The sequence below is a fragment of the Schistocerca gregaria genome, chromosome 2 (assembly GCF_023897955.1).
Source record: "Schistocerca gregaria isolate iqSchGreg1 chromosome 2, iqSchGreg1.2, whole genome shotgun sequence".
In the NCBI taxonomy this organism is placed as follows: domain Eukaryota; kingdom Metazoa; phylum Arthropoda; class Insecta; order Orthoptera; family Acrididae; genus Schistocerca; species Schistocerca gregaria.
The window spans coordinates 1,017,877,377-1,018,987,788 of NC_064921.1; the positions used below are offsets into that span (position 1 = coordinate 1,017,877,377).

General features: G+C 45.6%; 1 protein-coding gene and 509 non-coding genes across 510 annotated transcripts; 252 read left to right on the forward strand and 258 right to left on the reverse strand.

The window, feature by feature from the left end:
• Positions 1-625: 625 nt before the first annotated feature.
• Positions 626-317,733, reverse strand: LOC126335511 (serine protease snake-like). Its single transcript, XM_049998866.1, has 10 exons — positions 317,586-317,733; positions 252,034-252,226; positions 229,096-229,238; positions 181,314-181,506; positions 166,521-166,663; positions 81,601-81,713; positions 52,594-52,700; positions 48,575-48,834; positions 29,959-30,125; positions 626-1,057 (listed from the first exon to the last, which is right to left on the reverse strand). The coding sequence occupies exons 1-10, from the start codon at positions 317,686-317,688 to the stop codon at positions 881-883; spliced, it is 1,599 nt and encodes a 532-aa protein (XP_049854823.1). The 5' UTR covers positions 317,689-317,733; the 3' UTR covers positions 626-880.
• Positions 317,734-410,101: 92,368 nt separating this feature from the next.
• On the reverse strand, positions 410,102-410,173 carry Trnag-ccc (transfer RNA glycine (anticodon CCC)). The gene has a single exon. It is a non-coding gene; the product is annotated as a tRNA-Gly (tRNA).
• Positions 410,174-410,834: 661 nt separating this feature from the next.
• Positions 410,835-410,918, forward strand: Trnal-uaa (transfer RNA leucine (anticodon UAA)). Its single transcript has one exon. It is a non-coding gene; the product is annotated as a tRNA-Leu (tRNA).
• Positions 410,919-412,041: 1,123 nt separating this feature from the next.
• Trnag-ccc (transfer RNA glycine (anticodon CCC)) lies at positions 412,042-412,113 on the reverse strand. The gene has a single exon. It is a non-coding gene; the product is annotated as a tRNA-Gly (tRNA).
• A 670-nt stretch (positions 412,114-412,783) lies between these two features.
• On the forward strand, positions 412,784-412,867 carry Trnal-uaa (transfer RNA leucine (anticodon UAA)). The gene has a single exon. It is a non-coding gene; the product is annotated as a tRNA-Leu (tRNA).
• A 1,118-nt stretch (positions 412,868-413,985) lies between these two features.
• Trnag-ccc (transfer RNA glycine (anticodon CCC)) lies at positions 413,986-414,057 on the reverse strand. The gene has a single exon. It is a non-coding gene; the product is annotated as a tRNA-Gly (tRNA).
• Positions 414,058-415,929: 1,872 nt separating this feature from the next.
• Positions 415,930-416,001, reverse strand: Trnag-ccc (transfer RNA glycine (anticodon CCC)). Its single transcript has one exon. It is a non-coding gene; the product is annotated as a tRNA-Gly (tRNA).
• A 1,878-nt stretch (positions 416,002-417,879) lies between these two features.
• Trnag-ccc (transfer RNA glycine (anticodon CCC)) lies at positions 417,880-417,951 on the reverse strand. The gene has a single exon. It is a non-coding gene; the product is annotated as a tRNA-Gly (tRNA).
• A 670-nt stretch (positions 417,952-418,621) lies between these two features.
• Trnal-uaa (transfer RNA leucine (anticodon UAA)) lies at positions 418,622-418,705 on the forward strand. Its single transcript has one exon. It is a non-coding gene; the product is annotated as a tRNA-Leu (tRNA).
• A 1,118-nt stretch (positions 418,706-419,823) lies between these two features.
• Positions 419,824-419,895, reverse strand: Trnag-ccc (transfer RNA glycine (anticodon CCC)). Its single transcript has one exon. It is a non-coding gene; the product is annotated as a tRNA-Gly (tRNA).
• Positions 419,896-420,565: 670 nt separating this feature from the next.
• On the forward strand, positions 420,566-420,649 carry Trnal-uaa (transfer RNA leucine (anticodon UAA)). The gene has a single exon. It is a non-coding gene; the product is annotated as a tRNA-Leu (tRNA).
• A 1,118-nt stretch (positions 420,650-421,767) lies between these two features.
• Positions 421,768-421,839, reverse strand: Trnag-ccc (transfer RNA glycine (anticodon CCC)). The gene has a single exon. It is a non-coding gene; the product is annotated as a tRNA-Gly (tRNA).
• A 670-nt stretch (positions 421,840-422,509) lies between these two features.
• Trnal-uaa (transfer RNA leucine (anticodon UAA)) lies at positions 422,510-422,593 on the forward strand. Its single transcript has one exon. It is a non-coding gene; the product is annotated as a tRNA-Leu (tRNA).
• A 1,124-nt stretch (positions 422,594-423,717) lies between these two features.
• Positions 423,718-423,789, reverse strand: Trnag-ccc (transfer RNA glycine (anticodon CCC)). Its single transcript has one exon. It is a non-coding gene; the product is annotated as a tRNA-Gly (tRNA).
• Positions 423,790-425,661: 1,872 nt separating this feature from the next.
• Positions 425,662-425,733, reverse strand: Trnag-ccc (transfer RNA glycine (anticodon CCC)). Its single transcript has one exon. It is a non-coding gene; the product is annotated as a tRNA-Gly (tRNA).
• Positions 425,734-426,404: 671 nt separating this feature from the next.
• On the forward strand, positions 426,405-426,488 carry Trnal-uaa (transfer RNA leucine (anticodon UAA)). Its single transcript has one exon. It is a non-coding gene; the product is annotated as a tRNA-Leu (tRNA).
• Positions 426,489-427,612: 1,124 nt separating this feature from the next.
• On the reverse strand, positions 427,613-427,684 carry Trnag-ccc (transfer RNA glycine (anticodon CCC)). The gene has a single exon. It is a non-coding gene; the product is annotated as a tRNA-Gly (tRNA).
• Positions 427,685-428,355: 671 nt separating this feature from the next.
• Trnal-uaa (transfer RNA leucine (anticodon UAA)) lies at positions 428,356-428,439 on the forward strand. Its single transcript has one exon. It is a non-coding gene; the product is annotated as a tRNA-Leu (tRNA).
• Positions 428,440-429,563: 1,124 nt separating this feature from the next.
• On the reverse strand, positions 429,564-429,635 carry Trnag-ccc (transfer RNA glycine (anticodon CCC)). The gene has a single exon. It is a non-coding gene; the product is annotated as a tRNA-Gly (tRNA).
• Positions 429,636-430,309: 674 nt separating this feature from the next.
• On the forward strand, positions 430,310-430,393 carry Trnal-uaa (transfer RNA leucine (anticodon UAA)). Its single transcript has one exon. It is a non-coding gene; the product is annotated as a tRNA-Leu (tRNA).
• A 1,118-nt stretch (positions 430,394-431,511) lies between these two features.
• On the reverse strand, positions 431,512-431,583 carry Trnag-ccc (transfer RNA glycine (anticodon CCC)). The gene has a single exon. It is a non-coding gene; the product is annotated as a tRNA-Gly (tRNA).
• Positions 431,584-432,254: 671 nt separating this feature from the next.
• On the forward strand, positions 432,255-432,338 carry Trnal-uaa (transfer RNA leucine (anticodon UAA)). Its single transcript has one exon. It is a non-coding gene; the product is annotated as a tRNA-Leu (tRNA).
• Positions 432,339-433,462: 1,124 nt separating this feature from the next.
• Trnag-ccc (transfer RNA glycine (anticodon CCC)) lies at positions 433,463-433,534 on the reverse strand. The gene has a single exon. It is a non-coding gene; the product is annotated as a tRNA-Gly (tRNA).
• Positions 433,535-434,204: 670 nt separating this feature from the next.
• Positions 434,205-434,288, forward strand: Trnal-uaa (transfer RNA leucine (anticodon UAA)). The gene has a single exon. It is a non-coding gene; the product is annotated as a tRNA-Leu (tRNA).
• A 1,124-nt stretch (positions 434,289-435,412) lies between these two features.
• On the reverse strand, positions 435,413-435,484 carry Trnag-ccc (transfer RNA glycine (anticodon CCC)). Its single transcript has one exon. It is a non-coding gene; the product is annotated as a tRNA-Gly (tRNA).
• Positions 435,485-436,154: 670 nt separating this feature from the next.
• On the forward strand, positions 436,155-436,238 carry Trnal-uaa (transfer RNA leucine (anticodon UAA)). Its single transcript has one exon. It is a non-coding gene; the product is annotated as a tRNA-Leu (tRNA).
• A 1,124-nt stretch (positions 436,239-437,362) lies between these two features.
• On the reverse strand, positions 437,363-437,434 carry Trnag-ccc (transfer RNA glycine (anticodon CCC)). The gene has a single exon. It is a non-coding gene; the product is annotated as a tRNA-Gly (tRNA).
• Positions 437,435-438,102: 668 nt separating this feature from the next.
• Positions 438,103-438,186, forward strand: Trnal-uaa (transfer RNA leucine (anticodon UAA)). The gene has a single exon. It is a non-coding gene; the product is annotated as a tRNA-Leu (tRNA).
• A 1,124-nt stretch (positions 438,187-439,310) lies between these two features.
• Positions 439,311-439,382, reverse strand: Trnag-ccc (transfer RNA glycine (anticodon CCC)). Its single transcript has one exon. It is a non-coding gene; the product is annotated as a tRNA-Gly (tRNA).
• A 670-nt stretch (positions 439,383-440,052) lies between these two features.
• Trnal-uaa (transfer RNA leucine (anticodon UAA)) lies at positions 440,053-440,136 on the forward strand. The gene has a single exon. It is a non-coding gene; the product is annotated as a tRNA-Leu (tRNA).
• Positions 440,137-441,260: 1,124 nt separating this feature from the next.
• Trnag-ccc (transfer RNA glycine (anticodon CCC)) lies at positions 441,261-441,332 on the reverse strand. Its single transcript has one exon. It is a non-coding gene; the product is annotated as a tRNA-Gly (tRNA).
• Positions 441,333-442,002: 670 nt separating this feature from the next.
• Trnal-uaa (transfer RNA leucine (anticodon UAA)) lies at positions 442,003-442,086 on the forward strand. The gene has a single exon. It is a non-coding gene; the product is annotated as a tRNA-Leu (tRNA).
• A 1,124-nt stretch (positions 442,087-443,210) lies between these two features.
• Trnag-ccc (transfer RNA glycine (anticodon CCC)) lies at positions 443,211-443,282 on the reverse strand. Its single transcript has one exon. It is a non-coding gene; the product is annotated as a tRNA-Gly (tRNA).
• A 671-nt stretch (positions 443,283-443,953) lies between these two features.
• On the forward strand, positions 443,954-444,037 carry Trnal-uaa (transfer RNA leucine (anticodon UAA)). Its single transcript has one exon. It is a non-coding gene; the product is annotated as a tRNA-Leu (tRNA).
• Positions 444,038-445,161: 1,124 nt separating this feature from the next.
• Positions 445,162-445,233, reverse strand: Trnag-ccc (transfer RNA glycine (anticodon CCC)). The gene has a single exon. It is a non-coding gene; the product is annotated as a tRNA-Gly (tRNA).
• Positions 445,234-445,903: 670 nt separating this feature from the next.
• On the forward strand, positions 445,904-445,987 carry Trnal-uaa (transfer RNA leucine (anticodon UAA)). Its single transcript has one exon. It is a non-coding gene; the product is annotated as a tRNA-Leu (tRNA).
• Positions 445,988-447,853: 1,866 nt separating this feature from the next.
• Trnal-uaa (transfer RNA leucine (anticodon UAA)) lies at positions 447,854-447,937 on the forward strand. The gene has a single exon. It is a non-coding gene; the product is annotated as a tRNA-Leu (tRNA).
• Positions 447,938-449,055: 1,118 nt separating this feature from the next.
• On the reverse strand, positions 449,056-449,127 carry Trnag-ccc (transfer RNA glycine (anticodon CCC)). The gene has a single exon. It is a non-coding gene; the product is annotated as a tRNA-Gly (tRNA).
• Positions 449,128-449,797: 670 nt separating this feature from the next.
• On the forward strand, positions 449,798-449,881 carry Trnal-uaa (transfer RNA leucine (anticodon UAA)). The gene has a single exon. It is a non-coding gene; the product is annotated as a tRNA-Leu (tRNA).
• A 1,862-nt stretch (positions 449,882-451,743) lies between these two features.
• Trnal-uaa (transfer RNA leucine (anticodon UAA)) lies at positions 451,744-451,827 on the forward strand. The gene has a single exon. It is a non-coding gene; the product is annotated as a tRNA-Leu (tRNA).
• Positions 451,828-452,951: 1,124 nt separating this feature from the next.
• Trnag-ccc (transfer RNA glycine (anticodon CCC)) lies at positions 452,952-453,023 on the reverse strand. Its single transcript has one exon. It is a non-coding gene; the product is annotated as a tRNA-Gly (tRNA).
• Positions 453,024-453,693: 670 nt separating this feature from the next.
• Positions 453,694-453,777, forward strand: Trnal-uaa (transfer RNA leucine (anticodon UAA)). Its single transcript has one exon. It is a non-coding gene; the product is annotated as a tRNA-Leu (tRNA).
• A 1,118-nt stretch (positions 453,778-454,895) lies between these two features.
• On the reverse strand, positions 454,896-454,967 carry Trnag-ccc (transfer RNA glycine (anticodon CCC)). Its single transcript has one exon. It is a non-coding gene; the product is annotated as a tRNA-Gly (tRNA).
• A 670-nt stretch (positions 454,968-455,637) lies between these two features.
• Positions 455,638-455,721, forward strand: Trnal-uaa (transfer RNA leucine (anticodon UAA)). The gene has a single exon. It is a non-coding gene; the product is annotated as a tRNA-Leu (tRNA).
• Positions 455,722-456,839: 1,118 nt separating this feature from the next.
• On the reverse strand, positions 456,840-456,911 carry Trnag-ccc (transfer RNA glycine (anticodon CCC)). The gene has a single exon. It is a non-coding gene; the product is annotated as a tRNA-Gly (tRNA).
• A 1,870-nt stretch (positions 456,912-458,781) lies between these two features.
• On the reverse strand, positions 458,782-458,853 carry Trnag-ccc (transfer RNA glycine (anticodon CCC)). Its single transcript has one exon. It is a non-coding gene; the product is annotated as a tRNA-Gly (tRNA).
• A 673-nt stretch (positions 458,854-459,526) lies between these two features.
• Positions 459,527-459,610, forward strand: Trnal-uaa (transfer RNA leucine (anticodon UAA)). The gene has a single exon. It is a non-coding gene; the product is annotated as a tRNA-Leu (tRNA).
• A 1,118-nt stretch (positions 459,611-460,728) lies between these two features.
• On the reverse strand, positions 460,729-460,800 carry Trnag-ccc (transfer RNA glycine (anticodon CCC)). Its single transcript has one exon. It is a non-coding gene; the product is annotated as a tRNA-Gly (tRNA).
• A 1,878-nt stretch (positions 460,801-462,678) lies between these two features.
• Positions 462,679-462,750, reverse strand: Trnag-ccc (transfer RNA glycine (anticodon CCC)). The gene has a single exon. It is a non-coding gene; the product is annotated as a tRNA-Gly (tRNA).
• Positions 462,751-464,629: 1,879 nt separating this feature from the next.
• Positions 464,630-464,701, reverse strand: Trnag-ccc (transfer RNA glycine (anticodon CCC)). The gene has a single exon. It is a non-coding gene; the product is annotated as a tRNA-Gly (tRNA).
• Positions 464,702-466,581: 1,880 nt separating this feature from the next.
• Trnag-ccc (transfer RNA glycine (anticodon CCC)) lies at positions 466,582-466,653 on the reverse strand. The gene has a single exon. It is a non-coding gene; the product is annotated as a tRNA-Gly (tRNA).
• Positions 466,654-467,326: 673 nt separating this feature from the next.
• On the forward strand, positions 467,327-467,410 carry Trnal-uaa (transfer RNA leucine (anticodon UAA)). Its single transcript has one exon. It is a non-coding gene; the product is annotated as a tRNA-Leu (tRNA).
• A 1,118-nt stretch (positions 467,411-468,528) lies between these two features.
• Positions 468,529-468,600, reverse strand: Trnag-ccc (transfer RNA glycine (anticodon CCC)). The gene has a single exon. It is a non-coding gene; the product is annotated as a tRNA-Gly (tRNA).
• A 1,878-nt stretch (positions 468,601-470,478) lies between these two features.
• On the reverse strand, positions 470,479-470,550 carry Trnag-ccc (transfer RNA glycine (anticodon CCC)). The gene has a single exon. It is a non-coding gene; the product is annotated as a tRNA-Gly (tRNA).
• A 1,880-nt stretch (positions 470,551-472,430) lies between these two features.
• Positions 472,431-472,502, reverse strand: Trnag-ccc (transfer RNA glycine (anticodon CCC)). Its single transcript has one exon. It is a non-coding gene; the product is annotated as a tRNA-Gly (tRNA).
• A 1,880-nt stretch (positions 472,503-474,382) lies between these two features.
• Positions 474,383-474,454, reverse strand: Trnar-ccu (transfer RNA arginine (anticodon CCU)). Its single transcript has one exon. It is a non-coding gene; the product is annotated as a tRNA-Arg (tRNA).
• A 673-nt stretch (positions 474,455-475,127) lies between these two features.
• Positions 475,128-475,211, forward strand: Trnal-uaa (transfer RNA leucine (anticodon UAA)). Its single transcript has one exon. It is a non-coding gene; the product is annotated as a tRNA-Leu (tRNA).
• Positions 475,212-476,329: 1,118 nt separating this feature from the next.
• On the reverse strand, positions 476,330-476,401 carry Trnag-ccc (transfer RNA glycine (anticodon CCC)). Its single transcript has one exon. It is a non-coding gene; the product is annotated as a tRNA-Gly (tRNA).
• Positions 476,402-477,074: 673 nt separating this feature from the next.
• Positions 477,075-477,158, forward strand: Trnal-uaa (transfer RNA leucine (anticodon UAA)). Its single transcript has one exon. It is a non-coding gene; the product is annotated as a tRNA-Leu (tRNA).
• Positions 477,159-478,276: 1,118 nt separating this feature from the next.
• Trnag-ccc (transfer RNA glycine (anticodon CCC)) lies at positions 478,277-478,348 on the reverse strand. The gene has a single exon. It is a non-coding gene; the product is annotated as a tRNA-Gly (tRNA).
• Positions 478,349-480,228: 1,880 nt separating this feature from the next.
• On the reverse strand, positions 480,229-480,300 carry Trnar-ccu (transfer RNA arginine (anticodon CCU)). The gene has a single exon. It is a non-coding gene; the product is annotated as a tRNA-Arg (tRNA).
• Positions 480,301-482,180: 1,880 nt separating this feature from the next.
• On the reverse strand, positions 482,181-482,252 carry Trnag-ccc (transfer RNA glycine (anticodon CCC)). The gene has a single exon. It is a non-coding gene; the product is annotated as a tRNA-Gly (tRNA).
• Positions 482,253-484,877: 2,625 nt separating this feature from the next.
• Positions 484,878-484,961, forward strand: Trnal-uaa (transfer RNA leucine (anticodon UAA)). The gene has a single exon. It is a non-coding gene; the product is annotated as a tRNA-Leu (tRNA).
• A 1,124-nt stretch (positions 484,962-486,085) lies between these two features.
• Trnag-ccc (transfer RNA glycine (anticodon CCC)) lies at positions 486,086-486,157 on the reverse strand. Its single transcript has one exon. It is a non-coding gene; the product is annotated as a tRNA-Gly (tRNA).
• Positions 486,158-486,829: 672 nt separating this feature from the next.
• On the forward strand, positions 486,830-486,913 carry Trnal-uaa (transfer RNA leucine (anticodon UAA)). Its single transcript has one exon. It is a non-coding gene; the product is annotated as a tRNA-Leu (tRNA).
• Positions 486,914-488,037: 1,124 nt separating this feature from the next.
• Positions 488,038-488,109, reverse strand: Trnag-ccc (transfer RNA glycine (anticodon CCC)). The gene has a single exon. It is a non-coding gene; the product is annotated as a tRNA-Gly (tRNA).
• A 671-nt stretch (positions 488,110-488,780) lies between these two features.
• On the forward strand, positions 488,781-488,864 carry Trnal-uaa (transfer RNA leucine (anticodon UAA)). Its single transcript has one exon. It is a non-coding gene; the product is annotated as a tRNA-Leu (tRNA).
• Positions 488,865-489,988: 1,124 nt separating this feature from the next.
• Positions 489,989-490,060, reverse strand: Trnag-ccc (transfer RNA glycine (anticodon CCC)). The gene has a single exon. It is a non-coding gene; the product is annotated as a tRNA-Gly (tRNA).
• Positions 490,061-490,731: 671 nt separating this feature from the next.
• On the forward strand, positions 490,732-490,815 carry Trnal-uaa (transfer RNA leucine (anticodon UAA)). The gene has a single exon. It is a non-coding gene; the product is annotated as a tRNA-Leu (tRNA).
• A 1,124-nt stretch (positions 490,816-491,939) lies between these two features.
• Trnag-ccc (transfer RNA glycine (anticodon CCC)) lies at positions 491,940-492,011 on the reverse strand. Its single transcript has one exon. It is a non-coding gene; the product is annotated as a tRNA-Gly (tRNA).
• Positions 492,012-492,682: 671 nt separating this feature from the next.
• Positions 492,683-492,766, forward strand: Trnal-uaa (transfer RNA leucine (anticodon UAA)). The gene has a single exon. It is a non-coding gene; the product is annotated as a tRNA-Leu (tRNA).
• Positions 492,767-493,890: 1,124 nt separating this feature from the next.
• Positions 493,891-493,962, reverse strand: Trnag-ccc (transfer RNA glycine (anticodon CCC)). Its single transcript has one exon. It is a non-coding gene; the product is annotated as a tRNA-Gly (tRNA).
• Positions 493,963-494,633: 671 nt separating this feature from the next.
• Positions 494,634-494,717, forward strand: Trnal-uaa (transfer RNA leucine (anticodon UAA)). Its single transcript has one exon. It is a non-coding gene; the product is annotated as a tRNA-Leu (tRNA).
• A 1,124-nt stretch (positions 494,718-495,841) lies between these two features.
• Trnag-ccc (transfer RNA glycine (anticodon CCC)) lies at positions 495,842-495,913 on the reverse strand. Its single transcript has one exon. It is a non-coding gene; the product is annotated as a tRNA-Gly (tRNA).
• Positions 495,914-496,584: 671 nt separating this feature from the next.
• On the forward strand, positions 496,585-496,668 carry Trnal-uaa (transfer RNA leucine (anticodon UAA)). The gene has a single exon. It is a non-coding gene; the product is annotated as a tRNA-Leu (tRNA).
• A 1,124-nt stretch (positions 496,669-497,792) lies between these two features.
• Positions 497,793-497,864, reverse strand: Trnag-ccc (transfer RNA glycine (anticodon CCC)). The gene has a single exon. It is a non-coding gene; the product is annotated as a tRNA-Gly (tRNA).
• A 671-nt stretch (positions 497,865-498,535) lies between these two features.
• On the forward strand, positions 498,536-498,619 carry Trnal-uaa (transfer RNA leucine (anticodon UAA)). The gene has a single exon. It is a non-coding gene; the product is annotated as a tRNA-Leu (tRNA).
• Positions 498,620-499,743: 1,124 nt separating this feature from the next.
• On the reverse strand, positions 499,744-499,815 carry Trnag-ccc (transfer RNA glycine (anticodon CCC)). The gene has a single exon. It is a non-coding gene; the product is annotated as a tRNA-Gly (tRNA).
• A 671-nt stretch (positions 499,816-500,486) lies between these two features.
• Positions 500,487-500,570, forward strand: Trnal-uaa (transfer RNA leucine (anticodon UAA)). Its single transcript has one exon. It is a non-coding gene; the product is annotated as a tRNA-Leu (tRNA).
• A 1,124-nt stretch (positions 500,571-501,694) lies between these two features.
• Trnag-ccc (transfer RNA glycine (anticodon CCC)) lies at positions 501,695-501,766 on the reverse strand. Its single transcript has one exon. It is a non-coding gene; the product is annotated as a tRNA-Gly (tRNA).
• Positions 501,767-502,436: 670 nt separating this feature from the next.
• Positions 502,437-502,520, forward strand: Trnal-uaa (transfer RNA leucine (anticodon UAA)). The gene has a single exon. It is a non-coding gene; the product is annotated as a tRNA-Leu (tRNA).
• Positions 502,521-503,644: 1,124 nt separating this feature from the next.
• On the reverse strand, positions 503,645-503,716 carry Trnag-ccc (transfer RNA glycine (anticodon CCC)). The gene has a single exon. It is a non-coding gene; the product is annotated as a tRNA-Gly (tRNA).
• Positions 503,717-504,387: 671 nt separating this feature from the next.
• Trnal-uaa (transfer RNA leucine (anticodon UAA)) lies at positions 504,388-504,471 on the forward strand. The gene has a single exon. It is a non-coding gene; the product is annotated as a tRNA-Leu (tRNA).
• A 1,124-nt stretch (positions 504,472-505,595) lies between these two features.
• Positions 505,596-505,667, reverse strand: Trnag-ccc (transfer RNA glycine (anticodon CCC)). Its single transcript has one exon. It is a non-coding gene; the product is annotated as a tRNA-Gly (tRNA).
• Positions 505,668-506,337: 670 nt separating this feature from the next.
• Positions 506,338-506,421, forward strand: Trnal-uaa (transfer RNA leucine (anticodon UAA)). Its single transcript has one exon. It is a non-coding gene; the product is annotated as a tRNA-Leu (tRNA).
• A 1,124-nt stretch (positions 506,422-507,545) lies between these two features.
• Positions 507,546-507,617, reverse strand: Trnag-ccc (transfer RNA glycine (anticodon CCC)). The gene has a single exon. It is a non-coding gene; the product is annotated as a tRNA-Gly (tRNA).
• Positions 507,618-508,288: 671 nt separating this feature from the next.
• Trnal-uaa (transfer RNA leucine (anticodon UAA)) lies at positions 508,289-508,372 on the forward strand. Its single transcript has one exon. It is a non-coding gene; the product is annotated as a tRNA-Leu (tRNA).
• Positions 508,373-509,496: 1,124 nt separating this feature from the next.
• Positions 509,497-509,568, reverse strand: Trnag-ccc (transfer RNA glycine (anticodon CCC)). The gene has a single exon. It is a non-coding gene; the product is annotated as a tRNA-Gly (tRNA).
• A 671-nt stretch (positions 509,569-510,239) lies between these two features.
• On the forward strand, positions 510,240-510,323 carry Trnal-uaa (transfer RNA leucine (anticodon UAA)). The gene has a single exon. It is a non-coding gene; the product is annotated as a tRNA-Leu (tRNA).
• A 1,124-nt stretch (positions 510,324-511,447) lies between these two features.
• Trnag-ccc (transfer RNA glycine (anticodon CCC)) lies at positions 511,448-511,519 on the reverse strand. Its single transcript has one exon. It is a non-coding gene; the product is annotated as a tRNA-Gly (tRNA).
• Positions 511,520-512,190: 671 nt separating this feature from the next.
• Trnal-uaa (transfer RNA leucine (anticodon UAA)) lies at positions 512,191-512,274 on the forward strand. The gene has a single exon. It is a non-coding gene; the product is annotated as a tRNA-Leu (tRNA).
• Positions 512,275-513,398: 1,124 nt separating this feature from the next.
• On the reverse strand, positions 513,399-513,470 carry Trnag-ccc (transfer RNA glycine (anticodon CCC)). Its single transcript has one exon. It is a non-coding gene; the product is annotated as a tRNA-Gly (tRNA).
• Positions 513,471-514,141: 671 nt separating this feature from the next.
• Positions 514,142-514,225, forward strand: Trnal-uaa (transfer RNA leucine (anticodon UAA)). Its single transcript has one exon. It is a non-coding gene; the product is annotated as a tRNA-Leu (tRNA).
• Positions 514,226-515,349: 1,124 nt separating this feature from the next.
• Trnag-ccc (transfer RNA glycine (anticodon CCC)) lies at positions 515,350-515,421 on the reverse strand. Its single transcript has one exon. It is a non-coding gene; the product is annotated as a tRNA-Gly (tRNA).
• A 671-nt stretch (positions 515,422-516,092) lies between these two features.
• On the forward strand, positions 516,093-516,176 carry Trnal-uaa (transfer RNA leucine (anticodon UAA)). The gene has a single exon. It is a non-coding gene; the product is annotated as a tRNA-Leu (tRNA).
• Positions 516,177-517,300: 1,124 nt separating this feature from the next.
• On the reverse strand, positions 517,301-517,372 carry Trnag-ccc (transfer RNA glycine (anticodon CCC)). Its single transcript has one exon. It is a non-coding gene; the product is annotated as a tRNA-Gly (tRNA).
• Positions 517,373-518,043: 671 nt separating this feature from the next.
• Trnal-uaa (transfer RNA leucine (anticodon UAA)) lies at positions 518,044-518,127 on the forward strand. Its single transcript has one exon. It is a non-coding gene; the product is annotated as a tRNA-Leu (tRNA).
• A 1,124-nt stretch (positions 518,128-519,251) lies between these two features.
• Trnag-ccc (transfer RNA glycine (anticodon CCC)) lies at positions 519,252-519,323 on the reverse strand. Its single transcript has one exon. It is a non-coding gene; the product is annotated as a tRNA-Gly (tRNA).
• Positions 519,324-519,994: 671 nt separating this feature from the next.
• On the forward strand, positions 519,995-520,078 carry Trnal-uaa (transfer RNA leucine (anticodon UAA)). Its single transcript has one exon. It is a non-coding gene; the product is annotated as a tRNA-Leu (tRNA).
• Positions 520,079-521,202: 1,124 nt separating this feature from the next.
• On the reverse strand, positions 521,203-521,274 carry Trnag-ccc (transfer RNA glycine (anticodon CCC)). The gene has a single exon. It is a non-coding gene; the product is annotated as a tRNA-Gly (tRNA).
• A 671-nt stretch (positions 521,275-521,945) lies between these two features.
• On the forward strand, positions 521,946-522,029 carry Trnal-uaa (transfer RNA leucine (anticodon UAA)). Its single transcript has one exon. It is a non-coding gene; the product is annotated as a tRNA-Leu (tRNA).
• A 1,124-nt stretch (positions 522,030-523,153) lies between these two features.
• On the reverse strand, positions 523,154-523,225 carry Trnag-ccc (transfer RNA glycine (anticodon CCC)). Its single transcript has one exon. It is a non-coding gene; the product is annotated as a tRNA-Gly (tRNA).
• A 671-nt stretch (positions 523,226-523,896) lies between these two features.
• On the forward strand, positions 523,897-523,980 carry Trnal-uaa (transfer RNA leucine (anticodon UAA)). The gene has a single exon. It is a non-coding gene; the product is annotated as a tRNA-Leu (tRNA).
• A 1,124-nt stretch (positions 523,981-525,104) lies between these two features.
• Positions 525,105-525,176, reverse strand: Trnag-ccc (transfer RNA glycine (anticodon CCC)). The gene has a single exon. It is a non-coding gene; the product is annotated as a tRNA-Gly (tRNA).
• A 671-nt stretch (positions 525,177-525,847) lies between these two features.
• Positions 525,848-525,931, forward strand: Trnal-uaa (transfer RNA leucine (anticodon UAA)). Its single transcript has one exon. It is a non-coding gene; the product is annotated as a tRNA-Leu (tRNA).
• Positions 525,932-527,055: 1,124 nt separating this feature from the next.
• On the reverse strand, positions 527,056-527,127 carry Trnag-ccc (transfer RNA glycine (anticodon CCC)). The gene has a single exon. It is a non-coding gene; the product is annotated as a tRNA-Gly (tRNA).
• Positions 527,128-527,797: 670 nt separating this feature from the next.
• Trnal-uaa (transfer RNA leucine (anticodon UAA)) lies at positions 527,798-527,881 on the forward strand. Its single transcript has one exon. It is a non-coding gene; the product is annotated as a tRNA-Leu (tRNA).
• A 1,124-nt stretch (positions 527,882-529,005) lies between these two features.
• On the reverse strand, positions 529,006-529,077 carry Trnag-ccc (transfer RNA glycine (anticodon CCC)). The gene has a single exon. It is a non-coding gene; the product is annotated as a tRNA-Gly (tRNA).
• Positions 529,078-529,747: 670 nt separating this feature from the next.
• On the forward strand, positions 529,748-529,831 carry Trnal-uaa (transfer RNA leucine (anticodon UAA)). Its single transcript has one exon. It is a non-coding gene; the product is annotated as a tRNA-Leu (tRNA).
• A 1,124-nt stretch (positions 529,832-530,955) lies between these two features.
• On the reverse strand, positions 530,956-531,027 carry Trnag-ccc (transfer RNA glycine (anticodon CCC)). Its single transcript has one exon. It is a non-coding gene; the product is annotated as a tRNA-Gly (tRNA).
• A 671-nt stretch (positions 531,028-531,698) lies between these two features.
• On the forward strand, positions 531,699-531,782 carry Trnal-uaa (transfer RNA leucine (anticodon UAA)). The gene has a single exon. It is a non-coding gene; the product is annotated as a tRNA-Leu (tRNA).
• Positions 531,783-532,906: 1,124 nt separating this feature from the next.
• Positions 532,907-532,978, reverse strand: Trnag-ccc (transfer RNA glycine (anticodon CCC)). The gene has a single exon. It is a non-coding gene; the product is annotated as a tRNA-Gly (tRNA).
• A 671-nt stretch (positions 532,979-533,649) lies between these two features.
• On the forward strand, positions 533,650-533,733 carry Trnal-uaa (transfer RNA leucine (anticodon UAA)). Its single transcript has one exon. It is a non-coding gene; the product is annotated as a tRNA-Leu (tRNA).
• A 1,124-nt stretch (positions 533,734-534,857) lies between these two features.
• Trnag-ccc (transfer RNA glycine (anticodon CCC)) lies at positions 534,858-534,929 on the reverse strand. Its single transcript has one exon. It is a non-coding gene; the product is annotated as a tRNA-Gly (tRNA).
• Positions 534,930-535,600: 671 nt separating this feature from the next.
• On the forward strand, positions 535,601-535,684 carry Trnal-uaa (transfer RNA leucine (anticodon UAA)). Its single transcript has one exon. It is a non-coding gene; the product is annotated as a tRNA-Leu (tRNA).
• A 1,124-nt stretch (positions 535,685-536,808) lies between these two features.
• Positions 536,809-536,880, reverse strand: Trnag-ccc (transfer RNA glycine (anticodon CCC)). The gene has a single exon. It is a non-coding gene; the product is annotated as a tRNA-Gly (tRNA).
• Positions 536,881-537,550: 670 nt separating this feature from the next.
• On the forward strand, positions 537,551-537,634 carry Trnal-uaa (transfer RNA leucine (anticodon UAA)). The gene has a single exon. It is a non-coding gene; the product is annotated as a tRNA-Leu (tRNA).
• Positions 537,635-538,757: 1,123 nt separating this feature from the next.
• On the reverse strand, positions 538,758-538,829 carry Trnag-ccc (transfer RNA glycine (anticodon CCC)). The gene has a single exon. It is a non-coding gene; the product is annotated as a tRNA-Gly (tRNA).
• A 673-nt stretch (positions 538,830-539,502) lies between these two features.
• On the forward strand, positions 539,503-539,586 carry Trnal-uaa (transfer RNA leucine (anticodon UAA)). The gene has a single exon. It is a non-coding gene; the product is annotated as a tRNA-Leu (tRNA).
• Positions 539,587-541,454: 1,868 nt separating this feature from the next.
• Trnal-uaa (transfer RNA leucine (anticodon UAA)) lies at positions 541,455-541,538 on the forward strand. Its single transcript has one exon. It is a non-coding gene; the product is annotated as a tRNA-Leu (tRNA).
• A 1,868-nt stretch (positions 541,539-543,406) lies between these two features.
• On the forward strand, positions 543,407-543,490 carry Trnal-uaa (transfer RNA leucine (anticodon UAA)). The gene has a single exon. It is a non-coding gene; the product is annotated as a tRNA-Leu (tRNA).
• A 1,868-nt stretch (positions 543,491-545,358) lies between these two features.
• Positions 545,359-545,442, forward strand: Trnal-uaa (transfer RNA leucine (anticodon UAA)). The gene has a single exon. It is a non-coding gene; the product is annotated as a tRNA-Leu (tRNA).
• Positions 545,443-547,309: 1,867 nt separating this feature from the next.
• Positions 547,310-547,393, forward strand: Trnal-uaa (transfer RNA leucine (anticodon UAA)). Its single transcript has one exon. It is a non-coding gene; the product is annotated as a tRNA-Leu (tRNA).
• Positions 547,394-549,262: 1,869 nt separating this feature from the next.
• Trnal-uaa (transfer RNA leucine (anticodon UAA)) lies at positions 549,263-549,346 on the forward strand. The gene has a single exon. It is a non-coding gene; the product is annotated as a tRNA-Leu (tRNA).
• Positions 549,347-551,214: 1,868 nt separating this feature from the next.
• Trnal-uaa (transfer RNA leucine (anticodon UAA)) lies at positions 551,215-551,298 on the forward strand. Its single transcript has one exon. It is a non-coding gene; the product is annotated as a tRNA-Leu (tRNA).
• Positions 551,299-553,166: 1,868 nt separating this feature from the next.
• On the forward strand, positions 553,167-553,250 carry Trnal-uaa (transfer RNA leucine (anticodon UAA)). Its single transcript has one exon. It is a non-coding gene; the product is annotated as a tRNA-Leu (tRNA).
• Positions 553,251-555,117: 1,867 nt separating this feature from the next.
• On the forward strand, positions 555,118-555,201 carry Trnal-uaa (transfer RNA leucine (anticodon UAA)). The gene has a single exon. It is a non-coding gene; the product is annotated as a tRNA-Leu (tRNA).
• A 1,124-nt stretch (positions 555,202-556,325) lies between these two features.
• Positions 556,326-556,397, reverse strand: Trnag-ccc (transfer RNA glycine (anticodon CCC)). Its single transcript has one exon. It is a non-coding gene; the product is annotated as a tRNA-Gly (tRNA).
• A 671-nt stretch (positions 556,398-557,068) lies between these two features.
• Positions 557,069-557,152, forward strand: Trnal-uaa (transfer RNA leucine (anticodon UAA)). Its single transcript has one exon. It is a non-coding gene; the product is annotated as a tRNA-Leu (tRNA).
• Positions 557,153-559,019: 1,867 nt separating this feature from the next.
• Trnal-uaa (transfer RNA leucine (anticodon UAA)) lies at positions 559,020-559,103 on the forward strand. Its single transcript has one exon. It is a non-coding gene; the product is annotated as a tRNA-Leu (tRNA).
• A 1,123-nt stretch (positions 559,104-560,226) lies between these two features.
• On the reverse strand, positions 560,227-560,298 carry Trnag-ccc (transfer RNA glycine (anticodon CCC)). The gene has a single exon. It is a non-coding gene; the product is annotated as a tRNA-Gly (tRNA).
• Positions 560,299-560,970: 672 nt separating this feature from the next.
• Trnal-uaa (transfer RNA leucine (anticodon UAA)) lies at positions 560,971-561,054 on the forward strand. Its single transcript has one exon. It is a non-coding gene; the product is annotated as a tRNA-Leu (tRNA).
• A 1,124-nt stretch (positions 561,055-562,178) lies between these two features.
• Trnag-ccc (transfer RNA glycine (anticodon CCC)) lies at positions 562,179-562,250 on the reverse strand. Its single transcript has one exon. It is a non-coding gene; the product is annotated as a tRNA-Gly (tRNA).
• A 671-nt stretch (positions 562,251-562,921) lies between these two features.
• Positions 562,922-563,005, forward strand: Trnal-uaa (transfer RNA leucine (anticodon UAA)). Its single transcript has one exon. It is a non-coding gene; the product is annotated as a tRNA-Leu (tRNA).
• A 1,124-nt stretch (positions 563,006-564,129) lies between these two features.
• On the reverse strand, positions 564,130-564,201 carry Trnag-ccc (transfer RNA glycine (anticodon CCC)). Its single transcript has one exon. It is a non-coding gene; the product is annotated as a tRNA-Gly (tRNA).
• Positions 564,202-564,873: 672 nt separating this feature from the next.
• Trnal-uaa (transfer RNA leucine (anticodon UAA)) lies at positions 564,874-564,957 on the forward strand. Its single transcript has one exon. It is a non-coding gene; the product is annotated as a tRNA-Leu (tRNA).
• A 1,124-nt stretch (positions 564,958-566,081) lies between these two features.
• Positions 566,082-566,153, reverse strand: Trnag-ccc (transfer RNA glycine (anticodon CCC)). The gene has a single exon. It is a non-coding gene; the product is annotated as a tRNA-Gly (tRNA).
• A 671-nt stretch (positions 566,154-566,824) lies between these two features.
• On the forward strand, positions 566,825-566,908 carry Trnal-uaa (transfer RNA leucine (anticodon UAA)). Its single transcript has one exon. It is a non-coding gene; the product is annotated as a tRNA-Leu (tRNA).
• Positions 566,909-568,032: 1,124 nt separating this feature from the next.
• Positions 568,033-568,104, reverse strand: Trnag-ccc (transfer RNA glycine (anticodon CCC)). The gene has a single exon. It is a non-coding gene; the product is annotated as a tRNA-Gly (tRNA).
• Positions 568,105-568,776: 672 nt separating this feature from the next.
• On the forward strand, positions 568,777-568,860 carry Trnal-uaa (transfer RNA leucine (anticodon UAA)). Its single transcript has one exon. It is a non-coding gene; the product is annotated as a tRNA-Leu (tRNA).
• Positions 568,861-569,984: 1,124 nt separating this feature from the next.
• On the reverse strand, positions 569,985-570,056 carry Trnag-ccc (transfer RNA glycine (anticodon CCC)). The gene has a single exon. It is a non-coding gene; the product is annotated as a tRNA-Gly (tRNA).
• Positions 570,057-570,727: 671 nt separating this feature from the next.
• Trnal-uaa (transfer RNA leucine (anticodon UAA)) lies at positions 570,728-570,811 on the forward strand. Its single transcript has one exon. It is a non-coding gene; the product is annotated as a tRNA-Leu (tRNA).
• A 1,124-nt stretch (positions 570,812-571,935) lies between these two features.
• Trnag-ccc (transfer RNA glycine (anticodon CCC)) lies at positions 571,936-572,007 on the reverse strand. The gene has a single exon. It is a non-coding gene; the product is annotated as a tRNA-Gly (tRNA).
• Positions 572,008-572,679: 672 nt separating this feature from the next.
• Trnal-uaa (transfer RNA leucine (anticodon UAA)) lies at positions 572,680-572,763 on the forward strand. Its single transcript has one exon. It is a non-coding gene; the product is annotated as a tRNA-Leu (tRNA).
• A 10,420-nt stretch (positions 572,764-583,183) lies between these two features.
• Positions 583,184-583,267, forward strand: Trnal-uaa (transfer RNA leucine (anticodon UAA)). Its single transcript has one exon. It is a non-coding gene; the product is annotated as a tRNA-Leu (tRNA).
• A 1,124-nt stretch (positions 583,268-584,391) lies between these two features.
• Trnag-ccc (transfer RNA glycine (anticodon CCC)) lies at positions 584,392-584,463 on the reverse strand. Its single transcript has one exon. It is a non-coding gene; the product is annotated as a tRNA-Gly (tRNA).
• Positions 584,464-586,343: 1,880 nt separating this feature from the next.
• Trnag-ccc (transfer RNA glycine (anticodon CCC)) lies at positions 586,344-586,415 on the reverse strand. Its single transcript has one exon. It is a non-coding gene; the product is annotated as a tRNA-Gly (tRNA).
• Positions 586,416-587,086: 671 nt separating this feature from the next.
• Positions 587,087-587,170, forward strand: Trnal-uaa (transfer RNA leucine (anticodon UAA)). Its single transcript has one exon. It is a non-coding gene; the product is annotated as a tRNA-Leu (tRNA).
• A 1,124-nt stretch (positions 587,171-588,294) lies between these two features.
• Trnag-ccc (transfer RNA glycine (anticodon CCC)) lies at positions 588,295-588,366 on the reverse strand. The gene has a single exon. It is a non-coding gene; the product is annotated as a tRNA-Gly (tRNA).
• Positions 588,367-590,244: 1,878 nt separating this feature from the next.
• On the reverse strand, positions 590,245-590,316 carry Trnag-ccc (transfer RNA glycine (anticodon CCC)). Its single transcript has one exon. It is a non-coding gene; the product is annotated as a tRNA-Gly (tRNA).
• Positions 590,317-590,987: 671 nt separating this feature from the next.
• Positions 590,988-591,071, forward strand: Trnal-uaa (transfer RNA leucine (anticodon UAA)). Its single transcript has one exon. It is a non-coding gene; the product is annotated as a tRNA-Leu (tRNA).
• Positions 591,072-592,195: 1,124 nt separating this feature from the next.
• Trnag-ccc (transfer RNA glycine (anticodon CCC)) lies at positions 592,196-592,267 on the reverse strand. The gene has a single exon. It is a non-coding gene; the product is annotated as a tRNA-Gly (tRNA).
• Positions 592,268-592,938: 671 nt separating this feature from the next.
• On the forward strand, positions 592,939-593,022 carry Trnal-uaa (transfer RNA leucine (anticodon UAA)). Its single transcript has one exon. It is a non-coding gene; the product is annotated as a tRNA-Leu (tRNA).
• A 1,124-nt stretch (positions 593,023-594,146) lies between these two features.
• Positions 594,147-594,218, reverse strand: Trnag-ccc (transfer RNA glycine (anticodon CCC)). Its single transcript has one exon. It is a non-coding gene; the product is annotated as a tRNA-Gly (tRNA).
• Positions 594,219-596,096: 1,878 nt separating this feature from the next.
• Positions 596,097-596,168, reverse strand: Trnag-ccc (transfer RNA glycine (anticodon CCC)). The gene has a single exon. It is a non-coding gene; the product is annotated as a tRNA-Gly (tRNA).
• A 671-nt stretch (positions 596,169-596,839) lies between these two features.
• Positions 596,840-596,923, forward strand: Trnal-uaa (transfer RNA leucine (anticodon UAA)). Its single transcript has one exon. It is a non-coding gene; the product is annotated as a tRNA-Leu (tRNA).
• Positions 596,924-598,047: 1,124 nt separating this feature from the next.
• On the reverse strand, positions 598,048-598,119 carry Trnag-ccc (transfer RNA glycine (anticodon CCC)). Its single transcript has one exon. It is a non-coding gene; the product is annotated as a tRNA-Gly (tRNA).
• A 671-nt stretch (positions 598,120-598,790) lies between these two features.
• Positions 598,791-598,874, forward strand: Trnal-uaa (transfer RNA leucine (anticodon UAA)). Its single transcript has one exon. It is a non-coding gene; the product is annotated as a tRNA-Leu (tRNA).
• A 1,124-nt stretch (positions 598,875-599,998) lies between these two features.
• Positions 599,999-600,070, reverse strand: Trnag-ccc (transfer RNA glycine (anticodon CCC)). Its single transcript has one exon. It is a non-coding gene; the product is annotated as a tRNA-Gly (tRNA).
• Positions 600,071-604,641: 4,571 nt separating this feature from the next.
• Positions 604,642-604,725, forward strand: Trnal-uaa (transfer RNA leucine (anticodon UAA)). The gene has a single exon. It is a non-coding gene; the product is annotated as a tRNA-Leu (tRNA).
• A 1,124-nt stretch (positions 604,726-605,849) lies between these two features.
• Trnag-ccc (transfer RNA glycine (anticodon CCC)) lies at positions 605,850-605,921 on the reverse strand. The gene has a single exon. It is a non-coding gene; the product is annotated as a tRNA-Gly (tRNA).
• Positions 605,922-606,592: 671 nt separating this feature from the next.
• Positions 606,593-606,676, forward strand: Trnal-uaa (transfer RNA leucine (anticodon UAA)). Its single transcript has one exon. It is a non-coding gene; the product is annotated as a tRNA-Leu (tRNA).
• A 1,124-nt stretch (positions 606,677-607,800) lies between these two features.
• Positions 607,801-607,872, reverse strand: Trnag-ccc (transfer RNA glycine (anticodon CCC)). Its single transcript has one exon. It is a non-coding gene; the product is annotated as a tRNA-Gly (tRNA).
• A 671-nt stretch (positions 607,873-608,543) lies between these two features.
• Trnal-uaa (transfer RNA leucine (anticodon UAA)) lies at positions 608,544-608,627 on the forward strand. Its single transcript has one exon. It is a non-coding gene; the product is annotated as a tRNA-Leu (tRNA).
• Positions 608,628-610,493: 1,866 nt separating this feature from the next.
• On the forward strand, positions 610,494-610,577 carry Trnal-uaa (transfer RNA leucine (anticodon UAA)). Its single transcript has one exon. It is a non-coding gene; the product is annotated as a tRNA-Leu (tRNA).
• Positions 610,578-611,701: 1,124 nt separating this feature from the next.
• On the reverse strand, positions 611,702-611,773 carry Trnag-ccc (transfer RNA glycine (anticodon CCC)). The gene has a single exon. It is a non-coding gene; the product is annotated as a tRNA-Gly (tRNA).
• A 671-nt stretch (positions 611,774-612,444) lies between these two features.
• Trnal-uaa (transfer RNA leucine (anticodon UAA)) lies at positions 612,445-612,528 on the forward strand. Its single transcript has one exon. It is a non-coding gene; the product is annotated as a tRNA-Leu (tRNA).
• Positions 612,529-613,652: 1,124 nt separating this feature from the next.
• Trnag-ccc (transfer RNA glycine (anticodon CCC)) lies at positions 613,653-613,724 on the reverse strand. The gene has a single exon. It is a non-coding gene; the product is annotated as a tRNA-Gly (tRNA).
• A 671-nt stretch (positions 613,725-614,395) lies between these two features.
• Positions 614,396-614,479, forward strand: Trnal-uaa (transfer RNA leucine (anticodon UAA)). The gene has a single exon. It is a non-coding gene; the product is annotated as a tRNA-Leu (tRNA).
• A 1,124-nt stretch (positions 614,480-615,603) lies between these two features.
• Trnag-ccc (transfer RNA glycine (anticodon CCC)) lies at positions 615,604-615,675 on the reverse strand. The gene has a single exon. It is a non-coding gene; the product is annotated as a tRNA-Gly (tRNA).
• Positions 615,676-616,346: 671 nt separating this feature from the next.
• On the forward strand, positions 616,347-616,430 carry Trnal-uaa (transfer RNA leucine (anticodon UAA)). The gene has a single exon. It is a non-coding gene; the product is annotated as a tRNA-Leu (tRNA).
• A 1,124-nt stretch (positions 616,431-617,554) lies between these two features.
• Trnag-ccc (transfer RNA glycine (anticodon CCC)) lies at positions 617,555-617,626 on the reverse strand. The gene has a single exon. It is a non-coding gene; the product is annotated as a tRNA-Gly (tRNA).
• Positions 617,627-618,297: 671 nt separating this feature from the next.
• On the forward strand, positions 618,298-618,381 carry Trnal-uaa (transfer RNA leucine (anticodon UAA)). Its single transcript has one exon. It is a non-coding gene; the product is annotated as a tRNA-Leu (tRNA).
• Positions 618,382-619,505: 1,124 nt separating this feature from the next.
• Trnag-ccc (transfer RNA glycine (anticodon CCC)) lies at positions 619,506-619,577 on the reverse strand. Its single transcript has one exon. It is a non-coding gene; the product is annotated as a tRNA-Gly (tRNA).
• A 674-nt stretch (positions 619,578-620,251) lies between these two features.
• Trnal-uaa (transfer RNA leucine (anticodon UAA)) lies at positions 620,252-620,335 on the forward strand. The gene has a single exon. It is a non-coding gene; the product is annotated as a tRNA-Leu (tRNA).
• A 1,124-nt stretch (positions 620,336-621,459) lies between these two features.
• Positions 621,460-621,531, reverse strand: Trnag-ccc (transfer RNA glycine (anticodon CCC)). Its single transcript has one exon. It is a non-coding gene; the product is annotated as a tRNA-Gly (tRNA).
• Positions 621,532-622,203: 672 nt separating this feature from the next.
• Trnal-uaa (transfer RNA leucine (anticodon UAA)) lies at positions 622,204-622,287 on the forward strand. The gene has a single exon. It is a non-coding gene; the product is annotated as a tRNA-Leu (tRNA).
• A 1,124-nt stretch (positions 622,288-623,411) lies between these two features.
• Trnag-ccc (transfer RNA glycine (anticodon CCC)) lies at positions 623,412-623,483 on the reverse strand. The gene has a single exon. It is a non-coding gene; the product is annotated as a tRNA-Gly (tRNA).
• Positions 623,484-624,155: 672 nt separating this feature from the next.
• On the forward strand, positions 624,156-624,239 carry Trnal-uaa (transfer RNA leucine (anticodon UAA)). Its single transcript has one exon. It is a non-coding gene; the product is annotated as a tRNA-Leu (tRNA).
• Positions 624,240-625,363: 1,124 nt separating this feature from the next.
• Positions 625,364-625,435, reverse strand: Trnag-ccc (transfer RNA glycine (anticodon CCC)). The gene has a single exon. It is a non-coding gene; the product is annotated as a tRNA-Gly (tRNA).
• A 672-nt stretch (positions 625,436-626,107) lies between these two features.
• Trnal-uaa (transfer RNA leucine (anticodon UAA)) lies at positions 626,108-626,191 on the forward strand. The gene has a single exon. It is a non-coding gene; the product is annotated as a tRNA-Leu (tRNA).
• Positions 626,192-627,315: 1,124 nt separating this feature from the next.
• On the reverse strand, positions 627,316-627,387 carry Trnaw-cca (transfer RNA tryptophan (anticodon CCA)). Its single transcript has one exon. It is a non-coding gene; the product is annotated as a tRNA-Trp (tRNA).
• A 673-nt stretch (positions 627,388-628,060) lies between these two features.
• Positions 628,061-628,144, forward strand: Trnal-uaa (transfer RNA leucine (anticodon UAA)). The gene has a single exon. It is a non-coding gene; the product is annotated as a tRNA-Leu (tRNA).
• Positions 628,145-629,268: 1,124 nt separating this feature from the next.
• Trnag-ccc (transfer RNA glycine (anticodon CCC)) lies at positions 629,269-629,340 on the reverse strand. The gene has a single exon. It is a non-coding gene; the product is annotated as a tRNA-Gly (tRNA).
• A 672-nt stretch (positions 629,341-630,012) lies between these two features.
• On the forward strand, positions 630,013-630,096 carry Trnal-uaa (transfer RNA leucine (anticodon UAA)). The gene has a single exon. It is a non-coding gene; the product is annotated as a tRNA-Leu (tRNA).
• A 1,124-nt stretch (positions 630,097-631,220) lies between these two features.
• On the reverse strand, positions 631,221-631,292 carry Trnag-ccc (transfer RNA glycine (anticodon CCC)). Its single transcript has one exon. It is a non-coding gene; the product is annotated as a tRNA-Gly (tRNA).
• A 672-nt stretch (positions 631,293-631,964) lies between these two features.
• On the forward strand, positions 631,965-632,048 carry Trnal-uaa (transfer RNA leucine (anticodon UAA)). Its single transcript has one exon. It is a non-coding gene; the product is annotated as a tRNA-Leu (tRNA).
• A 1,124-nt stretch (positions 632,049-633,172) lies between these two features.
• On the reverse strand, positions 633,173-633,244 carry Trnag-ccc (transfer RNA glycine (anticodon CCC)). Its single transcript has one exon. It is a non-coding gene; the product is annotated as a tRNA-Gly (tRNA).
• Positions 633,245-633,916: 672 nt separating this feature from the next.
• On the forward strand, positions 633,917-634,000 carry Trnal-uaa (transfer RNA leucine (anticodon UAA)). Its single transcript has one exon. It is a non-coding gene; the product is annotated as a tRNA-Leu (tRNA).
• A 1,124-nt stretch (positions 634,001-635,124) lies between these two features.
• Positions 635,125-635,196, reverse strand: Trnag-ccc (transfer RNA glycine (anticodon CCC)). The gene has a single exon. It is a non-coding gene; the product is annotated as a tRNA-Gly (tRNA).
• Positions 635,197-635,868: 672 nt separating this feature from the next.
• Positions 635,869-635,952, forward strand: Trnal-uaa (transfer RNA leucine (anticodon UAA)). The gene has a single exon. It is a non-coding gene; the product is annotated as a tRNA-Leu (tRNA).
• Positions 635,953-637,076: 1,124 nt separating this feature from the next.
• On the reverse strand, positions 637,077-637,148 carry Trnag-ccc (transfer RNA glycine (anticodon CCC)). Its single transcript has one exon. It is a non-coding gene; the product is annotated as a tRNA-Gly (tRNA).
• A 672-nt stretch (positions 637,149-637,820) lies between these two features.
• Positions 637,821-637,904, forward strand: Trnal-uaa (transfer RNA leucine (anticodon UAA)). The gene has a single exon. It is a non-coding gene; the product is annotated as a tRNA-Leu (tRNA).
• A 1,124-nt stretch (positions 637,905-639,028) lies between these two features.
• On the reverse strand, positions 639,029-639,100 carry Trnag-ccc (transfer RNA glycine (anticodon CCC)). Its single transcript has one exon. It is a non-coding gene; the product is annotated as a tRNA-Gly (tRNA).
• Positions 639,101-639,772: 672 nt separating this feature from the next.
• On the forward strand, positions 639,773-639,856 carry Trnal-uaa (transfer RNA leucine (anticodon UAA)). The gene has a single exon. It is a non-coding gene; the product is annotated as a tRNA-Leu (tRNA).
• A 1,124-nt stretch (positions 639,857-640,980) lies between these two features.
• Trnag-ccc (transfer RNA glycine (anticodon CCC)) lies at positions 640,981-641,052 on the reverse strand. The gene has a single exon. It is a non-coding gene; the product is annotated as a tRNA-Gly (tRNA).
• A 672-nt stretch (positions 641,053-641,724) lies between these two features.
• Trnal-uaa (transfer RNA leucine (anticodon UAA)) lies at positions 641,725-641,808 on the forward strand. The gene has a single exon. It is a non-coding gene; the product is annotated as a tRNA-Leu (tRNA).
• Positions 641,809-642,932: 1,124 nt separating this feature from the next.
• On the reverse strand, positions 642,933-643,004 carry Trnag-ccc (transfer RNA glycine (anticodon CCC)). The gene has a single exon. It is a non-coding gene; the product is annotated as a tRNA-Gly (tRNA).
• A 672-nt stretch (positions 643,005-643,676) lies between these two features.
• Trnal-uaa (transfer RNA leucine (anticodon UAA)) lies at positions 643,677-643,760 on the forward strand. The gene has a single exon. It is a non-coding gene; the product is annotated as a tRNA-Leu (tRNA).
• A 1,124-nt stretch (positions 643,761-644,884) lies between these two features.
• Positions 644,885-644,956, reverse strand: Trnag-ccc (transfer RNA glycine (anticodon CCC)). The gene has a single exon. It is a non-coding gene; the product is annotated as a tRNA-Gly (tRNA).
• A 672-nt stretch (positions 644,957-645,628) lies between these two features.
• Positions 645,629-645,712, forward strand: Trnal-uaa (transfer RNA leucine (anticodon UAA)). The gene has a single exon. It is a non-coding gene; the product is annotated as a tRNA-Leu (tRNA).
• A 1,124-nt stretch (positions 645,713-646,836) lies between these two features.
• On the reverse strand, positions 646,837-646,908 carry Trnag-ccc (transfer RNA glycine (anticodon CCC)). The gene has a single exon. It is a non-coding gene; the product is annotated as a tRNA-Gly (tRNA).
• Positions 646,909-647,580: 672 nt separating this feature from the next.
• Positions 647,581-647,664, forward strand: Trnal-uaa (transfer RNA leucine (anticodon UAA)). Its single transcript has one exon. It is a non-coding gene; the product is annotated as a tRNA-Leu (tRNA).
• A 1,124-nt stretch (positions 647,665-648,788) lies between these two features.
• Positions 648,789-648,860, reverse strand: Trnag-ccc (transfer RNA glycine (anticodon CCC)). The gene has a single exon. It is a non-coding gene; the product is annotated as a tRNA-Gly (tRNA).
• A 671-nt stretch (positions 648,861-649,531) lies between these two features.
• Positions 649,532-649,615, forward strand: Trnal-uaa (transfer RNA leucine (anticodon UAA)). Its single transcript has one exon. It is a non-coding gene; the product is annotated as a tRNA-Leu (tRNA).
• A 1,124-nt stretch (positions 649,616-650,739) lies between these two features.
• Trnag-ccc (transfer RNA glycine (anticodon CCC)) lies at positions 650,740-650,811 on the reverse strand. Its single transcript has one exon. It is a non-coding gene; the product is annotated as a tRNA-Gly (tRNA).
• Positions 650,812-651,483: 672 nt separating this feature from the next.
• Positions 651,484-651,567, forward strand: Trnal-uaa (transfer RNA leucine (anticodon UAA)). Its single transcript has one exon. It is a non-coding gene; the product is annotated as a tRNA-Leu (tRNA).
• A 1,124-nt stretch (positions 651,568-652,691) lies between these two features.
• Trnag-ccc (transfer RNA glycine (anticodon CCC)) lies at positions 652,692-652,763 on the reverse strand. Its single transcript has one exon. It is a non-coding gene; the product is annotated as a tRNA-Gly (tRNA).
• A 672-nt stretch (positions 652,764-653,435) lies between these two features.
• On the forward strand, positions 653,436-653,519 carry Trnal-uaa (transfer RNA leucine (anticodon UAA)). The gene has a single exon. It is a non-coding gene; the product is annotated as a tRNA-Leu (tRNA).
• Positions 653,520-654,643: 1,124 nt separating this feature from the next.
• Trnag-ccc (transfer RNA glycine (anticodon CCC)) lies at positions 654,644-654,715 on the reverse strand. Its single transcript has one exon. It is a non-coding gene; the product is annotated as a tRNA-Gly (tRNA).
• Positions 654,716-655,387: 672 nt separating this feature from the next.
• Trnal-uaa (transfer RNA leucine (anticodon UAA)) lies at positions 655,388-655,471 on the forward strand. The gene has a single exon. It is a non-coding gene; the product is annotated as a tRNA-Leu (tRNA).
• Positions 655,472-656,595: 1,124 nt separating this feature from the next.
• Trnag-ccc (transfer RNA glycine (anticodon CCC)) lies at positions 656,596-656,667 on the reverse strand. The gene has a single exon. It is a non-coding gene; the product is annotated as a tRNA-Gly (tRNA).
• Positions 656,668-657,339: 672 nt separating this feature from the next.
• Trnal-uaa (transfer RNA leucine (anticodon UAA)) lies at positions 657,340-657,423 on the forward strand. The gene has a single exon. It is a non-coding gene; the product is annotated as a tRNA-Leu (tRNA).
• A 1,124-nt stretch (positions 657,424-658,547) lies between these two features.
• Trnag-ccc (transfer RNA glycine (anticodon CCC)) lies at positions 658,548-658,619 on the reverse strand. The gene has a single exon. It is a non-coding gene; the product is annotated as a tRNA-Gly (tRNA).
• A 672-nt stretch (positions 658,620-659,291) lies between these two features.
• On the forward strand, positions 659,292-659,375 carry Trnal-uaa (transfer RNA leucine (anticodon UAA)). The gene has a single exon. It is a non-coding gene; the product is annotated as a tRNA-Leu (tRNA).
• A 1,124-nt stretch (positions 659,376-660,499) lies between these two features.
• Trnag-ccc (transfer RNA glycine (anticodon CCC)) lies at positions 660,500-660,571 on the reverse strand. The gene has a single exon. It is a non-coding gene; the product is annotated as a tRNA-Gly (tRNA).
• A 672-nt stretch (positions 660,572-661,243) lies between these two features.
• Positions 661,244-661,327, forward strand: Trnal-uaa (transfer RNA leucine (anticodon UAA)). The gene has a single exon. It is a non-coding gene; the product is annotated as a tRNA-Leu (tRNA).
• Positions 661,328-662,451: 1,124 nt separating this feature from the next.
• Trnag-ccc (transfer RNA glycine (anticodon CCC)) lies at positions 662,452-662,523 on the reverse strand. The gene has a single exon. It is a non-coding gene; the product is annotated as a tRNA-Gly (tRNA).
• Positions 662,524-663,196: 673 nt separating this feature from the next.
• On the forward strand, positions 663,197-663,280 carry Trnal-uaa (transfer RNA leucine (anticodon UAA)). The gene has a single exon. It is a non-coding gene; the product is annotated as a tRNA-Leu (tRNA).
• Positions 663,281-664,404: 1,124 nt separating this feature from the next.
• On the reverse strand, positions 664,405-664,476 carry Trnag-ccc (transfer RNA glycine (anticodon CCC)). Its single transcript has one exon. It is a non-coding gene; the product is annotated as a tRNA-Gly (tRNA).
• Positions 664,477-665,148: 672 nt separating this feature from the next.
• Trnal-uaa (transfer RNA leucine (anticodon UAA)) lies at positions 665,149-665,232 on the forward strand. Its single transcript has one exon. It is a non-coding gene; the product is annotated as a tRNA-Leu (tRNA).
• A 1,124-nt stretch (positions 665,233-666,356) lies between these two features.
• Trnag-ccc (transfer RNA glycine (anticodon CCC)) lies at positions 666,357-666,428 on the reverse strand. Its single transcript has one exon. It is a non-coding gene; the product is annotated as a tRNA-Gly (tRNA).
• A 671-nt stretch (positions 666,429-667,099) lies between these two features.
• On the forward strand, positions 667,100-667,183 carry Trnal-uaa (transfer RNA leucine (anticodon UAA)). Its single transcript has one exon. It is a non-coding gene; the product is annotated as a tRNA-Leu (tRNA).
• Positions 667,184-668,307: 1,124 nt separating this feature from the next.
• On the reverse strand, positions 668,308-668,379 carry Trnag-ccc (transfer RNA glycine (anticodon CCC)). Its single transcript has one exon. It is a non-coding gene; the product is annotated as a tRNA-Gly (tRNA).
• A 671-nt stretch (positions 668,380-669,050) lies between these two features.
• Positions 669,051-669,134, forward strand: Trnal-uaa (transfer RNA leucine (anticodon UAA)). The gene has a single exon. It is a non-coding gene; the product is annotated as a tRNA-Leu (tRNA).
• A 1,124-nt stretch (positions 669,135-670,258) lies between these two features.
• On the reverse strand, positions 670,259-670,330 carry Trnag-ccc (transfer RNA glycine (anticodon CCC)). Its single transcript has one exon. It is a non-coding gene; the product is annotated as a tRNA-Gly (tRNA).
• A 671-nt stretch (positions 670,331-671,001) lies between these two features.
• Trnal-uaa (transfer RNA leucine (anticodon UAA)) lies at positions 671,002-671,085 on the forward strand. Its single transcript has one exon. It is a non-coding gene; the product is annotated as a tRNA-Leu (tRNA).
• A 1,124-nt stretch (positions 671,086-672,209) lies between these two features.
• Positions 672,210-672,281, reverse strand: Trnag-ccc (transfer RNA glycine (anticodon CCC)). The gene has a single exon. It is a non-coding gene; the product is annotated as a tRNA-Gly (tRNA).
• Positions 672,282-674,162: 1,881 nt separating this feature from the next.
• On the reverse strand, positions 674,163-674,234 carry Trnag-ccc (transfer RNA glycine (anticodon CCC)). The gene has a single exon. It is a non-coding gene; the product is annotated as a tRNA-Gly (tRNA).
• A 672-nt stretch (positions 674,235-674,906) lies between these two features.
• On the forward strand, positions 674,907-674,990 carry Trnal-uaa (transfer RNA leucine (anticodon UAA)). The gene has a single exon. It is a non-coding gene; the product is annotated as a tRNA-Leu (tRNA).
• A 1,125-nt stretch (positions 674,991-676,115) lies between these two features.
• Trnag-ccc (transfer RNA glycine (anticodon CCC)) lies at positions 676,116-676,187 on the reverse strand. The gene has a single exon. It is a non-coding gene; the product is annotated as a tRNA-Gly (tRNA).
• Positions 676,188-676,859: 672 nt separating this feature from the next.
• Trnal-uaa (transfer RNA leucine (anticodon UAA)) lies at positions 676,860-676,943 on the forward strand. The gene has a single exon. It is a non-coding gene; the product is annotated as a tRNA-Leu (tRNA).
• Positions 676,944-678,067: 1,124 nt separating this feature from the next.
• Trnag-ccc (transfer RNA glycine (anticodon CCC)) lies at positions 678,068-678,139 on the reverse strand. The gene has a single exon. It is a non-coding gene; the product is annotated as a tRNA-Gly (tRNA).
• A 671-nt stretch (positions 678,140-678,810) lies between these two features.
• Positions 678,811-678,894, forward strand: Trnal-uaa (transfer RNA leucine (anticodon UAA)). The gene has a single exon. It is a non-coding gene; the product is annotated as a tRNA-Leu (tRNA).
• Positions 678,895-680,018: 1,124 nt separating this feature from the next.
• On the reverse strand, positions 680,019-680,090 carry Trnag-ccc (transfer RNA glycine (anticodon CCC)). Its single transcript has one exon. It is a non-coding gene; the product is annotated as a tRNA-Gly (tRNA).
• A 672-nt stretch (positions 680,091-680,762) lies between these two features.
• Positions 680,763-680,846, forward strand: Trnal-uaa (transfer RNA leucine (anticodon UAA)). Its single transcript has one exon. It is a non-coding gene; the product is annotated as a tRNA-Leu (tRNA).
• A 1,124-nt stretch (positions 680,847-681,970) lies between these two features.
• On the reverse strand, positions 681,971-682,042 carry Trnag-ccc (transfer RNA glycine (anticodon CCC)). The gene has a single exon. It is a non-coding gene; the product is annotated as a tRNA-Gly (tRNA).
• Positions 682,043-682,714: 672 nt separating this feature from the next.
• Trnal-uaa (transfer RNA leucine (anticodon UAA)) lies at positions 682,715-682,798 on the forward strand. The gene has a single exon. It is a non-coding gene; the product is annotated as a tRNA-Leu (tRNA).
• A 1,124-nt stretch (positions 682,799-683,922) lies between these two features.
• Positions 683,923-683,994, reverse strand: Trnag-ccc (transfer RNA glycine (anticodon CCC)). Its single transcript has one exon. It is a non-coding gene; the product is annotated as a tRNA-Gly (tRNA).
• A 673-nt stretch (positions 683,995-684,667) lies between these two features.
• Positions 684,668-684,751, forward strand: Trnal-uaa (transfer RNA leucine (anticodon UAA)). Its single transcript has one exon. It is a non-coding gene; the product is annotated as a tRNA-Leu (tRNA).
• Positions 684,752-685,871: 1,120 nt separating this feature from the next.
• Trnag-ccc (transfer RNA glycine (anticodon CCC)) lies at positions 685,872-685,943 on the reverse strand. Its single transcript has one exon. It is a non-coding gene; the product is annotated as a tRNA-Gly (tRNA).
• A 671-nt stretch (positions 685,944-686,614) lies between these two features.
• Trnal-uaa (transfer RNA leucine (anticodon UAA)) lies at positions 686,615-686,698 on the forward strand. Its single transcript has one exon. It is a non-coding gene; the product is annotated as a tRNA-Leu (tRNA).
• Positions 686,699-687,822: 1,124 nt separating this feature from the next.
• Positions 687,823-687,894, reverse strand: Trnag-ccc (transfer RNA glycine (anticodon CCC)). The gene has a single exon. It is a non-coding gene; the product is annotated as a tRNA-Gly (tRNA).
• Positions 687,895-688,566: 672 nt separating this feature from the next.
• On the forward strand, positions 688,567-688,650 carry Trnal-uaa (transfer RNA leucine (anticodon UAA)). The gene has a single exon. It is a non-coding gene; the product is annotated as a tRNA-Leu (tRNA).
• A 1,124-nt stretch (positions 688,651-689,774) lies between these two features.
• Positions 689,775-689,846, reverse strand: Trnag-ccc (transfer RNA glycine (anticodon CCC)). The gene has a single exon. It is a non-coding gene; the product is annotated as a tRNA-Gly (tRNA).
• Positions 689,847-690,520: 674 nt separating this feature from the next.
• Positions 690,521-690,604, forward strand: Trnal-uaa (transfer RNA leucine (anticodon UAA)). The gene has a single exon. It is a non-coding gene; the product is annotated as a tRNA-Leu (tRNA).
• A 1,124-nt stretch (positions 690,605-691,728) lies between these two features.
• Positions 691,729-691,800, reverse strand: Trnag-ccc (transfer RNA glycine (anticodon CCC)). Its single transcript has one exon. It is a non-coding gene; the product is annotated as a tRNA-Gly (tRNA).
• A 672-nt stretch (positions 691,801-692,472) lies between these two features.
• Positions 692,473-692,556, forward strand: Trnal-uaa (transfer RNA leucine (anticodon UAA)). Its single transcript has one exon. It is a non-coding gene; the product is annotated as a tRNA-Leu (tRNA).
• Positions 692,557-693,680: 1,124 nt separating this feature from the next.
• On the reverse strand, positions 693,681-693,752 carry Trnag-ccc (transfer RNA glycine (anticodon CCC)). Its single transcript has one exon. It is a non-coding gene; the product is annotated as a tRNA-Gly (tRNA).
• A 672-nt stretch (positions 693,753-694,424) lies between these two features.
• On the forward strand, positions 694,425-694,508 carry Trnal-uaa (transfer RNA leucine (anticodon UAA)). Its single transcript has one exon. It is a non-coding gene; the product is annotated as a tRNA-Leu (tRNA).
• A 1,124-nt stretch (positions 694,509-695,632) lies between these two features.
• On the reverse strand, positions 695,633-695,704 carry Trnag-ccc (transfer RNA glycine (anticodon CCC)). The gene has a single exon. It is a non-coding gene; the product is annotated as a tRNA-Gly (tRNA).
• Positions 695,705-696,376: 672 nt separating this feature from the next.
• Trnal-uaa (transfer RNA leucine (anticodon UAA)) lies at positions 696,377-696,460 on the forward strand. Its single transcript has one exon. It is a non-coding gene; the product is annotated as a tRNA-Leu (tRNA).
• Positions 696,461-697,584: 1,124 nt separating this feature from the next.
• Trnag-ccc (transfer RNA glycine (anticodon CCC)) lies at positions 697,585-697,656 on the reverse strand. The gene has a single exon. It is a non-coding gene; the product is annotated as a tRNA-Gly (tRNA).
• A 672-nt stretch (positions 697,657-698,328) lies between these two features.
• Positions 698,329-698,412, forward strand: Trnal-uaa (transfer RNA leucine (anticodon UAA)). The gene has a single exon. It is a non-coding gene; the product is annotated as a tRNA-Leu (tRNA).
• A 1,124-nt stretch (positions 698,413-699,536) lies between these two features.
• Trnag-ccc (transfer RNA glycine (anticodon CCC)) lies at positions 699,537-699,608 on the reverse strand. Its single transcript has one exon. It is a non-coding gene; the product is annotated as a tRNA-Gly (tRNA).
• Positions 699,609-700,279: 671 nt separating this feature from the next.
• On the forward strand, positions 700,280-700,363 carry Trnal-uaa (transfer RNA leucine (anticodon UAA)). Its single transcript has one exon. It is a non-coding gene; the product is annotated as a tRNA-Leu (tRNA).
• A 1,124-nt stretch (positions 700,364-701,487) lies between these two features.
• Positions 701,488-701,559, reverse strand: Trnag-ccc (transfer RNA glycine (anticodon CCC)). Its single transcript has one exon. It is a non-coding gene; the product is annotated as a tRNA-Gly (tRNA).
• A 672-nt stretch (positions 701,560-702,231) lies between these two features.
• Positions 702,232-702,315, forward strand: Trnal-uaa (transfer RNA leucine (anticodon UAA)). Its single transcript has one exon. It is a non-coding gene; the product is annotated as a tRNA-Leu (tRNA).
• Positions 702,316-703,439: 1,124 nt separating this feature from the next.
• On the reverse strand, positions 703,440-703,511 carry Trnag-ccc (transfer RNA glycine (anticodon CCC)). Its single transcript has one exon. It is a non-coding gene; the product is annotated as a tRNA-Gly (tRNA).
• Positions 703,512-704,182: 671 nt separating this feature from the next.
• Positions 704,183-704,266, forward strand: Trnal-uaa (transfer RNA leucine (anticodon UAA)). Its single transcript has one exon. It is a non-coding gene; the product is annotated as a tRNA-Leu (tRNA).
• A 1,124-nt stretch (positions 704,267-705,390) lies between these two features.
• Positions 705,391-705,462, reverse strand: Trnag-ccc (transfer RNA glycine (anticodon CCC)). Its single transcript has one exon. It is a non-coding gene; the product is annotated as a tRNA-Gly (tRNA).
• A 672-nt stretch (positions 705,463-706,134) lies between these two features.
• Positions 706,135-706,218, forward strand: Trnal-uaa (transfer RNA leucine (anticodon UAA)). Its single transcript has one exon. It is a non-coding gene; the product is annotated as a tRNA-Leu (tRNA).
• Positions 706,219-707,342: 1,124 nt separating this feature from the next.
• On the reverse strand, positions 707,343-707,414 carry Trnag-ccc (transfer RNA glycine (anticodon CCC)). The gene has a single exon. It is a non-coding gene; the product is annotated as a tRNA-Gly (tRNA).
• Positions 707,415-708,086: 672 nt separating this feature from the next.
• On the forward strand, positions 708,087-708,170 carry Trnal-uaa (transfer RNA leucine (anticodon UAA)). The gene has a single exon. It is a non-coding gene; the product is annotated as a tRNA-Leu (tRNA).
• Positions 708,171-709,294: 1,124 nt separating this feature from the next.
• On the reverse strand, positions 709,295-709,366 carry Trnag-ccc (transfer RNA glycine (anticodon CCC)). Its single transcript has one exon. It is a non-coding gene; the product is annotated as a tRNA-Gly (tRNA).
• Positions 709,367-710,038: 672 nt separating this feature from the next.
• Positions 710,039-710,122, forward strand: Trnal-uaa (transfer RNA leucine (anticodon UAA)). Its single transcript has one exon. It is a non-coding gene; the product is annotated as a tRNA-Leu (tRNA).
• A 1,124-nt stretch (positions 710,123-711,246) lies between these two features.
• Positions 711,247-711,318, reverse strand: Trnag-ccc (transfer RNA glycine (anticodon CCC)). Its single transcript has one exon. It is a non-coding gene; the product is annotated as a tRNA-Gly (tRNA).
• Positions 711,319-711,989: 671 nt separating this feature from the next.
• Positions 711,990-712,073, forward strand: Trnal-uaa (transfer RNA leucine (anticodon UAA)). The gene has a single exon. It is a non-coding gene; the product is annotated as a tRNA-Leu (tRNA).
• Positions 712,074-713,197: 1,124 nt separating this feature from the next.
• Positions 713,198-713,269, reverse strand: Trnag-ccc (transfer RNA glycine (anticodon CCC)). Its single transcript has one exon. It is a non-coding gene; the product is annotated as a tRNA-Gly (tRNA).
• A 672-nt stretch (positions 713,270-713,941) lies between these two features.
• Trnal-uaa (transfer RNA leucine (anticodon UAA)) lies at positions 713,942-714,025 on the forward strand. Its single transcript has one exon. It is a non-coding gene; the product is annotated as a tRNA-Leu (tRNA).
• A 1,124-nt stretch (positions 714,026-715,149) lies between these two features.
• Trnag-ccc (transfer RNA glycine (anticodon CCC)) lies at positions 715,150-715,221 on the reverse strand. The gene has a single exon. It is a non-coding gene; the product is annotated as a tRNA-Gly (tRNA).
• Positions 715,222-715,892: 671 nt separating this feature from the next.
• Positions 715,893-715,976, forward strand: Trnal-uaa (transfer RNA leucine (anticodon UAA)). Its single transcript has one exon. It is a non-coding gene; the product is annotated as a tRNA-Leu (tRNA).
• Positions 715,977-717,100: 1,124 nt separating this feature from the next.
• Trnag-ccc (transfer RNA glycine (anticodon CCC)) lies at positions 717,101-717,172 on the reverse strand. The gene has a single exon. It is a non-coding gene; the product is annotated as a tRNA-Gly (tRNA).
• Positions 717,173-717,845: 673 nt separating this feature from the next.
• On the forward strand, positions 717,846-717,929 carry Trnal-uaa (transfer RNA leucine (anticodon UAA)). The gene has a single exon. It is a non-coding gene; the product is annotated as a tRNA-Leu (tRNA).
• Positions 717,930-719,053: 1,124 nt separating this feature from the next.
• Trnag-ccc (transfer RNA glycine (anticodon CCC)) lies at positions 719,054-719,125 on the reverse strand. Its single transcript has one exon. It is a non-coding gene; the product is annotated as a tRNA-Gly (tRNA).
• A 673-nt stretch (positions 719,126-719,798) lies between these two features.
• Positions 719,799-719,882, forward strand: Trnal-uaa (transfer RNA leucine (anticodon UAA)). The gene has a single exon. It is a non-coding gene; the product is annotated as a tRNA-Leu (tRNA).
• A 1,124-nt stretch (positions 719,883-721,006) lies between these two features.
• Trnag-ccc (transfer RNA glycine (anticodon CCC)) lies at positions 721,007-721,078 on the reverse strand. Its single transcript has one exon. It is a non-coding gene; the product is annotated as a tRNA-Gly (tRNA).
• A 672-nt stretch (positions 721,079-721,750) lies between these two features.
• Trnal-uaa (transfer RNA leucine (anticodon UAA)) lies at positions 721,751-721,834 on the forward strand. Its single transcript has one exon. It is a non-coding gene; the product is annotated as a tRNA-Leu (tRNA).
• Positions 721,835-722,958: 1,124 nt separating this feature from the next.
• Positions 722,959-723,030, reverse strand: Trnag-ccc (transfer RNA glycine (anticodon CCC)). Its single transcript has one exon. It is a non-coding gene; the product is annotated as a tRNA-Gly (tRNA).
• Positions 723,031-723,701: 671 nt separating this feature from the next.
• Trnal-uaa (transfer RNA leucine (anticodon UAA)) lies at positions 723,702-723,785 on the forward strand. Its single transcript has one exon. It is a non-coding gene; the product is annotated as a tRNA-Leu (tRNA).
• A 1,124-nt stretch (positions 723,786-724,909) lies between these two features.
• Trnag-ucc (transfer RNA glycine (anticodon UCC)) lies at positions 724,910-724,981 on the reverse strand. Its single transcript has one exon. It is a non-coding gene; the product is annotated as a tRNA-Gly (tRNA).
• Positions 724,982-725,653: 672 nt separating this feature from the next.
• On the forward strand, positions 725,654-725,737 carry Trnal-uaa (transfer RNA leucine (anticodon UAA)). The gene has a single exon. It is a non-coding gene; the product is annotated as a tRNA-Leu (tRNA).
• Positions 725,738-726,861: 1,124 nt separating this feature from the next.
• Trnag-ucc (transfer RNA glycine (anticodon UCC)) lies at positions 726,862-726,933 on the reverse strand. The gene has a single exon. It is a non-coding gene; the product is annotated as a tRNA-Gly (tRNA).
• Positions 726,934-727,605: 672 nt separating this feature from the next.
• Trnal-uaa (transfer RNA leucine (anticodon UAA)) lies at positions 727,606-727,689 on the forward strand. The gene has a single exon. It is a non-coding gene; the product is annotated as a tRNA-Leu (tRNA).
• A 1,124-nt stretch (positions 727,690-728,813) lies between these two features.
• On the reverse strand, positions 728,814-728,885 carry Trnag-ccc (transfer RNA glycine (anticodon CCC)). Its single transcript has one exon. It is a non-coding gene; the product is annotated as a tRNA-Gly (tRNA).
• Positions 728,886-729,557: 672 nt separating this feature from the next.
• On the forward strand, positions 729,558-729,641 carry Trnal-uaa (transfer RNA leucine (anticodon UAA)). The gene has a single exon. It is a non-coding gene; the product is annotated as a tRNA-Leu (tRNA).
• Positions 729,642-730,765: 1,124 nt separating this feature from the next.
• On the reverse strand, positions 730,766-730,837 carry Trnag-ccc (transfer RNA glycine (anticodon CCC)). Its single transcript has one exon. It is a non-coding gene; the product is annotated as a tRNA-Gly (tRNA).
• A 671-nt stretch (positions 730,838-731,508) lies between these two features.
• Trnal-uaa (transfer RNA leucine (anticodon UAA)) lies at positions 731,509-731,592 on the forward strand. Its single transcript has one exon. It is a non-coding gene; the product is annotated as a tRNA-Leu (tRNA).
• A 1,124-nt stretch (positions 731,593-732,716) lies between these two features.
• Positions 732,717-732,788, reverse strand: Trnag-ucc (transfer RNA glycine (anticodon UCC)). Its single transcript has one exon. It is a non-coding gene; the product is annotated as a tRNA-Gly (tRNA).
• Positions 732,789-733,460: 672 nt separating this feature from the next.
• On the forward strand, positions 733,461-733,544 carry Trnal-uaa (transfer RNA leucine (anticodon UAA)). Its single transcript has one exon. It is a non-coding gene; the product is annotated as a tRNA-Leu (tRNA).
• A 1,124-nt stretch (positions 733,545-734,668) lies between these two features.
• Positions 734,669-734,740, reverse strand: Trnag-ccc (transfer RNA glycine (anticodon CCC)). The gene has a single exon. It is a non-coding gene; the product is annotated as a tRNA-Gly (tRNA).
• Positions 734,741-735,411: 671 nt separating this feature from the next.
• Positions 735,412-735,495, forward strand: Trnal-uaa (transfer RNA leucine (anticodon UAA)). The gene has a single exon. It is a non-coding gene; the product is annotated as a tRNA-Leu (tRNA).
• Positions 735,496-736,619: 1,124 nt separating this feature from the next.
• Positions 736,620-736,691, reverse strand: Trnag-ccc (transfer RNA glycine (anticodon CCC)). Its single transcript has one exon. It is a non-coding gene; the product is annotated as a tRNA-Gly (tRNA).
• Positions 736,692-737,362: 671 nt separating this feature from the next.
• On the forward strand, positions 737,363-737,446 carry Trnal-uaa (transfer RNA leucine (anticodon UAA)). Its single transcript has one exon. It is a non-coding gene; the product is annotated as a tRNA-Leu (tRNA).
• A 1,124-nt stretch (positions 737,447-738,570) lies between these two features.
• Trnag-ccc (transfer RNA glycine (anticodon CCC)) lies at positions 738,571-738,642 on the reverse strand. Its single transcript has one exon. It is a non-coding gene; the product is annotated as a tRNA-Gly (tRNA).
• Positions 738,643-739,312: 670 nt separating this feature from the next.
• On the forward strand, positions 739,313-739,396 carry Trnal-uaa (transfer RNA leucine (anticodon UAA)). Its single transcript has one exon. It is a non-coding gene; the product is annotated as a tRNA-Leu (tRNA).
• A 1,124-nt stretch (positions 739,397-740,520) lies between these two features.
• Positions 740,521-740,592, reverse strand: Trnag-ccc (transfer RNA glycine (anticodon CCC)). The gene has a single exon. It is a non-coding gene; the product is annotated as a tRNA-Gly (tRNA).
• Positions 740,593-741,263: 671 nt separating this feature from the next.
• On the forward strand, positions 741,264-741,347 carry Trnal-uaa (transfer RNA leucine (anticodon UAA)). Its single transcript has one exon. It is a non-coding gene; the product is annotated as a tRNA-Leu (tRNA).
• Positions 741,348-742,471: 1,124 nt separating this feature from the next.
• On the reverse strand, positions 742,472-742,543 carry Trnag-ccc (transfer RNA glycine (anticodon CCC)). The gene has a single exon. It is a non-coding gene; the product is annotated as a tRNA-Gly (tRNA).
• A 671-nt stretch (positions 742,544-743,214) lies between these two features.
• Positions 743,215-743,298, forward strand: Trnal-uaa (transfer RNA leucine (anticodon UAA)). The gene has a single exon. It is a non-coding gene; the product is annotated as a tRNA-Leu (tRNA).
• A 1,124-nt stretch (positions 743,299-744,422) lies between these two features.
• Positions 744,423-744,494, reverse strand: Trnag-ccc (transfer RNA glycine (anticodon CCC)). The gene has a single exon. It is a non-coding gene; the product is annotated as a tRNA-Gly (tRNA).
• A 671-nt stretch (positions 744,495-745,165) lies between these two features.
• Trnal-uaa (transfer RNA leucine (anticodon UAA)) lies at positions 745,166-745,249 on the forward strand. The gene has a single exon. It is a non-coding gene; the product is annotated as a tRNA-Leu (tRNA).
• A 1,124-nt stretch (positions 745,250-746,373) lies between these two features.
• On the reverse strand, positions 746,374-746,445 carry Trnag-ccc (transfer RNA glycine (anticodon CCC)). The gene has a single exon. It is a non-coding gene; the product is annotated as a tRNA-Gly (tRNA).
• Positions 746,446-747,118: 673 nt separating this feature from the next.
• Trnal-uaa (transfer RNA leucine (anticodon UAA)) lies at positions 747,119-747,202 on the forward strand. The gene has a single exon. It is a non-coding gene; the product is annotated as a tRNA-Leu (tRNA).
• A 1,124-nt stretch (positions 747,203-748,326) lies between these two features.
• Trnag-ccc (transfer RNA glycine (anticodon CCC)) lies at positions 748,327-748,398 on the reverse strand. The gene has a single exon. It is a non-coding gene; the product is annotated as a tRNA-Gly (tRNA).
• A 673-nt stretch (positions 748,399-749,071) lies between these two features.
• On the forward strand, positions 749,072-749,155 carry Trnal-uaa (transfer RNA leucine (anticodon UAA)). The gene has a single exon. It is a non-coding gene; the product is annotated as a tRNA-Leu (tRNA).
• A 1,124-nt stretch (positions 749,156-750,279) lies between these two features.
• On the reverse strand, positions 750,280-750,351 carry Trnag-ccc (transfer RNA glycine (anticodon CCC)). Its single transcript has one exon. It is a non-coding gene; the product is annotated as a tRNA-Gly (tRNA).
• Positions 750,352-751,023: 672 nt separating this feature from the next.
• Positions 751,024-751,107, forward strand: Trnal-uaa (transfer RNA leucine (anticodon UAA)). Its single transcript has one exon. It is a non-coding gene; the product is annotated as a tRNA-Leu (tRNA).
• Positions 751,108-752,231: 1,124 nt separating this feature from the next.
• Trnag-ccc (transfer RNA glycine (anticodon CCC)) lies at positions 752,232-752,303 on the reverse strand. The gene has a single exon. It is a non-coding gene; the product is annotated as a tRNA-Gly (tRNA).
• Positions 752,304-752,976: 673 nt separating this feature from the next.
• Positions 752,977-753,060, forward strand: Trnal-uaa (transfer RNA leucine (anticodon UAA)). Its single transcript has one exon. It is a non-coding gene; the product is annotated as a tRNA-Leu (tRNA).
• A 1,124-nt stretch (positions 753,061-754,184) lies between these two features.
• On the reverse strand, positions 754,185-754,256 carry Trnag-ccc (transfer RNA glycine (anticodon CCC)). Its single transcript has one exon. It is a non-coding gene; the product is annotated as a tRNA-Gly (tRNA).
• Positions 754,257-754,881: 625 nt separating this feature from the next.
• Trnal-uaa (transfer RNA leucine (anticodon UAA)) lies at positions 754,882-754,965 on the forward strand. The gene has a single exon. It is a non-coding gene; the product is annotated as a tRNA-Leu (tRNA).
• A 1,124-nt stretch (positions 754,966-756,089) lies between these two features.
• On the reverse strand, positions 756,090-756,161 carry Trnag-ccc (transfer RNA glycine (anticodon CCC)). Its single transcript has one exon. It is a non-coding gene; the product is annotated as a tRNA-Gly (tRNA).
• Positions 756,162-756,786: 625 nt separating this feature from the next.
• Positions 756,787-756,870, forward strand: Trnal-uaa (transfer RNA leucine (anticodon UAA)). Its single transcript has one exon. It is a non-coding gene; the product is annotated as a tRNA-Leu (tRNA).
• Positions 756,871-757,994: 1,124 nt separating this feature from the next.
• Trnag-ccc (transfer RNA glycine (anticodon CCC)) lies at positions 757,995-758,066 on the reverse strand. The gene has a single exon. It is a non-coding gene; the product is annotated as a tRNA-Gly (tRNA).
• Positions 758,067-758,738: 672 nt separating this feature from the next.
• Positions 758,739-758,822, forward strand: Trnal-uaa (transfer RNA leucine (anticodon UAA)). The gene has a single exon. It is a non-coding gene; the product is annotated as a tRNA-Leu (tRNA).
• A 1,124-nt stretch (positions 758,823-759,946) lies between these two features.
• Positions 759,947-760,018, reverse strand: Trnag-ccc (transfer RNA glycine (anticodon CCC)). The gene has a single exon. It is a non-coding gene; the product is annotated as a tRNA-Gly (tRNA).
• A 671-nt stretch (positions 760,019-760,689) lies between these two features.
• Trnal-uaa (transfer RNA leucine (anticodon UAA)) lies at positions 760,690-760,773 on the forward strand. The gene has a single exon. It is a non-coding gene; the product is annotated as a tRNA-Leu (tRNA).
• Positions 760,774-761,897: 1,124 nt separating this feature from the next.
• Positions 761,898-761,969, reverse strand: Trnag-ccc (transfer RNA glycine (anticodon CCC)). The gene has a single exon. It is a non-coding gene; the product is annotated as a tRNA-Gly (tRNA).
• A 671-nt stretch (positions 761,970-762,640) lies between these two features.
• Positions 762,641-762,724, forward strand: Trnal-uaa (transfer RNA leucine (anticodon UAA)). Its single transcript has one exon. It is a non-coding gene; the product is annotated as a tRNA-Leu (tRNA).
• A 1,124-nt stretch (positions 762,725-763,848) lies between these two features.
• Trnag-ccc (transfer RNA glycine (anticodon CCC)) lies at positions 763,849-763,920 on the reverse strand. Its single transcript has one exon. It is a non-coding gene; the product is annotated as a tRNA-Gly (tRNA).
• A 671-nt stretch (positions 763,921-764,591) lies between these two features.
• On the forward strand, positions 764,592-764,675 carry Trnal-uaa (transfer RNA leucine (anticodon UAA)). Its single transcript has one exon. It is a non-coding gene; the product is annotated as a tRNA-Leu (tRNA).
• A 1,124-nt stretch (positions 764,676-765,799) lies between these two features.
• On the reverse strand, positions 765,800-765,871 carry Trnag-ccc (transfer RNA glycine (anticodon CCC)). Its single transcript has one exon. It is a non-coding gene; the product is annotated as a tRNA-Gly (tRNA).
• Positions 765,872-766,542: 671 nt separating this feature from the next.
• Positions 766,543-766,626, forward strand: Trnal-uaa (transfer RNA leucine (anticodon UAA)). Its single transcript has one exon. It is a non-coding gene; the product is annotated as a tRNA-Leu (tRNA).
• Positions 766,627-767,750: 1,124 nt separating this feature from the next.
• On the reverse strand, positions 767,751-767,822 carry Trnag-ccc (transfer RNA glycine (anticodon CCC)). Its single transcript has one exon. It is a non-coding gene; the product is annotated as a tRNA-Gly (tRNA).
• A 671-nt stretch (positions 767,823-768,493) lies between these two features.
• Trnal-uaa (transfer RNA leucine (anticodon UAA)) lies at positions 768,494-768,577 on the forward strand. Its single transcript has one exon. It is a non-coding gene; the product is annotated as a tRNA-Leu (tRNA).
• A 1,124-nt stretch (positions 768,578-769,701) lies between these two features.
• Positions 769,702-769,773, reverse strand: Trnag-ccc (transfer RNA glycine (anticodon CCC)). Its single transcript has one exon. It is a non-coding gene; the product is annotated as a tRNA-Gly (tRNA).
• Positions 769,774-770,444: 671 nt separating this feature from the next.
• Positions 770,445-770,528, forward strand: Trnal-uaa (transfer RNA leucine (anticodon UAA)). Its single transcript has one exon. It is a non-coding gene; the product is annotated as a tRNA-Leu (tRNA).
• A 1,124-nt stretch (positions 770,529-771,652) lies between these two features.
• On the reverse strand, positions 771,653-771,724 carry Trnag-ccc (transfer RNA glycine (anticodon CCC)). The gene has a single exon. It is a non-coding gene; the product is annotated as a tRNA-Gly (tRNA).
• Positions 771,725-772,395: 671 nt separating this feature from the next.
• Positions 772,396-772,479, forward strand: Trnal-uaa (transfer RNA leucine (anticodon UAA)). Its single transcript has one exon. It is a non-coding gene; the product is annotated as a tRNA-Leu (tRNA).
• A 1,124-nt stretch (positions 772,480-773,603) lies between these two features.
• On the reverse strand, positions 773,604-773,675 carry Trnag-ccc (transfer RNA glycine (anticodon CCC)). Its single transcript has one exon. It is a non-coding gene; the product is annotated as a tRNA-Gly (tRNA).
• Positions 773,676-774,346: 671 nt separating this feature from the next.
• Trnal-uaa (transfer RNA leucine (anticodon UAA)) lies at positions 774,347-774,430 on the forward strand. Its single transcript has one exon. It is a non-coding gene; the product is annotated as a tRNA-Leu (tRNA).
• Positions 774,431-777,506: 3,076 nt separating this feature from the next.
• On the reverse strand, positions 777,507-777,578 carry Trnag-ccc (transfer RNA glycine (anticodon CCC)). The gene has a single exon. It is a non-coding gene; the product is annotated as a tRNA-Gly (tRNA).
• A 671-nt stretch (positions 777,579-778,249) lies between these two features.
• Positions 778,250-778,333, forward strand: Trnal-uaa (transfer RNA leucine (anticodon UAA)). Its single transcript has one exon. It is a non-coding gene; the product is annotated as a tRNA-Leu (tRNA).
• Positions 778,334-780,202: 1,869 nt separating this feature from the next.
• Positions 780,203-780,286, forward strand: Trnal-uaa (transfer RNA leucine (anticodon UAA)). Its single transcript has one exon. It is a non-coding gene; the product is annotated as a tRNA-Leu (tRNA).
• A 1,866-nt stretch (positions 780,287-782,152) lies between these two features.
• Positions 782,153-782,236, forward strand: Trnal-uaa (transfer RNA leucine (anticodon UAA)). Its single transcript has one exon. It is a non-coding gene; the product is annotated as a tRNA-Leu (tRNA).
• A 1,123-nt stretch (positions 782,237-783,359) lies between these two features.
• Trnag-ccc (transfer RNA glycine (anticodon CCC)) lies at positions 783,360-783,431 on the reverse strand. Its single transcript has one exon. It is a non-coding gene; the product is annotated as a tRNA-Gly (tRNA).
• Positions 783,432-784,103: 672 nt separating this feature from the next.
• On the forward strand, positions 784,104-784,187 carry Trnal-uaa (transfer RNA leucine (anticodon UAA)). Its single transcript has one exon. It is a non-coding gene; the product is annotated as a tRNA-Leu (tRNA).
• Positions 784,188-785,282: 1,095 nt separating this feature from the next.
• Trnag-ccc (transfer RNA glycine (anticodon CCC)) lies at positions 785,283-785,354 on the reverse strand. The gene has a single exon. It is a non-coding gene; the product is annotated as a tRNA-Gly (tRNA).
• A 670-nt stretch (positions 785,355-786,024) lies between these two features.
• Trnal-uaa (transfer RNA leucine (anticodon UAA)) lies at positions 786,025-786,108 on the forward strand. Its single transcript has one exon. It is a non-coding gene; the product is annotated as a tRNA-Leu (tRNA).
• Positions 786,109-787,232: 1,124 nt separating this feature from the next.
• On the reverse strand, positions 787,233-787,304 carry Trnag-ccc (transfer RNA glycine (anticodon CCC)). The gene has a single exon. It is a non-coding gene; the product is annotated as a tRNA-Gly (tRNA).
• A 670-nt stretch (positions 787,305-787,974) lies between these two features.
• Trnal-uaa (transfer RNA leucine (anticodon UAA)) lies at positions 787,975-788,058 on the forward strand. Its single transcript has one exon. It is a non-coding gene; the product is annotated as a tRNA-Leu (tRNA).
• A 1,124-nt stretch (positions 788,059-789,182) lies between these two features.
• Positions 789,183-789,254, reverse strand: Trnag-ccc (transfer RNA glycine (anticodon CCC)). The gene has a single exon. It is a non-coding gene; the product is annotated as a tRNA-Gly (tRNA).
• Positions 789,255-789,925: 671 nt separating this feature from the next.
• Trnal-uaa (transfer RNA leucine (anticodon UAA)) lies at positions 789,926-790,009 on the forward strand. The gene has a single exon. It is a non-coding gene; the product is annotated as a tRNA-Leu (tRNA).
• A 1,124-nt stretch (positions 790,010-791,133) lies between these two features.
• Trnag-ccc (transfer RNA glycine (anticodon CCC)) lies at positions 791,134-791,205 on the reverse strand. The gene has a single exon. It is a non-coding gene; the product is annotated as a tRNA-Gly (tRNA).
• Positions 791,206-791,876: 671 nt separating this feature from the next.
• On the forward strand, positions 791,877-791,960 carry Trnal-uaa (transfer RNA leucine (anticodon UAA)). The gene has a single exon. It is a non-coding gene; the product is annotated as a tRNA-Leu (tRNA).
• A 1,124-nt stretch (positions 791,961-793,084) lies between these two features.
• On the reverse strand, positions 793,085-793,156 carry Trnag-ccc (transfer RNA glycine (anticodon CCC)). The gene has a single exon. It is a non-coding gene; the product is annotated as a tRNA-Gly (tRNA).
• A 671-nt stretch (positions 793,157-793,827) lies between these two features.
• Positions 793,828-793,911, forward strand: Trnal-uaa (transfer RNA leucine (anticodon UAA)). Its single transcript has one exon. It is a non-coding gene; the product is annotated as a tRNA-Leu (tRNA).
• A 1,124-nt stretch (positions 793,912-795,035) lies between these two features.
• On the reverse strand, positions 795,036-795,107 carry Trnag-ccc (transfer RNA glycine (anticodon CCC)). Its single transcript has one exon. It is a non-coding gene; the product is annotated as a tRNA-Gly (tRNA).
• A 671-nt stretch (positions 795,108-795,778) lies between these two features.
• Trnal-uaa (transfer RNA leucine (anticodon UAA)) lies at positions 795,779-795,862 on the forward strand. The gene has a single exon. It is a non-coding gene; the product is annotated as a tRNA-Leu (tRNA).
• Positions 795,863-796,986: 1,124 nt separating this feature from the next.
• On the reverse strand, positions 796,987-797,058 carry Trnag-ccc (transfer RNA glycine (anticodon CCC)). Its single transcript has one exon. It is a non-coding gene; the product is annotated as a tRNA-Gly (tRNA).
• Positions 797,059-797,730: 672 nt separating this feature from the next.
• Positions 797,731-797,814, forward strand: Trnal-uaa (transfer RNA leucine (anticodon UAA)). The gene has a single exon. It is a non-coding gene; the product is annotated as a tRNA-Leu (tRNA).
• Positions 797,815-798,938: 1,124 nt separating this feature from the next.
• Positions 798,939-799,010, reverse strand: Trnag-ccc (transfer RNA glycine (anticodon CCC)). The gene has a single exon. It is a non-coding gene; the product is annotated as a tRNA-Gly (tRNA).
• Positions 799,011-799,682: 672 nt separating this feature from the next.
• Trnal-uaa (transfer RNA leucine (anticodon UAA)) lies at positions 799,683-799,766 on the forward strand. Its single transcript has one exon. It is a non-coding gene; the product is annotated as a tRNA-Leu (tRNA).
• Positions 799,767-800,890: 1,124 nt separating this feature from the next.
• Positions 800,891-800,962, reverse strand: Trnag-ccc (transfer RNA glycine (anticodon CCC)). Its single transcript has one exon. It is a non-coding gene; the product is annotated as a tRNA-Gly (tRNA).
• A 671-nt stretch (positions 800,963-801,633) lies between these two features.
• Positions 801,634-801,717, forward strand: Trnal-uaa (transfer RNA leucine (anticodon UAA)). Its single transcript has one exon. It is a non-coding gene; the product is annotated as a tRNA-Leu (tRNA).
• A 1,124-nt stretch (positions 801,718-802,841) lies between these two features.
• On the reverse strand, positions 802,842-802,913 carry Trnag-ccc (transfer RNA glycine (anticodon CCC)). Its single transcript has one exon. It is a non-coding gene; the product is annotated as a tRNA-Gly (tRNA).
• Positions 802,914-803,585: 672 nt separating this feature from the next.
• Positions 803,586-803,669, forward strand: Trnal-uaa (transfer RNA leucine (anticodon UAA)). Its single transcript has one exon. It is a non-coding gene; the product is annotated as a tRNA-Leu (tRNA).
• A 1,124-nt stretch (positions 803,670-804,793) lies between these two features.
• Positions 804,794-804,865, reverse strand: Trnag-ccc (transfer RNA glycine (anticodon CCC)). Its single transcript has one exon. It is a non-coding gene; the product is annotated as a tRNA-Gly (tRNA).
• A 673-nt stretch (positions 804,866-805,538) lies between these two features.
• On the forward strand, positions 805,539-805,622 carry Trnal-uaa (transfer RNA leucine (anticodon UAA)). Its single transcript has one exon. It is a non-coding gene; the product is annotated as a tRNA-Leu (tRNA).
• Positions 805,623-806,746: 1,124 nt separating this feature from the next.
• Positions 806,747-806,818, reverse strand: Trnag-ccc (transfer RNA glycine (anticodon CCC)). Its single transcript has one exon. It is a non-coding gene; the product is annotated as a tRNA-Gly (tRNA).
• Positions 806,819-807,490: 672 nt separating this feature from the next.
• On the forward strand, positions 807,491-807,574 carry Trnal-uaa (transfer RNA leucine (anticodon UAA)). The gene has a single exon. It is a non-coding gene; the product is annotated as a tRNA-Leu (tRNA).
• Positions 807,575-808,698: 1,124 nt separating this feature from the next.
• On the reverse strand, positions 808,699-808,770 carry Trnag-ccc (transfer RNA glycine (anticodon CCC)). The gene has a single exon. It is a non-coding gene; the product is annotated as a tRNA-Gly (tRNA).
• A 672-nt stretch (positions 808,771-809,442) lies between these two features.
• Positions 809,443-809,526, forward strand: Trnal-uaa (transfer RNA leucine (anticodon UAA)). Its single transcript has one exon. It is a non-coding gene; the product is annotated as a tRNA-Leu (tRNA).
• A 1,124-nt stretch (positions 809,527-810,650) lies between these two features.
• On the reverse strand, positions 810,651-810,722 carry Trnag-ccc (transfer RNA glycine (anticodon CCC)). The gene has a single exon. It is a non-coding gene; the product is annotated as a tRNA-Gly (tRNA).
• A 673-nt stretch (positions 810,723-811,395) lies between these two features.
• On the forward strand, positions 811,396-811,479 carry Trnal-uaa (transfer RNA leucine (anticodon UAA)). Its single transcript has one exon. It is a non-coding gene; the product is annotated as a tRNA-Leu (tRNA).
• Positions 811,480-812,603: 1,124 nt separating this feature from the next.
• Positions 812,604-812,675, reverse strand: Trnag-ccc (transfer RNA glycine (anticodon CCC)). The gene has a single exon. It is a non-coding gene; the product is annotated as a tRNA-Gly (tRNA).
• Positions 812,676-813,348: 673 nt separating this feature from the next.
• Trnal-uaa (transfer RNA leucine (anticodon UAA)) lies at positions 813,349-813,432 on the forward strand. Its single transcript has one exon. It is a non-coding gene; the product is annotated as a tRNA-Leu (tRNA).
• A 1,124-nt stretch (positions 813,433-814,556) lies between these two features.
• Trnag-ccc (transfer RNA glycine (anticodon CCC)) lies at positions 814,557-814,628 on the reverse strand. The gene has a single exon. It is a non-coding gene; the product is annotated as a tRNA-Gly (tRNA).
• A 671-nt stretch (positions 814,629-815,299) lies between these two features.
• On the forward strand, positions 815,300-815,383 carry Trnal-uaa (transfer RNA leucine (anticodon UAA)). The gene has a single exon. It is a non-coding gene; the product is annotated as a tRNA-Leu (tRNA).
• A 1,394-nt stretch (positions 815,384-816,777) lies between these two features.
• Positions 816,778-816,849, reverse strand: Trnag-ccc (transfer RNA glycine (anticodon CCC)). The gene has a single exon. It is a non-coding gene; the product is annotated as a tRNA-Gly (tRNA).
• Positions 816,850-817,521: 672 nt separating this feature from the next.
• On the forward strand, positions 817,522-817,605 carry Trnal-uaa (transfer RNA leucine (anticodon UAA)). Its single transcript has one exon. It is a non-coding gene; the product is annotated as a tRNA-Leu (tRNA).
• Positions 817,606-818,729: 1,124 nt separating this feature from the next.
• Positions 818,730-818,801, reverse strand: Trnag-ccc (transfer RNA glycine (anticodon CCC)). Its single transcript has one exon. It is a non-coding gene; the product is annotated as a tRNA-Gly (tRNA).
• A 672-nt stretch (positions 818,802-819,473) lies between these two features.
• Trnal-uaa (transfer RNA leucine (anticodon UAA)) lies at positions 819,474-819,557 on the forward strand. The gene has a single exon. It is a non-coding gene; the product is annotated as a tRNA-Leu (tRNA).
• Positions 819,558-820,681: 1,124 nt separating this feature from the next.
• Trnag-ccc (transfer RNA glycine (anticodon CCC)) lies at positions 820,682-820,753 on the reverse strand. The gene has a single exon. It is a non-coding gene; the product is annotated as a tRNA-Gly (tRNA).
• A 672-nt stretch (positions 820,754-821,425) lies between these two features.
• Positions 821,426-821,509, forward strand: Trnal-uaa (transfer RNA leucine (anticodon UAA)). The gene has a single exon. It is a non-coding gene; the product is annotated as a tRNA-Leu (tRNA).
• A 1,124-nt stretch (positions 821,510-822,633) lies between these two features.
• On the reverse strand, positions 822,634-822,705 carry Trnag-ccc (transfer RNA glycine (anticodon CCC)). Its single transcript has one exon. It is a non-coding gene; the product is annotated as a tRNA-Gly (tRNA).
• A 673-nt stretch (positions 822,706-823,378) lies between these two features.
• On the forward strand, positions 823,379-823,462 carry Trnal-uaa (transfer RNA leucine (anticodon UAA)). The gene has a single exon. It is a non-coding gene; the product is annotated as a tRNA-Leu (tRNA).
• A 1,124-nt stretch (positions 823,463-824,586) lies between these two features.
• Trnag-ccc (transfer RNA glycine (anticodon CCC)) lies at positions 824,587-824,658 on the reverse strand. The gene has a single exon. It is a non-coding gene; the product is annotated as a tRNA-Gly (tRNA).
• A 672-nt stretch (positions 824,659-825,330) lies between these two features.
• Positions 825,331-825,414, forward strand: Trnal-uaa (transfer RNA leucine (anticodon UAA)). Its single transcript has one exon. It is a non-coding gene; the product is annotated as a tRNA-Leu (tRNA).
• A 1,124-nt stretch (positions 825,415-826,538) lies between these two features.
• Trnag-ccc (transfer RNA glycine (anticodon CCC)) lies at positions 826,539-826,610 on the reverse strand. The gene has a single exon. It is a non-coding gene; the product is annotated as a tRNA-Gly (tRNA).
• A 672-nt stretch (positions 826,611-827,282) lies between these two features.
• Positions 827,283-827,366, forward strand: Trnal-uaa (transfer RNA leucine (anticodon UAA)). Its single transcript has one exon. It is a non-coding gene; the product is annotated as a tRNA-Leu (tRNA).
• Positions 827,367-828,490: 1,124 nt separating this feature from the next.
• Trnag-ccc (transfer RNA glycine (anticodon CCC)) lies at positions 828,491-828,562 on the reverse strand. Its single transcript has one exon. It is a non-coding gene; the product is annotated as a tRNA-Gly (tRNA).
• A 672-nt stretch (positions 828,563-829,234) lies between these two features.
• Trnal-uaa (transfer RNA leucine (anticodon UAA)) lies at positions 829,235-829,318 on the forward strand. Its single transcript has one exon. It is a non-coding gene; the product is annotated as a tRNA-Leu (tRNA).
• Positions 829,319-830,442: 1,124 nt separating this feature from the next.
• Positions 830,443-830,514, reverse strand: Trnag-ccc (transfer RNA glycine (anticodon CCC)). Its single transcript has one exon. It is a non-coding gene; the product is annotated as a tRNA-Gly (tRNA).
• A 673-nt stretch (positions 830,515-831,187) lies between these two features.
• Trnal-uaa (transfer RNA leucine (anticodon UAA)) lies at positions 831,188-831,271 on the forward strand. Its single transcript has one exon. It is a non-coding gene; the product is annotated as a tRNA-Leu (tRNA).
• Positions 831,272-832,395: 1,124 nt separating this feature from the next.
• Positions 832,396-832,467, reverse strand: Trnag-ccc (transfer RNA glycine (anticodon CCC)). Its single transcript has one exon. It is a non-coding gene; the product is annotated as a tRNA-Gly (tRNA).
• A 672-nt stretch (positions 832,468-833,139) lies between these two features.
• Trnal-uaa (transfer RNA leucine (anticodon UAA)) lies at positions 833,140-833,223 on the forward strand. The gene has a single exon. It is a non-coding gene; the product is annotated as a tRNA-Leu (tRNA).
• A 1,124-nt stretch (positions 833,224-834,347) lies between these two features.
• Positions 834,348-834,419, reverse strand: Trnag-ccc (transfer RNA glycine (anticodon CCC)). Its single transcript has one exon. It is a non-coding gene; the product is annotated as a tRNA-Gly (tRNA).
• A 673-nt stretch (positions 834,420-835,092) lies between these two features.
• On the forward strand, positions 835,093-835,176 carry Trnal-uaa (transfer RNA leucine (anticodon UAA)). The gene has a single exon. It is a non-coding gene; the product is annotated as a tRNA-Leu (tRNA).
• A 1,124-nt stretch (positions 835,177-836,300) lies between these two features.
• Trnag-ccc (transfer RNA glycine (anticodon CCC)) lies at positions 836,301-836,372 on the reverse strand. The gene has a single exon. It is a non-coding gene; the product is annotated as a tRNA-Gly (tRNA).
• A 672-nt stretch (positions 836,373-837,044) lies between these two features.
• On the forward strand, positions 837,045-837,128 carry Trnal-uaa (transfer RNA leucine (anticodon UAA)). The gene has a single exon. It is a non-coding gene; the product is annotated as a tRNA-Leu (tRNA).
• A 1,124-nt stretch (positions 837,129-838,252) lies between these two features.
• On the reverse strand, positions 838,253-838,324 carry Trnag-ccc (transfer RNA glycine (anticodon CCC)). Its single transcript has one exon. It is a non-coding gene; the product is annotated as a tRNA-Gly (tRNA).
• Positions 838,325-838,997: 673 nt separating this feature from the next.
• On the forward strand, positions 838,998-839,081 carry Trnal-uaa (transfer RNA leucine (anticodon UAA)). Its single transcript has one exon. It is a non-coding gene; the product is annotated as a tRNA-Leu (tRNA).
• A 1,124-nt stretch (positions 839,082-840,205) lies between these two features.
• Positions 840,206-840,277, reverse strand: Trnag-ccc (transfer RNA glycine (anticodon CCC)). Its single transcript has one exon. It is a non-coding gene; the product is annotated as a tRNA-Gly (tRNA).
• A 672-nt stretch (positions 840,278-840,949) lies between these two features.
• Positions 840,950-841,033, forward strand: Trnal-uaa (transfer RNA leucine (anticodon UAA)). Its single transcript has one exon. It is a non-coding gene; the product is annotated as a tRNA-Leu (tRNA).
• A 1,124-nt stretch (positions 841,034-842,157) lies between these two features.
• Positions 842,158-842,229, reverse strand: Trnag-ccc (transfer RNA glycine (anticodon CCC)). Its single transcript has one exon. It is a non-coding gene; the product is annotated as a tRNA-Gly (tRNA).
• Positions 842,230-842,901: 672 nt separating this feature from the next.
• Positions 842,902-842,985, forward strand: Trnal-uaa (transfer RNA leucine (anticodon UAA)). Its single transcript has one exon. It is a non-coding gene; the product is annotated as a tRNA-Leu (tRNA).
• Positions 842,986-844,109: 1,124 nt separating this feature from the next.
• Positions 844,110-844,181, reverse strand: Trnag-ccc (transfer RNA glycine (anticodon CCC)). Its single transcript has one exon. It is a non-coding gene; the product is annotated as a tRNA-Gly (tRNA).
• Positions 844,182-844,853: 672 nt separating this feature from the next.
• Positions 844,854-844,937, forward strand: Trnal-uaa (transfer RNA leucine (anticodon UAA)). Its single transcript has one exon. It is a non-coding gene; the product is annotated as a tRNA-Leu (tRNA).
• Positions 844,938-846,061: 1,124 nt separating this feature from the next.
• Trnag-ccc (transfer RNA glycine (anticodon CCC)) lies at positions 846,062-846,133 on the reverse strand. The gene has a single exon. It is a non-coding gene; the product is annotated as a tRNA-Gly (tRNA).
• A 672-nt stretch (positions 846,134-846,805) lies between these two features.
• Positions 846,806-846,889, forward strand: Trnal-uaa (transfer RNA leucine (anticodon UAA)). The gene has a single exon. It is a non-coding gene; the product is annotated as a tRNA-Leu (tRNA).
• A 1,124-nt stretch (positions 846,890-848,013) lies between these two features.
• Positions 848,014-848,085, reverse strand: Trnag-ccc (transfer RNA glycine (anticodon CCC)). Its single transcript has one exon. It is a non-coding gene; the product is annotated as a tRNA-Gly (tRNA).
• A 672-nt stretch (positions 848,086-848,757) lies between these two features.
• On the forward strand, positions 848,758-848,841 carry Trnal-uaa (transfer RNA leucine (anticodon UAA)). The gene has a single exon. It is a non-coding gene; the product is annotated as a tRNA-Leu (tRNA).
• A 1,124-nt stretch (positions 848,842-849,965) lies between these two features.
• Trnag-ccc (transfer RNA glycine (anticodon CCC)) lies at positions 849,966-850,037 on the reverse strand. Its single transcript has one exon. It is a non-coding gene; the product is annotated as a tRNA-Gly (tRNA).
• Positions 850,038-850,709: 672 nt separating this feature from the next.
• Trnal-uaa (transfer RNA leucine (anticodon UAA)) lies at positions 850,710-850,793 on the forward strand. Its single transcript has one exon. It is a non-coding gene; the product is annotated as a tRNA-Leu (tRNA).
• A 1,124-nt stretch (positions 850,794-851,917) lies between these two features.
• Trnag-ccc (transfer RNA glycine (anticodon CCC)) lies at positions 851,918-851,989 on the reverse strand. The gene has a single exon. It is a non-coding gene; the product is annotated as a tRNA-Gly (tRNA).
• Positions 851,990-852,661: 672 nt separating this feature from the next.
• Positions 852,662-852,745, forward strand: Trnal-uaa (transfer RNA leucine (anticodon UAA)). The gene has a single exon. It is a non-coding gene; the product is annotated as a tRNA-Leu (tRNA).
• A 1,124-nt stretch (positions 852,746-853,869) lies between these two features.
• Positions 853,870-853,941, reverse strand: Trnag-ccc (transfer RNA glycine (anticodon CCC)). The gene has a single exon. It is a non-coding gene; the product is annotated as a tRNA-Gly (tRNA).
• Positions 853,942-854,612: 671 nt separating this feature from the next.
• On the forward strand, positions 854,613-854,696 carry Trnal-uaa (transfer RNA leucine (anticodon UAA)). The gene has a single exon. It is a non-coding gene; the product is annotated as a tRNA-Leu (tRNA).
• A 1,124-nt stretch (positions 854,697-855,820) lies between these two features.
• Trnag-ccc (transfer RNA glycine (anticodon CCC)) lies at positions 855,821-855,892 on the reverse strand. The gene has a single exon. It is a non-coding gene; the product is annotated as a tRNA-Gly (tRNA).
• Positions 855,893-856,563: 671 nt separating this feature from the next.
• On the forward strand, positions 856,564-856,647 carry Trnal-uaa (transfer RNA leucine (anticodon UAA)). The gene has a single exon. It is a non-coding gene; the product is annotated as a tRNA-Leu (tRNA).
• Positions 856,648-857,771: 1,124 nt separating this feature from the next.
• On the reverse strand, positions 857,772-857,843 carry Trnag-ccc (transfer RNA glycine (anticodon CCC)). The gene has a single exon. It is a non-coding gene; the product is annotated as a tRNA-Gly (tRNA).
• A 672-nt stretch (positions 857,844-858,515) lies between these two features.
• Trnal-uaa (transfer RNA leucine (anticodon UAA)) lies at positions 858,516-858,599 on the forward strand. The gene has a single exon. It is a non-coding gene; the product is annotated as a tRNA-Leu (tRNA).
• A 1,124-nt stretch (positions 858,600-859,723) lies between these two features.
• Positions 859,724-859,795, reverse strand: Trnag-ccc (transfer RNA glycine (anticodon CCC)). The gene has a single exon. It is a non-coding gene; the product is annotated as a tRNA-Gly (tRNA).
• A 671-nt stretch (positions 859,796-860,466) lies between these two features.
• On the forward strand, positions 860,467-860,550 carry Trnal-uaa (transfer RNA leucine (anticodon UAA)). Its single transcript has one exon. It is a non-coding gene; the product is annotated as a tRNA-Leu (tRNA).
• A 1,124-nt stretch (positions 860,551-861,674) lies between these two features.
• Positions 861,675-861,746, reverse strand: Trnag-ccc (transfer RNA glycine (anticodon CCC)). The gene has a single exon. It is a non-coding gene; the product is annotated as a tRNA-Gly (tRNA).
• A 671-nt stretch (positions 861,747-862,417) lies between these two features.
• Positions 862,418-862,501, forward strand: Trnal-uaa (transfer RNA leucine (anticodon UAA)). Its single transcript has one exon. It is a non-coding gene; the product is annotated as a tRNA-Leu (tRNA).
• A 1,124-nt stretch (positions 862,502-863,625) lies between these two features.
• Positions 863,626-863,697, reverse strand: Trnag-ccc (transfer RNA glycine (anticodon CCC)). Its single transcript has one exon. It is a non-coding gene; the product is annotated as a tRNA-Gly (tRNA).
• A 671-nt stretch (positions 863,698-864,368) lies between these two features.
• On the forward strand, positions 864,369-864,452 carry Trnal-uaa (transfer RNA leucine (anticodon UAA)). The gene has a single exon. It is a non-coding gene; the product is annotated as a tRNA-Leu (tRNA).
• Positions 864,453-865,576: 1,124 nt separating this feature from the next.
• Trnag-ccc (transfer RNA glycine (anticodon CCC)) lies at positions 865,577-865,648 on the reverse strand. The gene has a single exon. It is a non-coding gene; the product is annotated as a tRNA-Gly (tRNA).
• A 671-nt stretch (positions 865,649-866,319) lies between these two features.
• On the forward strand, positions 866,320-866,403 carry Trnal-uaa (transfer RNA leucine (anticodon UAA)). The gene has a single exon. It is a non-coding gene; the product is annotated as a tRNA-Leu (tRNA).
• A 1,124-nt stretch (positions 866,404-867,527) lies between these two features.
• Positions 867,528-867,599, reverse strand: Trnag-ccc (transfer RNA glycine (anticodon CCC)). The gene has a single exon. It is a non-coding gene; the product is annotated as a tRNA-Gly (tRNA).
• Positions 867,600-868,270: 671 nt separating this feature from the next.
• On the forward strand, positions 868,271-868,354 carry Trnal-uaa (transfer RNA leucine (anticodon UAA)). Its single transcript has one exon. It is a non-coding gene; the product is annotated as a tRNA-Leu (tRNA).
• A 1,124-nt stretch (positions 868,355-869,478) lies between these two features.
• Trnag-ccc (transfer RNA glycine (anticodon CCC)) lies at positions 869,479-869,550 on the reverse strand. The gene has a single exon. It is a non-coding gene; the product is annotated as a tRNA-Gly (tRNA).
• Positions 869,551-870,221: 671 nt separating this feature from the next.
• Positions 870,222-870,305, forward strand: Trnal-uaa (transfer RNA leucine (anticodon UAA)). Its single transcript has one exon. It is a non-coding gene; the product is annotated as a tRNA-Leu (tRNA).
• Positions 870,306-871,429: 1,124 nt separating this feature from the next.
• On the reverse strand, positions 871,430-871,501 carry Trnag-ccc (transfer RNA glycine (anticodon CCC)). Its single transcript has one exon. It is a non-coding gene; the product is annotated as a tRNA-Gly (tRNA).
• Positions 871,502-872,172: 671 nt separating this feature from the next.
• On the forward strand, positions 872,173-872,256 carry Trnal-uaa (transfer RNA leucine (anticodon UAA)). The gene has a single exon. It is a non-coding gene; the product is annotated as a tRNA-Leu (tRNA).
• A 1,124-nt stretch (positions 872,257-873,380) lies between these two features.
• Trnag-ccc (transfer RNA glycine (anticodon CCC)) lies at positions 873,381-873,452 on the reverse strand. Its single transcript has one exon. It is a non-coding gene; the product is annotated as a tRNA-Gly (tRNA).
• A 673-nt stretch (positions 873,453-874,125) lies between these two features.
• On the forward strand, positions 874,126-874,209 carry Trnal-uaa (transfer RNA leucine (anticodon UAA)). Its single transcript has one exon. It is a non-coding gene; the product is annotated as a tRNA-Leu (tRNA).
• A 1,124-nt stretch (positions 874,210-875,333) lies between these two features.
• Trnag-ccc (transfer RNA glycine (anticodon CCC)) lies at positions 875,334-875,405 on the reverse strand. Its single transcript has one exon. It is a non-coding gene; the product is annotated as a tRNA-Gly (tRNA).
• Positions 875,406-876,076: 671 nt separating this feature from the next.
• Trnal-uaa (transfer RNA leucine (anticodon UAA)) lies at positions 876,077-876,160 on the forward strand. The gene has a single exon. It is a non-coding gene; the product is annotated as a tRNA-Leu (tRNA).
• A 1,124-nt stretch (positions 876,161-877,284) lies between these two features.
• On the reverse strand, positions 877,285-877,356 carry Trnag-ccc (transfer RNA glycine (anticodon CCC)). Its single transcript has one exon. It is a non-coding gene; the product is annotated as a tRNA-Gly (tRNA).
• Positions 877,357-878,028: 672 nt separating this feature from the next.
• On the forward strand, positions 878,029-878,112 carry Trnal-uaa (transfer RNA leucine (anticodon UAA)). The gene has a single exon. It is a non-coding gene; the product is annotated as a tRNA-Leu (tRNA).
• A 1,124-nt stretch (positions 878,113-879,236) lies between these two features.
• Positions 879,237-879,308, reverse strand: Trnag-ccc (transfer RNA glycine (anticodon CCC)). Its single transcript has one exon. It is a non-coding gene; the product is annotated as a tRNA-Gly (tRNA).
• Positions 879,309-879,979: 671 nt separating this feature from the next.
• On the forward strand, positions 879,980-880,063 carry Trnal-uaa (transfer RNA leucine (anticodon UAA)). The gene has a single exon. It is a non-coding gene; the product is annotated as a tRNA-Leu (tRNA).
• Positions 880,064-881,930: 1,867 nt separating this feature from the next.
• Positions 881,931-882,014, forward strand: Trnal-uaa (transfer RNA leucine (anticodon UAA)). Its single transcript has one exon. It is a non-coding gene; the product is annotated as a tRNA-Leu (tRNA).
• A 1,124-nt stretch (positions 882,015-883,138) lies between these two features.
• Trnag-ccc (transfer RNA glycine (anticodon CCC)) lies at positions 883,139-883,210 on the reverse strand. The gene has a single exon. It is a non-coding gene; the product is annotated as a tRNA-Gly (tRNA).
• A 671-nt stretch (positions 883,211-883,881) lies between these two features.
• Trnal-uaa (transfer RNA leucine (anticodon UAA)) lies at positions 883,882-883,965 on the forward strand. Its single transcript has one exon. It is a non-coding gene; the product is annotated as a tRNA-Leu (tRNA).
• Positions 883,966-885,089: 1,124 nt separating this feature from the next.
• On the reverse strand, positions 885,090-885,161 carry Trnag-ccc (transfer RNA glycine (anticodon CCC)). Its single transcript has one exon. It is a non-coding gene; the product is annotated as a tRNA-Gly (tRNA).
• Positions 885,162-885,832: 671 nt separating this feature from the next.
• Positions 885,833-885,916, forward strand: Trnal-uaa (transfer RNA leucine (anticodon UAA)). Its single transcript has one exon. It is a non-coding gene; the product is annotated as a tRNA-Leu (tRNA).
• Positions 885,917-887,040: 1,124 nt separating this feature from the next.
• Trnag-ccc (transfer RNA glycine (anticodon CCC)) lies at positions 887,041-887,112 on the reverse strand. Its single transcript has one exon. It is a non-coding gene; the product is annotated as a tRNA-Gly (tRNA).
• Positions 887,113-887,783: 671 nt separating this feature from the next.
• Positions 887,784-887,867, forward strand: Trnal-uaa (transfer RNA leucine (anticodon UAA)). The gene has a single exon. It is a non-coding gene; the product is annotated as a tRNA-Leu (tRNA).
• Positions 887,868-888,991: 1,124 nt separating this feature from the next.
• Positions 888,992-889,063, reverse strand: Trnag-ccc (transfer RNA glycine (anticodon CCC)). Its single transcript has one exon. It is a non-coding gene; the product is annotated as a tRNA-Gly (tRNA).
• A 672-nt stretch (positions 889,064-889,735) lies between these two features.
• On the forward strand, positions 889,736-889,819 carry Trnal-uaa (transfer RNA leucine (anticodon UAA)). The gene has a single exon. It is a non-coding gene; the product is annotated as a tRNA-Leu (tRNA).
• A 1,124-nt stretch (positions 889,820-890,943) lies between these two features.
• On the reverse strand, positions 890,944-891,015 carry Trnag-ccc (transfer RNA glycine (anticodon CCC)). The gene has a single exon. It is a non-coding gene; the product is annotated as a tRNA-Gly (tRNA).
• A 672-nt stretch (positions 891,016-891,687) lies between these two features.
• On the forward strand, positions 891,688-891,771 carry Trnal-uaa (transfer RNA leucine (anticodon UAA)). The gene has a single exon. It is a non-coding gene; the product is annotated as a tRNA-Leu (tRNA).
• Positions 891,772-892,895: 1,124 nt separating this feature from the next.
• On the reverse strand, positions 892,896-892,967 carry Trnag-ccc (transfer RNA glycine (anticodon CCC)). Its single transcript has one exon. It is a non-coding gene; the product is annotated as a tRNA-Gly (tRNA).
• A 671-nt stretch (positions 892,968-893,638) lies between these two features.
• Positions 893,639-893,722, forward strand: Trnal-uaa (transfer RNA leucine (anticodon UAA)). Its single transcript has one exon. It is a non-coding gene; the product is annotated as a tRNA-Leu (tRNA).
• A 1,124-nt stretch (positions 893,723-894,846) lies between these two features.
• On the reverse strand, positions 894,847-894,918 carry Trnag-ccc (transfer RNA glycine (anticodon CCC)). Its single transcript has one exon. It is a non-coding gene; the product is annotated as a tRNA-Gly (tRNA).
• A 672-nt stretch (positions 894,919-895,590) lies between these two features.
• Positions 895,591-895,674, forward strand: Trnal-uaa (transfer RNA leucine (anticodon UAA)). The gene has a single exon. It is a non-coding gene; the product is annotated as a tRNA-Leu (tRNA).
• Positions 895,675-896,798: 1,124 nt separating this feature from the next.
• Trnag-ccc (transfer RNA glycine (anticodon CCC)) lies at positions 896,799-896,870 on the reverse strand. Its single transcript has one exon. It is a non-coding gene; the product is annotated as a tRNA-Gly (tRNA).
• Positions 896,871-897,541: 671 nt separating this feature from the next.
• Trnal-uaa (transfer RNA leucine (anticodon UAA)) lies at positions 897,542-897,625 on the forward strand. The gene has a single exon. It is a non-coding gene; the product is annotated as a tRNA-Leu (tRNA).
• Positions 897,626-898,749: 1,124 nt separating this feature from the next.
• On the reverse strand, positions 898,750-898,821 carry Trnag-ccc (transfer RNA glycine (anticodon CCC)). Its single transcript has one exon. It is a non-coding gene; the product is annotated as a tRNA-Gly (tRNA).
• Positions 898,822-899,493: 672 nt separating this feature from the next.
• Positions 899,494-899,577, forward strand: Trnal-uaa (transfer RNA leucine (anticodon UAA)). The gene has a single exon. It is a non-coding gene; the product is annotated as a tRNA-Leu (tRNA).
• A 1,124-nt stretch (positions 899,578-900,701) lies between these two features.
• Positions 900,702-900,773, reverse strand: Trnag-ccc (transfer RNA glycine (anticodon CCC)). The gene has a single exon. It is a non-coding gene; the product is annotated as a tRNA-Gly (tRNA).
• Positions 900,774-902,652: 1,879 nt separating this feature from the next.
• Trnag-ccc (transfer RNA glycine (anticodon CCC)) lies at positions 902,653-902,724 on the reverse strand. The gene has a single exon. It is a non-coding gene; the product is annotated as a tRNA-Gly (tRNA).
• A 671-nt stretch (positions 902,725-903,395) lies between these two features.
• Positions 903,396-903,479, forward strand: Trnal-uaa (transfer RNA leucine (anticodon UAA)). Its single transcript has one exon. It is a non-coding gene; the product is annotated as a tRNA-Leu (tRNA).
• A 1,124-nt stretch (positions 903,480-904,603) lies between these two features.
• Trnag-ccc (transfer RNA glycine (anticodon CCC)) lies at positions 904,604-904,675 on the reverse strand. Its single transcript has one exon. It is a non-coding gene; the product is annotated as a tRNA-Gly (tRNA).
• Positions 904,676-906,554: 1,879 nt separating this feature from the next.
• Trnag-ccc (transfer RNA glycine (anticodon CCC)) lies at positions 906,555-906,626 on the reverse strand. Its single transcript has one exon. It is a non-coding gene; the product is annotated as a tRNA-Gly (tRNA).
• Positions 906,627-907,297: 671 nt separating this feature from the next.
• On the forward strand, positions 907,298-907,381 carry Trnal-uaa (transfer RNA leucine (anticodon UAA)). Its single transcript has one exon. It is a non-coding gene; the product is annotated as a tRNA-Leu (tRNA).
• A 1,124-nt stretch (positions 907,382-908,505) lies between these two features.
• Positions 908,506-908,577, reverse strand: Trnag-ccc (transfer RNA glycine (anticodon CCC)). The gene has a single exon. It is a non-coding gene; the product is annotated as a tRNA-Gly (tRNA).
• A 672-nt stretch (positions 908,578-909,249) lies between these two features.
• Positions 909,250-909,333, forward strand: Trnal-uaa (transfer RNA leucine (anticodon UAA)). The gene has a single exon. It is a non-coding gene; the product is annotated as a tRNA-Leu (tRNA).
• A 1,124-nt stretch (positions 909,334-910,457) lies between these two features.
• On the reverse strand, positions 910,458-910,529 carry Trnag-ccc (transfer RNA glycine (anticodon CCC)). Its single transcript has one exon. It is a non-coding gene; the product is annotated as a tRNA-Gly (tRNA).
• Positions 910,530-911,200: 671 nt separating this feature from the next.
• Positions 911,201-911,284, forward strand: Trnal-uaa (transfer RNA leucine (anticodon UAA)). The gene has a single exon. It is a non-coding gene; the product is annotated as a tRNA-Leu (tRNA).
• A 1,124-nt stretch (positions 911,285-912,408) lies between these two features.
• On the reverse strand, positions 912,409-912,480 carry Trnag-ccc (transfer RNA glycine (anticodon CCC)). Its single transcript has one exon. It is a non-coding gene; the product is annotated as a tRNA-Gly (tRNA).
• Positions 912,481-913,151: 671 nt separating this feature from the next.
• Trnal-uaa (transfer RNA leucine (anticodon UAA)) lies at positions 913,152-913,235 on the forward strand. The gene has a single exon. It is a non-coding gene; the product is annotated as a tRNA-Leu (tRNA).
• A 1,124-nt stretch (positions 913,236-914,359) lies between these two features.
• On the reverse strand, positions 914,360-914,431 carry Trnag-ccc (transfer RNA glycine (anticodon CCC)). The gene has a single exon. It is a non-coding gene; the product is annotated as a tRNA-Gly (tRNA).
• Positions 914,432-915,102: 671 nt separating this feature from the next.
• Trnal-uaa (transfer RNA leucine (anticodon UAA)) lies at positions 915,103-915,186 on the forward strand. Its single transcript has one exon. It is a non-coding gene; the product is annotated as a tRNA-Leu (tRNA).
• Positions 915,187-916,309: 1,123 nt separating this feature from the next.
• On the reverse strand, positions 916,310-916,381 carry Trnag-ccc (transfer RNA glycine (anticodon CCC)). The gene has a single exon. It is a non-coding gene; the product is annotated as a tRNA-Gly (tRNA).
• A 670-nt stretch (positions 916,382-917,051) lies between these two features.
• Positions 917,052-917,135, forward strand: Trnal-uaa (transfer RNA leucine (anticodon UAA)). Its single transcript has one exon. It is a non-coding gene; the product is annotated as a tRNA-Leu (tRNA).
• Positions 917,136-918,259: 1,124 nt separating this feature from the next.
• On the reverse strand, positions 918,260-918,331 carry Trnag-ccc (transfer RNA glycine (anticodon CCC)). Its single transcript has one exon. It is a non-coding gene; the product is annotated as a tRNA-Gly (tRNA).
• Positions 918,332-920,209: 1,878 nt separating this feature from the next.
• On the reverse strand, positions 920,210-920,281 carry Trnag-ccc (transfer RNA glycine (anticodon CCC)). Its single transcript has one exon. It is a non-coding gene; the product is annotated as a tRNA-Gly (tRNA).
• Positions 920,282-922,159: 1,878 nt separating this feature from the next.
• Trnag-ccc (transfer RNA glycine (anticodon CCC)) lies at positions 922,160-922,231 on the reverse strand. The gene has a single exon. It is a non-coding gene; the product is annotated as a tRNA-Gly (tRNA).
• Positions 922,232-922,902: 671 nt separating this feature from the next.
• Positions 922,903-922,986, forward strand: Trnal-uaa (transfer RNA leucine (anticodon UAA)). Its single transcript has one exon. It is a non-coding gene; the product is annotated as a tRNA-Leu (tRNA).
• A 1,124-nt stretch (positions 922,987-924,110) lies between these two features.
• Trnag-ccc (transfer RNA glycine (anticodon CCC)) lies at positions 924,111-924,182 on the reverse strand. Its single transcript has one exon. It is a non-coding gene; the product is annotated as a tRNA-Gly (tRNA).
• Positions 924,183-924,854: 672 nt separating this feature from the next.
• Trnal-uaa (transfer RNA leucine (anticodon UAA)) lies at positions 924,855-924,938 on the forward strand. The gene has a single exon. It is a non-coding gene; the product is annotated as a tRNA-Leu (tRNA).
• Positions 924,939-926,062: 1,124 nt separating this feature from the next.
• Trnag-ccc (transfer RNA glycine (anticodon CCC)) lies at positions 926,063-926,134 on the reverse strand. The gene has a single exon. It is a non-coding gene; the product is annotated as a tRNA-Gly (tRNA).
• A 672-nt stretch (positions 926,135-926,806) lies between these two features.
• Trnal-uaa (transfer RNA leucine (anticodon UAA)) lies at positions 926,807-926,890 on the forward strand. The gene has a single exon. It is a non-coding gene; the product is annotated as a tRNA-Leu (tRNA).
• Positions 926,891-928,014: 1,124 nt separating this feature from the next.
• Trnag-ccc (transfer RNA glycine (anticodon CCC)) lies at positions 928,015-928,086 on the reverse strand. The gene has a single exon. It is a non-coding gene; the product is annotated as a tRNA-Gly (tRNA).
• A 672-nt stretch (positions 928,087-928,758) lies between these two features.
• Positions 928,759-928,842, forward strand: Trnal-uaa (transfer RNA leucine (anticodon UAA)). The gene has a single exon. It is a non-coding gene; the product is annotated as a tRNA-Leu (tRNA).
• A 1,124-nt stretch (positions 928,843-929,966) lies between these two features.
• On the reverse strand, positions 929,967-930,038 carry Trnag-ccc (transfer RNA glycine (anticodon CCC)). Its single transcript has one exon. It is a non-coding gene; the product is annotated as a tRNA-Gly (tRNA).
• Positions 930,039-930,709: 671 nt separating this feature from the next.
• On the forward strand, positions 930,710-930,793 carry Trnal-uaa (transfer RNA leucine (anticodon UAA)). The gene has a single exon. It is a non-coding gene; the product is annotated as a tRNA-Leu (tRNA).
• Positions 930,794-931,973: 1,180 nt separating this feature from the next.
• Trnag-ccc (transfer RNA glycine (anticodon CCC)) lies at positions 931,974-932,045 on the reverse strand. The gene has a single exon. It is a non-coding gene; the product is annotated as a tRNA-Gly (tRNA).
• A 672-nt stretch (positions 932,046-932,717) lies between these two features.
• On the forward strand, positions 932,718-932,801 carry Trnal-uaa (transfer RNA leucine (anticodon UAA)). The gene has a single exon. It is a non-coding gene; the product is annotated as a tRNA-Leu (tRNA).
• A 1,123-nt stretch (positions 932,802-933,924) lies between these two features.
• Positions 933,925-933,996, reverse strand: Trnag-ccc (transfer RNA glycine (anticodon CCC)). Its single transcript has one exon. It is a non-coding gene; the product is annotated as a tRNA-Gly (tRNA).
• A 671-nt stretch (positions 933,997-934,667) lies between these two features.
• Trnal-uaa (transfer RNA leucine (anticodon UAA)) lies at positions 934,668-934,751 on the forward strand. The gene has a single exon. It is a non-coding gene; the product is annotated as a tRNA-Leu (tRNA).
• Positions 934,752-935,875: 1,124 nt separating this feature from the next.
• Trnag-ccc (transfer RNA glycine (anticodon CCC)) lies at positions 935,876-935,947 on the reverse strand. Its single transcript has one exon. It is a non-coding gene; the product is annotated as a tRNA-Gly (tRNA).
• A 672-nt stretch (positions 935,948-936,619) lies between these two features.
• On the forward strand, positions 936,620-936,703 carry Trnal-uaa (transfer RNA leucine (anticodon UAA)). Its single transcript has one exon. It is a non-coding gene; the product is annotated as a tRNA-Leu (tRNA).
• Positions 936,704-937,831: 1,128 nt separating this feature from the next.
• Trnag-ccc (transfer RNA glycine (anticodon CCC)) lies at positions 937,832-937,903 on the reverse strand. Its single transcript has one exon. It is a non-coding gene; the product is annotated as a tRNA-Gly (tRNA).
• A 672-nt stretch (positions 937,904-938,575) lies between these two features.
• On the forward strand, positions 938,576-938,659 carry Trnal-uaa (transfer RNA leucine (anticodon UAA)). Its single transcript has one exon. It is a non-coding gene; the product is annotated as a tRNA-Leu (tRNA).
• Positions 938,660-939,787: 1,128 nt separating this feature from the next.
• Trnag-ccc (transfer RNA glycine (anticodon CCC)) lies at positions 939,788-939,859 on the reverse strand. The gene has a single exon. It is a non-coding gene; the product is annotated as a tRNA-Gly (tRNA).
• A 671-nt stretch (positions 939,860-940,530) lies between these two features.
• On the forward strand, positions 940,531-940,614 carry Trnal-uaa (transfer RNA leucine (anticodon UAA)). The gene has a single exon. It is a non-coding gene; the product is annotated as a tRNA-Leu (tRNA).
• A 1,124-nt stretch (positions 940,615-941,738) lies between these two features.
• Positions 941,739-941,810, reverse strand: Trnag-ccc (transfer RNA glycine (anticodon CCC)). The gene has a single exon. It is a non-coding gene; the product is annotated as a tRNA-Gly (tRNA).
• Positions 941,811-942,482: 672 nt separating this feature from the next.
• Positions 942,483-942,566, forward strand: Trnal-uaa (transfer RNA leucine (anticodon UAA)). The gene has a single exon. It is a non-coding gene; the product is annotated as a tRNA-Leu (tRNA).
• A 1,124-nt stretch (positions 942,567-943,690) lies between these two features.
• Trnag-ccc (transfer RNA glycine (anticodon CCC)) lies at positions 943,691-943,762 on the reverse strand. The gene has a single exon. It is a non-coding gene; the product is annotated as a tRNA-Gly (tRNA).
• Positions 943,763-944,434: 672 nt separating this feature from the next.
• Positions 944,435-944,518, forward strand: Trnal-uaa (transfer RNA leucine (anticodon UAA)). The gene has a single exon. It is a non-coding gene; the product is annotated as a tRNA-Leu (tRNA).
• Positions 944,519-945,642: 1,124 nt separating this feature from the next.
• Positions 945,643-945,714, reverse strand: Trnag-ccc (transfer RNA glycine (anticodon CCC)). The gene has a single exon. It is a non-coding gene; the product is annotated as a tRNA-Gly (tRNA).
• Positions 945,715-946,386: 672 nt separating this feature from the next.
• Positions 946,387-946,470, forward strand: Trnal-uaa (transfer RNA leucine (anticodon UAA)). Its single transcript has one exon. It is a non-coding gene; the product is annotated as a tRNA-Leu (tRNA).
• A 1,124-nt stretch (positions 946,471-947,594) lies between these two features.
• Trnag-ccc (transfer RNA glycine (anticodon CCC)) lies at positions 947,595-947,666 on the reverse strand. Its single transcript has one exon. It is a non-coding gene; the product is annotated as a tRNA-Gly (tRNA).
• A 673-nt stretch (positions 947,667-948,339) lies between these two features.
• Positions 948,340-948,422, forward strand: Trnal-uaa (transfer RNA leucine (anticodon UAA)). The gene has a single exon. It is a non-coding gene; the product is annotated as a tRNA-Leu (tRNA).
• Positions 948,423-949,546: 1,124 nt separating this feature from the next.
• Trnag-ccc (transfer RNA glycine (anticodon CCC)) lies at positions 949,547-949,618 on the reverse strand. The gene has a single exon. It is a non-coding gene; the product is annotated as a tRNA-Gly (tRNA).
• A 671-nt stretch (positions 949,619-950,289) lies between these two features.
• Trnal-uaa (transfer RNA leucine (anticodon UAA)) lies at positions 950,290-950,373 on the forward strand. The gene has a single exon. It is a non-coding gene; the product is annotated as a tRNA-Leu (tRNA).
• A 1,114-nt stretch (positions 950,374-951,487) lies between these two features.
• Positions 951,488-951,559, reverse strand: Trnag-ccc (transfer RNA glycine (anticodon CCC)). Its single transcript has one exon. It is a non-coding gene; the product is annotated as a tRNA-Gly (tRNA).
• A 475-nt stretch (positions 951,560-952,034) lies between these two features.
• Trnai-uau (transfer RNA isoleucine (anticodon UAU)) lies at positions 952,035-952,118 on the forward strand. The gene has a single exon. It is a non-coding gene; the product is annotated as a tRNA-Ile (tRNA).
• A 3,133-nt stretch (positions 952,119-955,251) lies between these two features.
• On the reverse strand, positions 955,252-955,323 carry Trnag-ccc (transfer RNA glycine (anticodon CCC)). The gene has a single exon. It is a non-coding gene; the product is annotated as a tRNA-Gly (tRNA).
• Positions 955,324-955,995: 672 nt separating this feature from the next.
• Positions 955,996-956,079, forward strand: Trnal-uaa (transfer RNA leucine (anticodon UAA)). The gene has a single exon. It is a non-coding gene; the product is annotated as a tRNA-Leu (tRNA).
• Positions 956,080-957,192: 1,113 nt separating this feature from the next.
• On the reverse strand, positions 957,193-957,264 carry Trnag-ccc (transfer RNA glycine (anticodon CCC)). The gene has a single exon. It is a non-coding gene; the product is annotated as a tRNA-Gly (tRNA).
• A 475-nt stretch (positions 957,265-957,739) lies between these two features.
• Positions 957,740-957,823, forward strand: Trnai-uau (transfer RNA isoleucine (anticodon UAU)). Its single transcript has one exon. It is a non-coding gene; the product is annotated as a tRNA-Ile (tRNA).
• A 3,133-nt stretch (positions 957,824-960,956) lies between these two features.
• Positions 960,957-961,028, reverse strand: Trnag-ccc (transfer RNA glycine (anticodon CCC)). Its single transcript has one exon. It is a non-coding gene; the product is annotated as a tRNA-Gly (tRNA).
• Between the last annotated feature and the right edge of the window lie 149,384 nt (positions 961,029-1,110,412).

Below are 1,110,412 nucleotides of genomic sequence, written 5' to 3' on the forward strand. Positions count from 1 at the left end.
CCAAATAGCACAACTCTTTTACTACTTTAAGTGTGTTATTTCCTAAGCTAATTCCCTCAGCATCATCTGATTTAATTTGACTACATTCCATTATCCTCATTTTGCTTTTGTTGATGTTCATCTTATATCCTCCTTTCAAGACACTGTCCATTCCCTTCAGCTGCTCTTCCAAGTCCTTAGCTGTCTCTGACAGAATTACAATGTCATCGGCGAACCTCAAAATTTTTATTTCTTCTACATGGATTTTAATTCAAACTCTGAATTTTTCTTTTGTTTCCTTTACTGCTTGCTCAATGTGCAGATTGAATAACTTTGGGGATAGGCTACAACCCTGTCTCACTCCCTTCCCAACTACTGCTTCCCTTTCATGCCCTTCAGCTCTTATAACTGCCATCTGGTGTCTGTACAAATTGTAAATAGCCTTTCACTCCCTATATTTTATCCCTACCACCTTCAGAATTTGAAAGAGAATATTCCAGTCAACATTTTCAAAAGCTTTCTCTATGTCTACAAATGCTAGAAATATAGGTTTGCCTTTCCTTAATCTATTTTCTAAGATAAGTCGCAGGGTCAGTATTGCCTCGCGCGTTCTTATGAAGAGAGGAAAACTACAATGTCATTAATCTTCAAGTCATGAGATTTGTAATTTAAGTTCTTGATTAATAATGTATATTTACATCAAAATTAAAATGTTGGTTTTGTGTAAAGTAAGGTCATTTGATATTTATCAGAAAAAAATGTGATAGCATATGTAATGAATTGATTTTAACAACTTTTTGGCTGAATATCTGAGTGTTAGATCTGCAGTCGCAACATACACCAATGAAACCATCAGCTAGCCACATGAAACTTTTTACAAGTTGGTAATCCGTTCATTAAGCTAACCATCTGGCCACACAATGCTCTCAATCCATGTAATAAAAGAAGAGACACGTGTATAGACTCCTGGTGAATCTTTTCCAGCACAGTAATTCCCAAATGATGTCACTCCAATAACATGATACAAATGTTGTCTTCCTATTTTGATGGACATCTGAAGTGGTCCACCAGAATCACCCTGTAAAATTAAAATTGATAAAAAATTTATCATAGTAATGGAATAATGATTCAAGAGAAAAATTTTGGGATGCATTTAGTGTTAAGAAATTGAATTGGGTTTGGTGTTATTGAAAAAAGGCTTGTAACTTACTTGGAAATGTTAAGATGCATGACAAAGGATCTAATATAGTGAAACCATCTTTTCCATTTCAGGTAAAATACAGCTGAACTTTATGAACAAAGAGGGCAGTGAATTCTGTATATAGCAATTTTCACTCTAAACAATAAAGACAGCTAACTTTTAGTTGAATACTTTGAACAGCTACTGAACAACTTTGAACCATAAAACAATTTTGCAGCATAATGCATACAGCAGGAATTTGATATCAATATCACACAAAGTCAAAATCAACATACTGATGGAAAGGCACATTGATAGAGACTGCTAAAATATTGAAGCTAGTACCCCGAGACAATGGCCACGTATGTCCAAGTTGTGTTTGTGTGTGTTTGCATTGCAGAAGGAGGGCTTTTCTGAACGATTTTTGGTTTAATGGTCTGTTTTGATGTGCCTGTTTGCAACTAAACACCTCCTATGTTTGGTGAGTAGCAATCTAATCTTTCCATTTTATTGTTATTTCACTCTGGACTTTCCACTGTTGGGCTGGTCCTCCGCCGGTAGCTGAGTGGTCAATGTGACAGAATGTCAATCCTAAGGGCCTGGTTTCGATTCCAGGATGGGCCGGAGATTTTCTCCACTCAGGGACTGGCTGTTGTGTTGTCCTACTCATCATCATTTCATCCTACTTGATGTGCAAGTCACCAAAGTGGTGTCAAGTCAAAAGACTTGCAGCTGCCGAACCTGATGGGAGGCCCTAGTCACACGGTATGTAAAAAAAAGGGGGGGGGGGGGGTAACTGTACTGTTTTAATTAATTATTAAGGTACATCACTTCTACCAGATATGCACAAGCTCCTTCCCTTGGCAGTAGTGTTATTAAATGGACAAGAAGAACCCAAAATTAATGACTGTCAGACTGTTTTTAAAAATGGATGAGGGTATGTGGAACAAATCAGGAATCTGAAAGCATTACTGAAGGACAGAAATAAATACATGTTCAAATGTGTGTGAAATCTTATAGGACTTAACTGCTAAGGTCAACAGTGCCTAAGCTTACACACTACTTAACCTAAATTATCCTAAGGACAAACACACACAACCATGTCCGAGGGAGGACTCGAACCTCCGCCGGGACCAGCTGCACAGTGCATGACTGCAGTGCCTTAGACCGCTCGGCTAATCCCACGGCAATAAATACATAGCAGTATTTTTTTACATTATGAAAGCTTATGGTACTTGTAATAGGTGTGTTCTTTATGAAATCCATACAGGTATATAAAAGAGTACTATGGTACTGATACTAATAAAATGCATTGTGTCACAAGCATCATTGCAAGAGTTTTATTCATGAGTGAGATTTTGGGATCACTTGAAATGAAAATAAGACTGAAATGATAGTGTGGTCTACCTCCATTGCCTTAGAATAGTTTCCTCATTAAAGCCATCAAAGACTGGAGAAAAAACACATGAATAGTAAGGAATTATGGGCAACATTACAGGTTGCAAGTAGCAGAACATTCCTGCCAGTTGATTATTATTTATTGGTAATGAGGTATAATTGTCAAAATGTCCTGGAAAGTTCATTGTAAGTTCATTCAATGGCATCAAATTGTTAATTGATTCTTTGAATGTCGATTTTAATCCTTGAGTGAAAAATGTACAAAGTGAAACCTACAACACTCTTAAAGAAACTGTTAATGAAACTCAAAGTGCTCCAATATCTGCTATAGTTGCGTGAAACTCATTTGAAGCCATTGCACAAGAGAAACGCCGACAAATGAAATTATTGAGAGAAGATGAAACAAAACCAAAAGTTTGTATCTTTGCAGACAGCCATGGATGAGATTTAGCCACTATTCTTATGAATATGCAATCTAAATATTCCTTTACTGACACAGTAAAACCCAGAGCCCCTTTCCAGCAAATAATTAAAGATTTAAACCCTCAACCAAACAATGTTTGTGTAATTATTGCTGGAGCTAATGATGTTTATAAAAATGAGTCAAAAATGCAATCACAGCATTGCAAAATGTACTGGAAAGAATCTCGCCAAGAAAAACAATTGTCGTTAGCATCACACACAGACATGACCTAATAAACAGCTCATGTCTAAATAATGAAATCAAATTCACAAACAGAATGTTTCAAAAGGTATAAAAGCATTCAAGGATGTGGAGTTTTTGGACAGTAATTCCAAAGAGAGAAACCAGTTTACTCGACATGGAATGCACAGGAACCGGCTAGGAAAACATGTACTCACTAAAGCACTATTAGCAGAAACATTCAAACTATTTGAAAACACCACTCCTCCAATCACACTAAAAGCACCTGTGCCCACTGAAACTGTACCATTGGAAGAAATACAGACAATGTCATCAAAATACTCGTGCAAAATTAATGAAACAGTTTTGGGGGAGACTTCATATGCAGCGGCACCTGTATGTGAATCAACACAAACAGGTCTTCTATATAAAAGCAAGACAGCACCAGCAGTTACAACTCAAGTGGGAAGAGTTAGTCCACTACCAACTTGTGATGCAGCAGCAGCATTTAAGGAGGAAGAATGGTCATCAATAGCAGAAACAGGAACACCAACCCCCACAGGACCAAGTGTACCAGCTGACAGGTTAGAAACCTCACCAACAGAAGATCCATCCTCTATGGCAAAAAGGAACACAATAGTGACTGCAACTGCTCCACATAGGATGTGCCTGAGATCAAGAAAGTCCTCAGCTGCAAATGGGGATTTTTTATGGTACTGCGGCAGAAGGGGGAAGGTTCCAATCAGAATGTAAGTAATGCAATTAATTACAACAAATGTGGGGGTTACCAGCACAACAGCTCCCCATTCCCTGCAGAAAACTATTCCTGTAATACTGGTATGTGAAAAAAAAATAAAGTTAGACTGATAGTTTGCAAATATTGATGAACCAACAGGTGCAAATTGTGCTCATATTTCCTGTCTGACAGAACACCATGTCACTGTTGGCATCAAAATGCTGAATATTCCAAACTATGTATTAGCTGCCTCATTTTATAGAAAGCATATGAGCAAAGGAGGGACAGCTATTTATGTGAAAAACAGCCTGTCCTTTGATACAATAGACGTAGAGAAATACTGTGTAGAGAAACACTTTGAGGCATGTGTCACAGGAATAGTAGAAGCAAACAAGAAATTGGCAATCATAGCAGTATACAGGGCTCCATCTGGTAATTTTAAAGTATTCATGAAACAATTAGATTCTGTGCTATTGTATCTCAAAAAGCAAGATACACTCCTGGAAATGGAAAAAAGAACACATTGACACCGGTGTGTCAGACCCACCATACTTGCTCTGGACACTGCGAGAGGGCTGTACAAGCAATGATCACACACACGGCACAGCGGACACACCAGGAACCGGGTGTTGGCCGTCGAATGGCGCTAGCTGCACAGCATTTGTGCACCGCCGCCGTCAGTGTCAGCCAATTTGCTGTGGCATACGGAGCTCCATCGCAGTCTTTAACACTGGTTGCATGCCGCGACAGCGTGGACGTGAACCGTATGTGCAGTTGACGGACTTTGAGCGAGGGCGTATAGTGGGCATGCGGGAGGCTGGGTGGACGTACTGCCGAATTGCTCAACACGTGGGGCATGAGGTCTCCACAGTACATCGATGTTGTCGCCAGTGGTCGGCGGAAGGTGCACATGCCCGTCGACCTGGGACCGGACTGCAGCAACGCACGGATGCACGCCAAGACCGTAGGATCCTACGCAGTGCCGTAGGGGACCGCACCGCCACTTCCCAGCAAATTAGGGACACTGTTGCTCCATGAAGCTAGGCTACAGTCCCGCACACCGTTAGGCCGTCTTCCGCTCACGCCCCAACATCGTGCAGCCCGCCTCCAGTGGTGTCGCGACAGGCGTGAATGGAGGGACGAATGGAGACGTGTCGTCTTCAGCGATGAGAGTCACTTCTGCCTTGGTGCCAATGATGGTCGTATGCATGTTTGGCGCCGTGCAGGTGAGCGCCACAATCAGGACTGCATACGACCGAGGAACACAGGGCCAACACCCGGCATTATGGTGTGGGGAGCGATCTCCTACACTGGCCGTACACCTCTGGTGATCGTCGAGGGGACACTGAATAGTGCACAGTACATCCAAACCGTCATCGAACCCATCGTTCTACCATTCTTAGACCGGCAAGGGAACTTGCTGTTCCAACAGGACAATGCACGTCCGCATGTATCCCGTGCCACCCAACGTGCTCTAGAAGGTGTAAGTCAACCACCCTGGCCAGCAAGATCTCCGGATCTGTCCCCCATTGAGCATGTTTGGGACTGGATGAAGCGTCGTCTCACGCGGTCTGCACGTCCAGCACGAACGCTGGTCCAACTGAGGTGCCAGGTGGAAATGGCATGGCTAGCCGTTCCACAGGACTACATCCAGCATCTCTATGATCGTCTCCATGGGAGAATAGCAGCCTGCATTGCTGCGAAAGGTGAATATACACTGTACTAGTGCCGACATTGTGCATGCTCTGTTGCCTGTGTCTATGTGCCTGTGGTTCTGTCAGTGTGATCATGTGATGTATCTGACCCCAGGAATGTGTCAATAAAGTTTCCCCTTCCTGGGACAATGAATTCACGGTGTTCTTATTTCAATTTCCAGGAGTGTAGGAACATTATAGTGACTGGAGATTTTAATATAGACTTCCTTGGAAGCTCATCTTCTAAGACAGAGTTTGCAAATTTAATGCATACCTACAATTTTGTCTCTGCTGTTAGTTTTCCCACAAGAACTACTGCCACTTCCAGCACTCTGATAGACAATATCTTTGTAGATATGAGTAGAACTCATTACATCAAAGTTGAAAAAGTCATAAATGGTCTCTCTGATCATGACAGGAAAGTACTCACAATTAACAACTTTAATATACAGCAAAGCTGGTGCACAGAGCAAAGCTGGTGCACAGTGGAAAAACTGTTAGAAACATGGATGAGGAAAATATCCAAAACTTCAAATTATGCATTTGGGAGACTGACTGTAGGTATGTTTATCTTGCAAATGATGCTAATACAAAACTAACCAAGGTTACAGCAAAGTCTACAAAGAAGCCATGGATTACTCAACGAATAGAGATATCTTATAAAACAAAAAGGAAACTGTATCTGTCAATCTGAAACAGTTCTGACGTTGATGCTATAGCACATTACTAGAAATACTGCAAAATAATAAAGACTGTAATATGGACACCGTAGCAATTATATTACAAGGAAAAGATAGTCATATCAGATAACAAAATGAAGACAATATGGGATATACTAAAGGAGAAGACCAGTAGAACCAGACATGAAGAGGGACAAGTAGCATACATTGGTGACAGATGTGTATAGTGTTGCAGAACTTTTTAACAGACATTTTATAGCTGTTACTGAAAAGATGGGGTTCTCATGTTCTGTAGATGCAGGCTGGTACAAAATACCTCAGAGCAGACATTTCAAGTAACTTCCATAATATGAATTTGACCCCCACTATCCCAGCAGAAGTAATGTCCATCATAAAATCTTTAAAACCAAAAACATCTAGTGGGTATGATGAAATATCAACAAAGTTATTTAAAGAATGTGGTTCTGAGTTAAGTAACATATTAAGCTACCTGTGTAACCAGTCGTTTATCAGTGGAATATTTCCTGAATGGTAGAAACATGCTTAAGTTAAGCCACTGTTTAAGAAGGGAGTTAAAGAAATAGCATCAAATTTGCATCTAATTTTACTTTTGCCAGCATTCTCAAAAAGTTTGGAAAAGTTAATGTACAATAAGGCACTTCGGCTTTTTAAAGGGTTCTGATATTGATAAGGCTATCTACACTTACAATGAAAATGTAGTTAATTCATTAGACAAAAAACTGGTATATTTTGTAATCTGTGAATCTCAATATCCTTTTAAGTAATTTAGAATATTATGGTGTAAGAGGAAATGCTGTAAAATGGTTCAAATCTTATATCCCTGGCAGGAAACAAAGGGTATTATTAGGTAAGAGATATGTATTAAACTATCAGGCATCATCCAACTGGGAACTATTACATGTGTGGTCCCCACAAGGTTCCATCTTAGGCCCCTTAATTTTTCTTGTGTATATCAATCACCTTTCATCAGTAACATCAGTAGATGCCAAGTTTGTTTTGTTTACTGATGATACAACCATTGCAATAAATAGCAAATCAAGAGTAGTCTTAGAAAGAGCATCTAATAAAATATTTATGGACATTAATCACCCATTCCTAGCCAATTCTTTGTCACTAAACTTTGAAAAAACACACTACATGCACTTCAGAACTTGTAAGGGGTGTCCCACTAGTATATGCCTAACATAAAATGACAAGCAGATAGAAGAAATGGGCAGTGTTAAATTCTTGAGATTACAGCCTGATAATAAATTCAACTGGAAGGAGCACACCATAGAACTGCTGAAGTATCTTAACAAATCTCCATTTGCAATGCGAATTTGTCAGACATGAGGGGTATAAAAATGAAAAAGCTGACATAATATGCTTACTTTCATTCCATAATGTTATATGGGATTATTTTTTGGGTAATTCATGAAACCAAGCTAAAGTTTTCTGGGCACAAAAACCTGAAATAAGAGTTATATGTGGTGTGAACTCAAGAACATCCTGCAGAAGCCTGTTTAGGGATACTAGCTACTGCTTCCCAATATATTTATTCCTTAATGAAATTTGTCATTAAAAATATATCACTTTTTCAAACCAACAGCTCAATTCATGGAATCAATATTAGAAATAAGAATAATCTTCACAAGGATTTAAAGTCACTTACTCTTGTATAAAAAGGTGTGCATTATTCAGGAACACACATTTTCAATAACTTGCCAGCATTCAGAAAAAGCTTAACAACCAATGAAATTCAGTTTAAGAGAAGCTTAAAGGTTTAATTGGTGGCCAACTCCTATTCCATTGATGAATTTCTCAGTAGAACCAACTGATTTAACTTCTGCACCATTTCAGTGCAGTAATGTGTTCATTGTAAATAAGTATTGTAGTAGTTCTATTGCATGTTCATTACTTTATAAATAATAAAAAAATTATTTTAAATTCAGTGCATTAATGCGATCTTAGTAAATGAGTGTTTGTAAAATAATTCTTTCATATTATGTTCATTAAAAAGGTGACGATCATTCCACTTGGGACCTGTGGACGGTACATTAGCTTATTTGTTTCAGTTGTAAATATTTGTCATGTAATATTGTTTTTCTGACATGTTCCACATCCTGGAGGACCTCCTCACTATGGATCAATTGGAATGAAAGAAAATCTAATCTAATCTCTAACGAGGTGGCGCAGTGGTTAGCACACTGGACTCGCATTCGGAAGGACGACGGTTCAATCCCGCGTCCGGCCATCCTGATTTAGGTTTTCCGTGATTTCCCTAGATCACTTCAGGCAAATGCCGGGATGGTTCCTTCGAAAGGGCACGGCCGATTTCCTTCCCCATCCTTCCCTAATCCGAGCTTGTGCTCCGTCTCTAATGACCTCGTTGTCGACGGGACGTTAAACACAAATCTCCTCTCTCTAATCTCTAATCTACAAAATATAATGTATTTACCTGCTAATTACCAGGTATATTTGAAAGTGTCTTTCCAAAAAAGGTCTGCAGACTACAGAACAGGCAATCAAACAAATAGCCATGCCTCACCAAGGGCATAAAAATATCATGCCAGAGAAAAAGAGAACTGTATATAATATCCAGACAATCCAATAATCCCCTCCATATGAACTGTTATAGGACAGACTGTAGAATTTCAACTAAAGTCATTAAAAAAAATCTAAAAGTATGTACATAGAATCTTAAAATAATTTTTCAAATAATAAAATCAGAACGATTTGGAATGTAATAAAGAGGGAAACAGGTACAATGTAAAACTGCTGTCCTAAAAATTAACAATTTGGGAATAACTGATAGTAAACAGATAGGAGAAACATTTAACAACCACTTTCTAACTGTCACTTCTAAAGTAAGTTGCAATGGTGATCTAAGGGAAGCTGCAGATATTCTGAAACTTAACCTCCCACAAAGTTTTAATGATATAAACATACCACGCATAACTGTTAATGAAATAACAAAAATAATTCATTCATTTAAAAGTAAAGGATCTTCAGATATAGACAACATGTCTAGTAAAGTGTTGAAAGCTTGCAGTAATGATGTAAGTGTAGTACTTGCTCACATTTACAACATATCTCTTTATGAGGAAGTTGCTCCAGAGAGAATGAAATATGCCATTGTGAGACCTTGTTTCAAGTCAGGCAATGCTACACATGTCAAAAATTATCATCCTGTCTCTCTCTTAACAACGTTTTCAAAGGTTCTTGAAAAGGGAGTGTATAACAGGATTGTTGCACATCTTGATAAACTTAATGTTATTAACCATAGACAGTTTGGTTTTGAAAAAAGGGTCTCCACAGAGCGTGCCATATACTCACTCACAAATGATGTCTTGAAGTCTATTTAATAGTAAGAAGTTATCAGTTAGTGTCTTCTGTGATCTTTCGGAGGCCTTTCATTGTGTAAACCACAACATACCCTTGGGGAAGGCCTATCATTATGGAGTCAAAGGGCCCATAGGTAACTGGCTAAAATCACATCTCGAAAACAGGAAACAAAAGGTGGTTCTAAATGGCTGCAACAGAGGACCTTCTGATCTAGTGGGTTCTGAATGGGGCAAAATACAGCATGGAGTTCCCCAGCGATCTGTCCTGCTGCTTTTAATATATGTTAATGATTTACCCCTATCCTCTGTCCCTAACAAATACAAACGATGCATATAATACATTTTCTTCCATTTTCATGGGATATTTTGAAATGTGTTTTCCAAAAAAGCTGTCAAACATCAGGTCACATGCCAATACAAAGCCAGGTTCTTGGATCACAGCTGGCATCAAAACTTCCTGTGGAACTCTAAGGAGACTAATTTCTAAAATGAAAACATCCACAGACTCACAATTCATAGAATATGTCAGGAATTACAAGAGGGTATATAGAAAAGTAATTGCTAAAGCAAAATTCATGAGTAATGATAGTTTTATAAGACAGTCTGAATACAAATCAAAAGACATATGGGGTATTGTGAAGACTGAAACGGGGAAGAGTTGTGAAAACCAGGACATTAGCCTCAAAAATTTAAAAAATGCCAGTATTAATGAAAAAGATTTGCTAAATTATATTAACAATTATTTCATAAATGCAACAACTTCATTAAGCTTAAAATTTACAAATGAAGAAAAAACCTGAATATCCAAAAACAGCTTGTAGGATGAGGGTAGAGCCAACAAATGAAGGTGAAGTGTTGAAAGTGATACAAAGCTTGAAACCCAAAATGTTGGCTGGCATAGATGACGTGCCTGTGTCAATCATAACAAGGACAGCACCACCAATCGAAAAGCCCTTTGCACGCATAGCTAATTTATCATTCAGTGAAGGAGCTTTTCCAGAAAGGCTGAAAATTTCAAAAGTGAAGCCATTATTTAAAAAAGGCAACAAGTATAAGGTAGAAAATTACTGCCCAATATATCTCCTCCCAGCATTTTCAAAAATATTATAAAAACTGATGAAGCACCAAATCAACAAATATCTAAAAGACCATAATTTACTAAACAGAAATCAGCATGGCTTCCAAGCGCATAAAAATACTGAAACAGCAGTAATGTGCTACACTGAACAAATAATCAAAAATCTAGAAAAAGATTATAGTGTAGTGGGAGTAAATTTAGACCTCTCCAAAGCTTTTAACACTGTGAACCAGGACATTCTTTTAGAAAAATTGGAAGTGTTGGGTATACATGGGATAGGAAAAAAAGGTTTGAATCATACCTAAAAAACAGAACACAGGTTGCAGGACTGACATCAACTTACTCCAAACACAAAATAAATTCAGTATCAGAGGCAAAACTGTAGAAATTGGAGTATCACAAGGCAGCATTTTAGGGCCTATATTGTGTTTGTCTATATAAATGATTTTCACACCTCAGATGATGCAGCCAAAGCAATAATATTTGCCGATGATACTAGCATGATAATAAGTACACCAAAGCAATTGCTACCAACAATTACAAAAAAGTACTAAATTACATCCACTGTTGGCTCAATGCAAACAGGTTGACATTGAATGTAAATAAAACAAATTATATGCAGTTTGGGAAAAGATGTCAAAATGTAAATCTCGATCTGGTGTGGGGTGACAAAGCCTTAGACAGAGTGACATCCACAAAATTGCTGGGGATTCATGTGGATGAAAAGTTAAATTTTAATGACCACATAAAAAAAACTCGCACAGAAACTTAATTCAGCCTGTTTTGCCCTCAGAATTATTGCAAATGTTTGTACCTCAGAGGGTGCCAGAATGGCATATTTCGGCTATTTTCAATCTCTTGCCACATATGGAATAATATTTTGGGGTTCCACAACAGGGCGCCTAAAACAAACTTTTTTGTTGCAGAAGAGGGCCATCCGAATAATAACTCACAGTAATCCACAGACACACTGCAAATCCATATTCAAAAAGCTTAGAATACTTACTATACCATCATTATACATATACAAATGTGTATTGTACGACAGGACCAACACTGCAGATTTTCAGACAAATGCCGACTTTCATAACTACAATACCCGTAATAGCACAGCACTCCATACTTGGTGAACAAAAAGAGCAAATACACAAAGGCATGTGAGCCATATCGGTACAAAACTGTACAATGCACTGCCAGTCAACATCAGGCAGTTAGAAGATGATAACAAATTTAAAACAGAATTTAAAAAATTTCTAGTAGAACAATGTTTTTATTCTGTAAATGACTATGTAGGTCAATAAATTTTTTCTGATGATATTTATAAAGGCAAAATGGAAAATACTCAATCTGCATGTAATCATTCATTACCTAATCATTCATTACATTTACATACTTAAAGGACAGCTGTTGTGTGATGTAAATATATACGTAAGTGGTGTTGTGTATATAAGGACTTGCCGTTTAGGGAGGACAAAACTAAAGCCTTATGAAAAATAGACTATGCATTTAAAATAACAAGCAGGGATGTATATAGGCTATATTAATTTCATTGCATTATTATTAACTTAATTGTATTATTTTGTTTTATACTTTTTGTGTATATATTGTTTGTGTCCGATTTCTTTGAAATGGCTTACATGTACCCCTGACAACATCCATACAATATTTATTGTCAATGGATGGATAAGTAAAATAAATAAATCAGTAAAAATTGTGAATTCCCTATGTTTGCTGATGATAAAAAGCATTGTAGTGGATGGTAAGTCTACTGCTGATCTGGAGACTGATGTTAATGATATACTCAGAGAAGTTACAGCTCAGTTTTCAATTAATTCTCTTTCAGTAAATATTAAAAAAAACTAATTTTATACAGTACCACTCAAAAAATAAAACTCCAGAAAATATAGTAATTACTAATGACAACCAGGAACTAGAACAGGTGCACTCCACTAAATTCCTAGGGGTTCACATTGACAATAGGCTCAACTGGGAACAGCATGTGTCCCTTACTCTAAAAAGGATTTCATCAGCAACTTTTGCTTTAAGAATCATTACTCATTTTGGGGACATCAACATTTTAACTCATTAATGAGTTATGGAATAAACTTCTGGGATAATTCACCAACCTCAAAAAAAAAATCTTAACTGCTCAGAAGAGAACAGTCAGAATCATCTGTGGGGATCCTCCATGAACCTCATGTAAAAAACTTTTCACATAGTTAGAAATACTGACTACAACTTGTCAGTACATATACTCTCTGATGAATGTTGTTAATAAAGACTATGCTCAGTACGAAACAAATTGTTCATACCATAACTACAATACTAGAGGGACAGATGATCTACATGTCAAACGAAAAAATACATCCCTTGTACAGAAGGGAGTAAAGTATGCTGCTATAAAGACTTTTAATGCATTGCCTAATTATATTAAATTTACAAGAGAAAATGAAATGCAGTTCAAAGGTACATTAAAAAAATACCTGCTCGACCACCCACTGTACTCCTTGGATGAATTATTTTCCAGAAATAATGCACTCCCTTAATAATAGATGTATTTAGTCTCTTCATTATTAGATGGATGATATGATATTATGTTAATATTATAGTGTTAATGTTATAGTTATAATTTTATAGTGGGAATTGCTATACTAGTTAAATGACAGTTTGTAAATGAGAAAAAGTGATACGTATTAATATCTATATGATTGTATTATATAACTATTGTGTAGCATTAATTGTATTTGTACAATTGTATTGACACGTTTCACATCCAGGTGAATGACTCGCATGTATGGATCCATGAAATACGTGTACCAAATTAAAAGAATAAAAATAAAATAAAATAAAATAAAAAGTAGAAAGACACGTGTATATGGCAGAATACTAAGCAGTAGACAAGAGTAAAGCATCAACTCTGTTGGAGACATCTCAAGAATTAGCAATAGTAAACAATCATCATTTAGCAACATTCTGAACAGAAAAGGCAACTCATTTGAAGCATGGTTTATTATTGTTAAAAAAATACTGCACTGTATTACAATTACAGAACTTTAAGGAAAAAATGTACACTGTTGGCCATTAAAATTACAACATCAGGAAGAGCAGGAAATATTGATATTTTACTTACTATGCATGTACAGTATAGTAGTGTGAATATATGATTGAATTTGTAGGTGATTTGAGGGTACAGAGTGTATAAAATTTAATATACAGAGCTGCCACATCTGGTAGGAACAGTGGCTGTAACCAGAATAGAAAATGAGTCAAATTCAACTTAGATGACAGATACAGCTATGTCATTCCACACTGTTTCAACTTTATGTCAGACATTATCAATCTTAGTGGCTGACAAATAGTGGCATGCCCATCTCTTGGTACCTTGTGACCAAACTTTTCAGTGGATACATCTACTTGTATACCTATATCTACTTGATTATTCTGCAATTCACAGTTACAGGCCTAGCAGAGGGTTTGTCAAACCACTTTCAAGCTATTTCACTATCATTCCACTCTCAAACAGCATATGGGAAAATTAACATTTACATCATTGCACATTAGCTCTGATTTGTCTTATTTAATTATGATGACCATTTCTTGCTCTACAGGAGGGTGCCAACAAAGGAATTTCACACACTGAGGAGAAAGTTGGTGACTGAAATTTCATGAGGAGATCCTGCTGCAACAACAGATGACTTTGTTTTAATGATCTTCACCCCAATTTGCATAACATTTCCATGACATTCTCTCCATTTTTTGTGATAATACAAAATGAGTTGCTCTTCTTTGGACTTTTTCAATATCCTTCATCAGTCCAAACTGATGTGGATCCACAATGTACAGCAGTACTCCAGAAGGTGGTGGAAAAGTGTAGAGTAATTAAAGTCTGGGGTAGACCTGTTGCATTTTCTAAGTGGTCTGCCAAAGAATCACAGTTTTTGGTTTCCTTTCTTCACAACGTTATTTGTGTGATCATTTCAATTTAAGTTATTCAGAATTATAATCGTGGAGTATTTAGATTTGTGTGACTGAAATGTAATGGAATCCTTTTGGTACTCATGTGAATGACATTTCATTATTTAGAGTCAATTACAACTTTTTGCACTGTATGCACATCTCAGATATCATTCTGCAGATTAGATTAGATTAGATTAGATTAATACTTGTTCCATAGATCATGAATACGACACTTCGTAATGATGTGGAACGTGTCAGGTTAATAAAAGATGCCTGTACAAGAAATTACATTACACAAAATATTGCATGACACTAATGATTAAGTTTTTTTTTTTTTTTTTTTTTTTTTTTTAACTTACTTTATATCTAAAAATTCAGCCAATGAGTAGAAGGAGTTGTCATCTAGAAATTCTTTTAATTTATTTTTAAATGTTAGTTGGCTATCTGTCAGGCTTTTGATGCTGTTTGGTAGGTGCCCAAAGACTTTTGTGGCAGCATAATTTACCCCTTTCTGTGCCAAAGTCAGATTTAACCCTGCATAGTGAAGATCATCCTTTCTCCTGGTGTTATAGGTATGCACACTGCTATTACTTTTGAATTGGGTTGGATTATTATCAACAAATTTCATAAGGGAATATATATACTGTGAGGTTACTGTGAGGATCCCTAGATCCTTAAATAGATGTCTGCAGGATGACCGTGGGTGGGCTCCAGCAATTATTCTGATTACACGTTTTTGTGCAATGAATACTTTTCTACTCAACGATGAATTACCCCAGAATATGATGCCATACGAAAGCAGTGAATGAAAGTAGGCATAGTAAGCTAATTTACTGAGATTCTTATCACCAAAATTTGCAATAACCCTAATAGCATACGTAGCTGAACTCAGACGTTTCAGCAGACCATCAATGTGTTGCTTCCAGTTTAACCTCTCATCAATGGACACACCTAAAAATTTTGAAAATTCTACCTTAGCTACAGACTTCTGTTCAAATTCTATATTTATTACTGGAGTTTTGCCATTTACTGTACGGAACTGTATATACTGTGTTTTATCAAAATTTAAAGAGAGTCCGTTTGCTGAGAACCACTTAATAATTTTGTGAAAAACATCATTTACAATTACATCACTTAGTTCTTGGTTTTCGGATGTTATTACTATACTTGTATCATCAGCAAAAAGAACTAACTTTGCATCTTCATCAATGTGGAATGGTAAGTCATTAATGTATATCAAGAACAGTAAAGGACCTAAGACCGAACCCTGTGGGACCCCGTGCTTGATAGCACCCCAGTTTGAGGAATCAGCTGTTTTAACATTACACGAACCACTTATTTCAACTTTCTGCATTCTTCCAGTTAAGTATGAATTAAACCATTTGTGCACTGCCCCACTCAAACCATAATGATTTAGCTTATCTAAAAGAATTCCATGATTTACACAATCAAAGGCCTTTGAGAGATCACAAAAAATACCAATGGGTGATGTCCGGTTATTCAGAGCATTTAATATTTGATCAGTGAAAGCATATATAGCATTTTCTGTTGAAAAGCCTTTCTGAAAACCAAACTGACATTTTGTTAGTACTTTATTTTTACAAATATGGGAGGCTACTCTTGAATACATTACTTTCTCAAAAATTTTTGATAGAGCTGTCAGAAGAGAGATTGGGCGGTAGTTGTTGACATCCGACATATCCCCCTTTTTATGCAATGGTTTTACAATGGCATATTTCAGTCTATCAGGGAAAACACCCTGCTCCAAAGAGCTATTACATACGTGGCTGAGAATTCTACTTATCTGTGGGGAACAAGCTTTAAGTACTTTGCTGGAAATGCCATCAATTCCGTAAGAGCTTTTACTTTTCAGTGAGTTTATTATTTTACTGATTTCAGAGGGAGAGGTTGGTGGAATTACAGCTGTTTCAAACTGTGCAGGTATGGCCTCTTCTATTAATAGCCTTGCCTCTTCTAGTGAAGATCTAGATCCTATTTTCTTCACAACATTTAAAAAATGATTATTCAAAATATTTTCAATTTCTGATTGTTTGTTAGTGCACTTGTCATTCAATTTTATTGCACTAAAGTCTTCCTGTGCTCTTGGTTGCCCTGTTTCCCTTTCAATAATATTCCAAATTGCTTTAATTTTATTATCAGAGTTACTGATCTCAGACATGATACACATGCTTCTGGACTTTTTAATAACTTTTCTTAGTACCGCACAATAGTTTTTATAATATTGAACAATTTCGGGGTCAGTACTCCATCTTGCTGTTAGATACAGTTCTCTTTTGCGGTTGCAAGATATTCTTATTCCTTTAGTTAGCCAAGGTTTTTTATATGTTTTCTTGGAATTATGTTTAACTATTTTCTTGGGAAAACAATTTTCAAATACCCTTAAAAATGTATTGTGAAATAAGTTATATTTCAAGTTTGCATCGGGTTCCTTATACACTTCATCCCAGTCTAGCTGCTGTAGGCTTTCCCTAAAGTTTGCAATATTTATATTGTTAATTGAACGCACTGCTTTGAAAGTCTGATTTATTATACTGCATGGAGCTATGTCATGTACTGTAACAAGCTGTGCACTATGATCTGAAAGACCATTCTCAACAGGATAAGCATTAATGTCCTTAAACTTATCTTGGTCTATAAAAAAGTTATCTATCAATGTACTGCTGTTCTTTGTTATCCGAGTAGGAAAATCAATGACGGAGCTCAAATTGAAAGAACTGAGTAATACTAAAAGGTCATTCTTCCTATTACACTCTTTCAGGGAATCAACATTGAAATCCCCACAAATGATAATTTGCTTCCCCCTGTCTGACAGATAGCACAACAAAGCATCCAAGTTTTCCAGAAATAGCTGGAAATTCCCTGAGGGGGACCTATACACTGTTACAATTATGAAAGTGCCATCCTTTAGTTTAAGTTCAGTGGCACATGCTTCCATATGTTGCTCTACACAAAATTTTTTAGTTTCTAAATTTTTTGCACTGTGGAAGCTTTTGACATATATGGCAACTCCTCCTCTCATCATATTATCTCTACTTACATGTGCAGCTAATTTGTACCCATTGATGCTAACCTTTTGCATATCAGTGACAATGTGATGCTCAGACAGGCATAGTACATCTATTACATTCTCAGTTTCTATATCTTCTAAACAAAGCAGAAGCTCATCAATTTTATTGTTCAATCCCCCAATATTTTGATGAAATATACTAACATTTTTCATTTTACTTTTGCAACTATCTTGAACTTTTTTGACATCTTTAGTACTTGCATGGCTGAGTTTCCCACTGGACACTGATCTTACACCAAAAAAGAGTTTCCACCATGAGATGTAGTTCCTCCCCCCTTTAAATTTCCTGCTATCAGCCCAGCCAGTTTACCCTTCCCTTTCCTGTTGAGGTGTAGGCCATGTCTAGTATAGTCCCACCTACAGAGTGAATCAACACGAACCACACCAATGTGTGACCCCGCACCAGATCCAAGTAGCCGTTCCAACTCCAAATTAACTCTCCTGACAGAAGAGGTCAAATGAGGTCGGTCGTGGCGCTCCAGAACCGACACAAACCCAACACTGGTATGATTCGATGCCGATGCAATCTTTGCCAGGTCACACTCTATGCTGTACCCCGGATCTCTGTCAATACTGTTGCCCGGCCCACCCACAATAACCACGGTGTCTTCCTTAGTAAAACCTTTACATAGTGAACCTAAATCCTCTGTAACCTGCCCAAGTTCAGCACTAGGTTTGAAAAAACTTGTGACCTTGGTTCTGATCACCTGATGACCATTATAGATGTTAATGACACCATTATATGCAAACAGTCTAAGAAATCAGCTCAGATTGTCTCCTAAATCCTAGATCAGAAGGAGCAGATGGCCTATAACACTTCTGTAGGGAACAACACACATTACTTCGGTTTTTCTTTTTTTCTATTGAGCACTGTATATTGTGGCCTTTCTGACAGTCTCACAACTGAGATGATACTAAACAGACAAGCAGTTTGATTAGAAATCACTTGTGTCAAAAGCCTTTTGGAAATCTAAAAATATGAAATCCAATAGGCATCCCCTGGTGATTTTACTATAAATCATAAAGGGCGTATCATGAAATGTCAATGTCAGTTTGCAAATGTTTTTAATGAGTACTTTTCTTCAGTTGGAAAATCTGTCAATGACCATTTTAAGAATCTTCAGCATAGATATAAGGGCATTCCAAACAAACAAAGCATATACTTGCCCCCAACCAATAGCAAGAAGTCAAAAACATAGTAATGTCATTAAAAATACAAAATCAGCAGGCTATGATGGATTGTCTATCAGTACACTGAAAAGATGCATAGACAACATATCTGATGCCATGGCCACAGAAGTAAATTATGTAATTGCATCAGGTTGTTTCCCAGATAGTCTAAAGATAGCACAAGTAACCCTGATTTACAAGAAAGGTGATAAATCTAAAAATGAAAACTACTGCCCCATCTCAATCTTACCTGTATTTTCTAAGCTAGTTAAGAAAGTTATGTATACTAGGCTAATGACATTCCTGAGTCAACACAATTTAATATTTGAAAATCAGAATGGCTTTATGAAATACAAGTCAACTTCAGTAGCAGCAGCACAATTAATAGACAAAATAATAATGGCCATAGAAAACAAGGATTATGTAACTGGAGTGTTCCTTGATCTAGAAAACGCTTTCGATTGTGTCAACATCACCATATTACTTGACAGGCTGTGGAACCTGGGTATCAGAGGAACTGGCTATGAGCTAATAAAATCGTCTATGAGCAATAGAAAACAATTTGTCTTGCTTAAAACAAACAGTGGGTCCTTAAAAATCTAAAATTACTGACATAAAATATGGAGTGCCTCAACATTCTGTCTTGGGACCCCTTCTCTTCTTCATTTATGTTAATGATATACAGAATTGTTCTCCTAACTATACAAAAATATTGTATGCAGATGATACATCAATAGTGTGTAAACACAAAGACTATGAGAGTCTGGAGGTACTGTGCAACAGTGTAACTAACGAAATAGTCAAGTATTTTAATGAAAGCCATCTCAATGTAAGTGCATCAAAGACTGCAATGATGGAATTTAACACAAGGAAACAAATAGAATTTGACCTGAAAGTATCCTTAGGAAATGACATTGTAAAAAAGGAAAAATGGACAAAGTTCTTGGGAATTACAATGCAGGACAGCCTCAAAAGGGACATGCATATCGATTCTTTAGCATGTAAGCTGTTGAAGAATGTGTTTACTATAAATATGATTAGCAAATATTGTAAGGACATGTGTGTACTAAAAACTGCTTATCATGCCCTATTCTCATCAAATTTAAACTATGCTGTAGAAATATGGGGTGCAACAACTCAAGCCAACCTACGCACATTATTAATACCACAGAAAAAAGTTATCAGTATTATTTGTGGTGCCAAACCTCAAGAATCATGTCGGAATCTGTTCCCAAAATTAGGTGTGCTTACCATTATAGATGTATGCACATTGAAAGTTACATTGCTTGTGAAAATTATAACTCCAAATTTCAACTGTGACCTAGACCAGTATGATACAAGGCAAAAGTTCAGATACCATGTAAATAGCCACAGAACAGCTTTATATGAAAAAAAAAATGCACTTCATGCTGGTCTGAAGCTAGCCAATGGCCTGCCAAAAAGTCTCACAACCCTTCCTACTAACAAATTAAAAGATCAGCTAAAGAGAATTCTAATTGAAAACCCTTTTTATTCACTAGACGAGCATTATATCTGTAAGAAAAGCGCTTCATAATATGTCAAACTCATAGTTTTAAGTAACCTCCAACTAATATAATGTTGATAACAACAATATTTGTAATATTGTGATTGTATACTGCCAAATGTAAAATGCATCAAAATGTAAAATTTATTAATACAAACAAATCTTTAGTTTGTAATTTATAAACTAACATATTCAGAAGAAGAATCTGAATGATGTCCTGAAACTGTATTATTTCTAGGGACTGTATTTGATTATTTGATGTTGAATAAATATTATTATTATTATTCATTACTTTGTGGGAACAAAAGGCTAGTATTTTCTGAATCCATGTTGGCTATTTGTTAATAAATCATTTTCTTCAAGGCAATTCATAGTGCTTGAACACAGTATATGTTTCAAAATCCTACTGCACATCAGCATTAGTGGTATCGGTCTGTAATCTAGCGGGTCACTCTTATTTCCTTTCATGGGCATTGGTGTGACTTGTGCACCTTTCCAGTCTTTAGGACCAGATCTTTCAACTGGTGAGCTGCTGCACATCATTGCTAAGTATGGAGCTGATGTATCAGCATACTCTAAAAGAACCTGACTGGTATACAATCAGGATCAGAGAGCTTGCCTTTATTAAGTGATTTAAGCTGCTTCACTACACGAAGGGTATCAACTTCTAAGTTACTCATGCTGGAAGTTGTTTTTGATTCAAATTCTGGAGTACTTACTTCATCTTCTTTGGTGAAGAGATTTCTGAAAATTATTTAGTAACTCTCCTTTAGTGGCACAGTCATAAGATCACTGTAGCTCTTGTGTAGTGAGGGTATTGATTGTGTCTTGCTGCTGGTGTAATTTACATATGACCAGAATCTCTTTGGGTTTCCTGTCAGATTTTGAGATGGAGTTTCACTATGGAAATTATTAAAAGAATCTTGCATTGAAGTTCAAGTTAAATTTTGAGCTTTTGTAAAGCTTAACAGATCTTAGCACTTTTGCATTCTTATAAATTTGGCATGCCTTTTTTCCATAGCTTTTGCGTCATTGTGAGCTGTTTTGTGTACCATGGGGAATCAGTGCCATCTTTTACTAATTTATTTTGTTTGTATCTCTCAATTGCTACTGATACTATTTCTCTGAATTTAAGCCACATTTGGTCTATGCTCATGTAGTCGGATTGGAAGGAATTTCAGTTGTGTCTTAGCAAGGCATCAAGTGAATTTTTATCTACTTTTTTTAAAAAAAGATAGATGTACTTTTTGCATTTATTTTTTGGTGGGTTTGAGTGTTATAGTACTCAGTCTCACTAGAACGACCTTTTGATTGCTAATCCCTATATCCATCACGATGCTCCCTATTTGCTCAGGATTATTTATTCAAACAGGGCAAGTATTTCATCATAACAATTTAAAGCCTAGATGAGCACCTGAAGTAAATATTCAACATAATTTGCTGAAAAAGCATTTAGTATGATTTTGGATAATTTTTTACACCTACCACCAATCATAAACATGTATTTTCGCCATTGAGGACAGATTGAAGTCACTACCAGCCATAATTGTGTGAGTGGGGTACATATTTGATTTAACACTCTTGCTTCCTTTGAAGTGTTCAGCAACAGTACCATCTGAGTCAGCAAGTTGGTAAAAGGAACCAATTATTAATTTATTCCAGTTGTGATGTTACAGGAAATGTTAATGAAAAGACTCAGTATTACAGTAGAACTAACAATGGAGTAGTGATTGATGGAACAAATGACAGCTACAATGAAGAGGAACCATACCTGGTTTGAAAAGTTGTTAATAAAGTAATAAAAAACAGAGTTCAGACAAAATTAATATTGTGTAGAATTCCATACATATATGACTTCCAAGCAAAACCCTCTGTATTTATAAATTAAACAAACAAATAACAAAACCAGCAGCTAAGCATGCGCGTGTGACAGTAAGTGACAAACATCTTTCTCAGCAGAAATGATTAAACAAGGCATAACTGCATATGGTATCAAAAGGAAAAAAAAGCTTTGTGTAACAGAATGAGTGCATAAAGTGATTTTCCACTGCGAAACAGTTTTGGAAAAGGATGTTTAGTATTTTAGCCTTTCCTACGTCATTTTCTGTTTCAGCACCATTATGGTCAGAGAGTATCTGAGATAATGACTTCAATCTGTTTCCTGTTTTAATGTTAAGACCATAAATTTTCAGGTTTTTCTATCAAACTGGTAGATAGAGTTTTACTCTTTTATTCATTGAACAGTTCATGCATGGCCCTCCTCATACTAATTTTGACTTGATTAAGTTTTTATTTGTGTGTGAGGTTTCGGTTATGCATAAAATTTGCAATGAAGCTCTCTCTGCTGTTGTAGCAGCTTCCTAACATGGCTGTCAAACCATCCCTCACAATTCTGCTCAGTATATTTTCTAAAGTGTGTTATACAATGATCTCAAACTTTGTCTATTGATGTTCAGCATTGTCAGTGCTCGACATGAAATTTTCATGGTGAACTGTCTGGTAATCTGAAATCTGTATCTTGTCACACTTGCTGAACAGATAGATCTTCCTGTCTTTCTCTGTATTACTATTTACAGCCATATTGGATCATACAGTGATCACCATATGATTTTTAATTACCTGTTCTACATTAATTGCGTCAAAGAGTTCAGGCCTGTTTGTCACCAGCAGGTCTAAGATGCTATCTTCACAAGTTAGTTCTCTGATTGACTGCTCAAGGTGATCTTCAGATAGGGCTCTTATAAGCTTTCCCTACCAAATGTCTGAGTCAGATTAGTCTCCCAATCTTTAGCTGCTAACATCACCAGGAAATTTTCGGGAAATATTCTCCGAGTTTCCCCTCAACTGTCTTGCCATTACTATTGCTGAGGCAGGGTCTATACAAGCATCTGATGACCATGTTTAATGCACTTTTAAAACTTATTTTCATCCAAATTATTGTGTTTTGTGTACCCAATGACACTCCATACACTCAAACCTGGTGCCATGTCTACAGTGATCAGCCAGAACATTATGACCACTGACCTACTATCAATATAAACCCATCCAGGTGATAACCTGCTGAAGAATGTTGCTAGTCAGACACACACACCTGGTGCATGTAGCATCAGTCTGACTGAGGGCAGATTGTGATGGCTTAGAGGCTTGCCAAGAGCATTTCAGAAACTGCATGGCTTGTGCATTTTTCAAGGACTGCTGTGGTGAGTGTATTCATTACATGGTGAAACAAAGGTGAAACCGTGTCTAGGTGTCACAGGGTTGGGCAGCCACCCCTCACTACAGATTTTGGATGTCATAGGCTGGGCAGACTGGTAAAATAGGACAGGTGGCAAACAGTAAAGTATCTAACATCAGACTATAATGCTCAGCAGAGTACAGTTGTGGCTGAACACCCAGTGTACCTAACATTTCTAACAATGGGCCTCTGCAACCGATCACCCGTGAATACACCAATGTTAACGCCATGACATCGGCAACTGTGACTGAAATAGGCACGTGACCATTGGCAGTGAATGTTGGCACAGTGGCAAAGCATTTCATGGCCTCCTGAATACCAATACCTTCTTCATGATCGTGATTGGAGAGGACAAATCTGTCATCTTTCAGGGGAACAGCTCCTTGGCAACTGTACTGTGGAATGGAGACAAGCTGGTGGTGGCTCCATTATGCTCTGAGCAACAATCATGTGGGCATCCACGGGTCCAGTGGAGCTCATGTAAGGCACCATGTTGACCAAGGAGTATGATACACTGGTTGCAGACCACAAACAGCACTATGATGATCATGTTTCCCATGGCTTCCATATTAGGGTTAATCACCACTGTTGTCTGTGCCAAAGGTGGGCGTACCAACTACTAGGTAGGTGGTCATAATCTTCTAGCTGATCAGTGTGTATGACAATGACACATGCTATCTGGTAACATTCATTCTTATTAGAGCCTCCATGCATGGATGCATCCTTGTGCCACGCCTTTATCTGGTATTGTCATAGGCAACATCACTGACTATCAGTCTGCCCCTCTGCTGTTGTGTTAAGAAATGCTGCAACAGTGGTCACCATGCTGACAGTCTATGATGCACCAGCCATCATTGCTGCTCTGTCTGTGTGGATATGTATTGGTTGCTGTGAACAAGCCCATTTCCTGATTCAAGGTAGGTGACATCACTGTGGGCTCCTTCATCCCTTAGGGAACAATATGTCTGCCCTCTCAGGTGCTAGTTGTACAGGGTGTGGAGTTTGGTCTACCTGAAACCATGATTTCATATTTGCATAACAGTTGCAGGAACCTTACCAGTGCAATATAGTGAATCAATAAACTACATCTACATCTACATGGTACGCCGCAAATCACACTGAAGTGCCTGGCAGAGGGTTCATCGAACCACCTTCACAATTCTCTATTATTCCAATCTCGTATAGTGCGTGGAAATAATGATCACCTACATCTTTCCATATGAGCTCTGATTTCCCTTATTTTATCGTGGTGATTGTTCTGCCCTACATAGGCAGTGTCAACAAAATATTTTCGCATTCGGAGGAAAAAGTTGGTGATTGGAATTTTGTGAGAAGATTCCATCGCAACGAAAAATGCCTTTCTTCTAATGATTTCTAGCCCAAATCCTGTATCATTTCTGTGACACTATCTCCCACATTTTGCGATAATACAAAACATGCTGCCTTTCTTTGAACTTTTTTGATGTACTCCATCAGTCCTACTTGGTAAGGATCCCACACCGTGCAGCAGTCTCCTAAAAGAGGACAGACAAGTGTAGTGTAGACAGTCTCCTTAATAGGTCTGTTACATTTTCTAAGTGTCCTGCCAATAAAACGTAAAACGCAGCCTTTGGTTAGCCTTCCCCACAACATTTTCTGTGTGTTCTTTCCAATTTAAGTTGTCTGTAATTGTAATACCTAGGTATTTAGTTGAATTTACAGCTTTTGATTAGACTGACTTATCGTGTAACCGAAGTTCAATGAGTTCCTTTTAGTACTCATGTGGATGACCTCACACTTTTCGTTATTTAGGGTCAACTGCCAGTTTTGCACAATTCAGATATTTTTTCTAAATCGTTTTGCAGTTTGTTTTGATCTCCTGATGACTTTATTAGTTGAAAAACAACAGCGTCATCTGCAAACAACCAAATATGGCTGCTCAGATTGTATTCCAAATTGTTTATATAGATAAGGAACAGCAAAGGGCCTATAACACTACCTTGCGGAACACCTGAAATCACTTCTGTTTTACTCAATGACTTTCCGTCAGTTACTATGAACTGTAACCTCTCTGACAGGAAATCGCAAATCCAGTCACATAACTGAGATGATATTCCATAAGCACGCAATTTTACTATGAGCCACTTGTGTGGTACTGTGTCAAAAGCCTTCCGGAAATCCAATAATACGGAATCAATCTGAAATCCCTTGTCAATAGCACTCAGCACTTCATGTGAATAAAGAGCTAGTTGTGTTTCACAGGAACCACATTTTCTAAGCCCATGTTGACTGTGTGTCAATAGACGGTGTCCTTCGAAGTAATTCATAATGTTCGAACACAATATATGTTCTAAAATCCTGCTGCATATCGACGTTAATGATATGGGCCTGTAATTTAGTGGATTACTCCTACTACTTTTCTTGAATATTGGTGTGACCTGTGCAACTTTGCAGTCTTTGGGTATGGATCTTTCGTCGAGCGAACAGTTTTATATGATTGTTAAGTATGGAGCTAATGCATCAGCATACTCTGAAAGGAACCTAATTGGTATACAGCCTGGACCAGAAGACTTGATTTTATTAACAGATTTGAGTTGCTTCACTACTCCGAGGATATTTACTTCCACATTACTCATGTTGGAAGCTGTTCCTGATTTGAATTCTGGACTATTTACTTCATCTTATTTTGTGTAGGCATTTCGGAAGGCTGCGTTTAGTAAATCTGCTTTGGCAGCACTTTCTTCGATGGTATCTCCATTGTTATCACGAAGAGAAGGCATTGATTGTTTCTTGCTGCTAACATACTTCACATACGACCAGAACCTCTTTGGATTTTCTGAGAGGTTTCGAGACAAAGTTTCATTGTGAAAACTGTTATAGGCATCTTGTATTGAACTCTACGCTAGGTTTCGAACTTCTGTAAGGGACTGCCATTCTTGGGGATTTTGCGTCTGTTTAAATTTGGCATGTTTGTTTCGTTGTTTCTGCAACGGTGTTCTAACCCGTTTTGTGTGCCAAGGAGGATCAGTTCCGTCATTTGTTAGCTTATTTGGAATAAACCTCTCAATTGCTGCTGATACTATTTCTTTGAATTTAAGACACATCTGGTCTACACGTATATTATTAATTTGGAATGAGTGGAGATTGTCTCTCAGGAGGGCGTCAAGTGTATTTTTATCTGCTTTTTTGAATAGGTATATGTTTCGCTTATTTTTCGAGGATTTGGGGATTACAACATTCAATTTTGCTATGACAACCCTGTGTTCAGCAATCACTATATCGGTTTTGATGCTGGTTATTAACTCAGGATTATTTGTTGCTAAGAGGTCAAGTGTGTTTTCACAACCGTTTACTATTTGCGTGGGCTCATGAACTAACTGCTCGAAATAATTTTCAGAGAATGCATTTAGCACAATTTGGGATGGCATTTTATGCATACCTCCAGAATTAAACACGTATTTTTGCCAACATATCAAGGGTAAATTAAAGTCACCACCAACTATTATTGTATGAGTCAGGTACGTATATGAAATCAAACTCAAGTTTTTCTTTAAACCTTTCAGCAACTGTATCATTTGAATTGGGAGGTCGGTAAAAGGATCGAATTATTGTTTTATTCCGGTTGCCAACAATGACCTCTGCACATACTAACTCACAGGAAGTATCTACTTCAATTTCACGACAAGTTAAACTACTTATAACAGTAACAAACATGTCACTGCCAACCGTATTTAGCCTATCTTTTCGGAACACCGTTAGGTTCTTCACAAAAATTTTGGCTGAGCTTATGTACAGCTTTAGCCAGCTAGCAGTGCCTATAACGATTTGAGCATCAGTGCTTACTATTAGTGCTTGGAGTTTTGATACTTTCCCAACACAGCTATGACAATTTGCAACTGTTATACCAATGGTTGATGTATCTATGTTCTTCCTGTGTGCAGCCTGCAGCCTTTGTGACTGTAGCCCATATTGTGTTTTCCCAAGACCCTCTAACCTAAAAATCGTCCAGTCCACACCACACAGCCCCTGCTACCCGTGTAGTTACCTCCTGCATATAGTGGACACCTGACCTATTCAGCGGAACCCGAAACCCAGCCACTGTTTGGCACAAGTCGAGGAATCTGCAGCCTGCATGGTTGCAGAACTGTCTGAGCCTCTGATTCAGACCCTCCACTCAGCTCTGTACCAGAGGTCTGCAATTGGTGCTGTTGAGTATGCTGCAAATGGTCAGCTTTGCTTTCATCTTGGAAGCAAGACTGGCAGTCTTTACCACTTCTGTTAGCTGCTCGAAACCAGAGAGAATCTCTTCTAATCCAAAGTGACACACATCATCGGTACCAACATAAGTAACCACCTGCAGTTGGCTGCACACTGTTCTCTTCATGGCATCCGGGAGGACCCTTTCCACATCCGGAATGACTCCATCCAGTAAGCACACGGAGTGCACATTGGTTTTCTTACCCTCCCTGTAAGCCAAGTCCCTAAGGGACTCCATAATGCACCTAACGTTGGAGCTCCCAACTACCAATAGTCCCATCCTCTACAATTGCCTGGATCTTGCAGGCTGAGTGGTTTACTCCGAAACAGGACAGGTGACAGCATTTGGCCCAGTGACAGTGTCAGCCACAGACGGCACCTGGAACCTGTTTGTCAGACAAACCGGGGACGCCTTATGTGCCACTGCCTGGGAAGTCTTTCGCCCCCTGCTTTGGCCTGGGGTGCCCTACCACTCAACCAACGTGAGGGGTCAGCCTCAGTTTGAGCAGTAACTGGGTTGGCCACCAGTGAGGACCAGACAGAAGACTCTAATGCGCTGGACGTCCGTTCGATCCCCACGGGCAGCCCACAACAGTGGTGCCCATCCACTGCAGCCTCAAGCTGTGTAACTGAAGCCATCACAGTCTGAAGCTGAGAGCATAGTGTCACAAACTCGGCTCACATCCACATACAACTATTGCAGTCCCTGTGGAAAACTAAACTATGCAGATAAACTGACTATCGGCACGTGCTGCACAACTCTACTGTAGACCCCGACGAAAACACACAAACTGTGTCTAGTAATACGCAGATATTCAAGAACCTAGCTACTGAAGCACTCAGGTGAAACTAAATAATTTTACCCTGATAAGGGACTTGTAATATATCACAAAATTGGTTTACTTACTGACGCTAACAAAATGCGAGAACTGTGGCTATTAGATTTTAAATTTACACGCAGAAACTCAAGAAACGAAACTATTAAAGCACACAGATGATATAATAAAATTCGCTCCTGGTTAGGAACACATAAATGTCAGAAAAGCGATTTACTTATCAGTTGCTGCATCTGTCGCGGTCGGCTACTGCTGCCTGATTGACTGACTAATGCCAACAAGCGGTCACACTGTGCAGTCTTGACAGACAACAATCGGTACTGTTGAATTTGAATTCCATCACATGATATATTTTTCTCTTTCTTGCACAAGGCATAACACAATGTTTTGGGAAACAATCAACATTTAAATGCAATTTGAAAATGAGAAACCTTCTGTGAGATTTTTCCTAATACGCAAAATGTGGATGGCATTACTCCTACCAATTTTTATGGTGCACTGAAATGCTAATAATCTTTATATCCAAGTATGTAGTACACTTTATATGTTTTTGATGTGGTTTTCATTGTGATAAAATTTTAATGGTCAATAATGAATTTAATGTATTCCAGGAAACTTCTCTCCTCATATCTGAGCATTTTTATTCCCCCCAATTAGTCACTATCTCATTGGCTAGAGGAACATCTGGCACTAGAAGTTGGTATTTGCATTAAATTTTGTTTGTACTTCTGTTTTCTGATGCGTGGTAAGGGTTCTTATTTTCCTCTAATTAATAATTTTCTTGATGTGGTGTACCACAATCATGACATCATGCATAATTAAATAAATACAGGTAAACAACAGCTGAAGTGCAACCTTGTACAATGTCTGTTTAGATAGATAGTTACCGTTTCCTTTAGTCTTTTCAAGATATTTTCATGTATAATCTGTGACAGTTATTCAGCCGTTGAACCAAATACTAAAGGTGTGTGTGTGTGTGTGTGTGTGTGTGTGTGTGTGTGTGTGAGAGAGAGAGAGAGAGAGAGAGAGAGAGAGAGAGAGAGAGAGAGAGAGAGAGAGAACTCTACGAAGAAAACTGTCACTTGGAATTCAATTTTTATTCATTGAAGTCCTAACTACATTAACAGATCTATTACACATTGCAAACATGCAGAAGTAAAGCATATTACAGTAGCATACCTGACAAGTGTCTTTGTCTCCTGCACTGACCCCGGCACATAACATTGATGGTGCAATTCCATGAGGCAGAGATGTGATCTTGCCAAGACTTTTCCATAAGTTATTGCACATTTCATTATCTACTATGTCAAGATCAACTTTCTGCAAAATGTCACTTGATTTTCCAGCTGCAAGACAGAACACCATAAAAATGACAACAATATCTGACAGTAAGACTTTTATTTTAGGTGTGGCTTTTAACATATTACTCACAATAGTCAAGGGGAGAGATCAAGATGTTTGTTTCATCATTAAATATCATTTAAGTGTGAAGGCAGTAGTAGTGTCAGTACCCAGAGAATATAGTTATAGCTAGGTATGTATGTGCATTAACAGTGAATATAGACTAAAAAAATCAACAAAAATAATCAGTTTTTTAAAATATAATATAAAATGATGGACAAAAAAATCTACTTACCAAGTGGTGGCAGGAGAACAAACACAGTAGTCGATAAAATATACAAGCTTTTGGAGACAGTGCCTCCTCCTACTGGCTGAAGAGATGAAGGGGAAGAAGGAAGGATAAAGGGAAAGGACTGTTCATCCAGAACTGCAGATCAAGGGATGAGAAGCAAGTCTGGTAAGTATCCCCTGACCTGGGGTTCTGGGTGACTTTTTTGTAACTCTCCCCAGTTTCTAAAAGTTTCCAGTTCTTTTCCTTCATCCCTCTCCCTTCCCCCTTCAGCCCTTCTACTAGAAGAAGGAGCCACTGCTTCTGAAAGTATGCACATTTAATTAACTTGTGTGTGTGTCTCCTGCCGCCATTTAGTGAATAGATTTTTTTTGTAATATCCAGTTAAAAACTAGATAAATAGTATTTAACTTCCAAGGGCTTGATACAATAATTGAAATGCAGAACTGTGCTTACTGTTGGATGCTTATGACTGTTATGTATTGCTGCTAAACAGATGTCTGAAATCAGATATCCTAGAAATGCTGAATAGTATCAGGGTGAAGGTTCAACTTTGGGTTTTGATCCAGTATGCATATCTGAGCTGCCTTGGATATTCTGCCAAGTAAATACTTTACTTTTTTGTTCCAAATAAATGCTAATTTTTACTGTAGTGCTCGTTAAAGAAATTTAGAATTATGTAATGGCAAAGCAGTCACCAACCTGAAAGTTGGTTGGTTGGTGAGTTTCATGTTACATGGATCATTTTGTATGATACATCATAATAACATGAAATGAGTCATTTTACATTCCACTGCAAATTAATTTTTTATTATGGCTACATCCTGAACATTTGTAAGTTTTATCAAGAGTTGTCAAGGAGGATAACAAAAACTGCTGGTATACTGACTGTATCGCTGTGTAAAATATGATTTGTTTCAGTATGAACCACGAGAAGAGAAAATGAAGTCAAAAGCCTACTTTTAACAACTTGTCAATAAAAGTAACATGTCAATGCAATCTATACATGAAAGGTGATATTGTACATTTTTAAAATATGAAAACAACATGTAATCCCATAATGTTTTCATCACATTATTCTTCAACAGGTTTGAAAACTGTTGTATGAAATTAGGTATTTTAATTTTTGTTTCAATATGTAAAAAAGGAAAGGTAATGACTCACATACTGCAGTCTGATGTGTGGTGCATAGGCTCACATAACATAACATTGTGTTCAGTAGCTTTCAATATCTCTGACACTAGTTCTAGTAGCAAGTACACTCATCAACATACAGAACTACACTGAGATCCAAAGGTACACAATCACAGCTATGGTGGCACTGACTATTGATTGTTGAGAGCACAGTTCCCTGGGTTGAGGGCCTGGAGAAGGGGAATGGAATAATGCATGATGCAAGGATGAGTTGTTAGTATAGTGCGAATGAGTATCGACCAGGATTGATGACTCAGTGTCTGCTCGAGAGGGAAAGTGTTCTGCTACCTTCTACTACTGCAGTTAAGACAGAGGCATTTCCATCACTGTAAAGGACAGGTGACATGTGAAAGCTGGCATGTGACATACCAGCTATGTTGCAGTTACTGTGCAACATTCTCTGTGGGTATAATAACAAAATAGACAACCAACTGTCTACTTGCATGAATGGCCCTTGCCAAATGGTGGTGAGCCTGCAAATCTGCAAATATGACTAACAACTACTTTTTGTGTGCCATTTGGATATCCCTTCCAACAGAAATTTCTCTTAACTATATAGGTGGAAATTGTATGTCTAGCATATCCTTCATTCTTGCAGTCCCCCTCTCCTAAATCTCCACTAATCTGTTTCCCACTATCTCACCTTAGCTCTTTCCTTCTCTCACCTGTCTACTCCTCTCCTTCCTTTTTCATCACTACCTCACTTTCCATTCCTTGCCTTCCTGCCCCTTCTCTCTCTCTCTCTCTCTCTCTCTCTCTCTCTCTCTCTCTCTCTCTCTCTCTCCCTTTTTTCCTCTTTACTCCTTATATGCTCTAACCTCTGATCTCCGTTCATCTTATTGTGCAGCCACTGAGTCATTTTCTGAAAGACCTGCCTCTCACAACCCTGCTACGACCTCTTTGTCTCATGTGTCCTACCCTGACCATCCCCACCTCCATCTACCCAGAAAACTGCTTTTAGTAACTGATATTCAATTATCAGTCTCGTCACAACTGTGTGTGTGTTAAAGCAAGTGCAACGGTTTTCTATTACATGTTTCTGTGCACCTCAAACCAGTTCATTCCCTATATTACATGTAGACAGTTGCATATTTCTAGGTCCTGAAACTTACATAGTGCCTTTCATGGGATAGTTTGTGTCCATCTTCAAGCATTTGCTAGCTCAGTTCGTTCAGCATCTACATGCCAATTTTCCATGGCTAAAAAGAAAAATGGGAATGAAGAAAACAACAGTGACCATTCATGCTCCCCTTATTTCCAAATGTTCAATATTTCATGTTAGTTCTATTTAGTGTGGATCACACATAGTTGAGAATTACTGTAAAATAAGGCAAATGTATCTGTGTTAGCAATCACCTTTGTAGGCTCATTGTATTTCCTTAGTATTCTGCCAGTGAACCAAAGTGTGCCATGTGGTTTACCTATGACAGTCTATGCAGCCGATCCATTTTATATCCCTACCGGCTGTTATAAGAAATTATTTGCACGACTTTACTGGTTTTAACTCACTGACTTGTTCATCATAGGATACTTATTGTTTTTACTTTTTGAGGTGTACTATTTTACAGTTCTAACATTTAAAGCTAACTGAAAATTTTTACAGTACTTTGAACTCTTTATAAATATCTGGGAGCTGTCTTGCTTGCTTTCAGCAAATTCTTTTGTAATGGTTTTGCTGCATCTGCTAACTTCTTAGATAATTAGATTGTTCTCTCAAAATTTTTCCATCAGAGGATTTATTGTGCAGCAAGCATGAGTGTAGCTAGGGCCATGTGGGTTTCTGTGGGATTCTCATCGAGAGTAGCACTGTGTGTTGTGTGGGTCCCTTCTAAAAAACTGGTTATAGTGAGATAAATGTACTACCCAATATTGGATCAAATGAACTGAACGATACCGTGATGAAAAGGTAAAAAAACAAACATCCACTACTACAAAACTATGCAAAAATGTTTACATGTCAATGTTTACAAATACTTAATATAATTACAATGATGATTATGGACTTCTCAAAAAGATAAACAATTAATTGTATTTTATTGATGAAACGTATGCCCCAAATATTATTTTGCATAAATAGATCGATGTATGATAGTAACATCTTTGCTACAGGTTGTTAGAGGAAAATCTTAGTTGGTTGCAACTTGCGTGAGTCGGATGTGTGAGGATGAACGAGTTGTGTGTGTTTTATTGATTTGTATTGCGAAGTGAAATGACTGAAAATAGATGTGAAATTCTGCAGAAAGTCCATCAGATTTCACATTGTAATTGAAGTAGTAACCCAATTACCCTCGACACAATTATAGAAAGATGAATCACAGAAAGGAGGAGTACACAGAGCCATCAATGTACAACAAAGAAGAGCAACTAAAAATATGAGTATTGTTTTATTAGCAGAACTGGTAATTAAAATTCAACTGTCCCTGTCACTCACTGCAATGTGTCACTATCTCATGGTGGCAAGTGCTGTGAAAATGTGACCAACTGCCAAAATTACTAACTTACTCCAAACGTATCTAAGTTCAACACTGGACAACAAGATACTGGGGATGGTCAGAATATGGTGGCGTTGCCCATGATTTTCTGGAAGTGAAATGTGAATACTGTGTTGGACTATTTTTATCTTGCAGATTGAAAGATATTGTGAAAATTTTATGTGAACAATCAGCCAGATATGAACTGCAGCTATCAAACAGCAACATAACAGCAAAAGAAGGATTTTGCAAACAAGAAGCAAAAAAAATTGAAAAAATAAAAAAGTGAGGTGAACAATTAACAATGTTGACATCCAACAACAAAGTTAAGTACTGGGAATATCTTATTTATTTATTTATTTATTGGTGAAGTGTTTCATTGTGTAAATATTAACACTGACAGTAATGAAGAATCTGCACCAATAGGAAATAACACAGAAATGAGAGACTTAAATAGTGTAGTGAAACAAGAACAGGAAAATATTAGTTATGAAGTTGTGTAACAGCAAAAACTAAGGGATGAATTAAAACGAGATGATGATAATGACATAAGTATCATGCTCTGACCATTAATCAAAATTAGCAGTGATAATAAGGATCAGTTAATAAAAATGATCAGTGATAGTAAGCATCAGTTAATAAAAATGAGTAATGACCAGTTCACAAAATTCAGGCAGTCAACAGGAATGTTATGTGGTTGTGTTGGTAAAAATACAGCAAAATTAAATGATTTGCTGTTGGCAAACGCTTGTATGAGCACTGTGTTTTGTTGTATAAGGCACTTTTCCTTTGCACTTAACGTTTTACTTTCCTTTTCTTTTTTCCTCATTCACATTTTATTGTTGCAGTATTATTCTGCAATAGCGCGATACAGTAATATCCTTTGTTAGAGTATCGATTATTACCAGTCAAAATTTGACTGAAAACTAACACAATGAAAAATTCCCGGAATTCTAAGAAAATTCCCAGGTTTTTCCTGGTTTTCTCCTGGATGAAAAAATTCCCGGGTTTTTCCCAGATCTCCCGGGTTGTGTACACCCTGACCATATTTCACATCCTGAATAGTAGTAGCTGATTTTGTTATGGTCAGTATATTGCACTTCCATCCCCTGTCAAGATGGCGGCTAGTGACAAGGTAAATTGTGTCTTAAGTGCAATAAATTAATAAAAACCATGGAAATATTCGTGATCTGTGGATTATGGTATAGAAAACAGTTTCACAGTGATTGTGTTGGTCTAAGCAACAGTGTAATACGTCTCGTGAGAAATTCGAAAGAGCGAATTAAGTTTTGTTCTGAAGCATGCGAGTCTGCCTTACATGTTCAGCTGACGAAAGAGGTAGGAACTACAACGGATTGGGAAGCTGTACAATATTTAAGGGAAAGGAAGTGAGGAAGTGAGTAATATAAACGAGACAAAAAGCGACAGCCACATTGTAAAAAATAGTGTTTGTAATAACGGTAAAGGAGAAATCGAAAAGTTAAATGAATGATTTAAAAGTCTTCAGCTAGTTGCTGATATACTGAGATATCACTAGAACCAAAACCATGAGTTAAAAACATTTATTGCGGGCAGTAAACGCCAAAAGAGCATAAACAACTTAAACACGCATTCCAGTGAAAGTAATGGTCAAAATTGCGTAAATAAGCCGAACTCAAATGCCAGTGAAAGTAACGGTCAAAACTGCATAAATAGGCCTAACTCAAATGCCCTTCAAAGTGAAAACAGTGGCCTAAAGTGTGTAAACAATTCAAAAATGCCAAACAAAGTGACTAAAAAAGTGCATTGCTCACAACGAAATACATGGAATAAACCTAATCTCATGTGCACAAACAAGTTCAGTGTGTTATCAGAAAGCAGCAGCAACCCCATAAACATTGAAAGTGAACAAGCCACCCAATGTGAAGATAAAAACATTGTAAGGAGCTGCAAAAACATCGCCAACAGCCAGAAACAGTGAACAAAGAAACACAATGTGCTTTTTCTAGCGGACAGCCATGGAAGAAAGCTAGCAAATATTCTACAGGATGTGAATACGGATTTTCGTGCAACTGGCATCGTAAAACCTGGTGTGAGGACAGAAAATATGGTTGAAGGCATCTCAGAACACAAGAATACAACAAGGGACAGTGACTTTGTTGTTTGTGTGGCTGGTGCAAATGATGTAGCACATAATGAAGCCAAAAAGTGTATAAAAGGTTTAAAAAAATTTTTAACATGTAAGTAAGGTGGAAAACACTATTGTTGTGACAATACCTCATAGATATGACTTGATCTATAATTCATATGTTAACAAAGAGATTCGTAAAACAAATATTAAAATCAAACAATTATGTTCCATTTATGCTAAATGTAATGCAGTGGATATTAGCAGACTTGAAGAAATTTGCACACTGACCATGGTGAGCATCTAAATTACCGTGGGAAAACATTTTTGTGTCAGGAAATAAACAAAGTTGTAAATGAAATATGAGCCCGCAACAGCCTTGTCTTAAAAGACAGTCCCACAGAGCATAACTGTACACCTCCTTTTTTAGAGAAACGACATTACAGATGAAGGAAAGTTAGAAACCACATTAAGTGGGAACTGCAGCAGTCTATTCATTCAGATAATTGTGAAACCCTAGATCATGTAGCGAAAATAAATAAATACAAAAGGTTCTGTGAAAGTAGAATACCATTATGTAGGAGTGACAATTTCTTCCTCCTTCATATAAATGTACAATCTCTTAGGTGTAAAATCGATGAATTAGAATACTGGCTCGATAATATCAACTGCAGTGTTCTATGCATCAATGAACACTGGATGAAAGACACTGAAATAGACTTGTGTGTTCCTCTTGGATATTCGTTGGTTACAAGCTACTGCAGAAAAAGTATTACACATGGAGGGGTCTCAATATATGTCAAAAGTGACCTTGAATTGCATTACTCAGTTATAGACCTTAGTAGAATATGCCTTGAAGCTACAATAGAAGTAGCCGGTGTGGTAATGCACGAACAGAAAGCTGTAATTGTCTCAATCTATCGAATCCCAGGGTCTGATGAGATAGTATTTATAGAAAAAATTAATACTTTAATATTGTTGTCAAAATATAAACAGCATAGAATTGTAATTGTAGGCGATATTAACATAGATATACAGGCAAAGAGAAAAAATGTAATTCATATGATTAGCACTCTGAAGTCATTAAACTATTACTGTCTCAATGAAAAACCAACTAGACTGAACACATGCCTTGATAATATAATTAGCAATGTACAAAGAGACTCCATACAATGTGATATAATAGAATTAGGACTATCAGTTCATGCAGGGCTATGGCTTCAACTAGAAAAGTTAGCCTTCAGTTCTATAGAGACAGAAGTGACATAGAATTCTAGGTGAATCCAATGTAAACATAATCGTAAACCAGTTAAAAGAAATGGATTGGACTCATGTAACAGATAACAAGAAAACTATTAATAAATGTTTTTCCATTTTCCTGAGAGAGATCAAGCATATAGTAGAAATGACATGCCCCTTGGTAACCAAAAGGTACCAGAGTAATATTACTCATAACCAACAAAATACCAACAAGTGGTACACCCCACAACTTAACAAACTCAGAATACTACTGATGATTATGAAAGACAAATCTCATAACAGTGATAGGGACAAGGAAAATTACACTAAAATGAGAAATCTTTACAGATTAGAAATAAAAAATGCTAAGTGCTGTGCAAATGATGAATATATTTTAAATTCTAAAAATAAATGTAAAGCTGCCTGGACTGTCATTAAAAGGTAAATAAATAATACTAATAAAGAAAGGAGTATCCCTATTGACTGCAATATTCTCAATGAATATTTTGTAAATAGCGTCACCACCCCACCCATCAATTCTGCCTCTGATGCAGAAGCATTGCTCACTTGTGCAAAACAGACAAGAAGTGAGAAGTTCACATGGACCCGAATCGCATTAAATGATATTCATGTCAATAAACAAATTACATAATTCCAAAACAGAAGATTATTATGGAATCAATAATCTCATCATTAAATGTATAGCAAAAGAAATTGAAATGCCACATCTCTCACTATCAAACAGAGTACTTGATGAAGGAATATTCCCCGACTATCTTAAGCTCACAGTTACATTGCCTGTGTATAAAAAAGGCGAAAGAAACCTCTCAAATAACTACAGACCCATTTCAATAGTACCAATCATATCCAAGTTAGGAGAAAATTGTGTGCATAAGCAGATATACAGGTATTTTGAAACCAACAAAATTTTAAATGAACAACAGTTTGGCTTCAGGTCACACCTATCAACTGTAAAAGCAATAGAAGCTTTGGTAAGCAATGTTTATGAAGGGCTTGAAAAAAGGGTATCAATGTCTGGAACACTTATTGACCTAAGTAAAGCTTTTGACTCGGTGTCACATGACATACTCATCAAAAAGTTAAAATACTATGGCATTGAAGATGACACACTCCGACTATTCAGACCTTATCTAAGCAATAGGTTACAACTTGTATATGCAAATAGGCAGAGATAAAATACTCCCTATAGAAAGAGGAATACCCCAAGGCTCTGTTCTTGGACCTTTTCTGTTCATTGTCTATGTTAATGACTTCTCGAATTACATACCGTGCAAGAATATACTATATGCTGACGATATGACATTAATAAGTACAGGAGAGAACTTACAGAGTGTACTGGACAAAAATAGAGAAATTATGCAACTGGCTAATTACTGGTGTCAGTCTAACCAGCTGTGCATAAATCAAACAAAAACAGAAGAAATAATATTTAATCTCAAAGTAACTAAAAATGAAAACAAAACAGTGAAATTACTTGGGCTAATCATAGACCAAAAGCTCTCGTGGGAAGGACACACCAATTATCTATGTAGTAAACTAGCATGAGTACTTTTCTTATTGTATAAATTAAGAAACAGTGTGAGAAAGCAATTGCTACTCCACTCATACTATGGTTTTTTTCATTCCCAACTGCAATATGGAATATTGCTTTGGGGTAACTCCCCAGGGGCTGAATGTATTTTCAGATGGCAGAAGAAAGCAATCAGGTGCATGGAGGGGTTAGCAACCAGAGAGTCCTGCAGAAATTATTTTAAATCTCTTGGCGTAATGACAGTGCCAAGCATGTACATATATAACTGTCTAATATCTGCCAGAGAAAATCTGAAAAAATTGAACATGAGATGTAATGTGCATGTGCACAGTACAAGAAACTGTCACCTGCTGGACTTGCCTTTCACAAGATTTGCTGTAGTCCATTTAAGCATAAAATTTTTCAATAAGTTACCAAGCTCAGCTCGTACAGTACCACTAAATAAATATAAGGATACATTGCAAACCTGGCTAAAAAACAACAAATTCTATACAACTGAAGAATTCTTAGAAACTAATCATCAAAATATACGTTTTACCTAAGTTATGAAGAAAATGTTCTGATATTACATAAGCTAGTTATTTACTGTGATTCTTTTCTTATGTGCGTATTTAATTCCTGTATAAAACATAGTTTTACATCATGCTGAAGAAAAGGTCTTTAGTTCCTTTTCTCTCCTTTCTGTAACTATCTGAATATCGTACTGAAATTAAAACCCTCTGTAAACTTTGACAAAGCCAATTGTATGAAAAATACTGAAAGGCTAATAAAAATATTCTATTCTATAATGAGAAGCAGTTAACAGAAATTGGTCATTTAAAAGTCTTATTGAATATCGATACAATCAAACAACTCTCCTGAGCATTGTTTGATTGTATTGGTAAAAATACGGCTCAAATAAACAATATTAATCAAAAAATTGGTAGATTAGATGTATGAATAGAATCTGTTGAGTTATAAATGAAAGAAATTGAACGTAACTTTAACAATGAAGTTAAAAATGTCAAAGATGAGATCACTGAAGATAGGAAGAAAAACAAAATTGCTTTCAAAAATGTGCATGAGGAAGTGAAAACTGTTGACAAAACTGTAAATAGTCAAATTTGGAGTTTGAAAATAAATGTTGATAGCAAACTGGTACTTGTTGAATGCAGTTTTAGGTGAAAACAGTAGACAGCAAACTCACAGAAAATGCAAAATTAAGTAAAAGCAAAACTAGCACCCTAGAAAGTAGTGTTTCTGTTTGTGTAAAAAATTTGAACGATTGTCTGGTGATGTAGTTAACCAAATTGTGTTTTGCAACATTCCAGTGAAAACTTTTCAAGTGAAGGTAATTTACATCCTGCAGATTTTCTGCAGCATTGCAGAGATAATTTTGTGTCTAATATGACAGATACAAAGAAAATCAAGTTTGTTGAAAAGCTTCTGGAAGGTGAAGCATTAAGTTGGACAAATAAGTGTACTAACGATGATGGTGTGGTAACCCCTTGTCACCAGTTTGCCAACCCCTTGTCACCAGTTCTGTAAACCCTCATTGCCAGTTTTGTGAAGGTCTCATTGCTACTGCTGTGGAGGCCAAGTTGCCACTGTTGTTACAGTAGGCTGAGTTTGTGAGTTCGTGAAATGGCTTCTGGTGCAGTACACCACTAAGACAAATACTCCCTGGCACTATTACACAAGCTATGCCTGAGGTCACGTAACAGGACAGGAGAATGAAAGTTCTACAACACTCGAAAAATTTAGTAATAAAGTCAGACAAATGAGTTAAAAAGGTTTATTTATCTTTGCAACTTGTTGAATAATGAAGTCTGCAACACATCGGGAATAGGCTACAACTCTAACTCACTCTGTTCCCAACCACTGCTTCCCTTTCATGCCCCTTGACTCTTATAACTGCCATCTGGTTTTGAAAGAGAGTATTTCAGTCAAAAGCTTTCTCTAAGTCTACAAATGCTAGAGACATAGGTTTTACTTTCCTTAATCTATCTGTAAGTCGTGGGGTCAGTATTGCCTCACATATTTCAACATTTCTATGGAATTCAAACTGATCTTCCCTGAGCTCAGCCTCTACCAGTTTTTCCATTCGTCTGCAAACAATTTATGTTAGTATTTTGCAGCTGTGACTTATTAAACTGATAGTTTGGTAATTTTCACATCCGTCAACACCTGCTTTCTTTGGGATTGTGATTACTATATTCTTCTTGAAGTCTGATGGTATTTTGTCTGTCTCATACATCTTCCTCACCAGATGATAGAGTTTTGTCAGGGCAGGCTCTCCCAAGGCTATCAGTAGTTCAGTAGTTACATGTATAGAAATTGAAAACCAGGATAAGTGCTGAACAAACAGAGTGAGTTTAATCTGAATTCTTATTTATGATCTACTGAGAGCAGCAGCCTGGCATTCAGCATGATCAAAAGCCACCAGCAGCAAAGAGATTGGGCCTCCTTCTGCAAGCTCTGCCATAGGGAAACAACAACTTCTAAGAGAGAGGCCATTGTGCATGTTAGTTAGATTCCATTCCAAATGCATTATGGATTATTGAGATTTTAATTAAATAATCATTGTTTTGTTGACTATATTCCCCTATGGCTATGTTGAATTGATTTGTCATGCTAGAATGTTTCTATTAACACATTTGAGGTTACTGTTCCATCTTTTATTATGCCTTTTACACAGTGATATGGTATTTACTCTGGCAGAGTAATGGCTTTCTAGTGTTACTCTTTACCCACTGTAAGTCGTTTTTAAGCATGGATTTTATTTCCACACATTGGATTTCAATGTATGTTTTATTGTCAGATGCTCATTTTGCCATAGGAAAGAAATTTAATTTACATTTACGTGTATTGCATTTTTTTACCTCTGAATTTACCCTACTGTTCACTTATGTACACTAGCTCGGTGGTCTGTACTGTTCTATATAATGTCCCCAAGGCATCACCAGCATTTACTTTGTACCTATGTCTATAGATATTGTTGATATTTATACCTATATATTTTGCATTGTGGGGTGGTGGGTAATTATCCTAATTGATCATTACTGTGTTATGTCATTATAATAGACACTTAAATTGTCTGTGCATGCTTTACACCTACCTTTGCCATTTACAAGAGCCTAAAAACTGTTTTTTTGCTGTCAGCCAGTAAGTGATAGAGAACATACCGACTGTAATATCTAACCTACAAATCTACATTACTCTTTGTGCTCACTGAAAGAAAGTGTTCCTACTTTCTATTTACTTACTGAGATCAGGAACTATGACTATAATTTTTTTTTAATTTTAACTGTTTGATATATTCCATAAAAGACCACATGCACAAAATACTATAATATTCCTAATGATAATAATAATACTCCTAAGGGGAAAACACTATTAACAGTTCAGGGCAACCTCTATGGGAAGTTCCAAGTAAAATGGTCTGTTGCCCTGACTTCTAATCTCCAAAAGATAATCCCTTGCCTTAAAAGTGGAAAATAATTTCACCACTTACTATGCAGTTTTGTCAACATTATGGGTGGCTGAATTTTGTGAAATCTGAGTCATCCAGGATGGTGTACAATCCTTGTGAGTTCACTTCCTACTGTTACTGAAAATGCATTCAACTCTGCCCAACTCTGATGTCATCCGAGGCCCAAAACATGCAGACATTTGACTAACATGAACAAATTGCCATTTCAGAGTGAAGTGTCTTCTACCAGTACCTGTCTAGCTGTATTTATACATGTAAATAAAATAGAAAGAAACTTCCACATGGGAAAAATATATTAAAAACAAAGATTCCAAGACTTACCAAGCGGGAAAGTGCCGGCAGACAGGCACATGAACAAAACACACAAACACACACACAGAATTACGAGCTTTCGCAACTGGCAGTTGCTTCGTCAGGAAAGAGGGAAGGAGAGGGAAAAATGAAAGGATGTGGGTTTTAAGGGAGAGGGTAAGGAGTCATTCCAATCCCGGGAGCGGAAAGACTTCCCTTAGGGGAAAAAAAGGACAGGTGTACACTCGGACACACACACACATATCCATCCGCACATACACAGACACAAGCAGACATATTTACATGTCTGCTTGTGTCTGTGTATGTGCGGATGGATATGTGTGTGTGTGTGCGAGTGTACACCTGTCCTTTTTTTCCCCTAAGGGAAGTCTTTCCGCTCCCGGGATTGGAATGACTCCTTACCCTCTCCCTTAAAACCCACATCCTTTCATTTCTCCCTCTCCTTCCCTCTTTCCTGACGAAGCAACTGCCAGTTGCGAAAGCTCGTAATTCTGTGTGTGTGTTTGTGTGTTTTGTTCATGTATTTATACATGGCCACACTGGACCAACAAATGAAACATTTGCTATCAGTGCCCTAGACAGAGGTAGCAGCACCTGATAGGACCCTTTCCCAGACCCATATTATTTAATAGGTCTGTCATTTAACAAATAACTGTCTTCATAATTATCACATAAATAGAATTATGTTTGTTTTAGTTACTGAAAAAGTTTTAGCTTGACTGCATTTAAACTTTGCCAGACATAATTTTTAGAATGTAACCAACAGTATAAAATGATCTCTGATCTGCCTCATTGAGATTCCTTGCATTTATAGTTATTTATGATACATTTTTGAAATATGGTGCAGTTGCATCATTTTATTACTGTAATTGAGAGCTATAAATGGAACTTTCTATTACAAAAAAAATTGATTTATAATGAATAAGGACATATGCATTCCAAATTTGGTTTTTAGTAAATAACTTGAAAACTAATGGAGGTAGCTTATTGATGTGGCTTAGTTACTGTTTTTATATGAATCTGAGGCTAAAGTATAAATTTTCACCTTTCTGAGTCTAATATTTAGCACCTTCAATTTTTGTTAAAAACAATGGCTTTGGTCAAAATATGCTGCGATTTGTAAATTTTAATTGTGATGTACCTTTCCATATTCTGACCAATTTTAGCTGCCTAGTTTTATTAGTTAGTGACACTTTTTTTCTTGCATTTGATATTTTGCATAACATATTCATTTGATCATTCTGAGACCTTCTGTGTTAACATTAAAATACTGAAGCATACACTGACAAATGACAAATTCTGAAGGTGGCAGGGATAAAATACAGGGAGTGAAAGGCTATTTACAGTTTGTACAGAAACCAGATGGCAGTTATAAGAGTCAAGGGGCATGAAAGGGAAGCAGTGGTTGGGAAGGGAGTGAGACAGGGTTATAGCCTCTCCCCAATGTTATTCGATCTGTATATTGAGCAAGCAGTGAAGGAAACAAAAGGCAAATTCAGAGTAGGTATTAAAATCCATGGAGAAGAAATAAAAACTTTGAGGTTAGCCGATGACATTGTAATTCTGTCAGAGACAGCAAAGGACCTGGAAGAGCAGCTGAACGGAATGGATAGTGTCTTGAAAGGAGGATATATGATGAACATCAACAAAAGCAAAACGAGGATAATGGAATGTAGTTGAATTAAGTTGAGTGATGCTGAGGGAATTAGATTAAAAATGAGACACTTAAAGTAATAAAGGAGTTTTGCTATTTGGGGAGCACAATAACTGATGATGGTCAAAGTACATCTACATCTACATCATCCATACTCCGCAATCCACCTGACGGTGTGTGGTGGAGGGTACCCTGAGTACCTCTATCGGTTCTCCCTTCTATTCCAGTCTCGTATTGTTCCTGGATAGAAGGATTGTCGGTATGCTTCTGTGTGGGCTCTAATCTCTCTGATTTTATCCTCATGGTCGCTTCGTGAGATATACATAGGAGGGAGCAATATACTGCTTGACTCTTCGGTGAAGGTATGTTCTCGAAACTTTAACAATATCCCATACCGAGCTACTGAGCGTCTCTCCTGCAGAGTCTTCCACTGGAGTTTATCTATCATCTTCGTAACGCTTTTGCGATTACTAAATGATCCTGTAACGAAGCACGCTCCTCTCTGTTGGATCTTGTCTATCTCTTCTATCAACCCTATCTGGTACGGATCCCACACTGTTGAGCAGTATTCAAGCAGTGGGTTAACAAGCATACTGTAACCTACTTCCTTTGTTTTCGAATTGCATTTCCTTAGTATTCTTCCAATGAATCTCAGTCTGGCATCTGCTTTACCGACGATCAACTTTATATGATCATTCCATTTTAAATCACTCCTAATGTGTACTCCCACATAATTTATAGAATTAACTGCTTTCAGTTGCTGACCTGCTATTTTGTAGCTAAATAATAAGGGATCTATCTTTCTATGTATTTGCAGCACATTACACTTGTCTACATTGCGATTCAATTGCCATTCCCTGCACCATGCGTCAATTCGCTTCAGATCCTCCTGCATTTCAGTACAATTTTTCATTGTTGCAACCTCTCGATACACCACAGTATCATCTGCAAAAAGCCTCAGTGAACTTCCGATGTCATCCACCAGGTCATTTATGTATATTGTGAATAGCAATGGTCCTATGGTAGTCCCCTGCGGCACACCTGAAATCACTCTTACTTCGGAAGACTTCTCTCCATTGAGAATGACATGCTGAGTTCTGTTATCTAGGAACTCCTCAATCCAATCACACAATTGGTCTGATACTCCGTATGCTCTTACTTTTTTCATTAAACGACTGTGGGGAACTGTGTCAAACGCCTTGCGGAAGTCATGAAACATGGCATCTACCTGTGAACCCATGTCTATGGCCCTCTGAGTCTCGTGGACGAATAGTGCGAGCTGGGTTTCACACGACCGTCTTTTTCGAAACCCATGCTGATTACTACAGAGTAGATTTCTAGTCTCGAGAAAAGTCATTATACTTGAACATAATACATGTTCCAAAATTCTACAACTGATCGACGTTAGAGATATAGGTCTAGAGTACTGCACATCTGTTTGACGTCCTTTCTTGAAAACAGGGATGCCCTTTTCCAATCCTTTGGAATGCTTCGCTCTTCTAGAGACCTACGGTACACCGCTGCAAGAAGGGGGACAAGTACCTTTGCATACTCTGTGTAAAATCGAACTGGTATCCCATCAGGTCCAGCGGCCTTTCCTCTTTTGAGCGATTTTAATTGTTTCTCTATCCCTCTGTCGTCTAATTGGATATCTACCATTTTGTCGTCTGTGCGACAATCTAGAGAAGGAACTACAGTGCAGTCTTCCTCTGTGAAACAGCTTTGGAAGAAGACATTTAGTATTTCGGCCTTTAGTCTGTCATCCTGTGTTTCAGTACCATTTTGGTCACAGAGTGTCTGGACATTTTGTTTTGATCAACCTACCGCTTTGACATAGGACCAAAATTTCTTAGGATTTTCTGCCAAGTCAGTACATAGAACTTTACTTTGGAATTCATTGAACGCCTCTCACATAGCTCTCCTCACACTACATTTCGCTTTACATAATTTTTGTTTGTCTGCAAGGCTTTGGCTATGTTTATGTTTGCTGTGAAGTTCCCTTTGCTTCCGCAGCAGTTTTCTAACTTGGTTGTTGTACCATGGTGGCTCTTTCCCATCTCTTACGATCTTGCTTGGCCCATACTCATCTACGGCATATTGTATGATGGTTTTGAACTTTATCCACTGATCCTCAACACTATCTGTACTTGAGAGAAAACTTTTGTGTTGAGCCATCAAGTACACTGAAATCTGCTTTTTGTCACTTTTGCTAAACAGAAAAATCTTCCTACCTTTTTTAATATTTCTATTTATGGCTGAAATCATTGGTGCAGTAACCGCTTTATGATCGCTGATTCCCTGTTCTGCATTAACTGATTCAAATAGTTCGGGTCTGTTTGTCACCAGAAGGTCTAATATGTTAACGCCACAAGTCGGTTCTCTGTTTAACTGCTCAAGGTAGTTTTCAGATAAAGCACTTAAAAAATTTCACTGGATTCTTTTTCCCTGCCAACCGTTATGAACGTTTGAGTCTCCCAGTCTATATCCGGCAAATTAAAATCTCCACCCAGAACTACAACATGGTGGGAAAATCTACTCGAAATATTTTCCAAATTATCCTTCAGGTGCTCAGCCACAACAGCTGCTAAGCCCGGGGGCCTATAGAGACATCTAATTACCACGTCTGAGACTGCTGTAACTGTGAATCATTTCACAATTCAGATCTCCGTGAATTTCCTTCGATACTATTGCACTTCTTATCACTATAAACACGCCTCCCCCTTCACTGTCCAGCCTGTCTCTGCAGTATACATTCCAATCTGAGTTTAGGATTTCATTACTGTTTACGTCTGGTTTCAGCCAACTTTCTGTCCCTAGTACTATATGGGCGTTGTGACCGAGGAAGCAGAGAGGATATAAAATGTAGACTGGCAATGGAAAGGAAAGCGTTTCTGAAGAAGAGAAATTTGTTAACATCGAGTATAGATTTAAGTGTCATTTCTGAAAGTATTTATATGGAGTGTAGCATGTATGGAAGTGAAACATGGACGATAAATAATTTGGACAAGAAGAGAATAGAAGCTTTCGAAATGTGGTGCTACAGAAGAATGCTGAAGATTATATGGGTAGATCACATAACTAATGAGGAAGTATTGAATAGGAGTGGGGAGAAGAGGAGTTTGTGGCACAACGTGACTAGAAGAAGGGATCGATTGGTAGGACATATTCTGAGGCATCAAGGGATCACCAATTTAGTATTGAAGGCAGTGTGGAGGGTAAAAATCATAGAGGGAGACCAAAAGTTGCATATACTAAGCAAATTCAGAAGGATGTAGGTTGCATAAGGTACAGGGAGGTGAAGAAGCTTGCACAGGATAGAGTAGCATGGAGAGCTGCAGCAAACCAGTCTCAGGACTGAAGGCACACTGACAAAGTTTGTTAAAGTATTTTTAACTTTAATTTTACTCTTAGATTATTTTGCAATCCTTAGTATGTTAAGCACAGACACATTACGCTGATGTGACTCTGGTAGTAGTGAACTCAGCACTCTCTCTTGCCTCTGTACCTCAGATAATGTCACAGAAGTTGTTTCGTGTCAGTATTTATTATTGGTATGCATTTTTTTAGCCAAGTTATTGTTTTTTTTATTTGCCACTCAAGTATTTCTAGGGATTTTATAGATTATCTTCATTTAATTGGACCAGTTTGGCATCCCACTGTTGTTGTGCTCATAACAGATCTGAAGACTGCAACAGCTGAAACTGCAAATTGTACAACTTATGTGATCAAGACAGATCTTTACAAATAAAATATATGTATGTCGCCACCTAAATTATTATCTGACTACATTAAGCTGTCATAAATGACACTCACTGAATACCTACAGAGGAGGCAGTTCAATGGGTTTATAAATTTGCAGATACACATTGGTGCCTTTATTTGTGATGCTCTGTAGCAACATTAGATGAGCTTTCTGGACACTATTATATCCTCACTTCATTCTTACAGGTATCTTCTACAATATATTTTGTATGTGGGTTTGAAACATTTTGTACTTTCGAATTAGGTAACAATTGATTACTTTTGAAGTATTATGCAAGGCAGTTCATTACGACTTCATGTTGCATTACTCATACAAATTATCAAGTAAATAATTTTTTGCTCTTACATTTTTGTAATAGGGTGTATTTTTTTAATTTATTGCATTTCACTTTTTATACTCACCATACTCAGTTTTACCCCAACCAGTAGCAACTGCCCTGCTATCTGAGAATTTATCATGTGTGTAGAGACAAGCAGGTCGTATAGGCCATGTGAAATTCACACGCTCACTAAGACGTAACAGAGCAATGTCATTGTATTTGCTTGGTCCTTTGTATTCAGGATGGCGCACTAAATCTGCAATGTGATAATCAACAGGAAGTGCTCCATCATCATCACTTTTCAGATTATGCTCACCAAGACGAACTATTACAGCAGGATACCTGTAATTTGTTAAAGCACCTTTTTGTTAAGAAATAAGTAAAAATAATGTGTTTAAAGACAAGTTAGTAACATTTTCTATAACTGACATCAGTATGGTTCACTGTTTGTATATGAAACACTGCAAATAAACTGTTTCATTTTAGCAGCTCAGATGTAATGACTGTTAACAAAAATTAATGTGCCTTAAATAAAATTGTATCCTATTGATGGAAGATAACTTCCCTGCCTATGAAGATGTTGCTGTTACATACACTGTCTTTAGTGTTTGAAGATGTCTTACAAATTCTTGAGTGTTGTTAGTAATAGAATTTCCAGTAAACAAAAATAACAGAAGTTATTGAATCAATAATTTTGTGGAACTGGAGCACTATGACAATGACATGAGGGAGTGGATTGGGAGGGGTTGATATAACAGAGGGAACTATTTAAAGGTGTGTGTGGGTGCTGGTGGTTAGTGGAGACTGAAGCCAAGGGGATTATTGGTATGGCAGATATATTGGAAGGATAACTAGTATCTATGCAGTTCAGAAAAGATGGGAGTTGAGAAGAAGGATCTACATGGCAGGGGCTGTGAAGCAGCTACTGAAATCAGGCATGCTGTGTTAAACAACAAGCTCCATCACTGAGTGCCAGCAACAAGCTCCACCAGTGGGTGGCACAGTTTGGCAGTGAGAATTTATTTGAGTGGACAGTTGCCTGGTGATCATATTCATATAAAATATTGTGCAGAAACTGCAGCAGAGCTGGTATATAACATGACTGCTTTCACAGGCAGGCTCACCTCCGATAGGGAGACACAGGCCTGTAACTGGAGAGGAGTACAATGCATCGGGTGAGTGAATCTTGCAGGTGTTGCACCTGGGTGCTCCATAGGGATATGGTTCATATGGTAAGAGGTTAGGCATGGAAGTGGCACAGTGATAAGGGCAGACTAGGTTACTGTTTACATTGGGTGGGATGCAGACAACCAATTTAGGAGCATGGGAATGATTGTGAGAAGGATGTTCCTGGTTTCTTGTCATAGTTCAAACCCTGATGAAGAGCAAAGTTCAATTGTTCCAGCCTGCAGTGGTACTGAGTTGCGAGGGGCCCACTCCTTTACAGCTGTCTCTTTAGAGTTGTGAGAGGGGGTGGCATGGGAAAATTGTTTGTGAACTATGTTCGGGGGACAGTGCTGGTGAGAAGACCTTAGTAGCATCTTCAGCATACTGGGCAAGGAAATTCTGGCCACTGAAGATACAACGTCCACAGGCGATCAGAATATAGGGAAGTGGTCTTTTGGTGTGGAATGGATAACAGCTTTCAAAATGCAGGTATTGTTGTTGGTTAGTGGGCTTAATATGGACAGAATTATGCATGGAGCCATCACGATTGCGGAAGTCAGTGTCCAGGAAGGTGGTGCATTGAGCTGAGAAGGACCAGGTGAAGTGTGTGGGAGAGAAGGTGTCAGGGCTGTGGAAGACTGAGGATAGGGGTGTGGAGTTGGAAGGTTGTTGGAGAGATAATGTTTGATAGTAGAAGGCTGTGGACATGAGGGATGTTAGTGTCTATGGAGAAGGCATCAACAGTAATGAGTGTGCACCCAGATGATGGAGTGGGAATACACTCCTGGAAATGGAAAAAAGAACACATTGACACCGGTGTGTCAGACCCACCATACTTGCTCCAGACACTGCGAGAGGGCTGTACAAGCAATGATCACACGCACGGCACAGCGGACACACCAGGAACTGTGGTGTTGGTGGTCGAATGGCGCTAGCTGCGCAGCATTTGTGCACCGCCGCCGTCAGTGTCAGCCAGTTTGCCGTGGCATACGGAACTCCATCGCAATCTTTAACACTGGTAGCATGCCGCGACAGTGTGGACGTGAACCATATGTGCAGTTGACGGACTTTGAGCGAGGGCGTATAGTGGGCATGCGGGAGGCCGGGTGGACGTACCGCTGAATTGCTCAACACGTGGGGCGTGAGGTGTCCACAGTACATCGATGTTGTCGCCAGTGGTCGGCGGAAGGTGCACGTGCCCGTCGACCTGGGACCGGACTGCAGCGATGCACGGATGCACGCCAAGACCGTAGGATCCTACGCAGTGTCGTAGGGGACTGCACCGCCACTTCCCAGCAAATTAGGGACACTGTTGCTCCTGGGGTATCGGCGAGGACCATTCGCAACCGTCTCCAAGAAGCTGGGCTATGGTCCTGCACACTGTTAGGCCGTCTTCCGCTCACGCCCCAACATCGTGCAGCCCGCCTCCAGTGGTGTCACGACAGGCGTGAATGGAGGGACGAATGGAGACGTGTCGTCTTCAGCGATGAGAGTCGCTTCTGCCTTAGTGCCAATGATGGTCGTATGCATGTTTGGCGCCGTGCAGGTGAGCGCCACAATCAGGACTGCATACGACCGAGGCACACAGGGCCAACACCCGGCATCATGGTATGGGGAGCAATCTCCTACACTGGCCGTACACCTCTGGTGATCGTCGAGGGGACACTGAATAGTGCATGGTACATCCAAACCGTCATCGAACCCATCGTTCTACCATTCCTAGACCGGCAAGGGAACTTGCTGTTCCAACAGGACAATGCACGTCCGCATGTATCCCGTGCCACCCAACGTGCTCTAGAAGGTGTAAGTCAACTACCCTGGCCAGCAAGATCTCCAGATCTGTCCCCCATTGAGCACGTTTGGGACTGGATGAAGTGTCGTCTCACGCGGTCTGCACGTCCAGCACGAACGCTGGTCCAACTGAGGCGCCAGGTGGAAATGGCATGGCAAGCCGTTCCACAGGACTACATCCAGCATCTCTACGATCGTCTCCATGGGAGAATAGCAGACTGCATTGCTGCGAAAGGTGGATATACACTGTACTAGTGCCGACATTGTGCATGCTCTGTTGCCTGTGTCTATGTGCCTGTGGTTCTGTCAGTGTGATCATGTGATGTATCTGACCCCAGGAATGTGTCAATAAAGTTTCCCCTTCCTGGGACAATGAATTCACCCCTTCCTGGGACAATGAATTCACGGTGTTCTTCTTTCAATTTCCAGGAGTGTAGTTGAGTGTCAGTGAAGGATGTGGTTCACATCTTTAACATGAGCAACAGGTTAGTGGTGTTCATTGACAGAAACACAATATATTTTAGTGGGAGCACAGTAACCAGCTGCAGTGGGGCATCATGGATTGTTGGATTCTACTGTTTGGTGAGCTGTTACCTTCAGTCTCAAAAAATTTACATTCTGCCAGGACTTTCCACACCACATTAATGAAATAAATGTTAAATTCTCCAAAGTATCTTGAGATCTACTGTAATTGTTTTGTGCATGTATTTTCAAAATGCGATCTCAATGAACATCATGTGTTTAGTGCATGTATGGAAGAGGCACAAGGGGATGTGGATGGTGATGGTGATCGTAAGTTGAATTCCACTGAAGTGTTAATGCAGGCACATTCAGCAACAAATGCACAGTAATATAGCTGATGGTGACTAATTTTGAACTTAATTCACAATTTAGTGCAATCTGTGTGCTACTCATCATTTATACACAGGTAAGTCATTACCTTTCTAATTTGTTGTTTTGTGTCAATGGGATCAGTAACTATATTAGGTGACATTTTGTTTAATTTTATTAAATTTACAGGTAACACTAATAGACAATATTCATAACACTTTTATTTCATTCCATTGTGTCTTTGACTAATATCTAAAACAGCAATAATGGTTAGCAGAATGCAATTCTAGTTGTGCTGAGGTCTATACTTACTTTCCAATATGTGTGCAGTGTGCAGCAGTAAGGACATAATATTCACTGATTAATGATCCCCCACAGCTCCATTCCAGATTACCATCAACTTGATAACCAATAGCAGCCTGTTAACATATATTGTTTATCACACATATGTAGCTAAGTAGTAGTAGAAGAGAAGTTTTAAAATGGTAGGGAAGATAGAAAATCTTGTCAGGTGAGTATAGGATAACATCAGCAACAGCACAAGATAATGTAATAGGATTCGTGAATAGGAAGGTAGGCAGGGAGTGAGTTACTATCAACAGTTCAGTTATACGGTTGTCATCAGAACTGACACAAATGAACACCAACAACTATAGTTCTGGTGTACATACTGATGCTGCAAGCAGGAAATGAAGAAAGAAAAAATCTGTATATGGATACTGAACAGGTAATTCAGTATGTAAATGGAGATGAAAATCTAGTAGTCTTGGGGGATTGGAATACAGTTGTAGAGGAAGGAGAAAAAAAAGGATCATGGGAGAATATGGGATTGGCAGTATAAATAAAAGGACGAAGACTCAATGCTACTATATAAGTCAGCTTTTAATAGCAAATACTATCTTAAAAATTACAAGAGGAGAAGATACATTTTGAAAAGGCCAAATGGTATGGGAAGATTTCAGAAAGGTTACGTCATAGTAAGGCAGAGATTTCAAAATGAGATATTGGATTGCAAGGCATACCCAAGAGCAAATATAAACTCAGATCACAATGCAGTAATGATGAAGAGGTACTCTTGAAAATCTCTGTGGCTGTAGATACTGTCATGGTGAATAGCTCATTATGTGCTTCAGTTGAAGAGGAATGGATACCTATAAAAAGAGCGGTCGCTGAAGGTAAAAATAAAAACCTTGCTACGGGGAAAGTAATTGTGAAGAAACCAAGGGTAATGGAAGAAATACTGCAGTTGATCAACAAAAGAACAAAGTACAAAAATTTTCAGGGACATTCATGAATACAGAAATAAAAGTTACTGTGGAATGAAATAAATAGGACGTATGTGGTCATAAGGCCAAATGGTTGAACAAAAAAATGTGAAGAAATTGAACAAGAAATAATTGTTGGAAGGACTAACTCCATCTACAGGAAGCCAAAACAACCATTGGTGAAATTAAAAGTTAGCAAGGTGACATTAAGAATGCAATGAAAATTCAAGATGGGCGGAAAGGGTATATTGAAGGCCTCTACAGGGGGAAGACTTGTCTGCTGATGTGGTGGAAGAAGAAACAGGCATAGACAGGGAAGAGCTAGGGGACCCAGCATTCGAATCAGAACTGAAAAGAGCTTTGGAAGACTTAAGATCAGATAACGCAGAAGGGATAGTTCAAATTCCACTGGAATTCCCAAAATCACAAAACCACTATGCATGTTAGAGTGTAGAATATGTGAGGTTGGTGGTATATTTTTGGAGAAACATTATCCACACAATTTTGAAGAAAGCAAGAGGTGAAAAGCGTGAGAATTATCACACAATCAGCTTAACAGGTGATGTATCTGAGTTTCTGACAAAAATAAAACTGAAAATCTGTTAGATGATTATTAGATTGAATTTATGAAAGGTAAGACTAGAAGTGAAAGTATATCAATGTTAATATTCAGTAATGACATTGAACCTATGTGGAACTGAAGAATATTTACAGAAACTGTTGAATGGAACGAGCAGTCTAATTAGTAAAGAATATGGGCTGAAACAAATTGGGGAAGACCAACATAATGATAAGTAGCAAAAATGAGAATAAAAACTGATGATCGTGAAGCAGATGAAGTTAAGCAATTCTGGTGCATTATAAGCAAAATAACTCATGACAGATGAAACAAGGGAGATATAAAAAGCAGACTAGCAGAATGAAAAGAACCAGGCATAGAGATGTTAGGTAGTGAATCATGGACACAGGGAAAAATGAAACAGAAGAGAACTGAAGAATTTGAAATGTGGTGCTACAGAAGAATGTTAGCAAATAAGTAGACTAATAATGTAAAGAATGAGGTGGATTCCACAGAACTGAGTAAATGAATCTTTGGAATATATCAGGGAATAACTTCCATGTTACTAGAGGGAACCGTTGATGATAAAAAACTGTAGAAGTAGTCAGAGACCAGAATACATTCAGCAAACAGTTGAGAAAGCACATTGCAAGTGCTATTCTAAAGGAATAAGTAAATGTTAGTATGGTGCCCATGTCCACAATGGTATTGATGCTAGTGCAAAGTTACACTTAACAGGTCATTGAGATTTTCTGATGTGCACCCACATCATTGAACTGTAGGTGAGTGGTTTCCTATCCTATGTTCTGCCTGTGGTTTTCATCCTGGAATTCACATTACTATAGTAACAACAAAAATGCACTTCACATCAAGTCGGAAAACTTTATAAGAACTAAAAACAACACTTAGAATATAAACAAAATAATAAGTAGAAAAAATGAACATTTAAATCTCTCTGTGTGAGCTCAGATCTCTCTTATTTCATTACAACAGTCATTTCTCCTTATGTATGCGAAAGCCAACAAAATATTTCCACATTTGAAGGAGAAAGTTGGTGACTGAAATTTCATGAGAAGATCCCAGTGCAATAAGAAACACTGTTTTAATTATTGTCAGCCCAACTTGAGTACTATTCTCTTCCTTTATTGCAATAATGCTTTTCTTCAAACTTCCTCAGTGCCCACCTTTAATGTTATCTCTGTAAGCATTCCACATTATGCAGCAAAACTCCAGGAGAGGATGGTGAGCATAATGCAGACAGACTCTTTAGTAGATATTTTGCATCCTCTAAGTATTCTGCCAACATAATACACTCTTTGGTTCTGTACTACATTTTCTATGTGAGCATTCCACCAGATTAGCCTGTTCCTGATTGTAACTCCAGCTATTTAAGCGAATTGACAGATTTCAAATTTGTGTGATTTACCATGTAACCAAAATTTAATGAATTTGCTTTTTTTACTCGTGTGGATGACCTCACAGTTTTTATTGCCACTTCTTGCACCTCACTTGTATCTTCTATGCATCATTTTGCAATTGGTTTTGATCTTAAGATGACTTTATTTGACCATAAGTGTCAGCATCATCAACAAATAATCTAAGGAAGTAGCTCAGGATTGGAATGACTCCTTACCCTCTCCCTTAAAACCCACATCCTTTCGTCTTTCCCTCTCCTTCCCTCTTTCCTGAAGAAGCAACCGTCGGTTGCAAAAGCTAGAAATTCTTTGTGTGTGTTTTATTTATTGTGCCTATCTACCGGCTCTTTCCCGCTTGGTAAGTCTTGGAATCTTTGTTTTTAATATATTTTTCCCATGTGGAAGTTTCTTTCTATATATATATATATATATATATATATATATATATATATATATATATATATATATATATATATATATCCCATGAGGAAGTTGCTTTCTATTTTACATGGGAAAAATATATTAAAAACAAAGATTCCAAGACTTACCAAGCGGGAAAGCGCCGGCAGACAGGCACAATGAACAAAACACACACACAGAATTACTAGCTTTCGCAACCGATGGTTGCTTCTTCAGGAAGGAGAGGGAAAGAAGAAAGGATGTGGGTTTTAAGGGAGAGGGTAAGGAGTCATTCCAATCCCGGGAGCGGAAAGACTTCCCTTAGGGGAAAAAAAAGAAAAGGACAGATGTACACTCGCACACACACACACACACACACACACACACACACACACACACACACACACATCCATCCGCACATACACAGACACAAGCAGACTGTGCTTGTGTCTGTGTATGTGCAGATGGATATGTGTGTGTGTGTGTGTTTGCGAGTGTACACCTGTCCCTTTTTTTTTTTTCCCCCCTAAGGGAAGTCTTTCCACTCCCGGGATTGGAATGACTCCTTACCCTCTCCCTTAAAACCCACATCCTTTCGTCTTTCCCTCTCCTTCCTGAAGAAGCAACCATCGGTTGCGAAAGCTAGTAATTCTGTGTGTGTGATTGTGTGTTTTGTTCATTATGCCTGTCTGCCGGCGCTTTCCCGCTTGGTAAGTCTTGGAATCTTTGTTTTTAATATATTTTTCCCATGTGGAAGTTTCTTTCTATTTTATATATTAAAAACAAAGATTCCAAGACTTACCAAGTGGGAAAGCGCCGGCAGACAGGCACATGAACAAAACACACAAACACACACACAGAATTACGAGCTTTCGCCACTGGCAGTTGCTTCATCAGGAAAGAGGGAAGGAGAGGGAAAAATGAAAGGATGTGGGTTTTAAGGGAGAGGGTAAGGAGTCATTCCAATCCTGGGAGCGGAAAGACTTCCCTTAGGGGAAAAAAAGGACAGGTGTACAATCGCGCGCGCGCACACACACACACACACACACACACACACACACACACACACACACATATCCATCCGCACATACACAGACACAAGCAGACATATTTAAAGGCAAAGAGTAAGGGCAGAGATGTCAGTCGAGGCGGAAGTACAGAGGCAAAGAAGTTGTTGAAAGACAGGTGAGGTATGAGCGGCGGCAACTTGAAATTAGCAGAGGTTGAGGCCTGGCGGATATCGAGAAGAGAGGATATACTGAAGGGCGAGTTCCCATCTCCGGAGTTCGGATAGGTTGGTGTTGGTGGGAAGTATCCAGATAACTCGGACGGTGTAACACTGTGCCAAGATGTGCTGGCCATGCATCAAGGCATGTTTAGCCACAGGGTGATCCTCATTACCAACAAACACTGTCTGCCTGTGTCCATTCATGCGAATGGACAGTTTGTTGCTGGTCATTCCCGCATAGAAGGCATCACAGTGCAGGCAGGTCAGTTGGTAAATCACGTGGGTGCTTTCACACGTGGCTCTCCCTTTGATCGTGTACACCTTCCGGGTTACAGGACTGGAGTAGGTGGTGGTGGGAGGGTGCATAGGACAGGTTTTATACCGGGGGCGGTTGCAAGGGTAGGAGCCAGAGGGTAGGGAAGGTGGTTTGGAGATTTCATAGGGATGAACCAAGAGGTTACGAAGGTTAGGTGGATGGCGGAAAGACACTCTTGGTGGAGTGGGGAGGATTTCATGAAGGATGGATCTCATTTCGGGGCAGGATTTTAGGAAGTCGTATCCCTGCTGGAGAGCCACATTCAAGGTCTGATCCAGTCCCGGGAAGTATTCTGTCACAAGTGGGGCACTTTTGGGGTTCTTCTGTGAGAGGTTCTGGGTTTGAGGGGATGAGGAAGTGGCTCTGGTTATCTGCTTCTGTACCAGGTTGGGAGGGTAGTTGCGGGATGCGAAAGCTGTTTTCAGGTTGCCACTTTCCTAGACGTTGACCTCCATCTGTCCAATGGCCAGCTGCACACATCCGTCCACATCAAACCCACCAACAAGCAACAGTACCTCCATTATGACAGCTGCCACCCATTCCATATCAAACGGTCCCTTCCCTACAGCCTAGGCCTTTGTGGCAAACGAATCTGCTCCAGTCCTGAATCCCTCAACCATTACACCAACAACCTGAAAACAGCTCAACATAGCTCATCTCAAACCAACACTTTTTCGACTTTTTTCACACCTTTATCTCTCCCTATATAAATCTCTCTTTACTTTCACTTTAACCTCATATTACCCTTTCCACCTACTAATACCATGTCAACCTCACAACATCCCTACAACGACCCCATTAAATTTTATTTACATTCCCTCCGCAAACATGCCTTCACCCTAGCCAGATTACGCTCCCATATTTTATTTACTCAGGCTTGTCTGACATTTGGCATTACTCCCAAAGGCCTCACACTTAAAGTTCCCATCTCTGGCTGCAATCCTTCTTTCCATCAGTCCTTATACCAGTTCCAAACAGCACAATCCATAGCCCTCACCCGCCTAATCCTTCACCTATACGTCGACTCGGCCAATGAACACACCCGTCAACTCCCATCCCAAATCAAAGTCCTCAATCTTTCCTCTCCCACATCCACACCGGCTGTACATAGCATCCTCCTACAGGCCAACCGCAAATTAGAACAACATGCCACCCTCCACCTCAAAAAACTATCCAATCTCCTGGTTTCCCACCTCCGGAAAGGCAACTCACTCACCCTCCACAACCTTTCCAACAAACCTCAACCTCCTCTCATTGCACACAGACCCAGTCTCTCCCATCTACTCAATCTCCCACTTCCAGCTCCACTCCCCCCAACACCTCAAAATTCTAGTCAACACAATCTGGAACCACAACACCCCAATTCAGTAGTTAACCTTTCCTCCAAACCCCTCTCCCAATCCGAGACCTCTGTCCTATCCAAAGGCCTCACCTTCAACCCCACTCCCAGGTTCAACCAAACTGCCCTTGTCAAGGATTTACTGTCCTACACTCGTAGTCTCTGCTGGAAATATCACTTTGCCACGAAGAAAAACAATCCTGATCCCACTCCTAATGATCCAACTCCCCAAGACACTATCCAAATTGAACCCTGTCTGCAACAGTTCCGTCCTCCATCAAAGCGGGACCCACCTCCTCTTCCTCAAAATCACCTTCTCCAAACCTTCCAGGAATTTCTCACTTCCAGCCTTGCCTCTCAATCTTTCTTGAAAAACCTTAATATCCCAGGCTATCTGTGATCTGAAAGCTGACCGATCCATCATCATTCTTCCGGCTGACAAGGGTTCCACGACCGTGGTACTTGATCGTCGGGAGTATGTGGCTGAGGGACTGCGTCAGCTTTCAGACAACTCTACATACAAAGTTTGCCGAGGTAATCCCATTCCTGATGTCCAGGCGGAGCTTCAAGGAATCCTCAGAACCTTAGGCCCCCTACAAAACCTTTCACCTGACTCCATCAAACTCCTCACCCCACCGACACCTCGCACTCCTACCTTCTACCTACTTCCTAAAATTCACGAACCCAAACATCCTGGCCGCCCCATTGTAGCTGGTTACCAAGCCCCCACAGAACGTATCTCTGCCTACGTAGATCAACACCTTCAACCCATTACATGCAGTCTCCCATCCTTCATCAAAGACACCAACCACTTTCTCGAACGCCTGGAATCCGTACCCAGTCTGTTACCCCTGGAAACCATCCTTGTAACCATTGATGCCACTTCCCTATACACGAATATCCCGCACGTCCAGGGCCTCGCTGCAGAGGAGCACTTCCTTTCACGCCGATCACCGACCACCCTACCTAAAACCTCTTTCCTCATCACCTTAGCCAGCTTCATCCTGACCCACAACTTCTTCACTTTTGAAGGCCAGACATACCAACAATTAAAGGGAACAGCCATGGGTACCAGGATGGCCCCCTCGTACGCCAACCTATTTATGGGTCGCTTAGAGGAAGCTTTCTTGGTTACCCAAGCCTGCCAACCCAAAGTTTGGTACAGATTTATTGATGACATCTTCATGATCTGGACTCACAGTGAAGAACAACTCCAGAATTTCCTCTCCAGCCTCAACTCCTTTGGTTCCATCAGATTCACCTGGTCCTACTCCAAATCCCATGCCACTTTCCTAGATGTTGACCTCCATCTGTCCAATGGCCAGCTGCACACATCCGTCCACATCAAACCCACCAACAAGCAACAGTACCTCCATTATGACAGCTGCCACCCATTCCATATCAAACGGTCCCTTCCCTACAGCCTAGGCCTTTGTGGCAAACGAATCTGCTCCAGTCCTGAATCCCTCGACCATTACACCAACAACCTGAAAAAAGCTTTCGCATCCCGCAACTACCCTCCCAACCTGGTACAGAAGCAGATAACCAGAGCCACTTCCTCATCCCCTCAAACCCAGAACCTCTCACAGAAGAACCCCAAACGTGCCCCACTTGTGACAGAATACTTCCCGGGACTGGATCAGACCTTGAATGTGGCTCTCCAGCAGGGATACGACTTCCTAAAATCCTGCCCCGAAATGAGATCCATCCTTCATGAAATCCTCCCCACTCCACCAAGGGTGTCTTTCCGCCGTCCACCTAACCTTCGTAACCTCTTGGTTCATCCCTATGAAATCTCCAAACCACCTTCCCTACCCTCTGGCTCCTACCCTTGCAACCGCCCCCGGCGTAAAACCTGTCCTATGCACCCTCCCACCACCACCTACTCCAGTCCTGTAACCCGGAAGGTGTACACGATCAAAGGGAGAGCCACATGTGAAAGCACCCACGTGATTTACCAACTGACCTGCCTGCACTGTGATGCTTTCTATGTGGGAATGACCAGCAACAAACTGCCCATTCGCATGAATGGACACAGGCAGACAGTGTTTGTTGGTAATGAGGATCACCCTGTGGCTAAACATGCCTTGATGCATGGCCAGCACATCTTGGCACAGTGTTACACCGTCCGAGTTATCTGGATACTTCCCACCAACAACAACCTATCCGAACTCGGGAGATGGGAACTCGCCCTTCAGAGTATCCTCTCTTCTCGATATCCGCCAGGCCTCAACCTCTGCTAATTTCAAGTTGCCGCCGCTGATACCTCACCTGTCTTTCAACAACTTCTTTGCCTCTGTACTTCCGCCTCGACTGACATCTCTGCCCTTACTCTTTGCCTTTAAATATGTCTGCTTGTGTCTGTGTATGTGCGGATGGATATGTGTGTGTGTGTGTGTGTGTGTGTGTGTGTGTGTGTGTGTGTGTGTGTGTGTGCGAGTGTACACCTGTCCTTTTTTTCCCCTAAGGGAAGTCTTTCCGCTCCCGGGATTGGAATGACTCCTTACCCTCTCCCTTAAAACCCACATCCTTTCATCTTTCCCTCTCCTTCCCTCTTTTCTGACGAAGCAACCGCCGGTTGAGGAAGCTCGAATTTTATGTGTATGTTTGTGTGTCTATCGACCTGCCAGCGCTTTTGTTTTATATATTGTTTATTGCGTGAACTGCCAATTTCTGAGCCAAAAATATCCTTTTAGAATGGATGGGAAGAGTTACCCCAGAATATAATACCATAGGACATAAGTGAATAAAAATAAGCAAAGTAGACTAATTTTTGTGTTGAATGATCACTCACTTCAGATACCGTTCCGATAGTAAAAATGGCAGCATTACTTCTTTGAACCAGATCCTGCACATGGGCTTTCTATGACAGTTTACTATCTATCTGAACACCTAGAAGTATGAACTGTTCAGTTTCACTAATAATACACCCATTCTGTGAAATTAAAATGTCGGGTGTTGTTGAAATGTGTGTTAGAAACTGTGAAAACTGAGTCTTACTGTGATTTAGCATTAGTTTATTTTCTATACTCGATGAACTTAGGTCATGTCTGCACTATTGGAAACTGAGCCAATGTTGTGCACAACATCCTTTACTACCAAGCTAGTGTCATCAGCAAACAGCTATATTTTAAGTTACCCGTAATAGTAGAGGACATATCATTTATATGAATAAGGGAAAGAAGTGGCCCCAACCCTGATCCCTGGGGCACCCCCCTTCGTGTCCCCCCTCCCCCCCCCCTCCCCCCCCCTACCCTCAAGTTGATTGTACCCCACTCAGACCCCATATCACAGCCATTCTCAACACTGTGAACAATGACCTTTTTCTGTGTGTTGCTAAAGTAAGAGGTGAACCAATTGTCAGCTATGCCCATATTCCGTAATGGCCCAACTTTTGGTGCAATATTTTGTGATCAAAACAATTAAACACCTTAGTTAAATAAAAAAGTATGCCTAGCATTCGAAACCTTTTGTTTAACCAATTCAGTACCTCACAGAGAAAAGAAAATATAGCATTTTCAGTTATTAAGCAACTTCTAAAGCCAAATTGGACATTTGATGGCAAATTGTGTGATATAAAATGATCAGTATCCGTACATACACAGCCTTTTCAGTAACTTTAGCAAACACTAGTGGAAATAGTTCTAAAATTGTCTACATCATTCCTTTCTCCCTTTTTATAAAGAGGCTTTACTACTGACTACTTTAATTGTTCAGAAAACTGACCATTGCTAAGAGAGAAATTACTAATATGGCTAAGTACATGGCTAACATGTGCACCACAGTACTTTAATGTTCTGCTAGGTACTCCATCATGTTGTTGTTTTTGTCTTCAGTCCTGAGACTGGTTTGATGCAGCTCTCCATGCTACTCTATCCTGTGCAAGCTTCTTCATCTCCCAGTACCTACTGCAGCCTACATCCTTCTGAATCTGCTTAGTGTATTCATCTCTTCGTCTCCTTCTACGATTTTTACCCTCCACGCTGCCCTCCAATACTAAATTGGTGATCCCTTGATGCCTCAGAACATGTCCTACCAACCGATCCCTTTCTTCTGGTCAAGTTGTGCCACAAACTACTCTTCTCCCCAATCCTATTCAATACTTCCTCATTAGTTATGTGATCTACCCATCTAATCTTCAGCATTCTTCTGTAGCACCACATTTCGAAAGCTTCTATTCTCTTCTTGTCCAAACTAGTTATCGTCCATGTTTCACTTCCATACATGGCTACACTCCATACAAATACTTTCAGAAATGAATTCCTGACACTTAAACCTATACTCGATGTTAACAAATTTCTCTTCTTAAGAAATGCTTTCCTTGCCATTGCTAGTCTATATTTTATATCCTCTCTACTTCGACCATCATCAGTTATTTTGCTCCCCAAATAGCAAAACTCCTTCACTACTTTAAGTGTTTCATTTTCTAATCTAATTCTCTCAGCATCACCCGACTTAATTCGACTACATTCCATTATCCTTGTTTTGCTTTTGTTGATGTTCATCTTATATCTTCCTTTCAAGACACTGTCCATTCCATTCAACTGCTCTTCCAAGTCCTTTGCTGTCTCCGACAGAATTACAATGTCATCGGTGAACCTCAAAGTTTTTATTTCTTCTCCATGGATTTTAATACCTACTACGAATTTTTCTTTTGTTTCCTTTACTGCTTGTTCAATATACAGATTGAATAACATCGGGGAGAGGCTACAACCCTGTCTTACTCCCTTCCCAACCACTGCTTCCCTTTCATGTCCCTCGAGTCTTATAACTGCCATCTGGCTTCTGTACAAATTGCAAACAGCCCTTTGCTCCCTGTATTTTACCCCTGCCACCTTTAGAATTTGAAAGAGAGTATTCCAGTCAACATTGCCAAAAGCTTTCTCTAAGTCTACAAATGCTAGAAACACAGGTTTGCCCTTCCTTAATCTTTCTTCTAAGATAAGTCGTAAAGTCAGTATTGCTTCATGAGTTCCAGTATTTCTCTGGAATCCAAACTGATGTTCCCCAAGCTCAGCTTCTACTAGTTTTTCCATTCGTCTGTAAAGAATTCGTGTTAGTATTTTGCAGTTGTGACTTATTAAACTGATTGTTCGGTAATTTTCACATCTGTCAACACCTGCTTTCTTTGGGATTGGAATTATTATATTCTTCTTGAAGTCTGAGGGTATTTCGCTGTTTCATACATCTTGCTCACCAGATGGTAGAGTTTTGTAAGGACTGGCTCTCCCAAGGCTGTCAGTAGTTCCAGTGGAATGTTGTCTACTCCAGGGGCCTTGTTTCGACTCAGGACTTTCAGTGCTCTGTCAAACTCTTCACGCAGTATCGTATCTCCCATTTCATCTCCATCTACATCCTCTTCCATTTCCATAATATTGTCCTCAAGGACATTGCCCTTGTATAGATCCTCTGTATACTCCTTCCACCTTTCTGCTTTCCCTTCTTTGCTTAGAACTGGGTTTCCATCTGAGCTCTTGATATTCATACAAGTGGTTCTCTTTTCTCCAAAAGTCTCTTTAATTTTCCTGTAGGCAGTATCTATCTTACCCCTAGTGAGATGAGCCTCTACATCCTTAAATTTGTCCTCTAGCCACCCCTGCTTAGCCATTTTGCAGTTCCTGTCGATCTCATTTTTGAGATGTTTGTATTCCTTTTCGCCTGCTTCATTTACTGCATTTTTATATTTTCTCCTTTCATCAATTAAATTCAGTATTTTTTCTGTTACCCAAGGCTTTCTACTAGCCCTCATCTTTTTACCTACTTGTCCCTTTGCTGCCTTCACTACTTCATCCCTCAAAGCTACCCATTCTTCTTCTACTGCATTTCATTCCCCCATTCCTGTCGATTGTTCCCTTATGCTCTCCCTGAAACTCTGTACAACCTCTGGTTCTTTCAGTTTATCCAGGTCCCATCTCCTTAAATTCCCACCTTTTTGCAGTTTCTTCATATCCATGAGATATCCATGAGATGTCTGTCTTCAGTGATTTAATTATTGACTCAATCTCCCCCTTGTCTGTATCACAGAGGAGTATTTCAGACATCAATCTTGGAAAGGCATTTGCCAAGAAAGTTAAATGATTCCCTGTAGGAACTAAATTTTTATTCAATTCACCAGCAATGCTCAGAACATGATTGTTAAATACTGTACATATATCTGATTTATCAATAACAGAAATATTTTTACTGCAAACTGACTTTATATGGTTGATCTTGTGCTGCTGACTAGACACTTCGTTCACACCCAAATGGTTTTAATTTTATCCTGTGATTAGCTATTCTATTTGCATACCACATACTCTTTGGCCTCCTAATAATATTTTTACCTTACAATACTGTTTGTAATGGGCTACTGTAGCTTCATTGTGACTACTTCTCACATTTTGATGTACTTCCCACTTTGTTCTACATGATATCCTTATCCACCCGGGCTGCCTATTACTGTTAGTACACCATTCAGAATGTTCTAATGGAAAGCAACTCTCAAAGACCATGAGAAATGTGTTAAGGAAAGCATTATATTTGTCATCTATGTTATTGGCACTATAAACATGCCGCCACTCTTTTTCCTTGACATGGTTTAAAAAAAACTCTCCATTGCTGTTGGATTAGCTTTCCAACATAGTTTCTAATTATATATAACATTTGTTTGATTACAACAGCCTTTTACTGTTAAATTTTGTGCATCATGGTCTGAAGGGCCATTCACTGTTTTACTAACAGAATGCCGATCTAGTAATGAAGAATGAATAAAAATATTGTCTATGGTTGTGCTACTGTTCCCCTGCACCCTAATTGAAAAAAAAAAATACACAATCTGCATCAGATCAAATGAATTTAGGAAATCTGCCAACATCCTTTTTCTTGCACCATCATACACAAAATTTATATTTAATTCACCACATATAACTGATATTGGGTACTTCCTATAAAGTGAATCAGGAGCCCTCTCTAGCTTGAGCAGAAATGCTCTGAAGTTGGAGTCAGGGGGCATGTAAACAACAACAATTAGAAATTTAGATTCACTAAATTCAATTGCCCCTGCACAACATTTAAATATCTGTTCAGTGCAGTGCTGTGATAGATCTATGGACTCAAATGAAATACTGTTTTTTACGTACATAACCACTCCCCCACCCCGCAAGAAACTCCATGAAAAACAGCCAGCTAATTAGTACCCATGTCAAGGAAGCTTCTGAATTATCAAATTATTTAAGTGGCGTTCTGACATACCAATAATTTCAGAGTCAACATCTATATACAGTTCACTAACTTTATCTCTAATACCTCTTATATTTTGATGAACTATGCTAAATCCTTCTCTACTTGGGAACATGACATCCTCTGAAGGTGAGTCCTTAGTTAGAGGGACTTCCTTTAAGCAAGTATACCTATCAGCTGGCTTCAATTTAAAAATGTTGTACCCCTAATGCCAATACTACAGGAATTTTTCCATGAGTGATCCCACCACCACACATTACAGTCACCTAAAAGCTTTGCCACCCTCCCCTTCCCATACCTCTTGAGGTGCAGGCCATGCCTAGTAAAACCTGATCTACTGATAGACTCAAGTGGCACTATTGAAATGTGACCCATACCCTCTGCCATCAGTGACCCCTCCAGCCCCATGTTAATGTGCCTAACAGCCGCATTAAGAGGATTCCAATCATGATGTTGAAACAGTTGCATAAAATGCACATTAGTGCCACCAGTTTTAGTAGCTATCTTTACAGGTGGCCACCTGCATTATATTCTCCGTTCCTATCAAGACTGTTCCCTGCTCCACCCACTATCACTACCTGATCCACTTTTGTAAAATTCCTACATAACTCCCCTGTGCTGTCAGTCACCGGAACCAACCCTGCACTAGGCTTCAAAATGCTGGTGACCTGGTACTCACTCCCCAACACCTCCTGCAACTGCTGGCCCACACCACTATTGTGCAAACTACCTAGCAGCAGAACTTTTTTCTTTCTGTTTCACTTTGCAACTAACCTAGGCCTCCTAACTTCTGAGGACTGCTGCATGTTTTCTACATCTACAGCTACATGGGGCTCCTCTCCACCCAACTCTGACAGTTGGTCAACTCTATTATATATACGCAAAGTATAACTCCTCCTCCTCCTAGCTGTCTTCTTCCCAACTGCCAGTTCCCATTCCCCACTATCCTTCACCCTCCTCAGTCTATCTAGTTCCTCCTTTGCGCATTGTAATTGCACCTGAATGGCACAGATCATATGCTCCTGCTCCTCTATCAACTTATTTCTCTTGCAGATTCTGCATTTCCTGGAGAGGATCTCACTAGAATGCCAACTGCCTTCCCCACCGCATTCCCCTCAATGAAAATATTTTGAACAAATGCCACAGCATAATCCACTAATCACAAATCTATGATAGAGCCCACGTTTTTCACTCATGGTAAAATTTTGCAGTTACTGAAAAAAACCATATGTTTATGTTACCTAAGTTTAGTTAAACCAATGGAACTGTTTATAGAACCAACAATAGGAATCTCAAAATTCTCTGTCTACTAAGAAAGCAATTACTTGTATTAATACTACTACACCACAGCTAATGCGAATACTAACAAAACTTCACAAAGTTATCAGCTAAAACCAAAAATTCAAATGGCACTGGAACTCTCAACAAAGTTAAAAATTTTACTGAAATATTTCACTAGAAAAAATAAGAAATGCACTAGGCTTCAAAATACTGGTGACCTATTACTCACTCCCCAACACCTCCTACAACTGCTGGCTCACACCTTCCCTGCGCGAACTACCTAGCATCAGAACTTTCTTCTTTCTGTTTGACTTTGCAACTAACCAAGGCCTCCTAATTGCTGCATGTTCCCTACTTCTAAAGCAAGAAACTTACTAAACAATTTTAATGCACAGAAAACTCTAAAAAACACAGCAAGTGAACATTTCCATAAGTTTATTGAAGTTATTTTGCCACAAACAGCACAAAACACCACTGAAAACCATTGAATTTAATAACTGCATAACAGTGCGCAAATAACTTTGTCAGTGCTTAGATTTATACCGGCTACAGCTACAACTGCACGCCAAAAAATGTAATGAACACAGTACTGAGACATGAGATTTGGATAAATAACTTAAGCACACTCACAAATAACAGACCACTCTAGTCAATAACACAGGAAGAAAGACTGAGATAAATGAAACTTCACTAACAACTTATGTTTACAGCAAATGTTAACACTATTAACTTTAAATAAGTAACTGAAGACAAAAACTTTATAAAATATTGATGAGCAACTTCAACAGCAGTCCAGTGTACATGACGTCACACTTACTTATGTATGACGTAGTATAGATGGTGTAAATAAAATAGAAAGAAACTTCCACATGGGAAAAATATATTAAAAACAAAGATTCCAAGACTTACCAAGCGGGAAAGCGCCGGCAGACAGGCACATGAACAAAACACACACACAGAATTACTAGCTTTCGCAACAGATGGTTACTTCTTCAGGAAGGAGAGGGAAAGACGAAAGGATGTGGGTTTTAAGGGAGAGGGTAAGGAGTCATTCCAATCCCGGGAGCGGAAAGACTTCCCTTAGGGGAAAAAAAGGACAGGTGTACACTTGCACACACACACATATCCATCCGCACATACACAGACACAAGCAGACATATTTGGTCATGTACAAGTAATCATTTCATTCAGTATGTATTGAAACTCTTACCTTCAAGTTACTGTGTACTGCAATACAAATTTGTAAAATATAAGAAAAAAGTATTTCATTTCATCAGTTTTTTTGAAACAGAAGAGGTACTTAGAAATACATAGGAAAACCTACCTACATATTTAATACTGTAGTTTTCTATCATACTATCTATTAAATATGAAATAAATAATATCCAAAATTAATTAAAAAAACAGAATGTTTTGGTTTGAAGGTTATTATTCAGTATTTAGTCATTAGTATGCTGAAACTAATAGTATAGTTAGGTTTCTTAAAAATATTGGATTTAAAGAAGAGAAATCACAAAATTATTATGTAAACAAAGTAGGAAAGACCATCCTTCTCATACCATCTGTTAAGTCTTCCCTGTCCTGGAGATCTGGGTGACTTCTCTGAACTCTCTCCATCTCCTAAATCTCACCTGTCCTTTCCCTTAAGCACTCTACCTTCCCCTACAACCCTTCTGCCAGAAGAAGGAGCTACTGCCTCTGAAAGTTTCTAAATTTAAATGCCTTTATATGCGTTTTACCCTCCTTACTTACTAGAGGCCAACTCCTTCTACTCAAAAAAAAAAAAAAAAAAAAAAAAAAAAAAAAAAAAAAAAAAAAAAAATTAGTTCCACATCCATGAGGATCTCAGCACAGATCTATGGAATGAAAACTAATTTACTCTCATCTCCAAACTGCTGCTTATCAAGTAGATATTTTATTCATCTAGTTAAGTTGTATACTAATAATCAATTATAAGTATCTACCACAAACCATACCCAAGGAAATCATTACCTGTGCTATGCATTAATCACATTGACAAATTATGATTTTCTTTCTCACTTTAATTTAAGCCCTAGAATTTCAATAGAAAATCAGACATTTGTTCACATGTGGCAGAAAAAAAGAAAAAAAGGCGTCTTAGGAGACACAAAAACACACGTTTAGAGAAAATTGTCCAACTTTTAGAAGTAGAACATATCTTAATACAAATTTAAATACACATAAATAGCATTGTTTGTCATTCCAGCTTCACTACAGGATGCATATTGCGTGCATCATCTCGTGATGAGTTTGTTAAGGTAAGGAACAATGCCCGTCTTTTTTTTTATTGCCTTAAATTATTTAATGGAGTGCAAAAAACTCATCTTCCTTTGTCCTGATGCCAACACTAGAGAATAAGAACCAAATCTTGTATTCAGTACATGACACAACCTCCTCCAAAATTTTCAGAACGCTTCTGGGAATATGACATATGACTACAGGAGTGGTTGCAGCTCTGTTGTTGGAAATACATTATTTATTACTGCTAATAGCTGCAGAAAACTTCAGATGTAAGGGCAGGTTATTGTAGAATAGTGAATTATTAACAGTATCTTCAGATCATATGAACTCCCTTTAAAAGTTGTTGTAGCTTTAGCTGTACAATAAAAGACTTTTTAAACTCAAACTGAGTGTAATTTCACAAATTCATAGCTCTATTACATATGACAACAAATGCTCAAGCGCAGCCTTCCACATAGGTCATTAAAGATACTCTTCTTGCAGTATCTGAACACCACGATTGTTACAAATCAATTTAAATACTTTTCTGAACATTGTATAAATGTCCTTAATACTATAGTGACACAGTCACTACCTCAGTGGTTCCTTGGATGCAATACAGGAGAGTCCATCTTTTATACATATGGTAATTATAGAAAAACTGCAGGCATAAATGTCAGAGTTTAACACTGTGTTGACTTTAGAAACAAAGCACAATCTCAGATTAGGGTAGACTGTGGAAAGGAATGAAACATAGCATTTTTCAAGGAGCCAACCTGTCATTTGACTCAAGAGGCTTAGGACACCACAGGAAAGTCTGACAGGATGGGTGAATGGGACTTTTAAATGCAACAGATCTATTAAAAAGATTGCCTACACTATGGTTATCTATTCTCTCTGGAGTACTGCCATTCAGTTAGGATCCTTACCAGGAAGGGTTAATGGGGTACCTCAAGAAAGGAATACCTTGAGAAGGTCCAGAGAAGGGCAGCACATTTTGTGTTATTGAGTAATAAGGGAGAGAGTGTCATAGACACGATACAGGATTTGGGGTGGACATAATTAAAACAAAAGGATTTTCCCATTCTGGTGGAATCTTCTCACTAAATTTCAGTCCCAACTTTCTCCTCTGAATGCAAAATATTTTGTTGATGCCAGCTTACATAGGGAGAAATGATCATCTGCATAAACAGCTATGATCATCATAAACAGTTATTGGTTTAGAATTTTCAACAGTCAGCAGATATTTCAACTAACCAATTTTAACTCAGTCAATGTGAAATATCAGCTATCTTCATTGCATCAAAATATTCGAGGACTGAGAATTAAATTTATGAATTAATTATCTGCATAGATGAATTAGAGTATTCAAACCCAGCTGATGTAATCTGCCCCTCTAAACATCATGTGACCACTGGTATAGAACTTTTTAAGTGTTACAGGGTTTAGGTTAGCATCTCACTTTTGTAGAGCAGAAATGGAGAAAGGAGGAGTTGCCACATTCATCAGGAATTGTCATAAATTTAAGAACATAGATATTCATAAATTTTGCCTAGAACAGCATATGGAAGCATGTGCAACAGAAGTACTATTTATTTATTTTATTTATTTATGTCCTGGATCTTTGCGGTACATATACCATACCTTAAATGTTGGACAAAATGACATTACATTAATATACTGTTACATTGATTGTATACATTACATTTATAAATTGTTACATTGTTATATTGCTATATTGTTACGTTATATTTTTATATTGTTAAAACCAAAATTAACTTATTTTTCAAGATACTGTGTTACTGAGTAAAAACAGTTTTCCAAGAGATATGAAGTTACAGATTTTTTAAAGCTCTGGATTTTGTTTATGGCCTTTAGGTTACTTGGCAGCTTATTAAACAAATGTGAACCTGAGTGATATACACCTTTCTTGCACAGTGTGGTATAACAATGATGTCTGTTTATGTCACTATTTGCCCTTGTATGGTGTTCATGTACAGATCTATTTTGAATAAATACATTTCCATTTTTTAGCATTCTTTTTTTAGGAACATTACAACTTCTAGTATATAGTATACATGGTAGGGGTAGAATCCCCAGTTCTTTAAAGAATGGTTTGCATGATTTTTGGCTGTTAGCATTTTTCTCTTTTTTTGGTTCCGGAATGTGCTTATGCTATGAGGAGAATTTCCCCAGAATATGATGCCATACCCCAATAGGGAGTGTAAGCAAGTGTAATACACCGCTCTAACTGCTTCAGGACTTGTGTTGTTCCATATAATCCTGATCGCATAAGTCATTTTCGATAGTTTAGAATTTAATAATGTGATTTGGGAATTGCATTTAAGATTGTCTTGCAAGTAGATGCCAAGAAATTTTGTTTCAGTAACACAGTTAATTCTTTGGTTTTCCATAGACGTTTGGTTTTGATGGGTTTTTATTTTGTTGTGTATGGAAGTGTAAGACAACTGTTTTTTGAGGATTTATCAGTAATATTTTCCTCATAAACCACCCTGTGACATTTTCACTTGTGACTTTATCATTTAAACTTAGAGCCGTTTCATTTTCACCTTTAATTAATATGTTTGTGTCATCTGCAAATAGCACTGGTTCGGAGTGCTGAATATGTAGGGGGAAGTCATTTATGAAAATTAAGAAGAGAAAGGGACCTAAAATTGAGACTTGTGGTACACCATAGGTTAATGTGGAAGGTTTCAATTGATAAGCTTGGAGTTAGTTTTTTCCCATGTGTTTTACCTTTGTTATCTGAGAGCGATTTTATAGGTAGGATTTCAGCCACTCTTGTGGCAGGCCTCTTACACCATACCACTTTAACTTTCTTAGGAGAATTTCATGGTATATTAGATCAAATGCTTTTGTTAGATCCAGGAAAATCCCCGAAACATTTTTGTGACTATCCACTGAATTTAAAATAGGATTTATGAGACTAAAAGTGGATGTTTCAGTACTGCTCTGAGGCCTGACGCCATGCTGACATCCTGAAATCATATTTTTTTTGTTAAAGAAATCAGTTAGTTGTAGCAGAACTAGTTTTTCAATGATTTTTGAAAAACCTAATAGGAGTGACACAGGCCTATAGTTGACCATCTGCTGCCGATCACCCTTTTTGTAAAGGGGTACAACATTTGCAATTTTTAACTGTTGTGGGAAAATACCACATGATAGTGAAGAATTGCATATATCTAGCAGTGGTACAAGTATCTGTTCAGCTGATAATTTTATAATATAGTCTAGCACATCGTTGACTCCAGCTGAATATTTATTTTTTAATGACTTTATGCTGTTTAACAGTTCTTCCCTACTTATTGGTTGAAGGAACATGGATGTATTTGTTACACTATTTCTAGAAATTTCCAGTAATATTTTGTTTGATGTTTTTCCCATTTGTTCCTTCAGTAACTCACGAGCAATATTGGTGTAGTAAGTATTGAAGTGGTTAGCAATTAATTTTGGATCAGTGATCTTGCTGCCCGCCTGTGACAATACAATATTTTTGTGTGTTTCTACCTTTCCAGTAAGTCTCTGTACCGTATTCCACATTGTCTTAGCTTTGGTTGATGATTCCATAATAAGTTTGTCATTTTCCATTAATTTTGCTTCCCTTATTACACGACTCAGAGTTAACTTGTATTTTTTGAAGTAGTGAGCAAATTCAGGGCTGCTATCTGTTTTTGATAGTGCAAAAAGTTCTCATTTTCTTCTACATTATACTTTGATCCTTGATGTAATCCAAGTTTTGGGTTTGCTGGGCCCTTTACAAATTATTTTCTTTTTTGGAAATGCAATTTTCGAAACAATGTCTGTAAATTTCCATGAAATTATCCAGCTTTTCATCTGTGTTGTAACTGTTGTAGATTTTATTCTGTGAGTGGATACTTAGCATATATTTGAAGTGCTCAATATTTTGCATGCTGAATTTTCTCCTGTAGATAACACTTCTATTCCTAGACAAATCTACACTTCCACATATGGCAAGTGGCTGTGCATTGTGGTCACTGTAGCCAGTATTAAAGTTTTCTGAAGTGTGCATGTCAGTGTTTACAAAGATCTGATCAATAAGCGTAGCACTAGTTTTTGTTATGTGTGTAGGGGAGTTTATTTTTGTGCACAGGATATATTCTTGAATAATATTAAGGAATTTTTCTCTTTGGTGGCTGTGTGTTAAGACGTCAATATTAAAATTGCCACACAGAACTATAGTTTTGCAAGTATTTTTAAGTTTCCCTAGTGCAAGGTCAAGTTTTTTAAAGAAAATGTTTACATTGCTGTTGGGTGATCTGTAAACACACATTATTATAGTTATTCCTGGTGTTATTTCAATAGCTGAGGCTTCAAAGTGTTTTTTGCTTCCTAAGTGATTTACTCAGTCTATTATCTTATAGTCTATGTTTTCTTTTACCTAAATGCAGCTTCCTCCAAGCTTTGATATTGATCTGCAAAAGTAGTTTGCCAGAGTGAAACCGATTATGTTTGAATACTGTAAATGGTCCTTCTCTAGCCAGTGCTCACAAAAACATAAAACTGATACCTCCTTCCACTCATTCCTAAAAAGCACATTTATTTCATCAACTTTGTTTGGTAGGGACTGTACATTTTGGTGAATGACTTTTAAAGTATATGTATAAGTTTGTTCTGTAACACATTCCCCTGTGGCACCCTCAGATACTCTAAAAAACGTCCACTTGTCCCTATGTGTGTGTTTCTTCTCAGCCATTTATCTAATGTGCTTTGGACCATTTTTGTGTTATTCGTTATTCCCTTGGGTTTCATCCTTCCTTGTGAGTCAATTTGGACCCCTTTAACATGTTCTGCTTTGTTTTTTGAGCTTTCATTGCCTGTTATGAGGCAATTATCCAACACACTGGTAAGTTTTCTAGTGTATTGCTTTACAAAATTATATATTTTGTCTGTTATGTATTGTTTACCAGCATAGTTCAGATGAAGTCTGTGTCTGGTGTGCATGGATTTTTCAAGAGTGTTTACATCTATTACATTTGCATGCTCAAATTTTCCACGAACATCCTTTATGTCAGAGTTTATCTTAATCACTAATTGATTCACACATAACAAGGAAGGTAGGTCATGCCTCTGTATTTGGTTAAAACTAACACATTCATGTGGACTGTCTGCTGCAGTACACATTTAAGAGCTATTTTTATTTCGTTGGCTTGATCCCTTGCAACATCGTTCGCACCTCCAAAAATTACCATGTAGTCTGATGGTCCAAAGTTTTTACAAGAGTTTTCAATTGGTTTTGTTACTTCCGAAAGAGAGCTCCTGGTTTCACGAAACCCATGACATTGTAGCTTGGTAAAAGGCTTGACACTCTTTCTGCAATTTGACGACTGTGACTGTCGGCGAGTATAAGAGCCTGTCGATCTTTTTTGCACAGTCTCAGCTGGTCTATATTGTTTTGTTCTGCAATGTTTATCATAGCGGTACCCAAAATGCATGTTTCTGTATATTTTTTATTGTTTGAAACAGATGGGCATTTTTGGGTGATGCTATTTATTGACATAACGTTATCTGGACAGTTTTTACTACACAATACTGACTGTTCTTTACTGCTTGAATAAAGTGAACCTTTTATGTTATAATATTTGTGGTCTTAGCTTCGGAAATGACGTTTTGTGCAAGACTTATTCTCAGGTTAGATTTTGAACTCTTTTTCCCTATGTGGACTCTGTTCTTCTGATCATTGGTTACATTGCAGTTGGCAGGTTGCTTAAGGTTATGGTCTTCACATGTCCCATGGATTACTTGTTTCTCTCGCAATTCTTGCAATTGACTTCTTAAGGCGGTGACTAACTTTTGTAGTTTGTTGATTTCACTGCTTTTTACCTTTAACATGCGGTGATAATTGACACATTGGTCACAAGGATGAATAACTCGCGTGTTTGCATCTGTGACTGTTTTGCTTCTCGATTTTAACCTAGTTACGATTTTGTTGGCATTTTTAACTTTCAAGTAACAACGGTGGCACATTCCAGGATTTTCTAAACTAACTTTTACACATTCATCACATGGAACATTTTTGTTATCAGCATAATTTACAGAGTGAAAATTTCGCGAACCTTTTATTTCCACCATTGCACTAAAGTAGAATTTCACAAAAAATTTTTCATAATATTAAGTGTATATCGAGCACCTGCAGGTAACTTTAATCTGTTCATAAACCACCTTGAAGCTGTATTGGCCCATTTAACAACCAAAAACAAAGAAATAGTGGTTCCTGGTTATTTCACTGTGGATTTCCTTAAAGACTCTCCCAACAAGAAATTATTGAGTTAGTAACACTATCATTCAACTTAATTCCCACTGTAAAGTTCCCCACTAGGGTAGCCAATTGCTGACAAGCAGCCACTGATAATATCTTTATAGAAAAGACCAAAGAACAGAATCATACTACAAAATCAATAGTCAGTGGCCTCTCAGACCATGACATGCAGTTCTGTTGTTGATGCTATAGCACATTGCAAGAAATACTGCAAAATATTAAAGATTGTGATATGGACATCAAAGCAAATACATTACAAGGAAAAGATAGTCATATCCGAAACAAAATAAAGACAATGTGGGATATAGTGAAGGAGGAGACTGGTAGAACCAGACATGAAGAGGGACAAATAGCATTAAGAGTAAGTGATACGTCAGTGACAGATGTGTGTAGTGTTGCAGAACTTTTTAACAAACATTTTATAACTGTTACTGAAAAGATGGGGTTGTCAGGTTCTGTAGATGCTGCTATGGAATACCTCAGACCAGACATTTCATGTAACTTCCATAATATGAATTTGACCCTCACTACCCCAGCAGAAATAATGTCCATCATAAAATCTTTAAAATCAGAAACATCCAATGGGCATGATGAAATATCAACAAAGTTAATTAAAGAATGTGATTCAGAGTTATGTAACATATTAAGCTATCTGTGTAATCAGTCGTTTATCAGTGGAATATTTCCTGAATGGTTGAAACATGCTGAAGTTAAACCACTGTTTAAGAAGGGAGATAAATAATATCAAATTTCCGTCCAATTTCACTTTTGCCAGCATTCTCAAAAATTTTAGAAAAAGTAATGTACAACCGGCTATATAACCATCTTATCTCAAATAACATACTGTCAAAGTCACAGTTCGGATTTCTAAAGGGTTCTAATATTGAGTGGGCTATCTATACTTACAGTGAAAATGTGCTTAATTCATTAGAGAAAAAACTGCAGGCAACTTGTAGGTAGCAGTCGTGTGGGTGCTTCTGCAATTTCCTTGGTCTTAGGGGTTTTCTTTTTTGATTTCTCTCACTGCTCTTTGGATTTTCCTGATTGGATGGACTTTACTTGCTCAGTCTCTGGGGCCGAGGATGAGCATGAAGCCCTATGACCAGCTGCTTTTGGGTTCTTCAGCCTCTGGCAGGTGTCATCTTTCCCACTACCAGAAACCTAGGAAGGGAGTGACCCAAGGGACCCATTTCTAGTGAGAGAGGTTGAAGAAGATTTACGCTTCCTCAGCTTAGAAGTGGGGCAGATGTCCCCGATGGTTGGGGGTGGGGGTGGGGTGGGGGGGGGGGGGTGTTGCTCCCAAAGTAGGTGGTGCAGAAGCAACAGGGAGGGAAATGCCCCCCACCAGGTGTAGTCTTCTAGCTCTGAGAGGTGACGGGTTGGTGGAACTGATGGTGCCAGAACTGTTGTAGTGGTGGTGTAAGATGACATCATATGCAGGCTTTCAAATTTTCTCTTAGGCCTACTGTAGGTCAGTTGGTCCAGGATCCTGAAGGATCCTGTAGTCTGGTGTGCAAGGCCAATGGCGCTCTCCACAGTAGACACTGATGGAAGGCGGGGCACGTGGAAGATTGGGATCTGTTATGCATCCACAACCTCGGCATGTGACACTGGAAGTACAGCGAGAAGACATATGGCAGAACTTCCAGCACTTAAAGTACTGCACTGGAGGAGGGATATAGGGCTTTACAGTGCAGTGGTACACCATCACTTTGACCTTCTCATGCAATGTATCATCCTCAAAGGCCGAGAAGAAGGCACTGGTGGCAACCTGATTATAACCTCAGTCATGCCAGACAAAATGTACACCTCACCACTCTAAAGTGGCATGCAGCTCATCGTCAACTGCAAAAGAATGTCCTTGTGTGAAATATGATACCCTGGACCATATTTAAGCTCTTATGGGGTGTGATGGTTACAGAAACATCCCCCAGCTTGTCAGACGTGACTGGGCAGAGGATGCTGTTTTGATCAAGACTGACCCAGATCTCATTTTGGACAAGCCCTCCACCTACCAAAACTTGTCCTCTAATTGTTCAACAATAAACGGAGGCTTCATCATCATGAATCACGAAAGACTGCCCATCAGCTCTCGAACATACAAGGTATCAGGCCGAATAAGACCTGCTGCCATCCTTAGCCTGACGTTCCTCCCATGGTGTTGCCAGGATGGGAACGATTTGGGGTAGTACTTCTGTGCATTGGATTGAGCTCGTGATCGCTTAGAGACTGCTGGCATTTCACCACCAGCAAGAGATGATGGATTACGCTTCATCACATGTCATCTGTCCTGATGCCATCCACTCTGACCAGGGGCCCTCCCCACGGGTGCCACCCAGCAGTAGCTAAAGCCACCTGGGAGAATGGCCATTGCCAGGTGTTCCGATGCCCCAGGGGGATGCCCCTTGGCATACATGGGGAGCTAACGGTGCAGGCGTCAGCAGAGTGATCTCTTTGTGGTCAGGGGGCTACAACCAACAGGGTACATGGCTTCCCCACCACAACAGACTGGCTACCGTACTGCATATCAGGTGCAAAGAAGCCCATGGTCATCGTCGATGCAGAAAGTGACACTGAATATGCCTGCACCCAGGAAGGTGTTCTCAACCAAGAGATGGAGAATGGGTGGGACTGCAATGCAAAGATGAGAAAGTGGGCTAAAGATCTCAATGCACAATGGACACAATGCACCATGTAAGGTGCCCTTCCCCAATTGGCTCACACTTCAGGAAAAGTTTGAAGAATGGAGGTCAAACCATACAGGGGACCATCACATGAAGGCCGAAATGAGTGAAACTCCTTTTAGTCACCTCTTACAACAGGCAGAAATACCGTGGGACTATTCTAAACCCCAGACCCGCAGGGGGACTGTAGGTATTCCTTTCACCTTCAGGATCACCTGGCCCTCCAGAGTCATCTGCACTTCCAGGATCACTGATGTTGCATGTTTATCATCTAAGATCATACTAAGCAGTGAGGCAGCAGATTAGGACTTCACTCAAATGTCTTTCAGTGCTAAAGCATTTTACATGACAAATGTGACCATCTTGTGTCTTAAAATATTTCAGGAGTTCATTCTTTCATCTCAGAGTTAGATACCAGATGATTAGTTTCTTTTGCAGTCATTACTTAGTTTTGAACTGGGATGACACTTCTGTATGAGACTCAAACACTGGCGATAACACAGTGCCCACTGTGACTGTAAAAATGTGCATCTCCATGTGTATGCTGTCTGTTCCACATTATTCTGAATAAATGTGTATTGACAAAATCTGTTCTTGTTCCTTGATGTAGTGCACATTGTTTTATTCCATATTACACCTTAAGGACACAAGAATCTTGCCAAAATATAAAATTCCTATTAATTAAATTTTCTGTACAATGCATGTCTTAAGAAAAATATTCACATCATCCAGTATACAAGGGAACACCAGGGAAATACAAATTTGATAATGTGACAGTGCACAGCTAACACATAGAGTAAATCATAAGTTGCAATTGGTCATAGTGTGCAAAAAATGTAAAAGTAACACTGCTTTAGCCTACATTAAGTCAGAGAGCATCAAAATTTTAAATTTAGTTTATGAAATAACAGAATGTAATGAGAAACTTACTCTGCTCTCCTTAAATTTGCCATACTAAGCAATAATTTCATTATTTCATAAATAATAAATTATATACAAAATGAATTCATGTGAAAACTTGTGCAGAACTGTGAAAACTTATGCATAACTGTGAACATTTAATCTCAGCATGAGAACAATTTGAGTAAGTTTGGCAGTGGTTATACTAATATAGTGCTAATCTGCTGCTAATCTAATCACTAATGTCATGGTCAGAAGACTTTGTGAAGATAGTATGTACATGAGGCAGTTAGCCATTTGTGTACCAGTGACACTTCATTACAAGAGGAAGCATTTTCGTTGAGTATGCTGAAATGAACACACATCAATGAAGCCAGTTCATTATGTAGATGTGTTGTCAGTGAACATGGGAAGCTATGTCGGATATGTTTTTATTTATCAAAAAACCAAAAGCAATTATCATCTATCTAAACACTACAATGCCTATGAGTCAAATGACATCTTGGGGTAAGTCAAAATCTACTGCAATTGCTTGAGCCTATAGCAATGACATTTGTGCTGTGTAATTAATTATGTCAACCTGCTAGTGTTAAGGTGTTGACTTTGTCCTACAAGGGAAGAATGTTCTTCCACACAAGGCCAACCACACACTATTGTCCTAACCTGGTGGTAGTACACCATCTGGCATAGCCATGGTCTACCTAACTGGGAAGTGCAGCCACAGTGGTATGGCTCCATGCAACTGCTCAACTGTAAAAAGTCACATGACTATTATGTGTTACTTCTACAGCCAACTTTAACACTGTAGCTGAAACCCTAGTGTCAGATATGTATGTCGCTGTGATTAATCCCTTGTTTACCTTATTCAGCTGCTGCTGCTACTACATTTATATATTGTTTTACATTGACTCAAGGTACACTTTTGATTGTGATTGTGCAAGTCACTGCAAATACTGATTTCATTTTCTCTTCCTCCTGAACAGTGCCCACTTCTTTGGCATCTAAGCTGTCCTATGACAACTTACAGTAAATAGATTCAATTGTCTTCTTATCAGCAACTCTACTCAGTGCCGGGACATCCCAACTACATTATGACATCCTATCCATTACTACAGGCTTCATCCTCTCCATATCCACAAGTTGCTTGTACTGCAGTAGCAGTGCTACATTTTTGTACTGGTTTCAGAAGTGGTGCTGTCCTACAATTAAATGTGTTGTTCACCCCTAGAACTACATGCTCATCTTTTACACCAAGCAATTCAGTGGTCATGTCAGATGCCTTAGATCATGTATGAACAAATGAAAAATATTAGTAGCATGCTCTATTACTAATAGTGTGTTTAGCTTATTCTTTCCAAACTGAATGTGTTACTGAGAGTTTCAAAATCATTTTCATTTCATTTTCACTTTGTAGTTGGGAGAAGAATGATTGCATTTGAGGTAAGATGTGCTTATGTTGTTGATATTTTAATAAAATCATTCACTTCAAAATTCTGGTGATGGCTCTGTGTAGTAATAATTTATGATTTTCACTTATTACAGTGTTGAATACTAGAGTTGAGTGCAGATATGGAACATATTCTGTGTCATAGTTATTCATAGTGAATGTTTTCCTATTTCCTGCATAAACATAACAATAATGCAAATTTCAAATGGTTAAATGGATCCAAGCACTGTGGGACTTAACATCTGAGGTCATCAGTCCCCTAGACTTAGAACTACTTAAACCTAACTAAACTAAGGACACCACGCACACCCATGCCCGAGGCAGGATTCCAACATGCAACCATAGCAGCCACATGGTTCCAAACTAAAGCACCTAGAACTGCTCGGCCACTGTGGCTGGCAAAGTAAATTTAATCAAAAGTAAAGTTTGCTTGAGAAAGTTATAAAATTACAGAGAAGATACAATGACTAGCTGATACTTGTACAGAGCAGCACAATTTCATTACTGCCAATTGGCACATAATCCTAGCTTGCTCCCCAGCCTATCCTGTTTTTTCATCTGTGGAAAGAACTCATTGTTCTGGAAGTCATGATTAGTGTTTACACTTTTAAATACACAGGAATTCTGCCTCCTGAAATTAAGTACTGATCAGACAATCTGTGCCTTCTCAATTTTGCAAGAAAAGTTAATTTAAAATACAAAGCAACAATTATCTACTGACATATTTACCATGTGAGGAAACTCTCCAACAGTAGCTTTCTTACCTCCAACAATGAACTGATAAATTAATGGAAAACGAATTTTAGCTGCCTCGTCCAAAGGCCTTTTATACTCATCACATTCTGAAAAGGAGGATGTAGAAATGTGTTATGCATACACAATATCAATGAAAATGTGATAATAAATTTAAACAATGGAAAATTCAGGATGGAATGTAAAATATTATGAAAAGAATAGTTGCTAATGACTATATAGCAGAGATACTGTCAGAGATAGGCACAACAAAACGACTGTCAGAAAGTGAACTTTTAGCCAGCTAGGCCTTTGACAATACGCACACATGGACCTACTCATACAAATGCAACTCATGTGTGAATGTGTTGTGTTTGCATTTGTGTGTGTGTGTGTGTGTGTGTGTGTGTGTGTGTGTGTTCTATTTTTGACAAAGGCCTTGTTGGGCATCTCCACTGTGTGGTGAGAAGCAAATACCCTTTTCATAATATTGATAATAAATTTGGATGATACACAAGTTGACTAAAATCCAAGTAAGGCAGTAAAGTTAGGTTTTGGTTTATCTTGGATTATAATGAAGTGCACCAAAATAGAATGCTGACATCTTAAGTGTGCAAGATAACAGTGCAGACAGAGTGGCAGAGTATCAGGTGGCTAGTCTTGTTATTTAATGGAGAAGTGTGGGGCTCTCCTACCTGTTCTTACAGCACTTCATACATCAACATTTTTTATTTTATTTTGTCTTCTTTTGTTAAGAACAAATGTACAATTGTCACATAAAATAGCCAATTTTTTATTCAAGCTTTATTTAATTGAAATTTATTATTCACTGGAGAGATTTCAGACTACTGATGATAGTGACACATTCACTTATTATGAACATATTTTCTTTGGATCATTTACTATACATGTAAATGACGTGGAGAACAAATTTTCAAAACTTCTGCAGTTCCAATCTTAAATAATGATCATTTTCAAAATTCAGTACCACAGTTTCTTAGGCCTGATTTTTCTGACTCCAAAAATTTCCATTTCTAAACTTGTTAGTTTTTTATTACTCAATATGGAAAATTGGAATTTCTAGGCATTTTTGTTGCCTCTGGGAATCCTCACATATACAGAAGTCAGAAATCATTCTTGTTAAGTAGTACATATTAGAAACAAATAAACACACACACACACACACACACACACACACACACACACACACACACACACACACACACACACACACACAAATAAAATTATTCAAATGGGATGGGAATTGGTAGATGTGTGTAAATGTACAAACAAATGATTACAATTCAGAAGTATTGGATGATTTATCAAAGTAAAAGAGCTTCACAATTTGAGCAACTCAATAGTGCATTGGTCCACCTCTGGCCCTTATGCAAGCAGTAATTCAGCTTGTCATTGGTTGACAGATTATTGGATGTCCTCCTGAAGGATATTGCGCCTAATTCCGTTCAAATGGTGCATTAGATCATCAAAATCTTGAGACGGTTGGAGGGCCCTATCCATAATGCTCCAACATTCTCAGCTGGATAGAGAGATCTGGCAACCTTGTTGACCAAGGTGGGGTTTGGCAAGCAATAAGGAAAGCAGTAGAAACTGTCACCATGTGTAGGCAGGCATGACCTCACTGGAATGTGAGCCTAAGATGGCTTGCCATGAAGGTCGACAAAACAGGTCATGGAATGTTATTGCAGTACCACTGTGCTGTAGGTGACGAAGTAGTTCTGCTATTAAAGAAAGATGCTTCCAAAAGATGGCAGCTCGTACAGAAGTTTTAGTAAGTGGTTCTGTGCAAAACACCTATATTGCAAATATAAAGTGCATTGTTTGTAGTGAAAGACTTTAAAATGGTATTAGACTATGTTCAATGTGCCAAAAATGGATTCATTCAAAGTGTATCTCACATTTCGACAAAGGAAACACGAAATGCGCCTGTGGTCTAACTAACTGCTGTTTGCGAATGGTGTATTTACAAAAATATGGTAGTGTACACAAAGGAAACATAGTTTCTACATTATAACAAGACTTATTGTGTGCAAAACAATATATAAGTAATCTGGGGACAGAAATAAATGAACTCAAACATGAACAAAAAGTGGAAAGTGAGCCCTTTATTAGACCTACAAAAAGATGGCATGTGAAACAAAATGAAGATACAGTCAACCAGGGAAATAAGAAAAAAGATTTCACATCTCCAAGAAGTACCTGGAAGAAGCAAGAAAATATTAAACATTTGCGAAATCTTGCACCAATGGAGAAAAATAAGAAAGTTGATGTTAACATATTTTTAACTAGCGATGGAGAAGGCTTAGCAGGTATTATGGCCACTATGCAAAATAAACTAAAAGTAACTGGTTTTACCTGTCCGGGTGCCCCTCTAAATGAAGTTCTAAAAGACTGTGAATCAACAGTGATATATGGTTCCAAATGTGTTATTATTGGAGGAGCAAATGATGTTTATAAGAACAAAAGTGTAAATGTGACCAGGGCTCCAAGAAAATCGTTAGAAAGCGTATACATTCTGATGTATACATCATAAGCATTCCACATGGACATGATGTGATAGAAGCTTCATGTGTAAACAGAGAAATTGTCAACACAAACAGAAAATTCAGGAAGGTATGTAGCTTTTTCTCTAATGTTACATTTACTGAAGCAACAAGATCAGTGAGAGAACATTTCACAAAGCATGGCCTGCACAGAAACAACTATGGTAAACAAGTACTGTGCAAAGAAATATTATAAAAAATTAGCAGGACACAAGAACAGGTACACTGAACCATACGACTGTCAATGAGTGAAGTAATAGAAGATACAATACAGTATCCAGTACCAGACTCAAAACAACCACAAGATGAAAGAACAGAAGAGGAAACTACACTCTACCCTGAAAAGGAGGGAAAAGCAGTGTCACCATCAGAAGAAAAAGAAGCTGTGACAGACATCCCACAAGCGAGATACGGGAGAGGAGAGAGAACAAAGAAGCAAAAGCATCTCAAGGACCATGGTTTTTTGTACCAGCAGGTAAAAAGAAAGGTGCCATAGAAAATCAAAAGATCAACGTAAATATTAATGATATAAGAATCTTGCAGCAGAATGTACAGTATGCATCCAGTAAATTAGAACAGATAGAAGTACTAGTAGCTGTGGAGTTACCACATACATTTATTATGTCAGAACATGGGCTGAAAGGAAATGAAATAAATGTTTACAACATACAGGAATATAATAGAGTTGCAAATTTCTGTAGATCTGAACACAAGGGTGGAGGGGTTGCAGTCTATGTACACAGTAAAATAGAGGGTACTATTCCATGGTCAGTAGACAACTGTACAGAAATGCTGTCTGAAGCTGCAGCAATACAGACAACTTATTATGGGGAGAAATGTGTGATCATAGGTATCTACAGATCACCAAACAGACAGATAAATGGATTTCTAAAAGAGTTAGAAGTACTGTTGGATAAGGCTAGCAGGAAATTCTCCTATGTAATTGTAGCTGGTGACCTAAATATTAACACACTCAAAGACACCTGTTATACAAGGAGTTTTCAAGATCTGATTGAAACTTATGGACTTTATTTAGCAGTAGACAGTCCCACAATACGCTGCAAAAATACCAAAACATTAATAGATCACATGATCACTAATGTGCAACAGAGCACGCAGACAGTACAGGTCATAAACACAACTATTGGAGACCACTATGGGGCAGTTGTTGAATTAGTAGGCAACATAGGGAAGCCAGAAAAAAATATTTAAAGAGTTTAGACAGACAAAGCAAACAAACATAGATAGGCTACAATGGCTCTTGGAAAGCGAAGACTTTAGTGAAGTATACTTAACAGAAAATGTAGATAAAGGATGGGAATCATTCTGCAAAACATTAGGCCATTACATAGATGTGGCATATTCATGGTACATAGAGAAATAAATAAGAAGAAAAATAAAAAATGGGTCACAGTAGAGGTAAAAAGGGAGAGGGAAGAGGTGAAAAGCATGTATGAAAAGTGTCAGTTAAGGCCAACCCAAGAATACAGGGATGCATATAGGGAAAAGAAGAAAATATACACCAAACTTATAAAACACTAAATCAACATATTATGAAAACAAGATAGCAACGTCAACAAATATCACAAAGACCATATGGTCTCTCATAAATGAAAAGAGGATAGGTGCAGGTGTGGAAAACACGGATAACATAACACTTGAGGTAAATGGTGGAGGGGGGGGGGGGGGGGACTGAAGGATGCACAAAATGTCAGCAATACATTTGTAAAGGTCTATGTCTGCTTCTGTCTGTGTATGTGCAGATGGCTAAGTGTGTGTGTGCGAGTGTATACCTGTCCTTTTCCCCCCCTAAGGTAAGTCTTTCCACTCCCGGGATTGGAATGACTCCTTACCCTCTCCCTTAAAACCCACATCCTTTCGTCTTCCCCTCTCCTTCCCTCTTTCCTAAAGAAGAAACCGTTGGTTGCGAAAGATTGAATTTTGTGTGTATGTTTGTGTTTGTTTGTGTGTTTATCAACCTGCCAGCACTTTTGTTTGGTAAGTCACATCATCTTTGTTTTTATATATATATATATATATATATATATATATATATATATATATATATATATATATATATATATATGAACAAAGATACCATGACTTACCAAGCGGGAAAGCGCTGGTAGATAGGCACAATAAAAAAAAACACACAAACACACACACAAAATTTCGAGCTTTTGCAACTGGCGGTTGCTTCGTCAGGAAAGAGAGAAGGAAAGATGGAAGGTAGTGAGTTTTAAGGGAGAGGGTAAGGAGTCATTCCAATCCCGGGAGTGGAAAGACTTACCTTAGGGGGAGGAAAGGATAGGTATATACTCGCACGCACACACACACATATCCATCCATACATATACAGAAACATCCAATATATATATATATATATATATATATATATAAAATAGAAAGAAACTTCCACATGGGAAAAATATATTAAAAACAAAGATTCCAAGACTTACCAAGCGGGAAAGTGCCGGCAGACAGGCACATGAACAAAACACACAAACACACACACACAGAATTACTAGCTTTCGCAACCGATGGTTGCTTCTTCAGGAAGGAGAGGGAAAGACGAAACGATGTGGGTTTTAAGGGAGAGAGTAAGGAGTCATTCCAATCCCGGGAGTGGAAAGACTTACCTTAGGGGGAAAAAAGGACAGGTGTACCCTCGCACACACACACATATCCATCCGCACATACACAGACACAAGCAGACATTTGTAAAGGCAAAAAAAAAAAAAAAAGAAGGAAAAAAAAAGTCTGCTTGTGTCTGTGTATGTGCGGATGGATATGTGCGTGTGTGTGTGTGTGCGAGTGTACACCTGTTCAACCATTGCACCAACAACCTGAAAACAGCTTTTACATCCCGCAACTACCCTCCCAACCTGGTACAGAAGCAAACAACCAGAGTCACTTCCTCATCCCCTCAAACCCAGAACCTCTCACAGAAGAACCCCAAAAGTGTCCCACTTGTGACAGGATACTTCCCGGGACTGCATCAGACTCTGAATGTGGCTCTCCAGCAGGGATACAACTTCCTAAAATCCTGCCCCGAAATGAGATCCATCCTTCATGAATTCCTCACCACTCCACCAAGAGTGTCTTTCCGCCATCCACCTAACCTTCGTAACCTATTGGTTCATCCCTACGAAATCTCAAACCACCTTCCCTACCCTCTGGCTCCTACCCTTGTAACTGCCCCTGGTGTAAAATCTGTCCTATGCACCCTACCACCACCACCTATTCCAGTCCTGTAACCCAGAGGGTGTACACGATCAAAGGCAGAGCCACGTGTGAAAGCACCCACGTGATTTACCAACTGACCTGCCTACACTGTGACGCTTTCTATGTGGGAATGACCAGCAACAAACTGTCCATTCGCATGAATGGACACAGGCACACAGTGTTTGTTGGTAAAGAGGATCACCGTGTGGCTAAACATGCCTTGGTGCATGGCCAGCACATCTTGGCACAGTGTTACACCGTCCGGGTTATCTGGATACTTCCCACCAACACCAATCTATCCGAACTCCGGAGATGGGAACTTGCCCTTCAGTATATCCTCTCTTCTCAATATCCGCCAGGCCTCAACCTCCGCTAATTTCAAGTTGCCGCCGCTCATACCTCACCTGTCTTTCAACAACTTCTTTGCCTCTGTACTTTCATCTCGACTGACATCTCTGCCCGAACTCTTTGCCTTTACAAATGTCTGCTTGTGTCTGTGTATGTGCAGATGGATGGATCAGTCAGCTTTCAGATCATGGATAGCCTGGGCTTCAGCTGTGGTGATGTTGGGAGTAGGATTAAGGTTTTTCAAGAAAGATTGAGAGGCAAGGCTGGAAGTGAGAAATTTCTAGAAGGTTTGGAGAGGGTGATTTTGAGGAAGAGGAGGTGGGTCCCGCTGTGATGGAGGACGGAACTGTTCCAGGCAGGGTTCAATTTGGATAGTGTCTTGGGTAGTTGGATCATTAGGAGTGGGATCAGGATTATTTTTCTTCGTGGCAGTAAATCTTTGACAAGGGCAGTTTGGTTGAACCTGGGAGTGGGGCTGAAGGTGAGGCCTTTGGATAGGACAGGGGTTTCGGATTGGGAGAGAGGTTTGGAGGAAAGGTTAACTACTGAATTGGGGTGTTGTGGTTCCAGATTGCATAGACTACAATTTTAGGGGTGTGGGGGGTGTGGAGCTGGATGTGGGAGATTGAGTTGATGGGAGAGACTGGGTCTGTGTGCAATGAGAGGAGGTTGAGGTTTGTTGGAAAGGTTGTGGAGGGTGAGTGAGTTGCCTTTCCGGAGGTGGGAAACCAGGAGATTGGATAGTTTTTTTAGGTGGAGGGTGGCAGCTGTTCTAATTTGCGATTGGCCTGTAGGAGGATGCTATGAACAGCCGGTGTGGATGTGGGAGAGGAAAGATTGAGGACTTTGATTTGGGATAGGAGTTGACAGGTGTGTTCATTGGCCGAGTCGATGTATAGGTGAAGGATTAGGCGGGTGAGGGCTATGGATTGTGCAAATTGGAACTGGTATAAGGGCTGATGGAAAGAAGGATTGCAGCCAGAGATGGGAACTTTAAGTGTGAGGCCTTTGGGGGTAATGCCAATGTCAGACAAGCCTGAGTAAATAAAATATGGGAGCGTAATCTGCCTAGGGTGAAGGCATGTTTGTGGAGGGAATGTAAATAAAATTTAATGGGGTCGTTGTAGGGATGTTGTGAGGTTGACATGGTATTAGAAGGTGGAAAGGGTAATATGAGGTTAAAGTGAAAATAAATAGAAATATATATAGGGAGAGATAAAGGTGTGAAAAAAGTCGAAAAAGTGTTGGTTTGAGATTTGAAATCTAATAATAAAATATGATTTTTTATCTTACACATAGCTATTAACAGGCCTGATATACAAAGACACAGTTCACACTCACTGTGAGAGCAATATGCACCTAATATGTTATGTGGTTGGGACTGACAATGAGCTGGTACTCAATCTATGTCTAGTGAACTTCCAAATCCATTCATTAAGTCACTGCTGTTGTTGCTTTCAGTTTGAAGACTGGTTTGATGCAGTTCTGCTCATTGTGCAAGCCTCTTCATCCCAGAATAACTACTGCAGCTTACATTCTTCTGCATCTGCTTTCTGTATTCATCTCTTAGTCTCTCTTTCTGATTATCTGGTTGTGCCACAACTTTCATTTCATGCCAGTTCTAGTCAGTACCTCTTCATTGGTTACATGACCTACCCATATATTCATCATGATTTTTCTCTAGCACCTCTATTTGCTTCTTGTCCAAAATGTTTATTGTCCACATTTCACTTCCATTCAAGGCTCATTCCAGACAAATATGATCATAACAGACTTCTGAAAACTTCGATCTATATTCAGTATTAAATATTTCTTCTTCAGAAACACTTTTCTTTTGCCATTACTGGATTAAAATTTAGATCCTCTCTACTTTGGCCAACAATGGTTATTTTGCTGCCAAAATAAAATAAAAAAACTATTTTCAATGTTTTGTTTCATAATCTAATTCCTTCAGTATTACCTAATTTCATTTGACAAAATTCAATTTGCCTTGCTTTGGTTTTGTTAATGTTCACCTTATAATATCTTTTCAAAACATCACCTATTCTGTTAGACTACTGTTCCCAGCTTTTCTGATTCTGATTTTGTACAAAATCAGAATGTAATCTGTAAAACTTCAAGTGATTATTTCCTCTTCTGAACTTCAGTTCCTGCTCCAAAATTTCCTTTGATTTGATTTACTGCTTGGTCAATGTACAGACTGAATAACGCTGGGGATAGGCTGAGACTCAGGCTCCCTCTCTTCCAACCAGAGCATCCCTTTCATGCTCCCTTGACTCTTATAGCTGCCATCACATGTCTGTACAAGTTATAAATAGGCTTTTACTTCCTGCATTTCACTGCTGACACCTCCAGACTTTCAAATGTATACTCCAGTCAACACTGTCAAAAGCTTTCTTCCACTTTAAAAAATCTTCTAACATAAGGTGTAGTGCCAGTGTTGCCTCAAATGTCCATACATTTCTCCCAAATCTGAACTGATCTCCCCCAAGATGGGCTTCTTCAAGTTTCTCTATTCTTATGTAAGTAATTGATGTTAGTATTTTGCAACCATTACTCAATAAAATGATAGTTCTGTTAGATTCACAAGTGTCAGCACCTGGTTTTTTTGTAATTTGACTTATTACCTTAGAAGAAAGATTAAGGAAAGGCAAACCTACGTTTCTAGCATTTGTAGACTTAGAGAAAGCTTTTGACAATGTTGACTGGAATACTCTCTTTCAAATTCTAAAGGTGGCAGGGGTAAAATACAGGGAGCGAAAGGCTATTTACAATTTGTACAGAAACCAGATGGCAGTTATAATGGTCGAGGGGCACGAAAGGGAAGCAGTGGTTGGGAAGGGAGTGAGACAGGGTTGTAGCCTCTCCCCAATGTTATTCAATCTGTATATTGAGCAAGCAGTAAAGGAAACAAAAGAAAAAATCAGAGTAGGTATTAAAATCCATGGAGAAGAAATAAAAACTTTGCAGTTCGCCGATGACATTGTATTTCTGTCAGAGACAGCAAAGGACTTGGAAGAGCAGCTGAACGGAATGGACAGTGTCTTGAAAGGAGGATATAAGATGAACATCAACAAAAGCAAAATGAGGATAATGGAATGTAGTCGAATTAAGTCGGGTGATGCTGAGGGAATTAGATTAGGAAATGAGAAACTTACAGTAGTAAAGGACTTTTGGTATTTGGGGAGCAAAATAACTGATGATGGTCGAAGTAGAGAGGATATAAAATGTAGACTGGCAATGGCAAAGAAAGCGTTTCTGAAGAAGAGAAATTTGTTAACATCGAGTATAGATTTAAGTGTCAGGAAGTCTTTTCTCAAAGTATTTGTATGGAGTGTAGCCATGTATGGAAGTGAAAGATTGATGATAAATAGTTTGGACAAGAAGAGAATAGATACTTTCGAAATGTGGTGCTACAGAAGAATGGTGAAGATCAGATTAGTAGATCACATAACTAATGAGGAAGTATTGAATAGGATTGGGGAGAAGAGAAGTTTGTGGTACAACTTGACCAGAAGAAGGGATCGGTTGGCAGGACATGTTCTGAGGCATCAAGGTATCACCAATTTAGTATTGGAGGGCAGCGTGGAGGGTAAAAATCGTAGAGGGAGACCAAGAGATGACTACAATAAGCAGATTCAGAAGGACGTAGGTTGCAGTAGGTACTGGGAGATGAAGAAGCTTGCACAGGATAGAGTAGCATGGAGAGCTGCATCAAACCAGTCTCAGGACTGAAGACCACAACAACAACAACCTTCTTCTTGAAACCCCAGGGTATTTTGCCTGCCTCATTCATCTTGCACTCCTAGTGGAATAGTTTTACCCTGGCTGGTTTCGACAAGGATATCAGTAGCATCATATCTCCTATCTGATCATCTACAGCCTCTTCTCTTCCTTTTCCCTTGCCTTCAAGTTCACTGCTGTTATCCAATTCCTCCACATACTCCTTCCAACATTCAGCTCTCCCTTCATTGCTTAGTGCTAGTTGTCAATCTGAGCTCTTTATGTTCATATAGTTGCTCTTTTTTTCCTCCAAATGTTTAATTTCCTATAAGCACTATCTATCTTTTCCCTAATTACCTATGCTTCTATATCAACAACATTATGAAAAGGAGACAATTCTGGCACATGTCTTTGCAACAAGTCACTTCAGCGTATCACCATCAGAGTACAAAGTGCCTGCCACAGCTTCTCAGCACAGTGCACCAGCTTCACATGTGCAGTTGATGGCAGCAGCCCAAGTCCACCATTCTAAGCTTGAGGTGAGCTGTGATTTTGTCAGTCTGACACTTTTTTGTTGTTGTATTGTTGTGTGTATAAGTACTTGCAGAATTAGTTACCAACAACTGCAAGTTAAGAAACTTGGTGAACACCTAGTTTAACTAATTAGAAGGTACTTTAATTATTAATGTAGCCCTATGTGTACTAGAAAAATGTTAAGAAACTCACAGGAAACCCTTAAAGCTGAATTGAACTCTAATGTATATACAGCTGTTAAAGTACATGAGAATGATTAAAGCATAATTGAATTTAGGTACTGGAAAAAAAAGAACTAGATGAAACTACTGAAGCACAAGGCATAAGTAGTAAGAAATTCAAAGATAACCTTGAAGAAAATTAGAAGAGCTCTATCCAAAATTGAAAACTACCATTATTACTCAAAGTAATGCTACTTTTAAGAAGTTATAAGAAAGTAACAATCAGTTAGAGGCTACCACTACTGAGTTTGCAGTCATTAAATCACAGGTAGAATCAGTTAAAGAGGGGTTAATGTACAGGACAATGAAATTACTACTGTGGGGAAGAAATTAAATGCTTTGCCTAGTGAAGTACAAATGGACATTAATGCACAGTGTGATTTAGTAAGAAATGAAGTACATTATCATTTGAAAGAAGTAAATAATGAAGTACAAATCTTAGACAACCAAATTTCAGGTACACAGGAGTGGTTTGAAATGTTAGAGTAGGGGAAACTATTGAAAGATATTTTGAGTCCTCAACAAACCTTGATTAGTCTGGAATAGAGACGACAAGAGTTTCTTTGACAAGTACATGATTTAGCTGTATCTATTAGTACTATAATCATTTCTTTGGGAGATATGGTAGACCACAGACAAGAAATGCAGAAATTGTGAGATTCTTTAGGAAGTGTAAAAATAGGATTTAGAACTAATGAGACTGATAATAATGTTGGTGCATCACTTGAGATTTTTTACGATATCCAAATGAGAAATGGAATACATTTTTCTGAACTTTTTCCAAAGGTTAAACTGGATGGGGAGGTGCATCCTATCCATTTTAAAGATGTTCTCTAGATCATTACTGATATGAAACTTCCTGGCAGATCAGCGCACACTTCACTGCAGAGTGAAAATCTCATTCTGGAAACATCCCCCAGGCTGTGGCTAAACCAAGTCTCCGCAGTATCCTTTCTTTCAGGAGTGTTAGTTCTGCAAGGTTCGCAGGAGAGCTTAAGTTTGGAAGGAAGGAGACGAGATAATGGCAGAAGTAAAGTTGTGAGTACCAGGCGTGAGCCGTGTTTCGGTAGCTCAGATGGTAGAGCACTTGCCCGCGAAGGGCAAAGGTCCCGAGTTCGAGTCTCGGTCAGGCACACAGTTTTAATCTGCCAGGAAGTTTCATATTAGCGCACACTCTGCTGCAGAGTGAAAATCTCATTCTGGTAACCTGAAACTCTTTGACTTATTTCAAATGTTTTGTTCCACATTCAACTGTACCTTATACACACTGATAATTACTGACTTGCATCTATAGCAGTGTTACAATTTGGAGATCCCAGTATTTCTTCGCTCATTCAGTTCTTTTTATCAAAAGATCACATAAAAATAAACTGGATTTTGAGAAACTACATACAGGAAGATGTGATTGGTGTATAGCTGTTTGTTTACAGAACAACAATGCTCAGAATTTAAGTATATCGGTAACAGACATTGGGCAAGAGTACATATCTGGGCTAGAGTACTATATTGGATTTGGGCCCCTCCCACCTTTTCCATAGAAACCTTGGCCGAAGTAACACGTTTGTTTGTAACAGTCTGAGGTCTACATTAGGTTGAAAAGCGATAATTTTGTTGATGGTTGTGGAACACAGCGAATAAGAAATAACGGTTGTGGTAACAGACAGATGTGTGACTGCCTAATATTTTGTTTGCGTCATATTTAAATGCACTTCTACATATTTAATGCATTTTTCATAATACATAACTACTAGGTCATCCCCAAAAACATTTGTTAGAAAATGAACAAGCATCTGACGTGTTTCGATGCATATTACGTACAGATATCGTACACAAACTGGAAAAATGCAATGGGGGTTTCCATTACATATCCTTTACCATACTTGACCCGTTTTTCCACATTTGCTACTGCTCGTATAACCTCAAAGACAAATTTGTGCTGCAAATGTCTGAATGGTAGTTACATTAGTAAGCTGCAGTTAATGCGTTAAAAACCATTTAGACACATTGTCCTGAATGCGTAATATGTGTTATGCTATAAATCACTCTGCGGTTCAACTAATAATTTGTAATCAGTTGGCTTCAATCAATCACGTAAGACTCTAGTCTGTAACTCTGACTGCGCTGCGGATGATTGTCACCTTAACCGAGATTATTCGCATTCGAACGTTGTTTCTACATTTAATTCTCTTAACAGAAGCTTCATTCAAACAATTTGGATTGACGACATTCCACAGCAACAGCTGAAGGCAACTCTGTATTATAGCTGTGCCCAACATGTGACGTCACATGGGTCAACAGAGCTGCTTACAGGTCTAGTCACCAGGCAGCGCTGTGACGCTTTCGGCCTTTCTGATGACGTCATGCAGGGATTCCTCGGAGCCCGCGAGACCCACATCTGTGCATGGAAATTAGAATAAGGGGAGATGGCGCTACATACTTACACTGTAGGTTGTTTTAAAGCCAGTTGGTGGGGCCTGCCGCCATCTTGGATCTCCCAAAACATTAGCAGTCGATTGTTTACAATTTCTTCATGTTCATTATTTCTGTCATGTGCACACGATATTTATTTTATGTAGTAAATGTTGCACTGTTTTAGTGAACAACATAGCATAAGAAACACAACTTCAAACATTTTCCTGGTCTTAAATGTGTATTTGATACAGTAATATGACACAAAAATATGACGCTTCTGGCTTCAGTACTGTAAGTCCTTTTTGTTTATACACTTCGAATAACCGAGAAGAGAAGTACGTGCTATGAAAAGTGTGCTTTTGCAGTCCGTTTCTATTCACTTTCATTGTGTTTGTGTCGATAATTGATAAAGCCAGAACTCCAAAAGCAATGATTGATAGTTTAGAGGCACCGATTTGTATTTGTTGCATTTTCAAGTCAAATGCAAATTTTAAATGTTCAAGTTTGCAAGAAACTTGCCTTATTTCCTTTGGTGTCACGTAGATGTATGCAGATATGATATAAACACTCCAGCTGTCATGTCAACAAAGTGAAAGATTGGTAAAATTACGAAGGAAAAGTATGGAATTTAAGATTGTCAGGGCCACTATAGTTTACATATCTGCTTTGTTTTTAAATTAAACCTACCAAATGACATTCAGTGTGGCAAATAACAGTGATTAATGTAATGATCTAATAACATGGACATAGATAGTGAACTATGCTTTAACAAATATGTAACCCTTCAAGTGCTTATAATTTGACCACTATAACAGGTCTTCCACACATTTTACTTAAGATTTAATTAACTACATGAAGTTATAGGACTTTTATATTAAATTATCGCATTTTAAAACATTAGTCCCCATTTCCAGGGTATTTCTTGCCAGGATGTTTCAGTTACTTGGGAATAACCAAACAATGAAAACCAAGTGTATTGCTCACCTCCTGAGAGCTCTTTTGTTGGATTGATACAAAATCTAAAGTCAAATCACAGAAATAAAACAGTACTGTAAAACTTTACGGTGCATCAGGATTTCAAATATATATAAGAAAATAGTGATTAAATAAGTCCACTTACGAATTAAATGTGATTTGTTTAAACATTACACTACAATCAGAACGATTAGTACACCAGTAAGCGATGCAAGCCAGCATTTTTTTTTTATCAAAACACTTCACGACTACACAGAATCAAACTACCAGAAGCGAATGTTTTGGGATAGCTAACATGGCGGACCTGCACTTGGGTCCGCTTCAAGTTTGTGACGTCATGACAACTCCTCATATTATTACCTCCATGGTACCAAAGAGGAGGCATACAGAAGTAAAGAGGTATATAGCATAAAGATAAACACAAGTATGTAGGATGAAAAGATGCTTGAATAGCTGAAGAGGAAAGGAACAGAGGAGAAGACTGAAGACTAAATGGGAGTGAGGTAGGTTAATGTAGGTTCAGTCCAGGGGGATGGTGGGACGAAAGGATGTGTCGGAGTGCAAGTTCTCATCCCCGGCAGTTCCGAGGGACTGATGTTGGGTGGGAGAAACCCAATGGCACACACGGTGTAGCAGGTTCCTAAGTCCCTAGAATTATGCTGGAGGGCATGCTCTGCTACTGGGTATTGGGCATCTCCTAGGAGAACAAAAAAGTCATTGTTTTGTGCACTTGGTACATCAGATTCAACCAGAATGCGTGGATTATTGATTCTGGAGCATTGTCACATAAAATTGTGAAGTGTGCTGATAATGTTGAACTAGTGAGCGAAGGGAAAGGTGATGTTATTATCAATTCACCATATATATCCTCAATAAAGAATGTTTGTTGTCACTGGCTTTGCAACTAATTTGTTGTCAGTTTCTTCTTTAGTTGAGAATGACATAAATGTTGTTTTTGACAAAGATGGATGTAAGATGCTCAAAAGTGGTGAGATACTTTGTTCTGGATCAGAGTCAAATGGCATTTATAAATTTAAAAAATGTTGAACCTGCATTGTTAGATGAACATGATCTAGCTGTTAACAATTTTAGTAATCTGGAAAACTTATGGCACCGTAGACGTAGTCATGTTAGAGTTGACACTGGACTTAAGCTATGTTTACAGAGTGGTGTCGTGAAGTTGAAATGTTGTGACTTTGAAAAACTCTTGACAAATGCATATCATGTGTACTAGGTAAGATGTCAAAATTCCCGTTTCCTAAGACTGGACAGCAATGACCAAGTGAGGTGGCGCAGTGGTTAACACACTGGACTCGCATTTGGGAGGATGATGGTTCAAACCCATGTCTTGCCATCCTGATTTAGGTTTCCTGTGATTTCCCTAAATTACTCCAGGCAACTGCTGGGGTGGTTCCTTTGAAAGGGCACAGCGGACTTCCTTCCCTGTCCTTCCCTAATCTAAGCTTGTGCTCCATCTCTAATGATCTTGATGTTGACAGGATGTTATACACTAATCCTCCTGGACAGCAATGTGCATCTTAGTTGCTTGGCCTTGTGCATATGGATTTATGTGGCCACATGGAGCAAATGTCACATGGTACTAGTGTATATACTAGTGGATGATTATTGCAGAAGGGCATTCTGTTACTTTCTCAAGAGTAAAGATCAAACATTTGAATTTTTCTATGAGTTTAAAATGGTTCAAATGGATCTGATCACTATGGGACTCAACATCTTAGGTCATAAGTCCCATAGAACTTAGAACTACTTAAACCTAACTAACCTAAGGACATCACACACACCCATGTCCAAGGCAGGATTCGAACCTGCGACCGTAGCAGTCCCGCGGTTCCGGGCTGCAGCGCCAGAACCGCACGGCCACCACGGCCGGCTATGAGTTTAAAACTTGGGTAAAAAATAGAATTGGTGCAAAGATAAAATCAATTATGTCTGACAATGGCAGTGAATATTTGAACTCAAATTTTAATTTATTGCTTAGAGAAAATGGAACATAGCATCAGATTAGTGTGCACTTTATCCCAGAACAGAATGGGCTTATGGAGAGGATCAACAGATCAATTTGTGAAATGGTATGGTGCATGCTATTTGAATCTGGTCTGCCTAAGCAACATTGGGCAGAGGCATGCAGTATAGCTGTTTACATAAAGAACCATGTTCCACACAGAGAACACCACAGGAATTATGGAATGGAAAAAGTATCTTGTTTGAACCATTTAAAGTTGTCAAGTTCTTCTCCATATATCAGTTGAAAACAGAAGAAAGTGAGATGCCAAAGCTAATGCACCTGTTTTTGTAGGTTATGATGAAACGACCAAAGGTTATAGACTGATGAGAGACAGAGGAAGAAAAGGAAGTCAGCAGTGCTGGAAGTGACAGGGATCAACAAGACGCACACTACATCACAGATGCTCAGTCTGTGGCAGACACAGAAGAGACTGGATAGACCCTGATGCTTCAGAAGATCAATCACTCAGCAAGGTCAGCCTGCATACCCAAACCCAAGGAGTACCCAGATCAAGTCACCTATTTTATTAGTGATTTTTCTAGTTTGGGAGAGGATCCTGTGATCTTGAAGGATGCCATGTTGAGTAATGACAAAGAACACTGGATAAAGGCCATGAAAGAGGAAATTAAATGTTTCAAGAACAAGTATTCTAGGAAACAAGTGGGTTGTTGTGACAGTGCCATGACATTTAACAGTGCCGCCATGACAGTATGTGCAAACAGCGATAGAGGTGCTCCGCAACTCTGCTGAGCGCGGGAGCACTACCTAGCTATGAAAGGTGCCGGCTGCATATCACGGCACGGCAGTCGAATATGAGATACTGAGTTGTTATCACATAACCAGCTATTGTTCTAAGAGAGAGTGTTTGAATACCCACACAATTATTGGTGATTAAAGGTTATAACACTTTTTGGTGACGAGGATGGGATATTTTCACTGCGTTGTGGATTTGCGTGTTCGTGACGGGGCAGACATGGAACAGCTTATGCAAGCGCTCATTGAACGACAAACACAGCTGACGGCTGCTATTCAGGCTCAACAAACACAGCTGACGGCTGCGATTCAGGTGTTGTCGACGTCGCTTACTCATCATGTGTTTTCCTCTTCTCCGCCTCCATTCCGTCCTTACGACGAGGCCGCTGAAGACTGGGAGGATTATGAGAAGCGTTTGCAGCAACAATTCTTGGCTTTCGGCATTGTCGACGCTCCTATGTGTAAATCGTTATTTCTATCTTGGATTTCCCCACGGATCTATCAGCTGCCATCTCAGTTAGCCCCTCTGCGGGAACCTGCCTTTCTGTCCTTCCAAGAAATGTGTGACTTATTGTCTAACTATTACCGAAAAAAGACCCATGTCGTTGCCACCAGCGTGGCATTCTACCGGTGTCGTAAACAGCCCCATCAATCTTACCGGGCTTGGGCGGCGGAACTACACGGTCTGAGTAGGAAATGTCAGTTTCTCATGGACACTCCCCCCCAGGGGGCTCGCGGTCTTTTCGTGAGTACGTGCGTGGCGAGCACGGGGCCCCGAGCTATTGCAGCCTTCCTTCTTTTTCCGGGCTGCATTTCCTTTCTCTTCCCCTCCTTTCCTGTCCTTCATCCTTCCCTCCGACCTCTCCTCTCCCTCTCTTGGTGTCCCTACTTATGGTGTCCTTCCTTATGTTGGCCCTGCTATTCTCCTGGTTCTGTTGACCTTGCAATTCGGCCTTGTTCTGTAATTCCTTCATCCTTTTGGTATTCTCTGGGGTTTGTCCTCCATCACTAAATTTTCTTCCGTAGTGTGAGCCATTTGGGGAAGAGCACCTTACCTAGTGTCTCCGGCGTGTGCCATCATCATTGATTCCATCGTTTCCTTTACGTCGTTGTTTGACGCTAGGGTCCATAGCCAGCACGGTAGCCAGCCCGTGTGGTGGGGTCGCTATGTACCCTTTTGGTTGAGCCCCCTGAAAACACAGGGATCACACGTCTGATACCTGAGCTGTGACCTCCTCATGTAAGCCTAGGAGTGATTGCTTGTCGTCCTGGAGCATCGGAACTCCCAGCAATGGCTGCCGTGCCAGACGGCCCTTGCTGTGGCTGGGTGGCGCCCATGAGGAGAGCCCCTGATCGGAGTGGGTGGTATCAGGGCGGACACTATGCTCATGAAACGCATAAGAGTCCACAACTCTGGCCGTTCTCCGGCCGTCTCTTTGACTGGAAAAGATTCTTCACGTGCTGCTTCCTCTGCCCCTTCCGCCTTCCCTTCCGTGGCTACCCCCTGGGAGGAGGGCCAGGCTCGTCGGCTGGGGGCGAAACCTTTCCCTCGCTATCTGGTTTGCGCCAGAACTGATGGGGATACTTTTACTCATACGAAACCTATGTTTTTTGTTGAACACATCGAAGACAAGTTTGGCGAGGTGGACTCTATCAGCAAGATGCGGTCTGGGTCGCTGTTGATTAAAACCGCTTCAGCTACCCAGTCTGCAGCTCTCCGTGCCTGTACCCATCTTGGTACGATTCCTGTGTCAATTACCCCACACCAGTCCTTGAACATGGTGCAAGGTGTAATTTTCCATAGAGACCTCCTCCTTCAATCTGATGAGGAACTTCGGGACAATCTAAGCCGGCGGGGGGTTCACTTTGTTCGGCGGGTTCAGAGGGGTCCGAAGGACAACCGCGTTGACACTGGTGCCTTTATCTTGGCCTTTGAAGGGGACACCCTCCCTGAGAAGGTCAAGATTATGGTCTATCGGTGTGACGTGAAGCCATACATCCCACCACCTATGCGATGTTTCAAGTGTTTGCGTTTTGGCCACATGTCTTCGCGCTGTTCGCAGGCCCCCCTCTGTGGTGACTGTGGACATCCGTTCCATGAGGGAAGTTCCTGTGTTCCCCCTCCTGTGTGCGTAAATTGTCGTGGAAATCATTCTTCACGGTCACTGGATTGCCCAGTGTATCAGAAAGAGAAAAAGATACAGGAGTATAAGACTCTTGATCGTCTCACCTATACCGAGGCCCGTAAAAAGTATACACGCCTTCATCCAGTGACCCGGACAACTAGTTATGCTTCAGCAGTATCTTCACCCCCTCCTCCTCATTCCTTACCCCAGTCCCGAACCCCTATCCTCCCCCCTCCCCCTGCGGTTCCCACACCATCCCCCCCGGGCACCGCTTCCTCTCCCCGGCTGGAGAAGTGTCCTGCTTCTTCGGCGTCTGCCGGTCATGGGCGCCCCTCGCGGGATCCCCCTTCCCGGCACCTTCCAGGCCAAAGGTCTGCTGCCACGCGGCCACCACGAGAACCACGGTCTGCGGGCCCCCAGATCGCCCGCTCTCTTTCTGTTCCCGATCTTGCTGTGGCTGGCTCCATTTTGTTGCACAGCCCTCCACGATCCCAAACAGAAAGAAAGAAGAAGCACAAGTCCCGGGACAAGGAGTCTCTGGTATCGCCAGAGGTCTCGTCCCCATCTTCACAACCTAACTCTGACCTGCTATTCATGGATGTCGCCCCCTCCTTGTTGGTGACGGGTGGTGACCCACCGGCATGACTGACATTAGCCTGTTCACCCCCCAATTGACTCATCGTTCTTTGGCTATCCAATGGAACTGTAATGGCTATTACCGTCACCTACCGGAGTTGCAATCCCTTCTTTCGTTTTACTCTGCGGCTTGTGTGGTTCTACAAGAAACTCATTTTACTGGTGGTCACTCACCAACCCTCCGTGGCTTCCGTGCTTTCTGTCGAAATCGGGTCGGCCCCCTACGGGCGTCTGGCGGAGTTTGCACGTTGGTCCGAACGGACATTGCCAGCACGTGGATTCCTCTCCAAACTACATTGGAAGCAGTTGCTGTTAGGATCCACCTGGACTCTGGAGTCACAGTTTGCAAATCTGTATCTCCCTCCTGACAGAACTCCTACACCTGCCTCCTTAAGTGCCCTCCTTCAGCAACTTCCTCCTCCCTTCCTTATACTTGGCGATTTTAATGCACATCATCCCTTGTGGGGCAGTGCATTTCCATCTAGTCGGGGTCATCTCATTGACCAGTTGATTACCGACCACGACTTGTGCCTTCTTAACGATGGCTCCCCTACCCATTTCAGTGCCGGTCATGGTAGCTTTTCTGCCATTGATCTTTCTCTCTCTTCTCCCTCCCTCCTCCCTTCCCTACAATGGTCACCGCACGACGACCTTTGCGATAGTGACCACTTCCCGTTGATTCTCTCGCTCCCTTCCCGCTCCCCCATGGACAGATCACCTCGTTGGTCCTTCCAACGTGCCAATTGGCCTCTGTATACTGCACAGGTCGTTTTTTCTCCCTCATTGTCGGATGGTATTGATGATGTCATACGTGACATGTCTGACGCGATTGTTCACGCTGCTAGCCTTGCTATCCCGCGCTCATCTGGACCATTTCGCCGCCGGCAGGTCCCTTGGTGGAGTTCGGACATTGCCGTTGCCATCCGTGATCGCCGTCGAGCTTTGCAACACCTTAAGAGGCATCCATCCGTTGCCAATCTTATTACCTTTAAACGCCTTCGCGCAAGGGCCCGTTACTTAATCAAACGGAGCAAACGGATGTGTTGGGAACGCTTTGTTTCTTCCCTCGGTTCTGCTGTCCCTCTGTCGTGGGTATGGGCTACACTTCGCTCTCTCCAAGGTTGCCATCGGCAGTCTACCCTCCCGGGTCTTCACCTCCCGGATGGCCTTTGCACGGACCCGTTGATTCTCGCGGAACACCTTGCGACCCATTTTGCAACAGCGTCGGCATCAGCCTCCTATCCGGCTGCTTTCCTTCCCCAGAAACAGCGGGCCGAAGCTTCCGCCTTATGTTTTACCCCCAGCCAGTCAGAATCATACAACGACGCTTTTACTGAATGGGAACTTCTTTCCGCACTCTCCTCTTCTCATGATACGGCCCCTGGCCCAGACTTCATTCATAACCAACTGCTTCAACATCTCAGTGCTCCACAACAGCGACATCTTCTCCGGGTATTTAACCGTATTTGGCTCCAGGGTGACTTCCCTTCTCAATGGAGGGATAGCATCGTGGTTCCCGTCATTAAGCCCGGTAAGAACCCCCTGTTCGTCGACAGCTATCGGCCAATTAGTCTGACGAACGTTGTTTGTAAGTTACTTGAACGGATGGTAGCCCGTCGGCTCACTTGGGTCCTCGAATCTCGGCGTCTGTTGTCCCCTTACCAGTGTGGCTTCCGAGAGGGACGGTCTCCGATCGATCATTTACTTCGCTTGGAATCCGCAGTTCGGCAGGCCTTTTCCCAGCGCCGCCATTTGGTTGCTGTATTTTTCGACCTTCGCAAGGCCTATGATACGGCTTGGCGCCATCATATCTTACTTACACTTCATGAGTGGGGTCTTCGGGGCCCACTCCCGATTTTTATCCGCCAGTTCTTGTTTCATCGTTCGTTTAGGGTTAGGGTTGGTACAGTTTTAAGTTCTCCGCGAACCCAGGAGAATGGCATCCCTCAGGGTTCCGTATTGAGTGTACTTCTGTTCCTCATTGCTATAGATGGACTTGTGGCTTCCGTCGGTCCTTTGGTCACTCCTGCTCTGTATGTGGATGATTTCTGCATTTGGGTTAGTTCCTCTTCGATGGCCGCTGCAGAGCGTCAGCTCCAGGGTGCTATACGGCGTGCCTCTGCATGGACCATCTCACACGGATTTCAGTTTTCTCCTTTAAAATCGCGAGTGGTCCACTTTTGTCGCCGTGTGACAGTCCACCCCAATCCAGAGCTCTATCTCAATGCACAACGATTACCTGTGGTCCCACAGTTTCGTTTCCTTGGCCTTCTTTTCGACAACAAGCTCACTTGGCTGCCTCATATCAGACGCCTGAAGATAGGATGTTTCCGTAAACTAAAGGTCCTTCGCTTCCTTGCCCACACCTCTTTGGGTGCTGACTGTTCCACTCTCCTCCACCTTTATCGGGCCTTAGTGTTGTCTCGCTTGGACTATGGTTGTCAAGTTTACGGTTCAGCTGCCCCTTCTACATTGCACCTCTTGGATCCGGTCCACCATCGTGGTATCCGTTTGGCCATCGGTGCCTTCCCGACTAGCCCTGTAGATAGTCTCCTGGTTGAGGCTGGGATCCCCCCCCTTTCCGTTCGGCGCTCCCAGCTTCTGGTTTCGTATGCAATCGCTGTCCGTTCCTCTCCCACTCATCCTTCCTATTCTATCCTGTTCCCTGCCCAAGGAAGTCGCCCACCTGACTCCCGCCCTCGGGCGGGTTTACCGGTTGGGCTCCGCCTAGCGTCTCTTCGCCGTGATTTTCAGCTTCCTTCCTTTTCCTGTATCCCACGTTCCCTCCCCAGCACACCTCCTTGGTTAGTTCCTCGGCCCCGAGTTCGGATGGATCTCTGCCGAGGTCCGAAAGATTCCATTCCCCCGATGGTGTTCCGTTGTTTTTTCCGCCGCATTTTATCTGAGTTTCGGGATGCTGTTGTTTTTTACACTGATGGCTCTAAATCTGCTGATCGTGTGGGCTATGCCTTCACCTCCTCTGTAGGCATGGAAAATCATCTCCTGCCAAATGCATGTGGGGTGTTCACTGCGGAATTGATGGCGGTCTCCCGGGCCCTGGCCTTTATTAAACAGTCCAAGCTCAATCGCGTTTTGTTATGTACAGACTCAATGAGTGGCCTTCAGGCACTTGACCAGTGTTTCTCCCGTCATCCCTTGGTCTCCTCCATCCATGACCATCTCGCTGATCTCCACCATGCTGCTTGTTCTGTTAGCTTCCTTTGGGTCCCTGGCCATGTGGGCATCCAAGGAAATGAGCTTGCTGATCGTTTGGCTGGGGGAGCAGTCTCTTACCCCCCATTCCCTGTCACCCCTCCTGTGGCGGATTTACGGCTTCATCTCAAATCCCACTTTGCGCAATCATGGGCCACATCCTGGGAGGCTACCTCCTTGTCTAATAAACTTCGTACGATTAAGGTGACACCTGTCCCATAGCGTTCTTCCTTACGCCTCTCGCGAAAGGACACAACCACCCTCTGTCGTCTTCGCATCGGCCATACCAGGCTGACCCATGGTTTTCTTTTGCGTGGTGAGCCACCCCCACTTTGTGGTTGTGGAGCTTTCCAGTCAGTGGCCCACATTTTGGTGGAATGCCCCCTTCTTTTAGCTCTGCGTACTAAGTACAGACTTCCCTGCACTTTACCCTTAATATTAGCAGACGATTCCCGGATGGTTGAACTGGTTCTCAGTTTCCTCCGTGAAAGTGGTTTTTATTCTCAGTTTTAAGGATTTTCATCTCCCTCTGGAGTAGGGGCAGGGTGGTGAGGGTTGGGATGTCTCCCACTGTAGGCTGTGCTTGGAGATTCCTGACTCCCCTCCCTGGCCATGTTCCTTCTTTTTTCCCTTTTACTGTTTTTATCGCCTTTTAGGTTTGTTTAATCCCTTTTACAATCCGCCCTTTTACACTCTGGCGGTTGAACGCTTTTAAATAGCATGTGGTCTTGCTTGTACTGCTTCACAGGTGGGATATTTCCTCTCTTGAGTTTGCCCATTTACTGACTTCCCTCCTTGTGTTTTTATCATTGACGACACAACTGCACTTTTTTAGCCTTTTACCTTTTACCTTTTACCTTTATCGTTTTTGACTCTTCTGAGCTGTCCCTCTGTCGGAACTGACCGTCTTTGTAACAAGGGACTGATGACCTTGCTGTTTGGTCCCTTCAACCCCAATCAACCAACCAACCAACCATCATGGACACTCATCATGAGTCTTGTGATGATTCAATGGTTAGGGATGCTATTCTACAGCTTGCTCCTGATAAAGAAGTTCAGCAACGTGCCCTACAACTGCCAAACCCGTCGTTGTCGGAAGTTCTAAGCATCGCTCAATCCTTTGAAGTGTCTCATGCTGCTGACACGCAAATAGACACGTGATGTGATGTAGGGTCTGTACAGTCAACTCTCGACACGGACAATTTGCCTGTTTCACAGGGGAACGAAGATGTGGCGGTGGTTCACTCACGTAAACAACGTCGCGTTGGGCCGCAATGCTCGCAGCGAAACCAGCAACCACAGAAGCAGGTTTGTTCTGCACTTCCTTCTTGCCCCCTTTGTTTTGTACAGCATGACAGGGCTGTGTGTCCAAAACGTTGGGCCACGTGTAATTCATGTAGGAAAAAAGGCCACATTGCTTCCGTGTGTCAGTCCCCTAAAGTTTCTGTCGACGAGGACGAGGCATCGGACATGGATGTTCACTGTGTGCTTTCTCAAACAAATAAGTTGTTTGTTACTGTTCGTGTTCTGGATAAAGACATCCGCATGCAAGTGGACACTGGCTCTGCAGTAACTCTCATTAATTCTCGCATGTATTTGGAGTTGGGCTCTCCTCCTTTGTCTCCAGTTATGTGAAATCTGAGAACTTATAATAAACAGAAAATTCCTATCATTGGTCAGTTTGATGCTTCCACTGCCTACAAGTCTGTTGTTAGGCCCCTCACGTTTTATGTGGTGGATCATGCGGGCACTGAAAACCTGTTTGGTTATGATGCTGTTCAGTTGTTCGGGTTCTCCATTGATGATGATGTGCACCTCATATTTGAGGATATTCTGTATCAACAGCTGGATGGATTGTGTTCTGAATTTTCGTCCGTGTTCTCTGCTGGTCTGGGTTGTGTCAAGGATTTTGAAGCGCACATTACTCTTAAATCTACAGCTTGCCCTAAGTTTTTCCGGGCATGCCCTATTCCGGTGGCGTTACTTGCACCTGTCAAGGCTGAGATAGACAGGTTAACAGCTTCAGGGATTCTCCTTCCTGTTACCTCCAGCGAATGGGCAACACCGATCATGGTGGCTTCTAAACCAAATGGGAGTCTGCGATTGTATGGTGATTTTAAAGCCACTGTCAATGCTCAGAGCCTCATTGACACTTATCCTCTTCCGAGTCCTGAGGAGTTATTTACCAAGGTCGCTGGAGGCCAGTTCTTTTCCAAACTTGACTTATCGGAGGCGTACCATCAGTTGCTGTTGGATGCTACTTCCAAGGAATTTCTCGTCCACAACACTCCTTGTGGGTTGTATCAGTACCAGCTGTTACCGTTTGGCGTCACTAGTGCACCAGCCATTTTTCAGCGGTTTTTGGAACAGCTCACGGCTTCCGTTCCCGGCTGCATAAACTATCTGGATGACATTGTCACGGGGGCCTCCACTGAGGAGCACCTTCGCAATTTGCGTTCACTGTTTCGGGTTTTGAATTCGGCTGGATTGAGGTGCAATCTGGACAAGTCACAGTTCTTCCAACCTTCAATTGTGTATCTCGGTTTCCACTTGTCCCGTGAGGGTATACGTCCTCTCCGTCAGCACATTGCGGCCATTAACGCTCTACACCGGCCGTTTACAGTCAAAGAAAATCAGGTGTTTCTAGGCAAGATTGCTTATTATCACAAATTCATTCCATCCGCGGTGGCAGTTGCTCGTCCTCTGCATCAGCTGTTACGCAAAAACGTCCCTTTCTGTTGGTCCGACGAGTGTGGGCAGGCTTTTGTCCACCTGAAGGCTCATTTGCAGTCGGCGGCTTGTCTTGCCACATTCCGTCCGGGTCAGCACTTGGTTCTGGCAACGACAGCCTAGGGGCTGTTCTCGCCCATTGGTATGAGGATGGGTCGGAACGACCCATCGCCTATGCTTCCAAGACCCTCAACGATGCACAACGGCGTTACTCTCAAATCGAAAAGGAGGTGCTCGCTATCATTTATGCTCTAAAAAAGTTCAGCATTTTTTTTGTATGGTTCTAAGTTTCACCTCATCATCGACCACAAACCACTGGTCTCTCTGTTCAGCCCATCGGCGTCGCTTCCGGATAAGGCAGCTCACCGCCTGCAACGTTAGGCCTTATACTTGTCTCATTTTCACTATGAGATTCACTATTGCCCCACGGCCCAGCACACCAATGCTGACGCATTGTCGCAATTGCCAATGGGCCCCGACACGGTTTTCGATCGTGATGATCTACTCTGTTTCCACATTGATGAGGAAGAATGTTGTGCGGTCGAGGGTTTTTCACTTACAGGTTCACAGGTCGAGTCGGCTACTGTGCGTGACCCGGTCCTGCGTCGGGTGATCGGTTTTGTTCAACAGGGTTGGCCGGACAGCACCAAGGGCCTGGCATCGGATCCCCTTCGCAACTGCCATGTCTTGCGCCTTCGTCTGTCTGTTCATGATGGTGTTGTTCTTCTGGCCACGGATGGCGCACCTCCACGGGTTGTGGTGCCAGCCTCTCTTTGCAAAGATGTTCTCAAACTGTTGCATGAAGGTCATTGGGGTATTTCTCGGACTAAGACCCTGGCCCGCAGGCACGTTTATAGTCCCGGTATTGATTCGGACATCGCCCACATGGTTGCTGTGTGTGGTCAGTGTGCTCAACAACTGGCTGCACCTCGTACAATGCCCTCTCCGTGGCCTAATCCAGCACAGCCATGGGAACGGGTGCACGTTGACTTTGCTGGCCCCTTCCTCGGTACTTAATGGCTACTATTGATTGATGTCTTCTCGAAGTTTCCATTTGTTGTTCGATGTCCATCGCCCACCACTGTGAGAATGACGCTGGCTTTGTCCGAAATCTTTGCGTTAGAAGGTCTTCCATCCACAATCGTCACGGACAATGGCCCTTAGTTCTCTTTGCAGGCCTTCCGTGACTTTTGTACTGGACAAGGGATTCATCATGTTACAGCACTGCCCTTCCATCCGCAATCAAATGGGGAGGTCGAGCACCTTGTCCGCATGTTCAAAAGCCAAATGAAAAAATTCCTTAGTGATTTTTCCACAGATGACGCTCTGTTGCAATTTCTGAGTTCTTATCGCTTCACACCTCTGGGTGATTGCAGCCCTGCTGAACTCTTGCATGGCCGCCAACCGCACACTCTACTGCACCTGCTTCACCCTGTCAGGCCTTGTGCTGTGTCCCCTACTGCGGGAAAATACTCAGTGGGCGCCAACGTGTGGACACGAGGGTATGGATGTCGCCCTAAATGGATTCCAGGGCTGGTCAAGGCTCTTCGCAGCCGCCGGCTTTGTGAAATACGTACGGGCGATGGCACGGTTGTTCGCCATTACGACCAGATGGGCCCACAAGTGGTGGCCACGCCGGTGCCACCGCCCCTTCCTTCACCTCCACCAGCCCGAGAAGCCAGTCGTGTCGCCGCTGCCGATCTACCGTACATATTGATGCAGCCGACATCGCTACCGCTTCCGAGTACGCCAGACCGGCCCCAGTTGCAACGCCGGCTTCTCCGGGACCCATCTCACTGGAGCACTCCCCAAGGTCCACGACACCTATGGATGCTGCTCTGGAGTTTTCACCCATCATCTCATCCAGGAGGCATGTCCCACGCACGAGCTTCCATCCTGGACATTTTCGACCATACTCTCGTGTCTCTCCGCGGGGTCTTCAAGGGGTCTCACAAGAGGCCATGGATGTCTCTGCACTGTCCATGTCTTCAAGGAAGTGAGAGGTTTTTTTTCAAGGGGGAAAAAGTGTTGTAACAGTGCCATGACATTTAACAGTGCCGCCACGACAGTACGCGCAAACGGCGATAGAGGCGCTCCGCAACTCGGCTGAGCGCGAGAGCACCACCTATCTATGAACGGCGCCGGCCACATGTCACGGCACGGCAGTCGAATACAAGATACTGAGTTGTTATTACATAACCAGCTATTGTTCTAAGAGAGAGTGTTTGAATACCCACGCAATTATTGGTGATTAAAGGTTATAACATGGGTATTTAAGCTGATAAGGAATATGGATGGTACAGCACTCCACCATGCTAGACTTGTTGCTAATGAGCTTACACAAAAATTTGGTATTGATTATTGTGAGACTTTCTCACCTGTTGAGAGGTGTATTTCTCTTAGAGCTCTCCTTAGCTTATCTGTAAATCTTGATCTTAAGATTTATAATTTTGATATTAAAACTGCTTTTCTGTATGTTGTCTTGGAGGAAACTATTCCCATGAAGGAAACAGATGGTTTTGTTTTAAATGGGATGGAAGGTAAAGTCTATAAACTAACTAAGGCCATTTACAGTTTGAAGCTGACGGCCAAACAGTGGAATGAAAAGGCAAAATGTATGCTTTTAGACTTAGGTTATGTTGCAAATACCGATGAAGATTGTGTGTTCATGGAACGGTCAAGTAAAAATGTTGCAATTATTGCTTTGTATGTAGATGATTTTTTTTGTCTTGTGTAACAGCAGTCTGATGAAAGACAAGTTGTATCAGGGATTATCTGAGAAATTTGAAGTTAAAGACCTAGAAGAAGCAAAGTCCTGTCTGAGTATGTGTATAACCAGAAACTGGGAGGAAGGTAGATTAAAACTTAACCAGAAAGGTTGTACTGCAGATGTACTGAAATGGTTTGACATGGTCGATTGTGCTCCTGTTAAAACACCAATGGAAGCTGGATTAAAGCTTTGGGATATGTGGGATGATAAAGTTCAAGTGCCATATCAAGAACTTATAGGGTGTTTTCTGAGTATCAGCACTAACACAAGACCTGACATATCTTATGCAGCAAGTGTTTTAAGCCAGTATAATTGTACATTTACTAGTGCTTACTGGAAGGCAGCAGAAAGGGTGCCTCATTATCTCAATTATCTCAAGAGTACTATTGATTATGGCATTGTGTTTGACAAAGGAGATTTCAAGGATCTAAATATGACTGGTTTTGTTGATTCAAATTTTGTAGATGATTAAACTACAGGGTTGTCACAATATAGAATTGTTTTTCTTTTGGGAAAAAAACATAATTTCATGGGAGAGCAAGAAACTGAAGTACGTAGCAACCTCAACTACTGGAGCTGAATATGGAGCTTTGAATTCTGCAGCCAAAGAGGCACTTTACTTCTACATCTACATCTACATCCATTCTCCACAAGCCACCTGATGGTGTGTGGCAGAGGGTACCCTGAGTACCTCTATCGGTTCTCCCTTCTACTCCGGTCTCGTATTGTTCGTGTAAAGAAGGACTGTCGGTATGCTTCTGTGTGGGCTCTAATCTCTCTGATTTTATCTTCATGGTCTCTTCGCGAGATATACGTAGGAGGGAGCAATATACCGCTTGACTCTTCGGTGAAGGTATGTTGTCGAATCTTTAACAAAAGCCCGTACCGAGCTACTGAGCATCTCTCCTGCAGAGTCTTCCACTGGAGTTTATCTATCATCTCCATAACGCTTTTGCAATTACTAAATGATCCTGTAACAAAGCCCGCTGCTCTTCATTGGATCTTCTCTATCTCTTCTATCAACCCTATCTGGTGCGAATCCCACACTGCTGAGGAGTATTCAAGCAGTGGACGAACAAGCGTACTGTAACCCACTTCCTTTGTTTTCGGATTGCATTTCCTTACGATTCTTCAATGAATCTCAGTCTGGCATCTGCTTCACCGATGATCAACTTTATATGATCATTCTATTTTAAATCACTCCTAATGTGTACTCCCAGATAATTTATGGAATTAACTGCTTCCAGTTGCTGACCAGCTATTTTGTAGCCAAATGATAAGGGATCTATCTTTCTATGTATTCGCAGCACATTACACTTGTCTACATTGAGATTCAATTGCCATTCCCTGCACCATGCGTCAATTCGCTGCAGATCCTCCTGCATTTCAGTACAATTTTTCATTGTTGCAACCTCTCGATACACCACAGCATCACCTGCAAAAAGCCTCAGTGAACTTCCGATGTCATCCACCAGGTCATTTATGTATATTGTGAATAGCAACGGTCCTATGACACTCCCCTGTGGCCCACCTGAAATCACTCTTACTTCGGAAGACTTCTCTCCATTGAGAATGACATGCTGCGTTCTGTTATCTAGGAACTCCTCAATCCAATCACACAATTGGTCTGATAGTCCGTATGCTCTTACTTTTTTCGTTAAACGACTGTGGGGAACTGTGTCAAACGCCTTGCGGAAGTCAAGAAACACGGCATCTACCTGTGAACCCGTGTTTATGGCCCTCTGAGTCTCGTGGACGAATAATGCAAACTGGGTTTCACACGACCATCTTTTTCAAAACCCATGCTGATTCCTACAGAGTAGATTTCTAACCTCCAGAAAAGTCATTATACTCGAACATAATACATGTTCCAAAATTCTACAACTGATCGACGTTAGAGATATAGGTCTAGAGTACTGCACATCTGTTTGACGTCCTTTCTTGAAAACAGGGATGACCTGTGGCCTTTTCCAATCCTTTGGAACACTACGCCCTTCTAGAGACCTACGGTACGTACTCTGTGTAAAATCGAACTGGTATCCCATCAGGTCCAGCGGCCTTTGCTCTTTTGAGCAATTTTAATTGTTTCTCTATCCCTCTGTGGTCTATTTCGATATCTACCATTTTGTCATCTGTGCGACAATCTAGAGAAGGAACTACAGTGCAGTCTTCCTCTGTGAAACAGCTTTGGAAGAAGACATTTAGTATTTCGGCCTTTAGTCTGTTTCTGTTTCAGTACCATTTTGGTCACAGAGTGTCTGGACATTCTGTTTTGATCCACCTACCACTTTGACATAAGACTAAAATTTCTTAGGATTTTCAGCCAAGTCAGTACATAGAACTTTACTTTCAAATTCATTGAATGCCTCTCGCATAGCCCTCCTCACACTACATTTCGCTTAATTTTTGTTTGTCTGCAGGGCTTTGGCTATATTTATGTTTGCTGTGAAGTTCCCTTTGCTTCCGCAGCAGTTTTCTAACTCGGTTGTTGTACCACGGTGGCTCTTTTCCATCTCTTACGATCTTGCTTGGCACATACTCATGTAACGCATATTGTACGATGGTTTTGAACTTTGTCCACTGATCCTCAACACTATCTGTCCTTGAGACAAATCTTTTGTGTTGAGCCATCAGGTAGTCTGTAATCTGCTTATTGTCACTTTTGCTAAACAGAAAAATCTTCCTACCTCTTTTAATATTTCTATTTATGGTTGAAATCATCGATGCAGTAACTGCTTTATGATCACTGATTCCCTGTTGTGCATTAACTGTTTCAAATAGTTTGGGTCTGTTTGTCACCAGAAGGTCTAATATATTGTCACCACGAGTTGGTTCTCTGTTTAACTGCTCAAGGTAGTTTTCAGATAAAGCACTTAAAAAAATTTCCCTGGATTCTTTGTCCCTGCCACCTGTCATGAACGTTTGAGTCTCCCAGTCTATATCCGGCAAATTAAAATCTCCACCCAGAACTATATCTACATGACTACATGACTACACTGCAATTCACATTTAAGTGCTTGGCAGAGGGTTCATCGAACCACAATCATACTATCTCTCTACTATTCCACTCCCGAACAGCGAGCGGGAAAAACGAACACCTAAACCTTTCTGTTCGAGCTCTGATTTCTCTTATTTTATTTTGATGATCATTCCTACCTATGTAGGTTGGGCTCAACAAAATATTTTCGCATTCGGAAGAGAATGTTGGTGACTGAAATTTCGTAAAAAGGTCTCGCCGCGACGAAAAACGTCTATGCTGTAATGACTTCCATCCCAACTCTTGTATCATATCTGCCACACTCTCTCCCCTATAACGTGATAATACAAAATGAGCTGCCCTTTTTTGGTCCCTTTCGATGTCCTCCGTCAGTCCCACCTGGTAAGGATCCCACACCACGCAGCAATATTCTAACAGAGGACGAACAAGTGTAGTGTAAGCTGTCTCTTTAGTGGACTTGTTGCATCTTCTAAGTGTCCTGCCAATGAAACGCAACCTTTGGCTCGCCTTCCCGACAATATTATCTATGTGGTCCTTCCAACTGAAGTTGTTCGTAATTTTAACACCCAGATACTTAGTTGAATTGACAGCCTTGAGAATTGCACTATTTATCGAGTAATCGAATTCCAACGGATTTCTTTTGGAACTCATGTGGATCATCTCACACTTTTCGTTATTTAGCGTCAACTGCCACCTGACACACCATACAGCAATCTTTTCTAAATCGCTTTGCAACTGATACTGGTCTTCGGATGACCTTACTAGACGGTAAATTACAGCATCATCTGCGAACAATCTAAGAGAACTGCTCAGATTGTCACCCAGGTCATTTATATAGATCAGGAACAGCAGAGGTCCCAGGACACTTCCCTGGGGAACACCTGATATCACTTCAGTTTTACTCGATGATTTGCCGTCTATTACTACGAACTGCTACCTTCCTGACAGGAAATCACGAATCCAGTCGCACAACTGAGATGATACCCCATAGCTCCGCAGCTTGATTACAAGTCGCTTATGAGGAACGGTGTCAAAAGCTTTCTGGAAATCTAGAAATACGGAATCAACTTGAGATCCCCTGTCGATAGCGGCCATTACTTCGTGCGAGTAAAGAGCTAGCTGCGTTGCACATGAGCGATGTTTTCTGAAGCCATGCTGATTACGTGTCAATAGATCGTTCCCTTCGAGGTGATTCATAATGTTTGAATACAGTATATGCTCCAAAACCCTACTGCAAACCGACGTCAATGATATAGGTCTGTAGTTAAATGGATTACTCCTACTACCCTTCTTGAACACTGGTGCGACCTGCGCACTTTTCCAATCTGTAGGTACAGATCTATCGGTGAGTGAGCGGTTGTATATGAGTGCTAAGTAGGGAGCTATAGTATCAGCGTAATCTGAAAGGAACCTAATCGGTATACAATCTGGACCTGAAGACTTGCCCGTATCAAGCGATTTGAGTTGCTTCGCAACTCCTAAGGTATCTACTTCTAAGAAACTCATGCTAGCAGATGTTCGTGTTTCAAATTCTGGAATATTCCATTCGTCTTCCCTGGTGAAGGAATTTCGGAAAACTGCGTTCAATAACTTCGCTTTAGCGGCACAGTCGTCGATAACAGTACCATCGGCACTGCGCAGCGAAGGTATTGACTGCGTCTTGCCGCTTGTGTACTTTACATACGACCAGAATTTCTTCGTATTTTCTACCAAATTTCGAGACAATGTTCCGTTGTTGAACCTATTAAAGGCATCTCGCATCGAAGTACGTGCCAAATTTCGCGCGTCTGTAAATTTTAGCCCATCTTCGGGATTTCGCGTTCTTCTGAACTTCGCATGCTTTTTCTGTTGCCTCTGCAACAGCGTTCGGACCTTTTTTGTGTACCACGGGGGGGGGGGGGGGGGGGGGAATCTACTCGAAATATTTTCCAAATTATTCTTCAGGTGCTGAGCCACAACCACTGCTGAGCCTGGGGGCCTATAGAGACATCCAATTACCATGTCTGAGCCTGCTTTAACCGTGACCTTCACACAAATCATTTCACATTTTGTATCTCCGTCAATTTTCTTCAATGCTATTGCATTTCTTATCACTATAAACATGCCTACCCCTTCACTGTCCAGCCTGTCTCTGCGGTATACATTCCAATCTGAGTTTAGGATTTCATTACTGTTTACGTCTGGTTTCAGCCAACTTTCTGTCCCTAGTACTATATGGGCGTTGTGACCGTTTATTAATGAGAGCAGTTCTGGGACCTTTCTATAGACACTCCTGCAGTTTACTATTAGCACATTAATATTGTTATTCCCTGTTGGGTTTTGCCTACTGCTACCTTGCCGCGTCTCAGGATGCGCCTTGTCAGGCCTAGGGAGGGAATTCTCTAACCTATAAAACCCCCATGTGCACTTCACACCTACTCCGCTACCCTTGTGGCCGCTTCTGGCGTATAGTGCACGCCTGACCTATTCAGGGGGACCCTACATTTCTCCACCCGATAGCGGAGGTCAAGAAATTTGCACCCCAGCTCTCCGCAGAATCGTCTGAGCCTCTGGTTTAAGCCTTCCACTCGGCTCCAAACCAGAGGAACGCGATCGGTTCTGGAAACGATACTACAAATACTTAGCTCTGATTCCACCCCGTGAGCGAGGCTTTCCGCCTTCACCAATTCCGCCAACCGCCTGTACGAACTGAGGATGACCTCTGAACCCAGACAGCAGGAGTCATTGGTGCCAACATGAGCAACAATTTGCAATCGGATGCACCCAGTGCTCTCTATTGCCGCCGGTAGGGCCTCCTCCACATCTCGGGTGAGACCCCCCAGCAAGCAGACAGAGTGAACACTGGTCTTCTTCCCCAACCTTTCCGCTATTTCCCTAAGGGGCTCCATCACCCGCCAAACGTTGGAGCTCCCAATAACTAATAAACCCCTCCCCCTGTGTGCCTGCTCGGACCTTGCTGAAGGAGCAGCCACGCAGCCACAAGTCCACTCACATGCAGAGCGGGCAATGTCACATGGCCAGCCTCCACATTTACCCTCTGCCTCGTGCGTTGCGAACGCTGCTGAACCTGCCACTCTGCTTGGGAAGATGGTGGCGCAGACGCGCCCGGTACCCGCGAAGATGTCTCAACAGCAGGGACAGTGGGTGAAGCATGTAACACCTGGGGTGTTCCTTGCGATGCACCAGACTACCCACTGCCGCTATACTCCGAGGCAGCAGCCTGAAGATGGCTGCCTGCGGCCATCAACACACTCAGCTGTTCGCGAAGAGTGGCCAGCTCCTCCTGTGTCCGTACACAGCAGTCACACATCCTATCCATCCTAAGGAATCAATTTACTGAAGAGACTTACCAACTTTTAACTAGACTGCTAATTCACTAAAGGTGGCTGATTATTGACTGAACTGTGATTGCTAACCGCTTCTTGTAGAAAACAATGAAAATAGCACTACCTGTCTCTGGACTGTATTGAAAACAAACACTAGCACTATTGGCACTATGGCTGACTGTATTCAAAACAAAGACGAAATCTATGGAACACTAGACAATTAAAGGTTCCTAAAAGCAAAAACACACGGAAGAAGAAGTGCCAAGTAAGAAAAATACAGTTAATACTTAAATTAAGGTAGCTTGCTGCACAGCAGATGTGAAGCAGGTGGCAGTTAGGACAACACTGACTTGTTGATGACGTGATTGCACAATTGTGTGCGGAGTCTCGTCAGCCCACACATGTTGATTGTGAAAATTAACAATTTGATCACTTTGGAATGAAGCCTCATCCGTAAAGAGAACATTTGCACTGAAATGAGGATTGACACATTGTTGGATGAACAATTCGCAGAAGTGTACCCGTGGAGGCCAATCAGCTGCTGATAGTGCCTGCACATGCTGTACATGGTATGGAAACGACTGGTTCTCCCGTAGCACTCTCCATACAGTGACGTGGTCAACGTTACCTTGTACAGCAGCAACTTCTCTGACGCTGACATTAGGGTTATCGTCAACTGCACGAAGAATTGCCTCGTCCATTGCAGGTGTCCTCATCATGCTAGGTCTTCCCTTGTCGTGAGTCATAGGCTGGAATGTTCCGTGCTCCCAAAGACTCCGATCAAATGCTTTGAACGTCTTCCTGTCGGGATACCTTCGTTCTGGAAATCCATCTCGATACAAACGCACACCACCACAGCTATTGCCCCGTGCTAATCCATACATCAAATGGGAATCTGCCAACTCCGCATTTGTATACATTAAACTGACTGCAAAACCACGTTCGTGATGAACACTAACCTGTTGATGCTACGTACTGATGTGCTTGATGCTAGTACTGTAGAGCAATGTCAACACAAGCACCAAAGTCAACATTACCTTCCTTCAATTGGGCCAACGAAGGTGAATCGAGGAAGTACAGTACATACTGACGAAACTAAAATGACAAAACTAAAAACATGGAAATTAAGCGTTTCTGGACACATGTCCACATAACATCTTTTCTTTATTTGTGTGTGAGGAATGTTTCCTGAAAGTTTGGCCGTACCTTTTTGTAACACCCTGTGTATTACTGACTTTCCGCTCTATATTCATGCAGTTGCAAAGCTAGTTCTTTTTGCTGATGATACAAGTATAGTAATCACACCCATCAAGCAAGAATCAGCTGAGGAAATTACAAATAATGTGTTTCAGAAATTATTAAGTGGTTCTCTGCAAATGGACTCTCACTAAATTTTGAAAAAAACACAATTTATACAATTCTGTACAGTAAATGGCATAAAACCATTGATAAATATAGACTATGAACAGAAGTCTGCTGCTAAGGCAGAGTACTCAAAAGTTCTGGGTGTGTGCACTGATGAGAAGTTGAATAGGAAGAAACATGTTGATGATCTGCTTAAACAGTTAGGTTCAGCTACTTATGCTATTAGGGGTAATTCCAAATTTTGGTCATAAACATACCAGTAAATTAGCCTACTATGCCTATTTTCCTTCACTGCTTTCATATGGCATCATACGAGGATCATTCACAAAGTCAGTTCTGTTTCTATTTCTATCCATGGCAGCACTACGATCACAGTTCCAAGCATGTGTGGCAGTTACTCTGACTCAAGGAGAAGACATGTACACCATTTTCATATCACTGCTGCCAACATATGCTTTGTAGAGTTTCTTTATAATGTCAGTTGTAATCGAAAATGTCACCATGTTTGAAGCCAGATTTGTGATACATTTTCTACATGCAAAGGAAGTTAAACCAAAGGAAATTAATCAGAAAATCTGTGAGGTTTATGGACAAAATGCTATGATTGATTCAATGGTTAGAAGATGGGTCATACTGTTCAATGAAAGATGTGATCAAGTGTACAATGAAGAATGAAGTGGACACCTGTCGCTGATGAAATGGTTCACACAACTGAAGAGAAGATAAAGCACAATCTCAAGTCTACACTTAGTACCCTTGCTATGGAAGTTCCACAGATCTCACGATCACTAATTCATGAAATTTCTAAAACTTCTCTCATGTTGGATTCCCAAAACTCTTACTGAACAACGCAAAAAACAAAGGGTGGGCAGTGAACTTCAGTTTCTGACATGCTACAATGAATAAGGTGATGGTATTCTTTCTCATATAGTAATGGGAAATGAAACTTGTGGAATGGAGGCACACTTCATCCCCAATAAAGGTTAAACCTAAGCAAATCTTGACAACTTGAAAAGTCATGTACACCATTTTTTGGGACAGAAAAGGCATTTGGCTTATTGATTTCTTACCACAAGGACAAACAATCAATCCACATGGTTACTCCAAGACGATTAAGTAATTGCACCGCACAATACAGAACAAGTGCCAAGGATTACTGTCAAAAGGTGTTGTTTTTTACATGATAATGCCCAACAGCACACAGCGAATGTTACCAAAAAACTCCTACAGGAATTTCACTGGGACACATTTGGTCATCCTTCATACAGACTGGACCTTGTTCCTTGCAACTTTCATCTCTTCTTACACCTAAAATCTGTCTTTTCCAATGATGATGACGAGCTGAAAGAACATGTTATCACATGGTTGAATACACAGCTGTCAACCTTCTATAAAGAAGGCATACAAAAACTTGTGCCATGCTATGACAAGTGCCTACAAAAATTCAGAAGCTATGTAAAAAATGTAGATTAACAGTAGTAGATTTTTGTACAGTAAATATTTTTTCTGTGTGTGTACGCCTTTGTTTTATATAACCAAACAGAACTTACTTTGTGGATGTACCTAGTATTTTGGGGCAATTTGTCATTAAGAGAGAAAGTATTCCATTGCACAAAAGTGTGTAATCAGAATAATAGCTGGAGCCCACCCAAGATCACCTTGCAAACAATTATTTAAGCAACTTGGGATATTGGCAGTTCCTTCACAATACATATACCCATGTATGAAATTTGTCATTAATAACCCATACCAATTCAAAAATAACAGTGAAGTGCATAGCTACAACACTAGAAGAAAGGATGATCTTCACTATTCTGTATTGAATTTCACTTTGGCACGTAAAGGTGTGAATTATGCTACCACAAAAATCTTTGGTCATTTGCCAAATAGTATTAAAAGTCTGACAGATAACCAACCAACATTTAAAAGCAAATCAAAAGAATTTCTGAATGGCAACACCTTCCTCTCAATACGTGAATTCTTAGATATGAACAAGTAACTGTAAAAAAAACTGCCTCATTAAAATTCATTTTTTCATAGCTGACTAATAGCCATTAACATATGTGAGTATAATCTGTATTTTCATAAAAGAGAAAAGTTGGCCATCAGTTTTAAAGAATATAACACAAGATATAATTTGGTGCTTAGTTTTATGTATGTAATTGATTTTCTAATTTATTTTGACTACACGTGCTTAGTATCTTTCGTTTTAGGGTAAAAATCAGCAACTGTTTTGCAGCTTAAATTCTGTTGTTGACTTATAAACAAATATAAATTCTATAATAATTATAAACTTTTGGAGGAGTAACTGACGGTATTCTTAAAGAATCTATTTGGCTCTATTCAAAAACGTGTTAGCAAAGTCAGGTCTTAATTAATTCCAAAGTAATTGCCAGTTTTCTCAAAAGTATTGTTTGTGTAACTGTATTTGCTAATTTCAACATCTAAGCAAATAATTTTGGCAAACTCTTGCAGTAGAAGAAACTGTTACCAAGATGAATTGTTTTGAAGTATTCAGTTAATTTAATGGGCTAAGTTTTAATTGTAATTTCTTAAATGAAACATCAAATAAATGCATAGTTTCAGTGCCTATTGTTGTGAGGATATATAAGAGCCTGATTTTTCATCCCAAGACAGTCAGTCGATGGCTGAGTTTCAGACAAGAAATCTGTGTTGGTTAGATCAACAACTATGCATCAACTTAGCTGTGAAATAAGTGTTACAATTATTTCTTTAGTTGTAAGACTGTGAAATGTGTGGTTAGGTTTTTACTGCTTGTAGACTTTCAACAGTAAACTGTTGTAGCAGTATGTTGATGTTTGCCTCCAAAGTATTATTGAGCATTATCAAAAGTTAAACAGTAGTGTAGTGGCCATATAACTGTGTATTATTGGGAGGGGGGAATTGGGGGAGTTGTGAAAAGTGAAAGTAAGGAACTGTGAAACACATCTGTGCAACTGTTGGCTACATCATTGATGTAGTCAGTGTTGAACTTCCACAGCCATATTTTTCAGCCACTATAACTATGCAGCATGTTGACACCAAGTACAATCAATGAAGGAATAAAGTGGGCAAATGTCACATACGGTGCTCTTGTGGGTGAGGAATATTGCATGTTGTTGTTGTTGTGGTCTTCAGTCCTGAGGCTGCTTTGATGCAGCTCTCTATGTCACTCTATCCTATGCTAGCCTCTTCATCTCCCAGTACCTACTGCAACCTACATCCTTCTGAATCTGCTTAGTGTATTCATCTCTTGGTCTCCCTCTACGATTTTTACCCTCCACACTGCCCTCCAATACTAAATTAGTGATCCCTTGATGCCTCAGAACATGTCCTACCAACCGATCCCTTCTTCTCGTCAAGTTGTGCCACAAACTTCTCTTCTCCCCAATTCTATTCAATACCTCCTCATTAGTTATGTGATCTACCCATCTAATCTTCAGCATTCTTCTGTAGCACCACATTTTGAAAGCTTCTATTCTCTTCTTGTCCAAACTATTTATAGTCTATGTTTCACTTCCATACATGGCTACACTCCATACAAATACTTTCAGAAATGACTTCCTGACACTTAAATCTATACTCGATGTTAACAAATTTCTCTTCTTCAGAAACGCTTTCCTTGCCATTGCCAGTCTACATTTTATATTCTCTCTACTTCGACCATCATCAGTTATTTTGCTCCCCAAATAGGAAAACTCATTTACTACTTTAAGTGTCTCATTTCCTAATCTAATTCCCTCAGCATCACCCGACTTAATTCAACTACATTCCATTATCCTTGTTTTGCTTTTGTTGATGTTCATCTTACATCCTCCTTTCAAGACACTGTCCATTCCGTTCAGCTGCTCTTCCAAGTCCTTTGCTGTCTCTGACAGAATTACGATGTCATTGGCGAACCTCAAAGTTATTATTTCTTCTCCATGGATTTTAATACCTACTCCGAATTTTTCTTTTGTTTCCTTCACTGCCTGTTCAGTATACAGATTGAATAAAATCGAGGACAGTCTACAACCCTGTCTCACTCCCTTCCCAACCGCTGCTTCCCTTTCATGCCCATCGACTCTTATAACTGCCATCTGGTTTCTGTACAAATTGTAAATAGCCTTTTGCTCCCTGTATTTTACTGCTGCCACCTTTAGAATTTGAAATAGAGTATTCCAGTCAACATTGTCAAAAGCTTTCTCTATGTCTACAAATGCTAGAAACGTAGGTTTGCCTTTCCTTAATCTTTCTTCTAAGATAAGTCATAAGATCAGTATTGCCTCACGTGTTCCAGTATTTCTACTGAATCCAAACTGGTCTTCCCCGAGGTCAGCTTCTACTAGTTTTTCCATTCGTCTGTAAAGAATTCGTGTTAGTATTTTGCAGCTGTGGCTTATTAAACTGATTGTTTGGTAATTTTCACATCTGTCAACACCTGCTTTCTTTGGGATTGGAATTATTATGTTCTTCTTGAAGTCTGAGGGTATTTCGCCTGTCTCATACATCTTGCTCACCAGATGGTAGAGTTTTGTCAGGACTGGCTCTTCCAAGGCCGTCAGTAGTTCCAATGGAATGTTGTCTACTCCGGGGGCTTTGTGTCGACTCAGGCCTTTCAATGCTATGTCAAACTCTTCACACAGTATCTCATCTCCCATCTTGTCCTCATCCACATCCTCCTCCATTTCCATTATATTGTCCTCAAGTACATCGCCCTTGTACAAACCCTCTATATACTCCTTCAGCCTTTCTGCTTTCCCTTCTTTGCTTAGAACTGGGTTTCCATCTGAGCTCTTGATGTTCATATAAGTGGTTCTCTGTTCATATAAGTGGTTCTCTTATCTCCACAGCTCTCTTTAATTTTCCTTACATTTGTCCTCTAGCCATCCCTGCTTAGCCATTTTGCACTTCCTGTCGATCTCATTTTTGAGACGTTTGTATTCCTTTTTGCCTGCTTCATTTACTGCATTTTTATATTTTCTCCTCATCAGTTAAATTTAATATTTCTTCTGTTACCCAAGGATTTCTACTAGCACTCGTCTTTTTACCTACTTGATCCTCTGCTGCCGTCACTACTTCATCCCTCAAAGCTACCCATTCTTCTTCTACGGTGTATTTCTTTCCCCCATTACTGTCAATTGTTCCCTTATGCTCTCCCTGAAACTCTGTACAACCTCTTGTTCTTTCAGTTTATCCAGGTCCCATCTCCTTAAATTCCAACCTTTTTGCAGTTTCTTCAGTTTTAATCTACAGGTCATAACCAATAGGTTATGGTCCACATCTTCCCCTGGAAATGTCTTACAGTTTAAAACGTGATTCCTAAATCTCTGTTTTACCATTATATAATCTATCTGATACCTTTTAGTATCACCAGGGTTCTTCCATGTATACAACCTTCTTTCATGATTCTTAAACCAAGTGTTAGCTATGATTAAGTTGCGCTCTGTGCAAAATTCTACCAGGCGGTTTCCTCTTTCATTTCTTAGCCCCAATCCATATTCACCTACTACGTTTCCTTCTCTCACTTTTCCTACACTCGAATTCCAGTCGCCCATGACTATTAAATTTTCATCACCCTTCACTATCTGAATAATTTCTTTTATTTCATCATACATTTCTTCAATTTCTTCATCATCTGCAGAGCTAGTTGGCATATAAACTTGTACTACTGTAGTAGGTGTGGGCTTCGTATCTATCTTGGCCACAATAATGCATTCACTATGTTGTTTGTAGCAGCTTACCCGCATTCCTATTTTCCTATTCATTATTAAACCTACTCCTGCATTACCCCTATTTGATTTTGTGTTTACAACCCTGTAGTCACCTGACCAGAAGTCTTGTTCCTCCTGCCACCGAACTTCACTAATTCCCACTATTTCTAACTTTAACCTATCCATTTCCCTTTTTAAATTTTCTAACCTACCTAACCGATTAAGTGAACTGACATTCCACGCTCCGATCCGTAGAATGCCAGTTTTCTTTCTCCTGATAACGACATCCTCTTGAGTAGTCCCCGCCCGGAGATCCGAATGGGGGACTATTTTAGCTCCGGAATATTTTACCCAAGAGGACACCACATCATTTAATCATACAGTATAGCTGCATGCCCTCGGGAAAAATTACGGCTGTAGTTTCCCCTTGCTTTCAGCCTTTCGTAGTGCCAGCACAACAAGGCCGTTTTGGTTATTGTTACAAGGCCAGGTCAGTCAATCATCCAGGCTGTTGCCCTTGCAACTACTGAAATGCCTTCTGCCCCTCTTCAGGAACCACACGTTTGTCTGGCCTCTCAACATATACCCCTCCTTTGTGGTTGCACCTACGGTACGGCTATCTGTATCGCTAAGGCACACAAGCCCCCCACCAACGGCAAGGTCCATGGTTCATGGGGGGAAGGAATATTGCATGTAACCACAATAAACTAGGACTCACAAACTTTGAACAGTGAACTCAAGAGCAGTTTAGAGTAGGGTGTTGCAAGAGCCAATCAGTGCTTGGGTTTCATGGGTACAGTATGACAGCAGCCATTGAGTACAGGACCAGCCAATCAGCACATAGGTGGATACAGCTGACCGGAATAAACAAGAAGCCTTGTCGAGAGAATAACAAATTGCACCAGCCGTGTAGGTGACAAATCAAGGTAAAAAACACAGCAGCAGGAGGTTAGTGAATAAGACTAAGGCAATTTCATAGCAAAAACTGTTTTATATTAAGTGATACATGATGAGTGGTCTTAATGAAGAAGATAGTGTGATGGGTGATAATGGACAACTGGGGAGTGATGTGCTTGGAAGCAAAGCTATAGAGGGTAATTTTGTAATTGAACAGAAAGACTTAATTTGGACTGGTTCTGCAAATGATAGTGGCTATAAATCAGACATTAATGTAACTCTGAATGATGGGGATGAATGTCCTATTGTAAATGGAATGTATTTTCCCTGTATCATGAAATGTCTGATAAGCAGTGAAGCAAGATTTAAATCTAATTTAAAATCATTTCTTCAGGACAACACTTTCCATCCTATTGAATATCTACTTAAAAACTGGTAACCAGGAAAGAAGAAGTGTAGTTACATGAGTAGGATTAAAAATAATGAATTGTTCTTTAATGGTAATACTAAGCATGTACACATATCCTGTAAATAGACTCATTCCATATCATTTAAATAAAAGAATCATTCATATTATTTATGGAACATATAACTAACTAACAATACTTTATGTGCTAAACACTGTAAAGGTACTTTTCTGTCTTACAAAAAGAAAAAAAAAACCATACAGTTCATCATGTAAGCAGTGCAGTAAATACACTCCTGGAAATGGAAAAAAGAACACATTGACACCGGTGTGTCAGGCCCACCATACTTGCTCCGGACACTGCGAGAGGGCTGTACAATCAATGATCACACGCACGTCACAGCTGACACACCAGGAACCGCGGTGTTGGCCGTTGAATGGCGCTAGCTGCGCAGCATTTGTGCACCGCCGCCGTCAGTGTCAGCCAGTTTGCCGTGGCATACGGAGCTCCATCGCAGTCTTTAACACTGGTAGACGGCTGCGACAGCGTGGACGTGAACCGTATGTGCAGTTGACAGACTTTGAGCGAGGGCGTATAGTGGGCATGCGGGAGGCCGGGTGGACGTACTGCCGAATTGCTCAACACGTGGGGCGTGAGGTCTCCACAGTACATCGATGTTGTCGCCAGTGGTCGGCGGAAGGTGCACGTGCCCGTCGACCTGGGACCCGACCACAGCGACGCACGGATGCACGCCAAGACCGTAGGATCCTACGCAGTGCCGTAGGGGACCACACCGCCACTTCCCAGCAAATTAGGGACACTGTTGCTCCTGGGGTATCGGCAAGGACCATTCGCAACCGTCTCCATGAAGCTGGGCTACGGTCCCGCACACTGTTAGGCCGTCTTCCGCTCACGCCCCAACATCGTGCAGCCCGCCTCCAGTGGTGTCGCGACAGGCGTGAATGGAGGGACGACTGGAGACGTGTCGTCTTCAGCGATGAGAGTCGCTTCTGCTTTGGTGCCAATGATGGTCGTATGCGTGTTTGGGGCCGTGCAGGTGAGCGCCACAATCAGGACTGCATATGACCGAGGCACACAGGGCCAACACCCGGCATCATGGTGTGGGGAGCGATCTCCTACACTGGCCGTACACCTCTGGTGATCGTCGAGGGGACACTGAATAGTGCACGGTACATCCAAACCATCATTGATCCCATCGTTCTACCATTCCTAGACCGGCAAGGTAACTTGCTGTTCCAACATGACAATGCTCGTCCGCATGTATCCCGTGCCACCCAACGTGCTCTAGAAGGTGTAAGTCAACTACCCTGGCCAGAAAGATCTCCGGATCTGTCCCCCATTGAGCATGTTTGGGACTGGATGAAGCGTCGTCTCGCGCGGTCTGCACGTACAGCACGAACGCTGGTCCAACTGAGGCGCCAGGTGGAAATGGCATGGCAAGCCATTCCACAGGACTACATCCAGCATGTCTACGATCGTCTCCATGGGAGAATAGCAGACTGCATTGCTGCAAAAGGTGGATATACACTGTACTAGTGCCGACATTGTGCATGCTCTGTTGCCTGTGTCTACGTGCCTGTGGTTCTGTCAGTGTGATCATGTGATGTATCTGACCCCAGGAATGTGTCAATAAAGTTTCCCCTTCCTGGGACAATGAATTCACGGTGTTCTTATTTCAATTTCCAGGAGTGTATATTACAAAAGGCATAAACTTTGCAAAGTGCGACATTTGGCTTCATGAAAAGTGAACAAAAATGAATTTCCACAATGTAGGCAAAGACAGATGGCTGCTTACCATAAAGAAGACACATTAAATTGCAATTACAAGACACTTTCATAAAGTTTTTGGTCACAGCCTTCATCAGTAACACACACACACACACACACACACACACACACACACACCACTCATGCACACATGATGACCAGTTCCACCATCTTGGGTCGGAATGCAACTATCATGTGGGATGCAAGCAGCAGTTTGGAGGGAGCAGGGAATGGGAAGGGATAGTACTGTATGGGTGGAAAGAGATGGATAGATAGATAGATAGATAGACAGAGAGAGAGAGAGAGAGAGAGAGAGAGAGAGAGAGAGAGAGAGAGAGAGAGAGAGAGAGGAGAGAGAGAGAGAGAGAGATGAATGGTGTCTGGTGGATTGTGCATGAATTAGAATGTCAACAGATACAGTGTCAGGATATTGTGGGGCAGTGAGGTAGGGAAAAATGGAGCAATAGAGGAAAGGAGCAGGAAAAGACAGGTGGATACGTTAGCAGTGGTTGGCAAATAAACAGGGTTGCTGATGAGAATCGAGATGAGATGATAGGGTAGAGAGGGGGTGGAAATTGTTTGGTGGAGAGTATGAGGACTGCTTGTAGGTTGAGGCCGAGATAATCACAGGAGTGGAGAATGTGTAGTAAGGATAACTCTCATCTGCGCAGTCCAGAATGGCTGGTGCCAGAGGGCAGGATACAGATGGCTCAAATAGTGAAGCAGACATTGAAATCAAGTGTGTTGTGTAGAGCTGCATGTTATACTTTAAGATGGAATACTTGGCTCTTGGCCACAGTTTGGATGTGGCCATTCATCCTTGAGGACAGCTGGTTGGTAGTCATTCCAATGTAAAAAAGTGTTCAGTGACTGCAGCAGTGCTGGAAAATGACATGGCTGCTTTCCAGGTGACCCAGCCATTGATGGGGTAGGATAATTCTCAGACAGGACTGGAATAAGAAATGATGGGTGGGTGGATTGGGTATATTTTGCACATGGGGTCATCCACAGGAATGTAATCCTTGTGGCAAGGGGTTGTGATTGAGAGTGGTGTAAGATGGACTAGGATGTCCCTCATTTTATGGCTTGATGATAGGTAATCAAAACTCTGACAAAGGATGTAGTTCTGCTGTTCCAGTCCAGCTAGGTGCTTGGTGATGAAGGGGAAACTCCTTCGTGGGTGGGTACTTGGGGGGTGGGGGGAGGGGGGGTGGGGGGGTAGAATTGGGGGGTGTGAGGGGAAATTGGCATGGGAAATCTGTTAGCAGACTAGGCTGGGAGATAGTGTCCATCTGTGGAGGTATTCTCAGCAAAGGAATTTTTATCACTGCATACACTCTGTCCCCAGCTGGCCAGGCTGTATGATGGGGAATTTCTGCTGTGAAAGGGATGATATCTGTCAAAATGGACGTACCTCTGGCGGTTGATGAGTTTAATGTGGGCAGAGGTGCAAAGGGGCCATCACAGAGGAGAAGGCCAATACCTGGGAAATTGGCACGCTGGGTTCAGGAGGACCACTTGAAGTAGTTGGGAGAGACAGTGTTGGGGTTATGAAGGAATGAAGATAGGATGTCTTGGGCATGAGTCCAGATCATGAAGATGCCATCAATGAAGCTGAATCAGACTAGGGGTTTGGTGTTTTGGGAGGCTTGTAAGGACTCTACTAGGTCACCCATAAAACAGTTGGCATAGGAGGGTGCCAAGCATGTGCCCATGGTTGTGCCATGGTGTTGTTTATATATCTTCCCTTTAAAGGAGTAGTAGTTGTGGGTTAGGGTATAGTTAGTAAGGTGAATGAGGAATGAGATAGTGGGTCTGGTGTCTGAAGGACCTTGGGAAAGTTATTGTTCAGTAGCTGTAAGACCATGGGCATGAGGGATGTTGGTGTATAGCGAAGTGGCAGCAACAGTGATGAGTAGGGATCAACGAGATGAAGAGGTGAGAATTGTGGAGAGATGGAGAATGAAGTGTTTGGTGTTTCAGCCTTTTTTAACTTATTTTTTGCATATTTTTACATATTTGTGTGTATTTCTACATACCTAAGCATACTGTTGCATATCTGTGTGTATTTTTTCTTATATGTGCATGTTTGTGCTTGTCTCTACATATTTCACATGTCTCACCATGTGGTAGAGAGACAGGAACTGTGGAGAGTCAGTCAAGGAAATGGTTGGTATCTTTTCTGTAGGAGGATAGGTTGCATAGACCAACTCCGTCAAACTATTACCCAGAACCTATCCTCCTATATAAAAGATAGCAACCATTTCCTTGACCAAATCTCCACAGTTACTGTCCCTTTACCACACGGTGACCTGCTCATCACTATCAGTGCCAGGCCCCTGTACACTAACATTCCTAATGCCTATGGCCTCACTGCTATCGAACACTACCTTTCCAGACATCCTATGGATTCCAAACCAACAACCTCCTTCCTAGTCTGCATGACCAACTATATTCTCACCCACAATTACATCTCCTTTTAAGGCATTACCTACAAACAAATCCACAGTACGGCTATGGGCACCCACATGGCATCATCCTACGCCAACCTATTCATGTGCCATCTAGTGGAAGCCTTCCTAAAATCTCAGAATCCTAAACCCCTCACCTGATTCTGCAGTGACGAGCAGTCCCTCTCAAAATATACCAAGGGTCTCACTGAAGCCTTCACTGACTGTAATTATCCTCCCTTCCCAGTCTCCCACCACCTCCAAAAGTCGCACAGTCTGGCCACAAAGGAACATTCCCCTCATAACTTAGTACCATCTGAGATTGGAGCAAATGAATTACATTCTCCGCCAGAGTTTCAATTACCTCTCATCCTGCCCTGAAATGAGAAATGACTTGCCCACTATCCTTCCCGCCCCTCCTGCCCTGGTATTCTGCTATCCACCTAACCTATACAATATACTCGTCCATCCTTACACAACCGCAGCTCCCAATCCCTTACCTCATGGCTCATACCCCTGTAATAGACCTAGATGCAAGACCTGTTCCATACATCCTCCTGCCACCACCTACTCCAGTCCAATCACTAACATTACCTATCCCATCAAAGGCAGGGCTACCAGAGAAACCAGTCATGAGATTTACAAGCTAAGATGCAACCTCTGTGCTGCATTCTACGTAGGCATGTCAAGCAACAAACTGTTGGTCCACATGAATGGCCACCGACAAACTATGGTCAAAAAACAAGTGGACCACCCTGTTGCTGAACATGCTGCCAAAAATGATATCCCTCATCTCAATGACTGCTTCACAGCCTGTGCCATATGGACCCTTCACACCAACACCAGCTTTTCTGAATAGCGCAAGTGGAAACTTTCCCTGCAATATATCCTATGTTCCCATAACCCTCCTTGCCTCAACCTTTGTTAGCCTCTGTCCTCACCCATCCAGCCTCCTCCCTGTTCCCACTCCAGCACTACACAGCCATCATTTCACCGCTACACCCAGTCTTTTAATTTCTTTTTATTTCTCTCCTTTCTGCTACTTACCCCCTCTACACCCTCTCTCCTGCCCTCTGCCTAAACTGCAACACTTCACTGGCTGCCACTCCCAACATACTATCCCTCTCCCTCCCCACCACAGCCTCCTCCTTACCCCCACCCAGTCACTACTCCCATCATGCACTGGTATTGCTGCTTGCATTGTAGTTTTAACTCTCTGAGACTGCAGACGTGTGTGCAAGTTGCACTTGCATGAGTGTGTGTGTGTGCGTGTGTGTATGTGTGTCTACTGCTGACAAAGGCCTTAATGGCCAAAAGCTGTAATTGTGTGAATCTTTTTGTTGTGCCTATTGCAACTCAGCATCTGTGCTACATGGTGAGTAGCAACTTTCCTTCTCTGATATCTGTTAGTTTCATAATTTAGCAAGTAATTCTGCCTAACTGTTGCAGTAGAAGAAACTGTTAAAAAGATGCAATTTTTCAATGTATTCAGTTAATATTATGAGTTACGTTTTAATTGTAATTTCTTAAATTAAACATCAAACAATGTGTGGTTGCAGTCCCTATTATTGTTAGGATATATAAGGGCCTGATTTTTGTTCCCAAGGACAGTCAGTCCATGGTCGAGTTTCAGACAAGAAACCTTGTGTTTGGTTAGATTGACCACATTGGATCAACTTAACTGTGAAATAAGTGTTACACCAATAGGCTGTGTGTTAAAACAATGACAGTGAATCTTCAATTTAGTTGAAAGACTATGAAATGTTTGGTTAGGTTTTTACTGCATGTAGATTTTCAACAGTAAACTATTTAGGAGTAATATTGATGTTTGCCTGCAAAGTTATTAGTGAGGGTTATCAGAAGTTAACCAGTAGTGCACTGGCCATATATCTGGGTATTGTTGAGGGTGGGGTGGGGGGAGGGTTGTTGTGAAGAGTGAAAGTGAAGAATTGTGAAACGCATATGTACAACTGTCAGCTGCATAACTGATGCAGTCAGTTTCGAACTTCTGTCCCCCTATTTTTCAGCCAATACAGCAATGCAGTACATCAGCACTGAGGACAATCAATGAAGAAATAAATCAGGCATATGTCACTAACTCTCATCCCTTTCACAGTAAAGAATCCCCTCCCATACAGCCTGGAAACTGAGGACTGGCCTATCAGCAGTGACAAAAACTTCCTTGCTCAGTGTGCTGAGCATTTCACCAAGGCCTTCACAGACAGGCAGTATCCTCCTCACCAAGTCCTCAGACAGATCTCCCATGCCATTTCACCTTAAATCCTCCCCCCCCCCCCCACCCCCCCCCCCCCCCAGTCCTCCCAGAACCCCAGATTCCAGCTACAAATGAGTGTCCTCTTCAACAACCAGTTCCATACTGGACTGGAAAAACTAAACCACATCCTTTGCCAGGGCTTTTATTACCTACCACCTTGCCGTGAAATGAGTTTGTATCCTACCTGAGATACTTCTCATCCCTCATTATGTGGCATTTTGTCACTCACCCAACTTCCACAACACTCTAGTCCATCCTACGCCACTCTAAATCACAACCCCTTGCCACAAGAATTACATCCCTGCAGAACACTCATGTGCAAATCCTGCCCGATCCACTGACCCAGCATTTCTTATTCCAGTCCTGTCTGAGGTTTGTCCTACTCTATTAGGGCCTAGGCCACCTGTGAAAGCAGCCTTGCTATTTACCATCTCTCCTGTGATCTTTGCACACTTTTTTACATTGGTATGACTACCAACCAACTGTACACCAGGATGAACGGCCACATCCAAACTGTGGCCCAGAACAAACTAGTCCATCTTGTGGCACAACAAGCAGCTCTACATAAAATACTTGATTTCAATGGCTGCTTCACTACCCAAGCCATCTATATCCTCCCCTCCACCACCAGCTATTCTCAACTGCTCAGATGAGAGTTATCCTTACTACACATTCTCTACTCCTGTGATTATCCCGGCCTCAACCTACAGTAACAGACAGTCCCCACACTCTCCACCCAATAGTATCCACCCCCTCTGTCCTATCATTTACTCTTGATTCTCATCTTCCATCATTTTTATCTGCCACCAACTGCCAATGCACCTCTGCTGGTCTTTTCCTGCTCCTCTCCTTTTTCTGCCCACCTCACTGCCCCACAATGTCCTGGCACTGTATCTGTTGGCATTCTAATTCATGTGCAGTTCACCAGATAGCATTCATCTTTTTCTCTCTCCCCCCTCACCCATACAGTACTACTGCTTCCCATTCCCTGACCCCCCCCCCCCCCCCCCCCCCCCAGATTGCTGCTTGCATCCCACATGATATTTGTATTCCAGCTTGAGATGCTGGAGTTGATGGTCATGTGTGCATGAGGTGTGCTTGCCTGTGTGTGTGAATAATGTGTGTCTCTCTTTTTTGTTGAAGGCTGTGGCTGGAAGCTTCATGTAATTGTGTTTTAATTGTGCATATCTGCAAACTTAAAGTGTCTTCTTTGTGGTAAGTAACCAACTGTCTATTCGTTTATTGTTGATGTTTCTCCCTGGGATTTCCTGTGTTTCATTTTGACAGAAATGTATTTAATATTGATAAGTGACAATTCTCCTTGGTCTGGATCTGTCTGTTTACAGTGTGCAACAACTGAACTAGTAAGTACAATGGAGTCTTAAGGTGAAATAATAAAACTGCTACAAAACTGGATCTCTCAGGAGGAGATTAAACTGCTGAACAAAGCAAATGCTAAGTTAGCAAGTGACTCCACATACTGTGCATGTGTAAAACCATTGCCAAGTGCAACACAAAATTGTGAAAATTCTGAGGCACAAGTTGCAGCAAAAAAGATGCAGAAGACTTGTAACTTGGAAAATCCATAAGTAAATATTGCAGGAGAATAGTGACATACAAGCAAAATGAAAAACGTGGACGTGATTTGTCTGGACATGGTAACAGAAATAAATTTCTTGTCATTGGCAACTTCTTATTCAATATGTGGTGGTTCCAAACAGTGGTATTTATGATCACCCTGGGATCTGACCATAGCCAATATGCAACATTTTCAAAATATCATTAATGGAAAGCACCCCAACTACAAAAATAGAAATGATTCTGAGACAAAGTTCAAAGGTGTTATACTTTATGTTGGGACAAACTCAATTCAAAGCAGCATCCAGGAAGAAATTGAAAACAAAATACAAAATTTAATTTGCTCAACTAAAGGAGTGTATACAAGTTCAAAGCTCGTAATTAGTGCAATTTTATAGAGAAAATCAGCAAGTAATACTTACATAACCATAATAAACAATGATATTGGACAACAGAGTTACAAGCTTGGAGCAGTATAACTTGGTCCAAACAGATTTTGAGTGACATATGTTGGGGGAGGGATGGCACACACTTAAACAGACTAGGCTCAGTGATTTTTAGTAAAATGCTTGTGGATTTTTGTAAGAGGAAAATTAAAAATAAGGAAACTGATAGAGTCTGATGCAGCTGATAAACCAGAATGTCCTGTGAAAATGAAATACATGAATATGTTTGAAATGACAGAGGAAGAATGACCTTGTAGTATTACGCAGTTCTTTCAATTTGCGCTCCGTCATTGATTTTCCTACTCGGATAACAAAGAACAGCTGGACATTGATAGATAACTTTTTTATAGACCAAGATACGTTTAAGGACATAAATGCTTATCCTGTTGAGAATGGCTTTTAAATCATGGTGCACAGCTAGTTACAGTACATGACATAGCTCCATGCAGTATATCAAATCAGACCATCAAAGCAGTGCGTTCAATTAACAATATAATTATTGCAAACTTTAGAGAAAGCCTACAGCAGTTAGACTGGGTTGAAGTGTATAAGGAACCTGATGCAAACTTGAAATATAACGTATTTCATGATATATTTTTAAGGGTATTTGAAAATTGTTTTCCCAAGAGAATAGTTAAACATAATTCCAAGAAAACATATAAAAAACCTTGGCTAACTAAAGGAATAAGAATATCTTGCAACCATAAAACAGAACTGTATCTAACAGCAAGAGGGAGTACCGACCCTGAAATTGTTCAATATTATAAAAACTATTGTGCGGTACTAAGAAAAGTTATTAAAAGGTCCAGAAGCAAATGTATCATGTCTGAGATCAGTAACTCTGATAATAAAATAAAGCAATTTGGAATATTATTGAAAGGAAAACAGGGCAACAAAGAGCACAGGAAGACTTTAGTGCCATAAAACTGAATGACAATGTACTAACAAACAATCAGAAATTGAAAATATTTTCAATAATCATTGTTTAAATGTTGTGGAGAAAATAGGATCTAGATCTTCACTAGAAGAGGCAAGGCTACTAACAGAAGAGGCCATAACTGTGCAGTTTGAAACAACTGTAATTCCACCAACCTCTCCCTCTGAAATCAGTAAAATAATAAACTCACTGAAAAGTAAAAGCCCTTACAGAATTGATGGCATTTCCAGCAAGGTACTTAAAGCTTGTTTCTCACAGATAAGTAGGATTCTCAGCCACGTATGTAATAGCTCTTTGGAGCAGTGTGTTTTCGCCGATAGACTGAAATATGCCATTGTAAAACCATCACATAAAAAGGGGGATCCGTTGCATGTCAAAAACTACTGCCCAGTCTCTCTTCTGACAGCTCTAACAAAAATTTTTGAGAAAGTATTGTATTCAAGAGTAGCCTCCCATATTTGAAAAAATAAAGTACTAACAAAATGTCAGTTTGGTTTTCAGAAAGGCTTTTCAACAGAAAATGCTATATACGCTTTCACTGATCAAATATTAAATGCTCTGAATAACCGGACATCACCCATTGGTATTTTTGTGATCTCTCAAAGGCCTTTGATTGTGTAAATCATGGAATTCTTTTAGATAAACTAAATCATTATTGTTTGAGTGGGGCAGTCCACAAATGGTTTCATTCATACTTAATTGGAAGAATGCAGAAAGTTGAAATAAGGGGTTCATGTAATGTTAAAACAACAGCTGATTCCTCAAACTACGGGAGGGGGGGCTATCAAGTATGAGGTCCCACAGGGTTTGGTCTTAGGTCATTTACTGTTCTTGGTATACATTAATGACTTACCATTCCACATTGATGAAGATGCAAAGTTAGCTCTTTTTCCTGATGATACAAGTATAGTAATAACATCCAAAAACCAAGAACTCAGTGTTGTAATTGTAAATGATGTTTTTCACAAAATTATTAAGTGGTTCTCAGCAAACGGACTCTCATTAAATTTTGATAAAACACAGTATATACAGTTACGCACAGTAAATGGCACAACTCCAGTAATAAATATAGACTTTGAACAGAAGTCAGTAGCTAAGGTAGAATTTTCAAAAATTTTAGGTGTGTCCATTGATGAGAGGTTGAACTGGAAGCAACATATTGATGGTCTGCTGAAACGTCTTGAGTTCAGCTACGTATGCTATTAGGGTTATTGCAAATTTTGGTGATAAGAATCTCAGTAAATTAGCTTACTATGCCTACTTTCATTCACTGCTTTCGTATGGCATCATATTCTGGGGTAATTCATCGTTGAGTAGAAAAGTATTCATTGCACAAAAACGTGTAATCAGAATAATTGCTGGAGCCCACCCACGGTCATCCTGCAGACATCTATTTAAGGATCTAGGGATCCTCACAGTAACCTCACAGTATATATATTCCCTTATGAAATTTGTTGATAATAATCCAACCCAATTCAAAAGTAATAGCAGTGTGCATACCTATAACACCAGGAGAAAGGATGATCTTCACTATGCAGGGTTAAATCTGACTTTGGCACAGAAAGGGGTAAATTATGCTGCCACAAAAGTCTTTGGTCACCTACCAAACAGCATCAAAAGCCTGACAGATAGCCAACTAAGATTAAAAAATAAATTAAAAGAATTTCTAGATGACAACTCCTTCTACTGATTGGCTGAATTTTTAGATATAAATTAAGGGGGGGAACTTAAACATTTGTGTCATGCAATATTTTGTGTAATGTAATATCTTGTACAGACATCTTTTATTAACCTGACACATTGCACATCATTACGAAGTGTCGTATTCATGATCTATGGAACAAGTATTAATCTAATCTAATCTAGAGTCAATGAACTGATTCAAAAGGACAACTGAACAAGGAGGGGAGAAAGTGCTGAATGTAATGAAGATAAACTAACAATCGTACAATAAAGTATTCAGTGTCTAAAAATATAAACTGCAACAACTAAAGGTTGGACTGGAGGTCATAGAAGGCTCTGTTTGTATCACTGAACATTGGTGCAAGGAATCAGAAATTAATCGTGTAATCTTAGTGCATGTAGTAGAACATGTATGAGGTGTGGAGGTTGTTGTATCTATGTGAAATAAAACTTTCTATATAATGTTAGAAGTTATCTATGTGGAATCAGTGAAGAGAACCATTTTGAGTTAACTACAAAAGAGTTAAGGGACCAATACAAGGGTAAAAGAGTTAACCATTTTAGTTTTGTACAGATGTCCTAGTGGAAATATGAATATTTTTTTGTGTAAACTAAATAGGGTTCTTGATATGATATCCATTCTAAAGGGCAACATCCTCATAAGTGGAGACTTAAATATAAATACAAATACACTGAATTCTGATGCAACTTTTAACATTTTCTTAGGCCTCACTCAAAGACTCTATTTAGTGTCAATATTTGGTAGTGCAACAAGAATAAAAGACCAGTCAGCAACAACTATTGATCATGTGTTAACAAATGTACATAAAGAAAACTGTAGTGTGGATGTAGTAGATCTAGGATTATTTGACCACTTCAGTCAAATTGTAAATATTAAAGTGGCTGGAGTAAGAACAAAGAAAATGCATTTACATTGATGAATATTCAGTGAAGTAAAAAGTCACGAGTTTGTAGTGACTGCTACACACTGACACCACAGTTGTCACACATGATAGTCACTCTCGTTGAATTTCAGGAGCAAGTGCAAAATGTAGACAGAAGAATGCTGTCCTTATGCTGAGCATTTCTGCTGCTAGGGGTGTGGTCATTTGCCTGCAGTGATGCACCACATTTGCACTTATAAAAGCAGAGGAACTACCAATTTTTTACTCTTTGTTGTTTGTAGAGATTCTGTTACTCTTGTTGCTGATAGTAATGCTTGCACACAACTGCAAATGTGGAGATTTAAGAAGTCTGCTTGATGTTACATCTCGTCTTTGATCATATGGAAGATCAAGTGTGGGGTTTTCTCATGTAGTTATACCTCACATCAGTGGTGTCCCTGATGTGATTTTGCAGTACAGAATTAGGAAACATTGATGGAACCATCTACAATATCATGCCTGGCAGTGTGCGTTCCACCCTTTTGGTTTCACAATCCCATATTATGGTTTTTTCAAATGTAGGCAAGCTTTTCGTACACCAGAATAACTGCTGATAACACAACATTTTCTTAGGTCATAATCCAGCTTGACCAGCGATGTGCTATGGAAATCCAAGACATAATAACAGTTCCTCTGACAGAAAACACATGTGACAGATTAAAAGTAGAGCCCATACATCATATAGCAGCTACACAGGAAGATTGCATTCACCAGGTATTGACTGAATAAGAAATGAGAAATATGAAACCCTAGTAAGACCTTCTCCATCCTTACAATGATGTGGACATTGGCACCATTCCTGACAACCCCCTGCACATGACTTAGAGCAACCGTCTGCCAGCCCAGGTAAAAGCCATCATTGTTACACAGTCTAACATGTCACTGGATGTGGTTGCAGAACCTGCAGACCGTATTGAAGATGCCATCACGCCATGCTGGCAGGTCAGTACAGTAACTGTTCCTTCCAATGTTATGTCCATAGCCCCTATGGTGTCACATGCCAATTATAATGCCCTGGCCACTAAAGTGGATCTCTTAAGCACACAGGTGGTAGCTTTACTTTCATGTGGCAATCATCCAGTCCATGGGCATCAGCATTACATATAGAACCTAAAAAAGTGGAGCATGGTGACCATAAGGTGATTATCAAGCACTGAATGCTAGGGCTATTGCCAACCGCTACCTGGTACCATTATTACATGACTATGATCATGCTCTTTATGGCTCAGCAGTATTTAGCATAATTGATTGTGTGAAGGCCTACATGCAGATCCTGATCACACCTGAGAACATTCCCAAGATGGCTATAATTATACCCTTCAGATTGTTCGAGGTGAAGTTTATGACATTTGGGTTGTGGAATGCAGCACAGAATTGGCAGTGGTTTATAGATTCTATCTTGTGTTGGCTACCTTTCTACTATGCATACCTGGATAATGTGATGGTCAATTTGGTAACCAGAAAACAACACCACAGTCACTTACATGAGGTTTTTAAATGAATGGATAAGTACTGCATAGTTTTAAACACTGCAAAATGCATTTTTAGCTAGTCTGAAGTTGAATTTCTGGGCCACGACATATTGTCCTCTGGTTCTGCACCACTACAAGAAAAAGTAGAGGGAATCTTATAACTGTAAAAACCTACCATCATAAAAGAACTATGCAGATACCACGGGATGCTGAATTTTTACCAGCATCATTTACCATGTACCACCGAGCAACAAGTGCCATTGAATGCAGCACTATCAGGCACAAAGGTACAAGGTAATGCTCCCATGCAATGCAATGAGAGTAAAGGCATGGCATTCAAAGCAACAAAAGACAGCCTTGCCCAGGTTGCCATACTCACTCACCTGAGACTTGATGCTCCACTCACCTTAGTGGTTGACACCAGCCAGTTTGCAATTGGTGCAGCTTTACAACAATGCATGGATGGTGCTGGCAGTTGCTGGTATATTTTTCACATACATTGACATCTTCACAGCAACACTGGAGTATATACAGTAGGGAGCTGTTAGCCATCTACCAATTGATCAAATACTTCAGACCACAGGTCGAGGCATGGGATTTTGCAGTTTGTACCACTCACAAACTGTGCTTATATACATTCAGTAAGATCGATGACAAATGCTCACATCAGTACTCTCAGCTCTAGTTTATATGCCAATTCACTACAGACTTGCATCACATTTCCATATTGACAACATTTCACAACGATTGAACACGACAGAGCCAGCAGTTATGCAGCAAGAAGACCCTGAAATTCAAGCAATAATATGCAATGATAAAACTGTGCTAAAATTCAAGTTCCAGGTGAAACTGGCAAGGTCTACTGCAACGTAATGCATGGAAGATCATGAACATATGTTCCGACCGCATTAAACTGGAGTGTTCGATAACCTCCATAACCTCTGCCTGCCTCAGATGACCATCGCTATTTAATGTTGATGATCAACAGGTACACATGTTGGCCAGAAGCAGTACCTATTGACAATATTTCAGCAGAAATGCTAGCAGCAGATTTCACATCAACATACCTTGCCAGATTGGGTTGCCCTCTCCATATAACAACTGACAGCAGGAGGCAGTTTGAGTCTGAATTGTCCACACAGCTAACCCAGTTCTGTGGATACTCGCACCATAAGACCACTGCATATCACTTGGCTAGTAATGGCATGCTGGAAAGACAGCACTGCACTTTGAAGGCAGCACTGATGTGCCATGGGACCACAGGGGCTTCAGCACTGCCCATTTTCCTACTAGATCTGAGGACTGCATTCAAACTAGACATTGAGGGTTCACCAGCAGAGCTTCCAAACAGAGAGTCACTGTGTCTACTAGCTAAATTCATCGATGCCACAAAGACGTGAGATATTAACAATCCACCACAATTCCTACATACTTTAAGTGAGACTGTGGGTGGCATGAAATTAGTGAAAGCCACTAGGCACAGACAGCACATGATGTTCATGCATAAGGATGTGGACACATGCATATATGTTATGCTTTGCATGGATGCCATCAAATTGCCACTGTGACCACCCTATACTGGACTAAACTGTGTGCTGTGCAGAAGTTTACATACCGTGGACAGTCTCATTAATGGCAAACAAGCTACAGTTTCAGTGAATAGAGTAAGCTGGTCTACATGTTCAAAGAGGTGCTGCCTAAACTACCAAAGGTTTTCAGAGAGGAGAAGCAAGGGACTACAATCCAGCCTCTCATTCTACCACCATGTCAACCACATGGAAATGAAGGAAAACACACATCCTGCTCAGGAAGACATGTTCATTTTCCTGTCAGGTACAGAGACAAATTACCACACTCTGCTCTCTCCAAGGGGGTTCCTGTAGTGATTGTAACACACTGACCCCACAGTCGGCACTTGCAATAGTCACTCGTGTTGTAATTCATATGTGACTGCAAAATGAAGACAGAAGAATGCTGCCCTTACACTGTATGTTTGTGCCACTAGGGACAGGGTGACTTGCCTGCAGCCACTTACCACATTTCCTCTTAGAATAGCAGAGCAACCACCGATTTAGTAATGCTTGTACACAACTGCAAGTGTGGAGAGGTAATAAATCTGTTTGAAGTTCCATCTTGTCTTTGATTGTACATAAGCTCAAGGGCAGGATTTTCTCACATAGTTATACCTCACATCAAGTTTATCAAACAAATAGCACATCAGACATGGAAAGCAGTATACACAGAAGCAGTTAAAAATCAAAATTCAAAAATTTCGTGACTCTGTTCAAACTAAAATATGGAGAGATTTTTCTTAAAGTATGATCTCCATTATCTACAGTGGAGCAAAACAAATTAGTGACAGTAAACATCAAAGAAATCATCCCAAACACTAAAGTGCCTCAGTTGTATTAAAAACAGCCAATCCAACCCAGACTTCTCACACTTTTATAAACAAGATATGTAAACATACTGGAAAGAGCTGCTTGCAGCAAAGAAAGCTCATAATTCCAAACGGATACTCGCTGCTGAAAACAAAAACAGAGCAGTATCGAAGACTGTATAGCAGGCACCACAAAGAGGGACACTAATTGGACTCTAATAAAAGATTCAAAACATTTGGCAAACTATATAAATAAGCACTATTTCACAACAAAAATAATCAATGTTTGACAATAAATGTAACTATGGTAAATAACTACTTCAGGAACAAAATTGCAGGAAAAAATTGAAACAGCCACTTATGTCACAAAGCTAAACAAATGTGTACTGCATTCAATGCTATTACTGCCCACAACAAAGGAGGAAGTCTACGAAGCAGTTCACAAACTGAAAAACAAAATTTTAGTGGGTCTGGATAAAGTACCAACTTGTCTGATTAAAAACTGTATTAAGAGCCTAAGTCACATTGACATTTTAAATCAATCATTCAAATAGGGTTGCTTTCCTTATTACTTATAATATACCTAAGTTAATGCCTCTCCTTAAAATAAGATAACACTCGAAATATAAAAAATTATATGCCACTTTCATTATTTTCTTGCTCTTAAAAAATAATTGAAACTGTGGTAAAAGATAGACTTATGAACTATTTAAATAAATACAACCTCCTTTCCACTGAGCAGTTTGTTTTCTGATCAGGGAAAGGTACTAAATCAACAACAGCATATATAGCAAAACATGTCCTAGATGCACTAGATAAAGGGAAATATACAACAGGTAAATTCTTCTAACTAGCTTAAGCTTTTGACACAGTTGACCACAAAACACTGTTAAATAATCTAGACGATCTGGGAATAAGGGGGGTGAGGAAAATCCCTTTCAGTCATACCTATAAAACAGAGTGCAGTGAACTGAAATTTTGCATCTATCAAGTAGCATCACATAAATTGATAAACCTAAATATATAAAGCAAAGATTCCAAGACTTACCAAGCGGGAAAGCGCCGGCAGACAGGCACAATGAACAAAACACACAAAAGGACAGGTGTACACTCGTGCGCACACACACACATGCTGTGTGTGCGCGAGTGTACACCTGTCCTTTTTTCCCCCTAAGGGAAGTCTTTCCGCTCCCGGGTTTGGAATGACTCCTTACCCTCTCCCTTAAAACCCACATCCTTTCGTCTTTCCGTCTCCTTCCTGAAGAAGCAACCATCGGTTGCCAAAGCTAGTAATTCTGTGTGTGTGTTTGTGTGTTTTGTTCATTGTGCCTGTCTGCCGGTGCTTTCCCGCTTGGTAAGTCTTGGAATCTTTGTTTTTAATATTTTTCCCATGTGGAAGTTTCTTTCTATTTTATAAATATATAAAGCCTAATATATGAAAATGAGCATACTACAGGGTATCATGCTAGGGCCAGTACTGTTTCGAATTTACATAAATGATTTCCCACAAAGTATCAAGCATGGACACACAATTTTGATTGCAGATGACTAATGAACTGATCACCAGCGTATCAATAGAAGCACTAAGAGAGAAAACTGAAGCCACATTTAGCAACATACATGAATGTGCAATAAACAATAAAGTCACCCTTAATATCCAGGAAAAACACTACGAATAGACCACAACTGCCTAAAATTAAATAATGAAGTTATACACTGTGTGGAAAGCACAAAACTTCTGAGAATGCATGTTGACCGTCAGTTAAGGTGGGAAGAACATGGGAAAATACTGAGTATTAGAATGCCTCAAGCATGCTATGCCATCTGAATTCTTACATCAGTATATAGTATTTCATGTATCAGATCAGTGTATTTTGCTTTTATTCATTCTGTTATTAGCTGTGGCATAATTTTTGGGAAGCAAATAAGAAAAATATTTAAGCTGTATTCAGCCTGCAAAAAGAGCAGTGTGTGTGATGATGCAGAGTAGGAACATGGCTCACTGCCTCAAACATTCTAAAATGCTTGAAATATTGCGTGCACTTTGTGAATATATTTTTCACAGTGTTATGTATGTCATAAAATATTGACCACTATATTAAAACGGCTTAGTACATGATTGTAAAAACCAGAAACTGCTACAATTTGTATCTAGACATAAAAAATAAAGTTTATTGTATTTCAGATTACGCTGATACTATAGCTCCCTACTTAGCACTCATATACAACCGCTCGCTCACCGATAGATCTGTACCTACAGATTGGAAAATTGCGCAGGTCGCACCAGTCTTCAAGAAGGGTAGTAGGAGTAATCCATTTAACTACAGACCTATATCATTGACGTCGGTTTGCAGTATGGTTTTGGAGCATATACTGTATTCAAACATTATGAATCACCTCGAAGGGAACGATCTATTGACACGTAATCAGCATGGCTTCAGAAAACATCGCTCTTGTGCAACGCAGCTAGCTCTTTATTCGCACGAAGTAATGGCCGCTATCGACAGGGGATCTCAAGTTGATTCCGTATTTCTAGATTTCCGGAAAGCTTTTGACACCGTTCCTCACAAGCGACTTCTAATCAAGCTGCGGAGCTATGGGGTATCGTCTCAGTTGTGCGACTGGATTCGTGATTTCCTGTCAGGAAGGTCGCAGTTCGTAGTAATAGACGGCAAATCATCGAGTAAAACTGAAGTGATATCAGGTGTTCCCCAGGGAAGCGTCCTGGGACCTCTACTGTGCCTGATCTATATAAATGACCTGGGTGACAATCTGAGCAGTTCTCTTAGGTTGTTCGCAGATGATGCTGTAATTTACCGTCTAGTAAGGTCATCCGAAGACCAGTATCAGCTGCAAAGCGATTTAGAAAAGATTGCTGTATGGTGTGTCAGGTGGCAGTTGACGCTAAATAACGAAAAGTGTGAGATGATCCACATGAGTTCCAAAAGAAATCCGTTGGAATTCGATTACTCGATAAATAGTACAATTCTCAAGGCTGTCAATTCAACTAAGTACCTGGGTGTTAAAATTACAAACAACTTCAGTTGGAAGGACCACATAGATAATATTGTCGGGAAGGCGAGCCAAAGGTTGCGTTTCATTGGCAGGACACTTAGAAGATGCAACAAGTCCACTAAAGAGACAGCTTACACTACACTCGTTCGTCCTCTGTTAGAATATTGCTGCGCGGTGTGGGATCCTTACCAGGTGGGATTGACGGAGGACATCGAGAGGGTGCAAAGAAGGGCAGCTCGTTTTGTATTTTCGCGTTATAGGGGAGAGAGTGTGGCAGATATGATACACGAGTTGGGATGGAAGTCATTACAGCATAGACGTTTTTCGTCGCGGCGAGACCTTTTTACGAAATTTCAGTCACCAACTTTCTCTTCCGAATGCGAAAATATTTTGTTGAGCCCAACCTACATAGGTAGGAATGATCATCAAAATAAAATAAGAGAAATCAGAGCTCGAACAGAAAGGTTTAGGTGTTCGTTTTTCCCGCTCGCTGTTCGGGAGTGGAATAGTAGAGAGATAGTATGATTGTGGTTCGATGAACCCTCTGCCAAGCACTTAAATGTGAATTGCAGAGTAGTCATGTAGATGTAGATGTAGATGTCATAATAAAGTTTATTGTACAATGCCATAATATTATATAATAAATTACCACAGCATATAAAAGACATAGATACTATCTACTCTTTCAAAGCATATAAAAGACATAGATACTATCTACCCTTTCAAAACAAAACAAAGAATATTTACAAAATAAAAGTTTTTACTTGGTAACAGAGTACCTATTCTAATATAGGTTAATTGTTATAAGAAGTACTGTTCATAATGTGTACTTGCTCACTGAACAGTGCATCAGTGTCCATTGGTGACACATTAGGAGGGTAGCAAGTTGCATATCTACAATTCAGTCTGCTTTTATAGTTTACTTCTTCAGTTAATCTTGCTAGGGTGTTTAGAATATGTGCATGTTGTGTGTGGATGCAGGAGGAGATAGCCACAATTTTCATACAGCTGAACGTGCTTTTGGCTATGGTCAGTAGTTTTCAGGCTGCTGCCTCGAATTGTAGCACAAAGAATCTGACTCATTGCATGAGACACCTCAGGTGTCACTTATTTTGCCCACAGGTTTTGCTTATAAGGCACATCCTAGCACACTCAATGTGGTGGGTCTGCCCTCACAGCAGGTTGAATGGCAGGAGGTAATGCATCCACGTTGCTCAAGATGGAGTGCCAATGTGGAGACTGGCTGCCTGGCCTTGCCCTTTCACCCTGTGAGGGGACAGGTGGTCACTACTTCAGTCCTTCAGAAGGATGCAAGCAGGCACATGGGGGAGGGGTTACTAGTTATTGGGCTCCAATGTTAGGCACACTATGGAACCCCTTAGGCAGATAGTGTTCAGTGCTGTAAAGAAAACCAGTGTGCACTCAGCATGTCTGCTATCTCATCTGAGATGTGGAGGGGGCCCTTCCCTGCGACTATTGAGTGTGCAGGGCACAGCTGTCTGCACACTGTGACTTACATCAAAACCAGTGATGACTGTTGTGTGGGTTCTGAGGTCATCCTCAGTTCATACAGGCAGCTGGTGGAGGTGGTGAAGACTGCTGGCCTTGCATGCAGAGTGCGGGCAGAGTTTACAACTTGCACATTGTTCCCACAGTTGTTGGGGATCCTTTGATTAGGAGCCACATGGAGGATCTCAGCCAAAGGCTTCATTAACTCTGTGATGATTATGGCTGCAGATTTCTAGACATGCATTGTTGTTTGAGGAGATGTGGAACTTCCCTTGATACGCCAGGGGTGCACTACACAAAAGGAGCAGCTACTCAGGTAGCAGAGTATTTGTGGACTGCATATGAGATTTCTTTAGGCTAGATGATAGTTTGAGATGCTCTGATTTACATTCACCAGTCAATGCACAGCAAGAGAAGTCAGACATCATTCACAATAAAGACACTTTGACTGTCAAAATTTTATCATAAACTGTCAAGGTATTCATAATAAATTTCCTGAATTTACTGCTCACCAGGAAAGTTCTCATGCTCAAATTATTCTTGGGACTGAGAGCTGGCTCAAAACATTAAGTAGAAATCTCTGAGATATTCAAAGACTCATGGAAAGTATATTGCAAAAGTAGGGCAAAGGCCATAAGAGGGGGAGTATTTAGTGCAGTTGACAAAAATATTGTCTGTATTGAGATCAAAATTAAGTGTAACAATAAAGCTATTTGGTATCATGTAAGAGGTGTAGGTGAAACCAAGTTAATTACTCGGTGTTTTTACTAGCCACCTGATTCTCCTGTGACAGTTTTAAAGTCATCCAAAGAAATTCTATGGCCAGTAGTGTGTAAATACTCAAATCATGCACTACTAGTTGGAGGTAATTTTAAGTTATTGAGTATATACTGCGATGTCTATGGATTCATTGCAGGGGGTATAGACAGACAGTCATGCAAAATACTTTAGAACAAGTCTTCTGAAAACTGTCTTAAGCAGCTAGCTCAGGAGATGACACACAATGGAAATACCTTAGACCTTGTAGATACAAACAGGCAGAACTTTATAAAAATGTTAGTATAAAAATGAGGATTAACAATAATAATGTCATTATAGCAACAATGGTTACAGAAATTTATAAATCAGTCAAGAGGGTTAGGAGAGTGTTTCTGCCAGATAGATCAGACAAATAGTTGTTAGCATCTCATGTAGACAGTGAACTGACATCACTTAGTTTCAGTAATATGGATATAGAGGAATTATGGGCAAAGTTTAAGCAGACTGGAATTCATAGTCTGGAGAGTTATGTGACTAGGAAGTGGATAAAGGATGCAAAAGACCCACCATGGTTTAATAATAGAATTTGGAAGATGCTGGGGAAGCAGAAGAGAATGCACAACTGACAAGCAATGGTTAGTACACATTCATGTGTCTGTCAAAAGAACTATGTGCAAAGCATATGACTACCAGCATCACACCTTAGCAGAAGATGTGGCAGAGGACCTAAGAAAATTCTGGTCCTATGTAAGAATGTTTAGTTGGTCTAAAATTTCCATTCAGACCCTTGTTGATAAGTCTGGCATAGCAGTTGCAGATAGCAAAAGCTATTTTGGGGTTCTTCTGGGTTTGGAGGGGATGAGGAAGTGGCTCTGGTTATTTGCTTCTGTACCAGGTCGGGAGGGTAGTTGCGGGATGCGAAAGCTGTTTTCAGGTTGTTGGTGTAATTGTCCAGGGATTCAGGACTGGAGCAGATTCGTTTGCCACGAAGGTCTAGGCTGTAGGGAAGGGACCGTTTGATATGGAATGGGTGGCAGCTGTCATAATGGAGGTACTGTTGCTTGTTGGTGGGTTTGATGTGGATGGATGTGTGAAGCTGGCCATTGGACAGATGGAGGTCAACGTCAAGGAAAGTGGCATGGGATTTGGAGTAGGTCCAGGTGAATCTGATGAAACCAAAGGAGTTGTTCTTCACTGTGAGTCCAGATCATGAAGATGTCATCAATAAATCTGTACCAAACTTTGGGTTGGCAGGCTTGGGTAACCAAGAAGGCTTCCTCTAAGCGACCCATAAATAGGTTGGCATATGAGGGGGCCATCCTGGTACCCATGGCTGTTCCCTTTAATTGTTGGTATGTCTGACCTTCAAAAGTGAAGAAGTTGTGGGTCAGGATGAAGCTGGCTAAGGTGATGAGGAAAGAGGTCTTAGGTAGGGTGGCAGGTGATCGGCGTGAAAGGAAGTGCTCCATTGCAGCGAGGCCCTGGACGTGCGGGATATTTGTGTATAGGGAAATGGCATCAATGGTTACAAGGATGGTTTCCGGGGGTAACAGACTGGGTAAGAATTCCAGGCATTCGAGAAAGTGGTTGGTGTCTTTGATGAAGGATGGGAGACTGCATGTAATGGGTTGAAGGTGTTGATCGACTTAGGAAGAGATACGTTCTGTGGGGGACTGGTAACCAGCTACTATGGGGCGGCCGGGATGTTTGAGTTTGTGAATTTTAGGAAGTAGGTAGAAGGTAGGAGTGCGAGGTGTCAGTGGGGTCAGGAGTTTGATGGAGTCAGGTGAAAGGTTTTGTAGGGGGCCTAAGGTTCTGAGGATTCCTTGAACCTCTACCTGGACATCGGGAATGAGATTACCTTGGCAAACTTTGTATGTAGAGTTGTCTGAAAGCGTACAAATCCCTCAGCCACATACTCCCAACGATCAAGTACCACGGTCATGGAACCCTTGTCAGCCTGAAGAATGATGATGGATCGGTCAGCTTTCAGATCACGGATAGCCTGGGCTTCGGCTGTGGTGATGTTGGGAGTAGGATTAAGGTTTTTCAAGAAAGATTGAGAGGCAAGGCTGGAAGTAAGAAAATCCTGGAAGGTTTGGAGAGGGTGATTTTGAGGAAGAGGAGGTGGGTCCCGCTGTTATGGAGGACGGAACTGTTCCAGGCAGGGTTCAATTTGGATAGTGTCTTGGGGAGTTGGATCATTAGGAGTGGGATCAGGATTATTTTTCTTCATGGCAAAGTGATATTTCCAGCACTTTGTCACAAAGAAAAATAATCCTGATCCCACTCCTAATGATCCAACTCCCCAAGACACTATCCAAATTGAACCCTGCCTGGAACAGAACTCTCACTTTTGTCACACGAGTTACCGACCACCCCCCCCCCCCCCCTTCACCCCCATACCCTCCCCACACACACAGGGGGGGGGCCCAACTCCGACCACTCAGCCACTCTCCCCCATGTGTCTGCTGTGCCAGCCTTCCACTTCCACATTATTTCTGAGGTGGGCAAATTCAAATCAGTACCTATAACCTATGGTCCAGTTTATGCGACCCCTTCACGTATCGCACAACCACTCATTCCCACGGTACCGATTGTGCCAGCTGAGTTATGTTTTCGTGACACGCCAAGGACAATGCCACCCGCCATTGCTACAGTCATTCTTACCAGTAACACATCCTCACCTACTGTACCAGCCTGCTGTACTGTCTCTGCTGCCATGGACCAGCTGGATTTTCAAGGGACACCAAAGCTGCCTTCGTCCCCTCCCCCAGGTCATCTGCCAAAGCTGCCACCTTTATATGAAGACAACCCTGTATCGTGGTTTGAGCTTGTCGAGCATCTTTTCTAGTTGCTTCATGTGTCTGACTACAACTCTAAATTCCTGTGTCTCTTCATACACCTCCATGATCACTCAGACTTTATCTGCGATCTACTCCTCTCTCCACCACCTCCACTGAAGTATGAGTTCATGGAGAGAATAATAATGGAATGATTCATCTGCTCACCACAAGAATTAATCATCAAGACCTTGTACGAGGAACACCTGGGAGACCAAACCTCATCACAACTCTGGCACCGCCTTCAGTTACTTGTGAGTGAGCATACCATGCTGGACATCACTCTGTGGGCGATGTGGTGTGCCAAATTGCCTACTGACCTACAGATCCACCTGCTTCCACACTCCTTTAAGTCAATCGGCCTTCTACATCACCTGGCAGTATCTGCTTGCTCTCTCTGCTGTCTGAGCACTCCAGGGTTGCCCACGCATCATACGTGGTGGTATACGCGCCGGAAGAAATCAACGAGGACAAGACTCCTCTACTGCCACAGTCACCACCTCCACCACATCCACCTCATCCATACTGCTGGTACCACAAGATTTTTGGCAATAATGCCAAGAAGTGCCGATTACCTTGGCAGCATCCAAACACCAACCACAGGACCTAAAAGACGCTGAGTCCTATGGGGAATGTCATAGGTGTCCTAATATATTGTCCTCCATCCACTCATCTGCTCAGCCAAGAGGTCATTTGTATGTGAGTGATATTTCGTGATGGCTCATTTTCCTAGTCGACGCAGATGCTGATGTGTCTATTATACATATATCGATGGCTCGCCCCATGTTTTCATTGGCGAAGTCACTTCTACAAGCTGTCAATGGATCAAAGTTACACACCTCAGGCTCTGTCAAAGTTAAGGTGCAGCTATCTCCTTCTCTGTGTTTTCCATGGACTTTCTACATTGCTGACATTGATGAATCAATTCTCGGTATGGATTTTTTGTCACATTACAAACACTCTTTGAACCTAGTTCAGGACTCAGTGCTACACTGTCCCACTACCATTCAGATACTGTGCTCCCGCACTTATGTTCCATGTTCTGTTTCTCTTGCGACATGTGAGTTGATACACGAGTGATCTGCCCTTGTGGGCAACATTGTGAGCTGTCACTAACCTACTGTCAGAATACAACTCGGCAGCACAACTCCGCTGGGAAAATGATGAGCTGAAACAATGAATAACACACACTTACAATGAGCTCGTCACAGCTGTACGTCACTGCTGAAACTGATGTCCACAGCCCTGCCACCTAATCCAGCAGACACCAGCTTGGACACTCATCCAGTTAGTCCATAAACTTTAATTGCATGTGACGATTCACATCCGGTAGACTCCGCATCCTCAATGAGCTCGCCACATTCACTGCCGTATGTGTCAGACAGTGCTTCTAATAACAGTCGCGTGCATTATACAACCATGCCCACTGCGTATTGATAAACATTCCCCCTCTCTCATGCACCAGCCATTGCTGTTCCACGCACAACACCAACACTGCTCTCGCCCGCGCCAGGCAGAAAGTTCAAGGTTGACAGCAGACAGTCGCTGCACATTCTGATCTGCTTCATACTGCATGCACAGCTGCCCTCTCTACACAAGCGCATGTCACACTCAAGAACTAGACATGTGACTTTCGTGCTGCCTTTTCTCACTCCACTAATGTCTATGCCTCGTCGCACTCTACCTGTCCAAAAACAGGACATTGATCAGTCTCATGTGCAGTTCTCAGTTTCTTCCGTCACTGACGGAATGACAGACCAAATAGTTACTACTGCCGGCCCTAGTATTAGGCACAAGGTTAGATGCCTCAACCCTATTAAGTTGCGCACAGCAAGGCAGCAAATTAACAGCTTTTGGAGGCAGGTATCCTGCAACTGTCAGACAGCAACTGGTCTTCATCAACCCACCTAGTCCTCAAACAGGATGGTTCTTTCCAAATGTGCAGCAACTACAGACATTTAAATGCTTGTACTGTCAAGGACAATGACCCTGTGCCTAACATAAATGATTTCACTCATATTTTATCAGGCGCTACAATCTTCAGTGTTATTGACTGTAAACGTGCCTACCACCAGTTCCTGTAGCTCCCGATGACTTCTCTAAAACAGCTATTATGACACCATTTGGTTTGTTCCAATACACCTTCATGCCATTCGGTCTAAGAACTTATGACAGTTCGAGTTTTGTATTGCATATCTGGACGATATACTCATTTTCAGCAAGTCAGCTGAGGAACATGAAAATCATTTATCCATTGCAGACATTGATCTCCAACAGCATCAAGGTCCACAAAGAAAAAATCCATTGTGCCAGCTTTCCGTCACTTTCTTAGGTTACACAGTATCCACCAATGAAATACAGCCTTCCAAATCTTGTGTGCATGCTATCACTTCACTGCCACCCCCGGCTAATTACAAATAACTCCGACCTTTCCTGGGCACAATAAATTACTACCGTCATCACCTGCCTTCTGCCACTGCCGTGCAGGTCCCGCTGACAGACTCACTGTCAGGTAAACAGACTTCAGGACTCAAACCCGTTCGATGGACTGTACCTATGCTGGAGGCTTTCAATGACCCCCTCCCCCCTCACACACACACACACACACACACACACACACACACACACATGCGCCGGCATGCCTTTGATGGTCTGCATAAGCTCGCTCACCCTGGTGGCATCTACTCCACTACACTCCTCATCTCAGAGATTTTTGTTTGGAAAAATATAAAATGGGACTGTCAGAACTGGGAATGCAGCTGCATCCCCTGCCAACGCAACAAAATCGGCAGCCACACCACCCCATTACATGGCAAGTTCAACATCTCTCCGGAACGATTTCGTCTGTACATATCAATCCTATCAGTCCTCTTCCACTGTCGGTGGGTCACAGATGCATTCTATCCACAACTGACTGCTCGTCCTGCTGGGTAGAGGCAGTCCCCTTACCTGACATCACTGCCGAGACCGTGGCCAAGGGTTTTATCTCCTCATGAATTGCTAGGTTTGGTTGTCTGACCACCATGACCACTAACCAGTTTGAGTCTTCCCTGTTGATTACTTTATGTCACGTCTGCAACATAAAGAAAATTCACACCACAGCCTACCACCCACAAAGCAATGGGTTAGTGGAACGGTTGCTTCGCACTCTAAAAACGGCGCCCAGGTGCTGTGATACCCTGGTCCGAAGCACTTCCATGGGTACTGCTTGGCCTCCATTCAACTTTCAAGCCTGACTTACAGGGAACTATCTCAGAATTCGATTTCACGGTATAACATTTCAGCTCCTCAATACCAAATTAAAACGTTGCATTAGGAGGTGTCTGCTTTGTGCAAAAGGTCTTGAGTTCATATTGACGACAACAAGTAATTCTTCATTACAGACGTTTATTTACAAACAGAACTGACAGACTTCACAGACTCAACAACTGACTCTCCGAGCTAACTGCACTGCATATCCGAACTGGCAACTGACAACTCCTAAGTGTATTAATATCTTTCCAAACAATGAGAGTCTTTAACAATGTTTTGTTTACAATACGATAGCAATTCATGACCCAAAACTAAATTAGACATTACAGAATTTTAGTACAGATTAAAGTAAGTAAAAGGATCAGTACATATAAATTCTTACAAGCATAATTTCCAAAAAGATTTTATAACATTTTTCAACCAGCTTCTGGATAACCTTCACCAGATTTGTACCGATGTTTCCAGAAATATGTTGACATTTGATTCTGGATATTTCTTGAGTGATTTAGAATAACTATTTATATGTAAAATGATTTAAATTGTGTTTCAAAACGTAAATAAATCTTTTTAGCAATATTTCTTGATACAAATCGTCTTTCGAAATTAGGTTATGAAACAGTTTTCACAAGTTTTCGTATTTTTCGATCATAATATAGAATTTCTCCATAGAAAGTTCCAGAAGTGTGCATTAAATTTTCATTTACAGACTTTCTCTTTAGCTGGTGAGTTTTTAAAAGTATCTTGTCCATATTATACGAAATAATTTAGCTCAAAACTGATAATTTATACAATTAATCAGAGCTACAGCAAACAGTGAGTCTTTCTTTTACAAAATGAAATATAATTACAAAATTTAATGAAAATAGGTTACTAACACTAATATATATTTACATTAATTCTATTTTTGTTCTTTCTGTGCAAAATGTCCTAATATTGACACAGTACAATATTTAAACATTACCAAAGTTTCCCTTTACATTTTGCATATCTGTATCGACATCCCCTAAAAGTCCACAGTATCGAATACTTCAATATGTCCCAATATGTCCTGTAATGTTACACAACCCCCCCCCCATCAGCACTTCCACGTGAAACACGGAAGGACTGATGTCCTTACATTACAAAACAGAAAAGTTTTACACATATCTTTGGTGTCTTCTTTCTTGAAGACCGGTAATCTTCTTTCCATATACACTGCAGGCTATCACAGACTGCAATAGCACAGTCCGCTATGAATATACAGCATACAGTGGTCAAACCCAGTTAAACATTAGCAAAAGCATTTAATAGTCGGTGGACAGGTTTTTAAGGACACAGAAATTTGAATTCTCTAAAGTCTAATTACTCAAGAAAATTTACTCTAAATAATTTCTTAAAGCTAAGAGAGGATAGACTGACAGATGGAGAAAATTGATTATACAGGATCACAGAATAAGTGTAAGATGCAATGCCAGAATACGAAAATGAAATATGACAATTGCATAGCTAGGGGACCTAGTGCTCGCCAAACACTTGGCACACAAAGAATGTATGCTCCCCTGAGGAATCAGATAAATACAACATAACAAAGTATACAAAAATATCCTGGTAAGATTACATATAAAAGTCTATAAACATCTATTATCTAAAATACTTTTTTACATTTTTTTATACAATTTCAGTTCGGTCACGTTTCATAGGCCAAACAGTCTGCCAGAATTTGGGTAGACTAGACGGTAAGCATTCGGATGAGGATTGTCCTGAATCTTGAAAGGTCCAATGTATATGTCAAAAAACTTTTTTAATTCACCACTGATGGCTTTAGACTTCTCTTGTGTTTTAACAAGGACCAAGTCTTCAATTTTAAATTGAGTAGGCTTCAATCTTTTGTCATGTCTACATTTCCTCTTATCACCTTGAGATTTCATGGTCTTTCTCACTATTTCCTCTCTCTCTTGAGTACTTAATGGTTTGCAGACTGGAAAATCAATGAAATCACTAATTGGATGTGGTGGTTTGCTATTATACTGTATTTCATAAGGCGAAAACCCTGTTGAGGAATGCTGTAGGCTGTTCACAACATCTTCGAATTTCTCAACATAGTCAATCCAACTAGCATGATCAGTATTGCAGTAGGTTCTAAAGAATTGCCCAATTTCCCTCATGTATCTCTCCGAAGGGTTTCCTGACGGATGATAAGCTGAAATAAGAATGTGACTTATATTTTCATCTTCAACAAAAGCTTTCCATACTCCAGAAGTAAATTGAGTCCCATTGTCTGATAAGATTTTCTGAGGTTTTCCAACCCTGCCAAAATAGTCTCCTCTGATTTTTGAAATAATGCTCTTACTGTTTGCTTTGCGAAGAGGGTATAACTTAATGAATTTTGAAAAAACATCAACCATAACAAAAATGTAGCAATAGCCTCCTCTGGTCTTCGGTAATGGTCCATATAACTCGACAGCGACTAACTCGTGTTGTTCTTTTGGTAAGATGTTTTGCATCAATCCTCGACAAGTTTAGTTGGATACTTTTATTCTTTGGCACCTGTCACAACCCGTCATAATTTTTCTAACCCTCCTGGCTATGTTGTTAAAGTACACATTTTCTTGGATTTTCTGGATACACTTTTGAATCCCACAATGACCAAAACTTTCATGAATGTACTTGATGAGTACATTGATGTACTGTTCAGGCCAACATAATTTCCATACATCGCTATCTACACTGTTTCTCTTGAATAGAATCCCCTTGTAGATTTTGTAATAATCTCCCACTTTTTCATGTCCCTTTTTCCCTGAATAACTTTTGACCAGTTTACAGTTCTCATCGTAGTTCTGACTCCGTCGGATGTCATTACAAATGTCTCTGATTTCTTGTTCATTGTCCACCCCTCTTAAATACATAATTTTGAATTCTTTTTCACATTCCCCACTGTCATCTTCAAAGTCACCCCCCCCCCCACAGGTAGTCTAGATAAAGCATCAGCAACTACATTATCGGGTCCTCTAAGATATTTTATTGAGTAATTAAATTGTTGTAACAAGAGTGCCCACCTGGTAATCCTTCCATGATGCAACCTACATTCTTGAATATAAATTAATGCCTTATGGTCTGTGTAGACAACTACCTGGTTTCCCAATAAATAATTTATGAATTTAGAAAATGCCCAGTAAATGGCCAAAAGCTCTTTCTCGGTAACAGTATATTGCCTCTCATGTTTTTTCAAGGTTCGACTAGCAAAAGCAATAGACCTGTGTTCTATTTTCCCATTTATATTTACTTCTTGGAAAAGGTGAGCACCTAGGCCATAATCACTACTATCTGCCATAATGCAAAAAGGTAAACTTAAATCAGGACGGTACAAAATTTGACTGTTACATAACTGTGTTTTTATTTCTTCAAAAGCAGCTTCACATTCCTGATCCCAAACCCACATTGTGTTTTTCTTCAGCAATCTGTTAAGACTTGGAGCATTTAGAGCTTGGGTACTAATGAACTTTCTGTAGTAACCGCACATCCCGAAAAATGACTTAAGTTGTTTCTTGGTTTTTTTTGGAATTGGGAATTTTGCAATTGCCTCCAGTTTTTCAGGATCTGGCAAAATACCTTCCTCAGAAATACTGTGCCCCAGAAACTTCAATTTTTTCATACCAAACTTACATTTAGATAATTTAAGTGACATTCCCCCTTTCCTTAATCTATTGCAAACCTCCCTCAAAGTATTAACATGTTCTTCCCAAGTTTCTCCAGTGATCAAAATGTCATCTACATACACAGTTAATTTTGATAAAAGATCTTTTCCCAAAACAAAGTCAAGTGCTCTAATGAATTCGGGTACTGAGACATTCAGCCCAAATGGTACCAAACAATACTGGTAACATCTTCCCCCATACAAAAAGGCAGTATACTTTCTGGAATCATTTTCTAATTCTACTTGGTGAAATCCTGATGTGAGATCTAAACTGGTCAAGTATTTCATTCTTTCAAATTTATGAAGTAATTCGTCTATATTCTCGGGATGATTGGTCTCTCTTTCCAGATACTTATTTAGGTGTCTTGAATCAAGTACAAGCCTGACACTGCCATCACGTTTTGCAACCACTACCAAAGGATTATTGTATTGGCTCTTACTTCTCTCAATGATGCCCCACTCTTCCATTTTTTGAAGTTCCTTTTCTACATATTTTCTCTTTGCAATGGGTACACTATAAGGTTTTATAAAGAATGGCTCATGTGGTTTTAATCTGAGTTTACATTGATAATTCTTTACTCTGCCAGGTCTATCATCAAAAACATCACAGATTAGATTAGATTAGATTAGATTAATACTTGTTCCATAGATCATGAATACAAAACTTCGTAATGATGTGGAACGTGTCAGGTTAATAAAAGATGTCTGTACAAGAAATTACATTACACAAAATATTGCATGACACTAATGTTTAAGTTCCCCCCCTTAATTTATATCTAAAAATTCAGCCAATCAGTAGAAGGAGTTGTCATCTAGAAATTCTTTTAATTTATTTTTAAATGTTAGTTGGCTATCTGTCAGGCTTTTGATGCTGTTTGGTAGGTGCCCAAAGACTTTTGTGGCAGCATAATTTACCCCTTTCTGTGCCAAAGTCAGATTTAACCCTGCATAGTGAAGATCATCCTTTCTCCTGGTGTTATAGGTATGCACACTGCTATTACTTTTGAATTGGGTTGGATTATTATCAACAAATTTCATAAGGGAATATATATACTGTGAGGTTACTGTGAGGATCCCTAGATCCTTAAATAGATGTCTGCAGGATGACCGTGGGTGGGCTCCAGCAATTATTCTGATTACACGTTTTTGTGCAATGAATACTTTTCTACTCAACGATGAATTACCCCAGAATATGATGCCATACGAAAGCAGTGAATGAAAGTAGGCATAGTAAGCTAATTTACTGAGATTCTTATCACCAAAATTTGCAATAACCCTAATAGCATACGTAGCTGAACTCAGACGTTTCAGCAGACCATCAATGTGTTGCTTCCAGTTTAACCTCTCATCAATGGACACACCTAAAAATTTTGAAAATTCTACCTTAGCTACAGACTTCTGTTCAAATTCTATATTTATTACTGGAGTTGTGCCATTAACTGTATGGAACTGTATATACTGTGTTTTATCAAAATTTAAAGAGAGTCCGTTTGCTGAGAACCACTTAATAATTTTGTGAAAAACATCATTTACAATTACATCACTTAGTGCTTGGTTTTTGGATGTTATTATTATACTTGTATCATCAGCAAAAAGAACTAACTTTGCATCTTCATCAATGTGGAATGGTAAGTCATTAATGTATATCAAGAACAGTAAAGGACCTAAGACCGAACCCTGTGGGACCCCGTGCTTGATAGCACCCCAGTTTGAGGAATCAGCTGTTGTTTTAACATTACACAAACCACTTATTTCAACTTTCTGCATTCTTCCAGTTAAGTATGAATTAAACCATTTGTGCACTGCCCCACTCAAACCATAATGATTTAGCTTATCTAAAAGAATTCCATGATTTACACAATCAAAGGCCTTTGAGAGATCACAAAAAATACCAATGGGTGATGTCCGGTTATTCAGAGCATTTAATATTTGATCAGTGAAAGCATATATAGCATTTTCTGTTGAAAAGCCTTTCTGAAAACCAAACTGACATTTTGTTAGTACTTTATTTTTTCAAATATGTGAGGCTACTCTTGAATACAATACTTTCTCAAAAATTTTTGTTAGAGCTGTCAGAAGAGAGACTGGGCAGTAGTTTTTGACATGCAACGGATCCCCCTTTTTATGTGATGGTTTTACAATGGCATATTTCAGTCTATCGGCGAAAACACACTGCTCCAAAGAGCTATTACATATGTGGCTGAGAATCCTACTTATCTGTGAGAAACAAGCTTTAAGTACCTTGCTGGAAATGCCATCAATTCTGTAAGGGCTTTTACTTTTCAGTGAGTTTATTATTTTACTGATTTCAGAGGGAGAGGTTGGTGGAATTAAAGTTATTTCAAACTGTGCAGGTATGGCCTCTTCTATTAATAGCCTCGCCTCTTCTAGTGAAGATCTAGATCCTATTTTCTCCACAACATTTAAAAAATGATTATTCAAAATATTTTCAATTTCTGATTGTTTGTTAGTGTACTTGTCATTCAGTTTTATTGCACTAAAGTCTTCCTGTGCTCTTGGTTGCCCTGTTTCTCTTTCAATAATATTCCAAATTGCTTTAATTTTATTATCAGAGTTACTGATCTCAGACATGATACACATGCTTCTGGACTTTTTAATAACTTTTCTTAGTACCGCACAATAGTTTTTATAATATTGAACAATTTCGGGGTCAGTACTCCCTCTTGCTGTTAGATACAGTTCTCTTTTATGGTTGCAAGATATTCTTATTCCTTTAGTTAGCCAAGGTATTTTATATGTTTTCTTGGAATTATGTTTAACTATTTTCTTGGGAAAACAATTTTCAAATACCCTTAAAAATGTATTGTGAAATAAGTTATATTTCAAGTTTGCATCGGGTTCCTTATACACTTCATCCCAGTCTAGCTGCTGTAGGCTTTCCCTAAAATTTGCAATATTTATATTGTTAATTGAACGCACTGCTTTGAAAGTCTGATTTATTATACTGCATGGAGCTATGTCATGTACTGTAACAAGCTGTGCACTATGATCTGAAAGACCATTCTCAACAGGATAAGCATTTATGTCCTTAAACTTATCTTGGTCTATAAAAAAGTTATCTATCAATGTACTGCTGTTCTTTGTTATCCGAGTAGGAAAAATCACTGACGGAGCTCAAATTGAAAGAACTGGGTAATACTAAAAGGTCATTCTTCCTATTACACTCTTTCAGGGAATCAACATTGAAATCCCCACAAATGATAATTTGCTTCCCCCTGTCTGACAGATAGCACAACAAAGCATCCAAGTTTTCTAGAAATAGCTGGAAATTCCCTGAGGGGGACCTATACACTGTTACAATTATGAAAGTGCCATCATTTAGTTTAAGTTCAGTGGCACATGCTTCCATATGTTGCTCTACACAAAATTTTTTAGTTTCTAAATTTTTTGCACTGTGGAAGCTTTTGACATATATGGCAACTCCTCCTCTCATCATATTATCTCTACTTACATGTGCAGCTAATTTGTACCCATTGATGCTAACCTTTTGCATATAAGTGACAATGTGATGCTCAGACAGGCATAGTATATCTATTACATTCTTGGTTTCTATATCTTCTAAACAAAGCAGAAGCTCATCAATTTTATTCTTCAATCCCCCAATATTTTGATGAAATATACTAACAGTATTTTTCACTTTACTTTTGTGAGTATCTTGAACTTTTTTAACATCTTTAGTACTTTTATTCTTCAATCCCCCAATATTTTGATGAAATATACTAACATTATTTTTCACTTTACTTTTGTGAGTATCTTGAACTTTTTTAACATCTTTAGTACTTGCCTGGCTGAGTTTCCCACTGGACACTGATCTTACACTAAAAAAGAGTTTCCACCATGAGATGTAGTTCCTCCCCCCTTTAAATTTCCTGCTATCAGCCCAGCCAGTTTACCCTTCCCTTTCCTGTTGAGGTGTAGGCCATCTCTAGTATAGTCCCACCTACAGAGTGATTCAACAGGAACCACACCAATGTGTGACCCTGCACCAGATCCAAGTAGCCGTTCCAACTCCAAATTAACTCTCCTGACAGAAGAGGTCAAATGAGGTCGGTCGTGGCGCTCCAGAACCGACACAAACCCAACACTCGTATGATTCGATGCCGATGCAATCTTTGCCAGGTCACACTTTATGCTGTACCCCGGATCTCTGTCAATACTGTCTTCCTTAGTAAAACCTTTACATAGTGAACCTAAATCCTCTGTAACCTGCCCAAGTTCAGCAGTAGGTTTGAAAAAACTTGTGACCTGATAATCCAACCCTAATTCATCCTGCAGAAGTTGGCCCACACCCCTAGCATGCGAACTACAGTAATTCCACAATAATCTTTCTAACTCTACCTTCTGTTCTTGGTTCAAATTATCTGATTCCCGTAATTTTTCTTGAACTATATCCCCATATTCTCCATCATCATAATCCTCAGTAATTTCCTCTACACAATAACCACTGTCTTTAGAAAATGTAATGTCCCTAATTTCAATTCCCTTATCAGCACAGTTTTGAACCGACATGTCAGTACTGGAACATACTCTCGTCTTAGGATCAATAAAGGTAAACAAACTCTTTTCCCAATCAAATGCTGCATTAGCTTTTAATATCCAGTCCATACCCAACAGTACATTCTCATTTAGGTCACTTATTACAAGACATCCTTGAGTAAACTGTACATCATTTATACTGAAGGACGACAACACCTGTCTATTAACAATTTTGCTCAGTTTGCCGGTAATGCCTCTAATTTTTATTCCAACAACTGGTAATTCAACAAAGTCAGGATCATGCTTAATTATATCTCTTAATTTGCTTGAAATGGCACTAATTGAACTCCCTGTGTCAATCAAACAATACCCTTCCCAACCTGCAGCTTTAATTTTTATGTATGGACTACCAATAGTGGTGTTTTCCCTTTCTTCCTGTTCTTCATACAAAAGATCTTCTGCTATCTCATCATACCTCTGTTCCATATTTAGGTTTTCTTTATTAGGCAATACTTTCTTCAAACTTCTAGGTCTACTGGAATTTACTGGAATGTCTGGATTACTATTTACCTCACACACATCCTGACTAGTACCCCGTTTGATGATTTCATTAGGCTTAAAAGCAGAAACTGGTTCACAAATTTCCCTTAATTTGATCTTAACATCATTGTCCATTGTCATCACTGTAATCTTTAAATTTGTCCCAAACAGGTTTCAAAATAATCTCAGATGCATCAGCACAATCAACCCCCCTGTCTCCTGATGTGAACTGGCACAATCTGATTCTCATGTGGAATGTAGTTAGAGTTCCTGGCACAACTATTCTAAACACTATTGTTTATAACATCCTCCTTAACTTCAACATAAACTATTCCATCCAATTCACCATCAAAATCTTCTAGTACATAATCACCATTAGCCTTAACATCAACATTATCATCATCATTGCCTGAGCTTACACTACAAACACTACTAGTATCACCAACATTACTCACAACACCATCTTCACCAACCACATCCACATGAATATCAGACTTTCCAGAAACTTCAGTACGAACATCATTATGACAACTTACATCTAAAACGTCACCACACATAAGTTTGTACAATCCAAAATTATCAAAGTTATCCTTACCTTTCATTTCAGCATTAGGTGCTTCTTCTTGATTATATAAATTTGCAATTATATCATCCTCTAAGCCTACTTCATCAAAGGTAGCCTGGTTCCTATTACAGTTGTTTCTAGTATTTTCTCTGATGACATTCCAAAATTTCCTGTCAAATTTAATTTTTTCATTACCTCTATCTACAGATCGATCATAAGCATACTGTCTATACTTGTTAGGTCTCTGATTATAGTGCTGTCTGTTCCGGGTGAAATTAGCCTGATTTTGAAAATTCCTTGCCCAAAACTGACAGACTCCCAGTGGAGCATTTAGTTGTTTAAAGGCCTATGTCTGTCGTTTCCCTGCCTCGGGTTACCTTCTCTCATGTCATTACCCCAGGACCTGTTTCGATTTTCCCATTCTCTGTTTGAATTAAAGTGCTGATCATTCCTACCAACATTTCTTCTGTCATTGCTATTATAATTATCCCTGTTGTTGTTGAAGTTTCTTCGTTCACTATTATTGTTATTATTTCCACGGTTCGGTTCCCACCCTCTGTGTGATGAACCTACAAAGTCGTTAAATCTGTTGTTTTGTTCAAAGGCTCTATCAAGTTTGTCCACATATTTCAAGAATTGTTCTATGGACTCATCTGGACCATATACTAAACCCCATTGTACTCTTTTCGGAAGTCTCCGTTTTAGTGCATCAATTTGAGTTAGGTCATCAAATGGCTTATCCAGATGCACTAATTTTTGCAACTGTTTCTCACAATAGGCTTTCATTGACCCATCAGATTCTCTGTAACAAGGACCATTCAAGATTTCACTGTTGATTCGAGCTTGCTCAGTTTCAGACCAAAATTTGGTTAGAAAACATTTTTTGAAATCTTCAAAGGACATTTCCGCGGAACAATTCTGATTGGCCCATGAAAGCGCCTCACCATCAAGTAATTTCTTTACAAATTTTACCTTAACACTATCTGTCATTATGGACGTGAACTGCTCCTTGCAGAATTGCATGAGTCTTTTGGGTGTATATTCTTGTCACCGGGATAAGTTTTAATGGGAAAATTTCCCCATACCCCATTACAACTATTACTAAAACCTTTTTGCAACATAGTTTCTTGTATTTCTACAAATTTTCTGTCTACAGTTTTTTCGACATTACCTACTCTACTACAAATTTCTGTGGTTTTGTCAGAATCAGATTTGAAAGATTCAATTTCGCTTTCAAAAAATCGTTTTGTCTGGTCAAATTCATTTCTCAATTGAGAATTTTCCTCATTTACAAAATCAACAACTTTTTTTAAGTTTTGACTGGTTATTTGAAATTTCGTTACTTAAATCAGTTTCAAGGACAGAAATTTTGCTCTCAACCGTGTCCACACGACAACTAAGTTCTTTTTGGTTTGACTCAAAAGTAATTCGCCATTCTTCGAGAACCTGATTAGTGTGAGCAATCTGTTCTGTATTTGAATTTATTTCTGATTTTAAATCACACACAGCCTTCAAAATCGACCTGTCCATCTGTTGTTGTGTCTGTTCAATTTGTTGACGTAATTCGGCACGAGAATCGTCCATCTTCGAGTTTGTGTTATCCAACTTCGAGTTTAACTCTGCAAACATTTGTTGTAACATTTCCAACATTCCTACACTGTCAGAATCACTTTCCCTAATAGGTGTACTCGCTACACCGCTGCCAATACTGAAATCTGCGTCTTTTTCCATTATTTTAGGAAGCAGGTACTTATCTTAGTGTCCGTCGGCGGCCGTTGGTGACCGTGTTTTGCGAAATTTCTTCAATTCCAGGATGGTTTCGCTCGGTTGATTCACTACTCTTCTTGTGACCCCAGAATCGACGTATTTACTTCTGAAGAATGACTGGTCCATCGTATATCCTCTTCTTGTGGTCCCAAAACAGACGTATTTTCTTCTTTCCAGAAGAGACGTATTTTATTTTGAAGAATCACTGGGTGGTCGTCATATCCTCTGCTTCCTCCACCAAATTATAACATTTCAGCTCCTCAATACCAAATTATAACATTTCAGCTCCTCAACACCAAATTAAAACGTTGCATTAGGAGGTGTCTGCTTCGTGCAAAAGGTCTTGAGTTCATATTGACGACAACAAGTAATTCTTCATTACAGACGTTTATTTACAAACAGAACTGACAGGACTTCACAGACTCAACAACTGACTCTCCGAGCTAACCGCACTGTATATCCGAACTGGCAACTGACAACTCCTAGGTGTATTAATATCTTTCCAAACATTTTTCTACCAGCTTCTGGATAACCTTCACCAGATTTGTACCGATGTTTCCAGAAATATCTTGACATTTGATTCTGGATATTTCTTGAGTGATTTAGAATAACTATTTATATGTAAAATGATTTAAATTGTGTTTCAAAACGTAAATAAATCTTTTTAGCAATATTCCTTGATACAAATCGTCTTTCGAAATTAGGTTATGAAACAGTTTTCACAAGTTTTCGTATTTTTCGATCATAATATAGAATTTCTCCATAGAAAGTTCCAGAAGTGTGCATTAAATGTTCATTTACAGACTTTCTCTTTAGCTGGTGAGTTTTTAAAAGTATCTTGACCATATTATACGAAATAATTTAGCTCAAAACTGATAATTTATACAATTAATCAGAGCTACAGCAAACAGTGAGTCTTTCTTTTACAAAATGAAATATAATTACAAAATTGAATGAAAATAGGTTACTAACACTAATATATATTTACATTAATTCTATTTTTGTTCTTTCTGTGCAAAATGTCCTAATATTGACACAGTACAATATTTAAACATTACCAAAGTTTTCCTTTACATTTTGCATATCTGTATCGACATCCCCTAAAAGTCTACAGTATCGAATACTTCAATGTGTCCTATAATGTTACAACAGAGAACCACTTCCTACCAGGGGAACTCATTCGGCCTCAAGTACCTGAAGATTTCCCTCATTCCCGGATTTTATGTCACATGCGCACCCACTTCAAACAAGCACACTCACACCCACCTATCAGCCACTCCCCACCGGACAGTTACATGCCCAACCACTCTCAACACTTGCTCCCATGTAATGCTGAGAGACGATTCGATCTGACAACCTCTGCAACCACCTTATCTTGGCCCCTTTAATGTCTTTCGGCAGGTGAAACAACTTTCGACATCATCGTCAAAGGCAGTCTGTAAACTGTTTTGTTACACTGACTCAAACCAGCATTCATGGACCCCAACATCACTCTGCTGGCTCAGTGTGATTCTCGTAACGACTCCCCTGCCAGTCTCCCTCCCACCGTGGAGTCCGAATATGTTTCTCCTCAGGCCACCATGCCATTTTGTTCACCCGATGCCTCCTTGTCACCTTTCGCAGGTTTCTCGACACGTCCCCCCTCCACCCTGTGTGCGGCTTTTGTTGCTACCTCATCAACTACAGATACACCCTCTCCCATAGTCACCCTGACTTGCAACAAACCCACACGCCAGGACGACAACATTTCAACTGTCACTCTCAATGACTGAGTTCTCATTTTACTCATAGACACCACGGCCCCACAACCCAATGACCAGTTAAATATCAGTGTTGTGGATAGCCTCACCATCCCTCAATAGTGCAAGCTGATGACAATTCATGCCTTCATCTTGCCGGATGCCTCAATTAGCATCCGGGTTTGCCACACCTACACCCTGCCATCTGACATTCAACCTGCCTGTTCTCAGGCTGGTTACCGCATCATCCATTCTTGGTGGCTCAACGACTTTGAGGTGGAGCTGCCTCCCATCGTTCCGCATTCGCACACTGCCCCGGTCATGCATCTACCAGCTTGTATGACCACCAACAGTGTTAATGCCCACATATTCTTCCCTCAAGACTCACATGCAGCACTTCATACTGCGGGTGGGGGGGGGGGGGGGGGGGGTATGGCGTGGATAGATCATATCAATATTAGACAACATTAATCTTTGGGACCCAGGTCGCTCATCCGAGCCACCATGTTAATTCAGTCTGTTCTTATACCTTGTACTGTGTGGACGTGTATGATAATTGTCAAAATATATGTATATACACATATTAGTGGGGACAGTTTATTCCATATATCGCTATTCATATCCTGTTCTCATAGAATGATCATACTGGTCAAGTTCGCAGATATGTGAGTGTGTCGGAGACTTCTTAAACAATCGAACCTCAATGGCGAGTGCTCATCAGAAGCAATGTTATTTTTAGTAGTGCCTCGGACAAGTGTGACAGGAGCACTGTTGTTCTCTATATACATAAATGATAAATGATATGCTGGACAGGGTGGGCAGCAATCTGCGGTTCTTTGTTGATGATGCTTTGGTGTACAGTAAGGTATCAAAGTAGAGTGAATGTAGGAGGATACAAGACGATTTAGACAAAATTTTTAGTTGTTGTGGTGAATGGCAGTTGGCTCAATGTGGAAAAATGTAAGTTAATGAAGGTGAGTATGAAGAATAAACCAGTAATGTTCAAATACAGTATTACTAGTGTCCTGCTTGACACAGTCGAATCATTTAAATATCCAGGAATAACATTGCAGAGCAATATGAAATGGAACAAACATGTGAGAACTGTGGTAGGGAAGGTGAATTTTTGACTTTTGTTTATTAGGAGAATTTTAGGAAAGAGTGGTTCACCTGTTAAGAAGATTAGATATAGGATGTACTGCTTGAGTGTTTGGTAGCTGTACCAGGTCAGATTGAAGGAAGACATTGAAGAATTTCAGAAGTGGGCTGCTAGATTTGTTACTGGTAGGTTCCATTAAAGCAAATGTTATAGAGATGCTTTGTAAACTCAAACAGGAATTCCTGGATGGAAGGCAACATTATTTTCAGGAATCAATTTGAGAAAGTTTAGAGAGCCAGCATTTGATACTAACTGCAAAATTATTCTACTGCCATCATCTCACATTGCACGTAAGTGCCATGAAATAAGATACAAGGAGTTAGGATCCATACGGAGGCATATAGATAGTGAGTGGAGCAGAGAAGGAAATGCCTTGTAGTGGTACAGAGTGCCCTCCGTCATGCACCATACTGTGGCTTGTAGAGTATCTGTGTACATGTAGATAGAAATAATAATTAACCAAGACTAAAAGAAAGATATGTAATTAGATTTAAAAGAATTGATTGTCATTTACTGCATAAGCAATAATTTTTAAGCCATAATGATTTCAAATGCATACAATGCAAATTCTTTCACAGACTGATAGATAGACAGACAGATGGATAGAGAGATAGATAGATAAAGGTAGATCAGTCAGCCAGTATGTCCATCAGTCAATTGCAACATCTGATAATTCAAAAACCTTCAGAAAAACTGGGACTTACTCTCTTCACTAACACGCTTCCTAATTTGTTGACTTGAAGTGTTACCAGATTGTGTAGTGGTAGACTGGAACTTTGAAACAAGGCTGCTGTTTGGTGAAGTGGTTGTTGAGTCAGGTATTACATTTGGTTGTGTGTCAGGCATCCTGTAGGAATAAATAATCCAAATTAGGCTATGAAATTAGGACACAGGAGTAACATCTGTTGGAAAAGTCTATATCTTATGATAATATTGAGAAACATGTAAATTTCATAATTTTATGACTTATCAGCATTGACACTTAATATCAATTGTATGTGCCTTATATTTAGATGCTAGCCTAAGATGAACAGTCCTTTAGAAAAATTAGTATGATGTTTCCATTTAACACCACATTTGAAAACAGACAAATAATTTTGTATGGATTGTTGCTGAGGGATGCTTCAATAACAAATAAAACTAATTGAGACCTATTTAGAGCAAAGTATATAATCTGTAACTCAATGTCTGGGCTACAGGTTTTTTTTGTCACATCAATTATCTTCCCTGAAGTATTCCAGAGTGCATACCATGTCAGTATTGTGTGTGTACTATTCTAGAGATTCCATTCAAATGTTCACTATGTTGTACTGTAACTATATTGCTCATCAGTTACATATTGTATTCTTCAATTTTAATGGCAGTAGGAGAGAAGACATCCACCCACGGCACAGCATATTACTAATCTTGCCTGAAATGATTTAGGTAAACACAGAAAATGCAAATCATGTGAGTGATTGTCTTTCATCATTCCATTGTTTGTATTATATCACTGATTTCCAAGTACTGTATTACTTTCCATGATTTCAAATATTTCTGTGCATTATATGAATTATTGTTATGGGAACTGTACTATTCATTCTCTCATTCATTCCTTCATTATGATCTGACAATCAAATAATCAAAGAGATTGTACCAGGATTTGGCACAAACAAAGGTATGAACAAATGTAGTGAAGCAGCCATTAGGAACTGAATTACTGACAGCTATAAACTATTTATGGTTACCTGAGCTAAATTTAACACAGTAAAACTAACAAGAAACATTGACTCTGAAAAGGGTTGCAGCTTGCACTACATAAATGCTGCACTACATAAATGCTATTTCTAGCTTGCTACAAAGAAGACCACATTGCTGTTCCTCACAGAACAACAGTTCTGTTTGTAGAGTTATTATTATTCTCACTAGCAGTTGCAAGGCCAACAGTCCGGATGGTTGACTGATATGGCCTTGTAACAATAACCAAAACGGCCTTGCTGTGGTGGTACTGCGAACGGCTGAAAGCAAGAGGAAACTACGGCCGTAATTTTTCCCGAGGGCATGCAGCTTTACTGTGTGATTAAATGATGATGGCGTCCTCTTGGGTAAAATATTCCGGAGGTAAAATAGTCCCCCATTCAGATCTCCAGGCGGGGACTACTCCGGAGGATGTCATTATCAGGAGAAAGAAAACTGGCATTATACGGATCGGAGCATGGAATGTCAGATCCCTTAATTGGGCAGGTAGGTTAGAAAATATAAAAAGGGAAATGGGCAGGTTAAAGTTAGATATAGTGGGAATTAGTGAAGTTCAGTGGCAGGAGGAACAACACCTCTGGTCAGGTGACTACAGGGTTATAAACACAAAATCAAATAGGGATAATGCAGAAGTAGGTTTAATAATGAATAGGAAAATAGGAATGCGGGTAAGCTACTACAAACAGCATAGTGAACGCATTATTGTGGCCAAGATAGATACGAAGCCCACACCTACTACACTAGTACAAGTTTATATGCCAACTAGCTCTGCATATGACGAAGAAATTGAAGAAATGTATGATGAAATAAAAGAAATTATTCAGATAATGAAGGGAGATTAAAATTTAATAGTCATGGGTGACTGGAATTCGAGTGTAGGAAAAGCGAGAGAAGAAAACGTAGTAGGTGAATATGGATTGGGGCTAAGAAATGAAAGAGGAAACCGCCTGGTAGAATTTTGCACAGAGCGCAACTTAATCATAGCTAACACTTGGTTTAAGAATCATGAAAGAAGGTTGTATACATGGAAGAACCCTGGTGATACTAAAAGGTATCAGATAGATTATATAATGGTAAAACAGAGATTTAGGAATCAAGTTTTAAACTGTAAGACATTTCCAGGGGAAGATGTGGACCATAATCTATTGGTTATGACCTGTAGATTAAAACTGAAGAAACTGCAAAAAGGTGGGAATTTAAGGAGATGGGACCAGAGGTTGTACAGAGTTTCAGGGAGAGCATAAGGGAACAATTGTGAGGAATGGGGAAAGAAATACAGTAGAAGAAGAATGGGTAGCTTTGAGGGATGAAGTAGTGAAGGCTGCAGAGGATCAAGTAGGTAAAAAGACGAGGGCTAGTAGAAATCCTTGGGTAACAGAAGAAATATTGGATTTAATTGATGAAAGGAGTAAATATAAAAATGCAATAAATGAAGCAGACAAAAAGAAATACAAACGTCTCAAAAATGAGATCGACAGGAAGTGCAAAATGGCTAAGCAGGGATGGCTAGAGAACAAATGTAAGTATGTAGAGGCTTATCTCACTAGGGTTAAGATAGATACTGCCTACAGGAAAATGAAAGAGACCTTTGGAGATAAGAGAACCACTTGTATGAACATCAAGAGCTCAGATGGAAACCCAGTTCTAAGCAAAGAAATGAAAGCAGAAAGGTGGAAGGAGTATATAAAGGGTCTATACAAGGGCGATGTACTTGAGGACAATATTATGGAAATGGAAGAGGATGTAGATGAAGATGAAATGGGAGACACGATACTGCGTGAAGAGTTTGACAGAGCACTGAAAGACCTATGTCAAAACAAGGCCCCCGGAGTGGACAACCTTCCATTGGAACTACTGACGGCCTTGGGAGAGCCAGTCCTGATAAAACTCTACCATCTGGTGAGCAAGATGTATGAAACAGGCGAAATACCCTCAGACTTCAAGAAGAATATAATAATTCCAATTCGATTTGTATATTGAGCAAGCAGTAAAGGAAACAAAAGAAAAATTCGGAGTAGGTATTAAAATCCATGGAGAAGAAATAAAAACTTTGAGGTTCGCCGATGACATTGTATTTCTGTCAGAGACAGCAAAGGACTTGGAAGAGCAGTCGAATGGAATGGACAGTGTCTTGAAAGGAGGATATAATATGAACATCAACAAAAGCAAAACAAGGATAATGGAATGTAGTCGAATTAAATCAGGTGATGATGCGGGAATTAGTTTAGTAAGTAGTAAGGGAGTTTTGCTATTTGAGGAGCAAAATAACTGATGATAACAGAAGTAGAGAGAACATAAAATTTAGAGTGGCAATGGCAAGGAAAGCATTTCTGAAAAAGAAAAATTTGTTAACAGCAAGTATAGATTTAAGTGTCAGGAAGTTGTTTCTGAAAGTAATTGTATGGAGTGTAGCCATGTATGGAAGTGAAACATGGACGATAAATAGTTTGGACAAGAAGAGAATAGAAGCTTTTGAAATGTGGTGTAACAGAAGAATGCTGAAGATTAGATGGGTAGATCACATAACTAATGAGGAAGTATTGAATAGGATTGGGGAGAAGAGAAGTTTGTGGCACAACTTGACCAGAAGAAGGGATTGGTTGGTAGGACATGTTCTGAGGCATCAAGGAATCACCAATTTAGTATTGGAGGGCAGTGAGGAGGGTAAAAATTGTAGAGGGAGACGAAGAGATGAATAAACTAAGCAGATCCAGAAGGATGCAGGTTGCAGTAGGTACTGGGAGATGAAGAAGCTTGCACAGGATAGAGTAGCATGGAGAGCTGCATCAAACCAGTCTCGGGACTGAAGACTACAACAAAAACAACATGTTTTGGAGAAATGTATCTTGGCCATCAGATCTTGTGGCACTACGACACCATATTTTATGTTAATTGTGATTTTTGTTTTATTCCTGTAGCATATTTTGTCAATATTCCCCTTTATTTCCTCCAATGAAGCTTAAGCATAGCAATATTTACATATGCAAATGTTCTCTTGGTACCAGCACCTCCATCACATGTGGCTGAAAATTTGGTATGTGGAGCCAATATACTACAAATAATGTGGCCCACAAAGGATTTGCAGTTCAAACACTTTGCTTGCACTTCAGTTGCTGAATGAACTACTGTTTATGGTCAGATCAAGTGTCGCCTACTATAATTTATGCACAGGTGAACAGCTAGCCACGTACTACACTCAGTTGAATGTGACTGAGTACAATAACCTAGCACTTAAGTGATTAAACAGAATTATTAACATGTAGCAAGTAAATTAATAACACAGTCACCAAGTACAGATCACAAATCACTGTCCTCGATATCTAACAGTCAACTTGACTGGTCAGTTTAAGGTTTAAAGGGACAAAACAATGAGGCCATCAGTCCCTCCTACCTGAAACAGACAATTCAACAACACTATACACCATAGAAAGGGATTCATGAAACCCAGGAAAAGAAAACCCCTAGGTTTATGAGAGTTCAAGAAAGCCTAGAGAGAAAACAAGGAGAAGAAAAGAGGGAAAGGATGTAAGTCTGGTGAGGTGCTCAGTCCAGGGAGCAGCTGAAGGCCCTCAAAGGCACAAACTGTGAGAACATGTGAGAAAGGGAAGAAGAGTGAATAATAGATAGGGCAAGGTCTGAAACAGACCATCAGGCACAGAAAGCCATTGCCCAATCAGGACAGAGGTGGCATGAGGGTGTCCTGTCAACCTTTCAATGGGCTGACAAGGCTGACATCATCCCTTATAGAACGTGATAAAAGCCTCTGTTATCAATAAACTATAAAACCAGTTCAGCCACTGAGGCACCATCTGCTAACACCAGGGGTAGTGAGTGAGGAGGATTAAGAGTCCACAGCAGGGTGACTAGGTTAGGACAGTCCAAAAGGATTACAAATCCTTAGAATTTGATGGCCTAGTAGTGATTAAAGGTTTGGTGTCAGAATAACAATCTCAAAAGGCGGCCTGTCAATGAGTTCATTCCCTGGGATCTTGATGTGACTTCAGGGTCCAGACAAAGCTCATCAAGCACCCACATTGTCTGTTGGCGAAAAGGGAATCCTGGATCATCATGACCAAGAAATGAGAAGGAAAACACTAGTAAATACCTTATAGACTGCTCAAGGAGTCGCTACAGATGGGGAAGGATTCACCAGTGTAGAAATGAATAAGCTCTAGAGCATGGGAGATGGCTACCAACTAAGCAGTGGAAACACTGCAGCCATCTGGTAAGGAGCAGAATTCATTACATTCCACATGATTGTAAGTAAACCAGTATGTATGGCAACCATCAAGCCACCAGTACAGACTACTTCTGAACCCTAAAACATGCCTAGAATGATGAAGAATTGCAGCTGAGGACCTCAGGCAGAGCCAAGTCTTTCAGACCTTACGATAGGTCAAGACAGAGCTGTGGATGGGGGATGCACCATGGAGATGTATGTGAGCAGGTTCAGAGAAGAAATGATAAATGGAAAGCAGGAGTTCTGGAAAAAAGGGATGGGATGCAGATGGTGATCATAACCTCAGACCTGGGTCCTCATTGTGAGAGGCATATCTCTGTATCTTGGAAGAGTGGATGGCAGTTTGGGTGCGCCAGAGAGCAGCAAATGCATAACACATAAGCAATCAACTGTTGCTGGCAGAGAACTCACAAAAGGGGAATCCCTGCCTCCACTAGGAGGCTCATCATGGGCCTAGTCTGAAAGACAATAGTTGCCAGTCAGTCATATAAGGCAACCCAGGCCACATTAGTACAGGCTCACCTGGGACGCTGTCCAGGCAAGTGCTGCTGAAAGAAAGAGAAGATGGTCAGAAAGTGATCACTGTTGTACAAATCGTGAACTTCACATTGAATAGAATGGAGGAAACCAGGGCTACAGATTGAAAGATCAATTGCTGAGAAAAAGCTATGTGCCACACTGAAGAGTAGGCACTCTAGTGTTGAGGAGACAGAGATCAAACCTTGCTAGTAGGTCTTAACAGTCCTGCCCCATCAGTGGTCACAGTATCACTCCATATACAATTATGGGCATCAAAACCAACAATGAGAAGGATGGTAGATGGGAGCTGTTGAATGAGGGTAAGAAGAGCAGTAAGTGTATGAGGCCAGTTGGGGGGAGGGGAGGGGGGTTATAAAGATTGCATATCGTTACTGCACAGTGTAAATGAATCTGAATGGCTACAATTTTTAGTGCGGTACGAAGAGGAACCATGGAACTTACCACGTCCATCGTGGACCAGCGTACAGACACCACTGGAGGCTTGCAAAGGGCTGGCCTACTTCTGGCAGAAGGCTTGGAAACCATGAAGAGTCAGTGGATGAGTATGCATGAAATGAGATTCCTGCAATACAACAAAAGCTCCAGAGTAGAGAGAAAGAAGAGACTGCAATTATGGAAAGTGATGGTAGTAACCATTACAGTCCATAGGAGGACAGTAGTTGTGCCGGCTACTGTGGCTGAGTGGTTCTAGGTGCTTCAGTATGAAACCGCACTGTGGCTATGGTCATAGGTTTGACTCCTGCCTCGGGTGTGGATGTGTATGATGTCCTTAGGTTAGTTAGGTTTAAGTAGTTGTAAGTGTAGGGGACTGATGACCTCAGATGTTGAGTGCCACAGTGCTTAGAGCCATTTGAACAGTAGTCATAGAGTCCAAATAAATTAGAGGGATGAGCCAATACCCCCTGGGATGATGGGAAGTCTCATCCCAAAACTTCTCCTTTGGAGCGTGAGAGGAGGTGTGGCTGGGAAGAGAGAAAGTTGTAGCATTATCAGGAACTGCAAGACAATGAGCAGCCTTGAGGTCCACAGAGTATGGGTTACACATCTGACACAAACTAACAGGCTGCAGACAGTGGAGAGGGGGCTCCTAGAGAGAGCCCCGTCCCCAGTGGGGCCAAGAGAAATGGATTTTAAAATTTTAGGAAGCATTTTGCAATTGGAGCAAAACAGCAATTGTATAAAATGCTAAAAATCAAATAAAAACAGGCTCAGTGGCATGTTTAGATTTTTATTCATTATCAACCAGTTTCAGCCCTTTCCTCAGACAATCTTCATGTTTTCCCTGGTGACATTCAGTAACAATATATATTATTATAGAGGGATGAAAATACAGCTAAGCAATATCTAACTTATAAGCTACAATGATACAAATGTTTGATGTTACATGTGTTATGGTTGCTGTTGTCAGCAGATGGAACAAGATTAATATTAGTAATGAGGTCACTGCTGAATAAGGCAGCTATAGTCAAGATTATGTCCTGTAAGCTCCACCCATTGCCTACAGTATTACATTGCTGACAACCAGTCATGCGTGAGGTATTATATATTGATTTGGTTAGTTGAATTTGTAATAAAAATAGATACAGGAATGAATACAAAAATTACATACACAAAATTTTACTTTTCTAATTGTATAGTAATTAATTTAAGTAAAAGAAATAAAATGACAAGCATGCTGTAACTTTTATTGTGTGCAGGCTGCCCCTGTGCGCATTTGTATGTACTTGCTGCAGCAGAGACAGCTATATTTGACTGCTATATCAAAGGCTTGCCAGTATCGATAGTTGAATTGTGTCAAGGCCCAACACAGATACTGTGGCAGAGGGTGGAATGCTGATGGGTAGCAGAAATATGGTAGCTTGGAAGTTGACCTTTGTGCTTCACTTTTGCTGGACAGTAGTAGCAAAGACTGACTGCTACAATATGGCCTCCAGTGGTCAGAATAAACAACTTGTGTGATCACTTGCATGGACTGTAAGTTACTGTTTAAGATCCTAGTTATAAACTTGGACAATGCTGTCTTCAAAATCTCTACGTATTACTTAGTATTAATGAAATATTCCTATAATCACGTAATGCAATGCTGTATTGATGTAATGTTGTAGCAGTGGGTGGACTCTTATAACCAAACAAACTAATCTGCCTTTGAAAGTACTGTGTGTTATACTGGTATTCATGATATGGTCTACGTATGAGACATGGTCATGACAGATGTGATGATGTGGCTTACACTGTTTCAGTCCTAATTTGTGAAGATGATCTGTGACTGAAACTGGTTGATATTTGGGTTTTAAAATAAAAGGCAGCTGATAGCCAAACAAGCATTTTATACATTACCTGATGGCTGTTAATAGTCAACTTCCAAAAATGACCAAAAGTATAGTTCCATCAATAGACACATGTGAAAGCAAAAGGGACAAACTATTTAGCTTTGAGAACTAACAGTTTCTTCATTGGCAGGAGGGGGGTATACATTGGGTAAGGCGCCTCACTCAGAACCTGTGAATGAAAGAATGTAATGGACCTGGTTTTCTAACATAATCTTCTCTTCACAGAAATAGGTGATGCCATAGAAATATTTCTCAATCTTGTGTAAATTAAAATTATCTGAGCTGTTTCAATAGAAGAACTTCATATGAATTTGTATACATGTGTTATGTTACAGGCATAATATGTAAAAAGAAATTAATTTGTTAGTACTCTGTATCATCATCATCATCATCATCATCATCATTTAAGACTGATTATGCCTTTCAGCATTCAGTCTGGAGCATAGCCCCCTTACAAAATTCCTCCACGATCCTCTATTCAGTGCTAACATTGGTGCTTCTCCTGATGTTAAACCTATTACTTCAAAATCATTCTTAACCGAATCCAGGTACATTCTCCTTGGTCTGCCCAGACTCCTCCTACCCTCTACTGCTGAACCCATGAGTCTCTTGGGTAACCTTGCTTCTCCCACTCCGTATGTACAGTTAAAATTACTCTTCTTTTAGAAATATTTGAAACTAAGAAATATCAGGTACATTTCAAACTCATATTATTAATTGCACAATCTAACACTAATTATTAAATTTATTTCTGGATTCATTTATAAAATAATGTTATATCTTGGTGATGATTCTTCTTTTGTCAAGAATGTTTGGAAACTCTTTCACTTTATAAACTCTTTGGAATATTGTGAGTACTGCAGAATATAGGTAGGATTAGTGGGCATGCCTCTGATGGAAACAGACATGTTTTTATGATAAATACTAACAATGAGATCTGCGGTGTGATAGCAGTGTTAATTGTAAAGACGGTGTGATATTAAAAAATGTGACAAAGAATGAAATTCGATATAATACAGACATATCTTCATCAGTTATTTAGTCATCTGGAACCCACTAAGTCAAAATTTCAGCCATAGTGTGATATTAAAAAATGTGACAAAGAATAAAATTCGATATAATACAGGCATATCTTCATCAGTTATTTAGTCATCTGGCACCCACTAAGTCAAAATTTCAGCCACAGTAATGTACCCCTAGATGTGAGAACAGCAGCTAACAACAACAACAAGAGAAAACGAAAATAGTTACAAAAGTTTTTCTTTTGTATATCTTATGCCTCCAAAGCTTTCAAAACTTATGCAGAGAGATAGAGAGAATTTTAATAGAGGTGTGTGGACGGGTAAGATTACAAGACCCACATGTAGTGAGAAAGAGAGTTGTTTGACTCATTACTTACCTGTTATATGTTGTATGATTGTTTTAGGAAAGAACACCAGAATGCTATACAAAACTACAGGTCTAGTGAAGCAGAGGATACAACTCATCGGCTTTAACCAATGATGTCAGAATTGGCCAGAGAGCATTTATTACACAGATGAAAGAGCTGACAAGACTGTTCAGAAACAAAGGAATACAAAAGATGAAAAATATGATTGACATATATCAAGACAAGTAGTATTTTCACGTTAAGGATATCACATGTTTGTATTGTATTATTTAAGTGGAAAATGCAGGAGAAAAAATGGATGGAAATACTGGTAGCACAGAATACCTCACGTTACATATATATATGGGTTGTATCTCGAACCTCATTCGAACTGTATTGGTTAACTGCTCTAGGGGATACATGTTTACCATATGTCAATTTCTTCATTTTCATTAGTAGTAATATCCTGTTGTTCAGTTGAACTATATAAACAAACTGAAGCTCGGGATTCAAGTTTTACATGTGTTGTTTCTTTTGCCTCTGCTGTCACTAATAGTCTGTTCTTACGTAGATAGTAATACTACCAATGGCAGAAAGAGCTATATATATATAAAATAGAAAGAAACTTCCACATGGGAAAAATATATTAAAAACAAAGATTCCAAGACTTACCAAGCGGGAAAGCGCCGGCAGACAGGCACATGAACAAAACACACATACAGAATTACTAGCTTTCGCAACCGATGGTTGCTTCTTCAGGAAGGAGAGGGAAAGACGAAAGGATGTGAGTTTTAAGGGAGAGGGTAAGGAGTCATTCCAATCCCGGGAGCAGAAAGACTTCCCTTAGGGGAAAAAAAGGACAGGTGTACACTCGCACACACACACACACACACACACACACACACACACACACACACACATATCCATCCGCACATACACAGACACAAGCAGACATGTCTTGACATGACACAAGCAGAGATGCTTGGTAAGTCTTGGAATCTTTGTTTTTAATATATATATAGTCTTGGAATCTTTGTTTTTAATATATTTAATATTATTTAATTTAATATATTTAATATATTTTAATTTAATATATTTTTCCCATGTGGAAGTTTCTTTCTATATATAAGACTTACCAAGTGGGAAAGCGCCGGTAGATAGGCACAATGAATAAAACACACAAACACACACACAGAATTTGAGCTTTCGCAACCGGTGGCTGATTCGTCAGGAAAGAGGGAAGGAAAAGGAAAGATGAAAGGATGTGGGTTTTACGGGAGAGGGTAAGGAGTTATTCCAATCCCGGGAGCGGAAAGACTTACCCTAGGGGGGAAAAAGGATAGGTATATGCTCGCGCACACACACACACACACACACACACACACACACACACACACACACGCATATCCATCCATACATACACAGACGCAAGCAGACACGCTAAAAATCAAATAAAAACAGGCTCAGTTGCATCTTCAGATTTTTATTCATTATCAACCAGTTTCAGCCCTTTCCTCAGACAATCTTCATGTTTTCCCTGGTGACATTCACTAACAATATATATTATTATAGAGGGATGAAAATATAGCTAAGCAATATCTAACATATATGTCTGCTTGTGTCTGTGTATGTATGGATGGATATGCGTGTGTATGTGTGTGTGTGTGTGTGTGTGCGCGTGAGCATATACCTATCCTTTTTTCCCCCTAGGGTAAGTCTTTCCGCTCCCGGGATTGGAATGACTCCTTACCCTCTCCCTTAAAACCCACATCCTTTCATCTTTCCTTTTCCTTCCCTCTTTCCTGATGAAGCAGCCGCCGGTTGCGAAAGCTCAAATTCTGTGTGTGTGTTTTATTCATTGTGCCTATCTACTGGTGCTTTCCCGCTTGATAATCCTTGAATCTTGTTTTTAATATATTTTTCCCATGTGGAAGTTTCTTTCTATTTTATATATATTAAAAACAAAGATTCCAAGACTTACAAAGTGGGAAAGTGCCCGTAGATAGGCATCATAAATAAAACACACAAACACACACACAGAATTTCTAGCTTTCGCAACTGACAGTTGCTTCTTCAGGAAAGAGGGAAGGAGAGGGAAAGACGAAAGGATGTGGGTTTTAAGGGAGGGGGTAAGGAGTCATTCCAATCCCGGGAGCGGAAAGACTTCCCTTAGGGGGAAAAAAGGACAGGTGTACACTCGCACACACACACACATATCCATCCGCACATACACAGACACAAGCAGACATTTGTAAAGGCAAAGAGTTTGGGCAATATATATATAAATGAAAAACTGAACTTACCACATTGGAACTTCTTAAAAGAACTGAAGCTCAAATTATCTAACATTTTTTGGACAGTACATTTGCCCAACACATTTAACAAAACATTTACGTGAGCAATATGTTTAGGGAATACTATGCCTCCATGAATATTCGTCTAAGTGACTTTGAAGTGTGGAAATCCGGCATTTCCCCTTCCCTACAAGCTATTTCACAGCTGACCAATAACCCTCTATGCTCTTTGTGCAAGTCCCTGTGGATAATGATCTGAACTCAATATTGTGATTAACTATAACATGCTGATAACCCCTTTCCCCTAAACCCCTATATGAAGAAAAACCATCTGCACTTACAATGGAATCCTCTGCAACGTGATCTTCAATTAAGCTGACCAAAACTTCCTTCCTTTGACTGGGTACTACTTTAAACACTACCTCATCACACTCTTGACCTAAAGCTGCAGCCCCCCAAACCCATAATCCCACTGGAGGTTGCTCCCCCTGTTGTACTTCCTTTTGCCAAAATGCGACTCGTCAGTTTCGACCACAACAGATTCTTTGAACCACATCTCTCATCTAATGGACCACCACAACCAATCTTTGCTGCAGCGCCATACAAATAAGTCGTGAGTACAGCGATGAGATAAACTTGTGAGGCACATAAGTGCGCTGCACTCACGACATCAAACACACCCAGCAATGGGGCCACACATTTGTAAAAAAACAAATCATGGCCAGCATGTCTACACCTATAGCCTCTCTCAAATGATCCAGGTTCATTGGAACAGATAAATCCCTATATAAAAACAAAAATAAGATACTAAAATTGTCCTAAAATAAGAAACTAATAGTCCAAGTTACTACAATATCACTAAGAATGAAATTAAGTACCAAATGAATAACAAACAATTATTCAAATAAATGCACATGAAGAATATTTTGAGCATTATGTAGTTATCTCCTTTAAAATCACATTCAGTTATTTTAATGTACAATGATAGAGCTTATCTGGAACAAAGAACTGTTTTATTATCTATGGCTGAAAGTGACGACATTATTACCTATGACTAATGTATGACATCATTAGTCAAAGCTGATGAGTTGTATTGCCTGCTTCACTAAACACAAAACTACTCCAGACCATGGCACATCATCTTAAATAAATGTTAATTGTGACCATTCAGCCATTTGTAACAGTACAACAGAAGTGTATGCATGCAAATCTTTTATCTATCACTGGCAACAGATATACAATGGAGTCTGTTTTACAATTATTCTAGTTAAAGTAACTTATTTTTGTGAGATTGAAAATAATGAAACTGATCTGTTAATGGTGATTTGATTATTTCCATTTTTATAGCTTGATTTTAAGTCTTCATGATTCTGTCTACTGGAAAAATGCCTTGAATCATAAAATTATAATAAAGATGTCTGAAGGGCAGTGCTGTATTGTTAGCACAAGATTTTAATACTCTACTAGAGAACATGACTAGATCTTGGAGACTTATGACTAATTAGTGTAAGGTTTTGGAGTTTTTTGGGCTATCTCTTTTGAAAAAATATTTCTCGGTTGTGTAATCTGTGCCTGTTTGACTAAATCTAATACATCTATATTTCGCTGATTATAGATAGATAAAAAGTTTGCTGTCAATGTAAAGAAGTCACCACTGAGTCTAGTGATCAATTGTTTCAGTGTGTCATTGTTTCTGCCACAGTATCAATAAAGGACTCTTCGTTTCACCGTTCATGAGAAAAGTCTTTTTTAATAATACTGCATAACAATACCAGTGACATACTTTTTTCTTGTGGGTTATTGACTGGCAACCAGGTATGGTGCAGTCATCCTTTAACTACAAACTGTTTAGAAAAACTGTTAATGAAAACATTCTCTGAAAGTGACAAGGTGTAAGGTAAGTATTAAAATGGAATTACTGTGAATTAAGACTATGGCACTATGTATTTCAGTATTGAAGAATGACCACTGGGTACAGAAAATTTCTTACATGTGATGCAGAGTAATGAATGATAAATACTTGAATAAAACTATATATTATTTATAACTGCTTTCAGGTGATCAGAATGATTCACTAAAATGAATCAAATATGATATACCATACAATGTGCTCCTTCAGCAATTCTCTCTATCATGTTCCCTCCTCCAGGAATGAACTACAGATGTCCAAGGGCTTAAGTAATGGAACAGAATGGTATACACGATACCAGGTGGCAGCAAGCTCCTTGGAGGATGGCCATTATAATCTGCAGCCCAACAGCAGCTGAATGCCACAGAAAGTGCACCTCACAGGCGCATACTGGGTTCAGAAGGCCAGGAGAATGGCTCAGCCATGATAGAACCTCGCCGTGGTCGTGGACGACATAAGGAACTTCAACAGAGCCATGATAGTGCCAGGATCGTGCCTATCGGGTGCGGACCCAATAGGGAATACCTTGTGTTGTTCACTACCTCAGAAGAGTGACAGAATGGGCATGGACCAAAGAAGGAGCGTCTAGTAACTGATACCACTGCCAGAAATGGCCACAGTGGGTGCTGACGGCATAGGGAGCGCCACACACCACCCAGGCATAAATATGGGATAAGGTCAGCTTGTCAACCAGTCTCAGGGAACACCTGATGAAGACGCCGAATTACGACATCGAAATATTATGTTAGGAAGTCGCAGACCACCAGCAGTATACCTGATTCTATGAGATGCCTTTTTGATGTATGGCACTTGTGTGTCAATCACACTTACAATACTCCTTACAACATTCCCTTAGTCAACACAGCTGAGGCACATTCAGTACAATTGCACCTACATGCAGCCATGACATAATTTTAATGCAAGATATTCTTTGACATCGCATCCAGCAAGAATGTAGCATATGATGTACTAAAAGCTGTCAGCTGTCACTCAGTTATACTAGTATTTACTAGTATCTACAGTTTTGACAACAGTGGAGTGCAACATTTAAAAAGAGTTGTAAGGTAAGATTTTTTACCTAGGTGGTTGATCTCCTGCGATTAGTTGTTTGGAGGCAGCAGGATCTTCACAACACACGATAGCTACGCTGCCTTGGAAGCCACATATGTCCAGCTCGATACCTTTGTACACCTTGTGGATAGCTGATGGACATAAACTGATATGCAGGCACTTCCCAGAGCCTCCATTCTTTAGCTGGCACAGTTCACCATCTGTAACAATAAAAATAGGTGTAACTGACGTAACAATGCTCCTTTAAATGATCTAAAGCCACTTGCAGTTGTCCTTTTTCTCTTGTTGTTGTACAATTCACCTTTACTAATGATGCTAGGGATATGAATTTGATTGTGACTATGTGCCATCAACAAATTTTTGGTGAAGACATTTGATTAAGGGCTAAGACCAAAATTGTGTAATTGCATTGCAAATATTGAAGATTGTGACAGCTTCATGCAACATTAAAACAATTAAATGATTCAATACAGCTGTGAACCCAGTATCAATGGAGATCATCAAACGATATTCCCTTGCAGTAGCTACATGAACATAGGGTAGAAACAACTAATCTAATGGCTATAAGCTATCACTGGTAACTACAGCATGCCACAAGTTTCATAATAATTTCTGAAGCCCTTAAACATAGTTTCAACTGCCTACCCCCATGAACCATGGACCTTGCCATTGGTGGGGAGGCTTGCGTGCCTCAGCGATACAAATGGCCGTACCGTAGGTGCAACCACAAAGGGGGAGGGTATCTGTTGAGAGGCCAGACAAACGTGTGGTTCCTGAAGAGAGGCAGCAGCCTTTTCAGTAGTTGCAGGGACAACACTCTGGATGATTGACTGATCTGGCCTTGTAACACTAAAGAAAAAGGCCTTGCTGTTCTGGTACTGCGAACGGCTGAAAGCAAAAGGAAACTACAGCCATAATTTTTCCCGAAGGTATGCAGCTTTACTGTATGGTTAATTGATGATGGTGTCCTCTTGGGTAAAATACGAGTATTCCGGAGGTAAAATAGTCACCCATTCGGATCTCTGGACAGGGACTGCTCAAGAGGACGTCGCTATCAGGAGAAAGAAAACTGGCGTTCTATGGATCAGAGCGTGTAATGTCATATCCCTTAATCGGGCAGGTAGGTTAGAAAATTTAAAAAGGGAAATGGATAGGTTGAAGTTTGGTGGCAGGAGGAACAACACTTTTGGTCAGGTGAATACAGGGTTATAAATACAAAATCAAATAGGGGTAATGCAGGAGTAGGTATAATAATGAATAAAAAAAGAAAATAGGAGAGCAGGTAAGCTACTACCAACAGCATAGTGAACGCATTATTTTGGCCAAGATAGACACAAAGCCCATGCCTACTACAGTAGTACAAGTTTATATGCCAACTAGCTCTGCAGATGATGAAGAAATTGATGAAATGTATGATGAGATAAAAGAAATTATTCAGGTAGTGAATGGAGACGAAAATTTAATAGTCATGGGTGATTGTAATTCGAGAGTAGGAACATGCAGAGAAGGAAACATAGTGGGTGAATATGGATTGGGGCAGAGAAATGAAACAAGAAGCCATCTGGTAGAATTTTGCATAGAGCATAACCTAATCATAGCTAACACTTGGTTGAAGAATCATAAAAGAAGGTTGTATACATGGAAGAATGCTGGAGATACTAGAAGGTATCAGATAGATTATATAATGCTAAGACAGAGATTTAGGAACCAGGTTTTAAATTGTAAGACATTTCCAGGGGCAGATGTGGACTCTGACCACAATCTATTGGTTATGACCTGTAGGTTAAAACTGAAGAAACTGCAAAAAGGTGAGAATTTAAGGAGATGGGTCCTGGATAAACTGAAAGAACTAGAGGTTGTACAGAGTTTCAGGGAGAGCATAAGAGAACAATTGACAGGAATGGGGGTAAGAAATACAGTAGAAGAAGAATGGGTAGCTCTGAGGAATGAAGTAGTGAAGGCAGCAGAGTATCAAGTAGGTAAAAAGACGAGGGCTAGCAGAAATCCTTGGGTAACAGAAGAAATATTGAATTTAATTGATGAAAGGAGAAAATATAAAAATGCAATAAATGAAGCAGGCAAAAAGGAATACAGACGTCTCAAAAATGAGATCGACAGGAAGTGCAAAATGGCTAAGCAGGGATGGCTAGAGGACAAATGTAAGTATGTAGAGGCTTATCTCACTAGGGGTAAGATAGATACTGCCTACAGGAAAATGAAAGAGACCTTTGGAGAAAAGAGAAGCACTTGTATGAATATCAAGAGCTCAGATGGAAACCCAGTTCTAAGCAAAGAGGGGAAAGCAAAAAGGTGGAAGGAGTATATAGAGCATCTATATAAGGGCGATGTACTTGAGGACAACATTATGGAAATGGAAGAGGATGTAGATGAAAATGAAATGGGAGACATGATACTGCGTGAAGAGTTTGACATAGCACTGAAAGACCTGAATTGAAACAAGGCCCTGGTAGTAGACAACATTCTATTGGAACTACTGACGGCCTTGGGAGAGCCAGTCCTGACAAAACCCTACCATTTGCTGAGCAAGATGTATGAGACAGGTGAAATACCCTCAGGCTTCAAGAAGAATATAAGAATTCCAATCCCAAAGAAAGCAGGTGTTGACAGATGAGAAAATTACCGAACTATCAGTTTAATAAGCCACAGCTGCAAAATACTAACACGAATTCTTTACAGACGAATGGAAAAACTGATAGAAGCTGACCTCGGGGAAGATCAGTTTGGATTCCACAGAAATGTTGGAACACGTGACGCAATACTGACCGTACGACTTATCTTAGAAAATAGATCAAGGAAAGGGAAATCTACGTTTCTAGCATTTGTAGCCTTAGAGAAAGCTTTTGACAATGTTGACTGGAATACTCTCTTTCAAATTTTAAAGATGGCCGGGGTAAAATACAGGGAGCGAAAGGCTATTAACAATTTGTACAGAAACCAGATGGCAGTTATAAGAGTCGATGGGCATGAAAGGGAAGCAGCGGTTGGGAAGGGAGTGAGACAGGGTTGTAGACTGTCCTCGATTTTATTCAATCTGTATACTGAGCAGGCAGTGAAGGAAACAAAAGAAAAATTTGGCATAGGTATTAAAGGCCATGGAGAAGAAATAAAAACGTTGAGGTTCGCTGATGACATTGGAATTCCGTCAGAGACAGCAAAGGACTTGGAAGAGCAGTTGAATGGAATGGACAGTGTCTTGAAAGGAGGATATAAGATGAACACAAACAAAAGCAAAACGAGGATAATGGAATGTAGTTGAATTAAGTTGGGTGATGCTGAGGGAATTAGATTAGGAAATGAGACACTTAAAGTAGAAAAGAAGTTTTGCTATTTGGAGAGCAAAATAACTGATGATGGTCGAAGTAGAGAGGATATAAAATGTAGACTGGCAATGGCAAGGAAAGTGATCAAATCATGAGGAGGCAGAAAGGAATGGAAACCACTGCATTAAAGATACACAATGTGTGTCCATAAGACATGATGCCTGAAAAAAAAAATTGTTTTTATGCTCTCTCAAGCGGAGGAAGATTCTGGATTAGTTCTCCATTTGGATCTCTGAGAGGGAAATGCCATGAGGGATACAATCTGAGAGTTGGAGCTTGGAATGTCAGGATGTCAGAAGTTTTCTTATGGTAGGGAAGCTAAAAACTCTGGAAGGGGAAATGCTATGGCTCAGTCTAGATATAGGAAATGTCTGCTTGTGTCTGTGTATGTGCGGGTGGATATGTGTGTGTGTGCGCGAGTGTACACCTGTCCTTTTTTCCCCCTAGGGTAAGTCTTTCCGCTCCCGGGATTGTAATGATTCCTTACCCTCTCCCTTAAAACCCACATCCTTTCGTCTTTCCCTCTCCTTCCCTCTTTGCTGAAGAAGCAACCGTTCGTTGCGAAAGCTAGAAATTTTGTGTGTGTGTTTGTGTGTTATTTTATTGTGCCTGTCTACCAGCGCTTTCCCGCTTGGTAAGTCTTGGAATCTTTGTTTTAATATAATAATGTAATTAGGTTGGCTTGAGTTGTTGCACCCCACTTATTCTACAGCATAGTTTAAGTTTGATGTGAACAGGGCATGATAAGCAGTTTTTAGTACACACATGTCCTTACAATATTTGCTAATCATATTTATAGCAAACACATTCTTTGACAGCTTACATGCTAAGGAATCAATATGCATGTCCCATTTGAAGCTGTCCTGGATTGTAATTCCTAAGAACTTTGTTCGTTTTTCCTTTTTTACAATGTCATTTCCTATGGATAATTTCATGTCAAATTCTATTTGTTTCCTTGTGTTAAATTCCATCATTGCAGTCTTTGAAGCACTTACATTTAGACGGCTTTCATTAAAATACTTGACTATTTCATTAGTTACAGTGTTGCACAGTACCTCCAGACTCTCATAGTCTTTGTGTTTACACACTATTGATGTGTCATCTGCATACAATATTTTTGTACAGTTGGGAGAACAATACTGTATATCATTAACATAAATCAAGAAAATAAAAGGGCCCAAGACAGAACCTTGAGGCACTCCATATTTGATATCAGTAATTTCAGATTTGTAAGACCCACTGTTTGTTTCAAGCAAGACAAATTCTTTTCTATTGCTCACATACAATTTTATTAGCTCATAGCCAGTTCCTCTGATACCCAGGTTCCACAGCTTGTCAAGTAATATGGTGATGTTGACATCATCAAAAGCTTTTTCTAGATCAAGGAACACTCCAGTTACATACTCCTTGTTCTCTATGGCCATTATTATTTTGTCTATTAATTGTGCTGCTTCTACTGATGTTGACTTGTTTTTCATAAAGCCATTCTGATTTTCAAATATTAAATTGTGTTGACTCAGGAATGTCACTAGTCTAGTATAAATAACTTTCTCAACTACCTTAGAAAATGCAGGTAAGATTGAGATGGGGCAGTAGTTTTCAGTTTTAGATTTATCACCTTTCTTGTAAATCGGGGTTACCTGTGCTATCTTTAGACTATCTGGGAAACAACCTGACGCAATTACATCATTTACTCCTGTGGCCATGGCATCAGATATGTTGTCTATGCATCTTTTCAGTGTACTGATAGACAATCCATTATAGCCTGCTGATTTTGTATTTTTTAATGACATTACTATGTTTTTGACTTCCTTGTTATTGGTTGGGGCAAAGTATATGCTTTGTTTGATTGGAATGCTGAAGATTCTTAAAATGGTCATTGACAGATTTTCCAACAGAAGAAAAGTACTCATTAAGAACATTTGCTATCTGACATTGACATTTCACGATATGCCCTTTATTGGTTTATAGTAAAATCACTTCTTGATCTGTCCTTACAATCCTTAGAGCTATTTATTACTCTCCAAACAGCTAAACCTGTGTCTGTAGAGTTTCTTAACATTGTGGCTACATATTTACTTTTAGTTTCTAGCAGAAGATCTTTATAGTAATCCTGATAGTTCTTAAATTCTACCTTTATTCTATTATTATTGTTATTATTTATCATTGCACATTGGAAAAGTCTAAGTTTCTCTCTTGCTGTTTTACTTCATGATTTATCCTGTTATTTTTTGTATCTTTTTGCAGTAATTTACTGTAAAGGTCATTTCTGGACATGAGACATTGAAGCAATAATAAAAATCTGATGAAAAATCACTGAAAGTAATGCTGTTTTTTCACCCCATTGTAAGCTTTCCAGCAAAACTGTTGAAATCTTTAACATTGTCATCATTGGCAATTCTTTTTGTCACATATTATTTCTCTTTTCTATTGACATGAAGATTTTCAGCTTCTATCAATACCTGTACTGTGTGGTGGTCAGAAATGACAAGCTTCAAAACTGATGCACTGCATGTAAAGTGGGACATGTTAGTTATAATGTTATCAATGCAAGATTTTACACTATTGACCTCTCTAGTGGGCTCGTTTATCAGAAATGTTAAGTTAAATTGAGCTAGTATTAGCATTAGTTTTTTAGATACAGGGTCATTGGATAGCAAGTCAATGTTTATATCTCCAGTTAGTATTATGTTAAGCCAGGCATATTTATTGCAGTGTTTACTGTCAATGTCAACAAGCAGGTCATTAAGAACATCAGAGAAACTATCTAGGCTACCAGATGGAGGTCGATGAGAATCTAACAGTCATGGGAGATTTGAATGCAGTTGTAGGGGAAGATGTAGATGAAAGGATTATAGGAGAACATGAGTTTGGTGGTAGAGATGAGAGAGGATAAAGACTAATCGAGTTCTGCCATAAATTTCAGCTTGTGACATTGAATACTTAGGAAACAGCTGGGAGAGACAGGAAGATTCCAGATAGAATGTGTTATGGTCAGGCAGAGATACCAAAATATAATGCTGGACTGTGAGGTGCACCCAGGACAGATATAAACACTGATCAATATTTAGTAATAAAATGAGTAGGCTGAAGTCAGTAAGAATCAATGCGCAAAGAAGTGGGATATGGAAGTGTTAAGGAATGAAGACAAATGCTTTAATAACTCTGTGCCTATAGATACTGTGACAATGAATAGCTCAATAGGCAGTTCATTTGAAGAGGAATGAACATCTATGAAAATGGAATTCATAGAAGTCAGAAAGAAGAACATAGGTACAAAGAAGGTAATTGCAAAGAAAGCATGAGTAACAGAATAAATACTTCAGCTGACTGCATGCGTGCCAACTACTTGGCACGTCTGGGCTTGTGGACCAGCATACATAATCTTGTGGGTGCACCGCATCCACGAAATATTTAATTTGATAAAACAAAATAAAATAAATACTTCTCACTTGCCTTTATCAAAACATAATGAGCTATTAAAATGCTGAGATGAAAGTTAAAACTTCTGCCCTCTGATTGTCTGAGATGTCACTGTGCAAATGCAACCAACACACTCCACACACACCCCTTCCTTGCCTTTCTCTGTCCAAGTTGAAGGCGCTCCCAAGAATAACAACTGCACTATACAATGAATGGGATCCTATCTTTTTGACTTGCTTTCATGTTTTGTTAGAAGTGGCATGATACAATATGCTGACTCTATTCATCAACAATTGTTATAAAATAACTGATTGTCACTACTGGGCAATAATAAAGAATGATCTGAGATACAAGGAAGCTGACTGTTACAGACTATCTAAATAGTAATTTTCTTTTTAACATGACAGCAGTGTCATTTATGGTTTCAGTGAAATTGTTTTCATGTAATCTGGATTGTTATCATTTTGTTTGTTGAGACAATCGCTTGAAGCACATGGTAGCTTATACTGTAGACTTAAGGGGTATTAGTGCATTGATAGCTAGTACAAAGTAGAGGTCTACTGATGGAATGCGGCAGTCAAAAGCTCTTCATCAGTCAAAAATTACCTCAGTTTTCAAACGTTGTGTGATTACTGGATGTGTGTGGAAAGCTGAAACGCAATGTTGAAAATTGCTTCTCTACATATTTCTTTGTTTATATTGCATGGGAATTACAACACACTCCTTTAAATTTCTATTTCTGTCTGCTGTAATGAAAGTTACATTAGTTTATGGTACATTACACATTTTATATTAGGAGGTAAGGATTTTTATTTTTGAAGACGGGCACACATCAAATATGATATGCCTCTGGATCTGTTGATTTGTCCAAATACATTTTAACCAGAGTTTGCTCTCTTTTCTATTGCTTTTAAGTCAGGTGTAGTACTGACTGTGTTAGGGCAGTCTCAACATATGCTTGTAGTACCAGTATATTTTACTTCATCACAGGACAGATCTTTATGACACAGGTAGTATTCATAAAAGATCATAAATGAAGGATAATTATTTTTAAAAATGTCGAGATTCCTCAGAAAACATATACTACATTCCATCAATGGTATGTACCCACAGAAAGTTTGGAAAGTTGGTGCCCTTGCTTGACTGACAAAAGAAGGAAGTATAAAAATGTTCAGGCAACTTCAGGAAGTCAGTTAGGAATGAAATAAATAGTAAGTGCTGGGAACCTAAGGTGACACAACTGAATGAAAAAATATGAAGATATCGGAAAAAAAAAGATTTTCAATACAGACTCAGCATATGGGTAATTCATAACCTTTGGTGAAACTAAAAGCAGCAGTGATAACATTAAAAGTGCATTGGGGATTCCTCTGTTAAATGCAAAGGAGATAGTGAATATTTTGAAGGAGTACACTGAAGGTCTCTATGAGGTGGAGGATTCATGTGATGATATGATAGAAGAAAAAGCAGTGAGAGCTGGTAGGGGATCCAGTATTATAATCAGAATTTAGAACAGCTTTGAACACTTAAGACCAAATAGGGCAGAAGAGATAGTTAACATTCCACTGGAATTTCTAAAACCATTGGGAAACCAGCAACAAAACGACATACGAGGGCTATCCACAAAGTACATTACGTTTTGGAATTAAAAATAAATAAAGTATTGGAATTTTTTTTATTTTATACAGATGAAAGCCACACTTAAATACTACTTGTCTACATAGTTGCCATTTAAATTAAGACACTTATCGTAGCATTGGATGAGCTTGGAAATTCCTTCGTCATAAAATTCGGCCGCCTGCACCTTCAACCACGTAATGACTGTCATTTGGGACAGAAAACGTGTGATTTTTGTAGATTTCCTGGAAAGAGGCACTACAATAAACTCTCAAAGGTGTTGCCGAACTCTCCATGACCTCAGAAGAGCAATACAAAACAAGCACAGGGAAAAGTTGGGCTCAAAGATCTTGCTGATTCACGACAACGCCTGGGCCCACACAGCAAACGCCACTCGTGAAGTTGTCGAATCTTTTAAGTGGGAGTTGTTTCCTCGTCCGCCGTACAGTCACAACCTGGCTCCGAACTACTTCCAATTATTCCCAGAAATGAAGAAGTGCTTGGCTATGCAGCATTTTGATGACGACACACAACTTCAAGAAGAGGTAAACACATGGTTGAAGGCGCAGGCTGCCGAATTTTATGGCGAAGGAATTTCCAAGCTCGTCCATCGCTACGATAAGTGCCTTAATTTAAATGGCAACTATGTAGAAAAGTAGTATTGAAGTGTGGCTTTCATCTGTATATAATTTTAAAAAATCCAATACTTTATTTATTTTTAATTCCAAAACGTAATGTACTTTATGGATAGCCCTCGTACAAACTGCTTATGTCCCATCCATCCAAGTAAGTGGTAAGAATAACATACAGCAAAAAGGAAAAGAAAACTGAGCAGCTGACAGATGGGGATCAGTTTGGATCTGGATAAGGGAATGGCACCAGAGAGGCAGTTCTGATGATGCAATTGCCAATGGAAGCAACACACATCCATAGGAGTTAACAACCTGGAAAAGGTGTTCAACAATGAAAATGGTTCAAAATGTTCAAAATTCTGAGAAAAATAGAGGTAAGCCATGGAGAATTACAGCTAACACACAGTATGAACAAGAGTGAAAAAGGAACAATGAGACAAGAACAAAGTTCCCAGATAAAAAAAGTGTAAGACAGAGATGTAGTCTTTAGCCCCTCCGTTCAATCTACACATTGGAGAAAAAATGACAGAAATTAAAGGAAAGTTGAAGAGTGCAATTAAAATTCAAGATGAAAGGACATCAGTGTCAAGGTTTGCTTATGGCAAGGCTATCCTCAATGGAAGTGAAGAATTACGGGAACTGTTGCACGAAATTAATAATCTAACACTTTAATCACTAAAGGTGGTGGCATATTTATTTCAGTAAGGTATTCAATAATATCCAGCAACGTTAGGATTGATTGATTTTATTTCATGTTACATAGGTCCAACTGTGTTGGATTCACAAGGACGTGGAAAGTGTTAGTTTTTTACAAATACAATTTGATAATCTTATAGCATATACATAATTATATAAAAATTTATACAGTAAATTCTTTGAGCAGCAAAACAGAAAAATGACTGTACATATTTTCTTTGTATCATTAAAGCACTACATAAAAAAACAGATACAGTGCACAAATGGATACAAAGTTCAAGTTAAATAAAATTCTTACTGGCATGATTAAAATTTTAAAATTTATTTACTTAAAATTAATCTAGACCATAAAAACCTTTTTCTAGCAGAAATATTTTAGCACTTTCTTAAACTTACTCTTTTTATGAATCTCTGTCTTTATTTCAGGAGGAAGAGCACTGAAGAGTTTTGTTCCAGTGTAGTGGACATTCTTTTGCACCAAGCTCAAAAATCTATGCTCGCTGTGTATGTTGTCCTTCCTCCATGTGTTATGCTCATAATAATTACTGTTTGGGTGAAATATCTCTATATTTTTACAGACAAAACATATAAGAAAAAATATATATTGGTATTTAGTTGTGTATGTTTTAAGTTCTACGTGAGTCTCTTCAGTGCAATCCACATATAACTCTTAAAGCTTGCTTATGAGCAAAGAACACTTTCCTTGCTAGCGGCTGGTTGACCCAAAAAACAATGCTATATTCAATGAGTGAGTGAAAATAGCCATAGTATGCTACTTTTGCAGTGTTAGGTTCAACACATGTAGTGACAGCCCCTAAAGCATACATAGCAGAACTAAGCCTCTTACAGAGATCTTTCATATGCAAAGACCAGTTCATTTTCCTGTCACTGTGCACTCCAAGGAATTTTGTTGTTTCCATTCTTCCTATTGGCTGATTACCACATGTCACACTTATTTCTCTCTCTTTTTCTGTTTTTGTACAGAACTGAATAAAGCTGGTCTTACTGGAATTTAATGAGAGACCATTCACCTTGAACCAATTAACCACATCTGAGAGTATGTGATTAATGGATTCCTCAAGAATACTATCTGGTCTAATGCCCATAAAAATTGTGATATCATCAGCGAATAATGTGAATTTACATGTCAGGCTTTTACATGATGGTAGATCATTTATAAAAACCAGGAATAATAGTGACCTAAGAATTGAGCACTGAAGCACTCCAAATGTAATGGAACTCCATTCATAAAGTGAGGAAACATCACATACACCGCCTGAGCTATTCAAGACAACTTTTTGTTTTCTGTCTTGGAGATATGACTATAGCCAATTGCCTGAAACACCACTTATTCCTACTAATTCTGCTTTTTGCAAGAGAATCTGGTGATCAACACAGTCAAACACTTTAGACAAATCACAGAAGACACAAAGTGCTAGCATTTTCTCATTAACGGTTTCTAAAACTTCATTTGCAAGTGCGTAGATGGTGTCTTCTTTTGAATGGCCCCTTTGAAAGCCAAAATGGCTCCTGCTGAGAACTGCATTCTTCATGAGATGATCAGTAATTCTTATGTGTATTAGACTTTCTAGAATTTTAGAGAAAGCTGTCAACAAAGAGATAGGTTGATAGTTGATTCAGTTTTATCACCATTTTTGTACAGGAGCTTCACTACGGCATACTTAAGTCTACTGGGAATAACACCTTTCTGAAGACAAGCATTGGAAATATGACAGAGAATGTCCCTTATCAACACAAAATAATATTTCAATAAATTACTAGAAATATTATCAACTTCTGCAGAGTTCCTGCTTTTTAGAGATGTGATGATTTTTCAAATCTCATCTAGAGTGACAGGATTAAGGCATATTTCTGGAATTGTGTTTGAATATACAGCTTGACAAAGAGTTACAGCTTTAGAAACATTGGGCTTGCAACCCATCTGTTGATTTACTTTTAGGAAATGTTTATTAAAAATTTCAGCTATACTTTTGGGGATATCTACTAGGGTACCTTATATCTGATTTTAAGTAGATCTTCTTTATTTGTTGTATCTCTTCCTGTTTCTTTTTTTTACAATGCTCCAAATTTTCTTTAATTATTAGAATTATCTATTTTCTTCTCATAATAAACGGCTTTTGATTTGTGTATTCGTTTCTTTAAAATTTTGCAGTATAATCTACAGTGTTCATACTGTTCTACATCTTTAGGTAATATTATTGCAGCATAAGTTTCCAATTTGGTTTTACATTACTGTTTTATACCTTTTGTCATCCAAGGCTTATTTACAGTATTGGAAGCACTGTTTCTGACCCATTACTTTAGAAATATTTCTTCAAAAAGAGCACAGAATTCGTTAATAAAACAGTTAAAATTGGCATCAATATTATCAAGGCTACATACTGAAGACCAATCCATTTGCTGCAACCTGTGGTTGAAAGTTTTCTTTGCCGCTTCATTCATTAAGGACAGTACTGTAAGTGCAGAATGGTAGAACACAGAGTTTCAGACTAGCAACTTGCAAGCAACTGGGTAAGGCACTTTTTTCCTCCATCCCCATTTCCAGTATGGCCCACTCATCCATATACATGGGACAATCTCGAGAGGAGGCGGAATGGTCACCATTACAATTGGTACAACAGGGAGAAGGAGGCGGACAATCACTCTCACGAGCATCGCTACCACAGGTTACACATTTTGCCAGGTGTCGACATGACATTCAAGTGTGGTTGTAGTGGAGACACTGATACTAGCACATCAGGTTCAGAATGTATGGTCGTTTTATGATAACTTTGTAGCCTGCTTTGATCTTTGACAGAAGCACCACTCTATCAAAAGTGAAGAAAAGTGTGTGTGTGGTTACTAAGGACGTATCTATCTTTTTTGTCACCTGACGGACTCCAATGACGCCCTAACCAGAGATATGGGTTTGGATTTTTGCCTCGGTCAGGCCATCGAGCAGCCTAGTGTAAATAGCACCATGGGAAGAATTCAGTGTTCAATGGGCCTTGACACAAATGGGATAGCTGTGGAAGAAAAAAGTTGCAAGTAGTTGTTGTGCTTGACAATCAGAAATTGTCTCCAAATGTGGAGTGCCATTGCATTAACGAGAGCAGGATGTCACAGGGCCAGAAATATTTCATTCTCTAACCATTTCCAAAACGGAATGTCCCATGCGTCCACCTCCAACTACTATTCCACATTTGGTGTCCCGTCGTGCGGTCATAATCACATCAGAAACCTTTTCACATGAATCACCTGCGTCTAAATGTCAGATCCACCAATGTTATTTGTGTAACCAATCTCTTATCAGCAGAACATTTCCAGACTGGCTAAAATATGCTGACATTAAGCCTCTTTACAAGAAGGGGGGAAAAGAGATACCTTCAAACTATCAACCATTTTTACTTTTGCCGACTTTCCCAAAAATATTTGAAAAGATTGTGTTCAAGCATCTCATTAAGCATGTGACTGTGAATGATATATTGTCCAGTTCACAGTAAAGCCAAGAAAAACAACAATAACAGTAACAGCAACAGTATAGGGTTTACATTTTGTTTTTCCCGATTTCTTTTTTTCCTTTTTTGCTGAATTTTGGTGTGACAGCAGTTTTACTTAAAGGCATTATTTTCCTGAACTTGAAGCAGTTTTTTAATAACTGGACTGATTATAGAGAAGCTAACATTTTGTTAGAAAGAAGCCTTGACTATTTCATTGGCATGCTTTGTATTTTTAGATTTCATAGATACAATATTCGCATACAGATGATAAACAATGCTAATGATTCTGTGAGGGAAATTTTTTTTTCTGGGATATAATAGTACATTTTGTGGGAAATATACCACACACTTGTGCAAAAAAATGTGACTACTAAAAGTAGGTAGGTGCTATCCAATTACATTACAGCAGGGACTAAGGGAATCAGCCACATACCGGTACTCACAGCATGCATATTACCCTTAAGATTTATATCAGGGACAGCATTAGAGGAAACATATATGGATGTATGCACCACACTTGAATGGAATGCTTTATGAACCACATGAAGAATAATAACTGCCAATGCTGTCCAGAGAACTTTGGTGAAGGAATTTTGGAAAACTAATAACTGCTTTAGTGACACTATTATCATTAATATTACCATTGAGTGAGGGTATGCAGTGAGCGTATTGATTGGTGTGCTTCACATAAGACCAGAACCTCTTTGGATATTCTGGCAGATTTAGTAACAGTTTTTCATTTCAGAAGCTATTAAAAGCTTCTCACATCAAGTCCACACTAAGATTTGAACTTTGTTAAAACATTGTCAATTTTGCAGAGAGTGCTCTTTTCAGATTGTCCTTTTTTTTCTTTCGTTCCATAACAGTTCTCAACTGTGGGTGATGAGTACCACCTTTAATTTGTTTTGTATACATGCCTCACTTGCCACCAATACTATTTCTTCCAATTCCAGGCACATTCAGTAGTTGGGAAATAGTGGAGACTATTTCATACTAAGTCATCAAGCTAATTTTTATCTGTTTGTGTAAATAGATATATCCTTGCTACCTTCCCTGTTTTCCTTTCCCTGTTGCAAACGTATCTGCTCCAGTGACGAATCCCTCAACAATTACACCAATAACCTGACCAGTGCTTTCCTCTCCCGCAACTATCCTGCAGACCTTGTCCACAAACAGATCTCCCGAGCAATACATTCCTCCCCGTCCAACAACAATATTCCTAGCCTCAGACCACACAGAAGCATCCCCCTTGTCACCCAATATTATCCTGGCCTCGAATACATCAATAAATTACTCCGCCAGGGATATGACTTTCTCAAGTCAACCCCTGAAATGAGATCATCCCTTGACAAAATTCTCCCCACACCACCCAGAGTTGCCTTTCGTCGTCCCCCTAACCTCCGTAACATCCTTGTTAAACCCTGCAATATTCCCAGACTACCTTCTCTACCCAGCGGTTCCTACCCCTGTAACCGACCCTGCTGCAAAACCTGCCCCATGCATCCCCCCACAACCACCTACTCCAGCCCCGCTACTAGGAAAACATACACAATTCAAGGAAGGGCCACGTGTGAGACTACACATGTCATTTATCAGCTGACATGCCTGCACTGCACAGCCTTTTACATCGGTATGACAACAACTAAACTGGCTGAGCGCATGAACGGACACAGACGAACTGTCCGCCTAGGAGATGTCCAATACCCAGTAGCGGAGCATGCCCTCCAGCATAATTCTAGGGACCTAGGAACCTGCTACACTGTACGTGCCATTTGGCTTCTCCCACCCAACACCAGTCCCTCTGAACTGCGGAGATGGGAACTTGCACTCCAGCACATCCTTTCATCCCGCCATCCCCCTGGACTAAACCTACGTTAAACAACCTCACTCCCATTTACTTTTCAGTCTTCTCCTCTTTCCCTTTCCTCTTTAGCCATTCATGCATCTTTCCATCCTACATCTTTATACTATACACCTCTTTACTTCTGTATGCATCCTCTTTGGCTTGAAGCTGGCACAGTACCTGCAGTAGAATATCTTTGGCTTCCCTCTGACAACCATGCCTCCATCCTTGCTACCTTCCCTGTTTTCCTTTCCCTGTTGCTTCATAACCTGGGTTGTGAGTAACTAAATCCACTTTCCCTTCTTCCCTTTCTTTCCCCTCTCTCCTCCCTGATGAAGGAACATTTATTCCGAAAGCTAGGAGCTTAAATTTTCGGTTGTTTTTTGTGTCTCTATCGGCTGTACTGAGATGAGGTAAGTACTGGCCAGCCCCTCTATCTCTTTGTTAGTAATTGTTTCACATCTTTATATGAGATTTTCCATTAATTATTTAAATAGATATATTTTACTTTTAATTTTGGTGAAGTTGAATGTGGAAGTTGCCAGTTTCACTCCAGCAATATTGTGGTAACTAATTCCTGTATCTGTCATGCTGTTTCCTATCTGCTCTTTGCTATTTGATTCTTTCACCTCTGACAATGATTTGTTATTACGAAACTTTTGAAATTGTACCATGCTTTAGAGTTCATGCTAAACTATAGGTCTTCCTATATATCGTTACCAGAGGTGAAGGTTACTGTTCAGCTGGTACCAGCTAAAACTGGATACATTTTTTATCACTCTCAGTACTGTGTTGCATAAAAGCATTCCAATCCCTCCTTTATTAATTTATATGTATGGTGGGACAAATATTTCCTGATAAATAGTTCCAGCTTCATACATATGAAATACACCTATTTGCCAATGTTAGAATATTGATGTCAGAATAACGTTGGAAAAAAAGTAATTATTTGCATAGTAATTTGTAGCACCTGTTTCTAATTTGAGAAGTATTGTCTCTGTGTGCTTAAAATATTTATATATTAGTAATTTGAGATATGCTCCAGTCTCCAATTTGGAGCCTCTAAGTAGTCTGAACTGCATGCTTTGTGTTGCTAAACAACTTACCCTGTGTGCAGCAACTGAGTATACTGATTAAGGTTCTTTTTTTTTCAATTTAATCATGGGAGTAGATAGGTGGATTAGTTTATTAATAACGATAATACATTTTACATCTGAAATTAATCTAAACCCTTCTATTGTCCACATCCTTTCATCCAAATAAACACTCCTTCTGCTGGCCCCACTGTTCCCCTATTGCATGTAGACAATGTTAAAGACATATCACTAGTATAAAATGATTTACTGAAGCCCTTATTAGCAATTTCAGGCAAACAAAATGATTTATACACTGTACATCCCTCTCATTAGTACTCTCAAGTCCAGCTAAGGCAACAGATACACATCTAACCACAGCCACAGTAATTTATCATTGCTGTAGGGTGTCTTGGCCATGAGATCAAATCATGAAGATATCATCAATGAATCAGAATCAGACTAGGAGTTTGGTGTTTTGGAGGCTTGTAAGGTCTCCTCTAGATGGCCCATAAAAAGGATGGCCTAGGAGGGTGCCATGTCTATAAATTGTCTATAAATCTTCCCTTCGTCTATAAATCTTGTCTATAAATCTTCCCTTCAAAGGAACAGTAGTTGTATATTAGGATAAGAATAGTAAGGTGTGTGAGGAATGAGGTAGTGGATTTAGAGTCTGAAAGACTTTGGGAAAGGTAGTGCTCAGTAGCTATGGCCATGAGGGGCGTTGGTGTACAGGGAGGTGGCCTCAACAGTGACAGGTAGGGATCCATGAGGTGAAAGAGTGGGAGTTGTGGAGAGCTGAGGAAGGAAGTGTTTGGTGTCTTAGATGTTTTTAATGTATTTGTGCATATTTTTAAGTATTTGTGTATATTTATAAGTATATGTCCATATGTCTGTGTATCTATGCATACTGTTGTGTATCTGTGTGTATTTTTGCTTATCTGTGCATGTTTCTGCTTGTCTTTATGTATTTTATGCATCTATTCAGAGCTGCATCAAACCAGTCTCAGGACTGAAGATAACAACAACAACAACAACAACATGTACCTATTCACTTATCCAACGCCTCTTACAATCACCAACAACTATTTTGCAAATTTACACATCATTTCCATTTCCTTTACATTATTTCTGCTACAATGGAACCTTGCTCCATCTCTCTGCAACAGCTGAGAAAAGTAACAATTTCCCTGGCTAAAACCTAGTCCACATCCTGTTTCTCAAATGCTGCCTAAGCCATGGAGTTCCTCCAAATGGCATAATCATATAGGTTCCTTTCTCTCAATCCCACACCTCCTTTCACAATGACCTAAACCTTTTCAAATTCTACCAATTCCAGACCCTCAGAAATCTGGTACTGCAAAAAACACATCTCCATGGTATAGGCATCCCAGAACCACTTCTGTTGCCTCTAGAAGATACTAATACTCTGCAATCACTACTCCATACATCGCAGTTTTGAAATTGAATCATTCGCTCTCCGTCACCTGGAGGAGCATTCCAGACATCACCTACATTATTTATACAACCTGGTAACATACTGCTGCTGCCTTCAGATATTACTTTCCAACCCCTATTGTACCCACAGTATTCCTCTTCCAACTTGCCACACCTTCGAAACTTCCTACAAACTCCAGGGCATAAACATACCTGTAACACTGTTGTTAACCTTTCCACCAAAATCCCTCAGCTCCACTGAACTTTCAGTCCTATCTAAAGGCCTCACCTTTAGTCCTATGGCCAAATTTAAGTATGCTGGATTTGTCAAAGATCTGCTCTCCTCCTTCCAGTTACAGCAATGTAGGCCCTTCTTTGCCACCAATCCCTCCAACCAAAACCACCATAATTCTGACATTGACTCCTGCCTCTTACAACTCATACTGCCAACCAACTATCAACAGATGGGGTTTCACTAGGCATGGCCTACACCTAAACAGGACTGGGAAGGGAAGATTGGTATGGCTGATTCATAAAAGTATAGGGGATGGATCTCGGGCCACACATCGTCAAATACCTGTTGTCATGGGTAGGAAAAGTAGGTCTTTTTTTTTGGATAAATCAAGACAACATGTTTCCCTGCCTAAAGAGTATCTCCAGCAATTTAAAATATACTGAAACAATCACTCAAAAGACAGATTTTAACACCTCAAAAATCACATATACCAGATGTCACAAAGAAAAACAAACCATTGGAAAGAGTAACATGGGGCATTTTACAGACTTAACAATCCTCCACCAAAACATGCAATCCATAAAAAATAAAATACAACTATTAGAAGTTGAGCTCCACTCTTTGAACTGCACAGTAGTTTGTATTACTGAGCACCAGTGTAGAGACACAGAAAGGAACCATGTAGTATTATCATTGTATGAAAAGGGAAACTCTTACTGCAGAACTACTTCAAGGGGTGGAGGATCATGTATTTATATCAGAAAAGGAACACAGTTCAAATCAAGACATGACCTTAGTACCGTAAGTGAAGAGAAACACTTTGAAATATCAGCTATTGAATTAACAGGGCTTGATATCACCAAGAAACAAATCACTTTATGTGTGTATAGATCTCCCAGTGGTAGTGCGGACACTTTTTTCAATAAGTTAAAAGAAGTTCTAGATAAAGTCTCAAGTACAAAGGTCAACATAATTCTGTGTGGGGACATTAACATCAACACTAAATAAATGAAACCAGCAGCACCTTTATAAACATCTTTCAAAGTTTTGGCAAGTCCCTGTTGGTCAATAGTGCAACAATAGTTATCACAACAACTTCATCAGTAATTGACCATGTGGCCACAAATATGGACAGGGAAAAATGTGATGTAGCTGTAAAAGATCTCGGACTATCAGACCATCTCTGTCAAATAGCAACAGTAAAGTCAGGCAGTAAACATTCCCTAAAATACGAGCCTACAAATGACATCTATCAGAAATCAAAATAAAAGAGTTTTCAAAAGAACTAGAAAAACAAAGCTGGGATGAAATGTATAAGGAAACCAATGTAAATATGAAATTCTCTAAATTCTGCACATTGTTTAAATTATACTTTGAAACATCATTTCCAAAAGTATGCATGTCTGCATCAACATCTCACAAAAACAGGTGGATAACAGCAGGTACTAAGAAGTCCTCCCAAACATTTAAACACCTCAGTTCCATGAAAAAGATTTGCAATGATCCAGAATTCTTAAATTTCTATCATAGATACAAAAAGATCTGTAGGAAGGTGCTGATTGCTGTAAAGAGGTCTTTTAATGACAAAATAATATATAATGTAGAGAATAAAAGCAAATCAGTCTGGGATGTTATAAAAAAGGAAACAGAGAGAGGCAAACAAATGGAGAACAACATACTGCTAAGGGAGGGGGATAAAGTAATAAATGATCCACAGCACTTAACAAACTATGTAAACGAGCATTTTTCAAGTATTGCAGAGAAGCTACAGCAAAAATTCCCCACAAACAAATATAACACCTGTAAATAATGTTGCACGAAATACAATGATGTTACTTCCAACCACAGAGAATGAAGTCAGCAAAACAATTCAAAAACTAAAAAATAAAAAGTCAGTAGGCTTAGATGAAGTACCAATGTGTGTACTGAAACAATGCATAGGGATTATACAAGGTCCCTTAACAAATATAATAAATGAATCCTTCACATCGGGGACATTTCCAGAGCACTTAAAACAGGCAAGAGTTGTACCTTTGCTTAAGAAAGGTAATGCAGAAGACATAGAAAATTACCTGTCCATTTTCCTGCTGCCAGCATTCTCAAAATTATAGAAGACATTATGAAAGACAGCTTAATGAATTAGCTGAATAAATACAATATTTTAAGTGAATCACAGTTTGGTTTCCAAAGTGGCAAAAATACAGAGTCAGCCATAGCAGAATTCACAAAAGTTGTACTTTATGCTCTTGACAAAGATCAGTGTGTCACAGGCATATTTTTGGCTCTTTCAAAGGTATTTGATACAGTCAACCACAAGATACTATTAAATAAAGTAGAAGCATCAGGAATAAGAGGGGTAGCTAAAGACTGGTTTTGATCATACCTAACAGATAAGGTACAAAGAGTAGAGATAATATACTTCAAATAGAGCTAAACATTTAGGAAAACACTTATCACAACAAAAAATACATTAATATAGGGGTTCTGCAAGGCAGCGTATTAGGACCAATACTGTTCCTGATATACATCAAGTAGTGTTACTCATGGTGAAAAAATCCTCTTCGCTGATTATAGTCACTGAGAAAAGAAGAGAACTTGTTGCTGAGAAAGCAAATCAAACTCTCAAGGAAATTTATGATCGGTCAATAAGTAATAAAGTGACAATGAACATAAAGAAAACTAATGCCATAAATTTCGGTTTGAAGAGGAAAAATGACAATGTTAAATTAAATGTAGATGGCACCTCTATAGACTGTGTAACAAATGCAAAATTTCTATGAATGAATATTGATTCTCAGTTGAAGTAATGTGAAAACACAGAGGTACTTGCAAACAGAATGTCATCAGCATGTTATGCCCTTAGAATCCTATCATCAGTGTGTAACATGCAGTGTCTTTTAGTTATATATTATTCATATGTGCATTCAATTCTTAGCTATGGAATTCTTTTTTGGGGAACAAATGCACAAAATATGGACACAATTTTCAAACTCCAGAAAAGAGCCATAAGAATAATAACCAAAAATACTAGTCGAGCTCATGGTAAAGATCTGTTCAAAAAACTGGGGATTTTAACTGTTCCATGTGAATATATTTACCAGTCAGTTGTACACATCAAAAATAACATTGGTAATTACTGCACAAACAGCTCCGTCCATGACCATGCAACAAGAGATAGACTCAACTTACATTTACCAAGAGAAAATAAACATAAAACTCAAAACAGAATTTTCTAGCAAGGAATAAAACTGTACAATAAGTTATGCAAAGAGATGAAAGAAATTGCCAAAATACACTTATTTAAAAAGACAGCTAGAAAGTACCTGTTATGCAATACATTTTATACATTGAAGGATTCCTTAGTTAAAACAGAGAAGGGGTTTGATAAAGAATGTTATACAAATAAATAAATAATAATAATAATAATAATCCCGCGGGAGTTACTAGTCTCCTACCGGGCGCCTCCCCAGGTGGCGGATAGGGGGATGCTCACTAGATATGGTGGGTACCGGGGAAATAAAATACCCGGGGTGGACCAAAACTAGTACCAAAGGGCACGACTGTTCCACATGTTAGTGGCGGTGACCAACAGCGTCTGTTCCACATGTTAGTGGCGGCTGACTCATGTTTCAAGGCTCCACAAGGCACATGCCAGACCAACTATGAATTACAAGTAAAATCATGGTTCGTGTATGTAATAACAAAATTACCCCAGGTGGTAAAATCCACCCACCTAGTAAAAAGGTGGCAACCGGTCATTCGGATTCTGGGGAGACTGGGCCTACACGATTTATGAGTGAGTCGGAGCACTCTGGAAAACTTCCCAAAAACAAAAACAAGAAGAAATATTACATTGGAACAATAAACATACAGACACTGATACAACCAGGAAAATTACATATTGTAACAGAAGAATTAAAGAAACTGAAAATCCAAATCCTAGCAGTACAAGAGACAAGGTTCCCTGATGATCAAACCACTGATTACAATGGCTTCAGAATCTTCAAAAGTGGAACTAATAGGAAAATTGGTAGAGGGGCGAACATGCTTGGTATGGCCTTTATTGTTGAAAAATCCGCCGTTAAATCTATAAAGTCTGTAAGAACCATTAACAACAGACTAATGCTTCTTAGGTTTAAAAGTAAGAATAAAAACTACACCCTAATTAATGTCCATGCACCGTGCAACATTGAAAATAAGAAGAACCGAGAAGCTGTAGACAAATTCTGGGAACGATTACAACTTGAAATCTCTAAAATACCAAGAAACGACGTCAAAGTACTTCTTGGAGATTTCAATGCACAGATTGGCAAAGAAAAAAAATTTAGGAAGACAGTTGGCTTATATCCAGCACACAGATTGACCAACAAAAACGGTATGAGACTAATCCAACTCTGCCAACAGTTCAACATGAAAATCAGCTCAACCTCCTTCAACAAGAAACCTAGCAAACAAAAAACCTGGAGATCCCCTATAAACCAACTTGGAGAATTTCAGATCGACCATGTAGCCATCTCTTATGACTTCCAAAAAGAGATCAGAGATATCCAAGTTAAGAAAGGCACAAATATCGACTCTGATCACTACCTCACCAGGGTTCGAGTACAATTCACTCCAAGACGAAAAACACCGCAAACACCACCGGTAGTACCAAAATTTAATCTACAGAAACTAACAGAATCAGAAACAATAGAAACATGGGAAAATTCTCCTGCAAACAACTGGGAAAAATTCAAGACAAAAATTACAGAAATAGCCAAAGAAAAAATACCGTTACAGAAGAAACCCAAACATCCGTGGTGGAATATAAAATGTGAAAATGCCGTTGAATTACGCAAAAAAGCCTTCGAGAAATATAGCTCAAATAAGAATGAGGGGAATCACCAGAACTTTCTAGAAACACGAAAGCTTTCGAATAAAATTATCAGACAAGAGAAGAGAAAATATGTAATCCAACAATTAGAATCAATAGACACAGATTTTAAAAACTATAATACACATGAATTCTACAAAAGTTTCGCAAACCAAATTAAAGGTTATAACCCTCAAAATATTTGCTTCCGAAAACCAGATGGGAATTTAGCACTAAGCGATGAAGAAAACTGTGAAGTATTAGCCGAATATTTTGAAAAACTGCTAAACTGTCCAGAACCAACAGAAACCCTCCCAATATCCAACACCAAAGCCCCGCAGCAAAAAGATTCCTCACTGCCAACAGAAGAAGAAATTATCAAACACATAAAGAAACTAAAAAATAACAAAGCCTCCGGGGAGGATGGAATTGTAGCTGAATTTCTCAAAAATCTAGGGCCTAATTCAAGAAAGGAGCTAGTAGGAATTATTCAAAATATATGGGTCACCGAAGAAATCCCAGAAGATTGAAAGTGTGCCTTAAAACATCCATTACACAAAAAAGGGGATAAACATGATGTAAATAATTACAGAGGAATTTCCCTACTTCCTGTCACATATAAGATTTTATCGGCTTGTATTGTTGAAAGAGCACAAGAAATGCTAGAACCCAAAATCTCAGATTTCCAAGCTGGGTTCAGGCCAAACAGATCATGCCCAGAGCAAATTTTAAACCTAAAATTAATCACAAGGATAAGGAAGATGCGAGGCAAGCCTACAGTGTATGTCTTTGTCGACTTCAAGAAGGCATATGACTCAATCCACAGACCCACACTATTTAGGATTCTTGAGGAAAAAGGATTGGATCGGAAAATACAGAAAATCATTCAACAGACGTTAACAAATACAAAATCCAAAGTGAAATTTATGGGAAAACTTTCAAGACCATTTGAAATAAAAACTGGGGTTAGACAGGGTGATGGGTTGTCGCCTTTGTTGTTCAATGTAGTTCTGGATAGAGTCATGGAAGAATGGGAGAAGAAACTTGAAGAAGAAAAGTGCTGGAAACCAATTTCATTACGAACCAAGAAACATAACCTAAGAATCCCCTACTTAGCCTTTGCAGACGATCTCGCAATAATGGCAGATTCTAGTGAGATGGCTATAAAACAGGTAGAAATTCTAAAAGAAGATGTAGAAAAAGTTGGCCTACAGATATCATTTGAAAAGACAGTGTTTACAACAACAAATTTAGAAATTTCCAAATTACAAACAAAATACGGAGAAATCAACAGAGTACCATACTTCAAATATCTTGGAGAAATTATCTCGGAAAAATTTACACAACAAGAAAGAATACAAAAAGCTCGTAAAGGTTTAGGATTAGTGCAAAACCTCTATAATAAAAAATGTTTATCTTTAAATGAAAAAATTAGGCATTACAATACAGTCATTAAACCATCAATGTTATATGCCAGCGAAACCTTGGCACTAAACAGGAAAACTGATCTAGAAAATCTAAAGAAAGAAGAAAGAAAAATAATTAGAAAAATTTTGGGACCAAGATGGACCGAGAATGGATATAGATTACAGAAAACATCAAAAATTGAAGAATATTCTAACATAGAGATAGACATGAGGAAAAGACGCCTTAAATTCTATGGCCACATAATGAGACTTCCTGAACATAGATTAACAAAAAGAATTGTAAAATACGTAGATTCTCTCGTTAATGGAGGAGAATGGATCCAAAAAGTTAAAAAAGATTGGAATTAGCAAAAATTACTAAAGAAGAAATAGCTGCAAGGAACAATTTTAGAATAAAAGTTGAAAAGTGGGAGGTTAAACCAGAGACAAAAGCACCGAGAACCGGAACAAAATGGAGCGAAGAAAGAAGAACTAAATTTTCGCAAACAATGAAAAACTGGTGGGCATATAAAAAGAACCAGAAGACCAAGAAGAACGGAAAGTGAACCAGCTTTACTTAGCGTCTTCCACATGGGAGCTTTACGACTAATAATAATAATAATAATAATAATAATAATAATAATAATAATAATAATAAACCCCGTGGAGGCCCGGGAAAAGAATAGTCCTCCGGTATGTTCTGCCAGTCGTAAAAGGTGACGAAAAGAACAAACCACTAAAAGGGCTAACCCCCCCTTTTAGTGTGATTAGTTGGTTCAGGAAGCCTCGGACAAGCGCCATCATGGTCGGGGATGACGTTTGAACCCTATGTCCGTCCACAATGGTAACGACACTGCTAGACAACTGGAAAATGATTTAAATCCAAATAGAGGTGTTTTGCAGGATATGCTTCCTGCAACCACCCTAGAAGGAAAACAAAGACAAGATGAGATGGTCAGATGCAGTTAATCGACACCTCATGTTCTGTTGTTACCAAGCAACAAACGTAGGAACCAACACAACTGGATACAGATCACAAGTATACACAACATTTATTATCAGATAGCCAGAATTAAAATTTTTAACAGAACAACGAGTAGCTGATCAGATCTGTATAATAATAAAAAATAACAAGATACCCAAGTCAGAATAAGAAAACATCAAATAACAAGTACAACAAATACTGGAACAAAATAATGTGCAATCAGAAGAAGAAGAAAATACAGTAATGGATTCAAACATCCCAGAGCAAACAAACAAAGAACAACAGGCATCAATTAAACAATCAGAGGAAAATGAAATCTTAAGACAGCCACCAAAACAACCACAAATAGAACTCGAAGTAACACACATGTTAGATATAGAAGAAAAATTTTAGCTTACATATATAGAATACAAAGACACAAATACAGACATTAGACCATTCTTGCATAAACTGCCAAATAACCCACAGGTTGAAACAACAATAAAAACTATCAACACAATCATACACAAAAAAATAAATGAAAACGTAACTATGGAAGAGTTACAACTACTGGTTTATATAGGAGCACTCACTACACTAAATATACACACTAGGCAGAGATCAGAACCAACCAACACACAGAAGAAACCCACAAAACTAGCATGGCAACACAGGCTATAGATCAGAACAGAAAAACTGAGAAAAGACATCGGACAGCTAACACAATTTATAGGAAATGAAACGTCAGAAAAAAAATAAAACGAAAAAGGTTAGGTAAAATCTCACAACAAGAAGCGATAGAGCAATTAGATGAAAAGAAACAGAAATTACAAGCAACAACTTAGAAGATACAAAAAAGTGAAAATAGAAGGAAACAAAACCAAACATTCAACACAAACCAAAAGAAATTTTACCAGACAATAGATCACACACACACACACACACACACACACACACACACACACACACACACACATTAAAATAGACAATCCACCAAACATAACAGACATGGAACACTTCTGGAGCAACATATGGTCAAACCCAGTACAACATAACAGGCATGCATGGTGGATACAAGCAGAAACAGACACATACAAGATGATACCACAAATGCCTGAAGTGATAATTTTGCAACATGAAGTCATGCAAGCAATTAATTCTACTCACAATTGGAAAGCCCCTGGAAAAGATAAAATAGCAAATTTCTGGCTAAAGAAGTTCACCTCAACACTTTCACATCTAAGTAAATTATTTAACAGTTACATTGCAGACCCATACACATTCCCTGATACACTTACACATGGAATAATTTATCTGAAACCTTAAGATCAAGCAAACACAGCAAACCCAGCTAGATATCACCCCATAACATGCCTACCAACAATATACAAAATATTAACATCAGTCATTACATAGAAATTAATGACACATATAACACAGAACAAAATTATAAATGAAGAACAAAAAGGCTGTTGCAAAGGAGCACGAGGATGTAAAGAGCAACTGATAATAGATGCAGAGGTGACATATCAAGCTAAAACTAAACAAAGGACACTACACTACAGATACATTGATTACCAAAAAGCTTTTGATAGTGTACCCCACTCATGGTTACTACAAATATTGGAAATATACAAAGTACATCCTATATTGATACAGTTTCTAAACATAGTAATGAAAAATTGGTAAACCACACTTAACATCCAAACAAATTCAAATAATATCACATCACAGCCAATACAGATTAATTGTGGAATATACCAAGGAGACTCATTAAGTCCTTTCTGATTCTGCCTTGCTCTGAACACATTATCCAACATGCTAAATAATACAAATTATGGATACAATATTACTGGAACATACCCACACAAAATCACACATTTGCTATTCATGGATGATCTAAAACTACTTGCAGCAACAAATCAACAACTCAACCAATTACTAAAGATAACAGAAGTATTCAGCAATGATATAAATATGGCTTTTGGAACAAACAAATGTAAGAAAAATAGCATAGTCAAGGGAAAACTCACTAAAAAGGAAGGTTACATATTGGATAACCACAGCGACTGCATAGAAGCGATGGATAAAACAGATGCCTATAAATATCTAGGATACAGACAAAAAATAGGAATAGATAATACAAATATTAAAGAAGAACTAAAATAAAAATATAGACAAAGACTAACAAAAATACTGAAAACAGAATTGACAGCAAAAAACAAGACAAAAGCTATAAATACTTATGCTATACCAATATTGACCTACTCATTTGGAGTAGTGAAATGGAGTAACACAGACCTAGAAGCACTCAATACACTTACACGATAACAATGCCACAAATATAGAATACATCACATACATTCAGCAACTAAAGATTCACATTAAGCAGAAAGGAAGGAAGAAGGGGATTTATCGACATAAAAAACCTACATTATGGACAGGTAGACAATTTAAGAAAATTCTTTCTAGAACGAGCAGAAACTAGCAAAATACACAAAGCAATCACTCATATAAATACAACAGCTGCACCACTGCAATTTCATACCCACTTCTACAACCCTTTAGATCACATAACATGAAGTAAAAAATAAGAAAGTAAATTGAAAAAAGAAAACGCTACATGGCAAGCACCCGTATCATCTAACACAGCCACACATCGATCAAGATGCATCCAACACATGGCTAAGAAAAGGCAATATATACAGTGAGATGGAAGGATTCATGATTGCAATACAGGATCAAACAATAAACACCAGATATTACAGCAAGCATATTATTAAAGATCCCAATACCACAACAGATAAATGCAGACTTTGCAAACAACAAATAGAAACAGTAGATCACATCACAAGCGGGTGTACAATACTATCAAATACAGAATACCCCAGAAGACATGACAATGTAGCAAAAATAATACATCAACAGCTTGCCTTACAACATAAACTTATAAAACAACATTTTCCCACATACAAGTATGCACCACAAAATGTACTGGAGAATGATGAATACAAATTATACTGGAACAGAACCATTATAACAGATAAAACAACACCACATAACAAACTTGACATCATACTCACCAATAAAAAGAAGAAATTACCACAACTAATCGAAATATCCATACCCAATACAACAAATATACAACAGAAAACAGGAGAAAAAATAAATAATACATCCAACTGGCTGAGGAAGTCAAGGACATGTGGCATCAGGATAAAGTTGACATTATACCAATTATACTATCAACTACAGGAGTCATACCACACAATTTCCACCAGTACATCAATGCAATACAGCTACATCCAAACTTATATATACAACTACAGAAATCCATAATTATTGATACATGTTCAATTACCCAAAAGTTTCTAAATGCAGTATAACAGATACCGTAAAGTTAAAAGGAAGTCACGCTTCATCAAGGTCCATGTCACTTTCCATTTTTGACCAGACATAACGTCTGAGTAAAGAAAGAAAGAATAATAATAATAATAATAATAATAATAATAATAATAATGATTATAAAATATCCAACATTCCACATAACACCTTCACTTTATGTCTTTTTCCTTCTTTTTTCCCTTTCTAGAAATAGTTGCTCCCAAGCTATGCATAGCACAAAGCTAACACCTGTTCCTCTCTCTTCCTGAGCTCAACATCTCACTCATTATGAAGGGATGCTGACTCAGTTTTTCAGGATAGCAAATGGTAAGTTGCAGTACAGAAAATGGCCCAGAGTACACCAATATGTATGTGTGTGTGTGTGTTGTGTTGTGTTGTGTTGTGTTGTGTGTGTGTGTGTGTGTGTGTGTGTGTGTGTGTGTAGAGAGAGTGAAGTATTATAAAACAATGTGTGTATAGTGTGTGCAGAGGCTGATAGTAAGATATGAGTGAACAACATGGCATTACATTATTTAATAAGTTATTTGTAAAAAAAAAAGTATTGTATACCAGGAATAAATGTAATGATTGTCTCTAACTAGAAGTCTGTAAATATATGTGTATACCAATTAGCTTGTTTTAAATTGATCTAAATTTGTAAATACTTTGATTTGTCCTATATCATTGTAAAAAGATATCTATGGATGAATAAAGTTACTACTACTACTACTACTACTACTACTGTGATCCTCCCCCTCTCCTACCTAATCACCTGCTGCTCACTCTCCAGGAATTCCTTAACACCAAATTAGCCACACCTTCCTTCCCCAGGTCCCTTCTTCACAACACAAACCTTTCAGCAGTAGAAAGACCGAAGACACACAACCTCAAAACAAATCCTGACCTAATTGTCCTACCTGCTGAAAAAAGGTTCAACCACAGTTATAATGAATCACAGTGACAATTTGGCAGTAAGGCTCCACCAATTATCTGACTCCTCCACATACACACACCATAACAGTGATCCCATCCCATAAGTCCAATACATCTTGCAATGCCTGCTTAAAGACTTAGGCCCTTCCCAGCCCATCTTCCCTAAATCCATTTCCCTCTTGATCACTATGACAACCTGCACACCCACCTTCTACATGCTCCCCAAAATCCACAAATCCAACAATTCTGGATGCCCCATTGTGGCTGGTTATTGTGTCCCCACTGAACGAATTTTGGCCCTAATTGATGAATACCTCCTACCTATTGCCTGTAATCTAGCCTCCCACATCAAAGATACCAACCACTTCTTTCACGGACTCTCCAACATCCCCACCCATTTACCTCCTGTATCCCTACTTGTCACTGCTGATGCCAACTCCCTGTACACCAAAATCTCTCATGCTCATGATCTTACTGCTATTTAACACCACCATTCTCAACGTACTTCAGACTCCAAACCCACTACCTCTTTTTGCATACACCTTACTAACTTTACCCTAATCCACAACTACTTCTCATTTGAAGGGAAGGTATATAAATAAATCTGCAGCACGGCCATGGGCACCTGCATGCCACCCTCTATGAAACCTTTTTTAAGGGCCATCTACAGGAGCCTGCCAAAGCACCAAATCCCTCATGTGGTTCAGATTCATTAATGATATCTTCATGATCTAGACTCAGGGCCAAGACACCATATCTCCATTCCTAGACAATAACCAACAGTACCTGTATTTTGACAGCTGTCATTCCTTTCACATTAAAAGATCTCTCCCATACAGCATGGAACCCCAAGGGTATCCTATCAGTGGTGACAAATACTCCCTTGCTCAGTATGCTGAGAGTCCTACTATAATGTTACAGCCTCCTCCAAAATCATTATGAACTGTCTGATACCACCTGTTTTTACATGCATCCATGTATTTATCATTCGATTCTGTGCTTCCTAGGGCCTTTTGTGTGTATTTTTATTAATATTGTTCAGTTCAATTTGCCCAAAAAACCTATTTTTCTTTGTAAATACATATAGAATATTCTAGAATGACGTAAATTCTTCTGATTGTTAATAGATGGTTGTCATTAACAAAAAATATATACATATTCCAAATTCAATACCAAATCATGAAACTGAAGTAACAAATATTTGGCAACAGATATTAAGAGGCTCTAGAAATGTTGGCATAAACAACTGATGCCTCTGATTACCATAATTTGCAACTGGTAAATTAGCTAACCAAAAAAACCTCAGTCCTATTCAAAAGAAAATAAAAATTATCATCCAGTTATGTACCGAATGAAAAATAGCCCACAGTCAATTTGAGACAATTTCATAATGGTTGCTGGTGTTGCTCCATGATGAAAATAACCCAGTGACGTAATTTGATACATTATTTATTTTTATGTAATACATTTTAATTAATGGTGCTTTTAAATTATGCTCTTGTTAGTTACACTACCCTAGTTTACAAAATTCTGGTATCTAAGAAAACGTATGTATTTAATTTATGTAATCTCGTGAAGCACAGTGTGTATATTTCAAACAAATTTTAGCAATAAATTCCAAATGAGTGTATTTAATTTATACAATATGATAAAGCACAATATGTATACTTCAAACAAATGTTAGCATTAAAATCTATATAGTCACTAATTATGAAATTAAGGTAAAATCCCTATCTCCATGAACCATGGACCTTGCCGTTGGTGGGGAGGCTTGCATGCCTCAGCTATACAGATGGCTGTACCGTAGGTGCAACCACAACAAAGGGGTATCTGTTGAGAGGCCAGACAAATGTTTGGTTCCTGAAGTGGGACAGCAACCTTTCCAGTAGTTGCAGGGCAACAGTCTGGATGATTGACTGATCTGGTCCTGTAACACTAACCAAAACGGCTTTGCTGTGCTGGTACTGTGTAGGCTGAAAGCAAGGGGAAACTACAGCCATAATTTTTCCTGAGGGCATGCAGCTTCACTGTATGGTTGAATAATGATGACGTCCTCTTGGGTAAAATATTCCAGAGGTAAAATAGTCCCCCATTCGGATCTCCAGGAGGGGCCTCCTCAAGAGGACATCATTATCAGGAGAAAAAAACTGGCATTCTACGGATTGGAGTGTGGAATGTCAGATCCCTTAATCGGGCAGGTAGGTTAGAAAATTTAAAAAGGGAAATGGATAGGTTAAAGTTAGATATCGTGGGAATTAGTGAAGTTCAGTGGCAGGAGGAAAAAGACTTTTGGTCAGGCGAATACAGGGTTATAGATACAAAAACAAACATGGGTAATGCAGGAGTAGGTTTAATAATGAATAAAAAAAATAAAAATTGTAAACAAAGCACAAAATTTCATTTTCTCAGCTAAAGTATGTACACAGGCTCAAAACTGATAATTAGTACACTTTTATACAGAAAATAAGAGAGAAATGCTTACACAAACTAAATAAACAGTAACATTGGGCAACAGAGTGACAAGCTTGGGGCATTGTTACTTTAATAAAACAAACTTCTGAGCAAAAAATGTCTCGGGAGGGATGGCATGCACCTAAATAGATAGGTACAATGGCTTTTAGTAAAATGCTTGTGGATATTTGTAAAAGAAAAGCTTTTAGTAAAATGCTTGTGGATATTTGTAAAAGAAAACTGATAGGGTCTGAAGAGACTGATATGCATAAAATGTCCTCTGAAAATGAAATACATGAATATGTATATATGAAATACATGAATATGTTTGAAATGATAGTGACATCAAACTCATTCAAAAGGACAACTAAACAAGGAGGAGAGAAAGTGCTGAATGTAGTAAAAATAAACTAACAATCATACAATAAAGTATTCAGTGTCTAAAAACAAATAATTAGAGGTTGAACTGGAGGTCATAGAAGGCTGTGTTGATTGTATCACTGAACATTAGTGCAAAGAATCAGAAATTAACCATGCAATCTGAATGTCTTACAAATTGTGCATCTATTAGAACATGTATTAAGTGTGGAGACTGTATCTATGTGAAAAAAACTATCCGTGTAATGTTAGAAGAGATCTATGTGCAGTTTGTGAAGAAAAGCATTTTGAGTTAACTACAATGGAATTAAGGGACCAATACAAATGCAAATAGAGTAATTATTTATGTTTATGCTGATAATCTAGTGGAGACACTAATATAATGGCGTTGATAGGTCACATCGGCCATACAAATTACAATCTTTGGAATATTAACTGCTCTGATGAGCCGCCATGTTTAATTCAGTCTGCCTTTGTACTTCAAGTGTATCGGTCTTTTGGCCTTTAAATATGTCTGCTTGTGTGTGTGTGTGTGTGTGTGTGTGTGTGTGTGTGTGTGTGTGTGTGTGTGTGTGTGCGCGCGCGCGTGAGTATATACCTATCCTTTTTTCCCCCTAAGGTAAGTCTTTCCGCTCCCGGGATTGGAATGACTCCTTACCCTCTCCCTTAAAACCCACATCCTTTCATCTTTCCTTTTCCTTCCCTTTTTCCTGATGAAGCAGCCGCCAGTTGCGAAAGCTCAAAATTCTGTGTGTGTGTTTGTGTGTTTTATTCATTGTGCCTATCTACCGGCACTTTCCCGCTTGATAAGTCTTGCAATCTTTGTTTTTAATATATTTTTCCCAGGTGGAAGTTTCTTTCTATTTTATTTACATAGTCTTTATGGTAAAATATATGTGTATACAGAAAACTTGAGAACTGTTTATTATGTATATTATGATTCGTATTCAGAATCCCATATTGGTGCCCCGGACAAAACAGTTCTACTACTTCCGCGACTTCCACGCCGGTCATATAGATTCAACAGGTTTCATGCCTGACGCCATGGGTACACCACCGAACATTCTTTCTGAAGATTTGGAGGCCCAGCTCTTATGACCAGGCCAACGCAACCTTCTGCCGTCAGTTATTTCTCAGCTAAAGGGCAATGGTCTATGATCTTCGACGAAGAAAACCTCTACGTTAGCAACTCCATAATGACTGAGTGTTACGCAGTTACCTCAAACAATGGACTCAGGCTTTATTTTGCTGGATTATGCACAACAACAAGTGAAAAATGAAGTGGATGATCTGCTAAATAGTGTGATGATTGATCACTCGTATGAAGTTCAAAGGGACTGAAATTTGCACACATGCTTTGATCCTCTACACGCCACAATGTCGGTTACAGTAGTAAGTGTGCAAAATGCACATGCAGTCAACTATTACCAAGTTATGCCAGCGTCACCTTCCTCACAAATCAGTAACAGACATTTTTATGCATCCAGTTCGCCACAACAAACAACCGGATCAGTGGCCCAGTTTCGCAACCATGTGGGTACAATAGCAGCCAACATAGCCTCTTCACCCAGCAACGTTGTACTACAACAGTGTGACTGCCAACAGGTTTTAACAGTGTTTTATTGTCCTACCACGAAGCGTGCATGGCCAGTGTGTGCGAAAAACTATCGTTGTTGCCTTTTTAAGCTCCAGGCCATCTTCCCCCACCCAGGGGGGGCCTCCATTCTGATCATACTACCACTCACTCCTTCTGCAGTACTGTCTGCATCTGCCACGCTAACCTTCCACATCATTTCTGAGTTGGACAATGTCAGTGCTATTTCTGCAATTTCCAGTCCAGTTTATGGGGCCTCATTACGCACCGCTCACCAGTTCACTCCCATGGTACTGACAGTGCCTGCCGCATCTTGTTTTCGGGCATCTTCAGAGACTTCCAAGACATGTCGAAGCCACCTTTGTCTCCAACTCCAGGCCGCATACCCAAGCTAGCTCCCCTATACGAGAACGATCCAGTTTCATGGCTTGCACTAGTGGAGCACCTCTTTGAGCTGCATCAGGTGACTGATGACAACTCCAAGTTCCTACGATTGGTCACACACCCTCATGACCACTTGGATTTAATTTGTGATCTACTTGTGCAACCACTGCCACTGAAGTACAAATTCACCAAGAAAATGATATTGGACCGACTTGCCTGCTCACCACAGGAGTTGATAATCAAGATTCTGTACGAGGAGCACCTGGAGGACCGCACTCCGTAACATCTTTGGCGCCGCCTCAGGTTACTCGTGAGTGAACACACAATGCCAGACATCACTCAGTGGGCAGTATGGTTTGCCAAATTACCTACAGATACACCTACTGCCGTACTCTTTCGAGTCTAACGGTTCTCGCCTATGCATCGCTGATCAGCTGTATGCGCTCCTGCGCCAGAAACATCCAGCTCATCCTCCATCGCTGTGTGACACTACACCTCCTATTTACTGGCCGTCTGCAGGAAGGGGCAGGGCCTGTTCTGCTTCCACGCCTTCTTTGCCATCAGGCAGTACTCATTTGTTCTCTCCTCTTTCTGAGCACGCAAGACTTGCTCACGCTCCATACGTCCTGGTCTACATCCCAGAACAGATCAATGAGGACAACCCTCCCCTGCTATCACAGTCACCACCACCGCCACATCCGACTCATCTATGTGAGTGATGGTGCATCTATCCCCTTCTCTGCATTTCCTGTGGACCTCATACCCCGCCGACATTTACAAACCTATTCTAGGTATGGACTTTTTGTTCCATTACAAGCTCTCCTCGAATGTAGTCCAGTGTTCAGTGTTACAACACCTGTCTAACACTCAGATACCATGCTTCAGCACCCATACTCCTTTTACCATTTCTGCCACAACATGGGATTTAGTTCATGAGTGTTCTGCCCTTGCGGCAAGATTGTGATCTGCATCACTAACCTACTTTCAGAATACGACTCAGCAGTGCATCTCCACTGGGAGAATGATGAGGTGAAACAACACATTGCTCACACTTCAAATGAGCTCGCTGCAGCCTGCACCTTGCTGTTGAAACTGCAATCTGCAGTTCCTTCACCAGATTGAACTTCATCACCAAGCATCAGTTCAAACACTCATCAGGTTAGTTCAAAAACATTCAAAGTATGTGACAATTCGCATTCAGTGACTTCCGCGCTGCCCAAGCACCCACTACGCACAGTGCCTCGAGTTTCAAACAGTGTCTCTAATAACAGTCGCTGCCCCACTTATTGATAAACATTCCCCCTCGGCCACCCACCAGCCGAGCAACTCAATGGCCATCACTGTCCCTCGCATGACGCCAGCGCCTCTCTCACCCTCGACGGTTACCCAAGGAAAAGTTAACAACAGACAGTCATTACTCGCCCCATTCCGCTCCATGCTGGGCGTGCAGCTGACCTCTACAAACAAGCGCATGCCATGCTCGCATAATAGGCATGTGACTTTCATGCTGCCTTTTCCCACTCATACTAACGGCTAAGCCTCATCGCGCCCCACTCATCCCAAAACTCCACGTCAGAATGTTACTCAAACTCATGTGCAGTTCGCAGTCTCTCCCATCACTGATGGAATGACACACAAAATAATTACCAATGCCAGTCCTCCTGTTAGACACAAGGTTAGACTCCTCAACCCCATTAAGTTGCATATAGCCTGGCATCAAATTAAAGAACTTCTGGAGGCAGGCATTCTACAGCCATCGGATAGTGATTGGTGTGCTCACCTTGTTACCAAACACAATAGTTCCTTTTCGAATATGTGGTGAGTACAGATGTTTAAATGCTTGCACTGTCATGGACAATTACCCCATACCAAACATAAATGATTTCACTCATATGTTATTGGGCACCATAATATGCAGTGTAACTGACCGAGAATGTGCCTATTACCAGATTCCCATAGCACTGGAAGGCATTCCAAAGACTGCGACCATCACACCACTCAGTTTGTTTCAGTACAACTTCATGCCATTCGGTTTAAAGAATGTGGCACAAATGTGGCAATGTTTCATTGACTCAATCTTACAACAATTAGAGTTCTGCTTCACATACCTGGATGACATACTCATTTTCAGCTAATCGACTGAAGGCCACGAAGATCATTTATCTCAGATCCTCCAAACTTTGGCATCCAACAATGTCAAGCTCAACAAAGGAAAATTCCAACTGTGACTGTTCTGGATTACACTGTCTCCGAAGATGGAATATAGCCTCACAAATCCTGAGTGCAAGCTATCATGACATGCGTACCCCCAGCCACCTACAAAGAACTCAGACTTTACTGCCACCGTCATCTACCTTCTGCCGCCGAGGTGCAGGCCTTGCTGACAGACTCACTCTCTTGCAAGCAAACTTTGTGCTTAAACCAGTCCATTGGACTTAACCCATGCTAGAGGCTTTCAGTGCTCTTAAAACAGCTTTAGCATGCAGTCATACTCGTTCACCCTGATCCATCTGCCGATTTGTTCATCACTACGGACGCCAGTGGCATTGTGGTCGAGGCAGTATTACAACAGAGCAAAGGTGACACTGTTTCACCACTTCATTTGTTCTCCAAAAAACTGTCTACAGCACAGAAGAAATATACTGCTTTTGACAGAGAGCTTCTGGTGGTGCACGAGGCCGTCAAACATTTCCACGCTGACATCGAGGGCCTTCCTTTCTTCATTCTTACTAATCACAAACCACTGGCAGAGGCCTTCTGCAACCTGCCAGAGGATCCTCCACAAACCCCCAGACCCCCCCCCCCCCCTCCCCTGACGTTTCCGGCACTTTGACTTGGTCTCTCAGTTTACTATGGAAGTACACTACATCAAAGGCATGGAGAACATCCCCACTGATTTCCTTTTGCGGGTCAATGTCATTTCAAGTATCACCCGCAGTCTTCGCTCGTGTTTACCAAGGCTAAGTTCCCTGGCATTTCAGATGAATTGTGGTGCAACTCTTCTATGGGCATTCTGCGGCCTTTGCTCCTGCCCAAGCTGCGCCGAGAGGTTTTCGATGCCTTGCATAATCTCACCCACCCCAGCATCTGAGTCACCACTCACCTCAACACCGAGCATTTTGTGTGGGAAGATGTGAAACGGGACTGTCAAACATGGACACGCAGCTGCATTTTCTGTCAACGAAACAAAGTAGGATGTCACACCTCTCCACCACTCGAAAAGTTTGACATCCCTAAGTGACATTTCCGTCATGTATGTATCGACCTTATGGGTCCCCTGCCTTTGTAGGAAAGGCCACAGGTATATCCTGTTCACAATAGACTGAATGTTTCATTGGGTGGAAGCCATCCCCTTACCCATCATCACAGCAGAAACTGCGACTAAAGGATTCATTTCTTCTTGGATCACTAGGTTCGGCTGTCTGTCCACCATCACAACCGACCAGGGTCGACAGTTTGCACCTGCACTTTTTACAACTGTCTGTAATATTTGTGGTATTAAAAAGATCCATATGACAGCCTACCACCCACAAAGCAATGGGTTGGTGCAATTATGGCACCGCACCCTTAAAACTGCACTCAGGTGCCACAACCATCTCTGGTCCTAGGCACTTCATTGAGTGTTGCTGGGCCTACGTTCTACATTTAAACCAGATTTACATGGGACGATTTCCGAATTCATTTTTGGCGAAATACCAGTTTTACCTGGGGAACTAATTCTCCCCCAAGATCCTGGGGATTCCTCCTCCTTCCCAGACTTTATCAGAATGATGCATGCACACTTTAGAAACAGACAGCTACACCCACCTGTCAGTCATTCCCCACCTGAAATTTACGTGACAACCGCACTCAGCTCTTGCTCACATGTCATGCTCAGGCATGACTGTCAGACAACCCTTACAACCCCCTTACCTAAGCCCCTTGTCCTAGGGGTGGGAAATTGCCCCTAAAGGCGGAAGAATCAGCAATGATCAACGACATGAGGATGCAGAAGGCAATAGAAACCACTGCATTAAAGACATGTAATGTGTATCCACAGGACATGTGGCCTGTAGTTGAAGAAGTGTCATGATGATCTCTCCATTGGCAAAAGATTCCGGAATAGTCCCCCATTCGGATCTCTGGGAGGGGACTGCCAAGTGGGAGGTTACCATGAGAAAAAGATTGAATAATCAACGAAAGGATAACGTTCTACGAGTTGGTGCGTGGAATGTCCATAGCTTGAACATGGTAGGGAAACTAGAAAATATGAAAAGGGAAATGCAAAGGCTCAATCTAGATATAGTAGGGGTGAGTGAAGTGAAGTGGAAGGAAGATAAGGATTTCTGGTCAGATGAGTATCGGGTAATATCAACAGCAGCAGAAAATGGTATAACAGGTGTAGGATTCGTTATGAATAGGAAGGTAGGACAGAGAGTGTGTTACTGTGAACAGTTCAGTGACCGGGTTGTTCTAATCAGAATCGACAGCAGACCAACACCGACAACGATAGTTCAGGTATACATGCCGACGTCGCAAGCTGAAGATAAACAGATAGAGAAAGTGTATGAGGATATTGAAAGGGTAATGCTGAATGTAAAGGGGGACGAAAATCTAATAGTCATGGGTGACTGGAATGCAGCTGTAGGGGAAGGAGTAGAAGAAAAGTTTACAGGAGAATATGGGCTTGGGGCAAGGAATGAAAGAGGAGAAAGACTAATTGAGTTCTGTAACAAGTTTCAGCTAGTAATAGCGAATACTCTGTTTAAGAATCACAAGAGGAGGAGGTATACTTGGAAAATGCTGGGAGATACAGGAAGATTTCAATTAGATTACATCATGGTCAGACAGAGATTCCGAAATCAGATACTGAATTGTAAGGTGTACCCAGGAGCAGATATAGACTCAGATCACAATATAGTAGTGATGAAGAGTAGGCTGAAGTTCAAGACATTAGACAGGAAGAATCAATATGCTAAGAAGTGGGATATGGAAGTTCTAAGGAATGACGAGATACGTTTGAAGTTCTCTAACGCTATAGATACAGCAATAAGGAATAGTGCAGTCAGCAACACAGTTGAAGAGGAATGGACGTCTCTAAAAAGGGCCATCACAGAAGTTGGGAAGAAAAACATAGGTACAAAGAAGGTAGCTGCGAAGAAACCATGGGTAGCAGAAGAAATACTTCAGTCGATTGATGAAAGGAGGAAGTACAAACATGTTCTGGGCAAATCAGGAATACAGAAATACAAGTCACTGAGGAATGAAATAAATAGGAAGTGCAGGGAAGCTAAGACAAAATGGCTGCAGGAAAAATGTGAAGACCTCGAAAAAGATATGATTGTCTGAAGGACAGACTCAGCATACATGAAAGTCAAAACAACCTTTGGTGACATTAAAAGGAACGGTGGTAACATTAAGAGTGCAACAGGAATTCCACTGTTCAATGCAGAGGAGAGAGCAGATAAGTGGAAAGAATACATTGAAAGCCTCTATGAGGGTGAAGATTTGTCTGATGTGATAGAAGAAGAAACAGGAGTTGATTTAGAAGAGATAGGGGATCTAGTATTAGAATTGGAATTTAAAAGAGCTTTGGAGGACTTACGGTCAAATAAGGCAGAAGGGATAGATAACATTCCATCAGAATTTCTAAAATCATTAGGGGAAGTGGCAACAAAACGACTATTCACATTGGTGTGTAGAATATATGAGTCTGGCGACACACCATCTGACTTTCGGAAAAGCATCATCCACACAATTCCAAAGACAGCAAGAGCTGACAAGTGTGAGAATTATCGCACAATCAGCTTAACAGCTCATGCATCCAAGCTGCTTACAAGAATAATATACCGAAGAATGGAAAAGGAAATTGAGAATGCACTAGGTGATGATCAGTTTGGCTTTAGGAAAAGTAAAGGCACGAGAGAGGCAATTCTGATGTTACGGCTCATGATGGAAGCAAGGCTAAAGAAAAATCAAGACACATTCATAGGATTTGTCGATCTGGAAAAAGCGTACGACAATATAAAATGGTGCAAGCTGTTCAAGATTCTGAAAAAAGTTGGGGTAAGCTATAGGGAGAGACGGGTCATATACAATATGTACAACAACCAAGAGGGAATAATAAGAGTGGACGAGCAAGAACAAAGTGCTCAGATTAAGAAGGGAGTAAGACAAGGCTGTAGCCTTTCGCCCCTACTCTTCAATCTGTACATCGAGGAAGCAATGATGGAAATAAAAGAAAGGTTCAGGAGTGGAATTAAAATACAAGGTGAAAGGATATCAATGATTCAATTCGCTGATGACATTGCTATCCTGAGTGAAAGTGAAGAAGAATTAAATGATGTGCTGAACAGAATGAACAGTCTAATGAGTACACAGTATGGGAGTAAATCGGAGAAAGACGAAGGTAATGAGAAGTAGTAGAAATGAGAAGGGCGAGAAACTTAACATCAGGATTGATGGTCACGAAGTCAATGAAGTTAAGGAATTCTGCTAGCTAGGCAGTAAAATAACCAATGACGGACGAAGCAAGGAGGATATCAAAAGGAGACTCGCTATGGCGAAAAAGGCATTTCTGGCCAAGAGAAGTCTACTAATATCAAATACCGGTCTTAATTTGAGGAAGAAATTTCTGTGGATGTACGTCTGGAGTACAGCATTCTATAGTAGTGAAACATGGACTGTGGGAAAACCGGAACAGAAGAGAATCGAAGTATTTGAGATGTGGTGCTACAGACAAATGTTGAAAATTAGGTGGACTGATAAGGTAAGGAATGAGGAGGTTCTACGCAGAATCGGAGAGGAAAGGAATATGTGGAAAACACTGATAAGGAGAAGGGACAGGATGATAGGAGATCTGCTAAGACATGAGGGAATGACTTCCATGGTACTAGAGGGAGCTGTAGAGGGCAAAAACTGTAGAGGAAGACAGAGATTAGAATACGTCAAGCAAATAATTGAGGACGTAGGTTGCAAGTGCTACTCTGAGATGAAGAGGTTAGCACAGGAAAGGAATTGGTGGCGGGCCGCATCAGACCACTCAGTAGACTGATGACCAAAAATAATAAAGCCCCTTTGAAGTACTCTGGTAGGGTGAGATGATGTTCGACATTATGACAGAAGATTGCCTGCAAACCATTTTTCTACACAGGCTTAAGACTGCCTTTGTAGACTCCAACATCCCTCTGCCATCCCAGTCGAACTGCCTGAGCACATGTTCTTTTGATGAACTTGCTAACAAGTCCATTCAACCTACAGTTGGGTTTGCTCCATAGAATGATTCACCACTGCAGTTCACAGGTTCCTCAGACATGTCATCATTATCCCCATTCACAAGTTTTGAAGACATTTCTGGTAACAGAGATGTGAATGCCCTGCCCTTTGTTTTGCACTGCAATGTACCACCTGACCGTGTCAACAACATGTCGATTATGGTGTTATATAATTGTGTGCTTGTACTGCTCATCAACAGGACAGACTCAACCCTCACTGAGGAATTCAATGTCAAGATAGTGCACAATTTGTCCCTTGCACAAGAGTGCAACCCCTCATGTGTTTGAGCTTTCATTTCCTTCGACGGCTCAGTCTGCATTCAGAGAAGGCACACTCACACGCTGCCTCCTCTCCCAAACCACTACTCCCGAGTTGGCCGACACACCATCCTCCCCCCTCCCCCCCCCCGCCCCACCCCTCCGCTGGTTATTGGATTATGAGTTGGACCAGCAGCTGCCCTCTGCACGCCTACTCAATGGAGTCGGAACTTCCAATCATAAGCCTGCCGCCTCGCACCACTCACGCCGACACTGACACCAACATGACCACCCCTCAGGTCTCATAGGCCGTACTCCATACTGTGATGGTGGGGCTGTGTGGCTTCGATAGGTCACATCCACCACACAAATTGGAATCTTTGGAATATTAACTGCTCTGACTAGCCGCCATGTATAATTCAGTCCACCTTTGTACTTTGTGCAGTGTTTGTGGTAAAAAATATGTGCATATAGAAACCATGGGAACTGTTTATTACATATATTATGATACATATCCAGAATCCCATAATATCTTTTTGTATAAACTAAATCAGGTTCTTGATATAATATCTACTGTAAAGGGCAACTTCCTGATATGTGGAGACTTAAATATAAATACACTGAAAACTGATGCAACCTGTAACATTTTCTTAATCATCACTCAAAGTTTCAATTTACTGTAACAAGATTACCAGACCAGTCAGAAACAGCTATTGATGATGTGTTAACAAATTCAGGTAAAGTAAACTGTAGTGTGGATGTAGTAGATCTAGGATAATCTGACCATTCCAGTCACATTGTAAGCACTCAAGTGGCTGCAGTAAAAACAAAGAAAATGCATATATGTAGATGGATATTCTATAAACCAAAAAGTCATGAGTTTATCAAACAAATAGAAGAGCAAACACGGGAAGCAGTATGCACAGAAGCAGATGGAAGTCAAAATTTAAAAGAATTGTGACTCCGTTCGAATTCGAAGAGATTTTTCTTAAAATATTATGTCCATTGTCTACAGTGGAATGAACAAATGGATGACAATAAGCATCAAAGAAATTGTCTCAAACACTTAAGTACCTCATTCTATTAAAAACAGCCCATCTAATCCAGTCTTCTATACTTTTATTAATGACAAGGAAATGCTGCTAACAGCAAAGATAGCTCATAATTCCAAAAGGATACTTGTGCCGGAACCAAAAACAAAGCAGTATGGAAGTCTGTGAAGCAGGAAGCAGATACCAGAAATTTGAATAAATCAAATGTAAGAATCAAGGACAAATGCACTCTATTAAAAGATTCAAACAATTTGGCAAACGATGTAAATAAACACTATATGACAACAAAAATAATACATTTTTGACAATATAATGCAACTGTGGTAAACAACCACTTTAGCAGTATAGGAAGAAAATTGCAGGAAGAAATTCAAACAGCCACTTATGTCACAAAGCTAAACAAATATGTACCGAATTCGATGGTATTACTGCCCACAATGAAGGAGGAAGTCTACAAAGCAATTCACAAATGGAGAAACAAAATTTCTGTGGGTTAAGATAAAGTACCAACTTGTCTAATTAAGAACTGTATAGAGAACCTAACATCACTATTATTTGACATTATAAATTGATCATTTAAAAACAGTATTGGTTTTCTTACTACTTATAATATGCTAAATTACTGTCTCTCCTCAAAAGGGATGACACTGAAAATACAGAAAATTATATGCCACTCATTACTTTCTGGCTTTGAAAAAATAATAGAAACTAAGATAAAAGATAGCCTTATGAACTATTTAATAAATATGACCTCCTTTCCACTGAGCAGTTTGGTTTCCGACCAGGAAAAGGTCCTGAATCAAAACCAGCTTATGAAGCAAAAAATATACAAAAGGTATATACTTCTAACTAACATAAGCATTAAAACAGTTGGGCACAAAAAATTGTTAAATAATCTAGATGAACTGTGAATAAGGAGGTGTGGGGTGGGGGGGGGGGGGGGGGGGGGGTGAAAAAAGTGATTCCAGTCATTCCTATAAAACAAAGTGCAGTCAAGTGAAATTAGATATGTTTAAAATTGCTCCAAATATATTGAAAAAAACTACTTATGACCCTAAATACATAAAAACACAGGTACTGAACGGTATCGTGCTAGGTCCATTTCTGTTTCTTATTACATAAATGATTTCTCGCAAAATATCAAACATGGTCAAACAAGTTTGTTTGTAGATGACTAATGTACTGATCACTAGTAGATTACTAGGAGCACTAAGAGAGAAAACTGAAGACACACTTAGCAACATATATGAATGTGTAATAAACAATAAAGTCACCTTTAATATACAGGAAAAAAGCACAACAAACTTTTAACAAATAGCCAGACTACAATCACCTAAAATTAAATAATGATGTTACACAATGTGTGGAAAGTACATAACTTCCGAGAATATATGTTGATTGACAGTTAAGGTGGGCAGAACACGTGGAAATACTGAGTAATAGAATCTCTACAGCATGCTGTGCCATTTGAATTATTTCATCAGTATGTAATATTTCATGTACCAGATCAGAGTATTTTGCTTGTATTCATTCTGTTATTAGCTATGGCATCATTTTTGGGAAGCAAATAAGAAAAATATTTAAGCTGTATTCCCTGCAAAAAAGAGCACTAATGACAAAGAGTAGAAACATGGCTCACTGCCTCATACTTTTAAATGCTTGAAATATTGAGGGTACTTTGTGAACATATTTTTGACGGTGTTATGTATGTCAAAACATATTGAACACTATGTTAAAAATTTCTTAGTACATGATCATAAAATCAGAAACTTCTACAATTTATTTTTGGACATATAAAACTAAAATTAAAACTCTGCAGAGGTAATTGTGCAATGCCATTATATTATATAATAAATTACCACAACATATAAAAGACATAAATACTGTCTGCTCCTTCAAAACAAAACAAAACAAAGTTTATTCACAAAATAAAAGTTTTTACTGGGTAATGGAGTGCCTGAATTAAAACATAAAACAGGTTACTTGTTATAAGAAGTACTGTGGCTATTGATCATGCAGAGTACAATTGTCTGCACGTTGTGTCTCACATCAAAACCAATGATGCCTGTTGTGTGGGTTCTGAGATCATCCTCAGTTCATACAGGCAGCTGGTGAAAGTGGTGTAGACCTTTGGCCCAATGTGTGCAGTGCAGGCAGAGCTTACCATTTGCACATTGTTCCTAGAGTCGATCGCGGATGTTTGATTTGGACCACAAGAAGGGTCTCAGCCAAAGGCTTCATTAACTCTGTGATGTCTTGGCTGCAGATTCCTAGACCTGCATTATCATGTGGTTATTTGTACGACTTCCCTTGATAGGTCAGGAGTGTGCTACACAAAAGAAGCAGCTACTCGGGTAGCACGGGTAGCAGAGTAAATGTGAAGTGCACGTGAGGTTTCTGTTTAGGCTAGACGGCAGTTTGAAATGCTGTGATGGACACTCCCCAATCACTAAAGAGCAAGGTAAGCCTGACAGCATTCACAATAAAAGCCCTTTGACTGTCAAAATTATGTCATAAACTGTTGAAGTATTTGTAATAAAGTTCCTGAATTTACTGGTCTCCATGAAAGCTCTGAGGCTCATATTATTCTTGGGACCAAGAGCTGGTTCAAAACCTGAAGTGGAGAGTTGAGATATTCAGAGAGTCATGGAAAGTATGTAGCAAAGACAGACCAGAGGCCATAGCCTCCTATGGCCTCTAATCTATCTTTGTGATATTGCAGTTGACAAAATTATTGTTTGGTATCATTTAAGAGGTATAGGTGTAGGCAACTTAATTGTTGAATGTTTTTACCAGCCACCTGATTCTCCTGTGACAGTTCTAAAGTCATTCAAAGGAAGTCCATGGTCAGTAGTGCGTAAATACCCAAATCATGAAATGCTAGTTGGAGGCAGTTTTAACTTACTGAGTATATACTGGGATGTCTATGGATTCATTGCAGGGGGTATAGACAGACAGTCATTCAAAATACTTTTGAACTAGTTTTATGAAAACTACTATTGATCAGTTAGCTCAGGAGTCACAAACAAAGGAACTATCTTAGACCTTATAGATACAATCTTGCTGGATGTAATCAACAGTGTCTTACAGAAATTAGGATTAGCAATCGTAATGTCAAAGCCAATATCATTGTAAAATGATCTACGGTGAATAAAATTCTTGATATTCATTATAAGGAGAGTTTTTCTGCCAGATAGAGCACACAAACAGTTGTTAGCATCTCATGTAGACTGTGAACTGACATCACTTAGTTCCAGTAAGGTGGATGTAGAGGAATTATGAGCAAAGTTTAAGTAGACTGGAATTCATAGTCTGGGAAGTTATGTGACTAGTAAGTGGATAAAGGATGTGATTTGGAAGATGCTGAGGAAGCAGAAGAGAATGCACAACTGACAAGCAATGGTTAGTACAGATTCATATGTCTGTCAAAAGAACTATGTGCTAAGCATATGACTACCAGCATCACACTTTAGCAGAAGATGTGGCATGGAAACTGAGAAAATTCTGGTCCTAAGATTGATAAGCGGGTCCAATGCTTCCATTCAGATCCTTGTTTATAAGTCTGTCATTTCAGTTGCAGATAGCGAAACAAAAGCCAAAGTTTTAAATTTCAGATTCAAGAAACTGTTCACACAGCAGAATCATACAAACATACTGACACTAACCATCAGACAGACTCCCATATGGATAACACAGTAATGAGCATCCCTGGCTCAGAGAAACAAACGAAATATTTGAAAGCAAATAGGTCACTAGATCTGGATGGAATCCATGTTCCATTTTACAAAGAGTACTCTATAGCACTGGCCCCTTGCAGTCCTACATTTATCACGAATCTCTCATGCAGCACAAAGTCCAAAGTGACTGGAGGAGAGCACAGATGACTCCAGTACGTAAGAAAGGTAAAAGAATGGACTCACAAAACTACAGACCAATATCCCCAACATTGGTCTGCTGCACAATCCTTCAAGATATTCTCAGTTCAGATATAATAAACTTTCTTGGGACTCATAACCTTATGTCCATGAACCAACATGGTTTCAGAAAGCATCACTCGTACAAATCTCAGCTTTCCCTTTTCTCACACGATACACAGCGAACAATAACTAAGGAGCAACAGGCAGATTCCATGTTTCTAGATTTCTGAAAAGCATTTGACATGGTGTCTCATTACAGGCTGCTAATGAAGGTATGATCATATTGGTTAAGTTCACAGATATGCGAGTGGCTCAAAGATTTCTTAACAATAGAAACCAGTATATGGCCCTCAATGAAGAGTGCTCATCAGATGCAAGGATATTGTTAGTAGTACCTCAGGAAAGTGTGACAGGAGCACTTTTGTTCCCCATACACATAAATTATTAATGATATGCTTGACAGGATGGGTAGCTATCTTGGTTCTTTGTTGATGATGTTGTAGTTTACAGTAAGGTGTCAAAATTGAGTTGCTGTAGGAATATACAAGGTGATTTAGACAATATTTCTAGTCAGTGCAATGAATGACAGCTTGATTAATGTGGAAAAATGTAGGTTAATGCAGATGGATAGGAAGAATAAACCTGTAATGTTCAGATGTGGTATTACTAGTGTCTTGCTTGACACACTCAAATCATTGAAATATCTGGTGTAACATTGCAGGTCAAATGAAAGGGAACAAGCATCTAAGGACTGTGGTGGGAAAGGTGAATGGCTGACCAGTTTGTTAGGGGAATTTTAGGAAATAGTGTATAGATAGTTGTTTTTTCTCTTGCTCTATTTGTGAGTGGAGCAAGAAAGGAAATGACTTGTAGTGGTACAAGGTACCCACTACCATGAGCTGTACTGTGGTTTGCAGAGTATCTATGTAACTGTAGATAGAAGTAATAATTAACTATGAAAAAGAAATATAATTACATTTTAAAAAAATGATTGCCATTTACTGCATCAGAAATAAATTTTGAGCCACATTGATTTCAAATGCCTACAATGTAAGTTGTTTCTTAGATAGATAGATAGATAGATAGATAGATAGAACCATCAGTTAGTCAGTCCATAAGTCAACTGCAACTGATAATTCAAAAACCTTAATAAAAATTGAACTCACTCTTTTCACTAATATGCCTCCTAATTTGCTGACTTGAAGTGTTACCACATTGTGTAGAGGGAGACTGGAACTGTGAGCCAAGGCTGCTGTTTGGTGGTTTGGTTGTTGATTCAGGTATTCCATTTGGTTTTATTTCAGTCTTTCTGTAGGAATAAAACATCCAACTTAAGATATGAAAATGGGACACAGATATAAATTTGTTGAAAAGCATATTTCTTACGATAATATTGCTAAATAGATAGATTTTGCAATTTTTTGATTTTTCAACATTGACAATTGCAACAGACTACACTTAATATAAATTGTGTGTGCCTTATAGTTAAATGCTAGCCTAAGATCAACAGTAATTTAGAAAAATTAGTACAATGTTTCCCTTTAACACCACATTTGAAAACAAACAAATAATTTTGTATGGACTGTTGCCCAGGGAAACTTGAATAACAAATAAAACTATTTGAGACCTGTTTAGAGCAAAGCATTTCATTTGAAAATCAACTTCTGCACTACAAGGCTATTGTCTGTCACACCAATTATCTTTCCTGAAGTATTGTAGAATGCATACCATGCCGGTATTGTGTGTGCCCTATTTTAAAGATTCTGTTCAAATGTTCCCTGTGTTGAACTACAACTAGATTGCTCATCAGTAACATAGTGTATTCTCCAGTTTTAATGACAATATGAGAGAAGACATCCACTCACTCCACAGTAGATTATTTATCTTTCCTGAAATGATTTAGGGAAGAGACAGAAAACCTAAATCAGGTAAGTAATTGTCTTCCCTCATTCCATTGTTTGTATTCCATCACTGATTTTCAAATATCATATTGTTTTCATTGATTTCAAATATTGCTATACATTATATATATTATTGTTATGGCAACTGTACTACTCAGACACTCATTCATTTCTTCATTATGCTCTCAAAATCACATAATCAAAGAGACTACAGGGTTCTTGGCACTAACCAAGGTATAAACAAACGTAGTGAAGCAGCCATTATGAAATGAATTATTAACTGCTATCAACTATTTATGTTTATGTGAGCTAAATTTAACACAGTGAAACTAACAAGAAAGTTTTACTCTGAAAAGGGTTGCAGCTCCTTACTTACACTATATACAGTTGATGATCTATTTCTAGCTTGTTGCAAAGAAGTTCACATTGTTCTTCCTTGCAGAAGAACAGTTCTATTTGTACACTTATTATTATTCTCAGTACATGTTTTAGAGAACTGTATCTTTGTCATCAGATCTTGTTGTGCTGGGTTTCCATATTTTATGTTTGTCAATTGTGAGATTGGTTTTATTCCTGTAACGCATTTTGTCAACATTCTCCTTTGGTTTCTGCAATGAATCTGAATCATAACCACATTTACCTATGCAAATATGCCATTGGTAGCAGCACCTACACCAAATTTGGCTGAGAATTTGGTGTTGGGGGCAGTATACTATAAGTAATGTGACCCACAAAGGATTTTCAGTTGAAACACTTTGCTTGCACTTCAGTTGCTGAATGAACTACTGTTTATGGCCAGATCAAGTGTAGTCTATTATAATTTATGCACTGATAAACAGCTAGTCATGTACTACACTCAGTTGATGTCCTATAATGTGACTGAGTGCAATAACCTAGCACTTAACTGATTAAACACAATTATTAACATGGAGCAAGTAAATTATTGACACAGTTATCAAGTAAAGTTCACAAATCACTGACCGTGAAATCTAACAGTCAACTCAATTGGTTAATGTTTAAAGGGGCAAAACTATGAAGTCATCAGTCTCTCTTGCCGAGAACAGAAAAGACAACACTACAAATCATTGAAAGCCCTAGTGCATGAAACAAAAGGAAAGAAAATCACTAGGTTTATTAGAGGTTAACAAAGGCTAAAGAAAGAACAAAGAAGAAGAAAAGAGGGAAAGGAGGGAAGGCTGGTGAGATGCCCAATCCAGAGAGCAGCCAAAGGCCCTGAAAGGCAGAAACTGCAAGAACATGTGAGAAAGAGGAGAAAAGTGAAGAACAGATAGGGCAAAGTCTGGAGGAGTCCACCAAGCACAGACAGCTATTGTCCAGTCAGGGCAGTGAAGGCAACAGGGTGTCCTGTCAACCTTTCAATGGGCTGACAAGGCTGACACCATCGCTTAGAGAACACGATAAAAATCTTTATCATGAAGAAACTGTAAAATCAGGTCAGCCACTGAGTCATCATCTGCCAACACCACTGTAGTGACTGTGGAGGATTAAGAGTCCACTGCAGGCTGAATAAGTTAGCATAGTCCAAAGAATTCCAAATCCTAAGAATTTGGTGGCATAATACTGATTAAAGGTTTGGTGCCAGAATACAAATCTCAAGAGGTGGCCTGTCAGTGAATTCATTCCCTGGGATCTCAACATGACTTGAGGGTCCAGAGAAAGCCCACCATGCATCTGCACTGTCTGATGGTGAAAAGGGAATCCTGGATCATCAGGACCAAGAGATGATAAGGAAAACACTGATAAACAGCTTGTAAACTGCTCAAGGTGTCGCTACAGATGGGGAAGGATTCACCAGTGCAAGGATTAATAGGCTCAAAAGCATGAGAGATGGCTACCAACTCTGCAGTGGAAACACTGCAGCCATCCAGCATCGAGCAGTATTCATTACATCCCACATGATTGTAAGCAAAGCAGCGACTGGTATAAAATGCTAAAAACCAAATAAAAACAGTCTTGATGTCATCTTCAGATTTTTTAATTGTTAGCAACCATATTCAGCCCTTTCCTCAGACAATCTTCACGCTTTTCCCCACTGCCATTCAGTAATAATACATATACAGTATACAGAGTTGAAAATAGAGCTAAACAATGTTTACTTGTAAGCTACAATGATTAAGAAGTACAATGTTACACCCATTATGGCTACTGTTGGTGGCAGATGGAACAAGATCAATATTAGTAAGGAGGTCACTGCCGAATAAGACTGTTTTTGTCGAAATTATATACTGTAAGCTCTGCCCATTATCTGTAGTGTTACATCATTGTCAACCCATCATGCATTAGGTATGCTATATTGATTGGTATAGTTGAATTTGTAAGAAAAATAGATATAGAAATAAATACAAAAATTATATACATTTAATTTCACAATTCCAATTGTGTCATAATTAATTTAATTAAAAGAAACAGAATGACTGGCATGCTGTGAGTTTTATTGCATGCAGGCAGCCCCCTGTGGGCATTTACATGTACTCACTAGACCAGAGGCAGCTATATCTGGCTGCTACACCAATGGATTGCCAATACTGATAATTGCACTGTGGCAAGGCTCACCACAGATACCATGGTAATGGATGGGGTGGCTTGGAAGTTGATCTTTGCACTGCAGTTTTGCTTGATGGTAGTAATGGAGACTGACTGCCACAATATGGCCTCCAGTGGTCAGAATTAACCACTTACATGATCGCTTGCATGGATTGAACATTAGTATCAAAGATCCTAGTCATAAAATTGGACAATACTGTCTTCAAAATCTCTATGTATTATTTCGTATTAATGAAATATTCCTATGATGATGTAATGCTGTAGGCAATGGGTGGCCTTTTAAAGGCAAACACACTGTTCTGCCTTTAGAAGTCCTGTGTGTTATATTGAAATTCATGATATGCTTTACATATGAGATGTGGCCATGACAGATATGATGATGTGGCATGAACTCTTTTAACCCTGATCTGTGAAGATAATTTGTGACTGAAACGGTTGATATTAGGCCTTTATACATTACTTGACATGTTTTAATAGCCATCTTCCAAAATGTTTAAAAGATCAAAAGTATAGTTCCTCCAGAAGACGTGTGTGAAAGCAAAAGGGACAGACTACATAGCTTTGAGAGCTACCACATTCTTCATTGAGCAGGAGGGAGGTATACACTGGGTAAGGTGGCTCACTCAGAACCTGTAAGTGAAAGTTTGTAATAGAACACCCTTTTCTAACATAACAACTTGTATTGAGGAAGAGGGTTGTGTCTGACTCATTATTCACCTGTATGTGTTGTATGGTTGTATTAGAAAACAATGCCAGAGTGGTGTACAAAAACTACTGCAGACCATGCTTTGGTTCCATCTGACCTCCATCTGTCCAATGGCCAGCTTCACTCGTCCGTCCACATCAAACCCACCAACAAGCAACAGTACCTCCATTATGAGAGCTGCCACCCATTCCACATCAAACGGTCCCTTCCCTACAGCCTAGGTCTTCATCGCAAATGAATCTGCTCCAGTCCGGAATCCCTGAACCATTACACCAACAACCTGAAAACAGCTTTCGCATCCCGCAACTACCCTCCCGACCTGGTACAGAAGCAAATAACCAGAGTCACTTTCTCATCCCCTCAAACCTAGAACCTCTCACAGAAGAACCACAAAAGTGCCCCACTTGTGACAGGATACTTTCCGGGACTTGATCAGACTCTGAATGTGACTCTCCAGCAGGGATACGACTTCCTCAAATCCTGCCCTGAAATGAGATCCATCCTTCATGAAATCCTCCCCACTCCACCAAGAGTGTCTTTCCGCTGTCCACCTAACCTTCGTAACCTCTTAGTTCATCCCTATAAAATCCCCAAACAACCTTCTTTACCCTCTGGCTCCTACCCTTGTAACCGCCCCTGGTGTAAAACCTGTCCCATGCACCCTCCCACCACCACCTACTCCAGTCCTGTAACCCGGAAGGTGTACACGATCAAAGGCAGAGCCACATGTGAAAGCACCCAGGTGATTTACCAACTGACCTGCCTACACTGTGAAGCTTTCTATGTGGGAATCACCAGCAACAAAGTGTCCATTCGCATGAATGGACACAGGCAGACAGTGTTTGTTGGTAATGAGGATCACCCTGTGGCTAAACATGCCTTGGTGCACGGCCAGCACATCTTGGCACAGTGTTACACCATCCAGGTTATCTGGATACTTCCCACTAACACCAACCTGTCAGAACTCCGGAGATGGGAACTTGCCCTTCAGTATATCCTCTCTTCTCGTTATCTGCCAGGGCTCAACCTCTGCTAATTTCAAGTTGCCACCGTTCATACCTCACCTGTCTTTCGACAACATCTTTGCCTCTGTACTTCCGCCTCAACTGACATCTCTGCCCAAACTCTTTGCCTTTACAAATGTCTGCTTGTGTTTGTGTATGTGCGGATGGATATGTGTGTGTGCGAGTGTATACCTGCCCTTTTCTCCCCTTAAGGTAAGTCTTTCCGCTCCCGGGATTGGAATGACTCCTTACCCTCTCCCTTAAAACTCACATCCTTTCGTCTTTCCCTCTCCTTCCCTCTTTCCTGAAGAAGCAACAGTTGGTTGCGAAAGCTTGAATTTTGTGTGTTTGTTTGTTTGTTTGTGTGTCTATCGACCTGCCAGCGCTTCTGTTCGACAAGTCACATCATCTTTGTTTTTAGATACATTTTTCCCACGTGGAATGTTTCCCTCTATTAGATTAAATAAATATTAATTGTGACCATTCAGCCATTTGTAACAGTGCAGCAGAAAAGTATGCAAGCAAACCTTTTATCTGGCACTGGCAATAAATATATAAAGGAATCTGTTTTACAAGTATTCTAGTTCAAGTAACTTATTTTTGTAAGATTGATAATAATGAAATTGATCTGTTATTAGAGGTGATTTGGTTATTTCCATTTTCATATTTAACATCAAATTCTTCATGGTTATGTTTACCGGTACTGGAAAAAGGCCTAGTCTCATGAAATTATAATAAAGATGTCTGAAGAACAGGGTTGTATAATGAGCATAAGATTATCATTCTCTTCTAGGAAACATGAGTAGAACTAGGTGACTTATGACTCATCAGTGTAAGTTTAAGGATTTTTTTCAGAGAGGGGGGGGGGGGGGGGGGGGCGCTATTTCTTTTGAAAAAAAGGAAGTTCTCGGTTGTGTAATCTGTGCCCATTTGACAAAATCTAATACATCTGTACTTGACTAATTATAAGTAGATGAAAAGTTTGCTGTCACTGTGAAGAAGTCAATTGTTTCTGTCTGTCATTGTTTCTGTTACAGTATCACCAAAAGACACTTCATTTCACCTTTCATGAGAAAAGTATTTTCAGTAATCTTATATAGCAATACAAGTGACTTACTTTTTGTTCGTGGGTTGAGGGGTGGCAACAAACTATGATGCATTCATCTTTTAACTACAAACTCTGGCTAAAAAACTGTTAATGAAACCATTCTCTGAAAGTGAGACAGTGTAGAGCAAGTATTAAGATGGAATTTCTGTAAATGAAACGTCCTGGCAGACTAAAACTGTGTGCCAGACCAAGACTCGAACTCGGGACCTTTGCCTTTCACAGGCAAGTGCTTTACCAACTGATCTACCCAAGCATGACTCATGGCCCGTCCTCACAGCTTTAATTCTGCCAATACCTCATCTCCTTCTTTTCAAATTTAACAGAAGCTCTCCTGCGAACCTTGCAGATCTAGCACTCCTGAAAGATAGGATACTGTGGAGACATGGGTTAGCCACAGCCTGGGGGATGTTTCCAGAATGAGATTTTCACTCTGCAGCGGAGTGTGCACTGATATGAAACTTCCTGGCAGATGTGACGAGTATGGTTTAGTGAGAATGTTGAGTGACTGTGAAATGAGTGAAAATTCTGATACTGGTGCTGTATGTGTGGAAGCTGATGTTTATGTTCTAGGCAATGAAAGTGAGAAAGACAGAGTAATTCCAGATGAAATTGCAGTAGATAATAGACAGGGAAATGAGGATGTGGTAGAACAGAGTAGTCACAGTGTTGAGGCTGTTGAAGAAGTGTGTGAAGAGAGAAATGAGTTTGCTATTGAAAATCATATTAATTGTGATGGTGATGTTTCTAATGAGAGTGTATCAGATGATGATGATACGTTACTTACAGAACTAGATGGGATGCTACATGTAGAAGTTAAAGTTGATGATTTGATGCTGAATGATTGTGGAATTTCTGGTGTGTGTTCAAGTAATGAGTTAGAAACAAGTAGAGCAGTGCCTGATAGATTAATGTTACCAGTTGATGTTTGTAAAAATGGAAAAGAAGATCTAATTAGTGATTGAGTACTAAGTGTAGTCAATGACTATAGTAGCAAATGTCAGTATGGTGATCAAAAGTGTAAGGTTTAAAGTGAAATTTGTCAAAGTGTGTATTCAGATGATAAAATTGCCATGAAAAATATGGAACAGTTTCCTGGTGGTAATATAGTTAGTAAATGTGTAGAATCTGTAATAAAAGGTAGTGATGTTGATAAAGGGGTGAATTTTTGGGATATAGAAGAGGATTTGTTATTTGAAATTGATGTCAATGCAATGGGTAAAGAATTTGGAAGATCATATATTGTAGTACAGATCAATGATTGAATAGGAAACTGTCTTCTAGATACAGGCAGCCCAATTACAGGAATATCGAGAAAGCTAAGATGTTGCTGTTGTTGTCTTCAGTCCTGAGACTGGTTTGATGCAGCTCTCCATGCTACTCTATCCTGTGCAAGCTTCTTCATCTCCCAGTATCTACTGCAACCTACATCCTTCTGAATCTGCTTAGTGTATTCATCTCTTGATCTCCCTCTATGATTTTTACCCTCCATGCTGCCTTCCAATACTAAATTGGTGATCCCTACATGTCTCAGAACATGTCCTACAAACCGACCCCTTCTTCTGGTCAAGTTGTGCCACAAACTTCTCTTCTCACCAATCCTATTCAATACTTCCACATAAGTTATGTGATCTACCCATCTAATCTTCAGCATTCTTCTGTAGCACCACATTTCGAAACTTCTATACTCTTCTCATCCAAACTATTTATCGTCCATGTTTCACTTTCATACATGGCTACACTCCATACAAATACTTTGAGAAAAGACTTCCTGACAGTTAAATCTATACTCGATGTTAACAAATTTCTCTTCTTCAGAAACACTTTCCATGCCATTGACAGTCTACATTTTATATCCTCTCTACTTCGACCATCATCAGTTATTTTGCTCTCCAAATAGCAAAACTTCTTTTCTACTTTAAGTGTCTCATTTCCTAATCTAATTCCCTCAGCATCACCCGAATTAATTCGACTACATTCCATTATCCTCGTTTTGCTTTTGTTGATGTTCATCTTATATACTCCTCTCAAGACACTGTCCATTACATTCCACTGCTCTTCCAAGTCCTTTGGTGTCTGACAGAATTACAATGTCATCGGCAAACCTCAAAGTTTTTATTTCTTCTCCATGGATTATAATACCTACTCTGATTTTTTCTTTTGTTTCCTTTACTGCTTGCTCAATATACAGATTGAATAACATTGGGGAGAGGCTACAACCTTGTCTCACTCCCTTCCCAACCACTGCTTCCCTTTCGTGCCCCTCGACTCTTTTAACTGCCATCTGGTTTCTGTACAAATTGTAAATAGCCTTTCGCTCCCTGTATTTTACCCCTGCCACCTTTAGAATTTGAAAGAGAGTATTCCAGTCAACATTGTCAAAAGCTTTCTCTAAGTCTACAAATGCTAGAAACGTAGGTTTGCCTTTCCTTAATCTTTCTTCTAAGATAAGTTGTAAGGTCAGTAGTGCCTCACGTGTTCCAGTATTTCTACGGAATCCAAACTGATCTTCCCCGAGGTCGGCTTCTACTAGTTTTTCCATTCGTCTGTAAAGAATTCGTGTTTGTATTTTGCAGCTATGGCTTATTAAACTGATTGTTCGGTAATTATCACATATGTCGACACCTGCTTTCTTTGGGATTGGAATTATTATATTCTTCTTGAAGTCTGAGGGAATTTCGCCTGTTTCATACATCTTGCTCACCAGATGGTAGAGTTTTGTCAGGACTGGCTCTCCCAAGGCCGTAAGTAGTTCTAATGGAATGTTGTCTACTCCGGGGGCCTTGTTTCGACTTTCATCTTCATCTACATCCTCTTCCATTTCCATAATGTTGTCCTCAAGTACATCGCCCTTATATAGATGCTCTATATACTCCTTCCACCTTTTTGCTTTCCCCTCTTTGCTTAGAACTGGGTTTCCATCTGAGCTCTTGATATTCATACAAGTGCTTCTCTTTTCTCCAAAGGTCTCTTTCATTTTCCTGTAGGCAGTATCTATCTTACCCCTAGTGAGATAAGCCTCTACATACTTACATTTGTCCTCTAGCCATCCCTGCTTAGCCATTTTGCACTTCCTGTCGATCTCATTTTTGAGACGTCTGTATTCCTTTTTGCCTGCTTCATTTATTGCATTTTTATATTTTCTCCTTTCATCAATTAAATTCAGTATTTCTTCTGTTACCCAAGGATTTCTACTAGCCCTCGTCTTTTTACCTACGTGATCCTCGGCTGCCTTCACTACTTCATCCCTCAAAGCTACCCATTGTTCTTCTACCGTATTTCTTACCCCCATTCCTGTCAATTGTTCTCTTATGCTCTCCCTAAAACTCTGTACAACCTCTGGTTCTTTCAGTTTATCCAGGACCCATCTCCTTAAATTCCCACCTTTTTGCAGTTTCTTCAGTTTTAATCTACACTTCATAACCAATAGATTGTGGTCAGAGTCCACATCTGCCCCTGGAAATGTTTTACAATTTAAAACCTGGTTCCTAAATCTCTGTCTTACCGTTGTATAATCTATCTGATACCTTCTAGTATCTCCAGGGTTCTTCCATGTATACAACCTTCTTTTATGATTCTTAAACCAAGTGTTAGCTATGATTAAGTTGTGCTCTGTGCAAAATTCTACCAGGCAGCTTCCTCTTTCATTTCTTATCCCCAATCCATATCCACCTACTACGTTTCCTTCTCTCCATTTTCCTACTACCGAATTCCAGTCACCCATGACTATTAAATTTTCATCTCCCTTCACTATCTGAATAATTTCTATTATTTCATCAAAGATCTCTTCAATTTCTTTGTCCTCTGCAGAGCTAGTTGGCATATAAACTTGTACTACTGTAGTAGGTGTGGGCTTTGTATCTATCTTGGCCACAATAATGCGTTCACTATGCTGTTTGTAGTAGCTTACCCGCATTCCTATTTTCCTATTCATTATTAAACATACTCCTGCATTACCCCTATTTGATTTTGTGTTTACAACCCTGTATTCACCTGACCAAAAGTCTTGTTCCTCCTGCCATCGAACTTCACTCATTCCCACTATATTTAACTTTAACCTATCCATTTCCCTTTTTAAAGTTTCTAACCTACCTGCCCGATTAAGGGATCTGACATTCCACGCTCCGATCCGTAGAACGCCAGCTTTCTTTCTCCTGATAATGACATCCTCCGGAGTAGTCCCTGCCTGGAGATCTGAATGGGGGACTATTTTACCTCCGGAATATTTTACCCAAGAGGACGCCATCATCATTTAATCATACAGTAAAGCTGCATGCCCTCGGGAAAAATTACGGCCATAGTTTCCCCTTGCTTTCAGCTGTTCGCAGTACCAGCACAGAAAGGCCGTTTTGGTTATTCTTACAAGGCCAGATCAGTCAATCATCCAGACTGTTGCCCTTGCAACTACTGAAAAGGCTGCTGCCCCTCTTCAGGAACCACACATTTGTCTGGCCTCTCAACAGATACCCCTCCGATGTGGTTGTACCTACGGTATGGCTATCTGTATCGCTAAGGCACACAAGCCCCCCACCAACGGCAAGGTCCATGGTTCATGGGGGGAAGGAATATTGCATGTAACCACAATAAACAAGGGGATGCAGGTAAGATACAGGATCAAATATAATAAAAATTTCACAGAATTTCCAGTAACAGGTGTAAGGATAAAATGGGCAACAGGAAAAAGCTGTAAGTTGATTACCAGACAAGTATTACTTGAATTTAAGATTAATGATGTACAATTTATACAAGAATGCTTAGTATTTAATGATTTGAATGAAAACTTGATACTAGGTATGAAGTGGATTGTTATGGCCAATGTAAATTTTATCTGGGGTGACATGAAAATAACATTTGTTGAACCAAACAGTGGATTTCATGGGGAAACGAGTATTGTAATGGAAGATCATGGTCTAAGGAGTCAGATTAGATAGCTGCAAGAGACTATTGTGAGGAAGGGGAAGAATTTGGTATTGATGATGGTAGTGCTAATTATTAAAGTAAACTATTAGCTAAAAAGGTATCTGAAACTGAAAGCCTTAATGCAGAGAACAGGAGAGAACTTGAAAATTTTTTGTGTGATTATATTGTCATATTTGACATATAACCAGGGAGAGTAAAAGGGTATCAACATAGACTAAAATTGAAAATTCATGACCCATTTTTCATAAAACTGTATGCTATCCCTATCTGTAAGAGAAAGGAGGTAGAAAGAGAACTTCAGAAAATGGAAAGGTGGAAAATAATAGAAGGAAGTTATAGTTCTTACAATAACACATTAGCGGTAGTTTTGAAACAAGATGAGGGTATTCGTTTAGTGTTCAACTCTAGAAACCTGAATAAATATTTGGAGAGAGAAACTGTCCACCCTGAAACTATAGATGAACTATTAAATAAGTTTGAAAATGTAAAATATATGACTAGCCTTGACTTGACTTCTGGATTTCATCACATCGAATTAGAAAGACATTCTAGGGCTTTCACACACTCTTCACGCTAGTTCATAGGCGAAGTACTGATGCTAAGCTGTGTTCGCATCGACCCTCTGTCCATAATTATGTTGCATAAATGGAGATGGTGTTTTAACTTCTGACGATGCCTTTGGCACAATTGTTTTATGAATCTCCATTGCATGATGTGATTTTAGTAAGTGACTAAAAGTTTTTGTGCCTGTAATACTCCGGGAATTCTACAGTTACTTAAGCTACAATGTTTTTTCTTTCTCAGTTCCAATGCTAAGTTTTTTCTAATGAAGGTGTCTTCCTGTTCAGGTGTATTTTACTCCTGATGAAGGTATATTTAGATATACCGAAACCATGGTCGAGAATTTGAATAAATCTTTATCCTGCAACTGTTTTGGCTGTCATCATTTACCGTGAACAATGATGTACTATTACATGCAACATGTGATATGTGATTTATTCATCTCATTAATGTACAATTTTCAAATCATTTGATTTGATGTATGGGAGGCATGTCAAGGTTTACAAAAGAAACTTTTTTTCATTTTTTAACATAAATACAAACGTTTACATTATATTTTACATTTATAAATTACAGCTACACATGTACATAAAATAATACATGTAACACAATCCCTGTGTTCAGACCGTGAAGCTGTCCTCAATAGCAATCTTTTCAGTGAATGAAGCATCCACTCCCGGTAGCTGAGTGGTCAGTGCGACAGACTGTCAATCCAAAGGGCCCGGGTTCGATTCCCAGCTGGGTCAGAGATTTTCTCCGCTGAGGGACTGGGTGTTGTGTTGTCCTAATCATCATCATTTCATCCCCATCGACGTGCAAGTTGCCAAAGTGGCGTCAAATCGAAAGACTTGCACCAGGCGAACGGTCTACCTGATGGGAGGCCCTCGTCGCACGACATTTAATTTCATTTCAGTGAATGAAGCTCAATCTTAAATATATTACTGCCTTTTACTATATTGAAAATTTTTAACCCCATATACTTATGGCGTTTGGGCACCCTTTAAACAATGTGTTGGAAGTTTGAAGTTATCTCTGTGGTCGAAACAGAAAGTGTCTAGTGTATGTTTATTTTTATATAGGAACACCACCACCTCATATTTGTAAAGTAGGGGGATAGAAAGAAGTTTTAAATTTTTTAACAGTGGTTGACAGGTTTCCCGTTTCTAATTACTTTCTTTTGTAATACTAGAAGCCTAGTGACATTTGCTGAATTTCCCCACAAGATTATGCCATAACAAATAACTGACTCAAACTAGTAGTGATAAACTATCTTTCTGGTGTCCATGTTTCTGGTCCCTGACAAAATAATGATTGCAAATGCTAATTTATTCAGTTTATTTACTAAGTACTCTATGTGTACCTTCCAATTTAAATTTTTGTCAAGATTTAGACCTACAAACTTCACATGGTTTGCTTCTGTGATATGCTGATCATTGCAAGTTATCTTTATTTCAGTCCTTTATACTGATTTAGCTTCAAATTGAATCATTTTTGTTTTAGTTACATTTAGTTTTAGTCCATTTTGATAGAACCAAGATTCGAGTTTTTCTAAAGTATTTTTGGCTTGTTCTGGAATACTTTCAGATACCTCATTTTCAATCAGAACTGGTGTATCATCAGGTTCTCAATAATCACTTATTATCAGTGCTCTATTCCTTTCAAAAGAAATACACTTACTATAATCAATTTACAAGTTACAGGCACAAAATTAGAACTACAAATGTTTGACATATACTATGATGGGCTGTCACATGCAACCTAATTCTCTGTAATTATTCATTGTATTTGTGGTAACCCCAGTCATTATTAACAGCAATATCATAACTATAATTGATCCTGTCACTTTGCTAAGGGCTGCTTATTTATAAGTACTGTCACAGTAATATATATAAGAAACAAAGTTGCTGTGACTTACCATCGGAGAAATTGCTGGTAGATAGACACAATAAAAAACACACAAACACACACACAAATTTAAAGCTTTTGCAACCCAAGGTTGCTTCATCAGGAAAGAGGGAAGGAGAGGGAAAGACGAAAGGATGTGGGTTTTAAGGCAAGGCTAAGGAGTCATTGAGGGGCTCCAGGCTGGATGTGGCCTACAGCTGCAAAGCTGTCTTACATATTTGCGATGTTCTGTGCTATTTCACATCCATGGCTGCCTCCATACAATATAATCCGGCCGTGCTTATATTTCTGATTGTCATCGTTTCTTCTGGTTTTCTCTAGGGACGATTTCTTGCATGTACTTTCATTTCCTTGGGCGGTTTGTTTACGTTCAGTTTCACGTTTTGCACATGAGTTTGGGATTTGGTGTTTTGTGAACTTAACACTGACTCCTTTTTATTATTATTATTATTATTATTAGTGTTATTTCTGCTTGAAGGATTACTTTTAGTTTGCACGGACTGCACTCGTTCTTGTTCCACTATTACATCAAGAATTTGAAACCTGTTTTGAGTAATGACGGCAGGAAAGCTCTCCTTGGTTTTTAGTTTAGGCCTCCATTCGTTCATCAGGCGCCATTGTTCAAATTCACACGCGTTCTTATTTAAGAGAGTAACGTCAGCCTTTAGGCTCGGGATTTCACTTACCATATCGCCGACTAGTTCGGATAATTCACACCTGCAGTCACAAATTTTTGCTTTATGATAGTTAGTGAGTTCTTAACGCTGCACTGACTACATTTCCAGCACGTTATAAATTTGTGGCGGTTATTGACTGCAAGAGCTGGTACAAGATCAGCTACATATGCTGCAGCCGACACCGACCGAGCACGACTTGCAACGAGATGCTCGTGTTATTGTTCTGCCTGCAACTGCTGACGATCCTTCGCCGTTACTACCAGCTACAACTAATACCCTGATGATCACATTACATGGATCTATGTCCCAGATGTCACAACTGTCATCATCACGCCGCCTCAAGTGGAAATTCTACGTTACTGATGTGAATAAAGCAACTTATTTACGCCGCTGTCACCTTTCCTCGGTAGTTCCAGACACTTCGTTTGTGTACCACGCCATAACCAGCCGCATTCCACTGCCGCTTGCTTCGCCGCCCTCTTCACTACCTCCGCAATGTACGACCTACACATCTGCAGTTTCTGCTTCGACGAGTGAGCATCTTTCTGCTCTGGCACACGACCGCGCAGCACCTTTCAGCCTTACGATTCGACTGCAGCGCCGACAGCGACAGCACACACGCAGCTCCAGTTCCATCGAACTGTGTCGCATATCCGCCACGCCCCTCATCCTTCGACCACGGCTGTTTCGCACATCAAAACACCGTCACTGTCAACTCCGCTCGGAACATCCCGCCATCTACCGCTGATCCCGCCATCTACCGCTGTAACACACTCACCGTCCACATACTTTGAGGTGACGCTTCCGTCTACACCAGCCTCATCCAAGAATTGCAAGGCAGTGTGGTTCAGCGACCCGTCCGTGACCGTGTGTCGCTAGTGTCGCCATAGGAGCTCGAGAGAGAGAGAGAGAGAGAGAGAGAGAGAGAGAGAGAGAGAGAGAGAGAGAGAGCGCTAGCTGCAGAGCGAGTGAGACCGCACAGCACTGCTGGACTGTCCCACGATCTATTCTATTTTAGAATTAATTTTATGCAAGGGATATACTCATTCCTACTGTTAGTAGTTACAATTAAGTATTTTTTGTTATACTTCGTGCTACAATTTTTTGTATCCCTTTTCAGAGTTTAGAAATCGGATCCTTAGTTTGCTGTTTTGTACGTAATAATTATAACTGACCAAGTTTGAAAACTTATTAAAATAGAATTAAGGTTATAAAGCTCTTTAATTCTTACAGTCAACATTGTCAAAGAAGACAATTAATATTTTACACGTTTTTCTTTTTTTGAGGAAACGATTTTGTCTAGGCTTGGTACAATATTCCGTGAGACTGCTAACCTCAAAGAATTGGTCAAATTTTTATCGCCAAGGAATGAACGGTTCTTAGTTTTAGCAAGCTTTAAAAGAGAGAGAAAGCGCTCACAAATATACGTGGAAACAAACATTGAGAGAACTTTGGCCACGTGCTTGCGCAGAAGAGGATATTTCTCTCGTGGAAGGCAGCTGTAAAAGTCATCCAGTTTTACACATAAGAAAGAGGTCCTTCAGACGGATATGGCACAGTAGGTCAATCAGCTCTAGTTGAAGCCCTTGTGAGACGTCCTCTGCCTGAACGGGAAACGGGCGAACAAATATATCTATCGGCTGGCGTTCAGGCGGTCCACGCGGCCAGCTAAGCGGCACAGCTCGGCCACTGCAGCAGCATTCGAATTCGCCCTGGGCGCTGGCCGCGGTCGATCGCGGGCGCTAGCGCCCCAGGGGCGCAGTTTGGACGAGCCTGGTCTACACCGAAGTCATCGCCGCCAAGATCAGTCATGTGCAGGTTGCTATTTTCCCCCCTGCTGTAGAGAGCCTGTAAAGGGAGAGAGTAGCCAACTGGACGATACGGCGGCCATTTTTCTGCCAAACTGCGGGCGGGACTTTCGAATGGCCACTAAGTGGAATACACACTCACCGAATCAAAAGCACAAGACAATGTGGCGAAATCATTCGTTAAATGCCTTCGTTTATAAGAATAATGTGTTATAATAATTTTCACACAGCCAATTTACAGGTCTGTTTTCAAATTTAACTATGTATATTGCAAGCTGCTTTATATGTAGTAAAAAGCAAAAACGACTTACTTCGTATAGATAACAGTACCCGGCTGATTTCCACAAGGCTCCTGTTTGATTTATGTCAGCCCTGTTGACTGCGACTGCCCGCTGCTTTCGTCTTTCTCCATTGCGTGGAAATGCTAACATGCGAAATCCACCTTCGCCTCTATTGGAACAACCAAATGCAGCACAACCTGGCATCGTTTACGAACGTCTGAAGAACGAATTACAGATGTCAAAAACAATACTGCACAATTGCTAATGTGTTTACTTCAAACATGTAGGCCTACCGACTTCATCACAAAACGCTTCATTATTTCAACTCGTATTTAAGATCGCGAACGCTAATTATGTACTAAAAACGATATACAACTAAATCGAATATTCATGCTCAACGCATAAAAAGTCTCTTAATAATTCAAATACATGTTAATCGTTTCCTAAAGTCCTCTGAACTTCAACTCAAAAGCACGGCGAACATAGGAAGGGCAAGAGATGTTTGGCGCCATATTTCTGCCAAAGCTAATCAACCAATCACGGGCAACTTCACCTACGGCCACTCTCTCTGTATACAGGCTCTCTACCCTGCTGCGACATCCAGCGCCCCTGTAACTCCGTCATTACCGCGAGTGTTGCTCATCCGGAATCTCTTTACACAACCTGTTAAGCCACAGCATGCTCGCTCCTTTATGTCATACGGCCAACAACAAACTGTTACCAGACACGTTGCACTTACCGCGGCGTTCGCCGGCAAGTACTTTGGCAGTACATCGCATCGCATCTTCGACGCACTCCGCGCCTTCGATCGGATCAAAGCCGCACGGCCTCGGCACGACGATGCTCTCCCCACCGACACGCCGCCGACTTCTGCTTCCACCGTGCCATCAGCAGCGTGGCACGGTCAACCTGTGGACGCCTCCCGCACCTGCTGCCCTCCGTAGGCGCGAGCCTACCGAGACATCGAGAAACGGTCCGATCACGCCTCGCGCTCCACACTACCGGTGGGGGCTCTGTGGCGGTTATCGACTGCAAGAGTCGACCGCCTCATCTTTGAGAACGAACTTCTTTCAAAACTGTTGATTTCAGTGTGTTCCGAACATGGAGGTAGAATAAGGGGAGATGGCGCTGCAGACTTACGCTGTACGTTGTTTTGAAGCCAGTAGGCGGGGCATGCCGCCATCTTGGATCCCCCAAAACATTAGCAGACGAGTGTCTACAATTGCTTCCTGTTCGTCATTTCTGTCGTGTGCACGCGATATTTTTTTTATATACCTAATGTTACACTGTTTTAGTTAACAACATTGCATAAGGAACGCAACTTGAAACGTTTTTCTGGTCTTAAATGTGTATTCGATACAGTAATACGACACGAAAATATGACTCTTCTGGCCTGAGTACTGGCGTTCAGGCGGTCCGCACGGCCAGCTAAGCGGCACGGCTCAGTCACTGCAGCAGCATACGAATTCGCCATGGACGCTGGCCGCGGGCGCTAGCGCCCCAGGGACACTCTTCGAATAACCGAGAAGAGAAGTATGTGCTATGAAAACGTGCTTTGGTAATCCATTTCTATTCACTTTCATTGTCTTTGTGTCGATAATTGATAAAGGCAGAACTCCAAAAGCAATGATTGATAGCTTCGAGGCACCAAATTGTATTCATTCCATTTTAAAGTCAAATGCAAATTTTAAATGTTCACGTTTGCAAGAAACTTACCTTATTTCCATTGGTGTTGCATAGATGTATGCAGGAATGATATGAACAAGCCAGTTGTCAAGTCAACAAAGTGAAAGATTCGTTAAATTACGAAGGAAAAGAACTGAATTTAAGATTGTCAGACCCATTGTAGTTTACACACCTGCTTTGTTTTTAAATTGTACGTACCATGTGACGTTCAGTGCGGCAAATACCAGCAATTTACAGGGTAACACGACAACACAGTGATTAATGCGATGATTTAAACAGCCTGGACTTAGATAGAGAACTTTTCTTTAACAAATATGTAACCCTTTAAGTACTTATAATCTAACCACTGTAACAGGTGTTTCACACATTTTACTTAAAATTTAATTCACTACATCTAGTTACATTACTTTTATATTAAGTCATTGCATTTTGAAACATTAGTCACCATTTACAGGCTATTTCTTGCCAGGACTTTTCAGTTGCTTGGGAATAACCAAACAATGAAAACCAAGTGTATTGCTCATCTCCAGAGAGCTCTTTGCGTTGGGCTGATAGGAAATCCAACGTCAAATCACAAAAATAAAACCATACTGTAAAACTTTTCAGTGCATCAGAATTTCAAGTATATATAAGAAAATATCGCTTAAGTAAGTCCACTTACGAATGAAATGTGATTTGTTTAAACTTTAGACTACAATCAGAACGATTAGTACACCCGTAAGCAACGCAAGCCGGCATATTTTATCAAAACACTTCATGACTACACGGAATCAAACCACCAGAAGCGAATGTTTTGGCGGGTCTTCACTTGGGTCGGCTTCAAGTTTGTAACGTCATGCCAACTCCTCTTATTTTTACCTCCATGGTTCCGACCCACAGTCTAACATAGCAATCGTGACACTCACTACTGTAAAATTTGTTGCCGTTCGACATATGGAGCGACACTAGCGCTCCAAGCGGCAGGTAAGGTGAACCTCAGGCGCGTCGTAAGTATAATGTTTGTTTGCATCCATTTCCTACATAATTTCCGAATTATTCGAGTTATTTTCTTGCCGCCAAGAGTTTGTTTCTAAAAATGACTCTAAAATAAGCGCAAGTATGGACAAAAACCATGAATAGAGTGGCAAGCTACAACACATTCATGAAGAAACACTTGTGCCATTGGACAGAATTGCAGCTTACCACGTTGATATCAAAAGAATATAAACACACAGATTCACATGTAAAAAGCACAGACATGTATCTATACATGCAAAAGCGATCGACAGCTCCATTATCGTTCTGTAGGCGTACTGTGTTTGTCATTGTCGCCTGTTGCCACAGGTACAACCTTCATATTCATATTATACTATGTGGGACAAGCAACTGCCAAATAGTGGGAGAAATATGCTGAAAACATTATAATGAGCTGATTACATTTCACGAAAAACAAAATATATGAATAATTTTCAAACAATCTGTCTGTAGGCACTTTCCTTGTCCTGTAATAGTTTCGCTCGAAGTCTAGCGATCCGCACATTCTCACACTTCACACGCTTTTGTAAGACACAAACAGCTGCACTTAACCTAACCACTTCATCGTCAAAGCAGTATGATTCACACGAATCTGGCACTGATACATGGAGAGTTGAACTGGCTGCTTCTATGTCAAAGGACTGTTCTACACTCCTGGAAATTGAAATAAGAACACCGTGAATTCATTGTCCCAGGAAGGGGAAACTTTATTGACACATTCCTGGGGTCAGATACATCACATGATCACACTGACAGAACTACAGGCACATAGACACAGGCAACAGAGCATGCACAATGTCGGCACTAGTACAGCGTATATTCACCGTTCGCAGCAATGCAGGCTGCTATTCTTCCATGGAGACGATCGTAGAGATGCTGGATGTAGTCCTGTGGAACGGCTTGCCATGCCATTTCCACCTGGCGCCTCAGTTGGACCAGCGTTCGTGCGCGACGTGCAGACCGCGTGAGACGACGCTTCATCCAGTCCCAAACATGCTCAATGGGGGACAGATCCGGAGATCTTGCTGGTCAGGGTAGTTGACTTACACCTTCTAGAGCATGTGGGGTGGCACAGGATACATGCGGACGTGCATTGTCCTGTTGGAACAGCAAGTTCCCTTGCCGGTCTAGGAATGGTAGAACGATGGGTTCGATGACGGTTTGGATGTACTGTGCACTATTCAGTGTCTCCTCGACGATCACCAGAGGTGTACGGCCACTGTAGGAGATTGCTCCCCACACCATGATGCCGGGTGTTGGCCCTGTGTGCCTCGGTCGTATGCAGTCCTGATTGTGGCGCTCACCTGCACAGCGCCAAACACGCATACGACCATCATTGGCACCAAGGCAGAAGCGACTCTCATCGCTGAAGACGACACGTCTCCATTCGTCCCTCCATTCACGCCTGCCGCGACACCACTGGAGGCGGGCTGCACGATGTTGGGGCGTGAGCAGAAGACGGGCTAACGGTGTGCGGGACCGTAGCCCAGCTTCATGGAGACGGTTGCGAATGGTCCTCGCCGATACCCCAGGAGCAACAGTGTCCCTAATTTCCTTGGAAGTGGCGGTGCGGTCCCCTACGGCACTGCGTAGGATCCTACGGTCTTGGCGTGCATCCGTACGTCGCTGCGGTCCGGTCCCAGGTCGACGGGCACGTGCACCTTCCGCCGACCACTGGCGACAACATCGATGTACTATGGAGACCTCACGCCCCACGTGTTGAGCAATTCGGCGGTACGTCCACCCGGCCTCCCGCATGCCCACTATACGCCCTCTCTCAAAGTCCGTCAACTGCACATACGGTTCGCGTCCACGCTGTCGCGGCATGTTACCAGTGTTAAAGACTGCGATGGAGCTCCGTATGCCACGGCAAACTGGCTGACACTGACGGCGGCGGTGCACAAATGCTGCGCAGCTAGCGCCATTCGACGGCCAACACCGCGGTTCCTGGTGTGTCCGCTGTGCCGTGCGTGTGATCATTGCTTGTACAGCCCTCTCGCAGTGTCCGGAGCAAGTATGGTGGGTATGACACACTGGTGTCAATGTGTTCTTTTTTCCATTTCCAGGAGTGTATATAGCTTTAGATTGATGGTCGATTCTTTGTGGCAGTTTCCTCTTCATCGTCAGTTGTGGCTTATTTGGAATGTCAAACAGTGTGGGTATTGCATTCCACACGAGTTTGTTATTGTCTGCGTTCATGAAATGGTTTTGTTCGAAATGTAGTGAACAAAGCCTAATATTATTATACAGGTAAACTGGTTCTTTCTTCATAAGGTCTTCTCGTCTGCTATTAACTAGCCATTTCCTACTTCTAAAACGAAACATTTATCTTTTACACACATATAGTTTGCAAGTGAAGCCTGACGATACAGTTTACTAACATAACCTCTCAGGATCCTTAGGAAACCTAAAAAAAAAGAAGGCCGTGGTGTCTTCTTCCTGTTGTTACTGCGCTGCAAACGCTCCTGATGGTAAAAACCATTGTATGAATAAAAATATACAATCAGTATTCGCTTTCACGGCCGCGCCGAACTCAACAGTTCAACCTAACGGCCGCTTGGGGCGCTGCTGGTGCTGTAGGCATTCGAGCGGATGTGTTTGTACCGACATGATCAAAATGAAGTTAATTCATTCTAAACGAGCGAATACTTAATGTTGGTTTCGATATTACCGTACGTAATATCCTGATCCCCACAAATTCATTATTTTCTTTCACAGATGATTCCACTTTTGCACATCGAAAATGATACGAGTTATTACATTCCTTGCACATGATTCCGGTTTTCAGTACTTTTTTACATTTTTTACACTTTTCCCCGTCAAAACATGAGTTTTTACGGAAGTTAAGAATTTTACCATTACTATTTGCCACCATTAATGTCTTGGTGATATTAAGTCCTTTTAATTCTACAGCTAATATTTTAAATCTCCACTTACAGTACTAATTTCATACCTTGATTTGAACTGTTTTTCTGACATAAACGCATGGTCTTCCATCCTTTTAAATAGCCCTTCAATAAGTCTGTGTTTTCTTAGTATGATAACACTATATGTTGTATTTCTGTGTCACTATGCCAGTGCTCAGTGCCACTAACTACTGTGCAGTTCAAAGATTGGAGTTCAATTTCCAATTGTTGTATTTTACTTTTTATTGATTTTTTTGTTTTGATGATAGATTGTTTAGTCTGCAAAATGTTTCATGTTACTTTCCGAATGGTTGCTTTTCCGTTACGACACAGTATGTGTATTATCTGTTTTTCCAGCACACTCACTATTAATATATGGTCTTCTTTCAAAAATATCCTTATGTAAAAACCCTAAGTCCTCTATCACTTGGCTTACTGCTGAATATCATTTGAAAATGCTGGTGCCCTTGTATACTGCTCTTAAGCTGTCCTGCATCTGACGACCTGAACCTCAGTAATGCCTACTGTCTAACAGGAGCACTTTCTTTTTCCCAACACTCTGAATATCCCTAAACTTTCTAATATCAGCTTAAGTATGCTACACATTTCTAGCTCCTACTCCTACCTAAGGGTCTTCTCAATGAATGAAGATTTAATGAGAAATAATGTAGACTTGGTGATTTTGTACTGTGAGAAAGCATTTATGTTCACAATAGACAATAAGTATGTTGCAGCGGAACATTATGGTACATGAGATACCTAACCATCATGTTGTATCAAGTAAACAGCAATATTTAGTCAGAGCTGCCTTTTTGATATATGGCACTTGTGTGTCAATCATGCTTACACTACTCATTACAACTTGTCAGCACTGTTGAGAATCAGTTAGTACAATTGTATCTTCCTGCAGCCAGGATATAATTTTAATGCAAGATATTCACATCCACCAAGAGTGTTGCACATGATGTACTTAATTGTGTCAGCTGTCACTCAGTTATACTAATATTTACTAGAATCCACTGTTTTAACAACATGTAAAAAGAGTTACAAGTTAAGGTTTTCTACCTGAGTGGTTGATATCGTGCGATTAGTTGATTGGAGGCAGTAGAATTTTCACAACACGCTATGGCTACCCTGCCTTGGAAGCCACATAAGTCTGGCATGATACCTTGGTACACCTTATGGATAGCTGATGGACATAAACTGATATGCATGCACTTCCCAGAGCCTCCATCCTTTGGCTGGCAAAGTTCATTTTCTGTAACAATAAAAATAGGTGTAACAGAAGTAACAATGCTCCTTTAAATGATCTAAAGCCACCTGCAGTTGTCCTTTTTCTCTGTTCATTGTACAATTCACCGTTACTAATGATGCTAAGGATATGAATTTGATTATGACTATGTGCCATCAACAAATGTTTTGTTAATACATTTGTTTAAGGGCTAGGATGAAAGTTGTGCAGTTGCATCAAAAGTAATGAAGAATGTGACAGCTTCATGCAATAGTAAATCATAAATAATTCAACACAGCTGTGGACCAAATTTCAATGCAAATCATCAGACAACGTTCCCTTGCAATAGCTACATCATACATAGGGTAGAAACCAGTAATGTAAGTGACATAAGCTATCACTGGTAACTGCAACATCCCATAATTTCTTAACAGTTTTGGAAGTGCTTGGACATATTTTCAACTACATTAATATGAAACTTTGATAGCAACCACACAGTTCTCTGCCATAATCTGAAAATCAGTAACAGGTTAGAGTACCCAGTGCACTGTCAATTTATGTTGTATATATTTTAAAACTCAATGTATCAGTTACAATACTCACAAACCATATGACTACCACATCTGCTGGCATGAGGAGATAGTTTAGTAATTTTATTAATGTAAACTAAATATGTTTGTTGTACAATGAAGTGGACTCTTGCGTGTTCTATTGTGACTGTTGCCTGAACTGCAAGATGCCTTCAGCTGATGTAATACAGCCTTATTTGATATTATTAGTAACACATACACACCAGTTTTATCTACTAAGAAACTCGTCAATGAATCAGAGGCAGTTGGCCACCAACAAATCCTTTAGACACCTCTTAAACTGCACTTTATTAGTAGTTAAGCTTCTTATGGATACCTGCAAGTTACTGAAACTGGACACCTTTTTGAACTAATGTAAATGACTTCACTGATTCCATAAAATAAACTGTTGGTTTGAAGAGAGACCTGTAGTCTAGGGGTAATGTCTTTGACTAGCTATCAAAACATCCTTGGTCCCAGTTTCAAACCCCACAATTGCTTAAATGTTGAATAAAATCATCAGCAATGGTAGCCAAAGGCTTCCAGAATAATAAGTCAACCCCAATCTGCGAAAAGCCATGTCAAAGAGGATGGATATGGAGACAGGTTCAGTGACTCTTTAAACCTTGGGATAGGATACTGCACTTAAAAGGCAGAAGAAACAGCTTTGATCAAATGCATGAAGATGCAGAAGGCAACGGAAACTGCTGCATTAAAGATACACAATGTGCGCTCATAGGACATGAGGCTAGCAAATAAATAATTAAATGTATTTATTCTCTCTCCATTGGAAAAAGATTCGGAATTAGTCCTCCATTTGGATCTCTGGGGGGGGGGGGGGGGGGGGAACGCTATGAGGGAGTTGACCTTGAGAAAAACAGCGAATAAGCAACAATTTGATAACAATCTAAGAGCTGGAGCTTGGAACATCAGCATGTCAGAAGTTTTAAATGGTAGGAAGCTAAGAAATCTGGGTTGGGTTGTTTGGGGGTGGCGACCAAACAGCAAGGTCATCGATCTAATTGGATTACGGAAGGATGGGGAAGGAAGTCGGCTATGCCCTTTCGAAGGAAACACCAGGCATTTACCTGGAGTGATTTAGGGAAATCACGAAAAGACCAAATCAGGATGACTGGACACAGGATTGAACCTTCTTCCCGAATGTGAGTCCAGTGTCTAACCACTGCGCCACCTCGCTCAGTAAAAAAAGAAAAGAAAAAGTCTGGCTCAGTCTAGATATAGTGGGATTCGTGGAGTGAAATGGAAAGAAGACAAGGATTTTACATCAGATGAGTCTAGGACAATATTAACAGCATCAGAAAATTGTATAACGGAAGTGGAATTCATTATGAATAGGAAGGCAGGCCAGGGGGTGAGTTATCGTTCACTGTTCAGTGACAGGGTGGTTGTTATCAGAATCGACGTAAACTTACACCAACAACAATAGTTCATGTATATATACTGATGTTGAAAGCAGACGATGAAGGGAAAGAAAATGAGTATGAAGATAAAGAATGGGTAATTCAGCATGTAAATGGGAGATCGGAAAGCAGTTGTAGGGGAAGGAGTAGAAGGAAGGATTATAGGATAATATAGGCTTGGCAGTAGAAACAAGAGAGGATAAAAGCTAATTGAATTCTGCCATACATTTTTAGCTTGTGACGGTGAATACCTGGGAAAAAGCCTGGAGAGACAGAAAGATTCCACATAGAATGTGTCTTGGTCAGACAAAGATATCAAAAGAAGCTACTGGATTGTGAGGCATACCCAGGACAGATACAAATCCTGATCACTATTTATTAATGATGATAAGAGGCTGAAGTTCAAGAGACTAGTTATGGAGAATCAATGTGCAAAGAAATGAGATATGAAAGTGTTAAGGAATGAAGACACATGCTTTCATACCTCTGTGTCTATAGACACCAAGATAACGGAGAGCCCAATAGACAGTTCAGTTGAGGAGGAATAGACATCTACAAAAATGTGGTCACAGAAGTTGGAAAGAAGAGCATAGGTACAAGGTAACTGCAAAGAAACCATGAGTGACAGAATAACCACTTCAGTTGATTGCACGCGTGCTGACCACATGGGTGCGCCTGGGCTTGGGCATCTGCACACATAATCTTGTGGGTGCGCCACATTCACAAAATTTTTAGTTTGATAAAAACAAAATAACATAAATATTTCTCAATTGCCTCTCTCAAAACGTAATCAACTATTAAAATGCTGATATGGAAGTGAAAATTCCTGCCCTCTGAAACATGTCTGTTTGCCTAAGATGTCATTGAGCACATGCAACCAAGCCTTTCTCTGGCCAAGATGGAGGCACTCCCAAGAATAACAGTTGCACTGTACCATGATTGGGATTCCATCTTTTCAGCTTGCTTTCATGTTTCCTTGCAAGTGGCATCTTACAAATACTGACTCTATTCATCAAAAATTGTTTTAAAATATCTGCTTGCCATAAAAGGGCAATAATAAGGAATGATCTGAAATATATTGAAGCCGATTGTTACAGGCTACCTAAATAGTAACTTTTTGTAACGTAACAACGGCGACATTTTTGATCACAGTGAAGTCGTTTTCACGTAATCTGGAAGCTTGTTTTTTTGTTTGTTGAGACAATGACTTTGAAGGACACAGTAGCTTATATTGTAGACTGAAGGGCTGTTAACACATTAATAGCTATAGTGCATTCAGAATTACTTCAGGATTGACAGTTCAGAAGTAGCACAGGTGAGCCCGGGACAGAGTTGCTAAGTCCCGCACGGAACTTGTGCGTAATCTCACACACGCTAAGTATTAGATCTTTAAATGTGGAGCCAATGGTAGCTCGTTGCGTAATAGATTCACTATGTGATGGTTTCATTTTTAGTTTTTTAAAAATTTTATGTAGACAATAAAGCGGCGGTTTTCAAGAAATAACTTTTCGATGACGTTATCAAATTTTCGACATGTGAATGAAATGTCAAGAAAACATCAAATTTTCAGCTTTTTCAAACCTTAACTGTGTCGAAGATCTCTAACGCGAGATACACGATTGTAAACAATATGAAGAGCAATCATCTGCTCGCGAACAGTAGCGATAGGCAACAGATATCTATATCTGTAAACACCTGATAAACTTCTTATATGCATCCTTATTTCCAGCACAACAAAAGATAAAATAATGTTTGTTTGGTATCTTAAATTGGACAACATCTATTCTGAGAAACAAAAACAATACACAAACGACCAATGTATTGCAAATATTATTTTGTATACTGTAATATGTATGCACAGATTGAATTCTAGAAATGTACTTTCTTTGGAATTAATATTTGATAACGCCGTCATATTCAAATTTCAAAACTTAGTGTGAATTAATTTTGTTATGCCAGTGCTTACAGTGCAAACTGCGCACTCTAAACGTGTAGCTGAATCCGTTTGTGCTGCATCTCTATGTGGATAATGGTAAAACTCCATTGACATAATTCTCGTCGCTTTTACAGACACTTGAAGTTTCGCTGTAACTATTGTCATTTAGAGAGATGATCATCTCTTGCACTGAAGTCTCCAAAGCACCTTCATTCCGACATGCTCTTTCCATAATGTTGCGTGTGTGTTTGAAGGCTGTCTTCCAGTCTCCAGAGGTAACGTAAGTAATAGCTTCTTTCGTATGTGCTTCTACTGCGGAGAGCGTAAATTTTTGGTTGTTACTGGTAACAACGCAACCTCTAATTTGGGCCCATATCAACTCTATAGGGTTTAAGTGACAGAAGTATGGTGGCAGCCTGACGATTGTATGTCCATAATTTTTTGCCAGTTGGTCGATTTCATGCTTTGGAAATTGCGGTGTATGGAAATTTATTTTTGCGGGTGGGCCTGTGTCGAATTCGTCCAAATACATTTGAACCAGAGTTTGATCTCATTTTTGTTGCTTGAAAGTCAGTTGTGCTACTGACTGAGCAAGAGCAGCTCAGTGTATGCTTGTAGTACTGGTATATTTTACTTTATCAAAGCACAATTCTTCATGACACAGACAGTGTTTATAAAAGATTATAAATTCAAGGTAATCATTTAAAACAATAATGAGGCTCTTGGTATGCACCCTTGGTATGCACCCACAGATATTTTGGAAAGTCGGCGCCCTTGACAGAACAACGAAAGAAGGAAGTACAAAAACGTTCAGGTAACTTAAGGGAAGTCACTAAGCAATGAAATAAATAGGAAGTGCTGGGCAGCTAAGGCGAAATGACTGCATGAAAATAATGTGAAGATATCGAAAAGAAATAATTTTCAGGATAGGCTCAGCGTACAATAAAACTCATAACTTTTGGTGAAACTAAAAGCAAGGGCTATAACATTACAAGTGCATTGGAGTTTCCTCTGTTAAAAGCAAAGGAGAGAGTGAATAGGTGGAAGGAGTACGCTGAAGGCCTCTATGAGGTGGAAGATTTATATGATGACATCATAGAAGAAAAAGCAATGAGAGTTGATAAGAAAGAGATAGGGGATCCAGTATCAGAATCAGAATTTAACAGAGATTTGAACACTTAAGACCACATAGGGCAGAAGAGATAGTTAACATTGCATCGAAATTTCTAAAATCAGTGGGAAACTGGCAATAAACCTACTATTTATGTTGGTGTGTAGAATGTATGAGACTGTCGATATACGAGGGTAATTTGAAAAGTTTTCGGAATGGAACAGAAAAAAGTACTTACATCACTGAAACTTTTTTAGTTTTCAATGTAGTCTCCTTGTTGATTAATGCACTTGGTCCAACAATGTTCCAATGCCTTGATCCCATCTCGAAAAGGAGTTACATCCAGGCCTGCAAAATAATTGTCAACTACAGCTATCAATTCTTGTCTGAAGTCAATCTTCATCCACCAAGAAAAATTTTCAGTTTTGGGAAGATACGGAATTCTGACAGAGATAAATCAGGCGATTAATATGGGTGAGGCAACAATTCACACCTTAGTTCGTGTTACTTTGCCGTGGCGATGCCACATGTGTGGACGCACATTGTCTTAATGAAGATGACTTTCTTCCTTGACAAACCTGGCCTTTTTTGGCGTATCTTTTGCTGCAGTTTATCCAGGGGGTTAGCATAGTATTCTCCAGCAATTATTTGACCAGCGGGGAGATAATCTACCAACAGAATCCCCTTCACATCCCAGAACACTGGTGCCATGACCTTTCCCACTGAAGTAATTGTCTTTGATTTCTTTGATGGCGGAGAATCAGCATGTTTCCACTACCTTCGATTGTGTTTTGTCTCTGGGGTATAGCAGTGCACACAAGTTTCATCTGTGGTCACAAACTGGAGCAAAAAATTTTGTTCATTTCTGCTAAAATGGGCCAAACATTGTTCGAATATGTCGATTCTTATGCGTTTTTGATCCAGCATCAAGAGTCATGGCACCCATCTTGCACACGATTTTTTTCATTTCTAATTCTTCAGTTAAGTACATTGTGGAAATGGATATGAATGTCCTTTGGTTTCATACCTTTCTTTATGAAGTCCTTGATTGTTTTCCATCTTTGCAAATCTCTATACGGGAACTAGAACAAAGCAATGTCACCACCACAGCTCTCTTCCAAGAGCAGTGATGTGGCACATGTTTACAGGCAACACTCTAATGAATATCATGTGAACAACTATGTTATTTATTTATTTTATCCATCTTTCAGTAGTAACATGCAATTGATGTTGGAAGAATGACAGCTGTTTGTGCATTGTTTTACATAACAAAATATTACATGGTAAAAATATAGCATTGTTTTATCCTGCCTCTACATCCATATCTATACATAACAATAAGCCTTAATTTGTCAGCATTAACATGCAATCGATGTCGTTAGAGGAATTATAGCTATTTGTATATTATGTTTCATATAACAAAGTATTGTATGATAAAAGTATAGCAGTGTTGCATCCTATTAGTTTACAGCTGCCTCTACACCCATATCTATACACAACAGTAAGTCTTAATTTATCAATAAATTAGGTCATCTTTACAACTATTCTGAAATTCTTCTGTACTATAGGAAGTATTTTCTTTCATCCACACTTTGTTCATAGTTTTGCAAATATCCAGTGAAACCAACTGAGCCTGTGCATGTAAAGTTTGATTAATTTTATGTCTGCAGTCATAGCTGGATTGGGTTTTCTTAAGCCTGGTTGTGGGTATATCAATCATATTTGTTTGTCCAGTATTGTGTTGACGAAAATATTCCCTTATAGTGTAGTGGTTTAAGTTTTCTTTTCTATTTAATAGGCAACAGTATATGTAAAGAGATGGGACTGTGAGAATTTTTTAAGTCTTTAAAGTAAGGTGTACATGAGGCCTTGTTGTCATTGATTGCATAAAGACGTCTAATTGCTTTTTTCTGTCAACTGAAATTTTTGTGGCTCCTCGGGAGTTACCCCATAAAAGAATGCCACAATGTAGATGACAGTGAAAGAAGGTGTAATGTGGATGAAGAAATAAATGTTGTGCAACACATGTGTGTAGTTTGGTTAGCAGTTAGATAATTTGTGATAACTTTTGACACACATAATCTGTATGTGTGTCCCAAGTTAACTGCAACTCAGTGTTACTGTTTGATAGACTGAAGATTATCTTGACAGTCTTTTTATGGTCCATAGTTAACTCATTATATTTAAACCAGATATTAGATATTTTGAAACATCTTCACTTTCCTCCTTCAATTTGTTTATATCCTTTCTGGAATTAGCTAATGTCGTGTCATCAGCATAGAGGATAGATTTACAGGGTAAGTTACTTGGAAAGTTATTTACAAATAATATAAATAGTAGAGGGCCAAGCACAGAGCCCTGAGTAACACCTCATTTTATACTTACAGTCTGTGACTTTTGGCCATTATGTTTTACAATTTGTTTTGTGTTGCTGATGTATGATTCAATTAGTGAGAGTTCAAAGTGTCTATGTCCATAGCAACACAGTTTGTCTAATAATAATGTGTGGTTAACTGAGTCAATTAGAATGGCTTCAGCAGATAATTCTGACTTGAATGAGCTTAGTACAAAAGAGATAAGTATTTCAACTGCTTTGACTATTGGTGAGTTAGACCTAAATCAATACTAAGAATCATTTAATATATTATTGTCTGACAGGTGTATGCATATTTGCTGCAGTAAGCAATATTCTATTATTTTTGAGAGAATATGTACAAGAGAAACTGAACAATAATTATTGATACAGAACTTGTCACCCTTTTTGTAAATTGGTGTGACAATTGACTTTGAGACATTATGGAAAGTTTCCACTAGAGAGCATCCAGTTCATCACTATGCAAAGAGGATATGATATAAGATCTACAAATTTTTTAATTACAAAGTTTGACTGACCACAAACATCTTCAGATTTGGAGTATCCTAATTTAGAGGTTGCTTTAATTATATCAATTACTTGTACTTCTCTCCATTTACAAGCTGAAACTATATTTGTAATGTTTTGTTGAAAACTTCTGTCAGATGTTGATTGAGAGATAGGCGTATGTGTAGAATTGGAATTTCGGTTGTCCTGAGTTAAGAGGCTAAGTTTTGCAGAGTTGACAAAAAACGATTGAAATCATCAACAGTGATGTTAGCAACATCTGTGTTATCTTTATAGTTTATATCAATACCTAGCCCTGATTTTATTACTTTCCATGGAACTTCACATTTATTGTGTGATTTTTAATGATATCACCATTTGTTTTACACTTGGGTATTTTAATTTCAGATCTGTATTTTCTTTTCAGATTTTTGTAAGTTTCTTTATCTACTGCTCCCTTTTTGACCTTATAGTGATAAGTAATTACCAATAGCCATAGTTTTGTAACTGAGGTGAAAACCACTTCTGTAAAGTTGAGTGGCTAGGTTTCCTGACTTTTTTTTTTTTTTTTTTTTTTTTTTTTTTAACAGTGGACAACATGTATGGAAAATTTCAGAAATTATTTTGAGGAATGTGCTGAGGACTTCAACCACATTTCTGGAGGAATGTATAACAGTATTCCAATCTATAGACTTCAGTTCTTTCTGTACTTGCTAATATTTCTATCTGTAAATAGTCTCACACACTGAGTTTGTTTCTGGTCTTCTTTTCGTTTTACAGTAGTTATTGTCACCCATATACCACTATGGTACGACAGGTAATCGACATTAAATAAGCCTAGCTCGAAATCACATTTGTAAACATTTGTTATTAGATTGTCAGGACAGGAGAAATGGCTTGTATGACTTCATTAGCGAAGAAGAGTTTATAGGATCTTAACATATTTAGTAAATTAACATTACTGGCTATTATTTTCCTAATTAAATTAATATTTTGTATTTAGTATTCTTTTGTATACTAATCGCAAGTTTTTCTAAACATTCTATAAATTGTTCTACATAACTTTCAGGAGTGTGATATAAAGAAACAGTTATGACCTGCATGCTAGGTACAATCAAAGCACCTGCTTCAAAAACATCTTTAATGCATTAGTCACTAACTTCAAGAACTGAAAACGTTAAGTCTAGATCATTGCTAACATATATGGATGAACCACGATAAGATTCACTGGGTCTGCAGTAGTAAGTAGCTAATTTGAAACCTGATGGTACATGCAGTTTTATATCTTCTTCCTTTAACCAATGTCCGTTTACACGTAAAATCATTCTTTTGTTACTTTTAATAGTATAGCAAGCTCATTCCCCCCCCCCCCCCCCCCCCAATTGAACCATGGGCCTTGCCGTTGGTGGGGAGGCTTGCATGCCTCAGCGATACAGGTAGCAGTACTGTAGGTTCAACCGCAACGGAGGGGTATCTGTTGAGAGGCCAGACAAACGTGTGTTCCTGGAGAGGGGCAGCAGCCTTTTCAGTAGTTGCAGGGGCAACAGTCTGAATGATTGACTCATCTGGACTTGTAACACTAACCAAAATGGCCTTGCTGTGCTGGAACTGCGAACGGCTGAAAGCAAGAGGAAACTACAACTGTAATTTATCCCGAGGGCATGCAGCTTTACTGTATGGTTAAATGATGATGGCGTCCTCTTGGGTAAAATATTCCGGAGGTAAAATAGTCACTCATTCGGATCTCTGGACAGGGACTGCTCAAGAGGACGTCGCTATCAGGAGAAAGAAAACTGGCGTTCTATGGATCAAAGCATGGAATGTCAGGTCCCTTAATCAGGCAGGTAGGTTATAAAATTTAAAAAGGGAAATGGATAGATTAAAGTTAGATATAGTGGGAATTAGCGAAGTTCGGTGGCAGGAGTAAAAAGACTTTTGGTCAGGCGAATACAGGGTTAAAAATACAAAATCAAATACCGATAATGCAGGTGTAGGTTTAATAATGAATTAAAAAAAATAGAATTGCGGGTAAGCTACTACCAACAGCATAGTGAATGCATTATTGTGGCAAAGACAGACACAAAGCCCATGCCTACTATAGTAGCACAAGTTTATATGCCAACTAGCTCTGCAGATGACGAAGAAATTGAAGAAATGTATGATGGAATAAAATAAATTATTCAGATAGTGAAGGGAGACGAAAATTTAATAGTCATGGGTGACTCGAATTCCAGAGTAGGAAAAGGGAGAGAAGGAAACTTAGTAGGTGAATATGGGTTGGGGGTAAGAACGGCAGGAGGAAGCCATCTGGTAGAATTCTGCACAGAGCACAACTTAATCATAGCTAACACTTGGTTCAAGAATCGCAAAAGAAGGTTGTATACAGGGAAGAAGTCTAGAGATACTAGAAGGTATCAGATAGATTATATAATGGTAAGAGAGAGATATAGGAGCCAGGTTTTAAATTGTAAGAGATTTCCAGGGGCAGATGTGGACTCCAGAAGTTGTACAGAGATTCAGGTAGAGTATAAGGGAACAATTGACAGGAATGGGGGAAAGAAATACAGCAGAAGAAGAATGGGTAGCTCTGAGAGATGAAGTAGTGAAGGAAGCAGCGGATCATGTAGGTAAAAAGACGAGGGCTGGAAGAAATCCTTGGGTAACAGAAGAAATATTGAATTTGACTGCTGAAAGCAGAAAATATAAAAATGCAGTAAATGAAGCAGGTAAAAGGGAATACAAGCGTCTGAAAAAAGAGATCGACAGGAAGTGCAAAATGGCTAAGCAGGGATGGCTAGAGGACAAATGTAAGGATGTAGAGGCTTATCTCACTAGGAGAAACATAGATACTCCCTACAGGAAAATTAAAGAGACCTTTGGAGAAAGAGAGCCACTTGTATGAATATCAAGAGCTCAGATGGAAACCCAGTTCTAAGCAAAGAACGGAAAGCAGAAAGTGGAAAGAGTATATAGAGGGTCTATACAAGGGCGATGTACTTGAGGACAATATTATGGAAATGGAAGAGGATGTAGATGAAGATGAAATGGGAGATGTAATACTGTGTGAAGAGTTTGACAGAACAGTGAAAGACCTGAGTCGAAACAAGGCCCCAGGAGTAGACAACATTCCATTAGAACTACTGACAGCCTTGGGAGAGCCAGTCATGACAAAACTCTACCATCTGGTGAGCAAGATGTATGAGACAGATGAAATACCCTCAGACTTCAAGAAGAATGTAATAATCCCAATCCCAAAGAAACAGGTGTTGACAGATGTGAAAATTGCCGAACTATCAGTTTAATAAGTCACGGCTGCAAAATACTAACGCGAATTCTTTACAGACGAATGGAAAAACTAGTAGAAGCCGACCTCGGGGAAGATCAGTTTGGATTCCATAGAAATATTGGAACATGTGAGGTACTACTGGCCCTACGACTTTTCTTAGAAGCTAGATTAAGGAAAGGCAAACCTACGTTTCTAGCACTTGTAAACTTAGAGAAAGCTTTTGACAATGTTGACTGGAATACTCTCTTTCGAATTCTGAAGGTGTCAGGGGTAAAATACAGGGAGCGAAAGGCTATTTACAATTTGTACAGAAAGCAGATGGCAGTTAAAAGAGTCGAGGGGCACGAAAGGGAAGCAGTGGTTGGGAAGGGAGTGAGACAGGGTTGTAGCCTCTCCCCAATGTTATTCAATCTGTATATTGAGCAAGCAGTAAAGGAAACAAAAGAAAAAATCAGAGTAGGTATTAAAATCCATGGAGAAGAAATAAAAACTTCGCAGTTCGCCGATGACATTGTATTTCTGTCAGAGACAGCAAAGGACTTGGAAGAGCAGTTGAATGTAATGGACAGTGTCTTGAGAGGAGTATATAAGATGAACATCAACAAAAGCAAAACGACGATAATGGAATGTAGTCGAATTAAGTCGGGTGATGCTGAGGGAATTAGATTAGGAAATGAGACACTTAAAGTAGTAAAGGAGGTTTGCTATTTGGGAAGCAAAAAAACTGTTGATGGTTGAAGTAGAGAGGATATAAAATGTAGACTGGCAATGGCAAGGAAAACGTTTCTGAAGAATAGAAATTTGTTAACATCGAGTATAGATTTAAGTGTCAGTATTAATATGGAGTGTAGCCATGTATGGAAGTGAAACATTGACGATAAATAGTTTGGACAAGAAGAGATTAGAAGCTTTCGAAATGTGGTGCTACAGAAGATTGCTGAAGAGTAGATGGGTATATCACATAACTAATGAGGAGTAATTGAATAGGATTGGGGAGAAGAGAAGTTTGTGGCACAACGTGACTAGAAGAAGTGATCGGTTGGTAGGACATGTTCTGAGGCATGATGGGATCACCAATTTAGTATTGGAGGTCAGTGTGGAGGGTAAAAATCGTAGAGGGAGACCAAGAGATGAATACGCTAAACAGATTTATAAGGATGTAGGTTGCAGTAGGTACTGGGAGATGAAGAAGCTTGCACAGGATAGAGTAGCATGGAGAGCTGCATCAAATAACTCTCAGGACTGAAGACCACAACAACAACACCAAGCTCATCAGCTTTATTTTTCAGAGACGTGACTTTTAAGTGCAGAAATAAGATAGAGTTTCTGTCACAGGAGGGGAGGAGTACAGTATTATGGGGCAATGAAGAACGTTTAATTGTTTTTCCAGCCCTGGAATCTATGTTAGGTGGCAGTTGGACTTCCTTGGAATAAACCATAAAAAATCTTCATTCCTCTTTGGTGATTTTTTGAGTCTGCATGAAACATAGTTGGAAGTTTGTTTCACTTCACTGCCAACAGGTTTTATACGAACTTGTTTTCCCAAATCATTTGGCTCTACTTTATCTTGAGACAAAGATGATACTTTACCGCGCTTACTGTGACTGGTCTATTGTTTTCTGCTACCCCTGAAGATGATGAAGGAGGAGCTGGTTCTGTTTTTGCTGGTGGAGAAGTTGGTTTAGTTGCTGCTTGTGAAGGAGCTAGTTCTGCTGTTGCTGATGGTGTTTCTTCTGCTACTGCTGGTGAAGGAGTTTGTTCTGCTACTGCTGGTGAAGGACATGGTGTTGCTGCCGTAGGAGCTGGTTCTAGTGCTGGATGAGTTACTTCTGCTTTCACTGATGGTGGTTCTCCTGGCGCTGCTGTTGATTCTTCTGCTGTTAGTATTGCTGCTTTAGGTACTTCTGCTGCATTTTCTGTTACTGTATCTGATTCTGCCTTAGTCATTCCTGGAGATACTTTCTGTTGTGATGGTACTCCTACCCCTGATGATGTTGTTCTTAAGTGTTGCTGTCTCTTAATATTTACATTAGCTTTAATGTAACAAGTTGCTCGTTCTTCTTAAGGTCATCATATACATTTACGTTACGACGCTCAAGCCAATTAATCATTTCCACTTTTCGCTTTGCCATGGTAGGTGCTTTATCAACAACAGCTGAATGATATGGAGCATTGTTTAAAACAATTGTTGACACTTTATCTAGACTGGGTATTAGAGCTTCTACGAACCACTTTGTAAATGAAATGTGGTTCATATCTTCATGACAATCTCCCATCTTCTTCGATTTAAAGATAAGGATACAGTTTGGTACGAAACCTTGCGAGGTGTCTGGATGCAGTAGAATCAATCTGCCCCCCTTACCAGACAGCATTTGCATTGTTCCTTTAATCGTGTTGTCTGTCCACCCCTAATTAACTATGTGACCAGAATTAACCCACGTTTCATCGAACCGAACCACTTCATTAACATTTATCCTAAATATTTGTCTTGAAAATCAGCAATGCAATGCAATGCAGCACTATCCTCCCTTTGCATCAATAGCGAAAAGTCCTCATTCTTTAAGTGTCACCAATAACTTTGGGAGTGTGGGATGTTCCTTTCTGCGATAATAATTGTAAACATGTCGATGAACTGCATCCTCTGCAAATGAATCTAAATTTCGTAACACGCTTATCCACAGAACGTTTCTTCCCGGGAGTACCGAGTTTGGATGGTTCTCCAGCTTTCTTTTTGTCTCAAACACTTCCTTCCAAGTTTTTACGACAGCGTTTTTGTTGATATTCAGGTCTGCTGCCGTTCCATCTACTACCTTGCTAACGGGGAGTAGTGAACCACCATTAAGTTTGTCACTCTCAAAGTAAGCTCTTGACGAACAAACCATTTCTCTACACTATCCTCGTAAAGCAATCCCCTGTCCACGAGAACGACATCGAGCTTTTCCACTTCTAACTTTCGATGTACTTTTTTCTGACATGTTAAATAAGACAACGAATAACTGTCACAGAAACAATATGGTACTCCTAACCTGCAACAAAACAAACACAGCGTGCAGCTATCGCACAGACTCACTCACTGCAGCGAAATCGTGCCACAAGTGGACGTGTTGTGGACTGAGATTTGGCACCTCAGAGTGCACATGCCTGCTGGGCTACGGCTTCAGCCACCACGGGATTGGCTGAATCCGAGCCGTGCCTCCGCCGCGGCCTTCTCCCTATCACTCCTGTCGTAGCTGTCAATACTAAAGCAATTTTGAGTAGACTATAGTACAAAGTAGAGGTCTACTGAAGGGATGTATGGGTAAGAAGCTCCTTGTCGGGCAAAAATTTTCACAATTATCAAACGTTGCATGATTACTGGATGCATGTGGAAAGCTGAACCACAATATTGATAATTGGTCTATGCATATCTCTTTGTTTATATTACATGGGAATTACAACATTAAATTTCTGTCTCCTATAATGAAAGCTATGTTAGTTAATGTCAGATTATACATTTTATGTTAGGGGGGTCAGGTTGGTGTTGCAGTCTCTTAATAATTTCCATTTACTTTAATTTAACAAGTTGCTTTCCAAGGCGATTTAAGTGAAGTCCATGAGTAGTGTGGAATCCGCATCCAATGGTATTAATATTAACAATGAAAACATTTGTATATTGCTTGTATATACTGGAAAAAAGTTAATTGGCAGCACTAATTTCCTTGTTTACACACGACAAGGGAATCAATTCGTACCTTTGTAGAATATTTACGAGGATAACATTTGTATGACTTAGTTCAGATAAACATTTCTTTAATTCGCAGCAGGCTTTAGATGTATCATTTTGGTAAATGTCATTAGACCCCACCAAAGAGAAGTGCAAAATCTTTCGAAGACAGCTTTTTAATTTGTTCAGAAAAAACTAGTTTTCTTACTTCTGAGAGGGGCGCCCTAGGTTTTACGAAACTCGTCGATTTCACATCTCAAGTTTTATTTATGCGTGAGACAATACCGCAGCTGTGGCTATCGCCTAAAATTTAAAGTTTTGGAACATGGTTGCGAGTTTTAGACTGGTCATTCCGAGAACTTTTCAAACCATCCTAGTGCCATCAGATTTTGAGAGAGACATTATCCACACATTTCCTAAGACTACAAGAGCTAACACGTGGGAGAATTCACACAGGCTGCTTAAAAGCTCATGCATCCAAGTTAGTGACAAGAATAATATACAGCAGAATGAAAAAGAAAACTGAGCATCTGATAGACGAGGATCAGTTTGACTATGGGAAGGATAACGGCACCAGAGAGGCAGTTCTAGTGTTGCGACTGCTAATGGAAGCAAGACCAAAGAAAAACCGAGACCTGTTCACACGATTTGTCGACCCAGAAAAAGCTTTTGACAGTCAAAAATGGAGCAAGATGTTCGAATTTCTGAGAAAAATAGGGGTAAGCTGTGTGGAAAGATGGGTAATACAAAAATAGGTTCAAATGGCTCTGAACACTATGCGACTTAACTTCTGAGGTCATCAGTCGCCTAGAACTTAGAACTAATTAAACCTAACTAACCTAAGGACATCACACACATCCATGCCGGAGACAGGATTCGAACCTGCGACCGTAGCGGTCGCTCGGCTCCAGACTGTACCGCCTAGAACCTCACGGCCACTCCGGCCGACAATACAAGAACGGGAACCAAAAAGGAACAATAAAACTGAAATGCCAGGAACGAAGTGCGTCGATTACAAAAAAGTGTAAGACGGAAATGTAGTCTTCAGCCCGTGCTGTTCAGTCTATGCACTGAGGAAACAATGACGGAAATCAAAGAAAAGCTGAAGAGTGCGATTGAAATTGAAGATGAAAGGACATCAGTGACAAGATTTACTGATGGCAAGGCTATCCTCAGTGGAAGTGAAAAAGAATTACAGGAACTGTTGCATGAAGTCAATAATCTAACTTCCGGCTCCATAGAGTAGCGGTAGCGTTTCCACCTTCCACGCAAGGGGTCCGGGTTCGATTTCCGGTAGCGGACTGGGTGTTGTGTGTCCATCATCATCATTTTCATCGTCATTGACCCGCAAGTCGCCGAAGTGGCATCAACTAAAAAGGACTTGCGATACGGCGGCCAAGCTCCCCTGCATGGGGCCTCGCTGCCAACAATGCCATACGATCATTTCATTTCGATAATCTAACATTTTAATCACTAGAGGTGGTGGCGTATTTATTTCAATGAGGTACTCGATAATATCGAGCAAGATTATCACGGATTCCGAATGTGAATAAATCTGGGTAAAGTTTATCACTAAAGGTCGACCAAAACTGGTAATGGGACGCTTTTATAGACAGCCTAGGTCAGGAGCTGTACCGATACAGCGCTTCAAAGGTAACTTACAGAATATCAATAGTAATTTTCCTGATCCTTCTTTTGTGATTGGTGGTGACGTCAATTTACCACGTATATAGACTGTGAGGGTCCTGCTATCAGAACTGGTACCAGCGAGAGCGATTCGTGTGATATTATTTTGAACATGTTGTCCGAAAATTACTTGGAGCAGATAGTTCGAGAACCAATTAAAATGATTCAAATGGCTCTGAGCACTATGCGACTTAACATTTGTGGTCATCAGACCCCTAGAACTTAGAACTACTTAAACCTAAATAACCTAAGGACATCACACACATCCAAGCCCGAGGCAGAATTCGAATCTGCGACCGTAACGGTCATGCGGTTCCAGACTGAAGCGCCTAGAACCGCACGGTCACACCGACCGGCCGAGAAGCAACTCATTTCTGCTTAGAAAGTTTGACAGGATGCAGGGTATCTGAGTAGTTAGCATCATATATTCAGTGATGAGGACGAAAACGTGGAGCCGAATGGAAAAAAATTAAAAGGATTGTTCAATATGCCTTAGACAATTATGTTCCGAGCAATGATTTAAGTTTGTTTTAGGGCGCAAAAACAACTGGGGTCTTATGCACCCATGTCAAAACCGCATAACACGAAGACGAAAAAGAAGTTAAAAATGACTACATGTTAAGCCCAGTCGATGGAAGGAAAGCCAGATAAAAACAGGGACTTGGAGAGAGGACTATAAAATACTCCTTAGAGAAACGGTGGTCCTGAACTAAAAATTAAATTTCCTTCGCTATATTGCTACGACAGGTAAAACTAAAACACGATTGACAGCCCATGCGTTTTTCGCTAAAATGGCCAATTACTTAGACAACAAACGTAAATGAGAAAAAAAATGGCTCTGAGCACTAGGGGACTCAACTGCTGAGGTCATAAGTCCCCTAGAACGTAGAACTACTTAAACATCACACATGCCCGAAACAGGATTCGAATCTGCGACCGTAGTGGTCTCGCGGTCCCAGACTGTAGCGCCTAGAACCGCTCGGCCACTCCGGCCGGCTGTAAATGAGAATATAAATGGTTAAAAAAAAGGGCATTTCGTTAGGAAACCGCGATCTGTCAAATGCTGAGGGCAAGGAGCACAAAGAGGTGAGGGAGCACCACTTAACAGACGGCGATGACTATAAAGACAGTGCCCAGTACGCAACACAGCTAAAATGATCTCCTCATGATGAGAGGGTCAAGAGGAGGTAGTCCAAGCCGATGGGAGGGGCTTATTTCTCTGGAGCTTGCTCCCATGAAGGGAGGACCAGTGGTGATGGCAAACTGACACCACCTGCTGACAGACGGCAACACAGAAATCACTCAAGGGAATGGAAGAACTAGGGAGCTGAGGTACGTGTGTGTGTGTGTGTGTGTGTGTGTGTGTGTGTGTTAGGGCTTAAAGGTGCTTGACGACGAAGTTATCAACTCCCTGACACACTTTAAAAGAAAGGAATGTTGACAAAATTTGTAAAACGGGAGCATACACGTAAAGAAAGCGGGAAAAGACAAAAAATGCTGTACAAGAGAATAACACGTAAGTGAAAGGAGAAGAGAGCGTCAAGGACGCCACAGGAAATTGTTACTGGCTGGCCACTTACATAAAATATGGGCGAGCCAGTCAGCCTGAGAACAAATTAAAACCCTCTCCGTAAAATCTCGGTAAAAACATTGTCAAGTCGTGGAACTTGAAAACTTAAACCACATTCGTCTGAACATTTCCTGAAAGAGATAACAGATCCGCCAGAAAGCCAGCCGCAGCCCGCTGGACAGAAAATAAAACGCAATTAAAGAAGGGAGACAGTTCTAGTGTTGCGACTGCTAATGGAAGGAAGACCGAAGAAAAACCGAGACCCGTTCACAAGATTTGTCGACCAATGACCTGGACGCCACAAGCACCACACATTGGGGGGTCCTCCCGCCGGAACAAGAAGTCGTGCGTCAGAAGACTGAGGCCTATCCGAAGACGAGTGAGAAGAACTTCGAACCGTCTATGTGGCTGGAAGGAAGTACACCACACACGCGTTGTGGGCTTGACTAAACGTAGCTTATTGTCTGTCACTTCCAGCCACTCACCCTTCCACTGACGCAAGACTCTTGAGCTCAACAGCGAGGTGAGAGCGTGCATGGGGATGGGACTTTGAAATACTTGCGGATCGAGACACGCCTCCTTGGCTGCGAGATCTGCCCTTTCGTTTCCAGCAATGCCAATGTCCCTGGAACCCAGCAGAAAGCAACCTCCTTCCCCTGTCGTTGTAGTTGGAGGAGGGCATCGTGGATGGTCTGGACCATTTAAACTGCTGGATACAGCATCGAGTGAAGGGCACCGAGGTAATCGGAACAAGCAAGAAATTTAAGAGGGGAAGAGTATTTCGTCTGCTTTAGTGCTTGCAAGATCTCAGATAATTCTGCATCAAAGACAGTAACTGCTTGAGGCAGTTGGGCCTTGGTGACACGATCTGGAAAAACAACAGAGCAACCAACAGAATCCCCCATCCATAAAAACTGCTACATAGTCGCGGGCTCAGACAAAATGCCAGAAAATGTTGCATTAAAAACGGAAGCAGGAGTACAATCTCTCTTGTACCGCACCAGATCTAAAATCACTCTGGGCCTCTCCAGTAACCAGGATGGCAGGTGGTTAAAACCCTGGATTTGGGGCCGTATGGGTTCCACACTGAGGGACTACCACATAGTGCACGCAGATCCCAAACAGCATCGTAACCTGGGGATGGTGCGAAAAAAGAGGTCCAGAGGTGGATGAGCAACAATATGGTGAGCAGGTGAAGTTGGAGCTGCGAGAAACGTACACGCATGGCGCACCAGTAGTAGATGCCGCCGGTTGGTAAGTGGCGGTTCCCCTGACTCTGCACAGAGGCTGTGCATGGGACTTGTCCGATAAGAGCCCTTGGCCAGCCAAAGACCCTCATGGTGGACAGTGGCAATGATCTTCAAATAGGAAGACCTCGCTGATCTGTACACTGTGCACCCAAAGTCCAGCTGTGAACGCACGAAAGGCCTATAAAATTGGAGGAGACTCTCCCTGTCTGCTCCCCAAGACCGGTGACTAAGGCACCTGATCACATTCAGCAGGGTTCTGGCTTTCAGGGCTCACAGGTGTGGCAACTACGACAATGTGGAGTTTAAAATAAGGCCCAGAAACCACACTGAATCTCTAAAATTGAGGAAGGTATTGCTCATCTGCAAGGCAGATAAATGAAAAATACTACGAGAACGATTAAAATGAACACAGACACTCTTATCTCCAGAAAACTGGAAACCTGTCTTTGTAGCACACTCCTCTAACAGCCATACAGTAAGTTGCAACTGACGGCTTGCAGATGCAACACTGGAGCAGGAACATTAAAAAGAAAAATCGTCCATAAATAAGGAGCACTGTACTGGACTCTGTACTGTAGACGTGATACTATTGATGGCTATGGCAATACTTAAAACACTGCCCTGAGAGACACCATTCTCCTGCTCAAACTGGTCAGACAGCGTATCACAAACACAGGTCCTAAGAAATTACTGAGACAGGAAAGACCGAATGAAGATGGGGAAACGGCCATCAAAGCCCCAGTGATGCAGTTGAGCGAGAATACAGTGTCGCTAAATAGTATCCTACACCTTACTGATATCGAAGAATATTCCAATGCAGTGATGTCGACGAAGGAAAGACTGCTGAATAGCCGCCTGGAGCAGAGTCAGGTTGCCAACAGTAGACCGAAATCTTCGGAATCCACACTGAGAGAGGTTAAGGAGTTGCCTGGTCTCCAACAGCCAGACCAGATGCCAGATAACCATTTGCTCCCGGGTTTTCCTACACGGCTCGTTAAGGCGATATTCTGCTAACGGTCCTTTCCTGGTTTGATGAAAAGTATCAAAATTGCCTCTCTCCACCAGTTGGGGGAGTTACCTGTCTGCCATATAAGATTAAAACATTCAAGGAGGATTGTTGTAGACGCTTCTCAGACAGAGCTGATTCCAGCTCCCACATGGAGAAAGAAGAGATGTAACTTTCGGAATCATTGAAACCAAAGTCCAAATTACTCCTCTCTGGAGTCCTATGGTAGCGACGGTACGCCAGATTCTAACTGGAATTTGCAGTTGTTTGTGCAACGGTCTTCGCCAGCGTCTGAGCGGTGTCTGCCAGTGCTGTTTGGAGACACTCTTGTATCAGCACTGCAGCTATTGGTGAGTGACTGTACTTACCAGAAATCCTCCTGATGGATTCCTACACTTTCGTAGAACAAGTGGAACGGTTGATGGAGTCCAGGAACGCTTGCCATGATTTTTTCTTGCTCTCCTTAATCCACGTCGCGACTCGAAAGGCTATAAGGTTGTCTGCAGTAGGGCGGCTTTTAAACCGTCAAAGGGCTGCACCCCTGTTCCGAATGGCAGAACAGCACTCATCCGTCCAGCGAGGCACAGGTCGCCTCTGAAGACTGCCTGACAAATTAGGAATGGATAAGTCAGCGGCATGACTGATAATTCTAGTGATACGGCCCACCCATTTCTGGACGCTGTTGCAAGGTTCAAACACAGCCAACTGGCTGAACAGCGCCCAGTTAGCCCTGCTGACAATCCATGTCGGTTGCTTCTCTTCACAGATGGCTCTGTCAAATAGGTGAATGCAGAGCAGGAAGTGGTCACTGGAATGGAGGTCGTCAATGACTGCCCACTGAACTGAGTCTGCGAGGGCTGGAGAACAGAAGAGAGGTCGATGGTGGAGACGGACCCAGTAGCAGTAAAAAAGTGAGTGTGAGTACCTGCGTTTAGGATGCACAACTCGTGAGACGTTATGAGGTTCTCCAAAACTCCACCCCGAAGGTAAGTAGAAGTCGAGCCCCACAAAACATGATGAACATTGAAATTTACCAGGAGAAGAGAAAGTGAGGAAGTTGTTCCACAAGAGCTATGAGAGCCTCAGAGACGGCCACATCTTGTGCAGGGTGACACATTGAGCAAACAGTGATCCTCCAACATCCATGAATTTCGACAGCAACTGCTTGAAGGTCGGTAGGCAGGGGGAGAGCTGAGGAGTGATGCACATTATTGACAAACACAACAAGATCCCCCTTGGCCTTGAATTCAGTCAGGTCATGCTTCCGATAAAGGGTATAGCCACTTAGCAAAGGGGAGACAGTGGCTTTAAAATGTGATTCTTGTAAACACAGACTCAAAGGGCGTTCCTCTCCTAGGATTTTCAGTTCCTCCACATGTGTCCTGAATCCATTAATGTTCCACTGTGATATGGAATCCATCTATAATGGTGGTTGTACTTTCACCCTGTGGGGAGCACGTAATAGGTGGGGGTTAGTCTTTGGGTGAGATGATTGTCCTTGTCCAACATCAAGCTCCATTAGGTCTATTGAGGAGTCAGAGAGAAGAGCATCCTCATCGTCAGACTTTTTATGTCCAGACTCCGGAGGTGGTGGACGCTTGGCCTTCGATTTTTTGCCCTGGGTAGGCCTTGGGGCCAAAATCGCGGCGGGGGTAGTTTCAGTGCTGGACGATGAACCAGACTCAACTTTTGAGAGAGCAGAGAGCACCGCAATGTCAGCAACAATAGACTTGTCTGATGTTTTGGGAGTGGACTTTGAAGGAATTGCAGCAGCACAAGTGCACTGGCATACGCAGGTGCTAGTGCTGACACTAGCAACTTCCATTTGGGTAGCAGATTTGGCCTTCGGAACTGGTTTGCTAAGATCAGACACAAAGGAGATAGCAATGCTGGGGGATGCATGGCCTTATAGATCTTTTTGGTCTCTCTATACGAAATACATCTAGTTGTTTTGATTTCCTGTATCTTCCTTTCTTCAAGAAAGACACGCCAGTCCCTACTCCAGCAGGTTTATCGAGAGATCAGTTGACACATGTTGGAGGAGGTGCACAACCAACACCATCATGGGTGGTCTTAAAACATTTGCCACACGTGGCAGCCCCCTTACAACCCGAAGGTTGAGTGCCAAAGTACTGGAAGCTAAAACAGCACATCAGGTTAGGAAAATAAAGCTGCATACTGAGATGGAGGAAACCAGCCTTAACGTGCACAGGAAGTTTGTGCTGCCCAAAGTTAGTATAAATGTGTCAGACTGCACAAGGTCACCATCCACCAGTTTCATAATGTTCTGGACATCAACTATTCCTTCCTGGGACCAATCAGCTTTCAATTCTTCTCAGGGAATGTCAACCAGATCCCTACAAGTCACAACACCTTTGCTATAGTTTAAGGTCCGGTGTAGTTCACTTTCGATTGCTTACTGCATGACGCACTGAGCTTTCTGGATGTTCTTCACCTGTTGGAAATTGGACGTTTCGATCAACAGAGTCCCATTCCGCAAGCGATTCACTGTTTTCAAAGTTCCAGTGGTTCCTTTTAACCCATTTTGAATGTAAAAAGGTGAAACTTTCTCAAAGTTCCAGTTTAATGATAAGAAACACATTGTGGCCACCAGCATGCGTTCTATTACTCTTACCTGGGAGAGTTTGTGTAAATCCCAAGTCTGGAAGACTGGCTACACGAGCTCTCTTGTTTTTCTGGATGATGGTACCTACCAGCGGCCCACCCTTTCTGCTGGGAGGAGGAAGAGGAGATTTAGAGGGATCCATCCGGTCCCATAAGCAGCTGGAGAACTGTTGGGGCAGCTGGAGCCATGTAGACAGAGCCCCACGTGCCTAGGTAAGCCTTATACAGCTGAGGTGCAGTAGATTCCCCAGAGGTTGCCCACTAACGACTGTTCCACCTTAACAGCACACATACCATCAGCGCGTAGCACACCTTGAGATTGAGGTGGTGGTGGTGGTGGTGGTGGTGGTGGTTAGTGTTTAACGTCCCGTCGACAACGAGGTCGTTAGAGACGGAGCGCATGCTCGGGTTAGGGAAGGATTGGGAAGGAAATCGGCTGTGCCCTTTCAAAGGAACTATCCCGGCATATGCCTGAAACGATTTAGGGAAATCACGGAAAACCTTAATCAGGATGGCCGGAGACGGGTTTGAACCATCGTCCTCCCGAATGCGAGTCCATTGTGCTAACCACTGCGCCACCCCGCTCGTCTGAGATTAAGGGTTCTTTTTATAGAGGTTTATTCCATCCTCGCGATCTGGGCAGTCAAGCCAAGATCCCCATTCTCTGAGACACACAATGTTCCACTGCTGCGCCTCACGGTGATCTCTGAAGCATGCCTGGAGCTTACGGTGACAGGGGACTGCTGGTGATCAGCAGTCCCCAGCTCAGGAACCCTGGGGTCGCCAAGCCTGTACCTAGCAAATGAAAGCCAAGCCCCTGGGGGCCTGAGGTATGGGGACTGTAGTCTTAGCAGCAGCGTCAGTGGTCTCTCTCCCGTCAGGCCTCGTGATCAGAAATCCACATAAACATCATCGTGGCTCCATCAAGAATGAGCAAGTGACAGCAGATGATGCAACTGAAAAGCCTGTGTCTCCGGATATACTGTTCGGACTGATACAGAACAAAGAGCTCTGCTGTAAATACTGAGCAGTGTTCTGGAAGCTGATAGCGGAAAATGTTGGCGCCAATGATAAAGGCACACCTGACACCATGGTCCATAAAAACCATCAATGTATGAAGTTCCGTGTAAAGGTCGTGAAACTTAAGGAGACAGAACAAGGCTGGAGTAGGGTCCTTAGGGAACGAATGAAGGCCAAGGTGAAGCTGGGCCGCCACACAAAACCAAGGTGGTGAAGGGTTCACGCCCACTGGAAAAGTGGCAGGTAGCGAGAAGATAAGCTGCCAGAGCAAGACGCAAAAGTGAACTCCAGGAGGTAACAGAAGAGGGATGCGCCCCATACTGGCGATGAAAGGAGTCACTGAAGAAGGAGGCAAAGAATGGGTGGCGAGGCTTGGTAGACAAACGGCATGTGTATCTGCTGAGGAGAAAGTCATGACAGTATGACACCAGTAGTTCAGCAGCTTCTGCATACAGACTCTCAACCAGGGTACCGTAGAAGACGCCACTGGCCAAACGGATGCCAAGGTGGTAGATAGAGTTGAGGTGGCGTAAGAGGGATGGACATGCAGATGCATAAACAACATGCACATAGTCTAGTTTCGAACAAGGAAGGAACCAGTAGAAACGGAGGACCGTGGTCTGATCCACCCCCGGGAAGTACTGCTGAGGACATGTAGCACACTGACAGACCGTGTTCAGTGGGCGTCCATGTAAGATTCATGGGGGGCCCAATAAAGTTTCCTATCGTGCATGAGCCCAAGGACTTTCGTAGTTTTAACGAATAGAAGAGCAAGAGGCCATGATGAAAAGAGCTGGAAGAAACATATTGCGCCTCCAGAAATCCACAAAATCGTTTTGGCAATAGAAAAGCGAAAGCCACTGTCAATGCTCCATGGGTAAAGACGATCGAGGCATTGCTGAAGACGCAGCTTAGGAGACAAGTCCTTGGAGAACTGCAATAGATCGCAATATTGTCAGTAAAAAGGGCGCCGGAAATGCCTGTCGGGAGACGGGCCATTCTAGGGTTAATGGCAGTAACAAAGAGCACGACGCTCGGGACAGAACCCTGAGGCACACTGTTTTCTTGGATGATGGTGTCTGAGAAAGCAACATCCACGCATGCCTTTTCTGTAGGAAAAGGGGCATGTGGCCATAAAAGCCCCATGTGTAGGGAGTACAGAAGACACCAGGCCTCCGGCAGGTGTCGCAGCCTTTCTCCAAATCGAAAAACACGGCCACAGTCTGGTGTTTCCGCAGAAATCCGTTCATGGCATGATTGGACAAAGCAACTAGATGGTGGTCTGCAGAATAGTGCGCTCGGAATCCACACTGGGCAGTGGTTAGCAAATTGCAAGTCTCCAGCTACTATATCAGCTGGGTGTGAATTATATGTTGCATCACCTTGCAAACACTGCTGGTGAGAGAAGTGGGGCGATGACTAGAAGTGAGGTGTTTGTCCTTACTGGGCTTTGTTATAGGCATAACAGTGGGTTCTCGTCAGCATCTGGGAAATACGCTGTCTGCCCAGATGTGATTGTGCAACTGAAAGAGGAAGTGCTTGCCCACAAGAGAAAGGCAGAGCTCGAAGTCTCCGCAAAACAGCGACTCAAGGTGTTAGAGACAGCAGTAGAAAGGGATGAGGGAGTTACCCAAAATGCTGGAGGAAGTTTGCACTTGTGACACCGAATGTGGAAGCGAGACAAATGGGACAAATGTAAAAGGTCAAGTGAAGAAGCAAAATGCGAACTACAACAAGTTGACGCCAGGTAGTCAAGGAGATTGGTTGACTATGAACGTTATCCCAGATGAGTGGCATGACTCTCCCTTGAGATGGGCCATCCTCAGGGTAAAGACCAAAGTGGACCAGGAAGAAATAGATGAGCTCAAAGCAATTGTGAGACGGCAATTTTGTTTCCTGGAGGCACAAAACAAGTGAACACTGCAATTCCAAGTGCTGCCACAAGTCTGTTTTGTTGGATCAAAGGCCGTGAATGTTCTATTGAAGGAGAGACATGATGAGGAAAGGCGAGTAGAGAAAAAATAAAGGGGTGTTACCTCAGCGCCTGCTGAGTGCCAGCTTTGGAAGACTTACTGCAACTGGATGCAGAGGCTGGAGGATCCTGTTCTGTGAGATCTACACAGGCATCAGTGGAGATGCAGACCAATGACGTAGTGGTCGGCAGGAGAGGGTATCTCGTGGTGACACGATCGAAGAGGATCGCTGAGTTGGTGAAGGAGAAATCGTTTTTGTTTCATTTCTTGGAGCCTTTCTGTTGGCAGAAGAAGACTCAGATCTTTGTTGGCTGGAGGGATGTAAGAAGTCTTTGTCTGTGTGGGGGGGGGGGGGGGAGGGGATATTCCTTCTGTCTTTTCTGACCTGCCAGATGTGTAGCAGATGACTTCGTCACATGACACAAACTTTGATGGGGCAGCTGCAGGAGGACATGGGGACGCTACCAACATATTGGGCGAGTTTACAACCGTGTTGCTGAATTTTAGGTCATATGTCTGGGTGGCCATGTCCTTCATTGAGGGAGATGTAAAAAGAACAGCACTGTAAGTGCCAAATGGTAGAACGCAGGGTTTCCGACTAACCAACAAAGTGCAGGCGACTGGTTAAGGCACTTTTTCCTTCACCAACATTTCCTGAATGGTCTGTTCATTGAGATTCATGGGACAGTCTTAAGAGGAGGCGGAATGGTCGCCATTGCAGTTGGTACAATGGGAAGAGGGAGGAAGACAATTGCCCTCGTGAGCATCCCCACCAGAGGTAACTCATTTGGCCAGGTGTCGACAGGACACTCAAGTGTGGTTGTAACGTCGATACTGATAGTTGCGCATCAGGTTCGGAATGTACAGTCGGTTTGTGATAACGTCATAGCCCACTTATACTAAGGTTACTAAGGATGCATCTTTTTTGTCGCCTGATGGACTGCAATCCGAGAGGTATGTTTGGAATTCTGCCTCAGTCAGACCATCGAGCAGCCTGGTGTAAATAACACCATATGGAAGAATTCAGTGTTCGATGGTCCTCGACACAAATGAGATAGCTGTGGAGGAGCGAAGCTGCAAGCAGTTGTTGAGCTTGAGAATCGGAAGTAGTCTCCAAAAGCAAAGTTCCATTCCATAATTGAGAGCAGGATTTCACAGGGCGAGCAGTTGCATCAATATCTTTCTGAATAATAAACGGACTTACCATAGCAAAGACTGACCATCTTCAGTATGTGAAATCCAGAGGAGCTGTGGTGCAGCTGGGACGGTCTTTGAATCGTTAGCCTCATTCCTTTTACATTTAGTAGATGTTGACTGTGAAGAAGGTCATTGGCTCATTGTGAGAAAATACCCTATGACTGCTAGCATCTGCAATAGTGCACTCCCTCCTTAAGTGATTGTTCACACCTAAGGTCACACCTTATGAACACCTAACAGAGGGACCAATCGGCAATTTAGTAAGGTAACAGCTCAGGCAATCACCCCTCCCTGGGCCTGGCCTTTACCAGGAGATGTGTGTGAATCTTACCTATTGACCCAGAGCTGGAAATTACGTGTTACCCAGTGACCTGTTACACATCAGACATGTTGGCTGCCCTTGAGGAGCACACAGGGAGAAGAAGAAAAAGTGCAACCTCAAACATCAAAGTGGAGGACGGATAGTGGAAGGTGAACAAAGGAAATAAAATGAACAGAAAAATGGAGAGACTGTTCTGATATCAGCTACTGCAAATGCAGAACGTATTTCCCAAAAACATCCCTAACATGTTCCCCATGGAAGTAGAAATAGAATAGCAAGAGGATAGACATGCATCACGGAAGGGAAAAGATACTGCAAAGGCCGGCGCACCCTTGGTAGCCAAGCATGAACCCACTGGAGAGTGGCGAGCCATTTGAGGTTCAAGATCTTGAAGGATGCGAAAGACCCACCATGGTTTAATAGCCATAAACAAAGAGAACTTCATCTTAAATTCAAGGGAAGTCAAAATCTACCTGACTGCCAAAAGCTGAAAGAAGTGAAAATGAGCGCAAGGAGAGGCAAGAGAGAAATGTCCAGTGGCTGTGAAAGTAAAATTTTGTTAACTGATACGAGTAAAAGCCCTAAGAGGTTTCGCTCTTATACAACATCATTAAGTGGCTCGAAATGAATTTTTCATTCATTCATAGACCATACTGGCACTGAAACCGAAAATAATAGAAATTCTTGCATTGTTTCACCGCATTAGATTATAACTCAGTTCCTCCTATCAATCATCGTAGGAATGAAGAAATGGCAGATATTGAGATAACCCATCGCTGAATATTAAAGCAACTACAATTGTTATAGGCTTATGGATTATATTTATGGCAGAGAATAATGAGGTTTTTGAGAAAAATTATAGCGTTATGGAGAACAAAGCACCAGGTGATGTCATGTTTCTGTACTTCAGTAAGGCATCTGAGACCATCCTGTACTGCTGTTTAATACAAAAAAGGGATGCGAGGTTGTCGAGTATCGAACCACGTTTGCAACTCGATTCAAGGCTGCATTGGAGACAGAATTCAACCGTTGCTCTTAACGGAACAAAATCAACAATGTAAAGGAAACTTCTGGAGCAACCCAAGAAAGTATAATACATCCGTCATTGTTTACAAGTTATGTTAATGATCTATTAGAAAGCATTAGATACTCGATACGACTGATGAAATGCGATTATATATAAACAAATAGAAATGCCAGAAGACAGTGAACGACATGCAGAGGATTGATGAATGGTAGAGAGGACGTGTGAGAGAAGGGATGACAGAAGGGCACCAGAAGGGGCGACAGGAGGGCCCAGGAGGGGGGGGGGGGGCTGGAGGGGGGAGGCGAGAGGTATGAACGAGAGAGGTGGAGGTGAGAGAGAGGGGGGTGAGATAGATTAGGGGCGAGGAAAATGGGGGGTGGGGTGAAAGATAGTGGGGGTGATAGAGGTGGGGGTGAGAGAGAAGGGGGTGAGAGAGAAGGGGGTGACAGAGATGGGGGGGTGCGAGAGATGGGGGACGTGAGATGGGGCCTGGGATGGGGGGAGATATAGGGAGAGAGATTGAGGGTGAGGGGGAGTGATGGGGAATAGAGGGCAGAGGGTGGGGGAGAGAGGGATTGGGGGATAGAGGGAGAGATGGAAGGGCAGTTAGGAGGAGGAGATAGAGGGAGGGAGGGAGGGAGAGGGAGAGAGAGAGAGAGAGAGAGAGAGAGAGAGAGAGAGAGAGAGAGAGAGAGAAAGAGAGAGATAACAAAGTGTCGTCTGTGTCGACATCGGATCGTTTAGTCAGCGTGAAAGTGTTAGTAATTCCTCAACAAAGTCCTTTAACAGACGTTACAAGAGGCATTCTGCATCATGGAGGGATTTTACTGAAATTTCTTTGCAGGATGAGTCTGGAAGATTAGGGTGACACACGATGACTTAGACAAACTTGTTAGTTGGGTAATGAATGGCTGCTGGATCTAAATGTAGGAAAATGTAAATTCATGCGGATGAGTAGGAAGAAAAACTTGAAATGTTCGGATACAGCGTTAGTACTGTTGTGTTTGACAGTCAAGTCATTTAAACATCTGGAAATTGGGTTGCAAAGTGATGCGGAGTGGAACAAACGTGTGAATGGACGGATGACTTTGGTGTATTGGCAGAATTTACGCAAGTCTGGCTGATGTCTGAAGGAAACCACATACACTAAGGTAAAGAAAGTAATGGGGTAACTCCTAATATTGTGTCAGACCTCCTATTGCTCAGTATACTGCAGCAACGTGACATGAACTCAACAAGTAGTTGGAAGTCACCTGCGAAGTGCTGACTAATAGTGCCCCTACAGCCATCATTAACTGCCAAATTGTTGCAAGAGCAGTATATTGTCACTGAACTGACCTGGGACTCATCTGACATGGCCACAGTTTTCCAATCGTCTGGGGTCCAACCGATATGGTCACGAGCTCAGGAGAGGCACTGCAGCTGATTTTGTGCTGTTTGCAAAGACACTCATGTGAGTTGTCTGCTGCCATAGCTCATTAACAAATGTTCGATGGGATTGAAATTGGGTGATCTGGATGGCCATATCATTCACTCGAACTGTCCATGAAGTTCTCCAAACTGGTTGTGAACAAATGTGGCCCACTGACATGGTGCACTGCCATCCTTAAAAATACACAGGCAAGTTTTAATAGACTGATAGTTGGGGTGAGGAGAACGAGCCGGCCGCAGTGGCCGAGCGGTTCTAAGCGCTACAGTCTGGAACCGCGCGACCGCTATGGTCGCAGGTTCGAATCCTGCTTCGGGCATGGTTAGTTAGGTTTAAGTAGTTCTCAGTTATAGGGGACTGATGACCTCAGCAGTTAAGTTCCATAGTGCTCAGAGCCATTTGAACCATTTTTGAGGAGGACGAGGTTGTTTCTGGTTGGTGTAAAGAGCAAGGGGTTGGGGATGAGAGTGTTGACGTAATTTATGTGCAAAAGGTTAGGCTAGTAAGACAGTTTCCAGTGGTGAGATATTCCCTCCTTGAATTATTGTCTTCTGTGCCGCAGAGATGATTACACATACGTATTGTTCCAATAACACAAATTTCTCTGCCATGCTTGGGGAGAAGATCTGGCCAGTATTGGGTCAGCATGTGGAGGTCTCTCATTCGTAGTCATGGATTCAGTGGCGGTCCATGGCTGCTCTACGATTTCCATACCTTGCAATCATCTGACGTGGCTCATTCAATCTGCGAATGATCGGGAGAGTTCGTAGAAATCTAGGCATGTATTTGTAGCAGTCTTTGATATTTCCACCGACGTCTTGGGATCCGTCTGCTATTGTTGCAGCAGGTGGGAGATCCTTCGGCCAGATACAGCAGCACTGGCAGGCACCAGTCCGTAGAGGAAAACATCACAACGTTCTCAGCCACTGATGTATCTTTTTTGACTGGGAGGAGGGGGGGGAGGGGGCAGGTGGCGGGTAGCAGAGATCACGGCTGTATCCTACACATTGAAATCTGAGGGGTGGGCCATTCTGTAGGCGACATGTTATTCGTTGTGGTAGTTGCAGTACTACTAGCTACTCCAGAGGCATATTTTCTAGCGCAGTGCTATACATAAAGAATGTTTCAATCGAAGTGTCAGAATTTTAATCCACCATCACAGAGTGTAGTAATATAGCGGTGTATTATCTAGTGTAGTGTGGTATTTCTTTTATACATACAATAATTACTGTTAGAAATTGGTAGTGATTAGGGAAACTGACAAAACACACACACACACACACACACACACACACACACACACACACACACACACAAGTAGTGGAGTGGTGGTTTAGTAATGATGAATAAATCGATACCCATACTGCATTGTGACTAGCTGACAACATCATGGTGCTGACATTCATACAACCTTGTGGTTCTACGTGACGTTCACACACAACTCTCTGAACAGGGCAAAATGCATAAAATTGTGAAAAATGTGAATGAATGAACATACTTACATAACTGCCTGATTGTGGTGTCTGCTGGTGTCTCAGATGAGGAAATATTAAATTGTTATTAGCAGATATACACAGCCTGATCTTCACCCTATGGTGCTCCGCTCCTGGGTTAACTACAAAAAGTAAAGTGTTCATGCTATAAAAGAAGATGATGGAGAGAGATGGGACGTCCAGGGGGAGAGTAGGCATATCCCTCCATTTCATTGTTCTCTCACTGGCTGAGAGAGGTTTCTCAACATTTTATGCCATATGATGATTACAGATTTACGTCATAAACTTGAATATAAGTCGCACAAATTCTCCTGAGTGACCTTGATGAGATCCCAGTGGTTATGTTGGGGAGAGGGACTGGGGACCTCAAAGAGCCCCAGTGTGTAACCTGATACTAGTTGCATAACGTGACACGAGCTGTGATAAGATCGTTATCTGCATCCAAATACCTACTACTGTCCAACTCGTGGACTGTCAGAGAAGCGGAACAGAAGACAGTCGAAGCGTTTGAGATGTGCTATGGAAGGATGTTGAAAATTAGTTGGAGTGATAAGGTTAGGAATGAGTAGGTTCCCTAAAAATTAGCAAGAAAGGGCTACATGGAAAACACTAACAAGAAGGAGGGGTGGTATTAACGGACATCTGTTAAGACATCAGGGAATAACTTTGAAGGTACTAGAGAGAGCTATAAGGGTAAAGACTGTACAGGAAGACAGAGATTGGGATAATCCAGAAAACAACTGAGGATGTAGGTTCCATGTGCTACTTTGAGATGAGAAGATTGCCACAGATGACGAATTCGTGGCGAGCCACATCAAACGACTCAAGAACGATGACTAAAAAAATTTAAAGACAGATTTCATTAAGGTACAAATATATTAGGAAGCAGTTGTCACTAGAGCCATGGAAGCACATTGCGACTCAGATACTTCACCTTTTCCTTACAATTGAGAACGATTAAAATCAAAACAAACTGTTCTCGCTAATGGGAATTTAAAATTGGTGGTGCAAGTACATTCCTCCAATCGCCTGATCGTCAGCTGCAATTGTCGAGTAACCGTGGCGAGGCTGGAGGATGAACAGAAGATGGAGAAGTCGTCCACAAACAAGGAACATAGTACTGGACGTAATACTGTTGATTGCAATGGCGAAACCGTGACATTTGAAACACTCCCTTGAGCGACACCATCCTGCTTAAAACGATCAGACAGGACATTCCCAACCTTACGTCTAAAATATCAGTCCGAGAGAAAAGACCGTGTGAAGGTCGGTAGACGACAACGGAATCCCCACTGACGGAGCTGCAACAAAATAGTATGCCTCCAGGTAGTATCATAGGCCTTTACCAAATCAAAGAAAACATCGATAAGGTGTTGTCTACGAAGGAAAGCATGTTGAATCGCAGCTTCGAGCAAGGTCAGGTTATTGAGTTTGGAGTGATACCCCCTGACCTACTCTGGGAGTGACAGAGTAGGGACCTAGTTTCAAGAACCCACACTAGGCGCCGATTGACCATACATTCCAGTGTCTTTCTTACAGAACTTGTCAGGCTAATGCTATGATAACTACTTGGGTCTGTTTGATACCTGGTTTTAAAATTGGGATTGAAATAGATTCTTTCCATGAGTTGTGAAAGTCACCCGTTATCCAAATTTTATTGAAAACCTGAAGGAGGACCTCCTTCGACCGTCGGTCCAACTGCTGCAACATGCTGTAGGTTATCAGGTCGTTTCCAGAGGTCGTATCACAAGCAACTGACAGTGCAGAATCCAGCTCCCACAGAGAGAAAGGCTGGTTGTATTCTTCCATGTTGGTGGAACGGAAATCAACATCAGCCTTCTCCTGTGTCTTCTGATAGGGACGGAAGGTGGGATCCTAGATAGAATTGGCCGTAATGGATTTACATGATTCAGCCATTGTCTGAGCTGTATCCCTTGTCGATGTTAGAAGAGACCCCTGTATTTGTACAGTTGCTATTGGTGGTCGAGAGTTGTGCCTTGAGATCCTCCTGATGGCTTCCCATACTTTACCAGCGGGTGTGGACTTATTAATGGAGCTTACGAACTCTTGCCAAGACCTCTGCTTGCTCTCCCGAATTATTCTACTCACCTTTATTGGCAATTTTGCAAGATTTCCATCTGTAGGGCATCGATTGACTCTGTGCATAGCTGTCCTCCTGTGCCAGATTGCAAAACGACACTCATCGTTCCACCAAGCGACTGGCGTTTCCATGGACTTTGGGATGCATACATCAGCAGCACGGTGAATCACAGCTGTAATGTCATCCACCCAGTCCTGTACATCGTCACACTCCTCGAAAACAGCCAACCGCCTCTAAAACATCCCGTTATCCTTTTTGAACAACCATCTCGGTGGCTTTCATTTGGGATCTGCTCCATGAGGCAACCACTTGTAGCGTTGTTATTAAGGGAATTGATGAGAAGTGAAAATGGTCCTTTACAAATACTGCAACTTCACCTTTAGCCCAGTCACCAGTAAGGTCGTCTTTTCTATAAGGGTGATAGCCTCCAAGTACAGGCATGTCTGTCTCTTTAAAATGAGTTTCTTGAAGGCAGAGGCAAAAGGATCTGTCCTGTACAAGGAGTCTCAATTCCTTCAGATGAGTCCTGTATCCATTCACATTCCATTGGAGTATGGGAGCCAATTCGTCAATGTGGTCTTTATTTATCCCTGCCTTTGCGCTAGGGTGATGAGGCACTTGTAAAGTGAGGTGGGGTGGTGGGGCTGACTGGATCTGGTGATGAAGCATCAAAATCCATGATGACCTCATCATCTGTCAGATGCACCAAAATGACATCTGATGGTGCCTGGGTCAGCTTTCGAACCGAATGTTGGAGTCTTTTCCCCGCTCCCTTTCCTAGCAAGGCCAGGGGGGGGGGGGGGGGGGGGGACGTTGAGAGCCACTTGTCTTTGAAGAAAGTTAATGTTGAGGGGCACTCTGATTTTGGGGTGCCTTTGGGCTGCAAACTGTAGAAGCATTACTGGTCTATTCCGTCGTAGGTGCCTGGAAAGCTATGTCTTTCACTTTGCTTTGGCACATACAGGTGCAAGTACAGGTGCTAGAGGAGGATAATGGTACACTGGGCGTAGTCTGAGTCGAAGCGTCGACCTTAGTAACAGGTTTCTGCATCATCGAAGCAAAAAAAGTGGCAAAGACAGGAGTTTCATCGCCTGACAGTCCTTTTTGGCTTCTGCATAGGAGATCCGCTTAGTCACTTTGATTTCCTGAATTTTGCATTCCTCTGCAAAAACAGGGCTAGCATGGTTCCAGACTGTGTGGCTCCCAGAGCAGTTAATGCAGAATGATGGAGATGGACAGTCAGTCCCAGCTTTATGGACTAGCTTTCCACAATTCCCACCAGTCACTTTTGCCTTTGAAATTCAGCGTTCTGTGGTCAAAATGCTGGCATTTGAAGTAGCACACAGGGTTAGGTACATAGGGCCTAACCATAAGTCGGAGGAAACCTGCCATGATGTGTTCAGGGAGCGTCAGAGAATTGAAGGTCACAATAAAGGTGGCAGCCTTCTCAACCTCTCCATTGTTCTTATGTGTCCTTTGTTCCACCTTTAATATCCACTGTGGTGCCCATTCTTTTTATAGTTCAGCAATGTCTATGTCCATAATATCAGGGAAGGTTACCACAACTTTGGTAGAGTTAAGGGTGTTACATAACTCAACAATGATGTCATACTCAACCAATTTCTTTGACTTCTTAAGTAATTCCACCTGCTTAGCCCAGTTAGTTTCGACAAGCAAGGAACTATTTCACAACCGCTTAATAGACTTTACGGTACCAGCAAGCCCTTCTAAAACTTTATCAATGCAGAAGGTGGACACTTTCTCAAACTTCCCATCCTTACTCTTGATCACTAAAAAGACATTGTGATTCAAGGCTCCTTGAGCCCCATTACTGACAACAAGTTGATCATCAGGAGCACTAGCCTCCCTCATTCTTTTTTATGACTGGGTGTGAGTACTGCCAGGCAGTACACCCTTCCCGCTGGGAGGAGAAGATTTCTAGGGTTCCATCTCTGTGCCACAAGCAGCTATGTATATTAGGGTCCACTCAGACAGAGGCCCGCATGCCTGGGTAAGCCTTACACAACTGAGGTGCGGCAGGTTTCCCAGAGGTGGCCCTTGACAACTGCTCCACCTCAACATCCCTATATCTCATCAGTGTGAAGCACATCTTAAGATTGAGGTTTTTTATATATATAGAGAGGTTTATTCCATCCTCATGACCCGGGTGGTCAAGCCAACATCCCCATCCCCATTGAAACACAACGTTCCACTGCCACGCGGCATCGTTCTCGCTGTAACATGCTCAGAGCTTATGGTGGCAAAGGACTGGCAGCGCTTATCAGTCCCCAGCTCAGGAACTCTGAGGTCACCAAGCCCGTACTCAGCAAACAAATGCTGAGCCCCTGAGGGCCCGAAAGGAAGAAGTGAACTCGTTTTCCGCCGCAGAAATGATTGTTCTGGTTACTTGCTCAACCACCACAGCTATGTTACCACATGGAGGAGACTAAGTGGTGATGGCAGAGGTGAAAGCTTCCCATTCTGCCTTGTTTAAATCCCATTTGGGTAGGTATCTCGGGGAGTGATGCTGGGGCAGTGATGGGAAGATGGGGAAGTGGGCACCACCACAACTACCACACAAGTCATTGTGGGCTCTCCAGTGGACAGGTGGGAGATATCCTGGGCTGCAAAGCGATAAATCTGTGGCCAAATAAGTACCATGAGCCACACTGAAATGTGTGTGGGCCCCAGTATTTAAGAGGCAGAGGTCGAGTTAAGACAACAAATTTTCGACATCTCTATCTCAGCCAGTAAGCATGGTGTCACCCAACAAGGGGTTATGAAGGTTAAAATTTCCCAGAAGTAGAAAAGGTTTAGGGAGTTAATTAATCAACGTGTCAAATATCTTCAGAGGTGTTGAACCATCCAGAGGAAGACATGCATTGCGCATGGTTATTTCCTGCATTGTCCTTGTCCTTAGAGCCATAGTTTCGAGATTAGTTTGAAGGGGCACTGGTACGCTACATACTGAGTTCAGAACATAGATGCATACTCCACCCAGCCCTCTATTATATTCCCCTCGACTTTTGTAATACCCTCTGTAGCAGCAAAGAGCAGGGGTCCGCATTGCTGGCAACCAGGTTTCCCAGAGGGCAATGAATAAAGCAGGTGTAAAGCTTAACAGTCGTCATAGCCCAGCCAGGTAGTGGAAAAAACGCAGCAATTCCAACGGAGGATGATATTATCGCGAGGGTGGGAAGGCACAAAGCGCTCAAGGAGGCAGTTTACCCCTGAGGGTTACCTGCTGCAACCGACTTAGTACCTGTGCGATCAATATCCATTGTGTCCGAGGGTCCAGCGAGATCTAGATCATCAGGGGACACCAGAATTTCCACCCCATCCTCAGATTCAGAGCTTTTAGGGAGCAGTGGTGTGGGTGCAACCACAATGTCTTGGCTCTTGGGAGTCTCTTTCTTTATAGGTTTCTCTCACTCTTCGTTAGGTTTCTCTGGCTGGGAGGGATTCAGTGTTTCAGTCTCAGAGACTAAGGAGGATCGTGAAGCCCTATGGCCAGTTGCCTGTGGGTGCCTCAGCCACTGGTGGGTGTACTCTTTCCCACTGGTAGAAACCTGGGAAGGAAGAGACCCAAGGGACTCCTTCCCAGCAAGAAGAGTCGAAGAAGACTTACACTTCTCTGGTTGAGAAGTAAGGACTGATACCCCTGATGGTTGTAGAGGGCATTGCTTATTGCTTCTGAAGTAGGTGGGCTGGAGCAACAGTGATAAAAGTGCCCCCCCCCCCCCCCCCACGATCATGGGGGCAGGTGTAGTTGTACAGATCTGAGAGCCAACTATAAATGGCGGAACTGATGGGGCTGTAACCATTGTTGTAGCAATGGCAGAAGATGATGTCGTACACACAAGATGGAGCTGCTAAAATTTTGCTCTTGGCCTCAGTGTAGGGCAGTCGGTCCAGGGTCTTGTATTCCATGATTTTCGTTTCTTTCTGGAGAATCCTGGAGTCCACCAAGCAAGGGGAAAGGTGTTCTCTGCAGTTGACAGAGATGGGAGGCTGGGCACATGGAGTATTGGGATGTGAAGGACGTTCACAATCGCTAAATGTGACGCTGGAGATACAGCAGGAAGAGTTATACCTGAACTTCCAGCACTTAAAGCACCACATCAGGGGAGGGATATATGACTTTACATCATAGCGGTATATAATAAACTTGACCTTCTCGGGTACTGTGTCACCCTCAAAAGCCAATACGATGGCACTAGTGACATCCTGATTATCCTCTGGACCCCTACAGACGTGCTGGATGAAATGAATACTTCGTCACTCTCAGTTGGCGCGGAGCTCATCATCAGACTGCAAAAGAAGATCCCTGTGGAATATAATATCCTGGGACTGTTCATACAATGTAAGTTTTCATGGCCGGTATTGTCTTCACTTAAAACTTCCGGGCTGACAGGCCGTGGTCGAAGTATAAAACTCTCTCCTGACGTTTCGTCTCCGACTGCGGGAGACATCCTCGGAGGTAAAGCGGCGAACTGCGAAGAGAACTCGAGGAATCGCTGATTATATAGGCAGTACAAAGGGCGCCACTGTTGATCACGTGGCGTCGGCTATGAGATTGTCTCTGGTAACGCCAACATTCTCGATTGAAAGTAATCGATCGTCACTCTTGCGGTGCAACGCTGACATCCAAATTTTATCCAGTTTAACACCTTCGTCTTTCCTGTTAAAATTATTACGATGTTTATCAATCTCGATCGCCTCTCTATACATGCGTGCATAATAATGCGAGGTTTTTGATATGACGCTCGTCTCGCTGAATTTTATTTCATGATCACCTTCCTGGTAAACATGTTCCGCTACGACCGATTTATCCGTGTGACCCAGGCGGCAATTCCTCTTATGTTCAACAATACGGGTGTTCACACTTCTCTTTGTGGTACCGATGTAAACCTGTCCACAACTACAAGGAATTTTATATACCCCCGGTGTAGCCAAAGGGTGTCGTGCATCTTTTGCTGACCTTAAAAAATCTTTTATTTTCCTCGTGGGTCTGAAAATAGTTTCCATCCCATACTTGCCTAACACTTTCCCAATGCGGTCTGTGACCTTACTAATGAACGGAATAATTTTAACAGGAAAGACGAAGGTGTTAAACTGGATAACATTTGGATGTCAGCGTTGCACCGCAAGAGTGACGATCGATTACTTTCAATCGAGAATGTTGGCGTTACCAGAGACAATCTCATAGCCGACGCCACGTGATCAACAGTGGCGCCCTCTGTACTGCCTATATAATCAGCGCTTCCTCGAGTTCTCTTCGCAGTTCGCCGCTTTACCGCCGAGGATGTCTCCCGCAGTCGGAGACGAAACGTCAGGAGAGAGTTTTATACTTCGACCACGGCCTATCAGCCCGGAAGTTTTAAGTGAATCCTGGACTGTATTTAAGCTCTTATGAGCCACGATGGAAACAGAAATATCCCCGCGCTTGTAAAGGCGAGTAGTGCCCGTGACTGGGCAGAGGATGCTGTTTTTATTAGAACTTACCCAGATCGCATTTTGGACAATCCCCCAACCTCCCCATACTTATCCTCTAAATGCTCCACAAAAAAATGGAGGCTACATAGACACAAAGGATTCCCCATTACCTCTCGTACATACTAGATACTGGGGCCAATAAGCTTCCCTGCCATCCATAGCCTGACGTTCCTCCCATGGCGTGGCAAGGGAGGAGAATGATTTGGAGTCATACTTCAGAGGATTAAAGTGAGACCTCGAACGCTTAGAGACTGCTGGTGTTTGAGCTCCAGCAAGAGGTGATGTCGTCCGCTTCATCTCATGTCATCCACCCTGATGCCACCCACTCTGACCAGGGGCCCTCCCTACAGGCGCCACCCAATCTCAGCATAGGCCACCTGGCAGGATGACCATTGCCGGGAGTCCCCGATGCCCCAGGGAGACAGTGTAATACAACAACCCTTTTGGGATCCTGCATCCTTTTCAAGTATCATCCCTACTCTCCCAAAGAGGGCATATGTGTAATATCAGTAATTTACAAAATTTTAGCTGCTTCTTTGATTTTGTCTTTTCTGGTTATCTGGATTCGAATACATTAAAGGTTTTCTTTAGCAGCAAATTGTAATTTGCACTAATTTCAGCTATTTTTTTGACATTGTTTACGATGTGCCTCACCAGTGTGCAGAATGAAGGAAACATGTCGAATTAAAAGTTGATGTACCATCAGAATTTGTACGTTATACAAACTTCAGGCACATGGTAGGAGTAATTTTGCTATTGTAATTATGGAGTAATTAAAGAGTACAGTTCCAATGTTTTTAGTCATCGAAAGGCAGCTGTTTTTATGTATTCAAGCTAAAAACAAATTTTATCACTAATAGAAATAAGACGTAATAATTTTCCAGTCAGAATTAAGCATACTGATGATTTAATTGGCGTTAGGTAATGGAATTGTAATTACGACTGTGTAGAAATGTAAAATTTTACTCATAGAAAATTTAATTAACTGAACCTAGGCCTTTCATTCAATGAAACTAGCACCTCTGTTCACCTGAAAATAATAGGGTGATTATCCTTTGAGTAAGTCAAATGTTACATGCAAGTTAACGAAATATATTGGATGTAAGATGAACATCAACAAAAGCAAAACGAGGATAATGGAATGTAGTCGAATTAAGTCGAGTGATGCTGAGGGAATTAGATTAGGAAATGAGACACTTAGAGTAGTAAAGGAGTTTTGCTATTTGGGGAGCAAAATAACTGACGATGGTCGAAGTAGAGAGGATATAAAATGTAGACTGGCAATGGCAAGGAAAGCGTTTCTGAAGAAGAGAAATTTATTAACATCGAGTATAGATTTAAGTGTCAGGAAGTCGCTTCTGAAAATATTTGTATGGAGTGTAGCCATGTATGGAAGTGAAACGTGGATGATAAATATTTTGGACAAGAAGAGAATAGAAGCTTTCGAAATGTGGTGCTACAAAAGAATGCTGAAGATTAGATGGGTAGATTACATAACTAATGAGGAGGTATTGAATAGGATTGGGGAGAAGAGAAGTTTGTGGTACAACTTGACCAGAAGAAGGGATCGGTTGGTAGGACATGTTCTGAGGCATCAAGGTATCACGAATTTAGTATTAGAGGGCAGCGTGGAGGGTTAAAATCGTAGAGGGAGACCAAGAGATGAATACACTAAGCAGATTCAGAAGGATGTAGGTTGCAGTAGGTACCGGGAGATGAAGAAGCTTCCACAGGATAGAGTAGCTTGGAGAGCTGCAATCAAACCAGTCTCTGGACTGAAGAACACAACAACAACATTGTTGTAATGAAAAAAACTTGTAATTTATAGTCTTTATAGAAACAGAATCTTTTCTGTATTTATAGGAAATTATTCACTTTCATTTCATGTAAATGTCTGTGTAATTTGAGAATGTGTGTAAAAGTTTCAATTTTTAAATATGTAAATTTAATATATAACAACGCCAGTAATTATTTAAAATCATATAAATAGAGGCTGTTTGTACGCCGCCTTAGTTCAGTTCAGTTCAGTTTGAAGTCAATCTTACGTTAGTCATCAGACAGTATTAAGTCAATTTTACGCATTTAATTCACCGCCGAACATCTAGCGCGTGCAAATAAAACTGTTTGTGAACAATAAATACTGGAATTTTTTTAAAAATTATTGCATGATTACCGAGTGGCGATGCAGTAACATCAGAATGAACCTACGGCGGTTTTAAGAATCAGCATCCAATTGGCTCGCTCCTCGGAAAAATTTTGAGGAATGGAGGTCAAACCCGACAGGGAAGCATCACAGAAAGGCCAAAACGTGTGAAACTTCTTTTAGCCGCCTCTTACGACAGGCAAGAATATCTCGGTCCCATTCTAACCCCCGAACCCACAGTGGGGTTGACTTTCTTACAGAACAGTGTTGGTAGTAATTATTTAATTAACTTGTTTTTTTGAGAAATAAAATTAACTTTGTATCGGATGCGACGCCCTCTACTGCAATTACAAGCAAATCAGACCGAATGTGGCTCTGTATCACGTTATTGTAAACGGAATGTCCTGTACTTAATGAACTTTTCGTACATTTGTGTTGATTGAGCTTTCATTATTTTATATTACTATTTCTACTGTACACATCATCAGGAGTGCTGCACTCTAGCGGTACCAGTTTCCGTTACGGCTCCGTTAGCAGTTCCCTGCATTGTAACTGTATTCAATTGCTGAACGTCCTTGCCAATGCATGTAATGATCTCAGATGATATGTATGTATGTTCTTCAAAATTGTGCAGAATTAATTTCATTTCGATTTATATAACCCTATTTCTTTGGTAAAGCTGTGTTGAATGATATCATTATGTACATTTCTCTTTTTTCGTTTTTGTTAACAGGTCATCTGATGATGAGCTTTGCCCGAAACGCGTCATGAGCATAATAAAGGATTCGATGCCATCTGGATCTGTAATATTTATGCGACATACTGATATTTTTAAACTCATTTTCAAAGTTACTTTAGAGGAAGACAGAGATTGGAACACATTCAGCAAACAACTGAGGATATAAACTGCAGTCGTTACACTGAGATAAAAACGTTGGCACAGAATGGGGATTGGTGGCTGGCAGCGTCAGACCAGTCGCAGACAGATGACTAAAGAAAAAAAAAATTACAAGCTGTACACTCGCTTGTGTAACGCTTCTGTATCGAGTACGTACGTAAGCACGGTAGACAGCTTGCACACCCCATTTCGTAGACCTAGCGCGTCACTAGCACATTGCACAAGCACAAATTAGAAAGACTCAAAAGTTTCAGTTTCCTTGACCCTAATCTGAGGAAAGAAAGGAAGAAAGATTAGCGGCTAAACTCCTGTCGACACCGAGATCGTTAGAAGCGGAGCCAAACTGGGATTGTCGTAAGGATGGGGAACGAATTTGGCCACGCCATTTCAAAGGGAGACAATCACGGAAAAATCTAAATCTGGATGGTCTGACGCGTATATGAAACACAATCTGTGGAATAAATTTCATTGTAATCACTTGTATCCTTCTTGGTGTTGAAATTTTCGCGAACAGTAGTGTAGATCGTAATGTGAGTGGTGATGATCAGATAAATCCATTTCACAATTCCCTGCTGAAATTGCTTCACGAGTCTTTAACGCTGTAGGTACCTGCAAAGAGCGTTTCACATTGCTCCTGTACTGTCCAGAATGAAGTGAGGCGGTTTCCGTGGCTGGAAAGTGATTTCAGTTTCCACCCAGTCACATTTTTATCCAACTTCCAGAGTCGGAGAAAATCTTAACGGTACCTCTCATATCTGTTTGCCGAATGTGATCGACCTCAGTCAAAGTGTAAAACACGTCGGCTGTCAAACATAATATTGTAATATTTGTAAGCACCTTCAGCAGGTTGATAAAACTCTACAGTTTCTACCAACAATATCCCATATCGATGCCTCAGAATTTCTTATTTATATAGGACACAAATATTCCAATGCTGTAATAAATAATTTAAAGGTTAATTTTTCATATACACAAAAACTGAGGACCGATTCTTTCATTGCGGAGCGGAAAGTATGATCTTTGCAATTGTGAGAGCGGCTTTCGATTCACGAATGAAGAGCTTTACGAAAAACATTTTGGCGCATAAGTAAAGGGCCTGGGTTAAAGTCCTAGTACTGTAGAATATTGCTTAGGACGTTTCTTGTCAAAAACAATTTTATTTCCACACTTCTATAGGAGATAAAGTATTGCTCACTGAAGTTTGCAAGTTAGGTGCTAACGCAATACAGTGTAAGACCGGAAACTCCCTGCAGATTAAAATTAGAACCCCATGTAAGAAAAGATGTTGTGAAGAAGTATCTCAGCCACCGCTAAGAAGTGTTTTCCAGGATGAACCTTTCTCACTGTGCTTTTCTAAACCCTACCGGCAAGTTACACCTGAATGCAGGCTGAACTGGAACTCTAAATCTTGCTTTCGCAGTCAGTATTCTTACTGATCGAGGTATACAGGCGTCATACACAACCTCCAGGCAACGGTTCTGTGTTTTGTCCATGACATTCCGTCCTGCAGATGTGCTAATTCAGCATAGTACAGTGGAGATCTTGGAGAGGAGGACATAGATACGGCAGTAATGAAGATCTGAGTGGCTAGCGTCGGTAGCTCAAATGGCAACAGCATTTCCTACGAACGGTAATGTTCCAGGGTTTATGGACGGTCTGGCGCTAGGTTTCAGTCTGCCAGGAATTTTTCAAATAGCGGACACTCCGCTGCAGAGTAAAAGATTCGTCTTGGAATGAATTCTCTGTTCTGCTGCTATGCAGGTTCTCTGCAACATCCTTTCTTCAAGGAGTGCATCTGCGAAGTATCGAAAGATATTTTCAGAAATAAAGCTGTGAGAGCTGACTGTGAGTTGTTCTTAGATAGTTCCCTTGGTAAGAGCAATGCCCGTGAATGGCGATGTACCGGGTTTGAATCCCAGTTTGGCGCACAGTAATATTTGCCACGAAACTGCTCTCTGTAGAGTCAGCAGGCTTCCACGGTATTAACTAGTGGCCACTGATCTTACTTCGCAGTTATAAACGGAGTAACAAAGGTATGGGCAAATGTTCAGAAGACATTCCTCGCCCCTAGAGGAATAAAGTGTGTTATACAGAAAAATGATCCAGAAGTGCTTAATTTCCATGTTAGAGCTAATTTTCTACTTCTCTTCATAATTACATTAATCATGGGAAATACACAGAAACAGAATGTATCACTATTATATGAAACGTTTCGTCACATCAAATTTTTCATAGTACTCTCGGGAGGTTACGGTTGGTTAGAATGTGTAGAAAATTGTAATTCTTATGTTCACCGTCAGTGTTCATCATGGACTTGGTTTCCGGTACACTGCAATGGAAGTGTACTCAAATTCGCAGTTGGCACATGCTCTTTCGCTGTAAGGCTTAGCATATCGCAATGGCCATGGTGCTCAACACTTGTGTCCAGAAGGACAGTGTCCCTACAGGAGGACCTTTGACGCAGTTGATGATCGTCTTAGGGATCAAGGGATGTTTAAGCCAGCTACTCACAACTGGGGGACGTCTAGAATGACAAGGACACCTCAAATGGAGGAGGAAATTCTTCGTGAAATTGTGGACAATCCTAATATCAGCGTAAGAGTGTTACCTGCAACAAATGATACTGACCACATGTTTGTCTGGAGAGTGCTACATGAGAGCCTGCTGTTGCCTCACCGGTTACAGCTCGTGCAGGCACTACCAGCACATAATTTTTCCGCCTGGGCACCCTCCTGCGAATGGTTCATTCAATAATGTGTCAACGTTCACTTTAGAGCAGATGTGCTGTTTACCTATTAGGCTTCGATTCAAAGTAGATAACGTGTTGAAAGGTTGTAGTAACTAAGCTCTAAAAGGGTAATAAAGCGTTACCGGATGTATGTCCATATAGTACCTATTTCTTTCCTAGACGTCTGAGGAAAGTTTCTTCAAAGTACTGCCATACCTTTTGTTACACCTTGTCTAAATATGACTCGTGTGATGGCGTGCAGTATCATTAGTTCTGTGTTGTATATTGTCTACCTATGGCGTCTTTGCCGTGTCGCATAGAGATCAGGAATGAGCACCATATACTTACTTCAAAATTGCTATCGTCTCCAAATTGCCTTTTCTGTATGCTCGAAGACTTGAATCTCAAGTCCTGCCGTTGCATGTTTAAACGAAAACTCGTCACTCTGATATCGAGTGTAAGTGTAAGTTTATAAAGGGGACGAATACACAAATTCGAAGTTATAACCGCGGATCGCTACTTTGCCACTACGTACGCAACCGTTGGGTGTAACGATTATGTTTTATCAACTAGCTAGGTACCTGGCGTTCCCTTAGTACTTATTTTTTCCAACCCTCTGTTAGTCCATCTCATCCTCGTCCCCTCTCTTCCTCTCTGTCCATCTCCTCCTCCTCCTCCTACTACTACCACTACCACCACGCCACTATCACCAACACTGCTACTACTCCCCTCTCTCTATGTCCATTTCCTCGTCTCCAAACACTCTCTGTCCATTTCCTCCTTCCCCCTCTGTCTGCCCACATTATTATCCGCACCTGGTTCTTACCCACACAGTATTTCTTTCCAGATAGTGAGTAGTATATGTACCAAGTTAGGTTGAAATCGACCCAGGAGTTTAGGAGGAGCTTTTTGCCCGTGGCTTTTCCCCTGCTCCATCTTGTCACATGTATTTCATAAATGACATATTTGTTCAAATACTTTAGTGTATCTTGTAACGGAACCTATTAAAGGGTTTACTTTACTGAAGTATGCGATAGCCTCCAAATTCAACCAGTTTAACGAGTATTTATTATTATAGAAAAGTTATTGTGTATGTTAACAATGATTGCATAACACGTCTCCAAAAACAGTCAACCCATTAAATTATACTGAATAACTGACCTACACAAAAGTTAATATCACTTGATCACTGATACAGCAAATGTCATCATGTGAAAACACTAAGTTCATCTTAAATAATTAACATGAAGTACGAAAAATAGTGGCCAACGTACGTATTTTGGATCTCCTTGAATAAAAATCATCCAGTGAAACCTATTTGTTCACTAGGACCGTTTTCACTCAGTATTCACGTAAACACTCCTATTTTAGACGAAAACCAATGTAATTCTTAATAATTCATGTTATTTACTTATTTATGCAAATTAGAGAAGTCAATTGACAAACTTCTAAAAAACGGCCTTTTTGTAACAAAGAATTATTCTGTCAAGTCAACAAATCTGTCTGTCATTTTAATAACCTGCTAAATTATGTCACTCGATATAAGTTAATAACTTTTCTGCACAAATTACGATAGCAGATGTACATGTGGCTTATAAACTATATCTCTTTTTAGTAGTTCTTTGACATAGTTATAAATACAAGCCGCGGCAGCGGAGTCTGAATGTCACTTTGGTAAAGTGTATGTGTGTTATTGTTCGAGGTGTGTAAACATTGCAAAGAACATGTGAAAGAAGTGCTACTTTGTGTTGTGTCATTGTCTTTGGTGGACAGTGGAATTAGGGTGGCCACCAGAGTAATAAATATTTGAAGTAAATATTTGTTGGTTTCGCTCATTATTTATTATCAAAAGCACGTCAAAAACACGGGGCCTTGTCTTTGTACCCCTAGACAACCAGATTTAGAGCCAACATTAGCATCGAGACACAGCAGCAATCCAGCAAGCAGCAGCGATTACCACAATGCATTTTAATGGCGTCAACCTAACATTAAGTGCTAACAAGCTCTGTAAATGGCAGTGAAATAGTGCGACTATAGCAATATCTACGACTAGGAGACCATTATAATCTATAGCGAATTTGGCACTGCAGTTTCATTTTCACTCAGCTCAACTTTTGTGGCGTCGTATCCTGAACTATATGTCGTGTGTTGATATAAATTTGGAGGCACATATGTGAACACGGTCTGCAAAATTTGTCGCGTATACAATTAGTAGTAAATAAATAATAAATTAAAACGTCTTGCCTCATGCGTCAGTTTCTCTACATGAACAACGAAAACATAGTAAGCGATAAACGTTTTTCTTCCTTAATTATGTGGGAGTTGTTACCAGAAATAGTCTCGTTAAGGTTTGAAATTATGTGTAAACTTCGTTTCAAGGCACTAAATGCTTTCGTTCCCAAATACCGGTTGAATAAAATCTGGTTATTTTCGAGTCGTGGCCTACAAATTCTCATCCCGACCCTTATCCTTTTGATATGCTGGTGGTCTAACCCCCCACAGGGATTCTTTGGACAGTAAACGATATGTTTTCCAACTTTAGTTGAATCCAGTCAAGTGGTTTCGGAAGAGATGTGGAGCATATATACACACATTTTTGTAACATTTATGAATATCTTTTCTCAGCGATCCGAGTTTGGTCAAATATACGGTGCACCTTCCTACGCTTAACAGTGGAAACCTCATAAAAATCCGTCTAGGACGTGGTTTCGGATATTAGCGTGCTCAAAGATAGACGGACCCGGCGGTTTTACCAACTTATTATTAAAGTAGATTTAATCTTATATCAGCTTCGTTAGAGGCTCTTAGTAAGTAACGATTAACCGTTCACTACTGCAGACTCCAGTAAGAGAGAAGTAATCGCCGAGTAGGAAGCAACCCCTGCGACAGTTACCGGACTTGTCATACTAGCGGAACTACGGGGGAGAGAGGGAAGGAAGCCGTTATAGCGCTAACGTCAGAGCTCAGCCTTGATTTCTAATGTATGCAACCCGCAACATCAGACTACTACTTTATCCGTTTCTTATCTCTAGTGTAGCACTGGTCGCCAAGCTTCTGCCAGGCGGTAGGGAGAATGTTTATATGAACGTCATATTCCGATTTTACCACTAACGTTGCATAAGACAACTACACCTCTTAAATTATGATATTGGCACAAACCGCCAACCGGTCGTGACGGAATGAATATCAACACAGAAGTGGTGGTTCTCATAAATCATTATTAATAGTCAACTGTGGAGCTCAAAATTTATCAAGATTATTTCGTCCAAGCCCACAGCGAGAGTTCTCGGTATGAGTACTAGATCAAGCTGGTGAACTATGAACTATGATATCCTTTGGCGTTCGTTTTCAGCGTTGCAGGACGCATTGCTTTTTTCCGCGGTTAGACGGCTGATCTTTAACTAACTAAGTAATAACATGTTCCTACGCGCTGCTACAGTTATCTCTTCGGTATGTTAAGTAATATTCACGCATCTTCGGGAGGCAGGTGGACTGGTCGTTGGATTGGCAGTACAAAATTTTTTCGAAGAGAGCATCAAAGTATCCTTTCTCTATAAACAGCTGCTGTCGTCCAGAGAGGAACGATGACTACATGTCGAAACTGAAGTCAGTAAGCGGGTCGAAATCATCTATTCATTCACTCAGTTACTACACTGCCGCCAGAACTGAACATAACAGAGAGGAGGCCGTAAAATACGAAATTCTTTCACCGTTGAAGATCGTAACACAGTCCCTTCTGTCAATCATAGTTCGTGCAACGAAATGGCGGATACTGAGATAACCTATCGCAGAATAAAAAAGCAACTACAATCACTTAGTAGTGGGACCAGATGAAATACCTATAAGGTTGTACGAAAATTATGCGAAAGGTCTTTTTCCTCTTCTACCAGCAGTTCATCGTAGGCCACTGGAGCAACGAAGGGTACCTAGAGACTGGAAGAAAGCACAGGTCATTCCCGTTTTCAAGAAGACACTATTAAAGACCTGTATCGTTCACGTCAATCTGTTGTAGAGTTATGAAACATGTTATACGTCAAAAAATCATCACGTTTCTTGAGAACGCAAATCTCCACAGTAAAAATCAGCATTAATTTCGCAAAGAGAGATCTTGAGAAACTCAGCTTGCACTTTTGCTCCGTGAGTCCCTAAGCGATGTAGACAATAGCGCTCAGGTTGATTTCGTTTTGACTGTAGGAAAGCATTTTACACCGTCCTGCACTGGCGTTTAGTGAATAAAATACGGTCTTACGGAGTATCGGACTAGATCTGAGACCGAATTCAAGACTTCCTTGCAAATAAAACTCAAAATGTCGCTCTCAAAGAAACAAAACCGACAGATATAAAGGTAGTTTCTAGAGCACCCCTAGGAAGAGTAATAAGACCGTTAGAATTGAAAACTTGTGTAAACGATCTAGCAGAAAGTGTCGAATCCTCTAAGACTGTTCGCGGACGGTGTTGTTTACGACAAAGTAGCAACGCCAGAAGACAGTATCAATTTGCATCACCTCCAGAGGATTTCTGAATGCTGCAGGCTCTGGTAGTTGACTATGAACGCAAATGAATGTAATATACTGCGACACCCAGGAAAAGGAAGCCACTAGTGTACTATTACACTATTGACGAGAACGTACTAGAAACAATATATGCCGTAAAATATCTAGGAGTAGCTATCCAGAGCGAACTTGTGAAGAATGACCACACAAAATATATGCTAGGAGAAAAAGATACCAGACGGATTCAAAGGAAGAATCATAAGGAAGTCCAAGAAGGATGTGGTTTATAAGGCACTTGTTAGACCTATTCTTGAGCATTGATCATCAATATGGGATCCTTACAAGATAGGATTGATGGGAGAGAGGGAGGGAGGGAGGGAGAGAGTGTAATGTCTCTTGCAGCGGTCTCTCCGCGATATTTTCAGAAATTTTATAAATAATATAACTCAGCACATTATCTCAAAATATCTCTTTTTATCTCACCGATTCCTAAACTTTAATATACGATGATTATCAATGCAAAGTAGTTTCAAGCCCTATTATTGCTTGTAGCGTCCATTTACTCCATGAAATAGCTTCTCTGCTATCTATATTTTCTCTTATGAAAAGAAGGATTCGGATCTTGCGATTAGCCGTAAAGAACGTAGATGTATATGTATGTATTGTTGAGCTAGTCGCCATCTTGATGAGATTCTGTATGAGAAGGAATTTAATACATGGACTAAACTAAAGTAAGTATGTTCGCGTATTATTTTACTGAATATTATTGACAGTGTCTCCTTACTACGCTGTGTTGCACGGGATCAGTGGGGAACGTCTGATTTACACTGGACGAACCTGCCGTTTTGAACGCTCGAGATAGCCAATTTATTACTTTCAATAAATGAGCTAACACGGTCTTACCAGCAGATCTCCGGTCTTCCCCATGTGATCACCGAAAGTTAATAATTATTACAAATGTTTTCAGGAGCTCGACTGACAATTTTCGTCGCACCGAGACTTCGAAATTGCTTCACTGCCTCATGGAATTTAATTTAAGCTCAATTTAATCAGGATAGAACAGTATTGAACTGTGTGGATGTGATAAGCCTGCTTTGTGAATGAAAATTCCCTTAATATACGCATGTTTTTTGCTATCCTGATCAGTGAACATAAATCAGGCCAGTGTGAGAGAGGTCGCCTGTTACAGTCGCCAAATTTAATATTTTTTGCGGCATCTAAAATTTAAAAACCTCTCTCACACCGGCCTGATTTAGCTTCACTGATCATGATAGTAAAAAACATGCTTATATTAAGGAAATTTTCATTCACATGGCCGAGCGGTTCGAGGCGCTACAGTCTGGAGCCGCGCGACCGCTACGGTCGCACGTTCGAATTCTGCCTCGGACATGGATGTGTGTGATGTCCTTAGGTTAGTTTGCTTTAACTAGTTCTAAGTTCTAGGCGACTGATGACCTCAGACGTTAAGTCGCATAGTGCTCAGAGCCATTTGAACCATTTTTTTGTCTACCATGCTTACGTACGTACTCGATACAGAAGCGTTATACAAGCGAGTGTACAGGTTGTAATTTTTTTGTTTTTCTTTAGTCATCTGTCTACTGACTGGTATGACGCTGCCAGCCACCAATCCCCATTCTGCGCCAACGTTTTTATCTCAGTGTAGCGCCTGCAGTTTATGTCCTCAGTTATTTGCTGAATGTGTTCCAATCGCTGTCGTCCTCTAAAGTAACTTTGAAAATTTATAATATAATATATATAATAATATAATACACTCCTGGAAATGGAAAAAAGAACACATTGACACCGGTGTGTCAGACCCACCATACTTGCTCCAGACACTGCGAGAGGGCTGTACAAGCAATGATCACACGCACGGCACAGCGGACACACCAGGAACCGCGGTATTGGCCGTCGAATGGCGCTAGCTGCGCAGCATTTGTGCACCGCCGCCGTCAGTGTCAGCCAGTTTGCCGTGGCATACGGAGCTCCATCGCAGTCTTTAACACTGGTAGCATGCCGCGACAGCGTGGACGTGAACCGTATGTGCAGTTGACGGACTTTGAGCGAGGGCGTATAGTGGGCATGCGGGAGGCCGGGTGGACGTACCGCCGAATTGCTCAACACGTGGGAAGTGAGGTCTCCACAGTACATAGATGTTGTCGCCAGTGGTCGGCGGAAGGTGCACGTGCCCGTCGACCTGGGACCGGACCGCAGCGACGCACGGATGCACGCCAAGACCGTAGGATCCTACGCAGTGCCGTAGGGGACCGCACCTCCACTTCCCAGCAAATTAGGGACACTGTTGCTCCTGGGGTATCGGCGAGGACCATTCGCAACCGTCTCCATGAAGCTGGGCTACGGTCCCGCACACCGTTAGGCCGTCTTCCGCTCACGCCCCAACATCGTCCAGCCCGCCTCCAGTGGTGTCGCGAGAGGCGTGAATGGAGGGACGAATGGAGACGTGTCGTCTTCAGCGATGAGAGTCGCTTTTGCCTTGGTGCCAATGATGGTCGTATGCGTGTTTGGCGCCGTGCAGGTGAGCGCCACAATCAGGACTGCATACGACCGAGGCACACAGGGCCAACACCCAGCATCATGGTGTGGGGAGCGATCTCCTACACTGGCTGTACACCTCTGGTGATCATCGAGGGGACACTGAATAGTGCACAGTACATCCAAACCGTCATCGAACCCATCGTTCTACCATTCCTAGACCGGCAAGGAACTTGCTGTTCCAACAGGATAATGCACGTCCGCATGTATCCCGTGCCACTCAACGTGCTCTAGAAGGTGTAAGTCAACTACCCTGGCGAGCAAGATCTCCGGATCTGTCCCCCATTGAGCATGTTTGGGACTGGATGAAGCGTCGTCTCACGCGGCCTGCACGTCCAGCACGAACGCTGGTCCAACTGAGGCGCCAGGTGGAAATGGCATGGCAAGCCGTTCCACAGGACTACATCCAGCATCTCTACGATCGTCTCCATGGGAGAATAGCAGCCTGCATTGCTGCGAAAGGTGGATATACACTGTACTAGTGCCGACATTGTGCATGCTTTGTTGCCTGTGTCTATGTGCCTGTGGTTCTGTCAGTGTGATCATGTGATGTATCTGACCCCAGGAATGTGTCAATAAAGTTTCCCCTTCCTGGGACAATAAATTCACGGTGTTCTTATTTCAATTTCCAGGAGTGTATAATGATATCATAGTCACCCAGTTTCTGCGATTTCTTAAGAATGATCGAAACAGAAGAAATGAATTAAAATTTGTGCTGCGACCAAGACTCGAACCCAGATCTTGTAGATCTACAAACGGAAGAGCAACGGGCCCAAGATGTAAAGAAGGTGGGAGAGACCAATTGTACTGCCCGAAATCCATACAGACGGTTTCTTCAGTGGAAAAACGAAGGCCGTTGTCGATGATCCAGGAGTAAAGACGATCAAGACACCGCTGAAGACGCCACTCAGCGAGATAGGTCTGTGGAGGACTGCTATAGATGGCAAAAGCGTCATCAAAAAGGGAGTTGGGGATGTCCGGTTGGAGACAGGCCATTATAGGGTTAATTGCGACAGCAAAGAGGATGACACTCAGGGTGGAACCCTGAGGTACACCGACTTCCTGGATAAAGGTGTCTGACAGGGTAGAATCCACACACACCTTGAAAACTCGGACTTTTAAAAATTCCTAAAGGAAACAGGGCAGGCAGCCACGGAAGCCCCACATATGAAGAGTGTGGAGGATACCAGTTCTCCAACTGGTGTCGTAGACCTTCTCCACATCGAAAAACACGGCCACATTCTGGGATTTCCGCAGAAAGCGATTCATGACATGGATAGATAAAGTGACGAGATGGTCAAGTGAAGAACGTGGCATTCGACATCCACATTGTGCAGTCGTCAGTAAATTGCAAGGCTCGATCCACCATACCAGCCAGGCATGAATCATATGTTCCTTCATCTTGCACACACGGATGCTGAGAGAGATGGGCTAGAAAGAAGGTTTGTGTCCTTACTGGGCTTAGCTGTGGGTATGACAGTGGCCTCACGCTATCGTCCAGGAAATGTTCACTCTGCCCAGATGCAATTGTACATATTAAGCAGATAGTGCTTGCCTGCAAGGGAAAGGTACTGCAACATCTGAATGTGGAAAGCGTCTGGCCCTTGGGCGTAGAATCTCGATGAACTGAGAGTATGATCTAGCTCCCTCATAGTAAAGGCGGCATTGTAGCACTCATGATTCTGAGAAGAGAAGGATATAGACTGAGCCTCCTCCACTCGTTTACGATGGAGGGAGGCAGGGTAATACTGAGAAATTTCCGCAAAATGGCGACTCAAGGTGTTGGAGACAGCAATAGGCTTACGGTGACATATTCCGCGAATGGATATTGGTCCCAGAGCGCCATTGGAGGTTGGTCCACACAACAGAGTAAGGGGTGGAATTTATAAAGAACTAATGAATGAAATCCAGCTAGCTTTTTTGCTATCCATTAAACGTGACGACACTTTGCACACGTCTCAGTTTGCCGTCATAGTATGATGGTTAAAAATTGCATCACGACATGTGTCAGTCCACCAAGGGCAACACGGTGTGGCAAAGAGGAAGTGGGAGGAATGGAACGCAGTAAGGATAACGTTTGTGAGATATTCCACTTGGTCATCACAAGTGGGGAAATCTTGTTCTTTGAAGGTCGTCGAGGAGGAGTAAAGCCACCAGTGACCCTTAGTAAGCTGCCATATGGGTGTGCACACAGATGGGGTAGGAGTCAGCAAATGGGTAGCACATGCAAAATGGTCGCTCGAGTAGATGTCAGAAAGAACAGATCACTCAAGATGGTGGGCAAGCTGGGCAGTGCAGAAGGATAGGTCCTAATGATAATAGGTGCTCCAATGTTAAGGCAGAAGGGGTGAGTTGATTAAAAAGATCAGCCAAGAGGGCACCTCTCCGACAGGTTCTCGGAGAACCCCAAAGGTGATGATGGTCATTAAAGTATCTAAGTAGCAGAAATGGTGAGGTAGCTGCCCAATAAGCTGAAGGAAGTCTGCCCTGGTGACATCGAATGATTGAGGTATATAAATTGTAAAAAGGGATAATGTCAAGTTAGGGAGAAAAAGGCGAACTGCAAGATGTTGAAGATGGGTAGTCAGGGAGATAGGTTGGCTATGAATGTTATCCCACATGAGAAGCATGACAGCTTCATACCAACCTAAGTTGGAAGGTCAAAAACGAATTGAGAAGAAATGTGAAAGCTCAAAGTGGTCATGAGGATATAGTTTTGTTTCCTGGAGGAAGAGTACAAGGGGACGCTGCAATGCTAAAAGCAGCTGTAAATCCTCTTTGTGGGACCAAAGGCCGCGAAGGTTTCATTGGAGAAGAGTCATGAAGAGGAAGAAGTGAAGAGGTGTCGTCTCGGCGGCTGCCGAGTGACAGTCTGGGAAGACTCGCTGCTGCAGGGAACTGAAGCACGAGGCTCCTGCTCAAAGAAGCCCGCAGCTTGCCTATGCTGTCGGTCTGTGGAGTCCAACGCAGAAAAACGGAGGCCGGCCAGGCTAAGGTATCATGTGACAACACCGTTGAAGAGGATATTGAAGTCAGTGAAGGAGAAGACCATTTTCCTTTGTTGGACTTCTTCGAGTCTTTCCGGTCAGCAGAGGAAGACTCAGGTGTCGTCTGACTGGAGGGAAAGACTTCACAGGCGTAATCCTTCTGTCCTTTGTGGCCTGCCAGTTGTGTAACTGGTGGCTTCACCTCTTGAGGCGAGAGTTTGATGGCTTGTTGCACAGCTGGATGGGGGGATGGCGATGCTACCTTGACACTTGGGGTTTGTCAACCTCAGAGCTGAATTTGAGGTCGCATGTTTGCGTGGTTATGTCCTTCATGGAGCAAGAGGTATCAAGAACAGAGCTATAAATGCCAGACGGGGGGATGCAGGTTTAGCAACTAGAAAATAACTTGCGGGGGACTGGGTAGGGCACTCTTTACTTTACCTGCATCTCCTGGACAGCCTACTCATCGAGATACACGAGATAAACCCGGGAAGAGGCGGCATGGCCACCATTGCAGTTGATACAGCAGGGAGAAGGAGGTGGACAGTCACCCTCACACACATCCTTACCATAGGTGACACATTTGGCTGAGTTTCAACAAGATGTTATACCGTGGTTGAAACGATGGGACTGGTAGCAGCGCATCAAGTTTGGAATATACAGTTGGACTGCGATAATTTCATAGTCTTCTTTGATCTTGGATGGAAGCACCACTCTATCAAAGGCGCGAAAAAGAGTGTGGGTGAGAACTAAGGAGGAATATACATTTTTCATCACCCACTGAAAGACAATAGCACCCTGATCAGAGAGGTTTTGGCCTCGGTCAGACCATCATGCAGCTTAGTGTAAATAATAACTAGGGAAGAATTCAGAGTTCTGTTGGCCTCAACATGAACAGAATAGCCATGGAGAAGCGAGGCAGCAAGCAGTTGACACGCTTGAGATTCAGAAGTAGTCTCCAAATGCAAAGTACCATTCCATGAACGACAGCAGGATTTCACAGAGCCGGCAATGGCATCTACACCTTTCTGAATAATAAATGGATTTACCGTTGCAAAGGACTGACAGTCTTCAGTGCGTGAAACCACAAGGAACCGTGATGCAGCTAGATGGGTCTTGGAATCGTTAGCCTCATTCCGTTTACGTTTCGTAGACGCTGATTGTGAAAATGATTAATTCATTGTGAGAAAATCTGCCATGATTGCCAGCATCTCCAATGGCACGCTCTTTCCAACTGGGGGCTCCTTCACAAGGGGATGCTACTGCCTTATGTGATTGTTTCACACCTCAGGTCACATCTTCGGAACACCTGACAGAGGAACCAAGTGGCAGTTTGGGAAGATAGCAGCTCAGGCAATCACACCTCCATAGGCCTGGCCTGAACCGGGGGTACGTACGAACCCTACCTGCCGACCCAGGGCTGGGAATTCCGTATTACGCAATCTCCTGTTATGCATTGGACACGTGGGCTGGCCATCAGGAGTGCACAAGGAGGAAGAAGAAAAAGAGGAACTTCAAACGCTTAAGCGGAGGAACGAGAGGAGAAAGGAGACAAAGAAAGGAAAAGGGAATGAAAGACAGTGGTGAGGTTGTTCTTATATCAGTGACAGGCAATATGGAACATTCCATTAACACCACAGACATGTTCCTCAAGGGAGTGGAAAAAGAATAGCAAGTAGACAGACATGCAACATCGGAGGGAAAAGATGCTGCAAAGGCTGGGGCCCTGTGCTAGCGCCGGCCAGGGTGGCCGAGCGGTTCTAGGCGCTTCAGTCTGGAACCACGCGAACGCTACGGTCGCACGTTCGAATCCCGCCTCAGGCATGAATGTGTGTGATGTCCTTAGGTTAGTTAGGTTTAAGTAGGGGGACTGATGACCTCAGAAGTTAAGTCCCATAGTGCTCAGAGCCATTTGAACCATTTTGAACCTGTGCTAGCCAAGCACAACCCTGCCAAACAGTGGTGAGCCCCATAGGGCGAAGAGGCGAACATTGAGTTAGTAGGTCCTCACATCTTCACCATAGCCAATAATCTTGGTTCCACCCCACAAAGGCGTATGAGCATTAAAATCATATAGAAATAGAAAACGTGGGAATAGATGGGAAATTAGTGCAGGGAATACATGGTGCGGCGATACACCATCTGGAGGGAGGTAGATGTTACATATCGTAATTCCTTGTGTTGTCTTCACTCTGACAGCCACAGCTTCTTAAAGTGTTTAAAAGGGCTGAAGTTCGCTACAGACAGAGGTAAGGTCAGAGATACAAACTCCACCTGACAGTCTGTCACAGTCAGTACAGTTTTTGTAGTACCCCCGATAGCCACAAAGGGTGGGGGTGTGCATCATGGAAAACCAGGTTTCCTGAAGGGCAAGGAAATGAGCAGGTGTGATGTTTTAAAGTTATCATAACTCAGCCTGGTGGGAGAATAAACAGCCCCAATTCCGCTGGAGAACGACGCTTTCTGCCATCTGGGAAGGCATGAAGGCAGATTACGCCTCAGGGGCACCCATCATCATTGGTTGAGTTTTCATAACCAGTACCATTGCGTCTGAGGCGTCAGCAGGATCTTGGTCCTCAGGAGATGCAAGAATCTCCACCTAGTCCATGGACACAGAACTGTTAGCGAGTGGTGGTGCTGCGGCCACTGGAGTCTCCCATTCCCTAACAGACTTCTTCTTTGTTTGTTTGACATCTAGCTGCTCTTTAGGCCATGCACAGAGAGCTTCTCAGAAGGAGCTTCAGAGAAAGAGGAAGGCCATGAAGTTCTTCGACCAGCAGCTAATGGCTCCTTCAGCCAATGGCTGGTGTCAACTTGACCATGGGAGGAGACTGCAGAAGGTAGAGTTCCAAGGGACCACTTCCACGGAGGAGCCAGAGGAGGCTGTTGCTTATGTGGCTGGGGGAAGGGGACTGCTGTCCCTGGCGTTTGGGGGGGGGGGGGGGAGATGTCTCACAGTAGAAGGTCTGGGAGCAACAGAAGAAGATGTGCCCCCAGCCACCAGGAGGGGGAATGAAGATGGGTGGCTCTGAGAGCCCACAGGATAAAGTTTAGACAAGGGACTTAATGGCATCAATCTGGGCGGCGCAGTTATAATGGAAATATAAGACGATAGCATTCGAACAGTGTTCAGCCTTTCATATTTCATGGTAAGACAGCCTGTCTAAGGTCTTGTACTCCATAATTTTAGGTCCTTTGGGAATACTGTGGAGTCTGGTGAGCAGAGGGTGTGGTGCTCACTACAGTTGACACAGGAGGGAGGAGGTGCAAAAGGGGTATTTGGATGTAGCGAATGTCTGCAGTCTCTACATGTGGCGCTAGAATTGTACTGGGAGGACATGTGCTCGAATTTTTAGCACATAAAGCACCGCATACAGGGAGGGACATAGGTATACCATCAACGTGACATTTTCAGGTAACGAATCACCCTCAAAGTCCAAATGAAGGCACTGGTGACAACGCTATTGTCTCTAGGCTCCCTATAAATATGCTGGACGAATTGAACTCCCTGTTGTTCTAAATTGGCATGTTGCTAGACGTCGGACTGCAACACGAGGTCACGATGAAAAGTAATGCCCTGGACCATGTTGAAGCTTTTATGGGGAGTGTCAGAAACAGAGGAATATCACCCAGATTGTCACAGGTGAATAACGCCTGGACTGGGCTGGGGATGCCATCTGAATCAGGACTGATTCATTGCGCAATTTGGACAGGACTGTCACTTCCCCAAACTTATCCTCCAGCTGCTCAATAATAATAATAATAATAATAATAATAATAATAATAGATTCTTTGTATCCAGGAAGGAGTTCCCAACAGTTCTGCTGCACACTACATATCGAGGCGTACAGGGTTTCTTCATTCTGTGGCCCCTATTTTCTTCCGTGATGTAGCGAGGGAGGGGAACGACTTGGAGTCATTGGCGCAGCATTGTATTCTCGCTTCCCTTTCTTCCAGACTGCTGGGCCCATTCGGTCCTCAGCGAAAGATGACTTTGTTTGCTTCATTGCGGGTCATCCTCTCTGATATCACCCACTCCGCTCAGGGGTTCTCCCCACAGACGCCACCCAGCCACAGTAAAGCCCACCTGGTGAGATGGACATTGCCCCACTAAAATGGAAATCTATTCCTTGGCGTATGTGGGAAGGAGCAGCTCAGGCATCAGTATTGTGATCCCTGTGCAGGTATGGTACTGCTACCAAGAGGGTACATAACGACCCAACCACGATGGGCTGGCTACCGAGATACTGACTGTGTAGAAATCGAGTATTTCCAGGCACCAAAAGAGGACAATAGCCTATGGATGGAAATTGTGCACCACATAAGGTGTCCCCATCCAGATAATTGGAATGTTGGTGGAGTGTCAGTGCCATGACAATAATGTGTTTAGAGACCTTAATGCATGAGGGAAATAAGATGCACCATGTAAGGTGGCCTCCCCAAAAGGCCTTCTCTTCAGAAAAATTTGGTGTGATGAAGGTCTTAGCAAGCCGAAAGGTTCGAGACTCCTTTTAGTTGCCTCTTTCGAAAACCGCAATATGTAATATCCATTCTAAGCCCCTGACCGGAAAGAGGGGGGGGGGGATGAGATGGGAGACCTCATGAACTAACTGCTTGAAATAATGTTCACAGGATGCGTTTAGAAACTGTTATTGAGAAATTGTAGTCTTACGCAGTAATTTCGGCCAGGTACAAGTTTATCGTCACTGCTGTACACTAAAAATAAAAGTTCCCGTCACTCGCTTAATACGACCGGGCAACAGGTCGATGGAACAAATAAACGACTTGTAAACGTGTGGTGGGTTATAGGAAGAACGCGAAACATGGGGTTTCAGCACAGGAGGACTAAATGGCATCTATGAACTTTTTTTGTGGTTAATCATTTTTCTACAGAAAATATTTCTACAGAAACACGCCACCCCAATTTCAAGGCAAATCTGCAGCAAGTAAGCGCTGTAGAAGCGAATGTAAAACCTCGGTTTTCAAAGACAATGTTCTACAATGGCGCATCTGCTCGGCTGTTGTAAGCGTGTGTGCCGCTTATGCTCCGTCACCGGTCCTCCACAGTCTTGAATATAAAACATGCCACAACTGTAAGGAATAGGTAGACATTTGCCTAACGCAAACAAAGATCATCGTGCATGAAACTTAAAAGTACTCTGATCTTAGCCGGTGGTCGAAAAACGCACTTCACATCATATTTCCGCTAAGTGCGACCAATCTTGTTCGAAATACTCCCTGCGTAAGACAAAAACACTAGACTTTGGTGCCACCTGGGCATTATTATCACACATCCGGTGCACAGTTGGTCGACAATGCAACCCACGTCTAATCTGTCTTTCACTGTAACTATTCTTAAGAAAGCTGACAAACTTCCAGGGTTCGAGTTGACATGGGGCCTGTGAACCAAGGTACGAAGTACTCATACACGTTGAGCCGGATGGTGACAAATGTCAGCCTGCGGATACAAGTCAGTGTGAGTAGCCTTCCTACAGACAGCATGTCCCACCGTTCTCTCTACCTTCCTCTTGACCATCACGTCACGGCAGGGAAGATAGTCATCCTTTTCCTCGTGAAAGGAATAACCGAGTGAATCGAATTCAGGTGTTCTAAAAAGTCGTTCAAATTCTCGATGCAATTAGGTCAAACAATAAAAGTATCGTCTACATACCTAAAAGAAAGAACCATGAAGGCTTCAAAACGCCGACTCCAAGGTACGCTTCTCGAAATCTTCCGTACACACATTTTCAATACAGGTGACAACGGGCTTCCCATCGCAAATGCATCTGTCTGTGCGTAGTACTCATCATTGATTAAAAAAGTAAGTGAAAGTCAAGCCACAGGTCCGTTAATTCAGTTCCTCAGTCAACCGTGACGGGTCAAACAGGAGAACACGAGTGAAGAGAGATACCACATCAAAACTTACTAGAATATCAGAGTAATTCCAAAGCATTCCCTCTGATCGACGTAAGAAATTCGCAGAGCTCCTAATGTGGTGTTCACACAGCCTACTATAGGGTAACAAGGTGTTTCACTTTACGGTAAGTTGGAGCACAAGTGTGTGTGTGCGCGCGCGTGTTTTTGTGTGTGCGTGGCTGTGTGATGTTTACGAAGTTTCTGTGAAAACCAAGGTACTAAATTCGCTTGCACAGTGCTTACACGCTGCAGTTTCGCCTTTAAAATGACAGTGTGTGCTCCAGTCGAAATATCGGTGGTTGTCGACGTCACCTGGCAGCAATGACAACTGTGTACTTCGGGAGAAACTACGGTACCCAATTTTTTTCTTTATGCTGGAATCTCCGTTTTAAGCGTTGCGAAGTCGCTTTGCAGTAGTTTAACGATTTCGTCAGCTGAGTTTGCAGTAGTGCGTATATTAGTAAACAGTCACAGCATGACCGAGGTGAGTCGTCATTTATGAGTTTCAGACCTACTTTACACCAAAAATATGCCGCAAAGCAGTTAACTGCACTTCACACAAAATGTTGTTTTTATACCTTACTTTTCTCATTTTTTACACAAGCAGCTGTTGAACTTTCGACTTTTTGTTGAGAGCTGTGTGTTAATGCTGTCTTACAATTTAGTTGGAAAACGAAGGCTGGAATTTAAAGTCTTTTGGTTATAGATGTCTTTAGAGACGGTGCCCTGAATCCAGACCATTTCAGAATACAGCGATGGCCAACTGCAGAGACCAAATACAAAACATTTAGCGAACGCAGATAACTGTAGCCTTTACATAATTGAACACAAGCTTTGAAGAGCAACAGAAGAGATTGTTAATCATGATTTCCAAACAATTATTGATTGGTTCTCAGAAAATCGATACTCCCTAAATTTTGAACAGAAGCACTGTATTCACTTACCTGCAACGAAGAGAGGGCTACCGACAACTGATGAAGCGCATTATTGGAGTCAATAAATAGGACAGAATGCTCCAAATTTTTAGGTGAACATACTGATGAAACTTTGAAGTGGAAGAAGCATATTACTTAGCCCCTCAAGCTATTAAATAAGACTGTTCATATAACGAAAGCCGCAGAGTTACGAGGCATGTGTTTGTCACTAACCGTTGTTTTTGACGCTACGAGCAGGTAAGTGGGCTGCGTAAGTGCTGTAAAACATCTTCCCTGGATTGAGGCGACTACAGACGTTTTAGATGATGCTTACATCAAATAATAAATGTAAACTGATGGAAATATCCATAAAACTCGCCAAAGCGAAGCATAAAATTACCAGTAAATTTGGTTGAAGTGTGAACTGATAAGAGTCCGAAAATACACACGTTTCGTTTATGAGAAAATATTCATCCGGATGCTAGAAGCCAGTTCGTTGATCACGTAGGAAACATGTAAGGCTTAAAATGAAGCGTTGAGTGACTAGCTGGAAGAGTTTGTGTACCTTCAATATTAAACTTTTAAAACATTCAATGAAATCCATTTTGGTCCTCAGAATATCGGTAATTGCAAAAAGCTCATAGATAAAACGCGGTAGAAGTTAAAATATTTAAGACAGCCTAAGAAAGTTTCAGTCCACTTCCAATGCGAAGAAAAATATACAGGGTGTCCCTCCTAAGAATCGTCATGCGCATTTTCTCTGATGTTTTGACAGTTATTTGTAACCATTTAGCTGTATAAATCATTGAAAATTTGCAATTTCGTTTTTGTAACATGATGCTGGCGTCGCTACGTCTTTAATGCGACGTCGATGACGACAGAAAACATGGGTATGTTATCGATTACAAACAAATTTGTTTTTACAGATAGTTTTTAAAGCGAAGCTTTACCGCCCGTTCAGTGGTCTACTGCTGTATTTGTTTTTATCAGTATGGGCTAACAGGGCAGCAACACCGTAAAAATGACCAGTAATCCAGCAGTGACTGAAGAGCGCTCCTCCACGGCGGTAGAAGTAGCCGCTCGTCAGTTCATGTTTTACTGCCCTGTTAATACAGAGATAAAACAAATGCCCGACTAGACTGAATGGGCACTTAAAGAACCTCTTTAAAAATCACTTTGTTTATAATGGGAAACAAACCAACACTTTCCGTCGCCAATGGGCGACGCATGAAGGGAGTGATGAAATTAATTTGTTTGGGCTGTCTCCAGGCCTACATACTGCGAAATTTAAAGCGTGAAAATCTGCCGAACGTACCCCCGACACTTCGATTATTCAGCCATTGCCACTCTCTCTCACCCCCCCCCCCCCCCAAACTCCGCAGCACACCACCACCCTCATCCCCACACACAAAAGGCGAGGTCGATTCTACTATATGTAAGCCCTTATTTTTAAACTGCATTAGAGTACGGTACACTGAAGCACTATCAACTAGAAACAGAAAAGAAAACAAATACAGAGGGCTGCAATGACATCCAAAGCCGCTGGGAAAAAATAAAAACTGGGATTTTCGAAGCAGCAGAAGAAGTAATAGGAAAAGAAAGGACAGAGAAAAGGGAGGAATGGATCACTAATGACCCACTAAATACGATGGAAGAAAGAAGGAAATTAAAAAATTCTGTGAAGAGGGAAGACCAAGAAATACAAGAGTCTGAAAAACAAAATCAACAGAGAGGTAAAACAAGCAAGAGAAAAATACCTTGATGATATCTGTATTTCAGTTGAAGACAACATGAGAAAGGGAAATATTGAGAAGGCCTGTGAATGTGTGAGACATTTCTTTGGAGACAGAAGAAACAAGCATGGGGCTGTGTTGGATGCAAATGGCAATATGTTGTATGATGATGATGAAGTTGCAAGAAGATGGAAACAATATATAGGAAAACTGTCTGAAAACATCATGGAAGAAGAAACAAAAGTAGATGCACACAACATAGGTGAACCTATATTAAAGGAAGAGTTTGAACTAGCTCTGAAAAAATTGAAAAACAACAAATCGCCTGGTATAGACAATATCCCAGCTGAACTTCTGAAATCCGGAGGAGCAAAACTGAATCACGAGTTGTATAATCTTGTTTTCAACATCTACGAGCAGGGTAAAATTCCTTCAGACTTTGAGAAAACATTACGATCCCCATTCCAAAGAAGACAAATGCTACAAGATGTGAAAATTATAGAACGCTCAGCCTAGTTACTCACGCCTCTAAAATAGTAACCTCAATTATCCTAAAACGCATAGAACAAAAAGTCGAAGCTACACTCTCCGAAGACCATTTTGGATTCCGGAAAGATATAGGAACCAGAGAAGCAATATTTGCTCTAAAACTGATAATAGGGAAACGACTAGGTAAGAACCTGACAACATACATATCTTTCGTAGATGTAGAGAAAGCCTTTGATAATGTTAAATGGGATAAGATGTTTGAGGTACTCAAAAAAGTAGGAATAGAGTATAAAGATAGAAAAATGATATGGAACCTGTACAAAAACGAGACAGCAGTTATCCGTGGACGAACAAAACAAGAAGAGGTGCAGATATGAAAGGTTATCTTTAACATGTACATTGAAGAGGCGCTGAAAAAAGTAAGGGAAAATTCAGAGACAGGTGTAGTAATTCATGGCCAACGAATAGATATGCCGGTGATATAGCTGTCCTAGCTGAAAGTGAAGAATATCTTGTAGTTCTACTGAATGGAATGGATAAAGTTATGGTGGAAGAATGTAATATGAGAATTAATAAAGCAACAACAAAAGTAATTGCATGCGACAAAAAACATCAAGTGAAAGTCCAAGTTCATCTAGGCAATGAAGTGCTTGAACAAGCTGATAAATTTACTTATCTAGGCAGTAATGTTACCAGGGATGGAAGAAGCATGGCACAAGTGAGAAGTAGAGTTGCTCAAGCAAAGGCTGCTTTTAACAAGAAGAAAAACATCTGAACATCTAAGAGCATCAGCTTTGAAATCAGGAAAAGATTTTTGAAATCATATGTGTGGAGTGTGGCATGCTATGGGTGTGAAACATGGACTCCCGGGACAGAGGAAGACCAGAAGCTAAATTCTTTTGAAATGTGGTGCTATAGACTCATGCTCAAAATAAAATGTATAGACAAGGTCACAAACGAAGTGGTTCTGGGAAGAGCAGGTTAGAAGAGAAGGGTCTGGAGTTTCATTGTTAAAAGAAGACTGCAATTTACAGGCCATCTATTAAGACATAAAGGACTCCTGAACACAATCATAGAGGGATATGTCGAGGGAAAAACACCAAGAGGAAGACCACGGATGAGGTACATGGATCAAATCGTGAAAGATGTGGGATGTCACACCTATAAAGAAATGAAGAGAAAAGCTGAAAGACGCACAGAATGGAGACAAGCTGCCATTGTAACAGTTGCTAACCTATGCTTGGATTGACCACAACAGAAAAAGAGAAGAAGAGTACGGTGCCACAGTTGTTTGCAGTGCAAAGTCATATGAGCGACTACTGACATACATTACCATAGCGCAGTGATAATGTTCACATATCGCGGTAGTGACAGGCGTCATATTTTATCCCTGTTTAGCCACATGCACACACAAGAACATTAATTATTCGTGGATTCAGATATAGACTCACCACTGCTTCCGGCGGTGGTTGCCGCTACGAGGAGCAAAAGCACGATTGTAGCAGACGGCCACATCAAGGGCCCCGCACGGGAGAGAAAACGTCGCGTTGTCATATCGCTAGCAACCGAACGTGTACATCACACGTCGTACTCCGCAGATGTCATCAGCCGACTGAAGCGCCGCACAAACGGTACCCGGTTGGTGGTTGCGCTCTCGACTGACGTCACAGTTTGGAAGCCCGCGAACGCGTGTAGAAAGCTGTCCCGTTACAATCCGGATGTACCAGCCTTGTTGTTGGGGTGCAGCTCCTCAGAAACCGTTCTGCCTCACCGCCGGCGACACTGCCTTCCTATCACCGTGATCTTTGCGATTCCGCTACAGGGTTAGTTGTTATTTTCACAGGTTGTCTCTTCATCTAGATTTAAATCTACATCTACAGCTATACTCAGCAAGCCACCTTGCGGTGTGTGACCGAGGGTACTTTGTGTATCACCGTGATTTTCCTCTTTATCCAGTTGCAGTCGCGAGTTCAAAATGGTTCAAATGGCTCTGAGCACTATGGGACTTCACATCTGTGGTCATCAGTCCCCTAGAACTTAGAACTACTTAAATCTAACTAACCTAAGGACATCACACACATCCATGGCCGAGGCAGGATTCGAACCTGCGAGCGTAGCGGTCACGCGGTTCCAGACTGAAGCGCCTAGAACCGCACGGCCACACCGGCCGGCGCAGTCGCGAGTACTTCCCGGGAAGAACAATGGCCGGTAAGCCTTAGTGTGGGTTCGAATCTCTCAAATTTCATCTTCATGGTCCTTACGCGAGATATACGTAGGGGCATTTTCTGACTCCTCTGGGAACGTATGATCTCGGAACTTTGACAGTAAGCCGTACCTCGATGCAAAACGCGTCTCTTAGAGGGTTTGTCACTGGAATTGGTTGATCTACTGCGAGACACTATAGTGCTTAGTAAATGAAGCTGTAACGAAACGCGCTACTTTTCAAAAGATAGCACTGAGCACTATGGGACTTAACGTCTGTGGTCATCAGTCCCCTAGAACTTAGAACTACTTAAACCTAAATAACCTAAGGACATCACACACACCCATGCCCGAGGCAGGATTCGAACCTGCGACCGTAGCGGTCGCGCGGTTCCGTACTGAAGCGCATAGAACCGCTCGGTCACACCGGCCGGCGCGCGCTACTTTTCTTTGGACCTGCTGTATTTCCTCTATCAGTGCTGGTGTTACGGATCCTAGAATGACAATCAGTACTCAAGTACTGGTCGAACGAGTGTTGTATGATACCTCCTTTGTGGATGCACTATAGTTTTTGAGGATTCTTCCAATGAACCTCAGCCTGGTATCAGCGTTTCCTGCTATTAGTTTTATGTGGTAATTCCGTTTAAAATTGCGCCATGCGCATACTCTATTATTTCATGGATGCAACACCTTCCACTGATTGTTTTGCAATCGTTTAATCATACAATGAAAGGTCATTCTGTCTATGTAGTCGCAATACCTGTGCGTTACATTTGTTTATGCTGAGGGCAACTGCCACACGTTCCACCAAACGTTGACCCTCTGCATGTCTTCCTGGATTTCGCTACAATTTTCTGGGTTAGCGACTTCTCTGTAAGCAGCAGTATAATCCATAAAAAGCCTCATTTAATTTACATACGGGGCAGACCATTTTAATACATAGTGATGAGCAACTCGTGGCAGAGATGAGATACAGCGAAATGTTTGTTGTAGGTGGCAAAGAGGGGCACGCACTGATCATAAGTGCCGTGCCAAGGTGATTCGTAGGTTAAAGTCATTTTTAAAACTGGAACCCTCGAATTGATTAAGATTTGTAAGAGTGTCAAATTTTACGTATAAAACTGTACATTTTTCAAAGTCATACCAAGTTTGAATGAAGGTCAAATGAGCAAATATGGTTTTAGTTCTAGTGAGGATTAACTCGAAATACAAGAGGGATACAGCAAAATACAGTGTTAGATACAAATTGAAAGAGACATAAGGAGTCATATACCTTACCAATAACCATGATGTTAAAGATGACTAGTGAAGGTTATTCGAAGGTTGAGTTTTGTTTCATAGTGACCCCTATATGTGACATCGGGTTTAGAAAGAGTGAAGAGAGATTTGAACTTTAAGTTTTAATCAACTAATTTACTGGCAACCGTGGTCGTGCGGTAGCGTTCTCGCTTCCCACGCCCGGGTTCCCGGGTTCGATTCCCGGCGGGGTCAGGGATTTTCTCTGTCTCGTGATGGCTGGGTGTTGTGTGATGTCCTTAGGTTAGTTAGGTTTAAGTAGTTCTAAGTTCTAGGGGACTGATGACCATAGATGTTAAGTCCCATAGTGCTCAGAGCCATTTGAACCAAAATGTCCTTTAGATCCGGTGAGTAATGTGTCAGTGCACCATCGAAGTGCCCCAAATTCTTTGTCTGAGCTCTAAGTCAACATTTTCAAGTAAGCGCGGTAAATGGTCTGCCAAGATTTCTAAGAAATTAAAATTTTTTATCTGGATCGAACCGCAAGAACTGCCGACACCCGATAAAAGCGGCGTTTGTAGCTACAACTTGTTGCATACTACCATTACCAGAAGTTAGTGAAGCTACTTTACTCTCTATGTTAGCAATGTTAGTACTAATATTTTCTACTCTCATTTCAACATTATCTACTCTTTGCACAATATGAGTAGTATCAGTTTTGATTGCATCTACTTCTGCTTGACATATGTTTACTTTTATATTAACCTATCTGAGCACAGTTCAGATTCTGCCTCGATCTTTTCTGTTAACTTGTGCTCCAGCCTCGCATCTTCCATTTGGAAGTCTTTGCGAACCTCAGGAACTTCGGATTTTACTGTTTGATACATTTCAGAAAATTGTTGAGCAACCTTTTTCTTAATATCATCATGGTTCTAATCAATTTTATAATTTAAACTGTCCAGATCCTCTTTAAACTTATTGCAACCAGCCTTAAAGGTATTGTCCATTGCCTCAAACCGTTTATTAAAATTGGTTTGGCTGGGCACAATCCTGTTATTTACCTCAATTATAACAGATTTTAACTCAGCTGTCATTTTAGCATTACTGGCTGATATTTTTGCATTACTGGCAGCTATTACATTTAAATCAATAGCCCCAGTATCTTTGGGTTGCTCCCTAGCTGGTTTTTTATCACTCTCAGGTAACGAAAACCTAGCTCCAACACCAGAATCATCAAAACTAAATGAAACTTCTGATTGATCAGTCATATCTAACTTCTCCTTTTTAAACTCTACCACCTCTGATGAATGTTTCGTTTTTAACTCCTCAGATAAACTATCATCCAATAAATTAACAATTTCTGATTTCTGCATTACTACAGGGGTCTCTATTATTGAATCATTACCCCTTTTCACACTACTGTCAGGAGACAATACTTCATATTTCACTTTAACATTACTATTTTTATGCATATTTACACTTGAACCGTTGTCTGGATTTACAGTTCCCCCAACAGACATAGGTCCTGATTTAGTTTTAACCTCTGCTTCTCTTTGCGGTTCCATCGCCGACAGTCTTTTAGTGCAGGTTAGTAAAATTTTTAACAGCTTTTCACTTAACTTAGTTCCTTCTGCACGACGTATGGCGTTGCCGTCGCGGCAGACAAGGATTACTGACGCGACGCGGCGCCTTGAACTGCAGACGGCACTTCGACGGCATCTGTGTGTTTGCGTGGCCCGCAACTGCAGGCGCGGCCGCGGTTGCTCCGGCGGACACCTTTGGCGAGGCGAAACTGGCTTCTCGCGATGCCGGCAGCGCCGCTAGACTCAGTGTCAGCTCCGTCAATCCAGATGCGTTGTTAATCCAGTTGCATCGTCCACTTATACACGTAACACTATCACTGTTCTATTTCTCAGTTGCGTGTCGTATTTCACTCCTGAATCCGAATATTTAATAATCACTTTCACTTTTACTCATTTCCTTCCTTTTCTTTCCCGGCCGATGCACCATATGTGGGGCGGCGGGTGGATGGTTGGTTGGTTGGTTTTGGGGAAGGAGACCAGACAGCGTGGTCATCGGTCTCATCGGATTAGGGAAGGATGGGGAAGGAAGTCGACCATGCCCTTTCAGAGGAACCACCCCGGCATTTGCCTGGAGTGATTTAGGGAAATCACGGAAAACCTAAATCAGGACGGCCGGACTCGGGATTGAACCGTCGTCCTCCCGAATGCGAGTCCAGTGTCTAGCCACTGCGCCACCTCGCTCGGTGCCGGCAGGTGGAAATATTTGTTAATGATAAAAATTCTAAACATTCATGGTGGTGTCTGTTTGTACTATATCGTGTCTCCCTACCACTTTCGCGCAACGACGCTCTGAGCGTGTTTTTTAGGGAATTAACTAGTTTGAACCTGGGACCTGCTGCTGGTACGGAGACGCCAGACCACACATGACATGTAGAATTCAGAAGAGTTCAGTGAGACTAGCGGTGATATAACCAAATACTAAATGATCTAAGCGTCAGCTCCACTGCACTCCCTGTAAAAGAATCTTAATACTAACTAAATATAGTGGAAAGGGTTCAAGGCTTTCCTATTTTTAGTTAGCTGGTAAAATAACGAAGAAAAAGCAGTTAAGTTTACCATTGATAATTTTATTCTACTCACAAAACATCGTTTGTAAATTGCAATATTGATAGAAGGAAATGTTTCAACACAAGATGGTAAAAACCAACTGCGTTCAACAAAAATGTGAACGAATATTCCCTGAGTGGTTTTCCAAGTTCTACAATGGATCGAAGGGTGACCTATGCCATATCACATCTATAATCTAGGTTTAAATTAAGTTTCACAAAAGAGAAAACTATCAAAATGGTCTACAGTGACCCTCAGTTATCTTTAATTACTTATCTAACCTGTCGTAAATTACAGTGGCTGATGTGGCTTCTCAATAACTACAAAATAGAAAAATCATCGCGTTTCAGATCTTTACTTCAAGTGACAAATGTGAACACCATGAGTTTCAATTAACGATCGACACTAGTATTACGCAAAAATAGAAAAGAGGAGTAACAGATGAGACTTCTGCAGTTCTGAGTGAAGCCTTATGCGCTCAAAAATGCGGCATCGCGTGCGTTCATTACCTTGTCGGTGTTTAGGCAGCGTCAGGGCGATAGCGGCCGGCGCACCAGCCATCCAGCTCGCCGTCTCGGAACTAACTCTACTCTAACTTCTCCTTACTACAATTCACCGAAGTTGGTTTAAAAAAAAAACTATCTGGCTGTGTTTTACTCTGACCAATCAGGGTCTCAATGTTAACCTTAAGCTCCGCCTACAAAAATGCTGTCTACCCAATGAGAAACGTTATACTTTTCGTGGTGGGGCAATGTTTTTAAAGTTTGCAAAGTAACAGAGACGTTAGAAAGTCTCACGCTAAAACCTGCAGCTGGTGTGGTCCTTTTAGCGTTATCGTAAGATCTATACTGTTCTTCTGGAAGGCTCTATCTTTTAACATGGGCTGGGGGGTGGTCCGTGACGTACCTGAGACGCCAAGAAGTCTCACGCTAAAACTTGCTGGTGGTAGTGGCCCTTTTTGTGTTATCGTAAGATCTATACTGTTTTTCTGGAGGGCTCTAGCTTTTAACATGGGCTGGGGGGTGGTCCTTGACGTACCTGAGACGCGAAAAAGTCTCACGCTAAAATGTGCGGGTGGTAGTCGTACAGGTAGGCTGACGGCGTGGGTGTCCAGACCGTCCCTTATCGTAGGGCCTTCTAGCTTAACACGGTTCTGCTCTCGGCTTCTGTTCTCGTTTCTCCCCTCGGAACTGCGTCGGTCTCTCGTTGGGAAGGTACGACATGCATTTAGGTATTCTTGTGTTAGTCTGTGGTATTCCATTTGCTCACTCGTTACTTGTATTACTTTGGTTAATTTAATGTCATGATTTATTCGGAGCTATGTGACATACTACTAGATTTGCTTATTATGTCAGGGTTTTCATGGATGGTGTTGGATTTGCCTGACACCTTACACATCACCACCCTTTGAACTTAATTTATGCACTGAATTTAGGCAATGATTGAATCGTTGTCTAAGTCAGTCAAAAATTTTCTAATTTATCTAAATTTTGTTGCATATTGTTCAGCCACATTATTCTGTTCTATGATAGTTTGTATCACTAATTTATATTTTTACATTCTTTCACATTATAATTAAAATTACAAGAGACCTTTTTATACTATTATTAATTTTTAATTATCTTCTTTCTTTATTTAAGTGTGAAGTTTGTTTTTTAAGAAGTTTGTTATTGAAAGTGAGGAGTCTTTCACATAGATTTTCTTACAAATATTGTTTTTATAAATGTAGTAATTAAGTAAAATCTATTCCTAACACATTTTCTAAATATCATGTACCAGTAAAATGTTTTTGTTTCTAGACACGCATTTCAACATTGTTACACTAACAAATTAGAATTATTTCCAAGAATTTTTTTGACACAGAAATATACATACACTAGTATTGAGATATTATCCTACTAAATGTTACAAATGTTAAAAAAAGGGAAAACATCCAACAAGAACTTTTGTTCTTTATATACTGTCCATTTCAGAACTAATGACTTATTTTTGTCGACAGTCTATTTTTTACTTAAGTCCGTAGTCAATGACTGTTATTTTATAGTTTATTAGCTGTCTGGTGTGCTTACTTTTTTAGTTTTTCACACGTTTCTTTTAGACAATTCCTACATCACATAATTTGATTTCACACATTCACACAATCCTATTAATGTTCAAGCATGAGGTTGGCGAATGTTTTTGCACGAACGTGATGGACTTGAGCGAGATTGATGTGGGCAAGTATTTGATGTGCAGCTTCGTTCATCGTTCTTTGTTGGCTTTTCAAGTGTGTTGCTGTTGTGGAGGTCCCATAATGGAATGGAGCTGTGAGTGCAGAATCTCATGGTTTACTGGCTTTGTATGCATGTAAGTCATCGTTATGTGTAGCTGAAAGCGGTCGTTTTTCGTTGTAATACTTCGCAGACGACTAGTTTTCAATAGGATAGGGATTTGGGAAGGTATGTCGTCTATTCTTCATCCATCTTCTTTCTTGGTCTCAATCTTGTGAATCTTCAACTTCCGTTCTTCCCGCTTTTTCTCTGCTTCTTACTTGCTTCTTGGTTCTTCTCTGGGCAGGATATGGAAATAATTATTGATAACTAGTCGCTTTGAAGTTCTCCTCCTAGTAACAGTTTGATAAATTGTTTGGGCATGTCATTTTTAATTTGTGGAAATTCTACTTCAGTTTTGTGCATCAGCGTGCTGTTTAATAGCAATAGTGTGACTTTTACACATATTTTTTGCCAGCAGTGGCTTGCCCAAGTGGTCTTCTCGTCGGGCCGTTTTTTGCTCGCTCTGCTGTGTCAGGGATGCCCCGGGGTTCACGAGCGGTGAAAATCCGGTGTCCCTCCACGGGTCTCTTCTGGCGTCCTGTGGCGCCTCTGCACGGCTGTCACTGTGAGGTTCCCTGCTCCATCCCAGCAAGGTTCCACCTAGAGGGCAAATTTATTGCCCACTTTCGCTACAAGGGCCTTCTTTTAGTTTTGCTGTCCTTTGCCTTCTCTCGACGCTCCTGCTATGTAGGAATCGTGTCTTGCTGATTACGTCCTTTTCTTTCTTGATACATCTCGCGTTGCAACTTGTGGGTCGTTGCATTTCTTCCTTGCTGGAGTTTTTACAATGGCTCTTACAAAAGTTTTACTTATAATCATCTAACATATGTCTAGTATCTACTTGCTTTACGCCTTCTTAAAAAGCTTTTCAAATTTCGGCGTCCTTTCCATGTTACAATTCTAAGATATTTGGAGTCTTAAAGTCTACTCAAGAATCCTCAAATTCGTTTTTTATTTTTGTGTAGTGTCGTGGTGTATAGCATATTAGTATTTCATGCTGTTAGACTATCTACGCTTTATCCCTTCACCTTAATCTATGGTACTCTTGTGTTATTATTGAAACTACTGTCTTTTTCCCACCTTCCTCTCTCTTCATTCTTCTTTCTCCTGACGATCTTATCTGCAACATAATCTTGAAATATTGTGCTGATTATTTACCAGTAATAAAATTAATCTTCAAACTTTTTTATATGGCTCACATGGTGAAGTCCTAAGGTTTTGCCTGTTTTTGGGTTCATTAGTTCCACAGCATTATCATGAGCAATTCGGCTAATTATGACAGGTCCTTTGTATGCAGCGTAAAACTTATGTATTTTGTGTTTCTGTTTGCTGGAGAGATGGTGACTTTTTACAAATACTTTCTGGCCTACTGAGAATGTTCTTTTAATTGCTGCTCTATCTCCTCTTTCTTTTCTTTTAATGGCTGCCTTTCTGATGTTGGAGAGTGCTGTTGCTATGATTTGTTTGTGCTGTCTACGTGGTACAATAGGAAATCTAACATTTTATCTGGTTATGTTTGGGGGTTCAATATTTTTAAGTACAGTAACTGGAGGTAGTAGTGTAGTGCTATGTGGCATTTCATTTATTACTTCTTGAAAATCTTTACGTTATGTATCCCAAGTGTTGTGTCTTTTGCCTGCATATAATCGGCATAAAGTGCCTATGTCCTTCATAGATCGTTCTGCTGGATTTGCGCTAGGTTTGTACTTAGATATGTAGACGGGTTTTATTTTGTGTTGTTTTAAATTGTTCTGCCATTGCACTGATTTGTATTGTGGGCCATTATCAGAAATTATTCATTCCACTCAACCTACTTGTCTGAGAAAATCTTGTCTAAATGCTTTACTTATAGCAAGTCCTGTTCCTCGTTTTAATGGTGTCAAGGTAACATATTTAGAAGTAAGTTCCAAAACGACAAATATGAAAATATATCCATTTTTTGTGTGTGGGAGGGGCCCCATCAAATCTGTTGCAGCTATTTGTTTTAATCTTTTAGGGATTGTTGGAAACATAGGTGGTTTGGTTTGGAAAGTGACGTGTTTAGCCCTCATACTTTTTTTGCGTTTCGGTAATACTGTTGTAATTCGTCTTTCCATATTAGGAAAATGGCTTGTTTGTTTTATTTTTAAAAAGCATTTCTTTGGTCCAAAGTGGCCATTACTTAAATGTGTATACTATATGTACTTATTAATTAGTTCATCTGGATATAAATTAACCATTCATTCGTTTCAACATTTCGTCTAAAAAATAAAACATTGTTTTTTTCGAGATAGTGCTGTTTAATGTCTGGAAAATCCTTACTTATCCACTTGTGTTTGATTCCTAGTATTTCGGGATCCTTGTCCTGTTCTTTGCCTATATTTTTCAATGCTGTCGTAATGTAGTTTTCGAAAGGTACTTGTTTCATATAGTATATTGTAAACTGGTCTTCTGCTGCTTCCAAACCTATGTTTTTGGATGAACCCTGTGTACATCGTGATAAAGCATCTGCCAATACATTCGCTGGTCCTGGTATGTGTGTAATAGTGAAGCCAAATTTTTGTAGTATTAACATCCATCTGGCTAACCTCCCATGAGTTAGTTTGGCGGATAACAGAAATTCTAATGCTTTGTGGTCAGTATATACTTCGTTTTTCTTCCGAATAGGAAATATCGAAAACGTTGGAAGCCCCATACAATGGCCAATGCTTCCAGCTCAGTGACTGAATAGTTTTTCTCGCTTTTTGTGAGTACCCGACTGGCAAAGGCAATTGTTCTATATGATCTTAGCCCTGCCTCTTCATATTCTTGGAATAACACAACTCCTAAACCTGTTTTCGCGCTATCAGTGGCCATACAAAAATTTTGTGTTAGATCAGAATGTGCTAAAATTGGTGCTGTTGGTAGTGCGTTTTTCACTTTTAAAAATTCTTCATTGGCTTGTTGATCCCATACCCATGGTGTGTTTTTTCCAGTCGATGCACATAGGCATGGTGTTGCGAGAGAGTCGATCCAAATAAATTTTTTATAGAATCCGGTGAGACCTAGAAATCCTCTGAGAGTTTTCTTATTATATGGAGTACAGAATTCTTTGATTGCCGTTAGTTTTTCTGGGTCGGGCATTACCCCTTTCTCGGAAACTATGTGTCCTATAAATCTGACCTCTCGCCTTCCAAATTTGGATTTTGTTATATTTACTGTGACGCCATGCTCTTTCATGATCTGTAAAAACTGATTTAATGTGTCGTTGTGATGTTCCCAAGAGGGTTCTGCTATAATCACATCATCAAGATAACAAGTAATTTTTTGTAAAATTTCAGGACTGAGTATAGTATTAAATCCCCTAATAAACGCTGCTGATGATATGTTTAAACCAAATGGCAATCGTTTAAACTGGTAACATCTACCGAATACGATAAATGCTGTAAATTTTCTACATTCTGGGGCCAATTCTATTTGCCAGAAACTACTCCGTAAATCAATTGAAAATATCTTAGCACCATGGAAGTTTTGTATCAATTCCTCTAATTTTTCTGGGCGATCTGTGTCAGTGATTATGATTGTGTTGATCTGTCTGGAATCAAGCACTAACCTGATGCTCCCATCTCGTTTTTGTACAATATGGAGCGGGCTGTTATATGTGGATATAGCTGGTTCAATAATATCGTCATCTAACATTTTAGATATCTCCTGGAATACTTTATTCCTGTAGCTTAATGGGATTGTATAGCATGGCACTCTAAATGGTTTGTGCTGTTTTACTTCAAACTGATATTGAAAGTGTTTAATTCTGCCAGTCTTAGGTAAAAATACCTCTGCTTTATCTCGTAAAATACCCTCTAATTCTCTTTTACTGTGTTTCTAAATAACTTGAACTTCTTGCACTTTTTCGTCGATTTCTTTATGGACTTCTAACATGAGTTAGGGCGATTCCCCCTTTTGTGCATACCATTCTAATTCTTCATCCTCTTTATCTCTCGTCATTCTTCATTGTTTGTTTATAACTGGTATTTCTTCTAATTTTAGCTTTTGCTCAAAGAGAAGTGTGACATTCCCGAATGTTACGCTACCTTTCCCATATCTGTTATCGTTCGTGTCTCATTTAAAAAATCTGCACCTATAATCAAATCTACAGTTAGTTTAGGTATAATCACGAAGTTGGCTCCGATCTTTTGACCTTGGCACGAAAGAGTTAACCTTGTTTGTCTCGTAACTTCCGCAGCATTGTTTCTAATAGGACCTCCTACTTTAATCTTACGTGTTTTCAGAACTGGTAATTCCTCATTGGCATTACACTGCATGAATACATTTTCTGAGATCGCAGTCAGTTCACTTCCGCTATCAATTACAATATTGACTGGGATATGCTTTACCATCGCCTTCACAATTGGTTGAATTTGAAAGGGTTGGTTCTGTTCTTCTTCTTCTTGCATCAACGAATCCTCCACTGAATCATACATGAGTCTTTTTAGGGATTTACCTTGTGAATTGGAACTTTCTACTGGATACGCTTCGACTGCTACTTCTCTCTCTTTTATTTCCTCTTCTCTATTTCTTCCTTCATTTACGCTTTCTTCTACATCCTCTACTTTTTTCACATCCTCGTCTATCTTCTTCTTCGTCGCTACTTCCACATAATCGTATCTAAATGCACTAATTATCGCTTCATAACTTCCTTCATTATATACGTTGGGTTGTGTGCCCACTTGTAACTTATTTTCAACTTCTGTCGAATGAACATTATCCTCATTGAATTCGCTTTCCCTGGTTTCCATCTCAAATAGCTCTGCAATACTCATTACTTCGTCCTTTCCTCCTACATTCGTTGTGCATGCCTCTGGTAATTCATCTTCCTCGTCAGTATTCTCCCAATTAATTTCGTCCCAACACGATATTGTTATTTTCTTGTCTTCGTTTTCATCTGGTCCCTGCGGATTTGTTTCTTCCTTCTTCTCTTCTCGTGATAAGATTTTTACTTCTCTGTTCAAGGTGCTGCAACTGTCCTGGGTCGGTGCGTCACTCTCTTTGGCATGGGCACTTAGCTGTCAATTCGAACGTTTATTGGGGTTTGGTGGTCTTACCTCCACGTCTTTTATCTGTATTCGCTTTTCTTGTTCAATTTGTTGATAGTGGTTTCTGTGTTGATAATTTGTCGTTCTATTGGTTCTCCAGTACCCGTTCCAGTTGTCGTTATTCCCTCTGTAATAGTTGTTGCCGTTCCTGGGTGAATTATAGTTATTGCCATATTCTCTTCTAAATCCATAACCCGTTCTTTGTTGAAATCTATTGTCGTTTCTTGGTGCGAAGTTATCACATGGTTCGTAATTATTGTTTCTTCATACTGTGTCTTGTGATTCCACTGATTTTTGCTTTCGTTTTCACGTACGCTTCGCCTTTTTCTTGCGTCATCTTCGGAAAATATGAACTCTAGTTCCCTTAGAATACCTTTAAATGCTTCGACGTCATTGCCTCCGCGACCTACTAATGATTGCTGGTATTTCAATGGTAGCTTCATCGCGCATAATTTAATCAACTCTCCGTCACTGTATGGTACATCTAAGCATTGATTTTTGTTTGCCATTGCTTCGAAAAATTTGACGGGACTCTTCTCTCCTGAATTTTCAAAATATGGGTTCTGTAATAATTCGTACTTCACTCTGTTCTGTGCTTCGATGGACCAATATCGTCAGAGAAACTTCTCTCTGAAATCTTCGTACGATCGGCATGTCGCTGCAACATTCTGCATGGTTTCTGCGACTGTTCCTGACATGTGTGCACATAAAAGTCTAATTTGTGTGCTAGCGTCCAGTGTTCTTGTAATCCTACTCGGAATTGATCAATAAAAGTTCGTAGATGTAATGAGTTTCCTTCTCGAAAGTGTTGAAATTTTCTGACTGTGAGGAAATGATCGTTGTCGTACTTCGTCATAGTTCCATATGAACTTCGCGATTCTTCGCCACTTTTGTTTCTGATCATTTCTCCCGTCTTTCCTTCCGGTTGTGGTAGATCCATTGGATATTGTCCACGGTAACTTACGCCTGCCCTTGCGTAGTATCGTTGGAGTGGTACGCAATAATTTTCTTCCATCGGTTGTGAACGTGTAGCTGAGTGCATTGCACTGTACTCTTCGCGACCTGGCTTTCCATTGTCACGTATGTTACTTTCCGCCTGTGATTGGAATCGCAAATGCGTAATATCTTTGTTAATTGCTTGTTTTTCCGGTGCTGTTACGGATACGGATGTGGTTGCAGACTCAGTGCTTGTCCGATCCTGTTCACTACGCTCTGCAATGGTTTGCAACAACTCTCTTCGCAATTTCTGAAATTGTCGCTTCGTTTGCGCTTCTATTTTGACTACGCGGTTATCATATCTTTTCAGCGCTGGTTTTGTGATACGTTTGTGTAACACACTGTTTTCAACAATTTCACGCGCTGTACCGGCTGCTTGTCTAGTAATTTCGTTTATCTGTTTCTCTACTTTCTTGACTTCTCCGTGGGTGTAGTTACGTAATGTTTTGATCTCGTCCTCAGTGTCATTACGCAATGATTGTATTCCGCTTGTACCTTGTCAATGTCTGTTCTCAATTGATTGTAACCCGTTATTAAGTTTCCTATCACTTCTCGAGATTCTTTTGCCTCGTCTTCAATATGACTTAGGTGTAACTGAATTTTTTTGTTTTGTTCTTTAATCTCACTCATTTGTCTCGTGGTTTTCGCATTCTGAATTTGAATTTGGTTCGCTATGTCTTTATTTTGCATTGTCATGGTTTCCGTAATTAATTGTAATAATTCTGTCAGATTGGTGGGTCCTATTGCCTTTTCTTCCGACGTCCTACGCTCTGTGTTTTCGCCCAAGTGTTGGTTCGCAACCGATTGCATTGAACTGTGCTGTGACACGTTTCTGCTCGCATTACTTGTACTCTGTGGTGAGGGAGCTCTAATTACGTGTACCCTGGGTTCTACGTATTCAAGACGCAAGTTAGAATCCTCATCGCCTGTCTCTCTACTTTCCTGCTCCTCTGTCGTATGCTGACCTAGGTTTTCTGTGCTTTGGCGTACATGGTGCGTTATATGTCCTATTTCTCGCGATACTGCATAGTTTGTTGTACTGTCCTCTATTCTCAGTCCATTTTCATGCTGTGTCTCTACCTCAATGCGGTCAAGGTCTCGATCTGCCATTGCTAATCTTTCCGAATCCCTTATTTTCTGTTTTAAAAGCAATTCACGCGCCCTACTTCGCGTCAATATGCGCTCATACGAACTCACGCGTTTCATAAATTTTTTGTTCACACGACTTGACAAACCATTCACTTACTTGTGGGGTCTGAACCAACTTGTCAACGATGAATCCGCCACCTGTGTGCTTGCATTGGAGAGAAAACTTAATTCTAACAATATTAAAATTCATAACTTAATTATGCTGACCAACGCATGGCGTCACCTGCTAAATGGCTTCTAATAAATGAGATTTTCTCTCGTTCAGACCAAGTTGGTGGAATCACATCTTCAAAATCGTTCCAGAAATCTAGCGACTAGATATTTTTATCTGGATCGAACCGCAAGAACTGCCGACACCCGATAAAAGCGGCGTTTGTAGCTACAACTTGTTGCATACTACCATTACCAGAAGTTACTGAAGCTACTTTACTCTCTATGTTAGCAATTTTAGTATTAATATTTTCTACTCTCATTTCAACATTATCTATTCTTTGCACAATATGAGTAGTATCAGTTTTGATTGCATCTACTTTTGCTTGAGATATGTTTACTTTTATATTAACATCTTTAAACCTATCTGGGCACAGTTCAGATTCTGCCTCAATCTTTTCTGTTAACTTGTGCTCCAGCTTCGCATCTTTCATTTGGAAGTCTTTGCGAACCTCAGCAACTTCGGATTTTACTGTTTCATACACTTCAGAAAATTGTTGAGCAACCTTTTTCTTAATATCCTTATGGTTGTAGTCAATTTATAATTTAAACTGTCCATATCCTCTTTAAACTTATTGCAACCAGCCTTAAAGGTAGTGTCCATTGCCTCTCATCAGATTAGGGAAGGATGGGGAAGTAAGTCGGCCGTGCTCTTTCAGAGGAACCACCCCGGCATTTGCCTGGAGTAATTTAGGGAAATCACGGAAAACCTAAATCAGGACGGCTGGACTCGGGATTGAACCATCGTCCTCCCGAATGCGAGTCCAGTGTCTAGCCACTGCGCCACCTCGCTCGGTGCCGGCAGGTGGAAATATTTGTTAATGATAAAAATGATTAATGTGGATAGTCTTTCCCAGCACATGCACCATATGTGGGGCGGCAGGTGGAATTATTGTTATTAAAATGTTCCTATGATTTAGTTAATGCTGTTGTTTGCCGTTCTCAACACTGGCGCTGTAACTACAATATTGACAACCAGAAAGTGATTAGGATAACATGAAGCCTGTAATTAGAATCCCTAGTGCCCACTTCATCTGAGAAATACACTTATAGCTACAGCTTATAGCTCTGAGGAATTAGGAGATTGTCTGAGATTCATGATCAAAAAATGATTCACTCTAAAATGTTCACTATATTCTGAAAGTCACAAACCAAAAAGAATCCACACAATCCAACTACCAGAGCAGTTCAGAGTCTAATGCACTAATGCTACTATAACTGTTCAAATTAAATGTTTAAGTGAATTCTCGCCATAATTTGATGATAATGTTTATCAAACGCCACGCTAAATAATGGTAGAATGTCTGTCGCGCGGCAGCACATGAAAATACGACATACGCAAACTAAAGATAGATCATTAAAGTCATCCCAGAATTAACAGTTCACTCTAAAACGATTTCATGGTTACACGTGTCCTGAGTAACTTATTACGGCATCCGAGGCTGTTTATAGCAACGATACCGACGCGACACGACTCCCGGCACAGATGGAGAGAACTGGGGCCTTTCTTTCTCACGCTGCATTCTTATATATAAAGCCGCGGTGCAGACGGCTAGGGGAACGCCTGATTAAATCCGCTCTCCCGACTAGCTGCTGGGCTAATAATGCACCACTTTAAGTTATCAAATAAATCATTGCTTCCTTTGCTGATGGCCAATGAAGCTCTCGATTTAAATGTGCAATCAGCACACAGGTAAGTAATCGTAATAAAAGTCTGACGTGGCTAAGTCAAATATTTTGGGAGAGAGAATTAATTTAATTACACTATACGCAGTAGACGAGCTCTGAACTTGCCCTTTGGAGATACGCTATCGCTATAGTTTTATAGTTGTTCTGTTGAAACTTCTCACATCTTTATGATTATAGCGGATTTCCTTTCTACTTAAATTTAAACATCCTAGCTTTATTTATTCACCTACTTAATCTACCTTGCTTTCTTAATTTCTAAGACAAAAACCAGAAAATCATGAATTTCAACTAAAATTTTAATTTATGAGATCCGGAATACTGTTTCTACTAAATTGTTACGCAAAAGGAATCTAAATTTTTAAGTTTCTAGCACTAGCCAATGATTTTTACAGAAAAACGTCCAAATTTCGAAAATGGTTAAAGTTATTGAACTGATATTCAACACATATTGATTTAGTATTACTCCTGACATGCTAGAAACGTTTCAGGTTATTTACTTGATTTTTTAAAGTATTGAGCAACATTTATGACGTCAGAGCTAGTTACAGCGAACTGACTGGCACACAATGGAAAGATTGATGTGAATTTTATACGGCGTGAGTAGGCTGCTTCCCTACAACGAGACACGTAAAACAACTAATAAGAGAAGTCCGTGATATTGAACGTTCAGAACTACTCGAAAATATGCTTGTAAAACAAATAGCTCAATTCAGAAACAATGGTATGAGACATTCTTATGCAAAACTTACGTCGTACCCCGACAGACATTTAAATGATCACCCATTCAAGATGTAAAACTGCAAATTCTGTAAAGTGAAGAAAGAAAATATCTGTAGAGAGTGTGGTTATATTTCCACCTTCTCTATTTGTGTCAGTGGAGACGGAAAACTATTCACCAGAGGGATACCTAATTTTACAAGTATGATATTCAGATTGCACGTCGCAGGATGTGCATTGTTAGTATCACCACTTGCTGTTAGGTGGCGGTACTGGTACGGCGATGCGGGGTTCAAACACAAGCACGGTATGTATTAAAGGTGCAGATATCAGCATGAGTCTAGACAACGTTAGCGGGGCCTTACTCTGAACGTTGTTTTGTGAATACAATAGCAATAGAGCTGATGCTATTTGAGAGTATCGACGCACTGTAGGCATATGGAGAGGTTCTCTTTCTGTGCAGCGGCTGATGATTCGGAAGTTCGAATTAACTGGCGATTCGGGAATTGCACCTAAGAGAGGCCGACGGCCTATTCCGCCACAGATTGCTGAAGATGTTACTGTTGACATCGATGAGAATGCTGTCCGTAATGTGTGATCTTCAAGCAGGGAACGTGCTGTGTCGCGACAGCTGAACATTCTGTGGTCCACTGTTCGAACAGTGCTACTAACAATTGTGAAACTGTAGCTCTAGTGCGGTTCCGGGCTGTTGTCGATGTACAGTATATGGTCGCCACCTAGCAACGTTTGTAGCCTAGAACGTAAACACGAGCACTTTTAAAGACACACACGAGAAATAACTGTGTATCGAGGCTTCAGCTCTCTGCTGATACATATCTACAAAGTGGCAAGTTAAGTGTTTATATTTTCCAGTGTTTTCTCGTAGTATATTTATTAAATTCCGTGCGCGTTTTTCTGCTTAAGAGCTGTGAGCTCACAATTTGTAAGTGGAAATTCTAGCAGGCTATGGTGCAGTTTTCTTTTCTTCTGAACAGCCAGTTACAAAGTGTACTGAGGCATCAGCGCTTATTGGTGACGCCTCAGGAGGATAGCGTGTTGTATATCTAGCAATTGTCTGCTTATATAGTTTACTTCCTCAGCTGGTCTCGCCAGGAAGGGTAGGAGGTGTGAATGCTGTGTGTGGACGCAGAAGGAGCCGGCCGCAGTTCGCGAAGAGCTGAATGCGCTTTGGGCTAAAGTCAGCCACCTTCAGGCTGCTGCGTCGGGGTGTAGCGATGGCGGAGAATCTGGGGCGTCACACGGAACACCTCAGGTGTCGCTTGTTTCGCCACGGCTCTGATACCGAGGCACCTCCTAGTGTACCAGACGCGGTGGATCCGCCCTCACAAAAGATTCAGTTGCGGGAGGTAGCCCGTTCGCGTCGCTCGAGGCGAAGGCCCATTGTGGAGACTGATCGTCTGGCTTAGGCCATTCTCTCTTTAAGTGGATAGGTGGCCGCTGCTTCAACATGTCCAAAGGACCTTTCTATCGTAATCAGAATAACATAGGCTCTGCAATATCGTATTTATCTGCAGATACCGAGCAAGCGACTTTCGTGTACAGTGTCTGACCGTTGTGGGAATTTACGTAATGGCTGTACAAGTACAGGTCGCAGTCGCGTGGTTCACGACATATGGGAGTTTGCGTCTGGTCGTCAGCCGTGCACGGATAGCCAAATGGCGAGTCGAGCACTCGCGATAAGCACGAAATCCGGGTTCGAGTCCCGGTCCCGCACAAATTTTCATTGTCGTCATTGCGTTCTACAGCTTATCCGCAATTGCGATTATATTTAATGAATTACAAACGGCTGTAGTCGCCGTAGTAGTGCATGTTCCTTCGTACGTGCATGCATGGAACTTCCCCGCATCGTAACCACAATAACAGAGGCACAGAAATATCGAAAACTTCTAGTTGGTTTGATGAACGGCAGTTAGCTCTAAATGCAGAAAAGCGTAAGATTATGTAGTTGAATCAGAAAAACAAGCCTTTAATGTTCAGATACAGCATTAGTAGTGGCCTGCTTGACACAATCAAGTCATTTAAATATCTGGGCGTAACGTTGCAAAACGATATGAAATGGAACGAGCATGTGAGAATTGTGGTGCGAAAGACGAATGGTCGACTTCGGTTACTGGTAGAATTTTGAGAATGTGTACTTCATCTGTAAAGGAGAACGCACATAGGACGCCAGACCTACTCTTGAGAACTGCTCCAGCGTTGGGTATCCGTACCACGTCGGATTAAAGGAAGATACTGAAAAAATTCAGGGGTAGGCTCCTACATTTGTTACTGGCAGGTTCAAGAAACACACAAGAATTACGTAAATGCTTCAAGAACTGAATCGGGAATCCCAGGAGGAAGGCGACATTCTTTTCGGGGAGCATTATTGAGAAAATTTAGAGAAACGGCATTTGACGCTTACTGCAGAACGATTCTGTTGCCTCCAACATACAGTACAGACCATTAAAATTGCTACACCACGAACATGACGTGCTACAGACCCGAAATCTAACCGACAGGAAGAAGATGCTGTGACGTGCAAATGATTAGCTCTTCGGAGAATTCACACAAGGTTGGCGCCGGTGGTGACACCTACAACGTGTTGACATAACGAAATTTTCCAACCGATTTCTCATACACAAACAGCAGTTGACTGGTGTTGCCTGGTGAAACGTTGTTGTGATGCCTCGTGTAAGGAGGAGAAATGCGTACCATCACGTTTCCGACTTTGATAAAGGTCGGATTGTAGCCTATCGCGATTGCGGTTTATCGTATCGCGACGTTGCTGCTCGCGTTGGTCGAGACCCAATGACTGTTAGCAGAATATGGAATCTGTGGGTTCAGGAGGGTAATACGGGACGCCGTGCTGCATCCCAACGGCTTCGTATCACTAGCATCTTGTCAACATGGCTGTAACATATCGTGCAGCCACGTCTCGGTCCCTGAGTCAACAGATGGGGACGTTTGCAAGACAACAACCTTCTTCACGAACAGTTCGACGACGTTTGTAGCAGCATGGGCTATCAGCTCGGAGATCATGGCTGCGGCTATCCTTGGTGTTGCATCACAGACAGGAGCGCCTGCGATCGTGTGCTCAACGACGAACCTGGGTGCACGAATGGCAAAACGTTATTTTTTCGGATGAATCCAGGTTCTGTTTACAGCATCATGATGGTCGCATCTGTGCTTGGCGACATCGCGGTGAACGCGCATTGGAAGCGTGTTTTCGTCATCGCCATATTGGCGAATCACCCGGCGTGATGGTATGGGATGCCATTGGCTACACGTCTCGGTCACCTCTTGTTGGCATTGACGGCACTTTGAACAGTGGACGTTACGTTTCAGATGTGTTACGACCCGTGGTAGAATATGAGCAAACTGTGGAAGGTAAACTAGTAGCTTTGCGTGCTGAAGGGAGCAAAAGAAAAATGTAGAGATAGTTAAAGCTGCTGTCTCTGAGATGAATCACGTAATTAGTGTGGAACGTGATAGTAGGCAATCGTTTCCAGTCCACCCAAACTGCTCATAACAAAGTAGTTGAGAAACAAATATTTAATGTTACAGAGCAAACCCGTAAATTATTACTTAAAGCTGTGCATTATCAGACCTCTGGATCTGCAGATGCAGCTTTAATTAAGCGCAGGAAGTGTTATTAATTTGTTCCAAACCGTAAAGTGCATCCAAAAGTATTTATTCAAAGTTTTGACAAGGTTTTGCCCACCATAGGATATTTAAAGGAAGATGATGTAATATGGACAAATGGTGTCGCAGTTTCTTGTAAAACTAAAGAAATTTCAGGATAGGTTTTTGGAGAAATACTGGTCTAAAGAAATGGTTTTGCTTTAGTCAAAAAATGGTTCAAATGGCTCTGAGCACTATGGGACTTAACTTCTGAGGTCGTCAGTCCCCTAGAACTTAGAACTACTTAAACCTATCTAACCTAATGACATCACACACATCCATGCCCGAGGCAGGATTCGAACCTGCGAGCGTAGCGGGCGCGCGGTTCCAGACTGTAGCGCATAGAACCGCTCGGCCACCCCGTATTATATCTCTTAAAAAATAAATAATAATGTGTAACTAATATATTTTAGAGGAAACACTCTTCTAGTAAATTTGTTTGTCCGTTGATTTATTGTGATCTGTTACTGATTTTTAGTGAAGCTAGTTGTTACGTTTAGCTTTCAAAAAAATACAAAAGAGATGTAATAATCAAATTAATGATTTTCGTAGGTTGTCAATTACGTATTATATCTCGTTTTACCGAGCGCCAGGCTCCCTACAAATTACTGTAAATGCAATAGCGTAGTATTACTCAGCTCCAGTTCACTGAAGTGAAATTATTACTATCACAGAAAATAGAAAAGTTTTAATAAAATTATTTCACTGGATGCCTTCAATTGATCTCACTGAATATTCTTACATAATTTCTTCCGCTCCGGCTATCAGACATTGTGCTGTTTAAAAATATTTTTAAATGTACCGCGCAATGGCAGCTAATTGTTATCAGTCAGAGATCACTGTTACGCCCTCCGCAGCAGCTGGAAACATGCTAAATGGATCAAATGGCTCTGAGCACTATGGGACTTAACTACTATGGTCATCAGTCCCCTAGAACTTAGAACTACTTAAACCTAACTAACCTAAGGACATCACACATTACCCAGTAATCACGAGGCAGAGAAAATCCCTGACCCCGCCGAGAATCGAACCCGGGAGCCCGGGCTTAGGAAGCGAGAACGCTACCGCACGACCACGAGCTGCGGACGAAACATGCTAAATAATTTTCATTAAATATTCTTTTCATGAGATAATTGTGGCGTAGGTTCTTGAAATAATATACGGAGATCACTTTATACTAATATATTCGTACTAGGACACAGTTTACACCATTAAATATTTGCAATTACGTTACGACAGAAACAAAGGCTAGCGCAGCACAATAGCTTGCGTACCTTATTCCAGCTAACATCAGAACGAACAGAACAAAGCAGACTAATGCAGAAGATTGAGCATTGCATTGTGTTTTATACTCTTACAAAGATAATAATACTTCTGTAATTACTTACACATTACAATCTCATACAATAAAAACAATGTCCTTTCTGCATCTATCGATCTATATTGTATATTTTTACAGTTAGTGCTATTACCTTTCGCAGATAAATCGATGTTTGCAGTTCATTTTGAGTCACATACAGTCATTTTTATTTATATTTCACCCCGATAATGGTGAATATTGCAAAAGGGGCACTACACCCGGCCAGCTTGCTTTAGTCAGTGGAACGTGTTTGCTTTTTGGTTTTCCTGCACTGGCTGTTGCAACGACTCCTACGAACTACATAGTAGTAGGTTTGGTCTCTGTATGCCATTTATTGTTTTCAGCTTTCAGTCCTGATATTTCGGCCTGCAGACGCTGTATGAAATCTAGTGCGGCAGGGTCTTTTGCAGTGGCTAGTTCTATCTGTAACCTGTCATTTTCTGCTCGCAGTTCTTCATTCTGTCAACTGAGTTTCGCCTGTTCTATAGCCAAGAGCCATATTTTGTTCTTAATTGGTGCAGACGCAACCGATGACACTCTCTTGTCTTTAAGTGTTGTTTGTAACTCTGTCAGTTTCTCGTCTGCAACCTCTGTCATTCGCGTCTCCATGTTCTTCCTTGAGGTGTTAGGTCCCCCCAAGAATGTCTATGTGGTGTACCTTGTGTTAATATGTCCGTCGCAGTATCATCCACATTGTTCCTGCAGCCTCCAGTGGGGTTACTATTCGCATCGGCAACGTTTACGGCTGCAAACGGTTTTCATCGCTCCTAGTGTTCGCGTTGTTTACGCGAACAACAGGCTGTTGGTTATTTGGGAAAGTATTGCACACGTCCTAAATATTTCACAACATGAGATTTTAGGAGTTCGCTCGCGGTCTCCATTATTAAAGGTTTGTTACTACACTTTGGTAACAGCTATAATACTTAAAACGGTCACCATACAGATATAAATTGCTGCGCCCATGTCAAGCTTCTGTGTCTGTAGCGTAAACAGATTGCACACGACAAAACAAGTCACACGCCTGCGGCGCGGCACGTTACCTTCTTTTACCGCCCTGCCAGTGTCCAGCAATGTTCATTTGTTTAGCTGAAAGCTGTACTAGAAAAAAGTAGACCACTAGTGCAGGTCGCAACATACATAGAATTGTCCGGTAAACGGGATGTGGCTAGCTTCTCAAATAAAAGTTTTAACTTGGCAATGTAAATTTTTAGGTGTATTTTTACGATAAAGATCACAGTTAATACTGCGAAGTCCGTAATAAGTGGCAACACAATGTAAAGTTCACAGGCACACCACAATCACACACATAGCCAATTTATGGTATTTACACCCGTTATCGAAATGAATAGAGTTCACCGGATCGTTTAGTTATGAAAATGCTCGCTCAAATGTTGTGAACTCTGCTCTACACGTAGTACCTGTTCCAGTCTTAGATCGCACAACACGCCACGCAGTTTTAACTAACAGTCAAAAGGAATAATTTTGATATTCCGTACGAAATTCCACACGACTTCCTCTATACCGTTCACTTAAATACACTTTGTAGTACTTCGCAAACTCGTAATTAGCATTTTTCTGCGATTTTACAGTACCTTCGTCGGAGCTGCTTTCAATCAGATGTTACTAGTTCGAATCCTCAGCCCTGACCCTTTCAGATCACACCAAAGGCTTTGTTCCCAGCATACATTGGCGCGATCCTGCATTTTTATGATTGGCTGATATCACAAACAGCAAATCAGGTTGCAGTATTATCCTGCGCTAACCCGCGCTTTACTTCAATAACCAATCATAGTAAAATATTTCTTTATATGGCAATTGCTAAATAAATACGTTTAGAAAAGTATCAAATATAAAATTACTCCTTCCGAAATTACCGATTAATTTGTACTCTACTCACGATTTATTAGTACCATAAACTGACTGCACATTTAATTATAGTAAATCCCCTGTATAGTTTAACTGGTACTTCGTGAATAAACAAAACAATTTTCATTTACTTCTGTTCTTCTTCAGTCATACAACACTCACACTGCTAATTACTACACATATAAAACAATTACAATTATGCAAATACATTAAATATTAATCAAACATAACTTTACAACATTGTTTTGACTACGACTGCTAGCACTGTCCGTCAACTGCTGACCTCTGCCGCCTACTAGTACAACTACGTGCAGCTGTGTGACTCAGGTCCATGTCAGCTGGTGACATCTGTCGATGACTCATGCCTATAACGATATCATCCTCACAAGTGACAGGAGCGATGCGAAGGCGCTACGCCTTACGCCGGTTGACATTTTGCGGCCTACTCGCTTGCACGTGCTGACGCGTCAACTGTTTCCGCAGTCGCCGACGTCATACGCCGCGCTGCTAGTGTCGCAGGTTCGAATCCTGCCTCGGGCATGGATGTGTGTGATGTCCATAGGTTAGTAAGGTTTAAGTAGTTCTAAGTTCTAGGGGACTGATGACCACAGATGTTACGTCCCATGCCTTGGGCATGGATGTGTGTGATGTCCTTAGGTTAGTTAGTTTTAAGTATTTCTAAGTTCTAGGGGACTGATGACCTCAGAAGTTGAGTCCCATAGTGCTCACAGCCACTTGAACCATTTGAACTAAATTGGTGATCCCTTGATACCTCAGAACTTGTCATACCAACTGATCCCTTTTCTAGTCAAGTTGTGCCGCGAACTCCTCCCCAAGTCTGCGATCGTAGCGGTCGCCCGGTTACAGACAGTAGCGTCTAGAATCGTTCGGTCACTCCGGGCGGCTACCAATTTAGTATTGGAGGGCAGCGTGGATGGTAAAATCGTAGAGAGAGACCAAGAGATGAATACACTAAGCAGATTCAGAAGGATGTAGGTTGCAATAGGTACTAGGAGATGAAGAAGCTTGCACAGGACATGGTACCATGGAGAGCTGCATCAAACCAGTCTCAGGACTGACGACCACAACAACAACAACAACAACAACAACAACAAGACAAATATAGCATTTTTACAATAACTGAACACTACTCAAGGTGACTGCATACCAGGTTTTAGGACGATTTTAAATCTTGACCCACAGTGAGGAACCGCAGATTTAGTGCATCAGCTGGAAATTTTTCAAAATGTCTCGAGGTTGCCGAATGGACGTGGCACCGCCTGTACAGTAGTAGATGTGCTGTTCGTCAACGTATACTATCCGTCAGGGTCAGACAACAGACGAAAATGTGATCGATTTTTTACTACTGATATATGCCCCGAAGTCATGACTGCGTCACCTGCCGCCGTTGGATAAGCAGCTGCAGCAGCAAGTCGTATACTCTTAGGTCACTTATTTGTTACATAGTTTAATTCTTAATTTCTTTGCGTCTTTTTGGTATTTGCATTGTTTAATTCATAAATTTCCGGCGTATTCTAGTATTTGAGAGTTGTAGCACCGCGTTTTAGTACCTGAATAGTGTAAAATCGCGTAGTCTCCTTCCGCCACCGAGCAGTGAGTCAGCAGTGCGCAAGCAGCAGCATTACTGCATTTACTAGGGAATCTTGTATTTTAATAACCGTTTAAATTTTGTGTCGAATGGTTTGTCCTCTCTGTAGATAAGTTCAGACGTTCTTTGCACAACAGTTTTTAGCATGGGCAGGGAGGCTGAGTTAGCATCCCTTCGCTCCCAGCTTCAGGCAGTGTTGGCTTCGGTCACACAGCTAGAGGCTGTTGCCAATGGGCATCACTGTGGGGGTCCAGATGGAGGTTTCTCGGGGACGGCCAGCTCGTCCCAAGCATCCCCCTATCGGACTACGACTGTGGCTGCCCGGCATACTGCCCGCATTGAGGCTGATCTCTCACCTGTAGTAGAGTGGGAGGTCGTCTCGAGGTGGGAGCGAAAGACATTCCGGAGGGCTGAACGGAAGGCCTCCAGTTTCTCCGACGAACCGGTTTCACGCTCTGTCTCAGGCTGATACTGATCTTCGTCTGGACATGGCTGCTTGTCCTGTTCCAGAGGTTGCTCCTCAGTCTGCAAGATCTGGGCGGTCGCACAGGGTGGGCTTACTGGTAGTTGGGAGCTCCAACGTCAGGCGCGTAATGGGGCCCCTTAGGGATATGGCAGCAAGAGAGGGGAAGAAAACCAATGTGCACTCCGTGTGCATACTGGGGGGAGTCATTCCAGATGTGGAAAGGGTCCTTCCGGATGCCATGAAGGGTACAGGGTATACCCATCTGCAGGTGGTCGCTCATGTCGGCGCAAATGATGTGTGTCGCTATGGATCAGAGGAAATCCTCTCTGGCTTCCGGCGGCTATTTGATTTGGTGAAGACTGCCAGTCTCGCTAGCGGGATGAAAGCAGAGCTCACCATCTGCAGCATCGTCGACAGGACTGACTGCGGACCTTTGGTACAGAGCCGAGCGGAGGGTCTGAATCAGAGGCTGAGACGGTTCTGCGAGCGTGTGGGCTGCAGTTTCCTCGACTTGCGGCATAGGATGGTGGGGTTTCGGGTCCTGGTGGATAGGTCAGGAGTCCACTACACGCAGCAAGCGGCAACACGGGTAGCAGGTGTTGTGTGGCGTGGACTGGGAGTTTTTTTTTTTTTTTTTTTTTTTTAGGTTAGATGGTCTCGGGCAGCAGCCTCAAAGGGTGTGGGGCAAAGTCAGGACATGCGGGTGCCAAGCAGCAATGGGTATTGTTATTGTAAGCTGTCGTAGCTGCATTGGTAAAGTACCGGTACTTCAAGCGCTGATAGAAAGTACCGAAGCTGAAATCGTTATAGGTACAGAAAGCTGGCTAAAGCCAGAGATAAATTCTGCCGAAATTTTTACAAAGGCACAGACGGTGTTTAGAAAGGATAGATTGGATGAAACCGGTGGTGGCGTGTTTGTCGCTGTTAGTAGTAGTTTATCCTGTAGTGAAGTAGAAGTGGATAGTTCCTGTTAATTATTATGGGTGGAGGTTACAATCAACAACCGAGCTAGGTTAATAGTTGGCTCCTTTTACCGACCTCCGGTCTCAGCAGCATTAGTGGCAGAACGACTGAGAGAAAATTTGGAATACATTTCACATAAATTTTCTCAGCATGTTATAGTCTTAGGTGGAGATTTCAATTTACCAAATATAGACTGGGACACTCAGATGTTTGGGATGGGTGGTAGGGACAGAGCATCGAGTTACATTATACTGAGTGCACTATCCGAAAATTACCTTGAGCAATTTAACAGAGAACCAACTCGTGGAGATAACATCTTGGACCTACTGATAACAAACAGACCGGAACTTTTCGTCGCTGTAAGTGCAGAACAGGGATCAGTGATCATAAGGCCGTTGCAGCATCCCTGAATATGGAAGTTAATAGGAATATAAAAAAGGGAGGATGGTTTATCAGTTTAGCAAGAGTAATAGAAGGCAGATATCAGACTACGACATTGACAATGTTGAGTGTTTATGGAAAAAGTTCAAGGCCATCATAAAATGCTTTTTAGACAGGTACGTGCCGAGTAAAACTGTGAGGGACAGGAAAAACCCACCGTGGTTTAACAACAAAGTTAGGAAACTACTCAAAAAGCAAAGAGAGCTTCACTCCAAGTGTAAACGCAGCCACAACCTCTCAGACAAACAGAAGCTAAACAATGTCAAAGTTAGTGTAAGGAGGGCTATGCGTGAAGTGTTTAGTGAATTCGAAAGTAAAATTTTATGTACCGACTTGACAGAAAATCCTAGGAAGTTCTGGTCTTAGTTAAGTCAGTAAGTGGCTCGAAACAGCATATCCAGACACTCTGGGATGATGATGGCATTGAAAGAGAGGATGACACGTGTAAAGCTGAAATACTTAACACCTTTTTCCAAAGTTATTTCACAGAGGAAGACCGCACTGCAGTTCCTTCTCTAAATCCTCGCACAAATGAAAAAATGGCTGACATCGAAATAAGTGTCCAAGGAATAGAAAAGCAACTGGGATCATTCTACAGAGGAAAGTCCACTGGACCTGACGGGATACCAATTCGATTCTACACAGAGTACGCGAAAGAACTTGCCCCCCTTCTAACAGCCATGTACCGCACGTCTCTAGAGGAACGGAAGGTTCCAAATGATTGGAAAAGAGCACGGGTAGTCCCAGTCTTCAAGAAGGGTCGTCGAGCAGATGCGCAAAACTATAGACCTATATCTCTGACGTCGATCTGTTGTCGAATTTTAGAACATGTTTTTTTCCCGCGTATCATGTCGTTTTTGGAAACCCAGAATCTACTCTGTAGGAATCAACATGGATTCCGGAAACAGCGATCGTGTGAGACCCAATTCGCTTTATTTGTTCATGAGACCCGGAAAATATTAGATATAGGCTCCCAGGTAGATGCTATTTTCCTTGACTTCCGGAAGGCATTCGATACTGTTCCGCGCTGTCGCCTGATAAACAAAGAGCCTACGGAATATCAGACCAGCTGAGTGGCTGGATTGATGAGTTTTTAGCAAACAGAACACAGCATGTTGTTATCAATGGAGAGACGTCTACAGACGTTAAAGTAACCTCTGGCGTGCCACAGGGGAGTGTTATGGCACCATTGCTTTTCACAATATATATAAATGACCCAGTAGATAGTGCCAGAAGTTCCATGCGGCTTTTCGCACGTAGTATACGGAGAAGTTGCAGCATTAGAAAATTGTAGCGAAATGCAGGAAGATCTGCAGCGGATAGGCACTTGGTGCAGGGAGTGGCAACTGACCCTTAACATAGACAAATGTAATGTATTGCGAATACATAGAGAGAAGGACCCTTTATTGTATGATTATATGATAGCGGAACAAACACTGGTAGCAGTTACTTCTGTAAAATATCTGGGAGTATGCGTGCACAACGATTGGAAGCGGAATGATCATATAAAATTAATTGTTGGTGAGGCGGGTACCAGGTTGAGATTCATTGGGAGAGTGCTTAGAAAATGTAGTCCATCAACAAAGGAGGTGGCTTACTAAACACTCATTCGACCTATACTTGAGTATTTCTTAGCAGTGTGGGATCCGTACCAGATCGGGTTGACGGAGGAGATAGAGAAGATCCAAAAAAGACCGGCGCGTTTCGTCACAAGGTTATTTGGTAACTGTGATGGCGTTACGGAGATGTTTAGCAAACTCAAGTGGCAGACCCTGCAAGAGAGGCGCTCTGTATCGCGGTGTAGCTTGCTCGCCACGTTTCGAGAGGGTGCGTTTCTGAATGAGGTATCAAATATATTGCTTCCCCCTACTTATACCTCCCGAGGAGATCACGAATGTAAAATTAGAGAGATTCGAGAGCGCACGGATGCTTTCAGACAGTCGTTCTTTCCGCGAACCATACGAGACTGGAACAGAAAAGGCACGTAAAGTACCCTCTGCCACACACCGTTGGGTGGCTTGCGGAGTATAAATGTAGATGTAGATGTAGATGTACTAGGGGGCGATTTCAATTGTGTCATTGACGATGCAGACCAACACCCGCGCCTGAACAAGTGCCAAGCACTAAACGTACTTACGGAAGATCTTATTTTCACTGACACTTGGAGGCAGTGCAGTCTCTCTCGCACGCTACACACAGCTGATTTTCTCCCTCTATTGAAACGCATCAAAGCAGATCTTCTTACATTACATAGGGCTCAAGGAAGCAGCACTCCTGTTAGATGTCGATCTTTAGGCAGTATCTGTAGGGAACGCCCGGCCGTTTACCTCACTACGAGGGAAGACAAGAGACACCGCCAACGCTAGGGGGGAAACGGCGATTGCCTTACATCTCAATTCGAGATGTTATCGGAAACTCACAGAAATTTCGCTAATCTACTTCAAGAAATGGATGTAGATGTCGACGTTGTGAATGTCTTCACTCGCGATTTGGAGCACCTTCTTTACGATAGTTCTACAGGAAATGAAGATAACTTTTTTGAAAATCAGAGCTAGATGAAAGGTACCAGGGGCGGTCGTCATATCCTTTGAATTTTATGTTCGGTTTTGGGATTTTCTGGGCGCAACGTTGTTGGACGTCATCAAAGATATTCTGATTCCCACAGCCAACAACACTATTGATCACCGATTACAAACTCGTTGCTCACTGCTTTGCCGCCCGCCTGAAAACAGCGATGGCAAGGTTCTCAGCGGGTGTATCGCGGCGGGTTTCACTTTGAAACGTCCCCTTAGAAAACTTATACAAGACTGTGCTTAAACTGACAGACAATATTTTTTAGCGCAACGCAGTCTGACTTTCAATAATCCCTACAAAAGAATGGCCCTGACTAACATTAACCTATACCTTTCACAAATCACTTACCTCACAAAATTCTTCGTCACTCGAACAACTGCAATACGGCGAGCGCCACTACTGCCAGCTAAATAAAAGATTCAAACTACGGAAGGCACTAACTACTGATAGGCATAGTTAGCAAATGAAAGATTTTACTAGAGAACAAACAATGTATTTACCTTAATAGTCATAATATATATAGCAGTTCATGACATCCAGTATTACAAATTTCAAAACTCCGCCATCTCTCTCCCCACATACAGCACTGCTGGCGGCTCACCTCCAACTGCGCAACGCTACACGCTGTTAACATCCAGCCGCCCAACACTACAATGGCGAGTATTACAACAATGCCAACCAGCCACTGACTGCACACAACACAGCCAGTGATTTTTCATACAGAGCGCTATGTGGCGTTACCAATAAAAAAACCTAAACAGCCTACTTACAACTTAGTTCGTTCGTTGCACTGTTCACTGCAAAAGTTCCACCTACCTCAGTACGGCGGCAGGTCATCAGCCCGTTTCTCTGCGTACATATGTACTGCGCTGACGACGTAAAAGCGGCGTTGAAGAAAACGCTGTCACTACTTACATTGCAAAGTCCGCATAAACTCTGGTAACAAGCTATCTTGTAAATTCTTATAATACTTTTAGGGCGGAAAGTGGTTGCTTCGTTCTCTCAGTAAAATGTCCAAATTCGGAAACGAGTCTTTTATTCCACTCCAGTTAAAAAAAATTACCTGCCATCAACCACATTTAATTAGCGAACAGCATCACTGTCCTCAGTTTACAGATCATGCAACCTAGTACACACGCAAGGAAGCCAGAAATATACTTAAGTCCAGTCCAAATAATTACGCCATTTCACAGTAAATACTCCGCTACTGTATATGAGTTTCACACTCAGTCCTTTTCAGTGGATTTCTATTAAAGAATTTGCTCGCCAAATATTCCATATACGGATGCGAAACAGGCCACGGTCAATTTTATAAAGGCCCAAAGTTCACACGCGTTTATCTTTCCAACAAAAGAATTCTAGAACATCCAAGCTTCACAAAACTGTCCGTATATGCAACTGCTTCTACGGCAAAACAATCTGCACGTGAAATAACAATAACTTCTTCATTTTACACATTATGCAGACAGACACGTTCAACATGACCTGCACGTTCAATAGCTACCCAGCAACTTCTCAATGCTTTTCCTTTCACAGCCTATAACTACCTGGCAGTCCACGGGAACGGCTAAACTCTAATTAGTTGATCAAAGTGACCAGCCAGTCAGAATAATCCTTCGAGATCATTCTCGCGCCAAAACTGTCCTACGCCAATCACTATTCCTAGTTGCATTTACGTCGTTTCAATATGCAAATATTGATATAATGTTTAACAAAACCAAACGAAAGGGAAACTAATGGCTCTCAGCACTATGGGACTTAACATCTATGGTCATCAGTCCCCTAGAACTTAGAACTACTTAAACCTAACTAACCTAAGGACATCACACAACATCCAGTCATCACGAGGCAGAGAAAATCCCTGACCCCGCTGGGAATCGAACCCGGGAACCCGGGCGTGGGGAAAAACTAATCTGGGAATTTATTTAGAAAACTATTATTCTGCAAACTGCTGTTGTGTCTGCCTTCTTACAAAAGCAAGAACTCTTAAACTTACATCATCAGCAGTGAGGGGAAAACAACTTTCCCACTACTCAGTTATGTAATGTGGTACAGTATACAATATTGAATTTCTACGTATGTCCTACTTACACACTCTCACTCATTCTCATTCATACCACAACAACAAAACAAATAGATATTAATTAAATGATAATCTTTTCTGGATTTTAAATTACGAAAATGAAAAGTAGTTAACGTTTTTAATGTGAAAATCGAAAGAAATTGACCTGACAATTTGTGAACTCCAGTAATGATTTCAATTGTTTCTAAAAGACGAACTGTTATTATTCCTAACTGAGTTTTTTAGGCTAAGTGTCGGTATGGGGTGTTTTAGGTAATTTCCTCTAACTGTGAAACTATGACAGATAAAAGGCTGAAATGTTTATACCAAATTCTCTTGAATAACAATAAGGTAGTGTATCGACTTGAAACAATATTAAATAATATTTAATATAGTTTATTTAGATTCATGTTGTTGTTGTTGTTGTCTTCAGTCCTGAGACTGGTTTGATGCAGCTCTCCATGCTACTCTATCCTGTGCAAGCTGCTTCATCTCCCAGTACCTACTGCAACCTACATCCTTCTGAATCTGCTTAGTGTACTCATCTATCGGTCTCCCTCTACGATTTTTACCCTCCACGCTGCCCTCCAATGCTAAATTTGTGATCCCTTGATGCCTCAAAACATGTCCTACCAACCGATCCCTTCTTCTAGTCAAGTTGTGCCACAAACTTCTCTTCTCCCCAATCCTATTCAATACCTCCTCATTAGTTACGTGATCTATCCACCTTATCTTCAGTATTCTTCTGTAGCACCACATTTCGAAAGCTTCTATTCTCTTCTTGTCCAAACTAGTTATCGTCCATGTTTCACTTCCATACATGGCTACACTCCAAACAAATACTTTCAGAAACGACTTCCTGATACATAAATCTATATTCGAAGTTAACAAATTTCTCTTCTTCAGAAACGCTTTCCTTGCCATTGCCAGTCTACATTTTATATCCTCTCTACTTCGACCATCATCAGTTATTTTACTTCCTAAATAGCAAAACTCCTTTACTACTTTAAGTGTCTCATTTCCTAATCTAATTCCCTCAGCATCACCCGATTTAATTATCCTCGTTTTGCTTTTGTTAATGTTCATCTTATATCCTGCTTTCAAGACACTGTCCAGTCCGTTCAACTGCTCTTCCAAGTCCTTTGCCGTCTCTGACAGAATTACAATGTCATCGGCGAACCTCAAAGTTTTTACTTCGTCTCCATGAATTTTAATACCTACTCCAAATTTTTCTTTTGTTTCCTTTACTGCTTGCTCAATATACAGATTGAATAACATCGGGGAGAGGCTACAACCCTGTCTCACTCCTTTCCCAACCACTGCTTCTCTTTCATGCCCCTCGACTCTTATTACTGCCATCTGGTTTCTGTACAAATTATAAATAGCCTTTCGTTCCCTGTATTTTACCCCTGCCACCTTTAGAATTTGAAAAAGAGTATTCCAGTCAACATTGTCAAAAGCTTTCTCTAAGTCTACAAATGCTAGAAACGTAGGTTTGCCTTTTCTTAATCTTTCTTCTAAGATAAGTCGTAAGGTCAGTATTGCCTCACGTGTTCCAACATTTCGACGGAATCCAAACTGATCCTCCCCGAGGTCTGCATCTACCAGTTTTTCCATTCGTCTGTAAAGAATTCGCGTTAGTATTTTGCAGCCGTGGCTTATTAAACTGATAGTTCGGTAATTTTCACATCTGTCAGCACCTGCTTTCTTTGGGATTGGAATTATTATATTCTTCTTGAAGTCTGAGGGTATTTCGCCTGTCTCATACATCTTGCTCACCAGCTGGTAGAGTTTTGTCATGACTGGCTCTCCCAAGGCCGTCAGTAGTTCTAATGGAATGTTGTCTACTCCGGGGGCCTTGTTTCGACTCAGGTCTTTCAGTGCTCTGTCAAACTCTTCACGCAGTATCGTATCTCCCATTTCGTCTTCATCTACATCCTCTTCCATTTCCATAATATTGTCCTCGAGTACATCGCCCTTGTATAAACCTTCTATATACTCCTTCCACCTTTCTGCCTTCCCTTCTTTGCTTAGAACTGGGCTGCCATCTGAGCTCTTGATATTCATACACGTGGTTCTCTTCTCTCCAAAGGTCTCTTTAATTTTCCTGTAGGCAGTATCTATCTTACCCCTAGTGAGATAAGCTTCTACATCCTTACATTTGTCCTCTAGCCATCCCTGTTTAGCCATTTTGCACTTCCTGTCGATCTCATTTTTGAGACGTTTGTATTCCTTTTTGCCTGCTTCATTTACTGCATTTTTATATTTTCTCCTTTCATCAATTAAATTCAATATTTCTTCTGTTACCCAAGGATTTCTAGCAGCCCTCGTCTTTGTACCTACTTTATCCTCTGCTGCCTTCACTACTACATCCCTCAGAGCTACCCATTCTTCTTCTACTGTATTTCCTTCCCCTATTCCTGTCAATTGTTCCCTTATGCTCTCTCTGAAACTCTGTACAACCTCTGGTTCTTTCAGTTTATCCAGGTCCCATCTCCTTAATTTCCCACATTTTTGCAGTTTCTTCAGTTTAGGGGTTTGAATATTCAGTCGCTCGAAGTGACACAGATACCGCTTCCCAAGGCTAGCATAGCGACAGGTGCGAATGAGTCATTGCCAAGACACAACTGGCTGTCTCCTTCACAGCCAACGGTTCCAATGCTATTGGCTGTTCTGCAAAGTAGCTTACTGCAATAAAGTTATCACGTATTGACTCGCGACGATACACGAGGATCAGTGCAGCGCGATTCCTGGCAATACAATCTTTGACGGCCTGCTCACATATACAGTGTGTTACAAAAAGGTACGGCCAAATTTTCAGGAAAGATTCCTCACACACAAAGAAAGAAAATATGTTATGTGGAGATGTGTCCGGAAACGCTTACTTTCCATCTTAGAGCTCATTTTATTACTTCTCTTCAAATCACATTAATCATGGAATGGAAACATACACCAACAGAACGTACCAGCGTGACTTCAAACACTTTGTTACAGGAAATGTTCGAAAATGTCCTCAGTTAGCGAGGATACATGCATCCACCCTCCGTCACATGGAATCCCTGATGTGCTGATGCAGCCCTGGAGAATGGCGTATTGTATCACAGACGTCCACAATACGAGCACGAAGAGTCTCTACATTTGGTACCGGGCTTGCGTAGACAAGAGTTTTCAAATGCCCCCATAAATGAAAGTCCAGAGGGTTGAGGTCAGGATAGCGTGGAGGCCATGGAATTGGTCCGCCTCTACCAATCCATCGGTCACCGAATCTGTTGTTGAGCAGCGTACGAACACTTCGACTGAAGCGTGCATGAGCTCCATCGTGCACGAACCACATGTTGTGTCGTACTTATAAAGGCACATGTTCTAGTAGCACAGGTAGAGTATCCCGTATGAAATCATGATAACGTGCTCCATTGAGCGTAGGTGGAAGAAGATGGGGCCCAATCAAGACGTCACCAACAATGCCTGCCCAAACGTTCAGAGAAAATCTGTGTTGATGACGTGATTGCACAATTGCGTGCGGATTCTCGTCAGCCCACACATGTTGATTGTGAAAATTTACAATTCGATCACGTTGGAATGAAGCCTCATCCGTAAAGAGAACATTTGCACTGAAATGACATTGACACATTGTTGGAGGAACGATTCGCAGAAGTATACCCTTTGAGGCCAATCAGTTGCTGATAGTGCCTGCACACGCTGTACATGGTACGGAAACAACTGGTTCTCCCGTACCACTCTCCATACAGTGACGTGGTCAACGTTACCTTGTACAGCAGCAACTTCTCTGACACTGACATTAGGGTTATCGGAAACTGCACGAAGAATTGCCTCGTCCATTGCAGGTGTCCTCGTCGTTCTAGGTCTTCTCCAGTCGCGAGTTATAGGCTAGAATGTTCCGTGCTCCCTAAGACGTCGATCAATTGCTTCTACATCTGCATCCATACTCCGCAAGCCACCTGACGGTGTGTGGCGGAGGGTACCCTGAGTACCTCTATCGGTTCTCCCTTCTATTCCAGTCTCGTATTGTACGTGGAAAGAAGAATTGTCGGTAAGCTTCTGTGTGGGCTCTAATCTCTCTGATTTTATCTTCATGGTCTCTTCGCGATATATACGTAGGAGGGAGCAATATACTGCTTGACTCTTCGGTGAAGGTATGTTCTCGGAGCTTTAACAAAAGCCCGTACCGAGCTACTGAGCGTCTCTCCTGCAGAGTCTTCCAGTGGAGTTTATCTATCATCTCTGTAACGCTTTCGCGATTACTAAATGATCCTGTAACGAAGCGCGCTGCTCTCCGTTGGATCTTCTCTATCTCTTCTATCAACCCTATCTGGTGCGGATCCCACACTGCTGAGCAGTATTCAAGCAGTGGGCGAACAAGCGTACTGTAACCTACTTCCTTTGTTGTCGGATTGCATTTCCTTAGGATTCTTCCAATGAACCTCAGTCTGGCATCTGCTTTACCGACGATCAACTTTATATGATCATTCCATTTTAAATCACTCCTAATGCGTACTCCCAGATAATTTATGGAATTAATTGCTTCGAACGTCTTCCTGTCGGGACACCATCGTTCTGGAAATCTGTCTTGATACAAACGTACCGCGCCACGGCTATTGCCCCGTGCTAATCCATACATCAAATGGGCATCTGCCAACTGTGCATTTGTAAACATTGCACTGACTGCAAAACCACGTTCGTGATGAACACTAACATGTTGATGCTACGTACTGATGTGCTTGATGCCAGTACTGTAGAGCAATGAGTCGCATGTCAACACAAGCACCGAAGTCAACATTACCTTCCTTCAATTGGGCCAACTGGCGGTGAATCGAGGAAGTACAGTACATACTGACGAAACTAAAAAGAGCTCTAACATGGAAATTAAGCTTTTCGGGACACATGTCTACATAACATATTTTCTTTATTTGTGTGTGAGGAATGTTTCCTGAAAGTTTGGCCGTACCTTTTTGTAACACCCTGTAGATACCTCATCGCCACTGTTACAATCGCAATAACACATTTCCCGATTCTTTCGGTGAACTTTGGCAAGGCCTCTGAAAAAGTCAACTTGAAGCCGGTTATGTTGCGATCAGGTTTTGGTGCAAAATTCGCCACTGCAATGGTCAACATGTTATCTAACTCCAAGTCACGAGTTATGTTAAACGGATAGCTGTCAAACTCTATTAACGTCACGGTTCAGTAAAACAGGGCCACACCCTTTGCATGGCGCTTTTTGCAATCTCGCTGGATACCCTGTTGCGTAAACTTCATTCTATGTGTCAGGGCATATCGATTGGCGACACACGTGTCTTCTGTCGTGCCTTTGCAGACGACCTCGACCTGCTTGTTAGCAGCAGGGGTGACGTCGATGCTGCATTCTCCATCCTTCACTCTTACCGGCGTGTTTCGGGATCCGACATCAATCAGTGCAATACGGTTTTGATCCCCATTCACATCAATCCACGATAAATTGAACGCCCGTGGTTCCAGACCAAGGACCGCCATAAAATCCTTGGGATGCCTTTTCAGGTGAAACATCCCCTTAGAAAAATTTATGAATGACTGTGCTGATAAACCGCTTACGTTATTTGGTTTTCAAACAGCTGAGCAAAACTGAACGTACTCAGACATCTCTCTATTTACTTATTCTGATCACCACTAAACTGACACAATATTTTTAGCTCAACGCAATCTAACTTTCAATAATCACTACAAAAGAATGGCCCTGACCAACAATAACCTTACCTCACAAAAATCTTCGTTACTCAAACTACTGCAATACAGGGAGCGCCGATACTGCCAGCTAAATAAAAGATTCTAACTGCTTAAGTCACTAACCACTGATAGGCATAGTTAGCAAATGAAAGATTTTGGTAAAGAACACACAATGCATTTACCTTAATAGTGTTCAGTTCATGACATCCAGTCTTACAAATTTACTATCTCGGATGGACACACGTCCAGATTATCCGCTCTCAAAACTCCGCCATCTCTCTCCCCGCATCCACCACTGCTGGCGGCTCACCTCCAACTGCGTAACGCTACGCGCTGTTAATCGCCAACTGCCCAACACTACAATAGCATATACTCCAACAATGCAAACCAACCACTGCTTTCACACAGCACAGTCAGTGATTTTTATATAGAGCGCTGCGTGGCGTTACAAACATAAAAACCTAAACAGCCTACTTACACAGGCAAATCTACAGACTACGACAACTTACAGCTAGCGAATACTTTTGCACTCCATTAGAGCTTCAGCACAAATGCTTTCCCGCGACACCTGGTATTGGCACAAAAAGTACATCAACAGCTTCCTACTGTTCTAAGCTCGGTTGTGCCACAAATCTTCCATGTGCCAAAGGAAGTCGGAAGGGCCATTATGCAAGCTATGCACTGGATATTGTGCCAGGGAAGATATTCAAAGTATCCCACGCGAATTGCACGTTACCAGCTGCAGGGGGAGGGCTGGGACCCCAGAGATGTGTTACTTCGAAGATACCACACCAACCTCCCAGGTGGTTCCAATAGTTGCGAGGGTGGTCCCCTTCCGTTTAGCATATTTACGGCACTCCTACATGCAGAAGAGTTACATTCCGCCAGATTATGTGGAGCCCGCACTAGAATGGCGAAGCGACTCTACGAAGCAATCAGAGGCCGGCTGTCAAGAAACAAATACCAAGTCCGGAAACCATAGCGCCACTGGAAGGAAATGTGGCGCTATATCTTCGCCAATTACTTGGCATCTCACGTCCGGACCACGTGGTATAAGGTGGTTAACAACACCATCCCGACTAGTGACAAGCCCCACAGGATCAACGTTACTACGTCCGGACTATGTGACGCGTGTGGTGCGACCGCGTCAAATGCCCCAAATTGAAACCGAGGTGGGACGCCGCGAGATAAATGTTGCGGATTATCAGTCGCACCTCGGTCGACACATTTGACGTCTCCACACTGAGCGTCGAACATCAATTCACGAATACAGACAGCACTCAGAACAGCTGAGCCTTGGTTGGAGCGATGGCGTATTAAAGTAAACGTCGACAAGTGCGAAGCAGTTCTGTTCACACGTAGAGCGAAACTGCTCTGCAAAACATCAACATTGTAGACCGATAACACTACATACAAGCCCAATAAGTTTCCGAGAGAAAGTCACATACCTAGGTGTCTGGCTAGACCTGAAACTTACATGGGGGGACCACATTGAATACGTTGCCAACCGAGCGCACGCGAGGCTCAAACAGCTCTACCCAATGCTCAACAGGGAAAGCAAACTCAATAGGAGGGTGTCGAGGTCCATATACGTGACACTGATTAGACCTCTGATGCACGCAGCTCCCGTCTGGGGGATATGCAGCTCCTACACGGCTGCGCCGCCTGCAGATCATACAGAACAAGGTGCTACGAATCATTAGCAACTCTCCACGCTACACACGCACCGTGGATCTTCACCATGAAAACCGCCTTGATACTCTCAAGGAAGTATTCAAAAAACACGCCACACTACTATTCAGGAACTCGAGACACTCGAACAGTCCTTTCAACCTCACTCTGGGAAACTACGATCTCAACCATAGGTGGAAGCACAAGCGGCCAAAGACACTGCTTGCTAGGGTATAGCCACCTATGGTAAACTAACATACGCAAACAAGCGACAAACGTCGGCAAGCCCTTGCATATCAGCAACACTGACTGGTAATTACCAGCTGCTATTAGAGCCGACCAACAGGCCACAGCAGGGACACCGACGAGCTCGCCCACAGTCGCACGAACAATCCGTCAACATTCCCTCGCACTGTGCCTCCGGTATATGACCTATCGGACACAAGAACGATAATAAACCTAACTGTTGCAGGTTGCTGACGCTGAGCGAAGACTCTACTCCAGCACCCAGCGCCAGCCTTTGAGCAGCACAACCGCACAACGTCAAAGGTATCGTCATGCATAATACCCACTACTAACAAAGCCTATCCTTGCACGACCTATCGCAGGCAGCAAGACAACCGCTACTACTCTTACCACCCGACCTAACTATCGCAGAGGTTTTTTTCTCTTGGCTCTTGCCGTGGCACTTTTTTTCCTCTGCCCTTCTAACCGCTACCCTTCGTTCGATTTCGACCCAATCTATCTCCAGATGAGCGCGTATTAATGGTTAGCCTAAACCAGACGTACGCAAACATCGCAGTACCCACATCCTGCGAACCTCACTTTAGTGAATACTAACACTTATGCAGAGATGGCAATAGACCTATTATGTTGGCCATCATGCCGGTGTGGGCGTGGAGTCTCCACCTTTTTTTAAAAAACTGATGGCACCGGCTACATCCCATTTCCAAACAACAAACGAGCGCCTGCTAATTGGATCATAGCTAATGCAGGACACGCAATTTTTAGTCTCGAACTTACAGGTGCGGTCCAGTTCCTCATCTAGGTATGAGAGCATTAAGGGATCACACAGGGTCATGTGAAGTATCGAGAAATGTTTCAATACTTTTTAAATGTAGCAATTCACTCCGCATTCAAAAAACTTGTACATGTGACGTGTAGCACCTCCTATGTACTTGAAGAAGTTTACTGGTACCTCTTAGCAATTATTGTCTTCACTGGTTCACCTCGCAGAATTCCCTATCCCAAAATGGTTTAGTTACTCCAGAACAGGAATTTGTATTTCAAACGCACTTTGTTTCATGCCACAACTTTTACGTTTTACGTCTAAGGCCACAAATGAAGAGGACCTTCTTCTTTCGTTTCCCTAGTTGGTGTGTGCTGTTGCCTTTTCCTTACGAAGAAGTGTTACTGTACAGCGTCGTCAAAGCGCCGTTAGGGCACAACACGTGATGCGACGCACATTTTCTTCAACTGTGTGTTTCTCCTCACGTAACTGTATCATGCAGCCTTCGTTTATCATTCCACGGCACTGTGAAGAACGTTTTTTTATCTCTGCGACATTTTTTACTTTTATGTTTCGTTTAATCGTGGCAAGAAGTTTTTCATCACAACTGGAGTAAACGCAACAGAAGATAATTTTTCTTTTAAAACATTTTCATCGAAGTTTTTTTTACAATGTTGGTATTACCTAAACCTGCAAGAAAACAGCATCGTCCCGATGTCATTCCTCTCTTTCCCTTCGATTCTCTTCTACTTTATTTCAGCTATGTCTACGTCAAGGAAGAAACCTAGTCACACCCCTGGTTTCATCGACTATGTTTCTGTTTTCTTTCCACACTGTCGTTCCGAATGGAGCCAACAATACCGATCAAAGCTACAGAATATCACCGATGAAGGCATTAAAAAAAAAAAAAAAAGGTGCTGTTAGCTCCAAATGGCTCTGAGCACTATGGGACTTAACATCTGTGGTCATCAGTCCCCTAGAACTTAGAACTACTTAAACCTAACTAACCTAAGGACATCACACACATCCATGCCCGAGGCAGGATTCGAACCTGCGACCGTAGCAGTCACGCGGTTCCGGGCTGAGCGCCTTAACCGCGAGACCACCGCGGCCGGCAAAATGTACGTTTCGTGCGGTGGGCGGGAATCGAACCCGGATCAACTGCTTGGGAAGCAACCATGCTGACCGTTACACCAACGCCGCCTTGCTGTTAGACCCCTTGATTTTTTCTCGTCCTCTTCCCCCCTCGCCGTCGTTTCATGCTACCGTCACATGCTGTCATTAGCATTAAATTACTGTGATTAAAAATAAAAAAATGCTTTTTTTCATTTTGCCTTTACCCTTCGTTTTGGGAGCTAGTGTGCAATAATGATGTGGTCCAGTACGCTGACCCCATTCTTGCATCTCGGTACACTAATGCTCGAATCTGCAGCTACAGTGAAATGAAAGGGTCCGTTGTGAGTTTATCGATTTGCTCCCTTCCAGTCATGCTTCGCGCTTGTCCTCTACATACAGGATGGAAGGCATTTAAACCGACAAACGCTGGGAGGTTGGCCGGCCGCGGTGGTCTAGCGGTTCTAAGCGCTCAATCCGGAGCCGCGCGACTGCTACGGTCACAGGTTCGAATCCTGCCTCGGGTATGGATGTGTGTGATGTCCTTAGGTTAGTTAGGTTTAAGTAGATCTAAGTTCTAGGGGACTGATGACTATAGATGTTAAGTCCCATAGTGCTCAGAGCCATTTGAACCATCTGGGAGGTTGTAGGGGACATCAAAACAAATATTTTTCCCTAATGTCATTTTTTCCTATGACGATTATTTAAGCCGATGGAGGCGTTATTTCGCTCAGTTGTCAGAGGCCGTATTACGATCTTCAGTTGTAGGCAACTGCTCTCTACCAGTGTAGTAGAGCATTGTCTCCGTTTACTAATGGAGAGATACACCTATAGTGAGTACCTTGATATGGTTGGTGCGTACTGGTTGCACACCACAACGGACGAATTGTACAGCGAGTTTGTCAACAACAATATCTTAATCGCCGTATTCCGCATCCTGCATCATACGACCTTTGCTGCTGTGTACCAACGTCTGCGTGAGACCGGGTCATTTAGCAGGTTACCTGGACGGGGACGCCGTCGCACGGTAAGAACGCTGCAATTTCAGGAAGGTCTTGCAGTATGTGGAGCAAGATCCTTCAATCAGTACTCGTGCAATTGCACGTAACATGGCGACGAATCAGACGAATGTAAATGGCTTCAAATGGCTCTGAGCACTATGGGACCTAACTTCTGAGGTCATCAGTCCCCTAGAACTTAGAACTACTTAAACCTAACTAACCTAAGGACACCACACACATCCATGCTCGAGGCAGGATTCGAACCTGCGACCGTAGCGGTCGCGCGGTTTCAGACTGTAGCGCCTAGAACCACTCGGTCAAACCGTCCGGCTGCTACCTAGGCCATTAAATGACAGGCACTATTACAGTTTTCTCACCAGAGCATTGCCAGAATTGCTGGAAGACGTCCCGCTCCCTACAAGACGACGCATGTAGTTCCAATATGACGGGGCGCCGGCACATTTCAGCCGTCGTGTGCGTCGATTCCTGGACCGACGGTTCCCAGAAACGTGGACTGGCAGAGGTGGTCCTCTACCATGGCCTGCTCGATCCCCAGATACGTCCCCTCTGGACTTTTTGTGTGGGGAGAGATGCGCAAAATTGTTTACGGAACCCCTGTTGCATCAAAAGAGGATCTGGTTCCCCGGATAGTAGCAGCAGCAGGAACAATTCAGGATACTCCTGAGGTTTTTGCCCGTGTCAGACAGAGCATGGTCCGACAGTATAACCTTTGTTTACGTGTCAATGGAGGCAATTTTGAAAATCTACTGTAATTGAAATTGGGTTGTGTTAATATGTTGTCTCTTGGTCATAAAAAATTGGAAAAGTGTTTGTTGGTTTAGTTAATTTGCCGCCATGGAAATCTTTCTCAAGCGCTTTAAATACTCCCCACAGGAAAAAAACGACATTAGGGAAACATATTTGTTTTGATGTCCCCTAACCCTCCTAGAGTTTGTCGGTTTAAATACTTTTCACTCTGTGTATGCCCATTCCCAAGCGTCTGCCGAGCCAAGTCCAGACAAGTCGACATACAGGAACACTCACTGCTGTGAATCGCAGTGTGACGATAAGCGCACTAGCCTACATGGAGTGAGACGAGGGGCGAAGAACAACTATTCGTGCTGCAACAGTTCGGAAATTCGAGGATCGCGTGTCGTGGAACGTGCAATGCTACATAAAAAGAAATAATCTTTCTGCAGTGGCCAAATTCGAGCTTGGGACCGTGACACCACCACCGCCTTCTGACCCGTGACCCTTGCCCAGCTCCCCCGCTGTCGTCAGACGCCGAAGGCGGTGACGCTGAAAGAGCTCAGTGCCACGGCAGAGGCGAGCACATCTGAACGCAGTGTCCAGGTACTGCTAGAGCGACGTACCGTAACTAGATGCAGGACTGACTTCCGTTGAAAAAACTGCCCTTTGATTCACAGCAGCGTAATAAAAGAAATATCTAATGTAACGTACTTATTGACACTCCACAGCCAATCATCACGTGTGCGTCGGTACCGTTGAAGGAAACGCTTACATATCATAATGTTCAGCTCATTAGTGCTAACCTCAGCCGGAGAATGTCATTAGCTTCCCATTACGGCGAAGTAACCAGCGGAGCCGTTGCTAAGGAAAGGCCTTATCTGCCGTTTGTTAGCATGTTTTTCTCTTTGCGTCAATGTGATATTAACTATAATGTTGCACGTTCCAGTTATGACTGAAAGAGCCGGAAAAGTGTGGTCTAAGGTGCCATATTTAAGCTCTGGTTCAGGAAAGGAAGGGTGGGTTCCAACCCCACATCTACCAATGCATTTTAAATTTTCCAAAAGTAACAAACATTCTTCGTATCAAAAAACAGTTATATGAAGATTCTTCTCTAAATTCTTCTCGAAAGAACAGATGCCATTGATGACCGTGCAGCTTCTCTAGAATATATGACGATTAATTGAAGCCGGCCGTTGCGGCCGGGCGGTTCTAGGCGCTTCCGTCCGGAACCGCTATGCTGCGACGGTCGCAGTTTCGAATCCTGCCTCGGACATGGATGTGTGTGGTGACTTCAGGTTAGTTAGGTTCAAGTAGTTCAAAATCTAGGGGACTAATGACCTCAGACGTTAAGTCCCATAGTGCTTAGAGCCATTTTTTGATTAACTGAAACCCTCAGCTGCTGACTGGTGTTGTTGATATACCCCCATGGGGACAGCTGAAAATGTGTGGCCCAACCGGGACTCGAACCCGGGATCTCCTGCTTACATGGCAGACGCTCTATCCATCGGAGCCACCGAGGATACGGACGAATAGCGCGACTGCAGGTACGTATCCCTTGCACGCTTCCCGTGAGACCCACATTCCCAACTGTCCTCAATCTACAAACGTAATGTTCCTAATAGATATTTGCCCATCCATTCATTACTCGCGCCAACTAAGGAATTGTCACCTTAGTCACCTTAATGGGCGCGAGTAATGAGTGGATGGGCAAATATCTGTTAGGAACATTACCTATAGTGGATTGTGGACAGTTGGGAATGCTGGTCTCACGGGAAGCGTGCAAGGGATAAGTCCCTGCAGTCGCGCTGTTCATCTGTGTCCTCAGTGGCTCCGGTGGATACAGCGTCTGCCATGTAAGCAGGAGATCCCGGGTTCGAGTCTCGGTCGGGGCACAGACTTTCAGCTGTTCCCATCGAGGTATATCAACAACAACAGTCGGCAGCTGAGGGTTTCAATTAATTATCAAAAAACAATTATATCACGGAAAAACAGGCTTCGGAGATGTTACTAGGGAAGACAGTGGCTACGGAGCTTTTCATGCACGTCCAATTTCGGAGGTCAAAAAGAAAAGAAAGTTGCCACAATATGTTGCTTTCAGCCAGGAGGTCCGAGTTTGATTCCCGATTCCGGAACATAGCTTTTCTGTGATGATTTTTGTCTCCTGTTACGCCAGTTTTCGTTTTCGTTGTGTTGTAGCTTCTGGGGTCCAAGCATCAGGCAAAAAAGTCAACAAAAAGAGATATGTGTTTAAATGAGTGGCATGGTCGTAATAAAGGTAGTGAGATGCTGGCTCGGGCATTGGTTTGTTGACGCGGCCGCATTGCGTAGCCCGCTAGCTCAGTAGGCTAGAGCGTCGTGCTATGAACGTGAAGGCTGTCGGTTCTATTCCAGTTTCTCTCCTCTGAAAGGCAGTGTTTCCAATAGCGAGAGACTGCCAGACAAATTCTAAGTGATCTGCACAAGAACTAAGTCGTCTGGACGTGTTGTTACGTTCTCCCCAACGGCCACACTACGCTGAGTACACCGGTTCTCTTTCGATCACCGAACTTAAGCTTCGTTGGACGTGTTTAGTACTGGGCTGGCGGCCACCCTGTTCACATCGAGCTCTCCGGCCTAATGCGGAGGCTGGTGTTAACAAGTGCTTTACGGTCGGCGGTTTGTTGTTCGCGGCGCCGGGTATTCTGCACTTTCCATCACATTTGTGAGTAGTATGGATTGCAACAAATCTGAAATATGTCAGGAAAATATTCAGTGCCATTATGAAAGATCCGTGCGTTGGGCGACTGCTTTCGAAATTCATGAATGCGTGAGAAATGACTTCCAATTACCGAAAAGTTACTTTCATGGTGTACAACTAGACGCGTTCTTGTATTCGATATTCTTGAAATCGCCCTCTTCCGAAATGTGTGAATCCTTAGTTAACGTAAATGGGGGTGTCCGAAAATTGAAGCACCTTTTTGACGCGGGTTTTGGTCTTCTTCGTGTGTGTGTGTGTGTGTGTGTGTGTGTGTGTGTGTGTGTAGTCGTATAACTAGGGCCTCCCGTCGGGTGGACTGTTCGCCGGGTGCAAGTCTTTCGATTTGACGCCACTTCGGCGACTTGAGCGTCGATGGGGATGAAATGATGATAATTAGGAGAATGCAACACCCAGTGCCTGAACGGAGAAAATCTCCGACCCAGCCATAAATCTAACGCGGGCCCTTAGGATTGACATTCTGTCGCGCTGACCACGCAGCTACCAGGGGCGGAGATTCTTCGAGTATTTAGGTTACATTTTGAGGAGCGGAACGAAACCATTTCTCGCAGTTTAATTCCATACGAAACTGTGCTTACGTCACAAAAAGAGAAATGGCCGTCTGCCTATAATTATCAGGCTGAAAACGGAATTCGAAGTAAGCGAATGGTTGTCAGACAAGATATACCGTCTTTTGTATTTGTGGCTGGACATCGGAGTGGCGAACCGGTGCCATGTTCTTTCTGCAATGGCGCTGGACATTTTCGATAAAACCGCCCCATGCGTAGCCGTCCCGTGCAGTTACCGTGAGAAGACGGCCAGGGTGAGGTGACGTGCGTGGCGGAAGCGCTGTTTTTTTTTTTTAATTTAGAATAAAAAGAAAACACTTTATTTATTACACATTCAATTAGGCTTGGGCACTCAATGGGTCCTTTAACCTACTGTCTGTGGTGATGTCTATCTGCTGTGGAGGGTTAAATGTGTCTAGACTGTTATGCGTGACTGCTTCCTCGTGTTATGACAGATTGCCTATGAGGGGTAAAACGTTATTGACTTCGGTACTCGATACTTGTGCCATCTTGCAGGGTTTACCGTTCCTACCGATTCTAATTGTTGAACTTCGTCCCTAAGGGCATCGATTTTGTCAAAAACTCGTAGAGCCATGTTAGGGACCGTCTCTTGTATTGTGGTCTCGTGGAGTGTGGTGCGGATGTCGACGTTTCTTGTCCACCATGGAGCTCCTGTGATCCATCGACAGCAAATGTTTTGCAGCGCTTGGAGTTTGTTGTTGTTGGAGACGCGCATAGTTCCCTACGAGGTGGAGCCATATAACATTGTGGGTTCCACTGTTGCCTTATACAATTGGAGTTTAGTCTTAGGGTTGAGATTCTTACTCTACAGGTACGGAATCAATGACCTGGCCATCTTCTGGGCTGCCGCCGTCTTGTCGTCAATGTGCTGTGTAAAGAGTAATTTTTTGTCAAGGTAGACACCGAGGTACTTCACTCCCGGCGACCATGGGATAAATTGATCAGCTATTTGGAGTCTGTCGTTAAGAACTGGTTTCCTCCCTGTGAACAGAACGGTTGCCGTCTTCGTCGGGTTGATCGTTATCTTATTTTGCAGCACCCAGCGTTCCATTACAGCAAGTTGCCGTTGCATCCTAGCGATTAGCGATTAGCTGGTCCAAGTGTCGTCCAGTTGTCAGAAAGGCCGTATCACCCGTATAAAAACTCACCGTAACAAGGGGGACTGTTGGGATGTCATTTATATATAAGTTGAAAAGCAGGGGCGAAATGACAGTGCCCTGCGGAATTCCTGCGGAGATCAGTTTCATTTCGGAGTTTTTATCGTCGACTCGGAAATACAGTTTCATGTCCTGTAGAAAGCTGTCTCTGAGTCTAATCTAACAATCCGCAATAGGGGTAGTGCGATGCATTCTGACGATAAGGTTGGGCCGCCACACCTTATCGTAAGCTTTTTCGATGTCAAGGAATACACCAATCGTGAAGTGCTGCTTGTTGTATCCTTCTTGTATCCGTTCGATGATCCGTAGAAGCTGAAGTTCGGCAGATAACTTGTCCTTGAAACCGAATTGTTCGGATCGTATAACATCATGCTCTGTAAGCGAGACATGAAGCCTCTTCAACAGCACTCTCTCGAGCACCTTGCCAAGGGTCGGCAAGAGGCTAATTGGCCGGTAACTGTTGGGTTCTGTTAGGTCTTTACCTGGCTTGGGTATTGGAACTACTCGAGCCGTCTTCCATGCCGTAGGAAAATATCCCTGCAGAAGACAGCTGTTAAGAATTAGGATAGGGAGCACAGTTGGCTTCCTGGGCAACTGTTTCAAATCGGTGTCGCTTATGGAGTCGTTGCCTGGAGCGTTATTCCGAGTCTTCCAGACAATTTTACGCATCTCTGCCGGTGTGGTGAGTTGTGGACGGCTCTGCACAGGCGCAGTACGAAAAGCAGTCCCTTCTGCAGTAACGACGGCTTCCTGTTCTTGCAGGCGGACGTCGTTCACGGGGACCGCTGCTGTAGACATCTGTTCTTGGTAAGTCGTAGCATACGGCTCCGCCTGGGCGAGTTCGTCATAGAGGAGGCCATCTGGTCCTCTGATGGCTCGTTTATGTGGCCGCTGGTGTCGTATGTTCTTGACTACCTGCCATTCGTTTTTGGATCGAAGTAAGAAGTCATCCATCTTATCTTCCTAGACCTGCTGTCGCTACTCGGCCACTCTCCTGTGCAATTCTCGTGTTAAGACGTGTGTTTCTCGTCGATCGATCTGGTTTCTATAGCGGAGCCATCGTCGTCTGCTCCTGTTCCTCTGTCTTCAGTTCTTGGAGTAGAGGGGTGAACTCGTCGAAAGCTACTACAGGGTAGGCCGTGTGAGTAGTTGCCCTCCGTTTGGCTACCTTTATCTTCTCCGTCATGAAAGTAGCGTGGCTGACCGTGAGATGGCGGCCGAAGCCTTTGCCATGGACACCACGTACTCTTGCGACTGATCCCTCACCAGCACTGCGATGATTTCTCTGCCTGAAACCGTGGGAAGACCATTGGCTGACGTGCAGGCTGTTGAAAGAATTGCGCCAGCAGTACTATGTGAAACCGCACCGGTGGCCGCGACACAGTCCGAATCAGAATCCATTCTAGAGGCTGCTCCCTCTGTTGCGCCAAAGAGTTCGTCCACTGGTGCCCCCGTTCTTCTTCACCGTCAGGAAAGCAATGGCGCCTCCGAGGACCCCAAACCGCGTCGAGGAACAACTGCTGAGAGGCGTGACAACGCAGCACCTTTAGTTCGAGTATTTTTGAGGTGCTATCTTTCACTCGCAATGAGGGCACTTCGTCTCCGGCAGTGATGTAGGTCCCGACCTACAAGTTTGCGTCGAAGCCAAAGAAATCGCAATGGAACACACAACATGGGGATGTAGATCCCCGACATGTGTCGACTTCCGATCACCGTCAGCAGCGGTCAAGCCCTCGTAGCCAGGCCGAGGCCTCGGTGTGAGTTCCGCGTAGACTATCTGGGACGAAGCTGTTCGTCAGTTTAAGGCCATCCTCATTAAACAGGACACTGTCACGGACGGCGATACGGCAGTGGACGTTATTTCGGACGTGCCAAGTGTACAGTTAGCAGGTAAACGTACATGTAAGGACTCCCATCGCTGACGCACCCGGCGACAATCACCGGATTCCGGATCGGAATACCACGCCGACGTTGCACCTACCACGGCGACTCCTTCGGGTGCCGCTCTTCGTATGGACACGGAGGGGACCCATCCACCACTGTTCTGTACTGAAATGTATGATTGGGTGGCGGACGTGGAACTAGGTGGTGGGACTCAAACCGGTACGCGAAGTGCGACTATCGTTCTCTGCTTGGCGGCGCAAATCCATGCATCGTTGTGCAACATTATTTCTTGTGAACATTGACGGTATATGGTGTCTGACACCTGTCGGAGAAACAGTTTTACCGTTACTATCAACAAAATGCGTAGACTTAGCAACGCAAATGCAATCCTTGGTTGGCTGGTTGGTATGTTTGTGGGGACCAGATAGCGAGGTCATCGGGCACATCGGATTATGGAAGGATAGAGAAGAACATGATCGTGCCCTTTCAAAGGCGTTTGCCTCAAGTAGTTTAGTGAAATCACGGAAAACCTAAATCAGCGTGACCAGACGCTGGTTTGAATCGTCGTCCTCCCGAATTTATCTATTTATTTATTGCCAAATTATAGACCTGTTACCTGATGTTTAGAACAGGTCGTACATCTTACAATTCCTCCCGAATGCCAGTCAAGTGTGAAAACTGCTGCGCCGCCCCGCCCGATACGACCTTTGCTGTGCACATTTATTCCTGATGCCAAACAAGATGACCGCTCGGTCAACATCACTGGCGAAGTGCTCCACATATTTCGCCATTTTTTAGTGGTTACTCTTGAGTTTTCTTTGTGAAAGTGCTGTGACTGATTAACTGCAAGATGTACTCTACTGCGCACGAAAAATTTTGATTATAATTGCTCAGATTCGGACCCACAAGCATATTCTAAATCCCATAAGCACGGTGTGTTAAGTAAGCTGTTGGAACAGTTTTAAAAACAGTGTTACTCGTTAATGCCGGCCGGTGTGGCCGAGCGGTTCTAGGCGCTTCAGTCTGGAACCGCGCGACCGCTAAGGTCGCAGGTTCGAATCCTGCCTCGGGCATGGATGTGTGTGATATCCTTAGATTAGTTAGGATTAAGTAGTTCTAAGTTCTAGGGGGCTGATGACCACAGATGTTAAGTCCCATAGTGATCACAGCCATTTGAACCATTATTTGACCTCAGATGTTAAGTCCCATAGTGCTCAGAGCCATTTGAATTTACTCGTTAATTTCTGTTTGATACTTTATTTAACGTACATTTAAGTACTTAGTCACTATAATTTTGATTTCATTCTTTCTGGAAGGGATTCCAAAGTTTAAATATGCCAATGAAGATTTATTTGGCGGGAAGAGACTCTCTGTGATTAGCTAATTTTGAGGTGACGTCATTTTGGCGGGAAGGAAACTAATAGGTCGGTCGATTCCAGCCCTGTGACTGGCTGTATCCACTGCTACGTCATCAAGGAGGGCCACATTGGCTGTCAGGCTGTAGTGAGATGATTTGCTGGGTCTTCTGTGCCTGCATGTTTGGCAGTAAAATTTTATTGGACAACGCTCTGCGACCAGTTGATTTGTCAGTGGAAGCAGCCAGGCACAAACGCTGAAGCTCTTTGCCTAAGCTGCAAACGCAAGATGAGAGGAAATCACCTTGACTAGTTAACAAGGGCAACAGTGGAACTTACCACCAAATGGCGAATAACTATGTGTTAAAAAATACATCGAATCCCGAAGAAATATTAAGCGAATTTTCGGCGGAATTAAAAGGCAAAAATGTCTCTGCAACCGTCGCCCAGCCTGTAAGGATTCGAGTGTGAGCACTGGTACTGACGCAATCAAGAGTAGCGGGTGAAACAGAAGTACTGAACTCAGAAAACGTCAGACTCAGGCAACAACTAGAAATACTACGTCGGTCAAGACTAGAAGGTCAGAGGGATGTTCTGAAAGATGAAAACGAGACTTTAAGGCAACAGGTGGTGTAACTGCTATGAGAAAATGTGCCGGACGCGAAAGATAAAACAAAATATCAGAAGGCTGAACTGCAAAAACTATTAGATGAACACAGTCAACTTAGAAACAAAAGATACCTTACACAGACCTTTTCATCTGTAGTACCAACTGGGAAATTCAAAATAGTGAAACAGCTACGAAAGTAGAAAAAGCAGAAAAGAAACAGGCCAAAACACGTTTTATCAGAGTGACGAGAGAGTACCAGTGAGGTCAGAGACACGCTGAGAAAAGATATTGACTCAGAAAAACAGAAACTGAAAATTACAGCGGTAAGGACAAACAGAAACAGAAAAGGGCTGCGAAATTTTACAGCAATAAGGAGAACACCGACTGTAGGAATAGTAGAAACATCAACCAACAAGACTGCAAAAAACTCTTCGCAAAAGCAGGCGCTGTAGAAAACATCAAATGTGAGGAGACTAAAAAGAGAAGACCGCTACCCGCAACACATGGCGTCCCATCAACAGTCACTGATGATTAACTCCTGTGACCGTTACATAAACTGAACTTGGAAGAAAACCGTACTGAAGAGCAGCTTTCGGAAGAAGTGAAAATAAATTTTAAAACAGGGCAAAGAGAACGCAGTACAACACGTATCGTCCTGGAGGTTACACCAAACGTACGAGCAATTCTCTTTGCACCAAAGTAGAGTATACATAATCTTCGAAGCACTGACCACAGAGGACTACTATGACGCAACAAAACGTTTTAGATGCTATGGGCTGGGTCATTCGAGGAAATACTGTAGAGAGCAACAATTAACCTGTGCAAAATGCGGCGAGACTGGTCACAATCGAGCAGAATGTGCGTCCATGGATACCCAGTTGGCTGTATTCCATGCAAACAAAGAAAACGTGCTTGTAATAATGGTGGAGGACCAGACTGTCTGACACATAAGATGTTACATAGAAGGTTAATGGCTAGAATTCAATATGAGTAGCCCCGGAAACAGGAAAGGAATGCGAATTTTACAGCTAAACATGTTGAACGGCGAACCAGTAAGCAACGAACTACTTAAGATTATAATTGAAGAAAGCATAGACGTTGCATGCATACAGGAACCACACTCGCGCAAAAATAAGTTAACTCGCGCGCCAGAAGACCGTAGAATCCTGACTGGTTGTGCTCCACCGAAGGCAGTCATGGTCGTCGAACCTACTCACACAACGATTTCTAAGGCATCACAGCTCTGCAACAGTCATGCAGTAGCTGCTGAACTCACAAGAGGGAACGACACCTGGATAGTAGCCTCACTCTACTCACAATACTCCCACCATATCGAACTACACTCCTGGAAATTGAAACAAGAACACCGTGAATTCATTGTCCCAGGAAGGGGAAACTTTATTGACACATTCCTGGGGCCAGATACATCACATGATCACACTGACAGAACCACAGGCACATAGACACAGGCAACAGAGCATGCACAATGTCGGCACTAGTACAGTGTTATCCACCTTTCGCAGCAATGCAGGCTGCTATTCTCCCATGGAGACGATCGTAGAGATGCTGGATGTAGTCCTGTGGAACGGCTTGCCATGCCATTTCCACCTGGCGCCTCAGTTGGACCAGCGTTCGTGCTGGACGTGCAGACCGCGTGAGACGACGCTTCATCCAGTCCCAAACATGCTCAATGGGGGACAGATCCGGAGATCTTGCTGGCCAGGGTAGTTGACTTACACCTTCTAGAGGACGTTGGGTGGCACGGGATACATGCGGTCGTGCATTGTCCTGTTGGAACAGCAAGTTCCCTTGCCGGTCTAGGAATGGTAGAACGATGGGTTCGATGACGGTTTGGATGTACCGTGCACTATTCAGTGTCCCCTCGACGATCACCAGAGGTGTACGGCCAGTGTAGGAGATCGCTCCCCACACCATGATGCCGGGTGTTGGCCCTGTGTGCCTCGGTCGTATTCAGTCCTGATTGTGGCGCTCACCTGCACGGCGCCAAACACGCATACGACCATCATTGGCACCAAGGCAGAAGCGACTCTCATCGCTGAAGACGACACGTCTCCATTCGTCCCTCCATTCACGCCTGTCGCGACACCACTGGAGGCGGGCTGCACGATGTTGGGGCGTGAGTGGAAGACGGCCTAACGGTGTGCGGGACCGTAGCCCAGCTTCATGGAGACGGTTGCGAGTGGTCCTCGCCGATACCCCAGGAGCAACAGTGTCCCTAATTTGCTGGGGAGTGGCGGTGCGGTCCCCTACGGCACTGCGTAGGATCCTACGGTCTTGGCGTGCATCCGTGCGTCGCTGCGGTCCGGTCCCAGGTCGACGGGCACGTGCACCTTCCGCCGACCACTGGCGACAACATCGACGCACTGTGGAGACCTCACGCCCCACGTGTTGAGCAATTCGGCGGTACGTCCACCCGGCCTCCCGCATGCTCACTATACGCCCTCGCTCAAAGTCCGTCAACTGCACATACGGTTCACGTCCACGCTGTCGCGGCATGCTACCAGTGTTAAAGACTGCGATGGAGCTCCGTATGCCATGGCAAACTGGCTGACACTGACGGCGGCGGTGCACAAATGCTGCGCAGCTAGCGCCATTCGACGGCCAACATCGCGGTTCCTGGTGTGTCCGCTGTGCCGTGCGTGTGATCATTGCTTGTACAGCCCTCTCGCAGTGTCCGGAGCAAGTATGGTGGGTCTGACACAGCGGTGTCAATGTGTTCTTTTTTCCATTTCCAGGAGTGTACATAGGCTTATAGGACCTAGGGCCAGAGGGATCTTTATCTGAAAACTACTTTATAACTACGCTCTCCGCAGTTTTCCAGGCTGCTGGAACTTTTCCCAGTATTAGCACTTCATTTAGTATGTTAGAAACAGCGTTATCTACGTGTCTTCTAGGTGCAAAGTTTCTGTATATATTCCGTCTGGAGCTGGAGCTTTTTTTTCTTCATCTTGTATACTGTGCATAGTACGTCTTCGTTAGCAAAAGGAGAAGTTACTGCCTCAGTGACGTAATGAGCGATAAAATTACGTCGCTTTTCTTCGTGTTTCAAGTTGTCCAATGTCCAGTCGTCATCCAGCAAAAGTTTAAACAGCAAGTATTCCGCAGTTTTTCACCATCCATTCGTAATGTTTCCGTTTTCTTGCTTTAGTGTTGATAAAGTTAGAGGGGATTTAATCTTCTCGGTTAATAGTTTGTAAGGTGTGTGCTAAACATCATCAGCCAGTTGTATCTTGACGTAATTGATCCAATTCAGTTTCAATGAGAAGCTTGTCCTTGAGCGTTACTTTTGCGCTTCGATATTCTGTTACTCTTATTTGCTTTTGTTGCGCAATCACTTCCCTGCAGTTGTATTATTGCAGCACTATGATCAGTATGCGCTAAGTGTGGTTTCACCACCCATGTGCAACAGTCAGGCTGGCCGGTGCGGCCGTGCGCTTTTAGGCGCTTCATTCTGGAACCGCGCGACCCCTACGGTCGCAGGTTCGAATCCTGCCTCTAGCATGGATGAGTGTGATGTCCTTAGGTTAGTTAGCTTTAGGTAGTTCTAAGTTCTAGGGTACTGATGATCTCAGATGTTAAGTCCCATAGCGTTCAGAGCCATTTGAACCATTTTTTTGCAACAATTGGGGAGTGCTTTCTCGTTGACTGTTGTTATGTCTGTTTCGCTCTGCGCTCTGTTGTTATCATACGTTGGTGGCTGCCATTTTTTGTTTAACACATATAGAGTATGCTCGAAATAGTTTCTTTTATGGCGTCTCCTCTACCGTCTGTGGTGTTCGGATGCCATAATGAGGATCTTGTGTTTATGTCGGCTGCAACCAGAAGTCTCTTTCCTCTTGCGTTTATATCGGCTGCAACCAGAAGTCTTTTTCCTCTTGCGTAGTCAGCTGCCATTTGTAGTATCCTGCCCACTCGTCTAATATAGGATGCCTAGGAAGTGGTTTTTCTCGGATCGCTAGACAACAATTCAAGTAAATCGTATTAACGGAGTTTGTCACAGTAAGTTAAATTGACAATACTTAAGTTTGCGTATTCTGAAAGGGGCGTCGCAAGCAAATGGCGACACACAAAAAAAGCAATGTGCTTCGGTATATATAGTTTAAATACAAGTAAAACAAAACGTTGATAAGTCGCTGCTGTCGCATTTGTATGACGACTCGTGTTCCACTGCGTCCGCGGCTTGGCGGTGCGGCGCTTATACTCTCTTCTTACAGATGCCGCTCCTATCTTGGCGTCGTGCTAGAGAGAGTGCTACTCGCTGACGTCAGGTCACAGCCCTCTCTGCTCTTTCGTTCTTTATCGTCGTACCGGAGCTTGTCGTTACGCCGAAACACAGTTTTACTCGACTGTGCATGTACACTCCTGGAAATGGAAAAAAGAACACATTGACACCGCTGTGTCAGACCCACCATACTTGCTCCGGACACTGCGAGAGGGCTGTACAAGCAATGATCACACGCACGGCACAGCGGACACACCAGGAACCGCGTTGTTGGCCGTCGAATGGCGCTAGCTGCGCAGCATTTGTGCACCGCCGCCGTCAGTGTCAGCCAGTTTGCCATGGCATACGGAGCTCCATCGCAGACTTTAACACTGGTAGCATGCCGCGACAGCGTGGACGTGAACCGTATGTGCAGTTTACGGACTTTGAGCGAGGGCGTATAGTGGGCATGCGGGAGGCCGGGTGGACGTACCGCCGAATTGCTCAACACGTGGGGCGTGAGGTCTCCACAGTACATCGATGTTGTCGCCAGTGGTCGGCGGAAGGTGCACGTGCCCGTCGACCTGGGACCGGACCGCAGCGACGCACGGATGCACGCCAAGACCGTAGGATCCTACGCAGTGCCGTAGGGGACCGCACCGCCACTTCCCAACAAATTAGGGACACTGTTGCTCCTGGGGTATCGGCGAGGACCACTCGCAGCCGTCTCCATGAAGCTGGGCTACGGTCCCGCACACCGTTAGGCCGTCTTCCGCTCACGCCCCAACATCGTGCAGCCCTCCTCCAGTGGTGTCGCGACAGGCGTGAATGGAGGGACGAATGGAGACGTGTCGTCTTCAGCGATGAGAGTCGCTTCTGCCTTGATGCCAATGATGGTCGTATGCGTGTTTGGCGCCGTGCAGGTGAGCGCCACAATCAGGACTGCATACGACCGAGGCACACAGGGCCAACACCCGGCATCATGGTGTGGGGAGCGATCTCCTACACTGGCCGTACACCTCTGGTGATCGTCGAGGGGACACTGAATAGTGCACGGTACATCCAAACCGTCATCGAACCCATCGTTCTACCATTCCTAGACCGGCAAGGGAACTTGCTGTTCCAACAGGACAATGCACGTCCGCATGTATCCCGTGCCACCCAACGTCCTCTAGAAGGTGTAAGTCAACTACCCTGGCCAGCAAGATCTCCGGATCTGTCCCCCATTGAGCATGTTTGCGGTCTGCACGTCCAGCACGAACGCTGGTCTAACTGAGGCGCCAGGTGGAAATGGCATGGCAAGCCGTTCCACAGGACTACATCCAGCATCTCTACGATCGTCTCCATGGGAGAATAGCAGCCTGCATTGCTGCGAAAGGTGGATATACACTGTACTAGTGCCGACATTGTGCATACTCTGTTGACTGCGTCTATGTGCCTGTGGTTCTGTCAGTGTGATTATGTGATGTATCTGGCCCCAGGAATTTGTCAATAAAGTTTCCCCTTCCTGGGACAATGAATTCACGGTGTTCTTATTTCAATTTCCAGGAGTGTATTTGCTAAATTCACTAGCCAAGGTTCAAGAGAGATTGCTATGCGAACAATTACAAGCACGCAAGGAATTACGAGGCTTGAACGCAAATCAATTTGGGTTTCGAAAAAATAAATCTATCGACGATGTCACTAACCATATGCTCCAGTTCATTCATAAAACTGACAAGTTGTACGTCATTATGATATTTATCGGCATCCAAGGAGCAATGGACAGCATGTGGTGGCCGGCACTTTTCACCCAGCTAAGAGAACAATTATCGGCTTCCTTGTATTGCACCCTGAGAGACTATTGTCCCGATAGGGTGCCGAATTGGAGAGCAGGAAATCGGAAAGCCGTGAGGAAATTAAAAAAAGCATGTCCCTAGGGATCGATCCTCGGGCCCATTCCTTGGGACATGACAATTGACCTACTTTTACAACTAATGGAGGAGGATGCAAATATAATCGGATTTGTGGGATATGCTGACTACTTGTAGGAAGTAGTTTCGGCTTACTCAAGAACTGTAGAACAAAAGGCCAGTAGCACAGCGAATACAATGTACCAATGGCGCAAAAGAAACAAGCTCACAATAGCTTCGAGTAAAACCTTATACATGCTGGTGAAAGGTACCTTACAAAGAAACCATATGATACACCTTGGAAACAAAAACATCGAAAGGAAAAAAGTCGCCAGATACCTAGGAGTGCATCTGGGTGAGAATTTAAGCTGTAGCAACCATATAAGGCTAGTCTCAGGTAAGACAACCACAACATTCCACAAGCTAGAAAGGATGGACGCTGCCGAATATAGAACGCCCCGATCGATGATAAAGACTTATTGTTATGCGGTATACGAGTCGATAGTATGCTCCGTTGCAAGCACATGGGCACACCGATTGAGTCTATCCACGTATGCAACAGCTGTCATAAGAGGACAAAGGAATGTAGTCCTACAGCTGTCAGGGGCATTTAGCACCACATCCACCGAAGCCCTATGTGTGGTACTCGGTACCTATCCAGTCGATCTGACAATTAAATAAAGAGCAGCATCGTACTGGCTGTGACTTGGTCACCACGAAAAAGTCACGGAGAAAACGGACGGAGGACTTCTCACAACAACGAATCTAAAAAGGTGGAGGGTGAATGCATGGCAACAGCAGTGGTATACTACTCGTTCCTTCCAGATACAAAAGAACGTTTGAGACTGAAAGGTGCAGACCCAGAATGATTCACTTCCTTACGGGCCAAGGACCATACCCCACATATTTTAACCGTATTAAACCAGGCGGAGGAGAAAAGTGCACATGTGGACACATTGGTTCGCCAGAAGATGTCGTTCTAATATCAATACGCACGAAAGACGACAATTTGAGCTATCGTAAGATGACCTAAGAGAATTATTACAAAATCTAGCGAGGTGGCAAGAACTAAACGAAACAGTAGACAGAGTTTCAAAAGCCCTCAGAGATGAGTATAACAGGAAACGGTAACGGAGAGCTGCACTAGCAAGCCTGCAACACCAATACACTACAGATGACGGCAGCAGCATATATGAGCAAGATGAAAGTCAAACGAGAGCACACAAGAAACACTGGAAATGGCAACACAAAACGCACAAACATAAAAGCTGATCATATGCTGTTTATGTTTAACTGATTGGAAAATCCCAATAGAACCTCTTAACGGATCGGTATGTTTACAAATGCTGGCAACGTTTTTTTAGAATGTTTTAATCATTTATTTAACCTAAAATAGAAATGTTTTCATGTTTCAAATGAAAATGTTATATAATATGCCTTTTTTTCCAAAATGCATCTTATTGTATCTTAGACCCTAGAGTAGAGTATCATATCAGAAGAATTTTAATCGCAATGATTTATTGCATTTTGAAATAGTTTAAATGATTGTATCAATTTTATTCAGAATGTTTGATTGTACTTATTAGACAACTACAGCTTCAAAATCTTTTTATTGTACTTCAACCCTTTTAAACGATTGTACCATGTTAGATGACCACTAACTCAATGCTTTTTACCATAATAACTGTCTTTAAGTATGTAGCAGAGAAATACCAAATGCCGTAGGAGCTATACGTTACATGTATTAAAATGTTAACAAACATAGCTTAATGTTCGCAAACATACATTCCGTCTGGGTCCTCAAAAACAATCGGATACACAGATACTTGCAAACATATATCATTAAACGCCTTATTCAATACAAAAGACTTGGTTAACAGCGTTGTGTTTAGTTTAAATTTATTAAACGCCTTAATCGAGACAAAATAATTATTAAACAGTGTTGTGTTTAGTTGAAGTTTACTCTTCTAGAGAATTAAAACCAGGTTATAGTCTCGGTGCATTCACATTAATCGTAGCCCAATGAAGATCATACGTAAAATGTCTTACAAATAATTAAATAATCATGGCGAACATTCAAATATTTATTATTTTAATTCAGTTTAATAACCTGTAACGTTTAAATTGTGCTATTGTCTGTTTATCACTAATTTTTAAATAAGTGAATAAATTGCAAACAAATACAATAATAGAGGGCAAAGTGGTCCACCTTCATGTCGGTGGGACACGAGCAATGACACCCAGAGTATGATCATATCGCTCTGGGTGTCGAATAAGTGATCAGCCCAAAAGTTGAAAGAAGAACCGTCGGATGTATGAAGATGGCGGACTATAACAGGTGTAGAAGCAGTGAAAAAAAGTGTGCAAATGTATTTTTTGGTATCTTAACTGTGTGTCTGACAACCATCGTAAGAATATTTTAACTATTAATGCCAACAAACTGAGTAGTTTTGGCAGCGCAAATTCATCCATCATTGTGCATCTTTATTTATTGTGTATTTTGACAGTGTGTGGTGTCTGACACCTATTGGTGGAACATGTTAACCACCAACTTCAAAAAAATGCGTAGCCCGCATGAGGTGTTAGCTTTAAAGACCTTTTTATGTGAAACTCATTGCCATATTGCCTTTCTGCAAGAAGTGACACGTGAGGCTTTGATGTTCCTTCACGAACTTACTGATTTCATTAGTGTTGATGATGTGGTGTCAGACCGTCATAAACACTGAGTGTCTACCTGACGGTCGCGCAATAGCATACACTATTGGAGGTGTTGCTTTTGTGAATGTTTATGCTCCTTCCGGCAACAACAACCCGGCAAAAAGACTCTTTATGGTCATGAGATTTGACAGATTTTGCATGAGAACTGTGGTGATTTGATTATTGATGGTGTTTTTAATGCGGTCTTTGACGATCGCGACCAAGTGCCTCGCGCCAACAGGTGTCCGGAACATCGTACGTTCATTACTAGTTTTCGATTTCAAGATGCGTGGCGACTGCTCTGCCCTGTCGAAAGTCAGTTTACATATTTCATGCCACGGGACACAGAAGTCTCGATGGACTTTATGTGTCATCGTCATTAGCAGTCCCGGTTACTGAGTTGGAAGTCAAACCAGTCACTTTTTCCAATCACTGTGATTATTATTGCCAAATCCTTCTTCCATATGCTCGGCATTCTGGCCGCAAGAATATTTAGAAGTTCAACTGCAGCCTGCTCGACAATGACCGTTTTACACAATCTTTTACTCACATGTGGCACAAGCTGTTGCAGATAAAGAACTATGGCAGAAACGGCCTAGAATGGTGGGTTGGCACTGCCAACTTTTTAAATCAATTTTAGCCGCCCAGCAGCGCACTGGCGTCTGTCGATGTCGCTGTTTTATCCGGCAAGTCACGACCCAGCCACATTTTATTCCGATTTTTAAGAAGTGAAAGGGCAAACTTTTAAATGACCCGCGGCGGAAGAGTAGAGGGTCGGTTACACGGAGCCGCCTGTGGTTGCCGAAGACGGGGAGCCGCTCTCTACTTATCGTCTCATCAGAGATAGGAAAATGTGCGAGCGTTTGTGCATCGACGCGTGGATCACTCAGGATGGTACGAAGACTTCCGACAGGGTGACAATTGAGATGGCAATTCGCGCGATTTTAGAGGCTCTTTCTCAAGATGTGGATGTAGATCCCAACGCGCTGCGCAGTCTTTTACAGAGGATTCCACGTTTTTTAAGTTGCACAGACCGAGCTATCATCAACGAAGGTTTTACGTAGACGTCTTCGATGCAGCTGCGAAGCTGAGTCCTAAGGGGGAAATGTCCCGGAATGGACAGTATCCCCGCTGAGTTTTATTTGCAGTTTTTTTCACATTTTAAGTGACGCATTAATTTATATCGCCAATGAAATTCGTAATGGCACTCTCATACCAGCGGAATTTGGAGTGGAATGTATTACGTCCATTCCGAAAACGAATGCGTCGCCGAACATCAATACTGTTCGACCAATAAGGTTGTTGAACGTCGATTATTGGAAGATGTGCGCGCACAGAAAGGGGAAACTCACGTAGCGAGTTGTAAGTTAACATAAAACGTGTGCTGTGCGTGACACAAACATATTCGATGGCCATAAATTTACGCATATGATTCAAACCTTTTTGCGGCATGCCACGTCGAGTCTTACCATTAACGTCTTTCTATGTCCATCGATACAGATTAGTCGATCGGCAAGACAAGGTTTCCCCTTGTCTATGACGATTTACGCCTTAGCGCTCTACCCGCTGCTACGATATACAAGGTGAATGTTACCTTTACTACTATTTAGAGTGAAAGCGTGATAGCTGGCTGAAGTTCTCCCAGTATTGAAGCAGCTTGACCGTGCTATTAAACAGGCCGTTTGCTGGCTGCTGTGGAAAGGTGAAATTTTCAAATTTTCTGCGGCCACCTGCACCCCATGGCCGACAGATAGGTTGCTGGGTTTGGTGGACTTCTCCGCCAAATGCTCAGCGCTTCTCTTGAAATGGACTACAGAGGTGTTAGAGAAACGAATCAGCAGTGCAATGGTTATTGTGTTCAATAAATATCGCCCATACTCAGTGGTTGCTCCGGCCGCCGTCAGTCATCTTCCTTCGACGCTGAACTACGTGCGCCATCTTTACCTACATAACAGCTATCTTCCGCATAGTGACGACAGCTGCGTTTGTGTCGGCGAAATGACATGCGTTCTGAGGGGATCACAGACCAGAAACAGGTAGGAGTACCGCACGCTACGCACCGACTGGAAACTGGTTTGGAAAACCATCGCCACACCTATCTTTCCTGCACCTGTTCGAGTGACGTGGTACAAAGTTATCAGGCTGCAGCAGCCGGCCGAGACACAAGCAGCAACAGACAAGTTGTCTGGTTTAAAAGGGCGGAGGGGAGGGTGGGGGGGTAGGGAAGGGACCAAAAGTGTTTGGTCATCGGTTCCTTGTTCCTATTAAAACAATTCCACAAGGGAAAGAACAAAACAAACGAGACTTACAGCAGAAAAACGGGAGAAAGGTAAAACTACAAAATCACAGAACGGCAACAAACACCACAGTGGTCAAACCAGGACAAGAAAACCACAGAGAGATTCAAGAAACAAGTGGGAGGGGTTAGAACAGGAGGGCAGATGACTGTGGTTGGCTGTCACGAGAATAAAAAAACATAAGCCAGCATCTCTGCCACCCATTCAAACCTCCAACCTAGGAGCACTAGGCTAGAGAACACACAGGGACGAGGGACATGAGCTAAAACTTAAATAAAATAATAAAACCCACTCTCACGTATAAAACGTAAAACTAATTCAGCCAATTAGGCGTTGTCAGCTAAAATTAACGGTAACCGAAGATTTTGTAACAGGGCAGCCAAAGCAGGGAGTAGCACAACAGAATATGGGCACCTGTCAAACATGCGCCGCACCGACAATGAGGTTTTTTTTTACGGTGCAGCAGATACCCATGGGTCACTGGCTGCTCTCTTACAAAAGCAAGCACACATCGACATACGTCATCAGCATCGTCGTTGCAACACAATTTTCCCACGGTTCAATTTTATAAGATTTTACATAAAATGACATTAAGTTTTAACGTATGTCCGGTATACACTCTCTCATTCGTTCCCATGTATTCACACCAAAAAATAATAAGAAAATAATAATTTTGAATGATTTTTGTTCTACATATGTTGTTGTTGTTGTGGTCTTCAGTCCTGAGACGTATTTGATGCAGCTCTCCATGCTACTCTATCCTGTGCAAGCTTCTTCATCTCCCAGTACTTACTGCAACCTACGTTCTTCTGAATCTGCTTAGTGTATTCATCTCTTGGTCTCCCTCTATGATTTTTACCCTGCACACTGCCCTCCAATGCTAAATTTGTGAACCCTTGATGTCTCAGAACATGTGCTATCAACCGGTCCCTTCTTCTTTTCAAGTTGTGCCACAAACTCCCCAATTCTATTCAATACCTCCTCATTAGTTATGTAATCTACCCATCTGATCTTCAGCATTCTTCTGTAGCACCACATTTCGAAAGCTTCTATTCTCTTCTTGTCCAAACTATTTATCGTCCATGTTTCACTTCCATGCATGGCTACACTCCATACAGATACTTTTAGAAAGGACTTCCTGACACTTAAATCTATACTCGATGTTAACAAATTTCTCTTATTTAGAAACGCTTTTCTTGCCATTGCCAGTCTACATTTTATATCCTCTCTACTTCGACCGTCATCAGTTATTTTGCTCCCCAAATAGCAAAACGTTTTTATTTCTTCTCCATGGATTTTAATACCTACTCCGAATTTTCCTTTTGTTTCCTTTACTGCTTGCTCAATATACAGATTGAATAACATCGGGGTTCAATGGCTCTGAGCACTATGGGACTTAACATCAGTGGTCATCAGTCCCCTAGAACTTAGAACTACTTAAATCTAACTAACCTAAGGACATCACACACATCCATGCCCGAGGCAGGATTCGAACCTGCGACCGAAACAGTCCCGCGGTTCCGGACTGAGCGCCTAGAACCGCTGGACCACCGCGGCCGGCTAACATCGGGGTTTAGGCTACAACCCTGTCTCACTCCCTTCCCAACCACTGCTTCCCTTTCATGTCCCTCGACTCTTATAACTGCCATCTGGTTTCTGTACAAATTGTAAATAGCCTTTCGCTCCCTATATTTTACCCCTGCCACCTTCAGAATTTGAAAGAGAGTATTCCAGTCAACATTGTCAAAAGCTTCCTCTAAGTCTATAAATGCTAGAAACGTAGGTTTGCCTTTCCTTAATCTTTCTTCTAAGATAAGTCCTAAGGTCAGTATTGCCTCACGTGTTCCAATATTTCTACGGAATCCAAATTGATCTTCCCCAAGTTTGGCTTCTACTAGTTTTTCCACTCGTCTTTAAAGAGTTCGCGTTAGTGTTTTGCAGCTGTGGCTTATTAAACTGATTGTTCGGTAATTTTCACATCTGTGTGCTACATAATGTAGAGTGCTACATAATGTAGAGTAATTAAAGTTTTGCAAAGAAAACTCCAATCAAGTGATTTTATATACTGTGAGCTTTGTTATGAGTTCAGATGCTAATAAAAGACATTTGGTTATTGTTCCTAACCGAGTTTTGAAACGTGTCAGTTTTAGGGTATTTAAGTCATTTTCTCAGTCTATGTAATAGATAAAAATATGAAATTTTGACGGAATCCCTTCCTTAATAACAAAAGATTGCGTACCAAGTTTGAACAAAATCGGATGATAATTACTATGGTTTATGTAGATTCGTAGCGGGTATGAATTTGCGTACCGACTGAATGTTACTGGAGAGCGATCTCACGGCTGGTAGCCTCAGTTGCGCTGCGAGTCAGAGCGAAGGAGAAACGTAGCCATCCTGAAGTCACCGTGCTACACGGCTGCGTGCCTTACCGCATCATATGTTATAAGGTTTCAGACAGATTATATAATGGTAAGACAGAGATTTAGGAACCAGGTTTTAAATTGTAAGACATTTCCAGGGGCAGGTGTGGACTCTGACCACAATCTATTGGTTATGAACTGTAGATTAAAACTGAAGAAACTGCAAAAAGGTGGGAATTTAAGGAGATGGGACCTAGATAAACTGAAAGAACCAGAGGTTTTCAGAGTTTCAGGGAGGGCATAAGGGAATGAAGTCTGCAGCTCGTGGTCGTGCGGTAGCGTTCTCGCTTCCCGCGGCCGCGTTCCCGGGTTCGATTCTCGGCGAGGTCAGGGATTTTCTCTGCCTGTAGTTCTAAGTTGAATGATGACCATAGCTGTTCAGTCTCATAGTGCCCAGTCATTTAAACCATTTTTTGACAGGAATGGGGGAAAGAAATACGGTAGAAGAAGAATGGGTAGCTTTGAGGAATGAAATAGTGAAGGCAGCAGAGGATCCAGTAGATGAAAAGACCAGGGCTAGTAGAAATCCTTGGGTAACAGAAAAGATACTGAATTTAATTGATGGAAGGAGAAAATACAAAAATGCAGGAAGTGAAGCAGGCACAAAGGAATACAAACGTCTCAAAAATGAGATCGGCAGGAAGTGCAAAATGGCTAAGCAGGGATATCTAGAGGATAAATGTGATAAATGTAAGGATGTAGAGGCTTATCTCACTAGGGGTAAGATAGATACTGCCTACAGGAAAATTAAAGAGACCTTTGGAGAAAAGAGAACCACTTTTATGAATATCAAGAGCTCAGATGGAAACCCAGTTCTAAGCAAAGAAGGGAAAGTAGAAAGGTGGAAACAGTATATACAGGGTCTATACAGGAGCGATGTTCTTGAGGACAATATTATGGAAATGGAAGAGAATGTAGATGAAGATGAAACGGGAGATATGATACTGCATGAAGAGTTTGACAGAGCACTGAAAGATCTAAGTCGAAACAAGGCCCCAGGAGTAGACAACATTCCATTAGAACTACTGACAGCCTTGGGAGAGCCAGTCCTGACAAAACTCTACCATCTGGTGGGCAAGATGTATGAGACAGGCGAAATTCCCTCAGACTTCAAGAAGAAAATAATAATTCCAATCCCAAGGAAAGCAGGTGTTGACAGAAGTGAAAATTGCCGAACTATCAGTTTAATAAGTCACAGCTGCAAAATACTAACTCGAATTCTTTACAGACCAATGGAAAAACTAGTAGAAGCCGACCTCGGGGAAGATCAGTTTAGATTCCGTAGAAATATTGGAACACGTGAGGCAATACTGACCCTACGAGTTATCTTAGAAGCTAGATTAAGGATAGGCAAACCTACGTTTCTAGCACTTGTAGACTTAGAGGAACCTTTTGACCATGTTGACTGGAATACTCTCTTCCGAATTTTGAAGGTGGCAGGGGTAAAATACAGGGAGCGAAAGGCTATTAACAATTTGTACAGATACCAGATGGCAGTTATAAGAGTCGAGGGACATGAAAGGGAAGCAGTAGTTGGGAAGGTAGTGAGACAGGTTTGTATCCTCTCCCCGATGCTATTCAACCTGTATATTGAGCAAGCAGTAAAGGAAACAAAAGAAAAGTTCGGAGTAGGTATTAAAATCGATGGAGAAGAAATAAAAACTTTGAATTTCGCCGATGACATTGTAATTCTGTCAGATACAGCAAAGGACTTGGAAGAGCAGTTGAACGGAATGGACAGTGTCTTGGAAGGAGGGTATGAGATGAACATCAACAAAAGCAAAACAAGGATATCGGGATGTAGTCGAATTAAGTAGGGTGATGCTGAGGGTATTAGATTATGAAATGAGACACTTAAAGTAGTAAAGGAGTTTTGATATTTGGAGAGAAAAATAACTGATGATGATCGAAGTAGAGAGGATATAAAATGTAGACTGGCAGTGGCAAGGAAAGCGTTTCTGAAGAAGAGAAATTTGTTAACATCGAGTATTGATTTAAGTGTTAGGAAGTCGTTTCTGAAAGTGTTTTTATGAAGTGTAGCCATGTATGGAAGTGAAACGTGTACGATAAATATTTTAGACAAGAAGAAAATAGAAGCTTTCTGAATGTGGTGCTACAGAAGATTGCTGAAGATTAGATGGGTAGATGACATAACGAATGAGGAGGTATTGAATAGAATGGGGAGAAGAGGAGTTTGTGGCACAACTTGACTAGAAGAAGGGATCGGTTGGTAGGACATGTTCTGAGTCATCAAGGGATCACCAATTTAGTACTGGAGGGCAGCGTGGAGGGTAAAAATCGTAGAGAGAGACCAAGAGATGAATACACTAAGCGGATTCAGAAGGATGTAGGCTGCAGTAGGTACTGGGAGATGAAGAAGCTTGCAGAGGATAGAGTAGCATGGAGAGCTGCATCAAACCAGTCTCAGGACTGAAGACCACAACAACATGTTATTTCATAATAACTTGCTGCGTAACAAACGGTATCGGTGGAGGTTAAAGTGTTGCAGTCAACAGCGTTCAGGGGAGTGACACTGTGGAGCGTGCCGCGCAGGGGGAGGGGGGGGGGGGGTGGCGAGGACAGGAAGAGTGGAAAGTAGTCCCTTAGGAATTCACACACATTTAAACATTTTTCTGACCATCAATAAATCTCGACAAGTAACCAACAAAGAAGTTCAACATTTCCCATCCTCAAGACTCAGAGCTCAAATATGTCATCCGTGCAACACAGAATTTTTGTCTAAGCTCCATAAATCAACATAGAACTAAAACTAGAATGGTGGATCAACACAGCTAAAAGAAAACTGCGACAATGTGTAATCTCTTGCTGCTACTAGAAAGCGGAGGATGACAAAAGAACAGCAGAACTTTACTACACCGTTTTAAGAAAATTATAGGAGAAATTTAATGAATCCGTCGCTCACACAGCACAGATCAAGAGAGTAAAAGGAAACCGATGAGCATTAAGTGAAGACGACTTGATGGCCTAAAAATTAAATCGACGGCAAAGTCCATCAGTGACAGAGAACTGATGTCATTGTGCTATCTAATCAAGCACCGTTCCAATCGTGTACGGGCCTTCATTGATGAACTAACAATCCCAGATGCTAATCATCTCGTTGTCCAAAAGGACATTGTGCAGGGTTTTCATCGATACCATACTGATTTATAGTCGGAAGATCAACTTGATAAAAATCTGGCGCCTGATTCAATTCAGACTCTGAGCAGCAACATAACTGCAGAAGACAACGATGAACGTCCTGTTGATTTCGCCATCTCAGATGTCTGAGAATTAATTGTCAACTTTCCCGCGAACAAGACCCACGGGTCAGAAGGTCTCTCCAAGGAATTCTACCACAAATTTTGATACAACATTGGACTCACCTTCACGGAAGCTATTAGTGAAGTCATCGAGGACATATAGTACCAGAGGAGTCGAAAGAAGGTAGAACAGTGCCCGCACTAAAAATGAAAAAGAGGCCACAAACAAATTGATAACTTCCGGCCTATTCTGCTATTATATTTTGACTATAGGACTATTCCCAGAGCGATAAACAGTAGAATGATCTCGATAACCGAGCACGTCATCAAAAACCATAAGTCATGCATGCAGGTAGAACCTTAATGCCCAAGGCTTCATTGTTGAAACCAACTGGCAAGCCGCGACTTTGATTGGAAGGATCAAGATTGTCAATATATGCACTTTTTTCAAAGTCTTTTACCTGGCACAAATGTTCCCCATATCTAAATTACATGCCATAAAAATGTTGCTATTAGCCACCCAGTTCATGTGTAAGATTAATATTTTTAAACTGGACTGTGCTGCGCTAGCAAAATCATGACCAAACGGTGGATTAGAGTTGATTGACATACAATGAAAACCTAACGCCCTTTTCGTGAAACGAACATCGAGACTGCTGTACATTAAAGATTCAGACATACCTGCGAGCCTGTTCCAGGTGGTTCGCCCCAGAAACATGAAGCCGCCAGTATCGTAAACAAGATAAATTCCAGCTGAGATACGTTCGAGAATATTTCGTTGATACACGTTACATAGGCAAGAGAATCTAAAGAAAACTTCTCTTAACAAAGAACGAAGTAACGTCGAAACAGAGTATGATGCATAAACGTAACACAATAGAGACAAAAAAAAAAAACATCTGGAAGACACTTCGGAAGAATATCAGCCTGAAATTTATACATGAGATGTCGCATCAACTTTGTACCAAATGATAAATAATACCTTCACCACTTACGAAAAATTACACAGAATCGGATTACATCCATCTGAATAATGTGTTAAGTGTGGTTTAGTCGACTCTTTGCTTCATCGATTCATTTGCTGCGGACACGTATACAACTGGAGATGGGTGAGAGAAAAACTATCACTCTTTTCGAGGAGCCCGACAGCAAATCAAACGACCACCATACTCACGAATCCAGATAAGGACTTCTGTCCTACGGAAAAGAATAATACAATGATGTGGCTACGATTACCAGACGGGACGAATTTTTGGCATATATGTACAGTGCACATTGGAGGTTATACCAAAGAGAAAATTTGAGAAAAACCTTCGGCAAAATGATGAATATTGTCTCTTAAAAACAAGGGATAAGTTAGACTCTGACGATACAAATGCCACCTGTCACCCGTTTCTAGAAAGGGGGAAAAAACAGGTTAATGAGACAAGATGGAGTTTAAAAGAATGTCAGTAAATACTGATTTTAAGCTCAAACTTAAGAACATATTAAGAGACGATTTAATTCTTTACTGAATAAAATTTTACTTTAGTTCCACGTGGAGGGCACATCTATTTGCTTTGATTCATTTTGAAGAAAAGTTTCCTTTTATTACATTATTATTTGCATGAGATTTCGAGGGACAAAACAAAATTCAAGGAGAATAAATAGGAAGAAGTGGCTAGGATGCCTGGCTTTCACTCAGCAGGCCTACGTTCGATTCCCGGTAATGGAAAGGAATTTTTTCCGCACAAATCATGAAAGGTTCTGGCACTCCGAAATGACGTTTCAAGCCCACGCAGTGTATCCACTGGTTCACACAATAGTCAGCCGAAAATAGTCGAGAGAAACAGGCACATAATGAAATTACTGTCAGTAACGAAATGAAGTGAGAGGAGATGCTGGTCCACAATCCGACTGCTACCATCGAAATGTTGCCTGACAATACGCAACGTGATTCCAGTGTTGCGCTGGTCGACTGCGTGTATCGAGGCCTGTCAGTTCAGTTAGCTAGCCGGCACGGGCACGGTAGCGCTGCGTGTTCGGTCAGAGGGTTAGCCGCCCACTGAAAAAAAAAAAAAAAAAAAAAAAAAAAAAAACCTGATTTAATGGAACGGCGATGAACTTGCACAAGCGTCGTGGGACGTCCGCCCCGAACAAATAGAACGAACAGTCATGAATGAAATGACATCAAGGGGAAAAAAATTTGGTAAGAGACTCGGGCTAATAATGCGAAGGTCGTGGGTTCGATCCCTCACGGGCCACTATGATTTTACTATTCCCAAAAGACAACGTCGATTTCGGCTGGAAATTATGGTGACAGAAAGATCATCAGTTTGTGTGGAAGCTAACAGGGGACCCGAAACCGACTTGGCGGGACACACTGCAACATTTGACTCGTCAACGGCCATACCACGCTAAAGCCGGCCAGAGTGGCCGAGCGGTTCCACGCGCTACAGTCTGGAACCGCGAGACCTCTACGGTCGCAGTTTCGAATCCTGCCTCGGGCATGGATGTGTGTGATGTCCTTAGGCTAGTTAGGTTTAAGTAGTTTTACGTTCTAGGGGACTGATAAGATCAGAAGTCCCATAGTGCTCAGAGCCATTTGAACCAACCATGCTGAACACATAGGTCTCGCCCGATCACTGCAAATACGCAACGTTGGGCGTTGTCAGTACTTAGGTGCGGGGCCGCATGGGAACACACGGTATGTCGACAGTTTTTAATTCCCATTTTTCTTCCTTCCTCGGTTTCGGAGCTGCAGCGCGATTCGTTCAAGGACATTGGCACCACATTTTGCCTTTCGGTGTGGTAAGCCGCGTCGTACAGCTACAGTGAAATGAAGGAACGTGTTGTGTGTCCGTTGCCTCGCTCCACCATTAACTCTCTTAGTTGTTTCGCATGGTTGGCCTTGTGATACAGGCGGATCTGATAACGCGCTAGTTGAGCAAAGCCGAGACAAGTCTAGACATAAGGACACACTACAGGCTGGGATGCAGGGAGCAAGAAACATTAATTGAAGGGGGCGCGACAGACATCTTCATACGCAAAAGTAAAGGCCAGCTGCGGTAGTCGGTAATCGAACCCGGATCAACTGCTTGGGAAGTTACTATGCTGACAATTACACCACCACCACACAGCTACTCGCTAACACGCTGCGTTGTGTCAGCCTGCCGCCTGGTGATAGTAGCTGTAGACGCATTACGAGGAAGGTGAGCACTTTGAAACACATTCGGAAAGCGCCTCCGTACCCATCGCGCGGAGCGGTTAAGGCTTTGTTTACATCGTAGGGGGCGAGTGTTCCGAAGGCTACGTGATTGAGTTACATCAAAAGTGAGGACCATGTCGACCGTTAATAGGGCGAACTCGGCACAGTTTGTGTTCGAAAGGAATGCTTCGCAGCCTCTCTGTTTTTGAAATTTGTTTATAGCGGCATTTGTAATAAATATATAGAGAAATTTGTCGGTGTGTGAAAGTTCAAACATATAAATGGAACCGTCAGTGACGTGCAAATTGTGCCATCCGGTTATGGTGTTCGAACTGTTCGCGTGTTTAATGTGCCTCCTGAATGTGGTGAAACGTTCCCTTAGAGAAATTTAGTGAATTACTGTGCTGATATACGTCTATGTTATTTGATTTTCAAACAGCTGAGCAAACTAAAAGTACTCAGACATTACTCTCTTTGCTTATTCTGATCAACACTAAACTGACACACAATATTTTTAGCGCAACGCAATCTGACTTTCAAAAATCCCTACAAAAGAATGGCCCCGACTAACAATAACCTAAACCTTTCACAAATCACTTACCTCACAAAAACTTCGTTACTAGAACTACTGCAAAACAGCGAGCGCCACTACTGCCAGCTAAATAAAAGATTCAAACTACTGAAGGCACTAACTACTGATAGGCATAGTTAGCAAATGAAAGATTTTGATAGAGAACAATGTATTTACCTTAATAGTGTTCAGAAGTCATAATATATATATATATATATATATATATATATATATATATATATATATATATATATATATATATATCAGTTCATGGCATCCAGACTTACAAATTTACTGTCTCTGATGGGCACACGTCCAGGTCATCCGCTCTCCAAACTCTGCCATCTCTCTACCCACATCCAACATTGCTGGCGGCTCATCTCCAACTGCGCAACGCAACGCACTGTTCACATCCAACTGCCCAACACTACAATAGCGAATATTTCAACAATGCCAACCAGCCACAGACTGCACACACCACAGCCAGTGATTTTCATACAGTGCGCTACGTGGCCTAACCAACATAAAAAAAAACTTAACAGCCTACTTACAGTGGCAATGATTTAATTGCACGTACTTTAATTCAGTACTGAGTGGTACTATTTGTAGATAATGAGAAGTGGTCCAGTGCGTACCGATACAAGGTAAATAGTGGCTGCGAAGTGTAAGAATTGATTTAAAGAAACATATTCCCTCCTATGTTATGACTGCGGGCTGTCTCGCTCAAGTGACTTATATCGGACAGCCACCCACATGCTCTATTTGTCGTTCAACCGAGCACTTTCGGGTTGATTGAACTCGTAGACGACCTGTGCAACTCCCACGCGATGACGCTGCAGCTGCGGGCGGCCGCTTTGTACCGTTAATGAGTGGAGTAGTAGCGAGCACGGTGTCACAACCCCGACACGCTGACCCCGTACCTGCTGAGGACGTGCCAGTTGAGGCGAATCCTGCTGTTGACGAACCCCAAGACCAGGTGGGGGACGCTCCCATTTTTTCCTCGGCCGTGGAAGAGTCGGATTCGCTTAATAAGGAGATCCTGGAGGTCTCGGTTAATACACCTGTTGATATGTCGGAAGATATGGACACGTCCTTACCGCCACGTCCTCCAGCTGAAAAGGTTCCCTTCGCACCGAGGAAAGGGGAGTACAAAGAAAAACAAAAGTAAGAGTAGAAGGAGTCAGAAGTTTGATGATTTGCTGAGCACTCCCGTTTTAGAGAGTGGCAGTGAGTGTGAGAACACACACACACATGGAAGCTCTGGGCGCCAGGAACGCATGCGGGAGCAGACAGAAAATCTAAAGGTTTTATTAAATACGACACGCGAACAGGGTGCAAATGCTGCGAAACGAAAAAGCGAGCAAAGCAGCGAGCAGCTGCCGCAGCGCACACGTGCAGTCGCACCAAAAAGTATTGGCACACGTGCGTATTTATCGTTGCTGGTTACAAACGCCGCACCTTCCGGTACACAGCACATGTACGTGCTACCTCACATACCAGACATTACAATTGTGTCCAAAGTGCCTACCATTAACAAAGAAATGCAGTGTTAAGGGCAAACATGTATCTCCTCTGCACACAAAAAGTGTTGGCACACAGCGTGGCTTCTCGGTATATTTTCAGGTACCGGTACGCCATCTGCTGATGCAATAGACACTGAGTGTTGTTGACGGCCCAGTCGCTAGTATGTTGCTGTATTGCGCGACAGTGGTCAGCATGGGGCCGAAGAAGAAGGAACGTTCAGTGGCGTTGCGTGAGAGAGTGGTATTGTTCCAGTCACAATGGAGTAGCTATCGACAAATCGGAGCAGATATTTGTGTTAGCTACACCACGGTACGAGCCATCATTCATATATATATATATATATATATATATATATATATATATATATATATATATATATATATATATATACAGAGACTGGAACAACAGTGAATAAGTGTCGTTCTGGACGTCCAAAAGTGCCAACAACCCAGACTTTAACTTGAACTTTAACTTGATCTGGTGTTAGAAGGATCAGCCGGTGAAATCTTTCACCGTTTACAGGGTACACCCGATTGTGTCCGTCTTCAGTCTTTAGACTCACAATCTTCAAGGAGGCTCCTTCTTTGTACCCCTACTTTGACCTGCTACAAACCAACGACAAAACCGTAGCGGTGGCTAACTATTGGAAAAATAAAATTTGATCTGGACACGGAAAAGTAAAGTAAAGTAACAACCCCAGAGCGTCACCGTATGATCGCACTTGCTCGGAAGGAACCTGCCACAAGTGCAGCAACTATTGCTGAGGTTGTTCAGACAACGACCGACAAGACGGTTAGTGTCCAAACCATACTAAATGTGTTGAATGAGGTTGACGTGCATGGACGTTCTCCCAGGAAAAAGCCATACCTATCGGAAATTAACAGGCAGAAACGCCTGCAGTTTGGCAAGGACTACATCAGCAAGCCCATGGAGTTTTGGCAAACTGTGATATTTTGCGACGAATCAAAGTTCAATGTGTTCGGATTTCATGCAGAAAAGAAAATTTGGCGCAAGCCGAATACGCACCTCGGCATCAAATACATCCATCCCACAGTCAAACACGGTGAGGGCGGTATCGTGGTGTGGGGCTGTATGGCAGCGTCCGGCGTTGGAAATCTAGCTTTAGTCGACGGTACAATGGATCATATGAGATACATCGACGTGTTTGCGAAGTAATTTAACGCTAGTGCACAGAAATTGGGCCTTACTGTGGTGTTTGGCTGGCTCTGAGCACTATGGGACATAACTTCTTTGGTCATCAGTCCCCTAGAACTTAGAACTACTTAAACCTAACTAGCCTAAGGACATCACACACATCCATGCTCGAGGCAGGATTCTAACCTGCGACCGTAGCGGTCGCGCGGTTCCAGACTGTAGCGCCTAGAACCGCTCGGCCACTCGGGCCGGCTTACTGGGGTGTTTCATTTCAAGCAAGACAACGACCCAAAACGTACCGCCATGTAAACCCGGGAGCGGTTACTGTATAACGCCCCCATTAGGGTTCTAACACCACCTCAGAGCCCTGATTTGAACCCCATTGAGAACCTGTGGGCTCATCTTGACAAACAAGTCAGAAAAAGGTGTCCGTCCGGTAAAAACGACTTGGAGAAAGTGCTCCTTTAGGAATGGTCAAAAATTTCCCCCTGATATCACCCGGAATTTAATACGAAGCATTCCTACGCGTTTACATGCTGTTATAGATGCTAAAGGGATGCACAGTAGCTATTAGAAGGTGAACATCGATGAAGAAAACGAGCACACTGTGAGGCGTAGCGCCATATAACGATCCTGCCTAGGAGACGGTTAAGTGGGAGATGTGTCTCAGAGCTGGAGAGTGACAGATGGTGACGCGAGACTGGACGCGCACATGGTTTATGTATCAGCCGATAGAGGACAATATTGGATAGGGGGACTGTGATTTTAGTTTCGATTGTGTCCACTAGAGTGTAGTAAAGTAATAGAATGTTTTTCATAAACTGTTCGAGTATTTTCATAAAGTGTTATTATGTCTTTTTGTGTAGGTAAAATGTTGTAAATGTATTTTAGCAGTACGAATGATTCGTGAGTGTGGTTTAAGGTTAATATGAAGATGATTATTTAACGAGTTATGTAGTAGGATTTAGTGTGGGAACATTTCGAAGAATTATGGATATGGACAAAGGGGATTTTTGTAGAGTAGATTTGTAAAGTAAGTTAATGGAAAGGGAAAGTTAATTCAGGTATAAATAACAATTGTAAATAACTTTATGCATAAACAAAACTTTACGTCGGTAAAAAGTGCAGTCGTTAGGTTTACTATTTTGCGATTGGTTACTGATGAAAAGTGCGGATTGACGCGGGAGAACGTTGTTTTGCCATTGGCTGTTGAGTAATGGTAAAGCAATATTCTTCGCACGCCTTCCTCTGCTGGTAGAGAAGACTTAGAGTATTCTAGAGAGGAGTCAAAGCCTAGCCATGAAAGAGAACGGACGTGTGCAGTAGTAGTTCCGATGGAAATGATAAGTTGTCGGATTTATCAGTGTTTCATACATCAAAAGTGTTGGAAAGTGACGGCATAATTATTCTGATGTGTGTGTAGAAATTTCGGAATTGCTAAGTAAATTTTGAGACGACAAAAGACATGAATACCGCGTGGAGTATTGAGCAGGTCGGTGGCTAAAAACTGTGACTGCATTTGGTACCGACAGACTTATTATTTGGCGAGCATTCTCAATAAAAAAAACAATCAGTATTTTTGTAGCTATTACGTTATCGGGAAATGCAACACCATAAACTTGCTAACGTGAGTGAAAGGGATTGTGAATGACTGTGTTAAGACTAGCATGGGCTTGGCAGTGATACTTGTTCACCTAAGTTTCAGAATATATTAATTGAGGACAAAATTTCCAACCTTTCATATGTGTGAAAACTTTCTCCCGAAGCGTAGATTAGTAATTTCAATTGCAGCCTGGTTTACGTCGAAGTACAGTAGGTTTCACTCGGCTTTCCTACTGATGATCTGCTGAGACAATGTTCACAGGTAGGTGCAGGTTCGTCGTAAAGGGACGGAAAGAGCCGCGCCGCCGCAACTGTCCGATTCATACGCGTGTGCCAATACTTTTTTGGATGCAGAAGAACGATGTTTATTTTCATAACACTGTATGTTACTTAACGGACAGGTGACTTGGACATATTTGTAACCTAAATAATGTAAGGTGGCACGTGTTTGGGTTCTGTTCTGAAATATATGTTTCGTTTAACCTACAACCACTAAAATGTAACTGTGCGAATACTTTTTGGTGCGATTGTAGGAATTCGGCGACGTCGGCCACCTGTGCAGCCACAGCACGGCGCGGGCAGCAGCCGGCAGAGGCCACGTCAACAGACCCCCCTGGCGGTGGCGCCCAACAGACCGACCGACAAGCGGAGGCGCCGTGGTGGCAGCAGGAGGACGACCCCGGATCCCACTAACGGCTCTTTAGGCGGAACACCTGCAATTCCTGCCCCGTCTACAATTGGTGTTCCTGCAAAATGAAAGTTGTCTTCTGCACAGTACTGTCCACGGCTTATGCATTGCAGCGCTTTGTGACGGTTTTTCTTGATGTGCTCACGACGCAGCATCTGAAGCCTACACTTTTATTTTTATTGCTACTACTTGAGTGCCTGTGTTTTAAATGGCCGCTGCTCGTCAACAACTAACCGGTTTTTCAGTTTTGTCACTGAATGTAAATCGCATAACAGCTGCGCTTAGAATAGCATGCTTTACTGACTTCTTAACTCTTGCCGTCTATGACGTTGCACTGCTCCAAGAAGTCACTGCTAAGCGCTTCGATAACATCCCTGGCTACGATGTCATAATACACAATTGGCCATTAAAATTGCTACACCAAGACGAAATGCAGATGATAAACGGGTATTCATTGGACAAATATATTATAATAGAACTGACATGTGATTACATTTTCATGCAATTTGGGTGCACAGATCCTGAGAAATAAGTACCCAGAACAACCACCTCTGGCCGTAATAACGGCCTTGATACGCCTGGGCATTGAGTCAAACAGACCTTGGATGGCGTGTACAGGTACAGCTGCCCATGCAGCTTCAACACGATACCACATTTCATCAAGAGTAGTGACTGGCGTATTGTGACGAGCCAGTTGCTCGGCCACCATTGACCAGACGTTTGAATTGGTGAGAGATCTGGAGAATGTGCTGGCCAGGGCAGCAGTCGAACATTTTCTGTATCCAGAAAGGCCCGTATAGGACCTGCAAAATGCGGTCGTGCATTATCCTGCTGAAATGTAGGGTTTCGCAGGGATCGAATGAAGGGTAGAGCCATGGGTCGTAACACATCCGAAATTTAACGTTATAACATCCCAGCTTCCTCAACCAAATTATAACGTCCCAGGACTTTCTGCACCAAATTATAACATTTCAGCTCCTCAACACCAAATTAAAACGTTGCATTAGGAGGTGTCTGCTTCGTGCAAAAGGTCTTGAGTTCATATTGACGACAACAAGTAATTCTTCATTACAGACGTTTATTTACAAACAGAACTGACAGACTTCACAGACTCAACAACTGACTCTCCGAGCTAACCGCACTGCATATCCGAACTGGCAACTGACAACTCCTAGGTGTATTAATATCTTTCCAAACAATGAGAGTCTTTGACAATGTTTTGTTTACAATACGATAGCAATTCACAACTTAAAACTAAATTAGACATTACAGAATTTTAGTACAGATTAAAGTAAGTAAAAGGATCAGTACATATAAATTCTTACAAGCATAATTTCCAAATAGATTTTATAACATTTTTCTACCAGCTTCTGGATAACCTTCACCAGATTTGTACCGATGTTTCCAGAAATATCTTGACATTTGATTCTGGATATTTCTTGAGTGATTTAGAACAACTATTTATATGTAAAATGATTTAAATCGTGTTTCAAAACGTAAATAAATCTTTTTAGCAATATTTCTTGATACAAATCGTCTTTCGAAATTAGGTTATGAAACAGTTTTCACAAGTTTTCGTATTTTTGCGATCATAATATAGAATTTCTCCATAGAAAGTTCCAGAAGTGTGCATTAAACATTCATTTACAGACTTTCTCTTTAGCTGGTGAGTTTTTAAAAGTATCTTGTCCATATTATACGAAATAATTTAGCTCAAAACTGATAATTTATACAATTAATCAGAGCTACAGCAAACAGTGAGTCTTTCTTTTACAAAATGAAATATAATTACAAAATTGAATGAAAATAGGTTACTAACACTAATATATATTTACATTAATTCTATTTTTGTTCTTTCTGTGCAAAATGTCCTAATATTGACACAGTAAAATATTTAAACATCACCAAAGTTTCCCTTTACATTTTGCATATCTGTATCGACATCCCCTAAAAGTCTACAGTATCGAATACTTCAATATGTCCCAATATGTCCTGTAATGTTACAACGTCCACTGTTCAAAGTGCCGTCAATGCGAAAAAGAGGTGACCGAGACGTGTAACCAGTTGCACCCCATACCATCACGCCATACTGGCGATGACGAATACATGCTTTCAATGTGCGTTCTCCACGATGTCGCCAAACACGAGGCGTCGATGATGGTACTGTAAACAGAACCTGGATTCATCCGAAAAAATGACGTTTTGCCATTCGTGCACCCAGGTTCGTCGTTGAGTACACCACCGCAGGCGCTCCTGTCTGTGATGCAGCGTGAAGGGTAACTGCAGCCGTGGTCTCAGAGCTGATAGTCCATGGTGCTGCAAACGTCGTCAACCTGTTCGTGCAGATGGTTATTGTCTTGCAAACGTCCCCATCTGTTGACTCAGGGATCGAGACGTGGCTGCACGATCCGTTACAGGCATGCGAGTGATACGAGGCCGTTGGGATCCAGCATGGCGTTCCGTATCACCCTCCTGAACCCACCGATTCCATATTCTGCTAACAGTCATTGGATCTCGACCAACGCGAGCAGCAACGTCGCGATACGATAAACCGCAATCGCGATAGGCTACAATCCGACCTTTATCAATGTCGGAAACGTGATGGTACGCGTTTTTCCTCCTTACACGAGACATCACACAACGTTTCACCAGGCGACGCCGGTCAACTGCTGTTCTGTATGAGAAATCGGTGCGAAACTTTCCTCATGTCAGCACGTTGTAGGAGTCGCCACCGGTGCCAACCTTGTGTGAATGCTCTGAAAAGCTAATATTTGCATATCACAGCATCTTCTTCCAGTCGGTTAAATTTCGCGTGTGTAGCACGTCATCTTCGTGGTGTAGCAATTTCAATGGCCACTAGGGAATTTACGCTCCGAGTGGCACCGATCACAAACGTGCTCCGTCTGTATTTTTTAATCAAGATGTGACTCCGTTCTTTGCCTCGACCCGCAATGTAATAGTCGGCGGCCACTCCAACTGTGTTACTGCCTTAGTTGGTCAATTTCCCACGGCTACCATGTGTCCGGAACTCTCTCAATTAATCGTAACCAATGACTTAGTTGATGCTTGGCGTCAGTTTTATCCAGCCACGACGTAGTCACTCATTTTTATCAGAATGGCGCCAGCAGGATCGATCGCATTTATGTGCGACGGCCACTTCAAGACCATCTTTTAGTGATCACTGCGGCGTTGTGTGTGACGTGCAATTACAGGCCACTCTGCAGGCGCCACCTTCCCGCACTTTGAAATTCAATAGCCGTCATCTCTCTGCCGTCGGATTACGTTCCGAGATTCAGAACATGTGGCAGCTTTGTTCCGAAAAACGGAGTAGTTATGACTCGGTATTATACTTGTGGATCGACTTAGCCAAACCGCAGTTGCGCAGTGTCACGATGTGGTATGCACGGGAGGTGTCGTTTTGGGAGAGATGCACCATTGCATTTTATCAACAATTTCTTCAGGATGCGCTTGATGCACCCGTCGGCCCAGTTCAGAACTTTCGCCCACGCTTAAATAGGATAAAAAGCAAGATCTTATGTCTTCAACTCGACAAGGCAAAAGGTATTCTGATACGGAGTCGAACACCTTGTGAGATGACTGACGAGGTGCCAACACTTTATCACTTGGCACGCGAAAAGCGGCTGGCGCGCAGGAAAGTAATTACCAACCTCGTAACGGACACTGGTGGTCGTCTCACGGAAAAGCATGAGATCGTTGCTCACGTCTCCGACTAGTTTCGACAGTTATTCCGACAGACTGACGCCGACGACGTAGGGCTTACTTTTTTGTTAGACGAATTGGATTGTGTCATTTGCGGCTCGGACCGTCAGGCGTTTGATGAGAGCTTGTCACAGGACGACGTCCAAGCAGTTTTACACACATGTCGTAAAGGGAAGTCTCCGGGACCTGATGGTCTTCCAATTGAGTTTTACCTGACTTACTGGGATATCTTCGGTGAAATGCTGACGACTACAGTCAACGAGATTGTTGGTGGTACTCCTGTTCCTTCGAAGTTTGTTGAAGGGCTCATTGCTTTACTCCCAAAGACACCGACAACATGCCGTGTTGAGGCGTTACGCCATATCACACTTTTAACTGCCGATTACAAACATGTGCCAAGGTGCCTTGCGACGAAACTCAGAGTGGTAATGGACAAGATCATCAGTCCCTTCCAGTTATGTGCTGTGCCACATCGTAGCATTTTTCACGGTGCAGCTTCATATCGAGACGTAGTCGCGTTCACGGCCGTCAGTGGACTGTCTGCTGGCATTCTCTCGATTTACTTTGCAAGTACTTTCGACCGTATCGGGTATGACTATCTTCTGTCCGTAACGACAAAACTGAGGTTCGGCGGCTACTTCCTCCAGGCTATGCGGAATCATTTAATGGCGTCGGAATCATTAATTGTTATCAATGGTTGGCAGTCGATGCCAATTCCTCTTGCAAGATCCGTGAGGTAGGGCTACCCTTTATCAGTGCCTTATTTGTAATTGCGCTCGACCCGTTTTTGCGAGCAGCTGCTCGAATCATTGAAGGTATCAGGATCCGTCACGTGTCTCTAAAGTATGCTGCCTACGCTGAAGACGTGGGGATTTTCATGGAGCGGGCCCACGACTTGGATAGGGTCCGCGATATTCTGACGTTGTACGAACGTGCCTCTGGCGCCGTTTTGAAGGCACGGAAAAATGTGTTGGTCCCACTAGGTCCGCAAGAAATGTACACTGAGCAGGACTGGTTGCGTGTTGCTCGCAACCATAGAATTTTAGGCTACGACGTTACTGCGTGCCCGCAAAAAATGCAAGTTCTAAACTGCAGGCCCTATGTGGCAGCCACTCGGGTCGCCGATTCAGTCTACATCAACGAGTCGCTGTCATTCACATATTCATTTTATCTAATGCCTGGTACATCACCCAACTGGTCAGCGTCCCGAAGCCACTTGGGAGGGCAATTTCGCAAGCTGTCTCCTGGCTCCGGTGGGAAGCCTGCAGACCAATAACCCGGCAGGAACAACAGCTGCACTCCTGGAGCTCTGCCGCCCTCACTCTGAAGGAGCGCCAGTCTCTCTCGCGGGTATCCCGTATAAGATGTCATACGTACGGGAGTATTTTTTGACTAGGAGTTATGCTCTGTCGACGGATACCGACAGGAACAGGACGGCTCGCGGTCGCTACTTTGACGTGACTGGACAACCTCCGCGTCGTGAACTTGTGATCCAGTACACCACAGTGGAACGGGTGAAGGTGTGGCCAAACATCAACAGCCCAGTATTGCCGTCGGACGTAAGTGCGCTCTGTTTTAAGATCGCCCACAACAACCTGGAGAAGAACCAGCGGCTTGCGGACATCCATCTCCTCCCCTTCGCCAACTGTGGAAGATGTGGTGATCCGGACACACGCGAACATCGTTTCGAGTGTAGCTCTGTGTTAACGTATGGTGACTCTGTCAACAAATGGTCGCCAACATTAACGGAAGGCCTCCACACCTAGTGACTGTCAGTCGTGTGGTAGTGCCTGTCTTCGAAGCCTTCCCGCAGACGAAGAATAACGTCACTGACTGGATGTTAGGGCACACGATTTATGCAATTACAGATCTGAACGTTACTTATAATGTGATATACCTGGATTATGTGTGGGACCAGTATATGAAAATGAAAGATTGCGTCAACTATCGCGAACTGTTTACGAATATTTTGCAGGCGGCCTTGGATTACGGCTATGAGATGGCACTGCGGACCACACCTTGAACTGAGTTTTACTTAGTGGACACGGTCCACTGGTTATTCCTTTTCTCTTTATTTTACTTGTTTAATTTGTGTTCTACTTCATGGACTGCGCCACGTACTCACTACGGATCGTTCTGGTTTTATCTCTTGGAGAGAGTCACATTTTCATTCTGGGGAATTTTATTTTGTTTCACGAGCCTTCATGAGTATACTGGAAGATACGACCTGTATGTTTGACACGTTCATAGCTGCAGTTTCCGTACTGCCACGACTTCATTTTATTAATTTTAGATGCTTTATTTTTCGTTAGTGTGATGCGCACATAGTCATCAACACTCAGTTGCCCAATGTTGCCAACTGTTAATACGACCTCTCTGCTCCATCGGAGTGGATAGCACTCCTCAAGAGACAAAAGAATAACTTTTGTTTAACGAATATGTTTTACTAGAAGTACGTGTAGCTCAGTTGCAAACTGCGGAAGAAAAAGACCGCCAGCCAGAACCACAGTACTATCGATTTTAGTACTCCATTGTGCTGCAGAACTGGAAATATCACGTCCCAGAAAAACATGATTTAGTTTATATTATCCGTGCGTAAACACAGTTCGAAATTTTAAGAAATTATAGCGTTGAAGCTCGCCGCAGAAGCCGTTATTTGGCGAGAGCAAGGAGGGCTATAAAAGGGATTGGGAGGCCCCAAAGAAAAAAAAAAAAAAAAAAAAAAAAAAAAAAAAAAAAAAGTGATGCGGTTCTCGTGTGATCACCGGACCTACAAACCGTTGGGTGTGGTTAGTAATTCGATGGGTGACCGGCAGGGAACACGACGTGCTGTTGGCTTCTTTAATTTTGCATTTTTCCTTCGGTTTCGTTATTGCTTAGCGATAATGATGAGGTCTAGCACGCTGACGCCACTCTTGCCTCTCGGTACACTAAGGCGCGAATCTGTGACCGCAATAAAATGGAAGGTTCTGTCGTGTGAATGCGTCAGCTCTCGCGTCAGCCGAGCAAAGTCGAGACAAGTCGACACATGGAGACATACGATGATGAGAAACGAAACCCGCAGACTAGCGCCCTGGCAGAACGGACTGAGACGAGGGAAACTATTCGTACCGCGACAGTTCACAGTTTCGAAGATCGCGTTTCGTTACGTGGAATGCCCCTAGAAGAAAAAATTACGTTTCGTGCGGTGGCCGGGAGTTGAACACGGATTAACTGCTTGGGAAGCAACCATGCTGACCGTTACACCACCACCGCCTCGTCCACCGTGTCACTCACGCTGCGATGTGAAAGCTGCCCTTCTGCCACCAGAGGCCGAAGGCGAAGGCGCTGTAGGTGTTCAACGCCAGGGAGGAGGCGAGCCCATCTGAACGCAGTGTGTAGGTGCTGCTAGGGCGATGTAGCGTAAATAGAAGCAGAACTGACAGCCGTTGAAAAACTGCCCTTTAATTTACAGCAGCGTGATAAAAGAAATATCTAATGTGACGTACTTACTGACGATCCAGAGACGATTGAGCCTGATTGTGCCAGTCCAGAGGTAGAAAACGCCTAAGTATCTTAATGTTAAGTTGGTTAGTTTGATCATCGCCTGGAGCATATCATTAGCTTCCCCTGAGGGCGAAATACACAGCGTAGCCGTTGCTAGGGAACGGACTTTTATTGTCGTTCGTTGTTTTCTCCGCGCCAATGTGAAAATAGATAATTGGAGTTCTGCTCGTTCCACTTAAGACAGAAGGCGACGGAAAACAACGGTGTCTGGCACCATATTTAAGCTGTGGTTCCCGAAAGTGAGGGTGGGGTGCAACCTCACATCTCAGAACTCGTTTTAAATACTCTAAAACCAACGGATTTGCTTCACACAAGAAAAAACAAGCAAGTTTCGCTGTCAGGCTCTGGAGATGTTGCTATAAACGACGGCAGCAGGTGGTTTGCGGTCACACGTCAGATTGGCCGAGCGGGACCAGTTTCGCTTGAGACGCGACAGCGATCGGACGTGCTGTGTATTCGATCCTCCGTTTCCCTCGGGTTATGAATATTTACTTTCTGTGTGTGACGTTTCTTTGTCTTCTGTTCTTCGTTGTTTCGTCGCCTTAGTGTTTGTTTTGTGTTTTGTGTTGTATAGCTGCTTTTGTCGCATTAATTGTGATGGCTTCCCTTTTGTTTCCGCGGAAGTGTACTCTCAGTTTTCAGTTTAACAAGACCACCAGGAATGTTCAACCGACTTCATTGGAAATTCATGAATGGATTGTGGACACTATTGGCATTACATCGGACCAGGTACATAAGGCTTATTTTGGTACAGAACTTTACTGCTTTTTTGTGAAATTGTTGAATCCGGTTTTGATAGATAAAATTTTGCTTAAACATGGTGAGCAAGTATCGTTCCGTCATAGAGATGGTTCTGTTAGCAGTGTTACTGTTTCAAATGCGGAAATTACATACACCTCAGTTCGGGTTTATAATTTACCCCCTGAAGTTGAAAACAGTTATCTCAAGGAAGCTTTGCTTGGTTATGGTACCGTTCGGTCAATTCGAAATGAACGTTGGTCTGCACAACATAAGCTGCTATATTATAATGATGTCAGATCAGTTGAAATGCATATAAAGTCTAATATACCGTCCCATCTGGTTGTATGTGGTTATCGTGTTCATTTTACTTATGAGGGGCAAGTAGGTAGATGCTTTCTCTGCAATGAAAATGGTCATGTTCGTGCTAAATGCCCTAAGCGGGTATTTGTGTTTAAAAATGGCCTAGCACAGCGCCGCAAATTAACGGTTGCCGATCTTGTGCCAGCAGCTTCCTCCACTGTTTCCTATCAGCCTTCTGCAGTAGCTTCTTCACAACAGGTGTCACCCTCCTCTGATGCTGGTTTTCCCCCGTTACCCACTCACCAAGCTGTATCGGCTGCTACTATTCCAATACCTTCTGTTTCCAATAACAAACGCCGTTGTGCTAATGATACCGGTAGCACTGATGACGACGCTGATGCTTCGCAGTACGTTTGTGAATCTGATGAGAGACTTCCGGAATCTCCCATACCTATTTCGGATTCTGTCTCTCCTGCTTTGCCTGATGACGTCAAATTTGCTGCCACGACGTCAGCGCGAGAGCCACAACATTCGGTCGAGGTGGTGTTGACATCCCCCCCCCCCGCCGTAGGCATCACAACATGTTGACGACACTTCGGTGCAGACAGCTGTTTGTCGGAAAATCGCCCCTAGAACTGCGCGCTCTGCTTCAGCAGATACCAAACCTATCTATCCACTTCCTACACTTCCAATACCTACACCTCCTGATGCCGGTGCCGACGTTCCTGATGTAGGTTTCCCCGTGATGGCTCCTTTTTCTGATTCCTCTCGCCCTGCCAATCCTTCGGATGCTTTGGTTTCCATGCCTGATCTCGAACCCCCCACTCCACCTGCTCTTGAATGTGGTGTGCATCAGATACGTCGTCGGGTGAAAGTGCCCCCCAATCTTCACGCGGTGCGGAAAAAACATAAGCGTGCAAAGGACGACTCTGATTCCGTTGATTCTGGCAGTCACCCTCTGCCATGTCTGATGTTGATGATATGGATGTAGTTGCTTCTAAAGTCTATTCACCGAGAGCTGGGACGAAACATAAACAGTGTCACGTGAGCGACTACGCTCGTTTCCAGAGAAAGCATTCGGTGTTCACGTGATACGTAGGGGTGTGGGAAAATCCTTGGCGCACACTTTCCAGCTCGCGGCTTTCGGCTGGCTCCCGAGCTGTCACAGCAGACCGCGAGAAACCTGGATAACCATGTACGAAATAAATTTTACCATCATTTTAAAATAATGTTAACTGAGTTCATTCTGTAGAAGCAGATTTATTTTCATTCAGGTTGCTAACAAAACGCTCCATTCAAACACAATTAATTGTTAATTTTAATAACAGTACCAGTAATAGTAATGATGAAGGACGAAACAAGGTTCACTCTGTCGAACTTGAACTGTTTTCATTGAGGTTTATAACAAACCGCTCCTCTATCTCTCCTCTATAATGCAGTCTAATTTCCACATTTGAGTTTCCACTTTTCTTACGACATGGAGGATGTACTTGTTCCAATCTTCTGCAGTCACTGCTCTTACTGCTTCTTCTAGCAGTACTTTAACTTCCGGCATTTTGTATGTTTTTTTTTTCGCTGCAACGTAGCCTTTGATTCTGGCCCACACTAACTCGATGGCGTCTAATTCACAGTGATACGGAGGAATTCTGAGAACAGTTTTTCCTGCATTCTGCGCCATTTCATCTACTGCGTATTCGTTGTGCGCTGTTCTGTGATTTTTAACTACATCTAAAAGTTCTTTCTTCAACATACTGTCTTCGAAATCGATGTTTTTAGATTTTAGCCACTCTGATATTTCGTGCTTATTGGAATTCGCATTGGGAACTTTTTTTCTCCGAGAATGGTACAGCGCGTTATCAAGAACAATAACTGAATTTTCCTGTAGCCGAGGAAGAACATCTTGAAATCACTTCTCGAAGGCTTCAGCGCACATCTCCTCATGATAATCTCCACTTTTCTTGGATTCGAAAGTCTACAAACATCCTTCGACGAACCCTGCTTTGCTGCCAATGTGTGCGATAATTAGACGTTTCCCTTCACCTGATGAGTCCTTGCTTCCGGTGGATAATCCGGGCAGAAACGCTTGTTTTGAGGAATTTATAGTATCATCTACCCAGACGTAACTTCGGGTATGTCCTGTGTTCACCCACGTCTCGTCCAAATAAAAATTGGGTCTGACTTCATCTCTAAACCGTTTAATGGTTCGAAGATAACGCCGCCTCCATAAAATGATGTCAGCCCAGTCTATTAGCATGCTATAGCGCCCATGCCGGACATATTTGAAATTCATTTCTCTCAATAACCCATAAAATGTAGTTCTCCGAAAATTGCCCAGATCTGCATCTTCGTTCACGATTGTAAGCACTTTGTCAATTGTTGGCAATTCGTTACGAAAAAAAATTTAAAAAAATTCGTGTACTTTCATTCCTATCACATTTCTATCTAAGTCATCAACACTTTCAGAAAGTTTCTGTCGTAATTTTCCTTTCTTGGGAGACTCCAAAGAATGTATGGCTTTGTACTCACTTATCTCACGAGACACTGAACAACGTCCAACACCTGTAGCTGCAGCTGTTTTCGAAACAATGTCACTCATCGACTACTCTGTATGTAACAGTTCCGTTTTATACACAAATATAGAGTAACGCGAAAAAATAACTTTTCCTGAAAGCTTAAATATTTCTCTTTTTCAATGACAATAAATTTTAATGTAATGTAAGAAAAGGTGTCGGAAGGTAGTTCTCGGACCACTTTATCATGTTTAGGTGCCAAATTACAAAAAACACGACTTTCATTTTTTAATTTCTGACGCCCGTGCCTTGTACACCCCTCGACGGCAGCGCTGTGGTCACGCGCCTTGCCGTGTTTACAGTACGTCTCTTGTTGCGGTGAATGGAGTATAGTGTGGTGTAATTAGGGTTCATTTCCCCTTTTTTGGTTGATGTTGCAGGCGTGCACGTTTATTACCTTAAATATAAATGGCATTCAATCTGCTCTGAAGTTAGCGTCTCTGCAGCAGTTTATTTATGACTCTGCAGCTGATATTGTTTTCCTGCAGGAAGTCTCCGTTGCACACCTGTTTGTTCCTGGCTTTCGCACTATTATAAATTTTGCGCCTGAGTTTTTCGCAGGACTGCTTTACTAATTCGTAACGGTATCCCCGATACCGAAATTGAGCTTTTAGACTCGGGTTGTCGGTTATTTGACACAACCTTGGTTAATATTTACGCCCCCTCTAGTTCTAGCAAACGGCAGGAAAGGCCTCGTTTTTATAAAGAGGATCTGATTTATCTTTTACGCAAAAATCCTGCGACCTTGATATTGGGGGGGGGGGGGGGGGAGGCGATTTTAATTGTGTATTACAAGCTAAAGACCAATCCCCTCATTTTAATTATTGTTTCGAGCTACATTCTCTTGTACGTCAACTACGACTACACGATGCGTGGGAGGTTAAACATCCCGCTTTAGTTAAATTTACATTTTTTACTGCCACCTCAAGTAGTCGACTTGACCGATTGTATATTTCTGATCCCCTTAGTGTTTCTGTTTCAAATGTAGATGTTACTCCAATCAGTTTTACAGATCATTGTACCCTTGCGGTTATAATTAATTTGGAGCATCAGCCTCTTTAACTTTATAGGCCGCTGTGGAAATTAAATGTCTACTTGCTCGATGACCCTGACATCGAACCTCTAATACAGACGGCGTGGGACATCTGTTTACGTTCTCTGCGATACTATCCGCCTAAGCTTCACTGGTGGATCCACTGTGCGAAGCCAAAACTACGTCGCACTTTAATGTCCTACAGTTATAATAGAGCGCGAGATCTGAAGCTGACTTTTGAGAATTATTATTCGGTGCTTCGCGAACTTTATGATACTTCTAGAATGACATGTGCCCACCTTTCTGAGATTCGGAAGATTAAAGCCAAGCTCCTTAGTATTAAACGGTTTCAGATGGAAGGATTGAAGATAAAATCTAAACCACCGTCCACCTTAGCACATGAAATGACTTCTATACACCATCTGTTTCGTCACCACAAGAACCGTCGACGTGTATTGATTGACGGCCTTATGGCAGCTGATGGTCGCCGGCCTACCTTACAGAATCAAATAACCCATGAACTTACCTGCTACTATGAGACCTTATATGCTGTGGCTGATTCTGATCCGATTGATGTTGACGAGATTTTAACTGCTATCCCGTCAGTTTTGACAGAGGACCATAATACGGAATTTTTAGCTCCTTTTACTGCAGACGAAATTTCAGCTTTCATTGCTTGTTCACCATCTCACAAATCTCCTGGTCCGGATGGCCTTCCTAAGGAGTTTTTTGTTCGCTTTTGCACTATTGTAGGGCCTGTTTTTACGGATACTGCAAATGAAATCTTGAATGGTGGCACAATTCCAGCCGATTTCAAGAGAGGTACGGTTGTCCTGATACCAAAATCTGCTGGTGTGAAGACAGCTAGTGACTTTCGTCCTTTAACCCTTTTAAATTTTGATTATAAGACGGCTGCTAGGGCTGTTAATGCACGTCTATCCCTCTTGCTTACACCTGTGATAACTGCTTGTCAAAGCTGCTTTCCAAGGTGCTCCATATTGACGTCTCTGGCGGGGGTAACGTGATGTCGTGTCGATTGTCGTTGTCACCAATATTTCCTGTGCGCTTTTATTTTTTTATTTTAGTAGGGCTTTTGATCGTGTGCCCCATTCGTTTTTAGAGCTTCTGCTGCGCCGACTCGGTTTTAATGAAAAGGCGCTGCTGGTACTTAAGAATATGACGACTGGCATTTCTGCTAAGATTGACATTAATGGCCAGCTAACAAAGGTCATTGATATTCAACGTGGCGACCCGCAAGGTAGCCCTTTATCCATTACCCTTTATGCTCTCTCCTTCAGCCAATTCTCACATGTCTCAGCTCGACACTTCGTGGTCTTACGATCTCTGGGGTTATCCAGATAGCAACAGCTTATGCTGATGATTTGGTTGTTTTGCTTCGTTCCACCGCATAAGTGCCACAGTTGAAAATGGAACTCGATAAATTTTCTGCGGCCTCAGGTTCCCGTAAAAGCAAACTCCTGAATTAGCGGGGCTTTGAACGTGTGGTTCTCTCGTGGGTTACGGCTGTTGAACAAAAACGTGTAATCAGAATAATTGCTGGAGCCCACCCACGGTCATCCTGCAGACATCTATTTAAGGATCTAGGGATCCTCACAGTAACCTCACAGTATATATATTCCCTTATGAAATTTGTTGATAATAATCCAACCCAATTCAAAAGTAATAGCAGTGTGCATACCTATAACACCAGGAGAAAGGATGATCTTCACTATGCAGGGTTAAATCTGACTTTGGCACAGAAAGGGGTAAATTATGCTGCCACAAAAGTCTTTGGGCACCTACCAAACAGCATCAAAAGCCTGACAGATAGACAACTAACATTTAAAAATAAATTAAAAGAATTTCTAGATGACAACTCCTTCTACTCATTGGCTGAATTTTTAGATATAAAGTAAGTAAAAAAAAAAAAAAAAAAAACTTAATCATTAGTGTCATGCAATATTTTGTGTAATGTAATTTCTTGAACAGACATCTTTTATTAACCTGACACGTTCCACATCATTACGAAGTGTCGTATTCATGATCTATGGAACAAGTATTAATCTAATCTAATCTAATCTAATCTAATCCATACACATTTAGGTAACTATATCGAACGGTGTCCTCTTCGTATGGCTACAAAAAATTGGCAAGTGGCCATTTCCAAGCTTCTAGGTGTTTTATTAGAACGCTCATGGCGTCCGATACCGCTACTGCAAAAAAAGCGTGTATTAGACACTTAGGTTTTATCTAGAGTATATTACGTTGCTCAGTTGATTCCGCTTCCCCGAATGCGGGGTGCAGAAGTAGTCCAGGTTATTAACAGATATATTTGGCGGGGGCTCATTTTTAAATTACGTTGTGATGTTCTTACGAAGCCTCGTCTTGAGGGCGGCTTGTCGTTCACCGATGTCCGTGTCAAGGCTGCTGCCCTTTATGTTAAGCGAACCCTCCATCTTTTATTTTCTGAGTCCCCGACTGTTACTTCGCGATTATTCCACGTCGATCGTCCTGCGAGCTTGTCACCGCCTATTAACGTTGAGCATCTAAACGCGAAGCTACGGCATGTTCGGGACTTCTACATTGAAATTAATTACCTGGAGCTCCACTTACAACGTCGTCCTGTTTTTAATTGGCGTAACATATGGACGAATATTAGCTTACCCGTTCATTCAGCAACTGTTGCCTCCCTATGGTATAACGTAGTTAAGCAGCTAATTCCTAGGAACGAACGACTTCATCGTATAGGTTTATGTGTCTCTCTGCTTTGTCAAACGTGTGGTTGTGTTGATACACTCCAACGCCGATTTACCTGCGCTGACCGTCTTCGCATGTGGTACTGGCTGCGCCGACAATTAGCTTTACTCACCAGGGACTCGGAATCGGCATTTACAACTGATATTCTCTGCTGGCCAGACACGGTTTTTTTATCCCCGGACAAAGAAAAACACCATTATGTGGCTTCTTAGTCGTTACATTTTTACAGTGGTTGATGGTGATGGTTTTTCCGATTTTATTTCGTTTACTGGTTACAAGCTACATGAGTATTGGACGCAGCAATTTTTCCCACATCTTAAGAGGAAATTTGCGAATTTGCTTAGTATTGATTTCGAAAAGCACGGGGTTGGTTAAGTTTCCATTTCTATTGATCGCTCCGACGAAAGATTCATTAATGGCACCGGTGTAGGGGCATACTGATCTAACTTCATGATGGGGAAGACATTCTCGCTAGCTCTTAGTTATTTAGCCTTCCTGCTAAGCTATTACCTGTTGGATAGACAACGTTTCATGAGCCCGTGTCAACATATAAGACTCCGATCCAAGGACAATTACAACGTATTAGTGACACTGTGCTTCAGTGCAGGGAGGAGGAGACGTCATGGTCAGGCCTCAGGATTCGACACCTGCCCAAGACGAATCCACCGACATGCCCTGGGTCATTACAAAGGCAAAACGAAGAAAAAAGTGTAAAAAAACTGAATAGAGAACGGGAAAAAGTTGAAAAAAATAGCTCAGTTGGGAGAGCGAAAAAAAGCGGTCTAAGGCGCCAGATTCAAGCTCTGGTTCCCGAACGGGAGGGTGGGTTCGAACCCCACATCTGACAACGAATTTTAAATATTCCTAACGTACCCATTTCCTCCATGCTGGAAAGCAAGCTATTCGTACCACGACGGTTCTGTTTCGAGGATCGCGTTACGTTACGTGGAATACCCCTAGAAGAAAAATGTACATTTCGTGCGGTGGCCGGGAATCGAACCCGATTCAACTGCTTGGGAAGCAACCATGCTGACCGTTACACCACCACCGCCTTGCGTGCCGAGTCATTCACGCCGCGATGTATCGGCTACCCTCCTGCCACCAGAGGCCGAAGGCGAAGGCGCTGTAGGCGTTCAACGCCAGGGCAGAGGTTAGCACATCTGAACGAAGTGTGTAGGTGCTGCTAGCGTAAATAGAAGCACAACTGACAGCCGTTGAAAAACTTCCCTTTAATTTACAGCAGCATGATAAAAGAAATATCTAATGTGACGTACTCACAGATGATCCAGAGACGATTGAGCATAATTGTGCCAGTCCAGAAGTAGAAAGCGCCTAAGTATCACAATGTTAAGTTAGTTAGTTTGATCCTCGCCTGGAGCATATCATTAGCTTCCCCTGAGGGCGAAATACACAGCGTAGCCGTTGCTAGGGAACGGACTTTTATTGTCGTTCGTTGTTTTCTCCGCGCCAATGTGAAAATTGGTAATTAGAGTTCTGCTCGTTCCACTTAAGACCGAAGACGACGGAAAACAACGGTGTCAGGCACCATATTTAAGTTCCGGCTGCCGACAGTGCAACCTCACATCTGACAACTCGTTTTAAATACTCTAAAAAAACGTATTTCCTTCACAAAAGAAAAAACAAGCAAATTTCGATGTCAGGCTCTGGAGATGTTGCTAGAAACGACGACAGCAGTTCGATTGCGCTCGCACGTCAGATTGGCCGAGCGGCCTAAGGCGCCAGATTTAAGCTCTGGTTCCCGAACGGGAGCGTGGGTTCGAACCCCACATCTGACAACGAATTTTAAATATTCCTAACCTACCCATTTCCTCCGTGCTGGAAAGCAAGTAAATTACGCACAAACAGGTTGAAGAGATATTATCAGAGACGGTAGTAATTAAGGCGCTTGCCCTGCACGTCTGATTGTCTGGCCGTCAGAAGGAACGGAAAGCTGTTAGGAGGCATGGCTTTCAGTCAGGCGGCCAGGATTCGATTCCTGGTAGCCGAACATACTTTTGTTTGCTGAGTCTTGGCTATTCACACGGCGTTTACGTTTTCTTGTGTTGTGCTATTTGGGTCCAAGCATGAAGAAAGCAAAAGTCGACGACAACAGATACGTGTTTAAATGACCGGCAGGGCAGTAATGAAGGTGGATGAGCCGGTGGACTGGGTATTGGACTGGTGACGTGGCCGAATTGCATATCTCGTCAGCTCAGTACGTTAGAGCGTCGTGCTGTGAACACAAAGGCCATGTATTCGATAGCACCAAGTGCCATTTCATTTTTCTCTCGTAAAAGACAGTGCTTCCTCCAGCGAGACACTGCCAGGTAAATACCAAGTGATGTGCACAAGAAGCAAGACGTCTGCACGTTTCGCGGCGTTGTCGATAACGGCCATACCACGCTGAGTGCAGCGGTTCTCGTCTGTTGATTGGAGTTAATAGCGGTTGGCCGTGTTTAGTACTTGGATGGGCGACCAGCTTGGAGCTCTACCTACATTTGGCTTCTTTCATTTTGCCTATTTACTTAGGTGTCGTCGCTGCTTAGCGATAATGATGCGGTCCAGCACGCTGACGCCACTCCTGCCTGTCGGTGCACTAAAGCGCGAATCTGTGGCCACAATAAAATGAAAGGTTCTGTCGTATGTTTGTCGGTTTTTGGTCTCTCGCAGTCGTTTCTCCCGCCTGCCCTCTACATATATGCCCATTTCCAAGCGTCAGCTCTCGCGTCAGCCGAGCAAAGTCGAGACAAGTCGACACATGGAGACACACGATGCTGTGAATCGAAATCCGGCGACTACCGCAATGGCGACACGGAGTGAGACGTGGGGCGAAGGAAAACTATTCGTACCACGACGGTTCTGTTTCGAGGATCGCGTTACGTTACGTGGAATAGCCCTAGAAGAAAAATGTACGTTTCGTGCGGTGGCCGGGAATCGAACCCGGATCAACTGCTTGGGAAGCAACCATGCTGACCGTTACACCACCACCGCCTTGCGTGCCGAGTCATTCACGCCGCGATGTATCGGCTACCCTCCTGCCACCAGAGGCCGAAGGCGAAGGCACTGTAGGCGTTCAACGCCAGGGCAGAGGTTGGCACATCTGAACGCAGTGTGTAGGTGCTGCTAGCGTAAATAGAAGCACAACTGACAGCCGTTGGAAAACTGCCCTTTAATTTACAGCATCATGATATAAGAAATATCTAATGTGACGTACGTACAGACGATCCAGAGACGATTGAGCATAATTGTGCCAGTCCAGAAGTAGAAAGCGCCTAAGTATCACAATGTTAAGTTGGTTAGTTTGATCCTCGCCTGGAGCATATCATTAGCTTCCCCTGAGGGCGAAATACATAGCGTAGCCGTTGCTAGGGAACGGACTTTTATTGTCGTTCGTTGTTTTCTCCGCGCCAATGTGAAAATTGATAGTTAGAGTTCTGCTCGTTCCACTTAAGGCCGAAGGCGTCGGAAAACAACGGTGCCAGGCACCATATTTAAGTTCCGGGTGCCGACAGTGAGGGTGGGGTGTTACCTCACATCTCACAACTCGTTTTAAATACTCTAAAAAACGTATTTTCTTCACACAAAAAAAACAAGAAAATTTCGCAGTCAGGCCCTGGAGATGTTTATAGAAACGATGGCAGCAGTGTGTTTCCACTCGCACGTCAGATTCGCCGAGCGGCCTAAGGCGCCAGATTTAAGCTCTGGTTCCCAAAAGGGAGCGTGGGTTCGAACCCCACATCTGACAATGAATTTTAAATATACCAAACCTACCCGTTTCCTTCGTGCGGGAAAGGAAGTAAATTTCGCGCAAACAGGTTGAAGAGATATTATCAGTGACGGCAGTGATTATGGCGCTTGCCCTGCACGTCTGATTGTCTGGCCGTCAGAAGGAACGGAAAGCTGTTAGGAGACATGGCTTTCAGCCAAGCAGCCCGGATTCGATTCCTGGTAGCCGAACATACTTTTGTTTGCTGAGTCTTGGCTAGTCTCACGGCGCTTACGTTTTCTTTGTGTTGTGCTTTTTGGGTCCAAGCATCAAGAAAGCAAAAGTCAACGAAAACAGATACGTGGTTAAATGTCTGGCAGGGCAGTAATGAAGGTGGATGAGCCGGTGGACCGGGTATTGGACTGGTGACGTGGCCGAATTGCATCGCTCCTCAGCTCAGTACGTTAGAGCGTCGTGCTGTGAACACAAAGGCCATGTATTCGATAGCACTAAGTGCCATTTCATCTTTCTCTCATAAAAGACAGTGCTTCCTCCAGCGAGACACTGCCAGGTAAATACCAAGTGATGTGCACAAGAAGCAAGACGTCTGCACGTTTCGCGGCGTTGTCGATAATGGCCATACCACGCTGAGTGCAGCGGTTCTCGTCTGTTGATTGGAGTTAATAGCGGTTGGCCGTGTTTAGTACTTGGATGGGCGACCAGCTTGGAGATCTACCTACATTTGGCTTCTTTCATTTTGCCTATTTACTTAGGTGTCGTCGCTGCTTAGCGATAATGATGCGGTCCAGCACGCTGACGCCACTCCTGCCTGTCGGTGCACTAAAGCGCGAATCTGTGGCCACAATAAAATGAAAGGTTCTGTCGTATGTTTGTCGGTTTTTGGTCTCTCGCAGTCGTTTCTCCCGCCTGCCCTCTACATATATGCCCATTTCCAAGCGTCAGCTCTCGCGTCAGCCGAGCAAGACAAGTCGACACATGGAGACACACGATGCTGTGAATCGAAATCCGGCGACTACCGCAATGGCGACACGGAGTGAGACGTGGGGCGAAGGAAAACTATTCGTACCACGACGGTTCTGTTTCGAGGATCGCGTTACGTTACGTGGAATAGCCCTAGAAGAAAAATGTACGTTTCGTGCGGTGGCCGGGAATCGAACCCGGATCAACTGCTTGGGAAGCAACCATGCTGACCGTTACACCACCACCGCCTTGCGTGCCGAGTCATTCACGCCGCGATGTATCGGCTACCCTCCTGCCACCAGAGGCCGAAGGCGAAGGCGCTGTAGGCGTTCAACGCCAGGGCAGAGGTTGGCACATCTGAACGCAGTGTGTAGGTGCTGCTAGCGTAAATAGAAGCACAACTGACAGCCGTTGGAAAACTGCCCTTTAATTTACAGCATCATCATATAAGAAATATCTAATGTGACGTACGTACAGACGATCCAGAGACGATTGAGCATAATTGTGCCAGTCCAGAAGTAGAAAGCGCCTAAGTATCACAATGTTAAGTTGGTTAGTTTGATCCTCGCCTGGAGCATATCATTAGCTTCCCCTGAGGGCGAAATACACAGCGTAGCCGTTGCTAGGGAACGGACTTTTATTGTCGTTCGTTGTTTTCTCCGCGCCAATGTGAAAATTGATAGTTAGAGTTCTGCTCGTTCCACTTAAGGCCGAAGGCGTCGGAAAACAACGGTGCCAGGCACCATATTTAAGTTCCGGGTGCCGACAGTGAGGGTGGGGTGTTACCTCACATCTCACAACTCGTTTTAAATACTCTAAAAAACGTATTTTCTTCACACAAAAAAAACAAGAAAATTTCGCAGTCAGGCCCTGGAGATGTTTATAGAAACGATGGCAGCAGTGTGTTTCCACTCGCACGTCAGATTCGCCGAGCGGCCTAAGGCGCCAGATTTAAGCTCTGGTTCCCAAAATGGAGCGTGGGTTCGAACCCCACATCTGACAATGAATTTTAAATATACCAAACCTACCCGTTTCCTTCGTGCGGGAAAGGAAGTAAATTTCGCGCAAACAGGTTGAAGAGATATTATCAGTGACGGCAGTGATTATGGCGCTTGCCCTGCACGTCTGATTGTCTGGCCGTCAGAAGGAACGGAAAGCTGTTAGGAGACATGGCTTTCAGCCAAGCAGCCCGGATTCGATTCCTGGTAGCCGAACATACTTTTGTTTGCTGAGTCTTGGCTAGTCTCACGGCGCTTACGTTTTCTTTGTGTTGTGCTTTTTGGGTCCAAGCATCAAGAAAGCAAAAGTCAACGAAAACAGATACGTGGTTAAATGTCTGGCAGGGCAGTAATGAAGGTGGATGAGCCGGTGGACCGGGTATTGGACTGGTGACGTGGCCGAATTGCATCGCTCCTCAGCTCAGTACGTTAGAGCGTCGTGCTGTGAACACAAAGGCCATGTATTCGATAGCACTAAGTGCCATTTCATCTTTCTCTCATAAAAGACAGTGCTTCCTCCAGCGAGACACTGCCAGGTAAATACCAAGTGATGTGCACAAGAAGCAAGACGTCTGCACGTTTCGCGGCGTTGTCGATAATGGCCATACCACGCTGAGTGCAGCGGTTCTCGTCTGTTGATTGGAGTTAATAGCGGTTGGCCGTGTTTAGTACTTGGATGGGCGACCAGCTTGGAGATCTACCTACATTTGGCTTCTTTCATTTTGCCTATTTACTTAGGTGTCGTCGCTGCTTAGCGACAATGATGCGGTCCAGCACGCTGACGCCACTCCTGCCTGTCGGTGCACTAAAGCGCGAATCTGTGGCCACAATAAAATGAAAGGTTCTGTCGTATGTTTGTCGGTTTTTGGTCTCTCGCAGTCGTTTCTCCCGCCTGCCCTCTACATATATGCCCATTTCCAAGCGTCAGCTCTCGCGTCAGCCGAGCAAGACAAGTCGACACATGGAGACACACGATGCTGTGAATCGAAATCCGGCGACTACCGCAATGGCGACACGGAGTGAGACGTGGGGCGAAGGAAAACTATTCGTACCACGACGGTTCTGTTTCGAGGATCGCGTTACGTTACGTGGAATAGCCCTAGAAGAAAAATGTACGTTTCGTGCGGTGGCCGGGAATCGAACCCGGATCAACTGCTTGGGAAGCAACCATGCTGACCGTTACACCACCACCGCCTTGCGTGCCGAGTCATTCACGCCGCGATGTATCGGCTACCCTCCTGCCACCAGAGGCCGAAGGCGAAGGCGCTGTAGGCGTTCAACGCCAGGGCAGAGGTTGGCACATCTGAACGCAGTGTGTAGGTGCTGCTAGCGTAAATAGAAGCACAACTGACAGCCGTTGGAAAACTGCCCTTTAATTTACAGCATCATCATATAAGAAATATCTAATGTGACGTACGTACAGACGATCCAGAGACGATTGAGCATAATTGTGCCAGTCCAGAAGTAGAAAGCGCCTAAGTATCACAATGTTAAGTTGGTTAGTTTGATCCTCGCCTGGAGCATATCATTAGCTTCCCCTGAGGGCGAAATACACAGCGTAGCCGTTGCTAGGGAACGGACTTTTATTGTCGTTCGTTGTTTTCTCCGCGCCAATGTGAAAATTGATAGTTAGAGTTCTGCTCGTTCCACTTAAGGCCGAAGGCGTCGGAAAACAACGGTGCCAGGCACCATATTTAAGTTCCGGGTGCCGACAGTGAGGGTGGGGTGTTACCTCACATCTCACAACTCGTTTTAAATACTCTAAAAAACGTATTTTCTTCACACAAAAAAAACAAGAAAATTTCGCAGTCAGGCCCTGGAGATGTTTATAGAAACGATGGCAGCAGTGTGTTTCCACTCGCACGTCAGATTCGCCGAGCGGCCTAAGGCGCCAGATTTAAGCTCTGGTTCCCAAAATGGAGCGTGGGTTCGAACCCCACATCTGACAATGAATTTTAAATATACCAAACCTACCCGTTTCCTTCGTGCGGGAAAGGAAGTAAATTTCGCGCAAACAGGTTGAAGAGATATTATCAGTGACGGCAGTGATTATGGCGCTTGCCCTGCACGTCTGATTGTCTGGCCGTCAGAAGGAACGGAAAGCTGTTAGGAGACATGGCTTTCAGCCAAGCAGCCCGGATTCGATTCCTGGTAGCCGAACATACTTTTGTTTGCTGAGTCTTGGCTAGTCTCACGGCGCTTACGTTTTCTTTGTGTTGTGCTTTTTGGGTCCAAGCATCAAGAAAGCAAAAGTCAACGAAAACAGATACGTGGTTAAATGTCTGGCAGGGCAGTAATGAAGGTGGATGAGCCGGTGGACCGGGTATTGGACTGGTGACGTGGCCGAATTGCATCGCTCCTCAGCTCAGTACGTTAGAGCGTCGTGCTGTGAACACAAAGGCCATGTATTCGATAGCACTAAGTGCCATTTCATCTTTCTCTCATAAAAGACAGTGCTTCCTCCAGCGAGACACTGCCAGGTAAATACCAAGTGATGTGCACAAGAAGCAAGACGTCTGCACGTTTCGCGGCGTTGTCGATAATGGCCATACCACGCTGAGTGCAGCGGTTCTCGTCTGTTGATTGGAGTTAATAGCGGTTGGCCGTGTTTAGTACTTGGATGGGCGACCAGCTTGGAGATCTACCTACATTTGGCTTCTTTCATTTTGCCTATTTACTTAGGTGTCGTCGCTGCTTAGCGATAATGATGCGGTCCAGCACGCTGACGCCACTCCTGCCTGTCGGTGCACTAAAGCGCGAATCTGTGGCAGCAATAAAATGAAAGGTTCTGTCGTATGTTTGTCGGTTTTTGGTCTCTCGCAGTCGTTTCTCCCGCCTGCCCTCTACATATATGCCCATTTCCAAGCGTCAGCTCTCGCGTCAGCCGAGCAAAGTCGAGACAAGTCGACACATGGAGACACACGATGCTGTGAATCGAAATCCGGCGACTACCGCAATGGCGACACGGAGTGAGACGTGGGGCGAAGGAAAACTATTCGTACCACGACGGTTCTGTTTCGAGGATCGCGTTACGTTACGTGGAATAGCCCTAGAAGAAAAATGTACGTTTCGTGCGGTGGCCGGGAATCGAACCCGGATCAACTGCTTGGGAAGCAACCATGCTGACCGTTACACCACCACCGCCTTGCGTACCGAGTCATTCACGCCGCGATGTATCGGCTACCCTCCTGCCACCAGAGGCCGAAGGCGAAGGCACTGTAGGCGTTCAACGCCAGGGCAGAGGTTGGCACATCTGAACGCAGTGTGTAGGTGCTGCTAGCGTAAATAGAAGCACAACTGACAGCCGTTGGAAAACTGCCCTTTAATTTACAGCATCATGATATAAGAAATATCTAATGTGACGTACGTACAGACGATCCAGAGACGATTGAGCATAATTGTGCCAGTCCAGAAGTAGAAAGCGCCTAAGTATCACAATGTTAAGTTGGTTAGTTTGATCCTCGCCTGGAGCATATCATTAGCTTCCCCTGAGGGCGAAATACACAGCGTAGCCGTTGCTAGGGAACGGACTTTTATTGTCGTTCGTTGTTTTCTCCGCGCCAATGTGAAAATTGATAGTTAGAGTTCTGCTCGTTCCACTTAAGGCCGAAGGCGTCGGAAAACAACGGTGCCAGGCACCATATTTAAGTTCCGGGTGCCGACAGTGAGGGTGGGGTGTTACCTCACATCTCACAACTCGTTTTAAATACTCTAAAAAACGTATTTTCTTCACACAAAAAAAACAAGAAAATTTCGCAGTCAGGCCCTGGAGATGTTTATAGAAACGATGGCAGCAGTGTGTTTCCACTCGCACGTCAGATTCGCCGAGCGGCCTAAGGCGCCAGATTTAAGCTCTGGTTCCCAAAAGGGAGCGTGGGTTCGAACCCCACATCTGACAATGAATTTTAAATATATCAAACCTACCCGTTTCCTTCGTGCGGGAAAGGAAGTAAATTTCGCGCAAACAGGTTGAAGAGATATTATCAGTGACGGCAGTGATTATGGCGCTTGCCCTGCACGTCTGATTGTCTGGCCGTCAGAAGGAACGGAAAGCTGTTAGGAGACATGGCTTTCAGCCAAGCAGCCCGGATTCGATTCCTGGTAGCCGAACATACTTTTGTTTGCTGAGTCTTGGCTAGTCTCACGGCGCTTACGTTTTCTTTGTGTTGTGCTTTTTGGGTCCAAGCATCAAGAAAGCAAAAGTCAACGAAAACAGATACGTGGTTAAATGTCTGGCAGGGCAGTAATGAAGGTGGATGAGCCGGTGGACCGGGTATTGGACTGGTGACGTGGCCGAATTGCATCGCTCCTCAGCTCAGTACGTTAGAGCGTCGTGCTGTGAACACAAAGGCCATGTATTCGATAGCACTAAGTGCCATTTCATCTTTCTCTCATAAAAGACAGTGCTTCCTCCAGCGAGACACTGCCAGGTAAATACCAAGTGATGTGCACAAGAAGCAAGACGTCTGCACGTTTCGCGGCGTTGTCGATAATGGCCATACCACGCTGAGTGCAGCGGTTCTCGTCTGTTGATTGGAGTTAATAGCGGTTGGCCGTGTTTAGTACTTGGATGGGCGACCAGCTTGGAGATCTACCTACATTTGGCTTCTTTCATTTTGCCTATTTACTTAGGTGTCGTCGCTGCTTAGCGATAATGATGCGGTCCAGCACGCTGACGCCACTCCTGCCTGTCGGTGCACTAAAGCGCGAATCTGTGGCCACAATAAAATGAAAGGTTCTGTCGTATGTTTGTCGGTTTTTGGTCTCTCGCAGTCGTTTCTCCCGCCTGCCCTCTACATATATGCCCATTTCCAAGCGTCAGCTCAAACGTCAGCCGAGCAAGACAAGTCGACACATGGAGACACACGATGCTGTGAATCGAAATCCGGCGACTACCGCAATGGCGACACGGAGTGAGACGTGGGGCGAAGGAAAACTATTCGTACCACGACGGTTCTGTTTCGAGGATCGCGTTACGTTACGTGGAATAGCCCTAGAAGAAAAATGTACGTTTCGTGCGGTGGCCGGGAATGGAACCCGGATCAACTGCTTGGGAAGCAACCATGCTGACCGTTACACCACCACCGCCTTGCGTACCGAGTCATTCACGCCGCGATGTATCGGCTACCCTCCTGCCACCAGAGGCCGAAGGCGAAGGCGCTGTAGGCGTTCAACGCCAGGGCAGAGGTTGGCACATCTGAACGCAGTGTGTAGGTGCTGCTAGCGTAAATAGAAGCACAACTGACAGCCGTTGGAAAACTGCCCTTTAATTTACAGCAGCATGATATAAGAAATATCTAATGTGACGTACGTACAGACGATCCAGAGACGATTGAGCATATTTGTGCCAGTCCAGAAGTAGGAAGCGCCTAAGTATCACAATGTTAAGTTGGTTAGTTTGATCCTCGCCTGGAGCATATCATTAGCTTCCCCTGAGGGCGAAATACACAGCGTAGCCGTTGCTAGGGAACGGACTTTTATTGTCGTTCGTTGTTTTCTCCGCGCCATTGTGAAAATTGATAGTTAGAGTTCTGCTCGTTCCACTTAAGGCCGAAGGCGTCGGAAAACAACGGTGCCAGGCACCATATTTAAGTTCCGGGTGCCGACAGTGAGGGTGGGGTGTTACCTCACATCTCACAACTCGTTTTAAATACTCTAAACACGTATTTTCTTCACACAAAAAAAAACAAGAAAATTTCGCAGTCAGGCCCTGGAGATGTTTATAGAAACGATGGCAGCAGTGTGTTTCCACGCGCACGTCAGATTCGCCGAGCGGCCTAAGGCGCCAGATTTAAGCTCTGGTTCCCAAAAGGGAGCGTGGGTTCGAACCCCACATCTGACAATGAATTTTAAATATACCAAACCTACCCATTTCCTTCGTGCGGGAAAGGAAGTAAATTTCGCGCAAACAGGTTGAAGAGATATTATCAGTGACGGCAGTGATTATGGCGCTTGCCCTGCACGTCTGATTGTCTGGCCGTCAGAAGGAACGGAAAGCTGTTAGGAGGCATGGCTTTCAGCCAAGCAGCCCGGATTCGATTCCTGGTAGCCGAACATACTTTTGTTTGCTGAGTCTTGGCTAGTCTCACGGCGCTTACGTTTTCTTTGTGTTGTGCTTTTTGGGTCCAAGCATCAAGAAAGCAAAAGTCAACGAAAACAGATACGTGGTTAAATGTCTGGCAGGGCAGTAATGAAGGTGGATGAGCCGGTGGACCGGGTATTGGACTGGTGACGTGGCCGAATTGCATCGCTCCTCAGCTCAGTACGATAGAGCGTCGTGCTGTGAACACAAAGGCCATGTATTCGATAGCACTAAGTGCCATTTCATCTTTCTCTCATAAAAGACAGTGCTTCCTCCAGCGAGACACTGCCAGGTAAATACCAAGTGATGTGCACAAGAAGCAAGACGTCTGCACGTTTCGCGGCGTTGTCGATAATGGCCATACCACGCTGAGTGCAGCGGTTCTCGTCTGTTGATTGGAGTTAATAGCGGTTGGCCGTGTTTAGTACTTGGATGGGCGACCAGCTTGGAGATCTACCTACATTTGGCTTCTTTCATTTTGCCTATTTACTTAGGTGTCGTCGCTGCTTAGCGATAATGATGCGGTCCAGCACGCTGACGCCACTCCTGCCTGTCGGTGCACTAAAGCGCGAATCTGTGGCCACAATAAAATGAAAGGTTCTGTCGTATGTTTGTCGGTTTTTGGTCTCTCGCAGTCGTTTCTCCCGCCTGCCCTCTACATATATGCCCATTTCCAAGCGTCAGCTCTCGCGTCAGCCGAGCAAGACAAGTCGACACATGGAGACACACGATGCTGTGAATCGAAATCCGGCGACTACCGCAATGGCGACACGGAGTGAGACGTGGGGCGAAGGAAAACTATTCGTACCACGACGGTTCTGTTTCGAGGATCGCGTTACGTTACGTGGAATAGCCCTAGAAGAAAAATGTACGTTTCGTGCGGTGGCCGGGAATCGAACCCGGATCAACTGCTTGGGAAGCAACCATGCTGACCGTTACACCACCACCGCCTTGCGTGCCGAGTCATTCACGCCGCGATGTATCGGCTACCCTCCTGCCACCAGAGGCCGAAGGCGAAGGCGCTGTAGGCGTTCAACGCCAGGGCAGAGGTTGGCACATCTGAACGCAGTGTGTAGGTGCTGCTAGCGTAAATAGAAGCACAACTGACAGCCGTTGGAAAACTGCCCTTTAATTTACAGCAGCATGATATAAGAAATATCTAATGTGACGTACGTACAGACGATCCAGAGACGATTGAGCATATTTGTGCCAGTCCAGAAGTAGAAAGCGCCTAAGTATCACAATGTTAAGTTGGTTAGTTTGATCCTCGCCTGGAGCATATCATTAGCTTCCCCTGAGGGCGAAATACACAGCGTAGCCGTTGCTAGGGAACGGACTTTTATTGTCGTTCGTTGTTTTCTCCGCGCCAATGTGAAAATTGATAGTTAGAGTTCTGCTCGTTCCACTTAAGGCCGAAGGCGTCGGAAAACAACGGTGCCAGGCACCATATTTAAGTTCCGGGTGCCGACAGTGAGGGTGGGGTGTTACCGCACATCTCACAACTCGTTTTAAATACTCTAAACACGTATTTTCTTCACACAAAAAAAAACAAGAAAATTTCGCAGTCAGGCCCTGGAGATGTTTATAGAAACGATGGCAGCAGTGTGTTTCCACGCGCACGTCAGATTCGCCGAGCGGCCTAAGGCGCCAGATTTAAGCTCTGGTTCCCAAAAGGGAGCGTGGGTTCGAACCCCACATCTGACAATGAATTTTAAATATACCAAACCTACCCATTTCCTTCGTGCGGGAAAGGAAGTAAATTTCGCGCAAACAGGTTGAAGAGATATTATCAGTGACGGCAGTGATTATGGCGCTTGCCCTGCACGTCTGATTGTCTGGCCGTCAGAAGGAACGGAAAGCTGTTAGGAGGCATGGCTTTCAGCCAAGCAGCCCGGATTCGATTCCTGGTAGCCGAACATACTTTTGTTTGCTGAGTCTTGGCTAGTCTCACGGCGCTTACGTTTTCTTTGTGTTGTGCTTTTTGGGTCCAAGCATCAAGAAAGCAAAAGTCAACGAAAACAGATACGTGGTTAAATGTCTGGCAGGGCAGTAATGAAGGTGGATGAGCCGGTGGACCGGGTATTGGACTGGTGACGTGGCCGAATTGCATCGCTCCTCAGCTCAGTACGATAGAGCGTCGTGCTGTGAACACAAAGGCCATGTATTCGATAGCACTAAGTGCCATTTCATCTTTCTCTCATAAAAGACAGTGCTTCCTCCAGCGAGACACTGCCAGGTAAATACCAAGTGATGTGCACAAGAAGCAAGACGTCTGCACGTTTCGCGGCGTTGTCGATAATGGCCATACCACGCTGAGTGCAGCGGTTCTCGCCTGTTGATTGGAGTTAATAGCGGTTGGCCGTGTTTAGTACTTGGATGGGCGACCAGCTTGGAGATCTACCTACATTTGGCTTCTTTCATTTTGCCTATTTACTTAGGTGTCGTCGCTGCTTAGCGATAATGATGCGGTCCAGCACGCTGACGCCACTCCTGCCTGTCGGTGCACTAAAGCGCGAATCTGTGGCCACAATAAAATGAAAGGTTCTGTCGTATGTTTGTCGGTTTTTGGTCTCTCGCAGTCGTTTCTCCCGCCTGCCCTCTACATATATGCCCATTTCCAAGCGTCAGCTCTCGCGTCAGCCGAGCAAAGTCGAGACAAGTCGACACATGGAGACACACGATGCTGTGAATCGAAATCCGGCGACTACCGCAATGGCGACACGGAGTGAGACGTGGGGCGAAGGAAAACTATTCGTACCACGACGGTTCTGTTTCGAGGATCGCGTTACGTTACGTGGAATAGCCCTAGAAGAAAAATGTACGTTTCGTGCGGTGGCCGGGAATCGAACCCGGATCAACTGCTTGGGAAGCAACCATGCTGACCGTTACACCACCACCGCCTTGCGTGCCGAGTCATTCACGCCGCGATGTATCGGCTACCCTCCTGCCACCAGAGGCCGAAGGCGAAGGCGCTGTAGGCGTTCAACGCCAGGGCAGAGGTTGGCACATCTGAACGCAGTGTGTAGGTGCTGCTAGCGTAAATAGAAGCACAACTGACAGCCGTTGGAAAACTGCCCTTTAATTTACAGCAGCATGATATAAGAAATATCTAATGTGACGTACGTACAGACGATCCAGAGACGATTGAGCATATTTGTGCCAGTCCAGAAGTAGAAAGCGCCTAAGTATCACAATGTTAAGTTGGTTAGTTTGATCCTCGCCTGGAGCATATCATTAGATTCCCCTGAGGGCGAAATACACAGCGTAGCCGTTGCTAGGGAACGGACTTTTATTGTCGTTCGTTGTTTTCTCCGCGCCAATGTGAAAATTGATAGTTAGAGTTCTGCTCGTTCCACTTAAGGCCGAAGGCGTCGGAAAACAACGGTGCCAGGCACCATATTTAAGTTCCGGGTGCCGACAGTGAGGGTGGGGTGTTACCGCACATCTCACAACTCGTTTTAAATACTCTAAACACGTATTTTCTTCACACAAAAAAAAACAAGAAAATTTCGCAGTCAGGCCCTGGAGATGTTTATAGAAACGATGGCAGCAGTGTGTTTCCACGCGCACGTCAGATTCGCCGAGCGGCCTAAGGCGCCAGATTTAAGCTCTGGTTCCCAAAAGGGAGCGTGTGTTCGAACCCCACATCTGACAATGAATTTTAAATATACCAAACCTACCCATTTCCTTCGTGCGGGAAAGGAAGTAAATTTCGCGCAAACAGGTTGAAGAGATATTATCAGTGACGGCAGTGATTATGGCGCTTGCCCTGCACGTCTGATTGTCTGGCCGTCAGAAGGAACGGAAAGCTGTTAGGAGGCATGGCTTTCAGCCAAGCAGCCCGGATTCGATTCCTGGTAGCCGAACATACTTTTGTTTGCTGAGTCTTGGCTAGTCTCACGGCGCTTACGTTTTCTTTGTGTTGTGCTTTTTGGGTCCAAGCATCAAGAAAGCAAAAGTCAACGAAAACAGATACGTGGTTAAATGTCTGGCAGGGCAGTAATGAAGGTGGATGAGCCGGTGGACCGGGTATTGGACTGGTGACGTGGCCGAATTGCATCGCTCCTCAGCTCAGTACGATAGAGCGTCGTGCTGTGAACACAAAGGCCATGTATTCGATAGCACTAAGTGCCATTTCATCTTTCTCTCATAAAAGACAGTGCTTCCTCCAGCGAGACACTGCCAGGTAAATACCAAGTGATGTGCACAAGAAGCAAGACGTCTGCACGTTTCGCGGCGTTGTCGATAATGGCCATACCACGCTGAGTGCAGCGGTTCTCGTCTGTTGATTGGAGTTAATAGCGGTTGGCCGTGTTTAGTACTTGGATGGGCGACCAGCTTGGAGATCTACCTACATTTGGCTTCTTTCATTTTGCCTATTTACTTAGGTGTCGTCGCTGCTTAGCGATAATGATGCGGTCCAGCACGCTGACGCCACTCCTGCCTGTCGGTGCACTAAAGCGCGAATCTGTGGCCACAATAAAATGAAAGGTTCTGTCGTATGTTTGTCGGTTTTTGGTCTCTCGCAGTCGTTTCTCCCGCCTGCCCTCTACATATATGCCCATTTCCAAGCGTCAGCTCTCGCGTCAGCCGAGCAAGACAAGTCGACACATGGAGACACACGATGCTGTGAATCGAAATCCGGCGACTACCGCAATGGCGACACGGAGTGAGACGTGGGGCGAAGGAAAACTATTCGTACCACGACGGTTCTGTTTCGAGGATCGCGTTACGTTACGTGGAATAGCCCTAGAAGAAAAATGTACGTTTCGTGCGGTGGCCGGGAATGGAACCCGGATCAACTGCTTGGGAAGCAACCATGCTGACCGTTACACCACCACCGCCTTGCGTGCCGAGTCATTCACGCCGCGATGTATCGGCTACCCTCCTGCCACCAGAGGCCGAAGGCGAAGGCGCTGTAGGCGTTCAACGCCAGGGCAGAGGTTGGCACATCTGAACGCAGTGTGTAGGTGCTGCTAGCGTAAATAGAAGCACAACTGACAGCCGTTGGAAAACTGCCCTTTAATTTACAGCAGCATGATATAAGAAATATCTAATGTGACGTACGTACAGACGATCCAGAGACGATTGAGCATATTTGTGCCAGTCCAGAAGTAGAAAGCGCCTAAGTATCACAATGTTAAGTTGGTTAGTTTGATCCTCGCCTGGAGCATATCATTAGCTTCCCCTGAGGGCGAAATACACAGCGTAGCCGTTGCTAGGGAACGGACTTTTATTGTCGTTCGTTGTTTTCTCCGCGCCAATGTGAAAATTGATAGTTAGAGTTCTGCTCGTTCCACTTAAGGCCGAAGGCGTCGGAAAACAACGGTGCCAGGCACCATATTTAAGTTCCGGGTGCCGACAGTGAGGGTGGGGTGTTACCTCACATCTCACAACTCGTTTTAAATACTCTAAAAAACGTATTTTCTTCACACAAAAAAAAACAAGAAAATTTTGCAGTCAGGCCCTGGAGATGTTTATAGAAACGATGGCAGCAGTGTGTTTCCACTCGCACGTCAGATTCGCCGAGCGGCCTAAGGCGCCAGATTTAAGCTCTGGTTCCCAAAAGGGAGCGTGGGTTCGAACCCCACATCTGACAATGAATTTTAAATATACCAAACCTACCCGTTTCCTTCGTGCGGGAAAGGAAGTAAATTTCGCGCAAACAGGTTGAAGAGATATTATCAGTGACGGCAGTGATTATGGCGCTTGCCCTGCACGTCTGATTGTCTGGCCGTCAGAAGGAACGGAAAGCTGTTAGGAGACATGGCTTTCAGCCAAGCAGCCCGGATTCGATTCCTGGTAGCCGAACATACTTTTGTTTGCTGAGTCTTGGCTAGTCTCACGGCGCTTACGTTTTCTTTGTGTTGTGCTTTTTGGGTCCAAGCATCAAGAAAGCAAAAGTCAACGAAAACAGATACGTGGTTAAATGTCTGGCAGGGCAGTAATGAAGGTGGATGAGCCGGTGGACCGGGTATTGGACTGGTGACGTGGCCGAATTGCATCGCTCCTCAGCTCAGTACGTTAGAGCGTCGTGCTGTGAACACAAAGGCCATGTATTCGATAGCACTAAGTGCCATTTCATCTTTCTCTCATAAAAGACAGTGCTTCCTCCAGCGAGACACTGCCAGGTAAATACCAAGTGATGTGCACAAGAAGCAAGACGTCTGCACGTTTCGCGGCGTTGTCGATAATGGCCATACCACGCTGAGTGCAGCGGTTCTCGTCTGTTGATTGGAGTTAATAGCGGTTGGCCGTGTTTAGTACTTGGATGGGCGACCAGCTTGGAGATCTACCTACATTTGGCTTCTTTCATTTTGCCTATTTACTTAGGTGTCGTCGCTGCTTAGCGATAATGATGCGGTCCAGCACGCTGACGCCACTCCTGCCTGTCGGTGCACTAAAGCGCGAATCTGTGGCCACAATAAAATGAAAGGTTCTGTCGTATGTTTGTCGGTTTTTGGTCTCTCGCAGTCGTTTCTCCCGCCTGCCCTCTACATATATGCCCATTTCCAAGCGTCAGCTCTCGCGTCAGCCGAGCAAAGTCGAGACAAGTCGACACATGGAGACACACGATGCTGTGAATCGAAATCCGGCGACTACCGCAATGGCGACACGGAGTGAGACGTGGGGCGAAGGAAAACTATTCGTACCACGACGGTTCTGTTTCGAGGATCGCGTTACGTTACGTGGAATAGCCCTAGAAGAAAAATGTACGTTTCGTGCGGTGGCCGGGAATCGAACCCGGATCAACTGCTTGGGAAGCAACCATGCTGACCGTTACACCACCACCGCCTTGCGTGCCGAGTCATTCACGCCGCGATGTATCGGCTACCCTCCTGCCACCAGAGGCCGAAGGCGAAGGCGCTGTAGGCGTTCAACGCCAGGGCAGAGGTTGGCACATCTGAACGCAGTGTGTAGGTGCTGCTAGCGTAAATAGAAGCACAACTGACAGCCGTTGGAAAACTGCCCTTTAATTTACAGCAGCATGATATAAGAAATATCTAATGTGACGTACGTACAGACGATCCAGAGACGATTGAGCATATTTGTGCCAGTCCAGAAGTAGAAAGCGCCTAAGTATCACAATGTTAAGTTGGTTAGTTTGATCCTCGCCTGGAGCATATCATTAGCTTCCCCTGAGGGCGAAATACACAGCGTAGCCGTTGCTAGGGAACGGACTTTTATTGTCGTTCGTTGTTTTCTCCGCGCCAATGTGAAAATTGATAGTTAGAGTTCTGCTCGTTCCACTTAAGGCCGAAGGCGTCGGAAAACAACGGTGCCAGGCACCATATTTAAGTTCCGGGTGCCGACAGTGAGGGTGGGGTGTTACCGCACATCTCACAACTCGTTTTAAATACTCTAAACACGTATTTTCTTCACACAAAAAAAAAACAAGAAAATTTCGCAGTCAGGCCCTGGAGATGTTTATAGAAACGATGGCAGCAGTGTGTTTCCACGCGCACGTCAGATTCGCCGAGCGGCCTAAGGCGCCAGATTTAAGCTCTGGTTCCCAAAAGGGAGCGTGGGTTCGAACCCCACATCTGACAATGAATTTTAAATATACCAAACCTACCCGTTTCCTTCGTGCGGGAAAGGAAGTAAATTTCGCGCAAACAGGTTGAAGAGATATTATCAGTGACGGCAGTGATTATGGCGCTTGCCCTGCACGTCTGATTGTCTGGCCGTCAGAAGGAACGGAAAGCTGTTAGGAGACATGGCTTTCAGCCAAGCAGCCCGGATTCGATTCCTGGTAGCCGAACATACTTTTGTTTGCTGAGTCTTGGCTAGTCTCACGGCGCTTACGTTTTCTTTGTGTTGTGCTTTTTGGGTCCAAGCATCAAGAAAGCAAAAGTCAACGAAAACAGATACGTGGTTAAATGTCTGGCAGGGCAGTAATGAAGGTGGATGAGCCGGTGGACCGGGTATTGGACTGGTGACGTGGCCGAATTGCATCGCTCCTCAGCTCAGTACGTTAGAGCGTCGTGCTGTGAACACAAAGGCCATGTATTCGATAGCACTAAGTGCCATTTCATCTTTCTCTCATAAAAGACAGTGCTTCCTCCAGCGAGACACTGCCAGGTAAATACCAAGTGATGTGCACAAGAAGCAAGACGTCTGCACGTTTCGCGGCGTTGTCGATAATGGCCATACCACGCTGAGTGCAGCGGTTCTCGTCTGTTGATTGGAGTTAATAGCGGTTGGCCGTGTTTAGTACTTGGATGGGCGACCAGCTTGGAGATCTACCTACATTTGGCTTCTTTCATTTTGCCTATTTACTTAGGTGTCGTCGCTGCTTAGCGATAATGATGCGGTCCAGCACGCTGACGCCACTCCTGCCTGTCGGTGCACTAAAGCGCGAATCTGTGGCCACAATAAAATGAAAGGTTCTGTCGTATGTTTGTCGGTTTTTGGTCTCTCGCAGTCGTTTCTCCCGCCTGCCCTCTACATATATGCCCATTTCCAAGCGTCAGCTCTCGCGTCAGCCGAGCAAAGTCGAGACAAGTCGACACATGGAGACACACGATGCTGTGAATCGAAATCCGGCGACTACCGCAATGGCGACACGGAGTGAGACGTGGGGCGAAGGAAAACTATTCGTACCACGACGGTTCTGTTTCGAGGATCGCGTTACGTTACGTGGAATAGCCCTAGAAGAAAAATGTACGTTTCGTGCGGTGGCCGGGAATGGAACCCGGATCAACTGCTTGGGAAGCAACCATGCTGACCGTTACACCACCACCGCCTTGCGTGCCGAGTCATTCACGCCGCGATGTATCGGCTACCCTCCTGCCACCAGAGGCCGAAGGCGAAGGCGCTGTAGGCGTTCAACGCCAGGGCAGAGGTTGGCACATCTGAACGCAGTGTGTAGGTGCTGCTAGCGTAAATAGAAGCACAACTGACAGCCGTTGGAAAACTGCCCTTTAATTTACAGCAGCATGATATAAGAAATATCTAATGTGACGTACGTACAGACGATCCAGAGACGATTGAGCATATTTGTGCCAGTCCAGAAGTAGAAAGCGCCTAAGTATCACAATGTTAAGTTGGTTAGTTTGATCCTCGCCTGGAGCATATCATTAGATTCCCCTGAGGGCGAAATACACAGCGTAGCCGTTGCTAGGGAACGGACTTTTATTGTCGTTCGTTGTTTTCTCCGCGCCAATGTGAAAATTGATAGTTAGAGTTCTGCTCGTTCCACTTAAGGCCGAAGGCGTCGGAAAACAACGGTGCCAGGCACCACCATATTTAAGTTCCGGGTGCCGACAGTGAGGGTGGGGTGTTACCGCACATCTCACAACTCGTTTTAAATACTCTAAACACGTATTTTCTTCACACAAAAAAAAAACAAGAAAATTTCGCAGTCAGGCCCTGGAGATGTTTATAGAAACGATGGCAGCAGTGTGTTTCCACGCGCACGTCAGATTCGCCGAGCGGCCTAAGGCGCCAGATTTAAGCTCTGGTTCCCAAAAGGGAGCGTGGGTTCGAACCCCACATCTGACAATGAATTTTAAATATACCAAACCTACCCGTTTCCTTCGTGCGGGAAAGGAAGTAAATTTCGCGCAAACAGGTTGAAGAGATATTATCAGTGACGGCAGTGATTATGGCGCTTGCCCTGCACGTCTGATTGTCTGGCCGTCAGAAGGAACGGAAAGCTGTTAGGAGACATAGCTTTCAGCCAAGCAGCCCGGATTCGATTCCTGGTAGCCGAACATACTTTTGTTTGCTGAGTCTTGGCTAGTCTCACGGCGCTTACGTTTTCTTTGTGTTGTGCTTTTTGGGTCCAAGCATCAAGAAAGCAAAAGTCAACGAAAACAGATACGTGGTTAAATGTCTGGCAGGGCAGTAATGAAGGTGGATGAGCCGGTGGACCGGGTATTGGACTGGTGACGTGGCCGAATTGCATCGCTCCTCAGCTCAGTACGTTAGAGCGTCGTGCTGTGAACACAAAGGCCATGTATTCGATAGCACTAAGTGCCATTTCATCTTTCTCTCATAAAAGACAGTGCTTCCTCCAGCGAGACACTGCCAGGTAAATACCAAGTGATGTGCACAAGAAGCAAGACGTCTGCACGTTTCGCGGCGTTGTCGATAATGGCCATACCACGCTGAGTGCAGCGGTTCTCGTCTGTTGATTGGAGTTAATAGCGGTTGGCCGTGTTTAGTACTTGGATGGGCGACCAGCTTGGAGATCTACCTACATTTGGCTTCTTTCATTTTGCCTATTTACTTAGGTGTCGTCGCTGCTTAGCGATAATGATGCGGTCCAGCACGCTGACGCCACTCCTGCCTGTCGGTGCACTAAAGCGCGAATCTGTGGCCACAATAAAATGAAAGGTTCTGTCGTATGTTTGTCGGTTTTTGGTCTCTCGCAGTCGTTTCTCCCGCCTGCCCTCTACATATATGCCCATTTCCAAGCGTCAGCTCTCGCGTCAGCCGAGCAAGACAAGTCGACACATGGAGACACACGATGCTGTGAATCGAAATCCGGCGACTACCGCAATGGCGACACGGAGTGAGACGTGGGGCGAAGGAAAACTATTCGTACCACGACGGTTCTGTTTCGAGGATCGCGTTACGTTACGTGGAATAGCCCTAGAAGAAAAATGTACGTTTCGTGCGGTGGCCGGGAATCGAACCCGGATCAACTGCTTGGGAAGCAACCATGCTGACCGTTACACCACCACCGCCTTGCGTGCCGAGTCATTCACGCCGCGATGTATCGGCTACCCTCCTGCCACCAGAGGCCGAAGGCGAAGGCGCTGTAGGCGTTCAACGCCAGGGCAGAGGTTGGCACATCTGAACGCAGTGTGTAGGTGCTGCTAGCGTAAATAGAAGCACAACTGACAGCCGTTGGAAAACTGCCCTTTAATTTACAGCAGCATGATATAAGAAATATCTAATGTGACGTACGTACAGACGATCCAGAGACGATTGAGCATATTTGTGCCAGTCCAGAAGTAGAAAGCGCCTAAGTATCACAATGTTAAGTTGGTTAGTTTGATCCTCGCCTGGAGCATATCATTAGCTTCCCCTGAGGGCGAAATACACAGCGTAGCCGTTGCTAGGGAACGGACTTTTATTGTCGTTCGTTGTTTTCTCCGCGCCAATGTGAAAATTGATAGTTAGAGTTCTGCTCGTTCCACTTAAGGCCGAAGGCGTCGGAAAACAACGGTGCCAGGCACCATATTTAAGTTCCGGGTGCCGACAGTGAGGGTGGGGTGTTACCGCACATCTCACAACTCGTTTTAAATACTCTAAACACGTATTTTCTTCACACAAAAAAAAAACAAGAAAATTTCGCAGTCAGGCCCTGGAGATGTTTATAGAAACGATGGCAGCAGTGTGTTTCCACGCGCACGTCAGATTCGCCGAGCGGCCTAAGGCGCCAGATTTAAGCTCTGGTTCCCAAAAGGGAGCGTGGGTTCGAACCCCACATCTGACAATGAATTTTAAATATACCAAACCTACCCGTTTCCTTCGTGCGGGAAAGGAAGTAAATTTCGCGCAAACAGGTTGAAGAGATATTATCAGTGACGGCAGTGATTATGGCGCTTGCCCTGCACGTCTGATTGTCTGGCCGTCAGAAGGAACGGAAAGCTGTTAGGAGACATGGCTTTCAGCCAAGCAGCCCGGATTCGATTCCTGGTAGCCGAACATACTTTTGTTTGCTGAGTCTTGGCTAGTCTCACGGCGCTTACGTTTTCTTTGTGTTGTGCTTTTTGGGTCCAAGCATCAAGAAAGCAAAAGTCAACGAAAACAGATACGTGGTTAAATGTCTGGCAGGGCAGTAATGAAGGTGGATGAGCCGGTGGACCGGGTATTGGACTGGTGACGTGGCCGAATTGCATCGCTCCTCAGCTCAGTACGTTAGAGCGTCGTGCTGTGAACACAAAGGCCATGTATTCGATAGCACTAAGTGCCATTTCATCTTTCTCTCATAAAAGACAGTGCTTCCTCCAGCGAGACACTGCCAGGTAAATACCAAGTGATGTGCACAAGAAGCAAGACGTCTGCACGTTTCGCGGCGTTGTCGATAATGGCCATACCACGCTGAGTGCAGCGGTTCTCGTCTGTTGATTGGAGTTAATAGCGGTTGGCCGTGTTTAGTACTTGGATGGGCGACCAGCTTGGAGATCTACCTACATTTGGCTTCTTTCATTTTGCCTATTTACTTAGGTGTCGTCGCTGCTTAGCGATAATGATGCGGTCCAGCACGCTGACGCCACTCCTGCCTGTCGGTGCACTAAAGCGCGAATCTGTGGCCACAATAAAATGAAAGGTTCTGTCGTATGTTTGTCGGTTTTTGGTCTCTCGCAGTCGTTTCTCCCGCCTGCCCTCTACATATATGCCCATTTCCAAGCGTCAGCTCTCGCGTCAGCCGAGCAAAGTCGAGACAAGTCGACACATGGAGACACACGATGCTGTGAATCGAAATCCGGCGACTACCGCAATGGCGACACGGAGTGAGACGTGGGGCGAAGGAAAACTATTCGTACCACGACGGTTCTGTTTCGAGGATCGCGTTACGTTACGTGGAATAGCCCTAGAAGAAAAATGTACGTTTCGTGCGGTGGCCGGGAATCGAACCCGGATCAACTGCTTGGGAAGCAACCATGCTGACCGTTACACCACCACCGCCTTGCGTGCCGAGTCATTCACGCCGCGATGTATCGGCTACCCTCCTGCCACCAGAGGCCGAAGGCGAAGGCGCTGTAGGCGTTCAACGCCAGGGCAGAGGTTGGCACATCTGAACGCAGTGTGTAGGTGCTGCTAGCGTAAATAGAAGCACAACTGACAGCCGTTGGAAAACTGCCCTTTAATTTACAGCAGCATGATATAAGAAATATCTAATGTGACGTACGTACAGACGATCCAGAGACGATTGAGCATATTTGTGCCAGTCCAGAAGTAGAAAGCGCCTAAGTATCACAATGTTAAGTTGGTTAGTTTGATCCTCGCCTGGAGCATATCATTAGCTTCCCCTGAGGGCGAAATACACAGCGTAGCCGTTGCTAGGGAACGGACTTTTATTGTCGTTCGTTGTTTTCTCCGCGCCAATGTGAAAATTGATAGTTAGAGTTCTGCTCGTTCCACTTAAGGCCGAAGGCGTCGGAAAACAACGGTGCCAGGCACCATATTTAAGTTCCGGGTGCCGACAGTGAGGGTGGGGTGTTACCGCACATCTCACAACTCGTTTTAAATACTCTAAACACGTATTTTCTTCACACAAAAAAAAACAAGAAAATTTCGCAGTCAGGCCCTGGAGATGTTTATAGAAACGATGGCAGCAGTGTGTTTCCACGCGCACGTCAGATTGGCCGAGCGGCCTAAGGCGCCAGATTTAAGCTCTGGTTCCCAAAAGGGAGCGTGGGTTCGAACCCCACATCTGACAATGAATTTTAAATATACCAAACCTACCCGTTTCCTTCGTGCGGGAAAGGAAGTAAATTTCGCGCAAACAGGTTGAAGAGATATTATCAGTGACGGCAGTGATTATGGCGCTTGCCCTGCACGTCTGATTGTCTGGCCGTCAGAAGGAACGGAAAGCTGCTAGGAGACATGGCTTTCAGCCAAGCAGCCCGGATTCGATTCCTGGTAGGCGAACATACTTTTGTTTGCTGAGTCTTGGCTAGTCTCACGGCGCTTACGTTTTCTTTGTGTTGTGCTTTTTGGGTCCAAGCATCAAGAAAGCAAAAGTCAACGAAAACAGATACGTGGTTAAATGTCTGGCAGGGCAGTAATGAAGGTGGATGAGCCGGTGGACCGGGTATTGGACTGGTGACGTGGCCGAATTGCATCGCTCCTCAGCTCAGTACGTTAGAGCGTCGTGCTGTGAACACAAAGGCCATGTATTCGATAGCACTAAGTGCCATTTCATCTTTCTCTCATAAAAGACAGTGCTTCCTCCAGCGAGACACTGCCAGGTAAATACCAAGTGATGTGCACAAGAAGCAAGACGTCTGCACGTTTCGCGGCGTTGTCGATAATGGCCATACCACGCTGAGTGCAGCGGTTCTCGTCTGTTGATTGGAGTTAATAGCGGTTGGCCGTGTTTAGTACTTGGATGGGCGACCAGCTTGGAGATCTACCTACATTTGGCTTCTTTCATTTTGCCTATTTACTTAGGTGTCGTCGCTGCTTAGCGATAATGATGCGGTCCAGCACGCTGACGCCACTCCTGCCTGTCGGTGCACTAAAGCGCGAGTCTGTGGCCACAATAAAATGAAAGGTTCTGTCGTATGTTTGTCGGTTTTTGGTCTCTCGCAGTCGTTTCTCCCGCCTGCCCTCTACATATATGCCCATTTCCAAGCGTCAGCTCTCGCGTCAGCCGAGCAAAGTCGAGACAAGTCGACACATGGAGACACACGATGCTGTGAATCGAAATCCGGCGACTACCGCAATGGCGACACGGAGTGAGACGTGGGGCGAAGGAAAACTATTCGTACCACGACGGTTCTGTTTCGAGGATCGCGTTACGTTACGTGGAATAGCCCTAGAAGAAAAATGTACGTTTCGTGCGGTGGCCGGGAATGGAACCCGGATCAACTGCTTGGGAAGCAACCATGCTGACCGTTACACCACCACCGCCTTGCGTGGCGAGTCATTCACGCCGCGATGTATCGGCTACCCTCCTGCCACCAGAGGCCGAAGGCGAAGGCGCTGTAGGCGTTCAACGCCAGGGCAGAGGTTGGCACATCTGAACGCAGTGTGTAGGTGCTGCTAGCGTAAATAGAAGCACAACTGACAGCCGTTGGAAAACTGCCCTTTAATTTACAGCAGCATGATATAAGAAATATCTAATGTGACGTACGTACAGACGATCCAGAGACGATTGAGCATATTTGTGCCAGTCCAGAAGTAGAAAGCGCCTAAGTATCACAATGTTAAGTTGGTTAGTTTGATCCTCGCCTGGAGCATATCATTAGCTTCCCCTGAGGGCGAAATACACAGCGTAGCCGTTGCTAGGGAACGGACTTTTATTGTCGTTCGTTGTTTTCTCCGCGCCAATGTGAAAATTGATAGTTAGAGTTCTGCTCGTTCCACTTAAGGCCGAAGGCGTCGGAAAACAACGGTGCCAGGCACCATATTTAAGTTCCGGGTGCCGACAGTGAGGGTGGGGTGTTACCGCACATCTCACAACTCGTTTTAAATACTCTAAACACGTATTTTCTTCACACAAAAAAAAACAAGAAAATTTCGCAGTCAGGCCCTGGAGATGTTTATAGAAACGATGGCAGCAGTGTGTTTCCACGCGCACGTCAGATTCGCCGAGCGGCCTAAGGCGCCAGATTTAAGCTCTGGTTCCCAAAAGGGAGCGTGGGTTCGAACCCCACATCTGACAATGAATTTTAAATATACCAAACCTACCCATTTCCTTCGTGCGGGAAAGGAAGTAAATTTCGCGCAAACAGGTTGAAGAGATATTATCAGTGACGGCAGTGATTATGGCGCTTGCCCTGCACGTCTGATTGTCTGGCCGTCAGAAGGAACGGAAAGCTGTTAGGAGGCATGGCTTTCAGCCAAGCAGCCCGGATTCGATTCCTGGTAGCCGAACATACTTTTGTTTGCTGAGTCTTGGCTAGTCTCACGGCGCTTACGTTTTCTTTGTGTTGTGCTTTTTGGGTCCAAGCATCAAGAAAGCAAAAGTCAACGAAAACAGATACGTGGTTAAATGTCTGGCAGGGCAGTAATGAAGGTGGATGAGCCGGTGGACCGGGTATTGGACTGGTGACGTGGCCGAATTGCATCGCTCCTCAGCTCAGTACGATAGAGCGTCGTGCTGTGAACACAAAGGCCATGTATTCGATAGCACTAAGTGCCATTTCATCTTTCTCTCATAAAAGACAGTGCTTCCTCCAGCGAGACACTGCCAGGTAAATACCAAGTGATGTGCACAAGAAGCAAGACGTCTGCACGTTTCGCGGCGTTGTCGATAATGGCCATACCACGCTGAGTGCAGCGGTTCTCGTCTGTTGATTGGAGTTAATAGCGGTTGGCCGTGTTTAGTACTTGGATGGGCGACCAGCTTGGAGATCTACCTACATTTGGCTTCTTTCATTTTGCCTATTTACTTAGGTGTCGTCGCTGCTTAGCGATAATGATGCGGTCCAGCACGCTGACGCCACTCCTGCCTGTCGGTGCACTAAAGCGCGAATCTGTGGCCACAATAAAATGAAAGGTTCTGTCGTATGTTTGTCGGTTTTTGGTCTCTCGCAGTCGTTTCTCCCGCCTGCCCTCTACATATATGCCCATTTCCAAGCGTCAGCTCTCGCGTCAGCCGAGCAAAGTCGAGACAAGTCGACACATGGAGACACACGATGCTGTGAATCGAAATCCGGCGACTACCGCAATGGCGACACGGAGTGAGACGTGGGGCGAAGGAAAACTATTCGTACCACGACGGTTCTGTTTCGAGGATCGCGTTACGTTACGTGGAATAGCCCTAGCAGAAAAATGTACGTTTCGTGCGGTGGCCGGGAATCGAACCCGGATCAACTGCTTGGGAAGCAACCATGCTGACCGTTACACCACCACCGCCTTGCGTGCCGAGTCATTCACGCCGCGATGTATCGGCTACCCTCCTGCCACCAGAGGCCGAAGGCGAAGGCACTGTAGGCGTTCAACGCCAGGGCAGAGGTTGGCACATCTGAACGCAGTGTAGTTGCTGCTAGCGTAAATAGAAGCACAACTGACAGCCGTTGGAAAACTGCCCTTTAATTTACAGCAGCATGATATAAGAAATATCTAATGTGACGTACGTACAGACGATCCAGAGACGATTGAGCATAATTGTGCCAGTCCAGAAGTAGAAAGCGCCTAAGTATCACAATGTTAAGTTGGTTAGTTTGATCCTTGCCTGGAGCATATCATTAGCTTCCCCTGAGGGCGAAATACACAGCGTAGCCGTTGCTAGGGAACGGACTTTTATTGTCGTTCGTTGTTTTCTCCGCGCCAATGTGAAAATTGATAGTTAGAGTTCTGCTCGTTCCACTTAAGGCCGAATTCGTCGGAAAACAACGGTGCCAGGCACCATATTTAAGTTCCGGGTGCCGACAGTGAGGGTGGGGTGTTACCGCACATCTCACAACTCGTTTTAAATACTCTAAACACGTATTTTCTTCACACAAAAAAAAACAAGAAAATTTCGCAGTCAGGCCCTGGAGATGTTTATAGAAACGATGGCAGCAGTGTGTTTCCACGCGCACGTCAGATTCGCCGAGCGGCCTAAGGCGCCAGATTTAAGCTCTGGTTCCCAAAAGGGAGCGTGGGTTCGAACCCCACATCTGACAATGAATTTTAAATATACCAAACCTACCCATTTCCTTCGTGCGGGAAAGGAAGTAAATTTCGCGCAAACAGGTTGAAGAGATATTATCAGTGACGGCAGTGATTATGGCGCTTGCCCTGCACGTCTGATTGTCTGGCCGTCAGAAGGAACGGAAAGCTGTTAGGAGGCATGGCTTTCAGCCAAGCAGCCCGGATTCGATTCCTGGTAGCCGAACATACTTTTGTTTGCTGAGTCTTGGCTAGTCTCACGGCGCTTACGTTTTCTTTGTGTTGTGCTTTTTGGGTCCAAGCATCAAGAAAGCAAAAGTCAACGAAAACAGATACGTGGTTAAATGTCTGGCAGGGCAGTAATGAAGGTGGATGAGCCGGTGGACCGGGTATTGGACTGGTGACGTGGCCGAATTGCATCGCTCCTCAGCTCAGTACGATAGAGCGTCGTGCTGTGAACACAAAGGCCATGTATTCGATAGCACTAAGTGCCATTTCATCTTTCTCTCATAAAAGACAGTGCTTCCTCCAGCGAGACACTGCCAGGTAAATACCAAGTGATGTGCACAAGAAGCAAGACGTCTGCACGTTTCGCGGCGTTGTCGATAATGGCCATACCACGCTGAGTGCAGCGGTTCTCGTCTGTTGATTGGAGTTAATAGCGGTTGGCCGTGTTTAGTACTTGGATGGGCGACCAGCTTGGAGATCTACCTACATTTGGCTTCTTTCATTTTGCCTATTTACTTAGGTGTCGTCGCTGCTTAGCGATAATGATGCGGTCCAGCACGCTGACGCCACTCCTGCCTGTCGGTGCACTAAAGCGCGAATCTGTGGCCACAATAAAATGAAAGGTTCTGTCGTATGTTTGTCGGTTTTTGGTCTCTCGCAGTCGTTTCTCCCGCCTGCCCTCTACATATATGCCCATTTCCAAGCGTCAGCTCTCGCGTCAGCCGAGCAAAGTCGAGACAAGTCGACACATGGAGACACACGATGCTGTGAATCGAAATCCGGCGACTACCGCAATGGCGACACGGAGTGAGACGTGGGGCGAAGGAAAACTATTCGTACCACGACGGTTCTGTTTCGAGGATCGCGTTACGTTACTTGGAATAGCCCTAGAAGAAAAATGTACGTTTCGTGCGGTGGCCGGGAATCGAAACCGGATCAACTGCTTGGGAAGCAACCATGCTGACCGTTACACCACCACCGCCTTGCGTGCCGAGTCATTCACGCCGCGATGTATCGGCTACCCTCCTGCCACCAGAGGCCGAAGGCGAAGGCGCTGTAGGCGTTCAACGCCAGGGCAGAGGTTGGCACATCTGAACGCAGTGTGTAGGTGCTGCTAGCGTAAATAGAAGCACAACTGACAGCCGTTGGAAAACTGCCCTTTAATTTACAGCAGCATGATATAAGAAATATCTAATGTGACGTACGTACAGACGATCCAGAGACGATTGAGCATATTTGTGCCAGTCCAGAAGTAGAAAGCGCCTAAGTATCACAATGTTAAGTTGGTTAGTTTGATCCTCGCCTGGAGCATATCATTAGCTTCCCCTGAGGGCGAAATACACAGCGTAGCCGTTGCTAGGGAACGGACTTTTATTGTCGTTCGTTGTTTTCTCCGCGCCAATGTGAAAATTGATAGTTAGAGTTCTGCTCGTTCCACTTAAGGCCGAAGGCGTCGGAAAACAACGGTGCCAGGCACCATATTTAAGTTCCGGGTGCCGACAGTGAGGGTGGGGTGTTACCGCACATCTCACAACTCGTTTTAAATACTCTAAACACGTATTTTCTTCACACAAAAAAAAACAAGAAAATTTCGCAGTCAGGCCCTGGAGATGTTTATAGAAACGATGGCAGCAGTGTGTTTCCACGCGCACGTCAGATTCGCCGAGCGGCCTAAGGCGCCAGATTTAAGCTCTGGTTCCCAAAAGGGAGCGTGGGTTCGAACCCCACATCTGACAATGAATTTTAAATATACCAAACCTACCCGTTTCCTTCGTGCGGGAAAGGAAGTAAATTTCGCGCAAACAGGTTGAAGAGATATTATCAGTGACGGCAGTGATTATGGCGCTTGCCCTGCACGTCTGATTGTCTGGCCGTCAGAAGGAACGGAAAGCTGCTAGGAGACATGGCTTTCAGCCAAGCAGCCCGGATTCGATTCCTGGTAGCCGAACATACTTTTGTTTGCTGAGTCTTGGCTAGTCTCACGGCGCTTACGTTTTCTTTGTGTTGTGCTTTTTGGGTCCAAGCATCAAGAAAGCAAAAGTCAACGAAAACAGATACGTGGTTAAATGTCTGGCAGGGCAGTAATGAAGGTGGATGAGCCGGTGGACCGGGTATTGGACTGGTGACGTGGCCGAATTGCATCGCTCCTCAGCTCAGTACGATAGAGCGTCGTGCTGTGAACACAAAGGCCATGTATTCGATAGCACTAAGTGCCATTTCATCTTTCTCTCATAAAAGACAGTGCTTCCTCCAGCGAGACACTGCCAGGTAAATACCAAGTGATGTGCACAAGAAGCAAGACGTCTGCACGTTTCGCGGCGTTGTCGATAATGGCCATACCACGCTGAGTGCAGCGGTTCTCGTCTGTTGATTGGAGTTAATAGCGGTTGGCCGTGTTTAGTACTTGGATGGGCGACCAGCTTGGAGATCTACCTACATTTGGCTTCTTTCATTTTGCCTATTTACTTAGGTGTCGTCGCTGCTTAGCGATAATGATGCGGTCCAGCACGCTGACGCCACTCCTGCCTGTCGGTGCACTAAAGCGCGAATCTGTGGCCACAATAAAATGAAAGGTTCTGTCGTATGTTTGTCGGTTTTTGGTCTCTCGCAGTCGTTTCTCCCGCCTGCCCTCTACATATATGCCCATTTCCAAGCGTCAGCTCTCGCGTCAGCCGAGCAAAGTCGAGACAAGTCGACACATGGAGACACACGATGCTGTGAATCGAAATCCGGCGACTACCGCAATGGCGACACGGAGTGAGACGTGGGGCGAAGGAAAACTATTCGTACCACGACGGTTCTGTTTCGAGGATCGCGTTACGTTACTTGGAATAGCCCTAGAAGAAAAATGTACGTTTCGTGCGGTGGCCGGGAATCGAAACCGGATCAACTGCTTGGGAAGCAACCATGCTGACCGTTACACCACCACCGCCTTGCGTGCCGAGTCATTCACGCCGCGATGTATCGGCTACCCTCCTGCCACCAGAGGCCGAAGGCGAAGGCGCTGTAGGCGTTCAACGCCAGGGCAGAGGTTGGCACATCTGAACGCAGTGTGTAGGTGCTGCTAGCGTAAATAGAAGCACAACTGACAGCCGTTGGAAAACTGCCCTTTAATTTACAGCAGCATGATATAAGAAATATCTAATGTGACGTACGTACAGACGATCCAGAGACGATTGAGCATATTTGTGCCAGTCCAGAAGTAGAAAGCGCCTAAGTATCACAATGTTAAGTTGGTTAGTTTGATCCTCGCCTGGAGCATATCATTAGCTTCCCCTGAGGGCGAAATACACAGCGTAGCCGTTGCTAGGGAACGGACTTTTATTGTCGTTCGTTGTTTTCTCCGCGCCAATGTGAAAATTGATAGTTAGAGTTCTGCTCGTTCCACTTAAGGCCGAAGGCGTCGGAAAACAACGGTGCCAGGCACCATATTTAAGTTCCGGGTGCCGACAGTGAGGGTGGGGTGTTACCGCACATCTCACAACTCGTTTTAAATACTCTAAACACGTATTTTCTTCACACAAAAAAAAACAAGAAAATTTCGCAGTCAGGCCCTGGAGATGTTTATAGAAACGATGGCAGCAGTGTGTTTCCACGCGCACGTCAGATTCGCCGAGCGGCCTAAGGCGCCAGATTTAAGCTCTGGTTCCCAAAAGGGAGCGTGGGTTCGAACCCCACATCTGACAATGAATTTTAAATATACCAAACCTACCCATTTCCTTCGTGCGGGAAAGGAAGTAAATTTCGCGCAAACAGGTTGAAGAGATATTATCAGTGACGGCAGTGATTATGGCGCTTGCCCTGCACGTCTGATTGTCTGGCCGTCAGAAGGAACGGAAAGCTGTTAGGAGGCATGGCTTTCAGCCAGGCAGCCCGGATTCGATTCCTGGTAGCCGAACATACTTTTGTTTGCTGAGTCTTGGCTAGTCTCACGGCGCTTACGTTTTCTTTGTGTTGTGCTTTTTGGGTCCAAGCATCAAGAAAGCAAAAGTCAACGAAAACAGATACGTGGTTAAATGTCTGGCAGGGCAGTAATGAAGGTGGATGAGCCGGTGGACCGGGTATTGGACTGGTGACGTGGCCGAATTGCATCGCTCCTCAGCTCAGTACGTTAGAGCGTCGTGCTGTGAACACAAAGGCCATGTATTCGATAGCACTAAGTGCCATTTCATTTTTCTCTCATAAAAGACAGTGCTTCCTCCAGCGAGACACTGCCAGGTAAATACCAAGTGATGTGCACGAGAAGCAAGACGTCTGCACGTTTCGCGGCGTTGTCGATAACGGCCATACCACGCTGAGTGCAGCGGTTCTCGTCTGTTGGTTGGAGTTAATAGCGGTTGGCCGTGTTTAGTACTTGGATGGGCGACCAGCTTGGAGCTCTACCTACATTTGGCTTCTTTCATTTTGCCTATTTACTTAGGTGTCGTCGCTGCTTAGCGATAATGATGCGGTCCAGCACGCTGACGCCACTCCTGCCTGTCGGTGCACTAAAGCGCGAATCTGTGGCCACAATAAAATGAAAGGTTCTGTCGTATGTTTGTCGGTTTTTGGTCTCTCGCAGTCGTTTCTCCCGCCTGCCCTCTACATATATGCCCATTTCCAAGCGTCAGCTCTCGCGTCAGCCGAGCAAAGTCGAGACAAGTCGACACATGGAGACACACGATGCTGTGAATCGAAATCCGGCGACTACCGCAATGGCGACACGGAGTGAGACGTGGGGCGAAGGAAAACTATTTTTACCACGACGGTTCTGTTTCGAAGATCGCGTTACGTTACGTGGAATAGCCCTAGAAGAAAAATGTACGTTTCGTGCGGTGGCCGGGAATCGAACCCGGATCAAATGCTTGGGAAGCAACCATGCTGACCGTTACACCACCACCGCCTTGCGTGCCGAGTCATTCACGCCGCGATGTATCGGCTACCCTCCTGCCACCAGAGGCCGAAGGCGAAGGCGCTGTAGGCGTTCAACGCCAGGGCAGAGGTTGGCACATCTGAACGCAGTGTGTAGGTGCTGCGAGCGTAAATAGAAGCACAACTGACAGCCGTTGGAAAACTGCCCTTTAATTTACAGCAGCATGACATAAGAAATATCTAATGTGACGTACGTACAGACTATCCAGAGACGATTGAGCATAATTGTGCCAGTCCAGAAGTAGAAAGCGCCTAAGTATCACAATGTTAAGTTGGTTAGTTTGATCCTCGCCTGGAGCATATCATTAGCTTCCCCTGAGGGCGAAATACACAGCGTAGCCGTTGCTAGGGAACGGACTTTTATTGTCGTTCGTTGTTTTCTCCACGCCAATGTGAAAATTGATAGTTAGAGTTCTGCTCGTTCCACTTAAGGCCGAAGGCGTCGGAAAACAACGGTGCCAGGCACCATATTTAAGTTCCGGGTGCCGACAGTGAGGGTGGGGTGTTACCTCACATCTCACAACTCGTTTTAAATACTCTAAAAAAACGTATTTCCTTCACACAAAAAAAACAAGCAAATTTCGCAGTCAGGCCCTGGAGATGTTTATAGAAACGATGGCAGCAGTGTGTTTCCGCTCACACGTCAGATTGGCCGAGCGGTCTAAGGCGCCAGATTTAAGCTCTGGTTCCCGAAAGGGAGCGTGGGTTCGAACCCCACATCTGACAATGAATTTTAAATATTCCAAACCTACCCGTTTCCTTCGTGCGGGAAAGGAAGTAAATTTCGCGCAAACAGGTTGAAGAGATATTATCAGTGACGGCAGTGATTATGGCGCTTGCCCTGCACGTCTGATTGTCTGGCCGTCAGAAGGAACGGAAAGCTGTTAGGAAGCATGGCTTTCAGCCAAGCAGCCCGGATTCGATTCCTGGTAGCCGAACATACTTTTGTTTGCTGAGTCTTGGCTAGTCTCACGGCGCTTACGTTTTCTTTGTGTTGTGCTTTTTGGGTCCAAGCATCAAGAAAGCAAAAGTCAACGAAAACAGATACGTGGTTAAATGTCTGGCAGGGCAGTAATGAAGGTGGATGAGCCGGTGGACCGTGTATTGGACTGGTGACGTGGCCGAATTGCATCGCTCCTCAGCTCAGTACGATAGAGCGTCGTGCTGTGAACACAAAGGCCATGTATTCGATAGCACTAAGTGCCATTTCATCTTTCTCTCATAAAAGACAGTGCTTCCTCCAGCGAGACACTGCCAGGTAAATACCAAGTGATGTGCACAAGAAGCAAGACGTCTGCACGTTTCGCGGCGTTGTCGATAATGGCCATACCACGCTGAGTGCAGCGGTTCTCGTCTGTTGATTGGAGTTAATAGCGGTTGGCCGTGTTTAGTACTTGGATGGGCGACCAGCTTGGAGATCTACCTACATTTGGCTTCTTTCATTTTGCCTATTTACTTAGGTGTCGTCGCTGCTTAGCGATAATGATGCGGTCCAGCACGCTGACGCCACTCCTGCCTGTCGGTGCACTAAAGCGCGAATCTGTGGCCACAATAAAATGAAAGGTTCTGTCGTATGTTTGTCGGTTTTTGGTCTCTCGCAGTCGTTTCTCCCGCCTGCCCTCTACATATATGCCCATTTCCAAGCGTCAGCTCTCGCGTCAGCCGAGCAAAGTCGAGACAAGTCGACACATGGAGACACACGATGCTGTGAATCGAAATCCGGCGACTACCGCAATGGCGACACGGAGTGAGACGTGGGGCGAAGGAAAACTATTCGTACCACGACGGTTCTGTTTCGAGGATCGCGTTACGTTACTTGGAATAGCCCTAGAAGAAAAATGTACGTTTCGTGCGGTGGCCGGGAATCGAAACCGGATCAACTGCTTGGGAAGCAACCATGCTGACCGTTACACCACCACCGCCTTGCGTGCCGAGTCATTCACGCCGCGATGTATCGGCTACCCTCCTGCCACCAGAGGCCGAAGGCGAAGGCGCTGTAGGCGTTCAACGCCAGGGCAGAGGTTGGCACATCTGAACGCAGTGTGTAGGTGCTGCTAGCGTAAATAGAAGCACAACTGACAGCCGTTGGAAAACTGCCCTTTAATTTACAGCAGCATGATATAAGAAATATCTAATGTGACGTACGTACAGACGATCCAGAGACGATTGAGCATATTTGTGCCAGTCCAGAAGTAGAAAGCGCCTAAGTATCACAATGTTAAGTTGGTTAGTTTGATCCTCGCCTGGAGCATATCATTAGCTTCCCCTGAGGGCGAAATACACAGCGTAGCCGTTGCTAGGGAACGGACTTTTATTGTCGTTCGTTGTTTTCTCCGCGCCAATGTGAAAATTGATAGTTAGAGTTCTGCTCGTTCCATTTAAGGCCGAAGGCGTCGGAAAACAACGGTGCCAGGCACCATATTTAAGTTCCGGGTGCCGACAGTGAGGGTGGGGTGTTACCGCACATCTCACAACTCGTTTTAAATACTCTAAACACGTATTTTCTTCACACAAAAAAAAACAAGAAAATTTCGCAGTCAGGCCCTGGAGATGTTTATAGAAACGATGGCAGCAGTGTGTTTCCACGCGCACGTCAGATTCGCCGAGCGGCCTAAGGCGCCAGATTTAAGCTCTGGTTCCCAAAAGGGAGCGTGGGTTCGAACCCCACATCTGACAATGAATTTTAAATATACCAAACCTACCCATTTCCTTCGTGCGGGAAAGGAAGTAAATTTCGCGCAAACAGGTTGAAGAGATATTATCAGTGACGGCAGTGATTATGGCGCTTGCCCTGCACGTCTGATTGTCTGGCCGTCAGAAGGAACGGAAAGCTGTTAGGAGGCATGGCTTTCAGCCAAGCAGCCCGGATTCGATTCCTGGTAGCCGAACATACTTTTGTTTGCTGAGTCTTGGCTAGTCTCACGGCGCTTACGTTTTCTTTGTGTTGTGCTTTTTGGGTCCAAGCATCAAGAAAGCAAAAGTCAACGAAAACAGATACGTGGTTAAATGTCTGGCAGGGCAGTAATGAAGGTGGATGAGCCGGTGGACCGGGTATTGGACTGGTGACGTGGCCGAATTGCATCGCTCCTCAGCTCAGTACGATAGAGCGTCGTGCTGTGAACACAAAGGCCATGTATTCGATAGCACTAAGTGCCATTTCATCTTTCTCTCATAAAAGACAGTGCTTCCTCCAGCGAGACACTGCCAGGTAAATACCAAGTGATGTGCACAAGAAGCAAGACGTCTGCACGTTTCGCGGCGTTGTCGATAATGGCCATACCACGCTGAGTGCAGCGGTTCTCGTCTGTTGATTGGAGTTAATAGCGGTTGGCCGTGTTTAGTACTTGGATGGGCGACCAGCTTGGAGATCTACCTACATTTGGCTTCTTTCATTTTGCCTATTTACTTAGGTGTCGTCGCTGCTTAGCGATAATGATGCGGTCCAGCACGCTGACGCCACTCCTGCCTGTCGGTGCACTAAAGCGCGAATCTGTGGCCACAATAAAATGAAAGGTTCTGTCGTATGTTTGTCGGTTTTTGGTCTCTCGCAGTCGTTTCTCCCGCCTGCCCTCTACATATATGCCCATTTCCAAGCGTCAGCTCTCGCGTCAGCCGAGCAAAGTCGAGACAAGTCGACACATGGAGACACACGATGCTGTGAATCGAAATCCGGCGACTACCGCAATGGCGACACGGAGTGAGACGTGGGGCGAAGGAAAACTATTCGTACCACGACGGTTCTGTTTCGAGGATCGCGTTACGTTACTTGGAATAGCCCTAGAAGAAAAATGTACGTTTCGTGCGGTGGCCGGGAATCGAAACCGGATCAACTGCTTGGGAAGCAACCATGCTGACCGTTACACCACTACCGCCTTGCGTGCCGAGTCATTCACGCCGCGATGTATCGGCTACCCTCCTGCCACCAGAGGCCGAAGGCGAAGGCGCTGTAGGCGTTCAACGCCAGGGCAGAGGTTGGCACATCTGAACGCAGTGTGTAGGTGCTGCTAGCGTAAATAGAAGCACAACTGACAGCCGTTGGAAAACTGCCCTTTAATTTACAGCAGCATGATATAAGAAATATCTAATGTGACGTACGTACAGACGATCCAGAGACGATTGAGCATAATTGTGCCAGTCCAGAAGTAGAAAGCGCCTAAGTATCACAATGTTAAGTTGGTTAGTTTGATCCTCGCCTGGAGCATATCATTAGCTTCCCCTGAGGGCGAAATACACAGCGTAGCCGTTGCTAGGGAACGGACTTTTATTGTCGTTCGTTGTTTTCTCCGCGCCAATGTGAAAATTGATAGTTAGAGTTCTGCTCGTTCCACTTAAGGCCGAAGGCGTCGGAAAACAACGGTGCCAGGCACCATATTTAAGTTCCGGGTGCCGACAGTGAGGGTGGGGTGTTACCTCACATCTCACAAATCGTTTTAAATACTCTAAAAAAACGTATTTCCTTCACACAAAAAAACAAGCAAATTTCGCAGTCAGGCCCTGGAGATGTTCATAGAAACGATGGCAGCAGTGTGTTTCCGCTCGCACGTCAGATTGGCCGAGCGGTCTAAGGCGCCAGATTTAAGCTCTGGTTCCCAAAAGAGAGCGTGGGTTCGAACCCCACATCTGACAATGAATTTTAAATATTCCAAACCTACCCGTTTCCTTCGTGCGGGAAAGGAAGTAAATTTCGCGCAAACAGGTTGAAGAGATATTATCAGTGACGGCAGTGATTATGGCGCTTGCCCTGCACGTCTGATTGTCTGGCCGTCAGAAGGAACGGAAAGCTGTTAGGAGGCATGGCTTTCAGCCAGGCAGCCCGGATTCGATTCCTGGTAGGCGAACATACTTTTGTTTGCTGAGTCTTGGCTAGTCTCACGGCGCTTACGTTTTCTTTGTGTTGTGCTTTTTGGGTCCAAGCATCAAGAAAGCAAAAGTCAACGAAAACAGATACGTGGTTAAATGTCTGGCAGGGCAGTAATGAAGGTGGATGAGCCGGTGGACCGGGTATTGGACTGGTGACGTGGCCGAATTGCATCGCTCCTCAGCTCAGTACGTTAGAGCGTCGTGCTGTGAACACAAAGGCCATGTATTCGATAGCACTAAGTGCCATTTCATTTTTCTCTCATAAAAGACAGTGCTTCCTCCAGCGAGACACTGCCAGGTAAATACCAAGTGATGTGCACACGAAGCAAGACGCCTGCACGTTTCGCGGCGTTGTCGATAACGGCCATACCACGCTGAGTGCAGCGGTTCTCGTCTGTTGATTGGAGTTAATAGCGGTTGGCCGTGTTTAGTACTTGGATGGGCGACCAGCATGGAGCTCTACCTACATTTGGCTTCTTTCATTTTGCCTATTTACTTAGGTGTCGTCGCTGCTTAGCGATAATGATGCGGTCCAGCACGCTGACGCCACTCCTGCCTGTCGGTGCACTAAAGCGCGAATCTGTGGCCACAATAAAATGAAAGGTTCTGTCGTATGTTTGTCGGTTTTTGGTCTCTCGCAGTCGTTTCTCCCGCCTGCCCTCTACATATATGCCCATTTCCAAGCGTCAGCTCTCGCGTCAGCCGAGCAAGACAAGTCGACACATGGAGACACACGATGCTGTGAATCGAAATCCGGCGACTACCGCAATGGCGACACGGAGTGAGACGTGGGGCGAAGGAAAACTATTCGTACCACGACGGTTCTGTTTCGAGGATCGCGTTACGTTACGTGGAATAGCCCTAGAAGAAAAATGTACGTTTCGTGCGGTGGCCGGGAATGGAACCCGGATCAACTGCTTGGGAAGCAACCATGCTGACCGTTACACCACCACCGCCTTGCGTGGCGAGTCATTCACGCCGCGATGTATCGGCTACCCTCCTGCCACCAGAGGCCGAAGGCGAAGGCGCTGTAGGCGTTCAACGCCAGGGCAGAGGTTGGCACATCTGAACGCAGTGTGTAGGTGCTGCTAGCGTAAATAGAAGCACAACTGACAGCCGTTGGAAAACTGCCCTTTAATTTACAGCAGCATGATATAAGAAATATCTAATGTGACGTACGTACAGACGATCCAGAGACGATTGAGCATAATTGTGCCAGTCCAGAAGTAGAAAGCGCCTAAGTATCACAATGTTAAGTTGGTTAGTTTGATCCTCGCCTGGAGCATATCATTAGCTTCCCCTGAGGGCGAAATACACAGCGTAGCCGTTGCTAGGGAACGGACTTTTATTGTCGTTCGTTGTTTTCTCCGCGCCAATGTGAAAATTGATAGTTAGAGTTCTGCTCGTTCCACTTAAGGCCGAAGGCGTCGGAAAACAACGGTGCCAGGCACCATATTTAAGTTCCGGGTGCCGACAGTGAGGGTGGGGTGTTACCTCACATCTCACAAATCGTTTTAAATACTCTAAAAAAACGTATTTCCTTCACACAAAAAAACAAGCAAATTTCGCAGTCAGGCCCTGGAGATGTTCATAGAAACGATGGCAGCAGTGTGTTTCCGCTCGCACGTCAGATTGGCCGAGCGGTCTAAGGCGCCAGATTTAAGCTCTGGTTCCCAAAAGAGAGCGTGGGTTCGAACCCCACATCTGACAATGAATTTTAAATATTCCAAACCTACCCGTTTCCTTCGTGCGGGAAAGGAAGTAAATTTCGCGCAAACAGGTTGAAGAGATATTATCAGTGACGGCAGTGATTATGGCGCTTGCCCTGCACGTCTGATTGTCTGGCCGTCAGAAGGAACGGAAAGCTGTTAGGAGGCATGGCTTTCAGCCAGGCAGCCCGGATTCGATTCCTGGTAGGCGAACATACTTTTGTTTGCTGAGTCTTGGCTAGTCTCACGGCGCTTACGTTTTCTTTGTGTTGTGCTTTTTGGGTCCAAGCATCAAGAAAGCAAAAGTCAACGAAAACAGATACGTGGTTAAATGTCTGGCAGGGCAGTAATGAAGGTGGATGAGCCGGTGGACCGGGTATTGGACTGGTGACGTGGCCGAATTGCATCGCTCCTCAGCTCAGTACGTTAGAGCGTCGTGCTGTGAACACAAAGGCCATGTATTCGATAGCACTAAGTGCCATTTCATTTTTCTCTCATAAAAGACAGTGCTTCCTCCAGCGAGACACTGCCAGGTAAATACCAAGTGATGTGCACACGAAGCAAGACGTCTGCACGTTTCGGGGCGTTGTCGATAACGGCCATACCACGCTGAGTGCAGCGGTTCTCGTCTGTTGATTGGAGTTAATAGCGGTTGGCCGTGTTTAGTACTTGGATCGGCGACCAGCTTGGAGCTCTACCTACATTTGGCTTCTTTCATTTTGCCTATTTACTTAGGTGTCGTCGCTGCTTAGCGATAATGATGCGGTCCAGCACGCTGACGCCACTCCTGCCTGTCGGTGCACTAAAGCGCGAATCTGTGGCCACAATAAAATGAAAGGTTCTGTCGTATGTTTGTCGGTTTTTGGTCTCTCGCAGTCGTTTCTCCCGCCTGCCCTCTACATATATGCCCATTTCCAAGCGTCAGCTCTCGCGTCAGCCGAGCAAGACAAGTCGACACATGGAGACACACGATGCTGTGAATCGAAATCCGGCGACTACCGCAATGGCGACACGGAGTGAGACGTGGGGCGAAGGAAAACTATTCGTACCACGACGGTTCTGTTTCGAGGATCGCGTTACGTTACGTGGAATAGCCCTAGAAGAAAAATGTACGTTTCGTGCGGTGGCCGGGAATGGAACTCGGATCAACTGCTTGGGAAGCAACCATGCTGACCGTTACACCACCACCGCCTTGCGTGGCGAGTCATTCACGCCGCGATGTATCGGCTACCCTCCTGCCACCAGAGGCCGAAGGCGAAGGCGCTGTAGGCGTTCAACGCCAGGGCAGAGGTTGGCACATCTGAACGCAGTGTGTAGGTGCTGCTAGCGTAAATAGAAGCACAACTGACAGCCGTTGGAAAACTGCCCTTTAATTTACAGCAGCATGATATAAGAAATATCTAATGTGACGTACGTACAGACGATCCAGAGACGATTGAGCATAATTGTGCCAGTCCAGAAGTAGAAAGCGCCTAAGTATCACAATGTTAAGTTGGTTAGTTTGATCCTCGCCTGGAGCATATCATTAGCTTCCCCTGAGGGCGAAATACACAGCGTAGCCGTTGCTAGGGAACGGACTTTTATTGTCGTTCGTTGTTTTCTCCGCGCCAATGTGAAAATTGATAGTTAGAGTTCTGCTCGTTCCACTTAAGGCCGAAGGCGTCGGAAAACAACGGTGCCAGGCACCATATTTAAGTTCCGGGTGCCGACAGTGAGGGTGGGGTGTTACCTCACATCTCACAACTCGTTTTAAATAATCTAAAAAAACGTATTTTCTTCACACAAAAAAAAACAAGAAAATTTTGCAGTCAGGCCCTGGAGATGTTTATAGAAACGATGGCAGCAGTGTGTTTCCACGCGCACGTCAGATTGTCCGAGCGGCCTAAGGCGACAGATTTAAGCTCTGGTTCCCAAAAGGGAGCGTGGGTTCGAACCCCACATCTGACAATGAATTTTAAATATTCCAAACCTACCCGTTTCCTTCGTGCGGGAAAGGAAGTAAATTTCGCGCAAACAGGTTGAAGAGATATTATCAGTGACGGCAGTGATTATGGCGCTTGCCCTGCACGTCTGATTGTCTGGCCGTCAGAAGGAACGGAAAGCTGTTAGGAGGCATGGCTTTCAGCCAAGCAGCCCGGATTCGATTCCTGGTAGCCGAACATACTTTTGTTTGCTGAGTCTTGGCTAGTCTCACGGCGCTTACGTTTTCTTTGTGTTGTGCTTTTTGGGTCCAAGCATCAAGAAAGCAAAAGTCAACGAAAACAGATACGTGGTTAAATGTCTGGCAGGGCAGTAATGAAGGTGGATGAGCCGGTGGACCGGGTATTGGACTGGTGACGTGGCCGAATTGCATCGCTCCTCAGCTCAGTACGTTAGAGCGTCGTGCTGTGAACACAAAGGCCATGTATTCGATAGCACTAAGTGCCATTTCATTTTTCTCTCATAAAAGACAGTGCTTCCTCCAGCGAGACACTGCCAGGTAAATACCAAGTGATGTGCACACGAAGCAAGACGTCTGCACGTTTCGCGGCGTTGCCGATAACGGCCATACCACGCTGAGTGCAGCGGTTCTCGTCTGTTGATTGGAGTTAATAGCGGTTGGCCGTGTTTAGTACTTGGATGGGCGACCAGCTTGGAGCTCTACCTACATTTGGCTTCTTTCATTTTGCCTATTTACTTAGGTGTCGTCGCTGCTTAGCGATAATGATGCGGTCCAGCACGCTGACGCCACTCCTGCCTGTCGGTGCACTAAAGCGCGAATCTGTGGCCACAATAAAATGAAAGGTTCTGTCGTATGTTTGTCGGTTTTTGGTCTCTCGCAGTCGTTTCTCCCGCCTGCCCTCTACATATATGCCCATTTCCAAGCGTCAGCTCTCGCGTCAGCCGAGCAAAGTCGAGACAAGTCGACACATGGAGACACACGATGCTGTGAATCGAAATCCGGCGACTACCGCAATGGCGACACGGAGTGAGACGTGGGGCGAAGGAAAACTATTCGTACCACGACGGTTCTGTTTCGAGGATCGCGTTACGTTACGTGGAATAGCCCTAGAAGAAAAATGTACGTTTCGTGCGGTGGCCGGGAATCGAACCCGGATAAACTGCTTGGGAAGCAACCATGCTGACCGTTACACCACCACCGCCTTGCGTGCCGAGTCATTCACGCCGCGATGTATCGGCTACCCTCCTGCCACCAGAGGCCGAAGGCGAAGGCGCTGTAGGCGTTCAACGCCAGGGCAGAGGTTGGCACATCTGAACGCAGTGTGTAGGTGCTGCTAGCGTAAATAGAAGCACAACTGACAGCCGTTGGAAAACTGCCCTTTAATTTACAGCAGCATGATATAAGAAATATCTAATGTGACGTACGTACAGACGATCCAGAGACGATTGAGCATATTTGTGCCAGTCCAGAAGTAGAAAGCGCCTAAGTATCACAATGTTAAGTTGGTTAGTTTGATCCTCGCCTGGAGCATATCATTAGCTTCCCCTGAGGGCGAAATACACAGCGTAGCCGTTGCTAGGGAACGGACTTTTATTGTCGTTCGTTGTTTTCTCCGCGCCAATGTGAAAATTGATAGTTAGAGTTCTGCTCGTTCCACTTAAGGCCGAAGGCGTCGGAAAACAACGGTGCCAGGCACCATATTTAAGTTCCGGGTGCCGACAGTGAGGGTGGGGTGTTACCGCACATCTCACAACTCGTTTTAAATACTCTAAACACGTATTTTCTTCACACAAAAAAAAACAAGAAAATTTCGCAGTCAGGCCCTGGAGATGTTTATAGAAACGATGGCAGCAGTGTGTTTCCACGCGCACGTCAGATTCGCCGAGCGGCCTAAGGCGCCAGATTTAAGCTCTGGTTCCCAAAAGGGAGCGTGGGTTCGAACCCCACATCTGACAATGAATTTTAAATATACCAAACCTACCCATTTCCTTCGTGCGGGAAAGGAAGTAAATTTCGCGCAAACAGGTTGAAGAGATATTATCAGTGACGGCAGTGATTATGGCGCTTGCCCTGCACGTCTGATTGTCTGGCCGTCAGAAGGAACGGAAAGCTGTTAGGAGGCATGGCTTTCAGCCAAGCAGCCCGGATTCGATTCCTGGTAGCCGAACATACTTTTGTTTGCTGAGTCTTGGCTAGTCTCACGGCGCTTACGTTTTCTTTGTGTTGTGCTTTTTGGGTCCAAGCATCAAGAAAGCAAAAGTCAACGAAAACAGATACGTGGTTAAATGTCTGGCAGGGCAGTAATGAAGGTGGATGAGCCGGTGGACCGGGTATTGGACTGGTGACGTGGCCGAATTGCATCGCTCCTCAGCTCAGTACGATAGAGCGTCGTGCTGTGAACACAAAGGCCATGTATTCGATAGCACTAAGTGCCATTTCATCTTTCTCTCATAAAAGACAGTGCTTCCTCCAGCGAGACACTGCCAGGTAAATACCAAGTGATGTGCACAAGAAGCAAGACGTCTGCACGTTTCGCGGCGTTGTCGATAATGGCCATACCACGCTGAGTGCAGCGGTTCTCGTCTGTTGATTGGAGTTAATAGCGGTTGGCCGTGTTTAGTACTTGGATGGGCGACCAGCTTGGAGATCTACCTACATTTGGCTTCTTTCATTTTGCCTATTTACTTAGGTGTCGTCGCTGCTTAGCGATAATGATGCGGTCCAGCACGCTGACGCCACTCCTGCCTGTCGGTGCACTAAAGCGCGAATCTGTGGCCACAATAAAATGAAAGGTTCTGTCGTATGTTTGTCGGTTTTTGGTCTCTCGCAGTCGTTTCTCCCGCCTGCCCTCTACATATATGCCCATTTCCAAGCGTCAGCTCTCGCGTCAGCCGAGCAAGACAAGTCGACACATGGAGACACACGATGCTGTGAATCGAAATCCGGCGACTACCGCAATGGCGACACGGAGTGAGACGTGGGGCGAAGGAAAACTATTCGTACCACGACGGTTCTGTTTCGAGGATCGCGTTACGTTACGTGGAATAGCCCTAGAAGAAAAATGTACGTTTCGTGCGGTGGCCGGGAATCGAACCCGGATCAACTGCTTGGGAAGCAACCATGCTGACCGTTACACCACCACCGCCTTGCGTGCCGAGTCATTCACGCCGCGATGTATCGGCTACCCTCCTGCCACCAGAGGCCGAAGGCGAAGGCGCTGTAGGCGTTCAACGCCAGGGCAGAGGTTGGCACATCTGAACGCAGTGTGTAGGTGCTGCTAGCGTAAATAGAAGCACAACTGACAGCCGTTGGAAAACTGCCCTTTAATTTACAGCAGCATGATATAAGAAATATCTAATGTGACGTACGTACAGACGATCCAGAGACGATTGAGCATATTTGTGCCAGTCCAGAAGTAGAAAGCGCCTAAGTATCACAATGTTAAGTTGGTTAGTTTGATCCTCGCCTGGAGCATATCATTAGCTTCCCCTGAGGGCGAAATACACAGCGTAGCCGTTGCTAGGGAACGGACTTTTATTGTCGTTCGTTGTTTTCTCCGCGCCAATGTGAAAATTGATAGTTAGAGTTCTGCTCGTTCCACTTAAGGCCGAAGGCGTCGGAAAACAACGGTGCCAGGCACCATATTTAAGTTCCGGGTGCCGACAGTGAGGGTGGGGTGTTACCGCACATCTCACAACTCGTTTTAAATACTCTAAACACGTATTTTCTTCACACAAAAAAAAACAAGAAAATTTCGCAGTCAGGCCCTGGAGATGTTTATAGAAACGATGGCAGCAGTGTGTTTCCACGCGCACGTCAGATTCGCCGAGCGGCCTAAGGCGCCAGATTTAAGCTCTGGTTCCCAAAAGGGAGCGTGGGTTCGAACCCCACATCTGACAATGAATTTTAAATATACCAAACCTACCCATTTCCTTCGTGCGGGAAAGGAAGTAAATTTCGCGCAAACAGGTTGAAGAGATATTATCAGTGACGGCAGTGATTATGGCGCTTGCCCTGCACGTCTGATTGTCTGGCCGTCAGAAGGAACGGAAAGCTGTTAGGAGGCATGGCTTTCAGCCAAGCAGCCCGGATTCGATTCCTGGTAGCCGAACATACTTTTGTTTGCTGAGTCTTGGCTAGTCTCACGGCGCTTACGTTTTCTTTGTGTTGTGCTTTTTGGGTCCAAGCATCAAGAAAGCAAAAGTCAACGAAAACAGATACGTGGTTAAATGTCTGGCAGGGCAGTAATGAAGGTGGATGAGCCGGTGGACCGGGTATTGGACTGGTGACGTGGCCGAATTGCATCGCTCCTCAGCTCAGTACGATAGAGCGTCGTGCTGTGAACACAAAGGCCATGTATTCGATAGCACTAAGTGCCATTTCATCTTTCTCTCATAAAAGACAGTGCTTCCTCCAGCGAGACACTGCCAGGTAAATACCAAGTGATGTGCACAAGAAGCAAGACGTCTGCACGTTTCGCGGCGTTGTCGATAATGGCCATACCACGCTGAGTGCAGCGGTTCTCGTCTGTTGATTGGAGTTAATAGCGGTTGGCCGTGTTTAGTACTTGGATGGGCGACCAGCTTGGAGATCTACCTACATTTGGCTTCTTTCATTTTGCCTATTTACTTAGGTGTCGTCGCTGCTTAGCGATAATGATGCGGTCCAGCACGCTGACGCCACTCCTGCCTGTCGGTGCACTAAAGCGCGAATCTGTGGCCACAATAAAATGAAAGGTTCTGTCGTATGTTTGTCGGTTTTTGGTCTCTCGCAGTCGTTTCTCCCGCCTGCCCTCTACATATATGCCCATTTCCAAGCGTCAGCTCTCGCGTCAGCCGAGCAAGACAAGTCGACACATGGAGACACACGATGCTGTGAATCGAAATCCGGCGACTACCGCAATGGCGACACGGAGTGAGACGTGGGGCGAAGGAAAACTATTCGTACCACGACGGTTCTGTTTCGAGGATCGCGTTACGTTACGTGGAATAGCCCTAGAAGAAAAATGTACGTTTCGTGCGGTGGCCGGGAATCGAACCCGGATCAACTGCTTGGGAAGCAACCATGCTGACCGTTACACCACCACCGCCTTGCGTGCCGAGTCATTCACGCCGCGATGTATCGGCTACCCTCCTGCCACCAGAGGCCGAAGGCGAAGGCGCTGTAGGCGTTCAACGCCAGGGCAGAGGTTGGCACATCTGAACGCAGTGTGTAGGTGCTGCTAGCGTAAATAGAAGCACAACTGACAGCCGTTGGAAAACTGCCCTTTAATTTACAGCAGCATGATATAAGAAATATCTAATGTGACGTACGTACAGACGATCCAGAGACGATTGAGCATAATTGTGCCAGTCCAGAAGTAGAAAGCGCCTAAGTATCACAATGTTAAGTTGGTTAGTTTGATCCTCGCCTGGAGCATATCATTAGCTTCCCCTGAGGGCGAAATACACAGCGTAGCCGTTGCTAGGGAACGGACTTTTATTGTCGTTCGTTGTTTTCTCCGCGCCAATGTGAAAATTGATAGTTAGAGTTCTGCTCGTTCCACTTAAGGCCGAAGGCGTCGGAAAACAACGGTGCCAGGCACCATATTTAAGTTCCGGGTGCCGACAGTGAGGGTGGGGTGTTACCTCACATCTCACAACTCGTTTTAAATACTCTAAAAAAACGTATTTTCTTCACACAAAAAAAAACAAGAAAATTTTGCAGTCAGGCCCTGGAGATGTTTATAGAAACGATGGCAGCAGTGCGTTTCCACGCGCACGTCAGATTGTCCGAGCGGCCTAAGGCGACAGATTTAAGCTCTGGTTCCCAAAAGGGAGTGTGGGTTCGAACCCCACATCTGACAATGAATTTTAAATATTCCAAACCTACCCGTTTCCTTCGTGCGGGAAAGGAAGTAAATTTCGCGCAAACAGGTTGAAGAGATATTATCAGTGACGGCAGTGATTATGGCGCTTGCCCTGCACGTCTGATTGTCTGGCCGTCAGAAGGAACGGAAAGCTGTTAGGAGGCATGGCTCTCAGCCAAGCAGCCCGGATTCGATTCCTGGTAGCCGAACATACTTTTGTTTGCTGAGTCTTGGCTAGTCTCACGGCGCTTACGTTTTCTTTGTGTTGTGCTTTTTGGGTCCAAGCATCAAGAAAGCAAAAGTCAACGAAAACAGATACGTGGTTAAATGTCTGGCAGGGCAGTAATGAAGGTGGATGAGCCGGTGGACCGGGTATTGGACTGGTGACGTGGCCGAATTGCATCGCTCCTCAGTTCAGTACGTTAGAGCGTCGTGCTGTGAACACAAAGGCCATGTATTCGATAGCACTAAGTGCCATTTCATTTTTCTCTCATAAAAGACAGTGCTTCCTCCAGCGAGACACTGCCAGGTAAATACCAAGTGATGTGCACACGAAGCAAGACGTCTGCACGTTTCGCGGCGTTGTCGATAACGGCCATACCACGCTGAGTGCAGCGGTTCTCGTCTGTTGATTGGAGTTAATAGCGGTTGGCCGTGTTTAGTACTTGGATCGGCGACCAGCTTGGAGCTCTACCTACATTTGGCTTCTTTCATTTTGCCTATTTACTTAGGTGTCGTCGCTGCTTAGCGATAATGATGCGGTCCAGCACGCTGACGCCACTCCTGCCTGTCGGTGCACTAAAGCGCGAATCTGTGGCCACAATAAAATGAAAGGTTCTGTCGTATGTTTGTCGGTTTTTGGTCTCTCGCAGTCGTTTCTCCCGCCTGCCCTCTACATATATGCCCATTTCCAAGCGTCAGCTCTCGCGTCAGCCGAGACAAGTCGACACATGGAGACACACGATGCTGTGAATCGAAATCCGGCGACTACCGCAATGGCGACACGGAGTGAGACGTGGGGCGAAGGAAAACTATTCGTACCACGACGGTTCTGTTTCGAGGATCGCGTTACGTTACGTGGAATAGCCCTAGAAGAAAAATGTACGTTTCGTGCGGTGGCCGGGAATCGAACCCGGATAAACTGCTTGGGAAGCAACCATGCTGACCGTTACACCACCACCGCCTTGCGTGCCGAGTCATTCACGCCGCGATGTATCGGCTACCCTCCTGCCACCAGAGGCCGAAGGCGAAGGCGCTGTAGGCGTTCAACGCCAGGGCAGAGGTTGGCACATCTGAACGCAGTGTGTAGGTGCTGCTAGCGTAAATAGAAGCACAACTGACAGCCGTTGGAAAACTGCCCTTTAATTTACAGCAGCATGATATAAGAAATATCTAATGTGACGTACGTACAGACGATCCAGAGACGATTGAGCATAATTGTGCCAGTCCAGAAGTAGAAAGCGCCTAAGTATCACAATGTTAAGTTGGTTAGTTTGATCCTCGCCTGGAGCATATCATTAGCTTCCCCTGAGGGCGAAATACACAGCGTAGCCGTTGCTAGGGAACGGACTTTTATTGTCGTTCGTTGTTTTCTCCGCGCCAATGTGAAAATTGATAGTTAGAGTTCTGCTCGTTCCACTTAAGGCCGAAGGCGTCGGAAAACAACGGTGCCAGGCACCATATTTAAGTTCCGGGTGCCGACAGTGAGGGTGGGGTGTTATCTCACATCTCACAACTCGTTTTAAATACTCTAAAAAAACGTATTTTCTTCACACAAAAAAAAAACAAGAAAATTTTGCAGTCAGGCCCTGGAGATGTTTATAGAAACGATGGCAGCAGTGTGTTTCCACGCGCACGTCAGATTGTCCGAGCGGCCTAAGGCGACAGATTTAAGCTCTGGTTCCCAAAAGGGAGCGTGGGTTCGAACCCCACATCTGACAATGAATTTTAAATATTCCAAACCTACCCGTTTCCTTCGTGCGGGAAAGGAAGTAAATTTCGCGCAAACAGGTTGAAGAGATATTATCAGTGACGGCAGTGATTATGGCGCTTGCCCTGCACGTCTGATTGTCTGGCCGTCAGAAGGAACGGAAAGCTGTTAGGAGGCATGGCTTTCAGCCAAGCAGCCCGGATTCGATTCCTGGTAGCCGAACATACTTTTGTTTGCTGAGTCTTGGCTAGTCTCACGGCGCTTACGTTTTCTTTGTGTTGTGCTTTCTGAGTCCAAGCATCAAGAAAGCAAAAGTCAACGAAAACAGATACGTGGTTAAATGTCTGGCAGGGCAGTAATAAAGGTGGATGAGCCGGTGGACCGGGTATTGGACTGGTGACGTGGCCGAATTGCATCGCTCCTCAGCTCAGTACGTTAGAGCGTCGTGCTGTGAACACAAAGGCCATGTATTCGATAGCACTAAGTGCCATTTCATTTTTCTCTCATAAAAGACAGTGCTTCCTCCAGCGAGACACTGCCAGGTAAATACCAAGTGATGTGCACACGAAGCAAGACGTCTGCACGTTTCGCGGCGTTGTCGATAACGGCCATACCACGCTGAGTGCAGCGGTTCTCGTCTGTTGATTGGAGTTAATAGCGGTTGGCCGTGTTTAGTACTTGGATCGGCGACCAGCTTGGAGCTCTACCTACATTTGGCTTCTTTCATTTTGCCTATTTACTTAGGTGTCGTCGCTGCTTAGCGATAATGATGCGGTCCAGCACGCTGACGCCACTCCTGCCTGTCGGTGCACTAAAGCGCGAATCTGTGGCCACAATAAAATGAAAGGTTCTGTCGTATGTTTGTCGGTTTTTGGTCTCTCGCAGTCGTTTCTCCCGCCTGCCCTCTACATATATGCCCATTTCCAAGCGTCAGCTCTCGCGTCAGCCGAGCAAGACAAGTCGACACATGGAGACACACGATGCTGTGAATCGAAATCCGGCGACTACCGCAATGGCGACACGGAGTGAGACGTGGGGCGAAGGAAAACTATTCGTACCACGACGGTTCTGTTTCGAGGATCGCGTTACGTTACGTGGAATAGCCCTAGAAGAAAAATGTACGTTTCGTGCGGTGGCCGGGAATCGAACCCGGATCAACTGCTTGGGAAGCAACCATGCTGACCGTTACACCACCACCGCCTTGCGTGCCGAGTCATTCACGCCGCGATGTATCGGCTACCCTCCTGCCACCAGAGGCCGAAGGCGAAGGCGCTGTAGGCGTTCAACGCCAGGGCAGAGGTTGGCACATCTGAACGCAGTGTGTAGGTGCTGCTAGCGTAAATAGAAGCACAACTGACAGCCGTTGGAAAACTGCCCTTTAATTTACAGCAGCATGATATAAGAAATATCTAATGTGACGTACGTACAGACGATCCAGAGACGATTGAGCATAATTGTGCCAGTCCAGAAGTAGAAAGCGCCTAAGTATCACAATGTTAAGTTGGTTAGTTTGATCCTTGCCTGGAGCATATCATTAGCTTCCCCTGAGGGCGAAATACACAGCGTAGCCGTTGCTAGGGAACGGACTTTTATTGTCGTTCGTTGTTTTCTCCGCGCCAATGTGAAAATTGATAGTTAGAGTTCTGCTCGTTCCACTTAAGGCCGAAGGCGTCGGAAAACAACGGTGCCAGCACCATATTTAAGTTCCGGGTGCCGACAGTGAGGGTGGGGTGTTACCTCACATCTCACAACTCGTTTTAAATACTCTAAAAAAACGAATTTTCTTCACACAAAAAAAACAAGAAAATTTTGCAGTCAGGCCCTGGAGATGTTTATAGAAACGATGGCAGCAGTGTGTTTCCACGCGCACGTCAGATTGTCCGAGCGGCCTAAGGCGACAGATTTAAGCTCTGGTTCTCAAAAGGGAGCGTGGGTTCGAACCCCACATCTGACAATGAATTTTAAATATTCCAAACCTACCCGTTTCCTTCGTGCGGGAAAGGAAGTAAATTTCGCGCAAACAGGTTGAAGAGATATTATCAGTGACGGCAGTGATTATGGCGCTTGCCCTGCACGTCTGATTGTCTGGCCGTCAGAAGGAACGGAAAGCTGTTAGGAGGCATGGCTTTCAGCCAAGCAGCCCGGATTCGATTCCTGGTAGCCGAACATACTTTTGTTTGCTGAGTCTTGGCTAGTCTCACGGCGCTTACGTTTTCTTTGTGTTGTGCTTTTTGGGTCCAAGCATCAAGAAAGCAAAAGTCAACGAGAACAGATACGTGGTTAAATGTCTGGCAGGGCAGTAATGAAGGTGGATGAGCCGGTGGACCGGGTATTGGACTGGTGACGTGGCCGAATTGCATCGATCCTCAGCTCAGTACGTTAGAGCGTCGTGCTGTGAACACAAAGGCCATGTATTCGATAGCACTAAGTGCCATTTCATTTTTCTCTCATAAAAGACAGTGCTTCCTCCAGCGAGACACTGCCAGGTAAATACCAAGTGATGTGCACACGAAGCAAGACGTCTGCACGTTTCGCGGCGTTGTCGATAACGGCCATACCACGCTGAGTGCAGCGGTTCTCGTCTGTTGATTGGAGTTAATAGCGGTTGGCCGTGTTTAGTACTTGGATGGGCGACCAGCTTGGAGCTCTACCTACATTTGGCTTCTTTCATTTTGCCTATTTACTTAGGTGTCGTCGCTGCTTAGCGATAATGATGCGGTCCAGCACGCTGACGCCACTCCTGCCTGTCGGTGCACTAAAGCGCGAATCTGTGGCCACAATAAAATGAAAGGTTCTGTCGTATGTTTGTCGGTTTTTGGTCTCTCGCAGTCGTTTCTCCCGCCTGCCCTCTACATATATGCCCATTTCCAAGCGTCAGCTCTCGCGTCAGCCGAGCAAAGTCGAGACAAGTCGACACATGGAGACACACGATGCTGTGAATCGAAATCCGGCGACTACCGCAATGGCGACACGGAGTGAGACGTGGGGCGAAGGAAAACTATTCGTACCACGACGGTTCTGTTTCGAGGATCGCGTTACGTTACGTGGAATAGCCCTAGAAGAAAAATGTACGTTTCGTGCGGTGGCCGGGAATCGAACCCGGATCAACTGCTTGGGAAGCAACCATGCTGACCGTTACACCACCACCGCCTTGCGTGCCGAGTCATTCACGCCGCGATGTATCGGCTACCCTCCTGCCACCAGAGGCCGAAGGCGAAGGCGCTGTAGGCGTTCAACGCCAGGGCAGAGGTTGGCACATCTGAACGCAGTGTGTAGGTGCTGCTAGCGTAAATAGAAGCACAACTGACAGCCGTTGGAAAACTGCCCTTTAATTTACAGCAGCATGATATAAGAAATATCTAATGTGACGTACGTACAGACGATCCAGAGACGATTGAGCATTAATTGTGTCAGTCCAGAAGTAGAAAGCGCCTAAGTATCACAATGTTAAGTTGGTTAGTTTGATCCTCGCCTGGAGCATATCATTAGCTTCCCCTGAGGGCGAAATACACAGCGTAGCCGTTGCTAGGGAACGGACTTTTATTGTCGTTCGTTGTTTTCTCCGCGCCAATGTGAAAATTGATAGTTAGAGTTCTGCTCGTTCCACTTAAGGCCGAAGGCGTCGGAAAACAACGGTGCCAGGCACCATATTTAAGTTCCGGGTGCCGACAGTGAGGGTGGGGTGTTACCTCACATCTCACAACTCGTTTTAAATACTCTAAAAAACGTATTTTCTTCACACAAAAAAAACAAGCAAATTTCGCAGTCAGGCGCTGGAGATGTTTATAGAAACGGTGGCAGCAGTGTGTTTCCACGCGCACGTCAGATTGTCCGAGCGGCCTAAGGCGACAGATTTAAGCTCTGGTTCCCAAAAGGGAGCGTGGGTTCGAACCCCACATCGGACAATGAATTTTAAATATTCCAAACCTACCCGTTTCCTTCGTGCGGGAAAGGAAGTAAATTTCGCGCAAACAGGTTGAAGAGATATTATCAGTGACGGCAGTGATTATGGCGCTTGCCCTGCACGTCTGATTGTCTGGCCGTCAGAAGGAACGGAAAGCTGTTAGGAGGCATGGCTTTCAGCCAAGCAGCCCGGATTCGATTCCTGGTAGCCGAACATACTTTTGTTTGCTGAGTCTTGGCTAGTCTCACGGCGCTTACGTTTTCTTTGTGTTGTGCTTTTTGGGTCCAAGCATCAAGAAAGCAAAAGTCAACGAAAACAGATACGTGGTTAAATGTCTGGCAGGGCAGTAATGAAGGTGGATGAGCCGGTGGACCGGGTATTGGACTGGTGACGTGGCCGAATTGCATCGCTCCTCAGCTCAGTACGTTAGAGCGTCGTGCTGTGAACACAAAGGCCATGTATTCGATAGCACTAAGTGCCATTTCATTTTTCTCTCATAAAAGACAGTGCTTCCTCCAGCGAGACACTGCCAGGTAAATACCAAGTGATGTGCACACGATGCAAGACGTCTGCACGTTTCGCGGCGTTGTCGATAACGGCCATACCACGCTGAGTGCAGCGGTTCCCGTCTGTTGATTGGAGTTAATAGCGGTTGGCCGTGTTTAGTACTTGGATGGGCGACCAGCTTGGAGCTCTACCTACATTTGGCTTCTTTCATTTTGCCTATTTACTTAGGTGTCGTCGCTGCTTAGCGATAATGATGCGGTCCAGCACGCTGACGCCACTCCTGCCTGTCGGTGCACTAAAGCGCGAATCTGTGGCCACAATAAAATGAAAGGTTCTGTCGTATGTTTGTCGGTTTTTGGTCTCTCGCAGTCGTTTCTCCCGCCTGCCCTCTACATATATGCCCATTTCCAAGCGTCAGCTCTCGCGTCAGCCGAGCAAAGTCGAGACAAGTCGACACATGGAGACACACGATGCTGTGAATCGAAATCCGGCGACTACCGCAATGGCGACACGGAGTGAGACGTGGGGCGAAGGAAAACTATTCGTACCACGACGGTTCTGTTTCGAGGATCGCGTTACCTTACATGGAATAGCCCTAGAAGAAAAATGTATGTTTCGTGCGGTGGCCGGGAATCGAACCCGGATCAACTGCTTGGGAAGCAACTATGCTGACCGTTACACCACCACCGCCTTGCGTGCCGATTCATTCACGCCGCGATGTATCGGCTACCCTCCTGCCACCAGAGGCCGAAGGCGAAGGCGCTGTAGGCGTTCAACGCCAGGGCAGAGGTTGGCACATCTGAATGCAGTGTGTAGGTGCTGCTAGCGTAAATAGAAGCACAACTGACAGCCGTTGGAAAACTGCCCTTTAATTTACAGCAGCATGATATAAGAAATATCTAATGTGACGTACGTACAGACGATCCAGAGACGATTGAGCATTAATTGTGCCAGTCCAGAAGTAGAAAGCGCCTAAGTATCACAATGTTAAGTTGGTTAGTTTGATCCTCGCCTGGAGCATATCATTAGCTTCCCCTGAGGGCGAAATACACAGCGTAGCCGTTGCTAGGGAACGGACTTTTATTGTCGTTCGTTGTTTTCTCCGCGCCAATGTGAAAATTGATAGTTAGAGTTCTGCTCGTTCCACTTAAGGCCGAAGGCGTCGGAAAACAACGGTGCCAGGCACCATATTTAAGTTCCGGGTGCCGACAGTGAGGGTGGGGTGTTACCTCACATCTCACAACTCGTTTTAAATACTGTAAAAAAACGTATTTTCTTCACACAAAAAAAACAAGAAAATTTTGCAGTCAGGCCCTGGAGATGTTCATAGAAACGATGGCAGCAGTGTGTTTCCACGCGCACGTCAGATTGTCCGAGCGGCCTAAGGCGACAGATTTAAGCGCTGGTTCCCAAAAGGGAGCGTGGGTTCGAACCCCACATCTGACAATGAATTTTAAATATTCCAAACCTACCCGTTTCCTTCGTGCGGGAAAGGAAGTAAATTTCGCGCAAACAGGTTGAAGAGATATTATCAGTGACGGCAGTGATTATGGCGCTTGCCCTGCGCGTCTGATTGTCTGGCCGTCAGAAGGAACGGAAAGCTGTTAGGAGGCATGGATTTCAGCCAAGCAGCCCGGATTCGATTCCTGGTAGCCGAACATACTTTTGTTTGCTGAGTCTTGGCTAGTCTCACGGCGCTTACGTTTTCTTTGTGTTGTGCTTTTTGGGTCCAAGCATCAAGAAAGCAAAAGTCAACGAAAACAGATACGTGGTTAAATGTCTGGCAGGGCAGTAATGAAGGTGGATGAGCCGGTGGACCGGGTATTGGACTGGTGACGTGGCCGAATTGCATCGCTCCTCAGCTCAGTACGTTAGAGCGTCGTGCTGTGAACACAAAGGCCATGTATTCGATAGCACTAAGTGCCATTTCATTTTTCTCTCATAAAAGACAGTGCTTCCTCCAGCGAGACACTGCCAGGTAAATACCAAGTGATGTGCACACGAAGCAAGACGTCTGCACGTTTCGCGGCGTTGTCGATAACGGCCATACCACGCTGAGTGCAGCGGTTCTCGTCTGTTGATTGGAGTTAATAGCGGTTGGCCGTGTTTAGTACTTGGATGGGCGACCAGCTTGGAGCTCTACCTACATTTGGCTTCTTTCATTTTGCCTATTTACTTAGGTGTCGTCGCTGCTTAGCGATAATGATGCGGTCCAGCACGCTGACGCCACTCCTGCCTGTCGGTGCACTAAAGCGCGAATCTGTGGCCACAATAAAATGAAAGGTTCTGTCGTATGTTTGTCGGTTTTTGGTCTCTCGCAGTCGTTTCTCCCGCCTGCCCTCTACATATATGCCCATTTCCAAGCGTCAGCTCTCGCGTCAGCCGAGCAAAGTCGAGACAAGTCGACACATGGAGACACACGATGCTGTGAATCGAAATCCGGCGACTACCGCAATGGCGACACGGAGTGAGACGTGGGGCGAAGGAAAACTATTCGTACCACGACGGTTCTGTTTCGAGGATCGCGTTACGTTACGTGGAATAGCCCTAGAAGAAAAATGTACGTTTCGTGCGGTGGCCGGGAATCGAACCCGGATCAACTGCTTGGGGAGCAACCATGCTGACCGTTACACCACCACCGCCTTGCGTGCCGAGTCATTAACGCCGGGATGTATCGGCTACCCTCCTGCCACCAGAGGCCGAAGGCGAAGGCGCTGTAGGCGTTCAACGCCAGGGCAGAGGTTGGCACATCTGAACGCAGTGTGTAGGTGCTGCTAGCGTAAATAGAAGCACAACTGACAGCCGTTGGAAAACTGCCCTTTAATTTACAGCCGCATGATATAAGAAATATCTAATGTGACGTACGTACAGACGATCCAGAGACGATTGAGCATAATTGTGCCAGTCCAGAAGTAGAAAGCGCCTAAGTATCACAATGTTAAGTTGGTTAGTTTGATCCTCGCCTGGAGCATATCATTAGCTTCCCCTGAGGGCGAAATACACAGCGTAGCCGTTGCTTGGGAACGGACATTTATTGTCGTTCGTTGTTTTCTCCGCGCCAATGTGAAAATTGATAGTTAGAGTTCTGCTCGTTCCACTTAAGGCCGAAGGCGTCGGAAAACAACGGTGCCAGGCACCATATTTAAGTTCCGGGTGCCGACAGTGAGGGTGGGGTGTTACCTCACATCTTACAACTCGTTTTAAATACTCTAAAAAAACGTATTTTCTTCACACAAAAAAAAAACAAGAAAATTTTGCAGTCAGGCCCTGGAGATGTTTATAGAAACGATGGCAGCAGTGTGTTTCCACGCGCACGTCAGATTGTCCGAGCGGCCTAAGGCGACAGATTTAAGCTCTGGTTCCCAAAAGGGAGCGTGGGTTCGAACCCCACATCTGACAATGAATTTTAAATATTCCAAACCTACCCGTTTCCTTCGTGCGGGAAAGGAAGTAAATTTCGCGCAAACAGGTTGAAGAGATATTATCAGTGACGGCAGTGATTATGGCGCTTGCCCTGCACGTCTGATTGTCTGGCCGTCAGAAGGAACGGAAAGCTGTTAGGAGGCATGGCTTTCAGCCAAGCAGCCCGGATTCGATTCCTGGTAGCCGAACATACTTTTGTTTGCTGAGTCTTGGCTAGTCTCACGGCGCTTACGTTTTCTTTGTGTTGTGCTTTTTGGGTCCAAGCATCAAGAAAGCAAAAGTCAACGAAAACAGATACGTGGTTAAATGTCTGGCAGGGCAGTAATGAAGGTGGATGAGCCGGTGGACCGGGTATTGGACTGGTGACGTGGCCGAATTGCATCGCTCCTCAGCTCAGTACGTTAGAGCGTCGTGCTGTGAACACAAAGGCCATGTATTCGATAGCACTAAGTGCCATTTCATTTTTCTCTCATAAAAGACAGTGCTTCCTCCAGCGAGACACTGCCAGGTAAATACCAAGTGATGTGCACACGAAGCAAGACGTCTGCACGTTTCGCGGCGTTGTCGATAACGGCCATACCACGCTGAGTGCAGCGGTTCTCGTCTGTTGATTGGAGTTAATAGCGGTTGGCCGTGTTTAGTACTTGGATGGGCGACCAGCTTGGAGCTCTACCTACATTTGGCTTCTTTCATTTTGCCTATTTACTTAGGTGTCGTCGCTGCTTAGCGATAATGATGCGGTCCAGCACGCTGACGCCACTCCTGCCTGTCGGTGCACTAAAGCGCGAATCTGTGGCCACAATAAAATGAAAGGTTCTGTCGTATGTTTGTCGGTTTTTGGTCTCTCGCAGTCGTTTCTCCCGCCTGCCCTCTACATATATGCCCATTTCCAAGCGTCAGCTCTCGCGTCAGCCGAGCAAGACAAGTCGACACATGGAGACACACGATGCTGTGAATCGAAATCCGGCGACTACCGCAATGGCGACACGGAGTGAGACGTGGGGCGAAGGAAAACTATTCGTACCACGACGGTTCTGTTTCGAAGATCGCGTTACGTTACGTGGAATAGCCCTAGAAGAAAAATGTACGTTTCGTGCGGTGGCGGGGAATCGAACCCGGATCAACTGCTTGGGAAGCAACCATGCTGACCGTTACACCACCACCGCCTTGCGTGCCTAGTCATTCACGCCGCGATGTATCGGCTACCCTCCTGCCACCAGAGGCCGAAGGCGAAGGCGCTGTAGGCGTTCAACGCCAGGGCAGAGGTTGGCACATCTGAACGCAGTGTGTAGGTGCTGCTAGCGTAAATAGAAGCACAACTGACAGCCGTTGGAAAACTGCCCTTTAATTTACAGCCGCATGATATAAGAAATATCTAATGTGACGTACGTACAGACGATCCAGAGACGATTGAGCATAATTGTGCCAGTCCAGAAGTAGAAAGCGCCTAAGTATCACAATGTTAAGTTGGTTAGTTTGATCCTCGCCTGGAGCATATCATTAGCTTCCCCTGAGGGCGAAATACACAGCGTAGCCGTTGCTAGGGAACGGACTTTTACTGTCGTTCGTTGTTTTCTCCGCGCCAATGTGAAAATTGATAGTTAGAGTTCTGCTCGTTCCACTTAAGGCCGAAGGCGTCGGAAAACAACGGTGCCAGGCACCATATTTAAGTTCCGGGTGCCGACAGTGAGGGTGGGGTGTTACCTCACATCTCACAACTCGTTTTAAATACTCTAAAAAACGTATTTTCTTCACACAAAAAAAACAAGCAAATTTCGCAGTCAGGCGCTGGAGATGTTTATAGAAACGGTGGCAGCAGTGTGTTTCCACGCGCACGTCAGATTGTCCGAGCGGCCTAAGGCGACAGATTTAAGCTCTGGTTCCCAAAAGGGAGCGTGGGTTCGAACCCCACATCGGACAATGAATTTTAAATATTCCAAACCTACCCGTTTCCTTCGTGCGGGAAAGGAAGTAAATTTCGCGCAAACAGGTTGAAGAGATATTATCAGTGACGGCAGTGATTATGGCGCTTGCCCTGCACGTCTGATTGTCTGGCCGTCAGAAGGAACGGAAAGCTGTTAGGAGGCATGGCTTTCAGCCAAGCAGCCCGGATTCGATTCCTGGTAGCCGAACATACTTTTGTTTGCTGAGTCTTGGCTAGTCTCACGGCGCTTACGTTTTCTTTGTGTTGTGCTTTTTGGGTCCAAGCATCAAGAAAGCAAAAGTCAACGAAAACAGATACGTGGTTAAATGTCTGGCAGGGCAGTAATGAAGGTGGATGAGCCGGTGGACCGGGTATTGGACTGGTGACGTGGCCGAATTGCATCGCTCCTCAGCTCAGTACGTTAGAGCGTCGTGCTGTGAACACAAAGGCCATGTATTCGATAGCACTAAGTGCCATTTCATTTTTCTCTCATAAAAGACAGTGCTTCCTCCAGCGAGACACTGCCAGGTAAATACCAAGTGATGTGCACACGATGCAAGACGTCTGCACGTTTCGCGGCGTTGTCGATAACGGCCATACCACGCTGAGTGCAGCGGTTCCCGTCTGTTGATTGGAGTTAATAGCGGTTGGCCGTGTTTAGTACTTGGATGGGCGACCAGCTTGGAGCTCTACCTACATTTGGCTTCTTTCATTTTGCCTATTTACTTAGGTGTCGTCGCTGCTTAGCGATAATGATGCGGTCCAGCACGCTGACGCCACTCCTGCCTGTCGGTGCACTAAAGCGCGAATCTGTGGCCACAATAAAATGAAAGGTTCTGTCGTATGTTTGTCGGTTTTTGGTCTCTCGCAGTCGTTTCTCCCGCCTGCCCTCTACATATATGCCCATTTCCAAGCGTCAGCTCTCGCGTCAGCCGAGCAAAGTCGAGACAAGTCGACACATGGAGACACACGATGCTGTGAATCGAAATCCGGCGACTACCGCAATGGCGACACGGAGTGAGACGTGGGGCGAAGGAAAACTATTCGTACCACGACGGTTCTGTTTCGAGGATCGCGTTACCTTACATGGAATAGCCCTAGAAGAAAAATGTATGTTTCGTGCGGTGGCCGGGAATCGAACCCGGATCAACTGCTTGGGAAGCAACTATGCTGACCGTTACACCACCACCGCCTTGCGTGCCGATTCATTCACGCCGCGATGTATCGGCTACCCTCCTGCCACCAGAGGCCGAAGGCGAAGGCGCTGTAGGCGTTCAACGCCAGGGCAGAGGTTGGCACATCTGAATGCAGTGTGTAGGTGCTGCTAGCGTAAATAGAAGCACAACTGACAGCCGTTGGAAAACTGCCCTTTAATTTACAGCAGCATGATATAAGAAATATCTAATGTGACGTACGTACAGACGATCCAGAGACGATTGAGCATTAATTGTGCCAGTCCAGAAGTAGAAAGCGCCTAAGTATCACAATGTTAAGTTGGTTAGTTTGATCCTCGCCTGGAGCATATCATTAGCTTCCCCTGAGGGCGAAATACACAGCGTAGCCGTTGCTAGGGAACGGACTTTTATTGTCGTTCGTTGTTTTCTCCGCGCCAATGTGAAAATTGATAGTTAGAGTTCTGCTCGTTCCACTTAAGGCCGAAGGCGTCGGAAAACAACGGTGCCAGGCACCATATTTAAGTTCCGGGTGCCGACAGTGAGGGTGGGGTGTTACCTCACATCTCACAACTCGTTTTAAATACTCTAAAAAAACGTATTTTCTTCACACAAAAAAAACAAGAAAATTTTGCAGTCAGGCCCTGGAGATGTTCATAGAAACGATGGCAGCAGTGTGTTTCCACGCGCACGTCAGATTGTCCGAGCGGCCTAAGGCGACAGATTTAAGCGCTGGTTCCCAAAAGGGAGCGTGGGTTCGAACCCCACATCTGACAATGAATTTTAAATATTCCAAACCTACCCGTTTCCTTCGTGCGGGAAAGGAAGTAAATTTCGCGCAAACAGGTTGAAGAGATATTATCAGTGACGGCAGTGATTATGGCGCTTGCCCTGCACGTCTGATTGTCTGGCCGTCAGAAGGAACGGAAAGCTGTTAGGAGGCATGGATTTCAGCCAAGCAGCCCGGATTCGATTCCTGGTAGCCGAACATACTTTTGTTTGCTGAGTCTTGGCTAGTCTCACGGCGCTTACGTTTTCTTTGTGTTGTGCTTTTTGGGTCCAAGCATCAAGAAAGCAAAAGTCAACGAAAACAGATACGTGGTTAAATGTCTGGCAGGGCAGTAATGAAGGTGGATGAGCCGGTGGACCGGGTATTGGACTGGTGACGTGGCCGAATTGCATCGCTCCTCAGCTCAGTACGTTAGAGCGTCGTGCTGTGAACACAAAGGCCATGTATTCGATAGCACTAAGTGCCATTTCATTTTTCTCTCATAAAAGACAGTGCTTCCTCCAGCGAGACACTGCCAGGTAAATACCAAGTGATGTGCACACGAAGCAAGACGTCTGCACGTTTCGCGGCGTTGTCGATAACGGCCATACCACGCTGAGTGCAGCGGTTCTCGTCTGTTGATTGGAGTTAATAGCGGTTGGCCGTGTTTAGTACTTGGATGGGCGACCAGCTTGGAGCTCTACCTACATTTGGCTTCTTTCATTTTGCCTATTTACTTAGGTGTCGTCGCTGCTTAGCGATAATGATGCGGTCCAGCACGCTGACGCCACTCCTGCCTGTCGGTGCACTAAAGCGCGAATCTGTGGCCACAATAAAATGAAAGGTTCTGTCGTATGTTTGTCGGTTTTTGGTCTCTCGCAGTCGTTTCTCCCGCCTGCCCTCTACATATATGCCCATTTCCAAGCGTCAGCTCTCGCGTCAGCCGAGCAAAGTCGAGACAAGTCGACACATGGAGACACACGATGCTGTGAATCGAAATCCGGCGACTACCGCAATGGCGACACGGAGTGAGACGTGGGGCGAAGGAAAACTATTCGTACCACGACGGTTCTGTTTCGAGGATCGCGTTACGTTACGTGGAATAGCCCTAGAAGAAAAATGTACGTTTCGTGCGGTGGCCGGGAATCGAACCCGGATCAACTGCTTGGGGAGCAACCATGCTGACCGTTACACCACCACCGCCTTGCGTGCCGAGTCATTAACGCCGGGATGTATCGGCTACCCTCCTGCCACCAGAGGCCGAAGGCGAAGGCGCTGTAGGCGTTCAACGCCAGGGCAGAGGTTGGCACATCTGAACGCAGTGTGTAGGTGCTGCTAGCGTAAATAGAAGCACAACTGACAGCCGTTGGAAAACTGCCCTTTAATTTACAGCCGCATGATATAAGAAATATCTAATGTGACGTACGTACAGACGATCCAGAGACGATTGAGCATAATTGTGCCAGTCCAGAAGTAGAAAGCGCCTAAGTATCACAATGTTAAGTTGGTTAGTTTGATCCTCGCCTGGAGCATATCATTAGCTTCCCCTGAGGGCGAAATACACAGCGTAGCCGTTGCTTGGGAACGGACATTTATTGTCGTTCGTTGTTTTCTCCGCGCCAATGTGAAAATTGATAGTTAGAGTTCTGCTCGTTCCACTTAAGGCCGAAGGCGTCGGAAAACAACGGTGCCAGGCACCATATTTAAGTTCCGGGTGCCGACAGTGAGGGTGGGGTGTTACCTCACATCTTACAACTCGTTTTAAATACTCTAAAAAAACGTATTTTCTTCACACAAAAAAAAACAAGAAAATTTTGCAGTCAGGCCCTGGAGATGTTTATAGAAACGATGGCAGCAGTGTGTTTCCACGCGCACGTCAGATTGTCCGAGCGGCCTAAGGCGACAGATTTAAGCTCTGGTTCCCAAAAGGGAGCGTGCGTTCGAACCCCACATCTGACAATGAATTTTAAATATTCCAAACCTACCCGTTTCCTTCGTGCGGGAAAGGAAGTAAATTTCGCGCAAACAGGTTGAAGAGATATTATCAGTGACGGCAGTGATTATGGCGCTTGCCCTGCACGTCTGATTGTCTGGCCGTCAGAAGGAACGGAAAGCTGTTAGGAGGCATGGCTTTCAGCCAAGCAGCCCGGATTCGATTCCTGGTAGCCGAACATACTTTTGTTTGCTGAGTCTTGGCTAGTCTCACGGCGCTTACGTTTTCTTTGTGTTGTGCTTTTTGGGTCCAAGCATCAAGAAAGCAAAAGTCAACGAAAACAGATACGTGGTTAAATGTCTGGCAGGGCAGTAATGAAGGTGGATGAGCCGGTGGACCGGGTATTGGACTGGTGACGTGGCCGAATTGCATCGCTCCTCAGCTCAGTACGTTAGAGCGTCGTGCTGTGAACACAAAGGCCATGTATTCGATAGCACTAAGTGCCATTTCATTTTTCTCTCATAAAAGACAGTGCTTCCTCCAGCGAGACACTGCCAGGTAAATACCAAGTGATGTGCACAAGAAGCAAGACGTCTGCACGTTTCGCGGCGTTGTCGATAACGGCCATACCACGCTGAGTGCAGCGGTTCTCGTCTGTTGATTGGAGTTAATAGCGGTTGGCCGTGTTTAGTACTTGGATGGGCGACCAGCTTGGAGCTCTACCTACATTTGGCTTCTTTCATTTTGCCTATTTACTTAGGTGTCGTCGCTGCTTAGCGATAATGATGCGGTCCAGCACGCTGACGCCACTCCTGCCTGTCGGTGCACTAAAGCGCGAATCTGTGGCCACAATAAAATGAAAGGTTCTGTCGTATGTTTGTCGGTTTTTGGTCTCTCGCAGTCGTTTCTCCCGCCTGCCCTCTACATATATGCCCATTTCCAAGCGTCAGCTCTCGCGTCAGCCGAGCAAAGTCGAGACAAGTCGACACATGGAGACACACGATGCTGTGAATCGAAATCCGGCGACTACCGCAATGGCGACACGGAGTGAGACGTGGGGCGAAGGAAAACTATTCGTACCACGACGGTTCTGTTTCGAGGATCGCGTTACGTTACGTGGAATAGCCCTAGAAGAAAAATGTACGTTTCGTGCGGTGGCCGGGAATCGAACCCGGATCAACTGCTTAGGAAGCAACCATGCTGACCGTTACACCACCACCGCCTTGCGTACCGAGTCATTCACGCCGCGATGTATCGGCTACCCTCCTGCCACCAGAGGCCGAAGGCGAAGGCGCTGTAGGCGTTCAACGCCAGGGCAGAGGTTGGCACATCTGAACGCAGTGTGTAGGTGCTGCTAGCGTAAATAGAAGCACAACTGACAGCCGTTGGAAAACTGCCCTTTAATTTACAGCCGCATGATATAAGAAATATCTAATGTGACGTACGTACAGACGATCCAGAGACGATTGAGCATAATTGTGCCAGTCCAGAAGTAGAAAGCGCCTAAGTATCACAATGTTAAGTTGGTTAGTTTGATCCTCGCCTGGAGCATATCATTAGCTTCCCCTGAGGGCGAAATACACAGCGTAGCCGTTGCTTGGGAACGGACATTTATTGTCGTTCGTTGTTTTCTCCGCGCCAATGTGAAAATTGATAGTTAGAGTTCTGCTCGTTCCACTTAAGGCCGAAGGCGTCGGAAAACAACGGTGCCAGGCACCATATTTAAGTTCCGGGTGCCGACAGTGAGGGTGGGGTGTTACCTCACATCTTACAACTCGTTTTAAATACTCTAAAAAAACGTATTTTCTTCACACAAAAAAAAAACAAGAAAATTTTGCAGTCAGGCCCTGGAGATGTTTATAGAAACGATGGCAGCAGTGTGTTTCCACGCGCACGTCAGATTGTCCGAGCGGCCTAAGGCGACAGATTTAAGCTCTGGTTCCCAAAAGGGAGCGTGGGTTCGAACCCCACATCTGACAATGAATTTTAAATATTCCAAACCTACCCGTTTCCTTCGTGCGGGAAAGGAAGTAAATTTCGCGCAAACAGGTTGAAGAGATATTATCAGTGACGGCAGTGATTATGGCGCTTGCCCTGCACGTCTGATTGTCTGGCCGTCAGAAGGAACGGAAAGCTGTTAGGAGGCATGGCTTTCAGCCAAGCAGCCCGGATTCGATTCCTGGTAGCCGAACATACTTTTGTTTGCTGAGTCTTGGCTAGTCTCACGGCGCTTACGTTTTCTTTGTGTTGTGCTTTTTGGGTCCAAGCATCAAGAAAGCAAAAGTCAACGAAAACAGATACGTGGTTAAATGTCTGGCAGGGCAGTAATGAAGGTGGATGAGCCGGTGGACCGGGTATTGGACTGGTGACGTGGCCGAATTGCATCGCTCCTCAGCTCAGTACGTTAGAGCGTCGTGCTGTGAACACAAAGGCCATGTATTCGATAGCACTAAGTGCCATTTCATTTTTCTCTCATAAAAGACAGTGCTTCCTCCAGCGAGACACTGCCAGGTAAATACCAAGTGATGTGCACACGAAGCAAGACGTCTGCACGTTTCGCGGCGTTGTCGATAACGGCCATACCACGCTGAGTGCAGCGGTTCTCGTCTGTTGATTGGAGTTAATAGCGGTTGGCCGTGTTTAGTACTTGGATGGGCGACCAGCTTGGAGCTCTACCTACATTTGGCTTCTTTCATTTTGCCTATTTACTTAGGTGTCGTCGCTGCTTAGCGATAATGATGCGGTCCAGCACGCTGACGCCACTCCTGCCTGTCGGTGCACTAAAGCGCGAATCTGTGGCCACAATAAAATGAAAGGTTCTGTCGTATGTTTGTCGGTTTTTGGTCTCTCGCAGTCGTTTCTCCCGCCTGCCCTCTACATATATGCCCATTTCCAAGCGTCAGCTCTCGCGTCAGCCGAGCAAGACAAGTCGACACATGGAGACACACGATGCTGTGAATCGAAATCCGGCGACTACCGCAATGGCGACACGGAGTGAGACGTGGGGCGAAGGAAAACTATTCGTACCACGACGGTTCTGTTTCGAAGATCGCGTTACGTTACGTGGAATAGCCCTAGAAGAAAAATGTACGTTTCGTGCGGTGGCGGGGAATCGAACCCGGATCAACTGCTTGGGAAGCAACCATGCTGACCGTTACACCACCACCGCCTTGCGTGCCTAGTCATTCACGCCGCGATGTATCGGCTACCCTCCTGCCACCAGAGGCCGAAGGCGAAGGCGCTGTAGGCGTTCAACGCCAGGGCAGAGGTTGGCACATCTGAACGCAGTGTGTAGGTGCTGCTAGCGTAAATAGAAGCACAACTGACAGCCGTTGGAAAACTGCCCTTTAATTTACAGCCGCATGATATAAGAAATATCTAATGTGACGTACGTACAGACGATCCAGAGACGATTGAGCATAATTGTGCCAGTCCAGAAGTAGAAAGCGCCTAAGTATCACAATGTTAAGTTGGTTAGTTTGATCCTCGCCTGGAGCATATCATTAGCTTCCCCTGAGGGCGAAATACACAGCGTAGCCGTTGCTTGGGAACGGACATTTATTGTCGTTCGTTGTTTTCTCCGCGCCAATGTGAAAATTGATAGTTAGAGTTCTGCTCGTTCCACTTAAGGCCGAAGGCGTCGGAAAACAACGGTGCCAGGCACCATATTTAAGTTCCGGGTGCCGACAGTGAGGGTGGGGTGTTACCTCACATCTTACAACTCGTTTTAAATACTCTAAAAAAACGTATTTTCTTCACACAAAAAAAAAACAAGAAAATTTTGCAGTCAGGCCCTGGAGATGTTTATAGAAACGATGGCAGCAGTGTGTTTCCACGCGCACGTCAGATTGTCCGAGCGGCCTAAGGCGACAGATTTAAGCTCTGGTTCCCAAAAGGGAGCGTGGGTTCGAACCCCACATCTGACAATGAATTTTAAATATTCCAAACCTACCCGTTTCCTTCGTGCGGGAAAGGAAGTAAATTTCGCGCAAACAGGTTGAAGAGATATTATCAGTGACGGCAGTGATTATGGCGCTTGCCCTGCACGTCTGATTGTCTGGCCGTCAGAAGGAACGGAAAGCTGTTAGGAGGCATGGCTTTCAGCCAAGCAGCCCGGATTCGATTCCTGGTAGCCGAACATACTTTTGTTTGCTGAGTCTTGGCTAGTCTCACGGCGCTTACGTTTTCTTTGTGTTGTGCTTTTTGGGTCCAAGCATCAAGAAAGCAAAAGTCAACGAAAACAGATACGTGGTTAAATGTCTGGCAGGGCAGTAATGAAGGTGGATGAGCCGGTGGACCGGGTATTGGACTGGTGACGTGGCCGAATTGCATCGCTCCTCAGCTCAGTACGTTAGAGCGTCGTGCTGTGAACACAAAGGCCATGTATTCGATAGCACTAAGTGCCATTTCATTTTTCTCTCATAAAAGACAGTGCTTCCTCCAGCGAGACACTGCCAGGTAAATACCAAGTGATGTGCACACGAAGCAAGACGTCTGCACGTTTCGCGGCGTTGTCGATAACGGCCATACCACGCTGAGTGCAGCGGTTCTCGTCTGTTGATTGGAGTTAATAGCGGTTGGCCGTGTTTAGTACTTGGATGGGCGACCAGCTTGGAGCTCTACCTACATTTGGCTTCTTTCATTTTGCCTATTTACTTAGGTGTCGTCGCTGCTTAGCGATAATGATGCGGTCCAGCACGCTGACGCCACTCCTGCCTGTCGGTGCACTAAAGCGCGAATCTGTGGCCACAATAAAATGAAAGGTTCTGTCGTATGTTTGTCGGTTTTTGGTCTCTCGCAGTCGTTTCTCCCGCCTGCCCTCTACATATATGCCCATTTCCAAGCGTCAGCTCTCGCGTCAGCCGAGCAAGACAAGTCGACACATGGAGACACACGATGCTGTGAATCGAAATCCGGCGACTACCGCAATGGCGACACGGAGTGAGACGTGGGGCGAAGGAAAACTATTCGTACCACGACGGTTCTGTTTCGAAGATCGCGTTACGTTACGTGGAATAGCCCTAGAAGAAAAATGTACGTTTCGTGCGGTGGCGGGGAATCGAACCCGGATCAACTGCTTGGGAAGCAACCATGCTGACCGTTACACCACCACCGCCTTGCGTGCCTAGTCATTCACGCCGCGATGTATCGGCTACCCTCCTGCCACCAGAGGCCGAAGGCGAAGGCGCTGTAGGCGTTCAACGCCAGGGCAGAGGTTGGCACATCTGAACGCAGTGTGTAGGTGCTGCTAGCGTAAATAGAAGCACAACTGACAGCCGTTGGAAAACTGCCCTTTAATTTACAGCCGCATGATATAAGAAATATCTAATGTGACGTACGTACAGACGATCCAGAGACGATTGAGCATAATTGTGCCAGTCCAGAAGTAGAAAGCGCCTAAGTATCACAATGTTAAGTTGGTTAGTTTGATCCTCGCCTGGAGCATATCATTAGCTTCCCCTGAGGGCGAAATACACAGCGTAGCCGTTGCTTGGGAACGGACATTTATTGTCGTTCGTTGTTTTCTCCGCGCCAATGTGAAAATTGATAGTTAGAGTTCTGCTCGTTCCACTTAAGGCCGAAGGCGTCGGAAAACAACGGTGCCAGGCACCATATTTAAGTTCCGGGTGCCGACAGTGAGGGTGGGGTGTTACCTCACATCTTACAACTCGTTTTAAATACTCTAAAAAAACGTATTTTCTTCACACAAAAAAAAACAAGAAAATTTTGCAGTCAGGCCCTGGAGATGTTTATAGAAACGATGGCAGCAGTGTGTTTCCACGCGCACGTCAGATTGTCCGAGCGGCCTAAGGCGACAGATTTAAGCTCTGGTTCCCAAAAGGGAGCGTGCGTTCGAACCCCACATCTGACAATGAATTTTAAATATTCCAAACCTACCCGTTTCCTTCGTGCGGGAAAGGAAGTAAATTTCGCGCAAACAGGTTGAAGAGATATTATCAGTGACGGCAGTGATTATGGCGCTTGCCCTGCACGTCTGATTGTCTGGCCGTCAGAAGGAACGGAAAGCTGTTAGGAGGCATGGCTTTCAGCCAAGCAGCCCGGATTCGATTCCTGGTAGCCGAACATACTTTTGTTTGCTGAGTCTTGGCTAGTCTCACGGCGCTTACGTTTTCTTTGTGTTGTGCTTTTTGGGTCCAAGCATCAAGAAAGCAAAAGTCAACGAAAACAGATACGTGGTTAAATGTCTGGCAGGGCAGTAATGAAGGTGGATGAGCCGGTGGACCGGGTATTGGACTGGTGACGTGGCCGAATTGCATCGCTCCTCAGCTCAGTACGTTAGAGCGTCGTGCTGTGAACACAAAGGCCATGTATTCGATAGCAATAAGTGCCATTTCATTTTTCTCTCATAAAAGACAGTGCTTCCTCCAGCGAGACACTGCCAGGTAAATACCAAGTGATGTGCACAAGAAGCAAGACGTCTGCACGTTTCGCGGCGTTGTCGATAACGGCCATACCACGCTGAGTGCAGCGGTTCTCGTCTGTTGATTGGAGTTAATAGCGGTTGGCCGTGTTTAGTACTTGGATGGGCGACCAGCTTGGAGCTCTACCTACATTTGGCTTCTTTCATTTTGCCTATTTACTTAGGTGTCGTCGCTGCTTAGCGATAATGATGCGGTCCAGCACGCTGACGCCACTCCTGCCTGTCGGTGCACTAAAGCGCGAATCTGTGGCCACAATAAAATGAAAGGTTCTGTCGTATGTTTGTCGGTTTTTGGTCTCTCGCAGTCGTTTCTCCCGCCTGCCCTCTACATATATGCCCATTTCCAAGCGTCAGCTCTCGCGTCAGCCGAGCAAAGTCGAGACAAGTCGACACATGGAGACACACGATGCTGTGAATCGAAATCCGGCGACTACCGCAATGGCGACACGGAGTGAGACGTGGGGCGAAGGAAAACTATTCGTACCACGACGGTTCTGTTTCGAGGATCGCGTTACGTTACGTGGAATAGCCCTAGAAGAAAAATGTACGTTTCGTGCGGTGGCCGGGAATCGAACCCGGATCAACTGCTTAGGAAGCAACCATGCTGACCGTTACACCACCACCGCCTTGCGTACCGAGTCATTCACGCCGCGATGTATCGGCTACCCTCCTGCCACCAGAGGCCGAAGGCGAAGGCGCTGTAGGCGTTCAACGCCAGGGCAGAGGTTGGCACATCTGAACGCAGTGTGTAGGTGCTGCTAGCGTAAATAGAAGCACAACTGACAGCCGTTGGAAAACTGCCCTTTAATTTACAGCCGCATGATATAAGAAATATCTAATGTGACGTACGTACAGACGATCCAGAGACGATTGAGCATAATTGTGCCAGTCCAGAAGTAGAAAGCGCCTAAGTATCACAATGTTAAGTTGGTTAGTTTGATCCTCGCCTGGAGCATATCATTAGCTTCCCCTGAGGGCGAAATACACAGCGTAGCCGTTGCTTGGGAACGGACATTTATTGTCGTTCGTTGTTTTCTCCGCGCCAATGTGAAAATTGATAGTTAGAGTTCTGCTCGTTCCACTTAAGGCCGAAGGCGTCGGAAAACAACGGTGCCAGGCACCATATTTAAGTTCCGGGTGCCGACAGTGAGGGTGGGGTGTTACCTCACATCTTACAACTCGTTTTAAATACTCTAAAAGAACGTATTTTCTTCACACAAAAAAAAACAAGAAAATTTTGCAGTCAGGCCCTGGAGATGTTTATAGAAACGATGGCAGCAGTGTGTTTCCACGCGCACGTCAGATTGTCCGAGCGGCCTAAGGCGACAGATTTAAGCTCTGGTTCCCAAAAGGGAGCGTGCGTTCGCACCCCACATCTGACAATGAATTTTAAATATTCCAAACCTACCCGTTTCCTTCGTGCGGGAAAGGAAGTAAATTTCGCGCAAACAGGTTGAAGAGATATTATCAGTGACGGCAGTGATTATGGCGCTTGCCCTGCACGTCTGATTGTCTGGCCGTCAGAAGGAACGGAAAGCTGTTAGGAGGCATGGCTTTCAGCCAAGCAGCCCGGATTCGATTCCTGGTAGCCGAACATACTTTTGTTTGCTGAGTCTTGGCTAGTCTCACGGCGCTTACGTTTTCTTTGTGTTGTGCTTTTTGGGTCCAAGCATCAAGAAAGCAAAAGTCAACGAAAACAGATACGTGGTTAAATGTCTGGCAGGGCAGTAATGAAGGTGGATGAGCCGGTGGACCGGGTATTGGACTGGTGACGTGGCCGAATTGCATCGCTCCTCAGCTCAGTACGTTAGAGCGTCGTGCTGTGAACACAAAGGCCATGTATTCGATAGCACTAAGTGCCATTTCATTTTTCTCTCATAAAAGACAGTGCTTCCTCCAGCGAGACACTGCCAGGTAAATACCAAGTGATGTGCACAAGAAGCAAGACGTCTGCACGTTTCGCGGCGTTGTCGATAACGGCCATACCACGCTGAGTGCAGCGGTTCTCGTCTGTTGATTGGAGTTAATAGCGGTTGGCCGTGTTTAGTACTTGGATGGGCGACCAGCTTGGAGCTCTACCTACATTTGGCTTCTTTCATTTTGCCTATTTACTTAGGTGTCGTCGCTGCTTAGCGATAATGATGCGGTCCAGCACGCTGACGCCACTCCTGCCTGTCGGTGCACTAAAGCGCGAATCTGTGGCCACAATAAAATGAAAGGTTCTGTCATATGTTTGTCGGTTTTTGGTCTCTCGCAGTCGTTTCTCCCGCCTGCCCTCTACATATATGCCCATTTCCAAGCGTCAGCTCTCGCGTCAGCCGAGCAAAGTCGAGACAAGTCGACACATGGAGACACACGATGCTGTGAATCGAAATCCGGCGACTACCGCACTGGCGACACGGAGTGAGACGTGGGGCGAAGGAAAACTATTCGTACCACGACGGTTCTGTTTCGAGGATCGCGTTACGTTACGTGGAATAGCCCTAGAAGAAAAATGTACGTTTCGTGCGGTGGCCGGGAATCGAACCCGGATCAACTGCTTGGGAAGCAACCATGCTGACCGTTACACCACCACCGCCTTGCGTGCCGAGTCATTCACGCCGCGATGTATCGGCTACCCTCCTGCCACCAGAGGCCGAAGGCGAAGGCGCTGTAGGCGTTCAACGCCAGGGCAGAGGTTGGCACATCTGAACGCAGTGTGTAGGTGCTGCTAGCGTAAATAGAAGCACAACTGACAGCCGTTGGAAAACTGCCCTTTAATTTACAGCCGCATGATATAAGAAATATCTAATGTCACGTACGTACAGACGATCCAGAGACGATTGAGCATAATTGTGCCAGTCCAGAAGTAGAAAGCGCCTAAGTATCACAATGTTAAGTTGGTTAGTTTGATCCTCGCCTGGAGCATATCATTAGCTTCCCCTGAGGGCGAAATACACAGCGTAGCCGTTGCTTGGGAACGGACATTTATTGTCGTTCGTTGTTTTCTCCGCGCCAATGTGAAAATTGATAGTTAGAGTTCTGCTCGTTCCACTTAAGGCCGAAGGCGTCGGAAAACAACGGTGCCAGGCACCATATTTAAGTTCCGGGTGCCGACAGTGAGGGTGGGGTGTTACATCACATCTTACAACTCGTTTTAAATACTCTAAAAAAACGTATTTTCTTCACACAAAAAAAAAAACAAGAAAATTTTGCAGTCAGGCCCTGGAGATGTTTATAGAAACGATGGCAGCAGTGTGTTTCCACGCGCATGTCAGATTGTCCGAGCGGCCTAAGGCGACAGATTTAAGCTCTGGTTCCCAAAAGGGAGCGTGCGTTCGAACCCCACATCTGACAATGAATTTTAAATATTCCAAACCTACCCGTTTCCTTCGTGCGGGAAAGGAAGTAAATTTCGCGCAAACAGGTTGAAGAGATATTATCAGTGACGGCAGTGATTATGGCGCTTGCCCTGCACGTCTGATTGTCTGGCCGTCAGAAGGAACGGAAAGCTGTTAGGAGGCATGGCTTTCAGCCAAGCAGCCCGGATTCGATTCCTGGTAGCCGAACATACTTTTGTTTGCTGAGTCTTGGCTAGTCTCACGGCGCTTACGTTTTCTTTGTGTTGTGCTTTTTGGGTCCAAGCATCAAGAAAGCAAAAGTCAACGAAAACAGATACGTGGTTAAATGTCTGGCAGGGCAGTAATGAAGGTGGATGAGCCGGTGGACCGGGTATTGGACTGGTGACGTGGCCGAATTGCATCGCTCCTCAGCTCAGTACGTTAGAGCGTCGTACTGTGAACACAAAGGCCATGTATTCGATAGCACTAAGTGCCATTTCATTTTTCTCTCATAAAAGACAGTGCTTCCTCCAGCGAGACACTGCCAGGTAAATACCAAGTGATGTGCACAAGAAGCAAGACGTCTGCACGTTTCGCGGCGTTGTCGATAACGGCCATACCACGCTGAGTGCAGCGGTTCTCGTCTGTTGATTGGAGTTAATAGCGGTTGGCCGTGTTTAGTACTTGGATGGGCGACCAGCTTGGAGCTCTACCTACATTTGGCTTCTTTCATTTTGCCTATTTACTTAGGTGTCGTCGCTGCTTAGCGATAATGATGCGGTCCAGCACGCTGACGCCACTCCTGCCTGTCGGTGCACTAAAGCGCGAATCTGTGGCCACAATAAAATGAAAGGTTCTGTCGTATGTTTGTCGGTTTTTGGTCTCTCGCAGTCGTTTCTCCCGCCTGCCCTCTACATATATGCCCATTTCCAAGCGTCAGCTCTCGCGTCAGCCGAGCAAAGTCGAGACAAGTCGACACATGGAGACACACGATGCTGTGAATCGAAATCCGGCGACTACCGCAATGGCGACACGGAGTGAGACGTGGGGCGAAGGAAAACTATTCTTACCACGACGGTTCTGTTTCGAGGATCGCGTTACGTTACTTGGAATAGCCCTAGAAGAAAAATGTACGTTTCGTGCGGTGGCGAGGAATCGAACCCGGATCAACTGCTTGGGAAGCAACCATGCTGACCGTTACACCACCACCGCCTTGCGTGCCGAGTCATTCACGCCGCGATGTATCGGCTACCCTCCTGCCACCAGAGGCCGAAGGCGAAGGCGCTGTAGGCGTTCAACGCCAGGGCAGAGGTTGGCACATCTGAACGCAGTGTGTAGGTGCTGCTAGCGTAAATAGAAGCACAACTGACAGCCGTTGGAAAACTGCCCTTTAATTTACAGCAGCATGATATAAGAAATATCTAATGTGACGTACGTACAGACGATCCAGAGACGATTGAGCATAATTGTGCCAGTCCAGAAGTAGAAAGCGCCTAAGTATCACAATGTTAAGTTGGTTAGTTTGATCCTCGCCTGGAGCATATCATTAGCTTCCCCTGAGGGCGAAATACACAGCGTAGCCGTTGCTAGGGAACGGACTTTTATTGTCGTTCGTTGTTTTCTCCACGCCAATGTGAAAATTGATAGTTAGAGTTCTGCTCGTTCCACTTAAGGCCGAAGGCGTCGGAAAACAACGGTGCCAGGCACCATATTTAAGTTGCGGGTGCCGACAGTGAGGGTGGGGTGTTACCTCACATCTCACAACTCGTTTTAAATACTCTAAAAAAACGTATTTCCTTCACACAAAAAAAACAAGCAAATTTCGCAGTCAGGCCCTGGAGATGTTTATAGAAACGATGGCAGCAGTGTGTTTCCGCTCGCACGTCAGATTGGCCGAACGGTCTAAGGCGCCAAATTTAAGCTCTGGTTCCCGAGAGGGAGCGTGGGTTCGAACCCCACATCTGACAATGAATTTTAAATATTCCAAACCTACCCGTTTCCTTCGTGCGGGAAAGGAAGTAAATTTCGCGCAAACAGGTTGAAGAGATATTATCAGTGACGGCAGTGATTATGGCGCTTGCCCTGCACGTCTGATTGTCTGGCCGTCAGAAGGAACGGAAAGCTGTTAGGAGGCATGGCTTTCAGCCAAGCAGCCCGGATTCGATTCCTGGTAGCCGAACATACTTTTGTTTGCTGAGTCTTGGCTAGTCTCACGGCGCTTACGTTTTCTTTGTGTTGTGCTTTTTGGGTCCAAGCATCAAGAAAGCAAAAGTCAACGAAAACAGATACGTGGTTAAATGTCTGGCAGGGCAGTAATGAAGGTGGATGAGCCGGTGGACCGGGTATTGGACTGGTGACGTGGCCGAATTGCATCGCTCCTCAGCTCAGTACGTTAGAGCGTCGTGCTGTGAACACAAAGGCCATGTATTCGATAGCACTAAGTGCCATTTCATTTTTCTCTCATAAAAGACAGTGCTTCCTCCAGCGAGACACTGCCAGGTAAATACCAAGTGATGTGCACAAGAAGCAAGACGTCTGCACGTTTCGCGGCGTTGTCGATAACGGCCATACCACGCTGAGTGCAGCGGTTCTCGTCTGTTGATTGGAGTTAATAGCGGTTGGCCGTGTTTAGTACTTGGATGGGCGACCAGCTTGGAGCTCTACCTACATTTGGCTTCTTTCATTTTGCCTATTTACTTAGGTGTCGTCGCTGCTTAGCGATAATGATGCGGTCCAGCACGCTGACGCCACTCCTGCCTGTCGGTGCACTAAAGCGCGAATCTGTGGCCACAATAAAATGAAAGGTTCTGTCGTATGTTTGTCGGTTTTTGGTCTCTCGCAGTCGTTTCTCCCGCCTGCCCTCTACATATATGCCCATTTCCAAGCGTCAGCTCTCGCGTCAGCCGAGCAAAGTCGAGACAAGTCGACACATGGAGACACACGATGCTGTGAATCGAAATCCGGCGACTACCGCAATGGCGACACGGAGTGAGACGTGGGGCGAAGGAAAACTATTCGTACCACGACGGTTCTGTTTCGAAGATCGCGTTACGTTACGTGGAATAGCCCTAGAAGAAAAATGTACGTTTCGTGCGGTGGCCGGGAATCGAACCGGGATCAACTGCTTGGGAAGCAACCATGCTGACCGTTACACCACCACCGCCTTGCGTGCCGAGTCATTCACGCCGCGATGTATCGGCTACGCTCCTGCCACCAGAGGCCGAAGGCGAAGGCGCTGTAGGCGTTCAACGCCAGGGCAGAGGTTGGCACATCTGAACGCAGTGTGTAGGTGCTGCTAGCGTAAATAGAAGCACAACTGACAGCCGTTGGAAAACTGCCCTTTAATTTACAGCAGCATGATATAAGAAATATCTAATGTGACGTACGTACAGACGATCCAGAGACGATTGAGCATAATTGTGCCAGTCCAGAAGTAGAAAGCGCCTAAGTATCACAATGTTAAGTTGGTTAGTTTGATCCTCGCCTGGAGCATATCATTAGCTTCCCCTGAGGGCGAAATACACAGCGTAGCCGTTGCTAGGGAACGGACTTTTATTGTCGTTCGTTGTTTTCTCCACGCCAATGTGAAAATTGATAGTTAGAGTTCTGCTCGTTCCACTTAAGGCCGAAGGCGTCGGAAAACAACGGTGCCAGGCACCATATTTAAGTTGCGGGTGCCGACAGTGAGGGTGGGGTGTTACCTCACATCTCACAACTCGTTTTAAATACTCTAAAAAAACGTATTTCCTTCACACAAAAAAAAACAAGCAAATTTCGCAGTCAGGCCCTGGAGATGTTTATAGAAACGATGGCAGGAGTGTGTTTCCGCTCGCACGTCAGATTGGCCGAACGGTCTAAGGCGCCAGATTTAAGCTCTGGTTCCCGAAAGGGAGCGTGGGTTCGAACCCCACATCTGACAATGAATTTTAAATATTCCAAACCTACCCGTTTCCTTCGTGCGGGAAAGGAAGTAAATTTCGCGCAAACAGGTTGAAGAGATATTATCAGTGACGGCAGTGATTATGGCGCTTGCCCTGCACGTCTGATTGTCTGGCCGTCAGAAGGAACGGAAAGCTGTTAGGAGGCATGGCTTTCAGCCAAGCAGCCCGGATTCGATTCCTGGTAGCCGAACATACTTTTGTTTGCTGAGTCTTGGCTAGTCTCACGGCGCTTACGTTTTCTTTGTGTTGTGCTTTTTGGGTCCAAGCATCAAGAAAGCAAAAGTCAACGAAAACAGATACGTGGTTAAATGTCTGGCAGGGCAGTAATGAAGGTGGATGAGCCGGTGGACCGGGTATTGGACTGGTGACGTGGCCGAATTGCATCGCTCCTCAGCTCAGTACGTTAGAGCGTCGTGCTGTGAACACAAAGGCCATGTATTCGATAGCACTAAGTGCCATTTCATTTTTCTCTCATAAAAGACAGTGCTTCCTCCAGCGAGACACTGCCAGGTAAATACCAAGTGATGTGCACAAGAAGCAAGACGTCTGCACGTTTCGCGGCGTTGTCGATAACGGCCATACCACGCTGAGTGCAGCGGTTCTCGTCTGTTGATTGGAGTTAATAGCGGTTGGCCGTGTTTAGTACTTGGATGGGCGACCAGCTTGGAGCTCTACCTACATTTGGCTTCTTTCATTTTGCCTATTTACTTAGGTGTCGTCGCTGCTTAGCGATAATGATGCGGTCCAGCACGCTGACGCCACTCCTGCCTGTCGGTGCACTAAAGCGCGAATCTGTGGCCACAATAAAAAGAAAGGTTCTGTCGTATGTTTGTCGGTTTTTGGTCTCTCGCAGTCGTTTCTCCCGCCTGCCCTCTACATATATGCCCATTTCCAAGCGTCAGCTCTCGCGTCAGCCGAGCAAAGTCGAGACAAGTCGACACATGGAGACACACGATGCTGTGAATCGAAATCCGGCGACTACCGCAATGGCGACACGGAGTGAGACGTGGGGCGAAGGAAAACTATTCGTACCACGACGGTTCTGTTTCGAAGATCGCGTTACGTTACGTGGAATAGCCCTAGAAGAAAAATGTACGTTTCGTGCGGTGGCCGGGAATCGAACCGGGATCAACTGCTTGGGAAGCAACCATGCTGACCGTTACACCACCACCGCCTTGCGTGCCGAGTCATTCACGCCGCGATGTATCGGCTACGCTCCTGCCACCAGAGGCCGAAGGCGAAGGCGCTGTAGGCGTTCAACGCCAGGGCAGAGGTTGGCACATCTGAACGCAGTGTGTAGGTGCTGCTAGCGTAAATAGAAGCACAACTGACAGCCGTTGGAAAACTGCCCTTTAATTTACAGCAGCATGATATAAGAAATATCTAATGTGACGTACGTACAGACGATCCAGAGACGATTGAGCATAATTGTGCCAGTCCAGAAGTAGAAAGCGCCTAAGTATCACAATGTTAAGTTGGTTAGTTTGATCCTCGCCTGGAGCATATCATTAGCTTCCCCTGAGGGCGAAATACACAGCGTAGCCGTTGCTAGGGAACGGACTTTTATTGTCGTTCGTTGTTTTCTCCACGCCAATGTGAAAATTGATAGTTAGAGTTCTGCTCGTTCCACTTAAGGCCGAAGGCGTCGGAAAACAACGGTGCCAGGCACCATATTTAAGTTGCGGGTGCCGACAGTGAGGGTGGGGTGTTACCTCACATCTCACAACTCGTTTTAAATACTCTAAAAAAACGTATTTCCTTCACACAAAAAAAACAAGCAAATTTCGCAGTCAGGCCCTGGAGATGTTTATAGAAACGATGGCAGGAGTGTGTTTCCGCTCGCACGTCAGATTGGCCGAACGGTCTAAGGCGCCAGATTTAAGCTCTGGTTCCCGAAAGGGAGCGTGGGTTCGAACCCCACATCTGACAATGAATTTTAAATATTCCAAACCTACCCGTTTCCTTCGTGCGGGAAAGGAAGTAAATTTCGCGCAAACAGGTTGAAGAGATATTATCAGTGACGGCAGTGATTATGGCGCTTGCCCTGCACGTCTGATTGTCTGGCCGTCAGAAGGAACGGAAAGCTGTTAGGAGGCATGGCTTTCAGCCAAGCAGCCCGGATTCGATTCCTGGTAGCCGAACATACTTTTGTTTGCTGAGTCTTGGCTAGTCTCACGGCGCTTACGTTTTCTTTGTGTTGTGCTTTTTGGGTCCAAGCATCAAGAAAGCAAAAGTCAACGAAAACAGATACGTGGTTAAATGTCTGGCAGGGCAGTAATGAAGGTGGATGAGCCGGTGGACCGGGTATTGGACTGGTGACGTGGCCGAATTGCATCGCTCCTCAGCTCAGTACGTTAGAGCGTCGTGCTGTGAACACAAAAGCCATGTATTCGATAGCACTAAGTGCCATTTCATTTTTCTCTCATAAAAGACAGTGCTTCCTCCAGCGAGACACTGCCAGGTAAATACCAAGTGATGTGCACAAGAAGCAAGACGTCTGCACGTTTCGCGGCGTTGTCGATAACGGCCATACCACGCTGAGTGCAGCGGTTCTCGTCTGTTGATTGGAGTTAATAGCGGTTGGCCGTGTTTAGTACTTGGATGGGCGACCAGCTTGGAGCTCTACCTACATTTGGCTTCTTTCATTTTGCCTATTTACTTAGGTGTCGTCGCTGCTTAGCGATAATGATGCGGTCCAGCACGCTGACGCCACTCCTGCCTGTCGGTGCACTAAAGCGCGAATCTGTGGCCACAATAAAAAGAAAGGTTCTGTCGTATGTTTGTCGGTTTTTGGTCTCTCGCAGTCGTTTCTCCCGCCTGCCCTCTACATATATGCCCATTTCCAAGCGTCAGCTCTCGCGTCAGCCGAGCAAAGTCGAGACAAGTCGACACATGGAGACACACGATGCTGTGAATCGAAATCCGGCGACTACCGCAATGGCGACACGGAGTGAGACGTGGGGCGAAGGAAAACTATTCGTACCACGACGGTTCTGTTTCGAAGATCGCGTTACGTTACGTGGAATAGCCCTAGAAGAAAAATGTACGTTTCGTGCGGTGGCCGGGAATCGAACCCGGATCAACTGCTTGGGAAGCAACCATGCTGACCGTTACACCACCACCGCCTTGCGTGCCGAGTCATTCACGCCGCGATGTATCGGCTACCCTCCTGCCACCAGAGGCCGAAGGCGAAGGCGCTGTAGGCGTTCAACGCCAGGGCAGAGGTTGGCACATCTGAACGCAGTGTGTAGGTGCTGCTAGCGTAAATAGAAGCACAACTGACAGCCGTTGGAAAACTGCCCTTTAATTTACAGCAGCATGATATAAGAAATATCTAATGTGACGTACGTACAGACGATCCAGAGACGATTGAGCATAATCGTGCCAGTCCAGAAGTAGAAAGCGCCTAAGTATCACAATGTTAAGTTGGTTAGTTTGATCCTCGCCTGGAGCATATCATTAGCTTCCCCTGAGGGCGAAATACACAGCGTAGCCGTTGCTAGGGAACGGACTTTTATTGTCGTTCGTTGTTTTCTCCACGCCAATGTGAAAATTGATAGTTAGAGTTCTGCTCGTTCCACTTAAGGCCGAAGGCGTCGGAAAACAACGGTGCCAGGCACCATATTTAAGTTGCGGGTGCCGACAGTGAGGGTGGGGTGTTACCTCACATCTCACAACTCGTTTTAAATACTCTAAAAAAACGTATTTCCTTCACACAAAAAAAACAAGCAAATTTCGCAGTCAGGCCCTGGAGATGTTTATAGAAACGATGGCAGCAGTGTGTTTCCGCTCGCACGTCAGATTGGCCGAACGGTCTAAGGCGCCAGATTTAAGCTCTGGTTCCCGAAAGGGAGCGTGGGTTCGAACCCCACATCTGACAATGAATTTTAAATATTCCAAACCTACCCGTTTCCTTCGTGCGGGAAAGGAAGTAAATTTCGCGCAAACAGGTTGAAGAGATATTATCAGTGACGGCAGTGATTATGGCGCTTGCCCTGCACGTCTGATTGTCTGGCCGTCAGAAGGAACGGAAAGCTGTTAGGAGGCATGGCTTTCAGCCAAGCAGCCCGGATTCGATTCCTGGTAGCCGAACATACTTTTGTTTGCTGAGTCTTGGCTAGTCTCACGGCGCTTACGTTTTCTTTGTGTTGTGCTTTTTGGGTCCAAGCATCAAGAAAGCAAAAGTCAACGAAAACAGATACGTGGTTAAATGTCTGGCAGGGCAGTAATGAAGGTGGATGAGCCGGTGGACCGGGTATTGGACTGGTGACGTGGCCGAATTGCATCGCTCCTCAGCTCAGTACGTTAGAGCGTCGTGCTGTGAACACAAAGGCCATGTATTCGATAGCACTAAGTGCCATTTCATTTTTCTCTCATAAAAGACAGTGCTTCCTCCAGCGAGACACTGCCAGGTAAATACCAAGTGATGTGCACAAGAAGCAAGACGTCTGCACGTTTCGCGGCGTTGTCGATAACGGCCATACCACGCTGAGTGCAGCGGTTCTCGTCTGTTGATTGGAGTTAATAGCGGTTGGCCGTGTTTAGTACTTGGATGGGCGACCAGCTTGGAGCTCTACCTACATTTGGCTTCTTTCATTTTGCCTATTTACTTAGGTGTCGTCGCTGCTTAGCGATAATGATGCGGTCCAGCACGCTGACGCCACTCCTGCCTGTCGGTGCACTAAAGCGCGAATCTGTGGCCACAATAAAATGAAAGGTTCTGTCGTATGTTTGTCGGTTTTTGGTCTCTCGCAGTCGTTTCTCCCGCCTGCCCTCTACATATATGCCCATTTCCAAGCGTCAGCTCTCGCGTCAGCCGAGCAAAGTCGAGACAAGTCGACACATGGAGACACACGATGCTGTGAATCGAAATCCGGCGACTACCGCAATGGCGACACGGAGTGAGACGTGGGGCGAAGGAAAACTATTCGTACCACGACGGTTCTGTTTCGAAGATCGCGTTACGTTACGTGGAATAGCCCTAGAAGAAAAATGTACGTTTCGTGCGGTGGCCGGGAATCGAACCCGGATCAACTGCTTGGGAAGCAACCATGCTGACCGTTACACCACCACCGCCTTGCGTGCCGAGTCATTCACGCCGCGATGTATCGGCTACGCTCCTGCCACCAGAGGCCGAAGGCGAAGGCGCTGTAGGCGTTCAACGCCAGGGCAGAGGTTGGCACATCTGAACGCAGTGCGTAGGTGCTGCTAGCGTAAATAGAAGCACAACTGACAGCCGTTGGAAAACTGCCCTTTAATTTACAGCAGCATGATATAAGAAATATCTAATGTGACGTACGTACAGACGATCCAGAGACGATTGAGCATAATTGTGCCAGTCCAGAAGTAGAAAGCGCCTAAGTATCACAATGTTAAGTTGGTTAGTTTGATCCTCGCCTGGAGCATATCATTAGCTTCCCCTGAGGGCGAAATACACAGCGTAGCCGTTGCTAGGGAACGGACTTTTATTGTCGTTCGTTGTTTTCTCCACGCCAATGTGAAAATTGATAGTTAGAGTTCTGCTCGTTCCACTTAAGGCCGAAGGCGTCGGAAAACAACGGTGCCAGGCACCATATTTAAGTTGCGGGTGCCGACAGTGAGGGTGGGGTGTTACCTCACATCTCACAACTCGTTTTAAATACTCTAAAAAAACGTATTTCCTTCACACAAAAAAAACAAGCAAATTTCGCAGTCAGGCCCTGGAGATGTTTATAGAAACGATGGCAGGAGTGTGTTTCCGCTCGCACGTCAGATTGGCCGAACGGTCTAAGGCGCCAGATTTAAGCTCTGGTTCCCGAAAGGGAGCGTGGGTTCGAACCCCACATCTGACAATGAATTTTAAATATTCCAAACCTACCCGTTTCCTTCGTGCGGGAAAGGAAGTAAATTTCGCGCAAACAGGTTGAAGAGATATTATCAGTGACGGCAGTGATTATGGCGCTTGCCCTGCACGTCTGATTGTCTGGCCGTCAGAAGGAACGGAAAGCTGTTAGGAGGCATGGCTTTCAGCCAAGCAGCCCGGATTCGATTCCTGGTAGCCGAACATACTTTTGTTTGCTGAGTCTTGGCTAGTCTCACGGCGCTTACGTTTTCTTTGTGTTGTGCTTTTTGGGTCCAAGCATCAAGAAAGCAAAAGTCAACGAAAACAGATACGTGGTTAAATGTCTGGCAGGGCAGTAATGAAGGTGGATGAGCCGGTGGACCGGGTATTGGACTGGTGACGTGGCCGAATTGCATCGCTCCTCAGCTCAGTACGTTAGAGCGTCGTGCTGTGAACACAAAAGCCATGTATTCGATAGCACTAAGTGCCATTTCATTTTTCTCTCATAAAAGACAGTGCTTCCTCCAGCGAGACACTGCCAGGTAAATACCAAGTGATGTGCACAAGAAGCAAGACGTCTGCACGTTTCGCGGCGTTGTCGATAACGGCCATACCACGCTGAGTGCAGCGGTTCTCGTCTGTTGATTGGAGTTAATAGCGGTTGGCCGTGTTTAGTACTTGGATGGGCGACCAGCTTGGAGCTCTACCTACATTTGGCTTCTTTCATTTTGCCTATTTACTTAGGTGTCGTCGCTGCTTAGCGATAATGATGCGGTCCAGCACGCTGACGCCACTCCTGCCTGTCGGTGCACTAAAGCGCGAATCTGTGGCCACAATAAAAAGAAAGGTTCTGTCGTATGTTTGTCGGTTTTTGGTCTCTCGCAGTCGTTTCTCCCGCCTGCCCTCTACATATATGCCCATTTCCAAGCGTCAGCTCTCGCGTCAGCCGAGCAAAGTCGAGACAAGTCGACACATGGAGACACACGATGCTGTGAATCGAAATCCGGCGACTACCGCAATGGCGACACGGAGTGAGACGTGGGGCGAAGGAAAACTATTGGTACCACGACGGTTCTGTTTCGAAGATCGCGTTACGTTACGTGGAATAGCCCTAGAAGAAAAATGTACGTTTCGTGCGGTGGCCGGGAATCGAACCCGGATCAACTGCTTGGGAAGCAACCATGCTGACCGTTACACCACCACCGCCTTGCGTGCCGAGTCATTCACGCCGCGATGTATCGGCTACCCTCCTGCCACCAGAGGCCGAAGGCGAAGGCGCTGTAGGCGTTCAACGCCAGGGCAGAGGTTGGCACATCTGAACGCAGTGTGTAGGTGCTGCTAGCGTAAATAGAAGCACAACTGACAGCCGTTGGAAAACTGCCCTTTAATTTACAGCAGCATGATATAAGAAATATCTAATGTGACGTACGTACAGACGATCCAGAGACGATTGAGCATAATCGTGCCAGTCCAGAAGTAGAAAGCGCCTAAGTATCACAATGTTAAGTTGGTTAGTTTGATCCTCGCCTGGAGCATATCATTAGCTTCCCCTGAGGGCGAAATACACAGCGTAGCCGTTGCTAGGGAACGGACTTTTATTGTCGTTCGTTGTTTTCTCCACGCCAATGTGAAAATTGATAGTTAGAGTTCTGCTCGTTCCACTTAAGGCCGAAGGCGTCGGAAAACAACGGTGCCAGGCACCATATTTAAGTTGCGGGTGCCGACAGTGAGGGTGGGGTGTTACCTCACATCTCACAACTCGTTTTAAATACTCTAAAAAAACGTATTTCCTTCAAGCAAAAAAAACAAGCAAATTTCGCAGTCAGGCCCTGGAGATGTTTATAGAAACGATGGCAGGAATGTGTTTCCGCTCGCACGTCAGATTGGCCGAACGGTCTAAGGCGCCAGATTTAAGCTCTGGTTCCCGAAAGGGAGCGTGGGTTCGAACCCCACATCTGACAATGAATTTTAAATATTCCAAACCTACCCGTTTCCTTCGTGCGGGAAAGGAAGTAAATTTCGCGCAAACAGGTTGAAGAGATATTATCAGTGACGGCAGTGATTATGGCGCTTGCCCTGCACGTCTGATTGTCTGGCCGTCAGAAGGAACGGAAAGCTGTTAGGAGGCATGGCTTTCAGCCAAGCAGCCCGGATTCGATTCCTGGTAGCCGAACATACTTTTGTTTGCTGAGTCTTGGCTAGTCTCACGGCGCTTACGTTTTCTTTGTGTTGTGCTTTTTGGGTCCAAGCATCAAGAAAGCAAAAGTCAACGAAAACAGATACGTGGTTAAATGTCTGGCAGGGCAGTAATGAAGGTGGATGAGCCGGTGGACCGGGTATTGGACTGGTGACGTGGCCGAATTGCATCGCTCCTCAGCTCAGTACGTTAGAGCGTCGTGCTGTGAACACAAAGGCCATGTATTCGATAGCACTAAGTGCCATTTCATTTTTCTCTCATAAAAGACAGTGCTTCCTCCAGCGAGACACTGCCAGGTAAATACCAAGTGATGTGCACAAGAAGCAAGACGTCTGCACGTTTCGCGGCGTTGTCGATAACGGCCATACCACGCTGAGTGCAGCGGTTCTCGTCTGTTGATTGGAGTTAATAGCGGTTGGCCGTGTTTAGTACTTGGATGGGCGACCAGCTTGGAGCTCTACCTACATTTGGCTTCTTTCATTTTGCCTATTTACTTAGGTGTCGTCGCTGCTTAGCGATAATGATGCGGTCCAGCACGCTGACGCCACTCCTGCCTGTCGGTGCACTAAAGCGCGAATCTGTGGCCACAATAAAATGAAAGGTTCTGTCGTATGTTTGTCGGTTTTTGGTCTCTCGCAGTCGTTTCTCCCGCCTGCCCTCTACATATATGCCCATTTCCAAGCGTCAGCTCTCGCGTCAGCCGAGCAAAGTCGAGACAAGTCGACACATGGAGACACACGATGCTGTGAATCGAAATCCGGCGACTACCGCAATGGCGACACGGAGTGAGACGTGGGGCGAAGGAAAACTATTCGTACCACGACGGTTCTGTTTCGAAGATCGCGTTACGTTACGTGGAATAGCCCTAGAAGAAAAATGTACGTTTCGTGCGGTGGCCGGGAATCGAACCCGGATCAACTGCTTGGGAAGCAACCATGCTGACCGTTACACCACCACCGCCTTGCGTGCCGAGTCATTCACGCCGCGATGTATCGGCTACGCTCCTGCCACCAGAGGCCGAAGGCGAAGGCGCTGTAGGCGTTCAACGCCAGGGCAGAGGTTGGCACATCTGAACGCAGTGTGTAGGTGCTGCTAGCGTAAATAGAAGCACAACTGACAGCCGTTGGAAAACTGCCCTTTAATTTACAGCAGCATGATATAAGAAATATCTAATGTGACGTACGTACAGACGATCCAGAGACGATTGAGCATAATTGTGCCAGTCCAGAAGTAGAAAGCGCCTAAGTATCACAATGTTAAGTTGGTTAGTTTGATCCTCGCCTGGAGCATATCATTAGCTTCCCCTGAGGGCGAAATACACAGCGTAGCCGTTGCTAGGGAACGGACTTTTATTGTCGTTCGTTGTTTTCTCCACGCCAATGTGAAAATTGATAGTTAGAGTTCTGCTCGTTCCACTTAAGGCCGAAGGCGTCGGAAAACAACGGTGCCAGGCACCATATTTAAGTTGCGGGTGCCGACAGTGAGGGTGGGGTGTTACCTCACATCTCACAACTCGTTTTAAATACTCTAAAAAAACGTATTTCCTTCACACAAAAAAAACAAGCAAATTTCGCAGTCAGGCCCTGGAGATGTTTATAGAAACGATGGCAGCAGTGTGTTTCCGCTCGCACGTCAGATTGGCCGAACGGTCTAAGGCGCCAGATTTAAGCTCTGGTTCCCGAAAGGGAGCGTGGGTTCGAACCCCACATCTGACAATGAATTTTAAATATTCCAAACCTACCCGTTTCCTTCGTGCGGGAAAGGAAGTAAATTTCGCGCAAACAGGTTGAAGAGATATTATCAGTGACGGCAGTGATTATGGCGCTTGCCCTGCACGTCTGATTGTCTGGCCGTCAGAAGGAACGGAAAGCTGTTAGGAGGCATGGCTTTCAGCCAAGCAGCCCGGATTCGATTCCTGGTAGCCGAACATACTTTTGTTTGCTGAGTCTTGGCTAGTCTCACGGCGCTTACGTTTTCTTTGTGTTGTGCTTTTTGGGTCCAAGCATCAAGAAAGCAAAAGTCAACGAAAACAGATACGTGGTTAAATGTCTGGCAGGGCAGTAATGAAGGTGGATGAGCCGGTGGACCGGGTATTGGACTGGTGACGTGGCCGAATTGCATCGCTCCTCAGCTCAGTACGTTAGAGCGTCGTGCTGTGAACACAAAGGCCATGTATTCGATAGCACTAAGTGCCATTTCATTTTTCTCTCATAAAAAACAGTGCTTCCTCCAGCGAGACACTGCCAGGTAAATACCAAGTGATGTGCACAAGAAGCAAGACGTCTGCACGTTTCGCGGCGTTGTCGATAACGGCCATACCACGCTGAGTGCAGCGGTTCTCGTCTGTTGATTGGAGTTAATAGCGGTTGGCCGTGTTTAGTACTTGGATGGGCGACCAGCTTGGAGCTCTACCTACATTTGGCTTCTTTCATTTTGCCTATTTACTTAGGTGTCGTCGCTGCTTAGCGATAATGATGCGGTCCAGCACGCTGACGCCACTCCTGCCTGTCGGTGCACTAAAGCGCGAATCTGTGGCCACAATAAAAAGAAAGGTTCTGTCGTATGTTTGTCGGTTTTTGGTCTCTCGCAGTCGTTTCTCCCGCCTGCCCTCTACATATATGCCCATTTCCAAGCGTCAGCTCTCGCGTCAGCCGAGCAAAGTCGAGACAAGTCGACACATGGAGACACACGATGCTGTGAATCGAAATCCGGCGACTACCGCAATGGCGACACGGAGTGAGACGTGGGGCGAAGGAAAACTATTCGTACCACGACGGTTCTGTTTCGAAGATCGCGTTACGTTACGTGGAATAGCCCTAGAAGAAAAATGTACGTTTCGTGCGGTGGCCGGGAATCGAACCCGGATCAACTGCTTGGGAAGCAACCATGCTGACCGTTACACCACCACCGCCTTGCGTGCCGAGTCATTCACGCCGCGATGTATCGGCTACCCTCCTGCCACCAGAGGCCGAAGGCGAAGGCGCTGTAGGCGTTCAACGCCAGGGCAGAGGTTGGCACATCTGAACGCAGTGTGTAGGTGCTGCTAGCGTAAATAGAAGCACAACTGACAGCCGTTGGAAAACTGCCCTTTAATTTACAGCAGCATGATATAAGAAATATCTAATGTGACGTACGTACAGACGATCCAGAGACGATTGAGCATAATCGTGCCAGTCCAGAAGTAGAAAGCGCCTAAGTATCACAATGTTAAGTTGGTTAGTTTGATCCTCGCCTGGAGCATATCATTAGCTTCCCCTGAGGGCGAAATACACAGCATAGCCGTTGCTAGGGAACGGACTTTTATTGTCGTTCGTTGTTTTCTCCACGCCAATGTGAAAATTGATAGTTAGAGTTCTGCTCGTTCCACTTAAGGCCGAAGGCGTCGGAAAACAACGGTGCCAGGCACCATATTTAAGTTGCGGGTGCCGACAGTGAGGGTGGGGTGTTACCTCACATCTCACAACTCGTTTTAAATACTCTAAAAAAACGTATTTCCTTCACACAAAAAAAACAAGCAAATTTCGCAGTCAGGCCCTGGAGATGTTTATAGAAACGATGGCAGGAGTGTGTTTCCGCTCGCACGTCAGATTGGCCGAACGGTCTAAGGCGCCAGATTTAAGCTCTGGTTCCCGAAAGGGAGCGTGGGTTCGAACCCCACATCTGACATTGAATTTTAAATATTCCAAACCTACCCGTTTCCTTCGTGCGGGAAAGGAAGTAAATTTCGCGCAAACAGGTTGAAGAGATATTATCAGTGACGGCAGTGATTATGGCGCTTGCCCTGCACGTCTGATTGTCTGGCCGTCAGAAGGAACGGAAAGCTGTTAGGAGGCATGGCTTTCAGCCAAGCAGCCCGGATTCGATTCCTGGTAGCCGAACATACTTTTGTTTGCTGAGTCTTGGCTAGTCTCACGGCGCTTACGTTTTCTTTGTGTTGTGCTTTTTGGGTCCAAGCATCAAGAAAGCAAAAGTCAACGAAAACAGATACGTGGTTAAATGTCTGGCAGGGCAGTAATGAAGGTGGATGAGCCGGTGGACCGGGTATTGGACTGGTGACGTGGCCGAATTGCATCGCTCCTCAGCTCAGTACGTTAGAGCGTCGTGCTGTGAACACAAAGGCCATGTATTCGATAGCACTAAGTGCCATTTCATTTTTCTCTCATAAAAGACAGTGCTTCCTCCAGCGAGACACTGCCAGGTAAATACCAAGTGATGTGCACAAGAAGCAAGACGTCTGCACGTTTCGCGGCGTTGTCGATAACGGCCATACCACGCTGAGTGCAGCGGTTCTCGTCTGTTGATTGGAGTTAATAGCGGTTGGCCGTGTTTAGTACTTGGATGGGCGACCAGCTTGGAGCTCTACCTACATTTGGCTTCTTTCATTTTGCCTATTTACTTAGGTGTCGTCGCTGCTTAGCGATAATGATGCGGTCCAGCACGCTGACGCCACTCCTGCCTGTCGGTGCACTAAAGCGCGAATCTGTGGCCACAATAAAATGAAAGGTTCTGTCGTATGTTTGTCGGTTTTTGGTCTCTCGCAGTCGTTTCTCCCGCCTGCCCTCTACATATATGCCCATTTCCAAGCGTCAGCTCTCGCGTCAGCCGAGCAAAGTCGAGACAAGTCGACACATGGAGACACACGATGCTGTGAATCGAAATCCGGCGACTACCGCAATGGCGACACGGAGTGAGACGTGGGGCGAAGGAAAACTATTCGTACCACGACGGTTCTGTTTCGAAGATCGCGTTACGTTACGTGGAATAGCCCTAGAAGAAAAATGTACGTTTCGTGCGGTGGCCGGGAATCGAACCCGGATCAACTGCTTGGGAAGCAACCATGCTGACCGTTACACCACCACCGCCTTGCGTGCCGAGTCATTCACGCCGCGATGTATCGGCTACGCTCCTGCCACCAGAGGCCGAAGGCGAAGGCGCTGTAGGCGTTCAACGCCAGGGCAGAGGTTGGCACATCTGAACGCAGTGTGTAGGTGCTGCTAGCGTAAATAGAAGCACAACTGACAGCCGTTGGAAAACTGCCCTTTAATTTACAGCAGCATGATATAAGAAATATCTAATGTGACGTACGTACAGACGATCCAGAGGCGATTGAGCATAATTGTGCCAGTCCAGAAGTAGAAAGCGCCTAAGTATCACAATGTTAAGTTGGTTAGTTTGATCCTCGCCTGGAGCATATCATTAGCTTCCCCTGAGGGCGAAATACACAGCGTAGCCGTTGCTAGGGAACGGACTTTTATTGTCGTTCGTTGTTTTCTCCACGCCAATGTGAAAATTGATAGTTAGAGTTCTGCTCGTTCCACTTAAGGCCGAAGGCGTCGGAAAACAACGGTGCCAGGCACCATATTTAAGTTGCGGGTGCCGACAGTGAGGGTGGGGTGTTACCTCACATCTCACAACTCGTTTTAAATACTCTAAAAAAACGTATTTCCTTCACACAAAAAAAACAAGCAAATTTCGCAGTCAGGCCCTGGAGATGTTTATAGAAACGATGGCAGCAGTGTGTTTCCGCTCGCACGTCAGATTGGCCGAACGGTCTAAGGCGCCAGATTTAAGCTCTGGTTCCCGAAAGGGAGCGTGGGTTCGAACCCCACATCTGACAATGAATTTTAAATATTCCAAACCTACCCGTTTCCTTCGTGCGGGAAAGGAAGTAAATTTCGCGCAAACAGGTTGAAGAGATATTATCAGTGACGGCAGTGATTATGGCGCTTGCCCTGCACGTCTGATTGTCTGGCCGTCAGAAGGAACGGAAAGCTGTTAGGAGGCATGGCTTTCAGCCAAGCAGCCCGGATTCGATTCCTGGTAGCCGAACATACTTTTGTTTGCTGAGTCTTGGCTAGTCTCACGGCGCTTACGTTTTCTTTGTGTTGTGCTTTTTGGGTCCAAGCATCAAGAAAGCAAAAGTCAACGAAAACAGATACGTGGTTAAATGTCTGGCAGGGCAGTAATGAAGGTGGATGAGCCGGTGGACCGGGTATTGGACTGGTGACGTGGCCGAATTGCATCGCTCCTCAGCTCAGTACGTTAGAGCGTCGTGCTGTGAACACAAAGGCCATGTATTCGATAGCACTAAGTGCCATTTCATTTTTCTCTCATAAAAGACAGTGCTTCCTCCAGCGAGACACTGCCAGGTAAATACCAAGTGATGTGCACAAGAAGCAAGACGTCTGCACGTTTCGCGGCGTTGTCGATAACGGCCATACCACGCTGAGTGCAGCGGTTCTCGTCTGTTGATTGGAGTTAATAGCGGTTGGCCGTGTTTAGTACTTGGATGGGCGACCAGCTTGGAGCTCTACCTACATTTGGCTTCTTTCATTTTGCCTATTTACTTAGGTGTCGTCGCTGCTTAGCGATAATGATGCGGTCCAGCACGCTGACGCCACTCCTGCCTGTCGGTGCACTAAAGCGCGAATCTGTGGCCACAATAAAAAGAAAGGTTCTGTCGTATGTTTGTCGGTTTTTGGTCTCTCGCAGTCGTTTCTCCCGCCTGCCCTCTACATATATGCCCATTTCCAAGCGTCAGCTCTCGCGTCAGCCGAGCAAAGTCGAGACAAGTCGACACATGGAGACACACGATGCTGTGAATCGAAATCCGGCGACTACCGCAATGGCGACACGGAGTGAGACGTGGGGCGAAGGAAAACTATTCGTACCACGACGGTTCTGTTTCGAAGATCGCGTTACGTTACGTGGAATAGCCCTAGAAGAAAAATGTACGTTTCGTGCGGTGGCCGGGAATCGAACCCGGATCAACTGCTTGGGAAGCAACCATGCTGACCGTTACACCACCACCGCCTTGCGTGCCGAGTCATTCACGCCGCGATGTATCGGCTACCCTCCTGCCACCAGAGGCCGAAGGCGAAGGCGCTGTAGGCGTTCAACGCCAGGGCAGAGGTTGGCACATCTGAACGCAGTGTGTAGGTGCTGCTAGCGTAAATAGAAGCACAACTGACAGCCGTTGGAAAACTGTCCTTTAATTTACAGCAGCATGATATAAGAAATATCTAATGTGACGTACGTACAGACGATCCAGAGACGATTGAGCATAATCGTGCCAGTCCAGAAGTAGAAAGCGCCTAAGTATCACAATGTTAAGTTGGTTAGTTTGATCCTCGCCTGGAGCATATCATTAGCTTCCCCTGAGGGCGAAATACACAGCATAGCCGTTGCTAGGGAACGGACTTTTATTGTCGTTCGTTGTTTTCTCCACGCCAATGTGAAAATTGATAGTTAGAGTTCTGCTCGTTCCACTTAAGGCCGAAGGCGTCGGAAAACAACGGTGCCAGGCACCATATTTAAGTTGCGGGTGCCGACAGTGAGGGTGGGGTGTTACCTCACATCTCACAACTCGTTTTAAATACTCTAAAAAAACGTATTTCCTTCACACAAAAAAACAAGCAAATTTCGCAGTCAGGCCCTGGAGATGTTTATAGAAACGATGGCAGGAGTGTGTTTCCGCTCGCACGTCAGATTGGCCGAACGGTCTAAGGCGCCAGATTTAAGCTCTGGTTCCCGAAAGGGAGCGTGGGTTCGAACCCCACATCTGACAATGAATTTTAAATATTCCAAACCTACCCGTTTCCTTCGTGCGGGAAAGGAAGTAAATTTCGCGCAAACAGGTTGAAGAGATATTATCAGTGACGGCAGTGATTATGGCGCTTGCCCTGCACGTCTGATTGTCTGGCCGTCAGAAGGAACGGAAAGCTGTTAGGAGGCATGGCTTTCAGCCAAGCAGCCCGGATTCGATTCCTGGTAGCCGAACATACTTTTGTTTGCTGAGTCTTGGCTAGTCTCACGGCGCTTACGTTTTCTTTGTGTTGTGCTTTTTGGGTCCAAGCATCAAGAAAGCAAAAGTCAACGAAAACAGATACGTGGTTAAATGTCTGGCAGGGCAGTAATGAAGGTGGATGAGCCGGTGGACCGGGTATTGGACTGGTGACGTGGCCGAATTGCATCGCTCCTCAGCTCAGTACGTTAGAGCGTCGTGCTGTGAACACAAAGGCCATGTATTCGATAGCACTAAGTGCCATTTCATTTTTCTCTCATAAAAGACAGTGCTTCCTCCAGCGAGACACTGCCAGGTAAATACCAAGTGATGTGCACAAGAAGCAAGACGTCTGCACGTTTCGCGGCGTTGTCGATAACGGCCATACCACGCTGAGTGCAGCGGTTCTCGTCTGTTGATTGGAGTTAATAGCGGTTGGCCGTGTTTAGTACTTGGATGGGCGACCAGCTTGGAGCTCTACCTACATTTGGCTTCTTTCATTTTGCCTATTTACTTAGGTGTCGTCGCTGCTTAGCGATAATGATGCGGTCCAGCACGCTGACGCCACTCCTGCCTGTCGGTGCACTAAAGCGCGAATCTGTGGCCACAATAAAAAGAAAGGTTCTGTCGTATGTTTGTCGGTTTTTGGTCTCTCGCAGTCGTTTCTCCCGCCTGCCCTCTACATATATGCCCATTTCCAAGCGTCAGCTCTCGCGTCAGCCGAGCAAAGTCGAGACAAGTCGACACATGGAGACACACGATGCTGTGAATCGAAATCCGGCGACTACCGCAATGGCGACACGGAGTGAGACGTGGGGCGAAGGAAAACTATTCGTACCACGACGGTACTGTTTCGAAGATCGCGTTACGTTACGTGGAATAGCCCTAGAAGAAAAATGTACGTTTCGTGCGGTGGCCGGGAATCGAACCCGGATTAACTGCTTGGGAAGCAACCATGCTGACCGTTACACCACCACCGCCTTGCGTGCCGAGTCATTCACGCCGCGATGTATCGGCTACCCTCCTGCCACCAGAGGCCGAAGGCGAAGGCGCTGTAGGCGTTCAACGCCAGGGCAGAGGTTGGCACATCTGAACGCAGTGTGTAGGTGCTGCTAGCGTAAATAGAAGCACAACTGACAGCCGTTGGAAAACTGCCCTTTAATTTACAGCAGCATGATATAAGAAATATCTAATGTGACGTACGTACAGACGATCCAGAGACGATTGAGCATAATCGTGCCAGTCCAGAAGTAGAAAGCGCCTAAGTATCACAATGTTAAGTTGGTTAGTTTGATCCTCGCCTGGAGCATATCATTAGCTTCCCCTGAGGGCGAAATACACAGCATAGCCGTTGCTAGGGAACGGACTTTTATTGTCGTTCGTTGTTTTCTCCACGCCAATGTGAAAATTGATAGTTAGAGTTCTGCTCGTTCCACTTAAGGCGGAAGGCGTCGGAAAACAACGGTGCCAGGCACCATATTTAAGTTGCGGGTGCCGACAGTGAGGGTGGGGTGTTACCTCACATCTCACAACTCGTTTTAAATACTCTAAAAAAACGTATTTCCTTCACACAAAAAAAACAAGCAAATTTCGCAGTCAGGCCCTGGAGATGTTTATAGAAACGATGGCAGGAGTGTGTTTCCGCTCGCACGTCAGATTGGCCGAACGGTCTAAGGCGCCAGATTTAAGCTCTGGTTCCCGAAAGGGAGCGTGGGTTCGAACCCCACATCTGACAATGAATTTTAAATATTCCAAACCTACCCGTTTCCTTCGTGCGGGAAAGGAAGTAAATTTCGCGCAAACAGGTTGAAGAGATATTATCAGTGACGGCAGTGATTATGGCGCTTGCCCTGCACGTCTGATTGTCTGGCCGTCAGAAGGAACGGAAAGCTGTTAGGAGGCATGGCTTTCAGCCAAGCAGCCCGGATTCGATTCCTGGTAGCCGAACATACTTTTGTTTGCTGAGTCTTGGCTAGTCTCACGGCGCTTACGTTTTCTTTGTGTTGTGCTTTTTGGGTCCAAGCATCAAGAAAGCAAAAGTCAACGAAAACAGATACGTGGTTAAATGTCTGGCAGGGCAGTAATGAAGGTGGATGAGCCGGTGGACCGGGTATTGGACTGGTGACGTGGCCGAATTGCATCGCTCCTCAGCTCAGTACGTTAGAGCGTCGTGCTGTGAACACAAAGGCCATGTATTCGATAGCACTAAGTGCCATTTCATTTTTCTCTCATAAAAGACAGTGCTTCCTCCAGCGAGACACTGCCAGGTAAATACCAAGTGATGTGCACAAGAAGCAAGACGTCTGCACGTTTCGCGGCGTTGTCGATAACGGCCATACCACGCTGAGTGCAGCGGTTCTCGTCTGTTGATTGGAGTTAATAGCGGTTGGCCGTGTTTAGTACTTGGATGGGCGACCAGCTTGGAGCTCTACCTACATTTGGCTTCTTTCATTTTGCCTATTTACTTAGGTGTCGTCGCTGCTTAGCGATAATGATGCGGTCCAGCACGCTGACGCCACTCCTGCCTGTCGGTGCACTAAAGCGCGAATCTGTGGCCACAATAAAATGAAAGGTTCTGTCGTATGTTTGTCGGTTTTTGGTCTCTCGCAGTCGTTTCTCCCGCCTGCCCTCTACATATATGCCCATTTCCAAGCGTCAGCTCTCGCGTCAGCCGAGCAAAGTCGAGACAAGTCGACACATGGAGACACACGATGCTGTGAATCGAAATCCGGCGACTACCGCAATGGCGACACGGAGTGAGACGTGGGGCGAAGGAAAACTATTCGTACCACGACGGTTCTGTTTCGAAGATCGCGTTACGTTACGTGGAATAGCCCTAGAAGAAAAATGTACGTTTCGTGCGGTGGCCGGGAATCGAACCCGGATCAACTGCTTGGGAAGCAACCATGCTGACCGTTACACCACCACCGCCTTGCGGCCGAGTCATTCACGCCGCGATGTATCGGCTACCCTCCTGCCACCAGAGGCCGAAGGCGAAGGCGCTGTAGGCGTTCAACGCCAGGGCAGAGGTTGGCACATCTGAACGCAGTGTGTAGGTGCTGCTAGCGTAAATAGAAGCACAACTGACAGCCGTTGGAAAACTGCCCTTTAATTTACAGCCGCATGATATAAGAAATATCTAATGTGACGTACGTACAGACGATCCAGAGACGATTGAGCATAATTGTGCCAGTCCAGAAGTAGAAAGCGCCTAAGTATCACAATGTTAAGTTGGTTAGTTTGATCCTCGCCTGGAGCATATCATTAGCTTCCCCTGAGGGCGAAATACACAGCGTAGCCGTTGCTAGGGAACGGACTTTTATTGTCGTTCGTTGTTTTCTCCACGCCAATGTGAAAATTGATAGTTAGAGTTCTGCTCGTTCCACTTAAGGCCGAAGGCGTCGGAAAACAACGGTGCCAGGCACCATATTTAAGTTGCGGGTGCCGACAGTGAGGGTGGGGTGTTACCTCACATCTCACAACTTGTTTTAAATACTCTAAAAAAACGTATTTCCTTCACACAAAAAAAACAAGCAAATTTCGCAGTCAGGCCCTGGAGATGTTTATAGAAACGATGGCAGCAGTGTGTTTCCGCTCGCACGTCAGATTGGCCGAACGGTCTAAGGCGCCAGATTTAAGCTCTGGTTCCCGAAAGGGAGCGTGGGTACGAACCCCACATCTGACAATGAATTTTAAATATTCCAAACCTACCCGTTTCCTTCGTGCGGGAAAGGAAGTAAATTTCGCGCAAACAGGTTGAAGAGATATTATCAGTGACGGCAGTGATTATGGCGCTTGCCCTGCACGTCTGATTGTCTGGCCGTCAGAAGGAACGGAAAGCTGTTAGGAGGCATGGCTTTCAGCCAAGCAGCCCGGATTCGATTCCTGGTAGCCGAACATACTTTTGTTTGCTGAGTCTTGGCTAGTCTCACGGCGCTTACGTTTTCTTTGTGTTGTGCTTTTTGGGTCCAAGCATCAAGAAAGCAAAAGTCAACGAAAACAGATACGTGGTTAAATGTCTGGCAGGGCAGTAATGAAGGTGGATGAGCCGGTGGACCGGGTATTGGACTGGTGACGTGGCTGAATTGCATCGCTCCTCGGCTCAGTACGTTAGAGCGTCGTGCTGTGAACACAAAAGCCATGTATTCGATAGCACTAAGTGCCATTTCATTTTTCTCTCATAAAAGACAGTGCTTCCTCCAGCGAGACACTGCCAGGTAAATACCAAGTGATGTGCACAAGAAGCAAGACGTCTGCACGTTTCGCGGCGTTGTCGATAACGGCCATACCACGCTGAGTGCAGCGGTTCTCGTCTGTTGATTGGAGTTAATAGCGGTTGGCCGTGTTTAGTACTTGGATGGGCGTCCAGCTTGGAGCTCTACCTACATTTGGCTTCTTTCATTTTGCCTATTTACTTAGGTGTCGTCGCTGCTTAGCGATAATGATGCGGTCCAGCACGCTGACGCCACTCCTGCCTGTCGGTGCACTAAAGCGCGAATCTGTGGCCACAATAAAAAGAAAGGTTCTGTCGTATGTTTGTCGGTTTTTGGTCTCTCGCAGTCGTTTCTCCCGCCTGCCCTCTACATATATGCCCATTTCCAAGTGTCAGCTCTCGCGTCAGCCGAGCAAAGTCGAGACAAGTCGACACATGGAGACACACGATGCTGTGAATCGAAATCCGGCGACTACCGCAATGGCGACACGGAGTGAGACGTGGGGCGAAGGAAAACTATTCGTACCACGACGGTTCTGTTTCGAAGATCGCGTTACGTTACGTGGAATAGCCCTAGAAGAAATATGTACGTTTCGTGCGGTGGCCGGGAATCGAACCCGGATCAACTGCTTGGGAAGCAACCATGCTGACCGTTACACCACCACCGCCTTGCGTGCCGAGTCATTCACGCCGCGATGTATCGGCTACCCTCCTGCCACCAGAGGCCGAAGGCGAAGGCGCTGTAGGCGTTCAACGCCAGGGCAGAGGTTGGCACATCTGAACGCAGTGTGTAGGTGCTGCTAGCGTAAATAGAAGCACAACTGACAGCCGTTGGAAAACTGCCCTTTAATTTACAGCAGCATGATATAAGAAATATCTAATGTGACGTACGTACAGACGATCCAGAGACGATTGAGCGTAATTGTGCCAGTCCAGAAGTAGAAATCGCCTAAGTATCACAATGTTAAGTTGGTTAGTTTGATCCTCGCCTGGAGCATATCATTAGCTTCCCCTGAGGGCGAAATACACAGCGTAGCCGTTGCTAGGGAACGGACTTTTATTGTCGTTCGTTGTTTTCTCCACGCCAATGTGAAAATTGATAGTTAGAGTTCTGCTCGTTCCACTTAAGGCGGAAGGCGTCGGAAAACAACGGTGCCAGGCACCATATTTAAGTTCCGGGTGCCGACAGTGAGGGTGGGGTGTTACCTCACATCTCACAACTCGTTTTAAATACTCTAAAAAAACGTATTTCCTTCACACAAAAAAAACAAGCAAATTTCGCAGTCAGGCCCTGGAGATGTTTATAGAAACGATGGCAGCAGTGTGTTTCCGCTCGCACGTCAGATTGGCCGAACGGTCTAAGGCGCCAGATTTAAGCTCTGGTTCCCGAAAGGGAGCGTGGGTACGAACCCCACATCTGACAATGAATTTTAAATATTCCAAACCTACCCGTTTCCTTCGTGCGGGAAAGGAAGTAAATTTCGCGCAAACAGGTTGAAGAGATATTATCAGTGACGGCAGTGATTATGGCGCTTGCCCTGCACGTCTGATTGTCTGGCCGTCAGAAGGAACGGAAAGCTGTTAGGAGGCATGGCTTTCAGCCAAGCAGCCCGGATTCGATTCCTGGTAGCCGAACATACTTTTGTTTGCTGAGTCTTGGCTAGTCTCACGGCGCTTACGTTTTCTTTGTGTTGTGCTTTTTGGGTCCAAGCATCAAGAAAGCAAAAGTCAACGAAAACAGATACGTGGTTAAATGTCTGGCAGGGCAGTAATGAAGGTGGATGAGCCGGTGGACCGGGTATTGGACTGGTGACGTGGCTGAATTGCATCGCTCCTCGGCTCAGTACGTTAGAGCGTCGTGCTGTGAACACAAAAGCCATGTATTCGATAGCACTAAGTGCCATTTCATTTTTCTCTCATAAAAGACAGTGCTTCCTCCAGCGAGACACTGCCAGGTAAATACCAAGTGATGTGCACAAGAAGCAAGACGTCTGCACGTTTCGCGGCGTTGTCGATAACGGCCATACCACGCTGAGTGCAGCGGTTCTCGTCTGTTGATTGGAGTTAATAGCGGTTGGCCGTGTTTAGTACTTGGATGGGCGTCCAGCTTGGAGCTCTACCTACATTTGGCTTCTTTCATTTTGCCTATTTACTTAGGTGTCGTCGCTGCTTAGCGATAATGATGCGGTCCAGCACGCTGACGCCACTCCTGCCTGTCGGTGCACTAAAGCGCGAATCTGTGGCCACAATAAAAAGAAAGGTTCTGTCGTATGTTTGTCGGTTTTTGGTCTCTCGCAGTCGTTTCTCCCGCCTGCCCTCTACATATATGCCCATTTCCAAGTGTCAGCTCTCGCGTCAGCCGAGCAAAGTCGAGACAAGTCGACACATGGAGACACACGATGCTGTGAATCGAAATCCGGCGACTACCGCAATGGCGACACGGAGTGAGACGTGGGGCGAAGGAAAACTATTCGTACCACGACGGTTCTGTTTCGAAGATCGCGTTACGTTACGTGGAATAGCCCTAGAAGAAATATGTACGTTTCGTGCGGTGGCCGGGAATCGAACCCGGATCAACTGCTTGGGAAGCAACCATGCTGACCGTTACACCACCACCGCCTTGCGTGCCGAGTCATTCACGCCGCGATGTATCGGCTACCCTCCTGCCACCAGAGGCCGAAGGCGAAGGCGCTGTAGGCGTTCAACGCCAGGGCAGAGGTTGGCACATCTGAACGCAGTGTGTAGGTGCTGCTAGCGTAAATAGAAGCACAACTGACAGCCGTTGGAAAACTGCCCTTTAATTTACAGCAGCATGATATAAGAAATATCTAATGTGACGTACGTACAGACGATCCAGAGACGATTGAGCGTAATTGTGCCAGTCCAGAAGTAGAAATCGCCTAAGTATCACAATGTTAAGTTGGTTAGTTTGATCCTCGCCTGGAGCATATCATTAGCTTCCCCTGAGGGCGAAATACACAGCGTAGCCGTTGCTAGGGAACGGACTTTTATTGTCGTTCGTTGTTTTCTCCACGCCAATGTGAAAATTGATAGTTAGAGTTCTGCTCGTTCCACTTAAGGCCGAAGGCGTCGGAAAACAACGGTGCCAGGCACCATATTTAAGTTGCGGGTGCCGACAGTGAGGGTGGGGTGTTACCTCACATCTCACAACTCGTTTTAAATACTCTAAAAAAACGTATTTCCTTCACACAAAAAAAACAAGCAAATTTCGCAGTCAGGCCCTGGAGATGTTTATAGAAACGATGGCAGGAGTGTGTTTCCGCTCGCACGTCAGATTGGCCGAACGGTCTAAGGCGCCAGATTTAAGCTCTGGTTCCCGAAAGGGAGCGTGGGTTCGAACCCCACATCTGACAATGAATTTTAAATATTCCAAACCTACCCGTTTCCTTCGTGCGGGAAAGGAAGTAAATTTCGCGCAAACAGGTTGAAGAGATATTATCAGTGACGGCAGTGATTATGGCGCTTGCCCTGCACGTCTGATTGTCTGGCCGTCAGAAGGAACGGAAAGCTGTTAGGAGGCATGGCTTTCAGCCAAGCAGCCCGGATTCGATTCCTGGTAGCCGAACATACTTTTGTTTGCTGAGTCTTGGCTAGTCTCACGGCGCTTACGTTTTCTTTGTGTTGTGCTTTTTGGGTCCAAGCATCAAGAAAGCAAAAGTCAACGAAAACAGATACGTGGTTAAATGTCTGGCAGGGCAGTAATGAAGGTGGATGAGCCGGTGGACCGGGTATTGGACTGGTGACGTGGCCGAATTGCATCGCTCCTCAGCTCAGTACGTTAGAGCGTCGTGCTGTGAACACAAAGGCCATGTATTCGATAGCACTAAGTGCCATTTCATTTTTCTCTCATAAAAGACAGTGCTTCCTCCAGCGAGACACTGCCAGGTAAATACCAAGTGATGTGCACAAGAAGCAAGACGTCTGCACGTTTCGCGGCGTTGTCGATAACGGCCATACCACGCTGAGTGCAGCGGTTCTCGTCTGTTGATTGGAGTTAATAGCGGTTGGCCGTGTTTAGTACTTGGATGGGCGACCAGCTTGGAGCTCTACCTACATTTGGCTTCTTTCATTTTGCCTATTTACTTAGGTGTCGTCGCTGCTTAGCGATAATGATGCGGTCCAGCACGCTGACGCCACTCCTGCCTGTCGGTGCACTAAAGCGCGAATCTGTGGCCACAATAAAATGAAAGGTTCTGTCGTATGTTTGTCGGTTTTTGGTCTCTCGCAGTCGTTTCTCCCGCCTGCCCTCTACATATATGCCCATTTCCAAGCGTCAGCTCTCGCGTCAGCCGAGCAATGTCGAGACAAGTCGACACATGGAGACACACGATGCTGTGAATCGAAATCCGGCGACTACCGCAATGGCGACACGGAGTGAGACGTGGGGCGAAGGAAAACTATTCGTACCACGACGGTTCTGTTTCGAAGATCGCGTTACGTTACGTGGAATAGCCCTAGAAGAAAAATGTACGTTTCGTGCGGTGGCCGGGAATCGAACCCGGATCAACTGCTTGGGAAGCAACCATGCTGACCGTTACACCACCACCGCCTTGCGTGCCGAGTCATTCACGCCGCGATGTATCGGCTACCCTCCTGCCACCAGAGGCCGAAGGCGAAGGCGCTGTAGGCGTTCAACGCCAGGGCAGAGGTTGGCACATCTGAACGCAGTGTGTAGGTGCTGCTAGCGTAAATAGAAGCACAACTGACAGCCGTTGGAAAACTGCCCTTTAATTTACAGCCGCATGATATAAGAAATATCTAATGTGACGTACGTACAGACGATCCAGAGACGATTGAGCATAATTGTGCCAGTCCAGAAGTAGAAAGCGCCTAAGTATCACAATGTTAAGTTGGTTAGTTTGATCCTCGCCTGGAGCATATCATTAGCTTCCCCTGAGGGCGAAATACACAGCGTAGCCGTTGCTAGGGAACGGACTTTTATTGTCGTTCGTTGTTTTCTCCACGCCAATGTGAAAATTGATAGTTAGAGTTCTGCTCGTTCCACTTAAGGCGGAAGGCGTCGGAAAACAACGGTGCCAGGCACCATATTTAAGTTGCGGGTGCCGACAGTGAGGGTGGGGTGTTACCTCACATCTCACAACTCGTTTTAAATACTCTAAAAAAACGTATTTCCTTCACACAAAAAAAACAAGCAAATTTCGCAGTCAGGCCCTGGAGATGTTTATAGAAACGATGGCAGGAGTGTGTTTCCGCTCGCACGTCAGATTGGCCGAACGGTATAAGGCGCCAGATTTAAGCTCTGGTTCCCGAAAGGGAGCGTGGGTTCGAACCCCACATCTGACAATGAATTTTAAATATTCCAAACCTACCCGTTTCCTTCGTGCGGGAAAGGAAGTAAATTTCGCGCAAACAGGTTGAAGAGATATTATCAGTGACGGCAGTGATTATGGCGCTTGCCCTGCACGTCTGATTGTCTGGCCGTCAGAAGGAACGGAAAGCTGTTAGGAGGCATGGCTTTCAGCCAAGCAGCCCGGATTCGATTCCTGGTAGCCGAACATACTTTTGTTTGCTGAGTCTTGGCTAGTCTCACGGCGCTTACGTTTTCTTTGTGTTGTGCTTTTTGGGTCCAAGCATCAAGAAAGCAAAAGTCAACGAAAACAGATACGTGGTTAAATGTCTGGCAGGGCAGTAATGAAGGTGGATGAGCCGGTGGACCGGGTATTGGACTGGTGACGTGGCCGAATTGCATCGCTCCTCAGCTCAGTACGTTAGAGCGTCGTGCTGTGAACACAAAGGCCATGTATTCGATAGCACTAAGTGCCATTTCATTTTTCTCTCATAAAAGACAGTGCTTCCTCCAGCGAGACACTGCCAGGTAAATACCAAGTGATGTGCACAAGAAGCAAGACGTCTGCACGTTTCTCGGCGTTGTCGATAACGGCCATACCACGCTGAGTGCAGCGGTTCTCGTCTGTTGATTGGAGTTAATAGCGGTTGGCCGTGTTTAGTACTTGGATGGGCGACCAGCTTGGAGCTCTACCTACATTTGGCTTCTTTCATTTTGCCTATTTACTTAGGTGTCGTCGCTGCTTAGCGATAATGATGCGGTCCAGCACGCTGACGCCACTCCTGCCTGTCGGTGCACTAAAGCGCGAATCTGTGGCCACAATAAAAAGAAAGGTTCTGTCGTATGTTTGTCGGTTTTTGGTCTCTCGCAGTCGTTTCTCCCGCCTGCCCTCTACATATATGCCCATTTCCAAGCGTCAGCTCTCGCGTCAGCCGAGCAAAGTCGAGACAAGTCGACACATGGAGACACATGATGCTGTGAATCGAAATCCGGCGACTACCGCAATGGCGACACGGAGTGAGACGTGGGGCGAAGGAAAACTATTCGTACCACGACGGTTCTGTTTCGAAGATCGCGTTACGTTACGTGGAATAGCCCTAGAAGAAAAATGTACGCTTCGTGCGGTGGCCGGGAATCGAACCCGGATCAACTGCTTGGGAAGCAACCATGCTGACCGTTACACCACCACCGCCTTGCGTGCCGAGTCATTCACGCCGCGATGTATCGGCTACCCTCCTGCCACCAGAGGCCGAAGGCGAAGGCGCTGTAGGCGTTCAACGCCAGGGCAGAGGTTGGCACATCTGAACGCAGTGTGTAGGTGCTGCTAGCGTAAATAGAAGCACAACTGACAGCCGTTGGAAAACTGCCCTTTAATTTACAGCAGCATGATATAAGAAATATCTAATGTGACGTACGTACAGACGATCCAGAGACGATTGAGCATAATTGTGCCAGTCCAGAAGTAGAAAGCGCCTAAGTATCACAATGTTAAGTTGGTTAGTTTGATCCTCGCCTGGAGCATATCATTAGCTTCCCCTGAGGGCGAAATACACAGCGTAGCCGTTGCTAGGGAACGGACTTTTATTGTCGTTCGTTGTTTTCTCCACGCCAATGTGAAAATTGATAGTTAGAGTTCTGCTCGTTCCACTTAAGGCCGAAGGCGTCGGAAAACAACGGTGCCAGGCACCATATTTAAGTTGCGGGTGCCGACAGTGAGGGTGGGGTGTTACCTCACATCTCACAACTCGTTTTAAATACTCTAAAAAAACGTATTTCCTTCACACAAAAAAAACAAGCAAATTTCGCAGTCAGGCCCTGGAGATGTTTATAGAAACGATGGCAGGAGTGTGTTTCCGCTCGCACGTCAGATTGGCCGAACGGTCTAAGGCGCCAGATTTAAGCTCTGGTTCCCGAAAGGGAGCGTGGGTTCGAACCCCACATCTGACAATGAATTTTAAATATTCCAAACCTACCCGTTTCCTTCGTGCGGGAAAGGAAGTAAATTTCGCGCAAACAGGTTGAAGAGATATTATCAGTGACGGCAGTGATTATGGCGCTTGCCCTGCACGTCTGATTGTCTGGCCGTCAGAAGGAACGGAAAGCTGTTAGGAGGCATGGCTTTCAGCCAAGCAGCCCGGATTCGATTCCTGGTAGCCGAACATACTTTTGTTTGCTGAGTCTTGGCTAGTCTCACGGCGCTTACGTTTTCTTTGTGTTGTGCTTTTTGGGTCCAAGCATCAAGAAAGCAAAAGTCAACGAAAACAGATACGTGGTTAAATGTCTGGCAGGGCAGTAATGAAGGTGGATGAGCCGGTGGACCGGGTATTGGACTGGTGACGTGGCCGAATTGCATCGCTCCTCAGCTCAGTACGTTAGAGCGTCGTGCTGTGAACACAAAGGCCATGTATTCGATAGCACTAAGTGCCATTTCATTTTTCTCTCATAAAAGACAGTGCTTCCTCCAGCGAGACACTGCCAGGTAAATACCAAGTGATGTGCACAAGAAGCAAGACGTCTGCACGTTTCGCGGCGTTGTCGATAACGGCCATACCACGCTGAGTGCAGCGGTTCTCGTCTGTTGATTGGAGTTAATAGCGGTTGGCCGTGTTTAGTACTTGGATGGGCGACCAGCTTGGAGCTCTACCTACATTTGGCTTCTTTCATTTTGCCTATTTACTTAGGTGTCGTCGCTGCTTAGCGATAATGATGCGGTCCAGCACGCTGACGCCACTCCTGCCTGTCGGTGCACTAAAGCGCGAATCTGTGGCCACAATAAAATGAAAGGTTCTGTCGTATGTTTGTCGGTTTTTGGTCTCTCGCAGTCGTTTCTCCCGCCTGCCCTCTACATATATGCCCATTTCCAAGCGTCAGCTCTCGCGTCAGCCGAGCAAAGTCGAGACAAGTCGACACATGGAGACACACGATGCTGTGAATCGAAATCCGGCGACTACCGCAATGGCGACACGGAGTGAGACGTGGGGCGAAGGAAAACTATTCGTACCACGACGGTTCTGTTTCGAAGATCGCGTTACGTTACGTGGAATAGCCCTAGAAGAAAAATGTACGTTTCGTGCGGTGGCCGGGAATCGAACCCGGATCAACTGCTTGGGAAGCAACCATGCTGACCGTTACACCACCACCGCCTTGCGTGCCGAGTCATTCACGCCGCGATGTATCGGCTACCCTCCTGCCACCAGAGGCCGAAGGCGAAGGCGCTGTAGGCGTTCAACGCCAGGGCAGAGGTTGGCACATCTGAACGCAGTGTGTAGGTGCTGCTAGCGTAAATAGAAGCACAACTGACAGCCGTTGGAAAACTGCCCTTTAATTTACAGCCGCATGATATAAGAAATATCTAATGTGACGTACGTACAGACGATCCAGAGACGATTGAGCATAATTGTGCCAGTCCAGAAGTAGAAAGCGCCTAAGTATCACAATGTTAAGTTGGTTAGTTTGATCCTCGCCTGGAGCATATCATTAGCTTCCCCTGAGGGCGAAATACACAGCGTAGCCGTTGCTAGGGAACGGACTTTTATTGTCGTTCGTTGTTTTCTCCACGCCAATGTGAAAATTGATAGTTAGAGTTCTGCTCGTTCCACTTAAGGCGGAAGGCGTCGGAAAACAACGGTGCCAGGCACCATATTTAAGTTGCGGGTGCCGACAGTGAGGGTGGGGTGTTACCTCACATCTCACAACTCGTTTTAAATACTCTAAAAAAACGTATTTCCTTCACACAAAAAAAACAAGCAAATTTCGCAGTCAGGCCCTGGAGATGTTTATAGAAACGATGGCAGGAGTGTGTTTCCGCTCGCACGTCAGATTGGCCGAACGGTCTAAGGCGCCAGATTTAAGCTCTGGTTCCCGAAAGGGAGCGTGGGTTCGAACCCCACATCTGACAATGAATTTTAAATATTCCAAACCTACCCGTTTCCTTCGTGCGGGAAAGGAAGTAAATTTCGCGCAAACAGGTTGAAGAGATATTATCAGTGACGGCAGTGATTATGGCGCTTGCCCTGCACGTCTGATTGTCTGGCCGTCAGAAGGAACGGAAAGCTGTTAGGAGGCATGGCTTTCAGCCAAGCAGCCCGGATTCGATTCCTGGTAGCCGAACATACTTTTGTTTGCTGAGTCTTGGCTAGTCTCACGGCGCTTACGTTTTCTTTGTGTTGTGCTTTTTGGGTCCAAGCATCAAGAAAGCAAAAGTCAACGAAAACAGATACGTGGTTAAATGTCTGGCAGGGCAGTAATGAAGGTGGATGAGCCGGTGGACCGGGTATTGGACTGGTGACGTGGCCGAATTGCATCGCTCCTCAGCTCAGTACGTTAGAGCGTCGTGCTGTGAACACAAAGGCCATGTATTCGATAGCACTAAGTGCCATTTCATTTTTCTCTCATAAAAGACAGTGCTTCCTCCAGCGAGACACTGCCAGGTAAATACCAAGTGATGTGCACAAGAAGCAAGACGTCTGCACGTTTCTCGGCGTTGTCGATAACGGCCATACCACGCTGAGTGCAGCGGTTCTCGTCTGTTGATTGGAGTTAATAGCGGTTGGCCGTGTTTAGTACTTGGATGGGCGACCAGCTTGGAGCTCTACCTACATTTGGCTTCTTTCATTTTGCCTATTTACTTAGGTGTCGTCGCTGCTTAGCGATAATGATGCGGTCCAGCACGCTGACGCCACTCCTGCCTGTCGGTGCACTAAAGCGCGAATCTGTGGCCACAATAAAAAGAAAGGTTCTGTCGTATGTTTGTCGGTTTTTGGTCTCTCGCAGTCGTTTCTCCCGCCTGCCCTCTACATATATGCCCATTTCCAAGCGTCAGCTCTCGCGTCAGCCGAGCAAAGTCGAGACAAGTCGACACATGGAGACACATGATGCTGTGAATCGAAATCCGGCGACTACCGCAATGGCGACACGGAGTGAGACGTGGGGCGAAGGAAAACTATTCGTACCACGACGGTTCTGTTTCGAAGATCGCGTTACGTTACGTGGAATAGCCCTAGAAGAAAAATGTACGTTTCGTGCGGTGGCCGGGAATCGAACCCGGATCAACTGCTTGGGAAGCAACCATGCTGACCGTTACACCACCACCGCCTTGCGTGCCGAGTCATTCACGCCGCGATGTATCGGCTACCCTCCTGCCACCAGAGGCCGAAGGCGAAGGCGCTGTAGGCGTTCAACGCCAGGGCAGAGGTTGGCACATCTGAACGCAGTGTGTAGGTGCTGCTAGCGTAAATAGAAGCACAACTGACAGCCGTTGGAAAACTGCCCTTTAATTTACAGCAGCATGATATAAGAAATATCTAATGTGACGTACGTACAGACGATCCAGAGACGATTGAGCATAATTGTGCCAGTCCAGAAGTAGAAAGCGCCTAAGTATCACAATGTTAAGTTGGTTAGTTTGATCCTCGCCTGGAGCATATCATTAGCTTCCCCTGAGGGCGAAATACACAGCGTAGCCGTTGCTAGGGAACGGACTTTTATTGTCGTTCGTTGTTTTCTCCACGCCAATGTGAAAATTGATAGTTAGAGTTCTGCTCGTTCCACTTAAGGCCGAAGGCGTCGGAAAACAACGGTGCCAGGCACCATATTTAAGTTGCGGGTGCCGACAGTGAGGGTGGGGTGTTACCTCACATCTCACAACTCGTTTTAAATACTCTAAAAAAACGTATTTCCTTCACACAAAAAAAACAAGCAAATTTCGCAGTCAGGCCCTGGAGATGTTTATAGAAACGATGGCAGGAGTGTGTTTCCGCTCGCACGTCAGATTGGCCGAACGGTCTAAGGCGCCAGATTTAAGCTCTGGTTCCCGAAAGGGAGCGTGGGTTCGAACCCCACATCTGACAATGAATTTTAAATATTCCAAACCTACCCGTTTCCTTCGTGCGGGAAAGGAAGTAAATTTCGCGCAAACAGGTTGAAGAGATATTATCAGTGACGGCAGTGATTATGGCGCTTGCCCTGCACGTCTGATTGTCTGGCCGTCAGAAGGAACGGAAAGCTGTTAGGAGGCATGGCTTTCAGCCAAGCAGCCCGGATTCGATTCCTGGTAGCCGAACATACTTTTGTTTGCTGAGTCTTGGCTAGTCTCACGGCGCTTACGTTTTCTTTGTGTTGTGCTTTTTGGGTCCAAGCATCAAGAAAGCAAAAGTCAACGAAAACAGATACGTGGTTAAATGTCTGGCAGGGCAGTAATGAAGGTGGATGAGCCGGTGGACCGGGTATTGGACTGGTGACGTGGCCGAATTGCATCGCTCCTCAGCTCAGTACGTTAGAGCGTCGTGCTGTGAACACAAAGGCCATGTATTCGATAGCACTAAGTGCCATTTCATTTTTCTCTCATAAAAGACAGTGCTTCCTCCAGCGAGACACTGCCAGGTAAATACCAAGTGATGTGCACAAGAAGCAAGACGTCTGCACGTTTCGCGGCGTTGTCGATAACGGCCATACCACGCTGAGTGCAGCGGTTCTCGTCTGTTGATTGGAGTTAATAGCGGTTGGCCGTGTTTAGTACTTGGATGGGCGACCAGCTTGGAGCTCTACCTACATTTGGCTTCTTTCATTTTGCCTATTTACTTAGGTGTCGTCGCTGCTTAGCGATAATGATGCGGTCCAGCACGCTGACGCCACTCCTGCCTGTCGGTGCACTAAAGCGCGAATCTGTGGCCACAATAAAATGAAAGGTTCTGTCGTATGTTTGTCGGTTTTTGGTCTCTCGCAGTCGTTTCTCCCGCCTGCCCTCTACATATATGCCCATTTCCAAGCGTCAGCTCTCGCGTCAGCCGAGCAAAGTCGAGACAAGTCGACACATGGAGACACACGATGCTGTGAATCGAAATCCGGCGACTACCGCAATGGCGACACGGAGTGAGACGTGGGGCGAAGGAAAACTATTCGTACCACGACGGTTCTGTTTCGAGGATCGCGTTACGTTACTTGGAATAGCCCTAGAAGAAAAATGTACGTTTCGTGCGGTGGCCGGGAATCGAACCCGGATCAACTGCTTGGGTAGCAACCATGCTGACCGTTACACCACCACCGCCTTGCGTGCCGAGTCATTCACGCCGCGATGTATCGGCTACCCTCCTGCCACCAGAGGCCGAAGGCGAAGGCGCTGTAGGCGTTCAACGCCAGGGCAGAGGTTGGCACATCTGAACGCAGTGTGTAGGTGCTGCTAGCGTAAATAGAAGCACAACTGACAGCCGTTGGAAAACTGCCCTTTAATTTACAGCCGCATGTTATAAGAAATATCTAATGTGACGTACGTACAGACGATCCAGAGACGATTGAGCATAATTGTGCCAGTCCAGAAGTAGAAAGCGCCTAAGTATCACAATGTTAAGTTGGTTAGTTTGATCCTCGCCTGGAGCATATCATTAGCTTCCCCTGAGGGCGAAATACACAGCGTAGCCGTTGCTAGGGAACGGACTTTTATTGTCGTTCGTTGTTTTCTCCACGCCAATGTGAAAATTGATAGTTAGAGTTCTGCTCGTTCCACTTAAGGCCGAAGGCGTCGGAAAACAACGGTGCCAGGCACCATATTTAAGTTCCGGGTGCCGACAGTGAGGGTGGGGTGTTACCTCACATCTCACAACTCGTTTTAAATACTCTAAAAAAACGTATTTCCTTCACACAAAAAAAACAAGCAAATTTCGCAGTCAGGCCCTGGAGATGTTTATAGAAACGATGGCAGCAGTGTGTTTCCGCTCGCACGTCAGATTGGCCGAACGGTCTAAGGCGCCAGATTTAAGCTCTGGTTCCCGAAAGGGAGCGTGGGTTCGAACCCCACATCTGACAATGAATTTTAAATATTCCAAACCTACCCGTTTCCTTCGTGCGGGAAAGGAAGTAAATTTCGCGCAAACAGGTTGAAGAGATATTATCAGTGACGGCAGTGATTATGGCGCTTGCCCTGCACGTCTGATTGTCTGGCCGTCAGAAGGAACGGAAAGCTGATAGGAGGCATGGCTTTCAGCCAGGCAGCCCGGATTCGATTCCTGGTAGCCGAACATACTTTTGTTTGCTGAGTCTTGGCTAGTCTCACGGCGCTTACGTTTTCTTTGTGTTGTGCTTTTTGGGTCCAAGCATCAAGAAAGCAAAAGTCAACGAAAACAGATACGTGGTTAAATGTCTGGCAGGGCAGTAATGAAGGTGGATGAGCCGGTGGACCGGGTATTGGACTGGTGACGTGGCCGAATTGCATCGCTCCTCAGCTCAGTACGTTAGAGCGTCGTGCTGTGAACACAAAGGCCATGTATTCGATAGCACTAAGTGCCATTTCATTTTTCTCTCATAAAAGACAGTGCTTCCTCCAGCGAGACACTGCCAGGTAAATACCAAGTGATGTGCACAAGAAGCAAGACGTCTGCACGTTTCTCGGCGTTGTCGATAACGGCCATACCACGCTGAGTGCAGCGGTTCTCGTCTGTTGATTGGAGTTAATAGCGGTTGGCCGTGTTTAGTACTTGGATGGGCGACCAGCTTGGAGCTCTACCTACATTTGGCTTCTTTCATTTTGCCTATTTACTTAGGTGTCGTCGCTGCTTAGCGATAATGATGCGGTCCAGCACGCTGACGCCACTCCTGCCTGTCGGTGCACTAAAGCGCGAATCTGTGGCCACAATAAAAAGAAAGGTTCTGTCGTATGTTTGTCGGTTTTTGGTCTCTCGCAGTCGTTTCTCCCGCCTGCCCTCTACATATATGCCCATTTCCAAGCGTCAGCTCTCGCGTCAGCCGAGCAAAGTCGAGACAAGTCGACACATGGAGACACATGATGCTGTGAATCGAAATCCGGCGACTACCGCAATGGCGACACGGAGTGAGACGTGGGGCGAAGGAAAACTATTCGTACCACGACGGTTCTGTTTCGAAGATCGCGTTACGTTACGTGGAATAGCCCTAGAAGAAAAATGTACGTTTCGTGCGGTGGCCGGGAATCGAACCCGGATCAACTGCTTGGGAAGCAACCATGCTGACCGTTACACCACCACCGCCTTGCGTGCCGAGTCATTCACGCCGCGATGTATCGGCTACCCTCCTGCCACCAGAGGCCGAAGGCGAAGGCGCTGTAGGCGTTCAACGCCAGGGCAGAGGTTGGCACATCTGAACGCAGTGTGTAGGTGCTGCTAGCGTAAATAGAAGCACAACTGACAGCCGTTGGAAAACTGCCCTTTAATTTACAGCAGCATGATATAAGAAATATCTAATGTGACGTACGTACAGACGATCCAGAGACGATTGAGCATAATTGTGCCAGTCCAGAAGTAGAAAGCGCCTAAGTATCACAATGTTAAGTTGGTTAGTTTGATCCTCGCCTGGAGCATATCATTAGCTTCCCCTGAGGGCGAAATACACAGCGTAGCCGTTGCTAGGGAACGGACTTTTATTGTCGTTCGTTGTTTTCTCCACGCCAATGTGAAAATTGATAGTTAGAGTTCTGCTCGTTCCACTTAAGGCCGAAGGCGTCGGAAAACAACGGTGCCAGGCACCATATTTAAGTTGCGGGTGCCGACAGTGAGGGTGGGGTGTTACCTCACATCTCACAACTCGTTTTAAATACTCTAAAAAAACGTATTTCCTTCACACAAAAAAAACAAGCAAATTTCGCAGTCAGGCCCTGGAGATGTTTATAGAAACGATGGCAGGAGTGTGTTTCCGCTCGCACGTCAGATTGGCCGAACGGTCTAAGGCGCCAGATTTAAGCTCTGGTTCCCGAAAGGGAGCGTGGGTTCGAACCCCACATCTGACAATGAATTTTAAATATTCCAAACCTACCCGTTTCCTTCGTGCGGGAAAGGAAGTAAATTTCGCGCAAACAGGTTGAAGAGATATTATCAGTGACGGCAGTGATTATGGCGCTTGCCCTGCACGTCTGATTGTCTGGCCGTCAGAAGGAACGGAAAGCTGTTAGGAGGCATGGCTTTCAGCCAAGCAGCCCGGATTCGATTCCTGGTAGCCGAACATACTTTTGTTTGCTGAGTCTTGGCTAGTCTCACGGCGCTTACGTTTTCTTTGTGTTGTGCTTTTTGGGTCCAAGCATCAAGAAAGCAAAAGTCAACGAAAACAGATACGTGGTTAAATGTCTGGCAGGGCAGTAATGAAGGTGGATGAGCCGGTGGACCGGGTATTGGACTGGTGACGTGGCCGAATTGCATCGCTCCTCAGCTCAGTACGTTAGAGCGTCGTGCTGTGAACACAAAGGCCATGTATTCGATAGCACTAAGTGCCATTTCATTTTTCTCTCATAAAAGACAGTGCTTCCTCCAGCGAGACACTGCCAGGTAAATACCAAGTGATGTGCACAAGAAGCAAGACGTCTGCACGTTTCGCGGCGTTGTCGATAACGGCCATACCACGCTGAGTGCAGCGGTTCTCGTCTGTTGATTGGAGTTAATAGCGGTTGGCCGTGTTTAGTACTTGGATGGGCGACCAGCTTGGAGCTCTACCTACATTTGGCTTCTTTCATTTTGCCTATTTACTTAGGTGTCGTCGCTGCTTAGCGATAATGATGCGGTCCAGCACGCTGACGCCACTCCTGCCTGTCGGTGCACTAAAGCGCGAATCTGTGGCCACAATAAAATGAAAGGTTCTGTCGTATGTTTGTCGGTTTTTGGTCTCTCGCAGTCGTTTCTCCCGCCTGCCCTCTACATATATGCCCATTTCCAAGCGTCAGCTCTCGCGTCAGCCGAGCAAAGTCGAGACAAGTCGACACATGGAGACACACGATGCTGTGAATCGAAATCCGGCGACTACCGCAATGGCGACACGGAGTGAGACGTGGGGCGAAGGAAAACTATTCGTACCACGACGGTTCTGTTTCGAGGATCGCGTTACGTTACTTGGAATAGCCCTAGAAGAAAAATGTACGTTTCGTGCGGTGGCCGGGAATCGAACCCGGATCAACTGCTTGGGTAGCAACCATGCTGACCGTTACACCACCACCGCCTTGCGTGCCGAGTCATTCACGCCGCGATGTATCGGCTACCCTCCTGCCACCAGAGGCCGAAGGCGAAGGCGCTGTAGGCGTTCAACGCCAGGGCAGAGGTTGGCACATCTGAACGCAGTGTGTAGGTGCTGCTAGCGTAAATAGAAGCACAACTGACAGCCGTTGGAAAACTGCCCTTTAATTTACAGCCGCATGTTATAAGAAATATCTAATGTGACGTACGTACAGACGATCCAGAGACGATTGAGCATAATTGTGCCAGTCCAGAAGTAGAAAGCGCCTAAGTATCACAATGTTAAGTTGGTTAGTTTGATCCTCGCCTGGAGCATATCATTAGCTTCCCCTGAGGGCGAAATACACAGCGTAGCCGTTGCTAGGGAACGGACTTTTATTGTCGTTCGTTGTTTTCTCCACGCCAATGTGAAAATTGATAGTTAGAGTTCTGCTCGTTCCACTTAAGGCCGAAGGCGTCGGAAAACAACGGTGCCAGGCACCATATTTAAGTTGCGGGTGCCGACAGTGAGGGTAGGGTGTTACCTCACATCTCACAACTCGTTTTAAATACTCTAAAAAAACGTATTTCCTTCACACAAAAAAAACAAGCAAATTTCGCAGTCAGGCCCTGGAGATGTTTATAGAAACGATGGCAGCAGTGTGTTTCCGCTCGCACGTCAGATTGGCCGAACGGTCTAAGGCGCCAGATTTAAGCTCTGGTTCCCGAAAGGGAGCGTGGGTTCGAACCCCACATCTGACAATGAATTTTAAATATTCCAAACCTACCCGTTTCCTTCGTGCGGGAAAGGAAGTAAATTTCGCGCAAACAGGTTGAAGAGATATTATCAGTGACGGCAGTGATTATGGCGCTTGCCCTGCACGTCTGATTGTCTGGCCGTCAGAAGGAACGGAAAGCTGATAGGAGGCATGGCTTTCAGCCAGGCAGCCCGGATTCGATTCCTGGTAGCCGAACATACTTTTGTTTGCTGAGTCTTGGCTAGTCTCACGGCGCTTACGTTTTCTTTGTGTTGTGCTTTTTGGGTCCAAGCATCAAGAAAGCAAAAGTCAACGAAAACAGATACGTGGTTAAATGTCTGGCAGGGCAGTAATGAAGGTGGATGAGCCGGTGGACCGGGTATTGGACTGGTGACGTGGCCGAATTGCATCGCTCCTCAGCTCAGTACGTTAGAGCGTCGTGCTGTGAACACAAAGGCCATGTATTCGATAGCACTAAGTGCCATTTCATTTTTCTCTCATAAAAGACAGTGCTTCCTCCAGCGAGACACTGCCAGGTAAATACCAAGTGATGTGCACAAGAAGCAAGACGTCTGCACGTTTCGCGGCGTTGTCGATAACGGCCATACCACGCTGAGTGCAGCGGTTCTCGTCTGTTGATTGGAGTTAATAGCGGTTGGCCGTGTTTAGTACTTGGATGGGCGACCAGCTTGGAGCTCTACCTACATTTGGCTTCTTTCATTTTGCCTATTTACTTAGGTGTCGTCGCTGCTTAGCGATAATGATGCGGTCCAGCACGCTGACGCCACTTCTGCCTGTCGGTGCACTAAAGCGCGAATCTGTGGCCACAATAAAATGAAAGGTTCTGTCGTATGTTTGTCGGTTTTTGGTCTCTCGCAGTCGTTTCTCCCGCCTGCCCTCTACATATATGCCCATTTCCAAGCGTCAGCTCTCGCGTCAGCCGAGCAAAGTCGAGACAAGTCGACACATGGAGACACACGATGCTGTGAATCGAAATCCGGCGACTACCGCAATGGCGACACGGAGTGAGACGTGGGGCGAAGGAAAACTATTCGTACCACGACGGTTCTGTTTCGAGGATCGCGTTACGTTACTTGGAATAGCCCTAGAAGAAAAATGTACGTTTCGTGCGGTGGCCGGGAATCGAACCCGGATCAACTGCTTGGGTAGCAACCATGCTGACCGTTACACCACCACCGCCTTGCGTGCCGAGTCATTCACGCCGCGATGTATCAGCTACCCTCCTGCCACCAGAGGCCGAAGGCGAAGGCGCTGTAGGCGTTCAACGCCAGGGCAGAGGTTGGCACATCTGAACGCAGTGTGTAGGTGCTGCTAGCGTAAATAGAAGCACAACTGACAGCCGTTGGAAAACTGCCCTTTAATTTACAGCCGCATGTTATAAGAAATATCTAATGTGACGTACGTACAGACGATCCAGAGACGATTGAGCATAATTGTGCCAGTCCAGAAGTAGAAAGCGCCTAAGTATCACAATGTTAAGTTGGTTAGTTTGATCCTCGCCTGGAGCATATCATTAGCTTCCCCTGAGGGCGAAATACACAGCGTAGCCGTTGCTAGGGAACGGACTTTTATTGTCGTTCGTTGTTTTCTCCACGCCAATGTGAAAATTGATAGTTAGAGTTCTGCTCGTTCCACTTAAGGCCGAAGGCGTCGGAAAACAACGGTGCCAGGCACCATATTTAAGTTCCGGGTGCCGACAGTGAGGGTGGGGTGTTACCTCACATCTCACAACTCGTTTTAAATACTCTAAAAAAACGTATTTCCTTCACACAAAAAAAACAAGCAAATTTCGCAGTCAGGCCCTGGAGATGTTTATAGAAACGATGGCAGCAGTGTGTTTCCGCTCGCACGTCAGATTGGCCGAACGGTCTAAGGCGCCAGATTTAAGCTCTGGTTCCCGAAAGGGAGCGTGGGTTCGAACCCCACATCTGACAATGAATTTTAAATATTCCAAACCTACCCGTTTCCTTCGTGCGGGAAAGGAAGTAAATTTCGCGCAAACAGGTTGAAGAGATATTATCAGTGACGGCAGTGATTATGGCGCTTGCCCTGCACGTCTGATTGTCTGGCCGTCAGAAGGAACGGAAAGCTGATAGGAGGCATGGCTTTCAGCCAGGCAGCCCGGATTCGATTCCTGGTAGCCGAACATACTTTTGTTTGCTGAGTCTTGGCTAGTCTCACGGCGCTTACGTTTTCTTTGTGTTGTGCTTTTTGGGTCCAAGCATCAAGAAAGCAAAAGTCAACGAAAACAGATACGTGGTTAAATGTCTGGAAGGGCAGTAATGAAGGTGGATGAGCCGGTGGACCGGGTATTGGACTGGTGACGTGGCCGAATTGCATCGCTCCTCAGCTCAGTACGTTAGAGCGTCGTGCTGTGAACACAAAGGCCATGTATTCGATAGCACTAAGTGCCATTTCATTTTTCTCTCATAAAAGACAGTGCTTCCTCCAGCGAGACACTGCCAGGTAAATACCAAGTGATGTGCACAAGAAGCAAGACATCTGCACGTTTCGCGGCGTTGTCGATAACGGCCATACCACGCTGAGTGCAGCGGTTCTCGTCTGTTGATTGGAGTTAATAGCGGTTGGCCGTGTTTAGTACTTGGATGGGCGACCAGCTTGGAGCTCTACCTACATTTGGCTTCTTTCATTTTGCCTATTTACTTAGGTGTCGTCGCTGCTTAGCGATAATGATGCGGTCCAGCACGCTGACGCCACTCCTGCCTGTCGGTGCACTAAAGCGCGAATCTGTGGCCACAATAAAATGAAAGGTTCTGTCGTATGTATGTCGGTTTTTGGTCTCTCGCAGTCGTTTCTCCCGCCTGCCCTCTACATATATGCCCACTTCCAAGCGTCAGCTCTCGCGTCAGCCGAGCAAAGTCGAGACAAGTCGACACATGGAGACACACGATGCTGTGAATCGAAATCCGGCGACTACCGCAATGGCGACACAGAGTGAGACGTGGGGCGAAGGAAAACTATTCGTACCACGACGGTTCTGTTTCGAGGATCGCGTTACGTTACGTGGAATAGCCCTAGAAGAAAAATGTACATTTCGTGCGGTGGCCGGGAATCGAACCCGGATCAACTGCTTGGGAAGCAACCATGCTGACCGTTACACCACCACCGCCTTGTGTGCCGAGTCATTCACGCCGCGATGTATCGGCTACCCTCCTGCCACCAGAGGCCGAAGGCGAAGGCGCTGTAGGCGTTCAACGCCAGGGCAGAGGTTGGCACATCTGAACGCAGTGTGTAGGTGCTGCTAGCGTAAATAGAAGCACAACTGACAGCCGTTGGAAAACTGCCCTTTAATTTACAGCCGCATGATATAAGAAATATCTAATGTGACGTACGTACAGACGATCCAGAGGCGATTGAGCATAATTGTGCCAGTCCAGAAGTAGAAATCGCCTAAGTATCACAATGTTAAGTTGGTTAGTTTGATCCTCGCCTGGAGCATATCATTAGCTTCCCCTGAGGGCGAAATACACAGCGTAGCCGTTGCTAGGGAACGGACTTTTATTGTCGTTCGTTGTTTTCTCCACGCCAATGTGAAAATTGATAGTTAGAGTTCTGCTCGTTCCACTTAAGGCCGAAGGCGTCGGAAAACAACGGTGCCAGGCACCATATTTAAGTTCCGGGTGCCGACAGTGAGGGTGGGGTGTTACCTCACATCTCACAACTCGTTTTAAATACTCTAAAAAAACGTATTTCCTTCACACAAAAAAACAAGCAAATTTCGCAGTCAGGCCCTGGAGATGTTTATAGAAACGATGGCAGCAGTGTGTTTCCGCTAGCCCGTCAGATTGGCCGAACGGTCTAAGGCGCCAGATTTAAGCTCTGGTTCCCGAAAGGGAGCGTGGGTTCGAACCCCACATCTGACAATGAATTTTAAATATTCCAAACCTACCCGTTTCCTTCGTGCGGGAAAGGAAGTAAATTTCGCGCAAACAGGTTGAAGAGATATTATCAGTGACGGCAGTGATTATGGCGCTTGCCCTGCACGTCTGATTGTCTGGCCGTCAGAAGGAACGGAAAGCTGTTAGGAGGCATGGCTTTCAGCCAGGCAGCCCGGATTCGATTCCTGGTAGCCGAACATACTTTTGTTTGCTGAGTCTTGGCTAGTCTCACGGCGCTTACGTTTTCTTTGTGTTGTGCTTTTTGGGTCCAAGCATCAAGAAAGCAAAAGTCAACGAAAACAGATACGTGGTTAAATGTCTGGCAGGGCAGTAATGAAGGTGGATGAGCCGGTGGACCGGGTATTGGACTGGTGACGTGGCCGAATTGCATCGCTCCTCAGCTCAGTACGTTAGAGCGTCGTGCTGTGAACACAAAGGCCATGTATTCGATAGCACTAAGTGCCATTTCATTTTTCTCTCATAAAAGACAGTGCTTCCTCCAGCGAGACACTGCCAGGTAAATACCAAGTGATGTGCACAAGAAGCAAGACATCTGCACGTTTCGCGGCGTTGTCGATAACGGCCATACCACGCTGAGTGCAGCGGTTCTCGTCTGTTGATTGGAGTTAATAGCGGTTGGCCGTGTTTAGTACTTGGATGGGCGACCAGCTTGGAGCTCTACCTACATTTGGCTTCTTTCATTTTGCCTATTTACTTAGGTGTCGTCGCTGCTTAGCGATAATGATGCGGTCCAGCACGCTGACGCCACTCCTGCCTGTCGGTGCACTAAAGCGCGAATCTGTGGCCACAATAAAATGAAAGGTTCTGTCGTATGTATGTCGGTTTTTGGTCTCTCGCAGTCGTTTCTCCCGCCTGCCCTCTACATATATGCCCATTTCCAAGCGTCAGCTCTCGCGTCAGCCGAGCAAAGTCGAGACAAGTCGACACATGGAGACACACGATGCTGTGAATCGAAATCCGGCGACTACCGCAATGGCGACACGGAGTGAGACGTGGGGCGAAGGAAAACTATTCGTACCACGACGGTTCTGTTTCGAGGATCGCGTTACGTTACGTGGAATAGCCCTAGAAGAAAAATGTACATTTCGTGCGGTGGCCGGGAATCGAACCCGGATCAACTGCTTGGGAAGCAACCATGCTGACCGTTACACCACCACCGCCTTGTGTGCCGAGTCATTCACGCCGCGATGTATCGGCTACCCTCCTGCCACCAGAGGCCGAAGGCGAAGGCGCTGTAGGCGTTCAACGCCAGGGCAGAGGTTGGCACATCTGAACGCAGTGTGTAGGTGCTGCTAGCGTAAATAGAAGCACAACTGACAGCCGTTGGAAAACTGCCCTTTAATTTACAGCCGCATGATATAAGAAATATCTAATGTGACGTACGTACAGACGATCCAGAGACGATTGAGCATAATTGTGCCAGTCCAGAAGTAGAAATCGCCTAAGTATCACAATGTTAAGTTGGTTAGTTTGATCCTCGCCTGGAGCATATCATTAGCTTCCCCTGAGGGCGAAATACACAGCGTAGCCGCTGCTAGGGAACGGACTTTTATTGTCGTTCGTTGTTTTCTCCACGCCAATGTGAAAATTGATAGTTAGAGTTCTGCTCGTTCCACTTAAGGCCGAAGGCGTCGGAAAACAACGGTGCCAGGCACCATATTTAAGTTCCGGGTGCCGACAGTGAGGGTGGGGTGTTACCTCACATCTCACAACTCGTTTTAAATACTCTAAAAAAACGTATTTCCTTCACACAAAAAAACAAGCAAATTTCGCAGTCAGGCCCTGGAGATGTTTATAGAAACGATGGCAGCAGTGTGTTTCCGCTAGCCCGTCAGATTGGCCGAACGGTCTAAGGCGCCAGATTTAAGCTCTGGTTCCCGAAAGGGAGCGTGGGTTCGAACCCCACATCTGACAATGAATTTTAAATATTCCAAACCTACCCGTTTCCTTCGTGCGGGAAAGGAAGTAAATTTCGCGCAAACAGGTTGAAGAGATATTATCAGTGACGGCAGTGATTATGGCGCTTGCCCTGCACGTCTGATTGTCTGGCCGTCAGAAGGAACGGAAAGCTGTTAGGAGGCATGGCTTTCAGCCAGGCAGCCCGGATTCGATTCCTGGTAGCCGAACATACTTTTGTTTGCTGAGTCTTGGCTAGTCTCACGGCGCTTACGTTTTCTTTGTGTTGTGCTTTTTGGGTCCAAGCATCAAGAAAGCAAAAGTCAACGAAAACAGATACGTGGTTAAATGTCTGGCAGGGCAGTAATGAAGGTGGATGAGCCGGTGGACCGGGTATTGGACTGGTGACGTGGCCGAATTGCATCGCTCCTCAGCTCAGTACGTTAGAGCGTCGTGCTGTGAACACAAAGGCCATGTATTCGATAGCACTAAGTGCCATTTCATTTTTCTCTCATAAAAGACAGTGCTTCCTCCAGCGAGACACTGCCAGGTAAATACCAAGTGATGTGCACAAGAAGCAAGACGTCTGCACGTTTCTCGGCGTTGTCGATAACGGCCATACCACGCTGAGTGCAGCGGTTCTCGTCTGTTGATTGGAGTTAATAGCGGTTGGCCGTGTTTAGTACTTGGATGGGCGACCAGCTTGGAGCTCTACCTACATTTGGCTTCTTTCATTTTGCCTATTTACTTAGGTGTCGTCGCTGCTTAGCGATAATGATGCGGTCCAGCACGCTGACGCCACTCCTGCCTGTCGGTGCACTAAAGCGCGAATCTGTGGCCACAATAAAAAGAAAGGTTCTGTCGTATGTTTGTCGGTTTTTGGTCTCTCGCAGTCGTTTCTCCCGCCTGCCCTCTACATATATGCCCATTTCCAAGCGTCAGCTCTCGCGTCAGCCGAGCAAAGTCGAGACAAGTCGACACATGGAGACACATGATGCTGTGAATCGAAATCCGGCGACTACCGCAATGGCGACACGGAGTGAGACGTGGGGCGAAGGAAAACTATTCGTACCACGACGGTTCTGTTTCGAAGATCGCGTTACGTTACGTGGAATAGCCCTAGAAGAAAAATGTACGTTTCGTGCGGTGGCCGGGAATCGAACCCGGATCAACTGCTTGGGAAGCAACCATGCTGACCGTTACACCACCACCGCCTTGCGTGCCGAGTCATTCACGCCGCGATGTATCGGCTACCCTCCTGCCACCAGAGGCCGAAGGCGAAGGCGCTGTAGGCGTTCAACGCCAGGGCAGAGGTTGGCACATCTGAACGCAGTGTGTAGGTGCTGCTAGCGTAAATAGAAGCACAACTGACAGCCGTTGGAAAACTGCCCTTTAATTTACAGCAGCATGATATAAGAAATATCTAATGTGACGTACGTACAGACGATCCAGAGACGATTGAGCATAATTGTGCCAGTCCAGAAGTAGAAAGCGCCTAAGTATCACAATGTTAAGTTGGTTAGTTTGATCCTCGCCTGGAGCATATCATTAGCTTCCCCTGAGGGCGAAATACACAGCGTAGCCGTTGCTAGGGAACGGACTTTTATTGTCGTTCGTTGTTTTCTCCACGCCAATGTGAAAATTGATAGTTAGAGTTCTGCTCGTTCCACTTAAGGCCGAAGGCGTCGGAAAACAACGGTGCCAGGCACCATATTTAAGTTGCGGGTGCCGACAGTGAGGGTGGGGTGTTACCTCACATCTCACAACTCGTTTTAAATACTCTAAAAAAACGTATTTCCTTCACACAAAAAAAACAAGCAAATTTCGCAGTCAGGCCCTGGAGATGTTTATAGAAACGATGGCAGGAGTGTGTTTCCGCTCGCACGTCAGATTGGCCGAACGGTCTAAGGCGCCAGATTTAAGCTCTGGTTCCCGAAAGGGAGCGTGGGTTCGAACCCCACATCTGACAATGAATTTTAAATATTCCAAACCTACCCGTTTCCTTCGTGCGGGAAAGGAAGTAAATTTCGCGCAAACAGGTTGAAGAGATATTATCAGTGACGGCAGTGATTATGGCGCTTGCCCTGCACGTCTGATTGTCTGGCCGTCAGAAGGAACGGAAAGCTGTTAGGAGGCATGGCTTTCAGCCAAGCAGCCCGGATTCGATTCCTGGTAGCCGAACATACTTTTGTTTGCTGAGTCTTGGCTAGTCTCACGGCGCTTACGTTTTCTTTGTGTTGTGCTTTTTGGGTCCAAGCATCAAGAAAGCAAAAGTCAACGAAAACAGATACGTGGTTAAATGTCTGGCAGGGCAGTAATGAAGGTGGATGAGCCGGTGGACCGGGTATTGGACTGGTGACGTGGCCGAATTGCATCGCTCCTCAGCTCAGTACGTTAGAGCGTCGTGCTGTGAACACAAAGGCCATGTATTCGATAGCACTAAGTGCCATTTCATTTTTCTCTCATAAAAGACAGTGCTTCCTCCAGCGAGACACTGCCAGGTAAATACCAAGTGATGTGCACAAGAAGCAAGACGTCTGCACGTTTCGCGGCGTTGTCGATAACGGCCATACCACGCTGAGTGCAGCGGTTCTCGTCTGTTGATTGGAGTTAATAGCGGTTGGCCGTGTTTAGTACTTGGATGGGCGACCAGCTTGGAGCTCTACCTACATTTGGCTTCTTTCATTTTGCCTATTTACTTAGGTGTCGTCGCTGCTTAGCGATAATGATGCGGTCCAGCACGCTGACGCCACTCCTGCCTGTCGGTGCACTAAAGCGCGAATCTGTGGCCACAATAAAATGAAAGGTTCTGTCGTATGTTTGTCGGTTTTTGGTCTCTCGCAGTCGTTTCTCCCGCCTGCCCTCTACATATATGCCCATTTCCAAGCGTCAGCTCTCGCGTCAGCCGAGCAAAGTCGAGACAAGTCGACACATGGAGACACACGATGCTGTGAATCGAAATCCGGCGACTACCGCAATGGCGACACGGAGTGAGACGTGGGGCGAAGGAAAACTATTCGTACCACGACGGTTCTGTTTCGAGGATCGCGTTACGTTACTTGGAATAGCCCTAGAAGAAAAATGTACGTTTCGTGCGGTGGCCGGGAATCGAACCCGGATCAACTGCTTGGGTAGCAACCATGCTGACCGTTACACCACCACCGCCTTGCGTGCCGAGTCATTCACGCCGCGATGTATCGGCTACCCTCCTGCCACCAGAGGCCGAAGGCGAAGGCGCTGTAGGCGTTCAACGCCAGGGCAGAGGTTGGCACATCTGAACGCAGTGTGTAGGTGCTGCTAGCGTAAATAGAAGCACAACTGACAGCCGTTGGAAAACTGCCCTTTAATTTACAGCCGCATGTTATAAGAAATATCTAATGTGACGTACGTACAGACGATCCAGAGACGATTGAGCATAATTGTGCCAGTCCAGAAGTAGAAAGCGCCTAAGTATCACAATGTTAAGTTGGTTAGTTTGATCCTCGCCTGGAGCATATCATTAGCTTCCCCTGAGGGCGAAATACACAGGGTAGCCGTTGCTAGGGAACGGACTTTTATTGTCGTTCGTTGTTTTCTCCACGCCAATGTGAAAATTGATAGTTAGAGTTCTGCTCGTTCCACTTAAGGCCGAAGGCGTCGGAAAACAACGGTGCCAGGCACCATATTTAAGTTGCGGGTGCCGACAGTGAGGGTGGGGTGTTACCTCACATCTCACAACTCGTTTTAAATACTCTAAAAAAACGTATTTCCTTCACACAAAAAAAACAAGCAAATTTCGCAGTCAGGCCCTGGAGATGTTTATAGAAACGATGGCAGCAGTGTGTTTCCGCTCGCACGTCAGATTGGCCGAACGGTCTAAGGCGCCAGATTTAAGCTCTGGTTCCCGAAAGGGAGCGTGGGTTCGAACCCCACATCTGACAATGAATTTTAAATATTCCAAACCTACCCGTTTCCTTCGTGCGGGAAAGGAAGTAAATTTCGCGCAAACAGGTTGAAGAGATATTATCAGTGACGGCAGTGATTATGGCGCTTGCCCTGCACGTCTGATTGTCTGGCCGTCAGAAGGAACGGAAAGCTGATAGGAGGCATGGCTTTCAGCCAGGCAGCCCGGATTCGATTCCTGGTAGCCGAACATACTTTTGTTTGCTGAGTCTTGGCTAGTCTCACGGCGCTTACGTTTTCTTTGTGTTGTGCTTTTTGGGTCCAAGCATCAAGAAAGCAAAAGTCAACGAAAACAGATACGTGGTTAAATGTCTGGCAGGGCAGTAATGAAGGTGGATGAGCCGGTGGACCGGGTATTGGACTGGTGACGTGGCCGAATTGCATCGCTCCTCAGCTCAGTACGTTAGAGCGTCGTGCTGTGAACACAAAGGCCATGTATTCGATAGCACTAAGTGCCATTTCATTTTTCTCTCATAAAAGACAGTGCTTCCTCCAGCGAGACACTGCCAGGTAAATACCAAGTGATGTGCACAAGAAGCAAGACGTCTGCACGTTTCGCGGCGTTGTCGATAACGGCCATACCACGCTGAGTGCAGCGGTTCTCGTCTGTTGATTGGAGTTAATAGCGGTTGGCCGTGTTTAGTACTTGGATGGGCGACCAGCTTGGAGCTCTACCTACATTTGGCTTCTTTCATTTTGCCTATTTACTTAGGTGTCGTCGCTGCTTAGCGATAATGATGCGGTCCAGCACGCTGACGCCACTTCTGCCTGTCGGTGCACTAAAGCGCGAATCTGTGGCCACAATAAAATGAAAGGTTCTGTCGTATGTTTGTCGGTTTTTGGTCTCTCGCAGTCGTTTCTCCCGCCTGCCCTCTACATATATGCCCATTTCCAAGCGTCAGCTCTCGCGTCAGCCGAGCAAAGTCGAGACAAGTCGACACATGGAGACACACGATGCTGTGAATCGAAATCCGGCGACTACCGCAATGGCGACACGGAGTGAGACGTGGGGCGAAGGAAAACTATTCGTACCACGACGGTTCTGTTTCGAGGATCGCGTTACGTTACTTGGAATAGCCCTAGAAGAAAAATGTACGTTTCGTGCGGTGGCCGGGAATCGAACCCGGATCAACTGCTTGGGTAGCAACCATGCTGACCGTTACACCACCACCGCCTTGCGTGCCGAGTCATTCACGCCGCGATGTATCAGCTACCCTCCTGCCACCAGAGGCCGAAGGCGAAGGCGCTGTAGGCGTTCAACGCCAGGGCAGAGGTTGGCACATCTGAACGCAGTGTGTAGGTGCTGCTAGCGTAAATAGAAGCACAACTGACAGCCGTTGGAAAACTGCCCTTTAATTTACAGCCGCATGTTATAAGAAATATCTAATGTGACGTACGTACAGACGATCCAGAGACGATTGAGCATAATTGTGCCAGTCCAGAAGTAGAAAGCGCCTAAGTATCACAATGTTAAGTTGGTTAGTTTGATCCTCGCCTGGAGCATATCATTAGCTTCCCCTGAGGGCGAAATACACAGCGTAGCCGTTGCTAGGGAACGGACTTTTATTGTCGTTCGTTGTTTTCTCCACGCCAATGTGAAAATTGATAGTTAGAGTTCTGCTCGTTCCACTTAAGGCCGAAGGCGTCGGAAAACAACGGTGCCAGGCACCATATTTAAGTTCCGGGTGCCGACAGTGAGGGTGGGGTGTTACCTCACATCTCACAACTCGTTTTAAATACTCTAAAAAAACGTATTTCCTTCACACAAAAAAAACAAGCAAATTTCGCAGTCAGGCCCTGGAGATGTTTATAGAAACGATGGCAGCAGTGTGTTTCCGCTCGCACGTCAGATTGGCCGAACGGTCTAAGGCGCCAGATTTAAGCTCTGGTTCCCGAAAGGGAGCGTGGGTTCGAACCCCACATCTGACAATGAATTTTAAATATTCCAAACCTACCCGTTTCCTTCGTGCGGGAAAGGAAGTAAATTTCGCGCAAACAGGTTGAAGAGATATTATCAGTGACGGCAGTGATTATGGCGCTTGCCCTGCACGTCTGATTGTCTGGCCGTCAGAAGGAACGGAAAGCTGATAGGAGGCATGGCTTTCAGCCAGGCAGCCCGGATTCGATTCCTGGTAGCCGAACATACTTTTGTTTGCTGAGTCTTGGCTAGTCTCACGGCGCTTACGTTTTCTTTGTGTTGTGCTTTTTGGGTCCAAGCATCAAGAAAGCAAAAGTCAACGAAAACAGATACGTGGTTAAATGTCTGGCAGGGCAGTAATGAAGGTGGATGAGCCGGTGGACCGGGTATTGGACTGGTGACGTGGCCGAATTGCATCGCTCCTCAGCTCAGTACGTTAGAGCGTCGTGCTGTGAACACAAAGGCCATGTATTCGATAGCACTAAGTGCCATTTCATTTTTCTCTCATAAAAGACAGTGCTTCCTCCAGCGAGACACTGCCAGGTAAATACCAAGTGATGTGCACAAGAAGCAAGACGTCTGCACGTTTCGCGGCGTTGTCGATAACGGCCATACCACGCTGAGTGCAGCGGTTCTCGTCTGTTGATTGGAGTTAATAGCGGTTGGCCGTGTTTAGTACTTGGATGGGCGACCAGCTTGGAGCTCTACCTACATTTGGCTTCTTTCATTTTGCCTATTTACTTAGGTGTCGTCGCTGCTTAGCGATAATGATGCGGTCCAGCACGCTGACGCCACTCCTGCCTGTCGGTGCACTAAAGCGCGAATCTGTGGCCACAATAAAATGAAAGGTTCTGTCGTATGTATGTCGGTTTTTGGTCTCTCGCAGTCGTTTCTCCCGCCTGCCCTCTACATATATGCCCACTTCCAAGCGTCAGCTCTCGCGTCAGCCGAGCAAAGTCGAGACAAGTCGACACATGGAGACACACGATGCTGTGAATCGAAATCCGGCGACTACCGCAATGGCGACACGGAGTGAGACGTGGGGCGAAGGAAAACTATTCGTACCACGACGGTTCTGTTTCGAGGATCGCGTTACGTTACGTGGAATAGCCCTAGAAGAAAAATGTACATTTCGTGCGGTGGCCGGGAATCGAACCCGGATCAACTGCTTGGGAAGCAACCATGCTGACCGTTACACCACCACCGCCTTGTGTGCCGAGTCATTCACGCCGCGATGTATCGGCTACCCTCCTGCCACCAGAGGCCGAAGGCGAAGGCGCTGTAGGCGTTCAACGCCAGGGCAGAGGTTGGCACATCTGAACGCAGTGTGTAGGTGCTGCTAGCGTAAATAGAAGCACAACTGACAGCCGTTGGAAAACTGCCCTTTAATTTACAGCCGCATGATATAAGAAATATCTAATGTGACGTACGTACAGACGATCCAGAGACGATTGAGCATAATTGTGCCAGTCCAGAAGTAGAAATCGCCTAAGTATCACAATGTTAAGTTGGTTAGTTTGATCCTCGCCTGGAGCATATCATTAGCTTCCCCTGAGGGCGAAATACACAGCGTAGCCGTTGCTAGGGAACGGACTTTTATTGTCGTTCGTTGTTTTCTCCACGCCAATGTGAAAATTGATAGTTAGAGTTCTGCTCGTTCCACTTAAGGCCGAAGGCGTCGGAAAACAACGGTGCCAGGCACCATATTTAAGTTCCGGGTGCCGACAGTGAGGGTGGGGTGTTACCTCACATCTCACAACTCGTTTTAAATACTCTAAAAAAACGTATTTCCTTCACACAAAAAAACAAGCAAATTTCGCAGTCAGGCCCTGGAGATGTTTATAGAAACGATGGCAGCAGTGTGTTTCCGCTAGCCCGTCAGATTGGCCGAACGGTCTAAGGCGCCAGATTTAAGCTCTGGTTCCCGAAAGGGAGCGTGGGTTCGAACCCCACATCTGACAATGAATTTTAAATATTCCAAACCTACCCGTTTCCTTCGTGCGGGAAAGGAAGTAAATTTCGCGCAAACAGGTTGAAGAGATATTATCAGTGACGGCAGTGATTATGGCGCTTGCCCTGCACGTCTGATTGTCTGGCCGTCAGAAGGAACGGAAAGCTGTTAGGAGGCATGGCTTTCAGCCAGGCAGCCCGGATTCGATTCCTGGTAGCCGAACATACTTTTGTTTGCTGAGTCTTGGCTAGTCTCACGGCGCTTACGTTTTCTTTGTGTTGTGCTTTTTGGGTCCAAGCATCAAGAAAGCAAAAGTCAACGAAAACAGATACGTGGTTAAATGTCTGGCAGGGCAGTAATGAAGGTGGATGAGCCGGTGGACCGGGTATTGGACTGGTGACGTGGCCGAATTGCATCGCTCCTCAGCTCAGTACGTTAGAGCGTCGTGCTGTGAACACAAAGGCCATGTATTCGATAGCACTAAGTGCCATTTCATTTTTCTCTCATAAAAGACAGTGCTTCCTCCAGCGAGACACTGCCAGGTAAATACCAAGTGATGTGCACAAGAAGCAAGACGTCTGCACGTTTCGCGGCGTTGTCGATAACGGCCATACCACGCTGAGTGCAGCGGTTCTCGTCTGTTGATTGGAGTTAATAGCGGTTGGCCGTGTTTAGTACTTGGATGGGCGACCAGCTTGGAGCTCTACCTACATTTGGCTTCTTTCATTTTGCCTATTTACTTAGGTGTCGTCGCTGCTTAGCGATAATGATGCGGTCCAGCACGCTGACGCCACTCCTGCCTGTCGGTGCACTAAAGCGCGAATCTGTGGCCACAATAAAATGAAAGGTTCTGTCGTATGTTTGTCGGTTTTTGGTCTCTCGCAGTCGTTTCTCCCGCCTGCCCTCTACATATATGCCCATTTCCAAGCGTCAGCTCTCGCGTCAGCCGAGCAAAGTCGAGACAAGTCGACACATGGAGACACACGATGCTGTGAATCGAAATCCGGCGACTACCGCAATGGCGACACGGAGTGAGCGTGGGGCGAAGGAAAACTATTCGTACCACGACGGTTCTGTTTCGAGGATCGCGTTACGTTACGTGGAATAGCCCTAGAAGAAAAATGTACGTTTCGTGCGGTGGCCGGGAATCGAACCCGGACCAACTGCTTGGGAAGCAACCATGCTGACCGTTACACCACCACCGCCTTGCGTGCCGAGTCATTCACGCCGCGATGTATCGGCTACCCTCCTGCCACCAGAGGCCGAAGGCGAAGGCGCTGTAGGCGTTCAACGCCAGGGCAGAGGTTGGCACATCTGAACGCAGTGTGTAGGTGCTGCTAGCGTAAATAGAAGCACAACTGACAGCCGTTGGAAAACTGCCCTTTAATTTACAGCAGCATGATATAAGAAATATCTAATGTGACGTACGTACAGACGATCCAGAGACGATTGAGCATAATTGTGCCAGTCCAGAAGTAGAAAGCGCCTAAGTATCACAATGTTAAGTTGGTTAGTTTGATCCTCGCCTGGAGCATATCATTAGCTTCCCCTGAGGGCGAAATACACAGCGTAGCCGTTGCTAGGGAACGGACTTTTATTGTCGTTCGTTGTTTTCTCCACGCCAATGTGAAAATTGATAGTTAGAGTTCTGCTCGTTCCACTTAAGGCCGAAGGCGTCGGAAAACAACGGTGCCAGGCACCATATTTAAGTTGCGGGTGCCGACAGTGAGGGTGGGGTGTTACCTCACATCTCACAACTCGTTTTAAATACTCTAAAAAAACGTATTTCCTTCACACAAAAAAAAAACAAGCAAATTTCGCAGTCAGGCCCTGGAGATGTTTATAGAAACGATGGCAGCAGTGTGTTTCCGCTCGCACGTCAGATTGGCCGAACGGTCTAAGGCGCCAGATTTAAGCTCTGGTTCCCGAAAGGGAGCGTGGGTTCGAACCCCACATCTGACAATGAATTTTAAATATTCCAAACCTACCCGTTTCCTTCGTGCGGGAAAGGAAGTAAATTTTGCGCAAACAGGTTGAAGAGATATTATCAGTGACGGCAGTGATTATGGCGCTTGCCCTGCACGTCTGATTGTCTGGCCGTCAGAAGGAACGGAAAGCTGTTAGGAGGCATGGCTTTCAGCCAGGCAGCCCGGATTCGATTCCTGGTAGCCGAACATACTTTTGTTTGCTGAGTCTTGGCTAGTCTCACGGCGCTTACGTTTTCTTTGTGTTGTGCTTTTTGGGTCCAAGCATCAAGAAAGCAAAAGTCAACGAAAACAGATACGTGGTTAAATGTCTGGCAGGGCAGTAATGAAGGTGGATGAGCCGGTGGACCGGGTATTGGACTGGTGACGTGGCCGAATTGCATCGCTCCTCAGCTCAGTACGTTAGAGCGTCGTGCTGTGAACACAAAGGCCATGTATTCGATAGCACTAAGTGCCATTTCATTTTTCTCTCATAAAAGACAGTGCTTCCTCCAGCGAGACACTGCCAGGTAAATACCAAGTGATGTGCACAAGAAGCAAGACGTCTGCACGTTTCGCGGCGTTGTCGATAACGGCCATACCACGCTGAGTGCAGCGGTTCTCGTCTGTTGATTGGAGTTAATAGCGGTTGGCCGTGTTTAGTACTTGGATGGGCGACCAGCTTGGAGCTCTACCTACATTTGGCTTCTTTCATTTTGCCTATTTACTTAGGTGTCGTCGCTGCTTAGCGATAATGATGCGGTCCAGCACGCTGACGCCACTCCTGCCTGTCGGTGCACTAAAGCGCGAATCTGTGGCCACAATAAAATGAAAGGTTCTGTCGTATGTTTGTCGGTTTTTGGTCTCTCGCAGTCGTTTCTCCCGCCTGCCCTCTACATATATGCCCATTTCCAAGCGTCAGCTCTCGCGTCAGCCGAGCAAAGTCGAGACAAGTCGACACATGGAGACACACGATGCTGTGAATCGAAATCCGGCGACTACCGCAATGGCGACACGGAGTGAGACGTGGGGCGAAGGAAAACTATTCGTACCACGACGGTTCTGTTTCGAGGATCGCGTTACGTTACTTGGAATAGCCCTAGAAGAAAAATGTACGTTTCGTGCGGTGGCGAGGAATCGAACCCGGATCAACTGCTTGGGAAGCAACCATGCTGACCGTTACACCACCACCGCCTTGCGTGCCGAGTCATTCACGCCGCGATGTATCGGCTACCCTCCTGCCACCAGAGGCCGAAGGCGAAGGCGCTGTAGGCGTTCAACGCCAGGGCAGAGGTTGGCACATCTGAACGCAGTGTGTAGGTGCTGCTAGCGTAAATAGAAGCACAACTGACAGCCGTTGGAAAACTGCCCTTTAATTTACAGCAGCATGATATAAGAAATATCTAATGTGACGTACGTACAGACGATCCAGAGACGATTGAGCATAATTGTGCCAGTCCAGAAGTAGAAAGCGCCTAAGTATCACAATGTTAAGTTGGTTAGTTTGATCCTCGCCTGGAGCATATCATTAGCTTCCCCTGAGGGCGAAATACACAGCGTAGCCGTTGCTAGGGAACGGACTTTTATTGTCGTTCGTTGTTTTCTCCACGCCAATGTGAAAATTGATAGTTAGAGTTCTGCTCGTTCCACTTAAGGCCGAAGGCGTCGGAAAACAACGGTGCCAGGCACCATATTTAAGTTCCGGGTGCCGACAGTGAGGGTGGGGTGTTACCTCACATCTCACAACTCGTTTTAAATACTCTAAAAAAACGTATTTCCTTCACACAAAAAAAAACAAGCAAATTTCGCAGTCAGGCCCTGGAGATGTTTATAGAAACGATGGCAGCAGTGTGTTTCCGCTCGCACGTCAGATTGGCCGAACGGTCTAAGGCGCCAGATTTAAGCTCTGGTTCCCGAAAGGGAGCGTGGGTTCGAACCCCACATCTGACAATGAATTTTAAATATTCCAAACCTACCCGTTTCCTTCGTGCGGGAAAGGAAGTAAATTTCGCGCAAACAGGTTGAAGAGATATTATCAGTGACGGCAGTGATTATGGCGCTTGCCCTGCACGTCTGATTGTCTGGCCGTCAGAAGGAACGGAAAGCTGTTAGGAGGCATGGCTTTCAGTCAGGCAGCCCGGATTCGATTCCTGGTAGCCGAACATACTTTTGTTTGCTGAGTCTTGGCTAGTCTCACGGCGCTTACGTTTTCTTTGTGTTGTGCTTTTTGGGTCCAAGCATCAAGAAAGCAAAAGTCAACGAAAAGAGATACGTGGTTAAATGTCTGGCAGGGCAGTAATGAAGGTGGATGAGCCGGTGGACCGGGTATTGGACTGGTGACGTGGCCGAATTGCATCGCTCCTCAGCTCAGTACGTTAGAGCGTCGTGCTGTGAACACAAAGGCCATGTATTCGATAGCACTAAGTGCCATTTCATTTTTCTCTCATAAAAGACAGTGCTTCCTCCAGCGAGACACTGCCAGGTAAATACCAAGTGATGTGCACAAGAAGCAAGACGTCTGCACGTTTCGCGGCGTTGTCGATAACGGCCATACCACGCTGAGTGCAGCGGTTCTCGTCTGTTGATTGGAGTTAATAGCGGTTGGCCGTGTTTAGTACTTGGATGGGCGACCAGCTTGGAGCTCTACCTACATTTGGCTTCTTTCATTTTGCCTATTTACTTAGGTGTCGTCGCTGCTTAGCGATAATGATGCGGTCCAGCACGCTGACGCCACTCCTGCCTGTCGGTGCACTAAAGCGCGAATCTGTGGCCACAATAAAATGAAAGGTTCTGTCGTATGTTTGTCGGTTTTTGGTCTCTCGCAGTCGTTTCTCCCGCCTGCCCTCTACATATATGCCCATTTCCAAGCGTCAGCTCTCGCGTCAGCCGAGCAAAGTCGAGACAAGTCGACACATGGAGACACACGATGCTGTGAATCGAAATCCGGCGACTACCGCAATGGCGACACGGAGTGAGACGTGGGGCGAAGGAAAACTATTCGTACCACGACGGTTCTGTTTCGAGGATCGCGTTACGTTACTTGGAATAGCCCTAGAAGAAAAATGTACGTTTCGTGCGGTGGCGAGGAATCGAACCCGGATCAACTGCTTGGGAAGCAACCATGCTGACCGTTACACCACCACCGCCTTGCGTGCCGAGTCATTCACGCCGCGATGTATCGGCTACCCTCCTGCCACCAGAGGCCGAAGGCGAAGGCGCTGTAGGCGTTCAACGCCAGGGCAGAGGTTGGCACATCTGAACGCAGTGTGTAGGTGCTGCTAGCGTAAATAGAAGCACAACTGACAGCCGTTGGAAAACTGCCCTTTAATTTACAGCAGCATGATATAAGAAATATCTAATGTGACGTACGTACAGACGATCCAGAGACGATTGAGCATAATTGTGCCAGTCCAGAAGTAGAAAGCGCCTAAGTATCACAATGTTAAGTTGGTTAGTTTGATCCTCGCCTGGAGCATATCATTAGCTTCCCCTGAGGGCGAAATACACAGCGTAGCCGTTGCTAGGGAACGGACTTTTATTGTCGTTCGTTGTTTTCTCCACGCCAATGTGAAAATTGATAGTTAGAGTTCTGCTCGTTCCACTTAAGGCCGAAGGCGTCGGAAAACAACGGTGCCAGGCACCATATTTAAGTTGCGGGTGCCGACAGTGAGGGTGGGGTGTTACCTCACATCTCACAACTCGTTTTAAATACTCTAAAAAAACGTATTTCCTTCACACAAAAAAAAACAAGCAAATTTCGCAGTCAGGCCCTGGAGATGTTTATAGAAACGATGGCAGCAGTGTGTTTCCGCTCGCACGTCAGATTGGCCGAACGGTCTAAGGCGCCAGATTTAAGCTCTGGTTCCCGAAAGGGAGCGTGGGTTCGAACCCCACATCTGACAATGAATTTTAAATATTCCAAACCTACCCGTTTCCTTCGTGCGGGAAAGGAAGTAAATTTCGCGCAAACAGGTTGAAGAGATATTATCAGTGACGGCAGTGATTATGGCGCTTGCCCTGCACGTCTGATTGTCTGGCCGTCAGAAGGAACGGAAAGCTGTTAGGAGGCATGGCTTTCAGTCAGGCAGCCCGGATTCGATTCCTGGTAGCCGAACATACTTTTGTTTGCTGAGTCTTGGCTAGTCTCACGGCGCTTACGTTTTCTTTGTGTTGTGCTTTTTGGGTCCAAGCATCAAGAAAGCAAAAGTCAACGAAAAGAGATACGTGGTTAAATGTCTGGCAGGGCAGTAATGAAGGTGGATGAGCCGGTGGACCGGGTATTGGACTGGTGACGTGGCCGAATTGCATCGCTCCTCAGCTCAGTACGTTAGAGCGTCGTGCTGTGAACACAAAGGCCATGTATTCGATAGCACTAAGTGCCATTTCATTTTTCTCTCATAAAAGACAGTGCTTCCTCCAGCGAGACACTGCCAGGTAAATACCAAGTGATGTGCACAAGAAGCAAGACGTCTGCACGTTTCGCGGCGTTGTCGATAACGGCCATACCACGCTGAGTGCAGCGGTTCTCGTCTGTTGATTGGAGTTAATAGCGGTTGGCCGTGTTTAGTACTTGGATGGGCGACCAGCTTGGAGCTCTACCTACATTTGGCTTCTTTCATTTTGCCTATTTACTTAGGTGTCGTCGCTGCTTAGCGATAATGATGCGGTCCAGCACGCTGACGCCACTCCTGCCTGTCGGTGCACTAAAGCGCGAATCTGTGGCCACAATAAAATGAAAGGTTCTGTCGTATGTTTGTCGGTTTTTGGTCTCTCGCAGTCGTTTCTCCCGCCTGCCCTCTACATATATGCCCATTTCCAAGCGTCAGCTCTCGCGTCAGCCGAGCAAAGTCGAGACAAGTCGACACATGGAGACACACGATGCTGTGAATCGAAATCCGGCGACTACCGCAATGGCGACACGGAGTGAGACGTGGGGCGAAGGAAAACTATTCGTACCACGACGGTTCTGTTTCGAGGATCGCGTTACGTTACTTGGAATAGCCCTAGAAGAAAAATGTACGTTTCGTGCGGTGGCGAGGAATCGAACCCGGATCAACTGCTTGGGAAGCAACCATGCTGACCGTTACACCACCACCGCCTTGCGTGCCGAGTCATTCACGCCGCGATGTATCGGCTACCCTCCTGCCACCAGAGGCCGAAGGCGAAGGCGCTGTAGGCGTTCAACGCCAGGGCAGAGGTTGGCACATCTGAACGCAGTGTGTAGGTGCTGCTAGCGTAAATAGAAGCACAACTGACAGCCGTTGGAAAACTGCCCTTTAATTTACAGCAGCATGATATAAGAAATATCTAATGTGACGTACGTACAGACGATCCAGAGACGATTGAGCATAATTGTGCCAGTCCAGAAGTAGAAAGCGCCTAAGTATCACAATGTTAAGTTGGTTAGTTTGATCCTCGCCTGGAGCATATCATTAGCTTCCCCTGAGGGCGAAATACACAGCGTAGCCGTTGCTAGGGAACGGACTTTTATTGTCGTTCGTTGTTTTCTCCACGCCAATGTGAAAATTGATAGTTAGAGTTCTGCTCGTTCCACTTAAGGCCGAAGGCGTCGGAAAACAACGGTGCCAGGCACCATATTTAAGTTGCGGGTGCCGACAGTGAGGGTGGGGTGTTACCTCACATCTCACAACTCGTTTTAAATACTCTAAAAAAACGTATTTCCTTCACACAAAAAAAAACAAGCAAATTTCGCAGTCAGGCCCTGGAGATGTTTATAGAAACGATGGCAGCAGTGTGTTTCCGCTCGCACGTCAGATTGGCCGAACGGTCTAAGGCGCCAGATTTAAGCTCTGGTTCCCGAAAGGGAGCGTGGGTTCGAACCCCACATCTGACAATGAATTTTAAATATTCCAAACCTACCCGTTTCCTTCGTGCGGGAAAGGAAGTAAATTTTGCGCAAACAGGTTGAAGAGATATTATCAGTGACGGCAGTGATTATGGCGCTTGCCCTGCACGTCTGATTGTCTGGCCGTCAGAAGGAACGGAAAGCTGTTAGGAGGCATGGCTTTCAGCCAGGCAGCCCGGATTCGATTCCTGGTAGCCGAACATACTTTTGTTTGCTGAGTCTTGGCTGGTCTCACGGCGCTTACGTTTTCTTTGTGTTGTGCTTTTTGGGTCCAAGCATCAAGAAAGCAAAAGTCAACGAAAAGAGATACGTGGTTAAATGTCTGGCAGGGCAGTAATGAAGGTGGATGAGCCGGTGGACCGGGTATTGGACTGGTGACGTGGCCGAATTGCATCGCTCCTCAGCTCAGTACGTTAGAGCATCGTGCTGTGAACACAAAGGCCATGTATTCGATAGCACTAAGTGCCATTTCATTTTTCTCTCATAAAAGACAGTGCTTCCTCCAGCGAGACACTGCCAGGTAAATACCAAGTGATGTGCACAAGAAGCAAGACGTCTGCACGTTTCGCGGCGTTGTCGATAACGGCCATACCACGCTGAGTGCAGCGGTTCTCGTCTGTTGATTGGAGTTAATAGCGGTTGGCCGTGTTTAGTACTTGGATGGGCGACCAGCTTGGAGCTCTACCTACATTTGGCTTCTTTCATTTTGCCTATTTACTTAGGTGTCGTCGCTGCTTAGCGATAATGATGCGGTCCAGCACGCTGACGCCACTCCTGCCTGTCGGTGCACTAAAGCGCGAATCTGTGGCCACAATAAAATGAAAGGTTCTGTCGTATGTTTGTCGGTTTTTGGTCTCTCGCAGTCGTTTCTCCCGCCTGCCCTCTACATATATGCCCATTTCCAAGCGTCAGCTCTCGCGTCAGCCGAGCAAAGTCGAGACAAGTCGACACATGGAGACACACGATGCTGTGAATCGAAATCCGGCGACTACCGCAATGGCGACACGGAGTGAGACGTGGGGCGAAGGAAAACTATTCGTACCACGACGGTTCTGTTTCGAGGATCGCGTTACGTTACTTGGAATAGCCCTAGAAGAAAAATGTACGTTTCGTGCGGTGGCGAGGAATCGAACCCGGATCAACTGCTTGGGAAGCAACCATGCTGACCGTTACACCACCACCGCCTTGCGTGCCGAGTCATTAACGCCGGGATGTATCGGCTACCCTCCTGCCACCAGAGGCCGAAGGCGAAGGCGCTGTAGGCGTTCAACGCCAGGGCAGAGGTTGGCACATCTGAACGCAGTGTGTAGGTGCTGCTAGCGTAAATAGAAGCACAACTGACAGCCGTTGGAAAACTGCCCTTTAATTTACAGCAGCATGATATAAGAAATATCTAATGTGACGTACGTACAGACGATCCAGAGACGATTGAGCATAATTGTGCCAGTCCAGAAGTAGAAAGCGCCTAAGTATCACAATGTTAAGTTGGTTAGTTTGATCCTCGCCTGGAGCATATCATTAGCTTCCCCTGAGGGCGAAATACACAGCGTAGCCGTTGCTAGGGAACGGACTTTTATTGTCGTTCGTTGTTTTCTCCGCGCCAATGTGAAAATTGATAGTTAGAGTTCTGCTCGTTCCACTTAAGGCCGAAGGCGTCGGAAAACAACGGTGCCAGGCACCATATTTAAGTTCCGGGTGCCGACAGTGAGGGTGGGGTGTTACCTCACATCTCACAACTCGTTTTAAATACTCTAAAAAAACGTATTTCCTTCACACAAAAAAAACAAGCAAATTTCGCAGTCAGGCCCTGGAGATGTTTATAGAAACGATGGCAGCAGTGTGTTTCCGCTCGCACGTCAGATTGGCCGAACGGTCTAAGGCGCCAGATTTAAGCTCTGGTTCCCGAAAGGGAGCGTGGGTTCGAACCCCACATCTGACAATGAATTTTAAATATTCCAAACCTACCCGTTTCCTTCGTGCGGGAAAGGAAGTAAATTTCGCGCAAACAGGTTGAAGAGATATTATCAGTGACGGCAGTGATTATGGCGCTTGCCCTGCACGTCTGATTGTCTGGCCGTCAGAAGGAACGGAAAGCTGTTAGGAGGCATGGCTTTCAGTCAGGCAGCCCGGATTCGATTCCTGGTAGCCGAACATACTTTTGTTTGCTGAGTCTTGGCTAGTCTCACGGCGCTTACGTTTTCTTTGTGTTGTGCTTTTTGGGTCCAAGCATCAAGAAAGCAAAAGTCAACGAAAAGAGATACGTGGTTAAATGTCTGGCAGGGCAGTAATGAAGGTGGATGAGCCGGTGGACCGGGTATTGGACTGGTGACGTGGCCGAATTGCATCGCTCCTCAGCTCAGTACGTTAGAGCGTCGTGCTGTGAACACAAAGGCCATGTATTCGATAGCACTAAGTGCCATTTCATTTTTCTCTCATAAAAGACAGTGCTTCCTCCAGCGAGACACTGCCAGGTAAATACCAAGTGATGTGCACAAGAAGCAAGACGTCTGCACGTTTCGCGGCGTTGTCGATAACGGCCATACCACGCTGAGTGCAGCGGTTCTCGTCTGTTGATTGGAGTTAATAGCGGTTGGCCGTGTTTAGTACTTGGATGGGCGACCAGCTTGGAGCTCTACCTACATTTGGCTTCTTTCATTTTGCCTATTTACTTAGGTGTCGTCGCTGCTTAGCGATAATGATGCGGTCCAGCACGCTGACGCCACTCCTGCCTGTCGGTGCACTAAAGCGCGAATCTGTGGCCACAATAAAATGAAAGGTTCTGTCGTATGTTTGTCGGTTTTTGGTATCTCGCAGTCGTTTCTCCCGCCTGCCCTCTACATATATGCCCATTTCCAAGCGTCAGCTCTCGCGTCAGCCGAGCAAAGTCGAGACAAGTCGACACATGGAGACACACGATGCTGTGAATCGAAATCCGGCGACTACCGCAATGGCGACACGGAGTGAGACGTGGGGCGAAGGAAAACTATTCGTACCACGACGGTTCTGTTTCGAGGATCGCGTTACGTTACTTGGAATAGCCCTAGAAGAAAAATGTACGTTTCGTGCGGTGGCGAGGAATCGAACCCGGATCAACTGCTTGGGAAGCAACCATGCTGACCGTTACACCACCACCGCCTTGCGTGCCGAGTCATTCACGCCGCGATGTATCGGCTACCCTCCTGCCACCAGAGGCCGAAGGCGAAGGCGCTGTAGGCGTTCAACGCCAGGGCAGAGGTTGGCACATCTGAACGCAGTGTGTAGGTGCTGCTAGCGTAAATAGAAGCACAACTGACAGCCGTTGGAAAACTGCCCTTTAATTTACAGCAGCATGATATAAGAAATATCTAATGTGACGTACGTACAGACGATCCAGAGACGATTGAGCATAATTGTGCCAGTCCAGAAGTAGAAAGCGCCTAAGTATCACAATGTTAAGTTGGTTAGTTTGATCCTCGCCTGGAGCATATCATTAGCTTCCCCTGAGGGCGAAATACACAGCGTAGCCGTTGCTAGGGAACGGACTTTTATTGTCGTTCGTTGTTTTCTCCACGCCAATGTGAAAATTGATAGTTAGAGTTCTGCTCGTTCCACTTAAGGCCGAAGGCGTCGGAAAACAACGGTGCCAGGCACCATATTTAAGTTCCGGGTGCCGACAGTGAGGGTGGGGTGTTACCTCACATCTCACAACTCGTTTTAAATACTCTAAAAAAACGTATTTCCTTCACACAAAAAAAAAACAAGCAAATTTCGCAGTCAGGCCCTGGAGATGTTTATAGAAACGATGGCAGCAGTGTGTTTCCGCTCGCACGTCAGATTGGCCGAACGGTCTAAGGCGCCAGATTTAAGCTCTGGTTCCCGAAAGGGAGCGTGGGTTCGAACCCCACATCTGACAATGAATTTTAAATATTCCAAACCTACCCGTTTCCTTCGTGCGGGAAAGGAAGTAAATTTCGCGCAAACAGGTTGAAGAGATATTATCAGTGACGGCAGTGATTATGGCGCTTGCCCTGCACGTCTGATTGTCTGGCCGTCAGAAGGAACGGAAAGCTGTTAGGAGGCATGGCTTTCAGTCAGGCAGCCCGGATTCGATTCCTGGTAGCCGAACATACTTTTGTTTGCTGAGTCTTGGCTAGTCTCACGGCGCTTACGTTTTCTTTGTGTTGTGCTTTTTGGGTCCAAGCATCAAGAAAGCAAAAGTCAACGAAAAGAGATACGTGGTTAAATGTCTGGCAGGGCAGTAATGAAGGTGGATGAGCCGGTGGACCGGGTATTGGACTGGTGACGTGGCCGAATTGCATCGCTCCTCAGCTCAGTACGTTAGAGCGTCGTGCTGTGAACACAAAGGCCATGTATTCGATAGCACTAAGTGCCATTTCATTTTTCTCTCATAAAAGACAGTGCTTCCTCCAGCGAGACACTGCCAGGTAAATACCAAGTGATGTGCACAAGAAGCAAGACGTCTGCACGTTTCGCGGCGTTGTCGATAACGGCCATACCACGCTGAGTGCAGCGGTTCTCGTCTGTTGATTGGAGTTAATAGCGGTTGGCCGTGTTTAGTACTTGGATGGGCGACCAGCTTGGAGCTCTACCTACATTTGGCTTCTTTCATTTTGCCTATTTACTTAGGTGTCGTCGCTGCTTAGCGATAATGATGCGGTCCAGCACGCTGACGCCACTCCTGCCTGTCGGTGCACTAAAGCGCGAATCTGTGGCCACAATAAAATGAAAGGTTCTGTCGTATGTTTGTCGGTTTTTGGTCTCTCGCAGTCGTTTCTCCCGCCTGCCCTCTACATATATGCCCATTTCCAAGCGTCAGCTCTCGCGTCAGCCGAGCAAAGTCGAGACAAGTCGACACATGGAGACACACGATGCTGTGAATCGAAATCCGGCGACTACCGCAATGGCGACACGGAGTGAGACGTGGGGCGAAGGAAAACTATTCGTACCACGACGGTTCTGTTTCGAGGATCGCGTTACGTTACTTGGAATAGCCCTAGAAGAAAAATGTACGTTTCGTGCGGTGGCGAGGAATCGAACCCGGATCAACTGCTTGGGAAGCAACCATGCTGACCGTTACACCACCACCGCCTTGCGTGCCGAGTCATTCACGCCGCGATGTATCGGCTACCCTCCTGCCACCAGAGGCCGAAGGCGAAGGCGCTGTAGGCGTTCAACGCCAGGGCAGAGGTTGGCACATCTGAACGCAGTGTGTAGGTGCTGCTAGCGTAAATAGAAGCACAACTGACAGCCGTTGGAAAACTGCCCTTTAATTTACAGCAGCATGATATAAGAAATATCTAATGTGACGTACGTACAGACGATCCAGAGACGATTGAGCATAATTGTGCCAGTCCAGAAGTAGAAAGCGCCTAAGTATCACAATGTTAAGTTGGTTAGTTTGATCCTCGCCTGGAGCATATCATTAGCTTCCCCTGAGGGCGAAATACACAGCGTAGCCGTTGCTAGGGAACGGACTTTTATTGTCGTTCGTTGTTTTCTCCACGCCAATGTGAAAATTGATAGTTAGAGTTCTGCTCGTTCCACTTAAGGCCGAAGGCGTCGGAAAACAACGGTGCCAGGCACCATATTTAAGTTGCGGGTGCCGACAGTGAGGGTGGGGTGTTACCTCACATCTCACAACTCGTTTTAAATACTCTAAAAAAACGTATTTCCTTCACACAAAAAAAAACAAGCAAATTTCGCAGTCAGGCCCTGGAGATGTTTATAGAAACGATGGCAGCAGTGTGTTTCCGCTCGCACGTCAGATTGGCCGAACGGTCTAAGGCGCCAGATTTAAGCTCTGGTTCCCGAAAGGGAGCGTGGGTTCGAACCCCACATCTGACAATGAATTTTAAATATTCCAAACCTACCCGTTTCCTTCGTGCGGGAAAGGAAGTAAATTTTGCGCAAACAGGTTGAAGAGATATTATCAGTGACGGCAGTGATTATGGCGCTTGCCCTGCACGTCTGATTGTCTGGCCGTCAGAAGGAACGGAAAGCTGTTAGGAGGCATGGCTTTCAGCCAGGCAGCCCGGATTCGATTCCTGGTAGCCGAACATACTTTTGTTTGCTGAGTCTTGGCTGGTCTCACGGCGCTTACGTTTTCTTTGTGTTGTGCTTTTTGGGTCCAAGCATCAAGAAAGCAAAAGTCAACGAAAAGAGATACGTGGTTAAATGTCTGGCAGGGCAGTAATGAAGGTGGATGAGCCGGTGGACCGGGTATTGGACTGGTGACGTGGCCGAATTGCATCGCTCCTCAGCTCAGTACGTTAGAGCATCGTGCTGTGAACACAAAGGCCATGTATTCGATAGCACTAAGTGCCATTTCATTTTTCTCTCATAAAAGACAGTGCTTCCTCCAGCGAGACACTGCCAGGTAAATACCAAGTGATGTGCACAAGAAGCAAGACGTCTGCACGTTTCGCGGCGTTGTCGATAACGGCCATACCACGCTGAGTGCAGCGGTTCTCGTCTGTTGATTGGAGTTAATAGCGGTTGGCCGTGTTTAGTACTTGGATGGGCGACCAGCTTGGAGCTCTACCTACATTTGGCTTCTTTCATTTTGCCTATTTACTTAGGTGTCGTCGCTGCTTAGCGATAATGATGCGGTCCAGCACGCTGACGCCACTCCTGCCTGTCGGTGCACTAAAGCGCGAATCTGTGGCCACAATAAAATGAAAGGTTCTGTCGTATGTTTGTCGGTTTTTGGTCTCTCGCAGTCGTTTCTCCCGCCTGCCCTCTACATATATGCCCATTTCCAAGCGTCAGCTCTCGCGTCAGCCGAGCAAAGTCGAGACAAGTCGACACATGGAGACACACGATGCTGTGAATCGAAATCCGGCGACTACCGCAATGGCGACATGGAGTGAGACGTGGGGCGAAGGAAAACTATTCGTACCACGACGGTTCTGTTTCGAGGATCGCGTTACGTTACTTGGAATAGCCCTAGAAGAAAAATGTACGTTTCGTGCGGTGGCGAGGAATCGAACCCGGATCAACTGCTTGGGAAGCAACCATGCTGACCGTTACACCACCACCGCCTTGCGTGCCGAGTCATTCACGCCGCGATGTATCGGCTACCCTCCTGCCACCAGAGGCCGAAGGCGAAGGCGCTGTAGGCGTTCAACGCCAGGGCAGAGGTTGGCACATCTGAACGCAGTGTGTAGGTGCTGCTAGCGTAAATAGAAGCACAACTGACAGCCGTTGGAAAACTGCCCTTTAATTTACAGCAGCATGATATAAGAAATATCTAATGTGACGTACGTACAGACGATCCAGAGACGATTGAGCATAATTGTGCCAGTCCAGAAGTAGAAAGCGCCTAAGTATCACAATGTTAAGTTGGTTAGTTTGATCCTCGCCTGGAGCATATCATTAGCTTCCCCTGAGGGCGAAATACACAGCGTAGCCGTTGCTAGGGAACGGACTTTTATTGTCGTTCGTTGTTTTCTCCACGCCAATGTGAAAATTGATAGTTAGAGTTCTGCTCGTTCCACTTAAGGCCGAAGGCGTCGGAAAACAACGGTGCCAGGCACCATATTTAAGTTGCGGGTGCCGACAGTGAGGGTGGGGTGTTACCTCACATCTCACAACTCGTTTTAAATACTCTAAAAAAACGTATTTCCTTCACACAAAAAAAAACAAGCAAATTTCGCAGTCAGGCCCTGGAGATGTTTATAGAAACGATGGCAGCAGTGTGTTTCCGCTCGCACGTCAGATTGGCCGAACGGTCTAAGGCGCCAGATTTAAGCTCTGGTTCCCGAAAGGGAGCGTGGGTTCGAACCCCACATCTGACAATGAATTTTAAATATTCCAAACCTACCCGTTTCCTTCGTGCGGGAAAGGAAGTAAATTTTGCGCAAACAGGTTGAAGAGATATTATCAGTGACGGCAGTGATTATGGCGCTTGCCCTGCACGTCTGATTGTCTGGCCGTCAGAAGGAACGGAAAGCTGTTAGGAGGCATGGCTTTCAGCCAGGCAGCCCGGATTCGATTCCTGGTAGCCGAACATACTTTTGTTTGCTGAGTCTTGGCTAGTCTCACGGCGCTTACGTTTTCTTTGTGTTGTGCTTTTTGGGTCCAAGCATCAAGAAAGCAAAAGTCAACGAAAACAGATACGTGGTTAAATGTCTGGCAGGGCAGTAATGAAGGTGAATGAGCCGGTGGACCGGGTATTGGACTGGTGACGTGGCCGAATTGCATCGCTCCTCAGCTCAGTACGTTAGAGCATCGTGCTGTGAACACAAAGGCCATGTATTCGATAGCACTAAGTGCCATTTCATTTTTCTCTCATAAAAGACAGTGCTTCCTCCAGCGAGACACTGCCAGGTAAATACCAAGTGATGTGCACAAGAAGCAAGACGTCTGCACGTTTCGCGGCGTTGTCGATAACGGCCATACCACGCTGAGTGCAGCGGTTCTCGTCTGTTGATTGGAGTTAATAGCGGTTGGCCGTGTTTAGTACTTGGATGGGCGACCAGCTTGGAGCTCTACCTACATTTGGCTTCTTTCATTTTGCCTATTTACTTAGGTGTCGTCGCTGCTTAGCGATAATGATGCGGTCCAGCACGCTGACGCCACTCCTGCCTGTCGGTGCACTAAAGCGCGAATCTGTGGCCACAATAAAATGAAAGGTTCTGTCGTATGTTTGTCGGTTTTTGGTCTCTCGCAGTCGTTTCTCCCGCCTGCCCTCTACATATATGCCCATTTCCAAGCGTCAGCTCTCGCGTCAGCCGAGCAAAGTCGAGACAAGTCGACACATGGAGACACACGATGCTGTGAATCGAAATCCGGCGACTACCGCAATGGCGACACGGAGTGAGACGTGGGGCGAAGGAAAACTATTCGTACCACGACGGTTCTGTTTCGAGGATCGCGTTACGTTACTTGGAATAGCCCTAGAAGAAAAATGTACGTTTCGTGCGGTGGCGAGGAATCGAACCCGGATCAACTGCTTGGGAAGCAACCATGCTGACCGTTACACCACCACCGCCTTGCGTGCCGAGTCATTCACGCCGCGATGTATCGGCTACCCTCCTGCCACCAGAGGCCGAAGGCGAAGGCGCTGTAGGCGTTCAACGCCAGGGCAGAGGTTGGCACATCTGAACGCAGTGTGTAGGTGCTGCTAGCGTAAATAGAAGCACAACTGACAGCCGTTGGAAAACTGCCCTTTAATTTACAGCAGCATGATATAAGAAATATCTAATGTGACGTACGTACAGACGATCCAGAGACGATTGAGCATAATTGTGCCAGTCCAGAAGTAGAAAGCGCCTAAGTATCACAATGTTAAGTTGGTTAGTTTGATCCTCGCCTGGAGCATATCATTAGCTTCCCCTGAGGGCGAAATACACAGCGTAGCCGTTGCTAGGGAACGGACTTTTATTGTCGTTCGTTGTTTTCTCCACGCCAATGTGAAAATTGATAGTTAGAGTTCTGCTCGTTCCACTTAAGGCCGAAGGCGTCGGAAAACAACGGTGCCAGGCACCATATTTAAGTTGTGGGTGCCGACAGTGAGGGTGGGGTGTTACCTCACATCTCACAACTCGTTTTAAATACTCTAAAAAAACGTATTTCCTTCACACAAAAAAAACAAGAAAATTTTGCAGTCAGGCCCTGGAGATGTTTATAGAAACGATGGCAGCAGTGTGTTTCCGCTCGCACGTCAGATTGGCCGAACGGTCTAAGGCGCTAGATTTAAGCTCTGGTTCCCGAAAGGGAGCGTGGGTTCGAACCCCACATCTGACAATGAATTTTAAATATTCCAAACATACCCGTTTCCTTCGTGCGGGAAAGGAAGTAAATTTCGCGCAAACAGGTTGAAGAGATATTATCAGTGACGGCAGTGATTATGGCGCTTGCCCTGCACGTCTGATTGTCTGGCCGTCAGAAGGAACGGAAAGCTGTTAGGAGGCATGGCTTTCAGCCAAGCAGCCCGGATTCGATTCCTGGTAGCCGAACATACTTTTGTTTGCTGAGTCTTGGCTAGTCTCACGGCGCTTACGTTTTCTTTGTGTTGTGCTTTTTGGGTCCAAGCATCAAGAAAGCAAAAGTCAACGAAAACAGATACGTGGTTAAATGTCTGGCAGGGCAGTAATGAAGGTGGATGAGCCGGTGGACCGGGTATTGGACTGGTGACGTGGCCGAATTGCATCGCTCCTCAGCTCAGTACGTTAGAGCGTCGTGCTGTGAACACAAAGGCCATGTATTCGATAGCACTAAGTGCCATTTCATTTTTCTCTCATAAAAGACAGTGCTTCCTCCAGCGAGACACTGCCAGGTAAATACCAAGTGATGTGCACAAGAAGCAAGACGTCTGCACGTTTCGCGGCGTTGTCGATAACGGCCATACCACGCTGAGTGCAGCGGTTCTCGTCTGTTGATTGGAGTTAATAGCGGTTGGCCGTGTTTAGTACTTGGATGGGCGACCAGCTTGGAGCTCTACCTACATTTGGCTTCTTTCATTTTGCCTATTTACTTAGGTGTCGTCGCTGCTTAGCGATAATGATGCGGTCCAGCACGCTGACGCCACTCCTGCCTGTCGGTGCACTAAAGCGCGAATCTGTGGCCACAATAAAATGAAAGGTTCTGTCGTATGTTTGTCGGTTTTTGGTCTCTCGCAGTCGTTTCTCCCGCCTGCCCTCTACATATATGCCCATTTCCAAGCGTCAGCTCTCGCGTCAGCCGAGCAAAGTCGAGACAAGTCGACACATGGAGACACACGATGCTGTGAATCGAAATCCGGCGACTACCGCAATGGCGACACGGAGTGAGACGTGGGGCGAAGGAAAACTATTCGTACCACGACGGTTCTGTTTCGAGGATCGCGTTACGTTACGTGGAATAGCCCTAGAAGAAAAATGTACGTTTCGTGCGGTGGCCGGGAATCGAACCCGGATCAACTGCTTGGGGAGCAACCATGCTGACCGTTACACCACCACCGCCTTGCGTGCCGAGTCATTAACGCCGGGATGTATCGGCTACCCTCCTGCCACCAGAGGCCGAAGGCGAAGGCGCTGTAGGCGTTCAACGCCAGGGCAGAGGTTGGCACATCTGAACGCAGTGTGTAGGTGCTGCTAGCGTAAATAGAAGCACAACTGACAGCCGTTGGAAAACTGCCCTTTAATTTACAGCCGCATGATATAAGAAATATCTAATGTGACGTACGTACAGACGATCCAGAGACGATTGAGCATAATTGTGCCAGTCCAGAAGTAGAAAGCGCCTAAGTATCACAATGTTAAGTTGGTTAGTTTGATCCTCGCCTGGAGCATATCATTAGCTTCCCCTGAGGGCGAAATACACAGCGTAGCCGTTGCTAGGGAACGGACTTTTATTGTCGTTCGTTGTTTTCTCCACGCCAATGTGAAAATTGATAGTTAGAGTTCTGCTCGTTCCACTTAAGGCCGAAGGCGTCGGAAAACAACGGTGCCAGGCACCATATTTAAGTTGCGGGTGCCGACAGTGAGGGTGGGGTGTTACCTCACATCTCACAACTCGTTTTAAATACTCTAAAAAAACGTATTTCCTTCACACAAAAAAAACAAGCAAATTTCGCAGTCAGGCCCTGGAGATGTTTATAGAAACGATGGCAGCAGTGTGTTTCCGCTCGCACGTCAGATTGGCCGAACGGTCTAAGGCGCCAGATTTAAGCTCTGGTTCCCGAAAGGGAGCGTGGGTTCGAACCCCACATCTGACAATGAATTTTAAATATTCCAAACCTACCCGTTTCCTTCGTGCGGGAAAGGAAGTAAATTTTGCGCAAACAGGTTGAAGAGATATTATCAGTGACGGCAGTGATTATGGCGCTTGCCCTGCACGTCTGATTGTCTGGCCGTCAGAAGGAACGGAAAGCTGTTAGGAGGCATGGCTTTCAGCCAGGCAGCCCGGATTCGATTCCTGGTAGCCGAACATACTTTTGTTTGCTGAGTCTTGGCTAGTCTCACGGCGCTTACGTTTTCTTTGTGTTGTGCTTTTTGGGTCCAAGCATCAAGAAAGCAAAAGTCAACGAAAACAGATACGTGGTTAAATGTCTGGCAGGGCAGTAATGAAGGTGAATGAGCCGGTGGACCGGGTATTGGACTGGTGACGTGGCCGAATTGCATCGCTCCTCAGCTCAGTACGTTAGAGCATCGTGCTGTGAACACAAAGGCCATGTATTCGATAGCACTAAGTGCCATTTCATTTTTCTCTCATAAAAGACAGTGCTTCCTCCAGCGAGACACTGCCAGGTAAATACCAAGTGATGTGCACAAGAAGCAAGACGTCTGCACGTTTCGCGGCGTTGTCGATAACGGCCATACCACGCTGAGTGCAGCGGTTCTCGTCTGTTGATTGGAGTTAATAGCGGTTGGCCGTGTTTAGTACTTGGATGGGCGACCAGCTTGGAGCTCTACCTACATTTGGCTTCTTTCATTTTGCCTATTTACTTAGGTGTCGTCGCTGCTTAGCGATAATGATGCGGTCCAGCACGCTGACGCCACTCCTGCCTGTCGGTGCACTAAAGCGCGAATCTGTGGCCACAATAAAATGAAAGGTTCTGTCGTATGTTTGTCGGTTTTTGGTCTCTCGCAGTCGTTTCTCCCGCCTGCCCTCTACATATATGCCCATTTCCAAGCGTCAGCTCTCGCGTCAGCCGAGCAAAGTCGAGACAAGTCGACACATGGAGACACACGATGCTGTGAATCGAAATCCGGCGACTACCGCAATGGCGACACGGAGTGAGACGTGGGGCGAAGGAAAACTATTCGTACCACGACGGTTCTGTTTCGAGGATCGCGTTACGTTACTTGGAATAGCCCTAGAAGAAAAATGTACGTTTCGTGCGGTGGCGAGGAATCGAACCCGGATCAACTGCTTGGGAAGCAACCATGCTGACCGTTACACCACCACCGCCTTGCGTGCCGAGTCATTAACGCCGGGATGTATCGGCTACCCTCCTGCCACCAGAGGCCGAAGGCGAAGGCGCTGTAGGCGTTCAACGCCAGGGCAGAGGTTGGCACATCTGAACGCAGTGTGTAGGTGCTGCTAGCGTAAATAGAAGCACAACTGACAGCCGTTGGAAAACTGCCCTTTAATTTACAGCAGCATGATATAAGAAATATCTAATGTGACGTACGTACAGACGATCCAGAGACGATTGAGCATAATTGTGCCAGTCCAGAAGTAGAAAGCGCCTAAGTATCACAATGTTAAGTTGGTTAGTTTGATCCTCGCCTGGAGCATATCATTAGCTTCCCCTGAGGGCGAAATACACAGCGTAGCCGTTGCTAGGGAACGGACTTTTATTGTCGTTCGTTGTTTTCTCCACGCCAATGTGAAAATTGATAGTTAGAGTTCTGCTCGTTCCACTTAAGGCCGAAGGCGTCGGAAAACAACGGTGCCAGGCACCATATTTAAGTTGCGGGTGCCGACAGTGAGGGTGGGGTGTTACCTCACATCTCACAACTCGTTTTAAATACTCTAAAAAAACGTATTTCCTTCACACAAAAAAAACAAGCAAATTTCGCAGTCAGGCCCTGGAGATGTTTATAGAAACGATGGCAGCAGTGTGTTTCCGCTCGCACGTCAGATTGGCCGAACGGTCTAAGGCGCCAGATTTAAGCTCTGGTTCCCGAAAGGGAGCGTGGGTTCGAACCCCACATCTGACAATGAATTTTAAATATTCCAAACCTACCCGTTTCCTTCGTGCGGGAAGGAAGTAAATTTCGCGCAAACAGGTTGAAGAGATATTATCAGTGACGGCAGTGATTATGGCGCTTGCCCTGCACGTCTGATTGTCTGGCCGTCAGAAGGAACGGAAAGCTGTTAGGAGGCATGGCTTTCAGCCAGGCAGCCCGGATTCGATTCCTGGTAGCCGAACATACTTTTGTTTGCTGAGTCTTGGCTAGTCTCACGGCGCTTACGTTTTCTTTGTGTTGTGCTTTTTGGGTCCAAGCATCAAGAAAGCAAAAGTCAACGAAAACAGATACGTGGTTAAATGTCTGGCAGGGCAGTAATGAAGGTGGATGAGCCGGTGGACCGGGTATTGGACTGGTGACGTGGCCGAATTGCATCGCTCCTCAGCTCAGTACGTTAGAGCGTCGTGCTGTGAACACAAAGGCCATGTATTCGATAGCACTAAGTGCCATTTCATTTTTCTCTCATAAAAGACAGTGCTTCCTCCAGCGAGACACTGCCAGGTAAATACCAAGTGATGTGCACAAGAAGCAAGACGTCTGCACGTTTCGCGGCGTTGTCGATAACGGCCATACCACGCTGAGTGCAGCGGTTCTCGTCTGTTGATTGGAGTTAATAGCGGTTGGCCGTGTTTAGTACTTGGATGGGCGACCAGCTTGGAGCTCTACCTACATTTGGCTTCTTTCATTTTGCCTATTTACTTAGGTGTCGTCGCTGCTTAGCGATAATGATGCGGTCCAGCACGCTGACGCCACTCCTGCCTGTCGGTGCACTAAAGCGCGAATCTGTGGCCACAATAAAATGAAAGGTTCTGTCGTATGTTTGTCGGTTTTTGGTCTCTCGCAGTCGTTTCTCCCGCCTGCCCTCTACATATATGCCCATTTCCAAGCGTCAGCTCTCGCGTCAGCCGAGCAAAGTCGAGACAAGTCGACACATGGAGACACACGATGCTGTGAATCGAAATCCGGCGACTACCGCAATGGCGACACGGAGTGAGACGTGGGGTGAAGGAAAACTATTCGTACCACGACGGTTCTGTTTCGAGGATCGCGTTACGTTACGTGGAATAGCCCTAGAAGAAAAATGTACGTTTCGTGCGGTGGCCGGGAATCGAACCCGGATCAACTGCTTGGGAAGCAACCATGCTGACCCTTACACCACCACCGCCTTGCGTGCCGAGTCATTCACGCCGCGATGTATCGGCTACCCTCCTGCCACCAGAGGCCGAAGGCGAAGGCGCTGTAGGCGTTCAACGCCAGGGCAGAGGTTGGCACATCTGAACGCAGTGTGTAGGTGCTGCTAGCGTAAATAGAAGCACAACTGACAGCCGTTGGAAAACTGCCCTTTAATTTACAGCAGCATGATATAAGAAATATCTAATGTGACGTACGTACAGACGATCCAGAGACGATTGAGCATAATTGTGCCAGTCCAGAAGTAGAAAGCGCCTAAGTATCACAATGTTAAGTTGGTTAGTTTGATCCTCGCCTGGAGCATATCATTAGCATCCCCTGAGGGCGAAATACACAGCGTAGCCGTTGCTAGGGAACGGACTTTTATTGTCGTTCGTTGTTTTCTCCACGCCAATGTGAAAATTGATAGTTAGAGTTCTGCTCGTTCCACTTAAGGCCGAAGGCGTCGGAAAACAACGGTGCCAGGCACCATATTTAAGTTCCGGGTGCCGACAGTGAGGGTGGGGTGTTACCTCACATCTCACAACTCGTTTTAAATACTCTAAAAAAACGTATTTCCTTCACACAAAAAAAAACAAGCAAATTTCGCAGTCAGGCCCTGGAGATGTTTATAGAAACGATGGCAGCAGTGTGTTTCCGCTCGCACGTCAGATTGGCCGAACGGTCTAAGGCGCCAGATTTAAGCTCTGGTTCCCGAAAGGGAGCGTGGGTTCGAACCCCACATCTGACAATGAATTTTAAATATTCCAAACCTACCCGTTTCCTTCGTGCGGGAAAGGAAGTAAATTTTGCGCAAACAGGTTGAAGAGATATTATCAGTGACGGCAGTGATTATGGCGCTTGCCCTGCACGTCTGATTGTCTGGCCGTCAGAAGGAACGGAAAGCTGTTAGGAGGCATGGCTTTCAGCCAGGCAGCCCGGATTCGATTCCTGGTAGCCGAACATACTTTTGTTTGCTGAGTCTTGGCTAGTCTCACGGCGCTTACGTTTTCTTTGTGTTGTGCTTTTTGGGTCCAAGCATCAAGAAAGCAAAAGTCAACGAAAACAGATACGTGGTTAAATGTCTGGCAGGGCAGTAATGAAGGTGGATGAGCCGGTGGACCGGGTATTGGACTGGTGACGTGGCCGAATTGCATCGCTCCTCAGCTCAGTACGTTAGAGCGTCGTGCTGTGAACACAAAGGCCATGTATTCGATAGCACTAAGTGCCATTTCATTTTTCTCTCATAAAAGACAGTGCTTCCTCCAGCGAGACACTGCCAGGTAAATACCAAGTGATGTGCACAAGAAGCAAGACGTCTGCACGTTTCGCGGCGTTGTCGATAACGGCCATACCACGCTGAGTGCAGCGGTTCTCGTCTGTTGATTGGAGTTAATAGCGGTTGGCCGTGTTTAGTACTTGGATGGGCGACCAGCTTGGAGCTCTACCTACATTTGGCTTCTTTCATTTTGCCTATTTACTTAGGTGTCGTCGCTGCTTAGCGATAATGATGCGGTCCAGCACGCTGACGCCACTCCTGCCTGTCGGTGCACTAAAGCGCGAATCTGTGGCCACAATAAAATGAAAGGTTCTGTCGTATGTTTGTCGGTTTTTGGTCTCTCGCAGTCGTTTCTCCCGCCTGCCCTCTACATATATGCCCATTTCCCAGCGTCAGCTCTCGCGTCAGCCGAGCAAAGTCGAGACAAGTCGACACATGGAGACACACGATGCTGTGAATCGAAATCCGGCGACTACCGCAATGGCGACACGGAGTGAGACGTGGGGTGAAGGAAAACTATTCGTACCACGACGGTTCTGTTTCGAGGATCGCGTTACGTTACGTGGAATAGCCCTAGAAGAAAAATGTACGTTTCGTGCGGTGGCCGGGAATCGAACCCGGATCAACTGCTTGGGAAGCAACCATGCTGACCGTTACACCACCACCGCCTTGCGTGCCGAGTCATTCACGCCGCGATGTATCGGCTACCCTCCTGCCACCAGAGGCCGAAGGCGAAGGCGCTGTAGGCGTTCAACGCCAGGGCAGAGGTTGGCACATCTGAACGCAGTGTGTAGGTGCTGCTAGCGTAAATAGAAGCAAAACTGACAGCCGTTGGAAAACTGCCCTTTAATTTACAGCAGCATGATATAAGAAATATCTAATGTGACGTACGTACAGACGATCCAGAGACGATTGAGCTTAATTGTGCCAGTCCAGAAGTAGAAAGCGCCTAAGTATCACAATGTTAAGTTGGTTAGTTTGATCCTCGCCTGGAGCATATCATTAGCATCCCCTGAGGGCGAAATACACAGCGTAGCCGTTGCTAGGGAACGGACTTTTATTGTCGTTCGTTGTTTTCTCCACGCCAATGTGAAAATTGATAGTTAGAGTTCTGCTCGTTCCACTTAAGGCCGAAGGCGTCGGAAAACAACGGTGCCAGGCACCATATTTAAGTTCCGGGTGCCGACAGTGAGGGTGGGGTGTTACCTCACATCTCACAACTCGTTTTAAATACTCTAAAAAAACGTATTTCCTTCACACAAAAAAAACAAGCAAATTTCGCAGTCAGGCCCTGGAGATGTTTATAGAAACGATGGCAGCAGTGTGTTTCCGCTCGCACGTCAGATTGGCCTAACGGTCTAAGGCGCCAGATTTAAGCTCTGGTTCCCGATAGGGAGCGTGGGTTCGAACCCCACATCTGACAATGAATTTTAAATATTCCAAACCTACCCGTTTCCTTCGTGCGGGAAAGGAAGTAAATTTTGCGCAAACAGGTTGAAGAGATATTATCAGTGACGGCAGTGATTATGGCGCTTGCCCTGCACGTCTGATTGTCTGGCCGTCAGAAGGAACGGAAAGCTGTTAGGAGGCATGGCTTTCAGCCAGGCAGCCCGGATTCGATTCCTGGTAGCCGAACATACTTTTGTTTGCTGAGTCTTGGCTAGTCTCACGGCGCTTACGTTTTCTTTGTGTTGTGCTTTTTGGGTCCAAGCATCAAGAAAGCAAAAGTCAACGAAAACAGATACGTGGTTAAATGTCTGGCAGGGCAGTAATGAAGGTGGATGAGCCGGTGGACCGGGTATTGGACTGGTGACGTGGCCGAATTGCATCGCTCCTCAGCTCAGTACGTTAGAGCGTCGTGCTGTGAACACAAAGGCCATGTATTCGATAGCACTAAGTGCCATTTCATTTTTCTCTCATAAAAGACAGTGCTTCCTCCAGCGAGACACTGCCAGGTAAATACCAAGTGATGTGCACAAGAAGCAAGACGTCTGCACGTTTCGCGGCGTTGTCGATAACGGCCATACCACGCTGAGTGCAGCGGTTCTCGTCTGTTGATTGGAGTTAATAGCGGTTGGCCGTGTTTAGTACTTGGATGGGCGACCAGCTTGGAGCTCTACCTACATTTGGCTTCTTTCATTTTGCCTATTTACTTAGGTGTCGTCGCTGCTTAGCGATAATGATGCGGTCCAGCACGCTGACGCCACTCCTGCCTGTCGGTGCACTAAAGCGCGAATCTGTGGCCACAATAAAATGAAAGGTTCTGTCGTATGTTTGTCGGTTTTTGGTCTCTCGCAGTCGTTTCTCCCGCCTGCCCTCTACATATATGCCCATTTCCCAGCGTCAGCTCTCGCGTCAGCCGAGCAAAGTCGAGACAAGTCGACACATGGAGACACACGATGCTGTGAATCGAAATCCGGCGACTACCGCAATGGCGACACGGAGTGAGACGTGGGGTGAAGGAAAACTATTCGTACCACGACGGTTCTGTTTCGAGGATCGCGTTACGTTACGTGGAATAGCCCTAGAAGAAAAATGTACGTTTCGTGCGGTGGCCGGGAATCGAACCCGGATCAACTGCTTGGGAAGCAACCATGCTGACCGTTACACCACCACCGCCTTGCGTGCCGAGTCATTCACGCCGCGATGTATCGGCTACCCTCCTGCCACCAGAGGCCGAAGGCGAAGGCGCTGTAGGCGTTCAACGCCAGGGCAGAGGTTGGCACATCTGAACGCAGTGTGTAGGTGCTGCTAGCGTAAATAGAAGCACAACTGACAGCCGTTGGAAAACTGCCCTTTAATTTACAGCAGCATGATATAAGAAATATCTAATGTGACGTACGTACAGACGATCCAGAGACGATTGAGCATAATTGTGCCAGTCCAGAAGTAGAAAGCGCCTAAGTATCACAATGTTAAGTTGGTTAGTTTGATCCTCGCCTGGAGCATATCATTAGCATCCCCTGAGGGCGAAATACACAGCGTAGCCGTTGCTAGGGAACGGACTTTTATTGTCGTTCGTTGTTTTCTCCACGCCAATGTGAAAATTGATAGTTAGAGTTCTGCTCGTTCCACTTAAGGCCGAAGGCGTCGGAAAACAACGGTGCCAGGCACCATATTTAAGTTCCGGGTGCCGACAGTGAGGGTGGGGTGTTACCTCACATCTCACAACTCGTTTTAAATACTCTAAAAAAACGTATTTCCTTCACACAAAAAAAAACAAGCAAATTTCGCAGTCAGGCCCTGGAGATGTTTATAGAAACGATGGCAGCAGTGTGTTTCCGCTCGCACGTCAGATTGGCCGAACGGTCTAAGGCGCCAGATTTAAGCTCTGGTTCCCGAAAGGGAGCGTGGGTTCGAACCCCACATCTGACAATGAATTTTAAATATTCCAAACCTACCCGTTTCCTTCGTGCGGGAAAGGAAGTAAATTTTGCGCAAACAGGTTGAAGAGATATTATCAGTGACGGCAGTGATTATGGCGCTTGCCCTGCACGTCTGATTGTCTGGCCGTCAGAAGGAACGGAAAGCTGTTAGGAGGCATGGCTTTCAGCCAGGCAGCCCGGATTCGATTCCTGGTAGCCGAACATACTTTTGTTTGCTGAGTCTTGGCTAGTCTCACGGCGCTTACGTTTTCTTTGTGTTGTGCTTTTTGGGTCCAAGCATCAAGAAAGCAAAAGTCAACGAAAACAGATACGTGGTTAAATGTCTGGCAGGGCAGTAATGAAGGTGGATGAGCCGGTGGACCGGGTATTGGACTGGTGACGTGGCCGAATTGCATCGCTCCTCAGCTCAGTACGTTAGAGCGTCGTGCTGTGAACACAAAGGCCATGTATTCGATAGCACTAAGTGCCATTTCATTTTTCTCTCATAAAAGACAGTGCTTCCTCCAGCGAGACACTGCCAGGTAAATACCAAGTGATGTGCACAAGAAGCAAGACGTCTGCACGTTTCGCGGCGTTGTCGATAACGGCCATACCACGCTGAGTGCAGCGGTTCTCGTCTGTTGATTGGAGTTAATAGCGGTTGGCCGTGTTTAGTACTTGGATGGGCGACCAGCTTGGAGCTCTACCTACATTTGGCTTCTTTCATTTTGCCTATTTACTTAGGTGTCGTCGCTGCTTAGCGATAATGATGCGGTCCAGCACGCTGACGCCACTCCTGCCTGTCGGTGCACTAAAGCGCGAATCTGTGGCCACAATAAAATGAAAGGTTCTGTCGTATGTTTGTCGGTTTTTGGTCTCTCGCAGTCGTTTCTCCCGCCTGCCCTCTACATATATGCCCATTTCCCAGCGTCAGCTCTCGCGTCAGCCGAGCAAAGTCGAGACAAGTCGACACATGGAGACACACGATGCTGTGAATCGAAATCCGGCGACTACCGCAATGGCGACACGGAGTGAGACGTGGGGTGAAGGAAAACTATTCGTACCACGACGGTTCTGTTTCGAGGATCGCGTTACGTTACGTGGAATAGCCCTAGAAGAAAAATGTACGTTTCGTGCGGTGGCCGGGAATCGAACCCGGATCAACTGCTTGGGAAGCAACCATGCTGACCGTTACACCACCACCGCCTTGCGTGCCGAGTCATTCACGCCGCGATGTATCGGCTACCCTCCTGCCACCAGAGGCCGAAGGCGAAGGCGCTGTAGGCGTTCAACGCCAGGGCAGAGGTTGGCACATCTGAACGCAGTGTGTAGGTGCTGCTAGCGTAAATAGAAGCAAAACTGACAGCCGTTGGAAAACTGCCCTTTAATTTACAGCAGCATGATATAAGAAATATCTAATGTGACGTACGTACAGACGATCCAGAGACGATTGAGCTTAATTGTGCCAGTCCAGAAGTAGAAAGCGCCTAAGTATCACAATGTTAAGTTGGTTAGTTTGATCCTCGCCTGGAGCATATCATTAGCATCCCCTGAGGGCGAAATACACAGCGTAGCCGTTGCTAGGGAACGGACTTTTATTGTCGTTCGTTGTTTTCTCCACGCCAATGTGAAAATTGATAGTTAGAGTTCTGCTCGTTCCACTTAAGGCCGAAGGCGTCGGAAAACAACGGTGCCAGGCACCATATTTAAGTTCCGGGTGCCGACAGTGAGGGTGGGGTGTTACCTCACATCTCACAACTCGTTTTAAATACTCTAAAAAAACGTATTTCCTTCACACAAAAAAAACAAGCAAATTTCGCAGTCAGGCCCTGGAGATGTTTATAGAAACGATGGCAGCAGTGTGTTTCCGCTCGCACGTCAGATTGGCCTAACGGTCTAAGGCGCCAGATTTAAGCTCTGGTTCCCGATAGGGAGCGTGGGTTCGAACCCCACATCTGACAATGAATTTTAAATATTCCAAACCTACCCGTTTCCTTCGTGCGGGAAAGGAAGTAAATTTTGCGCAAACAGGTTGAAGAGATATTATCAGTGACGGCAGTGATTATGGCGCTTGCCCTGCACGTCTGATTGTCTGGCCGTCAGAAGGAACGGAAAGCTGTTAGGAGGCATGGCTTTCAGCCAGGCAGCCCGGATTCGATTCCTGGTAGCCGAACATACTTTTGTTTGCTGAGTCTTGGCTAGTCTCACGGCGCTTACGTTTTCTTTGTGTTGTGCTTTTTGGGTCCAAGCATCAAGAAAGCAAAAGTCAACGAAAACAGATACGTGGTTAAATGTCTGGCAGGGCAGTAATGAAGGTGGATGAGCCGGTGGACCGGGTATTGGACTGGTGACGTGGCCGAATTGCATCGCTCCTCAGCTCAGTACGTTAGAGCGTCGTGCTGTGAACACAAAGGCCATGTATTCGATAGCACTAAGTGCCATTTCATTTTTCTCTCATAAAAGACAGTGCTTCCTCCAGCGAGACACTGCCAGGTAAATACCAAGTGATGTGCACAAGAAGCAAGACGTCTGCACGTTTCGCGGCGTTGTCGATAACGGCCATACCACGCTGAGTGCAGCGGTTCTCGTCTGTTGATTGGAGTTAATAGCGGTTGGCCGTGTTTAGTACTTGGATGGGCGACCATCTTGGAGCTCTACCTACATTTGGCTTCTTTCATTTTGCCTATTTACTTAGGTGTCGTCGCTGCTTAGCGATAATGATGCGGTCCAGCACGCTGACGCCACTCCTGCCTGTCGGTGCACTAAAGCGCGAATCTGTGGCCACAATAAAATGAAAGGTTCTGTCGTATGTTTGTCGGTTTTTGGTCTCTCGCAGTCGTTTCTCCCGCCTGCCCTCTACATATATGCCCATTTCCAAGCGTCAGCTCTCGCGTCAGCCGAGCAAAGTCGAGACAAGTCGACACATGGAGACACACGATGCTGTGAATCGAAATCCGGCGACTACCGCAATGGCGACACGGAGTGAGACGTGGGGCGAAGGAAAACTATTCGTACCACGACGGTTCTGTTTCGAGGATCGCGTTACGTTACGTGGAATAGCCCTAGAAGAAAAATGTACGTTTCGTGCGGTGGCCGGGAATCGAACCCGGATCAACTGCTTGGGAAGCAACCATGCTGACCGTTACACCACCACCGCCTTGCGTGCCGAGTCATTCACGCCGGGATGTATCGGCTACCCTCCTGCCACCAGAGGCCGAAGGCGAAGGCGCTGTAGGCGTTCAACGCCAGGGCAGAGGTTGGCACATCTGAACGCAGTGTGTAGGTGCTGCTAGCGTAAATAGAAGCACAACTGACAGCCGTTGGAAAACTGCCCTTTAATTTACAGCCGCATGATATAAGAAATATCTAATGTGACGTACGTACAGACGATCCAGAGACGATTGAGCATAATTGTGCCAGTCCAGAAGTAGAAAGCGCCTAAGTATCACAATGTTAAGTTGGTTAGTTTGATCCTCGCCTGGAGCATATCATTAGCTTCCCCTGAGGGCGAAATACACAGCGTAGTCGTTGCTAGGGAACGGACTTTTATTGTCGTTCGTTGTTTTCTCCGCGCCAATGTGAAAATTGATAGTTAGAGTTCTGCTCGTTCCACTTAAGGCCGAAGGCGTCGGAAAACAACGGTGCCAGGCACCATATTTAAGTTCCGGGTGCCGACAGTGAGGGTGGGGTGTTACCTCACATCTCACAACTCGTTTTAAATACTCTAAAAAAACGTATTTTCTTCACACAAAAAAAAACAAGAAAATTTTGCAGTCAGGCCCTGGAGATGTTTATAGAAACGATGGCAGCAGTGTGTTTCCACTCGCACGTCAGATTGTCCGAGCGGCCTAAGGCGCCAGATTTAAGCTCTGGTACCCAAAAGGGAGCGTGGGTTCGAACCCCACATCTGACAATGAATTTTAAATATTCCAAACCTACCCGTTTCCTTCGTGCGGGAAAGGAAGTAAATTTCGCGCAAACAGGTTGAAGAGATATTATCAGTGACGGCAGTGATTATGGCGCTTGCCCTGCACGTCTGATTGTCTGGCCGTCAGAAGGAACGGAAAGCTGTTAGGAGGCATGGCTTTCAGCCAAGCAGCCCGGATTCGATTCCTGGTAGCCGAACATACTTTTGTTTGCTGAGTCTTGGCTAGTCTCACGGCGCTTACGTTTTCTTTGTGTTGTGCTTTTTGGGTCCAAGCATCAAGAAAGCAAAAGTCAACGAAAACAGATACGTGGTTAAATGTCTGGCAGGGCAGTAATGAAGGTGGATGAGCCGGTGGACCGGGTATTGGACTGGTGACGTGGCCGAATTGCATCGCTCCTCAGCTCAGTACGTTAGAGCGTCGTGCTGTGAACACAAAGGCCATGTATTCGATAGCACTAAGTGCCATTTCATTTTTCTCTCATGAAAGACAGTGCTTCCTCCAGCGAGACACTGCCAGGTAAATACCAAGTGATGTGCACAAGAAGCAAGACGTCTGCACGTTTCGCGGCGTTGTCGATAACGGCCATACCACGCTGAGTGCAGCGGTTCTCGTCTGTTGATTGGAGTTAATAGCGGTTGGCCGTGTTTAGTACTTGGATGGGCGACCAACTTGGAGCTCTACCTACATTTGGCTTCTTTCATTTTGCCTATTTACTTAGGTGTCGTCGCTGCTTAGCGATAATGATGCGGTCCAGCACGCTGACGCCACTCCTGCCTGTCGGTGCACTAAAGCGCGAATCTGTGGCCACAATAAAATGAAAGGTTCTGTCGTATGTTTGTCGGTTTTTGGTCTCTCGCAGTCGTTTCTCCCGCCTGCCCTCTACATATATGCCCATTTCCAAGCGTCAGCTCTCGCGTCAGCCGAGCAAAGTCGAGACAAGTCGACACATGGAGCCACACGATGCTGTGAATCGAAATCCGGCGACTACCGCAATGGCGACACGGAGTGAGACGTGGGGCGAAGGAAAACTATTCGTACCACGACGGTTCTGTTTCGAGGATCGCGTTACGTTACTTGGAATAGCCCTAGAAGAAAAATGTACGTTTCGTGCGGTGGCCGGGAATCGAACCCGGATCAACTGCTTGGGAAGCAACCATGCTGACCGTTACACCACCACCGCCTTGCGTGCCGAGTCATTCACGCCGCGATGTATCGGCTACCCTCCTGCCACCAGAGGCCGAAGGCGAAGGCGCTGTAGGCGTTCAACGCCAGTGCAGAGGTTGGCACATCTGAACGCAGTGTGTAGGTGCTGCTAGCGTAAATAGAAGCACAACTGACAGCCGTTGGAAAACTGCCCTTTAATTTACAGCCGCATGATATAAGAAATATCTAATGTGACGTACGTACAGACGATCCAGAGACGATTGAGCATAATTGTGCCAGTCCAGAAGTAGAAAGCGCCTAAGTATCACAATGTTAAGTTGGTTAGTTTGATCCTCGCCTGGAGCATATCATTAGCTTCCCCTGAGGGCGAAATACACAGCGTAGCCGTTGCTAGGGAACGGACTTTTATTGTCGTTCGTTGTTTTCTCCGCGCCAATGTGAAAATTGATAGTTACAGTTCTGCTCGTTCCACTTAAGGCCGAAGGCGTCGGAAAACAACGGTGCCAGGCACCATATTTAAGTTCCGGGTGCCGACAGTGAGGGTGGGGTGTTACCTCACATCTCACAACTCGTTTTAAATACTCTAAAAAAAAGTATTTTCTTCACACAAAAAAAACAAGAAAATTTTGCAGTCAGGCCCTGGAGATGTTTATAGAAACGATGGCAGCAGTGTGTTTCCACTCGCACGTCAGATTGTCCGAGCGGCCTAAGGCGCCAGATTTAAGCTCTGGTACCCAAAAGGGAGCGTGGGTTCGAACCCCACATCTGACAATGAATTTTAAATATTCCAAACCTACCCGTTTCCTTCGTGCGGGAAAGGAAGTAAATTTCGCGCAAACAGGTTGAAGAGATATTATCAGTGACGGCAGTGATTATGGCGCTTGCCCTGCACGTCTGATTGTCTGGCCGTCAGAAGGAACGGAAAGCTGTTAGGAGGCATGGCTTTCAGCCAAGCAGCCCGGATTCGATTCCTGGTAGCCGAACATACTTTTGTTTGCTGAGTCTTGGCTAGTCTCACGGCGCTTACGTTTTCTTTGTGTTGTGCTTTTTGGGTCCAAGCATCAAGAAAGCAAAAGTCAACGAAAACAGATACGTGGTTAAATGTCTGGCAGGGCAGTAATGAAGGTGGATGAGCCGGTGGACCGGGTATTGGACTGGTGACGTGGCCGAATTGCATCGCTCCTCAGCTCAGTACGTTAGAGCGTCGTGCTGTGAACACAAAGGCCATGTATTCGATAGCACTAAGTGCCATTTCATTTTTCTCTCATGAAAGACAGTGCTTCCTCCAGCGAGACACTGCCAGGTAAATACCAAGTGATGTGCACAAGAAGCAAGACGTCTGCACGTTTCGCGGCGTTGTCGATAACGGCCATACCACGCTGAGTGCAGCGGTTCTCGTCTGTTGATTGGAGTTAATAGCGGTTGGCCGTGTTTAGTACTTGGATGGGCGACCAACTTGGAGCTCTACCTACATTTGGCTTCTTTCATTTTGCCTATTTACTTAGGTGTCGTCGCTGCTTAGCGATAATGATGCGGTCCAGCACGCTGACGCCACTCCTGCCTGTCGGTGCACTAAAGCGCGAATCTGTGGCCACAATAAAATGAAAGGTTCTGTCGTATGTTTGTCGGTTTTTGGTCTCTCGCAGTCGTTTCTCCCGCCTGCCCTCTACATATATGCCCATTTCCAAGCGTCAGCTCTCGCGTCAGCCGAGCAAAGTCAAGACAAGTCGACACATGGAGACACACGATGCTGTGAATCGAAATCCGGCGACTACCGCAATGGCGACACGGAGTGAGACGTGGGGCGAAGGAAAACTATTCGTACCACGACGGTTCTGTTTCGAGGATCGCGTTACGTTACGTGGAATAGCCCTAGAAGAAAAATGTACGTTTCGTGCGGTGGCCGGAAATCGAACCCGGATCAACTGCTTGGGAAGCAACCATGCTGACCGTTACACCACCACCGCGTTGCGTGCCGAGTCATTCACGCCGCGATGTATCGGCTACCCTCCTGCCACCAGAGGCCGAAGGCGAGGGCGCTGTAGGCGTTCAACGCCAGGGCAGAGGTTGGCACATCTGAACGCAGTGTGTAGGTGCTGCTAGCGTAAATAGAAGCACAACTGACAGCCGTTGGAAAACTGCCCTTTAATTTACAGCCGCATGATATAAGAAATATCTAATGTGACGTACGTACAGACGATCCAGAGACGATTGAGCATAATTGTGCCAGTCCAGAAGTAGAAAGCGCCTAAGTATCACAATGTTAAGTTGGTTAGTTTGATCCTCGCCTGGAGCATATCATTAGCTTCCCCTGAGGGCGAAATACACAGCGTAGCCGTTGCTAGGGAACGGACTTTTATTGTCGTTCGTTGTTTTCTCCGCGCCAATGTGAAAATTGATAGTTACAGTTCTGCTCGTTCCACTTAAGGCCGAAGGCGTCGGAAAACAACGGTGCCAGGCACCATATTTAAGTTCCGGGTGCCGACAGTGAGGGTGGGGTGTTACCTCACATCTCACAACTCGTTTTAAATACTCTAAAAAAACGTATTTTCTTCACACAAAAAAAAACAAGAAAATTTTGCAGTCAGGCCCTGGAGATGTTTATAGAAACGATGGCAGCAGTGTGTTTCCACTCGCACGTCAGATTGTCCGAGCGGCCTAAGGCGCCAGATTTAAGCTCTGGTTCCCAAAAGGGGGCGTGGGTTCGAACCCCACATCTGACAATGAATTTTAAATATTCCAAACCTACCCGTTTCCTTCGTGCGGGAAAGGAAGTAAATTTCGCGCAAACAGGTTGAAGAGATATTATCAGTGACGGCAGTGATTATGGCGCTTGCCCTGCACGTCTGATTGTCTGGCCGTCAGAAGGAACGGAAAGCTGTTAGGAGGCATGGCTTTCAGCCAGGCAGCCCGGATTCGATTCCTGGTAGCCGAACATACTTTTGTTTGCTGAGTCTTGGCTAGTCTCACGGCGCTTACGTTTTCTTTGTGTTGTGCTTTTTGGGTCCAAGCATCAAGAAAGCAAAAGTCAACGAAAACAGATACGTGGTTAAATGTCTGGCAGGGCAGTAATGAAGGTGGATGAGCCGGTGGACCGGGTACTGGACTGGTGACGTGGCCGAATTGCATCGCTCCTCAGCTCAGTACGTTAGAGCGTCGTGCTGTGAACACAAAGGCCATGTATTCGATAGCACTAAGTGCCATTTCATATTTCTCTCATAAAAGACAGTGCTTCCTGCAGCGAGACACTGCCAGGTAAATACCAAGTGATGTGCACAAGAAGCAAGACGTCTGCACGTTTCGCGGCGTTGTCGATAACGGCCATACCACGCTGAGTGCAGCGGTTCTCGTCTGTTGATTGGAGTTAATAGCGGTTGGCCGTGTTTAGTACTTGGATGGGCGACCAGCTTGGAGCTCTACCTACATTTGGCTTCTTTCATTTTGCCTATTTACTTAGGTGTCGTCGCTGCTTAGCGATAATGATGCGGTCCAGCACGCTGACGCCACTCCTGCCTGTCGGTGCACTAAAGCGCGAATCTGTGGCCACAATAAAATGAAAGGTTCTGTCGTATGTTTGTCGGTTTTAGGTCTCTCGCAGTCGTTTCTCCCGCCTGCCCTCTACATATATGCCCATTTCCAAGCGTCAGCTCTCGCGTCAGCCGAGCAAAGTCGAGACAAGTCGACACATGGAGACACACGATGCTGTGAATCGAAATCCGGCGACTACCGCAATGGCGACACGGAGTGAGACGTGGGGCGAAGGAAAACTATTCGTACCACGACGGTTCTGTTTCGAGGATCGCGTTACGTTACTTGGAATAGCCCTAGAAGAAAAACGTACGTTCCGTGCGGTGGCCGGGAATCGAACCCGGATCAACTGCTTGGGAAGCAACCATGCTGACCGTGAAGCAAAGCAAGCGCTGTATCATGTATAAGATACAGAGGCGAGCGAGTGCACGGGACTTACCCTAGTTCACTGCTAGTAGCGTCACGTCATCGTAACGCGCCTGCATATAGTATTGCACCACATTTAACATAAAAGTAAAAATTAAGATTTGTGTGTAAAACTTTGTTAAAGTATAGTTCTATGTAATAATGTTTCAGGTAACAAATCTTAATATTATAAAATTAGTAGTTTACTTAAAATTCACGTTTTGAAAGAAAAATAGGAGGCGCTAAATAATGACGCTAGGAAGCCAAAATTTGGTGAGAAGGTGCAGTAAGAAGTCATTAATGAGTGGTGCTGGTTTCCAAAACCATAAAACTAAAATTGACTCCAGAATCCGCGTTTTTCGGAAAAATCAGAGGCGCGAAATAATAGAGCTACAATATTGAAAATTGGTAGGATGCTTCAGTTCACCCTAATAATAATAATGGAAATACCACAATCAGTTACCTCTTCTAGTTTTTTAGTAATTTAGTAAAAACTACTTTTGTGAGTAAAATGTATATAAGCATTATAGATTAAGTACTTTAAATTTTAATGATAAAACAAGTTCTTTAAGACCAATGATCAGATAGGACAATTAACAAAGCTACACCAAGTTTTAGTCTTGTAGCATAATTAACAGCTGATACAAGTCTTGATAAAGCTATGGTTCAGAGGTAACAATCTACCGTTAGTTCCATTGTAAAAATTCTAGAGAGTAAAGTTTTAATTTTAGCGGGCTGAGATTTTCTACGTGCTTCTGTACTGCTCAGATGTATGTATACAAAAATTGAGAAGTTTGTAAAGCTATTATTAAATGTGATATTTAAGATTATGTGCCTGAGATAGCGATCATTTGGAGGCTGCAGGCATCTGCATAGGAATGGAAAGAACAGATGCTCTCTTGGCGGTACGCGCCGGAGCTATATAAAAAGAGCGGCAGAGGCAGTAGGAAGCTCACTCCGCATTAGACCAACGCCTAGTCCACGCGAGCTTAACGTCCGATCGCGCCTCGCCTCGGGTGACGTCATAGCGGGCTGTGACATGCGCGTACTTAGCAATGTAAACGGACATTGAAAATCGCGAGGACTGTACACCGTCCTGGATCGTTTAGACTTCGGTAACAAACTGTTATTGTGCCGTCCGTGTGAAGTATAATTCCGCGTGGCAAGTGGTGACAAACTCCACTTTTAAGGCGAGCATTAATCTTTTTTTTTTAACATTATTGCGAACTATTAATAGAGCACCGTTAGTTAGAGTAATGAACTATTCGGGAGGAACTTGCTGTAGAAGTCGCCTCTGAAATATTAAACGATTGGCTGAATTAACAATATTTAATGTCTTTAGCATTTTCAGAAGTTTCGAGTAATTTGTGTGAGCCTTTAAGATAATAAAATCTTGTTTGGAACTTTAAATTTTATTGAAGCAGCCCTAATCCCGTGAAGAACTATGGATATTTTTCGTTTAGCTGGGCTGTACAGGAATGTGGCCGTGCAGACTGGAAACTAAGGTCAGTAAGTTTCCCTTCGCTTTCTGACTGGCCACCAAATTAGTTGCCAGGCTCGCGTGATTTAAGGTGGCAATGTTCAAATTTCATTCAACATTAAACAACGACTTCTTCGCCGTCCCACATATGTTGCATCGGCAATAGTCTGTTACGTGAAATGAACATTCAAACAACTCATTCGACAACTTCTTCGCCGCCCCACATATGGTGCATCGGCCGGGAAAACTGAATTAAAAGCAAATAAAAGTGCTCGATGTGTGAAAGCGATTGGTATAAATTAACGAACTCGGTAGGCAATAACAGGACACTGAATTGAACTAGTGTGGGAACAGTGTTACCAGTAAAGGCGGGTGTAGTGTATAACAATAAGTGTCTACCGCTGTACGTTGGTTAGTGACGATGGTGAGGAAGGCGACGATGCTGGATCGCGGCTGCCGACGGCGCTGAGACTAAAGGAAGACGGTGCGTCATCGCGGAGCTGCGCTGATCTGCGAGACAGCTGCCGGCTGCGCCGAGCGGTCAACGGTGCCTTGCTGCCCCCCCCCCCCCCCCCCCCTGGAGCTATTGCAGTAGGCGATTCCTGTGGCGGTACTCGACGCTACAGCTGCTGCTGCTGCCTTCAATACGTCGCGACGCGTCGCATCACGATTGCTGGTACACCGCGACGACATCATTCGTCGAAATCAAGCATTTAAGTTAAGTCAAAGACTTTTAAAATATTTATTAACTGCTGCTAACAAACTAAAAGATATGGAAAGTAGTGTACATTTCAGAAGGGAACCGGTCTCTGACCAAGAATCCTCAGGATCAGGAATTGAGTTTAATTAGAATGGTTCCATTAATCCCTCAAATATTGAACTAGAACGTAATTTGTCACCAGTAAATTATGACTTTAATTTAAATGAGAGTGCAGGGATGCAATCAATAAGTGAAATAGAAGTCAAAAGGGAGCCAGTAGAGTTGCTAACTTTGTCAGGTAGTGAAACTGAGCTCAATATATCTCCAGCTCAGTCAAGTCAAGAGATACAAAGTATCAAGGTAGAAGCTCCGGATTGGATGCAAATACTGTTTGCCAAACTCGAATCAAACCAAAATAAAATTGAGGCTAAAATTGAGGATAGTAATAAAGAACTAAAAGAAGAACTGCAATCAAAATGGAATAGTTTGAATTATAAGATAGATGCTATTCATCATGACATTCAAGTAAAAGTAGGGCAACAGTTAACTAAAATGCATAGTACTTTCAAATGTGAAATAGATCAAATTCAAAAAAAATTATCAAGAGGCAGATGAACTTTTGGAAGTGAGGTTGTCCGAAAGATTGAGCAACGAGTCCAAACTTTGCTCTGACAAAGTTAAAGAGGTACAAATTAAAGTAGATACTTGTCAGAAAAACATTGAGAAAGTAAAAGAAACCTGTACCGAAATTCGTGGTGCAGTGGAACAAAGATGTTCTGCCAGGATAGAAGCAGTAGAGTCACAAGTAGAGGAATTAAATACTAACATTGCTAACCTAGAAAATAGAGTAACCTCTGTTAATTCTAGTCATTCTACTGTACAGCATGTGACTTCAGTTGACGCCGCTTTTATAGGGTGTCGACAGTTTTTGCGCTTTGATCCTGATAAGTACATTCACCCTCTTGAATTTTGGAATGACTTTGAGGATGTTCTCCCCAACACTTGGTCAGAAAGAGAAAAAATTTCATTTATAAGAAGTCATTTGTCAGGTGATGCTTTGCGATGGTCAGCGGATGTAATGATCAAATGTAAAACTTTATCTGAATTTAAGTCTGCATTTCTCAACGAATACTGGTCACATAACAAACAAAATGATGTGTTAAGGGAATTCTGGAGTGGTAAGAAGTTTTTCCCAGGGCGTGAATCAGTAAAGGATTTCGCTAGGAAGTGGGTTTCAAGACTGTCACATTTGACAGAAAAGATGAAGCCAGATATGATCATTATGGGTTTAGAAGGTAAGCTGCCGTGGTACTGGCAAAAGAGGATCATTTCCGCCCCTAGAGATAATATAGACAAATTTATTGAATATCTGGAAAGAGTAGAAAGAGTAGCTGCTGCTGAGGAGCAGGTGCAGCAGAATAACAAATCTTCTAACAATCACGTACAAAATAATGGAAACGTGAACGTTAGAAATATGGAAGTTAGGCACACCAAAACAAACTATCGAAACCAAAGCCGTGGCAGAGGAAGAGGGGGTAGATACTCACCACGCTTTCGTAACAACTACTATGACGAAAGTGGAGAAGTAAATACTATGCCATTAAGACAAGAAGGGAGTCATGATGCTACTATATCTAGTGGTGTCACAGATGAACACAACAGGCCGCGTGTGGGAAACTAAATCCCGTCTATGAGGAAACTGGCGCTCACCAGGCGGTAACAGTAACACAGCCAGTAACGGAAACACAGACAATCAGCCAACATACACAGACAGACAACATGGATGCCGAAATAAATACAGATAATACCAGTGATGTGTTAAGCCACTCTCACAAAATAGTGGATAGTATTTTGGATACACTAGAAAAATGGGTCAAGGAAGAACAGGAACTCAAGGTAGATAATGGGGAAGAAATAGATAATGGGTTTGAGTCTGATGGGAATAATGATGAAGTAAAAGCTTACATCTTCGATGAAAATGGCAATCTAAAAGCTGAAGTAGAAGTAGCAGAAGTAGAATCAGTACTGCAAAACTTTAGAGAGGAGGAAATGATGAATGAAGGGGGTAGAAATAGTAACGAGGTGAAAGAATCTAGTAGCTGTGTAAACGTGCCACAAATGGTTGAAGGTGACGACATTCTTATGAACAGCAATATTGCGCAGGGACGCAGTTGCTCAGAGGTAGAGGATAGTTTGGCTGATGTGCAGCAAACAAAAGTAGAAAAAGTCGTCAGATGCTTCGATTTAAAGTTAGTGGACAGATTAGAGAAAGCAGCTAAGATTATAGAGCATGATGAGCCCCAGGATGTAAATGTAAATGTAATTGCAACTGATCAGAATTACTTTAGCTGGAAGAACATAGAACGAGATTTATTAGACGAGGTGTGTGAGCAACCTGTTCAATGTAAAATAACTCACCCTGTTATCAAAGTAAACATATCAGGAGTCACTGTGCGTTGTCTGCTTGACAGTGGCAGTGAAGCAAGTGCTTTATCACAAACATTTTTTGACACCATACCCAATAAAGAGAAGTTAACAGTTATGAAAGTAAGTGGCTTAAAGATTATAGGTGCTACTGGAAAAGTCTCTAGACCAGTTCAACACGAAGCTTTGATACCCATTGGTATAAATGACGTAGTAATAGATCATCCTTGTTTGATTGTGCTAGGCTTAAGTGTTGATATGTTGATTGGTACTGATTTCTTATCAAAGTACCAGGGAAAGATCAATTTTGATCAGAACAACTTAATTTTAACTTTACCTGACCCTAAAGTGATAAGAGAGTCTTTTGTAGGAAGTCATATAGGCGGTAGTAATGAAACTTGGGAACTGCCTATTAGAGTAATAAAGAATAAAGGATACTTGCAGGAAAATTTGGTTTTCAGTGAGAATGAGGAAAGTGCTAAGGTTGAAGAGAGACACATCCTAAAGGAATTTAAAATTAACAGTAATTAATTACTGTAGGGAGTCTGCCACTCTTTGGCGGATACACGGTTTGGCGTACCGTGCAGTCCCAGCTGGGTGAAACTTTATTTCCTTTTCAAGTTTCATTCCCTTCTTCTGGTCTATCATAACAGGTAAGAATCACATATGTCTTCATGTTGTATATATGCTATTAGGTTTTAAGTATTCTTAGTAAGGATCTACCTAGTGAATGGCAAAACAAAAGTCTGAGTACCAATAAGAGGCAAACATGGCTAAAATAAATAAATTAAAATATTTCATGTAATTGTAAAGGGTTAGAAACTACAACTAAGAGAGACACTTTGCAGTATACGAAGTACGGTATGAATATGAATAATCCATGAGATTATGCAGAAGGTAGTATGTTGCTAGAAATAAGGTTGTCTGAAGGAAAACAGCGTAAGAAGGTAATGCTCATAGAGGCAAGCAATGGCGTTTTAGAATTAAATAAATGGAGATGTGTGGAAGTGGTGTGAGGATCGCACCAAATATATAGAAACAGGACGTCAATAGGCTGACAAAAGGAAAAGGGAGAAAGAAGTGGAGAAATGAAGTATTTTTGAATCTGGAAGAAAAGGGAGAAAATGAATAAGGTGAAGAAGTGAAGTAAGTAAATTGAAGTAAATGATGTAGGATTAAAGAATAATTCCCTCACGTCTCGTGAAATGGTGAAAAACGCTAAATCTTGCTTGAGGCAAATAAATAGTTAAACAGACAACAGAAACACACAAATATTGGAAAATGCAGAAATTTGGAATCGGTATACTGAAAATAACTAATTTCTTTAGTAATTCATACAATAAAGCAAAGTGCTGGTCAGCAAATGACTTCTTTGATGAACTAATCCATACGATAATTAAGCCAGAGTACATTAAAACTAAAAGGTTACTCAATTTTCTAAGTTGAAGCAAGATCTTAATATATTAATTTGCTAAAAGAATTTTCACTATTTAGGAACCTAAAAGATTATTTATGAAAGAAGAAAGTAGGAGCTATTGTATTAGATACGACTTAGTGCTAAATGTCTTTCTGACAACTTCACAATTAGTAAAATAGTGCCAGAATATAAACTATAAAATGTACTTTGTCCTACCTTAGATATAAGTTGAAAACAGAAACTTAGACTGTATTGTCTGTTTCTCAGGGACATGCAGGCTGCATGAATGACTGACAACAAGCGGTAGGGAGATTGGAAGTAGAGACGCAAACCACAGTGAATACAATTTCCTCCCACAATTTTGTCAATCAGTGAAATTAAATGAGTGTTACAATAGGACACCCACCACAGTGTCGAGTATTATAGTAAAAGAAAAATGTGAGTGCGTTGCAGTGATAAAAGTCGTGTGTATTTTCTTTTTCAGGAAGAGACTGATTTTAAAGAAAAAAAATAACTATTTTGTAACCATTGAAAAATTTATATTTCCATGTAAATGTATGTAAATAATTTGTGAATGTCTTCTGTACTAGGTTTTCTATGTGTATATGAGTATGGTTATTTTGTGTATGTAGTAATAAGGAATTTCCTAAGAAGAAGCAACTTAAGTTGAAAGAGGTATACTAAAGTAATCCATCGCTTGTTTGTTCTTTTAGAAATTTAATTTTGTTCAAAAATAGATTTTCACGAAAATTAAAAAGGGGGTGATGAAGCAAAGCAAGCGCTGTATCATGTATAAGATACAGAGGCGAGCGAGTGCACGGGACTTACCCTAGTTCACTGCTAGTAGCGTCACGTCATCGTAACGCGCCTGCATATAGTATTGCACCACATTTAACATAAAAGTAAAAATTAAGATTTGTGTGTAAAACTTTGTTAAAGTATAGTTCTATGTAATAATGTTTCAGGTAACAAATCTTAATGTTATAAAATTAGTAGTTTACGTAAAATTCACGTTTTGAAAGAAAAATAGGAGGCGCTAAATAATGACGCTAGGAAGCCAAAATTTGGTGAGAAGGTGCAGTAAGAAGTCATTAATGAGTGGTGCTGGTTTCCAAAACCATAAAACTAAAATTGACTCCAGAATCCGCGTTTTTCGGAAAAATCAGAGGCGCGAAATAATACAGCTACAATATTGAAAATTGGTAGGATGCTTCAGTTCACCCTAATAATAATAATGGAAATACCACAATCAGTTACCTCTTCTAGTTTTTTAGTAATTTAGTAAAAACTACTTTTGTGAGTAAAATGTACATAAGCATTATAGATTAAGTACTTTAAATTTTAATGATAAAACAAATTCTTTAAGACCAATGATCAGATAGGACAATTAACAAAGCTACACCAAGTTTTAGTCTTGTAGCATAATTAACAGCTGATACAAGTCTTGATAAAGCTATGGTTCAGAGGTAACAATCTACCGTTAGTTCCATTGTAAAAATTCTAGAGAGTAAAGTTTTAATTTTAGCGGGCTGAGATTTTCTACGTGCTTCTGTAATGCTCAGATGTATGTATACAAAAATTGAGAAGTTTGTAAAGCTATTATTAAATGTGATATTTAAGATTATGTGCCTGAGATAGCGATCATTTGGAGGCTGCAGGCATCTGCATAGGAATGGAAAGAACAGATGCTCTCTTGGCGGTACGCGCCGGAGCTATATAAAAAGAGCGGCAGAGGCAGTAGGAAGCTCACTCCGCATTAGACCAACGCCTAGTCCACGCGAGCTTAACGTCCGATCGCGCCTCGCCTCGGGTGACGTCATAGCGGGCTGTGACATGCGCGTACTTAGCAATGTAAACGGACATTGAAAATCGCGAGGACTGTACACCGTCCTGGATCGTTTAGACTTCGGTAACAAACTGTTATTGTGCCGTCCGTGTGAAGTATAATTCCGCGTGGCAAGTGGTGACAAACTCCACTTTTAAGGCGAGCATTAATCTTTTTTTTTAACATTATTGCGAACTATTAATAGAGCACCGTTAGTTAGAGTAATGAACTATTCGGGAGGAACTTGCTGTAGAAGTCGCCTCTGAAATATTAAACGATTGGCTGAATTAACAATATTTAATGTCTTTAGCATTTTCAGAAGTTTCGAGTAATTTGTGTGAGCCTTTAAGATAATAAAATCTTGTTTGGAACTTTAAATTTTATTGAAGCAGCCCTAATCCCGTGAAGAACTATGGATATTTTTCGTTTAGCTGGGCTGTACAGGAATGTGGCCGTGCAGACTGGAAACTAAGGTCAGTAAGTTTCCCTTCGCTTTCTGACTGGCCACCAAATTAGTTGCCAGGCTCGCGTGATTTAAGGTGGCAATGTTCAAATTTCATTCAACATTAAACAACGACTTCTTCGCCGTCCCACATATGTTGCATCGGCAATAGTCTGTTACGTGAAATGAACATTCAAACAACTCATTCGACAACTTCTTCGCCGCCCCACAACCGTTACACCACCACCGCCTTGCGTGCCGAGTCATTCACGCCGCGATGTATCGGCTACCCTCCTGCCACCAGAGGCCGAAGGCGAAGGCGCTGTAGGCGTTCAACGCCAGGGCAGAGGTTGGCACATCTGAACGCAGTGTGTAGGTGCTGCTAGCGTAAATAGAAGCACAACTGACAGCCGTTGGAAAACTGCCCTTTAATTTACAGCCGCATGATATAAGAAATATCTAATGTGACGTACGTACAGACGATCCAGAGACGATTGAGCATAATTGTGCCAGTCCAGAAGTAGAAAGCGCCTAAGTATCACAATGTTAAGTTGGTTAGTTTGATCCTCGCCTGGAGCATATCATTAGCTTCCCCTGAGGGCGAAATACACAGCGTAGCCGTTGCTAGGGAACGGACTTTTATTGTCGTTCGTTGTTTTCTCCGCGCCAATGTGAAAATTGATAGTTAGAGTTCTGCTCGTTCCACTTAAGGCCGAAGGCGTCGGAAAACAACGGTGCCAGGCACCATATTTAAGTTGCGGGTGCCGACAGTGAGGGTGGGGTGTTACCTCACATCTCACAACTCGTTTTAAATACTCTAAAAAAACGTATTTTCTTCACACAAAAAAAAACAAGAAAATTTTGCAGTCAGGCCCTGGAGATGTTTATAGAAACGATGGCAGCAGTGTGTTTCCACTCGCACGTCAGATTGTCCGAGCGGCCTAAGGCGCCAGATTTAAGCTCTGGTTCCCAAAAGGGAGCGTGGGTTCGAACCCCACATCTGACAATGAATTTTAAATATTCCAAACCTACCCGTTTCCTTCGTGCGGGAAAGGAAGTAAATTTCGCGCAAACAGGTTGAAGAGATATTATCAGTGACGGCAGTGATTATGGCGCTTGCCCTGCACGTCTGATTGTCTGGCCGTCAGAAGGAACGGAAAGCTGTTAGGAGGCATGGCTTTCAGCCAGGCAGCCCGGATTCGATTCCTGGTAGCCGAACATACTTTTGTTTGCTGAGTCTTGGCTAGTCTCACGGCGCTTACGTTTTCTTTGTGTTGTGCTTTTTGGGTCCAAGCATCAAGAAAGCAAAAGTCAACGAAAACAGATACGTGGTTAAATGTCTGGCAGGGCAGTAATGAAGGTGGATGAGCCGGTGGACCGGGTATTGGACTGGTGACGTGGCCGAATTGCATCGCTCCTCAGCTCAGTACGTTAGAGCGTCGTGCTGTGAACACAAAGGCCATGTATTCGATAGCACTAAGTGCCATTTCATTTTTCTCTCATAAAAGACAGTGCTTCCTCCAGCGAGACACTGCCAGGTAAATACCAAGTGATGTGCACAAGAAGCAAGACGTCTGCACGTTTCGCGGCGTTGTCGATAACGGCCATACCACGCTGAGTGCAGCGGTTCTCGTCTGTTGATTGGAGTTAATAGCGGTTGGCCGTGTTTAGTACTTGGATGGGCGACCAGCTTGGAGCTCTACCTACATTTGGCTTCTTTCATTTTGCCTATTTACTTAGGTGTCGTCGCTGCTTAGCGATAATGATGCGGTCCAGCACGCTGACGCCACTCCCGCCTGTCGGTGCACTATAGCGCGAATCTGTGGCCACAATAAACTGAAAGGTTCTGCCGTATGTTTGTCGGTTTTTGGTCTCTCGCAGTCGTTTCTCCCGCCTGCCCTCTACATATATGCCCATTTCCAAGCGTCAGCTCTCGCGTCAGCCGAGCAAAGTCGAGACAAGTCGACACATGGAGACACACGATGCTGTGAATCGAAATCCGGCGACTACCGCAATGGCGACACGGAGTGAGACGTGGGGCGAAGGAAAACTATTCGTACCACGACGGTTCTGTTTCGAGGATCGCGTTACGTTACTTGGAATAGCCCTAGAAGAAAAATGTACGTTTCGTGCGGTGGCCGGGAATCGAACCCGGATCAACTGCTTGGGAAGCAACCATGCTGACCGTTACACCACCACCGCCTTGCGTGCCGAGTCATTCACGCCGCGATGTATCGGCTACCCTCCTGCCACCAGAGGCCGAAGGCGAAGGCGCTGTAGGCGTTCAACGCCAGGGCAGAGGTTGGCACATCTGAACGCAGTGTGTAGGTGCTGCTAGCGTAAATAGAAGCACAACTGACAGCCGTTGGAAAACTGCCCTTTAATTTACAGCAGCATGATATAAGAAATATCTAATGTGACGTACGTACAGACGATCCAGAGACGATTGAGCATAATTGTGCCAGTCCAGAAGTAGAAAGCGCCTAAGTATCACAATGTTAAGTTGGTTAGTTTGATCCTCGCCTGGAGCATATCATTAGCTTCCCCTGAGGGCGAAATACACAGCGTAGCCGTTGCTAGGGAACGGACTTTTATTGTCGTTCGTTGTTTTCTCCGCGCCAATGTGAAAATTGATAGTTAGAGTTCTGCTCGTTCCACTTAAGGCCGAAGGCGTCGGAAAACAACGGTGCCAGGCACCATATTTAAGTTCCGGGTGCCGACAGTGAGGGTGGGGTGTTACCTCACATCTCACAACTCGTTTTAAATACTCTAAAAAAACGTATTTTCTTCACACAAAAAAAAACAAGAAAAGTTTGCAGTCAGGCCCTGGAGATGTTTATAGAAACGATGGCAGCAGTGTGTTTCCACTCGCACGTCAGATTGTCCGAGCGACCTAGGGCGCCAGATTTAAGCTCTGGTTCCCAAAAGGGAGCGTGGGTTCGAACCCCACATCTGACAATGAATTTTAAATATTCCAAACCTACCCGTTTCCTTCGTGCGGGAAAGGAAGTAAATTTCGCGCAAACAGGTTGAAGAGATATTATCAGTGACGGCAGTGATTATGGCGCTTGCCCTGCACGTCTGATTGTCTGGCCGTCAGAAGGAACGGAAAGCTGTTAGGAGGCATGGCTTTCAGCCAGGCAGCCCGGATTCGATTCCTGGTAGCCGAACATACTTTTGTTTGCTGAGTCTTGGCTAGTCTCACGGCGCTTACGTTTTCTTTGTGTTGTGCTTTTTGGGTCCAAGCATCAAGAAAGCAAAAGTCAACGAAAACAGATACGTGGTTAAATGTCTGGCAGGGCAGTAATGAAGGTGGATGAGCCGGTGGACCGGGTATTGGACTGGTGACGTGGCTGAATTGCATCGCTCCTCAGCTCAGTACGTTAGAGCGTCGTGCTGTGAACACAGAGGCCATGTATTCGATAGTACTAAGTGCCATTTCATTTTTCTCTCATAAAAGACAGTGCTTCCTCCAGCGAGACACTGCCAGGTAAATACCAAGTGATGTGCACAAGAAGCAAGACGTCTGCACGTTTCGCGGCGTTGTCGATAACGGCCATACCACGCTGAGTGCAGCGGTTCTCGTCTGTTGATTGGAGTTAATAGCGGTTGGCCGTGTTTAGTACTTGGATGGGCGACCAGCTTGGAGCTCTACCTACATTTGGCTTCTTTCATTTTGCCTATTTACTTAGGTGTCGTCGCTGCTTAGCGATAATAATGCGGTCCAGCACGCTGACGCCACTCCTGCCTGTCGGTGCACTAAAGCGCGAATCTGTGGCCACAATAAAATGAAAGGTTCTGTCGTATGTTTGTCGGTTTTTGGTCTCTCGCAGTCGTTTCTCCCGCCTGCCCTCTACATATATGCCCATTTCCAAGTGTCAGCTCTCGCGTCAGCCGAGCAAAGTCGAGACAAGTCGACACATGGAGACACACGATGCTGTGAATCGAAATCCGGCGACTACCGCAATGGCGACACGGAGTGAGACGTGGGGCGAAGGAAAACTATTCGTACCACGACGGTTCTGTTTCGAGGATCGCGTTACGTTACTTGGAATAGCCCTAGAAGAAAAATGTACGTTTCGTGCGGTGGCCGGGAATCGAACCCGGATCAACTGCTTGGGAAGCAACCATGCTGACCGTTACACCACCACCGCCTTGCGTGCCGAGTCATTCACCCCGCGATGTATCGGCTACCCTGCTGCCACCAGAGGCCGAAGGCGAAGGCGCTGTAGGCGTTCAACGCCAGGGCAGAGGTTGGCACATCTGAACGCAGTGTGTAGGTGCTGCTAGCGTAAATAGAAGCACAACTGACAGCCGTTGGAAAACTGCCCTTTAATTTACAGCAGCATGATATAAGAAATATCTAATGTGACGTACGTACAGACGATCCAGAGACGATTGAGCTTAATTGTGCCAGTCCAGAAGTAGAAAGCGCCTAAGTATCACAATGTTAAGTTGGTTAGTTTGATCCTCGCCTGGAGCATATCATTAGCTTCCCCTGAGGGCGAAATACACAGCGTAGCCGTTGCTAGGGAACGGACTTTTATTGTCGTTCGTTGTTTTCTCCGCGCCAATGTGAAAATTGATAGTTAGAGTTCTGCTCGTTCCACTTAAGGCCGAAGGCGTCGAAAAACAACGGTGCCAGGCACCATATTTAAGTTCCGGGTGCCGACAGTGAGGGTGGGGTGTTACCTCACATCTCACAACTCGTTTTAAATACTCTAAAAAAACGTATATTCTTCACACAAAAAAAACAAGAAAAGTTTGCAGTCAGGCCCTGGAGATGTTTATAGAAACGATGGCAGCAGTGTGTTTCCACTCGCACGTCAGATTGTCCGAGCGGCCTAAGGCGCCAGATTTAAGCTCTGGTTCCCAAAAGGGAGCGTGGGTTCGAACCCCACATCTGACAATGAATTTTAAATATTCCAAACCTACCCGTTTCCTTCGTGCGGGAAAGGAAGTAAATTTCGCGCAAACAGGTTGAAGAGATATTATCAGTGACGGCAGTGATTATGGCGCTTGCCCTGCACGTCTGATTGTCTGGCCGTCAGAAGGAACGGAAAGCTGTTAGGAGGCATGGCTTTCAGCCAGGCAGCCCGGATTCGATTCCTGGTAGCCGAACATACTTTTGTTTGCTGAGTCTTGGCTAGTCTCACGGCGCTTACGTTTTCTTTGTGTTGTGCTTTTTGGGTCCAAGCATCAAGAAAGCAAAAGTCAACGAAAACAGATACGTGGTTAAATGTCTGGCAGGGCAGTAATGAAGGTGGATGAGCCGGTGGACCGGGTATTGGACTGGTGACGTGGCTGAATTGCATCGCTCCTCAGCTCAGTACGTTAGAGCGTCGTGCTGTGAACACAAAGGCCATGTATTCGATAGCACTAAGTGCCATTTCATTTTTCTCTCATAAAAGACAGTGCTTCCTCCAGCGAGACACTGCCAGGTAAATACCAAGTGATGTGCACAAGAAGCAAGACGTCTGCACGTTTCGCGGCGTTGTCGATAACGGCCATACCACGCTGAGTGCAGCGGTTCTCGTCTGTTGATTGGAGTTAATAGCGGTTGGCCGTGTTTAGTACTTGGATGGGCGACCAGCTTGGAGCTCTACCTACATTTGGCTTCTTTCATTTTGCCTATTTACTTAGGTGTCGTCGCTGCTTAGCGATAATAATGCGGTCCAGCACGCTGACGCCACTCCTGCCTGTCGGTGCACTAAAGCGCGAATCTGTGGCCACAATAAAATGAAAGGTTCTGTCGTATGTTTGTCGGTTTTTGGTCTCTCGCAGTCGTTTCTCCCGCCTGCCCTCTACATATATGCCCATTTCCAAGCGTCAGCTCTCGCGTCAGCCGAGCAAAGTCGAGACAAGTCGACACATGGAGACACACGATGCTGTGAATCGAAATCCGGCGACTACCGCAATGGCGACACGGAGTGAGACGTGGGGCGAAGGAAAACTATTCGTACCACGACGGTTCTGTTTCGAGGATCGCGTTACGTTACTTGGAATAGCCCTAGAAGAAAAATGTACGTTTCGTGCTGTGGCCGGGAATCGAACCCGGATCAACTGCTTGGGAAGCAACCATGCTGACCGTTACACCACCACCGCCTTGCGTGGCCAGTCATTCACGCCGCGATGTATCGGCTACCCTCCTGCCACCAGAGGCCGAAGGCGAAGGCGCTGTAGGCGTTCAACGCCAGGGCAGAGGTTGGCACATCTGAACGCAGTGTGTAGGTGCTGCTAGCGTAAATAGAAGCACAACTGACAGCCGTTGGAAAACTGCCCTTTAATTTACAGCAGCATGATATAAGAAATATCTAATGTGACGTACGTACAGACGATCCAGAGACGATTGAGCATAATTGTGCCAGTCCAGAAGTAGAAAGCGCCTAAGTATCACAATGTTAAGTTGGTTAGTTTGATCCTCGCCTGGAGCATATCATTAGCATCCCCTGAGGGCGAAATACACAGCGTAGCCGTTGCTAGGGAACGGACTTTTATTGTCGTTCGTTGTTTTCTCCGCGCCAATGTGAAAATTGATAGTTAGAGTTCTGCTCGTTCCACTTAAGGCCGAAGGCGTCGGAAAACAACGGTGCCAGGCACCATATTTAAGTTCCGGGTGCCGACAGTGAGGGTGGGGTGTTACCTCACATCTCACAACTCGTTTTAAATACTCTAAAAAAACGTATTTTCTTCACACAAAAAAACAAGAAAAGTTTGCAGTCAGGCCCTGGAGATGTTTATAGAAACGATGGCAGCAGTGTGTTTCCACTCGCACGTCAGATTGTCCGAGCGGCCTAAGGCGCCAGATTTAAGCTCTGGTTCCCAAAAGGGAGCGTGAGTTCGAACCCCACATCTTGCAATGAATTTTAAATATTCCAAACCTACCCGTTTCCTTCGTGCGGGAAAGGAAGTAAATTTCGCGCAAACAGGTTGAAGAGATATTATCAGTGACGGCAGTGATTATGGCGCTTGCCCTGCACGTCTGATTGTCTGGCCGTCAGAAGGAACGGAAAGCTGTTAGGAGGCATGGCTTTCAGCCAGGCAGCCCGGATTCGATTCCTGGTAGCCGAACATACTTTTGTTTGCTGAGTCTTGGCTAGTCTCACGGCGCTTACGTTTTCTTTGTGTTGTGCTTTTTGGGTCCAAGCATCAAGAAAGCAAAAGTCAACGAAAACAGATACGTGGTTAAATGTCTGGCAGGGCAGTAATGAAGGTGGATGAGCCGGTGGACCGGGTATTGGACTGGTGACGTGGCTGAATTGCATCGCTCCTCAGCTCAGTACGTTAGAGCGTCGTGCTGTGAACACAAAGGCCATGTATTCGATAGCACTAAGTGCCATTTCATTTTTCTCTCATAAAAGACAGTGCTTCCTCCAGCGAGACACTGCCAGGTAAATACCAAGTGATGTGCACAAGAAGCAAGACGTCTGCACGTTTCGCGGCGTTGTCGATAACGGCCATACCACGCTGAGTGCAGCGGTTCTCGTCTGTTGATTGGAGTTAATAGCGGTTGGCCGTGTTTAGTACTTGGATGGGCGACCAGCTTGGAGCTCTACCTACATTTGGCTTCTTTCATTTTGCCTATTTACTTAGGTGTCGTCGCTGCTTAGCGATAATGATGCGGTCCAGCACGCTGACGCCACTCCTGCCTGTCGGTGCACTAAAGCGCGAATCTGTGGCCACAATAAAATGAAAGGTTCTGTCGTATGTTTGTCGGTTTTTGGTCTCTCGCAGTCGTTTCTCCCGCCTGCCCTCTACATATATGCCCATTTCCAAGCGTCAGCTCTCGCGTCAGCCGAGCAAAGTCGAGACAAGTCGACACATGGAGACACACGATGCTGTGAATCGAAATCCGGCGACTACCGCAATGGCGACACGGAGTGAGACGTGGGGCGAAGGAAAACTATTCGTACCACGACGGTTCTGTTTCGAGGATCGCGTTACGTTACTTGGAATAGCCCTAGAAGAAAAATGTACGTTTCGTGCGGTGGCCGGGAATCGAACCCGGATCAACTGCTTGGGAAGCAACCATGCTGACCGTTACACCACCACCGCCTTCCGTGCCGAGTCATTCACGCCGCGATGTATCGGCTACCCTCCTGCCACCAGAGGCCGAAGGCGAAGGCGCTGTAGGCGTTCAACGCCAGGGCAGAGGTTGGCACATCTGAACGCAGTGTGTAGGTGCTGCTAGCGTAAATAGAAGCACAACTGACAGCCGTTGGAAAACTGCCCTTTAATTTACAGCAGCATGATATAAGAAATATCTAATGTGACGTACGTACAGACGATCCAGAGACGATTGAGCTTAATTGTGCCAGTCCAGAAGTAGAAAGCGCCTAAGTATCACAATGTTAAGTTGGTTAGTTTGATCCTCGCCTGGAGCATATCATTAGCTTCCCCTGAGGGCGAAATACACAGCGTAGCCGTTGCTAGGGAACGGACTTTTATTGTCGTTCGTTGTTTTCTCCGCGCCAATGTGAAAATTGATAGTTAGAGTTCTGCTCGTTCCACTTAAGGCCGAAGGCGTCGGAAAACAACGGTGCCAGGCACCATATTTAAGTTCCGGGTGCCGACAGTGAGGGTGGGGTGTTACCTCACATCTCACAACTCGTTTTAAATACTCTAAAAAAACGTATTGTCTTCACACAAAAAAAACAAGAAAATTTTGCAGTCAGGCCCTGGAGATGTTTATAGAAACGATGGCAGCAGTGTGTTTCCACTCGCACGTCAGATTGTCCGAGCGGCCTAAGGCGCCAGATTTAAGCTCTGGTTCCCAAAAGGGAGCGTGGGTTCGAACCCCACATCTGACAATGAATTTTAAATATTCCAAACCTACCCGTTTCCTTCGTGCGGGAAAGGAAGTAAATTTCGCGCAAACAGGTTGAAGAGATATTATCAGTGACGGCAGTGATTATGGCGCTTGCCCTGCACGTCTGATTGTCTGGCCGTCAGAAGGAACGGAAAGCTGTTAGGAGGCATGGCTTTCAGCCAGGCAGACCGGATTCGATTCCTGGTAGCCGACCATACTTTTGTTTGCTGAGTCTTGGCTAGTCTCACGGCGCTTACGTTTTCTTTGTGTTGTGCTTTTTGGGTCCAAGCATCAAGAAAGCAAAAGTCAACGAAAACAGATACGTGGTTAAATGTCTGGCAGGGCAGTAATGAAGGTGGATGAGCCGGTGGACCGGGTATTGGACTGGTGACGTGGCTGAATTGCATCGCTCCTCAGCTCAGTACGTTAGAGCGTCGTGCTGTGAACACAGAGGCCATGTATTCGATAGCACTAAGTGCCATTTCATTTTTCTCTCATAAAAGACAGTGCTTCCTCCAGCGAGACACTGCCAGGTAAATACCAAGTGATGTGCACAAGAAGCAAGACGTCTGCACGTTTCGCGGCGTTGTCGATAACGGCCATACCACGCTGAGTGCAGCGGTTCTCGTCTGTTGATTGGAGTTAATAGCGGTTGGCCGTGTTTAGTACTTGGATGGGCGACCAGCTTGGAGCTCTACCTACATTTGGCTTCTTTCATTTTGCCTATTTACTTAGGTGTCGTCGCTGCTTAGCGATAATAATGCGGTCCAGCACGCTGACGCCACTCCTGCCTGTCGGTGCACTAAAGCGCGAATCTGTGGCCACAATAAAATGAAAGGTTCTGTCGTATGTTTGTCGGTTTTTGGTCTCTCGCAGTCGTTTCTCCCGCCTGCCCTCTACATATATGCCCATTTCCAAGTGTCAGCTCTCGCGTCAGCCGAGCAAAGTCGAGACAAGTCGACACATGGAGACACACGATGCTGTGAATCGAAATCCGGCGACTACCGCAATGGCGACACGGAGTGAGACGTGGGGCGAAGGAAAACTATTCGTACCACGACGGTTCTGTTTCGAGGATCGCGTTACGTTACTTGGAATAGCCCTAGAAGAAAAATGTACGTTTCGTGCGGTGGCCGGGAATCGAACCCGGATCAACTGCTTGGGAAGCAACCATGCTGACCGTTACACCACCACCGCCTTCCGTGCCGAGTCATTCACGCCGCGATGTATCGGCTACCCTCCTGCCACCAGAGGCCGAAGGCGAAGGCGCTGTAGGCGTTCAACGCCAGGGCAGAGGTTGGCACATCTGAACGCAGTGTGTAGGTGCTGCTAGCGTAAATAGAAGCACAACTGACAGCCGTTGGAAAACTGCCCTTATATTTACAGCAGTATGATATAAGAAATATCTAATGTGACATACGTACAGACGATCCAGAGACGATTGAGCATAATTGTGCCAGTCCAGAAGTAGAAAGCGCCAAAGTATCACAATGTTAAGTTGGTTAGTTTGATCCTCGCCTGGAGCATATCATTAGCATCCCCTGAGGGCGAAATACACAGCGTAGCCGTTGCTAGGGAACGGACTTTTATTGTCGTTCGTTGTTTTCTCCGCGCCAATGTGAAAATTGATAGTTAGAGTTCTGCTCGTTCCACTTAAGGCCGAAGGCGTCGGAAAACAACGGTGCCAGGCACCATATTTAAGTTCCGGGTGCCGACAGTGAGGGTGGGGTGTTACCTCACATCTCACAACTCGTTTTAAATACTCTAAAAAAACGTATTTTCTTCACACAAAAAAAACAAGAAAATTTTGCAGTCAGGCCCTGGAGATGTTTATAGAAACGATGGCAGCAGTGTGTTTCCACTCGCACGTCAGATTGTCCGAGCGGCCTAAGGCGCCAGATTTAAGCTCTGGTTCCCAAAAGGGAGCGTGGGTTCGAACCCCACATCTGACAATGAATTTTAAATATTCCAAACCTACCCGTTTCCTTCGTGCGGGAAAGGAAGTAAATTTCGCGCAAACAGGTTGAAGAGATATTATCAGTGACGGCAGTGATTATAGCGCTTGCCCTGCACGTCTGATTGTCTGGCCGTCAGAAGGAACGGAAAGCTGTTAGGAGGCATGGCTTTCCGCCAGGCAGCCCGGATTCGATTCCTGGTAGCCGAACATACTTTTGTTTGCTGAGTCTTGGCTAGTCTCACGGCGCTTACGTTTTCTTTGTGTTGTGCTTTTTGGGTCCAAGCATCAAGAAAGCAAAAGTCAACGAAAACAGATACGTGGTTAAATGTCTGGCAGGGCAGTAATGAAGGTGGATGAGCCGGTGGACCGGGTATTGGACTGGTGACGTGGCCGAATTGCATCGCTCCTCAGCTCAGTACGTTAGAGCGTCGTGCTGTGAACACAAAGGCCATGTATTCGATAGCACTAAGTGCCATTTCATTTTTCTCTCATAAAAGACAGTGCTTCCTCCAGCGAGACACTGCCAGGTAAATACCAAGTGATGTGCACAAGAAGCAAGACGTCTGCACGTTTCGCGGCGTTGTCGATAACGGCCATACCACGCTGAGTGCAGCGGTTCTCGTCTGTTGATTGGAGTTAATAGCGGTTGGCCGTGTTTAGTACTTGGATGGGCGACCAGCTTGGAGCTCTACCTACATTTGGCTTCTTTCATTTTGCCTATTTACTTAGGTGTCGTCGCTGCTTAGCGATAATGATGCGGTCCAGCACGCTGACGCCACTCCTGCCTGTCGGTGCACTAAAGCGCGAATCTGTGGCCACAATAAAATGAAAGGTTCTGTCGTATGTTTGTCGGTTTTTGGTCTCTCGCAGTCGTTTCTCCCGCCTGCCCTCTACATATATGCCCATTTCCAAGCGTCAGCTCTCGCGTCAGCCGAGCAAAGTCGAGACAAGTCGACACATGGAGACACACGATGCTGTGAATCGAAATCCGGCGACTACCGCAATGGCGACACGGAGTGAGACGTGGGGCGAAGGAAAACTATTCGTACCACGACGGTTCTGTTTCGAGGATCGCGTTACGTTACTTGGAATAGCCCTAGAAGAAAAATGTACGTTTCGTGCGGTGGCCGGGAATCGAACCCGGATCAACTGCTTGGGAAGCAACCATGCTGACCGTTACACCACCACCCCCTTCCGTGCCGAGTCATTCACGCCGCGATGTATCGGCTACCCTCCTGCCACCAGAGGCCGAAGGCGAAGGCGCTGTAGGCGTTCAACGCCAGGGCAGAGGTTGGCACATCTGAACGCAGTGTGTAGGTGCTGCTAGCGTAAATAGAAGCACAACTGACAGCCGTTGGAAAACTGCCCTTTAATTTACAGCAGCATGATATAAGAAATATCTAATGTGACGTACGTACAGACGATCCAGAGACGATTGAGCTTAATTGTGCCAGTCCAGAAGTAGAAAGCGCCTAAGTATCACAATGTTAAGTTGGTTAGTTTGATCCTCGCCTGGAGCATATCATTAGCTTCCCCTGAGGGCGAAATACACAGCGTAGCCGTTGCTAAGGAACGGACTTTTATTGTCGTTCGTTGTTTTCTCCGCGCCAATGTGAAAATTGATAGTTAGAGTTCTGCTCGTTCCACTTAAGGCCGAAGGCGTCGGAAAACAACGGTGCCAGGCACCATATTTAAGTTCCGGGTGCCGACAGTGAGGGTGGGGTGTTACCTCACATCTCACAACTCGTTTTAAATACTCTAAAAAAACGTATTTTCTTCACACAAAAAAACAAGAAAAGTTTGCAGTCAGGCCCTGGAGATGTTTATAGAAACGATGGCAGCAGTGTGTTTCCACTCGCACGTCAGATTGTCCGAGCGGCCTAAGGCGCCAGATTTAAGCTCTGGTTCCCAAAAGGGAGCGTGAGTTCGAACCCCACATCTTGCAATGAATTTTAAATATTCCAAACCTACCCGTTTCCTTCGTGCGGGAAAGGAAGTAAATTTCGCGCAAACAGGTTGAAGAGATATTATCAGTGACGGCAGTGATTATGGCGCTTGCCCTGCACGTCTGATTGTCTGGCCGTCAGAAGGAACGGAAAGCTGTTAGGAGGCATGGCTTTCAGCCAGGCAGCCCGGATTCGATTCCTGGTAGCCGAACATACTTTTGTTTGCTGAGTCTTGGCTAGTCTCACGGCGCTTACGTTTTCTTTGTGTTGTGCTTTTTGGGTCCAAGCATCAAGAAAGCAAAAGTCAACGAAAACAGATACGTGGTTAAATGTCTGGCAGGGCAGTAATGAAGGTGGATGAGCCGGTGGACCGGGTATTGGACTGGTGACGTGGCTGAATTGCATCGCTCCTCAGCTCAGTACGTTAGAGCGTCGTGCTGTGAACACAAAGGCCATGTATTCGATAGCACTAAGTGCCATTTCATTTTTCTCTCATAAAAGACAGTGCTTCCTCCAGCGAGACACTGCCAGGTAAATACCAAGTGATGTGCACAAGAAGCAAGACGTCTGCACGTTTCGCGGCGTTGTCGATAACGGCCATACCACGCTGAGTGCAGCGGTTCTCGTCTGTTGATTGGAGTTAATAGCGGTTGGCCGTGTTTAGTACTTGGATGGGCGACCAGCTTGGAGCTCTACCTACATTTGGCTTCTTTCATTTTGCCTATTTACTTAGGTGTCGTCGCTGCTTAGCGATAATGATGCGGTCCAGCACGCTGACGCCACTCCTGCCTGTCGGTGCACTAAAGCGCGAATCTGTGGCCACAATAAAATGAAAGGTTCTGTCGTATGTTTGTCGGTTTTTGGTCTCTCGCAGTCGTTTCTCCCGCCTGCCCTCTACATATATGCCCATTTCCAAGCGTCAGCTCTCGCGTCAGCCGAGCAAAGTCGAGACAAGTCGACACATGGAGACACACGATGCTGTGAATCGAAATCCGGCGACTACCGCAATGGCGACACGGAGTGAGACGTGGGGCGAAGGAAAACTATTCGTACCACGACGGTTCTGTTTCGAGGATCGCGTTACGTTACTTGGAATAGCCCTAGAAGAAAAATGTACGTTTCGTGCGGTGGCCGGGAATCGAACCCGGATCAACTGCTTGGGAAGCAACCATGCTGACCGTTACACCACCACCGCCTTCCGTGCCGAGTCATTCACGCCGCGATGTATCGGCTACCCTCCTGCCACCAGAGGCCGAAGGCGAAGGCGCTGTAGGCGTTCAACGCCAGGGCAGAGGTTGGCACATCTGAACGCAGTGTGTAGGTGCTGCTAGCGTAAATAGAAGCACAACTGACAGCCGTTGGAAAACTGCCCTTTAATTTACAGCAGCATGATATAAGAAATATCTAATGTGACGTACGTACAGACGATCCAGAGACGATTGAGCTTAATTGTGCCAGTCCAGAAGTAGAAAGCGCCTAAGTATCACAATGTTAAGTTGGTTAGTTTGATCCTCGCCTGGAGCATATCATTAGCTTCCCCTGAGGGCGAAATACACAGCGTAGCCGTTGCTAGGGAACGGACTTTTATTGTCGTTCGTTGTTTTCTCCGCGCCAATGTGAAAATTGATAGTTACAGTTCTGCTCGTTCCACTTAAGGCCGAAGGCGTCGGAAAACAACGGTGCCAGGCACCATATTTAAGTTCCGGGTGCCGACAGTGAGGGTGGGGTGTTACCTCACATCTCACAACTCGTTTTAAATACTCTAAAAAAACGTATTTTCTTCACACAAAAAAAACAAGAAAATTTTGCAGTCAGGCCCTGGAGATGTTTATAGAAACGATGGCAGCAGTGTGTTTCCACTCGCACGTCAGATTGTCCGAGCGGCCTAAGGCGCCAGATTTAAGCTCTGGTTCCCAAAAGGGAGCGTGGGTTCGAACCCCACATCTGACAATGAATTTTAAATATTCCAAACCTACCCGTTTCCTTCGTGCGGGAAAGGAAGTAAATTTCGCGCAAACAGGTTGAAGAGATATTATCAGTGACGGCAGTGATTATGGCGCTTGCCCTGCACGTCTGATTGTCTGGCCGTCAGAAGGAACGGAAAGCTGTTAGGAGGCATGGCTTTCAGCCAGGCAGCCCGGATTCGATTCCTGGTAGCCGAACATACTTTTGTTTGCTGAGTCTTGGCTAGTCTCACGGCGCTTACGTTTTCTTTGTGTTGTGCTTTTTGGGTCCAAGCATCAAGAAAGCAAAAGTCAACGAAAACAGATACGTGGTTAAATGTCTGGCAGGGCAGTAATGAAGGTGGATGAGCCGGTGGACCGGGTATTGGACTGGTGACGTGGCTGAATTGCATCGCTCCTCAGCTCAGTACGTTAGAGCGTCGTGCTGTGAACACAGAGGCCATGTATTCGATAGCACTAAGTGCCATTTCATTTTTCTCTCATAAAAGACAGTGCTTCCTCCAGCGAGACACTGCCAGGTAAATACCAAGTGATGTGCACAAGAAGCAAGACGTCTGCACGTTTCGCGGCGTTGTCGATAACGGCCATACCACGCTGAGTGCAGCGGTTCTCGTCTGTTGATTGGAGTTAATAGCGGTTGGCCGTGTTTAGTACTTGGATGGGCGACCAGCTTGGAGCTCTACCTACATTTGGCTTCTTTCATTTTGCCTATTTACTTAGGTGTCGTCGCTGCTTAGCGATAATAATGCGGTCCAGCACGCTGACGCCACTCCTGCCTGTCGGTGCACTAAAGCGCGAATCTGTGGCCACAATAAAATGAAAGGTTCTGTCGTATGTTTGTCGGTTTTTGGTCTCTCGCAGTCGTTTCTCCCGCCTGCCCTCTACATATATGCCCATTTCCAAGTGTCAGCTCTCGCGTCAGCCGAGCAAAGTCGAGACAAGTCGACACATGGAGACACACGATGCTGTGAATCGAAATCCGGCGACTACCGCAATGGCGACACGGAGTGAGACGTGGGGCGAAGGAAAACTATTCGTACCACGACGGTTCTGTTTCGAGGATCGCGTTACGTTACTTGGAATAGCCCTAGAAGAAAAATGTACGTTTCGTGCGGTGGCCGGGAATCGAACCCGGATCAACTGCTTGGGAAGCAACCATGCTGACCGTTACACCACCACCGCCTTCCGTGCCGAGTCATTCACGCCGCGATGTATCGGCTACCCTCCTGCCACCAGAGGCCGAAGGCGAAGGCGCTGTAGGCGTTCAACGCCAGGGCAGAGGTTGGCACATCTGAACGCAGTGTGTAGGTGCTGCTAGCGTAAATAGAAGCACAACTGACAGCCGTTGGAAAACTGCCCTTATATTTACAGCAGTATGATATAAGAAATATCTAATGTGACATACGTACAGACGATCCAGAGACGATTGAGCATAATTGTGCCAGTCCAGAAGTAGAAAGCGCCTAAGTATCACAATGTTAAGTTGGTTAGTTTGATCCTCGCCTGGAGCATATCTTTAGCATCCCCTGAGGGCGAAATACACAGCGTAGCCGTTGCTAGGGAACGGACTTTTATTGTCGTTCGTTGTTTTCTCCGCGCCAATGTGAAAATTGATAGTTAGAGTTCTGCTCGTTCCACTTAAGGCCGAAGGCGTCGGAAAACAACGGTGCCAGGCACCATATTTAAGTTCCGGGTGCCGACAGTGAGGGTGGGGTGTTACCTCACATCTCACAACTCGTTTTAAATACTCTAAAAAAACGTATTTTCTTCACACAAAAAAAACAAGAAAATTTTGCAGTCAGGCCCTGGAGATGTTTATAGAAACGATGGCAGCAGTGTGTTTCCACTCGCACGTCAGATTGTCCGAGCGGCCTAAGGCGCCAGATTTAAGCTCTGGTTCCCAAAAGGGAGCGTGGGTTCGAACCCCACATCTGACAATGAATTTTAAATATTCCAAACCTACCCGTTTCCTTCGTGCGGGAAAGGAAGTAAATTTCGCGCAAACAGGTTGAAGAGATATTATCAGTGACGGCAGTGATTATAGCGCTTGCCCTGCACGTCTGATTGTCTGGCCGTCAGAAGGAACGGAAAGCTGTTAGGAGGCATGGCTTTCAGCCAGGCAGCCCGGATTCGATTCCTGGTAGCCGAACATACTTTTGTTTGCTGAGTCTTGGCTAGTCTCACGGCGCTTACGTTTTCTTTGTGTTGTGCTTTTTGGGTCCAAGCATCAAGAAAGCAAAAGTCAACGAAAACAGATACGTGGTTAAATGTCTGGCAGGGCAGTAATGAAGGTGGATGAGCCGGTGGACCGGGTATTGGACTGGTGACGTGGCCGAATTGCATCGCTCCTCAGCTCAGTACGTTAGAGCGTCGTGCTGTGAACACAAAGGCCATGTATTCGATAGCACTAAGTGCCATTTCATTTTTCTCTCATAAAAGACAGTGCTTCCTCCAGCGAGACACTGCCAGGTAAATACCAAGTGATGTGCACAAGAAGCAAGACGTCTGCACGTTTCGCGGCGTTGTCGATAACGGCCATACCACGCTGAGTGCAGCGGTTCTCGTCTGTTGATTGGAGTTAATAGCGGTTGGCCGTGTTTAGTACTTGGATGGGCGACCAGCTTGGAGCTCTACCTACATTTGGCTTCTTTCATTTTGCCTATTTACTTAGGTGTCGTCGCTGCTTAGCGATAATGATGCGGTCCAGCACGCTGACGCCACTCCTGCCTGTCGGTGCACTAAAGCGCGAATCTGTGGCCACAATAAAATGAAAGGTTCTGTCGTATGTTTGTCGGTTTTTGGTCTCTCGCAGTCGTTTCTCCCGCCTGCCCTCTACATATATGCCCATTTCCAAGCGTCAGCTCTCGCGTCAGCCGAGCAAAGTCGAGACAAGTCGACACATGGAGACACACGATGCTGTGAATCGAAATCCGGCGACTACCGCAATGGCGACACGGAGTGAGACGTGGGGCGAAGGAAAACTATTCGTACCACGACGGTTCTGTTTCGAGGATCGCGTTACGTTACTTGGAATAGCCCTAGAAGAAAAATGTACGTTTCGTGCGGTGGCCGGGAATCGAACCCGGATCAACTGCTTGGGAAGCAACCATGCTGACCGTTACACCACCACCGCCTTCCGTGCCGAGTCATTCACGCCGCGATGTATCGGCTACCCTCCTGCCACCAGAGGCCGAAGGCGAAGGCGCTGTAGGCGTTCAACGCCAGGGCAGAGGTTGGCACATCTGAACGCAGTGTGTAGGTGCTGCTAGCGTAAATAGAAGCACAACTGACAGCCGTTGGAAAACTGCCCTTTAATTTACAGCAGCATGATATAAGAAATATCTAATGTGACGTACGTACAGACGATCCAGAGACGATTGAGCTTAATTGTGCCAGTCCAGAAGTAGAAAGCGCCTAAGTATCACAATGTTAAGTTGGTTAGTTTGATCCTCGCCTGGAGCATATCATTAGCTTCCCCTGAGGGCGAAATACACAGCGTAGCCGTTGCTAAGGAACGGACTTTTATTGTCGTTCGTTGTTTTCTCCGCGCCAATGTGAAAATTGATAGTTAGAGTTCTGCTCGTTCCACTTAAGGCCGAAGGCGTCGGAAAACAACGGTGCCAGGCACCATATTTAAGTTCCGGGTGCCGACAGTGAGGGTGGGGTGTTACCTCACATCTCACAACTCGTTTTAAATACTCTAAAAAAACGTATTTTCTTCACACAAAAAAAACAAGAAAAGTTTGCAGTCAGGCCCTGGAGATGTTTATAGAAACGATGGCAGCAGTGTGTTTCCGCTCGCACGTCAGATTGTCCGAGCGGCCTAAGGCGCCAGATTTAAGCTCTGGTTCCCAAAAGGGAGCGTGAGTTCGAACCCCACATCTTGCAATGAATTTTAAATATTCCAAACCTACCCGTTTCCTTCGTGCGGGAAAGGAAGTAAATTTCGCGCAAACAGGTTGAAGAGATATTATCAGTGACGGCAGTGATTATGGCGCTTGCCCTGCACGTCTGATTGTCTGGCCGTCAGAAGGAACGGAAAGCTGTTAGGAGGCATGGCTTTCAGCCAGGCAGCCCGGATTCGATTCCTGGTAGCCGAACATACTTTTGTTTGCTGAGTCTTGGCTAGTCTCACGGCGCTTACGTTTTCTTTGTGTTGTGCTTTTTGGGTCCAAGCATCAAGAAAGCAAAAGTCAACGAAAACAGATACGTGGTTAAATGTCTGGCAGGGCAGTAATGAAGATGGATGAGCCGGTGGACCGGGTATTGGACTGGTGACGTGGCTGAATTGCATCGCTCCTCAGCTCAGTACGTTAGAGCGTCGTGCTGTGAACACAAAGGCCATGTATTCGATAGCACTAAGTGCCATTTCATTTTTCTCTCATAAAAGACAGTGCTTCCTCCAGCGAGACACTGCCAGGTAAATCCCAAGTGATGTGCACAAGAAGCAAGACGTCTGCACGTTTCGCGGCGTTGTCGATAACGGCCATACCACGCTGAGTGCAGCGGTTCTCGTCTGTTGATTGGAGTTAATAGCGGTTGGCCGTGTTTAGTACTTGGATGGGCGACCAGCTTGGAGCTCTACCTACATTTGGCTTCTTTCATTTTGCCTATTTACTTAGGTGTCGTCGCTGCTTAGCGATAATAATGCGGTCCAGCACGCTGACGCCACTCCTGCCTGTCGGTGCACTAAAGCGCGAATCTGTGGCCACAATAAAATGAAAGGTTCTGTCGTATGTTTGTCGGTTTTTGGTCTCTCGCAGTCGTTTCTCCCGCCTGCCCTCTACATATATGCCCATTTCCAAGCGTCAGCTCTCGCGTCAGCCGAGCAAAGTCGAGACAAGTCGACACATGGAGACACACGATGCTGTGAATCGAAATCCGGCGACTACCGCAATGGCGACACGGAGTGAGACGTGGGGCGAAGGAAAACTATTCGTACCACGACGGTTCTGTTTCGAGGATCGCGTTACGTTACTTGGAATAGCCCTAGAAGAAAAATGTACGTTTCGTGCGGTGGCCGGGAATCGAAACCGGATCAACTGCTTGGGAAGCATCATGCTGACCGTTACACCACCACCGCCTTGCGTGCCGAGTCATTCACGCCGCGATGTATCGGCTACCCTCCTGCCACCAGAGGCCGAAGGCGAAGGCGCTGTAGGCGTTCAACGCCAGGGCAGAGGTTGGCACATCTGAACGCAGTGTGTAGGTGCTGCTAGCGTAAATAGAAGCACAACTGACAGCCGTTGGAAAACTGCCCTTTAATTTACAGCAGCATGATATAAGAAATATCTAATGTGACGTACGTACAGACGATCCAGAGACGATTGAGCTTAATTGTGCCAGTCCAGAAGTAGAAAGCGCCTAAGTATCACAATGTTAAGTTGGTTAGTTTGATCCTCGCCTGGAGCATATCATTAGCTTCCCCTGAGGGCGAAATACACAGCGTAGCCGTTGCTAAGGAACGGACTTTTATTGTCGTTCGTTGTTTTCTCCGCGCCAATGTGAAAATTGATAGTTAGAGTTCTGCTCGTTCCACTTAAGGCCGAAGGCGTCGGAAAACAACGGTGCCAGGCACCATATTTAAGTTCCGGGTGCCGACAGTGAGGGTGGGGTGTTACCTCACATCTCACAACTCGTTTTAAATACTCTAAAAAAACGTATTTTCTTCACACAAAAAAAACAAGAAAAGTTTGCAGTCAGGCCCTGGAGATGTTTATAGAAACGATGGCAGCAGTGTGTTTCCACTCGCACGTCAGATTGTCCGAGCGGCCTAAGGCGCCAGATTTAAGCTCTGGTTCCCAAAAGGGAGCGTGAGTTCGAACCCCACATCTTGCAATGAATTTTAAATATTCCAAACCTACCCGTTTCCTTCGTGCGGGAAAGGAAGTAAATTTCGCGCAAACAGGTTGAAGAGATATTATCAGTGACGGCAGTGATTATGGCGCTTGCCCTGCACGTCTGATTGTCTGGCCGTCAGAAGGAACGGAAAGCTGTTAGGAGGCATGGCTTTCAGCCAGGCAGCCCGGATTCGATTCCTGGTAGCCGAACATACTTTTGTTTGCTGAGTCTTGGCTAGTCTCACGGCGCTTACGTTTTCTTTGTGTTGTGCTTTTTGGGTCCAAGCATCAAGAAAGCAAAAGTCAACGAAAACAGATACGTGGTTAAATGTCTGGCAGGGCAGTAATGAAGGTGGATGAGCCGGTGGACCGGGTATTGGACTGGTGACGTGGCTGAATTGCATCGCTCCTCAGCTCAGTACGTTAGACCGTCGTGCTGTGAACACAAAGGCCATGTATTCGATAGCACTAAGTGCCATTTCATTTTTCTCTCATAAAAGACAGTGCTTCCTCCAGCGAGACACTGCCAGGTAAATACCAAGTGATGTGCACAAGAAGCAAGACGTCTGCACGTTTCGCGGCGTTGTCGATAACGGCCATACCACGCTGAGTGCAGCGGTTCTCGTCTGTTGATTGGAGTTAATAGCGGTTGGCCGTGTTTAGTACTTGGATGGGCGACCAGCTTGGAGCTCTACCTACATTTGGCTTCTTTCATTTTGCCTATTTACTTAGGTGTCGTCGCTGCTTAGCGATAATAATGCGGTCCAGCACGCTGACGCCACTCCTGCCTGTCGGTGCACTAAAGCGCGAATCTGTGGCCACAATAAAATGAAAGGTTCTGTCGTATGTTTGTCGGTTTTTGGTCTCTCGCAGTCGTTTCTCCCGCCTGCCCTCTACATATATGCCCATTTCCAAGCGTCAGCTCTCGCGTCAGCCGAGCAAAGTCGAGACAAGTCGACACATGGAGACACACGATGCTGTGAATCGAAATCCGGCGACTACCGCAATGGCGACACGGAGTGAGACGTGGGGCGAAGGAAAACTATTCGTACCACGACGGTTCTGTTTCGAGGATCGCGTTACGTTACTTGGAATAGCCCTAGAAGAAAAATGTACGTTTCGTGCGGTGGCCGGGAATCGAAACCGGATCAACTGCTTGGGAAGCATCATGCTGACCGTTACACCACCACCGCCTTGCGTGCCGAGTCATTCACGCCGCGATGTATCGGCTACCCTCCTGCCACCAGAGGCCGAAGGCGAAGGCGCTGTAGGCGTTCAACGCCAGGGCAGAGGTTGGCACATCTGAACGCAGTGTGTAGGTGCTGCTAGCGTAAATAGAAGCACAACTGACAGCCGTTGGAAAACTGCCCTTTAATTTACAGCAGCATGATATAAGAAATATCTAATGTGACGTACGTACAGACGATCCAGAGACGATTGAGCATAATTGTGCCAGTCCAGAAGTAGAAAGCGCCTAAGTATCACAATGTTAAGTTGGTTAGTTTGATCCTCGCCTGGAGCATATCATTAGCTTCCCCTGAGGGCGAAATACACAGCGTAGCCGTTGCTAAGGAACGGACTTTTATTGTCGTTCGTTGTTTTCTCCGCGCCAATGTGAAAATTGATAGTTACAGTTCTGCTCGTTCCACTTAAGGCCGAAGGCGTCGGAAAACAACGGTGCCAGGCACCATATTTAAGTTCCGGGTGCCGACAGTGAGGGTGGGGTGTTACCTCACATCTCACAACTCGTTTTAAATACTCTAAAAAAACGTATTTTCTTCACACAAAAAAAACAAGAAAATTTTGCAGTCAGGCCCTGGAGATGTTTATAGAAACGATGGCATTAGTGTGTTTCCACTCGCACGTCAGATTGTCCGAGCGGCCTAAGGCGCCAGATTTAAGCTCTGGTTCCTAAAAGGGAGCGTGGGTTCGAACCCCACATCTGACAATGAATTTTAAATATTCCAAACCTACCCGTTTCCTTCGTGCGGGAAAGGAAGTAAATTTCGCGCAAACAGGTTGAAGAGATATTATCAGTGACGGCAGTGATTATGGCGCTTGCCCTGCACGTCTGATTGTCTGGCCGTCAGAAGGAACGGAAAGCTGTTAGGAGGCATGGCTTTCAGCCAGGCAGCCCGGATTCGATTCCTGGTAGCCGAACATACTTTTGTTTGCTGAGTCTTGGCTAGTCTCACGGCGCTTACGTTTTCTTTGTGTTGTGCTTTTTGGGTCCAAGCATCAAGAAAGCAAAAGTCAACGAAAACAGATACGTGGTTAAATGTCTGGCAGGGCAGTAATGAAGGTGGATGAGCCGGTGGACCGGGTATTGGACTGGTGACGTGGCCGAATTGCATCGCTCCTCAGCTCAGTACGTTAGAGCGTCGTGCTGTGAACACAAAGGCCATGTATTCGATAGCACTAAGTGCCATTTCATTTTTCTCTCATAAAAGACAGTGCTTCCTCCAGCGAGACACTGCCAGGTAAATACCAAGTGATGTGCACAAGAAGCAAGACGTCTGCACGTTTCGCGGCGTTGTCGATAACGGCCATACCACGCTGAGTGCAGCGGTTCTCGTCTGTTGATTGGAGTTAATAGCGGTTGGCCGTGTTTAGTGCTTGGATGGGCGACCAGCTTGGAGCTCTACCTACATTTGGCTTCTTTCATTTTGCCTATTTACTTAGGTGTCGTCGCTGCTTAGCGATAATGATGCGGTCCAGCACGCTGACGCCACTCCTGCCTGTCGGTGCACTAAAGCGCGAATCTGTGGCCACAATAAAATGAAAGGTTCTGTCGTATGTTTGTCGGTTTTTGGTCTCTCGCAGTCGTTTCTCCCGCCTGCCCTCTACATATATGCCCATTTCCAAGCGTCAGCTCTCGCGTCAGCCGAGCAAAGTCGAGACAAGTCGACACATGGAGACACACGATGCTGTGAATCGAAATCCGGCGACTACCGCAATGGCGACACGGAGTGAGACGTGGGGCGAAGGAAAACTATTCGTACCACGACGGTTCTGTTTCGAGGATCGCGTTACGTTACTTGGAATAGCCCTAGAAGAAAAATGTACGTTTCGTGCTGTGGCCGGGAATCGAACCCGGATCAACTGCTTGGGAAGCAACCATGCTGACCGTTACACCACCACCGCCTTGCGTGCCGAGTCATTCACGCCGCGATGTATCGGCTACCCTCCTGCCACCAGAGGCCGAAGGCGAAGGCGCTGTAGGCGTTCAACGCCAGGGCAGAGGTTGGCACATCTGAACGCAGTGTGTAGGTGCTGCTAGCGTAAATAGAAGCACAACTGACAGCCGTTGGAAAACTGCCCTTTAATTTACAGCCGCATGATATAAGAAATATCTAATGTGACGTACGTACAGACGATCCAGAGACGATTGAGCATAATTGTGCCAGTCCAGAAGTAGAAAGCGCCTAAGTATCACAATGTTAAGTTGGTTAGTTTGATCCTCGCCTGGAGCATATCATTAGCTTCCCCTGAGGGCGAAATACACAGCGTAGCCGTTGCTAGGGAACGGACTTTTATTGTCGTTCGTTGTTTTCTCCACGCCAATGTGAAAATTGATAGTTAGAGTTCTGCTCGTTCCACTTAAGGCCGAAGGCGTCGGAAAACAACGGTGCCAGGCACCATATTTAAGTTCCGGGTGCCGACAGTGAGGGTGGGGTGTTACCTCACATCTCACAACTCGTTTTAAATACTCTAAAAAAACGTATTTCCTTCACACAAAAAAAACAAGCAAATTTCGCAGCCAGGCCCTGGAGATGTTTATAGAAACGATGGCAGCAGTGTGTTTCCGCTCGCACGTCAGATTGGCCGAGTGGTCTAAGGCGCCAGATTTAAGCTCTGGTTCCCGAAAGGGAGCGTGGGTTCGAACCCCACATCTGACAATGAATTTTAAATATTCCAAACCTACCCGTTTCCTTCGTGCGGGAAAGGAAGTAAATTTCGCGCAAACAGGTTGAAGAGATATTATCAGTGACGGCAGTGATTATGGCGCTTGCCCTGCACGTCTGATTGTCTGGCCGTCAGAAGGAACGGAAAGCTGTTAGGAGGCATGGCTTTCAGCCAGGCAGCCCGGATTCGATTCCTGGTAGCCGAACATACTTTTGTTTGCTGAGTCTTGGCTAGTCTCACGGCGCTTACGTTTTCTTTGTGTTGTGCTTTTTGGGTCCAAGCATCAAGAAAGCAAAAGTCAACGAAAACAGATACGTGGTTAAATGTCTGGCAGGGCAGTAATGAAGGTGGATGAGCCGGTGGACCGGGTATTGGACTGGTGACGTGGCTGAATTGCATCGCTCCTCAGCTCAGTACGTTAGAGCGTCGTGCTGTGAACACAAAGGCCATGTATTCGATAGCACTAAGTGCCATTTCATTTTTCTCTCATAAAAGACAGTGCTTCCTCCAGCGAGACACTGCCAGGTAAATACCAAGTGATGTGCACAAGAAGCAAGACGTCTGCACGTTTCGCGGCGTTGTCGATAACGGCCATATCACGCTGAGTGCAGCGGTTCTCGTCTGTTGATTGGAGTTAATAGCGGTTGGCCGTGTTTAGTACTTGGATGGGCGACCAGCTTGGAGCTCTACCTACATTTGGCTTCTTTCATTTTGCCTATTTACTTAGGTGTCGTCGCTGCTTAGCGATAATAATGCGGTCCAGCACGCTGACGCCACTCCTGCCTGTCGGTGCACTAAAGCGCGAATCTGTGGCCACAATAAAATGAAAGGTTCTGTCGTATGTTTGTCGGTTTTTGGTCTCTCGTAGTCGTTTCTCCCGCCTGCCCTCTACATATATGCCCATTTCCAAGCGTCAGCTCTCGCGTCAGCCGAGCAAAGTCGAGACAAGTAGACACATGGAGACACACGATGCTGTGAATCGAAATCCGGCGACTACCGCAATGGCGACACGGAGTGAGACGTGGGGCGAAGGAAAACTATTCGTACCACAACGGTTCTGTTTCGAGGATCGCGTTACGTTACTTGGAATAGCCCTAGAAGAAAAATGTACGTTTCGTGCAGTGGCCGGGAATCGAACCCGGATCAACTGCTTGGGAAGCAACCATGCTGACCGTTACACCACCACCGCCTTGCGTGCCGAGTCATTCACGCCGCGATGTATCGGCTACCCTCCTGCCACCAGAGGCCGAAGGCGAAGGCGCTGTAGGCGTTCAACGCCAGGGCAGAGGTTGGCACATCTGAACGCAGTGTGTAGGTGCTGCTAGCGTAAATAGAAGCACAACTGACAGCCGTTGGAAAACTGCCCTTTAATTTACAGCCGCATGATATAAGAAATATCTAATGTGACGTACGTACAGACGATCCAGAGACGATTGAGCATAATTGTGCCAGTCCAGAAGTAGAAAGCGCCTAAGTATCACAATGTTAAGTTGGTTAGTTTGATCCTCGCCTGGAGCATATCATTAGCTTCCCCTGAGGGCGAAATACACAGCGTAGCCGTTGCTAGGGAACGGACTTTTATTGTCGTTCGTTGTTTTCTCCACGCCAATGTGAAAATTGATAGTTACAGTTCTGCTCGTTCCACTTAAGGCCGAAGGCGTCGGAAAACAACGGTGCCAGGCACCATATTTAAGTTCCGGGTGCCGACAGTGAGGGTGGGGTGTTACCTCACATCTCACAACTCGTTTTAAATACTCTAAAAAAACGTATTTCCTTCACACAAAAAAAACAAGCAAATTTCGCAGTCAGGCCCTGGAGATGTTTATAGAAACGATGGCAGCAGTGTGTTTCCGCTCGCACGTCAGATTGGCCGAGCGGTCTAAGGCGCCAGATTTAAGCTCTGGTTCCCGAAAGGGAGCGTGGGTTCGAACCCCACATCTGACAATGAATTTTAAATATTCCAAACCTACCCGTTTCCTTCGTGCGGGAAAGGAAGTAAATTTCGCGCAAACAGGTTGAAGAGATATTATCAGTGACGGCAGTGATTATGGCGCTTGCCCTGCACGTCTGATTGTCTGGCCGTCAGAAGGAACGGAAAGCTGTTAGGAGGCATGGCTTTCAGCCAGGCAGCCCGGATTCGATTCCTGGTAGCCGAACATACTTTTGTTTGCTGAGTCTTGGCTAGTCTCACGGCGCTTACGTTTTCTTTGTGTTGTGCTTTTTGGGTCCAAGCATCAAGAAAGCAAAAGTCAACGAAAACAGATACGTGGTTAAATGTCTGGCAGGGCAGTAATGAAGGTGGATGAGCCGGTGGTCCGGGTATTGAACTGGTGACGTGGCTGAATTGCATCGCTCCTCAGCTCAGTACGTTAGAGCGTCGTGCTGTGAACACAAAGGCCATGTATTCGATAGCACTAAGTGCCATTTCATTTTTCTCTCATAAAAGACAGTGCTTCCTCCAGCGAGACACTGCCAGGTAAATACCAAGTGATGTGCACAAGAAGCAAGACGTCTGCACGTTTCGCGGCGTTGTCGATAACGGCCATACCACGCTGAGTGCAGCGGTTCTCGTCTGTTGATTGGAGTTAATAGCGGTTGGCCGTGTTTAGTACTTGGATGGGCGACCAGCTTGGAGCTCTACCTACATTTGGCTTCTTTCATTTTGCCTATTTACTTAGGTGTCGTCGCTGCTTAGCGATAATAATGCGGTCCAGCACGCTGACGCCACTCCTGCCTGTCGGTGCACTAAAGCGCGAATCTGTGGCCACAATAAAATGAAAGGTTCTGTCGTATGTTTGTCGGTTTTTGGTCTCTCGCAGTCGTTTCTCCCGCCTGCCCTCTACATATATGCCCATTTCCAAGCGTCAGCTCTCGCGTCAGCCGAGCAAAGTCGAGACAAGTCGACACATGGAGACACACGATGCTGTGAATCGAAATCCGGCGACTACCGCAATGGCGACACGGAGTGAGACGTGGGGCGAAGGAAAACTATTCGTACCACGACGGTTCTGTTTCGAGGATCGCGTTACGTTACTTGGAATAGCCCTAGAAGAAAAATGTACGTTTCGTGCGGTGGCCGGGAATCGAAACCGGATCAACTGCTTGGGAAGCATCATGCTGACCGTTACACCACCACCGCCTTGCGTGCCGAGTCATTCACGCCGCGATGTATCGGCTACCCTCCTGCCACCAGAGGCCGAAGGCGAAGGCGCTGTAGGCGTTCAACGCCAGGGCAGAGGTTGGCACATCTGAACGCAGTGTGTAGGTGCTGCTAGCGTAAATAGAAGCACAACTGACAGCCGTTGGAAAACTGCCCTTTAATTTACAGCAGCATGATATAAGAAATATCTAATGTGACGTACGTACAGACGATCCAGAGACGATTGAGCATAATTGTGCCAGTCCAGAAGTAGAAAGCGCCTAAGTATCACAATGTTAAGTTGGTTAGTTTGATCCTCGCCTGGAGCATATCATTAGCTTCCCCTGAGGGCGAAATACACAGCGTAGCCGTTGCTAAGGAACGGACTTTTATTGTCGTTCGTTGTTTTCTCCGCGCCAATGTGAAAATTGATAGTTACAGTTCTGCTCGTTCCACTTAAGGCCGAAGGCGTCGGAAAACAACGGTGCCAGGCACCATATTTAAGTTCCGGGTGCCGACAGTGAGGGTGGGGTGTTACCTCACATCTCACAACTCGTTTTAAATACTCTAAAAAAACGTATTTTCTTCACACAAAAAAAACAAGAAAATTTTGCAGTCAGGCCCTGGAGATGTTTATAGAAACGATGGCATTAGTGTGTTTCCACTCGCACGTCAGATTGTCCGAGCGGCCTAAGGCGCCAGATTTAAGCTCTGGTTCCTAAAAGGGAGCGTGGGTTCGAACCCCACATCTGACAATGAATTTTAAATATTCCAAACCTACCCGTTTCCTTCGTGCGGGAAAGGAAGTAAATTTCGCGCAAACAGGTTGAAGAGATATTATCAGTGACGGCAGTGATTATGGCGCTTGCCCTGCACGTCTGATTGTCTGGCCGTCAGAAGGAACGGAAAGCTGTTAGGAGGCATGGCTTTCAGCCAGGCAGCCCGGATTCGATTCCTGGTAGCCGAACATACTTTTGTTTGCTGAGTCTTGGCTAGTCTCACGGCGCTTACGTTTTCTTTGTGTTGTGCTTTTTGGGTCCAAGCATCAAGAAAGCAAAAGTCAACGAAAACAGATACGTGGTTAAATGTCTGGCAGGGCAGTAATGAAGGTGGATGAGCCGGTGGACCGGGTATTGGACTGGTGACGTGGCCGAATTGCATCGCTCCTCAGCTCAGTACGTTAGAGCGTCGTGCTGTGAACACAAAGGCCATGTATTCGATAGCACTAAGTGCCATTTCATTTTTCTCTCATAAAAGACAGTGCTTCCTCCAGCGAGACACTGCCAGGTAAATACCAAGTGATGTGCACAAGAAGCAAGACGTCTGCACGTTTCGCGGCGTTGTCGATAACGGCCATACCACGCTGAGTGCAGCGGTTCTCGTCTGTTGATTGGAGTTAATAGCGGTTGGCCGTGTTTAGTGCTTGGATGGGCGACCAGCTTGGAGCTCTACCTACATTTGGCTTCTTTCATTTTGCCTATTTACTTAGGTGTCGTCGCTGCTTAGCGATAATGATGCGGTCCAGCACGCTGACGCCACTCCTGCCTGTCGGTGCACTAAAGCGCGAATCTGTGGCCACAATAAAATGAAAGGTTCTGTCGTATGTTTGTCGGTTTTTGGTCTCTCGCAGTCGTTTCTCCCGCCTGCCCTCTACATATATGCCCATTTCCAAGCGTCAGCTCTCGCGTCAGCCGAGCAAAGTCGAGACAAGTCGACACATGGAGACACACGATGCTGTGAATCGAAATCCGGCGACTACCGCAATGGCGACACGGAGTGAGACGTGGGGCGAAGGAAAACTATTCGTACCACGACGGTTCTGTTTCGAGGATCGCGTTACGTTACTTGGAATAGCCCTAGAAGAAAAATGTACGTTTCGTGCTGTGGCCGGGAATCGAACCCGGATCAACTGCTTGGGAAGCAACCATGCTGACCGTTACACCACCACCGCCTTGCGTGCCGAGTCATTCACGCCGCGATGTATCGGCTACCCTCCTGCCACCAGAGGCCGAAGGCGAAGGCGCTGTAGGCGTTCAACGCCAGGGCAGAGGTTGGCACATCTGAACGCAGTGTGTAGGTGCTGCTAGCGTAAATAGAAGCACAACTGACAGCCGTTGGAAAACTGCCCTTTAATTTACAGCCGCATGATATAAGAAATATCTAATGTGACGTACGTACAGACGATCCAGAGACGATTGAGCATAATTGTGCCAGTCCAGAAGTAGAAAGCGCCTAAGTATCACAATGTTAAGTTGGTTAGTTTGATCCTCGCCTGGAGCATATCATTAGCTTCCCCTGAGGGCGAAATACACAGCGTAGCCGTTGCTAGGGAACGGACTTTTATTGTCGTTCGTTGTTTTCTCCACGCCAATGTGAAAATTGATAGTTAGAGTTCTGCTCGTTCCACTTAAGGCCGAAGGCGTCGGAAAACAACGGTGCCAGGCACCATATTTAAGTTCCGGGTGCCGACAGTGAGGGTGGGGTGTTACCTCACATCTCACAACTCGTTTTAAATACTCTAAAAAAACGTATTTCCTTCACACAAAAAAAACAAGCAAATTTCGCAGCCAGGCCCTGGAGATGTTTATAGAAACGATGGCAGCAGTGTGTTTCCGCTCGCACGTCAGATTGGCCGAGTGGTCTAAGGCGCCAGATTTAAGCTCTGGTTCCCGAAAGGGAGCGTGGGTTCGAACCCCACATCTGACAATGAATTTTAAATATTCCAAACCTACCCGTTTCCTTCGTGCGGGAAAGGAAGTAAATTTCGCGCAAACAGGTTGAAGAGATATTATCAGTGACGGCAGTGATTATGGCGCTTGCCCTGCACGTCTGATTGTCTGGCCGTCAGAAGGAACGGAAAGCTGTTAGGAGGCATGGCTTTCAGCCAGGCAGCCCGGATTCGATTCCTGGTAGCCGAACATACTTTTGTTTGCTGAGTCTTGGCTAGTCTCACGGCGCTTACGTTTTCTTTGTGTTGTGCTTTTTGGGTCCAAGCATCAAGAAAGCAAAAGTCAACGAAAACAGATACGTGGTTAAATGTCTGGCAGGGCAGTAATGAAGGTGGATGAGCCGGTGGACCGGGTATTGGACTGGTGACGTGGCTGAATTGCATCGCTCCTCAGCTCAGTACGTTAGAGCGTCGTGCTGTGAACACAAAGGCCATGTATTCGATAGCACTAAGTGCCATTTCATTTTTCTCTCATAAAAGACAGTGCTTCCTCCAGCGAGACACTGCCAGGTAAATACCAAGTGATGTGCACAAGAAGCAAGACGTCTGCACGTTTCGCGGCGTTGTCGATAACGGCCATATCACGCTGAGTGCAGCGGTTCTCGTCTGTTGATTGGAGTTAATAGCGGTTGGCCGTGTTTAGTACTTGGATGGGCGACCAGCTTGGAGCTCTACCTACATTTGGCTTCTTTCATTTTGCCTATTTACTTAGGTGTCGTCGCTGCTTAGCGATAATAATGCGGTCCAGCACGCTGACGCCACTCCTGCCTGTCGGTGCACTAAAGCGCGAATCTGTGGCCACAATAAAATGAAAGGTTCTGTCGTATGTTTGTCGGTTTTTGGTCTCTCGTAGTCGTTTCTCCCGCCTGCCCTCTACATATATGCCCATTTCCAAGCGTCAGCTCTCGCGTCAGCCGAGCAAAGTCGAGACAAGTAGACACATGGAGACACACGATGCTGTGAATCGAAATCCGGCGACTACCGCAATGGCGACACGGAGTGAGACGTGGGGCGAAGGAAAACTATTCGTACCACAACGGTTCTGTTTCGAGGATCGCGTTACGTTACTTGGAATAGCCCTAGAAGAAAAATGTACGTTTCGTGCAGTGGCCGGGAATCGAACCCGGATCAACTGCTTGGGAAGCAACCATGCTGACCGTTACACCACCACCGCCTTGCGTGCCGAGTCATTCACGCCGCGATGTATCGGCTACCCTCCTGCCACCAGAGGCCGAAGGCGAAGGCGCTGTAGGCGTTCAACGCCAGGGCAGAGGTTGGCACATCTGAACGCAGTGTGTAGGTGCTGCTAGCGTAAATAGAAGCACAACTGACAGCCGTTGGAAAACTGCCCTTTAATTTACAGCCGCATGATATAAGAAATATCTAATGTGACGTACGTACAGACGATCCAGAGACGATTGAGCATAATTGTGCCAGTCCAGAAGTAGAAAGCGCCTAAGTATCACAATGTTAAGTTGGTTAGTTTGATCCTCGCCTGGAGCATATCATTAGCTTCCCCTGAGGGCGAAATACACAGCGTAGCCGTTGCTAAGGAACGGACTTTTATTGTCGTTCGTTGTTTTCTCCGCGCCAATGTGAAAATTGATAGTTACAGTTCTGCTCGTTCCACTTAAGGCCGAAGGCGTCGGAAAACAACGGTGCCAGGCACCATATTTAAGTTCCGGGTGCCGACAGTGAGGGTGGGGTGTTACCTCACATCTCACAACTCGTTTTAAATACTCTAAAAAAACGTATTTTCTTCACACAAAAAAAACAAGAAAATTTTGCAGTCAGGCCCTGGAGATGTTTATAGAAACGATGGCATTAGTGTGTTTCCACTCGCACGTCAGATTGTCCGAGCGGCCTAAGGCGCCAGATTTAAGCTCTGGTTCCTAAAAGGGAGCGTGGGTTCGAACCCCACATCTGACAATGAATTTTAAATATTCCAAACCTACCCGTTTCCTTCGTGCGGGAAAGGAAGTAAATTTCGCGCAAACAGGTTGAAGAGATATTATCAGTGACGGCAGTGATTATGGCGCTTGCCCTGCACGTCTGATTGTCTGGCCGTCAGAAGGAACGGAAAGCTGTTAGGAGGCATGGCTTTCAGCCAGGCAGCCCGGATTCGATTCCTGGTAGCCGAACATACTTTTGTTTGCTGAGTCTTGGCTAGTCTCACGGCGCTTACGTTTTCTTTGTGTTGTGCTTTTTGGGTCCAAGCATCAAGAAAGCAAAAGTCAACGAAAACAGATACGTGGTTAAATGTCTGGCAGGGCAGTAATGAAGGTGGATGAGCCGGTGGACCGGGTATTGGACTGGTGACGTGGCCGAATTGCATCGCTCCTCAGCTCAGTACGTTAGAGCGTCGTGCTGTGAACACAAAGGCCATGTATTCGATAGCACTAAGTGCCATTTCATTTTTCTCTCATAAAAGACAGTGCTTCCTCCAGCGAGACACTGCCAGGTAAATACCAAGTGATGTGCACAAGAAGCAAGACGTCTGCACGTTTCGCGGCGTTGTCGATAACGGCCATACCACGCTGAGTGCAGCGGTTCTCGTCTGTTGATTGGAGTTAATAGCGGTTGGCCGTGTTTAGTGCTTGGATGGGCGACCAGCTTGGAGCTCTACCTACATTTGGCTTCTTTCATTTTGCCTATTTACTTAGGTGTCGTCGCTGCTTAGCGATAATGATGCGGTCCAGCACGCTGACGCCACTCCTGCCTGTCGGTGCACTAAAGCGCGAATCTGTGGCCACAATAAAATGAAAGGTTCTGTCGTATGTTTGTCGGTTTTTGGTCTCTCGCAGTCGTTTCTCCCGCCTGCCCTCTACATATATGCCCATTTCCAAGCGTCAGCTCTCGCGTCAGCCGAGCAAAGTCGAGACAAGTCGACACATGGAGACACACGATGCTGTGAATCGAAATCCGGCGACTACCGCAATGGCGACACGGAGTGAGACGTGGGGCGAAGGAAAACTATTCGTACCACGACGGTTCTGTTTCGAGGATCGCGTTACGTTACTTGGAATAGCCCTAGAAGAAAAATGTACGTTTCGTGCTGTGGCCGGGAATCGAACCCGGATCAACTGCTTGGGAAGCAACCATGCTGACCGTTACACCACCACCGCCTTGCGTGCCGAGTCATTCACGCCGCGATGTATCGGCTACCCTCCTGCCACCAGAGGCCGAAGGCGAAGGCGCTGTAGGCGTTCAACGCCAGGGCAGAGGTTGGCACATCTGAACGCAGTGTGTAGGTGCTGCTAGCGTAAATAGAAGCACAACTGACAGCCGTTGGAAAACTGCCCTTTAATTTACAGCCGCATGATATAAGAAATATCTAATGTGACGTACGTACAGACGATCCAGAGACGATTGAGCATAATTGTGCCAGTCCAGAAGTAGAAAGCGCCTAAGTATCACAATGTTAAGTTGGTTAGTTTGATCCTCGCCTGGAGCATATCATTAGCTTCCCCTGAGGGCGAAATACACAGCGTAGCCGTTGCTAGGGAACGGACTTTTATTGTCGTTCGTTGTTTTCTCCACGCCAATGTGAAAATTGATAGTTAGAGTTCTGCTCGTTCCACTTAAGGCCGAAGGCGTCGGAAAACAACGGTGCCAGGCACCATATTTAAGTTCCGGGTGCCGACAGTGAGGGTGGGGTGTTACCTCACATCTCACAACTCGTTTTAAATACTCTAAAAAAACGTATTTCCTTCACACAAAAAAAACAAGCAAATTTCGCAGCCAGGCCCTGGAGATGTTTATAGAAACGATGGCAGCAGTGTGTTTCCGCTCGCACGTCAGATTGGCCGAGTGGTCTAAGGCGCCAGATTTAAGCTCTGGTTCCCGAAAGGGAGCGTGGGTTCGAACCCCACATCTGACAATGAATTTTAAATATTCCAAACCTACCCGTTTCCTTCGTGCGGGAAAGGAAGTAAATTTCGCGCAAACAGGTTGAAGAGATATTATCAGTGACGGCAGTGATTATGGCGCTTGCCCTGCACGTCTGATTGTCTGGCCGTCAGAAGGAACGGAAAGCTGTTAGGAGGCATGGCTTTCAGCCAGGCAGCCCGGATTCGATTCCTGGTAGCCGAACATACTTTTGTTTGCTGAGTCTTGGCTAGTCTCACGGCGCTTACGTTTTCTTTGTGTTGTGCTTTTTGGGTCCAAGCATCAAGAAAGCAAAAGTCAACGAAAACAGATACGTGGTTAAATGTCTGGCAGGGCAGTAATGAAGGTGGATGAGCCGGTGGACCGGGTATTGGACTGGTGACGTGGCTGAATTGCATCGCTCCTCAGCTCAGTACGTTAGAGCGTCGTGCTGTGAACACAAAGGCCATGTATTCGATAGCACTAAGTGCCATTTCATTTTTCTCTCATAAAAGACAGTGCTTCCTCCAGCGAGACACTGCCAGGTAAATACCAAGTGATGTGCACAAGAAGCAAGACGTCTGCACGTTTCGCGGCGTTGTCGATAACGGCCATATCACGCTGAGTGCAGCGGTTCTCGTCTGTTGATTGGAGTTAATAGCGGTTGGCCGTGTTTAGTACTTGGATGGGCGACCAGCTTGGAGCTCTACCTACATTTGGCTTCTTTCATTTTGCCTATTTACTTAGGTGTCGTCGCTGCTTAGCGATAATAATGCGGTCCAGCACGCTGACGCCACTCCTGCCTGTCGGTGCACTAAAGCGCGAATCTGTGGCCACAATAAAATGAAAGGTTCTGTCGTATGTTTGTCGGTTTTTGGTCTCTCGTAGTCGTTTCTCCCGCCTGCCCTCTACATATATGCCCATTTCCAAGCGTCAGCTCTCGCGTCAGCCGAGCAAAGTCGAGACAAGTAGACACATGGAGACACACGATGCTGTGAATCGAAATCCGGCGACTACCGCAATGGCGACACGGAGTGAGACGTGGGGCGAAGGAAAACTATTCGTACCACAACGGTTCTGTTTCGAGGATCGCGTTACGTTACTTGGAATAGCCCTAGAAGAAAAATGTACGTTTCGTGCAGTGGCCGGGAATCGAACCCGGATCAACTGCTTGGGAAGCAACCATGCTGACCGTTACACCACCACCGCCTTGCGTGCCGAGTCATTCACGCCGCGATGTATCGGCTACCCTCCTGCCACCAGAGGCCGAAGGCGAAGGCGCTGTAGGCGTTCAACGCCAGGGCAGAGGTTGGCACATCTGAACGCAGTGTGTAGGTGCTGCTAGCGTAAATAGAAGCACAACTGACAGCCGTTGGAAAACTGCCCTTTAATTTACAGCCGCATGATATAAGAAATATCTAATGTGACGTACGTACAGACGATCCAGAGACGATTGAGCATAATTGTGCCAGTCCAGAAGTAGAAAGCGCCTAAGTATCACAATGTTAAGTTGGTTAGTTTGATCCTCGCCTGGAGCATATCATTAGCTTCCCCTGAGGGCGAAATACACAGCGTAGCCGTTGCTAGGGAACGGACTTTTATTGTCGTTCGTTGTTTTCTCCACGCCAATGTGAAAATTGATAGTTACAGTTCTGCTCGTTCCACTTAAGGCCGAAGGCGTCGGAAAACAACGGTGCCAGGCACCATATTTAAGTTCCGGGTGCCGACAGTGAGGGTGGGGTGTTACCTCACATCTCACAACTCGTTTTAAATACTCTAAAAAAACGTATTTCCTTCACACAAAAAAAACAAGCAAATTTCGCAGTCAGGCCCTGGAGATGTTTATAGAAACGATGGCAGCAGTGTGTTTCCGCTCGCACGTCAGATTGGCCGAGCGGTCTAAGGCGCCAGATTTAAGCTCTGGTTCCCGAAAGGGAGCGTGGGTTCGAACCCCACATCTGACAATGAATTTTAAATATTCCAAACCTACCCGTTTCCTTCGTGCGGGAAAGGAAGTAAATTTCGCGCAAACAGGTTGAAGAGATATTATCAGTGACGGCAGTGATTATGGCGCTTGCCCTGCACGTCTGATTGTCTGGCCGTCAGAAGGAACGGAAAGCTGTTAGGAGGCATGGCTTTCAGCCAGGCAGCCCGGATTCGATTCCTGGTAGCCGAACATACTTTTGTTTGCTGAGTCTTGGCTAGTCTCACGGCGCTTACGTTTTCTTTGTGTTGTGCTTTTTGGGTCCAAGCATCAAGAAAGCAAAAGTCAACGAAAACAGATACGTGGTTAAATGTCTGGCAGGGCAGTAATGAAGGTGGATGAGCCGGTGGTCCGGGTATTGAACTGGTGACGTGGCTGAATTGCATCGCTCCTCAGCTCAGTACGTTAGAGCGTCGTGCTGTGAACACAAAGGCCATGTATTCGATAGCACTAAGTGCCATTTCATTTTTCTCTCATAAAAGACAGTGCTTCCTCCAGCGAGACACTGCCAGGTAAATACCAAGTGATGTGCACAAGAAGCAAGACGTCTGCACGTTTCGCGGCGTTGTCGATAACGGCCATACCACGCTGAGTGCAGCGGTTCTCGTCTGTTGATTGGAGTTAATAGCGGTTGGCCGTGTTTAGTACTTGGATGGGCGACCAGCTTGGAGCTCTACCTACATTTGGCTTCTTTCATTTTGCCTATTTACTTAGGTGTCGTCGCTGCTTAGCGATAATAATGCGGTCCAGCACGCTGACGCCACTCCTGCCTGTCGGTGCACTAAAGCGCGAATCTGTGGCCACAATAAAATGAAAGGTTCTGTCGTATGTTTGTCGGTTTTTGGTCTCTCGCAGTCGTTTCTCCCGCCTGCCCTCTACATATATGCCCATTTCCAAGCGTCAGCTCTCGCGTCAGCCGAGCAAAGTCGAGACAAGTCGACACATGGAGACACACGATGCTGTGAATCGAAATCCGGCGACTACCGCAATGGCGACACGGAGTGAGACGTGGGGCGAAGGAAAACTATTCGTACCACGACGGTTCTGTTTCGAGGATCGCGTTACGTTACTTGGAATAGCCCTAGAAGAAAAATGTACGTTTCGTGCGGTGGCCGGGAATCGAACCCGGATCAACTGCTTGGGAAGCAACCATGCTGACCGTTACACAACCACCGCCTTGCGTGCCGAGTCATTCACGCCGCGATGTATCGGCTACCCTCCTGCCACCAGAGGCCGAAGGCGAAGGAGCTGTAGGCGTTCAACGCCAGGGCAGAGGTTGGCACATCTGAACGCAGTGTGTAGGTGCTGCTAGCGTAAATAGAAGCACAACTGACAGCCGTTGGAAAACTGCCCTTTAATTTACAGCAGTATGATATAAGAAATATCTAATGTGACGTACGTACAGACGATCCAGAGACGATTGAGCATAATTGTGCCAGTCCAGAAGTAGAAAGCGCCTAAGTATCACAATGTTAAGTTGGTTAGTTTGATCCTCGCCTGGAGCATATCATTAGCTTCCCCTGAGGGCGAAATACACAGCGTAGCCGTTGCTAGGGAACGGACTTTTATTGTCGTTCGTTGTTTTCTCCGCGCCAATGTGAAAATTGATAGTTAGAGTTCTGCTCGTTCCACTTAAGGCCGAAGGCGTCGGAAAACAACGGTGCCAGGCACCATATTTAAGTTCCGGGTGCCGACAGTGAGGGTGGGGTGTTACCTCACATCTCACAACTCGTTTTAAATACTCTAAAAAAACGTATTTTCTTCACACAAAAAAAAAAACAAGAAAATTTTGCAGTCAGGCCTTGGAGATGTTTATAGAAACGATGGCAGCAGTGTGTTTCCACTCGCACGTCAGATTGTCTGAGCGGCCTAAGGCGCCAGATTTAAGCTCTGGTTCCCAAAAGGGAGCGTGGGTTCGAACCCCACATCTGACAATGAATTTTAAATATTCCAAACCTACCCGTTTCCTTCGTGCGGGAAAGGAAGTAAATTTCGCGCAAACAGGTTGAAGAGATATTATCAGTGACGGCAGTGATTATGGCGCTTGCCCTGCACGTCTGATTGTCTGGCCGTCAGAAGGAACGGAAAGCTGTTAGGAGGCATGGCTTTCAGCCAGGCAGCCCGGATTCGATTCCTGGTAGCCGAACATACTTTTGTTTGCTGAGTCTTGGCTAGTCTCACGGCGCTTACGTTTTCTTTGTGTTGTGCTTTTTGGGTCCAAGCATCAAGAAAGCAAAAGTCAACGAAAACAGATACGTGGTTAAATGTCTGGCAGGGCAGTAATGAAGGTGGATGAGCCGGTGGACCGGGTATTGGACTGGTGACGTGGCCGAATTGCATCGCTCCTCAGCTCAGTACGTTAGAGCGTCGTGCTGTGAACACAAAGGCCATGTATTCGATAGCACTAAGTGCCATTTCATTTTTCTCTCATAAAAGACAGTGCTTCCTCCAGCGAGACACTGCCAGGTAAATACCAAGTGATGTGCACAAGAAGCAAGACGTCTGCACGTTTCGCGGCGTTGTCGATAACGGCCATACCACGCTGAGTGCAGCGGTTCTCGTCTGTTGATTGGAGTTAATAGCGGTTGGCCGTGTTTAGTGCTTGGATGGGCGACCAGCTTGGAGCTCTACCTACATTTGGCTTCTTTCATTTTGCCTATTTACTTAGGTGTCGTCGCTGCTTAGCGATAATGATGCGGTCCAGCACGCTGACGCCACTCCTGCCTGTCGGTGCACTAAAGCGCGAATCTGTGGCCACAATAAAATGAAAGGTTCTGTCGTATGTTTGTCGGTTTTTGGTCTCTCGCAGTCGTTTCTCCCGCCTGCCCTCTACATATATGCCCATTTCCAAGCGTCAGATCTCGCGTCAGCCGAGCAAAGTCGAGACAAATCGACACATGGAGACACACGATGCTGTGAATCGAAATCCGGCGACTACCGCAATGGCGACACGGAGTGAGACGTGGGGCGAAGGAAAACTATTCGTACCACGACGGTTCTGTTTCGAGGATCGCGTTACGTTACGTGGAATAGTCCTAGAAGAAAAATGTACGTTTCGTGCGGTGGCCGGGAATCGAACCCGGATCAACTGCTTGGGAAGCAACCATGCTGACCGTTACACCACCACCGCCTTGCGTGCCGAGTCATTCACGCCGCGATGTATCGGCTACCCTCCTGCCACCAGAGGCCGAAGTCGAAGGCGCTGTAGGCGTTCAACGCCAGGGCAGAGGTTGGCACATCTGAACGCAGTGTGTAGGTGCTGCTAGCGTAAATAGAAGCACAACTGACAGCCGTTGGAAAACTGCCCTTTAATTTACAGCAGCATGATATAAGAAATATCTAATGTGACGTACGTACAGACGATCCAGAGACGATTGAGCATAATTGTGCCAGTCCAGAAGTAGAAAGCGCCTAAGTATCACAATGTTAAGTTGGTTAGTTTGATCCTCGCCTGGAGCATATCATTAGCTTCCCCTGAGGGCGAAATACACAGCGTAGCCGTTGCTAGGGAACGGACTTTTATTGTCGTTCGTTGTTTTCTCCGCGCCAATGTGAAAATTGATAGTTACAGTTCTGCTCGTTCCACTTAAGGCCGAAGGCGTCGGAAAACAACGGTGCCAGGCACCATATTTAAGTTCCGGGTGCCGACAGTGAGGGTGGGGTGTTACCTCACATCTCACAACTCGTTTTAAATACTCTAAAAAAACGTATCTTCTTCACACAAAAAAAAACAAGAAAATTTTGCAGTCAGGCCCTGGAGATGTTTATAGAAACGATGGCAGCAGTGTGTTTCCACTCGCACGTCAGATTGTCCGAGCGGCCTAAGGCGCCAGATTTAAGCTCTGGTTCCCAAAAGGGAGCGTGGGTTCGAACCCCACATCTGACAATGAATTTTAAATATTCCAAACCTACCCGTTTCCTTCGTGCGGGAAAGGAAGTAAATTTTGCGCAAACAGGTTGAAGAGATATTATCAGTGACGGCAGTGATTATGGCGCTTGCTCTGCACGTCTGATTGTCTGGCCGTCAGAAGGAACGGAAAGCTGTTAGGAGGCATGGCTTTCAGCCAGGCAGCCCGGATTCGATTCCTGGTAGCCGAACATACTTTTGTTTGCTGAGTCTTGGCTAGTCTCACGGCGCTTACGTTTTCTTTGTGTTGTGCTTTTTGGGTCCAAGCATCAAGAAAGCAAAAGTCAACGAAAACAGATACGTGGTTAAATGTCTGGCAGGGCAGTAATGAAGGTGGATGAGCCGGTGGACCGGGTATTGGACTGGTGACGTGGCCGAATTGCATCGCTCCTCAGCTCAGTACGTTAGAGCGTCGTGCTGTGAACACAAAGGCCATGTATTCGATAGCACTAAGTGCCATTTCATTTTTCTCTCATAAAAGACAGTGCTTCCTCCAGCGAGACACTGCCAGGTAAATACCAAGTGATGTGCACAAGAAGCAAGACGTCTGCACGTTTCGCGGCGTTGTCGATATCGGCCATACCACGCTGAGTGCAGCGGTTCTCGTCTGTTGATTGGAGTTAATAGCGGTTGGCCGTGTTTAGTACTTGGATGGGCGACCAGCTTGGAGCTCTACCTACATTTGGCTTCTTTCATTTTGCCTATTTACTTAGGTGTCGTCGCTGCTTAGCGATAATGATGCGGTCCAGCACGCTGACGCCACTCCTGCCTGTCGGTGCACTAAAGCGCGAATCTGTGGCCACAATAAAATGAAAGGTTCTGTCGTATGTTTGTCGGTTTTTGGTCTCTCGCAGTCGTTTCTCCCGCCTGCCCTCTACATATATGCCCATTTCCAAGCGTCAGCTCTCACGTCAGCCGAGCAAAGCCGAGACAAGTCGACACATGGAGACACACGATGCTGTGAATCGAAATCCGGCGACTACCGCAATGGCGACACGGAGTGAGACGTGGGGCGAAGGAAAACTATTCGTACCACGACGGTTCTGTTTCGAGGATCGCGTTACGTTACTTGGAATAGCCCTAGAAGAAAAATACACGTTTCGTGCGGTGGCCGGGAATCGAACCCGGATCAACTGCTTGGGAAGCAACCATGCTGACCATTACACCACCACCGCCTTGCGTGCCGAGTCATTCACGCCGCGATGTATCGGCTACCCTCCTGCCACCAGATGCCGAAGGCGAAGGCGCTGTAGGCGTTCAACGCCAGGGCAGAGGTTGGCACATCTGAACGCAGTGTGTAGGTGCTGCTAGCGTAAATAGAAGCACAACTGACAGCCGTTGGAAAACTGCCCTTTAATTTACAGCCGCATGATATAAGAAATATCTAATGTGACGTACGTACAGACGATCCAGAGACGATTGAGCATAATTGTGCCAGTCCAGAAGTAGAAAGCGCCTAAGTATCACAATGTTAAGTTGGTTAGTTTGATCCTCGCCTGGAGTATATCATTAGCTTCCCCTGAGGGCGAAATACACAGCGTAGCCGTTGCTAGGGAACGGACTTTTATTGTCGTTCGTTGTTTTCTCCACGCCAATGTGAACATTGATAGTTAGAGTTCTGCTCGTTCCACTTAAGGCCGAAGGCGTCGGAAAACAACGGTGCCAGGCACCATATTTAAGTTCCGGGTGCCGACAGTGAGGGTGGGGTGTTACCTCACATCTCACAACTCGTTTTAAATACTCTAAAAAAACGTATTTCCTTCACACAAAAAAAAACAAGCAAATTTCGCAGTCAGGCCCTGGAGATGTTTATAGAAACGATGGCAGCAGTGTGTTTCCGCTCGCACGTCAGATTGGCCGAGCGGTCTAAGGCGCCAGATTTAAGCTCTGGTTCCCGAATGGGAGCGTGGGTTCGAACCCCACATCTGACAATGAATTTTAAATATTCCAAACCTACCCGTTTCCTTCGTGCGGGAAAGGAAGTAAATTTCGCGCAAACAGGTTGAAGAGATATTATCAGTGACGGCAGTGATTATGGCGCTTGCCCTGCACGTCTGATTGTCTGGCCGTCAGAAGGAACGGAAAGCTGTTAGGAGGCATGGCTTTCAGCCAGGCAGCCCGGATTCGATTCCTGGTAGCCGAACATACTTTTGTTTGCTGAGTCTTGGCTAGTCTCACGGCGCTTACGTTTTCTTTGTGTTGTGCTTTTTGGGTCCAAGCATCAAGAAAGCAAAAGTCAACGAAAACAGATACGTGGTTAAATGTCTGGCAGGGCAGTAATGAAGGTGGATGAGCCGGTGGACCGGGTATTGGACTGGTGACGTGGCCGAATTGCATCGCTCCTCAGCTCAGTACGTTAGAGCGTCGTGCTGTGAACACAAAGGCCATGTATTCGATAGCACTAAGTGCCATTTCATTTTTCTCTCATAAAAGACAGTGCTTCCTCCAGCGAGACACTGCCAGGTAAATACCAAGTGATGTGCACAAGAAGCAAGACGTCTGCACGTTTCGCGGCGTTGTCGATAACGGCCATACCACGCTGAGTGCAGCGGTTCTCGTCTGTTGATTGGAGTTAATAGCGGTTGGCTGTGTTTAGTACTTGGATGGGCGACCAGCTTGGAGCTCTACCTACATTTGGCTTCTTTCATTTTGCCTATTTACTTAGGTGTCGTCGCTGCTTAGCGATAATGATGCAGTCCAGCACGCTGAAGCCACTCCTGCCAGTCAGTGCACTAAAGCGCGAATCTGTGGCCACAATAAAATGAAAGGTTCTGTCGTATGTTTGTCGGTTTTTGGTCTCTCGCAGTCGTTTCTCCCGCCTGCCCTCTACATATATGCCCATTTCCAAGCGTCAGCTCTCGCGTCAGCCGAGACAAGTCGAGACAAGTCGACACATGGAGACACACGATGCTGTGAATCGAAATCCGGCGACTACCGCAATGGCGACACGGAGTGAGACGTGGGGCGAAGGAAAACTATTCGTACCACGACGGTTCTGTTTCGAGGATCGCGTTACGTTACTTGGAATAGCCCTAGAAGAAAAATGTACGTTTCGTGCGGTGGCCGGGAATCGAACCCGGATCAACTGCTTGGGAAGCAACCATGCTGACCGTTACACCACCACCGCCTTGCGTGCCGAGTCATTCACGCCGCGATGTATCGGCTACCCTCCTGCCACCAGAGGCCGAAGGCGAAGGCGCTGTAGGCGTTCAACGCCAGGGCAGAGGTTGGCACATCTGAACGCAGTGTGTAGGTGCTGCTAGCGTAAATAGAAGCACAACTGACAGCCGTTGGAAAACTGCCCTTTAATTTACAGCATCATCATATAAGAAATATCTAATGTGACGTACGTACAGACGATCCAGAGACGATTGAGCATAATTGTGCCAGTCCAGAAGTAGGAAGCGCCTAAGTATCACAATGTTAAGTTGGTTAGTTTGATCCTCGCCTGGAGCATATCATTAGCTTCCCCTGAGGGCGAAATACACAGCGTAGCCGTTGCTAGGGAACGGACTTTTATTGTCGTTCGTTGTTTTCTCCACGCCAATGTGAAAATTGATAGTTAGAGTTCTGCTCGTTCCACTTAAGGCCGAAGGCGTCGGAAAACAACGGTGCCAGGCACCATATTTAAGTTCCGGGTGCCGACAGTGAGGGTGGGGTGTTACCTCACATCTCACAACTCGTTTTAAATACTCTAAAAAAACGTATTTCCTTCACACAAAAAAAAACAAGCAAATTTCGCAGTCAGGCCCTGGAGATGTTTATAGAAACGATGGCAGCAGTGTGTTTCCGCTCGCACGTCAGATTGGCCGAGCGGTCTAAGGCGCCAGATTTAAGCTCTGGTTCCCGAAAGGGAGCGTGGGTTCGAACCCCACATCTGACAATGAATTTTAAATATTCCAAACCTACCCGTTTCCTTCGTGCGGGAAAGGAAGTAAATTTCGCGCAAACAGGTTGAAGAGATATTATCAGTGACGGCAGTGATTATGGCGCTTGCCCTGCACGTCTGATTGTCTGGCCGTCAGAAGGAACGGAAAGCTGTTAGGAGGCATGGCTTTCAGCCAGGCAGCCCGGATTCGATTCCTGGTAGCCGAACATACTTTTGTTTGCTGAGTCTTGGCTAGTCTCACGGCGCTTACGTTTTCTTTGTGTTGTGCTTTTTGGGTCCAAGCATCAAGAAAGCAAAAGTCAACGAAAACAGATACGTGGTTAAATGTCTGGCAGGGCAGTAATGAAGGTGGATGAGCCGGTGGACCGGGTATTGGACTGGTGACGTGGCCGAATTGCATCGCTCCTCAGCTCAGTACGTTAGAGCGTCGTGCTGTGAACACAAAGGCCATGTATTCGATAGCACTAAGTGCCATTTCATTTTTCTCTCATAAAAGACAGTGCTTCCTCCAGCGAGACACTGCCAGGTAAATACCAAGTGATGTGCACAAGAAGCAAGACGTCTGCACGTTTCGCGGCGTTGTCGATAACGGCCATACCACGCTGAGTGCAGCGGTTCTCGTCTGTTGATTGGAGTTAATAGCGGTTGGCCGTGTTTAGTACTTGGATGGGCGACCAGCTTGGAGCTCTACCTACATTTGGCTTCTTTCATTTTGCCTATTTACTTAGGTGTCGTCGCTGCTTAGCGATAATGATGCGGTCCAGCACGCTGACGCCACTCCTGCTTGTCGGTGCACTAAAGCGCGAATCTGTGGCCACAATAAAATGAAAGGTTCTGTCGTATGTTTGTCGGTTTTTGGTCTCTCGCAGTCGTTTCTCCCGCCTGCCCTCTACATATATGCCCATTTCCAAGCGTCAGCTCTCGCGTCAGCCGAGCAAAGTCGAGACAAGTCGACACATGGAGACACACGATGCTGTGAATCGAAATCCGGCGACTACCGCAATGGCGACACGGAGTGAGACGTGGGGCGAAGGAAAACTATTCGTACCACGACGGTTCTGTTTCGAGGATCGCGTTACGTTACTTGGAATAGCCCTAGAAGAAAAATGTACGTTTCGTGCGGTGGCCGGGAATCGAACCCGGATCAACTGCTTTGGAAGCAACCATACTGACCGTTACACCACCACCGCCTTGCGTGCCGTGTCATTCATGCCGCGATGTAACGGCTACCCTCCTGCCACCAGAGGCCGAAGGCGAAGGCGCTGTAGGTGTTCAACGCCAGGGCAGAGGTTGGCACATCTGAACGCAGTGTGTAGGTGCTGCTAGCGTAAATAGAAGCACAACTGACAGCCGTTGGAAAACTGCCCTCTAATTTACAGCAGCATGATATAAGAAATATCTAATGTGACGTACGTACAGACGATCCAGAGACGATTGAGCATAATTGTGCCAGTCCAGAAGTAGAAAGCGCCTAAGTATCACAATGTTAAGTTGGTTAGTTTGATCCTCGCCTGGAGCATATCATTAGCTTCCCCTGAGGGCGAAATACACAGCGTAGCCGTTGCTAGGGAACGGACTTTTATTGTCGTTCGTTGTTTTCTCCACGCCAATGTGAAAATTGATAGTTAGAGTTCTGCTCGTTCCACTTAAGGCCGAAGGCGTCGGAAAACAACGGTGCCAGGCACCATATTTAAGTTCCGGGTGCCGACAGTGAGGGTGGGGTGTTACCTCACATCTCACAACTCGTTTTAAATACTCTAAAAAAACGTATTTCCTTCACACAAAAAAAAAACAAGCAAATTTCGCAGTCAGGCCCTGGAGATGTTCATAGAAACGATGGCAGCAGTGTGTTTCCGCTCGCACGTCAGATTGGCCGAGCGGTCTAAGGCGCCAGATTTAAGCTCTGGTTCCCGAAAGGGAGCGTGGGTTCGAACCCCACATCTGACAATGAATTTTAAATATTCCAAACCTACCCGTTTCCTTCGTGCGGGAAAGGAAGTAAATTTCGCGCAAACAGGTTGAAGAGATATTATCAGTGACGGCAGTGATTATGGCGCTTGCCCTGCACGTCTGATTGTCTGGCCGTCAGAAGGAACGGAAAGCTGTTAGGAGGCATGGCTTTCAGCCAGGCAGCCCGGATTCGATTCCTGGTAGCCGAACATACTTTTGTTTGCTGAGTCTTGGCTAGTCTCACGGCGCTTACGTTTTCTTTGTGTTGTGCTTTTTGGGTCCAAGCATCAAGAAAGCAAAAGTCAACGAAAACAGATACGTGGTTAAATGTCTGGCAGGGCAGTAATGAAGGTGGATGAGCCGGTGGACCGGGTATTGGACTGGTGACGTGGCCGAATTGCATCGCTCCTCAGCTCAGTACGTTAGAGCGTCGTGCTGTGAACACAAAGGCCATGTATTCGATAGCACTAAGTGCCATTTCATTTTTCTCTCATAAAAGACAGTGCTTCCTCCAGCGAGACACTGCCAGGTAAATACCAAGTGATGTGCACAAGAAGCAAGACGTCTGCACGTTTCGCGGCGTTGTCGATAACGGCCATACCACGCTGAGTGCAGCGGTTCTCGTCTGTTGATTGGAGTTAATAGCGGTTGGCCGTGTTTAGTACTTGGATGGGCGACCAGCTTGGAGCTCTACCTACATTTGGCTTCTTTCATTTTGCCTATTTACTTAGGTGTCGTCGCTGCTTAGCGATAATGATGCGGTCCAGCACGCTGACGCCACTCCTGCCTGTCGGTGCACTAAAGCGCGAATCTGTGGCCACAATAAAATGAAAGGTTCTGTCGTATGTTTGTCGGTTTTTGGTCTCTCGCAGTCGTTTCTCCAGCCTGCCCTCTACATATATGCCCATTTCCAAGCGTCAGCTCTCGCGTCAGCCGAGCAAAGTCGAGACAAGTCGACACATGGAGACACACGATGCTGTGAATCGAAATCCGGCGACTACCGCAATGGCGACACGGAGTGAGACGTGGGGCGAAGGAAAACTATTCGTACCACGACGGTTCTGTTTCGAGGATCGCGTTACTTTACTTGGAATAGCCCTAGAAGAAAAATGTACGTTTCGTGCGGTGGCCGGGAATCGAACCCGGATCAACTGCTTGGGAAACAACCATGCTGACCGTTACACCACCACCGCCTTGCGTGCTGAGTCATTCACGCCGCGATGTATCGGCTACCCTCCTGCCACCAGAGGCCGAAGGCGAAGGCGCTGTAGGTGTTCAACGCCAGGGCAGAGGTTGGCACATCTGAACGCAGTGTGTAGGTGCTGCTAGCGTAAATAGAAGCACAACTGACAGCCGTTGGAAAACTGCCCTTTAATTTACAGCCGCATGATATAAGAAATATCTAATGTGACGTACGTACAGACGATCCAGAGACGATTGAGCATAATTGTGCCAGTCCAGAAGTAGAAAGCGCCTAAGTATCACAATGTTAAGTTGGTTAGTTTGATCCTCGCCTGGAGCATATCATTAGCTTCCCCTGAGGGCGAAATACACAGCGTAGCCGTTGCTAGGGAACGGACTTTTATTGTCGTTCGTTGTTTTCTCCACGCCAATGTGAAAATTGATAGTTAGAGTTCTGCTCGTTCCACTTAAGGCCGAAGGCGTCGGAAAACAACGGTGCCAGGCACCATATTTAAGTTCCGGGTGCCGACAGTGAGGGTGGGGTGTTACCTCACATCTCACAACTCGTTTTAAATACTCTAAAAAAACGTATTTCCTTCACACAAAAAAAAACAAGCAAATTTCGCAGTCAGGCCCTGGAGATGTTCATAGAAACGATGGCAGCAGTGTGTTTCCGCTCGCACGTCAGATTGGCCGAGCGGTCTAAGGCGCCAGGTTTAAGCTCTGGTTCCCGAAAGGGAGCGTGGGTTCGAACCCCACATCTGACAATGAATTTTAAATATTCCAAACATACCCGTTTCCTCCGTGCGGGAAAGGAAGTAAATTTCGCGCAAACATGTTGAAGAGATATTATCAGTGACGGCAGTGATTATGGCGCTTGCCCTGCACGTCTGATTGTCTGGCCGTCAGAAGGAACGGAAAGCTGTTAGGAGGCATGGCTTTCAGCCAGGCAGCCCGGATTCGATTCCTGGTAGCCGAACATACTTTTGTTTGCTGAGTCTTGGCTAGTCTCACGGCGCTTACGTTTTCTTTGTGTTGTGCTTTTTGGGTCCAAGCATCAAGAAAGCAAAAGTCAACGAAAACAGATACGTGGTTAAATGTCTGGCAGGGCAGTAATGAAGGTGGATGAGCCGGTGGACCGGGTATTGGACTGGTGACGTGGCCGAATTGCATCGCTCCTCAGCTCAGTACGTTAGAGCGTCGTGCTGTGAACACAAAGGCCATGTATTCGATAGCACTAAGTGCCATTTCATTTTTCTCTCATAAAAGACAGTGCTTCCTCCAGCGAGACACTGCCAGGTAAATACCAAGTGATGTGCACAAGAAGCAAGACGTCTGCACGTTTCGCGGCGTTGTCGATAACGGCCATACCACGCTGAGTGCAGCGGTTCTCGTCTGTTGATTGGAGTTAATAGCGGTTGGCCGTGTTTAGTACTTGGATGGGCGACCAGCTTGGAGCTCTACCTACATTTGGCTTCTTTCATTTTGCCTATTTACTTAGGTGTCGTCGCTGCTTAGCGATAATGATGCGGTCCAGCACGCTGACGCCACTCCTGCCTGTCGGTGCACTAAAGCGCGAATCTGTGGCCACAATAAAATGAAAGGTTCTGTCGTATGTTTGTCGGTTTTTGGTCTCTCGCAGTCGTTTCTCCCGCCTGCCCTCTACATATATGCCCATTTCCAAGCGTCAGCTCTCACGTCAGCCGAGCAAAGCCGAGACAAGTCGACACATGGAGACACACGATGCTGTGAATCGAAATCCGGCGACTACCGCAATGGCGACACGGAGTGAGACGTGGGGCGAAGGAAAACTATTCGTACCACGACGGTTCTGTTTCGAGGATCGCGTTACGTTACTTGGAATAGCCCTAGAAGAAAAATGTACGTTTCGTGCGGGGGCCGGGAATCGAACCCGGATCAACTGCTTGGGAAGCAACCATGCTGACCGTTACACCACCACCGCCTTGCGTGCCGAGTCATTCACGCCGCGATGTATCGGCTACCCTCCTGCCACCAGAGGCCGAAGGCGGAGGCGCTGTAGGTGTTCAACGCCAGGGCAGAGGTTGGCACATCTGAACGCAGTGTGTAGGTGCTGCCAGCGTAAATAGAAGCACAACTGACAGCCGTTGGAAAACTGCCCTTTAATTTACAGCCGCATGATATAAGAAATATCTAATGTGACGTACGTACAGACGATCCAGAGACGATTGAGCATAATTGTGCCAGTCCAGAAGTAGAAAGCGCCTAAGTATCACAATGTTAAGTTGGTTAGTTTGATCCTCGCCTGGAGCATATCATTAGCTTCCCCTGAGGGCGAAATACACAGCGTAGCCGTTGCTAGGGAACGGACTTTTATTGTCGTTCGTTGTTTTCTCCACGCCAATGTGAAAATTGATAGTTAGAGTTCTGCTCGTTCCACTTAAGGCCGAAGGCGTCGGAAAACAACGGTGCCAGGCACCATATTTAAGTTCCGGGTGCCGACAGTGAGGGTGGGGTGTTACCTCACATCTCACAACTCGTTTTAAATACTCTAAAAAAACGTATTTCCTTCACACAAAAAAAAACAAGCAAATTTCGCAGTCAGGCCCTGGAGATGTTCATAGAAACGATGGCAGCAGTGTGTTTCCGCTCGCACGTCAGATTGGCCGAGCGGTCTAAGGCGCCAGGTTTAAGCTCTGGTTCCCGAAAGGGAGCGTGGGTTCGAACCCCACATCTGACAATGAATTTTAAATATTCCAAACCTACCCGTTTCCTTCGTGCGGGAAAGGAAGTAAATTTCGCGCAAACAGGTTGAAGAGATATTATCAGTGACGGCAGTGATTATGGCGCTTGCCCTGCACGTCTGATTGTCTGGCCGTCAGAAGGAACGGAAAGCTGTTAGGAGGCATGGCTTTCAGCCAGGCAGCCCGGATTCGATTCCTGGTAGCCGAACATACTTTTGTTTGCTGAGTCTTGGCTAGTCTCACGGCGCTTACGTTTTCTTTGTGTTGTGCTTTTTGGGTCCAAGCATCAAGAAAGCAAAAGTCAACGAAAACAGATACGTGGTTAAATGTCTGGCAGGGCAGTAATGAAGGTGGATGAGCCGGTGGACCGGGTATTGGACTGGTGACGTGGCCGAATTGCATCGCTCCTCAGCTCAGTACGTTAGAGCGTCGTGCTGTGAACACAAAGGCCATGTATTCGATAGCACTAAGTGCCATTTCATTTTTCTCTCATAAAAGACAGTGCTTCCTCCAGCGAGACACTGCCAGGTAAATACCAAGTGATGTGCACAAGAAGCAAGACGTCTGCACGTTTCGCGGCGTTGTCGATAACGGCCATACCACGCTGAGTGCAGCGGTTCTCGTCTGTTGATTGGAGTTAATAGCGGTTGGCCGTGTTTAGTACTTGGATGGGCGACCAGCTTGGAGCTCTACCTACATTTGGCTTCTTTCATTTTGCCTATTTACTTAGGTGTCGTCGCTGCTTAGCGATAATGATGCGGTCCAGCACGCTGACGCCACTCCTGCCTGTCGGTGCACTAAAGCGCGAATCTGTGGCCACAATAAAATGAAAGGTTCTGTCGTATGTTTGTCGGTTTTTGGTCTCTCGCAGTCGTTTCTCCCGCCTGCCCTCTACATATATGCCCATTTCCAAGCGTCAGCTCTCACGTCAGCCGAGCAAAGCCGAGACAAGTCGACACATGGAGACACACGATGCTGTGAATCGAAATCCGGCGACTACCGCAATGGCGACACGGAGTGAGACGTGGGGCGAAGGAAAACTATTCGTACCACGACGGTTCTGTTTCGAGGATCGCGTTACGTTACTTGGAATAGCCCTAGAAGAAAAATGTACGTTTCGTGCGGGGGCCGGGAATCGAACCCGGATCAACTGCTTGGGAAGCAACCATGCTGACCGTTACACCACCACCGCCTTGCGTGCCGAGTCATTCACGCCGCGATGTATCGGCTACCCTCCTGCCACCAAAGGCCGAAGGCGGAGGCGCTGTAGGTGTTCAACGCCAGGGCAGAGGTTGGCACATCTGAACGCAGTGTGTAGGTGCTGCCAGCGTAAATAGAAGCACAACTGACAGCCGTTGGAAAACTGCCCTTTAATTTACAGCCGCATGATATAAGAAATATCTAATGTGACGTACGTACAGACGATCCAGAGACGATTGAGCATAATTGTGCCAGTCCAGAAGTAGAAAGCGCCTAAGTATCACAATGTTAAGTTGGTTAGTTTGATCCTCGCCTGGAGCATATCATTAGCTTCCCCTGAGGGCGAAATACACAGCGTAGCCGTTGCTAGGGAACGGACTTTTATTGTCGTTCGTTGTTTTCTCCACGCCAATGTGAAAATTGATAGTTAGAGTTCTGCTCGTTCCACTTAAGGCCGAAGGCGTCGGAAAACAACGGTGCCAGGCACCATATTTAAGTTCCGGGTGCCGACAGTGAGGGTGGGGTGTTACCTCACATCTCACAACTCGTTTTAAATACTCTAAAAAAACGTATTTCCTTCACACAAAAAAAAACAAGCAAATTTCGCAGTCAGGCCCTGGAGATGTTTATAGAAACGATGGCAGCAGTGTGTTTCCGCTCGCACGTCAGATTGGCCGAGCGGTCTAAGGCGCCAGATTTAAGCTCTGGTTCCCGAAAGGGAGCGTGGGTTCGAACCCCACATCTGACAATGAATTTTAAATATTCCAAACCTACCCGTTTCCTTCGTGCGGGAAAGGAAGTAAATTTCGCGCAAACAGGTTGAAGAGATATTATCAGTGACGGCAGTGATTATGGCGCTTGCCCTGCACGTCTGATTGTCTGGCCGTCAGAAGGAACGGAAAGCTGTTAGGAGGCATGGCTTTCAGCCAGGCAGCCCGGATTCGATTCCTGGTAGCCGAACATACTTTTGTTTGCTGAGTCTTGGCTAGTCTCACGGCGCTTACGTTTTCTTTGTGTTGTGCTTTTTGGGTCCAAGCATCAAGAAAGCAAAAGTCAACGAAAACAGATACGTGGTTAAATGTCTGGCAGGGCAGTAATGAAGGTGGATGAGCCGGTGGACCGGGTATTGGACTGGTGACGTGGCCGAATTGCATCGCTCCTCAGCTCAGTACGTTAGAGCGTCGTGCTGTGAACACAAAGGCCATGTATTCGATAGCACTAAGTGCCATTTCATTTTTCTCTCATAAAAGACAGTGCTTCCTCCAGCGAGACACTGCCAGGTAAATACCAAGTGATGTGCACAAGAAGCAAGACGTCTGCACGTTTCGCGGCGTTGTCGATAACGGCCATACCACGCTGAGTGCAGCGGTTCTCGTCTGTTGATTGGAGTTAATAGCGGTTGGCCGTGTTTAGTACTTGGATGGGCGACCAGCTTGGAGCTCTACCTACATTTGGCTTCTTTCATTTTGCCTATTTACTTAGGTGTCGTCGCTGCTTAGCGATAATGATGCGGTCCAGCACGCTGACGCCACTCCTGCCTGTCGGTGCACTAAAGCGCGAATCTGTGGCCACAATAAAATGAAAGGTTCTGTCGTATGTTTGTCGGTTTTTGGTCTCTCGCAGTCGTTTCTCCCGCCTGCCCTCTACATATATGCCCATTTCCAAGCGTCAGCTCTCGCGTCAGCCGAGCAAAGCCGAGACAAGTCGACACATGGAGACACACGATGCTGTGAATCGAAATCCGGCGACTACCGCAATGGCGACACGGAGTGAGACGTGGGGCGAAGGAAAACTATTCGTACCACGACGGTTCTGTTTCGAGGATCGCGTTACGTTACTTGGAATAGCCCTAGAAGAAAAATGTACGTTTCGTGCGGTGGCCGGGAATCGAACCCGGATCAACTGCTTGGGAAGCAACCATGCTGACCGTTACACCACCACCGCCTTGCGTGCCGAGTCATTCACGCCGCGATGTATCGGCTACCCTCCTGCCACCAGAGGCCGAAGGCGAAGGCGCTGTAGGTGTTCAACGCCAGGGCAGAGGTTGGCACATCTGAACGCAGTGTGTAGGTGCTGCTAGCGTAAATAGAAGCACAACTGACAGCCGTTGGAAAACTGCCCTTTAATTTACAGCCGCATGATATAAGAAATATCTAATGTGACGTACGTACAGACTATCCAGAGACGATTGAGAATAATTGTGCCAGTCCAGAAGTAGAAAGCGCCTAAGTATCACAATGTTAAGTTGGTTAGTTTGATCCTCGCCTGGAGCATATCATTAGCTTCCCCTGAGGGCGAAATACACAGCGTAGCCGTTGCTAGGGAACGGACTTTTATTGTCGTTCGTTGTTTTCTCCACGCCAATGTGAAAATTGATAGTTAGAGTTCTGCTCGTTCCACTTAAGGCCGAAGGCGTCGGAAAACAACGGTGCCAGGCACCATATTTAAGTTCCGGGTGCCGACAGTGAGGGTGGGGTGTTACCTCACATCTCACAACTCGTTTTAAATACTCTAAAAAAACGTATTTCCTTCACACAAAAAAAAACAAGCAAATTTCGCAGTCAGGCCCTGGAGATGTTTATAGAAACGATGGCAGCAGTGTGTTTCCGCGCGCACGTCAGATTGGCAGAGCGGTCTAAGGCGCCAGATTTAAGCTCTGGTTCCCGAAAGGGAGCGTGGGTTCGAACCCCACATCTGACAATGAATTTTAAATATTCCAAACCTACCCGTTTCCTTCGTGCGGGAAAGGAAGTAAATTTCGCGCAAACAGGTTGAAGAGATATTATCAGTGACGGCAGTGATTATGGCGCTTGCCCTGCACGTCTGATTGTCTGGCCGTCAGAAGGAACGGAAAGCTGTTAGGAGGCATGGCTTTCAGCCAGGCAGACCGGATTCGATTCCTGGTAGCCGAACATACTTTTGTTTGCTGAGTCTTGGCTAGTCTCACGGCGCTTACGTTTTCTTTGTGTTGTGCTTTTTGGGTCCAAGCATCAAGAAAGCAAAAGTCAACGAAAACAGATACGTGGTTAAATGTCTGGCAGGGCAGTAATGAAGGTGGATGAGCCGGTGGACCGGGTATTGGACTGGTGACGTGGCCGAATTGCATCGCTCCTCAGCTCAGTACGTTAGAGCGTCGTGCTGTGAACACAAAGGCCATGTATTCGATAGCACTAAGTGCCATTTCATTTTTCTCTCATAAAAGACAGTGCCTCCTCCAGCGAGACACTGCCAGGTAAATACCAAGTGATGTGCACAAGAAGCAAGACGTCTGCACGTTTCGCGGCGTTGTCGATAACGGCCATACCACGCTGAGTGCAGCGGTTCTCGTCTGTTGATTGGAGTTAATAGCGGTTGGCCGTGTTTAGTACTTGGATGGGCGACCAGCTTGGAGCTCTACCTACATTTGGCTTCTTTCATTTTGCCTATTTACTTAGGTGTCGTCGCTGCTTAGCGATAATGATGCGGTCAAGCACGCTGACGCCACTCCTGCCTGTCGGTGCACTAAAGCGCGAATCTGTGGCCACAATAAAATGAAAGGTTCTGTCGTATGTTTGTCGGTTTTTGGTCTCTCGCAGTCGTTTCTCCCGCCTGCCCTCTACATATATGCCCATTTCCAAGCGTCAGCTCTCGCGTCAGCCGAGCAAAGTCGAGACAAGTCGACACATGGAGACACACGATGCTGTGAATCGAAATCCGGCGACTACCGCAATGGCGACACGGAGTGAGACGTGGGGCGAAGGAAAACTAGTCGTACCACGACGGTTCTGTTTCGAGGACCGCGTTACGTTACTTGGAATAGCCCTAGAAGAAAAATGTACGTTTCGTGCGGTGGCCGGGAATCGAACCCGGATCAACTGCTTGGGAAGCAACCATGCTGACCGTTACACCACCACCGCCTTGCGTGCCGAGTCATTCACGCCGCGATGTATCGGCTACCCTCCTGCCACCAAAGGCCGAAGGCGGAGGCGCTGTAGGTGTTCAACGCCAGGGCAGAGGTTGGCACATCTGAACGCAGTGTGTAGGTGCTGCCAGCGTAAATAGAAGCACAACTGACAGCCGTTGGAAAACTGCCCTTTAATTTACAGCCGCATGATATAAGAAATATCTAATGTGACGTACGTACAGACGATCCAGAGACGATTGAGCATAATTGTGCCAGTCCAGAAGTAGAAAGCGCCTAAGTATCACAATGTTAAGTTGGTTAGTTTGATCCTCGCCTGGAGCATATCATTAGCTTCCCCTGAGGGCGAAATACACAGCGTAGCCGTTGCTAGGGAACGGACTTTTATTGTCGTTCGTTGTTTTCTCCACGCCAATGTGAAAATTGATAGTTAGAGTTCTGCTCGTTCCACTTAAGGCCGAAGGCGTCGGAAAACAACGGTGCCAGGCACCATATTTAAGTTCCGGGTGCCGACAGTGAGGGTGGGGTGTTACCTCACATCTCACAACTCGTTTTAAATACTCTAAAAAAACGTATTTCCTTCACACAAAAAAAAACAAGCAAATTTCGCAGTCAGGCCCTGGAGATGTTTATAGAAACGATGGCAGCAGTGTGTTTCCGCTCGCACGTCAGATTGGCCGAGCGGTCTAAGGCGCCAGATTTAAGCTCTGGTTCCCGAAAGGGAGCGTGGGTTCGAACCCCACATCTGACAATGAATTTTAAATATTCCAAACCTACCCGTTTCCTTCGTGCGGGAAAGGAAGTAAATTTCGCGCAAACAGGTTGAAGAGATATTATCAGTGACGGCAGTGATTATGGCGCTTGCCCTGCACGTCTGATTGTCTGGCCGTCAGAAGGAACGGAAAGCTGTTAGGAGGCATGGCTTTCAGCCAGGCAGCCCGGATTCGATTCCTGGTAGCCGAACATACTTTTGTTTGCTGAGTCTTGGCTAGTCTCACGGCGCTTACGTTTTCTTTGTGTTGTGCTTTTTGGGTCCAAGCATCAAGAAAGCAAAAGTCAACGAAAACAGATACGTGGTTAAATGTCTGGCAGGGCAGTAATGAAGGTGGATGAGCCGGTGGACCGGGTATTGGACTGGTGACGTGGCCGAATTGCATCGCTCCTCAGCTCAGTACGTTAGAGCGTCGTGCTGTGAACACAAAGGCCATGTATTCGATAGCACTAAGTGCCATTTCATTTTTCTCTCATAAAAGACAGTGCTTCCTCCAGCGAGACACTGCCAGGTAAATACCAAGTGATGTGCACAAGAAGCAAGACGTCTGCACGTTTCGCGGCGTTGTCGATAACGGCCATACCACGCTGAGTGCAGCGGTTCTCGTCTGTTGATTGGAGTTAATAGCGGTTGGCCGTGTTTAGTACTTGGATGGGCGACCAGCTTGGAGCTCTACCTACATTTGGCTTCTTTCATTTTGCCTATTTACTTAGGTGTCGTCGCTGCTTAGCGATAATGATGCGGTCCAGCACGCTGACGCCACTCCTGCCTGTCGGTGCACTAAAGCGCGAATCTGTGGCCACAATAAAATGAAAGGTTCTGTCGTATGTTTGTCGGTTTTTGGTCTCTCGCAGTCGTTTCTCCCGCCTGCCCTCTACATATATGCCCATTTCCAAGCGTCAGCTCTCGCGTCAGCCGAGCAAAGCCGAGACAAGTCGACACATGGAGACACACGATGCTGTGAATCGAAATCCGGCGACTACCGCAATGGCGACACGGAGTGAGACGTGGGGCGAAGGAAAACTATTCGTACCACGACGGTTCTGTTTCGAGGATCGCGTTACGTTACTTGGAATAGCCCTAGAAGAAAAATGTACGTTTCGTGCTGTGGCCGGGAATCGAACCCGGATCAACTGCTTGGGAAGCAACCATGCTGACCGTTACACCACCACCGCCTTGCGTGCCGAGTCATTCACGCCGCGATGTATCGGCTACCCTCCTGCCACCAGAGGCCGAAGGCGAAGGCGCTGTAGGTGTTCAACGCCAGGGCAGAGGTTGGCACATCTGAACGCAGTGTGTAGGTGCTGCTAGCGTAAATAGAAGCACAACTGACAGCCGTTGGAAAACTGCCCTTTAATTTACAGCCGCATGATATAAGAAATATCTAATGTGACGTACGTACAGACGATCCAGAGACGATTGAGAATAATTGTGCCAGTCCAGAAGTAGAAAGCGCCTAAGTATCACAATGTTAAGTTGGTTAGTTTGATCCTCGCCTGGAGCATATCATTAGCTTCCCCTGAGGGCGAAATACACAGCGTAGCCGTTGCTAGGGAACGGACTTTTATTGTCGTTCGTTGTTTTCTCCACGCCAATGTGAAAATTGATAGTTAGAGTTCTGCTCGTTCCACTTAAGGCCGAAGGCGTCGGAAAACAACGGTGCCAGGCACCATATTTAAGTTCCGGGTGCCGACAGTGAGGGTGGGGTGTTACCTCACATCTCACAACTCGTTTTAAATACTCTAAAAAAACGTATTTCCTTCACACAAAAAAAAACAAGCAAATTTCGCAGTCAGGCCCTGGAGATGTTTATAGAAACGATGGCAGCAGTGTGTTTCCGCGCGCACGTCAGATTGGCCGAGCGGTCTAAGGCGCCAGATTTAAGCTCTGGTTCCCGAAAGGGAGCGTGGGTTCGAACCCCACATCTGACAATGAATTTTAAATATTCCAAACCTACCCGTTTCCTTCGTGCGGGAAAGGAAGTAAATTTCGCGCAAACAGGTTGAAGAGATATTATCAGTGACGGCAGTGATTATGGCGCTTGCCCTGCACGTCTGATTGTCTGGCCGTCAGAAGGAACGGAAAGCTGTTAGGAGGCATGGCTTTCAGCCAGGCAGACCGGATTCGATTCCTGGTAGCCGAACATACTTTTGTTTGCTGAGTCTTGGCTAGTCTCACGGCGCTTACGTTTTCTTTGTGTTGTGCTTTTTGGGTCCAAGCATCAAGAAAGCAAAAGTCAACGAAAACAGATACGTGGTTAAATGTCTGGCAGGGCAGTAATGAAGGTGGATGAGCCGGTGGACCGGGTATTGGACTGGTGACGTGGCCGAATTGCATCGCTCCTCAGCTCAGTACGTTAGAGCGTCGTGCTGTGAACACAAAGGCCATGTATTCGATAGCACTAAGTGCCATTTCATTTTTCTCTCATAAAAGACAGTGCCTCCTCCAGCGAGACACTGCCAGGTAAATACCAAGTGATGTGCACAAGAAGCAAGACGTCTGCACGTTTCGCGGCGTTGTCGATAACGGCCATACCACGCTGAGTGCAGCGGTTCTCGTCTGTTGATTGGAGTTAATAGCGGTTGGCCGTGTTTAGTACTTGGATGGGCGACCAGCTTGGAGCTCTACCTACATTTGGCTTCTTTCATTTTGCCTATTTACTTAGGTGTCGTCGCTGCTTAGCGATAATGATGCGGTCAAGCACGCTGACGCCACTCCTGCCTGTCGGTGCACTAAAGCGCGAATCTGTGGCCACAATAAAATGAAAGGTTCTGTCGTATGTTTGTCGGTTTTTGGTCTCTCGCAGTCGTTTCTCCCGCCTGCCCTCTACATATATGCCCATTTCCAAGCGTCAGCTCTCGCGTCAGCCGAGCAAAGTCGAGACAAGTCGACACATGGAGACACACGATGCTGTGAATCGAAATCCGGCGACTACCGCAATGGCGACACGGAGTGAGACGTGGGGCGAAGGAAAACTAGTCGTACCACGACGGTTCTGTTTCGAGGACCGCGTTACGTTACTTGGAATAGCCCTAGAAGAAAAATGTACGTTTCGTGCGGTGGCCGGGAATCGAACCCGGATCAACTGCTTGGGAAGCAACCATGCTGACCGTTACACCACCACCGCCTTGCGTGCCGAGTCATTCACGCCGCGATGTATCGGGTACCCTCCTGCCACCAGAGGCCGAAGGCGAAGGCGCTGTAGGCGTTCAACGCCAGGGCAGAGGTTGGCACATCTGAACGCAGTGTGTAGGTGCTGCTAGCGTAAATAGAAGCACAACTGACAGCCGTTGGAAAACTGCCCTTTAATTTACAGCAGCATGATATAAGAAATATCTAATGTGACGTACGTACAGACGATCCAGAGACGATTGAGCATAATTGTGCCAGTCCAGAAGTAGAAAGCGCCTAAGTATCACAATGTTAAGTTGGTTAGTTTGATCCTCGCCTGGAGCATATCATTAGCTTCCCCTGAGGGCGAAATACACAGCGTAGCCGTTGCTAGGGAACGGACTTTTATTGTCGTTCGTTGTTTTCTCCACGCCAATGTGAAAATTGATAGTTAGAGTTCTGCTCGTTCCACTTAAGGCCGAAGGCGTCGGAAAACAACGGTGCCAGGCACCATATTTAAGTTCCGGGTGCCGACAGTGAGGGTGGGGTGTTACCTCACATCTCACAACTCGTTTTAAATACTCTAAAAAAACGTATTTCCTTCACACAAAAAAAAACAAGCAAATTTCGCAGTCAGGCCCTGGAGATGTTTATAGAAACGATGGCAGCAGTGTGTTTTCGCTCGCACGTCAGATTGGCCGAGCGGTCTAAGGCGCCAGATTTAAGCTCTGGTTCCCGAGAGGCAGCGTGGGTTCGAACCCCACATCTGACAATGAATTTTAAATATTCCAAACCTACCCGTTTCCTTCGTGCGGGAAAGGAAGTAAATTTCGCGCAAACAGGTTGAAGAGATATTATCAGTGACGGCAGTGATTATGGCGCTTGCCCTGCACGTCTGATTGTCTGGCCGTCAGAAGGAACGGAAAGCTGTTAGGAGGCATGGCTTTCAGCCAGGCAGCCCGGATTCGATTCCTGGTAGCCGAACATACTTTTGTTTGCTGAGTCTTGGCTAGTCTCACGGCGCTTACGTTTTCTTTGTGTTGTGCTTTTTGGGTCCAAGCATCAAGAAAGCAAAAGTCAACGAAAACAGATACGTGGTTAAATGTCTGGCAGGGCAGTAATGAAGGTGGATGAGCCGGTGGACCGGGTATTGGACTGGTGACGTGGCCGAATTGCATCGCTCCTCAGCTCAGTACGTTAGAGCGTCGTGCTGTGAACACAAAGGCCATGTACTCGATAGCACTAAGTGCCATTTCATTTTTCTCTCATAAAAGACAGTGCTTCCTCCAGCGAGACACTGCCAGGTAAATACCAAGTGATGTGCACAAGAAGCAAGACGTCTGCACGTTTCGCGGCGTTGTCGATAACGGCCATACCACGCTGAGTGCAGCGGTTCTCGTCTGTTGATTGGAGTTAATAGCGGTTGGCCGTGTTTAGTACTTGGATGGGCGACCAGCTTGGAGCTCTACCTACATTTGGCTTCTTTCATTTTGCCTATTTACTTAGGTGTCGTCGCTGCTTAGCGATAATGATGCGGTCCAGCACGCTGACGCCACTCCTGCCTGTCGGTGCACTAAAGCGCGAATCTGTGGCCACAATAAAATGAAAGGTTCTGTCGTATGTTTGTCGGTTTTTGGTCTCTCGCAGTCGTTTCTCCCGCCTGCCCTCTACATATATGCCCATTTCCAAGCGTCAGCTCTCACGTCAGCCGAGCAAAGCCGAGACAAGTCGACACATGGAGACACACGATGCTGTGAATCGAAATCCGGCGACTACCGCAATGGCGACACGGAGTGAGACGTGGGGCGAAGGAAAACTATTCGTACCACGACGGTTCTGTTTCGAGGATCGCGTTACGTTACTTGGAATAGCCCTAGAAGAAAAATGTACGTTTCGTGCGGGGGCCGGGAATCGAACCCGGATCAACTGCTTGGGAAGCAACCATGCTGACCGTTACACCACCACCGCCTTGCGTGCCGAGTCATTCACGCCGCGATGTATCGGCTACCCTCCTGCCACCAAAGGCCGAAGGCGGAGGCGCTGTAGGTGTTCAACGCCAGGGCAGAGGTTGGCACATCTGAACGCAGTGTGTAGGTGCTGCCAGCGTAAATAGAAGCACAACTGACAGCCGTTGGAAAACTGCCCTTTAATTTACAGCCGCATGATATAAGAAATATCTAATGTGACGTACGTACAGACGATCCAGAGACGATTGAGCATAATTGTGCCAGTCCAGAAGTAGAAAGCGCCTAAGTATCACAATGTTAAGTTGGTTAGTTTGATCCTCGCCTGGAGCATATCATTAGCTTCCCCTGAGGGCGAAATACACAGCGTAGCCGTTGCTAGGGAACGGACTTTTATTGTCGTTCGTTGTTTTCTCCACGCCAATGTGAAAATTGATAGTTAGAGTTCTGCTCGTTCCACTTAAGGCCGAAGGCGTCGGAAAACAACGGTGCCAGGCACCATATTTAAGTTCCGGGTGCCGACAGTGAGGGTGGGGTGTTACCTCACATCTCACAACTCGTTTTAAATACTCTAAAAAAACGTATTTCCTTCACACAAAAAAAAACAAGCAAATTTCGCAGTCAGGCCCTGGAGATGTTTATAGAAACGATGGCAGCAGTGTGTTTCCGCTCGCACGTCAGATTGGCCGAGCGGTCTAAGGCGCCAGATTTAAGCTCTGGTTCCCGAAAGGGAGCGTGGGTTCGAACCCCACATCTGACAATGAATTTTAAATATTCAAAACCTACCCGTTTCCTTCGTGCGGGAAAGGAAGTAAATTTCGCGCAAACAGGTTGAAGAGATATTATCAGTGACGGCAGTGATTATGGCGCTTGCCCTGCACGTCTGATTGTCTGGCCGTCAGAAGGAACGGAAAGCTGTTAGGAGGCATGGCTTTCAGCCAGGCAGCCCGGATTCGATTCCTGGTAGCCGAACATACTTTTGTTTGCTGAGTCTTGGCTAGTCTCACGGCGCTTACGTTTTCTTTGTGTTGTGCTTTTTGGGTCCAAGCATCAAGAAAGCAAAAGTCAACGAAAACAGATACGTGGTTAAATGTCTGGCAGGGCAGTAATGAAGGTGGATGAGCCGGTGGACCGGGTATTGGACTGGTGACGTGGCCGAATTGCATCGCTCCTCAGCTCAGTACGTTAGAGCGTCGTGCTGTGAACACAAAGGCCATGTATTCGATAGCACTAAGTGCCATTTCATTTTTCTCTCATAAAAGACAGTGCTTCCTCCAGCGAGACACTGCCAGGTAAATACCAAGTGATGTGCACAAGAAGCAAGACGTCTGCACGTTTCGCGGCGTTGTCGATAACGGCCATACCACGCTGAGTGCAGCGGTTCTCGTCTGTTGATTGGAGTTAATAGCGGTTGGCCGTGTTTAGTACTTGGATGGGCGACCAGCTTGGAGCTCTACCTACATTTGGCTTCTTTCATTTTGCCTATTTACTTAGGTGTCGTCGCTGCTTAGCGATAATGATGCGGTCCAGCACGCTGACGCCACTCCTGCCTGTCGGTGCACTAAAGCGCGAATCTGTGGCCACAATAAAATGAAAGGTTCTGTCGTATGTTTGTCGGTTTTTGGTCTCTCGCAGTCGTTTCTCCCGCCTGCCCTCTACATATATGCCCATTTCCAAGCGTCAGCTCTCGCGTCAGCCGAGCAAAGCCGAGACAAGTCGACACATGGAGACACACGATGCTGTGAATCGAAATCCGGCGACTACCGCAATGGCGACACGGAGTGAGACGTGGGGCGAAGGAAAACTATTCGTACCACGACGGTTCTGTTTCGAGGATCGCGTTACGTTACTTGGAATAGCCCTAGAAGAAAAATGTACGTTTCGTGCGGTGGCCGGGAATCGAACCCGGATCAACTGCTTGGGAAGCAACCATGCTGACCGTTACACCACCACCGCCTTGCGTGCCGAGTCATTCACGCCGCGATGTATCGGCTACCCTCCTGCCACCAGAGGCCGAAGGCGAAGGCGCTGTAGGTGTTCAACGCCAGGGCAGAGGTTGGCACATCTGAACGCAGTGTGTAGGTGCTGCTAGCGTAAATAGAAGCACAACTGACAGCCGTTGGAAAACTGCCCTTTAATTTACAGCCGCATGATATAAGAAATATCTAATGTGACGTACGTACAGACGATCCAGAGACGATTGAGAATAATTGTGCCAGTCCAGAAGTAGAAAGCGCCTAAGTATCACAATGTTAAGTTGGTTAGTTTGATCCTCGCCTGGAGCATATCATTAGCTTCCCCTGAGGGCGAAATACACAGCGTAGCCGTTGCTAGGGAACGGACTTTTATTGTCGTTCGTTGTTTTCTCCACGCCAATGTGAAAATTGATAGTTAGAGTTCTGCTCGTTCCACTTAAGGCCGAAGGCGTCGGAAAACAACGGTGCCAGGCACCATATTTAAGTTCCGGGTGCCGACAGTGAGGGTGGGGTGTTACCTCACATCTCACAACTCGTTTTAAATACTCTAAAAAAACGTATTTCCTTCACACAAAAAAAAACAAGCAAATTTCGCAGTCAGGCCCTGGAGATGTTTATAGAAACGATGGCAGCAGTGTGTTTCCGCGCGCACGTCAGATTGGCAGAGCGGTCTAAGGCGCCAGATTTAAGCTCTGGTTCCCGAAAGGGAGCGTGGGTTCGAACCCCACATCTGACAATGAATTTTAAATATTCCAAACCTACCCGTTTCCTTCGTGCGGGAAAGGAAGTAAATTTCGCGCAAACAGGTTGAAGAGATATTATCAGTGACGGCAGTGATTATGGCGCTTGCCCTGCACGTCTGATTGTCTGTCCGTCAGAAGGAACGGAAAGCTGTTAGGAGGCATGGCTTTCAGCCAGGCAGACCGGATTCGATTCCTGGTAGCCGAACATACTTTTGTTTGCTGAGTCTTGGCTAGTCTCACGGCGCTTACGTTTTCTTTGTGTTGTGCTTTTTGGGTCCAAGCATCAAGAAAGCAAAAGTCAACGAAAACAGATACGTGGTTAAATGTCTGGCAGGGCAGTAATGAAGGTGGATGAGCCGGTGGACCGGGTATTGGACTGGTGACGTGGCCGAATTGCATCGCTCCTCAGCTCAGTACGTTAGAGCGTCGTGCTGTGAACACAAAGGCCATGTATTCGATAGCACTAAGTGCCATTTCATTTTTCTCTCATAAAAGACAGTGCCTCCTCCAGCGAGACACTGCCAGGTAAATACCAAGTGATGTGCACAAGAAGCAAGACGTCTGCACGTTTCGCGGCGTTGTCGATAACGGCCATACCACGCTGAGTGCAGCGGTTCTCGTCTGTTGATTGGAGTTAATAGCGGTTGGCCGTGTTTAGTACTTGGATGGGCGACCAGCTTGGAGCTCTACCTACATTTGGCTTCTTTCATTTTGCCTATTTACTTAGGTGTCGTCGCTGCTTAGCGATAATGATGCGGTCAAGCACGCTGACGCCACTCCTGCCTGTCGGTGCACTAAAGCGCGAATCTGTGGCCACAATAAAATGAAAGGTTCTGTCGTATGTTTGTCGGTTTTTGGTCTCTCGCAGTCGTTTCTCCCGCCTGCCCTCTACATATATGCCCATTTCCAAGCGTCAGCTCTCGCGTCAGCCGAGCAAAGTCGAGACAAGTCGACACATGGAGACACACGATGCTGTGAATCGAAATCCGGCGACTACCGCAATGGCGACACGGAGTGAGACGTGGGGCGAAGGAAAACTAGTCGTACCACGACGGTTCTGTTTCGAGGACCGCGTTACGTTACTTGGAATAGCCCTAGAAGAAAAATGTACGTTTCGTGCGGTGGCCGGGAATCGAACCCGGATCAACTGCTTGGGAAGCAACCATGCTGACCGTTACACCACCACCGCCTTGCGTGCCGAGTCATTCACGCCGCGATGTATCGGCTACCCTCCTGCCACCAGAGGCCGAAGGCGAAGGCGCTGTAGGCGTTCAACGCCAGGGCAGAGGTTGGCACATCTGAACGCAGTGTGTAGGTGCTGCTAGCGTAAATAGAAGCACAACTGACAGCCGTTGGAAAACTGCCCTTTAATTTACAGCAGCATGATATAAGAAATATCTAATGTGACGTACGTACAGACGATCCAGAGACGATTGAGCATAATTGTGCCAGTCCAGAAGTAGAAAGCGCCTAAGTATCACAATGTTAAGTTGGTTAGTTTGATCCTCGCCTGGAGCATATCATTAGCTTCCCCTGAGGGCGAAATACACAGCGTAGCCGTTGCTAGGGAACGGACTTTTATTGTCGTTCGTTGTTTTCTCCACGCCAATGTGAAAATTGATAGTTAGAGTTCTGCTCGTTCCACTTAAGGCCGAAGGCGTCGGAAAACAACGGTGCCAGGCACCATATTTAAGTTCCGGGTGCCGACAGTGAGGGTGGGGTGTTACCTCACATCTCACAACTCGTTTTAAATACTCTAAAAAAACGTATTTCCTTCACACAAAAAAAAACAAGCAAATTTCGCAGTCAGGCCCTGGAGATGTTTATAGAAACGATGGCAGCAGTGTGTTTTCGCTCGCACGTCAGATTGGCCGAGCGGTCTAAGGCGCCAGATTTAAGCTCTGGTTCCCGAGAGGCAGCGTGGGTTCGAACCCCACATCTGACAATGAATTTTAAATATTCCAAACCTACCCGTTTCCTTCGTGCGGGAAAGGAAGTAAATTTCGCGCAAACAGGTTGAAGAGATATTATCAGTGACGGCAGTGATTATGGCGCTTGCCCTGCATGTCTGATTGTCTGGCCGTCAGAAGGAACGGAAAGCTGTTAGGAGGCATGGCTTTCAGCCAGGCAGCCCGGATTCGATTCCTGGTAGCCGAACATACTTTTGTTTGCTGAGTCTTGGCTAGTCTCACGGCGCTTACGTTTTCTTTGTGTTGTGCTTTTTGGGTCCAAGCATCAAGAAAGCAAAAGTCAACGAAAACAGATACGTGGTTAAATGTCTGGCAGGGCAGTAATGAAGGTGGATGAGCCGGTGGACCGGGTATTGGACTGGTGACGTGGCCGAATTGCATCGCTCCTCAGCTCAGTACGTTAGAGCGTCGTGCTGTGAACACAAAGGCCATGTATTCGATAGCACTAAGTGCCATTTCATTTTTCTCTCATAAAAGACAGTGCTTCCTCCAGCGAGACACTGCCAGGTAAATACCAAGTGATGTGCACAAGAAGCAAGACGTCTGCACGTTTCGCGGCGTTGTCGATAACGGCCATACCACGCTGAGTGCAGCGGTTCTCGTCTGTTGATTGGAGTTAATAGCGGTTGGCCGTGTTTAGTACTTGGATGGGCGACCAGCTTGGAGCTCTACCTACATTTGGCTTCTTTCATTTTGCCTATTTACTTAGGTGTCGTCGCTGCTTAGCGATAATGATGCGGTCCAGCACGCTGACGCCACTCCTGCCTGTCGGTGCACTAAAGCGCGAATCTGTGGCCACAATAAAATGAAATGTTCTGTCGTATGTTTGTCGGTTTTTGGTCTCTCGCAGTCGTTTCTCCCGCCTGCCCTCTACATATATGCCCATTTCCAAGCGTCAGCTCTCGCGTCAGCCGAGCAAAGTCGAGACAAGTCGACACATGGAGACACACGATGCTGTGAATCGAAATCCGGCGACTACCGCAATGGCGACACGGAGTGAGACGTGGGGCGAAGGAAAACTGTTCGTACCACGACGGTTCTGTTTCGAGGATCGCGTTACGTTACTTGGAATAGCCCTAGAAGAAAAATGTACGTTTCGTGCGGTGGCCGGGAATCGAACCCGGATCAACTGCTTGGGAAGCAACCATGCTGACCGTTACACCACAACCGCCTTGCGTGCCGAGTCATTCACGCCGCGATGTATCGGCTACCCTCCTGCCACCAGAGGCCGAAGGCGAAGGCGCTGTAGGCGTTCAACGCCAGGGCAGAGGTTGGCACATCTGAACGCAGTGTGTAGGTGCTGCTAGCGTAAATAGAAGCACAACTGACAGCCGTTGGAAAACTGCCCTTTAATTTACAGCAGCATGATATAAGAAATATCTAATGTGACGTACGTACAGACGATCCAGAGACGATTGAGCATAATTGTGCCAGTCCAGAAGTAGAAAGCGCCTAAGTATCACAATGTTAAGTTGGTTAGTTTGATCCTCGCCTGGAGCATATCATTAGCTTCCCCTGAGGGCGAAATACACAGCGTAGCCGTTGCTAGGGAACGGACTTTTATTGTCGTTCGTTGTTTTCTCCACGCCAATGTGAAAATTGATAGTTAGAGTTCTGCTCGTTCCACTTAAGGCCGAAGGCGTCGGAAAACAACGGTGCCAGGCACCATATTTAAGTTCCGGGTGCCGACAGTGAGGGTGGGGTGTTACCTCACATCTCACAACTCGTTTTAAATACTCTAAAAAAACATATTTCCTTCACACAAAAAAAACAAGCAAATTTCGCAGTCAGGCCCTGGAGATGTTTATAGAAACGATGGCAGCAGTGTGTTTCCGCTCGCACGTCAGATTGGCCGAGCGGTCTAAGGCGCCAGATTTAAGCTCTGGTTCCCGAAAGGGAGCGTGGGTTCGAACCCCACATCTGACAATGAATTTTAAATATTCCAAACCTACCCGTTTCCTTCGTGCGGGAAAGGAAGTAAATTTCGCGCAAACAGGTTGAAGAGATATTATCAGTGACGGCAGTGATTATGGCGCTTGCCCTGCACGTCTGATTGTCTGGCCGTCAGAAGGAACGGAAAGCTGTTAGGAGGCATGGCTTTCAGCCAGGCAGCCCGGATTCGATTCCTGGTAGCCGAACATACTTTTGTTTGCTGAGTCTTGGCTAGTCTCACGGCGCTTACGTTTTCTTTGTGTTGTGCTTTTTGGGTCCAAGCATCAAGAAAGCAAAAGTCAACGAAAACAGATACGTGGTTAAATGTCTGGCAGGGCAGTAATGAAGGTGGATGAGCCGGTGGACCGGGTATTGGACTGGTGACGTGGCCGAATTGCATCGCTCCTCAGCTCAGTACGTTAGAGCGTCGTGCTGTGAACACAAAGGCCATGTATTCGATAGCACTAAGTGCCATTTCATTTTTCTCTCATAAAAGACAGTGCTTCCTCCAGCGAGACACTGCCAGGTAAATACCAAGTGATGTGCACAAGAAGCAAGACGTCTGCACGTTTCGCGGCGTTGTCGATAACGGCCATACCACGCTGAGTGCAGCGGTTCTCGTCTGTTGATTGGAGTTAATAGCGGTTGGCCGTGTTTAGTACTTGGATGGGCGACCAGCTTGGAGCTCTACCTACATTTGGCTTCTTTCATTTTGCCTATTTACTTAGGTGTCGTCGCTGCTTAGCGATAATGATGCGGTCCAGCACGCTGACGCCACTCCCGCCTGTCGGTGCACTATAGCGCGAATCTGTGGCCACAATAAACTGAAAGGTTCTGCCGTATGTTTGTCGGTTTTTGGTCTCTCGCAGTCGTTTCTCCCGCCTGCCCTCTACATATATGCCCATTTCCAAGCGTCAGCTCTCGCGTCAGCCGAGACAAGTCGAGACAAGTCGACACATGGAGACACACGATGCTGTGAATCGAAATCCGGCGACTACCGCAATGGCGACACGGAGTGAGACGTGGGGCGAAGGAAAACTAGTCGTACCACGACGGTTCTGTTTCGAGGATCGCGTTACGTTACTTGGAATAGCCCTAGAAGAAAAATGTACGTTTCGTGCGGTGGCCGGGAATCGAACCCGGATCAACTGCTTGGGAAGCAACCATGCTGACCGTTACACCACCACCGCCTTGCGTGCCGAGTCATTCACGCCGCGATGTATCGGCTACCCTCCTGCCACCAGAGGCCGAAGGCGAAGGCGCTGTAGGCGTTCAACGCCAGGGCAGAGGTTGGCACATCTGAACGCAGTGTGTAGGTGCTGCTAGCGTAAATAGAAGCACAACTGACAGCCGTTGGAAAACTGCCCTTTAATTTACAGCCGCATGATATAAGAAATATCTAATGTGACGTACGTACAGACGATCCAGAGACGATTGAGCATAATTGTGCCAGTCCAGAAGTAGAAAGCGCCTAAGTATCACAATGTTAAGTTGGTTAGTTTGATCCTCGCCTGGAGCATATCATTAGCTTCCCCTGAGGGCGAAATACACAGCGTAGCCGTTGCTAGGGAACGGACTTTTATTGTCGTTCGTTGTTTTCTCCGCGCCAATGTGAAAATTGATAGTTAGAGTTCTGCTCGTTCCACTTAAGGCCGAAGGCGTCGGAAAACAACGGTGCCAGGCACCATATTTAAGTTCCGGGTGCCGACAGTGAGGGTGGGGTGTTACCTCACATCTCACAACTCGTTTTAAATACTCTAAAAAAAACGTATTTCCTTCACACAAAAAAAACAAGCAAATTTCGCAGTCAGGCCCTGGAGATGTTTATAGAAACGATGGCAGCAGTGTGTTTCCGCTCGCACGTCAGATTGGCCGAGCGTTCTAAGGCGTCAGATTTAAGCTCTGGTTCCCGAAAGGCAGCGTGGGTTCGAACCCCACATCTGACAATGAATTTTAAATATTCCAAACATACCCGTTTCCTTCGTGCGGGAAAGGAAGTAAATTTCGCGCAAACAGGTTGAAGAGATATTATCAGTGACGGCAGTGATTATGGCGCTTGCCCTGCACGTCTGATTGTCTGGCCGTCAGAAGGAACGGAAAGCTGTTAGGAGGCATGGCTTTCAGCCAGGCAGCCCGGATTCGATTCCTGGTAGCCGAACATACTTTTGTTTGCTGAGTCTTGGCTAGTCTCACGGCGCTTACGTTTTCTTTGTGTTGTGCTTTTTGGGTCCAAGCATCAAGAAAGCAAAAGTCAACGAAAACAGATACGTGGTTAAATGTCTGGCAGGGCAGTAATGAAGGTGGATGAGCCGGTGGACCGGGTATTGGACTGGTGACGTGGCCGAATTGCATCGCTCCTCAGCTCAGTACGTTAGAGCGTCGTGCTGTGAACACAAAGGCCATGTATTCGATAGCACTAAATGCCATTTCATTTTTCTCTCATAAAAGACAGTGCTTCCTCCAGCGAGACACTGCCAGGTAAATACCAAGTGATGTGCACAAGAAGCAAGACGTCTGCACGTTTCGCGGCGTTGTCGATAACGGCCATACCACGCTGAGTGCAGCGGTTCTCGTCTGTTGATTGGAGTTAATAGCGGTTGGCCGTGTTTAGTACTTGGATGGGCGACCAGCTTGGAGCTCTACCTACATTTGGCTTCTTTCATTTTGCCTATTTACTTAGGTGTCGTCGCTGCTTAGCGATAATGATGCGGTCCAGCACGCTGACGCCACTCCTGCCTGTCGGTGCACTAAAGCGCGAATCTGTGGCCACAATAAAATGAAAGGTTCTGTTGTATGTTTGTCGGTTTTTGGTCTCTCGCAGTCGTTTCTCCCGCCTGCCCTCTACATATATGCCCATTTCCAAGCGTCAGCTCTCGCGTCAGCCGAGCAAAGTCGAGACAAGTCGACACATGGAGACACACGATGCTGTGAATCGAAATCCGGCGACTACCGCAATGGCGACACGGAGTGAGACGTGGGGCGAAGGAAAACTATTCGTACCACGACGGTTCTGTTTCGAGGATCGCGTTACGTTACTTGGAATAGCCCTAGAAGAAAAATGTACGTTTCGTGCGGTGGCCGGGAATCGAACCCGGATCAACTGCTTGGGAAGCAACCATGCTGACCGTTACACCACCACCGCCTTGCGTGCCGAGTCATTCACGCCGCGATGTATCGGCTACCCTCCTGCCACCAGAGGCCGAAGGCGAAGGCGCTGTAGGCGTTCAACGCCAGGGCAGAGGTTGGCACACCTGAACGCAGTGTGTAGGTGCTGCTAGCGTAAATAGAAGCACAACTGACAGCCGTTGGAAAACTGCCCTTTAATTTACAGCCGCATGATATAAGAAATATCTAATGTGACGTACGTACAGACGATCCAGAGACGATTGAGCATAATTGTGCCAGTCCAGAAGTAGAAAGCGCCTAAGTATCACAATGTTAAGTTGGTTAGTTTGATCCTCGCCTGGAGCATATCATTAGCTTCCCCTGAGGGCGAAATACACAGCGTAGCCGTTGCTAGGGAACGGACTTTTATTGTCGTTCGTTGTTTTCTCCACGCCAATGTGAAAATTGATAGTTAGAGTTCTGCTCGTTCCACTTAAGGCCGAAGGCGTCGGAAAACAACGGTGCCAGGCACCATATTTAAGTTCCGGGTGCCGACAGTGAGGGTGGGGTGTTACCTCACATCTCACAACTCGTTTTAAATACTCTAAAAAAAACGTATTTCCTTCACACAAAAAAAACAAGCAAATTTCGCAGTCAGGCCCTGGAGATGTTTATAGAAACGATGGCAGCAGTGTGTTTCCGCTCGCACGTCAGATTGGCCGAGCGGTCTAAGGCGCCAGATTTAAGCTCTGGTTCCCGAAAGGCAGCGTGGGTTCGAACCCCACATCTGACAATGAATTTTAAATATTCCAAACCTACCCGTTTCCTTCGTGCGGGAAAGGAAGTAAATTTCGCGCAAACAGGTTGAAGAGATATTATCAGTGACGGCAGTGATTATGGCGCTTGCCCTGCACGTCTGATTGTCTGGCCGTCAGAAGGAACGGAAAGCTGTTAGGAGGCATGGCTTTCAGCCAGGCAGCCCGGATTCGATTCCTGGTAGCCGAACATACTTTTGTTTGCTGAGTCTTGGCTAGTCTCACGGCGCTTACGTTTTCTTTGTGTTGTGCTTTTTGGGTCCAAGCATCAAGAAAGCAAAAGTCAACGAAAACAGATACGTGGTTAAATGTCTGGCAGGGCAGTAATGAAGGTGGATGAGCCGGTGGACCGGGTATTGGACTGGTGACGTGGCCGAATTGCATCGCTCCTCAGCTCAGTACGTTAGAGCGTCGTGCTGTGAACACAAAGGCCATGTATTCGATAGCACTAAGTGCCATTTCATTTTTCTCTCATAAAAGACAGTGCTTCCTCCAGCGAGACACTGCCAGGTAAATACCAAGTGATGTGCACAAGAAGCAAGACGTCTGCACGTTTCGCGGCGTTGTCGATAACGGCCATACCACGCTGAGTGCAGCGGTTCTCGTCTGTTGATTGGAGTTAATAGCGGTTGGCCGTGTTTAGTACTTGGATGGGCGACCAGCTTGGAGCTCTACCTACATTTGGATTCTTTCATTTTGCCTATTTACTTAGGTGTCGTCGCTGCTTAGCGATAATGATGCGGTCCAGCACGCTGACGCCACTCCCGCCTGTCGGTGCACTATAGCGCGAATCTGTGGCCACAATAAACTGAAAGGTTCTGCCGTATGTTTGTCGGTTTTTGGTCTCTCGCAGTCGTTTCTCCCGCCTGCCCTCTACATATATGCCCATTTCCAAGCGTCAGCTCTCGCGTCAGCCGAGCAAAGTCGAGACAAGTCGACACATGGAGACACACGATGCTGTGAATCGAAATCCGGCGACTACCGCAATGGCGACACGGAGTGAGACGTGGGGCGAAGGAAAACTATTCGTACCACGACGGTTCTGTTTCGAGGATCGCGTTACGTTACTTGGAATAGCCCTAGAAGAAAAATGTACGTTTCGTGCGGTGGCCGGGAATCGAACCCGGATCAACTGCTTGGGAAGCAACCATGCTGACCGTTACACCACCACCGCCTTGCGTGCCGAGTCATTCACGCCGCGATGTATCGGCTACCCTCCTGCCACCAGAGGCCGAAGGCGAAGGCGCTGTAGGCGTTCAACGCCAGGGCAGAGGTTGGCACATCTGAACGCAGTGTGTAGGTGCTGCTAGCGTAAATAGAAGCACAACTGACAGCCGTTGGAAAACTGCCCTTTAATTTACAGCCGCATGATATAAGAAATATCTAATGTGACGTACGTACAGACGATCCAGAGACGATTGAGCATAATTGTGCCAGTCCAGAAGTAGAAAGCGCCTAAGTATCACAATGTTAAGTTGGTTAGTTTGATCCTCGCCTGGAGCATATCATTAGCTTCCCCTGAGGGCGAAATACACAGCGTAGCCGTTGCTAGGGAACGGACTTTTATTGTCGTTCGTTGTTTTCTCCACGCCAATGTGAAAATTGATAGTTAGAGTTCTGCTCGTTCCACTTAAGGCCGAAGGCGTCGGAAAACAACGGTGCCAGGCACCATATTTAAGTTCCGGGTGCCGACAGTGAGGGTGGGGTGTTACCTCACATCTCACAACTCGTTTTAAATACTCTAAAAAAAACGTATTTCCTTCACACAAAAAAAACAAGCAAATTTCGCAGTCAGGCCCTGGAGATGTTTATAGAAACGATGGCAGCAGTGTGTTTCCGCTCGCACGTCAGATTGGCCGAGCGGTCTAAGGCGCCAGATTTAAGCTCTGGTTCCCGAAAGGCAGCGTGGGTTCGAACCCCACATCTGACAATGAATTTTAAATATTCCAAACCTACCCGTTTCCTTCGTGCGGGAAAGGAAGTAAATTTCGCGCAAACAGGTTGAAGAGATATTATCAGTGACGGCAGTGATTATGGCGCTTGCCCTGCACGTCTGATTGTCTGGCCGTCAGAAGGAACGGAAAGCTGTTAGGAGGCATGGCTTTCAGCCAGGCAGCCCGGATTCGATTCCTGGTAGCCGAACATACTTTTGTTTGCTGAGTCTTGGCTAGTCTCACGGCGCTTACGTTTTCTTTGTGTTGTGCTTTTTGGGTCCAAGCATCAAGAAAGCAAAAGTCAACGAAAACAGATACGTGGTTAAATGTCTGGCAGGGCAGTAATGAAGGTGGATGAGCCGGTGGACCGGGTATTGGACTGGTGACGTGGCCGAATTGCATCGCTCCTCAGCTCAGTACGTTAGAGCGTCGTGCTGTGAACACAAAGGCCATGTATTCGATAGCACTAAGTGCCATTTCATTTTTCTCTCATAAAAGACAGTGCTTCCTCCAGCGAGACACTGCCAGGTAAATACCAAGTGATGTGCACAAGAAGCAAGACGTCTGCACGTTTCGCGGCGTTGTCGATAACGGCCATACCACGCTGAGTGCAGCGGTTCTCGTCTGTTGATTGGAGTTAATAGCGGTTGGCCGTGTTTAGTACTTGGATGGGCGACCAGCTTGGAGCTCTACCTACATTTGGATTCTTTCATTTTGCCTATTTACTTAGGTGTCGTCGCTGCTTAGCGATAATGATGCGGTCCAGCACGCTGACGCCACTCCCGCCTGTCGGTGCACTATAGCGCGAATCTGTGGCCACAATAAACTGAAAGGTTCTGCCGTATGTTTGTCGGTTTTTGGTCTCTCGCAGTCGTTTCTCCCGCCTGCCCTCTACATATATGCCCATTTCCAAGCGTCAGCTCTCGCGTCAGCCGAGCAAAGTCGAGACAAGTCGACACATGGAGACACACGATGCTGTGAATCGAAATCCGGCGACTACCGCAATGGCGACACGGAGTGAGACGTGGGGCGAAGGAAAACTATTCGTACCACGACGGTTCTGTTTCGAGGATCGCGTTACGTTACTTGGAATAGCCCTAGAAGAAAAATGTACGTTTCGTGCGGTGGCCGGGAATCGAACCCGGATCAACTGCTTGGGAAGCAACCATGCTGACCGTTACACCACCACCGCCTTGCGTGCCGAGTCATTCACGCCGCGATGTATCGGCTACCCTCCTGCCACCAGAGGCCGAAGGCGAAGGCGCTGTAGGCGTTCAACGCCAGGGCAGAGGTTGGCACATCTGAACGCAGTGTGTAGGTGCTGCTAGCGTAAATAGAAGCACAACTGACAGCCGTTGGAAAACTGCCCTTTAATTTACAGCCGCATGATATAAGAAATATCTAATGTGACGTACGTACAGACGATCCAGAGACGATTGAGCATAATTGTGCCAGTCCAGAAGTAGAAAGCGCCTAAGTATCACAATGTTAAGTTGGTTAGTTTGATCCTCGCCTGGAGCATATCATTAGCTTCCCCTGAGGGCGAAATACACAGCGTAGCCGTTGCTAGGGAACGGACTTTTATTGTCGTTCGTTGTTTTCTCCACGCCAATGTGAAAATTGATAGTTAGAGTTCTGCTCGTTCCACTTAAGGCCGAAGGCGTCGGAAAACAACGGTGCCAGGCACCATATTTAAGTTCCGGGTGCCGACAGTGAGGGTGGGGTGTTACCTCACATCTCACAACTCGTTTTAAATACTCTAAAAAAAACGTATTTCCTTCACACAAAAAAAACAAGCAAATTTCGCAGTCAGGCCCTGGAGATGTTTATAGAAACGATGGCAGCAGTGTGTTTCCGCTCGCACGTCAGATTGGCCGAGCGGTCTAAGGCGCCAGATTTAAGCTCTGGTTCCCGAAAGGCAGCGTGGGTTCGAACCCCACATCTGACAATGAATTTTAAATATTCCAAACCTACCCGTTTCCTTCGTGCGGGAAAGGAAGTAAATTTCGCGCAAACAGGTTGAAGAGATATTATCAGTGACGGCAGTGATTATGGCGCTTGCCCTGCACGTCTGATTGTCTGGCCGTCAGAAGGAACGGAAAGCTGTTAGGAGGCATGGCTTTCAGCCAGGCAGCCCGGATTCGATTCCTGGTAGCCGAACATACTTTTGTTTGCTGAGTCTTGGCTAGTCTCACGGCGCTTACGTTTTCTTTGTGTTGTGCTTTTTGGGTCCAAGCATCAAGAAAGCAAAAGTCAACGAAAACAGATACGTGGTTAAATGTCTGGCAGGGCAGTAATGAAGGTGGATGAGCCGGTGGACCGGGTATTGGACTGGTGACGTGGCCGAATTGCATCGCTCCTCAGCTCAGTACGTTAGAGCGTCGTGCTGTGAACACAAAGGCCATGTATTCGATAGCACTAAGTGCCATTTCATTTTTCTCTCATAAAAGACAGTGCTTCCTCCAGCGAGACACTGCCAGGTAAATACCAAGTGATGTGCACAAGAAGCAAGACGTCTGCACGTTTCGCGGCGTTGTCGATAACGGCCATACCACGCTGAGTGCAGCGGTTCTCGTCTGTTGATTGGAGTTAATAGCGGTTGGCCGTGTTTAGTACTTGGATGGGCGACCAGCTTGGAGCTCTACCTACATTTGGATTCTTTCATTTTGCCTATTTACTTAGGTGTCGTCGCTGCTTAGCGATAATGATGCGGTCCAGCACGCTGACGCCACTCCCGCCTGTCGGTGCACTATAGCGCGAATCTGTGGCCACAATAAACTGAAAGGTTCTGCCGTATGTTTGTCGGTTTTTGGTCTCTCGCAGTCGTTTCTCCCGCCTGCCCTCTACATATATGCCCATTTCCAAGCGTCAGCTCTCGCGTCAGCCGAGCAAAGTCGAGACAAGTCGACACATGGAGACACACGATGCTGTGAATCGAAATCCGGCGACTACCGCAATGGCGACACGGAGTGAGACGTGGGGCGAAGGAAAACTATTCGTACCACGACGGTTCTGTTTCGAGGATCGCGTTACGTTACTTGGAATAGCCCTAGAAGAAAAATGTACGTTTCGTGCGGTGGCCGGGAATCGAACCCGGATCAACTGCTTGGGAAGCAACCATGCTGACCGTTACACCACCACCGCCTTGCGTGCCGAGTCATTCACGCCGCGATGTATCGGCTACCCTCCTGCCACCAGAGGCCGAAGGCGAAGGCGCTGTAGGCGTTCAACGCCAGGGCAGAGGTTGGCACATCTGAACGCAGTGTGTAGGTGCTGCTAGCGTAAATAGAAGCACAACTGACAGCCGTTGGAAAACTGCCCTTTAATTTACAGCCGCATGATATAAGAAATATCTAATGTGACGTACGTACAGACGATCCAGAGACGATTGAGCATAATTGTGCCAGTCCAGAAGTAGAAAGCGCCTAAGTATCACAATGTTAAGTTGGTTAGTTTGATCCTCGCCTGGAGCATATCATTAGCTTCCCCTGAGGGCGAAATACACAGCGTAGCCGTTGCTAGGGAACGGACTTTTATTGTCGTTCGTTGTTTTCTCCACGCCAATGTGAAAATTGATAGTTAGAGTTCTGCTCGTTCCACTTAAGGCCGAAGGCGTCGGAAAACAACGGTGCCAGGCACCATATTTAAGTTCCGGGTGCCGACAGTGAGGGTGGGGTGTTACCTCACATCTCACAACTCGTTTTAAATACTCTAAAAAAACGTATTTCCTTCACACAAAAAAAAACAAGCAAATTTCGCAGTCAGGCCCTGGAGATGTTTATAGAAACGATGGCAGCAGTGTGTTTCCGCTCGCACGTCAGATTGGCCGAGCGGTCTAAGGCGCCAGATTTAAGCTCTGGTTCCCGAAAGGGTGCGTGGGTTCGAACACCACATCTGACAATGAATTTTAAATATTCCAAACCTACCCGTTTCCTTCGTGCGGGAAAGGAAGTAAATTTCGCGCAAACAGGTTGAAGAGATATTATCAGTGACGGCAGTGATTATGGCGCTTGCCCTGCACGTCTGATTGTCTGGCCGTCAGAAGGAACGGAAAGCTGTTAGGAGGCATGGCTTTCAGCCAGGCAGCCCGGATTCGATTCCTGGTAGCCGAACATACTTTTGTTTGCTGAGTCTTGGCTAGTCTCACGGCGCTTACGTTTTCTTTGTGTTGTGCTTTTTGGGTCCAAGCATCAAGAAAGCAAAAGTCAACGAAAACAGATACGTGGTTAAATGTCTGGCAGGGCAGTAATGAAGGTGGATGAGCCGGTGGACCGGGTATTGGACTGGTGACGTGGCCGAATTGCATCGCTCCTCAGCTCAGTACGTTAGAGCGTCGTGCTGTGAACACAAAGGCCATGTATTCGATAGCACTAAGTGCCATTTCATTTTTCTCTCATAAAAGACAGTGCTTCCTCCAGCGAGACACTGCCAGGTAAATACCAAGTGATGTGCACAAGAAGCAAGACGTCTGCACGTTTCGCGGCGTTGTCGATAACGGCCATACCACGCTGAGTGCAGCGGTTCTCGTCTGTTGATTGGAGTTAATAGCGGTTGGCCGTGTTTAGTACTTGGATGGGCGACCAGCTTGGAGCTCTACCTACATTTGGCTTCTTTCATTTTGCCTATTTACTTAGGTGTCGTCGCTGCTTAGCGATAATGATGCGGTCCAGCACGCTGACGCCACTCCCGCCTGTCGGTGCACTATAGCGCGAATCTGTGGCCACAATAAACTGAAAGGTTCTGCCGTATGTTTGTCGGTTTTTGGTCTCTCGCAGTCGTTTCTCCCGCCTGCCCTCTACATATATGCCCATTTCCAAGCGTCAGCTCTCGCGTCAGCCGAGCAAAGTCGAGACAAGTCGACACATGGAGACACACGATGCTGTGAATCGAAATCCGGCGACTACCGCAATGGCGACACGGAGTGAGACGTGGGGCGAAGGAAAACTAGTCGTACCACGACGGTTCTGTTTCGAGGATCGCGTTACGTTACTTGGAATAGCCCTAGAAGAAAAATGTACGTTTTGTGCGGTGGCCGGGAATCGAACCCGGATCAACTGCTTGGGAAGCAACCATGCTGACCGTTACACCACCACCGCCTTGCGTGCCGAGTCATTCACGCCGCGATGTATCGTTTACCCTCCTGCCACCAGAGGCCGAAGGCGAAGGCGCTGTAGGCGTTCAACGCCAGGGCAGAGGTTGGCACATCTGAACGCAGTGTGTAGGTGCTGCTAGCGTAAATAGAAGCACAACTGACAGCCGTTGGAAAACTGCCCTTTAATTTACAGCCGCATGATATAAGAAATATCTAATGTGACGTACGTACAGACGATCCAGAGACGATTGAGCATAATTGTGCCAGTCCAGAAGTAGAAAGCGCCTAAGTATCACAATGTTAAGTTGGTTAGTTTGATCCTCGCCTGGAGCATATCATTAGCTTCCCCTGAGGGCGAAATACACAGCGTAGCCGTTGCTAGGGAACGGACTTTTATTGTCGTTCGTTGTTTTCTCCGCGCCAATGTGAAAATTGATAGTTAGAGTTCTGCTCGTTCCACTTAAGGCCGAAGGCGTCGGAAAACAACGGTGCCAGGCACCATATTTAAGTTCCGGGTGCCGACAGTGAGGGTGGGGTGTTACCTCACATCTCACAACTCGTTTTAAATACTCTAAAAAAAACGTATTTCCTTCACACAAAAAAAACAAGCAAATTTCGCAGTCAGGCCCTGGAGATGTTTATAGAAACGATGGCAGCAGTGTGTTTCCGCTCGCACGTCAGATTGGCCGAGCGGTCTAAGGCGCCAGATTTAAGCTCTGGTTCCCGAAAGGCAGCGTGGGTTCGAACCCCACATCTGACAATGAATTTTAAATATTCCAAACCTACCCGTTTCCTTCGTGCGGGAAAGGAAGTAAATTTCGCGCAAACAGGTTGAAGAGATATTATCAGTGACGGCAGTGATTATGGCGCTTGCCCTGCACGTCTGATTGTCTGGCCGTCAGAAGGAACGGAAAGCTGTTAGGAGGCATGGCTTTCAGCCAGGCAGCCCGGATTCGATTCCTGGTAGCCGAACATACTTTTGTTTGCTGAGTCTTGGCTAGTCTCACGGCGCTTACATTTTCTTTGTGTTGTGCTTTTTGGGTCCAAGCATCAAGAAAGCAAAAGTCAACGAAAACAGATACGTGGTTAAATGTCTGGCAGGGCAGTAATGAAGGTGGATGAGCCGGTGGACCGGGTATTGGACTGGTGACGTGGCCGAATTGCATCGCTCCTCAGCTCAGTACGTTAGAGCGTCGTGCTGTGAACACAAAGGCCATGTATTCGATAGCACTAAGTGCCATTTCATTTTTCTCTCATAAAAGACAGTGCTTCCTCCAGCGAGACACTGCCAGGTAAATACCAAGTGATGTGCACAAGAAGCAAGACGTCTGCACGTTTCGCGGCGTTGTCGATAACGGCCATACCACGCTGAGTGCAGCGGTTCTCGTCTGTTGATTGGAGTTAATAGCGGTTGGCCGTGTTTAGTACTTGGATGGGCGACCAGCTTGGAGCTCTACCTACATTTGGCTTCTTTCATTTTGCCTATTTACTTAGGTGTCGTCGCTGCTTAGCGATAATGATGCGGTCCAGCACGCTGACGCCACTCCTGCCTGTCGGTGCACTAAAGCGCGAATCTGTGGCCACAATAAAATGAAAGGTTCTGTCGTATGTTTGTCGGTTTTTGGTCTCTCGCAGTCGTTTCTCCCGCCTGCCCTCTACATATATGCCCATTTCCAAGCGTCAGCTCTCGCGTCAGCCGAGCAAAGTCGAGACAAGTCGACACATGGAGACACACGATGCTGTGAATCGAAATCCGGCGACTACCGCAATGGCGACACGGAGTGAGACGTGGGGCGAAGGAAAACTATTCGTACCACGACGGTTCTGTTTCGAGGATCGCGTTACGTTACTTGGAATAGCCCTAGAAGAAAAATGTACGTTTCGTGCGGTGGCCGGGAATCGAACCCGGATCAACTGCTTGGGAAGCAACCATGCTGACCGTTACACCACCACCGCCTTGCGTGCCGAGTCATTCACGCCGCGATGTATCGGCTACCCTCCTGCCACCAGAGGCCGAAGGCGAAGGCGCTGTAGGCGTTCAACGCCAGGGCAGAGGTTGGCACATCTGAACGCAGTGTGTAGGTGCTGCTAGCGTAAATAGAAGCACAACTGACAGCCGTTGGAAAACTGCCCTTTAATTTACAGCCGCATGATATAAGAAATATCTAATGTGACGTACGTACAGACGATCCAGAGACGATTGAGCATAATTGTGCCAGTCCAGAAGTAGAAAGCGCCTAAGTATCACAATGTTAAGTTGGTTAGTTTGATCCTCGCCTGGAGCATATCATTAGCTTCCCCTGAGGGCGAAATACACAGCGTAGCCGTTGCTAGGGAACGGACTTTTATTGTCGTTCGTTGTTTTCTCCGCGCCAATGTGAAAATTGATAGTTAGAGTTCTGCTCGTTCCACTTAAGGCCGAAGGCGTCGGAAAACAACGGTGCCAGGCACCATATTTAAGTTCCGGGTGCCGACAGTGAGGGTGGGGTGTTACCTCACATCTCACAACTCGTTTTAAATACTCTAAAAAAAAACGTATTTCCTTCACACAAGAAAAACAAGCAAATTTCGCAGTCAGGCCCTGGAGATGTTTATAGAAACGATGGCAGCAGTGTGTTTCCGCTCGCACGTCAGATTGGCCGAGCGGTCTAAGGCGCCAGGTTTAAGCTCTGGTTCCCGAAAGGGAGCGTGGGTTCGAACCCCACATCTGACAATGAATTTTAAATATTCCAAACCTACCCGTTTCCTTCGTGCGGGAAAGGAAGTAAATTTCGCGCAAACAGGTTGAAGAGATATTATCAGTGACGGCAGTGATTATGGCGCTTGCCCTGCACGTCTGATTGTCTGGCCGTCAGAAGGAACGGAAAGCTGTTAGGAGGCATGGCTTTCAGCCAGGCAGCCCGGATTCGATTCCTGGTAGCCGAACATACTTTTGTTTGCTGAGTCTTGGCTAGTCTCACGGCGCTTACGTTTTCTTTGTGTTGTGCTTTTTGGGTCCAAGCATCAAGAAAGCAAAAGTCAACGAAAACAGATACGTGGTTAAATGTCTGGCAGGGCAGTAATGAAGGTGGATGAGCCGGTGGACCGGGTATTGGACTGGTGACGTGGCCGAATTGCATCGCTCCTCAGCTCAGTACGTTAGAGCGTCGTGCTGTGAACACAAAGGCCATGTATTCGATAGCACTAAGTGCCATTTCATTTTTCTCTCATAAAAGACAGTGCTTCCTCCAGCGAGACACTGCCAGGTAAATACCAAGTGATGTGCACAAGAAGCAAGACGTCTGCACGTTTCGCGGCGTTGTCGATAACGGCCATACCACGCTGAGTGCAGCGGTTCTCGTCTGTTGATTGGAGTTAATAGCGGTTGGCCGTGTTTAGTACTTGGATGGGCGACCAGCTTGGAGCTCTACCTACATTTGGCTTCTTTCATTTTGCCTATTTACTTAGGTGTCGTCGCTGCTTAGCGATAATGATGCGGTCCAGCACGCTGACGCCACTCCTGCCTGTCGGTGCACTAAAGCGCGAATCTGTGGCCACAATAAAATGAAAGGTTCTGTCGTATGTTTGTCGGTTTTTGGTCTCTCGCAGTCGTTTCTCCCGCCTGCCCTCTACATATATGCCCATTTCCAAGCGTCAGCTCTCGCGTCAGCCGAGCAAAGTCGAGACAAGTCGACACATGGAGACACACGATGCTGTGAATCGAAATCCGGCGACTACCGCAATGGCGACACGGAGTGAGACGTGGGGCGAAGGAAAACTAGTCGTACCACGACGGTTCTGTTTCGAGGATCGCGTTACGTTACTTGGAATAGCCCTAGAAGAAAAATGTACGTTTCGTGCGGTGGCCGGGAATCGAACCCGGATCAACTGCTTGGGAAGCAACCATGCTGACCGTTACACCACCACCGCCTTGCCTACCGAGTCATTTACGCCGCGATGTATCGGCTACCCTCCTGCCACCAGAGGCCGAAGGCGAAGGCGCTGTAGGCGTTCAACGCCAGGGCAGAGGTTGGCACATCTGAACGCAGTGTGTAGGTGCTGCTAGCGTAAATAGAAGCACAACTGACAGCCGTTGGAAAACTGCCCTTTAATTTACAGCCGCATGATATAAGAAATATCTAATGTGACGTACGTACAGACGATCCAGAGACGATTGAGCATAATTGTGCCAGTCCAGAAGTAGAAAGCGCCTAAGTATCACAATGTTAAGTTGGTTAGTTTGATCCTCGCCTGGAGCATATCATTAGCTTCCCCTGAGGGCGAAATACACAGCGTAGCCGTTGCTAGGGAACGGACTTTTATTGTCGTTCGTTGTTTTCTCCACGCCAATGTGAAAATTGATAGTTAGAGTTCTGCTCGTTCCACTTAAGGCCGAAGGCGTCGGAAAACAACGGTGCCAGGCACCATATTTAAGTTCCGGGTGCCGACAGTGAGGGTGGGGTGTTACCTCACATCTCACAACTCGTTTTAAATACTCTAAAAAAAACGTATTTCCTTCACACAAAAAAAACAAGCAAATTTCGCAGTCAGGCCCTGGAGATGCTTATAGAAACGATGGCAGCAGTGTGTTTCCGCTCGCACGTCAGATTGGCCGAGCGGTCTAAGGCGCCAGATTTAAGCTCTGGTTCCCGAAAGGGAGCGTGGGTTCGAACCCCACATCTGACAATGAATTTTAAATATTCCAAACCTACCCGTTTCCTTCGTGCGGGAAAGGAAGTAAATTTCGCGCAAACAGGTTGAAGAGATATTATCAGTGACGGCAGTGATTATGGCGCTTGCCCTGCACGTCTGATTGTCTGGCCGTCAGAAGGAACGGAAAGCTGTTAGGAGGCATGGCTTTCAGCCAAGCAGCCCGGATTCGATTCCTGGTAGCCGAACATACTTTTGTTTGCTGAGTCTTGGCTAGTCTCACGGCGCTTACGTTTTCTTTGTGTTGTGCTTTTTGGGTCCAAGCATCAAGAAAGCAAAAGTCAACGAAAACAGATACGTGGTTAAATGTCTGGCAGGGCAGTAATGAAGGTGGATGAGCCGGTGGACCGGGTATTGGACTGGTGACGTGGCCGAATTGCATCGCTCCTCAGCTCAGTACGTTAGAGCGTCGTGCTGTGAACACAAAGGCCATGTATTCGATAGCACTAAGTGCCATTTCATTTTTCTCTCATAAAAGACAGTGCTTCCTCCAGCGAGACACTGCCAGGTAAATACCAAGTGATGTGCACAAGAAGCAAGACGTCTGCACGTTTCGCGGCGTTGTCGATAACGGCCATACCACGCTGAGTGCAGCGGTTCTCGTCTGTTGATTGGAGTTAATAGCGGTTGGCCGTGTTTAGTACTTGGATGGGCGACCAGATTGGAGCTCTACCTACATTTGGCTTCTTTCATTTTGCCTATTTACTTAGGTGTCGTCGCTGCTTAGCGATAATAATGCGGTCCAGCACGCTGACGCCACTCCTGCCTGTCGGTGCACTAAAGCGCGAATCTGTGGCCACAATAAAATGAAAGGTTCTGTCGTATGTTTGTCGGTTTTTGGTCTCTCGCAGTCGTTTCTCCCGCCTGCCCTCTACATATATGCCCATTTCCAAGCGTCAGCTCTCGCGTCAGCCGAGCAAAGTCGAGACAAGTCGACACATGGAGACACACGATGCTGTGAATCGAAATCCGGCGACTACCGCAATGGCGACACGGAGTGAGACGTGGGGCGAAGGAAAACTAGTCGTACCACGACGGTTCTGTTTCGAGGATCGCGTTACGTTACTTGGAATAGCCCTAGAAGAAAAATGTACTTTTCGTGCGGTGGCCGGGAATCGAACCCGGATCAACTGCTTGGGAAGCAACCATGCTGACCGTTACACCACCACCGCCTTGCGTGCCGAGTCATTCACGCCGCGATGTATCGGCTACCCTCCTGCCACCAGAGGCCGAAGGCGAAGGCGCTGTAGGCGTTCAACGCCAGGGCAGAGGTTGGCACATCTGAACGCAGTGTGTAGGTGCTGCTAGCGTAAATAGAAGCACAACTGACAGCCGTTGGAAAACTGCCCTTTAATTTACAGCCGCATGATATAAGAAATATCTAATGTGACGTACGTACAGACGATCCAGAGACGATTGAGCATAATTGTGCCAGTCCAGAAGTAGAAAGCGCCTAAGTATCACAATGTTAAGTTGGTTAGTTTGATCCTCGCCTGGAGCATATCATTAGCTTCCCCTGAGGGCGAAATACACAGCGTAGCCGTTGCTAGGGAACGGACTTTTATTGTCGTTCGTTGTTTTCTCCACGCCAATGTGAAAATTGATAGTTAGAGTTCTGCTCGTTCCACTTAAGGCCGAAGGCGTCGGAAAACAACGGTGCCAGGCACCATATTTAAGTTCCGGGTGCCGACAGTGAGGGTGGGGTGTTACCTCACATCTCACAACTCGTTTTAAATACTCTAAAAAAACATATTTCCTTCACACAAAAAAAACAAGCAAATTTCGCAGTCAGGCCCTGGAGATGTTTATAGAAACGATGGCAGTAGTGTGTTTCCGGTCGCACGTCAGATTGGCCGAGCGGTCTAAGGCGCCAGATTTAAGCTCTGGTTCCCGAAAGGGAGCGTGGGTTCGAACCCCACATCTGACAATGAATTTTAAATATTCCAAACCTACCCGTTTCCTTCGTGCGGGAAAGGAAGTAAATTTCGCGCAAACAGGTTGAAGAGATATTATCAGTGACGGCAGTGATTATGGCGCTTGCCCTGCACGTCTGATTGTCTGGCCGTCAGAAGGAACGGAAAGCTGTTAGGAGACATGGCTTTCAACCAGGCAGCCCGGATTCGATTCCTGGTAGCCGAACATACTTTTGTTTGCTGAGTCTTGGCTAGTCTCACGGCGCTTACGTTTTCTTTGTGTTGTGCTTTTTGGGTCCAAGCATCAAGAAAGCAAAAGTCAACGAAAACAGATACGTGGTTAAATGTCTGGCAGGGCAGTAATGAAGGTGGATGAGCCGGTGGACCGGGTATTGGACTGGTGACGTGGCCGAATTGCATCGCTCCTCAGCTCAGTACGTTAGAGCGTCGTGCTGTGAACACAAAGGCCATGTATTCGATAGCACTAAGTGCCATTTCATTTTTCTCTCATAAAAGACAGTGCTTCCTCCAGCGAGACACTGCCAGGTAAATACCAAGTGATGTGCACAAGAAGCAAGACGTCTGCACGTTTCGCGGCGTTGTCGATAACGGCCATACCACGCTGAGTGCAGCGGTTCTCGTCTGTTGATTGGAGTTAATAGCGGTTGGCCGTGTTTAGTACTTGGATGGGCGACCAGCTTGGAGCTCTACCTACATTTGGCTTCTTTCATTTTGCCTATTTACTTAGGTGTCGTCGCTGCTTAGCGATAATGATGCGGTCCAGCACGCTGACGCCACTCCTGCCTGTCGGTGCACTAAAGCGCGAATCTGTGGCCACAATAAAATGAAAGGTTCTGTCGTATGTTTGTCGGTTTTTGGTCTCTCGCAGTCGTTTCTCCCGCCTGCCCTCTACATATATGCCCATTTCCAAGCGTCAGCTCTCGCGTCAGCCGAGCAAAGTCGAGACAAGTCGACACATGGAGACACACGATGCTGTGAATCGAAATCCGGCGACTACCGCAATGGCGACACGGAGTGAGACGTGGGGCGAAGGAAAACTAGTCGTACCACGACGGTTCTGTTTCGAGGATCGCGTTACGTTACTTGGAATAGCCCTAGAAGAAAAATGTACTTTTCGTGCGGTGGCCGGGAATCGAACCCGGATCAACTGCTTGGGAAGCAACCATGCTGACCGTTACACCACCACCGCCTTGCGTGCCGAGTCATTCACGCCGCGATGTATCGGCTACCCTCCTGCCACCAGAGGCCGAAGGCGAAGGCGCTGTAGGCGTTCAACGCCAGGGCAGAGGTTGGCACATCTGAACGCAGTGTGTAGGTGCTGCTAGCGTAAATAGAAGCACAACTGACAGCCGTTGGAAAACTGCCCTTTAATTTACAGCCGCATGATATAAGAAATATCTAATGTGACGTACGTACAGACGATCCAGAGACGATTGAGCATAATTGTGCCAGTCCAGAAGTAGAAAGCGCCTAAGTATCACAATGTTAAGTTGGTTAGTTTGATCCTCGCCTGGAGCATATCATTAGCTTCCCCTGAGGGCGAAATACACAGCGTAGCCGTTGCTAGGGAACGGACTTTTATTGTCGTTCGTTGTTTTCTCCACGCCAATGTGAAAATTGATAGTTAGAGTTCTGCTCGTTCCACTTAAGGCCGAAGGCGTCGGAAAACAACGGTGCCAGGCACCATATTTAAGTTCCGGGTGCCGACAGTGAGGGTGGGGTGTTACCTCACATCTCACAACTCGTTTTAAATACTCTAAAAAAACATATTTCCTTCACACAAAAAAAACAAGCAAATTTCGCAGTCAGGCCCTGGAGATGAACACGCGATCTAGTGTAGCAGTGTGTTTCCGCTCGCACGTCAGATTGGCCGAGCGGTCTAAGGCGCCAGATTTAAGCTCTGGTTCCCGAAAGGGAGCGTGGGTTCGAACCCCACATCTGACAATGAATTTTAAATATTCCAAACCTACCCGTTTCCTTCGTGCGGGAAAGGAAGTAAATTTCGCGCAAACAGGTTGAAGAGATATTATCAGTGACGGCAGTGATTATGGCGCTTGCCCTGCACGTCTGATTGTCTGGCCGTCAGAAGGAACGGAAAGCTGTTAGGAGACATGGCTTTCAACCAGGCAGCCCGGATTCGATTCCTGGTAGCCGAACATACTTTTGTTTGCTGAGTCTTGGCTAGTCTCACGGCGCTTACGTTTTCTTTGTGTTGTGCTTTTTGGGTCCAAGCATCAAGAAAGCAAAAGTCAACGAAAACAGATACGTGGTTAAATGTCTGGCAGGGCAGTAATGAAGGTGGATGAGCCGGTGGACCGGGTATTGGACTGGTGACGTGGCCGAATTGCATCGCTCCTCAGCTCAGTACGTTAGAGCGTCGTGCTGTGAACACAAAGGCCATGTATTCGATAGCACTAAGTGCCATTTCATTTTTCTCTCATAAAAGACAGTGCTTCCTCCAGCGAGACACTGCCAGGTAAATACCAAGTGATGTGCACAAGAAGCAAGACGTCTGCACGTTTCGCGGCGTTGTCGATAACGGCCATACCACGCTGAGTGCAGCGGTTCTCGTCTGTTGATTGGAGTTAATAGCGGTTGGCCGTGTTTAGTACTTGGATGGGCGACCAGCTTGGAGCTCTACCTACATTTGGCTTCTTTCATTTTGCCTATTTACTTAGGTGTCGTCGCTGCTTAGCGATAATGATGCGGTCCAGCACGCTGACGCCACTCCTGCCTGTCGGTGCACTAAAGCGCGAATCTGTGGCCACAATAAAATGAAAGGTTCTGTCGTATGTTTGTCGGTTTTTGGTCTCTCGCAGTCGTTTCTCCCGCCTGCCCTCTACATATATGCCCATTTCCAAGCGTCAGCTCTCGCGTCAGCCGAGCAAAGTCGAGACAAGTCGACACATGGAGACACACGATGCTGTGAATCGAAATCCGGCGACTACCGCAATGGCGACACGGAGTGAGACGTGGGGCGAAGGAAAACTAGTCGTACCACGACGGTTCTGTTTCGAGGATCGCGTTACGTTACTTGGAATAGCCCTAGAAGAAAAATGTACGTTTCGTGCGGTGGCCGGGAATCGAACCCGGATCAACTGCTTGGGAAGCAACCATGCTGACCGTTACACCACCACCGCCTTGCGTGCCGAGTCATTCACGCCGCGATGTATCGGCTACCCTCCTGCCACCAGAGGCCGAAGGCGAAGGCGCTGTAGGCGTTCAACGCCAGGGCAGAGGTTGGCACATCTGAACGCAGTGTGTAGGTGCTGCTAGCGTAAATAGAAGCACAACTGACAGCCGTTGGAAAACTGCCCTTTAATTTACAGCCGCATGATATAAGAAATATCTAATGTGACGTACGTACAGACGATCCAGAGACGATTGAGCATAATTGTGCCAGTCCAGAAGTAGAAAGCGCCTAAGTATCACAATGTTAAGTTGGTTAGTTTGATCCTCGCCTGGAGCATATCATTAGCTTCCCCTGAGGGCGAAATACACAGCGTAGCCGTTGCTAGGGAACGGACTTTTATTGTCGTTCGTTGTTTTCTCCACGCCAATGTGAAAATTGATAGTTAGAGTTCTGCTCGTTCCACTTAAGGCCGAAGGCGTCGGAAAACAACGGTGCCAGGCACCATATTTAAGTTCCGGGTGCCGACAGTGAGGGTGGGGTGTTACCTCACATCTCACAACTCGTTTTAAATACTCTAAAAAAACGTATTTCCTTCACACAAAAAAAACAAGCAAATTTCGCAGTCAGGCCCTGGAGATGTTTATAGAAACGATGGCAGCAGTGTGTTTCCGCTCGCACGTCAGATTGGCCGAGCGGTCTAAGGCGCCAGATTTAAGCTCTGGTTCCCGAAAGGGAGCGTGGGTTTGAACCCCACATCTGACAATGAATTTTAAATATTCCAAACCTACCCGTTTCCTTCGTGCGGGAAAGGAAGTAAATTTCGCGCAAACAGGTTGAAGAGATATTATCAGTGACGGCAGTGATTATGGCGCTTGCCCTGCACGTCTGATTGTCTGGCCGTCAGAAGGAACGGAAAGCTGTTAGGAGGCATGGCTTTCAGCCAGGCAGCCCGGATTCGATTCCTGGTAGCCGAACATACTTTTGTTTGCTGAGTCTTGGCTAGTCTCACGGCGCTTACGTTTTCTTTGTGTTGTGCTTTTTGGGTCCAAGCATCAAGAAAGCAAAAGTCAACGAAAACAGATACGTGGTTAAATGTCTGGCAGGGCAGTAATGAAGGTGGATGAGCCGGTGGACCGGGTATTGGACTGGTGACGTGGCCGAATTGCATCGCTCCTCAGCTCAGTACGTTAGAGCGTCGTGCTGTGAACACAAAGGCCATGTATTCGATAGCACTAAGTGCCATTTCATTTTTCTCTCATAAAAGACAGTGCTTCCTCCAGCGAGACACTGCCAGGTAAATACCAAGTGATGTGCACAAGAAGCAAGACGTCTGCACGTTTCGCGGCGTTGTCGATAACGGCCATACCACGCTGAGTGCAGCGGTTCTCGTCTGTTGATTGGAGTTAATAGCGGTTGGCCGTGTTTAGTACTTGGATGGGCGACCAGCTTGGAGCTCTACCTACATTTGGCTTCTTTCATTTTGCCTATTTACTTAGGTGTCGTCGCTGCTTAGCGATAATGATGCGGTCCAGCACGCTGACGCCACTCCTGCCTGTCGGTGCACTAAAGCGCGAATCTGTGGCCACAATAAAATGAAAGGTTCTGTCGTATGTTTGTCGGTTTTTGGTCTCTCGCAGTCGTTTCTCCCGCCTGCCCTCTACATATATGCCCATTTCCAAGCGTCAGCTCTCGCGTCAGCCGAACAAAGTCGAGACAAGTCGACACATGGAGACACACGATGCTGTGAATCGAAATCCGGCGACTACCGCAATGGCGACACGGAGTGAGACGTGGGGCGAAGGAAAACTATTCGTACCACGACGGTTCTGTTTCGAGGATCGCGTTACGTTACTTGGAATAGCCCTAGAAGAAAAATGTACGTTTCGTGCGGTGGCCGGGAATCGAACCCGGATCAACTGCTTGGGAAGCAACCATGCTGACCGTTACACCACCACCGCCTTGCGTACCGAGTTATTCACGCCGCGATGTAGCGGCTACCCTCCTGCCACCAGAGGCCGAAGGCGAAGGCGCTGTAGGCGTTCAACGCCAGGGCAGAGGTTGGCACATCTGAACGCAGTGTGTAGGTGCTGCTAGCGTAAATAGAAGCACAACTGACAGCCGTTGGAAAACTGCCCTTTAATTTACAGCAGCATGATATAAGAAATATCTAATGTGACGTACGTACAGACGATCCAGAGACGATTGAGCATAATTGTGCCAGTCCAGAAGTAGAAAGCGCCTAAGTATCACAATGTTAAGTTGGTTAGTTTGATCCTCGCCTGGAGCATATCATTAGCTTCCCCTGAGGGCGAAATACACAGCGTAGCCGTTGCTAGGGAACGGACTTTTATTGTCGTTCGTTGTTTTCTCCGCGCCAATGTGAAAATTGATAGTTACAGTTCTGCTCGTTCCACTTAAGGCCGAAGGCGTTGGAAAACAACGGTGCCAGGCACCATATTTAAGTTCCGGGTGCCGACAGTGAGGGTGGGGTGTTACCTCACATCTCACAACTCGTTTTAAATACTCTAAAAAAACGTATTTTCTTCACACAAAGAAAAAACAAGAAAATTTTGCAGTCAGGCCCTGGAGATGTTTATAGAAACGATGGCAGCAGTGTGTTTCCACTCGCACGTCAGATTGTCCGAGCGGCCTAAGGCGCCAGATTTAAGCACTGGTTCCCAAAAGGGAGCGTGGGTTCGAACCCCACATCTGACAATGAATTTTAAATATTCCAAACCTACCCGTTTCCTTCGTGCGGGAAAGGAAGTAAATTTCGCGCAAACAGGTTGTAGAGATATTATCAGTGACGGCAGTGATTATGGCGCTTGCCCTGCACGTCTGATTGTCTGGCCGTCAGAAGGAACGGAAAGCTGTTAGGAGGCATGGCTTTCAGCCAGGCAGCCCGGATTCGATTCCTGGTAGCCGAACATACTTTTGTTTGCTGAGTCTTGGCTAGTCTCACGGCGCTTACGTTTTCTTTGTGTTGTGCTTTTTGGGTCCAAGCATCAAGAAAGCAAAAGTCAACGAAAACAGATACGTGGTTAAATGTCTGGCAGGGCAGTAATGAAGGTGGATGAGCCGGTGGACCGGGTATTGGACTGGTGACGTGGCCGAATTGCATCGCTCCTCAGCTCAGTACGTTAGAGCGTCGTGCTGTGAACACAAAGGCCATGTATTCGATAGCACTAAGTGCCATTTCATTTTTCTCTCATAAAAGACAGTGCTTCCTCCAGTGAGACACTGCCAGGTAAATACCAAGTGATGTGCACAAGAAGCAAGACGTCTGCACGTTTCGCGGCGTTGTCGATAACGGCCATACCACGCTGAGTGCAGCGGTTCTCGTCTGTTGATTGGAGTTAATAGCGGTTGGCCGTGTTTAGTACTTGGATGGGCGACCAGCTTGGAGCTCTACCTACATTTGGCTTCTTTCATTTTGCCTATTTACCTAGGTGTCGTCGCTGCTTAGCGATAATGATGCGGTCCAGCACGCTGACGCCACTCCTGCCTGTCGGTGCACTAAAGCGCGAATCTGTGGCCACAATAAAATGAAAGGTTCTGTCGTATGTTTGTCGGTTTTTGGTCTCTCGCAGTCGTTTCTCCCGCCTGCCCTCTACATATATGCCCATTTCCAAGCGTCAGCTCTCGCGTCAGCCGAGCAAAGTCGAGACAAGTCGACACATGGAGACACACGATGCTGTGAATCGAAATCCGGCGACTACCGCAATGGCGACACGGAGTGAGACGTGGGGCGAAGGAAAACTAGTCGTACCACGACGGTTCTGTTTCGAGGATCGCGTTACGTTACTTGGAATAGCCCTAGAAGAAAAATGTACGTTTCGTGCGGTGGCCGGGAATCGAACCCGGATCAACTGCTTGGGAAGCAACCATGCTGACCGTTACACCACCACCGCGTTGCGTGCCGAGTCATTCACGCCGCGATGTATCGGCTACCCTCCTGCCACCAGAGGCCGAAGGCGAAGGCGCTGTAGGCGTTCAACGCCAGGGCAGAGGTTGGCACATCTGAACGCAGTGTGTAGGTGCTGCCAGCGTAAATAGAAGCACAACTGACAGCCGTTGGAAAACTGCCCTTTAATTTACAGCCGCATGATATAAGAAATATCTAATGTGACGTACGTACAGACGATCCAGAGACGATTGAGCATAATTGTGCCAGTCCAGAAGTAGAAAGCGCCTAAGTATCACAATGTTAAGTTGGTTAGTTTGATCCTCGCCTGGAGCATATCATTAGCTTCCCCTGAGGGCGAAATACACAGCGTAGCCGTTGCTAGGGAACGGACTTTTATTGTCGTTCGTTGTTTTCTCCACGCCAATGTGAAAATTGATAGTTAGAGTTCTGCTCGTTCCACTTAAGGCCGAAGGCGTCGGAAAACAACGGTGCCAGGCACCATATTGAAGTTCCGGGTGCCGACAGTGAGGGTGGGGTGTTACCTCACATCTCACAACTCGTTTTAAATACTCTAAAAAAACATATTTCCTTCACACAAAAAAAAACAAGCAAATTTCGCAGTCAGGCCCTGGAGATGTTTATAGAAACGATGGCAGCAGTGTGTTTCCGCTCGCATGTCAGATTGGCCGAGCGGTCTAAGGCGCCAGATTTAAGCTCTGGTTCCCGAAAGGCAGCGTGGGTTCGAACCCCACATCTGACAATGAATTTTAAATATTCCAAACCTACCCGTTTCCTTCGTGTGGGAAAGGAAGTAAATTTCGCGCAAACAGGTTGAAGAGATATTATCAGTGACGGCAGTGATTATGGCGCTTGCCCTGCACGTCTGATTGTCTGGCCGTCAGAAGGAACGGAAAGCTGTTAGGAGGCATGGCTTTCAGCCAGGCAGCCCGGATTCGATTCCTGGTAGCCGAACATACTTTTGTTTGCTGAGTCTTGGCTAGTCTCACGGCGCTTACGTTTTCTTTGTGTTGTGCTTTTTGGGTCCAAGCATCAAGAAAGCAAAAGTCAACGAAAACAGATACGTGGTTAAATGTCTGGCAGGGCAGTAATGAAGGTGGATGAGCCGGTGGACCGGGTATTGGACTGGTGACGTGGCCGAATTGCATCGCTACCTCAGCTCAGTACGTTAGAGCGTCGTGCTGTGAACACAAAGGCCATGTATTCGATAGCACTAAGTGCCATTTCATTTTTCTCTCATAAAAGACAGTGCTTCCTCCAGCGAGACACTGCCAGGTAAATACCAAGTGATGTGCACAAGAAGCAAGACGTCTGCACGTTTCGCGGCGTTGTCGATAACGGCCATACCACGCTGAGTGCAGCGGTTCTCGTCTGTTGATTGGAGTTAATAGCGGTTGGCCGTGTTTAGTACTTGGATGGGCGACCAGCTTGGAGCTCTACCTACATTTGGCTTCTTTCATTTTGCCTATTTACTTAGGTGTCGTCGCTGCTTAGCGATAATGATGCGGTCCAGCACGCTGACGCCACTCCTGCCTGTCGGTGCACTAAAGCGCGAATCTGTGGCCACAATAAAATGAAAGGTTCTGTCGTATGTTTGTCGGTTTTTGGTCTCTCGCAGTCGTTTCTCCCGCCTGCCCTCTACATATATGCCCATTTCCAAGCGTCAGCTCTCGCGTCAGCCGAGCAAAGTCGAGACAAGTCGACACATGGAGACACACGATGCTGTGAATCGAAATCCGGCGACTACCGCAATGGCGACACGGAGTGAGACGTGGGGCGAAGGAAAACTAGTCGTACCACGACGGTTCTGTTTCGAGGATCGCGTTACGTTACTTGGAATAGCCCTAGAAGAAAAATGTACTTTTCGTACGGTGGCCGGGAATCGAACCCGGATCAACTGCTTGGGAAGCAACCATGCTGACCGTTACACCACCACCGCCTTGCGTGCCGAGTCATTCACGCCGCGATGTATCGGCTACCCTCCTGCCACCAGAGGCCGAAGGCGAAGGCGCTGTAGGCGTTCAACGCCAGGGCAGAGGTTGGCACATCTGAACGCAGTGTGTAGGTGCTGCTAGCGTAAATAGAAGCACAACTGACAGCCGTTGGAAAACTGCCCTTTAATTTACAGCCGCATGATATAAGAAATATCTAATGTGACGTACGTACAGACGATCCAGAGACGATTGAGCATAATTGTGCCAGTCCAGAAGTAGAAAGCGCCTAAGTATCACAATGTTAAGTTGGTTAGTTTGATCCTCGCCTGGAGCATATCATTAGCTTCCCCTGAGGGCGAAATACACAGCGTAGCCGTTGCTAGGGAACGGACTTTTATTGTCGTTCGTTGTTTTCTCCGCGCCAATGTGAAAATTGATAGTTACAGTTCTGCTCGTTCCACTTAAGGCCGAAGGCGTCGGAAAACAACGGTGCCAGGCACCATATTTAAGTTCCGGGTGCCGACAGTGAGGGTGGGGTGTTACCTCACATCTCACAACTCGTTTTAAATACTCTAAAAAAAACGTATTTCCTTCACACAAAAAAAACAAGCAAATTTCGCAGTCAGGCCCTGGAGATGTTTATAGAAACGATGGCAGCAGTGTGTTTCCGCTCGCACGTCAGATTGGCCGAGCGGTCTAAGGCGCCAGATTTAAGCTCTGGTTCCCGAAAGGCAGCGTGGGTTCGAACCCCACATCTGACAATGAATTTTAAATATTCCAAACCTACCCGTTTCCTTCGTGCGGGAAAGGAAGTAAATTTCGCGCAAACAGGTTGAAGAGATATTATCAGTGACGGCAGTGATTATGGCGCTTGCCCTGCACGTCTGATTGTCTGGCCGTCAGAAGGAACGGAAAGCTGTTAGGAGGCATGGCTTTCAGCCAGGCAGCCCGGATTCGATTCCTGGTAGCCGAACATACTTTTGTTTGCTGAGTCTTGGCTAGTCTCACGGCGCTTACGTTTTCTTTGTGTTGTGCTTTTTGGGTCCAAGCATCAAGAAAGCAAAAGTCAACGAAAACAGATACGTGGTTAAATGTCTGGCAGGGCAGTAATGAAGGTGGATGAGCCGGTGGACCGGGTATTGGACTGGTGACGTGGCCGAATTGCATCGCTCCTCAGCTCAGTACGTTAGAGCGTCGTGCTGTGAACACAAAGGCCATGTATTCGATAGCACTAAGTGCCATTTCATTTTTCTCTCATAAAAGACAGTGCTTCCTCCAGCGAGACACTGCCAGGTAAATACCAAGTGATGTGCACAAGAAGCAAGACGTCTGCACGTTTCGCGGCGTTGTCGATAACGGCCATACCACGCTGAGTGCAGCGGTTCTCGTCTGTTGATTGGAGTTAATAGCGGTTGGCCGTGTTTAGTACTTGGATGGGCGACCAGCTTGGAGCTCTACCTACATTTGGCTTCTTTCATTTTGCCTATTTATTTAGGTGTCGTCGCTGCTTAGCGATAATGATGCGGTCCAGCACGCTGACGCCACTCCTGCCTGTCGGTGCACTAAAGCGCGAATCTGTGGCCACAATAAAATGAAAGGTTCTGTCGTATGTTTGTCGGTTTTTGGTCTCTCGCAGTCGTTTCTCCCGCCTGCCCTCTACATATATGCCCATTTCCAAGCGTCAGCTCTCGCGTCAGCCGAGCAAAGTCGAGACAAGTCGACACATGGAGACACACGATGCTGTGAATCGAAATCCGGCGACTACCGCAATGGCGACACGGAGTGAGACGTGGGGCGAAGGAAAACTATTCGTACCACGACGGTTCTGTTTCGAGGATCGCGTTACGTTACTTGGAATAGCCCTAGAAGAAAAATGTACGTTTCGTGCGGTGGCCGGGAATCGAACCCGGATCAACTGCTTGGGAAGCAACCATGCTGACCGTTACACCACCACCGCCTTGCGTGCCGAGTCATTCACGCCGCGATGTATCGGCTACCCTCCTGCCACCAGAGGCCGAAGGCGAAGGCGCTGTAGGCGTTCAACGCCAGGGCAGAGGTTGGCACATCTGAACGCAGTGTGTAGGTGCTGCTAGCGTAAATAGAAGCACAACTGACAGCCGTTGGAAAACTGCCCTTTAATTTACAGCAGCATGATATAAGAAATATCTAATGTGACGTACGTACAGACGATCCAGAGACGATTGAGCATAATTGTGCCAGTCCAGAAGTAGAAAGCGCCTAAGTATCACAATGTTAAGTTGGTTAGTTTGATCCTCGCCTGGAGCATATCATTAGCTTCCCCTGAGGGCGAAATACACAGCGTAGCCGTTGCTAGGGAACGGACTTTTATTGTCGTTCGTTGTTTTCTCCACGCCAATGTGAAAATTGATAGTTAGAGTTCTGCTCGTTCCACTTAAGGCCGAAGGCGTCGGAAAACAACGGTGCCAGGCACCATATTTAAGTTCCGGGTGCCGACAGTGAGGGTGGGGTGTTACCTCACATCTCACAACTCGTTTTAAATACTCTAAAAAAACGTATTTCCTTCACACAAAAAAAACAAGCAAATTTCGCAGTCAGGCCCTGGAGATGTTTATAGAAACGATGGCAGCAGTGTGTTTCCGCTCGCACGTCAGATTGGCCGAGCGGTCTAAGGCGCCAGATTTAAGCTCTGGTTCCCGAAAGGCAGCGTGGGTTCGAACCCCACATCTGACAATGAATTTTAAATATTCCAAACCTACCCGTTTCCTTCGTGCGGGAAAGGAAGTAAATTTCGCGCAAACAGGTTGAAGAGATATTATCAGTGACGGCAGTGATTATGGCGCTTGCCCTGCACGTCTGATTGTCTGGCCGTCAGAAGGAACGGAAAGCTGTTAGGAGGCATGGCTTTCAGCCAGGCAGCCCGGATTCGATTCCTGGTAGCCGAACATACTTTTGTTTGCTGAGTCTTGGCTAGTCTCACAGCGCTTACGTTTTCTTTGTGTTGTGCTTTTTGGGTCCAAGCATCAAGAAAGCAAAAGTCAACGAAAACAGATACGTGGTTAAATGTCTGGCAGGGCAGTAATGAAGGTGGATGAGCCGGTGGACCGGGTATTGGACTGGTGACGTGGCCGAATTGCATCGCTCCTCAGCTCAGTACGTTAGAGCGTCGTGCTGTGAACACAAAGGCCATGTATTCGATAGCACTAAGTGCCATTTCATTTTTCTCTCATAAAAGACAGTGCTTCCTCCAGCGAGACACTGCCAGGTAAATACCAAGTGATGTGCACAAGAAGCAAGACGTCTGCACGTTTCGCGGGGTTGTCGATAACGGCCATACCACGCTGAGTGCAGCGGTTCTCGTCTGTTGATTGGAGTTAATAGCGGTTGGCCGTGTTTAGTACTTGGATGGGCGACCAGCTTGGAGCTCTACCTACATTTGGCTTCTTTCATTTTGCCTATTTACTTAGGTGTCGTCGCTGCTTAGCGATAATGATGCGGTCCAGCACGCTGACGCCACTCCTGCCTGTCGGTGCACTAAAGCGCGAATCTGTGGCCACAATAAAATGAAAGGTTCTGTCGTATGTTTGTCGGTTTTTGGTCTCTCGCAGTCGTTTCTCCCGCCTGCCCTCTACATATATGACCATTTCCAAGCGTCAGCTCTCGCGTCAGCCGAACAAAGTCGAGACAAGTCGACACATGGAGACACACGATGCTGTGAATCGAAATCCGGCGACTGCCGCAATGGCGACACGGAGTGAGACGTGGGGCGAAGGAAAACTATTCGTACCACGACGGTTCTGTTTCGAGGATCGCGTTACGTTACTTGGAATAGCCCTAGAAGAAAAATGTACGTTTCGTGCGGTGGCCGGGAATCGAACCCGGATCAACTGCTTGGGAAGCAACCATGCTGACCGTTACACCACCACCGCCTTGCGTGCCGAGTCATTCACGCCGCGATGTATCGGCTACCCTCCTGCCACCAGAGGCCGAAGGCGAAGGCGCTGTAGGCGTTCAACGCCAGGGCAGAGGTTGGCACATCTGAACGCAGTGTGTAGGTGCTGCTAGCGTAAATAGAAGCACAACTGACAGCCGTTGGAAAACTGCCCTTTAATTTACAGCCGCATGATATAAGAAATATCTAATGTGACGTACGTACAGACGATCCAGAGACGATTGAGCATAATTGTGCCAGTCCAGAAGTAGAAAGCGCCTAAGTATCACAATGTTAAGTTGGTTAGTTTGATCCTCGCCTGGAGCATATCATTAGCTTCCCCTGAGGGCGAAATACACAGCGTAGCCGTTGCTAGGGAACGGACTTTTATTGTCGTTCGTTGTTTTCTCCACGCCAATGTGAAAATTGATAGTTAGAGTTCTGCTCGTTCCACTTAAGGCCGAAGGCGTCGGAAAACAACGGTGCGAGGCACCATATTTAAGTTCCGGGTGCCGACAGTGAGGGTGGGGTGTTACCTCACATCTCACAACTCGTTTTAAATACTCTAAAAAAAATGTATTTCCTTCACACAAAAAAAACAAGCAAATTTCGCAGTCAGGCCCTGCAGATGTTTATAGAAACGATGGCAGCAGTGTGTTTCCGCTCGCACGTCAGATTGGCCGAGCGGTCTAAGGCGCCAGATTTAAGCTCTGGTTCCCGAAAGGCAGCGTGGGTTCGAACCCCACATCTGACAATGAATTTTAAATATTCCAAACCTACCCGTTTCCTTCGTGCGGGAAAGGAAGTAAATTTCGCGCAAACAGGTTGAAGAGATATTATCAGTGACGGCAGTGATTATGGCGCATGCCCTGCACGTCTGATTGTCTGGCCGTCAGAAGGAACGGGAAGCTGTTAGGAGGCATGGCTTTCAGCCAGGCAGCCCTGATTCGATTCCTGGTAGCCGAACATACTTTTGTTTGCTGAGTCTTGGCTAGTCTCACAGCGCTTACGTTTTCTTTGTGTTGTGCTTTTTGGGTCCAAGCATCAAGAAAGCAAAAGTCAACGAAAACAGATACGTGGTTAAATGTCTGGCAGGGCAGTAATGAAGGTGGATGAGCCGGTGGACCGGGTATTGGACTGGTGACGTGGCCGAATTGCATCGCTCCTCAGCTCAGTACGTTAGGGCGTCGTGCTGTGAACACAAAGGCCATGTATTCGATAGCACTAAGTGCCATTTCATTTTTCTCTCATAAAAGACAGTGCTTCCTCCAGCGAGACACTGCCAGGTAAATACCAAGTGATGTGCACAAGAAGCAAGACGTCTGCACGTTTCGCGGCGTTGTCGATAACGGCCATACCACGCTGAGTGCAGCGGTTCTCGTCTGTTGATTGGAATTAATAGCGGTTGGCCGTGTTTAGTACTTGGATGGGCGACCAGCTTGGAGCTCTACCTACATTTGGCTTCTTTCATTTTGCCTATTTACTTAGGTGTCGTCGCTGCTTAGCGATAATGATGCGGTCCAGCACGCTGACGCCACTCCTGCCTGTCGGTGCACTAAAGCGCGAATCTGTGGCCACAATAAAATGAAAGGTTCTGTCGTATGTTTGTCGGTTTTTGGTCTCTCGCAGTCGTTTCTCCCGCCTGCCCTCTACATATATGCCCATTTCCAAGCGTCAGCTCTCGCGTCAGCCGAGCAAAGTCGAGACAAGTCGACACATGGAGACACACGATGCTGTGAATCGAAATCCGGCGACTACCGCAATGGCGACACGGAGTGAGACGTGGGGCGAAGGAAAACTAGTCGTACCACAACGGTTCTGTTTCGAGGATCGCGTTACGTTACTTGGAATAGCCCTAGAAGAAAAATGTACGTTTCGTGCGGTGGCCGGGAATCGAACCCGGATCAACTGCTTGGGAAGCAACCATGCTGACCGTTACACCACGACCGCCTTGCGTGCCGAGTCATTCACGTCGCGATGTATCGGCTACCCTCCTGCCACCAGAGGCCGAAGGCGAAGGCGCTGTAGGCGTTCAACGCCAGGGCAGAGGTTGGCACATCTGAACGCAGTGTGTAGGTGCTGCTAGCGTAAATAGAAGCACAACTGACAGCCGTTGGAAAACTGCCCTTTAATTTACAGCCGCATGATATAAGAAATATCTAATGTGACGTACGTACAGACGATCCAGAGACGATTGAGCATAATTGTGCCAGTCCAGAAGTAGAAAGCGCCTAAGTATCACAATGTTAAGTTGGTTAGTTTGATCCTCGCCTGGAGCATATCATTAGCTTCCCCTGAGGGCGAAATACACAGTGTAGCCGTTGCTAGGGAACGGACTTTTATTGTCGTTCGTTGTTTTCTCCACGCCAATGTGAAAATTGATAGTTAGAGTTCTGCTCGTTCCACTTAAGGCCGAAGGCGTCGGAAAACAACGGTGCCAGGCACCATATTTAAGTTCCGGGTGCCGACAGTGAGGGTGGGGTGTTACCTCACATCTCACAACTCGTTTTAAATACTCTAAAAAAATGTATTTCCTTCACACAAAAAAAAACAAGCAAATTTCGCAGTGAGGCCCTGGAGATGTTTATAGAAACGATGGCAGCAGTGTGTTTCCGCTCGCACGTCAGATTGGCCGAGCGGTCTAAGGCGCCAGATTTAAGCTCTGGTTCCCGAAAGGGAGCGTGGGTTCGAACCCCACATCTGACAATGAATTTTAAATATTCCAAACCTACCCGTTTCCTTCGTGCGGGAAAGGAAGTAAATTTCGCGCAAACAGGTTGAAGAGATATTATCAGTGACGGCAGTGATTATGGCGCTTGCCCTGCACGTCTGATTGTCTGGCCGTCAGAAGGAACGGAAAGCTGTTAGGAGGCATGGCTTTCAGCCAGGCAGCCCGGATTCGATTCCTGGTAGCCGAACATACTTTTGTTTGCTGAGTCTTGGCTAGTCTCACGGCGCTTACGTTTTCTTTGTGTTGTGCTTTTTGGGTCCAAGCATCAAGAAAGCAAAAGTCAACGAAAACAGATACGTGGTTAAATGTCTGGCAGGGCAGTAATGAAGGTGGATGAGCCGGTGGACCGGGTATTGGACTGGTGACGTGGCCGAATTGCATCGCTCCTCAGCTCAGTACGTTAGAGCGTCGTGCTGTGAACACAAAGGCCATGTATTCGATAGCACTAAGTGCCATTTCATTTTTCTCTCATAAAAGACAGTGCTTCCTCCAGCGAGACACTGCCAGGTAAATACCAAGTGATGTGCACAAGAAGCAAGACGTCTGCACGTTTCGCGGCGTTGTCGATAACGGCCATACCACGCTGAGTGCAGCGGTTCTCGTCTGTTGATTGGAGTTAATAGCGGTTGGCCGTGTTTAGTACTTGGATGGGCGACCAGCTTGGAGCTCTACCTACATTTGGCTTCTTTCATTTTGCCTATTTACCTAGGTGTCGTCGCTGCTTAGCGATAATGATGCGGTCCAGCACGCTGACGCCACTCCTGCCTGTCGGTGCACTAAAGCGCGAATCTGTGGCCACAATAAAATGAAAGGTTCTGTCGTATGTTTGTCGGTTTTTGGTCTCTCGCAGTCGTTTCTCCCGCCTGCCCTCTACATATATGCCCATTTCCAAGCGTCAGCTCTCGCGTCAGCCGAGCAAAGTCGAGACAAGTCGACACATGGAGACACACGATGCTGTGAATCGAAATCCGGCGACTACCGCAATGGCGACACGGAGTGAGACGTGGGGCGAAGGAAAACTAGTCGTACCACGACGGTTCTGTTTCGAGGATCGCGTTACGTTACTTGGAATAGCCCTAGAAGAAAAATGTACGTTTCGTGCGGTGGCCGGGAATCGAACCCGGATCAACTGCTTGGGAAGCAACCATGCTGACCGTTACACCACCACCGCCTTGCGTGCCGAGTCATTCACGCCGCGATGTATCGGCTACCCTCCTGCCACCAGAGGCCGAAGGCGAAGGCGCTGTAGGCGTTCAACGCCAGGGCAGAGGTTGGCACATCTGAACGCAGTGTGTAGGTGCTGCTAGCGTAAATAGAAGCACAACTGACAGCCGTTGGAAAACTGCCCTTTAATTTACAGCAGCATGATATAAGAAATATCTAATGTGACGTACGTACAGACGATCCAGAGACGATTGAGCATAATTGTGCCAGTCCAGAAGTAGAAAGCGCCTAAGTATCACAATGTTAAGTTGGTTAGTTTGATCCTCGCCTGGAGCATATCATTAGCTTCCCCTGAGGGCGAAATACACAGCGTAGCCGTTGCTAGGGAACGGACTTTTATTGTCGTTCGTTGTTTTCTCCACGCCAATGTGAAAATTGATAGTTAGAGTTCGGCTCGTTCCACTTAAGGCCGAAGGCGTCGGAAAACAACGGTGCCAGGCACCATATTTAAGTTCCGGGTGCCGACAGTGAGGGTGGGGTGTTACCTCACATCTCACAACTCGTTTTAAATACTCTAAAAAAACGTATTTCCTTCACACAAAAAAAAAACAAGCAAATTTCGCAGTCAGGCCCTGGAGATGTTTATAGAAACGATGGCAGCAGTGTGTTTCCGCTCGCCCGTCAGATTGGCAGAGCGGTCTAAGGCGCCAGATTTAAGCTCTGGTTCCCGAAAGGCAGCGTGGGTTCGAACCCCACATCTGACAATGAATTTTAAATATTCCAAACCTACCCGTTTCCTTCGTGCGGGAAAGGAAGTAAATTTCGCGCAAACAGGTTGAAGAGATATTATCAGTGACGGCAGTGATTATGGCGCTTGCCCTGCACGTCTGATTGGCCGTCAGAAGGAACGTAAAGCTGTTAGGAGGCATGGCTTTCAGCCAGGCAGCCCGGATTCGATTCCTGGTAGCCGAACATACTTTTGTTTGCTGAGTCTTGGCTAGTCTCACGGCGCTTACGTTTTCTTTGTGTTGTGCTTTTTGGGTCCAAGCATCAAGAAAGCAAAAGTCAACGAAAACAGATACGTGGTTAAATGTCTGGCAGGGCAGTAATGAAGGTGGATGAGCCGGTGGACCGGGTATTGGACTGGTGACGTGGCCGAATTGCATCGCTCCTCAGCTCAGTACGTTAGAGCGTCGTGCTGTGAACACAAAGGCCATGTATTCGATAGCACTAAGTGCCATTTCATTTTTCTCTCATAAAAGACAGTGCTTCCTCCAGCGAGACACTGCCAGGTAAATACCAAGTGATGTGCACAAGAAGCAAGACGTCTGCACGTTTCGCGGCGTTGTCGATAACGGCCATACCACGCTGAGTGCAGCGGTTCTCGTCTGTTGATTGGAGTTAATAGCGGTTGGCCGTGTTTAGTACTTGGATGGGCGACCAGCTTGGAGCTCTACCTACATTTGGCTTCTTTCATTTTGCCTATTTATTTAGGTGTCGTCGCTGCTTAGCGATAATGATGCGGTCCAGCACGCTGACGCCACTCCTGCCTGTCGGTGCACTAAAGCGCGAATCTGTGGCCACAATAAAATGAAAGGTTCTGTCGTATGTTTGTCGGTTTTTGGTCTCTCGCAGTCGTTTCTCCCGCCTGCCCTCTACATATATGCCCATTTCCAAGCGTCAGCTCTCGCGTCAGCCGAACAAAGTCGAGACAAGTCGACACATGGAGACACACGATGCTGTGAATCGAAATCCGGCGACTGCCGCAATGGCGACACGGAGTGAGACGTGGGGCGAAGGAAAACTATTCGTACCACGACGGTTCTGTTTCGAGGATCGCGTTACGTTACTTGGAATAGCCCTAGAAGAAAAATGTACGTTTCGTGCGGTGGCCGGGAATCGAACCCGGATCAACTGCTTGGGAAGCAACCATGCTGACCGTTACACCACCACCGCCTTGCGTGCCGAGTCATTCACGCCGCGATGTATCGGCTACCCTCCTGCCACCAGAGGCCGAAGGCGAAGGCGCTGTAGGCGTTCAACGCCAGGGCAGAGGTTGGCACATCTGAACGCAGTGTGTAGGTGCTGCTAGCGTAAATAGAAGCACAACTGACAGCCGTTGGAAAACTGCCCTTTAATTTACAGCAGCATGATATAAGAAATATCTAATGTGACGTACGTACAGACGATCCAGAGACGATTGAGCATAATTGTGCCAGTCCAGAAGTAGAAAGCGCCTAAGTATCACAATGTTAAGTTGGTTAGTTTGATCCTCGCCTGGAGCATATCATTAGCTTCCCCTGAGGGCGAAATACACAGCGTAGCCGTTGCTAGGGAACGGACTTTTATTGTCGTTCGTTGTTTTCTCCACGCCAATGTGAAAATTGATAGTTAGAGTTCTGCTCGTTCCACTTAAGGCCGAAGGCGTCGGAAAACAACGGTGCCAGGCACCATATTTAAGTTCCGGGTGCCGACAGTGAGGGTGGGGTGTTACCTCACATCTCACAACTCGTTTTAAATACTCTAAAAAAACGTATTTCCTTCACACAAAAAAAACAAGCAAATTTCGCAGTCAGGCCCTGGAGATGTTTATAGAAACGATGGCAGCAGTGTGTTTCCGCTCGCACGTCAGATTGGCCGAGCGGTCTAAGGCGCCAGATTTAAGCTCTGGTTCCCGAAAGGCAGCGTGGGTTCGAACCCCACATCTGACAATGAATTTTAAATATTCCAAACCTACCCGTTTCCTTCGTGCGGGAAAGGAAGTAAATTTCGCGCAAACAGGTTGAAGAGATATTATCAGTGACGGCAGTGATTATGGCGCTTGCCCTGCACGTCTGATTGTCTGGCCGTCAGAAGGAACGGAAAGCTGTTAGGAGGCATGGCTTTCAGCCAGGCAGCCCGGATTCGATTCCTGGTAGCCGAACATACTTTTGTTTGCTGAGTCTTGGCTAGTCTCACAGCGCTTACGTTTTCTTTGTGTTGTGCTTTTTGGGTCCAAGCATCAAGAAAGCAAAAGTCAACGAAAACAGATACGTGGTTAAATGTCTGGCAGGGCAGTAATGAAGGTGGATGAGCCGGTGGACCGGGTATTGGACTGGTGACGTGGCCGAATTGCATCGCTCCTCAGCTCAGTACGTTAGAGCGTCGTGCTGTGAACACAAAGGCCATGTATTCGATAGCACTAAGTGCCATTTCATTTTTCTCTCATAAAAGACAGTGCTTCCTCCAGCGAGACACTGCCAGGTAAATACCAAGTGATGTGCACAAGAAGCAAGACGTCTGCACGTTTCGCGGGGTTGTCGATAACGGCCATACCACGCTGAGTGCAGCGGTTCTCGTCTGTTGATTGGAGTTAATAGCGGTTGGCCGTGTTTAGTACTTGGATGGGCGACCAGCTTGGAGCTCTACCTACATTTGGCTTCTTTCATTTTGCCTATTTACTTAGGTGTCGTCGCTGCTTAGCGATAATGATGCGGTCCAGCACGCTGACGCCACTCCTGCCTGTCGGTGCACTAAAGCGCGAATCTGTGGCCACAATAAAATGAAAGGTTCTGTCGTATGTTTGTCGGTTTTTGGTCTCTCGCAGTCGTTTCTCCCGCCTGCCCTCTACATATATGACCATTTCCAAGCGTCAGCTCTCGCGTCAGCCGAACAAAGTCGAGACAAGTCGACACATGGAGACACACGATGCTGTGAATCGAAATCCGGCGACTGCCGCAATGGCGACACGGAGTGAGACGTGGGGCGAAGGAAAACTATTCGTACCACGACGGTTCTGTTTCGAGGATCGCGTTACGTTACTTGGAATAGCCCTAGAAGAAAAATGTACGTTTCGTGCGGTGGCCGGGAATCGAACCCGGATCAACTGCTTGGGAAGCAACCATGCTGACCGTTACACCACCACCGCCTTGCGTGCCGAGTCATTCACGCCGCGATGTATCGGCTACCCTCCTGCCACCAGAGGCCGAAGGCGAAGGCGCTGTAGGCGTTCAACGCCAGGGCAGAGGTTGGCACATCTGAACGCAGTGTGTAGGTGCTGCTAGCGTAAATAGAAGCACAACTGACAGCCGTTGGAAAACTGCCCTTTAATTTACAGCCGCATGATATAAGAAATATCTAATGTGACGTACGTACAGACGATCCAGAGACGATTGAGCATAATTGTGCCAGTCCAGAAGTAGAAAGCGCCTAAGTATCACAATGTTAAGTTGGTTAGTTTGATCCTCGCCTGGAGCATATCATTAGCTTCCCCTGAGGGCGAAATACACAGCGTAGCCGTTGCTAGGGAACGGACTTTTATTGTCGTTCGTTGTTTTCTCCACGCCAATGTGAAAATTGATAGTTAGAGTTCTGCTCGTTCCACTTAAGGCCGAAGGCGTCGGAAAACAACGGTGCGAGGCACCATATTTAAGTTCCGGGTGCCGACAGTGAGGGTGGGGTGTTACCTCACATCTCACAACTCGTTTTAAATACTCTAAAAAAAATGTATTTCCTTCACACAAAAAAAACAAGCAAATTTCGCAGTCAGGCCCTGCAGATGTTTATAGAAACGATGGCAGCAGTGTGTTTCCGCTCGCACGTCAGATTGGCCGAGCGGTCTAAGGCGCCAGATTTAAGCTCTGGTTCCCGAAAGGCAGCGTGGGTTCGAACCCCACATCTGACAATGAATTTTAAATATTCCAAACCTACCCGTTTCCTTCGTGCGGGAAAGGAAGTAAATTTCGCGCAAACAGGTTGAAGAGATATTATCAGTGACGGCAGTGATTATGGCGCATGCCCTGCACGTCTGATTGTCTGGCCGTCAGAAGGAACGGGAAGCTGTTAGGAGGCATGGCTTTCAGCCAGGCAGCCCTGATTCGATTCCTGGTAGCCGAACATACTTTTGTTTGCTGAGTCTTGGCTAGTCTCACAGCGCTTACGTTTTCTTTGTGTTGTGCTTTTTGGGTCCAAGCATCAAGAAAGCAAAAGTCAACGAAAACAGATACGTGGTTAAATGTCTGGCAGGGCAGTAATGAAGGTGGATGAGCCGGTGGACCGGGTATTGGACTGGTGACGTGGCCGAATTGCATCGCTCCTCAGCTCAGTACGTTAGGGCGTCGTGCTGTGAACACAAAGGCCATGTATTCGATAGCACTAAGTGCCATTTCATTTTTCTCTCATAAAAGACAGTGCTTCCTCCAGCGAGACACTGCCAGGTAAATACCAAGTGATGTGCACAAGAAGCAAGACGTCTGCACGTTTCGCGGCGTTGTCGATAACGGCCATACCACGCTGAGTGCAGCGGTTCTCGTCTGTTGATTGGAATTAATAGCGGTTGGCCGTGTTTAGTACTTGGATGGGCGACCAGCTTGGAGCTCTACCTACATTTGGCTTCTTTCATTTTGCCTATTTACTTAGGTGTCGTCGCTGCTTAGCGATAATGATGCGGTCCAGCACGCTGACGCCACTCCTGCCTGTCGGTGCACTAAAGCGCGAATCTGTGGCCACAATAAAATGAAAGGTTCTGTCGTATGTTTGTCGGTTTTTGGTCTCTCGCAGTCGTTTCTCCCGCCTGCCCTCTACATATATGCCCATTTCCAAGCGTCAGCTCTCGCGTCAGCCGAGCAAAGTCGAGACAAGTCGACACATGGAGACACACGATGCTGTGAATCGAAATCCGGCGACTACCGCAATGGCGACACGGAGTGAGACGTGGGGCGAAGGAAAACTAGTCGTACCACGACGGTTCTGTTTCGAGGATCGCGTTACGTTACTTGGAATAGCCCTAGAAGAAAAATGTACGTTTCGTGCGGTGGCCGGGAATCGAACCCGGATCAACTGCTTGGGAAGCAACCATGCTGACCGTTACACCACGACCGCCTTGCGTGCCGAGTCATTCACGTCGCGATGTATCGGCTACCCTCCTGCCACCAGAGGCCGAAGGCGAAGGCGCTGTAGGCGTTCAACGCCAGGGCAGAGGTTGGCACATCTGAACGCAGTGTGTAGGTGCTGCTAGCGTAAATAGAAGCACAACTGACAGCCGTTGGAAAACTGCCCTTTAATTTACAGCCGCATGATATAAGAAATATCTAATGTGACGTACGTACAGACGATCCAGAGACGATTGAGCATAATTGTGCCAGTCCAGAAGTAGAAAGCGCCTAAGTATCACAATGTTAAGTTGGTTAGTTTGATCCTCGCCTGGAGCATATCATTAGCTTCCCCTGAGGGCGAAATACACAGTGTAGCCGTTGCTAGGGAACGGACTTTTATTGTCGTTCGTTGTTTTCTCCACGCCAATGTGAAAATTGATAGTTAGAGTTCTGCTCGTTCCACTTAAGGCCGAAGGCGTCGGAAAACAACGGTGCCAGGCACCATATTTAAGTTCCGGGTGCCGACAGTGAGGGTGGGGTGTTACCTCACATCTCACAACTCGTTTTAAATACTCTAAAAAAATGTATTTCCTTCACACAAAAAAAAAAACAAGCAAATTTCGCAGTGAGGCCCTGGAGATGTTTATAGAAACGATGGCAGCAGTGTGTTTCCGCTCGCACGTCAGATTGGCCGAGCGGTCTAAGGCGCCAGATTTAAGCTCTGGTTCCCGAAAGGCAGCGTGGGTTCGAACCCCACATCTCACAATGAATTTTAAATATTCCAAACCTACCCGTTTCCTTCGTGCGGGAAAGGAAGTAAATTTCGCGCAAACAGGTTGAAGAGATATTATCAGTGACGGCAGTGATTATGGCGCTTGCCCTGCACGTCTGATTGTCTGGCCGTCAGAAGGAACGGAAAGCTGTTAGGAGGCATGGCTTTCAGCCAGGCAGCCCGGATTCGATTCCTGGTAGCCGAACATACTTTTGTTTGCTGAGTCTTGGCTAGTCTCACGGCGCTTACGTTTTCTTTGTGTTGTGCTTTTTGGGTCCAAGCATCAAGAAAGCAAAAGTCAACGAAAACAGATACGTGGTTAAATGTCTGGCAGGGCAGTAATGAAGGTGGATGAGCCGGTGGACCGGGTATTGGACTGGTGACGTGGCCGAATTGCATCGCTCCTCAGCTCAGTACGTTAGAGCGTCGTGCTGTGAACACAAAGGCCATGTATTCGATAGCACTAAGTGCCATTTCATTTTTCTCTCATAAAAGACAGTGCTTCCTCCAGCGAGACACTGCCAGGTAAATACCAAGTGATGTGCACAAGAAGCAAGACGTCTGCACGTTTCGCGGCGTTGTCGATAACGGCCATACCACGCTGAGTGCAGCGGTTCTCGTCTGTTGATTGGAGTTAATAGCGGTTGGCCGTGTTTAGTACTTGGATGGGCGACCAGCTTGGAGCTCTACCTACATTTGGCTTCTTTCATTTTGCCTATTTACTTAGGTGTCGTCGCTGCTTAGCGATAATGATGCGGTCCAGCACGCTGACGCCACTCCTGCCTGTCGGTGCACTAAAGCGCGAATCTGTGGCCACAATAAAATGAAAGGTTCTGTCGTATGTTTGTCGGTTTTTGGTCTCTCGCAGTCGTTTCTCCCGCCTGCCCTCTACATATATGCCCATTTCCAAGCGTCAGCTCTCGCGTCAGCCGAGCAAAGTCGAGACAAGTCGACACATGGAGACACACGATGCTGTGAATCGAAATCCGGCGACTACCGCAATGGCGACACGGAGTGAGACGTGGGGCGAAGGAAAACTAGTCGTACCACGACGGTTCTGTTTCGAGGATCGCGTTACGTTACTTGGAATAGCCCTAGAAGAAAAATGTACTTTTCGTGCGGTGGCCGGGAATCGAACCCGGATCAACTGCTTGGGAAGCAACCATGCTGACCGTTACACCACCACCGCCTTGCGTGCCGAGTCATTCACGCCGCGATGTATCGGCTACCCTCCTGCCACCAGAGGCCGAAGGCGAAGGCGCTGTAGGCGTTCAACGCCAGGGCAGAGGTTGGCACATCTGAACGCAGTGTGTAGGTGCTGCTAGCGTAAATAGAAGCACAACTGACAGCCGTTGGAAAACTGCCCTTTAATTTACAGCCGCATGATATAAGAAATATCTAATGTGACGTACGTACAGACGATCCAGAGACGATTGAGCATAATTGTGCCAGTCCAGAAGTAGAAAGCGCCTAAGTATCACAATGTTAAGTTGGTTAGTTTGATCCTCGCCTGGAGCATATCATTAGCTTCCCCTGAGGGCGAAATACACAGTGTAGCCGTTGCTAGGGAACGGACTTTTATTGTCGTTCGTTGTTTTCTCCACGCCAATGTGAAAATTGATAGTTAGAGTTCTGCTCGTTCCACTTAAGGCCGAAGGCGTCGGAAAACAACGGTGCCAGGCACCATATTTAAGTTCCGGGTGCCGACAGTGAGGGTGGGATGTTACCTCACATCTCACAACTCGTTTTAAATACTCTAAAAAAATGTATTTCCTTCACACAAAAAAAAACAAGCAAATTTCGCAGTGAGGCCCTGGAGATGTTTATAGAAACGATGGCAGCAGTGTGTTTCCGCTCGCACGTCAGATTGGCCGAGCGGTCTAAGGCGCCAGATTTAAGCTCTGGTTCCCGAAAGGCAGCGTGGGTTCGAACCCCACATCTGACAATGAATTTTAAATATTCCAAACCTACCCGTTTCCTTCGTGCGGGAAAGGAAGTAAATTTCGCGCAAACAGGTTGAAGAGATATTATCAGTGACGGCAGTGATTATGGCGCTTGCCCTGCACGTCTGATTGTCTGGCCGTCAGAAGGAACGGAAAGCTGTTAGGAGGCATGGCTTTCAGCCAGGCAGCCCGGATTCGATTCCTGGTAGCCGAACATACTTTTGTTTGCTGAGTCTTGGCTAGTCTCACGGCGCTTACGTTTTCTTTGTGTTGTGCTTTTTGGGTCCAAGCATCAAGAAAGCAAAAGTCAACGAAAACAGATACGTGGTTAAATGTCTGGCAGGGCAGTAATGAAGGTGGATGAGCCGGTGGACCGGGTATTGGACTGGTGACGTGGCCGAATTGCATCGCTCCTCAGCTCAGTACGTTAGAGCGTCGTGCTGTGAACACAAAGGCCATGTATTCGATAGCACTAAGTGCCATTTCATTTTTCTCTCATAAAAGACAGTGCTTCCTCCAGCGAGACACTGCCAGGTAAATACCAAGTGATGTGCACAAGAAGCAAGACGTCTGCACGTTTCGCGGCGTTGTCGATAACGGCCATACCACGCTGAGTGCAGCGGTTCTCGTCTGTTGATTGGAGTTAATAGCGGTTGGCCGTGTTTAGTACTTGGATGGGCGACCAGCTTGGAGCTCTACCTACATTTGGCTTCTTTCATTTTGCCTATTTACTTAGGTGTCGTCGCTGCTTAGCGATAATGATGCGGTCCAGCACGCTGACGCCACTCCTGCCTGTCGGTGCACTAAAGCGCGAATCTGTGGCCACAATAAAATGAAAGGTTCTGTCGTATGTTTGTCGGTTTTTGGTCTCTCGCAGTCGTTTCTCCCGCCTGCCCTCTACATATATGACCATTTCCAAGCGTCAGCTCTCGCGTCAGCCGAACAAAGTCGAGACAAGTCGACACATGGAGACACACGATGCTGTGAATCGAAATCCGGCGACTGCCGCAATGGCGACACGGAGTGAGACGTGGGGCGAAGGAAAACTATTCGTACCACGACGGTTCTGTTTCGAGGATCGCGTTACGTTACTTGGAATAGCCCTAGAAGAAAAATGTACGTTTCGTGCGGTGGCCGGGAATCGAACCCGGATCAACTGCTTGGGAAGCAACCATGCTGACCGTTACACCACCACCGCCTTGCGTGCCGAGTCATTCACGCCGCGATGTATCGGCTACCCTCCTGCCACCAGAGGCCGAAGGCGAAGGCGCTGTAGGCGTTCAACGCCAGGGCAGAGGTTGGCACATCTGAACGCAGTGTGTAGGTGCTGCTAGCGTAAATAGAAGCACAACTGACAGCCGTTGGAAAACTGCCCTTTAATTTACAGCCGCATGATATAAGAAATATCTAATGTGACGTACGTACAGACGATCCAGAGACGATTGAGCATAATTGTGCCAGTCCAGAAGTAGAAAGCGCCTAAGTATCACAATGTTAAGTTGGTTAGTTTGATCCTCGCCTGGAGCATATCATTAGCTTCCCCTGAGGGCGAAATACACAGCGTAGCCGTTGCTAGGGAACGGACTTTTATTGTCGTTCGTTGTTTTCTCCACGCCAATGTGAAAATTGATAGTTAGAGTTCTGCTCGTTCCACTTAAGGCCGAAGGCGTCGGAAAACAACGGTGCGAGGCACCATATTTAAGTTCCGGGTGCCGACAGTGAGGGTGGGGTGTTACCTCACATCTCACAACTCGTTTTAAATACTCTAAAAAAAATGTATTTCCTTCACACAAAAAAAACAAGCAAATTTCGCAGTCAGGCCCTGCAGATGTTTATAGAAACGATGGCAGCAGTGTGTTTCCGCTCGCACGTCAGATTGGCCGAGCGGTCTAAGGCGCCAGATTTAAGCTCTGGTTCCCGAAAGGCAGCGTGGGTTCGAACCCCACATCTGACAATGAATTTTAAATATTCCAAACCTACCCGTTTCCTTCGTGCGGGAAAGGAAGTAAATTTCGCGCAAACAGGTTGAAGAGATATTATCAGTGACGGCAGTGATTATGGCGCTTGCCCTGCACGTCTGATTGTCTGGCCGTCAGAAGGAACGGGAAGCTGTTAGGAGGCATGGCTTTCAGCCAGGCAGCCCTGATTCGATTCCTGGTAGCCGAACATACTTTTGTTTGCTGAGTCTTGGCTAGTCTCACAGCGCTTACGTTTTCTTTGTGTTGTGCTTTTTGGGTCCAAGCATCAAGAAAGCAAAAGTCAACGAAAACAGATACGTGGTTAAATGTCTGGCAGGGCAGTAATGAAGGTGGATGAGCCGGTGGACCGGGTATTGGACTGGTGACGTGGCCGAATTGCATCGCTCCTCAGCTCAGTACGTTAGGGCGTCGTGCTGTGAACACAAAGGCCATGTATTCGATAGCACTAAGTGCCATTTCATTTTTCTCTCATAAAAGACAGTGCTTCCTCCAGCGAGACACTGCCAGGTAAATACCAAGTGATGTGCACAAGAAGCAAGACGTCTGCACGTTTCGCGGCGTTGTCGATAACGGCCATACCACGCTGAGTGCAGCGGTTCTCGTCTGTTGATTGGAGTTAATAGCGGTTGGCCGTGTTTAGTACTTGGATGGGCGACCAGCTTGGAGCTCTACCTACATTTGGCTTCTTTCATTTTGCCTATTTACTTAGGTGTCGTCGCTGCTTAGCGATAATGATGCGGTCCAGCACGCTGACGCCACTCCTGCCTGTCGGTGCACTAAAGCGCGAATCTGTGGCCACAATAAAATGAAAGGTTCTGTCGTATGTTTGTCGGTTTTTGGTCTCTCGCAGTCGTTTCTCCCGCCTGCCCTCTACATATATGCCCATTTCCAAGCGTCAGCTCTCGCGTCAGCCGAGCAAAGTCGAGACAAGTCGACACATGGAGACACACGATGCTGTGAATCGAAATCCGGCGACTACCGCAATGGCGACACGGAGTGAGACGTGGGGCGAAGGAAAACTATTCGTACCACGACGGTTCTGTTTCGAGGATCGCGTTACGTTACTTGGAATAGCCCTAGAAGAAAAATGTACGTTTCGTGCGGTGGCCGGGAATCGAACCCGGATCAACTGCTTGGGAAGCAACCATGCTGACCGTTACACCACCACCGCCTTGCGTGCCGAGTCATTCACGTCGCGATGTATCGGCTACCCTCCTGCCACCAGAGGCCGAAGGCGAAGGCGCTGTAGGCGTTCAACGCCAGGGCAGAGGTTGGCACATCTGAACGCAGTGTGTAGGTGCTGCTAGCGTAAATAGAAGCACAACTGACAGCCGTTGGAAAACTGCCCTTTAATTTACAGCCGCATGATATAAGAAATATCTAATGTGACGTACGTACAGACGATCCAGAGACGATTGAGCATAATTGTGCCAGTCCAGAAGTAGAAAGCGCCTAAGTATCACAATGTTAAGTTGGTTAGTTTGATCCTCGCCTGGAGCATATCATTAGCTTCCCCTGAGGGCGAAATACACAGTGTAGCCGTTGCTAGGGAACGGACTTTTATTGTCGTTCGTTGTTTTCTCCACGCCAATGTGAAAATTGATAGTTAGAGTTCTGCTCGTTCCACTTAAGGCCGAAGGCGTCGGAAAACAACGGTGCCAGGCACCATATTTAAGTTCCGGGTGCCGACAGTGAGGGTGGGGTGTTACCTCACATCTCACAACTCGTTTTAAATACTCTAAAAAAATGTATTTCCTTCACACAAAAAAAAACAAGCAAATTTCGCAGTGAGGCCCTGGAGATGTTTATAGAAACGATGGCAGCAGTGTGTTTCCGCTCGCACGTCAGATTGGCCGAGCGGTCTAAGGCGCCAGATTTAAGCTCTGGTTCCCGAAAGGCAGCGTGGGTTCGAACCCCACATCTGACAATGAATTTTAAATATTCCAAACCTACCCGTTTCCTTCGTGCGGGAAAGGAAGTAAATTTCGCGCAAACAGGTTGAAGAGATATTATCAGTGACGGCAGTGATTATGGCGCTTGCCCTGCACGTCTGATTGTCTGGCCGTCAGAAGGAACGGAAAGCTGTTAGGAGGCATGGCTTTCAGCCAGGCAGCCCGGATTCGATTCCTGGTAGCCGAACATACTTTTGTTTGCTGAGTCTTGGCTAGTCTCACGGCGCTTACGTTTTCTTTGTGTTGTGCTTTTTGGGTCCAAGCATCAAGAAAGCAAAAGTCAACGAAAACAGATACGTGGTTAAATGTCTGGCAGGGCAGTAATGAAGGTGGATGAGCCGGTGGACCGGGTATTGGACTGGTGACGTGGCCGAATTGCATCGCTCCTCAGCTCAGTACGTTAGAGCGTCGTGCTGTGAACACAAAGGCCATGTATTCGATAGCACTAAGTGCCATTTCATTTTTCTCTCATAAAAGACAGTGCTTCCTCCAGCGAGACACTGCCAGGTAAATACCAAGTGATGTGCACAAGAAGCAAGACGTCTGCACGTTTCGCGGCGTTGTCGATAACGGCCATACCACGCTGAGTGCAGCGGTTCTCGTCTGTTGATTGGAGTTAATAGCGGTTGGCCGTGTTTAGTACTTGGATGGGCGACCAGCTTGGAGCTCTACCTACATTTGGCTTCTTTCATTTTGCCTATTTACTTAGGTGTCGTCGCTGCTTAGCGATAATGATGCGGTCCAGCACGCTGACGCCACTCCTGCCTGTCGGTGCACTAAAGCGCGAATCTGTGGCCACAATAAAATGAAAGGTTCTGTCGTATGTTTGTCGGTTTTTGGTCTCTCGCAGTCGTTTCTCCCGCCTGCCCTCTACATATATGCCCATTTCCAAGCGTCAGCTCTCGCGTCAGCCGAGCAAAGTCGAGACAAGTCGACACATGGAGACACACGATGCTGTGAATCGAAATCCGGCGACTACCGCAATGGCGACACGGAGTGAGACGTGGGGCGAAGGAAAACTATTCGTACCACGACGGTTCTGTTTCGAGGATCGCGTTACGTTACTTGGAATAGCCCTAGAAGAAAAATGTACGTTTCGTGCGGTGGCCGGGAATCGAACCCGGATCAACTGCTTGGGAAGCAACCATGCTGACCGTTACACCACCACCGCCTTGCGTGCCGAGTCATTCACGTCGCGATGTATCGGCTACCCTCCTGCCACCAGAGGCTGAAGGCGAAGGCGCTGTAGGCGTTCAACGCCAGGGCAGAGGTTGGCACATCTGAACGCAGTGTGTAGGTGCTGCTAGCGTAAATAGAAGCACAACTGACAGCCGTTGGAAAACTGCCCTTTAATTTACAGCCGCATGATATAAGAAATATCTAATGTGACGTACGTACAGACGATCCAGAGACGATTGAGCATAATTGTGCCAGTCCAGAAGTAGAAAGCGCCTAAGTATCACAATGTTAAGTTGGTTAGTTTGATCCTCGCCTGGAGCATATCATTAGCTTCCCCTGAGGGCGAAATACACAGTGTAGCCGTTGCTAGGGAACGGACTTTTATTGTCGTTCGTTGTTTTCTCCACGCCAATGTGAAAATTGATAGTTAGAGTTCTGCTCGTTCCACTTAAGGCCGAAGGCGTCGGAAAACAACGGTGCCAGGCACCATATTTAAGTTCCGGGTGCCGACAGTGAGGGTGGGGTGTTACCTCACATCTCACAACTCGTTTTAAATACTCTAAAAAAATGTATTTCCTTCACACAAAAAAAAACAAGCAAATTTCGCAGTCAGGCCCTGGAGATGTTTATAGAAACGATGGCAGCAGTGTGTTTCCGCTCGCACGTCAGATTGGCCGAGCGGTCTAAGGCGCCATATTTAAGCTCTGGTTCCCGAAAGGGAGCGTGGGTTCGAACCCCACATCTGACAATGAATTTTAAATATTCCAAACCTACCCGTTTCCTTCGTGCGGGAAAGGAAGTAAATTTCGCGCAAACAGGTTGAAGAGATATTATCAGTGACGGCAGTGATTATGGCGCTTGCCCTGCACGTCTGATTGTCTGGCCGTCAGAAGGAACGGAAAGCTGTTAGGAGGCATGGCTTTCAGCCAGGCAGCCCGGATTCGATTCCTGGTAGCCGAACATACTTTTGTTTGCTGAGTCTTGGCTAGTCTCACGGCGCTTACGTTTTCTTTGTGTTGTGCTTTTTGGGTCCAAGCATCAAGAAAGCAAAAGTCAACGAAAACAGATACGTGGTTAAATGTCTGGCAGGGCAGTAATGAAGGTGGATGAGTCGGTGGACCGGGTATTGGACTGGTGACGTGGCCGAATTGCATCGCTCCTCAGCTCAGTACGTTAGAGCGTCGTGCTGTGAACACAAAGGCCATGTATTCGATAGCACTAAGTGCCATTTCATTTTTCTCTCATAAAAGACAGTGCTTCCTCCAGCGAGACACTGCCAGGTAAATACCAAGTGATGTGCACAAGAAGCAAGACGTCTGCACGTTTCGCGGCGTTGTCGATAACGGCCATACCACGCTGAGTGCAGCGGTTCTCGTCTGTTGATTGGAGTTAATAGCGGTTGGCCGTGTTTAGTACTTGGATGGGCGACCAGCTTGGAGCTCTACCTACATTTGGCTTCTTTCATTTTGCCTATTTACTTAGGTGTCGTCGCTGCTTAGCGATAATGATGCGGTCCAGCACGCTGACGCCACTCCTGCCTGTCGGTGCACTAAAGCGCGAATCTGTGGCCACAATAAAATGAAAGGTTCTGTCGTATGTTTGTCGGTTTTTGGTCTCTCGCAGTCGTTTCTCCCGCCTGCCCTCTACATATATGCCCATTTCCAAGCGTCAGCTCTCGCGTCAGCCGAGCAAAGTCGAGACAAGTCGACACATGGAGACACACGATGCTGTGAATCGAAATCCGGCGACTACCGCAATGGCGACACGGAGTGAGACGTGGGGCGAAGGAAAACTATTCGTACCACGACGGTTCTGTTTCGAGGATCGCGTTACGTTACTTGGAATAGCCCTAGAAGAAAAATGTACGTTTCGTGCTGTGGCCGGGAATCTAACCCGGATCAACTGCTTGGGAAGCAACCATGCTGACCGTTACACCACCACCGCCTTGCGTGCCGAGTCATTCACGCCGCGATGTATCGGCTACCCTCCTGCCACCAGAGGCCGAAGGCGAAGGCGCTGTAGGCGTTCAACGCCAGGGCAGAGGTTGGCACATCTGAACGCAGTGTGTAGGTGCTGCTAGCGTAAATAGAAGCACAACTGACAGCCGTTGGAAAACTGCCCTTTAATTTACAGCCGCATGATATAAGAAATATCTAATGTGACGTACGTACAGACGATCCAGAGACGATTGAGCATAATTGTGCCAGTCCAGAAGTAGAAAGCGCCTAAGTATCACAATGTTAAGTTGGTTAGTTTGATCCTCGCCTGGAGCATATCATTAGCTTCCCCTGAGGGCGAAATACACAGCATAGCCGTTGCTAGGGAACGGACTTTTATTGTCGTTCGTTGTTTTCTCCACGCCAATGTGAAAATTGATAGTTAGAGTTCTGCTCGTTCCACTTAAGGCCGAAGGCGTCGGAAAACAACGGTGCCAGGCACCATATTTAAGTTCCGGGTGCCGACAGTGAGGGTGGGGTGTTACCTCACATCTCACAACTCGTTTTAAATACTCTAAAAAAATGTATTTCCTTCACACAAAAAAAACAAGCAAATTTCGCAGTGAGGCCCTGGAGATGTTTATAGAAACGATGGCAGCAGTGTGTTTCCGCTCGCACGTCAGATTGGCCGAGCGGTCTAAGGCGCCAGATTTAAGCTCTGGTTCCCGAAAGGGAGCGTGGGTTCGAACCCCACATCTGACAATGAATTTTAAATATTCCAAACCTACCCGTTTCCTTCGTGCGGGAAAGGAAGTAAATTTCGCGCAAACAGGTTGAAGAGATATTATCAGTGACGGCAGTGATTATGGCGCTTGCCCTGCACGTCTGATTGTCTGGCCGTCAGAAGGAACGGAAAGCTGTTAGGAGGCATGGCTTTCAGCCAGGCAGCCCTGATTCGATTCCTGGTAGCCGAACATACTTTTGTTTGCTGAGTCTTGGCTAGTCTCACAGCGCTTACGTTTTCTTTGTGTTGTGCTTTTTGGGTCCAAGCATCAAGAAAGCAAAAGTCAACGAAAACAGATACGTGGTTAAATGTCTGGCAGGGCAGTAATGAAGGTGGATGAGCCGGTGGACCGGGTATTGGACTGGTGACGTGGCCGAATTGCATCGCTCCTCAGCTCAGTACGTTAGGGCGTCGTGCTGTGAACACAAAGGCCATGTATTCGATAGCACTAAGTGCCATTTCATTTTTCTCTCATAAAAGACAGTGCTTCCTCCAGCGAGACACTGCCAGGTAAATACCAAGTGATGTGCACAAGAAGCAAGACGTCTGCACGTTTCGCGGCGTTGTCGATAACGGCCATACCACGCTGAGTGCAGCGGTTCTCGTCTGTTGATTGGAGTTAATAGCGGTTGGCCGTGTTTAGTACTTGGATGGGCGACCAGCTTGGAGCTCTACCTACATTTGGCTTCTTTCATTTTGCCTATTTACTTAGGTGTCGTCGCTGCTTAGCGATAATGATGCGGTCCAGCACGCTGACGCCACTCCTGCCTGTCGGTGCACTAAAGCGCGAATCTGTGGCCACAATAAAATGAAAGGTTCTGTCGTATGTTTGTCGGTTTTTGGTCTCTCGCAGTCGTTTCTCCCGCCTGCCCTCTACATATATGCCCATTTCCAAGCGTCAGCTCTCGCGTCAGCCGAGCAAAGTCGAGACAAGTCGACACATGGAGACACACGATGCTGTGAATCGAAATCCGGCGACTACCGCAATGGCGACACGGAGTGAGACGTGGGGCGAAGGAAAACTATTCGTACCACGACGGTTCTGTTTCGAGGATCGCGTTACGTTACTTGGAATAGCCCTAGAAGAAAAATGTACGTTTCGTGCGGTGGCCGGGAATCGAACCCGGATCAACTGCTTGGGAAGCAACCATGCTGACCGTTACACCACCACCGCCTTGCGTGCCGAGTCATTCACGTCGCGATGTATCGGCTACCCTCCTGCCACCAGAGGCTGAAGGCGAAGGCGCTGTAGGCGTTCAACGCCAGGGCAGAGGTTGGCACATCTGAACGCAGTGTGTAGGTGCTGCTAGCGTAAATAGAAGCACAACTGACAGCCGTTGGAAAACTGCCCTTTAATTTACAGCCGCATGATATAAGAAATATCTAATGTGACGTACGTACAGACGATCCAGAGACGATTGAGCATAATTGTGCCAGTCCAGAAGTAGAAAGCGCCTAAGTATCACAATGTTAAGTTGGTTAGTTTGATCCTCGCCTGGAGCATATCATTAGCTTCCCCTGAGGGCGAAATACACAGTGTAGCCGTTGCTAGGGAACGGACTTTTATTGTCGTTCGTTGTTTTCTCCACGCCAATGTGAAAATTGATAGTTAGAGTTCTGCTCGTTCCACTTAAGGCCGAAGGCGTCGGAAAACAACGGTGCCAGGCACCATATTTAAGTTCCGGGTGCCGACAGTGAGGGTGGGGTGTTACCTCACATCTCACAACTCGTTTTAAATACTCTAAAAAAATGTATTTCCTTCACACAAAAAAAAACAAGCAAATTTCGCAGTCAGGCCCTGGAGATGTTTATAGAAACGATGGCAGCAGTGTGTTTCCGCTCGCACGTCAGATTGGCCGAGCGGTCTAAGGCGCCATATTTAAGCTCTGGTTCCCGAAAGGGAGCGTGGGTTCGAACCCCACATCTGACAATGAATTTTAAATATTCCAAACCTACCCGTTTCCTTCGTGCGGGAAAGGAAGTAAATTTCGCGCAAACAGGTTGAAGAGATATTATCAGTGACGGCAGTGATTATGGCGCTTGCCCTGCACGTCTGATTGTCTGGCCGTCAGAAGGAACGGAAAGCTGTTAGGAGGCATGGCTTTCAGCCAGGCAGCCCGGATTCGATTCCTGGTAGCCGAACATACTTTTGTTTGCTGAGTCTTGGCTAGTCTCACGGCGCTTACGTTTTCTTTGTGTTGTGCTTTTTGGGTCCAAGCATCAAGAAAGCAAAAGTCAACGAAAACAGATACGTGGTTAAATGTCTGGCAGGGCAGTAATGAAGGTGGATGAGTCGGTGGACCGGGTATTGGACTGGTGACGTGGCCGAATTGCATCGCTCCTCAGCTCAGTACGTTAGAGCGTCGTGCTGTGAACACAAAGGCCATGTATTCGATAGCACTAAGTGCCATTTCATTTTTCTCTCATAAAAGACAGTGCTTCCTCCAGCGAGACACTGCCAGGTAAATACCAAGTGATGTGCACAAGAAGCAAGACGTCTGCACGTTTCGCGGCGTTGTCGATAACGGCCATACCACGCTGAGTGCAGCGGTTCTCGTCTGTTGATTGGAGTTAATAGCGGTTGGCCGTGTTTAGTACTTGGATGGGCGACCAGCTTGGAGCTCTACCTACATTTGGCTTCTTTCATTTTGCCTATTTACTTAGGTGTCGTCGCTGCTTAGCGATAATGATGCGGTCCAGCACGCTGACGCCACTCCTGCCTGTCGGTGCACTAAAGCGCGAATCTGTGGCCACAATAAAATGAAAGGTTCTGTCGTATGTTTGTCGGTTTTTGGTCTCTCGCAGTCGTTTCTCCCGCCTGCCCTCTACATATATGCCCATTTCCAAGCGTCAGCTCTCGCGTCAGCCGAGCAAAGTCGAGACAAGTCGACACATGGAGACACACGATGCTGTGAATCGAAATCCGGCGACTACCGCAATGGCGACACGGAGTGAGACGTGGGGCGAAGGAAAACTATTCGTACCACGACGGTTCTGTTTCGAGGATCGCGTTACGTTACTTGGAATAGCCCTAGAAGAAAAATGTACGTTTCGTGCTGTGGCCGGGAATCTAACCCGGATCAACTGCTTGGGAAGCAACCATGCTGACCGTTACACCACCACCGCCTTGCGTGCCGAGTCATTCACGCCGCGATGTATCGGCTACCCTCCTGCCACCAGAGGCCGAAGGCGAAGGCGCTGTAGGCGTTCAACGCCAGGGCAGAGGTTGGCACATCTGAACGCAGTGTGTAGGTGCTGCTAGCGTAAATAGAAGCACAACTGACAGCCGTTGGAAAACTGCCCTTTAATTTACAGCCGCATGATATAAGAAATATCTAATGTGACGTACGTACAGACGATCCAGAGACGATTGAGCATAATTGTGCCAGTCCAGAAGTAGAAAGCGCCTAAGTATCACAATGTTAAGTTGGTTAGTTTGATCCTCGCCTGGAGCATATCATTAGCTTCCCCTGAGGGCGAAATACACAGCATAGCCGTTGCTAGGGAACGGACTTTTATTGTCGTTCGTTGTTTTCTCCACGCCAATGTGAAAATTGATAGTTAGAGTTCTGCTCGTTCCACTTAAGGCCGAAGGCGTCGGAAAACAACGGTGCCAGGCACCATATTTAAGTTCCGGGTGCCGACAGTGAGGGTGGGGTGTTACCTCACATCTCACAACTCGTTTTAAATACTCTAAAAAAATGTATTTCCTTCACACAAAAAAAACAAGCAAATTTCGCAGTGAGGCCCTGGAGATGTTTATAGAAACGATGGCAGCAGTGTGTTTCCGCTCGCACGTCAGATTGGCCGAGCGGTCTAAGGCGCCAGATTTAAGCTCTGGTTCCCGAAAGGGAGCGTGGGTTCGAACCCCACATCTGACAATGAATTTTAAATATTCCAAACCTACCCGTTTCCTTCGTGCGGGAAAGGAAGTAAATTTCGCGCAAACAGGTTGAAGAGATATTATCAGTGACGGCAGTGATTATGGCGCTTGCCCTGCACGTCTGATTGTCTGGCCGTCAGAAGGAACGGAAAGCTGTTAGGAGGCATGGCTTTCAGCCAGGCAGCCCTGATTCGATTCCTGGTAGCCGAACATACTTTTGTTTGCTGAGTCTTGGCTAGTCTCACAGCGCTTACGTTTTCTTTGTGTTGTGCTTTTTGGGTCCAAGCATCAAGAAAGCAAAAGTCAACGAAAACAGATACGTGGTTAAATGTCTGGCAGGGCAGTAATGAAGGTGGATGAGCCGGTGGACCGGGTATTGGACTGGTGACGTGGCCGAATTGCATCGCTCCTCAGCTCAGTACGTTAGGGCGTCGTGCTGTGAACACAAAGGCCATGTATTCGATAGCACTAAGTGCCATTTCATTTTTCTCTCATAAAAGACAGTGCTTCCTCCAGCGAGACACTGCCAGGTAAATACCAAGTGATGTGCACAAGAAGCAAGACGTCTGCACGTTTCGCGGCGTTGTCGATAACGGCCATACCACGCTGAGTGCAGCGGTACTCGTCTGTTGATTGGAGTTAATAGCGGTTGGCCGTGTTTAGTACTTGGATGGGCGACCAGCTTGGAGCTCTACCTACATTTGGCTTCTTTCATTTTGCCTATTTACTTAGGTGTCGTCGCTGCTTAGCGATAATGATGCGGTCCAGCACGCTGACGCCACTCCTGCCTGTCGGTGCACTAAAGCGCGAATCTGTGGCCACAATAAAATGAAAGGTTCTGTCGTATGTTTGTCGGTTTTTGGTCTCTCGCAGTCGTTTCTCCCGCCTGCCCTCTACATATATGCCCATTTCCAAGCGTCAGCTCTCGCGTCAGCCGAGCAAAGTCGAGACAAGTCGACACATGGAGACACACGATGCTGTGAATCGAAATCCGGCGACTACCGCAATGGCGACACGGAGTGAGACGTGGGGCGAAGGAAAACTAGTCGTACCACGACGGTTCTGTTTCGAGGATCGCGTTACGTTACTTGGAAGAGCCCTAGAAGAAAAATGTACGTTTCGTGCGGTGGCCGGGAATCGAACCCGGATCAACTGCTTGGGAAGCAACCATGCTGACCGTTACACCACCACCGCCTTGCGTGCCGAGTCATTCACGCCGCGATGTATCGGCTACCCTCCTGCCACCAGAGGCCGAAGGCGAAGGCGCTGTAGGCGTTCAACGCCAGGGCAGAGGTTGGCACATCTGAACGCAGTGTGTAGGTGCTGCTAGCGTAAATAGAAGCACAACTGACAGCCGTTGGAAAACTGCCCTTTAATTTACAGCCGCATGATATAAGAAATATCTAATGTGACGTACGTACAGACGATCCAGAGACGATTGAGCATAATTGTGCCAGTCCAGAAGTAGAAAGCGCCTAAGTATCACAATGTTAAGTTGGTTAGTTTGATCCTCGCCTGGAGCATATCATTAGCTTCCCCTGAGGGCGAAATACACAGTGTAGCCGTTGCTAGGGAACGGACTTTTATTGTCGTTCGTTGTTTTCTCCACGCCAATGTGAAAATTGATAGTTAGAGTTCTGCTCGTTCCACTTAAGGCCGAAGGCGTCGGAAAACAACGGTGCCAGGCACCATATTTAAGTTCCGGGTGCCGACAGTGAGGGTGGGGTGTTACCTCACATCTCACAACTCGTTTTAAATACTCTAAAAAAATGTATTTCCTTCACACAAAAAAAAACAAGCAAATTTCACAGTGAGGCCCTGGAGATGTTTATAGAAACGATGGCAGCAGTGTGTTTCCGCTCGCACGTCAGATTGGCCGAGCGGTCTAAGGCGCCAGATTTAAGCTCTGGTTCCCGAAAGGCAGCGTGGGTTCGAACCCCACATCTGACAATGAATTTTAAATATTCCAAACCTACCCGTTTCCTTCGTGCGGGAAAGGAAGTAAATTTCGCGCAAACAGGTTGAAGAGATATTATCAGTGACGGCAGTGATTATGGCGCTTGCCCTGCACGTCTGATTGTCTGGCCGTCAGAAGGAACGGAAAGCTGTTAGGAGGCATGGCTTTCAGCCAGGCAGCCCGGATTCGATTCCTGGTAGCCGAACATACTTTTGTTTGCTGAGTCTTGGCTAGTCTCACGGCGCTTACGTTTTCTTTGTGTTGTGCTTTTTGGGTCCAAGCATCAAGAAAGCAAAAGTCAACGAAAACAGATACGTGGTTAAATGTCTGGCAGGGCAGTAATGAAGGTGGATGAGCCGGTGGACCGGGTATTGGACTGGTGACGTGGCCGAATTGCATCGCTCCTCAGCTCAGTACGTTAGAGCGTCGTGCTGTGAACACAAAGGCCATGTATTCGATAGCACTAAGTGCCATTTCATTTTTCTCTCATAAAAGACAGTGCTTCCTCCAGCGAGACACTGCCAGGTAAATACCAAGTGATGTGCACAAGAAGCAAGACGTCTGCACGTTTCGCGGCGTTGTCGATAACGGCCATACCACGCTGAGTGCAGCGGTTCTCGTCTGTTGATTGGAGTTAATAGCGGTTGGCCGTGTTTAGTACTTGGATGGGCGACCAGCTTGGAGCTCTACCTACATTTGGCTTCTTTCATTTTGCCTATTTACTTAGGTGTCGTCGCTGCTTAGCGATAATGATGCGATCCAGCACGCTGACGCCACTCCTGCCTGTCGGTGCACTAAAGCGCGAATCTGTGGCCACAATAAAATGAAAGGTTCTGTCGTATGTTTGTCGGTTTTTGGTCTCTCGCAGTCGTTTCTCCCGCCTGCCCTCTACATATATGCCCATTTCCAAGCGTCAGCTCTCGCGTCAGCCGAGCAAAGTCGAGACAAGTCGACACATGGAGACACACGATGCTGTGAATCGAAATCCGGCGACTACCGCAATGGCGACACGGAGTGAGACGTGGGGCGAAGGAAAACTAGTCGTACCACGACGGTTCTGTTTCGAGGATCGCGTTACGTTACTTGGAAGAGCCCTAGAAGAAAAATGTACGTTTCGTGCGGTGGCCGGGAATCGAACCCGGATCAACTGCTTGGGAAGCAACCATGCTGACCGTTACACCACCACCGCCTTGCGTGCCGAGTCATTCACGCCGCGATGTATCGGCTACCCTCCTGCCACCAGAGGCCGAAGGCGAAGGCGCTGTAGGCGTTCAACGCCAGGGCAGAGGTTGGCACATCTGAACGCAGTGTGTAGGTGCTGCTAGCGTAAATAGAAGCACAACTGACAGCCGTTGGAAAACTGCCCTTTAATTTACAGCCGCATGATATAAGAAATATCTAATGTGACGTACGTACAGACGATCCAGAGACGATTGAGCATAATTGTGCCAGTCCAGAAGTAGAAAGCGCCTAAGTATCACAATGTTAAGTTGGTTAGTTTGATCCTCGCCTGGAGCATATCATTAGCTTCCCCTGAGGGCGAAATACACAGTGTAGCCGTTGCTAGGGAACGGACTTTTATTGTCGTTCGTTGTTTTCTCCACGCCAATGTGAAAATTGATAGTTAGAGTTCTGCTCGTTCCACTTAAGGCCGAAGGCGTCGGAAAACAACGGTGCCAGGCACCATATTTAAGTTCCGGGTGCCGACAGTGAGGGTGGGGTGTTACCTCACATCTCACAACTCGTTTTAAATACTCTAAAAAAATGTATTTCCTTCACACAAAAAAAAACAAGCAAATTTCACAGTGAGGCCCTGGAGATGTTTATAGAAACGATGGCAGCAGTGTGTTTCCGCTCGCACGTCAGATTGGCCGAGCGGTCTAAGGCGCCAGATTTAAGCTCTGGTTCCCGAAAGGCAGCGTGGGTTCGAACCCCACATCTGACAATGAATTTTAAATATTCCAAACCTACCCGTTTCCTTCGTGCGGGAAAGGAAGTAAATTTCGCGCAAACAGGTTGAAGAGATATTATCAGTGACGGCAGTGATTATGGCGCTTGCCCTGCACGTCTGATTGTCTGGCCGTCAGAAGGAACGGAAAGCTGTTAGGAGGCATGGCTTTCAGCCAGGCAGCCCGGATTCGATTCCTGGTAGCCGAACATACTTTTGTTTGCTGAGTCTTGGCTAGTCTCACGGCGCTTACGTTTTCTTTGTGTTGTGCTTTTTGGGTCCAAGCATCAAGAAAGCAAAAGTCAACGAAAACAGATACGTGGTTAAATGTCTGGCAGGGCAGTAATGAAGGTGGATGAGCCGGTGGACCGGGTATTGGACTGGTGACGTGGCCGAATTGCATCGCTCCTCAGCTCAGTACGTTAGAGCGTCGTGCTGTGAACACAAAGGCCATGTATTCGATAGCACTAAGTGCCATTTCATTTTTCTCTCATAAAAGACAGTGCTTCCTCCAGCGAGACACTGCCAGGTAAATACCAAGTGATGTGCACAAGAAGCAAGACGTCTGCACGTTTCGCGGCGTTGTCGATAACGGCCATACCACGCTGAGTGCAGCGGTTCTCGTCTGTTGATTGGAGTTAATAGCGGTTGGCCGTGTTTAGTACTTGGATGGGCGACCAGCTTGGAGCTCTACCTACATTTGGCTTCTTTCATTTTGCCTATTTACTTAGGTGTCGTCGCTGCTTAGCGATAATGATGCGGTCCAGCACGCTGACGCCACTCCTGCCTGTCGGTGCACTAAAGCGCGAATCTGTGGCCACAATAAAATGAAAGGTTCTGTCGTATGTTTGTCGGTTTTTGGTCTCTCGCAGTCGTTTCTCCCGCCTGCCCTCTACATATATGCCCATTTCCAAGCGTCAGCTCTCGCGTCAGCCGAGCAAAGTCGAGACAAGTCGACACATGGAGACACACGATGCTGTGAATCGAAATCCGGCGACTACCGCAATGGCGACACGGAGTGAGACGTGGGGCGAAGGAAAACTATTCGTACCACGACGGTTCTGTTTCGAGGATCGCGTTACGTTACTTGGAATAGCCCTAGAAGAAAAATGTACGTTTCGTGCGGTGGCCGGGAATCTAACCCGGATCAACTGCTTGGGAAGCAACCATGCTGACCGTTACACCACCACCGCCTTGCGTGCCGAGTCATTCACGTCGCGATGTATCGGCTACCCTCCTGCCACCAGAGGCCGAAGGCGAAGGCGCTGTAGGCGTTCAACGCCAGGGCAGAGGTTGGCACATCTGAACGCAGTGTGTAGGTGCTGCTAGCGTAAATAGAAGCACAACTGACAGCCGTTGGAAAACTGCCCTTTAATTTACAGCCGCATGATATAAGAAATATCTAATGTGACGTACGTACAGACGATCCAGAGACGATTGAGCATAATTGTGCCAGTCCAGAAGTAGAAAGCGCCTAAGTATCACAATGTTAAGTTGGTTAGTTTGATCCTCGCCTGGAGCATATCATTAGCTTCCCCTGAGGGCGAAATACACAGTGTAGCCGTTGCTAGGGAACGGACTTTTATTGTCGTTCGTTGTTTTCTCCACGCCAATGTGAAAATTGATAGTTAGAGTTCTGCTCGTTCCACTTAAGGCCGAAGGCGTCGGAAAACAACGGTGCCAGGCACCATATTTAACTTCCGGGTGCCGACAGTGAGGGTGGGGTGTTACCTCACATCTCACAACTCGTTTTAAATACTCTAAAAAAATGTATTTCCTTCACACAAAAAAAAACAAGCAAATTTCGCAGTCAGGCCCTGGAGATGTTTATAGAAACGATGGCAGCAGTGTGTTTCCGCTCGCACGTCAGATTGGCCGAGCGGTCTAAGGCGCCAGATTTAAGCTCTGGTTCCCGAAAGGCAGCGTGGGTTCGAACCCCACATCTGACAATGAATTTTAAATATTCCAAACCTACCCGTTTCCTTCGTGCGGGAAAGGAAGTAAATTTCGCGCAAACAGGTTGAAGAGATATTATCAGTGACGGCAGTGATTATGGCGCTTGCCCTGCACGTCTGATTGTCTGGCCGTCAGAAGGAACGGAAAGCTGTTAGGAGGCATGGCTTTCAGCCAGGCAGCCCGGATTCGATTCCTGGTAGCCGAACATACTTTTGTTTGCTGAGTCTTGGCTAGTCTCACGGCGCTTACGTTTTCTTTGTGTTGTGCTTTTTGGGTCCAAGCATCAAGAAAGCAAAAGTCAACGAAAACAGATACGTGGTTAAATGTCTGGCAGGGCAGTAATGAAGGTGGATGAGCCGGTGGACCGGGTATTGGACTGGTGACGTGGCCGAATTGCATCGCTCCTCAGCTCAGTACGTTAGAGCGTCGTGCTGTGAACACAAAGGCCATGTATTCGATAGCACTAAGTGCCATTTCATTTTTCTCTCATAAAAGACAGTGCTTCCTCCAGCGAGACACTGCCAGGTAAATACCAAGTGATGTGCACAAGAAGCAAGACGTCTGCACGTTTCGCGGCGTTGTCGATAACGGCCATACCACGCTGAGTGCAGCGGTTCTCGTCTGTTGATTGGAGTTAATAGCGGTTGGCCGTGTTTAGTACTTGGATGGGCGACCAGCTTGGAGCTCTACCTACATTTGGCTTCTTTCATTTTGCCTATTTACTTAGGTGTCGTCGCTGCTTAGCGATAATGATGCGGTCCAGCACGCTGACGCCACTCCTGCCTGTCGGTGCACTAAAGCGCGAATCTGTGGCCACAATAAAATGAAAGGTTCTGTCGTATGTTTGTCGGTTTTTGGTCTCTCGCAGTCGTTTCTCCCGCCTGCCCTCTACATATATGCCCATTTCCAAGCGTCAGCTCTCGCGTCAGCCGAGCAAAGTCGAGACAAGTCGACACATGGAGACACACGATGCTGTGAATCGAAATCCGGCGACTACCGCAATGGCGACACGGAGTGAGACGTGGGGCGAAGGAAAACTATTCGTACCACGACGGTTCTGTTTCGAGGATCGCGTTACGTTACTTGGAATAGCCCTAGAAGAAAAATGTACGTTTCGTGCGGTGGCCGGGAATCTAACCCGGATCAACTGCTTGGGAAGCAACCATGCTGACCGTTACACCACCACCGCCTTGCGTGCCGAGTCATTCACGTCGCGATGTATCGGCTACCCTCCTGCCACCAGAGGCCGAAGGCGAAGGCGGTGTAGGCGTTCAACGCCAGGGCAGAGGTTGGCACATCTGAACGCAGTGTGTAGGTGCTGCTAGCGTAAATAGAAGCACAACTGACAGCCGTTGGAAAACTGCCCTTTAATTTACAGCCGCATGATATAAGAAATATCTAATGTGACGTACGTACAGACGATCCAGAGACGATTGAGCATAATTGTGCCAGTCCAGAAGTAGAAAGCGCCTAAGTATCACAATGTTAAGTTGGTTAGTTTGATCCTCACCTGGAGCATATCATTAGCTTCCCCTGAGGGCGAAATACACAGTGTAGCCGTTGCTAGGGAACGGACTTTTATTGTCGTTCGTTGTTTTCTCCACGCCAATGTGAAAATTGATAGTTAGAGTTCTGCTCGTTCCACTTAAGGCCGAAGGCGTCGGAAAACAACGGTGCCAGGCACCATATTTAAGTTCCGGGTGCCGACAGTGAGGGTGGGGTGTTACCTCACATCTCACAACTCGTTTTAAATACTCTAAAAAAATGTATTTCCTTCACACAAAAAAAACAAGCAAATTTCGCAGTCAGGCCCTGGAGATGTTTATAGAAACGGTGGCAGCAGTGTGTTTCCGCTCGCACGTCAGATTGGCCGAGCGGTCTAAGGCGCCAGATTTAAGCTCTGGTTCCCGAAAGGCAGCGTGGGTTCGAACCCCACATCTGACAATGAATTTTAAATATTCCAAACCTACCCGTTTCCTTCGTGCGGGAAAGGAAGTAAATTTCGCGCAAACAGGTTGAAGAGATATTATCAGTGACGGCAGTGATTATGGCGCTTGCCCTGCACGTCTGATTGTCTGGCCGTCAGAAGGAACGGAAAGCTGTTAGGAGGCATGGCTTTCAGCCAGGCAGCCCGGATTCGATTCCTGGTAGCCGAACATACTTTTGTTTGCTGAGTCTTGGCTAGTCTCACGGCGCTTACGTTTTCTTTGTGTTGTGCTTTTTGGGTCCAAGCATCAAGAAAGCAAAAGTCAACGAAAACAGATACGTGGTTAAATGTCTGGCAGGGCAGTAATGAAGGTGGATGAGCCGGTGGACCGGGTATTGGACTGGTGACGTAGCCGAATTGCATCGCTCCTCAGCTCAGTACGTTAGAGCGTCGTGCTGTGAACACAAAGGCCATGTATTCGATAGCACTAAGTGCCATTTCATTTTTCTCTCATAAAAGACAGTGCTTCCTCCAGCGAGACACTGCCAGGTAAATACCAAGTGATGTGCACAAGAAGCAAGACGTCTGCACGTTTCGCGGCGTTGTCGATAACGGCCATACCACGCTGAGTGCAGCGGTTCTCGTCTGTTGATTGGAGTTAATAGCGGTTGGCCGTGTTTAGTACTTGGATGGGCGACCAGCTTGGAGCTCTACCTACATTTGGCTTCTTTCATTTTGCCTATTTACTTAGGTGTCGTCGCTGCTTAGCGATAATGATGCGGTCCAGCACGCTGACGCCACTCCTGCCTGTCGGTGCACTAAAGCGCGAATCTGTGGCCACAATAAAATGAAAGGTTCTGTCGTATGTTTGTCGGTTTTTGGTCTCTCGCAGTCGTTTCTCCCGCCTGCCCTCTACATATATGCCCATTTCCAAGCGTCAGCTCTCGCGTCAGCCGAGCAAAGTCGAGACAAGTCGACACATGGAGACACACGATGCTGTGAATCGAAATCCGGCGACTACCGCAATGGCGACACGGAGTGAGACGTGGGGCGAAGGAAAACTATTCGTACCACGACGGTTCTGTTTCGAGGATCGCGTTACGTTACTTGGAATAGCCCTAGAAGAAAAATGTACGTTTCGTGCGGTGGCCGGGAATCGAACCCGGATCAACTGCTTGGGAAGCAACCATGCTGACCGTTACACCACCACCGCCTTGCGTGCCGAGTCATTCACGTCGCGATGTATCGGCTACCCTCCTGCCACCAGAGGCCGAAGGCGAAGGCGCTGTAGGCGTTCAACGCCAGGGCAGAGGTTGGCACATCTGAACGCAGTGTGTAGGTGCTGCTAGCGTAAATAGAAGCACAACTGACAGCCGTTGGAAAACTGCCCTTTAATTTACAGCCGCATGATATAAGAAATATCTAATGTGACGTACGTACAGACGATCCAGAGACGATTGAGCATAATTGTGCCAGTCCAGAAGTAGAAAGCGCCTAAGTATCACAATGTTAAGTTGGTTAGTTTGATCCTCGCCTGGAGCATATCATTAGCTTCCCCTGAGGGCGAAATACACAGTGTAGCCGTTGCTAGGGAACGGACTTTTATTGTCGTTCGTTGTTTTCTCCACGCCAATGTGAAAATTGATAGTTAGAGTTCTGCTCGTTCCACTTAAGGCCGAAGGCGTCGGAAAACAACGGTGCCAGGCACCATATTTAAGTTCCGGGTGCCGACAGTGAGGGTGGGGTGTTACCTCACATCTCACAACTCGTTTTAAATACTCTAAAAAAATGTATTTCCTTCACACAAAAAAAAACAAGCAAATTTCGCAGTCAGGCCCTGGAGATGTTTATAGAAACGATGGCAGCAGTGTGTTTCCGCTCGCACGTCAGATTGGCCGAGCGGTCTAAGGCGCCAGATTTAAGCTCTGGTTCCCGAAAGGGAGCGTGGGTTCGAACCCCACATCTGACAATGAATTTTAAATATTCCAAACCTACCCGTTTCCTTCGTGCGGGAAAGGAAGTAAATTTCGCGCAAACAGGTTGAAGAGATATTATCAGTGACGGCAGTGATTATGGCGCTTGCCCTGCACGTCTGATTGTCTGGCCGTCAGAAGGAACGGAAAGCTGTTAGGAGGCATGGCTTTCAGCCAGGCAGCCCGGATTCGATTCCTGGTAGCCGAACATACTTTTGTTTGCTGAGTCTTGGCTAGTCTCACGGCGCTTACGTTTTCTTTGTGTTGTGCTTTTTGGGTCCAAGCATCAAGAAAGCAAAAGTCAACGAAAACAGATACGTGGTTAAATGTCTGGCAGGGCAGTAATGAAGGTGGATGAGCCGGTGGACCGGGTATTGGACTGGTGACGTGGCCGAATTGCATCGCTCCTCAGCTCAGTACGTTAGAGCGTCGTGCTGTGAACACAAAGGCCATGTATTCGATAGCACTAAGTGCCATTTCATTTTTCTCTCATAAAAGACAGTGCTTCCTCCAGCGAGACACTGCCAGGTAAATACCAAGTGATGTGCACAAGAAGCAAGACGTCTGCACGTTTCGCGGCGTTGTCGATAACGGCCATACCACGCTGAGTGCAGCGGTTCTCGTCTGTTGATTGGAGTTAATAGCGGTTGGCCGTGTTTAGTACTTGGATGGGCGACCAGCTTGGAGCTCTACCTACATTTGGCTTCTTTCATTTTGCCTATTTACTTAGGTGTCGTCGCTGCTTAGCGATAATGATGCGGTCCAGCACGCTGACGCCACTCCTGCCTGTCGGTGCACTAAAGCGCGAATCTGTGGCCACAATAAAATGAAAGGTTCTGTCGTATGTTTGTCGGTTTTTGGTCTCTCGCAGTCGTTTCTCCCGCCTGCCCTCTACATATATGCCCATTTCCAAGCGTCAGCTCTCGCGTCAGCCGAGCAAAGTCGAGACAAGTCGACACATGGAGACACACGATGCTGTGAATCGAAATCCGGCGACTACCGCAATGGCGACACGGAGTGAGACGTGGGGCGAAGGAAAACTATTCGTACCACGACGGTTCTGTTTCGAGGATCGCGTTACGTTACTTGGAATAGCCCTAGAAGAAAAATTTACGTTTCGTGCGGTGGCCGGGAATCGAACCCGGATCAACTGCTTGGGAAGCAACCATGCTGACCGTTACACCACCACCGCCTTGCGTGCCGAGTCATTCACGTCGCGATGTATCGGCTACCCTCCTGCCACCAGAGGCCGAAGGCGAAGGCGCTGTAGGCGTTCAACGCCAGGGCAGAGGTTGGCACATCTGAACGCAGTGTGTAGGTGCTGCTAGCGTAAATAGAAGCACAACTGACAGCCGTTGGAAAACTGCCCTTTAATTTACAGCCGCATGATATAAGAAATATCTAATGTGACGTACGTACAGACGATCCAGAGACGATTGAGCATAATTGTGCCAGTCCAGAAGTAGAAAGCGCCTAAGTATCACAATGTTAAGTTGGTTAGTTTGATCCTCGCCTGGAGCATATCATTAGCTTCCCCTGAGGGCGAAATACACAGTGTAGCCGTTGCTAGGGAACGGACTTTTATTGTCGTTCGTTGTTTTCTCCACGCCAATGTGAAAATTGATAGTTAGAGTTCTGCTCGTTCCACTTAAGGCCGAAGGCGTCGGAAAACAACGGTGCCAGGCACCATATTTAAGTTCCGGGTGCCGACAGTGAGGGTGGGGTGTTACCTCACATGTCACAACTCGTTTTAAATACTCTAAAAAAATGTATTTCCTTCACACAAAAAAAACAAGCAAATTTCGCAGTCAGGCCCTGGAGATGTTTATAGAAACGATGGCAGCAGTGTGTTTCCGCTCGCACGTCAGATTGGCCGAGCGGTCTAAGGCGCCAGATTTAAGCTCTGGTTCCCGAAAGGGAGCGTGGGTTCGAACCCCACATCTGACAATGAATTTTAAATATTCCAAACCTACCCGTTTCCTTCGTGCGGGAAAGGAAGTAAATTTCGCGCAAACAGGTTGAAGAGATATTATCAGTGACGGCAGTGATTATGGCGCTTGCCCTGCACGTCTGATTGTCTGGCCGTCAGAAGGAACGGAAAGCTGTTAGGAGGCATGGCTTTCAGCCAGGCAGCCCGGATTCGATTCCTGGTAGCCGAACATACTTTTGTTTGCTGAGTCTTGGCTAGTCTCACGGCGCTTACGTTTTCTTTGTGTTGTGCTTTTTGGGTCCAAGCATCAAGAAAGCAAAAGTCAACGAAAACAGATACGTGGTTAAATGTCTGGCAGGGCAGTAATGAAGGTGGATGAGCCGGTGGACCGGGTATTGGACTGGTGACGTGGCCGAATTGCATCGCTCCTCAGCTCAGTACGTTAGAGCGTCGTGCTGTGAACACAAAGGCCATGTATTCGATAGCACTAAGTGCCATTTCATTTTTCTCTCATAAAAGACAGTGCTTCCTCCAGCGAGACACTGCCAGGTAAATACCAAGTGATGTGCACAAGAAGCAAGACGTCTGCACGTTTCGCGGCGTTGTCGATAACGGCCATACCACGCTGAGTGCAGCGGTTCTCGTCTGTTGATTGGAGTTAATAGCGGTTGGCCGTGTTTAGTACTTGGATGGGCGACCAGCTTGGAGCTCTACCTACATTTGGCTTCTTTCATTTTGCCTATTTACTTAGGTGTCGTCGCTGCTTAGCGATAATGATGCGGTCCAGCACGCTGACGCCACTCCTGCCTGTCGGTGCACTAAAGCGCGAATCTGTGGCCACAATAAAATGAAAGGTTCTGTCGTATGTTTGTCGGTTTTTGGTCTCTCGCAGTCGTTTCTCCCGCCTGCCCTCTACATATATGCCCATTTCCAAGCGTCAGCTCTCGCGTCAGCCGAGCAAAGTCGAGACAAGTCGACACATGGAGACACACGATGCTGTGAATCGAAATCCGGCGACTACCGCAATGGCGACACGGAGTGAGACGTGGGGCGAAGGAAAACTATTCGTACCACGACGGTTCTGTTTCGAGGATCGCGTTACGTTACTTGGAATAGCCCTAGAAGAAAAATGTACGTTTCGTGCGGTGGCCGGGAATCGAACCCGGATCAACTGCTTGGGAAGCAACCATGCTGACCGTTACACCACCACCGCCTTGCGTGCCGAGTCATTCACGTCGCGATGTATCGGCTACCCTCCTGCCACCAGAGGCCGAAGGCGAAGGCGCTGTAGGCGTTCAACGCCAGGGCAGAGGTTGGCACATCTGAACGCAGTGTGTAGGTGCTGCTAGCGTAAATAGAAGCACAACTGACAGCCGTTGGAAAACTGCCCTTTAATTTACAGCCGCATGATATAAGAAATATCTAATGTGACGTACGTACAGACGATCCAGAGACGATTGAGCATAATTGTGCCAGTCCAGAAGTAGAAAGCGCCTAAGTATCACAATGTTAAGTTGGTTAGTTTGATCCTCGCCTGGAGCATATCATTAGCTTCCCCTGAGGGCGAAATACACAGTGTAGCCGTTGCTAGGGAACGGACTTTTATTGTCGTTCGTTGTTTTCTCCACGCCAATGTGAAAATTGATAGTTAGAGTTCTGCTCGTTCCACTTAAGGCCGAAGGCGTCGGAAAACAACGGTGCCAGGCACCATATTTAAGTTCCGGGTGCCGACAGTGAGGGTGGGGTGTTACCTCACATCTCACAACTCGTTTTAAATACTCTAAAAAAATGTATTTCCTTCACACAAAAAGAAAACAAGCAAATTTCGCAGTGAGGCCCTGGAGATGTTTATAGAAACGATGGCAGCAGTGTGTTTCCGCTCGCACGTCAGATTGGCCGAGCGGTCTAAGGCGCCAAATTTAAGCTCTGGTTCCCGAAAGGGAGCGTGGGTTCGAACCCCACATCTGACAATGAATTTTAAATATTCCAAACCTACCCGTTTCCTTCGTGCGGGAAAGGAAGTAAATTTCGCGCAAACAGGTTGAAGAGATATTATCAGTGACGGCAGTGATTATGGCGCTTGCCCTGCACGTCTGATTGTCTGGCCGTCAGAAGGAACGGAAAGCTGTTAGGAGGCATGGCTTTCAGCCAGGCAGCCCGGATTCGATTCCTGGTAGCCGAACATACTTTTGTTTGCTGAGTCTTGGCTAGTCTCACGGCGCTTACGTTTTCTTTGTGTTGTGCTTTTTGGGTCCAAGCATCAAGAAAGCAAAAGTCAACGAAAACAGATACGTGGTTAAATGTCTGGCAGGGCAGTAATGAAGGTGGATGAGCCGGTGGACCGGGTATTGGACTGGTGACGTGGCCGAATTGCATCGCTCCTCAGCTCAGTACGTTAGAGCGTCGTGCTGTGAACACAAAGGCCATGTATTCGATAGCACTAAGTGCCATTTCATTTTTCTCTCATAAAAGACAGTGCTTCCTCCAGCGAGACACTGCCAGGTAAATACCAAGTGATGTGCACAAGAAGCAAGACGTCTGCACGTTTCGCGGCGTTGTCGATAACGGCCATACCACGCTGAGTGCAGCGGTTCTCGTCTGTTGATTGGAGTTAATAGCGGTTGGCCGTGTTTAGTACTTGGATGGGCGACCAGCTTGGAGCTCTACCTACATTTGGCTTCTTTCATTTTGCCTATTTACTTAGGTGTCGTCGCTGCTTAGCGATAATGATGCGGTCCAGCACGCTGACGCCACTCCTGCCTGTCGGTGCACTAAAGCGCGAATCTGTGGCCACAATAAAATGAAAGGTTCTGTCGTATGTTTGTCGGTTTTTGGTCTCTCGCAGTCGTTTCTCCCGCCTGCCCTCTACATATATGCCCATTTCCAAGCGTCAGCTCTCGCGTCAGCCGAGCAAAGTCGAGACAAGTCGACACATGGAGACACACGATGCTGTGAATCGAAATCCGGCGACTACCGCAATGGCGACACGGAGTGAGACGTGGGGCGAAGGAAAACTATTCGTACCACGACGGTTCTGTTTCGAGGATCGCGTTACGTTACTTGGAATAGCCCTAGAAGAAAAATGTACGTTTCGTGCGGTGGCCGGGAATCGAACCCGGATCAACTGCTTGGGAAGCAACCATGCTGACCGTTACACCACCACCGCCTTGCGTGCCGAGTCATTCACGTCGCGATGTATCGGCTACCCTCCTGCCACCAGAGGCCGAAGGCGAAGGCGCTGTAGGCGTTCAACGCCAGGGCAGAGGTTGGCACATCTGAACGCAGTGTGTAGGTGCTGCTAGCGTAAATAGAAGCACAACTGACAGCCGTTGGAAAACTGCCCTTTAATTTACAGCAGCATGATATAAGAAATATCTAATGTGACGTACGTACAGACGATCCAGAGACGATTGAGCATAATTGTGCCAGTCCAGAAGTAGAAAGCGCCTAAGTATCACAATGTTAAGTTGGTTAGTTTGATCCTCGCCTGGAGCATATCATTAGCTTCCCCTGAGGGCGAAATACACAGCGTAGCCGTTGCTAGGGAACGGACTTTTATTGTCGTTCGTTGTTTTCTCCACGCCAATGTGAAAATTGATAGTTAGAGTTCTGCTCGTTCCACTTAAGGCCGAAGGCGTCGGAAAACAACGGTGCCAGGCACCACATTTAAGTTCCGGGTGCCGACAGTGAGGGTGGGGTGTTACCTCACATCTCACAACTCGTTTTAAATACTCTAAAAAAATGTATTTCCTTCACACAAAAAAAAAACAAGCAAATTTCGCAGTCAGGCCCTGGAGATGTTTATAGAAACGATGGCAGCAGTGTGTTTCCGCTCGCACGTCAGATTGGCCGAGCGGTCTAAGGCGCCAGATTTAAGCTCTGGTTCCCGAAAGGGAGCGTGGGTTGGAACCCCACATCTGACAATGAATTTTAAATATTCCAAACCTACCCGTTTCCTTCGTGCGGGAAAGGAAGTAAATTTCGCGCAAACAGGTTGAAGAGATATTATCAGTGACGGCAGTGATTATGGCGCTTGCCCTGCACGTCTGATTGTCTGGCCGTCAGAAGGAACGGAAAGCTGTTAGGAGGCATGGCTTTCAGCCAGGCAGCCCGGATTCGATTCCTGGTAGCCGAACATACTTTTGTTTGCTGAGTCTTGGCTAGTCTCACGGCGCTTACGTTTTCTTTGTGTTGTGCTTTTTGGGTCCAAGCATCAAGAAAGCAAAAGTCAACGAAAACAGATACGTGGTTAAATGTCTGGCAGGGCAGTAATGAAGGTGGATGAGCCGGTGGACCGGGTATTGGACTGGTGACGTAGCCGAATTGCATCGCTCCTCAGCTCAGTACGTTAGAGCGTCGTGCTGTGAACACAAAGGCCATGTATTCGATAGCACTAAGTGCCATTTCATTTTTCTCTCATAAAAGACAGTGCTTCCTCCAGCGAGACACTGCCAGGTAAATACCAAGTGATGTGCACAAGAAGCAAGACGTCTGCACGTTTCGCGGCGTTGTCGATAACGGCCATACCACGCTGAGTGCAGCGGTTCTCGTCTGTTGATTGGAGTTAATAGCGGTTGGCCGTGTTTAGTACTTGGATGGGCGACCAGCTTGGAGCTCTACCTACATTTGGCTTCTTTCATTTTGCCTATTTACTTAGGTGTCGTCGCTGCTTAGCGATAATGATGCGGTCCAGCACGCTGACGCCACTCCTGCCTGTCGGTGCACTAAAGCGCGAATCTGTGGCCACAATAAAATGAAAGGTTCTGTCGTATGTTTGTCGGTTTTTGGTCTCTCGCAGTCGTTTCTCCCGCCTGCCCTCTACATATATGCCCATTTGCAAGCGTCAGCTCTCGCGTCAGCCGAGCAAAGTCGAGACAAGTCGACACATGGAGACACACGATGCTGTGAATCGAAATCCGGCGACTACCGCAATGGCGACGCGGAGTGAGACGTGGGGCGAAGGAAAACTATTCGTACCACGACGGTTCTGTTTCGAGGATCGCGTTACGTTACTTGGAATAACCCTAGAAGAAAAATGTACGTTTCGTGCGGTGGCCGGGAATCGAACCCGGATCAACTGCTTGGGAAGCAACCATGCTGACCGTTACACCACCACCGCCTTGCGTGCCGAGTCATTCACGCCGCGATGTATCGGCTACCCTCCTGCCACCAGAGGCCGAAGGCGAAGGCGCTGTAGGCGTTCAACGCCAGGGCAGAGGTTGGCACATCTGAACGCAGTGTGTAGGTGCTGCTAGCGTAAATAGATGCACAACTGACAGCCGTTGGAAAACTGCCCTTTAATTTACAGCCGCATGATATAAGAAATATCTAATGTGACGTACGTACAGACGATCCAGAGACGATTGAGCATAATTGTGCCAGTCCAGAAGTAGAAAGCGCCTAAGTATCACAATGTTAAGTTGGTTAGTTTGATCCTCGCCTGGAGCATATCATTAGCTTCCCCTGAGGGCGAAATACACAGTTTAGCCGTTGCTAGGGAACGGACTTTTATTGTCGTTCGTTGTTTTCTCCACGCCAATGTGAAAATTGATAGTTAGAGTTCTGCTCGTTCCACTTAAGGCCGAAGGCGTCGGAAAACAACGGTGCCAGGCACCATATTTAAGTTCCGGGTGCCGACAGTGAGGGTGGGGTGTTACCTCACATCTCACAACTCGTTTTAAATACTCTAAAAAAACGTATTTCCTTCACACAAAAAAAAACAAGCAAATTTCGCAGTCAGGCCCTGGAGATGTTTATAGAAACGATGGCAGCAGTGTGTTTCCGCTCGCACGTCAGATTGGCCGAGCGGTCTAAGGCGCCAGATTTAAGCTCTGGTTCCCGAAAGGGAGCGTGGGTTCGAACCCCACATCTGACAATGAATTTTAAATATTCCGAACCTACCCGTTTCCTTCGTGCGGGAAAGGAAGTAAATTTCGCGCAAACAGGTTGAAGAGATATTATCAGTGACGGCAGTGATTATGGCGCTTGCCCTGCACGTCTGATTGTCTGGCCGTCAGAAGGAACGGAAAGCTGTTAGGAGGCATGGCTTTCAGCCAGGCAGCCCGGATTCGATTCCTGGTAGCCGAACATACTTTTGTTTGCTGAGTCTTGGCTAGTCTCACGGCGCTTACGTTTTCTTTGTGTTGTGCTTTTTGGGTCCAAGCATCAAGAAAGCAAAAGTCAACGAAAACAGATACGTGGTTAAATGTCTGGCAGGGCAGTAATGAAGGTGGATGAGCCGGTGGACCGGGTATTGGACTGGTGACGTGGCCGAATTGCATCGCTCCTCAGCTCAGTACGTTAGAGCGTCGTGCTGTGAACACAAAGGCCATGTATTCGATAGCACTAAGTGCCATTTCATTTTTCTCTCATAAAAGACAGTGCTTCCTCCAGCGAGACACTGCCAGGTAAATACCAAGTGATGTGCACAAGAAGCAAGACGTCTGCACGTTTCGCGGCGTTGTCGATAACGGCCATACCACGCTGAGTGCAGCGGTTCTCGTCTGTTGATTGGAGTTAATAGCGGTTGGCCGTGTTTAGTACTTGGATGGGCGACCAGCTTGGAGCTCTACCTACATTTGGCTTCTTTCATTTTGCCTATTTACTTAGGTGTCGTCGCTGCTTAGCGATAATGATGCGGTCCAGCACGCTGACGCCACTCCTGCCTGTCGGTGCACTAAAGCGCGAATCTGTGGCCACAATAAAATGAAAGGTTCTGTCGTATGTTTGTCGGTTTTTGGTCTCTCGCAGTCGTTTCTCCCGCCTGCCCTCTACATATATGCCCATTTCCAAGCGTCAGCTCTCGCGTCAGCCGAGCAAAGTCGAGACAAGTCGACACATGGAGACACACGATGCTGTGAATCGAAATCCGGCGACTACCGCAATGGCGACACGGAGTGAGACGTGGGGCGAAGGAAAACTATTCGTACCACGACGGTTCTGTTTCGAGGATCGCGTTACGTTACTTGGAATAGCCCTAGAAGAAAAATGTACGTTTCGTGCGGTGGCCGGGAATCGAACCCGGATCAACTGCTTGGGAAGCAACCATGCTGACCGTTACACCACCACCGCCTTGCGTGCCGAGTCATTCACGCCGCGATGTATCGGCTACCCTCCTGCCACCAGAGGCCGAAGGCGAAGGCGCTGTAGGCGTTCAACGCCAGGGCAGAGGTTGGCACATCTGAACGCAGTGTGTAGGTGCTGCTAGCGTAAATAGAAGCACAACTGACAGCCGTTGGAAAACTGCCCTTTAATTTACAGCCGCATGATATAAGAAATATCTAATGTGACGTACGTACAGACGATCCAGAGACGATTGAGCATAATTGTGCCAGTCCAGAAGTAGAAAGCGCCTAAGTATCACAATGTTAAGTTGGTTAGTTTGATCCTCGCCTGGAGCATATCATTAGCTTCCCCTGAGGGCGAAATACACAGCGTAGCCGTTGCTAGGGAACGGACTTTTATTGTCGTTCGTTGTTTTCTCCGCGCCAATGTGAAAATTGATAGTTAGAGTTCTGCTCGTTCCACTTAAGGCCGAAGGCGTCGGAAAACAACGGTGCCAGGCACCATATTTAAGTTCCGGGTGTCGACAGTGAGGGTGGGGTGTTACCTCACATCTCACAACTCGTTTTAAATACTCTAAAAAAACGTATTTCCTTCACACAAAAAAAACAAGCAAATTTCGCAGTCAGGCCCTGGAGATGTTTATAGAAACGATGGCAGCAGTGTGTTTCCGCTCGCACGTCAGATTGGCCGAGCGGTCTAAGGCGCCAGATTTAAGCTCTGGTTCCCGAAAGGGAGCGTGGGTTCGAACCCCACATCTGACAATGAATTTTAAATATTCCAAACCTACCCGTTTCCTTCGTGCGGGAAAGGAAGTAAATTTCGCGCAAACAGGTTGAAGAGATATTATCAGTGACGGCAGTGATTATGGCGCTTGCCCTGCACGTCTGATTGTCTGGCCGTCAGAAGGAACGGAAAGCTGTTAGGAGGCATGGCTTTCAGCCAGGCAGCCCGGATTCGATTCCTGGTAGCCGAACATACTTTTGTTTGCTGAGTCTTGGCTAGTCTCACGGCGCTTACGTTTTCTTTGTGTTGTGCTTTTTGGGTCCAAGCATCAAGAAAGCAAAAGTCAACGAAAACAGATACGTGGTTAAATGTCTGGCAGGGCAGTAATGAAGGTGGATGAGCCAGTGGACCGGGTATTGGACTGGTGACGTGGCCGAATTGCATCGCTCCTCAGCTCAGTACGTTAGAGCGTCGTGCTGTGAACACAAAGGCCATGTATTCGATAGCACTAAGTGCCATTTCATTTTTCTCTCATAAAAGACAGTGCTTCCTCCAGCGAGACACTGCCAGGTAAATACCAAGTGATGTGCACAAGAAGCAAGACGTCTGCACGTTTCGCGGCGTTGTCGATAACGGCCATACCACGCTGAGTGCAGCGGTTCTCGTCTGTTGATTGGAGTTAATAGCGGTTGGCCGTGTTTAGTACTTGGTTGGGCGACCAGCTTGGAGCTCTACCTACATTTGGCTTCTTTCATTTTGCCTATTTACTTAGGTGTCGTCGCTGCTTAGCGATAATGATGCGGTCCAGCACGCTGACGCCACTCCTGCCTGTCGGTGCACTAAAGCGCGAATCTGTGGCCACAATAAAATGAAAGGTTCTGTCGTATGTTTGTCGGTTTTTGGTCTCTCGCAGTCGTTTCTCCCGCCTGCCCTCTACATATATGCCCATTTCCAAGCGTCAGCTCTCGCGTCAGCCGAGCAAAGTCGAGACAAGTCGACACATGGAGACACACGATGCTGTGAATCGAAATCCGGCGACTACCGCAATGGCGACACGGAGTGAGACGTGGGGCGAAGGAAAACTATTCGTACCACGACGGTTCTGTTTCGAGGATCGCGTTACGTTACTTGGAATAGCCCTAGAAGAAAAATGTACGTTTCGTGCGGTGGCCGGGAATCGAACCCGGATCAACTGCTTGGAAAGCAACCATGCTGACCGTTACACCAGCACCGCCTTGCGTGACGAGTCATTCACGCCGCGATGTATCGGCTACCCTCCTGCCACCAGAGGCCGAAGGCGAAGGCGCTGTAGGCGTTCAACGCCAGGGCAGAGGTTGGCACATCTGAACGCAGTGTGTAGGTGCTGCTAGCGTAAATAGAAGCACAACTGACAGCCGTTGGAAAACTGCCCTTTAATTTACAGCCGCATGATATAAGAAATATCTAATGTGACGTACGTACAGACGATCCAGCGACGATTGAGCATAATTGTGCCAGTCCAGAAGTAGAAAGCGCCTAAGTATCACAATGTTAAGTTGGTTAGTTTGATCCTCGCCTGGAGCATATCATTAGCTTCCCCTGAGGGCGAAATACACAGTTTAGCCGTTGCTAGGGAACGGACTTTTATTGTCGTTCGTTGTTTTCTCCACGCCAATGTGAAAATTGATAGTTAGAGTTCTGCTCGTTCCACTTAAGGCCGAAGGCGTCGGAAAACAACGGTGCCAGGCACCATATTTAAGTTCCGGGTGCCGACAGTGAGGGTGGGGTGTTACCTCACATCTCACAACTCGTTTTAAATACTCTAAAAAAACGTATTTCCTTCACACAAAAAAAAACAAGCAAATTTCGCAGTCAGGCCCTGGAGATGTTTATAGAAACGATGGCAGCAGTGTGTTTCCGCTCGCACGTCAGATTGGCCGAGCGGTCTAAGGCGCCAGATTTAAGCTCTGGTTCCCGAAAGGGAGCGTGGGTTCGAACCCCACATCTGACAATGAATTTTAAATATTCCAAACCTACCCGTTTCCTTCGTGCGGGAAAGGAAGTAAATTTCGCGCAAACAGGTTGAAGAGATATTATCAGTGACGGCAGTGATTATGGCGCTTGCCCTGCACGTCTGATTGTCTGGCCGTCAGAAGGAACGGAAAGCTGTTAGGAGGCATGGCTTTCAGCCAGGCAGCCCGGATTCGATTCCTGGTAGCCGAACATACTTTTGTTTGCTGAGTCTTAGCTAGTCTCACGGCGCTTACGTTTTCTTTGTGTTGTGCTTTTTGGGTCCAAGCATCAAGAAAGCAAAAGTCAACGAAAACAGATACGTGGTTAAATGTCTGGCAGGGCAGTAATGAAGGTGGATGAGCCGGTGGACCGGGTATTGGACTGGTGACGTGGCCGAATTGCATCGCTCCTCAGCTCAGTACGTTAGAGCGTCGTGCTGTGAACACAAAGGCCATGTATTCGATAGCACTAAGTGCCATTTCATTTTTCTCTCATAAAAGACAGTGCTTCCTCCAGCGAGACACTGCCAGGTAAATACCAAGTGATGTGCACAAGAAGCAAGACGTCTGCACGTTTCGCGGCGTTGTCGATAACGGCCATACCACGCTGAGTGCAGCGGTTCTCGTCTGTTGATTGGAGTTAATAGCGGTTGGCCGTGTTTAGTACTTGGTTGGGCGACCAGCTTGGAGCTCTACCTACATTTGGCTTCTTTCATTTTGCCTATTTACTTAGGTGTCGTCGCTGCTTAGCGATAATGATGCGGTCCAGCACGCTGACGCCACTCCTGCCTGTCGGTGCACTAAAGCGCGAATCTGTGGCCACAATAAAATGAAAGGTTCTGTCGTATGTTTGTCGGTTTTTGGTCTCTCGCAGTCGTTTCTCCCGCCTGCCCTCTACATATATGCCCATTTCCAAGCGTCAGCTCTCGCGTCAGCCGAGCAAAGTCGAGACAAGTCGACACATGGAGACACACGATGCTGTGAATCGAAATCCGGCGACTACCGCAATGGCGACACGGAGTGAGACGTGGGGCGAAGGAAAACTATTCGTACCACGACGGTTCTGTTTCGAGGATCGCGTTACGTTACTTGGAATAGCCCTAGAAGAAAAATGTACGTTTCGTGCAGTGGCCGGGAATCGAACCCGGATCAACTGCTTGGAAAGCAACCATGCTGACCGTTACACCAGCACCGCCTTGCGTGCCGAGTCATTCACGCCGCGATGTATCGGCTACCCTCCTGCCACCAGAGGCCGAAGGCGAAGGCGCTGTAGGCGTTCAACGCCAGGGCAGAGGTTGGCACATCTGAACGCAGTGTGTAGGTGCTGCTAGCGTAAATAGAAGCACAACTGACAGCCGTTGGAAAACTGCCCTTTAATTTACAGCCGCATGATATAAGAAATATCTAATGTGACGTACGTACAGACGATCCAGCGACGATTGAGCATAATTGTGCCAGTCCAGAAGTAGAAAGCGCCTAAGTATCACAATGTTAAGTTGGTTAGTTTGATCCTCGCCTGGAGCATATCATTAGCTTCCCCTGAGGGCGAAATACACAGTTTAGCCGTTGCTAGGGAACGGACTTTTATTGTCGTTCGTTGTTTTCTCCACGCCAATGTGAAAATTGATAGTTAGAGTTCTGCTCGTTCCACTTAAGGCCGAAGGCGTCGGAAAACAACGGTGCCAGGCACCATATTTAAGTTCCGGGTGCCGACAGTGAGGGTGGGGTGTTACCTCACATCTCACAACTCGTTTTAAATACTCTAAAAAAACGTATTTCCTTCACACAAAAAAAAACAAGCAAATTTCGCAGTCAGGCCCTGGAGATGTTTATAGAAACGATGGCAGCAGTGTGTTTCCGCTCGCACGTCAGATTGGCCGAGCGGTCTAAGGCGCCAGATTTAAGCTCTGGTTCCCGAAAGGGAGCGTGGGTTCGAACCCCACATCTGACAATGAATTTTAAATATTCCAAACCTACCCGTTTCCTTCGTGCGGGAAAGGAAGTAAATTTCGCGCAAACAGGTTGAAGAGATATTATCAGTGACGGCAGTGATTATGGCGCTTGCCCTGCACGTCTGATTGTCTGGCCGTCAGAAGGAACGGAAAGCTGTTAGGAGGCATGGCTTTCAGCCAGGCAGCCCGGATTCGATTCCTGGTAGCCGAACATACTTTTGTTTGCTGAGTCTTAGCTAGTCTCACGGCGCTTACGTTTTCTTTGTGTTGTGCTTTTTGGGTCCAAGCATCAAGAAAGCAAAAGTCAACGAAAACAGATACGTGGTTAAATGTCTGGCAGGGCAGTAATGAAGGTGGATGAGCCGGTGGACCGGGTATTGGACTGGTGACGTGGCCGAATTGCATCGCTCCTCAGCTCAGTACGTTAGAGCGTCGTGCTGTGAACACAAAGGCCATGTATTCGATAGCACTAAGTGCCATTTCATTTTTCTCTCATAAAAGACAGTGCTTCCTCCAGCGAGACACTGCCAGGTAAATACCAAGTGATGTGCACAAGAAGCAAGACGTCTGCACGTTTCGCGGCGTTGTCGATAACGGCCATACCACGCTGAGTGCAGCGGTTCTCGTCTGTTGATTGGAGTTAATAGCGGTTGGCCGTGTTTAGTACTTGGATGGGCGACCAGCTTGGAGCTCTACCTACATTTGGCTTCTTTCATTTTGCCTATTTACTTAGGTGTCGTCGCTGCTTAGCGATAATGATGCGGTCCAGCACGCTGACGCCACTCCTGCCTGTCGGTGCACTAAAGCGCGAATCTGTGGCCACAATAAAATGAAAGGTTCTGTCGTATGTTTGTCGGTTTTTGGTCTCTCGCAGTCGTTTCTCCCGCCTGCCCTCTACATATATGCCCATTTCCAAGCGTCAGCTCTCGCGTCAGCCGAGCAAAGTCGAGACAAGTCGACACATGGAGACACACGATGCTGTGAATCGAAATCCGGCGACTACCGCAATGGCGACACGGAGTGAGACGTGGGGCGAAGGAAAACTATTCGTACCACGACGGTTCTGTTTCGAGGATCGCGTTACGTTACTTGGAATAGCCCTAGAAGAAAAATGTACGTTTCGTGCAGTGGCCGGGAATCGAACCCGGATCAACTGCTTGGGAAGCAACCATGCTGACCGTTACACCACCACCGCCTTGCGTGCCGAGTCATTCACGCCGCGATGTATCGGCTACCCTCCTGCCACCAGAGGCCGAAGGCGAAGGCGCTGTAGGCGTTCAACGCCAGGGCAGAGGTTGGCACATCTGAACGCAGTGTGTAGGTGCTGCTAGCGTAAATAGAAGCACAACTGACAGCCGTTGGAAAACTGCCCTTTAATTTACAGCCGCATGATATAAGAAATATCTAATGTGACGTACGTACAGACGATCCAGAGACGATTGAGCATAATTGTGCCAGTCCAGAAGTAGAAAGCGCCTAAGTATCACAATGTTAAGTTGGTTAGTTTGATCCTCGCCTGGAGCATATCATTAGCTTCCCCTGAGGGCGAAATACACAGCATAGCCGTTGCTAGGGAACGGACTTTTATTGTCGTTCGTTGTTTTCTCCACGCCAATGTGAAAATTGATAGTTAGAGTTCTGCTCGTTCCACTTAAGGCCGAAGGCGTCGGAAAACAACGGTGCCAGGCACCATATTTAAGTTCCGGGTGCCGACAGTGAGGGTGGGGTGTTACCTCACATCTCACAACTCGTTTTAAATACTCTAAAAAAACGTATTTCCTTCACACAAAAAAAAACAAGCAAATTTCGCAGTCAGGCCCTGGAGATGTTTATAGAAACGATGGCAGCAGTGTGTTTCCGCTCGCACGTCAGATTGGCCGAGCGGTCTAAGGCGCCAGATTTAAGCTCTGGTTCCCGAAAGGGAGCGTGGGTTCGAACCCCACATCTGACAATGAATTTTAAATATTCCAAACCTACCCGTTTCCTTCGTGCGGGGAAGGAAGTAAATTTCGCGCAAACAGGTTGAAGAGATATTATCAGTGACGGCAGTGATTATGGCGCTTGCCCTGCACGTCTGATTGTCTGGCCGTCAGAAGGAACGGAAAGCTGTTAGGAGGCATGGCTTTCAGCCAGGCAGCCCGGATTCGATTCCTGGTAGCCGAACATACTTTTGTTTGCTGAGTCTTGGCTAGTCTCACGGCGCTTACGTTTTCTTTGTGTTGTGCTTTTTGGGTCCAAGCATCAAGAAAGCAAAAGTCAACGAAAACAGATACGTGGTTAAATGTCTGGCAGGGCAGTAATGAAGGTGGATGAGCCGGTGGACCGGGTATTGGACTGGTGACGTGGCCGAATTGCATCGCTCCTCAGCTCAGTACGTTAGAGCGTCGTGCTGTGAACACAAAGGCCATGTATTCGATAGCACTAAGTGCCATTTCATTTTTCTCTCATAAAAGACAGTGCTTCCTCCAGCGAGACACTGCCAGGTAAATACCAAGTGATGTGCACAAGAAGCAAGACGTCTGCACGTTTCGCGGCGTTGTCGATAACGGCCATACCACGCTGAGTGCAGCGGTTCTCGTCTGTTGATTGGAGTTAATAGCGGTTGGCCGTGTTTAGTACTTGGATGGGCGACCAGCTTGGAGCTCTACCTACATTTGGCTTCTTTCATTTTGCCTATTTACTTAGGTGTCGTCGCTGCTTAGCGATAATGATGCGGTCCAGCACGCTGACGCCACTCCTGCCTGTCGGTGCACTAAAGCGCGAATCTGTGGCCACAATAAAATGAAAGGTTCTGTCGTATGTTTGTCGGTTTTTGGTCTCTCGCAGTCGTTTCTCCCGCCTGCCCTCTACATATATGCCCATTTCCAAGCGTCAGCTCTCGCGTCAGCCGAGCAAAGTCGAGACAAGTCGACACATGGAGACACACGATGCTGTGAATCGAAATCCGGCGACTACCGCAATGGCGACACGGAGTGAGACGTGGGGCGAAGGAAAACTATTCGTACCACGACGGTTCTGTTTCGAGGATCGCGTTACGTTACTTGGAATAGCCCTAGAAGAAAAATGTACGTTTCGTGCGGTGGCCGGGAATCGAACCCGGATCAACTGCTTGGGAAGCAACCATGCTGACCGTTACACCACCACCGCCTTGCGTGCCGAGTCATTCACGCCGCGATGTATCGGCTACCCTCCTGCCACCAGAGGCCGAAGGCGAAGGCGCTGTAGGCGTTCAACGCCAGGGCAGAGGTTGGCACATCTGAACGCAGTGTGTAGGTGCTGCTAGCGTAAATAGAAGCACAACTGACAGCCGTTGGAAAACTGCCCTTTAATTTACAGCCGCATGATATAAGAAATATCTAATGTGACGTACGTACAGACGATCCAGAGACGATTGAGCATAATTGTGCCAGTCCAGAAGTAGAAAGCGCCTAAGTATCACAATGTTAAGTTGGTTAGTTTGATCCTCGCCTGGAGCATATCATTAGCTTCCCCTGAGGGCGAAATACACAGCGTAGCCGTTGCTAGGGAACGGACTTTTATTGTCGTTCGTTGTTTTCTCCGCGCCAATGTGAAAATTGATAGTTAGAGTTCTGCTCGTTCCACTTAAGGCCGAAGGCGTCGGAAAACAACGGTGCCAGGCACCATATTTAAGTTCCGGGTGTCGACAGTGAGGGTGGGGTGTTACCTCACATCTCACAACTCGTTTTAAATACTCTAAAAAAACGTATTTCCTTCACACAAAAAAAACAAGCAAATTTCGCAGTCAGGCCCTGGAGATGTTTATAGAAACGATGGCAGCAGTGTGTTTCCGCTCGCACGTCAGATTGGCCGAGCGGTCTAAGGCGCCAGATTTAAGCTCTGGTTCCCGAAAGGGAGCGTGGGTTCGAACCCCACATCTGACAATGAATTTTAAATATTCCAAACCTACCCGTTTCCTTCGTGCGGGAAAGGAAGTAAATTTCGCGCAAACAGGTTGAAGAGATATTATCAGTGACGGCAGTGATTATGGCGCTTGCCCTGCACGTCTGATTGTCTGGCCGTCAGAAGGAACGGAAAGCTGTTAGGAGGCATGGCTTTCAGCCAGGCAGCCCGGATTCGATTCCTGGTAGCCGAACATACTTTTGTTTGCTGAGTCTTGGCTAGTCTCACGGCGCTTACGTTTTCTTTGTGTTGTGCTTTTTGGGTCCAAGCATCAAGAAAGCAAAAGTCAACGAAAACAGATACGTGGTTAAATGTCTGGCAGGGCAGTAATGAAGGTGGATGAGCCGGTGGACCGGGTATTGGACTGGTGACGTGGCCGAATTGCATCGCTCCTCAGCTCAGTACGTTAGAGCGTCGTGCTGTGAACACAAAGACCATGTATTCGATAGCACTAAGTGCCATTTCATTTTTCTCTCATAAAAGACAGTGCTTCCTCCAGCGAGACACTGCCAGGTAAATACCAAGTGATGTGCACAAGAAGCAAGACGTCTGCACGTTTCGCGGCGTTGTCGATAACGGCCATACCACGCTGAGTGCAGCGGTTCTCGTCTGTTGATTGGAGTTAATAGCGGTTGGCCGTGTTTAGTACTTGGTTGGGCGACCAGCTTGGAGCTCTACCTACATTTGGCTTCTTTCATTTTGCCTATTTACTTAGGTGTCGTCGCTGCTTAGCGATAATGATGCGGTCCAGCACGCTGACGCCACTCCTGCCTGTCGGTGCACTAAAGCGCGAATCTGTGGCCACAATAAAATGAAAGGTTCTGTCGTATGTTTGTCGGTTTTTGGTCTCTCGCAGTCGTTTCTCCCGCCTGCCCTCTACATATATGCCCATTTCCAAGCGTCAGCTCTCGCGTCAGCCGAGCAAAGTCGAGACAAGTCGACACATGGAGACACACGATGCTGTGAATCGAAATCCGGCGACTACCGCAATGGCGACACGGAGTGATACGTGGGGCGAAGGAAAACTATTCGTACCACGACGGTTCTGTTTCGAGGATCGCGTTACGTTACTTGGAATAGCCCTAGAAGAAAAATGTACGTTTCGTGCGGTGGCCGGGAATCGAACCCGGATCAACTGCTTGGAAAGCAACCATGCTGACCGTTACACCAGCACCGCCTTGCGTGCCGAGTCATTCACGCCGCGATGTATCGGCTACCCTCCTGCCACCAGAGGCCGAAGGCGAAGGCGCTGTAGGCGTTCAACGCCAGGGCAGAGGTTGGCACATCTGAACGCAGTGTGTAGGTGCTGCTAGCGTAAATAGAAGCACAACTGACAGCCGTTGGAAAACTGCCCTTTAATTTACAGCCGCATGATATAAGAAATATCTAATGTGACGTACGTACAGACGATCCAGCGACGATTGAGCATAATTGTGCCAGTCCAGAAGTAGAAAGCGCCTAAGTATCACAATGTTAAGTTGGTTAGTTTGATCCTCGCCTGGAGCATATCATTAGCTTCCCCTGAGGGCGAAATACACAGTTTAGCCGTTGCTAGGGAACGGACTTTTATTGTCGTTCGTTGTTTTCTCCACGCCAATGTGAAAATTGATAGTTAGAGTTCTGCTCGTTCCACTTAAGGCCGAAGGCGTCGGAAAACAACGGTGCCAGGCACCATATTTAAGTTCCGGGTGCCGACAGTGAGGGTGGGGTGTTACCTCACATCTCACAACTCGTTTTAAATACTCTAAAAAAACGTATTTCCTTCACACAAAAAAAAACAAGCAAATTTCGCAGTCAGGCCCTGGAGATGTTTATAGAAACGATGGCAGCAGTGTGTTTCCGCTCGCACGTCAGATTGGCCGAGCGGTCTAAGGCGCCAGATTTAAGCTCTGGTTCCCGAAAGGGAGCGTGGGTTCGAACCCCACATCTGACAATGAATTTTAAATATTCCAAACCTACCCGTTTCCTTCGTGCGGGAAAGGAAGTAAATTTCGCGCAAACAGGTTGAAGAGATATTATCAGTGACGGCAGTGATTATGGCGCTTGCCCTGCACGTCTGATTGTCTGGCCGTCAGAAGGAACGGAAAGCTGTTAGGAGGCATGGCTTTCAGCCAGGCAGCCCGGATTCGATTCCTGGTAGCCGAACATACTTTTGTTTGCTGAGTCTTAGCTAGTCTCACGGCGCTTACGTTTTCTTTGTGTTGTGCTTTTTGGGTCCAAGCATCAAGAAAGCAAAAGTCAACGAAAACAGATACGTGGTTAAATGTCTGGCAGGGCAGTAATGAAGGTGGATGAGCCGGTGGACCGGGTATTGGACTGGTGACGTGGCCGAATTGCATCGCTCCTCAGCTCAGTACGTTAGAGCGTCGTGCTGTGAACACAAAGGCCATGTATTCGATAGCACTAAGTGCCATTTCATTTTTCTCTCATAAAAGACAGTGCTTCCTCCAGCGAGACACTGCCAGGTAAATACCAAGTGATGTGCACAAGAAGCAAGACGTCTGCACGTTTCGCGGCGTTGTCGATAACGGCCATACCACGCTGAGTGCAGCGGTTCTCGTCTGTTGATTGGAGTTAATAGCGGTTGGCCGTGTTTAGTACTTGGATGGGCGACCAGCTTGGAGCTCTACCTACATTTGGCTTCTTTCATTTTGCCTATTTACTTAGGTGTCGTCGCTGCTTAGCGATAATGATGCGGTCCAGCACGCTGACGCCACTCCTGCCTGTCGGTGCACTAAAGCGCGAATCTGTGGCCACAATAAAATGAAAGGTTCTGTCGTATGTTTGTCGGTTTTTGGTCTCTCGCAGTCGTTTCTCCCGCCTGCCCTCTACATATATGCCCATTTCCAAGCGTCAGCTCTCGCGTCAGCCGAGCAAAGTCGAGACAAGTCGACACATGGAGACACACGATGCTGTGAATCGAAATCCGGCGACTACCGCAATGGCGACACGGAGTGAGACGTGGGGCGAAGGAAAACTATTCGTACCACGACGGTTCTGTTTCGAGGATCGCGTTACGTTACTTGGAATAGCCCTAGAAGAAAAATGTACGTTTCGTGCGGTGGCCGGGAATCGAACCCGGATCAACTGCTTGGGAAGCAACCATGCTGACCGTTACACCACCACCGCCTTGCGTGCCGAGTCATTCACGCCGCGATGTATCGGCTACCCTCCTGCCACCAGAGGCCGAAGGCGAAGGCGCTGTAGGCGTTCAACGCCAGGGCAGAGGTTGGCACATCTGAACGCAGTGTGTAGGTGCTGCTAGCGTAAATAGAAGCACAACTGACAGCCGTTGGAAAACTGCCCTTTAATTTACAGCCGCATGATATAAGAAATATCTAATGTGACGTACGTACAGACGATCCAGAGACGATTGAGCATAATTGTGCCAGTCCAGAAGTAGAAAGCGCCTAAGTATCACAATGTTAAGTTGGTTAGTTTGATCCTCGCCTGGAGCATATCATTAGCTTCCCCTGAGGGCGAAATACACAGCATAGCCGTTGCTAGGGAACGGACTTTTATTGTCGTTCGTTGTTTTCTCCACGCCAATGTGAAAATTGATAGTTAGAGTTCTGCTCGTTCCACTTAAGGCCGAAGGCGTCGGAAAACAACGGTGCCAGGCACCATATTTAAGTTCCGGGTGCCGACAGTGAGGGTGGGGTGTTACCTCACATCTCACAACTCGTTTTAAATACTCTAAAAAAACGTATTTCCTTCACACAAAAAAAACAAGCAAATTTCGCAGTCAGGCCCTGGAGATGTTTATAGAAACGATGGCAGCAGTGTGTTTCCGCTCGCACGTCAGATTGGCCGAGCGGTCTAAGGCGCCAGATTTAAGCTCTGGTTCCCGAAAGGGAGCGTGGGTTCGAACCCCACATCTGACAATGAATTTTAAATATTCCAAACCTACCCGTTTCCTTCGTGCGGGAAAGGAAGTAAATTTCGCGCAAACAGGTTGAAGAGATATTATCAGTGACGGCAGTGATTATGGCGCTTGCCCTGCACGTCTGATTGTCTGGCCGTCAGAAGGAACGGAAAGCTGTTAGGAGGCATGGCTTTCAGCCAGGCAGCCCGGATTCGATTCCTGGTAGCCGAACATACTTTTGTTTGCTGAGTCTTGGCTAGTCTCACGGCGCTTACGTTTTCTTTGTGTTGTGCTTTTTGGGTCCAAGCATCAAGAAAGCAAAAGTCAACGAAAACAGATACGTGGTTAAATGTCTGGCAGGGCAGTAATGAAGGTGGATGAGCCGGTGGACCGGGTATTGGACTGGTGACGTGGCCGAATTGCATCGCTCCTCAGCTCAGTACGTTAGAGCGTCGTGCTGTGAACACAAAGGCCATGTATTCGATAGCACTAAGTGCCATTTCATTTTTCTCTCATAAAAGACAGTGCTTCCTCCAGCGAGACACTGCCAGGTAAATACCAAGTGATGTGCACAAGAAGCAAGACGTCTGCACGTTTCGCGGCGTTGTCGATAACGGCCATACCACGCTGAGTGCAGCGGTCCTCGTCTGTTGATTGGAGTTAATAGCGGTTGGCCGTGTTTAGTACTTGGTTGGGCGACCAGCTTGGAGCTCTACCTACATTTGGCTTCTTTCATTTTGCCTATTTACTTAGGTGTCGTCGCTGCTTAGCGATAATGATGCGGTCCAGCACGCTGACGCCACTCCTGCCTGTCGGTGCACTAAAGCGCGAATCTGTGGCCACAATAAAATGAAAGGTTCTGTCGTATGTTTGTCGGTTTTTGGTCTCTCGCAGTCGTTTCTCCCGCCTGCCCTCTACATATATGCCCATTTCCAAGCGTCAGCTCTCGCGTCAGCCGAGCAAAGTCGAGACAAGTCGACACATGGAGACACACGATGCTGTGAATCGAAATCCGGCGACTACCGCAATGGCGACACGGAGTGAGACGTGGGGCGAAGGAAAACTATTCGTACCACGACGGTTCTGTTTCGAGGATCGCGTTACGTTACTTGGAATAGCCCTAGAAGAAAAATGTACTTTTCGTGCGGTGGCCGCGAATCGAACCCGGATCAACTGCTTGGGAAGCAACCATGCTGACCGTTACACCACCACCGCCTTGCGTGCCGAGTCATTCACGCCGCGATGTATCAGCTACCCTCCTGCCACCAGAGGCCGAAGGCAAAGGCGCTGTAGGCGTTCAACGCCAGGGCAGAGGTTGGCACATCTGAACGCAGTGTGTAGGTGCTGCTAGCGTAAATAGAAGCACAACTGACAGCCGTTGGAAAACTGCCCTTTAATTTACAGCCGCATGATATAAGAAATATCTAATGTGACGTACGTACAGACGATCCAGAGACGATTGAGCATAATTGTGCCAGTCCAGAAGTAGAAAGCGCCTAAGTATCACAATGTTAAGTTGGTTAGTTTGATCCTCGCCTGGAGCATATCATTAGCTTCCCCTGAGGGCGAAATACACAGCGTAGCCGTTGCTAGGGAACGGACTTTTATTGTCGTTCGTTGTTTTCTCCGCGCCAATGTGAAAATTGATAGTTAGAGTTCTGCTCGTTCCACTTAAGGCCGAAGGCGTCGGAAAACAACGGTGCCAGGCACCATATTTAAGTTCCGGGTGTCGACAGTGAGGGTGGGGTGTTACCTCACATCTCACAACTCGTTTTAAATACTCTAAAAAAACGTATTTCCTTCACACAAAAAAAACAAGCAAATTTCGCAGTCAGGCCCTGGAGATGTTCATAGAAACGATGGCAGCAGTGTGTTTCCGCTCGCACGTCAGATTGGCCGAACGGTCTAAGGCGCCAGATTTAAGCTCTGGTTCCCGAAAGGGAGCGTGGGTTCGAACCCCACATCTGACAATGAATTTTAAATATTCCAAACCTACCCGTTTCCTTCGTGCGGGAAAGGAAGTAAATTTCGCGCAAACAGGTTGAAGAGATATTATCAGTGACGGCAGTGATTATGGCGCTTGCCCTGCACGTCTGATTGTCTGGCCGTCAGAAGGAACGGAAAGCTGTTAGGAGGCATGGCTTTCAGCCAGGCAGCCCGGATTCGATTCCTGGTAGCCGAACATACTTTTGTTTGCTGAGTCTTGGCTAGTCTCACGGCGCTTACGTTTTCTTTGTGTTGTGCTTTTTGGGTCCAAGCATCAAGAAAGCAAAAGTCAACGAAAACAGATACGTGGTTAAATGTCTGGCAGGGCAGTAATGAAGGTGGATGAGCCGGTGGACCGGGTATTGGACTGGTGACGTGGCCGAATTGCATCGCTCCTCAGCTCAGTACGTTAGAGCGTCGTGCTGTGAACACAAAGGCCATGTATTCGATAGCACTAAGTGCCATTTCATTTTTCTCTCATAAAAGACAGTGCTTCCTCCAGCGAGACACTGCCAGGTAAATACCAAGTGATGTGCACAAGAAGCAAGACGTCTGCACGTTTCGCGGCGTTGTCGATAACCGCCATACCACGCTGAGTGCAGCGGTTCTCGTCTGTTGATTGGAGTTAATAGCGGTTGGCTGTGTTTAGTACTTGGTTGGGCGACCAGCTTGGAGCTCTACCTACATTTGGCTTCTTTCATTTTGCCTATTTACTTAGGTGTCGTCGCTGCTTAGCGATAATGATGCGGTCCAGCACGCTGACGCCACTCCTGCCTGTCGGTGCACTAAAGCGCGAATCTGTGGCCACAATAAAATGAAAGGTTCTGTCGTATGTTTGTCGGTTTTTGGTCTCTCGCAGTCGTTTCTCCCGCCTGCCCTCTACATATATGCCCATTTCCAAGCGTCAGCTCTCGCGTCAGCCGAGCAAAGTCGAGACAAGTCGACACATGGAGACACACGATGCTGTGAATCGAAATCCGGCGACTACCGCAATGGCGACACGGAGTGAGACGTGGGGCGAAGGAAAACTATTCGTACCACGACGGTTCTGTTTCGAGGATCGCGTTACGTTACTTGGAATAGCCCTAGAAGAAAAATGTACGTTTCGTGCGGTGGCCGGGAATCGAACCCGGATCAACTGCTTGGGAAGCAACCATGCTGACCGTTACACCAGCACCGCCTTGCGTGCCGTGTCATTCACGCCGCGATGTATCGGCTACCCTCCTGCCACCAGAGGCCGAAGGCGAAGGCGCTGTAGGCGTTCAACGCCAGGGCAGAGGTTGGCACATCTGAACGCAGTGTGTAGGTGCTGCTAGCGTAAATAGAAGCACAACTGACAGCCGTTGGAAAACTGCCCTTTAATTTACAGCCGCATGATATAAGAAATATCTAATGTGACGTACGTACAGACGATCCAGCGACGATTGAGCATAATTGTGCCAGTCCAGAAGTAGAAAGCGCCTAAGTATCACAATGTTAAGTTGGTTAGTTTGATCCTCGCCTGGAGCATATCATTAGCTTCCCCTGAGGGCGAAATACACAGCGTAGCCGTTGCTAGGGAACGGACTTTTATTGTCGTTCGTTGTTTTCTCCGCGCCAATGTGAAAATTGATAGTTAGAGTTCTGCTCGTTCCACTTAAGGCCGAAGGCGTCGGAAAACAACGGTGCCAGGCACCATATTTAAGTTCCGGCTGTCGACAGTGAGGGTGGGGTGTACCTCACATCTCACAACTCGTTTTAAATACTCTAAAAAAACGTATTTCCTTCACACAAAAAAAACAAGCAAATTTCGCAGTCAGGCCCTGGAGATGTTTATAGAAACGATGGCAGCAGTGTGTTTCCGCTCGCACGTCAGATTGGCCGAGCGGTCTAAGGCGCCAGATTTAAGCTCTGGTTCCCGAAAGGGAGCGTGGGTTCGAACCCCACATCTGACAATGAATTTTAAATATTCCAAACCTACCCGTTTCCTTCGTGCGGGAAAGGAAGTAAATTTCGCGCAAACAGGTTGAAGAGATATTATCAGTGACGGCAGTGATTATGGCGCTTTCCCTGCACGTCTGATTGTCTGGCCGTCAGAAGGAACGGAAAGCTGTTAGGAGGCATGGCTTTCAGCCAGGCAGCCCGGATTCGATTCCTGGTAGCCGAACATACTTTTGTTTGCTGAGTCTTGGCTAGTCTCACGGCGCTTACGTTTTCTTTGTGTTGTGCTTTTTGGGTCCAAGCATCAAGAAAGCAAAAGTCAACGAAAACAGATACGTGGTTAAATGTCTGGCAGGGCAGTAATGAAGGTGGATGAGCCGGTGGACCGGGTATTGGACTGGTGACGTGGCCGAATTGCATCGCTCCTCAGCTCAGTACGTTAGAGCGTCGTGCTGTGAACACAAAGGCCATGTATTCGATAGCACTAAGTGCCATTTCATTTTTCTCTCATAAAAGACAGTGCTTCCTCCAGCGAGACACTGCCAGGTAAATACCAAGTGATGTGCACAAGAAGCAAGACGTCTGCACGTTTCGCGGCGTTGTCGATAACGGCCATACCACGCTGAGTGCAGCGGTTCTCGTCTGTTGATTGGAGTTAATAGCGGTTTGCCGTGTTATGTACTTGGTTGGGCGACCAGCTTGGAGCTCTACCTACATTTGGCTTCTTTCATTTTGCCTATTTACTTAGGTGTCGTCGCTGCTTAGCGATAATGATGCGGTCCAGCACGCTGACGCCACTCCTGCCTGTCGGTGCACTAAAGCGCGAATCTGTGGCCACAATAAAATGAAAGGTTCTGTCGTATGTTTGTCGGTTTTTGGTCTCTCGCAGTCGTTTCTCCCGCCTGCCCTCTACATATATGCCCATTTCCAAGCGTCAGCTCTCGCGTCAGCCGAGCAAAGTCGAGACAAGTCAACACATGGAGACACACGATGCTGTGAATCGAAATCCGGCGACTACCGCAATGGCGACACGGAGTGAGACGTGGGGCGAAGGAAAACTATTCGTACCACGACGGTTCTGTTTCGAGGATCGCGTTACGTTACTTGGAATAGCCCTAGAAGAAAAATGTACGTTTCGTGCGGTGGCCGGGAATCGAACCCGGATCAACTGCTTGGGAAGCAACCATGCTGACCGTTACACCACCACCGCCTTGCGTGCCAAGTCATTCATGCCGCGATGTATCGGCTACCCTCCTGCCACCAGAGGCCGAAGGCGAAGGCGCTGTAGGCGTTCAACGCCAGGGCAGAGGTTGGCACATCTGAACGCAGTGTGTAGGTGCTGCTAGCGTAAATAGAAGCACAACTGACAGCCGTTGGAAAACTGCCCTTTAATTTACAGCCGCATGATATAAGAAATATCTAATGTGACGTACGTACAGACGATCCAGAGACGATTGAGCATAATTGTGCCAGTCCAGAAGTAGAAAGCGCCTAAGTATCACAATGTTAAGTTGGTTAGTTTGATCCTCGCCTGGAGCATATCATTAGCTTCCCCTGAGGGCGAAATACACAGCGTAGCCGTTGCTAGGGAACGGACTTTTATTGTCGTTCGTTGTTTTCTCCGCGCCAATGTGAAAATTGATAGTTAGAGTTCTGCTCGTTCCACTTAAGGCCGAAGGCGTCGGAAAACAACGGTGCCAGGCACCATATTTAAGTTCCGGGTGTCGACAGTGAGGGTGGGGTGTTACCTCACATCTCACAACTCGTTTTAAATACTCTAAAAAAACGTATTTCCTTCACACAAAAAAAACAAGCAAATTTCGCTGTCAGGCCCTGGAGATGTTTATAGAAACGATGGCAGCAGTGTGTTTCCGCTCGCACGTCAGATTGGCTGAGCGGTCTAAGGCGCCAGATTTAAGCTCTCGTTCCCGAAAGGGAGCGTGGGTTCGAACCCCACATCTGACAATGAATTTTAAATATTCCAAACCTACCCGTTTCCTTCGTGCGGGAAAGGAAGTAAATTTCGCGCAAACAGGTTGAAGAGATATTATCAGTGACGGCAGTGATTATGGCGCTTGCCCTGCACGTCTGATTGTCTGGCCGTCAGAAGGAACGGAAAGCTGTTAGGAGGCATGGCTTTCAGCCAGGCAGCCCGGATTCGATTCCTGGTAGCCGAACATACTTTTGTTTGCTGAGTCTTGGCTAGTCTCACGGCGCTTACGTTTTCTTTGTGTTGTGCTTTTTGGGTCCAAGCATCAAGAAAGCAAAAGTCAACGAAAACAGATACGTGGTTAAATGTCTGGCAGGGCAGTAATGAAGGTGGATGAGCCGGTGGACCGGGTATTGGACTGGTGACGTGGCCGAATTGCATCGCTCCTCAGCTCAGTACGTTAGAGCGTCGTGCTGTGAACACAAAGGCCATGTATTCGATAGCACTAAGTGCCATTTCATTTTTCTCTCATAAAAGACAGTGCTTCCTCCAGCGAGACACTGCCAGGTAAATACCAAGTGATGTGCACAAGAAGCAAGACGTCTGCACGTTTCGCGGCGTTGTCGATAACGGCCATACCACGCTGAGTGCAGCGGTTCTCGTCTGTTGATTGGAGTTAATAGCGGTTGGCCGTGTTTAGTACTTGGTTGGGCGACCAGCTTGGAGCTCTACCTACATTTGGCTTCTTTCATTTTGCCTATTTACTTAGGTGTCGTCGCTGCTTAGCGATAATGATGCGGTCCAGCACGCTGACGCCACTCCTGCCTGTCGGTGCACTAAAGCGCGAATCTGTGGCCACAATAAAATGAAAGGTTCTGTCGTATGTTTGTCGGTTTTTGGTCTCTCGCAGTCGTTTCTCCCGCCTGCCCTCTACATATATGCCCATTTCCAAGCGTCAGCTCTCGCGTCAGCCGAGCAAAGTCGAGACAAGTCGACACATGGAGACACACGATGCTGTGAATCGAAATCCGGCGACTACCGCAATGGCGACACGGAGTGAGACGTGGGGCGAAGGAAAACTATTCGTACCACGACGGTTCTGTTTCGAGGATCGCGTTACGTTACTTGGAATAGCCCTAGAAGAAAAATGTACGTTTCGTGCGGTGGCCGGGAATCGAACCCGGATCAACTGCTTGGGAAGCAACCATGCTGACCGTTACACCACCACCGCCTTGCGTGCCGAGTCATTCACGCCGCGATGTATCGGCTACCCTCCTGCCACCAGAGGCCGAAGGCGAAGGCGCTGTAGGCGTTCAACGCCAGGGCAGAGGTTGGCACATCTGAACGCAGTGTGTAGGTGCTGCTAGCGTAAATAGAAGCACAACTGACAGCCGTTGGAAAACTGCCCTTTAATTTACAGCCGCATGATATAAGAAATATCTAATGTGACGTACGTACAGACGATCCAGAGACGATTGAGCATAATTGTGCCAGTCCAGAAGTAGAAAGCGCCTAAGTATCACAATGTTAAGTTGGTTAGTTTGATCCTCGCCTGGAGCATATCATTAGCTTCCCCTGAGGGCGAAATACACAGCGTAGCCGTTGCTAGGGAACGGACTTTTATTGTCGTTCGTTGTTTTCTCCGCGCCAATGTGAAAATTGATAGTTAGAGTTCTGCTCGTTCCACTTAAGGCCGAAGGCGTCGGAAAACAACGGTGCCAGGCACCATATTTAAGTTCCGGGTGTCGACAGTGAGGGTGGGGTGTTACCTCACATCTCACAACTCGTTTTAAATACTCTAAAAAAACGTATTTCCTTCACACAAAAAAAACAAGCAAATTTCGCAGTCAGGCCCTGGAGATGTTTATAGAAACGATGGCAGCAGTGTGTTTCCGCTCGCACGTCAGATTGGCCGAGCGGTCTAAGGCGCCAGATTTAAGCTCTCGTTCCCGAAAGGGAGCGTGGGTTCGAACCCCACATCTGACAATGAATTTTAAATATTCCAAACCTACCCGTTTCCTTCGTGCGGGAAAGGAAGTAAATTTCGCGCAAACAGGTTGAAGAGATATTATCAGTGACGGCAGTGATTATGGCGCTTGCCCTGCACGTCTGATTGTCTGGCCGTCAGAAGGAACGGAAAGCTGTTAGGAGGCATGGCTTTCAGCCAGGCAGCCCGGATTCGATTCCTGGTAGCCGAACATACTTTTGTTTGCTGAGTCTTGGCTAGTCTCACGGCGCTTACGTTTTCTTTGTGTTGTGCTTTTTGGGTCCAAGCATCAAGAAAGCAAAAGTCAACGAAAACAGATACGTGGTTAAATGTCTGGCAGGGCAGTAATGAAGGTGGATGAGCCGGTGGACCGGGTATTGGACTGGTGACGTGGCCGAATTGCATCGCTCCTCAGCTCAGTACGTTAGAGCGTCGTGCTGTGAACACAAAGGCCATGTATTCGATAGCACTAAGTGCCATTTCATTTTTCTCTCATAAAAGACAGTGCTTCCTCCAGCGAGACACTGCCAGGTAAATACCAAGTGATGTGCACAAGAAGCAAGACGTCTGCACGTTTCGCGGCGTTGTCGATAACGGCCATACCACGCTGAGTGCAGCGGTTCTCGTCTGTTGATTGGAGTTAATAGCGGTTGGCCGTGTTTAGTACTTGGATGGGCGACCAGCTTGGAGCTCTACCTACATTTGGCTTCTTTCATTTTGCCTATTTACTTAGGTGTCGTCGCTGCTTAGCGATAATGATGCGGTCCAGCACGCTGACGCCACTCCTGCCTGTCGGTGCACTAAAGCGCGAATCTGTGGCCACAATAAAATGAAAGGTTCTGTCGTATGTTTGTCGGTTTTTGGTCTCTCGCAGTCGTTTCTCCCGCCTGCCCTCTACATATATGCCCATTTCCAAGCGCCAGCTCTCGCGTCAGCCGAGCAAAGTCGAGACAAGTCGACACATGGAGACACACGATGCTGTGAATCGAAATCCGGCGACTACCGCAATGGCGACACGGAGTGAGACGTGGGGCGAAGGAAAACTATTCGTACCACGACGGTTCTGTTTCGAGGATCGCGTTACATTACTTGGAATAGCCCTAGAAGAAAAATGTACGTTTCGTGCGGTGGCCGGGAATCGAACCCGGATCAACTGCTTGGGAAGCAACCATGCTGACCGTTACACCACCACCGCCTTGCGTGCCGAGTCATTCACGCCGCGATGTATCGGCTACCCTCCTGCCACCAGAGGCCGAAGGCGAAGGCGCTGTAGGCGTTCAACGCCAGGGCAGAGGTTGGCACATCTGAACGCAGTGTGTAGGTGCTGCTAGCGTAAATAGAAGCACAACTGACAGCCGTTGGAAAACTGCCCTTTAATTTACAGCCGCATGATATAAGAAATATCTAATGTGACGTACGTACAGACGATCCAGAGACGATTGAGCATAATTGTGCCAGTCCAGAAGTAGAAAGCGCCTAAGTATCACAATGTTAAGTTGGTTAGTTTGATCCTCGCCTGGAGCATATCATTAGCTTCCCCTGAGGGCGAAATACACAGCGTAGCCGTTGCTAGGGAACGGACTTTTATTGTCGTTCGTTGTTTTCTCCGCGCCAATGTGAAAATTGATAGTTAGAGTTCTGCTCGTTCCACTTAAGGCCGAAGGCGTCGGAAAACAACGGTGCCAGGCACCATATTTAAGTTCCGGGTGTCGACAGTGAGGGTGGGGTGTTACCTCACATCTCACAACTCGTTTTAAATACTCTAAAAAAACGTATTTCCTTCACACAAAAAAAACAAGCAAATTTCGCAGTCAGGCCCTGGAGATGTTTATAGAAACGATGGCAGCAGTGTGTTTCCGCTCGCACGTCAGATTGGCCGAGCGGTCTAAGGCGCCAGATTTAAGCTCTCGTTCCCGAAAGGGAGCGTGGGTTCGAACCCCACATCTGACAATGAATTTTAAATATTCCAAACCTACCCGTTTCCTTCGTGCGGGAAAGGAAGTAAATTTCGCGCAAACAGGTTGAAGAGATATTATCAGTGACGGCAGTGATTATGGCGCTTGCCCTGCACGTCTGATTGTCTGGCCGTCAGAAGGAACGGAAAGCTGTTAGGAGGCATGGCTTTCAGCCAGGCAGCCCGGATTCGATTCCTGGTAGCCGAACATACTTTTGTTTGCTGAGTCTTGGCTAGTCTCACGGCGCTTACGTTTTCTTTGTGTTGTGCTTTTTGGGTCCAAGCATCAAGAAAGCAAAAGTCAACGAAAACAGATACGTGGTTAAATGTCTGGCAGGGCAGTAATGAAGGTGGATGAGCCGGTGGACCGGGTATTGGACTGGTGACGTGGCCGAATTGCATCGCTCCTCAGCTCAGTACGTTAGAGCGTCGTGCTGTGAACACAAAGGCCATGTATTCGATAGCACTAAGTGCCATTTCATTTTTCTCTCATAAAAGACAGTGCTTCCTCCAGCGAGACACTGCCAGGTAAATACCAAGTGATGTGCACAAGAAGCAAGACGTCTGCACGTTTCGCGGCGTTGTCGATAACGGCCATACCACGCTGAGTGCAGCGGTTCTCGTCTGTTGATTGGAGTTAATAGCGGTTGGCCGTGTTTAGTACTTGGATGGGCGACCAGCTTGGAGCTCTACCTACATTTGGCTTCTTTCATTTTGCCTATTTACTTAGGTGTCGTCGCTGCTTAGCGATAATGATGCGGTCCAGCACGCTGACGCCACTCCTGCCTGTCGGTGCACTAAAGCGCGAATCTGTGGCCACAATAAAATGAAAGGTTCTGTCGTATGTTTGTCGGTTTTTGGTCTCTCGCAGTCGTTTCTCCCGCCTGCCCTCTACATATATGCCCATTTCCAAGCGTCAGCTCTCGCGTCAGCCGAGCAAAGTCGAGACAAGTCGACACATGGAGACACACGATGCTGTGAATCGAAATCCGGCGACTACCGCAATGGCGACACGGAGTGAGACGTGGGGCGAAGGAAAACTATTCGTACCACGACGGTTCTGTTTCGAGGATCGCGTTACGTTACTTGGAATAGCCCTAGAAGAAAAATGTACGTTTCGTGCGGTGGCCGGGAATCGAACCCGGATCAACTGCTTGGGAAGCAACCATGCTGACCGTTACACCACCACCGCCTTGCGTGCCGAGTCATTCACGCCGCGATGTATCGGCTACCCTCCTGCCACCAGAGGCCGAAGGCGAAGGCGCTGTAGGCGTTCAACGCCAGGGCAGAGGTTGGCACATCTGAACGCAGTGTGTAGGTGCTGCTAGCGTAAATAGAAGCACAACTGACAGCCGTTGGAAAACTGCCCTTTAATTTACAGCAGCATGATATAAGAAATATCTAATGTGACGTACGTACAGACGATCCAGAGACGATTGAGCATAATTGTGCCAGTCCAGAAGTAGAAAGCGCCTAAGTATCACAATGTTAAGTTGGTTAGTTTGATCCTCGCCTGGAGCATATCATTAGCTTCCCCTGAGGGCGAAATACACAGCGTAGCCGTTGCTAGGGAACGGACTTTTATTGTCGTTCGTTGTTTTCTCCACGCCAATGTGAAAATTGATAGTTAGAGTTCTGCTCGTTCCACTTAAGGCCGAAGGCGTCTGAAAACAACGGTGCCAGGCACCATATTTAAGTTCCGGGTGCCGACAGTGAGGGTGGGGTGTTACCTCACATCTCACAACTCGTTTTATATACTCTAAAAAAACGTGTTTCCTTCACACAAAAAAAAAACAAGCAAATTTCGCAGTCAGGCCCTGGAGATGTTTATAGAAACGATGGCAGCAGTGTGTTTCCGCTCGCACGTCAGATTGGCCGAGCGGTCTAAGGCGCCAGATTTAAGCTCTCGTTCCCGAAAGGGAGCGTGGGTTCGAACCCCACATCTGACAATGAATTTTAAATATTCCAAACCTACCCGTTTCCTTCGTGCGGGAAAGGAAGTAAATTTCGCGCAAACAGGTTGAAGAGATATTATCAGTGACGGCAGTGATTATGGCGCTTGCCCTGCACGTCTGATTGTCTGGCCGTCAGAAGGAACGGAAAGCTGTTAGGAGGCATGGCTTTCAGCCAGGCAGCCCGGATTCGATTCCTGGTAGCCGAACATACTTTTGTTTGCTGAGTCTTGGCTAGTCTCACGGCGCTTACGTTTTCTTTGTGTTGTGCTTTTCGGGTCCAAGCATCAAGAAAGCAAAAGTCAACGAAAACAGATACGTGGTTAAATGTCTGGCAGGGCAGTAATGAAGGTGGATGAGCCGGTGGACCGGGTATTGGACTGGTGACGTGGCCGAATTGCATCGCTCCTCAGCTCAGTACGTTAGAGCGTCGTGCTGTGAACACAAAGGCCATGTATTCGATAGCACTAAGTGCCATTTCATTTTTCTCTCATAAAAGACAGTGCTTCCTCCAGCGAGACACTGCCAGGTAAATACCAAGTGATGTGCACAAGAAGCAAGACGTCTGCACGTTTCGCGGCGTTGTCGATAACGGCCATACCACGCTGAGTGCAGCGGTTCTCGTCTGTTGATTGGAGTTAATAGCGGTTGGCCGTGTTTAGTACTTGGATGGGCGACCAGCTTGGAGCTCTACCTACATTTGGCTTCTTTCATTTTGCCTATTTACTTAGGTGTCGTCGCTGCTTAGCGATAATGATGCGGTCCAGCACGCTGACGCCACTCCTGCCTGTCGGTGCACTAAAGCGCGAATCTGTGGCCACAATAAAATGAAAGGTTCTGTCGTATGTTTGTCGGTTTTTGGTCTCTCGCAGTCGTTTCTCCCGCCTGCCCTCTACATATATGCCCATTTCCAAGCGTCAGCTCTCGCGTCAGCCGAGCAAAGTCGAGACAAGTCGACACATGGAGACACACGATGCTGTGAATCGAAATCCGGCGACTACCGCAATGGCGACACGGAGTGAGACGTGGGGCGAAGGAAAACTATTCGTACCACGACGGTTCTGTTTCGAGGATCGCGTTACGTTACGTGGAATAGCCCTAGAAGAAAAATGTACGTTTCGTGCGGTGGCCGGGAATCAAACCCGGATCAACTGCTTGGGAAGCAACCATGCTGACCGTTACACCACCACCGCCTTGCGTGCCGAGTCATTCACGCCGCGATGTATCGGCTACCCTCCTGCCACCAGAGGCCGAAGGCGAAGGCGCTGTAGGCGTTCAACGCCAGGGCAGAGGTTGGCACATCTGAACGCAGTGTGTAGGTGCTGCTAGCGTAAATAGAAGCACAACTGACAGCCGTTGGAAAACTGCCCTTTAATTTACAGCCGCATGATATAAGAAATATCTAATGTGACGTACGTACAGACGATCCAGAGACGATTGAGCATAATTGTGCCAGTCCAGAAGTAGAAAGCGCCTAAGTATCACAATGTTAAGTTGGTTAGTTTGATCCTCGCCTGGAGCATATCATTAGCTTCCCCTGAGGGCGAAATACACAGCGTAGCCGTTGCTAGGGAACGGACTTTTATTGTCGTTCGTTGTTTTCTCCACGCCAATGTGAAAATTGATAGTTAGAGTTCTGCTCGTTCCACTTAAGGCCGAAGGCGTCGGAAAACAACGGTGCCAGGCACCATATTTAAGTTCCGGGTGCCGACAGTGAGGGTGGGGTGTTACCTCACATCTCACAACTCGTTTTAAATACTCTAAAAAAACGTATTTCCTTCACACAAAAAAAAAACAAGCAAATTTCGCAGTCAGGCCCTGGAGATGTTTATAGAAACGATGGCAGCAGTGTGTTTCCGCTCGCACGTCAGATTGGCCGAGCGGTCTAAGGCGCCAGATTTAAGCTCTCGTTCCCGAAAGGGAGCGTGGGTTCGAACCCCACATCTGACAATGAATTTTAAATATTCCAAACCTACCCGTTTCCTTCGTGCGGGAAAGGAAGTAAATTTCGCGCAAACAGGTTGAAGAGATATTATCAGTGACGGCAGTGATTATGGCGCTTGCCCTGCACGTCTGATTGTCTGGCCGTCAGAAGGAACGGAAAGCTGTTAGGAGGCATGGCTTTTAGCCAGGCAGCCCGGATTCGATTCCTGGTAGCCGAACATACTTTTGTTTGCTGAGTCTTGGCTAGTCTCACGGCGCTTACGTTTTCTTTGTGTTGTGCTTTTTGGGTCCAAGCATCAAGAAAGCAAAAGTCAACGAAAACAGATACGTGGTTAAATGTCTGGCAGGGCAGTAATGAAGGTGGATGAGCCGGTGGACCGGGTATTGGACTGGTGACGTGGCCGAATTGCATCGCTCCTCAGCTCAGTACGTTAGAGCGTCGTGCTGTGAACACAAAGGCCATGTATTCGATAGCATTAAGTGCCATTTCATTTTTCTCTCATAAAAGACAGTGCTTCCTCCAGCGAGACACTGCCAGGTAAATACCAAGTGATGTGCACAAGAAGCAAGACGTCTGCACGTTTCGCGGCGTTGTCGATAACGGCCATACCACGCTGAGTGCAGCGGTTCTCGTCTGTTGATTGGAGTTAATAGCGGTTGGCCGTGTTTAGTACTTGGATGGGCGACCAGCTTGGAGCTCTACCTACATTTGGCTTCTTTCATTTTGCCTATTTACTTAGGTGTCGTCGCTGCTTAGCGATAATGATGCGGTCCAGCACGCTGACGCCACTCCTGCCTGTCGGTGCACTAAAGCGCGAATCTGTGGCCACAATAAAATGAAAGGTTCTGTCGTATGTTTGTCGGTTTTTGGTCTCTCGCAGTCGTTTCTCCCGCCTGCCCTCTACATATATGCCCATTTCCAAGCGTCAGCTCTCGCGTCAGCCGAGCAAAGTCGAGACAAGTCGACACATGGAGACACACGATGCTGTGAATCGAAATCCGGCGACTACCGCAATGGCGACACGGAGTGAGACGTGGGGCGAAGGAAAACTATTCGTACCACGACGGTTCTGTTTCGAGGATCGCGTTACGTTACGTGGAATAGCCCTAGAAGAAAAATGTACGTTTCGTGCGGTGGCCGGGAATCGAACCCGGATCAACTGCTTGGGGAGCAACCATGCTGACCGTTACACCACCACCGCCTTGCGTGCCGAGTCATTCACGCCGCGATGTATCGGCTACCCTCCTGCCACCAGAGGCCGAAGGCGAAGGCGCTGTAGGCGTTCAACGCCAGGGCAGAGGTTGGCACATCTGAACGCAGTGTGTAGGTGCTGCTAGCGTAAATAGAAGCACAACTGACAGCCGTTGGAAAACTGCCCTTTAATTTACAGCAGCATGATATAAGAAATATCTAATGTGACGTACGTACAGACGATCCAGAGACGATTGAGCATAATTGTGCCAGTCCAGAAGTAGAAAGCGCCTAAGTATCACAATGTTAAGTTGGTTAGTTTGATCCTCGCCTGGAGCATATCATTAGCTTCCCCTGAGGGCGAAATACACAGCGTAGCCGTTGCTAGGGAACGGACTTTTATTGTCGTTCGTTGTTTTCTCCACGCCAATGTGAAAATTGATAGTTAGAGTTCTGCTCGTTCCACTTAAGGCCGAAGGCGTCGGAAAACAACGGTGCCAGGCACCATATTTAAGTTCCGGGTGCCGACAGTGAGGGTGGGGTGTTACCTCACATCTCACAACTCGTTTTAAATACTCTAAAAAAACGTATTTCCTTCACACAAAAAAAAACAAGCAAATTTCGCAGTCAGGCCCTGGAGATGTTTATAGAAACGATGGCAGCAGTGTGTTTCCGCTCGCACGTCAGATTGGCCGAGCGGTCTAAGGCGCCAGATTTAAGCTCTGGTTCCCGAACGGGAGCGTGGGTTCGAACCCCACATCTGACAATGAATTTTAAATATTCCAAACCTACCCGTTTCCTTCGTGCGGGAAAGGAAGTAAATTTCGCGCAAACAGGTTGAAGAGATATTATCAGTGACGGCAGTGATTATGGCGCTTGCCCTGCACGTCTGATTGTCTGGCCGTCAGAAGGAACGGAAAGCTGTTAGGAGGCATGCCTTTTAGCCAGGCAGCCCGGATTCGATTCCTGGTAGCCGAACATACTTTTGTTTGCTGAGTCTTGGCTAGTCTCACGGCGCTTACGTTTTCTTTGTGTTGTGCTTTTTGGGTCCAAGCATCAAGAAAGCAAAAGTCAACGAAAACAGATACGTGGTTAAATGTCTGGCAGGGCAGTAATGAAGGTGGATGAGCCGGTGGACCGGGTATTGGACTGGTGACGTGGCCGAATTGCATCGCTCCTCAGCTCAGTACGTTAGAGCGTCGTGCTGTGAACACAAAGGCCATGTATTCGATAGCATTAAGTGCCATTTCATTTTTCTCTCATAAAAGACAGTGCTTCCTCCAGCGAGACACTGCCAGGTAAATACCAAGTGATGTGCACAAGAAGCAAGACGTCTGCACGTTTCGCGGCGTTGTCGATAACGGCCATACCACGCTGAGTGCAGCGGTTCTCGTCTGTTGATTGGAGTTAATAGCGGTTGGCCGTGTTATGTACTTGGTTGGGCGACCAGCTTGGAGCTCTACCTACATTTGGCTTCTTTCATTTTGCCTATTTACTTAGGTGTCGTCGCTGCTTAGCGATAATGATGCGGTCCAGCACGCTGACGCCACTCCTGCCTGTCGGTGCACTAAAGCGCGAATCTGTGGCCACAATAAAATGAAAGGTTCTGTCGTATGTTTGTCGGTTTTTGGTCTCTCGCAGTCGTTTCTCCCGCCTGCCCTCTACATATATGCCCATTTCCAAGCGTCAGCTCTCGCGTCAGCCGAGCAAAGTCGAGACAAGTCGACACATGGAGACACACGATGCTGTGAATCGAAATCCGGCGACTACCGCAATGGCGACACGGAGTGAGACGTGGGGCGAAGGAAAACTGTTCGTACCACGACGGTTCTGTTTCGAGGATCGCGTTACGTTACGTGGAATAGCCCTAGAAGAAAAATGTACGTTTCGTGCGGTGGCCGGGAATCGAACCCGGATCAACTGCTTGGGAAGCAACCACGCTGACCGTTACACCACCACCGCCTTGCGTGCCGAGTCATTCACGCCGCGATGTATCGGCTACCCTCCTGCCACCAGAGGCCGAAGGCGAAGGCGCTGTAGGCGTTCAACGCCAGGGCAGAGGTTGGCACATCTGAACGCAGTGTGTAGGTGCTGCTAGCGTAAATAGAAGCACAACTGACAGCCGTTGGAAAACTGCCCTTTAATTTACAGCCGCATGATATAAGAAATATCTAATGTGACGTACGTACAGACGATCCAGAGACGATTGAGCATAATTGTGCCAGTCCAGAAGTAGAAAGCGCCTAAGTATCACAATGTTAAGTTGGTTAGTTTGATCCTCGCCTGGAGCATATCATTAGCTTCCCCTGAGGGCGAAATACACAGCGTAGCCGTTGCTAGGGAACGGACTTTTATTGTCGTTCGTTGTTTTCTCCACGCCAATGTGAAAATTGATAGTTAGAGTTCTGCTCGTTCCACTTAAGGCCGAAGGCGTCGGAAAACAACGGTGCCAGGCACCATATTTAAGTTCCGGGTGCCGACAGTGAGGGTGGGGTGTTACCTCACAGCTCACAACTCGTTTTAAATACTCTAAAAAAACGTATTTCCTTCACACAAAGAAAAAACAAGCAAATTTCGCAGTCAGGCCCTGGAGATGTTTATAGAAACGATGGCAGCAGTGTGTTTCCGCTCGCACGTCAGATTGGCCGAGCGGTCTAAGGCGCCAGATTTAAGCTCTGGTTCCCGAAAGGGAGCGTGGGTTCGAACCCCACATCTGACAATGAATTTTAAATATTCCAAACCTACCCGTTTCCTTCGTGCGGGAAAGGAAGTAAATTTCGCGCAAACAGGTTGAAGAGATATTATCAGTGACGGCAGTGATTATGGCGCTTGCCCTGCACGTCTGATTGTCTGGCCGTCAGAAGGAACGGAAAGCTGTTAGGAGGCATGGCTTTTAGCCAGGCAGCCCGGATTCGATTCCTGGTAGCCGAACATACTTTTGTTTGCTGAGTCTTGGCTAGTCTCACGGCGCTTACGTTTTCTTTGTGTTGTGCTTTTTGGGTCCAAGCATCAAGAAAGCAAAAGTCAACGAAAACAGATACGTGGTTAAATGTCTGGCAGGGCAGTAATGAAGGTGGATGAGCCGGTGGACCGGGTATTGGACTGGTGACGTGGCCGAATTGCATCGCTCCTCAGCTCAGTACGTTAGAGCGTCGTGCTGTGAACACAAAGGCCATGTATTCGATAGCACTAAGTGCCATTTCATTTTTCTCTCATAAAAGACAGTGCTTCCTCCAGCGAGACACTGCCAGGTAAATACCAAGTGATGTGCACAAGAAGCAAGACGTCTGCACGTTTCGCGGCGTTGTCGATAACGGCCATACCACGCTGAGTGCAGCGGTTCTCGTCTGTTGATAGGAGTTAATAGCGGTTTGCCGTGTTATGTACTTGGTTGGGCGACCAGCTTGGAGCTCTACCTACATTTGGCTTCTTTCATTTTGCCTATTTACTTAGGTGTCGTCGCTGCTTAGCGATAATGATGCGGTCCAGCACGCTGACGCCACTCCTGCCTGTCGGTGCACTAAAGCGCGAATCTGTGGCCACAATAAAATGAAAGGTTCTGTCGTATGTTTGTCGGTTTTTGGTCTCTCGCAGTCGTTTCTCCCGCCTTCCCTCTACATATACGCCCATTTCCAAGCGTCAGCTCTCGCGTCAGCCGAGCAAAGTCGAGACAAGTCGACACATGGAGACACACGATGCTGTGAATCGAAATCCGGCGACTACCGCAATGGCGACACGGAGTGAGACGTGGGGCGAAGGAAAACTATTCGTACCACGACGGTTCTGTTTCGAGGATCGCGTTACGTTACGTGGAATAGCCCTAGAAGAAAAATGTACGTTTCGTGCGGTGGCCGGGAATCGAACCCGGATCAATTGCTTGGGAAGCAACCACGCTGACCGTTACACCACCACCGCCTTGCGTGCCGAGTCATTCACGCCGCGATGTATCGGCTACCCTCCTGCCACCAGAGGCCGAAGGCGAAGGCGCTGTAGGCGTTAAACGCCAGGGCAGAGGTTGGCACATCTGAACGCAGTGTGTAGGTGCTGCTAGCGTAAATAGAAGCACAACTGACAGCCGTTGGAAAACTGCCCTTTAATTTACAGCAGCATGATATAAGAAATATCTAATGTGACGTACGTACAGACGATCCAGAGACGATTGAGCATAATTGTGTAGTTTGATCCTCGCCTGGAGCATATCATTAGCTTCCCCTGAGGGCGAAATACACAGCGTAGCCGTTGCTAGGGAACGGACTTTTATTGTCGTTCGTTGTTTTCTCCACGCCAATGTGAAAATTGATAGTTAGAGTTCTGCTCGTTCCACTTAAGGCCGAAGGCGTCGGAAAACAACGGTGCCAGGCACCATATTTAAGTTCCGGGTGCCGACAGTGAGGGTGGGGTGTTACCTCACATCTCACAACTCGTTTTAAATACTCTAAAAAAACGTATTTCCTTCACACAAAGAAAAACAAGCAAATTTCGCAGTCAGGCCCTGGAGATGTTTATAGAAACTATGGCAGCAGTGTGTTTCCACTCGCACGTCAGATTGGCCGAGCGGTCTAAGGCGCCAGATTTAAGCTCTGGTTCCCGAAAGGGAGCGTGGGTTCGAACCCCACATCTGACAATGAATTTTAAATATTCCAAACCTACCCGTTTCCTTCGTGCGGGAAAGGAAGTAAATTTCGCGCAAACAGGTTGAAGAGATATTATCAGTGACGGCAGTGATTATGGCGCTTGCCCTGCACGTCTGATTGTCTGGCCGTCAGAAGGAACGGAAAGCTGTTAGGAGGCATGGCTTTTAGCCAGGCAGCCCGGATTCGATTCCTGGTAGCCGAACATACTTTTGTTTGCTGAGTCTTGGCTAGTCTCACGGCGCTTACGTTTTCTTTGTGTTGTGCTTTTTGGGTCCAAGCATCAAGAAAGCAAAAGTCAACGAAAACAGATACGTGGTTAAATGTCTGGCAGGGCAGTAATGAAGGTGGATGAACCGGTGGACCGGGTAGTGGACTGGTGACGTGGCCGAATTGCATCGCTCCTCAGCTCAGTACGTTAGAGCGTCGTGCTGTGAACACAAAGGCCATGTATTCGATAGCACTAAGTGCCATTTCATTTTTCTCTCATAAAAGACAGTGCTTCCTCCAGCGAGACACTGCCAGGTAAATACCAAGTGATGTGCACAAGAAGCAAGACGTCTGCACGTTTCGCGGCGTTGTCGATAACGGCCATACCACGCTGAGTGCAGCGGTTCTCGTCTGTTGATTGGAGTTAATAGCGGTTTGCCGTGTTATGTACTTGGTTGGGCGACCAGCTTGGAGCTCTACCTACATTTGGCTTCTTTCATTTTGCCTATTTACTTAGGTGTCGTCGCTGCTTAGCGATAATGATGCGGTCCAGCACGCTGACGCCACTCCTGCCTGTCGGTGCACTAAAGCGCGAATCTGTGGCCACAATAAAATGAAAGGTTCTGTCGTATGTTTGTCGGTTTTTGGTCTCTCGCAGTCGTTTCTCCCGCCTGCCCTCTACATATATGCCCATTTCCAAGCGTCAGCTCTCGCGTCAGCCGAGCAAAGTCGAGACAAGTCGACACATGGAGACACACGATGCTGTGAATCGAAATCCGGCGACTACCGCAATGGCGACACGGAGTGAGACGTGGGGCGAAGGAAAACTATTCGTACCACGACGGTTCTGTTTCGAGGATCGCGTTACGTTACGTGGAATAGCCCTAGAAGAAAAGTGTACGTTTCGTGCGGTGGCCGGGAGTCGAACCCGGATCAATTGCTTGGGAAGCAACCACGCTGACCGTTACACCACCACCGCCTTGCGTGCCGAGTCATTCACGCCGCGATGTATCGGCTACCCTCCTGCCACCAGAGGCCGAAGGCGAAGGCGCTGTAGGCGTTAAACGCCAGGGCAGAGGTTGGCACATCTGAACGCAGTGTGTAGGTGCTGCTAGCGTAAATAGAAGCACAACTGACAGCCGTTGGAAAACTGCCCTTTAATTTACAGCAGCATGATATAAGAAATATCTAATGTGACGTACGTACAGACGATCCAGAGACGATTGAGCATAATTGTGTAGTTTGATCCTCGCCTGGAGCATATCATTAGCTTCCCCTGAGGGCGAAATACACAGCGTAGCCGTTGCTAGGGAACGGACTTTTATTGTCGTTCGTTGTTTTCTCCACGCCAATGTGAAAATTGATAGTTAGAGTTCTGCTCGTTCCACTTAAGGCCGAAGGCGTCGGAAAACAACGGTGCCAGGCACCATATTTAAGTTCCGGGTGCCGACAGTGAGGGTGGGGTGTTACCTCACATCTCACAACTCGTTTTAAATACTCTAAAAAAACGTATTTCCTTCACACAAAGAAAAACAAGCAAATTTCGCAGTCAGGCCCTGGAGATGTTTATAGAAACTATGGCAGCAGTGTGTTTCCACTCGCACGTCAGATTGGCCGAGCGGTCTAAGGCGCCAGATTTAAGCTCTGGTTCCCGAAAGGGAGCGTGGGTTCGAACCCCACATCTGACAATGAATTTTAAATATTCCAAACCTACCCGTTTCCTTCGTGCGGGAAAGGAAGTAAATTTCGCGCAAACAGGTTGAAGAGATATTATCAGTGACGGCAGTGATTATGGCGCTTGCCCTGCACGTCTGATTGTCTGGCCGTCAGAAGGAACGGAAAGCTGTTAGGAGGCATGGCTTTTAGCCAGGCAGCCCGGATTCGATTCCTGGTAGCCGAACATACTTTTGTTTGCTGAGTCTTGGCTAGTCTCACGGCGCTTACGTTTTCTTTGTGTTGTGCTTTTTGGGTCCAAGCATCAAGAAAGCAAAAGTCAACGAAAACAGATACGTGGTTAAATGTCTGGCAGGGCAGTAATGAAGGTGGATGAGCCGGTGGACCGGGTAGTGGACTGGTGACGTGGCCGAATTGCATCGCTCCTCAGCTCAGTACGTTAGAGCGTCGTGCTGTGAACACAAAGGCCATGTATTCGATAGCACTAAGTGCCATTTCATTTTTCTCTCATAAAAGACAGTGCTTCCTCCAGCGAGACACTGCCAGGTAAATACCAAGTGATGTGCACAAGAAGCAAGACGTCTGCACGTTTCGCGGCGTTGTCGATAACGGCCATACCACGCTGAGTGCAGCGGCTCTCGTCTGTTGATTGGAGTTAATAGCGGTTGGCCGTGTTTAGTACTTGGATGGGCGACCAGCTTGGAGCTCTACCTACATTTGGCTTCTTTCATTTTGCCTATTTACTTAGGTGTCGTCGCTGCTTAGCGATAATGATGCGGTCCAGCACGCTGACGCCACTCCTGCCTGTCGGTGCACTAAAGCGCGAATCTGTGGCCACAATAAAATGAAAGGTTCTGTCGTATGTTTGTCGGTTTTTGGTCTCTCGCAGTCGTTTCTCCCGCCTGCCCTCTACATATATGCCCATTTCCAAGCGTCAGCTCTCGCGTCAGCCGAGCAAAGTCGAGACAAGTCGACACATGGAGACACACGATGCTGTGAATCGAAATCCGGCGACTACCGCAATGGCGACACGGAGTGAGACGTGGGGCGAAGGAAAACTATTCGTACCACGACGGTTCTGTTTCGAGGATCGCGTTACGTTACGTGGAATAGCCCTAGAAGAAAAATGTACGTTTCGTGCGGTGGCCGGGAATCGAACCCGGATCAACTGCTTGGGAAGCAACCATGCTGACCGTTGCACCACCACCGCCTTGCGTGCCGAGTCATTCACGCTGCGATGTATCTGCTACCCTCCTGCCACCAGAGGCCGAAGGCGAAGGCGCTGTAGGCGTTCAACGCCAGGGCAGAGGTTGGCACATCTGAACGCAGTGTGTAGGTGCTGCTAGCGTAAATAGAAGCACAACTGACAGCCGTTGGAAAACTGCCCTTTAATTTACAGCCGCATGATATAAGAAATATCTAATGTGACGTACGTACAGACGATCCAGAGACGATTGAGCATAATTGTGCCAGTCCAGAAGTAGAAAGCGCCTAAGTATCGCAATGTTAAGTTGGTTAGTTTGATCCTCGCCTGGAGCATATCATTAGCTTCCCCTGAGGGCGAAATACACAGCGTAGCCGTTGCTAGGGAACGGACTTTTATTGTCGTTCGTTGTTTTCTCCACGCCAATGTGAAAATTGATAGTTAGAGTTCTGCTCGTTCCACTTAAGGCCGAAGGCGTCGGAAAACAACGGTGCCAGGCACCATATTTAAGTTCCGGGTGCCGACAGTGAGGGTGGAGTGTTACCTCACATCTCACAACTCGTTTTAAATACTCTAAAAAAACGTATTTCCTTCACACAAAAAAAAACAAGCAAATTTCGCAGTCAGGCCCTGGAGATGTTTATAGAAACGATGGCAGCAGTGTGTTTCCGCTCGCACGTCAGATTGGCCGAGCGGTCTAAGGCGCCAGATTTAAGCTCTGGTTCCCGAAAGGGAGCGTGGGTTCGAACCCCACATCTGACAATGAATTTTAAATATTCCAAACCTACCCGTTTCCTTCGTGCGGGAAAGGAAGTAAATTTCGCGCAAACAGGTTGAAGAGATATTATCAGTGACGGCAGTGATTATGGCGCTTGCCCTGCACGTCTGATTGTCTGGCCGTCAGAAGGAACGGAAAGCTGTTAGGAGGCATGGCTTTCAGCCAGGCAGCCCGGATTCGATTCCTGGTAGCCGAACATACTTTTGTTTGCTGAGTCTTGGCTAGTCTCACGGCGCTTACGTTTTCTTTGTGTTGTGCTTTTTGGGTCCAAGCATCAAGAAAGCAAAAGTCAACGAAAACAGATACGTGGTTAAATGTCTGGCAGGGCAGTAATGAAGGTGGATGAGCCGGTGGACCGGGTATTGGACTGGTGACGTGGCCGAATTGCATCGCTCCTCAGCTCAGTACGTTAGAGTGTCGTGCTGTGAACACAAAGGCCATGTATTCGATAGCACTAAGTGCCATTTCATTTTTCTCTCATAAAAGACAGTGCTTCCTCCAGCGAGACACTGCCAGGTAAATACCAAGTGATGTGCACAAGAAGCAAGACGTCTGCACGTTTCGCGGCGTTGTCGATAACGGCCATACCACGCTGAGTGCAGCGGTTCTCGTCTGTTGATTGGAGTTAATAGCGGTTGGCCGTGTTTAGTACTTGGATGGGCGACCAGCTTGGAGCTCTACCTACATTTGGCTTCTTTCATTTTGCCTATTTACTTAGGTGTCGTCGCTGCTTAGCGATAATGATGCGGTCCAGCACGCTGACGCCACTCCTGCCTGTCGGTGCACTAAAGCGCGAATCTGTGGCCACAATAAAATGAAAGGTTCTGTCGTATGTTTGTCGGTTTTTGGTCTCTCGCAGTCGTTTCTCCCGCCTGCCCTCTACATATATGCCCATTTCCAAGCGTCAGCTCTCGCGTCAGCCGAGCAAAGTCGAGACAAGTCGACACATGGAGACACACGATGCTGTGAATCGAAATCCGGCGACTACCGCAATGGCGACACGGAGTGAGACGTGGGGCGAAGGAAAACTGTTCGTACCACGACGGTTCTGTTTCGAGGATCGCGTTACGTTACGTGGAATAGCCCTAGAAGAAAAATGTACGTTTCGTGCGGTGGCCGGGAATCGAACCCGGATCAACTGCTTGGGAAGCAACCACGCTGACCGTTACACCACCACCGCCTTGCGTGCCGAGTCATTCACGCCGCGATGTATCGGCTACCCTCCTGCCACCAGAGGCCGAAGGCGAAGGCGCTGTAGGCGTTCAACGCCAGGGCAGAGGTTGGCACATCTGAACGCAGTGTGTAGGTGCTGCTAGCGTAAATAGAAGCACAACTGACAGCCGTTGGAAAACTGCCCTTTAATTTACAGCCGCATGATATAAGAAATATCTAATGTGACGTACGTACAGACGATCCAGAGACGATTGAGCATAATTGTGCCAGTCCAGAAGTAGAAAGCGCCTAAGTATCACAATGTTAAGTTGGTTAGTTTGATCCTCGCCTGGAGCATATCATTAGCTTCCCCTGAGGGCGAAATACACAGCGTAGCCGTTGCTAGGGAACGGACTTTTATTGTCGTTCGTTGTTTTCTCCACGCCAATGTGAAAATTGATAGTTAGAGTTCTGCTCGTTCCACTTAAGGCCGAAGGCGTCGGAAAACAACGGTGCCAGGCACCATATTTAAGTTCCGGGTGCCGACAGTGAGGGTGGGGTGTTACCTCACATCTCACAACTCGTTTTAAATACTCTAAAAAACGTATTTCCTTCACACAAAGAAAAACAAGCAAATTTCGCAGTCAGGCCCTGGAGATGTTTATAGAAACGATGGCAGCATTGTTTTTCCGCTCGCACGTCAGATTGGCCGAGCGGTCTAAGGCGCCAGATTTAAGCTCTGGTTCCCGAAAGGGAGCTTGGGTTCGAACCCCACATCTGACAATGAATTTTAAATATTCCAAACCTACCCGTTTCCTTCGTGCGGGAAAGGAAGTAAATTTCGCGCAAACAGGTTGAAGAGATATTATCAGTGACGGCAGTGATTATGGCGCTTGCCCTGCACGTCTGATTGTCTGGCCGTCAGAAGGAACGGAAAGCTGTTAGGAGGCATGGCTTTTAGCCAGGCAGCCCGGATTCGATTCCTGGTAGCCGAACATACTTTTGTTTGCTGAGTCTTGGCTAGTCTCACGGCGCTTACGTTTTCTTTGTGTTGTGCTTTTTGGGTCCAAGCATCAAGAAAGCAAAAGTCAACGAAAACAGATACGTGGTTAAATGTCTGGCAGGGCAGTAATGAAGGTGGATGAGCCGGTGGACCGGGTAGTGGACTGGTGACGTGGCCGAATTGCATCGCTCCTCAGCTCAGTACGTTAGAGCGTCGTGCTGTGAACACAAAGGCCATGTATTCGATAGCACTAAGTGCCATTTCATTTTTCTCTCATAAAAGACAGTGCTTCCTCCAGCGAGACACTGCCAGGTAAATACCAAGTGATGTGCACAAGAAGCAAGACGTCTGCACGTTTCGCGGCGTTGTCGATAACGGCCATACCACGCTGAGTGCAGCGGCTCTCGTCTGTTGATTGGAGTTAATAGCGGTTGGCCGTGTTTAGTACTTGGATGGGCGACCAGCTTGGAGCTCTACCTACATTTGGCTTCTTTCATTTTGCCTATTTACTTAGGTGTCGTCGCTGCTTAGCGATAATGATGCGGTCCAGCACGCTGACGCCACTCCTGCCTGTCGGTGCACTAAAGCGCGAATCTGTGGCCACAATAAAATGAAAGGTTCTGTCGTATGTTTGTCGGTTTTTGGTCTCTCGCAGTCGTTTCTCCCGCCTGCCCTCTACATATATGCCCATTTCCAAGCGTCAGCTCTCGCGTCAGCCGAGCAAAGTCGAGACAAGTCGACACATGGAGACACACGATGCTGTGAATCGAAATCCGGCGACTACCGCAATGGCGACACGGAGTGAGACGTGGGGCGAAGGAAAACTATTCGTACCACGACGGTTCTGTTTCGAGGATCGCGTTACGTTACGTGGAATAGCCCTAGAAGAAAAATGTACGTTTCGTGCGGTGGCCGGGAATCGAACCCGGATCAACTGCTTGGGAAGCAACCACGCTGACCGTTACACCACCACCGCCTTGCGTGCCGAGTCATTCACGCCGCGATGTATCGGCTACCCTCCTGCCACCAGAGGCCGAAGGCGAAGGCGCTGTAGGCGTTCAACGCCAGGGCAGAGGTTGGCACATCTGAACGCAGTGTGTAGGTGCTGCTAGCGTAAATAGAAGCACAACTGACAGCCGTTGGAAAACTGCCCTTTAATTTACAGCAGCATGATATAAGAAATATCTAATGTGACGTACGTACAGACGATCCAGAGACGATTGAGCATAATTGTGCCAGTCCAGAAGTAGAAAGCGCCTAAGTATCACAATGTTAAGTTGGTTAGTTTGATCCTCGCCTGGAGCATATCATTAGCTTCCCCTGAGGGCGAAATACACAGCGTAGCCGTTGCTAGGGAACGGACTTTTATTGTCGTTCGTTGTTTTCTCCACGCCAATGTGAAAATTGATAGTTAGAGTTCTGCTCGTTCCACTTAAGGCCGAAGGCGTCGGAAAACAACGGTGCCAGGCACCATATTTAAGTTGCGGGTGCCGACAGTGAGGGTGGGGTGTTACCTCACATCTCACAACTCGTTTTAAATACTCTAAAAAACGTATTTCCTTCACACAAAGAAAAACAAGCAAATTTCGCAGTCAGGCCCTGGAGATGTTTATAGAAACGATGGCAGCATTGTTTTTCCGCTCGCACGTCAGATTGGCCGAGCGGTCTAAGGCGCCAGATTTAAGCTCTGGTTCCCGAAAGGGAGCGTGGGTTCGAACCCCACATCTGACAATGAATTTTAAATATTCCAAACCTACCCGTTTCCTTCGTGCAGGAAAGGAAGTAAATTTCGCGCAAACAGGTTGAAGAGATATTATCAGTGACGGCAGTGATTATGGCGCTTGCCCTGCACGTCTGATTGTCTGGCCGTCAGAAGGAACGGAAAGCTGTTAGTTGGCATGGCTTTTAGCCAGGCAGCCCGGATTCGATTCCTGGTAGCCGAACATACTTTTGTTTGCTGAGTCTTGGCTAGTCTCACGGCGCTTACGTTTTCTTTGTGTTGTGCTTTTTGGGTCCAAGCATCAAGAAAGCAAAAGTCAACGAAAACAGATACGTGGTTAAATGTCTGGCAGGGCAGTAATGAAGGTGGATGAGCCGGTGGACCGGGTATTGGACTGGTGACGTGGCCGAATTGCATCGCTCCTCAGCTCAGTACGTTAGAGCGTCGTGCTGTGAACACAAAGGCCATGTATTCGATAGCACTAAGTGCCATTTCATTTTTCTCTCATAAAAGACAGTGCTTCCTCCAGCGAGACACTGCCAGGTAAATACCAAGTGATGTGCACAAGAAGCAAGACGTCTGCACGTTTCGCGGCGTTGTCGATAACGGCCATACCACGCTGAGTGCAGCGGTTCTCGTCTGTTGATTGGAGTTAATAGCGGTTGGCCGTGTTATGTACTTGGTTGGGCGACCAGCTTGGAGCTCTACCTACATTTGGCTTCTTTCATTTTGCCAATTTACTTAGGTGTCGTCGCTGCTTAGCGATAATGATGCGGTCCAGCACGCTGACGCCACTCCTGCCTGTCGGTGCACTAAAGCGCGAATCTGTGGCCACAATAAAATGAAAGGTTCTGTCGTATGTTTGTCGGTTTTTGGTCTCTCGCAGTCGTTTCTCCCGCCTGCCCTCTACATATATGCCCATTTCCAAGCGTCAGCTCTCGCGTCAGCCGAGCAAAGTCGAGACAAGTCGACACATGGAGACACACGATGCTGTGAATCGAAATCCGGCGACTACCGCAATGGCGACACGGAGTGAGACGTGGGGCGAAGGAAAACTATTCGTACCACGACGGTTCTGTTTCGAGGATCGCGTTACGTTACGTGGAATAGCCCTAGAAGAAAAATGTACGTTTCGTGCGGTGGCCGGGAATTGAACCCGGATCAACTGCTTGGGAAGCAACCACGCTGACCGTTACACCACCACCGCCTTGCGTGCCGAGTCATTCACGCCGCGATGTATCGGCTACCCTCCTGCCACCAGAGGCCGAAGGCGAAGGCGCTGTAGGCGTTCAACGCCAGGGCAGAGGTTGGCACATCTGAACGCAGTGTGTAGGTGCTGCTAGCGTAAATAGAAGCACAACTGACAGCCGTTGGAAAACTGCCCTTTAATTTACAGCAGCATGATATAAGAAATATCTAACGTGACGTACGTACAGACGATCCAGAGACGATTGAGCATAATTGTGCCAGTCCAGAAGTAGAAAGCGCCTAAGTATCACAATGTTAAGTTGGTTAGTTTGATCCTCGCCTGGAGCATATCATTAGCTTCCCCTGAGGGCGAAATACACAGCGTAGCCGTTGCTAGGGAACGGACTTTTATTGTCGTTCGTTGTTTTCTCCACGCCAATGTGAAAATTGATAGTTAGAGTTCTGCTCGTTCCACTTAAGGCCGAAGGCGTCGGAAAACAACGGTGCCAGGCACCATATTTAAGTTCCGGGTGCCGACAGTGAGGGTGGGGTGTTACCTCACATCTCACAACTCGTTTTAAATACTCTAAAAAACGTATTTCCTTCACACAAAGAAAAACAAGCAAATTTCGCAGTCAGGCCCTGGAGATGTTTATAGAAACGATGGCAGCATTGTTTTTCCGCTCGCACGTCAGATTGGCCGAGCGGTCTAAGGCGCCAGATTTAAGCTCTGGTTCCCGAAAGGGAGCGTAGGTTCGAACCCCACATCTGACAATGAATTTTAAATATTCCAAACCTACCCGTTTCCTTCGTGCGGGAAAGGAAGTAAATTTCGCGCAAACAGGTTGAAGAGATATTATCAGTGACGGCAGTGATTATGGCGCTTGCCCTGCACGTCTGATTGTCTGGCCGTCAGAAGGAACGGAAAGCTGTTAGGAGGCATGGCTTTTAGCCAGGCAGCCCGGATTCGATTCCTGGTAGCCGAACATACTTTTGTTTGCTGAGTCTTGGCTAGTCTCACGGCGCTTACGTTTTCTTTGTGTTGTGCTTTTTGGGTCCAAGCATCAAGAAAGCAAAAGTCAACGAAAACAGATACGTGGTTAAATGTCTGGCAGGGCAGTAATGAAGGTGGATGAGCCGGTGGACCGGGTATTGGACTGGTGACGTGGCCGAATTGCATCGCTCCTCAGCTCAGTACGTTAGAGCGTCGTGCTGTGAACACAAAGGCCATGTATTCGATAGCACTAAGTGCCATTTCATTTTTCTCTCATAAAAGACAGTGCTTCCTCCAGCGAGACACTGCCAGGTAAATACCAAGTGATGTGCACAAGAAGCAAGACGTCTGCACGTTTCGCGGCGTTGTCGATAACGGCCATACCACGCTGAGTGCAGCGGTTCTCGTCTGTTGATTGGAGTTAATAGCGGTTGGCCGTGTTATGTACTTGGTTGGGCGACCAGCTTGGAGCTCTACCTACATTTGGCTTCTTTCATTTTGCCAATTTACTTAGGTGTCGTCGCTGCTTAGCGATAATGATGCGGTCCAGCACGCTGACGCCACTCCTGCCTGTCGGTGCACTAAAGCGCGAATCTGTGGCCACAATAAAATGAAAGGTTCTGTCGTATGTTTGTCGGTTTTTGGTCTCTCGCAGTCGTTTCTCCCGCCTGCCCTCTACATATATGCCCATTTCCAAGCGTCAGCTCTCGCGTCAGCCGAGCAAAGTCGAGACAAGTCGACACATGGAGACACACGATGCTGTGAATCGAAATCCGGCGACTACCGCAATGGCGACACGGAGTGAGACGTGGGGCGAAGGAAAACTATTCGTACCACGACGGTTCTGTTTCGAGGATCGCGTTACGTTACGTGGAATAGCCCTAGAAGAAAAATGTACGTTTCGTGCGGTGGCCGGGAATCGAACCCGGATCAACTGCTTGGGAAGCAACCACGCTGACCGTTACACCACCACCGCCTTGCGTGCCGAGTCATTCACGCCGCGATGTATCGGCTACCCTCCTGCCACCAGAGGCCGAAGGCGAAGGCGCTGTAGGCGTTCAACGCCAGGGCAGAGGTTGGCACATCTGAACGCAGTGTGTAGGTGCTGCTAGCGTAAATAGAAGCACAACTGACAGCCGTTGGAAAACTGCCCTTTAATTTACAGCAGCATGATATAAGAAATATCTAATGTGACGTACGTACAGACGATCCAGAGACGATTGAGCATAATTGTGCCAGTCCAGAAGTAGAAAGCGCCTAAGTATCACAATGTTAAGTTGGTTAGTTTGATCCTCGCCTGGAGCATATCATTAGCTTCCCCTGAGGGCGAAATACACAGCGTAGCCGTTGCTAGGGAACGGACTTTTATTGTCGTTCGTTGTTTTCTCCACGCCAATGTGAAAATTGATAGTTAGAGTTCTGCTCGTTCCACTTAAGGCCGAAGGCGTCGGAAAACAACGGTGCCAGGCACCATATTTAAGTTCCGGGTGCCGACAGTGAGGGTGGGGTGTTACCTCACATCTCACAACTCGTTTTAAATACTCTAAAAAACGTATTTCCTTCACACAAAGAAAAACAAGCAAATTTCGCAGTCAGGCCCTGGAGATGTTTATAGAAACGATGGCAGCATTGTTTTTCCGCTCGCACGTCAGATTGGCCGAGCGGTCTAAGGCGCCAGATTTAAGCTCTGGTTCCCGAAAGGGAGCGTAGGTTCGAACCCCACATCTGACAATGAATTTTAAATATTCCAAACCTACCCGTTTCCTTCGTGCGGGAAAGGAAGTAAATTTCGCGCAAACAGGTTGAAGAGATATTATCAGTGACGGCAGTGATTATGGCGCTTGCCCTGCACGTCTGATTGTCTGGCCGTCAGAAGGAACGGAAAGCTGTTAGGAGGCATGGCTTTTAGCCAGGCAGCCCGGATTCGATTCCTGGTAGCCGAACATACTTTTGTTTGCTGAGTCTTGGCTAGTCTCACGGCGCTTACGTTTTCTTTGTGTTGTGCTTTTTGGGTCCAAGCATCAAGAAAGCAAAAGTCAACGAAAACAGATACGTGGTTAAATGTCTGGCAGGGCAGTAATGAAGGTGGATGAGCCGGTGGACCGGGTATTGGACTGGTGACGTGGCCGAATTGCATCGCTCCTCAGCTCAGTACGTTAGAGCGTCGTGCTGTGAACACAAAGGCCATGTATTCGATAGCACTAAGTGCCATTTCATTTTTCTCTCATAAAAGACAGTGCTTCCTCCAGCGAGACACTGCCAGGTAAATACCAAGTGATGTGCACAAGAAGCAAGACGTCTGCACGTTTCGCGGCGTTGTCGATAACGGCCATACCACGCTGAGTGCAGCGGTTCTCGTCTGTTGATTGGAGTTAATAGCGGTTGGCCGTGTTATGTACTTGGTTGGGCGACCAGCTTGGAGCTCTACCTACATTTGGCTTCTTTCATTTTGCCAATTTACTTAGGTGTCGTCGCTGCTTAGCGATAATGATGCGGTCCAGCACGCTGACGCCACTCCTGCCTGTCGGTGCACTAAAGCGCGAATCTGTGGCCACAATAAAATGAAAGGTTCTGTCGTATGTTTGTCGGTTTTTGGTCTCTCGCAGTCGTTTCTCCCGCCTGCCCTCTACATATATGCCCATTTCCAAGCGTCAGCTCTCGCGTCAGCCGAGCAAAGTCGAGACAAGTCGACACATGGAGACACACGATGCTGTGAATCGAAATCCGGCGACTACCGCAATGGCGACACGGAGTGAGACGTGGGGCGAAGGAAAACTATTCGTACCACGACGGTTCTGTTTCGAGGATCGCGTTACGTTACGTGGAATAGCCCTAGAAGAAAAATGTACGTTTCGTGCGGTGGCCGGGAATCGAACCCGGATCAACTGCTTGGGAAGCAACCACGCTGACCGTTACACCACCACCGCCTTGCGTGCCGAGTCATTCACGCCGCGATGTATCGGCTACCCTCCTGCCACCAGAGGCCGAAGGCGAAGGCGCTGTAGGCGTTCAACGCCAGGGCAGAGGTTGGCACATCTGAACGCAGTGTGTAGGTGCTGCTAGCGTAAATAGAAGCACAACTGACAGCCGTTGGAAAACTGCCCTTTAATTTACAGCAGCATGATATAAGAAATATCTAATGTGACGTACGTACAGACGATCCAGAGACGATTGAGCATAATTGTGCCAGTCCAGAAGTAGAAAGCGCCTAAGTATCACAATGTTAAGTTGGTTAGTTTGATCCTCGCCTGGAGCATATCATTAGCTTCCCCTGAGGGCGAAATACACAGCGTAGCCGTTGCTAGGGAACGGACTTTTATTGTCGTTCGTTGTTTTCTCCACGCCAATGTGAAAATTGATAGTTAGAGTTCTGCTCGTTCCACTTAAGGCCGAAGGCGTCGGAAAACAACGGTGCCAGGCACCATATTTAAGTTCCGGGTGCCGACAGTGAGGGTGGGGTGTTACCTCACATCTCACAACTCGTTTTAAATACTCTAAAAAACGTATTTCCTTCACACAAAGAAAAACAAGCAAATTTCGCAGTCAGGCCCTGGAGATGTTTATAGAAACGATGGCAGCATTGTTTTTCCGCTCGCACGTCAGATTGGCCGAGCGGTCTAAGGCGCCAGATTTAAGCTCTGGTTCCCGAAAGGGAGCGTAGGTTCGAACCCCACATCTGACAATGAATTTTAAATATTCCAAACCTACCCGTTTCCTTCGTGCGGGAAAGGAAGTAAATTTCGCGCAAACAGGTTGAAGAGATATTATCAGTGACGGCAGTGATTATGGCGCTTGCCCTGCACGTCTGATTGTCTGGCCGTCAGAAGGAACGGAAAGCTGTTAGGAGGCATGGCTTTTAGCCAGGCAGCCCGGATTCGATTCCTGGTAGCCGAACATACTTTTGTTTGCTGAGTCTTGGCTAGTCTCACGGCGCTTACGTTTTCTTTGTGTTGTGCTTTTTGGGTCCAAGCATCAAGAAAGCAAAAGTCAACGAAAACAGATACGTGGTTAAATGTCTGGCAGGGCAGTAATGAAGGTGGATGAGCCGGTGGACCGGGTATTGGACTGCTGACGTGGCCGAATTGCATCGCTCCTCAGCTCAGTACGTTAGAGCGTCGTGCTGTGAACACAAAGGCCATGTATTCGATAGCACTAAGTGCCATTTCATTTTTCTCTCATAAAAGACAGTGCTTCCTCCAGCGAGACACTGCCAGGTAAATACCAAGTGATGTGCACAAGAAGCAAGACGTCTGCACGTTTCGCGGCGTTGTCGATAACGGCCATACCACGCTGAGTGCAGCGGTTCTCGTCTGTTGATTGGAGTTAATAGCGGTTGGCCGTGTTATGTACTTGGTTGGGCGACCAGCTTGGAGCTCTACCTACATTTGGCTTCTTTCATTTTGCCAATTTACTTAGGTGTCGTCGCTGCTTAGCGATAATGATGCGGTCCAGCACGCTGACGCCACTCCTGCCTGTCGGTGCACTAAAGCGCGAATCTGTGGCCACAATAAAATGAAAGGTTCTGTCGTATGTTTGTCGGTTTTTGGTCTCTCGCAGTCGTTTCTCCCGCCTGCCCTCTACATATATGCCCATTTCCAAGCGTCAGCTCTCGCGTCAGCCGAGCAAAGTCGAGACAAGTCGACACATGGAGACACACGATGCTGTGAATCGAAATCCGGCGACTACCGCAATGGCGACACGGAGTGAGACGTGGGGCGAAGGAAAACTATTCGTACCACGACGGTTCTGTTTCGAGGATCGCGTTACGTTACGTGGAATAGCCCTAGAAGAAAAATGTACGTTTCGTGCGGTGGCCGGGAATCGAACCCGGATCAACTGCTTGGGAAGCAACCACGCTGACCGTTACACCACCACCGCCTTGCGTGCCGAGTCATTCACGCCGCGATGTATCGGCTACCCTCCTGCCACCAGAGGCCGAAGGCGAAGGCGCTGTAGGCGTTCAACGCCAGGGCAGAGGTTGGCACATCTGAACGCAGTGTGTAGGTGCTGCTAGCGTAAATAGAAGCACAACTGACAGCCGTTGGAAAACTGCCCTTTAATTTACAGCAGCATGATATAAGAAATATCTAATGTGACGTACGTACAGACGATCCAGAGACGATTGAGCATAATTGTGCCAGTCCAGAAGTAGAAAGCGCCTAAGTATCACAATGTTAAGTTGGTTAGTTTGATCCTCGCCTGGAGCATATCATTAGCTTCCCCTGAGGGCGAAATACACAGCGTAGCCGTTGCTAGGGAACGGACTTTTATTGTCGTTCGTTGTTTTCTCCACGCCAATGTGAAAATTGATAGTTAGAGTTCTGCTCGTTCCACTTAAGGCCGAAGGCGTCGGAAAACAACGGTGCCAGGCACCATATTTAAGTTCCGGGTGCCGACAGTGAGGGTGGGGTGTTACCTCACATCTCACAACTCGTTTTAAATACTCTAAAAAACGTATTTCCTTCACACAAAGAAAAACAAGCAAATTTCGCAGTCAGGCCCTGGAGATGTTTATAGAAACGATGGCAGCAGTGTGTTTCCGCTCGCACGTCAGATTGGCCGAGCGGTCTAAGGCGCCAGATTTAAGCTCTGGTTCCCGAAAGGGAGTGTGGGTTCGAACCCCACATCTGACAATAAATTTTAAATATTCCAAACCTACCCGTTTCCTTCGTGCGGGAAAGGAAGTAAATTTCGCGCAAACAGGTTGAAGAGATATTATCAGTGACGGCAGTGATTATGGCGCTTGCCCTGCACGTCTGATTGTCTGGCCGTCAGAAGGAACGGAAAGCTGTTAGGAGGCATGGCTTTTAGCCAGGCAGCCCGGATTCGATTCCTGGTAGCCGAACATACTTTTGTTTGCTGAGTCTTGGCTAGTCTCACGGCGCTTACGTTTTCTTTGTGTTGTGCTTTTTGGGTCCAAGCATCAAGAAAGCAAAAGTCAACGAAAACAGATACGTGGTTAAATGTCTGGCAGGGCAGTAATGAAGGTGGATGAGCCGGTGGACCGGGTATTGGACTGGTGACGTGGCCGAATTGCATCGCTCCTCAGCTCAGTACGTTAGAGCGTCGTGCTGTGAACACAAAGGCCATGTATTCGATAGCACTAAGTGCCATTTCATTTTTCTCTCATAAAAGACAGTGCTTCCTCCAGCGAGACACTGCCAGGTAAATACCAAGTGATGTGCACAAGAAGCAAGACGTCTGCACGTTTCGCGGCGTTGTCGATAACGGCCATACCACGCTGAGTGCAGCGGTTCTCGTCTGTTGATTGGAGTTAATAGCGGTTGGCCGTGTTATGTACTTGGTTGGGCGACCAGCTTGGAGCTCTACCTACATTTGGCTTCTTTCATTTTGCCAATTTACTTAGGTGTCGTCGCTGCTTAGCGATAATGATGCGGTCCAGCACGCTGACGCCACTCCTGCCTGTCGGTGCACTAAAGCGCGAATCTGTGGCCACAATAAAATGAAAGGTTCTGTCGTATGTTTGTCGGTTTTTGGTCTCTCGCAGTCGTTTCTCCCGCCTGCCCTCTACATATATGCCCATTTCCAAGCGTCAGCTCTCGCGTCAGCCGAGCAAAGTCGAGACAAGTCGACACATGGAGACACACGATGCTGTGAATCGAAATCCGGCGACTACCGCAATGGCGACACGGAGTGAGACGTGGGGCGAAGGAAAACTATTCGTACCACGACGGTTCTGTTTCGAGGATCGCGTTACGTTACGTGGAATAGCCCTAGAAGAAAAATGTACGTTTCGTGCGGTGGCCGGGAATCGAACCCGGATCAACTGCTTGGGAAGCAACCACGCTGACCGTTACACCACCACCGCCTTGCGTGCCGAGTCATTCACGCCGCGATGTATCGGCTACCCTCCTGCCACCAGAGGCCGAAGGCGAAGGCGCTGTAGGCGTTCAACGCCAGGGCAGAGGTTGGCACATCTGAACGCAGTGTGTAGGTGCTGCTAGCGTAAATAGAAGCACAACTGACAGCCGTTGGAAAACTGCCCTTTAATTTACAGCCGCATGATATAAGAAATATCTAATGTGACGTACGTACAGACGATCCAGAGACGATTGAGCATAATTGTGCCAGTCCAGAAGTAGAAAGCGCCTAAGTATCACAATGTTAAGTTGGTTAGTTTGATCCTCGCCTGGAGCATATCATTAGCTTCCCCTGAGGGCGAAATACACAGCGTAGCCGTTGCTAGGGAACGGACTTTTATTGTCGTTCGTTGTTTTCTCCACGCCAATGTGAAAATTGATAGTTAGAGTTCTGCTCGTTCCACTTAAGGCCGAAGGCGTCGGAAAACAACGGTGCCAGGCACCATATTTAAGTTCCGGGTGCCGACAGTGAGGGTGGGGTGTTACCTCACATCTCACAACTCGTTTTAAATACTCTAAAAAACGTATTTCCTTCACACAAAGAAAAACAAGCAAATTTCGCAGTCAGGCCCTGGAGATGTTTATAGAAACGATGGCAGCATTGTTTTTCCGCTCGCACGTCAGATTGGCCGAGCGGTCTAAGGCGCCAGATTTAAGCTCTGGTTCCCGAAAGGGAGCGTGGGTTCGAACCCCACATCTGACAATGAATTTTAAATATTCCAAACCTACCCGTTTCCTTCGTGCGGGAAAGGAAGTAAATTTCGCGCAAACAGGTTGAAGAGATATTATCAGTGACGGCAGTGATTATGGCGCTTGCCCTGCACGTCTGATTGTCTGGCCGTCAGAAGGAACGGAAAGCTGTTAGGAGGCATGGCTTTTAGCCAGGCAGCCCGGATTCGATTCCTGGTAGCCGAACATACTTTTGTTTGCTGAGTCTTGGCTAGTCTCACGGCGCTTACGTTTTCTTTGTGTTGTGCTTTTTGGGTCCAAGCATCAAGAAAGCAAAAGTCAACGAAAACAGATACGTGGTTAAATGTCTGGCAGGGCAGTAATGAAGGTGGATGAGCCGGTGGACCGGGTATTGGACTGGTGACGTGGCCGAATTGCATCGCTCCTCAGCTCAGTACGTTAGAGCGTCGTGCTGTGAACACAAAGGCCATGTATTCGATAGCACTAAGTGCCATTTCATTTTTCTCTCATAAAAGACAGTGCTTCCTCCAGCGAGACACTGCCAGGTAAATACCAAGTGATGTGCACAAGAAGCAAGACGTCTGCACGTTTCGCGGCGTTGTCGATAACGGCCATACCACGCTGAGTGCAGCGGTTCTCGTCTGTTGATTGGAGTTAATAGCGGTTGGCCGTGTTATGTACTTGGTTGGGCGACCAGCTTGGAGCTCTACCTACATTTGGCTTCTTTCATTTTGCCAATTTACTTAGGTGTCGTCGCTGCTTAGCGATAATGATGCGGTCCAGCACGCTGACGCCACTCCTGCCTGTCGGTGCACTAAAGCGCGAATCTGTGGCCACAATAAAATGAAAGGTTCTGTCGTATGTTTGTCGGTTTTTGGTCTCTCGCAGTCGTTTCTCCCGCCTGCCCTCTACATATATGCCCATTTCCAAGCGTCAGCTCTCGCGTCAGCCGAGCAAAGTCGAGACAAGTCGACACATGGAGACACACGATGCTGTGAATCGAAATCCGGCGACTACCGCAATGGCGACACGGAGTGAGACGTGGGGCGAAGGAAAACTATTCGTACCACGACGGTTCTGTTTCGAGGATCGCGTTACGTTACGTGGAATAGCCCTAGAAGAAAAATGTACGTTTCGTGCGGTGGCCGGGAATCGAACCCGGATCAACTGCTTGGGAAGCAACCACGCTGACCGTTACACCACCACCGCCTTGCGTGCCGAGTCATTCACGCCGCGATGTATCGGCTACCCTCCTGCCACCAGAGGCCGAAGGCGAAGGCGCTGTAGGCGTTCAACGCCAGGGCAGAGGTTGGCACATCTGAACGCAGTGTGTAGGTGCTGCTAGCGTAAATAGAAGCACAACTGACAGCCGTTGGAAAACTGCCCTTTAATTTACAGCAGCATGATATAAGAAATATCTAATGTGACGTACGTACAGACGATCCAGAGACGATTGAGCATAATTGTGCCAGTCCAGAAGTAGAAAGCGCCTAAGTATCACAATGTTAAGTTGGTTAGTTTGATCCTCGCCTGGAGCATATCATTAGCTTCCCCTGAGGGCGAAATACACAGCGTAGCCGTTGCTAGGGAACGGACTTTTATTGTCGTTCGTTGTTTTCTCCACGCCAATGTGAAAATTGATAGTTAGAGTTCTGCTCGTTCCACTTAAGGCCGAAGGCGTCGGAAAACAACGGTGCCAGGCACCATATTTAAGTTCCGGGTGCCGACAGTGAGGGTGGGGTGTTACCTCACATCTCACAACTCGTTTTAAATACTCTAAAAAACGTATTTCCTTCACACAAAGAAAAACAAGCAAATTTCGCAGTCAGGCCCTGGAGATGTTTATAGAAACGATGGCAGCATTGTTTTTCCGCTCGCATGTCAGATTGGCCGAGCGGTCTAAGGCGCCAGATTTAAGCTCTGGTTCCCGAAAGGGAGCGTGGGTTCGAACCCCACATCTGACAATGAATTTTAAATATTCCAAACCTACCCGTTTCCTTCGTGCGGGAAAGGAAGTAAATTTCGCGCAAACAGGTTGAAGAGATATTATCAGTGACGGCAGTGATTATGGCGCTTGCCCTGCACGTCTGATTGTCTGGCCGTCAGAAGGAACGGAAAGCTGTTAGGAGGCATGGCTTTTAGCCAGGCAGCCCGGATTCGATTCCTGGTAGCCGAACATACTTTTGTTTGCTGAGTCTTGGCTAGTCTCACGGCGCTTACGTTTTCTTTGTGTTGTGCTTTTTGGGTCCAAGCATCAAGAAAGCAAAAGTCAACGAAAACAGATACGTGGTTAAATGTCTGGCAGGGCAGTAATGAAGGTGGATGAGCCGGTGGACCGGGTATTGGACTGGTGACGTGGCCGAATTGCATCGCTCCTCAGCTCAGTACGTTAGAGCGTCGTGCTGTGAACACAAAGGCCATGTATTCGATAGCACTAAGTGCCATTTCATTTTTCTCTCATAAAAGACAGTGCTTCCTCCAGCGAGACACTGCCAGGTAAATACCAAGTGATGTGCACAAGAAGCAAGACGTCTGCACGTTTCGCGACGTTGTCGATAACGGCCATACCTCGCTGAGTGCAGCGGTTCTCGTCTGTTGATTGGAGTTAATAGCGGTTGGCCGTGTTTAGTACTTGGATGGGCGACCAGCTTGGAGCTCTACCTACATTTGGCTTCTTTCATTTTGCCTATTTACTTAGGTGTCGTCGCTGCTTAGCGATAATGATGCGGTCCAGCACGCTGACGCCACTCCTGCCTGTCGGTGCACTAAAGCGCGAATCTGTGGCCACAATAAAATGAAAGGTTCTGTCGTATGTTTGTCGGTTTTTGGTCTCTCGCAGTCGTTTCTCCCGCCTGCCCTCTACATATATGCCCATTTCCAAGCGTCAGCTCTCGCGTCAGCCGAGCAAAGTCGAGACAAGTCGACACATGGAGACACACGATGCTGTGAATCGAAATCCGGCGACTACCGCAATGGCGACACGGAGTGAGACGTGGGGCGAAGGAAAACTATTCGTACCACGACGGTTCTGTTTCGAGGATCGCGTTACGTTACTTGGAATAGCCCTAGAAGAAAAATGTACGTTTCGTGCGGTGGCCGGGAATCGAACCCGGATCAACTGCTTGGGAAGCAACCATGCTGACGGTTACACCACCAACGCCTTCCGTGCCGAGTCATTCACGCCGCGATGTATCGGCTACCCTCCTGCCACCAGAGGCCGAAGGCGAAGGCGCTGTAGGCGTTCAACGCCAGGGCAGAGGTTGGCACATCTGAACGCAGTGTGTAGGTGCTGCTAGCGTAAATAGAAGCACAACTGACAGCCGTTGGAAAACTGCCCTTTAATTTACAGCCGCATGATATAAGAAATATCTAATGTGACGTACGTACAGACGATCCAGAGACGATTGAGCATAATTGTGCCAGTCCAGAAGTAGAAAGCGCCTAAGTATCACAATGTTAAGTTGGTTAGTTTGATCCTCGCCTGGAGCATATCATTAGCTTCCCCTGAGGGCGAAATACACAGCGTAGCCGTTGCTAGGGAACGGACTTTTATTGTCGTTCGTTGTTTTCTCCACGCCAATGTGAAAATTGATAGTTAGAGTTCTGCTGGTTCCACTTAAGGCCGAAGGCGTCGGAAAACAACGGTGCCAGGCACCATATTTAAGTTCCGGGTGCCGACAGTGAGGGTGGGGTGTTACCTCACATCTCACAACTCGTTTTAAATACTCTAAAATAACGTATTTCCTTCACACAAAAAAAAACAAGCAAATTTCGCAGTCAGGCCCTGGAGATGTTTATAGAAACGATGGCAGCAGTGTGTTTCCGCTCGCACGTCAGATTGGCAGAGCGGTCTAAGGCGCCAGATTTAAGCTCTGGTTGCCGAAAGGGAGCGTGGGTTAGAACCCCACATTTGACAATGAATTTTAAATATTCCAAACCTACCCGTTTCCTTCGTGCGGGAAAGGAAGTAAATTTCGCGCAAACAGGTTGAAGAGATATTATCAGTGACGGCAGTGATTATGGCGCTTGCCCTGCACGTCTGATTGTCTGGCCGTCAGAAGGAACGGAAAGCTGTTAGGAGGCATGGCTTTCAGCCAGGCAGCCCGGATTCGATTCCTGGTAGCCGAACATACTTTTGTTTGCTGAGTCTTGGCTAGTCTCACGGCGCTTACGTTTTCTTTGTGTTGTGCTTTTTGGGTCCAAGCATCAAGAAAGCAAAAGTCAACGAAAACAGATACGTGGTTAAATGTCTGGCAGGGCAGTAATGAAGGTGGATGAGCCGGTGGACCGGGTATTGGACTGGTGACGTGGCCGAATTGCATCGCTCCTCAGCTCAGTACGTTAGAGCGTCGTGCTGTGAACACAAAGGCCATGTATTCGATAGCACTAAGTGCCATTTCATTTTTCTCTCATAAAAGACAGTGCTTCCTCCAGCGAGACACTGCCACGTAAATACCAAGTGATGTGCACAAGAAGCAAGACGTCTGCACGTTTCGCGGCGTTTTCGATAACGGCCATACCACGCTGAGTGCAGCGGTTCTCGTCTGTTGATTGGAGTTAATAGCGGTTGGCCGTGTTTAGTACTTGGATGGGCGACCAGCTTGGAGCTCTACCTACATTTGGCTTCTTTCATTTTGCCTATTTACTTAGGTGTCGTCGCTGCTTAGCGATAATGATGCGGTCCAGCACGCTGACGCCACTCCTGCCTGTCGGTGCACTAAAGCGCGAATCTGTGGCCACAATAAAATGAAAGGTTCTGTCGTATGTTTGTCGGTTTTTGGTCTCTCGCAGTCGTTTCTCCCGCCTGCCCTCTACATATATGCCCATTTCCAAGCGTCAGCTCTCGCGTCAGCCGAGCAAAGTCGAGACAAGTCGACACATGGAGACACACGATGCTGTGAATCGAAATCCGGCGACTACCGCAATGGCGACACGGAGTGAGACGTGGGGCGAAGGAAAACTATTCGTACCACGACGGTTCTGTTTCGAGGATCGCGTTACGTTACTTGGAATAGCCCTAGAAGAAAAATGTACGTTTCGTGCGGTGGCCGGGAATCGAACCCGGATCAACTGCTTGGGAAGCAACCATGCTGACCGTTACACCACCACCGCCTTGCGTGCCGAGTCATTCACGCCGCGATGTATCGGCTACCCTCCTGCCACCAGAGGCCGAAGGCGAAGGCGCTGTAGGCGTTCAACGCCAGGGCAGAGGTTGGCACATCTGAACGCAGTGTGTAGGTGCTGCTAGCGTAAATAGAAGCACAACTGACAGCCGTTGGAAAACTGCCCTTTAATTTACAGCCGCATGATATAAGAAATATCTAATGTGACGTACGTACAGACGATCCAGAGACGATTGAGCATAATTGTGCCAGTCCAGAAGTAGAAAGCGCCTAAGTATCACAATGTTAAGTTGGTTAGTTTGATCCTCGCCTGGAGCATTTCATTAGCTTCCCCTGAGGGCGAAATACACAGCGTAGCCGTTGCTAGGGAACGGACTTTTATTGTCGTTCGTTGTTTTCTCCACGCCAATGTGAAAATTGATAGTTAGAGTTCTGCTCGTTCCACTTAAGGCCGAAGGCGTCGGAAAACAACGGTGCCAGGCACCATATTTAAGTTCCGGGTGTCGACAGTGATGGTGGGGTATTACCTCACATCTCACAACTCGTTTTAAATACTCTAAAAAAACGTATTTCCTTCACACAAAAAAAACAAGCAAATTTCGCAGTCAGGCCCTGGAGATGTTTATAGAAACGATGGCAGCAGTGTGTTTCCGCTCGCACGTCAGATTGGCCGAGCGGTCTAAGGCGCCCGATTTAAGCTCTGGTTCCCGAAAGGGAGCGTGGGTTCGAACCCCACATCTGACAATGAATTTTAAATATTCCAAACCTACCCGTTTCCTTCGTGCGGGAAAGGAAGTAAATTTCGCGCAAACAGGTTGAAGAGATATTATCAGTGACGGCAGTGATTATGGCGCTTGCCCTGCACGTCTGATTGTCTGGCCGTCAGAAGGAACGGAAAGCTGTTAGGAGGCATGGCTTTCAGCCAGGCAGCCCAGATTCGATTCCTGGTAGCCGAACATACTTTTGTTTGCTGAGTCTTGGCTAGTCTCACGGCGCTTACGTTTTCTTTGTGTTGTGCTTTTTGGGTCCAAGCATCAAGAAAGCAAAAGTCAGTGAAAACAGATACGTGGTTAAATGTCTGGCAGGGCAGTAATGAAGGTGGATGAGCCGGTGGACCGGGTATTGGACTGGTGACGTGGCCGAATTGCATCGCTCCTCAGCTCAGTACGTTAGAGCGTCGTGCTGTGAACACAAAGGCCATGTATTCGATAGCACTAAGTGCCATTTCATTTTTCTCTCATAAAAGACAGTGCTTCCTCCAGCGAGACACTGCCAGGTAAATACCAAGTGATGTGCACAAGAAGCAAGACGTCTGCACGTTTCGCGACGTTGTCGATAACGGCCATACCTCGCTGAGTGCAGCGGTTCTCGTCTGTTGATTGGAGTTAATAGCGGTTGGCCGTGTTTAGTACTTGGATGGGCGACCAGCTTGGAGCTCTACCTACATTTGGCTTCTTTCATTTTGCCTATTTACTTAGGTGTCGTCGCTGCTTAGCGATAATGATGCGGTCCAGCACGCTGACGCCACTCCTGCCTGTCGGTGCACTAAAGCGCGAATCTGTGGCCACAATAAAATGAAAGGTTCTGTCGTATGTTTGTCGGTTTTTGGTCTCTCGCAGTCGTTTCTCCCGCCTGCCCTCTACATATATGCCCATTTCCAAGCGTCAGCTCTCGCGTCAGCCGAGCAAAGTCGAGACAAGTCGACACATGGAGACACACGATGCTGTGAATCGAAATCCGGCGACTACCGCAATGGCGACACGGAGTGAGACGTGGGGCGAAGGAAAACTATTCGTACCACGACGGTTCTGTTTCGAGGATCGCGTTACGTTACTTGGAATAGCCCTAGAAGAAAAATGTACGTTTCGTGCGGTGGCCGGGAATCGAACCCGGATCAACTGCTTGGGAAGCAACCATGCTGACGGTTACACCACCAACGCCTTCCGTGCCGAGTCATTCACGCCGCGATGTATCGGCTACCCTCCTGCCACCAGAGGCCGAAGGCGAAGGCGCTGTAGGCGTTCAACGCCAGGGCAGAGGTTGGCACATCTGAACGCAGTGTGTAGGTGCTGCTAGCGTAAATAGAAGCACAACTGACAGCCGTTGGAAAACTGCCCTTTAATTTACAGCCGCATGATATAAGAAATATCTAATGTGACGTACGTACAGACGATCCAGAGACGATTGAGCATAATTGTGCCAGTCCAGAAGTAGAAAGCGCCTAAGTATCGCAATGTTAAGTTGGTTAGTTTGATCCTCGCCTGGAGCATATCATTAGCTTCCCCTGAGGGCGAAATACACAGCGTAGCCGTTGCTAGGGAACGGACTTTTATTGTCGTTCGTTGTTTTCTCCACGCCAATGTGAAAATTGATAGTTAGAGTTCTGCTCGTTCCACTTAAGGCCGAAGGCGTCGGAAAACAACGGTGCCAGGCACCATATTTAAGTTCCGGGTGCCGACAGTGAGGGTGGGGTGTTACCTCACATCTCACAACTCGTTTTAAATACTCTAAAAAAACGTATTTCCTTCACACAAAAAAAAAACAAGCAAATTTCGCAGTCAGGCCCTGGAGATGTTTATAGAAACGATGGCAGCAGTGTGTTTCCGCTCGCACGTCAGATTGGCCGAGCGGTCTAAGGCGCCAGATTTAAGCTCTGGTTCCCGAAAGGGAGCGTGGGTTCGAACCCCACATCTGACAATGAATCTTAAATATTCCAAACCTACCCGTTTCCTTCGTGCGGGAAAGGAAGTAAATTTCGCGCAAACAGGTTGAAGAGATATTATCAGTGACGGCAGTGATTATGGCGCTTGCCCTGCACGTCTGATTGTCTGGCCGTCAGAAGGAACGGAAAGCTGTTAGGAGGCATGGCTTTCAGCCAGGCAGCCCGGATTCGATTCCTGGTAGCCGAACATACTTTTGTTTGCTGAGTCTTGGCTAGTCTCACGGCGCTTACGTTTTCTTTGTGTTGTGCTTTTTGGGTCCAAGCATCAAGAAAGCAAAAGTCAACGAAAACAGATACGTGGTTAAATGTCTGGCAGGGCAGTAATGAAGGTGGATGAGCCGGTGGACCGGGTATTGGACTGGTGACGTGGCCGAATTGCATCGCTCCTCAGCTCAGTACGTTAGAGCGTCGTGCTGTGAACACAAAGGCCATGTATTCGATAGCACTAAGTGCCATTTCATTTTTCTCTCATAAAAGACAGTGCTTCCTCCAGCGAGACACTGCCAGGTAAATACCAAGTGATGTGCACAAGAAGCAAGACGTCTGCACGTTTCGCGGCGTTGTCGATAACGGCCATACCACGCTGAGTGCAGCGGTTCTCGTCTGTTGATTGGAGTTAATAGCGGTTGGCCGTGTTTAGTACTTGGATGGGCTACCAGCTTGGAGCTCTACCTACATTTGGCTTCTTTCATTTTGCCTATTTACTTAGGTGTCGTCGCTGCTTAGCGATAATGATGCGGTCCAGCACGCTGACGCCACTCCTGCCTGTCGGTGCACTAAAGCGCGAATCTGTGGCCACAATAAAATGAAAGGTTCTGTCGTATGTTTGTCGGTTTTTGGTCTCTCGCAGTCGTTTCTCCCGCCTGCCCTCTACATATATGCCCATTTCCAAGCGTCAGCTCTCGCGTCAGCCGAGCAAAGTCGAGACAAGTCGACACATGGAGACACACGATGCTGTGAATCGAAATCCGGCGACTACCGCAATGGCGACACGGAGTGAGACGTGGGGCGAAGGAAAACTATTCGTACCACGACGGTTCTGTTTCGAGGATCGCGTTACGTTACGTGGAATAGCCCTAGAAGAAAAATGTACGTTTCGTGCGGTGGCCAGGAATCGAACCCGGATCAACTGCTTGGGAAGCAACCCTGCTGACCGTTACACCACCACCGCCTTGCGTACCGAGTCATTCACGCCGCGATGTATCGGCTACCCTCCTGCCACCAGAGGCCGAAGGCGAAGGCGCTGTAGGCGTTCAACGCCAGGGCAGAGGTTGGCACATCTGAACGCAGTGTGTAGGTGCTGCTAGCGTAAATAGAAGCACAACTGACAGCCGTTGGAAAACTGCCCTTTAATTTACAGCAGCATGATATAAGAAATATCTAATGTGACGTACGTACAGACGATCCAGAGACGATTGAGCATAATTGTGCCAGTCCAGAAGTAGAAAGCGCCTAAGTATCACAATGTTAAGTTGGTTAGTTTGATCCTCGCCTGGAGCATATCATTAGCTTCCCCTGAGGGCGAAATACACAGCGTAGCCGTTGCTAGGAAACGGACTTTTATTGTCGTTCGTTGTTTTCTCCACGCCAATGTGAAAATTGATAGTTAGAGTTCTGCTCGTTCCACTTAAGGCCGAAGGCGCCGGAAAACAACGGTGCCAGGCACCATATTTAAGTTCCGGGTGCCGACAGTGAGGGTGGGGTGTTACCTCACATCTCACAACTCGTTTTAAATACTCTAAAAAAACGTATTTCCTTCACACAAAAAAACAAGCAAATTTCGCAGTCAGGCCCTGGAGATGTTTATAGAAACGATGGCAGCAGTGTGTTTCCGCTCGCACGTCAGATTGGCCGAGCGGTCTAAGGCGCCAGATTTAAGCTCTGGTTCCCGAAAGGGAGCGTGGGTTCGAACCCCACATCTGACAATGAATTTTAAATATTCCAAACCTACCCGTTTCCTTCGTGCGGGAAAGGAAGTAAATTTCGCGCAAACAGGTTGAAGAGATATTATCAGTGACGGCAGTGATTATGGCGCTTGCCCTGCACGTCTGATTGTCTGGCCGTCAGAAGGAATGGAAAGCTGTTAGGAGGCATGGCTTTCAGCCAGGCAGCCCGGATTCGATTCCTGGTAGCCGAACATACTTTTGTTTGCTGAGTCTTGGCTAGTCTCACGGCGCTTACGTTTTCTTTGTGTTGTGCTTTTTGGGTCCAAGCATCAAGAAAGCAAAAGTCAACGAAAACAGATACGTGGTTAAATGTCTGGCAGGGCAGTAATGAAGGTGGATGAGCCGGTGGAACGGGGATTGGACTGGTGACGTGGCCGAATTGCATCGCTCCTCAGCTCAGTACGTTAGAGAGTCGTGCTGTGAACACAAAGGCTATGTATTCGATAGCACTAAGTGCCATTTCATTTTTCTCTCATAAAAGACAGTGCTTCCTCCAGCGAGACACTGCCAGGTAAATACCAAGTGATGTGCACAAGAAGCAAGACGTCTGCACGTTCGCGGCGTTGTCGATAACGGCCATACCACGCTGAGTGCAGCGGTTCTCGTCTGTTGATTGGAGTTAATAGCGGTTGGCCGTGTTTAGTACTTGGATGGGCGACCAGCTTGGAGCTCTACCTACATTTGGCTTCTTTCATTTTGCCTATTTACTTAGGTGTCGTCGCTGCTTAGCGATAATGATGCGGTCCAGCACGCTGACGCCACTCCTGCCTGTCGGTGCACTGAAGCGCGAATCTGTGGCCACAATAAAATGAAAGGTTCTGTCGTATGTTTGTCGGTTTTTGGTCTCTCGCAGTCGTTTCTCCCGCCTGCCCTCTACATATATGCCCATTTCAAAGCGTCAGCTCTCGCGTCAGCCGAGCAAAGTCGAGACAAGTCGACACATGGAGACACACGATGCTGTGAATCGAAATCCGGCGACTACCGCAATGGCGACACGGAGTGAGACGTGGGGCGAAGGAAAACTATTCGTACCACGACGGTTCTGTTTCGAGGATCGCGTTACGTTACGTAGAATAGCCCTAGAAGAAAAATGTACGTTTCGTGCGGTGGCCGGGAATCGAACCCGGATCAACTGCTTGGGAAGCAACCATGCTGACCGTTACACCACCACCGCCTTGCGTGCCGAGTCCTTCACGCCGCGATGTATCGGCTACCCTCCTGCCACCAGAGGCCGAAGGCGAAGGCGCTGTAGGCGTTCAACGCCAGGGCAGAGGTTGGCACATCTGAACGCAGTGTGTAGGTGCTGCTAGCGTAAATAGAAGCACAACTGACAGCCGTTGGAAAACTGCCCTTTAATTTACAGCAGCATGATATAAGAAATATCTAATGTGACGTACGTACAGACGATCCAGAGACGATTGAGCATAATTGTGCCAGTCCAGAAGTAGAAAGCGCCTAAGTATCACAATGTTAAGTTGGTTAGTTTGATCCTCGCCTGGAGCATATCATTAGCTTCCCCTGAGGGCGAAATACACAGCGTAGCCGTTGCTAGGAAACGGACTTTTATTGTCGTTCGTTGTTTTCTCCACGCCAATGTGAAAATTGATAGTTAGAGTTCTGCTCGTTCCACTTAAGGCCGAAGGCGTCGGAAAACAACGGTGCCAGGCACCATATTTAAGTTCCGGGTGCCGACAGTGAGGGTGGGGTGTTACCTCACATCTCACAACTCGTTTTAAATACTCTAAAAAAACGTATTTCCTTCACACAAAAAAAAACAAGCAAATTTCGCAGTCAGGCCCTGGAGATGTTTATAGAAACGATGGCAGCAGTGTGTTTCCGCTCGCACGTCAGATTGGCCGAGCGGTCTAAGGCGCCAGATTTAAGCTCTCGTTCCCGAAAGGGAGCGTGGGTTCGAACCCCACATCTGACAATGAATTTTAAATATTCCAAACCTACCCGTTTCCTTCGTGCGGGAAAGGAAGTAAATTTCGCGCAAACAGGTTGAAGAGATATTATCAGTGACGGCAGTGATTATGGCGCTTGCCCTGCACGTCTGATTGTCTGGCCGTCAGAAGGAATGGAAAGCTGTTAGGAGGCATGGCTTTCAGCCAGGCAGCCCGGATTCGATTCCTGGTAGCCGAACATACTTTTGTTTGCTGAGTCTTGGCTAGTCTCACGGCGCTTACGTTTTCTTTGTGTTGTGCTTTTTGGGTCCAAGCATCAAGAAAGCAAAAGTCAACGAAAACAGATACGTGGTTAAATGTCTGGCAGGGCAGTAATGAAGGTGGATGAGCCGGTGGAACGGGGATTGGACTGGTGACGTGGCCGAATTGCATCGCTCCTCAGCTCAGTACGTTAGAGAGTCGTGCTGTGAACACAAAGGCTATGTATTCGATAGCACTAAGTGCCATTTCATTTTTCTCTCATAAAAGACAGTGCTTCCTCCAGCGAGACACTGCCAGGTAAATACCAAGTGATGTGCACAAGAAGCAAGACGTCTGCACGTTTCGCGGCGTTGTCGATAACGGCCATACCACGCTGAGTGCAGCGGTTCTCGTCTGTTGATTGGAGTTAATAGCGGTTGGCCGTGTTTAGTACTTGGATGGGCGACCAGCTTGGAGCTCTACCTACATTTGGCTTCTTTCATTTTGCCTATTTACTTAGGTGTCGTCGCTGCTTAGCGATAATGATGCGGTCCAGCACGCTGACGCCACTCCTGCCTGTCGGTGCACTAAAGCGCGAATCTGTGGCCACAATAAAATGAAAGGTTCTGTCGTATGTTTGTCGGTTTTTGGTCTCTCGCAGTCGTTTCTCCCGCCTGCCCTCTACATATATGCCCATTTCCAAGCGTCAGCTCTCGCGTCAGCCGAGCAAAGTCGAGACAAGTCGACACATGGAGACACACGATGCTGTGAATCGAAATCCGGCGACTACCGCAATGGCGACACGGAGTGAGACGTGGGGCGAAGGAAAACTATTCGTACCACGACGGTTCTGTTTCGAGGATAGAAAAATGTACGTTTCTTGCGGTGGCCGGGAATCGAACCCGGATCAACTGCTTGGGAAGCAACCCTGCTGACCGTTACACCACCACCGCCTTGCGTGCCGAGTCATTCACGCCGCGATGTTTCGGCTACCCTCCTGCCACCAGAGGCCGAAGGCGAAGGCGCTGTAGGCGTTCAACGCCAGGGCAGAGGTTGGCACATCTGAACGCAGTGTGTAGGTGCTGCTAGCGTAAATAGAAGCACAACTGACAGCCGTTGGAAAACTGCCCTTTAATTTACAGCAGCATGATATAAGAAATATCTAATGTGACGTACGTACAGACGATCCAGAGACGATTGAGCATAATTGTGCCAGTCCAGAAGTAGAAAGCGCCTAAGTATCACAATGTTAAGTTGGTTAGTTTGATCCTCGCCTGGAGCATATCATTAGCTTCCCCTGAGGGCGAAATACACAGCGTAGCCGTTGCTAGGAAACGGACTTTTATTGTCGTTCGTTGTTTTCTCCACGCCAATGTGAAAATTGATAGTTAGAGTTCTGCTCGTTCCACTTAAGGCCGAAGGCGTCGGAAAACAACGGTGCCAGGCACCATATTTAAGTTCCGGGTGCCGACAGTGAGGGTGGGGTGTTACCTCACATCTCACAACTCGTTTTAAATACTCTAAAAAAACGTATTTCCTTCACACAAAAAAACAAGCAAATTTCGCAGTCAGGCCCTGGAGATGTTTATAGAAACGATGGCAGCAGTGTGTTTCCGCTCGCACGTCAGATTGGCCGAGCGGTCCAAGGCGCCAGATTTAAGCTCTGGTTCCCGAAAGGGAGCGTGGGTTCGAACCCCACATCTGACAATGAATTTTAAATATTCCAAACCTACCCGTTTCCTTCGTGCGGGAAAGGAAGTAAATTTCGCGCAAACAGGTTGAAGAGATATTATCAGTGACGGCAGTGATTATGGCGCTTGCCCTGCACGTCTGATTGTCTGGCCGTCAGAAGGAACGGAAAGCTGTTAGGAGGCATGGCTTTCAGCCAGGCAGCCCGGATTCGATTCCTGGTAGCCGAACATACTTTTGTTTGCTGAGTCTTGGCTAGTCTCACGGCGCTTACGTTTTCTTTGTGTTGTGCTTTTTGGGTCCAAGCATCAAGAAAGCAAAAGTCAACGAAAACAGATACGTGGTTAAATGTCTGGCAGGGCAGTAATGAAGGTGGATGAGCCGGTGGAACGGGGATTGGACTGGTGACGTGGCCGAATTGCATCGCTCCTCAGCTCAGTACGTTAGAGCGTCGTGCTGTGAACACAAAGGCCATGTATTCGATAGCACTAAGTGCCATTTCATTTTTCTCTCATAAAAGACAGTGCTTCCTCCAGCGAGACACTGCCAGGTAAATACCAAGTGATGTGCACAAGAAGCTAGACGTCTGCACGTTTCGCGGCGTTGTCGATAACGGCCATACCACGCTGAGTGCAGCGGTTCTCGTCTGTTGATTGGAGTTAATAGCGGTTGGCCGTGTTTAGTACTTGGATGGGCGACCAGCTTGGAGCTCTACCTACATTTGGCTTCTTTCATTTTGCCTATTTACTTAGGTGTCGTCGCTGCTTAGCGATAATGATGCGGTCCAGCACGCTGACGCCACTCCTGCCTGTCGGTGCACTAAAGCGCGAATCTGTGGCCACAATAAAATGAAAGGTTCTGTCGTATGTTTGTCGGTTTTTGGTCTCTCGCAGTCGTTTCTCCCGCCTGCCCTCTACATATATGCCCATTTCCAAGCGTCAGCTCTCGCGTCAGCCGAGCAAAGTCGAGACAAGTCGACACATGGAGACACACGATGCTGTGAATCGAAATCCGGCGACTACCGCAATGGCGACACGGAGTGAGACGTGGGGCGAAGGAAAACTATTCGTACCACGACGGTTCTGTTTCGAGGATCGCGTTACGTTACGTGGAATAGCCCTAGAAGAAAAATGTACGTTTCGTGCGGTGGCCGGGAATCGAACCCGGATCAACTGCTTGGGAAGCAACCATGCTGACCGTTACACCAGCACCGCCTTGCGTGCCGAGTCATTCACGCCGCGATGTATCGGCTACCCTCCTGCCACCAGAGGCCGAAGGCGAAGGCGCTGTAGGCGTTCAACGCCAGGGCAGAGGTTGGCACATCTGAACGCAGTGTGTAGGTGCTGCTAGCGTAAATAGAAGCACAACTGACAGCCGTTGGAAAACTGCCCTTTAATTTACAGCAGCATGATATAAGAAATATCTAATGTGACGTACGTACAGACGATCCAGAGACGATTGAGCATAATTGTGCCAGTCCAGAAGTAGAAAGCGCCTAAGTATCACAATGTTAAGTTGGTTAGTTTGATCCTCGCCTGGAGCATATCATTAGCTTCCCCTGAGGGTGAAATACACAGCGTAGCCGTTGCTAGGAAACGGACTTTTATTGTCGTTCGTTGTTTTCTCCACGCCAATGTGAAAATTGATAGTTAGAGTTCTGCTCGTTCCACTTAAGGCCGAAGGCGTCGGAAAACAACGGTGCCAGGCACCATATTTAAGTTCCGGGTGCCGACAGTGAGGGTGGGGTGTTACCTCACATCTCACAACTCGTTTTAAATATTCTAAAAAAACGTATTTCCTTCACACAAAAAAACAAGCAAATTTCGCAGTCAGGCCCTGGAGATGTTTATAGAAACGATGGCAGCAGTGTGTTTCCGCTCGCACGTCAGATTGGCCGAGCGGTCTAAGGCGCCAGATTTAAGCTCTGGTTCCCGAAAGGGAGCGTGGGTTCGAACCCCACATCTGACAATGAATTTTAAATATTCCAAACCTACCCGTTTCCTTCGTGCGGGAAAGGAAGTAAATTTCGCGCAAACAGGTTGAAGAGATATTATCAGTGACGGCAGTGATTATGGCGCTTGCCCTGCACGTCTGATTGTCTGGCCGTCAGAAGGAACGGAAAGCTGTTAGGAGGCATGGCTTTCAGCCAGGCAGCCCGGATTCGATTCCTGGTAGCCGAACATACTTTTGTTTGCTGAGTCTTGGCTAGTCTCACGGCGCTTACGTTTTCTTTGTGTTGTGCTTTTTGGGTCCAAGCATCAAGAAAGCAAAAGTCAACGAAAACAGATACGTGGTTAAATGTCTGGCAGGGCAGTAATGAAGGTGGATGAGCCGGTGGAATGGGGATTGGACTGGTGACGTGGCCGAATTGCATCGCTCCTCAGCTCAGTACGTTAGAGAGTCGTGCTGTGAACACAAAGGCTATGTATTCGATAGCACTAAGTGCCATTTCATTTTTCTCTCATAAAAGACAGTGCTTCCTCCAGCGAGACACTGCCAGGTAAATACCAAGTGATGTGCACAAGAAGCAAGACGTCTGCACGTTTCGCGGCGTTGTCGATAACGGCCATACCACGCTGAGTGCAGCGGTTCTCGTCTGTTGATTGGAGTTAATAGCGGTTGGCCGTGTTTAGTACTTGGATGGGCGACCAGCTTGGAGCTCTACCTACATTTGGCTTCTTTCATTTTGCCTATTTACTTAGGTGTCGTCGCTGCTTAGCGATAATGATGCGGTCCAGCACGCTGACGCCACTCCTGCCTGTCGGTGCACTAAAGCGCGAATCTGTGGCCACAATAAAATGAAAGGTTCTGTCGTATGTTTGTCGGTTTTTGGTCTCTCGCAGTCGTTTCTCCCGCCTGCCCTCTACATATATGCCCATTTCCAAGCGTCAGCTCTCGCGTCAGCCGAGCAAAGTCGAGACAAGTCGACACATGGAGACACACGATGCTGTGAATCGAAATCCGGCGACTACCGCAATGGCGACACGGAGTGAGACGTGGGGCGAAGGAAAACTATTCGTACCACGACGGTTCTGTTTCGAGGATCGCGTTACGTTACGTGGAATAGCCCTAGAAGAAAAATGTACGTTTCGTGCGGTGGCCGGGAATCGAACCCGGATCAACTGCTTGGGAAGCAACCAAGCTGACCGTTACACCACCACCGCCTTGCGTGCCAAGTCATTCACGCCGCGATGTATCGGCTACCCTCCTGCCACCAGAGGCCGAAGGCGAAGGCGCTGTAGGCGTTCAACGCCAGGGCAGAGGTTGGCACATCTGAACGCAGTGTGTAGGTGCTGCTAGCGTAAATAGAAGCACAACTGACAGCCGTTGGAAAACTGCCCTTTAATTTACAGCAGCATGATATAAGAAATATCTAATGTGACGTACGTACAGACTATCCAGAGACGATTGAGCATAATTGTGCCAGTCCAGAAGTAGAAAGCGCCTAAGTATCACAATGTTAAGTTGGTTAGTTTGATCCTCGCCTGGAGCATATCATTAGCTTCCCCTGAGGGCGAAATACACAGCGTAGCCGTTGCTAGGGAACGGACTTTTATTGTCGTTCGTTGTTTTCTCCACGCCAATGTGAAAATTGATAGTTAGAGTTCTGCTCGTTCCACTTAAGGCCGAAGGCGTCGGAAAACAACGGTGCCAGGCACCATATTTAAGTTCCGGGTGCCGACAGTGAGGGTGGGGTGTTACCTCACATCTCACAACTCGTTTTAAATACTCTAAAAAAACGTATTTCCTTCACACAAAAAAAACAAGCAAATTTCGCAGTCAGGCCCTGGAGATGTTTATAGAAACGATGGCAGCAGTGTGTTTCCGCTCGCATGTCAGATTGGCCGAGCGGTCTAAGGCGCCAGATTTAAGCTCTGGTTCCCGAAAGGGAGCGTGGGTTCGAACCCCACATCTGACAATGAATTTTAAATATTCCAAACCTACCCGTTTCCTTCGTGCGGGAAAGGAAGTAAATTTCGCGCAAACAGGTTGAAGAGATATTATCAGTGACGGCAGTGATTATGGCGCTTGCCCTGCACGTCTGATTGTCTGGCCGTCAGAAGGAACGGAAAGCTGTTAGGAGGCATGGCTTTCAGCCAGGCAGCCCGGATTCGATTCCTGGTAGCCGAACATACTTTTGTTTGCTGAGTCTTGGCTAGTCTCACGGCGCTTACGTTTTCTTTGTGTTGTGCTTTTTGGGTCCAAGCATCAAGAAAGCAAAAGTCAACGAAAACAGATACGTGGTTAAATGTCTGGCAGGGCAGTAATGAAGGTGGATGAGCCGGTGGACCGGGTATTGGACTGGTGACGTGGCCGAATTGCATCGCTCCTCAGCTCAGTACGTTAGAGCGTCGTGCTGTGAACACAAAGGCCATGTATTCGATAGCACTAAGTGCCATTTCATTTTTCTCTCATAAAAGACAGTGCTTCCTCCAGCGAGACACTGCCAGGTAAATACCAAGTGATGTGCACAAGAAGCAAGACGTCTGCACGTTTCGCGGCGTTGTCGATAACGGCCATACCACGCTGAGTGCAGCGGTTCTCGTCTGTTGATTGGAGTTAATAGCGGTTGGCCGTGTTTAGTACTTGGATGGGCGACCAGCTTGGAGCTCTACCTACATTTGGCTTCTTTCATTTTGCCTATTTACTTAGGTGTCGTCGCTGCTTAGCGATAATGATGCGGTCCAGCACGCTGACGCCACTCCTGCCTGTCGGTGCACTAAAGCGCGAATCTGTGGCCACAATAAAATGAAAGGTTCTGTCGTATGTTTGTCGGTTTTTGGTCTCTCGCAGTCGTTTCTCCCGCCTGCCCTCTACATATATGCCCATTTCCAAGCGTCAGCTCTCGCGTCAGCCGAGCAAAGTCGAGACAAGTCGACACATGGAGACACACGATGCTGTGAATCGAAATCCGGCGACTACCGCAATGGCGACACGGAGTGAGACGTGGGGCGAAGGAAAACTATTCGTACCACGACGGTTCTGTTTCGAGGATCGCGTTACGTTACGTGGAATAGCCCTAGAAGAAAAATGTACGTTTCGTGCGGTGGCCGGGAATCGAACCCGGATCAACTGCTTGGGAAGCAACCATGCTGACCGTTACACCACCACCGCCTTGCGTGCCGAGTCATTCACGCTGCGATGTATCGGCTACCCTCCTGCCACCAGAGGCCGAAGGCGAAGGCGCTGTAGGCGTTCAACGCCAGGGCAGAGGTTGGCACATCTGAACGCAGTGTGTAGGTGCTGCTAGCGTAAATAGAAGCACAACTGACAGCCGTTGGAAAACTGCCCTTTAATTTACAGCAGCATGATATAAGAAATATCTAATGTGACGTACGTACAGACGATCCAGAGACGATTGAGCATAATTGTGCCAGTCCAGAAGTAGAAAGCGCCTAAGTATCACAATGTTAAGTTGGTTAGTTTGATCCTCGCCTGGAGCATATCATTAGCTTCCCCTGAGGGCGAAATACACAGCGTAGCCGTTGCTAGGGAACGGACTTTTATTGTCGTTCGTTGTTTTCTCCACGCCAATGTGAAAATTGATAGTTAGAGTTCTGCTCGTTCCACTTAAGGCCGAAGGCGTCGGAAAACAACGGTGCCAGGCACCATATTTAAGTTCCGGGTGCCGACAGTGAGGGTGGGGTGTTACCTCACATCTCACAACTCGTTTTAAATACTCTAAAAAAACGTATTTCCTTCACACAAAAAAAACAAGCAAATTTCGCAGTCAGGCCCTGGAGATGTTTATAGAAACGATGGCAGCAGTGTGTTTCCGCTCGCATGTCAGATTGGCCGAGCGGTCTAAGGCGCCAGATTTAAGCTCTGGTTCCCGAAAGGGAGGGTGGGTTCGAACCCCACATCTGACAATGAATTTTAAATATTCCAAACCTACCCGTTTCCTTCGTGCGGGAAAGGAAGTAAATTTCGCGCAAACAGGTTGAAGAGATATTATCAGTGACGGCAGTGATTATGGCGCTTGCCCTGCACGTCTGATTGTCTGGCCGTCAGAAGGAACGGAAAGCTGTTAGGAGGCATGGCTTTCAGCCAGGCAGCCCGGATTCGATTCCTGGTAGCCGAACATACTTTTGTTTGCTGAGTCTTGGCTAGTCTCACGGCGCTTACGTTTTCTTTGTGTTGTGCTTTTTGGGTCCAAGCATCAAGAAAGCAAAAGTCAACGAAAACAGATACGTGGTTAAATGTCTGGCAGGGCAGTAATGAAGGTGGATGAGCCGGTGGACCGGGTATTGGACTGGTGACGTGGCCGAATTGCATCGCTCCTCAGCTCAGTACGTTAGAGCGTCGTGCTGTGAACACAAAGGCCATGTATTCGATAGCACTAAGTGCCATTTCATTTTTCTCTCATAAAAGACAGTGCTTCCTCCAGCGAGACACTGCCAGGTAAATACCAAGTGATGTGCACAAGAAGCAAGACGTCTGCACGTTTCGCGGCGTTGTCGATAACGGCCATACCACGCTGAGTGCAGCGGTTCTCGTCTGTTGATTGGAGTTAATAGCGGTTGGCCGTGTTTAGTACTTGGATGGGCGACCAGCTTGGAGCTCTACCTACATTTGGCTTCTTTCATTTTGCCTATTTACTTAGGTGTCGTCGCTGCTTAGCGATAATGATGCGGTCCAGCACGCTGACGCCACTCCTGCCTGTCGGTGCACTAAAGCGCGAATCTGTGGCCACAATAAAATGAAAGGTTCTGTCGTATGTTTGTCGGTTTTTGGTCTCTCGCAGTCGTTTCTCCCGCCTGCCCTCTACATATATGCCCATTTCCAAGCGTCAGCTCTCGCGTCAGCCGAGCAAAGTCGAGACAAGTCGACACATGGAGACACACGATGCTGTGAATCGAAATCCGGCGACTACCGCAATGGCGACACGGAGTGAGACGTGGGGCGAAGGAAAACTATTCGTACCACGACGGTTCTGTTTCGAGGATCGCGTTACGTTACGTGGAATAGCCCTAGAAGAAAAATGTACGTTTCGTGCGGTGGCCGGGAATCGAACCCGGATCAACTGCTTGGGAAGCAACCACGCTGACCGATACACCACCACCGCCTTGCGTGCCGAGTCATTCACGCCGCGATGTATCGGCTACCCTCCTGCCACCAGAGGCCGAAGGCGAAGGCGCTGTAGGCGTTCAACGCCAGGGCAGAGGTTGGCACATCTGAACGCAGTGTGTAGGTGCTGCTAGCGTAAATAGAAGCACAACTGACAGCCGTTGGAAAACTGCCCTTTAATTTACAGCAGCATGATATAAGAAATATCTAATGTGACGTACGTACAGACGATCCAGAGACGATTGAGCATAATTGTGCCAGTCCAGAAGTAGAAAGCGCCTAAGTATCACAATGTTAAGTTGGTTAGTTTGATCCTCGCCTGGAGCATATCATTAGCTTCCCCTGAGGGCGAAATACACAGCGTAGCCGTTGCTAGGGAACGGACTTTTATTGTCGTTCGTTGTTTTCTCCACGCCAATGTGAAAATTGATAGTTAGAGTTCTGCTCGTTCCACTTAAGGCCGAAGGCGTCGGAAAACAACGGTGCCAGGCACCATATTTAAGTTCCGGGTGCCGACAGTGAGGGTGGGGTGTTACCTCACATCTCACAACTCGTTTTAAATACTCTAAAAAAACGTATTTCCTTTACACAAAAAAAACAAGCAAATTTCGCAGTCAGGCCCTGGAGATGTTTATAGAAACGATGGCAGCAGTGTGTTTCCGCTCGCACGTCAGATTGGCCGAGCGGTCTAAGGCGCCAGATTTAAGCTCTGGTTCCCGAAAGGGAGGGTGGGTTCGAACCCCACATCTGACAATGAATTTTAAATATTCCAAACCTACCCGTTTCCTTCGTGCGGGAAAGGAAGTAAATTTCGCGCAAACAGGTTGAAGAGATATTATCAGTGACGGCAGTGATTATGGCGCTTGCCCTGCACGTCTGATTGTCTGGCCGTCAGAAGGAACGGAAAGCTGTTAGGAGGCATGGCTTTCAGCCAGGCAGCCCGGATTCGATTCCTGGTAGCCGAACATACTTTTGTTTGCTGAGTCTTGGCTAGTCTCACGGCGCTTACGTTTTCTTTGTGTTGTGCTTTTTGGGTCCAAGCATCAAGAAAGCAAAAGTCAACGAAAACAGATACGTGGTTAAATGTCTGGCAGGGCAGTAATGAAGGTGGATGAGCCGGTGGACCGGGTATTGGACTGGTGACGTGGCCGAATTGCATCGCTCCTCAGCTCAGTACATTAGAGCGTCGTGCTGTGAACACAAAGGCCATGTATTCGATAGCACTAAGTGCCATTTCATTTTTCTCTCATAAAAGACAGTGCTTCCTTCAGCGAGACACTGCCAGGTAAATACCAAGTGATGTGCACAAGAAGCAAGACGTCTGCACGTTTCGCGGCGTTGTCGATAACGGCCATACCACGCTGAGTGCAGCGGTTCTCGTCTGTTGATTGGAGTTAATAGCGGTTGGCCGCGTTTAGTACTTGGATGGGCGACCAGCTTGGAGCTCTACCTACATTTGGCTTCTTTCATTTTGCCTATTTACTTAGGTGTCGTCGCTGCTTAGCGATAATGATGCGGTCCAGCTCGCTGACGCCACTCCTGCCTGTCGGTGCACTAAAGCGCGAATCTGTGGCCACAATAAAATGAAAGGTTCTGTCGTATGTTTGTCGGTTTTTGGTCTCTCGCAGTCGTTTCTCCCGCCTGCCCTCTACATATATGCCCATTTCCAAGCGTCAGCTCTCGCGTCAGCCGAGCAAAGTCGAGACAAGTCGACACATGGAGACACACGATGCTGTGAATCGAAATCCGGCGACTACCGCAATGGCGACACGGAGTGAGACGTGGGGCGAAGGAAAACTATTCGTACCACGACGGTTCTGTTTCGAGGATCGCGTTACGTTACGTGGAATAGCCCTAGAAGAAAAATGTACGTTTCGTGCGGTGGCCGGGAATCGAACCCGGATCAACTGCTTGGGAAGCAACCATGCTGACCGTTACACCACCACCGCCTTGCATGCCGAGTCATTCACGCTGCGATGTATCGGCTACCCTCCTGCCACCAGAGGCCGAAGGCGAAGGCGCTGTAGGCGTTCAACGCCAGGGCAGAGGTTGGCACATCTGAACGCAGTGTGTAGGTGCTGCTAGCGTAAATAGAAGCACAACTGACAGCCGTTGGAAAACTGCCCTTTAATTTACAGCAGCATGATATAAGAAATATCTAATGTGACGTACGTACAGACGATCCAGAGACGATTGAGCATAATTGTGCCAGTCCAGAAGTAGAAAGCGCCTAAGTATCACAATGTTAAGTTGGTTAGTTTGATCCTCGCCTGGAGCATATCATTAGCTTCCCCTGAGGGCGAAATACGCAGCGTAGCCGTTGCTAGGAAACGGACTTTTATTGTCGTTCGTTGTTTTCTCCACGCCAATGTGAAAATTGATAGTTAGAGTTCTGCTCGTTCCACTTAAGGCCGAAGGCGTCGGAAAACAACGGTGCCAGGCACCATATTTAAGTTCCGGGTGCCGACAGTGAGGGTGGGGTGTTACCTCACATCTCACAACTCGTTTTAAATACTCAAAAAAAACGTATTTCCTTCACACAAAAAAAACAAGCAAATTTCGCAGTCAGGCCCTGGAGATGTTTATAGAAACGATGGCAGCAGTATCATTCCGCTCGCATGTCAGATTGGCCGAGCGGTCTAAGGCGCCAGATTTAAGCTCTGGTTCCCGAAAGGGAGCGTGGGTTCGAACCCCACATCTGACAATGAATTTTAAATATTCCAAACCTACCCGTTTCCTTCGTGCGGGAAAGGAAGTAAATTTCGCGCAAACAGGTTGAAGAGATATTATCAGTGACGGCAGTGATTATGGCGCTTGCCCTGCACGTCTGATTGTCTGGCCGTCAGAAGGAACGGAAAGCTGTTAGGAGGCATGGCTTTCAGCCAGGCAGCCCGGATTCGATTCCTGGTAGCCGAACATACTTTTGTTTGCTGAGTCTTGGCTAGTCTCACGGCGCTTACGTTTTCTTTGTGTTGTGCTTTTTGGGTCCAAGCATCAAGAAAGCAAAAGTCAACGAAAACAGATACGTGGTTAAATGTCTGGCAGGGCAGTAATGAAGGTGGATGAGCCGGTGGACCGGGTATTGGACTGGTGACGTGGCCGAATTGCATCGCTCCTCAGCTCAGTACGTTAGAGCGTCGTGCTGTGAACACAAAGGCCATGTATTCGATAGCACTAAGTGCCATTTCATTTTTCTCTCATAAAAGACAGTGCTTCCTCCAGCGAGACACTGCCAGGTAAATACCAAGTGATGTGCACAAGAAGCAAGACGTCTGCACGTTTCGCGGCGTTGTCGATAACGGCCATACCACGCTGAGTGCAGCGGTTCTCGTCTGTTGATTGGAGTTAATAGCGGTTGGCCGTGTTTAGTACTTGGATGGGCGACCAGCTTGGAGCTCTACCTACATTTGGCTTCTTTCATTTTGCCTATTTACTTAGGTGTCGTCGCTGCTTAGCGATAATGATGCGGTCCAGCACGCTGACGCCACTCCTGCCTGTCGGTGCACTAAAGCGCGAATCTGTGGCCACAATAAAATGAAAGGTTCTGTCGTATGTTTGTCGGTTTTTGGTCTCTCGCAGTCGTTTCTCCCGCCTGCCCTCTACATATATGCCCATTTCCAAGCGTCAGCTCTCGCGTCAGCCGAGCAAAGTCGAGACAAGTCGACACATGGAGACACACGATGCTGTGAATCGAAATCCGGCGACTACCGCAATGGCGACACGGAGTGAGACGTGGGGCGAAGGAAAACTATTCGTACCACGACGGTTCTGTTTCGAGGATCGCGTTACGTTACGTGGAATAGCCCTAGAAGAAAAATGTACGTTTCGTGCGGTGGCCGGGAATCAAACCCGGATCAACTGCTTGGGAAGCAACCATGCTGACCGTTACACCACCACCGCCTTGCGTGCCGAGTCATTCACGCTGCGATGTATCGGCTACCCTCCTGCCACCAGAGGCCGAAGGCGAAGGCGCTGTAGGCGTTCAACGCCAGGGCAGAGGTTGGCACATCTGAACGCAGTGTGTAGGTGCTGCTAGCGTAAATAGAAGCACAACTGACAGCCGTTGGAAAACTGCCCTTTAATTTACAGCAGCATGATATAAGAAATATCTAATGTGACGTACGTACAGACGATCCAGAGACGATTGAGCATAATTGTGCCAGTCCAGAAGTAGAAAGCGCCTAAGTATCACAATGTTAAGTTGGTTAGTTTGATCCTCGCCTGGAGCATATCATTAGCTTCCCCTGAGGGCGAAATACACAGCGTAGCCGTTGCTAGGGAACGGACTTTTATTGTCGTTCGTTGTTTTCTCCACGCCAATGTGAAAATTGATAGTTAGAGTTCTGCTCGTTCCACTTAAGGCCGAAGGCGTCGGAAAACAACGGTGCCAGGCACCATATTTAAGTTCCGGGTGCTGACAGTGAGGGTGGGGTGTTACCTCACATCTCACAACTCGTTTTAAATACTCTAAAAAAACGTATTTCCTTTACACAAAAAAAAACAAGCAAATTTCGCAGTCAGGCCCTGGAGATGTTTATAGAAACGATGGCAGCAGTGTGTTTCCGCTCGCACGTCAGATTGGCCGAGCGGTCTAAGGCGCCAGATTTAAGCTCTGGTTCCCGAAAGGGAGCGTGGGTTCGAACCCCACATCTGACAATGAATTTTAAATATTCCAAACCTACCCGTTTCCTTCGTGCGGGAAAGGAAGTAAATTTCGCGCAAACAGGTTGAAGAGATATTATCAGTGACGGCAGTGATTATGGCGCTTGCCCTGCACGTCTGATTGTCTGGCCGTCAGAAGGAACGGAAAGCTGTTAGGAGGCATGGCTTTCAGCCAGGCAGCCCGGATTCGATTCCTGGTAGCCGAACATACTTTTGTTTGCTGAGTCTTGGCTAGTCTCACGGCGCTTACGTTTTCTTTGTGTTGTGCTTTTTGGGTCCAAGCATCAAGAAAGCAAAAGTCAACGAAAACAGATACGTGGTTAAATGTCTGGCAGGGCAGTAATGAAGGTGGATGAGCCGGTGGACCGGGTATTGGACTGGTGACGTGGCCGAATTGCATCGCTCCTCAGCTCAGTACATTAGAGCGTCGTGCTGTGAACACAAAGGCCATGTATTCGATAGCACTAAGTGCCATTTCATTTTTCTCTCATAAAAGACAGTGCTTCCTTCAGCGAGACACTGCCAGGTAAATACCAAGTGATGTGCACAAGAAGCAAGACGTCTGCACGTTTCGCGGCGTTGTCGATAACGGCCATACCACGCTGAGTGCAGCGGTTCTCGTCTGTTGATTGGAGTTAATAGCGGTTGGCCGTGTTTAGTACTTGGATGGGCGACCAGCTTGGAGCTCTACCTACATTTGGCTTCTTTCATTTTGCCTATTTACTTAGGTGTCGTCGCTGCTTAGCGATAATGATGCGGTCCAGCTCGCTGACGCCACTCCTGCCTGTCGGTGCACTAAAGCGCGAATCTGTGGCCACAATAAAATGAAAGGTTCTGTCGTATGTTTGTCGGTTTTTGGTCTCTCGCAGTCGTTTCTCCCGCCTGCCCTCTACATATATGCCCATTTCCAAGCGTCAGCTCTCGCGTCAGCCGAGCAAAGTCGAGACAAGTCGACACATGGAGACACACGATGCTGTGAATCGAAATCCGGCGACTACCGCAATGGCGACACGGAGTGAGACGTGGGGCGAAGGAAAACTATTCGTACCACGACGGTTCTGTTTCGAGGATCGCGTTACGTTACGTGGAATAGCCCTAGAAGAAAAATGTACGTTTCGTGCGGTGGCCGGGAATCAAACCCGGATCAACTGCTTGGGAAGCAACCATGCTGACCGTTACACCACCACCGCCTTGCGTGCCGAGTCATTCACGCTGCGATGTATCGGCTACCCTCCTGCCACCAGAGGCCGAAGGCGAAGGCGCTGTAGGCGTTCAACGCCAGGGCAGAGGTTGGCACATCTGAACGCAGTGTGTAGGTGCTGCTAGCGTAAATAGAAGCACAACTGACAGCCGTTGGAAAACTGCCCTTTAATTTACAGCAGCATGATATAAGAAATATCTAATGTGACGTACGTACAGACGATCCAGAGACGATTGAGCATAATTGTGCCAGTCCAGAAGTAGAAAGCGCCTAAGTATCACAATGTTAAGTTGGTTAGTTTGATCCTCGCCTGGAGCATATCATTAGCTTCCCCTGAGGGCGAAATACACAGCGTAGCCGTTGCTAGGGAACGGACTTTTATTGTCGTTCGTTGTTTTCTCCACGCCAATGTGAAAATTGATAGTTAGAGTTCTGCTCGTTCCACTTAAGGCCGAAGGCGTCGGAAAACAACGGTGCCAGGCACCATATTTAAGTTCCGGGTGCTGACAGTGAGGGTGGGGTGTTACCTCACATCTCACAACTCGTTTTAAATACTCTAAAAAAACGTATTTCCTTTACACAAAAAAAAACAAGCAAATTTCGCAGTCAGGCCCTGGAGATGTTTATAGAAACGATGGCAGCAGTGTGTTTCCGCTCGCACGTCAGATTGGCCGAGCGGTCTAAGGCGCCAGATTTAAGCTCTGGTTCCCGAAAGGGAGCGTGGGTTCGAACCCCACATCTGACAATGAATTTTAAATATTCCAAACCTACCCGTTTCCTTCGTGCGGGAAAGGAAGTAAATTTCGCGCAAACAGGTTGAAGAGATATTATCAGTGACGGCAGTGATTATGGCGCTTGCCCTGCACGTCTGATTGTCTGGCCGTCAGAAGGAACGGAAAGCTGTTAGGAGGCATGGCTTTCAGCCAGGCAGCCCGGATTCGATTCCTGGTAGCCGAACATACTTTTGTTTGCTGAGTCTTGGCTAGTCTCACGGCGCTTACGTTTTCTTTGTGTTGTGCTTTTTGGGTCCAAGCATCAAGAAAGCAAAAGTCAACGAAAACAGATACGTGGTTAAATGTCTGGCAGGGCAGTAATGAAGGTGGATGAGCCGGTGGACCGGGTATTGGACTGGTGACGTGGCCGAATTGCATCGCTCCTCAGCTCAGTACATTAGAGCGTCGTGCTGTGAACACAAAGGCCATGTATTCGATAGCACTAAGTGCCATTTCATTTTTCTCTCATAAAAGACAGTGCTTCCTTCAGCGAGACACTGCCAGGTAAATACCAAGTGATGTGCACAAGAAGCAAGACGTCTGCACGTTTCGCGGCGTTGTCGATAACGGCCATACCACGCTGAGTGCAGCGGTTCTCGTCTGTTGATTGGAGTTAATAGCGGTTGGCCGTGTTTAGTACTTGGATGGGCGACCAGCTTGGAGCTCTACCTACATTTGGCTTCTTTCATTTTGCCTATTTACTTAGGTGTCGTCGCTGCTTAGCGATAATGATGCGGTCCAGCTCGCTGACGCCACTCCTGCCTGTCGGTGCACTAAAGCGCGAATCTGTGGCCACAATAAAATGAAAGGTTCTGTCGTATGTTTGTCGGTTTTTGGTCTCTCGCAGTCGTTTCTCCCGCCTGCCCTCTACATATATGCCCATTTCCAAGCGTCAGCTCTCGCGTCAGCCGAGCAAAGTCGAGACAAGTCGACACATGGAGACACACGATGCTGTGAATCGAAATCCGGCGACTACCGCAATGGCGACACGGAGTGAGACGTGGGGCGAAGGAAAACTATTCGTACCACGACGGTTCTGTTTCGAGGATCGCGTTACGTTACGTGGAATAGCCCTAGAAGAAAAATGTACGTTTCGTGCGGTGGCCGGGAATCGAACCCGGATCAACTGCTTGGGAAGCAACCATGCTGACCGTTACACCACCACCGCCTTGCGCGCCGAGTCATTCACGCCGCGATGTATCGGGTACCCTCCTGCCACCAGAGGCCGAAGGCGAAGGCGCTGTAGGCGTTCAACGCCAGGGCAGAGGTTGGCACATCTGAACGCAGTGTGTAGGTGCTGCTAGCGTAAATAGAAGCACAACTGACAGCCGTTGGAAAACTGCCCTTTAATTTACAGCAGCATGATATAAGAAATATCTAATGTGACGTACGTACAGACGATCCAGAGACGATTGAGCATAATTGTGCCAGTCCAGAAGTAGAAAGCGCCTAAGTATCACAATGTTAAGTTGGTTAGTTTGATCCTCGCCTGGAGCATATCATTAGCTTCCCCTGAGGGCGAAATACACAGCGTAGCCGTTGCTAGGGAACGGACTTTTATTGTCGTTCGTTGTTTTCTCCACGCCAATGTGAAAATTGATAGTTAGAGTTCTGCTCGTTCCACTTAAGGCCGAAGGCGTCGGAAAACAACGGTGCCAGGCACCATATTTAAGTTCCGGGTGCCGACAGTGAGGGTGGGGTGTTACCTCACATCTCACAACTCGTTTTAAATACTCTAAAAAAACGTATTTCCTTCACACAAAAAAAACAAGCAAATTTCGCAGTCAGGCCCTGGAGATGTTTATAGAAACGATGGCAGCAGTGTGTTTTCGCTCGCACGTCAGATTGGCCGAGCGGTCTAAGGCGCCAGATTTAAGCTCTGGTTCCCGAAAGGGAGCGTGGGTTCGAACCCCACATCTGACAATGAATTTTAAATATTCCAAAACTACCCGTTTCCTTCGTGCGGGAAAGGAAGTAAATTTCGCGCAAACAGGTTGAAGAGATATTATCAGTGACGGCAGTGATTATGGCGCTTGCCCTGCACGTCTGATTGTCTGGCCGTCAGAAGGAACGGAAAGCTGTTAGGAGGCATGGCTTTCAGCCAGGCAGCCCGGATTCGATTCCTGGTAGCCGAACATACTTTTGTTTGCTGAGTCTTGGCTAGTCTCACGGCGCTTACGTTTTCTTTGTGTTGTGCTTTTTGGGTCCAAGCATCAAGAAAGCAAAAGTCAACGAAAACAGATACGTGGTTAAATGTCTGGCAGGGCAGTAATGAAGGTGGATGAGCCGGTGGACCGGGTATTGGACTGGTGACGTGGCCGAATTGCATCGCTCCTCAGCTCAGTATGTTAGAGCGTCGTGCTGTGAACACAAAGGCCATGTATTCGATAGCACTAAGTGCCATTTCATTTTTCTCTCATAAAAGACAGTGCTTCCTCCAGCTAGACACTGCCAGGTAAATACCAAGTGATGTGCACAAGAAGCAAGACGTCTGCACGTTTCGCGGCGTTGTCGATAACGGCCATACCACGCTGAGTGCAGCGGTTCTCGTCTGTTGATTGGAGTTAATAGCGGTTGGCCGTGTTTAGTACTTGGATGGGCGACCAGCTTGGAGCTCTACCTACATTTGGCTTCTTTCATTTTGCCTATTTACTTAGGTGTCGTCGCTGCTTAGCGATAATGATGCGGTCCAGCACGCTGACGCCACTCCTGCCTGTCGGTGCACTAAAGCGCGAATCTGTGGCCACAATAAAATGAAAGGTTCTGTCGTATGTTTGTCGGTTTTTGGTCTCTCGCAGTCGTTTCTCCCGCCTGCCCTCTACATATATGCGCATTTCCAAGCGTCAGCTCTCGCGTCAGCCGAGCAAAGTCGAGACAAGTCGACACATGGAGACACACGATGCTGTGAATCGAAATCCGGCGACTACCGCAATGGCGACACGGAGTGAGACGTGGGGCGAAGGAAAACTATTCGTACCACGACGGTTCTGTTTCGAGGATCGCGTTACGTTACGTGGAATAGCCCTAGAAGAAAAATGTACGTTTCGTGCGGTGGCCGGGAATCGAACCCGGATCAACTGCTTGGGAAGCAACCATGCTGACCGTTACACCACCACCGCCTTGCGCGCCGAGTCATTCACGCCGCGATGTATCGGGTACCCTCCTGCCACCAGAGGCCGAAGGCGAAGGCGCTGTAGGCGTTCAACGCCAGGGCAGAGGTTGGCACATCTGAACGCAGTGTGTAGGTGCTGCTAGCGTAAATAGAAGCACAACTGACAGCCGTTGGAAAACTGCCCTTTAATTTACAGCAGCATGATATAAGAAATATCTAATGTGACGTACGTACAGACGATCCAGAGACGATTGAGCATAATTGTGCCAGTCCAGAAGTAGAAAGCGCCTAAGTATCACAATGTTAAGTTGGTTAGTTTGATCCTCGCCTGGAGCATATCATTAGCTTCCCCTGAGGGCGAAATACACAGCGTAGCCGTTGCTAGGGAACGGACTTTTATTGTCGTTCGTTGTTTTCTCCACGCCAATGTGAAAATTGATAGTTAGAGTTCTGCTCGTTCCACTTAAGGCCGAAGGCGTCGGAAAACAACGGTGCCAGGCACCATATTTAAGTTCCGGGTGCCGACAGTGAGGGTAGGGTGTTACCTCACATCTCACAACTCGTTTTAAATACTCTAAAAAAACGTATTTCCTTCACACAAAAAAAAACAAGCAAATTTCGCAGTCAGGCCCTGGAGATGTTTATAGAAACGATGGCAGCAGTGTGTTTCCGCTTGCACGTCAGATTGGCCGAGCGGTCTAAGGCGCCAGATTTAAGCTCTGGTTCCCGAAAGGGAGCGTGGGTTCGAACCACACATCTGACAATGAATTTTAAATATTCCAAACCTACCCGTTTCCTTCGTGCGGGAAAGGAAGTAAATTTCGCGCAAACAGGTTGAAGAGATATTATCAGTGACGGCAGTGATTATGGCGCTTGCCCTGCACGTCTGATTGTCTGGCCGTCAGAAGGAACGGAAAGCTGTTAGGAGGCATGGCTTTCAGCCAGGCAGCCCGGATTCGATTCCTGGTAGCCGAACATACTTTTGTTTGCTGAGTCTTGGCTAGTCTCACGGCGCTTACGTTTTCTTTGTGTTGTGCTTTTTGGGTCCAAGCATCAAGAAAGCAAAAGTCAACGAAAACAGATACGTGGTTAAATGTCTGGCAGGGCAGTAATGAAGGTGGATGAGCCGGTGGACCGGGTATTGGACTGGTGACGTGGCCGAATTGCATCGCTCCTCAGCTCAGTATGTTAGAGCGTCGTGCTGTGAACACAAAGGCCATGTATTCGATAGCACTAAGTGCCATTTCATTTTTCTCTCATAAAAGACAGTGCTTCCTCCAGCTAGACACTGCCAGGTAAATACCAAGTGATGTGCACAAGAAGCAAGACGTCTGCACGTTTCGCGGCGTTGTCGATAACGGCCATACCACGCTGAGTGCAGCGGTTCTCGTCTGTTGATTGGAGTTAATAGCGGTTGGCCGTGTTTAGTACTTGGATGGGCGACCAGCTTGGAGCTCTACCTACATTTGGCTTCTTTCATTTTGCCTATTTACTTAGGTGTCGTCGCTGCTTAGCGATAATGATGCGGTCCAGCACGCTGACGCCACTCCTGCCTGTCGGTGCACTAAAGCGCGAATCTGTGGCCACAATAAAATGAAAGGTTCTGTCGTATGTTTGTCGGTTTTTGGTCTCTCGCAGTCGTTTCTCCCGCCTGCCCTCTACATATATGCCCATTTCCAAGCGTCAGCTCTCGCGTCAGCCGAGCAAAGTCGAGACAAGTCGACACATGGAGACACACGATGCAGTGAATCGAAATCCGGCGACTACCGCAATGGCGACACGGAGTGAGACGTGGGGCGAAGGAAAACTATTCGTACCACGACGGTTCTGTTTCGAGGATCGCGTTACGTTACGTGGAATAGCCCTAGAAGAAAAATGTACGTTTCGTGCGGTGGCCGGGAATCGAACCCGGATCAACTGCTTGGGAAGCAACCATGCTGACCGTTACACCACCACCGCCTTGCGTGCCGAGTCATTCACGCCGCGATGTATCGGCTACCCTCCTGCCACCAGAGGCCGAAGGCGAAGGCGCTGTAGGCGTTCAACGCCAGGGCAGAGGTTGGCACATCTGAACGCAGTGTGTAGGTGCTGCTAGCGTAAATAGAAGCACAACTGACAGCCGTTGGAAAACTGCCCTTTAATTTACAGCAGCATGATATAAGAAATATCTAATGTGACGTACGTACAGACGATCCAGAGACGATTGAGCATAATTGTGCCAGTCCAGAAGTAGAAAGCGCCTAAGTATCACAATGTTAAGTTGGTTAGTTTGATCCTCGCCTGGAGCATATCATTAGCTTCCCCTGAGGGCGAAATACACAGCGTAGCCGTTGCTAGGGAACGGACTTTTATTGTCGTTCGTTGTTTTCTCCACGCCAATGTGAAAATTGATAGTTAGAGTTCTGCTCGTTCCACTTAAGGCCGAAGGCGTCGGAAAACAACGGTGCCAGGCACCATATTTAAGTTCCGGGTGCCGACAGTGAGGGTGGGGTGTTACCTCATATCTCACAACTCGTTTTAAATACTCTAAAAAAACGTATTTCCTTCACACAAAAAAAAAACAAGCAAATTTCGCAGTCAGGCCCTGGAGATGTTTATAGAAACGATGGCAGCAGTATCATTCCGCTCGCACGTCAGATTGGCCGAGCGGTCTAAGGCGCCAGATTTAAGCTCTGGTTCCCGAAAGGGAGCGTGGGTTCGAACCCCACATCTGACAATGAATTTTAAATATTCCAAACCTACCCGTTTCCTTCGTGCGGGAAAGGAAGTAAATTTCGCGCAAACAGGTTGAAGAGATATTATCAGTGACGGCAGTGATTATGGCGCTTGCCCTGCACGTCTGATTGTCTGGCCGTCAGAAGGAACGGAAAGCTGTTAGGAGGCATGGCTTTCAGCCAGGCAGCCCGGATTCGATTCCTGGTAGCCGAACATACTTTTGTTTGCTGAGTCTTGGCTAGTCTCACGGCGCTTACGTTTTCTTTGTGTTGTGCTTTTTGGGTCCAAGCATCAAGAAAGCAAAAGTCAACGAAAACAGGTACGTGGTTAAATGTCTGGCAGGGCAGTAATGAAGGTGGATGAGCCGGTGGACCGGGTATTGGACTGGTGACGTGGCCGAATTGCATCGCTCCTCAGCTCAGTACGTTAGAGCGTCGTGCTGTGAACACAAAGGCCATGTATTCGATAGCACTAAGTGCCATTTCATTTTTCTCTCATAGAAGACAGTGCTTCCTCCAGCGAGACACTGCCAGGTAAATACCAAGTGATGTGCACAAGAAGCAAGACGTTTGCACGTTTCGCGGCGTTGTCGATAACGGCCATACCACGCTGAGTGCAGCGGTTCTCGTCTGTTGATTGGAGTTAATAGCGGTTGGCCGTGTTTAGTACTTGGATGGGCGACCAGCTTGGAGCTCTACCTACATTTGGCTTCTTTCATTTTGCCTATTTACTTAGGTGTCGTCGCTGCTTAGCGATAATGATGCGGTCCAGCACGCTGACGCCACTCCTGCCTGTCGGTGCACTAAAGCGCGAATCTGTGGCCACAATAAAATGAAAGGTTCTGTCGTATGTTTGTCGGTTTTTGGTCTCTCGCAGTCGTTTCTCCCGCCTGCCCTCTACATATATGCCCATTTCCAAGCGTCAGCTCTCGCGTCAGCCGAGCAAAGTCGAGACAAGTCGACACATGGAGACACACGATGCTGTGAATCGAAATCCGGCGACTACCGCAATGGCGACACGGAGTGAGACGTGGGGCGAAGGAAAACTATTCGTACCACGACGGTTCTGTTTCGAGGATCGCGTTACGTTACGTGGAATAGCCCTAGAAGAAAAATGTACGTTTCGTGCGGTGGCCGGGAATCGAACCCGGATCAACTACTTGGGAAGCAACCATGCTGACCGTTACACCACCACCGCCTTGCGTGCCGAGTCATTCACGCTGCGATGTATCGGCTACCCTCCTGCCACCAGAGGCCGAAGGCGAAGGCGCTGTAGGCGTTCAACGCCAGGGCAGAGGTTGGCACATCTGAACGCAGTGTGTAGGTGCTGCTAGCGTAAATAGAAGCACAACTGACAGCCGTTGGAAAACTGCCCTTTAATTTACAGCAACATGATATAAGAAATATCTAATGTGACGTACGTACAGACGATCCAGAGACGATTGAGCATAATTGTGCCAGTCCAGAAGTAGAAAGCGCCTAAGTATCACAATGTTAAGTTGGTTAGTTTGATCCTCGCCTGGAGCATATCATTAGCTTCCCCTGAGGGCGAAATACACAGCGTAGCCGTTGCTAGGGAACGGACTTTTATTGTCGTTCGTTGTTTTCTCCACGCCAATGTGAAAATTGATAGTTAGAGTTCTGCTCGTTCCACCTAAGGCCGAAGGCGTCGGAAAACAACGGTGCCAGGCACCATATTTAAGTTCCGGGTGCCGACAGTGAGGGTAGGGTGTTACCTCACATCTCACAACTCGTTTTAAATACTCTAAAAAAACGTATTTCCTTCACACAAAAAAAAACAAGCAAATTTCGCAGTCAGGCCCTGGAGATGTTAATAGAAACGATGGCAGCATTGTGTTTCCGCTCGCACGTCAGATTGGCCGAGCGGTCTAAGGCGCCAGATTTAAGCTCTGGTTCCCGAAAGGGAGCGTGGGTTCGAACCCCACATCTGACAACGAATTTTAAATATTCCAAACCTACCCGTTTCCTTCGTGCGGGAAAGGAAGTAAATTTCGCGCAAACAGGTTGAAGAGATATTATCAGTGACGGCAGTGATTATGGCGCTTGCCCTGCACGTCTGATTGTCTGGCCGTCAGAAGGAACGGAAAGCTGTTAGGAGGCATGGCTTTCAGCCAGGCAGCCCGGATTCGATTCCTGGTAGCCGAACATACTTTTGTTTGCTGAGTCTTGGCTAGTCTCACGGCGCTTACGTTTTCTTTGTGTTGTGCCTTTTGGGTCCAAGCATCAAGAAAGCAAAAGTCAACGAAAACAGATACGTGGTTAAATGTCTGGCAGGGCAGTAATGAAGGTGGATGAGCCGGTGGACCGGGTATTGGACTGGTGACGTGGCCGAATTGCATCGCTCCTCAGCTCAGTACGTTAGAGCGTCGTGCTGTGAACACAAAGGCCATGTATTCGATAGCACTAAGTGCCATTTCATTTTTCTCTCATAAAAGACAGTGCTTCCTCCAGCGAGACACTGCCAGGTAAATACCAAGTGATGTGCACAAGAAGCAAGACGTCTGCACGTTTCGCGGCGTTGTCGATAACGGCCATACCACGCTGAGTGCAGCGGTTCTCGTCTGTTGATTGGAGTTAATAGCGGTTGGCCGTGTTTAGTACTTGGATGGGCGACCAGCTTGGAGCTCTACCTACATTTGGCTTCTTTCATTTTGCCTATTTACTTAGGTGTCGTCGCTGCTTAGCGATAATGATGCGGTCCAGCACGCTGACGCCACTCCTGCCTGTCGGTGCACTAAAGCGCGAATCTGTGGCCACAATAAAATGAAAGGTTCTGTCGTATGTTTGTCGGTTTTTGGTCTCTCGCAGTCGTTTCTCCCGCCTGCCCTCTACATATATGCCCATTTCCAAGCGTCAGCTCTCGCGTCAGCCGAGCAAAGTCGAGACAAGTCGACACATGGAGACACACGATGCTGTGAATCGAAATCCGGCGACTACCGCAATGGCGACACGGAGTGAGACGTGGGGCGAAGGAAAACTATTCGTACCACGACGGTTCTGTTTCGAGGATCGCGTTACGTTACGTGGAATAGCCCTAGAAGAAAAATGGACGTTTCGTGCGGTGGCCGGGAATCGAACCCGGATCAACTGCTTGGGAAGCAACCATGCTGACCGTTACACCACCACCGCCTTGCGTGCCGAGTCATTCACGCCGCGATGTATCGGCTACCCTCCTGCCACCAGAGGCCGAAGGCGAAGGCGCTGTAGGCGTTCAACGCCAGGGCAGAGGTTGGCACATCTGAACGCAGTGTGTAGGTGCTGCTAGCGTAAATAGAAGCACAACTGACAGCTGTTGGAAAACTGACCTTTAATTTACAGCAGCATGATATAAGAAATATCTAATGTGACGTACGTACAGACGATCCAGAGACGATTGAGCATAATTGTGCCAGTCCAGAAGTAGAAAGCGCCTAAGTATCGCAATGTTAAGTTGGTTAGTTTGATCCTCGCCTGGAGCATATCATTAGCTTCCCCTGAGGGCGAAATACACAGCGTAGCCGTTGCTAGGGAACGGACTTTTATTGTCGTTCGTTGTTTTCTCCACGCCAATGTGAAAATTGATAGTTAGAGTTCTGCTCGTTCCACTTAAGGCCGAAGGCGTCGGAAAACAACGGTGCCAGGCACCATATTTAAGTTCCGGGTGCCGACAGTGAGGGTGGGGTGTTACCTCATATCTCACAACTCGTTTTAAATACTCTAAAAAAACGTATTTCCTTCACACAAAAAAAAACAAGCAAATTTCGCAGTCAGGCCCTGGAGATGTTTTTAGAAACGATGGCAGCAGTGTGTTTCCGCTCGCACGTCAGATTGGCCGAGCGGTCTAAGGCGCCAGATTTAAGCTCTGGTTCCCGAAAGGGAGCGTGGGTTCGAACCCCACATCTGACAATGAATTTTAAATATTCCAAACCTACCCGTTTCCTTCGTGCGGGAAAGGAAGTAAATTTCGCGCAAACAGGTTGAAGAGATATTATCAGTGACGGCAGTGATTATGGCGCTTGCCCTGCACGTCTGATTGTCTGGCCGTCAGAAGGAACGGAAAGCTGTTAGGAGGCATGGCTTTCAGCCAGGCAGCCCGGATTCGATTCCTGGTAGCCGAACATACTTTTGTTTGCTGAGTCTTGGCTAGTCTCACGGCGCTTACGTTTTCTTTGTGTTGTGCTTTTTGGGTCCAAGCATCAAGAAAGCAAAAGTCAACGAAAACAGATACGTGGTTAAATGTCTGGCAGGGCAGTAATGAAGGTGGATGAGCCGGTGGACCGGGTATTGGACTGGTGACGTGGCCGAATTGCATCGCTCCTCAGCTCAGTACGTTAGAGCGTCGTGCTGTGAACACAAAGGCCATGTATTCGATAGCACTAAGTGCCATTTCATTTTTCTCTCATAAAAGACAGTGCTTCCTCCAGCGAGACACTGCCAGGTAAATACCAAGTGATGTGCACAAGAAGCAAGACGTCTGCACGTTTCGCGGCGTTGTCGATAACGGCCATACCACGCTGAGTGCAGCGGTTCTCGTCTGTTGATTGGAGTTAATAGCGGTTGGCCGTGTTTAATACTTGGATGGGCGACCAGCTTGGAGCTCTACCTACATTTGGCTTCTTTCATTTTGCCTATTTACTTAGGTGTCGTCGCTGCTTAGCGATAATGATGCGGTCCAGCACGCTGACGCCACTCCTGCCTGTCGGTGCACTAAAGCGCGAATCTGTGGCCACAATAAAATGAAAGGTTCTGTCGTATGTTTGTCGGTTTTTGGTCTCTCGCAGTCGTTTCTCCCGCCTGCCCTCTACATATATGCCCATTTCCAAGCGTCAGCTCTCGCGTCAGCCGAGCAAAGTCGAGACAAGTCGACACATGGAGACACACGATGCTGTGAATCGAAATCCGGCGACTACCGCAATGGCGACACGGAGTGAGACGTGGGGCGAAGGAAAACTATTCGTACCACGACGGTTCTGTTTCGAGGATCGCGTTACGTTACGTGGAATAGCCCTAGAAGAAAGATGTACGTTTCGTGCGGTGGCCGGGAATCGAACCCGGATCAACTGCTTGGGAAGCAACCATGCTGACCGTTACACCACCACCGCCTTGCGTGCCGAGTCATTCACGCCGCGATGTATCGGCTACCCTCCTGCCACCAGAGGCCGAAGGCGAAGGCGCTGTAGGCGTTCAACGCCAGGGCAGAGGTTGGCACATCTGAACGCAGTGTGTAGGTGCTGCTAGCGTAAATAGAAGCACAACTGACAGTCGTTGGAAAACTGCCCTTTAATTTACAGCAACATGATATAAGAAATATCTAATGTGACGTACGTACAGACGATCCAGAGACGATTGAGCATAATTGTGCCAGTCCAGAAGTAGAAAGCGCCTAAGTATCGCAATGTTAAGTTGGTTAGTTTGATCCTCGCCTGGAGCATATCATTAGCTTCCCCTGAGGGCGAAATACACAGCGTAGCCGTTGCTAGGGAACGGACTTTTATTGTCGTTCGTTGTTTTCTCCACGCCAATGTGAAAATTGATAGTTAGAGTTCTGCTCGTTCCACTTAAGGCCGAAGGCGTCGGAAAACAACGGTGCCAGGCACCATATTTAAGTTCCGGGTGCCGACAGTGAGGGTGGGGTGTTACCTCATATCTCACAACTCGTTTTAAATACTCTAAAAAAACGTATTTCCTTCACACAAAAAAAAAACAAGCAAATTTCGCAGTCAGGCCCTGGAGATGTTTATAGAAACGATGGCAGCAGTGTGTTTCCGCTCGCACGTCAGATTGGCCGAGCGGTCTAAGGCGCCAGATTTAAGCTCTGGTTCCCGAAAGGGAGCGTGGGTTCGAACCCCACATCTGACAATGAATTTTAAATATTCCAAACCTACCCGTTTCCTTCGTGCGGGAAAGGAAGTAAATTTCGCGCAAACAGGTTGAAGAGATATTATCAGTGACGGCAGTGATTATGGCGCTTGCCCTGCACGTCTGATTGTCTGGCCGTCAGAAGGAACGGAAAGCTGTTAGGAGGCATGGCTTTCAGCCAGGCAGCCCGGATTCGATTCCTGGTAGCCGAACATACTTTTGTTTGCTGAGTCTTGGCTAGTCTCACGGCGCTTACGTTTTCTTTGTGTTGTGCTTTTTGGGTCCAAGCATCAAGAAAGCAAAAGTCAACGAAAACAGATACGTGGTTAAATGTCTGGCAGGGCAGTAATGAAGGTGGATGAGCCGGTGGACCGGGTATTGGACTGGTGACGTGGCCGAATTGCATCGCTCCTCAGCTCAGTACGTTAGAGCGTCGTGCTGTGAACACAAAGGCCATGTATTCGATAGCACTAAGTGCCATTTCATTTTTCTCTCATAAAAGACAGTGCTTCCTCCAGCTAGACACTGCCAGGTAAATACCAAGTGATGTGCACAAGAAGCAAGACGTCTGCACGTTTCGCGGCGTTGTCGATAACGGCCATACCACGCTGAGTGCAGCGGTTCTCGTCTGTTGATTGGAGTTAATAGCGGTTGGCCGTGTTTAGTACTTGGATGGGCGACCAGCTTGGAGCTCTACCTACATTTGGCTTCTTTCATTTTGCCTATTTACTTAGGTGTCGTCGCTGCTTAGCGATAATGATGCGGTCCAGCACGCTGACGCCACTCCTGCCTGTCGGTGCACTAAAGCGCGAATCTGTGGCCACAATAAAATGAAAGGTTCTGTCGTATGTTTGTCGGTTTTTGGTCTCTCGCAGTCGTTTCTCCCGCCTGCCCTCTACATATATGCCCATTTCCAAGCGTCAGCTCTCGCGTCAGCCGAGCAAAGTCGAGACAAGTCGACACATGGAGACACACGATGCTGTGAATCGAAATCCGGCGACTACCGCAATGGCGACACGGAGTGAGACGTGGGGCGAAGGAAAACTATTCGTACCACGACGGTTCTGTTTCGAGGATCGCGTTACGTTACGTGGAATAGCCCTAGAAGAAAGATGTACGTTTCGTGCGGTGGCCGGGAATCGAACCCGGATCAACTGCTTGGGAAGCAACCATGCTGACCGTTACACCACCACCGCCTTGCGTGCCGAGTCATTCACGCCGCGATGTATCGGCTACCCTCCTGCCACCAGAGGCCGAAGGCGAAGGCGCTGTAGGCGTTCAACGCCAGGGCAGAGGTTGGCACATCTGAACGCAGTGTGTAGGTGCTGCTAGCGTAAATAGAAGCACAACTGACAGTCGTTGGAAAACTGCCCTTTAATTTACAGCAACATGATATAAGAAATATCTAATGTGACGTACGTACAGACGATCCAGAGACGATTGAGCATAATTGTGCCAGTCCAGAAGTAGAAAGCGCCTAAGTATCGCAATGTTAAGTTGGTTAGTTTGATCCTCGCCTGGAGCATATCATTAGCTTCCCCTGAGGGCGAAATACACAGCGTAGCCGTTGCTAGGGAACGGACTTTTATTGTCGTTCGTTGTTTTCTCCACGCCAATGTGAAAATTGATAGTTAGAGTTCTGCTCGTTCCACTTAAGGCCGAAGGCGTCGGAAAACAACGGTGCCAGGCACCATATTTAAGTTCCGGGTGCCGACAGTGAGGGTGGGGTGTTACCTCATATCTCACAACTCGTTTTAAATACTCTAAAAAAACGTATTTCCTTCACACAAAAAAAAAACAAGCAAATTTCGCAGTCAGGCCCTGGAGATGTTTATAGAAACGATGGCAGCAGTGTGTTTCCGCTCGCACGTCAGATTGGCCGAGCGGTCTAAGGCGCCAGATTTAAGCTCTGGTTCCCGAAAGGGAGCGTGGGTTCGAACCCCACATCTGACAATGAATTTTAAATATTCCAAACCTACCCGTTTCCTTCGTGCGGGAAAGGAAGTAAATTTCGCGCAAACAGGTTGAAGAGATATTATCAGTGACGGCAGTGATTATGGCGCTTGCCCTGCACGTCTGATTGTCTGGCCGTCAGAAGGAACGGAAAGCTGTTAGGAGGCATGGCTTTCAGCCAGGCAGCCCGGATTCGATTCCTGGTAGCCGAACATACTTTTGTTTGCTGAGTCTTGGCTAGTCTCACGGCGCTTACGTTTTCTTTGTGTTGTGCTTTTTGGGTCCAAGCATCAAGAAAGCAAAAGTCAACGAAAACAGATACGTGGTTAAATGTCTGGCAGGGCAGTAATGAAGGTGGATGAGCCGGTGGACCGGGTATTGGACTGGTGACGTGGCCGAATTGCATCGCTCCTCAGCTCAGTACGTTAGAGCGTCGTGCTGTGAACACAAAGGCCATGTATTCGATAGCACTAAGTGCCATTTCATTTTTCTCTCATAAAAGACAGTGCTTCCTCCAGCTAGACACTGCCAGGTAAATACCAAGTGATGTGCACAAGAAGCAAGACGTCTGCACGTTTCGCGGCGTTGTCGATAACGGCCATACCACGCTGAGTGCAGCGGTTCTCGTCTGTTGATTGGAGTTAATAGCGGTTGGCCGTGTTTAGTACTTGGATGGGCGACCAGCTTGGAGCTCTACCTACATTTGGCTTCTTTCATTTTGCCTATTTACTTAGGTGTCGTCGCTGCTTAGCGATAATGATGCGGTCCAGCACGCTGACGCCACTCCTGCCTGTCGGTGCACTAAAGCGCGAATCTGTGGCCACAATAAAATGAAAGGTTCTGTCGTATGTTTGTCGGTTTTTGGTCTCTCGCAGTCGTTTCTCCCGCCTGCCCTCTACATATATGCCCATTTCCAAGCGTCAGCTCTCGCGTCAGCCGAGCAAAGTCGAGACAAGTCGACACATGGAGACACACGATGCTGTGAATCGAAATCCGGCGACTACCGCAATGGCGACACGGAGTGAGACGTGGGGCGAAGGAAAACTATTCGTACCACGACGGTTCTGTTTCGAGGATCGCGTTACGTTACGTGGAATAGCCCTAGAAGAAAGATGTACGTTTCGTGCGGTGGCCGGGAATCGAACCCGGATCAACTGCTTGGGAAGCAACCATGCTGACCGTTACACCACCACCGCCTTGCGTGCCGAGTCATTCACGCCGCGATGTATCGGCTACCCTCCTGCCACCAGAGGCCGAAGGCGAAGGCGCTGTAGGCGTTCAACGCCAGGGCAGAGGTTGGCACATCTGAACGCAGTGTGTAGGTGCTGCTAGCGTAAATAGAAGCACAACTGACAGTCGTTGGAAAACTGCCCTTTAATTTACAGCAGCATGATATAAGAAATATCTAATGTGACGTACGTACAGACGATCCAGAGACGATTGAGCATAATTGTGCCAGTCCAGAAGTAGAAAGCGCCTAAGTATCGCAATGTTAAGTTGGTTAGTTTGATCCTCGCCTGGAGCATATCATTAGCTTCCCCTGAGGGCGAAATACACAGCGTAGCCGTTGCTAGGGAACGGACTTTTATTGTCGTTCGTTGTTTTCTCCACGCCAATGTGAAAATTGATAGTTAGAGTTCTGCTCGTTCCACTTAAGGCCGAAGGCGTCGGAAAACAACGGTGCCAGGCACCATATTTAAGTTCCGGGTGCCGACAGTGAGGGTGGGGTGTTACCTCATATCTCACAACTCGTTTTAAATACTCTAAAAAAACGTATTTCCTTCACACAAAAAAAACAAGCAAATTTCGCAGTCAGGCCCTGGAGATGTTTATAGAAACGATGGCAGCAGTGTGTTTCCGCTCGCACGTCAGATTGGCCGAGCGGTCTAAGGCGCCAGATTTAAGCTCTGGTTCCCGAAAGGGAGCGTGGGTTCGAACCCCACATCTGACAATGAATTTTAAATATTCCAAACCTACCCGTTTCCTTCGTGCGGGAAAGGAAGTAAATTTCGCGCAAACAGGTTGAAGAGATATTATCAGTGACGGCAGTGATTATGGCGCTTGCCCTGCACGTCTGATTGTCTGGCCGTCAGAAGGAACGGAAAGCTGTTAGGAGGCATGGCTTTCAGCCAGGCAGCCCGGATTCGATTCCTGGTAGCCGAACATACTTTTGTTTGCTGAGTCTTGGCTAGTCTCACGGCGTTTACGTTTTCTTTGTGTTGTGCTTTTTGGGTCCAAGCATCAAGAAAGCAAAAGTCAACGAAAACAGATACGTGGTTAAATGTCTGGCAGGGCAGTAATGAAGGTGGATGAGCCGGTGGACCGGGTATTGGACTGGTGACGTGGCCGAATTGCATCGCTCCTCAGCTCAGTACGTTAGAGCGTCGTGCTGTGAACACAAAGGCCATGTATTCGATAGCACTAAGTGCCATTTCATTTTTCTCTCATAAAAGACAGTGCTTCCTCCAGCGAGACACTGCCAGGTAAATACCAAGTGATGTGCACAAGAAGCAAGACGTCTGCACGTTTCGCGGCGTTGTCGATAACGGCCATACCACGCTGAGTGCAGCGGTTCTCGTCTGTTGATTGGAGTTAATAGCGGTTGGCCGTGTTTAGTACTTGGATGGGCGACCAGCTTGGAGCTCTACCTACATTTGGCTTCTTTCATTTTGCCTATTTACTTAGGTGTCGTCGCTGCTTAGCGATAATGATGCGGTCCAGCACGCTGACGCCACTCCTGCCTGTCGGTGCACTAAAGCGCGAATCTGTGGCCACAATAAAATGAAAGGTTCTGTCGTATGTTTGTCGGTTTTTGGTCTCTCGCAGTCGTTTCTCCCGCCTGCCCTCTACATATATGCCCATTTCCAAGCGTCAGCTCTCGCGTCAGCCGAGCAAAGTCGAGACAAGTCGAGACAAGTCGAGACAAGTCGAGACAAGTCGAGACAAGTCGAGACAAGTCGAGACAAGTCGAGACAAGTCGAGACAAGTCGAGACAAGTCGAGACAAGTCGAGACAAGTCGAGACAAGTCGAGACAAGTCGAGACAAGTCGAGACAAGTCGAGACAAGTCGAGACAAGTCGAGACAAGTCGAGACAAGTCGAGACAAGTCGAGACAAGTCGAGACAAGTCGAGACAAGTCGAGACAAGTCGAGACAAGTCGAGACAAGTCGAGACAAGTCGAGACATGGAGACACACGATGCTGTGAATCGAAATCCGGCGACTACCGCAATGGCGACACGGAGTGAGACGTGGGGCGAAGGAAAACTATTCGTACCACGACGGTTCTGTTTCGAGGATCGCGTTACGTTACGTGGAATAGCCCTAGAAGAAAAATGTACGTTTCGTGCGGTGGCCGGGAATCGAACCCGGATCAACTGCTTGGGAAGCAACCATGCTGACCGTTACACCACCACCGCCTTGCGTGCCGAGTCATTCACGCCGCGATGTATCGGCTACCCTCCTGCCACCAGAGGCCGAAGGCGAAGGCGCTGTAGGCGTTCAACGCCAGGGCAGAGGTTGGCACATCTGAACGCAGTGTGTAGGTGCTGCTAGCGTAAATAGAAGCACAACTGACAGCCGTTGGAAAACTGCCCTTTAATTTACAGCAGCATGATATAAGAAATATCTAATGTGACGTACGTACAGACGATCCAGAGACGATTGAGCATAATTGTGCCAGTCCAGAAGTAGAAAGCGCCTAAGTATCGCAATGTTAAGTTGGTTAGTTTGATCCTCGCCTGGAGCATATCATTAGCTTCCCCTGAGGGCGAAATACACAGCGTAGCCGTTGCTAGGGAACGGACTTTTATTGTCGTTCGTTGTTTTCTCCACGCCAATGTGAAAATTGATAGTTAGAGTTCTGCTCGTTCCACTTAAGGCCGAAGGCGTCGGAAAACAACGGTGCCAGGCACCATATTTAAGTTCCGGGTGCCGACAGTGAGGGTGGGGTGTTACCTCATATCTCACAACTCGTTTTAAATACTCTAAAAAAACGTATTTCCTTCACACAAAAAAAAACAAGCAAATTTCGCAGTCAGGCCCTGGAGATGTTTATAGAAACGATGGCAGCAGTGTGTTTCCGCTCGCACGTCAGATTGGCCGAGCGGTCTAAGGCGCCAGATTTAAGCTCTGGTTCCCGAAAGGGAGCGTGGGTTCGAACCCCACATCTGACAATGAATTTTAAATATTCCAAACCTACCCGTTTCCTTCGTGCGGGAAAGGAAGTAAATTTCGCGCAAACAGGTTGAAGAGATATTATCAGTGACGGCAGTGATTATGGCGCTTGCCCTGCACGTCTGATTGTCTGGCCGTCAGAAGGAACGGAAAGCTGTTAGGAGGCATGGCTTTCAGCCAGGCAGCCCGGATTCGATTCCTGGTAGCCGAACATACTTTTGTTTGCTGAGTCTTGGCTAGTCTCACGGCGCTTACGTTTTCTTTGTGTTGTGCTTTTTGGGTCCAAGCATCAAGAAAGCAAAAGTCAACGAAAACAGATACGTGGTTAAATGTCTGGCAGGGCAGTAATGAAGGTGGATGAGCCGGTGGACCGGGTATTGGACTGGTGACGTGGCCGAATTGCATCGCTCCTCAGCTCAGTACGTTAGAGCGTCGTGCTGTGAACACAAAGGCCATGTATTCGATAGCACTAAGTGCCATTTCATTTTTCTCTCATAAAAGACAGTGCTTCCTCCAGCGAGACACTGCCAGGTAAATACCAAGTGATGTGCACAAGAAGCAAGACGTCTGCACGTTTCACGGCGTTGTCGATAACGGCCATACCACGCTGAGTGCAGCGGTTCTCGTCTGTTGATTGGAGTTAATAGCGGTTGGCCGTGTTTAGTACTTGGATGGGCGACCAGCTTGGAGCTCTACCTACATTTGGCTTCTTTCATTTTGCCTATTTACTTAGGTGTCGTCGCTGCTTAGCGATAATGATGCGGTCCAGCACGCTGACGCCACTCCTGCCTGTCGGTGCACTAAAGCGCGAATCTGTGGCCACAATAAAATGAAAGGTTCTGTCGTATGTTTGTCGGTTTTTGGTCTCTCGCAGTCGTTTCTCCCGCCTGCCCTCTACATATATGCCCATTTCCAAGCGTCAGCTCTCGCGTCAGCCGAGCAAAGTCGAGACAAGTCGACACATGGAGACACACGATGCTGTGAATCGAAATCCGGCGACTACCGCAATGGCGACACGGAGTGAGACGTGGGGCGAAGGAAAACTATTCGTACCACGACGGTTCTGTTTCGAGGATCGCGTTACGTTACGTGGAATAGCCCTAGAAGAAAAATGTACGTTTCGTGCGGTGGCCGGGAATCGAACCCGGATCAACTGCTTGGGAAGCAACCATGCTGACCATTACACCACCACCGCCTTGCGTGCCGAGTCATTCACGCCGCGATGTATCGGCTACCCTCCTGCCACCAGAGGCCGAAGGCGAAGGCGCTGTAGACGTTCAATGCCAGGGCAGAGGTTGGCACATCTGAACGCAGTGTGTAGGTGCTGCTAGCGTAAATAGAAGCACAACTGACAGCCGTTGGAAAACTGCCCTTTAATTTACAGCAGCATGATATAAGAAATATCTAATGTGACGTACGTACAGACGATCCAGAGACGATTGAGCATAATTGTGCCAGTCCAGAAGTAGAAAGCGCCTAAGTATCACAATGTTAAGTTGGTTAGTTTGATCCTCGCCTGGAGCATATCATTAGCTTCCCCTGAGGGCGAAATACACAGCGTAGCCGTTGCTAGGGAACGGACTTTTATTGTCGTTCGTTGTTTTCTCCACGCCAATGTGAAAATTGATAGTTAGAGTTCTGCTCGTTCCACTTAAGGCCGAAGGCGTCGGAAAACAACGGTGCCAGGCACCATATTTAAGTTCCGGGTGCCGACAGTGAGGGTGGGGTGTTACCTCACATCTCACAACTCGTTTTAAATACTCTAAAAAAACGTATTTCCTTCACACAAAAAAAAACAAGCAAATTTCGCAGTCAGGACCTGGAGATGTTTATAGAAACGATGGCAGCAGTGTGTTTCCGCTCGCACGTCAGATTGGCCGAGCGGTCTAAGGCGCCAGATTTAAGCTCTGGTTCCCGAAAGGGAGCGTGGGTTCGAACCCCACATCTGACAATGAATTTTAAATATTCCAAACCTACCCGTTTCCTTCGTGCGGGAAAGGAAGTAAATTTCGCGCAAACAGGTTGAAGAGATATTATCAGTGACGGCAGTGATTATGGCGCTTGCCCTGCATGTCTGATTGTCTGGCCGTCAGAAGGAACGGAAAGCTGTTAGGAGGCATGGCTTTCAGCCAGGCAGCCCGGATTCGATTCCTGGTAGCCGAACATACTTTTGTTTGCTGAGTCTTGGCTAGTCTCACGGCGCTTACGTTTTCTTTGTGTTGTGCTTTTTGGGTCCAAGCATCAAGAAAGCAAAAGTCAACGAAAACAGATACGTGGTTAAATGTCTGGCAGGGCAGTAATGAAGGTGGATGAGCCGGTGGACCGGGTATTGGACTGGTGACGTGGCCGAATTGCATCGCTCCTCAGCTCAGTACGTTAGAGCGTCGTGCTGTGAACACAAAGGCCATGTATTCGATAGCACTAAGTGCCATTTCATTTTTCTCTCATAAAAGACAGTGCTTCCTCCAGCGAGACACTGCCAGGTAAATACCAAGTGATGTGCACAAGAAGCAAGACGTCTGCACGTTTCGCGGCGTTGTCGATAACGGCCATACCACGCTGAGTGCAGCGGTTCTCGTCTGTTGATTGGAGTTAATAGCGGTTGGCCGTGTTTAGTACTTGGATGGGCGACCAGCTTGGAGCTCTACCTACATTTGGCTTCTTTCATTTTGCCTATTTACTTAGGTGTCGTCGCTGCTTAGCGATAATGATGCGGTCCAGCACGCTGACGCCACTCCTGCCTGTCGGTGCACTAAAGCGCGAATCTGTGGCCACAATAAAATGAAAGGTTCTGTCGTATGTTTGTCGGTTTTTGGTCTCTCGCAGTCGTTTCTCCCGCCTGCCCTCTACATATATGCCCATTTCCAAGCGTCAGCTCTCGCGTCAGCCGAGCAAAGTCGAGACAAGTCGACACATGGAGACACACGATGCTGTGAATCGAAATCCGGCGACTACCGCAATGGCGACACGGAGTGAGACGTGGGGCGAAGGAAAACTATTCGTACCACGACGGTTCTGTTTCGAGGATCGCGTTACGTTACGTGGAATAGCCCTAGAAGAAAAATGTACGTTTCGTGCGGTGGCCGGGAATCGAACCCGGATCAACTGCTTGGGAAGCAACCATGCTGACCGTTACACCACCACCGCCTTGCGTGCCGAGTCATTCACGCCGCGATGTATCGGCTACCCTCCTGCCACCAGAGGCCGAAGGCGAAGGCGCTGTAGACGTTCAACGCCAGGGCAGAGGTTGGCACATCTGAACGCAGTGTGTAGGTGCTGCTAGCGTAAATAGAAGCACAACTGACAGCCGTTGGAAAACTGCCCTTTAATTTACAGCAGCATGATATAAGAAATATCTAATGTGACGTACGTACAGACTATCCAGAGACGATTGAGCATAATTGTGCCAGTCCAGAAGTAGAAAGCGCCTAAGTATCACAATGTTAAGTTGGTTAGTTTGATCCTCGCCTGGAGCATATCATTAGCTTCCCCTGAGGGCGAAATACACAGCGTAGCCGTTGCTAGGGAACGGACTTTTATTGTCGTTCGTTGTTTTCTCCACGCCAATGTGAAAATTGATAGTTAGAGTTCTGCTCGTTCCACTTAAGGCCGAAGGCGTCGGAAAACAACGGTGCCAGGCACCATATTTAAGTTCCGGGTGCCGACAGTGAGGGTGGGGTGTTACCTCACATCTCACAACTCGTTTTAAATACTCTAAAAAACGTATTTCCTTCACACAAAAAAAAAACAAGCAAATTTCGCAGTCAGGCCCTGGAGATGTTTATAGAAACTAAGGCAGCAGTGTGTTTCCGCTCGCACGTCAGATTGGCCGAGCGGTCTAAGGCGCCAGATTTAAGCTCTGGTTCCCGAAAGGGAGCGTGGGTTCGAACCCCACATCTGACAATGAATTTTAAATATTCCAAACCTACCCGTTTCCTTCGTGCGGGAAAGGAAGTAAATTTCGCGCAAACAGGTTGAAGAGATATTATCAGTGACGGCAGTGATTATGGCGCTTGCCCTGCACGTCTGATTGTCTGGCCGTCAGAAGGAACGGAAAGCTGTTAGGAGGCATGGCTTTCAGCCAGGCAGCCCGGATTCGATTCCTGGTAGCCGAACATACTTTTGTTTGCTGAGACTTGGCTAGTCTCACGGCGCTTACGTTTTCTTTGTGTTGTGCTTTTTGGGTCCAAGCATCAAGAAAGCAAAAGTCAACGAAAACAGATACGTGGTTAAATGTCTGGCAGGGCAGTAATGAAGGTGGATGAGCCGGTGGACCGGGTATTGGACTGGTGACGTGGCCGAATTGCATCGCTCCTCAGCTCAGTACGTTAGAGCGTCGTGCTGTGAACACAAAGGCCATGTATTCGATAGCACTAAGTGCCATTTCATTTTTCTCTCATAAAAGACAGTGCTTCCTCCAGCTAGACACTGCCAGGTAAATACCAAGTGATGTGCACGAGAAGCAAGACGTCTGCACGTTTCGCGGCGTTGTCGATAACGGCCATACCACGCTGAGTGCAGCGGTTCTCGTCTGTTGATTGGAGTTAATAGCGGTTGGCCGTGTTTAGTACTTGGGTGGGCGACCAGCTTGGAGCTCTACCTACATTTGGCTTCTTTCATTTTGCCTATTTACTTAGGTGTCGTCGCTGCTTAGCGATAATGATGCGGTCCAGCACGCTGACGCCACTCCTGCCTGTCGGTGCACTAAAGCGCGAATCTGTGGCCACAATAAAATGAAAGGTTCTGTCGTATGTTTGTCGGTTTTTGGTCTCTCGCAGTCGTTTCTCCCGCCTGCCCTCTACATATATGCCCATTTCCAAGCGTCAGCTCTCGCGTCAGCCGAGCAAAGTCGAGACAAGTCGACACATGGAGACACACGATGCTGTGAATCGAAATCCGGCGACTACCGCAATGGCGACACGGAGTGAGACGTGGGGCGAAGGAAAACTATTCGTACCACGACGGTTCTGTTTCGAGGATCGCGTTACGTTACGTGGAATAGCCCTAGAAGAAAAATGTACGTTTCGTGCGGTGGCCGGGAATCGAACCCGGATCAACTGCTTGGGAAGCAACCATGCTGACCGTAGCACCACCACCGCCTTGCGTGCCGAGTCATTCACGCCGCGATGTATCGGCTACCCTCCTGCCACCAGAGGCCGAAGGCGAAGGCGCTGTAGGCGTTCAACGCCAGGGCAGAGGTTGGCACATCTGAACGCAGTGTGTAGGTGCTGCTAGTGTAAATAGAAGCACAACTGACAGCCGTTGGAAAACTGCCCTTTAATTTACAGCAGCATGATATAAGAAATATCTAATGTGACGTACGTACAGACGATCCAGAGACGATTGAGCATAATTGTGCCAGTCCAGAAGTAGAAAGCGCCTAAGTATCACAATGTTAAGTTGGTTAGTTTGATCCTCGCCTGGAGCATATCATTAGCTTCCCCTGAGGGCGAAATACACAGCGTAGCCGTTGCTAGGGAACGGACTTTTATTGTCGTTCGTTGTTTTCTCCACGCCAATGTGAAAATTGATAGTTAGAGTTCTGCTCGTTCCACTTAAGGCCGAAGGCGTCGGAAAACAACGGTGCCAGGCACCATATTTAAGTTCCGGGTGCCGACAGTGAGGGTGGGGTGTTACCTCACATCTCACAACTCGTTTTAAATACTCTAAAAAAACGTATTTCCTTCACACAAAAAAAAAACAAGCAAATTTCGCAGTCAGGCCCTGGAGATGTTTATAGAAACGATGGCAGCAGTGTGTTTCCGCTCGCACGTCAGATTGGCCGAGCGGTCTAAGGCGCCAGATTTAAGCTCTGGTTCCCGAAAGGGAGGGTGGGTTCGAACCCCACATCTGACAATGAATTTTAAATATTCCAAACCTACCCGTTTCCTTCGTGCGGGAAAGGAAGTAAATTTCGCGCAAACAGGTTGAAGAGATATTATCAGTGACGGCAGTGATTATGGCGCTTGCCCTGCACGTCTGATTGTCTGGCCGTCAGAAGGAACGGAAAGCTGTTAGGAGGCATGGCTTTTAGCCAGGCAGCCCGGATTCGATTCCTGGTAGCCGAACATACTTTTGTTTGCTGAGTCTTGGCTAGTCTCACGGCGCTTACGTTTTCTTTGTGTTGTGCTTTTTGGGTCCAAGCATCAAGAAAGCAAAAGTCAACGAAAACAGATACGTGGTTAAATGTCTGGCAGGGCAGTAATGAAGGTGGATGAGCCGGTGGACCGGGTATTGGACTGGTGACGTGGCCGAATTGCATCGCTCCTCAGCTCAGTACGTTAGAGCGTCGTGCTGTGAACACAAAGGCCATGTATTCGATAGCACTAAGTGCCATTTCATTTTTCTCTCATAAAAGACAGTGCTTCCTCCAGCGAGACACTGCCAGGTAAATACCAAGTGATGTGCACGAGAAGCAAGACGTCTGCACGTTTCGCGGCGTTGTCGATAACGGCCATACCACGCTGAGTGCAGCGGTTCTCGTCTGTTGATTGGAGTTAATAGCGGTTGGCCGTGTTTAGTACTTGGATGGGCGACCAGCTTGGAGCTCTACCTACATTTGGCTTCTTTCATTTTGCCTTTTTACTTAGGTGTCGTCGCTGCTTAGCGATAATGATGCGGTCCAGCACGCTGACGCCACTCCTGCCTGTCGGTGCACTAAAGCGCGAATCTGTGGCCACAATAAAATGAAAGGTTCTGTCGTATGTTTGTCGGTTTTTGGTCTCTCGCAGTCGTTTCTCCCGCCTGCCCTCTACATATATGCCCATTTCCAAGCGTCAGCTCTCGCGTCAGCCGAGCAAAGTCGAGACAAGTCGACACATGGAGACACACGATGCTGTGAATCGAAATCCGGCGGCTACCGCAATGGCGACACGGAGTGAGACGTGGGGCGAAGGAAAACTATTCGTACCACGACGGTTCTGTTTCGAGGATCGCGTTACGTTACGTGGAATAGCCCTAGAAGAAAAATGTACGTTTCGTGCGGTGGCCGGGAATCGAACCCGGATCAACTGCTTGGGAAGCAACCATGCTGACCGTTACACCACCACCGCCTTGCGTGCCGAGTCATTCACGCCGCGATGTATCGGCTACCCTCCTGCCACCAGAGGCCGAAGGCGAAGGCGCTGTAGGCGTTCAACGCCAGGGCAGAGGTTGGCACATCTGAACGCAGTGTGTAGGTGCTGCTAGTGTAAATAGAAGCACAACTGACAGCCGTTGGAAAACTGCCCTTTAATTTACAGCAGCATGATATAAGAAATATCTAATGTGACGTACGTACAGACGATCCAGAGACGATTGAGCATAATTGTGCCAGTCCAGAAGTAGAAAGCGCCTAAGTATCACAATGTTAAGTTGGTTAGTTTGATCCTCGCCTGGAGCATATCATTAGCTTCCCCTGAGGGCGAAATACACAGCGTAGCCGTTGCTAGGGAACGGACTTTTATTGTCGTTCGTTGTTTTCTCCACGCCAATGTGAAAATTGATAGTTAGAGTTCTGCTCGTTCCACTTAAGGCCGAAGGCGTCGGAAAACAACGGTGCCAGGCACCATATTTAAGTTCCGGGTGCCGACAGTGAGGGTGGGGTGTTACCTCACATCTCACAACTCGTTTTAAATACTCTAAAAAAACGTATTTCCTTTACACAAAAAAAAACAAGCAAATTTCGCAGTCAGGCCCTGGAGATGTTTATAGAAACGATGGCAGCAGTGTGTTTCCGCTCGCACGTCAGATTGGCCGAGCGGTCCAAGGCGCCAGATTTAAGCTCTGGTTCCCGAAAGGGAGCGTGGGTTCGAACCCCACATCTGACAATGAATTTTAAATATTCCAAACCTACCCGTTTCCTTCGTGCGGGAAAGGAAGTAAATTTCGCGCAAACAGGTTGAAGAGATATTATCAGTGAAGGCAGTGATTATGGCGCCTGCCCTGCACGTCTGATTGTCTGGCCGTCAGAAGGAACGGAAAGCTGTTAGGAGGCATGGCTTTCAGCCAGGCAGCCCGGATTCGATTCCTGGTAGCCGAACATACTTTTGTTTGCTGAGTCTTGGCTATTCTCACGGCGCTTACGTTTTCTTTGTGTTGTGCTTTTTGGGTCCAAGCATCAAGAAAGCAAAAGTCAACGAAAACAGATACGTGGTTAAATGTCTGGCAGGGCAGTAATGAAGGTGGATGAGCCGGTGGACCGGGTATTGGACTGGTGACGTGGCCGAATTGCATCGCTCCTCAGCTCAGTACGTTAGAGCGTCGTGCTGTGAACACAAAGGCCATGTATTCGATAGCACTAAGTGCCATTTCATTTTTCTCTCATAAAAGACAGTGCTTCCTCCAGCGAGACACTGCCAGGTAAATACCAAGTGATGTGCACAAGAAGCAAGACGTCTGCATGTTTCGCGGCGTTGTCGATAACGGCCATACCACGCTGAGTGCAGCGGTTCTCGTCTGTTGATTGGAGTTAATAGCGGTTGGCCGTGTTTAGTACTTGGATGGGCGACCAGCTTGGAGCTCTACCTACATTTGGCTTCTTTCATTTTGCCTATTTACTTAGGTGTCGTCGCTGCTTAGCGATAATGATGCGGTCCAGCACGCTGACGCCACTCCTGCCTGTCGGTGCACTAAAGCGCGAATCTGTGGCCACAATAAAATGAAAGGTTCTGTCGTATGTTTGTCGGTTTTTGGTCTCTCGCAGTCGTTTCTCCCGCCTGCCCTCTACATATATGCCCATTTCCAAGCGTCAGCTCTCGCGTCAGCCGAGCAAAGTCGAGACAAGTCGACACATGGAGACACACGATGCTGTGAATCGAAATCCGGCGACTACCGCAATGGCGACACGGAGTGAGACGTGGGGCGAAGGAAAACTATTCGTACCACGACGGTTCTGTTTCGAGGATCGCGTTACGTTACGTGGAATAGCCCTAGAAGAAAAATGTACGTTTCGTGCTGTGGCCGGGAATCGAACCCGGATCAACTGCTTGGGAAGCAACCATGCTGACCGTTACACCACCATCGCCTTGCGTGCCGAGTCATTCACGCCGCGATGTATCGGCTACCCTCCTGCCACCAGAGGCCGAAAGCGAAGGCGCTGTAGGCGTTCAACGCCAGGGCAGAGGTTGGCACATCTGAACGCAGTGTGTAGGTGCTGCTAGCGTAAATAGAAGCACAACTGACAGCCGTTGGAAAACTGCCCTTTAATTTACAGCAGCATGATATAAGAAATATCTAATGTGACGTACGTACAGACGATCCAGAGACGATTGAGCATAATTGTGCCAGTCCAGAAGTAGAAAGCGCCTAAGTATCACAATGTTAAGTTGGTTAGTTTGATCCTCGCCTGGAGCATATCATTAGCTTCCCCTGAGGGCGAAATACACAGCGTAGCCGTTGCTAGGGAACGGACTTTTATTGTCGTTCGTTGTTTTCTCCACGCCAATGTGAAAATTGATAGTTAGAGTTCTGCTCGTTCCACTTAAGGCCGAAGGCGTCGGAAAACAACGGTGCCAGGCACCGTATTTAAGTTCCGGGTGCCGACAGTGAGGGTGGGGTGTTACCTCACATCTCACAACTCGTTTTAAATACTCTAAAAAAACGTATTTCCTTCACACAAAAAAAAACAAGCAAATTTCGCAGTCAGGCCCTGGAGATGTTTATAGAAACGATGGCAGCAGTGTGTTTCCACTCGCACGTCAGATTGGCCGAGCGGTCTAAGGCGCCAGATTTAAGCTCTGGTTCCCGAAAGGGAGCGTGGGTTCGAACCCCACATCTGACAATGAATTTTAAATATTCCAAACCTACCCGTTTCCTTCGTGCGGGAAAGGAAGTAAATTTCGCGCAAACAGGTTGAAGAGATATTATCAGTGACGGCAGTGATTATGGCGCTTGCCCTGCACGTCTGATTGTCTGGCCGTCAGAAGGAACGGAAAGCTGTTAGGAGGCATGGCTTTCAGCCAGGCAGCCCGGATTCGATTCCTGGTAGCCGAACATACTTTTGTTTGCAGAGTCTTGGCTAGTCTCACGGCGCTTACGTTTTCTTTGTGTTGTGCTTTTTGCGTCCAAGCATCAAGAAAGCAAAAGTCAACGAAAACAGATACGTGGTTAAATGTCTGGCAGGGCAGTAATGAAGGTGGATGAGCCGGTGGACCGGGTATTGGACTGGTGACATGGCCGAATTGCATCGCTCCTCAGCTCAGTACGTTAGAGCGTCGTGCTGTGAACACAAAGGCCATGTATTCGATAGCACTAAGTGCCATTTCATTTTTCTCTCATAAAAGACAGTGCTTCCTCCAGCGAGACACTGCCAGGTAAATACCAAGTGATGTGCACAAGAAGCAAGACGTCTGCACGTTTCGCGGCGTTGTCGATAACGGCCATACCACGCTGAGTGCAGCGGTTCTCGTCTGTTGATTGGAGTTAATAGCGGTTGGCCGTGTTTAGTACTTGGATGGGCGACCAGCTTGGAGCTCTACCTACATTTGGCTTCTTTCATTTTGCCTATTTACTTAGGTGTCGTCGCTGCTTAGCGATAATGATGCGGTCCAGCACGCTGACGCCACTCCTGCCTGTCGGTGCACTAAAGCGCGAATCTGTGGCCACAATAAAATGAAAGGTTCTGTCGTATGTTTGTCGGTTTTTGGTCTCTCGCAGTCGTTTCTCCCGCCTGCCCTCTACATATATGCCCATTTCCAAGCGTCAGCTCTCGCGTCAGCCGAGCAAAGTCGAGACAAGTCGACACATGGAGACACACGATGCTGTGAATCGAAATCCGGCGACTACCGCAATGGCGACACGGAGTGAGACGTGGGGCGAAGGAAAACTATTCGTACCACGACGGTTCTGTTTCGAGGATCGCGTTACGTTACGTGGAATAGCCCTAGAAGAAAAATGTACGTTTCGTGCGGTGGCCGGGAATCGAACCCGGATCAACTGCTTGGGAAGCAACCATGCTGACCGTTACACCACCACCGCCTTGCGTGCCGAGTCATTCACGCCGCGATGTATCGGCTACCCTCCTGCCACCAGAGGCCGAAGGCGAAGGCGCTGTAGGCGTTCAACGCCAGGGCAGAGGTTGGCACATCTGAACGCAGTGTGTAGGTGCTGCTAGCGTAAATAGAAGCACAACTGACAGCCGTTGGAAAACTGCCCTTTAATTTACAGCAGCATGATATAAGAAATATCTAATGTGACGTACGTACAGACGATCCAGAGACGATTGAGCATAATTGTGCCAGTCCAGAAGTAGAAGGCGCCTAAGTATCACAATGTTAAGTTGGTTAGTTTGATCCTCGCCTGGAGCATATCATTAGCTTCCCCTGAGGGCGAAATACACAGCGTAGCCGTTGCTAGGGAACGGACTTTTATTGTCGTTCGTTGTTTTCTCCACGCCAATGTGGAAATTGATAGTTAGAGTTCTGCTCGTTCCACTTAAGGCCGAAGGCGTCGGAAAACAACGGTGCCAGGCACCATATTTAAGTTCCGGGTGCCGACAGTGAGGGTGGGGTGTTACCTCACATCTCACAACTCGTTTTAAATACTCTAAAAAAACGTATTTCCTTCACACAAAAAAAAACAAGCAAATTTCGCAGTCAGGCCCTGGAGATGTTTATAGAAACGATGGCAGCAGTGTGTTTCCGCTCGCACGTCAGATTGGCCGAGCGGTCTAAGGCGCCAGATTTAAGCTCTGGTTCCCGAAAGGGAGCGTGGGTTCGAACCCCACATCTGACAATGAATTTTAAATATTCCAAACCTACCCGTTTCCTTCGTGCGGGAAAGGAAGTAAATTTCGCGCAAACAGGTTGAAGAGATATTATCAGTGACGGCAGTGATTATGGCGCTTGCCCTGCACGTCTGATTGTCTGGCCGTCAGAAGGAACGGAAAGCTGTTAGGAGGCATGGCTTTCAGCCAGGCAGCCCGGATTCGATTCCTGGTAGCCGAACATACTTTTGTTTGCTGAGTCTTGGCTATTCTCACGGCGCTTACGTTTTCTTTGTGTTGTGCTTTTTGGGTCCAAGCATCAAGAAAGCAAAAGTCAACGAAAACAGATACGTGGTTAAATGTCTGGCAGGGCAGTAATGAAGGTGGATGAGCCGGTGGACCGGGTATTGGACTGGTGACGTGGCCGAATTGCATCGCTCCTCAGCTCAGTACGTTAGAGCGTCGTGCTGTGAACACAAAGGCCATGTATTCGATAGCACTAAGTGCCATTTCATTTTTCTCTCATAAAAGACAGTGCTTCCTCCAGCGAGACACTGCCAGGTAAATACCAAGTGATGTGCACAAGAAGCAAGACGTCTGCATGTTTCGCGGCGTTGTCGATAACGGCCATACCACGCTGAGTGCAGCGGTTCTCGTCTGTTGATTGGAGTTAATAGCGGTTGGCCGTGTTTAGTACTTGGATGGGCGACCAGCTTGGAGCTCTACCTACATTTGGCTTCTTTCATTTTGCCTATTTACTTAGGTGTCGTCGCTGCTTAGCGATAATGATGCGGTCCAGCACGCTGACGCCACTCCTGCCTGTCGGTGCACTAAAGCGCGAATCTGTGGCCACAATAAAATGAAAGGTTCTGTCGTATGTTTGTCGGTTTTTGGTCTCTCGCAGTCGTTTCTCCCGCCTGCCCTCTACATATATGCCCATTTCCAAGCGTCAGCTCTCGCGTCAGCCGAGCAAAGTCGAGACAAGTCGACACATGGAGACACACGATGCTGTGAATCGAAATCCGGCGACTACCGCAATGGCGACACGGAGTGAGACGTGGGGCGAAGGAAAACTATTCGTACCACGACGGTTCTGTTTCGAGGATCGCGTTACGTTACGTGGAATAGCCCTAGAAGAAAAATGTACGTTTCGTGCTGTGGCCGGGAATCGAACCCGGATCAACTGCTTGGGAAGCAACCATGCTGACCGTTACACCACCATCGCCTTGCGTGCCGAGTCATTCACGCCGCGATGTATCGGCTACCCTCCTGCCACCAGAGGCCGAAAGCGAAGGCGCTGTAGGCGTTCAACGCCAGGGCAGAGGTTGGCACATCTGAACGCAGTGTGTAGGTGCTGCTAGCGTAAATAGAAGCACAACTGACAGCCGTTGGAAAACTGCCCTTTAATTTACAGCAGCATGATATAAGAAATATCTAATGTGACGTACGTACAGACGATCCAGAGACGATTGAGCATAATTGTGCCAGTCCAGAAGTAGAAAGCGCCTAAGTATCACAATGTTAAGTTGGTTAGTTTGATCCTCGCCTGGAGCATATCATTAGCTTCCCCTGAGGGCGAAATACACAGCGTAGCCGTTGCTAGGGAACGGACTTTTATTGTCGTTCGTTGTTTTCTCCACGCCAATGTGAAAATTGATAGTTAGAGTTCTGCTCGTTCCACTTAAGGCCGAAGGCGTCGGAAAACAACGGTGCCAGGCACCGTATTTAAGTTCCGGGTGCCGACAGTGAGGGTGGGGTGTTACCTCACATCTCACAACTCGTTTTAAATACTCTAAAAAAACGTATTTCCTTCACACAAAAAAAAAACAAGCAAATTTCGCAGTCAGGCCCTGGAGATGTTTATAGAAACGATGGCAGCAGTGTGTTTCCACTCGCACGTCAGATTGGCCGAGCGGTCTAAGGCGCCAGATTTAAGCTCTGGTTCCCGAAAGGGAGCGTGGGTTCGAACCCCACATCTGACAATGAATTTTAAATATTCCAAACCTACCCGTTTCCTTCGTGCGGGAAAGGAAGTAAATTTCGCGCAAACAGGTTGAAGAGATATTATCAGTGACGGCAGTGATTATGGCGCTTGCCCTGCACGTCTGATTGTCTGGCCGTCAGAAGGAACGGAAAGCTGTTAGGAGGCATGGCTTTCAGCCAGGCAGCCCGGATTCGATTCCTGGTAGCCGAACATACTTTTGTTTGCAGAGTCTTGGCTAGTCTCACGGCGCTTACGTTTTCTTTGTGTTGTGCTTTTTGCGTCCAAGCATCAAGAAAGCAAAAGTCAACGAAAACAGATACGTGGTTAAATGTCTGGCAGGGCAGTAATGAAGGTGGATGAGCCGGTGGACCGGGTATTGGACTGGTGACATGGCCGAATTGCATCGCTCCTCAGCTCAGTACGTTAGAGCGTCGTGCTGTGAACACAAAGGCCATGTATTCGATAGCACTAAGTGCCATTTCATTTTTCTCTCATAAAAGACAGTGCTTCCTCCAGCGAGACACTGCCAGGTAAATACCAAGTGATGTGCACAAGAAGCAAGACGTCTGCACGTTTCGCGGCGTTGTCGATAACGGCCATACCACGCTGAGTGCAGCGGTTCTCGTCTGTTGATTGGAGTTAATAGCGGTTGGCCGTGTTTAGTACTTGGATGGGCGACCAGCTTGGAGCTCTACCTACATTTGGCTTCTTTCATTTTGCCTATTTACTTAGGTGTCGTCGCTGCTTAGCGATAATGATGCGGTCCAGCACGCTGACGCCACTCCTGCCTGTCGGTGCACTAAAGCGCGAATCTGTGGCCACAATAAAATGAAAGGTTCTGTCGTATGTTTGTCGGTTTTTGGTCTCTCGCAGTCGTTTCTCCCGCCTGCCCTCTACATATATGCCCATTTCCAAGCGTCAGCTCTCGCGTCAGCCGAGCAAAGTCGAGACAAGTCGACACATGGAGACACACGATGCTGTGAATCGAAATCCGGCGACTACCGCAATGGCGACACGGAGTGAGACGTGGGGCGAAGGAAAACTATTCGTACCACGACGGTTCTGTTTCGAGGATCGCGTTACGTTACGTGGAATAGCCCTAGAAGAAAAATGTACGTTTCGTGCGGTGGCCGGGAATCGAACCCGGATCAACTGCTTGGGAAGCAACCATGCTGACCGTTACACCACCACCGCCTTGCGTGCCGAGTCATTCACGCCGCGATGTATCGGCTACCCTCCTGCCACCAGAGGCCGAAGGCGAAGGCGCTGTAGGCGTTCAACGCCAGGGCAGAGGTTGGCACATCTGAACGCAGTGTGTAGGTGCTGCTAGCGTAAATAGAAGCACAACTGACAGCCGTTGGAAAACTGCCCTTTAATTTACAGCAGCATGATATAAGAAATATCTAATGTGACGTACGTACAGACGATCCAGAGACGATTGAGCATAATTGTGCCAGTCCAGAAGTAGAAGGCGCCTAAGTATCACAATGTTAAGTTGGTTAGTTTGATCCTCGCCTGGAGCATATCATTAGCTTCCCCTGAGGGCGAAATACACAGCGTAGCCGTTGCTAGGGAACGGACTTTTATTGTCGTTCGTTGTTTTCTCCACGCCAATGTGGAAATTGATAGTTAGAGTTCTGCTCGTTCCACTTAAGGCCGAAGGCGTCGGAAAACAACGGTGCCAGGCACCATATTTAAGTTCCGGGTGCCGACAGTGAGGGTGGGGTGTTACCTCACATCTCACAACTCGTTTTAAATACTCTAAAAAAACGTATTTCCTTCACACAAAAAAAAACAAGCAAATTTCGCAGTCAGGCCCTGGAGATGTTTATAGAAACGATGGCAGCAGTGTGTTTCCGCTCGCACGTCAGATTGGCCGAGCGGTCTAAGGCGCCAGATTTAAGCTCTGGTTCCCGAAAGGGAGCGTGGGTTCGAACCCCACATCTGACAATGAATTTTAAATATTCCAAACCTACCCGTTTCCTTCGTGCGGGAAAGGAAGTAAATTTCGCGCAAACAGGTTGAAGAGATATTATCAGTGACGGCAGTGATTATGGCGCTTGCCCTGCACGTCTGATTGTCTGGCCGTCAGAAGGAACGGAAAGCTGTTAGGAGGCATGGCTTTCAGCCAGGCAGCCCGGATTCGATTCCTGGTAGCCGAACATACTTTTGTTTGCTGAGTCTTGGCTATTCTCACGGCGCTTACGTTTTCTTTGTGTTGTGCTTTTTGGGTCCAAGCATCAAGAAAGCAAAAGTCAACGAAAACAGATACGTGGTTAAATGTCTGGCAGGGCAGTAATGAAGGTGGATGAGCCGGTGGACCGGGTATTGGACTGGTGACGTGGCCGAATTGCATCGCTCCTCACATCAGTACGTTAGAGCGTCGTGCTGTGAACACAAAGGCCATGTATTCGATAGCACTAAGTGCCATTTCATTTTTCTCTCATAAAAGACAGTGCTTCCTCCAGCGAGACACTTCCAGGTAAATACCAAGTGATGTGCACAAGAAGCAAGACGTCTGCACGTTTCGCGGCGTTGTCGATAACGGCCATACCACGCTGAGTGCAGCGGTTCTCGTCTGTTGATTGGAGTTAATAGCGGTTGGCCGTGTTTAGTACTTGGATGGGCGACCAGCTTGGAGCTCTACCTACATTTGGCTTCTTTCATTTTGCCTATTTACTTAGGTGTCGTCGCTTCTTAGCGATAATGATGCGGTCCAGCACGCTGACGCCACTCCTGCCTGTCGGTGCACTAAAGCGCGAATCTGTGGCCACAATAAAATGAAAGGTTCTGTCGTATGTTTGTCGGTTTTTGGTCTCTCGCAGTCGTTTCTCCCGCCTGCCCTCTACATATATGCCCATTTCCAAGCGTCAGCTCTCGCGTCAGCCGAGCAAAGTCGAGACAAGTCGACACATGGAGACACACGATGCTGTGAATCGAAATCCGGCGGCTACCGCAATGGCGACACGGAGTGAGACGTGGGGCGAAGGAAAACTATTCGTACCACGACGGTTCTGTTTCGAGGATCGCGTTACGTTACGTGGAATAGCCCTAGAAGAAAAATGTACGTTTCGTGCGGTGGCCGGGAATCGAACCCGGATCAACTGCTTGGGAAGCAACCATGCTGACCGTTACACCACCACCGCCTTGCGTGCCGAGTCATTCACGCCGCGATGTATCGGCTACCCTCCTGCCACCAGAGGCCGAAGGCGAAGGCGCTGTAGGCGTTCAACGCCAGGGCAGAGGTTGGCACATCTGAACGCAGTGTGTAGGTGCTGCTAGCGTAAATAGAAGCACAACTGACAGCCGTTGGAAAACTGCCCTTTAATTTACAGCAGCATGATATAAGAAATATCTAATGTGACGTACGTACAGACGATCCAGAGACGATTGAGCATAATTGTGCCAGTCCAGAAGTAGAAGGCGCCTAAGTATCACAATGTTAAGTTGGTTAGTTTGATCCTCGCCTGGAGCATATCATTAGCTTCCCCTGAGGGCGAAATACACAGCGTAGCCGTTGCTAGGGAACGGACTTTTATTGTCGTTCGTTGTTTTCTCCACGCCAATGTGAAAATTGATAGTTAGAGTTCTGCTCGTTCCACTTAAGGCCGAAGGCGTCGGAAAACAACGGTGCCAGGCACCATATTTAAGTTCCGGGTGCCGACAGTGAGGGTGGGGTGTTACCTCACATCTCACAACTCGTTTTAAATACTCTAAAAAAACGTATTTCCTTCACACAAAAAAAAAACAAGCAAATTTCGCAGTCAGGCCCTGGAGATGTTTATAGAAACGATGGCAGCAGTGTGTTTCCGCTCGCACGTCAGATTGGCCGAGCGGTCCAAGGCGCCAGATTTAAGCTCTGGTTCCCGAAAGGGAGCGTGGGTTCGAACCCCACATCTGACAATGAATTTTAAATATTCCAAACCTACCCGTTTCCTTCGTGCGGGAAAGGAAGTAAATTTCGCGCAAACAGGTTGAAGAGATATTATCAGTGACGGCAGTGATTATGGCGCTTGCCCTGCACGTCTGATTGTCTGGCCGTCAGAAGGAACGGAAAGCTGTTAGGAGGCATGGCTTTCAGCCAGGCAGCCCGGATTCGATTCCTGGTAGCCGAACATACTTTTGTTTGCTGAGTCTTGGCTAGTCTCACGGCGCTTACGTTTTCTTTGTGTTGTGCTTTTTGGGTCCAAGCATCAAGAAAGCAAAAGTCAACGAAAACAGATACGTGGTTAAATGTCTGGCAGGGCAGTAATGAAGGTGGATGAGCCGGTGGACCGGGTATTGGACTGGTGACGTGGCCGAATTGCATCGATCATCAGCTCAGTACGTTAGAGCGTCGTGCTGTGAACACAAAGGCCATGTATTCGATAGCACTAAGTGCCATTTCATTTTTCTCTCATAAAAGACAGTGCTTCCTCCAGCGAGACACTGCCAGGTAAATACCAAGTGATGTGCACAAGAAGCAAGACGTCTGCACGTTTCGCGGCGTTGTCGATAACGGCCATACCACGCTGAGTGCAGCGGTTCTCGTCTGTTGATTGGAGTTAATAGCGGTTGGCCGTGTTTAGTACTTGGATGGGCGACCAGCTTGGAGCTCTACCTACATTTGGCTTCTTTCATTTTGCCTATTTACTTAGGTGTCGTCGCTGCTTAGCGATAATGATGCGGTCCAGCACGCTGACGCCACTCCTGCCTGTCGGTGCACTAAAGCGCGAATCTGTGGCCACAATAAAATGAAAGGTTCTGTCGTATGTTTGTCGGTTTTTGGTCTCTCGCAGTCGTTTCTCCCGCCTGCCCTCTACATATATGCCCATTTCTAAGCGTCAGCTCTCGCGTCAGCCGAGCAAAGTCGAGACAAGTCGACACATGGAGACACACGATGCTGTGAATCGAAATCCGGCGACTACCGCAATGGCGACACGGAGTGAGACGTGGGGCGAAGGAAAACTATTCGTACCACGACGGTTCTGTTTCGAGGATCGCGTTACGTTACGTGGAATAGCCCTAGAAGAAAAATGTACGTTTCGTGCGGTGGCCGGGAATCGAACCCGGATCAACTGCTTGGGAAGCAACCATGCTGACCGTTACACCACCACCGCCTTGCGTGCCGAGTCATTCACGCCGCGATGTATCGGCTACCCTCCTGCCACCAGAGGCCGAAGGCGAAGGCGCTGTAGGCGTTCAACGCCAGGGCAGAGGTTGGCACATCTGAACGCAGTGTGTAGGTGCTGCTAGCGTAAATAGAAGCACAACTGACAGCCGTTGGAAAACTGCCCTTTAATTTACAGCAGCATGATATAAGAAATATCTAATGTGACGTACGTACAGACGATCCAGAGACGATTGAGCATAATTGTGCCAGTCCAGAAGTAGAAGGCGCCTAAGTATCACAATGTTAAGTTGGTTAGTTTGATCCTCGCCTGGAGCATATCATTAGCTTCCCCTGAGGGCGAAATACACAGCGTAGCCGTTGCTAGGGAACGGACTTTTATTGTCGTTCGTTGTTTTCTCCACGCCAATGTGGAAATTGATAGTTAGAGTTCTGCTCGTTCCACTTAAGGCCGAAGGCGTCGGAAAACAACGGTGCCAGGCACCATATTTAAGTTCCGGGTGCCGACAGTGAGGGTGGGGTGTTACCTCACATCTCACAACTCGTTTTAAATACTCTAAAAAAACGTATTTCCTTCACACAAAAAAAAACAAGCAAATTTCGCAGTCAGGCCCTGGAGATGTTTATAGAAACGATGGCAGCAGTGTGTTTCCGCTCGCACGTCAGATTGGCCGAGCGGTCTAAGGCGCCAGATTTAAGCTCTGGTTCCCGAAAGGGAGCGTGGGTTCGAACCCCACATCTGACAATGAATTTTAAATATTCCAAACCTACCCGTTTCCTTCGTGCGGGAAAGGAAGTAAATTTCGCGCAAACAGGTTGAAGAGATATTATCATTGACGGCAGTGATTATGGCGCTTGCCCTGCACGTCTGATTGTCTGGCCGTCAGAAGGAACGGAAAGCTGTTAGGAGGCATGGCTTTCAGCCAGGCAGCCCGGATTCGATTCCTGGTAGCCGAACATACTTTTGTTTGCTGAGTCTTGGCTATTCTCACGGCGCTTACGTTTTCTTTGTGTTGTGCTTTTTGGGTCCAAGCATCAAGAAAGCAAAAGTCAACGAAAACAGATACGTGGTTAAATGTCTGGCAGGGCAGTAATGAAGGTGGATGAGCCGGTGGACCGGGTATTGGACTGGTGACGTGGCCGAATTGCATCGATCATCAGCTCAGTACGTTAGAGCGTCGTGCTGTGAACACAAAGGCCATGTATTCGATAGCACTAAGTGCCATTTCATTTTTCTCTCATAAAAGACAGTGCTTCCTCCAGCGAGACACTGCCAGGTAAATACCAAGTGATGTGCACAAGAAGCAAGACGTCTGCACGTTTCGCGGCGTTGTCGATAACGGCCATACCACGCTGAGTGCAGCGGTTCTCGTCTGTTGATTGGAGTTAATAGCGGTTGGCCGTGTTTAGTACTTGGATGGGCGACCAGCTTGGAGCTCTACCTACATTTGGCTTCTTTCATTTTGCCTATTTACTTAGGTGTCGTCGCTGCTTAGCGATAATGATGCGGTCCAGCACGCTGACGCCACTCCTGCCTGTCGGTGCACTAAAGCGCGAATCTGTGGCCACAATAAAATGAAAGGTTCTGTCGTATGTTTGTCGGTTTTTGGTCTCTCGCAGTCGTTTCTCCCGCCTGCCCTCTACATATATGCCCATTTCTAAGCGTCAGCTCTCGCGTCAGCCGAGCAAAGTCGAGACAAGTCGACACATGGAGACACACGATGCTGTGAATCGAAATCCGGCGACTACCGCAATGGCGACACGGAGTGAGACGTGGGGCGAAGGAAAACTATTCGTACCACGACGGTTCTGTTTCGAGGATCGCGTTACGTTACGTGGAATAGCCCTAGAAGAAAAATGTACGTTTCGTGCGGTGGCCGGGAATCGAACCCGGATCAACTGCTTGGGAAGCAACCATGCTGACCGTTACACCACCACCGCCTTGCGTGCCGAGTCATTCACGACGCGATGTATCGGCTACCCTCCTGCCACCAGAGGCCGAAGGCGAAGGCGCTGTAGGCGTTCAACGCCAGGGCAGAGGTTGGCACATCTGAACGCAGTGTGTAGGTGCTGCTAGCGTAAATAGAAGCACAACTGACAGCCGTTGGAAAACTGCCCTTTAATTTACAGCAGCATGATATAAGAAATATCTAATGTGACGTACGTACAGACGATCCAGAGACGATTGAGCATAATTGTGCCAGTCCAGAAGTAGAAAGCGCCTAAGTATCACAATGTTAAGTTGGTTAGTTTGATCCTCGCCTGGAGCATATCATTAGCTTCCCCTGAGGGCAAAATACACAGCGTAGCTGTTGCTAGGGAACGGACTTTTATTGTCGTTCGTTGTTTTCTCCACGCCAATGTGAAAATTGATAGTTAGAGTTCTGCTCGTTCCACTTAAGGCCGAAGGCGTCGGAAAACAACGGTGCCAGGCACCATATTTAAGTTCCGGGTGCCGACAGTGAGGGTGGGGTGTTACCTCACATCTCACAACTCGTTTTAAATACTCTAAAAAAACGTATTTCCTTCACACAAAAAAAAAACAAGCAAATTTCGCAGTCAGGCCCTGGAGATGTTTATAGAAACGATGGCAGCAGTGTGTTTCCACTCGCACGTCAGATTGGCCGAGCGGTCTAAGGCGCCAGATTTAAGCTCTGGTTCCCGAAAGGGAGCGTGGGTTCGAACCCCACATCTGACAATGAATTTTAAATATTCCAAACCTACCCGTTTCCTTCGTGCGGGAAAGGAAGTAAATTTCGCGCAAACAGGTTGAAGAGATATTATCAGTGAAGGCAGTGATTATGGCGCTTGCCCTGCACGTCTGATTGTCTGGCCGTCAGAAGGAACGGAAAGCTGTTAGGAGGCATGGCTTTCAGCCAGGCAGCCCGGATTCGATTCCTGGTAGCCGAACATACTTTTGTTTGCTGAGTCTTGGCTAGTCTCACGGCGCTTACGTTTTCTTTGTGTTGTGCTTTTTGGGTCCAAGCATCAAGAAAGCAAAAGTCAACGAAAACAGATACGTGGTTAAATGTCTGGCAGGGCAGTAATGAAGGTGGATGAGCCGGTGGACCGGGTATTGGACTGGTGACGTGGCCGAATTGCATCGCTCCTCAGCTCAGTACGTTAGAGCGTCGTGCTGTGAACACAAAGGCCATGTATTCGATAGCACTAAGTGCCATTTCATTTTTCTCTCATAAAAGACAGTGCTTCCTCCAGCGAGACACTGCCAGGTAAATACCAAGTGATGTGCACAAGAAGCAAGACGTCTGCACGTTTCGCGGCGTTGTCGATAACGGCCATACCACGCTGAGTGCAGCGGTTCTCGTCTGTTGATTGGAGTTAATAGCGGTTGGCCGTGTTTAGTACTTGGATGGGCGACCAGCTTGGAGCTCTACCTACATTTGGCTTCTTTCATTTTGCCTATTTACTTAGGTGTCGTCGCTGCTTAGCGATAATGATGCGGTCCAGCACGCTGACGCCACTCCTGCCTGTCGGTGCACTAAAGCGCGAATCTGTGGCCACAATAAAATGAAAGGTTCTGTCGTATGTTTGTCGGTTTTTGGTCTCTCGCAGTCGTTTCTCCCGCCTGCCCTCTACATATATGCCCATTTCCAAGCGTCAGCTCTCGCGTCAGCCGAGCAAAGTCGAGACAAGTCGACACATGGAGACACACGATGCTGTGAATCGAAATCCGGCGACTACCGCAATGGCGACACGGAGTGAGACGTGGGGCGAAGGAAAACTATTCGTACCACGACGGTTCTGTTTCGAGGATCGCGTTACGTTACGTGGAATAGCCCTAGAAGAAAAATGTACGTTTCGTGCGGTGGCCGGGAATCGAACCCGGATCAACTGCTTGGGAAGCAACCATGCTGACCGTTACACCACCACCGCCTTGCGTGCCGAGTCATTCACGCCGCGATGTATCGGCTACCCTCCTGCCACCAGAGGCCGAAGGCGAAGGCGCTGTAGGCGTTCAACGCCAGGGCAGAGGTTGGCACATCTGAACGCAGTGTGTAGGTGCTGCTAGCGTAAATAGAAGCACAACTGACAGCCGTTGGAAAACTGCCCTTTAATTTACAGCAGCATGATATAAGAAATATCTAATGTGACGTACGTACAGACTATCCAGAGACGATTGAGCATAATTGTGCCAGTCCAGAAGTAGAAAGCGCCTAAGTATCACAATGTTAAGTTGGTTAGTTTGATCCTCGCCTGGAGCATATCATTAGCTTCCCCTGAGGGCGAAATACACAGCGTAGCCGTTGCTAGGGAACGGACTTTTATTGTCGTTCGTTGTTTTCTCCACGCCAATGTGAAAATTGATAGTTAGAGTTCTGCTCGTTCCACTTAAGGCCGAAGGCGTCGGAAAACAACGGTGCCAGGCACCATATTTAAGTTCCGGGTGCCGACAGTGAGGGTGGGGTGTTACCTCACATCTCACAACTCGTTTTAAATACTCTAAAAAAACGTATTTCCTTCACACAAAAAAAAACAAGCAAATTTCGCAGTCAGGCCCTGGAGATGTTTATAGAAACGATGGCAGCAGTGTGTTTCCACTCGCACGTCAGATTGGCCGAGCGGTCTAAGGCGCCAGATTTAAGCTCTGGTTCCCGAAAGGGAGCGTGGGTTCGAACCCCACATCTGACAATGAATTTTAAATATTCCAAACCTACCCGTTTCCTTCGTGCGGGAAAGGAAGTAAATTTCGCGCAAACAGGTTGAAGAGATATTATCAGTGAAGGCAGTGATTATGGCGCTTGCCCTGCACGTCTGATTGTCTGGCCGTCAAAAGGAACGGAAAGCTGTTAGGAGGCATGGCTTTCAGCCAGGCAGCCCGGATTCGATTCCTGGTAGCCGAACATACTTTTGTTTGCTGAGTCTTGGCTAGTCTCACGGCGCTTACGTTTTCTTTGTGTTGTGCTTTTTGGGTCCAAGCATCAAGAAAGCAAAAGTCAACGAAAACAGATACGTGGTTAAATGTCTGGCAGGGCAGTAATGAAGGTGGATGAGCCGGTGGACCGGGTATTGGACTGGTGACGTGGCCGAATTGCATCGCTCCTCAGCTCAGTACGTTAGAGCGTCGTGCTGTGAACACAAAGGCCATGTATTCGATAGCACTAAGTGCCATTTCATTTTTCTCTCATAAAAGACAGTGCTTCCTCCAGCGAGACACTGCCAGGTAAATACCAAGTGATGTGCACAAGAAGCAAGACGTCTGCACGTTTCGCGGCGTTGTCGATAACGGCCATACCACGCTGAGTGCAGCGGTTCTCGTCTGTTGATTGGAGTTAATAGCGGTTGGCCGTGTTTAGTACTTGGATGGGCGACCAGCTTGGAGCTCTACCTACATTTGGCTTCTTTCATTTTGCCTATTTACTTAGGTGTCGTCGCTGCTTAGCGATAATGATGCGGTCCAGCACGCTGACGCCACTCCTGCCTGTCGGTGCACTAAAGCGCGAATCTGTGGCCACAATAAAATGAAAGGTTCTGTCGTATGTTTGTCGGTTTTTGGTCTCTCGCAGTCGTTTCTCCCGCCTGCCCTCTACATATATGCCCATTTCCAAGCGTCAGCTCTCGCGTCAGCCGAGCAAAGTCGAGACAAGTCGACACATGGAGACACACGATGCTGTGAATCGAAATCCGGCGACTACCGCAATGGCGACACGGAGTGAGACGTGGGGCGAAGGAAAACTATTCGTACCACGACGGTTCTGTTTCGAGGATCGCGTTACGTTACGTGGAATAGCCCTAGAAGAAAAATGTACGTTTCGTGCGGTGGCCGGGAATGGAACCCGGATCAACTGCTTGGGAAGCAACCATGCTGACCGTTACACCACCACCGCCTTGCGTGCCGAGTCATTCACGCCGCGATGTATCGGCTACCCTCCTGCCACCAGAGGCCGAAGGCGAAGGCGCTGTAGGCGTTCAACGCCAGGGCAGAGGTTGGCACATCTGAACGCAGTGTGTAGGTGCTGCTAGCGTAAATAGAAGCACAACTGACAGCCGTTGGAAAACTGCCCTTTAATTTACAGCAGCATGATATAAGAAATATCTAATGTGACGTACGTACAGACGATCCAGAGACGATTGAGCATAATTGTGCCAGTCCAGAAGTAGAAAGCGCCTAAGTATCACAATGTTAAGTTGGTTAGTTTGATCCTCGCCTGGAGCATATCATTAGCTTCCCCTGAGGGCGAAATACACAGCGTAGCCGTTGCTAGGGAACGGACTTTTATTGTCGTTCGTTGTTTTCTCCACGCCAATGTGAAAATTGATAGTTAGAGTTCTGCTCGTTCCACTTAAGGCCGAAGGCGTCGGAAAACAACGGTGCCAGGCACCATATTTAAGTTCCGGGTGCCGACAGTGAGGGTGGGGTGTTACCTCACATCTCACAACTCGTTTTAAATACTCTAAAAAAACGTATTTCCTTCACACAAAAAAAAACAAGCAAATTTCGCAGTCAGGCCCTGGAGATGTTTATAGAAACGATGGCAGCAGTGTGTTTCCACTCGCACGTCAGATTGGCCGAGCGGTCTAAGGCGCCAGATTTAAGCTCTGGTTCCCGAAAGGGAGCGTGGGTTCGAACCCCACATCTGACAATGAATTTTAAATATTCCAAACCTACCCGTTTCCTTCGTGCGGGAAAGGAAGTAAATTTCGCGCAAACAGGTTGAAGAGATATTATCAGTGAAGGCAGTGATTATGGCGCTTGCCCTGCACGTCTGATTGTCTGGCCGTCAGAAGGAACGGAAAGCTGTTAGGAGGCATGGCTTTCAGCCAGGCAGCCCGGATTCGATTCCTGGTAGCCGAACATACTTTTGTTTGCTGAGTCTTGGCTAGTCTCACGGCGCTTACGTTTTCTTTGTGTTGTGCTTTTTGGGTCCAAGCATCAAGAAAGCAAAAGTCAACGAAAACAGATACGTGGTTAAATGTCTGGCAGGGCAGTAATGAAGGTGGATGAGCCGGTGGACCGGGTATTGGACTGGTGACGTGGCCGAATTGCATCGCTCCTCAGCTCAGTACGTTAGAGCGTCGTGCTGTGAACACAAAGGCCATGTATTCGATAGCACTAAGTGCCATTTCATTTTTCTCTCATAAAAGACAGTGCTTCCTCCAGCGAGACACTGCCAGGTAAATACCAAGTGATGTGCACAAGAAGCAAGACGTCTGCACGTTTCGCGGCGTTGTCGATAACGGCCATACCACGCTGAGTGCAGCGGTTCTCGTCTGTTGATTGGAGTTAATAGCGGTTGGCCGTGTTTAGTACTTGGATGGGCGACCAGCTTGGAGCTCTACCTACATTTGGCTTCTTTCATTTTGCCTATTTACTTAGGTGTCGTCGCTGCTTAGCGATAATGATGCGGTCCAGCACGCTGACGCCACTCCTGCCTGTCGGTGCACTAAAGCGCGAATCTGTGGCCACAATAAAATGAAAGGTTCTGTCGTATGTTTGTCGGTTTTTGGTCTCTCGCAGTCGTTTCTCCCGCCTGCCCTCTACATATATGCCCATTTCCAAGCGTCAGCTCTCGCGTCAGCCGAGCAAAGTCGAGACAAGTCGACACATGGAGACACACGATGCTGTGAATCGAAATCCGGCGACTACCGCAATGGCGACACGGAGTGAGACGTGGGGCGAAGGAAAACTATTCGTACCACGACGGTTCTGTTTCGAGGATCGCGTTACGTTACGTGGAATAGCCCTAGAAGAAAAATGTACGTTTCGTGCGGTGGCCGGGAATCGAACCCGGATCAACTGCTTGGGAAGCAACCATGCTGACCGTTACACCACCACCGCCTTGCGTGCCGAGTCATTCACGCCGCGATGTATCGGCTACCCTCCTGCCACCAGAGGCCGAAGGCGAAGGCGCTGTAGGCGTTCAACGCCAGGGCAGAGGTTGGCACATCTGAACGCAGTGTGTAGGTGCTGCTAGCGTAAATAGAAGCACAACTGACAGCCGTTGGAAAACTGCCCTTTAATTTACAGCAGCATGATATAAGAAATATCTAATGTGACGTACGTACAGACTATCCAGAGACGATTGAGCATAATTGTGCCAGTCCAGAAGTAGAAAGCGCCTAAGTATCACAATGTTAAGTTGGTTAGTTTGATCCTCGCCTGGAGCATATCATTAGCTTCCCCTGAGGGCGAAATACACAGCGTAGCCGTTGCTAGGGAACGGACTTTTATTGTCGTTCGTTGTTTTCTCCACGCCAATGTGAAAATTGATAGTTAGAGTTCTGCTCGTTCCACTTAAGGCCGAAGGCGTCGGAAAACAACGGTGCCAGGCACCATATTTAAGTTCCGGGTGCCGACAGTGAGGGTGGGGTGTTACCTCACATCTCACAACTCGTTTTAAATACTCTAAAAAAACGTATTTCCTTCACACAAAAAAAAACAAGCAAATTTCGCAGTCAGGCCCTGGAGATGTTTATAGAAACGATGGCAGCAGTGTGTTTCCACTCGCACGTCAGATTGGCCGAGCGGTCTAAGGCGCCAGATTTAAGCTCTGGTTCCCGAAAGGGAGCGTGGGTTCGAACCCCACATCTGACAATGAATTTTAAATATTCCAAACCTACCCGTTTCCTTCGTGCGGGAAAGGAAGTAAATTTCGCGCAAACAGGTTGAAGAGATATTATCAGTGAAGGCAGTGATTATGGCGCTTGCCCTGCACGTCTGATTGTCTGGCCGTCAGAAGGAACGGAAAGCTGTTAGGAGGCATGGCTTTCAGCCAGGCAGCCCGGATTCGATTCCTGGTAGCCGAACATACTTTTGTTTGCTGAGTCTTGGCTAGTCTCACGGCGCTTACGTTTTCTTTGTGTTGTGCTTTTTGGGTCCAAGCATCAAGAAAGCAAAAGTCAACGAAAACAGATACGTGGTTAAATGTCTGGCAGGGCAGTAATGAAGGTGGATGAGCCGGTGGACCGGGTATTGGACTGGTGACGTGGCCGAATTGCATCGCTCCTCAGCTCAGTACGTTAGAGCGTCGTGCTGTGAACACAAAGGCCATGTATTCGATAGCACTAAGTGCCATTTCATTTTTCTCTCATAAAAGACAGTGCTTCCTCCAGCGAGACACTGCCAGGTAAATACCAAGTGATGTGCACAAGAAGCAAGACGTCTGCACGTTTCGCGGCGTTGTCGATAACGGCCATACCACGCTGAGTGCAGCGGTTCTCGTCTGTTGATTGGAGTTAATAGCGGTTGGCCGTGTTTAGTACTTGGATGGGCGACCAGCTTGGAGCTCTACCTACATTTGGCTTCTTTCATTTTGCCTATTTACTTAGGTGTCGTCGCTGCTTAGCGATAATGATGCGGTCCAGCACGCTGACGCCACTCCTGCCTGTCGGTGCACTAAAGCGCGAATCTGTGGCCACAATAAAATGAAAGGTTCTGTCGTATGTTTGTCGGTTTTTGGTCTCTCGCAGTCGTTTCTCCCGCCTGCCCTCTACATATATGCCCATTTCCAAGCGTCAGCTCTCGCGTCAGCCGAGCAAAGTCGAGACAAGTCGACACATGGAGACACACGATGCTGTGAATCGAAATCCGGCGACTACCGCAATGGCGACACGGAGTGAGACGTGGGGCGAAGGAAAACTATTCGTACCACGACGGTTCTGTTTCGAGGATCGCGTTACGTTACGTGGAATAGCCCTAGAAGAAAAATGTACGTTTCGTGCGGTGGCCGGGAATCGAACCCGGATCAACTGCTTGGGAAGCAACCATGCTGACCGTTACACCACCACCGCCTTGCGTGCCGAGTCATTCACGCCGCGATGTATCGGCTACCCTCCTGCCACCAGAGGCCGAAGGCGAAGGCGCTGTAGGCGTTCAACGCCAGGGCAGAGGTTGGCACATCTGAACGCAGTGTGTAGGTGCTGCTAGCGTAAATAGAAGCACAACTGACAGCCGTTGGAAAACTGCCCTTTAATTTACAGCAGCATGATATAAGAAATATCTAATGTGACGTACGTACAGACTATCCAGAGACGATTGAGCATAATTGTGCCAGTCCAGAAGTAGAAAGCGCCTAAGTATCACAATGTTAAGTTGGTTAGTTTGATCCTCGCCTGGAGCATATCATTAGCTTCCCCTGAGGGCGAAATACACAGCGTAGCCGTTGCTAGGGAACGGACTTTTATTGTCGTTCGTTGTTTTCTCCACGCCAATGTGAAAATTGATAGTTAGAGTTCTGCTCGTTCCACTTAAGGCCGAAGGCGTCGGAAAACAACGGTGCCAGGCACCATATTTAAGTTCCGGGTACCGACAGTGAGGGTGGGGTGTTACCTCACATCTCACAACTCGTTTTAAATACTCTAAAAAAACGTATTTCCTTCACACACAAAAAAACAAGCAAATTTCGCAGTCAGGCCCTGGAGATGTTTATAGAAACGATGGCAGCAGTGTGTTTCCGCTCGCACGTCAGATTGGCCGAGCGGTCTAAGGCGCCAGATTTAAGCTCTGGTTCCCGAAAGGGAGCGTTGGTTCGAACCCCACATCTAACAATGAATTTTAAATATTCCAAACCTACCCGTTTCCTTCGTGCGGGAAAGGAAGTAAATTTCGCGCAAACAGGTTGAAGAGATATTATCAGTGACGGCAGTGATTATGGCGCTTGCCCTGCACGTCTGATTGTCTGGCCGTCAGAAGGAACGGAAAGCTGTTAGGAGGCATGGCTTTCAGCCAGGCAGCCCGGATTCGATTCCTGGTAGCCGAACATACTTTTGTTTGCTGAGTCTTGGCTAGTCTCACGGCGCTTACGTTTTCTTTGTGTTGTGCTTTTTGGGTCCAAGCATCAAGAAAGCAAAAGTCAACGAAAACAGATACGTGGTTAAATGTCTGGCAGGGCAGTAATGAAGGTGGATGAGCCGGTGGACCGGGTATTGGACTGGTGACGTGGCCGAATTGCATCGCTCCTCAGCTCAGTACGTTAGAGCGTCGTGCTGTGAACACAAAGGCCATGTATTCGATAGCACTAAGTGCCATTTCATTTTTCTCTCATAAAAGACAGTGCTTCCTCCAGCGAGACACTGCCAGGTAAATACCAAGTGATGTGCACAAGAAGCAAGACGTCTGCACGTTTCGCGGCGTTGTCGATAACGGCCATACCACGCTGAGTGCAGCGGTTCTCGTCTGTTGATTGGAGTTAATAGCGGTTGGCCGTGTTTAGTACTTGGATGGGCGACCAGCTTGGAGCTCTACCTACATTTGGCTTCTTTCATTTTGCCTATTTACTTAGGTGTCGTCGCTGCTTAGCGATAATGATGCGGTCCAGCACGCTGACGCCACTCCTGCCTGTCGGTGCACTAAAGCGCGAATCTGTGGCCACAATAAAATGAAAGGTTCTGTCGTATGTTTGTCGGTTTTTGGTCTCTCGCAGTCGTTTCTCCCGCCTGCCCTCTACATATATGCCCATTTCCAAGCGTCAGCTCTCGCGTCAGCCGAGCAAAGTCGAGACAAGTCGACACATGGAGACACACGATGCTGTGAATCGAAATCCGGCGACTACCGCAATGGCGACACGGAGTGAGACGTGGGGCGAAGGAAAACTATTCGTACCACGACGGTTCTGTTTCGAGGATCGCGTTACGTTACGTGGAATAGCCCTAGAAGAAAAATGTACGTTTCGTGCGGTGGCCGGGAATCGAACCCGGATCAACTGCTTGGGAAGCAACCATGCTGACCGTTACACCACCACCGCCTTGCGTGCCGAGTCATTCACGCCGCGATGTATCGGCTACCCTCCTGCCACCAGAGGCCGAAGGCGAAGGCGCTGTAGGCGTTCAACGCCAGGGCAGAGGTTGGCACATCTGAACGCAGTGTGTAGGTGCTGCTAGCGTAAATAGAAGCACAACTGACAGCCGTTGGAAAACTGCCCTTTAATTTACAGCAGCATGATATAAGAAATATCTAATGTGACGTACGTACAGACTATCCAGAGACGATTGAGCATAATTGTGCCAGTCCAGAAGTAGAAAGCGCCTAAGTATCACAATGTTAAGTTGGTTAGTTTGATCCTCGCCTGGAGCATATCATTAGCTTCCCCTGAGGGCGAAATACACAGCGTAGCCGTTGCTAGGGAACGGACTTTTATTGTCGTTCGTTGTTTTCTCCACGCCAATGTGAAAATTGATAGTTAGAGTTCTGCTCGTTCCACTTAAGGCCGAAGGCGTCGGAAAACAACGGTGCCAGGCACCATATTTAAGTTCCGGGTGCCGACAGTGAGGGTGGGGTGTTACCTCACATCTCACAACTCGTTTTAAATACTCTAAAAAAACGTATTTCCTTCACACAAAAAAAAACAAGCAAATTTCGCAGTCAGGCCCTGGAGATGTTTATAGAAACGATGGCAGCAGTGTGTTTCCACTCGCACGTCAGATTGGCCGAGCGGTCTAAGGCGCCAGATTTAAGCTCTGGTTCCCGAAAGGGAGCGTGGGTTCGAACCCCACATCTGACAATGAATTTTAAATATTCCAAACCTACCCGTTTCCTTCGTGCGGGAAAGGAAGTAAATTTCGCGCAAACAGGTTGAAGAGATATTATCAGTGAAGGCAGTGATTATGGCGCTTGCCCTGCACGTCTGATTGTCTGGCCGTCAGAAGGAACGGAAAGCTGTTAGGAGGCATGGCTTTCAGCCAGGCAGCCCGGATTCGATTCCTGGTAGCCGAACATACTTTTGTTTGCTGAGTCTTGGCTAGTCTCACGGCGCTTACGTTTTCTTTGTGTTGTGCTTTTTGGGTCCAAGCATCAAGAAAGCAAAAGTCAACGAAAACAGATACGTGGTTAAATGTCTGGCAGGGCAGTAATGAAGGTGGATGAGCCGGTGGACCGGGTATTGGACTGGTGACGTGGCCGAATTGCATCGCTCCTCAGCTCAGTACGTTAGAGCGTCGTGCTGTGAACACAAAGGCCATGTATTCGATAGCACTAAGTGCCATTTCATTTTTCTCTCATAAAAGACAGTGCTTCCTCCAGCGAGACACTGCCAGGTAAATACCAAGTGATGTGCACAAGAAGCAAGACGTCTGCACGTTTCGCGGCGTTGTCGATAACGGCCATACCACGCTGAGTGCAGCGGTTCTCGTCTGTTGATTGGAGTTAATAGCGGTTGGCCGTGTTTAGTACTTGGATGGGCGACCAGCTTGGAGCTCTACCTACATTTGGCTTCTTTCATTTTGCCTATTTACTTAGGTGTCGTCGCTGCTTAGCGATAATGATGCGGTCCAGCACGCTGACGCCACTCCTGCCTGTCGGTGCACTAAAGCGCGAATCTGTGGCCACAATAAAATGAAAGGTTCTGTCGTATGTTTGTCGGTTTTTGGTCTCTCGCAGTCGTTTCTCCCGCCTGCCCTCTACATATATGCCCATTTCCAAGCGTCAGCTCTCGCGTCAGCCGAGCAAAGTCGAGACAAGTCGACACATGGAGACACACGATGCTGTGAATCGAAATCCGGCGACTACCGCAATGGCGACACGGAGTGAGACGTGGGGCGAAGGAAAACTATTCGTACCACGACGGTTCTGTTTCGAGGATCGCGTTACGTTACGTGGAATAGCCCTAGAAGAAAAATGTACGTTTCGTGCGGTGGCCGGGAATCGAACCCGGATCAACTGCTTGGGAAGCAACCATGCTGACCGTTACACCACCACCGCCTTGCGTGCCGAGTCATTCACGCCGCGATGTATCGGCTACCCTCCTGCCACCAGAGGCCGAAGGCGAAGGCGCTGTAGGCGTTCAACGCCAGGGCAGAGGTTGGCACATCTGAACGCAGTGTGTAGGTGCTGCTAGCGTAAATAGAAGCACAACTGACAGCCGTTGGAAAACTGCCCTTTAATTTACAGCAGCATGATATAAGAAATATCTAATGTGACGTACGTACAGACTATCCAGAGACGATTGAGCATAATTGTGCCAGTCCAGAAGTAGAAAGCGCCTAAGTATCACAATGTTAAGTTGGTTAGTTTGATCCTCGCCTGGAGCATATCATTAGCTTCCCCTGAGGGCGAAATACACAGCGTAGCCGTTGCTAGGGAACGGACTTTTATTGTCGTTCGTTGTTTTCTCCACGCCAATGTGAAAATTGATAGTTAGAGTTCTGCTCGTTCCACTTAAGGCCGAAGGCGTCGGAAAACAACGGTGCCAGGCACCATATTTAAGTTCCGGGTGCCGACAGTGAGGGTGGGGTGTTACCTCACATCTCACAACTCGTTTTAAATACTCTAAAAAAACGTATTTCCTTCACACAAAAAAAAACAAGCAAATTTCGCAGTCAGGCCCTGGAGATGTTTATAGAAACGATGGCAGCAGTGTGTTTCCACTCGCACGTCAGATTGGCCGAGCGGTCTAAGGCGCCAGATTTAAGCTCTGGTTCCCGAAAGGGAGCGTGGGTTCGAACCCCACATCTGACAATGAATTTTAAATATTCCAAACCTACCCGTTTCCTTCGTGCGGGAAAGGAAGTAAATTTCGCGCAAACAGGTTGAAGAGATATTATCAGTGAAGGCAGTGATTATGGCGCTTGCCCTGCACGTCTGATTGTCTGGCCGTCAGAAGGAACGGAAAGCTGTTAGGAGGCATGGCTTTCAGCCAGGCAGCCCGGATTCGATTCCTGGTAGCCGAACATACTTTTGTTTGCTGAGTCTTGGCTAGTCTCACGGCGCTTACGTTTTCTTTGTGTTGTGCTTTTTGGGTCCAAGCATCAAGAAAGCAAAAGTCAACGAAAACAGATACGTGGTTAAATGTCTGGCAGGGCAGTAATGAAGGTGGATGAGCCGGTGGACCGGGTATTGGACTGGTGACGTGGCCGAATTGCATCGCTCCTCAGCTCAGTACGTTAGAGCGTCGTGCTGTGAACACAAAGGCCATGTATTCGATAGCACTAAGTGCCATTTCATTTTTCTCTCATAAAAGACAGTGCTTCCTCCAGCGAGACACTGCCAGGTAAATACCAAGTGATGTGCACAAGAAGCAAGACGTCTGCACGTTTCGCGGCGTTGTCGATAACGGCCATACCACGCTGAGTGCAGCGGTTCTCGTCTGTTGATTGGAGTTAATAGCGGTTGGCCGTGTTTAGTACTTGGATGGGCGACCAGCTTGGAGCTCTACCTACATTTGGCTTCTTTCATTTTGCCTATTTACTTAGGTGTCGTCGCTGCTTAGCGATAATGATGCGGTCCAGCACGCTGACGCCACTCCTGCCTGTCGGTGCACTAAAGCGCGAATCTGTGGCCACAATAAAATGAAAGGTTCTGTCGTATGTTTGTCGGTTTTTGGTCTCTCGCAGTCGTTTCTCCCGCCTGCCCTCTACATATATGCCCATTTCCAAGCGTCAGCTCTCGCGTCAGCCGAGCAAAGTCGAGACAAGTCGACACATGGAGACACACGATGCTGTGAATCGAAATCCGGCGACTACCGCAATGGCGACACGGAGTGAGACGTGGGGCGAAGGAAAACTATTCGTACCACGACGGTTCTGTTTCGAGGATCGCGTTACGTTACGTGGAATAGCCCTAGAAGAAAAATGTACGTTTCGTGCGGTGGCCGGGAATCGAACCCGGATCAACTGCTTGGGAAGCAACCATGCTGACCGTTACACCACCACCGCCTTGCGTGCCGAGTCATTCACGCCGCGATGTATCGGCTACCCTCCTGCCACCAGAGGCCGAAGGCGAAGGCGCTGTAGGCGTTCAACGCCAGGGCAGAGGTTGGCACATCTGAACGCAGTGTGTAGGTGCTGCTAGCGTAAATAGAAGCACAACTGACAGCCGTTGGAAAACTGCCCTTTAATTTACAGCAGCATGATATAAGAAATATCTAATGTGACGTACGTACAGACTATCCAGAGACGATTGAGCATAATTGTGCCAGTCCAGAAGTAGAAAGCGCCTAAGTATCACAATGTTAAGTTGGTTAGTTTGATCCTCGCCTGGAGCATATCATTAGCTTCCCCTGAGGGCGAAATACACAGCGTAGCCGTTGCTAGGGAACGGACTTTTATTGTCGTTCGTTGTTTTCTCCACGCCAATGTGAAAATTGATAGTTAGAGTTCTGCTCGTTCCACTTAAGGCCGAAGGCGTCGGAAAACAACGGTGCCAGGCACCATATTTAAGTTCCGGGTACCGACAGTGAGGGTGGGGTGTTACCTCACATCTCACAACTCGTTTTAAATACTCTAAAAAAACGTATTTCCTTCACACACAAAAAAACAAGCAAATTTCGCAGTCAGGCCCTGGAGATGTTTATAGAAACGATGGCAGCAGTGTGTTTCCGCTCGCACGTCAGATTGGCCGAGCGGTCTAAGGCGCCAGATTTAAGCTCTGGTTCCCGAAAGGGAGCGTTGGTTCGAACCCCACATCTAACAATGAATTTTAAATATTCCAAACCTACCCGTTTCCTTCGTGCGGGAAAGGAAGTAAATTTCGCGCAAACAGGTTGAAGAGATATTATCAGTGACGGCAGTGATTATGGCGCTTGCCCTGCACGTCTGATTGTCTGGCCGTCAGAAGGAACGGAAAGCTGTTAGGAGGCATGGCTTTCAGCCAGGCAGCCCGGATTCGATTCCTGGTAGCCGAACATACTTTTGTTTGCTGAGTCTTGGCTAGTCTCACGGCGCTTACGTTTTCTTTGTGTTGTGCTTTTTGGGTCCAAGCATCAAGAAAGCAAAAGTCAACGAAAACAGATACGTGGTTAAATGTCTGGCAGGGCAGTAATGAAGGTGGATGAGCCGGTGGACCGGGTATTGGACTGGTGACGTGGCCGAATTGCATCGCTCCTCAGCTCAGTACGTTAGAGCGTCGTGCTGTGAACACAAAGGCCATGTATTCGATAGCACTAAGTGCCATTTCATTTTTCTCTCATAAAAGACAGTGCTTCCTCCAGCGAGACACTGCCAGGTAAATACCAAGTGATGTGCACAAGAAGCAAGACGTCTGCACGTTTCGCGGCGTTGTCGATAACGGCCATACCACGCTGAGTGCAGCGGTTCTCGTCTGTTGATTGGAGTTAATAGCGGTTGGCCGTGTTTAGTACTTGGATGGGCGACCAGCTTGGAGCTCTACCTACATTTGGCTTCTTTCATTTTGCCTATTTACTTAGGTGTCGTCGCTGCTTAGCGATAATGATGCGGTCCAGCACGCTGACGCCACTCCTGCCTGTCGGTGCACTAAAGCGCGAATCTGTGGCCACAATAAAATGAAAGGTTCTGTCGTATGTTTGTCGGTTTTTGGTCTCTCGCAGTCGTTTCTCCCGCCTGCCCTCTACATATATGCCCATTTCCAAGCGTCAGCTCTCGCGTCAGCCGAGCAAAGTCGAGACAAGTCGACACATGGAGACACACGATGCTGTGAATCGAAATCCGGCGACTACCGCAATGGCGACACGGAGTGAGACGTGGGGCGAAGGAAAACTATTTTTACCACGACGGTTCTGTTTCGAGGATCGCGTTACGTTACGTGGAATAGCCCTAGAAGAAAAATGTACGTTTCGTGCGGTGGCCGGGAATGGAACCCGGATCAACTGCTTGGGAAGCAACCATGCTGACCGTTACACCACCATCGCCTTGCGTGCCAAGTCATTCACGCCGCGATGTATCGGCTACCCTCCTGCCACCAGAGGCCGAAGGCGAAGGCGCTGTAGGCGTTCAACGCCAGGGCAGAGGTTGGCACATCTGAACGCAGTGTGTAGGTGCTGCTAGCGTAAATAGAAGCACAACTGACAGCCGTTGGAAAACTGCCCTTTAATTTACAGCAGCATGACATAAGAAATATCTAATGTGACGTACGTACAGACTATCCAGAGACGATTGAGCATAATTGTGCCAGTCCAGAAGTAGAAAGCGCCTAAGTATCACAATGTTAAGTTGGTTAGTTTGATCCTCGCCTGGAGCATATCATTAGCTTCCCCTGAGGGCGAAATACACAGCGTAGCCGTTGCTAGGGAACGGACTTTTATTGTCGTTCGTTGTTTTCTCCACGCCAATGTGAAAATTGATAGTTAGAGTTCTGCTCGTTCCACTTAAGGCCGAAGGCGTCGGAAAACAACGGTGCCAGGCACCATATTTAAGTTCCGGGTGCCGACAGTGAGGGTGGGGTGTTACCTCACATCTCACAACTCGTTTTAAATACTCTAAAAAAACGTATTTCCTTCACACAAAAAAAACAAGCAAATTTCGCAGTCAGGCCCTGGAGATGTTTATAGAAACGATGGCAGCAGTGTGTTTTCGCTCACACGTCAGATTGGCCGAGCGGTCTAAGGCGCCAGATTTAAGCTCTGGTTCCCGAAAGGGAGCGTGGGTTCGAACCCCACATCTGACAATGAATTTTAAATATTCCAAACCTACCCGTTTCCTTCGTGCGGGAAAGGAAGTAAATTTCGCGCAAACAGGTTGAAGAGATATTATCAGTGACGGCAGTGATTATGGCGCTTGCCCTGCACGTCTGATTGTCTGGCCGTCAGAAGGAACGGAAAGCTGTTAGGAGGCATGGCTTTCAGCCAGGCAGCCCGGATTCGATTCCTGGTAGCCGAACATACTTTTGTTTGCTGAGTCTTGGCTAGTCTCACGGCGCTTACGTTTTCTTTGTGTTGTGCATTTTGGGTCCAAGCATCAAGAAAGCAAAAGTCAACGAAAACAGATACGTGGTTAAATGTCTGGCAGGGCAGTAATGAAGGTGGATGAGCCGGTGGACCGGGTATTGGACTGGTGACGTGGCCGAATTGCATCGCTCCTCAGCTCAGTACGTTAGAGCGTCGTGCTGTGAACACAAAGGCCATGTATTCGATAGCACTAAGTGCCATTTCATTTTTCTCTCATAAAAGACAGTGCTTCCTCCAGCGAGACACTGCCAGGTAAATACCAAGTGATGTGCACGAGAAGCAAGACGTCTGCACGTTTCGCGGCGTTGTCGATAACGGCCATACCACGCTGAGTGCAGCGGTTCTCGTCTGTTGATTGGAGTTAATAGCGGTTGGCCGTGTTTAGTACTTGGATGGGCGACCAGCTTGGAGCTCTAACTACATTTGGCTTCTTTCATTTTGCCTATTTACTTAGGTGTCGTCGCTGCTTAGCGATAATGATGCGGTCCAGCACGCTGACGCCACTCCTGCCTGTCGGTGCACTAAAGCGCGAATCTGTGGCCACAATAAAATGAAAGGTTCTGTCGTATGTTTGTCGGTTTTTGGTCTCTCGCAGTCGTTTCTCCCGCCTGCCCTCTACATATATGCCCATTTCCAAGCGTCAGCTCTCGCGTCAGCCGAGCAAAGTCGAGACAAGTCGACACATGGAGACACACGATGCTGTGAATCGAAATCCGGCGACTACCGCAATGGCGACACGGAGTGAGACGTGGGGCGAAGGAAAACTATTTTTACCACGACGGTTCTGTTTCGAGGATCGCGTTACGTTACGTGGAATAGCCCTAGAAGAAAAATGTACGTTTCGTGCGGTGGCCGGGAATGGAACCCGGATCAACTGCTTGGGAAGCAACCATGCTGACCGTTACACCACCATCGCCTTGCGTGCCAAGTCATTCACGCCGCGATGTATCGGCTACCCTCCTGCCACCAGAGGCCGAAGGCGAAGGCGCTGTAGGCGTTCAACGCCAGGGCAGAGGTTGGCACATCTGAACGCAGTGTGTAGGTGCTGCTAGCGTAAATAGAAGCACAACTGACAGCCGTTGGAAAACTGCCCTTTAATTTACAGCAGCATGACATAAGAAATATCTAATGTGACGTACGTACAGACTATCCAGAGACGATTGAGCATAATTGTGCCAGTCCAGAAGTAGAAAGCGCCTAAGTATCACAATGTTAAGTTGGTTAGTTTGATCCTCGCCTGGAGCATATCATTAGCTTCCCCTGAGGGCGAAATACACAGCGTAGCCGTTGCTAGGGAACGGACTTTTATTGTCGTTCGTTGTTTTCTCCACGCCAATGTGAAAATTGATAGTTAGAGTTCTGCTCGTTCCACTTAAGGCCGAAGGCGTCGGAAAACAACGGTGCCAGGCACCATATTTAAGTTCCGGGTGCCGACAGTGAGGGTGGGGTGTTACCTCACATCTCACAACTCGTTTTAAATACTCTAAAAAAACGTATTTCCTTCACACAAAAAAAACAAGCAAATTTCGCAGTCAGGCCCTGGAGATGTTTATAGAAACGATGGCAGCAGTGTGTTTTCGCTCACACGTCAGATTGGCCGAGCGGTCTAAGGCGCCAGATTTAAGCTCTGGTTCCCGAAAGGGAGCGTGGGTTCGAACCCCACATCTGACAATGAATTTTAAATATTCCAAACCTACCCGTTTCCTTCGTGCGGGAAAGGAAGTAAATTTCGCGCAAACAGGTTGAAGAGATATTATCAGTGACGGCAGTGATTATGGCGCTTGCCCTGCACGTCTGATTGTCTGGCCGTCAGAAGGAACGGAAAGCTGTTAGGAGGCATGGCTTTCAGCCAGGCAGCCCGGATTCGATTCCTGGTAGCCGAACATACTTTTGTTTGCTGAGTCTTGGCTAGTCTCACGGCGCTTACGTTTTCTTTGTGTTGTGCATTTTGGGTCCAAGCATCAAGAAAGCAAAAGTCAACGAAAACAGATACGTGGTTAAATGTCTGGCAGGGCAGTAATGAAGGTGGATGAGCCGGTGGACCGGGTATTGGACTGGTGACGTGGCCGAATTGCATCGCTCCTCAGCTCAGTACGTTAGAGCGTCGTGCTGTGAACACAAAGGCCATGTATTCGATAGCACTAAGTGCCATTTCATTTTTCTCTCATAAAAGACAGTGCTTCCTCCAGCGAGACACTGCCAGGTAAATACCAAGTGATGTGCACGAGAAGCAAGACGTCTGCACGTTTCGCGGCGTTGTCGATAACGGCCATACCACGCTGAGTGCAGCGGTTCTCGTCTGTTGATTGGAGTTAATAGCGGTTGGCCGTGTTTAGTACTTGGATGGGCGACCAGCTTGGAGCTCTAACTACATTTGGCTTCTTTCATTTTGCCTATTTACTTAGGTGTCGTCGCTGCTTAGCGATAATGATGCGGTCCAGCACGCTGACGCCACTCCTGCCTGTCGGTGCACTAAAGCGCGAATCTGTGGCCACAATAAAATGAAAGGTTCTGTCGTATGTTTGTCGGTTTTTGGTCTCTCGCAGTCGTTTCTCCCGCCTGCCCTCTACATATATGCCCATTTCCAAGCGTCAGCTCTCGCGTCAGCCGAGCAAAGTCGAGACAAGTCGACACATGGAGACACACGATGCTGTGAATCGAAATCCGGCGACTACCGCAATGGCGACACGGAGTGAGACGTGGGGCGAAGGAAAACTATTTTTACCACGACGGTTCTGTTTCGAGGATCGCGTTACGTTACGTGGAATAGCCCTAGAAGAAAAATGTACGTTTCGTGCGGTGGCCGGGAATCGAACCCGGATCAAATGCTTGGGAAGCAACCATGCTGACCGTTACACCACCACCGCCTTGCGTGCCGAGTCATTCACGCCGCGATGTATCGGCTACCCTCCTGCCACCAGAGGCCGAAGGCGAAGGCGCTGTAGGCGTTCAACGCCAGGGCAGAGGTTGGCACATCTGAACGCAGTGTGTAGGTGCTGCTAGCGTAAATAGAAGCACAACTGACAGCCGTTGGAAAACTGCCCTTTAATTTACAGCAGCATGATATAAGAAATATCTAATGTGACGTACGTACAGACTATCCAGAGATGATTGAGCATAATTGTGCCAGTCCAGAAGTAGAAAGCGCCTAAGTATCACAATGTTAAGTTGGTTAGTTTGATCCTCGCCTGGAGCATATCATTAGCTTCCCCTGAGGGCGAAATACACAGCGTAGCCGTTGCTAGGGAACGGACTTTTATTGTCGTTCGTTGTTTTCTCCACGCCAATGTGAAAATTGATAGTTAGAGTTCTGCTCGTTCCACTTAAGGCCGAAGGCGTCGGAAAACAACGGTGCCAGGCACCATGTTTAAGTTCCGGGTGCCGACAGTGAGGGTGGGGTGTTACCTCACATCTCACAACTCGTTTTAAATACTCTAAAAAAACGTATTTCCTTCACACAAAAAAAAACAAGCAAATTTCGCAGTCAGGCCCTGGAGATGTTTATAGAAACGATGGCAGCAGTGTGTTTCCGCTCACACGTCAGATTGGCCGAGCGGTCCAAGGCGCCAGATTTAAGCTCTGGTTCCCGAAAGGGAGCGTGGGTTCGAACCCCACATCTGACAATGAATTTTAAATATTCCAAACCTACCCGTTTCCTTCGTGCGGGAAAGGAAGTAAATTTCGCGCAAACAGGTTGAAGAGATATTATCAGTGACGGCAGTGATTATGGCGCTTGCCCTGCACGTCTGATTGTCTGGCCGTCAGAAGGAACGGAAAGCTGTTAGGAGGCATGGCTTTCAGCCAGGCAGCCCGGATTCGATTCCTGGTAGCCGAACATACTTTTGTTTGCTGAGTCTTGGCTAGTCTCACGGCGCTTACGTTTTCTTTGTGTTGTGCTTTTTGGGTCCAAGCATCAAGAAAGCAAAAGTCAACGAAAACAGATACGTGGTTAAATGTCTGGCAGGGCAGTAATGAAGGTGGATGAGCCGGTGGACCGGGTATTGGACTGGTGACGTGGCCGAATTGCATCGCTCCTCAGCTCAGTACGTTAGAGCGTCGTGCTGTGAACACAAAGGCCATGTATTCGATAGCACTAAGTGCCATTTCATTTTTCTCTCATAAAAGACAGTGCTTCCTCCAGCGAGACACTGCCAGGTAAATACCAAGTGATGTGCACGAGAAGCAAGACGTCTGCACGTTTCGCGGCGTTGTCGATAACGGCCATACCACGCTGAGTGCAGCGGTTCTCGTCTGTTGGTTGGAGTTAATAGCGGTTGGCCGTGTTTAGTACTTGGATGGGGGACCAGCTTGGAGCTCTACCTACATTTGGCTTCTTTCATTTTGCCTATTTACTTAGGTGTCGTCGCTGCTTAGCGATAATGATGCGGTCCAGCACGCTGACGCCACTCCTGCCTGTCGGTGCACTAAAGCGCGAATCTGTGGCCACAATAAAATGAAAGGTTCTGTCGTATGTTTGTCGGTTTTTGGTCTCTCGCAGTCGTTTCTCCCGCCTGCCCTCTACATATATGCCCATTTCCAAGCGTCAGCTCTCGCGTCAGCCGAGCAAAGTCGAGACAAGTCGACACATGGAGACACACGATGCTGTGAATCGAAATCCGGCGACTACCGCAATGGCGACACGGAGTGAGACGTGGGGCGAAGGAAAACTATTCGTACCACGACGGTTCTGTTTCGAGGATCGCGTTACGTTACGTGGAATAGCCCTAGAAGAAAAATGTACGTTTCGTGCGGTGGCCGGGAATCGAACCCGGATCAACTGCTTGGGAAGCAACCATGCTGACCGTTACACCACCACCGCCTTGCGTGCCGAGTCATTCACGCCGCGATGTATCGGCTACCCTCCTGCCACCAGAGGCCGAAGGCGAAGGCGCTGTAGGCGTTCAACGCCAGGGCAGAGGTTGGCACATCTGGACGCAGTGTGTAGGTGCTGCTAGCGTAAATAGAAGCACAACTGACAGCCGTTGGAAAACTGCCCTTTAATTTACAGCAGCATGATATAAGAAATATCTAATGTGACGTACGTACAGACTATCCAGAGACGATTGAGCATAATTGTGCCAGTCCAGAAGTAGAAAGCGCCTAAGTATCACAATGTTAAGTTGGTTAGTTTGATCCTCGCCTGGAGCATATCATTAGCTTCCCCTGAGGGCGAAATACACAGCGTAGCCGTTGCTAGGGAACGGACTTTTATTGTCGTTCGTTGTTTTCTCCACGCCAATGTGAAAATTGATAGTTAGAGTTCTGCTCGTTCCACTTAAGGCCGAAGGCGTCGGAAAACAACGGTGCCAGGCACCATATTTAAGTTCCGGGTGCCGACAGTGAGGGTGGGGTGTTACCTCACATCTCACAACTCGTTTTAAATACTCTAAAAAAACGTATTTCCTTCACACAAAAAAAACAAGCAAATTTCGCAGTCAGGCCCTGGAGATGTTTATAGAAACGATGGCAGCAGTGTGTTTCCGCTCACACGTCAGATTGGCCGAGCGGTCCAAGGCGCCAGATTTAAGCTCTGGTTCCCGAAAGGGAGCGTGGGTTCGAACCCCACATCTGACAATGAATTTTAAATATTCCAAACCTACCCGTTTCCTTCGTGCGGGAAAGGAAGTAAATTTCGCGCAAACAGGTTGAAGAGATATTATCAGTGACGGCAGTGATTATGGCGCTTGCCCTGCACGTCTGATTGTCTGGCCGTCAGAAGGAACGGAAAGCTGTTAGGAGGCATGGCTTTCAGCCAGGCAGCCCGGATTCGATTCCTGGTAGCCGAACATACTTTTGTTTGCTGAGTCTTGGCTAGTCTCACGGCGCTTACGTTTTCTTTGTGTTGTGCTTTTTGGGTCCAAGCATCAAGAAAGCAAAAGTCAACGAAAACAGATACGTGGTTAAATGTCTGGCAGGGCAGTAATGAAGGTGGATGAGCCGGTGGACCGGGTATTGGACTGGTGACGTGGCCGAATTGCATCGCTCCTCAGCTCAGTACGTTAGAGCGTCGTGCTGTGAACACAAAGGCCATGTATTCGATAGCACTAAGTGCCATTTCATTTTTCTCTCATAAAAGACAGTGCTTCCTCCAGCGAGACACTGCCAGGTAAATACCAAGTGATGTGCACGAGAAGCAAGACGTCTGCACGTTTCGCGGCGTTGTCGATAACGGCCATACCACGCTGAGTGCAGCGGTTCTCGTCTGTTGGTTGGAGTTAATAGCGGTTGGCCGTGTTTAGTACTTGGATGGGCGACCAGCTTGGAGCTCTACCTACATTTGGCTTCTTTCATTTTGCCTATTTACTTAGGTGTCGTCGCTGCTTAGCGATAATGATGCGGTCCAGCACGCTGACGCCACTCCTGCCTGTCGGTGCACTAAAGCGCGAATCTGTGGCCACAATAAAATGAAAGGTTCTGTCGTATGTTTGTCGGTTTTTGGTCTCTCGCAGTCGTTTCTCCCGCCTGCCCTCTACATATATGCCCATTTCCAAGCGTCAGCTCTCGCGTCAGCCGAGCAAAGTCGAGACAAGTCGACACATGGAGACACACGATGCTGTGAATCGAAATCCGGCGACTACCGCAATGGCGACACGGAGTGAGACGTGGGGCGAAGGAAAACTATTTTTACCACGACGGTTCTGTTTCGAGGATCGCGTTACGTTACGTGGAATAGCCCTAGAAGAAAAATGTACGTTTCGTGCGGTGGCCGGGAATCGAACCCGGATCAAATGCTTGGGAAGCAACCATGCTGACCGTTACACCACCACCGCCTTGCGTGCCGAGTCATTCACGCCGCGATGTATCGGCTACCCTCCTGCCACCAGAGACCGAAGGCGAAGGCGCTGTAGGCGTTCAACGCCAGGGCAGAGGTTGGCACATCTGAACGCAGTGTGTAGGTGCTGCTAGCGTAAATAGAAGCACAACTGACAGCCGTTGGAAAACTGCCCTTTAATTTACAGCAGCATGATATAAGAAATATCTAATGTGACGTACGTACAGACTATCCAGAGACGAATGAGCATAATTGTGCCAGTCCAGAAGTAGAAAGCGCCTAAGTATCACAATGTTAAGTTGGTTAGTTTGATCCTCGCCTGGAGCATATCATTAGCTTCCCCTGAGGGCGAAATACACAGCGTAGCCGTTGCTAGGGAACGGACTTTTATTGTCGTTCGTTGTTTTCTCCACGCCAATGTGAAAATTGATAGTTAGAGTTCTGCTCGTTCCACTTAAGGCCGAAGGCGTCGGAAAACAACGGTGCCAGGCACCATATTTAAGTTCCGGGTGCCGACAGTGAGGGTGGGGTGTTACCTCACATCTCACAACTCGTTTTAAATACTCTAAAAAAACGTATTTCCTTCACACAAAAAAAACAAGCAAATTTCGCAGTCAGGCCCTGGAGATGTTTATAGAAACGATGGCAGCAGTGTGTTTCCGCTCACACGTCAGATTGGCCGAGCGGTCCAAGGCGCCAGATTTAAGCTCTGGTTCCCGAAAGGGAGCGTGGGTTCGAACCCCACATCTGACAATGAATTTTAAATATTCCAAACCTACCCGTTTCCTTCGTGCGGGAAAGGAAGTAAATTTCGCGCAAACAGGTTGAAGAGATATTATCAGTGACGGCAGTGATTATGGCGCTTGCCCTGCACGTCTGATTGTCTGGCCGTCAGAAGGAACGGAAAGCTGTTAGGAGGCATGGCTTTCAGCCAGGCAGCCCGGATTCGATTCCTGGTAGCCGAACATACTTTTGTTTGCTGAGTCTTGGCTAGTCTCACGGCGCTTACGTTTTCTTTGTGTTGTGCTTTTTGGGTCCAAGCATCAAGAAAGCAAAAGTCAACGAAAACAGATACGTGGTTAAATGTCTGGCAGGGCAGTAATGAAGGTGGATGAGCCGGTGGACCGGGTATTGGACTGGTGACGTGGCCGAATTGCATCGCTCCTCAGCTCAGTACGTTAGAGCGTCGTGCTGTGAACACAAAGGCCATGTATTCGATAGCACTAAGTGCCATTTCATTTTTCTCTCATAAAAGACAGTGCTTCCTCCAGCGAGACACTGCCAGGTAAATACCAAGTGATGTGCACGAGAAGCAAGACGTCTGCACGTTTCGCGGCGTTGTCGATAACGGCCATACCACGGTGAGTGCAGCGGTTCTCGTCTGTTGGTTGGAGTTAATAGCGGTTGGCCGTGTTTAGTACTTGGATGGGCGACCAGCTTGGAGCTCTACCTACATTTGGCTTCTTTCATTTTGCCTATTTACTTAGGTGTCGTCGCTGCTTAGCGATAATGATGCGGTCCAGCACGCTGACGCCACTCCTGCCTGTCGGTGCACTAAAGCGCGAATCTGTGGCCACAATAAAATGAAAGGTTCTGTCGTATGTTTGTCGGTTTTTGGTCTCTCGCAGTCGTTTCTCCCGCCTGCCCTCTACATATATGCCCATTTCCAAGCGTCAGCTCTCGCGTCAGCCGAGCAAAGTCGAGACAAGTCGACACATGGAGACACACGATGCTGTGAATCGAAATCCGGCGACTACCGCAATGGCGACACGGAGTGAGACGTGGGGCGAAGGAAAACTATTCGTACCACGACGGTTCTGTTTCGAGGATCGCGTTACGTTACGTGGAATAGCCCTAGAAGAAAAATGTACGTTTCGTGCGGTGGCCGGGAATCGAACCCGGATCAACTGCTTGGGAAGCAACCATGCTGACCGTTACACCACCACCGCCTTGCGTGCCGAGTCATTTACGCCGCGATGTATCGGCTACCCTCCTGCCACCAGAGGCCGAAGGCGAAGGCGCTGTAGGCGTTCAACGCCAGGGCAGAGGTTGGCACATCTGGACGCAGTGTGTAGGTGCTGCTAGCGTAAATAGAAGCACAACTGACAGCCGTTGGAAAACTGCCCTTTAATTTACAGCAGCATGATATAAGAAATATCTAATGTGACGTACGTACAGACTATCCAGAGACGATTGAGCATAATTGTGCCAGTCCAGAAGTAGAAAGCGCCTAAGTATCACAATGTTAAGTTGGTTAGTTTGATCCTCGCCTGGAGCATATCATTAGCTTCCCCTGAGGGCGAAATACACAGCGTAGCCGTTGCTAGGGAACGGACTTTTATTGTCGTTCGTTGTTTTCTCCACGCCAATGTGAAAATTGATAGTTAGAGTTCTGCTCGTTCCACTTAAGGCCGAAGGCGTCGGAAAACAACGGTGCCAGGCACCATATTTAAGTTCCGGGTGCCGACAGTGAGGGTGGGGTGTTACCTCACATCTCACAACTCGTTTTAAATACTCTAAAAAAACGTATTTCCTTCACACAAAAAAAACAAGCAAATTTCGCAGTCAGGCCCTGGAGATGTTTATAGAAACGATGGCAGCAGTGTGTTTCCGCTCACACGTCAGATTGGCCGAGCGGTCCAAGGCGCCAGATTTAAGCTCTGGTTCCCGAAAGGGAGCGTGGGTTCGAACCCCACATCTGACAATGAATTTTAAATATTCCAAACCTACCCGTTTCCTTCGTGCGGGAAAGGAAGTAAATTTCGCGCAAACAGGTTGAAGAGATATTATCAGTGACGGCAGTGATTATGGCGCTTGCCCTGCACGTCTGATTGTCTGGCCGTCAGAAGGAACGGAAAGCTGTTAGGAGGCATGGCTTTCAGCCAGGCAGCCCGGATTCGATTCCTGGTAGCCGAACATACTTTTGTTTGCTGAGTCTTGGCTAGTCTCACGGCGCTTACGTTTTCTTTGTGTTGTGCTTTTTGGGTCCAAGCATCAAGAAAGCAAAAGTCAACGAAAACAGATACGTGGTTAAATGTCTGGCAGGGCAGTAATGAAGGTGGATGAGCCGGTGGACCGGGTATTGGACTGGTGACGTGGCCGAATTGCATCGCTCCTCAGCTCAGTACGTTAGAGCGTCGTGCTGTGAACACAAAGGCCATGTATTCGATAGCACTAAGTGCCATTTCATTTTTCTCTCATAAAAGACAGTGCTTCCTCCAGCGAGACACTGCCAGGTAAATACCAAGTGATGTGCACGAGAAGCAAGACGTCTGCACGTTTCGCGGCGTTGTCGATAACGGCCATACCACGCTGAGTGCAGCGGTTCTCGTCTGTTGGTTGGAGTTAATAGCGGTTGGCCGTGTTTAGTACTTGGATGGGCGACCAGCTTGGAGCTCTACCTACATTTGGCTTCTTTCATTTTGCCTATTTACTTAGGTGTCGTCGCTGCTTAGCGATAATGATGCGGTCCAGCACGCTGACGCCACTCCTGCCTGTCGGTGCACTAAAGCGCGAATCTGTGGCCACAATAAAATGAAAGGTTCTGTCGTATGTTTGTCGGTTTTTGGTCTCTCGCAGTCGTTTCTCCCGCCTGCCCTCTACATATATGCCCATTTCCAAGCGTCAGCTCTCGCGTCAGCCGAGCAAAGTCGAGACAAGTCGACACATGGAGACACACGATGCTGTGAATCGAAATCCGGCGACTACCGCAATGGCGACACGGAGTGAGACGTGGGGCGAAGGAAAACTATTCGTACCACGACGGTTCTGTTTCGAGGATCGCGTTACGTTACGTGGAATAGCCCTAGAAGAAAAATGTACGTTTCGTGCGGTGGCCGGGAATCGAACCCGGATCAACTGCTTGGGAAGCAACCATGCTGACCGTTACACCACCACCGCCTTGCGTGCCGAGTCATTCACGCCGCGATGTATCGGCTACCCTCCTGCCACCAGAGGCCGAAGGCGAAGGCGCTGTAGGCGTTCAACGCCAGGGCAGAGGTTGGCACATCTGAACGCAGTGTGTAGGTGCTGCTAGCGTAAATAGAAGCACAACTGACAGCCGTTGGAAAACTGCCCTTTAATTTACAGCAGCATGATATAAGAAATATCTAATGTGACGTACGTACAGACGATCCAGAGACGATTGAGCATAATTGTGCCAGTCCAGAAGTAGAAAGCGCCTAAGTATCACAATGTTAAGTTGGTTAGTTTGATCCTCGCCTGGAGCATATCATTAGCTTCCCCTGAGGGCGAAATACACAGCGTAGCCGTTGCTAGGGAACGGACTTTTATTGTCGTTCGTTGTTTTCTCCACGCCAATGTGAAAATTGATAGTTAGAGTTCTGCTCGTTCCACTTAAGGCCGAAGGCGTCGGAAAACAACGGTGCCAGGCACCATATTTAAGTTCCGGGTGCCGACAGTGAGGGTGGGGTGTTACCTCACATCTCACAACTCGTTTTAAATACTCTAAAAAAACGTATTTCCTTCACACAAAAAAAACAAGCAAATTTCGCAGTCAGGCCCTGGAGATGTTTATAGAAACGATGGCAGCAGTGTGTTTCCGCTCACACGTCAGATTGGCCGAGCGGTCCAAGGCGCCAGATTTAAGCTCTGGTTCCCGAAAGGGAGCGTGGGTTCGAACCCCACATCTGACAATGAATTTTAAATATTCCAAACCTACCCGTTTCCTTCGTGCGGGAAAGGAAGTAAATTTCGCGCAAACAGGTTGAAGAGATATTATCAGTGACGGCAGTGATTATGGCGCTTGCCCTGCACGTCTGATTGTCTGGCCGTCAGAAGGAACGGAAAGCTGTTAGGAGGCATGGCTTTCAGCCAGGCAGCCCGGATTCGATTCCTGGTAGCCGAACATACTGTTGTTTGCTGAGTCTTGGCTAGTCTCACGGCGCTTACGTTTTCTTTGTGTTGTGCTTTTTGGGTCCAAGCATCAAGAAAGCAAAAGTCAACGAAAACAGATACGTGGTTAAATGTCTGGCAGGGCAGTAATGAAGGTGGATGAGCCGGTGGACCGGGTATTGGACTGGTGACGTGGCCGAATTGCATCGCTCCTCAGCTCAGTACGTTAGAGCGTCGTGCTGTGAACACAAAGGCCATGTATTCGATAGCACTAAGTGCCATTTCATTTTTCTCTCATAAAAGACAGTGCTTCCTCCAGCGAGACACTGCCAGGTAAATACCAAGTGATGTGCACGAGAAGCAAGACGTCTGCACGTTTCGCGGCGTTGTCGATAACGGCCATACCACGCTGAGTGCAGCGGTTCTCGTCTGTTGGTTGGAGTTAATAGCGGTTGGCCGTGTTTAGTACTTGGATGGGCGACCAGCTTGGAGCTCTACCTACATTTGGCTTCTTTCATTTTGCCTATTTACTTAGGTGTCGTCGCTGCTTAGCGATAATGATGCGGTCCAGCACGCTGACGCCACTCCTGCCTGTCGGTGCACTAAAGCGCGAATCTGTGGCCACAATAAAATGAAAGGTTCTGTCGTATGTTTGTCGGTTTTTGGTCTCTCGCAGTCGTTTCTCCCGCCTGCCCTCTACATATATGCCCATTTCCAAGCGTCAGCTCTCGCGTCAGCCGAGCAAAGTCGAGACAAGTCGACACATGGAGACACACGATGCTGTGAATCGAAATCCGGCGACTACCGCAATGGCGACACGGAGTGAGACGTGGGGCGAAGGAAAACTATTCGTACCACGACGGTTCTGTTTCGAGGATCGCGTTACGTTACGTGGAATAGCCCTAGAAGAAAAATGTACGTTTCGTGCGGTGGCCGGGAATCGAACCCGGATCAACTGCTTGGGAAGCAACCATGCTGACCGTTACACCACCACCGCCTTGCGTGCCGAGTCATTCACGCCGCGATGTATCGGCTACCCTCCTGCCACCAGAGGCCGAAGGCGAAGGCGCTGTAGGCGTTCAACGCCAGGGCAGAGGTTGGCACATCTGGACGCAGTGTGTAGGTGCTGCTAGCGTAAATAGAAGCACAACTGACAGCCGTTGGAAAACTGCCCTTTAATTTACAGCAGCATGATATAAGAAATATCTAATGTGACGTACGTACAGACTATCCAGAGACGATTGAGCATAATTGTGCCAGTCCAGAAGTAGAAAGCGCCTAAGTATCACAATGTTAAGTTGGTTAGTTTGATCCTCGCCTGGAGCATATCATTAGCTTCCCCTGAGGGCGAAATACACAGCGTAGCCGTTGCTAGGGAACGGACTTTTATTGTCGTTCGTTGTTTTCTCCACGCCAATGTGAAAATTGATAGTTAGAGTTCTGCTCGTTCCACTTAAGGCCGAAGGCGTCGGAAAACAACGGTGCCAGGCACCATATTTAAGTTCCGGGTGCCGACAGTGAGGGTGGGGTGTTACCTCACATCTCACAACTCGTTTTAAATACTCTAAAAAAACGTATTTCCTTCACACAAAAAAAACAAGCAAATTTCGCAGTCAGGCCCTGGAGATGTTTATAGAAACGATGGCAGCAGTGTGTTTCCGCTCACACGTCAGATTGGCCGAGCGGTCCAAGGCGCCAGATTTAAGCTCTGGTTCCCGAAAGGGAGCGTGGGTTCGAACCCCACATCTGACAATGAATTTTAAATATTCCAAACCTACCCGTTTCCTTCGTGCGGGAAAGGAAGTAAATTTCGCGCAAACAGGTTGAAGAGATATTATCAGTGACGGCAGTGATTATGGCGCTTGCCCTGCACGTCTGATTGTCTGGCCGTCAGAAGGAACGGAAAGCTGTTAGGAGGCATGGCTTTCAGCCAGGCAGCCCGGATTCGATTCCTGGTAGCCGAACATACTTTTGTTTGCTGAGTCTTGGCTAGTCTCACGGCGCTTACGTTTTCTTTGTGTTGTGCTTTTTGGGTCCAAGCATCAAGAAAGCAAAAGTCAACGAAAACAGATACGTGGTTAAATGTCTGGCAGGGCAGTAATGAAGGTGGATGAGCCGGTGGACCGGGTATTGGACTGGTGACGTGGCCGAATTGCATCGCTCCTCAGCTCAGTACGTTAGAGCGTCGTGCTGTGAACACAAAGGCCATGTATTCGATAGCACTAAGTGCCATTTCATTTTTCTCTCATAAAAGACAGTGCTTCCTCCAGCGAGACACTGCCAGGTAAATACCAAGTGATGTGCACGAGAAGCAAGACGTCTGCACGTTTCGCGGCGTTGTCGATAACGGCCATACCACGCTGAGTGCAGCGGTTCTCGTCTGTTGGTTGGAGTTAATAGCGGTTGGCCGTGTTTAGTACTTGGATGGGCGACCAGCTTGGAGCTCTACCTACATTTGGCTTCTTTCATTTTGCCTATTTACTTAGGTGTCGTCGCTGCTTAGCGATAATGATGCGGTCCAGCACGCTGACGCCACTCCTGCCTGTCGGTGCACTAAAGCGCGAATCTGTGGCCACAATAAAATGAAAGGTTCTGTCGTATGTTTGTCGGTTTTTGGTCTCTCGCAGTCGTTTCTCCCGCCTGCCCTCTACATATATGCCCATTTCCAAGCGTCAGCTCTCGCGTCAGCCGAGCAAAGTCGAGACAAGTCGACACATGGAGACACACGATGCTGTGAATCGAAATCCGGCGACTACCGCAATGGCGACACGGAGTGAGACGTGGGGCGAAGGAAAACTATTCGTACCACGACGGTTCTGTTTCGAGGATCGCGTTACGTTACGTGGAATAGCCCTAGAAGAAAAATGTACGTTTCGTGCGGTGGCCGGGAATCGAACCCGGATCAACTGCTTGGGAAGCAACCATGCTGACCGTTACACCACCACCGCCTTGCGTGCCGAGTCATTCACGCCGCGATGTATCGGCTACCCTCCTGCCACCAGAGGCCGAAGGCGAAGGCGCTGTAGGCGTTCAACGCCAGGGCAGAGGTTGGCACATCTGGACGCAGTGTGTAGGTGCTGCTAGCGTAAATAGAAGCACAACTGACAGCCGTTGGAAAACTGCCCTTTAATTTACAGCAGCATGATATAAGAAATATCTAATGTGACGTACGTACAGACTATCCAGAGACGATTGAGCATAATTGTGCCAGTCCAGAAGTAGAAAGCGCCTAAGTATCACAATGTTAAGTTGGTTAGTTTGATCCTCGCCTGGAGCATATCATTAGCTTCCCCTGAGGGCGAAATACACAGCGTAGCCGTTGCTAGGGAACGGACTTTTATTGTCGTTCGTTGTTTTCTCCACGCCAATGTGAAAATTGATAGTTAGAGTTCTGCTCGTTCCACTTAAGGCCGAAGGCGTCGGAAAACAACGGTGCCAGGCACCATATTTAAGTTCCGGGTGCCGACAGTGAGGGTGGGGTGTTACCTCACATCTCACAACTCGTTTTAAATACTCTAAAAAAACGTATTTCCTTCACACAAAAAAAACAAGCAAATTTCGCAGTCAGGCCCTGGAGATGTTTATAGAAACGATGGCAGCAGTGTGTTTCCGCTCACACGTCAGATTGGCCGAGCGGTCCAAGGCGCCAGATTTAAGCTCTGGTTCCCGAAAGGGAGCGTGGGTTCGAACCCCACATCTGACAATGAATTTTAAATATTCCAAACCTACCCGTTTCCTTCGTGCGGGAAAGGAAGTAAATTTCGCGCAAACAGGTTGAAGAGATATTATCAGTGACGGCAGTGATTATGGCGCTTGCCCTGCACGTCTGATTGTCTGGCCGTCAGAAGGAACGGAAAGCTGTTAGGAGGCATGGCTTTCAGCCAGGCAGCCCGGATTCGATTCCTGGTAGCCGAACATACTTTTGTTTGCTGAGTCTTGGCTAGTCTCACGGCGCTTACGTTTTCTTTGTGTTGTGCTTTTTGGGTCCAAGCATCAAGAAAGCAAAAGTCAACGAAAACAGATACGTGGTTAAATGTCTGGCAGGGCAGTAATGAAGGTGGATGAGCCGGTGGACCGGGTATTGGACTGGTGACGTGGCCGAATTGCATCGCTCCTCAGCTCAGTACGTTAGAGCGTCGTGCTGTGAACACAAAGGCCATGTATTCGATAGCACTAAGTGCCATTTCATTTTTCTCTCATAAAAGACAGTGCTTCCTCCAGCGAGACACTGCCAGGTAAATACCAAGTGATGTGCACGAGAAGCAAGACGTCTGCACGTTTCGCGGCGTTGTCGATAACGGCCATACCACGCTGAGTGCAGCGGTTCTCGTCTGTTGGTTGGAGTTAATAGCGGTTGGCCGTGTTTAGTACTTGGATGGGCGACCAGCTTGGAGCTCTACCTACATTTGGCTTCTTTCATTTTGCCTATTTACTTAGGTGTCGTCGCTGCTTAGCGATAATGATGCGGTCCAGCACGCTGACGCCACTCCTGCCTGTCGGTGCACTAAAGCGCGAATCTGTGGCCACAATAAAATGAAAGGTTCTGTCGTATGTTTGTCGGTTTTTGGTCTCTCGCAGTCGTTTCTCCCGCCTGCCCTCTACATATATGCCCATTTCCAAGCGTCAGCTCTCGCGTCAGCCGAGCAAAGTCGAGACAAGTCGACACATGGAGACACACGATGCTGTGAATCGAAATCCGGCGACTACCGCAATGGCGACACGGAGTGAGACGTGGGGCGAAGGAAAACTATTTTTACCACGACGGTTCTGTTTCGAGGATCGCGTTATGTTACGTGGAATAGCCCTAGAAGAAAAATGTACGTTTCGTGCGGTGGCCGGGAATCGAACCCGGATCAAATGCTTGGGAAGCAACCATGCTGACCGTTACACCACCACCGCCTTGCGTGCCGAGTCATTCACGCCGCGATGTATCGGCTACCCTCCTGCCACCAGAGACCGAAGGCGAAGGCGCTGTAGGCGTTCAACGCCAGGGCAGAGGTTGGCACATCTGAACGCAGTGTGTAGGTGCTGCTAGCGTAAATAGAAGCACAACTGACAGCCGTTGGAAAACTGCCCTTTAATTTACAGCAGCATGACATAAGAAATATCTAATGTGACGTACGTACAGACTATCCAGAGACGATTGAGCATAATTGTGCCAGTCCAGAAGTAGAAAGCGCCTAAGTATCACAATGTTAAGTTGGTTAGTTTGATCCTCGCCTGGAGCATATCATTAGCTTCCCCTGAGGGCGAAATACACAGCGTAGCCGTTGCTAGGGAACGGACTTTTATTGTCGTTCGTTGTTTTCTCCACGCCAATGTGAAAATTGATAGTTAGAGTTCTGCTCGTTCCACTTAAGGCCGAAGGCGTCGGAAAACAACGGTGCCAGGCACCATATTTAAGTTCCGGGTGCCGACAGTGAGGGTGGGGTGTTACCTCACATCTCACAACTCGTTTTAAATACTCTAAAAAAACGTATTTCCTTCACACAAAAAAAACAAGCAAATTTCGCAGTCAGGCCCTGGAGATGTTTATAGAAACGATGGCAGCAGTGTGTTTCCGCTCACACGTCAGATTGGCCGAGCGGTCTAAGGCGCCAGATTTAAGCTCTGGTTCCCGAAAGGGAGCGTGGGTTCGAACCCCACATCTGACAATGAATTTTAAATATTCCAAACCTACCCGTTTCCTTCGTGCGGGAAAGGAAGTAAATTTCGCGCAAACAGGTTGAAGAGATATTATCAGTGACGGCAGTGATTATGGCGCTTGCCCTGCACGTCTGATTGTCTGGCCGTCAGAAGGAACGGAAAGCTGTTAGGAGGCATGGCTTTCAGCCAGGCAGCCCGGATTCGATTCCTGGTAGCCGAACATACTTTTGTTTGCTGAGTCTTGGCTAGTCTCACGGCGCTTACGTTTTCTTTGTGTTGTGCTTTTTGGGTCCAAGCATCAAGAAAGCAAAAGTCAACGAAAACAGATACGTGGTTAAATGTCTGGCAGGGCAGTAATGAAGGTGGATGAGCCGGTGGACCGGGTATTGGACTGGTGACGTGGCCGAATTGCATCGCTCCTCAGCTCAGTACGTTAGAGCGTCGTGCTGTGAACACAAAGGCCATGTATTCGATAGCACTAAGTGCCATTTCATTTTTCTCTCATAAAAGACAGTGCTTCCTCCAGCGAGACACTGCCAGGTAAATACCAAGTGATGTGCACGAGAAGCAAGACGTCTGCACGTTTCGCGGCGTTGTCGATAACGGCCATACCACGCTGAGTGCAGCGGTTCTCGTCTGTTGGTTGGAGTTAATAGCGGTTGGCCGTGTTTAGTACTTGGATGGGCGACCAGCTTGGAGCTCTACCTACATTTGGCTTCTTTCATTTTGCCTATTTACTTAGGTGTCGTCGCTGCTTAGCGATAATGATGCGGTCCAGCACGCTGACGCCACTCCTGCCTGTCGGTGCACTAAAGCGCGAATCTGTGGCCACAATAAAATGAAAGGTTCTGTCGTATGTTTGTCGGTTTTTGGTCTCTCGCAGTCGTTTCTCCCGCCTGCCCTCTACATATATGCCCATTTCCAAGCGTCAGCTCTCGCGTCAGCCGATCAAAGTCGAGACAAGTCGACACATGGAGACACACGATGCTGTGAATCGAAATCCGGCGACTACCGCAATGGCGACACGGAGTGAGACGTGGGGCGAAGGAAAACTATTTTTACCACGACGGTTCTGTTTCGAGGATCGCGTTACGTTACGTGGAATAGCCCTAGAAGAAAAATGTAAGTTTCGTGCGGTGGCCGGGAATGGAACCCGGATCAAATGCTTGGGAAGCAACCATGCTGACCGTTACACCACCACCGCCTTGCGTGCCGAGTCATTCACGCCGCGATGTATCGGCTACCCTCCTGCCACCAGAGACCGAAGGCGAAGGCGCTGTAGGCGTTCAACGCCAGGGCAGAGGTTGGCACATCTGAACGCAGTGTGTAGGTGCTGCTAGCGTAAATAGAAGCACAACTGACAGCCGTTGGAAAACTGCCCTTTAATTTACAGCAGCATGACATAAGAAATATCTAATGTGACGTACGTACAGACTATCCAGAGACGATTGAGCATAATTGTGCCAGTCCAGAAGTAGAAAGCGCCTAAGTATCACAATGTTAAGTTGGTTAGTTTGATCCTCGCCTGGAGCATATCATTAGCTTCCCCTGAGGGCGAAATACACAGCGTAGCCGTTGCTAGGGAACGGACTTTTATTGTCGTTCGTTGTTTTCTCCACGCCAATGTGAAAATTGATAGTTAGAGTTCTGCTCGTTCCACTTAAGGCCGAAGGCGTCGGAAAACAACGGTGCCAGGCACCATATTTAAGTTCCGGGTGCCGACAGTGAGGGTGGGGTGTTACCTCACATCTCACAACTCGTTTTAAATACTCTAAAAAAACGTATTTCCTTCACACAAAAAAAAAACAAGCAAATTTCGCAGTCAGGCCCTGGAGATGTCTATAGAAACGATGGCAGCAGTGTGTTTCCACTCGCACGTCAGATTGGCCGAGCGGTCTAAGGCGCCAGATTTAAGCTCTGGTTCCCGAAAGGGAGCGTGGGTTCGAACCCCACATCTGACAATGAATTTTAAATATTCCAAACCTACCCGTTTCCTTCGTGCGGGAAAGGAAGTAAATTTCGCGCAAACAGGTTGAAGAGATATTATCAGTGACGGCAGTGATTATGGCGCTTGCCCTGCACGTCTGATTGTCTGGCCGTCAGAAGGAACAGAAAGCTGTTAGGAGGCATGGCTTTCAGCCAGGCAGCCCGGATTCGATTCCTGGTAGCCGAACATACTTTTGTTTGCTGAGTCTTGGCTAGTCTCACGGCGCTTACGTTTTCTTTGTGTTGTGCTTTTTGGGTCCAAGCATCAAGAAAGCAAAAGTCAACGAAAACAGATACGTGGTTAAATGTCTGGCAGGGCAGTAATGAAGGTGGATGAGCCGGTGGACCGGGTATTGGACTGGTGACGTGGCCGAATTGCATCGCTCCTCAGCTCAGTACGTTAGAGCGTCGTGCTGTGAACACAAAGGCCATGTATTCGATAGCACTAAGTGCCATTTCATTTTTCTCTCATAAAAGACAGTGCTTCCTCCAGCGAGACACTGCCAGGTAAATACCAAGTGATGTGCACGAGAAGCAAGACGTCTGCACGTTTCGCGGCGTTGTCGATAACGGCCATACCACGCTGAGTGCAGCGGTTCTCGTCTGTTGGTTGGAGTTAATAGCGGTTGGCCGTGTTTAGTACTTGGATGGGCGACCAGCTTGGAGCTCTACCTACATTTGGCTTCTTTCATTTTGCCTATTTACTTAGGTGTCGTCGCTGCTTAGCGATAATGATGCGGTCCAGCACGCTGACGCCACTCCTGCCTGTCGGTGCACTAAAGCGCGAATCTGTGGCCACAATAAAATGAAAGGTTCTGTCGTATGTTTGTCGGTTTTTGGTCTCTCGCAGTCGTTTCTCCCGCCTGCCCTCTACATATATGCCCATTTCCAAGCGTCAGCTCTCGCGTCAGCCGAGCAAAGTCGAGACAAGTCGACACATGGAGACACATGATGCTGTGAATCGAAATCCGGCGACTACCGCAATGGCGACACGGAGTGAGACGTGGGGCGAAGGAAAACTATTTTTACCACGACGGTTCTGTTTCGAGGATCGCGTTACGTTACGTGGAATAGCCCTAGAAGAAAAATGTACGTTTCGTGCGGTGGCCGGGAATCGAACCCGGATCAAATGCTTGGGAAGCAACCATGCTGACCGTTACACCACCACCGCCTTGCGTGCCGAGTCATTCACGCCGCGATGTATCGGTTACCCTCCTGCCACCAGAGACCGAAGGCGAAGGCGCTGTAGGCGTTCAACGCCAGGGCAGAGGTTGGCACATCTGAACGCAGTGTGTAGGTGCTGCTAGCGTAAATAGAAGCACAACTGACAGCCGTTGGAAAACTGCCCTTTAATTTACAGCAGCATGATATAAGAAATATCTAATGTGACGTACGTACAGACTATCCAGAGACGATTGAGCATAATTGTGCCAGTCCAGAAGTAGAAAGCGCCTAAGTATCACAATGTTAAGTTGGTTAGTTTGATCCTCGCCTGGAGCATATCATTAGCTTCCCCTGAGGGCGAAATACACAGCGTAGCCGTTGCTAGGGAACGGACTTTTATTGTCGTTCGTTGTTTTCTCCACGCCAATGTGAAAATTGATAGTTAGAGTTCTGCTCGTTCCACTTAAGGCCGAAGGCGTCGGAAAACAACGGTGCCAGGCACCATATTTAAGTTCCGGGTGCCGACAGTGAGGGTGGGGTGTTACCTCACATCTCACAACTCGTTTTAAATACTCTAAAAAAACGTATTTCCTTCACACAAAAAAAACAAGCAAATTTCGCAGTCAGGCCCTGGAGATGTTTATAGAAACGATGGCAGCAGTGTGTTTCCGCTCACACGTCAGATTGGCCGAGCGGTCTAAGGCGCCAGATTTAAGCTCTGGTTCCCGAAAGGGAGCGTGGGTTCGAACCCCACATCTGACAATGAATTTTAAATATTCCAAACCTACCCGTTTCCTTCGTGCGGGAAAGGAAGTAAATTTCGCGCAAACAGGTTGAAGAGATATTATCAGTGACGGCAGTGATTATGGCGCTTGCCCTGCACGTCTGATTGTCTGGCCGTCAGAAGGAACGGAAAGCTGTTAGGAGGCATGGCTTTCAGCCAGGCAGCCCGGATTCGATTCCTGGTAGCCGAACATACTTTTGTTTGCTGAGTCTTGGCTAGTCTCACGGCGCTTACGTTTTCTTTGTGTTGTGCTTTTTGGGTCCAAGCATCAAGAAAGCAAAAGTCAACGAAAACAGATACGTGGTTAAATGTCTGGCAGGGCAGTAATGAAGGTGGATGAGCCGGTGGACCGGGTATTGGACTGGTGACGTGGCCGAATTGCATCGCTCCTCAGCTCAGTACGTTAGAGCGTCGTGCTGTGAACACAAAGGCCATGTATTCGATAGCACTAAGTGCCATTTCATTTTTCTCTCATAAAAGACAGTGCTTCCTCCAGCGAGACACTGCCAGGTAAATACCAAGTGATGTGCACGAGAAGCAAGACGTCTGCACGTTTCGCGGCGTTGTCGATAACGGCCATACCACGCTGAGTGCAGCGGTTCTCGTCTGTTGGTTGGAGTTAATAGCGGTTGGCCGTGTTTAGTACTTGGATGGGCGACCAGCTTGGAGCTCTACCTACATTTGGCTTCTTTCATTTTGCCTATTTACTTAGGTGTCGTCGCTGCTTAGCGATAATGATGCGGTCCAGCACGCTGACGCCACTCCTGCCTGTCGGTGCACTAAAGCGCGAATCTGTGGCCACAATAAAATGAAAGGTTCTGTCGTATGTTTGTCGGTTTTTGGTCTCTCGCAGTCGTTTCTCCCGCCTGCCCTCTACATATATGCCCATTTCCAAGCGTCAGCTCTCGCGTCAGCCGAGCAAAGTCGAGACAAGTCGACACATGGAGACACACGATGCTGTGAATCGAAATCCGGCGACTACCGCAATGGCGACACGGAGTGAGACGTGGGGCGAAGGAAAACTATTTTTACCACGACGGTTCTGTTTCGAGGATCGCGTTACGTTACGTGGAATAGCCCTAGAAGAAAAATGTACGTTTCGTGCGGTGGCCGGGAATCGAACCCGGATCAAATGCTTGGGAAGCAACCATGCTGACCGTTACACCACCACCGCCTTGCGTGCCGAGTCATTCACGCCGCGATGTATCGGCTACCCTCCTGCCACCAGAGGCCGAAGGCGAAGGCGCTGTAGGCGTTCAACGCCAGGGCAGAGGTTGGCACATCTGAACGCAGTGTGTAGGTGCTGCTAGCGTAAATAGAAGCACAACTGACAGCCGTTGGAAAACTGCCCTTTAATTTACAGCAGCATGACATAAGAAATATCTAATGTGACGTACGTACAGACTATCCAGAGACGATTGAGCATAATTGTGCCAGTCCAGAAGTAGAAAGCGCCTAAGTATCACAATGTTAAGTTGGTTAGTTTGATCCTCGCCTGGAGCATATCATTAGCTTCCCCTGAGGGCGAAATACACAGCGTAGCCGTTGCTAGGGAACGGACTTTTATTGTCGTTCGTTGTTTTCTCCACGCCAATGTGAAAATTGATAGTTAGAGTTCTGCTCGTTCCACTTAAGGCCGAAGGCGTCGGAAAACAACGGTGCCAGGCACCATATTTAAGTTCCGGGTGCCGACAGTGAGGGTGGGGTGTTACCTCACATCTCACAACTCGTTTTAAATACTCTAAAAAAACGTATTTCCTTCACACAAAAAAAAACAAGCAAATTTCGCAGTCAGGCCCTGGAGTTGTCTATAGAAACGATGGCAGCAGTGTGTTTCCACTCGCACGTCAGATTGGCCGAGCGGTCCAAGGCGCCAGATTTAAGCTCTGGTTCCCGAAAGGGAGCGTGGGTTCGAACCCCACATCTGACAATGAATTTTAAATATTCCAAACCTACCCGTTTCCTTCGTGCGGGAAAGGAAGTAAATTTCGCGCAAACAGGTTGAAGAGATATTATCAGTGACGGCAGTGATTATGGCGCTTGCCCTGCACGTCTGATTGTCTGGCCGTCAGAAGGAACAGAAAGCTGTTAGGAGGCATGGCTTTCAGCCAGGCAGCCCGGATTCGATTCCTGGTAGCCGAACATACTTTTGTTTGCTGAGTCTTGGCTAGTCTCACGGCGCTTACGTTTTCTTTGTGTTGTGCTTTTTGGGTCCAAGCATCAAGAAAGCAAAAGTCAACGAAAACAGATACGTGGTTAAATGTCTGGCAGGGCAGTAATGAAGGTGGATGAGCCGGTGGACCGGGTATTGGACTGGTGACGTGGCCGAATTGCATCGCTCCTCAGCTCAGTACGTTAGAGCGTCGTGCTGTGAACACAAAGGCCATGTATTCGATAGCACTAAGTGCCATTTCATTTTTCTCTCATAAAAGACAGTGCTTCCTCCAGCGAGACACTGCCAGGTAAATACCAAGTGATGTGCACGAGAAGCAAGACGTCTGCACGTTTCGCGGCGTTGTCGATAACGGCCATACCACGCTGAGTGCAGCGGTTCTCGTCTGTTGGTTGGAGTTAATAGCGGTTGGCCGTGTTTAGTACTTGGATGGGCGACCAGCTTGGAGCTCTACCTACATTTGGCTTCTTTCATTTTGCCTATTTACTTAGGTGTCGTCGCTGCTTAGCGATAATGATGCGGTCCAGCACGCTGACGCCACTCCTGCCTGTCGGTGCACTAAAGCGCGAATCTGTGGCCACAATAAAATGAAAGGTTCTGTCGTATGTTTGTCGGTTTTTGGTCTCTCGCAGTCGTTTCTCCCGCCTGCCCTCTACATATATGCCCATTTCCAAGCGTCAGCTCTCGCGTCAGCCGAGCAAAGTCGAGACAAGTCGACACATGGAGACACACGATGCTGTGAATCGAAATCCGGCGACTACCGCAATGGCGACACGGAGTGAGACGTGGGGCGAAGGAAAACTATTTTTACCACGACGGTTCTGTTTCGAGGATCGCGTTACGTTACGTGGAATAGCCCTAGAAGAAAAACGTACGTTTCGTGCGGTGGCCGGGAATCGAACCCAGATCAAATGCTTGGGAAGCAACCATGCTGACCGTTACACCACCACCGCCTTGCGTGCCGAGTCATTCACGCCGCGATGTATCGGCTACCCTCCTGCCACCAGAGACCGAAGGCGAAGGCGCTGTAGGCGTTCAACGCCAGGGCAGAGGTTGGCACATCTGAACGCAGTGTGTAGGTGCTGCTAGCGTAAATAGAAGCACAACTGACAGCCGTTGGAAAACTGCCCTTTAATTTACAGCAGCATGATATAAGAAATATCTAATGTGACGTACGTACAGACTATCCAGAGACGATTGAGCATAATTGTGCCAGTCCAGAAGTAGAAAGCGCCTAAGTATCACAATGTTAAGTTGGTTAGTTTGATCCTCGCCTGGAGCATATCATTAGCTTCCCCTGAGGGCGAAATACACAGCGTAGCCGTTGCTAGGGAACGGACTTTTATTGTCGTTCGTTGTTTTCTCCACGCCAATGTGAAAATTGATAGTTAGAGTTCTGCTCGTTCCACTTAAGGCCGAAGGCGTCGGAAAACAACGGTGCCAGGCACCATATTTAAGTTCCGGGTGCCGACAGTGAGGGTGGGGTGTTACCTCACATCTCACAACTCGTTTTAAATACTCTAAAAAAACGTATTTCCTTCACACAAAAAAAACAAGCAAATTTCGCAGTCAGGCCCTGGAGATGTTTATAGAAACGATGGCAGCAGTGTGTTTCCGCTCACACGTCAGATTGGCCGAGCGGTCTAAGGCGCCAGATTTAAGCTCTGGTTCCCGAAAGGGAGCGTGGGTTCGAACCCCACATCTGACAATGAATTTTAAATATTCCAAACCTACCCGTTTCCTTCGTGCGGGAAAGGAAGTAAATTTCGCGCAAACAGGTTGAAGAGATATTATCAGTGACGGCAGTGATTATGGCGCTTGCCCTGCACGTCTGATTGTCTGGCCGTCAGAAGGAACGGAAAGCTGTTAGGAGGCATGGCTTTCAGCCAGGCAGCCCGGATTCGATTCCTGGTAGCCGAACATACTTTTGTTTGCTGAGTCTTGGCTAGTCTCACGGCGCTTACGTTTTCTTTGTGTTGTGCTTTTTGGGTCCAAGCATCAAGAAAGCAAAAGTCAACGAAAACAGATACGTGGTTAAATGTCTGGCAGGGCAGTAATGAAGGTGGATGAGCCGGTGGACCGGGTATTGGACTGGTGACGTGGCCGAATTGCATCGCTCCTCAGCTCAGTACGTTAGAGCGTCGTGCTGTGAACACAAAGGCCATGTATTCGATAGCACTAAGTGCCATTTCATTTTTCTCTCATAAAAGACAGTGCTTCCTCCAGCGAGACACTGCCAGGTAAATACCAAGTGATGTGCACGAGAAGCAAGACGTCTGCACGTTTCGCGGCGTTGTCGATAACGGCCATACCACGCTGAGTGCAGCGGTTCTCGTCTGTTGGTTGGAGTTAATAGCGGTTGGCCGTGTTTAGTACTTGGATGGGCGACCAGCTTGGAGCTCTACCTACATTTGGCTTCTTTCATTTTGCCTATTTACTTAGGTGTCGTCGCTGCTTAGCGATAATGATGCGGTCCAGCACGCTGACGCCACTCCTGCCTGTCGGTGCACTAAAGCGCGAATCTGTGGCCACAATAAAATGAAAGGTTCTGTCGTATGTTTGTCGGTTTTTGGTCTCTCGCAGTCGTTTCTCCCGCCTGCCCTCTACATATATGCCCATTTCCAAGCGTCAGCTCTCGCGTCAGCCGAGCAAAGTCGAGACAAGTCGACACATGGAGACACACGATGCTGTGAATCGAAATCCGGCGACTACCGCAATGGCGACACGGAGTGAGACGTGGGGCGAAGGAAAACTATTTTTACCACGACGGTTCTGTTTCGAGGATCGCGTTACGTTACGTGGAATAGCCCTAGAAGAAAAATGTACGTTTCGTGCGGTGGGAGGGAATCGAACCCGGATCAAATGCTTGGGAAGCAACCATGCTGACCGTTACACCACCACCGCCTTGCGTGCCGAGTCATTCACGCCGCGATGTATCGGCTACCCTCCTGCCACCAGAGACCGAAGGCGAAGGCGCTGTAGGCGTTCAACGCCAGGGCAGAGGTTGGCACATCTGAACGCAGTGTGTAGGTGCTGCTAGCGTAAATAGAAGCACAACTGACAGCCGTTGGAAAACTGCCCTTTAATTTACAGCAGCATGACATAAGAAATATCTAATGTGACGTACGTACAGACTATCCAGAGACGATTGAGCATAATTGTGCCAGTCCAGAAGTAGAAAGCGCCTAAGTATCACAATGTTAAGTTGGTTAGTTTGATCCTCGCCTGGAGCATATCATTAGCTTCCCCTGAGGGCGAAATACACAGCGTAGCCGTTGCTAGGGAACGGACTTTTATTGTCGTTCGTTGTTTTCTCCACGCCAATGTGAAAATTGATAGTTAGAGTTCTGCTCGTTCCACTTAAGGCCGAAGGCGTCGGAAAACAACGGTGCCAGGCACCATATTTAAGTTCCGGGTGCCGACAGTGAGGGTGGGGTGTTACCTCACATCTCACAACTCGTTTTAAATACTCTAAAAAAACGTATTTCCTTCACACAAAAAAAACAAGCAAATTTCGCAGTCAGGCCCTGGAGATGTCTATAGAAACGATGGCAGCAGTGTGTTTCCACTCGCACGTCAGATTGGCCGAGCGGTCTAAGGCGCCAGATTTAAGCTCTGGTTCCCGAAAGGGAGCGTGGGTTCGAACCCCACATCTGACAATGAATTTTAAATATTCCAAACCTACCCGTTTCCTTCGTGCGGGAAAGGAAGTAAATTTCGCGCAAACAGGTTGAAGAGATATTATCAGTGACGGCAGTGATTATGGCGCTTGCCCTGCACGTCTGATTGTCTGGCCGTCAGAAGGAACAGAAAGCTGTTAGGAGGCATGGCTTTCAGCCAGGCAGCCCGGATTCGATTCCTGGTAGCCGAACATACTTTTGTTTGCTGAGTCTTGGCTAGTCTCACGGCGCTTACGTTTTCTTTGTGTTGTGCTTTTTGGGTCCAAGCATCAAGAAAGCAAAAGTCAACGAAAACAGATACGTGGTTAAATGTCTGGCAGGGCAGTAATGAAGGTGGATGAGCCGGTGGACCGGGTATTGGACTGGTGACGTGGCCGAATTGCATCGCTCCTCAGCTCAGTACGTTAGAGCGTCGTGCTGTGAACACAAAGGCCATGTATTCGATAGCACTAAGTGCCATTTCATTTTTCTCTCATAAAAGACAGTGCTTCCTCCAGCGAGACACTGCCAGGTAAATACCAAGTGATGTGCACGAGAAGCAAGACGTCTGCACGTTTCGCGGCGTTGTCGATAACGGCCATACCACGCTGAGTGCAGCGGTTCTCGTCTGTTGGTTGGAGTTAATAGCGGTTGGCCGTGTTTAGTACTTGGATGGGCGACCAGCTTGGAGCTCTACCTACATTTGGCTTCTTTCATTTTGCCTATTTACTTAGGTGTCGTCGCTGCTTAGCGATAATGATGCGGTCCAGCACGCTGACGCCACTCCTGCCTGTCGGTGCACTAAAGCGCGAATCTGTGGCCACAATAAAATGAAAGGTTCTGTCGTATGTTTGTCGGTTTTTGGTCTCTCGCAGTCGTTTCTCCCGCCTGCCCTCTACATATATGCCCATTTCCAAGCGTCAGCTCTCGCGTCAGCCGAGCAAAGTCGAGACAAGTCGACACATGGAGACACATGATGCTGTGAATCGAAATCCGGCGACTACCGCAATGGCGACACGGAGTGAGACGTGGGGCGAAGGAAAACTATTTTTACCACGACGGTTCTGTTTCGAGGATCGCGTTACGTTACGTGGAATAGCCCTAGAAGAAAAATGTACGTTTCGTGCGGTGGCCGGGAATCGAACCCGGATCAAATGCTTGGGAAGCAACCATGCTGACCGTTACACCACCACCGCCTTGCGTGCCGAGTCATTCACGCCGCGATGTATCGGCTACCCTCCTGCCACCAGAGACCGAAGGCGAAGGCGCTGTAGGCGTTCAACGCCAGGGCAGAGGTTGGCACATCTGAACGCAGTGTGTAGGTGCTGCTAGCGTAAATAGAAGCACAACTGACAGCCGTTGGAAAACTGCCCTTTAATTTACAGCAGCATGATATAAGAAATATCTAATGTGACGTACGTACAGACTATCCAGAGACGATTGAGCATAATTGTGCCAGTCCAGAAGTAGAAAGCGCCTAAGTATCACAATGTTAAGTTGGTTAGTTTGATCCTCGCCTGGAGCATATCATTAGCTTCCCCTGAGGGCGAAATACACAGCGTAGCCGTTGCTAGGGAACGGACTTTTATTGTCGTTCGTTGTTTTCTCCACGCCAATGTGAAAATTGATAGTTAGAGTTCTGCTCGTTCCACTTAAGGCCGAAGGCGTCGGAAAACAACGGTGCCAGGCACCATATTTAAGTTCCGGGTGCCGACAGTGAGGGTGGGGTGTTACCTCACATCTCACAACTCGTTTTAAATACTCTAAAAAAACGTATTTCCTTCACACAAAAAAAACAAGCAAATTTCGCAGTCAGGCCCTGGAGATGTTTATAGAAACGATGGCAGCAGTGTGTTTCCGCTCACACGTCAGATTGGCCGAGCGGTCTAAGGCGCCAGATTTAAGCTCTGGTTCCCGAAAGGGAGCGTGGGTTCGAACCCCACATCTGACAATGAATTTTAAATATTCCAAACCTACCCGTTTCCTTCGTGCGGGAAAGGAAGTAAATTTCGCGCAAACAGGTTGAAGAGATATTATCAGTGACGGCAGTGATTATGGCGCTTGCCCTGCACGTCTGATTGTCTGGCCGTCAGAAGGAACGGAAAGCTGTTAGGAGGCATGGCTTTCAGCCAGGCAGCCCGGATTCGATTCCTGGTAGCCGAACATACTATTGTTTGCTGAGTCTTGGCTAGTCTCACGGCGCTTACGTTTTCTTTGTGTTGTGCTTTTTGGGTCCAAGCATCAAGAAAGCAAAAGTCAACGAAAACAGATACGTGGTTAAATGTCTGGCAGGGCAGTAATGAAGGTGGATGAGCCGGTGGACCGGGTATTGGACTGGTGACGTGGCCGAATTGCATCGCTCCTCAGCTCAGTACGTTAGAGCGTCGTGCTGTGAACACAAAGGCCATGTATTCGATAGCACTAAGTGCCATTTCATTTTTCTCTCATAAAAGACAGTGCTTCCTCCAGCGAGACACTGCCAGGTAAATACCAAGTGATGTGCACGAGAAGCAAGACGTCTGCACGTTTCGCGGCGTTGTCGATAACGGCCATACCACGCTGAGTGCAGCGGTTCTCGTCTGTTGGTTGGAGTTAATAGCGGTTGGCCGTGTTTAGTACTTGGGTGGGCGACCAGCTTGGAGCTCTACCTACATTTGGCTTCTTTCATTTTGCCTATTTACTTAGGTGTCGTCGCTGCTTAGCGATAATGATGCGGTCCAGCACGCTGACGCCACTCCTGCCTGTCGGTGCACTAAAGCGCGAATCTGTGGCCACAATAAAATGAAAGGTTCTGTCGTATGTTTGTCGGTTTTTGGTCTCTCGCAGTCGTTTCTCCCGCCTGCCCTCTACATACATGCCCATTTCCAAGCGTCAGCTCTCGCGTCAGCCGAGCAAAGTCGAGACAAGTCGACACATGGAGACACACGATGCTGTGAATCGAAATCCGGCGACTACCGCAATGGCGACACGGAGTGAGACGTGGGGCGAAGGAAAACTATTTTTACCACGACGGTTCTGTTTCGAGGATCGCGTTACGTTACGTGGAATAGCCCTAGAAGAAAAATGTACGTTTCGTGCGGTGGCCGGGAATCGAACCCGGATCAAATGCTTGGGAAGCAACCATGCTGACCGTTACACCACCACCGCCTTCCGTGCCGAGTCATTCACGCCGCGATGTATCGGCTACCCTCCTGCCACCATAGACCGAAGGCGAAGGCGCTGTAGGCGTTCAACGCCAGGGCAGAGGTTGGCACATCTGAACGCAGTGTGTAGGTGCTGCTAGCGTAAATAGAAGCACAACTGACAGCCGTTGGAAAACTGCCCTTTAATTTACAGCAGCATGACATAAGAAATATCTAATGTGACGTACGTACAGACTATCCAGAGACGATTGAGCATAATTGTGCCAGTCCAGAAGTAGAAAGCGCCTAAGTATCACAATGTTAAGTTGGTTAGTTTGATCCTCGCCTGGAGCATATCATTAGCTTCCCCTGAGGGCGAAATACACAGCGTAGCCGTTGCTAGGGAACGGACTTTTATTGTCGTTCGTTGTTTTCTCCACGCCAATGTGAAAATTGATAGTTAGAGTTCTGCTCGTTCCACTTAAGGCCGAAGGCGTCGGAAAACAACGGTGCCAGGCACCATATTTAAGTTCCGGGTGCCGACAGTGAGGGTGGGGTGTTACCTCACATCTCACAACTCGTTTTAAATACTCTAAAAAAACGTATTTCCTTCACACAAAAAAAACAAGCAAATTTCGCAGTCAGGCCCTGGAGATGTTTATAGAAACGATGGCAGCAGTGTGTTTCCGCTCACACGTCAGATTGGCCGAGCGGTCCAAGGCGCCAGATTTAAGCTCTGGTTCCCGAAAGGGAGCGTGGGTTCGAACCCCACATCTGACAATGAATTTTAAATATTCCAAACCTACCCGTTTCCTTCGTGCGGGAAAGGAAGTAAATTTCGCGCAAACAGGTTGAAGAGATATTATCAGTGACGGCAGTGATTATGGCGCTTGCCCTGCACGTCTGATTGTCTGGCCGTCAGAAGGAACGGAAAGCTGTTAGGAGGCATGGCTTTCAGCCAGGCAGCCCGGATTCGATTCCTGGTAGCCGAACATACTTTTGTTTGCTGAGTCTTGGCTAGTCTCACGGCGCTTACGTTTTCTTTGTGTTGTGCTTTTTGGGTCCAAGCATCAAGAAAGCAAAAGTCAACGAAAACAGATACGTGGTTAAATGTCTGGCAGGGCAGTAATGAAGGTGGATGAGCCGGTGGACCGGGTATTGGACTGGTGACGTGGCCGAACTGCATCGCTCCTCAGCTCAGTACGTTAGAGCGTCGTGCTGTGAACACAAAGGCCATGTATTCGATAGCACTAAGTGCCATTTCAGTTTTCTCTCATAAAAGACAGTGCTTCCTCCAGCGAGACACTGCCAGGTAAATACCAAGTGATGTGCACAAGAAGCAAGACGTCTGCACGTTTCGCGGCGTTGTCGATAACGGCCATACCACGCTGAGTGCAGCGGTTCTCGTCTGTTGATTGGAGTTAATAGCGGTTGGCCGTGTTTAGTACTTGGATGGGCGACCAGCTTGGAGCTCTACCTACATTTGGCTTCTTTCATTTTGCCTATTTACTTAGGTGTCGTCGCTGCTTAGCGATAATGATGCGGTCCAGCACGCTGACGCCACTCCTGCCTGTCGGTGCACTAAAGCGCGAATCTGTGGCCACAATAAAATGAAAGGTTCTGTCGTATGTTTGTCGGTTTTTGGTCTCTCGCAGTCGTTTCTCCCGCCTGCCCTCTACATATATGCCCATTTCCAAGCGTCAGCTCTCGCGTCAGCCGAGCAAAGTCGAGACAAGTCGACACATGGAGACACACGATGCTGTGAATCGAAATCCGGCGACTACCGCAATGGCGACACGGAGTGAGACGTGGGGCGAAGGAAAACTATTTTTACCACGACGGTTCTGTTTCGAGGATCGCGTTACGTTACGTGGAATAGCCCTAGAAGAAAAATGTACGTTTCGTGCGGTGGCCGGGAATCGAACCCGGATCAAATGCTTGGGAAGCAACCATGCTGACCGTTACACCACCACCGCCTTGCGTGCCGAGTCATTCACGCCGCGATGTATCGGCTACCCTCCTGCCACCAGAGGCCGAAGGCGAAGGCGCTGTAGGCGTTCAACGCCAGGGCAGAGGTTGGCACATCTGAACGCAGTGTGTAGGTGCTGCTAGCGTAAATAGAAGCACAACTGACAGCCGTTGGAAAACTGCCCTTTAATTTACAGCAGCATGACATAAGAAATATCTAATGTGACGTACGTACAGACTATCCAGAGACGATTGAGCATAATTGTGCCAGTCCAGAAGTAGAAAGCGCCTAAGTATCACAATGTTAAGTTGGTTAGTTTGATCCTCGCCTGGAGCATATCATTAGCTTCCCCTGAGGGCGAAATACACAGCGTAGCCGTTGCTAGGGAACGGACTTTTATTGTCGTTCGTTGTTTTCTCCACGCCAATGTGAAAATTGATAGTTAGAGTTCTGCTCGTTCCACTTAAGGCCGAAGGCGTCGGAAAACAACGGTGCCAGGCACCATATTTAAGTTCCGGGTGCCGACAGTGAGGGTGGGGTGTTACCTCACATCTCACAACTCGTTTTAAATACTCTAAAAAAACGTATTTCCTTCACACAAAAAAAACAAGCAAATTTCGCAGTCAGGCCCTGGAGATGTTTATAGAAACGATGGCAGCAGTGTGTTTCCGCTCACACGTCAGATTGGCCGAGCGGTCCAAGGCGCCAGATTTAAGCTCTGGTTCCCGAAAGGGAGCGTGGGTTCGAACCCCACATCTGACAATGAATTTTAAATATTCCAAACCTACCCGTTTCCTTCGTGCGGGAAAGGAAGTAAATTTCGCGCAAACAGGTTGAAGAGATATTATCAGTGACGGCAGTGATTATGGCGCTTGCCCTGCACGTCTGATTGTCTGGCCGTCAGAAGGAACGGAAAGCTGTTAGGAGGCATGGCTTTCAGCCAGGCAGCCCGGATTCGATTCCTGGTAGCCGAACATACTTTTGTTTGCTGAGTCTTGGCTAGTCTCACGGCGCTTACGTTTTCTTTGTGTTGTGCTTTTTGGGTCCAAGCATCAAGAAAGCAAAAGTCAACGAAAACAGATACGTGGTTAAATGTCTGGCAGGGCAGTAATGAAGGTGGATGAGCCGGTGGACCGGGTATTGGACTGGTGACGTGGCCGAACTGCATCGCTCCTCAGCTCAGTACGTTAGAGCGTCGTGCTGTGAACACAAAGGCCATGTATTCGATAGCACTAAGTGCCATTTCAGTTTTCTCTCATAAAAGACAGTGCTTCCTCCAGCGAGACACTGCCAGGTAAATACCAAGTGATGTGCACAAGAAGCAAGACGTCTGCACGTTTCGCGGCGTTGTCGATAACGGCCATACCACGCTGAGTGCAGCGGTTCTCGTCTGTTGATTGGAGTTAATAGCGGTTGGCCGTGTTTAGTACTTGGATGGGCGACCAGCTTGGAGCTCTACCTACATTTGGCTTCTTTCATTTTGCCTATTTACTTAGGTGTCGTCGCTGCTTAGCGATAATGATGCGGTCCAGCACGCTGACGCCACTCCTGCCTGTCGGTGCACTAAAGCGCGAATCTGTGGCCACAATAAAATGAAAGGTTCTGTCGTATGTTTGTCGGTTTTTGGTCTCTCGCAGTCGTTTCTCCCGCCTGCCCTCTACATATATGCCCATTTCCAAGCGTCAGCTCTCGCGTCAGCCGAGCAAAGTCGAGACAAGTCGACACATGGAGACACACGATGCTGTGAATCGAAATCCGGCGACTACCGCAATGGCGACACGGAGTGAGACGTGGGGCGAAGGAAAACTATTTTTACCACGACGGTTCTGTTTCGAGGATCGCGTTACGTTACGTGGAATAGCCCTAGAAGAAAAATGTACGTTTCGTGCGGTGGCCGGGAATCGAACCCGGATCAAATGCTTGGGAAGCAACCATGCTGACCGTTACACCACCACCGCCTTGCGTGCCGAGTCATTCACGCCGCGATGTATCGGCTACCCTCCTGCCACCAGAGACCGAAGGCGAAGGCGCTGTAGGCGTTCAACGCCAGGGCAGAGGTTGGCACATCTGAACGCAGTGTGTAGGTGCTGCTAGCGTAAATAGAAGCACAACTGACAGCCGTTGGAAAACTGCCCTTTAATTTACAGCAGCATGACATAAGAAATATCTAATGTGACGTACGTACAGACTATCCAGAGACGATTGAGCATAATTGTGCCAGTCCAGAAGTAGAAAGCGCCTAAGTATCACAATGTTAAGTTGGTTAGTTTGATCCTCGCCTGGAGCATATCATTAGCTTCCCCTGAGGGCGAAATACACAGCGTAGCCGTTGCTAGGGAACGGACTTTTATTGTCGTTCGTTGTTTTCTCCACGCCAATGTGAAAATTGATAGTTAGAGTTCTGCTCGTTCCACTTAAGGCCGAAGGCGTCGGAAAACAACGGTGCCAGGCACCATATTTAAGTTCCGGGTGCCGACAGTGAGGGTGGGGTGTTACCTCACATCTCACAACTCGTTTTAAATACTCTAAAAAAACGTATTTCCTTCACACAAAAAAAAACAAGCAAATTTCGCAGTCAGGCCCTGGAGATGTTTATAGAAACGATGGCAGCAGTGTGTTTCCGCTCACACGTCAGATTGGCCGAGCGGTCCAAGGCGCCAGATTTAAGCTCTGGTTCCCGAAAGGGAGCGTGGGTTCGAACCCCACATCTGACAATGAATTTTAAATATTCCAAACCTACCCGTTTCCTTCGTGCGGGAAAGGAAGTAAATTTCGCGCAAACAGGTTGAAGAGATATTATCAGTGACGGCAGTGATTATGGCGCTTGCCCTGCACGTCTGATTGTCTGGCCGTCAGAAGGAACGGAAAGCTGTTAGGAGGCATGGCTTTCAGCCAGGCAGCCCGGATTCGATTCCTGGTAGCCGAACATACTTTTGTTTGCTGAGTCTTGGCTAGTCTCACGGCGCTTACGTTTTCTTTGTGTTGTGCTTTTTGGGTCCAAGCATCAAGAAAGCAAAAGTCAACGAAAACAGATACGTGGTTAAATGTCTGGCAGGGCAGTAATGAAGGTGGATGAGCCGGTGGACCGGGTATTGGACTGGTGACGTGGCCGAATTGCATCGCTCCTCAGCTCAGTACGTTAGAGCGTCGTGCTGTGAACACAAAGGCCATGTATTCGATAGCACTAAGTGCCATTTCATTTTTCTCTCATAAAAGACAGTGCTTCCTCCAGCGAGACACTGCCAGGTAAATACCAAGTGATGTGCACGAGAAGCAAGACGTCTGCACGTTTCGCGGCGTTGTCGATAACGGCCATACCACGCTGAGTGCAGCGGTTCTCGTCTGTTGGTTGGAGTTAATAGCGGTTGGCCGTGTTTAGTACTTGGATGGGCGACCAGCTTGGAGCTCTACCTACATTTGGCTTCTTTCATTTTGCCTATTTACTTAGGTGTCGTCGCTGCTTAGCGATAATGATGCGGTCCAGCACGCTGACGCCACTCCTGCCTGTCGGTGCACTAAAGCGCGAATCTGTGGCCACAATAAAATGAAAGGTTCTGTCGTATGTTTGTCGGTTTTTGGTCTCTCGCAGTCGTTTCTCCCGCCTGCCCTCTACATATATGCCCATTTCCAAGCGTCAGCTCTCGCGTCAGCCGAGCAAAGTCGAGACAAGTCGACACATGGAGACACACGATGCTGTGAATCGAAATCCGGCGACTACCGCAATGGCGACACGGAGTGAGACGTGGGGCGAAGGAAAACTACTTTTACCACGACGGTTCTGTTTCGAGGATCGCGTTACGTTACGTGGAATAGCCCTAGAAGAAAAATGTACGTTTCGTGCGGTGGCCGGGAATCGAACCCGGATCAAATGCTTGGGAAGCAACCATGCTGACCGTTACACCACCACCGCCTTGCGTGCCGAGTCATTCACGCCGCGATGTATCGGCTACCCTCCTGCCACCAGAGGCCGAAGGCGAAGGCGCTGTAGGCGTTCAACGCCAGGGCAGAGGTTGGCACATCTGAACGCAGTGTGTAGGTGCTGCTAGCGTAAATAGAAGCACAACTGACAGCCGTTGGAAAACTGCCCTTTAATTTGCAGCAGCATGATATAAGAAATATCTAATGTGACTTACGTACAGACGATCCAGAGACGATTGAGCATAATTGTGCCAGTCCAGAAGTAGAAAGCGCCTAAGTATCACAATGTTAAGTTGGTTAGTTTGATCCTCGCCTGGAGCATATCATTAGCTTCCCCTGAGGGCGAAATACACAGCGTAGCCGTTGCTAGGGAACGGACTTTTATTGTCGTTCGTTGTTTTCTCCACGCCAATGTGAAAATTGATAGTTAGAGTTCTGCTCGTTCCACTTAAGGCCGAAGGCGTCGGAAAACAACGGTGCCAGGCACCATATTTAAGTTCCGGGTGCCGACAGTGAGGGTGGGGTGTTACCTCACATCTCACAACTCGTTTTAAATACTCTAAAAAAACGTATTTCCTTCACACAAAAAAAAACAAGCAAATTTCGCAGTCAGGCCCTGGAGATGTCTATAGAAACGATGGCAGCAGTGTGTTTCCGCTCGCTCGTCAGATTGGCCGAGCGGTCTAAGGCGCCAGATTTAAGCTCTGGTTCCCGAAAGGGAGCGTGGGTTCGAACCCCACATCTGACAATGAATTTTAAATATTCCAAACCTACCCGTTTCCTTCGTGAGGGAAAGGAAGTAAATTTCGCGCAAACAGGTTGAAGAGATATTATCAGTGACGGCAGTGATTATGGCGCTTGCCCTGCACGTCTGATTGTCTGGCCGTCAGAAGGAACGGAAAGCTGTTAGGAGGCATGGCTTTCAGCCAGGCAGCCCGGATTCGATTCCTGGTAGCCGAACATACTTTTGTTTGCTGAGTCTTGGCTAGTCTCACGGCGCTTACGTTTTCTTTGTGTTGTGCTTTTTGGGTCCAAGCATCAAGAAAGCAAAAGTCAACGAAAACAGATACGTGGTTAAATGTCTGGCAGGGCAGTAATGAAGGTGGATGAGCCGGTGGACCGGGTATTGGACTGGTGACGTGGCCGAATTGCATCGCTCCTCAGCTCAGTACGTTAGAGCGTCGTGCTGTGAACACAAAGGCCATGTATTCGATAGCACTAAGTGCCATTTCATTTTTCTCTCATAAAAGACAGTGCTTCCTCCAGCGAGACACTGCCAGGTAAATACCAAGTGATGTGCACAAGAAGCAAGACGTCTGCACGTTTCGCGGCGTTGTCGATAACGGCCATACCACGCTGAGTGCAGCGGTTCTCGTCTGTTGATTGGAGTTAATAGCGGTTGGCCGTGTTTAGTACTTGGATGGGCGACCAGCTTGGAGCTCTACCTACATTTGGCTTCTTTCATTTTGCCTATTTACTTAGGTGTCGTCGCTGCTTAGCGATAATGATGCGGTCCAGCACGCTGACGCCACTCCTGCCTGTCGGTGCACTAAAGCGCGAATCTGTGGCCACAATAAAATGAAAGGTTCTGTCGTATGTTTGTCGGTTTTTGGTCTCTCGCAGTCGTTTCTCCCGCTTGCCCTCTACATATATGCCCATTTCCAAGCGTCAGCTCTCGCGTCAGCCGAGCAAAGTCGAGACAAGTCGACACATGGAGACACACGATGCTGTGAATCGAAATCCGGCGACTACCGCAATGGCGACACGGAGTGGGACGTGGGGCGAAGGAAAACTATTCGTACCACGACGGTTCTGTTTCGAGGATCGCGTTACGTTACGTGGAATAGCCCTAGAAGAAAAATGTACGTTTCGTGCGGTGGCCGGGAATCGAACCCAGATCAACTGCTTGGGAAGCAACCATGCTGACCGTTACACCACCACCGCCTTGCGTGCCGAGTCATTCACGCCGCGATGTATCGGCTACCCTCCTGCCACCAGAGGCCGAAGGCGAAGGCGCTGTAGGCGTTCAACGCCAGGGCAGAGGTTGGCACATCTGAACGCAGTGTGTAGGTGCTGCTAGCGTAAATAGAAGCACAACTGACAGCCGTTGGAAAACTGCCCTTTAATTTACAGCAGCATGATATAAGAAATATCTAATGTGACGTACGTACAGACTATCCAGAGACGATTGAGCATAATTGTGCCAGTCCAGAAGTAGAAAGCGCCTAAGTATCACAATGTTAAGTTGGTTAGTTTGATCCTCGCCTGGAGCATATCATTAGCTTCCCCTGAGGGCGAAATACACAGCGTAGCCGTTGCTAGGGAACGGACTTTTATTGTCGTTCGTTGTTTTCTCCACGCCAATGTGAAAATTGATAGTTAGAGTTCTGCTCGTTCCACTTAAGGCCGAAGGCGTCGGAAAACAACGGTGCCAGGCACCATATTTAAGTTCCGGGTGCCGACAGTGAGGGTGGGGTGTTACCTCACATCTCACTTCTCGTTTTAAATACTCTAAAAAAACGTATTTCCTTCACACAAAAAAAACAAGCAAATTTCGCAGTCAGGCCCTGGAGATGTTTATAGAAACGATGGCAGCAGTGTGTTTCCGCTCGCACGTCAGATTGGCCGAGCGGTCTAAGGCGCCAGATTTAAGCTCTGGTTCCCGAAAGGGAGCGTGGGTTCGAACCCCACATCTGACAATGAATTTTAAATATTCCAAACCTACCCGTTTCCTTCGTGAGGGAAAGGAAGTAAATTTCGCGCAAACAGGTTGAAGAGATATTATCAGTGACGGCAGTGATTATGGCGCTTGCCCTGCACGTCTGATTGTCTGGCCGTCAGAAGGAACGGAAAGCTGTTAGGAGGCATGGCTTTCAGCCAGGCAGCCCGGATTCGATTCCTGGTAGCCGAACATACTTTTGTTTGCTGAGTCTTGGCTAGTCTCACGGCGCTTACGTTTTCTTTGTGTTGTGCTTTTTGGGTCCAAGCATCAAGAAAGCAAAAGTCAACGAAAACAGATACGTGGTTAAATGTCTGGCAGGGCAGTAATGAAGGTGGATGAGCCGGTGGACCGGGTATTGGACTGGTGACGTGGCCGAATTGCATCGCTCCTCAGCTCAGTACGTTAGAGCGTCGTGCTGTGAACACAAAGGCCATGTATTCGATAGCACTAAGTGCCATTTCATTTTTCTCTCATAAAAGACAGTGCTTCCTCCAGCGAGACACTGCCAGGTAAATACCAAGTGATGTGCACGAGAAGCAAGACGTCTGCACGTTTCGCGGCGTTGTCGATAACGGCCATACCACGCTGAGTGCAGCGGTTCTCGTCTGTTGATTAGAGTTAATAGCGGTTGGCCGTGTTTAGTACTTGGATGGGCGACCAGCTTGGAGCTCTACCTACATTTGGCTTCTTTCACTTTGCCTATTTACTTAGGTGTCGTCGCTGCTTAGCGATAATGATGCGGTCCAGCACGCTGACGCCACTCCTGCCTGTCGGTGCACTAAAGCGCGAATCTGTGGCCACAATAAAATGAAAGGTTCTGTCGTATGTTTGTCGGTTTTTGGTCTCTCGCAGTTGTTTCTCCCGCCTGCCCTCTACATATATGCCCATTTCCAAGCGTCAGCTCTCGCGTCAGCCGAGCAAAGTCGAGACAAGTCGACACATGGAGACACACGATGCTGTGAATCGAAATCCGGCGACTACCGCAATGGCGACACGGAGTGGGACGTGGGGCGAAGGAAAACTATTCGTACCACGACGGTTCTGTTTCGAGGATCGCGTTACGTTACGTGGAATAGCCCTAGAAGAAAAATGTACGTTTCGTGCGGTGGCCGGGAATCGAACCCAGATCAACTGCTTGGGAAGCAACCATGCTGACCGTTACACCACCACCGCCTTGCGTGCCGAGTCATTCACGCCGCGATGTATCGGCTACCCTCCTGCCACCAGAGGCCGAAGGCGAAGGCGCTGTAGGCGTTCAACGCCAGGGCAGAGGTTGGCACATCTGAACGCAGTGTGTAGGTGCTGCTAGCGTAAATAGAAGCACAACTGACAGCCGTTGGAAAACTGCCCTTTAATTTGCAGCAGCATGATATAAGAAATATCTAATGTGACATACGTACAGACGATCCAGAGACGATTGAGCATAATTGTGCCAGTCCAGAAGTAGAAAGCGCCTAAGTATCACAATGTTAAGTTGGTTACTTTGATCCTCGCCTGGAGCATATCATTAGCTTCCCCTGAGGGCGAAATACACAGCGTAGCCGTTGCTAGGGAACGGACTTTTATTGTCGTTCGTTGTTTTCTCCACGCCAATGTGAAAATTGATAGTTAGAGTTCTGCTCGTTCCACTTAAGGCCGAAGGCGTCGGAAAACAACGGTGCCAGGCACCATATTTAAGTTCCGGGTGCCGACAGTGAGGGTGGGGTGTTACCTCACATCTCACAACTCGTTTTAAATACTCTAAAAAAACGTATTTCCTTCACACAAAAAAAAACAAGCAAATTTCGCAGTCAGGCCCTGGAGATGTTTATAGAAACGATGGCAGCAGTGTGTTTCCGCTCACACGTCAGATTGGCCGAGCGGTCCAAGGCGCCAGATTTAAGCTCTGGTTCCCGAAAGGGAGCGTGGGTTCGAACCCCACATCTGACAATGAATTTTAAATATTCCAAACCTACCCGTTTCCTTCGTGCGGGAAAGGAAGTAAATTTCGCGCAAACAGGTTGAAGAGATATTATCAGTGACGGCAGTGATTATGGCGCTTGCCCTGCACGTCTGATTGTCTGGCCGTCAGAAGGAACAGAAAGCTGTTAGGAGGCATGGCTTTCAGCCAGGCAGCCCGGATTCGATTCCTGGTAGCCGAACATACTTTTGTTTGCTGAGTCTTGGCTAGTCTCACGGCGCTTACGTTTTCTTTGTGTTGTGCTTTTTGGGTCCAAGCATCAAGAAAGCAAAAGTCAACGAAAACAGATACGTGGTTAAATGTCTGGCAGGGCAGTAATGAAGGTGGATGAGCCGGTGGACCGGGTATTGGACTGGTGACGTGGCCGAATTGCATCGCTCCTCAGCTCAGTACGTTAGAGCGTCGTGCTGTGAACACAAAGGCCATGTATTCGATAGCACTAAGTGCCATTTCATTTTTCTCTCATAAAAGACAGTGCTTCCTCCAGCGAGACACTGCCAGGTAAATACCAAGTGATGTGCACGAGAAGCAAGACGTCTGCACGTTTCGCGGCGTTGTCGATAACGGCCATACCACGCTGAGTGCAGCGGTTCTCGTCTGTTGATTGGAGTTAATAGCGGTTGGCCGTGTTTAGTACTTGGATGGGCGACCAGCTTGGAGCTCTACCTACATTTGGCTTCTTTCATTTTGCCTATTTACTTAGGTGTCGTCGCTGCTTAGCGATAATGATGCGGTCCAGCACGCTGACGCCACTCCTGCCTGTCGGTGCACTAAAGCGCGAATCTGTGGCCACAATAAAATGAAAGGTTCTGTCGTATGTTTGTCGGTTTTTGGTCTCTCGCAGTCGTTTCTCCCGCCTGCCCTCTACATATATGCCCATTTCCAAGCGTCAGCTCTCGTGTCAGCCGAGCAAAGTCGAGACAAGTCGACACATGGAGACACACGATGCTGTGAATCGAAATCCGGCGACTACCGCAATGGCGACACGGAGTGAGACGTGGGGCGAAGGAAAACTATTTTTACCACGACGGTTCTGTTTCGAGGATCGCGTTACGTTACGTGGAATAGCCCTAGAAGAAAAATGTACGTTTCGTGCGGTGGCCGGGAATCGAACCCGGATCAAATGCTTGGGAAGCAACCATGCTGACCGTTACACCACCACCGCCTTGCGTGCCAAGTCATTCACGCCGCGATGTATCGGCTACCCTCCTGCCACCAGAGGCCGAAGGCGAAGGCGCTGTAGGCGTTCAACGCCAGGGCAGAGGTTGGCACATCTGAACGCAGTGTGTAGGTGCTGCTAGCGTAAATAGAAGCACAACTGACAGCCGTTGGAAAACTGCCCTTTAATTTACAGCAGCATGACATAAGAAATATCTAATGTGACGTACGTACAGACGATCCAGAGACGATTGAGCATAATTGTGCCAGTCCAGAAGTAGAAAGCGCCTAAGTATCACAATGTTAAGTTGGTTACTTTGATCCTCGCCTGGAGCATATCATTAGCTTCCCCTGAGGGCGAAATACACAGCGTAGCCGTTGCTAGGGAACGGACTTTTATTGTCGTTCGTTGTTTTCTCCACGCCAATGTGAAAATTGATAGTTAGAGTTCTGCTCGTTCCACTTAAGGCCGAAGGCGTCGGAAAACAACGGTGCCAGGCACCATATTTAAGTTCCGGGTGCCGACAGTGAGGGTGGGGTGTTACCTCACATCTCACAACTCGTTTTAAATACTCTAAAAAAATGTATTTCCTTCACACAAAAAAAACAAGCAAATTTCGCAGTCAGGCCCTGGAGATGTTTATAGAAACGATGGCAGCAGTGTGTTTCCGCTCACACGTCAGATTGGCCGAGCGGTCTAAGGCGCCAGATTTAAGCTCTGGTTCCCGAAAGGGAGCGTGGGTTCGAACCCCACATCTGACAATGAATTTTAAATATTCCAAACCTACCCGTTTCCTTCGTGCGGGAAAGGAAGTAAATTTCGCGCAAACAGGTTGAAGAGATATTATCAGTGACGGCAGTGATTATGGCGCTTGCCCTGCACGTCTGATTGTCTGGCCGTCAGAAGGAACAGAAAGCTGTTAGGAGGCATGGCTTTCAGCCAGGCAGCCCGGATTCGATTCCTGGTAGCCGAACATACTTTTGTTTGCTGAGTCTTGGCTAGTCTCACGGCGCTTACGTTTTCTTTGTGTTGTGCTTTTTGGGTCCAAGCATCAAGAAAGCAAAAGTCAACGAAAACAGATACGTGGTTAAATGTCTGGCAGGGCAGTAATGAAGGTGGATGAGCCGGTGGACCGGGTATTGGACTGGTGACGTGGCCGAATTGCATCGCTCCTCAGCTCAGTACGTTAGAGCGTCGTGCTGTGAACACAAAGGCCATGTATTCGATAGCACTAAGTGCCATTTCATTTTTCTCTCATAAAAGACAGTGCTTCCTCCAGCGAGACACTGCCAGGTAAATACCAAGTGATGTGCACGAGAAGCAAGACGTCTGCACGTTTCGCGGCGTTGTCGATAACGGCCATACCACGCTGAGTGCAGCGGTTCTCGTCTGTTGATTGGAGTTAATAGCGGTTGGCCGTGTTTAGTACTTGGATGGGCGACCAGCTTGGAGCTCTACCTACATTTGGCTTCTTTCATTTTGCCTATTTACTTAGGTGTCGTCGCTGCTTAGCGATAATGATGCGGTCCAGCACGCTGACGCCACTCCTGCCTGTCGGTGCACTAAAGCGCGAATCTGTGGCCACAATAAAATGAAAGGTTCTGTCGTATGTTTGTCGGTTTTTGGTCTCTCGCAGTCGTTTCTCCCGCCTGCCCTCTACATATATGCCCATTTCCAAGCGTCAGCTCTCGCGTCAGCCGAGCAAAGTCGAGACAAGTCGACACATGGAGACACACGATGCTGTGAATCGAAATCCGGCGACTACCGCAATGGCGACACGGAGTGAGACGTGGGGCGAAGGAAAACTATTTTTACCACGACGGTTCTGTTTCGAGGATCGCGTTACGTTACGTGGAATAGCCCTAGAAGAAAAATGTACGTTTCGTGCGGTGGCCGGGAATCGAACCCGGATCAAATGCTTGGGAAGCAACCATGCTGACCGTTACACCACCACCGCCTTGCGTGCCGAGTCATTCACGCCGCGATGTATCGGCTACCCTCCTGCCACCAGAGGCTGAAGGCGAAGGCGCTGTAGGCGTTCAACGCCAGGGCAGAGGTTGGCACATCTGAACGCAGTGTGTAGGTGCTGCTAGCGTAAATAGAAGCACAACTGACAGCCGTTGGAAAACTGCCCTTTAATTTACAGCAGCATGATATAAGAAATATCTAATGTGACGTACGTACAGACTATCCAGAGACGATTGAGCATAATTGTGCCAGTCCAGAAGTAGAAAGCGCCTAAGTATCACAATGTTAAGTTGGTTAGTTTGATCCTCGCCTGGAGCATATCATTAGCTTCCCCTGAGGGCGAAATACACAGCGTAGCCGTTGCTAGGGAACGGACTTTTATTGTCGTTCGTTGTTTTCTCCACGCCAATGTGAAAATTGATAGTTAGAGTTCTGCTCGTTCCACTTAAGGCCGAAGGCGTCGGAAAACAACGGTGCCAGGCACCATATTTAAGTTCCGGGTGCCGACAGTGAGGGTGGGGTGTTACCTCACATCTCACAACTCGTTTTAAATACTCTAAAAAAACGTATTTCCTTCACACAAAAAAAAACAAGCAAATTTCGCAGTCAGGCCCTGGAGATGTTTATAGAAACGATGGCAGCAGTGTGTTTCCGCTCACACGTCAGATTGGCCGAGCGGTCTAAGGCGCCAGATTTAAGCTCTGGTTCCCGAAAGGGAGCGTGGGTTCGAACCCCACATCTGACAATGAATTTTAAATATTCCAAACCTACCCGTTTCCTTCGTGCGGGAAAGGAAGTAAATTTCGCGCAAACAGGTTGAAGAGATATTATCAGTGACGGCAGTGATTATGGCGCTTGCCCTGCACGTCTGATTGTCTGGCCGTCAGAAGGAACAGAAAGCTGTTAGGAGGCATGGCTTTCAGCCAGGCAGCCCGGATTCGATTCCTGGTAGCCGAACATACTTTTGTTTGCTGAGTCTTGGCTAGTCTCACGGCGCTTACGTTTTCTTTGTGTTGTGCTTTTTGGGTCCAAGCATCAAGAAAGCAAAAGTCAACGAAAACAGATACGTGGTTAAATGTCTGGCAGGGCAGTAATGAAGGTGGATGAGCCGGTGGACCGGGTATTGGACTGGTGACGTGGCCGAATTGCATCGCTCCTCAGCTCAGTACGTTAGAGCGTCGTGCTGTAAACACAAAGGCCATGTATTCGATAGCACTAAGTGCCATTTCATTTTTCTCTCATAAAAGACAGTGCTTCCTCCAGCGAGACACTGCCAGGTAAATACCAAGTGATGTGCACGAGAAGCAAGACGTCTGCACGTTTCGCGGCGTTGTCGATAACGGCCATACCACGCTGAGTGCAGCGGTTCTCGTCTGTTGATTGGAGTTAATAGCGGTTGGCCGTGTTTAGTACTTGGATGGGCGACGAGCTTGGAGCTCTACCTACATTTGGCTTCTTTCATTTTGCCTATTTACTTAGGTGTCGTCGCTGCTTAGCGATAATGATGCGGTCCAGCACGCTGACGCCACTCCTGCCTGTCGGTGCACTAAAGCGCGAATCTGTGGCCACAATAAAATGAAAGGTTCTGTCGTATGTTTGTCGGTTTTTGGTCTCTCGCAGTCGTTTCTCCCGCCTGCCCTCTACATATATGCCCATTTCCAAGCGTCAGCTCTCGCGTCAGCCGAGCAAAGTCGAGACAAGTCGACACATGGAGACACACGATGCTGTGAATCGAAATCCGGCGACTACCGCAATGGCGTCACGGAGTGAGACTTGGGGCGAAGGAAAACTATTTTTACCACGACGGTTCTGTTTCGAGGATCGCGTTACGTTACGTGGAATAGCCCTAGAAGAAAAATGTACGTTTCGTGCGGTGGCCGGGAATCGAACCCGGATCAAATGCTTGGGAAGCAACCATGCTGACCGTTACACCACCACCGCCTTGCGTGCCGAGTCATTCACGCCGCGATGTATCGGCTACCCTCCTGCCACCAGAGGCTGAAGGCGAAGGCGCTGTAGGCGTTCAACGCCAGGGCAGAGGTTGGCACATCTGAACGCAGTGTGTAGGTGCTGCTAGCGTAAATAGAAGCACAACTGACAGCCGTTGGAAAACTGCCCTTTAATTTACAGCAGCATGATATAAGAAATATCTAATGTGACGTACGTACAGACTATCCAGAGACGATTGAGCATAATTGTGCCAGTCCAGAAGTAGAAAGCGCCTAAGTATCACAATGTTAAGTTGGTTAGTTTGATCCTCGCCTGGAGCATATCATTAGCTTCCCCTGAGGGCGAAATACACAGCGTAGCCGTTGCTAGGGAACGGACTTTTATTGTCGTTCGTTGTTTTCTCCACGCCAATGTGAAAATTGATAGTTAGAGTTCTGCTCGTTCCACTTAAGGCCGAAGGCGTCGGAAAACAACGGTGCCAGGCACCATATTTAAGTTCCGGGTGCCGACAGTGAGGGTGGGGTGTTACCTCACATCTCACAACTCGTTTTAAATACTCTAAAAAAACGTATTTCCTTCACACAAAAAAAAACAAGCAAATTTCGCAGTCAGGCCCTGGAGATGTTTATAGAAACGATGGCAGCAGTGTGTTTCCGCTCGCACGTCAGATTGGCAAGCGGTCTAAGGCGCCAGATTTAAGCTCTGGTTCCCGAAAGGGAGCGTGGGTTCGAACCCCACATCTGACAATGAATTTTAAATATTCCAAACCTACCCGTTTCCTTCGTGCGGGAAAGGAAGTAAATTTCGCGCAAACAGGTTGAAGAGATATTATCAGTGACGGCAGTGATTATGGCGCTTGCCCTGCACGTCTGATTGTCTGTCCGTCAGAAGGAACAGAAAGCTGTTAGGAGGCATGGCTTTCAGCCAGGCAGCCCGGATTCGATTCCTGGTAGCCGAACATACTTTTGTTTGCTGAGTCTTGGCTAGTCTCACGGCGCTTACGTTTTCTTTGTGTTGTGCTTTTTGGGTCCAAGCATCAAGAAAGCAAAAGTCAACGAAAACAGATACGTGGTTAAATGTCTGGCAGGGCAGTAATGAAGGTGGATGAGCCGGTGGACCGGGTATTGGACTGGTGACGTGGCCGAATTGCATCGCTCCTCAGCTCAGTACGTTAGAGCGTCGTGCTGTGAACACAAAGGCCATGTATTCGATAGCACTAAGTGCCATTTCATTTTTCTCTCATAAAAGACAGTGCTTCCTCCAGCGAGACACTGCCAGGTAAATACCAAGTGATGTGCACAAGAAGCAAGACGTCTGCACGTTTCGCGGCGTTGTCGATAACGGCCATACCACGCTGAGTGCAGCGGTTCTCGTCTGTTGATTGGAGTTAATAGCGGTTGGCCGTGTTTAGTACTTGGATGGGCGACCAGCTTGGAGCTCTACCTACATTTGGCTTCTTTCACTTTGCCTATTTACTTAGGTGTCGTCGCTGCTTAGCGATAATGATGCGGTCCAGCACGCTGACGCCACTCCTGCCTGTCGGTGCACTAAAGCGCGAATCTGTGGCCACAATAAAATGAAAGGTTCTGTCGTATGTTTGTCGGTTTTTGGTCTCTCGCAGTCGTTTCTCCCGCCTGCCCTCTACATATATGCCCATTTCCAAGCGTCAGCTCTCGCGTCAGCCGAGCAAAGTCGAGACAAGTCGACACATGGAGACACACGATGCTGTGAATCGAAATCCGGCGACTACCGCAATGGCGACACGGAGTGGGACGTGGGGCGAAGGAAAACTATTCGTACCACGACGGTTCTGTTTCGAGGATCGCGTTACGTTACGTGGAATAGCCCTAGAAGAAAAATGTACGTTTCGTGCGGTGGCCGGGAATCGAACCCAGATCAACTGCTTGGGAAGCAACCATGCTGACCGTTACACCACCACCGCCTTGCGTGCCGAGTTATTCACGCCGCGATGTATCGGCTACCCTCCTGCCACCAGAGGCCGAAGGCGAAGGCGCTGTAGGCGTTCAACGCCAGGGCAGAGGTTGGCACATCTGAACGCAGTGTGTAGGTGCTGCTAGCGTAAATAGAAGCACAACTGACAGCCGTTGGAAAACTGCCCTTTAATTTGCAGCAGCATGATATAAGAAATATCTAATGTGACATACGTACAGACGATCCAGAGACGATTGAGCATAATTGTGCCAGTCCAGAAGTAGAAAGCGCCTAAGTATCACAATGTTAAGTTGGTTAGTTTGATCCTCGCCTGGAGCATATCATTAGCTTCCCCTGAGGGCGAAATACACAGCGTAGCCGTTGCTAGGGAACGGACTTTTATTGTCGTTCGTTGTTTTCTCCACGCCAATGTGAAAATTGATAGTTAGAGTTCTGCTCGTTCCACTTAAGGCCGAAGGCGTCGGAAAACAACGGTGCCAGGCACCATATTTAAGTTCCGGGTGCCGACAGTGAGGGTGGGGTGTTACCTCACATCTCACAACTCGTTTTAAATACTCTAAAAAAACGTATTTCCTTCACACAAAAAAAACAAGCAAATTTCGCAATCAGGCCCTGGAGATGTTTATAGAAACGATGGCAGCAGTGTGTTTCCGCTCACACGTCAGATTGGCCGAGCGGTCTAAGGCGCCAGATTTAAGCTCTGGTTCCCGAAAGGGAGCGTGGGTTCGAACCCCACATCTGACAATGAATTTTAAATATTCCAAACCTACCCGTTTCCTTCGTGCGGGAAAGGAAGTAAATTTCGCGCAAACAGGTTGAAGAGATATTATCAGTGACGGCAGTGATTATGGCGCTTGCCCTGCACGTCTGATTGTCTGGCCGTCAGAAGGAACGGAAAGCTGTTAGGAGGCATGGCTTTCAGCCAGGCAGCCCGGATTCGATTCCTGGTAGCCGAACATACTTTTGTTTGCTGAGTCTTGGCTAGTCTCACGGCGCTTACGTTTTCTTTGTGTTGTGCTTTTTGGGTCCAAGCATCAAGAAAGCAAAAGTCAACGAAAACAGATACGTGGTTAAATGTCTGGCAGGGCAGTAATGAAGGTGGATGAGCCGGTGGACCGGGTATTGGACTGGTGACGTGGCCGAATTGCATCGCTCCTCAGCTCAGTACGTTAGAGCGTCGTGCTGTGAACACAAAGGCCATGTATTCGATAGCACTAAGTGCCATTTCATTTTTCTCTCATAAAAGACAGTGCTTCCTCCAGCGAGACACTGCCAGGTAAATACCAAGTGATGTGCACGAGAAGCAAGACGTCTGCACGTTTCGCGGCGTTGTCGATAACGGCCATACCACGCTGAGTGCAGCGGTTCTCGTCTGTTGATTGGAGTTAATAGCGGTTGGCCGTGTTTAGTACTTGGATGGGCGACCAGCTTGGAGCTCTACCTACATTTGGCTTCTTTCACTTTGCCTATTTACTTAGGTGTCGTCGCTGCTTAGCGATAATGATGCGGTCCAGCACGCTGACGCCACTCCTGCCTGTCGGTGCACTAAAGCGCGAATCTGTGGCCACAATAAAATGAAAGGTTCTGTCGTATGTTTGTCGGTTTTTGGTCTCTCGCAGTTGTTTCTCCCGCCTGCCCTCTACATATATGCCCATTTCCAAGCGTCAGCTCTCGCGTCAGCCGAGCAAAGTCGAGACAAGTCGACACATGGAGACACACGATGCTGTGAATCGAAATCCGGCGACTACCGCAATGGCGACACGGAGTGGGACGTGGGGCGAAGGAAAACTATTCGTACCACGACGGTTCTGTTTCGAGGATCGCGTTACGTTACGTGGAATAGCCCTAGAAGAAAAATGTACGTTTCGTGCGGTGGCCGGGAATCGAACCCAGATCAACTGCTTGGGAAGCAACCATGCTGACCGTTACACCACCACCGCCTTGCGTGCCGAGTCATTCACGCCGCGATGTATCGGCTACCCTCCTGCCACCAGAGGCTGAAGGCGAAGGCGCTGTAGGCGTTCAACGCCAGGGCAGAGGTTGGCACATCTGAACGCAGTGTGTAGGTGCTGCTAGCGTAAATAGAAGCACAACTGACAGCCGTTGGAAAACTGCCCTTTAATTTACAGCAGCATGATATAAGAAATATCTAATGTGACGTACGTACAGACTATCCAGAGACGATTGAGCATAATTGTGCCAGTCCAGAAGTAGAAAGCGCCTAAGTATCACAATGTTAAGTTGGTTAGTTTGATCCTCGCCTGGAGCATATCATTAGCTTCCCCTGAGGGCGAAATACACAGCGTAGCCGTTGCTAGGGAACGGACTTTTATTGTCGTTCGTTGTTTTCTCCACGCCAATGTGAAAATTGATAGTTAGAGTTCTGCTCGTTCCACTTAAGGCCGAAGGCGTCGGAAAACAACGGTGCCAGGCACCATATTTAAGTTCCGGGTGCCGACAGTGAGGGTGGGGTGTTACCTCACATCTCACAACTCGTTTTAAATACTCTAAAAAAACGTATTTCCTTCACACAAAAAAAAACAAGCAAATTTCGCAGTCAGGCCCTGGAGAAGTTTATAGAAACGATGGCAGCAGTGTGTTTCCGCTCGCACGTCAGATTGGCAAGCGGTCTAAGGCGCCAGATTTAAGCTCTGGTTCCCGAAAGGGAGCGTGGGTTCGAACCCCACATCTGACAATGAATTTTAAATATTCCAAACCTACCCGTTTCCTTCGTGCGGGAAAGGAAGTAAATTTCGCGCAAACAGGTTGAAGAGATATTATCAGTGACGGCAGTGATTATGGCGCTTGCCCTGCACGTCTGATTGTCTGTCCGTCAGAAGGAACAGAAAGCTGTTAGGAGGCATGGCTTTCAGCCAGGCAGCCCGGATTCGATTCCTGGTAGCCGAACATACTTTTGTTTGCTGAGTCTTGGCTAGTCTCACGGCGCTTACGTTTTCTTTGTGTTGTGCTTTTTGGGTCCAAGCATCAAGAAAGCAAAAGTCAACGAAAACAGATACGTGGTTAAATGTCTGGCAGGGCAGTAATGAAGGTGGATGAGCCGGTGGACCGGGTATTGGACTGGTGACGTGGCCGAATTGCATCGCTCCTCAGCTCAGTACGTTAGAGCGTCGTGCTGTGAACACAAAGGCCATGTATTCGATAGCACTAAGTGCCATTTCATTTTTCTCTCATAAAAGACAGTGCTTCCTCCAGCGAGACACTGCCAGGTAAATACCAAGTGATGTGCACAAGAAGCAAGACGTCTGCACGTTTCGCGGCGTTGTCGATAACGGCCATACCACGCTGAGTGCAGCGGTTCTCGTCTGTTGATTGGAGTTAATAGCGGTTGGCCGTGTTTAGTACTTGGATGGGCGACCAGCTTGGAGCTCTACCTACATTTGGCTTCTTTCACTTTGCCTATTTACTTAGGTGTCGTCGCTGCTTAGCGATAATGATGCGGTCCAGCACGCTGACGCCACTCCTGCCTGTCGGTGCACTAAAGCGCGAATCTGTGGCCACAATAAAATGAAAGGTTCTGTCGTATGTTTGTCGGTTTTTGGTCTCTCGCAGTCGTTTCTCCCGCCTGCCCTCTACATATATGCCCATTTCCAAGCGTCAGCTCTCGCGTCAGCCGAGCAAAGTCGAGACAAGTCGACACATGGAGACACACGATGCTGTGAATCGAAATCCGGCGACTACCGCAATGGCGACACGGAGTGGGACGTGGGGCGAAGGAAAACTATTCGTACCACGACGGTTCTGTTTCGAGGATCGCGTTACGTTACGTGGAATAGCCCTAGAAGAAAAATGTACGTTTCGTGCGGTGGCCGGGAATCGAACCCAGATCAACTGCTTGGGAAGCAACCATGCTGACCGTTACACCACCACCGCCTTGCGTGCCGAGTTATTCACGCCGCGATGTATCGGCTACCCTCCTGCCACCAGAGGCCGAAGGCGAAGGCGCTGTAGGCGTTCAACGCCAGGGCAGAGGTTGGCACATCTGAACGCAGTGTGTAGGTGCTGCTAGCGTAAATAGAAGCACAACTGACAGCCGTTGGAAAACTGCCCTTTAATTTGCAGCAGCATGATATAAGAAATATCTAATGTGACATACGTACAGACGATCCAGAGACGATTGAGCATAATTGTGCCAGTCCAGAAGTAGAAAGCGCCTAAGTATCACAATGTTAAGTTGGTTAGTTTGATCCTCGCCTGGAGCATATCATTAGCTTCCCCTGAGGGCGAAATACACAGCGTAGCCGTTGCTAGGGAACGGACTTTTATTGTCGTTCGTTGTTTTCTCCACGCCAATGTGAAAATTGATAGTTAGAGTTCTGCTCGTTCCACTTAAGGCCGAAGGCGTCGGAAAACAACGGTGCCAGGCACCATATTTAAGTTCCGGGTGCCGACAGTGAGGGTGGGGTGTTACCTCACATCTCACAACTCGTTTTAAATACTCTAAAAAAACGTATTTCCTTCACACAAAAAAAACAAGCAAATTTCGCAATCAGGCCCTGGAGATGTTTATAGAAACGATGGCAGCAGTGTGTTTCCGCTCACACGTCAGATTGGCCGAGCGGTCTAAGGCGCCAGATTTAAGCTCTGGTTCCCGAAAGGGAGCGTGGGTTCGAACCCCACATCTGACAATGAATTTTAAATATTCCAAACCTACCCGTTTCCTTCGTGCGGGAAAGGAAGTAAATTTCGCGCAAACAGGTTGAAGAGATATTATCAGTGACGGCAGTGATTATGGCGCTTGCCCTGCACGTCTGATTGTCTGGCCGTCAGAAGGAACGGAAAGCTGTTAGGAGGCATGGCTTTCAGCCAGGCAGCCCGGATTCGATTCCTGGTAGCCGAACATACTTTTGTTTGCTGAGTCTTGGCTAGTCTCACGGCGCTTACGTTTTCTTTGTGTTGTGCTTTTTGGGTCCAAGCATCAAGAAAGCAAAAGTCAACGAAAACAGATACGTGGTTAAATGTCTGGCAGGGCAGTAATGAAGGTGGATGAGCCGGTGGACCGGGTATTGGACTGGTGACGTGGCCGAATTGCATCGCTCCTCAGCTCAGTACGTTAGAGCGTCGTGCTGTGAACACAAAGGCCATGTATTCGATAGCACTAAGTGCCATTTCATTTTTCTCTCATAAAAGACAGTGCTTCCTCCAGCGAGACACTGCCAGGTAAATACCAAGTGATGTGCACGAGAAGCAAGACGTCTGCACGTTTCGCGGCGTTGTCGATAACGGCCATACCACGCTGAGTGCAGCGGTTCTCGTCTGTTGATTGGAGTTAATAGCGGTTGGCCGTGTTTAGTACTTGGATGGGCGACCAGCTTGGAGCTCTACCTACATTTGGCTTCTTTCACTTTGCCTATTTACTTAGGTGTCGTCGCTGCTTAGCGATAATGATGCGGTCCAGCACGCTGACGCCACTCCTGCCTGTCGGTGCACTAAAGCGCGAATCTGTGGCCACAATAAAATGAAAGGTTCTGTCGTATGTTTGTCGGTTTTTGGTCTCTCGCAGTTGTTTCTCCCGCCTGCCCTCTACATATATGCCCATTTCCAAGCGTCAGCTCTCGCGTCAGCCGAGCAAAGTCGAGACAAGTCGACACATGGAGACACACGATGCTGTGAATCGAAATCCGGCGACTACCGCAATGGCGACACGGAGTGGGACGTGGGGCGAAGGAAAACTATTCGTACCACGACGGTTCTGTTTCGAGGATCGCGTTACGTTACGTGGAATAGCCCTAGAAGAAAAATGTACGTTTCGTGCGGTGGCCGGGAATCGAACCCAGATCAACTGCTTGGGAAGCAACCATGCTGACCGTTACACCACCACCGCCTTGCGTGCCGAGTCATTCACGCCGCGATGTATCGGCTACCCTCCTGCCACCAGAGGCCGAAGGCGAAGGCGCTGTAGGCGTTCAACGCCAGGGCAGAGGTTGGCACATCTGAACGCAGTGTGTAGGTGCTGCTAGCGTAAATAGAAGCACAACTGACAGCCGTTGGAAAACTGCCCTTTAATTTGCAGCAGCATGATATAAGAAATATCTAATGTGACATACGTACAGACGATCCAGAGACGATTGAGCATAATTGTGCCAGTCCAGAAGTAGAAAGCGCCTAAGTATCACAATGTTAAGTTGGTTACTTTGATCCTCGCCTGGAGCATATCATTAGCTTCCCCTGAGGGCGAAATACACAGCGTAGCCGTTGCTAGGGAACGGACTTTTATTGTCGTTCGTTGTTTTCTCCACGCCAATGTGAAAATTGATAGTTAGAGTTCTGCTCGTTCCACTTAAGGCCGAAGGCGTCGGAAAACAACGGTGCCAGGCACCATATTTAAGTTCCGGGTGCCGACAGTGAGGGTGGGGTGTTACCTCACATCTCACAACTCGTTTTAAATACTCTAAAAAAACGTATTTCCTTCACACAAAAAAAAACAAGCAAATTTCGCAGTCAGGCCCTGGAGATGTTTATAGAAACGATGGCAGCAGTGTGTTTCCGCTCGCACGTCAGATTGGCCGTGCGGTCTAGGGCGCCAGATTTAAGCTCTGGTTCCCGAAAGGGAGCGTGGGTTCGAACCCCACATCTGACAATGAATTTTAAATATTCCAAACCTACCCGTTTCCTTCGTGCGGGAAAGGAAGTAAATTTCGCGCAAACAGGTTGAAGAGATATTATCAGTGACGGCAGTGATTATGGCGCTTGCCCTGCACGTCTGATTGTCTGGCCGTCAGAAGGAACGGAAAGCTGTTAGGAGGCAGGGCTTTCAGCCAGGCAGCCCGGATTCGATTCCTGGTAGCCGAACATACTTTTGTTTGCTGAGTCTTGGCTAGTCTCACGGCGCTTACGTTTTCTTTGTGTTGTGCTTTTTGGGTCCAAGCATCAAGAAAGCAAAAGTCAACGAAAACAGATACGTGGTTAAATGTCTGGCAGGGCAGTAATGAAGGTGGATGAGCCGGTGGACCGGGTATTGGACTGGTGACGTGGCCGAATTGCATCGCTCCTCAGCTCAGTACGTTAGAGCGTCGTGCTGTGAACACAAAGGCCATGTATTCGATAGCACTAAGTGCCATTTCATTTTTCTCTCATAAAAGACAGTGCTTCCTCCAGCGAGACACTGCCAGGTAAATACCAAGTGATGTGCACGAGAAGCAAGACGTCTGCACGTTTCGCGGCGTTGTCGATAACGGCCATACCACGCTGAGTGCAGCGGTTCTCGTCTGTTGATTGGAGTTAATAGCGGTTGGCCGTGTTTAGTACTTGGATGGGCGACCAGCTTGGAGCTCTACCTACATTTGGCTTCTTTCACTTTGCCTATTTACTTAGGTGTCGTCGCTGCTTAGCGATAATGATGCGGTCCAGCACGCTGACGCCACTCCTGCCTGTCGGTGCACTAAAGCGCGAATCTGTGGCCACAATAAAATGAAAGGTTCTGTCGTATGTTTGTCGGTTTTTGGTCTCTCGCAGTTGTTTCTCCCGCCTGCCCTCTACATATATGCCCATTTCCAAGCGTCAGCTCTCGCGTCAGCCGAGCAAAGTCGAGACAAGTCGACACATGGAGACACACGATGCTGTGAATCGAAATCCGGCGACTACCGCAATGGCGACACGGAGTGGGACGTGGGGCGAAGGAAAACTATTCGTACCACGACGGTTCTGTTTCGAGGATCGCGTTACGTTACGTGGAATAGCCCTAGAAGAAAAATGTACGTTTCGTGCGGTGGCCGGGAATCGAACCCAGATCAACTGCTTGGGAAGCAACCATGCTGACCGTTACACCACCACCGCCTTGCGTGCCGAGTCATTCACGCCGCGATGTATCGGCTACCCTCCTGCCACCAGAGGCCGAAGGCGAAGGCGCTGTAGGCGTTCAACGCCAGGGCAGAGGTTGGCACATCTGAACGCAGTGTGTAGGTGCTGCTAGCGTAAATAGAAGCACAACTGACAGCCGTTGGAAAACTGCCCTTTAATTTGCAGCAGCATGATATAAGAAATATCTAATGTGACATACGTACAGACGATCCAGAGACGATTGAGCATAATTGTGCCAGTCCAGAAGTAGAAAGCGCCTAAGTATCACAATGTTAAGTTGGTTAGTTTGATCCTCGCCTGGAGCATATCATTAGCTTCCCCTGAGGGCGAAATACACAGCGTAGCCGTTGCTAGGGAACGGACTTTTATTGTCGTTCGTTGTTTTCTCCACGCCAATGTGAAAATTGATAGTTAGAGTTCTGCTCGTTCCACTTAAGGCCGAAGGCGTCGGAAAACAACGGTGCCAGGCACCATATTTAAGTTCCGGGTGCCGACAGTGAGGGTGGGGTGTTACCTCACATCTCACAACTCGTTTTAAATACTCTAAAAAAACGTATTTCCTTCACACAAAAAAAACAAGCAAATTTCGCAGTCAGGCCCTGGAGATGTTTATAGAAACGATGGCAGCAGTGTGTTTCCGCTCGCACGTCAGATTGGCCGAGCGGTCTAGGGCGCCAGATTTAAGCTCTGGTTCCCGAAAGGGAGCGTGGGTTCGAACCCCACATCTGACAATGAATTTTAAATATTCCAAACCTACCCGTTTCCTTCGTGCGGGAAAGGAAGTAAATTTCGCGCAAACAGGTTGAAGAGATATTATCAGTGACGGCAGTGATTATGGCGCTTGCCCTGCACGTCTGATTGTCTGGCCGTCAGAAGGAACGGAAAGCTGTTAGGAGGCAGGGCTTTCAGCCAGGCAGCCCGGATTCGATTCCTGGTAGCCGAACATACTTTTGTTTGCTGAGTCTTGGCTAGTCTCACGGCGCTTACGTTTTCTTTGTGTTGTGCTTTTTGGGTCCAAGCATCAAGAAAGCAAAAGTCAACGAAAACAGATACGTGGTTAAATGTCTGGCAGGGCAGTAATGAAGGTGGATGAGCCGGTGGACCGGGTATTGGACTGGTGACGTGGCCGAACTGCATCGCTCCTCAGCTCAGTACGTTAGAGCGTCGTGCTGTGAACACAAAGGCCATGTATTCGATAGCACTAAGTGCCATTTCATTTTTCTCTCATAAAAGACAGTGCTTCCTCCAGCGAGACACTGCCAGGTAAATACCAAGTGATGTGCACAAGAAGCAAGACGTCTGCACGTTTCGCGGCGTTGTCGATAACGGCCATACCACGCTGAGTGCAGCGGTTCTCGTCTGTTGATTGGAGTTAATAGCGGTTGGCCGTGTTTAGTACTTGGATGGCCGACCAGCTTGGAGCTCTACCTACATTTGGCTTCTTTCATTTTGCCTATTTACTTAGGTGTCGTCGCTGCTTAGCGATAATGATGCGGTCCAGCACGCTGACGCCACTCCTGCCTGTCGGTGCACTAAAGCGCGAATCTGTGGCCACAATAAAATGAAAGGTTCTGTCGTATGTTTGTCGGTTTTTGGTCTCTCGCAGTCGTTTCTCCCGCCTGCCCTCTACATATATGCCCATTTCCAAGCGTCAGCTCTCGCGTCAGCCGAGCAAAGTCGAGACAAGTCGACACATGGAGACACACGATGCTGTGAATCGAAATCCGGCGACTACCGCAATGGCGACACGGAGTGAGATGTGGGGCGAAGGAAAACTATTCGTACCACGACGGTTCTGTTTCGAGGATCGCGTTACGTTACGTGGAATAGCCCTAGAAGAAAAATGTACGTTTCGTGCAGTGGCTGGGAATCGAACCCGGATCAACTGCTTGGGAAGCAACCATGCTGACCGTTACACCACCACCGCATTGCGTGCTGAGTCATTCACGCCGCGATGTATCGGCTACCCTCCTGCCACCAGAGGCCGAAGGCGAAGGCGCTGTAGGCGTTCAACGCCAGGGCAGAGGTTGGCACATCTGAACGCAGTGTGTAGGTGCTGCTAGCGTAAATAGAAGCACAACTGACAGCCGTTGGAAAACTGCCCTTTAATTTACAGCAGCATGATATAAGAAATATCTAATGTGACGTACGTACAGACGATCCAGAGACGATTGAGCATAATTGTGCCAGTCCAGAAGTAGAAAGCGCCTAAGTATCACAATGTTAAGTTGGTTAGTTTGATCCTCGCCTGGAGCATATCATTAGCTTCCCCTGAGGGCGAAATACACAGCGTAGCCGTTGCTAGGGAACGGACTTTTATTGTCGTTCGTTGTTTTCTCCACGCCAATGTGAAAATTGATAGTTAGAGTTCTGCTCGTTCCACTTAAGGCCGAAGGCGTCGGAAAACAACGGTGCCAGGCACCATATTTAAGTTCCGGGTGCCGACAGTGAGGGTGGGGTGTTACCTCACATCTCACAACTCGTTTTAAATACTCTAAAAAAACGTATTTCCTTCACACAAAAAAAACAAGCAAATTTCGCAGTCAGGCCCTGGAGATGTTTATAGAAACGATGGCAGCAGTGTGTTTCCGCTCGCACGTCAGATTGGCCGAGCGGTCTAAGGCGCCAGATTTAAGCTCTGGTTCCCGAAAGGGAGCGTGGGTTCGAACCCCACATCTGACAATGAATTTTAAATATTCCAAACCTACCCGTTTCCTTCGTGCGGGAAAGGAAGTAAATTTCGCGCAAACAGGTTGAAGAGATATTATCAGTGACGGCAGTGATTATGGCGCTTGCCCTGCACGTCTGATTGTCTGGCCGTCAGAAGGAACGGAAAGCTGTTAGGAGGCATGGCTTTCAGCCAGGCAGCCCGGATTCGATTCCTGGTAGCCGAACATACTTTTGTTTGCTGAGTCTTGGCTAGTCTCACGGCGCTTACGTTTTCTTTGTGTTGTGCTTTTTGGGTCCAAGCATCAAGAAAGCAAAAGTCAACGAAAACAGATACGTGGTTAAATGTCTGGCAGGGCAGTAATGAAGGTGGATGAGCCGGTGGACCGGGTATTGGACTGGTGACGTGGCCGAATTGCATCGCTCCTCAGTTCAGTACGTTAGAGCGTCGTGCTGTGAACACAAAGGCCATGTATTCGATAGCACTAAGTGCCATTTCATTTTTCTCTCATAAAAGACAGTGCTTCCTCCAGCGAGACACTGCCAGGTAAATACCAAGTGATGTGCACAAGAAGCAAGACGTCTGCACGTTTCGCGGCGTTGTCGATAACGGCCATACCACGCTGAGTGCAGCGGTTCTCGTCTGTTGATTGGAGTTAATAGCGGTTGGCCGTGTTTAGTACTTGGATGGGCGACCAGCTTGGAGCTCTACCTACATTTGGCTTCTTTCATTTTGCCTATTTACTTAGGTGTCGTCGCTGCTTAGCGATAATGATGCGGTCCAGCACGCTGACGCCACTCCTGCCTGTCGGTGCACTAAAGCGCGAATCTGTGGCCACAATAAAATGAAAGGTTCTGTCGTATGTTTGTCGGTTTTTGGTCTCTCGCAGTCGTTTCTCCCGCCTGCCCTCTACATATATGCCCATTTCCAAGCGTCAGCTCTCGCGTCAGCCGAGCAAAGTCGAGACAAGTCGACACATGGAGACACACGATGCTGTGAATCGAAATCCGGCGACTACCGCAATGGCGACACGGAGTGAGACGTGGGGCGAACGAAAACTATTCGTACCACGACGGTTCTGTTTCGAGGATCGCGTTACGTTACGTGGAATAGCCCTAGAAGAAAAATGTACATTTCGTGCGGTGGCCGGGAATCGAACCCGGATCAACTGCTTGGGAAGCAACCATGCTGACCGTTACACCACCACCGCCTTGCGTGCCGAGTCATTCACGCCGCGATGTATCGGCTACCCTCCTGCCACCAGAGGCCGAAGGCGAAGGCGCTGTAGGCGTTCAACGCCAGGGCAGAGGTTGGCACATCTGAACGCAGTGTGTAGGTGCTGCTAGCGTAAATAGAAGCACAACTGACAGCCGTTGGAAAACTGCCCTTTAATTTACAGCAGCATGATATAAGAAATATCTAATGTGACGTACGTACAGACTATCCAGAGACGATTGAGCATAATTGTGCCAGTCCAGAAGTAGAAAGCGCCTAAGTATCACAATGTTAAGTTGGTTAGTTTGATCCTCGCCTGGAGAATATCATTAGCTTCCCCTGAGGGCGAAATACACAGCGTAGCCGTTGCTAGGGAACGGACTTTTATTGTCGTTCGTTGTTTTCTCCACGCCAATGTGAAAATTGATAGTTAGAGTTCTGCTCGTTCCACTTAAGGCCGAAGGCGTCGGAAAACAACGGTGCCAGGCACCATATTTAAGTTCCGGGTGCCGACAGTGAGGGTGGGGTGTTACCTCACATCTCACAACTCGTTTTAAATACTCTAAAAAAACGTATTTCCTTCACACAAAAAAAACAAGCAAATTTCGCAGTCAGGCCCTGGAGATGTTTATAGAAACGATGGCAGCAGTGTGTTTCCGCTCGCACGTCAGATTGGCCGAGCGGTCTAAGGCGCCAGATTTAAGCTCTGGTTCCCGAAAGGGAGCGTGGGTTCGAACCCCACATCTGACAATGAATTTTAAATATTCCAAACCTACCCGTTTCCTTCGTGCGGGAAAGGAAGTAAATTTCGCGCAAACAGGTTGAAGAGATATTATCAGTGACGGCAGTGATTATGGCGCTTGCCCTGCACGTCTGATTGTCTGGCCGTCAGAAGGAACGGAAAGCTGTTAGGAGGCATGGCTTTCAGCCAGGCAGCCCGGATTCTATTCCTGGTAGCCGAACATACTTTTGTTTGCTGAGTCTTGGCTAGTCTCACGGCGCTTACGTTTTCTTTGTGTTGTGCTTTTTGGGTCCAAGCATCAAGAAAGCAAAAGTCAACGAAAACAGATACGTGGTTAAATGTCTGGCAGGGCAGTAATGAAGGTGGATGAGCCGGTGGACCGGGTATTGGACTGGTGACGTGGCCGAATTGCATCGCTCCTCAGCTCAGTACGTTAGAGCGTCGTGCTGTGAACACAAAGGCCATGTATTCGACAGCACTAAGTGCCATTTCATTTTTCTCTCATAAAAGACAGTGCTTCCTCCAGCGAGACACTGCCAGGTAAATACCAAGTGATGTGCACAAGAAGCAAGACGTCTGCACGTTTCGCGGCGTTGTCGATAACGGCCATACCACGCTGAGTGCAGCGGTTCTCGTCTGTTGATTGGAGTTAATAGCGGTTGGCCGTGTTTAGTACTTGGATGGGCGACCAGCTTGGAGCTCTACCTACATTTGGCTTCTTTCATTTTGCCTATTTACTTAGGTGTCGTCGCTGCTTAGCGATAATGATGCGGTCCAGCACGCTGACGCCACTCCTGCCTGTCGGTGCACTAAAGCGCGAATCTGTGGCCACAATAAAATGAAAGGTTCTGTCGTATGTTTGTCGGTTTTTGGTCTCTCGCAGTCTTTCTCCCGCCTGCCCTCTACATATATGCCCATTTCCAAGCGTCAGCTCTCGCGTCAGCCGAGCAAAGTCGAGACAAGTCGACACATGGAGACACACGATGCTGTGAATCGAAATCCGGCGACTACCGCAATGGCGACACGGAGTGAGACGTGGGGCGAACGAAAACTATTCGTACCACGACGGTTCTGTTTCGAGGATCGCGTTACGTTACGTGGAATAGCCCTAGAAGAAAAATGTACGTTTCGTGCGGTGGCCGGGAATCAAACCCGGATCAACTGCTTGGGAAGCAACCATGCTGACCGTTACACCACCACCGCCTTGCGTGCCGAGTCATTCACGCCGCGATGTATCGGCTACCCTCCTGCCACCAGAGGCCGAAGGCGAAGGCGCTGTAGGCGTTCAACGCCAGGGCAGAGGTTGGCACATCTGAACGCAGTGTGTAGGTGCTGCTAGCGTAAATAGAAGCACAACTGACAGCCGTTGGAAAACTGCCCTTTAATTTACAGCAGCATGATATAAGAAATATCTAATGTGACGTACGTACAGACTATCCAGAGACGATTGAGCATAATTGTGCCAGTCCAGAAGTAGAAAGCGCCTAAGTATCACAATGTTAAGTTGGTTAGTTTGATCCTCGCCTGGAGAATATCATTAGCTTCCCCTGAGGGCGAAATACACAGCGTAGCCGTTGCTAGGGAACGGACTTTTATTGTCGTTCGTTGTTTTCTCCACGCCAATGTGAAAATTGATAGTTAGAGTTCTGCTCGTTCCACTTAAGGCCGAAGGCGTCGGAAAACAACGGTGCCAGGCACCATATTTAAGTTCCGGGTGCCGACAGTGAGGGTGGGGTGTTACCTCACATCTCACAACTCGTTTTAAATACTCTAAAAAAACGTATTTCCTTCACACAAAAAAACAAGCAAATTTCGCAGTCAGGCCCTGGAGATGTTTATAGAAACGATGGCAGCAGTGTGTTTCCGCTCGCACGTCAGATTGGCCGAGCGGTCTAAGGCGCCAGATTTAAGCTCTGTTTCCCGAAAGGGAGCGTGGGTTCGAACCCCACATCTGACAATGAATTTTAAATATTCCAAACCTACCCGTTTCCTTCGTGCGGGAAAGGAAGTAAATTTCGCGCAAACAGGTTGAAGAGATATTATCAGTGACGGCAGTGATTATGGCGCTTGCCCTGCACGTCTGATTGTCTGGCCGTCAGAAGGAACGGAAAGCTGTTAGGAGGCATGGCTTTCAGCCAGGCAGCCCGGATTCGATTCCTGGTAGCCGAACATACTTTTGTTTGCTGAGTCTTGGCTAGTCTCACGGCGCTTACGTTTTCTTTGTGTTGTGCTTTTTGGGTCCAAGCATCAAGAAAGCAAAAGTCAACGAAAACAGATACGTGGTTAAATGTCTGGCAGGGCAGTAATGAAGGTGGATGAGCCGGTGGACCGGGTATTGGACTGGTGACGTGGCCGAATTGCATCGCTCCTCAGCTCAGTACGTTAGAGCGTCGTTCTGTGAACACAAAGGCCATGTATTCGACAGCACTAAGTGCCATTTCATTTTTCTCTCATAAAAGACAGTGCTTCCTCCAGCGAGACACTGCCAGGTAAATACCAAGTGATGTGCACAAGAAGCAAGACGTCTGCACGTTTCGCGGCGTTGTCGATAACGGCCATACGACGCTGAGTGCAGCGGTTCTCGTCTGTTGATTGGAGTTAATAGCGGTTGGCCGTGTTTAGTACTTGGATGGGCGACCAGCTTGGAGCTCTACCTACATTTGGCTTCTTTCATTTTGCCTATTTACATAGGTGTCGTCGCTGCTTAGCGATAATGATGCGGTCCAGCACGCTGTCGCCACTCCTGCCTGTCGGTGCACTAAAGCGCGAATCTGTGGCCACAATAAAATGAAAGGTTCTGTCGTATGTTTGTCGGTTTTTGGTCTCTCGCAGTCGTTTCTCCCGCCTGCCCTCTACATATATGCCCATTTCCAAGCGTCAGCTCTCGCGTCAGCCGAGCAAAGTCGAGACAAGTCGACACATGGAGACACACGATGCTGTGAATCGAAATCCGGCGACTACCGCAATGGCGACACGGAGTGAGACGTGGGGCGAACGAAAACTATTCGTACCACGACGGTTCTGTTTCGAGGATCGCGTTACGTTACGTGGAATAGCCCTAGAAGAAAAATGTACGTTTCGTGCGGTGGCCGGGAGTCGAACCCGGATCAACTGTTTGGGAAGCAACCATGCTGACCGTTACACCACCACCGCCTTGCGTGCCGAGTCATTCACGCCGCGATGTATCGGCTACCCTCCTGCCACCAGAGGCCGAAGGCGAAGGCGCTGTAGGCGTTCAACGCCAGGGCAGAGGTTGGCACATCTGAACGCAGTGTGTAGGTGCTGCTAGCGTAAATAGAAGCACAACTGACAGCCGTTGGAAAACTGCCCTTTAATTTACAGCAGCATGATATAAGAAATATCTAATGTGACGTACGTACAGACTATCCAGAGACGATTGAGCATAATTGTGCCAGTCCAGAAGTAGAAAGCGCCTAAGTATCACAATGTTAAGTTGGTTAGTTTGATCCTCGCCTGGAGCATATCATTAGCTTCCCCTGAGGGCGAAATACACAGCGTAGCCGTTGCTAGGGAACGGACTTTTATTGTCGTTCGTTGTTTTCTCCACGCCAATGTGAAAATTGATAGTTAGAGTTCTGCTCGTTCCACTTAAGGCCGAAGGCGTCGGAAAACAACGGTGCCAGGCACCATATTTAAGTTCCGGGTGCCGACAGTGAGGGTGGGGTGTTACCTCACATCTCACAACTCGTTTTAAATACTCTAAAAAAACGTATTTCCTTCACACAAAAAAAACAAGCAAATTTCGCAGTCAGGCCCTGGAGATGTTTATAGAAACGATGGCAGCAGTGTGTTTCCGCTCGCACGTCAGATTGGCAAGCGGTCTAAGGCGCCAGATTTAAGCTCTGGTTCCCGAAAGGGAGCGTGGGTTCGAACCCCACATCTGACAATGAATTTTAAATATTCCAAACCTACCCGTTTCCTTCGTGCGGGAAAGGAAGTAAATTTCGCGCAAACAGGTTGAAGAGATATTATCAGTGACGGCAGTGATTATGGCGCTTGCCCTGCACGTCTGATTGTCTGGCCGTCAGAAGGAACGGAAAGTTGTTAGGAGGCATGGCTTTCAGCCAGGCAGCCCGGATTCGATTCCTGGTAGCCGAACATACTTTTGTTTGCTGAGTCTTGGCTAGTCTCACGGCGCTTACGTTTTCTTTGTGTTGTGCTTTTTGGGTCCAAGCATCAAGAAAGCAAAAGTCAACGAAAACAGATACGTGGTTAAATGTCTGGCAGGGCAGTAATGAAGGTGGATGAGCCGGTGGACCGGGTATTGGACTGGTGACGTGGCCGTATTGCATCTCTCCTCAGCTCAGTACGTTAGAGCGTCGTGCTGTGAACACAAAGGCCATGTATTCGATAGCACTAAGTGCCATTTCATTTTTCTCTCATAAAAGACAGTGCTTCCTCCAGCGAGACACTGCCAGGTAAATACCAAGTGATGTGCACAAGAAGCAAGACGTCTGCACGTTTCGCGGCGTTGTCGATAACGGCCATACGACGCTGAGTGCAGCGGTTCTCGTCTGTTGATTGGAGTTAATAGCGGTTGGCCGTGTTTAGTACTTGGATGGGCGACCAGCTTGGAGCTCTACCTACATTTGGCTTCTTTCATTTTGCCTATTTACTTAGGTGTCGTCGCTGCTTAGCGATAATGATGCGGTCCAGCACGCTGACGCCACTCCTGCCTGTCGGTGCACTAAAGCGCGAATCTGTGGCCACAATAAAATGAAAGGTTCTGTCGTATGTTTGTCGGTTTTTGGTCTCTCGCAGTCGTTTCTCCCGCCTGCCCTCTACATATATGCCCATTTCCAAGCGTCAGCTCTCGCGTCAGCCGAGCAAAGTCGAGACAAGTCGACACATGGAGACACACGATGCTGTGAATCGAAATCCGGCGACTACCGCAATGGCGACACGGAGTGAGACGTGGGGCGAACGAAAACTATTCGTACCACGACGGTTCTGTTTCGAGGATCGCGTTACGTTACGTGGAATAGCCCTAGAAGAAAAATGTACGTTTCGTGCAGTGGCCGGGAATCGAACCCGGATCAACTGCTTGGGAAGCAACCATGCTGACCGTTACAACACCACCGCCTTGCGTGCCGAGTCATTCACTCCGCGATGTATCGGTTACCCTCCTGCCACCAGAAACCGAAGGCGAAGGCGCTGTAGGCGTTCAACGCCAGGGCAGAGGTTGGCACATCTGAACGCAGTGTGTAGGTGCTGCTAGCGTAAATAGAAGCACAACTGACAGCCGTTGGAAAACTTCCCTTTAATTTACAGCAGCATGATATAAGAAATATCTAATGTGACGTACGTACAGACTATCCAGAGACGATTGAGCATAATTGTGCCAGTCCAGAAGTAGAAAGCGCCTAAGTATCACAATGTTAAGTTGGTTAGTTTGATCCTCGCCTGGAGCATATCATTAGCTTCCCCTGAGGGCGAAATACACAGCGTAGCCGTTGCTAGGGAACGGACTTTTATTGTCGTTCGTTGTTTTCTCCACGCCAATGTGAAAATTGATAGTTAGAGTTCTGCTCGTTCCACTTAAGGCCGAAGGCGTCGGAAAACAAAGGTGCCAGGCACCATATTTAAGTTCCGGGTGCCGACAGTGAGGGTGGGGTGTTACCTCACATCTCACAACTCGTTTTAAATACTCTAAAAAAACGTATTTCCTTCACACAAAAAAAACAAGCAAATTTCGCAGTCAGGCCCTGGAGATGTTTATAGAAACGATGGCAGCAGTGTGTTTCCGCTCGCACGTCAGATTGGCAAGCGGTCTAAGGCGCCAGATTTAAGCTCTGGTTCCCGAAAGGGAGCGTGGGTTCGAACCCCACATCTGACAATGAATTTTAAATATTCCAAACCTACCCGTTTCCTTCGTGCGGGAAAGGAAGTAAATTTCGCGCAAACAGGTTGAAGAGATATTATCAGTGACGGCAGTGATTATGGCGCTTGCCCTGCACGTCTGATTGTCTGGCCGTCAGAAGGAACGGAAAGTTGTTAGGAGGCATGGCTTTCAGCCAGGCAGCCCGGATTCGATTCCTGGTAGCCGAACATACTTTTGTTTGCTGAGTCTTGGCTAGTCTCACGGCGCTTACGTTTTCTTTGTGTTGTGCTTTTTGGGTCCAAGCATCAAGAAAGCAAAAGTCAACGAAAACAGATACGTGGTTAAATGTCTGGCAGGGCAGTAATGAAGGTGGATGAGCCGGTGGACCGGGTATTGGACTGGTGACGTGGCCGTATTGCATCTCTCCTCAGCTCAGTACGTTAGAGCGTCGTGCTGTGAACACAAAGGCCATGTATTCGATAGCACTAAGTGCCATTTCATTTTTCTCTCATAAAAGACAGTGCTTCCTCCAGCGAGACACTGCCAGGTAAATACCAAGTGATGTGCACAAGAAGCAAGACGTCTGCACGTTTCGCGGCGTTGTCGATAACGGCCATACCACGCTGAGTGCAGCGGTTCTCGTCTGTTGATTGGAGTTAATAGCGGTTGGCCGTGTTTAGTACTTGGATGGGCGACCAGCTTGGAGCTCTACCTACATTTGGCTTCTTTCATTTTGCCTATTTACTTAGGTGTCGTCGCTGCTTAGCGATAATGATGCGGTCCAGCACGCTGACGCCACTCCTGCCTGTCGGTGCACTAAAGCGCGAATCTGTGGCCACAATAAAATGAAAGGTTCTGTCGTATGTTTGTCGGTTTTTGGTCTCTCGCAGTCGTTTCTCCCGCCTGCCCTCTACATATATGCCCATTTCCAAGCGTCAGCTCTCGCGTCAGCCGAGCAAAGTCGAGACAAGTCGACACATGGAGACACACGATGCTGTGAATCGAAATCCGGCGACTACCGCAATGGCGACACGGAGTGAGACGTGGGGCGAACGAAAACTATTCGTACCACGACGGTTCTGTTTCGAGGATCGCGTTACGTTACGTGGAATAGCCCTAGAAGAAAAATGTACGTTTCGTGCAGTGGCCGGGAATCGAACCCGGATCAACTGCTTGGGAAGCAACCATGCTGACCGTTACAACACCACCGCCTTGCGTGCCGAGTCATTCACTCCGCGATGTATCGGTTACCCTCCTGCCACCAGAAACCGAAGGCGAAGGCGCTGTAGGCGTTCAACGCCAGGGCAGAGGTTGGCACATCTGAACGCAGTGTGTAGGTGCTGCTAGCGTAAATAGAAGCACAACTGACAGCCGTTGGAAAACTTCCCTTTAATTTACAGCAGCATGATATAAGAAATATCTAATGTGACGTACGTACAGACTATCCAGAGACGATTGAGCATAATTGTGCCAGTCCAGAAGTAGAAAGCGCCTAAGTATCACAATGTTAAGTTGGTTAGTTTGATCCTCGCCTGGAGCATATCATTAGCTTCCCCTGAGGGCGAAATACACAGCGTAGCCGTTGCTAGGGAACGGACTTTTATTGTCGTTCGTTGTTTTCTCCACGCCAATGTGAAAATTGATAGTTAGAGTTCTGCTCGTTCCACTTAAGGCCGAAGGCGTCGGAAAACAAAGGTGCCAGGCACCATATTTAAGTTCCGGGTGCCGACAGTGAGGGTGGGGTGTTACCTCACATCTCACAACTCGTTTTAAATACTCTAAAAAAACGTATTTCCTTCACACAAAAAAAACAAGCAAATTTCGCAGTCAGGCCCTGGAGATGTTTATAGAAACGATGGCAGCAGTGTGTTTCCGCTCGCACGTCAGATTGGCCGAGCGGTCTAAGGCGCCAGATTTAAGCTCTGGTTCCCGAAAGGGAGCGTGGGTTCGAACCCCACATCTGACAATGAATTTTAAATATTCCAAACCTACCCATTTCCTTCGTGCGGGAAAGGAAGTAAATTTCGCGCAAACAGGTTGAAGAGATATTATCAGTGACGGCAGTGATTATGGCGCTTGCCCTGCACGTCTGATTGTCTGGCCGTCAGAAGGAACGGAAAGCTGTTAGGAGGCATGGCTTTCAGCCAGGCAGCCCGGATTCGATTCCTGGTAGCCGAACATACTTTTGTTTGCTGAGTCTTGGCTAGTCTCACGGCGCTTACGTTTTCTTTGTGTTGTGCTTTTTGGGTCCAAGCATCAAGAAAGCAAAAGTCAACGAAAACAGATACGTGGTTAAATGTCTGGCAGGGCAGTAATGAAGGTGGATGAGCCGGTGGACCGGGTATTGGACTGGTGACGTGGCCGTATTGCATCTCTCCTCAGCTCAGTACGTTAGAGCGTCGTGCTGTGAACACAAAGGCCATGTATTCGATAGCACTAAGTGCCATTTCATTTTTCTCTCATAAAAGACAGTGCTTCCTCCAGCGAGACACTGCCAGGTAAATACCAAGTGATGTGCACAAGAAGCAAGACGTCTGCACGTTTCGCGGCGTTGTCGATAACGGCCATACCACGCTGAGTGCAGCGGTTCTCGTCTGTTGATTGGAGTTAATAGCGGTTGGCCGTGTTTAGTACTTGGATGGGCGACCAGCTTGGAGCTCTACCTACATTTGGCTTCTTTCATTTTGCCTATTTACTTAGGTGTCGTCGCTGCTTAGCGATAATGATGCGGTCCAGCACGCTGACGCCACTCCTGCCTGTCAGTGCACTAAAGCGCGAATCTGTGGCCACAATAAAATGAAAGGTTCTGTCGTATGTTTGTCGGTTTTTGGTCTCTCGCAGTCGTTTCTCCCGCCTGCCCTCTACATATATGCCCATTTCCAAGCGTCAGCTCTCGCGTCAGCCGAGCAAAGTCGAGACAAGTCGACACATGGAGACACACGATGCTGTGAATCGAAATCCGGCGACTACCGCAATGCCGACACGGAGTGAGACGTGGGGCGAAGGAAAACTATTCGTACCACGACGGTTCTGTTTCGAGGATCGCGTTACGTTACGTGGAATAGCCCTAGAAGAAAAATGTACGTTTCGTGCAGTGGCCGGGAATCGAACCCGGATCAACTGCTTGGGAAGCAACCATGCTGACCGTTACACCACCACCGCCTTGCGTGCCGAGTCATTCACTCCGAGATGTATCGGTTACCCTCCTGCCACCAGAGGCCGAAGGCGAAGGCGCTGTAGGCGTTCAACGCCAGGGCAGAGGTTGGCACATCTGAACGCAGTGTGTAGGTGCTGCTAGCGTAAATAGAAGCACAACTGACAGCCGTTGGAAAACTGCCCTTTAATTTACAGCAGCATGATATAAGAAATATCTAATGTGACGTACGTACAGACTATCCAGAGACGATTGAGCATAATTGTGCCAGTCCAGAAGTAGAAAGCGCCTAAGTATCACAATGTTAAGTTGGTTAGTTTGATCCTCGCCTGGAGCATATCATTAGCTTCCCCTGAGGGCGAAATACACAGCGTAGCCGTTGCTAGGGAACGGACTTTTATTGTCGTTCGTTGTTTTCTCCACGCCAATGTGAAAATTGATAGTTAGAGTTCTGCTCGTTCCACTTAAGGCCGAAGGCGTCGGAAAACAAAGGTGCCAGGCACCATATTTAAGTTCCGGGTGCCGACAGTGAGGGTGGGGTGTTACCTCACATCTCACAACTCGTTTTAAATACTCTAAAAAAACGTATTTCCTTCACACAAAAAAAAACAAGCAAATTTCGCAGTCAGGCCCTGGAGATGTTTATAGAAACGATGGCAGCAGTGTGTTTCCGCTCGCACGTCAGATTGGCCGAGTGGTCTAAGGCACCAGATTTAAGCTCTGGTTCCCGAAAGGGAGCGTGGGTTCGATCCCCACATCTGACAATGAGTTTTAAATATTCCAAACCTACCCGTTTCCTTCGTGCGGGAAAGGAAGTAAATTTCGCGCAAACAGGTTGAAGAGATATTATCAGTGACGGCAGTGATTATGGCGCTTGCCCTGCACGTCTGATTGTCTGGCCGTCAGAAGGAACGGAAAGCTGTTAGGAGGCATGGCTTTCAGCCAGGCAGCCCGGATTCGATTCCTGGTAGCCGAACATACTTTTGTTTGCTGAGTCTTGGCTAGTCTCACGGCGCTTACGTTTTCTTTGTGTTGTGCTTTTTGGGTCCAAGCATCAAGAAAGCAAAAGTCAACGAAAACAGATACGTGGTTAAATGTCTGGCAGGGCAGTAATGAAGGTGGATGAGCCGGTGGACCGGGTATTGGACTGGTGACGTGGCCGAATTGCATCGCTCCTCAGCTCAGTACGTTAGAGCGTCGTGCTGTGAACACAAAGGCCATGTATTCGATAGCACTAAGTGCCATTTCATTTTTCTCTCATAAAAGACAGTGCTTCCTCCAGCGAGACACTGCCAGGTAAATACCAAGTGATGTGCACAAGAAGCAAGACGTCTGCACGTTTCGCGGCGTTGTCGATAACGGCCATACCACGCTGAGTGCAGCGGTTCTCGTCTGTTGATTGGAGTTAATAGCGGTTGGCCGTGTTTAGTACTTGGATGGGCGACCAGCTTGGAGCTCTACCTACATTTGGCTTCTTTCATTTTGCCTATTTACTTAGGTGTCGTCGCTGCTTAGCGATAATGATGCGGTCCAGCACGCTGACGCCACTCCTGCCTGTCGGTGCACTAAAGCGCGAATCTGTGGCCACAATAAAATGAAAGGTTCTGTCGTATGTTTGTCGGTTTTTGGTCTCTCGCAGTCGTTTCTCCCGCCTGCCCTCTACATATATGCCCATTTCCAAGCGTCAGCTCTCGCGTCAGCCGAGCAAAGTCGAGACAAGTCGACACATGGAGACACACGATGCTGTGAATCGAAATCCGGCGACTACCGCAATGGCGACACGGAGTGAGACGTGGGGCGAAGGAAAACTATTCGTACCACGACGGTTCTGTTTCGAGGATCGCGTTACGTTACGTGGAATAGCCCTAGAAGAAAAATGTACGTTTCGTGCAGTGGCCGGGAATCGAACCCGGATCAACTGCTTGGGAAGCAACCATGCTGACCGTTACACCACCACCGCCTTGCGTGCCGAGTCATTCACTCCGAGATGTATCGGTTACCCTCCTGCCACCAGAGGCCGAAGGCGAAGGCGCTGTAGGCGTTCAACGCCAGGGCAGAGGTTGGCACATCTGAACGCAGTGTGTAGGTGCTGCTAGCGTAAATAGAAGCACAACTGACAGCCGTTGGAAAACTGCCCTTTAATTTACAGCAGCATGATATAAGAAATATCTAATGTGACGTACGTACAGACTATCCAGAGACGATTGAGCATAATTGTGCCAGTCCAGAAGTAGAAAGCGCCTAAGTATCACAATGTTAAGTTGGTTAGTTTGATCCTCGCCTGGAGCATATCATTAGCTTCCCCTGAGGGCGAAATACACAGCGTAGCCGTTGCTAGGGAACGGACTTTTATTGTCGTTCGTTGTTTTCTCCACGCCAATGTGAAAATTGATAGTTAGAGTTCTGCTCGTTCCACTTAAGGCCGAAGGCGTCGGAAAACAAAGGTGCCAGGCACCATATTTAAGTTCCGGGTGCCGACAGTGAGGGTGGGGTGTTACCTCACATCTCACAACTCGTTTTAAATACTCTAAAAAAACGTATTTCCTTCACACAAAAAAAAACAAGCAAATTTCGCAGTCAGGCCCTGGAGATGTTTATAGAAACGATGGCAGCAGTGTGTTTCCGCTCGCACGTCAGATTGGCCGAGTGGTCTAAGGCACCAGATTTAAGCTCTGGTTCCCGAAAGGGAGCGTGGGTTCGATCCCCACATCTGACAATGAGTTTTAAATATTCCAAACCTACCCGTTTCCTTCGTGCGGGAAAGGAAGTAAATTTCGCGCAAACAGGTTGAAGAGATATTATCAGTGACGGCAGTGATTATGGCGCTTGCCCTGCACGTCTGATTGTCTGGCCGTCAGAAGGAACGGAAAGCTGTTAGGAGGCATGGCTTTCAGCCAGGCAGCCCGGATTCGATTCCTGGTAGCCGAACATACTTTTGTTTGCTGAGTCTTGGCTAGTCTCACGGCGCTTACGTTTTCTTTGTGTTGTGCTTTTTGGGTCCAAGCATCAAGAAAGCAAAAGTCAACGAAAACAGATACGTGGTTAAATGTCTGGCAGGGCAGTAATGAAGGTGGATGAGCCGGTGGACCGGGTATTGGACTGGTGACGTGGCCGAATTGCATCGCTCCTCAGCTCAGTACGTTAGAGCGTCGTGCTGTGAACACAAAGGCCATGTATTCGATAGCACTAAGTGCCATTTCATTTTTCTCTCATAAAAGACAGTGCTTCCTCCAGCGAGACACTGCCAGGTAAATACCAAGTGATGTGCACAAGAAGCAAGACGTCTGCACGTTTCGCGGCGTTGTCGATAACAGCCATACCACGCTGAGTGCAGCGGTTCTCGTCTGTTGATTGGAGTTAATAGCGGTTGGCCGTGTTTAGTACTTGGATGGGCGACCAGCTTGGAGCTCTACCTACATTTGGCTTCTTTCATTTTGCCTATTTACTTAGGTGTCGTCGCTGCTTAGCGATAATGATGCGGTCCAACACGCTGACGCCACTCCTGCCTGTCGGTGCACTAAAGCGCGAATCTGTGGCCACAATAAAATGAAAGGTTCTGTCGTATGTTTGTCGGTTTTTGGTCTCTCGCAGTCGTTTCTCCCGCCTGCCCTCTACATATATGCCCATTTCCAAGCGTCAGCTCTCGCGTCAGCCGAGCAAAGTCGAGACAAGTCGACACATGGAGACACACGATGCTGTGAATCGAAATCCGGCGACTACCGCAATGGCGACACGGAGTGAGACGTGGGGCGAAGGAAAACTATTCGTACCACGACGGTTCTGTTTCGAGGATCGCGTTACGTTACGTGGAATAGCCCTAGAAGAAAAATGTACGTTTCGTGCGGTGGCCGGGAATCGAACCCGGATCAACTGCTTGGGAAGCAACCATGTTGACCGTTACACCACCACCGCCTTGCGTGCCGAGTCATTCACGCCGCGATGTACCGGCTACCCTCCTGCCACCAGAGGCCGAAGGCGAAGGCGCTGTAGGCGTTCAACGCCAGGGCAGAGGTTGGCACATCTGAACGCAGTGTGTAGGTGCTGCTAGCGTAAATAGAAGCACAACTGACAGCCGTTGGAAAACTGCCCTTTAATTTACAGCAGCATGATATAAGAAATATCTAATGTGACGTACGTACAGACTATCCAGAGACGATTGAGCATAATTGTGCCAGTCCAGAAGTAGAAAGCGCCTAAGTATCACAATGTTAAGTTGGTTAGTTTGATCCTCGCCTGGAGCATATCATTAGCTTCCCCTGAGGGCGAAATACACAGCGTAGCCGTTGCTAGGGAACGGACTTTTATTGTCGTTCGTTGTTTTCTCCACGCCAATGTGAAAATTGATAGTTAGAGTTCTGCTCGTTCCACTTAAGGCCGAAGGCGTCGGAAAACAACGGTGCCAGGCACCATATTTAAGTTCCGGGTGCCGACAGTGAGGGTGGGGTGTTACCTCACATCTCACAACTCGTTTTAAATACTCTAAAAAAACGTATTTCCTTCACACAAAAAAAAACAAGCAAATTTCGCAGTCAGGCCCTGGAGATGTTTATAGAAACGATGGCAGCAGTGTGTTTCCGCTCGCACGTCCGATTGGCCGAGCGGTCTAAGGCTCCAGATTTAAGCTCTGGTTCCCGAAAGGGAGCGTGGGTTCGAACCCCACATCTGACAATGAATTTTAAATATTCCAAACCTACCCGTTTCCTTCGTGCGGGAAAGGAAGTAAATTTCGCGCAAACAGGTTGAAGAGATATTATCAGTGACGGCAGTGATTATGGCGCTTGCCCTGCACGTCTGATTGTCTGGCCGTCAGAAGGAACGGAAAGCTGTTAGGAGGCATGGCTTTCAGCCAGGCAGCCCGGATTCGATTCCTGGTAGCCGAACATACTTTTGTTTGCTGAGTCTTGGCTAGTCTCACGGCGCTTACGTTTTCTTTGTGTTGTGCTTTTTGGGTCCAAGCATCAAGAAAGCAAAAGTCAACGAAAACAGATACGTGGTTAAATGTCTGGCAGGGCAGTAATGAAGGTGGATGAGCCGGTGGACCGGGTATTGGACTGGTGACGTGGCCGAATTGCATCGCTCCTCAGCTCAGTACGTTAGAGCGTCGTGCTGTGAACACAAAGGCCATGTATTCGATAGCACTAAGTGCCATTTCATTTTTCTCTCATAAAAGACAGTGCTTCCTCCAGCGAGACACTGCCAGGTAAATACCAAGTGATGTGCACAAGAAGCAAGACGTCTGCACGTTTCGCGGCGTTGTCGATAACGGCCATACCACGCTGAGTGCAGCGGTTCTCGTCTGTTGATTGGAGTTAATAGCGGTTGGCCGTGTTTAGTACTTGGATGGGCGACCAGCTTGGAGCTCTACCTACATTTGGGTTCTTTCATTTTGCCTATTTACTTAGGTGTCGTCGCTGCTTAGCGATAATGATGCGGTACAGCACGCTGACGCCACTCCTGCCTGTCGGTGCACTAAAGCGCGAATCTGTGGCCACAATAAAACGAAATGTTCTGTCGTATGTTTGTCGGTTTTTGGTCTCTCGCAGTCGTTTCTCCCGCCTGCCCTCTACATATATGCCCATTTCCAAGCGTCAGCTCTCGCGTCAGCCGAGCAAAGTCGAGACAAGTCGACACATGGAGACACACGATGCCGTGAATCGAAATCCGGCGACTACCGCAATGGCGACACGGAGTGAGACGTGGGGCGAAGGAAAACTATTCGTACCACGACGGTTCTGTTTCGAGGATCGCGTTACGTTACGTGGAATAGCCCTAGAAGAAAAATGTACGTTTCGTGCGGTGGCCGGGAATCGAACCCGGATCAACTGCTTGGGAAGCAACCATGTTGACCGTTACACCACCACCGCCTTGCGTGCCGAGTCATTCACGCCGCGATGTATCGGCTACCCTCCTGCCACCAGAGGCCGAAGGCGAAGGCGCTGTAGGCGTTCAACGCCAGGGCAGAGGTTGGCACATCTGAACGCAGTGTGTAGGTGCTGCTAGCGTAAATAGAAGCACAACTGACAGCCGTTGGAAAACTGCCCTTTAATTTACAGCAGCATGATATAAGAAATATCTAATGTGACGTACGTACAGACTATCCAGAGACGATTGAGCATAATTGTGCCAGTCCAGAAGTAGAAAGCGCCTAAGTATCACAATGTTAAGTTGGTTAGTTTGATCCTCGCCTGGAGCATATCATTAGCTTCCCCTGAGGGCGAAATACACAGCGTAGCCGTTGCTAGGGAACGGACTTTTATTGTCGTTCGTTGTTTTCTCCACGCCAATGTGAAAATTGATAGTTAGAGTTCTGCTCGTTCCACTTAAGGCCGAAGGCGTCGGAAAACAACGGTGCCAGGCACCATATTTAAGTTCCGGGTGCCGACAGTGAGGGTGGGGTGTTACCTCACATCTCACAACTCGTTTTAAATACTCTAAAAAAACGTATTTCCTTCACACAAAAAAAACAAGCAAATTTCGCAGTCAGGCCCTGGAGATGTTTATAGAAACGATGGCAGCAGTGTGTTTCCGCTCGCACGTCAGATTGGCCGAGCGGTCTAAGGCGCCAGATTTAAGCTCTGGTTCCCGAAAGGGAGCGTGGGTTCGAACCCCACATCTGACAATGAATTTTAAATATTCCAAACCTACCCGTTTCCTTCGTGCGGGAAAGGAAGTAAATTTCGCGCAAACAGGTTGAAGAGATATTATCAGTGACGGCAGTGATTATGGCGCTTGCCCTGCACGTCTGATTGTCTGGCCGTCAGAAGGAACGGAAAGCTGTTAGGAGGCATGGCTTTCAGCCAGGCAGCCCGGATTCGATTCCTGGTAGCCGAACATACTTTTGTTTGCTGAGTCTTGGCTAGTCTCACGGCGCTTACGTTTTCTTTGTGTTGTGCTTTTTGGGTCCAAGCATCAAGAAAGCAAAAGTCAACGAAAACAGATACGTGGTTAAATGTCTGGCAGGGCAGTAATGAAGGTGGATGAGCCGGTGGACCGGGTATTGGACTGGTGACGTGGCCGAACTGCATCGCTCCTCAGCTCAGTACGTTAGAGCGTCGTGCTGTGAACACAAAGGCCATGTATTCGATAGCACTAAGTGCCATTTCATTTTTCTCTCATAAAAGACAGTGCTTCCTCCAGCGAGACACTGCCAGGTAAATACCAAGTGATGTGCACAAGAAGCAAGACGTCTGCACGTTTCGCGGCGTTGTCGATAACGGCCATACCACGCTGAGTGCAGCGGTTCTCGTCTGTTGATTGGAGTTAATAGCGGTTGGCCGTGTTTAGTACTTGGATGGGCGACCAGCTTGGAGCTCTACCTACATTTGGCTTCTTTCATTTTGCCTATTTACTTAGGTGTCGTCGCTGCTTAGCGATAATGATGCGGTACAGCACGCTGACGCCACTCCTGCCTGTCGGTGCACTAAAGCGCGAATCTGTGGCCACAATAAAACGAAATGTTCTGTCGTATGTTTGTCGGTTTTTGGTCTCTCGCAGTCGTTTCTCCCGCCTGCCCTCTACATATATGCCCATTTCCAAGCGTCAGCTCTCGCGTCAGCCGAGCAAAGTCGAGACAAGTCGACACATGGAGACAAGTCGACACATGGAGACAAGTCGACACATGGAGACACAAGTCGACACATGGAGACACACGATGCCGTGAATCGAAATCCGGCGACTACCGCAATGGCGACACGGAGTGAGACGTGGGGCGAAGGAAAACTATTCGTACCACGACGGTTCTGTTTCGAGGATCGCGTTACGTTACGTGGAATAGCCCTAGAAGAAAAATGTACGTTTCGTGCGGTGGCCGGGAATCGAACCCGGATCAACTGCTTGGGAAGCAACCATGCTGACCGTTACACCACCACCGCCTTGCGTGCCGAGTCATTCACGCCGCGATGTATCGGCTACCCTCCTGCCACCAGAGGCCGAAGGCGAAGGCGCTGTAGGCGTTCAACGCCAGGGCAGAGGTTGGCACATCTGAACGCAGTGTGTAGGTGCTGCTAGCGTAAATAGAAGCACAACTGACAGCCGTTGGAAAACTGCCCTTTAATTTACAGCAGCATGATATAAGAAATATCTAATGTGACGTACGTACAGACTATCCAGAGACGATTGAGCATAATTGTGCCAGTCCAGAAGTAGAAAGCGCCTAAGTATCACAATGTTAAGTTGGTTAGTTTGATCCTCGCCTGGAGCATATCATTAGCTTCCCCTGAGGGCGAAATACACAGCGTAGCCGTTGCTAGGGAACGGACTTTTATTGTCGTTCGTTGTTTTCTCCACGCCAATGTGAAAATTGATAGTTAGAGTTCTGCTCGTTCCACTTAAGGCCGAAGGCGTCGGAAAACAACGGTGCCAAGCACCATATTTAAGTTCCGGGTGCCGACAGTGAGGGTGGGGTGTTACCTCACATCTCACAACTCGTTTTAAATACTCTAAAAAAACGTATTTCCTTCACACAAAAAAAAACAAGCAAATTTCGCAGTCAGGCCCTGGAGATGTTTATAGAAACGATGGCAGCAGTGTGTTTCCGCTCGCACGTCAGATTGGCCGAGCGGTCTAAGGCGCCAGATTTAAGCTCTGGTTCCCGAAAGGGAGCGTGGGTTCGAACCCCACATCTGACAATGAATTTTAAATATTCCAAACCTACCCGTTTCCTTCGTGCGGGAAAGGAAGTAAATTTCGCGCAAACAGGTTGAAGAGATATATCAGTGACGGCAGTGATTATGGCGCTTGCCCTGCACGTCTGATTGTCTGGCCGTCAGAAGGAACGGAAAGCTGTTAGGAGGCATGGCTTTCAGCCAGGCAGCCCAGATTCGATTCCTGGTAGCCGAACATACTTTTGTTTGCTGAGTCTTGGCTAGTCTCACGGCGCTTACGTTTTCTTTGTGTTGTGCTTTTTGGGTCCAAGCATCAAGAAAGCAAAAGTCAACGAAAACAGATACGTGGTTAAATGTCTGGCAGGGCAGTAATGAAGGTGGATGAGCCGGTGGACCGGGTATTGGACTGGTGACGTGGCCGAATTGCATCGCTCCTCAGCTCAGTACGTTAGAGCGTCGTGCTGTGAACACAAAGGCCATGTATTCGATAGCACTAAGTGCCATTTCATTTTTCTCTCATAAAAGACAGTGCTTCCTCCAGCGAGACACTGCCAGGTAAATACCAAGTGATGTGCACAAGAAGCAAGACGTCTGCACGTTTCGCGGCGTTGTCGATAACGGCCATACCACGCTGAGTGCAGCGGTTCTCGTCTGTTGATTGGAGTTAATAGCGGTTGGCCGTGTTTAGTACTTGGATGGGCGACCAGCTTGGAGCTCTACCTACATTTGGCTTCTTTCATTTTGCCTATTTACTTAGGTGTCGTCGCTGCTTAGCGATAATGATGCGGTACAGCACGCTGACGCCACTCCTGCCTGTCGGTGCACTAAAGCGCGAATCTGTGGCCACAATAAAACGAAATGTTCTGTCGTATGTTTGTCGGTTTTTGGTCTCTCGCAGTCGTTTCTCCCGCCTGCCCTCTACATATATGCCCATTTCCAAGCGTCAGCTCTCGCGTCAGCCGAGCAAAGTCGAGACAAGTCGACACATGGAGACACACGATGCTGTGAATCGAAATCCGGCGACTACCGCAATGGCGACACGGAGTGAGACGTGGGGCGAAGGAAAACTATTCGTACCACGACGGTTCTGTTTCGAGGATCGCGTTACGTTACGTGGAATAGCCCTAGAAGAAAAATGTACGTTTCGTGCGGTGGCCGGGAATCGAACCCGGATCAACTGCTTGGGAAGCAACCATGTTGACCGTTACACCACCACCGCCTTGCGTGCCGAGTCATTCACGCCGCGATGTATCGGCTACCCTCCTGCCACCAGAGGCCGAAGGCGAAGGCGCTGTAGGCGTTCAACGCCAGGGCAGAGGTTGGCACATCTGAACGCAGTGTGTAGGTGCTGCTAGCGTAAATAGAAGCACAACTGACAGCCGTTGGAAAACTGCCCTTTAATTTACAGCAGCATGATATAAGAAATATCTAATGTGACGTACGTACAGACTATCCAGAGACGATTGAGCATAATTGTGCCAGTCCAGAAGTAGAAAGCGCCTAAGTATCACAATGTTAAGTTGGTTAGTTTGATCCTCGCCTGGAGCATATCATTAGCTTCCCCTGAGGGCGAAATACACAGCGTAGCCGTTGCTAGGGAACGGACTTTTATTGTCGTTCGTTGTTTTCTCCACCTCAATGTGAAAATTGATAGTTAGAGTTCTGCTCGTTCCACTTAAGGCCGAAGGCGTCGGAAAACAACGGTGCCAGGCACCATATTTAAGTTCCGGGTGCCGACAGTGAGGGTGGGGTGTTACCTCACATCTCACAACTCGTTTTAAATACTCTAAAAAAACGTATTTCCTTCACACAAAAAAAACAAGCAAATTTCGCAGTCAGGCCCTGGAGATGTTTATAGAAACGATGGCAGCAGTGTGTTTCCCCTCGCACGTCAGATTGGCCGAGCGGTCTAAGGCGCCAGATTTAAGCTCTGGTTCCCAAAAGGGAGCGTGGGTTCGAACCCCACATCTGACAATGAATTTTAAATATTCCAAACCTACCCGTTTCCTTCGTGCGGGAAAGGAAGTAAATTTCGCGCAAACAGGTTGAAGAGATATTATCAGTGACGGCAGTGATTATGGCGCTTGCCCTGCACGTCTGATTGTCTGGCCGTCAGAAGGAACGGAAAGCTGTTAGGAGGCATGGCTTTCAGCCAGGCAGCCCGGATTCGATTCCTGGTAGCCGAACATACTTTTGTTTGCTGAGTCTTGGCTAGTCTCACGGCGCTTACGTTTTCTTTGTGTTGTGCTTTTTGGGTCCAAGCATCAAGAAAGCAAAAGTCAACGAAAACAGATACGTGGTTAAATGTCTGGCAGGGCAGTAATGAAGGTGGATGAGCCGGTGGACCGGGTATTGGACTGGTGACGTGGCCGAATTGCATCGCTCCTCAGCTCAGTACGTTAGAGCGTCGTGCTGTGAACACAAAGGCCATGTATTCGATAGCACTAAGTGCCATTTCATTTTTCTCTCATAAAAGACAGTGCTTCCTCCAGCGAGACACTGCCAGGTAAATACCAAGTGATGTGCACAAGAAGCAAGACGTCTGCACGTTTCGCGGCGTTGTCGATAACGGCCATACCACGCTGAGTGCAGCGGTTCTCGTCTGTTGATTGGAGTTAATAGCGGTTGGCAGTGTTTAGTACTTGGATGGGCGACCAGCTTGGAGCTCTACCTACATTTGGCTTCTTTCATTTTGCCTATTTACTTAGGTGTCGTCGCTGCTTAGCGATAATGATGCGGTCCAGCACGCTGACGCCACTCCTGCCTGTCGGTGCACTAAAGCGCGAATCTGTGGCCACAATAAAATGAAAGGTTCTGTCGTATGTTTGTCGGTTTTTGGTCTCTCGCAGTCGTTTCTCCCGCCTGCCCTCTACATATATGCCCATTTCCAAGCGTCAGCTCTCGTGTCAGCCGAGCAAAGTCGAGACAAGTCGACACATGGAGACACACGATGCTGTGAATCGAAATCCGGCGACTACCGCAATGGCGACACGGAGTGAGACGTGGGGCGAAGGAAAACTATTCGTACCACGACGGTTCTGTTTCGAGGATCGCGTTACGTTACGTGGAATAGCCCTAGAAGAAAAATGTACGTTTCGTGCGGTGGCCGGGAATCGAACCCGGATCAACTGCTTGGGAAGCAACCATGCTGACCGTTACACCACCACCGCCTTGCGTGCCGAGTCATTCACGCCGCGATGTATCGGCTACCCTCCTGCCACCAGAGGCCGAAGGCGAAGGCGCTGTAGGCGTTCAACGCCAGGGCAGAGGTTGGCACATCTGAACGCAGTGTGTAGGTGCTGCTAGCGTAAATAGAAGCACAACTGACAGCCGTTGGAAAACTGCCCTTTAATTTACAGCAGCATGATATAAGAAATATCTAATGTGACGTACGTACAGACTATCCAGAGACGATTGAGCATAATTGTGCCAGTCCAGAAGTAGAAAGCGCCTAAGTATCACAATGTTAAGTTGGTTAGTTTGATCCTCGCCTGGAGCATATCATTAGCTTCCCCTGAGGGCGAAATACACAGCGTAGCCGTTGCTAGGGAACGGACTTTTATTGTCGTTCGTTGTTTTCTCCACGCCAATGTGAAAATTGATAGTTAGAGTTCTGCTCGTTCCACTTAAGGCCGAAGGCGTCGGAAAACAACGGTGCCAAGCACCATATTTAAGTTCCGGGTGCCGACAGTGAGGGTGGGGTGTTACCTCACATCTCACAACTCGTTTTAAATACTCTAAAAAAACGTATTTCCTTCACACAAAAAAAAACAAGCAAATTTCGCAGTCAGGCCCTGGAGATGTTTATAGAAACGATGGCAGCAGTGTGTTTCCGCTCGCACGTCAGATTGGCCGAGCGGTCTAATGCGCCAGATTTAAGCTCTGGTTCCCGAAAGGGAGCGTGGGTTCGAACCCCACATCTGACAATGAATTTTAAATATTCCAAACCTACCCGTTTCCTTCGTGCGGGAAAGGAAGTAAATTTCGCGCAAACAGGTTGAAGAGATATATCAGTGACGGCAGTGATTATGGCGCTTGCCCTGCACGTCTGATTGTCTGGCCGTCAGAAGGAACGGAAAGCTGTTAGGAGGCATGGCTTTCAGCCAGGCAGCCCAGATTCGATTCCTGGTAGCCGAACATACTTTTGTTTGCTGAGTCTTGGCTAGTCTCACGGCGCTTACGTTTTCTTTGTGTTGTGCTTTTTGGGTCCAAGCATCAAGAAAGCAAAAGTCAACGAAAACAGATACGTGGTTAAATGTCTGGCAGGGCAGTAATGAAGGTGGATGAGCCGGTGGACCGGGTATTGGACTGGTGACGTGGCCGAATTGCATCGCTCCTCAGCTCAGTACGTTAGAGCGTCGTGCTGTGAACACAAAGGCCATGTATTCGATAGCACTAAGTGCCATTTCATTTTTCTCTCATAAAAGACAGTGCTTCCTCCAGCGAGACACTGCCAGGTAAATACCAAGTGATGTGCACAAGAAGCAAGACGTCTGCACGTTTCGCGGCGTTGTCGATAACGGCCATACCACGCTGAGTGCAGCGGTTCTCGTCTGTTGATTGGAGTTAATAGCGGTTGGCCGTGTTTAGTACTTGGATGGGCGACCAGCTTGGAGCTCTACCTACATTTGGCTTCTTTCATTTTGCCTATTTACTTAGGTGTCGTCGCTGCTTAGCGATAATGATGCGGTACAGCACGCTGACGCCACTCCTGCCTGTCGGTGCACTAAAGCGCGAATCTGTGGCCACAATAAAACGAAATGTTCTGTCGTATGTTTGTCGGTTTTTGGTCTCTCGCAGTCGTTTCTCCCGCCTGCCCTCTACATATATGCCCATTTCCAAGCGTCAGCTCTCGCGTCAGCCGAGCAAAGTCGAGACAAGTCGAGACAAGTCAAGTCGACACACGATGCCGTGAATCGAAATCCGGCGACTACCGCAATGGCGACACGGAGTGAGACGTGGGGCGAAGGAAAACTATTCGTACCACGACGGTTCTGTTTCGAGGATCGCGTTACGTTACGTGGAATAGCCCTAGAAGAAAAATGTACGTTTCGTGCGGTGGCCGGGAATCGAACCCGGATCAACTGCTTGGGAAGCAACCATGCTGACCGTTACACCACCACCGCCTTGCGTGCCGAGTCATTCACGCCGCGATGTATCGGCTACCCTCCTGCCACCAGAGGCCGAAGGCGAAGGCGCTGTAGGCGTTCAACGCCAGGGCAGAGGTTGGCACATCTGAACGCAGTGTGTAGGTGCTGCTAGCGTAAATAGAAGCACAACTGACAGCCGTTGGAAAACTGCCCTTTAATTTACAGCAGCATGATATAAGAAATATCTAATGTGACGTACGTACAGACTATCCAGAGACGATTGAGCATAATTGTGCCAGTCCAGAAGTAGAAAGCGCCTAAGTATCACAATGTTAAGTTGGTTAGTTTGATCCTCGCCTGGAGCATATCATTAGCTTCCCCTGAGGGCGAAATACACAGCGTAGCCGTTGCTAGGGAACGGACTTTTATTGTCGTTCGTTGTTTTCTCCACGCCAATGTGAAAATTGATAGTTAGAGTTCTGCTCGTTCCACTTAAGGCCGAAGGCGTCGGAAAACAACGGTGCCAAGCACCATATTTAAGTTCCGGGTGCCGACAGTGAGGGTGGGGTGTTACCTCACATCTCACAACTCGTTTTAAATACTCTAAAAAAACGTATTTCCTTCACACAAAAAAAAACAAGCAAATTTCGCAGTCAGGCCCTGGAGATGTTTATAGAAACGATGGCAGCAGTGTGTTTCCGCTCGCACGTCAGATTGGCCGAGCGGTCTAATGCGCCAGATTTAAGCTCTGGTTCCCGAAAGGGAGCGTGGGTTCGAACCCCACATCTGACAATGAATTTTAAATATTCCAAACCTACCCGTTTCCTTCGTGCGGGAAAGGAAGTAAATTTCGCGCAAACAGGTTGAAGAGATATATCAGTGACGGCAGTGATTATGGCGCTTGCCCTGCACGTCTGATTGTCTGGCCGTCAGAAGGAACGGAAAGCTGTTAGGAGGCATGGCTTTCAGCCAGGCAGCCCAGATTCGATTCCTGGTAGCCGAACATACTTTTGTTTGCTGAGTCTTGGCTAGTCTCACGGCGCTTACGTTTTCTTTGTGTTGTGCTTTTTGGGTCCAAGCATCAAGAAAGCAAAAGTCAACGAAAACAGATACGTGGTTAAATGTCTGGCAGGGCAGTAATGAAGGTGGATGAGCCGGTGGACCGGGTATTGGACTGGTGACGTGGCCGAATTGCATCGCTCCTCAGCTCAGTACGTTAGAGCGTCGTGCTGTGAACACAAAGGCCATGTATTCGATAGCACTAAGTGCCATTTCATTTTTCTCTCATAAAAGACAGTGCTTCCTCCAGCGAGACACTGCCAGGTAAATACCAAGTGATGTGCACAAGAAGCAAGACGTCTGCACGTTTCGCGGCGTTGTCGATAACGGCCATACCACGCTGAGTGCAGCGGTTCTCGTCTGTTGATTGGAGTTAATAGCGGTTGGCCGTGTTTAGTACTTGGATGGGCGACCAGCTTGGAGCTCTACCTACATTTGGCTTCTTTCATTTTGCCTATTTACTTAGGTGTCGTCGCTGCTTAGCGATAATGATGCGGTACAGCACGCTGACGCCACTCCTGCCTGTCGGTGCACTAAAGCGCGAATCTGTGGCCACAATAAAACGAAATGTTCTGTCGTATGTTTGTCGGTTTTTGGTCTCTCGCAGTCGTTTCTCCCGCCTGCCCTCTACATATATGCCCATTTCCAAGCGTCAGCTCTCGCGTCAGCCGAGCAAAGTCGAGACAAGTCGAGACAAGTCAAGTCGACACACGATGCCGTGAATCGAAATCCGGCGACTACCGCAATGGCGACACGGAGTGAGACGTGGGGCGAAGGAAAACTATTCGTACCACGACGGTTCTGTTTCGAGGATCGCGTTACGTTACGTGGAATAGCCCTAGAAGAAAAATGTACGTTTCGTGCGGTGGCCGGGAATCGAACCCGGATCAACTGCTTGGGAAGCAACCATGTTGACCGTTACACCACCACCGCCTTGCGTGCCGAGTCATTCACGCCGCGATGTATCGGCTACCCTCCTGCCACCAGAGGCCGAAGGCGAAGGCGCTGTAGGCGTTCAACGCCAGGGCAGAGGTTGGCACATCTGAACGCAGTGTGTAGGTGCTGCTAGCGTAAATAGAAGCACAACTGACAGCCGTTGGAAAACTGCCCTTTAATTTACAGCAGCATGATATAAGAAATATCTAATGTGACGTACGTACAGACTATCCAGAGACGATTGAGCATAATTGTGCCAGTCCAGAAGTAGAAAGCGCCTAAGTATCACAATGTTAAGTTGGTTAGTTTGATCCTCGCCTGGAGCATATCATTAGCTTCCCCTGAGGGCGAAATACACAGCGTAGCCGTTGCTAGGGAACGGACTTTTATTGTCGTTCGTTGTTTTCTCCACGCCAATGTGAAAATTGATAGTTAGAGTTCTGCTCGTTCCACTTAAGGCCGAAGGCGTCGGAAAACAACGGTGCCAGGCACCATATTTAAGTTCCGGGTGCCGACAGTGAGGGTGGGGTGTTACCTCACATCTCACAACTCGTTTTAAATACTCTAAAAAAACGTATTTCCTTCACACAAAAAAAACAAGCAAATTTCGCAGTCAGGCCCTGGAGATGTTTATAGAAACGATGGCAGCAGTGTGTTTCCCCTCGCACGTCAGATTGGCCGAGCGGTCTAAGGCGCCAGATTTAAGCTCTGGTTCCCAAAAGGGAGCGTGGGTTCGAACCCCACATCTGACAATGAATTTTAAATATTCCAAACCTACCCGTTTCCTTCGTGCGGGAAAGGAAGTAAATTTCGCGCAAACAGGTTGAAGAGATATTATCAGTGACGGCAGTGATTATGGCGCTTGCCCTGCACGTCTGATTGTCTGGCCGTCAGAAGGAACGGAAAGCTGTTAGGAGGCATGGCTTTCAGCCAGGCAGCCCGGATTCGATTCCTGGTAGCCGAACATACTTTTGTTTGCTGAGTCTTGGCTAGTCTCACGGCGCTTACGTTTTCTTTGTGTTGTGCTTTTTGGGTCCAAGCATCAAGAAAGCAAAAGTCAACGAAAACAGATACGTGGTTAAATGTCTGGCAGGGCAGTAATGAAGGTGGATGAGCCGGTGGACCGGGTATTGGACTGGTGACGTGGCCGAATTGCATCGCTCCTCAGCTCAGTACGTTAGAGCGTCGTGCTGTGAACACAAAGGCCATGTATTCGATAGCACTAAGTGCCATTTCATTTTTCTCTCATAAAAGACAGTGCTTCCTCCAGCGAGACACTGCCAGGTAAATACCAAGTGATGTGCACAAGAAGCAAGACGTCTGCACGTTTCGCGGCGTTGTCGATAACGGCCATACCACGCTGAGTGCAGCGGTTCTCGTCTGTTGATTGGAGTTAATAGCGGTTGGCAGTGTTTAGTACTTGGATGGGCGACCAGCTTGGAGCTCTACCTACATTTGGCTTCTTTCATTTTGCCTATTTACTTAGGTGTCGTCGCTGCTTAGCGATAATGATGCGGTCCAGCACGCTGACGCCACTCCTGCCTGTCGGTGCACTAAAGCGCGAATCTGTGGCCACAATAAAATGAAAGGTTCTGTCGTATGTTTGTCGGTTTTTGGTCTCTCGCAGTCGTTTCTCCCGCCTGCCCTCTACATATATGCCCATTTCCAAGCGTCAGCTCTCGCGTCAGCCGAGCAAAGTCGAGACAAGTCGACACATGGAGACACACGATGCCGTGAATCGAAATCCGGCGACTACCGCAATGGCGACACGGAGTGAGACGTGGGGCGAACGAAAACTATTCGTACCACGACGGTTCTGTTTCGAGGATCGCGTTACGTTACGTGGAATAGCCCTAGAAGAAAAATGTACGTTTCGTGCGGTGGCCGGGAATCGAACCCGGATCAACTGCTTGGGAAGCAACCATGTTGACCGTTACACCACCACCGCCTTGCGTGCCGAGTCATTCACGCCGCGATGTATCGGCTACCCTCCTGCCACCAGAGGCCGAAGGCGAAGGCGCTGTAGGCGTTCAACGCCAGGGCAGAGGTTGGCACATCTGAACGCAGTGTGTAGGTGCTGCTAGCGTAAATAGAAGCACAACTGACAGCCGTTGGAAAACTGCCCTTTAATTTACAGCAGCATGATATAAGAAATATCTAATGTGACGTACGTACAGACTATCCAGAGACGATTGAGCATAATTGTGCCAGTCCAGAAGTAGAAAGCGCCTAAGTATCACAATGTTAAGTTGGTTAGTTTGATCCTCGCCTGGAGCATATCATTAGCTTCCCCTGAGGGCGAAATACACAGCGTAGCCGTTGCTAGGGAACGGACTTTTATTGTCGTTCGTTGTTTTCTCCACGCCAATGTGAAAATTGATAGTTAGAGTTCTGCTCGTTCCACTTAAGGCCGAAGGCGTCGGAAAACAACGGTGCCAGGCACCATATTTAAGTTCCGGGTGCCGACAGTGAGGGTGGGGTGTTACCTCACATCTCACAACTCGTTTTAAATACTCTAAAAAAACGTATTTCCTTCACACAAAAAAAAACAAGCAAATTTCGCAGTCAGGCCCTGGAGATGTTTATAGAAACGATGGCAGCAGTGTGTTTCCGCTCGCACGTCAGATTGGCCGAGCGGTCTAAGGCGCCAGATTTAAGCTCTGGTTCCCGAAAGGGAGCGTGGGTTCGAACCCCACATCTGACAATGAATTTTAAATATTCCAAACCTACCCGTTTCCTTCGTGCGGGAAAGGAAGTAAATTTCGCGCAAACAGGTTGAAGAGATATTATCAGTGACGGCAGTGATTATGGCGCTTGCCCTGCACGTCTGATTGTCTGGCCGTCAGAAGGAACGGAAAGCTGTTAGGAGGCATGGCTTTCAGCCAGGCAGCCCGGATTCGATTCCTGGTAGCCGAACATACTTTTGTTTGCTGAGTCTTGGCTAGTCTCACGGCGCTTACGTTTTCTTTGTGTTGTGCTTTTTGGGTCCAAGCATCAAGAAAGCAAAAGTCAACGAAAACAGATACGTGGTTAAATGTCTGGCAGGGCAGTAATGAAGGTGGATGAGCCGGTGGACCGGGTATTGGACTGGTGACGTGGCCGAACTGCATCGCTCCTCAGCTCAGTACGTTAGAGCGTCGTGCTGTGAACACAAAGGCCATGTATTCGATAGCACTAAGTGCCATTTCATTTTTCTCTCATAAAAGACAGTGCTTCCTCCAGCGAGACACTGCCAGGTAAATACCAAGTGATGTGCACAAGAAGCAAGACGTCTGCACGTTTCGCGGCGTTGTCGATAACGGCCATACCACGCTGAGTGCAGCGGTTCTCGTCTGTTGATTGGAGTTAATAGCGGTTGGCCGTGTTTAGTACTTGGATGGGCGACCAGCTTGGAGCTCTACCTACATTTGGCTTCTTTCATTTTGCCTATTTACTTAGGTGTCGTCGCTGCTTAGCGATAATGATGCGGTCCAGCACGCTGACGCCACTCCTGCCTGTCGGTGCACTAAAGCGCGAATCTGTGGCCACAATAAAATGAAAGGTTCTGTCGTATGTTTGTCGGTTTTTGGTCTCTCGCAGTCGTTTCTCCCGCCTGCCCTCTACATATATGCCCATTTCCAAGCGTCAGCTCTCGCGTCAGCCGAGCAAAGTCGAGACAAGTCGACACATGGAGACACACGATGCCGTGAATCGAAATCCGGCGACTACCGCAATGGCGACACGGAGTGAGACGTGGGGCGAACGAAAACTATTCGTACCACGACGGTTCTGTTTCGAGGATCGCGTTACGTTACGTGGAATAGCCCTAGAAGAAAAATGTACGTTTCGTGCGGTGGCCGGGAATCGAACCCGGATCAACTGCTTGGGAAGCAACCATGTTGACCGTTACACCACCACCGCCTTGCGTGCCGAGTCATTCACGCCGCGATGTATCGGCTACCCTCCTGCCACCAGAGGCCGAAGGCGAAGGCGCTGTAGGCGTTCAACGCCAGGGCAGAGGTTGGCACATCTGAACGCAGTGTGTAGGTGCTGCTAGCGTAAATAGAAGCACAACTGACAGCCGTTGGAAAACTGCCCTTTAATTTACAGCAGCATGATATAAGAAATATCTAATGTGACGTACGTACAGACTATCCAGAGACGATTGAGCATAATTGTGCCAGTCCAGAAGTAGAAAGCGCCTAAGTATCACAATGTTAAGTTGGTTAGTTTGATCCTCGCCTGGAGCATATCATTAGCTTCCCCTGAGGGCGAAATACACAGCGTAGCCGTTGCTAGGGAACGGACTTTTATTGTCGTTCGTTGTTTTCTCCACGCCAATGTGAAAATTGATAGTTAGAGTTCTGCTCGTTCCACTTAAGGCCGAAGGCGTCGGAAAACAACGGTGCCAGGCACCATATTTAAGTTCCGGGTGCCGACAGTGAGGGTGGGGTGTTACCTCACATCTCACAACTCGTTTTAAATACTCTAAAAAAACGTATTTCCTTCACACAAAAAAAAACAAGCAAATTTCGCAGTCAGGCCCTGGAGATGTTTATAGAAACGATGGCAGCAGTGTGTTTCCGCTCGCACGTCAGATTGGCCGAGCGGTCTAAGGCGCCAGATTTAAGCTCTGGTTCCCGAAAGGGAGCGTGGGTTCGAACCCCACATCTGACAATGAATTTTAAATATTCCAAACCTACCCGTTTCCTTCGTGCGGGAAAGGAAGTAAATTTCGCGCAAACAGGTTGAAGAGATATTATCAGTGACGGCAGTGATTATGGCGCTTGCCCTGCACGTCTGATTGTCTGGCCGTCAGAAGGAACGGAAAGCTGTTAGGAGGCATGGCTTTCAGCCAGGCAGCCCGGATTCGATTCCTGGTAGCCGAACATACTTTTGTTTGCTGAGTCTTGGCTAGTCTCACGGCGCTTACGTTTTCTTTGTGTTGTGCTTTTTGGGTCCAAGCATCAAGAAAGCAAAAGTCAACGAAAACAGATACGTGGTTAAATGTCTGGCAGGGCAGTAATGAAGGTGGATGAGCCGGTGGACCGGGTATTGGACTGGTGACGTGGCCGAACTGCATCGCTCCTCAGCTCAGTACGTTAGAGCGTCGTGCTGTGAACACAAAGGCCATGTATTCGATAGCACTAAGTGCCATTTCATTTTTCTCTCATAAAAGACAGTGCTTCCTCCAGCGAGACACTGCCAGGTAAATACCAAGTGATGTGCACAAGAAGCAAGACGTCTGCACGTTTCGCGGCGTTGTCGATAACGGCCATACCACGCTGAGTGCAGCGGTTCTCGTCTGTTGATTGGAGTTAATAGCGGTTGGCCGTGTTTAGTACTTGGATGGGCGACCAGCTTGGAGCTCTACCTACATTTGGCTTCTTTCATTTTGCCTATTTACTTAGGTGTCGTCGCTGCTTAGCGATAATGATGCGGTCCAGCACGCTGACGCCACTCCTGCCTGTCGGTGCACTAAAGCGCGAATCTGTGGCCACAATAAAATGAAAGGTTCTGTCGTATGTTTGTCGGTTTTTGGTCTCTCGCAGTCGTTTCTCCCGCCTGCCCTCTACATATATGCCCATTTCCAAGCGTCAGCTCTCGCGTCAGCCGAGCAAAGTCGAGACAAGTCGACACATGGAGACACACGATGCCGTGAATCGAAATCCGGCGACTACCGCAATGGCGACACGGAGTGAGACGTGGGGCGAACGAAAACTATTCGTACCACGACGGTTCTGTTTCGAGGATCGCGTTACGTTACGTGGAATAGCCCTAGAAGAAAAATGTACGTTTCGTGCGGTGGCCGGGAATCGAACCCGGATCAACTGCTTGGGAAGCAACCATGTTGACCGTTACACCACCACCGCCTTGCGTGCCGAGTCATTCACGCCGCGATGTATCGGCTACCCTCCTGCCACCAGAGGCCGAAGGCGAAGGCGCTGTAGGCGTTCAACGCCAGGGCAGAGGTTGGCACATCTGAACGCAGTGTGTAGGTGCTGCTAGCGTAAATAGAAGCACAACTGACAGCCGTTGGAAAACTGCCCTTTAATTTACAGCAGCATGATATAAGAAATATCTAATGTGACGTACGTACAGACTATCCAGAGACGATTGAGCATAATTGTGCCAGTCCAGAAGTAGAAAGCGCCTAAGTATCACAATGTTAAGTTGGTTAGTTTGATCCTCGCCTGGAGCATATCATTAGCTTCCCCTGAGGGCGAAATACACAGCGTAGCCGTTGCTAGGGAACGGACTTTTATTGTCGTTCGTTGTTTTCTCCACGCCAATGTGAAAATTGATAGTTAGAGTTCTGCTCGTTCCACTTAAGGCCGAAGGCGTCGGAAAACAACGGTGCCAGGCACCATATTTAAGTTCCGGGTGCCGACAGTGAGGGTGGGGTGTTACCTCACATCTCACAACTCGTTTTAAATACTCTAAAAAAACTTATTTCCTTCACACAAAGAAAAACAAGCAAATTTCGCAGTCAGGCCCTGGAGATGTTTATAGAAACGATGGCAGCAGTGTGTTTCCGCTCGCACGTCAGATTGGCCGAGCGGTCTAAGGCGCCAGATTTAAGCTCTGGTTCCCGAAAGGGAGCGTGGGTTCGAACCCCACATCTGACAATGAATTTTAAATATTCCAAACCTACCCGTTTCCTTCGTGCGGGAAAGGAAGTAAATTTCGCGCAAACAGGTTGAAGAGATATTATCAGTGACGGCAGTGATTATGGCGCTTGCCCTGCACGTCTGATTGTCTGGCCGTCAGAAGGAACGGAAAGCTGTTAGGAGGCATGGCTTTCAGCCAGGCAGCCCGGATTCGATTCCTGGTAGCCGAACATACTTTTGTTTGCTGAGTCTTGGCTAGTCTCACGGCGCTTACGTTTTCTTTGTGTTGTGCTTTTTGGGTCCAAGCATCAAGAAAGCAAAAGTCAACGAAAACAGATACGTGGTTAAATGTCTGGCAGGGCAGTAATGAAGGTGGATGAGCCGGTGGACCGGGTATTGGACTGGTGACGTGGCCGAACTGCATCGCTCCTCAGCTCAGTACGTTAGAGCGTCGTGCTGTGAACACAAAGGCCATGTATTCGATAGCACTAAGTGCCATTTCATTTTTCTCTCATAAAAGACAGTGCTTCCTCCAGCGAGACACTGCCAGGTAAATACCAAGTGATGTGCACAAGAAGCAAGACGTCTGCACGTTTCGCGGCGTTGTCGATAACGGCCATACGACGCTGAGTGCAGCGGTTCTCGTCTGTTGATTGGAGTTAATAGCGGTTGGCCGTGTTTAGTACTTGAATGGGCGACCAGCTTGGAGCTCTACCTACATTTGGCTTCTTTCATTTTGCCTATTTTCTTAGGTGTCGTCGCTGCTTAGCGATAATGATGCGGTCCAGCACGCTGACGCCACTCCTACCTGTCGGTGCACTAAAGCGCGAATCTGTGGCCACAATAAAATGAAAGGTTCTGTCGTATGTTTGTCGGTTTTTGGTCTCTCGCAGTCGTTTCTCCCGCCTGCCCTCTACATATATGCCCATTTCCAAGCGTCAGCTCTCGCGTCAGCCGAGCAAGGTCGAGACAAGTCGACACATGGAGACACACGATGCTGTAAATCGATATCCGGCGACTACCGCAATGGCGACACGGAGTGAGACGTGGGGCGAAGGAAAACTATTCGTACCACGACGGTTCTGTTTCGAGGATCGCGTTACGTTACGTGGAATAGCCCTAGAAGAAAAATGTACGTTTCGTGCGGTGGCCGGGAATCGAACCCGGATCAACTGCTTGGGAAGCAACCATGCTGACCGTTACACCACCACCGCCTTGCGTGCCGAGTCATTCACGCCGCGATGTATCGGCTACCCTCCTGCCACCAGAGGCCGAAGGCGAAGGCGCTGTAGGCGTTCAACGCCAGGGCAGAGGTTGGCACATCTGAACGCAGTGTGTAGGTGCTGCTAGCGTAAATAGAAGCACAACTGACAGCCGTTGGAAAACTGCCCTTTAATTTACAGCAGCATGATATAAGAAATATCTAATGTGACGTACGTACAGACTATCCAGAGACGATTGAGCATAATTGTGCCAGTCCAGAAGTAGAAAGCGCCTAAGTATCACAATGTTAAGTTGGTTAGTTTGATCCTCGCCTGGAGCATATCATTAGCTTCCCCTGAGGGCGAAATACACAGCGTAGCCGTTGCTAGGGAACGGACTTTTATTGTCGTTCGTTGTTTTCTCCACGCCAATGTGAAAATTGATAGTTAGAGTTCTGCTCGTTCCACTTAAGGCCGAAGGCGTCGGATAACAACGGTGCCAGGCACCATATTTAAGTTCCGGGTGCCGACAGTGAGGGTGGGGTGTTACCTCACATCTCACAACTCGTTTTAAATACTCTAAAAAAACGTATTTCCTTCACACACAAAAAAAACAAGCAAATTTCGCAGTCAGGCCCTGGAGATGTTTATAGAAACGATGGCAGCAGTGTGTTTCCGCTCGCACGTCAGATTGGCCGAGCGGGTAAGGCGACAGATTTAAGCTCTGGTTCCCGAAAGGGAGTGTGGGTTCTAACCCCACATCTGACAATGAATTTTAAATATTCCAAACCTACCCGTTTCCCTCGTGCGGGAAAGGAAGTAAATTTCGCGCAAACAGGTTGAAGAGATATTATCAGTGACGGCAGTGATTATGGCGCTTGCCCTGCACGTCTGATTGTCTGGCCGTCAGAAGGAACGGAAAGCTGTTAGGAGGCATGGCTTTCAGCCAGGCAGCCCGGATTTGATTCCTGGTAGCCGAATGTACTTTTGTTTGCTGAGTCTTGGCTAGTCTCACGGCGCTTACGTTTTCTTTGTGTTGTGCTTTTTGGGTCCAAGCATCAAGAAAGCAAAAGTCAACGAAAACAGATACGTGGTTAAATGTCTGGCAGGGCAGTAATGAAGGTGGATGAGCCGGTGGACCGGGTATTGGACTGGTGACGTGGCCGAATTGCATCGCTCCTCAGCTCAGTACGTTAGAGCGTCGTGCTGTGAACACAAAGGCCATGTATTCGATAGCACTAAGTGCCATTTCATTTTTCTCTCATAAAAGACAGTGCTTCCTCCAGCGAGACACTGCCAGGTAAATACCAAGTGATGTGCACAAGAAGCAAGACGTCTGCACGTTTCGCGGCGTTGTCGATAACGGCCATACCACGCTGAGTGCAGCGGTTCTCGTCTGTTGATTGGAGTTAATAGCGGTTGGCCGTGTTTAGTACTTGGATGGGCGACCAGCTTGGAGCTCTACCTACATTTGGCTTCTTTCATTTTGCCTATTTACTTAGGTGTCGTCGCTGCTTAGCGATAATGATGCGGTCCAGCACGCTGACGCCACTCCTGCCTGTCGGTGCACTAAAGCGCGAATCTGTGGCCACAATAAAATGAAAGGTTCTGTCGTATGTTTGTCGGTTTTTGGTCTCTCGCAGTCGTTTCTCCCGCCTGCCCTCTACATATATGCCCATTTCCAAGCGTCAGCTCTCGCGTCAGCCGAGCAAAGTCGAGACAAGTCGACACATGGAGACACACGATGCTGTGAATCGAAATCCGGCGACTACCGCAATGGCGACACGGAGTGAGACGTGGGGCGAAGGAAAACTATTCGTACCACGACGGTTCTGTTTCGAGGATCGCGTTACTTTACGTGGAATAGCCCTAGAAGAAAAATGTACGTTTCGGGCAGTGGCCGGGAATCGAACCCGGATCAACTGCTTGGGAAGCAACCATGCTGACCGTTACACCACCACCGCCTTGTGTGCCGAGTCATTCACGCCGCGATGTATCGGCTACCCTCCTGCCACCAGAGGCCGAAGGCGAAGGCGCTGTAGGCGTTCAACGCCAGGGCAGAGGTTGGCACATCTGAACGCAGTGTGTAGGTGCTGCTAGCGTAAATAGAAGCACAACTGACAGCCGTTGGAAAACTGCCCTTTAATTTACAGCAGCATGATATAAGAAATATCTAATGTGACGTACGTACAGACTATCCAGAGACGATTGAGCATAATTGTGCCAGTCCAGAAGTAGAAAGCGCCTAAGTATCACAATGTTAAGTTGGTTAGTTTGATCCTCGCCTGGAGCATATCATTAGCTTCCCCTGAGGGCGAAATACACAGCGTAGCCGTTGCTAGGGAACGGACTTTTATTGTCGTTCGTTGTTTTCTCCACGCCAATGTGAAAATTGATAGTTAGAGTTCTGCTCGTTCCACTTAAGGCCGAAGGCGTCGGATAACAACGGTGCCAGGCACCATATTTAAGTTCCGGGTGCCGACAGTGAGGGTGGGGTGTTACCTCACATCTCACAACTCGTTTTAAATACTCTAAAAAAACGTATTTCCTTCACACAAAAAAAACAAGCAAATTTCGCAGTCAGGCCCTGGAGATGTTTATAGAAACGATGGCAGCAGTGTGTTTCCGCTCGCACGTCAGATTGGCCGAGCGGTCTAAGGCGCCAGATTTAAGCTCTGGTTCCCGAAAGGGAGCGTGGGTTCGATCCCCACATCTGTCAATGAATTTTAAATATTCCAAACCTACCCGTTTCCTTCGTGCGGGAAAGGAAGTAAATTTCGCGCAAACAGGTTGAAGAGATATTATCAGTGACGGCAGTGATTATGGCGCTTGCCCTGCACGTCTGATTGTCTGGCCGTCAGAAGGAACGGAAAGCTGTTAGGAGGCATGGCTTTCAGCCAGGCAGCCCGGATTCGATTCCTGGTAGCCGAACATACTTTTGTTTGCTGAGTCTTGGCTAGTCTCACGGCGCTTACGTTTTCTTTGTGTTGTGCTTTTTGGGTCCAAGCATCAAGAAAGCAAAAGTCAACGAAAACAGATACGTGGTTAAATGTCTGGCAGGGCAGTAATGAAGGTGGATGAGCCGGTGGACCGGGTATTGGACTGGTGACGTGGCCGAATTGCATCGCTCCTCAGCTCAGTACGTTAGAGCGTCGTGCTGTGAACACAAAGGCCATGTATTCGATAGCACTAAGTGCCATTTCATTTTTCTCTCATAAAAGACAGTGCTTCCTCCAGCGAGACACTGCCAGGTAAATACCAAGTGATGTGCACAAGAAGCAAGACGTCTGCACGTTTCGCGGCGTTGTCGATAACGGCCATACCACGCTGAGTGCAGCGGTTCTCGTCTGTTGATTGGAGTTAATAGCGGTTGGCCGTGTTTAGTACTTGGATGGGCGACCAGCTTGGAGCTCTACCTACATTTGGCTTCTTTCATTTTGCCTATTTACTTAGGTGTCGTCGCTGCTTAGCGATAATGATGCGGTCCAGCACGCTGACGCCACTCCTGCCTGTCGGTGCACTAAAGCGCGAATCTGTGGCCACAATAAAATGAAAGGTTCTGTCGTATGTTTGTCGGTTTTTGGTCTCTCGCAGTCGTTTCTCGCGCCTGCCCTCTACATATATGCCCATTTCCAAGCGTCAGCTCTCGCGTCAGCCGAGACAAGTCGACAAATGGAGACACACGATGCTGTGAATCGAAATCCGGCGACTACCGCAATGGCGACACGGAGTGAGACGTGGGGCGAAGGAAAACTATTCGTACCACGACGGTTCTGTTTCGAGGATCGCGTTACGTTACTTGGAATAGCCCTAGAAGAAAAATGTACGTTTCGTGCGGTGGCCGGGAATCGAACCCGAATCAACTGCTTGGGAAGCAACCATGCTGACCGTTACACCACCACCGCCTTGCGTGCCGAGTCATTCACGCCGCGATGTATCGGCTACCCTCCTGCCACCAGAGGCCGAAGGCGAAGGCGCTGTAGGCGTTCAACGCCAGGGCAGAGGTTGGCACATCTGAACGCAGTGTGTAGGTGCTGCTAGCGTAAATAAAAGCACAACTGACAGCCGTTGGAAAACTGCCCTTTAATTTACAGCAGCATGATATAAGAAATATCTAATGTGACGTACGTACAGACGATCCAGAGACGATTGAGCATAATTGTGCCAGTCCAGAAGTATAAAGCGTCTAAGTATCACAATATTAATTTGGTTAGTTTGATCCTCGCCTGGAGCATATCATTAGCTTCCCCTGTGGGCGACTCGTTTTAAATACTCTAAGAAAACGTATTTCCTTCACACAAGAAAAAAACAAGCAAATTTCGCAGTCAGGCCCTGGAGATGTTTATAGAAATGACGGAAGCAGTGTGTTTCCGATTGCACGTCAGATTGGCCGAGCGGTCTAAGGCGACAGATTTATGCTCTGGTTCCCGAAAGGGAGCGTGGGTTCGAACCCCACATCTGACAATGAATTTTAAATATTCCAAACCTACCCGTTTCCTTCGTGTGGGAAAGGAAGAAAATTTCGCGCAAACAGGTGGAAGAGATATTATCAGTGACGGCAGTGATTACGGCGCTTGCCCTGCACGTCTGATTGTCTGGCCGTCAGAAGGAATGGAAAGCTGTTAGGAGGCTTGGCTTTCAGCCTGGCAGCCCGGATTCGATTCCTGGTAGCCGAACATACTTTTGTTTGCCGAGTCTTGGCTAGTCTCACGGAGCTTACGTTTTCTTTGTGTTGTGCTTCTTGGGTCCAAGTATCAAGAAAGCAAAAGTCAAGGAAAACAGATACGTGTTTAAATGTCTGGTAGGGATGTATTGAAGGTGGATGAGCCGGTGCACCGGGTATTGGACTGGTGACGTGGCCGAATTGCATCGCTCGTCAGCTCAGTACGTTAGAGCGTCGTGCTGTGAACACAAAGGCCATGTATTCGATAGCACTAAGTGCCATTTCATTTTTCTCTCATAAAAGACAGTGCTTCCTCCAGCTAGACACTGCCAGGTAAATACCAAGTGATGTGCACAAGAAGCAAGACGTCTGCACGTTTCGCGGCGTTGTCGATAACGGCCATACCACGCTGAGTGCAGCGGTTCTCGTCTGTTCATAGGAGTTAATAGCAAACAGGTTGAAGAGATACACTCCTGGAAATGGAAAAAAGAACACATTGACACCGGTGTGTCAGACCCACTATACTTGCTCCGGACACTGCGAGAGGGCTGTACAAGCAATGATCACACGCACGGCACAGCGGACACACCAGGAACCGCGGTGTTGGCCGTCGAATGGCGCTAGCTGCGCAGCATTTGTGCACCGCCGCCGTCAGTGTCAGCCAGTTTGCCGTGGCATACGGAGCTCCAACGCAGTCTTTAACACTGGTAGCATGCCGCGACAGCGTGGACGTGAACTGTATGTGCAGTTGACGGACTTTGAGCGAGAGCGTATAGTGTGCATGCAGGAGGCCGGGTGGACGTACAGCCGAATTGCTCAACACGTGGGGCGTGAGGTCTCCACAGTACATCGATGCTGTCGCCAGTGGTCGGCGGAAGGTGCACGTGCCCGTCGACTTGGGACCGGACCGCAGCGACGCATGGATGCACGCCAAGACCGTAGGATCCTACACAGTCCCGTAGGGGACCGCACCGCCACTTCCCAGCAAATTAGGGACACTGTTGCTCCTGGGGTATCGGCGAGGACCATTCGCAACCGTCTCCATGAAGCTGGGCTACGGTCGCGCACACCGTCAGGCCGTCTTCCGCTCACGCCCCAACATCGTGCAGCCCGCCTCCAGTGGTGTCGCGACAGGCGTGAATGGAGGGACGAATGGAGACGTGTCGTCTTCAACGATGAGAGTCGCTTCTGCCTTGGTGCCAATGATGGTCGTATGCGTGTTTGGCGCCGTGCAGGTGAGCGCCACAATCGGGACTGCATACGACCGAGGCACACAGGGCCAACACCCGGCATCATGGTGTGGGGAGCGATCTCCTACACTGGCCGTACACCTCTGGTGATCGTCGAGGGGACACTGAATAGTGCACGGCACATCCAAACCGTCATCGAACCCATCGTTCTACCATTCCTAGACCGGCAAGGGAACTTGCTGTTCCAACAGGACAATGCACGTCCGCATGTATCCCGTGCCACCCAACGTACTGTAGAAGAAGTAAGTCAACTACCCTGGCCAGCAAGATCTCCGGATCTGTCCCCCATTGAGCATGTTTGGGACTGGATGAAGCGTCATCACATGCGGTCTGCACGTCCAGCACGAACGCTGGTCCAACTGAGGCGCCAGGTGGAAATGGCATGGCAAGCCGTTCCACAGGACTACATCCAGCATCTCTACGATCGTCTCCATGGGAGAATAGCAGCCTGCATTGGTGCGAAAGGTGGATATACACTGTACTAGTGCCGACATTGTGCATGCTCTGTTGCCTGTGTCTATGTGCCTGTGGTTCTGCCAGTGTGATCATGTGATGTATCTGACCCCAGGAATGTGTCAATAAAGTTTCCCCTTCCTGGGACAATGAATTCACGGTGTTCTTATTTCAATTTCCAGGAGGGTATTATCAGTGACGGCAGTGATTACGGCGCTTGCCCTGCGCGTCTGATTGTCTGGCCGTCAGAAGGAACGGAAAGCTGTTAAGAGGCATGGCTTTCAGCCAGGCGGCCCGGATTCGATTTCTGGTAGCCGAACATACTTTTGTTTGCTGAGTCTTGGCTAGTCTCACGGCGTTTACGTTTTCTTTGTGTTGTGCTTTTTGGGTCCAAGCATCAAGAAAGCAAAAGTCAACGAAAACAGATATGTGTTTAAATGACTGGCACGGCAGTAATGAAAGTGGATGAGTCGGTGGACCGGGTATTGGACTGATGACGTGGCCCAATTGCATAGCTCTTCAGCTCAGTACGTTAGAGCGTCGTGCTGTGAACACAAAGGCCATGTATTCGATAGCACCAAGTGCCATTTCATTTTTCTCTCATAAAAGACAGTGCTTCCTCCAGCGAGACACTGCCAGGTAAATACCAAGTGATGTGCACAAGAAGCAAGACGTCTGCACGTTTCGCGGCGTTGTCGATAACGGCCATACCACGCAGAGTGCAGGTGTTCTCGTCTGCTCATTGGAGTTAATAACGTTTGGCCATTGTTAGTACTTGGATGGGCGACGAGCTTGGAGCTCTACCTACATTTGGCTTCTTTCATTTTGCCTATTTACTTAGGTGTCGTCGCTGCTTAGCGATAATGATGCGGTCCAGCACGCTGACGCCACTCCTGCCTGTCGGTGCACTAAAGCGCGAATCTGTGGCCACAATAAAATGAAAGGTTCTGTCGTATGTTTGTCGGTTTTTGGTCTCTCGCAGTCGTTTCTCCCGCCTGCCCTCTACATATATGCCCATTTCCAAGCGTCAGCTCTCGCGTCAGTCGAGACAAGTCGAGACAAGTCGACACATGGAGACACACGATGCTGTGAATCGAAATCCGGCGACTACCGCAATGGCGACACGGAGTGAGACGTGGGGCGAACGAAAACTATTCGTACTACGACGGTTCTGTTTCGAGGATCGCGTTACTTTACGTGGAATAGCCCTAGAAGAAAAATGTACGTTTCGTGCGGTGGCCGGGAATCGAACCCGGATCAACTGCTTGGGAAGCAACCATGCTGACCGTTACACCACCACCGCCTTGCGTGCCAAGTCATTCACGCCGCGATGTATCGGCTACCCTCCTGCCACCAGAGGCCGAAGGCGAAGGCGCTGTAGGCGTTCAACGCCAGGGCAGAGGTTGGCACATCTGAACGCAGTGTGTAGGTGCTGCTAGCGTAAATAGAAGCACAACTGACAGCCGTTGGAAAACTGCCCTTTAATTTACAGCAGCATGATATAAGAAATATCTAATGTGACGTACGTACAGACTATCCAGAGACGATTGAGCATAATTGTGCCAGTCCAGAAGTAGAAAGCGCCTAAGTATCACAATGTTAAGTTGGTTAGTTTGATCCTCGCCTGGAGCATATCATTAGCTTCCCCTGAGGGCGAAATACACAGCGTAGCCGTTGCTAGGGAACGGACTTTTAATGTCGTTCGTTGTTTTCTCCACGCCAATGTGAAAATTGATAGTTAGAGTTCTGCTCGTTCCACTTAAGGCCGAAGGCGTCGGAAAACAACGGTGCCAGGCACCATATTTAAGTTCCGGGTGCCGACAGTGAGGGTGGGGTGTTACCTCACATCTCACAACTCGTTTTAAATACTCTAAAAAAACGTATTTCCTTCACACAAAAAAAAACAAGCAAATTTCGCAGTCAGGCCCTGGAGATGTTTATAGAAACGATGGCAGCAGGGTGTTTCCGCTCGCACGTCAGGTTGGCCGAGCGGTCTAAAGCGCCAGATTTAAGCTCTGGTTCCCGAAAGGGAGCGTGGGTTCGATCCCCACATCTGTCAATGAATTTTAAATATTCCAAACCTACCCGTTTCCTTCGTGCGGGAAAGGAAGTAAATTTCGCGCAAACAGGTTGAAGAGATATTATCAGTGACGGCAGTGATTATGGCGCTTGCCCTGCACGTCTGATTGTCTGGCCGTCAGAAGGAACGGAAAGCTGTTAGGAGGCATGGCTTTCAGCCAGGCAGCCCGGATTCGATTCCTGGTAGCCGAACATACTTTTGTTTGCTGAGTCTTGGCTAGTCTCACGGCGCTTACGTTTTCTTTGTGTTGTGCTTTTTGGGTCCAAGCATCAAGAAAGCAAAAGTCAACGAAAACAGATACGTGGTTAAATGTCTGGCAGGGCAGTAATGAAGGTGGATGAGCCGGTGGACCGGGTATTGGACTGGTGACGTGGCCGAATTGCATCGCTCCTCAGCTCAGTACGTTAGAGCGTCGTGCTGTGAACACAAAGGCCATGTATTCGATAGCACTAAGTGCCATTTCATTTTTCTCTCATAAAAGACAGTGCTTCCTCCAGCGAGACACTGCCAGGTAAATACCAAGTGATGTGCACAAGAAGCAAGACGTCTGCACGTTTCGCGGCGTTGTCGATAACGGCCATACCACGCTGAGTGCAGCGGTTCTCGTCTGTTGATTGGAGTTAATAGCGGTTGGCCGTGTTTAGTACTTGGATGGGCGACCAGCTTGGAGCTCTACCTACATTTGGCTTCTTTCATTTTGCCTATTTACTTAGGTGTCGTCGCTGCTTAGCGATAATGATGCGGTCCAGCACGCTGACGCCACTCCTGCCTGTCGGTGCACTAAAGCGCGAATCTGTGGCCACAATAAAATGAAAGGTTCTGTCGTATGTTTGTCGGTTTTTGGTCTCTCGCAGTCGTTTCTCGCGCCTGCCCTCTACATATATGCCCATTTCCAAGCGTCAGCTCTCGCAAAGTCGAGACAAGTCGACACATGGAGACACACGATGCTGTGAATCGAAATCCGGCGACTACCGCAATGGCGACACGGAGTGAGACGTGGGGCGAAGGAAAACTATTCGTACCACGACGGTTCTGTTTCGAGGATCGCGTTACGTTACTTGGAATAGCCCTAGAAGAAAAATGTACGTTTCGTTCGGTGGCCGGGAATCGAACCCGGATCAACTGCTTGGGAAGCAACCATGCTGACCGTTACACCACCACCGCCTTGCGTGCCGAGTCATTCACGCCGCGATGTATCGGCTACCCTCCTGCCACCAGAGGCCGAAGGCGAAGGCGCTGTAGGCGTTCAACGCCAGGGCAGAGGTTGGCACATCTGAACGCAGTGTGTAGGTGCTGCTAGCGTAAATAGAAGCAGAACTGACAGCCGTTGGAAAACTGCCCTTTAATTTACAGCAGCATGATATAAGAAATATCTAATGTGACGTACGTACAGACGATCCAGAGACGATTGAGCATAATTGTGCCAGTCCAGAAGTAGAAAGCGCCTAAGTATCACAATGTTAAGTTGGTTAGTTTTATCCTCGCCTGGAGCATATCATTAGCTTCCCCTGAGGGCGACTCGTTTTAAATACTCTAAGAAAACGTATTTCCTTCACACAAGAAAAAAACAAGCAAATTTCGCAGTCAGGCCCTAGAGATGTTTATAGAAATGACGGAAGCAGTGTGTTTCGGCTTGCACGTGAGATTGGCCGAGCGGTCTAAGGCGACAGATTTATGCTCTGGTTCCCGAAAGGGAGCGTGGGTTCGAACCCCACATCTGACAATGAATTTTAAATATTCCAAACCTACCCGTTTCCTTCGTGTGGGAAAGGAAGTAAATTTCGCGCAAACAGGTGGAAGAGATATTATCAGTGACGGCAGTGATTACGGCGCTTGCCCTGCACGTCTGATTGTCTGGCCGTCAGAAGGAATGGAAAGCTTTTAGGAGGCATGGCTTTCAGCCAGGCAGCCCGGATTCGATTCCTGGTAGCCGAACATACTTTTGTTTGCCGAGTCTTGGCTAGTCTCACGGAGCTTACGTTTTCTTTGTGTTGTGCTTCTTGGGTCCAAGTATCAAGAAAGCAAAAGTCAAGGAAAACAGATACGTGTTTAAATGTCTGGTAGGGCAGTAATGAAGGTGGATGAGCCGGTGCACCGGGTATTGGACTGGTGACGTGGCCGAATTGCATCGCTCGTCAGCTCAGTACGTTAGAGCGTCGTGCTGTGAACACAAAGGCCATGTATTCGATAGCACTAAGTGCCATTTCATTTTTCTCTCATAAAAGACAGTGCTTCCTCCAGCTAGACACTGCCAGGTAAATACCAAGTGATGTGCACAAGAAGCAAGACGTCTGCACGTTTCGCGGCGTTGTCGATAACGGCCATACCACGCTGAGTGCAGCGGTTCTCGTCTGTTCATAGGAGTTAATAGCAAACAGGTTGAAGAGATACACTCCTGGAAATGGAAAAAAGAACACATTGACACCGGTGTGTCAGACCCACTATACTTGCTCCGGACACTGCGAGAGGGCTGTACAAGCAATGATCACACGCACGGCACAGCGGACACACCAGGAACCGCGGTGTTGGCCGTCGAATGGCGCTAGCTGCGCAGCATTTGTTCACCGCCGCCGTCAGTGTCAGCCAGTTTGCCGTGGCATACGGAGCTCCATCGCAGTCTTTAACACTGGTAGCATGCCGCGACAGCGTGGACGTGAACTGTATGTGCAGTTGACGGACTTTTAGCGAGAGCGTATAGTGTGCATGTGGGAGGCCGGGTGGACGTACAGCCGAATTGCTCAACACGTGGGGCGTGAGGTCTCCACAGTACATCGATGCTGTCGCCAGTGGTCGGCGGAAGGTGCACGTGCCCGTCGACTTGGGACCGGACCGCAGCGACGCATGGATGCACGCCAAGACCGTAGGATCCTACGCAGTCCCGTAGGGGACCGCACCGCCACTTCCCAGCAAATTAGGGACACTGTTGCTCCTGGGGTATCGGCGAGGACCATTCGCAACCGTCTCCATGAAGCTGGGCTACGGTCGCGCACACCGTCAGGCCGTCTTCCGCTCACGCCCCAACATCGTGCAGCCCGCCTCCAGTGGTGTCGCGACAGGCGTGAATGGAGGGACGAATGGAGACGTGTCGTCTTCAACGATGAGAGTCGCTTCTGCCTTGGTGCCAATGATGGTCGTATGCGTGTTTGGCGCCGTGCAGGTGAGCGCCACAATCGGGACTGCATACGACCTAGGCACACAGGGCCAACACCCGGCATCATGGTGTGGGGAGCGATCTCCTACACTGGCCGTACACCTCTGGTGATCGTCGAGGGGACACTGAATAGTGCACGGCACATCCAAACCGTCATCGAACCCATCGTTCTACCATTCCTAGACCGGCAAGGGAACTTGCTGTTCCAACAGGACAATGCACGTCCGCATGTATCCCGTGCCACCCAACGTACTGTAGAAGAAGTAAGTCAACTACCCTGGCCAGCAAGATCTCCGGATCTGTCCCCCATTGAGCATGTTTGGGACTGGATGAAGCGTCATCACATGCGGTCTGCACGTCCAGCACGAACGCTGGTCCAACTGAGGCGCCAGGTGGAAATGGCATGGCAAGCCGTTCCACAGGACTACATCCAGCATCTCTACGATCGTCTCCATGGGAGAATAGCAGCCTGCATTGGTGCGAAAGGTGGATATACACTGTACTAGTGCCGACATTGTGCATGCTCTGTTGCCTGTGTCTATGTGCCTGTGGTTCTGCCAGTGTGATCATGTGATGTATCTGACCCCAGGAATGTGTCAATAAAGTTTCCCCTTCCTGGGACAATGAATTCACGGTGTTCTTATTTCAATTTCCAGGAGGGTATTATCAGTGACGGCAGTGATTACGGCGCTTGCCCTGCACGTCTGATTGTCTGGCCGTCAGAAGGAACGGAAAGCTGTTAAGAGGCATGGCTTTCAGCCAGGCGGCCCGGATTCGATTTCTGGTAGCCGAACATACTTTTGTTTGCTGAGTCTTGGCTAGTCTCACGGCGTTTACGTTTTCTTTGTGCTGTGCTTTTTGGGTCCAAGCATCAAGAAAGCAAAAGTCAACGAAAACAGATATGTGTTTAAATGACTGGCACGGCAGTAATGAAAGTGGATGAGTCGGTGGACCGGGTATTGGACTGATGACGTGGCCCAATTGCATAGCTCTTCAGCTCAGTACGTTAGAGCGTCGTGCTGTGAACACAAAGGCCATGTATTCGATAGCACCAAGTGCCATTTCATTTTTCTCTCATAAAAGACAGTGCTTCCTCCAGCGAGACACTGCCAGGTAAATACCAAGTGATGTGCACAAGAAGCAAGACGTCTGCACGTTTCGCGGCGTTGTCGATAACGGCCATACCACGCAGAGTGCAGGTGTTCTCGTCTGCTCATTGGAGTTAATAACGTTTGGCCGTTGTTAGTACTTGGATGGGCGACCAGCTTGCAGCTCTACCTACATTTGGCTTCTTTCATTTTGCCTATTTACTTAGGTGTCGTCGCTGCTTAGCGATAATGATGCGGTCCAGCACGCTGACGCCACTCCTGCCTGTCGGTGCACTAAAGCGCGAATCTGTGGCCACAATAAAATGAAAGGTTCTGTCGTATGTTTGTCGGTTTTTGATCTCTCGCAGTCGTTTCTCCCGCCTGCCCTCTACATATATGCCCATTTCCAAGCGTCAGCTCTCGCGTCAGCCGAGCAAAGTCGAGACAAGTCGAGACATGGAGACACACGATGCCGTGAATCGAAATCCGGCGACTACCGCAATGGCGACACCGAGTGAGACGTGGGGCGAAGGAAAACTATTCGTACCACGACGGTTCTGTTTCGAGGATCGCTTTACGTTACGTGGAATAGCCCTAGAAGAAAAATGTACGTTTCGTGCGGTGGCCGGGAATCGAACTCGGATCAACTGCTTGGGAAGCAACCATGCTGACCGTTACACCACCACCGCCTTGTGTGCCGAGTCATTCACGCCGAAGGCGAAGGCGCTGTAGGCGTTCAACGCCAGGGCAGAGGTTAGCACATCTGAACGCAGTGTGTAGGTGCTGCTAGCGTAAATAGAAGCAGAACTGACAGCTGTTGGAAAACTGCCCTTTAATTTACAGCAGCATGATATAAGAAATATCTAATGTGACGTACGTACAGACGATCCAGAGACGCCTGAGCATAATTGTGCCAGTCCAGAAGTAGAAAGCGCCTAAGTATCACAATGTTAAGTTGGTTAGTTTGATCCTCGCCTGGAGCATATCATTAGCTTCCCCTGAGGGCGAAATACACAGCGTAGCCGTTGCTAGGGAAGGGACTTTTATTGTCGTTCGTTGTTTTCTCCGCGACAATGTGAAAATTGATAATTAGAGTACTGCTCGTTCCACTTAATGCCGAAGGCGACGGAAAACAACGGTGCCAGGCACCATATTTAAGTTCCGGGTGCCGACAGTGAGGGTGGTGTGTTACCTCACATCTCACAACTCGTTTTAAATACTGTGAAAAAACGTATTTCCTTCTCACAAGAAAAAAACAACCAAATTTCGCAGTCATGGCCTGGAGATGTTGCTAGAAACGCCGGCAGCAGGTGGTTTGCGCTCGTATGTCAGATTGGCCGAGCGCTCTAAGGCGCCGGATTCAAGCCTACATGGGAAGATTTAAGCTTTGTTTCCCGAACTGGAGCGTGGGTTCGAACCCCACGTTAGACAATGAATTTTAGACAAATTCGGACAGCGTATTCGTGCACATCGAGCGGAGCAGCACTGCCGACGCCGGTTTGCTTACATCGGCGTACCGCGTTTTCGGAGGGTATGTTGGATCTCATTTTTCGTGTTTTCCGCACTGTTTATTTTTAAGTAAAAATGTCGACATTCTCAAGGGCTAATACTGCTCAGTATTTATTTGATAGGAGTGCTCTCCACCCTACCGTGTTTGAAATTCATGAGTGGTTATTTGAGGACTTAAAGATTCCTGATGAAGTCTTTGACACTTTTCAGTTGGACTTTGTACAGTATTGCCTATTTCTGAAATTTACTTCCGGAGTGATGTGTGAGAAATTTGTTTCTAAATTTGGTGGCAGTCGCCGATTTAAACAGGCAGACGGGAGTATCAGTAACGTGGAAATAGTTACGTCTGGTTACGGAATTCGAACGGTGCGTGTTTTTAACGTACCATCGTAATGCCCGGATCAAATTTTGGCTCGTGCTTTGTCTTGTTCTGGTGACGTTTTGAACAGTACAATGGAAAAATGGTCGAGCGCATACTGTTGTCAGGTAGCTAGTGGTATTCGAAGTGTGATGATGGACTTGAAACAGCGCATCTCTTCTTATTTTGTAATCGGTGGGATTCGCGCTTTAATGTCATGTATTGGGCAATAGCCAGCATGTGCCGAATGGCAGTCCACAGAACTTTTGAGGACTGACTGCCCTCGGCGACGGCCTGTTCAATTACAGCACGAGGATGCTGTGGGTGGTGGCGAAATATTTGTGCACCTCATGAGCAAGATTGCCGCAGACACGTTCTACCCAAGCCGACCGACAGCCATTGATTCCGTAGTTGAAACGCCTGTCGAAGGACATAGTACAACAACTGATGGGCAGGAGCAGCTGGTGGTTGTCCAGGACCCCCTCCCCCCGGCGGAACCGGTTGAGGACGAAATGGAAGAACGCCCTGTTCATAATGACGCCATTCAGTCGCAGTCGCGGGAAGCAACAGACGCTTCTTTACCCCCGCCGCCCCTCCCGGTGACACCTTCTGCACATACTGTAATGCCTACCGCGGAGAGTAAAAAGCAACGTCGACAGCGGGGTGAGGGCAAACAGGTCAAGGAACAGAACCCGGCTACCTTAGTAAGTCACCCCGCCGCGGAGAGTGGCAGTGAAAGTGAGGCTATGTCCCAGTGTTCCTCCCGTAGCAGCAGCCTCGTACGACGCTCATACCTAGTGAGATTAGTATGCGTGTACGGGATAACGATATTTTGACGAAAAATGAAAATAATTTCACACTAGCAGCACGTGTACGTTCTATATTAATCCCATATTAACTTACAATACTCATTTTTATAGTAAAACAGTGTTTACTATTATATTTCAGCATTATAAACAATGCCTTCCCTATTTGCTTTAACTTTTCTGCCTTAATCTCCGGCCGCTGACGGGATGATGTCTATTTATAAGGGCACACACAAGACGATTAAAACAGTTTCTCAGCGCCGGGAAATAGCAGGACGTTGCAGCTGCGAAGCGCAAATTAGAACAGGGTAGTGAGCAGTTACCGCAGTGCCCGCACATTCTTTCTGTGCCGTCAACGGCGACCGACACATCGCGCGGCGGCCAGGGCCAGGTGGAAGCCACCAAGACGTCGGGCGACGCAGGGCCACCCCCGCCACCTGACAGCCAAAGCCCGTGGTGGCAGCAGAACGAGGACGAGGGGGGCCAGTAGAAGTGCTCGCTGACCCACACCGTTGTCAAGAGCCCGCCTACATCGACATTGTCCCGTAAACTACTGTGCATCGGGCCGCGTCCGGTGTATTGTAGTGCCCCGTTCTGTAGATTTTACCTACTAGTAACAATAGTTTTTCAAGAACTTTTGAAACCTCAATTTTATGCCTGCTGCTCTCAATTTACGTATAAGTACGGCGCAGTATCACTTCGTCGCTGCTTTTCATATTGCCCTACTTTGTCCAACTGTTTAAAATGTCCACGCACCCACAACCAACGCAGGTGTTTTCTGTTTCGACGTTAAATGTTGCTGGTATCTCAGCGGTGCACAAGGTTGCTGCGTTTAAAGACGTTTTATATCATAGCAATTTTAGCATTGCCGTCCGCAAGAAGTATCTGGTGATGTTTTTAGCAATATTCCAGGCTACGGCGCCTAGTATGAAAAATATATTTCAATGTTTTCGATTTTAATTTGATAATTATATATATATTGTGTTTCATACTAGAGTGTCGTGTTCCCAGTGTGGCGCAGCTTTGCCACAGGAAATACGAATGCGGCCGAAGACATCCGTCTTCTGGTCGGCTCCTGATCGTTGTCAGAAAGAGTCTAGTTTTTGATTAGGCAAAGGCTTCTATTATTTGGAAAAGAACAACCCGGATTTCTTTACGTAATCAGTATGAATTTTATAATTACCTAAGGGACCTTTAACAATGAACAATAAAAAATTGCATTTGCAAATGAAATCATTAACAAATGGGGCAGCTATGAGTTGTATAGAAGAGAAGAAGCGGCCTTCTCTCTACGATCAGGATGCCGCAGTATTCTCTGCTGTAGTAAAGGCTGTTTCACATTTAAAAAAATAATATGACATGAAGGAACAAAAAAAAGGGGAAAGAATAGAATAAGAAATCTGGTAAACAATAAATATATTCAAATAATTCTCACAAGCAGTTTGGGCTTAATTATAAACAGTATAACTCACATAAGTAATTTTCTGACTGTATGGTGCGATCAGATTTCAGCCTCTATTGTGCCAACTTCAGGGTTCACAGTTTTGTCACAAATTACAGTCATTACTTTTCTCCTTCCTTCGAGACAATTCTTGCACCGTTCAACACCTTCATAACAATAACTTGCCGATTTACAGCATCGAACATAAATTACTTGAATTTTATTAATCAATAACTGTTGTCTGCACGTTAGCAAGACCGCTCACTTTTTTTATGGCTTAAAGACGACTTTCTTTACGCTTTCCAATTACCAGCAGAAGTACGACAAAATCTGAAGATCTTTTTATTTAGATTGAAGCGGAACGCTCAGTTCAGCTTCTGTTAAAATGTTTCTTTGACTGCGCAATCAATGTATTAGCGTTCGCGCTAGATGCGCATCTTTACAGTTACGTAAATTATGTAAAACAAATGTCTTTCAAAGAATAGATCTCATCCCGTAAGCTGATCATTTAATGCAAAGGCTAGGTGAATGCCTTTCCAAGGGTACTCACAGCTTTCATACGGCGGAAAGCCCAATAATATTACAGACATTTACAATCTTAGTAGTGATATCAACTGTGGCACTGTCCTTTGAACCTACGGACATCCGACTCCTCCCTAATGGTCGTGTACTGGTGTGTGTCATTGCGGGAGTCCAATTTGTCAACGTATATGTGACCACGGGGACTGATCAAAAACGCACAAGAGCTCGTTTTTTTACCACGGACATATGCCCCTTTTAGGCTACGGCGCGTCCCATCATATTCGGTGGTAATTTTAATTGTGTTGTTGCCTCTGTCGACCAATATCCCACCCCCACTAAATATGTAGAACTGAATACACTTTTAACTGCAGCGGACTTGCGTGATTCGTGGCGACACTACCACCCCATCATGACGCAGTATACCCACTTTTATACCGGAGGGGCCAGTAGAATTGATAGGATTTACGTTTCACGGGAGCTAACAGACGCTTTATGCGCAGTCGAAGTTCTGTCTGTCGCCATGAGTGATCATTGTGGCTACGTGTGTGCTTTGCGGTTGCAGTGCTGTCGCACGAAAACTCTTCCGGCATATTGGAAATTAAATACCGGATATCTGGGTGTCGAAGGGCTCCGTGTAGCATGGCAGCAGTGTGTAGAAAAATTCAACAATTACGGGTCCTGCATCGAGCGGTGGGTGGCGCATGCCAATCCGCTTTTTCGAAAGGCGGCGCAATTATATAGTCGAGACGCAAGTTACTGGCACAGGCGTACGTTGGATTTTTATCAGAAATGCTTACAGGATGCTATCAATGCACCTGTTGGCCCCGACGTAAACATTAGACTCCACCTGAGCACAATTAAAGCCAAGATTCTGCGGCTGCACCCTGTGCCACATCAATGACGATTAGCAGTCGATCTATCATCTTGCCCGAGAAAGGAAACAGGCTCGCAAAAAGCATTTCGATGCGCTCGAAACTGGTGTGGGGATTGTTTTATCGCAGCGGCACGAAATTGTACGCCATATCGCCGACTATTATACTTCGCTAAATCACGACACTACCGAGGTCGAAGAGGCCACGCGACTTTTATTACATGACTTAGTCGACTGCATTTCCGCACCTGACCGTGAAGAGCTGGTTGCAGAGATGTCGAATCAGGATGTGTTCTAGATATTGAAAGCCAGTACAACGGGTAAGTCACCTGGACCCGACGGTCTTCCCATATAATTTTATCTCACTTTCTTGGATATTGTAGGAGACAAATTAATGGTAGTGATGAACGAAGTGCTTCGCGGCATTGCCATTCCGTGTCAGTTTCTCGACGGGCACGTTGTTCTTATCCCCAAAAAACGGGGTACGTGCCGTGTCACCGATCTTAGGCCAATTACGCTGCTGAATGCTGATTACTAGCTGGCGGTCAGATGTGTTGCAACGAAGATACAGGCAGTCATGGACAAAGTTGTAAGTAGGCTGTTTACGTTTTCTTATTGGTGACGCCACGTAGCGCTCTGTATGAAAATCACTGGCTGTGCCGTGTGCAGTCTGTGGCTGGTTTGAATTGTTGTCTGCCATTGTAGTGATGGGCAGCGGCAGCTGGATGCTAACAGCGCGTAGCGTTGCGCAGTTGGAGGTGAGCCGCTAGCAGTGGTGGACGTGGGGAGAGAGATGGCGGAGTTTTGAAATTTGTAAGAATTGGTGTCATGAACTGATATATATATATATATATATATATATATATATATATATATATATATATATATATATATATAATGACTATGATGGTAAATACATTGTTTATTCTCTATTAAAATCTTTCATTTGCTAACTGTGCCTATCAGTAGTTAGTGACTTCCGTAGTTTGAATCTTTTAGTTAGCTGGCAGTAGTGGCGCTCTCTGTATAGCAGTAGTTCGAGTAACGAAGATTTTTGTGAGGTAAGTGTTTTGCGAAACATATAGGTTAATGTTAGTCAGGGCCAGTCTCTTGTAGGGAGTATTGAAAGTCAGATTGCGTTGCGCTAAAAACTATTGTGTGTCAGTTTAAGCACAGTCTCGACTTTGAAACGTCCCCTTAGAAAAAATTATACATCTGTCCATATCAATCCTGCGTCGTTAAGAGGCGGACCGTTTGAAAATGCGTAATCTACCTATTGTGACGTCATCGCTCTCCACTGTCCATCGAATTTCAGCACGTGTTCTTTCCCTGGATTTTGCCAACCCTTCTGACGGAATGGGCCACGGTTATTTGCTGAAAGTTATGTGTAAGATTGGATTTGGCTTCCACTTTATTCCGGTGATTCGAAACTTCCTGACAGGAGCCAGTTCGGTGGTCACAATTAATGGATGGCGAACGCCACCCATCGTTCTGCGTCCATCGGTGAGACAGGGCTGTCCCTTATGTATGTATTTCTTTGTGACTGTTCTCGACCCACTATTGCGAGGGCTAGACCGCACTATCGGCGGCGTGAATATTGAGCATGCCACTGTCAAGTGTCTCGCCTACGCTGATGACGTCGGTGTTTTTATCGACAACGAACAGGATCTCAACGACATCCGCCCCTTACCGAGGCGGTACGAACGTGCGTCATGTGCCCTAATAAATCAGCCAAAGACCGTACGGATTGCGTTAGGCCACTGCGACGGGGATCGCCGTCAGAATTGGTTTCGCGTTGCCAGTAATCACTCGATCCTGGGCCTCGACATTACGGCGAATCCTCAACAGGTGCGGGCGCGCACCTGGCGCCGGCTGCTGAATACTGTCATAGGACCTTGCAAGACTTACGCCAGCCGACGACTCACTCTCCTACTCTTGGACGTTCCACAACTCCTGGACGTGCCACGACCACTCGACAGGTCCTTTTCGCAGGCTGCGTACTGGCTCCTGTGGCGCCACGAAACTTTCAAGGTTCGGTCGGCGACCTGCGTCCTCGACACCACATTCGGGGGCCTCGGCCTCGTCAATGTTTCGCGGAAGTGCTCGGCGCTGCTGGTGCACCTCATGGCCTCCCTACAAGTCGACAGTCCAGATGGAACGAAGGCTTCCCTGCTCGTCTTCTGGGAGTGCACCGGTGTCTGTTGCGAGCATACCTTGTGAACTGGTTTACATCAAAGACTATTACCTGCAGCGGAGCTACGTCCTTGAAACGGCACTGGACAGGGACAGGAATGTTCGCCGCCTCTTTGCAGCAACGGGAGGGAGACCATCCCCCTCACAAGCCGGACGCCAGAGGGCAACACAGAGTGGTGAATATTGAGCCGTACTTGTTGCCAGTTCGTCGCGGGGAAGTGCCAACTTCGCTTCCCCACGACCAACTGCTAGCAAGTATGGCTCAATATTCACCACTCTGTGTTGCAATCTGGCGTCCGGTCCCAGTGGTACAAACTGGTTAATAACACGGTGGCCACGAATCAGCCTCTTTCGGAAACTCACCTGCTCCCCTCTGCCAACTGCGGAGCCTCCGGCGCTCCTGACACACGGGAGCACCGTTTTCAATGTCGACTTGTAGCGGCCGTTTGGCAACTGTGTAGGGTCATGGTGGCCCTGGTCAACAGGACGACCCCCTCGGAAATGACGCTCAACGATGTTCTTGCGCCAGGGTTGAAACCCTTCCCTCGAGCGAAGAACAACCCAACGGTATGGCTCATAGGCCACACGGTTTTCGCAATTCTGGACTGCCAAGTGAATGATGTGTATACTTACGTAGCGCTCTTGTGGGACTCACATTCACACGTTCAGCGGCTAAACAATTACAATGAAATTTTTGCTAATTTTTAGATAGCAGCGTTACAACATGGCTAGGCGAAGGCACTCAATAACTGACACGCAGTACACTCCATTGAATGGACTGATGAGGATATCTATCAATTTTTCTTTTTCTTTCAATTTTGTTTCGCTTCGACCCACGGGTTCGGATGGGTCGGTGAATAGTCTTTTGGCTACGGAAGAAATATTTCCTTTTTTATCTCAAAGAAGTGATGCACTTCGTCTTCTTACTTGGAAGTGAGCCGGCCGGGGTGGCCGAGCGGTTCTAGGTGCTACAGTCTGGACCCGCGCGATCGCTACGGTCGCAGAATCGAATCCTGCCTCGGGCATGGATGTGTGTGATGTCGTTAGGTTAGTTAGGTTTAAGTAGTTCTAGGGGACTGATGACCTCAGAAGTTAAGTCCCATAGTTCTCAGAGCCATTTTCACCATTTGAACCAACTTGGAAATGATGATAATTTATTTTCTTTTTATTTATTTATTTTATGACCTCAGAGTGAGTTTTGATTTTGTATTCTAAACTCGCAGATTGTTCCCCAAGAACGGACATGGACCTCTTTCTGCTTTACAGACGAAATTTCTCAAGATTTTAGTTACTGGTCGCTTCAGGCTTCTTTTAGAATTTGGATATTTTATTTTGACGTTTACCGTTGAAGAGGTAAAGTGTTTTTTTTTTCTTTCCATGGATTGGATGGATGCTTTGCTTTTGAAGAAGAAGCTAGAATCATTCATTTATTTTAACACCAGAGAGAGCGACAAGGGTCTACCACGAAAGATATCACAGCGCTGAAAAAAAAAAAGAGCTATGGTTCCTGAGCGGGAGCGTGGGTTCGAATCCCCACATCTGACAATGCATTTTAAATATTCCAAAACTACCACTTTCCTTCTTGCGGGAAAACAGGTAAATTACGCGGAAAGAGTTTCCAGAGATATTACTAGAGACGGCAGTGACTAGGGCGCTTGCCGTGCAAGTCTGATTGCCTGGCGGTCAGACAGAATGTAAAGCTGTTAGGAGGCATGGCTTTCAGCCAGGAGGCCCGGATTCGATTCCCGGTAGCCGAACATACTTTTGTTTGCTGAGTCTTGGCTGTTCTCACGGCGTTTACGTTTTCATTGTGTTGTGGATTTTGGAGACCAATCATCAAGCAAGCAAAAGTCAACGAAAACTGATACGTGTTTAAATGACTGGCAGGGCAGTAATGAAGGTGGATGAGCCGGTGGACAGCGTATTGTACTGCTGACGTGGCCCCATTGCATAGATCGTCAGCGCAGTAGGTTATAGCGTTGTGCTGTGAACACAAAGTCCATGTATTCAATCGCACCAAGTGCCATTTCATTTTTCTATCGTAATAGACAGTGCTTCCTCCAGCGAGACACTGCCAGGTAAGTACCAAGTGAACTGCACAAGAAGTAAGATGTATGCACATTTCGTGAGACTGTCGCCAACGGCCATACCATGCTGAGTGCACGCAGTGGGCTTTTGGCGGCCGTGGTGTGAGGCCCTCCGGCTTGTGCTGTGCGCTGCGATCTGCTGCGCTCCATTCGGTGAGTCAAAGCTCCTGTGGCAGTAGTTAGCTGCGGTATTTGAGACTCTTGATGAATTCACATTAGGAGGAGAGATGAATCAGCCTAATAGAAGAGAGGAGCAGAATGGTGTATGCAAAGCTTCAAAACACAGAATTGTGTGAGAAAATTGTAGAACCTAGTGGTGAAATATTAGTGGAGTTTATGTTACGCATACTGGCTTTGGGTTAAGGACTGTCCGTCTCTTTGATCTGCCATTTGAAATCATCGCTGAGCAGAGCAATTCAGTGATAGTTCCTGATGGGACAATAGTGAGTAATTTTGCAGAAAAGTGGTCTGCTGCTCACAAGATCCCCGTCTTCGATGGTGTTACACATGCACATGGTTACACATGCACATACCCTCGTATATAAAAGTTTGTGGTAATCGTGCTATAGTAATATACAGGGTGAAAAGTATTTAAACCAACAAACTCTTGGAGGTTGAAGGGGACATCAAAACAAATATTTTTCCCAAATGTCATTTTTTTATGAGGGGTATTTAAACCGGTAGAGGAAGATTTCTCTGGCGGCAGATTAATTAAACAAGAAAACACTTTCCATTTTTTGTGTGACCAAGAGACAACACATTAACACAAGTCAGTTTCAATTACAGTAGATTTTCAAAAATGCCTCCATTGACACGTAAACAAAGGTTTCACCGTCGGGTCATGTTCTGTCTGACACGGGCAAAAACCCCTGGAGTATCCTGAACTATTCCTGCTGCTGCTACTATCCGAGCAACCAGATCCTCTTCTGGTGCAACAGGAGTTACGTAAACAAGAATTTGCATCTCTCCCCACACGAAAAATCCAAAGGGGACATATATAGGGATCGAGCAGGCCATGGTACAAGACCACCTCTGCCAATCCACGTTTCTGGGAACCGTCGGTCCAGGAATCGACACACACGACGACTGAAATGTGCCGGCGCTCCGTTATGTTGGAACCACATGCGTTGTCTTGTAGGGAGCGGGACGTTTTCCAGCAATTCTGGCAAGAAAATTGTAATAGTGCCTGCCATTTAATGGCCTAGGAAGCAGATACGGCTCAATTAATATATCGGCTATCCATGCCAAATTGTTTCAAAAGTGCTGGTCCTCTGTTTTCTGCCAAAGTAGAGCATTTCTGGCAGGCTGCACTGCCTAGCTTACATGCACATTGTCTCCGTGTTTATGCGGTTGGAATGCCTCAAAGAGCTCAATTACTTTGCCCTGTGAGAGCCAAGGCGAATTTTAGTTATAGAGTAAACATGGTCTGCCGGAAGAGCTCTGTTTTAACCAAGAGGACATCAACGAAGAACCGCACTTGATGAGCGCTAGTAACTGTGGCATGTGGGTTATCCTCACTTCAAACATGAGAATTGTGCATGATGAAGACTCCATCACGCCCGAACGTTGCTTCATTGGTAAACAACACAGAGGATGGAAATGTAGGATGCATTTCACACTGTTCCAGGTACCACTGCGAAAACTGTGCTCTGGGTGGATAATCAACTGGTTCCAGGTTGTGGACACGCTGTAAGTGAAATGGACGTAAAAATTGCTCTCGAAGGACTCTTCTTACATTCGTCCGATTCGTCCCCATATTACGTGCAATTTCACGAGTGCTGATTGAAGGATCTCTCTCCACATGCTGCAAGACAGCTTCCTCAAATTGCAGCGTTCTTAACGTGCGACGGCGTCCCTGTCCAACTAATCTGCTAAATGACCCTTTCTCACGCAGAAGTTGGTACACAGTAGCAAAGGTCGTATGATGCTGGATACGGCGATTAGGAAATTGTTGTTGATAAACCTGCTGTGCAGCTCGTCCGTTGTGGTGCGCTACGTAGTACGCATCAACCATATCAGTGTACTCACTCCAGGTGTATCGCTCCATTAGTAAACAGAGACAACGCACTACTACACTGGTGCATAGCAGTTGCCTACAACTGAAAAGCGCAATACGCCCTCTAACAACTGAAGAGCGTAATACGGCTTCCACCGGTTTAAATAATCCTCATAGGAAAAAAATGACATTAGGGAAAAATATTTGTTTTGATGTCCCCTACAACCTCTCAGAGTTTGTCGGTTTAAATACTTTTCACCCTGTATGATGGGCAACCAAGAAGCTGCGCGTCTTGCGGCGGTACAGGCCATGTCCGCTCGCAGTGTATACGACGCTGAGTTGCCCAGCTACCAGCGGGCGAAGCGGTGAGACCCCCCTGCTATGTCTACTTTCCCTCTAACTTAGGCAGCGGCTGCCGCCGGACAACTCCATACGCGTCACGCTCCTGACGGCACTCAGGATGACGTTGCTCGCGACAATGAACTGACAATGGACGTTAGTGACGCAGAAATGACATCACAACCCAAGAGCCATGGAAAAGATTCTAATATCACTGTTGAAATAGAACAAACCCCGGAACCGACTATAGCCCTTCAGATGGAGCCGGCTCCAGAAAACAATAAGAAAACTGAGACACCACTTGCCAGCGAACAGGACCGAGCGCAAGTAACACACGAGGCAGTGGAAGACGCTGAAATCTCCCAAAGAGGCAGTCCTACAAGGAAGCATAAAAAGAGGAGACTGGCTGAACAAAACTAGCACCGCCCTTGCGGGAAAAAGCAAAGCAGATTAGCAATAAACTACATGAAGAACCACATAGTAATCCGGTTATGAGTATGCATGCATCTGACCCATTGCAATCTAAATCAAGTACACAATGCCCCATGTCGCCAGACCATTTGCCCTACGAGAGATTGAAGCTGATAGCAAAATGTGGTACAGAGAAGGTTCTCTCTGAGAACATAAATGAAGAAAAGGACACATCGAGAGATAATCAACACACAAACTGGGCTGATGAATCGGACGGAATGAACCAAGATGAAGAAATGAATGAAACTGGAGGAACGGGACAGATTCCTGCCCAACAATATAAACCGAACACGATGGATGCAACATTGCCGGCACATACATGTGAAAAAGGATATACGTCCGACAGCACTTCTTATGACGAATATTGATTACGATAGTGAATAAGATAATATGAATGTAGCACAAGCCTACAAAATAGCCACGTTGAACATTAATAAGATACGCTCCTCCTTGCATTTACAACTTCTGCAAGACTTCCTATGCACAGCTCACGTTAATGTACTACTCTTACAGGAAGTAACAGATATTAAGCTGCCGGCCGCCGTGGTCTCGCGGTTCTAGGCGCTCAGTCCGGAACCACGCGACTGCTACGGTCGCAGGTTAGAATCCTGCCTCGGGCATGGATGTGTGAGATATTCTTAGGTTAGTTAGGTTTAATTAGTTCTAAGTTCTAGGCGACTGATGACCACAGATGTTAAGTCGCATACTGCTCAGAGCCATTTGAACCATTTTTTGATATTAAATTATAAAAGGTGCGCGGGTACAACGCCATAACTAACCCTGATATCGGTGCAGTGCTGGGAAACGCCATTCTCACGAAAGAAGGCATCCGTGTCACACAAATAGCCAGACTTGCAAACAGTAGAGGAACTGCAGTGACTGCTAATAACGTCCGCATCATCAACGTCTACGCACCGGCTGGCAACAATAACAAGCGTGCTAGAGCGGATTTTTTTAAAAGTCCGTAATTTTTCCCGAGGGCATGCAGCTTTACTGTATGGTTAAATGATGATGGCGTCCTCTTGGCTAAAATATTGCGGAGGTAAAATAGTCCCCCATTCGGATCTCCGGGCGAGGACTACTCGAGAGGATGTCGTTGTCAGGAGAAAGAAAACTGGCGTTCTACGGATCGGAGCGTGGAATGTCAGATCACTTAATCGGGCAGGTAGGTTAGAAAATTTAAAAAGGGAAATGGATAGGTTAAAGTTAGATATAGTGGGAATTAGTGAAGTTCGGTGGCAGGAGGAACAAGACTTGTGGTCAGGTGACTACAGGGCTATAAACACACAATCAAATAGGGGTAATGCAGGAGTAGGTTTAATAATGAATAGGAAAATAGGAAAGCGGGTAAGCTACTACAAACAGCATAGTGAACACATTAGTGTGGCCAAGATAGATACGAAACCCACACCTACTACAGTAGTACAAGTTTATAAGCCAACTACCTCTGCAGATGACAAAGAAATAGAAGAAACGTATGATGAAATAACAGAAATTATTCAGATAGTGAAGGGTGACGAAAATTTAATAGTCATGGGTGACTGGAATTCGGTAGTAGGAAAAGGGAGAGAAGGAAATGAATATGGATTGGGGGAGAGAAATGAAAGAGGAAGCCGCCTGGTAGAATTTTGCACAGAGCACAACTTAATCATAGCTAACACTTGGTTTAAGAACCATGAAAGAAGGTTGTATACATGGAAGAACCCTGGAGATACTAAAAGGTATCAGATAGATTATATAATGGTAAGACAGAGATTTAGGAACCAGGTTTTAAATTGTAAGACATTTCCAGGGGCAGATGTGGACTCTGACCACAATCTATTGGTTATGACCTGTAGATTAAAACTGAAGAAACTGCAGAAAGGTGTGAATTTACGGAGATGGGACCTGGATAAACTGAAAGAACCAGAGGTTGTACAGAGTTTCAGGGAGAGCATAAAGGAACAATTGACAGTAATGGGGGAAAGAAATACAGTAGAAGAAGAATGGATGGCTTTGAGGGATGAAGCAGTGAAGGCGGCAGAGGATCAAGTAGGTAAAAAGACGAGGGCTAGTAGAAATCCTTGGGTAACAGAAGAAGTATTGAATTTAATTGATGAAAGGAGAAAATATAAAAATGCAGTAAATGAAGCAGGCAAAACGTAATACAAACGTCTCAAGAATGAGATCGACAGCAAGTGCAAAATGGCTAAGCAGGGATGGCTAGAGGACAAATGTAAGGATGTAGAGGCTTATCTCACTAGGGGTAAGATAGATACTGCCTACAGGAAAATTAAAGAGACCTTTGGAGATAAGAGAACCACTTGTATGAACATCAAGAGCTCAGATGGAAACCCAGTTCTAAGCAAACAAGGGAAAGCAGAAAGATGGAAGGAGTATATAGAGGGTCTATACAAGGGCGATGTACTTGAGGACAATATTATGGAAATGGAAGAGGATGTAGATGAAGATGAAATGGGAGACACGATACTGCATGAAGAGTTTGACAGAGCACTGAAAGACCTGAGTCGAAACAAGGCCCCCGCAGTAGACAACATTGCATTAGAACTACTGACGGCCTTGGGAGAGCCATTTCTGACATAACTCTACCATCTGGTGAGCAGGATGTATGAAACAGGCGAAATACCCTCAGACTTCAAGAAGAATATAATAATTCCAATCCCAAAGAAAGCAGGTGTTGACAGATGTGAAAATTAGCGAACAATCAGTTTAGTAAGCCACAGCTGCAAAATACTAACACGAATTCTTTACAGACGTATGGAAAAACTAGTAGAAGCCGACCTCGGGGAAGATCAATTTGGATTCCGTAGAAATACTGGAACACGTGAGATCACACTGACCTTACGACTTATCTTAGAAGAAAGATTAAGGAAAGGCAAACCTACGTTTCTAGCATTTGTAGACTTAGAGAAAGCTTTTGACAATGTTGACTGGAATACTCTCTTTCAAATTCTGAAGGTGGCAGGGGTAATATACAGGGAGAGAAAGGCTACTTAAAAATTGTACAGAAACCAGATGGCACTTATAAGAGTCGACGGACATGAAAGGGAAGCAGTTGTTGGGAAGGGAGTAAGACAGGGTTGTAGCCTCTCCCCGATGTTTTTCAATCTGTATATTGAGAAGCAGTAAAGGAAACAAAAGAAAAATTTGGAGTAAGTATTAAAATCCAGGAAGAAGAAATAAAAACTTTGAGGTTCGCCGATGACATTGTAATTCTGTCAGAGACAGCAAAGGACTTGGAAGAGCAGTTGAATGGAATGGATAGGGTCTTGAAAGGAGGACATAAGATGAACATCAATAAAAGCAAAACGAGGATAATGTAATGTAGTCGAATTAAGTGGGGTGATGCTGAGGGAATTAGATTAGGAAATGAGACACTTAAAGTAGTAAAGGAGTTTTGCTATTTGGGGAGCAAAATAACTGATGATGGTCGAAGTAGAGAGGATATAAAATGTAGACTGTCAATGGCAAGGAAAGCGTTTCTGAAGAAGAGAAATTTGTTAACATCGAGTATAGAGTTAAGTGTCAGAAGTCATTTCTGAAAGTATTCGTATGGAGTGTAGCCATGTATGGAAGTGAAACATGGACGATAAATAGTTTGGACAAGAAGAGAATAGAAGCTTTCGAAATGTGGTGCTCCGAAAAATGCTGAAGATTAGATGGGTAGATCACATAACTAATGAGGAGGTACTGAATAGGATTGGGGAGAAGAGAAGTTTGTGGCACAACTTGACGAGAAGAAGGGATTGGTTGGTAGGACATGTTCTGAGGCATCAAGGGATCACCAATTTAGTATTGGAGAGCAGCGTGGAGGGTAAAAATCGTAGAGGGAGACCAAGAGATGAATACACTAAGCAGATTCAAAAGGATGTAGGTTGCAGTAGGTACTGGGAGATGAAGAGGCTTGCACAAGATAGAGTGGCATGGAGAGCTGCATCAAACCAGTCTCAGGACTGAAGACCGCAACAACAACAACAACAACAATCGTTCATCTGTTCGGGACACATCAAGATTATATAATCATAGCCGTCGATTTTAATTCTGTTATTAGTCCGAAAGATCAGACACTGAATTTCAACAAATCTTTAGGACTGGAAAGAATAGTTTACCAATTGCAGTTAACAGACAACTGGGGACATACCCATGGCGCACAACCCGGTTTTACATATTTTACCAGCCACTCAACAAGCAGGCTGGACAGGATTTACGTATCGTCCTACCTAAAGAACCATATACTCCAGTCTGAGGTCTGGCCCACTATGTCTTCGGACCACGCCGCGTACATCACAATAAATTTAGAAAAACAAGAGACTTGCCGAGCGAGGGGCATATCGAAACTCAACCATTACACATCTCCAAGATGAGGAATGTCACGTGGCATTTACTAATGTATGGAAGGAATGCGGATAACGTACCACGCCGCGTACATCACAACAATAAATTTAGAAAAACAAGAGACTTGCCGAGCGAGGGGCTTATCGAAACTCAACCATTACACATCTCCAAGATGAGGAATGTCACGTGGCATTTACTAATGTATGGAAGGAATGCGGATAACGTTTCCCGTGATACAATTCTACCATTGCTTGGCGGCTACAATGTGCTAAGCCTAAAATAAGAAGAATTCTGGTCGCCTAGTCACGACAGAAAAGCTTCTGGATTAAACAGACGAGAGTTTTATTTTAGCTGCCTTAAAGAACTGTACACCCTGGACACACGATTTATGGAGAACTACACGCGGATTCAGAAAATTAAAGCAAAACTCTTAGCGCTGAAGAGGTTTTAAAATCAGAGCAAGGATACAAAATATTGTAGAAGGGGAAGAAACAGCTGTGTACCATTTAATCCGTGAGAGTAGCGGAGGAAACAGAAAAATATCGACAGAAGTTAACTGATGGGACCAGTGTCACAAAACAGAGTGAACTTCAAGACGCGGTTCATAAATACATCTCAGATATGATGTCCAGCCAACCTACCGACGACGAGGCGCGGCGAGAGTTTGCTAGCAAAGGTATCAGGCAGAATTAGCACAGATTGGTTGGTTGGTTGGTTTGTGGGAGTTGAAGCGACTAAACTACAAAGGCCATCGATCCCTATTTCCACAACCATAAAATTCTACAAGGAATAAAAAAAGAAGCAACGGAGATGACAAGGGACGACATAGAACAAGAAAGACACAGAAAAAGATCAGACAAAAGGAATTAAAAGCACACAGAGTGTGACAGTGGTTGGCCGATCATGGAAACAAAAAATTAAAAGCCAACCACCAAGAAACACACTAAAAACTCCAATCTAAAACCGTAGGCCACAGCCCGGACTCACTACAAAAGAACAAACAAACGCTTAGATCGAGCGATAAAAGCCCCCTGCACGAATAAAACTCAAAACTAAGTCTGCCATTGCAGCGTCATCTGATAAAAGTGCAGGGAGCGTATCAAGCAGCGCACAAATCTACCTGAGCGGAGTCAAAAACGGACAGTCCAACAATATGTGGACCGAACCATATCGACAGAGAGGTGGGTCCTTGCTGCGCAATAAATATCGGTGCGTCACCAAAGTGTCGCCAGTGTGAAAGCGGCAGAGAACCACAGAGTCCCTGCGAGAAGCCTGCAGAGAAGACTTCCACTCAGTTGTGCTCTCCTTGATGGCGCAGAGTTTATTGGGCGTAACTAAGCTGCACCCTTCAGCATCCCAAATCCCGCGAACGTTGTGGCGTAACACCGATCGGAGGTCAGGTTCTGGTGTTCCAATCTCCAGAAGCCGCTTACGAATGGCCTGTTTGGCCAGCCTGTCAATGAGCTCATTTCACAGAATTCTGACTACTGATCGACCAGATCGTTCGACGGCATAAACCGACTCCTGCATAGTTGCTACCAGAGGATGGCGTGGGTAGCACTGATCAAAGACCTGTAAACCACTCGGCGGATCACTGCAGACCAAGTGGGACAAACTGGGGCAGGAACGAATATACTCAAGGGCATGAGAGATGGTCACCAGCTCGGCAGGGATTGTTGGTTGGCTGGTTTGCAGGATTGAAAGGACCAAACTGCTATGGTAACCTGCCCCTTATTGGGTGGTTGGTTTCTGGGATTAAAGGGAACAAACTGCTACGGTCATCGGTCCCTTTTTCCAAAAAACTAAAACCACCCACAGAGAATAAAAAACGAACAACAGAAAAGACGGCAGACGACACAGGACAAGAAATACTTAGAGATCAGACAAAACAAATTAAAATCACACAGAGTGTAACGGTGGTTGGCCGACCATAGAGATAAAAAAGGAAAAGCCAACCACCGAGAACACATTAAAAAATACAGTCTAAAATCGGAGGCCAAAGGCCAGAATCAACACAATAAAACATAAACACTCAGATTAAATGACAAAAAACCCCTGCCCGAATAAAACGCAAAACTAAGCCTGCCATAGCAGGGTCATCTTTCAAAAGGGCAGGAAGCGTATCAGGCAGCGCAAACGCCTGCCTGAGCACATCTACATCTACATGACTACTCTGCAATTCACATTTAAGTGCTTGGCAGAGGGTTCATCGAACCACAATCATACTATCTCTCTACTATTCCAATCCCGAACAGCGAGCGGGAAAAACGAACACCTAAACCTTTCTGTTCGAGCTCTGATTTCTCTTATTTTATTTTGATGATCATTCCTACCTATGTAGGTTGGGCTCAACAAAATATTTTCGCATTCGGAAGAGAAAGTTGGTGACTGAAATTTCGTAAAAAGGTCTCGCCGCGACGAAAAACGTCTATGCTGTAATGACTTCCATCCCAACTCGTGTATCATATCTGCCACACTCTCTCCCCTATAACGTGATAATACAAAACGAGCTGCCCTTTTTTGCACCCTTTCGATGTCCTCCGTCAATCCCACCTGGTAAGGATCCCACACCGCGCAGCAATATTCTAACAGAGGATGAACGAGTGTAGTGTAAGCTGTCTCTTTAGTGGACTTGTTGCATCTTCTAAGTGTCCTGCCAATGAAACGCAACCTTTGGCTCGCCTTCCCGATAATATTATCTATGTGGTCCTTCCAACTGAAGTTGTTCGTAATTTTAACACCCAGGTACTTAGTTGAATTGACAGCCTTGAGAATTGTACTATTTATCGAGTAATCCAATTCCAACGGATTTCTTTTGGAACTCATGTGGATCATATCACACTTTTCGTTATTTAGCGTCAACTGCCACCTGACACACCATACAGCAATCTTTTCTAAATCGCTTTGCAACTGATACTGGTCTTCGGATGACCTTACTAGACGGTAAATTACAGCATCATCTGCGAACAATCTAAGAGAACTGCTCAGATTGTCACCCAGGTCATTTATATAGGTCAGGAACATCAGAGGTCCCAGGACGCTTCCCTGGGGAACACCTGATATCACTTCAGTTTTACTCGATGATTTGCCGTCTATTACTACGAACTGCGACCTTCCTGACAGGAAATCACAAATCCAGTCGCACAACTGAGACGATACCCCATAGATCCACAGCTTGGTTAGAAGTCGCTTGTGAGGAACGGTGTCAAAAGCTTTCCGGAAATCTAGAAATACGGAATCAACTTGAGATCCCCTGTCGATAGCGGCCATTACTTCGTGCGAATAAAGAGCTAGCTGCGTTGCACAAGAGCGATGTTTTCTGAAGCCATGCTGATTGCGTGTCAATAGATCGTTCCCTTCGAGGTGATTCATAATGTTTGAATACAGTATATGCTCCAAAACCCTACTGCAAACCGACGTCAATGATATAGGTCGGTAGTTAAATGGATTACTCCTACTACCCTTCTTGAACACTGGTGCGACCTGCGCAATTTTCCAATCTGTTGGTACAGACCTATCTGTGAGCGAGCGGTTGTATATGAGTGCTAAGTAGGGACCTATAGTATCAGCGTAATCTGAAAGGAACCTAATCGGTATACAATCTGGACCTGAAGACTTGCCCGTATCAAGCGATTTGAGTTGCTTCGCAACCCCTAAGGTATCTACTTCTAAGAAACTCATGCTGGCAGATGTTCAGGTTTCAAATTCTGGAGTATTCCATTCGTCTTTCCTGATGAAGGAATTTCGGAAAACTGCGTTCAATAACTCCGCTTTAGCGGCACAGTCGTCGGTAACAGTACCATCGGCACTGCGCAGTGAAGGTATTGACTGCGTCTTGCCGCTTGTGTACTTTACATACGACCAGAATTTCTTCGGATTTTCTACCAAATTTCGAGACAATGTTTCGTTGTGGAACCTATTAAAGGCATCTCGCATCGAAGTACGTGCCAAATTTCGCGCGTCTGTAAATTTTAGCCCATCTTCGGGATTTCGCGTTCTTCTGAACTTCGCATGCTTTTTCCGTTGCCTCTGCAACAGCGTTCGGACCTTTTTTGTGTACCACGGGGGATCAGTTCCATCTCTTACCAATTTATGAGGTATGAATATCTCAATTGTTGTTGCTACTATATCTTTGAATTTGAGCCACATCTCGTCTACATTCGCATAGTCAGTTCGGAAGGAATGGAAATTGTCTTTTGGGAAGGCTTCTAGTGACACTTTATCTGCTTTTTTAAATAAAATTATTTTGCGTTTGTTTCTGATGGATTTGGAAGAAATGGTATTGAGCCTGGCTACAACGACCTTGTGATCACTAATCCCTGTATCAGTCATGATGCTCTCTATCAGCTCTGGATTGTTTATAGCTAAGGGGTCAAAAGTGTTTTCGCAACCATTTAGAATTCGCGTGGGTTCGTGGACTAACTGCTCGAAATAATTTTCGGAGAAAGCATTTACGACAATCTCGGAAGACGTTTACTGCCTACCACCGGTTTTGAACATGTATGTTTGCCAACATACCGAGGGTAGGTTGAAGTCCCCACCAACTATAACCGTATGAGTGGGGTATTTATTTGTTACGAGAGTCAAACTTTCTCTGAACTGTTCCGCAACTGTATCATCGGAGTCTGGGGGTCGGTAGAAGGAGCCAATTATTAACTTAATTCAGCTGTTAAGTATAACCTCCACCCATACCAATTCTCACGGAGTATCTACTTCGACTTCACTACAAGATAAACCACTACTGACAGACACAAACACTCCACCACCAATTCTGCCTAATCTGTCTTTCCTGAACACCGTCTGAGACTTCGTAAAAATTTCTGCAGAACTTATTTCAGGCTTTAGCCAGCTTTCTGTACCTATAACGATATCAGCTTCTGTGCTTTCTATTAGCGCTTGAACCTCAGGGACTTTTCCAGCGCAACTACAACAATTTACAACTATAATTCCGACTGTTCCTTGATCCAAGCACGTCCTGTAATTGCCATGCACCCTTTGACATTGCAGCCCACCCCGTACTTTCCCGAGGCCTTCTAACCTAAAAAACCGCCCAGTCCACGCCACACAGCCTCCGCTACCCATGTAGCCGCCAGATGAGCGTAGTGAACTCCTGACTTATTCAGCGGAACCCGAAACCCCACCACCCTATGGCGCAAGTCAAGGAATCTGCAGCCAACACGGTCGCAAAACCGTCTGAGCCTCTGATTCAGACCCTCCACCCGGCTCTGCACCAAAGGTCCGCAGTCGGTTCTGTCAACGATGCTGCAGATGGTGAGCTCTGCCTCGTAAGCAAGACCGGCAGCCTTCACCAAATCAGATAGCCGCTATAATCCAGAGAGAATTTCCTCAGATCCAAAGCGACACACGTCATTAGTGCCGACGTGTGCCACTACCTGCAGCTGGCTGCACCCTGTGCTCTTCATGGCATCCGGAAGGACCCTTTCCACATCAGGAATGACTCCTCCCGGAATGCACACGGAGTGCACACTGGATTTCTTCCCCTCCTTAGCCGCCGTATCCCTAAGGGGCCCCATTACGCGCCTAACATTGGAGCTCCCAACTACCAGTAAGCCCACCCTCTGCGATTGCCCGGACCTTGAAGGCTGAGAATGATCCTCTGAAACAGGGCAGGCAGCTGCATCTGGCTCAGCCACAGACAGTGCCTGAAACCGGTTTGTCAGACGCACCGGGGAGGCTTTCTGATCAGCCTCCGGGGACGCCTTTCGCTGCCTGCCACGCCTTGGAACGACCTCCCAATCAACCACAGGCGAGGGCTCAGCCCCACTGCGGGCAACAACCGGGGCAACCACAGCGGCAGACCGATCTGGGGACAGACGGGACGAGGTTAACATCCCCGTGATACCCAAGTCCGGCTCCCCACTGTGGTGCCCATTGGCAACAGCCTCAAGCTGCGCGACCGAAGTCAGCGCCGATTGCAGCTGTGAGCGAAGGGATGCCAAGTCAGCCCTCATCCGAACACAGCAATAGCAGTCCCTGTCCATTCTAATCGATGTTGAACAACAGTTACTGAAACACGAGTCCGTGCCTATATAACGCAAGCGAAACACGCAAAGAATGTATCAACTAACCTGTAAAAATGCCTAACGACTGCGCTACAATCTGCTGAATTTACGATTACAGTAACTAAAACTCGAAATTGCACCTCCTATACGAAACTCACACGCAATTTAAATAAGAATCTACTAAGTAAACACTAAAGCGCGATGCTACAACTGTCAAACACTATAATATCCCCGAAATATATGAATTAAACAATGCAAGTACCCAAAAACACGCAAAGAAATTAATTAAACTATCTAACAAATAAGTAAGCTAGGGTTATACGACTTGCTGCTGCAGCTGCTTATCCAACGGCGGCAGGGAGCACAATGGCTGTGACCAACCGACACTGGCTGTTCAAAACAAAAACAGAAGACAGACGACTACGCGAATTTACACTATTCAGGTACTAAGGCGCGATGCTACAACCCTCACAGTTAGAAGGGGACAGGCAAACAAAATGTGGACCACTGCAAAAGCTGACCCGCAGCGACGTAGAGGCGGGTCCTCATGGCGGAGTAAATGGCTGTGTGTCAAGAGGGTGTGGCCAATGTGGAGCCGACAAAGGACTTCTGAGTCCCTGCGAGTGGCACCCATGGATGACCGCCACATATCCGTTGTCTCCTTGATAGCATGGAGTTTGTTTGATGTGGTCAGGTTGCGCCATTCAGTGTCCCAAAGTTCGAAAACTTTGCGGCGTAGGATCGCTCGCAAATCAGTCTCCGGGAGGCCAATGTCCAGAGATGGTTTACTGGTGACCTGTTTGGCCAGGCGGCCAACATGTTCATTGCCGGGTATCCCAACATGGCCTGGGGTCCACACAAAGACCATAGAGCGGCCGCAGCGGGCAAGAGTGTGGAGGGACTCCTAGATAGCCATCACCAGACGAGAGTGATGGACACACTGGTCGATGTGTTTGATGTGGTCAGGTTGCGCCATTCAGTGTCCCAAAGTTCGAAAACTTTGCGGCGTAGGATCGCTCGCAAATCAGTCTCCGGGAGGCCAATGTCCAGAGATGGTTTACTGGTGACCTGTTTGGCCAGGCGGCCAACATGTTCATTGCCAGGTATCCCAACATGGCCTGGGGTCCACACAAAGACCATAGAGCGGCCGCAGCGGGCAAGAGTGTGGAGGGACTCCTGTATAGCCATCACCAGACGAGAGTGATGGACACACTGGTCGATAGCTCGTAAACCATTCAAGGAGTCGCTACAGATAATGAAGGACTCACCTGAGCAGGAGCGGATATACTCTAGGGCACAAAAGATGGCGACCAGCTCAGCAGTGAAAATGCTGCAGCCAGTCGGCAATGAATGTTGTTCGGAGTGGTCCCCTAGCGTGAGAGCATAACCGACACGACCAGCAACCATCGAACCGTCAGTGTAAACAACGCCAGAGCCCTGATACGTTGGCAAGAATGGAAAGAAAGCGGCAGTGGAAGGCCTCCGGAGGGACTGAGTCCTTCGAGCCCTGTGCCAATTCGCGCCGAAGGCAAGCGCGGGGTACACACCATGGGACTGTACGCAGAGGGGCCTGGAAAGGAGGTGGAAGAGGGAAAACCTCAAGCCCAGAGAGAAGCTCTCTGACGCAGACCGCTATTGTACAACCCAACCGGGGTCGACTTCCTGGCAGGTGGACGAGCGACTGAGCGAACAGGAGAAGATAATTAGGATGCCCTGGTAAGCTACAAACATGTGCAGCATAGGCCTGGTAGAGCCGTAAGAGTGTAGATCGGTCGGCACTCCAGCTGGTGTGGCTCAAGCATCGCAGAGTATTTAGATGCCGCCAACACATCTGTTTAAGCTGCCGAACATGAGGCAGCCAAGTCAACTGGGCATCAAAAACCACTCCCAAAAACCTGTGTGTCTCCACCACAGCAAGACGTTCGTCAGCAAGATAAAGCCGCGGCTCCGGGTGAACAGTGCGCCGCCGGCAGAAATGCATAACGCAGGTCTTGGCTGCCGAAAACTGGAAGCCATACGCTACAGCGCAAGCCTGCGTCTTGCGGATAGCGCCCTGCAGCTGACGTTCAGCAGTTGCAATGCCAATAGAGCTGTAGTAAAGGCAGAAGTCGTCAGCTTACAAGGACGCCGAGACAGACGTTTCCACCACCGCAGAGAGCCCGTTAATTGCTATTAAAAACAGGCAGACACTTAAAACAGATCCCTGCGGCAACCCAATTATCCTGAACTCGGGAGGAACTGTGGGAGGCCGCGACTTGCACGCGAAAGATTCGATGCGACAGAAAATTGCGTAGGAAAATCGGCAGTAGGTGCCGAAGACCCCAATCATGAAGTGTAGAGAGGATGTGATGACGCTGTGTCGTATCGTAAGCCTTCTGCATGTCGAAAAAGACAGCGACCAGATGCTGACAGCGGGCAAAGGCAGTACAGATGGCTCACTCCAGGCTCACCAGATTGTCGGCGGCAGAGCGGCCTTTACAGAACACACCATGAGACGGAGCCAGAAGGCCCCGAGACTTGAGTACCCAACTCAACCGCCGGCTCACCATCCTTTCGATCAACTTGTAAAGAACGTTGGTGAGGCTAATGGGGTGGTAGCTGTCCACCTCCACAGGGTTCTTGCCAGGTTTCAAAACGGGGATAACAATGCTTTCCCGCCACTGCGACGGAAACTCACCCTCGACCCAGAGACGGTTGTAAAGGTTGAGGAGGCGTCGCTGGCAGTCCACTGAAAGGTGTTTCCGCATCTGACAGTGGATGCGATATGGCCCAGGAGCTGTATCAGGGCAAGCAGCTAGGGAAATGTGAAATTCCCACTCACGCAATGTAACATTGAAGGATTCTGGATGGTGGGTGCGAAATTAAAGGTTCTGACGTTCCATCTGCTCTTTAATGGAGCGGAAGGCCAGTGGGTAATTCGCAGAAGCGCAACTCAGAGCAAAATGCTCTTCCAAGTGGTTTGCAATTATGTCGGAGTCAGTACACACAGCTCCATTTAGTGAGAGCGCAGGGATAGTGACAGGGGCCGACAGACATAGAGGCGTCGAATCTTGGCCCAGACCTGCGATGGAGACACATGGAGGCCAATAGTGGAAACATACCGCTCCCAGCACTCCTGCTTGCGTTGGCGGATAAGGCGGCGGGCCCGCGCACGCAGCCGTTTGAAGGCGATGAGGTGTTCTATGGAGGGATGTCGCTTGTAACGCTTCAGCGATCTCAGGCGACTACAAAGGCACAATCCTCCGCTGGGGGACCCAGAAGAACGGGGAATGGCGGATACTGCGGCAGTAACTGTGCCGGTGGTGACCGAGTGAACCACCGCATCAATGTCGTCATTAGAGAGAAGCTAAATAGCGGCTGTGGAGGAGAACAAGTCCCAGTCAGCATTATTCATAGCCCACCTGCAAGGGCGCCTAGAAGACTGACGCTGTGGCAGTGACAGAAAGATCGGAAAGTGGTCACTACCACGCAGGTCGTCATGCACTCTCCATTGGACAGATGGTAAGAGGCTAGGGCTGCAGATCGAAAGGTCGATGGCGGAGTACGTGCCATGTGCCACACTGAAATGTGTGAAGGCACCACCATTTAAAATGGAAAGATCGAGCTGTGCCAATACGTGCTCAATGGTTGCGCCTCGACCTGTTGCCACTGAGCCACCCCACAGAGGGTTATGGGCGTTGAAGTCGCCCAGTGACAAGAAAGGTGGCGGCAATTGGGCTATCTGTGCAGCTCGGATATGCTGCGCAACATCACCATCCGGTGGAAGGTAAAGACTGCAGACGGTAACAGCCTGTGGCGTCCACACCCGAACAGCGACAGCCTCTATAGGTGTTTGTAGAGGGACAGACTCACTGTGAAGTGAGTGAAGGACATAGATGCAGACGCCACCAGACTCCCTTTCATAAGCTGCCCAGTTCTTGTAATAACCCCGATAGCCGCGGAGGGCGGGGATTCGCATCGCGGGAAACCAAGTTTCCTGAAGAGCAATGCAGAAGCTCAGCTAGATGGTGGAAGAAACAGCTGCAGTTCCACTGGAGGATGATATTGTCTATGGCTCAGAAAGGTGTGATGGGACGGGAGAGGTAGATTACGCCGCTGGTTCACTTGCTGCCTCCGATTAAGCACCTGTGCAAGTGCCATCCATTGCGTCTGAGGGACCGGCGAGATCAAGGACCTCAGCGGATCAAAAATCTCCACCCCATCCTCAGACGCAGAGCTTGTAGGTAGCGGTGAAGCAGGTGCCACCGCAGGTGCCTTGGTCTTACGGGTCTTCAATGTCTCCTTCTCTCGCTGTTCCTGTTGCCGTTGCTGGGTGGGCTTATAGGAGTCAGTCTCTGGGACCTAAGATGAGCATGTAGCTCGACGACCAGCGACCTGTGGCTTCCTCAGCCACTGGTGGATGTTTGCTGTGCCGCTGGTAGGAACCTGGGAAGGAAGTGACCCAAGGGATCCCTTCCGATCGAGAGAAACCGAAGAAGATGGACGCTTCTCCGGCTTAGAAGTGGTTATTGGCGTCCCCGATGGTTGGTGTGTGGAGGGGGGGGGGGGGCGCTTGTCCTTGAAGTAATGTACAATGGAGGGACTCCAGCCTCCACTAGTAGTCTGCCGACAAGACCTGTCGCTAGACGGCCCTCGCAATGGTGCACAGGATCAAGCTATTCCAATGCTGAGGGCGCTGACGAATCACACATTACACTCCCATAGTCAGGTCAAGACCGAACTAGGGCTATGTAAAGCCGCAGTAACGTAGAGCGATCTGCACCCGAAGTGATGTTGCTCAGGCAGCGAAGAGCGTTAAGATGCCGCCAACACTTTCGCTTAATCTGACGAATGTGGGGGAGCCATGTTAGTCAGGCGTCAAAATCAGTCCTAAAAGCGATACGTTTGGACTACTCATAGTGGATGGCCATCAAGAAGAAGTGCAGGTTGAGGATGGACTGTCCATCGCCGACAGAAGTGCAAAACGCAGGTCTTGTCGGCAGAGAAGTGACGTCCATGGGCGAGGGCCCATGACTGCGCAAAGTGAATGGCTCCCTATAGTCGGCGTTCATCAACATCAATGGTGGAGGAACTGAAGTAAATGGAGAAATCATCAGCATATAAAGAGGGTGACACTGACGGCCCTACAGCTAAGCTGCTGCTCGGCTATTTATAGCGCCTAAAGACAGTGGAATGCTCAAAACAGAGCCCTGCAGGACCCTATTCTCTTGGATATGGGAGGCGCTAAAGGAGCCTCCGACTGGAACACAGAAGGTATGGAAGGAGAGAAAGTTCTGTGAGTGAGACATAGAGGCCCCACTCATACATAATGGCAAGGATATGGTGGCGCCAGGTCGTATCGTATGTCCTTTGTAGATAAAAAAAAGACGGCTACCAGATGTTGGTGCCTGTAAAAAGCCGTTCGGACGGCAGACTCAAGGCACACTAAATTATCGGTCGTTGAGCGGCATCGGCGAAAACCACCCTGTGTTGGAGCCAGATGGCCCCAAGACTCAAGGAGCCAACACAACCTCCAGCTCACCATTCGTTCGAGTAATTTGCAGAGAACGTTGGTGACGCTAAAGGGGTAGTAGCTGTCCAACGCTGAAGGGTTCTTCCCAGGTTTCAACACTGGGACGATGAAGCTGTCTTGCCTCTGGGACAGGAACACCCCCTCACCCCAGATGCGATTGAAGGTAGCCAGAATCTGATGCAGTAAGGCCACAGACAGATTTTTGAGAAATTGGAAGGGAATTCGGTCAGGGCTCGAGTTGTGTCACAACAATGGGCAAGGGCGCTGAGGAATTCCCACTCAGTAAAAGGAGCGTTGTACGGCTCAAGACGGCGCGATGTAAAAGACAAATGCTGCCATTCTGCCCGCTCTTTCAAGGAACGAAAAGACGGGTGATAACTGGCAGATGCAAAACTCCGAGCAAAATGCTCAGCAATTTCACTTGAGTCAGTGCACACCGTCCCATTTACTGAAATCCCAGGCAGCCCCAGTGGGGTTGGGTAACCATAAAGGTGGCGAATGCGAGTCCACACCTGGGAGGTAGGGGTATGAGAACCAATAGAGGAAACATATCTTTCAGAGCACTCTTGCTTCTGTCTTTGATGCCGCCAATGATGGATGTCGCTTATGTCATTGGGGGAGGTGCCTACACTCTTTGATGGCCTCAGCGATTTCTGGCGACCACCAAGGCACAATTTTATGTTGAAGGCACCCAGAAGAAGGAGGAACGGCGCTTTCTGCAGCCGATACGATCGACACAGTGACCTGATCGACCTCCACATTAATAGCGCCATGAGCGGGAGTGTCAACAGTGGCAGCAGATGTGAAACCCAGACAGTCGGCCCTATTAAGGGCACATCGCGGCCGACGTCCAGAACTGTGACGCTGGGGTAGCGACAGGAAGATCAGAAAGTGGTCACTACCACACAAGTCGTCTCGAACCCTCCAATGGATGGGTGGTGAAAGTCCTGGGCTGCAAAGTGAGAGGGCAAGGACCGAATAAGTACTATGAACCACACTGAAGTGTGTGGGGTATCCTGTATTTAAGAGGCAGAAGTCAAGCCGAGAGAAAAGATTCTTGACAACCCTACCCTGCCTAGTAATCACGGCGCCACCACACAAGGGTTATGGGCGCTGAAGTCCCGAAAAAGTAGGAATGGTGGGAGGAGTTGGGAAATCAGAGCAGTCAATTCATTAAGAGGTACTTCACAATCTGGAGGAAGGTAGACATTCCAGATGGTAATATCCAAGGTTGCCCATATCTGCACAGCAACAACCTCTAAAAGCTGTATGAAGAGGCACTGATTCAGAGTAAACAGAGGTAAGGACATATATTGACATAAGCCACCTGAAGCCCTGTTACAGTCAGTCCTATTTTTATAAAACCTGCGATAGCCACAATCTAGTCCTCAGCGGACGCCAGAATCTCCACCACATCCTCAGACGCAGAGCTTATAGGGAGCAGTTGTATGGGTGCCACCACAAGGTCGGGATTCTTTGGTGCCTTCTTCTTTTTCGGTTTCTCCCACTGCTGCTTCAGTAGTTCTGGCAGGGAGGGCTTCACTGTGTCAGTCTCAGGGACTGAGGAGGACCATGAAGCCCTATGACCAGCCATCTGTGGTTGTTTCAGCCAGTGGCAGGCGTCCGCTTTTCCACCAGTTAGAACTCAGGAAGGGAGGGACCCAAGAGACCTCTTCCTGGCGAGAGGAGCTGAAGAAGACATACACTTCTCCAGCTGAGAAGTGGGGACTGGTGTTCCCGATGGTTGGGGGGGGGGGGCGTCGCTCCCAAAGTAGGTGGTCCAGAAGCAGCAGGGAGGGAAGTGGCCCCCATCATCAAGGGGGCAGATGGAGACTGACAGCTCAGAGACCCTACTGTACGCGCCGAAACGGGAGAGTACCGAACTGTTATCGCAGTGGCAGTGTAGGTAGACGTCATCTGCACAGGATGGAGTCTCTCATATTTCCGTTTAGAGTCAGTGTAGGTCATGCAGTCCAGGGTCTTATATTCCATTATCTTTCGTTCTTTCTGTAGAATGCTACAGTTCGGCGAGCACAGAGAATGGTGTTCTCTGCAGTTAACACAGATGGGAGGCGGGGCACATGGAGTACTGGGATGTGAAGGATGTCAACAATCTCGACACTTGATGCTGGAAGTACATTGGGATGACATATTCCCAAATTTTCAGCATTTAAAACACCGCATCGGGGGAGGGACATATGTCTTCACATCACAGAGGTAAACCATCACCTTGACCTTTTTGGGTCATGCATTACCCTCAAAGGCCAAGATGAAGGCACTGGTGGCTACCTGATAATCCCTCGGACCCTGATGGACGGGCCAGACGAAGTGAACACCTCGTCGTTCTAGGTTGGCGTGTAGTTCATCGTCAGACTGCTAAAGCAGATCCCTTTGGAATATAATTCCCTGGACTGTATTTAAACTCTTATGGGGCGTGACGGTAAGTGAAACTTCCCCCAACTTGTCACCAGACAATAATGCCTAGACAGAGGATGCTGTTTTTATCAAAACCGCCCCAGAGCGCATTTTCGACAAGCCCTCCACCTTCCCAAACTTGTTCTCTAAATGCGTTACAAAACGTGAGGCATCATTGCCATGAATGATTCCTCATCAAAAAGCGTACAGACTAGGTACCAGGATGAATAACCTTCCTGCCATCTTTAGCCGTATGTTAGTCCCATGGAGTGGCCAGGGAGGGGAACGCTCTTGGCTGGTATTTTCTTCTGTTGAGGTTACACTTCGATCGCTCAGAGACTGCTGGTAGAGGGCCACCAGCGAGAGATAATGTACCACGCTTCATTGCGTGTCATCTGCCCTGATGCCACCCACTCCAAACAAGGGCCCTCTACATGGGCGCCACCCAGCCTCAGGAAGGGCCACCTGGCTGGATGGGCATTGCCAGGTGCCCCAATGCCCGAGGGAGATAGGCATCTACTCCTTCGCATATGTAAGGAGTTAATGGTGCAGGCATCAGTAGAGCGACCCCTGTGTTGTCAGGGGGCTACAACCGACAGGGTACATGACGGCCCCACCACAACGGACTGGCTACTGTGCTGGATAACAGTGCGTGTCGGAAATTGCACCGAGGAATGTATCCACACCGGAGAGATGGAGAAAGACCAGGACTGCAATGCGACGACGTAAGCAGGTAAAAGATCTCAATGCACGACACAGTGGACCATGTAAGGCGCCCTTCCCCAATTGGCTCGCTCTTCGGAAAAAGTTTGGAATATGGAGGTCAGACCCGAGAGGGGACTATCACATAAAGGCCAAAACGTGTGAGACTTTTTTTAGTTGCCTCTTATTACAGGGAGGAATACCGCGGGCCTATTCTTACCCCTGAACTAGCAGGGGGAGCCTATGGACTTTAATGCTATTTTTTAAGGCCTTCTGCTTCACGTGCTTCTACAGCTCGACGCGTGAATAAACAAGTTTTGCCAAGCACTTCTCGCATTCAGCATGATGCGAGGAAACTTTTAGTGACTTTGAACATTTGTGGACGTTCTGTTCACATGCAGCTGCATCTGTTTCTTTACTGAACAGAAGAACATATGACTTGCTTGGTTCGCCCCTGCTTTGTCGTTCACATTCCACGCCGTCAGCATTTACTGGACAGGAAATCTCAGTGCACGGTGTGTGTAGTTCGCAAGCCACATATAGTTCAACGACGAAAACAGTGTATTTCCATGTGCTCCGCTCTAGTGAGGCTATGTACATTTTTGGTGTTGACGCATTTGAACTTTTTGGCCTTTTAGTCCTGGGAAATGGACTTTGTATCAACGCTAGTCACAATGCAGACAGTGTTGCCGCACTATGCGATGATTTTGCAGAACTCTTTTGTAATGGTCTTCGTCATGCCACAGACTTTGCAGCACATGTTGTAGTTAAAGACAATGCCATGCCTATTTTCCAGCGCGCACCCGTAGTACTGCACACACTGCGTGACACTGTACCTGCAGAACTTAACCATTTCCAAGACAGTGCTATCAATGAACCTGCTCCTGCTTCGCAATGGGCTTCGCTTGTGGTGTGTGAGAAAAAACCAAACGGTCGTATTCTGCTGACTTTAAGTCTACAGTCAGTACCCAGATGGTGGTAGCTACGTTTCCCTTACCCCATACTGACGACATTTTTAATAAGCTTGGTACGCGAAAATTCTTTTGCACGGTTAACTTGCGGGACGCATACTTCCAAATTACGTTCGACGGACAGTCGCAGCGATATTTTGTGTTCAACACCCACCCTCGACTGTTCTATTTTCGCCACCCGTTCGGTTGTGCTTCGGCTCCTGCTATTTTTGAATCTTACTTGCAGCAGTTGTGTGCCACTGTCCCTTGTTGTTACAATTACCTGGACGATATTGTGGTATCTGGTCGCACTCCTGATGAACATCTGCAGAATTAGCACGCCTTATTTACTGTACCTTTGCGGGCAGGAGAAAAAAAAATTCAAATCTGTGTGAAATCTTATGGGACTTAACTGCTCAGGTCATCAGTCCCTAAGGTTACACAGTACTTAACTTAAGTTATCCTAAGGACAAACGCACACACCCATGCCTGAGGGAGGACTCGAACCTCTGTCGGGACCCGCCGCACAGTCCATGACTGCAGCGCCTAGACCGCCCCACAAGACTAAAATGTAACAGAGACAAGTGCTAATTTTTTCAAAATGAGTTTCAGTATTTAGGACATATGATCAACGGACAGGGTATCTATCCCTCACCGTCACATCTCCGTGCATTTAGAGAATTGCCAGCACCCAGGAACTTGAAAGACCTTCAGTCTGTGTTTATTCCAAATGCAGCGCACATTGCAGCGCCTTTGCATCGCCTTCGGCGTAGGAAAATTCCTTTCGTTTGGTCTTCGGAATGTAACGCTGCTTTCCACAAGCTCAAATCTCCTTTGTTAAGTGGTCACTGTTTCATTCCTCTCGATCCCTTGAAAGCAGTTGTTTTGGCTGTCGATGCGTCTTCTCACGGAGCGGTTCTCTCGCACCGCATTACTACTCCCGATCGCCCGATCGCTTATGTGTCTAAGTTGCTCAGTTCTGCCCAGATAAACTTCTCAAATCGAGAAAGAAGCTTTAGGTACTGTATATTGAGTGACCAAGTTTCATGAGTTTCGTATGGTCACAAGTTCTATTTGGTCACCTACTATAAGCCTTTGACGTCGTCGTTTCACTCGTCAAAGCCAGTTCCAGCGTGTACTGCACAAAAGTTGCAATGTTGGTCTTTGTTTTTGTCTAACTATAATTATGAAATTTTGTTTCGGCCTACGGCCCGGCATGGCAATGCCGATGCTTTGTCTCGTCTACCTATCAGTCATGATGACGAGTTTGATTCACCCGAAATGTCACGCATGTTTATGACTCGCAGGATAACGAAATAGCGGATGGTTTCCCGATGGATTTTCGTCGCATTGCTTCCGCAACAGCCGCCGATGCTCCTTTGCATATTCTTTGGCAGTATATTCGTACTCAATGGCCTCCGTCTGCTACGTAGATTCGTGATCCACTCGTTCGACGTCACTTTGCGCAACGTCACAACTTGTCTGTACACCACATTGTCATTTTGTTACGAACTGACAATGATCAGTCTCGTGTGGTTGTACCTCGTTCATTGCAGTCGGAAATCCTCCGATTACTGCATGCTGGTCCTTGGAGTGTAGTGCGGACGAAGCAATTAGCACGTCGTCACTGCACTTGGGTCAGTATTGATACACAAACTGAGAATTTCCTTGCTCATTGTCGCTTTTGTGCGGAGCATCAATCGGCTCACCGCCAGCGCTTCTTTGCATGGCCGACTCATACTGCGCCTTGGCAGTGGGTCCTTTCTGGGACACCCGCTGGTTGATAGATATTGATGCGTACAGCAAATTTCCTTTTGCTGAGCCCATGTCTTCTACTACATCTGCCAGTACTATTCAGACTTTGACGTCTATTTTTTTGCGTTGAGGGCTTTCTTGAAGTTACTGTCTCTGACAATGGCCCCCAATTTGTGTCCTCCGAGTTTGAAGCGTTCTGTGCTGCTAATGGCATTCGCCATCTGGCCTCAGCCGCATTCCACCCCCAGTCGAACGGCGAGGCTGAACGCTTTGTGTGTATGTTTAAGACGCAGATGTACAAGTTGCGCATCATGCACTCTGGCGAGTGTGTGCTACAGACCTCCCTTGCTTCATATCGCTCTCAGCTGCACACCGCCCGTTCGTCAGCGGAACTGCTACATGGCTGCACCCAGCAGTCGCTCCTGCAGATATTGCACCCGCCGCTGCGTGCTCCCGCTGTTTCGCCTCGTTCTGGCCTAGCGCTGTATGGCCCGGTTTTCTATCGTGTTTTCTATGGCAGGCAGCGCTGGGAGCAGGGATGCATTCAACCCCAGCTTGGCCGCGCCATATTTGTCATTTCTGGTCCCTCCGGCACTGTTAAGCGACACCGGAACCAGATCCGTTTGTGCCGTCTTCGTTTTTCTGCCGCTGGTTCTTTTCGGCAAAATTGGATGATTTGCGGATTCCGCCGCCAGAGCCCACGACTCCACCGACGGCGCCTCCGCCGCTCGCGCCTACAGCGCAGGCACATCTGGCTGCGTCGCCGCAGGTGCGTTCTGCAGCGACGAGCGGGCGCCTCTCACCGCCACCACGGCCCCAACTCCGGCCGCCGCCGCCGCCGTGTTCCTCCACAGTGCCGGAGACCATGGAAGCTGAGGCTGCCGTCTCGCCGCCGCCACCGTCACCGTCGCCCATGGAGGTCGTTGCTCCGCCTCCTCATCTGAGCATCCCCACTGGCGGTGTGCGCCTCTGAGCCGGTTTTCAACAGGCCTTTTCCTCGCCCCTCGCAAGCAATTCAGGGATGCGGGTGGGCAGCACACCCCAGTAGTTCTGTTGTCTGCCCCCTGACTTGCGCCACCCTTGGGTCCCTCCACCCGCTGTCGGAAGCCCTATTCCGTGACGGTGCGCCATTTCAGGAGGGAGGGATATCGTATCGATGGTTCAAATGCCACAGCCTAGGTGCACGCTCATAAGTTGACACTACGCCGACCACAGCGCCCTCTAGCTGACGCTATGGAGCTCAACGAGCCAATTGATGACGTCTTTGGCACAATTGTTTTATTAATCGTCATTGCATGATGTAATTTTAGATTTTTTACTTCTGATGAAGGTATATTCATATGTACCGAAACCTTGGTCAAGAATGTCAATAAATTTTTATCCTGCAACTGTTGTCGCTGTCATCATTTATCGTGAAGACTTCTACAGAAGGCAGATTTGTAAAATTCTGCTACAGCTGTCATTATATTTGAAACAAAATATTTAGTTCAAAACTACTGACCAAATTTGCCTACTTCATTCCGCTCTAATTGCACATTTCTATGTCCAGATGCACTCTGAAGTACCTGATATTCAGCTTTTCATGTGGTTTTCGTGATATCAATTTCTTGGTGGTCCAGTACTGTATTCCCACGTTTGGTTTTTTATTACGGTGTAACGTCATTCGTCCCAGAAAATGAAAATTTGCACTTGAAACTGAACGTGGTTGAAAATAGCCAAGAGTGCGGAATGAAACACTTCGTTTCAAATAAACTAACTGCCTCAGTGGAAAAAAATTAATAGAAGCAAATTTCTCTATAAAACAGACAGAAATAGCTTCATTAAGACATTATTGGTTGATTGGTAGTAACGTGCTGCACTGAGGACAGGTATCGATGTCGGTCGGTGAGGCCTGGCACGAAGTCGGCGTCCCAAAACATATCAAAGGTGTTCTATAGAGTTCAGGTCAGGATTCTGTGCAGCCAGTCCATTACAGGGATGTTATTATCTCGTAACCACTCCGCCACAGGCCGTGCATTATGAACAGGTGGTTGATCGTGTTGAAAGATACAATCTCCATCCCCGAATTGCTCTTCAACAGTGTGAAGCAAAAATGTGCTTAAAACGTCAATGTAGGCCTGTGCTGTGATAGTGCCACGCTAAACAACAAGTGGTGCAAGCCCACTGCATGAAAAACACGACCAACCATAACACCACCGCCTCCGAATTTCACTGTTGGCACTACACACGTTGACAGATGACGTTCACTGGGCATTCGCCATACCCACACCCTGCTGTCGGATCGCCACATTGTGTACCGTGATTCGTCACTCCACACAACGTTTTTCCACTGTTCAATCGTCCAATGTTTATGCTCCTTGCACCAAGCGAGGCGTCGTTTGGCATTTACCGGCGTCATGTGTGGCTCATGAGCAGCCGCTCGACCATGAAAGCCAAGTTTTCTCACCTCCCACCTAATTATAATAGTACTTGCGTTGAATTCTGATGCAGTTTGGAATTCCTGTGTGACGCTCTGGATAGATGTCTGCCTATTACACATTACAACCCTCTTCAACTGTTGGCGGTCTCTGTCAGTCAATAGACGAGGTCAGCCTGTACACTTTTGAGCTGTATGTGTCCCTTCACGTTTCCACTTCACTATCACATCGGAAACAGTGGACCTAGGGATTGTTAGGAGTGTGGAAATCTCGCGTGCAGACCTATTTCACAAGTGACACCCAGTCACCTGACCACGTTCGAAGTCCGTGAGTTCCACGGAGCGCCCCATTCTGCTCTCTCACATTGTCTAATGACTACTGAGGTAGCTGATATGGAGTACCTGGAAGTAGGTGACAGCACAATGCTTCTAATATGAGAAACGTATATTTTTGGGGATGTCCGGATACTTTTGATCACATATGTATGTGTAATAAATCGCATACCGGAGGTGGCTAGTCTGTAAAAGAGTCTCTCACTTAGCTGGTCTTAAGTTTGTTATTCTTCTGTGTTACATATGATAGAAGACTCTGGTAAAACAGAACTCACGTATAATTAAAATAGCAAATTGACATGGATTTTTTCTTTTGTTTGTGCAGCCATGTCAGTAGTACTGTAATATAGCAGAAAGATCGTTTTTGTTGATTAAGAAGCAATGAAAACGTTGTTAATGAATTTTTATGAGAACCCATAGTTTGTTTGTATTATTCTGCATCTACATCTGTACTGCAAACTACTGTGAAGTGCATGGCACAGGTTATGTCCCATTGTACCAATTATTAGTGTTTCTTCGCCTTCCGTTCACTTACTGAGTGCAGGAGGAATGATTGTTTCAATGTCGCTGTGTGCGCAGTAATTAATCTGCCCTTGTTCACACGATCCCTTTGTGGGCATGCATAAGATGTTGCAGTATACTCGTATACCCAGAGTCATCAACTAAATACTTTCTAAAAAGGCTTTCCCGGGATAATTTACATCTTCAAAACTCTACCAGTTTACTTTCTTGAGCATCTTTGTGCTCTCCCATGGCTCAAACAATCCTGCGACCATTGGTGGTGCTCTTCTCTGTATACGTTCTATATCCCCTTTTAACCTATTTGGTACGGGTTCCACTCACTTGACCAATACTCCAGAATGGGCCACGCAAGTGATTTACAAGCAACCCCTTTGCAGACCGACACACTTCCTCAGTATTCCACCAAAAAACCGAAGTCGGCTACCTGCTTCATCCACAACTAAGCCCATGTGACGATTCTACCTCATATCCCTACAAAGTGCTATACACAGGCATTTGTACGAACTGGCCGAATTCAACTGTAAACCACCGACGCTATAAGTCAAAGTGTAGCATTTTATCAATCCTCAGCAACTGTAATCCTATATAAGCAAATAATAAGCAACCAGTTGCATAAAAGAAATATAATTTGTTTACCGGTTTCGGACAGTTACTGCCCTTCTACATTAGGTCCAGTCGCAAGTTCCACCACCGTAATGCGCCTCGTATTTTTTTATTTTTTTGGAAGGTTCTCCACAAACATGCTGCCCCTATCCAAAGCTTTCAGGTCCTCGTGCAAGAAAAGCGTGAGTGTAGCATCAAAGGTGTTTGAATTTATGTGCTGTAACGAACACCGGCGTTCGTTGAAGAATTGTCTGTTACTGATGAGCACTTTCGGTTACATATAATTTATTGTTTCGGTGTGTTGCTGTACGTGTTTAGAAGTGATAAAACTCAATGTCAGTAGGAGTGTGTTCACCGATTGGGCTTTAACCATGTTTGGCCAGTCTTGTAGTTGCAGTTGTAGCATTTCGTTTTCAAAACGGATGCAAGAGACTGCTGCTTCCTTTTCTCTCCTTTTTTTAAAAATAAATCTTAAATATACATATTAATAAAATTTTAGCAATTTGGTTGCATATATCGAATTAGCTCGTGTGGTAGTCAGTTAAAATTGGATAATCCTTGGAATACCGACTTTGTTCTATCAATTAAATGTCAATTTTAAATTGTGAGAAGAAGTAGTCACCTCGTTAAATTGTCCCCCACTTTACTTTCGCCCCACGAAACCTGCAATGGAAGTGAGAATGCGATAAAAAGTACGCCAGTCGTGTTCGTCATGAATGAGCGACAGGGGCACGACACGCAGAACGTGTTCGCTGCTTGGGCACATGTTACTGTGGCTTGTGCGACAGACGATTTGACACAATATAAGTTCATTGGAAGTGCCAATGCTGTGAAGACGGCCGACTATCCATAGAAAATAAAATTTGTGAACATTTTCACTTCGATTATTGTGACGCGTGCAAATCTTGTGGTTTCCCTAGGCGTCCAAAGACCAAAAATCTGTCTGTAAAAGAGTTTCCTTACTGATTTTATTGCTCTACTAACGATATTTAAATAGAGCGTGAGATTACGAAGCCACATAATAAACTGCAAAGAGAGAAAGTGCTAGTAAAAATTGGTGGGTTCTTTATTGTAATGGTGCATTATTATTAAGTAACCTTTTTTCCAGATTCCATACAAATAGTATCCCAGGATGCGCCAGCAGTTACCGTTATAGTGGCAATAACAAGAGCTGTTCTGACTCCCAAGAAATACAGAAACGCACAGAGCGATTCTGAGGAAAAGACTGGATAATTTCCAAGAGATTTACAAGAGAAGTATTTTGAAAGACAGGACAATAATACTGATTCTTATAAAGATTAACAAAGAAATGATCAGATGTACCCACGATCTCGATCGAAATAGATGAGAAGGAGCGATTCCCAAAATTTTCTCAAATCTACCACATTATTTAAATTATTCCATTACTTTTGAGTCTGGGAAAGATCCAAAAGAAATAAGACTGAAGCGAGAAGATTTTCATAAGATAAATGAAGAGTGGACTGTAGAAAATGGGATTAAAACCTTTACTGACATGCATGACAATGTTAGTAGGATTGTGGGAAGTGAAAAGTTCAAAAATGGCTCTGAGCACTATGGGACTTAATATCCGTGGTCATCAGTCCCCTAGAACTTAGAACGACTTAAACCTAAGGACATCACACACATCCATGCGCGAGACACGATTCGAACCTGCGACCGTAGCAGTCGCGCGGTTCCGGACTGAGCGCCTAGAACCGCTAGACCACCGCGGCCAAGTGATAAGTAGTTTTGTCGTTGTGGTCTTCAGTCCAGAGAGTGGTTTCATGCAGCTCTCCATGCTACTCTATCCTGTGCAAGCTTCATCTCCCAGTACCTACTGCAACCTACGTCCTTCTGAATCTGTTTAGTGTATTCATCTCTTGGTCTCCCTCTACGCCGCACGGGATAAGCCGAGCGTCTGTGGCGCTGCGGTCATGGCCTGTGCCGCTGATGCCGTCGGAGGTTCGAATCCTCCCTCGGGCGTGGGTGTGTGTGTTTGTCCTTAGGATAATTTAGGTTCAGTAGTGTGTAAGCTTAGAGACTGATGACCTTAGCAGTTAAGACCCATAAGATTTCACACACGTTTGAACATTTCTCCCTCTACGATTTTTACCTTCCACGCCGCCCTCCAATACTAAACTGGTGATCCCTTGATGCATTAGAATATGCCCTACCAACCGATTCCTTCTTCTTGTCAAGTTGTGCCACGAATTTGTCTTCTTTCCAATTCTATTCAACACCTCCTCATTAGTTATGTGATTTACACATCTAATATTCAGCATTCTTCTATAGCACCTCATATCGAAAGCTTCTATTCTCTTCTTGTCTAAACTATTTATAGTCCACGTTTCACTTTCATACAAGGCCACACTCCATACAAATGCTTTTAGAAACCACTTCCTGACACTGAAATCTATACTCGACGTTAACAAATTTCTCTTCTTCAGAAACGCTTTCCTTGCCATTGCCAGTCTACATTTTATATCATCTCTACTTCGACCATCATGTGTTATTTTGCTCCCCAAATAGCAAAACTCATTTGCTACTATAAGTGTCTCATTTCCTAATCTAATTCCCACAGCATCCCCCAATTTAATTCGACTACATTTCCTTACCCTCGTTTTGCTTTTGATGATGTTCATCTTATATCCTCCTTTCAGGACACTGTCCATTCCGTTCAGCTGCCACCATCTCGTTTCTGTACAAATTGTAAACAGCCTTCGTTCCTGTGTGTTACCCCTGCCACCTTCAGAATTTTAAAGAAAGTATTCCAGTCAACGATGTCAAAAGCCTTCTCTAAGTCTACAAATGTTAGAAACGTAGGTTTGCCTTTCCTTACTCTATTTTCTAAGATAAGTCGTAAGGTCAGTATTGCCTCACGTGTCCCAACATTTCTACGGAATCCAAACTGGTCTTCCCCGAGGGTGGTTTCTACCAGTTTTTCCATTCGTCTGTAAAGAATTCGTGGTAGTATTTTGCAGCCGTGGCTTATTAAACTGATAGTTCGGTAATTTTCGCATCTATCAGTACCTGCTTTTTGGGATTGGAATTATTATATTCTTCTTGAAGCCTGAGGGTATTTCACCTGCGTCATACATCTTGCTCACCAGATGGTAGAGTTTTGTCAGGACTGGGTCTCCCAAGGCTGTCAGTAGTTCTAATGGAATGTTGTCTACTCCCGGGGCCTCGTTTCGACTTAAGTCTTTCAGTGCTCTGTCAAATTCTTCACGCAGTATCATATCTCCCATTTCATCTTCATCTATATTCTCTCCCGTTCCTGTAATATTCTCCTGAAGAACATAACCTTTGTATAGACCCTCTGTGTACTGCTTTCACCTTTCTGCTTTCCCTTCTTTGCTTAGAACTGGGTTTCCATCTGAGCTCTTGATATTCATGCAAGTGGTTCTCTTTTGTCCAAAGGGCTCTTTAATTTTCCTGTAGGCAGGATCTATTTTACCCCTAGTGATATGCACCTTTACATCCTTACATTTGCCATCCCTGTTTGGCCATTTTGCACTTCCTGTCGATCTCATTTTTGAGATGTTTGTATTTCTTTTTGCCTACTTCATTTACTGCATTTTTATATTTTCTTCCTTCATCAATTAAAGTCAATATCTCTTCTGTTACCCAACGATTTCTACTAGCCCTTGTTTTTTTACTTACTTGATCCTCTGCTACTTTCACTATATCATCTCTCAAAGTTACCCATTATTCTTCTACTGTATTTATTTCCCCCATTCTTGTCAATTGTTGTCTACTCCTCTCCCTGAAGCTCTCTACAACCTCTGGTTTTTTCAGTTTATCCAGGTACCATCTCCTCAAGTTCCCACCTTTTTGCAGTTTCTTCAGTTTTAATCTACAGTTCATAACCAATAGATTGTGGTCAGAGTCCACATCTGCCCCTGGAAATGTCTTACAATTTAAAATCTGGTTCCTGATTCTCTGTCTTACCATTATATAATCTTTCTGACACCTTCCAGTATCTCCACGCTTCTTCCTCGTATACAACTTTCTTTTATGATACGTGAACCAAGTGTTAACTATGATGCTCTGTGAAAAATTTTACCAGGCGGCTTTCTCTTTCATTCCTTACTCCAATTCCATGTTCACCCACAACGTTTCCATCTCTTCCTTTTCCTACTACCGAGTTCCAGTCACCCATGACTATTAAATTTTCGTCTCCCTTCACTACCTGAATAATTTCTTTTTTCTCATCATACATTTCATCAATCTCTTCGTCATCTGCGGAGCTAGTAGGCATATAAACTTACACTACTGTGGTAGGCGTGGGCTTCGTATCTATCTTGGGCACAACAATCCGTTCACTATGCTGTTTGTAGTAGCTTACCTGCATTCCTATTTTCCTATTCATTATTAAACCTACTCCCGCATTACCCCTATTTGATTTTGTATTTATAACCCTGTATTCACCTGACCAAAAGTCTTGTTCCTCCTGCCACCGAACTTCACTAATTCCCACTATATCTAACTTTAACCTATCCATTTTCCTTTTTAAATTTTCTAACCTACCTGCCCGATTAAGGGATCTGGCATTCCACGCTCCGATCCGTAGAACGCCAGTTTTCTTTCTCCTGATAACAACGTCCTCCTGAGTAATCCCCGCCTGGAGATCCGAATGGGGGACTATTTTACCTCCGCAATATATTACCCAAGAGGATCTAACATTCTATATGGTGTTTGATTGTTGTATATCGTGCCTCCCTACCACTTTCGCGCAACGACGCTCTGAGCGTGTTTTTTAGGGAAATGACTAGTTTGAACCTGGGACCTGTTGCTGGTAAGGAGACGCCAGACCACACATGACATGTAGAATTCAGAAGAGTTCAGTGAGACTTGCGATGATATAACAAAATACTTAATGATTTCACCGTCAGCTCCACTGCACGCCCTGTAAAAGAATCTGAATACTAACTAAATTTAGTGGAAGTGGTTCAAGGCTTTCCTATTTTTAGTTAGCTGGTAAAATAACGTTAAAAAGTTAAGTTTACCATTTGAAGTTTTATTATACTCACAAAACATTGTTTATAAATTGCGCTATTGATAAAAGGATATGTTTTAATACAGGATGGCGAAAACCAACTGCGTTCAGCAAAAGTGTGAACGAATATTCCCTGAATGTGTTTCCAAGTTCTACAATGGATCGAAGGATGACCTATGCCATATCACATCTATAATCTAGGTTTAAATTAAGTTTCAAAAAAGAGAAAACTATCAAAATGGTCTAAGTGACCTGCAATTATCTTTAATTACTTATCTAACTTGTCGTAAATTACAGTGGCTGATGTGGTTTCTCAATAACTATATGACAGAAAAATCATCGCATTTCAGATTTTTACTTCAAGTGGCAAATGTGAACACCATGAGCTTTAATTGACGATCGACACTAGTATTACGCAAAAAGGGGGTGTAACAGATGAGACTTCTGCAGTTCTGAGTGAAGCTTTATGCGCTATTATGCGGCATCGCGTGCATTCATTACCTTGTCGGTGTTCGTCAGGGGGCGGCGGGAAGCACAGCTCCGCTCACCTCGCTGTCTCGGAAGCAACTCTTTTCCTAACTTCTCCTTACTACAATTTACCGAAGTTACGTTTAAAAAAAAACTATCTGGCTGTGTTTTCATCTGACCAATCAGGGTCTCAATGTTAACCTTAAGCTCCGTCTCCAAAAATTCTGTCTGTCCAATGAGAAACGTTATACTTTTCATGATGGAGCAATGTTTTTAAAGTTTGCAACGTAACAGAGACGTGAAAAAGTCTCACGCTAAAACTTGCAGCTGGTGTGGTTCTTTTAGCGTTATCGTAAGATCTGTACTGTTGTTCTTGAGGGCTCTAGCATTTAACATGGGCTGGGGGGATGGACCTAGCGATTAGCTGGCGACGTGGGTGTCCGTCCCTTATCGTAGGGCCTTCAGCTTAACACGGTTCTGCTCTCGGCTTCTGTTCTCGTTTCTCCCCTCGGAACTGCGTCTGTCTCACGGTGGGAAGGTATGACATGCATTTAGGCTTTCTTGTGTTAGTCTGTGGTATTCCATTTGCTTACTCGTTACTCATATTACTTTGGTTAATTTAATGTCACGATTTATTCGGAGCTATGTGACATACTACTGGATTTGCTTATCATGTCAAGGTTTTCATGGGAGGTGTTGGATTTGCCTGACACCCGACAAGGACGCCATCATCATTTAACCATACAGTAAAGCTGCATGCTCTCGGGAAAAATTACGGCTGTAGTTTCCCCTTGCTTTCAGCCGTTCGCAGTACCAGCACAGCAAGGCCGTTTTGGTTATTGTTACAAGGCCAGATCAGTCAATCATCCAGACTGTTGCCCTAGCAACTACTGAAAAGGCTGTTTCCCCTCTTCAGGAACCACACGTTTGTCTGGCCTCTCAACAGATACCCCTCCATTGTGGTTGCAACTATACGATACAGCCAACCGTATCGCTGAGGTACGCAAGCCTCCCCACCAACGGCAAGGTCCATGGTTCATGGAGGGTGGCAAGTAGTATCATCCTGTAATACCAGCGTGGAGAGGTCGAAAGTTAAAAACTTATAGCTTTCTTGAAGTTTTGTATGCACTGAGCAATTTTCCTTGTATTTCCCTTTAAGTGCTTCTGGATATACAGGCACTAGCAACGAATCTACTAGAATAACTCATCAGAAGTGCGTTTTTTGTTAAACCAGATGTCTTATTAAGTTTTATTGTTTATATTGACGAAACTGATACCGAAATTGTTTTGAATTAAATGACTGTACAATGACATTACAAAACATTTAGTGCATCCTGTTTATTTGATGTCGTCGAAACCTTGTTTGATCGTTCTGTAAGGACTGAAGCGGGAATAGTCCGCTATGACCGTATTTTTAACAGAAATTGGCCGGGAAAAAGATGTGTTCAATTACTTATTGAAAGACCCTCGTATTTTTATCCGTATTAGATGAGCGCCAATGATAACGTCAACACCTCAAAACAACAACAAATGAAAGTTAAACACAACAATATTATAAAAAAAATTACTTAGAATGTAGCAATAGTGAGCAATGGAGCGGATGGATGTCACCTCGTTTAAGAAAAGTATTACTCTTTACATTTACCAACTGAACGTACAGACGGGACGTTAAACAATAACCACCACCAACTGAACGTACAAAATTACAGGCTACACTATACTTGACAGCTGCACAACATTTTATTTTGGTTTATCAAAAATTTCGTTGTTTGTTAAAATTCCATACTTGGCGTTGTAAACGGGATCAGTATTTTTGATTCGTTGTTGTGCTCATTCGTTAGTCGTAGCTGAGCGCTTATGTATACGCATACGATACGTCCAGCCACACAGCTGACCTCTGCACAACGTTTCACTATCGTGTTCCATAATGTATATTTATGTGGGGAGGTTACACTGATTCGTTCTTGTTTGCACTCGTTAAACGGAGTGAGAAATCGAGCGAGACTGATAATGAGATTTCAGAATTTAAATTCAGTTATAATGGACCATTTCAGATTGTCACTATACCTCATACTAAAGCTTACTGTTTAGCTTTTTCTAATTCTGGCAGGCTGTTAGATGTATTTAACATTGTTGACTGTAAATTTTGTCAGTCAAGACCTGATTCATCTGAGAAAGAATTAACAATAAAAACTTAATTGTAATTGTAATTTTTAAAATTTATTCCAAATTTATTTCTAGGACCACTCGATCATAAGCGAATCTGCACAAAGTGTAACTAGATATCTATCTTACAGAGTAGATTTTCTGAGAGCAACTGAAATCAAAGAGAAACGCAAGCCATGACCAATCTGTATAAATGTCATTCTGGTACATGTATCATTTGTAATGTTGTAAATAATATGACGTAAAAATTATTTTATGTCATGTATTATATAAGTGAATACCCATGCACTGACGCAAATCTGTGTATGCTTGTGAATATGGACCGAGTTGAGTGATCCACTGTGATAGAAATATAAGGACACCTTGAGATTAGTCGGAAGTGAGTTTTGAAAGAATGCAAGGCAAATGGACATCCTAGAATGCCATTGCAAAAACAAATAGAGAGATGAATCATGGCGCTGTCGCACACGCAACAATGCCATGTTTGGACTGAGCCACTGCGGGCTCCTAGAACGCGGCGTCCCTTGTGTGAAACGCGACGCGATCTTTTTGTTTTCAGCACAACCAGTGTAAAGCTTTGTCGTAACATTTAAATTTTATTTCGACACTTTCTTGAAACACATGAACTCTCATAATGACAAGTGGAAATCTGTTAAATGTTATGATATTTACGAAAAACTATGTAAAGTAAACCTTGTAACTAGTGATTTCGTATCGAGTTTCTTATCTTTTACCCATTCTTTTGCGTAACTTTGACTGTGTTCCTTGCTTTCCATTGTACAGTACTGACATGAAATTTTCATTTCAAACATAACGATTTTTTTAAAGTTCTAGTTTTTTAAACGCTAATCTCTAACAAAGGAACCTCTCCATCGTACCCCCCTCAGATTTAATTACAAGTTGGTGCAGTGGATAGGCCTTGAAAAACTGAACCCAGATCAATCGAGAGAACAGTAAGAAGTTGTATGGAACTATCAAAAAAATAAGCAAAATATACAAACTGAGTAGTCCATGCGCAAGATATGCAACATCAAGGAGAGTATGAACTCGGAAGCGCCGTGGTCCAGTGGTCGGCGTTAACAGCTGCGGAACCAGCGGTCCTTGGTTCAAGTCTTCCCTCGAGTGAAAAGTGTAATTTTTTATTTTCAGACAAGTATTATCTGTCCGTCTGTCCGTCCGATGCGAGGTAACTGCGCCGTAGCATGGGGACGCTACACCTAAACAAACATCGAAACACACGACGTCAGTCGACTACAGCCCACAGAAGAGAAGGTATTTATGCCAACGAGGCTCCCTGGCTGGCAGTTGACTGTTCGCTACTTTGGACGAGAGTTCATTAAATACGTGAGATGTATTCCGTGGTCAATATGAATCCAGCAAATATAGCTCGCGGTCACAAAACACAGACACTAAACTTATTACAGTGAGCAGAGACGTCAATGAACGAACGGACAGATCATAACTTAGCGAGAATAATGAAAGTTATCTCTTCACTCGAGGAAAGACTTGAACCGAGAACCTCTCGTTCCGCAGCTGCTAACGCTAACCCCGGGACCACGGCGCTCCTAACATGGCATTATCCTTAATGTCGCATATCATGCGCATGGGGTACTCAGTTTGTATATTTTGCTTATTTTTTTTCGTAGTTCCACACAACTTCTTCCTGTTTTCTCGATTGATCTGTGTTCAGTTTTTCAAGGGCTATCCACTGTACCAACTTATAACTAAATCTGAGGTGGGAGCGATGGAGAGGTTGCCTTGTAAGAGCCATAATCGTCAAATACTGGATGACTAGAGTATCGCCATTCCTGCGTCATGGGGTGCACTGCTTTTTCATTCCCACCTCTTTGATTTCTGAGTGATTGTTATCAGTACAGTGTTTCTTTTCAGACAGTAAGTGTTACGTATACCAAGTTTGCTTGAAATCGGTTCAGTGGTTTACGAGGAGACGTTGAACATACACATACACATATATACACTGAAGAGCCAAAGAAACTGCTACACCCGCCTAATGTCGTATAGGACAGCCGCGAGCACGCAGAACTGGCGCAACACAACGTGGCATGAGCTCGATTAATGTCTGAAGTAGTGGTGGAGGGAACTGACACCATGAATCGGGCAGGGCTGTCCTTAATACTACGAGGTGTGGAGATCTCTTCTAAACAGCACGTTCCAAGGCACCACAGATATACTGCTCAGCAGTGTGGGATCCGTAACAGATAGGGTTGATAGAAGAGATAGAGAAGATCCAACGGAGAGCAGCACGCTTCGTTACACGATCATTTACCAATCGCGGAAGCGTTACGGAGATGACAGATAAACTCTAGTGGAATACTCTGCAGGAGAGACGCTCAGTAGCTCGGTACGGGCTTTTGTTAAAGTTTCGAGAACATACCTTCACCGAAGAGTCAAGCAGTATATTGCTCCCTCCTACGTATATGTCGCGAAGTGACCATGAGGATAAAATCAGAGAGATTAGAACCCACACAGATGCATACCGACAGTCCTTCTTTCCACGAACAATAAAAGACTGGAATAGGGGGGAGAACCGATAGAGGTACTCAGGGTACCCTCCACCACACACCGTCAGGTGGCTTGCGGAGTATGGCTGTAGATGTAGATGTACTTAAAAAAAACACGACTCGTATATATGTGTGTGTAGATCTTCAGCAAGATCTGTCTCCTGGTTCATAGTATTGTTAAAACCGCAAAGTCGGCCCATAGGCACCAACTATGAACAATTAATTATGAACATTTTTATAATTTGTATGGATTTTAAGCAACATAGAGCTTCTGGTTCACAGTATTGTTAAAACCGCAAAGTAGGTCCATAGGTACAAGCTATGAATCGAGGGAAGAAAGGCTGTGTCTCATAAGTGAGCCAGCTGAATCCCGTAGATGGCGACGTGAGCTGTCGGAGCGGCCGGTGCGTAAGCCCGGCAGAGGAATGTGCGTGGCCAGCACCGGGAGGCAAACGCGGGGACGGCAGTTGGCGACGACGACTCACCGGCGAAGCAGACACGGTAAGCCGCCGCCCCGCTTTCATTACTCCGGATAAGACCGGCACACGGAATTTTCCGTCACTACGGGGTGCTCACACTTTATTCAACGTGTAAACGTCACTACAGATATTCGTATTTAGGTTCTGACACGTTAGGTATGTCTGCAATCATTGGCGACATCTACATCTACATGATTACTCTGCAATTCACATTTAAGTGCTTGGCAGAGGGTTCATCGAACCACAATCATATTATCTCCCTATCATTCCACTCCCGAACAGCGCGCGGGAAAAACGAACACCTCAACCTTTCTGTTATAGCTCTTATTTCCCTTATTTTATTTTGATGATCATTCCTACCTTTGTAGGTTGGGCTCAACACAATATTTTCGCATTCGGAAGAGAAAGACTGAAATTTCGTAAATAGATCTCGCCGCGACGAAAAACGTCTTTGCTTTAATGACTTTCATCCCAACTCGCGTATCATATCTGCCACAATCTCTCCCCTATTACGTGATAATACAAAATGAGCTGCCCTTTTTTGCAGCTTTTCGATGTCCTCCGTCAATCCCACCTGGTAAGGATCCCACACCGCGCAGCAATATTCTAACAAAGGACGAACGAGTGTAGTGTAAGCTGTCTCTTTAGTGGACTTGTTGCAAACCTTTGGCTCGCCTTCCCCACAATATTATCTATGTGGTCTTTCCAACTGAAGTTGTTCTTAATTTTAACACCCAGGTACTTAGTTGAATTGACAGCCTCGACAATTGTACTATTTATTGAGTAATCGAATTCCAACGGATTTCTTTTGAAGCTCATGTGGATCATCTCACACTTTTCGTTATTTAGCATCAACTGCCATCTGCCACACCATACAGCAATCTTTTCTAAATCGCTTTGCAACTGATACTGGTCTTCGGATGACCTTAGTAGACGCTAAATTACAGCATCATCTGCGAACAACCTAAGAGAACTGCTCAGATTGTCACCCTTGTCATTTGTATACATCAGGAACAGTAAAGGTCCCAGGACGCTTCCCTGGGGAACACCTGATATCACTTCAGTTTTACTCGATGATTTGCCGTCTATTACTACGAACTGCGACCTTCCTGACAGGAAACACGAATCCAGTCGCACAGCTGAGACGATACCCCATAGGCCCGCAGCTTTGTTAGAAGTCGCTTGTGAGGAACGGTGTCAAAAGCTTTCCGGAAATATGTAAATAGGGAATCAACTTGAGGTCCCCTGTCGATAGCGGTCATTACTTCGTGCGAATAAAGAGCTAGGTGCGTCGCACAAGAACGATGTTTTCTGAAACCATGCTGATTACGTATCAATAGATCCTTCCCTTCGAGGTGATTCATAATGTTTGGATACAGTATATGCTCCAAAACCCCACTGCAAACCGACGTCAATGATATAGGTCTGTAGTTCGATGGATTACTCCTACTACCCTTCTTAAACACTGGTGCGACCTGTGCAATTTTCCAATCTGTAGGTACAGATCTATCGGTCAGCGAGCGGTTGTATGTGTGGCGCAGACGAATAGCGAAATTCTTCACGACCCGCGGAAGTTCCGGAATGTTGATGTTGCAGATGATCTTCTGAATGGGTGTTTTCAGCTTAGCAATGATTTCAGGGTTATTGCTGTACACTACGTCTTTAACATATCCCCACAAAAAGAAGTCACATGTGTTCAGAATTGGAGATTATGGTGTCCAATCGAGATCGATGCCAGTGGCCTCTGGGTATCCTAGAGCCGTGCGGTCCCCAAAGTGCTCCTCCAGGACATCAAACTGTCTCCGCTTTGATGGGGTCGAGCTCCGTCTTGCACGAACCACACCTTGTCGAAATCAGGGCCACTTTGGATAATGGGGATGAAATCACTTTCCAGAACATTCACGCATCGTTCGGTAGTCACCGTGCCATCAAGGAATATCGCAGTGCTTATTCTGTGATTGGAAATTGCACACCACACAGTCACCTGTTGAGGGTGAAGAGACTTCCCTGCGAAATGCGGATTCCCAGTCCCTCATATGCGCTGTGCCGTGACATTTTCACTTGCAAATAGCCGACAACAATACGGCACGTGCACACGCGCATTCTAATTCCCATCATGCCCTGCGGCCAACTGTGCAGTTTGAACGTCCTATCGCAAACCGTTCAGAAGTTATGACGATTTTATTTCACACAGTTCAATAATTGTCACATTGTATACTCCCTTACGAACAACGAGCAAAAATAGCTGTAGTAGTGGAGGACAAGAATTAACTCCACTCTATGCAAGGTCGGAAAGCGTAAGTGGCATCTGCACAGAATTGTTAGGTGTGAGCAGACATTATTCTGTAATTATGGGGAGTCTTTTCAATGTTCAAACGTATCCCATCACCTTTCTACCATCATCAGTAGGTACTTTTAATGAGTTCTGAAAATGTAAACATGCTGTGAGTAGTAACCAGGAGACCCGTGTGGCGCTTTCGCACATTTACAGTTTTAAATAACGACAGCAGTGAACTCTCGGTTATCCGTGGGTGGATTATCCTCTTTGCGGCCTATTTCTCGCACCTTCTTTTTGCTGATGAATATTTTCCATTAACTCAGAAGTGGCTGCGCTTGAGTTATAATCTCATGTTACAACACGATTGTACAAACAATGTGCTGCTCGAACACTGCAAGAGCTGGACTGCTCTTTGTTTCAAAGTAGTGTTAAGTTAATGTGAAGTTGGATTGTACTGTATTCGTTGTAAGTACTTAATTTTCACGTATGCTACGATGAGTAAAGTAGAATTTGTTAGAAACATTAGTTATTGATAAGTGCGGATTATCCACAGAAATGGGTTATACACCGCGGGTTTCAAGTCCCAATTACCACGAATAATCAAGAGTTTACTGTCTTTGAAATAAGTGTAGTCGGTGAGATTAGAGTAATTGTGAGAATGAAGAGAAAACATCTTCAAAAATTAACCGAGCTACGTGCAATAATAATTATGAATTTACGATACATCATTCTATATACATTTCTATGTGTCCAAAATGAGTGCCCCAGCTTGTACGACGGCAGGAAGTCAAATACCGTCAGTAGGGCTGCATAACTTCTTTCGGAAAGAACATTCTTTTAGAAAAGTCGACTTGTACGACGGGAAGAGATAATTTACTACAGCAGTGATAACGGTTAATTTGTTTGACAATGATGTATACAAATTATCCAGTTAATAAGTACTTTAAAACAAAATAAAGTGGTATTTTTAATAACATAATATGAAAAGAGAGTCTCTTATTCGTCTTTAATAAGTTACGTGCGTAAAATGTAGGTATGAAGCTGGGAATCGTTGATCGCCTTTTGCCTATGGTAGTTAAAAGACTTTTTCATGTTAAAATTTTCCACAAATAGTGAGTTTTAGTGGAAAATCGGTACGCTACGTCAGAAACTGGTTATAAAGCTTTCCTAACGGTATCTCATTTATCCCTGTACGATTATTATGTGATGAGGAAAAGGTATGTTGACTTGAGAAATAATATGTATGGTTATTGTAAAAAAATCAGGTCTAAAAGCATTTTATGTCTGCTGGTGTTATTGCATTATTTTCTAGAATGGACTCTGAAGTGTCCAGCTTACGTTACTGTGTAGCTTGTCATCTACACTGGCATGTTATTTTGAGTTTGGTTGCTGAGTTACCAAATTACGTTATCTTAGCGTCTGCTCTCGTCCTTTACCGAAATAGACGCAAAAGCATGATACTTGTGTATGAAGAACTACACATGCCGCTATTTCAGCTTCAAAACCAAACAGTTATTATTATAGAGTAAGTAATACTCGTAATTATAACTGTATCAAATGTGATTTCTTGGGGAAATTGTAATTACTACGCAAGAAAACGCACTACGTTTCGCGTTCCCCAAAAAATAACTTTAGCATTCGAAACCTAGTTCATATAAAACAAAAATATGTGAAACGTAGCTATAGCAAGTGTATTTTTTGTGACATCGTACTGATAACGAACACTGTTCGCCAATAGGCAGACAATTTTACCGTTATTATTGTTCGCCTTGGTCTCGCGAGCACCGAGCAGATTTCTCATCGAATCCTACGCAGTCTTACCCGAATCCGTTAATAACTGCATGTACTGAGTGTTTAACAATTCCTGTTATAGGCTGCTAGGGGATGTAGAGAGGAATTAGTAGATAAAGTTTTGATGAGGCACCCACGGCCTTAAATCTACCGTTGCATGCAAAATAAGTTGAGAGAGCGGGTCACATCCAAATCGTTCGCTCCTCAGTACGCGCGAAGCGGATACAGTGAGCCCTAACCTGTGTGCTCTACAGGAGCTCATGCCATGGGCAATGTTTGATGTACTCGCCGTCCTGTTTTTTTCTATGTGACGAACAACATCCTCTTTACAGTCACGAATGCGGCTCGTCTGTTGAGCAAATGGTTCAAATGGCTCTGAGCTCTATGGGACTTAACAGCTGAGGTCATCAGTCCCCTAGAACTCAGAACTACTTAAACCCAACTAACCCAAGGGCATCAGACACATCCATGCCCGAGGCAGGATTCGAACCTGCGACCGAAGCGGTCGCGCGATTCCAGACTAAAGCACCTAGAACCGCTCGGCCACACGGCCGGCGTTGTGGAGCACCACAGTCAACACTTCCAGCTGTGAATGTACCAGTTTATTGCTACGGTTGTAGTAGTCGGACGAAAATGGTCTGTGATATCGTAATTAGAACAAGGGAATGGCGAAGGCGCCTTCTCCCCAGTTTATGTGAGTACTGTGAAGTGGGAGGTTTGAAAGTGGTTCGCTCTTCAAACTTATCCAAACGGTCTATTCCCGGACATGCGTTCCTTATTAAAAATTATCTACTATGTCTCCTCTACAACCCCTAGAAGCCTGCAATAGGGATTATGGAACATCCTGTATACACAGAAAGCCACTATGCAGCGCACATGTCGCAGATTACTTCGTACAACGATTAACATCTATGTGTACTGTTTCACTCCCATGTGTAGTTAGAACATTATTGACTGCACGATCAGACACTCTCACCTTATTCTCATGGCCTCTACCAGATATATACACGATGGAAGCGGTGGATTAGTTGCAGTCTTTCTCATATACTGGTTCTTTAAATTCAACCAACAGGTCTGTATGAAACCAACGTCACCTTCATCCATATATTTTATTTCAGTTCCCTGAGCATCTTCTTTATACTTTTGGCGTGGGTGGTACCGACTAGAGAGCCCATATCGACCTGTTACGACCATAGAGTCTTTAAATTTGCGATATCTGTCATCATGTCTATCTGGTACGGTCAGTTGGCCTAACGGAACCGAGCAAGATGGCAAAGTGCTAAAACACAGGACTGTTATTAAGAGGAATGGCGAGGGCTAATTCGAGAACATTGTTCCTCACAAGCGACGTACCTTTGTACCCCTCCACCACCCCCACCCCTTCTTCCCTCTTCAGACAGGGGTCGTCTCTCCTTCAGCTCTTCATAAGACTTTTAAATATAAATCCAAATTTAGTAATCTTGGAGGTGGGCTGCTTCTCTTTTAAAATAACTACCACATACACATTCCTCTGTAGTAGAGTTAAATTTTATATACCTTACTTCAATGCTAAATATTAGGAGTGGAAACAATTCATTTTCATATAATGTAATTCTTGACTTCTTTAAAATCCCATGGGCTTTCTATAAATGTCGAATTTGTGGCAGTCATCCTTTCTGCTGAATGTAAGATACAGATAATTTATAGCAATACATGTATCTATCTCCATCGTGAATTCTATTTTGTATGTAGACTGTTTAAGGGCTGGTGAATTTGTTGAATATTGTGTGAGTCCCATAATTAGCGTAAGTCTGTCATTCACTAATATGTAACAATATACAACGTCTTTTTTATTTTTTATTTAGGTCAATTAGAAGAGAAGGGTTTTTGTGCTAGCTTGTTAGGGAAATGTCGGCAGTGGTATCCACTTCACTATTACCCATTGCCACCTCATCACCCTGGGTAGAGACTTTATAAAGGATTGCACCATGCTCTAACTTTCATTTAAGATATTTGGTAAAAGTAAACTTTTAAAAAAGCACACCGTCGAAGATTTGACAAAAATCTTTTATAACAGATCTTTATGAAAGACCTTTTGCAGTGCAGTAGGAGTCTAAAAGATCATACACTGCCTCCAAATGGCTCCTAATGTCTCCCGTCAGAATTCTCCACGACTACAGAACAGAAATACAGATTAAAGTCAATAGGAAAGTTTCACAAAACACGACATTCGAACTTCAGCGGAAACTAATCATTGGCTCAAATAATTTATTGGTTCGCCTCGCCGAATCCGTCTCGTTCACTTAATATCATCGTCCAGCTAGGTACTTAAATGATACAATACAAAATCCACTCCACTTGAGGAAACCCACTCTATGATTCTCAAATATTTCCATACTGGAAGAAATAACCTGACCACCAATCATCACCTTCCCTCGTCTTCGGAAATACGCGCCAAAGTGCATCTCAAACCCCAAGAGAGTTACCGTCCAATTCCAGATTCCGCGACCTACAGAGCACTTCACGAAATTATTTGGTATTGAGGTTTTCAAGTCAATCAGAACAGGAGCAGATTGCAGGTAATTCCATTGGCCATTTCCTGCTCCCGATTATAGCGCTTCCATAAGTTTCTCTGGAAAAGATGTAGGAAATCGCCGACTGTTGTGTGAAAATTACTTAGTTCCTACATCATTCTAGTTGGCTCCTACCGGTACTAGTTCAGCAGGATTACAGAAAGACAAGCCCATAATCTGCAGGTCAAACGGAAATTCGTTCGCCTGCAGCTGAAAATTAGTCGAAACAACTACTATATGTTGCAGCCTGCACTAATAATCTACAAAGAAGAGGTACTAGTTGATGCCTGACTGTCTTGAAATATTTCAACGTTTTCCAGATGGTGAATCACAGTCGTCAGATTTTGACATACAAATCTAAAAAATCAGAAACATATACGCCGTTTCACTCTTTTTTGGTACATTGGGAAGTGTTTTTCAGGTCTATGATTTCGTCGTCATTGCGACGCAGTACAATTATTGAGATTAGTCAAGTCTTCTACTCATGCCATACGAATGATACACCTCTTCAACTAAAATTTGTAGGTCATTGAAATTTATTGTTACATATACAAGTTTTGTGCAAATTTATTATTCAGTCTTCATCATACAATTGATACCTTATAACACAGTACAATTAATAATCAAAAATCAAACCTTGAACTCAGCATTATTTCACATGAAGTGGAATAAAACAGTCAATAAACAGTCCCACATTACACATTGAACAGATTGTTCTCACAACAGATTTACATTCCTTGTGTGCACACCTTTTCTTCTTCTTCCCTTCTGTGTGCTGGGTGAGGTGGTCAATCTTATCAAACCTAATTGAATCTGATATGCGGCTGTCGGAACATGGCCTTGATGCAGATGGTCTCCCGGCTCCTTTTGGTAAAGTTTAGTGTCTTTGCAAGTACACTGTTGCTACTTCTCTCTTGAAATCAAGCTGAGAAATAGTTTGGTTTCTTGCTTTATTATACAAAATCCCACTGTTTTGTATGGCGACATCTAACATCCATGTAAAGAGACTCCAGTACCATTTCTTGCTTCTTATTGCAATGCGATAGCATGCTAGATTCTGATCCATCTGATCAGTACCTCCCACACATGTACTATATTTGGCTACCAGGTTTGGTCTGGGAATCATTATATTTGGCTTTTTTAATTGCGAGAATGTCTTGACTTGGCCAACTTCTTGTGCACCACATGAAGAAGAGATCATTGTGACAACTGGGTTGTCCAGCCACCACACATACACAATCTTCATATGTGTCTACATTCGGATCTGGGGGCTCAACAAACACATCACCTTCAATATCGTCATTATAAAGAATCTCCAACGCCTCAGCAAGCAAGAAACCTCTTTTAAAACAAAAAAGAGAGAATTCGTCCTTTTACTGAGTACAAGTGCCTAGCGTTGCCATATGGCAACACCGACGTTCAAACGGCCTAAATGAAGGCAATTTATTTCACAGCAAGCAGTAACCTCCAAAGAATATATATATGAGTATTTAAAGCACAACCATACCAAAAAACCAAATTATACATCGTAAGTTACTGTGTAAAACATACTTATTCGAACTTATACTCAATTTTTCTTCGTCATTCAGCAAACAACGAGTTCCAACACTGCTTACGCCGCAGTATTTAAATGTATTGTTAAAACTATTGCATTGTAGTGATCTTTACAGTCTTGCAGAACGGAATCCAGTGCTGCCAACTCTCTCGCTTCGTTGATGTCGTGGAATCAACGATTTTTAAAAAGTGTTACAAACCTTGCCATATAGCAACGCACGGCGGTAATGGGTTAATACAGCTCATTTTGGCTTGGTATTAGTAGGAGGGCGATTCCATGTGCTGGGATACGTCATTCGTCCGGATGTTGCCGCATATTGATGTTGACAGGAGTCGCTGCACCCATTTGTTGTTGTTAAACAATTGTTGACCTGTCTAGCTCCCGACATTCACCACGAATTTTTCGAACGCTTGCCAAGTAATTAAAACTTGCATAAAATTTCTTCATACTTCGGTATTTCGCTTCTCTTCTCACGTTGGGTGGAGAGATAAGATAGAAATTCTTCCGTGCCTGTCGCAGATGATGGATGCAGTGCGCTGTGTAGGTGATTACCCATGGGGTGGGAGATCTCCTGCAGGCACGGAATGGTTTAAACTCTGTTGCCGTGATTTCTGTTACAGCGTAATGGTTTGGCTTGGTTCTGTTTATCAGCCAGAGTATTAGTTTACTAGCTTTCAAAACGTCTGCGACCGTTCGACACAGCACCCGCTGCTCCAGAATATCTGGTTGACTGCATATGTCACTGGCATTTGTCATGATCAGGTGCATGCCTGCTGGATTTAATTGTATCGTTCTATACGACTTGCTGCGGTCTTCTGGCGATAAAAACATGTTGAGACATTTTGCCACACGATGTTCTAATAGCACCACGCAAATTTTGCCTTAGTGGCATTCTTCAGTGTATTACAAGTAACTGCGTCATGTACAGTTTCAAAACGGTGTAGAAATGAAACCACTGCTCGGAATGACGTCAGAGTTGAGCAACTTATTACTGACGCAGGGAAAAACGTCATGGAAGAAAAACATTTAAAGAAAATTTGAGCATAGATGGCGTGGTGCTGGTAAAGCTTTTCTACAAGCACGGTGACTCAGCGCTTTGTAGCCCTGCAGAAGATCCGGACAGTCAAGAGTATGAAAAAAAAAGAAAGGCGTTTGTCCGATGTCTGCTAAGGATCTGCAGAAAGGTTTACAAAATTAGATAAGACAGTTTATTTTTTATAAAAAAAAAAGAAAAAAGTCCAATGTGGCAGAGAGAGGAAAGCAATTGATCCGAGGTCTGTCGAAGATGTGGACACAGCACCGCAGGAGGAATTGAGTAGCAGTGTTACGGTAAGAAAGTAATATGGAGACTGAAACGGAGGGTAAATTACCTTTCCTTGACGTCTTGGTCAGGAGAAGGGCTGACGGCACCCTAGGTCATGGGGTGTATCGAAAGACAACACACACTGATCTGTATTTGCACGCAGACAGCTGCCACCACCCTTCACAGAGGAATGGGGTACTTAAAACTCTAGTACATAGGGCGCGCACTATCTCTGACGCAGAGAGTCTACCCCAGGAATTGGAACATCTGAGAACTGTATTTCGAAAAAATGGGTACTCAGAGTGGCAGATCCAACGTGCTCTCCGCCCAACCACTGCAGCACAACCTATTGAGATGGATGAAGTCACGAGGGAGGAGGTAGGCACTGCATTTGTTCCATACACAGGCGCACTCTCGGGGAAAATCGCCCGCATTCTGAAGAAACACCGGGTCGGAACTGTGTTTTGTCCTCCGAATAAAACTCGTGCACTGGTGGGGAGCGCCAAAGATGACCTCGGTTTGAGGAAGGCCGGCGTGTACCAGATTCCGTATCAATGTGGCAAGTCGTATATTGGTCAGACGAATCGTACCGTCGAGGATCGATGCCGTGAACACCAGAGGCACACTCGACTGATGTATCCGAGCAAGTCGGCGGTCGCTGAACATTGTTTGTCGGAAAATCACGCTATGGAGTATGACCGCACGAGGATTCTGGTACAGACGTCGAGATACTGGGACAGCGTTGTTAGAGAGGCCATCGAAATTCGCACCAATGACGACCTCATAAACCGTGTCTGTGGTTATAATCTTAGCAAGGCTTGGGAACTAGCGATTGGGTTAATCAAGATTAAATCGAGCAAACGTATAGTTGTGACGACCACGGCGGACAGAGCCACCACACCGACGTCATCTCAGACGCCGTCGCAATCTGTTCCACCGCGATACCGTGGCGCGGACGGCGGAGGGAGCGCGCCGCGGGCGGAGGGTATTTGAATCGGCCGCCACCGCGACCGAACCCAGTTCCCCCTGAGCAGCCATAGCGTACGGATCTCCGTGCCGGCACGTTCACAGGAGCTCTCAGTCCGTCAGTTCACGTGATGATGGCGACATGTTTGATCGCCGAAATATTGCGCCCGTTGGACACTATAGACCGGCAGTACACCCGTGGATATTTTGATTATTTTTATTATTATCTTACGAACTAACAAAATTAATTAAAAAATGACAAATGGGAAAGTATTTGATAGTTAACCCAATAGCGCCGAAATTAATTTTTTGTGATTTTTTAAAAAATGTTTGCATTCTTATGTCTGTAAAAGTCATAAATTACAGAAGAGAGTTGTTTTGACGAAAGTCATTACCGCCATTATCGAGATATTTGATGTTGCCGTATGGCAACGCTAGGCGCTCTCACTACCTAAATGTATATGGATTTCAACTTCAACTAAAATTTGTAGGTCATTGAAATTTATTGTTACATATACAAGTTTTGTGCAAATTTATTATTCAGTCTTCATCATACAATTGATACCTTATAACACAGTACAATTAATAATCAAAAATCAAACCTTGAACTCAGCATTATTTCACATGAAGTGGAATAAAACAGTCAATAAACAGTCCCACATTACACATTGAACAGATTGTTCTCACAACAGATTTACAGTCCTTGTGTGCACACCTTTTCTTCTTCTTCCCTTCTGTGTGCTGGGTGAGGTGGTCAATCTTATCAAACCTAATTGAATCTGATATGCGGCTGTCGGAACATGGCCTTGATGCAGATGGTCTCCCGGCTCCTTTTGGTAAAGTTTAGTGTCTTTGCAAGTACACTGTTGCTACTTCTCTCTTGAAATCAAGCTGAGAAATAGTTTGGTTTCTTGCTTTATTATACAAAATCCCACTGTTTTGTATGGCGACATCTAACATCCATGTAAAGAGACTCCAGTACCATTTCTTGCTTCTTATTGCAATGCGATAGCATGCTAGATTCTGATCCATCTGATCAGTACCTCCCACACATGTACTATATTTGGCTACCAGGTTTGGTCTGGGAATCATTATATTTGGCTTTTTTAATTGCGAGAATGTCTTGACTTGGCCAACTTCTTGTGCACCACATGAAGAAGAGATCATTGTGACAACTGGGTTGTCCAGCCACCACACATACACAATCTTCATATGTGTCTACATTCGGATCTGGGGGCTCAACAAACACATCACCTTCAATATCGTCATTATAAAGAATCTCCAACGCCTCAGCAAGCAAGAAACCTCTTTTAAAACAAAAAAGAGAGAATTCGTCCTTTTACTGAGTACAAGTGCCTAGCGTTGCCATATGGCAACACCGACGTTCAAACGGCCTAAATGAAGGCAATTTATTTCACAGCAAGCAGTAACCTCCAAAGAATATATATATGAGTATTTAAAGCACAACCATACCAAAAAACCAAATTATACATCGTAAGTTACTGTGTAAAACATACTTATTCGAACTTATACTCAATTTTTCTTCGTCATTCAGCAAACAACGAGTTCCAACACTGCTTACGCCGCAGTATTTAAATGTATTGTTAAAACTATTGCATTGTAGTGATCTTTACAGTCTTGCAGAACGGAATCCAGTGCTGCCAACACTCTCGCTTCGTTGATGTCGTGGAATCAACGATTTTTAAAAAGTGTTACAAACCTTGCCATATAGCAACGCACGGCGGTAATGGGTTAATACAGCTCATTTTGGCTTGGTATTAGTAGGAGGGCGAGTCCATGTGCTGGGATACGTCATTCGTCCGGATGTTGCCGCATATTGATGTTGACAGGAGTCGCTGCACCCATTTGTTGTTGTTAAACAATTGTTGACCTGTCTAGCTCCCGACATTCACCACGAATTTTTTGAACGCTTGCCAAGTAATTAAAACTTGCATAAAATTTCTTCATACTTCGGTATTTCGCTTCTCTTCTCACGTTGGGTGGAGAGATAAGATAGAAATTCTTCCGTGCCTGTCGCAGATGATGGATGCAGTGCGCTGTGTAGGTGATTACCCATGGGGTGGGAGATCTCCTGCAGGCACGGAATGGTTTAAACTCTGTTGCCGTGATTTCTGTTACAGCGTAATGGTTTGGCTTGGTTCTGTTTATCAGCCAGAGTATTAGTTTACTAGCTTTCAAAACGTCTGCGACCGTTCGACACAGCACCCGCTGCTCCAGAATATCTGGTTGACTGCATATGTCACTGGCATTTGTCATGATCAGGTGCATGCCTGCTGGATTTAATTGTATCGTTCTATACGACTTGCTGCGGTCTTCTGGCGATAAAAACATGTTGAGACATTTTGCCACACGATGTTCTAATAGCACCACGCAAATTTTGCCTTAGTGGCATTCTTCAGTGTATTACAAGTAACTGCGTCATGTACAGTTTCAAAACGGTGTAGAAATGAAACCACTGCTCGGAATGACGTCAGAGTTGAGCAACTTATTACTGACGCAGGGAAAAACGTCATGGAAGAAAAACATTTAAAGAAAATTTGAGCATAGATGGCGTGGTGCTGGTAAAGCTTTTCTACAAGCACGGTGACTCAGCGCTTTGTAGCCCTGCAGAAGATCCGGACAGTCAAGAGTATGAAAAAAAAAGAAAGGCGTTTGTCCGATGTCTGCTAAGGATCTGCAGAAAGGTTTACAAAATTAGATAAGACAGTTTATTTTTTATAAAAAAAAAGAAAAAAGTCCAATGTGGCAGAGAGAGGAAAGCAATTGATCCGAGGTCTGTCGAAGATGTGGACACAGCACCGCAGGAGGAATTGAGTAGCAGTGTTACGGTAAGAAAGTAATAATGAATTAACTGCTGGTGTTAATAACGATCATCGTCCTTTACCTCCTGTGCATTACTGCAGATGACGTGTCACTGAGCACATGTGTTCTGTGCATGCAGTACACGTGAGGCGCCTAGTTGATTCCACTGCACTGTGGGGAATACGAAGGTTCCGTTATAGTTCACTAACCTGCTGTCTTCAAGTTGATGTCCCCAGCGCAGAAAAGAGCACGCAGGTCGTTGGTTCTGTATCCTGAGGCTGAAACTGTCTTTTAGCGAGGTTCTGTTCTGAAATAATGTATCATTTCTTTGAGATGCCACTCGCGTATTTTAATATAACCACACGAGAAGACTACATGATCTTAATGCACCACCTTCTGATACAGCAAAGTACATGATCAAACACAATGTTTACGAAAATTTATCTTTACACTATTTGTGGCACGTGTCTGTGCCTCATGACTACCGGAGTGAATCTTTTAATACTGAATACTGGCAAACACATCTTGCCACAGACAACATGACTGTACATCTCGACTGTCTAATCCATAGTGACGAACAGGAACTTAAATAAAAATTGCAAACACATCCTACGACAGACGACATGTCTGTTCTTCTCGACTGCCAAATCCAGAGTGACGAACAACCCGAAACACTTAGAGCGCCATACGAGAAAAGGCGTGACCAGAACGCTTCCGAAGTGCCTCGTCTGCAATTTCGTCAGTCTTTTGTTTTTGATTTAAATTGTTTTAATAATTCTAAAGTAACTGATTGATAGTCAGCTGTTGAGAGACATTTATATTAAAAAGTGAAGTCTTTCCAATGAGTAGTTTAACTAAGAAAAATAACTATACTTTAACGTTTTGGCGTCCTTGCTCCGAACACAGCAGCCAATCACAGAGCAGTAGCATTATGCTGGCGGTCTTTCTCACGGGCATGTTGCCGAATCTAACATCTGTCACATGTACCACACACCACATTTCGTCAACTATATACTTCTTTCATCTCCACTGCTCTGGGAACAGCTTCTTGGAGCGTAATATGAGGGCTGACTAAGCCAGAAATATTACAGTGCGCAAACATGCAGCGCACGGGGTATTGCCCTAATGTTGGACATCCCTGCGAGCACGGTGCATGAAAACCTACGAAACATCCTGCAGTGCTATCCGTACAAAGTCACCCGTGTTCATCAGTTGCTTCCTGCTGACCTGACAACGAGACAAATGTTCGCTCTGAAATTTCTTGCTCGCACGAAAGTGGACAATGAATTGTCATGGAGTATTCTGTAGACATGTTAGTGCGCAGAACTACAGAACATGAGCAACGGAAAATGAGGACACACATCAACCGGCGCCTCTTCAGTCTGCAAATGTGACTGTATGGTGCGGGTTGACGTTTATGGTAGCACCGCATTTTTCCGAGGAGTTTAGCCTTACAGGTCCTGCTGCCTGCACCACTACTGATAAACTACATGAGAGTCTTCTGGCCACCAACGCTATCCCTTCAACAGCGTATAATTTTGGGTAGAACAGTTTTTGTGCAAGGTAGCGCTCTTCCGCACATTGCACTGCCACTGAAGCGCCTGCTGAAAAGACATTTCGGAAATGCTAGGATGGTGAGCTGTTATTTTCCTACAGCCTGGCCATACAGACCACCAGGTCTCAATCCGTGTGACTTCTGGCTCTGGAGTTATCTGAAAGATATGTTCAGTGCTGCGAATACAAACGTAGCTGAATCGAAGGCATGCATTACTCAACTCATTCTGAAGTGACCCCCGAGACACTCCGATCTGTTGTGGAACATGCTATTTGTCGATTTCAATTTGTGGCAGAAAACAGTAGACAGCACATTGAACTTGTTTTGTACCAGTGACAAGACAGTTAAAAACCGATGTAGTTTTCCTTTTTTTTGCAGTTTTTGGCCTCGGGACGATTAAAAAGCCAATTTTTCCCATACAACATGGTACGACCTTGCCGTGGTGAGTGGGGCTACCTTACTAACAGTGCCACAACTGTTGACTGGTGAACTTGTACACCCACGGACATTGAATGGTGCGGGTGTGTAATGTGCCACTCAAACCTTAGCCGTCGTATTGCGATTCATCTGCCATTTGTAGCTGACCTCATTTATGTAGAGATTCCTACACCGTCATCTACCGGTAAAGTTTTCGTCACTTTGTCCACCATGATGTTCCCCCTTGAGTAAATAATATACTGTTCAAATTTGACGACATTCTGAGCAGTGGTTGAAACCGGAACTTTAATTACAAATCCTCCTAGTTTCTTTGCAGTCTCCTCTCTGGGTCTGAGGCCACGGCCTACTAGGTAGCTCTTCTGCTTATAGTATTGTCGCTCTCATTTGCCATCCCTAGAGGGAGGTAACGTTTTTCTGCACAACAGGACGAGTGCTTCGGCTGGGCCAGAACGCCAGCTGGTCTCGCATGCAGGCGCTGGGTGCGCTGTACGTGTGGTGGTGGGCGGCGGGGGCGGTGGGGGCGGCGGCGTGGGAGCTGTCTGGGCTGGCGCCGGCGGGCAGCGTGCGCCACGTCACAGTCTGGAGGAGCCGCGCCTTCCTCTGCGCCGAGCGCCGCGACCCCGCCCAGGTCAGAGGACGCGCCCTGCCTGCTGCCCCCTCTGTGAGCCACTCACGGCCTCGTTCCACGAAAATTACAATAAACTGCCACTACAGTCAATGCAAAATGCCACGAATCACATACGGGCTGAGCCGCCTAAGACAGGCCATAAAAAGTAAACACAGTTTTAGCCTACAGCGGCAAGTGTGTCGAATTCTCTGATATTCCCAAGAAAAGTTTTACATTTGCTGTTGTTGCTGTTAAAATCGTCAGTCATAAAACTGGTCTGATGCAGCTCTGCATGCTACCGCATCCTGTGAAACCCTCCTCGTATCTGCATAACTACCGCAACCTATATCCATTTCAACCTGTTTACCCTATTCAATCATTGGTCTCCCTCTACAGTTTTTACCCCCCACACTTCCCTTCACTACCAAACTGACAATTCCTTGATACCTCATAATCTGTTGTAGTGTTGCTCTTGGGGGACAAAAAGAAAAAGAATTGTTATTTTATACTTTTTTTTGAAAAAATGTCGAAAAAGTGAATATTTTGGTGGGCCATTTGGGAACACAATCAGGGATTGATTCCACTATTTTAATAACATACGTTGACCATTAAATCCCTGAATAAGAGAAACATTATCATTTCTGTGCATTTTTATATTCTCGATGTAGTCATACCCGGACCAACACTGAGGGACCAGAAGATTTATAGACTTTAAAATAAATGCAACAATACACAATTAAAAAAAGTTGGTTCAGAAATGATAGGAAAACGATAATGTTCCTTCTGCCTCATGCTGCGTTCGGCCCATCAGCCTGATCGTAATTTCTGGTGATGAGCGAACACAAAATAAATATAAATTAAGTAAATGAGGAGATGGAAATCATCAAGGTTAATTTAGTAAAATAAGCACTCTTATCTTTAACACACTTTTTTTTAATGCTACGTACCTTTTCATATTAAATTACCATAGATGACCATTGTGGTTAAATACTTTATACATAACAGTCAAACTGTCCTCTTGATGCTGTCTGCTGGTAATCAGTAACAAGAAACTACATGTTTTCTGACTGGAAAAATAACATTTAGCATATTCACTCAATATTTTCACTTGAAATACAAAATACAGTTGCGGAACGCAGCAAGTCCGCGCCCGCCTTTCATGGAATACAAACAGTAAAAGATGAGGCGCCAATTGCCTCATTTGTCTTGAAACAACAGATTCTTTTTTATATCATTGATAGATACATGTACATAGAGATTCACAGGCACCGCGCAAGAACGTCAAAGACAAAGAATAATAGATTCAGTCGCTGCCATGCGATGGTTCATTTCGTTTACTTTACAATTGTTCAATAACTTTAGGCCATCAGGCGTGTACTATTGAGCTCATATTAATGTCTGTGAGGCGCAAATTACTAATATTACAGTGTCCTATGAGCCGATATCTTCCTTTAGCAAAGTAATGCCATAAATTTCTTTTTCCCTTACATTGAACCTCAGCAAGAACAGCGACAAAACTCACAAAAATGCACTACTTGAGATAAATCGACTCAGAATTCTATAAAACTTATACTGAATGGTACAAGCTTCCTTTAAATTTCAAGTAAGTAATTTCACCAGTAGATTGCATTACTGTATAGTCTATACACCTGAAACATGGACAAATAGTTCTCTTCTCTTGAATGTGACGTGTTACCGGGTAATTATTAATTAATTCTTTGAGTTGTGTCACTTTTCTTGATTTTTTTTTAAAAAAACTGTTTTGTTTTTGTAATTATCGTTCAAGTAATTCTGCTGCCAGTTTTCCATCACAAGTAACTCTTTTTAACTTACTGTAATATTTTACGACATTCGAACGTCCATCAGACAAAATGTATTGAAATTAAAATGAAAATGAAAAATAAGTCGAAACTATTATATTAGAAAAATACAAAATGCAGAACTGTACTTAATGAAAATTAATACAACCTAACAAGAAGCAGCAATAAAGTACAATTTAAGTAATACAAATTACTAAAACATAGAATCATAAATGGGCTTCTACAGTCTATGAATAATTTTCCCCGAGAAAAGGGATTCAGTATGAATTTTCCTAAATAGCAGAAATGTCTATTTTTTTATCTTTTACGCAGCAGCGCATGAAATTTCGTAGCATGTATAACAGCTGTAATCGTTCAAACATTGTCTGTTCCTTTAGACATGCATACATGTCTCAAGGATTTTGTAATGTAAGATCAGACACTGTACAAACACTGACATTGTAATAATCAATGATTTTACCAATTACATTCAACTTATCCTATAAATGGAAACTTTCACGGCTCAGAATGTGCCGCTCTTCGTGAGCACAGCTGCTAATATCATCGCTGAAGTGGTACTGTTCTTACTGTGGCGCCCTCAAGTGGAAAAACTGCGAGATACAGATGTCACGTTTCTAGTGCACGGTGAGGCACTCAACAAGTATTTTTCGGTGACAAAAACTAAAGCTGCCACTTTTGACTTGTGTCAGTTTTCTTGACAGAGTGCGGTACAATCTTCAGTACTCTTCTGTAGGACCATATGTCTATAGGTTCTACTCTATTCTTCTATAAACCGGTCATAGGCCGTGTTTCGCGTTCGAGTAAGGCTATGCTCGAGACACGTACCTCCAGTAAACACTTCGTAACGCTTAGATTTACATTAGATGTTAACAAATTATTCTTTTTTAGAAATTATTTTCGAGTTTCAGTCAGTCTGCATTTAGATCCTCTCTACTTTGGCCATCACAAGTTATTTGCTGCTCAAATAACAAAACTCGTCTAATGCTTTTAGTGCTTCATTTCCTATTGACATTTCTTCAGCATTCGACTACATTCCATTACCCTTGTTTTACTTTTGTTGATGTTCATCTTATAATCACTTTTCAAGACACTACCAATTCTGTCCAACTGCTCCTCCAATGCCTTTGCTGTCTCTCACAGAATTATACTGTCATTCGCAAATCTCTTCGACTCCTATAGCTACAATCTGGCTTTTCTACAAGTTATAAATAATCTTTCGTTTTCTGCATTTCGCCCCTGCTCCCTTCAAAATTTCAGAGTGTATTCCAGTCAACATTGTTGAATCCTTCCTCGAACTAACAGATGCTATAAATATATAACTGCCATTCCTTAACCTATATTCTAATATAAATAGTAGAATCAGTATTGCTATACGTATTTCTCCGCGACCCACACTGATTTCCTCCGAGGTCAGCATCAACTAGTTTTTCGATTCTTCTGTAAACAATCCGTGTCACTGTTTTCCAATCATGACTTATTATATTCATAGCTCAGTAATATTCACACATGTCTTCTTTGGAACTGAAATTATTTCATTGTTCTTTAAGTCTGAGGGCGTTTCGCCTCTCTCATATATTCTGCACACCAGGTGGAATAGTTTTGTAATGGCCAGGCACTTCCAATATTCTCAATAATTCAGAGGAAATGTCTTTTGCTCTCATTTATGCTTTTAAAAAGACGGCCCTTTAAGGTTTTGTTATTATTCGCAAAAATCAATAAATATGGAGACTGGAGCATCATTGCAGTATTCTTGAAGAAGTACCTAAGCGTGATCAGGGTATTATTATGGGGCAAAAGCCATGAGTTATTTCGGTGGTTTTTTTCGTATTACTTCACGTTACGGCGCTGAACTTGTAAGTAGTACTCTTTGTTGATCGTTCTACCTGGCAGCAAGAACTCGTGATGCACTGTGCCATTGAAAACGAAGAACACGGTGGGCGTAACCTCACATTTGACAGCCCCTCTGTCAAACTTTCTTCAGTCTTGGCGATCCAGAATGCTTCCTCTGGGACGATCTGAGCATTAGTTTCGACCTCATATCCGTAAACTAATGTTTCATTATCTGTTACGATACTTTTTAGAGTTCCGAATTGCTGGTGGTTTCGCCTAGCTACTCCAGAGCAACTTGCATTTGCAGTTGTTTTTGTTAGAAACTCATCAATTGGAATGAATTTTGCTGTCACCCATTCAATACCTAAAACATTCGAAAGGGAAAAGGTAATATCGACTTCACTGATTTGACAATAGTTTATAGTAATTTTTTTCTAAGCGTTCGTCATCTTCAGTGTTGTGACGTTTCTTGTATTTAATTAGCATGTGGCTCCAAACACTGGAAGACTACTGGCTACAAACACTGCCTGACTACTGATTGTTCCAGACTCCCGGTTCTGCGCGCTTATCTAATAATATACCGCAAAATGGGAAGAATAGAAACAGTTTCCAGCTTTAAGAGAAGAAACTGGTTGCTTTTACAAGAAATATGAAAATCAAAAATTGTGAGGTTGTAAGGTGTCAGGCAAATCCAACAGCTTACATGGAAACCCTGACATGATAAGCAAATCCAGTAGTATGTCACATAGCTCCGAATAAATCGTGACATTAAATTAACCAAAGTAATACGAGTAACGAGTGAGCAAATGGAATACCACAGACTAACACAAGAATGCCTAAATGCATGTCGTACCTTCCCACCGTGAGGCAGACGCAGTTCCGAGGGGAGAAACGAGGACAGAAGCCGAGAGCAGAACCGTGTTAAGCTAGAAGGCCCTACGATAACGGACGGAGTGGACACCCACGCCCCCTGCCTACCTGTACGACTACACAACCCGCACGTTTTAGCGTGAGGCTTTTTTCGCGTCTCAGGTACGTCAATGACAACCCCCAGCCCATGTTAAAAGCTAGAGCCCTCCAGAAAAGCAGTATAGATCTTACGATAACACAAAAAGGGCCACTACCACCCGCAAGTTTTAGCGTGAGACTTTTTCGCGTGTCTGTTACATTACGACAATCCTCCAGCCCATGTTAAAAGATAGAGCCCTCCAGAAGAACAGTATAGATCTCACGATAACGCTAAAAGGACCACACCACTCGCACGTTTTAGCGTGAGACTTTTTAGCGTCTCTTTTACGTTGCAAACTTTAAAAACATTGCCCCACCACGAAAAGTATAACGTTTCTCATTGGATAGACAGAATTTTTGTAGGCGGAGCTTAAGGTTAACATTGAGACCCTGATTGGTCAGATGAAAACATAGCCAGATAGTTTTTTTAAACTAACTTCGGTAAATTGTAGTAAGGAGAAGTTAGGAGAGAGTTGGTTCCGAGACGGCGGGCTGGATAGCTGCTGCGCCGGCCGCTGCCGCCCTGACGCTGCCTAAACACCGACAAGGTAATGGACGCACGCGATGCCGCATTTTTGAGCGCATAAGCCTTCACTCAGAACTGCAGAAGTCTCATCTGTTACACCCCTTTTTTTGCGTAATACTAGTGTCGATCGTTAATTAAAACTCGTGGTGTTTACATTTGCCACTAGAAGAACAGATCTGAAACGCGATGATTTTTCTTTTAAATAGTTATTGAGAAGTTACATCAGCCACTGTAATTTACGACAAGTTAGATGAGTAATTAAAGATAATTGAGGGACACTGTAGACCATTTTGATAGTTTGCTCTTTTGTGAAACTTAATTTAAACCTAGATTATAGATGTGATATGGCATAGGTCATCCTTCGATCGATTGTAGAACTTGGAAACCCATTTAGGGAATATTCGTTCACATTTTTGTTGAACGCTGTTGGTTTTTACCATCCTGTATTAAAACATTTCCTTTTATCAATAGTGCAATTTATAAACGATGTTTTGTGAGTAGAATAAAATTTCCAATGGTAAACTTAACTGCTTTTTCGACGTTATTTTACCAGCTAACTAAAAATAGGAAAGCCTTGAACCCTTTCCACTAAATTTAGTTAGTATTAAGATTCTTTTACAGGGAGTGCAGTGGAGCTGACGCTGAGATCATTTAGTATTTGGTTATAGCATCGCTAGTCTCATTGAACTCTTCTGAATCCTACATGTCATGTGTGGTCTGGCGTCTCCTTACCAGCAACAGGTCCCAGGTTCAAACTAGTCAATTCCCTAAAAAAAAAACACGCTCAGAGCGTCGTTGCGCGAAAGTGGTAGGGAGACACGATATAGTACAATCAGACACCACCATGAATGTTTAGAAGGTTAGAGGTCTTTTTATGTCTAAACGTATAATTAGATTTGGAACCTAGCTCATGCCTTTATAAATGTAAAGCTTGCACAAAATTGCGCTTATCTGATTGTAAATAACAGAGAAATAGACTCCCGTGAAGACTGCATAAAAATACAATCAATAGCGAGCCATCAACTCTCACTGCCATTTTTTAATGAAACGATCGGACGCGCGCGGTACGCTTGCAGGCTTTCTGATGAAATATTAGTTTCCGTGAATGTTAATGGGGTATCTTTCCCAACAGATCTTTTAAGAAAAATTGTGTTCGTGTACATAATCGTCCTTCATAAATTGTGCAAGATGTTAAAATATTTTTTTGTTTTCAATACTTGGCGATAATTATCATTCCGGTGCTTGTATGTTAAATGCGAAATTCAAAAATAATGGCGATGTGTAAATTTTCATGTAAATGAGATCCTACCTGAAATTTTGTTATGGCGGTAATTTACCTCCATTAAAAATGTATCTGAAATTATTCAACGTTTCAAAACGAGAATATTTTTTGTAATTCGTATTTTTTTATGTTTGTTAGCTGTAACTGTTATTTCATAAATAAAAAAATTATTATATGATTTCACTGAAAATATTTCAGGTCATTATCTTTATTTAAAAGTTGTTATATTTTTAAACAGTTAAGAAAATGAAAATAAGAAGTTATCCAAAGATAGGATCGAACCTAGACCGTCCGCGTGGAATGCAGTGCGTTATTTTCTGAATATTTTAAAATTATGAGTACTTAATAATTCTCATTGTCCGCCTAAACTAGTAACTATTACTACGAATTAATATTCATAGAAATGACAGGATTCCTTTATTTTTATTTTTAAGCTTATCGCAAGCGGTCTCCCTGCCATTTTTTTTTTTACTAAGGATAACGGTCGCAGTGGGTTTTGGTGGCAGAGTGAGCAGGGGTCCGGTTCTCGAGTCCTGATCACGGTGTCCCCCCAACTACCGGAAATGGCTATGGGAAAAAAGAAAGCGTAAATAGAGGGAAATGTAATTTTTTACTTTTTTATTTATTTATGTATTTATTCATTCATTTTTTGTTTTTATTTTTATTTTCGTTTTACGGCGAAGAGCAAAGTAGGTCGACTAATAAAAGGAAAGAATAAGAAATAAACTAAAATAGCCCTGCCAATTGAGTGAGAAAGAATGCGGCGCTTAGCAATCCCTGCCGCGTTGGGCGTCCGGTGCTGGAGCTGTTGTGCACGTCTTCACGAAAAGAGTTTTAGTTACTCAGAGTATGATTCTGCATGTTCGGAATCTTCAGTTCGAGGACGGCTGTCGTCTCCTAGCCGAGAGGTTCCAACTGCGCGGAGGTGGCAGAAAGCACTGCCTAGGTAATTTGAAAGGAACTGTTGATACTTCGGGTTGCTAACGATTTTGGCAAGTCCTCCTTTCGAGTAATTCCAGAAGTCCAAGACGTCTTTGGTATCACTGCGAAACAGGTAATGAACCACGTGTCTTTTGATTCGCGTGACTGTGTTGATTTCCGGATTGGGGGGGGGGGGGGGGGGGGGCGAGGCATAGTGTGGGAAAAGGACCGCGTAACACAGGTTCAAGCGCAAGTGCATACAAGATTGTCGATAACGGGTACCCCTGCGTGTGATTGAAATAGGGTGCATGACGCGGCCATTGGTCAGGACTTCGGAGATCGTCCTTCGAAGTAGGCGTGCATCAAGTAAGTGTGGTCGACTCGGTCGAAGACCTGGCTAAAGTCCAGGGATGCCAGAGCACCTCGTAATTTGTTCGTCTTCGCCAGGGCTATCGTATCATAATTTCTACATAAAGGAGCTTGGATAGTATTTGATCCTTTCAACGACGCTGGGTTGTATGAGTCTACACTAGGCAGCGCGGATTCGTGCTGCCAAGAGGCGGATGAATGCTTTCATGTCACAATTAAGGAGTGTTAAGACGCAATAATCGTGAATCCGTGTTGTGCCTTTCGGTTTCGAGATATGAATTATCGTCTCTACGAAGAAGGTAGTGGGAAAAGATGTCTGAGGGGACAGCAGGTCTTGACGGATGGATCGCCATTGCGGTGCGAGTAAAGAACGTTCGATAGAACTCCAAAGCAAGTCTGTCCAAACCCAGGGATCTGTGGGTCTCGCCTTTACTGATGATTTCAAGCACTTCCCCTTCAGTAACGTCCACCATCAAGGCGTCGGCCATGGCGGGGTTAACGTACCATAGATCTCCTGTGTGACTTCCATCACCTTCAGTCGATCTGACTCTTGAGCCGAGTAGAGCATGGTGTAGTGTTCTTAGAAGGCTGCACAGATGTCGCGCTGTGTACAACAGCGCCGCTGTCGTCAGCATCAATACCGTGGATCAGTGCTCAAAAATGGTTCAAATGGCTCTGAGCACCATGTGACTTAACGTCTGAGGTCATCAGTCGCCTAGAACTTGGAACTAATTAAAGCTGACTAACCTAAGGACATCACACATATCCATGCCCGAGGCAGGATTCGAACCTGCCACCGTGGCGGTCGCTCGGTTCCAGCCTGTAGCGCCTAGAACCGCACGGCCACTCCGGCAGGCGGATCAGTGCTCCTTGCACCATAAACCTATCAGTCGCCCGTGTACGAACGACTGCACCCTCTACCTGTTGACGTACGTGTACCACGACCTGTCGTTTAGCCCTGTTTAATCACTATCTTCCTCTGGTGAGGGCGGCATCGGAGTGTAATCACATAAGACGTTATAAAAGAAGCGGAGTGACTGCTGTTTGCATGCGGCACTGTCGCGACTGTGAGTAATTAATATACGACAGATGATTGGTTTGGCACAAGCAATCCACCGTTGTGGAATGTGCCCCTGTGGTGCGGACACATAAGTGCCAGGCATCCTAGATAGCGAGTTCGCTGTAGGGACAAGTCAGATGAGCAGTGTTAAGCTGTCAGGGGCTTAAGCTTCGCCACATCTACTGGCGGTGGAGGGCGACAGCATTTATATAGGCTATATGGTCTGTAAAGGCAGTTGGCTATAACTCTGCATCTCATAACGCAGATTTTAGGGGACGAGAGGCATATATCCTGTCTTTGCGGCTGGATGAGTGGCTCGTGTAACGGGTGGACCCAGGTCTATCTCCTTTTAGATGATCCAAAGAATCCACCAGTCCAAGGTCCCAAACAAGAGCCAACGGTTTAGCACACGGAGATTGTCATTGGGAGCTGGTCCTTTGGTGCTAGGAAGATGTACTACAAGAACAATCTTGTCATGTCTGCTCTGAAAAAGAGAGGGCAACATCTTCGCGCACATTGTCGGCAGCGTGTTGAACCGGACTGAGCGTAGATATCGATAAGTCGTACACCTAGCACTGTGAGCGATATCCCTCTGGCGATTGGGAGGTAGAATACATCATCATCTTGTAGTTCCTCCTTGAAGAGTATCGCGACGCTACTGCTGGTGGGTGAAGCGTGGGTAATAAATGCGTTATAACCGGGTATGTTGGGGAAGAGTGCTGTGCTGAACCCTTTGAGGAAGGCTACATTGATGTTAGCTAGGTTTAATGTGTCCTGTAACAGGTGCATTCATTGTTGACACTGATGGACGCAATTCTTTATACCCAAATTCCATCTCCTCTATGAAAGGTCCCCGTCAGCTGCTAAGGTGACCTGTGAACTGTGGTGCAACCACCGCCACCAACTACTGCGGTTCTCAGTCGTGGGGAAGTATCGTCTGTGACGGCGCACTGAAGAGTCGGAGGTGACTGCGGCAGGAGTTGGGTTGCTGAGGTCAGCTCAGGGGGTGGAGATGTGGCTGGGACTAGTATGTCAGGTGGTGTGGCCTCAAGGAACGCAGAATTTTGTGTAGCCCCGATTCTCGCACTGCTCTCGGCGGTCCATCTTCCACACACGATGCTTACGAAAGACAGACGAGGGTGTCTGAGGTAACGTTTAGGCTTCCGTGGCGTGCTATTGAACATCGTCTTGCTGTTGCTCCACCTCTATCATTGTTCATATCTGTCCTTAGTGTGACATCGTAACGTAACGTCTCTGGAGAGAGAATCCATCCTTCATCAGGAGAAGATACTGGCCTCACTGCCCGAGCTTAAGTAAGAGGAAGAGTCATGAACGGATGATCCTGCAACTGATCACCCAGTGGGAGTCGTGTAAGACATCAATGGAGACACGCTGACCTGATATGACTTCCTGGTCACATTCAGAGTAGATGTGTGGCTGTCTGTCATACATTGCTGTTGCTCGGCAGTCACCAATGTTGATATATTGAGGCAGGTGTTTAGTTATCTCTTTCTTAAGTAGCCTGAATTCGTTGACGACCGGATATGTTGTGAATGAATTCCATTTTTCGACTAGGTGGTCCAGCACTTTCCTGTATAGTTGTAAGGCAGCAGCTACAATGTCAGGTGACACCTCAAAGGGTCTGACGGAGTGCCTGAGCGGTTCTAGGCGCTACAGTCTGGAACCGCGCGACCGCAGCGTCGCAGGTTCGAATCCTACCTCGCGCATGGATGTGTGTGATGTCCTTAGGTTAGTTAGGTTTAAGTAGTTCTAAGTTCTAGGCGACTTTTGACCTCAGCAGTTGAGTCCCATAGCGTTCAGAGCCATTTTTTGAACCTCAAAGGAAAGCTGGAAGACGTGCAGAGAGAGTAATACAAGCGCCGCAAGGTCGACAGCGACTGCTCCTACGTGTCTGTCGGCGTTTTTAAAGGCCGCTGGCCTATCTGGACACGACGACATGACAGACATTGCTTGTGATTTTGAAGTATATGACGCCACTGGTGATAGAAAAGTGAATGCCTTCTATGTCCCTCAGATAGAGGTGAACTTTGACGTGAAGGAAGCAGTCAGTTTCAAAGGTCGTGTATAATCAGAATGAATACTCAACTTCATCGTGGATTTTCGATACGCGTGAGCCATGGCACGTCTATCAACTGTCGTAGTGGAGCCGCGCGACCGCTACGGTCGAAAGTTCCAATCCTGCCTCGGGCATGGCTGCGTGTAATGTCCTTAGGTTAGTTAGGTTTAAGTAGTTCTATGATCTAGGGGACTGACGACCTTAGAAGTTAAGTACCATAGCGCTCATAGCCATTTGAACCATCTGAACTGTCGTAGCACTAAGCGGCAACGAAGATGTAAACAGACTGTACGCGCTCGCGTAGACTGCGGACGACACGTAAACAAGACGTCCTCGCCGTCGCCGTGCCGGGGACAGACTGCTGCTATAGGCGCAGTCATTTCACTGTGCTGTCGTAGTGCATAAACTGTCCGATATACGAGCTCGGCGTAAAACTTTAGAGCCCTTTTTCTCGTTACGTTTTAGCAAGTGTGCTTTACAGTTTTCGTGACTGGACACCCTTCAGGTATACCCTAACTGAATTTCCGACACCACAAGGTCCCCTTGTTAGTCGGAGAATTTAATAAGCCGTATGGACAGCCGATATAGGCGGACCATCACAGTGCCTTCAAAGTCTTCTTCGAAATGCTTATACCACCTTTAATCCCTTCCTTTACTCACAGAAAAATCACCAAAAACAGTATTTAATATTTCCAAATCTTTGCTCCTCTTTTTACGTTATTATTAAAAAATTTAATACAGATCCTCTTATTCATTTCATACAAAACAAATAATCACTGACACTAACAGCGACGACAGACTAAACATCCGATGTTGCTAACACTACAGATACACTACTGGCCATTAAAATTGCTACACCAAGAAGAAATGCAGATGATAAAAGGGTATTCATTGGACAAATAGATTATACTAGAACTGCCATGTGCTTACATTTTCACGCAATTTGGGTGCATAGATCCTGAGAAATCAGTACCCAGAACAACCACCTCTGGCCGTAATAACGGCCTTGATACGCCTGGGCATTGACCCAAACAGAGCTTGAATGGCGTGTACAGATACAGCTGCCGATGCAGCTTCAACACTAAACCACAATTCATCAAGAGTAGTGACTGGCGTATTGTGACGAGCCAGTTGCTCGGCCGCCATTGACCAGACGTTTTCAATTGGTTAGAGATCTGGAGAATGTGGTGGCCAGGGCAGCAGTCGAACATTTTCTGTATCCGGAAAGGCCCGTGCAGGACCTGCAACATGGGCTCGTGCATTATACTGTTGAAATTTAGGGTTTCGCAGGGATTGAATGAAGGGTAGCGCCACGGGTCGTAACACGTCTGAAATGTAACGTCCACTGTTTAAAGTGCCGTCAGTGAGAACAATAGGTGACCGAGACGTGTAACTATTGGCACCCCATACCACAACGCCGGGTGACACGCCAGTATGGCGTTGACGAATACACGCTTCCAATGTGTGTCCACCGCGATGTCGCCAAACACGGATGTGACCTTCATGATACTGTAAACAGAACCTGGATTCATCCGAAAAAATGACGTTTTGCCATTCGTGCACCCAGGTTCGTCGTTGAGTACACCATCGCAGGCGCGCCTGTCTGTGATGCAGCGTCAAGAGTGGCCGCGGCCACGGTTTCCGAGCTGATAGTCCATGCTGCTGCAAACGTCGTCGAACTGTTCGTGCAGATGGTTGTTGGCTTCCGAACGTCCCCATCTGTTGACTCAGGGATCGAGACGTGGCTGCACGATCCATTACAGCCATGTGGATAAGATGCCTGTCATCTCGATTGCTAGTGATTCGAGGAAGTTGGGATCAAGCACGGCGTTGCGTATTACCCTCCTGAACCCATCGATTCCATATTCTGCTAACAGTCATTGGATCTCGACCAACGCGAGCAGCAATGTCGCGATACGATAAACCGCAATCGCGATAGGCTACAATCCGACCTTTATCAAAGTCGGAAACGTGATGGTACGCATTTCTCCTCCTTACACGAGTCATCACAACAACGTTTCACCAGGCAACGTCGGTCAACTGCTGTTTGTGTATGAGAAATCGGTTGGATCTAACCTCATGTCAGCACGTTGTAGGTGTCACTACCGGCGCCAGCCTTGTTTGAATGCTCTTAAAAGTTAATCATTTGCATATCACAGCATCTTCTTCCTGTCGTTTAAATTTGGCGTCTGTAGCACGTCATCTTCGTGGTGTAGCAATTTTAATGGCCAGTAGTGTACTTTTCGGACATGTTCACCAACACAACAACGAAAATATCTTGCGAATCGGATCAATAAATCACGGTAAACTATAGAACAGCAGTTAGTTTTTGAACATACGTCATGCGCAGGTAATGCAGAACTTTTTTTGAGCACCTAGGCTGGTAGAGCGCGCGCTCGTGTGTGTGTGTGTGTGTGGTTGAGGCGCTGGTGTGTCCGGCAGGAGGGTACGTTGCTAGAGGCGCCGTGGCCAGAGCCGGGCTCGGACAGTGGAGGCGTCCTACCTCTGGGGTTGTCCAGGCCCCGGCCGGTGCGCCTCTTCCCGGCGCAGCAGCCGGTGGGCGACTGCGAGAGCCCGCAGTCTGCCGTGGCCACTGCCGCCGAGCTGCGCGGACGCCTCTGGCTGCTGGATGCAGCCGCACACGGCTGCCAACCCAAGATCGCCATCTACGACCTCATCTCGCTGCACAACCAGCAGGTACGCCATCACTCTTCCACCTGCATGTGTGAGGTAGGGGGCTGAATGCATTTCTGGTAAGTCTGCATTGTTGCCAGATTTCGCTCTTCCGCTTCATCTTTCCCCTCCTTCATGCAGTGCAATTCTTTTTTAAGTGCATTATCTGATAACTGCCTTGAGCAATTAAACAGAGAACCGACTCGAGGCGATAACATATTAGACATTCTGGTGACAAACAGACCAGAACTATTTGAAACAGTTAACCCAGAACAGTGTAATCGTACTTGAATTACGTAACCATTACGGCAGCTCATCTGAACCTCTCGATACCAATAATATTCTATTGTGTTGCTGCAAAGTAGTTGGCATATTTCTGAGACAACATTCAGATTTGATTTAATTTGTGATACATCGATATGTTTATATTGCAATGATATTATTCTTATGTGTATTCTTTCTTTTGTCACTATGATCTTTGACGTACTTGTAGCTCTTATTTTTGGGCGCGTAAGCGATTGTGAGTTAGTTGTTAAGTTGTTAGAGAGTCGGACGTTGAGAGAGTCAAGTCGTGGACGTCATGTTGGAAAGACGAATATTGTCGTCAGCTTATAAAATGTGAACTTTAACAGTGACTGTGAGAAAGATGTTTTCAAGTATGTTTTGTATTGTGAAGTGATGTTTGTGTGTCACGTGATATTGCAATAAATGCAATTAAACGGAAGTGTAACTTAATTTCGGAGTGCTGATTATTTTTTTACATCACCATTGGCCAGCAAAAGTGTAATCCCCAAGAATGGTTTGCGAAGCGCATCTACAAAACTTTTGAATACAGCAGGATAAAACCTAGGCCTCTTTGCATCCGAGCCTCGAATCATAACCATCTAGATTTTCAACGATTGAGCCGTGATTTTACGACGAGACCAGCGTGGGAAACACAAAAAGATGACTGCCTAGTTTTTTGATTATTACATGAATTGACTTTACTAACTGTGCTCTAATGACACATGCCACATAATATGACTGTTGTTGCCCGAAAATGCAGTATTTAGCACCGTGAGCAACACCACAATCTTTATTAAATGCTGACCTTTGTTGTGGTAGAGTTATTAGAACAGGGAGTCAGCAATCACAAAGCGGTTACAGTATCGATGATTTCAGCAGTAAATAGAAATGTTAAAAAAGTTAGGAAGATTTTTCTGTTTAGCAAAAGTGATAAAAATCTGATTTCAGAGTACTTCACGGCTCAACACAAAAGTTTTTTGTCAAGTACAGTTGGTGTTGAGGATCAGTGGACAATGTTCAAAACCATCGTGGAATATGCATTAGGTGAGTATGCGCCAAGCAAGATGGTAAGAGATGGAAAAGAGCTACCGTGGTACAACAACCGAGTTAGAAAACTGCTACGGAAGCAAAGGGAACTTCACAGCAAACATAAACATAGCCAAAGCCTTGCAGACAAACAAAAATTCCACGAAGCGAAATTGCGAAATGTAGTGTGAGGAGGGCTATGCGAGAGGCGTTCAATGAATTCGAAATTAAAGTTCTATGTACTGACTTGGCAGAAAATCCTAAGAAATTTTGGTGCTATGTCAAAGCGGCACGTGGATCAAAATAAAATGTCCAGACACTCTGTCACCAAAATGGTACTGAAAGAGAGGATGACAGACTAAACGCCGAAATACTAAATGTCTTTTTCCAAAGCTGTTTCACAGAGGAAGAGTGCACTGTAGTTCCTTGGTTTAAAATAGCTCTGAGCGCTATGGGACTTAACTTCTGAGTTCATTAGTCTTCTAGAACTTAGAACTACTTAAACCTATCTAACCTAAGGACATGACACACATCCATGCCCGAGGCAGGATTTGTACCTGCGACCGTAGCGGTCGCTCGGCTCCAGACTGTACCGCCTAGAAACGCACGGCCATTCAGGCCGGATCACCGAGGAGTCGAACAGTATATTGCTCCCTCCTACTTATATCTCGCGAAGAGACCATGAGGATAATCTCAGAGAGATTAGAGCCCACACAGAGGCATACCGACAATCTTTCTTTCCACGAACAATACGAGGCTGGAACAGGAGGGAGAACCGATAGAGTTATTCAAGGTACCCTACGCCATACACCGTCAGGTAGCTTACGGAGTATAGATGTAGACGTAGTTTGTTGCCAATTTCTCCCCCCCCCCCTTTCCCTTCTGACATAGGCATATTGCCCTATGTATTGAATGGCACAAAATAAATAAAAATTTGTGGGTAATTCAAAAGAGATAGGTTCTTCTCCTACTTCTATGACATCACTGCACAAGTAGGGCAGTTGTTGCAAGTGTTAAACGGTGGGAAATTCAAGTAACTGAATATTAGGCGCTGTTCTGTTGGTGCTAAATTCAAAAATCCAACAATGGTGATCTAAGCTGACGATCTGTGCATATTGGGACAGTCTGCATGACGCCACACTCCAACATGACCATCCAAGATGGTGACCTGGAGATACTAGGGTCGTCTCTATGATGCCACAGTTCAAGACGGTGACCTAAATGTACTAGGACGGTCTAAATGATTGCCAGGTCACTTAAATCCCAGACGATGGACTTGAGAGTACTAGGAATGCCAGAAGATTTCATGTGATCTACGGCTAGGTTTCTATCATAGTGGGATTTTAAAAATCATCGGCTTTTTCCTGACGTTTCAGCTTAGCAATTTCCTCCACACCTCTGACTGCTCAGTTTAAATAGTACTCATAGTAAGTTCAAAGCTATTTGCTGCCTAGCATTAACAGGACGAAACGTTTATCTCTTTTTGAAACAAACACCGCACCATGGAGGGCCTCTTCCACTGTCCATAGACGTGTTGACTGCGAAGTTCACTGCACGTACGTGCACGCACCTGGCACAGCAGACTGTTTGGTTTTACATGTGGGTGGTCATATTTGAACAATTTCAATGGAGCTTCCTGGCAGACAGAAGGCAAAGGACCCGAGATCGAGTCTCGGTTCGGTACACAACTGTAATCTTCCAGGAAGTTTCATTTCAGCGCTTACTCCGCTGCAGAATGAAAATTTCATTCTGGAAACATCACCCGGGCTGTGTCTGAGCCATGTCTCCGCAATATGCTGGTTCTGCAAGTTTCGCAGGAGAGCTTCTGCGAAGTTTGGAATGTAGAAGATGAGGTACTGGCGGAAGTGAAGCTGTAAAGAGGGGCACGTGCGTCGTGCTTGGTTGTTGTTGTTGTTGTTGTTGTGGTCTTCAGTCCTGAGACTGGTTTGATGCAGCTCTCCATGCTACTCTGTCCTGTACAAGCTTCTTCATCTCCCAATACGTACTGCACCCCACATCCTTCTGAATCTGTTTAGTGTATTCATCTCTTGGTCTCCCTCTACGATTTTTACCCTCCACGCTGCCCTCCAATGCTACATTGGTGATCCCTTGATGCCTCAGAAAATGTCCTACCAACCGATCCCTTCTTCTTGTCAAGTTGTGCCACAAATTCCTATTCTCCCCAATCCTATTCAATACTTCCTCATTAGCTACGTGATCTACCCATCTAATCTTCAGCATTCTTCTGTAGCACCACATTTCAAAGGCTTCTATTCTCTTCTTGTCCAAATTATTTATCATCCATGTTTCACTTCCATACATGGCTACACTCCATACAAATACTTTCACAAACGACTTCCTGACATTTAAATCTATACTCGATGTTAACAGTTTTTTCTTCTTTAGACACGCTTTCCATGCTATTGCCAGTCTACATTTTATATCCTCTCTACTTCGACCTTCATCAGTTACTTTGCTCCCCAAATAGCAAAACTCCTCTACTACTTTAAGTGTCTCAGTGTCTCATTTCCTAATCTAATTCTCACAGCATCGCCCGACTTAATTCGACTACATTCCATTATCCTCGTTTTCCTTTTGTTGACGTTCATTTTATATCCTCCTTTCAATACACTATCCATTCCGTTCAACTGCTCTTCCAAGTCCTTTGCTGTCTCTGACAGAATTACAATGTCATCGGTGAACCTCAAAGTTTTTATTTCTTCTCCATGGATTTTAATACCTACCCCGAATTTTTTTGTTTCCTTTACTGCTTCCTCAATATACAGATTGAATAACAGCGGGGAGAGGCTACAACCCTGTCTCACTCCCTTCCCAACCACTGCTTCCCTTTCATGTCCCTCAACTCTTATAACTGCCATCTGGTTTCTGTGAAAATTGTAAATAGCCTTTCGCTCCCTATATTTTACACCTGCCATCTTCAGAATTTTAAAGAGATCATTCCAGCCAACATTGTCAAAAGCTTTCTCTAAGTCTACAAATGCTAGAAATGTAGGTTTGCCTTTCCTTAGTCTAGCTTCTAAGATAAGTCGTAGGGTCAGTAATGCCTCACGTGTTCCCATATTTCTACGGAATCCAAACTGATCTTCCCCAAGGTCAGCTTCTACCAATTTTTCCATTCGTCTGTACAGAATTCGCGTTAGTTGTTTGCAGCCGTGACTTATTAAACTGATAGTTCGATATTTTTCACATCTGTCAACACCTGCTTTCTTTGGGATTGGAATTATTATATTCTTCTTGAAGTCTGAAGGTATTTCGCCTGTCTCATACATTTTGCTCACCAGATGGTTGAGTTTTGTCATGACTGGCTCTCCCAAGGCCTTCAGTAGTTCTAATGGAATGTTATCTACTCCAGGGGCCTTGTTTCGACTTAGGTCTTTCAGTGCTCTATCAAATTCTTCACGCAGTATCATATCACCCATTTCATCTTGATCTACATCTTCTTCTATTTCCATAATATTGTCCTCAAGAACATCGCCCTTGTATAGTCCCTCTACATACTCCTTCCACCTTTCCCTTCTTTGCTTAGAAATGGGTTTAAATCTGAGCCCTTGATATTCATACAAGTGGTTCTCTTTTCTCCAAAGGTCTCTTTCATTTTCCTGTAGCCAGTATCTATCTTAAACCTAGTGAAGTAAGCCTCTACATCCTTACATTTGTCCTCTAGCCATGCCTGCTTAGCCATTTTGCACATCCTGTCGATCTCATTTTTGAGATGTTTGTATTGCTTTTCGCTTGCTTCATTTACTGCATTTTTATATTTTCTCCTTTCGTCAATTAAATTCAGTATTTCTTCTGTTACCCAAGGATTTCTACTGGTCCTCGGCTTTTTACCTACTTAATCCTCTGCTGCCTTCACCACTTCATCCCTCAAAGCTATCCATTCTTCTTCTACTGTATGTCTTTCCCCCATTCTTGTCAATTATTTCTTTATGCTCTTCCTGAAACTCTCTACAGTTCCTAAATCTCTGTGTTACCATTATATAATCGATCTGAAACCTGTCAGTATCTCCAGGTTTCTTCCATGTATACAACCTCCTTTTATGATTCTTGAACCAAGTGTTAGGTATGATTAAGTTGTGCTCTGTGCAAAATTCTACCAGGTGGCTTCCTATTTCATTTCTTTCCCTCAATCCATATTCACCTACTACGTTTCGTTCTCTTTCTTTTCGTACTGTCGAATTCCAGACACCCATGACTATTAAATTTTCGTCTCGCTTCACTATCTGAATAATTTCTTTTATCTCATCATACATTTCTTCAATTTCTTCGTCATCTGCAGAGCTAGTTGGCATGTAAACTTGTACTACTGTTATAGGCGTGGGCTTCGTATCTATCTTGGCCACAATAATGCGTTCACTATGTTGTTTGTAGTAGCTTACCCGAACACTTACTTTTTTATTCATTATGAAACCTACTCCTGCATTACCCCTATTTGATTTGGTATTTAAAACCCTGTATTCACCTGACCAAAAGTCTTGTTCCTCCTGCCACCGAACTTCGCTAATTCCCACTATATCTAACTTTAACCTATCCATTTCCCTTTTAGTTATCTCAGTCGATAGCGCACTTGCCCGTATAAATTGAAGATTTAAAAACAATAAGTCGGTAGCGGAAATTCCTTTTTCTGTAGGTCACAGTCTTAGTACAGAAGAGAATGTTATCGCGCAATGTTTTGTGCAATCATCGAATAAATTCAAAGGAAAACGTCCAAGGAGAATGCAACAGTAAGGCTGAGCCTACGAAGGATTAAAAAAGCTGGAAATGGGGCCATATGAGTCTACTTTACTTCAAGGCCTAAATGAAGATGATCTGCAGAGACGTATGGACTTGCATATGTATATCTATGACTTGTATAGAACCCGATAAGGATCCGATTCATAGTTTTCCAGAAGCTTCCTTTGGAGGGACGTAGCGACTTTTAATGTGAAGGGTGGAGTGAGCAGACACAACTGTGTCCACTAGGATTGTACGTATCCACATGTGATGATCGAGACAGAGTTAGACTCTCCTGGCGTGAGTGTTTGGGCAAGCTAATCGGGCCGTATTATTTTAGAAGTGCTGTTGATTTTTAAAGTACTTAGACATACTTCAAGAAAAGTTAGAACTGGAATGTAGTTCAGTTTCTGAAAATCTGGAGCCGACTAGAAAAAAGCTGATATGGTAACAAGGTGGAGCACCCTCGCATTATGGAATTGTTATGACAGAGTTTCTAAATGAAAACTTACTTTGATATTTATTTGGTCAAGATTCGTGATGAGAAGTTGAAGAAAATAGTCTAATCAGAATTTGGAAACCCACGGTCTCAGAAGGTTTGCTACAAAATTTGTAAATCAGTGTTGAAAATATGCAGTATGTGGTTAGAACAGCGTGGAAATACTTTGAGCATCTTTCGTAGATTCACGCAATTCTATATGCACTTTTGTGTGATGATAAATTTGTATCATTTGTTTAGTATTATTGTTATAAACGCATATTTGACAACTGATTTTGACCCACCCCGTAGAATATACATTAATCTTCCATTTCTTCAATTTATCTGTAACATTGATTTCACTTAGTTGTACTATACAATATACATTAATTCTTTCATTTCTTCAATTTATCTTTAACATTGATTTCACTTAGTTGTACTATACAGAAAACAGTAATTTATTGTAAACCAAAATTTTAAAATGCGAAGTGGTTTCTGTAAGCAACGCACCACACTTTTTTCTCAGGCAGTTTCAGTTGAATATATATATATAATTTCTTATGGCACATCGTGGAATGTTCCCCCTTCAGTCTTTATAGTTTCAAGAAGTTCTCAGAGGTGGTAGCTCTACACGTAGCCTTCAAATCGGCATGTGTAACGCAAGTCATTTCCAAGCAGAGCGCTATCATTGAGTTTCTTTTGGCAGAAAACCAGAGCATCAAGGATACTCATAGGAGCTTGCAGAATGTCTACGGAGACATGGCAGTAAGCAAAAGCATTGTGAGTAGTTGGGTGAGGCGTCTATAATAATCGCAACAAGATCGCACAAACGATGATCGATGCCCCATGTGCTGGCCGCCCGTACACAGCTGTGGTCCCTGCAATGTTGGAGCGTGGGGACACACTCATTTGAGGTTATCGACGGATCACAATCAAATACTTCGCTGCACAACTGGATGTCTCTGTTGGTAGTGCAGATACAACCTCCACCTGCTGGGGTACTCAAAGGTGTGTGCCCGGTGGGTTCCCCACCGCCTAACAGAAGACCATAAAGAGCAACGACGGACCATCGCGTTACGAGGCTGATCGTGATAATTTTTTGTCGAACATCGCCAAGGCGATGAAGCACGGGCTCACGACTTCCAGCTACAAACAAAACGGCAATTAATGGTGTGCCATCACACCACCTTCTCCCTCGAAGAAAAAGTTCAAAGCTGCACCTTCAGCAGGTAATGGCATGGTGACAGTCATCTGGGACAGTCATGTCCTCTTTCCCTCATGGTGCGACTATCAACTCAGGAAATTGAAGAAACGAGTTCAGAGTGGTCGTCGCTGCAAAAATTATTTTTTTAGGGAATGGCTAGAGACACAACATCTATCATGATTGAAATTTACACTTGTATATCTAGATTACTAACGTAGTCTATAGTTTGTGGAGTCGCGAGAGCAAAGTCACTAGCACTGCCGTTGTACTTTCTTGTCCTACATTCGGTGATGATGTGCTGCATCGTCTGTTGTGTCACACTCAGGCGCTGAAGTTATGTTCCACTTGAAGTGGTGGGCTGTATAATTCCCATGGTTGGTTCGGATTCTGTTTAGTGTGGATCATTGTGTGCGAGGGAGGTTGAAACCAGGTGGCGGCGTCTTCTTCACAGGAGGCATTGTTGGGCAGCGTTTGTCGTTAACTTTATTCTGCCACTCAGTGGTAGTTTGGCAGTTGCTGTTCCTCAAGTTGATGCCATCTCTTGTTGCTGATGTCAGAATGTATCGGTAGTTCTGGATTGTCCATTATTTTGTTGAATTCTCTTAAGAGAATGTCTGTATGTCTGAGATCTGGCGGGAGGATATCACTTAGTACTGTTAGCCACTGTATAGGAGTAGATTTGATTGTGACAGTGATAAGATGCATTGTGTTATTTAGTTGGGTATCTATGATATTTGTATGGGCACTATTGAGCCAGACAGCAGCACAGCATTCAGCAGTCGAGTACACCAACCCTAGAGTTGAGCATCGCAGAGTTGTGGCTGTAGATCCCCAAGTTGTTTCAGCAACATTTTGGAGATGATGTTTGAAAGATAGCGTTCTATCCAATGTGACCCCTAGGTATTTAGGGTAACTGTTGTGTTTCAGTTTCTGGTTGTCCATGCACACCTTTAACTCCCTATTAAACGTTTTGTTGCTTAGATGAAAGCAACAAACTTCAGTTTTACTGGTGTTTGGTTTGAGTCCCCACTTTCTAAAGTACAGAGTCAACTTCTTGAGGTCTTCTGTCAGGATCTCTTCCGTTTGATGAATCATTTGTTTTCAGATAGCAATTGCCCAGTCATCTGCATATCCGAATTTCCTTGGAAGCATGTCTCAAATGTACAGACTAAACAACAAGGGAGTAAGAACTGACCCTTGAGGTAGCCAGTTGTTCAGTCATCTTTTATTGCTTACATCTTTCCTCTTATACACACGGAATTGTCTTTGGCTCAACATGGTGTTCAAAAGTCGTGCAATTCCTCTGCAAGGGATAACTTTAAGGAGCTTTTAGAGTGCTCTGTCTTCCCATACTGTATCATAGGCCGCTGTTAAGTCTATGAATGCTAGTGAAGTCTTGAGTTTTCGTTGATAGCCTGCTTCTACGTAAGTTGTAAGAGACATAACGTAATCTGTTGTATTCCTGTGTGGTCTAAAGCCCGCCTGTTCCACTGGAATTATCTTGAGTACATCAGGACCAATTCTGTTCAGGAGTTTATCTGCAATGCTGAGTGAGGCAATAGGGCAGTAGCTTTCTGGATTTTCACTTCGTCTATTTTTCTTCAGTATAGCAATAATCTTTGTCTGTTTGAAGAGCTTTGGTATCTGGCCTCTTTCAAGAACATCAGCGTAGAATTTGGCTAGTCAGGCACGAGCCTGTTTTCCACAGTGAGCGAAGAACTCTGGGTGTAGGCCGTCCTTACCAGTGGCTTTACCTAATTTAGTGTCACTTATGGCGGTGTTTATTTCTTCCACGTTGAATGGTTTGGGTTGTGTCATCTGGGAGCTATGTTTAAGGAGTTTCATTTCTTTCTTTAAATTCTTAGTAAGATTTTTGCTCCTTTTGCTTTTGGGAATCAAGACTATATGCGAGGCAATCTTGTTTGGATGGATTTCTGATTTTGTCCGTGCAGTTGTTTTTCCAACTCCAAGCTTCCTTAGAGGAGACCAAGCTTCTCGGCTACAAAGATACAAACGATCTTCTGCTTTTCCATGACAACGCAAGTCCGGACACAAGTCTGCACATCCGAGAGGAGCTCAACCAAGGGAACGATGACCATAGCAGCCTGGTCCCTTTAATCCCATAAACCAACCAACCAGCTCAACCAAAACGTCATTGGACTGTTGTTGCTCACCCACACTACAGCCCATATCTCGCACTTTCCGACAGCTATCTGTTTGTCCGAATGAAAGATTACCCCACGCGAAGCCGAAAATCGATGATGTGGAGGTTACTGACACGCCAAGACATTGGCCCCGGCGTCGACTAGTGGAGTGGAACAATGTGGGCACACAGGGTTTTGTAGCGAAAATAGTGGGGAATAACATGGTATATTGGAATCGTGAATAAAAACCAATGTTATACAACACAACCCACCACCTAACGACATTAGTGGGTCGAAGTTACATACAAGGTTACAATTTCCAGCAGCATTTACCAATACTCTATTTATCTATTGTTAGTATCAACTACAGGATAGGAAGTTAGTTCTATAGGTATTCCTACTATTTGATCTACTATTAGTCTACTGTTCTATCTACTCTATCCTACTCTACTAACAATTACATCCTGCAACATTATAGGTATGCCAGTAAGGATATAAACCTACTATCTCTTGGCCATGCCCACCGAGCTAATCCCAGTGGGTGTGCCCCTGGCACTGGGCTGGCCTTAACGCAAATCACTGCAAGTCTTAAAAAATATCCTACTATCTATTTCCTACAAGTAATTCTATCTACTAGGTCGTAATCAGTGTGCTTTGTCTATGATCGGTAAGTTCGCACCCTCCTCCTAGTCCTGGATGCCACGGATCCCGATCGTCACGGCGGTCGGCCAGTACGCATCCTGGCGGAATAGAATGGTGCGTGATGTCACATTTTGGTTCTTTCACTACACAGTCTTCCTACGATATTCTCTCAGGACTTTGGCGGATACCTCGCTGGCCAATTTATCAACGATAGTGAAGATGATTGGGTCCCTAATTAGATGGAAGGTATCTGTATTTGGCAGTGAATTTCTTAACTCAGCGGCAACGTCGTCTAAAATGGGATACTCGTAGACCACGTGATCCGGTGTACCTGTTTCGGCACCACAGTCACTCGAGGGTGTCGCTCTTTTCCCGAAACGGCAGAGGTATGCCGGGTACGGGCCATGCCCAGTGAGGAAGTGCAGCTGCCCCTTGCTCGGCTGAAAATGCTTTATTCTTAATCTTTCTTGGACGTTTGGTAAAAGTTGGTATGTTCTCCCTGTCTCATTCCCATCCCAGAGCTGTCCGCGGTGGTCTAGCGGCTCTAGGCGCTCAGTCCAGAGCCGTGCGACTGCTACGGTCGCAGGTTCGAATCCTGCCTCGGGCATGGATGTGTGTGATGTCCTTAGGTTAGTTGAGTTTAAGTAGTTCTAAGTTCTAGGGGACTGATGACCATAGATTTTAAGTCCCATAGTGCTCAAAGCCATTTCCCATCCCAGATGCCTTGCCAGAGTTCCATCCCCCTTCTTTTAATTGATATTTTAACCCCCACTCTGACCCACATAATATCCCCGGTTTTTTCGATCTGCCCCTTTTCTACCCAGTACCATGCGGCCTGCTCCCTGATTTTTACATCTAGGGTGCACAGCCCAATGAGTATCAACAATGCTCCCCCTGGTGGTGTACCATATGCCCCGACTGAGCGTAGTAGCATATTCTGCTGCACTCTCCTCATGGCCATATCAGGAACGACCCTCGTGAGCCAGTGAGCCCAGACTCTTGACCCGTAGCCCATGATGGAGACTAGGATTGTGTTGTAATAGAGTTTGATGAGGTTTGGTGGGAGATGAAATCGCCTATGCCCTATAGTGATAAGGTTATTCAGTACTTCTAGTGACCTATGTGTTGTGACTTCACTGTGCTGGGCGAAGATCCATTTTTCGTCTAGTACTACTCCTAAGTATCTAGCTTCCTGACGACGTATTACTGGTGTGCCATCCATCCTGACTGTAGGGTTTCTGACCAGTTGGCCTTTTAAGAGTAAGTAGGTAGATTTATTCGGTGCAACTTTCTGTTTAGTTCTGTGGCACCACTGTAATAGTAATGTCATGTTCCTATCTATTTTCGGCTCTAATTCCTCTCAGCTACGGCCGCCAACCAACATGAGGAGGTCATTAGCGTAGGCTATCACCTCTAGCACATCTGCACAGTTCTCCAGGGTGTCAAGGAGAGGCTCCATATTGACATCCCAAAAGAGTGGCCCCAGAACAGAGCCCTGTGGACACCCCTTCCTTATCTTTTTGCCCACTCTCCCGCTCGGGGATGATAGCCAGACCTCCCTATCCATACAATAGCTCCTGAGACATCCATATAGCGGCTCTGGACACTCCTTCTCTCCCAAATGGGAGAAGAGCGAAGACCACCACAGGTTGTCGAAGGCGCCACTGATGTCTACCATGATGCAAACTATGTACTTATGTATGGACAACCTCGGCCGCCATGGCGATTGCATCAGACACAGAACGCCCGGGCCGGAAGCCGAATTGCCTGCTGCTCATCCCACAGAGCACCCGGTGTGCAATCAGCCAGTCAGCCAGCAACCTCTCCAGCAATTTTTCCAGCAAGTCCAACAGACATATAGGTCTGTACAACTTAACCTCTTTTGGATCTTTATCCTGACCTTTTTTAATTATTACCATATTAGCCTGTTTCCAGATGGTGTGAAACTTTCCGAGGCTTAGGGCCTCGTTGTAGATTCTTGCTAGAGGTGTTACTAGTTGAGGAGCAAGGTATTGCACCACCTCCGCTATGATGCCGTCTGGTCCTGGGGCTTTACCTCCTTTGACTGACTCGATGTGCATTGGTCCCTCGTTCTTGGAGAAAGGGTACAATGCAGTACTATTTTGGCACTCTTCTTGCAGAGCTTGCCTAATTGGGCCTTGTTCTTCTGTGTCCTCCTCTTCCATGTCATCCAGAAGCAGGGACCTGAGAAGGACCTCCATAATTTCCTGCCATGATCCTGTCATCCGATTCCCATCCCGGACAGTTGATAGTACTGTGGGCGACCTAATCTTTTCTCTAACTATTTTATTTGGGGTGCCCCAGGGATCTGAACGTATTTCTCCCAACTTTTGAGCTTCCTTTGGAACTCTTCCTTAGCATTCCTGTAAGTTTGTAACTATCTCTGTTTCTCTTCCCAGACGACAATTCGCTGGTAGTTCCTCCTCGCCCTCCTGACCGACTGATGCATCTGCCCTAGTTCGGCAGACCATGGTGAAGGGGAGGCCGCCACGGCCCTCCTCCTGGTTGGCACTGCAGCCTTCACCACTTTAGTGATGGCACTAAGTAGATCTTCAGCGTGCTTGTCGACGTCTTCATCACCGTCTGGCCATGTTGGGGTGACAAACTCTCTTGCGAGGCGCTCCCAATCTGTTTTGTTGTAATTTAGCTGAAACTCCCACCCTATGTCCCAGTGACACTCACTGTCAGTGAGCTCGAAGGTGATTGGGTTGTGATCGCTTGTCGTGACTTGGTTTCGTACTGTCTAATTGTTTAGGTGACCAGCAATATTTGGTGAGACTAGTGTTATATCAATGTTTATTCCTTCTCCTCCTCCTCCCGTATAGGTGGGGGGATTCCCTGCTATGATGGCAACCAAGTACTGCAATGACATTATTTCCTCCATCTTCTCCCCTCTTCCATCCCGGGTGCCACAGTGCCACAGGGGGGACTCTCAATGCTGTGGTTATTCGTACTAGTTGGTCTAGGTACATTTCAATTTCGTCACCGTATTGGAAATAAATATTTACTAAATGTATAACTCCAAAGGGCGTCTGGAGTTCAACAACAATGCAATGTTCGTTTGAAAGGTGCGCAAGCACTGTGACTCTTAGGGCTTTGTTTATTATTACTATGGTGGCTTTAGGGTCGTCTCCAAAACATACCGTTTGCCAAGTAATGGCAGCAAAAGCTATGTTAGCCACAAGAGAGTATGGCTCCTGTAGACAAAGTACGTAGAGACTCATCCCCTCCACCACCCTTCTGAGTTCCTGCATGACTAGTCTGCTTATTGTGTGTGTTGAGTTGTCCTAGCTGTATTATGGTAGTCATGGAAAGTCTGTGTGGACGTATGAATCTGGAAAGGTCTTTCTCCAGTCATAAGCTATCCTACTGTTAGCTAAGGCCTGATTGTAGATCTCATCGAGATCAAATTTCTCATTCCTTCTCCAGAAAACCTTTTTGACAAGGTCAGGCAGGGCGCCAAAGTCAGTGGGGAGATTAATGGACTTTAACTGTATTCTATCGACAGCCTCCATGGCCGAGAAGGTGACTTTACGTCCATAATGATGTCCTACACGCACTATGTGCCTTAATGCTGTGGTCAGGATAGCCGACTCCTCCATATGGGATAGTTGCAGAGTGTGTTCTAAGTTTGAGTAGGTCCTGACAGGATCCACCTCTAGGCGTTTGACTAGTGTTTGATCAGAGGTAGATGTGGTACTCGTGCTGCTAACTGCATTTAACTGAAGTGGTTCTTCAGATGTCGAGCTAGTTTCTGGGGATGTTATTTGGCCCTTTATTGCAGGACGCCTAGCGTTTGGTGCCCGACCTTCTGGCAATCTCGAGTTCCAGGGGGAGGGTCTCCCTGGATGCACAAGTTCACCATTCCTACTCTTCCTGTTTTGTTTCCTTCAACGAAGGTCAGTAATTGCTTAAATTTGGCAGCCCTAGCTGCATCCCTGCTCCTCTTCCCCGGAAACTTCCATTTTGGCATCCTGCACACTACTGCATCTTCAGCCATAATCTGTTCTTGAGATCAGTCTCTGCTCCAACATCCAATAGGTTCGGCAGTTCCTTCCTGAGGCGTTACAGGTCTTTTTACCTCTCTTGACACATGGAATACAAATTCCAGATTTTGTACAGTTCTTTTTTTTGTGGTCTTCTGCCCCGCATCTGGAGCAGGCTGGCTTTCTTTCTCAGTGCTTGTGGATATGATCAACGTCTCCATAATTGTGTCAGCGAGGCACCACCAAATAGTCCCGCACGTTGATAGCATGGAATCCTATGTATATCCTACCTATAGATGTGAGTTTCTTCCACATGGACCCAGATACTTCTGCTACATGGTGTACTGTGTTTCTGTCTCTTGGTCCTGTCCTGAACGTCAGTTTGAAGTCATTTTTGAATTGCTTATCAGTCATGTCATCAAAGTTTTGATTCTTAATTGTTTCGCATAATTCATTGTTATCCATTGTAACTGGTATATTGTACACGATTACAAGTGGGTTTCTCTTTTTTGGAGGTTCGCATCTGACTGCCTTACACAGGTTTTGGTTGTTTAAGATCTTGTTTCTATCCTCTTCGGTGGCTACATCTACAATAACAACGTTTTTAGGTGTTATCGCCTTATTCACTTTTATTTTTTCCTTAATTGGGTTTACCATAGTGGTGAATATCTCCTGTACCTTTTTTGTGTCTTTGCTGGGCAGGGGTCTTAAAAAGACAGCAGTGTCCGGTGTTTGTGACACCTTCGCTATTCTTTCTTTGGCTGTTTGGGTTTTGGGGGCAGCCTGAGCTACTACACCCGCCCATGTCTTAGTCGGTTGTCTTCTAAGTTGAAAATTCTCACGTTGCAGTTCCACGACTCACCCGTCAAGCCTTGCATGAGCAATCGCCCTGGAGGCGACGTCATTTTTTATTGCTAGTATAGCTGTCTGGCTTACTTTTCCGTTTTTAACTTTGGACTCCAACAGGTGACTAATTGTGTTGTGTCTCTCGCTAACGCTTTTGTCTATATCCTCCATGTGCCCCGATGGGTCGGGAGCAGAAACCATTGAAGCTCTCGCTAACGCACACGAATCGCTTGTCTCTGGTTAGGCCATGATTGATAAGCGATAAAAACTGGCTCCTCTAGCATGGGGGGGACTAAGATGCACCTCACCCACCAACCTCATCCATAGGTCAAGGGCACCCCTGAGCCACTGGGTTCAGCACACCGTTGCCAGTGTACTGGTCCCCTTCAGTGGCCTCGTCACTGACGATTTCTCCCAATGTTGACCGTCAAGTGCACCCCGCACGCTGGAGAAGCAGATGCACTTCTCGTCCTTCGCCGTCTACTTGCCCAAGCTCCCATCTGAAGGCTTAGGACCCGCTCCTACTCAGTTACCCATGAGCGTGGAGAAGCGCACTTGCTGACTCGCGCCGAGGTCCCACGCCGACAAACGAGGTTGCCGGTATGCAGAGGACCTGCTGGTCTGTGCCCTGCGAATTGAGACAGAGACAGATGGCCAGTCCCTCAGACACAGCTCCCCCCGTGCCGTGCACCCTTCGCTTTCGCCTTGGGTTGGGGGCGTTTAATGTCCAACCCTCACCGTTCCACAGCCCGGACGTGTTATGAAAATGATGATGTGATGATAATGATGGAATAGCCTGGGTCTTACATTGTGCAGTAGACATCATCGAGATGGTGTAGCAGTCAAACCCTAGTTACGTTCCCCGGAGGGCCTCCACACGTACTGGGGGATCGTGGCCGACCGTGTCGCACCCATCGCTTTTGGTTATTCACGGTGGGCCATTGCGGTTCAGCGAGGATTGCACCCAGTTAAGGGCTAGCCTTTTAACATCATGCACGGACGGCCCTTCCCTTGTTAGCTTCACCCCATCTGAGGGGGTTACTGAGCGCCGGGGCCACGTCAAGGCCACGGGATAGGACACGACGGTCCCTGCCCCACTCAGGTTCCTCTGAGCCTCAGAGCACTTCAGAGAATCTGAAGCTTTCCGGGAGTCAGAGGCTCTCCTGGCGGTTTAACCCAGTTTCGGAAGGCAACACACCTCCCCCAGGTGGCGCCACGCACACCGCTTTCCCGGTCCTCTAATTTGTGGCACGCGGCAGGTGCTGGTGGCGGAGCTGCGCGACGCGGGCCGGGTGTCTGGGCTGGCGGTGGACAGCGCGCTGGGGCTGGGCGGCGGACCGCGGGCCTACGTGTCTCGCGCCGGCCTCTCCTCGCTGCTGGTGTTCGCGCAGCGCGAGCGCCGCTGGTGGCTGCTGCACGTGGACGCGCAGCCGGCCGCCGCCGAGCCGGCGCCGCCTCAGCCCGTGGCCTGCCAACACGTCGCGCTCGGCCGCTCCGGCAGGGACGCCGCGCTCTTCCTCACCGCGGACAACTCCTCGCTGCTCTGCGCCCTGCCCCTCCAGCCACTCCGCGCACAGCCCGCACCGCCCGTCGCGGACGTGAGTACCACACTTGCCGTTACTTTCTTCCCTCCAGACCTGACGACAGGGTGGGGCCAAGACTCTCGAGGGCTCGGACCCTGCAAGGTGCTCAATTGGTAAATATCAAGTGCTATTTTGAAATAAAGTTTGAATCATACAATACGAGGTACATTTAAGTTCTAAGGCCTCCGATTTTTTTTTCTAATTAACTACTCACCCGAAATTGATGGACCTGGCGTTACTTCTCGACGTAATCGCCCTGCAGACGTACACATTTTTCACAACGCTGACGCCATGATTCAATGGCAGCGGCGAAGGCTTCTTTAGGTGTCTGTTTTGACCACTGGAAAATCGCTGAGGCAAAAGCAGCACGGCTGGTGAATGTGCGGCCACGGAGAGTGTCTTTCATTGTTGGAAAAAGCTAAAAGTCACTAGGAGCCAGGTCAGGTGAGTAGGGAGCATGACGAATCACTTCAAAGTTGTTATCACGAAGAAACTGTTGCGTAACGTTATCTCGATGTGCGGGTGCGTTGTCCTGGTGAAACAGTACATGCACAGCCCTTCCCGGACGTTTTTGTTGCAGTGCAGGAAGGAATTTGTTCTTCAAAACATTTTCGTAGGATGCACCTGTTACCATAGTGTCCTTTGGAAAGCAATGGGTAACACGGACACCATCATTTTTTCAGTGCTGTCGGTTACCCGAAATTTTTTTGGTGGCGGTGAATCTGTGTGCTTCCATTGAGCTGACTGGCGCTTTGTTTCTGGATTGAAAAATGGCATCCACGTCTTATCCATTCTCCTCACAACCGACGAAAAGGAAGTCTCGTTCATGCTGTTGTTGCCCGTCAACATTGCTTGGCAACGTACAGCATTCGTGGCACCCACCTGGATGACACTTTTTGCATTTTCAGGTCGTCATGCAGGATTATGTGCACAGAACCCACAGAAATGCCAACTCTGGAGGCGATCTGTTCCACAGTCATTCGGCGATCCCCCAAAACAATTCTCTCCACTTTCTCGATCATGTCGTCAGACCAGATTGAGCGAGCCCGAGGTTGTTTCGGTTTGTTGTCACACGATGTTCTGCCTTCATTAAACTGTCGCACCCACGAACGCACTTTCGACACATCCATAAGTCCATCACCACATGTCTCCTTCAACTGTCAATGAATATCAATTGGTTTCACACCACGCAAATTCATAAAACGAATGATTGCACGCTGTTCAAGTAAGGAAAACGTCGCCATTCTAAGTATTTAAAACAGTTCTCATTCTCGCCGCTGGCAGTAAAATTCCATCTGCCGTACGGTGCTGCCATCTCTGGGACGTATTGACAATGAAAACGGCCTCATTTTAAAACAATGCGCATGATTCTATCTCTTTCCAGTCCGGAGAAAAAAAGTCGGAGGCCTTAGAACTTGATTGCACCTCGTACATAAACGAATTATATATACTAAGACAGCAACTTGTTCCAGAAAGAACACTTACTGTTGATGACCCTGCTGCTTTTCCCTGGAATAAATGATGACTAACTGAAAACCTGAGCTGCTGACAGGTGTTGTTGATATACCTCGATGTGGACAGCTGAAATGCGTGCCCCGACCGGGATTCGAACCTGTATATCAACAACACCTGTCAGCAGCTGAGGTTTTCAGTTAGTCATCATTTATTCCAGGGAAAAGCTGCACGGTCATCAACCGTAACTGTTCTTTCGACAACAAGTTACTGTCTTCGTATATATAGTTATAAGCTACCCAGCCATTGACCTTCGTCTGTGCCAATGCGCACAGGTTGCCCGAACTCTTACGGGAATAGCTAAAGCGTGCCCGAGTAATGAGTGATTGGACAAATGTCTATAAGGTACAATACATATCCAGAATTGTGCACAGTTGGGAATGTGAATCTCACGGGAAGCGTGCAAGGGATAAGCCCTTGCAGTCGCGCTGTTCATCTGTGTCCTCGGTGGCTCAGATGGATAGAGCGTCTGCGATGTATGCAGGAGATCCCGGCTTCGAGTCCCGCTCGGGGCACGCATTTTCAGCTGTCCACATCGAGGTATATCAACAACAGCTGTCGCAGCTGAGGTTTTCAGGTAATCACTAAATAAAAGAGTATTACATCAGCACCATTAAAGGTAATCTTACCTCTTTCTTTCCGCTTCAGTTTTTCACTTTTATGATTCTTTCTTATAGGCCGACTGCATATAATTCAATTTCGTGTGTTATTTTGAATGCAGATTATCTTCTGTAGACATTGTACGTTAAAACCTGCTTGTGACAGAGTCGAAAAAGCGGTTTTTTAAGTGTCGTTGGAAAACCTACCAAAACATTTCCCTAACAAATGTACACACAAACAGCATGTAGGATTGACAACTTCTGATTCGACTGCAAAGTTCTTTTATACGAAGGATACACAAAATATATTGCGTTCGAAAGTAACCACAAAACAATACAAACCGGAATAATTGTAAAAGTGAATAAATGAAATGACATGAAAACGATACATTGGTTATACCAACTTGGAAAAGAGAGAAAATGAGTAGTATTATTCAATTATTGTTGATACAACAATGACTCAAATCATGTTGAACAGACATTTGTCCTGCAATATGCAGGGAGTGGCAACTGACCCTTAACATAGACAAATGTAATCTATTGCGAATACGAAGAAACGAGGATCCTTTATTCTTTGATTATATGATAGCGGAACAAACACTGGAAGCAGTTACTTCTGTAAAATATCTGGGAGTATGCGTACAGAACGATTTGAAGTGGAATGATCATATAAAATTAATTGTTGGTAAAGGCGGGTGCCAGGTTGAGATTCATTGGGAGAGTCCTTAGAAAACGTAGTCCATCAACAAAGGAGGTGGCTTACAAAACACTGGTTCGACCTATACTTGAGTATTGCTCATCAGTGTGGGATCCGTACCAGGTCGGGTTGACAGAGGAGATACAGAAGATCCAAAGAAGAGCGGCGCGTTTCGTCACAGGGTTATTTGGTGAGCGTGATAGCGTTACGGAGATGTTTAGCAAACTCAAGTGGCAGACTCTGCAAGAGAGGCGCTCTGCATCGCGTCGTATCTTGCTGTCCAGGTTTCGAGAGGGTGCGTTTCTGGATGAGGTATCGAATATATTGCTTCCCCTTACTTATACCTCCCGAGGATATCACGGATGTAAAATTAGAGAGATTCGAACGCGTACGGAGGCTTTCCGGCAGTCGTTCTTCACGTGAACCGTACGAGACTGGAACAAAAAATAAATAAATAAATAAATAAGGCTCCCAGCACTATGGGACTTAACATCTATGGTCATCAGTCCCCTAGAACTTAGAACTACTTAAACCTGACTAACCTAAGGACATCACACAACACCCAGCCATCACAAGGCAGAGAAAATCCCTGACCCCGCCGGGAATCGAACGCGGAAACCAAGACGTGGGAAGCGAGAACGCTACCGCACGACCACGAGATGCGGGTGCGACTGGAACAGGAAAGGGAGGTAATGACAGTGGCACGAAAGTGCCCTCCGCCACGCACTGCTAGGTGGCTTGCGGAGTATAAATGTAGATTTAGATGTACCACACTTGCCGTTACATTGTTCCCTCCAGACCCGACGATACGGTTGGGGGACGGAGGGGGGCCCAAGTCTCTCAAGGGCTCGGTTCCTGCATCCTGCAGGCTGCTCAACTGCTAGGTATCAGAGTGCTATTTTGAAATAAATTTTGAATCATGTTGTTGTTGTTGTTGTTGTTGTTGTCTTCAGTCCTGAGACTGGTTTGATGCAGCCCTCCATGCTACCCTATCCAGTGCAAGCTTCTTCATCTCCCTGTACCTACTGCAACCTACATCTTTCTGAATCTGCTTAGTGTACTCATCTCTCGGTCTCCCTCTACAATTTTTACCCTCCACGCTGCCCTCCAATGCTAAATTTGTGATCCCTTGATGCCTCAAAACATGTCCTACCAACCGATCCCTTCTTCTAGTCAAGTTGTGCTACAAACTTCTCTTCTCCCCAATCCTATTCAATACCTCCTCATTAGTTACGTGATCTATCCAACTTATCTTCAGTATTCTTCTGTATCACCACATTTCGAAAGCTTCTATTCTCTTCTTGTCCAAACTACTTATCGTCCATGTTTCACTTCCATACATGGCTACACTCCAAACAAATACTTTCAGAAACGACTTCCTGACACATAAATCTATATTTGATGTTAACAAATTTCTCTTCTTCAGAAACGCTTTCCTTGCCATTGCCAGTCTACATTTTATATCGTCTCTACTTCGACCATCATCAGTTATTTTACTTCCTTAATAGCAAAACTCCTTTACTACTTTAAGTGTCTCATTTCCTAATCTAATTCCCTCAGCATCACCCGATTTAATTTGACTACATTCCATTATCCTCGTTTTGCTTTTGTTAATGTTCATCTTATATCCTCTTTTCAAGACACTATCCATTCCGTTCAACTGATCTTCCAAGTCCTTTGCCGTCTCTGACTGAATTACAATGTCATCGGCGAACCTCAAAGTTTTTATTTCTTCTCCATGAATTTTAATATCTACTCCAAATTTTTCTTTTGTTTCCTTTACTACTTGCTCAATATACAGATTGAATAACATCTGGGAGAGACTACAACCCTGTCTCACTCCCTTCCCAACTACTGCCTCCCTTTCATGTCCCTCGACTCTAAAACTGCCATCTGGTCTCTATACAAACTGTAAATAGCCTTTCGCTCCCTGTATTTTACCCCTGCCACCTTTAGAATTTGAAAGAGAGTATTCCAGTCAACATTGTCAAAAGCTTTCTCTAAGTCTACAAATGCTAGAAACGTAGGTTTGCCTTTTCTTAATCTTTCTTCTAAGATACGTCGTAAGGTCAATATTGCCTCACGTGTTCCAACATTTCTACGGAATCCAAACTGATCCTCCCCGAGGTCCGCATCTACCAGTTTTTCCATTCGTCTGTGAAGAATTCGCGTTAGTATTTTGCAGCTGTGACTTATTAAACTGATAAGTCGGTAATATTCACATCTGTCAACACCTGCTTTCTTTGGGATTGGTATTATTATATTCTTCTTGAAGTCTGAGGGTATTTCGCCTGTCTCATACATCTTGCTCACCAGCTGGTAGAGATTTGTCATGACTGGCTCTCCCAAGGCCGTCAGTAGTTCCAATGGAATGTTGTCTACACCGGGGGCCTTGTTTCGACTCAGGTCTTTCAGTGCTCTGTCAAACTCTTCACGCAGTATCGTAACTCCCATTTCGTCTTCGTCTACATCCTCTTCCATTTCCATAATATTGTCCTCAAGTACATCGCCCTTGTATAAACCTTCTATATACTCCTTCGACATTTCTGCCTTCCCTTCTTTGCTTAGAACTGGGTTGCCATCTGAGCTTTTGATATTCATACACATGGTTCTCTTCTCTCCAAAGGTCTCTTTAATTTTCCTGTAGGCAGTATCTATCTTACCCCTAGTGAGATAAGCCTCTACATCCTTACATTTGTCCTCCAGCCATCCCTGCTTAGCCATTTTGCACTTCCTGTCGATCTCATTTTTGAAACGTTTGTATTCCTTTTAGCCTGCTTCATTTACTGCATTTTTATATTTTCTCCTTTCATCAATCAAACTCAATATTTCTTCTGTTACCCAAGGATTTCTAACTGCCCTCGTCTTTGTACCTACTTTATCCTCTGCTGCCTTCAATACTTCATCCTTCAGAGCTACCCATTCTTCTTCTACTGTATTTCTTTCCCCTATTCCTGTCAATTGTTCCCTTATGCTCTCCCTGAAACTCTGTACAACCTCTGGTTCTTTCAGTTTATCCATGTCCCATCTCCTTAATTTCCCACATTTTTGCAGTTTCTTCAGTCTTAATCTACAGGTCATAACCAATAGATTGTGGTCAGAGTCCACATCTGCCCCTGGAAATGTCTTACAACTTGAAACCTGGTTCCTAAATCTCTGTCTTACCATTATATAATCTATCTGATACCTTTTAGTATCTCCAGGGTTCTTCCGTGTATACAACCTTCTTTCATGATTCTTAAACCAAGTGTTACCTAAGATTAAGTTGTGCTCTGTGCAAAATTCTACTAGGCGGCTTCCTCTTTCATTTCTTAGCTCCAATCCATATTCTCCTACTATGTTTCCTTCTCTCCCTTTTCCTACACTCGAATTCCAGTCACCCATGACTATTAAATTTTCGTCTCCCTTCACTATCTGAATAATTTCTTTTATTTCTTCGTACATTTCTTCAATTTCTTCGTCATCTGCAGAGCTAGTTGGCATATAAACTTGTACTACTGTAGTAGGTGTGGGCTTCGTATCTATCTTGGCCACAATAATGCGTTCACTATGCTGTTTGTAGTAGCTTACCTACATTCCTATTTTCCTATTCATTATTAAACCTACTCCTGCATTACCCCTATTTGATTTTGTGTTTATAACCCTGTAGTCACCTGACCAGAAGTCTTGTTCCTCCTGCCATTGAACTTCACTGATTCCCACTATATCTAACTTTAACCTATCCATTTCCCTTTTCAAATTTTCAAACCTACCTGCCCAATTAAGGGATCTGAAATTCCACGCTCCGATCCGTAGAACGCCAGTTTTCTTTCTCCTGATAACGACATACTCTTGAGTATTCCCCGCCCGGAGATCCGAATGGGGGACTATTTTACCTCGGGAATATTTTACCCAAGAGGACGCCATCATCATTTAATCATACAGTAAAGCTGCATGTCCTCGGGAAAAATTACGGCTGAATCATACAATACGAAAAAGAACATTACACCAGCACCAGTACACCAGCACCAGTATAGCTAATCTTACCTCTAACATTCCGGTTGAGTTCTTCACTTTTATATTCTTTCTTACAGGCTGACTGCATACAATTCTATTTCGTGTGTAATTTTGAATGCAGAATATTTTCTGTAGACATCGTGTGTTAAAACCTGCTTATGATAGAGTCGTAAACGCCCTTTTTTTAAGTGTCGTTGTAAAATCTACCAAAACATTTCCCTAACAAATGTGCCCTCCAACAGCTGCGAAGCGTGGTTATAGTATGTAGGATTGTGAACAACATCCATAGGTATGGCACTTCTGATTCCATCGCAAAGTTATTTTATACGAAATATATAGAAAATATATTGCATTCGAAAGTAACCACTTGAAATCACTGTAAGAGGAAATCTATTTCTGTCAATACGAAACTAAGGCATCACAACACAGTGGTCCTACCAGATGCACTTCATGCTGCAGAAATTATGGTCGTACTAAGATCAGAGAGATTGAAAAGAAGGAAAGAAAAATTCTGAGGAAAACATATGGACCAGTGTTTCGGGAAGGAATATCGATGAAGGAAACAACTAGAGAGATTAACAAAGATATAGAAACAATAACAGACACCATTAGAAAGAGAAGGATGAAATTTTATGGACATATCAGCAGGATGAATAAAAGCAGGCTATCAAAACAAATCTTTGAGATAGTAAACAAGAGCAAAAACAAGACAAAGTGGATCACTGAAGCAGAAGAAGACAGTAAAGAACTGGGGATCACACAAGGTAACATAAACAATAGAGAACAGTTTAGAAACACCATAAAGAAACACACACTTAAACAAGAACATACGGAGAACCGAACGGGAAAATAAATGGTCGACAGAACGCGAGAGAACACAGTGAACGTATGAACAGAATTTGAGAAGAACGAAGAAACAAGAAGAAATCATGACTACTCAAGTTCAATCGCTCTCTCAAAGGGAATAATCGAAAATAATAATAATAATATTGACATGTACCTGACCGGAAGAACTGTAAAAGTGAATAAAACGAAGTGATATGAAAAAGGTACATTGGTCATGCCATCTTGGAAAAGAGAGAAAATGAGTAGTATTATTCAATTATTGTTGATACACCTATTGACTCAAATCATGTTGAAAAGAGAACATTCATCCTGCAATATACTTACTTCAACAATACAGTCGATAAATATGAAATAAATAGACGTGACAAGGTTATGACAGTTTAATTCCTTCGGCAGCTGTGGAACACTCAGTTCCGTTCAGTGACAAGGTTATGACAACGGATATAATAAAACAGTCTTATACACTGAACCGTCAAAAAAACTGGTATAGGTACGCGTATTTAAATGCATAGATATGTAAATAGGCAGAAGACAGCGCTACGGTGGCAACCCCTATGTAAGACAAGTGTCTGGCGCAGTTGTTACATCGGTTACTGCTGCTACCATGGCAGGTTATCAACATTTAAGTGAGTTTGAACGTGGTCTTATAGTCGGCGCATGAGCGATGGGACACAGCACCTCCAAGGTAGCGATGAACTGGGAATTTTCCGGTAAGACCATTTCACGAGTGCGCCGTGAATATCAGGAATCCGGTAAAAAAAATCGCTGCACCCGGAAAAAATATCCTACAAGAACGGGACCGACGATGACTGAAGAGAATCATTCAACGTGACAGAAGTGTAACCCTTCCGCATATTGAAGCATATTCCAATGCTAGGCCATCAACAAGTGTCAGTGTACGAAAATTTAACGAAGCGTCATCGATCACTGGAGCAGCCGAAGGCCGACTCGTGTACCTTTTATAACTGCAAGATACAAAGCTTTATGCCTCGCCTGGGCTTGTCATCTTTGACATTGGACTGTTGATCACTGGAAACATGTTGCCTCGTCGAGCGAGTCTCGTTTCAAGTTCTATCGAGCGGCTGGACGTATGGAGACAACCTCATGAATCCATGGACCCTGCATGTCAGCAGGGGACTATTCAGGCTGGTGGTGTCTCTGTAATGGTGTGGGGCGTGTGCAGTTGGAGTGATATGGGCCTCCTGACACATCTACATACAACTCTGACAGGTGACACAAACGTAAGCATCCTCATTGATCACTTGCGTCCATTGATGTCCATTGTGCATTCTCACGGACTCGGGTAATTCCAGCAGGCCAATGTGACACCCCTCTCGTCCAGAATTGCTACGGAGTGGTTCCAGCGACACTCTTCTGTATTTAAACTCCTCCACTGGCCACCAAACTCCCCAGACACGAACGTTACTGAGCCTATCTGGGATGCTTTGCAACGTGCTGTTCAGAAGAGATCTCGACCCCATCGTACTCTTACGGATCTAAGGACAGCCTTGCAGCATTCGTGGTGTCCCTCCAGCACTATTTCAGACATTAGTCGTGCTCATGCCACGTCGTGTTGCGGCAATTCTGCGTGCTTGCGGGAGCCCTAGTCGATATTAGGCAGGTGTACCGGTTTCTTCGGCTCTTCAGTGTATTTTCTGCAGCAAAAAATTTCGATGTTTTTCCTATTGCCTGATTTCTCAGCAGTTTACTATACAAACTTTCATTACGGATTTTACTTTGGACATTAAAAAACTTTATCGTGACTAGTTTCTTAGTTTTTATAGTGTATTGCAACTTTTTGTATCACAGATGGAATCTCATAAACTCTCTTGCAGCACTCGGTGGTGGACTATGCGACGTGATGTTTGACGTTCTGTCTGGATTGAGTGTACCGTCATTTGAGGGTAACGTCGCCTTCCGTTCCGTTGACGCGCCACTGTGAGTCGGCCTGTACCGAAGCCGTCTGCAGACCTCTGTACGTTTGCTCTCTCCCTTTGCAGTCGCGGCCGGCGGAGCTGCGCGCGCAGGCGCTGTGTCCAGGCAGTAAGCTGGGCGCGTCCACGTGCCTGGCAGCGGACGGCCGCAGCGGCGCCTTCTATTATCTGTCGCGGGACGGCGCTGCCGTGTGCTGGGACAGCCGGCGGCCGCTGACTGCCGAGTCACACACGGTGCTGCTGCCGCCGGCCCCAGCGGCCGTGGCCACACCGCGGCAGCTGTTCGTGGCGCAGGGCCGCCTCTGGGCGCTCACTGAGCCCACCGAGGAGAGCGCCTCGCACTGCAGGCTCGTCAGTCGCGCGCTGCCTCCCGTGCCCCCACTGCTGCCCAAGAGGAATCTGCCATTGGGGCTTCCACACCGTCAGTAGCGTACACTACAGCTGCAGTGCAGACCAGCCTACACAACATGGCGAAAGCAAATGGCACGTACGAGCTCAAGGACTCTACGGTCTTATATGGCACGTTCAATATAAAAACCTGAAATACGTCACATACTAGACGCGATAATTTTGTATATATGTATATGTAAAAATAATAAGTCAAGTAGTAATAAAGTGAAAAAGAACAGCGTCAAACTAAATTTTTGGATACTAATGTTTCCTATGTTTGAAACATGTGCCTCCTATACTTCTCCGACCTTACCTATTTTAAGGCAAGGACGCGTACACAATAGTTTGTGGGGGTGGGGGGTTTCTTAGACCTAATAATATGGAGTACTTTTAATACGCTGGGAGATGAATAGCGTCTTGCAAGTGGTCATATAGTTCCAGTTGTGAACCTGTTAAAAACCTGTACAATGCCGACTTTTAAATCATTTTCCTAAAGCCGGCCGGAGTGGCCAAGCGGTTCTAGGCGCTACAGTCCGGAACCGCGCGACCGCTACGGTCGCAGGTTCGAATCCTGCCTCGGCATGGATGTGTGTGATGTCCTTAGGTTAGTTAGATTTAAGTAGTTCTAAGTTCTAGGGGACTTATGACCTTAGCAGTTGAGTCCCAAAGTGCTCAGAGCCATTTGAACCATATTCCTAAAAGAAAACCAACTGACTACACTATATTTTTTTCCTTTACTCTTTCCTACTCCCGTCTGTGTAGGTGCCCTTGTTTTGAAGTATTTGTTCGGTTCTACCCATTCCAAAACAAAACTCAGATAAGTGCAATCCTGAGTGCTTTATTGTTATTAGCGTTTCAGATGCACGACTAATACCAGATGGACTAGTAACTGGGTTCAGCAGATAATCCACATTGCTCACTTTGATGGCACAAGCCAAACACTGAGTACATCTTCACAAGAAATGTTTCAATGGGTTGATGTCCTTTGCAACAAATGGCCATGGTAAAGACACTGTGGCATCTTCTGATCACAGTAAGCATCAGCTAAGTGTACCATTACAAATTACGAGTCCCTTTCGAAGTCAGATCTGACAGTTGGAGAGATCTGGAGAGTGAATAAGATTCTCTGACCGTTCTTTCCACCAACCAATCGTCTTCTAAAGTTGTGCCCCCACCACAGAAGACAGCTTGTCAGTGGTGGGATCTTCTTCGGCTGAGGCTGCTATGCTGGCAATTCGAACCTGTGATTGTGCTTTTTGCGGGATGCCACTTGCTTACGTTAGTCTCTGTGCCCAAAGAGGGAAAGATCTGTACTGCTGACAACGATGGTAGGCGACACTTCTCATTAATGTATCCTGTTTGGTTATTACTCAAATGTTCACACATTTACACTGTCTTTTACAATACTCAACATAGCTTTCTTATTTGTATCGTAACTATTCCGTCCAAGTTCCGAAATGTGATACACATGTGCGGCTCTCCGCTACGCACTAGACGGAGTGAGTATTACATATTCGCAACTAAGTTACGGCAGGTGTAAGTACAACATGTACGGCTCTGAAGAATACCCAAAACAGAGTTAATATTACATATTCACATCTAAGTAACGCCTGATGGCCGTCCAGAACGCCTGAAACAGAGTGACTAGCGCAGTCAAAGTTCTTCGACACCCAGGCGCACCAATGCGACCCGCAGGTGTCTGAAGCGCTTCAGTTTCAGTATCGTTACTCTTATGGTCCTCAAAACCAGATAATCAACAAAGCTGAAAACAAAATGGAAAAGAATCTGCTTAGATTTGAAGAGATGATATTTGGCTTAAGCTTTCCAAGCGTCAGAAAATTTGTGTGTGACATTGTAGAACTAAATGCAGAAATTGCCATGGCAGGCAAAAAGTGGGCTAAAGGGTTCTTGTTGTTGTTGCCTTCAGTCCAGAGACTGGTTTGATGCAGCTCTCCATGCTACTCTATCCTGTGAAAGCTCCTTCATCTTCCAGTACCTACTGCAACCTACATCCTTCTGGCTCTGCTTAGTGTATTCATCTCTTGGTCTCCCTCTACGATTTTTACCCTCCACGCTGCCCTCCAATACTAAATTGGTGATCCCTTGATGCCTCAGAACATGTCCTGCCAACCGATTCCTTCTTCTGGTCAAGTTGTGCCACAAACGTCTCTTCTCCCCAATCCGATTCAATACTTCCTCATTAGTTATGTGATCTACCCATCTAATCTTCAGCATTCTTCTGTAGCACCACATTTCGAAAGCTTCTATTCTCGTCTTGTCCAAACTATTTATCGTCGACGTTTCACTTCCATACATGGCTACACTCCATACAAATACTTTCAGAAATGTCTTCCTGACACTTAAATCTATACTCGATGTTAAAAATTTCTCTTTTTCAGAAACGCTTTCCTTACCATTGCCAGTCTACATTTTATATCCTCTCTAATTCGACCATCATCAGTTATTTTGCTCCCCAAATAGCAAAACTCCTTTACTACTTTAAGTGTCTCAGTGTCTCATTTCCTAATCTAATTCTCACAGCATCGCCCGACTTAATTCGACTACATTCCATTATCCACGTTTTCCTTTTGTTGACGTTCATCTTATATCCTCCTTTCAATACACTATCCATTCCGTTCAACTGCTCTTCCAAGTCCTTTGCTGTCTCTGACAGAATTACAATGTCATCGGTGAACCTCAAAGTTTTTATCTCTTCTCCATGGATTTTAATACCTACTCGGAATTTTTCTTTTGTTTTCTTTACTGCTTGCTCAATATACAGATTGAATAATATTGGGGAGAGACTACAACCCTGTCTCACTCCCTTCCCAACTACTTCCTCCCTTTCATGTCCCTCGACTCTAATAACTGCCATCTGGTTTCTGTACAAATTATAAATAGCTTTTCGCTCCCTGTATTTTACCCCTGCCACCTTCAGAATTTGAAAGAGAGTATTCCAGTCAATAGTGTCAAAAGCTTTCTCTAAGTCTACAAATGCTAGAAACGTAGGTTTGCCCTTCCTTAATCTAGCTTCTAAGATAAGTCGTAGGGTCAGTATTGCCTCACGTGCTCCAAACATGTCTACGCAATCCAAACTAATCTTCCCCGAGGTCGGCTTCTACTAGTTTTTCCATTCGCCTGTAAAGAATTCGCGTTAGTATTTTGCAGTTGTAACTTATTAAACTGATAGTTCGATAATTTTCACATCTGTCAACACCTGCTTTCTTTGGGATTGGAATTATTATATTCTTCTTGAAGTCTGAGGGTATTTAGCCTGTCTCATACATCTTGCTCACCAGATGGTAGAGTTTTGTCAGGACTGGCTCTCCCAAGGCTGTCAGTAGTTCCAATGGAATGTTGTCTACTCCTGTGGCCTTGTTTCGAATCGGGTCTTTCAGTGCTCTGTCAAACTCTTCACGCAGTATCGTATCTCCCATTTCATCTTCATCTACATCCTCTTCCATTTCCATAATATTGTCCTCAAGTACATCGCCCTTGCATAGACCCTCTACATACTCCTTCCACCTTTCTGCTTTCCCTTCTTTGCTTAGAACTGGGTTGCCATCTGAGCTCTTGATGCATATACAAGTGGTTCTCTTATCTCCAAAGGTCTCTTTAATTTTCCTGTAGGCAGTATCTATCTTACCTCTACATCCTTACATTTGTCCTCTAGCTATCCCTGCTTAGCCATTTTGCCCTTCCTGTCGATCTCGTTTTTGAGACGTTTGTATTCCTTTTTGCCTGCTTCATTTACTGCATTTTTATATTCTCTCCTTTCATCAGTTAAATTCAATATTTCTTCTGTTACCCAAGGATTTCTACTAGCCTTCGTCTTTTTACCTTCTAGGTCCTCTGCTGCCTTCACTACTTCATCTCTCAAAGCTACCCATTCTTCTTCTACTGTATTTCTTTCCCCCATTCCTGTCAATTGTTCCCTTATGCTCTCGCTGAAACTCTGTACAACCTCTGGTTCTTTCAGTTTATCCAGGTCCCATCTCCTTAAATTCCCACCTTTTTGCAGTTTCTTCAGTTTTAATCTACAGGTCATAACCAATAGATTGTGGTCAGAGTCCACATCTGCCCCTGGAAATGTCTTACAATTTAAAACCTGGTTCCTAAATCTCTGTCTTAGCATTATATAATCTATTTGAAACCTGTCAGTATCTCCAGGCTTCTTCCACGTATACAGCCTTCTTTTATGATTCTTGAACCAAGTGTTACCTATGATTAAGTTGTGCTTTGTGCAAAAGTATACCAGGCGGCTTCCTCTTTCAGTTCTGGCCCCCAATCCATACTCAAACACTATGTTTCCTTCTCTGTTTTCCTACTATCGAATTTCAGTCACCCACGACTATTAGATTTTTGTCACCCTTTACTACCTGAATAATTTCTTTTATTTCACCGTACATTTCTTCAATTTCTTCGTCATCTGCAGAGCTAGTTGGCATATAAACTTGTACTACAGTAGTAGGTGTGGGCTTCGTATCTATCTTGGCCACAATAATGCATAGTAGCTTACCCACTTTCCTATTTTTCCATTCATTATTAAACCTACTCCTGCATTACCCCTATTTGATTTTGTGTTTATAACCCTGTATTCACCTGACCAGAAGTCTTGTTCCTCCTGCCATTGAACTTCACTGATTCCCACTATATCTAACTTTAACCTATCCATTTCCCTTTTTAAATTTTTTAACCTACCTGCCCGATTAAGGTATCTGACATTCCACGCTCCGATCCGTAGAATGCGTTTTCTTTCTCCTGGTAATGACATCCTCTTGAGTAGTCCCCGCCTGGAGATCCGAATGGGGGACTATTTTACCTCCGCAATATTTTACCCAAGAGGACGCCATCATTATTTAATCATACAGTAAAGCTGCGTGTTGTAATAAGAAGGGTACACTTCGAGGTGGGCAGTCATGTTGTTGGTCTGGAGTAGGGTAACAGTCCAGAGATGTCTACATGTTCCAAGCATGACAAGCTCACAAGGGTGCCAGCAACCATCTTTCATCTGAACTAAAATAAGGGGTGACACCCAAAGGGTATTTAAACGTTAAATAATCCTCTTCTCTTTCTTTCTTTTCTTTCATTTGGTATAATTCAGTGTCTGAAAAGTGATGAACAGTCCCAGCATAGCAGGAATGTGAAGGCAGGTGTTATCTAGCACATTGGTGAGAGGTGCAGCACCTGTTCGGTGTCATCGAAAGCTAACAAGGGATTGAATCCACCTTTTTAACTTCTGTAGTTTAGACTGAATCTTCCTTACAGCAGAAGTGTGAGCACCACTTCGAGTGCAGAACACTTCATTGTACTTAACTGTGCATGTTGTCACTTTCTGCTATGCCATCACTTTTCCAAGTAACTTGCTTGTAATGTTCACTGTGGTAAGAAGTTTGCCTTTCAGTGATGCTTCTGTTTTCACAAGTGAATCGAAAGCATAATCCCACACCCAAACACTGGGGCTTTTCAGTTCTTGAGGAATGCTTCAACAGATTGTACATCTGTATATTGTCTCACCATTTATATGGAGTTGAGACCCACATGAACACATCAATGTGAAAATGGTTTAGAAAATTCACCCTAAAAATAGGTTCGGTGTCATTGGTTATCAGGAAGGTCCACTGCAATTTCTTTGTAAAACCCAGGCTCACCATCTTGCTGTGTTGTCCAAAAGTATTTACCTTAGAGCACCACAGCTATGAGCCACGAAATAAAACCAGACTGATCTTCACATTTTTGTGGTAGAATACTGACATCTGATCCTTAGTCAGTTAAATAGTTTCAGAAAAGAATGTGGAGTTATAAGTAACATGATGTACCAACATTGTGATTCATGGATTGTTGTGTCTGATATGCCAGAGAGAGCCACATTTCTGATAGTAGGAACCAATTTTCCATCTTGAGATGAATTGTGATGAGCTGGCACCATGTCATGTGAAATGGAAGAGCCTTTAGTTGCTGTTGTGGTGGAGTGTAGGCATTCTGCATTATAGGAACAGATTATACGCCCTCTAATCAGTAGTTACACAAAGGGGAGCATTTTCTAGGCAGCTGGCCAAAATGGCAAGGATACCCTCAGTGACTTAAGCATAGCTGACATCATACCGAATGCTGCAGTCATATGGCAGGCTGAGGGTTGCTGGGACACACTGATGTTGCTCGTATTGTTATTCCAGAGCTTTTACACTGCTCTGTGATTAGTGTACTTATTCTACTAGTGAAAGTTGCTCCGCTGTAGCAGTGTCCACCATAACAGTATTTACAACTGTCTATTCTGTTTGTGGTACCTCATTTGAGTTATCATGTAATAACATATATCTACTCATCAATAAATAACTGAGCATCTAAATTGGTTCTGTTACATGAAACCACAGCACTTTTTACTGCAAAAGATAACTGGTTAAACTACACCTGTTTCAACATTTCCTTCAAGATTTCTGATTTTGTCACCAGGGTCAAAGATGATATCAGAATGAAGAAGGTGATTTGTGCCAACAACTTTACTTGTCAAAACTTGTTGGATTTGAAGTTCTGTCAGTTTAAGCCCTCACTGGGGAACAGTGTCCTCAAGGTGCACATATTTGTGCATTGATAGCAAATTATGCAGGATGTGAGTCTAAAGCATTTAAGATCAGGATGAATTGTAGGTGTACCAAAGATGTCACATGAAAGTCCCAGAAGCTGGAACATCATGCTGAATTTTCCTTGTGTTGCAGAAGACACAAAGCAGCTTAGTGGCAAACTGTTGATGAGCTGCAAACTAAGTGCCTGGCACTTATCCAAAATTTGTTGCCAACAGTACATCAGCGGACACTTCCTCCAAACTACCAAATAACTGTACTGACAAGGTGGCATGCGTGACTGTATGCTCATGTTTGAAATGTTTATCGTTTATCATTGGCTTTATCAGTGCCATCACGTCTGGGAAAGTTGATCCACAATAAAGCACAAACAATATTAGTTATACAATCCTTATTATTTTAGAGGAAGAATACATAAAACAGACAATGAAGATCAATGTTACATGGAAACATAAGCTGCACTGGCAAGAAAAACAGTGACACAAAGAAGTATGAATTCAATGACAGAGATATTCTACACTTTCATTTTCAGTCTTTGTCTTCAACTAATTGCATTGCCACAGTCTCTATAAATTCATCGACCCAACAAAAATAAGGCTTTAACAATGTACTTGTAATGTTTTTGCAGACATGTTATTTTCTGCTAAGCTAGGCAATTTATTGAATGTGTGCTACCTATGTGCCTCACACTGTCATAGTGTTTACTGAGTCTCTGGCTTGACAGATAATGTTACCTCTGTTTAGAGTGTAATGATCATGCACATAGTTATTAGTTTAAAGTAAATAGGGACTTTTATTTTCAAAAAAAGTAGTGACTTAGATGTACATACATGGGACAGAAATATTCCCACACCGAAAACTGGCTTAGTAGTTGCATGGGATGGCGATTTTATTTCAGTCTTCACAAGTTGTTTTTAATTAGAAATATTTTTTTTTATTTGTACTGATTGGCAGACAGGAATGCTAAAAGGAATTAGGGCTTATAGAATTCACAAGATCAAAGTTTACAATTCTTATAGTGGTTAAAGGTCGTACCCATGACTAACTACTCCAAATGCATATCACAAACTGCTCAATTTGCTCACCAGCTTTTCTCTGCATGTATATTCTATAACAGTGTATAATCTATAAACACTCCAAGGAATACACTCACTGTTGAAAGAACTGTATTTGCAATGACTATTCATTCTGTAAATGTTGTATGGTTCTTTGATGGTCATTAAACCACATGAATAATTTTCTCAGAAGTAAGCAAGAAGCTAATACCATAGAGCCAGTACCAGAACCTTCCACACAGTCTGCTAAGTCAACCATGATCAGTTGTGGAGAAATGTTATGAGAGAGGATGTTTGTATCATCTGTGAATGAAAGAGATGCTATTGATGATAGGTTTTGTGGGATTTAATTTTTAAGAAGAATGAAGAAGAGTGAGCCTAGGGCTACACAATGGGAACTTTGTAATGGACTGATGTTGTACGAGGGTGGTTTGAAAAATTCTTAGAATCACCACGAGAGGTCAGCACTATGCGAGAAGTTGTTTACCTGGTATTCATTTGACTGTTGCCTGTAAACACGTGCCACATCAGTGCTCTTGGAAGAAAGCTGTGGCGGTGATGTGGCTCTCTTGTTCCCAAACAGTGATTTGCATAGATGGAAGAAATTGAGATTTGAGCAGTCATTTAAGTTCTTTGTTAAAGAAAGGTATGAAAGCAAAGGACATTCATGCCAATTTCCAGAATACAATGCGGGACTCTGCTCCTTCATATTCAGTTGTTGCCAGGTAAACAAATTTAAATTTGGTCAGGAGAGCTTAGATGATGATCTCCACAACGGTTGGCCAAGATGTGTCACTACTCTAGAAATCATTGCAAAAGTGCACAAAATGGCCATGGAGGATCACCAACTGAAAGTGCATGAAATTACTCATGCATGTCAGATGTCATTCGAAAGTGTATATCACATTTTAACTGAAGAATTAGAAATGAAAAAATTATCTGTAAGATGGGAGCCATGACTCTTAATGGTGGATCAAAAACGCAGAATAATGGACATATTGGAACAATGTTTGGCCCATTTTAGGAGAAACGAACAAGATTTTATGGGTCAGTTTCTGACCACAGATAAAACTTGTGTGCGCTACTATACCTCAGAGACAAAAAAACAGACAAAGCAGTGGAAACATGCTGATTCTCTGCCACCAAAGAAAGCAAAGACAATTCCTTCAATGGGAAAGATCTTGGCATCAGTGTTCTGGGATGCAAAGGCGATTGTGTTTGTAGATTATCTCCCAACTGGGCAAATAATTACTGGAAAAAACTATGCTAACCTCCTGGAGAAACTGTAACAAAAGATACACAAAACAAGGCCAGGTTTAGCAAGGAATAAAGTCATCTTCCATCGAGACAATGCACGCCTGCACACACGTGCCATCGCCATGGCAAAATTACATGAATTAAGGTATGAATTGTTGCCACACCCATCTTATTCACCTAATATGACTCCATCAGACTTCCATCTCTTCCCAAAACTGAAGATTTTTCATGGTGAATGAAGATTCACTTGAAACAAAGAAATGATAGCCAGAGATGACAACTATTTTACAGGCCTGGAGGAAACTCGTTTTCGAGAAGGTAACAAATCACTGGAAAAATCATTGGACCAAGTGCATTAATCTAGAAGGAGACTACATTGAAAAAAATTTCAGTGATATAAGTACTTTTTGTCTATTCTCTTCCGCGAACTTTTCAGACAACTCTCCTATCGAAATGAGTTGTTCTTGCATACTGTTTCGTAATTTCTACCAGCTGAACTCTGTTCAGCTGATATGGCTGTAATCACTTGTTCCATACTCTCCTGTTATACAACAAGCAGCTAGTTTGCATAGGAGCAAATTGTGGTTGATTAGATCCAATGCTTCTGCAAGGTCAATAAAAAGTGCAGAAGCTTAGCATTTGTCATTAAATGAATTTGCTATCTGATCAATAAGGAAAAAGATCGATTCACTGATGTATTTGTTTCTCCACAAGCCAAACTGTTGTGCTATTGATAAAGAGTTACTTTCAACAAAGGTTATTGCTTGTGTACAAACATTTTTTCTTTTATTTTGGGCACAGCTGAGAGCAGAGAGATTGGTTGATAGTTGTTTACCTTCTTTCTTCAGTAATGAAATTATCTTGGACATTTTAAAAATGTAGGAAAACGCCAGTGCTCATTGAGCAGCTAATTATATTGTTATATTGTTCCTGCAAAATTTTTCAGATGTAATTATATTGTATATTGGTTTTAAGATTTCATTATTAATTTCTTGTATTACGTAGCTTCTGAGACCAGATGAGAGTAAGTTTTTTATACTCCAAATAATTTGAAGAACATCTGCTATAATTGCAGACATTTAAAGAAAGTAATTTCTAAGAATTCATACATTGTGGAAGGAAATATTTTGTTGATGAAGTGTGCCCAACAAAAGAGTGTGAGATATTTATGAAAAAAATTGTTGTTATTTGAATCTTTTATGTAGGCAGCATTTGTTTTTCATTTAGCCTTAAACATTTTTATGGAGAAGTGTCATGCACAATAACTGTAGAATCAGGAAGCATTAGTAGTTAAGCTTTGCACCTACAGTTACCTCTCAGTCTTACATGATACCCTTACACCCTATGTGATCCAGCTGTATGCATCTTCCTACCTGGATTTTGTAGCTCTAATCATTTTTCGATGAAGGTAGTAATGAAATAATTATATATTATGTCAAAGAATACTGAAGTTTGTCAACATGCTGCCTCAGTGGCCACACATCCATCAAACATGGCTGGAAAGTTGGTGTTAAAAGTAGGCGATTGTCAACACTGTAGTCTTCACCAATTTTATTTTTCACACACTTAAATTCACATTGATTGCTGAACAAACCAACATTTATGGTCATATGAAGTCTCATTTATTATAATTTATGCATAGATAAACAGAGAATGACACACTGCACTTAGTTGATGTCGTACAACATTATTCGAGTGCAGTAACCTAACATAGACGCACAGTTATAGCTGTTCACATGTGGAAAACAAATAATTAATACAGCCATGGAATTATGCTCTTCAAACACTGTCTTTCAGATCTAACATTCAAGCTGGTACAAACATGATGTACGCAGTAATTATCATTTGGAAATAACACAGTTCACGAACTGACCCTGTTGTCACAATAGACGACTATCGTTATTGAAGTTTAACTCATTCCATGATAATAATTACACATTCACTGTCCTATTAACCATTTAAAACTGCCACTAAATTACAGAATGATCTCCCAGATGCAAGATTTAGATAAAATGTGGTACACTTTATGATGTAATTTGTACCATATTGTCTGCAGAACATATCCTCTTGTTGGAGGACACAGACCTTGCTCATTTCTTAACTCACTGCCCACCAAACTTCTGATGAACTGATTAACTTCAACATGCCTCTTTTAGTCTTCATTTGTCCTTTGATCATTTCTTAAAATGAGATTAGATATGTCATGTTTATATAAAGCTTATATATACTAAGAGAATACAGCGATATATACCAATTAATGTACTATTACACTGATAGTCTGACTGGTAGATGTATCTGCTATTTACATGTTATAGAAGTTACAGAAAAATGTCATTAAAAGTATATTTTAAATAGCACCAATGATACTATAGTTCACGTGTCTGTAATTCCTTGGTCTCCACTCAGCACTTCCAGGAAAACAGAGGAATAGTAAAGGACAGCAGCATAAATGTTTTGATGCAAAATATTATTTCATAGATCCCCAAATGTTGGAAGTTATTCTGTATACAGTTATGAATTTGTTACAGTTTCCCTTTGCAATGTATATTGACATACTATTTAATTTTTTACTTCAAGATATTCTTTAACAGTGTAAGGTGAAATGTTGGTCAGATGGATTTTTGATTTTCTTTTCAAGAGAGACATACTTTGTCATCTTTATACACTGTGACAAAATGTTGTACAGTGTGTGCCCAGCATTTATAGATTCTTTGTTAAATATTACCCTATTTCCTTCCATATGATAGTCATTTTTTGTTCTTGTATTATGTTCATCATTTTCTCTGTTTATCAGTGCCATGCAGTTAGTTTTTAAGTAGATAATTTTTTCATGAATTTATTTCTGCAGGACTGTCTAGGTGATACTTTTGCGATGCATCGTATGGCTCTCTTTTGTAACCTTTAGACACCTTGTGTATGCAGATTTGCTGCATTTGCCCAAATCAGTATACCTTATGAGAGATACAACTGGACTAGTCTATAGTACATTGTTTGTAGAATGTGCCTGTTTACATTTTTCTAGTCAGGAATATGCTTGAACCTATTTTGCTGCAAATGTCATGTATGTGATTCTCGTATGTCATCTACCTATCCATTGTTACAATAAGATATTTGTAGCTGTCTGTCTCCTTTATTTCTAAATCTCCACACTTGACAATAATGTTGTCCAAAATCTGTTTTTGTTTGCTTGGATCTCCATCTATGTTGTTTCGTTTCCATTTATAAAGAGATTCTTTTCCCTGAAATAATTGTTTCAACTTTTCATATTTAGCAAGGCTTTCTCTTGCAAGTCATCCACTATAGAACCAGTATCAACAAATGAAGTGTTATCTGTATACATAGCTACACTATCAGGTACTGTTTTGACATATCATTGATATACAGAATGAAACATAGTGGGCCAAAGATTGATCATTGAGGAACCCATACTACACAATTTCAAAATTTGAAAAGTCAATTGTAATACTACAGTTACCTTTTTGCTTTATTTCTACACATTGCTTTCTATTTGCTAAAAATGATTCAATGATGTCTGCTGTTTTCCCCCTTATACCATAACAATGAAACTTTTCTAATAAAATGTCATGGCATACACAGTCAAATGCTTTTGATAGATCAATGAATATACTGTAAACTTACTTCTGTTGATCAAGTGCTTCAGTTACAAGTATTATGAATTCAGCTATTGTTTTTATGGTAGATTTGTCCTTTCTGAAGTCATGTTGTTCATTGTTGAGAATATTTAAAATTTAACAGTATGTATTTTATTATGGTGTCTATTATTTTAGAGATTATAGATGAAATAATTATTGGTCTGTAATGTGGGCCTTTTTTGCAGCCTCCTTTATATATATAGGGATTACTTTACTCTTTTTCAGGTACAGTGGAAATATTCCTTTTTCTATGGATATGTTTATAAGATGGGCTAATTGCCTTACTATACACTGCAAACAGCATTTAATTGGTTTGGTAGGTACACCACCTATAATCCTCCAGTGTTTTTTATTTTACATTATTTTTACAATTTCTGATTCAGTCATTGGGGACAGGAATAAGTATTTTTTCTCAAAAGGAATGTTTATTGTGTTTTTTCTTCAAGTATAATTTTGATTTATTATGCAGCTTTAATACAGTGATTGTTTAAAGTATTTGTGAAATTTTGTGCATCCCTGAGTCAGTGGCGCATACATTGGGGGGTGGGGTCATGACACCCCCCCCCCCTCCCCTCACTTGTGGGGCCACCCCCGCCAGTCAGCCCGCTCACTATTTGTTTGATTCTTTCATCAGTTGAGTTGACTGAATCAATTTATTGAATAGTTCTACTTTCCTATGTAGCACACATGTCTGTGTCATCATGTTTTATATTTTTCTTTCTGGCACGTAGATAGCTATGAGAAAAGTCACAGCCATTCTTGAGAGCTCAATACTTGTTCGAGAAAAGTTCCAAACATTCTACAATTTTCTTGTACAGAGAACCTTTGATACATGGTGTTATAAATACAAACTATTCAACAAATATGAAGCTGGTTTACATTTAGAAGCATAAATACCCTTATTGATTGTGATTCTGTTATGCAGGCATTGTCTGTTTGTCCTACATCAGACTATCCTACTCTGCACATGCTGTACAAAATATTTGCTTGTCTACCTGCATCTATTGCTACAGTAGAAAGAAGTTTCTCAACACTGCAGTGTACAAAGATGTGGCTGAGGTTGACAATGAAGGAGTATCAACTTAATGGCTTAGCTCTGTTGAACGCTCACCCTGACATTGATTGTCCTGTTTATGATGTAATTAACCAATTTGCCATGAAGAATAGGCACATAGAATTCATCATTGAAGGAAGAGAACCACAATTTTAACTTTTTTATGCCATAAGATGGCATTGTCTTGTATATATGTATAATCAGTTTAAATAAAACTTTCTTTAGCTTTGCATGTGACTTGATTATTTTTTATTATGGTAAAAGTAAAGGTAGCTCAAGATATCTTTAGCACCCGCTCCTTGAGGTTTTTCTGCCCTGAGTTCCCTCCTATTTACCTTAAGTGCTATGTTGTTAGTGTTTTCCACACCTACACCTTTTCTCTCTTCACTGATGTGAGAACATTTGGTCTTATATTTGTTGAGGTTGCTGTCTTGTTTTTGTTGGTATCTCATATCCATAATATGTCAGTTTAGTTTCTTTTACTTGTTTGTTGTATGGTTTCTTCTTTTACCTATGTGCATCACTATTTTGTTGAGCTGGGCTTGGCCCACAATTTTCATACATACTTCTCACCTCTTCCCTTTTCCTTTTTCCTTTTTATCTCTATTGTGACTTAATTTTTATTATACTTCTCATTTATTTTCCTGAAAGTAATGGACTTGCAACATCTATGTAATAGCCTGGTAAGTTGTTGAATAATTCTTATCCTTTGTATGTTTTCTCTTAAACATACTTTGTTAAATATTTTGGTTTCCAATAACCTTTGTAGCCAGTGTTTGTTTGCTCTGTTTGTTTAAACTCTTTCAATTTTTTATGACCTTTCTATGCTGCCTGATATTTCAAGTAACACCCCATAGTGATCTGCAGTGGCTGCATCTATGACCTGCACTGTTTGCCTACTCTGTGCTTTATAAGTGATTACATGATCTGTTAATGTTTCTGCATTTTTACAGCATCTTGTGGGGCAGTCTACTGCTAAACTATGTCCATAACTTTCAATCAGATTTTGAAAGCCCCTTGTATAACAGTTGTCTTTTAGTGTGTTAATATTTAGATCATCTAAAAGAGAGATAGAGGGCCTGGCCAATACTTACCTCAGCTCAGTACAGCCGATAGATAACACAAATCAGAACAGAAAATTTACATTCCTAGCTTTCAGAACTTTGTTCCTTCATTGGGGAGGAGAGAGGGGAAAAAAGGGGAAGAAGGGAAAGTGGATTTAGTTACTCACAATCCAGGTTGTGAAGCAACAGGGAAAGGTAAACAGGAAGGGTAGCAAGGATAGAGGCATGGTTGTCAGAGGGAAGCCAAAGACATTCTACTGTTAAGTATTGTGCCAGCTTCAAACCAAAGAGGATGCATACAGAAGTAAAGAGGTATATAGTATAAAGATAAATACAACTATGTAGGATGAAAAGATGCGTGAATGGCTAAAGAGGAGAGGGAAAGAGAAGAAGACTGAAGAGTAAATAGGAGTGAGGTTGTTTAACGTAGGTTCAGTCCAGGTGGATGGCAGGATGAAAGGATGTGTTGGAGTGCAAGTTCCCATCTCTGCAGTTCCGAGGGACTGGTGTTGGGTGGGAGAAGCCAAATGGCACGTACGTTGTAGCAGGTTCCTAGGTCCCTAGAATTATGCTGGATGTCATGCTCTCCACAAACAGATCTCCTGAGCAATACATTCCTCCCCGTCCAACAACAATGTTCCTACCTCCAGACCACACAGAAGCATCCCCCTTGTCACCCAATATTTCCTGGCCTTAAATACATCAACAAATTATTCCGTCAGGGATATGACTTTCTCAAGTCAAGCCTTGAAATGAGATCATCCCTTGACAATATTCTCCCCACACCACCCAGAGTTGCCTTTCATTGCCCCCCCTAACCTCCATAACATCCTTGTCAAACCCTACAATGTTCCCAGACCACCTTCTCTACCCAGCGGTTCCTACCCCTGAAACTGACCCTGCTACAAAACCTGCCCCATGCATCCAGCCCCACAACCACCTACTCCAGCGCCACTACTGGTAAAACATACACAATTCAAGGCAGGGCCACATGTGAAACAACACATGTCATTTATCAGCTGACATGCCTGCTCTGCATAGCCTTTTACATCAGTATGACTACAACTAAACTCGCTGAGCGCATGAACAGGCGCAGATGAACTGTCCGCCTAGGAGATGTCCAGTACCCAGTAGCAGAGCATGACATCCAGCATAATTCTAGGGACCTAGGAGCCTGCTACAACGTATGTGCCATTTGGCTTCTCCCACCCAACACCAGTCCCTTGGAACTGTGGAGATGGGAACTTGCACTCCAACGCATCCTTTCATCCCACCATCCTCCTGGACTGAACCTATGTTAAACAACCTCACTCCCATTTACTCTTCAGTCTCCTTCTTTTTCCCTCTCCTCTTTAGCCATTCACGCATCTTTTTATCCTACATAGTTGTGTTTATCTTTATACTATATACCTCTTTACTTCTGTATGCATCCTCTTTGGTTTGAATCTGGCACAGTACTTAACAGTAGAATATCTTTGGCTTCCCTCTGACAACCATGCCTCCATCCTTGCTACCCTCCCTGTTTACCTTTCCCTGCTGCTTCATAACCTGGGATGTGAGTAACTAAATCCACTTTCTCTTCTTCCCCGTTTTTTCCCCTCTCTCCTCCCTGACGAAGGAACAAAGTTCTGAAAGCTAGGAATGTAAATTTTCTGTTTTGTTTTGTGTTATCTATCGGCTGTACTGAGCTGAGTAAGTACTGGCCAGTCCCTCTATCTCTCTGTTAGTATTTGTTTGACATCTTTATACGAGATTTTCCATTAATTATTTTTATGCCTTTGTCCTGCAGTTTTTGCAGATTGGTGTGGTTACAATGGATTTGGCAAGGTGAATTTGAAGGGGTAGCCAGATGCCCTTCCTGCCACCACCCCATACCCCCAGGATGGAATCAGTGTACCCCAGCTGTCTGCATCTAGTGTAAATCATGAAATATTGTGAACGTGTTTCAAATGTCTGTGAATCGTGTAACTGAGGCAGAGCAGAGGGAGCAGCCCAGTATTCACCTAGCGAGATGTGTAGAACTGCCCAAAAACTACATCCAGGCTGTCCAGCACACTGGCCCTCATTGTTAATCCAATGGCGCTCATACCCAAGTCCGGAAAGCAGTCCATTAATGCTCTCAGCTAAACTGGTGGGCAATGTGTTAATATTTAGATCACCTACTATAATGAAATAAGAGAATTCCCTCATCCCCTTACCTAACAAGACTTCTATCTCCTTTAGAAATCCATTTACATGACTGTTTGGTGACCTATAGAGGCCTAATAGCAAAGACGTTTCCCCATTATATGTTGTTTGTATTTTGCAGCTTCAAATAGCATTTCTGTGTAGTTGTCTGTTGGCCCATGGAATGATACCTTCTATGTTACTGTGTACATAGACTGCTACCCCTCCACCCTTAAGTTCAGATCTGCAGAAACTAGCAACTTTTTTATATTCCTGTACCCTGTAAACATTAATTTCATTTCCCTTTAGCTCATGTTTTGACATAATATATGTATGTGGTAACTCAGCAGCTACTTGTACTTCTATCTGTTCTAATTTACTGGATGTATACTGCACACTCTGCTGCAACATTCTTATATTAAAAATATTTGTGTTAATGTTTTGATTTTCTATAGCACCTTTCTTTTTACCTACTAGGACAAAAAGTCCTGATCTTTGACGTGTTTTTGCTTCATTGTTCTTCCTCCTCTCTCATATCTTGCCTGCGGATTCTTTGCCACAGCTTCTTCTTCTGCGGGAGTTTAATATAACTGAAATTAAAAATTGTTGTTTACTAGATTTTGACAGTTTACATTTATAAATTTACATTTCTGAGTAAATGATGGTGGATGGAGATTCATTTTAACATGGGCCTTCAGAGACAGTAATAGTTTTAGTTGATCAGCACTGGTTAGTTTGCACCAATACGGGTTTGTTTTTCAGTAACAATGTTCTAATTGAGTACATTAATTGTTCCAGATTTCAGTGAGTGCAGATGTTACTGTCATATCTTCACCTACTCTACATCTTCCCTACATCTATATTTATACCCTACAAACCATCATGAGGTGCATGGCAGAGGGTATATCCCATTGTACCAGTTATGAGGGTCTCTTCCCATTCCAATTACATATGGAGCCAAGGAAGAATGATTGTATGAATGCCTTTGTGTGTGCTGAAATTATTCTAATCTTATCCTCTGTATCCCTATGTTAGTGATATGTAGGGGAGTGTAGTATATTCCTAGAGTCATCATTTAAAGTGAGTTCTTGAAATTTTGTTAACAAACTTTCTCAGGATAGTTTATGTCTATCTTCAAGGGTCTTCCAGTTCAGTTCCTTCAGTATCTTAGGGACACTCACCTACAGATTTCAATGAACGCAGGAGTTGCTATCATATCTTTTTCATTGGTTGTGAGAATGTTTTATTTATTTCTATAGCTTTTTCATCTGCTTTGTCAGGAAGTAAGTTATTTGGTATATATTTATATATGAACAATGATAATAAAATGTGAAATTATTGACATTTTGTAATTATTGGGCTTTTTAGCAAAATAAATAGATAATTCTACTCCTGACAACAACAGGAATGTAATAGGTGATAAACATAAGTTGAATAAGCCCTGGGCCAATATTTGTGACTTTTTAGGTACTGTCCACATCATATAAATGAAAATATTTAAGATGTCTCAGAATGTACAAAATAATAATAAGAATTTTGAGGGGAAGAGAAAACAGAACAACTGTAAGAAATCCATGTGATTTTTTATGTCACCCACACTGGATTTATGTAGACAAATATTGCTAGACAGCTGACTATGTAATCTAATGTATAGACAATAAGCAAAAAACCTTTTACAAAATATATCACACTTTCATATTCAAAATTATTTTGGGTTGCCAAAATTGGCCATAAATCTACAATACAAAGAAATACAAACTGGTCAAAACATATTCGAATGCAAAATCACAAAATAGCTCAATGTAAGAAAACCAAATTTCTTTATCAAACATTTGTTCCTGAAAACCAGAGATTACCTAGTAAGAGAAAACGAATTAGAACAACACAGTTTTTTGTCTGTGTAAACACAGATGACTAAATTTTCCATCTTCCAGTCAATTTGTTGCTTATTGGTCACAAACACACTTTTCACTGTTACACATAGCTACAAACAAGTACAAGCCTGTTACAGGTCCAGATGTTTGTCCCATGTCCTCTAATTTCACCAGTGTCCTTGGAGGCAGCTTCCCTCCGATATTATACACAGCAAGTATCACAAAACATCTTACTTTAGTACACTAATAATTATTAAGGCTAGACCTGCAATAAAACATCACATCATATCACTCGATAGCTGTTGCAAATATTACAAATGTCCAGTGTCATATTTTAAATGACCAAGCATATGTTTTACTTATTACAAAGGGAACAAAATCATGAGTATTATGTCATTAAACTATTACTAGGCAAATTAAATTTAGTTGTAGAATCCACTTCAAATTGTAACATTATATCATTCAAATTGGATTACTACGTTCACCAAACCTGGAAATGTAATCCTCATGAAACACCCCAAAATGTCTTTCCATTATTCAGTATTGTCGGAGCATTCATACTACTTTTGAGGTACAGTTATCAGTTAATTAGTAAAACCTTTTATCTTCATTGTATTGCAACTGTTATTGTTCTGGCTGTTTACAGGGCACCTGCTGGAAATCTAAATGTATTTCTAAGACAAACTGAATCACTTCTGTTCCACCTATGTAGGAAAACTAAATCTATCATTGTTTTGGGTGACTTCAACGTGGAACTTTTAACAGAAAATAGAAACAAAACAGACTTTGAACATTTAATGTACTGTTACAATTTAGTACCAGTGGTGGACACTCCAACTAGAGTAACTGCCAGCTCTAGCACTTTAATAGAAAATGTATTTGTAGATAAGGATATATGCAATAATTTAACCATGACAAATATTATAAATAATCTCTCTGATCATGAAGGGCAGTACCTCATTCTAAACCAAATGAATGTACAAAGAAAAGAAAATTTCACTTGGAAAACATATAGGATTATAAACAGACACACCACTGAAACCTTTAATCAGCAAATACAGCTTGTGGACTGGTCTCCTGTATATGCTACAGTTAATGTTAATTCAAAATTTAATATATTTATCACTGAATTTACAAGCCTTTTTGAAGAAGCATTTCCTAAAAAAATCTGTGAGAGAAAACCTGTTCAAATCTGAAAAAAACAAGCCTTGGATTACTAAAGGCATCAAAATCTCTTGTAAAACAAGAAGAGAACTATATGCTGCAGCCAGGAGTTCAAATGATAACAGTAGGATTACACACTGTAAAATCTACAATAAAGTTATGAATAAGACTATTCAGGCAGCTAAGAACATGTGCTTGAAGGCAGAAATTGGCAACTTGAGCAATGAAGTAAAAACTATCTGGAAATTTGTAAAGAAGGAAAAGTGAGGGGGGGGGGGGGGGTGATGCAGTTCTTAGTGAAAATACCCAAATGAAAGGTGAGGGTAATCTTGTTAGTGATCCAAAAACAGTTGCAGACACATTCAACAACAAATTTTGAACAGTAACAGAAAAAATAGGTTTACAAGGGTCCTTGAAGCAAGCCATCAATCTTTTGAAAGCTAGAGTACTTGGTTCAGTACAAAACATGAAGGTAAAAACAGTCACTGTTCAAGAAATTGAATGAGTTATTAAATTCCTGAAAAGTAAAAACTCTGCTGGAATTGACAAAATTTCTAACAAATTATTAAAATACTGCTCCAGCCATGTAAGAAAAGTCCTCTGCCACATTTTTTATGCATCACTTAACACGCAATAGTTCCTGAGAGGCTTAAGTATGCAGTTGTAAAACTGCTGTATAAGAAGTGGGATAAGATGGATACTGCTCACTATAGGCCAATATCACTACTGGCAAGCTTTTCAATGGTTTTATGCATGCCAGGATAGTTAAGCATCTCAGTGCACACAATATCTTCAGCAAAAATCAGTTTGGATTTCAGAAAGGTTTGTCAACAGAAGATGCAATATTTGCATTTACTGGCAAACTCTTGGAATCTATCAACAAAAAACTAAAAGTGATTGGCATATTTTGTGACCTAACAAAAGCATTTGACTGTGTAAATCACCAAATTCTTTTACAAAAAGCTGCACATCTTTGTATAAGTGGTGCAGCAGGGAAATTGGCTTGACTCATATCTGTCAAACAGGAAACAAAAAGTTGTAGTAGATAGTCAAGATGGTGTCCCATTATCATCAGAATGGGGTACCATCACATGTGGATAGCTACAGGGCTCAATTCCAGGGCCCCTACTTTTTATTATATTTATGAGTGATCTCCCTCTCTGGACGGAATATTGTAGTTTCACCATTTCACTGATGTCACTACACTACTTATTGATAATTCTGTAGATAAGCTTGAGGTAACATCAAATAAGGTTTTACATGAAACGGTGAACTGGTTTAACATTAATGGTCTTTCTTTAAAATACTGTAAAACAAACTACATTCAGTTCCACACAGCATCCAAAGATGAGGAAACAGTAATAAAAATAGGTGAGCAGACAATAACCAGCATAGATTCCTCAAACTACCTAGGCTTGCATATTGATAGCAAATTGAATTGGTCAAACCACATCCTGGAGCTATGCAAAAGACTAAGTTCAGCAACATAAGCATTGCACATTGTTTCTTCTTATAGAAATATGGAAACCATGAAGTCAGCGTATTATGGTTACTTTCATGCATTTATGGCATTTGGAATTATATTTTGGGGAAATCAGCCACTGGCTAAAAAAGTACTGTGTGTACAAAAAAGAGCCATAAGGATTATGTGTGGAGTCCATCCTACAGCCACATGCAGGAATCTTTTTAAGAAGCTTGAAAAACTTACATCCACTGTGCAATATATATTCACTTTGATGTGCTTCATAAGGAAAGAAAAATCCATCTTTAAGCAGGACAGTGCACATCACTGTCACAATACTAGAAGGAAACATAATATCCACTATGAACAGCCAAATCTAAGTATGGTGCAGAAAGGAGTCTATTTCAGTGGCAGTAAGATTTTTAATGCCCTCCCTTCAAGAATTAAGTGTTTGCTAGATGATGATCTCTTGTTTAAAAAAAACCTTAAGGCAGTTCCTATTGCAAGGATCATTTTATACAATAGAAGAGTTCCTGAACTACAGTGTTTAACATTTCTTGTATTGTAAATTGCAAATGTATGCCCAAATTTGCATTTGTAATACCAAATATTTTTATTGTAAACATATATTTTGCAATATTTATTTCTCTGTAACACTTATTATTTTGTAATCTTTATCTATCTCTAACATGTATTTTTTGTAGTAAGATCTAAGTTACTGTTTACTGTTTTGTTTTGTTTTATGTATTACCATAAATTCTGGCCAAAAGCTTGAAAAATTGATACATTCCATATCCTCTGATGGTGTCACAACATGGATCACCGGAACAAGAGATAAATAAATAAATAAATCAGTAACATGTGAAACAAGAAATACAACACTATATAATTAGTACTTCATGAAACTTTGTGCATCAACTTTCCAGTTACAATGTGAAGAATTGGGCAATATAAACAGTACCAAATGTTGCCAAGCTCAAGCAGATTGTCACTACAACAAAACCACGCCTGCCTATATACAGTTAGCATTACATTACTCATTCATATCCATTAGTTCCATCATACCCCTTCAGTCCTTATCTTGTTATCTACCCTAATGCAAAGTCAGGCTCCCCAACCATTAATGCCCTACCTACACATTTCTCATTAGTTCTGATAAATTTGCTGATGCATCTGCGTAACTTAGATTCTTGTTTCATTACTTCATTAACTAAGAACTAAACACCTGTTTTGCTCATCACATATAAAAAATTTATCCACAGAATTACAATCCACTGTAACAAATCTAAAGAAATCACCATGGGATATTTATTGCTCACTAGATCAACTGATTTCCATATGAGGCTGGACACCTTTGATATTTTTTTTTACAGACATGATTTATTTGGTGTAACCACATTACTTTGGAATCAATATGTATTTCAAGGAGGTTTACAGATTTTGATTCCACTTCTTTAGCTAGTCCCAGCTACAGGTGTTGAGTTTTCTCTGGATTACATTGGAGTTTGAGATATGTCAAGGTTACCCAGAAATCACAGGGCACTTTCTCCTCAACACTAAACTGGTTCTCCATCTCATCTTTATCTACATCCTCTTCCATTTCTATAATATTGCCATCAAGTACATTTACCTTGTATATAGCCTCCTATATTCCTCCCACCTTTCATCTTTCCCCTCTTCACTTAGGACTGGTTTTCCAGCTGAGCTCTTGATGTTAATGCATCTGCTTCTCTTTTCTCCAAAGGCTTCTTTAATTTTCCTGTAGGTGATATCCCCATTTTGATCCAGTTCACACACAATAATACCATACTTCAATGTGCTTAAAACTTTCGTGGAACTCTGCATTTTTCACTAATTTAATGGCACTTGCATTGTTAATGAACAATACGGGCATGTTTCTTTTTTCACATACCTCCAACAGCAATCTGATGAGCCACACTAACTCCTTGGCTCCTCCATTTGCAGAAATGATCTCCACTTCAGTGGTGGATAGTGCAATCATTTCTGCAGTTGAGATGTCGAGGATACAGCCATGTCACCACTGACTGAAACAAAACCATTAGTTGATCATGTTTTATCTTCAACACTTGAATTCACAGTATGATTGAGTAGAAGAATGACTGTGTTACATGCATGAGCCCAAAATGGTTTACGTAACTTGCTAAATGTTAACACTGAGCGAGCTAATTCAATTATGTATTGATTTGCTTGTTCAGCAACACTATTTTGCTCAGGATTGTCTGGACATGTAAGACAAAACTCAATACCATGGTACCATAGAACAGCAGCTACCACATTACAATTAAACTCTCCTCCACCGTCAGATCACAGAGTAACGAAAACCATTTATAGAGTCAATAGACATGGGTCCATTAACGTCTGCATTGATAAACTCAACAACAGTTTGTGGACGATCTCTACAATGGCTAAATGGAGGTAGTTGCCAAGAACACATCCATCACAAAATGATGTGGTATCAGGGCACTTAACTGATACACTGAAACAAGAGAGCACATCTTGTACACAACCTGTATCTTGATGACCGAGCCTCTCATGCCAACATTGCAGTTGTTCTTCTGAAGTTGCTAAGTTAATCATTACTTGTGAATCTGGAGGACAAACTCTCATGTTTGTAATGTATAATGAACCAACTAGTCTTCCTGTTGCAACTATTTTACTATATTGCCAAATGATAACACCTTTGTTATCGTAAGTCACATTATATCCACATTTTCAAGCAAAGCAGGTGTCCACATTTTGTTTATGAATATTTCAATATGAATACTGTCAGTCCCCTGTGCAAAATAACTTCTTGTGCAGCTATCTGCACACATTGTGGAATCAGAAACTTTCCAAATATAGTGAAATGCCATTTATTTGGTGAAATATAATGTGTCATGCCAGAGTCCAAAATCCAAGAATCTGCACTATCAAAATTAACATGAGCGAATAAACTAGTGACTAGAAATGTATTTGGTTTGTTGGTCACTTTTAAATTGGAACTCGAATTATTATTGCTGTTAGCTGTCACTTCTGCTTCTTCTGTGGCCATGTGCTTTTGGTAGCTTGCGATAATATGTCCAGCTTTCTTGAAATACAGACACATACAATTTTCTTATTATACTTACTCCTCTCTATTGCAAATTTCTTCAGTTTTTGATGTTGCTCATTCAATTTTGACTTTGCTTAGAAAGAACCAGCTCCTGTGTAGCTAGTGAATTCACAATCAAACGCAGATACTCAATTAGAAGCTGTGTTGTCTGCTCAGGTTCAGGAAAACAATACCAGGTTGAACTGTAAAACTGATATTCAGGTCCTAATGTTTTGAAAATTTTAATTTATTAAATATAATTTATACAAAGAAAAACTTCAGCTAGGAAATTTGGAAATTTGTGGTAAGTCTCTATGGGACCAAACTGCTGAGATCATAGGTCCCCAGGCTTACACACTACTTAATCTTACTTAAACTGACCTATGCTAAGGACAACACACACACACACCCATGCTCGAGTGAGGACTTGAACCTCCTCTGGGAGGGGGAGGAAGGAAGGGGTGGGGCGGAGAAGGGGGGGGGGACACACTCAAACTGCGGCAAGGCACCTCAGACTGCGTGGCTACTGCATGCAGTGCTTCAGCAAGATTACAAAGTAAACCAAGAGAATAGCCTTTGGTGCTTGGCTTTATTTGTTACATCATAATTCTGTGCATTGTCTGCAGCAAATAACTGGCATAATTAGGGTAACTACTTCATGGAAAGGAGTTAATATAATTTAAATCTAATTTACTTTTGTAGCTAGGTCTAGAATGTAGATGTCTATGGCTGTTGCATCTTGAATTAGAGTACCCTTTGGAACTTTATTGTAGGAAATAATCAAGCATTGGACATTGGCTAAACTATATGACCTCCATTGATACTATCAAACAGCAATTTAAGAAAAGTCTGCACAACAGACCTAACTGCTCTCCATAGTCACTTTCTTAAGCTTTTGTAGATATCTAGAAAGATTAATATGGGACTGTAATTACAAATGGCTTTCTTATCTCCACTGCTTACATGAATGGCAATATTACTTACACAAATCAGTTAGAAATTATGCCTCAGTAATGGATTAATTACAAATGTAGCTGAAGTGTCATGTCAGTACAAGATACTACTATTAGAAATCTCATCATCACAGCAGCACTCTTTTCACCAACACAGTTATGTTAATACTCTTGTTAATATAAAAATGTTGTGGGTCTTGTGGCCACTTGACATACTGCCTGTTGGCTTCTGTATGATTTTCTTTGGCTGACATTTGTTTAATGATCATCCTGGTTGTTTGCTGCAATATGGGAATTTGGAGTCCAACCTCCACAAACTGTCAGATAATCACCTGAGCTAGAAAAGAGGAATGATTAAAATGTTTGCCATATGCACGTGGTGAATATGTGGGCTGCAATGGCTCAGACATGAGGTGCAACACCTGGAAGTCATTCTGAGGAGCAATGGGTACTCGACTAGTTGCATATGAAATGTCACAAAACCTAACACTCAGTGAAGTAACATGTCAAAAGAGAAAATTTCTGATACAAGCTTTTGCAAAACATACCCTGGATGGTAGACATTGTGCAAAAATGGTGGAAATACCAGTTACAAACAGATTAAGAGATCAAAGTGTCTCACATCAGCAAAGGGAAAAAGGGACCATTGCAGTGTACATAGTTAATGTTGGAATGACTAGACATTGTGTCTGTACTAAAACCACTGAACACAAATAGTATTGAAGGTTGGGAAAGATTCAGAAATCGACTGTGACAGAGCACGTGCTGTGTGATACCATCTGCATAATCAAATTTGTTGACATGGAGGTTCTCATTGTAGAGAAGAGCCACCATACCAACTTGTTCAGGGAAGCCATAGAAGATCACAAACATGGCAATAGTTTCAGCAAAAAGGGAGAAAGCCTCAAGGTAAAAGAATCTTAGACTCTTGTGCTGCAGGAAATAACCACTAAATATAGAAAGGGGAGAACTGCAGTGGTGTTTAATGACCAGGGAAAAACCCTCAGACATCAGCTGGACTCCAGTCTGCCACTGGAAAGAGAGTGTGAACCTTTCACAGTGACAGCCACTTTCACTAGTGAAATGTCAGGAAAACCATTAAATGAATGTCAGCCGAAGATCCTCCAACAGAAGGCAACAGGCAATACATTAAACTCATTAATATGTGTATTTCTTCATCATTCACTGATCATAGTTTAAACAGTGGCTACTGAAGTATATCTCATAAATCTAAATCTACATAAATGATGCCACACAGAAGCATACCGACAATCCTTCTTTCCACAAACAATACGAGACTGGAATAGAAGGGAGAACCGATAGAGGTACTCAGGGTACCCTCCGCCACACACCGTCAGGTGGCTTGCGGAGCATGGATGTAGATGTAGATGTAGATGTAGAACCCACTTTCCTGTTCCACTCACAAATGGCACACATTTATAATCACTGCCAGCAAGCTCTTAGGAGCTCTGACATGTCTGATTATTTTTTGATAATCATTTTGTGGGACATCTATTCATGGAGTGTATGTACTTTTAGAATTTCAACAACAAATCTCTCAGGAATGAACAATGCCTCTCTTGCAGCAAGTGACACTGCATTTGTTGAGCATCTCCATAATGCTCTACCAATTACTACATGATGCCATGACACACTTTTTGTTGGTGGTTCTTGATCATTTATATTGATCCTGACTGAGTGTTCAAAACTGATTTTGTTGTTTACTATCAGAGGTAATATTTGGTTCACCTGCAATAAAGTATTTTTTGGCAATGGTGCCACATGATATTAATCCATCAACATTTTGGTCAAACAGTAGCTGTAACAGTCAGTACTATCGGTGGTTGTACCAGGTAGACATAGCCTAGTAGATAAGCAGAAATGTTATGAATTTGAAAAAAGGTACTGCTTCCACAGTTATATGTAACTACCGGCTTTTTATCCCCTAAAGGTAACTTAATATTTACCTGATTGTGTTTATATATCTCAAAGAAAATAATTATCTGCAACCACAGAGGCTTGAGGAAATGTACATGCTTTGTGGAATGATAGTATTGGTGATTCTAAATGAATAGCTTCAAATGAATTTATGCCCTTATCTCAGCCTTATCTGACATACAGCTGTTAGAAAATATTGGGAAGCAGACTCATATCTTTCTTCACCAGCACTCACATGTAAACACAACCAGAATGCAATTAAGCTATCTAATGCTGTCTTTACTGATCATTTAAATAGAGTGGGCACAAAGAAGGAACTCCTTGTTCATATTTTACATGCACATGCTCAGATCAACAATAGAGCAGCTGGCTACAGGAGCTGCAAAATACATTTCAGTTGATGTTGGACTTTATGAACTTCTTTTCAGAGGAGAAGTACACATCTGAACATAGCATTAGATCACAATGGTTCACTTATTATCACCTGCACATGACCTATTTCCAGTTGCTTTCATTAGTTTCCTCAGAAACTTAAGAACAGGACATATGTTCATACAACCCCTCACAGCATGTACCTTCCCCCTGACTCACCCTAAGTACAAAAAAGTACTTCAAGTAGAATTACAGTGATCATTGTTATGTGCCACACAGCTATGACAGATTTTCAACCTTAGAATCTTTGTTATTTGAATGAGTGGCTAATATAGTATGTTTCTTAATGTTTTTATTTGGCAAGGATACTCAGTTTATTGCTGTTGCTGGACCATAACGTGAAGAAAATTTTTGCAAAAGAATATGTAACTCTGCTATGAAATCTACATGAGAAGACAAAGCCTACATGAAATGTATTTTTGTTTTTTGTACTGTTATTGTGGAACCCACGAGAGATATTTCTAAATGAAAAACACTAAACTGTGAGCTTCTTGATGACTTTATCTATGTCATGACTACTTTAAGAAATTATCCAGAAGGACTCCAAGGAATTTTGTGAACAATGTTCATATGGCATATTACCATTAATAGCTACTGACTCTACGCTGTCAGATTTTCTTTTCTGATGTTCCATTATATGAGTCTTTACAAGAGGAAGACAAAGTCTAGTTGAAGCCAGAACAAACATTTCACCAATACTATGAAGTGAGGAAGGCAGTTTGCTGTAAGCCAGAAGCGCATCTGTTTTGCTGTCATCTGATCTACAACTAGTAAAGTTGTATTGGGGCCCTTGATGTTTTGCCTTTTTTCCAAATTATCTTCTAAGATATGTCACAGGGTCACTACTGCCATATGTGTTCCTACATTTCAACAGAATGAATGCTGATCTTCCCAAGGCTCAATTTCTATATGTACTTTCATTTTTCTACAAATCAGTCATGTTGGTGTTCTGGAATAGATTTATTAAACTGCTAATTTGGTAACATTTAAGCCTGTCAGCGCCTGCTTTCTTTGAATGAGTTATTCTTAGAGTATTTTTGAACTCTGAAGAAATTTTGCCTGTCTCATATCTGGCATACCATGTTGAATAGTGTTGTCATGACTGGTTCTATCAGTCATCTCAATAATTCTCAGGGAGTGTCATCTACTCAGTGTGCCTTGTTTTGACTTGCATCTTTCAGTGCTCTATCAAATCATGATCAAATTATCTTACACCCCATCTCATTTTCATCTACTTCCTTTTCCAAAAGATTGTTTTCAAGTTTCTTTCCTTCACACAGGCCCTCTGTTTCTTCCTTCCACATTTCAGTTTTTTATTCTTTGTTTAACAGCAGTTAGCCATTGGAGCTCTTCATATTCATACAGCCATTTCTCTTCTGCAAAATCATGTAAACTCTGTTTCTTTAGAAGAAATCTCTAAAGAAACCGAGATTACTGCGTAAAAGGTGTGAAACAAAGTGTAGTGCTATAGATAAAGAAATGCTGAATGAAGCACATTTGGCTGGCAAGAGAGCAATGCTTGATGCCTGCACAATGACTACTGTAGCAGAATATTGTCAAATGACATTTCACAAAATCCTAAGAAATTCTGGTCATATCTAAAGACTGTTGGTGGCACCAAAATTAGTGTCCAGTCCCTAGAGATTGAGACAGGAAAAGAAATAGAGTGTACCAAGGCAAAAGCTGAAATGCTCAACTCCATTTTTAATGTTGCTTTACAAAGGAAATCCCAAGTTAATTGCCCCAATTTAATCCTTGAACTATTGAAAAGATGAATAAAATAATTATTAGTGTTAGTAGAGTTGAGAAACAGCTGAAATTGTTAGAACTGAACAAAGCTCCAGGCCCCGATGCTATCCCTGTCAGATTCTATACTGAATTTGTGGCTGGGTTAGGCCCTCTTTTCACTATAATCTACTGTAGATACCTTGAACAAAAGACTGTACCCAGAAAAGGCACGGGTCACACTCTACAAGAAAGGTAGTAGAAGTGATCCACTTAACTACTATCCAATATCCCTGACAATGACTTGTTGTAGAATCTTAGAAAATATCCTGAGATCGAACACAATGAAGTACCTTGAACAGAATGACCTCCTCAGTGCCAACCAGCATGGTTTTCGAAAACATCATTCTTGTGGAATGCCAATCACCGAGGAAGATTTTCACACTAGGGAAGGGAAGCACGTTCATGCCTTGGTGTGCCTCAGTGAGGACATGTACATTGATAAATTAGGTGCCCAGGTATGTTCAGAGCTTTGCGAAGGATGGTGTGTTTGATCTGCAAGCAGTTAGGTTGCCTTTGAACTGCCTTAAATGTATAGCTAAGGAAGATGGCTAGGCCTTAACAAATCTTTCAGCCAGTCAATTAAATTTCCATTATGAGCTGCACAGGTTTGCAGAACATTGCATATCTGCAAGTTTTCGCATAAACTGAATCTTATACAATTGTTTATGCACGATTTTCAGTCAAAGAGGAGGTTGAAGTATCCTCTGTATCAGTATTGGCAACCATACATCAGAGCTTCTAGGGTGTGGGAAGTTGTATATCAGTACAATGTAAGCTACCTTAAGAAGGAGGTAAGGAAAAAGAAGCTGTACTTATATGGTGATACAAGTATCAGTAAATCGACATTAAGTGAGATGTTTTTTCTCACATGACATACTGAAAGGCTTGTATCAAGGGAACCAGGTAGAAACAGTGTTTTTTTATTTCTGAAAAGCATTTGACTCAGGACCACACCTACGCTCATTGACAAAAGTATGATCATATGGGTATCAAGGGAAGTTTGTGACTCAATTGAAGACTTTTTGGTAGGGAAGACACAACATGTTATCTTGGATGGAAAGACATCATCAGATGTAGAAGTAACTGAGTGTTCTCCAGGGTAGTATGTTGGTCCCTTTGCCATTCATGTTGTATATTAATGACCTTACAGACAATGTTAATAGTAAAATCAGGTTTCTTTCAGATGATGCAATCACCTATAATGTAGTACTATCTGAGAGAAGCTGTATAAATATTCAGTCAGATCTTGTAAGATTTCAACATGGTGTAGAGATTGGCAGCTTGCTCGAAATGTTCAGAAACATAAAATTATGTACTTCACAATGTGAAAAAATGTAGTATCCTCTGACCATAATATCAACAAATCACTGTTGGAATTGGCCAACTCATAAAATTCTTGGGTGTAACAGTCTGTAAGGATATGAAATGGAATCATCACAGAGGTTCAGTTATGGGTAAAGCAGGTCATAGACTTTGGATGGTTGGTAGAATACTGGGGAAGTGCAATTAGACTACTAAAGAAGTTGCTTACAAATCACTCATACAACTCATCCTAGAATTTTGCTCAAATGTGTGGGACCCCTACCAGATAGGACTGCCAGCAGATATTGAACATATACAGAGAAGGGCAGCACAAATGGACACAAGTTTGTTTAATTTGTGGGAGAATGTGACAGATGCTGAAGAAACAGAGCTGGAAGACTCTTGAAGACAGATGTAAACTATACTGAGAATGTCTGTTAAAAAGGTATCAAGAACCAGCTTTAAATTATTACTCTAGGGCTATAGTACAACCCCCTATATCTTGTTCACTTAGGGATTGTGAGGATAAGATTAGAATAATTACTGCATGCACAGAGACATTCAAACAATCATCCTTCCCACACTCCATACATGAATGGAACATTAAGAAACCCTAATAATTTGTACAATGGGACATACTCTATGCCACGCTCTCATGGTGGTTTGCAGAGTATAGATCTAGACGTAGGTGTAGATATAGATGGTTTTCCTTTACAGTTTTACATTTATTTGCTGTGAAACTTTCCACTTTCTGTCAATGTCAATCTCATAAACACACACACACACACACACACACACACACACACACACACACACACACACACACACACACACACACACATACACACGCCTCTTCTCTGAGATTAATTTTTATATTTTCTCATTTCAATACTGAAATTCAATACTATCTTCGAGTTAACCGCTGAGTTCTACCATGAATTGTCTCTTGCCTACTTTTTCCTTGGCTGTCTTCACTTTTTCATCTGTCAAAATTAACTATTTATCTACTATTTTATTCCTTTTGCATGTTCAGTTCATAGTCAATAAATTATAGTCATAGATCACATTTACCCTGGAAAAAAATTTGCAGTTTGATATGTTGTACTATATAATCTAGCAGAACTGTACTGTTTCCAAGTCTCTTCCATGTGTACAAACTTTACTGATGATTCTTGAACCAGTGATAAAAATCACCCAGTGTGCAAAATTCAGTCACATTACTTCCCTTTTACTCCTTTCCTCCGATCTATTTTCTCTTACTGTTTTTCCTCATCTTCCTTTTTCTGCTACCAAATTCCAGTTCCTTATTATTCAGTTTTGTATCCCTTATGATACTGAATAACATATTTTACCTCTTTATATATTCTCCCCATATCTTCACCATCAGCAGAACTAGCCTGCATATAAACTTATACTAATGTAGTTTGGTACTGGCTTTGATCTTTACTACATACCTGATTAAGGGATCTAATAATCTACACTCCAGTCTGTAGAGAATGATATCTTTTTGAGTAATCTGTACCCAGATATCCAAATGGGGAACTATTTAACTCTGAAATATTTTTCACAAGGGGTTGTAGTTATCATTAATCCATACTATAGAGCTGCAAGTGTTCCAGAAATACAGGTGTTTCAAAAAGGACTTTACAACTTTAAAAATTCATATAAATTTATTGAAAGACAATGTAGACCTGATTTTAGTGTTATTTTGCAGGGAAAGACATCAATTTCTTTTTACTTTAAACTAAAAGAGGCCATACTCTCTGTTCTTGTTTAATGCACAAAAAATGTTCAGTTTAGGGCTATCACAAACATGTTGCAATGTTTGATGTGTATCCTCACTGTCCCATATTCTACAGTTAAGTGTGTTAACCTTAACACTTAAGTGAAATGGTTATCCTCATGTAATCAATTTCACATGTCCACACACAAGTTCCTGCAAGCAATTTTCAGTGTCTTTTATTGCTTGTACAATCATCAATCTATACGGTTTCAAATGCAAATGGTTTCTCAATGCAAGCAGTTACATGTGAGACTTTATGTTCACGAGATGCATGATATATCAATTTCATAGGGCTGTTGAGAAAACATTGTCTCACTCACTCAATGATGTCGTCAGATGTGTTTGAATGACCTAAGGATTTACCATGTATTATCGAGCACCCTGTTTCTACAAACCATTTATGCCACTCACTTATTGGAGTTCTACTAGAAGGATCGTTAGTGTACTTGGTATGGAAATTACACTGAACTGTTGTCACCAACTTTGATTCTTCAAATCAAAACACACAGCTAGCAAGCTCGGGTTTAGTGAAGGCAGCCACCTTTCACACAACTGCCACTAGTGCTCCTTACAGTGTGATTCTGCACTAGCAAACTATGTGAGACAAAACTTGATGTATTTCCCTACAAATTTACACTACAATCACCTCTGTAGGTATTATGAATTAATTTATATAAATTTTCAAAGTTGTAAAATCCTTTCTGAAACATCCTGTATAAGGGCTGTAGCTTTTCACTACTTACCACTGTGACAAGCAGTGTTGCGCCTTTAACTGCTGGAGAGGCTGCTACCCTTCAAGAACCACATGTTAGTCTGACCAATCCCCAGAGACCCCACAGGTGTGACTACAGCTATGGAAGGACTGTCAGTGTATTTAATGTACACAAACCACCACGCATCACATCAGTGAAGTCCACAGTGGATTGAGGTAATGGAGAGGGGGGGGGGGCTTCTGTAATTTTAATTACATCAATTTGATAGATTTGTGGAACACACATTCTATGAGCAATGTTGTCTTTATAAGATATTGTCGATCATCCTAGCCAGAAAAATATTATAATATCGCAGATGCTTTTGCCATTTCTTTGAACATACTTGTTATAAAACATCCACTGACTGATATTTCCCTAACACTCCAGTTTATAGAAATTTATCCGGGTTACCAGTGTTGCTTACATAACATTCATTTTAACTACTGACCATATTGTGTAGATTTGAGTAGTGATCAGAACTGTAATGTAGTAGTTCACATCATGAGCTCACACTCTCCTTTAGATCACACAATATAGCTATAGTGTTCTGGTGGTGCAAGGCAGTGTGCTTTGAGAAAGGGTACAAGTTCATTTATTGAGGTACTATATTACAGTTATTTATGTGGCATCCTACGACTGTCTGTTAAGGCCACTACAACCACCAGATAGGAGGACCACTCTCCAAATCTCTTACAGCTTTGTTCACATGTTGATGGCTGCAAGGCCATTGGCAGACTGAGCAGAGATAAGATGCCTTGTTTCTGTCATTGGCCATTCTTTCCTGTCTGCTTGGGAAAGTAGGGGAGAGTTGCCTAAATTGTACAATTTTAATATTTTATTTATTATAGCCTAGGAGTAACTCAGAAAATTATTTAAGCAATGCCATCCTCAATAATAGGAATTGTTTTTGATATATCTTTTAATAAATGGAAATTTATTAAAATTTATAAATTTTGTTAACATCTGCAAGCGGTACAATTTATGAATCTGGTTTCTTCATTTGTACCAGTTGGTGCGTAAATTGTACCACTGTTGTGAACTATGTCTCTGAGCTTAGAGATAGTTTCCTGTTTAATTTTAAAGGAACATTCCATATTTTATTTATTACATCATTATTTGAAGACATCATAGCGTAACTCTTAATTCATCTCTCTCTCTCTCTCTCTCTCTCTCTCTCTCTCTCTCTCTCTCTCTCTTTCTCCCCCCCCCCCCCCCCCCTCACTTTTCATGAATCCACATTTATATTTAATACATCTGACCATTTGTTCCATTTGATACTCTCATACGACTCGCTCTGCCTGTACTGAGTTTCTCTCGTGCCTTCCCTGCAGGGACTCCAAGACAATTCCTTTTCAGAGGTGAAAGTTTAATTCTAGAGTTTTTTTCTCCTTTGCTTCAGTTAGGTGTTTTTGCATGGCCTGCTCATCATCTCACAGGTTCCTTGGCTAGGCCTTAAGGTTTTGGTTGGAGGTCTAATCTTTTCCTCGTATTTGATATTTCTTGCACTGGCACCTTTAGCCCACTTTTTGCCTGCCATGACCTCTCCTGCACTGAAACTATATGGCAGTATGTTTATTTCTACAATGGTAAACACAACTTTTCTAAAGTCTGACAAGCTCAAACTAAATACCATTTCTTCAAATGTAAGTATACACTCAACCATTCTGTTTTCCACTTTGTTTGAAGACAGTTCCCTAGAGCCTACAAAAATTTATATTCCCATTTTGTATTTTTGTTTTTGTTTTCAGTGTGCTTCTTAACTGTTAGTTCAGTCATGTTTTATATGCATGCACTTTCATTTAATCCATGATCCCCATTTAGGTGCACTGTTACAGCTAAATTAAATTCATCTGTGCTCCACTTTCCATTACACTTTTCAGTTGCCATACCATTATACAAAATCATTTTTTAATTAATAACTTAGGATAGGGAACACATTAGTTGATACACATCATTTCTAAACACTATGTTGCACTAATAATGCTAAATGACATTTTTAAAGCTCACCATATGAGCAAGTTATTATATGGGTACAATACTACGAACTTATAGTGGCGTCATCATTTTGCATCTTTCATTTTCCTACCAATGAATCAAAACTAAGATTATTTCATGTGTATTCCACCCATACATAAAACACTGTGTGGCCACTTATCTTTTAAGAGTAATGGTCTTCACCACATATGCAAAGAGTTGTATGAAAACTTATACAAAATCAGTGCTGTCTCCAGATGATCTGCTCTTCAACACATAAAACTGATAGGTAGCAGTATGGCTCCAAGCATCAAAGTTCACAATGTTTTTGTTGTGGTCGTCAGTCCTGAAACTGGTTTGATGCAGCTCTCCATGCTACTCTATCCTGTGCAATCTTCATCTCCCAGTACTTACTGCAACTTACATCCTTCTGAATCTGCTTAGTGTACTCATCTCTTGGTCTCCTTCTACGATTTTTACCCTCCACGCTGCCCTCTAATGTTAAATATATGATCCCTTGATGCATCAGAACATGTCCTACCAACCGGTCCCTTCTTCTTGTCAAGTTGTGCCACAAACTCCTCTTCTCCCCAAACTATTCAATACCTCCTCATTAGTTATGTGATCTACCCATCTAATCTTCAGCATTCTTCTGTAGCCCCACATTTCTAAAGCTTCTATTCTCTTCTTGTCCAAACTATTTATTGTCCATGTTTCACTTCCATACATGGCGACACCCCATACAAATACTTTCAGAAACGACTTCCTGATACTTAAATCTATACTCGATGTTAACAAATTTCTCTTCTTCAGAAACGCTTTCCTCGCCATTGCCAGTCTATATTTTATATCCTCTCTACTTCGACCATCATCAGCTATTTTGCTCCCCAAATAGCAAAACTCCTTTACTACTTTAAGTGTCTCATTTCCAAATCTAATTCCCACAGCATCACCAATTTTAATTCGACTACATTCCATTATCCTCGCTTTGTTTTTGTTGATGTTCATCTTATATCCTCCTTTCAAGACCCTATCCATTCCGTTCAACTGCTCTTCCAAGTCCTTTGCTGTCTCTGACAGAATTACAAGGTCATCAGCGAATCTCAAAGTTTTTATTTCTTCTCCATGGATTTTAATACCTACTTCGAATTTTTCTTTTGTTTCCTTTACTGCTTGCTCAATATACAGATTGAATAACATCAGGGAGAGGCTGAACCCTGTCTCACTCCCTTCCCAACCGCTGCTTCCCTTTCATGCCACTCGAATATTATAACTGTCACTTGGTTTCTGTACACATTGTAAATAGCCTTTCGCTCCCTGTATTTTACCCCTGCCACCTTTAGAATTTGAAAGAGGGTATTCCAGTCAACATTGTTAAAAGCTTTCTCTATGTCAACAAATGTTAGAAATGTAGGTTTGCCTTTCATTAATTTTTTTTTTTTTTTTCTAAGGTAAGTCGTAGGGTCAGTGTTGCCTCATGTGTTCCAACTTTTCTACAGAATCCAAACTGATCTTCCCCAAGGTTGACTTCTACCAGTTTTTCCATTCGCCTGTAAAGAATTCACGTTAGTATTTAGCATCTGTGACTTATTAAACTGATAGTTCGGTAATTTTCACATCTGTCAACACCTGTTTTCTTTGGGATTGGAATTATTATATTCTTCTTGAAGTCTGAGGATATTTCACCTGTATCATACGTCTTGCTCACCAGACAGTAGAGTTTTGTCAGGACTGGCTCTCCCAAGGTCGTCAGTAGTTCCAATGGAATGTTGTCTACTCCTGTGGCCTTGTTTCGACTATGGTCTTTTAGTGCTCTGTCAAACTCTTCCCGCAGAATCGTATCTCCCATTTTATCGTCATCTACATCCTCTTAAATTTCCATAATGTTGTTCTCAAGTACATTGCCCTTGTATAGACCCTCTATATACTCCTTTCACCTTCCTGCTTTCCCTTCTTTGCTTAGAACTGGGTTTCCATCTGAGCTCTTGATATTCATACAGGTGGTTGTCTTTTCTCCAAAGGTGTATTTAATTTTCCTGTAGGCAGTATCTCACTTACCCCTAGTGAGATAAGCCTCTACATCCTTACATTTGTCCTCTAGACATCCCGCTTAGCCATTTTGCACTTCCTGTCGATCTTATTTTTGAAACGTTTGTATTCCTTTTGCCTGCTTCATTTACTGTGTTTTTATATTTTCTCCTTTCACCAGTTAAATTCAATATTTTTCTGTTACCCAAGAATTTCTACTAGCTCTCATCTTTGTACCTGCTTGATGCTCTGCTGCTTTCACTACTTCATCCATCAGAGCTACCCATTCTTCTTCTACTGTATTTCTTTTACCCCATTCCTGTCAATTGCTGCCTTATGCTCTACCTGAAACTCTGTACAACCTCTAGTTTAGTCAGTTTATCCAGGTCCCATCTCCTTAAATTCCCAGCTTTTTGCAGTTTCTTCAGTTTCAATCTACAAAAATGGCTCTGAGCATTATGGGACTCAGCTTCTGAGGTCATTAGTCCCCTAGAGCTTAGAACTAGTTAAACCTAACTAACCTAAGGACATCACACACAACCATGCCTGAGGCAGGATTCGTACCTGTGACCGTAGCGGTCTCGCGGTTCCAGACTGCAGCACCTAGAACCGCACGGCCACTTCGGCTGGCTGACTTCAGTCTACAGTTCATTACCAGTAGATTGTGGTCAGAGTCCACATCTGCCCCTGGAAATGTCTTACAATATAAAATGTGGTTCCTAAATCTATGTCTTACCATTATATAATCTGATACTGTCTAGTATCTCCAGGATTCTTCCATGTATACAACCTTCTTTTATGATTCTTGAACCAAGTGTTACCTATGATTAAGATAAGCTCTGTGCAAAATTCTACCAGACAGTTCCCTCTTTCATTTCTCACCCCCAATCCATATTCACACACTATGTTTCCTTCTCTCCCTTTTCCTACTCTCGAATTCCAATCACCCACGACTATTAAATTTTCATCTCCCTTCACTATCTGAATAATTTCTTTTATCTCATCATATATTTCATCAATTTCTTCATCATCTAGTTGGCATATAAACTTTTACTACTGTAGTAGGCATGGACTTCATGTCTATCTTGGTCACAAGAATGTGTTCACTGTGCTGTTTGTAGTAGCTTACCCGTACTCCTATTTTTTTTATTCATTATTAAACTTACTTCTACATTACCCCTATTTGATTTTGTATTTATAACCCTGTATTCATTTAACCAAGAATCTTGTTCCTCTTGGCACCGAACTTCACTAATTCCCACTATATCTAACTTTAACCTATCCATTTCCCTTTTTAAATTTTCCAACCTATCTGCCCGATTAAGGGATCTGACATTCCATGCTCCGATCCGTAGAATGCCAGTTTTCTTTCTCCTGATAACGACATCCTCCTGAGCAGTCCCCGCCCGGAGATCCGAATGGGGGACTATTTTACCTCCGCAGTATTTTACCCAAGAGGACGCCATCATCATTTAACCATACAGTAAAGCTGCATGCCCTCGGGAAAAATTACGGCCGTAGACTCCCCTTGCTTTCAGCCGTTTGCAGTACCAGCACAGCAAGGCCGTTTTGGTTATTGTTACAAGGCCAGATCAGTCCTTCATCCAGACTGTTGCCCCTGCAACTACTGAAAAGGTTGCTGCCCCTCTTCAGGAACCACACATTTGTCTGACCTCTCAACAGATACCCCTCTATTGTGGTTGCTCCTACAGTACGGCCATCTGTATCGCTGAGGCACACAAGCCTCCCCGCCAACAGAAAAGTCCCTGGTTCCTTGGGGGGTGGGGGAGGGGGGGGGGGGGTTCACCCTGTCCTCACTAAATGTCAGACAGTACAAGTGATATTAATTTTTCAGTTATGGTCAGATTGTGTGTAAAATTTTAAACAACAACATTCAAAACAGTGAACTAGATATTTTACCTAATTTCCTGTACAGCAGCATCAACTTAATAAGTCAATAAACTTTTAAAGTTAATCTTGTAGCATAATCTATTGAATTATGAAACTGTAATTACATCTTGTAAGTCTAACAAAGGAGTAAACAACTTGTGGAGTGAACCATAGACCTTGCCATCAGTGGGGTGGCTTGTGCATCACAGCAATACAGATAGCTGTACCACAGCTGCTCCCACAATGGAGTGGCATCTGTTGAGAGACCACAGTTCTTGAAGATGAGGGCACTCTGTTCAGTAGTTGCAAGTTCAACGGTCTGCATGATTGACTGATCTGGCCTTGTAACACAAACAAAGCAGCTTTATTGTGCTGGTATTGTGAACAGCTGTAAGCAAGGGGAAATTACAGCAGTAATTTTTCCTATGGGCATACAGCTCTACTGTATGGTTAAATGATGATGGCATCCTCTTGGGTAAAATATTCTGGAGGTAAAATAGTCATCTACTGATATCTCAAGGCAGGGACTACTCTGGAGGATGTCTTCATCAGGACAAATGAAACTGTCTTTCTGTGAATCAGTGTGGAATATTGAACCGTTTATTGTGCAAGAAGGTCAGAAAATCTTTAAAGGCAAATGGATAGGTTGAAGTTAGATTTAGTTGAAATTAGTGAAGTTTGGTGGTAGGGGAACTTGACTTATAGTCAGATCAATGAAATTATTGTAATGCAGGAGTAGGTTTGATAATGAATAAGAAAATGTTAGTGGAGGTAAGCTACTATGAACAGTATAGTGATTGCATTATTGCAGCCAAGATAGATACAAAGCCAAATACCCACCACAGAAGTACAAGTTTGTATGTTTCATTTAGCTCCACAGATGGAGATTTTGAAGAAATGAGATAAAAGAAATTATTGAGATAGAGAGATGAAAATTTAACTGTGATGGGGGACTGGAATTCGACTATGGGAAAAGAAACAGAAGGAAAAAATGTAGGTGAATGCAGAGTAGTGGATAGGAATGAAAGAGTAATCTACTTGGTAAAGTTTTGCCTAGAGCATAATTTAATCATTGCTAAAAGTCATGAAAAAAGGTTGTATAAATGGAAGTGACCTGGAGACACAAGAAGATCTCTTATAGTAGTAGTAGTAGTAGTAGTAGTAGCAGCTTCATTCATCTGTAGATCTCTTTTTAAAAGGATATAGGACATATCAAAGTATTTACAAGTTTAGACCAATTTACAATAAGCTAATTCGTATACACATATGTTTACAGACTTCTAGTTAGAGACAATCATTAGATTTTACACCTGGTATACAATAATTTATTTACAAATAACTCATTAAATAATGTAATGCCACACTATTCACTCATATTTCACTATCAGTCACTGCACACACTATACACACATTGTTTCATAACACTTCACTCACTACATACACACACACACACACACACACACACACACACACACACACACACACACAGGTGATCCTTGGGCCATTTTCTGTACTGCAAGTTCCCATTTGCTATCCTGAAAAACTGAGTCAGCATCCCTTCATAATGAGTGAGATGTTGAGCTCAGAAAGAGGAAGAGGTGTTAGTATTGTGCTATGCATAGCTTGAGGGGAGAGTGTCTCTAGAAAGGAAAAAAGAAGAAAAATAATAAAGTGAAGGTGTTATGTGGAATATTGGATGTTTTATAATCATCATTATTATTATTATTTGTTTGTATAACATTTTTTTATCAAACCCCTACTCTGCTTTATCTAAGTAATCCTTCAATGTATAAAATGTATTGCATAACAGGTACTTTTTAGCTGCCTTCTTAAATAAGTGTATTTTTGAAATTTCTTTAATCTCTTTTGGTAATTTATTGTACAGTTTTATTCCTTGGTAGAAAATGCTGTTTTGAGTTTTATGTTTATTTTTTCTTGGTAAATGTAAGTTGAGTCTATCTCTTGTTGCATGGTCATGGACAGAGCTGTTTGTGCAGTAATTGCCAATGTTACTTTTGATGTGTACAACTGACTGGTAAATGTGTTCACATGGAGCAGTTAAAATTCCCAGTGTTTTGAACAGATCTTTACAATGAGCTCGACTACTATTTCTGGTTATTATTCTTATGGCTCTTTTCTGGAGTTTGAAAATTGTGTTCATATTTTGTGGATTTGTTCCCCAAAAAAGAATGCCATAGCTAAGAATTGAGTGTACATATGAATAATATGTAACTAAAAGACACTGAATGTTACACACAGATGATAGAATTCTAAGGGCATAACATGCTGATGACATTCTGTTTGCAAGTACCTTTGTGTGTTCGCACCACTTCAGCTGAGAGTCAATATTCATTCCTAGAAATTTTGCATTTGTTACACAGTCTATAGAGGTGCCATCTACATTTAATTTAACATTGTCATTTTTCCTCTTCAAACTGAAGTTCATGGCATTAGTTTTCTTTATGTTTAATGTCAATTTGTTGCTTATTGACCAATCGTAAACTTCCTTGAGAGTTTCATTTGCTTTCTCGGTGAGGAGTTCTCTTGTTCTCTCAGTGACTATAATATTGCTGTCATCAGCGAAGAGAATTTTCTCACCATGAGTAACACTACTGGGAAAGTCATTGATGTATATCAGGAATAGTATTGGTCCTAATATGCTACCTTGTGGAACCCCTATATTAATATGTTTTGGTTCTGATAAGTATTTTACTAAATGTTTAGATCTATTTGAAGTATGTGTTATCTCTACTCTTTGTACCCTATCTGTTAGGTATGATCGAAACCAGTCATTAGCTACCCCTCTTATTCCTAATGCTTCTAATTTATTTAATAGAATCTTGTGGCCGACTGTATCAAAAGCCTTAGAAAGATCCAAAAATATGCCTGTGACACACTCATCTTTATCAAGAGCATTAAGTACAACTTTTGTGAATTCTACTATGGCTGACTCCGTATTTTTGCCACTTCGAAAACCAAACTGTGATTTGCTTAAAAGATTGTATTTATTCAGATAATTCATTAATCTGTCTTTCATAATTGCTTCTATTATTTTTGAGAATGCTGACAGCAGGGAAATGGGCCGGTAATTTTCTATGTCTTCTGCATTACCTTTCTTAAGCAAAGGTACAACTCTTGCCTGTTTTAGCTGCTCTGGAAATGTCCCTGATGTGAAGGATTCATTTATTATATTTGTTAATGGGCCTTGTATAATCCCTATGCATTGTTTCAGTACACACATTGGTACATCATCTAAGCCTTCTGACTTTTTATTTTTTTAGCTTTTGAACAGTTTTATTGACTTCATTCTCTGTGGTTGGAAGTAACATCATTGTATCTAGTGCAACAATTTTTGCAGGTGTTATATTTGTATTTATATAATGGTAAGAAAGAGATTTTGGAAACAGATATTAAATTGTACAGTGTCTCCAGGGGCTAATTTGGACTCTGACCACAATTTATTGAGTATGAACTTTAGATTAAAAGTAAAGAAAATTAAAAATGTGGGAATTAAGGGGATGGGGCCTGTATGTATCAAAAGAACCAGAGGTTGTTGAGAGTTGCAGATCAAGCACTAGCCAATGATTGACTAGAGCAGCACAAAGGAATACAGTAGAAGACAAATTGGTGGCTCTGAGAGATGAAACAATGAAGGCAGCAGAGATCTAACAGGTAAAAAGATGAGGCTTAATAGAAATCCTTGGATAACACTGTAGATAATGAATTTAAGTGATGAAAGGAGAAAATATAAAAATGCAGCAAATGAAGCCTGTGAAAGAGAATACAAACATTTTAAAAATGCCTAAGCTGGAATGGCTGGATACAAATGTAAGGATTTAGTAACATATTTCACTAGGGGAAAGATAGGTATCACCTACTGAAAAATTAAGAAGGCCTTTGGAGAGAAGTTGGATGAATATCAAGAACTCAGATGGAAAACTAGCCCTAAGCAAAGAAGGGAAAGCTGAAAAGTGGAAGGAGTATATAGAGGGTCTATACAAGGGAGATGAACTTGAAGAGAATGTTGTAGGAATGGAACATGATGTGGATGATGAGATGAGAGATATAACACTGCAAAAAGAATTTGACTGAACATTGAAAGACCTACGTTGAAACAAGGCTCCAGAAGTAGAAGGCATTCCATCAGAACTACTCACAGTCTTGGGAGAGACAGCCATTATAAAACTCTTCCATCTGGAGTGCAAGATATATGAGAAAGGTGAAATACCCTCAGACATCAAGAAGAATGTAGCTACACCAATTCCAAAGAAAGCAAATGCTGACAGGTGTGGTTATTACCAAACTACCTGTTTCATAAGCCATGGTTGCAAAATGCTAACATGAATTCTTTGTCGAAGACTGGTAAAACTGACAGAAGCTGACCTTGGGAGAGAACAGTTTGCACTGTGGGGAAATATAGCAACATGCAAGGCAATACTGACCCTACAACTTATCTTAGAAGATAGGTTAAGGAAAAGCAAATCTACATTTATAGCATTTGTAGATTTAGCAAAAGCTTTAGACAGCGTTGAGTGGAATACTCTCTTTGAAATTATGTAGGTAACATGGGTAAAATGCACAAAGCAAAAGGCTATTTACGAATTTTAGATTAGATTAGATTAGTTTTCGTTCCATAGATCCGTGTTGAGGAGATCCTTGTGGATGTGGAACATATCACCTTCTTTTATTTTTTATTTTTATTTTTTTTTAAAGCTGAAATAACAATACTAATAGTATAAATATATACAACACATCATTTGTTTCTATTAAAAAATTCGTCAGTGGAGTAGAAGGAGTTGGCCACTAGTAAGTCTTTCAGGCTCCTTTTAAACTGATCTCTATTTGTAACTAAATTTTTTACGTTTGCTGGCAAATTATTGAAGATGAGTGTTCCTGAGTAGTGGACCCCTTTTTGAACTCAAGTAAGTGCTTTTAAGTCCTTGTGTAGATCATTTTTGTTCCTGGTATTGTATGTATGAACTGAGCTGTTTGTTGGAAAAAGAGATGTATTATTTAGGACAAATTACATTAAGGAGTAAATATACTGAGAGGCAGTAGTTAGTATACCCAGTTCTTTGAAGAGGTTTCTACAAGACGTCCGTGTGTTTACTCCACAAATAATACGTATAACACGCTTTTGGACTCTGAAAACTTTTGTTTGACTTGAAGAGTTACCCCAAAATATTATACCATATGACATTATGGAATGAAAGTAGGCAAAGTATGCAAGCTTTTTCACTTTTATGTCGTCTATGTCAGCTAACACTCTAATTGCAAATACAGATTTGTTAAGGCGTTTCTGCAGTTCTGTGGTGTGCTCCTCCCAACTGAATTTATTATCAAGTTGTAATCCCAGGAATTTAAGACTGTCAACCTTTCTATCTGCTCTTCTTCTTACTTTATGCATATGCTGGGTGGAAAGCTCTTACAGGTTCTGAATTGCATATAGTGAGTCTTTTCGAAGTTTAATGTCAGTGAGTTGGCTTTAAACCATTTATTAATATCCATGAAAATATCATTAGCAGATCTTTCTAGAACTACACTCGACATACTATTAATTGCAATACTTGTGTCATCTGCAAACAAAACGAACTCTGCTTCTGGCAGTGTAACTGATGAGAGATCATTAATGTACACAAGAAAAAGCAATGGCCCTAAGATG

Bases quoted from the DNA above. Each gene is read 5' to 3' on its own strand.
- LOC126335511 (XM_049998866.1), bottom strand. From the start codon at position 317,688: ATGACAACGCGACGTTTTCTCTCCCGTGCGGGGCCCTTGATGTGGCCG. The intron at 252,227-317,585 runs GTGAGTCTATAT...TTATTGTTACAG, and splicing joins AACCACCGCCGGAAGCAGTG to AAAATGAACTTTGCCAGCCA. The intron at 48,835-52,593 runs GTAAGTATAGAC...AACAAATTACAG, and splicing joins CACTGCACACATATTGGAAA to GTATCCTGCTGTAATAGTTC.